At 44.5% G+C, this 1,153,433-nt stretch overlaps 1 protein-coding gene across 1 annotated transcript; it reads right to left on the reverse strand.

Annotated features, from left to right (window-relative positions):
* Positions 1-57,063: 57,063 nt before the first annotated feature.
* SYT12 (synaptotagmin 12) lies at positions 57,064-915,322 on the reverse strand. Its single transcript, XM_086957847.1, has 8 exons — positions 915,159-915,322; positions 613,377-613,438; positions 513,307-513,500; positions 401,875-402,267; positions 233,243-233,458; positions 228,985-229,105; positions 223,384-223,517; positions 57,064-57,654 (listed from the first exon to the last, which is right to left on the reverse strand). The coding sequence occupies exons 2-8, from the start codon at positions 613,408-613,410 to the stop codon at positions 57,481-57,483; spliced, it is 1,266 nt and encodes a 421-aa protein (XP_086813973.1). The 5' UTR covers positions 613,411-613,438; positions 915,159-915,322; the 3' UTR covers positions 57,064-57,480.
* Between the last annotated feature and the right edge of the window lie 238,111 nt (positions 915,323-1,153,433).

A 1,153,433-nucleotide genomic window follows, 5' to 3' on the forward strand; every position in this document is an offset into this window, starting at 1 on the left:
TCTTAAGTTCAGTTTGATAGGGTGGCTACAAAGCCTTGCCATTTCTCAGCGGTATTTAGTCCTTGAGCTATAGAATTGATCCGTTCTATCCATTGGCATTCCAGTCTCTGCAAGATATGCGTCAGATCACCTCCTCTTTCAGGGATTGTAGACTTTTCAATAACTTGCCATTTTAGTTAGTCTGCTGTATGGTTATTTTCACTGTAGTAAGACACTAGTGGAGCGTTCAGTACAGAGCATTTTATCCAGCTGCGATGCTGGCATATCCCTTCTTTAATTAGTTGAGAGGTTTGTCCAATGTATGGTAATTGACATGGGCACCATATACAGTATACAAAATTCCGTGTGTTACATGTTTAAAGATGACTGTATCAAAAGAAAATGTACATGCAACATAGTTACTACATCTGTGGTAACCTTTAACTTCTGGCAGACCCCAGGATGATTCTTGTGTCCTCGACTTTTGCCTAGTACCGCCTTGAGTAGAGGGATGGACTAGCTGATCTTTGATATTCTTTCCCCGTTTAAATGGGAAGATGGGAGATTCCATTGCATGATCAATATTTCTAATGAGATGGCAGTTTTTTTTAATCAACTTCTGAATTTTGTTTGTGTGTATGCCAAAAGTGGTGGCACAGATCGATTTTTCAGGTGGGGTTTTGTTTCTACTAATGAGTAATTCCTCTCTAGGGCAGAACCATGCACGTTTGGGGAGTTTCTCACTATTTTGTTCGGGTACCCTCTGGCCACCAGTTTGGCTTTTAAAATTTGTGCCTCTCTCATATTGTCCTCTTTATGGGAACACTTTCTGCGAAGACGTAGAAATTGGCTGAATGGTAATCCATCACTTAAGGCACGTGGGTGATTGCTGTCATATGAGAGGAAGGTGTTCCTTTCAGTAGGTTTTCTATGAAGACTGGTGTACAGTGCTCCATCCTCATGTTTGATTGCTTGATCTAGGAATGCAATTTCTGACTTATATATAGTCGATGTAAAAGTCAAATGGTTTTGAAAGTCATTGAGATATTTCACAAATTCATGGAAATCATATTCAGGGCCAGACCAGATTAGAAAAATATCATCGATGTCACGTTTCGAACATTTAATGTTGAAGTGATATGTGTTGTGTACAGATAGGGCATATGTTTGTTCAATGAAGTCCATATAGATATTGCCCAGATTAGGAGCAAAAACTGCTCCTTTTGATGTCCCAGTGCATTGCTGGTAATAACTTCTTTCAGACAGAAAGTAATTATATTGTGGGGAGATAATAAAACTTGTGGGGACTTGCAAAGACTTTTTATTCTTGTATCTAGTAGTTTTTCTATTAGCAGGATACTATCTTCCTGCGGTTTGTTGGTATATAGTGATGAGATATTTAGGGTGGCTAGCCAGTCAGTCTCAGTGTTAACGGGCATATTATCAATCAGATTTATCATGAACATGCTATCCCTCACATAGGTCTCTTGCATGGGGACAAAAATCCCTAATAAAGAAATGAATGTATCTTCCAATGGGTTCCAGGGCTGATGCACAGCCAGATAGAATGGGTCGGCCATGTGAATTCGTAGTGTTTTTATGAATTTTAGGCAGGGTATATAAAACAGGTGTTCGAGGGCTTTCAGTGATCAGGTATTCAAATTCTTTCTTGGTGATATAGCCTAATTCTTTCCCCTCCGTAAGGATCTCAATTTTTATTACAGACAACTGATTAGAGGCCAATTTCTTGTAGTGTCTCTGATCTGTGATTTGCTTATAAATTTCCACATCATAATCTTTCCGATCCTGAATTACTATTCCCCCGCCTTCATTGGCTGGTTTCAGAATTATGGCCTTATCAGCTTTTAAGTATTATAGGGCTTTTCTTTCATGGAGTAAAGCACCTGGTTGATTTCATATTGTCTAGACCACTCAGAATTAGCTTTTCAAAAGTTAGTAGTTCAGGTGGCATCATTGCGTTTGATGGATAAATAACTGACGGAGATCGTAAACCTGTCACGGAATCTTGTGTGGACAATTCTTTGTCTTCAAAAATTATTTGTAGTCTTATTTTTCAGAAAAAAATGGGAATAACCCAGGGTACTAATACCATGTTTTCCCTTTCCTTGCGGGCCTCTCTCTAAAAAAGGCTGTCCTGTGTGGGTATCAGGCCAGCTTGATCCTGGCTGTGCGTCCGAGTCCTCAGAGCCTCCTGAGGATTCTGAGAAGGTAATCAACTGGTTTCTTTTAAACCTGCCCCACACATTCTGCCTATTCTGAGTGGTTGTGGTAGTGTAGTTGCCCTCTCTTAAATAGGGATATGCTTTTTCTTAGATGAAGTTTTTTTGTCTTTTGTAACCTTAACTGCTTTTTTCATTAATTCATATGCATTAAAATCATCAATTGTTTTGTTAAGTTTAACAAGGAGTGCTTTGGCTTCTGCCACTTCGTTCCCTCCTTAAAATTCTTGCTCAAGATCTTCTATCTCATTTAATTATGCCTTGGCGTGTTCAAATGAAGTCTCTACTCCTATCACAATCCTGTGGCATGAGCAAGTTGTGGAAATATGACTGAATCCAACTTTGAACTTTGAATCTTCTCTAAATATTCCTGGCACATTCCTAACTTGCAAGCCCTGAGGTAGGATGCCATCTTTAAGGTATTTTGTGCACATGCGTGCATGCAGCAATGTTCTTAACTGCTTTTTTTGGCTTTCTCAAGTTTCTCCAAAGTTATCTGTTTCGGACTCACTGTTTTGTTGGATTGCACAGAGAACAGTGATGGACAACTAATAATTTTTGCTATATACTCATCCATGTAAAAGAGAGCTTCTCTATCAGATATCTTACCTTCGAGGGTTTGTGTAATACCCTGTGTTTGAACAGGGTAAGAGGAAAATCCTAGAAGAGAATTAACCACTGGCGGTGCAGCCACCACTCTAAAAGTCATGTATAAGGACACAAGGGCACTCACACACAGGAGGTAGCATGAAAAGGCACCGTTCAGTGTGGGGTAGTTTATCCACTATATGCTTTTATTTTTTTTGTCCTGATGAAGTCACCCGGATCCCTATGACCAACACAGGCACAACGTAATGAAAGAGGTCCGCTGCATTCCAAGATGTAATCTTGTAATTTCAAGTTAAGGCAAAGTTCAAATGTTTAGGGTGCTCAACGTAATCCCCTTCTGTCCGGAAGGGGCGAGGGTATGAACAGGATGAAAACCTTACAGGTGTAAGGTGGTTCTCTTGAGCACTCCTATGTGCTGGGAAAGTTTGCTGATAATTTAAACACAGGTAAACTGAGTCGTTCAAAGTTTTATTCACTTTGTTTTCTCAATGTCCAAAACCAGTATAACGACTGGGTATCAATCAAATGTATCAATTTCAATTTCATGAAGTTCCCAAACGTAAATTCAACACAGCATGTCTGTATTTAGAGACATCTTTTCAAAAATAACCCCAATGCATTTCGAGCCCATGGCTCTTCTTCAGGGGATCCATGAAATTTACAAATAAAATTCAAACAGAAGATGCTGATTTACCAAGATACAGGGCCTGAGTTATTAATACTAAACTAAAACAAGTGAGGTGCTCGAATTTAACGGCCAGTGAACAGGTGATGGTTAACGGTGTGGGAAAAAGTAGAACAAGGTGCCTGAAGAGCAACAAAAGGTCGCAAGGAAAAAAGAAGTATAAACGAGAGAAACGGTGCAAGTTAAACAATAGGACCATATAACACGGTAAACACCCAAAACGGTGCGGAACGAGTGAACTAAGAATCAATAGGTTCTCAATACCAACACCCAGGTGAAGTGCCACAAATAGGTATATAGCATAACTAAACAGAACGGGACTTACCACTGTCTAACAGAGAATATACGAGGAAACGCAGTGATTCAACAAAGAGGTGCTCCGCCTCGAAACGCGGAAGTATTTGAAAGTTCACGCATGCTGTTAAAAGCAGTGAACAAACAATAGAAATGGGACTAAAAAACGGTGCTTCGCGAGGGAAAATGGGGAACCATCAGAAATACAAAGGTAGATCGCCAGTTAGTGCAGTCAATGATGTGACAAGTGTGAACAGAAAGCAATAATTACGGAGAAACGAACCTGAAAAATGTGAAACTGCATAGATATGCCAGTGTAACAAAAAGGTTCTCAAGAAAATGCACAGCAATAAACCAATGACAACAAATGATAAGCAGTGGGTCAAACAAGGTAATGTCAACAGGACTGAAGTGTGTATTAAGGGAAAAAAAAGAACAAACGATGGAAAAAAGAGGAGAAATTGAAAAGTAGGAAAAAATAAAGATATGGTGTACCAGGCTACAGTAAGAAATACGAACACTCCGGAAAAGAAGTGTGGGTAAGAAAGAAAAAAGGAAAAACTATAGTTGAAGATATCGTGTATGAGAAACGGAAGTATAGAAAGAAATAGGAAAAAAAAATAAGAAACAGAGTGAGATAGGGAGATGCTGTCCAAAAAGAGTGGCAAACATTATCAGAACACTAAGAGTAGGAGGGTTTTTTTTACAAAAAGATACTGTATTCCAGTCTTTCATTGAGTCCTTTCGGATAGGTAGAACCAAGTTTGCGAATCCAATACAATTCTCTTTGAAGTAATTTTCCCGGGTCAAGGCCTTCTGGTTTTTTAGCTACCTCCAAAATTTGGAAGCTAATTGACTGATGTTGTGATTATGTTGAACAAAATGAGCTGCAACACAGGATTTTAGATTTTTATTTCTTATGTTGCTACGATGTTCGATCAATCTGGTTTTCATCTTGCTTTCTGTTTTGCCCACATAGGGTAGCCCACAGGGGCACTTCAGTAGGCTTACTACATTCGTAGTATCACATGTGGCATTAACTTGTAACCGGATAGGTGTACCTTGTGAGGGATGTGTAACAAGGTTCCCACAGATAATGCTGTGACAATTAGTACAGTTGTGGCAGGGGATAGTTCCTTTGAATGTAATGGATTCCATGGTGCGAGGTTTCAACATACATTGTAAGTTCCTTGAACGTTGATACGCAAAGATGGGCTGAAGTTCAAAAATCTTGTTAAAATCAGGTTCCAACTGGAGAATTTGCCAGTGTTTAATGATGCATTGTTTTATGAGACGACTTTTGGTAGAAAATTTTGAAACAAACACATTACGTTGTTCTGAAACACTTGTGACTTCCTTGGGTTTGAATAAGGTAGAACTGTCAATGTTTGCCACTTTGTCACTTGCTATTTTCACTATCTGCTCCGGGTATACTCTTTTCAAAAACTTATTTGTGATGATGGCACTGTCCTGAACATAGGCCTGATCAGTGGATGCGATTCTCTTAGCTCAAGGTAATTGTGAGTAAGGTAAATGTCTCTTTAGACTAGGCTGGTGAAAACTTGAATAATGAAGAATATTGTTACGATCAGTTTGCTTGGTATGAATGGATGTTTCCAATTTGGTGTTGTTAATTTTGATGTCGACATCCAAGAAGGATATTCTGGAGGAGTTGATGTTGTGAGTAAATTGTATTCTGTTATTGATGGTATTTAGTTGATTGATGGCTGTGACCAGTTGTTTTTCTGTACCTGTCCATATTAGGAATATGTCATCTATGTAGCGATGATAGGTTTTGAGATGGTCTTGCCAGTGTGGAACAGTAAGTATGTGCTGAGTTTCATATTCTTGCATGAACATATTAGCATATGATGGTGCTGCGCAATTGCCCATTGCAACGCCAGATAATTGAATGTAGAATTTGTTTTGATATTTGAAGTAGCTGTGTAGCAAAGTGAATTGGGCCAGTTCCATTATGAATAGTTGAAGATCAGCTGGTTTCTGAGTGTTTAGTAGTACTGCTTCAATGGCTTGTAGACCTATGTCATGCGGGAGGGATGTATACAAAGAATTAACATCAATTGTACACAGTAAAACAGGTGCTTCTGGATCAATGGTGATGTCTTTGATTTTGGATAGGAAATTTGTGGTATTGTGTAGTTAACTTGGCATTTGTTTAACTGATAGTTGAAGATGAAGATCAATGTAGGTGCCCACTGGTTCGTGGATGGAATTACATGTGCTGACAATGGGTCTGAATGGAGGTTTAACCGGATGTTTGTGAATTTTGGGTAGCATATAGAGATATGGAATTTGTGGATGAGTTTTAACCAGATATCGCCTGTCTTTGTCAGTGATGGTTCCAAATGCGACTGCTTTGTCAATGAGAGACTGGAGAGTAGCTGAGTATTCCAAGGTCGGGTCTGTATTTATTTCCATGTACGTGTTGGTATCTAGAAGGTGATTATTTACACTGTCCAGATACAACTGCATGTCCATAATCACAAGTGCGCCACACAGGCACAAAACATGTTGACACATTTATTGAGGGGTGACCACTACGAGGTCCCACTCTAGAGACAGTGATGGGAGTTCTTTTACTTGTTCTCATACTTGTTGACTACCCCGGTTCCTCTGAAACCCAGAGGTAGATCCAACCCGCCATAGGTTTTTTTATCACTGGAAAGGTATTCCTGTCAAGAAACCTTTGCGTTGGAAACTTCCTTACCCACTTCACGACCCACCTCACTTGCACTCATCTATACGGCAGCCTCGAAAAAGATCTCCACTAAAGTGACCCTTCGAGGGACCCGTTGGGCATTGCAGCGCCGACCCAATGAGGAGCACCGCCCAATGATGAAGAGCAACATCCTCTAGGGGATGTGTGAGGGCAACATAAACAGTCCTATTGACTGTCCACTCTCATTACCCCGGCACAGGCAATCTCCACACTCTGAGAAATCATGCCTCTCGTATTCTCTAGCTTTACCAAGGCCCACCAGCCCTATCATTACATAATTTAGATATCCTTGCCACATAATTTTGTCCTCTATGTCCCATCATCCTTGAAACCCAGTCAATAGTAAATCTCTGCAAAGTGATGTTGGGAAAGTCATTATGATGATAAAAGTCTTAATTTAAAGGGAGCCATGAATTATTTTTTATACTTAACTGTGAAATATGGGTTTTCTCCCTCTCACACACATTTTCTCTGTTGAACCTTTCTGCGTGGTCACCTCAGATTTATGCCGTCCTCTGCCTTTCTTTGCTCAACTTATTTTTGTTGGATTTTACCAACTGCTAACCAGTGATAAAGTACTTGTGCTCCCTCCTTAAAAACATGGTCAAACTGAACTACACCTAATTAACACAGTTAATTTACTTGTAAGTCCGTAGTAAATGGTACTATATGTACCCATTGCTTGTAGATTAAATGCTGCTAGTGGGCTGCAACACTCATTGTGCCACCCACTAAAGTGGCCTTTTAAAACATTTCTCAGACATTGCCACTACAGTCGGTAGTGCAGTTTTAAACTTTCATATCCACCTGGGAAACATCCCTTTTTCCAGGCCAAACCCTTCCTTTTCAATCCTTATACGTCATTCCTATGGTAGGCCACAAGGGTCATAGGCAGAGTGTATGGTATTTAAAACGTAGGACATGTATGTTTAAGTTTTACATGTCTTAGCAGTGAAAAACTCCTATCGTTGATTTTCACTGTTGTAAGGCTATCTTTCCCATAGGCCAACACTGGGTTATGGTATTACATTTAATACGAGCTAAATTCAGAATGGGAGCTCTTTGATGGTAAAGTTGATTTTAAGTTACGGTTTTGAAAATGACACTTTTCGTAAGTTGGCCTTTTCTTGCCCAAACTAACTGTGCCTTTCTGCTTGTGTTCGGGTTCACAGGACTGTAAATGACTCTGCTGTTCTGGGTTTTCTATTGTTTCCAGACAATGAGACAAAGGAATAAGGGGAGAGGGCCTTCCTGACCAGATGGCTGTGGAGAAACTGTACCCTGCTCTGATTACAATTCAAAGGACCTTGCCCACAGCACACATACCAGGTATAAAAATGGGATATTCAAAACCTCTCATCAGAACACTCTGGGACCTGTAGAAGATTCTGAAGAAGGAAGATTGACCCTGCTTGCCTAGAGGGACTCCTCTGTCCTCCTGTGAGAGCTACATGGACACAAAAAACTAGAGGCCTCCTCGCAACTTCCCAGATAACCAGAACCAACTGGACCTACCTGATCCCTGCTGCTGGCCTCCGTTAGCAGTACAAAAGGGGGTGTGATGGACGGAGCATCTGAAGCAATCAAACACTCACACCCAGTCAGCAGATCTGGGTTTAATCCATCACCGTTCTTAAGCCCACTCTGCCACCCCAGTTCAGACATGGCCATATGCAAATCAGTCTGACCCTGTGCCTCATGGGAACAGTCCAGCCCGAACTGCCAAGCCAAGCCTTCCCTGGAACGAAATCAAGCTTCCGAGGACCAGTTTCTGGCATTACAGCCGTCTTCAGCCCGGCTTGCTTGAATCCAGTGGCAAAGTGAGTAAGGGACTCACGTCTGAGCGTACCCTGCCAACTTATGGCGAACAAAGTGGTACACAAGGGGGTGGTGATGGACGGAGCATCTGAACCAATCAAACATTGACACCCAGTCAACAGATCTGAGTTTAATCATCCATCACCGTTCTTTAGCCCACTCTGCCACCCCAGTTCAGACATGGCCATATGCTAATCAGTCTGACCCTGTGCCTCATGGGAACAGTCCAGCCCGAACTGCCAAGCCATGCCTTCCCTGGACCGGAAACAAGCTTCCGAGGACCGTTTTCTGGCATTACAGCCGTCTTTAGCCCGGCTTGCTTGAATCCAGTGGCAAAGTGAGCAAGGGACTCACGTCTGAGCATACCCTGCAAACTTATGGCGAACAAAGCGGTACAAAAATGGGTGGTGATGGACGGAGCCCCTGAACCAATCAAACACTCACACCCAGCCAACAGATCTGGGTTTAATCCATCACCGTTCTTTAGCCCACTCTGCCACCCCACCGGTCTCTGGCATTACAGCCGTCTTCAGCCAGGCTTGCTTGAATCCAGTGGCAAAGTGAGCAAGTGCCACATTTGTGCCACAGTTGCTTTACTTTTGTGACACAGCGGCAGTGCAAAGCCAACGCCCTGCTGTGGGGTATTTTCAATGTGACGCATTTCGGAAATGTGTCATGTTGTAAAGCCCTGCGCCACAGGTGGGCGTTCCTGCGCAGGGGGGGAGCGTTCCAGCACAGGAACGCCTCCTAAAAGTAATATACAATAGGTGCCACATAGATTATGTGCAGCACTGTTAATTGATAACTGAACAAAACTAAAATAAATTATGCATGTATTCATCTTCTTCTATGCTTGTATATATTATGAAACCACACATAAAAGAGCGCCACAATGTGAAGTAGATTTCCAAAACAACATATTTATTTGGAATGATCAAAGACTGTTTCATCAAATAATCATAGTTTGCGCGCAAAAGAGAAAGGAAAGTAGAGTAGTGGTGGTGGGTAGGGGAAAGTGCAAATCATGAAGATAAGGAAAGGGCATTTAGAATATTCACAAAACACTGGTAACTTAGACCAGACTACAAAAACCTGTCCACATTATCACTTTCATTTAGATGTATTTCTGTAAATTATAGTGTGCATTTAAGGCATTTTTACATGGAGAGCAAGGGGGTATGGTACAGGTTTTTTGGAGGGAGGGGGGCAGGGTTGACATTTCAACTCGGTTGATGCAAGGCGGGAACTTTGGAGCCTCAACTGCGAGTCTTCATCAGGACAGAGGTAGGCAACCTAACCTGATGCCAAGCCTGGCTAGTCAGGTGAATGATCCATTAATGTTTCCAGGGCCCAAGTGTCGCCAAGGATGACCGCGTCTCCGGTCAATTATTATTTATCTGTCACAATATGTGAATGGTGTGAGGAATAACTTCCTGAAGAAAGGAGTTTTTCATCAATCCATCTTGCTCTGAAGCGGTTTCATAACATAACAAAACATAATGTAACAAAACATAAAATGGAGTACTGTTTTCCATATCTAGAAGAACAAAATGTAATACTAAGGTTATTTCTTATCCTGAACGGAACCAGTAGAAATGTGTCTGTGATGTCAATTAATAAGCTTTGAACTAGCATAATCTTCTCCTCCAGTCCTGACATAGAATGCTAAATTTCCTAGCAATCATGAAGGACAGTTTTCAGCTCTATTAAGGATGAAGGCGAGGATTATCCCTCCTGAAAGATATGATGATTGCATATTTGTCTTGGACCCAACCAGATAGAGTTTGTGATAGATATCAATTATTTTACTGGTGGCGCTACATTACTTCAATATCATGTTTGGTAATGATAAATTGTTTTGTTCTGTTCTGGTATTGTTAATGATGTTAACATGACACAAGGCCCTGGTGGTAACTCCTACTATTGTCTCTAAGGTACTGACCGGAAGCAAGTATGAAGACGAAGAAAGCAAGGATAATCAGTTCACATTAAGCGGATGGTGTCATAAGAGAAAGGACAGTCACACTTTTATGGGGATTCCTATTGGTTGTTCTTGACTACACTGTCTTTTTTTACTTCTGGGAAACATAGTCCTCTGTCATTTTGATGAGTGCCGCTGTTCTTTTGGATAAAAAAAGCAAAGTAAAGAGAAAGCATAGGCTTCGCCTCTGTGTCCTTAATAGAATTGAAAACTTTCCTTCACTATAGCTAGGAAAGTCTGTCTTTTTCCTGTTAGTGACAATGGCATTTTAATATGCATACATACATATTTTTTCTTCCAATTTATTGATGTTACTTTTGTAATTTTTGTGCCAGAGGCACTCTATGACTGTCCTCTCACATACCTAAAAGTATTTCACTGAGGATATGTACCTATATAAGGGTAGTCAATACTGCATTCCTGCCCAGTTAATTGCAATACATGAAAGGTAGCTAAATCTAAGACAATCTGTGATGGCTAACAAGACATTGAAAGCAGCGTCACGGATGTACAGTGTGACATCATCAGTTTAGAGTGACGCCACCAAGTACCCAGCCAGAAAAGTAAGCCCCTTTCTGAAAGATGTTGTCGGAGTCATACTGTCAGGTGCCCCAAGGCTACACCAAATAGAATAGATAGTGGGCAACTTTGAAATCCCAACTGATCAGAATAGGTGCAGAGGCAAGCCCATTCAGTCATATTCACACCAGAAGAGTTTATACAAGAGCTTCACCCAGCCCACAAATCCCTTGTTGAGGCTAGTGCTCTCTAGGATTCTGAATAGATAATAGCATTCTATTCAATCAAAGGCTTTCATAGTGTCAAATAAGGCTGCCACGGCATTTAGGTCAGGGTTTATCTGGTGCAATTTGGCAAACACAGTTCAGAGAATTTGTGAAGTGTAATGTACAGGAATGAAGCGTGATCGATCTGGGAAATAGTGGACGACTTGTATTGGCCAGTACTTTAGCAAGAATTTTGATGTCTGTATTAATTAGTGACAGCGGGCGGCAACTAGCTCAGCTCTCTGAGAGCTTATCATGTTTTAGAATTGTCACAATTAGGGCCTCCCTTAGTGAGGAGGGGTGGCAGCCAGTTTTCTTTGATTCTTTGTAGACTGTTAGGAGTCAAGGGGGCCAAAATCTGAGCATACTCTTTATAGGATTGAGCAGGTAATTTAAGTTCTATGACTTAGATTTAGAAGGGTAATCTCAAGGGGAGTGATACTTGATAGGCTAGGGTCCTAGGAAATTTCTCTGCATGGTCCAGGAGTTAACATCAACTATGTGTTAATGTGCTTGTCATGTATGCGTTCTCCCTGGCCAGATAATGTCTCTTGTGCCATATGTCTGTTATGCTATTGTCATCCACTCCGTTTGTATTTATGCAGTGGCCAGCATGTGTGGACAACGGGATGCAATTGATCTATCATGGTTGGGATCAAGGATAAAATGAAATCCACTCTCCATAGGATTGTTTAGGGGGATTGAGGTGAACTAAGTTCACCCGCACTTCCTGATAGAAGGACGGACAGTCCATCTTTCACTCCTTTTGTGGCCACGGAAGGGGCTTCCAGCCGCGTCTCTACCCACCCCGCCACCACAGTACAGAAGCTTCCCAGCTGCTGTGTGGCTGAGGAGGACGCAGTACCCACAGACCCTATGGGTCAGGTAGCCAGAGGTCGGGCCAGTCCACCACTCCAACGGCAGCCGCAACCTCTAGGCCTTTTTAGTTTGCCCTCTGTGCATCATGGGAACCCAGAGGTAGGCAGGATACACCAACACCTGCACCAATGGAGTTCGATATCTTACAGCTGGGTTCTCCTGATTGTCTGAAGAAGCTAGTCCCTTCCCTTCGTGACTCCCCCTCCAACCATGTCACCCACTTGCAACGGGCTCAAGGAGGACCATACCGCCTTACCCCGCCAGGAAGTGGCGGCTCACTTGGTCAAGGAAGCCATAGAGGGTGCCGGCATCAGAAGTAGATTGCTATTTCTGATACTTTCTGATGCCCAAGAAGGCATGAGACCGTCCATCCTAGACTTGCATCCCCTCAATTTCTTCCTGAAAAAGAAATTCAAAATGCTCACACCCTCAAGTCCTGTCTGCACTGGACCTGGGAGACTTGATGGTAACATTGAAATTGCAAGATGCATACTATTACATCCCCGTCCTGCCTGCCAACAGATATTACCTGCAGTTTACGGTAGGTCACAAGCATTTTCAGTTCACCCTGCTCCCCTTTGGCCTTTCCAGCTCCCCTCAGTTTTCATTAAGGTGATGGTGGGGGTTGCAGCTGATCTGCAGAGATCATGGGTACCTGTCTTACCCTATCTCGACAAATGGCTGTTGTAGGCTGGTTCATCCCAAGCAGTTGGCTCCCGCCTGCAGACTATGGTGGAACTTCTGCACTCTTGGGTTTACTATCAATGTGGCAAAGCCACACCTGACCACTTCTCAGATGTTCCCTTTCATTCAAACTTTTCTGAATAGAGTGCAGTTTGGGGCTTTTTGTCCCAAACAGCAATTCTGGGATATTCAGACTATGATACCAATGTTTCAGTCTCTATCTTGGATTTTGGTGAGACTGACTCTGAGGCTGCTGTGCCCCATGGGTCCCTGTATCCAGATTTTGACACAGGCCCGCTGACATATGCAGGCTCTGCAGTTGGAACCTGAAGTTCCAGTCAGCGCAGGATCAGAGGAATCTCTCCAACAGGTTCCAAATCTCGGAGGGCACTACCAAAGATCTGCAGTGGTGGTTAACAAACAGCGATTGGGTCAGTGGCTGACGTCTCTCCCTTCCCCAACCAGACCTAATGACAGATGCATCACTCTTGGCCTTGGGGTAGTTGTCTTGGAGAGTTGGAGATCAGTGGACTCTGGTTTCTGGCAGAACGCAGACTCTATATCAAACTCTGAGTGATCCTACTGGCATTGAAAGCCTTTCTACCCTCCATCAAGGGGAGGCTAGTATAGGTGTTCACATACAACAGCACCACCATGTGGTACTGTAACACACAGAGTGGGGTGGAGTCTTCGACCCATTGTCAAGAGGCCCTGTGTCTCAGACATGGCTGGAAATTCAGGGTATTTCTCTTGTGTTTCAATACTTGGCTGGATCTCTTAACACCAGAGCAGACAAACTCAGTCGAAGATGCCTAGTGGATCACAAATGGCGTCTTTATCTGGAGGTGATGCAGGATCTCTTTCAACAGTAGGGAGAGCCTTGGTAAGATCTGTTCGCCACCGCCGAAAACAGGCAATGTCTGCAGTTTTGAACGCAGGAGTTTCCAAGGCAGCTCTCGCTTGGAGACGCTTTTCATCTCTAGTGGAGCTCAGACCTCCTGTACATCTTTCCGACCATACCACTCCTGCCTAGAGTTTACAAGAACATCAGGAATGACCTGACCCAAGTCATTCTTGTGGCGCCAGACTGGGCTTGGGAAATCTGGTATCCTGAGGGGTTGAGCATCCATGCGTCCATCCACCAAGATGGTATACACATGCGGTTGGAAGACGTTTGTAGCATGGTGTGCAGAAAAACTGGTTGATCCCTTTCTCTTGCCCATCAGGGCTCTGCTTGGGCACCTTAAAAGGCTATCTTTCTGCCATCTTGGTATTTTCTCATTTGCCAGATCAGTCATCCCTTTTCAACTTAAATTTACTCTCAACTTTTTCAATTTGCACTCACTTCAAAACACTACACAATTGTCCTATCAGGCTCGTCATGATCAAAATGGCCTTTCTAGTGGCAGTAACATCTGCCCAGAGGGTCAGTGAGCTCTAGGGTTTGTCATAGAAGCCTCAGTACCTCAACATCGTACAGCCCCAAAAGCTAAAAGAACAGATGATGGACAGAATGCTGAACAATGCAAACATTCCCCCAGTCACAGATCTGGGTTTAATCCATCGTTTTTTTGCTCACCATGCACGCTAGTTTGGACTCAGCCATATGCAAATCAGTCTTGAACCAGCTTTTCACTGGAACAGTCCAACCCAAACTCAACATCCTCCCAGACAAGCTAGTCCATCGCACTAGCATTTCCTTCCTACCGGAGGGGGTCATTGTCCTTCATGTAGGCCAGTCCATCCCCTTGTCTATCTTTTACGCTCCACCTACATCCCTCTAAGAAAGAGAAGCTACTTCACTGGCTGCATCCAAAAACAGCATTGTCTACCTTGACCACACAAATGGGCTCTTTCTGCATAACCAACACTTTGTGTGGTATGTGGGAGCCCAGATAATGAAGACGGTTCACAAATGAACCATCTTTCAATGAATCATGCTCTGTATCAAACCCCGCTACGCATTGGCCAAAAATCAACCTCTGTAGGTTTTGCGTACTTGTTCCACCAGAGCCAAGGCTACAACCACTGCATTAGCATGCAGAGTTCTGGTCCAGAACACCTGTCAGGCAGCAACATGGGGATCTCTGCACATGTTTACCAAGCAATACTGCCCGGACAGTCAGGTCCATAGGCAGGGGCACAATGCCTGCTCGGTTGTGCAGAACCTTTTAGTGTGAAATCATTTTGCAGACCCTCCTCTGGAGAGGTATTGCTTGGGTATCTATTCTAAGGTAGGGAATCTATGGCTAGAAGTCTCTATCAGATGGGCAAGTTGCTTACCTTTGGTAATGTCTTATCTGTTAAAGACTATCTAGCTGCAGATTCCATACTGACCCACCCATCCTCTCAGCTCTGCGAACAAATTTCTAGACTTTGGGATTTTCTCCTTTCAGGGCCCTAGTTTTTACACACACATGGTCAGTACTGTTTGTGGAAAGCCGTGGAAAGAAACTGATGTCAGCTCGCTGGGGTTACTCCTATATACCACCACACACATCACTTCTGTCGAGGGAGACGCCAAGCAGAGCCAAACGATGATGCCTACTGGCATGCAGGGGTACTGCTCACAAAATATTTTCTGAATCCAGTTTGACACTTGGGGAAGGAATCTTTAGCTACATAGAGTCTCTACTAGATACAGTGTTACCGAAGGTAAGTTACTTGTTCTTTCGGGACAGAGCACAAGCACTTTACCACTGGTTTGCAGGTAGAAAGTGCACAGAGTCTTAATGCCAGCAAAAATGGGTTCGATTTACAAAAGGGGGTGGTGATGAACAGAGTGTCTGAATTGAGCAGACCACTCTTACCCAGTCCAAAGATCATGGCTTGATCCATCACCGTTATTTATCTCACTGCCCCATCCCAGCTCAGAACCTAGCTATATGCAAATCAGTCTGTCCCTGGCCCAGTGCATCATGGGAACAGGGCAGACTAAACTACAAAGCCAATTCTTTACCAGAAAGGAGACAAGCTACCGGGGACCGGTTTCTGGCATTTCAGCCTCTTCGGCCCGGCTTGCTTGAATCCTGATGGAGCAGTGAGAAAGGGACTCATGTCTGAGCATACCCTGCCACACCTATAGTGGCCAAAATCGATTTACAAAAGGGGGTGGTGATGAACAGAGTGTCTGAATTGAGCAGACCACTCTTACCCAGTCCAAAGATCATGGCTTGATCCATCACCGTTATTTATCTCACTGCCCCATCCCAGCTCAGAACCTAGCTATATGCAAATCAGTCTGTCCCTGGCCCAGTGCATCATGGGAACAGGGCAGACTAAACTACAAAGCCAATTCTTTACCAGAAAGGAGACAAGCTACCGGGGACCGGTATCTGGCATTTCAGCCTCTTCGGCCCGGCTTGCTTGAATCCTGATGGAGCAGTGAGAAAGGGACTCATGTCTGAGCATACCCTGCCACACCTATAGTGGCCAAAATCGATTTACAAAAGGGGGTGGTGATGAACAGAGTGTCTGAATTGAGCAGACCACTCTTACCCAGTCCAAAGATCATGGCTTGATCCATCACCGTTATTTATCTCACTGCCCCATCCCAGCTCAGAACCTAGCTATATGCAAATCAGTCTGTCCCTGGCCCAGTGCATCATGGGAACAGGGCAGACTAAACTACAAAGCCAATTCTTTACCAGAAAGGAGACAAGCTACCGGGGACCGGTTTCTGGCATTTCAGCCTCTTCGGCCCGGCTTGCTTGAATCCTGATGGAGCAGTGAGAAAGGGACTCATGTCTGAGCATACCCTGCCACACCTATAGTGGCCAAAATCGATTTACAAAAGGGGGTGGTGATGAACAGAGTGTCTGAATTGAGCAGACCACTCTTACCCAGTCCAAAGATCATGGCTTGATCCATCACCGTTATTTATCTCACTGCCCCATCCCAGCTCAGAACCTAGCTATATGCAAATCAGTCTGTCCCTGGCCCAGTGCATCATGGGAACAGGGCAGACTAAACTACAAAGCCAATTCTTTACCAGAAAGGAGACAAGCTACCGGGGACCGGTTTCTGGCATTTCAGCCTCTTCGGCCCGGCTTGCTTGAATCCTGATGGAGCAGTGAGAAAGGGACTCATGTCTGAGCATACCCTGCCACACCTATAGTGGCCAAAATCGATTTACAAAAGGGGGTGGTGATGAACAGAGTGTCTGAATTGAGCAGACCACTCTTACCCAGTCCAAAGATCATGGCTTGATCCATCACCATTATTTATCTCACTGCCCCATCCCAGCTCAGAACCTAGCTATATGCAAATCAGTCTGTCCCTGGCCCAGTGCATCATGGGAACAGGGCAGACTAAACTACAAAGCCAATTCTTTACCAGAAAGGAGACAAGCTACCGGGGACCGGTTTCTGGCATTTCAGCCTCTTCGGCCCGGCTTGCTTGAATCCTGATGGAGCAGTGAGAAAGGGACTCATGTCTGAGCATACCCTGCCACACCTATAGTGGCCAAAATCGATTTACAAAAGGGGGTGGTGATGAACAGAGTGTCTGAATTGAGCAGACCACTCTTACCCAGTCCAAAGATCATGGCTTGATCCATCACCGTTATTTATCTCACTGCCCCATCCCAGCTCAGAACCTAGCTGTATGCAAATCAGTCTGTCCCTGGCCCAGTGCATCATGGGAACAGGGCAGACTAAACTACAAAGCCAATTCTTTACCAGAAAGGAGACAAGCTACCGGGGACCGGTTTCTGGCATTTCAGCCTCTTCGGCCCGGCTTGCTTGAATCCTGATGGAGCAGTGAGAAAGGGACTCATGTCTGAGCATACCCTGCCACACCTATAGTGGCCAAAATCGATTTACAAAAGGGGGTGGTGATGAACAGAGTGTCTGAATTGAGCAGACCACTCTTACCCAGTCCAAAGATCATGGCTTGATCCATCACCGTTATTTATCTCACTGCCCCATCCCAGCTCAGAACCTAGCTGTATGCAAATCAGTCTGTCCCTGGCCCAGTGCATCATGGGAACAGGGCAGACTAAACTACAAAGCCAATTCTTTACCAGAAAGGAGACAAGCTACCGGGGACCGGTTTCTGGCATTTCAGCCTCTTCGGCCCGGCTTGCTTGAATCCTGATGGAGCAGTGAGAAAGGGACTCATGTCTGAGCATACCCTGCCACACCTATAGTGGCCAAAATCGATTTACAAAAGGGGGTGGTGATGAACAGAGTGTCTGAATTGAGCAGACCACTCTTACCCAGTCCAAAGATCATGGCTTGATCCATCACCGTTATTTATCTCACTGCCCCATCCCAGCTCAGAACCTAGCTATATGCAAATCAGTCTGTCCCTGGCCCAGTGCATCATGGGAACAGGGCAGACTAAACTACAAAGCCAATTCTTTACCAGAAAGGAGACAAGCTACCGGGGACCGGTTTCTGGCATTTCAGCCTCTTCGGCCCGGCTTGCTTGAATCCTGATGGAGCAGTGAGAAAGGGACTCATGTCTGAGCATACCCTGCCACACCTATAGTGGCCAAAATCGATTTACAAAAGGGGGTGGTGATGAACAGAGTGTCTGAATTGAGCAGACCACTCTTACCCAGTCCAAAGATCATGGCTTGATCCATCACCGTTATTTATCTCACTGCCCCATCCCAGCTCAGAACCTAGCTATATGCAAATCAGTCTGTCCCTGGCCCAGTGCATCATGGGAACAGGGCAGACTAAACTACAAAGCCAATTCTTTACCAGAAAGGAGACAAGCTACCGGGGACCGGTTTCTGGCATTTCAGCCTCTTCGGCCCGGCTTGCTTGAATCCTGATGGAGCAGTGAGAAAGGGACTCATGTCTGAGCATACCCTGCCACACCTATAGTGGCCAAAATCGATTTACAAAAGGGGGTGGTGATGAACAGAGTGTCTGAATTGAGCAGACCACTCTTACCCAGTCCAAAGATCATGGCTTGATCCATCACCGTTATTTATCTCACTGCCCCATCCCAGCTCAGAACCTAGCTATATGCAAATCAGTCTGTCCCTGGCCCAGTGCATCATGGGAACAGGGCAGACTAAACTACAAAGCCAATTCTTTACCAGAAAGGAGACAAGCTACCGGGGACCAGAAGGCAATAATCTGGGTGTGACCCTGTAAAAAGGATCCGTTCCAACACACCCCAACACATTTGTTCAGTAATAAACACCTTATCCGCCAAGCTGCATTCTTTGAATGATATAATCTTTGGTGTCACCCCAACTAAAGGTATGGGATCCTTATTGTGACCCCTGGGATGTATTTAAGGTTCCTTAATATTAAAGGTTTCTACAAACACCTTGTGGTCAGCCAAAGTAGTGTTACATTTTTGGTTTTAATCAGGAACCTGAAACGCAAAGTTCTAAATCCCTTCACCAACTTCCTCAATAGTGTTTACTCGTTATTGGAGGTGCAGGAAATCTGCTTTTTCTGCATAATTATCCATGGGTTTCACCTTTTGCTGGACCCCATGTTTTTGCCGACTTTAGTATTACATGCACTTTACCCCTGCTAACCTGTAATAAAGTCCTGTGCTCCTCCTTTTAACATGGTCCAACTGGCATACTTCTAAACAGTATATTTAACTTGCCCATAAATCCCTAGTCTATGGTACAAAGTTAATCTAGTGCCTGGAAGTTAAATGCAACTAATGGACTGCATCACCTATTGTGCCATTCACTACAGTTGCGCTGCAAAACATGACTTGAGGCCTACCATTATAGCCTGACAGATCACAACCTCCCATTTAAATATGAGTAAGTCACCCCTGTGTGGGCCCCATAGCCCAAGAAACAGGGTGCATGGTCGGTTGTTTGAGGGTGGAGGGAGGGGTTGAATTGTCCGGGGTTTGTTTAATTGTGACAGTTACAGTCACCACAAAATGTAAAATCAAGATGACTATGCAATCATATGTTCTAAGCAGGCACATACATGTTTTACTCTGCTTCTTACTGAGCTTGGAAATGTATGTAACTGCTTTACCTACTATGCTAATAAACAGATTTTCAAAAAAAAAAAAAACGTAGGACATTAACAAAGTTAATGTCCTTACAGTGACTAGCACCAAGGAGCTGTTTTCACACTAGGAAGGCTGGCTGGCCCATAGAGAAACTATATTTAATATAAGTATATAAATAGTCAGGTCCATTGGAATTATGCGATTGTGTGTTGAGGTTTGCATAATTAGAGATTTGCCGCAGTTGCCACATAATCCATCATCTGACACATAATCTTCTGATTTTAACAAAAAAAAGTGTTTCTCTCTCAAGTAGTTCAAAAGTTACTAAAAATGCAATGACCCGTGTTTTCACGCAGTGGAATACCCATTGGAAAGGTTGACTGGCAGATTTATTTTGCTCATTGCTATATTATGGTGTTAAATGTTGCGAAGAATAATAGGAAGATGAAGTGAAGATATAACTTCCTTTATTCGTAGCTTAAGCCCCCAAGACAGAAGGGATGTGTGGATTCAACCGCCAGCAAGCACCTCTCTGTATGCCCAACCACCCACTTTAGAATGCAACACAGACTCGAGGGTAAACACTCCAAAGTGACTCGAGCACAAGCTTAAGTATCCACACAACATTAAACTGGTACTTATGAGGTACAAAGATGCCCTTACAGTGCATCTTATTGAAAAATAATAAGGCAATACCATCAGAAAATATGCTGCCTCAGGCCTCATAATTTGTTTGTTCTTGCCGCATAATTTACTTCACCCTGCTACATAATTTCACCCTCCCCTGCCACAGAAGTCCAGTGGCCCTCCTAATACTGTATGTCAGGAACAGTACAAGCCAGAAAAATAATTTAAAAATAATTTAATTAGGAAAAATCCAATTGAATGGTGAACTTCGATTTGAAATAAACATCAAGGAAAAGTAACTTTTAGAAATGTACCTATTACTGAAGTTCTTGGAATTCTTGAAGGCTAATTTCAATTGTCTCTCCTGCTTCTTTCAGCCAGTTAATAGTCTTGAATATGTGTGAATAAGTAGAAATTGCTTCCAAGGAGCAAACAGTAGGCTGACCTGAATGTGCAGACTGACTCCTCTGGACTCAACGGAATATACATTGTTGGGGTTGTGGGCATCCTTGTTGATTCTGTGGTGTCAGCTCCTGCTGAGTTTCAGATCCTTCTTGATTGGCCTGCTGGGTTCACCTATAACACTTGGGGCACACTTGAAAGATGAGAGAACAGGATGCCACCACAATTCTTGGGGATGCACTGTCTGGTTGCTGACGGACTCTGCTTTTGTCCCACCAGACATCTATTTCTGGGTTTATTTGGTGTACAGTGGATGTATAAAACTGGAGTTTAGAGGTGGCAGGGCACTATGTTTACCACACAAACCGCCAGCCCTCAGAGCCCATGTTTTGTTGCAGGAATTCTGCTCAGTCACAGAACTGTCCACAGAGACTCAGGACCTCAGTGAATTAGGGTGTACCAAAAACTCACCTTAGTACTTAAAATCCCCTACCAGACTAGCATCAGTGTCACATTAGCTCTTCGTCCTATAGCAAAGTAACCAATGATTAGACAACCAGAACATGCGACTTAGGATACCTTAGGTAAGGTGGGAAACGGTGCACAGACATAATATCGAATCCAAAATATCGATTGGACATAATATCGAGCTTTTAATATAGACTGGACAAAATATCGACAGGACAGAACATAGATAACAAAAATATCGTTTTTAAGGTAAGTGAAGTAATATCGACTGTTAAAAATATAGATAGTTAAAATATCGAAGTATATAATATAGATAGTTACAAATATCGATTTTTTAATGATATATAATTTTTCATAGTGTATTTTTATGTTATAATATGTGTGAAAAGTGTGTATTTATGTTATAAATAATTTTATTTAATGAATTTTGTTTTTATAAATATTGCGTAATTTAATTCTGTAGCGGGTTGTGGGTTTATAGGGGAATTGGGTGGGAAGTAATTTAATTATAATTAAATAAATATGTAAATTTATTTATTGATAGTAATTTGTAATTAATTGTTAATTTATTTATGTGTGTTAATTAATTTAATTGTAATTGGAAAATAATTATTATTTATTGATTAATTGGTAATTATGTAAATTTTACTAATTTAATTCTATAGTGGGTTGTGGGTTTATAGGGGAATAGGGTGGGATGTAATTTAATTATAATTAATTAAATATGTACATTTATTTATTAATAGTTATTAGTAATTAATTGTTAATTAATTCATATTAGTTCATTAATTTATTTATAATTGTTAATTAATTTTTATTAATTTATTAATTGGTAATTATGTAAATTTTACTAATGTAATTTCTGTAGCGGGTTGTGGGTTTATAGGGGAATAGGGTGGGAAGTAATTTATTAATAATTAATTAAATATTAACATTAATTAAAATGTATTTATTTGGAAATAATTGTAAAATAATTTTTAAATATTAAATAATTAATTGTTAATGTTTAATTATTTGCATTAAAAGGTGATTAATTAAAATAATTATTGTTAATTAGTAATTTTTAAATATTAATTATTATATTAAATAACATTTTTATTTATTTTTAATTAATTATTAATAGATATTCATTTTTAGATTTTTGAATAATATATGAAATATTTACTTTCTTTAATGTTGTATTCTCTGGAGTGGGAATAGTAATTTTAACCCCTACGCTATCCAATGCTTTCCCTACTGTTGCACCCACTGGAGTGGGAATAGTAATTTTAACCCCTACGCTATCCAATGCTTTCCCTACTGTTGCACCCACTGGAGTGGGAATAGTAATTTTAACCCCTACACTATCCAATGCTTTCCCTACTGTTGCACCCACTGGAGTGGGAATAGTAATTTTAACCCCTACGCTATCCAACGCTATCCCTACTGTTGCACCCACTGGAGTGGGAATAGTAATTTTAACCCCTACGCTATCCAACGCTTTCCCTACTGTTGCACTCTTTGGAGTGGGAATATTAATTCTTACCCCTAAGCTATCCAACGATTTCTCTACTGTTGCACCCACTGGAGTGGGAATAGTAATTTTAACCCCTACGCTATCCAACACTTTCCCTACTGTTGCACCCACTGGAGTGGGAATAGTAATTTTAACCCCTACGCTATCCAACGCTTTCCATACTGTTGCACCCACTGGAGTGGGAATAGTAATTTTTACCCCTACGCTATCCAATGCTTTGTCTACTGTTGCACTCTTTGGAGTGGGAATAGTAATTTTTACCCTTACGCTATCCAACGTTTTCCCTACTGTTGCACTCTTTGGAGTGGAAATAGTAATTTAAACCCCTACGCTATCCAACCCTTTCCCTACTGTTGCACTTACTGGAGTGGGAATAGTAATTTTAACCCCTACGCTATCCAACGCTTTCCCTACTGTTGCACTCTTTGGAGTGGGAATAGTAATTTTTACCCCTACGCTATCCAACGCTTTCCCTACTGTTGCACCCACTGGAGTGGGAATAGTAATTTTTAACCCCTACGCTATCCAACGCTTACCCTATGCTTGCACTCTTTGGAGTGGGAATAGTAATTTTTACACTTTTGTTATTGTACGTTAATAATATTGGCTATTATTTAATTATATTTTGTTACTATATATATATATATGTTTTAAGAAATATGATATATTTTTTTTTATTTTTTTTACATTCATTAATTATTTAATTATTATAATTTCATGTAAGTATTTTTAAGTATATTTTAGTCATTAATTTTTAATATTAATTTAATTTAACATTGTTTTTAGTAAAGTCGATATTTTTTATAACTATATTTTTGTAAACGATATTTTTAACTCAATATTTTTGCACTTACCTGTTTGTAGATAGAAAGTCGATATTTGGCAGTCGATATTTTGTCAACGATATTCTTGATGGTCGATGTTCTGTCTCTCGATATTATTTCAGTGATCCGTGGGAAACATGAGCACTCTTTCGTTATACTCTCATACCAGTCGAGAACAGGGTGTAAAATGAGACACGAGCAAGTTTAAAATGTTTATTTTAATGCCGTGATCTCAGGTGCAGCATCTTAGCTAATACAAGGAGACATATAATAAGAAATAAGATTGTCAGCCCAGTTACTATTCCATAAAATACAAAGGGAGAAAGCATGTTATAATGCTAAATGGAAGCAGGTTAAATATATACCAATATTTCACCCTCCCTTGCTAGTAGGTTATTCTATAACTAAAGAAGGTCTCTTAGGCTTGCATAGGTGACCCCAAACCTCAGAGATTAGCTGGAGTTAATCACATCGAGCTCTGCACAAGCTCTCAGCATACAAAAGTTCTCCAAGTGTGTTCAATCATGCCTACACAGTGTATTATGAAAGGCGCCAGTATCTGAGCTGTCCACAGCTGCATATATGTTATGTCTAGAGCGTGCGCTGATCAGTTCGAACAACAGCAACAGTGTTGAGAACCCTGAAGGCCCCGGCACTCACAGTTCAGACTAAGCTTCTGAAGCAAGTCTAGCAATGTAGAAAAACAAGTTATTCTCATGTGAAGCAAAACACTCAGCCTAACGCAAAACAATATCTAACGTGTGCGCCTTGTGCAAAAGAAAGCAAAAAGTAAAATGGTGTTTAAACTTCTAATAAGCTCATGCTAACTTAACACAGTATGAATGCAAGGCTCAGCCCCACTACTGTTTAGTGTGGTCAAAGATTTTTCCCATCTTGAAAATGTCCGTAAGTGGGTAGGGTTGGCCCGGGACCTTTAATTCAATGGTTAGGGCATGCCCAGTAGTCATTCCCTCTCACTAGCTAGTGCCAAGCAAAAATCTGGCACCTTCAGGCACCCACTTCAGAACAGTTTATGGATGTGCAGAAGATCAGAAGAGGACTGGGCCTGCTGTGGGAGAGCTGTGAGGAGACCTAAAGGACTCAATCTCTCTTGTACCCAGGACAAAGAACTGGTCTCCAAAGGCCGTTGGCTGACCTCCTCTGTGGCAACAGAATCCAACCAGCTTCAAGAAGCCTATTCCTGGAGTATTCAGCTGACTAGTGACAACTGGACCAGGACTGGACCCTACTGTTGGCCTCTACCTGATACCCTGGGTGTCTCCAAGTGCTTCCTCCGTGGTCCTGGGAGGGCTTTAGAAGTGTAAACCTGTGGTGGATTGGTACTTGAATCTCTAAGGACCTGTTCTGGAGTTCAGCAAACGGGCTACTCTGTCGGAAACGTGATGGATATCCGTCCGTTTTATTATAAGTCCATTATATCCAATAGCACTTATAAAACAGCGAATTGGAAATCTGTCACATTTGTGACGGACTAACCCGTCCGTCGAAATGAAAATCAGTCCCTAAGTCTGAAGGTAAAATCTTTGACCAGGATGAACCTGGTTGGTGTATCTGACTCACTCTCCCTTGCGATCAGCTTCAAATTGTGCCTAAGTCCCAATCTATTGCACCCTGTGACTATCATTGGCATCTTGTGGTTTTTTTCGCTATTTCCGCCTAAAAACTTGAAAATTCAATTCTCCTGTTCCCCTTATTGAGTTTTTGTGATTTTTATGTCATTTTGTTTATTACATTTTCCTCTATTTTGCTAATTTGGTTTGGTAATGTTAGTTTTACATTTGGAATTTACTACTGTTTTAGTACTGCATAAATTCTTTTACACATTGCCCTAAGATTAGTTTGTATTTTCTGTGTCATAGTTACCAGGGTGTTGAGCCTAGGTTAATTTAGTTACTTTGAGAGTTCACTCTGACAAGGATTGTGATTGTTACTTGAGGTAGGTAGTCACCCCCCTCAACTACCAACCTCATTTCGTATGATGGAAATCTCTTAAACATCTAGCGTAGTGTCCATTTCTTCCACATTTCCTTGAAACACTGCTTCTAACAGGGCAAGAAGAACGATTAGTTAAATGATTAGCATTTGCTCAACTAAAGCATTTTTTTGGATGCATCAGTAGCATTCTTTGAATGTCCAACATTGGTGTCTTTAAAATTGTTATATTCCAGGGTTAGGCCCATGTAGTGAAGCAGCTTATTCCTTGCATTGTCCTCACAATAACATTCCAGCTCTGAAGTTTTGCACATATTTTCAGCAATGTTGGATTAATTTCTCTGAAACTAAACTTGTTTACATATCTAACTTCGCACAACATTATCACAATGCCCTGTACCAGGTCTCGTCCCGCACTATGTACAAATGTCATCTCTAGCTTTAACCACGCGGCAACAGGGCTATTTACATATCCATATTATCACTAATCTATATGCACATTTGTAGCGACAGCATAATTTGTACTATTTGGACTGGTGGTGACCGATGTCCACCGCATTCTCAATATATGATGATAGGTATTTTATTCCTGACTTTATTCTACCTATTTGCAGGGTTTGCCTATTGGCTTTGGCATGATTCTATGTCTTTTTTGCCTCTTTTCAGACCTAGAGGCCTAAACTAGAGAGACTAAATTTTGTCTATGCCCTGACTCTCTGAGGCGCTTTAGGTAAGGGGTGAAGCTTTGGTTATAACTTTTTTGTTAACTCTTTGCAAAGTGGAAGGAACCGGCCCTTATCTGAGGAATGTACTTATTTTCTGTGCTCCAGACGCGACAGCAGCTGGCCACTGGGGGTATGTAGGGAGCACAGAGCTTGGTGCAGGAATCTGCTGGGAGGTGGGTTGCTGGCTGGAAATTTCCATGAGGAGAGAGCCTTGTATATTATCAAAGAGCAGTGGAGCAGAATGGTCAGATGGTTTTTGGAACGGTTAGAATTACATCGTCAGTTGGTCCGTTGATCAGTTGGTCTTCGGAGTGGGTGAAGTCAGATGGAAGAGCTGGAACTGTTGGTTGTTATTGGAGTTACATCTGGAGTTGGTTTTTGGAGCAGTTGGAGTGCAGTTGGAGCCCGTGGAGTGCAAAGGCCATGAGGAACATCAGAAGTTAGCCCGTTGGTGATGGAGATTTGGTGATGACAGAGAGTCCTGATTCAACCAAAGAGGAACAGAGAGTTGGACCCCTTCTTAATAGGGTGAGGTGTTCTGAGAATGTTCTAATTATACCTGTTCATAATTAATCACTTTTCTTTCAGCTTTCCATTTGTATGTATGTGTTGGTGATTGATATTCTATTATTGTGTAATAAAGATTCTTTCTTGCCATTCTATTATTATGTAATAAAGAGCCCACAGTGTGCATTAGTTCCATGTGTATGTTGTTTCTAAGAAGGTGCCCAGTGTCTTTTTAGCCAGGTGCTGACGTATAGAAGGATGGGCGATTCCCTTCTTACAGGTAACTGATGACGGAAAGGTGCATGACTCATGATTGGAGATAATTGCAGATGGGAGTGATTTGGTTTTACAGTTCTTGCTGGGGAAGGTCGAGCCCCTCTCCAGTGTGTAAGGGAAATCGACTCTCATCAGGGACACCCAAATTGTAGGGACCGTCGGGAGACGTTAAAGTAATTGTCGGAGATGTTAAAGAGATCGTCGAGTGACGTTAAAGTGATCATTGAGTGACATTAAAGTGATCATCGGGAGACGTTAAAGAGATCGTCGAGTGACGCTAAAGTGAACAGTCAGGAGACGTTAAAGAGATCGTCGAGTGACGTTAAAGTGATCGTCGGGAGACATTAAAGTGATCGCCGAGTGACGTTAAAGTGATCGTCGAGTGACGTGAAAGTGATCGTCGGGAGACGTTAAAGTGATCGTCGAGTGACGTTAAAGTGATTGTCGGGAGACGTTAAAGAGATTGTCGAGTGACGTTAAAGTGCAGTGCAGTGAGTTAACTATAAGATATAGTGTAGATTTACCCAGATTCTAGTAGTATTTCTAACTATATAAGCTTGTCTATTGTCCTTTTCCCCATCCTCAGGTAGGTATTTTAGGTGTTGTGCTCTATAGGGCCTGAGGAGGGTGATGGTACGCGTTGGGTGCGCTATAATTGATAAGCTGATAACTTGGTCTGAAAATCCGGTTGATACAACATTGCAAGGCTGCTTTCTATTATAAAAGGTGAGCACCCCGATTGATTGGTAGAGGAGGCACTATAGCTGCACTAAGGGTCCCTGCATGCTGAGACTTCACCATGCAGCAGTCTAACATCTCATGAGAGGTGTACAGTTTGTGACCAAGACTGGGTCCTTCATTCTCTTCCAATAATAATGAGGTTGGATCGTCCCTCCGGGGGATTCTTGGCTCTTCACCTACACACACTCTAGGTACACTTAGAGTATTGTTCGCATTGTAGGAGTACACTCTATCACTGCCTTGTTTTATATACCTGCATATACACACTGCTTTAACACCAGGGTAGAACTATATTTACTATTTACATTTTTGGTGCTTGTAATTACTTTTATCTGCTTCCGTTTATTCATCATTGCAGCACAAATATTTTGTACAAGAATAAGGTTGGTTCAATAAACTTATCAAAAATGTCCCACTGTGTATTTATTGTCTGTATACTTCTCTGAAAATAAGTGAGCATGAGTAAAGGTTCTGTACTGTTTTCACGATCGCTGAGGGGTCAGGGTCATCATGTTCAGTGGCTGCCCGGAAACCATTCACCTCCTGGTAAGGTTAGGAGGTCTTACGGTGGTACTGTGAGCTAGCTGGTCTAAAGGCCAACATATTCCGCGGGGTGTCTGGAATCAGTCTAGGCACCAAGCTCCTAGTTTATGTTGTCCAAACAAATGTGCAGATCCTATGAATTAGTAGGAACCACACAACAAAATATTCATAGTTTGTATTTGTATCCTTTACCTCAAGCAACGTTTGTCCATTATGTATTTCATTCTGTCTCATGCATACAACTGTGGGGCATTTTACCAAGGGCCTTATCGCCGCTTTAGTGGGAATTTTTCCTGCCCAGAGCACTTCTTAGCCATGTTATCCAATGGTAGGTGGATAACATGGCTAAGAGCATTAGCTCGGTAATGCATGAATATCGCTGACTTTTCAGCGATATTCATGCATTTTGGCCAATTTTTATCGCTTAGGAGATAAACCTTGATAATAGCAAGGTTTCTAAGCGATAAAAATAGGTGAAGCACGGCGATAAAATTATAGCCCTATTACAGCTAGGTAATAGGGCGATAAAATTATTGCCGCTTTAGCGGGAAAAAATCCCACTAAAGCGGCGATAAGGCCCTTGGTAATATGCCCCATATTGTTTCTGCAACCATAGACTCCCTGGAGTGAAGATGCCTTAAGCAGCAGCACCGACACTCCAGAAACGGTGAAAAACCAATAGAAAATGTGTCACTAATCTCAGGTGCCTCTGGGAAACTGCCATACTGAGGACTGAAGACTACGCTCACAGGGTCTCAGAGCCCATGCTTCGCTTATTGTACAATCATAGGGGCTTATTTACATACCCCCTGCGCCGCCAGTGTGACACTTTTAATATGGTAAAAAGTGACGTAAGGGCTGCACAAGGGGCTTGTAAATAAGCTTCACTGTGTCCCAGGGAAATTGCACTCAAAAAGTGCATTAGCAAGTCAAAAACATTGAAGTTCATGATTTGCTTATTCAGCTTGACTCACCGCCCTCGAAAGAGGAGAGCACTGGCAGGAGTTCAGTCTCATCAAGATTTCACAGACCACATTAAAGGGCATTTGTACAAGGAATTAACGTCACAATTACATCACTTTTTCCAAGGTTCTGTTGGTGTTAATTCCTTCACCTTATTTATAAATCGGCGTTAAGCGACTTAGCACCGCCTTGTAAATAATGCCCCTATTCACGCCACACTTGGCTTGAAAGGGGTGAGCAATGGGTGCTGCAGTGGGCGTTCAGCTCAAACATCCATTGCTTTTTTACGCTGCCCCATAATAACAAAGTATGGGGACGCAGCAAAAATAACCAGGGAATACCTGGTCTTAAGCAGGTGGCACGAGGATAAATGTTTTTTTTCTCCTAGTAGTTTGCTCTTTTCACATGTGCTGCATTCTGCAGCATACATAAATGGAGCAAATCATCTGAAAAGATTGTTTATGTGCAGGAAGGTGTCCCTTCCTGCACATAAATAATTGCCCTGTGTTATAATCTGATGTTTAGTTTATGTTTAAGGAATCTTGTGATGTCATAGAGAATGTGAGCTCCTCACAGAGCCAGTTGGAGTTAGAGGTGAAGCTGACTGAACGTTGATGCTGTACTTCAATAAAGATACTATTTCTTACCATCTTTATGTATCTTCCGAATTTAACAATGGCGACGAGGACGACTTGACTTGATTGGGGACAAGTAAACAGCATCAATTCCCCAACATTATTTTGTTTTGGGGCTCACTTCCGATTTTGTTCGAATTTATTTTTTAAAAGGATAGTCGGAATACCTTTTGGACTGATTGGATTTTGCGATTGAATTGGACAACTACAGCTACGTGTACAACTCTTTAGGTACTTTATTTTAAATTTACATACTTCTTGTGGTGCTTGACAACGCTGGCAACCGTCTCTGCGTTTTTTTGACTGTCGGGTGGATTCCATGTCTCGGAGGCTACGAGTGTTCTCTGCGCGTGTGCTCCTTGCGAGCATGTTCTGACATCGCAGCTGAAGAGTTCTTCCCCGAACACTGACGAAGACGGAAGAGTTTACCAGCGTCATCACGTTAAAGGTAAAAACGTGACCCCAACCAAACACAGGTGCCATATTGTATTTACCTGAACGTTCACAGAGACAAAATAGCTTATCAGCGTCATCACGTGTCAGGTCAAAAACGCGACCCCACGTAAACGCAGGTGCCATCTTGGATTTACATGAGATTTCATTACAGATTGTATCATCACCCGACGCTAATCATTAATTAATTGGAACATTTCTGTCATCGCGTTCGAGGTGATTTGGAGACACTTTACGGTATTTATTTGTGTGTTTATTTTCCACATTTGAGATCTGATAGTGATGGTGCAGTAAAACCATTTTAAGCTTGGACTGCTACAGGAGACATTTTAATTTTTTTTCAAGTGTGACTTGATGACATCTTTTGGTATTTCTTTGTAAGACTGAGGTGACAGAGTACAGTTGGCTTATTGCTTCATCTTTGACAACGGTGACCACTTTTATTGTTTTGCTCTTTTTTTTGTCCTCATATTCGCCCTTGGTGACCATATAGTAACAGAAGGATAGAGGAGATGACAGGAACACTGACCCAGATATACTGGGGGGGGGGGGGTAATAGCGATTCCTACCGGAGTACCCCGCAGTGCATAGCATCAACCTCTTATTCGTCATGTGGTACCATCTAGGCTAACATGCTGCTATATGATACCCAGTTCATAGCCGAAATCACCCTTATAGGGTATGTATAGCCAAAGGAGACCCTTCCAAGCAGCGTAATCATAGGACATGGGGGAGAAGAAAAAAAAAATCCCCATGCTATTATAGTCCATGATTACCAATTCAATAGAAGCCAAAATATTCTCTTATTTGGGTTCCCAGCTCTGATCATATCTAATTTTGAAGTCTGTAGCATAGAGGCACGCCAATCTGTTAGAAGTGGAGGTGCCTTATCTTTCCATCGTTTACATATTTCTCTTCTAGCCAACAAACAGGCATAGAAGACCAATTTTTTACCCATGCCACAAAGCTCTGGGAAAATGCCAAAAAAGACTAACACTGGGCAAGGACTAACTTAAGACACTACAGCTAAGGAGAGGGACACGCAGATCTCATTCCAGTATGATGTTAGGGATGGACACTTGAGAAACATATGTACATCTGATGCGGCTACCAAACCGCATCTGGGGCAAGCAACCAGAGCGTTATTAGGAAATTTTGATAACCGTAATGGAGAATAATACACCCTATGTAATGTGAACAGATGGTTGCGACGAAGCCATGAAGGTTTCACAATGTCCCCCAGAATTTTAAACGATTCTAGCCACAAGATCTCCGTATCAATATTAGTGATATATGTGTCCCAGAGTGAGTGGAGGAGCAAAAATTCACCATCAGTCTCATCTATCATGAGGTTATACCAAAATGTGATCTCTTTCTTAAAGGGTAATTTATCTATCACATGGGATACCAGATTACTCTCAGCACCTATTTTAAATCTGCCCCTACCCTGACTTTGAGCGTGTGCCCAGCTCTGAATTTGGAGGTATTTAAATCTTGAGAAACGCGTTCCTATTATTGAACTCAAAGCCTCCCATGAAAATAACGTGCCTTCGACAAACAGGTCCCCCCATGATGTAAGACCCGCCTCTCTAACAGGTAGAGCTAGAATATCCAAGAGCCAAGAGGGAGAGCCCAGAGAATCCCAAAGTGGAGCCCTACTGTGATAGTAGTCAAGTGCACGTCTAAAATTACCCCATGTTCTAGCTAGATCCCTCAATACCTTTAGTTTGACTTTTTTGAAATATTTGGGGTCACCAAACTTTAACAAAAAATTTGCAGGCCTAACTTTTTCCCCTTTAAGAAGTGCTGAAAATAGTTTCCCACACCCAGTGCAATTAGGGGTCTTTAAAAGCATCCTAACGTGAGAGAGTTGAAAGGCCCATCCATAATACTGCAAATCTGGTGCCGCAAGGCCCCCTTTTTCTCGGCGACGTCTTATCTTCTTCCAGGCCAATCTGGGTGTATGACAGTTCCATATAAATGTGTTTATTTCAGCTTAGAGTTTTGCAATCATGGATGGATAAAAAAATGAGGGATAGTACTAAACAGAAACATAATCTTAGGTAAAATTGTCATTTTAACCAGGTTAGATCTGCCTAACAGGGAGATAGGGAGAGCTGACGAGGTTCTCATCAACCTACGACACTCCTTAGCCACAAGGGCAAAATTTAAGGGGACGATCTTATTAATATCCGCATAGATATTTAAACCCAAATACCTCAGGATAGAGCTAGGCTGTTTCCCTGCCACTGGCACAGGATGATTCCAAACCATGATATCGGTTTTAGAAGCGTTGACTTCATAGCCAGATACTGCCTCAAACTCTTCTGTAATGGCTATCGCTGTTGGAAACGCCGAGCTCAACTCGGATGAGAAAATGAGAACATCGTCCGCATATAATGCGACTTTCCGCTCCCACCCTTCAAAAATAAAAGGTTTTATATTAGGGTTATCACAAATTAATTGGGCAAAAGGTTCTATATATAAATCAAACAAAAGAGGGGAAAGGGGACACCCTTGGCGGGTTCCGCGCGTAATACTAAATGACTCTGTTAGTTCCCCATTAACCAATAATGAGGCGGAAGGGTCTTTATATAAAAGTTTTACAGCCCGCCTAACATTATCACCTAAGTTAAAGTACACCCAATTTACCCTATCGAAGGCCTTTGTGGCATCGAGCGTGAGAACTGCCAGGGGAAGAGATGTGGACGTGGCCATGTCTATTGCGCCGATGAGGTCATAAGTCAGCTCATATAGCTGCCGGTCCTTTACAAATCCCTTCTGGTCCATGTGCAAGATGTTATTTGCCACCGCTCCCAGTCTATTTGCTAGCACAGATGCAAAAATTTTATAATCTGTATTAAGAATTGAAATCGGTTTATATGACCCACAGTTAGTTGCTGGTTTGCCCGGCTTTAGGATCAAAGTTATGGAGGCCTTATCCCAGGAAGTGGGGGGCAAAACACCTTCCAGCAGGATATTATTAAACAGATCCGTTAGATAGGGAAGGATTGTTGAACAGATTACTTTGTAGATTTCAGATGGTAACCCGTCGGGTCCTGAAGCCCTACCTTTTTTGCTATTAAGAATTGCCGACCGTACTTCCTCCAATGAAAAAGGGTACTCCAGGGCGTTTCTTTGTTCTGGCGATAAGGCAGGAAGGGAAATCCCTGACAACCATTCTATTGCTTGATTTGGTTGTACATTCTTGTCCTCATGATATATTTCGCTAAAAAAGCTCCTAAAAGCCCCACAAATTCCCTCATCAGTAGAGTATATTACACCATCCTTACTAATGGAACTAATATTATTTCAGACCCTGTCTGTCTTCGCCTTCCAGGCCAGGAGCTTACCCGCACCTTCCCCGTATTCAAAGTGAGCCAATTTGCTGGCCTCCCATCTCTCCATGACCCGCACATTCAAGACTGAGGAAAGATCTCCTTTTAAAACCGTTAGCTTATCCTGCAGGTCCTCTAATGTGGCCCCAAATGCTACTGGGTACCTGTCGATTTCTGCTTGAATTCCCTCAATCTCAAATTCAAGCGAGGCTACTGATTCCCTGTATATCTTGTTTTTATATGCAGTTTTATTAGTTAGATACCCCCTTAATGTAGATTTAAACGCATCCCATGTGATGCCAGGTGGGGCTGAACCCTGATTAATCTCCCAAAAAAACTTAACTTCCTAGTTTAGTGCATCTATAATGTCAGATGAGGCAAGGATTGATCTATCGAAGGACCAATTTCTCAGAGAAGCCCTGGACATGACCTCGAGCTCAAGAAGGATGGCTGTATGGTCAGAAAGATGGAAAGGTAAATGACACACTGATTTAACCTGTTTAGCCAAGATATGACTAATCAAAATGAAATCAATACGAGACTGATGTTGAAATCTATAGTTCCTGAAAGTGACCCCCCTTTGAGACCCATGAAGTGTCCGCCATATATCGTTGTAATTTAGTGCTTTCATATTGTCTAACAAAAAAATCCTAGTTTTAGATAAAGTTTTGGCCCTATTGGAAGGTGATTTATCCAGCACAGGGCCAAGGACTACATTGTAATCACCTGCCAAGATAACCGGCTCTGGGAATAGGTTTAGTTGTGAGAAGAGTGTGGATAGAGCTGATGGATCATCCTGATTCGGGCCATAGTATCCTACTATAGTAAATGGCGAACCTGAGATAATAACTGAGGCTATGGCCCATCGGCCGTATGGGTCCACCTGCTTAGAAACCAACCTCGCCCTAATAGATTTTTTTAAAAAGGATGGCCACACCCCTAATATGTGATGATTGTGATGTAACAACACCGAAGTCTATCCACCTATTCTTACCCAACAGATTTAGTATTTCGGCTTCTGCCAAATGTGTCTCCTGGAGCACTATTATTTGCGCTGCCGAGTCTTGTAAATATTGCATTATATTATTTCTTCTTGGACAAGTTCGAAGACCATTAATGTTCCAGGACAAAATGCGGAGTTTATTCATTGTGTTGGCGTTTCTTCCCGAGCAACAAGATCACAAGGACCAATGACCAATCTTGCCATACTCCCATATATAAGTTATGCAATAGCTTACACCTGTCTTTTACCTCTTGAAAATGTTTTTGAGGACGTTTTAGAGGACAATTTTTAAATTTTCCACCCCCCCCTAGCCCCCTCCCGCTCCAAACCCCCCTCCCTCGGGAAACCCCCACTCTATCTATCTGGAAAACCAGAGAGATAACACCCTGCTATGGACTCCCGCTAAGACCAACCACAAACTCCAGGGACAATAATCAAAGAAGGAATCAACAAAACCAAAATTTAGAGACCTAAAACATAATACTCTATACTAAATGAAATTACCCCCCCCAAAATGTGACCCTTAAGTTAGAGCGACCACCAAGCCTATCACTGTGCGAATCAGAATGTGATAACCAGTACTAGGGCCTAACTTTTTTTTTTTCCTGCCCTTTCCCTTCCCTTTTTTTTTTCCCCTTCATTTTCCCTTCTCTCCTATTTTTTTTTTTTATTAAATTGTGTATGTTATCCTTTTTTTTTAGACATTTTTACCCACCACCATTTTATTTTGATAATCTCCCACTTTTTTTTTTTCTATTTCTATTTCATTGAGTCATGTGCCTGTGGAGAATCTCAACCTCAAATCTATCATAGAATAAATGTTAGTACGCCTGTCAAAACCAGAAAAAGAAGGAAGAAAAGCCGCAAGAGACCCGGCAGGGTAAATATGAAAAAGCCCAAGCTACTTAGCTGGTCCCGGCCCCCTACCCATGGTCAGCAGCAACTCATCTGCAGCCTGCACTGATCTTATATTATGCATAGTATTCTTGTACATAACTCTTAATGCTGTCAGAAATACTAACTGAGCAACAGCCCCATGGCTTCTAAAGGCCTCCAATCTCTTGCCTAGCTCCCATTGTTTGTCGAGTGTGGTTCTGGATAAATCTGATCTGATCTGAAAGATGAACCCTTTAGCGTTTACGACCTTCTGTTTCAACGCAATATTCAAAATGGATTCTTTGAGAGAGTAGGTAAGAAAGTTAACCAGAACCTTTCTAGGTTTAACCCTCTGGGGGTTCCTTCGGAACGGCTCTCTATGAATGTGCTGGATGTCTAAGGCTATTTCCTGTTCGGTCAGGTCTAGTCGCAGTGCTTCCTTTAGCAGAGAGACCACAAATTGCTTGATATCTGATCCCTCTTTCTCCTCTGGAATATTCAGAATGCGCAAATCATTCCTCCGGGCGTTATTTTCTAACGTTTTCATCCTGTCAGACAAACTCTGGTTCTCTTGTCTAAGGCCCGCTATTTCCGCCTTTGTAGCGTCCATATTGATGGTCACCTCTGTAACCTTATCCTCAAGGACTTCTGTCCTAGTGGTAAGGGTGCCAAGCTTATTGTCAAGAGATTCATGAAAGCAGCGGATATCAGCTTGGTTTGATGCAGAAGTCTCAAAGCCCTTTTTAATGTCTGCGGCCAAAGTTGAAAACATTGCCTGAAAAGAAGCCTGAAGTGTGGTGACCAAATCCGTATTCGAAGCATGGGATGCGTCGTAGGCAGTGCCTGTACCTCCCCCAGCCATTAAACCTGCTGTTGAACTTGCTCCTTGGATGACTGACTGCAAACTCAACCCAAACACGACAATAGGAGGGGCAAAAGGGAGTGGGGGAGTCAGTGGAGGAGCCAGAACCAAGGAAAAAGGTGCAGACAACGCCAAATCACTCGGAACATGACAATCCACTAAATCAGCTTGGCCCGTCTCTTCTAACCTTGGGGAGGTCTCTCGATCCAAAATACTGTTATTGTCACGATTGTCATTATTAGTGTTGTTACTGGCTTTATTACTACTGACAGTGGCATTGTTATTATTGCTATTGTCATTGGGCCCCCCACACCTTCTAGTGAGAGATTAAATATGGGATCATCCGGACTCTCCATGTTCTCCATAGATGACTTTTCAGCTTCATTAGTGGCCATCCGTACTTCCGGCGAAAGATCACCTGCTACTTGACCCTGTGAACCGGGGGGGGGAGGGGTATTGTCACCCAACACTATCAATTGAGGCACCACCTTAAAATAAGATCGCAGTGAGGGAGTTATTTTTGATTCGAAAGCAGAATTCTTCCCTTTACATTGTTGTGCTCTTATTTACTTTGACAGCTTCAACTGTTGTGCTTATTTGACAGGATGGCAACGTCCACTTCGATGTCTCAACCTCCACCTTTTCTTTCTGAAAAGGGAGATCCGATCTTACCATGGAAACGATGGAGAAATCTTTTTGACTCATACTTTTTAGCTATTGGGGGTGAAAAGTTTTCTGCAGTTAGAAAACAAGCGATTCTTTTACATAATTTAGGAGTAGAGGGACGTAATATATATGACAGTATGGATTTACTCACAATTGGAAATGGGGAGGGTGAACCTTGTGATGTATATGAAATGTCAATGATGATGTTACAAACATATTTTGGTCCTCGTATTAATATTGTCTTAGAACAACATTAATTCTTTACTAGGACGCAGGGTTCTACTAAACGTGTTAAAAGTTATGTAGCGTCTCTTAAAACTTTAGCACATACATGTGAATTCGATCAACTGTCTGATTCTTTGGTTAGGGACCAATTAGTACGATGTACAAATAGTTCTCGGGTACAAGAGAAACTCTTATCTAAAAATCCCACTCTTGATGAAGCTATTAAAATTGTAGAAGGTATGGAAAACACTTCATCTTGGGTAAAAGAAATGAAAAAAGGTCATGAAGAAAAAAAAGAGTTAGAGACTGAAATTCATGTTGTTAGTGATGAACGCAGTGTTCAGCAGCGTGGGAACGTATGTAAAATTGTATCTAATGACAAGTTTAGGAATATAGATAAGGATGTTCTCACACGTAATTTTGTGAAACCAAGTGGGAATGGTGAGGCCAAAGGTGGAAAAGAACCACTTAAACCTAAATGCTTGAGGTGTGGAAGTTTCACACATTTTTCAAATTATCCACAGTGTTATGCAAAAGATGCTATATGCATGAAATGTGGCATTAAAGGCCATTATGCTCGAGTTTGTAAAGCAGCACGGGGTTCGGAAAAGAAAAATGCTGATGCAGTGCGCATTGTAGTGTCTAGCATCAGTGAAGAGAATGGTAAGATTGATGCTGACAAAATCTCAATGCCAGAGTGTGATATCATGGTGAATGATTTCAAATTTGTAGTTTTGGCTGACTCGGGGTCTCCCTTCACCATGATAGGCAACAAACAATGGGATGAAGGTGTTGGGTTAGATGATACTGTTTTGCTACCTCCTGATATAAATCCAGTCAGTTCTGCAGGGGCAAAGATCACTATTCTTGGTTATGTAGAAGCTTGTATTAGATTCAAGAACAGGAAAGCTGTTGGAAAAGTCTATGTGGCAGTGAGAGGGGACAATTTACTGGGCTGGAGGCATCAACGTGATCTGGGGATCATGCTTAATCCATCTGCTAAAGATTCCAAGGACCAGGTCATGTTAGTAGAGTGTGAAGATAATGGTGGTACATATGACAATCAGAACTGTATGTATTTTTAAAAAAATCCAGAGGTTTTTTCAGATGATTTGGGGTGTCTCAAGGGATTTGAGCACAAAATCATTCTTAAAAACAAGGCTGTACCTTGTGTACACAAAGTTAGAAAAGTTCCTAACATGATGATGGATCCTTTGAAGTTAGAGTTGGAAAGATTGTTGAAGTTGGATGTGATTGAGGAAATTGAGGCGTCAGAATGGTTGGCCCCCATTGTTTTGGCTACGAAGGATGGTGGGGCCAAGGTTAGGATGTGTGTGGATTTGAGGGGATTGAATGAGTGGATTTGGGTTGACAGGCAACCATTACCCAACATTTCAGAGTCACTTAGCACTTTTAAGGGTGCGCGCGTTTTCAGTGTTTTGGACTTATCGTCCGCGTACCATCAGATTGTTTTGCATAAGGAGTCCAGGCATCTCACATCATTTGTGACACTTTTGGGAGCATATCGTTTTAAGAGGATGCCTTTTGGGTTGGCATCAGCAGCAGCATGTTTCCAGAGGGTCATGAAAAAGGTTTTGGAGGGAATTAATAACATCATGTTTTTTCAGGATGACATTTTGATTTATGGAAAGGGAGAGATAGAATATAGTAAGATTTTGATAGAAATTTTGGAAAGACTGAAGGAGAAAGGATTGACGGTGAAAAAGGAAAAGTGTCAAATTGGTGTGGAGACTGTTACGTATCTTGGCCATGTGATTTCGGGTGAGGGAATACAGCCAAAGTTGGAGCTGGCAGAATGAGTAGTGAAAGCCCCGGTACCTTGTGATAAAGATCAAGTGAGGTCATTTTTGGGACTTGCGGAGTTCTACGCCAACGCTACATTTTTCAAGGATTTGCCAGTGTAACACAACCTATTAGAAAGCTACTCAAAAAGGGTACGCATTTTGTGTGGTCGGAGGACTGCCAGGACGCTTTTGTAAAAATTAAGGAAGAGATTGGGAAAATGCCTACCCTGGGATATTTTGATGTGAACAAAAAAACCATACTAACCACCGATGCTAGTCTCAGAGGTTTAGGCGCAGTACTTTCTCAAGTAATAAATGGTGAACAAATAACTGTTGCATTTGCTTCTAGGGCACTTAGGCAAGCAGAAGCGAACTATTCCTGCATTGAGAGAGAGGCACTTAGTGTTTTTTGGGCAGTTCAACATTTTAAGTTTTATTTATGGGAGATTCCATTTCAGGTTAGAACTGACCATCGACCTCTTGTTCAGATTTTTTCATGTAGGCATAGTGAACACTTAATGCCCAGAATTAAGAGATGGAGTGAGGGTCTGAATGAATACAACTTTCCAGTACAATACATACCTGGGTCAAATAACAAATCTGCTGATTGTTTGTCGCGATTACCTGTGGAGGAGGTTGTTGGTAATGACAAGGAGGAGTGTGTATTTTGGGTTGCTGAGAATGCATTGACACAGAATGAATGGGTGGATGGTGTGAATAAAGATAGGATTTTAACTGAGCTTAAAACCTGAATAAGTCAGGGATGGCCAGATTACAAATCATTGGATCAAGAAATGAAAACATAATGGTCTGTTAAAGATGAAATTTCTTTTGTTGAGGACAATTTGCTGAGAGGTGTGAGGGTGATTCCTCCAGTTGAGTTTAGAAACACAATTATCAACACTGCTCATGATGGTCATCTTGGAAGGAGCCTCACTAAGGCAAGGGTGAGGGAAAGATATTGGTGGCCTACAGTTGTACATTATGTGCATCTAATGACAAATCGTATGCTACCAATCGTCCGCCCTTGTCACCGGTTGAAATTCCAGAAGCAGTGTGGACGAAGCTAGGCTTAGACATAATGGGACCATTTGATTTGTTACCATCTGGTGAACGTTATGTCATCTTATTGGTAGATTACACATCTAAATGGGTGGTGACAAAGTGTACACCTTCTGTAAATGCTAAATCTGTTATTGAGTTTCTCAAGGGAGTATTTGCTTCCGAAGGTTTACCTAAATTCTTGATAACAGATAATGGTGTACAATTTGTTTCTTATGAGATGTATGACTTTCTTAAAAATTATGATGTGATTCATCAAAAAACAGCATTATATTCTCCTGAGGCTAATGGTTTAGCAGAGAGAATGAATCGACTTGTTAAAAGTTGTGTTCAGCGTGCGTTAGATTCTAGAATCTCTCCCAAGGAAATTTTGAGAGATACCCTGTGGGCACATAGAACCACACCTAATGCTGTTACTTTAACTTCGCCTTTTGAAGCCTTGAGAGGAGGAAGGCAATTTCCAAACTAAATCCATTTTGGATGCCTGTTATGAAACTTACAGACCATTTTCTAACGGCCCACCATACTACCAACGATATGAGGTGGACGGTCATCGAACAGCTGCAAGCGGGCCCTAACATCCAGGCCCGCCTATTTGAAAAGGAACAAAGATGGATATATAGACTTTCCACTCACATCCATGGGCTCAATGATAATATCCCATGGAATTCTGTGTTGAGATGAATCTCTTTCCAGCTAACCTGACTGTACACACATCAGTTCCTACACATATGATCATTATTATCATTACACCATGATCGTAAATCCTTCCACCTAAGACTGTAGTACCATTTGCACTACATCCAGTTCCCCATGCCTTCATAAATCGTCCCTTTTCTCTTTCTCCAAGCCCACATACGTCCCACTTGGCATCCACATTAATCACTAGTGGATTCCTTCGCCCCGCTGACAATAGTTCCAGCTAGCTTCTTTAAGCTTTTTTAGCCCTACCTATTATAGATCGCTCCCACCCCCATTCCAGCACACGGCGCCGGGCGGCAACACCGCTTCCACCCGTCAGCCTGTGTTTACTATCCTACTGCGCAGGCGCAGCGCCGTGCAGTTCCCTTGCCAACCGCTGACCCGCCCAGGGTCGCGCACAAGGCGCCGGGTGGCAACCACGCTGTCAGGCAGCCTCAGTTTCGCACACGTCTGCGCATGCGCGGCATCGCCTGGTAACCATGCCTACCCTTGATCCTCCCGGGCTCCCGTAGTGTCACGGGCCGCGCCGGAAGCGATCAAACGCATTTATGCGCCACGCCCTCACTGTCTCATTGCTACCAAGCAGCGAGCACGGAGAAGTAGGTGATCCGCCTGATTCCGCCCACACAACTGTAAGTTGACCTTTTCCTTCCCTACCAGCAGGACCGACAACGGAGGCCACCCTATAGCGCCAACAAGGGAAGTTTTCCCTTTACCAACAACATACCCTTTTCTTCCTAGATTATGTTGTTACCGGCATAGCGCCCTACTCCTGCTTGATGCAGCTCAACCTGAGCCCCAGCATTGTAAGCCCTACTCCATCTTTCTGCCATATCACATGTCGTGAATTACCCTATGTTGTTTGTGTTTGTTAGTCCAGTTTGTCTTTTTGTTGACCACGAACTCTGAACAGGTCCTACATAAGCGATTAACCACTACTTAGCTGGCACAAAGTAAACCACGGCGGTACTAAATATGAGCACTCCGACTTAGTGCACCCCAGACTACGATGCCAGCATGTATACTATATAGCACGCACTAAGGCTAAAATCTGACCTTATTTTTTTAGACATTTTTATCTCCTAAGCTAAGAGCACGTTTGCACAGCACCTGTAGACACGCTCTGCATCGTTGAAGGCACTGTGTCAACCACCACTGTGGAAAACCAGAATAATTGCACGTATCCTGCACTCTATCACTGCACTACGTAACAGGATAGTAATTATTTTATTCACTTTCCTTCCTTTTCCACAGGTTATGCAGCACCCAGAACTTTAGGTGTGCATTCCAGAAGTCTATTTTTCTTCTGATGTCCAAGGATTTAGGGCTGGGTGTGTCTTTTAGGGGGCACATACCACCCACTTCCTTGTTTTGGTCCTGAGGAATACCGGGGATTTTCCCCTGATGGTAGAAACATGTCGACCAACACATAAAACAGAGATAAGTAGGTCGTAACTTCCCTACTACTATCTCAACTTTAATTTTAACTTTTGTCCAGTTACTTTTTTATTAAACTCTAAATAAAAGAATACCAGGACATTTTTAACACTTACATTCTTTTTTGTTTGCACCCCACATTTCACTACCAGCTCCACTGCAGTTGCAGGTGTTGAAGCACACCCAAGTGACGCTAGGCCACTTGGGTGGGCCCCGATGATGAAGCAAGTCACCACTAGGTGGTGAGTGAGGGGTTTCCTAACAAAGGAACAATGTTTCCTGAGTTTAGACAAAAGCCTTCATTTACCCTCATCGGGTAGTACTCCTTCATTTTGTTCTCACAAATCATTTTGCCACACGCAAAATAGGAAATAGGATTAGCGACTCGCTATTAGGAAGGGGCGTTCCAAGGGTGTCCCTTCCTAATGTGGAATCCGGAAGTTATGTATGACTGTTTTGCGACCTTGATTGCGGTCTCAAAGCAGTCAAAGTTTACCACCCTTCGCAGAAGGGTGTAATACCACTCGCAAATGGGAAGGGGTCCTCAGGGCACCCCTCCCCCTTTGTGAGTGGCTCTAAAAATATTTTTTAAGGGCAGGCAGCGGTCCCAAGGACCACTGCCGGCCCTTAAAAAATGAAACTGAAAAGTTTCATTTTTTAAATGCATCCTGTTTTCCTTTCAGTAAAACAGGCTGCATTTTTTTTTAAAACGGCTTTATTTAAAAGCAGTCCCAGACATGATGGTCTGCTGACCCCAGCAGGCCACCATCCCTGGGAGTGCCAGCCATTCCCAATGGCGTCACAAATTGCAAGAGACAAGCAATTTGCGACCAAATTGGGAATTGCAAACAGTGTCTCAGACACTGTGGTGCATCCCAATGTATGAGTCGCAAATGCGATAACATTTGCGACTCGCAAATTGGTGAGTCGTACATCTGGCCCTAAGCATTGTAGTTCTGAAGTGAATCATCAGCATGGAGCTAATGAATGTAACCATTTCTTTTGTATTCACAGTTCTACTGAAGCCAGATGTCCCAAGATGGAAAGGGGACAGTGTAAACGTAAAGGTTCAAAGGACCCTAGCCTTCCAGACTCCCCTGGTCGTTGTCCCTTTGCCTAAATCACATACTTTGTATCTGTTTGCTTCTTCATTACTAATTCTCTGAGCAATCCATGGTTCACATCACAGAGTTTGTGTTAAGGAGTTATCGCATTGCTTATGCGTGGTTGACTGGCACACAGGGATGAAAGATTTATGCTTTTGTGCAACTACTAACACCCAGGCTGTGGGCTAATGATATAAAATGATTGCATATCAATGTGTGCCTATTTGTACCCCGGTTCTGTGACACACCGCAATGAATGCTTTGAATCACTGACGTTGTGTCTTTGTGTTACAACATATTGCTCTCTTTTTTGACACAGAGCGGTAAAGGTCTGAAACAAAGACTTTGTGCCATAGTGCATCGACTTACTATTATCCTTTGCAAATATAACAGGTAGATTTTGTGTGCACAGAGCGGGAAATTGGTCAAAACACACACTGTCTAATTGTGCTGCTACACCCACCAATGATTGAAAACACATACTAAGAATTAGTGTGCTGCGACCAACACACATGTTCTCTGGCACAGAACTTTAAGTTGTTCCAAATACAGACTTCATGTCAGAATTATGTTAAGTACACAAAACACGGGGGCGTGGCTAGCGGAGCTGCGAAATGGCCGCTCTGTGAGTGAGCTCCGCCGGCTACAATCATTAATCCTGCTATTATCCTGATCCTGGCACTTGCGAAGCCCCGATACCTCAGGGTTCGACAGCGGACACCTACAGGATCCCTGCACAGAAGTTTGGGGCGCGCAGATACTGTGGCTGAGAAACTGGATCCAGTTGTGGGACCAGCGCCCCGATAGCCCGCGCGGCTCCTGGGCGGGAGTGCTGTGCCCTGGGCGAAGCGATACACCACAACCCGCGGCTCTGAAGGTCTCTGGGGGTCCGGCAACCGGAGACGTGAAATATTGCTGGCGGCGGCGCCAACGCTGGAAACGATCCTCGAGGCACCCCTGCTGAGCCCCGGGAGCAGCCCTGATCATTGCAGACAGGCGACGCACGGAGGGCAGCCGAATCCCCTGCTCTGTCTGGGACGCAGAGGCAGGACCCACCATTACTGCGGAGCTGGCGCCTGGTGACCGGAGCTGATGAAACCGGATCAGAGCCTGACCCTGCACCACTACCAACACCGGACAAAGCGACAGAGATACGGCGAGCAGCGGTAAGTGTGGTGGGGGACCTGCTGCCACCCCCCTGCCCACACCTCTCGGCCTGAGGGGTGCTGCCGCCCTTAGATAACGAGTCTTAGTAATACATGCACTGCTGTGACACCCGGGGACTGGAGCCCTAACATCGTATACTGGCCCCCTGTTCTGCTGCCTTGCTGGACCCGCGCCACGCCGCTACAGTGAAATACATTAGGAACCCGCCATTTTGTGACTTGCGATAGGCCAGAATTGCGCGTTGCTGACGACGCGAACGCTGTACAGAAACACCGCTGAAACCTGGGAACACAGATTGCACGTCCAGAGCTCCCCGGGCCTACCTGTGCGGCACTACCACCCCACTGGTCGGCATACATACAACCTGCGGAGAACCACTGCGTCTCCAAGCCAACTGTTGAAGTGCTCTCACCGCCACGATGGGGAAAAACGAAGCCCGACAGCCCAAAATCAGCTTTGATAATAAACGCCTTCCGAAGAACACGGCTACAGAGGCGGGAGATGACATGGCGGCGTCGTAAGGGACACCAACAGATATAGACTTGGGAGCACTCATTATGGAGGTGAGGTCCAGCCTAAAAAGTATTGACACCAAACTGGACGCCATGTCTGCGCAACTTGAATCTGTGAAATCCAAAGTTGACGTACATGAAACTCGACTGGACTGCTTAGAGAACAGGCACACCGAATGCTGTGAATTCCAACAGCAGGCCAAGCAGCATATCACATCTCTGGAACGAGAACTGGACGTTCTGCGAGCCAAGTCAGATGATTTGGAGGCGCGTTTCCGTAGATCCAATATACGCATCACGGGAGTTCCGGAGACGACAAACATAGACAAGATGGAGAAGTATGTGACAGACCTACTACATGAACTATTCGATCCACACCTGTCCTCAGTATTCACGGTCGAAAGAGCACACAGATCGCTAGGGAAGAAACCGCCGCCAGTGACTCCACCTCGTCCCATCCTCGCTAAGTTGATCAATTACCAGGACAGAGACTTGATATTACGATTGGCGAGAGAAAAGGGCAAAATTATTCATAAGGGAAACAACATTTCCTTTTATCCAGACTTTACCCCCCTGGTGCAAGCGGCCCGTAAAGAATTCCTACCGGCAAAGAAGCTGTTGTTGCAGGCTGGTGTGCCGTACTCCCTACTATACCCAGCAAAATTGAAAGTACTCCATGATAACTCTACGCACTTTTTCACTGATGCGAAATCGGCACTCAAATTCGCCAAACACGTCGGCAGTGCGGGGGCCAGAAGGAAGTCGCCCAGGCATGAGGACACTGCGGACCAGCTAAGTGACAATGACTAAATGATCTGCTGTTGTAATATTTGCGAGATTATAGGTTTGCCCCCTCATGTCCTACGTGGGTACACGAAGACTCCTTACGATCATTGCTGTTGCACTTCACCTGGGAGAGAGTGGGGTTAGAACATGACACATCCCCGGACACCTGGCTGGGATTCGTGGTGCCCTAATGCCTAAGTGAACATTAGACATGGTAAACCCTAAGGACCCTGGGGCGGGAGACCCGCAGAGTCCATGGAACCTTATACCTAACTGTAGCCACCCCGTTCTCACGGGGGTGAACGCTGGGCACACCACGCCCCATGGGGTGCCTCCCATTGTTCTCAATGTTGGTTTTACGTCACGCCTTGCGTGCCTTACTTCGGGGTATATCACGACCTAATTGGGAGGTTGCTGAGGGTGGTGGGAATTGGGGGAAGTTTATTGAATTGTTATTTTTTGTTCAGACACGGTGCAATGTGCCTTTTACTAAGATGTCTTTTTTGTGCGAGGGATTAGTGGCAGCGAGTTGTGGAGAACCCTGTGACACTGGGGGGCGGGGAGGGATAGGGACGATCCTACTTCTACAATACCTCAGCCATGGGAGGGATTAGGCTATGGACCTGGAACATCAGAGGCCTTGGGGACTACAAAAAAGCCCGACTGATGCATGGCACACTTGCCAGGCATAACGTGGACATTTGCTACTTGCAAGAGACTCATATTAATACTACTCCTTCACCCAGATTGAAAAATTCCAGGTGGTCAAATGTATATTCACTAATTTACTCTAATTATGCCACAGGGGGGTGATTATACTTGTGCGCAGGGGGCTGGACTGGCGGGAACATGCACACATGCAGGATGTGAATGGTAGATACGTGATCTTACATGGTTCCCTACAGGGGCGACCAGTAGTGCTGGCTGCCATTTATGGTCCAAATATCGATGACCCCGACTTCTTTAGAGAGGTATGGGCACAGATTGTACTACTTGACTGCCCATCGGTTGTGATAGGGGGTGATTTTAATGTTGTGCTGGATGATGACATGGACAGACGAGGTGTAAGTAGACCGACGCATGCCAGAGCGCGCCAGGCCGTCCTTGATGTGATGGGTGAGGGATTGCTGTCTGATGTGTGGAGAGTTCGACATCCGAATGCGAGAATGGGAACCTGTTACACATGTCATAAAGCTGCTTGGTCCAGATTGGACTTTTGGTTGGTGTCTCCTGAGGTTGCAACATGGGTAACAAAAGTCGAAATACAAGCTAGATCACTCTCAGACCACGTCCCCTGTGTGCTTGAGCTGCGTCTACCTGACACTATTAACAGGGCATTCACATGGCGACTACCCCCACACGCACTCACGGACCCAGTTTTTGTTGAGGAGATAAGGGGTGATATCATTAAATACTTTGCTGAGAATGCGGGATCCGTTACATCAGAAGCCATTGAATGGGACGCCTTCAAGGCGGTAATCAGAGGCCAGTGCATAGCGAGACAAGCGGGAGTGCTGCGAACAATTCGTGACACACTAGCCAAACTAGAGGGGGAACTGAGAGATCTGGATGCGGCCTTTAGCCTTGACCCGACATTAGCGGCTGCTGGTGACATAAAAGCAAAACTGCTTGCCTTTCATGAGGAGGCGGAACGCGAGGTGCGGTTTCTGGGGAGACAAGCTGAGGCCCGCAGATACGGAGAGGGGGATAGGCCCAGCAGGACACTTGCCAGGTTGATAGCTCCCCGCACACAATCACACCACATCCACACCATCTATGATAAGGAAGGATCTTTGGCCGTTGGTCAAGAAGCTGTGTTACGCGCTTTCACTGACTTCTATGCGTCCCTGTACACCTCCAAACAACCCACTGTCCGGGCCTCTTTGGACAGCTTTCTGGACTCTATTGCCCTAGTTTGGTTTAATAACAACCACAGACAATATATGGATCTACCTGTTACCGTCCAAGACATTGTCCAGGTGATCAAAAGCATGCCGGCTAATAAGGCCCCTGGGCCTGACGGCCTGACAACGTCCTTTTACAAAGCTTACGCAGATGAGCTGGCGCCGAAACTACACTCAGTGTTCGTGGAGGCCCTTGAATTAAACTCCCTACCAGAGTCCATGCGCGAAGCCTTAATAATTACGCTCTTAAAGCCTGACAAGGATGAGATGCTCCTGGACTCCTATAGGCCCCTATTTCTGATTAATGTGGATGCTAAAATGTATGCAAAAATAATTGCGGACAAATTACAACCGATGTTGCCGATCATTGCACTACCTGACCAGTCCGGATTCATCCCAGGTCAGGCCACATCGCACAACCTCCGAACTATTTTCTCGATACTTCATTACTTACATCCATCTGTGCAGGCAGCAGTGGTGTTCTTGGACGCCACCAAAGCGTTCGACTCTTTGGAATGGCCGTATTTATTTAAAATTTTGGGCAGAATGGGGTTCAGTCGTAATTTCATAACTCTGATAAAACTATTATACACTGGACCCAGAGCTAGAGTGAGCGTCAACGGCCTTGTCTCTAGACCTTTCGATATCACTAGAGGAACCAGACAGGGGTGCCCACTGTCCCCCCTCCTGTTTGCCATCGCAATGGAGCCGCTTGCGGCTAGGATACGTCAACACCACACTGCGAGAGGCATCGGGCTCAGCTCCCGGTGCTTATTGATCTCACTATATGCCGACGATGTGACTCTGTACATCGTCAACCCCAAAGACAACATGAACCCGTTGCTCCGTGAATTTGTTAGATTTGAAGGCCTGGCGGGAGTATCCATAAATTGGTCTAAATCTGTGGCCTTCCCTCTGACCGATGAGACTAGTCGGCCAGCTCCAGACTACCCTCTGCGTTGGGAGACTGAGGCTGTTAAATACTTGGGGATATGGGTCAGTCGAGATGTGCAGGAGCTATGGTCACTAAACTTTGGGAGAGCGGTAGACTGGCTGGAAGGGAAAATCGAGGTATGGAATAAACTGCCTTTATCCCTGGTTGCAAGAATAGCATTAGCGAAAATGGTGGTCCTCCCCAAATTCCTGTATCTATTCGTGAACATTCCGCTGCCCATGACATCGCACTTTCACGAGCGCGTTCGCTCTCTGTTGTTGAAACTGGTTTGGGCTGGAGGGCAGGCGAGGGTCTCCTGGGACCTACTTACACTCCCGCTTCGGCAAGGGGGCCTTGGGGCTCCAGACCTGAGGCTGTACTCTCTCTGTGCGCAGGCACAATTTCTGAATTTTTGGGCCTTCCCCACTCCCTACCAACCGCACGTGGTGGTGGAGCTGGCTGCAGTTGCCCCGTTGCCTCTGCGAGTGGCACTATACGGGAAAGTCTCACGCCCTTCAGGAGAGGTCGACACCGTGGAGATGGTACGCTGGACCTGGCGAGAATTACAAAAGAGAGCAGGACTCTCCTTACTTTACGCGCCTGCCATCCCCCTACGGGGAAACCCGATATTACCCTGTTTAACTGCAAGAGGCGACGTTCTTATGCTCCGCGGGAAGAGGCTACACACCTTCGCCGATTTATATCCAGACGGCACCTTTGTGGAGCTGTGCGCGGGGGATGATGACCAACCTGAATCCTTTGCAGATGCGCTGCTATACCACTCCCTTAGGGAGTCTTGCAAAAAGATGGGGCCCCAATTCCCGGAAGAGCCGCGACCCCTAGATGCCTCCAGAACCTGCTTTCGAGGCCTTCTCCCAAAAAGCTAGTATCGAGACTGTACAACAGCATGCAAGAGCAGACCCCAGTCACTGTAGCCACAGCCAAGATGGCTTGGGCTGCTGACCTGGAAATCCCGTTCACCGACGAAATGTGGGAGTTCTGCTGTAAACAATTGACGGCACTATCTCCAAACTATCGACTACGTCTCATACACTTCAAATTCTTACACCGATACTACCGCACACCGGTGCTGCTACACCGCATGGGCATCCACACAGACACGTCCTGCTGGAAGTGCGGAAGGGAGGATGCGTCCTTCATACACGTGGTGTGGAGCTGCCCCAAACTGAACGAATACTGGGCGGACGTATTCACAGCTATCAACCAAATCTTACACAGAAATGACACACCTTCACCACTTCTAGGCTTGTTGGGCTATGTAAAAGACACTGAACCTTGTGAAAGGAAATTGCATGCACTCCTCCTCCTATATGCAAAACGTCAGATTTCACTACATTGGGGCAGGAAAGCACTTCGATTGTTCACTAAATGGCTTGGGGATATCGCTTATGGGCATGTACAACTAACACACTACTGGGAAACTATGCCCACTGCCTCTAGACCGAATGACATTTGGGAGCCATTTCTACAATGGACCAGGGAGCGTGAGTGTTCGGTCGCCTCTGGGGGGCCACCTGATGTGGGTGTTTCGGATGATATGGGCTGAATGATTTGACCGTGGGATCAAACTACTGTAGCTCTGCTGCTCTACTCCAGCGCTGGCTCGCCCTGGCCGTGGAGAGCACTGAACCTGCCATCCCTTTTGACTTAACACACGCTGCGTGTCCTCTCCCATCTGCCCTCCCTGAGACCACAGGACCCGGCGTATTGCCCTGCTCCGACATTATCTTCCCCCCCCTACTCTTACCCCCCTCCCCTCCATCTTCACAAAGGAGGCTTAATACCTGCCACACCTCCACCCTTGCCACAGATTACAATCCACTGATAATCACCAAGCGTAGGAACACGCAGCCCCATGTATGTGTGGGACACTGCGTGGTTGATTCTTTGTAATTGCACCAATGTTAGGTTGTTTACGTTTCCTTTTTGTTTGTTGGGGAAGGTTGGGCGAAAAACAGTGCTGCTAGACATACCCTTTTCATAAGCTGTTCCAAACGCTGGGGTCTGCTGGTCGCCCCGGAACAGCCATATTACCTCATGCCTTGGTTATCTGTCTTCTGCACTGATAAAAGTAAGACCATTTTCCGAGCTAAGGTTGCATTGCTCAAAAATGACTCATTACTGTACTGTATATCTTTCTGGGGGCTCGGAGTTCTGCAGAGTTATGTTACAACTGACTACTTTATTACAACTGGTGTTGTGTAAACTTCATAGCGGCCTGCCTCCGGGTTGTTGGCGTGACACAGTGTAATCTTGTGACTCTTGTTTCATAATAAATGTCTTACACCAAAAAAAAAAAAAAAAAAGTACACAAAACACAGCACAAATTGATATAGGACTCAGTTATTCACCTTTGTCAGTCTGCTGCTCCTATATGCACATTAATTTTCTTTGAAACAGGTGAAAAAGTTCATTCACAGACTGTGCTACGAAGCCGTTCCTTGTAAAGCAAACAGTGATAAATAGAAAGGCATCAGACCCTGTAAACCACGTCACCCTATTAAAATGCTGAATGTGATGCTCCGTGATTACTCAGGGCAGCTCGTAAGAGTGTGTGGGATTCTTCCATTTGTTTTAGCATTAAAATCATGTATTATTTTGCATCAATGTGCAAATAAGTCTTAAACATCAGAATGCGTTCAACATCAGATGTATTTTATTTATAAGAATAGTAAGTACACATGTATTTCAGACAGTCAATAAAATGTTCAACAATATCTCATGCACTTAAAAATGAAATTTTTATTGAGTTAATATATCAGGTAATACAACTGATTCAGGAACTTTGGCACAGAGCACTGGTTGTAAATCCTGCAGATGTAGGTAGTGCAAAGCAGCATCGAGTTGGCTCTGTTACATGGTTTTCACTGTACGAGATTAGTTGAAAGCTCAAGCTCAAAAATTTGAAATTTCAGAAATCTCTTGTTTTCACCAGTTACAAAATAGTTTTGTACACACACACGCAAATATGTATTGGTTTGCACAATTGTGAAAGTATCTGTGAACATGTACAAATAAAACTAACAGTACAGTAGTCTTTTATAGGGAGTGCCTGTAAACACTGCAAGTACATCTTTCTGGAAGAAACGGTGCTGAGACACTTAAATTATCAAACGCCACTTAGACTACATTCACAAAAAGGTTCTTAAACACCAAGCCAACCAGCAGTTGTCTCTACCTATCAAAATTTAGCAGTGAAATGAACGTGCTTCACTAACTGTATTTATGCTCTTGTAATACAATGAGTTATTTTCAAAGAACATTTAGAAAAATAACTAAATATCTTTTTTATGTTACAATAGTTCAAATATATCATATTTCTCTGTGTATCTGTTTACCTTCAAATGACTTCAAATGTATATTACAGAAGTTGCAACTTTTTGTGGAATTAAAAAGGTGTGGAACTTAATTTGTCATTTTGTTAACTTGATAATTGTAGTTTACTTGTACAAGTGCCTTTTTACTCAATTAAATGAAAAGATCCACTAAGGCATTAAATCAATCAAATTCAAAATACAACACCATTTCCTTATCCAAATGCCCAGAATAAGTAAACACACATTCAGTTGGAGGAACTACTGTGTATGGCTTTTCACAAATATTAGGTCAGAAATTTCAAGTTTGTTAGAAAACACTTTTGCAAAAGCAAGTAATTGTAACATTTCATCTTTCAGAAATATTTTCAAGAATTTGTAAAAAATTTTAATGAATATGTTTGCCATCAAAAAATGTATTTGTGACTCATGACATAACTAAATATGCCAATACCTCTACTGAATTAATTCAAATTAGTCTTGAACCTTTTGATCTCCCTTCTCTATTTAAACTACAAGCAGGATTTGATAATTTGACGTCTAGGTTGTTGCGTTCTATAACATATGCTTCATTTTAAGACTCTTTAATGATAATTTATTCCTAACAATGAAAATGAAATGTGCACATAACAAATCAGGTCATCATCAAAATAATCATCTACATTTCATTAGATATGTTTTCTTTTTTGTTATCTTAGTAATGTACGTACTTATAAATTGAGTGTACCATTTGAAACTTTTTCAATGAGTCATATTCCGGGATAATTAATGTAAAAATGCTTATGATAAAGGAACTACTGAAGTTTTTAATACATTAAAGACTTTTATGCAATATGAAAATATGCATGTCTAATTCAAAATACCCTTGGTTTATGTTCATAAACCATTTATGATTGTGATTGTGTGGCTACATCAGAAAACTATTTATTTAATCTTTTAGCAATATTATGTCCAACATAGTTCTGACATTACATCTTCATATCTTTCTAATAGATGCTGATTCTTCTATGCCAGAGCTAAAATGGAAGCAATATGAGTAAAAAAAAACATAATGCATAATGGCTTGGTATCATTTTACCAAAACCAATTTGCTAATAATTTTTAGAACTGCAAATCCTTTAAAGGTTACTAATCTTTGTTTTTGAATGATCTGAAAAGCCTCCATAAACAAGGGGCTAAACCTTTATAGTATATCATTTCTGATGCTGAATGCAGTTGTTTTTAGAAATTATTTTAATAGGGTGTGTTTGAAGATCAAACCAGCTGAACTAGACCTAATTATTATTAGGCAACTGGCCAGTTTTATCAAATGCTTTGTCAAACTGTCTCCGAGTGTCAATGTTGAAGAACATTTTGCATGGGTACCTAAAGGCACTGAATAACGTAGATATATGAGGCAGTGACTTGCTCAGTCATAGCATGTGTTTGTTCTAACCATATGACAAACTATAAACTATGCCAGTGCCTAAGAATATCAATGATCAGACGTGTCTGAGTTTGGCTAGGTTTCTAACTTGTCATATTTGCCCAATTATAAATGGGTGTGTTACTGAGCATCTATGCTTAAGTCTGGCCCGGCTGTCAACGAGTGCAGATATGTCCAAGTCGTTATATGAGCTATTTGCCGTTTCATAAATCAATCACCACATTTATTTGCTTGCTTCAGGATAATCTCATATGCAGATTGCCTGATGTGATCTTGCATATGGACTTTGTACATCTGCCCTTGGGAAGATTATTTCACTTAATATAAGAAAATATTTGTTCACCTTCCATGTTAATTGTTAAATACCACTCAAAAGGACTGTAAAATCATCTATCCCGTTCCTCTTTCACTGCCATTAGCAAGATTGACCATTGCCCTCTTCTGTCACAGCTTATACCAGGTTGATGTAAGACATCTCTGCAGCCCTTTGATTGAACCTGTCTTAGAATTTGATCACAGATCATTGACTCTGTCTAAATGTATTGCCCTCCTTTTTTCTCAGAAAATCATGGGAAGGCATTGTAGCTCCCTCGCCAATACTCAAAGTCAATGAAATAATTTGTTTTGTGGTGACATTAAGGCATCCTAATTCTGTGTTACTGACAGCAATATTCTGACTACTGTGTATTTATGTTTGTATTACTGAGATGTCCACAATATGGGATTAAAGAAGCATCTGCTAGACTGGTCTCTGGCCTCATATGATGGAACCAGGGATCTATGGTGCTATGCCTCCCAATTAAATACTGATTCAAGTTCAAGTACCTATGCAATGTATTTAATTCGCTATACACAAGGAACAAGCTAACTTTGGAATTAATTAGTCGCTGTTAACCAGAACGAACCAACTATTTCGACCATTGCCACCCACTTAGGCATTCTTAACAATATGTCTGCTTAGTCAGTTGGTCACTCATTTGGAGTACCAGCAACATTCATAGTCACTGTCCAACATCTGGAATGCCCTGCTCAACCCCTGGTATTCTAATATTAAGAAAATGCATGAAGATCCAACACTTCTCTCAAACTTTTATTCCTTCGGTCATCCTAAAATAGATCCCTCTGTCCTTCTGGGTTAAAGGTCAGCCTAATCATTTTATTTTTTCCTTTATACATCCTTATGTTACAACTTCATTTAGGCAGCCACAACCTAATGGCTTAGTATTCGTAATTGACAAGTATAAAGTGCAGCGACACCATGTTGGTGGTATAAAGAGACATAATCAATAACATAGTTAATAAATATTATATATTTGTATAATTTGTGTGCTCTCGCAGACATATTTATTGATATAAATATATGTATATGTGTTTATACAGAATATTTTTGAAAGACCACACTGATCATTTCCACAACATGGTGCCCATCTACAATAGAATTCTATACAAAACAGTAGACTCCAATAAGCAAATCGTTTTTGCACCACTATTCCTGCAGGGATGTAGTTTCAAATTTGAACCCCATATGTCGTCATTAGAATTAAAGTTGTGAAGTATCTTATAAACTTCTTCTGATTGGTCTCCAAGTTTATTTCATTACGACATCATGTATAAATAGGCACTACATTTCCAGGGGTTGGAGAGTCAGTCTTCATTTCTGTATACTTAGAAATCTGACAGAAACTTTTTAAAAAACGTTGAAAATCTGCTTAGGCTGAATTGGTGTTAACATGTGTGTAATTTACGTGACATATTGTATATCTGTGTAAAACAAGCCATACTTCTGTATACCCCTAACGCTTTTTGCATTAGCTCCTTCTCCATCGCAGAGGGCCTGCAATACATGCTCTACTTCACTTGAAAGAACTTTTGTTCTCCTTATCGGCTATTTTATACTACCAAACTTTAAAAAAATCATCATGTTCTTTGTAGTAGCAGAGATTGTGTTAGGTAAAGAAAAGATGGTTCTTTTAGAAATCTTAAGCAGTCAAACGGAAAGCTTTGTCAAAAGTCAAAAGGAACTGAGCAGTATAGAGAAAGATAGAGACAGAAGCAACATTACTAAGTCAGTGATTGTACATGCCCCATAGTTAAGCATAAGCAGCGCTCAAGAATCTGTGAATACAGTAGTGTAAAGAAATGTTTTTATGTTCTGAATTAAATCTGTACCTCGCATACTAAAACCCTAGAAATAAGGTATTTGATGCGGCTATTAAGATGCTGTAAATTCATCTAGTAATACAGAAAATTATCACAGCATATCACAGCATGCCACAACAAAAAATGAGGTACGTTTTGGTCATGTAAAACCAGAGGTAATTCAACATCCTAATAACACTCCTTGCACTAGCTCCTTCCTCACCCAAAGAAAGAGACTTCATGGTAGTAATAGAATATGTTCAGCCACATTACTACATCAGTGATTACACATGCCCCATGGTTGAGCACAAACAAAAACAGAGCTCAAACTTTCTGTATATTAAGCAGTGTAAAGAAACATTAGATATATATTCTGAGTGAAATCTGCACCGCACATGCTAGAGCTGTTTAAATATGCTGTCTTTGGAATGATGCGGTTGCCAACAATACTACTGTAGTAAATCGAGGGAATAGTAATACATATATTTATCATACCACACTAACACTCTAACACTCAAAAAATGAGTTTTTTTTCAGGTCCAAGAAGGTACATAAGAAATAAAACAAAGTAAAGGCATGACACCTTAAGCAACCAATAGTGTGTATTTGCCATTTGGCATCTCTGGCTTGATAGCCATGGCAAACAGACTGTATATACTGTCTGCTTAATTCCAAAATGTTCTCGTGAATGCTCATGGTATAAAAAAGTGACTTGAATCACAAAAGGTTACTACGGTTACGAAGAGTAGCACTAGATATATTTATACCTACATTATATACATCATCTACGTGTAAATAATTATTGCTTTGTTTATTTTTAAAACCTTTTTGCAGACATCTCAACATTTCCAAAATATGTACATTTAAAAATGCTAGAGGGGTTTGGCAATAAAAAAGGAAATGAGAACACATGGCAAGTGCAGAGTATATACATATCAAATATCCTTGAAAACATAATAACATTACACTGTGTAATGTTCAATTTTATTATAGTGAAATTCCAAAGTGTAAATTTGATTGTTTGAGTTGTAAGGTGTTTACCCATATGAGAAATTTCATGCAGTGTTTAAGTTGAATTTATAAAACGATAAAAGTAAATTGCTCTATTACTAAGTGCCCGCCTTCTCTTTGCAGTGGGATAAAGGTCAAGCAATATTTGCTCTACCAACTACTAGTGCCAGGGGTAAATTAGCTATAGAGAGTTTTCTCTTTTCCTAAGTCACAAGTTTGAATCTAACTAGATATATATGTGTTTATGTTGAAGACGGGCACAGAACGAGATATGGTATGTCAAAAAAGTATAGCCATGGTATGTAGAAGTGTTTGGACACATGGGGGTAGAGTTTTGCGGACAGGATACTCTGTTACAAACATGGAAGATTTCACCACAATATTACAAGTGGATTAAATAAAGCATATGCCACATGTAATTTAGCGGACAGGATATTTGTCATGTTTGATGGAGTATCCCCTACACTACACACTCAATAACGCCCATTGTTCTTACATAACAGATTTGACTGACTATCCCCATATTGTTATGAGTATGAATGTTGCCCTGTCTAATGAATAGCAGAACGCAATCCTATGCCTAAGTGCCTAGCTGACCAGTGTTTAAAATGGTTGACCAATGCTCATCAACATATCTATAGCATGTCATAATAGTCAGTGGCATGTTATACAAATCTGAGTATGATAAGGAACCCTAATGCGTTTAGTTCATTTGCGAAAAGGTAATACCCCTGATTTCGTTCCTTTGAAAGTGCATTCTTTATCCATGGAACTCTAGTCAGATCCATAGATTCCAACTTTGAGAAAATCGTAAATGCTATGGCACTTTCGTACCATAACATGTTGTATACACAATCTTATTTACAGCTTTCTCAGTACGTAGGCACCACGCATAAGATTTTCCAATCAGTTTCGTAGGACGGGGTGCCACATTGACACAGGTTTCCTCAAGGTCGCCAGCATCTGGTTCCAGTGGGTCATGCCCATTCCACTTACTGCAGGCCCAATGATGACATGGCCAATATTTTCCGTTCTTCCATCATCAGCACACTCTGCTACTGTTACCCTTAGTGACAGATCCTGAAAAGCACAAAAAAATGTTGTTATGATCCTCATGTCTAGACAAATGGAACTGCTACTCAAAAACACAAAATTAGCGTACTATTGTTCTGGCAGTTTTGGCTGTTTATATCACCACAGTTTATATGTGCACACCTGTAAAAAGGAATAATGCAGGCATATGAACAGTGTGAGCTATTCACAAGCTTCCAAAATGCAAAATCTGTCTGTATATATTATACCAAAGTATAATGTAGCAACAGATTCTCTTGTGACACACAGTCAGAATATCACATGATTTTCCAACAAGCATTGGCAAAGCCAACATGTAATGTTTTGGGTTTGGCAGTGCAGACCTATGGGCTATGCAAATATCTTTTATCAATGTTTTTCAGCTAACAATAGCACAAAGAAAAAAAACCATAATCAACAGCGCCCCAAAAGTTGTGATAATGTATATGCATGCCCATGTCACAATAAATGGCTTAGCGTATTCCATGACACAGCAGCAGTTTTGTTTCGATTCCAAAGTGGATGATGCCCATCTTGGAACAGTACTTTAAAAAATGTAAAAAGTGTGCCAAAGTACGATTTATTTGAGAAAGGAGCATCCTGGCAGTCGGCCTAGGGCATTTTACTGCAGCACAGTCACCGAGGCAGTATGTGAGCAGGTCCTGTCCCTCTGTGATGTCTCCGCCAAGTATCTGCGGTGAATGTTCCTTCCCAATCTCCCTTGTATCTCTTTTGGGCTACAGTTGTGTGATTCCCATGTCACTTTTGCTCACTACGGCAAACAGCAAGGGGCAATGGGTCAGCCTTTTAACCTCTGGTTAATGTCACTTTGATTGAGTGTGTTTTGCTCTTTCGCAAGAAGGACATCTGCACACACTTTAGGTCCCTTTAGTGCCAGTGTTGCCTGATATGATAGTAGGACACATTTGAAGTGAGCTTTATCAGTTCTTGCCTCCTTCCAATGCTATTGCTTTTGAGGTGGATTGGGGTATTTCACGGCATACCATATTATGTTCCTGGATTCTGTTTCACAATGGTTCTTAAATAAACTTTTCCCAAGAAAAAAGCTAACTTTATTGTGTTATTGCATCACACTTACAACATTTGTATTTAAACATAGTTGAGGAGTAATTTGAGTTTTAGTATCCAGTATTTCATACTGTGAACCCTCTTTCATTCCTTCTTTCGATCAATTTTCTTTCCTTCTTACTTTCTTTTCTTTTTCTTTCCTTCTTTCTTTCCCTCTTTTTGTCCTATTTTTCCCTTCTTTATTTTTTGTTTCCCTTTCTTACGTTCCATCTTTCTTCACCTTTCCTTTTTCTTTCCTTTCTTCCTTTTTACCGTCTTTTCTTCTTTCAATCTTCCTTTGTTTCTTCTCTTTTTTGTCTTCCTTTATTATTTCATTAATTCCTTTAGTATTTCTTTCTTTCTTTCTTTCTTTCTTTCTTTCTTTCTTTCTTTCTTTCTTTCTTTCTTTCTTTCTTTCTTTCCTTCAGTCTTTCTCTTTCTTTCTTTCTTTCTTTGTTTTCTTTCTTTCCTTCTTTTGCCTTTTTTCTTTCTTTTATGCCTAATTTTCTTTCTTTCTTGCCTTCTTTGTTCTGCATTTTTTTCCTTTTTCTTGCCTTAGTTCTTTTTTGCCATAGTTCTTTGTTTTTTAGTTCTTTCCTTTTTTCTTACTTTTTAGGTCTGGCATAGAGCCAGTTGCAGCTGTCTTCCCAGCATCATGTTATAAAAAAATAAAAATATTAAATACATTGAGGGGTTTTGAGCCAGGCCCTTCAACCATTGGTCTGTTTGATTGTCATTCACATTTTGCTTCCAGCCACCACAGAATTCAGCATAGAGCAGTTGTCCTGCCTAAGTAATCTATTGATTGTGTGGCACTGTGAGTGACCGCCTTTTGCCTTTTCACATGCACTCCGTCTAACAAAAAAGTGTTCTTCATTGCCACCAATGGTTGGCAAATACTCTCCTTATCCAAAATCTTCTTTCATTTCATTTGTTAATATGATTTTAAAAATTGTCAGTCGCATTCTGCGTTTCCAGTTGTTGCGTGACAATGTGGAAAGAATTTATTATTCAGCATGGAGAAAATGGTTGGCTGGAAGCATGTGCACTTCACTGGAATTAAATATTAAATGCTAGCGAGGCTTCTCAGTCTGCTTTTAGTTCCGTTTGCATGGTGAAAGAGCTCCAGCATTTTGTAAAGCTGATTGTTAGGTTAAGCTCTTTCTGCACCACCCACATTCAACACTTCCGGCGTCTGTCGCTCCTCCTTTGCACAACACAGACTGGTCCTAGCAAAATCATCTCCCTGTAGTTCACAACATTGGACATTTCACTTGTCTCTCGCTTATGAAGTCAGTGCTCACAGTAGGAAACTACAGTGTGACGCGGAATCACTCCAGTAACTGTACACTTTAGGGCGTATTTCTGAGGCTGTTTGCATCGTTCTTGCAGTATGTAATGCGGTGCAATAGCAACGCAAACCTTAAGATGCATTTTTTAAGCCACCTAAAGCCACTTTGCTTGGCTCTGAGTGGCTCCGTAAATCTGGAGTAATGTGATGCAGTGCAAATCGCTGTTTCCGTTACTCTACCCTGGAAAGGAATCACATGGGTGTTCCCTCACAACTCCAATGAATGTTGACGCATCCTCAGATTTACAAGAACCTGTAAACCTAGGAATGCGCCAAAATTGTACACCTTACCAGGGATGGTGTAACAAGAAGAAATATATCTATTTCTCCTTGTTTCTATTTCTCCTTGTTTCTTCCTCTTTCTATGTGTGCAGCATTGTCCGGCACACATAGAACTAGGAATATTGCTCCCAAGATTGCTTTGTGCAGAAAGGTGTCCCTTCCTGCTAAAAAATACAATTCTGCATAACATGCAGGCACCCTTGCACCATGGTGCAAGGGTGCCTGCAATGATGCTAGGCTGCCAAAAGGGAACCAGTGTATGGTATGGAAAAGGACAGGAAGGAGCCCTATTGCTTTAAATACCGTGCATTCTTGCCCTTTTTCTGTAAGGCAGTGCAGCGCATCAAGGGGACTTTCTGCCCTGCACTGCGTGACATTCCCATCAATGAGCCCCTTGGTTTGCCACAAACAGGCCTCCCTTAAACACACCAGTCGCCACTTTTGCCAAAGTATGCATGCCAGGATGTCGAAAAGTAAAAATTGAGAACAAATGTCACTTTTGTTTGTTATGAATATTTTGCTTATAATAAAACTAAACTTGAAAGTGCTGAAACTACTGCGTGTGTGGGGCAGCCAGCAGTGTCAGAAACTAATTGGATTCCAGGCAAAAAAGTCAGCAGAGCATCCGAAATGTATTTTATTTTCTTTTTTATTTTAGTTTAATCCTCCGAGTAATCTTTTTTTTGTGAATCTGTTTTTATTAAGATTTCACATAGGTACTTCATGACGATTACATATATGCGCACTGTTGGGAGTTTCAGTTTTTACAGTTCGCGTCGCATGCAGGCACTTACATAATGGCAATACATGTCACAGAGCAGCATATGCAACCTAGAAGGACAAATGACAATATGTGCGTTTCCAGTGCATTTCCAATACTGAGGTAAGGGGGTGGGGAAAAGGGAAGGGGAGAGAGGGGGGCTTTTTTTGCATAGTAGTCCATTCATATCTTGCAGAGTTAAGTGTCCATTGGAGCGTGGATATTGGTGGATGATGCACGTGTGACCATGCCGGGTCATTGGTTGCACCGGCATGTGTATAGTTGGGTGCCGATAACAGATTCACAGATAATCAGGTAAATAACGTGCAACAGAACATATAAAACATATATATAACTCGTAACCCCCCCATAGCTGCATAGACAGCTTTTCATGTGGTCCAGACAATGTACAGTTACAAGCCGCCTCCCCTGTTTCCAAGATGTGTACACATGTGTTATGTGAACCAGTATATGCTTGCCTTGAAGAACCTGGGGCCATATGTATCATGCAAATTCGCAATCGCAAAGGCCGAAAATCGCAGAATTTCGGCATTTGCGAATGCAAATTTGCTAAATGGAATGTATGATGCAAAACTGGTGCAAAATAAGGAATCGCAAATTTGCGATTCCTTATTTTGCAATTGCATTTAAGGAATCGCAAATTTTGAGATTCCTTAAATGCAATGGATGTAGCAAAATCAAATAGCAAAATTCCCTTAAGGAATCGCAAAATACCACCAACTTCTAGTTTGTGGTAAGTTGAGAATTCCTTGAAAAATGCAAATTTTTGCATTTTTCAAAGTGCCATGTGACGCACATACATGCCCTTAGGGGAAGTATGTGCGCCACATGTGCACCCATGCATATTTCAGGGGTGCAACAGGGTGTCCTTTGGACACCCCTGCACCCTTGAAATTATTCTCAATTTGCGATTCGCAAATTGCGAATCGCAAATTGAGAATTACTTCCCATTCATTCCTATGGGCCTCCTGGCCCATAGAAATGAATAGGAAAGTATTCCTTAATTGCGATTCGCAATTTGCTAATCGCAATTAAGGAATTCTAAGTAATCGCAAAAAAATGGGATTTTGTACATACATACCCATTAGCGATTCTCAAATAGCGAATGGGTATCTTGATACATATGGCCCTTGGTGTGGTGCATATGTTGCGACAAGCGATACCTCCGAGTAACCTTTGTGTTATAAGAGTGACGGCCGAGGCATCGAAGCAAGACTTTCAAGTTCACTGAATTTTCAACAACATTTAAAGAATGCACCCTGAATTGTTGTTACGGACAATCGAAGTTATAATAAGCGATCAGATAAAGGAGCATATATATAAGGAGATGCCGGAGCAGGGAGCTGCGCAAAATTTGGCAGCACCGTGCTCCAACATTTCCAAAACGCTTGAAGGTATGTACAACAATACAATGCATCCCTGTGTTTACCCTAGCGCTGTCGCTAAAATTAACTGCATGGCGCCAAGGCAGGCACTCTTGCACCATAGTGCAAGGGTGCCTGAGTTCCAGGGAATGATTGTTTATGTGCAAGAAGGTCCTCCTTCCTGCACATAAACAATCAATAATGGCGATTTGTTACTTCTATGTTTGCTGCAGAATGAGGCACCTAAGTAGCAAATTGTCATTGTTTAATGATTGTTTATGTGCAGGAGGGCCAACTTCCTGCACAAAAACAATTATTAATGGTGTTTTGCCCTTTCTATGTATGCTGCATTCTGCAGCACACATAGAAAAAGCAAAAACAAGGAGAAATCAAAGTATTTATCCTTGTTGCACCCTTCTAACATTTGCTATTGCATGAATTAGTTTTCGGTGCTGCCTCAGATTTACACATCCTTGTAAATCTGGGGCAGCATCAAAATGCAATGGGTGTTGCGATGGAATGCCCACAGCAATACCCATTTTACACCCCTTTCATGCAAAGTGTGTGTAGGGGGCCGTATTTACAAGGTGTTGTTATGCCACATCTAGTACCCTAATGCCGCTTTGTAAATATAGAGAAGGGCATAGCACCACTAGAAAGTCACTAATAGTTACATTCTGGTGGCGCTATCTCCTTGTAAATATACCCCCAAAGACTGTACGAGAGGCTATTGTTATATAAAATGCTTTTAGTTGATTGCGTACAAAATGACAGGTATGGAGTACCCAGTGCAGTGCTTTCCGAAGGTGGCGGCAGCCTCTACCTGTTGAACCCCACAGGTATTTAGGTTCACTTAATGTCAGCTTGAATATTTTTGTCTTGTTCATAATGCATATGTACTTTCGGCAGATGTTTCTTATAATCATACCATGTGCATAGAGTACCTCAAGCTTCTATGATAATGGCATCCTGTGTGTAAGATGTGGCAAGGTTCCATATTTCTCTCTAACTCTTTCTAGTAATGGCTTTATTTATGTACTGCTTGCTACTACAGTTTTTCTTCGATGTTACGCTGAAATAAGATTACCATTATCCCATTGAGGAGTATTCAGTTTATCAAACACTTAAGGAGGGAGACCTTAGTAGGCCCTCTAGGATTCAAACATTTCACGCTGGAAAAATTGGTGTAATGTGCACTCCATCGTCATAATCTACTTACCATGGGGATATTTTCCCCAATGGCCATGTTGTACAGCCCACTGTTGATTCCCAATCACAGCACACTTCATACATGGATCTTTTTGTTTTCCTGAGACTACACAATACTCTCCAATCTCTCTTCCCTTCCTACCCCCTGTCACATGAGGACTTTCCACCCCTAACACTCGAGGTGACTGACACCGATGGTGTCAGTATGATCTCCAGATTATTCAGTTTAATTATGAATATGGAACTTGACACGATTGTACGGGTGCGGGAGTTGTGGGCGAGGGACCTGGGAACTACCCTTACAGGACAAGATATGGATATCTTGCTGCTCACAGATCCAAAGCATCTTGTTTAACTATAAACATAAACTTTTACATTTTAAATTCTCCATCATATCTCTCTCCCCTTCAGACATAGTTAAATTTGTTCCCACCAGATCTGATCACTGTCTTAAGTGTCGCTCCCTGGGGCTGAATTTACACATCAGACCTGGACATGCCCAGTGATTTCCTCGTACTGGACCTCAGACTTCTCTTATGTCTCTGCCATGACAAACCTGGAGCTCCACCAGGCCGTCTGCTTGCCCTGTTTGGATCCACTAGGGACATACAGCGTTCTATATGCCATCTTATCTCGTTGGTCATCTTAATTGCCAAACAGGAGATCGCGCTCTATTGGAGTAGCCACAAACCACCCACTTCCTCAGAGTGGCTAAAAGCTTGACATACTGTGACAGCATTAGATAAGATTATGCCCTTCTTCAACCACTTCCATCTCGTGTGTTGGACTTGGCCCTTCCTCCAATATTCTCTCTGACCTGTTTTTGTTGGTTTAATGGCTCTGGGCACTTTACCACTGCTGACCAGTGCTAAAGTGCATATGCTCTCCCTACTGTAAAGTGTATACATTGACTGGTTTCCATGATTGGCTAATTTGGTTTACTGTCAGTCCCCAGTAAAGTGCACCAGGACTGTCAGGGCTGGTAAATACAAATGCTGCTGGTGGGCTTGCAGCACTGGTTGTGCCACCCACAGACGCGGCCTAGTAAACTGTGTCTAAGGTCTGCCATTGCAGAACCTGCGTGCAGTCTGGTAGTCATGCTGGCTGGGCATGTGCACACACTTGCCAGCCTCTAAACCTTCCCTTTACTTCATGTGAGTCACCCCTATTGTAGGCCCTAGGGCAGGGTGCACAGTAAGCATAAGGTAGGACAAGCCCTGATGTGTGTGGCATGTCCTAATAGTGAATTACAGCCATTTTCATTTTACACTATTGTAAGGCTACCTGCTCTCCATAGGCCAGAATGGGCTGCTGGAATTATTACACTATATAATCCCAACAGACTCAGGGAGCATGGTAGAAAGTCAAAGTTTAGTATGCCTGAACTCAGAATAATAAAATACTTCTTTTAGTAAAGTTTATTTTAATATCCTGTGTTTGCAAATGCTCCTTTTAGAAAGTTAGCATTTGCTTGCCTGACCATTTCAGCCCGCCTCTGCTCTTATGTGAATCTGCTGTCTGGTTTCTGTGAGTGACAGGGCTGGGGATGACAGGTGGTGAATAGAGGAATTACACCAGGATGGGTGGGGGGAGTGCCCCTTGACTCTGAATAGGGCTGTGCTCTGCCACCTCAATGCTGGCTCCGCCCCCTGTGGAGCGATTGATGGCTCTGCACTGCACCTGGTCCAGGAAGAGGGAAGACTGTGCTCCTGACTGTACTTGTCATCACAATGCTGGCTCTACCTCCTGTGGAGCGTCTGATGTGACTGCCCTGCTCCCTGAAAGGAGAGACCAGAGTTTGCCAAACAAAGTGCTCCAGAGCTGAATTGAACTATGCAAAGGCCCCCCTGGCCTGCCAAGACAAAATAAACTGTATATAAAAGTAGAAGCCCTGCTCCTAACAAATCAGATCCTGTTTTACCACAACAAACCTCTGCCCAACTAGAAGGACCAAGAAGAAGCTGAAAGACTGGCCTGCAGTGGTGTCTTGCTGAGGAAGGAGAGGAAAAGACCAGAGAGGACTTTGTTTTATTGTGCTTAAACTTATCTCCAAGGGCTTGGTCTGAGCTTGCCCCTGAACTGAACCCCAGGACCAGTGGGTTCGTTGTGCCTTGGCTCGTCTTTGACCGAGCCATGTGTTTCCTTCCCGCCGGAGCTGAGTTCTGTGCCCCCTCGCCCCCTCCTAGGGCCGTGGTACTCTGGAGTTTGGCCGCCTTTTCCCGCTGAGAGCCCCGCTCTTACAGAGTCGCTCTCTCCTTGTTGGGCCGGGCAGCCTGCTCCTCTACCACCCCGCCTGCTACTGGAGCGCGTGGAGTGCTCCCTCGCCCCTCCCGCCGGAATTCTGGTTGGATCGCAATCTTACGCCACAGTCGGCCACCTGTACAATGCATCGTACCCGGCCGCCCCGCTTTGCCATCCAGTCCCCTGAGAGAGGCCGCGCCACACTCAGATAAGACCCCCAGTACGGTCCGTACTGGAGGCCCTGTGCCACGCCTGCCTACTAGAAGCCACCAGCCGTCAAAGACACCAAGGTACGCTTTCCCACCGGTACGTACTCGCTGAGTATGACTCGTCCCCCTGACGTACGCCGCGTGGACCGAAGCGCCCAAGAGACATCAAGCAAATCCAGGTACAGTGCTCGCCACGGACTCGGGGTCCACAGCGTTCCTTTTTCCCCGTCAGCACTGCACGTCTCTACCTATCCAGCGTTGTACACCTCGAGGCGCGTAGTCTCCAGAACCCCTTTGTGTACGCTGGTGAGGAACGCCTCGCACAGGAGTGTGACGACGCGCACCCTATTGTAACTCCCCGTGGTATACGCCTCGTACCAAGCGCCGCGCCTCAGACTGACGTGTCCTTGAGGCGCGTGAGGGATGGCAAGGCTGTGCGCTAAAGCATTGCGGACAGCGTACAGGAGCGCGACGAAGCACCAGCAGTGAGAAACACTGCCAGAATAGAACAGAGCTTGCAATTGACAGTGTGAGGAAGCAACTTAAACCACGTTTGGGAACTTTAAAAGAACACTTGCCTTTTTGACATCTTGTGGCCTCATTGATAAACGTTATATGGTCTTGCGATAACTCTGCAGAACTAAGTATTTTTATATAAAGCCTACGTATTTTTTATACAGAATCTACGCCTGGTGTCCATTTGTGGGGGTCAGTATTGTTTACTGTATGTGGTCATAAATGCTTAACTAACTTAGCGCCCTGAAGATTAGCCTTGACTGCTCGTGCCACGCAACCTAAAGGGTGAGCAGGGGTTATTCTGAAGGGGTAGCTCCCTTACCCTGACTTGGGGCAGAGGCTCCCTGCTTGTCACAAGTACCTACCTGTGCCAACCAGAGACCCCCAATTCTAACATCGACCCAGGAATATATGGCAGCCTTTCCGCTAATACCTTTGCAACCTTGCACATGACTACACTAATTCGTAATGAAACCCCCTTTTCTCCCCATATCTACTGACATCCACCTATGTTACACTCAAACACAGTTCGAATCTATAAAAAACTGTTATACTTGTGCATTGTGATGATGTGCGATATTACTACTATGGGCTTTTGACATGTTTGTTGATGTGATTCGACAGCTTGCTATTATTGTCTTTTTGCTATAATTGAAAACTAATACAGACAATTTGAAATAAATTAAGAAGAAAAAAAGGCAAAAAAGAAACACAAAATAGGAAAAAAGTAAAGTAGCAAGAAATAAAGATGGAAATAAGCATTGACAAAGCCAAAAGCCCTGATCGCGTAAAATGTGTAGTTTCTGTGCATACATTCAAAATACACATCATGGTCATTACTGTACATCCTTGATCTGTCCAAAGGAGGAAACCTATACTGCTATGGAAATACACAACCATGGCCAGTATAAGGAATACAGCTTTAAATATCAATGCTTTATGGGGAAAAAAGTGCTTGATCAGTAAACAAGGTACTCAATGAAATACAATTATAAATGTATCTTTTAATTAAAAAATGTATGCGTTCTGATTAGGGCCACTTCATGTTTTTTCCACCAGGTGATTGCATATGGGTGGTCAGTGCCAGGAGAGAGATGTGTCTCCTGGAGGAAGGCAATCTTGACCCAATGTCTATTCAGATAGGACAAGACTTGCTTCTCCTTACAAAGGTTATTAATTCAACATATATTCCAGGAGATGAGAGAAAAATAGAACCAACCAGTAAATTCCTAAAAACAAATGTAGAAAGAACAATAATCTCACTTATTAAAGATTGGTGTTCACCACGGGGGCGCAGTGACAACTCGGCAAACAGTGGCCCTTTACAAAAAAGGTTCATGTAATGGAGATAGTAATCAACCACAATTATAGACTAGTAACATGCACAGATATTAATACAATAAATGGTGCCTAAAAATAAGAACACAGAAGAGGTACCATGACGAACTCGACTCGCAATAGGAGCACAACAGTCAGGTCAGATATTATGATCTGATGGGGCGACACATTGGAGGCCTCTGGACTGGTATGCTCTGGTGCCGTCTGCCTAGGAGTGGAAGGTTTAGAAGGCAGTTGTTACAAAAGGTAGTTACACATGCTGGCATTTCGATGATACTGACAGGCTGGGTAGAGCATAGCATACCAAAGGCCTAGTTTGGGTAGAGTGTTCTTGATATCATTGAACTGTCCATGGGCCTCTCGCATCATGGGGGTGAAGTCAGGATACAGCAAGATATTAGCACCCTGGTAGTGGAGTGGGCCCCTCTCCAGGGCCATGCGTAGGGCACTACCCCTGTCTTTGTAGTTGAGAAGACGCACTATGAGATAGTGAGACGGAGCACACCCTCAGAGAGCCGGGGGGCTAGGGAGCAATGAGCATGCTCTAATGCGAAGGTGGAAGAGAAACTGGACTGGTTGAAGAGATCAACAACAGCTGTTCCACAAATACATTAGGTCGTTCCAATTTTGTGGTTTCTGCAATTCCAGAAATTCTAATGTTATTTCTTCGGGACCTAGCTTTGAGGTCCTCGTTCTTGATTGCAAAGTGTTTCAGGATACGCTCCATCTTGTCCAGTCTGTTCTGCATGGTGGCTGCGCCATCCTCCAATCCCAATATCCTCTCCTTCGCACCATCTATTCTCATCCGTTGGAGGTCCAACCACTTCACCATTTTATCTACGTGGCTGCAAGGATATCAAAACGCGTGTCCATTGCACAAAAAACAGCCTTGTGCTCTGCCATAATGGTGGACAGGTTTTTGGTGACAACTGTGTCTGGGTAAACCTCTGGTGCTTTGTCTGCATCGCCATGACCCCTAGTAATTTTGGCATAGTCAAGGGTTAACTTTCTCTGTTTGATGTCCGTGTGGCCCATTGTGGTAAGGCGATGTGCTGCGATAGTGATGGCCGGGGGAGGCAGTATTGCATTGTGGTGACAACGGCTGCACAGCAAGTTGTTCACAAACGAAAGGTGTCCAGGTGGGGTGGGCTTACCGAGGTGAGGACTATGCCCTTATGAATGAATAGCACTCAAAGTAGAAGGGGTACCTATCAGAGAATGTTTCTAACCAGGACGATGGGAGGTTGATAAGTGCCCGGAGCACAAGTCCAGATGTGAAACAGTGGGCCTGATTGCAGAAAGGGTATGAAAGGGGTGCCCTCAGTTGATGCTGGAAAGACCCAGTCTGCAATGTAATGGAGCTGATACATCCCTGGGCTGCCTCAATCAGCGGGGGGCAGCGGGCCCGCAGCCACCTCAGCTCGCACTGCCAGGTTAGGCTGCCGATCACATCGACCGGCAGCAAATGGGGGAAAATAGGGCACCGCGCCAGCAACCAGCAGCCACAAGAGTCATTCCAGGATCAGCCGAGCATCAAGGCAGGGGGGCCCAGAGGGGGAAATCAGTACCGGCCGCCTATGCCAATGAGTGCAGGTATCACTCCCAGCGGGAGAGGCCACCACCAGCACTTGCATTGCCATGGTCAGGGTAACCCGAAGCCCAATTGTAGCGATTGCTACCATCAACACGGCCAAATGTAAAAGATTCCGTATTGACAGTCCCTTGCGGAAATACTACAAGTCCCAGAAGGCCATCCGGCGCTGGGGGTTGGCTCAATGGGAGGACCTTATATAAACTCCACCTCCAGAACACAACGGGGCTTCTCAATCGTGTTCGTATTTGCTCATAGCAGTTGAGCATTCTCTTATCGGGAGGTATTCTTGAGGACGACGCTGAGGAAAAGCCTGCGTGGTCATTTGTCCTGTTCTGCACGACGCCGAGGAAAAGCCTGCGTGGTCAGTCCTCTGATCTTCACTACGCCGACGAAGAGCCAGCGTGGTCAGTCGACGTTGGAGCAATCAACGCCGATGAAGAGCCAGCGTGGTCAAGAATCCAGGAGAGTCCTTGTTACAAGCTATATTCTGTCATGCAAGTATCCCTGAGGAGTGCGGGCTCGCCTCCTGTTCTTTTGTATACTTCTACTGTTTGAAGCGGTACTAAGGCTGCCGCCATTTCTTGTTTATATTCGGGGAAGTTCTGTGTTCTCTGTCAGTGGTTGTTGACTCTACCTGATACTTGGGCTACTCCGTTCCACAAGGAGTATTGTGGTTCTTACAAGCGTGGCGCTTAAACGCTTGGTACTAGTAGTCATCCAGATCTAAATTGTTGCCTACTACTGTTGTAGGTAGAGAAGTGAAGTTAACTTCTCCGTACTTCTGGCAACCTTTTCACTAGTATGCTGTGCGTATGCTTGGATTCCTTCTTGGATACATGGGGTGGATAAACTGGTGAGTGTGGAATCCAAGGGGGGGATTCAAGGTTCACATAGTTACCTTTGCTGTATTAATCTCTTGCTCTCTGTCCCCTCCTCTACCTGCAGTGTCCCAGTACCAGTAACCTCATGGTGTAACGACCAGACGATACCAGAAGTACCATTCCCCCGATGCCAATCTACCTCCCGGCCCCTATCCGTACAGGCTCGAACAGTGGGTATATTCCATTGTTGGGGTTTGTGTGGTGCGGAGTTGGAAGGACTATCGTCTATCGTCTCTGCTGGCCATCAGAGTAAGGTTAGTGGCGCTTGCGTATTCTTGCGCTGCTCTCAATCCCGACAGATTGACAAGCCCAAGAATACAGCCCAGCCTAGACAATGGATACAAATGCTATTTTCACTTCCTTGTTGGAGAGCTTTACAGGACTTCAACAAGAGGTTCAAAACTCCCGTGCTGAGAACCAGGCTTTATATAAAGAGGTCTCTGATTTACGCAAAGACGTGTCAGACCTTGCCCAGAAAGAGTCGGTGGGTAAACCATTGATTAGGCCGGCCACCTTTCAGCCGCCTCATTCCTTCTAAACAGGGGGTTCGTTAGCAGCCCAATCCACTTCTACCGAGACCACTCCCACTGTCCATATAATCCAAAATCATGGAATACCCCTAGCTCCCCCCGAAAGGTTTTATGGAGACCCGCGAAAATTTGAGACATTTTTGAATCAATGCCGTCTACATTTCCTATGTAAACCTATGGTCTTTCAGGATGAAGCTTCCAAAACAGCTTTCATGATGTCCTATATGGGAGGGAATGCGGCCAGCTGGACTATTCCTTTACTGGAAAGGAATGACCCTGTTTTGCATAATTTTTCCACTTTTTGCCTAGAACTCCGTAAATTGTTTGATCGAAAGTCCCACATGTTGTCTCTAGATCATGAATTAATGACCTTAAGACAAGGGTCCCAAGATCTGTTGCCCTACATCACCACATTTAACCGCCTTATCGTGGAAACGGATTGGCCGGCTCAGGAAAGGATCTCCTTGTTTTATCAAGGACTCCGGGGAGATCTGAAGGACGTATTAGCACAGGTGGTGCAATTGCCTTCTTCATGTGAGGAATTAATAGATTTGACAGTCCAACTGGATCACCGGTTGCTGGAACGGAAAGGGGATAGAAACAGGGGGGATAATAGATACTCTTACCCCCTGGTTAAACCTCGGCAGGGGGGTGAAGAAAAAGTAAAGACACCAGAAGGACCGGAACCCATGCAAATTGGGGGAATACGTGGTCCTCTCACCAGGGAAGAAAGGGACAGGAGACGGAGGCTCAAACTCTGCCTATATTGTGGCAAAGGTGGGCACTTCATCAACGACTGCAGAGCTAGGAATTACGTTCCAGGGAAAAAACCCCTTCCCAGAGGGCAGGCTGCTCTTAGTTCCAGTGAGCCGGCGGAAAACTGACGGTCTCGGATCAGATAGAGACCTCTGATTTGAGACGACCTCATGATACGGTCTCCCCTTATGTCGCCAATACTCTACACCCTGCAGTTGCCCATATGAACGTGAGTGTTTCATTATGGGTAACCAATCAGGACCCTTTAAGACTCAATGCCTTGTTAGTCTCAGGTGCAACTGGAAACTATATAGACCAGAACTATGCCTTCCGCATGGGTATCCCCTGTGAAAAGAAATCTATACCTGAAACCGTTAAAACAGTGGATGGTACGGTACTGACTTCAGGCCCTGTCACATACCATACGCTGGCCTTGTTAATGAAATTTAGTGAAGATCACTGTGAGTACATCCAGCTCGACCTTATCGATGCCCCTCAGTTCCGTCTCATTCTAGGCATGCCCTGGTTGACACTGCATAATCCTTCGGTGAGCTGGGCGTCCCGTACAGTATGTATGACGTCTGAGTATTGCAAGGAACATTGTCAGGAAGGAATAAACCATGACTTCCCCCTTATTCCCTCACCCGCTACTTTCTTAGCAAGCGAATGTACAGTTGATTCCTTTTGTTGTGCCACCGCATTACCTGATGAATACAGTGTTTTTCATGCCTTGTTCGATAAGCAAAAGGCTACCCAACTGCCTCCTCATCGCACCTACGATTGTAGGATCGACCTAATTCCAGGTGCGGACATCCCTTGCAGCAGGGTGTATGCCCTGACAGAAAAAGAGACGCAGTATCTAAAAACCTATATAGAGGACAATTTGGCGTCTGGGTTCATAAGACACTCCACCTCCCCTGCCTCGTCACCCATGTTCTTTATACCTAAGAAGGATTGTGAGGAGCTGCGACCTTGTATTGACTATCGAGCCATTAACAAGGTGACCATCAAGAACCGTTATCCTCTGCCCCTAATTCCGGTGTTGATGGATCAGTTGAAAGGAGCTCGCTATTTTACAAAACTTGATCTCCGTGGGGCCTACCATCTTGTACGCGTAATGAAAGGGGATGAATGGAAGACTGCGTTCAGAACTAAGTTTGGTCTCTATGAATATCGAATGATGCCCTTTGGCCTATGCAACGCCCCAGCCGCCTTCCAGTTCTTTATGGACGAGGTGTTAAGGGGGTGTCTGGAGTCATTTTGTGTGGTCTACATAGATGATATTTTAATCTATTCTGCATCTCTGTTAGACCACATCACCCATGTAAGAACTGTGTTAGAACGGCTACAACAAAACTCCCTGTATGCCAAACTGGAAAAGTGCCTTTTTCATGTTCAGCAAGTTGCCTTCTTGGGTTATGTTATTGATGCTCAAGGGTTTCGAATAGACATGAGTAAGGTTAAGGCCATCCTAACCTGGAAAACGCCACGAAACGTCAAATCTGTGCAGAGCTTTCTCGGTTTTGCCAATTACTATCGGTGTTTCATTCAGGATTTCTCCAAAATCATTCCTCCCATCACTTCCCTTTTGAGGAAAAATGTCCCTTTCAAATGGGGAGAGGCTGCCGAAACCTCATTTCAACTTCTAAAAGAGAGGTTTACACAAGCTCCCATTCTTCGACATCCGGACCCTAAGATGCCATTTGTGTTGGAAACTGACGCATCTCAGTTTGCTCTGGGTGGGGTCCTGTCCCAACGCCACCCTACCACGGGTCAGCTCCACCCTGTGGCATACTACTCGAAGAAGCTCACCCCGTGTGAGGTTAACTATACCATCACTGACAAAGAGCTCTTAGCTATCAAAAGAGCGTGTGAAGAATGGAGGCACTACCTCCTAGGGGCGTTACATACTGTCGAAATCATCACAGACCATCGCAATCTGTTATTCTTAAAGACAGCAAAGGCTTTGACTCCTCGACAACTGAGGTGGACCCTCTTCTTCTCAGACTTTGATTTTGTGATCAAATATAGACCTGGGACCCGTAACGGAAAAGCAGATGCGCTCTCCAGGTTGGGTGAGGAAGAAGCGGGAGTCTCCACAGAACCCCCTTTCATTCTTAAGGGGATCGAATATCCGGAAAATTCTATCGCCTTAATCACCTCTGAAGATTTTCTAGACGACGTTAGAGTCGCCCTAACTGATCAGGATATAACTGCTTGGGTACGAGAAGAGCCCGACAATCGATGCGAAAAGGATCAGCTAGCCTATCATTTCCATGCCTTGTATGTCCCCTCCTCTGCGTTGCAATGCAAAGTCCTGGAGTGGGCACATGATTCTGTTCTAGGGGGACACATGGGCATTCACAAGACAACCGCTAACGTGGAAAGATCCTTTTGGTGGCCTGGTGTCAGGACTGATACTATGGAATATGTAAAGAACTGTGCGATCTGTGCCCAGGGAAAAGCCAGTCATATCAAACCACCGGGACTGTTGCAGCCATTACCGATTCCACCCAAGCCGTGGCACACCCTGTCCATGGACTTTATCGTGGAAATGCCCCCTTGTGAGAAACAAACGGTCGTTCTGGTGGTAGTTGACCATCTTACAAAAATGGGACATTTTATCTCTTTACCTGGTCTGCCTTCCTCCAGTGAATTAGTCAAAGTCTTCCTGCAACACATAGTCCGTCCACACGGATTACCGAGTGTGTTAATCACGGATCGGGGATCACAATTCACCTCTCGTTTTTGGAAGGCTCTATTCTGCAGATAGATGCTCGTCTCTCATCAAGCTACCACCCACAAACGGATGGTAAAACGGAACGTCTGAATCAGACGCTTGAACAATACCTGCGTTGTTTTACGTTACAGAACACCACTGATTGGACCATCCTTTTGTGGTTGGCGGAATTCGCCTACAATAACGCTGTACATACCACCTTGGGTTGTTCTCCGTTCTTTTGCCTTAATGGATTCCATCCGAACATGCTTCCCTTTGAATGGCCGGCTGAATCCTTGGTTCCTGCCATCCATGAACATCATGCTCATCTTCGGGCTATTCTGATCGAGGCTCGGAACAATTTGGAAAAAGCCGAAGCAGACCAGAAGCACTTCGCTGATAAGAGACGCACCCCTGAACCTGAGTATAAGGTAGGGGACAAGGTTTGGCTTTCTACACGTAATCTGCATATTAAGGGACTTACGAAGTTGAAGCCTAAATATGTTGGTCCCTATGGCATTTGTGAGGTAATTAATGCTGTAGCCATGAAACTCTCGTTGCCAGTGTCATGGGCGATTCATCCTGTATTTCATGTATCGCTCCTACGTCCTTGTCCTCCGAGCGTGAGGTTGCCTGATCGTCCTCGTCCTGTGGAAATCGAAGGACATGAGGAATATGAGGTACTGTCCATTCTGGACTCTCGCTTGGTCCGAGGCAGGATCCAATACCTGGTGGATTGGAAAGGGTTTGGCCCCGAAGACAGGACCTGGGAGCCTGTGGACCATCTCCATTGTCCCGATTTGGTTGAACAATTCCATGAGCAGTTTCCCGGGAAACCGGGACGTCCGCCGGAACGGCGGTCCACAAGAGGGGGTTCTGTAGCGATCGCTACCATCAACACGGCCAAATGTAAAAGATTCCGTATTGACAGTCCCTTGCGGAAATACTACAGGTCCCAGAAGGCCATCCGGCGCTGGGGGTTGGCTCAATTGGAGGACCTTATATAAACTCCACCTCCGGAACACAACGGGGCTTTTCAATCGTGTTCCGTATTTGCTCATAGCAGTTGAGCATTCTCTTATCGGGAGGTATTCTTGAGGACGACGCTGAGGAAAAGCCTGCGTGGTCATTTGTCCTGTTCTGCACGACGCCGAGGAAAAGCCTGCGTGGTCAGTCCTCTGATCTTCACTACGCCGACGAAGAGCCAGCGTGGTCAGTCGACGTTGGAGCAATCAAAGCCGATGAAGAGACAGCGTGGTCAAGAATCCAGGAGAGTCCTTGTTACAAGGCATATGCTGTCGTGCAAGTATCCCTGAGGAGTGCGGGCTCGCCTCCTGTTCTTTTGTATACTTCTACTGTTTGAAGCGGTACTAAGGCTGCCGCCATTTCTTGTTTATATTCGGGGAAGTTCTGTGTTCTCTGTCAGTGGTTGCTGACTCTACCTGATACTTGGGCTACTCCGTTCCACAAGGAGTATTGTGGTTCTTACAAGCGTGGCGCTTAAACGCTTGGTACTAGTAGTCATCCAGATCTAAATTGTTGCCTACTACTGTCGTAGGTAGAGAAGTGAAGTTAACTTCTCCGTACTTCTGGCAACCTTTTCACTAGTATGCTGTGCGTATGCTTGGATTCCTTCTTGGATACATGGGGTGGATAAACTGGTGAGTGTGGAATCCAAGGGGGGGATTCAAGGTTCACATAGTTACCTTTGCGGTATTAATCTCTTGCTCTCTGTCCCCTCCTCTACCTGCAGTGTCCCAGTACCAGTAACCTCATGGTGTAACAACCAGACGATACCAGAAGTACCATTCCCCCGATGCCAATCTACCTCCCGGCCCCTATCCGTACAGGCTCGAACAGTGGGTATATTCCATTGTTGGGGTTTGTGTGGTGCGGAGTTGGAAGGACTATCGTCTATCGTCTCTGCTGGCCATCAGAGTAAGGTTAGTGGCGCTTGCGTATTCTTGCGCTGCTCTCAATCCCGACAGATTGACAAGCCCAAGAGTACAGCCCAGCCTAGACAATGGATACAAATGCTATTTTCACTTCCTTGTTGGAGAGCTTTACAGGACTTCAACAAGAGGTTCAAAACTCCCGTGCTGAGAACCAGGCTTTATATAAAGAGGTCTCTGATTTACGCAAAGACGTGTCAGACCTTGCCCAGAAAGAGTCGGTGGGTAAACCATTGATTAGGCCGGCCACCTTTCAGCCGCCTCATTCCTTCTAAACAGGGGGTTCGTTAGCAGCCCAATCCACTTCTACCGAGACCACTCCCACTGTCCATATAATCCAAAATCATGGAATACCCCTAGCTCCCCCCGAAAGGTTTTATGGAGACCCGCGAAAATTTGAGACATTTTTGAATCAATGCCGTCTACATTTCCTATGTAAACCTATGGTCTTTCAGGATGAAGCTTCCAAAACAGCTTTCATGATGTCCTATATGGGAGGGAATGCGTCCAGCTGGACTATTCCTTTACTGGAAAGGAATGACGCTGTTTTGCATAATTTTTCCACTTTTTGCCTAGAACTTCGTAAATTGTTTGATCGAAAGTCCCACATGTTGTCTCTAGATCATGAATTAATGACCTTAAGACAAGGGTCCCAAGATCTGTTGTCCTACATCACCACATTTAACCGCCTTATCGTGGAAACGGATTGGCCGGCTCAGGAAAGGATCTCCTTGTTTTATCAAGGACTCCGGGGAGATCTGAAGGACGTATTAGCACAGGTGGTGCAATTGCCTTCTTCATGTGAGGAATTAATAGATTTGACAGTCCAACTGGATCACCGGTTGCTGGAACGGAAAGGGGATAGAAACAGGGGGGATAATAGATACTCTTACCCCCTGGTTAAACCTCGGCAGGGGGGTGAAGAAAAAGTAAAGACACCAGAAGGACCGGAACCCATGCAAATCGGGGGAATACGTGGTCCTCTCACCAGGGAAGAAAGGGACAGGAGACGGAGGCTCAAACTCTGCCTATATTGTGGCAAAGGTGGGCACTTCATCAACGACTGCATAGCTAGGAATTACGTTCCAGGGAAAAAACCCCTTCCCAGAGGGCAGGCTGCTCTTAGTTCCAGTGAGCCGGCGGAAAACTGACGGTCTCGGATCAGATAGAGACCTCTGATTTGAGACGACCTCATGATACGGTCTCCCCTTATGTCGCCAATACTCTACACCCTGCAGTTGCCCATATGAACGTGAGTGTTTCATTATGGGTAACCAATCAGGACCCTTTAAGACTCGATGCCTTGTTAGACTCAGGTGCAACTGGAAACTATATAGACCAGAACTATGCCTTCCGCATGGGTATCCCCTGTGAAAAGAAATCTATACCTGAAACCGTTAAAACAGTGGATGGTACGGTACTGACTTCAGGCCCTGTCACATGCCATACGCTGGCCTTGTTAATGAAATTCAGTGAAGATCACTGTGAGTACATCCAGCTCGACCTTATCGATGCCCCTCAGTTCCGTCTCATTCTAGGCATGCCCTGGTTGACACTGCATAATCCTTCGGTGAGCTGGGCGTCCCGTACAGTATGTATGACGTCTGAGTATTGCAAGGAACATTGTCAGGAAGGAATAAATCATGACTTCCCCCTTATTCCCTCACCCACTACTTTCTTAGCAAGCGAATGTACAGTTGATTCCTTTTGTTGTGCCACCGCATTACCTGATGAATACAGTGTTTTTCATGCCTTGTTCGATAAGCAAAAGGCTACCCAACTGCCTCCTCATCGCACCTACGATTGTAGGATCGACCTAATTCCAGGTGCGGACATCCCTTGCAGCAGGGTGTATGCCCTGACAGAAAAAGAGACGCAGTATCTAAAAACCTATATAGAGGACAATTTGGCGTCTGGGTTCATAAGACACTCCACCTCCCCTGCCTCGTCACCCATGTTCTTTATACCTAAGAAGGATTGTGAGGAGCTGCGACCTTGTATTGACTATCGAGCCATTAACAAGGTGACCATCAAGAACCGTTATCCTCTGCCCCTAATTCCGGTGTTGATGGATCAGTTGAAAGGAGCTCGCTATTTTACAAAACTTGATCTCCGTGGGGCCTACCATCTTGTACGCGTAATGAAAGGGGATGAATGGAAGACTGCGTTCAGAACTAAGTTTGGTCTCTATGAATATCGAGTGATGCCCTTTGGCCTATGCAACGCCCCAGCCGCCTTCCAGTTCTTTATGGACGAGGTGTTAAGGGGGTGTCTGGAGTCATTTTGTGTGGTCTACATAGATGATATTTTAATCTATTCTGCATCTCTGTTAGACCACATCACCCACGTAAGAACTGTGTTAGAACGGCTACAACAAAACTCCCTGTATGCCAAACTGGAAAAGTGCCTTTTTCATGTTCAGCAAGTTGCCTTCTTGGGTTTGTCAGGATCCTTGTCTTCTCTACTAGTCTGTTGTGCATCAGTTCCCTGTGTTTCCAACATTTCTCATTATAACAATGTATGTACATTCTGTTATTTGGCTTTACCAGTGTTTGTTATGCCACTTTGTTTTTTGCGCGATGGCAATGTATTGAACTTGCCAATGCTTATTATGTGCGCGTCTCATTGGGCACTTTCCGCTTTTGCCAGTGCTTGTTTGCCTTAGGCTTCGGGAGTTCCCATTTTGAGTTTGCTGCCGAGGTCTTTTTTCCCTTTGCAGCTTCTGTACTTCTTTGGGCTTTGGACTATATAAGCGGCCACGCCCAAAACGCCGTGCGGATTATTCCTTCCTGGTTCCCGAGATCGGATGTCTCCTGCTGCCTGGCCGGTCTTCGCTCTCAACGACGGAGGACTTCGCTGAGGCTTCCAGCTCTGTTGCAGTTCAATGGTAGTAAACTACCACGAAAATCCGCTTGCTGAAAACGCAGGTAGGATTGATCCTTTTTCTGTTTGCCGGCTGGTGTTTACTTCAAGACGCTCGTAGGGCGAAACGCGAAGGGCGTTTCGCTAGCAACGATCAGGACAATTGTTTACCGAACAGAATTTCTGGACTCCTGCTTTTAGTTTGGGACTTGCCAATGTGTTTTTAGTTTGTATTTGGAGCGTTATCAACAGTATTTCTCGGCAGAAGGCCTAGATTTCAGTTATTCAGCTTCTACCTTCGTTTGGTTTCCACTAGGGTTGATTGTTGATAGAACTTGCAACGTTCTGTATAATTTACTACTGGTGTTGTAAAGTCGAACTGAGATTGCTATCGTACAGTGTTTTATGCTTAGCTAAACTGTGAAACAAACAGTGGTAAAAGGCGCGCAGAATAACAATGTTTATAATGTTGAAACTTGAATGAACCAATATGCGTAATCTATGAATCATGTCGCTATTTACTATCTGAGTATATATGATTATAAATACTTTATGGTGAAAAGACAACCTTGTTTGCTTTTAGCTGGGAGTCATTTTTACTAGTCCTAAAATCAATCATCTTTCCTAGGTATCAGGAAATGAGTCTACATTATTAGCAACCAGAGAATCAAGGGAATCTAAAGTACTCAGTGTCTGAGTGGGTTTGTGAGTGTTGCTCCTGAGAAACGCAAGGGGGCCTGAGAAACCCTAATCCTGACAGAATAATCCGCCCACAAATTTTGTTTCTCCCGAGCAATAGCCAAATGAATGCCACCATGGATGATCTATGTGCCATGATAGGGAATTTACAGACTGAATTAACGGTTAGTAGAACAGAAACTGCAGCTTTAGCCAATAAAGTAATTCACTTACAGTCACGTCTGGACTCAACACCATCTTCTGGTCAACACCAAGCAAATGTATCTGGTTCATCACCCTCTGTGTCAGTAACTGTTCCTACAACTGTTCCGTTGGCCCAGCCTGAGAGGTTTGCTGGGGAACCCAATAAATTTCAGACATTCTTAACGCAGGTTCAGTTGCACTTTATGGTTAAGCCAGCTTCGTTTCCAAATGCTCAATCACGAACTGCCTTTTTAATCTCCTTCCTGAGTGGTGATGCGGCAATGTGGGCAGTCCCACTAGTGCAGTCTGATGATCCAATTTTATACAATTGGGCGCAGTTTAAACAGGAATTCGAAAGAATATTTGACAGACGTACCATAACAGGATCTGCCGATAGAGAATTATTGGAATTAAAACAGGGAAATAAGGAACTGGTACACTACCTTACCCAATTCAATCGTCTTATAGCAGAAACAGATTGGCCAGAGGCTAAGAGATCTGCTCTTTATTATCAAGGACTAAGAGATGAGCTGAAAGACCTTATTGCGCCTATCGATCCCCAACCTCGATCTTGTGCAGACCTCATAGCACTCAGTCTTCGTCTGGACCATCGAGTAGCTGACCGCAAAGGAGATAGGAAAAGAACAGATGTCCGAATCTTTTCTAGAGCCAAAGAAAGATCACTTACCAATTCCCAAGAATCTACTGAGGCCATGGAAATAGGAAGTTTGAGGAAACCGTTAACTCCTGAGGAAAAAGAAACTCGGCGAAAAAATGGTCTTTGTCTCTACTGTGGTAAAAAGGGACATTTTGTTAGAGAGTGTTCACTCAAACCTAAGAACTCTTGGCCCCGAGACAAGAAGGAAACTAAGTCGGAAAACTAGAGAACTCGAATTTGGATCAGGAGACTTTTCGAGTTGGTTATCTCCTCCTGAACAAACCATCGCAAACACTCTACAGTTAACAGTGCCTCATCTCACTTTGAATGTTTCCTTTAGGGTACCCAACATGAAACAAATCTTGGTAGCAGCAATGATCGACTCGGGTGCCACCGGGAATTTCATTGATTCCAAGTTCATTGCAAAAACCAATATTCCCATTATTGAAAAAGTAAAACCTGAAATTGTTTATGCAGTCGATGGAACTCAACTAACTTCAGGAATGATTACGCACTGTACCTCTCCCATAGCTATGGTTTGCGATGCAGGCTCCAGACAACATCAGGAAATCATATCTTTCGATGTAATTGATGCACCCCAATTTGGGGTTATCTTGGGCATCCCCTGGCTAACTACGCACAACCCCAGTATCAATTGGGCTGAACGAACAGTCGACTTCACATCCTCTTGGTGTAAACAAGAATGTTACGGGGTACCAGAAAAGAATCTTCAAGTCTCCCCAAGTTCCCTTTTGCGTACTGTTTCAGCTCTCTACATCTCCACAGATGTTTTCTGTGAACAAAAGGCAGAAACTCTACCCCCACACAGGGACTACGATTGTGCCATTGATCTAGTACCAGGAGCCAAGATACCCTGTAGTAGAATTTACGCCTTGACAGATCTAGAGAACACTCACCTTCGAGATTATTTAGACAAATTTTTAAAAAATGGTTTCATCCGGCCCTCCAAGTCTCCAGCAGCCTCTCCGCTCTTTTTTGTGCCTAAAAGTAATGGAGAATTGCGCACCTGTATTGATTACAGAGCTCTAAACAACATTACTATCAAGAACAGATATCCTCTACCATTGATCCCTGTACTTCTTGATCAAGTGCGCTCAGCCACAATCTTTACCAAACTAGACTTACGAGGCGCCTACCACCTGGTCCGTATTAGACCAGGTGATGAATGGAAAACAGCCTTTTGAACTCGCTTTGGCTTGTTCGAGTATTGTGTAATGCCCTTTGGCTTATGCAATGCCCCAGCTGCTTTTCAATTTTTTATCAACGATGTCCTTCGGGACTTCTTAGATAGATTCGTCATTGCTTATATTGACGACCTTTTGATTTTTTCGTCTTCTACTGAGGAACACATTCGGCACGTTAAAATCATCTTGAACACCCTAAGATCACATGGCTTGTACTGCAAATTGTCTAAATGCGAATTCCACACCACAAAGGTCGAATTCCTTGGGTTTATCCTTTCTCCATCTGGGATCACAATGGCTCCAAGAAAAATCCAAGCAATCCTTGATTGGCCTACTCCAACCTCGGTGAAGGATATTCAACGCTTTTTAGGCTTTGCTAACTTCTACCGCCGTTTTATTAAAGACTTTTCAACTTTGGCCACACCTTTGACCCAACTTTTAAGGAAGAATATTAAATTCATTTGGAGCTCTGACACTGATTCTTCCTTTCAAACTCTCAAAAGAACCTTTACACAAGCACCTGTCTTACGGCATCCAGACTCAGACTTGCCGTTTATTGTGGAAGCTGATGCTTCTGACTTCGCCATTGGAGCAATTCTTTCACAAAAGGATCCAGTAACCAATGAACTACATCCCATAGCTTTCTTGTCCAAAAAATTTTTACCTGCAGAAACCAACTACACTATTGCAGAGAAGGAACTCTTAGCCATTCGTCATGCATTCAAAGAATGGCGTCACTACCTTCTTGGGGCTAGGCATACTGTTACTGTTTACACGGATCATCGTAACCTACAGTTCCTAAGATGTGCAAAGGCCTTAACTCCTAGACAACTCCGTTGGACCCTGTTTTTTGCTGAATTTGACTTTATCATAACTTTCAGACCCGGAACAAAAAATAACAAAGCAGATTCCTTGTCACGGTATGATCCTAAGCCAGGTGACCTTCAACTACACCCCGACCTACAAGCATGCTCTCTGAAGACAGAATAGTAGGTGCTACAATGTCCGATGTTTTCTTCCAACAAATAAGACAAGCAATGCCAATACCTCAATTGCTATCCTGGGTACGAGAAGGGGCTAATAGGACAATTCACCAAAATCTGCCCTTCTTCTCCGATCTCTTATTTGTTCCAACTAAAGAACTGCAAACACAGGTTTTACAGTGGTGTCATGTTAGTCAACTGGCTGGCCATCCTGGAATCGCAAAAACCAAAGAACTTTTACAGAGAAATTTCTGGTGGCCAACCTGGAGTAGGGATGTTCAATCTTTCGTTCAAGGATGTGATGTTTGTGCTCAAGCCAAAGTAGAACATGGTCGAAAGAAAGGACTCTTACTTCCTCTTCCCACTCCAACTCAGGTCTGGGAGGACATCGCAATGGATTTCATAACTGATCTACCAGAAGACAAGGGGATGACTACCATTCTCGTGGTGGTTGACCGTTTATCTAAGATGGCCCACTTCATTGCTTGTCCTAGACTTCCAACCTCCGCTCAACTGGTTCAATTAATACTGGAACATGTGGTCCGCTTGCACGGCCTTCCTAGGTCCATAACTTCAGACCGTGGTCCTCAGTTCGTTTCGCAGTTCTGGAAGGCCTGGTGTAAAGCGCTTCACATTACTACTAACACCTCCACTAGCTTCCACCCTGAGTCAGATGGGCAAACCGAACGAGTCAATCAAGTCCTGAAACAATACTTAAGATGTTTTCTTTTCAAAAAACAGGGTTCCTGGTTAACCTTACTATGGGAAGCGGAATTCGCTTACAATAATCTGCAAAATGCCTCTACAGGCTTGTCGCCCTTTTTTGCTATCTATGGCCGACATCCCCATTTCTCACCTTTGCTGCTGGCTCATCAAAAGACCAATATACCTTCCTTGGATTCGCATTTGAGTGAAATGGAACGCATTACCAAAGTCTTACGAACTAATGTACTAAGGGCCAAGGCCACATACAAAAGGTTTGCGGACAGAAAGCGACAAAAGGGTCCAGATCTTCATGTTGGCGACGTGGTTTGGCTTTCTACCAGGAACTTTCAGTTCAGGAAACGTTACAAATTCCACCCTAAGTTTATTGGTCCGTATAAGATTGTTCAGTGTGTGAATCCTGTGACCTACAAGCTGCTCCTCCCTAAAGGCATGAGAATTTATCCTGTGTTCCACGTTTCTCTGTTAAAGAAAGCGACTGTCAAACGAAGGCCTCGTCCTCCAGCTCTTCGTGTGCAGGGTCAGAACGAGTATGAGGTGCGTTGTATTAAAGACTGCAAACGAGTTAGGGGGAAGCTTTGGTACCTGCTTTCCTGGAAGGGCTATGGTCCCGAGGAGGATTCCTGGGTTCCTGGGATGGATGTTCATGCTCCCCGCCTGGTGCGCTCATTTCATGCTCAGCACCCGGCCTCTCAGTTTTAGAGCTTGGAGGGGGGGTGTCTCCATTTTTGTTGGTGGGCACTGTCAGGATCCTTGTCTTCTCTACTAGTCTGTTGTGCATCAGTTCCCTGTGTTTCCAACATTTCTCATTATAACAATGTATGTACATTCTGTTATTTGGCTTTACCAGTGTTTGTTATGCCACTTTGTTTTTTGCGCGATGGCAATGTATTGAACTTGCCAATGCTTATTATGTGCGCGTCTCATTGGGCACTTTCCGCTTTTGCCAGTGCTTGTTTGCCTTAGGCTTCGGGAGTTCCCATTTTGAGTTTGCTGCCGAGTAGGCATGGGCGGAAAATCCGTTCCGCTCGCGGATTTTGCGGATTTTCGGGAAATCCGCAATCCGCGAGATTTGCGAATCTCCCGCAAAATCCGCAAATCCGCGAGCAGCGGATTTTGCTCGCACTGCTCGCACTGTTCGCGTGAGTTCGCGTGAGTTCGCGCCCCGCGAATAAGTGCAAAATTGCAGAAATACGATCTTAGCAAAACTGAAAGTAACTACTTACCGGGTTCAAAAGTTCAGGCTCATCATTAGTAGCCATTTCCTGTAGTGCTTCCTGAGGGGCCCCTCCAGAGTTCAGTTGCCAGTTGAAACTATTATGTGACCCTGCTCTGAACCTCAGAATAGTTACACATATGCCACAAAGGTCCTGATTTACAGCTAAGGGAGACAAGCAGGAGCCAGGCTGGAAGTTAAAATCCATTAATCAGCCCCTAATTCATTATTGTCAGTTGGGGCAGGGCAGGTGTTGTAACTAATTTTGCAACAATGAAAGCACTTAGCAAGTGCAAAAGATCACTAATCAGGGCGCACTAAGGAAGCAGGTGCCAGCTAAAAAAATATTCTGTGACACATTAATCAGCCCCAAATTAATTCAGGTCACTTGAGGCAGGGAAGGTGTGCTTTGCTTTGCCGAAAATAATGTACACTGGACAACCAGAAGGTGTGGTGATGAAACAGAGGGTGGCATGGGTGGGCCAGAGGGTGGCATGAGTAGTCAGAGAGTGGCAGTGGTGACAGAGAGTGGCAGTGATGAAGAAGAGTGTCCCAAACAGGCTGGACACGTAGAAACAACAAGTTCGCGAAACTTGCGACCCGACAGGTAAGTTCGCAATTTGCGAAAGTGTACAAAACCCTCGCGAACTGGCAGAAGCACGGGCGAACACAAAAAAAAAAAATCCGCAAATTCGCGGGAATTCGCGGATTTTGCGGATTGCGAATCCGCAAATCCGCAAAATTCGCGAACGCGAGATCCGCAAAATTCGCTCATGCTTACTGCCGAGGTCTTTTTTCCCTTTGCAGCTTCTGTACTTCTTTGGGCTTTGGACTATATAAGCGGCCACGCCCAAAACGCCGTGCGGATTATTCCTTCCTGGTTCCCGAGATCGGATGTCTCCTGCTGCCTGGCCGGTCTTCGCTCTCAACGACGGAGGACTTCGCTGAGGCTTCCAGCTCTGTTGCAGTTCAATGGAAGTAAACTACCACGAAAATCCGCTTGCTGAAAACGCAGGTAGGATTGATCCTTTTTCTGTTTGCCGGCTGGTGTTTACTTCAAGACGCTCGTAGGGCGAAACGCGAAGGGCGTTTCCCTAGCAACGATCAGGACAATTGTTTACCGAACAGAATTTCTGGACTCCTGCTTTTAGTTTGGGACTTGCCAATGTGTTTTTAGTTTGTATTTGGAGCGTTATCAACAGTATTTCTCGGCAGAAGGCCTAGATTTCAGTTATTCAGCTTCTACCTTCGTTTGGTTTCCACTAGGGTTGATTGTTGATAGAACTTGCAACGTTCTGTATAATTTACTACTGGTGTTGTAAAGTCGAACTGAGATTGCTATCGTAGAGTGTTTTATGCTTAGCTAAACTGTGAAACAAACAGTGGTAAAAGGCGCGCAGAATAACAATGTTTATAATGTTGAAACTTGAATGAACCAATATGCGTAATCTATGAATCATGTCGCTATTTACTATCTGAGTATATATGATTATAAATACTTTATGGTGAAAAGACAACCTTGTTTGCTTTTAGCTGGGAGTCATTTTTACTAGTCCTAAAATCAATCATCTTTCCTAGGTATCAGGAAATGAGTCTACATTATTAGCAACCAGAGAATCAAGGGAATCTAAAGTACTCAGTGTCTGAGTGGGTTTGTGAGTGTTGCTCCTGAGAAACGCAAGGGGGCCTGAGAAACCCTAATCCTGACAGGGTTATGTTATTGATGCTCAAGGGTTTCGAATGGACATGAGTAAGGTTAAGGCCATCCTAACCTGGAAAACGCCACGAAACGTCAAATCTGTGCAGAGCTTTCTCGGTTTTGCCAATTACTATCGGTGTTTCATTCAGGATTTCTCCAAAATCATTCATCCCATCACTTCCCTTTTGAGGAAAAATGTCCCTTTCAAATGGGGAGAGGCTGCCGAAACCTCATTTCAACTTCTAAAAGAGAGGTTTACACAAGCTCCCATTCTTCGACATCCGGACCCTAAGATGCCATTTGTGTTGGAAACTGACGCATCTCAGTTTGCTCTGGGTGGGGTCCTGTCCCAACGCCACCCTACCACGGGTCAGCTCCACCCTGTGGCATACTACTCGAAGAAGCTCACCCCGTGTGAGGTTAACTATACCATCACTGACAAAGAGCTCTTAGCTATCAAAAGAGCGTGTGAAGAATGGAGGCACTACCTCCTAGGGGCGTTACATACTGTCGAAATCATCACAGACCATCGCAATCTGTTATTCTTAAAGACAGCAAAGGCTTTGACTCCTCGACAACTGAGGTGGACCCTCTTCTTCTCAGACTTTGATTTTTTGATCAAAAATAGACCTGGGACCCGTAACGGAAAAGCAGATGCGCTCTCCAGGTTGGGTGAGGAAGAAGCGGGAGTCTCCACAGAACCCCCTTTCATTCTTAAGGGGATCGAATATCCGGAAAATTCTATCGCCTTAATCACCTCTGAAGATTTTCTAGACGACGTTAGAGTCGCCCTAACTGATCAGGATATAACTGCTTGGGTACGAGAAGAGCCCGACAATCGATGCGAAAAGGATCAGCTAGCCTATCATTTCCATGCCTTGTATGTCCCCTCCTCTGCGTTGCAATGCAAAGTCCTGGAGTGGGCACATGATTCTGTTCTAGGGGGACACATGGGCATTCACAAGACAACCGCTAACGTGGAAAGATCCTTTTGGTGGCCTGGTGTCAGGACTGATACTATGGAATATGTAAAGAACTGTGCGATCTGTGCCCAGGGAAAAGCCAGTCATATCAAACCACCGGGACTGTTGCAGCCATTACCGATTCCACCCAAGCCGTGGCACACCCTGTCCATGGACTTTATCGTGGAAATGCCCCCTTGTGAGAAACAAACGGTCGTTCTGGTGGTAGTTGACCATCTTACAAAAATGGGACATTTTATCTATTTACCTGGTCTGCCTTCCTCCAGTGAATTAGCCAAAGTCTTCCTGCAACACATAGTCCGTCCACACGGATTACCGAGTGTGTTAATCACGGATCGGGGAACACAATTCACCTCTCGTTTTTGGAAGGCTCTATTCTGCAGATAGATGCTCGTCTCTCATCAAGCTACCACCCACAAACGGATGGTAAAACGGAACGTCTGAATCAGACGCTTGAACAATACCTGCGTTGTTTTACGTTACAGAACACCACTGATTGGACCATCCTTTTGTGGTTGGCGGAATTCGCCTACAATAACGCTGTACATACCACCTTGGGTTGTTCTCCGTTCTTTTGCCTTAATGGATTCCATCCGAGCATGCTTCCCCTTGAATGGCCGGCTGAATCCTTGGTTCCTGCTATCCATGAACATCATGCTCATCTTCGGGCTATTCTGATCGAGGCTCGGAACAATTTGGAAAAAGCCCAAGCAGACCAGAAGCACTTCGCTGATAAGAGACGCACCCCTGAACCTGAGTATAAGGTAGGGGACAAGGTTTGGCTTTCTACACGTAATCTGCATATTAAGGGACTTACGAAGTTGAAGCCTAAATATGTTGGTCCCTATGGCATTTGTGAGGTAATTAATGCTGTAGCCATGAAACTCTCGTTGCCAGTGTCATGGGCGATTCATCCTGTATTTCATGTATCGCTCCTATGTCCTTGTCCTCCGAGCGTGAGGTTGCCTGATCGTCCTCGTCCTGTGGAAATCGAAGGACATGAGGAATATGAGGTACTGTCCATTCTGGACTCTCGCTTGGTCCGAGGCAGGATCCAATACCTGGTGGATTGGAAAGGGTTTGGCCCCGAAGACAGGACCTGGGAGCCTGTGGACCATCTCCATTGTCCCGATTTGGTTGAACAATTCCATGAGCAGTTTCCCGGGAAACCGGGACGTCCGCCGGGACGGCGGTCCACAAGAGGGGGTTCTGTAGCGATCGCTACCATCAACACGGCCAAATGTAAAAGATTCCGTATTGACAGTCCCTTGCGGAAATACTACAAGTCCCAGAAGGCCATCCGGCGCTGGGGGTTGGCTCAATTGGAGGACCTTATATAAACTCCACCTCCGGAACACAACGGGGCTTTTCAATCGTGTTCCGTATTTGCTCATAGCAGTTGAGCATTCTCTTATCGGGAGGTATTCTTGAGGACGACGCTGAGGAAAAGCCTGCGTGGTCATTTGTCCTGTTCTGCACGACGCCGAGGAAAAGCCTGCGTGGTCAGTCCTCTGATCTTCACTACGCCGACGAAGAGCCAGCGTGGTCAGTCGACGTTGGAGCAATCAAAGCCGATGAAGAGACAGCGTGGTCAAGAATCCAGGAGAGTCCTTGTTACAAGGCATATGCTGTCGTGCAAGTATCCCTGAGGAGTGCGGGCTCGCCTCCTGTTCTTTTGTATACTTCTACTGTTTGAAGCGGTACTAAGGCTGCCGCCATTTCTTGTTTATATTCGGGGAAGTTCTGTGTTCTCTGTCTGTGGTTGCTGACTCTACCTGATACTTGGGCTACTCCGTTCGACAAGGAGTATTGTGGTTCTTACAAACGTGGCGCTTAAACGCTTGGTACTAGTAGTCCTCCAGATCTAAATTGTTGCCTACTACTGTTGTAGGTAGAGAAGTGAAGTTAACTTCTCCGTACTTCTGGCAACCTTTTCACTAGTATGCTGTGCGTATGCTTGGATTCCTTCTTGGATACATGGGGTGGATAAACTGGTGAGTGTGGAATCCAAGGGGGGGATTCAAGGTTCACATAGTTACCTTTGCGGTATTAATCTCTTGCTCTCTGTCCCCTCCTCTACCTGCAGTGTCCCAGTACCAGTAACCTCATGGTGTAACGACCAGACGATACCAGAAGTACCATTCCCCCGATGCCAATCTACCTCCCGGCCCCTATCCGTACAGGCTCGAACAGTGGGTATATTCCATTGTTGGGGTTTGTGTGGTGCGGAGTTGGAAGGACTATCATCTATCGTCTCTGCTGGCCATCAGAGTAAGGTTAGTGGCGCTTGCGTATTCTTGCGCTGCTCTCAATCCCGACACCAATACTCATGAAAAAGGCCCGGGCCTGCCAAGCAATCACCCCAGCCACACAAAGGAATGGGGGCATTGTGCTGCACCAGCGAGTCCTGTGACCTCAGGTTCAGGCGCACCCACGGCCACGGGCCTCTGAAGTGGTGCTGGATGGCACAGGCCCCCCTCAGCGGGAGCAGCGGTTGGTGAGCACCGAACTTGCCCAGGTTCGGCCCCCACTATAGTCCTGGTAGAGGCAGTGGCAAGGCAATAGTCCAAGCAAAAGGTGATGATGGATGCCTCAAGCTCAACTCAGACAAGACCGTATTACTCATCCTGGGATCCACCCCCTTAGCCTGGGATGACTCCTATGACTCCTGGTGGCCCACCGCTCTTGAAAGCCCTCCCATCCCTATGGACCATGCACGCATCCTCTGCATCATAATGGACTCCTCGCTCACAATGAACCACCAAATCAACGTAGTATCCTTATCCTGCATCCACACACTCCCCCTGCCCTGAAAGACATTCAGATGGATCCCAACAGAATCCAGAAAGACGGTCACTCATGCACTCATCACCAGCAGACTTGACTACGGCAACGCCCTCTATAGCTGGCCTCCCCCAGAAACAGCATAGCAAACTACAGAACGTCCAAAATGCAGCAGCCAGACTGGTCCACGACATCCCCCCCCACAGCGACATGACACAACACCTCTACTGGTTCCCAATCAACAAGAAAACTACATTCCAGCTCCTCACTCAAGCCAACAAGGCTCTCCACGATTCAGGACTAGAATATCTGAACCACCGCTTCGCATTTCACACACCCGCCAGACAACTCTGCTCTGCCCAACTCGCCCTGGTCTCCGTCCTACTGATCCACAAGACCAGAACCGGAGGAAGATCCTTTTCCTACCTCGCCACCAAGATCTAGAACACCCTGCCCCTCCACCTCAGGCAATCTGTGTCGTTGACCCATTTCAGAAAATACCTCAAGACCTTGTTCTTCAACTGAACCTCCACACCCAGACGGATCAGCACCCCCACCCCCCTCGGCACCTGAGACTCTCAATGGTGAGTAGTGCACTATACAAACCCCTGATTGATTGATTGATTTAACAGATTTTAGGGCCTCTACCGCTGGAGCCTCCAAGACAGCGTCCATCATGATAGCAGTCATGGTCACACCCCCTTCTTTTTACTTTTGCTTTGCCTCTTTCTTTCCTTCTTTCTTTCTTTTTCCTGTCTTTTCTTTCTTTTTTCCTTTCTATCCATCTTTCTTTCTCTTTTTGATCTTATCATTTTGTTTGCCTTCCTTTGTTCATTCTCTCTTCCCTCCTTAATTCTGTTCTGCCTTCTTACTTTCTACTTTTCCATTGTTTTCTTCCTTCCTTCCTTCCTTTCTTCCTTCCTTCCTTCCTTCCTTCCTTCCTTCCTTCCTTCCTTCCTTCCTTCCTTCCTTCCTTCCTTGCTTCCTTCCTTCCTTCCTCTACTTCTTGTTTACCTTCTTTCTTTCTTGCCTTCTCAAAGGCAAGGCTAGCAGCAAATGGCATCCTGATTGCTTTTTTGAATCTGAGTTAGCCAAGACCTTTTGGTTTTGCTACAAAAGTTGCTTATGGGAATTTTCTGTCAGACTTCATCTATTTGTCTTAGATTGTGTCATTCACATTTTTCTTTCATCCACTCAAGCATGATCAAGGCACAATGTTACCCCACTACATCCACTGATTGACTTCATTATGAGTCACAGCATTCTGCCCTTTCATAAGGAGCACATCCACACACAAGGTATTTCACTTCAGGCCTATGTTGCAGTAGGCACTGGGCTGCACATCTGTCGGTCCAGCCCCATGCGAGTAGGTCTTTCACAAATTTCGAGAAATTGTTGCTTACCAAACCAGACAATAAACACCTACTTTCTAACATCTACATGCTCTTGAACTCCCCTACTGATAACAGCAAATCCCCAGTACAAAAAAAGGTGAGAGACAGAATTAGGCCGTACTTTTACACCTCTGGTGTGGACTGATATCCTGCACAGGGCATGCACCTCCTCTATTAGTGCAGCGGGAAAAGAATCCTTAATGAAAATGGCTCATCATTGGTATTACTTCCCAGCCAGGGTGGCAAATTGGAAGGACAATGTCATGGGTCTCTGCTGGTGCCACTGTGGGCAGCGAAGCACCTTTACCCACCTTCCCTGGCATTGCCCCAAACTTCAGCTGTACTGGTGGGAGGTCCTCAGAAACATAGATGAGATCTTCTCAAAGTGACATCGCTCTCTTTCCAAGCTATACATTGCTAGGTCTTCCTAACCCCGACATATTCACTGAGATCTACTAGGGGCAAGGCGATCACCCTGGTTCTTTGGGTGGCATGCCAAGCTCTGCTGGTCAACTGGAGTAATAACATAGTACCAACACAGTTGGACTGGCTGCATGGATTGCGGAATGTGCTGGCCATGGAACAAGGAAAATGTCCCCAGTTCGATCAAATGTGGGGACTGTGTCTTCAGTTCCTGGTAAGTGACATTTGTGTACACAAATGTCCCAAGCACCCTTGAGTACTTCGTTTGACTATTAATGTACCCTAAGAGCAGCGAGGATGATATCGCTCATCTTGAGACATGCGCTTTCAGCGGCTCTCTCCTTTTTGGTTTATAGGGCAGACTAGTACTACTTCCTGGTCTCCTCCTCCTCCTACCTATCTTCTCTCCCTCCTCTCTTATCTCTCATCCTCTCCATCTTCCTCCCTGATGCCCCCATCTTTCTTTTCAAAGTTATTGTTCTGGTTTTACTCCTCACCGGCTGTTGGTTGCAGATGAGTGTATTTGATACCTCTCAAACTCAAGGAAGAGATTTGAACCATAAGAAAGCAAAGATGAGTTTTTATACAGGGATAGTAAAATTGTATGTATTATGAACTAACTCAATATAGCTAATATGATTTCAACATATTGGTGGCGAGGCAGGCACACCACCCTAAGTTATGGAAAAAACATATCTAGGTTTTTACCACCAATGCGATCTTGCTTGCACTGAAGGAGCTGTGTTCAATGCTCAGGGTTTTTTTTAAAAATTGTTTTAACATTGTAGTCATTTTAAGTGTCACACTTAGCGTATTTGCACACTTGAATGCGGCGCTTGTTATTCCAGGGAAATTATTAACTCGCAGGTCAGCGCTCTAGTCTTGACGCTGCCTTGCTCGCTCAGTCAAGCTCACCCAGATTCATAAGGAACCGATGATGCAATTGTGCAGTGACACTCTCTGAGGTCGAACTTGATGTTACGAGATATCTAGGTTTTTACCACCAATGTGATCTTGCTTGCACTGAAGGAGCTGTGTTCAATGCTCTGGGGGGGGGGGGTTAATTGTTTTAGCATTGTAGTCATTTTAAGTGTCACACATGGGTTAGTTTTCAGTTTTCACTTCCCTTTACTACCAGGTTTCACCTGGCGGTGATGGACAGTGAAATTGGCATTTATTCATCCACTCTAAATAGGGCGAGTGGACAAAGGGCAAAACTTTGGACGGTCCTTACTCTGTCGGGCCATAAGAGGTGTATCTCATATATGTCAGTGGTGGCAAGCTCTCTGGTAAACCTAAAATTGGGCCACCATGTCACTTTTTATAGGATGTATTCCTGCAAATCTCGTTTCTCCTCTATGCATCTATTATTGCACAATCACCGCCTAGTAAAACGCTTTTCACATATGCTGTGCTAGACTCCATTTCTGACAAACATATTAAAAACCCAAAGTTCTGCATCCTTGTTGAGGTCAACATCATTTGAAAACAAAAAATTAAATTATCAATCATTACAGCTTGGAAGCTCACAATCTTAATCAACCAATTAGAGTACATACATATTGTGCAGGGGACACACTAGATGTTGTTCTTCAGCAACTCAGAGTCTGTAAATATCAAATGTTTTGACCCTGTGCCTTGGAGTGATTACCGCCTCATTTCCTATATCTAGAATATCCCATCAAAATCTATAAACACTTCTACTTTGTATTCAACAAACTACAAGCACTAGAACAAATCATATTCATCAACCTGGTAGGTTGAAAGCTCAGATACAAACATGCAGTGGAGCACTAGATTGGATATAGGGTTGAAAGTTTTAGATCCTCTAATGGCAGACGAATTGGATCTACCAATAACAATGGTAGAGCTAGAAATACCAGTGAAGAGTCTTGCAGTTGGTAAGGCCGCTGGCCCAGATAGAATACCCGCTGAAGTATACAATTTTTTTTTAATACTTTAAAGGATGAAATGCTTCATGTAATACTTGAAGCACAGCAGGGAAATTCACCTAGCACGTGGTCTGATGCGACTATTGCGGTCTTCTGTAAAAAAGGCAAACCTGTAGATAATGTGGGATCCTACCGTCCAATATCTTTATTGAATGTGGATAATAAGATCCATTCAAAGATTTTGGCCAACCGATTATCTAAAGTTGTATCATTTTTAGTTTCTCGACAACAACATGGTTTTATTTCAAAAAGAGGAACGGTGGACCACATAAACAAAGTAATTACGCTGTTTGACATTGCGGCAGTAAATAATCAGAAGTTAGCGCTTTTTCTGTTAGACTCAGAAAAAGCGTTTGACCGTGTGTGCAGGGATTATTTATGGAGATTAATGGCCAAAATGGGCTTTGGCCGGAAATATATTAAGGCAATTATATCATTATATTCTAAACCAACTGCTAAAATTTCGGTTTTAGGAGCGCTCTCTGACTCTTTAAACATCACTAGAGGGACTCGCCAAGGCTGTCCTTGCTCCCCGTTATTATTTGCTTTGCATATTAACCCTTTTGTAGAACAATTATTCCCCCCTTTATAGTATCTGACTTTTCTTTCTCTGTGTTCGCCTATGCGGATGATATTTCGGTGGTAACAGATAGGCCAGACACCGCTATTTTAGAGATTGAGAGGCTTGCGAAAGAATTTGGAATCATAACTGGCTATAAACTTAACGAATGGAAGACCCATATTTTTTTTTCCTGTCCCAGATTGGCTGGATTTATAGAAGATATTGAAAAATTCATGTTTTTAGTACTTAATTTTCGCCTGACGATCACTCCTTCGATGCTGGTGCTGGGGAAGATTTCTAACAATAATCCTGCTGATAGATCATATTGTTTTCGCCATTTCATTTTTTTTACAATGACTGTTGCACGAATGTGTATTGCTACAGAGTGGCTGCAGGAAAAACCACCGCTATTTCAGCAATGGCGAGCACGAATGTATAACTTATATAAATTGGAGTGGGCTCTTTTTTCTGTTTCTGGGTCTAGGAAAAGGAAATAAATTGGGCTGAAAATCTGGGGGGCTTTTTCAGATTAATATGAAGACTGAGTATACCATCTAATCTAAATGTGATTATATTTACTATTATGGATGTTCTGAACATATTTATTAATGATCTTATGGTTTTGTTTTGGATGTACTAAGCCAATCTCCAAATGTATTTGATTTATCTTTATTTATGATGATGTATTTATGCTGTGAAACAATTAAATAAAATAAAAAATAAAAAGATCAACCTGGTAGGTTGAAGGGTGGTTGCTCTTTCCCATTACCCCATTTTCAGAGGGCTTGGGGGTTAGTTTGCTTTAGGGGAGGAGTCAGCCTTACCTGTACTGACAGAAAGTGTCCTGACCAGAGCCCTTTCTCTCTCTTACAAGGAGAGGGTGATTGAGAATTCAGTAGTTATATGCAACCCTAATATTGATGGGATGGATTTCAACTAAGACTAAGATGCATTACTGATTGCTGAGGTGTTGTCCCTACCAATGAAAATACATGCCAATATATTCCCAGCTGAGAGGATTAATTCCCACCAAGGAATGAGAGACTATTATTAATTTCTGACTAAGAGAAATGCGTTCCCAGCATGCTTGCTTCCACTCCAGGGAGGACCTAGCCTGGCAGCTCGGGCTGGACTGTTCTCATGGGGAGTAGGGTCAAGACTGATTTGCATATGGCTGAGTTTAAACTGGAATGGCATGGTGAGCAAACAACTATGGATTTAAGCCCAGATCTCTGTATTGGGGAGAATGTTTGGCATTGTTCAACATTCTGTTCATCAATTGTTCTTTTGCATGTGCTATCTAGAGGCCTTTCCTGTAAGAGGTGTTGATGCTGCTAACAAACCCGATGTGTTTCTACCATTCATTACTCACTGTAAGAAATTGGGGGATTAGTTGATTGGGGTGTGAGCCCTGGTCAAGCAGCAACCAAAGTCCTTTTCAGTGTGAGGCACAAGCCAACCATAAATTAACCTGTAACCTGGTAGCTTCTCACAGAGCAGTCGGGCACAGAAAAGATCCCACACAACGGTAGAAAACTTGAGTGCTCTTTAATAAAGAAAACAAGACCAAAATGACAAAAATGACAAAAATCCAATAAGTGGAACCGGAGATATGCAATTTTAAAGATTGAAGTGAAAATAAAGCAGGAAAAATCACAAAGTGGCAACTATGTATATCTGGTTGCGCTGGACCAGGTCAAAGTCAAAGTCACACTTTCAGACCAACTGAGATGGAGTGCAGGTCGATCACCAGACTAGTCTCCCTGAACTTTACCTTCTCAAGTCAGGAACAGGGATCTCATTTGCGGTGAAGGGTCTGTGAGGAGCAGGGAGAGCATCGCGGAAGGCTGCTGGAGAAACGCGAAGACCAGGCCAGGCGTCGCAGATGGGTGTTGCTGAAGCTTTGGGTTGGCGGTCCTCGCTAGTTATCGATGGTGTAAGAGGTGGCTACCAGAGCTACCAGAGCTTTGCGTTGAATCGCAGTGCAAGCGACCAGGTCTTGGGGGGAATAGGCTGTTGCTGAAGGGCCACACTTGATGGTCCGGAACTCACTTTACCTGGGTTCCAGGGCTGGTGAAGGAAATTAGGGAGTCCTTTATGTCCCTGGGGCTCAAATTGGAGACCAGCAGACTAGTCCTTGGAGTCAAACTGGGTTTAAGGTTGAAGTTGCAGGTCCAGTTCTCTTCTCCCAGGCAAGGGGGCAGCAGACAGGCAGGCCAGTAGTTCAACATGGCCACAGCCCAGCAGCGCAGGAGACCAGCTGAGTGGCTATCCCTTGAGCAGAACAGCAGTCCTTCTTGGCAGAGTGCACAGGTTCTGAAGTGTACTGAAGAGAAGGGGGCCGAGGGCTAGTATTTCTACCCAGTTGTGCCTTTGAAGTGAGGAGAAGCTTCTAAAGGCATGTCTTTAAATTGCACAGGTGCCCTGCCTTTTTGGTCATGGCTCCAGATTAGCTACAGGGGGTATGTAGCCATTGGTGTGGAGGCAGGAAACAGCCTATCAAAAAGTAAACGGTGCTGTTTCCAGCTCATCCGTTCCATCTTTACAGGGATAGCACTAAGTGTGGGCCAAAAATTCGTTCCGTTCGCAGAATTTGTGGATTTTCTGCAATTTTGCGATCCGCAAATCTCGTGAAATTGCGACAAAATCCGCAAATCCGCGAGCGGGACAAATTTTCTTCAGGAAGCACATACAGGGTTACAGCAGGTGCCCAAGTTGAAGCTAATTTCTTTGTAACCATTTACAAAAGGGTTTCAAAGAAATTAACTTCCACTTGGGCACCTGCTGTAACCCTGTAAGTGCTTCCTGAGCGGCGCCTCGTTGCCTACTTGCAACTGTTCTCTGACCCTCGAAGCAGGGTCAGAGAATAGTTACAATTAGGCAACGAGGCTCCTGTCGCAAAAATTAAACCTCAGCAGGAAGCACTTACAGATAAAAATAAAGCAGGTGCCCGAGTTGAAGCTCAAATTCAGTAACGCATTACTATAATCATCCCAAGATTCTAGTGAGCACGGTCGATGCTAGGCCGGTGTGCTTTCTCCCCAAATCTACCGTATACAAATAGCTGTAATCCGTGATGGAGATCTAGGCATCCACTAGTTTCTCGAGCGCAATCCCCCTGTACTTCCAGTGACCAGAAGGCTGCTTTCTCCTCATCTGCTGCTCTGATCTGTCTCTGACCCTTTATAAACAAGAGGCATGTGAACTTGCACAGTAGCCCGGCCCCAAACACACTAGACTATGCAACCTCTTCCCGCCCTTTCCCCCACTGTAATGGACGGCTCACTCGAGGGACCTCGGCACATATGGGCGCGGTGACAAAGTTGCAGACACACGTGGTGACTGACAAGAGGCATGTGAACTCGCACAGAAGCCCAGCCCCACACACACTAGGCTATGCAACCTCTTCCCACCCTTTCCCCCACTGTGATGGACAGCTCATTCTAAGGGACCTCGGCGCCTATGGGCGCGGTTACAAAGTTACAGACACACATGGTGACTGACAAGAGGCATGTGAACTTGCACAGAAGCCCGGCCCCACACGCACTAGGCTATCCAACCTCTTCCCGCCCTTTCCCCCACTGTGATGGACAGCTCACTCGAGGGACCTCGGCGCCTATGGGCGCGGTGGCAAAGTTACAGACACACGTGGTGACTGGACAACTCTTCTGGGCCTTTACGCAGTTGTAGTGTAGGAAAAGCACGATACATTTACCCAACGAGGTAGCACTTACTGATTAGCCAGTAGAAAGTACTCCAGTTGAGTATAGTACAGTTGCAGAAAAATCCGCAATTTCGTGGGTAAATCCGCGAATTCCCAGATTTTTTTGCGAATTCGCGTGAAATCATGAACTGCGAATTCGCAAAATTCATCCATACTTAGATAGCACATCCAGGCACACCTAGGCTCCCTACGGTGCGTGGCCATCTAGAAGGGATACATAAAGCCCAACTATCAACTACACTCATTTATGTGACCCAGAGACAAGATGCAGACACCAAATAGGTATGGCAGGAAAATGGCAACTTTCTAGAAGTGGTGTTTTCGAGATTATAACCTAAAATCCGGCTTCGCCATAAGATAGGATTTTTCATTAAAATTCCAAAGACAACAAATGTGAACTGGCCACCTGCTCCCAGTTGTAAATTATATCTTATTAAATGAATTAAAGTACCTCCAATGTTTTTCTATGTGAGAGATAGGCCTTGCAGCCGTGAAGAACACATTTAAGAGTTGTTCACTACCAGGACTTGTAAAACTGAAAAGAACATGTCCAGCTTTTTTAACACATTGCAACCTGCCCTCCGGGGTGTCCAGGGCCTACGCTATGGGTGACTTATATGTATTACAAAGGAAGGTTTGGGCCTGGCAAAAGGCTTATTTTCCCAGGTCAAAATGGCAGTTTACAACTGTACACCCACAGACTGCAAGGGTAGGTCTGAGAAATGTTTCAAGTGCTACTGAAGTGGGTAGCACAATAATTGCTGCAGGCCCACTACAAGCAATTTATTTAGAGGAACTGGGCACAGGTAGTGCCTCTTTATTAGGGATTTACAAGTAAATTAAATATACCAATTGGGTATGAGCCAATCTTACCATGTTCTAAGGAGAGAGCAAAAGCATTTTAGCACTGGTTACAGTGGTAAATTGTGAAGAGTCCTAAAAGCTAACAAAAACGGGTTCAGAATACAGGAGGGTAGAATCAAAAGGTTTAGAGATGATCCTGCTGAAAGGGCCAACACCAACACTCACTTAGGTCTACCTAATGTATTTTTAACAGATCACAGAAAAAACTTTATGTCCGACCTGTGTAAAGAACTGTGCTGTGTCCTTCATTTTAAATTAATTAAAAACATTATTTATCATCCTCAGCCAGACGGTTTGCTTGAACGATATAGCCGCACAATCAAACAAATATGGTGAAAAGTGACTAGTGCAGATTAAAAAAACTGGGACAAGGTATTGCTTCTGGTTTTGTTCATTGTTAGAAGTACATCCCATTCCTCTACAAGATTCAAACTCTTTGAGTTGTTATTTGGAAGACTACTACGTAACATTTTATATATGCACCAAACAAAATAGAATTGAGAAGAGGAGAAGAAGAAACATTCCTGGTATTATATGTCCTACATTTACAAGATCCTCTGTAAAGCATTCACACTTCCTGTGTGTTCATAATGTTGATATGATCATACAGGGAGTTAATCAGTGCACTGGATTTGACCAAAGAGAATTAGTAGGTACCTCTACATCAGCCAGACTTCTACAAGACTGGAGTTTTTATACCCAGAGGTTTGCTTCAATTTAAAGTCTAGCTGTTTAGGCTACATGAAGCCCCTGCCATATTTCAAAGACTGATAGATCATATACTACAGCCTTTTGACTCTTTTGTTGGAGCATACCTGGATGACATCATCGTCTACATTCCTGCTTGGGATCAACATGTCACTCATTTAGAGAGAGTATTGACAGCTTTAAGGTAGCAGGACATGTAGCTAACCTAAAAAACTGGGTAATAGCTGCAGACTTGGGTACACTATTGCCAGTGGCCTAGCAAAACCCCTGGTGAGTAAATTGGAGAGATTAAACACCATTTTGCAACCTACCAATAAAAAGGAAGGTGGAGAATTCCTTATAGTTATAGAGACATGAGACTTATCCCTTCCTTATTCTAAAATGGTCAGCCCTTTTAGTGCATTATTACAAAAGACCCCACCTAACAAGATTCTCATGGGTTTATCACAAAAACAGGCCTCTCAACATTTCAAACACGTTTTGGCTTCTGACACTGTGCTTTTCTGTCCTAACTTTGACCTCTCTTTCTTACTATAAATTGATGCTTCTGGGGTGGGTTTGGGTGTTATTCTTTCACAAAACATCCCGGATAGTATACATCCTATTCGGTAAACACCCATCACAACGCAACTATTACAGCGATCTACCATTACAACGAAACTATTACAACGCTACATCCATTACAACGCATGCTATTACAACGCATGCCATTACATCCCAGATGCTATTACAACACATACCATTACAACGTAAGTATGGGTAAGTATTTTAAATAATTAATATTAATTATGTTATTTTATTTTAATTAATTACATTAATATTAATGTTTTTTATTATTAATTAAATTAATATTTAAAATTAATAATAATTATTTAAAAAAAATAAAAATAGTAATTAAAATTATTTTCATTTAGTAATTTTAACCCCTACACTATCCAACACTTACCCTACAATTACACCACCCTGGAGTTAAAAAAGTCATTTTAACCCCTACACTATCCAACACTTACCCTACTATTACACCCCCCTGGAGTTAGAATAGTAATTTTAACCCCTACACTATCCAACACTTACCCTACTATTACACCCCCCTGGAGTTAGAATAGTAGATTTGTTTTGATTTGCATGCAAAGTAGGCAAATTTCTATCAAGTGGTTGTGATGGGTTAACATTATCAGTCACCCCTGACACTAATACTGGCATTTCCTGTGGGTTAGATTTTTCAGCCTCCACCCCAATTATTTTAACTAAGTGGTCCACTGACCTAGACAGTCAATCATTCGCATCAAGGAACAGTAAAGGGCTAAAACTATTTGTCCAATCAGCTAAACCCTGCTCTTTTTGCACCAGGCCCTCCCAGGTGTAATTGCTAGCCCTGGGTACCTTTAAACCCATCCCTGGTCTACCAAAAATGTTCCTTGAGTCTTGGATGCCACGTTGCACGGGGTAAAAGTATCCCAGTGGCCGAGGTCTTATGGTACTTGTCTGATTTGTATAGCCACTGTTTAACATGTATTCCACTAAGCTTGTGTCCCTAAAATTCACGATTATAAAATTGCCTACCATATCTTTGCTTCTAGTGCCTAGCCAGTTCACCCTTCTCACATGCAGGATCTCCCCACATTTGTTGTCTGGCAGTGGCCTGTTCTGGTTTAGCCAATTTATTATCTTGTTTTTTAGTTTGGCGTGTGTCTCTTTCTGTTCCGGCTTCAGTTCCGGAACCCCCACCAATACAACTACTTAAGGGCAAGCTTCAGGGGGTAAATTTATAGTTGGTACAGGACTAATAATTCTTCCATTAGTCTCCCCCTTGTGTGGTATGTCTCTACTGGTGTAGGAGTCAATAAATCAATCAATCAAAGCATTTATATAGCGCACTACTCACCCGGAGGGTCTCAAGGCGCTAGGGGAGGGGGGGTCCGCTACTGCTCGAACAGCCAGGTCTTGAGCTGTTTCCTGAAGGCAAGGTGGTCCTAGGTCAGGCGGAGGTGGGTCGAGAGGGAGTTCCAAGTCTTGGCGGCCAGGTAGGAGAAGGACCTTCCTCCTGTGGTGGCTCTTCGGATGCGGGGGATGGAGGCGAGGGCGTGGCCGGTCGATCGGAGCTGGCGTGTGGGGGCGTAGAAGTTGAGGCGGCTGTCGAGGTATCCTGGGCCTTGGTTGTGTAGGGCTTTGTGTGCGTGGGAGCTTATTGTTTTTTGGTTGCAATGACATCTGACTCGTCGCCCTATCTGCACCCATTGCCCCTGCCCTCAGACTGTTAACAGCGCCCGATTGCATTGCTGTGTTTAATATGAATGGTGCGTGCATAACAGTATTTTGCTTACTGCTAGCCCTTGTACTTTGTGTGGGGGGCTGGGAATCTGAGCTAATATCCATCACAGCCGTATTGTCTGGTGGTTTGGTATTCGTGATAATATCCTGTGTCCTACCCCGTTTGTTTATTTCATTTATAATTTTATCTAACCTGCTAGCTAGTGGTTTAATCTCACTAACAATGAACCGTTCTAGGTGGTTTTGTATACCTGTGACTACTTGGGCCATCCAGCTCAGTGGGGCTGGTTCCTCTAATGCTTGTGCTTCCGTAACATCTGCATCTATACCCTTGGTTGTCGGTGTGATGGACCTCCTTTTTGTCTTCTTTGCGCAAGACTTCTTTAGGCCTACTCTTCTTCTTTTACTGCTAGCTACTTCCTTATCGGGCAACAATATCGCATTCTCAGTGACAACTGGTATCTGGGCACAGGGAATCTCATGAGCGGGTGACTCCAGAGTGACCTCTGGGGAGACAACCACTATCTCATAGTCATTTGCCTTCGGAGAGGTGGATAGGTCAGTTGTTGGGGTTAGGGATAGGCGTCTCTCTGGGCACTCTATCTCACTAGAGACTGCCCCAATAGCTTTCCGCAACATGCGATCAATCGCGGTAGGCTGTACATTACGGGGGAGCAATAAATTAGGCTCAAGAGCTGTTACCCGGGGAGTAAGGGTGTTATAAGATTTAACCTTTGACGAGCGGGTTTTCACACAACTGGCCATACTGTAAAAGATAGATCTAGTGTGCCAGGACTAACCCAATTTCTCCGGTTCAATGAACCCCCGACTAGCCAATGCCCCCAGTTACTAGGCGTAGATCATACAACACATTCCCCCATTCAACCCTCGGTGTTGGTTCAAGTTTAAGAGTCCCAGTCCAAAAATTTTATAGACTAGTTGTCTTACTTGACGAGATTTTGTCAGTTTGGCAGGCTGTAGAGGCCTTGGTGACTCTGAGCGCCAAGGGGGGTGGCCCAGCCCGGCCTCTCCCAGACACGGACGGCCACAGATGGCCACAGACGGTCCCGCCCTTGTCCCGGGCTTCTCCCGGCGCGGCTCGCGCACGGTCCCTCGACGCCGGGGTTCTCCTCGCTTTTAAGCCCCTCCGGGTGCAGTGTAGGCGGTGGCGGCTTCCGCCGCAAAGGCTCCTGGGCGTAGTAGTCCCCTCGCTCCCCGCTGCGCTGGTGGAGGGGTGCAGCAGCGGGAAGGAGATCAGCAGCGGGACAGCGGGACACAGACAACCACGCCGCAGCCCAGGTATGCCCCCAAGATAGATTTTCCACAGAGCCAGCAGAGTCTAGGATACTTAATAGTATTTCAGAAGGCCCTATTCGAGAAAATGAGCAATGGGTGGCTCTTGCACCACAACCTATGCAGGAACAGGGGCACAACCTGTGCTTGTAAGGTCTGAGGTGGGGGCAAACACTGAGACCCAGAGACTAATAGATTTAACTAGGGAACAACTCGCAGTGGGGGCCAAAAATATTACCATGGAACATAGCGGGTTTGGCGGGGAATTTCAACAACAAAGAGTGGCGACAGTATATTAGCAGGTTCCAGATTATTGCTTTGCAGGAGAACTGGGCGGTTGATAGCTCCCTTTATCATATAGCAGGTTATAAATGTTTTTTCGTAACAGCACAAAAAGCTAGATCAGGTAGAGCAATCGGAGGGTTAGCGCTGTATGTAGACTTAAACCTGGAAGGTGTTTGGGCACGGCCACCCTGGTCTTCGCATACCCTCCAGGGGGCAGGATTTACTGGTGGAGGTATGAGGTTGATCTTATTCAACATCTACAACACGGCGGTGGTAAAAGGAAATAACTCTGCACTACAGGAACTAGATCACAGACTGAGCCAGGAGTTAGCTCTCAGGAAAGGGGTCGTAGAACCCTCTGTAGTAGTGATGGGTGACCTAAACTGCCATCTATGCCCAAATTTGTTCCCTCTGAACGGGGATTGGTCTTGTTGCCCGACTGATAAGGGTCCACATTTTGAGGGAACAGCCCTTAGTAAGCTCCTAAGAACTCATGCTCTGGAACACACAGTTTAGAGAAAGATGGGTCTCTGACCCCAACCGTTAAAGGAAGAGGATGCTCCTTGTACATAGATTACATCTTAGTGTCCAGGCTTTTTAGAAATTGGATTAGATCTGTAAGGATTGACTGGCGTATATTCAGTGATCATAACCCTCTAGTCCTAGAACTTAAATGTCGAGGCAGACCCAAGAAGAGTTTACACCCTGACACTGAGCTGAGGGCAACTGATCAGGGTAGACAGCTCAGGTTGTCAAAATTTGATGGTGAGGCATTCTATTAATCCCTATTGGTCAAGGGGAAAAAATTGATTGAGAACTGTCTAGACCTAAAGATAGAGGGGAGTAAGTACTCTGGTCGGGGCGTTCGGGTCAGTAACCAGCTTGGTAGAAGGTCTACTGCAGGCAAAGGGCTCTAGGGGGCACACCCCCCAACCAAAATGGTTTGATAATATATGCTCACGAGCTCTGAGAGACTTAAAATCTAGCCTGAAATCGAATCCTAGGGACAAACTAAGAATAGCTCACTGTAGACAGACATATAAAAATGTTCTGAAACAGAGAAAAAGCTCTCTTCAAGCTGAAGTGTGGGCAGACTTAAGGGAGGCTGGTAAAAAAAAGGGACCTGACAGAATTTTGGAGGATAATCAACAGGCCATGTTTTCAGGATAGTACCACCCCTGAGATTGGGACAAACATCTTACCTGAACAGTGGGTGACTCATTTAGAGGATCTTTACAATCATAACCAGGATACAGACGGGGAGGGGGGGGATGTAATGCGGAGTACAGACGTAGAACTCTCCCTAGAAGAAATAACCAAGGGGATCCAAGGCCTCACTCGTAACAAAGCTCCAGGCCCTGATGGTACCGCACCTGATCTATATCTGAGCAATATAGACCTATGGGCCCCCATCCTGACGAGGGTAATAAATGCGGCCATTAAGTCTGGATTGCCCCGCTCATGGTCTACCGCAATAATTGTCCCTATTTTTAAGAAGGGTAATAGGGACAATCCACAATGCTACAGCCGAATCTCACTGATAGATGTCTCAGCCAAAATTCTGGGCCGGGTAATTTTTAAATGGCTTATGGATTGGACGGAAGAGCATCGTATCATTGCAGATACCCAGTATGGTTTCAGATCGGGGAGGTCCACTAGTGACCAATGTTTAAATCTTTATATGCTGGTGGCTAAATACACTAAAGCCAGCAATGAAGCCATATACATGGGGTTCATGAATCTAGCAGCCGCGTTTGATCATGTGAACAGAAATAAGTTATGGGCAATGATGAGTAATATGGGTATTGACCCAGGTCTGATTGACATCCTCAGAGATTTACACTGGGACACCACTGCCAAAGTCCGCTATAACATGGAGGGGAGGGGACAGAGAACCCTTTCCGTGTACTGGCGGAGTGAGACAAGGCTGCATTCTTGACCCCTTTCTATTTTCGCTTTACATCAATAATCTAGAGAGGACTCTGATTGCCTTGAACACGGATTGCCCGAAAGCAGGGACGCGCCACATACCGGTGCTTATGTACACGGATGACGCGGTCCTGCTTGCCTGCACCCCGAGGGGCTTACAGTGTCTAATTGATGGATTTGCTAACTTCATGGACACCTTAGACCTGTCGGTGAATTCAAGCAAGTCCTTTGTGATGCTGGCAGGCACGAATCCCTGCAGGAAGTTTTCATATAAAATAGGGACCCCCACTTTAGAGAAGGTGCAGTCTTTCTCTTATCTTGGGCTGCTTTTTGATGGGGCACTGAAATTTAAATCTTTGGTAGATGAGCGGTGTACAAAACTCATATCCTCAAATGGTGCTATAACAAACTTTGCCCGAAGGTTGGGCCACTGGTCCCCAGAACAGGTTATGAACCTTTATGGCTCTATAAGTAGCACGAAAGCCATGTATGGACGGAAGTGTGGGGCTTTGTGGATGCCAAGCAGTTACAACTGGAGGAAGACAAATACCTACGAAGGATCTTAAAAATCCCTCAGAGTACCCCAGCAATAATCGCACATAGAGAACTAAGTAGACCATTCATGGAGGACCAGGTCAAGCTCAGACCAATCATGGCTTGGTTAAGAATCTGGGGAAATCCAGAGGCAGACTTAAGCAGACAAATAATGAGAGATTGTCTGAATAGGGATAAAAGTCTACAGATTCCGTGGCTAAAGTACATCAAGGACACCCTAGAGGATCTAGATGAGAATGATCTTTTCAATAATCCCATGCAATATCGAACCTTGACAAACTGAAAATTAAATAAATGTTGCTTGATCAGTTTGCCACACGCAGAGCAGGAGTGGAAGCTTCAAAACGCTCAGTAAGTGCCCACCGTCTCATTAAGAATAGTGAGGGCATGGAACCTTATTTGTACTTGAAGCACAATGCTCAAGATCGGTTTTTAATGTCTCGTTTTAGGCTCAATTTACTACCAAATATACTGACTGATCCACCAGATTTTACTTCAACAATTGAGCAGAAGGGTGCCTGCGGCTGCAACAACTGGTCTCCGCAGGACACCCTTCATTTTGTACTTTTGTTTCCTTTTTATAGGATGCCTAGAAGGAAATTTTTGGTAGACATCTTAAAACAGGCGAAGTTCCGTCATGCTAAAGTTGCCCTGCTCTTTTTACAAAGAGCAAATGATATGCGCACTTTATGCTGTATTATGAATTCCATTAAGTTCTCAGTAAGGCTGAGGAACACTAGAGGAGTTAATTAATGTTTCAAATTTGTTTCTACCCTTCTGTGCATCGGAATTTTTAGATGGAGTTCAGATATTGTATTTATTTGTATTTGTAATTGTATATATGTGCTTTTCTGATGTTTGCTAATCATCGAATAAAGATTTTCTGAACTGAACTGAACTGAATAGTAATTTAAACCCCTACACTATCCAACACTTACCCTACTATTACACCCCCCTGGAGTTAGAATTGTAATTTTAACCCCTTAATTAAAACTAAGATTATTAATAAAAATTAATTAAATTATTTAAAAAAATAATATTAATATTTAATTAATATAAATAAAATGAAATTAAATACTTACCCATACTTACGTTGTAATGGTATGCGTTGTAATAGCAACTGGGATGTAATGGCATGCGTTGTAATAGCATGCGTTGTAGTGGATGTAGCGTTGTAATAGTTTCGTTGTAATGGTAGGCCGTTGTGATTGTATGCGTTGTAACGTCATACATCCTCCTATTCTGTATTGGAGCCAGAAACGTTTGCTATATGAAATGCAATATGCTTAAATAGAGGGGGATATTCTCAAGAACGTGTAATAATTATCGCAAAATTAGCTCAACACAACTCTTCACATCATAGTCTATCATGGGAAAAGAATGCTGTGTTAACGTTGTATTCTCAACACGGCGGTACCATGCAATAGTCTCAGGATAACGTGCCAAATGACCACGTTAAAATTTAACGCTATGCCGAAAAAACGCGAAACACGAACGCAAAAATAGTCGCGATGAGGCTAATTGCGATGCAAAAATCAATGATACCCAGCGACAGGCCTGCAATTCCCACGCGTCATGCAGGAAAATGCACCATAAAAGCAGAACAAAACAAAAAGGGAAAAAAAATAAACTACGTAGCACCATGGATTCACCCGGACCGAGTGCAGAGGCCAACGCGAACCCCAGAAGTCCCACAGACCACCAGCAACAAACCTCGGGGTCGGGGAAGGCCAAGGAGAAGAGGAAGATGGGATTCAGTCTGCAGGAAAACCGGATATTCGTCACAGAGGTGATAGAACACTTGGACAGCATGGCTGCAGTACAATCATCATGACATTGTGCACGCACAGAGGTGGCTGAGTGTGGACCACATCCGTCAAAGAGTAGGTCACACTCTGACATATCCACATGCACAAACAACCCCTGATGTCAACAATATATCTGCAGACAAACAACACACAAGGGTACAAAAACTGTCCAAGAGCACAAATGACCCAAGTAGCCAACATCTCAGCACCGGAAAAGCACAAAAGTCAAAGGCACACTACTCAAAGGGATAAGGGGCAGCAAAATCACAGCTGCAGGGGGGACTCTCCCACAATGCAGCACACACACATAGCAATAACAGCACATCCACATTGACGACAATGTGGTACAAAGTGCAACGTGCAGAACAGAGGACACAACTGGGTCAGCTTGTGCGTAGAAACTGGCCAATTACATCTGACATAGCAGGAAACTGTGAGATGAAAATGTATGTGTACAACCTAACATCCGTGATGTAGTCCAAATGTCCACTGTTCCGCATCAAATAGTCTGCTCCTCCCAAACAGTCACAATGTACATTGTCATGCAGTCTGTATGTAAACTAGAACAATGCATCAACATACATGTAAACACAATGTCAAATTGCATCTCCCCTTCACATTGCAGAGGGACAAACAACACCTCCAGCAGAGCAGACCAGACAACTCATCAGTGATGCTGAAGGGGACCTCCACACCTTCAACTCCGACACCCTACAACAGTTGATGGACATTTTAGGCAATCCACCTCCCGGAGAAGGGCAGCCCAGCTGCATCGAGGAGACCCCACCCCCTGCACAGACCACACAGCTTGAAGCACTCACCACCACGGCTGGCTCCTAGCACCTCACCGAGGGACACATCGCATTCAAAGGCGGACAGGTATTACACTGCCAGAAGGAGGTGGCCAAACAGGTGCGGGTGGGGTTCAACCTAATGGAAGTCAAACTAGATCACATACGTGGGTGTCTAAGTCCCATGAGGGGCCACATACACTCCCCAACAGAGACCCACACTGGACAGAGACACATGCATTTGCACATTTTGAATACGGAACCACGCCCAGAGCCCCGGGATAATCATTCACACCCCCACTCAGGACCTGCATATGCCATCCCAGTCCACTCCTCTTACGTATTGAGTGGGGGATGACATAGCTACTTGTCCAAGGTCTTAACTGCTGCCTGCGGTGACATGGTTGCATCCGCTGTACACAGCACAACGTAATGTTGTAGGGCCCGGGCCCTCATGCATACAATATGACCACACGGACACACTCAGATAGTTTGTGGAACTGGCTACAGGCACGTGCACCCCGCACCTTTATTTCCAGGGTCACATGTACAGTGACGCCTGTGCTGGATGTGTGTGGGGTGATTGTAAGCCAGCCCTTGTGCTTGGTGCTGGCAACAACTTGAACAGTGATCACAATAAAGCAGAAACAGAAAATACCAGCATTACAGAAACAACTGTGAAGCATCATGGTGGTAGCTGGACGTCACCCAATATGCAATCAGAAGGGTCCGTGAGCTTCGGTGCACTGAGGTTGGGGCACCAGAGCTGCGCGTGCTCATGTGAATGAACTGTCGAGGATTTTGTCCCTTTGGGATATTACTGCTGCAGCTGCAATGGGGTGTGATACACCTGCATCATCTTCCTAATCTTCGTCCCAGGTCTTCCACACTGCCTGAGGTGACATTGCTGTGTGAGCTGTCCACAGCACAAAATTCAATCAGAAATGGTCCTTGAGTTGTGGTGCACTGAGTTAGTGGCACCTGAAGAGCTGAACAGGGTATCAAGCTGATGATTACTTCCACTAGCAGGTGTGAGCAACTCTGATTGTCTGGCAGTGAGACTCTTTCGACTCAGCCAGTTGTTGGTTGGAGGGGGTCCTGGTGGTGGTGGCGTGTGCATTCTGTGGTGATGCGACGTCCTGGCAGGTCAGGACTCGATTTGATGTGTGAGCCCAGGTGGACCGCAGTTGAGGCCGGAGGCAGCGAACAGCGCAGGGCCACAGACACATGGCGTTGATGATCCCCAGTCTATCGACCCAGAGGCCATCCAATATTCAATCCGACAGGGTCCATGACTTGAGCTGCACAGAGTTAGTGGGCCCAGATGCACTCGGGCCGACATAGGCACACCGCTACGAGACGGTGACTTGTGGTGAACTGGGGTAGGGTCTCGCGAGCTGAGCGGGTCGTCGTCGATGTCAAAGGTGAATGTTGTGGATGGTTGCGGGGGACAGTGGAAGGTGTCCTCCAGGGTATGATGCAGAGGGCAGAAGCCGGCAGTAACAGGCAAATGGAGGAGTGGTATGCCACAGCCTCGTTTTTAACACCAAGTCAGTATCACCTACATGATGATGAAGACAACAGTGGAAGGTGTCCTCCAGGGCATGATGTAGAGGGAAGAAGTCGGCAGTAACAGGCATATGGAGGAGTGGAATAAGACAGCCTCGTTTTTACCACCAAGTCAGTATCACCTACATGATGATGAAGACAACCCCCATCAAAGTTGAACGAGAGAGTGTCCATGAATGTCGGGGTACAGAGTTAGTGGCACCGGAGCTGAAAGGGGATGCAGTCTGCTATGAGGCCTGTACAATGATATAAATACTGCCATAAATAAATCAAGACTCAGTTCCAAATGTGTGACCTACTGGACCGCAGTGTGGGCCGAAGACAGTAGTCAGCGAGGGACCACAGACATGTGTGGTTGGAATGCTATACACAGAGTTGGTGGCACCACATCGAAGGGAGTACAGTGATATCAAACATCCCATGAACATAGGAACTCGGCCATCAGGATATCAAGACTCAGTTCCAAATGTGTAACCTACTTGACCGTATTCGGGACCTTTGTCGCGGAGGCCGTGATGGTCGGAGGAGGCTGCCAAGGTCACGGGCCTCGGGCTTTGAGCTTGCACCGGCACGTGGTGGGCCCTCTTTGACACACGCCAGTGTTGGCAGGTGAGCAGAGAGCCCTGGGTGCGCAGGGGCAGGCAAGCTGGGTTAGGGGATCAGCGACCAGGGGTGCAGCAGGTGCAGCTTCATGATGAGGTGAGAGGCGCTGCCCTGGCAGACACATTGGCCATTCCGGAAGAGAACCACACCCCGAGCTACGTGCTTTTTATTCACACCACTAGGTTGGCCTGACATACGCCGTGCCAGCCCACTCCACTCATGCTTACATGGGGAGATGTAACAAGCTACATTTCCACGATCTTTCCCACTGGCTGGGGTGACATCGGTTGCGTCCACTGTCCACTATACTCCGAACACCTATTACAAAACAATGGTCCATAGACTATTACTTCCCAATATCACAATTAGTCAGTTCTTCGTAATTAAACTTTCACGAGTATGAAAATCTACTCTGAATCAATAAATGCATCAATATCACAAAGCGCAACAGCAAAACATATAGTCAAAGGCAATGTAGTCATTTATCGCCACTATTAGAAAATGTAAACGACTAACAATACGTAAGGGTCATATTGGTTGCCCCGAGGGGAGAGTGCAAAATAGGAAGATGTGATTTAGATAGTGTTGGGTGATGAAGAGAAGAAAAGAATTGTAGAAATTAGTGACATAAAAAGGAGACACTGTTTTTTATATATTACAAGAAGGATCAACAATCATCCATGTTATAAGACCTGGCCATAAAACAATTGTACATCGTATTAATACATTTGGAGACCCATATATTTGGTGAATTGTAATGCACAGAAAAGTTAGGTATATGTAGGTCCAGGTCAAAAATCAAGAAGGCGTCGACGTTTCGACTCGACTTAGGGCCTGACGGTAAATTAAGCCTGGGCCATGTGAGCCTTCATCAGGACTATAGAACAACGGGCAACCATAAGTTGGGGGAAGTGAAGGTTACTGGGGTACCAAGCTGATGATGGCATCCAAGACAGTTGTGATGAACTTTGATAGGGCTGGCTGTGAGACTCCTCCGAATCTGGCAGTTGTTGGTTGGAAGGTACCAGATGCCAACAGATGCAGCACAACCAGCAGCTTTGTCTGTGGAGGGATGTTGGTTGTCCGCTGTGTGGGTACCGTCAGCCTGTGGACAATGATGTTCAGGATGCGGTGCATGGTTGTCCTTTTGAGCCTGTAGTGGGCAATGACATCCTCTGGTGTTGGGTCTGTGAGGCTGGTGCATTTTCTGAAGGTCTGCTGTCCTGGCCTGCACTGCTCTGTGGTAGTCCAGGGGTGGGTCTGGGGGGTCGGGAGCAGGCATGGGGGTGGTGGCAGTGGGTGTTGTTGCCCTCTTGGGGCTCCGGGCTGCATGATCAGTAGCTCCATGGCATCTGTTGCTCTTTGGGTGTGGCTCTGGTGCATGTTGTCGTCCGACTTTACACCAGGTCAGAGCAGGTGTTAAATTCCTGCTGCTAATGCACCTTATCGCCTGTTTTGTGAACTTATCGCCGATCTGGCTGGTCGTTGAGAATGTTGCGGAGTGGTGTCGCAGCTTTTTGCACGGGAACCCCTACTCTGCATCTCATTAGCGATAGTTGCCGGGGTCATCTGTGGTTATGTTTTTGGCGGCTGCTATCTCAGGTAAACTGGTGATATCGGCTGTTAGCACCAGCTTGTGAATGGGATGATACATTTATTGCCACTTTGACTGCGATAAAGTGCCGATAACTCAGCGATATGTCCTTGAGAATATGCCCCAGAGTGTTTGTCCATCAAGTGGGCATGAGAAACTCTATTGCATGACTTGTTCGACCCTTTACAATCTATGTACACTCCTTTGGTTTGGCTAGCTTCTCATAAGTAATTGAAATTGAAACATGATTAATAAAGCACAATTTCAGCTCAAACAGAGATTCAAGGAGGTGGAATCATAAAACCAAGAACCGGAGCAAGTAGCAATTCATGTAGAATAAGGTGGTTAAGAATTATTTTGCAAAGAGCGGCATTTTCAGGATCTTAGTGAACCTTTCTCTAATAAATTCAAAACAAAGAAAACTAACCAAAGGGTGTTACACTGGTTTCTAGCTTTACAGGCTTTCACCTCTTTGTCATGCACAAATCTGGTTTAACCCTGTCTCGTGTAGATGTGGCCTGCACTTTCAAAATGGCACTTCACCAACACCCGAGTTTAAGTGCTATATATAGGAGGTTGATACACCCAGGACATTAAGGGATGACCTCTTGAAGCTGATCAACCAGGAAGGTCGAACAATAGTCAATTGCGTTCCATTTCCCAACATAAAGAAGCTCTGTTATTTGGTGGTACGGCTTCCAACATGTTGACTCCCACGGGAAGGGTGATGGAAGTCTTTGGAAGGATTGGGAGTTGATTTCCTTATTGGGGAAAGATCTGGCCTTTTCTTTCGGGACCCCATGTCTGGCCAGATAGTAAGAGTGCAAAACACTGGCACCACTGTTGAAGAATCCCACTCCTCACAGAGAGAGCATGATTTTGGACTAGTAATTGGGTGAGTATCCCTTTGAACCACAAGAAAGGTACAAAGACAGAGGAGGGAGCTTTACTCAGAACCCTCCTTTGGGAAAAAGACGTGGACCATCCAACCCCAAAAGGATATATAAAGAGCACCCTCAGTAAGTCTGTGATGCTGGAGGGAAAGGGAGGGATTTGACTTGAGCCCATTCTCTATCTGGCACGCAAGGTGGTGATCAGAGAAGAATGGTCTAGGAGGGTAAGAATAAAAGTTGATGCAGATCTGCTGTGGAATTTCCTGACCAGAGCCATTTCCCTCTCTTACAGGGAGAATGAGACTCAGAGTTGAATGAACTTTGAGAAAAATTCCTCAGAATTCAATAGCAATCCTACTGATTATGTGACAAATCCCTACTAAAGAAATCGAAACTGTAAAGCATTGCTATTTGCTGGGCTATTGTCATCACCATGGGAAGAAACTTTTATACATTGTTGACTAAGAGAAGTTTCTATGATATAGTGTCATAATATGCAGTCCTTGCTGCACCGTTACAACCAGGGATATTGCTTGCTCCAAAGTTGTGGAACAAGCATTTCTTTTCTCCACATCGCCCCATAACATAGGCAGTTGAATTTCAGTGTTTGTTCTTGGACAACAGGATATAAAAGGCATTGGGCATGGGAACAGAATGCATGTCTCAAACTCAACAATCTGTGAGGAGATAAAGTTCCACTTAAATACTGTACTGTTTTCATCAGTCTTAAGATTTCTATGTCATCCATAATTCTAATGTCTCTGGTAATACACTACATGCTGCCTTCCCTGTAACAATCCATTTTCATTTTAGTAACATGACAGAAAGTAGGGTGTTTTGTTTCCAACCTAGTATATTTTCTTAAATATTCTATATCAAAATTACTATCCCTAGTACTATCCCAGTTCACAGTGCTGGAACAATTTCTGTATTCCACTTCCTGTTTTTACTAACTTCCAACGCCCTCTTTTACCATATTTATGGACCCTGGTCCTTCGATTTCTTATGCCAGAAACTCTCCAGTAACTGTAATGGTTGAATTTCTTCATGCTGGCCACTCTCTTCTGGAATTCTTCTAGTCCTAGAATTTAGCTCCATCCCTTGGACTCTTGCTCCGTCTCCAGAAATCCAGCTACAGCTAGATCTGATCCTCATCTAGACCTTGATTTTTCCCTCTTGAATCTACTAGAGGCAATAGACCAATTTTACTCTGCTGCACCATTAGCTATATAGAAACCACAGAATACTGTCTAACACATACAACTGACGTTCAATAGCATCCCACCAGCATCTAACAAACAAGATGAAGAGACCACAAGATCCATTTTCTCAATGCCAACATCAACCATAGCAGAAACAATGGGCAAATTGGCCAAGAAAATAAAAAAAGTGTATCTGTTCACAAGATGGAGCCCACCACTGTCATAATCCAATAATGTTTTACTTCCAATTGAGGAAATGAAATCACCATTGCATATTTACACCCTGCGTCACCCTACATGTCAGTTTGAGGTCCTGAAACAATATGTATGAACCATAAAAAAAAACATGAATATGTGTTCATAAATCATGCTCAATCAAAAACAACTTATAAAAGTATTTACTGCAGTTTTTAAACCCCCAACTCATCAGACTAAATGGCACTGTATACTGCTCCATATAACAAATTATAATCACATAAATACTATTGTTAAGACATCTTCGCCCATGGCATGACAAACAAACTAGAAAAAGAAACGCAATCTAATATCCATAACAATGTTACTAATAGTGTGAAACGTTTTATTACCGTAAGCATATTAAACTAGCCCCACATAAGGAACCTGAACAATTTCACAATAATATGCCTTACAGGCATGTCACCGAATGGAAACCTATGACTAACTAAACCTTTATACCTGACTAATGACTCCTATTGGCCTTCTACAGTAGAGCGTATTTCCATCTGAAAAAAAGTACTTCAATGCCTTTCCAGGAGTAGTAAGCTCTATCTAAATTCCATACCACACTCTACCATGTCATCCACCCTTTACAATATAGATCATGGGAACTATTACTGATATAGCACCTCAGTGCTGCAATGATGCTTGATAAATTAATTTCATAGCATTGCATAAAATAACACTGCCTAATAGCAGGCTGAAGCTAAAGAGAAAACTGATCTCAAATGATGATTTATGTTTACTGATAATCACAATCTTATTGCAGTATGCTTCCATTTCCATGCCTCACCAAGGTAGATATTACACCAGATATGCTGCTGTGAGCCTTGTGCTGTCTACTTTCATGGCAATAACGGCATGCTAAAAGGAACATCACCACTGGGTCACTGGAATTGTAATTTCTGCCAAGGTCATTTATCCTAAGCAACACAAAAAGTTGATGGACGGAATGCTGAACATTGTCAAACATTCACCCCCAGTCACAGATCTGGGTTAAATCCATCATTCTTTTGCCCACCACGCCACCCCAATTTGGACCCAGCCATTTGCAAATCATTGTTGACCATGCTCCCCATGCTATCAATCCACCCAGAACTGCTGGGCCAGCTCCTCCCTGGACAGGAAAACAAGCCTCCTGAGACCGGTTTCAGGGTATGACTCCTCATCAGCCAGGCTAGCTCGAATCTAGTGGCATAGTGAGTATGGAACCCACATCTCGGCATACCTTTTCCACATAGGGTGATTATAGCAACATAAAAAGATAATGGACGGAATGCTGAACATTGTCAAACATTCACTTCCAGTCACAAATCTGGATTAAATCCATAGTTTTTCTGTTCACCATGCCACCCCAGTTTGGAACCAGCCATATGCAAATCAGTCTTGACCCAGCCTGAACTGGTAGGCCAGGTTCACCATGAACCAGAAAGCCACCTATTTCGGGGTATAACCCCTAATTAGCCAGACTAGCATGAATTCAGTGGGGGACCCACATGTAGGCACACCCTTCCCACTTAGGGTGACTATAGCAACACAGAAAGATAATGGACTGAATGCTGAACATTATAAAACATTCATCCTAGTCACAGATTTGGGTTAAAATCCATAATTTTGTTGCTCACCATGCCACCCCAGTTTGGATCGAGCCATAGGCTCATCAGTCTTGAGCTTGCTCCCCATGGGAACAGTCCAGCCCGAACTGCCAGGCCACATCCTCCCTGGACCGGAAAACAAGCACTCCTCATCAGGCAGGCTTGCTTGGTTCAAATGGCATAGTGAGCACAGGACCCACGACTGGGCATATCCTTCCCACTTAGGGTGACCACAGCAGAACTAAAGGATTATGGATGGAATGCTGAAGAATGTCAAAAATTCACCCCTAGTCATGGACCTGGTTTAAACCCATCATTTTTTTGCTCTCCATGCCGCCGCACTTTGGACCCAGCCATCTGTACTGGGGGTGAATGTTTGACAATGTTCGGCATTCCGCCCATCATCCGACAAAAGGGCACACAGAAATTGATGCACAACTCTTTCCTTTTCCCTGAAACAACTATAAACGTAACTTCCCTAATAGTTTCATCAGCATCCATAGCTTGATACCACTCATCCAAACTAAAAGCACCAGCCCCTTCCAATACGACATCGTGCACATAAGCAACAGCACTCTCATTTTCATCACCAGACACTGCTGGACCATCAACCAACTTCCAATCCACTGATGCACCTTTCATTGTATGCTCCTTTTCTCAAATACAATGTGAGCAAGATGTCAATGGTTTTCCCTTGATAGCCACCTCAAGAAATGTATTTGGATTGTAAAACAGTATCATCCCACTGCTGTTCCAGGAATAATGTTGTACATACACCCTGCATCCACCATAAGCTGTACACAACACTCAACTATATTAAACATCGCCTTGGATCTATTCTTCCTTTGTCCTTCTCATCTACCACCTCTTCTTTGCCTCCCACATTCAAAGTTCTTTCAGCCATGTCTGTTGGTCCAGAAGAAGCTTCTGATCCCAATGCTACCCATTCTACACATTCTTGCAAAATGGTCTATACAGCCTCACTTCCTACACTACCTGCACTCTACTCAGAGGAATGACTTGCACTCCCACAGCAAATGCAACCCTTGCCAGATTATTTAAAAGGCACAAAGTTTTTACCCAATTTGTTACTGGTTTTTGACTCTGTGACAGACTCCCCTCCTGGTTTGCTTACTGCCTCAACCTTTGATATTTCACTGATCTGTCCTTTCCTTTCCATATCCCTAATACATAAAACATTGGCTATATCTATATCATCACTCAATGTGGGATTCTTTGCCACCCACAACCTTTCTTGAATTTTCTTGTTTATACATTGTACAATGAGCTGGTCCATGATGAGTTCATCTGTAATATTGCCAAACCTACTTTGGTTGACAATTCTCATAATCTAGATAAAAACTCATCAAGGGCCTCCTCAACATTTTTGTGTCAGGTATAAAATACATACCTCGTCATAACTATATTTTGTTACTTCGCAAATTTATTCTCCAACCTCCAGCCTCTTTAAATACGTCTTGAAATGGTTGTCCGTTAGGTTCCATGGTTTGCGACAAATATGTAAAAACTCTCTGTCCATCTTTTCCTAGAGCACTCAACAACAATGATTTCTTCCTGCCCATCAAGAGCTTCTAAATAATTATCAAACTCAGAACTCAGTACTCCCACGGTATCGGTGGAGAGCCAGCTTGCAATATGGCGGAATAACTGAGACAGGAGAAGATGGAACAACCGGAGCAATGTTACTGTGAGGACTAATATACCTACCAAAATCAAGCACACTAAAAATGTATAACAACGTATGGAAGCACTGGCCCAAATGTCAGCATATTAAAAAAAGAAATCTGTAAAGGTCCCAATTAGTATTTCCAGGTATCCATATTGCCATGACACTGGTTAAGAAGACCACACACAGATTGTCTGAATGGAACAAAAATAATTAACCTTAGACGTATGCACCAGGGGCGTAACACAGGGCTCGCAGCCCCCGCGGGGCGAGGGGGCCCGGCCCCCCATGCTCCTCCAGGGGCCCCCTCACTGTCAGCGGAGGGAGACAGCTGCAGTGCAGGTAAGCCTCAGTCTTCGCAAATAAAATGGTGGTCAAGTTAACTGCACGCACGGCCTGAGACCTCCACAAGTCCCCATAAATTAAACTGTACACGCACACCACGGTGACGGCCTCTATTTAATTAATGAATTAATTAAATAGTTAGTGTGCAGTAGGTACGCACGTACTCATAATTAAATGGTAGATCTGCGTGCGGGCGGGGCTGGTGCCACAGTCATGCGCATTGTAATTAAAAGTACTAGTGACTTGTACCAGTACTGACTCCTGAGAAGGGTGCAACTGCGCCGTGCAAGGATAATTATACTAGAGTACTACTAGTACCAGCCCCTGCCTAGCGGTTAGCCTCGTTCTATCTTCTGCTGCAGGTGAGTGTCGTGTCGTGAGTATGTCCGAAGCAGGGCAGGAGTAGTGGTCTGAAATGCGAGCTACTCCCCTGGTGGTGTGGTGCCGCTCACCGTCCCGAGGTCTGAGTGGAGAGACTCAGAGAGGTGGGTGGTGGGCAATAGAATCCTGGTATGGGGCCCTGCCACTCCACTCCAGATTTCTCCTGTTCGTTATACTTTTCGCAGCGCACTTTTAAAGCGCTGCAAAAAAGTATAATGAACAGAAGTAATATGCAGTGACTGGAATCTGAGCTGAGACGGGCAACCAGGCCCTGTCAGCCCTCCTCCGCAGTAATTACCCACTGCTGCAGCCCGCCTGCAAAGCTGAGTTCGAGAGGCAGCATTCAGAGAGGGTGCAGACCGGACCTGCTTGGCCCAGGCGCATGCATGCCGGGGCCCCACTTTCCGGGCAGCCCAGCTCAGCTCACCCCTAGTCGGGCCCGGCATTATTCAACAGTCCAGCAAACTACATACTGTGATAGGCACACTATTCGTAAAGGTGAGCTGTGTGTACTGCTGGACGTTTCAAAACTACAGTTTACCGTGTATTTCCTTTATTAGAAATAACTTTTTCGTTTAGTATTCAAGGAATGCATGGCGTACAAATAACTACTTCATGGCACTAATGAGTAATTCCTTCCAAACTGAAAACATGCCTATTAACGGCGGTATACAACCTTTAGCACGCATTTTTTACCACGCAATACCTTTACCACGCATTTTTTACAACGCAGGATCCATTACAACGAAGTACCATTACAACGCATTTTTTTACAACGCAGATGCCTTTACAACGCATACCATTACAACGTAAGTATTGGTAAGTATTTATTTATATTTAATATGTAATAGGTTTGGGTTTTTGGGTAAGGGGTATTTTTAGGGTTCAGGGCTAGGTTTGGGTTTTTGGGTAAGGGGTATTTTTAGGGTTCAGGGCTAGGTTTGGGTTTTTGGGTAAAGTGGTATTTATAGGGTTTAGGGCTAGGTTTGGGTTTTTGGGTAAAGGGGTATTTTTAGGGTTCAGGGCTAGGTTTGGGTTTTTGGGTAAGGGGGTATTTTTAGGGTTCAGGGCTAGGTTTGGGTTTTTGGGTAAGGGGGTATTTTTAGGGTTCAGGGCTAGGTTTGGGTTTTTGGGTAAAGGGGTATTTTTAGGGATCAGGGCTAGGTTTTGGTTTTTGGGTAAAGGGGTATTTTTAGGGTTCAGGGCTAGGTTTGGGTTTTTGGGTAAGGGGTATTTTTAGGGTTCAGGGCTAGGTTTGGGTTTTTGGGTAAGGGGGTATTTTTAGGGTTCAGGGCTAGGTTTGGGTTTTTGAGTAAAGGGGTATTTTTAGGGTTCAGGGCTAGGTTTGGGTTTTTGGGTAAAGGGTAAGCATGAGCGAATTTTGCGGATCTCGCGTTCGCGAATTTTGCGGATTTGCGGATTCGCAATCCGCAAAATCCGCGAATTCTTGCGAATTTGCGGATTTTTTTTTTTTTGTGTTTGCGCGGGTTTCTGCCAGTTCGCGAGGGTTTTGTACAATGTCGCAAATTGCGAACTTACCTGTCGGGTCGCAAGTTTCGCGAACTTGTTGTTTCTACGTGTCCAGCCTGTTTGGGACACTCTTCTTCATCACTGCCACTCTCTGTCACCACTGCCACTCTCTGACTACTCATGCCACCCTCTGGCCCACCCATGCCACCCTCTGTTTCATCACCACACCCTCTGGTTGTCCAGTGTACATTATTTTCGGCAAAGCAAAGCACACCTTCCCTGCCTCAAGTGACCTGAATTAATTTGGGGCAGATTAATGTGTCACAGAATATTTTTTTAGCTGGCACCTGCTTCCTTAGTGCGCCCTGATTAGTGATCTTTTGCACTTGCTAAGTGCTTTCATTGTTGCAAAATTAGTTACAACACCTGCCCTGCCCCAACTGACAATAATGAATTAGGGGCTGATTAATGGATTTTAACTTCCAGCCTGGCTCCTGCTTGTCTCCCTTAGCTGTAATTCAGGACCTTTGTGGCATATGTGTAACTATTCTGAGGTTCAGAGCAGGGTCACATAATAGTTTCAACTGGCAACTGAACTCTGGAGGGGCCCCTCAGGAAGCACTACAGGAAATGGCTACTAATGATGAGCCTGAACTTTTGAACCTGGTAAGTAGTTACTTTCAGTTTTGCTAAGATCGTATTTCTGCAATTTTGCACTTATTCGCGGGGCGCGAACTCACGCGAACAGTGCGAGCAGTGCGAGCAAAATCCGCTGCTCGCGGATTTGCGGATTTTGCGGGAAATTCGCAAATCTCGCGGATTGCGGATTTCCCGAAAATCCGCAAAATCCGCGAGCGGAACGGATTTTCCGCCCATGCTTAGTAAAGGGGTATTTTTAGGGTTCAGGGCTAGGTTTGGGTTTTTGTGTAAGGGGGTATTTTTAGGGTTCAGGGCTAGGTTTGGGTTTTTGAGTAAGGGGGTATTTTTAGGGTTCAGGGCTAGATTTGAGTTTTTGGGTAAAGGGGTATTTTTAGGGTTCAGGGCTAGGTTTGGGTTTTTGGGTAAGGGGGTATTTTTAGGGTTCAGGGCTAGGTTTGGGTTTTTGGGTAAAGGGGTATTTTTAGGGTTCAGGGCTAGGTTTGGGTTTTTGGTTAAAGGGGTATTTTTAGGGTTCAGGGATAGGTTTGGGTTTTTATTAAAATTAAATTAAAATTACAATAAATTAAATTATATTAATTTAAATTTTTTTAAAATATTACAACGTAAGTATTGGTAAGTATTTATTTATATTTAAAATGTAATAGGTTTGGGTTTTTGGGTAAGGGGTATTTTTAGGGTTCAGCGCTAGGTTTGGGTTTTGGGTAAGGGGTATTTTTAGGGTTCAGGGCTAGGTTTGGGTTTTTGGGTAAAGGGGTATTTATAGGGTTTAGGGCTAGGTTTGGGTTTTTGGGTAAAGGGGCATTTTTAGGGTTCAGGGCTAGGTTTGGGTTTTTGGGTAAGGGGGTATTTTTAGGGTTCAGGGCTAGGTTTGGGTTTTTGGGTAAGGGGGTATTTTTAGGGTTCAGGGCTAGGTTTGGGTTTTTGGGTAAAGGGGTATTTTTAGGGTTCAGGGCTAGGTTTGGGTTTTTGGGTAAAGGGGTATTTTTAGGGTTCAGGGCTAGGTTTGGGTTTTTGTGTAAGGGGGTATTTTTAGGGTTCAGGGCTAGGTTTGGGTTTTTGAGTAAGGGGGTATTTTTAGGGTTCAGGGCTAGATTTGAGTTTTTGGGTAAAGGGGTATTTTTAGGGTTCAGGGCTAGGTTTGGGTTTTTGGGTAAGGGGGTATTTTTAGGGTTCAGGGCTAGGTTTGGGTTTTTGGGTAAAGGGGTATTTTTAGGGTTCAGGGCTAGGTTTGGGTTTTTGGTTAAAGGGGTATTTTTAGGGTTCAGGGATAGGTTTGGGTTTTTATTAAAATTAAATTAAAATTACAATAAATTAAATTATATCAATTTAAATTTTTTTAAAATATTATATACTTACCAATACTTACGTTGTAATGGTATGCGTTGTAAAGGCATCTGCGTTGTAAAAAAATGCGTTGTAATGGTACTTCGTTGTAATAGATCCTGCTTTGTAAAAATTGCGTGGTAAAGGTATGCGTGCTAAAACTATGCGTGGTAACGTCATACATCCATTAACGGCTTATTCAGAACCGGGAGCTTGGAATCCAGTTAAGGCACAGCATGGAAAAAATATTTTATTTAAGCCCCGAGCAATGCGTCTTCAGCATTTCACCCCTCCAAGGTCGACACACAAAGACTCATGAGTAAAGTAGTCATAACATCTGATAGGAAAAAGATACAATTCTTGGACAGGTTGCCCTAGAACACAAAAGCTATCCAGCTATCAATCCATACCTACCATTTTTCCTAGGTCCACAGGTGATTTGTTAGTATGGTCCACGATTTTCCTTAGAATTTTGGGACTTGTAGGCCTATTTTTACTTTGGTTTAAATAAGATTACAAGTCACAGAAGTCTAAGAAGAAAAAAAAAGGAACTTACCGAACTAGCCACAAATGTTCTTGGGAAACTTGGCACCTATATAGCTGTTAAATGTAACCTATTCCATTTGTGACATGTTCAACCTGCCCTTGTTTCCATTTCAACTTTATGTTCTGGTGTTTATTGTTTCGGTATCCTTTTAAAAATATGGGTCCTTTCTAATCTTACATACAAAGTATGGTTGATAAAAAAATACGTACCTGATTGAAGCTGTGGCATGTAGCTCCCGATTACTTGGAAGCTATGATAGCGAATCTGCAATGAGGGCGTTTGTAAATTGCGCTGTTTTAGGGAAGTAGCAAATATAGCATCAGAGTGCTGAAGTTCCCCCAGTCCACGAGTGACTAGCTTACCCAGTCTTTTACTTCACATTCTGGGACTTCCAGTGTTGATTGTATAATGGAATAAAGAGGACAACAGGCCTCCGAAGGCAAAGAGTATACCTAGACTGTATGAGTCTAGACTGTATGAGTTACTTGCACACTGACCTAGGAATAATGAGCATTCCATCAATTCCTTTGGCTTAGGGTGACGTACATCCCTTCACTGGCCATATATTACACTTGTTTTGTACACTGTATATAGTTGGCATTAATTAGCGACTATTGGGATTTTTTCAGATACAAACTGACGCCAAGAAACTAAGGGATGGACAATCAGTCAATTGTCAGATATTTCCATTTGTTTGACACCAGATGTAACAACCAAAGCCATTTGCGTAACTAAGATTAATTTTGCCACTCCATAGGTTGCATGTAGTGTTAACAAAAGTCGTGAATTTTCACTTGTTACATGATTTAATCATGATGTAATTTTATGGTGGAGCAAACATCTCAGTGGTGTGGTGTGGAGTGGGCATTTGAGTGGGGGGGTGGCAGTGCCTTGAAAAATAGTGGAAAACCTGCAGTGTACAGTCATTTGCAAAGTTTGGAATGCATTACCAACCTTGATCTAGTAGAGCGTTTACACATGTTAAGGGTAGGAATAAGTAGCTATCCAGTGTGGGGATGAGCAGGAAGCAACCGTTGATGTATTTGGAGAACATGAATTTGACATGGGCTTAAATTATATATATCCAAATTGGTAATGTGGAAGGAACACCTACATTTATGGGGCTAGGGGGGAGTTTCTACTTGGTTCCAAGAAAAGTTACACACTTTGTTCACTTGCCGTTAGTGTTCTAGTTATGTACTTGTTTTATAATTTTCGTAATTCCCTAACCTATTGCTAAGTAAACTTTGCACTTCGAGTAGGACAGAGATGGAAGTCACAGTATAAACATTCGGCTTAAAGACTGACGTTGGCAACTGTTAAGGGTGAATATTTGACATGAATATTGGTGGGAGCTACACTGTGAGCCAACGGACCATGAGGAGAGCTATGATAAAAAGGGTGATGGGTGATCCTGAATAGTGGCTGCTCATGGTCATAGGTTTCTTTGAATGACTTTTTCTTCAGTACCTTGTTGAGGATGAAAGTTTGGCGGTGACTTGAAGGATGTGGTGCAAGGAATTCCAAAAAGCATCCCCTGAGCTCTCACTGTTTTCCACATGCTGCTTTCATCTGCATGTGGGTCTATTGGAGGACTAGTGCTGCTTGACCTCAGGTTGTTTCCTGATTTACATTTGGGGTCAAGTTACGGAGATAGAAAGGACCATATACTTGAAATGATTTGTATACCTTACCTTTGAATGTAATTCTTAGTTTAATGGAAAGCCAGTGCAGTTCCTTCAAGGCAGGAGGTATTAGACTATAATGATTAAATGATGCTCCTTGGAGACTTGTGTGGATGTCATTGTAGCTCATTGACATCATGCATTCATCATTAGGTAGCGCTGCCTCTTTGCCTGGCTGTGCATCAATCAGTTTAGAGCCATATTTCTTTAAATTGCAGTTGATTTTTGTCAGGGATTTGTCTTACACCTGTCTTTACTTACTGTCTTAAATTCTCTTTTTTCTAAATTGACGTGAGTTCCATTGCCAGTCTGACAGGTGGCATCAATAAATGAATTAACAGATGTTAGGGTTTATAAAGCAAGTTAATATTACAATATTAATTGAGTTGTTAATTACATATGAGACCAGAACAAAACATTGCTAAATGATTTATGATAAACCCTTAGTGGGTGTCTGCTGCACTTCAGATGAAGCTGTGTACAGCTACGTAACAAGAGTGGGAGCAAAAAAGAGGGGTGGGGTGCTTAAAGACAGAAAGGGGGAAAGGAGAGAGCGGAATGGAAGGAAGCACAGGTGGGGAGATGACAGGAGAGTAAAAGTGAGGGAGGAAGAAAGGAAAAGGGAGTGGCGGAGAGAAGAAAGGAGGGTGAAAGGTAAGTATGGAAGAAAAGCTAGAAGAAGGATAGAGATGTGGTAAAGCAGAAATGAAGCAATGAGAGAAGGAAGGAAGCTTGCAAGGAGATGGGGAGAGAGTGATAGGGCAAAGGAAGAAGACTGCAAGGGAGGAAGAGAAGGAACAAAGAAGGAAAAGAAGAATGGAGTATCAGAAAGGGTTGAGAGAGAAGGAAGAGAGGGGAAGAAATGGAAAGAGTGGAGTGTGAGAAGGGAAGGAAGGGAAGTAGGAAAGAAGTGAATAAGAAAGGAAATAAAAGAAAGGTTGAAAAGAAGGAGCAAAGGTCGGAGGGAGAAAAATGTCGCCAGTTTTCAGTTGCCCATTGTGTAGCCTTAGTGTGGTAAGGGGTGATTCAAAGGCTCAGCGAGCGTACTTGCATTTTCTAATGCTTATAAAGGCAGATTGAGGGTCCTATCGCCACAATATATGGTGGTCAGCGGGAAGCCCCCCCACAGGGGTCAGCAAGGATAGCCTCAGACATTGTAGCCACCCTTAATGTGGTGGAGGTAGTTAGATTTTTCCTGGCTGGCAGGCCTCAGAATGTTTTCAAATGCTAATGCTGATAAAGGCAGATACAATAGACTCCATCAACACACTCAGCTGGTGAAGATGACATTCAGAGGGCTGAATAAACTGAGAACTACCAAATATGTGCCGTGCTGCTGTCCAACCAAATTGTGCCATGCTGCTGTCCAACCAAATCTGTGCCATGCTGCTGTCCTAACAAATTTGTTCCATGCTGCTGTCCTAAAAAATCTGTGCCATGCTGCTGGCCTAGCCTAAACAGTCAACGCCGGGTAAGCCTTTTTAATAATAATAATAATAAGGAGTTTTATAAAGTGCCTGTTTACGCCCATCGGCGTGTCCCCGCGCCAGTATGAGAGGGAGAGGCAGAGTCACAAAACCGACGTAAGAGCATAACTATTAATGTGAGTACAGATAAGTTTTGAGAACCGTCCTAAACTTCATCTCAGATGACTCCAACCAAAAGTTAAGAGGGAGTTTATTCCAGCTCTGGGCCGCCAAAAGCCTGAAGGACTTATCACCCATCCTGGCCTTCTTAACCTTAGGGACTAACAGCAGGCCAGTCCAGGAGGTAAGAAGACTCCGCAGGTACACAGGGCCAGTGCCCTGGATAATGCAATGGCACGTACAGAGAGCCTTAGCCTGAAATGCCATTTGTTACTAATAATGAAAGTGGGAGTTGTTCTGGGAGGACATTCCAGAAGGCCAGGAGGATGCTTGAAAGAGCAGGGGTCTCTGGGATCTATTAAACGTTTTGGGTGGCATGTAGGGGTGAGGAAGGAAGGGTTACATCTGCATCAATGTTCTGAAGCATCCAAACAGTTTTCTTCCTCAGCCTTATTTTCCTGCCTGTTTTGCAGTGCTTACTAATAAAGACATTATGATTGAAATTGCTTCCTCAGTTCATGTTATTATCATGCACAACCCTTGACAGTCACTAGAGTGTGGCATGCAGATAATTTACCAGTCTATTTCTCTTGACTTTCGCAGGATACTGAGTTTGTCTTTCAAAGTTTCAAGGTATTGTCTATTCTATTTCAGACCCTTCATAGTTGTTCTTTGTTCTTCAGCCATAGGCAGTTTCTGAGACAATAGGATCACTCCTTGGCATTGTTCTGATTGCTGCCTCAGTTAAATAATCTGCTTTTCACAGTATTGTTACAAATTGCATAGCTTGTATGTTAAGAGTGGTTCCCACTTTCTCATTAGAAGTTAGAGAAAGACAATATAGAGGCATTTCTTTAAATGTTGGAGGTTTCAAATCAAAATGTGCCAGATTTCTGGATGGTAGGTGCTTTGCAGGGGGGCCCCCTCAAGTTTCGTTACGCCACTGGTATGCACCCCAGTGTGTGCGCATCACCGACTTATTTTCACAACTAAGATATTATGAAGAAGGTGCGCACATCACTGATATATGCACTAATGCAACCATAAACATCTGATGTCCTTAAACAAATGAAGTACTCAAAGAGGTGTGCGCATCACTGATGAATATGCCATTTCAAAACGTGTACAAAATATGCCTGAAGACAACGTCTCCAATGGGGTGTGTGCATCACCGATCCATGCGCTGTTACCGCTCTGCTGCAAACCGCTGCTTGAAGGTGAGAATCTCACAAATGTTGCTGGAATACAAACAGCGTTGTGTTGCCCATACTAGTTACTATAACAACAAATGTCTCCAGAGGTATCTTGTTTTTTCCCCCAAGATAGCCATCACATTGTGATAGCCAGTGCTTTAAATGGGCACTTCCCTACTGCCCTGGAGAGTACCGGTACTCATGAAAAGGTAGGCTCATTTCACTGTGCTGGTAAGCAGGAGTGGAACGTGTCTCTGGCAGCCAAGGCTTCGCTTCTGTAGCCCCGATCTGAGCCGCAGCTGAGTTATTCAGCAGGACTTATTAGAATAATGTCCGGGTGCTCACCATCAAGCTGTGCTTGACAGAGCAGGGTCCATTCAGGCCCTGTGCTGTCAATCACATTCACACTATACTGTACATTCCTGTAAGCATAGGATGTGTGTCAGTTCCCTGGTAGTGGCAATCAGGCTACGGCCAGTCTGGTCCTCTTGGCAATTCAAAAATGCACAGTAGGTGAAGATGGCTTTTATCATACCTGAGTCTTTTGTGTGTCAGCTATGTTTGTGTGAATGTCTGTTTTTGTAAGAAAAAAGTGAAAGAAAGAGAGAGAGAATCAAGACACTCTCAGAAGGTATTTTAAAGAAAATGTGTGACACTTTGTACATGTCTGCTCTGCGACAAAGATTCATAAATAATGTTAAAGGGAGGGTTGGTGGGTGGGTGAGTGGATGAGTGAGTGGATGGATGAGTGAGCAAGGGTGAGTGTATAGATGGATGGATGATTGAAAGCATGCATGGGTGAAAGAGGGTGGATGATTGGATAAAAGGGCGGATGATGGGTGGATAGGTGAAAGATTGGATGGATGAATAAAAGGTAGGGTGGATGGATGAAAGGGTGGATGATGGATGAGTGAATGGAGGGACTGAGTGAAAGGGTGGATGGAATAAAGGAGTGAAAGGGTTGACGGATGGATGAGCGAAAGGATTGAAGGATGAGGGAAAGGGTGGATAAAGAGATGGATGAGTGAAAGGATGAATAGATAGGTTTGTAGATGAAGGATAGGTTTGGATATGAAGGGTGGATAGACTGAACGATTGATGAAAGACTGAATAGACAATGGAATGTAAAGGTTAAATGGTGGGCATCAGCAGGTAAATGGTAGGATGAAAGGATGAATGGATAGATTGATGGAAGAGACGAGACTCGCATGCTTAAATATATATAGTATTGTGCCAAACAGCAATTAACAGTATGAAATTAAGCACATGCAACTATTGCAAAAAAAGGAAATGTTAATATATTATCGCATTTCTCTTTCATTTTGTGTAATGAGTAAACCTGCTTTGTTTATATAAACACATTTCCCATGTTTTTTGGTATGTGCTGCAACTAACATAGAAGTTGTTAAGTATCATCATGTCTTGCCCTTAGCCCCACCCCTAGCCCCGCCCCCTCACTACACCTCTAGCTCACTTTAATGAGTACCTGCACTTATTTATTTCCATTTAAAGCACTGGTGATAGCATCTTACATGAGAAAATAGCTAGAGCCTGCTCTCTCAACACAGTTTGGTATCCTAAAATGGCCCCTGGGGCCAACGTTTGCATGTGACATGACATGTACTCAGCCCTCAACTGATCCAGGGGTAGGTGTTGGGCTCTCAAACTTATTCCCGACCGCCCATTTACTTAATCTGAAGTACTTTTCACACACAATTCTTCTGCACGATGGTGCTCGTACACGACTGCGACCACTGTTGCCCAGTCCTCTGCAGGTTCCTTATCCCTGAGTAAGCAGCACAGCCAATGTACGCTCTGCTTTCAGCCACTCTTCCAGAACTGCTGTTGTCCGAACACCTTACTGGTCAGTCCTTTGCCAAATTTGTTATGAAGGATACTCAGAGAACAATGCAGATGCAGAAAGGTAAGTGGTTTTATTTCATTCAACAACCAGGAGCAAACGTATTCTTTGCTGGCTAGTGGTCAACTGTCCCTCAAGGAACGCCCACTCTCAAACAATGCCATGGAATTGCACAAATGTGAGATTCAACTAACAACATAACACATGCCAGATATGTTCAAACGCGCGAGCTGAAAGCTCTGTAAAACATGCTACTGGCTTGAGCATTTGTATCAGGGCTCCGTTTGGTTCCCAGTCTGACCTGGATTGCTGCCAATCCTGGTTTACACTCCATACTGCCACTAAGTCACTATCAGCAAATAAATACTGCCTTGTTGATTCCCTTCATTTGACTCAAACTGTACCTCACTCCCTTCATTGGCTCTTACAAACTACAAGCTTTTCTCCTTATCATCGTACGAGTTGTCTAGCTGTTTCAGCTTTAAAATCACATTTATTTAGACCATTGGTCCACAAACAAAACATATACTATTAAAAATTTCTCTTAAAAATGACACTTCATTAACGCACTAAAACATATCATAAAACACATTCAATATAAAACCCACCAATAACTCTTACTGGAGCTGAATTATTACTAAAACTCATTAAAAAAAATAAAAAGGAATGCCTTCACTCTTTGCATACATTTCCCAATAGCAACAGCAATATCTAGATGGATCATTTCAGTCATTAAAGTTACTGCCTGGGCCCTAGATTTAATTTCATATTTCTTAAAAATCGGTTTTAAGAACATAATTCGTAAGTCAAGAAACTTCTGACAATCTAATAAAATATGTAACAAGTCACATGAGGTGCCCAGAATACAAGTACATCTTCCTGTCTTATCAATCATTATGTGTTTTGCCACATTATTCATATAACATGGGTTCACCCCAATTCTTACCCTGAGAACCTCACTTCTTAATCGGCAATCCGGTAGCCTGTCAATATAGGGCTCAATATATTGCTCTTTTTTCCATGCATCTATCATAAAATGCACTGAGATTTTATTTGCAAGGTAATTTTGGTCCTGTGCATGGGATAATTCCTTCCCCAATGTCTTAAGTATCTTCTTGTCAATACTAATCATAAGGGTCATAGGGCACAATTTAACCTCCATCATATGACATAGCTTCATCATAATCGCCCTAGTCTCTCTTGTCCATTTTAATTCGCTATTTCGTATTTCGTTTTTGGTGTTTTCGTCTACTCCTAGACGTTGCCAGAATCGAAGTAGGGCCATACCAGCTAGAGTGCCCCATGAAGTAAGTCCTAATTCTAGTCTTACTGCTTGGACCATGGCTGATAAGGGCAATAAAAATAGAATTTTTAGGTGGTTACCTTCCTCAACATCCCAGCTCTCTTTACCGCTCAGGTATAGCAATTCTGCTCCGTACAGAATTTGCGGAGGTACCATGGCTGAATAAGCTTTTAGAACTTGTCTGTCTGACATCTCACCATAGGCTTTATGAAACAGTTTCAGGCCACTAATAGTTCTTACTTTTGATGCCTCTAGATGAGTGGACCAGTTCATACTTTTTTCAAACAATAGCCCCAGGTACCTGTATTCAGTAACCGATTCTACTTTCTCTGTCCCCAGCCACCATGTGAACCCAGCTTTCCTTCTACCGAAGCTAAGGGTTTTAGTTTATCCATATTGATCACAAGTTTTTTCCTGGAGCAGTAATCATTAAGTATGTTCAATTTCCTTTGCAGGCCAACTTCTGTCTGATCCATAATCACAAGATCGTCAGCATAAAGCAAACATGCAATATGCCTACCATCTTGTTTCGGGCTTGCCCCAATCACATTCCCCAAAGTTTTTGGCAGATCTGCTAAAGACTAGGAAAACAGCTGAGGTGCTGATACACATCCCTGACGCAGCCCATTTCTAATCTCAATTCTCCCAGATCAACTACCATCTATATCTAAAATTATCTGGGCCCAGTTCTTAGTATGGAGCAATTGAATCAGACATAGCAGATCTTTAGGAATACCAAAACTAGTTATGGCCTCCCACAACAGTTCCCGGTCCACTAGATCGAAAGCTGCGCGGAAGTCTACGAAGCAGCAGAAAAAACATCCCCGTACTTCCGTCGACTTCCGCGCTATGGCCCAGAGAGCAAAACAATGGTCGATTGTTGAGTGCCCTGCTTTAAACCCTCCCTGTTCCTGGGGTATAATCTGATTTTCCTCTGCCCAGCATTTTAATAAGCCCAGTATAGCTTTGGCAAAGACTTTTCCCCCTACATCTAGAAGATTTATCAACCTATAATTTTTCGGTATTTTGTGGTCATCCTTCTTATGTATAGGTCTTATGATTGCACCCTTCCAACTTTCTGGTACAATTCCAGTTTCCAAGACTACGTGAAACATCTTTGCAAAGAACTCAGCCCACCAATCTGGCCTAGGTTTTATTATCACTGCCGGAAGGTTATCTGGCTTGCAGCACGGGTAAGATTCAAGCTTGTTATAATTTTCTTTATATAGTTTGTGGTGAAGTATTCTTTTATGTCATCCCTCACCTGTGGCCAAACTGGGATCCTGGGCTCTACTTGCATTGGCCATTTCCCATAGATTTCTCCCAGGTAGCCCGCCCAGTGATATTCCGGGACCATACATTCTAGGGAACCTACTTCCCTACCCACACTTTCCTGCACTAATTTCCAAAATCCTTTGACATCTCTAGTTTCAATTACCTCCAACATTTTTACCCAACGCTTATTTTTGAATGTTTGTTCTTTATTCCGAATAAGGGTTTTATATTTTAACCTTAAACGCTGGAGCAACTGATATAATTCCACATTAAACCTTACCCTTAGTCTTCTTTCCTTCTGTCTGATCTGGGCCTTAATCAACATTCATCATCAATCCAGGTTTTCCTATTTTTATTAGCACTATGGCTCCTAGAACCTGGCATTCGTGACCTACATTTTTTCTTTAAGGTATCTACCAGCTTTCCAATGGTGGATTCAAACCAGGTAATTCCATCTCTAACTTCAATCTCTTCTACGGGAATAGCCTGCTGGGTTAGCTTCAACTTTTCAATATATTCCTCTGTTATACTAGTTGTCACCCGTTTTGGATAATCCACTTGTACCTGCAGAACCTTTTCTCTATTTATCCTTCGTAGTGAATGTAGTTCTGCCCTCAATGGATAATGATCACCACCCACCATTTCCACCACCTCAAAGTTTTTAATTAGCTCAAAACATCAATCCTGGCAAAACACATAATCTATTGGGCAGAGTTCCTGGCCCCTCAGAAAAGTATGTCCTGCTGGCCGATCTGGCTTCAATCTCCCATTTGCACATAACATGCCCAATGAACCCATCAGCTGAGTAAAGGTCACGTCCTGTGGCGTTTGCTCTCCTCTTGGGAAAATTGCCAATTCAATATTATAAGATACTAATAAATCTTTATGCCAGCTATCCACCCTTCGGGGATCTAATCTGTGGTTAAAATTACCCATCACCAATAATATATCCTTCTGATACTTTACACTAACCAACGCTATATCTTCTTTCAATCTTCCCAGATTTATCTTATATTCCTGGTCCTTTCCCTTCTGTATGTAAACATTTATAATACAAATTCCATCATAACATGGATCCGACTTCTGTAGTTGGATCCTGCAACCTAAAGCCCAATCACAGAGTAGATCCAGCTTTTCAACCTTCCTTACAATCTGTGTGGAAATTAGCGTTAGCTGACCCCCTGATGGCCTCCCCGAGTTATTTTTCTTTGCTGCTTTAAAGTATTGGGCAAATCCTTTTATAGCCAAGGTTTCTAGGTTATCGTCACACAGCCAAGTTTCCTGTAGGCACACAATGTCATTATTCTTAATGAAATTATCAAAATTAATCTGAGATGATATTTTCCTGTAGCCATTTATATTCCATGAAAGTACTGAAAGGCTGTGTGACGACCCATATTCCTAGTCGATTTCACTTAGAAATCCCTCCTCTTCATACTCCCTGGATTCTGGGGATGCTAGGACATTAAACCTATTTCCGGCAGATATATATTTTCTGTATCTTGCAGATTTATTATCAAATACCATTATTGCAAGATCCTCCCTCCTATTCCAATTTGAGTTGATTAACCTAATTTGCCATATTCCTAGTTCAGCATGAGTCATAAGGAAATGCTGTCCCTGTATTTCCTGCCTTCTTACCAATCTAATCCCCTCCAATTGCAGTTCGTTTTTGGCGTTTTCCACCGCATCTTTCACCAAGGCTGAGTAAAAAAGAACCTTGGTCACTTCACCCCCTGTGCTACTTTTAACAAACCCTACTTCTCTAAGGTCCTCAGTACCAATGCTGCCGAAACGTGCACATTTTGCCAGGGAGAATAGAAGCTGTGATCGATTTCATGGGTTTAACTTTTTTGCCACCTTTACCGATATTGTAAGGTTCTAGGAATACCCATAAGTCGGGGTTACCTTCTTCCCTTACACCATGGGTAACCCCCTTTAATCCATCTTCCCTTCTCGTTGTTATAAGATCCCCCAGTTTCCAGGTCTCTCTTGAAACAATTTCCTCCTTTCTATACCTTCCCCTTCTTTCCCCTTCTTCTCTCTCATTGTAGATGCCAATTGACTTTTACTAATCTTTGGTCTGTCTAAGATTTTCCAGTGCTCTTCTTGTTCAGCTAGTTCAGCTAGGGGCTATGCCTTATTCTCATTTAATCTTTGCATTGTATCCCTCTAACGGCCTTCTTGTTCCCTCATGTCTCCTTTCCCTATTCTCGCCTTCCTTACATATTGCCTTATTAAATGTCTTTTTCTAAGGGCGACCCCCCCCTTAATCTCGGGAGACCATTCAAATAGTATCTTCTTTCACCCCATCTTTTCACAATCATTGGCTGCCGAGATATATATACAGATGGTTCCCCTTTCTTTAGGTTAGGAGCCCTTGACACCATTTCCTCCTCTTCAATTCTACCTACCCCTCCTGTTCTTCGCCAATTGGTCTAACTGAGGCCGGCATTAACCCTCTGATTTGAGACAACTCAAGCAAAATTGCTTTAGACTGTTCCCCTTGTGATTTTAAGAGATCATTATTTAATACAGATACCTCTAACAGGCCTTGCAGGGTTTTTTGGAGGATCCACATAACCTCAAGCATGGTAGTACGCGAGGTTCCTGTGACCTCAAGCCCATGCAATGGGGAATGCAATGATTCCCCTCCTGTACCAATTGAGCAGTCAGCACCCGCATTGTCATTAGATTGATTGATTGTTCCATTCAAGTCTTTTATGCTTAGGTCCTTGCTGCTTATTGTTACATCATCGACTTCCCCCTCAATTTCCCCTTCAAATGACCACTGAAACATTCTTGGCGAGGAAGACAGCCGTGGATTCAAAACCGCTTCGGAGATATTTAATATAGACTGGTTTAAAGGGGCTAAATCAACCTCACCCATGGACTCAGAGTCTGGGGTAGCCACTATGCTAGCCTCTTTGTTCTTCACATTCTTCCCTTAAAATGCCTTACCAGGAAATCTTTAATCGAGTTAGACACTGATGAGTTAGACGCTGATGAGCCACCCTTTGCCATCCTTGGTTTTACTGATATCGGAGTTAGCAACAGGGATTGTGCGTTTCTTGTAGCTTGTTTCATCCTTCCAGTTGGCACACTCAGCATACCCTTTATATTGCCTACGCCACTCCCTTCACCAATCCCTGGGATGTTTATCTCATTCTTTTTTCATAGTTTTTGTAATCTTGCAAGACCTTACTTTGGCCGGCGCCATTGATCCCTGCTTCAAAAGACACTCTCTGGTCTCAATTTGCCAAAATGTACCCTGTTTAAGTGCTACTGCCCGTCCCAACCTCTACTGTGGTTTCATAGCACCTTTTCTTTTCCACGCTCGATTTTATGGCTTCTGTGCTTAGAGATACTACTGCTGCTATGGGTAAATTTAAAGTCCTTGGTTATTTAACAGAGCAGTTTGGATTAGAAGGTTTAAAAAATAAATAAATAAATAAATAATACTAATGAAGGACCGGGTTTTAGAACCCAGCGGCGTCAGGGAGAACGCCCGATGCCTTCGAGTTCCCCTGTCTTGGCAAACAGAGACACGGGATACTTCTTGATGACGTCAAAGACCAAAGTTTATAGGCTGCAACCAGGAACAGAAATCTACGAAGCACACACGGGTGGTTCGCTAGAGACTGCACAAATTCAATGAGCGGAGCATGGTCTTTTATGCCAAAAATCAAGCCTCAGGCAACATTTCAAATTAGCATTGGGTTCATACAAACTAGCCAATGGTAGCATAACATTTCAAAAGTAGCGTATGACGACGATCCACTTTCCGTTGTCCAGCCCACCAGAAATGACCAAGCAAATTCCATGTTTCTTGTCGGATCAGGCCGGACAAACCCATCATAAAAACCCTCAACCCAAATCAGTGATTATGTCGTAAAGGAAAGGCAGAAACAGATTGGAAGTGAGATAGAAAGGTGGGAGCAGTGTACCATAAACTCGGGCATGTCCTACTCTTTGATCTTTATTAGACCAGCTGCTGAACAAGGAACTGGCTCAGCGAGGTCAGCCTCGGGCAAGAGTCAGTTCGGCCAGGTCACTCAAAAGTCAACTAAGGCATACGTGTCTCAAGGACTCGTTCGGCCACAGTCATCGGGCCTATGTGAGGGCAACCATACAAAATGGCTGCCGTACACAAAATGGAACCCGAAGGTTCAAACTAAATCCTTGAATACGGAGTGTTCTCATAGATCGATTCATGAGAAAACACTCAGACACACTACACTTGTCATTTACGGTCTGCTGACACCAAAATCGTCTATTTCCGATGACCATTATTTATGTTTAAAGTATTTTATTGAAGCAGGGTGGGATAGGAAACAACAGGGCAAGAAAAAGATAAACCACAGGAGCCGCACAATCGATGCGTATGATACAGTAGATACAGCGACGACCATTATTTAACGGGTTCGGAACCATCGAACCTCACTCGCACACCACAGAACTACACTAATAAAAAACAGAAACTGCTCCTTCACTTTCCTCTCTTCCTCGGGTACCCGCTGCACACTGTACACTTCAAGCGCCTACTCTCCCATCAGCAATTATGGGCTCGCGTTTATTTTAGAGAAAAAAGGGCTGGTTCTCGAGTGCCAGAGCAGGCTTCCTCAACTCCTCTGCCCGTCGCTGGCCATCACTGGTTACCCCCTCTCAGGTCACGCGGCCACTTCCCAGGTCCTATAGCCGGGCCGTGGGGCCCACAACACACCTCAGGTCCTCCGCACCTCTGCACTGCTCGGAGAGCAATTAGGCGTTTTTATGAAAGCTAGTGCTGGTGCTGGATCCTCGCTATCGGCCGCCACACGCACGCTCGCACGGGCTAACCGCGCATGCAACACGTAGGTGCAGCTTGTCAAGTGTCCGGCATCTGCGTCTGCATCTGCTTCCTCTTCCGTCTTCCTGGGGCGAGGGCTGAGACAAGTGTGCGCGGTAACCAGGAAAAGAGAGCAAGTGGTACCAGCATTTGTATCAGGGCTCCGTTTGGTTCCCAGTCTGGCCCGGATTGCTGCCGATCTGGTTTACCCTCCATACTGCAACTAAGTCACTATCAGCAAATAAATACTACCTTGTTGATTCCCTTCATTTGACTCAAACTGTACCTCACTCCCTTCATTGGCTCTTACAAACTACAAGCTTTTCTCCTTATCATCGTACGAGTTGTCTAGCTCCCTCTTTCCTATTTTTGCCAATTTCATCCATCCCTCTCTTTTCTTTCCTAAAAAGCTCACATTTTTCCCTACTATTTCTCTCGTACCGCTTCTCTTGCTCTATAACCTTAAAATTACCCATATACTTGTTTTCCCTCTGGCTCTTCCCATTTCTTTAATATTATTCTTACGACTCTCTCCAGGCCCCCTCTCACACCCTCCTGAACTTCTATCCCTTTATATATCATTATGATCTCCTCTGTATCCTGCACATTCTTCTATCATATCATTCCATTTCCTGTCTTACTCCCTCCTGTGTCCTTCTAACTCCAGGTCACTTCCCCATTCTGTATTTCACCTCTCACACCCTTCCTCCCTCTTTTCTTCGCTTTCACATTCTTCTCCCACCATAACATTTCCCGCTGCAGTAGCTACTTCCTCACTGTGAAGTGGCAAAGACCGGGGATAAGGTGAATGGTTTTAACTGAGCCCACATCCCTACCTACAAATTATGAACATTGCTAAGATACAAGTGGTGAGAGATTTGGCCCAGAGGGTATAAATACCATTTAAAACTCAGGGAAAACTCGTAAATGAGAACACCTCTCTAGAAATAGTGTCCTTTACAAAACATGCTCTGAATCCAAGTAAGGATAAATATCCACATTTAGGGGCTTATATATAAGCCCATCGCACTGCCGGTACTTTTTTGGACACACCGGCGGCGCAGTTTTCCTGCCCATATTTACAAAGCCATGTAAAGCCTACGTGACTTTCCATGACCTTGTAAATGTATCACCCTTTGAAGCATAACTCTGCGTGAAAGAGGCGTTACATTAGTGTTGCTCTCAATCAACCCTACAATGCAGACACCTTTGCACCATGGTGCAAGGGTGCCTGCGGTGGTGCATGGCAGCCCATTGTGCGCAAGTGCAGGGGAAAAGGGCAAGAATGCGCTGTATCTTGTAGATACGGCACATTCCTGCCCTTTTCTTTTGACTAACGGCAGCACAGCAGGAAGGTTTGCTGCGCCGCTATGTGTCAAAATATTGTAAACGAGGCCCTAAATTCAAGCATCACAGACACATGTCAGCCTTCGCTTGCACGGGGAAGTCTGATGTTCTTCTTTAAATCACTTGTTTGATCTTGAGCCATAAAATGCTCATTTACCACCAAATAGGAGGAGATTTCGGGAATTTCTTTTTTTCTGAATAGAACTACTAAGAAACATATATTTGGATAGCATTATTCATGTATATTTTCTTTTGGGACTTAAACCTCTTGAGTGTTTATGAAAGAAAATACAGTTCCTGAGATTACGGTTAAACACAAATGAAGTATTACTAAAGAGGGGTGACGACTAGGTGCTCTGTGTGGTAAGCTCAGAATTCCTTTTTTCTGGTTTGGAGACTAGATCAGAAGAAACAGTCACCTGGATAGCAAGGGTACATAAAACGTAGGATGCTTGTATTTATTAATTAATTTATGTTTACGTATAAAGCACACATCGACTCACATGAAGTATCTTGGCACTACCTAGAAAAAGAACTCCGCTTATGACCTACACCGACCGAAAAGATAGACACATGATGGTAGGCTCGGCTCTAGCAGTAGGGAGGCCATATTGCAGCCTTTTTCGGAACTTAAGATAAGTGGTTCCGAGGTAATGAACACCAGGATAACGTTCCAAACTTTGGCTAACGTTCCCCTATCTGATCTATTTCAGCAGACGAGCTAAACTGGTGGGTAACAGTGAGACTGTTTGCTTACTGCGACCCTTCAGGGTTGCACAATCTTCCAAATAGATAGATGAAAAGTCAATAAGCCTACAGTTGTCAGCTGTTAGAACAACAGTCTCAACCGAGGTTTGCTATGATGGTCTTCCTTAGGCTGCCTATAATCTCTCTGGCATTAGCTACTTTCTCTGCAAAATAAACTGACTTAATTATCAGCCATTTCATGTCAGGAAGCAAGTTTTTCAGCTAAAAGGGTCAGGACTTCTATTGTGTTAAAAAAAACCTTAATATTCAATTTATTTTTTTAAGTAATACTTTTTATTCCCAGCTTTAATCTTACAGTGATATTTGTTCAGCACTTGAACAACCCTGGTTTTATCTAGCGGTGTATATTCTCCATGACTTGAGCTTTTTCAATTGCATTATCAATTGTTTTAATTGAAAAGTGAACAATAGTCAATTATTACATATGTGAGTGAGGGTATCAGTTTTTGTGGCACTATTGAATCTAATGTAAGGGACAGCAATGCCCACAATAGTTTTTTTACTATATAAGGTAAATAAAATGTACTTGAAGTAATAATAGTAAGTCTATCCAATGTATTGTTAAACAAACAAGACAAATGACCATGTGAACGTAAAAAAAAACTATTTATATAGACATTTTACATAGTTCGTAGACCATAACATGTATATTAAAACAGAGAACTACAATATGCAACTAAACAAGAAGAAAATGGTGACTAGTTTAGGTGTATGCTCAGTTTAAACTCTTATATGATATTACATATGGGATAAATGCCTCCAGCTGTACATTATAAGGATGCTGCAAGTAACTGAGGAATTCCATTACTATATAGAGGAACGAAGCCCAAGGCTGAGTTACTTTATGAAGTCTAAAGACTCTTGAAGGCTCAGGCCAGACTTGAGCCAGAGGCCTAGCTATGGCTCTGGCTCAGCTTAAGATCCACTTTGACCCTCGAGCCCAAATCAAGCCAAACTTTAATGCGACTTTTGAAACAAACTTTTGATGTTAAAATGGAAAGAAGGTCATAGCCAAGTACTGGCTGAATTGTTTCTAAGGTAATGCATAAAAACGATCACTTTTAAAAAATACCTCTCAATGCAGTGATATAATCTGATGTCATAAGGTAAAGCACTTCTGTGTGTGTGAAAGAAATAGAATTCGTTGATTTTAGAAGAGTTTATATCATAATTTTTCAGTATGATTGTTGTATTATTTACATACCAACTATTTTCAGGGATCAGCTTATGCATGGGCTCTTAGAGCCAAGCCAGACCGTTGGTTTCGTCATGGCATATCTTTCCCTGTTAATGTGTTGGTTCACCTACCTCTGCTGTCAAGCATTCATGTTAATGTGTTGGTTCACCTACCTCTGCTGTCAAGCATTCATGTTAATGTGTTGGTTCACCTACCTCTGCTGTCAAGCATTCATGTTAATGTGTTGGTTCACCTACCTCTGCTGTCAAGCATTCATGTTAATGTGTTGGTTCACCTACCTCTGCTGTCAAGCATGCATGCCCAACCCTTGTCTTCATCTTGTTATGGATTTTCTTATGTTTTATGATAACCCATTGCAAGATGACCACCATGCATGTCCATGTGTGTATGGCATCAATTTCGTAATGGTTTTTCAAAAAACATAAGATAATTACAGTGTATTTGTGCACATTCATAGGAGCCATCGTGTGATGGACAGTCCATCTGTCTAAAAACCCAAAAAATACATTAGAACACCAAAAGGTTGGAGCCTGGTATCATAGGCAAGATTTATTGGCGTTGACATTGCTTGTTTTGTCTCTTCTTCTATCCTTCTGTCACCCAGATTCCTGTTTTTTTCTATTGCTTCACTTTCCTTTTGGACATTCACACACATAAATATATAAGCATGCATACTTTTGTTAAGATAATGACAATCTGCTAAATTGACTAGACAGTCTCTCTAGAAAGAAATTCAAAAAATAAAGAAAAGCATTGGTAATTCCTGTTTGCATCAGTTGCTGTCTCAAACACAAGCAACCAATAAATATAGGGGGCCAGATTTACTAAGCACTTGATCTGTCCTTGCTTCACGCAAGTGACATTTGCAGAGTCATAAAAATCGATGTATATGTGGCCTTCAGTCACTTTTCATCTGCAAAGTAAAGCAAGGCAGCTCCTTCCCCTGCCTTGCATCACCCTGAGTTTGGGAGGTGTACATGGGTGGAATTCTGTTTATGGGCTAACCTGTTTCTCAGCACATTTAAAACAACCACACAGAATATCATAAAAACAACAAATAGGCACGTTGTGCACTATGAGAATCAAATTTAAATTTCTATCACAGTTAAAATGTAAGGTAAATTCTAGTATTCTAAAACCTACTACTATGCCCCACGCTAGGAGAGCATAGAAAGTAGAACTTGCAGTCTAGACTTTCTTAGGGAGAAGCAAAGCACTGCATACCTTGTTGACAGCCAAAGCTGTGGTAAGCAAAGAGGCTTGAAAGCAGTGTTCCCTGCGAAAGGAAGACACAGGCCACGGTAGTGTATCTTTTTCTGGACTCAGATAGTTATCTGCAACGTTGCGATGCAGCATCTTCTTGGTGCGCTGGCAACAGTCAAGACAGTATCTTGTGCAATAATCTGGGAAATGAACCTGACAAGTGGTCAAGGGCAGTTCTTTTATATTAAATCTCATTGAAGATTAGAATTTCTGACAAGTTTAGAAATCTAGACAGGGGTGTGCTGTTGCTCTAGAAAAAAAAGTGGGGTATTACATGGGTGGAGTTCTATTCATGGGGGGGGGGGGGGGGGGTGGAGGTTGAATGCCCCAAGTGATTTGAAACGATTGAAAAACAATTTGCACAATCACCGCCAGTCATGAAATTGTGCTGTGGATAATTTGTGACTAGGAACAATTTGTCTGCAAGCGAATATTTATTTTAAGAACACTCACCCTCAATAGGGCCTGATCGGAAACCAGGAGGCTAGGGCAGAGTGAAATGCCTATTGGCTTCCTATGGGGAACAAGCGAAACACATTCGTGAGAGGCAATCCTCTTACTCTGGTTCTGTTGCGGGTACCCTCACCTCTGATTTGTACTTATTCAAATGCGAATCGGCATCTGCCTTGAGACTTACCCAGGCTCGCTTCCTCATGGAGATGTAAGCCCCGGGAGGAAAGGTCTCTTTCTTTACTTCCTCTCCAAGTCCACGCTAGAGCCTAAGGGTGTGCAACAAATAGAATGGCAACCTCGTCCACCATGTTGGAAGAGTTGACATTGATCATTCTAATGTTAATGGGGAAGATCAGGACAACAGAAGAGGGGCTTGTGTACTAGTCATGTCAGCAATGCCCAACTGTCTTTTTCAGATACCTAACCTCATTCAGGAGTTGCTAGTAATTTTACATGTCTGTAGTGTTGGAAGGATTCATTACAAATATGGCTCCATCATATTAGATATGTATGAATGTATCCTTTTCTTCAATTTAGGATGGATGGTGGCTGTTAATACTCATTGGGTGAATTGTGATTCCCATCAAATGTCAAAAACCATGAGTGTATTGTGCAATTGGTATGTCCATTGGGGATTTTGTCATGTGTGATTAATTACGTGAAACAACCTTAATGACAGAAGCAGTGTGTTTACTATTAACAATGGAATGTAGTAACTCTCTTTTTGCATAGTATCACATCTGCATGGGTAGACATACCCGGATAGCTTGATTATTTATTTAATTCTATCCACGGGAAGTCATCGTCAAACCATCCCTATGTGTGGATAATATGAAAATCCAGTTTTGTTCTTTTCTGAATAGGGCTTTCTGTCTCATTAATGGGTATGTCTCAAGGAGAGTCCATTTTAGGTCATCAGGGGAATGACTGATAGTTGTAAAAGGTGCACTCATTTTGGTGTTAAACCTTTTGAAGCTTATATTACTCCGGTCCTCTGTGATTCACACCTTTACTGTTCTCTTCATATTTTACCTGACATGGGCAGGTGATCAAATATATGCATATATGTGTGTTGCAATTAGTGTGCTTTTTCTGTGTCCATGTCAAGGTGTCATTAAGCTGGATGGCCTTAGACGTTTGTATAAAAGGGCATACATTGCATTGGCCACGCATGTAATGACCCACCACCGGTTAGAAATGTCTTACAGAGATCATATGCGTCAAAGTGTGCATTCTAGACATATCCTTATAAACATTTAAGTTAAATGGATGTCAATTCAGACTACACTATTGTGGCTATATGTCTGTGTTTGCTTTTATTTAGCTTGACACTGTGATAACTAGACCCTTGTTCCAGACTCATTGTTGCATCAGGTGTGATATCTATGTCATTGTCGCAATGAATTGACACTTTCACAGCTCTTGAAATGATAAGGTTAGATATCTATGTCAATGGCAGACATAACAATGATTCTCCATAATTTGAGGAAAATGGCAACTTCCATTACCTAAAATTGAGTCATGGTCTCCTTAAAATGGAGTCGGGCCTAAGCAGCTTTGCGTCATTAAACCCAGATTACGCCAAAGTGGAGCACCTAGTTGACCTCAGCATAACAAAGAGAAATACCTATATTTCTCCTTGTTACTTGCTCTTTGCAGCACACATTCAAGGAGGAATGCACCTTTAAGGGTCATTTTTCTACAGGTAGGTATCCTTTCCAGCACAAAAACTACCCTAACAAAAACAGGGGCACCCTTGCGGCATGACGCAAAGTTGCTTGCATTGGCGCTAGGCTGCCACAAATGGACCAGCACAAGGATAGATCAGATGGGAGCATATCTTAGTAAATATGACGCATTTCTTCTCTTTACCTTTCACTCAATGCAGCCAGCGCAAGTTCCCTTGCTGCATTGCGTGAAAGTTAAATAAATCTGGGCCAAAGTACTTTGCATGATGAATAACCATGCTACAGCAGACACCACCTTAAGCTAAACTATGCCATTGATTAAGTCAGCACCAGGGATGTGTTGATCTATAAGGTAGAAAAAAGGGCTTTGAGGCAAGAGAAGGAGAATGTGAAGGAGCAGTGGAGTTCATTATAGTACCTATAGACTGAAAGAGCTTTCAAACTCCGGTATCTTTTGCACACCACTGCAAAGAGCAACACAGGCTTAGAGATAGATCACTCTCCGGTCCAGCAAATGGATTTTAGTTAAATGACCCTGAACACTGTGTGTTAGGCTTGGTCAGATGTGTCCCTGCATCAGTGCTTTTGCAAAGGGAGAAATCGTTTGGGGATTTTATAATCGGCAGCATAAGCGGTTTCACTCAGCTGAGAGTGGAATCCATTAATTACCTAATAGCAATGAATTGATTCTTCGCGGAAGTGCTTTCGCCATTCTACCAAGCATTAGTAGCATGGAGCAGTTTGGGATTTTTTTGACTGCGTCTACAGGAACACTTGTACTTGTGCTTCTGATTGCGCGCTTTCTAACCACAAGACTGATGCAGGGGGAGAAATCTTATTGCAGTGTGCACGAAGGTTGTTTTAATAAAAGAATGATGAGCTGATGATATATATGTTCTATATGTATATATGAATGTGACTTGGGCGTACAAATGATGGTAGATGACAACAGACTCATTCCTTGTCGAGATCACATGTTATCCAGAAAAGACAGACCTGTGTAACAATACTATAAGTATGTATATATGAGTACAAGGCCAAATTTACGTTCTGTACAATAATTACAATCAATAAATTTCTTAGTAATATATAATAACTTACAATGAACGAATAATAGTATCATTTAAAAGCCATAGTAATCTCATATAAATATGTGCAAAATATATAATATTGTAGTTTATGTTGTTAAAACTATATATGGACGTTAGGTGGTCATTCCTAGGGGAAACAGGCTTGTTGTTGAATTAATTGTACATCTGTACAGTTGTACTAAAAAACCAAGGCAATAGATGAATGCCTATATCTTGCCCATGGAACAAAATTGTGCCCATAGTGAGCTTAATCATTGCCACTGGACACGTTCCTGATTGTTAAAACATCACCTCAAAATATCAAATTGCACACAATTTCTATATCGGTCTACAGAAAAGGGGGGTGTTTTACCGCAAGACTGTCCCCACCATGAATTCGAAATTGCGGTCCAACTCAATAATATCATTGTAAATCACAAGCTGTAATTGCCAAACTACTTATCACTTTTTTTAACCATCCATTCCCCTAAGAAGAGTGCTATCTACTAAAAGTGCATTACAATTTTTTTTAGAGAAATTATCCAGCAGCATATATTATGTACAGTGATTATTTCTAACAAATCTAGTTGTCTCATACTATGAACAGGTATTCAGATCCAATAACAAGAACCTTAAAATTATAGGAAATTATGGAGATATTTACTGATGTTCACCCCATTAGGGTATTTGGGGGCATATTACCAAGGGGTGCGATAGGCAATTATCGCTGGTTTAGCGGCCGTTTTGCGGCCGCTAAGCGGCGATAATTCTATCGCTTTATTAGCAAGCTGTAACTAACTGATGTTAGCGACAGCTTTTAGGCGATAGCAAGCGGTTTGGGGCCCGCTTTGCATGTCAGCGATATTTATCGCTAATGACATGCAAAGTGGACGTACCGAACCTGTTAGGAACTGAAAGCAGTCGCTAACGTCGCTATCGCCTATTAGCAAGGCAGGCGTAGCGATGGAAATATTCCCGCTATCGCCAAAAACTAACGCCTGCTCAGACCAGTTCTTAGCCATGTTATCCAATGGGAGGTGAATAACATCGCTAAGAGCCTTTTGTCGCTAACACGTGAATATCGCTGTGTTCTCAGCGATATTCACGCATTTTGCCGCTGTCGTTGGATATTTTAGCGCAATGGTGAAAAACGTTGCTAATACCATCTTTTCTCTGCTAACATATCCAGCAATGGGCAGCGATAAAAAAATCGCCGCTAAGTCTGTTTAGCGATAAATATCACTGCTTGTTGGTAATGTGCCCCATGGTGTCTAACTCTAAGATAAATCGGGTCTCCAGCTTTTGGAGTAAGTTTTCACGGTTTCCTCCTCTCCTCCAATTGGAAATAACATCTATAACAAAGTATTTCAAACAATTGAGGTTATTACTATGAAATTGTTTGAAATGGTGAGCCAGGGTGTACAAGGGATCTGAGTTTACTATCGCCTTCAAATGTTGTAGAATTTTTACATGCACCTATATCTTGGTACTTCCCACATACCGTAGTTTACAAGTACATTCTAGAACATCTGATATTGCATTGTGTTGACCCTAAAAGGGCATGCCCTACACAAGCTGCATTTAAAGAATCCCTTCCTAGATGAGAGCCAAATTGCTAGTTTGGATTACTTCAGGACTACTCTTAACTAAGGCGCCACTCATCAAGAATGCTCGATAAAATGTTATATTGGGTTTTTTGGGGGAGTATGGATCCTATAATTGGCTTCGTTAGCACTATTGGCCAATTTTGTGTTTAGAATGGACCTGATTTGCTTCTCTTGTCTGGTATAGGTGGTGATTAATCTGACATTGATCTCATCACTATCCTGATTAATTGAGATCTTGTTTCTTCTTAGTGCCTGCACTGTCCCCAAATAAGATGTTTCCCCAGTCTCTTTGTTAACTCTAGTGAAGGCATGGGCAATGGTATTGGCTGAGTAACATAGATCATTACATATCTGTTTATCCTCATTTTGGCAATGAATTAAATCAGTTTACTGACTACTGATCCTATACAGTCTCAGCATTTCCCCATAAGGGATGCTATCTTTCAAATGTCTGGGATGAAAATTGGAGACATGGAGTGTTGAATTTCCTGCAGTAGTTTTGCGATGTAATTTGGATTCAAGTTTTTTATTGTAATGAAGACCTGTATATCCAGAAACTCAAAGGGGTGCGTGTTAATATGGGCATTGAAGTCCAAAATGTATTGCGTTCAGATTGATTTTATCCACAATGCTTTCAGCACTAGACAGTTTCTTTCCAAAGAATAAAATCATTGTCTGTACAGCCCAGCCAGCACACCACACGTTCCTCCCAATCTACATGATGGCCCACCATGAGTAGCTGCTGCTCCCGCCAGCCCACGTGTAAACATGCGTAGCTGGGGGAGAAGCATGCACCCATGGCCACCCCCCCGGCCACCCCCCCACAATTGTTAAAAAACTTAATTTGCCATAGAAAAACAAATTGTTATATATAAAAAGAAGATGGCACAGCAATCGCTCCGTTTAGGTGAAAAGTTCCAAATTTGTAGTACTCCAAAAAGTGCAGGTTATGTCTGACACAATCTTCACACACACACACACACACACACACACACACACACACACACACACACACACACACACACACACACACACACACACACCTATATGTTTTTATATATATATATATATATATATATATATATATATATATATATATATATATTCAATGAAAAAACCATTGGTTTTAGGCCATATATAGTTAGGGATTTGCATTTAGAAAACCTTATTTTACTCACATAAAACCATTGAAATTCCATATATAGTTAGAAGCGCTAACTATATATCGCGCACCCGCAATCCACTGCTGATGATGTCACATATTACATCATTCATGACATGGTTAGTGACATCACTGATGACATCACTGATGACATCTCAAATGACATCACTGATGACATCACTGATTACAACATCCAGTGACTGTATGTTTCTGTAAAGTTAAAATATGTTTTACATATTGAAGAATGAGTGGATATATAAGTGTCTGGATGAAGGATTTACTAGGTGCATGACTGACTGATTGAGTGAGTGATTAAATGTGTCTCACTGAGTGCATGGGTTAGTGACTAAACTGTTTTAATTTGTGCATCATTATATCTGTTGTTCTACAAACTGCTGCATATGTTGATCAGTAGCTATATGAGTAACTGTATGGGTTATTGATTGGTTGTCCAAGTATTTGTATGGGAAACTGAGTGTGTGTGTATGGGTGGCTGGGAGGTGTGTGACTCTGTACATAGATGTGTGAGTAGTTGATTCACTATATGTATAGATTCAAAAGTGCATGTGGAAACAGCTGTATGGGCGGTTGACTGTGCATGAGTGTATTAGTGAGTGAATGGATATCTCAGTGCTACATGTCAAATTAAGTACATATGTAAAACACAGTACATGTGAGAGTTGACATCTATAAATAACTGTGCATAAGAGCCAGTGAATGTGTGAGTGGCTGTATGGATCATTGTGAACATGTATCAGAGATTGTATAAGAGAGTAAAGTAAATATGTGTTAGTATATGTTTGAATAAGTAAGGTGTGTATAACTGTATAGTTGAGAAAATGGAGGTGTGATTGATTTTTGGCATAACTGACTAGGTGTGTGAGTAACTCCATGGATGAGTGACAGTCTGTGACTGTCTGTTTACACTGATTGTATCTAAGGTTATATTAGAGTCTGAAGAGGTTCATGGTATTATCACATGAATGATATCATCAGTGATGTGATCAGTCATGTCAAATGAGATGTTATCAGTGATGTCATCAGTGATGTCATTTGAGATGTCATCAGTGATGTCATCAGTGATGTCACTAACCATGTCATGAATGATGTAATATGTGACATCATCAGCAGTGGATTGCGGGTGCGCGATATATAGTTAGCGCTTCTAACTATATATGGAATTTCAATGGTTTTATGCGAGTAAAATAAGGTTTTCTAAATGCAAATCCCTAACTATATATGGCCTAAAACCAATGGTTTTTTCATTGAATTTTCAAGGTTTTGTAAATGCAAATTCCTAACTATATATCGACTATAACCTATGGTTTTTTCTGTGAATTTCAATGTTTTTTAATAGCAAATATCAAAAGCTGTCAAATGTCAAGTACGTGATAGGTAAAAACGTTTTCGTGTTTATGCACGCTGATGTGCTTTGAACGCTGCCCCCCCCCACTCCCCTCTTTTCTCTTAGTAGTACTCTCTCTTTGCAGATAGTGAACGGTAGTTAACGCAGACCTTTACCCCTGTTGTAATCCGTCGTACCTGCTTGTCTCTCCATTTGATTGATTATTATCCAAGCATTTACTGTTTTACAATTGGTTCTCTTTGGATCATTCTCTATTTACAAACAAGCACAAAGTCGCAATACTCTGTTTAGTCTTTGCAGATAGTGAAAAATCGTGTAAAAAAATAAAAGTAATCGAGCAAAATCAGTAGACCACTAATTCGATCTCTTTTTGACCTCGGTAAAATACAAACATTAGGAACAACCCTTCATGAGAAATACGAAAATAGTGAAACGAACTGAGCTCCACACCATGAGGGCTGCAAGACAGCTCGACTCCGCCACCCACACCGCCCAAAATAACGACAAACCCTATGCAAATATTATAAATATACACAACACACCAGCAAAGAAACAGAGTAAAACATTTTATTAAATAACTATTTACATAACTATTTTATACTTTTTATTGCCCGATCCGGCTAGCTCAATCGATCGAGCATGAAACTCATGCACTGATAGCAAGCGTTGAGAGTTTGTAGAACGATGGCTTCAGATTTTCCACATACGGTGTAGTGGCGCGAACTGGCAGGGGGCGTTTGGATTCTACCCCTTCCCCAAATAAGATTTTCATACGTGAATGTTCGTTCATGCTTTTTGTCCCTGAGTTGCTTCCATGTCACTGCCTTACACAAATGGCATAAGTCCTGGTTGTTGAGTGCCATACTTCAGAGTTCTAAGCAGCTCTTGTAACACTGTTTAAACCTTATTTGCACCTGCTGCAGCTTCACTATTCAAAGTAAGTGGGGTCCATTTGTGGACCTGACTGCATTGGAAAACAATGTTATACGGTGCCTCCCTAAACCGCTTGACGGAGGCCCCCGAGGGGCGGTGAGATGGCGCGGACTGAGAGGGGGCGCTTGGCTCCTGCCCCCTCCCCAAGTCGTGTTGCCCTGGTGAAGCCTGAGATCGCCCCCGGCATAGGCGGCCGGCTCCCGGCGGAATTTTTTCCCTTTTGAAGAATCTTCCATTCTGGACCTTGTCCCACAATCCGTTTGACCTGAAGACACGCTGTCGTGGGGCGCCCCTTTACCGTTTTAGTTGCCATTCCGCCCGCTTTTGGTACTCTGTGCCTCTTCCGCCATTCAGCTGTTTACCGCCCGCTCTTGCGACTACAACGTCTCGCTCACCATGTAGTTGAGTTGCTCCCGCTCTTAAGATTTAACCGAACTTTTTGGACTGCTGAAAGCGGTTGTATTCCGACCGCTGGTTGGTGGAGACATTTTGACTATATTCTGGACCTGCATTGTCGCGTAATGCGTCATATGACGCGACGCGTTAGCGCACCCGGAAGTGCTCCGGTGCGCAAGGTGCAGCTTCCCGGAAACGATCCAGAGCGCGCCGCGCGTAACGTAAGCATAACAGGTCATGTGACTTGTTAATAAAACTTTTCATTGGTTCATTTTACTTTTCTTTTCCTAATGATGTAAGACTAGGTCATGTGACCTAAAAATAACACTTTTCATTGGATTAAAACATTTTTTTTCCCAAACGATGAAAGCCCCACCTTGTTTCTGGATGTTTCAGACTGAAGCTGGCGTCACCATGAGAGCACCACCATCTCGTAGCTCCGTCGTGGCCATTCCGCAAGCAATCATGGCAGCCGCTCCCCACCGGAAGCCTGCGGGAGTCGACGGCCCCCAAGACTTTTGTACAATCTTCAAGGCTGAGGGGACGCTTTCGAGAATGGAACCCAAGCCCTGGCAGACAAGCGTCCGAGTTCCAAGGTGTCCCAGGGCCATTTTACTGGACCAGGCCCAAATCCGAAGAGCCGGCCGCCATTTTAAGAGTCCTGTGGAAGCCGCCTATCGCTGCACCGCAAGAGTGGGAGCAACTCAACTACATGGTGAGCGAGACGCTGTAGCCGTAAGAGCGGGCGCTAAACAGCTGAATGGCGGAAAAGGCACAGTGTAGCAAAAGCGGGCGGAATGGCGACTGAAACGATAAAGGGGCGCCCCACTACAGCAGACAAGCCTCCGCCATGTGCTTCAAAACTGCATATGTATCTCGTGATATCAAGGTTGGGCAACCAGTACACAACAAGCAGTTACGAGTCCCATTTACACCGGCGCCATTTTGGGCGCGGCCGGGCAGGTCCAGGATCTACTGAAACATAACAAATGAGGCTGACGTCTCTGAAGCAGTTGAGGAACAGCAGGACATAGCAAATAAACATGAACTCTCTAAAGCTGTTAACTCACTGCAGGACAAAACAAGTAAACCTGAAACCTCTGGAATAATTGTCGCTCAAAAGAACAACGCACAAAACTCTGTAGAGCCTGAAGAAAAAAAAACAGAAGGGCACTGTAGTTTCAGACACACTTAACACTAATGACTAAACAAAGATATCGTCTGTTTATGAAGCAGTTATCATCTTCACAGAATTGACAAAGAAGTGTGCAGACACCAATGCTATTAAGAAACACAAGGAAATCCTAACGCATCAGCATTCTCGGAAGAGGTTGACACAGATAACATCTTAAGGAACAAAGAAAGACCTGTTCACTCTTGACACCCCAGGTGCTGTGTATGTTGCACTATAGTGCTGCATCGAGAAAACGGACAACCCTATTGATGCGGATTTTTCATTATTGATTATTGTAAAGAAATGGCGACTCCCCCCTTTAGCAGATTAGCTAAATGTTTGCGTAATTTAGGCATAAAAGTTATATTATTGTTGTTGTTGTTGTTATCGTTATAGTTCTGGTTAATTTAAAAAAATGATTAAATATATTTACAGTTTTTGTTGCGTTCGTTATATTTAAAAGTTAATAAAGTTTTAAAATCTAACTTTGTTGGAGTGCTATATATGTTTAAAAAATCGGGTGAATGGGGCCTTGAATCGGGTTATTGTCATGTGTGGGCTTTGCAAGTGTACTGCTACAAGATCGGACATTTCAAACTCAAATGCACATTCTTTTTCTTACCTTTCCGAAGCATGGAGCGCAATAGCAGGCAGAGAAAGGGTGATGCACGTGTTGAACACTGCATGGCCTGGCAAGTTGCTGGCAGTGCCCCCCCCGCCCGCTCCTGAAAGAGGGCACACACACACCGCCGCCCCGAGTACTTCACAAATCTTTAAAAGACCATGCGCTTGTTCATGAGGCTTAAATGGTTTATCACCCCTTCTAGAACCCCTGCATCGACCCTCTGACGTTTCCTGGAAGAATTAGCACGTAACACAATACCAAGCCCTGTCAGCTGAAACCCCCGAGAAATCATGGGGCATATTATCAAGGGGGTTTATTTCCGCTTTTTTGGCTTTAAAAGCCAAAAAAAAAAGAGATAAAATTATCTCCCTATTACCAAGCTGTCGCTAACACCAGTTAGTGACAGCTAAAAGGAGATAGCGACCATTTGGGCCCCGCTTTGCATATCAGTGATATTTATCACTAATGACATGCAAAGTGGGCGTGCCAAGATTTTAGCGACTGGAAACAGTCCCTAACCATCGCTATCTCCTATTACCAACTTTTGGAGATATTCGCGCTAAGCGCGAATATCTCCAAAACCTAACACCTGCCCTGAGCAGTTTTAGCCATGTTATCCAATGGGAAGTGGATAACATGGCTAAGAGCATTTGCTGGATAATGCATGAATGTCGCTGACTTTTCAACGATATTCATGCATTGCGGCCGTTTTTTATCGCATTTGCGATAAACCTTGCTAATAGCAAGGTTTATGTGCGATAAAATTCGCCGATGTGCGGCGATAATTTTTGTCTCTAAACAAGTTAGAGACAAAAATTATCGCTAGTTGTTGGTAATATGCCCCCGGGTTTTTCCTTGCAGGAATCGGGAAGCGAAAGACTAGCACTGAAATCAGTAGTCTCACGCCTGAATCGGGAGGGTTGGCATGTCTGGATACTCTACAGCTAGGGCCATAAACTACATCCGCAGGGCTAGGTGATAGCCTAGGTCCGGCCTGGACAATCGGACACAGAGGAAGAGGAGTGTCAGAGGGTGTGGTAGTGAATAGGGTGAAAGGGAGGTGTTGGGCGGGCACAGGGTGTGATTCTCAGAGAAGAGCAGCGCAGATGGGGGGAAGTATATGGCCCATGCATGAGAGAGAGAGCGGGGGTGACCAGTGCGTGGGGGAGATGCTTGCGAGGGTGGGGAGCCGTGCTGAGAATCGACGGCGTGCAGAGAGTGGGTCTGGTCAAGGCATCTAAAATGGCTGCCGTGCACGACAAAATTGTGGCATTGGACAAAAACGCAAGATGGCGCAGACAATGTTTATCAATAAGGATTCATTTATAACAAAATATTTACTCGCAGTGACAAAATGGTGGTCAACACTTCCTGATTTGGGCGGTGAGTAAGCAGTGGCAGGGCTTACAGCTGCTTTGCGCGCAGGTACTGGGTTTTAATCAGCGGTCGCGCTGGGCTTTTAACTACGGACTGTGTTGCACTGCAATATTTTTAATTTAATTCCCTGTTTGTTTTTCGGTGGCATTCGTGGCGGTGATTCCGCCGGGGTCAAGTCCTAGTGGGCTGTTGATCCGTTAACCCCCCCGCATCCCCCCCGTATTACCCGACTCACCGGACGCATTTGGGGTGACTGTCTTGTCTTCCCTCCTCCACGCCTCGGTCCGACAGGGTGGCTAGCACCATTGAGCGGAGGGCGTGGAGGTGAGAGACAGTCACTTCCGCTTCCGCTTCCGCCTGTGAGTGACCGGTCAGCGGTCTAGTGGTTGTTAGGCAGACGGGCTGAGGGATTCAAAAGGGAGCCAGAGACGTGGGGCGAGTGGCGGTGAGTAAGCAGTGGCAGGGCTTACAGCTGCTTTGCGCGCAGGTACTGGGTTTTAATCAGCGGTCGCGCTGGGCTTTTAACTACGGACTGTGTTGCACTGCAATATTTTTAATTTAATTCCCTGTTTGTTTTTCGGTGGCATTCGTGGCGGTGATTCCGCCGGGGTCAAGTCCTAGTGGGCTGTTGATCCGTTAACCCCCCCGCATCCCCCCCGTATTACCCGACTCACCGGACGCATTTGGGGTGACTGTCTTGTCTTCCCTCCTCCACGCCTCGGTCCGACAGGGTGGCTAGCACCATTGAGCGGAGGGCGTGGAGGTGAGAGACAGTCACTTCCGCTTCCGCTTCCGCCTGTGAGTGACCGGTCAGCGGTCTAGTGGTTGTTAGGCAGACGGGCTGAGGGATTCAAAAGGGAGCCAGAGACGTGGGGCGAGTGGCGGTGAGTAAGCAGTGGCAGGGCTTACAGCTGCTTTGCGCGCAGGTACTGGGTTTTAATCAGCGGTCGCGCTGGGCTTTTAACTACGGACTGTGTTGCACTGCAATATTTTTAATTTAATTCCCTGTTTGTTTTTCGGTGGCATTCGTGGCGGTGATTCCGCCGGGGTCAAGTCCTAGTGGGCTGTTGATCCGTTAACCCCCCCGCATCCCCCCCGTATTACCCGACTCACCGGACGCATTTGGGGTGACTGTCTTGTCTTCCCTCCTCCACGCCTCGGTCCGACAGGGTGGCTAGCACCATTGAGCGGAGGGCGTGGAGGTGAGAGACAGTCACTTCCGCTTCCGCTTCCGCCTGTGAGTGACCGGTCAGCGGTCTAGTGGTTGTTAGGCAGACGGGCTGAGGGATTCAAAAGGAGGATGTCCATTCGGAAGCGCAGCGGACGAGCGCAGCGGGCGCGACGAAGGCGCGCCGAAGTGTCGCCAAAGTCGAGCCCGTCTGCGCCCGTCCGCGGCCGACAGCGGGCTGGGGCTGGAACCCCTGGTCCGGTTGGTAAAATCTGCTGGGACAGGGAGCAGCTCCTCAGCCTACGGCCGGTGATTCCATGCCCCTGCTTGCATGGTATGTCAGGTGAGGATAAGGAGTGTGGCCAATGCCGGTATCGTTTCATTACAGGGCCGGATACCATCGAGGAGTGTGCCGCGCTACTATGCGGACTTCTCAATGTGAGGTCGCTGTGTAAGCACAGACTCGATATTTTCGAGCTGCTCACAGAGAGAAAGTTTGATCTTCTGTTCCTCACGGAAACGTGGTTAGATCAGTTTTCCGACTCTGATATCATCGAGGCCATGCCTGAGAATTATTCCATGGTCAGGCAGGATAGGCCTGTGGGAAAGGGAGGAGGAATAGCGATCCTTTGTAAGAAAAATCTTGAATGCACACTGGAGCCCACCCCGGTTGCAGAGAGTGAGGCAGGCACTTTTACCGTACATACTCATGGGGGGACGGTGATTAAAGGCTATTTGGTCTACCGACCTCCTGGGCCTTGCACCAAGTTTAGAGAGAGCCTGGTAGAGAGTCTTACCGAGGCAACGCTACGCAGGGACAAATTTCTTCTACTGGGAGATTTGAATCTCCACCTTAACAGCCCAGAGGACAAAGGAGCGGAGCAGTTTTGTAGGGACATCCAAGCACTTCAGCTTGAACTCAAGCTCTCTCGTCCCACGCACCGTCAAGGACATTTGCTGGATCCGGTGTTTGCTAACTGGGGAGGGGTGCAAGTCTCTACAATTGAGCCGATTCCCTGGACAGATCACTCTCTGGTGGCATTCTCGATAAATAATATAAAACCAATAAAGTGTAGTCAGGCACCCCTGAACTATTCCCGTAGGAAGTGGGCCAAATTCTCCTTAGAGGATTTTAATCTAGCACTGACAAGGGAAGGTCAGCCTGGAGGTGCGGACATTGAATCGGCTGTGTTCAACCTGAATAGGCGCATTACCGAGGCGCTAGATCAGACAGCGCCACTCTGCCGTACATCTGAGGGCGGCCGCAAGGAAAGATCTGCTCCCTGGTTTAACGGAGAGCTGCGGCGGACAAAGGCTGAGTGTAAGCGTGCTGAACGAGCCTGGAGGGTATCTTATGATGCTAATGCCAGGGAATCGTTCTTGGCGAAGAGGCGGCTGCATCACAGACTGATCAAAAAGTCGAAGGCTGCCTTTTATGCAGGGAAAATTCTAGGGGCAAAAAACTCTGCTAAAGAGCTCTTCTGTATCTACAAGTCACTGACTACAATCGATTCGTCCGCTGACCCGAAGAGCTGTTCGGTTGAAACATGTGACCGCATCGCCAACTATTTTTCCACCAAAGTCGAGAAAATCTACTCGACCTTCCCCAATCCGCCTCCCACGGGGGCTGAGTTTGAAACCACGGCAGTGGGGATGGAGATTCTGGGATCTCTCACAAATTTCATCACGCCACCCCCTGAGGAACTGGTCAGGACATGCCTCTCGGTAAAATCTGGCTCCCCTATGGACCCGGTGTCTCCTAAGCGGTTGGGGGACAGCCTGAGTGTCCTGGAGCCTTACATTAGGCACGTCTTGGATATCTCCTTTAAATCGGGCATGCTTCCTGAGGGGTGGAAACAGGCGGTGGTACTCCCCCTTCGAAAGAAGTCTCACATTGGTTTTGAGGTGTTGGAAAATCTGAGGCCCATCTCACTCCTACCGTTTCTGTCCAAAGTGGCTGAGAAGGTAGTGAACACCCAAATCATGAAGCATGTAGAGGAGGTGGGTTTGCTCCATGACACGCAGTTTGGTTTCAGGCCGCGTCATTCCACAGAGTCCGCCCTTCTCATGGCAACCGAACATTTGAGACAGGGCGTAGACGAGGGGCAAACCATGGCCTTGATCCTGCTTGACCTCAGCGCGGCGTTCGACACTGTAGCACATTCCACCTTGCTGCAGTGTCTGAGCAAAGGTGGTATCGCCGGTACCGCGCTGAGGTGGATCCAGTCCTTCCTTACAGGAAGGAGCTTTCAAGTGAGGCAGGGGGACCATTACTCTAAAGGGGTACCTTTGGGCCAGGGCGTGCCTCAGGGCTCGTCCCTGAGCCCGACCCTTTTCAACTTGTATGTGGCACCTGTCGCATCGATAGTGGAGAGTCATGGCCTCCAATTGGTAACCTACGCTGACGACACGCAGCTGGTCATCTCCCTGTCGCACGCGCCCTGCCTTGCTGCAGATGGCTTCCAATCGTGCATGAAAGATCTTGCCGATTGGATGGCCAAGAATTGTTTGAAGCTAAACGGCAGCAAGACAGAGGTGCTGGTGGTAGGGAGGGCCCAGTCAGCCTGGTCGTCAGCCTGGTGGCCATCCTGTCTTGGACTAACTCCTGCCCCTTGTCAGGAGGTCAAAAACCTGGGCGTCTGGTTCGATGCGGCTCTGACCTTCGGGCCTCAGATCAATCGGGTGGTAGGAGTTTGCTTTGGGGTCCTGAAGAGGCTAAGGAAAGTTCTCGACCTTCTGCCAGTGGAAGCCCGCCAAACCCTGGTGCATGCCCTGGTGACCGCAAGGCTAGACTATGGGAACCTGCTGTACCTTGGGGCACCGATTAAAAGTGTGGCACGCCTTCAGGTGCTGCAGAACGCGGCGGCACGCCTGATTCTTAGGCTGCCCAGAAGGGCGCCCTCGAAGCTGGCACTCCAAAAATTACACTGGCTTCCAGTAAAGAGCAGAGTTGTGTACAAAGCCCTCTGCACATGTCATCGGATTCTGCAGGATAGGGCGCCCCGACCTCTGCAGAAACTGATCGAAGCCTATGAACCATCTAGAGTGCTCAGATCTGCGGGAGGAGGACTATTGAGGACTCCCAGGATAAAGAAAGCCCGTATGGGAGGTAGGTCCTTCAGGCACCTGGCCCCCAACTACTGGAACAAACTTCCAGTGGACCTTCGCCTGGAGCCAGTGGAAATGAAGTTCCGAGCTAAGCTAAAAACTCACCTCTTTTCTAGATAATCCTGATCTGCCAGCACTGTTTTCCCGGTCTTATGTTTTTCTCACTGTCAGCGCGGGGACACGCCGGTGCGCGTAACTCAGCGCTCTACAAATGCCCCTATTATTATTATTATTATTATTATTATTATTATTTCCATCGAATCGAACGTTAACAAACGTCACGCAGCAAAAAAAAAAAAAAAGCTCACGCACAGAGCAGTTTTTAGCCATGTTATCCAATGGAAGGTGGATAACATGGCTAAGAGCATTTGCTGGATAATGCATGAATATCGCTGACTTTTCAGCGATATTCATGCATTGTGGCCGATGTGCGGCGATAATTTTTGTCTCTAAACAATTAAAACGAAGCACAAAATGGCGAATTCCCGTTTCGCTACGGCTGGGGCCATAAACTACATCCGCAGGGCTAGGTGATAGCCTAGGTCCGGCCTGGACAATCGGACACAGAGGAAGAGGAGTGTCAGAGGGTGCGGTAGTGAATAGGGTGAAAGGGAGGTGTCGGGCGGGCACAGGGTGTGATTCTCAGAGAAGAGCAGCGCAGATGGGGGGAAGTATATGGCCCATGCATGAGAGAGAGAGCGGGGGTGACCAGTGCGTGGGGGAGATGCTTGCGAGGGTGGGGAGCCATGCTGAGGATCGGCGGCGTGCAGAGAGTGGCCCTGGTCAAGGCATCTAAAATGGCTGCCGTGCACGACAAAATTGTGGCATTGGACAAAAACGCAAGATGGCGCAGACAATGTTTATCAATAAGGATTCATTTATAACAAAATATTTACTCGCAGTGACAAAATGGTGGTCAACACTTCCTGATTTCCATCGAATCGAACGTTAACAAACGTCACGCAGCAAAAAAAAAAAAAAAAGCTCACGCACAGAGCAGTTTTTAGCCATGTTATCCAATGGAAGGTGGATAACATGGCTAAGAGCATTTGCTGGATAATGCATGAATATCGCTGACTTTTCAGCGATATTCATGCATTGTGGCCGATGTGCGGCGATAATTTTTGTCTCTAAACAATTAAAACGAAGCACAAAATGGCGAATTCCCGTTTCGCTACCAGTTTATGGCCCAGTTCGCGGCCCGTGAAGCGCTTCTACCGTGAAAAATCATTTTTTTTTTATTTTCCCCACGGGACCCTTTAATAACCCCAACAACATTCCTAGGGGGTCAAGAGGGGTATACCTTGCCCCCTTTCAATAAATTCCCCCTTCGTTTTTCACCTCTTCTTCTCTCTCGATCCTACCGAGAGATAAGATGGCGGCCGCTCCGGACTGTTTAGAATGTTGACAGACACTGGAGAGCCAATCAGCTTTCTGCGCGCAAAGTTCCGTTTCGCGAAAAGTAAGCGGACCGGAGCGCAGCCCGGAGCGCTGTTACAGATATATATCTTGTTTTGAACGTTAATTATTCAAAAACTACTGGAGCACATATATTGAGACCTAGCAAAGGCACATCGGGCTAACAGTCCCTACAATTTTGCCAAGTTTCGTGCAAATCCATTCAGCCGTTCGAGCTAAAAGTGAGTCCAACCGCCCTATGGAAAAATGAATGGGAAAAACGCGTTTTGGGACCCCCCTTTTTTCTCAGCCCCCCCTTGACGAAACCCCACCAAATTTTCAGGGGCTGCTCAAAAACAAAATGTGCCATTTTCCTGAAAATTTCAGCCGATTCCGTCCACAAACGCCAAAGTTATTAGACATAGAATTTTCAAAAATCCCATAGGGAATTAATCCTAGCTATATATACCTACTGGCGATAGCCAATAGGTAATAGTTATATATATATATATATATATATATATATATATATATATATATATATATATATATATATATATATATATATATATATATATATATATATATATATATATATATATATATATATATATATATATATATATATATGTATATTCAGTGAAAAAATAAGGTTAAAGTGACTTTATAGTTAGGTATGTTAATAATATCTTACTTTGCATCCCAGATTTTCACTGAAGGTGATGTGATGTTATAGTTGGGTGAAAATATTAACTTCAAGTAACTATAAATCACACCCTGCCTTGTAGTGTTAGCAACAATTATGTCAGTTCTGTTATCATCAATAACGTTATCAATGATGTCACACAACAAAGTCATGAGTGTTGTAATATGTGAGGTCATAAGCAGTGCCTGGCAAGGGAGAAAGTTAGAATTACTTGAAACAACTATAATCGGGGACTACAGTGCCAGCAAGAGGGGTGTGTTTGGCACCCAGAGACCCAAAGGAATACAGGGGACTCAACCATCCAGCAGCCCCAGCGCCGGAAGCTCCCGTTGCAGTGATGCTGAAAGGGGGTGGGGCTTCAAGTGGGTACGCTACATAGTGCACTGCCCTTGGTCAGGATATTAGCGCCAAAAGGATGACAAAAATCATGCGATAAACAGCACCACAGAATTCACAACAGTTTGTTGCTAGTGTATCCCTATGGACTTTGGTCAAATAGGTGATAAAAAAAATGATGAAAAAGGATGATTTTTGCTGAAAAATGTATCCAATGACAGCATATCGCCGGGACACGAGGCGTTGGATGCCTAGTGAAAAGACAAGGATTCCAATAAGAAATCTGAGCCTTCCAAATTTGAGATGCCGGTCATCTATTTGATCAAGACAAAGGAACAAATGTGGTCCCCGTATCCAGTTGTCGACAAGTACATGAAAGGCAAACCTATGATGATTTAGATTAAACTAGGATCCAGAATACTCTGTGCATTTGTGCAGGGCTCACCAAGGCCACTGGCTACCATGCAGGATTTAAATAAGTTGTATACCCAAGCAACAGCCCTGGTTATAGACCACTAAAGGACCCATCAACCAAGCAGGGTAGCGTGAGGTGGTGTAGCCAGGCAGAAGTCCAGGGCCCATGTTTCACACAGGTGAAGTAAGCATAGTGGAAGGTTAGACAAGCATGCCGAAGCTCAGCGCCCTACAGAAGAAACCAACAGAGGACCCCACCGACCTCAAAAACGACCGCCCCATCTCGCTCCTCCCTTTTCCTGCCAAAGTCATCGAGAAGATCACCAACAGACAGCATGCCGCCTTCCTCGAGACGAATGGATCCCTCGACCCCTCGCAGCCGCCTGAAACTGAACTCAGACAAGATGGAAGTCCTCATCCTGGGACCATCACCCTATGCCTGGGACGACTCCTGGTGGCCCCCAGCCCTGGGCACCGCCCCCAAGCCAACAGACCACGCACGCAACCTGGGCTTCATCCTGGACTCCTCCCTCTCGATGACCAGACAAGTCAACGCCGTCTCCTCTTCATGCTTTCACACCCTCTGCATGCTCCGCAAGATCTTCCGATGGATCCCGATCGAAACCAGGAAGACGGTCACCCAGGCCCTCGTCACCAGCCGTCTGGACTACGGAAACACCCTCTACGCCGGAACCACAGCCAAGGTACAGAAAAGACTCCAACGCATCCAGAACGCCACCGCCCGACTCATCCTGGACATCCCCCGACGCAGCCACGTCTCCGGCCACCTGAGGGACCTGCACTGGCTCCCCGTCAACAAGAGGATCACGTTCAGGCTCCTCACCCACGCACACAAGTCTCTCCACAACCTGGGCCCCAAGTACCTCAATGACCGCCTGACCTTCCACACGCCCACCCGCCAGCTACGGTCCGCTAGCCTCGCCCTCGCCGCCGTACCACGCATCCGAAGAGCCACCGCCGGAGGCAGATCCTTCTCCTACCAGGCGGCCAAGACATGGAACTCCCTCCCCATCCACCTTCGGCTGACCCAGGACCACCTCGCCTTCAGGAGACAACTCAAGACCTGGCTGTTCGAGCAGTAGCGGCCACCTTCCCCCAAGCGCCTTGAGACCCTTCTGGGTGAGTAGCGCTATACAAGTGTTATGATTGATTGATTGATTAAAAGTCCACCATCCAGAGCGTCACCACGTGAAAAAGTTACAGCATTCCTCATGGTACTGCTGCAGTGATACCTGTCCGGGAAGGACCACAAATGGAGCAGCCATTGCGGAATAGCAGGAACTGCACAATGATGCCACGAATTAAGACGCACATCATCAGTAACCCACCGAATACACTAGAAAAAATATAATGTATAAAAGTTGGGATTACTCCAAAAATAGTTTGAAATGATGCCACGACGCCGTAGCCCACGTGTTTAAAAAAGTGTGAAAGACCTGTAGTATTAGACGCATTAAATATTTGATGTATCAATTTCCCAAAATGTTGTGGGAGATTTGTGTTTAACAATGGCTATATTTCACTAGGCGTTCTCGCCACCTGTAATTCAAAGGTCTTGCTTGCGGAAGTTAGAGTCACTTCTTGTAAAAAAAAATAACGCTTTGAGCCTGCTTAGTTTATTGAAATCTGTTTTCAAAGTTGGAATAGAAGGCCATAATGAGCTACCTACACTTCCAAGTGTGTGTGTGGGGGGAGACAGGACGTTCTTGCACCAAGTAACTAACTGGGAAACAGACACCATGTATGGGATTCCCACCTGCTGACCACAACAGTCGTGATTATTAAGTACGACATAACTGCCATTGTAAAGAAGTATTAAAGTGGGAATAATTGCGGGCACAGGAGTTCCTTTTAAATAACAAGCCAGATTGGGGGCAGAAACATTACAATCGCTGCGGATTTTTACTTGTTGACACACAAGGGAATGACCGGCAGTAGAGTCGTACCCTTCCCCTATGAGAAAAACTTCTCTCCTCGCTCATTGACAACAATATGTAAAGGGCAGGGACCATAATTCATGTATGTAGCTCCTCCCATTGGATTCATTTCTACCTATTGGGAAGTGTTTCATGCAGGCAGTGAACTGAAACATTGAGATGGGCAACGAGATAATTCTGTGTATTAACCATACAGCAGAATGAATTTCAGCTACAGTAAAGAGAAGTTGTTCAAGTTTCATAGCCATTGACTATTGTTTATGTGTCAAACTAATTGGTAAGAATAATTCTTAAGTGTTTGCAGTGTCTATCAAAATTGCATATCTGATCTAAGTTGAATCTGACCATGATACAAGGTAGACACCTCAGTTTTGCACAATATCAATTATGAATGACACAATATAATTTCAAAAGTTTAATATATGCAGCATAAATAAGTCATTTTGAACTTGGAGCTTTTGGACCCAAAAGGAAATCAGATAAGTTTATATCTTCAGATAGGAGGGATAGTCACTGTGGAATGTCCTAGACATAATTCTAGACATAATTTACCTAAGGAATGAGCAGTAACAGAGTTGGAATGCGGTGTTTGAGGATTAAATGGATCAGGCCTATTTAATTTCAACCCAGAAATAGTGTTCACGAAACAAAAATGGCAAACATTTGTGTTCAAAGGCCATATAGCCACCCATTCCCAGCTATAATAGAAGAATTAAATATATCATGTTGTATCGTACTATTTAGTTGGTCTTCAGTATAATTTGTATAAGATTAGTCATTATCAAACAGGGCCAAGGATGGAAGAGTGAGAGTATTCAGTTCTTTAATTTTAGCCAACCATAGGCACGTAGTCTGTGGTCCGTGTCATTAAGAAAGATAATTTCTGAAGGTATAAAACATGCATGGAATATTTATTCTGTTCCTTGGTCTTGCTGTGATTTTGTACTGATTCCAAGTCAATATTGTTCCTCTAGTAATCATATCCTTTCAGGGCTAAATCATCAAAAAAAAGGATAAATATATTAACTTGGTCTAAGTAAGCATACATTTTATCGAAAGAGTGGGAACCAATTTAAAATAGTCCCATGGACCACTGCCTGTGCAACTCATTTCCCTTCAAGAAAAACAGGCTGCAAAAACAAAAAAAGATAGCTTTATTTAAAAGCAATCATGGACATGGGGGTTTGCTGATCCCAGCAGGCCACCAGCCCTTGATTTTAGCGATTCCTAGGGGTTGCAAATTGTGAACTACATCATTATTATTAATGAGGTAGGCTAGTTTGCGACCCAATTGGAATCGCTATATAAAAAACACATGGAGTTTCATACATTAGAAATAGTGATTACCTAATTGCGATTCTCAGAAAATCGCAATTAGGTAATTGCTATTTCCAGGTTTGATACAGGTGGCCCATGAATACATTGAATGGTACTTTATCCTGTACAATTCCATCAGTGACTGGGACCATTGAAATGTTATCAAGGGACTGGTCTCTTTTCGTTCTAAGCAAGGAAGAATGTGGGGCCAACACCCTGTCAACAAGATCTGTAGCAGAACGTTCCAATCCACATGAACATGAAAAATACTATGGGAAACATGATCCAGATATAGATCCAAGGTGGAACCAGATAAGGGCATTTTATCCAGGAGATGAAAACACAAATCCACACAGTTTGGTGGGGTTAAAACAGAGGACAATGAAGAACTTTCTGAAGAAAAATTATCTTGATCGATATAGTACCCAGAAGAACTCAGCTGGAATAATGGAGGCTGGGATTCTAGATGTCGACTTGAGGATTTTAATCCCGAAGGGTCCTCAAAGTGCGGATCAAAATAGACGATTTCCATAGTTAAGCTGCAGGTCTATAATCAGACAAGATATTAGGAGGGCCAGAATATATGCATCCTCCAACAGTTCCACTGATTGTATTGAGCTACTTTTGGCGGACAGGAGTCTAGTGGATGGATATCCTGGTGGCCTTAGATGCTATGACTAACCCTCCCATAGCATCTAATATTCAGTCCAAGAACCAACCAGTAGCAAGTGTATTGGTATTCGCCTCTCATCCTCCAACTGCCCATTTAGAAAATGTGTCTGTCATGGGTAAGAATGAGTGATTCCAGAGTCAGAGCAATACGATTGTTGGGGATTTATTTAACCCATTTCCATCTACCCCTATTCTCATTGGCCTCACAGAATCTGTAATGTTTGCAAGTACTTCTACTGGGAACTGTGTGTGGAGGAGTAATTCTGATGGCATATTGGACAAGCAGGGCCGATTGGGGCCCATGGTGTTCCCCTTGTTTTGGACCCAATAGATCATACGATTGATGTTGATGCCTTGGCAGCAGACATCTATTTAGCCATGAGTTCTTCACCCGCTCCCACTGTTGAAGTTCCACCAGAAATTCCAGTAATTTCATTGAAGTTGGTGGGAGTGAAGTCTAAATTGACCCTGCCTCACTGAAATGATTTTATTGAAACCTTTGATAGCTGCATCCTACAGGAAACCTGGAGTGTTGGGCCAGTATATAGGTCTGGGTACCTAAGTTATTATCCTCTGCTGCTACTAACAAGCATTTGCAATGCAATAGGTCTCACACTTTTTGGAGAGTTCGAGCTATTGGTGCTGTAATGCAAATGTTTTTTTACTTATGTGAGTCAGAGTGCGTGAGGGCGAAAGTGATAGAAAGCGAGGGATGGTATATAGACAAACAGTTATTTTCGTATATGATGAGAAAGAATCAAAGAGTTAAACAAAGGTAGCGTTAGAGAGAAAGAGTGTTTAGAAGTGGGTTGTTAAAGTGTGCGAGAGAATTGTGTGGTAGAGTGAAGCAAGAGAAATAGATTGTGTGGTTGTGGGCAAATTATTTAATCTCCCTGTGCATACCAAAACAGAATGTGACCTTGTGTAATGTAACGGGTCCTTATTTTTTCTATGACTGCACGTCAGCTGGGGGGATGATTGTCAGCCGGTTCGGTAGCGCTTGTGCAGCTCTCAGGCTGCAGAGAGGGAAAAGGAAAAAAGGAAAAAAAAACAACACAGGCGAACTGAGAAAAGATGGAGCTTGCCCCACTCTGACCAACAGTTATTCTGCGCATCTCAGGGCTGCATAGCTAATGCAGTGACCACCAGAGAGAGGTGAGCTCGCCACAGAGCCCCTTTCCAAACGTACTTCCTGGAGAGCAGCGCAGGAATTCCTGCAACAAGGTGAAAAGACAAGTGTTGGTATTTCACACCTTTCTGGGTGTCTGTAGGCATAGAGCTGGTTGCTCGATTGGCGTTACTTGTAACAACATTAACAAGACAGAAAACACTTCTTTATCCAAGTAAGAAGCGTGCATGAACACACTATGTTAGCCACTATATGGTCATCATGAAAGATCACGCACAATCAATGTACAAGAAAATACAACTGGAGCCTGTGCACATTCTGCCAGTGCCACACAGTGCCCTTAGGACCACAGTCACGTGCTGTGATGAAGACAGTTCACGCTGCCTCCCAGGTCAGCAGATTTAATGCAGTTATTTACTGCTGGCATGTGCAGGGGGGAATGTGCTTAATTGGCTGCCTAACACACTTTTTTTTAAATGTTTAGAGTCTAGCAGAGTGTTTTGCTTCACACGAGAATAATATGTTTTTCTATATTAGCAGCCTTGCTTGGTAAGCTTTGTCTGAACAGTGAGTGCCGAGGCCTTCAAGGTTATTTCAACACAGTGTTTGTTGTTTGGACTGATCAGGAAACGTTCTAGACATAACATATATGCAGCTGTGGCCACCTCTGATTTTGGCGCGTTTATAAAGCACTGCATAGGCATGCTCACCCACTTGGAAAACATTCGCATGCTGAGAGCGGATGCAGAATCTGATGTGATCCATTTCTGCTAAGTACCAGAGGTATGGGGCCGCCCTTGTAATCCCAAGAGACCTTCTGTAGATATAAAATAACCTACTAGCAAGGGAGGGTGAAATATAGGTATATTTTAAACCTGTTTCCATTTAGCATTATAACATGCTTTCTCCCTTTGTATTTTATGGAATAGTAACTATGCTGATCTTGTTGCTGATAATATGTCTGCTTGTATTAGCTAAGATACTGCGCATGAGAACACAGCATTAGAAATAAACATTTCAAACTTGCACGTGTCTTCATTTACTCCCTGTTTTGGACTGGTATGATAGTATAACGAAAGAGTGTTCGTGTGTTCCATATTGCCTGAGGTAATCTAAGTTCCATGTTCTGGGTTGTCTAATCATTGGTGGTATGGAAGAGCAAATGAAACACTGATGCTAGTCTGTTAGGAGATGTTTGGTACTAAGGTGAGTTTTGGCACACCCTAATTCACTGAGGTTCCAAGTCTCTATGCACACTTCTGTGTAGGAGCAGAATCCCTGCTACACAAAGCCTATTTCTCCCATAGGTTAGCAGTGGAGCTGCCTTGTACCAATTTACAAGTGTAACTCTTAATTGGGAACAGATAGAAAATTGGAGTTCGGAGTCTCTAGAAAATTTTAAAACACATATTTTAGTGAAGTTTGTTTTTAAATTGCAGGTCTGAAAATGCCACTTTTTAGAAAGTTGGAATTTTCTTACATTAACCATTCAGTGCCTCTGCTCGTCCTTAGAATACACACCCTGGTTGGATGACAGTTTGGATTTATGAATTCACTCTAAACAGTCACACACAAAGGGAGCTTAGGTGTTCCCTACATATCATGATGACCCATCACCAGGCTGATGGGTCTCCCTGAGCTAGAGTGGTGGGAGGAGATGACACTTGCACCTAAATAGGGCTGTGCCTGCCCCCACACAAAAAGCTGCATTTTAGTGCGCCTTTAGCCAGGGCCAGGAAGAGCTGGGTCTTCTGCACTACAAAGACCTTTCTTTGAAGTCTCCATGTTAGGAATGGGGGTCTCTGGTTGGCTTGCACCTTTCTCCGTGTAGAAACCCTTCTCCCTAGTCCAGATAAGGGAAGTTACATTCCTAAAATAACCCCTGCTCACCCCCTTGGTAGCTTGGCACGAGCAGTCAGGCTTATCTTAGAGGCAGTGTGTAAAGCATCTGCACATAACCAACAGTAATACAGTTTAAGCACTACAAAAGGACACCACACCAGTTTAGAAAAATATCCAATATTTTTATATGCTTAAAACAAGACCAATCATGATAAAAATCCACACTACAGTACTTTAAAAATAGTTAACTCGCAAGATGTCTATAAATTGCAAAAATAAGTTGAAAGCACAGTTCGTATGAGTCGGTAGCTCGTTCCGAGCCTACCGCGATGCTGAAAACAACAGTCTCGCAGTTCCAGCAAACTGCGTCGGTTTGGGCCAGTGACAGTGTGAACAGACTTGTTAACAATACCTTTCTTAGTGCGGCTCACACGGAGGTGCAAGTTGGTCTTGGTATCCGTCGCGGTTGCGTTGCAATGTGGAAGCGGTGCAAGGTGCAGTGTCCTCTTGATGTGGTTTGAGCAACGGCTCGGTGACGATCATCCAGACGGCGTCGGTGAGACCAAGGATTGTGGTGCAGGGCAAGACGGTGCTCAATGCGGTGCTTGCAGGTTGCGGTGCAGGTGACAGAGCCGGTTGTGGCGTCCGTCGCGGTTACGGTGCAAAGTGGAAGCAGTGCAGGGTGCGGTGTCCTCTTGATGAGGTGCAGGCAGCGACTCAGTGACGATCATGCAGACGGCGTCGGTGAGACAAAGGCGTGCGGTGCAGGGCGAGACGGTGCTTGATACAATGCTGGCAGGTTGTGATGCAAGCGATAGAGATGATTTGGCAGGAATTGGCGCTGGCGGAGCCGGACAGCTGTACGAGACGAGGCAGTCACGGGTGTCGAGCCAGCAGCGACTTTGTCGGTGAGACCAGGCGGTGTGGGCTGCGGTGCCTCTCGATGCAGTGCAGGCAGTGGCTTGGTGACGATCGTGCAGATGGTTGAGACCATGGCGTAAGGTGCAAGGCGAGACAGTGTGGCCTGTGATGCCTTCAGGTCACCAGGCCAGCGACGGAGTCGGTCGCAGTTCCCTCTTCTCTGTGGCAACTGAAACAGCGGTTCCAGGAGTGGTACCCAGAGGTTGGTGAAGTCTTTGCAGTCCCTGAGACTTCTTAACAGGAGGCCAGCTTGGTTTCAGGCCCTTGGAGATACTAAGCACAAGTAGAGAAAGTTCAGTCCAGTCCTTTCACTGCCCAAGGTAGAAGCAGCAGCTGCAGGCCAACCCAACAAAGCAACAACACAGCAAAGGCGCAGTACTCCTCCTGGCAGCTCTTCCAGCTCTTCTTCTTGGCAGGTTCCTTGATTCCAGTGAGTTCTAAAGTCTTGGGGTCTGGGCCCCAATATTTATATTAGCTATTCCTTTGTACTCTGAAGGCAGAGGGGCCTGGACCTAGTTCAAACCAGTTTGGGGTAAATTCTGCCAGTGTGCACCTTCTTCTTTTGTCAGTGTAGGTCAGGGTCCTCAGACGCACCACAGGATGGGGAGCCAGCATTGTGGAAGGCAAGCCCAGCCCTATTCAGACCCAGGTACTACTCCTCCCACCCATCTATATTTAGATGTGTCTATTCAGCCCTTTGCTGACTCACGGTGTCTCCTGGAGTCTCCCCCAGGCCCTGTCACTCACAAACCAGACAGACAATACACAAGCTAGCAGAGGCAGGCTGGATGGTTAGGTCAGAACCTACTTTCTAAAAGTGGTATTTTCAAACACAGAATGTTAAAACCAACTTCACTAAAAGATGCATTTTATCATTCTGAGCTCAGGCATACTAAACTCACATTTTTACCATGTTCCCTTAGTCAGTTAGGATTATAGGATGTTATAATCAAACTGCCCACTCTGGCCTATGGGGAATAGGTAGCCTTGCAATAGTGAAAAATGAAGTAGGCTGTAATTCACTATCAGGACATGCTATACACAACAGGGCATATCCTACCTTATACATACAACGCACCCTGCCCAGGGGGGTACCTCGCGGTACAAAAGGGGGTGGTGATGGACGGAGCATCTGAATCAATCAAACACTCACACCCAGTCACAAGATCTGGGTTTAATCCATCACCGTTCTTTAGTCCACTCTGCCACCCCAGTTCAGACATGGCTATATGCAAATCAGTCTGACCCTGTGCCTCATGGGAACAGTCCAGCCTGAACTGCCAAGCCATGTCTTCTCTGGACCGGAAACAAGCTTCCGAGGACCGGTTTCTGGCATTCCAGCCGTATTCATCCCGGCTTGCTTGAATCAAGTGGCAAAGTGAGCAAGGGACTCACGTCTGAGCATACCCTGCCACACTTATGGTGGCCAAAAGCGGTACAAAAGGGGGTGGTGATGGACGGAGCATCTGAATCAATCAAACACTCACACCCAGTCAAAAGATCTATGTTTAATCCATCACCGTTCTTTGGCCCACTCTGCCACCCCAGTTCAGACATGGCTATATGCAAATCAGTCTGACCCTGTGCCTCATGGGAACAGTCCAGCCCGAACTGCCAAGCCATGTCTTCGCTGGACCGGAAACAAGCTTCCAAGGACCGGTTTCTGGCATTCCAGCCGTCTTCAGCCCGGCTTGCTTGAATCCAGTGGCAAAGTGAGCAAGGGACTCACGTCTGAGCATACCCTGCCACACTTATGGCGGCACCTCGGGCCTACCTTAGGGGCGACTCACTTGCAGAAAAGAGAAGGTTTAGGGACTGGCAAGTGTGTGCACTTGCCAAGTCGACATGGTAGCCCCAGGCTGCACACAGGCTCTGCAATGGCAGGCCAGAGGTATACTTTACAGGCCATTTGCATGGGTGGCCCAATCCAGTGCTGCAGCCCACCAACACCATTTGATTTATAGGCCCTGGCACTTTACTAAGGACTGGCACATAAATCAAATAAGCCAATCATGGAAATACCAATCCATAACACAGTTTACACAGAGAGTATATGCACTTTAGCACTGATTAGCAGTGGTAAAGTGCCCAGAGTCCTAAAACCAACACACACAGGTCAGGAAAAAATAGGAGGAAATAGCAAAAAGTTTAGGGATAACCCTGCAAAAGGGCCATTTCCAATACTCCCGATTTCAAAGGCTATAATGGGCATAAGTACTGGACCTCTGACAACATATACACTTCTGGACTGAGGACATTCTTCCAGGAAGAAGAACTGTTTTACTGCCAGGAGGGACTGTAACTTTGCTGCTTGCTTTGCTGTGCTTGCCTGCTGCATTCTGCTTCTTTCCTGAGAGCGTGAAGACTGGACTTTACTCTCTGCATCCTGCTTACTAAGATGCTTCAAGCTCTTCATTGAATTTGCCTCTTGTTGCTGAAATCTCAGGGACATTAAAGAGTTCCCCTGCACTCTTGCCACCAGCACCTGAGCTTTCTGCTGTGAGTTCTGACCTGCCAAATGGTGCCAAATCCAGTCCTGAGCCCTTGGAGGTGAATTTGGTGCTGCAACCAAGAAATGAATGCATCGACTCCAAAGCTTCAGTTTGGAAGTGGTGCATCCTTGCAAGATTACAGCTGCCTACACCAAAGCTTTAGTGCCCGCTCCCTGAGTGCACAACGAAATGACCACGACTTACTATGCAGCCCTGAATTTGCCACAGCACCTCCAAAGAACTGCTACTCAATGAGTCTCAAGCACTGTTTCACTAAAGTCTGTGAAGCACTACTTTGAATCCGATGCAGCCTCTGCCCTTTGTGACTTTTGACTGACGTATCGCCTTCAGCCCAGCGGTTCAACTTCAAAGTAGTGAAATCGATGCATCACGCTATTGATATCAGACGCATTATCAATGCTGCGTCGTCTTATGGAACCAAGACGTCGCCCCCGGAACTGATGCATCACCTGCGCAATGCATCATCTTGGTATTGTGAAGCCTAAATGTCCTTGCACTGCCATAAGGAACCAATAAATCACCTGCATCCTTGATGCTTCACCGCTCTATGCATCGTCTTTGATGTCTGGCACATCCAAGATACTGTAAGGGGGTCTGTGTGACTTCGAATGTCTGACATAATATCGACGGACAGAATATCGAAATACAAAAATATCGGCACAAAAATATCGACATCAAAAATATCGGAGTCATATCTTCATAAAGGTAAGTACAAAAATATCGAAAAAATAATATCGTAGTACAAAAATATCGAAATTAAAAATATCGTTTTTTTATTGTATTAATAATAATGTAAAAATAATTTTAAAATACATATAATTTTACAAATATTAAATAAAAATATTAAAACAAAATTAAAACTAATACATATACATTTAAAATAAATAAACACTTAATAATTTAATGTAATTTTTTTTTAATTTCATTTAATTGATTTAATGTAAATTGTCTTTATTTTTACCCTGTACGCCTGTACCCCAAAAACCCAAAACTGACCCTGAACCCTAAAAATATCCCTGTACCCCAAAAACCCAAAACTGACCCTGAACCCTAAAAATATCCCTGTTCCCCAAAAACCCAAAACTGACCCTGAACCCTAAAAATACCCCTTTACCCAAAAACTGAAAACTGACCCTGACCCTTAAAAAAATCCCCTTTACCCAAAAACTGAAAACTGACCCTGAACCCTAAAAATACCCCTTTACCCAAGAACTGAAAACTGACCCTGAACCCTAAAAATACCCCTTTACCCAAAAACTGAAAACTGACCCTGAACCCTAAAAATACCCCTTTACCCAAGAACTGAAAACTGACCCTGAACCCTAAAAATACCCCTTTACCCAAAAACTGAAAACTGACCCTGAACCCTAAAAATACTCCTTTACCCGAAATTATTTAATATTATTTAATTACCAATTAATTATTAATTAACAATAACAATAAAGTAAATATATTAGCACATTAGCTGTAATTAATTTAATTTAATAATTAATATTATTTTTCCCAATTAATTAATTAAGAATAACAGAAAATTATATATAAAAAAATTACTCTAATTAATGTAATTAACTAATTAATATTAATTAATTACCAACTAATTAATAATTAAAAATATGTACAAAATTATATTAATTAATTAACTAATAACATAAATTAATTACCAATTAATTATTAATTAAAATATGTACAAACATATATTAATTAATTAATTATTATTAAATTACTTCCCACCCTATTCCCCTATAAACCCATAACCCGCTACAGAACATATTTATCAAGTAATCAATTAATTAAAATTAATTAAAAATTAATTCTCAATTAATTAATTAATAATTCCTACTAATTATTAATTAATTTAACATAATTAAATTACTTCCCACCCTATTCCCCTATAAACCCACAACCCGCTACAGTAGTAAAAGACAATATTTAATTAAATTACATTAAAAATAAATAACAAAACATAATAAATACAATATAATATACACTAAATTTATTTAAAAATTGATATTAGTAACATCGAAGTTATTTATTTCGATATTATTGACATCGATATTTAAAACTTCGATATTACTGATATCATACTAATATCGATATTAAGACTGTCGATATTACTTACCTTCGATATTTTGTCCCATCGATATTTAAACTTCGATATAATTGTATATCGAAATTTAAAACTCGATATTTTGTCTGTGTACCGTGACTTCTGTATCTGGCTTGCATTCCATCACAGTCAGACTGAACTTTTCGATTTGTCCTGGTGAAGCGATGTCAGATAGCCCCAGTTGTAGCTTATGACTTCTAGGCACTGCACTTTGATTTGATATTGGAAAACTCATATCTTGATTTGTGTATGTTGTGTTTTAGTGGTTTTGGTCTTGTTTTAATCTGGTTTAATTTAAATATTGACTATTTTTCTAAACTAGTGTGGAGTACTTTTGTGGGTATTTTTACTGTGTTATTGTGTGTGTGTGCACACAAATACTTTACGCATTGCCTTCTAGTTTAGCCTAACTGCTCTGTGCCAGAGGGTGAGCACAGGTAAACGTTAGTGGGTACTACACTTACCCTGAATAGAGTGTGGTTCCCTATATAGCCAGGGTGCATACCTCTGCCAATTAGAGACCGCGTTTCTAACAATTATGGATTGGCTCAAAAAGCCCTAACACGAACCAAGCCCTCAAAATATGTAATACGTTAATTACACTACATGCAATAGGATTTAAAATTAAATAGAAGTGATAGTTTTTAAGCGTAAACCTATAAACCATATAAACCACCCCTTTGACTCCCTTGACGAAAATGGAACTTGTGAACCACGAGGCAAGTATATTTCATGCCACCATTACATATTGTCTGATGTTGAGTATATAAACGAAGCAACGATCTAGTCAATTAAGACATGTGCAAGGCAGGGTTTTGCACAGTGCACACCCAGAATGGATTTATTTCAAGGTGCTTTCAAATGCGATGGTGAAGGAAAAGGAAGCAGAGTGAAGTAAAATAATTGCCTGAAATTACACAATTTGGGAAAGTCACAATTTATCCCAGGTTTTCTGGCTCCACATTGGGCCATATATGGGGTGTTTCATCATCGCTTCCGTTTAACTTCAAAGAACAGTGTTTTGTGAATTCTGGGAGGAGCTGCATTGTAATACTTGTCTAGTATCACACGTTAAATCAAGCTGACCCAAGACGTGTTCTGGGAAGCAAATTCCTCAGATACGTAGGAAGCCAAGGGATGCAATGAAACCCTGTTTTTGTGCTGCTATCACCAGCTTCGCCAGGCTTAAATAAAACAGACACCCGCAGTAAGAGAGGCACAAGCCCATCAAAACCTAAGAAAAGGCAATTCGAAGCATTAGCAAGATAACGGGGTCTCCGAGTTCCTACAAGTATTCACTGAAACAAAAGATAACTTTCCCACTGAGCTCACATGTGACTGGACAATTTACTATTTTTACATTTGTGATTCCCCCTTTGGAGAGGGAAGTGACTACATACAAGGGCTGATGGTCAGGCCAGACTGAGCTGCCCCTCTAAAGGGTAATCATAAATGTGAAAAGGCTTTCTCTTTTCCTCACCTCCCTCCTATCGTTATCTCCCTTTCCTTGCCTCTCACCATCCTTCATTTGACTCTCACTCTTCTCCCTCCTTTTATCTCCCGCTGTCCTTCTGCTACCCTCCTTGCTTTTTGTGTCTCTCTTTTCACTCTGACAAATCTCCCTTATTCTTTTTTCTTTTGTCCCTTCTGACTCATATTAGTATGTCTTCCTCTCCTTTTGCAACACTTTTCTCCTTTTTTCTTCCCATTCCTCCCTCTCTCATTTTGACTCCTGCATATAGTTGTAAAATTAGCAAATATAAAGGCAACATCAAAGTCCGAAAGAACAGATGAATCCAGTTACTTTAATGTAACCCTGGGAGAACAACTACGCTCCGTTCGAGGAGTTTGCGGAGTTTCGGCAACTCCGCGCTCCGCAGAGAACGCGAAGTTGTCGAATACTCCGCAAACTGCTGCGTAGCGTAGTTCTCGCGCACTCAATAGCATTTTCGCGTGCGCGAGGATGCTTGTCGGTAACATCGAGTTGCCGAACACGCAGAAACTGCAATCTGGCACAGAATAACTCGCGAACAAGTTAGTAGTGACCGGAAATAAGGGGACGCGAGCGGGCGGGACAAACCTCATGGGTAACTTCGCGCGCTACACATCCCGAGCATGCAGGCAATCAATCAATCAATCAATCAGGATATTTGTAGCGCGCTACTCACCCAGAGGGTCTCAAGGCGCTTGGGGGAGGAGGGTCCGCTACTGCTCGAACAGCCATGTCTTGAGTTGCTTCCTGAAGCAGAGGTGGTCTTGGGCCAGGCGGAGGTGGATGGGGAGGGAGTTCCAAGTCTTGGCTGCCAGGTAGGAGAAGGATCTTCCTCCCATGGTGGATCTTCGGATGCATGGCAGGGCGGCGAGGGCGTGGCTGGTCGATCGTAGCTGGCGGGTGGGAGTGTAGAAGGTCAGGCGGTTGTTGAGGTACCTGGGGCCCAGGTCGTGGAGGGCCTTGTGTGCGTGGGTGAGGAGTTGGAACGTGATTCTCTTGCTGATGGGAAGCCAGTGAAGGTCTCTCAGGTGTCCGGAGCTGTGGCTGTGTCGGGGGATGTCCAAGATGAGTCGTGCGGAGGCGTTCTGGATGTGTTACAGTCTTTTCTGGAGTTTGGCTGTGGTTCCGGTATAGAGGGTGTTTCCGTAGTCCAGTCGGCTGGTGACGAGTGCCTGTGTGACCGTCTTCCTGGTTTCAGTGGCGAGCCATCGGAAGATCTTTCGGAGCATGCGTAGGATGTTGAAGCATGATGATGAGACGGCGTTGACTTGTCTGGTCATCGAGAGGGAGGAGTCCAGGATGAAGCCCAGGTTGCGTGCGTGGTCCGTTGGTTTGGGTGCGCTGCCCAGGGCAGGTGGCCATCAGGAGTCGTCCCAGGCGGAGGGTGATGATCCAAGGATGAGGACTTCCGTCTTGTCTGAGTTCAGTTTCAGGCGGCTGTTCCTCATCCACTCGACTACGTCTTTCATCCCTTCGTGTAGGTTGGTTCTGGCGGTTCCTGGGTCGTTGGTGAGGGAGAGGATCAGCTGGGTGTCGTCGGCATAGGAGATGATGTTGAGGTTGTGTTGGCGTACGATGGCTGCGAGGGGGCTCATGTAGACATTGAAGAGGGTGGGGCTGAGTGATGATCCTTGTGGTACGCCGCATTTGACTTCGGTGGCCTTGGATCTGTACGGGGGGAGGCGGACTCTCTGGGTTCTTCCGGTGAGGAACGAGATGATCCACTCCAGTGCCTTCTCTTGGATTCCGATGTTGCTGAAGTGCTGCACTAGGGTGCGGTGGCAGACCGTATCGAATGCTGCGGAGAGGTCCAGGAGGATGAGGGCCGCTGTTTCCCAGTTGTCGAGCAGGGCTCGGATGTTGTTAGTGGCTGCGATGAGGGCGGTCTCGGTGCTGTGGTTGGCGCGGAAGCCGGACTGCGAGTGGTCGAGGCTGGTTGGGCGAGCGCAATTGGTGATCCACTGTGTGAGGTTGTTGGCTGCTTGGTTGGGGTCCGTTGAGCTGGCGGGGGGGTTCTGGCTCAGTGAAGTGGTGAGCTGGTCGGTGGTGATCTTGTTCCAGTTCCTGCGGGGAACCTGTTGCGGGTGGTGGTGAGTCATGGTCTTTCTGAAGCTGAAGTGGACGCAGCTGTGGTCTGTCCAGTGGAGTCCGGTGGAGTGGCTGAAGGAGATGTACTTGCTGGAGGAGAAGACTGGGTCAAGCGTGTGTCCGGCGTAGTGGGTGGGGGTGTTCACCAGTTGCATGAGTCCGAGGTTGGCGAGGTTGTCCAGCTGGGTGGTGGTGGTGTTGTCGTTGTTGTTCTCCAGGTGGAAGTTGAGTTCCCCTAGGAGGATGTAGTCAGCGGAGGCGAGGGCGTGCGGGCTGATGAAGTCTGCAATGTCTTCGCTGAATTGTGTGCGAGGTCCTGGGGGTCTGTAGATGAGGGTGCCTCTGAGTGTGGTCTTGGGGTCGGTGTGTATCTGGAAGTGAAGATGTTAAGCGGCTGTGAGGGTGTCGTCTGAGTTGGTCGTGATGCGGATGGTGTTCTTGTGGACGATGGCGATGCCTCTTCCTGTCTCGTTGACGCGGTCTCTCCGGGTGATCTTGTATCCGTCCGGGATGGCGACGGCGATGTCGGGTGCTGAGGAGGCGTTCATCCATGTTTCCGTGAGGAAGGCGACGTCTGGAGATGTGGTGTCGAGCAGGTTCCAGAGTTCCACGGCGCTCCCGAAGATGAAAAATGGCTCGCGAACGGGTCAAGCAAGCTACTACGCATGCTCGCGGAGCTATGCGTAGTTCGCGGAGTGCAAGTGCATCTTCGCGTAGCTCGCGGAGTGCGGCTACGCGAACTACGCCCAGGCTTACTTTAATGTACATTCATGATAGGCTGTTGAAAACTATCCCTTAGGAGCAGCCAAGCAAAACATATGTTAAGTGATCTGGCAACTGTGAGACAGAGGGAGGGTACCAACTGGCCCCATGCCCCTAGTTAGGGTATCTGCTGGGTACTCAGGGCATTGACAAATGAGCAGCATTCACACAAACTATGAACTAGACAGAGGGTCAAATTTATCAAGGTTTCGCGTCACCCTTGTGCCACTCAAGGGAGCGCAATGTCACGCAAAACCTAGAAAAAGATTTACGGAGTCATGCTAGGCCACGTTGCGCGGCCCTGCATTGCTTGGTAATTCTGGAGTAATGAAAGGCAACGGAAGTCACTGTCTTAAGTCTACCCTGGGAAGGTGTGCCATGGGTGGAGCAAGGGTGTTCCCATGCATCCACCCATTCATTTTGGAGCATTCCCAGATTTAAGTGTGCACACTTAGAAATCGGAAAATGCCCCTGAGGATTGTTTTTGTGCAAGAAGGTGCCCCTTCCTGCACAAAAAACAACCCTGCCTCCAACGCAGACACCTTTGCATCATGGCATAAGGGTGCCTGCATTAGTGGAAGGCAGCACATTGTGTGCCAGCACAAGGAAAGAACAGGAGTGTGCCATAATAGTGGTAAATGACGTATTATTGCCCTCTCACTTTCACTCAGAGCAGCAGGGTGTCTAGCTGATAGCGTGAAAGTATGATACAGCTGTCCCTCAATTTCTAGCTACTTTTTCCATTTAGGCACTGTAAGAAAAACTGGAAGACATCCCTTGATCTTTTCTACATCGAGCTCGAGTGCATTGGTAACCTCACAATTGCCACACCGACCTTTGTTGTGTGCTTTACGGGGCAGATTTATGAAGACTGGTGCATCCCTGCAAATCAGCAGAGATGTGCCAGGTAAGATGCGTCACACAAGTTTATCCTTGCGCCACCACAGATGTGCTGCATTTACTATGCGGTGCATCATGGCACAAGGATAAACAGATGCGTGACGCATCTCCCGTCTGAAGGGTGTCGCATTGCTGGCGTCGTGTCGCAAGTGCTCGTGGCCTACCCATACAAAACGTGGTGGCTCATGCCTTACGCCTGCTTTAAGCAGGCGCAAGGTTTTGACGCAGCAGCATCAGAAAAGTGACTGGGTGGAATCTTGTAGATTTCACTCAGGCACTTTACCGAGGCTTTACTGCACCTGAAGACTCCCCCCCCCCCCCCCCCCCCTGAAACCTGATGCAGGTTTCATGTGGCGCAGGGCTTTACAACGTGATGCATCTCTCTAGATGCGTCACGTTGTAAATAGGGTGCAACGTGGTGCATGGTTTACACCACCACTGGGTCACAGAAGTGATGCAACAGCGGTGCAAAAGTGTCGCAGGGGGCTCGGAAACCTGCCCCTACATGTGCAGGCAAAATTACTCTACCTGCAAACTTGAAACTTAACTGCATGTGTTTCTAGCTGCGTTAGAAGCCAGGGACTCAGATCATTTTTTTAAGACAGATGGAAGGCAACATCGTCAGTGCGCATTCAATATCTTTTATGTAACTGAGCAGCGGCCACCTTTCAAGTGGGCAACAGCTCTTCCAACTGGGAGCAGCCTTTCTTCCCCTCATCCTGGTCATTTGCTTTGCTCAGCCCTTGCGGAGGAGAGTTGCGGTTGGTGGGATATTGTATGCTAAATGAGCGAGAGTTTCGTTTAATATTCAATAAATTGTCAGCCCTTGCTCTTGCCTCTTGATCAATGCCCGCAAACTGGCAGATGCCTTCTTGGGTCCCACCTCACACGTTGTTGCCTCTAGGACATGGGGCCCTCTTCCTGGAACCGACTGCAATCTGTGCTAGGTTCAACTGGCTGTGTGGTGACCTTGTTGTCTGTGACTGCACTTTGTGCTTTTCTCCGAAAGGCTCTGCTGTGTTCTTGCAATTTCCTCTCTAAAAGTATATGGTTATCATATCCCAGCAATTGTTTTGTTTTTTGATGGCAAAGCCTTGTGTAGTAAACACGGCACACCGTGGTTTATAGACAGGTTCTTTATTAGTAAAGCAATAACACAGGATGTCGTCAGCTGTCATCTAGGAGCCGCGCTGCTCTGTCAACATTCCAGAGCAAGCGCCGGCTGACTCATGGGGTGTACCAAGTGCAGCTGAATGAGAGGGGGGAAAAGAAACATGGGGGCAGGGAAAATCCATTGATGTAAGTTACAACACATCATCCTCCCTATGGAAACAGATAACAGTAATAGAAAAGCAGATGCAGGTGAAAAGGGTGACAACCCTCCCAAAAGGATAAGAGAAGGGGCTGTAACCTCCCTGTCCAGGCTTTGGGATCAACTGGAGTGGCCTGCTGAGCTAACAGGGGTTTCCATCAGGAAGCTATCTCATTTGAAAATGTTTATGCCATTGGGGAGCGTTCCTAGGTCTGCCACTCCTCCTGTCTGGTCTAGTATCCCCGCTGATGTCTCCACCCTCAGAACTTGTCGTGTGAGACCTGGATTCTTCCCCTCCTGCTGGCACTACCCTGTCATGACTCCACAGTCTACCATCCTCCATGACTACGGAATTCTTGTTTCGTGTCTTGATTGTACAGGGGGCATAGAACTTGTCTCCTCCTATTCTCAGTCTCTCCGGTTTCTTTACATAGACTCTTTGTCCTTGCTGGAATCTTCTCTCCTTAACTCCCCACTTCTTGTCATACCAATATTTATATTTGCGTTGATTAGCTTCAATCCTCCTCTTGATCTCCTGGGGGTTGGCCTCCACTATTTGACTTCTTCCCATCCAACTGGGTGTGAGTTTGGTGCCAGCTTTCCTTTCCCTCAGTAACTCGAAAGGCGTGCATCCGGTGGTAGACCTAGGCGTGGTGTGGTATGCCCACAGCATGTCTCTTAACGCTTCTTCGATGTTCTGTCCCGCTTGCTTGGCTAACTGTATGCATTCTTTCACCATGCGGTTTACTCTTTCCACCTTGCCGTTAGCTTTGGGACAGTACAGGGGCGTGCGAACGTGTGCTATAGAACAGTCCTTGAGAAATTCCTTCATTTCTTCTGAGATTAGCTGTACGCCATTATCTGTCACCAGTGTCTCAGGCACTCCTTCTCTTGAGAACACCTCTTTCATGAACTTGATGATCGCTCTGGTGTTCACGTTGTGGACTACCTTACAGGTTACCCAACTGGAATAGTAGTCCACCATGACTAGTAGGTACCAGTCTTGAGGCCCCCTGCCATGGATCGGCCCGGCTATGTCTAAACCTAACTTGTTCCACGGAGCTTCGGGTACCTCCACAGGTGACAAGGGAGCTCTTCTCGTGGTCTTCGACTTGTCACTCAAACTGCACGCGTAGCAATCACGCACTTTGTCCTCCATTTCACTGTCCATCGTTGGGAACCAGTAGTCCGTACGAAGTCTAGCTTTGCTCAGGCTTCTGCCTAAGTGACCTTCGTGTGCCAGTTCCACTATTTGGTTCCTCAATGCTTCTGGGGGGACTAGTTTTCCCGGATTTCATTATTAAATCACCCTCTACTGATAGGTCTTCTCTCACATTCCAATATGGCTGGATCTCCATCTCCATGTCTTTGCACTTCTTCGGCCATCCCGTGAGTATATATCTCCTTACTTTCTTCAGTGTTTCATCCTGTTCCATCTGAGTTTCCCAAGTATTCTTTTCTATCGCTGCTAGGCGCAACTCCAGAATTGAGTCACCTCTCGGTTCCTCTTCCACCTCTTCCTCCGCCGGCGCTCTCGACAGGAAATCAGCTACCTTGTTTTGTTGTCCGGGAATGTATGACACTTTGAAGTTGTAGGCTTGCACTCCCACTGCCCATTTGGCTATACGAGGCGTCATGCTTTTCATGTCTTTTTTTGTGAACAATGAGACCAATGGTTTGTGATCGGTCTGCACTTCAAAAGGAGTTCCCCAGATGAAAATTTGTAGTGGCAGACTGCCCAATAGACCGCTAGTGCTTCTTTCTCTATGGTAGAGTAATTTTTTTCTGATGCAGTGAGAGTTCTGGATGCAAAGGCCACCACCTTGATTTTGCTCCCCTCTCTTTGTGCTAGGGTGGCCCCTAAACCTCTGTTGCTGGCATCCATTGAGATGATGGTCACGCCATTAGGGTCAAACTTTCCTATGAATGGGGCCTCGATGATGGCCTTCTTTATGCCCTTCATTGCCATCTCTTGTTCTTTACCCCCAATTGAAAACACTGTCTTTTTTGATCATGTCTCTTAATGGCTGTGACACCATCGCAAAATCCTTAATGAACTTGGCCATGTATTCAGCAAGACCCAGGAACGATAGAATGTCCTACAGAGCATACTCCTAGCTTGCATTTTGAAGGTTTGGTAGTGAATCCTACCTCTCTTAATTTTTTTAACACCTCCTTTGCCATCTCATTGTGTTCCACCTCACAGCCCCCGTAGATTAGTATGTCATCTTGGAAGCAAAGGGTGTTCTTGCAGTCCTTTAATACATGTTGCATGACTCTTTGGAAGGCCGCGGCCGCTGACGCCAAACCAAATGGCATACGCAAGAACTTAAAGTTTCCAAACGGGGTTGTGAATGCAGTGAGCAATTGAGAATCCGGGTGAAGTCTGATTTGGTAGTAGGCTGAGGATAAATCCAGCACACTGAAATACTTTGCTCCTTTGATCGTGCTCAGCATTTCGCCTATCCTGGGAAGGGGATATCTGTCCACCAGGATGTTTGCGTTGAGGCCTCTCAGGTCCACACAGAGCCTTATACTGTTCCCTCCATCTTTTGCCGTGATCACAATCAGGGCCAACCACGCAGAACTTTCTATTTCTTTGATAACTCCCTGACTGACCAGTCTCTGAAGTTCCTGCTCAAGGGGTTCTCTCATGCGCAATGGTATGGATCTAGTCTTGTGCACTACAGGTTCAGCCCCCTCCTTGAGGATGATCTTGTGCATATAATTCTTGAAAACTCCCAAATTGTCACTGAACACCTCTTTAAATTCTTCTGTAAGATTTCCTGCTATGCCCATGGGGTCAATTAACAACACTTGTTCTTTGTTATTCGGGTCTAGAGTAATACCTAACTGTTTCTGATGTTTCCAGCCCAGCAGGGTTGAGCCCCTAGAGAATACATACACCTTTCCTACCGTATGTCTATCCTTAAAGGAAATCCTCATAGTCAACATGCCCTCTAGTGGTATTCTCCCTTCGTTGTACCCCTTGGGACTGATGTCAGGTTGCAACAATTCCACCGGATGGTTTGCAAACTTTTCCTCAAAAACATTTTTATCCACCAGGGTGTAGGGGGAGCATGAATCAGCATAAATACTAAACTTCACTCCATCTAGAAGAACATCACATTTAGGATACATGTCCACGTCATCTTCCTCATCCCCACTTACTTGGAAAACATATGATCTCTCCCCTTCCTCCCCTTGAGTGGATTCTTCAATGACATGCACAGCTTTGCCTGGAGTTTTACACACCTTGGAGAAGTGTCCCCACCTGTTGCACTTTCTGCACTGCACATTTCTAGCAGGGCACTTCCAGTTACTTGCCAAATGATTGGGGCTGCCACATTTGAAACACACCACAGGGCCTGACTTACTACGAATCACCTCTTTGTTCTTGTCCCCTACTTTGCAGACAGTTTCTCCCTCTGTACTAGACTTGTTTTCTGCCCTCTCTTTGTTTGTCCCCTCAGGTGATTTCATTTCCCTAATACACCTCGCGGTATGTTCTAGACCCTTGGCTATGTTAATGGCTTCCTCTAAGTTAGGGTTCTTGGTGAGTAACTCCTCCTGAGTCTTGGTGTCATTGGTGCACCTCACCAGTTGATCTCTGATCAAAGAGTCAGTGAGTTGCCCAAATTCGCATGTGGCTGACAACCCTCTCAGTACTGCTATGTAATTGCTCACTTTTCCTTCCCTCTTCTGCACCCTCTTAAAAATCTTGTGCCTTTCCATCACCACATTTATTTTCTCCTTGAAATGAGCCCCTAGTTCCCTGAGTGTGCTTTCATATACATTGACACCTTCTTCCACTTCCTCTTGGTCATCCTCCACTAACTTCCCTGTTATATCTTCATAGATCTTCCTCCCATGTGTTCCTAAGTTGTGGAGAAGTATATGTTGCTTACGTTTATTGGTGTAATTGCTACCTCCAATGGCAATCAAATATGATTTGAAAATGCCTTCCCACCTCCTCCAGGGAATGACAGGTTCTCCTAACTCATTAAGAAAGGGGGGAGGCTGACTCATACCCGCCCCCGCCATTGCCATGCAGTTACTTTACTATCTAAAATAGACCTTTCCTGTACTGCAGAACGTTAAAGATAGATAATCTGTAGGCAATTATTAATATATAAAGCACTTCAATTATTCCATCTTGAAAAATACTACAACCGCCCCTCCATGAATACAGATAAGGGAATGAGGGAAAACAACAAAACTGTAGGTTTGTCCAGTCCCCTTTCTACTTCCACAGGTAATTTCTCTCAAAACCAATGAGGCCGCTAGCCTCCACCCACTGGCGGGACCTTCCTGTGGAGACAACTTCCCCTCACAGAATCACTTTTAGTCACGTCGTAAGAGCTCGAGGGAAAGGTGCAGTGAAGTCTCGTGAGCTTCTCTCCACTGTAAGTGTGCTGTTCTTTACATATCAAGCCCAAAACGAGCGGAAAATGTGTCAGATGATGGTGATCCTCGATGCGAGGCGAAAGTACAGCAAACGCGCCGCCTCACACAGTGGTTCTGACAGGGAGTTATGAATCTTCTCACACCTTCGCGCCACTAACTCCGAGTTCAACTGTGCGCTGAGCGCTGCGCGCCTCTTTATCTTTGCTATTTCCGCCGCCTGTAAAGTTGTGATCGGAGAGTGTTCTGTTCACCTCACAGACGCCGTCCTTGCCTTTGCGCTCTGCCTCCGCGCCCCCTCTGCCCGGTGTGACACACGAACTTGCACACTAACGCGCTGATCCCTAGAGCCTTGACGCGCTTCCACTCATAGCCTTCATTCCGGGGTAGATAGGAGGTCAAGATGCCCGGCCCGACACCCGAATCACTTTCCAAACCACCCAGAATGATTTATTTACGGACAATTCACAGGGAGGGAGTCCCTTTCACTTTTTTAAACTCTTACTTGAAGTTCTTGTAGGTCCGCACCTTTAGCTCGGTAGTACTGTTTTTTCTTTTCTTTTCACTTCACTTCATTCGCTCCTCATGGATACGTTTTCTTCTTACTTCCTTGACAGCAATAAATTCACCAGGGAGACGACATCCGCTGTCCCTGGCACAGCTTTCCTCGTCCTCGTCGCCAAGAATGTAGTAAACATGGCACACCGTGGTTTATAGACAGGTTCTTTATTAGTAAAGCAATAACACAGGATGTCGTCAGCTGTCATCTAGGAGCCGCGCTGCTCTGTCAACATTCCAGAGCAAGCGCCGGCTGACTCATGGGGTGTACCAAGTGCAGCTGAATGAGAGGGGGGAAAAGAAACATGGGGGCAGGGAAAATCCATTGATGTAAGTTACAACACCTTGGTTCACATAAAGTGAAAAAGAGTAGTTGCTCGTGAACTGGGAAGTCTTATAATAAAAATATGATTCTTTTGAAAGGAGAACTTCACTCGAAGATTGAGGAGCGATTATACTCTGGATTCCAAACAAGCTGCAAAACCTAACATAGAGGCTTAAGGGCGAGCAAAGAGAGAGGATAAAACTGCCTAAGTTCTCGTTTGCTGGCCCCTTTTGGCTAGGTTTGCGTTATAATAATGTCGCCTTAATACATGCATACATGTAACAAGATAATAGACATGCTTTATTGTTGAACTGCCTTGGACTTTCATTACATCTTCTCAAGGTCTGTGTAACAATGTATTGTCCATATTCTGGAAAAAAGTAGCTAATCTTCAATCCTAAACTTAAAAAGATACTTTTTTCATGCCTAAAGACAGGTGCTTAAATTCAGGGTGGGGCACAAGAAACACTCGTTTTTCCTTATCAGACTTTGTCTCAAACCAAGAGCGTGAAAAACACATAAGAGGGAAAGAAAGAGGAAGATAAAAACATATAAGGGGGAAAAAAAGAGGAAGGGAAGACATAAAAAAGTGACAATGGGAGAAAGCAGGAACCTGCAAGAGTGAGACAAAGGCAGAGTGGCTCGTGGTGGATGTCCTGAGATGGAATCAAGACTACACAGCCTTGGTATGCGACACAATGGCTTACAGTAGCACAGGCCGCAACCTTCTGAGCAATTCTTTGGACCTGATACTTGTTATTATACAAAGTAAGCACGACTACAGACCACCCCTTGTACCCTGGGCCAAAGGAGAAAACGTGGCTTTTTGTCCAAATAAGCCCTAATGCTAATTTTACAGGATCTTTCAACAACATGAAATAATATCAGCCACAACCTGCTGGTTTGGAGACTGAGTTACATCAACTGCCATGGGCATTTCCAGGAGAGGTCAGATCTTTTCTCCTGACCAGGTCTCAGTCAGTAGCGCTGCTGACGTTTACTTTCTCAGCACGCCTATTCCTTTGATGCTTCCTACAGAACTCCATTTTGTCACTGCTACATTTTAACCTCTATATACCATTGGTGTCAGTGAATAATACAGGCACTTAAATTTGGGCCACTCATAAAAAGAGTTTATAGAGCAAACAAGGAGTGGGAAAATCTCCAAGGTGGTGAGAATAAAAAACAAATTCAGTACTTTCACATTGAGCAGCTTAGCACCAATCCACAAGAAAGCTGAAAAAACAGAAGATTGGCACAATTAAGGATAGTAAGGGCCCATGCAGGTTCCTGATGAGCCGGCCAGACCTTCATGCTGCTTGTACGCTAGGCCTGGGCAGAAAACTACGCTATGCTCACATTGTTTGCGCAACTATGCGCTACGCAAATTGCACGTAGCACAGTGCAAAAACACGTAGCAGGCATTTTTTGCTTGCTCAAGGTCCTCAACGTCAAGTTGGCGACCGCGAGCGAGCAAAATGACATCCGGGCGAGACTTTTTCCTTGTTCGCGATCAGCAACGTCAAGCTGCCGCTCGCGATGAGAAACTACCAGTCCGCCTTGAGAAAACTGCTGCTCGAGTACAAATCTACTCGAGCGGCAGAAAACAACTGCTTGCACTGTGCAGAATGCCGTTTGCAATGATTGCATGGTGCGGACAAGCATCCGGCATTGTGCAATCATTGCGATCAGCATTTCCTACCGCACTACGCAGTTCACATAGTGCTACGCGTAGCTCGCGTAGTGCGAAGTGCACTTTGCGTAGCTATGCATAGCACTACTACGCGAACTAGGCACAGGCCTAAAGCATGCACAAAGAGGCAGAACGCCTCGATATGGCCCTTTGTGTGTGTTTCATTGGAGGTATTTTATAACCGAGAGAAACACTGGTGACCAACTTTATGGTGAGTAAAATCTGGAACAAAGGAAGACCCAACAAAGCTGACCAACCAGTGCATTCATGCGCTACACAATGTTAGGCATTACTTTGTATTTAGGGCTGATGTTATCCATGTAAGGAGGATCGGTACTTTATTCAGATGGCCCTTGTCAATCAAGAATGGGAGGAAGATCTAATCTCCATTGACCATGTTTATTTTCCACTGCGCTGTATGACTAATTCCGATCAACACCTCAATTTTGCCAGCATCTTTGGCAACTCTCGTTCCATCGACAAAAGTGCAGGCTCTAATGCTCTGTCCTTTTCCATTGCAAATTTGACTCAAAGCATAATTGAATTGTTGGAGTGTTAGACACACTGAAGTGGCAAGCTCCTGCCAGATCCTCCTAGACACAGCAGGGGCACATCTGCTTCTCTTGGCACATGCTACTGCATCACATATCCTCTATAGTATGCTTGGTACTGAGATTGCACCTATATTAAAACGACCTGTTGTGACAATCCAGCCAATTTAGGCCTATTAGCCTAGTTCATACACACCAAAACGTATTTTGGAAAATGTTTCTGGGCTGCCTTAATTGAATTAAACAAGACTAAAGAAATGCAGTCAGTGCAGTTTAACTTTCCCATTTGCAAGTTTAGGTCTGGGGGTGGGGGCCATAGGCATTCTTGTATGGTCTTACCTACAGAGATATTAGAACACCCCAGACCCTTTTGTTTGTATTAAAACTGCACGTGTGGGTAGATTCCTACCATGTAATGGCTCGACAAATTTCCAGCAATGTGGAGGAAACTCTTCTATATTTGAGGGGGCGCTAGAGGGCGCACGAGCTGAATGGCCGCACTCTCGTGAGGCTCCAGCAGCCTGGCGTTCATATCCGTCCTTTTATCCTCTTTGACCTGCTCCTGCCTGTCCAAAACCCCTTATAATTGAAGAGTGAATGTTCAACACTCGGTGAAAGTTTGGCGGCTCGAGGTTTTGGACATCCGGAGTTCGAGCCGGTTGCAGTTCCACCCTGACGGCACCCTGCCGCTGCGGAGCTCTGTGGCGGCACGGAAAACTACGCTACACCGAGGCGGAACACGAGGTGAGCAGGCCCTAGAAGTGTATGCGGCGGAGCTCCTGGGCGCGATTGCAGAGGCGGACTGCGGCTCCTCCTGCGGCCCATCTGGGCTCCCGAGTCACCGGGAGGTACGGAGTTGGGACACAGTGCACCGAGGCTAATAAACCCGACTGCCAACCAAGCTGCGGGCACATTCGATCAGGCGGTGGTTTGCCTTGAAACTTCGGGGGCCCTGGCTGCCGCCTCTGTGGGGAGGCTCGTGGTGTGGGACGCTGTCGGCCCCGAGTCCTGCGCGCCGGACCCTTCCCTGCGGCTACACCAGAGGCACGCGCTGGCACTGACGCCGTGCATGAAGAGGCCATATCTGGGCTCCTGTGACACCGGTGTGAGCCTTGATTTCGAAAGTTGTATGGAGGATTGGGCCGACCGCGGAACCTCCGTGTAGGTGATCCCCGGATTCGTCACTCGCGCAGTTATCATGGTTGTGGCTCTATAGCTGTGCACATTATCCTGAAAGTGTTGTGACCCTCGCCCTCAGCCTGTAAAGGACTGCTCTGGTGAGAGCCTGGGGCCACGGACTCTCCGGCCCTTGTGGTAGTGAGACTGCATTGGACGCGGGGGGACTCTTCCGCACTCGGGGCGGCCAGGGGACGCCTGTGTCACTGCCGACTACATAGAGCTGCATGACCGTGGAATACCAGTGCTGTGTAACATCCCTGTACGCCCGTCCGGGAGCAGTGACTTTCCCTGCCTGCAGGTCATTGCTGTGAAAGTTAATATACCCTCATTCTCTGGCTGACGACGCAGAGCAGACAGCGCCGTTGTGGAGTGGTCGTGTTTGGCAGCAAGAGAGGCTTTCCGTTAACGGCTACGAACAGGCAGATCTACACTCATATAGGACAGAGCACCCTTCTCCACGTGACGCCATGGGGAAACCGGACAATAGGCAGCCCAAGCTGCAGTTTGAACCCGCAGCACAGAAAAAAGTCACTCGCAACACGGTGGATAGCGGACAGCCCCGGAGCCCCTCTGCAGAAATATTTGCGCCAGCCCAGGTGATGCCGGACATTGCTACCATGCTACAGGAGATGCGCCAGGGCTTTGCCACTGTCATGGACAAGGTCGACAGACTCTCAGCCAGAATGGAAGGCATTGTCCAAAAAATGGATATTCACGAAGGACGCCTTACCGAAGTGAAGCGCCGCATTTCTGACAATGATGACACCACGGCGTCTCATACCTCGAGGCTGTCGCGAATGGATAATGTGCTGCGAGTCATTGCCGCCAAAAATGAGGAGTTGGAAGCGAGGAGCCGACGGAATAACATTCTCGTCACAGGAATACCGGAGACGACCAACACAGGGAAGATGGAGCTCTACATCGAAAAGATACTTCTCGCGGCGGTCGGGGCGGAGGCCTTCTCCAACCAGTTCATTGTGGAGCGCGCTCATCGATCGCTTGGACCCAGGCCCAAACCTGGCGCCGCGCCACGACCCATCATAGCGCGCTTGCTCAACTATAGAGATCGAGATGCAGCACTGCGTGCAGCCCGGGCAAATCAGAACCTCACGCATGATGGAGTGACATTTTCTATTTAGCCTGATTTTACCCCAGTGGTGCAGGAACAACGACGAAAATTTCTTGTAGTTAAGAAACAACTCAGAGACCTGCAAATTGATTATGCCCTTCTGTACCCGGCCAAACTGCGGGTGACCCATCAAGGTACGCAACATTTCTTTATCAACCCGCAACAGGTCGAGGACTACATCAAAACATTGCCAAAACGGGGAAGACAGGCTGCAGGTGCTGAGAACCAGAATTACTCCAGTTCTGAGAAGGGAAACTGCTGCACTTCGCTACCTGAATGCATATGTACCATTGAGTCACGCTCCTTGATTCACAGCACAATTCGATGCCCTTATTGCCTATAGAAACTGCAACGATTTCGAGGGGTACCACGGATGGGTACGGACTACAGGTGGTAACGTATGCCAGGCACCCACCCCCCTCTTCCCCTCCCCTCCGGACAGAGACATAAGGGACTTGCTTGCACGGAGCGGGAGAAATGGGGGTGGTTGGTAGTGCACCTCAGATGACCCCTGATGGGTATACCCCACGGGACTTGGTACTATTTCTGTTCCTGTTTAAATGTTTGAGTCAAACTCTGGGTGGGGGGTGGGTTCGAGGTACTGGCAAGTTGGGGATGCTTCAGTGGGAGGGGGGTGGCGGGAGGAGGATCTTGCATAGGATGGGCGCAGGCAGCAGGACATGGTCCCTTTTTGAAAGACTGTGTACAACGCAGATGGGGAGGTGGGAGGAGTTTACTGCTGCTGTTCTTGTGCACACTATGTGCCTATTTGGGGTTGTTGGGGATGGGTGGGATGGATGCATACTTGGGGGGATTGTTTGGTTTATGTTCGTTACATGAGCAATAGGTATGGAAGAACTGCTTTTACACTCAGATTTGGATGTTTTTGGCTACAACCGGCCTGTGAGTGGGCCTGGGGTGCACATTGGAAACTCTACATTGCAACACTATGCTATGAAGGGCGATGACACTTCCCATAAGTCTGGTCCTCTGATCTCTCTGGGGAACTGGTACATTCACGACACGGACGGGACATGCGGCTTGCTAGTACTGGACTTACCATGGCATGTGCCGCGGCCTCTGACTCATCTTTCCACCTGCACGCATGGGGGACACTAACTTGAATATACTCACGTGGAATGTGAGAGGGTTGGGAGATCCTAGGAAGAGGAGGCAAATACTGAGCTATCTTGATCGTCACAAAATTCATATCGCCTTACTCCAAGAGACACATTTCAAACTGCATGGGTTACACTCATTTGGAAAGAAATGGGCCTCGCACACAGTATTCTCCTCCTACTCGTCATATGCACGGGGTATGGCTATTTTTGTAAAGAGAAACACGCCCTTTCATATGGCGGGCTCTAAGGCTGACACGCAGGGGAGATTTTGCCTGATGTGGGGGAGAATGGGGCGCCTGGCTGTGACACTAGCCTGCTGCTACGGGCCTAACGTAGATGACCCGCGATACTTCACTGACCTGTGGGCGGCGATTGTGGAAACAGGGCCACAGCACCTAATTTGGGGAGGGGATTTCAACATTACCCTAAATCCTACTTTGGATAGGTCACATCCTGCCCCCCACCACTATACTAAAGGGAGGGAGGCCCTCAGTGCAACAATTGAAGATAATAATCTGCTAGGCGCATGGAGAGCTATGCATGGGACCAAGGGAGAGGGTACACACTTTACTGCTCAGGCGAGGTCATGGGACAGGCTGGTTTACATACTCTTGACACCACAGCTTTATACATCATTGCTGCACTCAGCGCATCTCCCCAGAACATATTCGGACCACTCCCCTGTAATCATCACGTTGCGTGGCAATGAATTAGGTCCCCCTATTGCGGCGTGGCGTATGCAGCCCACGATGCTGCTTGACACTGAATTCCAGGAAGAACTTCGAGTCGAATGTTTGGATTTTTTTCAGCATAATAAAGATTCGGTGAATGACGTTGAAACCATTTGGGATGCGTTTAAAGTCACGCTCAGGGGACTTTGCATTTCGAAAGGGTCAGGGGTGCTTAAGGGTATACGGAACAGGTTGAAGGCTCTGGAGGCAGAACTTAGAGATGCAGAGGGTACTCTTCGAGATAGCCCTGGGACTGACACACTAGCAGTCATACGAGATAAGCTGTCGGAATACACCGCTGAAGCTGCACGGGAGGTGAAATTCAGGAATAAGCACTGGGTGGCTAAAAGATATGGGGAGGGCGAAAGACCGGGGAAGGTCTTAGCTGCGACGATTAAACTTATGCGGTCGCCTGCTGTCATTCTTGAACTAGAGACTGTGGAAGGGGTTCTCCTCAGGGACACCACACACATATTAAATGAATTCGTAGGGCATTATAGTTCCTTATATTCCTCTACCCGGGCGGGCGACTTAAGACTCGATGACTACCTGGCAGATGTGTCGCTGGGATGGATGGGTGATTCGCAACGAGCCTTTCTCAGCGCCCCATTTGAACTTGATGAGGTACGGGAGGCCATCATGCACATGAGTTCGGGTAAGGCCACTGGACTGGATGGCATTCCTATTGAATTTTACATGACATATATAGACTTCATGGCTCCGGTTTTGCGCGAAGTATATCAAGATGCTCTGGAGGTTGGCCACCTACCTGCATCCATGAGAATTGCCCTCATAACGTCCCTTCTTAAACCTGGGAAGCCTGCTAACCGATGTGATTCATATAGACCCTTATCACTATTGAATTGCGACGTGAAAATTCTTGCCAAGTTAATAGCCACGCGCATTGGTCTCCTTTTACCTGACCTGATACTCCCAGATCAGGCAGGTTTTGTCCCGGGTAGGGCAACGTCGCATAACCTCCGCACATTTTTTTCAGTATATGACTCCGTCCACGAAGATTTACCGATGGCTGCTATTTTTCTGGACGCCACGAAGGCGTTCGAATCTTTGGAATGGGACTATGTCTTCCGGGTGCTCGGGCGTATGGGTTTTCCCATGATCTTTATATCCTGAATCAGATTATTGTATACGGACCCGGTGGCCAAGGTCCTCATTAACGGCAAATTGTCCTCGGAATTTCGGATCTCTAGAGGTACTAGGCAGGGCTGCCCCCTCTCCCCGCTCCTGTTTGCCATAGCCACCGAGCCCCTTGCGGCCAAGCTGCGCCAACATCACCGGGATAGTGCATTGCGGTGTTTTCAACGGCAGATTCTGATCTCAATGTATGCCGACGATATCACGCTCTATGTTCGACACCCTAGCGAGAACTTGAATCCTATCCTTAGAGAGTTTATACGATTTGGGGTCCTCTCTGGTATCCAGATCAACTGGAACAAGTCATGTGTCTTCCCACTTACCGCTTCAACGCATAGGTTTGCATTGGATTACCCACTTGCCTGGTGCGAGGGGGACTTTAAATATTTAGGGATACGTATTGAAAAGGACAGAGAAGCGTTGATTCGTGCTAATTATGGCACTGTAATGAATAAAATCAGTGATAACGTCTCTAGATGGATAACCCTCCCACTGTCCATGGCTGGTAGAGCGTCACTGATTAAGATGGTAATACTCCCTCAATTACTGTATCTCTTCTTAAACATACCGTTCCACCCGGGAAGCTTTTTCTTTCGATTGTTGCGTACTGAACTACTTCGACTAGTGTGGGGCGGGAAATCGCCGAGACTCAAATGGGAGATCCTCATTCGACCCTACTCGCAGGGGGCTTTGGAATCCCAGATTTTGAGCTTTACTACCGCGCAGCTCAGGCCCATTTTGCTTATTTTTGGATACGGCAACCCAGATACATGCCCCAATTGGCAGCGGAACACTGGCTTGCACACCCGACACCGATTGAGGGCGCAATTTACTCCACTGTGGAGGGTAGAGATAAAACACCCAACACTGTGTCCAGCACTGTCACTGCATGGCAGTATATCAGCTCGAAACTTGAAATCGGGCTGCTATATGCCCCACTATTACCGTTGGTTTATCACCCAAAAATGCCGCTTTTGCAAGAATCAGGCTTTCAGAAACTTCTGAAGAAGATACATATCGTTACATGGGGGGACCTGTACCATAATGGCACATTCCGCTCTAGGGAGCAGCTCTATGAAGGGATCCAGCCAACACCACTAGATGTATTTTATTATGTCAGGCTCCGGCACGGACTGCAGGCGATCACACCTAACCTTCCACAGGAACCACCTGTCCTGACCCCGTTACAACATATTCTTTTGAATGACAATCGCAGCAGACTAGTGTCCATGCTATACAAATCTGTCCGTGCCAATGTAGAATATACTGACTTGCCTGCTAGGGAAAAGTGGGATCAGGAGTTGGTCACGGCTATCACGGATAGGCAATGGGATTTCTGTTTGCAGCAGACGGAACGCATATCATCTAGTAGTAGATATAGGATCATTCACTATAAATTTATACACAGGCTTTATCACACACCTGCACGTCTGCACAGATTCCACTTGAGAGACACTGATAATTGTGATAGGTGTGGGGCTCCGGGGGCGGATTTCTTACACCTTGCATGGGGGTGTGCTCAAGTTCACCTCTACTGGGAACAGGTTTTTACGGCCATTTCTAAAATGATACATACATTGGTGGAACCGTCTCCGATATTGGCACTGCTGGGTTATGTAGAACCGCTTCAGGCAGTCCATCATAAATATGTAGCACTAGCTATGCTATTGGCTAAACGTAGGGTAGCATGCAGATGGGGGAGGGGGAGAGCCCCCAAGTTCAAGGAATGGTTGAAAGACTTGGTATACTGTCAGGACCAAATGCATACCTACTCTGAGCTGTTACCAGTCACCTCCAGACCTACTGATATTTGGGCTCCACTGAAATGTTATCTGCTGGAGGTATCTGCAGAAGAAACCGACGATTAACTGTATACACTTTGCACAGTGCCGGTCCTAGGCCTTCTGAGACCCTGGGCGAAAGGGAAGATGTGAGGCCCCTCCAAGTGACATCACAGAAAGCGACTTTGCAGGACTTTTGATCTTAGTTATTTGGCATCAGTGAAGCAAACTAATGTGGATATCAGTAACATGGACAAAAAGTAGAGGGAATGGAAAACAGGCAAGCCATTTCATCAGGACTAGCATCTTTTGACTCGGTGTCTGAAACATTCTAAGTATTATATATTTGTCTCCCACCATAAAGCTCGAAGTGACTCATTCAATTAAAGCCCATACTGTCAGCCTACCAGCAATTACACCTGCAATTAAACAACCTCACACGTTAACATTTGTTTCAGTTACCAGCAGGTGCTTACCTTTAAGAAGAAACAGGGCCTGGACCAGTCAAGCTATAGCACCTAGGGCAGTTTGTTATTAGTCATCTCCAGCTCCTTCCAAACAAGGTCATAGGGTGTACATTCCAAAGCTGGGGGCTTGCTGTGTGGTACGGAAACCACACTTTATTAAACATATAGTTATTATAACTTAAGAAAACTCTTCCTGTACGTCTTCTTCTGACTGCCTCCTCTCACTCTTGCTACCAGATCCTCTGTAAATATCCAACATTGCGCTTCTCCTCCTTCTAAAAGTAGAGGGGAAAACGTGCAGCAGTAGGTGCTCCAAAAAAATTTCACAGCTGCAGGCGCTTCCGTTTTCCTACACATGAATCAGCTTTTTTCACGTGTCCCCTCAAGTCTTGTTTCTCTTATTGCACAAAGGGGCTACAGTGATTGGCCAGGAGGCCCCGGCGACATACTTGAGATGGGCGACTTATGAGTTTGAGAAAAGTTGTACTTGTACTTTAAATAAGATGTAAAGGATCCGCATCTTTTAATACTTACTCTGGAGAGCCAGATTAACTTTCTTTTGTTCATAAAGAACTGCGTTTCTGTGTGGGAAGGTGGGGGCGCGCGCAGCCAGCAACGGGTTCTTCACAGTACAACAAATGCGTGCAAAAGGACAACATTTTATGTAGACTGACAGGAGAAGCGCGGAATTCGAAGGACATCTCATATGGAGTCTGAAGGACATGGTACGCAAGCACCCCACACATCCTCAAAATAACAGACACACCTCTAGCAGCAGCACTACTTAAAACAAACAAAATATCGCCAAGGGCCCCAGGGCCAAAGAAAAGATTAACACAAGCACACCAGCTAAATCCCAGTGCAGCGCTCTACCTTTTAAATATTTATTGTCATTGAATATGTTTCACAATTAACAAAAGAACAGTCACAGCACCATCGTCTTCGTAATACATAGACTGGTGCCCTCAGAGACACCCATCATGTGGCGGCCGGGGCCCCCCTTAGAAACACACACACTCTGCACAAGATATATTGGACGGAAGCAGTGCGCAGCGCTTTTCCCCAGGCCAATCAGGCCATCATCAATCATTTTATTATTATTCCCGCAACTGCGGGGCCGGCAGCGGGGCGCCGGGGCCCCCCTGAGCGCGAGGCCCTGGGCAGCTGCCCATACCGCCCATGGCTAGGACCGGCCCTGACTTTGCATTGCTGTTATACCTTTGCAAGTCCTTGTGATCACAGATCATGGGAGGGATGTGGATAGATGTGCTCACAGTTATTGACATTGATGCCCCTCCTCTATCCTACAGCGCACCCCCCCAGGCCAATGATGTGGCACTCCATTTTTTTTTTTTTCTCTTAGGATGGCATAATCTGTTTGTCTATAGAAAGTTGGATGTGTGTCATATCGGACAGTTATTTATTCAAAATATTATGGCTTATCGCAGTTCTGCCCAGCACTTCTGCAATGTGTTGAGTGCCATGCACCGTGCTATTATAGGGCCCACCACGGATGGCCGAAAAACACCTCACGTGTAGATTGGATACTGCACGGGTTAAAGGTTAACGAACATGTAACAAGTACAAAAAACTATAAAAAGTGAGACGCATTGATTTGATTGTATTGCATAAGCGTACTGTCATGATGTTTCATTTTCAAATGTGAGTTTGCATGTGTACAGTCACTTTTGATGCTTTGTAAATACCTGATATGTGCGGATAGCGGCCAGCCTCAGGGCTATAGGCGTGACGCTGTGTACGCTTGACAGTACTAAATAAACGTCTTACACCAAAAAAAAAAAAAAAAAGAACTCTTCTATATTTGATGTGGGGCAACAGAAAGGGGATCCTTCATGGGAAAAATATATTCCTGTGGCGAAACTGAAAAACCTAATTGTGTAAATACAAGTTTGAGTTATAAATGTGATTCCACTTTTTGGACTTTCCACATGAATACTTGTTAGCATGTGAGGACGCCACGAAAGTTACCACTCTTATAGTTTTCCAAGAGTACTCTAGAGATTTTTTGTGAATCCTAAAAAAGTCAGGAATTTGCTTCAACTGTAGAAGTAATTTCAAAGGATGGATTGCCAGACTTTTCCCTATAGCCCTTTTTACGGCTGCTACTATATAGTGTATTTTATCCCATACAAAACCTTTATTAATTAGGGGAATGAAGAAGTAAAAGCATAGAAGTAAATGGTGGAATGCCTTTTTTCATTAGTGTGTGGGTAGTATCTATTAGTCTAGAGCCATTTCTCATACCTGGAGAGATCCACATGGAAGTCTCCATTTTGTTGAAGACTTATTTTTAAAAGGCAGTTGATGATATTTTATTCTGATATATTCTAAGAGTTTTTTCTGCTCCTGATATTTTAATATATTTTTGTTTGTGAAGCCAGTTGGGCAGGTTTCTCTCTGTGGTGGTAAAAGAGATTGCTCTTGGTTCAGACTTATCTTGCTTCCTGCGTAATGGCCTTAAAGTGTATCTTTTGTTACTACCTTGGTACTGTGGTGCCTGCAAACTACTAATGATTTTGCTATACATGTTTTTGCAATAAAAATAAATCTTGAACACAAGTCGAATTAACAATGCACTACAATGATCTGCAAAGTACATTGGTGTTCTTCTCTAAATTGAGCCTATGAAGGGTTTTCTTTTGTATAACTGGTTTTACTACTCTCAAAGAAAGCTTTAATGTTAATAGTTAATACGGCTGAACTTTTGCTGACGTGAAAATTGAATATAACTACTAATGATGAATTTGTGTAGGTCCACAAGCCCACAACCATTAGAAAGGCTTCAATTCTGCAACATCTATATTCTACTTGTTAAGAAAAACTAGAGACAATTGTAACTTCCAAGACGGGTCCCTTTTCGTATCCTAAAATGTTTCTTTTCCTTTTATTCCGTAAACAATTGCCTCCAAATAGATTACACTACAAATGTTCTTACATCATAAATTTCTTTTGCATGCTGCAAACAGCAGCCAGATGTATTCGGATTGTGAACACTTGCATTTTCTTTGCCATTTGGGAATGTAAGCCTTGGGGAACGAGGGACCTAATTTATGGTTGCATTAGTCAGCATGCTTATCATTGCTTTCCTATTTAAAGAACTGATCAATTCACGCCCTAACAGTGAATTCAATTAAGGCTACTATCTTTGATTGGTCATAAGCAGAGGTCTTTGTGGACACAGGGCAAGTGCACCGTGTGCTGAACAGCCATCCAGAGACTGCCAAGCCACTGGTTTGAAACCCAAAAGTGTAAACTAAATCTTTGTTGCTTTCAGGGAGATAAAAAGAAAGCCACTGAATGAGTTCATCACACTACCTGTTATTAAAGTACCTAGATACAGGTCATCAAAGTGCACAATATAAAAACATTTATAGAAAATGTAAATGCAGAGCGAGCCACCCAAATGGGCAAAGACACTGGATGTAAGTGCCAACTGGCAGGAGATTGAAGCATCAACATACTTTATGGAACATTCCAACACTGAGCGCAAACAATTCTAAACATTCTACATGCACTAAGAAGAAGTACATACAATGTACAAAAGACCTCCCACATCTCTTGCCTTTAAACTTTCAGGTTAGGGAAATATTACATTGACACTCATTTAACAAAAAGAAAACCAATAAATAAATTGGTAATAAATATATAGGAAAATCTCAACATTCTATTCACAATACCTTTGGCGTCGATTGACGAATGTTCGCAAAAGTTTCAAAACGTATAGCCCGCTTCGGTCGCTCCTATCTTGAAAGTTTCGGGGTCATTCCGCAAGCGGGGCGGAGAAAAAGGTGGTTCCAAAACATGTTGTCTCCATGCAATTTTCCATAGGAAAGTTTAGACACGGCTACAGCCCGAACTGCTGAATGGATTTACACCAAATTTGGCAACAAGGTAGCCCTTGGTTCAGAAGGAGCACTTTTTGTTAAAAGGTATACATCCGCTCAGTAGTTTTTACAATATTAATGGAAGAAGAAATATATATTTCTGGGCGGAGCCTAACCACACATCTCATCGTGAGATCTGATTGGCTGTCAGAACTTCATCCAAGAAGTGTTGGCAGCCATCTTGGGACCAATATACATGATAGCATTGCAGTTAATAGAAGGTTTTAAGACTTTAGGTACATTATAAATCATTTGTTGATGGTACCATATTCATTTTAGGAATTGTGGTGTGTGTGTTTTAAAGTGATTTTACCCTGTGAAAAAAAATCTGCTGGGATATCATGAATCATGTTTGAGAGAAAACTATTTTTACATGCTTGTCCCATTGAGCTTTGGAAGGTGCTCCAGAAGCAAGACATAGTTTTGGAAGGGGCTCCAGAAGTAAAACATATACATCCAAGAAGGGAAAAGACTGTCAGTTTATTCCTTTGTGTTCTACTGCAGCTTCCCCTGTTCTAAAGAGCAACTAGAGCGCTAACAGTCCTACTTATAACAAACGTATTGCACACCTGAAGCCATCTTGATTGGAATAAAGTGGTAACTCTTAAAACAATTAATTTAAAAAGAAACAAAATGAGGGGGTTCATTTTGTCATAGAAAGTATGATTAGTGCTGCAGAAAGAAAAATTAGGTCACATTTTGAGTGACTTCTCAAATCCTCTTCTATTTCATTAAAAAATTCTGACTTGTAGACTGAAACATGCACTTTCAATACCAGCAGCAGACTTCCCTGGTGAGCAGTACCTTTACTACAGTGATCTAATAAGCAACTAGAGTGCTAACATTCAGAATGTATGGCAAATGTGTGACACATCTGAATGCCTTCTTGATGGAATCAAAGTAAAAAACTGAATGTATTTCCGACTGAGGAGACTGTAGTAAATGAGGAAATTAGGTAACTTCATAACAAATAAGTCTCCCAAGAAGGCCACAAGAGACAAAAGACCCGAAATGTAGCACAAATATCACCCAGATGTAGCCCAAGTATAGCCCAATGACAGAATGTCCGAGAGTGTTCTAAAGAACAACTAGAGCGCTAACAGTCTTACTTATGACAAAAGTAATGCACACCTGAAGCCATCTTGATTGGAATAAAGTGGTAACACTAAAAACATTTAATTTGCAAAGGAACAAAATGAGGGGGTTCATTTTGCAATAGAAATTATGATTAGTGCTGCAGAAAGAAAAATGAGGGCACATTTTGACTACTCAAATTCTCTTCTATTTCATTACAAAATTCTGACATGCAGACTGAAACATGCACTTTGAATACCAGCAGCAGACTTCCCTAGTGAACAGTAGCTTTACTACAGTGATCTAATGAGCAACTAGAGTGCTAACATTCAGAATTAATGGCAAATGTGTGACATATCTGAATACCTTCTGGATGGAATCAATGTAAAAAACTGAAAGCATTTCCTACTGAGGAGACTGCAGTAAATGAGGAAATTAGGAAACTTCATAACAAATAAATCTCCCAAGATGGCCACCAGAGACAAAAGAGCCCAAATGTAGCACAAATATCACCAAGGTGTAGCCCACATGTAGCCCAATGACAGAAGTGTGCAAAACACTTTTTATTTTTTGTGTTTTTGCAGTTTTATATAGTGCAGACTTGTCAGGTATTGGAGTGCTTTACATGAGCATTGGTTACACCACACAAGAACAAATTCATTTTGGTTTTAGACATGGGGAGATTAAGTGATTTGACCAGAATCCCAGAATGTCGAGCTGAAGCCAAAACCAACCTGGTTCCCCTGTTGCAAAGTCTGAAGCTCTGGAAGTAACACCACATCTTCTCCCCTAAGTGCAACATTTAATTAAGTGGTCAACTGGATAAAAAATACATGAAGATAACAAATAATGTAAAAGTGATTTGTTGCTATTTGAAAACTCAGAAAATATGTCCTCATTTTAGTTTTTTATAGCACTAACGATAATTTTTATGCAAATAAGACCCTCTCATATATGTAATTTCTAAAGGAAATGCTCTAGGTATTACAGTTTTGATTACATCAAGATAACGTCAGGCGTTTCACACTTTTGAAATAAATATAGAATGTTAGCAATCTAGTTGCTCATTGGGATACTGTTGAGAGGCAGAGGTCAGGGGCACGGACTCTGAAAATTGAAGGCAGGTAGGAGGGTGCTGAGGCCACAATTGGACCACACTGGGAAGGCAGGAAGGGCAGTGGCTGCACAACAGACTATGGAGGGCAGTGGAAAGGGGGGCAGGGGCAAAAATCAACAATACAGGACCGGCAAGAGAGGCTGTGGCAATATAATAGACCATTGTAGGCAGAAGGAAGAGGCAGTGGTAGTACAACCATACATGTCAACAGACCCGATTCAGCCAGGAAACGTCCTATGTTTTTAAGCCTAAATGGGCTTTATTTGATCTGTCTCCTGTCTGCAATCTCCTCTTTTTCAATGTAGGTCAAAGGGGAAAATCAATTCCCCATTTTTTTCACTAAGTTCAAAATGTTAGCAAGTATGGTACATTGGATCATGGAAGGCAGGAGGAATCAGGGTAGGGCCATGGACTCAGATAACATAGGACAGGAGGAACATGGAGAGGTGCACCAAACTGACCCTACAGGGCAGGCATCAGGGTTTGCAGCAGCACAATACACCACACAGGGCTTGCGGGACGGGAGTGCAGCACACCAATCCATAGAAAGCAAAAGGGAGGGGACAGGACCATGCACTTGGACAACAGAGAACAGAGGGGAAAGAGGCAATGGTAGCTAGCTGACCATAATGGTTAGACAGGAGAGAAAGCTGCAGCATAACGGACCATAAAGGACAGAAGGGACGGATCAGGGGCATTACAATGGAACAGACAAGCCAGGAGGGAGGGAATAGGGGTCTGCACATGGAAACAGAGGGCTGGGGGCAGGCCAGGAGCAGCAAGATGACCATGGAGGTCAGGCAGGATGAGCACTAGAAGCGAGACACACCATGGAGAGCAACAGTGAGACTATATTGGCATACATACAGACCATGGTGGGAAGGTGGGAGGGGGTCAGGGGCAGATAGCTGACCACACAGGGAAGGTGGAAGGGGCTGTAGCAGACAGAAGATCATGCATGGCAAGCGGGAGGTTTGTGGCAGTACAATGGCTATGATGGGTAAGAAGGAGGGTGCAGGGGCATGCACAAAGGACCATGGAGGATAAAAGGGTGGGTCAGGACCTGGGCACATGTAAGAGAGCTCAGGGGAAGGGGCCTCACAACAGACCACGCGGGGCAGCCAGGAGGAGCAGTTGCAGCACAACAGACCAGGGAACACAGAAGGGTGTGGCAGTAAAATGGACCATGGGGGACTGGAGGAAGGGGATAGGGGCATGGAATGTGGAAAAGCAGGGTGGAGGTGGCAGGGACAGGTTACAGTCATCTGACAATACTAGGCAGGTGGTAGGAGAGTGGCAGCTCAACAGAACACTCAGAGTAGATAGGAGTGGCAGGTCCATGGAACATGGTGGGCAAAAAGGATGGAGCAGGGGCATGCACACAGACATCGGAGGGCAGGGGGAAGGAGAATAGGGGCAGCAAGTTAAGCACAGAAGCTAAGCATGATGGGGCATAGAATTGGGCAATGGAGGGCAGGAGGAGTGGACTGGTACATCATGCTAAATGGAGGGCTGCACATCAGACCATGCATGGCAGGAGGGAGGAGGCTAGTCCATGGATTCAGAAAACAGAGGATAGGGAGGAGGTGGATGGGGCAGCAAGCTAACTGTTCAGAGAAGGCAGGAAGGTCAGTGGCAGAACAACACCACAAAGGGCTGTAATGAGGGAGCAGGGACATGGACTTGGACAATGGATGGCTAGGAGGAGGGAAGGCAGGAGCAGCAAGCTTGGGTGGGGGCAGCACAATGCCAGGCCGTGCTTCCAACCCCCCACCATCCATTGTGAAATGCATCTTACTTCATATTTTAAAAAAACTAGAAATTTGCTGAAAAAAACAAAGATTACAGGGACAGTATAGTTAGATTCAGATTTCACTCATACACAACCAGTAAAATTCAGTAGTTATAGTTACCTGAGCTAACTATAACCTATGCTCCTGCAATGTACTGCTAATGACTTCAGAAATTACATCATTCATGACATGGTCAGTTACATCACTCATGACATCACTCATGACATCGCAAATGAGCGTTGAATAGAATGGAACTATAATTGCTAGAACTTAATTTAGGGATAGTGTGTGTATATTAACACCCCTTTTTTTCTTTTCTTTCGTGTAAGAACCAAATATAATACGCAACGTGCCCAGATTAATATGTCCGATAGCCTTTCACTTTAAAGTAATATGTAGTCCATTGTTTATGTTGATGTTTGCAATCCTAAGTATGTTTATTATGAATAAGTCGCGTTGACGAACATACAGGTATGGCGGTCAAGGGGAAAGATATGCTGAAATGACATTGTGTGCATATAAACACTTCCTGCCAGCTTTTTGGATTAAAGTAATTCGTAGTCATCTGTTAATTTTGGCAACTTTAGGCATTTGTACATTTAATTAAGGATGCTACAATGACGTCTTGTATCGTTATACATTTTCGGACGAGCTGAAACGCGTTGATCACGTCCTTTGCAGATTAAATACTTCCAAACTACAATCTGAGTGCTGATTCCTTCCTTGTAAGAGTGAGATGGGAATAAATACATATATATATAACATTCACTGAAAAAAACACAAGTTTCAGGGACATTATAGCTAGAAATTAGCACTTAAAAAACCTCAGAAATTCACTGAAAAAACCATAGGTTTCATGGACTTCATAGTTAGTTGGACATTTCACTCGTATAAAACAAGAGAAATTTGGCCGTTATAGTTAGTTGTGCTAACTATAACTCGCGCCCCCGCAATGCACTGCTGATGACGTCACATATTACATCACTCATGACATGGTCAGTGACATCACTGATGACATCACTGATGACATCACAAATTACATCACTGATGACATCATCCATGTGATAATCTGATGCACCTCCTCACTCCCTGAAATACAGGCTACCATTCTCGAAACCATAGACACACCAATACAAGTACATCTACAATATTTTGTGCACTATGCATGCAGACCTCTAACCAGCTACATACTATTGATACGCTCTTCTAAACACCCAGTTAGTACCTATGCAGTCTAGGAATCCTCCTGTCTGTCCCATGCATTTTTCCAATCACCCATCCAGCACTATCTACTTATCCTATTACTCCCCCAATACCTAAGGACTTATAAATTCACTATACACTCTGTTTGTAATACTGTAATTATTTGGGAAACAGCCACTACAACGCAACCATTTCCACGCAAACATTTGCCATGCATACAATGCATGCGTGGTTACCACGAAAGCCTTTACCAAGCATACCTTTACTATGAAATATGTAGTAAAGGCAAGTGTGGAAAAGGTTGAAAATTTGAAAAAGGGGGATTGGGCGGTCTCCCCCCAAAATTAAAAATAAGCAAGGGAATAAAAAAGGGGGTTGGGGGTCTCCCCCCCAAAATAAACGCACCTGATGTGCAGCGAAGTGGAGGCAATTAGCGCCGTTAGAGAGGAAACTGAGAGAAACTTCCGCTTCTTCTTTACGATGTCCGACGTCAAAAAGGAAGATGAAGGACAGGAGATGACGTGAAGAGGTAAGGGGAATTTTAGTTTAGCAGGGGTAAATATAAGAAAGATTGGGGGCTGGGGGTCACGTAAGGGTACATGTGAGGGGGATAACCTTTAACGTGAGTATGCCTTTAACATGCATAAATTTACAACAAAAATCAGTGTAAATCTATGCGTGGTAATGGAATATTCGTGGAAAAGGTTATGCGAACAAAAATCATTCAGTTGTAACGCAAGCGTGGTAAAGGCATGCGTTGCAACGGAATGCGTTGTAACGACATACAACCTAATTATTCTAGTTACTAGTCCTGAACTTATGGAATGGCCTAGCTACTAACACAAGTACAGCTATACTATTTTGTGCACTATCCAAGCAGACCTCTAACGAGCTACATACTATTGATACACTCTTCTAAATACCCAGTTAGTACTCATGCAGTGTAGGAATCGTCCAGTCTGTCCCATGCACGTCTTTAATCACTTATCTACCACTATCTACTTATCCTATCATTCCACCAATACGTAGGCACTTATAAATTAAGTGATCACTCTGTTTGCAGCACTGTCATCATTCCAAGTATTCTTATAAAATGTCCTAGGCAACAACACAAGTACACATAAAATATTTTGTGCATAATCCCTACAAATCTCTGAGCAGATACATACTATTGGTCCACTCCATTAAATACTGAAGTAGTACCCATGCAGCGGAGGAAACCTCCTGTCAGTCTCATGCAATTCTTCAATCACCCATCCATTACTATGTTCTTATTGTATCAGTCTGCCAATACCTAAGCACTTATGGGGCAGATTTACAAGCACCCTGTGCCACCAGTACGTCACTTTTTGTAACGTAGTGATGGCGCCAGGCACTCCTTCATATTTACAAGGAGAGGAAAAGTCACCCTGCATGGTTTTTCCGCTCCTTGTAAATACGACCCCTTCATACAAAGAACTTTGCGTTGAAGGGGCGTTCCATAGGTGTTGCTGTGGGTGTTCCCACGCAACACCCATGGCACAAGACACATCTCCAGATTTATGAGAAATCATAAATCTGGAGCTGTGTGTGAATACTGCACCATCCTAGAGTTGGTGTAGCAAGGCACACCAAGGAGAACTGTCTTCATTTCTCCTCATGTTTTCCTCTTTCAATGCATGCTGCATTCCACAGCATACATTGAAAGAGGAAAATGCCTTTACTGATTGTTTTTGTGCAGAAAGGTGTTCCTTCCTACATTTTATTTTTTTACTTTGTTGAAGATGTACAACTAAAACATATATTCGCTCACCAACACACATATAAATACACTCAGTCACCCAAACAACTGTTTCCACATGTACTCTTAAACCTATACAACTATTCACACATCTATGCATAGAGTTACACACACCTCAAACAACCACACACAAACTCAGTGTCCCAAACAAATACTCACCCAACTAATCAATAACTAATATACACACTCATGTAGTTGTGACCAACTGATGCAGCATGTTATACAGCAACAGAGACGGTGATGCACACATTCACATAGTTTAGTTGCTAATCCATGTATTAAGTGAGACACTTTTAATTACTCACTTAAACAGACAGTCAGACAGGTACTAAATCCTCCATCAAGACAGTTATATATATCCACTCATTCTTCAATACAGATTGGTATATATATAATACATATTTAAATTTCAAACTAAACCACATTCACTGTATGATGTCATCAGTGATGTCATCAGTGATGTCACTGACCATGTCATGAATGATGTAATATGTGACAGCATCAGCAGTGCATTGCAGAACTAACTATAATGGAGGAATTTCTATGGTTTTGTACGAGTGAAATGTCCATCTAACTATAACACCACTGAAACCATGTTTTTATCTGTGAAAAAAAAGAATATATATTAATGGTCCCGCCCCGTGTGTCTTGTGTGTACAGGACACATCAGCGGAACAACGTACCTGTTTGGTTTGGCATGAGTAAAGCAGCAAGGAGTGGTGGTCGTGCCAATGACCCAACAGGAGTAAACTGTGGAGGGAGAGAGCAAGCGAAAACCACTACAAACCACAGGAACCAGAGTGCATAGCGCGCACATGCCCAGTGGGGCAGGACCATTAATTTTAAGTACCACCTGATTTATTGAATGTGCAATACCTTCTCCCCCAGATGCGCTACGCCACAGACAAAGGAGAGTGTTCCGAAACGCGTATGGCAATGAGGGTGCAATTCAACGCTGACAGAGACTGCTATTATTTGCTGCTGTCTCCCGAATAAAAAAGGTGAAATCGAACGTTGTGCGGGTGTCCTCATTGTGCGAGCAAACTCATATGGAATATATATATATATATATATATATATATATATATATATTTTCCCAACACTTGGTCACAAATGCACAAAGAACCAATTTCAATAGAGCGCACTCCAAGCCATTACGATGTCCGAATCGCCGCATTTATTTTGATGCTGCAGTCAGTTAACAAACGCGTTTCGGCGTTGCCACCTTCGTCAGTGTTAATATACTGAGTGAGTTTGTGTGTTTAAATACAGAAGTGCTATACAAAATATCATGTGCATAGAAAGTGACTGGGTGTTTAATGAACAGTGAAAAAGGAACAGAAAATCACCTTGTTTTTGGTAGCCAGTTTGTAAAGGTGAAATTGCACATCGCGTTAATGCACCATATTAAACTAACAATTCATAAGTTATATTGTATTCTGTTTCACGTCATTTTCGTGAAATGCATATTAACAATTCATATGTATCATACCTTACATTTAATCTAACCACCTTTGAAAGGCTACTTCTAACACGGTTTAGGATGAACATCTTCCATCACTTTGTCACCTTTCCCCGAATCAATGACTGGGCGAGAAGCCTATCCCCCTGCCCCTGTGATCATTTATCTCTTCAAACGACCATCCACGTTTTCCTGTTTTGTAAATTTTATATAGTTCAAAGGAAATGTTGGATAATCCCGATCCTAAAGTCAATGAGTTTACGAAGATGCCGCCCAGCATTCCTTGGACTGCAATTTTTAGGGGAAGAGTATACAAAAAAATCACTCAAAGTTTTTATTTATTATGGTTTGGCTCTCATTGAGGGCCACATAAAATAACATTCATGATATCAATAACAATAATAAGCACAAGATACAGACAACTACAGAAGTAACCACTTAAATATAAGCAAATAATAAACTCATCAGCGTCTCCCAAACTCATATTAATATATATCTAAAAATCCTTTAAAATAATTAAATAATCTGGAACAGAACATTTCGTTAGGTGGGCAATACAGAGCATGGCAAAACATTTTTATATTCAAAATTCCCAACTGTAAACAGATTGGTTTTATCCATTTTTTGCGCAATACGTGTAATATCGGGCAAGTAAACAATACGTGGTTGAGGTCTTGAGCAGCATTATTACATAGGTTGCATAAAGGAGTCACGCCATACCATTTTGCGAGGAGTGTATTAAGTGGAAGCAAGTTATGGCGTAAGAGGAACCATATCCTACGGACACCATGTGGTATATTCCACCTTAGATATTGTTGTGCATGTTTAGGTGTATAGGTTAAGACCAGAGCTTCCCTTTCTTTATACTTCTGTTGGGCAAGTATATCCATCTTATAGCATAGTTCCCAGGACCTACTTTTTAGCTTTAGCTTTAACTCTGATGGAGAAAGAGAAAATAACATACTTTCATCTAATTCCAATAATACAACAGCTTTTCTAAAATTTTTTACCAGCTGCGAAAACTCATTAAAGGTACCTAAGAGCTCCTTTTTTAAGATTTCACGTAGGGTTCCTGGTTTAGCTCTGGCCAAGGAAGCTACCCACCTCACAAGAGCGGCCAGCCCTTGGGCCCAGCAACTTCGCAGACCAAATTCTAGTCTGCAGGAAGTCGTGGAGCAGGCTGAATTAAATGAGGAGATTTTCCTTAATACCTTTCCCTCCACTTTTTGCATAAAATCCCATTGCTTTAAATCCACCAATTCTGTTCCATAAAGGAGGGTGGCAGGAATCTTCGCTCGAAATACCTCCAAGCAAGAGGAGAAATGCCTCTTCCCTGTCGCATTATACAAGGAACATAATCCCATGCCATGGGCCGTTGCCTTTCTAGAATTATTTTCGATGTGAGGCTTCTCACTAAGGTTAGAAGATATTATTTTGCCCAAAAATGTATAGGAGTTAACTACTTCAAGTTTTTCTCCGCTTAATGACCAATTAAAGTTCCTCGATCTGCACTTCTTTTTACCAAAGATGCACATGATCTTGCTTTTAGAACTATTAATTTTCATACAGTGTTTTTCCGCGAAATCATTCAAAGTATGAAGACGATTAGCAAGACCTTTAGGAGTCAAATCTAAAACTAGTATGTCGTCTGCATACATTAGAATAGATACGGCAGTCCCTCCAATTACTGGGGCAGAACCCTCACTTTCTGCAATTACCGTAGGCAAATCAGCCATGTACAGGGAAAACAATGTGGGTGCTAATATACATCCCTGTTTTAACCCATTGCGGGAGGGGATTGCTTGCGTAAGACCCCTTTCTCCGCCTTGTAACACCCTACACCAAGTGTTACAGTGCAGGGACATAACTAAATCCAGTAAGTATCGCGGCATACCCAATGACATCAGTTTTCTCCACAGCGTCGGTCGGTCAACCCTATCGAACGCTGCGGAGAAATCTATAAATGCTGCATATATGCCCCCACCACGAACACGCACATATTTGTCCGCGATTACATGCAACATAGTTAGGTTATCTAGGGTTCCATGCTCTTTTCGAAAGCCTGTCTGTTCCCTAGGAATAACATTATTTAAGAGTGCCCAGTCTGTTATTAATATTAATAGCAGTTTAGCGAAAATTTTTCCAATCGCGTCTAATAAAGCAATTAGGCGATAATTGGCGGGATTCTCGCGGTCTCCTTTTTTAAAAATTGGAATCAAAATACTTCCCCGCCAAGAGTCAGGAACTGTTCGCTTTTTGAAGCATGCCAGAAACACAGGAAGCAGGATCCTGCTCCAATTTGTTATGTCTTGCTTAATTATAGACATGGGCACTTCATCTGGTCCCATAGCCCCGGAAGAACGCATGCTCTTAATTGCGGTAGCTATGGAATACTCGGTGGGGAGTTCCATTTTATCATCAATGTTACAGTCTGGAACCCAAGCGTCCCCGCCTGCATCATTGGATGCATATAAGGTGAGCACGTATTGGGTCCAGACTTCTTCAGTAATAACAGTAGGAGTGGATGTTTTTACAGACCCACATCCTTGTCTTATTATGGACCAAAAAGCTCTAGAGTTTTTACTCCAAGATGCTTCTCTTAAACTGATCCATACCATATCTTCTTTGTCTCTTTTTAATTTGGCTCTCAATCTCACCCTCCTTCGCTTTAGTAACGCTAACTGTCTCCCAATTTCTCCTGATCTAAATAGATATTGCGTCCTAACAAGTTTGTTAATCTCTTTATTTAACTTTAATAAAGGACTAGGAGAAAAGTATTTCTTTTTAAGCTTTCCTTTACTCCTGGCCATTTCAGTAATTGTTTGGATAAGCGTTTCAAGGAATATGAATTCCCTACCTTGCCAAGAGTCAAGATTAGTTAGGAATTGGGTAAGGATGTTTTGTACATCCTTATTATGGTTGGTACCCCAATAACATCTCCCAGAATGGCAATTGATAGAGAAGCCTTTGTTCATTAGGGACCAGCGGTCAGATTCCGGGGGTATTAATGAGACAGTTAGTTTAATAATTTTATGGTCACTCAAAGGGGTATGTGTAGTTACCAGGTCTTTAAAGCAAGAGAACGTATCAAAATCTGTTATTGCATAATCCAAAATGGATTCACCCCTAATAGAACCATGTGTGTAATTAGCCGGGGAATCAGAGGGCATTCTGCCATTTATAATAATTCCCTCCACAGCACTAAGCTCCCCGAGAAGAATCTTGCCCCTTTTGTTCGTTTTTATATTATTAGGCAAGCAAGCTTGGGGAATATTAAAAACTTCTTCTTTTACTTTATTTCGAAACATGTCTAGGGAAGTATTGGACACTTTACAATTTAAGTCCCCCACCAATAATAAGTATGGTGGGTCATCCACCTCTAATACCTGCTTTATATAGGCAAACATACGTTTTAACACTGGGGTAAAATTATCTTCGGGAGGGATGTAGGCATTTAATATTATAAACGACGACCGTTGTACAACATTATCCAGATTAGAAATGGTTATGGATTGGAATAGATTACTCTCATCCTTGTGGTGTGAGAATTGCCATTGTAATGTATTGGATAGCAAACAAGCAATTCCACCTTTAGCGTGGCCCCTTTTGGATGGCGTTGCAGCGGCTTCTAGGATGAAGTAATCATTCCCCCCATACGGGAGAGTATCACACCATGTTTCTTGTATACAGTACAGATCTGCCTTCAGAGAAAGAAGATAATCAAATTTCTCCGGACAATTAGACAAACCAGCAGCATTCCAAGAAACTATGTTTAAACACTGGTTAAAGATATGAAGATGGTCGTGAATTTCTCGGGAAGAGTATACAGCGAATCAGGTAGCCAGATTTTTTAAAGCAACGCTGAGATGTGAGTTAGTCTAGACCATAGTACGAATCTGATATGCTGATTATGTATCTGTATTTGTTTAAATGTCTTCCCCAATATTTTGTCTTTTTCTGCTTTCTTGTTATTTTTATTGAGCCCGGTAATCTGACATCATTTTTAACATATGAAGACATTGTTTTTTTATCCAATGCTGCTTATGCTCATGTACATAGAATGTTTTTTTTTAACAATGTTACTATATAATCATTGTTTTTATGTGCACTTTTATGGTTTTTCTAATCTATGAAAACTGAATAAAGTATTTGAATTTATGTATCAATTTTAGAAATTTCTTAAACCATTATAAAGTCTGTCATCAAAATCGGACCTGGCATTAACTCCGCATTTCTAGCATGTTGTGCAATATAATTTATTGATTTTGAAACTGATATTTGATCGTGGCCACTCTATTGATGCTGTGAATCAGCTACTTCACCATTGTCTAAATGAGTCATATTTACTCATATTCACAAATATTTACAATTTTGGCAGAGAGTTTTCTTATGTTTAATTCTAGCATAAGGTAGATGGAAGAATAATGCCCTGAATGGGCATATGTTTGATCATATGTTCGTGGAATTTCGTAGGGGGGGGGACAGATTTTGAGGACAGAGAAGGGAAACTCGTTAGCATTCCCATCTTCGTGTCTTCTATCTATACTCAGTAGAGGCCCTCATCAAAAGCAGAACAGAACATGATGTCCTCTATTACGTAAGTGGCTACCCTATGTGGACCCACATCTCTTCTTCATTGTTTAGCCCTCTAGGTGTTTTTGTTTGTAGCTTAATGATGTATTTTGATTCAGTGTGCCTAATTTCCTTTCCCGATCTCCTCCCCTTTCAGATTTAACAACCTGATCGAGGATGAAGAATGTGAGCAGGTTGCTGTTGCTTTCATGTTCTTTTTCGATGTGACGAGCATCCGGTTAGTTGTGATCCTTATTATTGATTGCCCTGAGATGCTCGAGAATTATTTTCTTTGTAGGGGGAATAGTACTCCCCATATATTGCTTTCCACAGGGGCACACAAGACAATAGACTGTCTGAGTTGCAATTTAACAATTTAGAGATCGGGGTTTGGGCTTTTTTTCCCGGTATGAGATAATCTTTCACTTTGTGGCTGTTTTTACATGCCTTGCATTTCATACAAGGATAAAACCCTGTGATTGGTGCCACTTTTTTCTTTTTTTGGTTCATAATGACTGTTCACTAGATGATCTTTCAGTGAGTTGCCCTTTCTATATGTCACTGGCGGATTTTCTGAAAGGAGCTTTCCAACCACATTGTCTGATTGAAGAATCTTCCAATTTCTTTTAAGAATCTGGAAGACTTCTGAGGACTTTTCTGTGTAGTTGGTAATCATTCTTACTTTCTGATCTTGGATTTTTGGTTTGTCTTTCAACAATTGACTTCTTTCAGTTGTTTTACATTTATATTTATTCTAAGCTTGTTCTAAGATACCTTTGCAGTAGCCTCTTTGTTGGAATCTCTTTTTAGACTGTGATATAGCTTTTTCACATTCCTGCTGGGTAGAGCAATTATGCTTTCTCCTGAGGAATTCCCCCAAGGGAATGTTATTGACTACACTCCTTGGATGGCAGCTTCCTGCATGCAGGATTGTATTCCCTGCTGTAGGTTTTCGAAAGAGAGTGGCTTCTAAGTTGTTCTTTTCTACATAAACCCTTAGATCTAGATAGAATACTTCCTTATTGCTGATAAAACTAGTAAATTCAAGGTTGCATTCATTTACATTCAAAGCTCGGATGTATTCTTCTGCTTCGTTCTGTGAGCCCTGCCACAGGATGAAGAGATCATCAATGTAGCGGGTCCACAGAGCAATTTTCTGCATCCATTTCTCATTGGTACCCGCCCAGGCCATTGTGCTTCTCCCACCAGCCCACCAACAAGTTCGCGTAGCAGGGGGCGAAGCATGTGCCCATCGCGGTACCCTGTTTTTGTAGATGTAATTGTCCTGAAAATATAAAGATGTTATTGTTCATGCAAAACCTGGTCAGTTCTATGAGCATCTGATTATGTGTCTGATACTTGAGTGCTCTTTTCTCTAAAAAGAAGCTCATTGTTCGTAGACCATCATCATGTCTTATAGAGGTGTTTGGAGTAGTGGAATATATATATATATATAGTGTGATCAAGAGTACGCAGTTACTCGAAACGCGTCGCTTTGGAAGGTGAATAAAGAATTTTTTGCCTGAGCCGTGGGGTCCGCCTCTTCTCTCGCCGCGTCTGTGGAGGTTTGAAGAAACTGCCTGATATATATATATATATGTGGGCAAGGGAGTGGTGCTCCCGAAACGCGTTGATCAGTGTTTGTCTTTTTCTGCATAACGCTATCTGAAGGCTAAAAAATTAAATAAAAACAGCAAAATACTCTTAAGTACGCGAGTTTGTCCCGCTTTTCTCCCTGCCAAGGGAGAATTGTGTGTATATATATATATATAAATATATCTTCAGCAGAGAAGAGCATACTTATCTAACCTATGTTGGCAGTAGCTTGCCTGAGTTTAAGAGGTAGCCTGCATGTGCAAGAGATTTTGCAGAAAGTGACAGAAGTGCCGCTGCTTTGAAAATTTAAAGCAACACTGTCCTCATTCTGATCACAGCTAGAAGCTAGCTCCAAAACCTGGGCCTCCTTAACCAATTTGTCTCTGTGCTATACTAATGACGTCCTCTCACTCTGATTGTACTCTCATAAACCTTGTCAATCACAAGAGGGGCCACAAATTTACCTCACCTTTTTTGACATGACCCGGATTCTTTTTGTGCATCATTCCACGCACATGAAGGGCCATAGCCATTTTTTAAAGTCAATCAAAACCTGTTTATTGTGTTCCTCTTCAACATTGGCTCTGACTAAAACATCCAGCTCTCGTACCAAATTTCCACCTCCAAACACCTTGACATTCAAGTAGGACACAATTTAGAACCTATTTGCAGGTGAGAGCAGTATGGCGGTGGGGCCGGGTGGGTGTTGAATTTTTGCAGACGACGAGGGAAAATTAATTATTTATTTAATTTTCTCTCATGGCCATCTGTCGAATCTCCACCCCCACTTCCCCCCCAACCTGGCCCAACTGCTCTTACCTGCACGGCCCGTGACTGCTTGTCTCCACAACAATGCAAAAAGAGAAACCTTGGTAGCTGAATGTGTGGTGGTCCGGTAAAACCATAACATGGACCGAATAGCACCAAAAATATCACATCTAATCTCAAGCTACTACTGGTTGCACTCATCTAGAACTCTGCTAATTTGTTCAACTTGTAGGTTTTTGGGGGGATGATAAAGTAAGCTCCTTAAATAATTCATCCCAACAGACTTCAAAAATGAAACTATTTCCTTATTCACAAATTGTACTGTATTGTCAGAAATCTAAACATTCTGGAAAATCCCATCTTGCAAAGATACCATTTACAAATGGCATTAGTCTACCAGAGCTGGATTTACCAAAAATCCTTGCCACTTACTCAACAGTGGTTCATGAAAGACAAGAGCAAACCATCTCTGTGACTGAAACGCACTGAAAGAATCTACAAGATCACTTCCAACCTTGACCTAAGGCCCAGATTACAATTCAATAAGTTGTAGGGGAGGATGACAGACTTCTAGTTTTTTCTCACAACAAGAACAGATAGGACAATTTGTCACGATTTGCTCCACCTCTATACTATGCCACCAAAAAGTAGTACAGACTCTGTGTTTGATCATAGTGGTACCCAAATGCTTCTCATGTGTGTTAGTAATAGCCTATGGCTTCAGCTTTTCAGGAGGAAATAACCTGTCAGATTTCATCAAAACTCCACCTTCTACTAACAAGTCATCTGACACTTTGGCATAAGACTGTAACTCATGCAGTTTCCTTCTCATGGCCAGCCTTCTACAACCTATCATCCTACCAACTGCAACACTTCAACATTCTATGCAGCAATCAAGCAACCAAGTCCTCCTCACATTCGTATAGCCCATCACTATCTATTGGGAACAGTGAAATGTAATCAGAACCATAATTTTTCCCCACCAGCAGTTGCTTAATATTAAACTGGTATTGAAAGGGCGTAGTCAATAGTTTTGCATACCCTGATGTGTAGTTTTTGACATACAGTCCACTCAACATGAAGACTAATAATTTTTGATCTGACTGAAAGATAAACCTCTCCCCACACAAGTAATTACACAAACGTATTTACAAAGCCTATGAGAATGGTAAAAGTTCCTTTTCTCTCTTTTAGTTGAGTGGCACAGATGCCTTTAGTACTTGTGATGCATACTCCACTCTGTGTTCTTCACTGCCCTTACTTTGAGGAAGTACATCACCAAAAGCAACATTGCTGGCATCCACAGTCACACAACAGGGCAGGTAAAAATCAGTCTAGCTGGTGCTTACTATCTGGTCTTTACCTATTCAAACGCCTGCTGACACTTCTGGCTTCATTCAAGCACAACACTTTTGTTCTTCAAATTGTTGTTGAGACACTTTACATGAATGGCATAGTCCCGTGTGGAACATGAATACAATTCACACAACCCTCAGAAGGAGGTTTATCCAACCTTGTCTTTTGGCAGAAGCGATTCCTGAATGACTCTTACCAAATCTTAATGTGGTTCAATTTCCTCCACCATTACCATATGTCCCATCTTTCTCCCTATTCACTACAGCACCTGTGTCCTAAAGAATCCCCAAAACTCAGTCTAATGTATGATCATGATCACTGTGATCATGTGCAAAGGCAAGTAGTTCATACTGAACAACTACAACTCCTTTGATGTTCCTGAATGTATGATATGTATTTGTAAAGCACACTATCATCTGTGAGGGTATCTTGGCATTTAGCAGGTATGTGTGCCCAGCCCTCCATATTGTAGGTTGGTTAATTGAACAGGTCTTCAGCTTCTGGTGGAATTCAAGTAGGAGGAGGCTCGTAAGTGGTGTGGGATGCCATACCATGCTTGAGGAGCAATGTAAGAGAGCACCCGTCCTCCCAATCTGGTTCTTTGTATGTGTGTGAGGTGTGACAGTAAGAGTCCTGCAGAGTGGAGCTGTCTGGGTGATTGTTGGAAGGAGATGCAACTGTTTAGGTAAGTAGGGCCTAAGTTGTGTAGTGCCTTCAATGTGTGTGTGAGGAGCTTGAAATGAGTGTGTTTCTCTAGTGGGAGCCAGTGGAACTCCCTCAGGTGTAGTGTTTTATAAGTTATGTGTGGGATGAGTAGGAGTCTGGCTGCTGAGGTTTGGATGATTTTGGGTTTTTTTTGTGAGTTGCTTGGTGATCCTGGGGTAGAAGATGTTCCTGTAGTTCAACTATGGGGTGAGTGTCAGATTTTTTAAATGTTTCTTGGGAGCTATTTGAAGCTCTTATTCTGCATCTTCAGGGTGTGATAGCAGGATGCACTGATGGACGATGTTGACTTGTGCAGTCATGTTCAGTTTACTGTTGATGATTATTTCAAAGTTCCTGGAATGGGTGTTGGGTGTGGTTCCAAGTGCAGCCAGCCACCAGTTGGAGTCCCATGGTGAGGTGTTCTTGCGAAAGATCACTACATCTGGCTTGCTGATGTTAAGCTTGAGATAGTTGGCTTTCATCCTGTTAGCGACTTCGGCCTTGCAGGCACTGAACTTCTTTCTTGTGTTGGAAGCTTTGTCCGAGAGGTGTGTGTCGTCGGTGTAGGCGAGGATGTTTATGACGTGCACGGATGACGATCACTAGAGGGCTCAAATATGTGTTGAAGGAGGTGGGGCTGAGCAATGAACCTTGAGGCATTCCCCAGATGAATTTGTGGGCTTCTGAGGGGTGAGGTAAAGAAGGAACCTCCTGAGGCTTGAGCCGGGAGTAGAACGGAAACGCTGCCTTTTTTAAAATTGTACATTTCTGTTGTGTGTTGTTTTTAAAAGCATCCGCTGCACTTACCCCTTGAGCACCTAGCACTGCACAAACCCCTGGAGGTCAGCTGAACAATACGCTGCCACCGGAGAGTGTTTGTTTACCTCGCCGCCATTGCGAGGACATAGGCCACGCCCACCGGATAGGCCACAACCCCTCACTCGCTTCCTGATACAAAAAGCGCGCTGAATTCTAGCGCTGCCCACTGTAAAGAAGGAACCTCCTGAGGCTTGAGCCCGGAGTAGAACGGAAACGCTGCCTTTTTTAAAATTGTACATTTCTGTTGTGTGTTGTTTTTAAAAGCATCCGCTGCACTTACCCCTTGAGCACCTAGCACTGCACAAACCCCTGGAGGTCAGCTGAACAATACGCTGCCACCGGAGAGTGTTTGTTTACCTCGCCGCCATTGCGAGGACATAGGCCACGCCCACCGGATAGGCCACGCCCCCTCACTCGCTTCCTGATAAAAAAAGCGCGCTGAATTCTAGCGCTGCCCACTGTAAAGAAGGAACCTCCTGAGGCTTGAGCCGGGAGTAGAACGGAAACGCTGCCTTTTTTAAAATTGTACATTTCTGTTGTGTGTTGTTTTTAAAAGCATCCGCTGCACTTACCCCTTGAGCACCTAGCACTGCACAAACCCCTGGAGGTCAGCTGAACAATACGCTGCCACCGGAGAGTGTTTGTTTACCTCGCTGCCATTGCGAGGACATAGGCCACGCCCACCGGATAGGCCACGCCCCCTCACTCGCTTCCTGATCTGCCTCCTATAAAAATGTGTCCATTTAGGATGCGCAGCAGACGAGCGCAGCGGGCGCGACGAATGCGCGCCGAAGGCGCGCATAAGGCAAGCTCGTCTGTGCTCGTCCGCGCCGAGTCCGGGCCAGGGGCCATACCCCTTACAACCCAGGCAAAACAGACCATAGCCTACAGCTCGGACGCCCTCCACGACTTGAGGCCCGTGGGACATGACTGTTTGAGGTACGGTCTTGACACCACACCCCTTCCTGCTACTTGTCCAAAATGTAGCGCGCCCCTCTCCATAAGGCAGAGAAAACCCCCGAGGCATGAATACTGCATGCTCCTTTTAAACTGTAGATCCCTTCCCAAACACAAGGTGGAAATATCCCTCCTACTGGAAGAACGCAAGCCGGACGCACTGTTTCTTACGGAAACATGGTTAACGTCTGATTCCGACCCTGATGTGGTAGCTGCCCTCCCCTCTGGTTATCAAATCACTCGTCAAGACCGCCCAGAAGTCAGAGGGGGAGGACTAGCAATCATATTTAAGGATCAATATCGTTGCAGATTCTTCGTGGAAAACATTCCACACTGTGAAAGCTTAGCTTTCTCGCTGGAGTTTTCCCCCAACCACTGCCTCTCGGGCACCTTGATATACCGCCCACCCGGCCCCCCAAAACAATTTCATAACTGTCTACCAGCAATAGTGGCACCACGCATTTGCACTGCCGCCAACTTCACTGTGTTAGGTGACCTTAATTTACACTTTGATTCGCCATCAGACTCAACGGCCACTACCCTGACTGACGACCTGGCCACACTACAACTCACTCAACGAGTGAACACCCCAACCCATACGAAGGGACACCTCTTAGATCCAGTATTTAGCAACTGTGCGGAGCTTTCAACTGAATCCCCACTCCCCCTCCCCTGGACTGACCATTCTCTGGTGCCCTTCACCTGGTTCACTGAGAAACCCACTCTTCCAACCCCCTCGACCAGATACGCGAGATCGTGGGCACGGATACAAGTGGCTGAGTGGACAAACAAACTATTGGAAAAACTTCCCTCAAATAATGAAGATCCTTGTCTGGCAAACCAGGAGTATGAAAGTTGGATTTTGCACTCCCTTGAAACCATCCTCCCCCTTAAGAAATCATCGGCAAAACGATCCCACAAAACAGCACCATGGTATTCGGAAGCCCTTAGGGACAAAAAGCGCCACTGCCGAAGAGCAGAAAGAAAATGGCGCTCAAATTATTCCATGGAGGACAAAACCCGATATCGGGAAGAAATAAAAACATATAAAGAGGAGATAAAAACTGCCCAAACAGTATACTTCTCCAACAAAATCCTAGCCTCAAATTCCAAATCCAGGGAAATCTTCCAAACTCTGCAGAAACTGACTAAACCACCCCCCTCTAGTGTATACGAGGAGAAATCAGCCTCCCAATGCAACGACTTGGCAGAATTCTTCTCGGCCAAAGTAAACAAGATATACACTTCTTTCCCAATCAGTACTGCCTCTCCGACAGCTCAGGATAACAACAGGGGGTCAGACCTTGAGCTAGCCTCCTCAGCCACACTTGATCACTTCCCCTGCATGGACCTGGAAGTGGTTGAATCTATGGCTCGGAAAGTGAAATCCGGTTCACCAACCGACCCGGCCCCCCCAGAGACAATGTTACTTGCATCTCAGATAGTTCTACCCATCATCAAGAATCTCGTGAATGCATCCATTGACTCTGCCATTGTTTCTCCTGCCTGGAAACGGGCAATGGTTCGAGCACTAATAAAAAAGCCACATCTAGATCCTTCGGACTTCGCCAACTACCGTCCGATCTCACTACTCCCCTGGGTGAGCAAAATTGCGGAGAAGCACATCAATCTCCAACTGGTCAGCTATCTGGAAAACAATCAGCTGTTAGACCCTACCCAGACAGGGTTCAGGCCTAAGCACGGAACAGAGTCCGCCCTCCTTATGGTCGTCGAGGAGTCCAGGAAAATCCTTGATCAAGGAGGATCAGTAGCAGTGGTCCTCCTTGATCTTAGCGCGGCGTTTGACACGGTCAGTCATAACACCTTACTGAACCGCATATCAAACGTCGGCATCGTGGACAAAGCCTGGCTCTGGCTAAAATCTTTCCTAAGTAATAGGTCGTTCCAGGTGTTTGACGGACAAGCAGCCTCCTCTAGCATACCCCTGAAGTGTGGAGTCCCCCAGGGCTCCTCTCTAAGCCCTGCGCTTTTTAATATCTATATGAGGCCACTGGCTGAGGTAGTTCGTCCGTATGGATTTAAGATCATATCCTATGCGGACGACACACAGCTGGTGGTCTCCTTAGCGCAGGAAGCCCAACATTCTCCGTCAGGGGGTCTAACCAAATGTCTGGAGGAGGTGAAGTCCTGGATGACCCTGTCATCACTAAAGCTGAACGGGGACAAAACGGAGCTTATGCTCTTGGGCCCGGCCGACCCGACCCTCTTCAAGTCATTATGGCCCACCTGTCTAGGCTCCCCACCGGTTCCGAAAGATAACATCAAAAGCCTGGGGTATGGCTGGACAGGAATCTGCCTCTTAACACTCAGGCCACAAAGCTTTCCGCCACCTGCTTTGGACTTCTCCGGACACTGAAGAAGGTTCTTCCCTTGCTCCCAATGGAGGCAAAACAAACAGCCATACAGGGCATAATACAGTCACGCCTGGACTCGAACAACGCCCTTTATCTGGGAGCCCCAGAGTACACATTGAATAAATTACAGCTGGTACAGAACTGTGCGGCCCGTACCTTACTGCAAATTCCCCACAGAACCCCAGTCAGGGAGGCACTGACCAGCCTTCATTGGCTGCCAGTACGAAAAAGAGTCACCTTCAAAGCAATGTGTATTGCCCACCAGGCCTTTTGGGACTCGGGCCCCAAAATCATGCGTAGCCTAGTTAGCCAATAGCATCCAGGCAGAGACCTACGCTCTAGTCAGGCTTTCATGGCAACAGTCCCTAGAATTAAAAGGACTAGAGCAGGCGGAAGAATGTTCACCTTCAACGCCTCAAAAATCTGGAACTCCCTTCCCCTTCACCTGAGATCTAATCCTAACCTCGCCTCCTTCCGCAAGCAACTTAAAACACATCTGTTCAAATCCCCTTAATCAATTCAGCCCCCTTCCCCTCCTCCCAGTTCTGTCATCCTCACTACACCTCTATCTGGTTCCTTTTAGCGCTTTGACGCCCCAGGGCAGCAATCGCGCTGTATAAATTCATTTTCATTTTCATTCAGGTGCTTGGCTGACATCTTGTGATTTAGCCAGTAAGCAGGAGCAAATCTAGCGGAAAGTGGGACCCTGCATGCCAATCTCATGCCGGTGCCTGACAAGAATTGGGTGTGAGAACATGTCAAATGCTGCAGAGAGGTCCAGGGTAAAGGGGGTTGCAGTGTCTCTTCTTTCAACGATCATGCAGATGTTGTCTATGGTCGTGAGGAGTGCTGTTTGTGTACTCTGGTAAGCCTGAATCCAAACTGTGTGGCATTGAGCAGCTGGTGCTTGCTGAGGCGGTCAGTGAGCCATCTGTAGATTACTTTCTCTAAGACCTTTGATGGGTATGGTAGGGGGGAGACAAGTTTGTAGTTGGAACGCCTGCCTGGGTCGGCACATGTTTTCTTGAGCACAGGCATAAGAGTGGCATGCTTCCATGTGTCCAGGAGGCATTCACTGATTGGTAGTCCTTTGGTAAAAGTGTGATGGGAGCAAGCGTGTAATGGGGCCCCAAGTGGGTGGTGTACATGGTAGCAGCGGTATTATTGGTGGTGATAGAGTACCAGGAGGTCAGGATTTTGTTCTTCGGCAGTGATGGGAAGTTGAGTTGAGATGGTGACGGGGTCCAGTCGAGGATCGAAGTTGCTGTTTGAGGAAAGGATTTTGTTACAGAAGATTTTAGAAACCATGTTGCAAAGGTCTTGGTGATGGGAGGGATGGGAGGGATGTTGGTGGAGGTGGCAGGAGGCATAGTTAAATCTTTGATGGTGGCAAAGATTTCCTCACTGCTGTTAGTGCCAACATTTATAATATCTGCTGGTAGTAGAGTTTAAGAGCTGATATAACTATATGATGCATTATATGTGGAAAAACAGAATCGACTAAAGCCACTACAAAGGGCGTTCAACAATACTAGCATGTGATGAAAGGAGAAACTTATGCAGTATAATGATGGGATTCTTGTTTATATTTGACCTAATTGTAAGCAGAAGCCAGATTGAGCTTTGAATGCCTTCATGCTACTCCAAAAATGGCCAACATTTTACAAATATTACGCACACGACATGAGCCACCCTTATTTCTCTGTTTAAACTGAGAAGGTAAAGGCATATTCCTTGTTTGCCAATGCGTTTGCATGTGACTGCCAGCATGATTGCACAAAGAGGATTCAACAGGTTTTATTATTTGCAAAGTCTGTCAAGTTCTTTTTTGCGGTCATCGCAAATACTAAATGGGACACTCTGCAGCTTACGTTTTACTGGGACCACACCAACTTTGACATAGCTTCAATGAAGCCATTTATCTTTATTAGTTGTCCTAAAAATGTGACCAAAAACATTCTCTATCATTAAACCTGCTCTTTTGCTCCGGTCTCAATACCACTTCAAATAAATGGTGATCAAACCACCACAAAATATTTAAGCCCTTTTACTGCTACATAGATCTTCCCTTGAATTTTCCCTCCCTTAAACTCAAGTATGTCCTCAAAAAAAGAGTTACTCTATTTGTCTGCCTTCATGGGATAGAAGTACCATGTCAGGGGGTTCTGGTGATTTAGCTCTCCAGGTATTATCAAAACGTTAGTTAGTGAACATTGCATCTGCGTCAACCAATAAATGTAATGTCTTATCCTCAACCTTAATGTCTAAGTAGCAATATACTTTATTTTACTGATGTTACTCTATTCATCACCTGTTTAGTGCTTTGGAATACTTTGGCAAAATGACCCAACTTATTCCACAATCTTCATGTGGCATATCATCTTTCCTCTTTAACATATGCCTGGGACCCACATATAAAATACATTCTATGCTTCAAAATCTTTTTCCTATTGTTAACTTCAAATGTTACCCCCATTTTTATTTTTTAGGATGCACAGCACAAACAAAATAGATCTTCCAGATGTTGAGAAGTCTCTGTCTTTACAGTCTCTTCTAAAGATGGGTCCAACATAGACAAAATGTTTAGCTTGATACTTTTGACTGTGCAATGAAAGATACATTCTTCCCTTGCCAGCTGATCTGTAAAGTGTTCAAATTGACAATGAGTTTCAAAATTACTTGGCATAACATAAAAGTACGTTTCCAGTTTCTTAAATGTTGCTTTTTTCAAATCCTAGTGAAAGACGTAAAAGGCATTTATTTCTTTTAGGTCAAAAATTCAAAGCACCAATGTTACCAAGACATGTTGTGAATGCATAAAACCATTTTTTCCATACTGTTCAAATGGAAATCCAAGAACAGTAGTGGTGAATTTACAGATGACATGCTTAAATAAAAGGCTCAATAAAAAATCCACAACCACTTACTATATGTACAGTGTTCTAAAGCAACATTACATTCACAATTTGATTAATATGCTTGACCAGAGTTAATCTGCATTAAAATACTAAATAAATCACCCAATATAATGCAATGGTTAACCTGCAGTATTTAGTGACAAAATATCCTTGTATTCACAAGGCAAACCCTGGATGGAGTGATATCCCCACAAGGCAGCATTGTTGCATAACACTGAATCTGTGTGTGTACGCACACACACACAACCACACACATACACACACACACACACACACACACACACACATTTATATGTATATACAGCTATTGATCAATGATGTGGGTAGTGCCTGTACACTATTAAAATAAAAGCTGGGTACCACTGATCTGGTAGCCTCCATGAAATGCTCAATATTAGTGCATTGGACATCTTCCACTATGGGTACTAAGTAGATCCTTTTTTGTATAGCATGTTAAAAAATATTTGTTTTTTAAGAATGTAAAATGCTCACCTGCAGTACAATGGCAGGTACTGAAAAAATCATTGCTTCATTGAAAACTGGGTTTGTGTCATCTCTTTTCACCGCAGTTTTTTTCTTACTGATTTTTCTGTTGTCCTGGAGAAGATACACTTTGACAAATGGGTCTAAAAAAGGTATACAACATACAATTTAGATCAATCCTAAACTAAATACATTTGTTTTATTCAAAGCCACTGATGTGATCTGTAGATGTAGCATAATGAAATTGATTTAGGCCCATTCAATATCAACCTCATAAATAATGGAATCTCCAACTATCTGCCCCACATGCTTATTATATTCTTCGTATGGCTCATTTACTCTACAGTAACAAGTCGCTGAACATTTATCATAACATTTATATAATAAGAATTAGTCTTCTAACTCAGAGCTCTAGATACTTACAACATATTTTTAATTATTTGAATGCATATCAAACAAGTAGCATGCACAATATCAGTAATATAACATAGAAAAACATAAAACCTGAAAGCATTTCACACATAAAGGAGAAAGCTGTACACATATGATTTGTCAAACATTATTGTAAGCAAACATTCTTAATTGCTAAAATAATACCAATGTAATATTTGAATATGTACGCAGCATAACAAGTAAGGACAGCATTCTGCATAAAAAATGATTGTAGTATACAACATTTTAATGATTTTAAGAAGTATGAAAATTGATGCTAAACACTGCAGTGCTTGTCCTTAAAAAAAGTAATATGTGAGAAGCAAGGGAAAGAAATGTTCCTGCATAAAAGAACCATAAAGTTGAGTCTTGATAATCTTAATTGTTAGTGCTAGGAAGCAATATAGTTTGCAGTGCATGCTATGCTATTCAAATTACTACAGTATCATTGTCAATAATGTTAATATTATTGGCAATGTTTCAATTCCATTTTATTGCCATTTTGAAATAAATAAATTCAACATGTTTCTCTTCAACAAACACCAATACAATTATAGCTTCAAAACTTTGACCCAAAGTTCTCCATTGACCCTTTGCTCCACGACCACTCACACTTCAGTTGTATTTTACCTAGTGCCCTGACTCACTCCCTACACCTATCAGTAGGCTATCTGCCTCTAAGAACCAGTGGATTTGTCTAAGGGCTGTATATGAAACTGTAACTTGTTGGCCTGGTGTTCAAATGTCTACATAGAACTTTAAAAAAGCATATAATTTTTTCCAATATTTCTTTCTTGGTTATGTGTTTTTATCCTAAATTAAGAGACTGCACATGAGATGCATCTCAAATGAAACATTAAAAGTTAACTAACCATAAACAATAATATTGGGTTGTCTGTTTCCTAAATGTGTCAGTTTTCTAATATTCGCCTCACCTATGGGCACCTATCTATCACAGAGATCAGACCCACTTAATAATTGTGTGGTCTACATTGTCTATCATCATGTTTTGTTCCATTTCTATAAGTTCCAGCCCATGCTAAAGCTGCATCAATGAGGCATATAATTATATTTTGGAATTGGTGCCATTGAGTACCATTCTGTTAAACTCACATTCTTCCATTGTCATTAGTTGTTTCAGCATTCCTTACATTTCTGTCTTCATCCACTTTAATAATTCTGCCATTCAGGCCTTGACCTGAGGCACTTCATGGCATTTACAGATCACTATAATTAATCTTTAGCAAGTATCAATGCCATGGCAATTAACTTATTCTATACTGTCTTCTTCTTAAGAACAAGGTGCAGCAGCTGCATATAGTGGGTGATTCTCTGCCCTACTCATCAATGAGGTTTATATGTCGGTAACTCCAACACAGAAGTCCCCTGCAGTGCCATGCCATGTTGCCATGTGGTAAGATGTGACTTCTTTAGCCTTACATCTGGGTATATGTCTTGCGGGTGTGGCAAGAATCTATGCTGTTGATAGTTGAACTAACTATAATTAAAGCAGGCATTGTTCAAAACTCTTCAATATGAAGTGGTATTGTCTATCATGCTGAGGCTGTTATTTCTCTATCGTCCCAGACAATTTTGATTGTAATTCAGTTAACTGGGTTTCCAAGATGCTTAATGTTTATTTCTACCTTAGATTAATTGAATTGAAAGTTTAGATACTTTTTGTTGAGTTATTGAGTTTCTTATAGCAATGTTCACTTGAAGTTACAAGAAACATAGAGTAACACTCTATGGTAAATCTTATGGACCTTATCTTGAATAACAGGGTCAATGTATTAGTATATAGGAAATACTTTGTTTGAATGTTTTCACATTTTGTGGACATTCCTTTTCAGTAACTCTTTGTATAACTATTGATCATACATACTAAAGGCAGGTTTCAGCCTTGTTGATAATCACTGCCAAACCATTATGCTTCAGCCTAAATAAGAAACGTAAGCTAGTAACACCTAAACAACTGGCAAAAGGAGCTTTCTATCAACTGAAATCACTTTCAAATTGAAAGTCTTTCTAGCCCCCATTGGAAAAAAATCCCAATGAAGTCCATATTACTCTCCCATATTGACAATGGTATTGTTGTGTTTACTAGCTTCAACTAATAGGTCTACCACTTCTAAAGATTTTCCTACATGCCTCAGCTATACTTGTTTCTATCATATGCAAAATAATGACATAAAACACCAAGTCTATCATGCCTAAAGTGTTTTCTACACAGTTATAAAACAGCATTTCCATCATGACAAATATGCTCCACCCTTAAGTCTGGTGAAGCATGTTTTTGTACCAACGTCATGCATTTCATACTTTCAATCACCTGCTCTCTCCCTCTCCTAGTGACCCCCCGTGCTCTTCTTCCAGAACTTCGAATAATCTTGCATTCTAGGTCTAAAATGTCTACTAATCGAGCTTCCTTTCCTTCTTCCTCTGTATGTTCGGATTCTTTGACAACTTCTGCAGTAGATCCTAAAGATATAAAAATCTCTCTGTCTTCCTGTTACCTTCTTTTAACTTTCCAATCTGTTTCTGAGGTAGAGTTTATGGTTCTCTTCATACAGCTAAATGTAAAGCCTCCACCTCTGATTATTTTTCTTCACCACTTGTGAAATCTCTTTGCCCAGCCTCATGCTTATCTTGCTACTTTCCTTACTCTTATATTTTGGACCTTTCCATTCTCCTGTTAGGCCACTACTTTACTACCCATATTGAAGAAACCATATCTGGAACCTGATGATCTTTTTAATTTCCAAACCATCTCTTTCCTTCCATATCAAATTTGGCACCACGTCATTGTTTCTCAAGTATTCACCTTTTTACATGTTAAAAATCATTTTACCCAGCTCAATTTGGTTTTCGCCCTGGCTCCTCAATTGAAACAACGTTGCTCTCTGTCTCCAACTTTCTTTTATGTTCCCTACACAGCAATCTTTTCTCAATCTTTATTTTCTTAGATCTTTTTGCTGCTTTTGACACAGTAGGACAATCCATTCTAGCATTTTTTTTTCATTCCAGTGTACTACGGGTTCTGGCTTTAATTGGTTTTTCTCAGTCTCATGGAAAAATTCTCTTTCTAGTCCCTCTCCTTTTCACTTTGTTGTCACCAACGATTCATGCTGGACCCATTACTTCTTTGCCTCTAGATATCAATAATCAACATTATCAAGACCAGGGTTGAGTGGAGCTCACATCGTTTCACTCTTTGAAATTCCGCAGAGTTAAATAAAAACTCTGTAAGATTCCACAGAGGGCGGAAAATATGCATGCCACGATCCTCGCGCTGCATTTAACTTTTGTGCATGAGCAGCATTGAAAAATAAGCACGAACGTACGATGCAGTTCAATTTGCTGCTGCCTCTGTAGAAGTGTAGATTGGGAGAAAATCTAATTAATAGGCAGCCCTCTGGCTCTGACAGCTTGAGACTGCTCGCGTTAAAAAATAGCACTAGGGAACGCCAAATCTAGCTTGCCAGCTTGCATTTTTAGAGTAGTGCAGGAAAAAATGTCATGGCAGAATTTGGCCAAAACTCCGCATTACAACAGTAACTCGGAGTTGCCAAATTTTGCCAATTCTACAGGTGGAATTGAACATCCTGCCCACCCCTAATCAAGACTTAACTTGATGGTCCTTATATGCATGAAGATTAAATGAATATATGTACATTTGTGCCTTATCACCTATTCCCAGACTCCACCTCTTTAAAAAACATTGTAAAAGATTTCATACCTCATTAGATTAGCATATTTGTGCACAAAATAATAGCAATGCAATCTTGCTAGAATTTTTTTATCTCATTGACATTGATGACATTGAGGTGATTAGTGTGTGAGAATCAGGCATCAATGCCAGTTGGTGTGGATTTTTTAATTCGAGTTAGTTGGAAACAAAATATAAAAAAGCATTTGCAATGCAATCGGTCTCGCCTTTGGGACCTTATATGTATTTAGCTATGCAATCACATAAGCCTGGGTGCGGAAACATCTACTGTTCTTTAACATGGAGGGAAAGTAAGCACCAAACTGCATGACAAGCCATGTATGGGAACACATGAGGAGAAATATTGCCTTTCAGCAGGAAATGGTATAGTCCAAAGCTCTGTTTTTAATATAAAATCATGGCCTTTGGTGGTCATATCACTGAAAATACAAGATTTGAAAATAATATTATTGTCTATGGGTGCTCGTGGAAGACAATTTCTATGGCCTGGAATCTAGAGAATGCTAAAGTGATTCTGGAATTTTACTGACCTCTGCTGGTCGTTTTCTATCAAGAAAGTTAAATAGAGGCAGTTGCCAAAAAATTCAAAAAATAAAGTCCCTCAGCAGAAAGCAATTCTGGTATTTTACTGAGCTCTGCTGGTCGTTTTTTATCAAGACAGTTGAATAGAAAAAAGTCCCTAAGCAGAAGCAGACATGTCCTAGGGCTGATCTTCAGTGCCCACAAAGTACATAAACATATAAGTATCTAATAAGGATATACTAAAGTATATACAAAAGGTCTCAAATGCTCGACCTAAAAAGTATGTTTGGAAAAACGATTGGGGTTGAGTTGGCAAATATGTCTTAAGCATGGAAACAATGAACGTTTTGGCTTTGATTAAACCCATGCCTCCAAGGGGAAGGCTTCATCGGGTTCAAACCCTGGTTATAAGACATAAGATCCCACATATGACAAGGGCAGCAATCACAAATGCATGTCATCCTGTTTGAGACTTGGCAGCAGGGAGGATGGGTTATTCACATAAACCCTCACCACTGTGTTGAGATATGCAGTGTTCTACAGATTACAAGTGTTAACTCTGACAAGGCCATCTCAAGCCTTCTATCTTTCCGAGATCGATAAATTTAGTAACTTTAATTTGGATAGTGGTCACATCTGCATTTCAAGGCACTTTGAAATGGCAGAAGTGCTATTTAGAAAACAAACTAATATTATTGTGAAGTACTTGATACAATGTTTCTTGCGGATTAGTTGAAATAGCAGTTTTAATCTGACATTGAGTAAAGGATTGCAACAAAGAAATCTTGTAATCGAAAAAACTTTCAGCCCTCCCACTTCCAGCACACACACCACTTGCACACACATTGACAGCACTTTATCAAGATTTTTTTTTTTACCAATTCCATTGATGGATGGATGTTGAATACAAAGTTCTCCATGCTTACCCGCAGTTGTCTTTCCATTCGTCCAAACTAAGTTTTTCGCTTTCACCACAACTACTGTTAGTCGCTCTGCAGTTGGTAAGTAACTAAGTGACAGCAGTATCTCTCCCACTGAGTCAACAGCCTGTGACAATAAGACATTAGTGCATGCAGTTAAAATAACTCTGTAGAAATATCTTGCATTGGTTGTTTGCAGTGTAACAATATAGTGATTATACCATGATCAAATATGCTTCTCAAGAATGTCTGGTGTACTGTTATTAAGCAATAGGATGCTCTGAGTTGTATGCCCTTAAAGTAAGCTAGATTTATTAATAGGTGCACACAAGTAGATTTGCTTCTTGCCAGTAATCAACATATATGTAATCTTAAAACTACAGGCACCACCATAGCCACTGATGAAGTACACAAAGGGAAGGATACTTCTTCACAAGCCAAAAATGTGAATCTAGTATCTCTGCAAATATAAGTGAAATATGTCATGACAATCATGAGGTTAATGGCAAATTTTACCTTCTCGGTTTCATTAAATTATCTAATTTGTGTCGAGAGTGCACTGAAAAACAAATATATTGAGCCATTTCTTTTGCAATGGGTTAGTAAAATAAGCAAATTGAAAGAAGACACTCTTACTTTTAAATATATTGCTATGCATTTCAGTAGGGTTCACCCCCAAAACAGCCAAATGTAAATGATTTCATATGTGACTGCCAATCATCTGCACCTTGAAATGATGTTTACAACGCTACAGAATGGTCCTCTGCAAACAGATCATACCACTTGGATGCTTTGCGTTTAAGCATTCAATATTCCATCCAAGAAGCTAACAAACAATGGTTTGGAGTAGAGCATAAGACTGGATTGTTAAAGATCCTTCACATGTGCAACCAATTAAATAACAAAAGAGATATACAGTACACTACACTGTTTTATTGGAAATTATAAAAAGGGACATGGCAATACGACTGATATAGGCATATATGATGGGGAAGTAAATGTTAGCGATGGATAAAAAATACCAGGTGTTAACATCACATTTTTAAATGTTAAACTGTTAAACTATACATATTTTATACCACTAAGAGGCAGTTGCATTGGAAGATGGAGAAGGATTCCATGTGCCACTTTGCCCTTCGTTATATGTAGGAATAATTAATATCTCAACATCCTGTCCAGCTTTGCAATAGTTCTGAATCAATATCTTTTGTGACCAGTGAAGATGAATCTCATTTAACATTACTGGATATTACAGGAAGCTTGATTTGCAAGGTCTGATATTTGTCATGGCTCTTCTAACTCGTATAGAGGTTGCTAGAAAATGCGCTAAGGAACTACCACTGAATCTTCAGCCTTTAAAACATGAACTGTTATGTTTATTTTTTTGAGAAGACAATTCATGCTGCCAGTTTTAAAGAGAAGACATTCATAAAGATGCAGCTACCATATCAATCTTTCATTTTTGAATATATGAAATGTATGAGGAGATGGAACATGTGATGCACATATTTCTGTTCCCAGGCTGAATTTTTTTAAGATAGTTTTACTCTTACCTTGATGTACAGAAAGGAGTGAAATGTAGGTACACAGTTCATTGGGGGGGGGGGGCGGTGCATCAGGTTGGATTTTACTATTATAAATCGAGGCTCTGCAGTATATTTAATATTAATGTTTTACTAACAGCAAGAATTGTATGATCCGTAAACTAAATATTTATAAGTATGTCAACATATCTGTGTTTGTTTTGCATATATTTGGCACACTGATAAATGTAGTTGTATATAGAAATAATATAAAATAAAAATAATATGATATTCATTCTACAGCAATTTTTTATAAATTTTGAAAGCAGAAAAACCCTCGACATTCCCAAGAATTGTGTCTGTGTAAAGAAGGAATTTAAACACTTTAGCTAAATTAAATTGAAGGAAAATTAGGAAATCCCTGCTCAATCCACAACGGTTAACTGACAGATAATCCTATACATACTCATCACAAGTCTTGTTTGGTGTTATAATGCTTGAAAAATGTAAGGAAAATTCAGAAGAAAACTCCAACAAATTTATGATCATGAGATGCGTAGTTCTCAACATAAATGTGTTGGAATATCAGTTTTTAGTTTAAATAAATAAATCAATGAATGAATAGACTGTACAATTTAAACATATTAGGGATCAGTTGGGCCTTGATAGATGGTCCATTGCTCTGCTGGGAGAGGACTGATAGAGGCAATGGCCTCCACAACACTGGTGCAGGACCGTCCACCATCCCTAGAAATCCCATCTTTTTAATCATCCCTGCCTGCCAGGGGCCGCTGTGCTGCGACGTGGTGTTCCACTTGGTGAAAGAGCTACCAGCTCAGAGGTTTACCTTAGCTGAGCTAGTGAAGGCTCCGATGGGGTGAATGTAACTCTTCTCCAACTATAAATAGAGCATAGAGACCTATCAAGGACTGCACATTGGGAAGGCTTACTGAGTCCCCTTCTTGATTGCCCAATGGAAAGGGTGACTCCCCTAATAGCCATGGTCCAACCCTGCACAGATTAATATATGTAAAAGTTGATATATTTCCTTACAAGGGTTCCAGTTAGCAGCCCCAGTCCCAGAACACAACTAGGCAAAGGTATCCAGAAGGAGATGGAAGCAGAAAGTTTCAACTGCAAAGAGCAAAAATCAGGGACAATAATTATAACAAAAGTGTGATACACATGACATAAAATAAGGGAATGAATGTGTCGCGACACATCTTTCATTTGGAAATGGCTTCTTACATATGGTACTGACATTACAGAAATAGACTCTGGGCCTGATTTAGATCTCGACGGATGGGTTACTCTGTCATGACAGGGACGGATAGCTTGTCTGCCGATATCTAAATCCCATAGGATATAATGGGATTTAGATTTTGGCAGATGGGCTATCTGTCACCATTGTGATGGAGTAACCCATCCGCAGAGATCTAAATCAGGCCCTCTGTCTCATATTAGATCGAGACCCTCAATTAACATCCTATAGACAAACCACCATCTTGGGAACAAAAGTGATAAGGCATGTGCACATCCCTTTTCTAAGATTCATGGCATTCACAGAGTGCATGAAGAAGCCCAAGGTTCCCCCAGAAGTTCATTCTGCAATCCTGCCACTGCCATTCAAGACTTGCTCTCAGGGCCTCTCATGGAGCAATTCTTGAGGTAACCATGAACAGGGAGACGCAAGGGGGTTCCGGGGTGTTAGCACTCGATGTGTGATTGAGTGCAGAGTCTCAGAATGTGCAGCCTGAATATGTTAGCAGCTCTCCTTCCTCTGGTAACCTTTCAGCTCAGTTTTCAGCACAGAAGTAACAGGACCACTAGATTTGTGAGGGGATGGCACAGATATTTTATGGTAATGTACCCACTCCACCAAACTCTAAAAGAGGCCCAAAGTACTTATTTTGAGTTTGACGATGCAGGAATCTCCCAAAAAGTGGCTGATACCCAGTCTTCCCTTTTTGGAGCGTATAGGAACTCTATGCACTCTAAATAGGGTGGAACAGGACATCTGCCACTTTTAGTTGCTGTTCTGTATCTGCTAAACTCTTAAATAGGCCCTTACTTTTTGGTACATATGCATTGTATTAAAAGTGATCTGAACCCTCCGTTATTATATGATTGTAGGATAGACCACTGGCTCTTTGGTATGAGTCACCCTTGTTGAAACACTGGTTTAAATGAGGACCCAATTGGTAATTTTGTTTTCGATTGATTCATTGGGAGTTCTAAATATTTGCGTGGTTTTAATTCCAAGAACGATATACCTTCCTTTTTCATTTGTGATTCAGTGCAAGCAATAATGAATTTTAGTTTCCTGGTGTGTCTGATTTTGAGCCTACAACCAAGCCATGTTTTACTGCTAAACTTAGAAATCAGCTAAATTACACGTATGAGCAAAAAGGATACCACTTTAACAACCAGTAGTAATATAAATACTAGGGACTAACTGTCAGACATAGAGAGAGAGAGAGAGAGAGAGAGAGAGAGACAGAGAGAGACAGAGAGAGAAGGAGAGAGAGAAAAGCATGAAATCTAGAGAGAGCAGAGAGTGTATAAAAATGTCTGTGCCGTACAACCCAAAAGGACGTGTGTATATTTCAGAAATAGAGAGTGTGATTGTGTCAATATTAGAAGAAAGGAGGTGCGTGCAGACGCTGTAGCAACAGCCCTGTCCTACAACAGACAGCGTACCTGCCAAGTTGTACATGGTGTATGGTCGGTGTCTTCCTTACCTTGTTTATGTCCTGCAGGTATAACCAGGCATTAAACGGGCGAATGGATAAATCCAAGTCGGACAGCTTCAGTTCGGCCACCCCAGTGCTGACATTTCTATCATCCGAGTCAATGCCAAATATAGAGAATCTCAGGCTGTTTTCTTCCAACGCTGATGGATCCAAGGGAATGGAGAACCTCTCATTGAAGAAAACCGAGTATGCGTTCCTTTGAATCTGTTGAGAGAGAAAAGGAACAAGTTCAAAAGTGTCTTGTAGTATTTCTTGCTCAGATCAGTGGGCCACTGGCTCAACGGGGAACATCGTTTACAACAAAACCTTTACCACGCACTACCATTACAACGCAGGAATTACAACGAAAGGTGTTACAATGACTTTTTCTGGAGGGCGCTGTTGGATAGGGAATAGTTTAATTTTCTATCCAACGCCTTCCCTACAATCCACGGGGACTGGAGTTGGAATAGAAAATTAAACTATTCCACTATCCAGCGCCCCCCATCGCAAGTCCTTGTAACGACTTGCGTTGTAATACCTGCGTTGTAAAGGCATGCGTGGTAAAAGCATGCGTTGAAACGTCATACAACCGGCTAAACGGGTGTCCCCAGGGATGCTTGACTGAGCGCTCCTTTCACAATACACAGGAGTGGCGACCATTGAAGGGCTACTGGTCGAATATTGAACTTTGGCTAAACACAACGGTATTTTCTGGTAGCAACCAACATGTTAGACCTTGTGTAAGCAGAACCTTTCTTGGAGTCACATCTGTAATGCCTTTCTGCTTTCAGCAGTCTTAGCTACATGTGCAACGAGGTTCGTACACATTTTCCGGCCTCTGCAACTCATGGGTCGGCATGTGGGTCTGCCGTAGGATTTAGGACTGAAAGAAAACCTAGACTTCCCATGGCGATCTAAATGCGAAACACATGGTCCAGAAAGCCCCCTCACAGTTGTTGATGTCAGACTTACAGTGCATAAATGGCTACTTTTTCCATGGTGAGTCAGTGGATCAATGACATCAATACTTGGATTCCTTATAGCAGGAATTTACTGTGCTCCAGGTAAAACAGTATGTTACTTAATCAAGTGCTCCACATGCTTTGACGAAAGGTCATTTGACTGACTTTCTCAGTAATAGATGCCATCAATTGGTAGCTCCATAAAGTTGCTACCATACACATTGTCTCCCTTTGTGTCATTAGATAAGCCAAATTCAGAACAAAATATATCTGGCAATAATGCATGTTTTGATTTTGGCAATTGCTGTTCTATTTACCTTTGCAAAAGACCAAATTCATGATTAAAAATATTAGAAAAGTGGGTGAATATTAACTGAAATGCAGGCAACAGGTTTTAGAGAGACTGCAAATCTATTTACTGATTATGGGTGCCTTTGAATCAGCTCTAAACACTCTTTTCGCGATGACTGGTCACCAAGGGAGCCCGGTTCACTCAATCTACACGTCTGTTACAATTTTATCCCCGGGCTCCACCAGCCAGCAGTAGTCGTACTTGTAGCAAGCAGCACTGGTGACCACAATACAATTGGAAACACGCAAATCTGTAGGCGCCTTATTCTGTCATGCGACCTAAAGAGGAGCTTTCCAAGGTGGTGGCAGTGGGGATGTGGTTATCTCAGCCAATGAAATAATGCAAGTCTTCACTAATGAAAGCCACTGATCAGGATATTAAATGACAGTATGGGCAGTGCTCTTCTTGATCCCAAGAGTGTCTCTTCACTCGCTCTCTAAGGGATCCTGCCTGTCACCATAGCCTGAAACCAACTAATGCTGGTAATAACTGCTACTATATGTAATGCTGGCAGTCATCCCTGTCTGGGGTGAAGGACCAAACTGCGTGTACGCGCCCTTGTATTTACACAGATATTATTGAATGGCAACTCTTGTCACTCAGTTCCAGGTTAGTTTTCAATTTTAGTTTGTTTTCCCCATCAGCGCGGGTCTAGCACACAAATAAAAATCCATGGTAATCGGTGATACAGAGAATCCAAGAGTATTCTTTGCAAGCACCCACTTCATGGTTCAGCTCTGTCCTCAGCACGTTCACATAATTTGCTTCGTAGTAACCGCATAATTTATAGTACAGATACCTAACGCATGGCTGAAGCCATGGTTTTCTGTACCCCTTGTAACTGGAATGAGGTAGATGGCATGTGTAAGGTCCTTGAACATAAATATTGCACATTTATTTCAAGCAAATGGATTCACCTTCAAGGACGCATGGTGATATCAAAGGTTGCCAGAAGATCAAGGCCTGCAGTCAGTGATGGATTTCATTGTTCATGATTCACAGAACCATTATGCGGGTTCATCATCTGCAATGACATGACCTTGTGCCGACCGCCAGTCTTTTTGTATTTGTGATCAATTTTTAGTCCAGTAATGAAAAAGATGTTCTTTTATCATACTCAAGCAATACATGTTCTTCACACGCGGTTCACATCACGGTACTTCGCCCAGTGGTTTATTGTGCAAGTAAACAGAGGAATTTAAATTTCAAATAATTAAATATGTGTTTATACCAAGAAGTCTGCATCAGTCCGCGCCCACACGTCTTTCATGATCCCAATGCACATGTATAGAAACGTGAAAGAACTGTAATTATCCCAGGCAAAAATAAGTAAGAAAATGGTACTGATGAAGAAATTGCGTAGCCTAGTGCAGTCCGAGGTCCTTGCTGTGACCATCGGTCTAGCATAGCTTGCCAAAAAACACGGGGCTTATTTACAAGTCCATTGCACCACCGGTGTGTCACTTTATTTGATGCATAGTTGTCGCAGTGTGCTGGCCCATATTTTTTAAGGCCACCCAAACCCACATTACTTGACTTTTTATGGCCATGTAAATATGGCCCCTTTTCACATATTACTTTGCATGAAAGGGGCGTGCCATGGGTGTTGATGTGGGTGTTCCATGCAAAACCCATTGATTCTGCCCTTTTCCCAGATTTATGTTTCATAAACCTGGAAATGCCCCAGAATCCTTTGATTTCTCCTCATTTTTCCTCATTCTATCTGTGCTCCATTCTGCAGTGCACTTAGAAAATGAAAAATGCCACCAGATTGTTTCTATGCAGGAAGGTCCCTTCCTGCACAACAAAAATCATCCCTGCAATGAAGACACCCTTGCATCATGGTGCAAGGGTGCCTGCGTTGGCGCATGGCTGCTGTTTTTGCGCAGGCGCGGAGGAGAGCACAGTGATGGGCCGTATTGCTGTAAATAATGCCCATCTTTTTGCTTTTAAAATGATGCATCTCAGTGCAGCAAAATGGCTTGTGGCGCCGCGCAGCTTCATTTCCTCGTAAATGAGGCTAATGTATCTAAATAAGGAAGGGTGAATCCTTGCATCGAGGGCTAAGTACCTTATTTAATTCTTGGCAGTCAGGATACTCCATCGCAATGGTGATGAACCACAGAGAATGTGGTCCACCTGCCAAATTTACATGCTGGCCGACATTTGGTTTTATCACAACGAAGACTTCTCTGTCTCTGTCGTGATTAAACCTCTCCAATGGCCCTATTGAGTGAGGGTCATGAGAGGCAGACCTCTAATTCGTCCCACCTAATTTAAATGGGTAAAATCATAGGTCAATTGTCACTGCCCGTCACAAACAGGAAAACCCTGGCAGTAAGGGGCAGTGAAAACCTCTAAATGCTCCCGTCGCCACATGAGAGTACTCCTATGGCGAGGAGAACATTTTCTTTTTAAAAAATAAGAAGAAAACAATTTGGTACACGGCTCCATCATGTGGATGGAGACCTGGAACAAACTGTTTTCTTTTTCATTTTTAAACTGTAAACAGCACTGGCAGGAACTGCCTTGACAGTGCTTTAGAAATGACCGCCAGCTTGGCACTTCCGTTACAGCAATGGAGTAATCTACTCCATCTCCCTGACAGAGAAAGGGGCTGCCTGCCTTTATCTAAATCAAGCCTCATATGTCTGTGTATCAGGTTCATAAAGTGTGCACCCTTGACAAAACATCATAAATAAATAATGAAGCTGTAAAAAATCACAGTGCAAATATTAAAATATAATGACAACATTGCTTGTGATGTAAAGGAAATAAATAAAAAGCAGAGCCAGTGCCTTGCAGAATTGAGTGGCAGCAATTTGGGACCTGGCAGTTCACTCACATGGTTGTTAAGAAAATGACACAGTAAACCTAATTTTATGTATTGCTATTGTTGGAACCGGAGGTCTCTGGTTGGCACAGGTATGCACTTGTGACAAGCAAGGACCCTCAGCTCCACGTCAGGGTAAGGGAACTTCTTCGAATAACACCTGCTCACCCTCTAGGTAGTTTGGCGCGAGCAGACAAGGCTAATCCTCAGGGCGATAGTAAGTTAAGCATTCATGATCACACACAGTACACCCACTGACCCTCCACAAATGGACACCAGTCGGATGGTTGTATCAAAAATACGTATACTTTATATAAAAAATAGATTCAAGCAGGATTATCACAAGACCAAATAATGTTTAGTAAGTTGAGGTCACCAGATTACAATAGGCAAACTTAGTCTTTCAATGTTCGTTGTTTGGCAAGGTACAATGACAGGGAAATAAGAACGTTGCGGACACTGGATCCGATATGAACTCAAGCCGGAGTTCAAGTGTACTTTGCTGGGGGAAGTCCAAGGCATTTCAGGCGCGGCTACTGGTGAGGGGGACCCCGAACGAGGCCGACGGTTCTCCAGAGGATCTCTCCGGCTCAGTCCCCCTCGAGGAGCGAGGCGGGGGAGCTAGACTGTGGAGGGTTGCGGCGATCCAGGATTGATGCAGCTCACGGGGCGAGGCGCCGTTCAGGCCTGCGGGACGCACTACTTCTTAGCACACCGGGTCGTACTCATGGATCTGTGAGGGGCGTTGAGTTCTCGGGCAGACGGGTGTAGCACCAGGCTTCCGGTACCACGGTACAGGGAGGCCTTTCTTGAGGTGCGGCACGAGCCTTGGTATGCAGGAGCGCAAAGCAAGACAGTCGCGTACGTTATGAGGTAAGGACCGTCCGAGGCTATGAAAATGCTCTCCGTGCAGATTCCGGCTGGAGAAGATGAGAGGTACACAGCGCGCTCCGTAAGCGGCGGGGTGACAGGAGAGCAGGCGGCCTGGCACTGAAGCGGAGAGTGACTCTGGGATGAGCGGGGCTCTCTACGATGGGGAGACCAAGTTCCGAGCTGTCACGACCTGGGAGGGGGCAAAGGCACCCGAGTCACAACTCTGGCGAGGGAATAAGAACTGAGGCCCAACAGCAGACGGGCACAAGCAGATAGAACCCAATGGTCCTGGGGTACCTTTCAGGGGGCAAGCTCTCGATCAAGCCCTTGGAGATCGTTTCAGGCACAAGTCTACAAAGTCCTTTCTGGTCCTTTCCTCTCCGTTCTCAGCAAGGCACCACTGCAGGCCAGTCCAACAGGATACAGACTGGTTTCCGTCCTTCAGCTTCTCTTGGTCCTTCTAGACAGGCAGAGGTTCGTCGTGGTCAAAACTGGATCTGATTTGTAAGGAGCGGTGCTCCTATATTTATACTGCATTTCTTTTGTCTTTGCAGGCTAGGGGGCCTGAGCCTGGTTCAACCCAGTTCTAGAGTACTTTGTTGACAGGATGCTGCCGTCTTCTTTCAGACGCTCCGCAGGAGGTGGAGCCAGCATTGTGGTGGTGGAGCACAACCCTATTCAGAGTCAAGGACTACTCCGCCCACCCATCCTGGTGTAAGCACCCCATTCATCACCTGGAGCACCCGACTATCCCTGGGAATCTCCCAGCCCTGTCACTCACACAAACCCAGACAGCAGATACACACCCTGGCAGAGGCGGGCTGAACAGTTAGGCGAGCAAAGGCTAACTTTCTAAAAGTAGTAATTGCAAACACAGGATATTAAAATAAACCTTACTAAAGGAAGTATTTTAGTATTCTGAGTTCAGGCATACTAAACTCGACCTGCTACCGTGTTCCCTGAGCCTGCCGGGACTATAGCGTGTAATAGCACCGACAGCTCATCTGGCCTAAGAGAACAGGTAGCCCTTCAATAGTGAAGAACGAGAAAGGGCGGTAATTCACTACTAGGACATGCCACACTCTAGGCTTGTCCTACTTTACGCTTAACATGCACCCTGCCCGTAGGCCTACCATAGTGGTGACTGATATGAAGGTGAGGGAAGGTTCTGGGACTGGCAAGTGTTGGCACTTGCGCAGTCAGCGTGACAGTACGAGACTGTTCGCGGGGTCAGCAATGGCGGACCCGAGACATCTCTTACGAGGCCGCTTCTGTGGGTGGCGCAACCAGCGCTGCAGGCCCACTAGCAGCATTTGTATCTACAAGCCCCGGCACGCCTCGTGCACTTTACTGGGGACTGACAGTAAACCAAATAATCCAATTGTGGAAATCAATTACACATGCACTTTACATTGGGAGCACTTGCACTGCGGCACGGATTGGCCGTGGCGCAGTGCCCTGAGTATCGAACACCAGCAAAACATCTGAGGCACATCAGCAAAAAGTGGAAGGGAAACTCACGCCAAGGTGCCAGGTCTAACACGTGTCCCCTCCAGCTGAAAGGTGAGGAGAACTACCCTACCCCAGGGAGTTCCTCATCACTAAGGCGGAAAAACATCGACAGACCATCAGCATTGGCGTGGTCTATGCCAGGGCGGTGTTCCACCGTAAAGTCCATAATCTGTAGAGAAATGGACCACCTCAACAGTTTCTGGGTTTTCACCCCTCATTTGCATCAACCATCTGAGGGGCCTGTGGTCTGTCCGAACTCGGAAGTGAGACCCAAACAAGTAGGGTCTTAGCTTCTTCAGGGCCCAGACCACAGCAAAAGCCTCTCGCTCAATCGCACTCCACTTCTGTTCCTTTAGAAGTAACCTTCGACTGATGAAGGCCACAGGGTGATCCCAGCCCTCCTCAGTCGTCTGTGACAGGACAGCCCCTATCCCATGCTCTGAAGCGTCTGTCTGCACTAATGCTACCTGACAGGCGTCGGTCCAGATCACTTTCCGGGGCTGCTTCTTCGAAGCCGGCTCTGCCAAGGGGGCAACGATGGTGCCATATCCCGTGACGAACCTCCTGTAGTACCCAGTGAGTCCAGGAAGGCCCTCACCTCCGTTTGGGTCTTGGGGGCTTCCCAAGCCAGGATGGTCTGAATTTTGGGTTGAAGGGGTGCCACCTGGCCGCTCCCAACTTGGTGTCCCAAATACACCACCGAACCCTGCCCGATCTGGCACTTGCTTTCCTTGATCGTGAGGCCTGCCTTGCGCAGAGCCGCCAACACTTCCCAAAGGTGCCGCAAGTGTTCCTTCCACGTTCCGCTGAACACTGCGATGTCGTCCAGGTAGGTGGCACTGAACGCGTCCAGTCCGACCAACACCTGGTTGACCAACCTCTGGAAGGTAGCAGGGGCGTTTTTCATCCCGAAGGGCATGACCCGGAATTGGTAGTGCCCATCTGGGGTTGAAAACGCTGACCTCTCTTTGGCCCCTTCAGTTAAGGCAATCTGCCAGTACCCAGACGTTAAGTCAAACGTACTGAGGTACCGAGCAGCTCCCAACCGATCGATGAGCTCATCAGCTCTGGGGATGGGGTGCACGTCAGTCTTTGTGACTGAATTGAGTCCTCGATAGTCCACACAGAACCGGAGTTCGGGTGTGGCTCCCGGCGCCGCAGCCTTTGGGACCAAGACCACTGGGCTGGCCCAAGGACTGCTGGAGGACTCAATCACCCCAAGAGCAAACATCTTTGAGACTTCCTCCTTGATGCAGGCTTGTACCCTGTCAGTCACACGGTAAGCCTTATGCTTCACCGATAAGCTGTCTCCCGTGTCCACATCATGGACGCACCAATCGGTGACACCCGGAACCAGGGAGAACAAGTCAGAGAATTGCCCCAGCAGCTGGCGGCAATCACTCTGCTGCGCAGCGGTCAGGGAGGGTGAGAGGGTAACTCCATCCACTGACCCATCTCGCTCAGAGGCCACCAAGAGGTCCGGTCTCCTCCTCCATTCTGTCATCGGTTGCCAACAGCATGCCCACTTCGGACCTCTCCAAGTGGGGCTTAAGGCGGTTAACATGTAGGACCCTCAAAGGGTTCCTGGGAGTTTGCAAGTTCACCAGGTAGGTGACAGGACTCTTGCGCTCCACAACCTCAAATGGACCCATCCACTTATCCTGAAGTGCACAGGGCTCCAGTCGGATGGTTGTATCAAAAATACATATACTTTATATAAAAAATAGATTCCAGCAGGATTATCACAAGACCAAATAACGTTTAGTAAGTTGAGGTCACCAGATTACAATAGGCAAACTTAGTCTTTCAATGTTCATTGTTTGGCAAGGTACGATGACAGGGAAATAAGAACGTTGCGGACCCTGGATCTGATATGAACTCGGGACTGAGTTCAAGTGTACCTTGCTGGGGGAAGTCCGAGGCGTTTCAGGCGTGGCTACTGGTGAGGCGGACCCCGAACGAGGCCGACGGTTCTCCAGAGGATCTCTCCGGCTCAGTCCCCCTTGAGGAGCGAGGAGGGGGAGCTAGACTGTGGAGGGTTGCGGCGATCCGGTATCGATGCAGCTCACGGGGCGAGACGCCGTTCAGGCCTGCGGGACGTACTACTTCTGAGCACGCCGGGTTGAACTCATGGATCTGTGAGGGGCGTCGAGTTCCCGGGCAGACGGGTGTAGCACCAGGCTTCCAGTACCACGGTACGGGGAGGCCTTTCTTGAGGTGCGGCACGAGCCTTGGTATGCAGGAGCGCAAAGCGAGACAGTCGGGTACGTTACGACGTACGGACCGTCCGAGGCTATGAAAATGCTCCCTGTGCAGATTCCGGCTGGAGAAGATGAGAGGCACACAGCGCGCTCCGTAAGCGGCGAGGTGACAGGAGAGCAGGCGGCCGGCACTGAAGTGGAGAGCCACTCTGGAATGAGTGGGGCTCCACTGCAGGCCAGTCCAACAGGATACAGACTGGTTTCCGTCCTTCAGCTTCTTTTGGTCCTTCTAGGCAGGCAGAGGTTCGTCGTGGTCAAAACTGGATCTGATTTGTAAGGAGCGGGGCTCCTATATTTATACTGCATTTCTCTTGTCTTTGCAGGCCAGGGGGCCTGAGCCTGGTTCAACCCGGTTCTGGAGTACTTTGTTGACAGGACGCTGCTGTCTTCTTTCAGGGTGCAGGGCAGAGACATCAGACGCTCCGCAGTAGGTGGAGCCAGCATTGTGGTGGTGGAGCACAACCCTATTCAGAGTCAAGGACTACTCTGCCCACCCATCCTGGTGTAAGCACCCCATTCACCACCTGCAGCCCCCGACTATCTCCGGGAATCTCCCAGCCCTGTCACTCACACAAACCCAGACAGCAGATACACATCCTGGCAGAGGCGGGCTGAACAGTTAGACGAGAAAAGGCTAACTTTCCAAAAGTAGTATTTGAAAACACAGTAAATTAAAATAAACCTTACTAAAGGAAGTATTTTAGTATTCTGAGTTCAGGCATACTAAACTCGACCTGCTACCGTGTTCCCTGAGCCTGCCGGGACTATAGCATGTAATAGCTCCGACAGCTCATCTTACCTAAGAGAACAGGTAGCCCTTCAATAGTGAAGAACGAGAAAGGGCGGTAATTCAGTACTAGAACATGCCACACTCTAGGCTTGTCCTACCTTACGCTTACAATGCACCCTGCCCGTAGGCCTACCATAGGGGTGACTGATATGAAGGTGAGGGAAGGTTCTGGGACTGGCAAGTGTGGGCACTTGCGCAGTCAGCGTGACAGTACTAGACTGTACGCGGGGTCAGCAAAGGCGGACCCGAGACATCTCTTACGAGGCCGCTTCTGTGGGTGGCGCAACCAGCGCTGCAGGCCCACTAGCAGCATTTGTATCTACAAGCCCCGGCATGCCTCGTGCACTTTACTGGGGACTGACAGTAAACCAAATAATCCAATCGTGGAAATCAATTACACATACACTTTACATTGGGAGCACTTGCACTGTGGCATGGATTGGCCGTGGCGCAGTACCCTGAGCATCGAACACCAGCAAAACATCTGAGGCACATCAGGAAAAAGTGGAAGGGAGACTCACGCCAAGGTGCCAGGTCTAACAGCTATTTTCTATAAGAGGTGGTGGCTGCTGGTGACCAGAAATGGCGTTGCAGCGAGTTGGGGAAGGTTGGGAGGGTAGGGGGTAAAACATAAAGTATCTTTTACCTTTGTACAGCTGCCTTTCCTCTGTCCTCCTCTGTTCCTGAGTTCAGGCAGCACAGAGGCTCGCAGACTCCTCTGAGCCAATCATGACACTGCTGTCATGCTGGTAATAGCATTACTAGCATGACAGCAGCATCGTGATTGGTCTGATTGTCCTGGTTCAACACAGACAGGGTCTGTTCTTCACCTGACAGTGCAACACAGCTCGGTGGAGAAATGCTAAGTGTGCATGACGGTTTGGCCGTTCTGAGACAGTCGGCTAAACCATCATGCACACTTATGGTGCCTACCACTCCTATTCCCTGCAGGCTGCTGCTGTCCATCAGGAGAGCACATCCCTTCCCCACCACATCACTGAAAAATATAATCATAATAATATTGTGTCCATATCATTTCATTTTTCCTTTGTGCACTGCTCAGAGAGTAGTGGGGTGACGATCCTCTGTCTTAACGGAGGAGTTGCACTGGATTTAACACTTTTGAGAGACAAAAATAAGAAAAGGGAGTTATGCCTCAAGATATTATAGATTAAATATTGTCCCTTTTGCTTTGAGCCTAAGGGAAAGATATGTTTATTGTGGTGGGAGTATTTACAAAATGACATTTCAGGGCCGACTTACTCCTTTCTCTTATTTCATTGCAGAGGTGCCAAAGATCGCTGTGTCGGGTTCTGTATTCAGAGATCCATCCCAGTCATACAGCAAATGGGTATTAGCACTGGCTCCATGTTTGTTTCTCATAATGTAAGCTACATTTCATCATGGGATTACACTCCCACTAACCTAAAAGTAAGTGGCTGGCAGATGTTTTTTCCCACGTTCCTTTGTCCCTTATTCTAGTTTAACATTGAGTAATTCTGTATCTACTGGGATCATGAAGCCGGTTCACACCCACTGATAAGTCCAGATAAGAAAATACAGTGGATGCCAAGGTTCCTTCTCGAGATCATGAATCTTCCTGATTAAAGACAGAACGGAATTATAAAGAACAGAATAAAGAATACATATGTTTAATGGCTTTGTAAATTAGGTAACCAGGTTGAACCAAAAGTGTTATTGCCACTCCTACTAAGTACATCATCAACAAGATGAAATCTATGAAGCGCTCTTCCTGTGGATCCAAAGTGCTGCCAATATTCATGCCCCTAGTGTAAAATTTTCCCGCTCACGCGACAAAGAGGCTCATAAATGGTTCTCTGCGGACCTCAAACAACTTAAACTAGAGGTCAGGCAAAAAGAGAGAATTTGGCGCAGAAATTATCTTCCACAAGATAAAGAGGCCTATTGCCTAAGCCGACGTCTCTACCAAAAAAAACATTCTTAAGAGGAAGACCGATTATTTTTCAGGCATAATTTTGAAATCTCAGAATCAAACTAAAGACATCTTTAGAATAGTGAACGACCTCTGTAACGGTGAGCGCTCGTCACTACCTATCGCACATTCTCAAGCTTTATGTGATGAATTGAATAACTATTTCATTAATAAAATCATTACAATCAAACAAAGTATACCACTACACCCTGCCAGCAACACCACTGAGGACGCATACATGAATCCAGAGATCTTAGACCACATCCCCCGGATTGACCCCAAACAATTGTCGGAACTCCTTCAACGGATCAAATCAGGATCACCTAATGATATTTGCCCCCATTCCATCTTTAGAGAATTAGGCCTATCTCTCCCACATGCACTCCTGCCTATTCTCAATGAATCCCTCTGACAAGGCAGAGTCCCCACAGATTTTAAAAAAGCCCTCCTTATACCTTTGGTAAAAAAACAAGGGAAGGATCCCTCGGATCTTACAAATTATCGACCTATCTCCCTGCTGCCCTACCTCTCAAAGGTGCTGGAGGCTCATGTCTCTAAGAGTGTCTCTAATTTTATCGAGACCACCAACTACTTGGAGCCTAACCAAGCGGGGTTCCGCCCAGGTCACTCAACAGAGGCGGTGATCCTGGCGCTTCAAGACAACCTTAGAGCCAATACGGATGCCGATACACACCAAGCCCTGGTGCTGCTTGACCTCTCGGCTGCGTTCGACACGGTTGACTATGACATCTTGCTCAACCGTGTCGAACAGGCTGGCCTGAGAGGACCAGCGTTGAGCTGGATCACTTCCTTTATCGAGGGCCGGACTCAGGCAATTCAACTAGGCAGCTTTATAGGCACTAGGCATACATCCACCTGTGGAGTCCCGCAGGGGTCGTCATTATCCCCCTTATTATTTAATCTTTATCTCCGCCCTCTTCTTCATTCCCTTAAGAAATTTAAAGTCACGGTGTTCAATTATGCGGACGATTTACAGCTATTATTCCAACTGAACATCCCTGATGCTGTGTCCGAATTTCAGAACACCATGAGACACATCCACTGCTGGATGAACGAAAACCATCTAAAACTTAACCCGGGCAAAACAGAACTACTTTTGCCCGGGAACAGTTTATCCAGCTGGAGTGTCAACTACTGGCCAGCAGACCTGGGCATTCCCCCTGTAAGGTCCACTGCTGTAAAGAGCCTAGGTATCACGCTCCATACGGACCTGTCCTTAAAAACCCAGGTGGGTGCCGTGGTCTCCGCAAGCTTTTTCCAAATGAGGAAAATAAAAAAAATTGCTCACTTACTCACCCAGTCTGCCTTAATCCAGGTCACTATTGCCTTGGTCATGTCCCGCCTGGACTATTCCAACAGCGTCTACCTGGGACTTCCAGTGGGCCTGTCAAAGAGACTTCAACTAGTCCAGAATCAGGCGGCTAGACTCATTCTACAACAGCCAAAATGGTCTTCTATTAAACCAGGACTAGAAAAGCTACACTGGCTTCCGATTTCCCAGCGCATAGCCTTTAAAGCTGGCTGTATCACCTTCAAGGCTACACAAGATAAAGGCCCTGCCTTTATTCGCAGTCTGGTTTCTAAATATACCCCCACTAGAAGCCTGCGCTCTGCTCAAAAATCCCTATTGGAGGTGCCTCGCTTTAAAAGGAAGCGACAGGGTGGCTGCTGCTTTCGCCATCTAGCAGTCTCACTTTGGAACTCCATCCCCTTACCGATTAGGCAGAGTAAGGATTTGCTCACCTTTCGTAAGAGACTAAAAACCTGGTTGTTCTCTCAAGCCTACCATTAGCCATTGTTAGCTTAGTGTTATGTTGTACGGATTCTTCACACTTCCTATAGCGCCATGAAGCCCACGGGCGTACGAGCGCTTTATAAATTGATTTTAACATAACATAACATAACATTGTAATTATGAAAGCTTCCCAAATGTGTGGCTTGATGAGATACCACAGTAAATAATATACAGTTGCATATTATTTCAATGCATTTACAACTTGTGAAACAATGTCTACTATGACGTTGTCATATGCATGAGAGAATATACGCCAGATCAGTGCCACATTTCAAAATGATTTTTCAGGCCAATTTTCCGTAGCAATACCCAGAATTACCTCAGTGAATCTTGCATGCTACAAAGATGGTTTCTGTAAGAAGTTACATCAACAAGTGTTTACATTGAATGCGATATTTGACCTGCTATTATAAAACCCGTTCTCTGGTACTTTGCAAGAATTGGGCATTCAGAACATAAAATGCTGGAACCATTTTTATTTCCAATCCACTCTTTTACTCTTTTAGCAGCATTTATAGTTAGTATTTCCTTAGAAATACTTTTTGGCCCACATGCATCATTGTGTCATTTTGCATTTCTTAATTTGCGAAAAATAAGGAATCGCAAATTAAGAAGTGCAAAATGCTATGCATCATTTTTTTCGGTATTTCTTTGTGATTCGGTAAAAATCGCAATTTTTACCGAATCCCAAAGAAATACCGAATTCTTAAGTTAATTTTCGCAATTCCCATTGATTCCTATGGGCCAAAAGGCCCATAGGAGTCAATGCAAATTGCGAGTGGCACTTAGAAAATTTCATGGGTGCAGGGGGGGGTCCAAAGGACCCCCCCCTGCACCCCTGAAATGTATTTTTCGCATCATGTTTCACACACACATGTCCTAAGGTTCAACCACTCGGTAAATTTGGAACCCTAATTGCGAATTTCCACTTGTCAAAGTAATGATGCATTGCTTTTAAGAATTCGCACATCTGCGACTTCTTAAAAGCACCCGCAATTTTAGAACTCGCAACAATGTTGCGAATTCTAAAATTTCTTCATGCATCCCAAAAAGCACTTTTGCATTCGCAAACGGCCGATTTTAAGTAATCGCACCGTTTGCGACTACAAAAATGCTTGATGCATGTGGGCCTTTATGTTTTCGCTTCCTGAATGCAGTTAGAATGTGCACCACTGTAATATGTACGCCCAGATTCGCAAATCCGTTTGTGTTGCTTCAGGACAAAGAGGATACATTATGTCCAGGAGTGCCTTCTGCCTTATTATTGAGCAAAGCATAGTATAGCTACATGTTAGTGTACCTAATACACCTTTAGTGCATGGTCACCCCCAGATTTTTCACCTTTCTCCGGACACATATTTCTCTTGGCTTTAGGACTCTGTGAACTTCTCCATGGCTAAAAAGTAGTAAGGTGTCTGAGCTTCCACTCTAAAACGTGCTATACATTGGTGAAGATGGTGAAGATGAAAGATTAGGCTTGGCAAAAGGTTTATTTTGCAAGCTTGAAATGGCAGTTTAAAACTGTTTTAAAAGGACCACTCGTAGAATTTAATTTACAAGCCTGAGTACATTTAGCACCTTCTACTAGGAACCTGCAAGTAAATTAAATGTACCAAACAGGTAGATATCAACTGTACTGTGTCTGAGAGAGTAAACACAAGCACGTTACCACTGGGTAGCAGAGAAAAAGTCCACAGAATCCTAATGCCAACAAAATGGCATTAGGACAGCAACAGAAGGCAACAATCTGGGGGTCACCCTGCCAAAATGGCCAGGCCCAACACTCAGTAGCGGCTCGTAGAGGGAGTGCCGCGGAGCAGTCAGGTGGGGAAGGGGCAGGGTGGGGGGTAGTAAACTACTGATGAAAACTAATTTCATTGCGAGCGCTGAAACGCATTTGCCATTTCAGAGCGAGCAACAAAATTAGTTTTATTTATTTATTTGTGTACATTACTCTGGTTGACCATGAGCTGGCGTTTACTACCCCTCACCCTGTCCCTTCCCCACCCTGCCCCACCTCCCCGAGGCACTCCCTCCACGAGCCACTACTGCCAAAACACCTGTATTACTAGACTGTAAGCTGTTAATAATATCTGTGGCTCCTTGTAATAATATTTAATATAAAGATTTTCATAGCTACAATTAAGGCCGTTGAAGTAACCTAGACAGAGCTGAAAATATGACATAATCTATAAAGATATGTTGAAAGAGTAAACTATGATAATAGAGTGGTATAAACTAATAAATTGGTATAATGATGCTTTGAGCAGCACTTATTCCTCATTTATTATTCATACCCTGTGAATGTGTTTAGCAACAAGTGCTTGCAGGTTTCAAATGCATTTTCAGGATATGTCATACAGTGGCTTTGTACTGTGAAACATTTTTGCCAGTATAGTTTATTTGAAGATAATTTGAAACTTATTCTCAAATTAGTCAGACCTGTAACAACTGTGGGATAGCTATTGGCAGTGATGCCTCTGTGATATCCCCTAAGCCCAAATCCCTATTTTTAACAAACCTAAGGGCGGGCCTTCTTAACTGTAGATCCTTAGCCAAACACGCAGATGATGTCTGGCTTTTACTTGAAGAGCAGGAATGGGATATATTGTTTCTAACTGAAACTTGGATCAAGGAGGACAATTCGACCTCCATTGCACTTGCAGTCCCTTCGGGATTTAAAATATGCCTCGCTAACCGCCCTGGGACAAAAAGAGGCGGCGGTGTAGCCATTATTTTTAAAGAGCATTTAGTTTTGACATCCTCTGCCCCTACTGCCATTCAAGGTATTGATGGCCTCCACTTTTGCTTCCAAGTGAGCCCTCAGCTGTCACTAGCAGGACTAGTGTTATATCGCCCACCGGTTGGTACAGACCCCTACCTTACGACTTTACTGGACACCATTGTCCAGAGTTCGCTTCTCCACCCCCTTTTTATTGTGGTAGGCGACTTCAATATCCACATGGACAAACCTGACTGTGCCATGGCAGAGCTGCTAAGATCCACGTTAAATATGGCCAGTCTCAGACTGATCAATGAGGGCCCTACTCATACAGGGGGCCACACTATTGATCTCATTTTTTCAAACATTGAGAATGTGCAGTCTGAGACACCTCTTCCTCTGACATGGTCAGATCATGCACTTGTTCCATTCACACTGAATATTGCGACTGATACCCCTGTCTCGAGTAAACGGTACTTCTTGAAGAGGCAGTGGAAAAAACTGACCCCTGATACTATGCGCCCTGTCCTTGCGCAAACCATCCCGTCCCTGACAAATAATTCCAATACGGATGCTATACTTCTTAATGAATGGATCAGAAAGATGGTTTCCTCTATTGCTCCAGCCTCCCGGGCCCTATCTAAAAGAGACTCTCCCTCAGCCCCCTGGTTCACGCAGGAACTTAGGAATGAGAAAGCAGTCTGTAAAAAACTGGAGAGACTCTGGAGAGTAAACTACGGTCCAGAAGAAAAAGCCAGGTATAAGGAAGCCTCTAAACAATTCCGGAAAGCTATTAGGAAAAGCAAAAAGCGCTTCTATGCGGACTTAATTTTTCAGGCAGAACAGTCCAGCAAACAAGTTTTTAAAGTGGTACAGTCGTTTTTTAAGCCAAAATGTATTGAAAGAGAGGTTGTACCCACTGCTACGCTATGTGAGCAAATTTCTGAGTATTTTGAACAGAAAATTAAAAAGGTGTACGACTCTTTTGGTCCAATAACAAAAACAGTGAAGCAGGACATAGCGAATAAAGGCGAGCTAGAAGAGACTTTTACCCAGTTCATGCACATTCCACTGAATGAGGTAAGGCAAGAACTTAGCCGATGCAAATCCGGTTCCCCGGACGACCCCTGCCCAGCTAAACTTTGGAGTGCCATTGCAGACTCGGTAGCCCCGATACTTCAATGTATTTGGAATTCTTCAATTGCATCGGGCATTTTCCCTGACGTCTGGAAGCATGCCACTCTCCTACCCCTAAAGAAGAAACCCAATGGGGACCCTGACGACCTGACGAATCTCCGCCCAATATCCCTATTAGCTGCCCCGGGAAAAATGCTGGAAAAAATTATACAGCGACAATTGAGTAAATTTGTGGAAACCAACAACATCCTACATGAAACTCAATCGGGTTTCCGACCCGGTTTCAGTACGGAAACAGCGCTCATAGAGGTAGCCGAGTCAGTGAGGTGGTCGATGGATGCAGGAGACTCTGCAATGCTGGTACTCCTGGATCTATCGGCCGCCTTCGACACGGTGGACCACGCCAGCCTACTCAGTCGGCTCGCAGAGATAGGCATTCAGGACAGAGCACTAGGGTGGATAAACTCCTACCTATCGCTTAGAACGCAGAAGGTAACACTTGGGACGTTCTCTTCCACGCCCAAAATTCTTGGCTGTGGAGTCCCGCAGGGATCGGCCCTCAGCCCCCTTCTGTTCAACATCTACCTGGCTCCTCTTTTTACGTTAATTGCCAACTGGGGTGTCAAGGCAATTTCCTATGCCGATGACACCCAGTTGGTATTTCCGTACTCGGAGATGACACATGATTCTTTCTCAAATTTCAAAGGTTGTCTCCAGGATATAGCACACTGGATGAACACTAATAAATTAAAGTTGAATGCCAATAAAACCGAAGTCATCTTCTTCAGCAAGGGTCCCCTCCCCGCCCATGAGCTCTGGTGGCCCACGGAGATGGGCCCGCCCCCCTCACCAAGTCACTCGGCAAAAAATCTTGGAGTGAGATGGGATGATAACATGTCCTTTTCATCCCATGTCCAACAAGTGGCCGGATGCTGTCTCAGCAAGCTGAGAAACCTCCGAAAAATCCTAAGGCTCCTACCGGAGAGTTGTAGAAAAACGGTTGTTCACGCGACTGTCACCTCACGGCTGGATTATGCCAATGGTTTATACCTGGGCCTACCAAAATACCTGACTCATAGGCTTCAGGTAGTTCAAAATGCGGCTGCGAGACTGTTACTGCGAATCCCTTTCAAGCAGTCAGTCTCTCCGCATCTTCGAACCCTGCATTGGCTACCAGTAGCCAACAGGATAAAATTCAAAGCTCTGACACTTGCGTTCAGATCTCTGTATGGCTCCTGCCCACAATACCTGAAAAACCGCCTTCCTAGATACTTTCAAAGCCGTGCACTACGATCCAATGACCGTGTCCAACTGGTCATCCCGCGGGCAAAGAAGGCCCGACTAGGCGGTCGGACCTTTTCAGCCAACGTCGCCGCTCTGTGGAACTCCTTGCCACAAGTTATTCAACAGGCCCCCTCCGAACCCTGCTTTAGGAAATTACTAAAGACCTGGCTCTTCTCCCAGCCACGATAGCTCCCATATTTTGTATGCCTAAGGTTATCAGTGATCTACTAGCGCCGGGACACCTCCTCGCGAGGTAGCTGTTCGCGCTGTATAAAATCCAGTATTATTATTATTATTATTATAAATGTAGACATTATTACATATGTCGTTGAAAAATACATTATTTGTCGTACATAATTGTTAAGCCAACAAATACTTCTATATATAAACCACTGGTGCTATCCGGTGCAATATTATTGATTTTTTTTTTTATTCACACGAAGGGACCTCCAATTAGGGGCACATTCCTATTATGTACACTTTATCCATTTCCAATTGGTGGCCGAAATGCTCCCTGTCTCTGAGACCACGCTGTTCTAAGCAGTGGCATAACGAAACTTGAGGGGGCCCCCCTGCAAACTACATGGAGGCCCCCCCCATTCCCCGTGCCAGTCTAGAGCTCTCAGGCCAGCGACCCGCCATACTGCAGGGGATGCGGGCTATTGTTACGCCACTGTCACCAATACAGTTGTGATAAGTAACGCTTGATGGTGGAGTTAAAGGTTGGGCTTAGTCTGCCAGCAGGCTATGATAGGTGGTGGTCTATTCATTGCAGGGTCCCTGCCATCAGTAGGCCGGGGAAGTTTACCCAATTCTAGGAGGGTTTCCTGCTGCAGACTCCTGTCATGATATACAACATCAGGCCCACTTATCGTTCAGTTTTGACAAAAGTACATCCACTGCTCCTTCTCCTTTCCATTTTAAAACATTAGACAATGCGACAATGCAGTTTTTCAAAAGCAGATGTAACTACAAAGAGCAGATTTTGATAATACATTTTTATTAGTAGACAATAGCAATCTTAAGAGGCATTGCATAGCTTCATACACACTTTGACCCTAATTCCATCACAGTCTCTCTCTCTCTCTCTCTCTCTCTCTCTCTCTCTCTCTCAGTCAGTCAGTCTCTCTCTTTCAGTCAGTCAGTCTACTCTGTCTCTGTTATTCAGTCTCTCTCAGTCAGTCAGTCTGTCAGTCAGTCAGTCTCTCTCTCTGTCAGTCTGTCAGCCAGTCGGTCTCTCTCTCTGTCAGTCTCTCTATCTCTCTCTTTCTGTCAGTCTGTCAGCCTCTCTCTCTTAGTCAGTCTCTCTCTCTCAGTCAGTCAGTCTATCTCTCTCTGTCATTCAGTCTCTCTCTGTCATTCAGTCTCTATTAGTCAGTCAGTCTCTCTCAGTCAGTCAGTCTCTCTATCTCTCTGTCAGTCCCTCTCTCTGTCAGTCTCTCTCCCTGTCAGTCCCTCTGTCTGTCAGTTCCTCTGTCTGTCAGTCTCTCCATCTGTCAGTCTCTCTATCTCTCTCTTTCTGTCAGTCTCTCTCTCTCAGTCAGTCTCTCTCTTTCTGTCAGCCAGTCTCTCCCTTTCTGTCAGTTAGTCTCTCACATTCTCTCTCTGTCAGTTTCTCTCCGTAAGTCAGCCTCTCTCTCTCAGTTAGCCAGTCTCTCTCTCTCTGTCAGTCAGTCTCTCTCTCTGTCAGAGTCCCAGTCTCTCTCTCTCTCTCGGTCAGTCTCACTCTCAGTCAGTCTCTCTGTCAGTCAGTTTCTCTCTCAATCAGTCACTCTCAGTCAGCCAGTCTCTCTCTCTTAGTCTCTCTCTTAGTCAGTCTCTCTCTCTGTCAGCACCTCTCTTTGTCAGTCTCTCTCTCTCAGCCTCTCTCTCTCTCTCAGTCTCTCTCTCTCAGTCAGTCAGTCTTCCAGACAGTCTCTCTCTCCCTCTGTCAGTCTCTCTCAGTCAGTCATTCTCTCTCTCGCAGTCAGCCAGTCTCTCTAAGTCAGTCTCTCTCCATCTCAGTCAGTGACTCTCTCTTTCAGTCTCGCTCTCTGTCAGTCAGTCTCTCTCTCTGTCGGTCAGTCTCTCTTTCTCTGTCAGTTCCTCAGTCTCTCTCTCTCTCTGTCAGTCTCTCTCCCTCTCAGTCAGTCTTTCTCTGTCAGTCTCTCTCTCTGTCAGTCTCTCTCTCAGCCAGTCAGTCTCTCTCTCTCTTTATTAGTCTCTCTCTCTCTGTCAGTCAGTCTCTCTCTCTCCCAGTCAGTCTCTCTCTCTCATTCTCTCTCTACATCAATCAATCTCTCTCTCTCTCTGTCAGTCTCTCTCTCTCTGTCAACTCTCTCTTAGTCAGTCTCTCTCAGTCAGTCAGTCAGTCTCTCTCGCAGTCAATCAGTCTATCTCTCTCAGTCAGTCAGTCTCTGCCTCTCTCTCTCAGTCTCTCTCTCTCTCTGTCAGTCAGTCTCTCTCTCTGTCAGTCAGTATCTCTCTACCGCAGTCAGTCAGTCTCTGTCGGTCAGTCAGCCTCTCTCTCTGTCAGTCAGTCTCACTCTCAATCAGTCTCTTTCCCTGTCAGTCAGTAAGTCACTCTCTCAGTCAGCCAGTCTCTCTCCCTCTCAGTCAGTTTCTCAGCCAGTCAGTCTCTCGGCCAGTCAGAATTCAGTCTCTTAGTCAGTCAGTCAGTCTCTACTCTCTCTCTCCATTCTCTCTCTCTCTCCATTCTCTCTCTCAACTCTGTCCACTCTATCTCTACTGTCTCTCTCTCAACTCTCTCTCCACTGTCTCTCTCTCCACTTTCTCTCTCTCTACTCTCTCTCCACTCTCTCACTCTCTCTGCCTCTCACTCTCCACTCTCTCTCCACTGTCTCCCTCCACTGTCCCCCTCCACTCTCCCCACTCTCTCTCTCCCCCTCTCTACCTTATCTTTCTCTCTACTCTCTCTCCACTCTCTCTCTCTCCCCCCACTGTCTCTCTCCACTCTCTCTCTATTCTCTCTCCCTCTCTCCACTCTCTCTCTCTCCAATCTCTCTCCACTCTCTCCCCACTCTCTCTCCACTCTCTCTTTCGCTCAACTCTCTCTCTCTCTCCACTGTCTCTCGCTCACTCTCTCCACTGTCTCTCCACGCTCTCTCCACTCTCTCTCTCCACTGTCTATCTCCACCCTCTCGCTCTCTACTCTCTCTCCACTTTCTCTCTCGCCACTGTCTTTCTCTCCACTGTCTCTCTCCACTCTTTATCTGCACTCTTTCTCTGCACTCTTTCTCTCCACTCTCTCTCTCTACTCGCTCTCTCCACTCTCTTTCTCCACTCTCTCTCTACACTCTCTCTCTCTATACTCTCTCGACAATGTCTCTCTCTTTCCACTCTCTCTCCACTGTCTCCCTCCACTGTATCCCTCCACTCTCTCTCCACTGTCTCTCTCCACTCTCTCTCCACTGTCTCTCCAGCTGCAACATTTTATTTTATTACATCTAGATTTATTATAAATAGCCTAAATGAATTTACATTTATATTTTATATTTCAATATTTTAAATTAAAAATAAGCTCTAATAATTTCCCTATACTTCCTCATGGGGAGATCTCCACTACAGTGGTGGAAATCACTACCTACGAGTGAAAAGTTACTAGTAGTTATTTTACACTCATAAATCCTATTGAAGGAAAGTCCACTAGTGGGTGGAAACATGTAAGTTTACACTTAGGTGTAAATCTACAGAAGGAAATGCTGGACGGCAAAAAGGTTTATATTTACACCTAGGTGCAGAGGTTTACAGGAGTAAATGCAGGGCTCAAGTCGGGGTACCACACGGGTGGGCGGCAACCCCCCACTTATTTTACCGGGATCTCGATAACTTGAGCAAATGGAGCCACACATTCACTTTTTGGCCTCTCTGGGGTGAGATCGGAGCTCATTCAGAATGCTGCTCACGCGCTGGCTTCTCTGATGCAATCGCATCTAAAGGGGGAGCGAGGGGAGGCAATGAGTCTGATGGTGCAAGCCACCTTTCGTGACATCACTTCCTATCGTGACGACAGCACACCCCCCCCCTTCTTTTTTTAGGACTTGTGCCCTGAGTAAATTTGCGAAGAGGCCCCAATGAATTTCACAGCCGTGTGCCTAATTGTGCCTACTTTGACTGTACCTTTTCTAATGCATTCTGGCCATGGAGTTAAGGGGATTTCATGTGGAAACGTAGGATAAAAAAGATAAGCTGCGAGACAGTGAACACATATTAGTGCTGGCCAAGGAGTCTAAACCTTTCCATCAACTACCTGAGGGGGACTGACATACACATGAGGGCAGTGCACGGAGCTGGCACTGCTGGGCACTGGTGGCATCACTGTACAGGGACTGGCACTGGGCAGGAGTGTAGCAAACATGGGCAGTGTGAGCAGCTGGCACTGGTGGTGTAGGAGGCTGTCACTGGTGGCATAGTGTGAGGCTGGCACGAGTGGGTAGTGACTGAAGCTGGCACTGGTGGGTAGTCAGAGGAGTTCAGCTGCCACATGTGGCAGCGTGAGAGGCTGGCACTGGTGGGTAGTGGCTGAAGCTGGCACTGGTGGCAGATTGAGAGGCTGGCACTGGTGGCAGAGTGTGAGGCAGGCACTGGTGGCAGTGTGAGACATTGTCACTGGTGGCAGTGTGAGAGGCTGGCACTGGCGGCAGAGTGAGAGGTTAGCACTGGTGGTAGAGTGACAGACTGCCAATGGTGGGAATGTGAGAGGCTGGCACTGGTGCAGAGTGAGCAGCTGGCACTGGTGGCAGTGTGAAAGGCTGGCACTGGTGGCAGAGTGAGAGGCTGGCACTGGTAGAGAGAGCAGCTGGCATTGGTGGCAGTGTGAGGGGCTGGCACTGGTGGCAGAGTGAGAGGCTGGCACTGGTGGCAGACTGAGCGACAGGCACTGGTGGCAGTGTGAGAGGCTGGCACTGGTGTCAGAGTGAGAGGCTGGCACTTGTGGGAGTATGAGAGACTGGCACTGGTGCAGAGTGAGCGGCTGGCACTGGTGGGAAGTGGGAGGGGCTGACACTGGTGGCAGTATGAGAGGCTGGCACTGGTGGCAGGGTGAGAGGTTGGCACTGGTGGGAAGTGTTAGAGGCTGGCACTGGTGGTAGAGTGAGTGACTGCCAATGGTGGGAGTGTGAGAGGCTGGCACTGGTGGGAAGTGGGAGTAGCTGATACTAGTGACAGCATGAAAAGCTGCCACTGGTGGCAGAATGAGTGTGAGTGGCTGCCAATGGTGGGGAGGGCCAGACTGGGAACAACAACCGGCCCTGGCAAATTGCTCGCCCGGCCTCCCCTCTCCACACCGGAGGGGGGGGGGGGGGGTGGAGGTGCCGTTGAGCTCTTTGCGGGGGCCGGGTTTTCGGACGATTTTGGTACAGGGGCGGCCCTGTAACAAAAACGGCCCCCAGGGGCCCAAAATCAGCCCCCACCCGAGCGGCCCACCGGGGGATTGCCTGGTGCCCGCTATGGCCAGACCGGCCCTGATGGTAGGAGTGTGAGAGGCTGGCACTGGTGGCAGTGTGAGAAGCTGGCATGGGTGGACAGTGGCTGAAGCTGGCACTGGTGGCAGTATGAGAGGCTGGCACTAGTGGCAGAGTGAGAGACTGGCACTGGTGGCAGAGTGACCGGCAGGCACTGGTGGGAAGGGGGAGGAGCTGAAACTGGTGGGAAGTGGGAGTAGCTGATACGTCTCAGAGGAGCAGAGCCCTGTGGGGAATGCTGTCTCTGGGGCCCCCACCCCCACCCTTGTTCCAGGCCTGGCTCTGACTGAAGAGAAACAATGTCAGGTGAAACATTGTTTCTCTTCAGTCAGCGGGAGGGGCTCAGAGCAGGCTGCAGACAGCCTGCACCTGCTTTAGAGGGAGAGAGGCTTGCTTCAGTGCAAGCCTCTCTCATAGCTCTCACTAAAGCTCTCTTTGGGGCCCCCTTCATTTACTGAAGAGAGTGGCCTCCCCTCCCCCCACACCGTGGGGGCTGCGGGGGCGTTTGTTACGCCCCTGGTTCTAAGGCCAACAGTTTTCCACGCTGATCGATATAAGATCAAAGAAGATGACAATATCCGACAGATGGGCTTGCCGCTATTGCTGCTACTATACAGATGCAATTGCCGCTATTATGTAGCACTCCACATCTAATAGATGTGACAGAAACACATTCACTCATATATACACCACGAACACAGGCAGATATGCACACATATAAACACACACTTTTACTCATGCATATAAACAGAGAGTACCTCAGCACTGAGAGAGCGCAATTTGAATAAAACGTATATCCGAGCCATATTTAGAAGCATATAGTATAAACGTAGGAATGAAATGTATATCGTAACGTGAAGTGGACGCCTATAGCATAGAGTTAACAGATGTGACAACGTAATATAGGAAATGTAAATGTATTTACTCTTGAATATGCATTAGATTTAGAAGGCCCGTATACATAGTGGGCTAATGTAGTAATGTGTAGAAATGCTTACGAATTGTAGAACGTGCAAAGTAGAATTCATGTACGTGTGTAACTTTAAATGGAGAAACGGCGAGAAATGTAACATGGAGAAATGTGCAGAGAGCATACATAACGATGTAACGAACGAGAATAACTTATATTCTATGTACAATGTATTCATTTAAGCAAACGATTTACTAAATGCGATTATATATAAATGTGTGTTAAAGGTTATACTGTATAGAAGAAGTTTGTAGGAATGTTAGAAGAGTTTTAGGTCATTTGTGATTTTAACCTGGCTGACCAAGGGTTCGCAGGAGTGTAGTCCGCTGTTTGTAATTTAGTGGGCTGACAGGAGTCGTGAATAGCCTTGATGTGAACGTGCGAGCCAAGGAGTCTAGTTCTTGCGAGATTTAAGGTGACAATGCCGGACAAAGTTTATTGCCTAAACGTGAGAGAAGATGCATGGAACTTGAGTCTTGTTTTGAAATGACCATTCACAGGACCAAGAAAGGTTATACACATAGTCGTAAAGTTTAAAGTTCTGCTGAGGTTATAGACTTTTGCTCCGAGAGTGTCAAATGAAGTCACCAACAAGAAGACGAAGATGGCGTCTAAGAAGAAGGGTCAACTTAACGGACGACGCGAAGAGACGAAGCCATGGAAAGAGCAGAAAATGACATCATGGGGAAAGTCCGTGGTGGGCGTCGAAGGGGCCTTCCACCCACACTGTGATTGTGTATTTTAGGGACAGCACCCCGGGGAGAAGATAGCGAGGCGAAGGCGAAGGCGAGAACAGCTCAGAGCGAAGGGCGAAGAGTAGATGACTTGAGCAGATGCGCTGAGAGAGATCAGAGCGCAAGAGAGCAGTAGGCCGAGGACCCTTAGAGAGCGGATGGGTAGGCAGAGAGGGTACTGTTTCTCGATAGGAATTACCATTAGGGGTTAAGAAAGTTTGAACTTCTTTGGAAGTCAAACTGCTGACACCTTTTTAGGTTAGGAACTTGCGAAGTAGGGATGTCACCTAGTACAGAGTAGGGACAGAATAACTTGTCTATTCTTTTGTAGATGACGCAACAGGACCACATTGTATCGATGCTTTAATCTGGAGATTTGGAATTGATTTTAATTGTACTTACTGAGTTTTATCCTGAAAGGATTGTATACGCATTTAATCTTGATTTTATATAAACTTTCAAAACTTCATCAGTTGTAAGTGGTTCTTCAGAGTTGCGTCAGTTAATTGGGGTTTATCTAACCTATGCGGGGTTTGTCTTTTACTCAATGACAGATAACGACCGATCCAAATTAAAGAATGAGATTAATATCTAAGTGATCAAAAAGGGTATCAAAATCTCATTCCCCGCAGTTGGTAGCAGAGGATGGTTTTCTTCTTGAGGAAGACAACCTAGGTCAGGTCTAGTTTACCCCAAGGTCCCTAGTCATCGACGACCAGAAGAAGAATCCCTGCCGAAGACGGTGCTGACGGTGCGTCGAGAGAAAAGCAGCAGAGTCGGTCGAGAGTGAGTATAAGGGTCATGCGTTGTAAGATTGCGGTATTTTGTGTTGTACCTGTGTTGTAATGTCAAGCGGAGTTGAATGCCTGTAGTGTGATTGAGGGAAGGTTGTGAGCGCGCGCAACCGGATGAAATCTTAAGTTCAAGGAGAGCTTAAGTGGTTCGGGTGTATCGAACACCCAGAGTAATTTGTCTACCATTGAAAGGGAGTCATGAGGTACCATTGATCGCCCGACAGACCGATGATAGGGGGAGCGTAAGAGTGAGTGAATGAGTAACGGACGCTGGTCGTACGTTTACTGTGTGTAAGTAACCTATCAGTTGAGGCAAGCGCCTGACCGTAAGAGGGAAAGACGTTTCGCCAGTTGAGGTGACAATTACAGTTAGACTGTGGCCGTACAGTCAGAGAAAAGTGATCGCTTGGACGGAAGTAGTCATTTTTCGGTGTATGAATGAGACGCATGCAAGACCGCGAGACGAGCTGAGAAAGGAGGGGAACTGCTGCAGAGGGGACGAGTGACGTCAGCGTAGAGTCGCGCTGAGATTGGCCGGTTGGTGTAGAACCGCGCTGAGATAGGCTGATTTGCGAGAGTCGCACAGGGATTGGTTGGTTTGTCATCGGGACGTAAACAAGGAAGAGAATAGAGGAAAATTGTAGGCTATCAAAAATGAAGTGTTTTAAACGTTTAAGGGCAATCTTTAAGAGAGATAGAAGAAACTTATATGCCGGAGAAGAAGCTCCACCAGAAGGCACACCAGCTTATCATATGGCAGTGAATGTAGGCTTACACTCAATACTATGGATCTCCGAGTGGAATAAGCTAACGGAAGGGAATAAGGAACTGACGTTTCCGAGATACGGAACGTTTAAGCTAGAAGTGTTGAACCAACTGAAAGCAGTAATGCTTGCAGCAAGACCTCTACCGAGGCCAACACAGTTCGAAGCCCTTAGTGCATGGTTTAGAGCAGCACACGAAAAGAGCGTAAAGAGACGCCAGGAAAGAGTAAGACGATCGGTAAAAGCAGTGCAGGATGCTAAATGGGACGATGAAGCTAAAAAGTGGAGGGTGCAAAAGATAGAAGCAGACAAGCTGTACCCGATGCTAGAAGTTACGGGGGAAAAGAAACCTCTAGAAGAAGATGAGGATAGCGAGACAGAAGAGGATCTGATAGAGAGGCTATTAACAGATAGACCACCTCCGTACAGCGGAGGAGCTGAAAGTCCTGTATTACAACAAGAGGACGGAGCTAGATGGGGGGAATATAAATCGCTTCCAGTAACAGAGTGGGATGCCAAGAAGGGTGAGGAAGTACCTCAATCTAGTTCCGAACAGAGAGTAGTAGGAAGATTCGTGGTCCAGAAGATGCCAGAAACGCAGTATGCAAGGTCGTATCAAATGCCAGATGCTCTACAAGTACCTGTTACCATAGGGCCTGTAGTGTCAATCTACAACCCAGAAGGGGTCCAGCAGGAGGAACAGGCACAATGGGACAGAGAAAGGGTAGAGATAGGGGGAAGGAATAACACGACCAATTCCCAAAGGCAGTTGTCAGGACCAATGAGTCGGAGTACCCCATTAGATTCTGCAACGGGTCCCTGGGTAGAACAGGGGGGCCAAAGAGGACAGATGGATTTAAGGGGACCGAAACCAAAATCCTATAAGGAACTAAGGGAATATTTGAGAGAATGGGATACTGCCGAAGAAGCAGAGAATAAGAAATTAGAAACAGGAGCAGATTGGAGAGACCAGGATAACAGGATCCTCTCTCATTGTGGAGCTGGCGAAAGCAGCCCGGAGTGGGAGAGAGGAAGTCAAGAAAGTAGAGGAGATACTCGCCATACTAACAGTGGCAATAGGCAAATGTGCGACGATAGGAGTACAGGGTGTGGGGAAGTGCCTCGCGTCACCTTTAGTGAAGGAGATCGAAGGACGCAGGAGTATCGAAATACTTTCAGATGCACTCACCATACCCCGGACTCAAATGCGCAACATTGGAATCACGGGAACGTGGAGAGTCGTGAAACGTCTCGACATGCGTCCGGTGATCAAGAACGAAGTCATGAGAATATAGGGAGTCGCGAAACGTCTCGCCATACATCCGGTGATCACGAACGAGATCGCGGGAGCATGGAGGGCCATGAAGGATCTTATCGGTTGTTGAGCGACACCAGACAGCAAGCGAGTTACAATGGTTTAGAACAGCACGGTGGATCCTATATCGTATCTGGAGACACCGAGCCGAAGAGACGGGATGTAGTGATGGGGAATGGAGCAATGTTCCACCACACCCCAAGGGAAGATGGAAAGGCTTGGGATCTAGAGAGGTGGGAACAAAGGGAAGGAAGAAAAACTCCTCATAACTCACCTGTGCTTAGGCGTAGGGCGCATAGTGGAGGTGAGAGGGACGTAAGAGAACAACCTAGGACTGACGTACTGAGAGCTGAAATCAAAGCAAGACGGATTGATGTAATGAGTCTAAAATCAGACTTGGATGAAATAATTGATGGCACTGTGGCAATAGAAAGGTTAGAGCTTTACGACCCAGATGAAATACTGTTTTTATCCAAGGATGTAACTCGGAAAGCAAGGGCAGCTCATGAAAAATTATCTGAATTGGCAGACAGGTATATGATAGACATGTCGCGGACTAAAGCCTTACAGGCCAACCATAGGCTGAATTGTACAGATCGAGATCTAGATGAGCGTAGAACAATTGGGCTAAGAGTACACATAAGGGAACTGATCATGTGTATTAGAATATGGAAAGATCTGGATAGATGGGAGGAAAAATGGTCCAAGAGGGGATCTGTCAGAAGGAGTGTACTTGTGAAGTCCCAGGATACAGACCTAATGCGAATGGAAGCTTTCCCTTTGCGAGAAATCGCGAACGGAAACTACGTTCATGTGCCCTGGAGTAGGGGGGATTTAGCGGCATTCACTAATTCTTTCCCGAAGCTTAGAGAGAACCCTGTAGAGTGGTACAAGCAGGTAGAGAGGTTCGTGAAGATCTCTAAGGTGCTGTGGATCGATTTGAACACATTGTTCGATATCGTAGTACCCGGAGATTTGTGGACGGCGTGCAAACTTAGTATTGAATGGCCCACTTGTGAGCCTCCGAGAGATACCCAGACAAACGGCCCATCCGATAGAGTCATGGAAAAGTACGAGAGGGTAATTGCATGGTTAAAAGAGAAAGTGCCAGTGCAAGACATAGACTGGGTTAAGATAGATCGAACAACTCAGGAACCTAAAGAGACAGTTCACGAGTTTTACGAGAGATTGCTGAAAGCATTCAAACAGTATAGCGGGTTGGATGTCATGGATCCTAAAGACATAGGACAGTTTGTGTCGAAGTTCGTTCTAGGATTGAGACCAGACATAAGCCTAATGATACAGCAGCATTTGATTTGTTGGCAGAACAAACCGTTAGATGAGATTCTGAGGTATGCAAGGTACTGTAGCGACGAGATAGACTCAAAAGCAAAGAAACTTAAAGAAAAGCTGATGTTGGTGCAGATGCAATCAGCTGGAAAGGGTGGACAGCGGCAACAGGGAACAGGAACACCAGTAAAGAAACAGAATAATCAGAGTAGAGACGAGGAAGAAAGACCGAGACCGAGAATAGATATTGTGACACTGAAAAAGACAACAAGGTGTCATCAGTGTAACGAGGTGGGACATTGGAGACGCGAGTGTCCTTACAATGTTGAGACAGGGGAATTAGAACAAGAGGAGGAAGAGGTACAGAACAACGTGGTTAAGGGAGCAACAGTCCCGAAGGGAAAGTTTATCAAAGGGGGGACTCAGACTCCTCGAGCCCCGTTTCCTCAACCGCCTCGCATTACAAATGGAGGGAAAACCTATAGACAAATGCCATTGTTCGTAGGAGGAGAAGAATGCTACTACATTGATCCTCTTACAGGGCAACGAGTGAATAGGGAAGAAGACTGTACTCTAGGTGCAGCCCTGGAGGTAGACCAGAGAGGACCATACGTAGAAGCTGAAGTAGCTGGATGTCCTACGACCTTTTTGGTAGACACGGGGGCAACTAGATCCACGTTGAGATCAGCGGTAGTCCCAGGTTTGCCAATGTCGGGAGAGACGATACAGGTGGTAGGAGTCGCAAACAGGAGGATGACGAATCCTCTGACAGAACCAGTATCAGTGAAAATAGGGAATTACAGTGATGAACATCAGTTTGTGATCTGTGATTCTAGCCCTGTGTGTCTTTTAGGAAGAGATCTGTTGTGTAAATTGAATTGCACCATACATTGCACACCTGAAGGAGTAGAAGTGCAGACCAATGATGAGGATGCCGATTTTAAAGTTGTAAACTCACAGGAATGCGTGGAACTATATCCTACCTTGACAGTGGAGGAGCCTCCACAGGACTTGAGGGAGAAAGTGTCAGCTGAAGTGTGGGATTTTACTGGAGAAGAAATAGGACTGATTAAAGGGGTAGAACCAGTAAAGATCATGGTAAGACCCAACGCCGAGTATCCGAGAATACCACAGTATAAGTTGACACCGGAGACGATTGCAGGAATAAAGCCTGTGATTGAATCCATGATTAAACAGGGAATACTGAAGGAGATCGTGGGAAGTCCATGTAACTCCCCGATTATGGGTTTACAGAAGCCTAGTGGAAAATACAGAATAGTGCAGGATCTTCGAAAGATTAATAATATTGTTGTCTCATGTTGTCCAGTGGTACCGAATCCATCAGTGATATTATTCCAGATACCGTTCCAAGCTGAATGGTTCACCGTGATAGATTTGTGCCAGGCTTTCTTTTCGATTCCTTTAGATGAAGAGAGTCAGTATCTTTTCGCTTTTAAGCTGGAAGATCGCGTTTTAACATGGTGTCGTATCCCTCAGGGGTATACAGAAAGCCCATCGATTTTTAACCAGCTACTGAAGAGAAATCTTGAAAGTCTAGTACTGCCCAAGAATTCGGTTCTAGTCCAGTACATAGACGACCTCCTAGTTGCGTCAGAAACTGAGGAAGCTTGCAGAATAGACACCATAACCTTGTTAAATCACTTGGCCGAGAACGGACACAAGGTGTCTCCAAGTAAATTGCAATATTGTAAGACTGAAGTGCAATACTTGGGCCATAGGATTGAAAAGGGAAAACGGAAGGTGTCTCCAGACAGAATAGAGGCGATTATGAAGATGAACGCGCCTACAACACAAAGAGAAGTCAGGATGTTTCTAGGCATGGTCGGTTACTGTCGGCAGTGGATAGCTAACTTTTCACTGAAGGCAAAACCGTTATTACAACTGACGCACAAAGGAGTAAGTGATCCGGTACCATGGGACAAAGATTGTTTGATGGCATTTTTGCAGCTGAGGGAGGACTTATGTCGTGCCCCGGCTTTAGGAATGCCTGATTACACAAAACCATTTTTGCTTTACTGCTGCGAAAGAGAGGGATGCGCTTTAGCAGTTTTGGCCCAGTTACATGGAGATGCGCGTAGGCCAGTTGCGTATTTTTCGGCTACATTAGATCCAGTAGCCGCAGCGTTGCCCGGATGTCTCAAATCCGTAGCTGCAACGGGTGTCAGCATTGAACGTTGTGAAAGTGTGGTAATGGGACATCAGTTAGTGGTGTACGTACCGCATTCTGTAGAATTGTTAATGACCAGGACTAAGACTCAGCATCTGACGAATAGCAGGCTCACACGCTACGAGCAAGTCATACTGGCTGCCGAGAATGTGACCCTAAAGAGATGCTCCGTCTTGAATCCTGCAACTTTGATGCCACTTCCAAATGGGATTGATGATGAAATTTGTACAGATCATGACTGCCTAGATGTGACGGAACTATGCACCAAACCGAGACCAGATATCGTAGATGAGCCATTGACTGACCCCGATGAAATATTCTTCGTTGATGGTTCATGTGTAAGAGACGATATCGGTCAGCTGAGAGCAGCTTATGCAGTTTGTACAATTACCAGAGTTGTGGAAGCCGCCTGCCTGGAAGGAGTACATTCCGCTCAGGTAGCTGAAATTATCGCTTTGACGCGTGCCTGTTTAGCAGGTAACAAAATTCGAGTCACCATATACACCGATAGACAGTATGGTTTCGGGGTAGTTCACGACTATGGGCAGTTATGGTCTCAAAGAGGTTACATGACCTCCTCGGGTTCTCCAATTAGGAATGGAGAATTCGTGAGATTATTGTTAGAGGCATTGCAAGGTCCGTCAGCCATAGCGGTCGTCAAATGTGCCGCGCACACGAAGAACGTAGACTTTGTGTCGCAAGGCAACCGTTATGCTGATGAGGTAGCGCGTTATTGCGCAGAACAAGGTTATTCTCACACCAATGTAGAAGTGGGGGGAATACAGGAAAGAACTGAATTGACAATGTTGTTAGACACTGTAGATACATGGGATGAGCTAAAGAGTGTTCAGGAAAATGCACCAGAGGATGAGAAAAAGGGCTGGGAGACAGCTGGATGTACTAGAAGTGAAATGAATTTTTGGATCTCTGCTGATGGGAGAGCAGTTTTACCAAACAAACTTGTTAGTCCAATGGCAAGGAAATTGCACGGAGCAGCACACATAGGTAGAGATGCTATGGTGAGAGTATTCAGACAAACGTGGTTTAACCCGAAGTTTAGAGTAGCGGCAGAAGCAGTATGTCAGCGATGTGCGATCTGTCAGCAGCTAAACGTAGGAAAGAGAACACCAGTCACATTGAGTCACATTGGGAGGTCTGGGGGGCCTTTCAATAGCATGCAGCTGGATTTCATAGAAATGCCTAAATGCAATAGACTCAGATATGTGTTAGTGATTGTCTGTATATTTTCTAGATGGGTTGAAGCTTACCCTACACGTAGGTGCGATACACTCACAGTAGCAAAACTGTTACTTAGAGAGTTGATACCGAGGTTCGGGTTGCCATCCTCTTTGGAATCGGACAGAGGAACTCATTTTAACAGCGAAATAGTGAAGATGTTGTGCTCAGCTTTGAGTATCGATCAGAAGTTACATTGCAGCTATCGACCAGAAGCTTCAGGGATTGTAGAGCAAATCAACAGCACAATCAAGTCCAGACTTGCCAAAGTTTGTTCATCAACATCCCTGAGTTGGCCAGACGCACTCCCAGTGGTTCTTATGAGCATACGTAGCACACCCGATAGGAAAACAGGTCTCTCTCCACATGAAGTGCTAATGGGGAGAGCTATGAGATTGCCATCGGTTCCGACTGCAGCATTGTTGAACATCACAGACGATTTGATCTTGGACTACTGCAAGGGACTATCTGATGCCATTAATTCTGTGTCCCTCCAGGTCCAGGCTGCAGAGGTTCCATCAGCACAAGATTTGTGCCATGACCTGTGTCCGGGGGACTGGGTCCTGGTGAAGAAGCATGTCAGAAAGAACTGCTTAGACGTGCGCTGGAGAGGACCGTTTCAAGTCATACTTGTGACGAACACTGCAGTGAAGTGTGGAGGCCTGCCAAACTGGATACATGCCTCCCACACCCGAAGAGTGCCAGCACCTCTAGAAGAAACAGCTCCTCTCTCGGATGAGAATCCAGCGGAAAGTGGAGAAGCCACAGAGGGGGAAAGCCAAGCTTTAGAGGTGATCGAAGAGGCTGAGCCTGTGTCGGAACAGGTTGACGACGGTCAGGACACCAGTGAGACCGAAGTCGCCTCAGGGGAGGAAAGTAATTGGGAGTTCGAATCGGATACTGAACAAGCTGAGAGTGACCAAGAGACAGGTCCAAGGACAAGGAGCAGGAGGACAAGGAGTGACAAAGCTAGTTGGCCGGAGAGAAGGAGAAGGCCAAGCTTAAAGGCACAACAAGAAAGAACTCTTGTCCCGATCTCTGAAGAGTCGGATCAAGAAGAAGAAACTACAGACTCAGGCACTGAGAGTCCAAGAAGATCGAGAAGGGTACGTGTGCCCTGCAGAAGGTACGCCACCCCAGAGTGGACTTACCTAGCAGATGTCTTGGGGACAGAAATCTGGGAGAGTGAAAGAAGTGAAGGTAATCGATCTCGATCCATTTGTGGCAGTGGAGATATGGATGTTGACGCCTGGACTCGAGACTGAGGGGTTACTAACTTTCACACTTCCCATACCCCCATACTTGAGTCGGATCAAGGATCTAGTGCTAAATAGATTACAGTTTCCAACATTTGGTCATCAAATACCAGAAGAAGAAGAAAAAGTTATTCGTTTTGAATTATTGGAACTTGTTGTGAAAGCTGCAGGTACGAGAATAATTGTTGATGCATAAAGACTTTGTATATAAGCTATAAAGAAGAAGATAACCTAGCGCCAAGTGGAAAGAAGGAAAAAATTAGGGATTACATTTAGAGGACGGAGAAGGGTTAGGGTTGCCTGTTACTAAAGAGAAAAAGACATTGTTGCGAGAAAGAGACTTTTGTTGATAAAGAGCACTTTATAGACTGAGAAAGCAAATAAAGCGAACCAAGACTGAAAAAGAAAACTTTTTCGCAAAAGAAGGAGTTACGCTGTTTTGATAACATGGAGAACGGCAACCCAAACCGAAAAGTAAAATGCATAGTAGGTACACTAATAGCAGTAGTAATTTTTCTCATAATTACAGTAGTGACAATATCATACATAGTAGGACATGAAATTGATAAAGAAACAGCAGATGTAAAGCCTGTAACGACTTTGAAACCTGCTCTTGTTGGGAAGAAGGAGGAGAGCACTGTCATCCGTGAAAAGGCGTTACTGGCGAATGAAGCTCGTAGAATACACGTAGACGAGTCACAGGGAAACTTTAGGTCAAACGCATATGCCAAATTGTTATACGAATATATCGATGCCATGGAGGCCAAAGATTGCTACGTTTGTATGCAATTGCCGGCTTCTGTAGATGAAGGCATCAGATATCATCATCTCCCATTGACTTATGGGATAAAATGTAGTTTACTGCTCAGTATATTTTATGGTAGAGAAGGATTTGAGTACTACTTTTCAAATTATGATTCGGTACTGCCTGAAGTTCCGAATTATAAACAAATGAATAAGTGGGACTATTACAAAAAGGAGGATAGATTAGCTAAATTCTTTCTTCCTTGGGATACATTAGATACATCATACGCACGCAGAAATAATCTGACTTGCAAAGTGTCAGAAGTAGAGAAAAAGTTCATAGGACAAGTAGACGATAGATACAGAAGGCAGAAGATTCTAAAAATGTCAGGACAGTGGAAAACAGATTGGACCGAAGAAGAAAAAGCACACAAGAAGAAAGGTAGCAATGGTCCAATAGCTTTGGATAGAACGCAGAAGGGGAAGTTATGTTTAACTCGAAGCAAGACGTATTATGAGAGTGTATTTGCAGGTGAAGTAAATTGTGAACATGCTTTTAGATTAGAGTACTATACGAAAGATTTTATGAAAGGGATGCAAGCTATTCCTAATGTATATTTTGTATGTGGAAGAAGTGCCTATGTAAAACTACCTGACAATTGGTATGGTTCATGTTACTTGGCAATTGTCTTCCCCAAAATATATCATGCAAAGGATTTAGCGATTATAGAAGGAAAGGCTTCGACAAGAACGAAAAGGGAAGTAGGAGATACAGAAGTAGTTGGAGACATATTTGGAGCGATGTTTCCTATGTTAGGTTTAATACTTAACGATGTTAAGATCAGGAGACTAGCTACAGTTGTAGATAGATTATCTGCAAGCACTGCAAGGTCATTAATGTTAGTAGAAGGAGAGATGCAGTCGATTAGAGCAATGGTTCTTCAGAACCGACTTGCTTTAGATGTACTGCTAGCAAAAGAGGGCGGAGTTTGCAAGGCTTTGAAGGTTCAAGAATGTTGTACTTACATTCCTGACAATTCAAAACCACTTGAGAAGGTCATAAGCAACATTACACAGATTCATCAAGAGATCGAAGATTTATCAAAAATAAATGTTTGGGAAAAAGTAGGTCATGGAGTAGGAAAGGTTGGAAGTTGGTTTGCCAACCTTGGTAAAAGTATTGTATGGTATATATTAAAACCTGTATTAGTAGTATTAATTTGTGTAATTACATTGTTAGGTTTAGTGAAATTGTATAAATGGTATAGATCGAACCGGTTACAAAGATCCATGAGAGAACAAGAAAGAAGATTAGCTGCTTTACAAGATCAACAGTATAAAAGTTTAAGAGCTCTCGAAACGATAAAAAGAGGGAATATTGTAACTAGTTCTGTGTAAAGGTGATATTCAAATTGCATTTAGTGATGACTCCTAAAAGTCATCAAAGGGGGGAACTGAGAGAGCGCAATTTGAATAAAACGTATATCCGAGCCATATTTAGAAGCATATAGTATAAACGTAGGAATGAAATGTATATCGTAACGTGAAGTGGACGCCTATAGCATAGAGTTAACAGATGTGACAACGTAATATAGGAAATGTAAATGTATTTACTCTTGAATATGCATTAGATTTAGAAGGCCCGTATACATAGTGGGCTAATGTAGTAATGTGTAGAAATGCTTACGAATTGTAGAACGTGCAAAGTAGAATTCATGTACGTGTGTAACTTTAAATGGAGAAACGGCGAGAAATGTAACATGGAGAAATGTGCAGAGAGCATACATAACGATGTAACGAACGAGAATAACTTATATTCTATGTACAATGTATTCATTTAAGCAAACGATTTACTAAATGCGATTATATATAAATGTGTGTTAAAGGTTATACTGTATAGAAGAAGTTTGTAGGAATGTTAGAAGAGTTTTAGGTCATTTGTGATTTTAACCTGGCTGACCAAGGGTTCGCAGGAGTGTAGTCCGCTGTTTGTAATTTAGTGGGCTCACAGGAGTCGTGAATAGCCTTGATGTGAACGTGCGAGCCAAGGAGTCTAGTTCTTGCGAGATTTAAGGTGACAATGCCGGACAAAGTTTATTGCCTAAACGTGAGAGAAGATGCATGGAACTTGAGTCTTGTTTTGAAATGACCATTCACAGGACCAAGAAAGGTTATACACATAGTCGTAAATTTTAAAGTTCTGCTGAGGTTATAGACTTTTGCTCCGAGAGTGTCAAATGAAGTCACCAACAAGAAGACGAAGATGGCGTCTAAGAAGAAGGGTCAACTTAACGGACGACGCGAAGAGACGAAGCCATGGAAAGAGCAGAAAATGACATCATGGGGAAAGTCCGTGGTGGGCGTCGAAGGGGCGTTCCACCCACACTGTGATTGTGTATTTTAGGGACAGCACCCCGGGGAGAAGATAGCAAGGCGAAGGCGAAGGCGAGAACAGCTCAGAGCGAAGGGCGAAGAGTAGATGACTTGAGCAGATGCGCTGAGAGAGATCAGAGCGCAAGAGAGCAGTAGGCCGAGGACCCTTAGAGAGCGGATGGGTAGGCAGAGAGGGTACTGTTTCTCGATAGGAATTACCATTAGGGGTTAAGAAAGTTTGAACTTCTTTGGAAGTCAAACTGCTGACACCTTTTTAGGTTAGGAACTTGCGAAGTAGGGATGTCACCTAGTACAGAGTAGGGACAGAATTAACTTGTCTATTCTTTTGTAGATGACGCAACAGGACCACATTGTATCGATGCTTTAATCTGGAGATTTGGAATTGATTTTAATTGTACTTACTGAGTTTTATCCTGAAAGGATTGTATACGCATTTAATCTTGATTTTATATAAACTTTCAAAACTTCATCAGTTGTAAGTGGTTCTTCAGAGTTGCGTCAGTTAATTGGGGTTTATCTAACCTATGCGGGGTTTGTCTTTTACTCAATGACAGATAACGACCGATCCAAATTAAAGAATGAGATTAATATCTAAGTGATCAAAAAGGGTATCAAAATCTCATTCCCCGCAGCACCATACTGACAACCCTTATATACATGCAAACTATAGATACTGGTGGTTGCCTTGCTGTGCATCCTCCTGTCATAGAAGCCATGGTGCTTGGCTAGCAGTTGTGGGAAGGGTGAGGACCCAATATTGGGAGCTGGTGCCAAAATACATGGACTGGTGCTAAGGGTTCCGGAGATTAACGCTGCAGCCTGCATCAGCTTCCCACCTCCTAATTCAACACGAGTTCGAAGCACTATAACTCACATAGGCAGGGACTAGAGGGAAGGTGGGAGGCTACTTGGCATAAGGAAGTGTTGATGGCTTGGAGGGCACCAATAGCTGCCATGATCGCTGTGCCTGCAAAACACACAAGGTGATGGACGGAATGTTGCACATTGGCAAAACATTCACTCCCAGTCTTGACTTGGTTTAATCCATCGTTATTTTGCTCACCACGCCAACCCAGTTAAGACATGGCCATATACAAATCAGTCTTGACCTTGTGCCTCATGGGATCAGTCCAGCCCGAACTGCCAATCGCTGTGCCTGACAGGTCCACCCTTCCTCTCATTGTCTGTGATTCAGCCAGTGATAAGAGGAGGCAGTGACCTGAGGGAAGGACAGAGGTCTTGTAGGAGCTTAAGTCAAATATATGTTCTCAGCACTATACGCACAGAAACACAAAAGCTGTGGCGATCTCTTCACTCACTTACCTCGAACCTATATACATCTCTCTCTTTCATTCAGTGTGCTTGCACATTTGGGGTAACATTGAGGTACCCCACGCCCATATGTACAGTATCTGTATGTGTGTGTGTATGTGCACCCTATTTAATTTAATTTAATTGCGGGTTTCTAACGCGCTAGAATCAACTCCCGAAGGAGTATCTCTGCGCAATAGACCGCTGGGGAACCCGTCCTGGCTTTCCCTGTGAGATGGTCCCTACTGGGTATCTCCAAGGTGAAACCAGGCATCCCCGGCGTATGTGGGGGGCCGTTGTGGAGATGAGACAAGCTAATGCCCAGAGTTGCCGAGTGTGATCCCTGGTTAGAGTAGGCACCGAGGTGAGAATTATCAAGTCCGCTGACCCTGGTCCACGACCCTGCCGCGTCAGGAATTGAACCCGTCCTCTGCTCCTGGGTCTGCCGGCTCTAACCAGTGAGCCACACCACTCCACCCTATGACACACAGTCGTCTGTTGACATCTTCCTTCTCTTGTGCTGGGCTAGTGTCCCAGAGACCCTTATGATAAGCATTCTGCAGTATAGTACAAGAAGGAGCTTTAAAGATTCCTCAATTATAATGGCACTGAAATGGAAGACGAGGGTTGGCAACTTCAATAAAATGGGAAAAAGACTCAAAGGGAAGATTCCTGGCCTTTCAGTTGATCATCCACGTCAGCAAGGCATTGCTTCAGTCCCTCTCAGGGAAAACAAGAAGAAGGCACACAGCATTAAAGATAGAAAGCAGTAAAAAGGAGAAGGGTCAGCACTATTTATGGACTCGAGATGGACCGCGTGGATCTTAATCAGGCTGCTTCCAGTGCTTCAAGTCATTCCTCGAGGAGTGTTTGACAATGTGCTGCTGCGAGGATGCTTTATGAGATTCTAAATAATGAGCGAGGAAGGTGACCTACAAAAAGACTGATGTTGAAGCTTTTTATTTGACATCGCACCATTGTTATCTAGAAATAGACGATTTTAAAGTGAACATTTCAGATGCTGTTGGGGTATCATGGCATATATGGAGCACTACTAGGACACATGTGTCCAGGGAGACAGCATGAAGCAGATTATTTAAATCAAAGACACATTTTATGTTAGAATCCTGGCAGTTGTGTAGTTATGCATGCGTGGCAATGGGGTCTGGACAGGAAGGGCACTTGTACTCTTAAATTAAAATTTAACGGAGGCCATACCTGGCTTGACTAAACATTTGGATTTTCAAACCGTGGATTTACTCATAAAAAGCGTTTCAACGCGCGGACATATCCACGAACCAGGGGGCGGGGACTGAGCATTAAGGGTGGAGTTGCCTTGTGAAATTTGTCGTGCATGACCATATAGCTCTTGGGGATTTTCAAACCTTCCCTGCTTCTCATTCCCACCCTGGAGTTGGTTCTATGAAGGGTATAAGTAAATCTCTGACCCTGGTGGGAAGAGGAAACAAGCACCTTCAAAACTAGTGAAGTTATAGAGGGCGTTGTTTCCATATGGAGTAATATATTGTTCCTGTGCAAAGGGAAAAAAAGTTTTCAAATACTGTTTTCCATTTACACGTGTTTAAATGTACATTTTCTGCATTTACATGTGAACATGTTTTTGCCTGAGTCTACATAAGAATTTATGCATGTATTTCAGGACTCAGGGTGACTTGCGACTGCTGAAGCTTTTCAGAAGGACACCTAGGGCCAGATGTAGGCCGCCCAATACCGGTCGGTAACGGCCGAAATGACCGAATTTCGCCAGTTACCGACCAGTATTTGGCTTTTGAGATGTAGGTGGCATGATTCCTGGATTCGGTATTTTACCGAATCGGTAATTTAAGGAATCGGTAAATTACCGAATTCTTAACATACTGATTCGGTAAATTACCGAATCCGTAATGTAGGGAGCACTCAAGTTAGTGCATTCCTGAGTTAAGGATTCGTTATTTACCACCAAGTACAAGTTGGTGGTAAATATCGAAAACCTTTGAAAAAGCAATTATTTTGCTTTTACAACATTGCGATGTGACAGACAACATTCCCTTAGGGCATGGATGTGTGCCACATGTGCACCCATGCACTATTCGGGGGTGCAACAGGGTGTCAATGTGACACCCTGCCACCCTTGAAAATGTTATCCCTATTACCAATTCGGTATTTACCGAATCGGTAATACTGAATGGCTTCCCATTCGTTCCTATGGGTCTCCAGACCCATAGGAAGGAATGGGAATTACCGAATCGATACATACCGATTCTTAATTACCGAATCCTACCGATTCGGTAAAATTTACAGAATATCTATCTACATCCCATTTACCTATTCTTAAATACCGAATCGGTCAAATTCGGTATTTAAGAATAGGTACATTGAGATTACCTACATATGGCCCTAAGACTCCTACATGAGTTCAAAAATTGTCAAAAATGTATTCCAGATGTCAAACCTTTTCTGTGAATGAGACCTATCGAGTTGATTCTAGATTAAACGCGAGAAGAGGCAATCTACAACACAACAAAGACCTTTCAAATAAAAGATACAAATGGTGCAGTATACATTTATTTAAAGTCCATATCATTGTCAGAACAAGTGGTCAAAGCAAAGCATGTTTTTACTTAAAACATGTCTGTTCATATATGTCAACAGCAACGGAGAACTAGCCCCGAAGTGCAATAAGGGAAGCCTCAAAACGATTCTCAGAAACATATCAACACCTGTGTGCTACTTTACTCACCCTGAAGATGGGGTGTCTGGGGGTAGCCAACATTAGCGTAGCAAGTACCATAGCCTCGAGGCCAAGGGGCCCTAAGGGCCCACTTACACAACTATTGGGTGTAATAACCAACCGCTGGGTAGAGAGGCGCATCGTCTTGACTTCCACCAGGGCCCACAGCACTCTCGCCATGCCACTGTGCACTGCCCCGGTAGCATGTAGCATTCAGATCACATAGCTGCATTACTGTCAGGGGTTAATACCTATTTCTTTCTGCACCTTATTTTCTGTTATGACAAATATACAGCTACTCAATTAAACACACTTTTGGTCATTGTTCAAATACTCAAACACTAGGAAGGTTTCTATAGAAAATGGTACTAATTCATTTTAATTCCTAACCTTGGTCCATGCAGAATGCAGCTGTCCACTTCATTCAACCTGCCTAACACAGGTGTTTATGTTTGTAAAGTTGAGGGCCCTAGGCCCAACTGCTAATAAATAATGGACACTGACACAGTGTGAATGGTTGCTAGAATTGGCCACAAGCATGTGCGCTCAAGCCCTTTTAACACCTTGGCTGCTAGAGAAATTATCCTGCTGTGCTGGGCCCCTGTGTAAATGGGTGTGGTCGTGACGGAACAATTCCGTCATCAGCACAGCCCAACCGTGACTGATGACAGAATGGTTCCCTCACAAACATCGAAGGGGTTAATAGCAGGGTCACCTGACCGGTGATGCCTGTGTTGGTTGGGTGGTGTGGGTGTCTGGGCCAGCCATCAAGGAGTGGCTGGTAAACTGATGCCTGCTGAGACACTGGAACGTACCCAGCAGGAAACTACATTCCTTCCAAACTTTATTGAAAACAAAACAACGTCCAACCTGTGGGAATGAATGAAACAAGTAAAACAACACAGTCTCACAGCCTTGAGAGGCAGTCTGCAGGACAGTGGTGGGCGGGTGAAGCTGGAAGCACCCAGGCAGCTCCACACGCGTCCATAGTTTTAAACACCTACCACTGGGTATGAACATTATGTAGAGTTAGTCCAGATCTTTTGACAGCATGTGAGTTGGTTCAGTGTCCATTCACACACTGATGGTCAGTCCTCGTCTCTTGGTGTGATGCGATTAGTGTCAACAGTTCAAATTTGATGCATCAGGAGCATTGGTGGAGACTCACTGCATAGCATACTCTTGGGGCATCTTGGCACTGTGATGACAAGTCTTGCCAGGACTGGGATGGCTTTGACAGTGCTTGGGACATTTCCTCTGAAGCCCAGGTGCCTCCCAGTACCTTGTTGGTGGAGCAGCTTCAAGACCATCTCTCTTACTAGGATACCTTCATGCAGGAATCTTCTTGAGTCTCTTTTCACTGGGTTGCCACGAACAGCATGAACAGGGCTGCTTGCGGGTCACCTGGGGACTGCTGAAAGATCACTGACAGGATCACAGCTGATTCGATTGTGCAACCACCATGGTAGGTGACACAATGGTCAGTGAGCTTGCCAACAGGATCCAGGTGTAGATGGGCTGCCAGATAGTCTCTGGACACTTGGGGCCAGATGTAGGTCACCAAATACCGGTCAGTAACGGACAATTTCGGCCGTTACCAACCGATATTTGGTGATTGAGATGTGGGTGACTATATTTTACAGAATCGGTAAATTTACCGATTCAGTAAATCTATATGTAGGTGGCACTGGAAACAGTGCCACAGGCCCCTAAGAATTTGTTATTTACCATCTAATACTATTGCATGGTAAATAACGAATTTCTGTGTACATGCACATCTGTGCATGTACACCTGTGCCATGTGGCACACATACATTCCCTGAGGGCATGTATGTGTGCCTTGTAAATTCGGTAATTTTACCGAACCGGTATTGAGAGAGCGCAATTTGAATAAAACGTATATCCGAGCCATATTTACAAGCATATCGTATAACGTAGGAATGAAATGTATACTGTAATGTGAAGTTAACACCTATAGCATATAATTAACCGATGTAATCAAAGTAATATAGGAAATGTAACTGTATTTACTCTTGAACATGCATTAGATTTAGAAGGCCCGTATACGTAGTGGGCTAATGTAGAAATGTGTAGAAATGCTTATGAACTGAAGAACGTGCAAGGTAGAATTCATGTACGTGTGTAACTTTAAATGGAGAAGCGGCGAAACCGTAAAGCGAAGAAATGTGCAGAGCATATATAGCACTATATAATTACGAGAATATAAATGTTGCGTTATATGTAGAATGTATTCACTTATAATCAAAGGCTTTGCTAAATTCGAATATATATATAAATGTGTGTTAAAGGTTATACTGTGTAGAAGGCTTTTGTAGGAATGTTAGAAAGGTTTAGGTCATATGTGATTTTAACCTAACTGACCAAGAGTTCGCAGGAGTGTAGTCCGCTGTATGTAATTTAGTGGGCTCACAGGAGTCGTGAATAGCTTGGTCTGAATGTGCGAGACAAGAGCAAAAGGTCTTGCTAGATTTAAGGTGACAATGCCGGACGAAGTTTATGGCCTAAACGTGATAAGAGACGCTTGGAATTTGAGCTTTGTTTAGAAACGACCGGTCACAGGACCAACTAAGGTTACGAATACAGCCGTAAAGAACTAAAGGTCTGTTGAGGTGATAGACTTTGCTCTGAAAGTGTCAAATGTAATGTCAAATGAAGTCACCAGCAAGAAGACGAAGATGGCGCCTAAGGAGAAGGGTCAACTTAACGAACGACGCAAAGAGATGAAGCCATGGAAAGAGCAAAGAATTACATCATGGGGAAAGTACGTGGTGGGCGTCGAAGGGGCGTTCCACCCATACTGTGATTGTGTATTTTAGGGACAGTACCCCGGGAAGAAGATAGCGCAGATGACTTGAGCAGATGTCCTGAGAAGTCAGAGAGAAAGAACAGAGCGCAAGAGAGCAGTAGGCCGAGGACCCTTAGAGAGCGGATGGGTAGGCAGAGAGGGTACTGCTTCTCGATAGAACTTACCATTAGGAGTTAAGAGAGTTTGAACTTCTTTGGAAGTCAAACTGCTGACACCTTTTTAGGTAAGGAACTTGCGAAGTAGGGATGTCACTTAGTACAGAGTAGGGACAGAATTAACTTGTCTATTCTTTTGTAGATGACGCAACAGGACCACATTGTATCTATGCTTTAATCTGCAGATTTGGAACCGATCAGAAGGAGATTTGGAATTGATTTTAATTGTATATTCTTTTGTATACTTATTGAACTTATTCTGAGAGGATTGTATATGCACTTAATTCTGATTTTATATAAAACTCTTAAAACTTCATCAGTTGTAAGTGGTTCTTCAGAGTTGCGTCAAGTTTATGGGGTTTATCTAACCTATGCGAGGTTTGTCTTTTACTCAATGACAGAAAACAACCGATCCAAATTGATGAGTGAGATTAATATCTAAGTGATCAAAAAGGGTATAAAAATCTCATTCCCCGCAGTTGGTAGCAGAGAAAGATGGTTTTCTTCTTGAGGAAGACAACCTAGGTCAGGTCTAGATTACCCCAAGGTCCCTAGTCATCGACGACCAGAAGAAGAATCCCTGCCGAAGAAGGTGCTGACGGTGCGTCGAGAGAAAAGCAGCAGAGTCGGTCGAGAGTGAGTATAAGGGTCATGCGTTGTAAGATTGCGGTGTTTTGTGTTGTACTTGTGTTGTAATGTCAAGCGGAGTTGAATGCCTGTAGTGTGATTGAGGGAAGGTTGTGAGCGCGCGCAACCGGATAAAATCTTAAGTTCAAAGAGAGCTTAAGTGGTTCGGGTGTATCGAACACCCAGAGTAATTTGTTCACCATTGAAAGGGGGTCATGAGGTACCATTGATCGCCCGACAGACCGATGATAGGGGGAGCGTAAGAGTGAGTGAATGAGTAACGGACGCTGGTCGTACGTTCACTGTGTGTAAGTAACCTATCAGTTAAGGCGATCGTCTGACCGTGTGAGGAAAGACGTTTCGTCAGTTGAGGTGACAATTACAGTTAGACTGTGGCCGTACAGTCAGAGAAAAGTGATCGCTTGGACGGAAGTAGTCATTTTTCAGCGTATGAATGAAAACGCATGCGAGATCGTGAGACGAGTTGAGAAAGAAGGAGAACTGCTGCAGAGGGAACGAGTGACGTCAGCGTAGAGCCGCGCTGAGATTGGTCGGTCAGCGTAGAGTCGCGCTGGGATAGGCCGATTAGCGAGAGTCGCGTAGGGATTGGTTGGTTTGTCATCGGGACGTAAACAAGGAAGAGAAAGAGGAAAATTGTAGATTATCGAAAATGAAGTGTTTTAAGAATTTAAGGGCGATCTTTAAGAGAGATAGAAGAAACTTGTATGCAGGAGAAGAAGCTCCACCAGAAGGCACACCAGCTTATCATATGGCAGTGAATGTAGGCTTACACTCGATACTATGGATCTCTGAGTGGAATAAGCTAACGGAAGGGAATAAGGAACTGACGTTTCCGAGATACGGAACGTTTAAGCTAGAAGTATTGAACCAACTGAAAGCAGTAATGCTAGCAACGAGACCTCTACCGAGGCCAACACAGTTCGAAGCACTTAGTGCATGGTTTAGAGCAGCACACGAAAAGAGCTTAAAGAGACGCCAAGAAAGAGTGAGACGATCGGTAAAAGCGGTGCAGGATGCTAAATGGGACGATGAAGCTAAAAAGTGGAGGGTGCAAAAGATAGAAGCAGACAAACTGTTCACAATGCTAGAAGCTACGGGAGAAAAGAAACCTCTAGAAGAAGATGAGGATAGCGAGCCAGATGAGGATCTAATAGAGAGACTATTAACAGATAGACCACCTCCGTACAACAGAGAAGCCGAAAGTCCTGTACTACAACAAGGGGACGGAGCTAGATGGGGGGAATATAAATCGCTTCCAGTAGCAGAGTGGGATCCCAAGAAAGGTGAGGAAATACCTCAATCTAGTTCCGAACAGAGAGTAGTAGGAAGATTCGTGGTCCAGAAGGTGCCAGAAATACAGTATGCGAGGTCGTAATAAAATGCCAGATGCTCTACAAGTACCTGTTACCATAGGGCCTATAGTGTCAATCTACAACCCAGAAGGGGTCCAGCAGGAGGAACAGGCACGATGGGACAGAGAAAGGGCAGAGATAGAGGGAAGGAATAACACGACCAATTCCCAAAGGCAGTTGCTAGGACCAATGAGTCGGAGTACCCCACTAGATTCCGCAACGGGTCCCTGGATAGAACAAGGGGGTCAAAGAGGACAGATGGATCTGAGGGGGCCGAATCCGAAATCCTATAAGGAATTAAGGGAATATCTGAGAGAATGGGATGCTGCCGAAGAAACGGAGAATAAGAAATTAGAAACAGGAGCAGAATGGAGAGACCAGGATAACAGGATCCTCTCCCATTGCGGTGCTGGCGAAAGCAGCCCTGAGTGGGAGGGAGGGAGTCAAGGAAGTAGAGGAGATACTTGCCATATTACCAGCGGCAATAGGCAAATGTGCAACGACAGAAGTGCAGGGTGTGGGGAGGTGCCTCGCGTCACCTTTAGTGAGGGAGAACGAAGGACGCAGGAGTACCGAAATAGTTTCAGATGCACTCACCATGCCCCAGATGAAAATGCGCGACATTGGAATCACGGGAACATGGAGAGTCGTGAAACGTCTCGACATGCCTCCGGTGATCATAAACGAAATCACGGAAACATGGAGAGCCGCGAAGGGTCTCGCCATGCATCCGGCGACCACGAACGAAGTCATGAGAATATAGGGAGTCGTGAAACGTCTCGCCATGCATCCGGTGATCACGAACGAGATCACAGGAGCATGGAGGGCCATGAAGGACCTTATCAGTTGCTGAGCGACACCAGACAGCAAGCGAGTTACAATGGTTTAGAACAGCACGGAGGATCCTATATCGTATCGGAGGAAACCGAGCCGAAAAGACGGAATGCAGTGATGGGGAATGGAGCAATGTTCCACCATACCCCAAGGGAAGATGGTAAAGCTTGGGATTTAGAGAGGTGGGAACAAAGAGATGGAAGAAAAACTCCTCATAACTCACCTGTGCTTAGGCGTAGGGCGCATAGTGGAGGTGAGAGGGATGTAAGAGAACAACCTAGGACTGACGTACTGAGAGCTGAAATCAAAGCAAGACGGATTGATGTAATGAGTTTAAAATCAGACTTGGATGAGATAATTGACGGCACAGTGGCAATAGAAAGGTTAGAGCTGTACGAACCGGATGAAATACTGTTTTTATCTAAAGATGTTACTCGGAAAGCAAGGGCAGCTCATGAAAAATTATCTGAATTGGCAGACAGGTATATGATAGACATGTCACGAACTAAAGCCTTACAGGCCAACCATAGGCTGAATTGCACAGATCGAGATCTAGATGAGCGTAGAACGATTGGGCTAAGAGTACACATAAGGGAACTAATCATGTGTATCAGAATATGAAGAGATCTGGATAGATGGGAGGAAAAATGGTCCAAGAGGGGATCTGTCAGAAGGAGTGCACTTGTGAAGTCCCAGGATGGAGACCTAATGCGAATGGAAGCTTTCCCTTTGCGAGAAATCGCGAACGGAAACTACGTTCATGTGCCCTGGAGTAGGGGGGATTTAGCGGCATTTACTAATTCTTTCCCCAAGCTTAGAGAGAACCCCGTGGAGTGGTACAAGCAGGTAGAGAGGTTCGTAAAGATCTCTAAGGTACTGTGGATCGATTTGAACACTCTGTTTGATATCGTAGTACCCGGAGATTTGTGGACGGCATGCAAGCTTAGTATTGAATGGCCCGCTTGTGAGCCTCCGAGAGATACTCAGACAAACGGTCCATCAGAGAGAGTAACGGAAAAGTACGAGAGAGTAATTGCATGGTTAAAAGAGAAAGTACCAGTGCAAGACATAGACTGGGTTAAGATAGATCGAACAACTCAGGAACCTAAAGAGACAGTTCACGAGTTTTACGAGAGATTGCTGAAAGCATTCAAACAGTATAGCGGGTTGGATGTCATGGATCCTAAAGACATAGGACAGTTTGTGTCGAAGTTTGTACTTGGATTGAGACCAGACATAAGCCTAATGATTCAACAACATTTGATTTGTTGGCAGAACAAACCGTTAGATGAGATTCTGAGGTATGTGAGGTACTGTAGCGACGAAATAGACTCAAAGGCAAAGAAACTTAAAGAAAAGCTGATGTTGGTGCAGATGCAATCAGCTGGAAAGGGTGGACAGCGGCAACAGGGAACAGGAACCACAGTAAAGAAACAGAATAATCAAAGTAGAGATGAGGAAGAAAGACCGAGACCGAGAATAGATATCGCGACACTTAAAAAGACAACGAGGTGCCATCAGTGTAACGAGGTGGGACATTGGAGACGCGAGTGTCCCTATAATGTCGAGACGGGGGAATTAGAACAGGAGGAGGATGAGGTTCAAACCAGCATGGTAAAGGGAACAGCAGTTCCGAAGGGAAAGTTTATCAAAGGGGGGAATCAGACTCCTCGAGCGCCGTTCCTTCAACCGCCTCGCAGTACAAATGGAGGGAAAACCTATAGACAAATGCCATTGTTCGTAGGAGGAGAAGAATGCTACTACGTTGATCCTCTTACGGGGCAACGAGTGAATAGAGAAGAAGATTGTACTCTAGGTGCAGCCCTGGAAGTAGATCAGAGAGGACCCTACGTAGAGGCTGAAGTAGCTGGATGTCCTACGACCTTTTTGGTAGACACGGGGGCCACTCGATCCACATTGAGATCAGCGGTAGTCCCAGGTTTGCCAATGTCGGGAGAGATGATTCAGGTGGTAGGAGTTGCAAACAGGAGAATGACAAATCCTCTAACAGAACCAGTGTCAGTGAAGATAGGGAATTACAGTGATGAACATCAGTTTGTGATCTGTGATTCTAGCCCTGTGTGTCTGTTAGGAAGAGATCTGTTGTGTAAACTAAATTGCACGATACATTGCACACCTGAAGGAGTAGAAGAGCAGACAAACGACGAGGATGCCGATTTTAAGGTTGTAAATTCGCAGGAATGCGTGGAACTATATCCTACCTTGACAGTGGAGGAGCTTCCACAGGATTTGAGGGAGAAAGTGTCAGCTGAGGTGTGGGATTTTACTGGAGAAGAAATAGGATTGATCAAAGGGGTTGAACCAGTAAAGATCATGGTAAGACCAAATGCTGAGTATCCAAGAATACCACAATATAAGTTGACACCGGAGACGATTGCAGGAATAAAGCCTGTGATCGAATCCATGATTAAACAGGGAATACTGAAGGAGATCGTGGGAAGTCCATGTAACTCCCCGATTATGAGTTTGCAGAAGCCTAGTGGAAAATACAGAATAGTGCAGGATCTTCGAAAGATTAATAATATCGTTGTTTCATGTTGTCCAGTGGTACCGAATCCATCAGTAATATTGTTTCAGATACCGTTCCAAGCTGAATGGTTCACCGTGATAGACTTATGCCAGGCTTTCTTTTCGATTCCTTTAGATGAGGAGAGCCAGTATTTGTTCGCTTTTAAGCTGGAAGATCGCGTTTTAACATGGTGTCGTATCCCTCAGGGGTATACAGAAAGCCCATCGATTTTTAACCAGTTGCTGAAGAAAAATCTTGAAAGTCTAGTACTGCCCAAGAACTCGGTTCTAGTCCAGTACATAGACGACCTCCTAGTTGCGTCAGAAACTGAGGAAGCTTGCAAAGTAGACACCATCACCTTGTTAAATCACCTGGCCGAGAACGGACACAAGGTGTCTCCAAGTAAATTGCAGTATTGTCTGACCGAAGTGCAATACTTGGGCCACAGGATTGAAAAGGGAAAGCGGAAGGTGTCTCCAGACAGAATAGAGGCGATCATGAAAATGAACGCGCCTAAGACACAAAGAGAAGTCAGGATGTTTTTAGGCATGGTCGGTTATTGTTGACAGTGGATAGCCAACTTTTCACTGAAGGCAAAACCTTTATTACAACTGACGCACAAAGGAGTGAGTGATCCGGTACCATGGGACAAAGATTGTTTGATGGCGTTTTTGCAGCTGAGGGAGGACTTATGTCGTGCCCCGGCTTTAGGAATGCCGGATTACACAAAACCATTCTTGCTTTACTGCTGCGAAAGAGAGGGATGCGCTTTAGCAGTTTTGGCCCAGATACACGGAGATGCGCGTAGGCCAGTTGCTTATTTTTCGGCTACATTAGATCCAGTAGCCGCAGCGTTGCCCGGATGTCTCAAATCCGTAGCTGCAACGGGTGTCAGCATTGAGCGTTGTGAAAGTGTGGTAATGGGACATCAGTTAGTGGTGTACGTACCGCATTCTGTAGAATTGTTAATGACCAGGACTAAGACTCAGCATCTGACGAATAGCAGGCTCACACGCTACGAGCAAGTCATATTGGCTGCCGAGAATGTGACCCTAAAAAGATGCTCCGTCTTGAATCCTGCAACTTTGATGCCACTTCCAAATGAGATTGATAATGAAATTTGTACAGATCATGACTGCCTTGATGTGACTGAACTATGCACCAAACCGAGACCAGATATCGTAGATGAACCATTGACTGACCCCGATGAAATATTCTTTGTTGATGGTTCATGCGTAAGAGACGATATCGGTCAGCTGAGAGCAGCATATGCAGTTTGTACAATTACCAGAGTTGTGGAAGCCGCCTGCCTGGAAGGAGTACATTCCGCTCAGGTAGCTGAAATTATTGCTTTGACGCGTGCCTGCTTAGCAGGTAACAGAATTCGAGTCACCATATACACCGATAGCCAGTATGGTTTCGGGGTAGTTCACGATTACGGGCAGTTATGGTCTCAAAGAGGTTACATGACCTCCTCGGGTTCTCCAATTAGGAATGGAGAATTCGTGAGATTATTGTTAGAAGCATTGCAAGGTCCGTCAGCCATAGCAGTTGTCAAATGTGCCGCGCACACGAAGAACGTAGACTTTGTGTCGCAAGGCAACCGTTATGCTGACGAGGTAGCGCGTTACTGCGCAGAACAAGGTTATTCTCACACCAATGTAGAAGTGGGGGGAATACAGGAGAGAACTGAATTAACAATGTTGTTAGATACTGTAGATACATGGGATGAGTTAAAGTGTGTTCAGGAGAATGCACCAGATGATGAGAAAAAGGGCTGGGAGACAGCTGGATGTACAAAAAGTGAAATGAATTTTTGGATCTCTGCAGACGGGAGAGCAGTTTTACCAAATGAACTTGTTAGTCCAATGGCAAGGAAATTGCATGGATCAGCACACATAGGTAGAGATGCAATGGTGAGAGTATTCAGACAAACATGGTTTAATCCGAAATTTAGAGTAGCGGCAGAAGCAGTATGTCAGCGTTGTGCGATCTGTCAGCAACTAAACGTAGGAAAGAGAACACCAGTCACACTGAGTCACATAGGAAGGTCTGGGGGGCCTTTCAATAGAATGCAGTTGGATTTTATTGAAATGCCTCAATGCAATAGACTCAGATACGTTTTAGTGATTGTCTGTATATTTTCTAGATGGGTTGAAGCTTACCCTACACGTAGGTGCGATACACTCACAGTAGCGAAATTGTTGCTTAGAGAGTTGATACCGAGGTTTGGGGTGCCATCCTCTTTGGAATCGGACAGAGGAACTCATTTCAATAGCGAAGTAGTGAAGATGCTATGTTCAGCTTTGAGTATTGATCAGAAGTTACACTGCAGCTATCGACCAGAAGCTTCAGGGATCGTAGAACAAATCAACAGTACAATCAAGTCCAGACTTGCCAAAGTCTGTTCATCGACGTCTCTGAATTGGCTGGATGCACTTCCATTGGTTCTTATGAGCATACGTAGCACACCAGATAGGAAAACAGGTCTGTCTCCACACGAGGTGCTAATGGGAAGAGCTATGAGATTGCCATCGGTTCCGACTGCAGCGTTGTTGAACATCACAGACGATCTGATCTTGGCCTACTGTAAGGGACTATCTGATGCCATTAATTCTGTGTCCCTCCAGGTCCAGGCTGCAGAGGTTCCATCAGTACAAGACTTGTGCCATGACTTGTGTCCGGGGGACTGGGTCTTGGTGAAGAAGCACGTAAGGAAAAACTGTCTAGACGTGCGTTGGAGAGGACCGTTTCAAGTCATACTAGTTACGAACACTGCAGTAAAGTGTGGAGGTTTGCCCAACTGGATACACGCCTCACACACCCGAAGAGTGCCAACACCTCTGGAAGAAACAGCTCCTCTCTCGGATGAGAATCCAGCGGAAAGCGGAGAAGCCACAGAGGGGGAAAGCCAAGCTGTAGAGGTGACCGAAGAGGCTGAGACAGTATCGGAGCAGGCCGACGATGGTCAGGACACCAGTGAGACCGAAATTGTCTTAGAAGAAGAGAGTACATGGGAGTTCGAATCAGATAACGAACAAGCTGTGAGCGATCAAGAGGCAAGTCCAAGAACAAAAAGCAGGAGGACAAGGAGTGACGAAGCCAGTTGGCCGGAGAGAAGGAGAAGGCCAAGCTTAAAAGTAGATCAAGAAAGAACCCTTGTCCCGATCTCTGAAGAGTCGGATCAAGAAGAAGAAACTACAGATTCAGGTTCTGAGAGTCCGAGAAGATCAAGAAGGGTACGTGTGCCCTGCAGAAGGTACGCCACCCCAGAGTGGACTTATCTAGCAGATGTCTTGGGGTCAGAAATCTGGGAGAGTGAAAGAAGTGAAGGTAATCGATCTCGATCCATTTGTGGCAGTGGAGATATGGATGTTGACGCCTGGACTCGAGACTGAGGGGTTACTGACTTTCACACTTCCCATACCCCCATACCTAAGTCGGATCAAAGAACTAGTGCTAAATCGATTACAGTTTCCAACTTTTGGTCATCAAATTCCAGAAGAAGAAGAAAAAGTTGTTCGTTTTGAACTATTGGAACTTGTTGTTAAAGCTGCAGGTACGAGAATAATTGTTGATGCATAAAGACTTTTGTATATAAGCTATAAAGAAGAAGATAACCTAGCGCCAAGTGGAAAGAAGAATAAAATTAGGGATTACATTTAGAGGACGGAGAAGTGTTAGGGTTGTCTATTGTTGAAAAGATAAAAGACATTGTTGCGAAAAAGAGACTTTTTTTTTTGATAAAGAGCACTTTACAGATTGAGAAAGCAAATAAAGCAAACCAAAGACTTGCAAAGAAACTTTTCTTCGTAAAAGAAGGAGCTACGCTGTTTTGACAACATGGAGAACGGCAACCCAAACCGAAAAGCCAGATGCATAGTAGGTACACTAATAGCAGTAGTAATTTTTCTCATAATTACAGTAGTAACCACATCATACATGGTAGGACATGAAAGTGAAAAAGAGACAGCAGAGATAAAGCCTGTAACAACTTTGAAACCTGCTCTTGTTGGAAAGGAGGAGGAGAGCAAGGTCATTCGTGAAAAGGCGTTACTGGCAGAGGAAGCTCGAAGGTTACACATAGACGAGTCACAGGGAAATTTTAGATCAAACGCATATGCCAAGCTATTGTACGAGTATATCGATGCCATGGAGGCCAAAGAATGCTATGTATGTATGCAATTGCCGGCTTCCGTAGACGAAGGCATCCGATATCACCATCTCCCACTGACTTATGGGATAACATGTAGTTTACTGCTCAGTATATTTTATGGTAGAGAAGGATTCGAGTACTACTTTTCAAATTATGATTCGGTACTGCCTGAAGTCCCGAATTATAAACAAATGAATAAGTGGGACTATTACAAAAAGGAAGACAGATTGACAAAGTTCTTTCTTCCTTGGGATACACTAGATACTTCATATGCACGCAGAAATAATCTGACTTGCAAAGTGTCAGAGGTTGAGAAAAAGTTCATAGGACAAGTAGATGACCGATACAGAAGGCAGAAGATTCTGAAAATGTCAGGACAGTGGAAAACAGATTGGACCGAAGAAGAGAAAGCACACAAGAAAAAAGGTAGCAATGGTCCAATAGCTTTGGATAGAACGCAGAAAGGAAAGTTATGTTTAACTCGAAGCAAGACGTATTATGAGAGTGTATTTGTAGGTGAAGTGAATTGCGAACATGCTTTTCGATTAGAGTATTATACGAAAGATTTTATGAAAGGGATGCAAGCGATTCCTAATGTATATTTTGTATGTGGAAGAAATGCCTATGTAAAACTACCTGACAATTGGTATGGTTCGTGTTACTTGGCAATTGTCTTCCCCAAAATATATCATGCAAAGGATTTAGCGATCATAGAAGGAAAGGCTTCGACAAGAACGAAAAGGGAAGTAGGAGATGCAGAAGTAGTTGGAGACATATTTGGAGCGATGTTTCCTATGTTAGGTTTAATACTTAACGATGTTAAGATCAGGAGACTAGCTACAGTTGTAGATAGATTATCTGCAAGTACTGTAAGGTCATTAATGCTAGTAGAAGGAGAGATGCAGTCGATTAGAGCAATGGTTCTTCAGAACCGACTTGCTTTAGATGTACTGCTAGCAAAAGAGGGCGGAGTTTGCAAGGCTTTGAAGGTCCAAGAATGTTGTACTTACATTCCAGACAATTCAAAGCCACTCGAGAAAGTCATACGGAACATTACACAGATACATAAAGAAATCGAAGATTTATCAAAAACAAATGTTTGGGAAAAAGTAGGACATGGAGTAGGAAAGGTTGGAAGTTGGTTTGCCAGCCTTGGCAAAAGCATTGTGTGGTATATATTAAAACCTGTATTGATAGTATTGATTTGCATAATCACATTATTAGGGTTAGTTAAATTGTATAAATGGTATAGGTCGAACCAGTTACAAAGGTCCATGAGAGAGCAAGAAAGGAGATTAGCTGCTTTACAAGATCAACAGTACAAAAGCTTAAGAGCTCTCGAAACGATAAAAAGAGGGAATATTGTAACTAGTTCTGTGTAAGGGTGCTATTCAAATTGCATTTAGTGATGACTCCTAGAAGTCATCAAAGGGGGGAACTGAGAGAGCGCAATTTGAATAAAACGTATATCCGAGCCATATTTACAAGCATATCGTATAACGTAGGAATGAAATGTATACTGTAATGTGAAGTTAACACCTATAGCATATAATTAACCGATGTAGTCAAAGTAATATAGGAAATGTAACTGTATTTACTCTTGAACATGCATTAGATTTAGAAGGCCCGTATACGTAGTGGGCTAATGTAGAAATGTGTAGAAATGCTTATGAACTGAAGAACGTGCAAGGTAGAATTCATGTACGTGTGTAACTTTAAATGGAGAAGCGGCGAAACCGTAAAGCGAAGAAATGTGCAGAGCATATATAGCACTATATAAGTACGAGAATATAAATGTTGCGTTATATGTAGAATGTATTCACTTATAATCAAAGGCTTTGCTAAATTCGAATATATATATAAATGTGTGTTAAAGGTTATACTGTGTAGAAGGCTTTTGTAGGAATGTTAGAAAGGTTTAGGTCATATGTGATTTTAACCTAACTGACCAAGAGTTCGCAGGAGTGTAGTCCGCTGTATGTAATTTAGTGGGCTCACAGGAGTCGTGAATAGCTTGGTCTGAATGTGCGAGACAAGAGCAAAAGGTCTTGCTAGATTTAAGGTGACAATGCCGGACGAAGTTTATGGCCTAAACGTGATAAGAGACGCTTGGAATTTGAGCTTTGTTTAGAAACGACCGTTCACAGGACCAACTAAGGTTACGAATACAGCCGTAAAGAACTAAAGGTCTGTTGAGGTGATAGACTTTGCTCTGAAAGTGTCAAATGTAATGTCAAATGAAGTCACCAGCAAGAAGACGAAGATGGCGCCTAAGGAGAAGGGTCAACTTAACGAACGACGCAAAGAGATGAAGCCATGGAAAGAGCAAAGAATTACATCATGGGGAAAGTACGTGGTGGGCGTCGAAGGGGCGTTCCACCCATACTGTGATTGTGTATTTTAGGGACAGTACCCCGGGAAGAAGATAGCGCAGATGACTTGAGCAGATGTCCTGAGAAGTCAGAGAGAAAGAACAGAGCGCAAGAGAGCAGTAGGCCGAGGACCCTTAGAGAGCGGATGGGTAGGCAGAGAGGATACTGCTTCTCGATAGAACTTACCATTAGGAGTTAGGAGAGTTTGAACTTCTTTGGAAGTCAAACTGCTGACACCTTTTTAGGTAAGGAACTTGCGAAGTAGGGATGTCACTTAGTACAGAGTAGGGACAGAATTAACTTGTCTATTCTTTTGTAGATGACGCAACAGGATCACATTGTATCTATGCTTTAATCTGCAGATTTGGAACCGATCAGAAGGAGATTTGGAATTGATTTTAATTGTATATTCTTTTGTATACTTATTGAACTTATTCTGAGAGGATTGTATATGCACTTAATTCTGATTTTATATAAAACTCTTAAAACTTCATCAGTTGTAAGTGGTTCTTCAGAGTTGCGTCAAGTTTATGGGGTTTATCTAACCTATGCGAGGTTTGTCTTTTACTCAATGACAGAAAACAACCGATCCAAATTGATGAGTGAGATTAATATCTAAGTGATCAAAAAGGGTATCAAAATCTCATTCCCCGCAGTATTTACCGATTCGGTAATTGACATTGGTTCCTATGGGCCCATAGGAATCAATTGCAATTACCGAATCGGTAAATACCGATTCGGTAATTACCGAATTTTGCAGATTCGGTAAAAAAATCGGTAAAAATACCTACATAGAATTTACCGATGTGTAAATACCGAATCGGTAAAATCCGGTATTTACGAATCGGTAAATGCCATTTACCTACATCAGGCTCATAGTCTCTCACTTTGACAGAGGTTCTTTGGTTTCTTGGCGCTTTGCAGATGTAAGGCATGGTACTGAGTTGCTCTTTCATTGGATTGGGTGATGCACACAGCAGTGATGGTGTGGTTGTCAATTGATGATCTGGACGACAGGTGACGATGACTGGCTTGGAGTGAGGGTGACTGGAGGAACTTCGCAGCTACGTAGCTTGGTATCTTTGCGGGTGCTGTTCTTCTACCATGGCATGTGCTGTTGCGAGCCATCTGTCTCAAGCAGCTGACGCTTGGGAACTGGCAGTCACACTGGAAAGCATGGGGTAGAGACACAGTTTGCGCTTGCAGGCAGCTTATGTTTGGTTCTCCCGCTGTGCTGTTACCAGGGGTGTCGCTCTGCCTTAATGGCTGGCTTGTGTCTGCATGGGCACTCTCCGGTAATGGCTCGAGCCCTCAGTTTCTTCACCCTCCGATCTTGTGATCTTGTTCATCTGTTGCGTCCGGTCCTTCAGTGTGACAGGTCTAGTTGCACGCTCTTCTGCAGTGTGGGAGGTCTCGTCACACCCTTGTCCTTCTTCCTCAGTTCTTGCTTGCAGTGTGGCGTCCTGCCATGCTTTGTCAGTTCTCCTCACTGGGACCTCCTGCCAGCTCCGTCATATATGTTGGACTGTGCATCTTCTCCCGTCTTGGACCACTCGCAGGTCCTTTCCTGTCTGCAGGACTGGGTGTATTCTTGCATGTGCGTGAGTCACTTCATGGATGGCAGTGGACGGAAGTGTGCTTTGATGGATCTAGTCTGCAGCCGCTTCCATACCTTTCTTCTCCTCGACAATGTATTCCGGGTGCAACTCAAGATCAGTGTCAGCGTCTCTTGCAGGCAACTGGCAGGCAATCAGGCTCTTTCTGTAACTGGCAAAGTCTCTTTAGGGATGCCCTCAGCTGGCTCCCTTTACACCTTCCCTTTGCTTGAGGGCGCAGTGCTTACGCCTCAAGGCTGCGCCAATACGGCGCTCGTCTAGCCTAGGTTCGCGCATGCTCGGCAGGGTTGGTAATTCCGTGTGACATTCTCCTAGATGGGCCAACAGGCCAACAGTGACCATGCGGTACTGCTTAGCCAGCTGGTGCCTGAAGGTGTTCCATTATGATGTAGCTCCTTACATCTAGCCATGCCTTGTCTATATTCATTCATTCATTTATTCATTCATTCATGGTTGCCCTCTGCTGACTCCTGGCATATTTGATCTTCTATCTGGAAGTGGTGGCCACTTGCCACCAGGGGTGTTTGATGCTTTCTTCCCTTTGACGTAGAGAGACAATCCATTTCTCCTTTCTTGGGAGGGCAGCTGTGTGGTAGCTTACAGTGGCAGCAGTGGCCACCAGGGGACATGCTGCGCTCTCTCAGCTAGTCTTGATTGTCTCTGCTGCAACATTGGAGACAGGGACCTGTGCAGTAGACTGCTCAACTTTGATAAGTCTGATGGGGGAGGGGGGGACGTTGCTACTCTCCCCTGTGGGTGGGTTGGTGCGTGCTGTAGCCAGTCACAAACAACTGTATGTGTTAGTCTACAGTAACATTAAAGCACATAGAAATAATACAAGCATTATAGAACTTTCACGTTAAAAAAACAGAAAATCACACACAATGTAAACAGCTCTTAAAATGTGCAAACGTGCATTTCAATTAAAAAGGAAATTGTCCCCATTCCTTAATAAATTTAATCAACAATATAAAACTCGATTTTTTGCTGATATACAATTCATTTACAAAGGGTTTAAACGTGGGTTTCCAATATTCACAAAAAAAATACTCAAATTGGGTGCTCAGGGCTCATCAAATCAACATACTTTATGGTTTTACTATACTAATGAAAATTATCTAAAATTGCTCATGATAAAATTCCACATTACGATTTAAAAACAGTAAAACTCACAATCTTCCGGGAATCTAGCTTGCTTAAGGAATTCCACCCACAACGGTCTTCTTATTTTTAATACCTGCCATAAATATGAGCTCATTGCACAGCACACAAGTGCATTTAGTTGTTGCAAGAATAGGAGAGCTGGTCTGCACTGTCCAACTTACATGTTTTAAAAAGGGGCAATACCATTTATTTCCTGCTGAGAATACCATTTACAAGTTTGCTCTGGGAGACACGCCAGATCCGCAAGAGAATAAAAATTTGTCGGGAACCCCACCATCAGAGGGAACATATTTGCCCTAAATCAAGTCAGAATAAACCTGTGCTGGGCAATTTGTACTATGGTAAAATACGTTTCTAGGCCCTCCTGAGGGGATATCATACTATAGACAAGAACAGATGGTTTGGCTCTTACCACTTCCCATCTCTCCCTCATGGCCTTACTCTGGGCACAGAGTTTCAGCTTACCTTTGGCTAGCAATCTACAAAAATCTGGTTTAATAAAACGATCTGCTGAGCCAATCTCCTCACAAAGAGATTTTACATATCTCAGGTACGAGATCTCCATTGCATGATCTAAGTTCAGGCTGTCCATGAGGATTAATTTATTCAAGCCCAATTCGTCTTGCAACCAAATAGAGTGGCAAAGCATAATCGGAGCTATCTTCATTGTGTCGGTTATGTACGAGGTTCTCAGTTCAGAATGGGTATAAAATTCGAACAGCTTGAAGGAAGAGCTAAAATATATTTTTTTAATGAATTATTACTGTCAAAAAGTGGCCCTAGGTAACAAAGGGTAGGGGATTCACTCAGTTTGTGCCCTTCCACATTAGAGACATGTTGTTACCTGGCTTGAACCCCATAGGTCATGGTCTATGTCTTAGTGCCATCTACTCTCAAATCCAAATCGGACAAAAAAGTAATGTAATCATCAATTAGGCTTTGCAACCCCCTAACCAATTCGAGCAATCAACACTGCCTCAACAACATAGAGTACAATTGGGAGAGAGTGGTAGCCACTCTTCGAAGTGTCTCTAGCACGTATACTTAGAGCTGATTCCACCCAATTAGTATATAGCGAAAGCAGGTAGGGGGTGAACACGCACCTCTACCTAACCACTATTCTGATGTTGATACTGCCAGAACATTCACCATCCCGTCTAAAGTGCACTCAGACATTAGCACCAAAATACAGCTGCCTAAAATAGGTGAAGATTCCTGCTTTGGCCCCTAAATCCTCCATAATTTTCCACAGTTTTGAGTGTGAAACGCTGTCAAAAAGCTGCTGACAAATCCATAAAGGATAGATACAGTGAACCCTTTTTCCCTGCTGTATTTCTCCCAATAATGATGCTTAAATTCAGACATTGGTGGACTGTGCTCAACCCGTTTTTAAACCCAAATTGTGTCAACTAATATGTTTAAGTGGATGCCCTGCCAAGTCTTCCAGTCTGTTAAGTAACATACGCCCCATGACCTTTGCAGTTGCTAAGTAGACAAAGAGGATTCAGCTGCGCTGATCTTACTTGACCTCAGCGCAGTGTTCGATACCATCTCCCATAGTATTCTGTTAAAATCCCTCTCAGCCATTGGTGTGAGGGGCAAGGCCTTAGACTGGATTGCTTCATTTCTGACCCAATGAACATTCCAAATAACTTCAAACACTGGGTCCTTTAACATCCATCTGTCCCCGTATGCAGATTGGTTTATATAAAAACTAGCTTACCCGTCGCGCGTTGCTGCAATCTCAGAAGAAAGGAAATTCAAGGAAACTCGTTATGATAACATTAAATTTACATTGTGTCATTGTTATTGAAACGTATTCATTTTATTTTTGAAAACATTTCTAAGTGTGGCTTGGGCAGTGCGTCCTTGATTGGCTTCCAATCTTGATTCTGGTTGCTCTCCTGTTTCATTCGAGCGGGCTTAAGCAGTGCGTAATTGATCATTTTCCAATCTTGATTCTCGTTGCTCTCCTGTTTCATTTGAGCGGGCTTGAGCAGTGCGTAATCAATCTGTTTCCAATCTTGATTCTCGTTGCTTGTTCGTTTGAGAAGAACGGGCTTGAGCAGTGCGTACTCGATCGGCTTCCAATCTTTATACTCTTTGCTCGTTCGTTTGAGAAGTACGGGCTTGAGCAGTTTGAATTCGAACAGCATTACGGGCTTGAGCAGTTTGTATTCAAACAGCTTCCAATCTTGCTTCCCGTTGCTCGTCTGTTTCTGAAGCTCGTAATGCTTTTTTCTTTCGTGCTTCTGATGTAGATTGACCATTTGATTTCCGTTTGGGGGTCACAACTGTTGACGATGCTCGCAAATTTGCTGTCTATTTCAGTATTCGAAAGATTATGAGGGCCCTGTGGGGCCAATTTAAAAAAAAATTTTGACAGAAAACTTCCCAAAGTTTCATGACGATCGGATGAATGGTGTAGTAATGCATAATGGACAAACAGACAGACAGACATACTTTCGTTTTTATATATATATATAGATGAGCAATAGTGTGCGATAAAATCTTCTACCCTAATAATTCTTACAGGCTTGTAATGTGAAGACATGACTGACCAGGGGCCGGATGTAGGTCACCAAATACCGGTCGGTAACGGCCAAATTCGGTCGTTACTGACCGGTATTTGGTGATTGAGACGTAGGGGCCATTATTTTACAGAATCGGTAAATTTACCGAATCAGTAAATTTACTGAATCTGTAAAATACTGAATTGGTAATTTTACCGATTCGGTAAATCCCAGATGTAGGTAGCACTGTTTACAGAGCTACAGGCCTTCAGAATTCGGTATTTTATCACCCAATACAATTAGGTGGGAAAATACTGAATTCAGGTGTACATGCACATCTGTGCATGTACACCTGTGCCATGTGACACACAGACATGCCCTTAGGGCATGTATATGTGCCACATGGCACACAAGCCTGGAATTGGGGTGCTACAGGGTGTCAAAGTGACACCCCGTTCACCCTTGCAGGATTCGGTATTTACCGATTCGGTAAATACCGAATCAGTATTTCCCATTGATTCCTAAGGGCTTCAAGGCCCATAGGAATCAATAGGAAATACCGATTCGGTATTTACCGAATCGGTAAATACCGAATCTTACAGATTCGGTAATTCTAAAATAAGAATTACCTACATCTGCCCCCTTCCTATTTACCTACTCTTAAATACCGAATCAGTATGATTCGGTATTTAAGAGTAGGTAAATAGGAATTACCTACATCGGGCCCTAGATGACTAACTCCAAAACCATCACTATTTGGGATCTCAAATTGTCAAAACAATTATAAAAATTAATTAAAAGTATTTCCCATGACACACCCACCTCACATACCAATAAATGAAAATAAGAGGATTCATTAACAAATGTCAAGATTTTCCAAGTTATGGAGTTTCAAATTTGTGTCACTAGGCCCTCCTTCGCCCTGCCCATAGCCAAGGGGTTGGCCGGTGTATAAAATCCCATATACTCATAAATGGAGTGAGCTATGGTGACCCATTTTTCCTGTAGGCAATAATTTGGGCACCAGATATTAATTTATGCCAATCGGGTATATTGATCCTATTTTTAAGCCCTGCCACCTTCCATGATATGAGGTCCAACCCTGACTGTATGGGTATATGATGTCCTTCCGTTTGACCTGCGATTTCATTCGCCTCGAGGCACACAGCAGACTTACATTTTCTGGTAGTACAACATGTTGCTCCTTACGGGTCCTGTACACAGGAATACAGGAATTGTACTTTCATCCTATTCTCTCATAGCTATTAAAATACCCTGTTCAGGTCAAGTCAATCCTGGTCATCCAGCTCAGATAGACACTAGAAACTGTTACAAATCTCCATGGTTCTTTTAGGCGGCCAGAGATCTCTAACTGTGACCCACCCCGTGTGCCCCTCCTATTCCTGACTAACATCCACATATTTTGAGGGGCTAAAGCTGCACCCTTGGGTCTATAGAAAAAAAAAAACAAGGGGGCAACTGAAATATTATTTTGGCAACAGTTCGGAAGACCCACAAGCATATAAAACCCTCTCAGCTAAAGCAGGGTTGTGAAAGTTCACAATCATGTAATTACCTGCAATAGATTTCTCTCTTTTACCCACCCAGATCACCAGTCTGACCATAATGATATTGTGGAACGCTCACTCACACCCTCCAATCTAGCCCTTGCCCTTATCTAGTAAACACATTTATTTTGTAGTTCCCTCCAGGTTCCAGCCTTATCTATGGGAGTCCGGGGAGTACCTCCAAGAGCCACCACATAAGCTACACAATCGGGTGGCAGATCCATGGTCCGAGGGGGAGGTAAACGTTTACCCATTTCCTCCTGCTGCTCATATACTGGTACATATGTGTGAGTTGTGGTAATATTTTCATCTGTTCCAGGATTCTGAGTCCCTAAACTTAAATTTGGAGCCCCCCTCTCAAGTCCCCCGGCTGCTTTATCCACTCTCTTCACCTCTGAGCCTGTTTGGTTCCCTACAACTGTGTTCCAGACAGTCCCCTTCATAATCTGATCCAAGGCTCTACTGCAAGACTGTAGTCTCTCTGAGGCCTTCCCTTGAGTTGCAGACTCTGGCTGCAGCCGCCTGGGTTGGGGTGTGATTTAGCAAGCATCTACAGCAAGTACAGCAACTTCACAAGGCCATGTGTGGTATCTATGGTTCTGTCTGTCTACTCTCTCTCTTCCTTCTCTATTGTTTAGAATGTCCCCTCTAGGTTCCTTGCTTAATGTTCTAGCTTTGTCAGTTACTGCCTGGGTCCTGTACAGAGCTGACGTTGCTTCGTGTCTGCTGTGAAGGTTTCTTAATAAAGAACCTATGCTTAACCAGACTGATTCCTGCCTGTGATTGGAGTTCTGGACTTAACAATTGGCGACGTTTGGGATTTCTTCCTGAATCCTTCACACCCTCAGCACCCACTGAAGCACTGGGAGGTCTACTCGACCATCGGAAAGCGCATGAACCTCTTCATCAACCTACGCGCTTCTTCTTCAAAGGTCGTATATAACTTTTAAACTTTTGGCTGTTCTCACCGGTCCTGCGCCACCTTCACTGTGTCTGCGCACCCCGTTACCCTCGAGCGAGTCTGTCTCGAGCGCCATAGACTCTACGTTCCCTTCCTCGAGCGAGCTTCAGCTCGAGGATTCCACCAGAACGTACCTGACCGAGTCTTCCACTCCAGCCATCTTCGTCCCTCCTCCCAGTCAGCCTCCGCGCACGTCACAGTTCTCCGCCTGGTCTCTGACGGAGTGACGCGCCTCACGTTCTATTATCCTACGTGACTCTTACGTGACTCCATCTTGGTAAAGGTCACGCAAGTCTTCTTTCCTCATTTGCATGCGCATTCAGTTTCATGCGCTCGTTTCTTCAAACTCATCGCATTTTTGGTCACGGTGAGCTACGCACTCTTCATCATATTTACAGCGTTTGTTCACTTTTAGCCTATTTTTCATTTACGCTGTCCTGGATTTCAAACAACTTATTCGATTTCAGGTTTGGTTTTTCATCTACTCTAGTCTTTGGTTCTGCTTCTACCACAGCACATCTCCTTGAATTCTACTCGATGATGTGCACATCTTACCAAGTACTTTAACCCTTAATTGTCTGATATTGTTTTTTGTGTTTTTCTTATTTTGGTTGTTTTATTGTATTCTCTGTACACATTGTTGCCTTGACATATCTCAAAATATTGTCACACCTCCTTATTTTCTTCCTGATCCTGGTGTACCTAAAACTAAATGGAAACAATGGGTCAAGGGTTTTGGCAGTTACATTATTGCTTTAGATGGTCAGAAATATGAACCAGACAGGAAATTAGCCTTACTCTATAACAGTCTTGGAGCTGAAGGTCAACGCATTTTTGACCATTTACCTATTTCTCCTCAACCTCATGAAACTGAGTGGGATTGTTTTCAAGAAGCTGTTTCTAGGTTAGCCAAATATTTCATTGACGAAACTAGTGTTGTGGTGGAGCGTCACAAATTTTATACTAGACATCAATTTGAGTATGAGTCAATTGATACTTTCTTGACAGAACTTAGAGTTTTGATAGCAACTTGTGAATTCGATGGTAATATCGATTCTTACCTCAGAGATCAGATAGTAGTTAACTGTTATAACAAAAAGGTCCAAGAGAGATTGCTTTGTTGTAGGGATCCATCCCTCAACGAAACTCTTGAACTTGCGAGAGGAATCGAGAGATCTGTCTCTTCTCAAAGGGTTTTGAACAAAAGTAAAGGTGACACCATAACTGAAGCTGTCAATGCTCTAAACATCAAACCTAAACCTTCCCAGTTTAAAAACAAAGATTCTAGAGAACCTAAAAAAAACTTTGCATGTTTCAGATGTGGTTCTTCTTCACATCTTGCCAATTTCAAAGGTTGTCCAGCTCTGAGTAAAACTTGTCTCAATTGTAAACGTACTGGTCACTTTACCAGAGTATGTAACAGAAATCCTGTGAAAATTAATGCGATTGAAAATGTTGAGTTTTCTGAACCTGAGAATGTATCTACCGTTGTTTCTTCTAAAAAGATTGTGTTGTACATTGATGCTGAGTTGGATGATGGTGGTCCCATCTGCGATATCACCATTGGTAGCACAGTAATTCAAGTGACGGTGGATTCTGGTTCTCCGATCACCTTTGTCACTGACATTTTGTATAATTTACACTGGAATTCTTCCCAATTATTCCCTCCTGATATTCACACCATTTCCTTTGGTGGGCATTCCATTGACATGCTGGGATTCTTCAATGATACCATAAAATTTGAGGACAGGTCCATTGCTACCAAAATTTATGTTGCTAAAAATGGGTACAACATTTTAGGTTGGAAAGATCAGGGCAAATTTGGCATGGTTTTAAGACCAGGCACTTCCTGTCCTATTTCCTTAGTTGATGTCTGCTCTTCCTCCAATCTTGACCTACAACAACTTTTAGCCAAACATAGTGTTCTTTTCATGGACAAGCTGGGTCTTGTTCATGACTTTGAGCACCGCATTATTCTCAAAAAGGATGCCATTCCTGTGGTCCATAAAGTCAGGAATGTTCCCCTATCTGTTAGGTCCCAACTAAAATTACACTTAGAGCAGCTATGCCTTGACAAAGTTATTGAGCCTATAAATTCTTCTGAATGGGTCGCCCCCATCGTTATTGCGAAGAAAAAGGGTAGCAAAGACATTAGACTATGCATCGACCTAAGGTCCTTAAACAAAAACATTTTAATAGATTGTTTTCCCCTGCCCAAAATCCAAGACATGTTGGCTCAACTTGGTGATTCTAAAGTTTTTTCGTGCTTGGACTTAAGGTCCGCCTATCACCAGGTTGAACTCAGTGAAGATTCCCGTGATTTGACTTCCTTTAATACACCTTTTGGTCCCTTCAGGTTCTTACGCATGCCTTTTGGGCTTGCGTCTGCTGCCTCTGTCTTTCAGAAGCTCATGTATAAAATGTTTGGCAATTGCAGCAATGTGTTGGCTTATCAAGATGACATCCTTATTTATTCTAAGTGTGGTGATGACCATTTAAAGAAACTGTCTGAGGTGTTGAACATTTTGGAAACCAATGGTTTTACTGTAAAGAAAGAAAAGTGCAAGTTCATGGTCGATAGCATTGATTACCTTGGCCATCACATATCTAGCAGTGGCATTTCTCCCAAACAAGACCTTATCAAAGCCATTGTTGACAGTCCCAGTCCGGAAAACAAAGATCAACTTAGATCTTTCCTCGGTGTTTGCGAGTACTATTCAAGATTTGTGGATTGTTTTGCCCTGCAAACTGAACCCTTAAGAAAATTACTCGTGCTGATTTCCTCTCTAGGTGTCCCCTTAAAGATTGTGTAAATTCTTCTTCCCTTTGTGAGGACTCTGAATGTGTCGTAGGTATGGTTGATGGGTTGTTGTTCTCTGAGAATATCATCAGCAAGGATGAGTGGTTGGATTGTGTTAAATTAGACAAGGTCCAAAATGTACTCAAGGATCATGTCATCAAGGGCTGGCCCGATGACAGGAATCTTGATTCTGGCTTACGTTTATTTGCCAAAGTTAAAGATGAACTTACTGTTGAGGATGATTTTTTGATGAGGGGCTCTTTGTTAATTCCTCCCAACAAACTCAAACTTAAATTGTTGAATTTGGCTCATCTGGGTCATCTAGGGATTACCGGCACCAAGAAAAGGCTACGACTCTACTACTGGTGGCCCAATCTTGATATTGATGTTGAAAATTTTGTGGGTAGGTGTTCCTGTTGTTTTGAAGCTGACAAGTCTCTTAAGCTGCGGAATACTCCCCTTATTCCTGTTCCCTATCCTCAGGGCCCCTGGGAGAAACTGGGCATTGATTTTATTGGTCCCATGTACAACTTGAAGCCTCATCTGAGATTCGCCTTAGTTTTGGTGGACTATTTTTCCAAGTGGGTTGAGTGCAGGTTCATGTCTGATCCTTCCACGGTTGGTGTCATTGATTTTCTGGATGACCTCTTTCACAGAGAAGGTATCCCGAAATTTCTTGTCTCCGACAATGGTGTCCAGTTCAAGTCCCAGGTCACTCAAAAGTTCTTATCCAATCTTGACATCAAACATTTGACTGTTGCCCTTTACAGTCCACAAGGAAATGGCATGGTTGAAAGGGTTAACAAAATGCTAAAAGACACCATCCAATTAGCCTGCACGCAGAATCTGGATGTTTCCAAAGCTGTTAAAGAAAGGTTATGGAGCTATCACAACACACCCCATTCCACTACTGGAATTACCCCTTTTGTCTTATTAAAGAAACGTTTTGGCTCTTCCAAGCTTAGCCCCCCCTGGGTCCTTGACAAAACTAAGGTTGATGGCAAATTACCCAACGTTGATCAGGTTCGCAACAGGGTTGTTTCTATGCAAAACAAGATGAAAATTGCTTATGATGACAAATTCAAAACTAAAGTGATTACTTTCAATGTGGGTGATTCTGTCAAAGTCAAAAGACCTCTCAAAAACAGTCATCATTCCTCAAAATTCTATCCTGCTTCCAAGGTCGTCAGAGTCTCCAAGAATGCTGTGTTACTTTCCAATGGGAAGTGGTGGAGTAAGAGAAATGTTGTTATTGTTAATCCTTTTGTTCCCAAGGACTCAAAAGACCAGGAGGACAGCAACCTTTCTGTTTCCTCATCCTTGGATCTTCAGCCCTCCACGTCTTCTCATCAAAGAGACTTTTCAGCCCTTCCTGGTTTTGATGATTTGAATCTTCCTGGTCCTTCTTCCTTGCTGTCGGACCAATGTTCTCCTTCTGATGTCATCAATGATGTTTGTGCCTCTGATGTTCATCCTGTTGGTTCTGATTCGCCTTTCAATGTCATTTCTGCTCAGCTCAATCTTCCTCCTTCTCTCAGGCGGAGTTCTCGTAACACTTCTGTTCCTGCCTACCTCAAGGACTATCATCTTTAATCTGTTCCTTTTTCTTTCTTCCTCCTTTTCTTTGCCTTCATCTTTTTTCTCTTTGGGGAGGGGAGATGTGTGGTATCTATGGTTCTGTCTGTCTACTCTCTCTCTTCCTTCTCTATTGTTTAGAATGTCCCCTCTAGGTTCCTTGCTTAATGTTCTAGCTTTGTCAGTTACTGCCTGGGTCCTGTACAGAGCTAACGTTGCTTCGTGTCTGCTGTGAAGGTTTCTTAATAAAGAACCTATGCTTAACCAGACTGATTCCTGCCTGTGATTGGAGTTCTGGACTTAACACCATGGCAGCTTTCATTAGACTTTGGGCCTTACCCCACATGCGGGCGCAGCAGATTGTCACTGTAATGTGGGGTTATTCCATGAGGTCTCAGCTTCGGGTTCCTGGTTGTGTACTTCTCACTTTAGTGCGTTGGCTGAGTTTATCTGCCAGCATCAAGTTTGCACGTCAGACTTCTCTCGTCTGCCCCACACTTCTTTGCGCCCATACAAACTTCTTCCTGGACAAGGTGAATGATGTTGGAGACAGGGGGGCAGATTTACAAGCCTCTTGCACCACTTTTGTGTCACTTTTCACATGTTAAAAATGACGCTGGGTGCGGACGGGGTCGAGGCGCCGAGAAGGGAAAAGCAGGGCCGGCATCGGCCCCGCCCCAAATATGGCCGGCGCACCGGCCCCCGTTGCATCACAATGACACGGCGGGCATGCCTTAACCCTGTTTGGATCCCGGGTCCCCTAGTAACCCGGAAGTGATTGAATCACTTCCGAGTCACTGGGGAGCAAAGAGGCCAGGCCGGTTAAAACCGGCCTGGCGAGCGAGGGCTTAAAAGGCCAGAGAGCGTGGGAGTCTGCTTCTTTGACTTCACGTTCCACAGCCTGCCCCACCAGCCTCTAGGAGGTTGTAATTCTTTTTCCCTACCCACCATCCCCGGAGGCAGATGATCGGTATTGTGTTTTATGAAGGTTTTTTCACAGGTTTGTTCCAAATGTTTATAGATGACAGGTGTGTCGTACCAATATGTTTTGTTCCTTAGAACTTTATCCCGTTTGTCATCAATCGCCGTATTTATTGCTATTCCTTGGTCAGGCGGCAAGGTCATGAATGGTGAGCAGTAAATTTAAGGTCCTTAGAGGGCTGCGCCATTCTTGAATGGGATCGCCCAAGGGGAGGGACAAGTGGTCTCTCCTAGAACTGCAGGGGCAGGTACAGCCTGTTGGCTAGATGGGTGCGGGGGAGTCACGCTTTCTCTAGGCTGGTTGGCCACCCCGCACGTGTACAATGACGCCAGTAAATGGTGCATAGATGTAAGGTCCCAATTTAATGGAGTTAATAGAGCGTACGGGGGTAATGGGGGGAAGTACCCTCATGGTAAACGGGTCCTCTGCGCATGCGCACTCCGACGGGAGGGAGTGGTTAATAGAGTGTACGGGGAACCAGGGGGGGAAGTACCATCATGGTAAATGGGCCCTCTGCGCATGCGCACTCCGACTGGAGGACGTAGTTAATAGATAAGGATCTGAAACCAGTTAGTGACCTTGCTGTAGGCCCAAATAGGATAGGCAGACAATAATTACTGTATGATTATGGTTCATATATTAGATTAGGATATGAAATACCTGGTACTAGAATTATGTTAAGATTAGCCATCTGATATCTATATATGTCAATTGTAATCAAATGTCATGGAACGTTTTCAGCGTAATTGGGTAAATATTGTTTATTTCAATTTTGTTTATTTTTATGTTTAATAAATACGGCCGGGGGTTGTACGACACCCGCCTCCAAAGAAATCCCTCTCATGTCATGTTAATAATGTTTGTTAAAGGAAGGGGGGTGGGGGTCCCCGGCAGTCCCTGGCCATACACCTCCTCCTCCCACCGGTAATCAAAGGCTCTTAACTTCCTTTCTTTGATTTGTGGGCCCTAGACACAATAATGGACACTGCCACAGTGTGTATGGTTACTAGAACTGGCCACGAGCATGTGTGCTCTGGCCCTTTTATTAGCAAGGTCTTGTGACGCCTGTGTTGGATGGTTGTGGGACGGGTGTATGGGCCGGCCCTCAAGGAGTGGCTGGCAAATTGGTGCCTGCTGAGACACTAAAACGTGTCCAGAAGGACACTACAATGTTGACTTCTAACAAAGGTAAGCGAATTCCTTAATCCTTGGCTATTGAAGCATTATCAAGCCTTTGCTGAATTTAAACAAAATCCAACGAAAAGAACTTCCTTTTCTATAGTTTTCAAGCTCTGAGAGGCAGTCAGGTGGAAAGGCTGACTATTCCTGCTTGGCGGCACGATACTTTTAGAGATGAACTATTAGCTGAATGAAGGCCTTCAACAGTTTCCAATCCACCCCGGGCTAATGTGGAAATTCAGCATGTTTGCCCCTTCCATTGTTTTACCTTTTGAAAGTCGTGAGGACAAAAAATACCAAGGTAAGTGATGTCCCATTTCAGGGTGTTTTTGAACACAAATGTGTGTCTGAGCCTTAAACAAGGTTAGCGGTGCAATGTAATAAAGGCCAAAGTGTACGTGCTGACTGAGTAATCCACAAACTTTGGGAGGCCGAGTCAAAATTACAAAAAAGGACATGTGTAGGCACTATCCAAAAATTATTGTCTACCCACAAACAGTATGCATAACTGAAACAGGTAGCCAAGGAGTCGGGAATGCTTAAATAATACACACTGCCAACATTTTGATTAATTATAATACGACCAAATGGTTACGGAGTAAGACTACAGAGCAAGATAGGAGTGTACGAACACATGTGGACAGAGCTTTCTAGTGAAAAGATTTTTTGGCAGATAAAAAGGCAATGAAACAACTACCTACTAACCGTACACAATGCACTGAATTGTCTCTTTGGTCCAGATCGTTTAGGTGGTTCAGAATTACAGCAATTTAAATGATCTGGCTCTGAGGTTTAAGTAGTAGATTTTTTAGGTATCTCAAATGTGTTAATCTCGTTAATCATGAAAGGGTATTGTAACTGGAGACTTGCATTTTACACATAGACTCATGCTGTGGGATATAGGGTCTAACTTGTTATATTCTAACATGCTACCCTATAGGTGAGTGCCTCGGTTCCCAACACAGGCGTAGGAAGCACAGCATTAAATTTACAATGCAATGAAATGAAAGGACTGCTAGGTGTTATTAATTATCTCTGAAAACTAAGGCCCAACCCTTATTCTGAGCAGAAAAAGAGCAAGGAAGCACATCAGAAAGACAGAGCAGTTTTAAAAGATGAGTGGAGTCATAGTCATAGTCACACAGCTTTATTCGATCTTTTTAAAACGGATCATAAAAGCACAAGTTATCTAAAAGTTCCAGCACAATATATGCACACATATACACATTTAAAATAAGAAATAAACAGTTGCCGTGATCCAGGTAAATTCACATAAAAACATTTATGAAAAAGCAGTTCTGAATTTAACATTGATTAATTAGTTGTTGCGACTAAAATGTCGTCCCACCTTTTTCCTCTTCCTAAACTAAGCCCACAAAAATGAGGCAACAGAACAGCATACAAATGGGTCCCGTAGAGTTTTTAAAAAGTACATGGCCACCGGACACTGCCTAAAATTGTGGTACCTCAGGATTGGGAGTATGAATGTTTTCCTTTCCTCTGTATAGGTCTTGCAAAATAATACAATGTGTAGATCTGACTATACTGCGTTGTTGTTACACGGTGAGAGGTCTGCTAATTAATATTTATTTTGGGTGTATCCCAGGAGTAGTGGGATCAGGTTCATGCGGAAACGCAAAAGGATAAATCTGTGCTGTGCATTATTTATGCATGATAACTACTGAAAACCTTCCCCCGATCTTGGCGGTATCAAATCATAAAGAATGGAGGAATGAGGAATACTTTTCTTTTCTCTTCGGGCATACTTTGATATCTTAATGAATAAATCAGTTATTTTTTCCTTTCACACCTTTTTGGAGGACTCAGGGTCCTGAAATAATTCTCCCGTCCCCAACACTTTCAGATGGACCTCTACGCAATTTAACTATCCAATTCTTTTATAATAATCTAATTTACAACAGTCCTTGATAATGGTTTGAGTCAACTCCACCGTAGATCTCCACCATATTGATAGCCACAACAAAACTGGAGCAAGTCTTATGTTGTCGCTCAAATAAGGAAGCCCCAAATCACAGAGTAAAATATTGTTTGGGGCTGATTGCGTCTTCTATTTGTTGTAGCGGTGCAACTTTAGCCATACCCCAGACTTCTGCCCCATATTTTGCAGCTGACTTTGTTTTAGCTGAATATATATTCTTAATTGCATCCAGTGGGCTGCCTCCCTACTTCTTAGCAAATCTTTTGACAGCGTTAACACTCCTTTGCGTGCCCTGAGCTCTTACTTACCTGGGGTGCAGGCTTTCAACGCCTTTTTTATCTCTAATACAGAGAAAGTTAACCATGAGTGGAGTCAAATGCTGCGCACTAAAGAGAGTCCTCATTCACGTACGGATGGTGGTATCGAACAGCGCTCGTTTGTACCATTTTAAGAGAAGCTCACTACATTTCCTTTTGTTAAAGAGGTGTCACCCAAGGGCCATGCTTGATTTACACCTCTGTGGACTGTGGAATCAGGAAGAAAGCCCTTTCACACACTTGAGGCAGTTCATGAAAAAAGTAAATCACATGGTCTAGGCATGATTGGGGAAACAGTGGCGGCTGGCACAGGTAAGTGTGGTGGCGTGGTGAGGCGGGGCAGGGCGCAGCAGGGGGGAGGCCGACAGACAATGGAATAGGTATTATTAATTTATTTATACCTATTCCGTTGTCTGTCTGCTTCCCCCTCCCATCCTGCCATGCCCCCACCCTGCCCTGTCCCACCCCCTCACCACGTTCACCGGTGCCAGCCGCCGCAGGTGGATAAAAGACAACATATAAAGAACATCAAAAGGTGGAGGTTGTAAGGGGTTTCAGCACATGGGGATTCCCACAAGCTTCGGCCATTGGCTGGTATTGGATCTTCACAGTTGTTAGGAAATATTTTTTACATTAAATACTCCTCCTGGCAAGATCATCTATCACCGTTTTCTGACTGACAAAGCATTTGGCTGCTCCTCCCCAGGGTGCTTCCCTAGATGGTCTACCAAAAAAAGATTTGGATCTTATTTTCAGTCTGAGCTGTATTTTCTTGAGTTTCTAATTAAAAAGCAAAGAACTCCAGGTACCTTTGCCTTAACAGCTTTCCAGGTAAATCCCACTTCTCGGGACTAAAGCATTTATTTATGGTAGTGACTAATTGGATGACTATCCCAGCATCTTTCAGAGGCAGTGTACTGATTAAAATAGATGATAGATTGAATGCAACCAACTACGGATTAATCAAAGTGATGCTGAAAGTATACATTTTGCTAAAGCCCCCCTTTTACAATTTAGTGAGGTGGATAATCCTGAAGGGTACAACCGGTTTCCAGAAGGGTGCACCGACAGTCGATAATGTGATTGCCCAGTACTGAATGGCTTCCAACGCTCTGTCTGCTCGGCAAGTTGTTTAGTGGACTATAGTGCTGATTTTGGTTGGGTAGATAGACCAATATTGTAGAAGTACTCAACATTGGGTACTGATTCATGCTTTTTAACTCTAATTTATGTCCTGTACCCAATAACCTGAGTACTGGTGCAGCTAGATCGTCAAATACCATTAACCAATTAAATTAGTACTTTTAACAAACCTTTGTAGGGTTTCCAAGTGGTTCCCCAGCTTCAGTCTTCACATTGTCAATCTGACTGACCTTGTGTAACCACAAAAGGCTAGATAAATCTGGACAGAGGGAACCAGAGGCACAGGGTACTGGTAGATGGCAGCCTTCAACATAAACTGTGTATCACAATGAGCCGCTCCCAGTCATGGTGTCACTAGCGTAAATGTAGTGTTCCAATTGTGAGTACTGGCATCTCACAAAAAGGGAAGGACTGGTCTCACACACCACCGGGTGTCATGCTTCATCATTGACCAGTCCTCGCACTCTAAAAACTTGGTTTGATAGAGGGCGGGCTTACACCTGACGACAGGGATGCACTTCTAAACTAAGTGGGGGCCCAAAGAAAACTAAAGAGTGAATTAAAAGGCCATTATGGCTGTCAGCTTAAATTTAATAGTGCCAGCAACCATATGATAGTTTAAAAGAAGGTGATCGGTGTCATGGGGATATTAGTGTCCCCCCACTGCTGTGAAAGGGGTCAACATGTTTTTGCCTGTAGGCCCATGTGGGTCCGCGGAACTCTTCAGGACCATGAAGAAATGGGCTCCAATCTTACCAAACAATGGCCAGAGGGTTCCACTTAGTGAGGTGATGGCGATCACACTCCACTCTGAGCTGCAGCTTAGAGTATAAATACGAGTCAGCATCGAACTCACTTCACCAGCGAAGAGCGAAGGCATGCAGACATAGGCATAGAGGCAGAGACCATGTCATTGAACATTCCTGGACCTAAAGGGTTCATCTACCACTTCCCTTCTATGGGGCCATTTTGACCTCATCTTAGGGCAATAAAGATCTAGCTATTTCAGAGTGGAGTGTGATCGCCATCACCCCACTAAGTGGAACCCTCTGGCCATTGTTTGGTAAGAGTGGAGCCTGTTTTTTCATGGTCCTGAATAATGCCGAAGACCCACATTGGCTTCATCTGGGATTTCCTGTTCGCCCATTTGACACCAGAGAAATTGGCCCCAATAAAGCACACATGGCGGAAGGGGTAGGCGCGTTCTCAAAACACCATACAGCCAGATGTCACATTGCACACAGTACACACAGTGATCTCGAGCACCCTATGCTGGACAGCTGGACAAATTACCCATTGGCCGTAATGTGTCCACGCAAAGTTAAGCCCACTTGGACTCCTCATCCGATACATTAAATTATGACTTCAAAGTCGGAGGTTCACATTTCTTATCAAAAATGGTAATATTTCATTCAATGAACTGTATAAGAACCCATGTTAGACCGATTGTATATTGAGACAGTCCTCAGACCCTATGCCTTTGGCTGATCTACCGGCCGCACTGTTTAATTAAACAAATTGTTCCTGTTTTGCCAAATGCTTCTTGTCTCTTGTTTTCCCAAGGTATTTCATGTTCAAGTAACAGGTTATTTCTGCACTTTGATCCTTGTATTAAGCACTCACTCTAATACATATTTGGACCTAATTGATTGCACTAGTCTGCGGAAATGATTTCATTTGCATCCATCTTCATCTCAGCTGTCAATATTTGGGGAATTGTGAATTCCAGATATTTTCAAATGTGTAGCTCACATATGAGTAAACACCTTCATAGGGATCGTACCACCTTGGCAGTTATTATTTAAAGGGAGCTTGAAACTCCAAACCAAATTAAAGTACTGGTTTCAGGAGTAACTAAAACAAGGTTTGGCAAAGTCAATAGGTCTTGATTTCTCGAGAGTTAGAGCTATTGGCATTGAAAATGACAATGTATTTTACCCATGTGTTATGGGGTGTAGTGAATGTATGTGGTGTGTAGTGGAATTAAGTGGGTTAGATTGGAATTGGTAGTTGTGGAATTGTGTGGAATGGGATAGTGTGATGTGGAGTGGATTTGTGTAGTGGAATTATGTGGCATGGTGTGCAGTGGAAATATGTGAATAGTAATTATGTGGCATTGAGTGTACTGGAATTATGTAGAGTTGGATTGTGTGTCATGTAGTGTAATTATGTGGATAGGTATTCTGTGTTGTGGAGTGACATCTAGTGCAGTTTAATTATGTGGTATGCAGTTGAACTTTGTGGCATGATGTGGAATTCTGTGGTGTGGATTTGATGTATGTTGTGTGTTGTGTATTTGTGTTGTTGAGTTGAATTATCTGATTTGTTGTTGATTTATGTGATGTGGAATGGAAATGTGTGGTGTTAAATTTTGTGACGCGAAACTGTGTTGCGATGAGTGAAATTATGCTGATTGGATTATGTGGCATGGTGTGGAGTGTATTGATGTGTATTGTTGCTATGTGGCATAGAGCAGTTTTATGTAGGGTTGTATTTATGTGGTATTAAGTAAAGTTTTATGTAGGGTTGTATTTATGTGGTATTAAGTAAAGTGCTATTATATGAATCAGTTTGCGTTAAGTGGTATTATGTGAAGTGTAATTATTTTGGGTGGTGTTAAATTTTGTGGCAGTGAATTGTGTGGTGTTGTATGTCACACTAAACATCGAGGTATGCCACAAGGTACCTTTAAATATGTAAGGGGTCAAATCAAATATGCGTGCAACAAACTGCCATCTGTGCAAGTTGCCAAAATGTGCATAAAACACTTTATCCTGTGTGCATCAGCGCAGAGTCTGGAGAAATGCGTTACCGTTCCCTAAATATATGAAATGTTGCCCTAATGCGAGAGGTGGAGGGAAGTAAAATGTGATTGTCAAAACTGGTAAAAATCGTAACACCAAACTTGTACTTCAAGGGAATGTTAAAGAAAAGTCAAGACAGTGTTGAGTATGCCTTGGTTTTGATATTATGATATTGACTCAATTTAACTTATATGTCAATGGTCTGCAACGTTTGTGGTTTTCTACTGTGCTCAGACTCAGTATAGACTGGCACCAGATTATACCAGCATATCTTTGGTCTTGTTTTGAAATATTACAATAAAGAAATTCTGAATTCAAGGTCAACACTGGCACCGCAATTCTGTTCTGCATTCACTGATGTGACGCAGGTGTGGGTGTGTGAGCGCTGGGGTGTTCCCTGGTGGCTCTCTCCTATCCGCCCTGCATGTATTTGTTGGAAGCGACAGAGCGCTGAACTTTCCCAGGAGATCTGGGCTGGGATTCAGGATATTTTACAGAGAAGCTGGCTGACTTGGAGGAATGTTGGTTGGGAATTTCAAAATGAATTAAATTGCTTTTCTCGTTCACAGTAATGTAGTCGTGTCTGCCTTGCTGATTTTGAGTTATTAACGAAAGCACCGCACAGATAGCTGGCTGAAGACAGGACCTTCCATTGTAACAAACGCCAGTTCCATACATCGTGGTTCTGTGTCTATCTCCATTGCCATGGTTCGAATCGCAGCGGGCCCACACTACCTACTATTCATCCTTGCAAGGTCGACAAATCAGTACCATATGTTTAAGCAACATCGAACACGTTATCAATTTCAAGAGACTGCGGGAGTGAACATCTGTTTTGAAGTTGGTTTACTGAGGTCAACTTCCATGGAGTGTCTGTCGCCTTAAGCATTCATGTGCAGTAACCCCTAGAAACATGACACCTTTAAAAATAGGACCCACAACCTACAGAAGCCACTACCGCCGCTACTAGAAAAAAACAATGCAAAATAACTCGTATAAGGGCACATGAGTTCACCTTGAAAGCCAACCTAGAACACAATTATATTTTCAATCATAGAACCAGAAAAATTTTCACATTTCCTATTAAATAAAAATATTCTCTTCGGAACATATGGCACGCTAGCAAACCTTTAATTCAACAAATAAATACTGCCTGGAATTTACAAACTTTACGCCTACCATACGATGCACAGTTCCGAAAATTTTCAAGAATGGGAGAGTGGCATGGAAAAAAGCAGAAAGAATAGGCAAAGGGAGAAGCATGGCTGGAAAACAATACAACATTGGAGACAAACATAAATGGAAAGCAGTAGGGGACAAAGGCAAATGACAGAGATGGAAGGAAGGAAAAGCCCTGTGAAAAAATGGCGAAGCAAGCCGAGCTTGATGGAGCAAGTATTCGCACGTTACGCGACTTGCTTGCACTCAAGAACCTCAAATAACTTTAACTTTGTAATCAATCTGTTTGTCTTACTAATATTGCACATTTTACACTACACGGGGTGTCCCAGAGACGCTTGCCTATGTGTTTTCTAAAACGTAATACGCTTGCCTTTAAAATGGTTGCTGCTTGCCGGAATTTAGTCTGCGCATGCGTCGGTCATACCCATGTGATGTGACGCACTCGCAGTTCTTGAGGGAACTTGTTGCTCATGCGCAGTATTGATAAAATGGCCGCTTTGTTTCTCACATGCTCCGTGCTTGCATTGCCGCTTTTGCAAAGCTGTCTGTCCTGCTTAACTCCTAATGCTATAGTTATTATAAAGTAAGGGGTGTAGTATAGCTAATCACGGTATACAGTGTAATTATTTTTTTCTGTGTTTCTAAATTGTTTTCGCTTACTTTTCATGTATCATATTCCTTGGGCCTGGGAGGCGCTTGCTACTCCATCTTTGAACCGTTAGTGAAATTCGAAAGTCCGCTTTGATTAGTATGTTCCCTTTCTTTACCCGCCTTTAGTGAAGTTGCGAAAGTCTGCTGATCAAAATAGCGTGTTCCTTGTTTTTCCCTTCCCTTTATATTTTTCAGTTTCCAAATGATTCTTACTCTCATTCATAGCTATCCTATAGTTCCTATTCTAGTTATAGATAGTTTGATCTGTGTAAATTTGTGGCTCATGGCATATGAGGATGAAGATAATTAGATAAAGGTGTTTAAAAAATTCTTGTGTCTGTGGTCATTATATAGAGTACAAACCGTTATTTCAATGTTACATGGTATTCGTGTATTGTCTACTTACTCCCACAGCTAGCTCCTTGATCAATTGTCATCATAGGTACCTGTTTCAAGGATTGGTAAGTCAGGTACATGGAAACAAACAGAAAGGAACTGAATTACTGATAACAGTGTGTAGGTTACCTGATTTAAGTATATAGTGAAAACATTATATTTTTATGGGCCCAAGTGTGCATTGTGTTTAGTCGGGAGATCTGCGTGCTCTATCAGTAATTTTCTGGTAGCAGAGCTATGGTTAGGGACTAGTTAAGGTAGGTAGATAGGTTATTTGTTGATAAACTGTGAAAAATAAAATTTTCTGCTAAAAATGTATTGCTGCTAAATCGATCGATCGAAATGTAAAAATATTGCTTTGAAATGTTATGAAATGTTTTTGAAATAATTTTAAAGAAATGCTGCTATAATATTTTATGTATTAACAAAATCGTTAGTGATCGTTATATGTTTGTCTGGAATCTCTGGAGGCAGAATAGCGGGTGGTGAGTAGAATCCACCTCGCGTTGAGGTCAGTAGCTCGGGGAAAAATTAGTGCATGGTTAGGCAGAACTGGAAGCGCTAATTAGGGTTTTTCTGTATGAATAGTTGAGTAAATGATAGCAACGAGTTCGCTAATGAACTTCAGTTGCCATCAAGCCTCTCCACGACGTACCCACGGACCCTTCAGCTGCCACGCCTGCAAGTTCACCTGCATCCGGACCTGCCTCGCACCAGCACCCACCAAGCCGAACACCAGCAGCACCCACCTCAAGTGCATCCTACTCAACACCCGCTCCGTCCACAGACATGCCATCGAACTCTGGAACCTCCTCGACACCACAGCTCCAGACGTTGCCTTCCTCACGGAGACCTGGATGAACGCCTCTTCAGCTCCCGACATCGCCATCGCCATCCCAGAGGGCTACAAGATCGTCCGGAGGGACCGAAACGCCAACCAGATGGGAGGAGGCATCGCCATCATCCACAGGAGCACCATCCGTCTCACGACCAGCACCGACAACTCCCTGACCACCGCCGAACACCTGCATTTCCAGATCCACACCAACCCGAACACCACCCTCAGAGGCACCCTGATCTACCGACCCCCTGGACCACGCACACAATCCAGCGAGGACATCGCCGACTTCGTCAGCCCACATGCCCTCCCCTCCGCTGACTACATCCTCCTGGGAGACCTCAACTTCCATCTGGAGAACAACAACGACCGCAACACCAGCACCCTGCTCGACAACCTCGCCAACCTGGGACTCAAGCAACTGGTGTCCACCCCCACCCACCTCGCCGGACACACACTCGACGCTGTCTTCTCATCCAGCAAGGACATCGACTTCAGCCACGCCACAGAGCTTCAATGGACGGACCACAGCTGCGTCCACTTCACCTTCAAGAAAACAACGACCCACCACCACCAGCAACAGGCCACCCGCAGAAGCTGGAACAAGATCACAGCAGACCAGCTCGCCACCTCCCTGAGCCAGCACCCTCCTGCCAGCTCAGCGAACCCCAGCCAGGCCGCCGACAACCTCACGAAGTGGATCAGCAACTGCGCGGACGAACTCGCCCCACTGAGGACCCCGCCCAGCAGACCCGGCAGCAAGAAAGCCCCATGGTTCACCGACGAACTCAAGAGCTCCAAGAAGAACTGCCGAGCCCTCGAGAAAGTCTGGAGAAGGGAACCGACACCGGACAACAGGACCTCCTTCAAACTTGCCACCCGGAAACACCACCAGCTGATCCGCGCCGCCAAGAAAACAGCATTCAAGGACCGGTTGGACAACAACGCACACAACTGCAAGGAACTCTTCAACATCGTGAAAGAGCTTTCCAACCCCAGCGCAGGAAACAACAACATCACCCCATCGCAAGACCTCTGCAACTCCCTGGCTTCATACTTCCACAACAAGATCGCGGACATACACAACAGCTTCAACAACCAACCAACGCACCATAACCATGACCGAACAACCACCCCCCACCACCACCCTCCACGCCTGGACCCCGATCAGCACCGAAGACACCATCCGCACGATGAACTCCATCCACTCCGGATCACCGACCGACCCCTGCCCTCACCACGTCTTCAACAAGGCCGACGCTGTCATCGCACCCCACCTGCGAGACATCATCAACACATCCTCCGACACCACCATCTTCCCCGAGAGCTGGAAACACGCCGAACTCAGCGCTCTACTCAAGAAACCAACAGCGGACCCCACCGACCTCAAGAATTACCGCCCCATCTCGCTCCTCCCGTTTCCAGCCAAAGTCATCGAGAAGACCGTCAACAAGCAGATGGCCGCTTTCCTCGAGACGAACGGATCCCTCGACCCCTCACAGTCCGGCTTCCGAGCCAACCACAGCACCGAGACCGCCCTCATCGCCGCCACCGATGAGATCCGAGCCCTGATGGACAACGGAGAAACAGCGGCCCTCATCCTCCTGGACCTCTCCGCGGCATTCGACACGGTCTGCCACCGCACCCTAGTACGGCGCCTCAGCAACGTCGGAATCCAGGACAAGGCGCTGGAATGGATCATCTCCTTCCTCGACGGGAGAACACAGAGAGTCCGCCTACCACCGTACAAGTCAGAGGCCACCGAAGTCATCTGCGGCGTCCCCCAAGGATCATCTCTGAGCCCCACCCTCTTCAACGTCTACATGAGCCCCCTCGCGGCCATCGTACGCAAACACAACCTCAGCATAATCTCCTACGACGACGACACCCAGCTGATCCTCTCCCTGACCAACGACCCCGCCGCCGCCAGAGCCAACCTGCACGAAGGGATGAAAGAGGTAGCCGAGTGGATGACGACCAGCCGCCTGAAACTGAACTCGGACAAGACGGAGGTCCTCATCCTGGGCTCCTCTCCCTCCGCCTGGGACGACTCCTGGTGGCCTCCCGCCCTGGGCACCGCACCCAAACCGACAGACCATGCACGCAACCTGGGCTTCATCCTGGACTCCTCCCTCTCCATGACCAGGCAAGTCAACAACGTCTCCTCGGCATGCTTCAACATCCTACGCATGCTACGGAAGATCTTCTGGTGGATCCCCACCGAGACCAGGAAGACCGTCACCCAGGCCCTCGTCACCAGCCGACTGGACTACGGCAACGCCCTCTACGCCGGTACCACCGCCAAGCTCCAGAAGAGACTCCAGCGGATCCAGAACGCCTCAGCCAGACTCATCCTCGACATCCCACGAACCAGCCACATCTCCGGACATCTGAGAGACCTTCACTGGCTCCCCGTCAACAAAAGAATCACCTTCCGCCTCCTCACCCACGCACACAAAGCCCTACACGACCAAGGCCCGAGCTACCTCAACAGCCGAGTCAACTTCTACGCTCCCAAACGCCACCTCCGATCAGCCAACCACGCCCTCGCCGCCGTCCCCCGCATCCGAAGAGCGACTACAGGAGGAAGGTCCTTCTCCTACCTGGCCGCCAAGACCTGGAACTCCCTCCCTCCCGACCTGCGCCTGACCCAAGACCACCTCTCCTTCAGGAAGAAGCTGAAGACCTGGCTGTTCGAGCAGTAGCGGCTCCCCCCCCCCAGCGCCTTGAGACCCTACGGGTATGTAGCGCGCTTTATAAGTGTCACTGATTGATTGATTGAGTTGTGATATAACCTAGTAAAGGTCACACGAAAAAGGAGTAGTAGGTTTGTCGGAGCTTGAGTGATAGCAAAGGAGTTCGCTAGTGAAACTTTAGACTTAGTATACATCCCGAAAAGAGTGGATGAGTCAAAGAAGTAGCAGGTTCTCTAATGCTTGTGTGAAGGGTAGGCAGAAGGGTCTATCCGCAGTATATGAAAAGTAGACAGAAGAGGTTTACTTGCAGTGAAACAAATCTTTCTTTTTAGACACTCGAGTACAGTGTTGAATGTTATATGTTGTAAATTAAATAGAGCACTTGCACTTTAAGAAAAGAAAGAGAGTGTCCGTTACCTTGTGAAGGAGGGAGTCAGTCGCGGAGCTGCGCTGACGTCACTTTGTGCCGCACTGGTATTGGTCGAAACAGCGGATGTGTAACGGGGCTGGTATTGTAAAGGAGGGTTGAGCGCCGGAGCGTGAGAACACGTCTCACGAAAAGGCCGCGCACCCATTGGTCGAAATTATTTACAACCACAGTGTTGATTGGTTGATGAAATTTACAAGACGCGATAGCATTGGAAGAAAATTAGTAAACAAGAGTGCGTAATTCACGCACAAACAAGGTTTTACAAAGTAAATGTGGTATTCGGCTCATCCAGAGACTCGACCTGATCCTAGATACCTAGGGTTTGCGAAAGATCAGTGGAAAGGTCGTAGACCAAACGGAATGTACAGAAGCAAGAGAAAAATGACTTTCGTAGGCAAGGTTAAAAATTACTTCTAGAAGGATAAACCTATCAAAACCAGAGAGGGTATAATCATACCACCACCTAATTTCTCCTGCATCTTTCATGTTATTTGACAAAGGGTATCATACCTGTGTATGGTTGGAAAATTGGGTGGAATATACCAAAGATGACGGAGTTTTAGCATTTCCTTTAGATGGTACCTTTAACGGTAGAATTTTGTTTAATTTGAGGACTCGAATAAATGATTTGCATCCCAGACCTAGACTAACGCAATATGAGGCCCTAGAAGAATGGGAAATAGAGGCGTTTGAGCGAGATAGACCCAGAATGGATAAGGGGTTAGCAAAAGTTTATCCAAAGGCACAGAGAGAGACCCGAGAGAAAAAAATGAAAGTGGAGACAGAATATGATGGTGGAAGGGCTGTTCCTAGTACGTACTGTAGACGAACCAGTAGGAGGAAAAAGGACAGAGAAAACCTGACACTTAGGGCCCGATGTAGGTAAATCCCATTTACCGATTTTGAAATACCGAATTTTACCGATTCGGTATTTCAAAATCGGTAAATGGGATGTAGGTCCCAACATCTGGATTCTTTTCCGAATCCTTAAAATTCGGTATTTACCGATTCGGTAAATACCGAATCGGTATTTGCTATTGAATCCTATGGGCCTTTGAAGCCCATAGGATTCAATTCAAATACCGAATCGGTATTCAACGATTCGGTAAATACCGATTTTGTCAAGGGTGCAGGGGGTGTCACTTTGACACCCTCTAGCACCCCCAAAACGGGCATGTGTGCAATGTGGCACACAGACATGCCCTAAGGGCACGTCTGTCTGTCACATGGCACATGTGTACATGCACAGATGTGCATGTACACAGGAATCGGTATTTTACCATGGATTTGTATTCCATGGTAAAATACCGATTCTGTAAGCCATTTGCCAATGTAAAATTGGCTACCCACATAGCATAATCGGTAATTTTACCGAATCGGTAAATATTACCGAATCGGTAATAATTATACCGATTCGTTAAATATTACCGAATCGGTAAATTTACCGATTCGGTAATATTAACGATTCGGTAAAATTACCGAATATGTGCACCTACATCTCCCTAGCCCTTTACCGATCGGAAACGGCCGAAAATCGGTATTTTCGGCCGTTTCCGATCGGTAAAGGGCTACCTACATCTGGCCCTTAGTGACTGCGGGTGATTCAGAAGATGAATACCTGGAGGATTTATTATTGAAAAATCCCCCTCCATATGATGAGGAATCTAGGTCCTTGAGTTCGAAAAATCCATTCTTCAGGCCTTCCAGTAATAGAAGGGCCAGTGCATCTGATACGACAGGTCCAGGTTATAGATCTAGTGGTAATGAGGGATTGAGCATGCCCGATACAACTGTTCCATGTTATAGACCGACTTGTGGTGAGGGACCAAGTATGACAATTCCAACTGCCCCGAATTTTTAACCTCCTTTAATTCCACAAGTGATACATGAAACCTCAGTAGAAAAAGTTTTACAGGAACGAAAAAGAGAAGCTTTAGTTAAGCAGAGAAATTAACTCATTCAGAAAATATCCCAGTTAAATTCAAGTCCTGAAGCTCTGACAATTCCAGTAACTATTGGCCCAGTTGTCCCTCTATATGGGGATAGACAGGCTAGTCCAAAGACTCCAGTTATTACTCCAGCTGTAGTGCAGCCAAGAGAAGAGCCCTAAATGGTTGATGACCAGGCGAGTGAATGCGAGTCTGTGATCTCCTTAATAGATTTGCCCATACGGGAACCAGAAGGCAGTGCACAGAGAAAGAACACTCAGACTAGTGCAAGAGAAGTCCTGATAGAGTCATCTACAGGTACTCGAAGTGCCACGGTAGTGACTACGGAAGAAATAGATCGATGGACCCGAGAATTAGAAAAGATAAATCCTCAGCCAGAACCATTAGCCAAACCATTAGATATTTACAAGTTAAGAATAGAATTGGAAGAACTGATGGCTGGGAATGTGGGACTTGACAGGCTGAACAACCTTAGTGAGGAAGAGTTATTTGTAAAAGTATTACCAGAAACACCAGAGTGTTCCATGAGAAACTAATGGGCACCGCAGCTAATATGGGAATAGATGTCAGCAGATCCAAAGTATTGCAAAAGCCCTACAGAGCAGAATTTTCTGACAAAGATTTAGAAAACATGAACGTGTCAGGGAAAAAGGTGCAGATAAGAGAATTGCTGAACCTGTTACAAAAATGGGGAGATTTGGAAAAATGGAAAGCCAGGTGGGCAAAGAAAAAGGAAGACAGTAGATCAAGACAAGTGTCATCTGAATATGTCCTAAAAGAAGCTGACAAGGCAGAACAATTATATCCTATGAGAGAAGTGCCAGGTGGAGGATATGTACATGTTCCATGGTCTAGACAGGATATTGTGTCATTTACAAATGATTTCCCAAAATTACGAGAGAAACCTGTAGACTGGTACAGACAGGTCGAGAGATTTGTTAAAGTGCAAAAATGCCTCCTGAAAGATTTCGATGGGTTCTTTGACATTGTAGTTCCAGTAGATTTGTGGATAGAATGTAAAATTGCTGTTGATTGGCCAAGTGAAGAATATGCCAGAGACAAAAAGACCGGAGCTCCTTCAGTGGAAGTGAGGAGGAAATATGATCAGGTAATACTGTACTTGAAAGAAAAGGTGCCTGCTAAAGAAACTGATTGGACTGGCATATATAGAACTACCCAAAATCGTGATGAAACTGTACATTCCTACTATGAACGACTGTTACAGGTGTTCAAAACATACAGTGGACTAGATAACATTGAGATGAAGGACATGACCCACTTCATTTATCGATTCATGTTAGGGTTAAGACCTGAGATTTCCCAGTGGATCAAAGACAATAAAATCGGTTGGCAAGCAAAACCCATTGATGAAGTTCTGAAATATGCTAAATATTGTGAAGATGAGCTGGAAAATAAACGAAAAGAATTAAAAGAAAAAGTTATGTGGGCACAAGTAAAATTAGCAGAGCGCCAAGAACAGCAGTTAAGTAAAATGAATAATACCCAGAATCAGAACTCTGGGGGTGGAGGGAAGCCCAGAGTAAAAATGAGCCGAGAAGAAGCCCGAAAGAAATTTCCCTGTCACGGGTGCGGAAAGATAGGGCACTGGAGGGACGAGTGTAAGGCTGTGCAGAATGATAACGTGCAAATTAATGATTTGAATCCGCAGGTACAGAATGAGGGACCACGAAAGACACAGCAACAGGTAAAACAGCAACAGTTGCCTCGTGCACCTAGGCCAAACTATAGGAGCAAAGCACAACAGGGTGAGGAAGCAGAGGTTTGGGAAGGAAGGGAGGATAGACATGCAGCAACTTCACAATTCCTGTTGAATGATACATTCCTCTGTGATGAACCTTACTGACGGTGCCTGAGGGGGAGGACGAGGAGTGTGTGCTTGGCGCCTCCTTGCTGGTGGACCAGTCTGGGCCTTACATAGAAGGAAAGGTTGAAGGAAATGATGTCACCTTTCTGTTGGACATTGGTGCTACCCGTTCTACTGTAAGAACAGCAGATGTTCCAAACCTACCCCTCTCGGGAGAAGCAATCCAAGTAGTGGGTGTTTCTAATCAATTAATTAGTACCCCAGTTACAGAGCCCATGGAGATCACAATAGGGAACTTCAAAGAAATGCAAGGATTTGTTGTCTGTGATTCAAGTCCTGTGAACTTACTAGGACGTGATTTGCTGTGCAAAATGAACTGTACCATCTTTTGCACACCAAAAGGTGTTGAAATTCAGACCCCAGATGTTTATGGAATTTATAAATTAATGTTAATAAGGCCTGACTCAGAAATCAAAAGACTAACAATACAAGACTTACCTGAAGAGCTCCAAAAGTCAGTGAAACCAGAGGTAAGGGATTTCACTAGAAAAGATGTAGGATTAATGGCAAATGTTGACCCAATTAATATAGCCATAAAAGAAGATGCGGTTTACCCAAATACCAAACAGTACAAAATGAGTACAGAAGTAAAATCAGGGGTTGCCATTGAAATAAAAAAAATTGTTAGAATCAAACATCATACAGGAGGTAATGAGCAGTCCTTGTAATTCGCCTATAATTGGAATCAAGAAACCGAGTGGTAAGTACATGGTAGTGCAGGACCTGCGCAAGGTAAACAAAATTGTCGTTCCTTGCTGTCCTATTGTGCCAAACCCTGCAGTGATTTTATACCAAATTCCATGGAATGCTGAATGGTTTACTGTTATTGACCTATGTCACGCATTCTTTTCAATCCCATTGCATCCAGACAGCAAATTTCTTTTCTCATTTGAATTCGACAGTCATGTTTACGTCTGGAATCGTGTCCCTCAGGAGTACACAGAGAGTCCTTCGATCTTTAATCAGATTCTGAAAAAGTGCCTTGAATCTTTGGTCTTACCTGGAGAATCAGTCCTGGTGCAATACATAGACGACCTCTTGGTGGCGTCTAAAAGTCGGGAAGACTGTGTTGTTGACACCATTGCCTTACTGAACCATTTAGGGGAAGGAGGGCCTAAAGTATCACCAGACAAACTACAGTTCTGTACCTCTTCAGTGAAATATCTGGGGCACCAGGTAGAAAAAGGTATCAGGAAAGTAACCACAGAAAGAATTAGGACAATTCGAAACATGCATCTACCCAATACTCAGAAAGAGATCAGAATGTTCCTTGGAGTAGTAGGATACTGTAGACAGTGGATTGTGGGATTTGCAGTTCTAGCAAAACCATTAATAAAAATTACAAAGAAAGGAGCAAAAGACCCAATGGAGTGGGATGAAGAAGGTATGTCAGCTTTTACAAAATTACGAGAATGCCTGTGTACAGCTCCTGCATTAGGGATGCCTGATTATTCGAAAGAGTTTGCATTGTTTTGTGACACACAAGACAATTGTGCGCTGTCAGTCCTAACCCAAGCGCATGGGTTGACTAGACGTTCAGTGGCATATTTTTCTGCTACTTTGGATCCAGTGGCTGCTGGATTACCTGGATGTCTGAAAGCAGTAGCTGCAACTTGCATGAGTCTTGAGCAGAGTGAATCCATCATTATGGGACATCCTGTAACTGTGCATGTTCCACATGCAGTTGTAATCTTATTGACCAGAACTAAAACCCAGTATCTCACACCTAGTTGGCTGACTAAGTATGAGAGAATTCTGGTGAGTGCAGCAAATGTAACCATTACTCGATTTAACATATTGAATCCAGCTACCCTATTACCAAATTCACTCATTGCAGAAGTACAGGGAGAGGTCGAGCATGATTGCATTGACCTGACCGAGTTCAGTACAAAACCACGCCCAGACATTGAAGAAATGCCCCTGCCTCTTGAAGATTACGAACTGTTTGTAGATGGCTCGTGTCTAAGACATGAGGATGGAGGCCTAAGTGCTGCCTATGCTGTGTATACATTAGAACGCGCAGGAGAAGCATCCTATTTGGTTGAAGTCAAGTCTGTACAAGTAGCTGAATTGGGAAAAATAAGAGAATAACCATATACACAGATAGCCAGTATGGTTATGGGGTTGTGCATGACTTCGGCCAATTGTGGCTGCAAAGAGAGTTCCTGACTTCTTCAGGTACTCCTGTCAGAAATGGGAAGGTTGTACAGGAGCTACTGGAAGCAATCCAGTTACCAAAAGAATTGGCAGTGGTCAAGTGTGCTGCTCACAAATCTGGCAATGACGATGTGACAGCAGGTAATCGATATGCTGACCAACTGGCCCAACATTGTGCAAGATATAAAATGTCAGTCAATATCAAGTTGGGGGGAATTGGAAACAGCTGCCAACTTATGGTGTTTGAAGATGTGCAAACATGGGAACAACAGAAATTTGCTAAATGCAGCATGACCAAAGGAAAAGGGAAGGTTGAGCAAGTTTGGTTGTCAGAAAAGGAATGAGGATGGTGTTGTTGTTTACACTGATGGTATGCCTGTATTGCCTGACAGCTTGCTTGCTCCTATGGCTAGGCTAATTCACGGAGATGCACATATAGGCAGAGACGCTATGGTCCGTGTCTTCAGACAGACATGGTTCAATTCGAAATTCAGGAACATTGCAGAGGCACTCTGCCAGAGGTGCTTGACCTGTCAACAATACAATCCTGGAAAAGGAACAGTAGTTTTACCAGGTACAATTGGAAAAGCAGAAGGTCCTTTCATAAGATTACAAATTGACTTTATTCAGTTACCCCCCTGTAAAGGAATGAAGTACATCCTTGTCATTGTCTGTCTATTTTCAAAATGGGTAGAAGCTTATCCTGCAAAGAAAAATGGCGGCATTACAGTAGCCAAATTGTTACTGAGGGAACTTATACCTAGGTACGGTTTTACAGTCACAATTGAATCAGACAGAGGTGGGCATTTTCAGAATGAAATAATAGGCCAAATCTGTGAAGCATTCAAGATTACCCAAAAACTGCACTGTGCATATCGGCCAGAGGCTTCTGGAGTGGTAGAACAACTGAATGCAACTATCAAGTCAAGATTCGGAAAAATGTGTGAATCTACTGGAATGAATTGGATAGACGCTTTGCCCCTTGTCCTAATGGGAATCAGAAGTATTCCAGATCGGAAAACAGGCCTGAGCCCCCGTGATATACTGATGGGAAGAGTGATGCGGCAAGCTTGGGTACCAGGACACAAACTGATAAACATTTCTGATGATTTGGTGCTAGAGTACTGCAAGCAACTGGATGACCAAGTGCGTTCTATCTCTCACCAGATTGGGGAAGACGCCGTCGCCAGGACAGAAACTCCAGCCCATAATCTGAACCCGGGTGATTGGGTTGTACTAAAGAAACACACCCGGTCGAGTTGCCTTGCACCAAAGTGGGGAAAACCGAGACAAGTGATTCTTGTTACCACAACAGAGGTGAAGTGTGCAGGTGTGCCAAAGTGGATCCATGCCAGCCATACGAAAAAGGTGACAGAAGAAACTGAGGCTGAAGGTTGTGCAGCTGAGGGGTCTCCTGAAGTTTGTCCTGAAGTAGCTGATGACGAACAATCGAGCACCAGTCAAGATGAGTGGGTCCCAGTAATCGACCTGACATTCGATCCAATAAGAACAACCTACTTAGATAGAGAGTGGGATAGTGAGGATGAGACAGGAATAGAAGGAGATAATCAGATCATCGAACTCCGTGTCATATCTGATGAGGAGGAAGGTCAGATAGGGACCGAACAGGTTATCGATACACCTCCAAGAACTCCTGAGACTGAAAAGGGACAGATAGAAATTAGGGCGGAAGGTCAAGCATAAAAAAATCAAAGGTTCGAAGTGCTTGAACAGGGTCAGATAGAAATAGATAAATGTGTTCATGAAGAAGAAATTGAAACAAAACAAAGTCAAATCCAGCATATACCTGAACCAGGCCAGCTTAGTGACCAGGCAGAAGAAACAGACCCAAGACCTGGAACTAGTCAGACAGATAGGGAAGAAGAAACCATTGAAGCAGATGGGCCACAACTGAACGAAAATAAAAGAGCATTAGAAGAGAGCCAAATCACCGTGCCAGTCAAAAGATTCAAGAAGAAGAATAGGGAACCAAGGTTCATAAAAAGACTGAGACTAAGACTAAAGACTGTAAAGGAGAAACTTGAGCAAAGGAAACAGGTCTCCAGTAAAACAGAACAATCTGGAGTAAAACCTAAGAGAAGAAGTGCTCGAATAAAGAGACTGAACAGTAAATATCAGAATCCTGAATGGACTTATCTGGTGTTGGAAGAATTTGAGAATCTTGATATAAGTGACGAAAGTGATGAAGAATTGATTGTTGACCAGACTACCGAAGAAGAAGAACCGACCTGAACTTTGCACTGTGTAAGCAACCTGTACAAAGTTACAAAGAGGGGTTGAAAAACTTCTTTTAAGTCAAAATGTCTGATTCCAATGTGAATGGAAGGCCTAGACGTAATTGTTGTAAAACATGCTGCCAAATATGTGTATGTAGTATAGCACTAGTGCTGATACTATGGATAAGACTGACTATAACTATTCCTTCTATGATGAGTAAAAACCCAAGTCTGTACCCAAATAATAACCTACCAGATGACACTGTAATATCACACACTAGAAGTACACCACAAAGTTTAGACGTACTAGACAGACCACTTAGCCTGAAACAAACAAAGTTAGATTTAGACGCACCAGATGAGGAAGGATTACACTTTAACAAGATTAGGAACAAAACTCATTTAAATATTTTCGCAAACCTACTAGTACATTATGTAGAGACGATGGAAATAGACAACTGTTATGTCTGCATGAAGCTACCTACTTGCTAGCTGTAGTATACTAACTAGCTTATTTTACAGAAGAGGACCGTTACAGTATTATTACTCAAACTTTGACGTGACATTTTCTGAAATTCCTGTTCAAAGAAACCTGAACCCTGTACATACGACTCGAGATGTAGCTAAATACATGGGTGATTATTTTCTAACTGTAGGAAAAATTAACATAGATGACGCACACAAAAATAACTTGACTTGTTCTTTACATGAAAAGGAGAAAGAATTTCTGGATATGGTACAAAAGAGAAGAGGAAGTTTCCAACAGAAAGCCAAAGACAGAACTCAGAAAGTTCCTAAATGGGCAGAAAGTATAGGGAGCACCTCAAATGGTGGAGCCAATGCTGCCATGTTGCTGGATTTCGAAAACAAAGGGAAACTTTGTCTTCACAGAGAAAAGACTAGTTACTATAACAATATATTCATTGGTTCCAGTGAATGCGAACATAATTACAAGGTAATTGGGGGTTGGGGATTCAAAGATGGGTCAGAACCAGTGTTTCCTGGGATTTATTTTATATGTGGAAACAAGGCTTATTTCAAACTGCCGGACCATTGGTACAGAAGTTGTTACTTTGGTATTGTCTTCCCAAAGACATACCATGTGGGGAAAACCACTGGAAGCACTGATCGAACTAATAAATTAGCACGCACTAAAAGAGAAAGTGCCGCAGAAATAGTGGGAGATCTTATTAGTGCATTGATACCTTCAGTGGGATTGACTCTGAATACACACAGAATTTGCAAATTCTCAACAGTAGTGGATCGGTTATCTACTGACACTGCTGGAGGGTTCCTGATGGTCAATACCGAAATGGTTGCGATCAGATCTATGGTTTTACAAAACAGACCTGCTCTTGACACCTTATTAGCAAAAGAGGGCGGAGTCTGTAGAATGCTGAAAGCGCAACATTGTTGCACTTACATACCTGACAAAAGTGTGGAGATCAAAAGGTATGTGAGGAGCATTACAAATTTGGAAAAAGAGCTCAAACCACTGGAGGTTGACGGTGCCTGGAAGAGACTAACTGATGGTCTCTCCTCTGTAGGTCATTGGTTTTCTAACTTAGGGCAAAGTCTTTTGAGTAAAATACTGATGCCAATCATGGGGATAAGTATAGCAGTGTTAACCATATTCATTTGTTGTAAATGTCGCAAACACCAGAAAAAGTACACTGTGAACAAGAGAGGAGTGAAGAGAAATGTGGAGGAAATGGAATTGGAGGAACTGAATAATCAGATTTTCAAAAGGGTGAAAAATTCTCACCCTGATATAGAAGCTAAAGAAAAATTGAATCGAATGTTTGAAGAAATTGAACTGGGGAAAATGTGAAAAGTTGGCATCTGGTTCCATTAATAGTGATGATAGTAAATATCATCAAAGAGGGTATTGATGGAGCAAGTATTCGCACGTTACGCGACTTGCTTGTACTCAAGAACTTCAAATAACTTTAACTTTGTAATCAATCTGTTTGTCTTACTAATATTGCACATTTTACACTACACGGGGTGTCCCAGAGACGCTTGCCTATGTGTTTTCTAAAACGTAATACGCTTGCCTTTAAAATGGTTGCTGCTTGCGGGAATATAGTCAGCGCATGCGTCGGTCATACCCATGTGATGTGACGCACTCGCAGTTCTGGAGGGAACTTGTTGCTCATGCGCAGTATTGCTAAAATGGCCGCTTTGTTTCTCACATGATCCGTGATTGCATTGCCGCTTTTGCAAAGCTGTCTGTTCTGCTTAACTCCTAATGCTATAGTTATTATAAAGTAAGGGGTGTACTATAGCCAATCACGGTATACAGTGTAATTATTTTTTTCTGTGTTTCTAAATTGTTTTCGCTTACTTTTCATGTATCATATTCCTTGGGCCTGGGAGGCGCTTGCTACTACATCTTTGAAGCCCACATAGTACCAGTCATGTGATGGGGGAAAGAAAGTCATGCAGCAGTGGAACCCAGCCAGCTGACAGCCGAAGCCAAGATGCTCCTGGGAACCGACCTGTAACCCAGCAGGACGAAGTCGAACTGTACCTGCAGTTGCAACAAATGTATATGGAAAGGGGCGACCACTCGGTCCCCCCGAACGTATGGCAGAGTGCCTCGATCCCCCCGGGAAGCCATTTTGGGCGGGAGGCGCGTCTCGGCTGGTATGCCCGAAGCGGCGTAGCCGGGGCGCGCTTTTTCCCGCCCTAGAGTGGGCTGGCCTAGACACTGACGCGGCTGGCCACGCCCTCGGGGCAGGCAGGGGCGGGTTTACGCCCGCCCTGAAGATGGATAAAAAGGGACGCAAGACCAGAAGACATCCTCTTGTTCCGGTGCTCTGAAGCTGCACCCCCTCGCTGCACGTGAGCTCGAGACGGAACGAAGAGCCAATTTTGAGCGTTTTAATCGTTCTTGTTTGTTTTACAGTTACTTTGTTGGAGAATGTCGAAGAAGGTGGGAAAGCGCATGACTACTGACCAGATGCTGCGCGTTCTCATGAAAGTGATGTCCGAGCTAAAGAAGCGGGTGGACAAGAATGAGGAAGGGGGTCCAAAACGTCCTTTGGCGGGAGCAGGCCCGGGAGGGAAAAACAAGAGGCCCAGGAGGGGGGCAGCGGGTGAAGACATCCCGGGTCCCAGTGCCCCGCTCGAGGCTCCAACTCCCGTGCCGAAGGAGGGGAATCCAATTCCCGTTGTGGTCACCCCCGTGTCCGAGGATGATATGCCGCCCGAGCTGGCGGAACAATTGGCAGCGTGGTTGGGTAAAGGTAACGAGGGCGCCACGGCTGTCGATGCGCAGGCGCTGATAAAGCAATTGCGTGAGAAACGGGAAGCAGCCAAGGTGCCCGTGCCGGCTGCAGTAGGGGACAAGACACCAGGGACGATTGCGACCGCAGAGGCAGCGTCAGGTGCAGGTAAGCGGCCATTGCCGATCGCGAGGGATGAGTCAACACCCTCTCGGAGAGAAAAGTTGGGGCAACATGTTCCTTTGGCAATTAAGGAAAAGATTTGGGCGGGGGAGTATGTGAACATTTTCTCACTGCTTGTTGATCATTATGAAGTAGAGCATGTGAAGAGTCAGAAGGATCTCATGCATCCGAGTGTTTGGCGCGCAAAAATGGCCGCCTTTAAAGTGAATGAGAATATCGCCAATTGGGGCAATGCTTGGGGAATCTTTACATCAATCTTGGGGGAACGTAGACCTGAGTTGCTTTCCGAGTTCCCAATCTATCAATCACGAATCATGGGGTACTCGACATCGCACCAGGGTAATCATTGGTTTTGTTACGATAATCTGTTCAGAAAGGAAAAGGAGCATAATAACAGTTTAACCTGGGATTGTTATGATTCCTTGACTTGGGATAAAATGAAGGAGTCAGGAATGTTGAAAATGCCGTTGGTGGGAAGTAATGTTGGCGAATCCTCCCGGCAATATGCGGGGACGCCCTTTCGATCAGGTACGGGTGCCGACGATTACTCGAAACCTGCCGGCAATACCGGGAAAAAGGGTTTCTGCTTTAATTACAACAGAGGTAAATGTACTAGACCCCAGGGATCGTGTAAATTCAAACATGAATGTAGTGGTTGTGGGTCGTCCCATCCTGAGTCCTTGTGCAGAGCCAAAACGGGTGATAACGGGGGGAGAGGAGGTGCCAAACAGGTCTAATATAGTCCGAGGGGCGCCTCTACCTACCCCAATTCATACCCTGGCGATGATTCCCTGGCTCAGTGAATACCCGGATCGTACTTCTGCTGGGGTGCTGCGGAACGGTTTTTCGTATGGTTTCCGCATCCCGGTAGGGGACTTTCAGGGTATGGTAAAGTGTAAAATCAACTTTCCGTCCTGCAGCATACGACCGTAGTACAGGATAAGATCCGGAAAGAGGTGACTCGAGGTCGGGTCGCCGGCCCGTTTAGTTTACCCCCGGTCCAGAATTTTGTTTGTTCTCCCTTAGGGGTAGTCCCCAAGAAAGACCCCGGTGAGTTCCGACTGATTCATAATTTATCAGCTCCACGAGGTCTTTCCGTAAATGATGCAATCGATCCAGAAGTGTGTTCGGTGCGGTACGCATCCTTCGATGAGGCCGTAGCCATTTTAAATCGCCTGGGGCCCGGGGAGCTGATGGCGAAGTCAGATATCGAGTCAGCGTTTCGATTGCTCCCGGTACACCCAGACGACCACCGTCTCCTAGGATTCATGTTTCAGGGTTGTTATTACATGGATAGGTGTATGCCAATGGGGTGCTCTATATCCTGTGCTTATTTCGAGAAATTCAGTAGTTTTCTACAATGGGTCTTCACAAAGAAAACAGGTTTCCAAGATGTGATGCATTACCTTGATGATTTTCTGTTTCTTGGGGCAGCCGGGGATCTTGAATGTGGCCGGGCCTTGGCCGAATTTTGTGTGTTAATGAAACAGTTCGGTGTGCCATTGGCGCCGGGTAAAACAGTGGGTCCTACGACTTGCCTCGAGTTTCTGGGGATCGAGTTGGACTCCATTGAAGGGTGTTTCCGTTTGCCAGCTGAGAAAGTGTTGAAGTTCAGGGCTGCGCTGCAAGTGTGTATAAATGCTTCAAAAGTTACGCTGCAACAATTACAGCAGTTGGTGGGACAGTTGAATTTTGCCCTGAGGGTAATACCAATGGCCCGCCCCTTTTCCCGTTCAATTGCCCAAGCGATGGTCGGCCTTAAAGAGTGCCATCATCGCACGAGACTATCGGCCGAGATCCGCCAGGACATGCGTATCTGGTTAGCATTTCTGGCGGACTTCAATGGTAGAATCGTCTGGAATGAACCAGCCGTGTCTTCTGAAGAGCTGGGGCTGTGGACAGATTCAGCAGGAAGCATAGGTTTTGGCGCCATTTTCGGCACGAAATGGTCGGCACAAAGATGGCCGACATGGTGGCATGAGAATGGTCTGACGAGTAATATTGCTTTCCTGGAACTGTTTCCCATCTTGGTGGCCTTGAGAACATGGCCCGATGGGTTCAAAGATCACTCTGTCATATTTTGGTCTGACAATATGACCGTGGTCGATTGCATCAATAGTCAGGCAGCACGTTGTAAACTGATTTTGAGACTGCTTAAGGAAATTGTTTTACTATGTATGCAATTGAACGTGCTATTCAGAGCAAAACATGTTCCGGGGGTGATGAATCAGGCGGCTGACGCACTGTCTCGTTTTCAAATGCAGGCTTTTTCGGGTTTCCTCCCCTCAGCGGACCCAGAGCCGGCACCCTTTCCCGAAGCTCTCTGGTCTCTCGGTGCCCTGAACTTCGTCACCTCGTGGGAGAGAGTCTAGCACCAAGGACGAGGAAGGCATACGAAGGGGCGTTTCGGGCCTATTTAGCCTTCTTGGGGAATGATAGAGAGCGACTTTGGGGTCACGAGGAATGGGTAGTGAATTTCCTGATGTCCTTACGTAGGGCTGGGAAATCGGTGGCTACGGCCCAGAGGCATCGTGCTGCCATTTCCTTTGTTGCCAGAGCACACGCTATCCAGGACCCAACAGCGTCTTTCGTTGTACAGAAAGCGCTGCGTGGGTGGCAACGCCTTGAGGGTCGCAGAGTAGATGAAAGGCGCCCGATAGGTTTGGATAGATTGTCCCAGTTGTTGGCCACACTCCCGGCCACATGTTCATCTCAGTTTGAGGCGGTGCTGTTCCGGGCCGCTTTCACGCTAGCATTTCACGGAGCAATGCGGGTGAGCGAACTAGTGGCAAGGAACAAACTGGATATGGCAGGGGGTTTGTGCCAGGAACACGTTCAGATCAGGGGAGAAACAATGACTGTCTCCTTTGTAAAATCCAAGACTGATCAAGGTGGGATGGGTGACTGCGTCATCATACACAGGATTCCTGGGTCCTCCATATGTCCGGTAAAGTGTTTAGAGGATTACCTAGCACGAAGGGTGGCATCATGGGGGGGGACTTTGTTAAGACACGCTGACGCCACCCCACTGACGAAATTTCAGTTTCAGCGGGTGCTTGCGATGTCAATTGCCGCTGCGGGCTTGAACCCGGGCGAATTTGGGACCCATTCCTTTCGGATAGGGGCTGCTACGGAAGCTACAGCCAGGGGTCTTAATGTTGAGCAAGTGAAACGAGTGGGGCGTTGGTCCTCCAATTGTTACAAAAGATACGTGCGGTTGCACATGTTGTGAAGCTGTAATAATGTACTCACGCTTCTTGTTTTTGTTTACTTTTTCAGTTACGCAAGCCTACGAGGCGGGGCGGACTATGCAGTCGACCCTACACCAGGCCAGCGGTCTGACATCACCGGCTGTGAAAAAGGAGGTGTGGGTCGTGGGCCACTCATACGTGAGGCGTGCCGCAGACGTATTCAAAGCAGGTGACATGATTCACGTAGCTGGGGAATACGGGTACAGGATGTCCTTCTACGGAAGGGGCGGTCTCTGTATTGACCAGTTTCAAACATTTTTCGAGGGTTTGTTAGGGCGGACAAGGTCACCGCCGTCTATAGTTATAGTGCATGTTGGGGGTAATGATTTAGTCACCATCGGTAGACGACTACTCCTGGAGGCAATGCTTTCCACCGTAAGTTGGTTGGCGAGGAGAGTTCCGGGGTGCACGATTGCATGGTCCCATTTGATTCCACGAAAGGTGTGGCGGGGGGCTATCTCTATTCCTGCTTTGAACCATTCTGTTAGAAAGCTTAACAATAAAGTGAGTAGGTTGTTCCGTTCCCGGACATTGCATTCTATTTCTCATAGCTGTATTGATGATGACAGTATGTATTTGGGGGATGGTGTGCATTTGTCTTGGGTGGGGAATGAGTTACTCTTAGGTGACTTCTTAGCATGGTTGAAATCGTTGAAGCATGACCTTTAGGTAGGAGTTGTATGGGGGGTCCGGATAGCCGGTCAACTATCCGGCCTGTGGCGGTAAGGTCATGATCGGTGAGCACTAATTGGAAGATCCCTATGAGTGGGCGTCACCCAACACGGATGGGAGCGCTCGGGGGAGGTGGCCTTTGGCCCCTCAACGGGGAGGCGGTCCCTTCTAAGGATGGGTCGCCGAAAGAAGAGGAAAGGCGGTCAAGGCCCCTTCCTGTGTAGGAGGGGTTACAGCCCCCTCCTGGGGAATTTCCCGGGGCCAGTGACATCTGCGACGGCAGATGCGGTAAGTTGTGTGGGGTTGGGGGGAGGTCTACGATACCTTCTAGATACCTCACACGAGTCTTCGAACGACCTTTAACTGGCGTCGAGTTGATAAGTGCCCCCGTCAAGTCAAGGGAAATTGGTAGTAGTTGCACTTGAGTACGCCTCAGTGCTGTCGCCCCTCCAAGTGGGGGGGGTATGTCTGGTTAGGGATCTTGACACCGGTTACGACCTTGCCGTTGGCCCTTAAACGTTAGGATGTACAATTTCAATATTTCAAGTAAATGTTTTGTAGGATGTTAGTTCGGCTAGGAGAACCTCTGTATTAGAGAATCTGTTAAGGTTAGCCAAACATCGCAATGTGGTATGAAATTGTACATTAATGTTTAAATGTTTTAATTTTTTGTTTTAATAAATACGGCCGGGAGGGTCACTCCCTCCCACTTCCAAAAACTTCAAGAACCGTTTCCAGTTTCCCTTCTTTTGGGGATTGTGTTGAGAGGGGGTGGCGGGTATCTCAGCCATATGGAAAGGGGCGACCACTCGGTCCCCCCGAACGTATGGCAGAGTGCCTCGATCCCCCCGGGAAGCCATTTTGGGCGGGAGGCGCGTCTCGGCTGGTATGCCCGAAGCGGCGTAGCCGGGGCGCGCTTTTTCCCGCCCTAGAGTGGGCTGGCCTAGACACTGACGCGGCTGGCCACGCCCTCGGGGCAGGCAGGGGCGGGTTTACGCCCGCCCTGAAGATGGATAAAAAGGGACGCAAGACCAGAAGACATCCTCTTGTTCCGGTGCTCTGAAGCTGCACCCCCTCGCTGCACGTGAGCTCGAGACGGAACGAAGAGCCAATTTTGACCCACCCACCAGCCCCTGAGGACAGCTAGTTGTTTTAATAAATTTGATCAATGATTCTATTTCGTGTTCAGGTTATTGTAGTGTTGTGTTGACATTGAATGTGTAATAAAGATTGGTCTAATTTTACAAGTTTGTGATTAAAGAACTTCGGTTGTAAGGTCCATTTATAAACAGGTTTTTTCGGTCATAGTGGCCAATGTAGTTTCGTTAGTTATCATTTGTCGTATTTATTTTTGGTCGGGCGGTAAGGTCATGATCGGTGAGCACTAATTGGAAGATCCCTATGAGTGGGCGTCACCCAACACGGATGGGAGCGCTCGGGGGAGGTGGCCTTTGGCCCCTCAACGGGGAGGCGGTCCCTTCTAAGGATGGGTCGCCGAAAGAAGAGGAAAGGCGGTCAAGGCCCCTTCCTGTGTAGGAGGGGTTACAGCCCCCTCCTGGGGAATTTCCCGGGGCCAGTGACATCTGCGACGGCAGATGCGGTAAGTTGTGTGGGGTTGGGGGGAGGTCTACGATACCTTCTAGATACCTCACACGAGTCTTCGAACGACCTTTAACTGGCGTCGAGTTGATAAGTGCCCCCGTCAAGTCAAGGGAAATTGGTAGTAGTTGCACTTGAGTACGCCTCAGTGCTGTCGCCCCTCCAAGTGGGGGGGGTATGTCTGGTTAGGGATCTTGACACCGGTTACGACCTTGCCGTTGGCCCTTAAACGTTAGGATGTACAATTTCAATATTTCAAGTAAATGTTTTGTAGGATGTTAGTTCGGCTAGGAGAACCTCTGTATTAGAGAATCTGTTAAGGTTAGCCAAACATCGCAATGTGGTATGAAATTGTACATTAATGTTTAAATGTTTTAATTTTTTGTTTTAATAAATACGGCCGGGAGGGTCACTCCCTCCCACTTCCAAAAACTTCAAGAACCGTTTCCAGTTTCCCTTCTTTTGGGGATTGTGTTGAGAGGGGGTGGCGGGTATCTCAGCCATATAACTAATGTGACCCCATTGTTCTTTGTAAAACATATGCCATGGGAAGTTAGAATCTAAGGGGTGGGTATGAAAATGAATATTAAGCCTGAGAAAGTCAAAATTTTAGGAGGTGCAATGACCTAACCTCCTCCTTTGACCAATCAGAAATTAGGGAACCTTTCACTTGCAACATTGGTGGGTGGTACACTGACCCGAAAACAGTATAACTAGCCTAGGTTTAGGCAGAGAAATTGTCCGACTTGTCCGAATAGCTGACCTGTCACTGACCCAACGAACTCTATAGGTGATTGATACAGAGAGCTACGGAGCACTCTGTCTATAATTTCCACAGGCTCAGTCGGGGTTTGGGAAACCTTAAGTGCTGGCGAAGCACTTTGCTGGGAGATTCTAGAACCCAATTGGGGTTATTGGCAGATTCTTTGCAGAGAGGGGTAGCGCAGGCGTTGCATCCGAAGCTGCAGGTATTGGTCGTACCCTTTGGTGAGCCCAGTCCTGACCTGAATCCTGGGGTTATCCTGTCCTGACTGTACATGAGCTGTACCTGCTCGCCTACTGGCAGCCTAAGTCCTTGAGGGTCCTTTCCCGCCTTTTCCAGCTGACCCGTGGCCAGGGTTAGTTTTCGATCTGTCTTAGGTAAATATAATTTATGTGGGTGTTTGTCTTTCCAAACACTCTTTCCTAGACGTCCCGAATAAATCTACTTGCATACGTTTTTCTTTCCCAATGTTCTATAAATGAGATTTTCGTGCATCTTGTCTATTAGTATGCTCCACTTTCTACCTACCCTTAGTCAATTGCCGAATTGTATGCATATATAGTTTGTACCATTCTCACCCTCCCTTTAGAGAATAAGCTCATCTGGATTAATCAAATTGCATAAGTTTCGTTTCTTATAAACTGTTAGTGAAATTCGAAAGTCCACTTTGATTAGTATGTTCCCTTTCTTTACCCGCCTTTAGTGAAGTTGCGAAAGTCTGCTGATGAAAATAGCGTGTTCTTGTTTTACCTTCCCTTTATATTTTTCGATTTCTAAATGATTCTTACTCTCATTCATAGCTATACTATAGTTCTTATTCTAGTTATAGATAGTTTGATCTGTGTAAATTTGTGGCTCATGGCATATGAGGATGAAGATAATTAGATAAAGGTGTTTAAAAACTTCTTGTGTCTGTGGTTATTATATAGGGAGTACAAACCGTTATTTCAATATTACATGGTATTCGTGTATTGTCTACTTACTCCCACAGCTAGCTCCCTGAACCATTGTGATCATAGGTACCTGTTTCAAGGATTGGTAAGTCAGGTACATGGAAACAAACAGAAAGGAACTGAATTACTGATAACAGTGTGTAGGTTACCTGATTTAAGTATATAGTGAAAACATTATATTTTTATGGGCCCAAGTGTGCATTGTGTTTAGTCGGGTGAACTGCGCGCTCTATCAAGCTCACATAACAAGAATGACAGTGAATACAACCAAGAAAATCAACTTAATTTTCAACGTGAAATAAATTAAACAGACGTTTGCAAAATATAAAAGCGGGCGCTGTGCTGAAACATGAAGCGCAGTACCTGTGCAGATAAAAGTTAGGTGCGTGCCCGCCATTGGTGCACACTAGAGAGAAAGCACAATACTCTTGCATGATTATGTCTTGCGCTGAAATCCCTCCTTGCTTAAACAAGCAACGAAGTGGGAGGTGAGGGAAGGATGGCAGCAACAACCAGGGAAGGAGTGGACAGGAGGAAAGATGCAATAAAATACGGGCGCTGGATCTGAGCAGTACCACAATATAAGCAGGAAAGAAATAAAAAAATAGGCCCTCGAATAATAGATAAATCAAGAATGTGTCAAGATACAATACTTAGTTCCTGCTCCATAGGAGGAAACAAAAGCCAAAGAAGTGGGACAAAGAGGAGGGATTGACCACTAGTAAACAAGGATTTTTTTAAGGACACTGAAACAAGCAAAGGAAAAGCAGTGGGCAGACTTTAAGCCCACAAAGAGAAGTATATACTAAAGTAAATACAAGAGGTCTTGAAAGCTCGATCTAAAAAGGGAAGTATAAAGTATATACAAGAGGTCTCAAAAGCTCTACCTAAAATCTGTCTTGTTAGACTGCTGGGCTCCGACTATGAGAGCACTATGAGAACTAGATAGTCCTGCCACTACAAAACATTATATGGTTAGTTGTAGAGAGAACTGTAACCTTTGCTTGTCTGAAACTGTAACGAGGAAAATTTAGCATATGTTAATTCTTCTGTAACATGTATTGTGTGTGCTGTTATGCTTACTCTGTAAACATGAGATTACTATCAGAACATTAAATAGATTGTTCAACAAAGAATATGAGAAGTAAGTTTCACAGATGAAACAGGCTCCCTGATGAAACTCAAAACTGTATCAAGCCTGCTTGAATATTTTACTTCATTGTCTCTGCAACCTTATTTGCGCTTGGCATTTACCCTTGTACATACACCATTTTTGTGAGGACTCGAGTTCAGCAGTTGCACATTGGGGTGCTTTCAGCACAGAACTCTGATATCTTAAGACTTGGAATCGCTGTAGTTTTTTTGGGTAGTTTGTATGGGGAAGGAATGTGCCCCAGGTCCCAGTACCATTGAAGGCGCAATGATCAGAAATTTCCCTTTCCAATATCTTGCGAACGGAAACATTGCAGAGGAATGATTGCTCTGCTAAGAAGGACATTGGACTGAGCCTACCCAGTCCCTTCTAAGTTTATTTGGTTTGGGTTAGGTAAGCATGCTTCTTTTGGAAGGGCTGCGTCAGTATTCTTTAATTGAGAGTAAGTAAAGGTCCCACAGGAGTAACACAGCACTCAGCTCTCATGTGAAGGTCCCATATATGTGCTGCGATACCTGCAGAACATCAAGGAAACAAAAAAAAATAAGGCCACATCCTTTAGAAAAAGCCTCAAAAGTCTGGGGTGAATAGAATCACATTCCATCATGGCCTCAGAAAGAACTGGACCCCAAGAGACACCAAACATACCATCCACCAGACCCAGACCCATCACAAGATGACGATGCTATTGTCATTCCATCGACATCTGCAGGAGACGGTCCAAAATGAGAAGAACAGACTGCCTGTAGGAAGATGATGACAGAATGCAACATTTCACTGCATATTGCAGTCACTGCCCAAAAGATGTGTCCGCTAGAGAAACAAATACAATACCATTTACCAAGACTTTGGAAGATCAACCTAACAAAGGGCACAAACACCTCTAGAAAAAACAAAGAAAATACAAAAGGACTAACAGCTAGAGTGTCGGCCTCAACGCTGGGGAACCGGGTTCGAGTCTCTGCAGAGACGCTCATCATCCTGTAATTGTGGGCAAATCACTTAATCTCCCCATGCTTATGAAAAAATAATGAACGTGTCTGACTAAAATGCAACAGGTGCTCATATAAAGTGCTCTGACACCATCGGGTCACGTTAACGCTATAAAGAAAAAAAGATTATGTTAAAAAATAATTAGAAAGTAAAAAAATGTAAAGTAGAATAAAAAAAAAGCTTTACAGTCACGGAAAAATCTAACCAAAAGCAAAGTGTGAAAACAAGAACACACAAAAACTTAGCATAAATGCCCTGTGCACAAAACTAGAGGAGGGTGTGCATAGAGCGGGTTAGGTTGGATTGTTTCAAAGGTTTCTCACCATATGTACTTGTTTTTAGGTGGCCCATTATTCCAGCAACGTCTGGTAATGTGAGATTCGGGAATTTAAAGACCAATGGGAAGAGCAGCATGTAAATAAGGAATCACATGTGGAAGTCGGTGTGGAAGCACCAACTGCTGTATGTTATTCCCCATTTACAGATTCAGTCTTGTAAGTATACTAGTATTCCTGTGACCGAGAAGTACTGATATTAGCAGCATACATACTCCTGAGTGTGCAATTCTCGATGAAGTAGTCTCACAAACATTTAATGGGGCCACAGACTACAAACTCCCTTTCTTATTCTGGTGAAGGCATAGTCGCAGATTTCAGCTGTCATTTTATGGTTTACGACCCTTCTACAGCTTTTAGTTATCTTTATTCATTATAACCACCGTCGAAAAAGGATTAACACAATTTCTCTTTTGGAGTTTTAAAGTCCATTGACATTTGGCAATGGGATGTAAATCATACTTATGGCCCGAATAATGCCTTCGGACCAAAGTCTGAATTTTCAATCCTATAATTATTTTTAAACAGTCATTAGCCCCAGTCAATAAACATAATTTATCAAATAATGCACAAAGCACAATTGCCAGCATAAATTAAAAAATATGCCAATATGGACAATATATGAACAATTCAAATCTGCAACACATTACAAGTGCTGCTACTCATCTTCACTCCACCGCCAGCACTGTGAAGAATTTCACCAAAATGTAATGTCACATCATATGCAGCGAGGACGTGAGCAAATACCAATGCACACTTTTCGCATAGCTCTTGCGGAGGAACGAATTATGTCTTGATGCCTTTGAAGCTGGAAAGCTGATGCATTGGCATCCCAGGAGGCCAAAACCCCACAACATTCACTTTGATCAAACAGAGCTCCAGACAGAAAGAGAAGTTGATAATAATTTAGTTTGCAAATATAGAGCTTAGAAAGCCTTACACCACTGGGAGTTCTGCATTTCCTGGAATTCTAATTCTCACAGGTTTATCCATTTATTTTGTTCACTTATTTTAAAGTGGTCAATGCAGACATAGCTCTTCAGTTCAATCCTCAAGACAACGAGAAACGGACTTCCAATTATTGTATCCTTCTTGAGTTATTCATTCAGCGTACAATCGTTGCATTGCTGAAATGATCTCAGTCTTCCCACTGATCAGGGAGATAGAGATGCCCAGTTGCTGCCCTTACTGTTGACCACTCGGTGACTATGTGGGTGGAGCTCTTTTCCAAGAGCAGAACTCGTTCATCATTTTGAGCCTCTTCAGGCCACTGCAATTGTGGGCCACTGTGGACGGATGTCTCAATTACTCTCCATGAAGGCGTCGGCAGCCCTGTGCTTTAGAAAGAGTACATACACTGGAGAGCTGTCACAAGACCCACTAGATAACAAACTATGGAGACACGCCCACTGGACCCTCCCCTAGAAAATCTGGCCAACTTTAAATCTGTAATAATTATAAGCTCCATGCAGTAAATATATTTAGACTGTTGGTAGGGTTTGCACACAAATCTGATTTACCAAGTGACGTTTGTTAGAAATACGGTTTCTAATTGGCTAGGGTCTGCACCTAAGCCAGGCAAATCCGAACACTCTAGTCAGGGTAAGGGAGTTACAACCCCAAGAAAACCCCTGCTCACCCCCTTGGTAGCTTGGTGGGAAACATCCTTTACGACGCAACTTTTACAACGCAGTGCCTTTACAACGCAGGTTTTTCAACGCAAGTCATTACAATGGATTTCGCTGTGGGGCGCTGTAGGATAGGTAATAGTTTAATTTACTATCCAACACCTTCCCTACTATCCACGGGGACTGGAGTTGGAATAGTAAATTAAACTATTCACTATCCAGCACCCCCCAATGCAAGTCGATGTAACGACTTGCGTTGAAAAACCTGCGTTGTAAAGGCATGCGTGGTAAAAGCATGCGTTGTAACAATGTACATCCAGCTTGGCAGAGCAGTCAGGCCTATCTCAGAGGCAATGTGTATAGTGTTTGCGCACACACACACCATCAACACACTATATGAACCACAAAAAGAGACTTCCCCCAAGGGTATATAAAAATATCCTTTGTATTGTTCATTACACACATTAGACCATAATCACATAAACTACCGTGCCACTAGGCACTTGTCATGACGTCACACAGATCTTATCAATCACTTTGCCGACCAGGCAATTGCCATCACATTACAAGTTAGTACAAACCAGTAAATATTTATAGATTGCACACATTATAAAAATATCATGCCAACATTATGCATAACACCCTCACTGTGCACATACTGCAACTTCGGAAGTAATGGATGTTATCCTGATAAATGCACGGTATACATGACAGAAATAATCACATCATGGCACTGGTACCAAGCGATTAGGGAATGCACACCACAGCAGAATTACTTCCAGCATATCCACATTACCACACGTTAACACAACACCAAGAGACACCCCCTGCGCTCCTCTTATATGATATCTGGTGTCCATGTGCCCTTTCCGTAGGCTTCTGGGCCACCTTCCCGCCTACAACAGGGAATGCAGTAATTATCTTGGTGATGCAAAAGCACCAGTGCATGTACTCACAGTGGTCCCTCAGGACTGAGAAAAAGTAGTGTGGCTGGTGTGCTGGTAAGAAACAAAAGGTACGTCCACCCTGGCCCCTCAGGACTGGGTGGATGAGTGAGGCACTTGTCGTGCCCTAATCAGCTCAGAGCTGTGGTGTGAGACCTCACCAAGGAGACCACCTCCGTAGGGGCAGAGCCTTCCGCTCTAGCACCCCGGGCTCTCCTTCAACTCTCAGTGCAAAGTGAAGCTTCCGTTGGGCCAGAGACTTCTGCCCTCTGCCCTTTGACCATGGCTGACTGCAACCATGCGGTGTAACCGCTCTACCTTGGCAAGTCGAGCCCACTCCCTGGTCCTTCTGGGCTGCAAGGCTGGACGAGGTGATGGGACACAGAGTGAAGTCCCTGTCGGTACCACTCTCTCCTGCCTGGCCTTCCAGAAAGGCGGGGCCCCGCCCACAGTGATGCTGGCGTTGCAAGGCAACTCAGATGACTACACAGGCCAAGATTCATCGCTGTTTGTGTGCTGTTTCATAGCCCAGGCCACGTAGCAGAGTCCCGGCTGCAGATAAACCAAAGTAAAATGATGCAGGAAACACGACAGAGAGAGGGCGAGCTCTTCTTCTTTTGCTGCAGCCCTCCCTCGACCATTGCTCACCCATCACAAGGGAAGTGCAGCACTACACATGCTGCACAGCAACCCAAAATCGCTCCTTTCTGTTTTTTCAGGCAGGGTGAGCCCACTCCTCGGACAATAGATTTCCAAAGCGCTCACCATGCACTATTGGCAAACAGGGAGGGCTGTACTACCCAGCCCCTGAGAACAACTGGGGGGGGCACTAGAGCAGGCAACACCCAGCAGGCCAGCTCATCAGGGTCCTTTTCAAGCAAAATGACAGTACTTCTTGTGATCTAGCAGGCCACAGGTCAGCAAAGCAAGCAAGTTCAGATGGCGGTTCCTCCTGGCAGTACAACAGCTTTTCCTGACAATGTGCAGCATGTAGAACCAACAGCGGCTGGTTACAAGTACAAACAAGTGTCTAAAAAATATGGGGTCACAGCACCTATACTTATACTCCACACGTCTTTGTTCTGGGGGCACTTCAAACTCTTTTTTAGGAGTTCACAACACCCCCATTCAATCCCAAGCCATGGCCCCAGACACACTACAGGGGTGGAGACAGCACTGTGAAAGTCAGGAACAGCCCTATTCAGGTGCAGGCGCAACTCCTCCCACCACTCTGAATGCAGCCAAGGTCTATTCAGCCCAGCGCTGAGCCATCCAGGAAAGGCAGAACACACCTCAACCCCCCCTTGTGACTGTCTAGAGTGAATGCAAATCCCCTCTCTCCTGTCAGTCAGAACCAGACGGTGAATACACAAGCAACCTGGCACAAAGAGTAGTACGCACACAAAATGCCCACTTCTAAAAGTGGCATTTCTAAAATAGTAATACCAAATTTGCTTTCAACAATAAGCAGGTTTTAACACTGCTATTCCAAACATACCAAACATGCCCAACCTACCCCTTTTATATCAGAAATTACTGCTGAAGTATATATAAGGAAATCCCCCATGTAAACCTGTGAGAGGACAGCCTCAGAGCAGTGAGAAACCAAATAGGCTGTTTGCCACTACCAGGACATGCCACACAGTAAAGGCACATGTCCTACCTTTTAACTACACAGCACTGAGAGAGTGCAAATCAAGTAAAATGTAGAGGTGCACCATATTTACAAGCACATTGCACCAGTCTAGTTAAAGGAACATATAAGAGTGTCGAATTTATAGAGTGCATACATATAAGAGTGTTTAATTAATACAGAGTGCATATATCAGTATGAAAAGCTAATGTAGGAGTGTTTAGAGATGTTAGAATGATATTAAATTCCATGTTATGTGGCTGTTGCAGAGGAGAATGTAATGATGCTAAACGTAGAAATGTGTAGGCCTCATGGCAGTTCACTAAGAAAGAATACGTGCCTTTACAATTTCACATGATATGGATTACTGTTGTCATAATTCAAAGTATTATTGATCATAGAACTGAAAATATACGTTTTATAGAAGTGTTCCCGATAACCAGTTGTGTGTAATAAGTTAGAATACTGTTTAGGCTGAGAAATAAAGGTTCATAGTGTGCACAGGCCCATTTCATGTAATTCTAGTAGGCCTAAAGAGATAAGGTCGTTTCTTTTGATCTGCATGTACTAGTTAAAATCAGGTCGTGTTAAGCATAAATCGTGGACCATGCTCGAAGGTTTACGACTTAGGAGATAAGTTGGAGGCGGGAATTTGGGGCCCACTACATGGGTGTCTGTTTGCAGGTGCGAGGGGGTTCCAATCAAGTGAGTGACGAATAGAGCTCTGTTCTGGGAGACAGGCACAGGCCTGGAGGAGCGTTCAGGAATTTCCTGGGGGGTACCGTCTTGCCGGAGAAGAGCCTGAGAAGCAAGGTCAACGCTAACAATGAGCCCAGAGGAGTATCAGCATGGAAAAAGCCAGAACCGACACCACGTGAGGGGTGTACGTGAGGGGCGTCTCTGAGGGGCGTTTCTACTGTAATTGTGATTTTGTATTAGGGACAGCACCCCTGGGTGGAGGTAGAGCAGATGGCCTGAGGAACTTAAGAGAGCGGATGGGTAGGCAGATAGCGCATAACTGCGATGCACAGATTTACAACAAAGACTAAGGGAAAGGGAGTGATCTTCTTTGGAAGTCACTACGGCTGACACCTTTTTAGGTTAAGATCTTGCTAAGTAGGGATGTCACTTAGTCTAGTGTAGGGACAGTCTAATTTGGATTTTCCTTCCCTTTTGTAAATGTCGCACAAGTTACAACTTGTGTCTATTCTTGCAACCTTGATGATCTTTGAATTAGTTTTGGTGATATTCTTCTGTCGCCTAAGAGCATTTGGAAAATTCATGTTTGTACTCTTGCCAGTGTATCTTTTGAACCTTATATTGAGATGTTTGTATCTCCAGTTATCTTTGGCTCTATAATAAAACTTTTAAAACGTATTCATAGTAAGTGGTTCTTCAGAGTTGTGCAAAGTCTTAAACTGATTAACCTAGTAGTGGATTGCTTTAAACTCTATGACAGGTAACAAAGGTTCAGTCGACCTGAGTTGGGATCTAGATCAATAGTGATCTGATAAGAGATCAAAAATCCCGCCGTAACAGTTGGTAGCAGATAAGGATGGTTACCTTCTAGAGGAAGGTGATCTAGATTAGGTTAAGATTACCCCGAGGCCCCTAGAGATCGAGAGATGAGCAGCAGAAGAATCGCCTGCCGAAGAAGGTGCTGATGGTGCGAGAGAAAAGCAGCAGAGTCGGACGAGAGTGAGTATAATAAGGGTCATGCGTTGTCAGATTGCGGTGTTTTGTGTTGTATCTGTATTGTAATGTCATGCGGAGTTGAATGCCTGTAGTGTGATTGAGGGAGGGTTGTGAGCATGCGCAACCTGGTGAAAATCTTAAGTTCAGAGAAGAGCTTAAGTGGTTCGGGTGTATCGAACATCCAGAGTAATTGTCGACCATTGTAAAGGGGGTCATGAGGTACCATTGATCGCCCGCAGGACCGTGATAGGGGGAACGCAAGAGTGAGTGTATGGGTAACGGACGCAGGTCGGAAGTTACTGTGTGTAAGTAACCTATCAGTCAAGGCGATTGTCTGGACGTTCACGGAAAGACATTTCGTCAGTTAAGGTGACAATTACAGTTAGACTGTGGGCGTACAGTCAAGGAAAGTGATCGCTTGGTCGGAAGTAATCATTTTTCAGGGTATGAATGAGACACATGCATGACCGGGAGACGAGCTGAGAGAGGAGGGGAACTGCTGCGAAGGGGAGACGAGTGACATCAGAGAGAGCCGCGCTGTGATAGGCCGGTTGACGCGAACCGCGCTGTGATAGGCCGGTTGGTGTGAAGCCGCGCTGGGATAGGCCGGTTAGCGAGAGTCGCGCTGGGATTGGTGGATTGTCATCAGGAAGTAAACGAACGCAGGGAAATAGGGAAAAAATTGTAGATTTTGAACATGAAGTGTTTTAAATGCTTGAGAGCGATCTTTAAGAGAAAAAGGAGAGAATCTTATTACGGGGAAGAGGCCCCGCCAGGGGGTACACCAGCTCATTATATGGCTACGAATGTTGGGTTGCATACTTTACTGTGGCTTGGTACTTGGAGTAAGATTACAGAAGGGAACGAGGAACTGACTTTTCCGAAATACGGAACGTTTAGATTAGAAGTGCTGCACCAGCTAAAAGCAGTTATGTCTTCATTGAGACCTTTGCCTAGACCAACACAGTTTGAGGCCCTTAATGCGTGGATTAGGGCGGCGCACGACAGGAATCAGAACATGCGTCAAGAAAGGGTGAGACGATCAGTAAGAGCAGTACAAGATGCCAAATGGGATGCGGAAACCAAGAAATGGAGGGTACAGACTATTGAAGTGGATAAGTTGTACCCAGTGAGAGAGGTTACAGGAGAAAAGAGAACCCCAGAGGAGGATGACGAGAGCGAGTCAGAGGATGGCCTAATAAGTAGGTTGTTGATAGATAGACTGCCTCTGTACAATAGGGAGATGGAAGGTATCGAGCGCCCAAGGGAAGATAGGTTTGGCATAGAGGAGAATAGACCACTCCCTATAACGGATTGGCTACCTACCAAATGTGAGGAAACACCTCAACCTATTCCTGTACAGAGGGTAGTCGGAAGGTTTGTGGTACAGAAGGTGCCAGCAACGGAGTGTGTTGAGTCTCATGGATTGCCAGATGCTCTTCAAGTACCCGTTACCATAGGTCCTATAGTGTCGGTTTATAACCCAGAGAAAGTGCGAGAGGAGGAACAGGTATGGCTAGACAGAGAAAGAGCTGAAATGGAAAGAAGGAACAACATGACAAATGCCTGGAGGCAATTGCCAGGACCGATAAAATGGAGCACCCCATTGGATTCAGCAGTGGATCCCATAACAGAACAGGGGGGTCAGAGAGGACCGATGGATCTGAGAGGAACACGGCCGAAATCCTTTAAGGAGTTGAGGGCTGACTTGAGGGAATGGGATGCTGCCACAGAAACACAGAGTAACAGGTCAAGAGCGGAAGCTGAATGGGGAAGTCGAGGCAATGGGACATTGTCTCACTGCGGGGCTAGCAGGAGTGGGACGGTAAGAGTCAGGAGAGTAGAGGAGCTACCCGTCATATCCACGGTGGAAGTAGGCAGGAGCGAGAAGGTAGAAGTACAGAGTGTGGAGGGGCGTCTCGTCTCATTCACAGTGAGGGAGACCGAAGGATGCAAGAGTACAGGGATAGCTTTAAGTGCACCCTCCATGCACCTGGCGATAACATACAGCATTGGAATCGCGGGAACATGGGGAGCCACGAGGTGTCTCACCATGCGTCAAGCGATCATGGGCAAGAGCGGGATCGCGGGAACATGGGGAGCCGCGAAGGGTCTTGCCATGCGTCGAGCGATCATGGACAGCAGGGGAATTGCGAAAGCATGGGGAATAATGGAGTGTCTTACCATGCACCTAGAGAAACCAGGCAGAATGGGAAATGTGGGACTATGGGGAGTAGAGAAGTGTTTCACCATACACCAAGAGAGGATAGAACTGCATGGGACCTGGAGAGATGGGAGCATGGGAGGACTCCCCATAACACGCCTGAGCCCAGACGTAGGACTCAGAGCTGTGATGGGAGAGACGTAAATGGGCTCTCTAGAGACAGCACACTGAAAGCTGTGATAAAGGCAAAAAGGCTCGATGTGACCAGTTTAAAATCTGACCTGGACGAGATAATAGATGGTGCGTTGCCTTTAGAAAGGATTGACATGTACGAGCAAGATGAGCTGCTGTTTATAGTAAAGGATATTACTCGAAAGGCAAGAGCAACTCACGAGAAATTGTCTGAACTGGCAGACAAGTATATGGTAGACTTGTCGAGAACAAAGGCATTACAGGGTAACTATAGGTTGCATTATTCAGATCAGGACCTGGATGAGAGGAGGACAACTGGATTAAAAACACACATAAGGGAACTGATCACAGGAATAAGAGCATGGAGAGATCTGGATAAATGGGAAGAAAGGTGGTCCAAGAAAGGGACTGTCAGGCGGAGCGCAATTGTGATGTCCCCGGAGGGAGGGCCACTGCGGATGAAGGCATTCCCTTTGCGATAAATAGCGAATGGGAGTTATGTACATGTGCCCTGGAGTAGGGGAGATTTGGCTGCGTTTACCAATTCATTTCCGAAGTTAAGAGAGAATCCTGTAGAATGGTACAAACAGGTAGAGAGGTTTGTCAAGATTTCAAAAGTACTGTGGATTGATTTGAACACTTTATTCGACATTGTGGTCCCAGGAGACTTGTGGATAGCATGCAAAGTTAGTGTCGAATGGCCCACAGCAGAACCAGAAAGAGATGCTCGTACTAATGGTCCGTCAGAGAGAGTAATGATAAAATATGAAAAGGTGATTACATGGCTGAAAGAGAAGGTGCCACCGCAGGATATAGATTGGGTGAAAATAGACCGAACTAGACAGGAACCCAAGGAGACAGTCCATGAATTTTATGAGCGATTGCTGAAAACGGTCAAACAATACAGTGGATTAGATGTAATGGATCCCAAAGACATAGGACAGTTTGTATCGAAGTTCGTTTTGGGGTTCAGACCTGATATTTGTTTGATGATTCAGCAACACTTAATTTGTTGGCAAAACAAACCATTGGATGAAATTTTGAGATACTCAAGGTATTGCAGTGATGAAATAGATTCCAAAGCAAAGAAACTTAAGGAGAAGTTGATGATGTTCAGATGCAGTCGGCTGGAAAGGGTGGACAGCAGCAACAGGGAACAGGGACGATGGGAAGGAGATCAAATAGTCAGAATAGGGACAATGAGGAAAATCTGAGACCTAGAATAGACTTTGCTACATTGAAAAAGACGACAAAGTGTCACCAGTGTCACCAGGTGGGACATTGGAAACGCGAGTGTCCCTATAACCCTGAAAACGGAGAACTGGAAGTAGAGGAGGAGGAAGTTCAGACCGTTCCAGTCCAAGGGGTGACAGTACCAAAGGGTAAGGTGGCCAAAGGGGGGACTTCGGCTCCTCGAGCTCAGTTCCCGCAACCACCAAAGATTACGACAGGGGGCAAGACCTATAGACAAATGCCTCTTTTAGTAGGAGGAGAAGAGTGTTACTACGTTGATCCACTGACTGGACGGCATGTGAGTAGAGAGGAGGACTGTACCCTCGGGGCAGTTCTAGAGGTGGACCAAAGAGGACCATTTGTTGAGGCTGAGGTGGCGGGGTGGCCTACAACATTCTTAGTAGATACCGGAGCTACTCGATCAACTTTGAGATCAGCTGTGGTTCCGGATCTGCCAATGTCGGGGGAAACAATTCAAGTGGTAGGAGTTGCAAATAGGAGAATGACTAACCCTTTGACGGAACCAGTGCTAGTGAGAATAGGAAACTACAGCGATGAACATCAGTTTGTAGTATGTGATTCTAGCCCTGTGTGTCTGTTAGGAAGAGACTTATTGTGCAAACTAAATTGCACAATATACTGCACGCCTCAGGGAGTAGAGGTACAGACTAACGACGATGATGCCACCTTTAAAGTTGCAAATTCAAGAGTATGCGTAGAACTGTATCCTACCCTGACGGTGGAAGAGCTCCCTTGGGACTTAAGAGATACTGTGTCATCTGAAGTATGGGATTTCACTGGAGAAGAGATAGGATTGATTAAAGGAGTAGAACCAGTGAAAATCATGATAAAACCAAATGTTGAATATCCAAGAACGCCTCAATATAAATTGACCCCGGAGACGATTGCAGGAATAAAACCAGTGATCGACTCCATGATTCAGCAGGGAATACTGAAGGAAATCGTGGGTAGTCCATGCAACTCCCCGATTATGGGTTTGCAGAAACCTAGCGGGAAATTTAGAATAGTACAGGATCTCCGAAGGGTTAATAACATAGTTGTTTCATGTTGTCCAGTGGTACCGAATCCATCAGTGATATTGTTTCAGATACCATTCCAAGCTGAGTGGTTCACAGTGATAGATCTTTGCCAGGCTTTCTTTTCAATTCCATTAGATGAGGAGAGCCAGTTTCTTTTTGCATTTAAGCTGGAAAATTGTGTCCTAACATGGTGTTGTCTCCCACAGGGGTATACAGAAAGCCCATCGATTTTCAACCAGCTACTGAAGAAAAATCTTGAAAGTCTAGTACTACCACAGAACTCGGTTCTAGTTCAGTACATAGACGACCTACTTGTTGCGTCAGGAACAGAAGAAGCTTGTAAGATAGACACCATCGCCTTGCTGAACCATTTAGCTGAAAATGGGCATAAGGTGTCTCCGAGCAAATTGCAGTACTGTCTGACAGAAGTACAGTACTTGGGTCACCGAATTGAAAAAGGAAAGCGGAAGGTGTCACCAGACAGGATAGAGGCGATCATGAAGATGAATTCGCCTACGACACAAAGAGAGGTCAGGATGTTCCTAGGAATGGTTGGTTATTGCCGACAGTGGATAGCTAACTTTTCCCTGAAAGCAAAACCCTTACAAAACCTGACGCACAAGGAGGTGAGTGATCCGGTACCATGGGACAAGGATTGTTTGATGTCGTTCCTACAGCTGAGAGAGGACTTGTGCCGTGCTCCAGCTTTGGGAATGCCTGATTATGAAAAACCCTTTTCACTTTACTGTTGCGAAAGAGAAGGTTGTGCTTTGTCAGTCCTAGCACAAATTCATGGAAATGCCCGTAGACCAGTTGCATATTTTTCAGCTACTTTAGACCCAGTAGCCGCAGCGTTGCCCGGGTGTCTCAAATCCGTTGCTGCAACGGGTGTCAGCATTGAAAGGTGTGAAAGCATTGTGATGGGACATCAATTAGTGGTGTATGTACCTCATTCTGTAGAACTGTTAATGACCAGGACCAAGACACAGCACTTGACCAATAATAGGCTCACGCGCTACGAACAAGTTATTCTTGCTGCGGAGAACGTGACCCTTAAGAGGTGCTCTGTTTTGAATCCTGCCACTTTGATGCCACTTCCTAATGATATAGAAGACGAAGAATGTGAAGATCACGATTGCCTTGATGTGACTGAACTATGCGCCAAGCCAAGACCAGATATTGTGGATGAACCGTTGACTGACCCTGATGAAATTTTCTTTGTTGATGGCTCATTTGTAAGAGACGATACTGGTCATTTAAGAGCAGCTTATGCTGTTTGCACCATTACTGGAGTTGTGGAAGCCACTTGCCTGGAAGGAGTACACTCCGCTCAGGTAGCCAAAATCATTGCATTGACACGTGCCTGTTTGGCAGGTAGCAAAATTCGAGTCACCATTTACACAGATAGCCAATATGGTTTTGGTGTAGTTCATGACTTTGGGCAATTGTGGTCTCAGAGAGGTTACATGACTTCTTCAGGTTCGCCTATTCGAAATGGGGAGTTTGTGCGACTATTGTTAGAAGCGTTACAAGGTCCGGCAGCAATTGCCATTGTTAAATGTGCAGAACACACCAAAGGTACAGATTTTGTGTCCCAAGGAAATCGTTATGCCGACGAGGTTGCTCGCTACTGTGCGGAGCAAGGATACTCTTTCACGGAAGTGGAAGTGGGTGGGAAAAGACAGAGTTAAACATGATGCTAGAAACAGTTGATACTTGGGATGATTTAACAGACATGCAAGAGAACGCATCAGATTTTGAGAAAAAGACATGGGAAACTGCAGGTTGTGTAAAAAGTGAAATGGATTTGTGGATTTCAGCAGATGGAAGGGCAGTATTACCAAATGAATTAGTGAGTCCAATGGCACGACAGATACATGGTCCGGTACATTTAGGAAGAGATGCCATGCTGCGGGTATTTAGGAAAACTTGGTATAACCCAAAGTTCAGAGTTGCCACAGAAGCAGTGTGTCAAAGGTGTGTAACATGTCAGCAATTGAACGTAGGGAAAAGGACACCAGTTACATTGAGTCACATTGGGAGGTCTGGTGGGCCTTTCCACCGAATGCAATTAGACTTTATTGAGATGCCAAAAAGCAACCGCCTCAGGTATGTTCTGGTGGTTGTATGCATATTTTCCAGATGGGTCGAGGCATACCCTACACGCAGGTGCGATACACTCACAGTAGCAAAGTTGTTGCTTAGAGAGTTAATACCACGCTTCGGGGTGCCGACCTCTTTGGAATCAGACAGAGGGACACATTTCAACAGTGAAGTTGTGAAGATGCTTTGCTCTGCATTAAATATTGATCAGAAGTTGCACTGTAGCTATCGACCAGAGGCTTCGGGGATCGTGGAGCAGATAAATTGAACTATAAAATCCCGAATGGCCAAAGTGTGTTCATCGACGTCCTTAAGCTGGCCTGATGCCCTGCCCTTGGTACTCATGAGTATGCGTAGCACACCGGACAGGGGAACAGGCCTCTCCCCACACAAGGTTCTAATGGGGAGGGCAATGAGACTTCCATCTGTTCCAACTACAGCTTTGTTGAATATCACAGATGATCTGATCCTGGATTATTGCAAGGGACTTTCTGATGTCATTCATTCTGTGTCTCTTCAGGTGCAGGCTGCTGAAATTCCATCTTCCAGAGACCTATGTCACGACCTGTGCCCTGGTGACTGGGTGCTGGTGAAGAAGCACGTCCAGAAGAACTGCCTAGACGTGCGCTCAAAGGGGCCCTACCAGATAATTCTGACAACGAATACTGCCGTGAAGTGTGGAGGGCTGCCAAATTGGATTCACGCCTCCCATACTCGAAGAGTTCCAGCACCCCTGGAAGAAACAGCTCCTCTCACAGATGAAAATCCAGCTGTGGACGGCGAACCACTAGAGGGGATCAGTCAAGCTGTGGGGGTGTTGGAGGAAGCTGGGAGTTCTTCAGATCAAGCGGAAGAAAGACAAGACGACAGTGAAACTGAAGTTGCCACAGAAGGAGAAAGTTGCTGTGAATACGGCTCAGACACTGATCAAGTCAAAAGTGATCAAGAAGCGAGTGTGAGGACAAGAAATAGGAGAACAAGGCGTGGAGAAGCTAGTTGGCCTGAAAGGAAGAAGAGGCTGAGCTTGAAGCCAACTCCGGAGAGAACTCTTGCTCCTATATCTGAAGACTCAGATCTGGACGAAGGTGCACAGAATCAAGAACAGGAGGGTCCAAGAAGATCAAGGAGGGTGCGAGTGCCCTGCAGAAGATACGCCACTCCTGAGTGGACCTACCTAGCAGCAGATGTCCAGTGCACGGAGATCCGGGAGGGTGAGGGAAGTGACAGTGACCAGTACTGACCCAATCATAACATTGTAAGTGGTGTTGTTGGTACCTGGACTTGAGATCGAAGGGTTGCTGACACTCACTGTCCCCAATCCTCCTTATCTGAGCAGAATAAGAGAACTGATTTTAAACAGAGTAGAATTTGCGACTTTTGGTCCAACGATACAGGCACTCGAGGAGATCATTCTTCGCTTACAAATTTTAGAATACATGATTAGAGCCGCTGGAACACGCATGATTACAGACTGCTAAAGACTTTGTAAATAAACAGATTGAGAGATAACCTAGCGCCAAGTGGAAGAAGAAAAAATTTAGGGACTTTTCCATTTAGTGGACGGAGAAGGGCTAGGGTTGTCTGTTGCTATAATTCAAAAGACTGATCTTGCAAAAGGGATTATCAGCTTCCAGGTGTGGTTCGAAAAGACCGAATAAGAAAAGAAAACACTGTTGAAGGAGCAAAGAAAAGAGACTTTGTGTTGTGGCAGAAAAATAGAACTAATAATCAAAAGAGAATGGACACTAGTTTCTGCAAAAAACCAAATAGTTTTTTATCGAGAACCCTCATAGACTTCCTGGAATTTTATCGTAGCGGTATATCTTTTTTCCGCCCCATCAGGAGTCGTGGCATAGTCATTGGGTCAACGATTAACGTGCAGGATGCCTGCCTCACCAGAGGCTACTTCTGGCATTTACAGAAGTGTCCAGAAATAAAAAATGGGTTTAAAAAAATTAAAAAATAATGACTAGGTCAAAACTATACACTTTAATACCAAAAAAGAGAGACTAGTCACTATAGTTAAGAACCATTGTGATATGTAGGTAGTTGAGTTATTTAACTACCATATCGTTTTCAAAAAGGTGTCGACATGTTTCAGCTCTCGGGGCCCTACAGGGTCAGGGGAGCTTTCGTCAGGACAAGAACAAGTAACAAACATACAGAAAGAGAGCACACACAATTGCTGTGTGGTTCAAAAAAATGATGAATTGGAATTTCCAAACTGTATTCAAGAGAAAGAAAGAAAGAAACCAACAAACATTGTATAAGTTGGTTTGAATGTGAGGTATGGCATTCTAGTGCACACATTTTGTACAAAGCATAATTAACGCTAGACAAGACTACCCTTATTGTAGAGGTAATCTAGAAAGATGGGGAAAAAAATGGAGAAACTGTCATGAGATCATGGAGGCCGGCAACCCGAACCGCAAGGCAAAATGCATAGTAGGCACACTTTTAGTGGGAGTCATTTTTCTTATAGTTTTAGTAGTTACTGTATCATATATAGTGGGACATGAAAATGAAGAGAAGGCAACAAAAGAAGCAAAAGTTGTAGTGACACCGAAACCTACTACTGCTGGTCAAAGGGGGGGACAATACAGAGAAAGATAAAGCTTTGCTAGCAGCAGAAACTCGTAGTTTGCACGTAGATGAATCACAAGGAAATTTCAAATCAAATGCATATGCTAAATTACTTTATGAATACATTGATGCTATGGATGCAAAGGACTGCTATGTCTGCATGCAATTGCCAGCCTCTGTAGACGAAGGTATTAGGTACCATCATCTTCCATTGACTTATGGAATCACATGTAGTTTGTTGCTTAGTATATTTTATGGGCGCGATAGCTTTGAGTATTATTTTTCAAACTGTTTTACCAGAGGTCCCGGCCTACAAGCACATGAACAAGTGGGATTATTATAAGAGTGAGGATCGATTAAGGAAATTTTTCATTCCTTGGAGAACGCTGGATACTTCATATGCCCGAAGAAATAATTTGACTTGTAAAGTGTTAGAAATTGAGAAAAAGTTTATAGGGCAGGTGGATGATCGATATAGGAGGCAGAAGATCCTAAAGGCTTCGGGCCAATGGAAAACAGATTGGACCGAGGAGGAAAAGTCACACAAAAGGTAGGGTAGTAATGGTCCAATAGCTTTAGATCGAGTGCAAAGAGGGAAACTATGTATATACAGGGGTAAAACCTGTAGGTTGTTGATAGATAGACTGCCTCTGTACAATAGGGAGATGGAAGGTATCGAGCGCCCAAGGGAAGATAGGTTTGGCATAGAGGAGAATAGACCACTCCCTATAACGGATTGGGTACCTACCAAATGTGAGGAAACACCTCAACCTATTCCTGTACAGAGGGTAGTCGGAAGGTTTGTGGTACAGAAGGTGCCAGCAACGGAGTGTGTTGAGTCTCATGGATTGCCAGATGCTCTTCAAGTACCCGTTACCATAGGTCCTATAGTGTCGGTTTATAACCCAGAGAAAGTGCGAGAGGAGGAACAGGTATGGCTAGACAGAGAAAGAGCTGAAATGGAAAGAAGGAACAACATGACAAATGCCTGGAGGCAATTGCCAGGACCGATAAAATGGAGCACCCCATTGGATTCAGCAGTGGATCCCATAACAGAACAGGGGGGTCAGAGAGGACCGATGGATCTGAGAGGAACACGGCCGAAATCCTTTAAGGAGTTGAGGGCTGACTTGAGGGAATGGGATGCTGCCACAGAAACACAGAGTAACAGGTCAAGAGCGGAAGCTGAATGGGGAAGTCGAGGCAATGGGACATTGTCTCACTGCGGGGCTAGCAGGAGTGGGACGGTAAGAGTCAGGAGAGTAGAGGAGCTACCCGTCATATCCACGGTGGAAGTAGGCAGGAGCGAGAAGGTAGAAGTACAGAGTGTGGAGGGGCGTCTCGTCTCATTCACAGTGAGGGAGACCGAAGGACGCAAGAGTACAGGGATAGCTTTAAGTGCACCCTCCATGCACCTGGCGATAACATACAGCATTGGAATCGCGGGAACATGGGGAGCCACGAGGTGTCTCACCATGCGTCAAGCGATCATGGGCAAGAGCGGGATCGCGGGAACATGGGGAGCCGCGAAGGGTCTTGCCATGCGTCGAGCGATCATGGACAGCAGGGGAATTGCGAAAGCATGGGGAATAATGGAGTGTCTTACCATGCACCTAGAGAAACCAGGCAGAATGGGAAATGTGGGACTATGGGGAGTAGAGAAGTGTTTCACCATACACCAAGAGAGGATAGAACTGCATGGGACCTGGAGAGATGGGAGCATGGGAGGACTCCCCATAACACGCCTGAGCCCAGACGTAGGACTCAGAGCTGTGATGGGAGAGACGTAAATGGGCTCTCTAGAGACAGCACACTGAAAGCTGTGATAAAGGCAAAAAGGCTCGATGTGACCAGTTTAAAATCTGACCTGGACGAGATAATAGATGGTGCGTTGCCTTTAGAAAGGATTGACATGTACGAGCAAGATGAGCTGCTGTTTATAGTAAAGGATATTACTCGAAAGGCAAGAGCAACTCACGAGAAATTGTCTGAACTGGCAGACAAGTATATGGTAGACTTGTCGAGAACAAAGGCATTACAGGGTAACTATAGGTTGCATTATTCAGATCAGGACCTGGATGAGAGGAGGACAACTGGATTAAAAACACACATAAGGGAACTGATCACAGGAATAAGAGCATGGAGAGATCTGGATAAATGGGAAGAAAGGTGGTCCAAGAAAGGGACTGTCAGGCGGAGCGCGATTGTGATGTCCCCGGAGGGAGGGCCACTGCGGATGAAGGCATTCCCTTTGCGAGAAATAGCGAATGGGAGTTATGTACATGTGCCCTGGAGTAGGGGAGATTTGGCTGCGTTTACCAATTCATTTCCGAAGTTAAGAGAGAATCCTGTAGAATGGTACAAACAGGTAGAGAGGTTTGTCAAGATTTCAAAAGTACTGTGGATTGATTTGAACACTTTATTCGACATTGTGGTCCCAGGAGACTTGTGGATAGCATGCAAAGTTAGTGTCGAATGGCCCACAGCAGAACCAGAAAGAGATGCTCGTACTAATGGTCCGTCAGAGAGAGTAATGATAAAATATGAAAAGGTGATTACATGGCTGAAAGAGAAGGTGCCACCGCAGGATATAGATTGGGTGAAAATAGACCGAACTAGACAGGAACCCAAGGAGACAGTCCATGAATTTTATGAGCGATTGCTGAAAACGTTCAAACAATACAGTGGATTAGATGTAATGGATCCCAAAGACATAGGACAGTTTGTATCGAAGTTCGTTTTGGGGTTCAGACCTGATATTTGTTTGATGATTCAGCAACACTTAATTTGTTGGCAAAACAAACCATTGGATGAAATTTTGAGATACTCAAGGTATTGCAGTGATGAAATAGATTCCAAAGCAAAGAAACTTAAGGAGAAGTTGATGATGTTCAGATGCAGTCGGCTGGAAAGGGTGGACAGCAGCAACAGGGAACAGGGACGATGGGAAGGAGATCAAATAGTCAGAATAGGGACAATGAGGAAAATCTGAGACCTAGAATAGACTTTGCTACATTGAAAAAGACGACAAAGTGTCACCAGTGTCACCAGGTGGGACATTGGAAACGCGAGTGTCCCTATAACCCTGAAAACGGAGAACTGGAAGTAGAGGAGGAGGAAGTTCAGACCGTTCCAGTCCAAGGGGTGACAGTACCAAAGGGTAAGGTGGCCAAAGGGGGGACTTCGGCTCCTCGAGCTCAGTTCCCGCAACCACCAAAGATTACGACAGGGGGCAAGACCTATAGACAAATGCCTCTTTTAGTAGGAGGAGAAGAGTGTTACTACGTTGATCCACTGACTGGACGGCATGTGAGTAGAGAGGAGGACTGTACCCTCGGGGCAGTTCTAGAGGTGGACCAAAGAGGACCATTTGTTGAGGCTGAGGTGGCGGGGTGGCCTACAACATTCTTAGTAGATACCGGAGCTACTCGATCAACTTTGAGATCAGCTGTGGTTCCGGATCTGCCAATGTCGGGGGAAACAATTCAAGTGGTAGGAGTTGCAAATAGGAGAATGACTAACCCTTTGACGGAACCAGTGCTAGTGAGAATAGGAAACTACAGCGATGAACATCAGTTTGTAGTATGTGATTCTAGCCCTGTGTGTCTGTTAGGAAGAGACTTATTGTGCAAACTAAATTGCACAATATACTGCACGCCTCAGGGAGTAGAGGTACAGACTAACGACGATGATGCCACCTTTAAAGTTGCAAATTCAAGAGTATGCGTAGAACTGTATCCTACCCTGACGGTGGAAGAGCTCCCTCGGGACTTAAGAGATACTGTGTCATCTGAAGTATGGGATTTCACTGGAGAAGAGATAGGATTGATTAAAGGAGTAGAACCAGTGAAAATCATGATAAAACCAAATGTTGAATATCCAAGAACGCCTCAATATAAATTGACCCCGGAGACGATTGCAGGAATAAAACCAGTGATCGACTCCATGATTCAGCAGGGAATACTGAAGGAAATCGTGGGTAGTCCATGCAACTCCCCGATTATGGGTTTGCAGAAACCTAGCGGGAAATTTAGAATAGTACAGGATCTCCGAAGGGTTAATAACATAGTTGTTTCATGTTGTCCAGTGGTACCGAATCCATCAGTGATATTGTTTCAGATACCATTCCAAGCTGAGTGGTTCACAGTGATAGATCTTTGCCAGGCTTTCTTTTCAATTCCATTAGATGAGGAGAGCCAGTTTCTTTTTGCATTTAAGCTGGAAAATTGTGTCCTAACATGGTGTCGTCTCCCACAGGGGTATACAGAAAGCCCATCGATTTTCAACCAGCTACTGAAGAAAAATCTTGAAAGTCTAGTACTACCACAGAACTCGGTTCTAGTTCAGTACATAGACGACCTACTTGTTGCGTCAGGAACAGAAGAAGCTTGTAAGATAGACACCATCGCCTTGCTGAACCATTTAGCTGAAAATGGGCATAAGGTGTCTCCGAGCAAATTGCAGTACTGTCTGACAGAAGTACAGTACTTGGGTCACCGAATTGAAAAAGGAAAGCGGAAGGTGTCACCAGACAGGATAGAGGCGATCATGAAGATGAATTCGCCTACGACACAAAGAGAGGTCAGGATGTTCCTAGGAATGGTTGGTTATTGCCGACAGTGGATAGCTAACTTTTCCCTGAAAGCAAAACCCTTACAAAACCTGACGCACAAGGAGGTGAGTGATCCGGTACCATGGGACAAGGATTGTTTGATGTCGTTCCTACAGCTGAGAGAGGACTTGTGCCGTGCTCCAGCTTTGGGAATGCCTGATTATGAAAAACCCTTTTCACTTTACTGTTGCGAAAGAGAAGGTTGTGCTTTGTCAGTCCTAGCACAAATTCATGGAAATGCCCGTAGACCAGTTGCATATTTTTCAGCTACTTTAGACCCAGTAGCCGCAGCGTTGCCCGGGTGTCTCAAATCCGTTGCTGCAACGGGTGTCAGCATTGAAAGGTGTGAAAGCATTGTGATGGGACATCAATTAGTGGTGTATGTACCTCATTCTGTAGAACTGTTAATGACCAGGACCAAGACACAGCACTTGACCAATAATAGGCTCACGCGCTACGAACAAGTTATTCTTGCTGCGGAGAACGTGACCCTTAAGAGGTGCTCTGTTTTGAATCCTGCCACTTTGATGCCACTTCCTAATGATATAGAAGACGAAGAATGTGAAGATCACGATTGCCTTGATGTGACTGAACTATGCGCCAAGCCAAGACCAGATATTGTGGATGAACCGTTGACTAACCCTGATGAAATTTTCTTTGTTGATGGCTCATGTGTAAGAGACGATACTGGTCATTTAAGAGCAGCTTATGCTGTTTGCACCATTACTGGAGTTGTGGAAGCCACTTGCCTGGAAGGAGTACACTCCGCTCAGGTAGCCAAAATCATTGCATTGACACGTGCCTGTTTGGCAGGTAGCAAAATTCGAGTCACCATTTACACAGATAGCCAATATGGTTTTGGTGTAGTTCATGACTTTGGGCAATTGTGGTCTCAGAGAGGTTACATGACTTCTTCAGGTTCGCCTATTCGAAATGGGGAGTTTGTGCGACTATTGTTAGAAGCGTTACAAGGTCCGGCAGCAATTGCCATTGTTAAATGTGCAGAACACACCAAAGGTACAGATTTTGTGTCCCAAGGAAATCGTTATGCCGACGAGGTTGCTCGCTACTGTGCGGAGCAAGGATACTCTTTCACGGAAGTGGAAGTGGGTGGGAAAAGACAGAGTTAAACATGATGCTAGAAACAGTTGATACTTGGGATGATTTAACAGACATGCAAGAGAACGCATCAGATTTTGAGAAAAAGACATGGGAAACTGCAGGTTGTGTAAAAAGTGAAATGGATTTGTGGATTTCAGCAGATGGAAGGGCAGTATTACCAAATGAATTAGTGAGTCCAATGGCACGACAGATACATGGTCCGGTACATTTAGGAAGAGATGCCATGCTGCGGGTATTTAGGAAAACTTGGTATAACCCAAAGTTCAGAGTTGCCACAGAAGCAGTGTGTCAAAGGTGTGTAACATGTCAGCAATTGAACGTAGGGAAAAGGACACCAGTTACATTGAGTCACATTGGGAGGTCTGGTGGGCCTTTCAACCGAATGCAATTAGACTTTATTGAGATGCCAAAAAGCAACCGCCTCAGGTATGTTCTGGTGGTTGTATGCATATTTTCCAGATGGGTCGAGGCATACCCTACACGCAGGTGCGATACACTCACAGTAGCAAAGTTGTTGCTTAGAGAGTTAATACCACGCTTCGGGGTGCCGACCTCTTTGGAATCAGACAGAGGGACACATTTCAACAGTGAAGTTGTGAAGATGCTTTGCTCTGCATTAAATATTGATCAGAAGTTGCACTGTAGCTATCGACCAGAGGCTTCGGGGATCGTGGAGCAGATAAATTGAACTATAAAATCCCGAATGGCCAAAGTGTGTTCATCGACGTCCTTAAGCTGGCCTGATGCCCTGCCCTTGGTACTCATGAGTATGCGTAGCACACCAGACAGGGGAACAGGCCTCTCCCCACACAAGGTTCTAATGGGGAGGGCAATGAGACTTCCATCTGTTCCAACTACAGCTTTGTTGAATATCACAGATGATCTGATCCTGGATTATTGCAAGGGACTTTCTGATGTCATTCATTCTGTGTCTCTTCAGGTGCAGGCTGCTGAAATTCCATCTTCCAGAGACCTATGTCACGACCTGTGCCCTGGTGACTGGGTGCTGGTGAAGAAGCACGTCCAGAAGAACTGCCTAGACGTGCGCTCAAAGGGGCCCTACCAGATAATTCTGACAACGAATACTGCCGTGAAGTGTGGAGGGCTGCCAAATTGGATTCACGCCTCCCATACTCGAAGAGTTCCAGCACCCCTGGAAGAAACAGCTCCTCTCACAGATGAAAATCCAGCTGTGGACGGCGAACCACTAGAGGGGATCAGTCAAGCTGTGGGGGTGTTGGAGGAAGCTGGGAGTTCTTCAGATCAAGCGGAAGAAAGACAAGACGACAGTGAAACTGAAGTTGCCACAGAAGGAGAAAGTTGCTGTGAATACGGCTCAGACACTGATCAAGTCAAAAGTGATCAAGAAGCGAGTGTGAGGACAAGAAATAGGAGAACAAGGCGTGGAGAAGCTAGTTGGCCTGAAAGGAAGAAGAGGCTGAGCTTGAAGCCAACTCCGGAGAGAACTCTTGCTCCTATATCTGAAGACTCAGATCTGGACGAAGGTGCACAGAATCAAGAACAGGAGGGTCCAAGAAGATCAAGGAGGGTGCGAGTGCCCTGCAGAAGATACGCCACTCCTGAGTGGACCTACCTAGCAGCAGATGTCCAGTGCACGGAGATCCGGGAGGGTGAGGGAAGTGACAGTGACCAGTACTGACCCAATCATAACATTGTAAGTGGTGTTGTTGGTACCTGGACTTGAAATCGAAGGGTTGCTGACACTCACTGTCCCCAATCCTCCTTATCTGAGCAGAATAAGAGAACTGATTTTAAACAGAGTAGAATTTGCGACTTTTGGTCCAACGATACAGGCACTCGAGGAGATCATTCTTCGCTTACAAATTTTAGAATACATGATTAGAGCCGCTGGAACACGCATGATTACAGACTGCTAAAGACTTTGTAAATAAACAGATTGAGAGATAACCTAGCGCCAAGTGGAAGAAGAAAAAATTTAGGGACTTTTCCATTTAGTGGACGGAGAAGGGCTAGGGTTGTCTGTTGCTATAATTCAAAAGACTGATCTTGCAAAAGGGATTATCAGCTTCCAGGTGTGGTTCGAAAAGACCGAATAAGAAAAGAAAACACTGTTGAAGGAGCAAAGAAAAGAGACTTTGTGTTGTGGCAGAAAAATAGAACTAATAATCAAAAGAGAATGGACACTAGTTTCTGCAAAAAACCAAATAGTTTTTTATCGAGAACCCTCATAGACTTCCTGGAATTTTATCGTAGCGGTATATCTTTTTTCCGCCCCATCAGGAGTCGTGGCATAGTCATTGGGTCAACGATTAACGTGCAGGATGCCTGCCTCACCAGAGGCTACTTCTGGCATTTACAGAAGTGTCCAGAAATAAAAAATGGGTTTAAAAAAATTAAAAAATAATGACTAGGTCAAAACTATACACTTTAATACCAAAAAAGAGAGACTAGTCACTATAGTTAAGAACCATTGTGATATGTAGGTAGTTGAGTTATTTAACTACCATATCGTTTTCAAAAAGGTGTCGACATGTTTCAGCTCTCGGGGCCCTACAGGGTCAGGGGAGCTTTCGTCAGGACAAGAACAAGTAACAAACATACAGAAAGAGAGCACACACAATTGCTGTGTGGTTCAAAAAAATGATGAATTGGAATTTCCAAACTGTATTCAAGAGAAAGAAAGAAAGAAACCAACAAACATTGTATAAGTTGGTTTGAATGTGAGGTATGGCATTCTAGTGCACACATTTTGTACAAAGCATAATTAACGCTAGACAAGACTACCCTTATTGTAGAGGTAATCTAGAAAGATGGGGAAAAAAATGGAGAAACTGTCATGAGATCATGGAGGCCGGCAACCCGAACCGCAAGGCAAAATGCATAGTAGGCACACTTTTAGTGGGAGTAATTTTTCTTATAGTTTTAGTAGTTACTGTATCATATATAGTGGGACATGAAAATGAAGAGAAGGCAACAAAAGAAGCAAAAGTTGTAGTGACACCGAAACCTACTACTGCTGGTCAAAGGGGGGGACAATACAGAGAAAGATAAAGCTTTGCTAGCAGCAGAAACTCGTAGTTTGCACGTAGATGAATCACAAGGAAATTTCAAATCAAATGCATATGCTAAATTACTTTATGAATACATTGATGCTATGGATGCAAAGGACTGCTATGTCTGCATGCAATTGCCAGCCTCTGTAGACGAAGGTATTAGGTACCATCATCTTCCATTGACTTATGGAATCACATGTAGTTTGTTGCTTAGTATATTTTATGGGCGCGATAGCTTTGAGTATTATTTTTCAAACTGTTTTACCAGAGGTCCCGGCCTACAAGCACATGAACAAGTGGGATTATTATAAGAGTGAGGATCGATTAAGGAAATTTTTCATTCCTTGGAGAACGCTGGATACTTCATATGCCCGAAGAAATAATTTGACTTGTAAAGTGTTAGAAATTGAGAAAAAGTTTATAGGGCAGGTGGATGATCGATATAGGAGGCAGAAGATCCTAAAGGCTTCGGGCCAATGGAAAACAGATTGGACCGAGGAGGAAAAGTCACACAAAAGGTAGGGTAGTAATGGTCCAATAGCTTTAGATCGAGTGCAAAGAGGGAAACTATGTATATACAGGGGTAAAACCTACTATGAGAATGTGTTTGTGGAAGAAGTAAGTTGTGAACATGCTTTCCAAATAGAATACTATACAAAGGATTTCTTGAAGGGAATGCAGGTGATCCCGAATGTATATTTTGTCTGTGGAAGAAATGCATACGTGAAACTACCGGATAATTGGTACGGATCATGTTATTTAGCAATTGTCTTCCCCAAAATATACCATACTAAGGATCTAGAAATCATAGAGGGAGGAACTCAAGCCAGAGAGAGAAGGGATGTAAGCAATGATGAGGTAATTGGAGACGTATTTGGTGCTATGTTCCCTCTTTTAGGGATAATATTGAATGATGTCAAGATTAGGAGATTGGCAACAGTTGTAGATAGGTTGTAGATAGGTTGTCTGCCAGTACTGCTAGATCACTAATGCTGGTGGAGGTAGAGATGCAATCGATAAGGGCAATGGTTCTCCAGAACCGACTTGCTCTAGACGTTCTGTTAGCCAAAGAGGGAGGAGTCCAGGAATGTTGCACTTACATTCCAGACAATTCAAAACCTCTTGAAAAATATATACAGAACATCACTGAAATTCATCATGAGATTGAGGATCTGACACAGGTGAATGTGTGGGAAAAACTGGGTCATGGAATGGGTAAAGTTGGAGGTTGGTTTGCCAACCTAGGGAAGGGTTTCATTTGGTACATACTGAAACCTATCATCATAATAGTGATTTGTGTAATCACATTGTGGGGGCTGATGCGGCTGTATCAATGGTATAGATCAAATAGGTTGCGAAGATCCATGAGAGAGCAGGAGCAGAGGTTAGCTGCGATGCAGGATAACCAGTACAGGAGTCTGAGGGCTCCAGAGATGATGAAGCGAGGGAGCACTGCAACGAGTTCTGTTTGATTCAATTCATACCCTCAGGGATGGTGTTGTGATGGTGATGACCTCTAAAGGTCATCAAAGGGGGAACTGAGAGAGCGCAAATCAAGTACAATGTAGAGGTGCACCATATTTACAAGCACGTTGCACCAGTCTAGCTAAAGGAACATATAAGAGTGTCGAATTTATAGAGTGCATACATATAAGAGTGTTTAATTAATACAGAGTGCATATATCAGTATGAAAAGCTAATGTAGGAGTGTTTAGAGATGTTAGAATGATATTAAATTCCATGTTATGTGGCTGTTGCAGAGGAGAATGTAATGCTGCTAAACGTAGAAATGTGTGGGCCTCATGGCAGTTCACTGAGAAAGAATACGTGCCTTTACAATTTCACATGATATGGATTACTGTTGTCATAATTCAAAGTATTATTGATCATAGAACTGAAAATATACGTTTTATAGAAGTGTTCCCTATAACCAGTTGTGTGTAATAAGTTAGAATACTGTTTAGGCTGAGAAATAAAGGTTCATAGTGTGCACAGGCCCGTTTCATATAATTTTAGTAGGCCTGAAGAGATAAGGTTGTTTCTTTTGATCTGCATGTGCTAGTTAGAATCAGGTCGTGTTAAGCATAAATCGTGGACCATGCTTGAAGGTTTACGACTTAGGAGATAAGCTGGAGGCCGGAATTTGGGGCCCACTTCATGGGTGTCTGTTTGCAGGTGCGAGGGGGTTCCAATCAAGTGAGTGATGAATAGAGCTTTGTTCTGGGAGACAGGCACAGGCCTGGAGGAGGGTTCAGGAATTTCCTGGGGGGTACCGTCTTGCCGGAGAAGAGCCTGAGAAGCAAGGTCAACGCTAACAATGAGCTCAGAGGAGTATCAGCATGGAAAAAGCCAGAACCGACACCACGTGAGGGGTGTACGTGAGGGGCGTCTCTGAGGGGCGTTTCTACTGTAATTGTGATTTTGTATTAGGGACAGCACCCCTGGGTGGAGGTAGAGCAGATGGCCTGAGGAACTTAAGAGAGCGGATGGGTAGGCAGATAGTGCATAACTGCGATGCACAGATTTACAACAAAGACTAAGGGAAAGTGAGTGATCTTCTTTGGAAGTCACTACGGCTGACACCTTTTTAGGTTAAGATCTTTCTAAGTAGGGATGTCACTTAGTCTAGTGTAGGGACAGTCTAATTTGGATTTTCCTTCCCTTTTGTAAATGTCGCACAAGTTACAACTTGTGTCTATTCTTGCAACCTTGATGATCTTTGAATTAGTTTTGGTGATATTCTTCTGTCGCCTAAGAGCATTTCGAAAATTCATGTTTGTACTAATGCCAGTGTATCTTTTGAACCTTATATTGAGATGTTTGTATCTCCAGTTATCTTTGGCTCTATAATAAAACTTTTAAAACTTATTCGTAGTAAGTGGTTCTTCAGAGTTGTGCAAAGTCTTAAACTGATTAACCTAGTAGTGGATTGCTCTTTACTCTATGACAGGTAACAAAGGTTCAGTCGACCTGAGTTGGGGATCTAGATCTATAGTGATCTGATAAGAGATCAAAAATCCCACCGTAACAGCACCATGCACAAAGGGCAACCTAGAGCCTTGCCTTAGGGTTGACCTATATATACTAAAAAGAGAGTTTCAGACATGGCAAACACTTTAAATGCCACATCACTGCAGCAGTAAACTGCGCCAGCAGGCCCTGCACCGGCAGAGGCCTGAGACCGGTTCGAAAGGCTACTTCGCGGGGTGACGCAAGCAGTGCTGCAGGCCCACTAGTAGCATTTAATTTACAGGCCCTGGGTTTATGGCATACCACTTTACAAGGGACTTACAGATAAATTAAATATGCCAAACAGGTGTAGACCAATCTTACCATGTTTACAGGAGAGAGCACATGCACTTTAGCACTGATGAGCAGTGGTAAAGTGCCCAGAGTCATAAAACCAACAAAAACAGGTCAGAAAAAATACAGGAGGAAGGCAAAAAGTTTGGGGATAACCCAGCAAAATAGGGCCAGTTCCAACACCGTTATATATAAATCCCATGTGGATATATTGGCTTGATTGGCTCAAGGTGTGAGAAAGAGTGGGTATGAATAAGGGAGGGAGCGGATAAGCTGTGTGAGTGAGTTCGAATGAGTGAGTGAGAGTGAGATTGTTAGAGGGAGTGGTAGTGGTAGTGAGCCAAGGTGTCTGTATCAATTGTGCAACAGGTGCAGCTGCACCAGGGCACAGATGACCAGGTGCAAATGCACCTGCTGCACTATTAAAGCAGAACACCTTCATCTCTGGAGCTTAACTCAGAGCCCCAGTGCATCATTAGTTATGAGCGAGGATGAGTGATTGTGACAGTGTGAGTATGTGCAAGTGCCTTTGGTGCACTCATGTACCTGTGACAAGTATTACACCTGTACTACCACTGATCCAATAAGTTCTGCTGGGCACTAGAGCCAGAGAGTCTGCCAGGGCATAGAAACTAGGCATAGGCAGAGTCAATCACATATGGATGCAGGAGAGCTAAGTTCACGATGTCTGCCCCCCCTCCTTCCCGAGGTGTTGTGTGTGTGTGCCCTTTGAAGTCTGGGCCCCTAGCTGGCTCTTCAGCTGGGTCAATAATAAGTAAAGGCCTCCAGTCACAAAAATAATTTAATTAAGCCATTAAAGTTGGACGAGGCACACAATAACCAATCTTTAAACTAAAAAAGGCATCTTAAAACTCATTACAGACTTGTTTTGGAGCCAGATTACATTTAGCGTGCAAAGTGTAAGCGAATTACATTTGCCAAACCTTAGAATCAAATTAAAAGTGAAATTACAGTAATTTGTCTGATACCGTTCTGCAGCACAGTAGTCAGAATGCAGCACACGCAAACCTGTGGGCGTGATTTACCCTGCGCCACAGCTTTTAAAACTGCCCTTATTCAATAAAACTGACGGCTGTTATTGTAGAAGGAACTGGCTATTCATATTTTGGACATCTCAGTTGGCTTAGTGTTTTGGAATGGAGTCAGGACAGGACTGAAATCGTAGAGGCTGCTCCGAGAAAATAAATTCACAAGTATTAGCAGAGCACACGAGTTTGAGATCCTTTTAGCAGGTCATACCGCCAACAGAGGTCACAGTAAAAGAAACACGGGCAAACATGCAAAGTCAATTCATCGCACCCGCTTTGCTGGTGACATCTGTGCCCTCTTTCTTAAAGATTTGTCATCAGAATTTGTCAAGGTCAACTGCATCTTTGGGTTGCCTATCTAGGGTCATGTTTGAGGGTTCGTTAATTGTGAGTTAGTTCATTTTTTGTTTACGTCAACGATACCACGACCTCCTTTCACTTGTCAATAGCTTGCTATTTCGTGCACAGACAACCACTAGGGCTCTCAATCTGGTCATGAAGGACTGCCCCATTCTAGATATTTTAGATTCCTGTATTACTTGTATGCCAATGACACCAACCAACTTGCTAGTTAAGCTGCATAGTGGGCTGGGGTCCTTTGTAAATAGGTTTAGTTAAGGCTTATCTTTCAACAGTTAAACTGTTAATGCATGACAACCAGCCGAAGTTAGATTCCAATAAACCTGAGGCGATATTTTATGAGAGTTTTGCTTAGTTCATCTTCACTCGAGTTGCATCATCAGTCGCTGCCATAATGTCAACATTCCGCTGCTACTACTCTGCATCAGATGCAAAAACAACAGTTGATGGACAGAATGCAGAACAATGTCATGCATTCACCCCAAAACAGAGATCTGGGCCTAAATCCATCGTTTTTTTGCACTCCACACCACCCCAGTTCAGACATGGACATATGCAAATCAGCCTTGACCCTGTGCCTCAACCCGAACTGCCAAGCCATGTCTTCCCTGGACCAGAATCAAGCATCCTAGGACCGGCTTCTGGCTATCAGCCGTCATCAGCCAGGATAGCTTGACTTCAATGGATGATTTAGGCCCAGATCTCTGTACTGGGGTGAATTCATCAACTGTTGTTTTTGTTTTTGCACCACTCAGCATCAGAGCACCACTGCCGTTCTTATTCGAAGAAGTGTATGGCCTAATTGTAATGTTCCAGAAAACAGGCCGATAGTGCCTCTGCGAGGCATTTTGCGGGCATTGGTAACTCTGGGTGCGAGGAGCAGAATTACTTTTATTCACGATTCCCACATTTTTCCTTTTTCTCACCCAGACATGGTGACTGCTTTCGATAGACAACGTATCAAAATGAAAAGTAGAGATCTTGTAATTCTGGTGGCCGAAAATTTCCATTGCTGGCCCTAATGGGAATCATAATGGAGAACAAAGAGTCCAAAATGCTGCTATTTGCTGATGAGAGCCTCGTAGTAGGATGACCTCTTATTTTAACTTTCAGCTTTGTACTACTTACTCGAGGCCAAAAGGTTTTTAAGCTCAATTTATTCTGTCTACAAATCACCTTATCAACTTTGGCAGGAACCATTTTGAAAGTCTATCTTTAGGTAGCAAAAAAAGGCAGACATAATGACTAAACTTTGAGTACAAACATAAAAATACACCCACACTAGCTTCTAAGTGGTAGGAAGGTCAAGAACCGGTCATGGATACTGATGCGTCATTCATCTTCACGTTTATCTCAACACGGGCAACTCTATAGCAAACCTGGATGAGAGTAGCTGTCAAGCATGTGTCAGCCGTTAGTAAGCGCAGCAAAATTTGTGTTATCAAGAATCACATTTCCATTTATGGAGCGGAGTCTTGTTATTACATTGCTTCCTTGTGTATGTAGCACGTTGGGCACAGTATTACTAAACTACTAAAACTGTTGCCTGAAAACTTTTGTACTCACAAAATGAAAGGTGGTACTTGTCCAAAAAGTACATGGTCACTCCATTACCTTTCCCAAAAACGGTATAAATCCTTGGTGTGTTGCTTTTTCATATAAAAGTGATAGGGTGTTTGCAGGCATGAAGAATAAAAGTAGAATATGTAGTGCAAAAGTAGAGACACCAAATAAAAGATAGATATTTGTTACAAAAAGATATTAGAATCAGTTTAATTCCATTCAGATTTTTTTTTCAAATACTGAAGCTCAAAATGTGCACAAACATGCAGTGACATTTTGTCTTTTTCTACATTTACCTAAAGCATGCCAAAATTAAACTTTCTACCATAAATACCTCTTTTCAGCAGATTACTGTTCAGCTAGAAAAAGAGAGTAGATGTAGGAAAAGCCAGTTTTGTTTTCCCTATTTAATCTTCACCTTTGAGTATGCTCTGTGGCCTGCCTTTCACCCTGGCTTCGGGTCTGGCAGCAGGCATTATAACTTCAGAGCTCACCTGTTATACATTTCTTTCAGCTGAGCAGAGTTAGACCTGTCAGCCTTAGGGTGGTCTACCCCCAAATGTTTTTCCTTGCTCCTCCATTTTTGCTGATCTTGTTTTTGTTGGCCTTAGGATTCTATGCACTTCATCACCACCTACCAGTGCTAAAGTGTGTGTACTCACTCCCTGAAACATAATAACATTGGCTTACACCCAATTGAGACATTTAATTTACATGTGAGTCCCTAGTAAAGTGGTACTGTCTGTACACAAGCCCTGTAAATTAAATGCTACCAGTGGGCCTGCAGAAATTATTGTGCCACTCACCTAAGCAACCTTGTTAAATCTCTCAGGCTTTCCATTGCAGCCTGTGTGTGCAGTTTTAAACTGCCATTTTGACCTGGCAAAATAAACATTTTGCCATGCCTAAGAGTTCTTTTTTAATACATATAATTCTTCCCTAAGGTAGGCCCTAAATGGCCCATAGTGCAGGATGCAATGTGTTTAAAAAGTTGGACATGTACTTTTAACTTTGACATTCCTGGTAGTGAAAGAACTCTTAAGTTTGTTATCAAGTACTGCCAGGCCTACCTCTCCCATATGATAACAATAGGTTACCTAATTATTTTTAATAAGTGATAACTTTCAATTGGGAGGAATTAGGAAGGTTGAGTATGGTGTCTAAGGAATTGTAATTCAAAACCCTCTTCAATGGTAAAGTCGGATTTGAAATTACACATTTGAAAATGCCATTTTTAGGAAGTTAATTAAGAAAAAAGGTGATGCCAACGGTATTCTCTTAAGGAAGGTTATTTGTCAAGACAAATACTACTAATTATCTGTCTCATCATGTAGTACATTATATAATAAATATCTCATCTACTAGAACGTATTGAAGGCGATTTATCAATCTGCTTGGAAGGAAACTAACGAGAGACAGGAGAGAGAGATGAGAGGCAGAGGAGGAGGGAAGAAGACACTCGCACACTCACATGCACGCAGAGCAGCGATTCCTTTCAGTGTTAAACCCCGCCGCTTTTTTTTCCCTTTATGTTCGTGCGGCCCGAGAGAGCCTGACACATTTACAGCCGCGTTCACTTCGGTGTCCGTAGGAGAGGAAGGGGAAGCCTCCCCCAGCAGCTGAGTTTGCAACGCAGTGATGGCACTCAACTGACAGTTTTAACAGATTTCCTGTTAGATTATTGTTGCCCTTTGTCCTGATGAGGCCTGAAATTGCTTGACAGGCTGAAACGCGTCGACAGTTACCATTTATTTCGACACCTTCTTCTTTGATTCGGAAATCATTTGGATATAATCTCTAGGAGCATTATTTTGACTAGAAGCCATAAAGACATTGTTGTTTGCTTCTTTATGCTCCTTGCTCTTTGGGTGTTCGAAGAAGGAAATAAGGCCAAGAAAAGACATTGTCAGATTTTCCTTGGATATAAACTATTGGGCTTCTCACACAACCCTTGGATTAAGGATCCACAACAATAAGATATTTGAGTTCTTGGATTCTGAACAAGATATATTGCTTTTGAATCTTGAAAAGTATTTTCACACAAGATTAAATATTGCGTGAATTGTATGTATGATGTAAAAACATGAAAAAGGATTTCTAAAAGAAAACTTTGAATCACTTTTGTTAGTAGGTTTTTTCTTTTTAGTTCTAGTTGTTGGTAATGGCTAGTAGATGAACGTTCTAGTAGATGAGATATTTATTATATAATGTACTACATGATGAGACAGATAATTAGTAGTATTTGTCTTGACAAATAACCTTCCTTAAGAGAATACCGTTGGCATCACCTTTTTTCTTAATTTGCTATATTCACCCAGATGCCGCTTGGTTTACCGGGTACCCCCTGTTGTTAATAATAATTTTTAGGAAGTTGGCAGAAAGTGAGACAAAGGAGGATTAGGTGTTTGCAGGATAGGCCATCTCTGACTTGATGGGGGGAGGGGCTATCACCTACCACACTTGCACATCACAAAGGCTCTGCCTCAGCACACTCCAAAATGGTTCCACACTAGTCTTTTATGCCGCCAGACAAGCATGGTCTGGGCCGCAAGGCAGTTAAATCACAAACACCTCTGGCGGAGGAAACCTCCATTACCGTCTCCTACTTCAAAGCTGGTACAAAGTAAAAGTATTGTACCCTTAATCCAAACCTTCAGTACACATCCGGCCTGTGGAAAAATCATAAGGACTGCTGTGTTGCTCTGCTGCCAAAAAGACTGCTACTCTTCTGCCCTGCTACCCTGCTGCCGGAGTGAAGAGGACAGGACCTGCATCTTGAGCCCAGGCACACCGGAATGACTCCAAGGGCCAGTTGGCTGGCCTCCCGATCAGAGCCTCAAGGACAGAAAAGGCTCCAACCACCTTTAACCCATCACCTGGATTCTGTCTTCTGTACAAGTGGTGCCACACTAGTCCTAGATAGACCAGTGGAAGTGGGATTGAAGGTGCTCTGCCAGGCCATATGTGGTCTTGTGGGTAAAACCAACGTAGCACAATGCCTCTACTCGCAGCTCTGCATCAGATCCACCACTGTACAAAGCATCCCCGACCAGGATCCCACAACTCCTCAGAGACGCCACTGCATGAAGCATCCTGGATTCAGAACTTAGCATCGCAGCTCTACAGCTCCTTGGAACCATCACTGCGCAAGGCATACTCAATGGAGGACTTCGCTTCACATCCCGCAACTCCTTGAAACTGCTGCTGTGCAATGCATCCTAGACGCAGCACTCCGCATCGCATCCTGCTGCTCCTCAGAACCGCCACTGTAAGACCCAACCTCAATGCTGGATCTTGCAATGCTCTGCAACCAGAATTTAAGGTACTTTATTCAGTGAGCCTAACTGGATCCCTAAATCCGGCCCATACTCTATCACGGTCGGCATGAACTTGTGACTTTGGGCGTGATTTAGAATTCGGGGGCCACACCTCCAGTCTGCAGCCATCTGGAACACAAGCAGGTGGCATCTCGACCCCCGTAATATGATTTCACCGATGGGCTGGTGGTGATGTGGCGGCAGTGCAACAGGAGTGGCATGCATCAGCTAACCATGGCACCGCCTCTTGCACGTCAGTGCACTGTGTACCATGCACCATGTCGTGCATGGCACACAGTGCACACATGACAGTGGAAAGGGAGGGGGCACACCTCAAAAGGACTAAAAAGCCCTGGGGTCTTGTTTGAGGCCCCTTTCCCTGCCTTTACTCCATCTAAAAGGTCGGTAGAAAGGCAGGTCGTAATTCCCATGGCAGTGCCAATGCCAGCACTGGCGCCATTCACCCATGCTGTTTACACCGCTGTGAGAGCTCAGATCTTGAAGGAGGAGGCAGTCTGGGGGAGATCTCACAGTCCACATCATAATCTGGCAGGTGGACCCCCTGGAATGCGGGCAGTTGGACCGCCAAAAATATACAGTGGTCCCAGGACTGCCAACATCTAAATGAGTGTCCTTTGTCTCAGTACGGCGTGACCAGATAACCTCCGCAGGCCCTTTGTGCTTTTGAGTACTATTAAAACCTTAAAATTGCATACCTCTAATGGGATTTTTGTCACATTAGTCTCAAATATTTTATTACATTTTACTCTATGTTAAAAAATTAGTGTCAGATTTTTCGCGTGTTGTGTTTTCACTTTATTACTGTTTGAAGTGCTGCATACATACTTTGCACATTGCCTCTAAGTTAAGCCTGACTGCTTTATGCCAAGCTACCAGAGGGTTAAGCACAGGCTAATTTGGTGTTTGTTTGTCGCTTCACCCTGAAAGGAATTATGGTTGCTGCTTGGGTAGGGGTTTTATCCCCCTCAACCAGTCACCCAATTTCCTACAAAAGGTATGTCATTTCTTTATTGAAGGGACTCGAGAAAAAGTACACTGCAGAAGGGGACAGGGAGTTCCGGAAGCACACATCTATTGGCACAGTACTTGACAAACTGTGGCCCTCATCATTTGTACCCAACATGCTTGCCCAGTATTGTTCTATAGATCTGCTGTACATGTCTAGTCTTCTTTCTTGGTTGTAGGTTCCATGTCTACATACTCCTGGACTCTCGACTCCTAAAGAGTCAGGAGCAGCAGAGGAGTGTTGACCTTCTTCCTGCAATTTCATATAGCTAGGAGTGTAGTTTTTGTTGGTGCAGCAGGTGAAGTGGCACCAGGCCCAGAGGCCTGGGTGTCCACCTAACCCTGCTTATTGCTGCCTTTCACAGTTCAAACAGCGTCTAAATGGCCCATTTCCTTCATTGTGCTAGGGCCCATGACACACTGGCTATGCCACTGTGTATTTAGCCCAGTAGCACTCTGCATTTGTGTCCGCATTGCACACTTGATGTTCTCAAGCACATTCACCAACCCTGGAGTTGCAGCAAATGCATTGTTGAGACTTTGTATCAGTACGCAAGTTTCACTATTGCGCATGGACATCACTTGGAAACAGGCCCGGGCTGGCCATAGCGGGCACCGGGCAATCCCCCGGTGCGGCGCAAGGGTGGGGGCCGGTTTTGAGCCCCTGGGGGCCGATTTTGTTACAGGGCCGTTTTTGCAGCATAGCTGCAAAATCGGCCCTGCAACAAAATCGTCCGAAAACCGGCCCTAGCCAGCGACGGCTCGTGGAGGGAGTTACGGTGGGGCAGGAGGGTGGGGAGGGGGAGGGGCAGGGTGGAGGTTGCTAAAAACCGGCATATGGATAATTGCAGGTAAGTAAACAATTTAATTAATACAACGAATTTCGTAGTGCGCCTTGCATCGCAAAATGCAATGCAGTGCGAGCTACGAAATTCGTTTTATTAATTAAATTGTTTACTTACCTGCAATTATCCATATGCCGGTTTTTAGCAACCTCCACCCTGCCCCTCCCCCTCCCCACCCTCCTGCCCCACCGTAACTCCCTCCACGAGCCGTCGCTGGCCCTAGCAAAGCTCTCGGCAGCACCTCCAACTCCCCCGAGTGGGCAGGGGGGGCCGGCCGAGCACTTTGCCAGGGCCGGTTTTGATTCCCAGTCCGGCCCTGCTTGGAAAGTTTCTGTTGTGCAGACAGAAACATTTACGTGCCTATTTCCAAAAATATAATGCACTGTGTAAAAAGAGTACCTTTTTTATTCATTTGTTTCAGTTATTATTAGGGCTCTCGGTTTTATGGTATTTTTTAAAAACATTTCAGTCTCTATTTATCCATATTGAGTTGTGGCCATTTTTTGATATATATCAATATTTATTTTATGTTTTGAGAATAAATGGAATTGTAAAATGGTATATTTCCAGAAGTTTTAACTGATAAACATGCACTCATACTTTGATTTCTGTCACATTTTAGCAAGTTAAGCAGCCAAATATATTCAAAACAACACTCCAACAGGTAAATAAATATTAGCATTATATACAAATATATGTTAACATTCCTCCATTTAATGTAATCTCATCCTGTTTGTAAATTCCCATGGTGACTATCTGCTTAGCAGTTGGTCTGGAATTCATGGGAGTCACTCACAAGAAGCACAATTTTCTATGTTTTCTACTTTTAAACAAATAAGTATTTTTTTCTGTCTGTTTTCATCTGTAAAAAAAACCCAGCAAAAACTGAAAACTGGATGCCTAGTTATTATTAAGGGATTCTTGATCTAGATCTGGTGACGCAAGAATCTTTCCACCACCTCGCTTCACATAAGTGGCGTCTATTAATGTTTAAAAGCACAATAAATGGAATAATTAGCGTCCATTCCATGATTGCTCTCATTCATTGTAATACAATGGAATGAGCTTTCATTGGAAAAGCTTTTTGATCTATAAGCAGCCCGGTGTAAATCTCTAGTCCTCAGACGATGGCTCTCGTTTTAATTAATGGAAATGGGAAAGAGGGTGCAAGAATTGCTGACAGAGGAGAACGAGGCAGAAGCGGCGAGCACGCGGTCATTAGTTCGGAGGATGACGTGCAAGCGTCGGTAGCTGCACTCCACAGTGTGACTAGAGGCGCCCACGCAGCACTCAGGCTGTCAAAAAGCCTGGCAACAAACCCACGGGGACATTTCCATTTCCTCTCTGTTCGTCAGCGCCGCGCGCTCCTCTCTCATTTGCCTCTGCAACTGCCGCACAGCATCCAAATCCCGTAATGTTCGAGGCACGGAAGCCTGCAATTAAAATGGCGGGACGTGCAGAGCGTTTAAGCCATTGTGGGGAGATCGATTTCGATACACCAAGGAGCTAGTTTTAGTCATCATTGAACCTCCTGTCAACAAGAAGGATTTGGGGCGTAACATCGGGTTTAGAATCCCTGTTCAATGTGAGCAGCTACTTCGGTTTTGAAAATTAGGGTGCAGGTTGTTTCTGGTGGGGCAAATAGCACACAATTCTGGCACCGCAAAAGGCACCAGGCGAAACCATCAAAAATGTCTTCATTGGGGCCCATTGGCGAAAGGGGAGGGGGGAGAAAGCACCGACCAGAGACTCCATGTAAGTGTGACAAAGGCCGCTTTATTGGAAGCAGGTGCATCCTACACAATAACATCCTTGGCCTGCGCCGCACAATCTAAACCTCATAAATATGTAATTTCCTGCCTCACCCCCACCCCCTCCCCTAACTGATTCCCACAGTCCACAAACAGTAACAATTAGCATAACGTCAATTTGCCTCTCTACCTGGCTAAATACTTTATTGTGCTTGACCTACCCCCCGATAATCCAACACAGTTCTCCTACTCTTCCCCCATATATTAGGAAGAAACCACCCCTAAATACAGAATGCACCCCACACCTGCTCCAGCGACATGAGAAAACCCCCCACCCAATCCAAAACCCCCTTTGTGCACCGAATACAACAGTGTAAACAGCCTTGAAAAAACCCTGTCGCAATTCACCACCGGGCGAAACACGCGTCGGCTGTCCACGTTTTTCCCCCATACCAATAAAGAGCAATGTTCCCCAAAGCACGGGCTCCTCTGATTCTATTCATACCAAAAAGGACTAAACCTAGGAACGCCAAGATGTAACGTCCAACACACTCATCAACCCCCACAAAACCCCCTATTTGCACCAGCCTCCAACAAAATGAGCCCGAACACCCCCACAACCCCAAACTTCCCCGCACGGGAGCTCACCCGGAAAGGGGCGATGCCTGCCCGCGGGCACCCCCCCCCCGAATCATGGCCCAGGGAGGGTGGGAGGGAAAATTGCTGTACAACCGCCACCCCCCGCCCGGCGGCCGAGACACCTCACCTAAAATGGTGTCTCAGCCGCGTGGACGGGCGGATCCCACAGCCCAGCCCAGCGGAAACTCCACCCAAGCCCCCCCCCCCCAGCCCAAAAGCTACCGACACAACCCAACCTGTCTCCGTTCGGCGCCATCTCTACCCCCCCCCCCCCTTTCCCCGGCCCCCAAATTCCCCCGGGCGGGGCAGGCCTCCCTTCGGTCGGCCGCCCCCCCCAGGACCCCATTGGGGCCCATTGGCGAAAGGGGAGGGGGGAGAAAGCACCGACCAGAGACTCCATGTAAGTGTGACAAAGGCCGCTTTATTGGAAGCAGGTGCATCCTACACAATAATATCCTTGGCCTGCGCCGCACAATCTAAACCTCATAAATATGTAATTTCCTGCCTCACCCCCACCCCCTCCCCTAACTGATTCCCACAGTCCACAAACAGTAACAATTAGCATAACGTCAATTTGCCTCTCTACCTGGCTAAATACTTTATTGTGCTTGACCTACCCCCCGATAATCCAACACAGTTCTCCTACTCTTCCCCCATATATTAGGAAGAAACCGCCACTCGAGGGACGTGCAAACGGTCCTCGACCCCCCCCTTAGGACCCCCCTCCCTCAACCGGGACGTGCCACCCCCCCCATTCGGCGGGACCACCCCCTAACTATATGGCTGCCGCGGACCCCCCTCCAGCCCCGTGATGTCTGGTCCACGCGCTCAAACCGTCGGCACGTCCTCCCCCCTAACCACAGGGCCATGCCCTCCGTCCCAATGTGGAGGGCCATGCCTTCCATCACCACGCACAGGGCCATGCCCTCCGCCACCACGGATAGGGCCATGCCCTCCGTCACCAATGTATAGGGCCATGCCCTCCGTCACCACTGTATAGGGCCATGCCCTCCGTCCCCAAGGTATAGGGCCATGCCCTCCACCACCAAGGAATAGGGCCATGCCCCTGCCACCAACGATTAGGGGCCTGCCCTCCGTCTCCACGTATAGGGCCATGCCCTCCGTCACCAAGTATAGGGCCATGCCCTCCATCACCCATGTCTAGGGCCATGCCCTCCGTCACCAATGTATAGGGCCCTGCCCTCCATCACCGATGTATAGGGCCATGCCCTTCGGCACCAAGGTATAGGGCCATGCCCCTGCCACCCGCACATAGGGCCATGCCCTCCGCCACCAACATATAGGGCCATACCCTCCGTCACCACTTATGGGACCATGCCCTCCGTCACCACTGCATAGGGCCATGCCCTCCGTCACCAATGTATCCAGATGCCTCAGTCACCCATGCCAGGGCCATGCCCTCTGTTACTAACGGGGCGTGCTTCCTGACCGCGGAATCGAGCTCCCTACGAGGTATGCCGCACTGAACCGGGGCCGTGCTCCCTCTCTGGCGCCCAGGGCCCCCCCGTAAACAGAAGGCCTGAGAAGCCGCCCAGCGCCTGCCAGCGGTCCGCTGAAGCCGGCCGTCCCACCAGAGAGAAGCCCTCCGGATGCGTGTCCCACACCGGAGCCCGTCCGCCAGGAAGAAACCCCTGCCGCAGTGGCACCAACTCCCCCCGTCACCTACCACACCCCGCAGCCCCCGACCCGGCGGCGTCCCCGTTCCGCGTCAGCCCCCCCTGCGCGCTTCGACCCCCCCCTGTCCTCCGGCGGGCGTGCTCCCTGGCCACGGAGTCGAGCTCAATACGGGGAACGACCACCGACATGGGACCGTGCCTCCTCTCCGGCGCCCGGGAAGAAGTCCTCCACACGGTGCGTCACCCACCAGAGCCTGTCCGCCAGGGAAAAGCCCACTGCAAAGAAGGCACTTCTCACCTACACACGACTTGAAATGCCCGCGGCCTAACCGCACCGCTGTCCCCGTTCACGCCGCTAACTCCCGTACCGTCCGCTCGAGCCCCCCATCCTGCGCATAGGCCGACAGCGATGCCAGTCAACCCCCTGCAGGGGCAGCTGTCCATGGGCAAACATTACGTACTTATGCCAGCAACACACGAAAGAGGGCCGAACTCACGATGTGGCATAAACCTGATACCGCTCATTTTTTTGTTACGAAGGGCGGCACAAACTTGATGTTCGTGGTGCCATGCTGGCTGAAAATAATGCCCCAGCCCCCTTCTCGACGCCGTTGTTGCACATGCCCTGGCTGTCCTTCGTGATCTAGTTTCAGAGACCCGCGACAACAGTAAAAGAAACCCTGGTAATGCCCATATTGTGCTACAAAACACGGCCTGTGAACATTTTGGTTCTGACGCGAACAAAATGAGATGTGGACAATGAAGCCGGCTGGAAACGACGTGAGATGCCCCTGCCAACGAATGCGTACCCAGGGACGAATTCAGAAGTTGCCCACGCTGGATGTGGCCTAACGTTTAAGAGAAACAATGAAAACAAAATTTTTACTTTTTTTTTTTTTTTTTTTTTTTTTTAGTGACACTTTGCTAGAGAAAAGCAATATTGCTGGTGGCCTCTTTAGGATCGGACATGTGTAAGGGTGACTGACCGAGGGGGCATATAGATGTGTCCTCGCCCTGAGCTGTGGTCTTCTGATCCCAACTGCACGCCCCCTGCAAGATATAACCGGAAGGGCAAATGCTGCAACGAGCCGATCGAAAGGGAGACACTGACAGAGCCTTTTCGCTTTTATATTTCAGTGGGTGGTTAACGAAATACAACTTACAGTTCGACGGAATCAGTATACTCTGTGTTTAATACTATTTCCCTCTACATCTTACTGCATGCGGTACGCCCTCATTTTTCATGAAATATTTGTACAGTATAATATGCTAATTAATTGATTTCCGTAAACGTTGTTCTAAATTGAGTGGTCACAATCCTTAACTTGCTGGTATATACTTTGTTTCGCAGTTCGTTTGCCCTAGCTGCGAGACAGAATCCACTTTTCAATTAGTCCCTAAGAAAAATGTTTCCCTGACTTAGAATTGATTAATATCTGTAAGTGGATCAGAGAGGTGCATTTCTTTTTCGTTCTTCAGCACACGTATGTTTGATACCCACGATCATTTAAACCTGCAAATGCATACGAAAGAGGCCCACTAAAAACAGGCCTATAGATTTCATACTTTGTATAGCAATATAGGTATTTCACTAAGATAGACAGACGGGTGCTAATTACCATCGGCGAAGGGCTATATTATTGAAGCAGATGAACTAACTTTATCACACCATTTTACATTGTTTAACGATGCGTATAGAACAATCGAGAACGTAAGATAGGATTACTTTGCACAGACATGGACGCCAGGTTAACTACTGAGTAGAGATATATTGTAATGTGACATTAAACAACTATCATCATGATGTCAAATATCTGAATGGTGACATTCTCAAACTGTAACCTCGTTTTATATTCAGGCGGGAGACCAAATAAGTGTTCTGCCGTGATCAGATGCACAGAGATGTCGCTAAAACTTCATATTTCTAAACTTCAGCATTGCATGAATTATAATCACACAGCCTTAATGAGTAGTTAGCACGACGCCACGTTATTCAAGATTCCCAGCAGCAGTATGATATTTGCATCATCAGAAATTTTTGGTGACGTTGCGCCTATTTTAGTCATACATAGGTGCCCGCATTTTCGGCTTCATGTAGTGAGTGAATAATACAAATGCGTTTCCACATCCCCTACCATTCCACTTTTTTTTTTTTTTTTTTTAATTGTCATCAGATTTAAGTGCAATTGTATGTTTATTTACCCATCCAGGCACGCTTTCCATATTGAAGGGCTGTAGTCATGCCGTTTTTCTGTTTAAGAACCGCCCACCCTATCTAGCACCCTTGTTGTGACCAAACTGACATTGAGGCTATCAGAGCACAGTACCATACAATCAGTCCCCATCAACCACAAACGTCGCGCATGAAATCGAGGCTATCAGCGCACCCTTCCATACCCTAAGTCATTATTAACCCCTAATTCGCGAGCGTGAATAACGTGTCACCAGCACGGGAACGTCAGCGAGAAAGAGGTAAGCCCCCACCATCCGATTAATCTCGCAAAAGAAACAAGCAAACATAACTAATGCAACATTCCAGAGTGGAAACGTGACGATCATGCGGCAACCGCATCTCACGGGAACAAACCTGGAAACCCTGCGGGGAGTTATCCCGTACCCCCCTGCACCATCCTATGCAACCTACATGTCCCCATGTAGCCCCGGATTCAGGCTGTTCTCCCACCGCTTACAGATAGACACAAGACCCATATGACATTTTAGTACCTCACACACAGTCTCGGCCGCTCTACCCAAACCTGCATGCCGCCCGTCCTCTGTACCGTAGTTGTTCCTTGTATGCCCCCAAAATACCCCCGGCGGCCGCCCGGACCCTTCGGGTAGAGGCAGCGGGACTCACCAAGTCCCACGTGGGAGCCTGACCGCCCGCACCAAGCAGAACAGGCCCATCCGCTCGGTCGTGTGGAGCCGCATGCTGCTCACCCGAGCTCCTCCGGTCTCCCGCGATGTCAGTGACGCCTCCAACCTGCAGTGAATTCCGGTGGCACGGACGATGCCAAACAAATGCCACAGTCCAACAGTCCATTGTGACGACCTATCTCTCCTCAGGTAAAAATTGCTGTACAACCGCCACCCCCCGCCCGGCGGCCGAGACACCTCACCTAAAATGGTGTCTCAGCCGCGTGGACGGGCGGATCCCACAGCCCAGCCCAGCGGAAACTCCACCCAAGCCCCCCCCCCCCAGCCCAAAAGCTACCGACACAACCCAACCCGTCTCTGTTCGGCGCCATCTCTACCCCCCCCCCTTTCCCCGGCCCCCAAATTCCCCCGGGCGGGGCAGGCCTCCCTTCGGTCGGCCGCCCCCCCCAGGACCCCATTCTGAAATGGGCAATTTAGAATCATGTGCAGATTGTGCACCAGCTAATTATCAGATCCCATGCAAATGGTAACAAGTGATGTATCAAAGGGTTTCACATTCTGTCTCTAAACGTGTTAATAAAACTTGTTAGTACATGTGAACCTGGGTTCCGGGTACATAATCGGCACCGGACCTACAATTCGCAAACCACTTGTAATTGGTTTAAAGGAAGTCAGAGACCTTGCTAGAGCTCTGGGGATATGAAAAACATACGAATTAAATATAACACATAAAAACGTTTCTGTGACATGCAATACCATAGTTTAAAATGACATTTCAAATTAGCCAAGGAGTATAAGTTTTTTGCAAGGCCCCCTCTAATCATAAATTGATACTTGTATAGCGCACTACTCACCCGCAAGGGACTGAAGGCGCTTGTACGAATACCGCTGTGGAACTCATCCTGGCTGAGTGGGCACCCCCCATCCTTAGCGTTGTGGTGGTCGAGATTAAGCAAGCTACTGCCCAGAGTTGCAGAGTGGGACTCCATCATTGGAATAGGCACCGACGCGAGAATTATCAGGTCCGTGGAAATTTGAGCACAATTCCCACCGAGGCAGGGAATTGAACCCCGGTCCGGGGCTAGACCTCTGCATCAGGGTCTGCCGCTCTAATCATTGAGCCACACTTCTCCTGCCTTGGGAGTAGTTGGAATATCTGTCCTTCTATTCTAGTGGAAAACTGATTTCATGGATAACACTTTGGAGGAACCTTTGGGAACACTCTGGCCATGTCAGCAGCTGAACACACTTAAGGATAGCATTTTACTAAATGATTAAGAGAAAAGGTGGTGTGGCGGTTCCAATACATTCTTTACTTGTTTTATGCTTGTATGTTTTGTTTCACTGATTACTGTCACAATATGTACTGAATATCTTCATTCACTTTTCAAAAATATTTTAAAAACTTTTATGGGTGTCCATTTCTCTTAGTGTTCGGTGAATGATTAAGCCTATTTGTATATTTTTATGATAAATGCAATTTTTTTTACACAGTAGTAATATACCAATAACGTCTCAATGTTATGCACAGCAGTGGCATGACAGTAACATCTAAATGTTGCTTACCAAAGATCCTCCTGTTTAAGCCGAGGGACGTAACTAGGAGTTTATAAATTGTAAATTGTAAATTGTTGTGTCTTGTAAAGCGCACTGCTACCCGGAGGCCTCGTAGCGCTATAGACCGCTGGGGAACCCGTCCTGGCTTTCCCTGTGAGATAGTCCCTCCTGGGGGTCTCCAAGGTGAAACCAGGCATCCCCGGCGTTTGTGTGGGGCCGTTGTGGAGATGAGGCAAGCTAATGCCCAGAGTTGCCGAGTGTGATCCCTGGTCGGAGTAGGCACCGATGCGAGAATTATCAGTCCGCTGATCCTGGTCCAAGACCCTGCCGCGTCGGGAATCGAACCCTGGTCCCGGGCCGTTCTCTGCACTCGGGTCTGCCGCCTCTAACCAGTGAGCCACACCTCTCCTCCTATATTTGGGGGGGCGGGCAGAGGGGCATCGCCCCCATCAGTGACAAGAAAGATGTTGGGGGTCCGGGTTGGAGAGAGCGCAGGTCAGGTGTGGTAGCTTTTGAAAAAATACCTACTAACACTGAGATTTTAAAGCATACAACTCATTTTATTTTGAAGTGAAAGTGGGTGACAAAAGGTTTATTTAAAAGCATGTCAGTCTAAAATTAATATAGTTTAAAGGCATCCAAAGAGAGGGATTTAAATGTTCCCAGTTTATAGAAGAAAACACTATTGTCCCTTTTTGTGCATATAACATATTTGGTCAGTTAAACTGGTCAACAATTCAAAATATTTAATGACATTTGCAGGGTTTTTGGAGTTTTACTGAAAGAGACCTTTTATTTAATGAGTTGTGGCATTCGGAAAATCATAAAGTACAAATTTACAGAGGATTTGGAGATGGTTTGAGAAAATCAGCTCCATATTCACATTTGTAAATACAATTGATCAGTAACACTGATGAAAACTGGATAGAATTAAAGGATAACTTTATAGGTCAGGTTTAGTACTTAAAGGAATCCAAGAGTAAAATATGTTGAATGCTGTGTTTTAAAACAGTTTTCAGAAACTAATTAGTGTACATTGGCTATGGTTTAATATCAGTTATATAGAGGATATGAGCTTGTTAGACAAAAATGTTAGAATTGTTGTATATTAGTGTCAACTTCCCTCTATTAGCTCAATTGTATGTGATAGCAGCCAATAAGGACCACCAATAATTAGGTCTGAAAATGTGTTTCCATCCTTAAACAGCTCTACAAATCTGTACTAATATTAAACAGCAGCTACCATTATTATTCTGAACAAAGGTATTGCTATTAAAGATTGAATACAATAAAAAAAAGCATATATTTGAAAATGTAAGAATTATGTCCCGTAACACACAACCTCATCACCAGCTGACTAGACTACGGCAACACCCTCTACGTCGGAATCAACAAATAACTCCTCTGTAAACTCCAGACCATCCAGAACACCACAGCCAGATTAATCCTCGGCATCCCCAGGCACAACCACATCACCCAACACCTTCGTGATCTGCACTGGCTCCCCGTCAAAAGAAGGATCACCTTCAAGCTGCTCAAACACACGTACAAGGCCCTCCACAACACCGGACCACAATACCTCAACAACCGGCTTTCTTCCACACCTCCAAGAGAAACCTTTGCTCATCCAACTTCTCCCTGGCCACCATCCCACGCTTCTACAGGAACAGAGTGGGCGGAAAGCCCTTCTCTTGCTTCGCAGCCAAGACCTGGAACAACCTCCCACTCCACCTCCGGCAAAGCCCTATGCTGCTCCAGTTCAGGAGGGAGGGCTCAAGACCTGGCTCTTCAGATGACCCCAACCAAACTACACCACCCCAGCCCCAGCACCTTGAGTCCCTAACGGGTGAGTAGTGCGCTTTACAAACCCCTGATTGATCTGAGTGTATAATATGGTATGGCTGCATGGCCTTACCATGGAATACACTTGCCATAGCTATCTTGGGTCCAGTCAGGCTTGTTTGTACAACCTCAAGCTCAACCTTGGGCAATTTTTGTTTAGAGCAGGAAGGCTTGAACAAAGGAACTAGTGTAAAGCACGTAACAGTACCAAACAACAACCGAAATAAGAAAGTCATGCAACACGAAAGAAACATGACACCAATTTATAAAAATGGAATATATTTTTAATGAAGTGTTAGAATCCAAGATGAATAAAATCCACCAGAGGGTTCCGGAGAAGCAGATTTCCAAATCAAACAATTTTTAATGCAAACGCAAACAAGCAGTGGAAACCGTAAAGTTTATGAACGTTTGAAAAGTTTGTAAAAGTTAGATCGGCTACTCCGGCCTGGCTGTGCAAACAAATCCAACAGGGAGAAAGTATGGGGGGCCAATGGGGATAGATCTGGACAGTTACCTGTCCACTAAAGTGTTTTGCACTCCAGTTCCAAACTTTATAACCCGACCGCCATAGACTTCAATGGAATGGCCCTGATACTGGAGATGAAGATACTCAAGAAGGCTCTGGGTGCTTTGATGTCAACGAGGGTGGCTTTGCAGTTATTTCTAGGGCCACAGACCAGGTGGGGCAACCTTGGCCCCAGAGGTCGGGCTCCCTTGAAGTCCTCTTTGAGACCATGGTAAGCTAGGTGTTGCTGAACTACTAGTCGCTGTGTACAGTGGTCTCAGTGAAATAATTTGGTGGGGACTGGTGTCCCTTTTGGGTGATGAATCTGGACTCAAGTGCAACTTTTAGCCATCAAGGATCGGTCTTTAGGTGTGCCTAATGGAAGCTAGTAGTGACTCTCCCATGATGGCTGCCAACTTGCAGATGTGGGCTACTTCACTTGTGCTGACCCTGGTGCGGGCTCCAGGGGGTTAGTCCACTGTTCCTTTGAGTCACTCATTTGGTCTGGGGCTTGGGCATGACGTTGAACCAGGAGCCACAGGCACCATGCTCTCTTTGCTAGCCCAAAGTGCAGCAGGCTCAGTCCAACAGATGGTGCAGTCTCTCTTTGTGCACATGGAGCAGCAAGGTAGTACTTCTTCAGTCCTTGTTCCAGTTCCAAAGTGACATAAGGGTCAGGGTGCCCAGATATGCCATATTTATTCCCAGAAATTGCGCTGGGCGGAGAATGCAGTCACTAGCCAATTGGCTACCAGCTCCACTCCCTCTCGGTGATGTCTTAGTGGCTATGTGTGGCATCTAGAAATTCCAGAGTGCACATATCTCAGGATGTTGGACCCTTACTTGCATGCTAGGAGCTTGGTAGGCCACCCTAGAGTGGGGCAACCTGCGGGCTACACGCCCACAGAAACACTGGCTTGGACAGTGGTCTCCCTTCTCTATCTCTGTCTCCAGCCTTACTACCTAAATGAAGGGCAGCCCCTCAGAAGTGTGCACCCCATTTCCCCATCAAAGGTGACTTTGCCTTTGAAGCTTGCCTTTTGGGCTAACACCCTTAGTTGCTTCCTGCAAAGAGGAGGTAACACATCATCCTGCTGCAGGCTTCTATTGTTCCTAAGCCTTGGAGTCATTCACATGACTCCCCAGATGGGCAGAAAGCTGTCAAGTTGCCTGTGAACGTATGACTGAGTCACAGAGTGGCAACTTTCTAAAAGTTGCATTTCTTTAATAGTGACATTAAATTCAGCTTGGGCATCAATTCGGGTTTAATGCCATGATTAATTCAATACCTTACAGCAGTGGTTCTCAAACTTTTGACTCCTGAGGACCCCCACTGAATCACTACTGGAAGCCGGGGACCCCCAAGCAATTTGTACAATTTAAATTTCTTTTTAAAAACGCCTTTTGAAGCAGAGGCAATTTCAAGAGGGAGACAGCCAGAATTGGGTCTATTGGCATGGACATGTATGCATACAGCAGTGTATTATTTTGGTACAAGTCTCCTGCTCTCAGCCATAGCAGAACCTCTACATTCTCATTCCAGAGCCTTGGAGTGGTGACCCTTCCTTACAGCAACAGGTTGAATGATTGTGAATTATTAGCATTTTTACCTATTCACAGTTTAAGAAGGTCTAAAATATTATACAAGTATGAAGCATTTTATAATAAAGACATGCCCCAAGGAGCAAGAAATATTGTGAAAATTCTAACAAGATAGTGCACAAAGCGATGAGTCCAGGGTACAGAGCAAATTCAAGGTTTATATTAGGAGTTCATCATGGAGGTGCAAGAGATGGCAGGAAAGTATCTGCAAGGGAAGCATATTGTTTCAGCGAGATCATGGAACAATGCTATGCAATTAGCAAAAACCGCTGTTAGACATAATCTGTTGTCACAGACAGCAGAACAACATTTTACCACCAAGGGGTGAGCAGTGCAGTTAAGGCATATTTCAGAGAGGTAGAGAGGTCTCGCGTGGCACCTGACATGACCCTCTCCTGTTAGGATGCCCACTGCCCCATCCCTTGCCAACAACAAACTGCAAAGGCTTCACAGAATAAGAGCTTGATATGTCTGAATATGAAAGCTTGACAGCACACATAATTCACCCAAGGGCTTGTGGAAAGTGAGCAATCAGACAGCAGCACGAAAATCCTACTGCTGATCCTGGCTGCATCTATTTTTACCTGCCTGCCAAGTAATGGTAACCTATACACATGTGTCTTTCAACACTTTATTGCTTTTATTATATCGCCAGTATTTTCATTGTTGTGTCTGTGACTGCTGTTGTCTGTCTTCCCCCGCTGCCTGTACGTGGTCCGTGCCCCTTTTTCTTCCCTCTGTTCCCCTCGCTGTTCCCGTGCTCTCTCTGCCCGGTCTGCCTTCTGTTCTTAGCTGCCCCTAGATTTCTTTATTCTGTATTTTGCCTCTGTGCCACTCGTTTTTTGTGCCTGTCTCCCCTCTGTGCCACTCGTCTTTCCCTCGTTTTTGTTGGCTTTTTGTCTTCTGTTCCACTCGTTTTTCCCTCGTTTTTTATGCCTTTCTGCCCTCTGTTCTTCTCGTGTTTTGTGCCTTTCTGCCTTCTGTTCCACTTGTTTTTTGTGCCTTTCTGCTCTATGCTCCACTCATTTTCCCCTCGTTTTTTGTGCCTTTCTGCCCTCTGCTCCACTTGTTTTTTGTGCCTTTCTGCCCTCTGTTCCACTCGTTTTTTGTGCCTTTCCACCCTCTGTTCCGCTCGTTTTCCCCTTGTTTTTTGTGCCTTTCTGCCCTCTGTGCCACTCGTTTTTTGTGCCTTGCTGCCCTCTGTTCCACTCATTTTTCCCTCATTTTTTGTGCCTTTCTGCCCTCTGTTCCACTTGTTTTTTGTGCCTTTCTGCCCTCTGTTCCACTCGTTTTTTGTGCCTTTCTGCCCTCTGTTTCACTCGCTTTTTGTGCCTTTCCACCCTCTGTTCCACTCGTTTTTCCCTCATTTTTTGTGCCTTTCTGCCCTCTGTGCCACTCGTTTTTCACTTGTTTTTTGTGCCTTTCTGCCCTCTGTTCCACTCGTTTTCCCCTTGTTTTTTGTGCCCTTCTGCCCTCTGTTCTACTCGTTTTTTGTGCCTTTCTGCCCTCTGTTCCACTCGTTTTTGGCGCCTTTCGGCCCTCTGTTCCACTTGTTTTTTGTGCCTTTCTGCCCTATGTTCCACTCATTTTCCCCTCGTTTTCTGTGCCTTTCTACCCTCTTTTTCACTCATTTTTCCCTCGTTTTTGTGCCTTTCTGCCCTCTGTGCCACTCGTTTTCCCCTCATTTTTTGTGCCTTTCTGCCCTCTGTTCCACTCGTTTTCCCTCGTTTTTTGTGTCCTTCTGCCCTCTGTTCCACTTGTTTTTTGTGCCTTTCTGCCCTCTGTTCCACTCATTTTTTGTACCTTTCTGCCCTCTGTGCCACTCGTTTTTCCTCGTTTTTTGTGCCCTTCTGCCCTCTGTTCCACTCGTTTTTTGTGCCTTTCTGCCCCCTGTTCCACTTTTTTTCCCTCATTTTTTGTGCCCTTCTGCCCTCTGTTCCACTCGTTTTTTGTGCCTTTCTGCCCTCTGCTCCACTAATTTTTCCCTCGTTTTTTGTGCCCTTCTGCCCTCTGTTCCTCTCATTTTGTGTGCCTTTCTGCCCTCTGTTCCACTCGTTTTTTGTGCCCTTCTGCGCCACTCGTTTTTTCTTGTTTTTGTGCCCCTTTTTCCTTCTGTTCCACTAGTTTCCCCAGCCACTGTGCACCCTGTGGCCCCTCCCCCTGCCTGCCCACTGCCCATTCGCTGCCCCCGCCTCCCGGTTGTACTGTTGTGGTCTCGCCGCCCCTGCGCCAACATTCACAGCTCTTGTGTGCTGTGAGGCCGCAAAGGCATGTCATTTTTCACTACGACGACAGGCACTCGAGTCCTGCGGACCCGCTGGGAATGTCCCATGGACCGCTGGGGGTCCGCGGACCACAGTTTGGGAAACGCTGCTTACAGTACCCAGCTAGCTAGTCCCATTCAAAAGTTAGCCAGGCTGAGTGGTCAGCTGGTAACCCTGTGTTAGCCACTAGGGCTACTTTCCTTTGGTGATGCTTTAATGCTTCTCCCTACATTGTTTTATACATCCTTGTTTTTATAATTCTTACTATTCAACCAGGACCTATCGCTTTTCCTAGTATCCTTGTTCTTACTTACAATTGTTTATGAATTTGGCAAATCAAAATCTAGTTTAATCATGCTTTAACTTGATGTGAATCATTGTATAATTTTAACACTTTTTTATGTTTGTTGTACATTGCTTTTATGATTCTAGTGATCGAATAAAGCATATTTGAGAAAGGATTACGAGGAGCAAATCATTAACTGATCGTTTAAAAGAAATGCCACAAGAGGGGCATCAAAAGGGCTCGATTTGAAACTTTCTCATTAAGAAAAACGACCCCCCAGCAGTGACAATGGTATATCTCTGGACACTCCTCCCTTTGGCCCAAGCCCAGCTCAAGTCAGCAGTACCAACGAACATAGTCGGTGATCGTCCATTCACATCTGCACACTGAAGGACAAGATCTCCCCCTGCAAGAAACTCAGGACCAAGCAGGAAACGACCAGGATAGCTCACAAGTATACCCCTTCAAAGCAACTAAAAGGCTCATCCGGGGGCGGAACACCCTCACTTCTCAATGAAGAGAATAGGCAGGACACCACAATTAACAAATGCTACAGCCCCGCCCAAAGGCAGGTCTACAGCAACGACGACCGCACAAATCCACGAGCCCAACGCCTTCGGTCCAGATCCTCCAACCACGGAGATCAGTGAACCTCAATTGCCAAAACCAATGATCTCCCGGTCTCAATCAGCTCCATTGGTACAGTGTCTCCAGTGGTGGGGGTGTTCACATCCTTGTTCCTTTCTAATCTAGAACAAAAGATTGAAAGAACTCTCGATTTACCCCCAAACTTACTATCGCCTTCAGCATCCCCATTGGTCCATCACTCAAAAATCAAATATCTGTCACACAATTTCAGCGCTGAAGTGGATTTAGAGAAATCATTCTCGTCTGAGACAAACAGCGCCACAAATTAAGCCCTTTTGTGGCAATCAACCAAGATAAAAGTGCAAATAGACCTCCTACAAGCAATAGCAGGTTGTCTAGTTAACATAAGCTCTAAGGTGGAGGACCTAGAGAAAAGGATCTCCCAGCAAGTGGCTTCCAACCGAGGTGAATGCTCGTGTAGCTGCTCAAATATCATTTAGAAGTGGACCTCCTTCAAGAGGTTCTAGTGGATATAGTTAAGATAGCAAAAGGGCACACGGAGGCACCAACCTTAAATAACACAGATGATCTGGTGAAGCCCAACAGTCACACTCCATTGGTGACACAGCCAGTAGGGGCTTCAACAGAACAGAAGATCACAGGTGACAATGTCAAATGTGCAGTGCACACAACCATCATTCCTGCCAGCACCCCCGAAACACCTAAAGACCCACAAAGCCCTAACTTTAGGGCTAGTGACGCAGTTGGAACAGACTTGCAGGAACATACCTCACTCTTAACAGACACACATGAATCCTCCCTATCCAGGAGAGCAAAAAAGAAACTGAAGAAGTAACAGAAAAAGTCAAAGCTAAAAGTGAGATGATTGCAGTCATCAATGATCACCCAACTGCCCTTTCAAGGGCACACAAAAGTCACTCAGCTTTACCCAATCTTTACTGACAAAAACTGGGGCAAAAATGCCCTTTCAGCTGCCATGTCTTTGGAAATCCAGCACAAGTCAACCTGTTGTGAATGTATCTAGGACCCTAATTAAGACATTCCCGATTTATGCCCTTATGTGGCTATAACAAATCATATCCTTATAAAGGCATAAGAATCCTATGAATATTAAGTCATAGCCAATGTACGGCAAGGCTACTCCCATAGACTCCTAGAAAGCACAACGCGTTCTTAAACAAACCAAGCCTTCAGCAGCCCGGGAATTCCTCCTGCTTCTGTTTTGATTTTTCCTAAGAACTCCTGGAGTCCTGAAAGAACTGCCAGTTCTTAGTGACGTCTTATGTCCAACCTTACGTCAAACTCGGCACCTTCCAGGTATAAATATACCAACATCTGCCTTAAGCAACACATGGTGGTTTGGAGCAGATCGGCTATCTACTTGCCTGACGCCCTGCTGATGCGAGTGCCGAAGGAAGCAGACCCTCCCTGATGACGCACTGAGAGAGACGCTGTCTTTTCTCCTGCCGAGAAATCCAGCTCCAGTGTTTCCCTGACACCCTCGCGGGTTGCTGGGAGATCGAGTCCTGAGAGAGAGATACAAGACCTCCTTCATTCTATACCCAAGGTACGGAGCTGATTAGACCCAAGGAGAATTCTTGATTCAGATTCTTGGCAAAAAACTGTAACTCATCGACTCCTTCCCACGTACTAGGCTTAGGTTAGGTACACCAGTTGAGTACGTTTAGTCATTATTTTATTGTTGTGTGTATTTTATCCATTTTAAGTATCTTATGGCTTAGAAACCATATAAATGCTTTTACAGTATTATTTCTTAATACTCATTTTACTGTACGCACTTTACTTTATGACAAGTATTGCAATTGTGGCAATTCATTTCTCTTGCATGAGAAAGAAGACTGCTCAATAAATAACCCTTTGATTGAAAACGCCCGTCTCTCTATTTCTCTGCATCTTTGGTGAAACGAAGCATGCACGATTGACTGAGTAAAATAGCTATCTATTGTTTCCGAAACTCTGGAGATATACTCCTTATTCTGGAGGGAGCAAAGTTGTCATGTTTATGCGGTTGTCAGAAGCTAATCCCTTCTTCTCTATTCAGGAAAGCTAAACACCTTCTTGTTTACTCGAGAAAGTTTCTAGTGACCTCTGAGCTAGCTGGCACACACAATTAAGTCTAACATATTCAATAGAGACCTAGTTGACATCAGTCCTACGCCTAAACTATCGTTTATGTTATTCTAATGCGCAGAGCCTATTGGGAATGTAGGAACTACACTACATGGCGCCCAATGTTTGGTAAGGCGATAATTTAACGCAAGATACTAGAGTAACTCAGTCGTGCTTTTCACACAGACACCTTTTCCATAAAAACTCCAATAGACGTCTGGAGTGGGTAAAAGGTTAATATCCACCAAAACTTAGTAGGAAGAGATTCCTATATAATAGTTTTTGGTTTATTCAACGTTAAAGGATACATTGTTCCAAAATATAGTGCACCTAATCTTTGTTTCCTTGAAACTTGCTCTGCAAACTTTCTGTCAGCAAAATGTCAGAGAGTGACGATGAAAGGGAGAGAGCTAGACTAGCAGCTCAACTCTTGACGGAAGACACAAGTCTTCAACAAGATGACCCGGATGCAATACTCATCCCGGTAAATGTAAGGAAAACCTTAACTATAAAACTTATAGAAAATGGAGTATCATCAAGAGGTGGTACAGTCATATTTGTTGTCGAGGCACATGAATATCGGCAGACAGAGGTATTCTATTCATGGATAACTTTTCCAGCAGAAAATGCTGTAACACACAAGTTCCACTACTACAAAGCAGGGGAACCTCCGGAGGAATACACCCCTTTCGAGGAAGTTGAAATTCCATGAACTTACAGCTTAAAGGTGCCCTAAAACATCAAAATCACGTTACCAGGCTTGGTCCACTAGTTAGACCAGGAGCCACATGGCCGGTTCTAGCCAGCTATACACCACATCCTGACATTGAAAAAATGTCTAGCGGAGAACTTTTAGTTCAGCTAAAACAACAAATTAGAATACATAGACAATTGGTACAATATGTCATGCAGACTTTAACAGTCCAACCAGCAATAAAAATTCCACAGTACACCCCTCACCAGGGGAACACTAATACAATTACGCCACAGACCATACAATCAATCATTGGTAAATTACCCGCAAAACGGGAACAAATTCCGTTCTGGTTAGCTCAAAAAATTACTCAAATAGAGGCAGTATTTCCTGATGCTACCCCTCACGAAAAACACAGAATTCTGGCCATCTGCCTACCAATGGGGATTGCACCACCTGTGGAGGACTGTGACAGTTGGGGACCAGTCTTTGCTTCAATCTACACAAAAACACATGGTGTCCCATCTAAGGCGGTTATACCAGATGTACTAAGACAGATTCAAAATGAATAGAGTCCAGAGCCTGCTTTAAATCTAGGTATGAAATTACTGAAAGACTTTAAGCAAGTCTCGGCTATACTATTAACCAACATAAAAGGAGAAGCAGCATCCGTGGCAATCCGCCAGAAATTAAAAGAAACAGATATAGCAGACGAACCTTTTGAACTTGCCAGAATAATTGAAAAATCCGATGAAGAATTAGGTAGAGATAGTTTGGGTGGGAAACCACTAAAACCACAACTAACTGAAAATCCTGAAAAAACTTTCATTAAAAATAATCTCAATTCTCAAAAGAAGAAGTGGGAGAGTAATAAGCAAACCACTCCCAGAAAAAAACATTTTCAGACCAGAGGAAGGTCTCTCCAACGAAGAGATAGATCTCCAGAAGGGGGGGGGGCAAGTCTCCACAATGGGAGCCCTCTGATAAAAAATATAACCTTAGAAATAGGGATAATTTGAGAAAACCTGACAGATATCAAGATATTAATACACGTCCCTCTCGATCTTTTCAGACTTCCTCACAGAAATCGGAAAGAAGAGGACGGTCAGAACATAAAGAAGAGCGCGTCAAGTCCAAAGACAAAGGACCTGCTCATCAACGTAAAAAATTACTATTTCCCAAAAAGAAGGTAGCCAGTATTAAAGTAAAACATGCCGACGATCCTGAGGACACAACTTAAGAATGGAGAGTGGGCTCAAACAATGCTAGACAGCGCAGCAGAAGTGACCATAGCTCGCAAGATCCTGGTGAATCTTCTGGAGACAGTGGACACGAATGAATACATTCAAGTGGAAACTGTAGACACCAGAGTTAGCGTGCCCCATAAACTATACGAAATAACATTACGTATAGCGGGGGACAAAACTAGGAAAATAAAAGGTCTCTTCTGGGAAAAACTATCTAAAGGCTATGATATACTTCTAGCAGAGAAAGACTGGCCACCAGAGTTTGTCAGGGAGTGCCCACATGGTGAAGAAATGATTATGCCTGCCTTCTCAAATCACATTCCAATTCATAAAAAATACACATATGCCAGAAAATGGGCAGTATCCCAAGCCCCTGCATTATATAAAAATCATGTAGGATGGGATGAGGATTCTCCTCACCATAAAATCCAGTTAAAAAATAAATCAACCTACTGCACAAAGGCAGTATCCTGTTAAGCAAGAAGCTAAAAACAAGTCAGGGAGATCTTAGATCAACTTGAGTACCAGGGGGTGTTTGAAACATGCACCTCACAAATGAACAATCCTTTGTTTCCTGTACACAAACCAGACAATTCATATCATCTAGTATTGGACTACAGACACTTAAATTCCTGTTGCAAAACATTTGCAGTACAAAATTCACACAGTGCAGCACTGATGAATAACATTGTGCGCAAAAAATATAAAACAACCTTAGATATTTCAATTGTTTTTTTCTGTCAAAACATTGCACCAGAAAGCAGGTATTTGACCGCTTTCTCCAGCATGGGGGCCCAAAAGCAATTTTGTCAACTCCCACAGGGATTCTAGAATAGCCCAGGATTATTTAAGATAATGCCTCATCATCATATATTTGTAGTAACAGAGTTACTACAAATATATGATGATGAGGCATTATCTTATGTCGATGACATCTATCTTACAGACAATGAACTGGAGACACACTTGAAAAGAGTGAACCCCATCATACTTGTGTTCGCATCTGAAGGGTACAAATTTAACTTTAAAAAGTCACGAATTGCCCATCAGACTGTCCTATTTTTAGGCTATGAATTATCAAGTGAAAGCAAAAGCCTAGCTGACAACTTCTTAGGGAAATGTGCAGTACTCCAAGCTCCAAAAACGCTGAAAAACTTACAATCAGTTCTAGGTTTCCTGAACTTTGGAAGAACTTACATTCTAAATTATGCAGAGAGGGTTAAACCACTCTACGAATTAATAAAACCTGATTTTAAACCAATTAGTTTGACTCAGAAACACACAGAAATTTTACGATCATTACAAACAGACATGTTAACTAAAACAAAACTGCAAACACGCGCAAACGAACGCAACCTAGTAATCCAAGTCATCCCAGGAAGATGCAGATTTACATACCTGACCTCTAATGAGGGAGAAACGGTAACAATAGCTTACAAATCACACTTGTACACACAATTCTACTGATTGGATCTCTGTCATTTTGGTCTTGTTTTATTTAATAAATTAGGCTCTATTGTCCTAACCTGGTGTAGTTTCTTTTTCTATGAGGTTTTCATTGTTTTAGTGTTTGAAATTTCGAACAAATACTTTTTTCATGGCTTCTAAGTTAGGCCTGACTGCCCTGTGCTAAGCTTCTAGGGGGTTGAGCAGAGGTTAATTTGGTGTTTGCTTATGCCTTCCACTGACTAGGATTGTGGTTGCTGCTTGGCCATGCCTCACACCCCAGTCAAACAACAATCCAATTTTTAATATAAACAATGCAACAGGAGACCGACAGATGTCTTTCACACATTCTTCATTTGATGATCAGCGTGAAATGCAGCTTCAAATGTAGTTAAGATTTTGCAGCAAGCCAAAGCAAATTTATAATAATACAAGCACAAATAACATCTTACATAACTGGCTTCTTCTAGCCATCATTGTGTCAGAGGATGAGCTGTGCATATACGAAAGATAATTCTATCTTCTATAAACCTTTCAGATTTATTCCAGCTCTTCCATTCTGAAATACGATGAAGAATGTGATATGCGACCTATTTAAATAAACCTCATGATTTCTAGAACAAAACTGTGCAACAAGTCCCTTTTTGCATACCCTAGGAAACATAAAACATAATTATGTGTTGTTGATGCAGTTATATGTGTATGCAGTAATCTAACCATGTGTGTTTTCCCATAAAATATTCATGCTACATAAGAGTATAGCAGGCAAACCCCTAAGTGGGCTCTTTTTATGCTGAAAACACCAATTTGCGGTCTTGTTGGACCTGCTAAAATATTTTAGGGGCTTTCTGGGCCAGCACTGAGATAAGTGGCGAATGTAAGTGCTATATGTACACAACTACAAATGTGTTTTTTACCTTCATCTCATATCAAAAGGATGACGCCCCCACCAGTAATTTGGTTTAATCTCTTATATGACAACAATATTATCTAAGGATATGTGAAACTGCAGGAGTTTATTGGCCAAAACAGATTTCTTTTTCTATACTGCTTGATAGTCCAAACTCATCAGTTTTTGCCATTGGATGGGCCCAGCAGAAATTCAAGAAAGGGCATGAATATCCAATGCCTTTGAAATCTGATGGTCAGGTTTCTTTTCCAAGGGTGTGGGTGGCAGCCGCCTGGCTCACGGAGTATGTTCTTGGAAGTCCTTGAGTAATGTACACTACCTGGCTGCTCATTGACTTGGAGCCAGTGGTGGGAAAATAAAGGGTGGATACCTGCCTGCGATGCATGCCTCTGTATCAGCAGTGGAGTGCTGCAATTACTGGTTCTGTAGGCTACAAAGTGAACAACATCTTTTTTCAGCATGAAATATCTCAGACATGAACTGAGAACATGTATGGGATGAGCAATCAGTACTAATGTTGATTTTAATGAATTCTGGAAGAAAAATTAGAACTCCCAACCAGACTTGCACAATGGTACTAGTCCAAGAGGTGCTGGGGATGCCAACCACAAGTATTCCAACTAGGTTTGTGCTCCACATTCTCCTCTCAGGACAACAGTCCAGTGGTCATTCAGCTGTTTTTTTCTTTCCCTGCCTTGGTAGATTCCCAGCTACCTCTTCCTGGGGATGGTCTCCCGTATTCCTGCTTTTCTTTCCTGGGCGTGGACTCGAAATCCTGTAGTTCCTTTCTTCCTACAAGGGCTGTGCCTTTGCAGTCCTGTTGCCCTTCTTCTCCCAGGGCTGGGCTACACTCTCATATCACACGGTTTCCTGAAAAACTCGTACCAGGAGATGTGGTCTAATCTCAGATCTACCATTTGCCCAAAGAAGGTCTGTGAATCGATGGAAGAGTGTTCAGTTGTTGAGATTATTTTAGACAAGACATCCATAAAATCTAAATGTACAATAAACTATGCATATAATCTGTGCAACCAAAACGAAATTACATCAAAGAAAATATATCTTCTCTGTTACCAGTACTGCATAAAATCCTACTTTGTATAAAACAAAATCTAATCACCCCATTACAAAATGTCTATACACCCCTTTCCTTCGACATCCAACAGGCAACTTAAATTTGACATTACTGGAGTCTATGTAAATCACTTTGATGACTTTTCAAAATTGCAAAGCCTATTTCCTGTTTTGAATAGTCATATTTACCCACCAGCTAAGAAAACATTCACCATTTATGGGTCAAGTTATTGAGCTGGAAAATTCTCAACCGAAATTCAACAAAAATGAACCGTAAATACAGAGGTTTCGTCCAATCATCATAACCTTCTCTGCCTCATAAATCTTTGGCAACCGATAATGTAGACTCAAGGGGCCATATTATCAAGAAAGGGCGATACATTAAAGCCGCTTTTATCGACAGGAAACCGACGCTAAAGCAGTGATAATAAGCTTAATAATATGCCCTTGTGAATTCCCATAGAAGCCCAGGTTCTGGTGTTAACCTGGCCTTCTACGGGAATTCACATGTTCATATTATCAAGCCCGTTATCGCCGATAAAAGCGGCGATAATGTGGCCCAAAGTTTTAGCAAACTATTGCTTAATTTGAGCTGGTGAGTGCAAGAGGGGCGCACCAACACTCATTTTTGGGAGCAAACACTTATTTTTCCTCAGACATTCACCCAGAGCAAGAGAGAGAAGATCAGAAAAGGGAAGACAAAGAGAAAGAGACAGATGAAAAAAAACTCTGACAAAGCGAGAATGCAGAGATGAAAATTAACCTGCAAGTGTGAAGTAAAGGGTCAGAAAGTGACTGGTGGTGGATGAAAGAGGCATGAGGTGGAATCAAGACTGCACTGTCTTGGTATTCAGCACCCCGGATATTCGTAGTAACTGTCATAGTCTTCTGAGCAAAACTTGAAGTCCGAACACTTATTCTTTTACAAATTAATCAATGATTCAGACATCCAACTCAAATCTGCAACATCACATTATTGAAAAGAATGTTTCTTGGTAACTAATGCAGCTATATTTATCAACCTTTCAGCACCTGGTCAATAGCAATTTAGACCCAAACCCGAGAAAACCGCTTTATAGCGATCTGCCTCAAATTGTATGTTGAAATACAAATGTATAGTGCCTGAAATATGTGTTTCTATTGCATTCCTGTTTCAGTAATCTATCCCAACCAGACACCATATACAGCCTAGTGTTCTGTGTACAGAACCTTATGTTCGGCATGTACATGTTAGAGTAACATATTTTTTGAGAAGTGCTCCTTCTTTCAGTTGGAATTTCTGCCGCAATCACTCCAAGACTGGACCAGCTTAGCTCAAGCTGGGGTTCCTGCTTATCTTTCTTAGGAATGGATGTTGTTGCTTTCGTTTAAATGTACTGTCCTTTTGATCCTGTGATCCCCCTGCTTTGTTTCCAATGTAGTTCCCACTTTCCACCCATTTCTTACATTTCTTTCCAAGGTGGGGGATAAGGTTACATTCTGGTTCCAAATAATTTTTCCTAGGTTCTGGGCATACTCTGGTTTCACTATGGCTCTATCATTTTTTCTTACAGGATTTGTTCTCTGCTATTTTTCTCCCTAGGATTGGGTTTTTACATTCATTCAGTGTGAATTCTAAATCTTGTGATGAAGATCCTGGCTCTAGGTTTCCACCAATTGTTATCTGTGCATCCTGCCCTTCTCTGGATAGGCACTGTTCCCTTGCGGCTTGAGTTCACATGCTTCCTTTCTTAGGGTTGGATTTGCGGCTCTCTACCATCCCACACTGCATCCCATCTGCTAATGTGGGATTTCATCCTGCAGCAGGATGAAGATTGATAGGCACAGATTTCTACATTCACTGAGGGAGGTAAGTACCAGATTCAAGGGAAAGTTGAATAGAAATGGTGATATGCAAAGCAATATATCACCTGGGATTCGCTCTTCTGGTTAAAGGTTTATGCTTATGATCACTGTTCCATAGGACTCAAGCTATACCTCACTGAAGAGACCTTATTAGGTTATGTTATGTTATGTTAAAATGCTCTTTTATAGCGCACGGCTACTCCGAGGAGAGTCCCGGCGCTTTGGCAAAGAGCCTAAGGGATAGGCGAAAAAAAACACAGCACAGCATACATGAAAAGAAAGAAGATAGATTTACTGGGTAAAAAGCCAAGTCTTAAGTCCCTTTCTAAAGGAAAGCAAATCATCAGTTTTCCTGAAAGTGGCCCGAGTTTTCTACTGAAGCAGGACCAAGACTGATTTGCATGTGCAAGTCACCATCGAGCCTATTTTTGTGCGTTAAAAGCTGGTGTCTGGAATGTGCCAGTGGAGAGCTGACATAAATTCAGACATACCTTTCATAACCTTGTATGTGCAGTAGACGCTCTGAGCGTGATGGGTATGCCCAGACATCAGTCCTGTGCCCACTGAGCTACAGGACTCAACTCTATCTCACTGAAGCGATCTACACAGGCTGAACCCGATATGAGGCTGCTTGTCTAAGAACACTTGATGGCAGTGGTAGACTACAGCCAGCACCTCTGTGTGTGTTTGCCCCAAAGTTTAAGAGACAAGGAGGATATTCTCCAGCGTGCTCAATATCAAACACTGCGCCATCCACAATGCTAATAAGTATGCAGGATGCCCAAATACAAACAAAACAAGAGAAAAACCCAAAAACAAGTTACAAAAGTGACTCCAGTGAGTTTACAGTTCAATAAACAGTAATAGCACAGATCCAATATTATGTGCACCCAAAATATTGTATTCTTAAGTCTTCATCAATGTTGACCGGTAGAGACAGAAACAAGAACAGCCGACACGTGTTTCGTCTTGAGACAACTTTTTTAAGGCTAAGATCAACACTTTGCGTCGAGACTTGTTGTGTGATGACGCTTTCAGGATAGTATTTGAAACGTTCGTATATTTGCCCAAGGCTCTAAATCAAGTGAGGAAAGTGTATCCCACAGTCAGGTTAAAGCAGTATGGGTCAGAGGCGTCGAAAAACTACAAGGGCCTTCCCAATGTGAAAATCGTAAACGCCCAGCAGTTAACCGAGAGGTGTCTGCAGCCTGGGCAATGCTAATGAACTCTTCCTTTTAAACACCTGACCTCCGTAATTTGAATGAGCAATGTGATAATTCAAAGATCCAAACAAGTTTGATGGATAATTTGTAGGGGAACGTCAAAAGATAACCTCACTTGATAATGGTGTGCTTCTAACGGTCCCAGGCGCAGGTAGCCTGTCCGAGAAAGTGTCCTCGGTCTTTGGCCACGTGGTGGGAATCGGAAAGACCGAGGACACTAGAGAACGGGACACCGAGGTCCCATTCTCTAGACTGTTGCCCTGGAGCCTGTGTCGGTCTCCCTTCGACCTGGGAGAATGGATTGGACACTGTTGCCACTGCTACCCATGTGCTTCGGAGACCGCCTGCCCCCCCTTTTGACTGTCTGGCTCCTTTCCCCTTCTGGTTCTTCCTCCGTTGGTTCGGTTCCCTGGTTTTCTTTTAACTTGGCCCTCGTAACTTTTGGACTGGAACACGTGTGCGCCCCGCCATTTTGGGACTATCTCCTGTTGTCGCTCTTGTCCTTGATCCACCATCTTGCGAAACAGCAGACATTCTACTGCCCTCCCTTGGTGCTGTGACTGCGTCCCCCCTCCGACCCCACTTAATGGAACTCTGCTCTCCTGGTTTTTTGGGTCTTGACCTGGGTGCACCTTGTCATGGTGAGATGGTTTCCATCGATGCCCACAACCCAGGTCTTTTTATTTCTTTTTACTTCTCTTTTCACTCTGTAAATATGTGATATATACTTGTCAAAGCCTAATCGCTGGTAAAATGGAATCCTGAGAAAATCTATTTGTATATGTATGTATATAGAGATTACTCTAACCACTAGTATATGTAGTAGACCTTTTACTCACTACCATTCCTATGTGATTCTTAGAGTTTATCAATTTGTATCTCTTCCTTGAGTGACTTTACAACTTGTACATTTGCACATTTTTCTGTTTGTATCTCTTTCCTGTGTGACTTTACAACTTGTACATTTGCAATTTTTTTCCTGTTTGTATCTTTTATGTAACTCATGTAATCCTAAGTCCTTATGTATCGCAACTAGTTCTTTTGTAAAGCGCTTTGACACCTTTGGGTAATGTTTGCGCTATATAAAATCGCAATAAATAAAATAAAATAAAAAATGGCCACCTGCCACTTCTAGCACTGACTGGCAGATCTCTCTTTAAATCTCTATAGCAGTGATGCTCCAACTTGCCCACAACATTATCCATCCCGACCGAGCTCAAACTATTACCAGCTTTATCCCCAGCCATCCCCTTAGATGTCAAGCCCTCTGCTGCCCATTGTTTTAAAACCTCTACGGTCAGATTTGCAATTTTTTTCTTGTTTGTATCTTTTATGTAACTCATGTAATCCTAAGTCCTTATGTATCGCAACTAGTTCTTTTGTAAAGCGCTCTGACACCTTCGGGTAATGTTTGCGCTATATAAAATCGCAATAAATAAAATAAAATAAAAAATGGCCACCTGCCACTTCTAGCACTGACTGGCAGATCTCTCTTTAAATCTTTATAGCAGTGATGCTCCAATTTGCCCACAACATTATCCATCCCGACCGAGCTCAAACTATTACCAGCTTTATCCCCAGCCATCCCCTTAGATGTCAAGCCCTCTGCTGCCCATTGTTTTAAAACCTCTACGGTCAGATGTTCGGTTTACATTCTGATTGGTGTACACCTCTTTGTAAATTGAGAACACTACCTTTATCATTCAGCAATGCCCCGAAACTGCTAAATATATATCTGTGCATTCACCAGCTTGCTTCTAAAGATGCAGTATGAATGAGTCTTGCACACATGTGGGTTTTGTAGAACTGTCCAAATTTGTTCTGTGAGTGGCAATAGTAAACATGCCTTCCTGCTTCAAATGCCTACCTCGTGGCAAAGCATTCTAGGTAAACTGTAAAGGCAAACACAAACCCTGCTTCTGGTTAACTTTGAAAAAACATATGTATCTGTCATATATTTATGATTCTCTTTCAAAGTACGTGGTTAGATTTTTGTAGCCCTATGGCATGAAATACAAAAGCTGTTTCAAGGTCACTGCATGTTTTTAGAATGGTCAAAACTAACCACTGCATCAGTCCATACAGACTGAACTGAACTCAGTATAAAAACTGCTTTAGTTATGACAAGGTCCTGTGCCATTTAAAGACTTGGACTGACCTTTCTAGAATCTATAATATTTAGCTGTCATTCTCCGTAACCTCACATTGCTCCAAAACACATAAGCAACTCTAACTCTCAGAAACTGTCCACGCTTTGTGATTTAAGCAAGTGTCTTTCTTCTCAGAATGCATTGTAACATTGTGATGCAGCATGGGTCTATGTTACTCAAAACGTGTGATAAACATAGCATTGGAAACAATGGCATCACATACTTACCCTGGAAATGCCAACAATCTGCTCGTCCGGAAGTAAGTTTATGCGCACAAAACAGGACTCATAATTGATATCCTCTTTCTCCATCAGATCTTTGCCTTGTACCAAAGTCACGTGCAGAGAATTTGAGTTCATGTTGTACTCCATATTGACTTCTATTTGCCCCACTGTAAAATCCTGCCCAAAATTATTGCCAATGGAAGAGATGGAACTAAGGGAGTCAGTTGAGATGGACCTTTTGAGTGGTCCATATGGAGTCATTTCAAGGTCTTTGCTCATCAGCTCCAAGGTCCCAAGCTCATTGATATTTTCAAATGTGTCGTCCATCCTCAGGCCTGACTTGTGGCTCGGTGTCACACCTTCAGCAGCCTTCCTGGAGTTTAAATTGAGGTTCCTCTGCAACAAGAAGAGAAACTGTGTTTAATGGTGAACCAGATACTACTCAACACAGTAAGTACACTTTAAATTATGTTTACCATGTCAATCATATTCGAGATTTTCATAGGTTTACTTGAAGTCAATGATTTAATGAGTCACTGTTTGAATCGATCTTATAATATGCAAACATCCTAAACGTTTCGTGTTAATAAATCAGATGCAATTAATTGTTGCCAATTTCAAACAGTTTTTTCAATCGCGCCTTATTGTAAGTACTACTTGTGAAATGCAATTAAAAAAACTGTACCGAAAACCCATGCATATGTTTGCAGACGGCACATGAACAGAGTATGAGGGACACAACAGCAGTTCTCAAGAGCGAGACAAACTTACTTTCTTATATACACAACAAATGTCCACGTGGGTGGGTGTGTGAGGGTTAAAGGCAGTTTCACGGCCACCTTTAAGGAGGTCTGTGCACTTTGCAGTCAGAGTCACCATAGGGTTACCCCATCCGTGTGGGGGGAGATAAAGTAGATGGTGCAGCGGCACGGGATAGCGATGATGTTGGGTCATGTGACCCCTACTGTGTCAGGCAAGTGGTGCAGTCTGTTCCGCCGTCTATGGTGGCCTAAGGTCAGAGCCTGGCTCCAGAACCATCAGTGTGATGTCCCATCCATTGATCCTCAGGACTTCCCCCGCCCTAAATCGCACCCCTCTGGTGACCTCATCGTTGATCTTTGCCCATTCCTGGAGTACGCGTTTCCAGGGCGGAGGGTGGATGGGCGTTCGTCGCCTTCCATGTCATCGTATTTTCAGTTGTGCGACCTATAATTCTGTGGCATTCGTCTGCTTGGCATGTGATGAAAAAGATGTGCTAGGCTGCTTTATAACAACTTTGGTCCCGTTCAATGGAAACCTTTTATGACAGGAGCTGGCACAGTTGGGGATTGATTCTGGACTGCTCTGTCGCACTGAATCCTTTCACACAAAAATGTAGGTCAAGGTGCAGCTTGGGAGACATGGGGCCCCAACTGAAGAGTTTAAATCTGAGAATTGCTTCCATCAAGGATGTGTGTTTGCCCCAACTTTCTCTAATATGCATAGGACCAATCCCCCTGCATATGTGAGGTTTTCCATCTAAATTAACTTCTGTACAGTTGTCGATGTTACTGTACACTGACGATTTAACAATTAACAATTTCTGACTGTCAACATTAATAAGACAAGACCTTAAGGCCTGATCATGGTAGGTCCTGAAGTCATTGGCTGCTAAGTGAGCCTCCAATGGAAAACATGAAAAACTACAACAAACCATTGCAACGGGGACCTAAGGTATCAATACCAGCAAGTACAGTTCGGATGGCCAGTAAACGGTTAAATATATTTGATAGATGTTTTGGAGGGATATTAGCTAGGCATCTATCGAAAGCTTTCTCTTGTAAGCTCACAACATGATTTTTTCAACTATTGTGTACTGTGGTTCAGAAAGCAAAAACTTGAATGTGAGCTGTTTAGCTTAAGAAAATTAACTCTCCAAACTCTAACAAGATTAGAGTTGGGTAGACCAGTAAGACATTTTAGCTGATAAAATTGAACTTTTTATTTTCTTTGGCTTCAGTGGGGCTTTAGGGTGGCGGTCAACCGCTCGGGAGGCTTGCACCACTTTGGGTTTTGGCCAATGGTGCGGCCTGGTTCAAATTGGGTTCTTTTGGGCTATGCCTTTTGGGCTGGGGTATTTATGTGGCCATTTTGTGCTCTGTGTCACCATTTTGAGTAAGCCTGGGAGTCCACATACAGCGCAAAAACCAAGGAGGTGAAAATAGCACGTGGTCATATTTGCTAATATGTCCTCATCTTAATCTCTTCCTCAGTGCTGGCACACAATCGAGTTGCCTAATGCCATACATACACATTTGCATGATAGTGCAAATGTGTGTGTGATGTCTAGTGCAAGTTTTATACTAGAAGTGTACTGTTCCCGGACAAAAGTCTATACCCTGGCAATTTCTTTTTAAGCATTTCACACATTGGATGTGTGTTCAACAGTACTACACACATCCAATGTGTGAAATGTAAGAAGAAATACGATTTTTGCAACGTTGCACCTGCATCAAGGAGGTGTTGTTTTGATGCAAAACCTAGTCTAACAAAGTAGGTCAGGCACTGCATCAAGAACCATTGAGACTGTGCTGGAATGCTCAACTTTCATGCAAGGAACACACACTTAACTAAAAGAACACAAGCTCTGTCTACACTTTTCCAGCTATGGAAAGTAAATACCCTATCATGACTTTGTGCTGCTTTGCCTATTTTTACTTGACTTCATGGCAGTGCAACATGTTGATAAATCGGCCCCATTATTTGGTGAGGATGTTAATAATATATATAACGTTAAAATACGAACTAAAGAAGGATGGGAGGATGCAACTGCATCGAAGACTGTCAAAAAAGTATAAATGAACGTCATCTTAAGACATTCCCACTTACAGTCTAAGTTGACTGCGCTTAGAAGCCTGAAAAGCTGTTGTGCACTACACAGCAGGTACGCGACTTGTAGGTGCAATGGTATTTTTTGCAGTAATTTATCTCAAAAGAGGTTTTCTGCCATATCATTACAGCAATTGGAGTTGTTAGATGCCTTATCACTGAGGGGGGGAATCAGGCACAAAGCACCACATGTGTGGAGCCTGCAGTTTAGCCCAAGAGTCAATATAGACTTTTGAATGCATATGCCAGGCAGGGCCGGACTGGCTGTAGCAGCAACGGGAATTTCCCTGGGAGGCTGGGAGGGTGAGGGCCGATTTTGTTACTGGGGCCGGTTTTGCATCACTGCCGCAATATCGGCCCTCAGTAACAAAAACAGAAGTGCACCCTCCTCCTCCCCCTCCTGTCCGTTGGGAGGGGGGCTGGTCCACTAAATTGCCAGGGCTACTTTTAGTTCCCAGTTCGGCCCTGATGCCAGGGGCTATCAGACTTAAAGGCATGATAGTTACAAATTAATTTAAGGATTGTTATGATTCAGAAGACTATAGAGGTTTATTGTGGTGTAAGACCTAGTTCTGACGAGCAGGTTATATGCATGTTTGGTCTGTTTTTTTAAGTCTCAGTCTGAGACAGCTTAGCTGTCTTTTGCGGGCACCTGGTTTTCAATGCATAACATATACGTAGAGTGATCTTTGGATTAGCCCCATTCTGATGATTATTGTGCATTGTTTACCCTCTCTGGTGTCTGCTCCTGATTTAGTGGCTTTCCTCCCTAATCATGTGTTTTCTCCCCAAGGAGTACTGCAGCCTCACATTGTTCTGATTGGATGAGGTGCATCCTAGTTCTGCTTCCTAGAGGGAACAGCCGTGGCCCATGCAGGTAAGAGCGGTGGGGCCGGGTGGGGCTGGGTGGGAGGGAGGATTTCAACGGATGATGACGAAAGAAAATAAAAAATTATGAATTTTCTGTCGTCATTGTAGAAATCAACACCCACCCAACCCCACAGCCCCACTGACCCACCGCCCTTACCTGCATGGGCCGCGATTGAGAGAGAATTACTTTTTCTTTATAGATCAATAATCCATGGGAGTGCACGTTTACTTGCTCTTTCTCCCTGACTTCCTTTCTTTTTAACTTTTTTGAACGAGAACCCTACAGCTGAAAAATGCTAATGGTTTCCCATGTGCTTTATTCTTACTTTGCCAATCACTGTTTCAATCCTGACCCATTTTTTTTTATGATTGCACAACAGCTGCACAGTTCTCCTGGGCTGCTCGCGCTCTTTATTCCTTTTAATATATTTTACATTCAAACATGACCACCCACCAATGTTAGCATGTCAGCCCCGGAGTATTTGATCTGGTTTGAACACTTGAGTACCCTGTTCACTTTTTAGGGTTACTCCCTGCCTATTAGAATCCCCCACCCCACCAGAGATGAAAAGGAAATGGCAGAATATTTTGGAAGAATCTTTTGCTCAGTCCCTGAGTTCTTCCTCGCTGATTCTTCAAGGGACAGTTGACTCATATCTCTCTGTTTGACAAATGGATCACAACACTCTAGACCATCTCGCCCTCTTGAAAAAGTATGCGACAAAAATATATAAGCCTTCTGCTCTTTGGTTTTACCCTATCCCAAGGGCTAAGAAAAGCCTTTAAATTTGAGGATAAATGGGGGAAATTATATGACACCAATGCTACAATCCTCTATAAAGCAGCGTCAGGTAGCTTCCTCAGGAAAATATGCAATGTGATGAAAGTGTACTTTGCGCATCATATTGAAACAGCAGCTAACTCTTCTAGGAAAGTGTCTAAAATTGTGAAATTGTTCATCTTTCTCGAAGCGGCTAAAATTGCGATCATTCCTTCAGACGACTTTGGGAAAAACTCTTGAATTTCTTTGACGAGAAGATTCAGAATCTTTATTCCACCTTTCCAGAGGCATGTATAGGTGATATAGTTTCCTTTCCGGTTTATGTGGGTAATGCTCCACCAAGCGCACCCCGCTGCCCAAAGCTGTTTTTCTCCAAATGTGTTATCGGAAGAACTCTCTCTAATTGAGCTAAAAAGGTGTACGTCAGGCTCCCCTGACGATGCCTGCCCTCCATGCATTTGTAGGCTGATGGCCCAGCACTTTAACCTTTATCTTACAAAAAAATCTGGAATGTTTCACTGATGTTCTATGTTTTTTGCTATGCGTTGGCAACAGGCGTCTCTTCTGCCGCACCTTAAAAAGCCAAATATAGACACTGGTGTCTTGAGCAATTATAGGCCCATCTCTCTTCTCAAGGTCACTGCAAGAATTCTGGATAAAGTGGTTAACCAACAACTGTCAACCTTTGTGGCAGCTAATTCCAACCTTCACGACTCTCAATCAGGCTATCGTGCAGACCGAGACGGCTCTTCTGGAGGTGGCAGAGTTTGTTAGGGAGAATCTTGATAATAGCATACTTGTTATTGTGCTGGTTCTTGACCAGTCAGTGACATGTGACACAGTGTCCCATTCAATCTTGTTAAACAGACTCGGTCACCTAAGCATTCAGGGCAAGACTCTTTAAGGGGTCAAATCCTTCCTGGAGGGCAGATCCCAAAATGTGATCCTAACTACACTCTTTATCTTCATCACCCAAACCACTGCTGTGTGAAGTACCGCACGCACGGATGAGCCCAGACCTCACTCTTCTTCACCCTCTACCTTTACCCCATGGCAGATTTGATTGAAACCTGGGTTTTGAAGGAAGTTTTGTATGCTGACGACACTCAATTGCTTTTTTCCTTTCAAGATAACTCAAAGGCAGCCTTTTGTAGCTTCAAATAGTGCCTGAAAGGAGTCAGGGTCTGGAAAGAGGCAAACTGTCAAACAAAATTCCGATAAAAATGTTGGTGTTCAGTCAAAAAGGACCTCCACCATCCACCCTTTGGTGGCCTTTCAAACTTAATCCATGAACTCCTGCTGGAAACATTCGCATTATATTTGACTCTCCATTTTCCTTCTCCACTGAAATCAAACAAATTTTGTTGGTCTGCTTCGTGAAAATGAAAAAAAAGGAAGTTCCTTCATTTGGTCCCAAATGAGACCTGCAAAGCGGTAGTCCCCTCGCTGGTAACTTCTGGTTTGGACTACTCAGTCTCTACCATGGCCTACCTACGAACTTGATATGAAGACTGCAGATAATCCAGGATACAGCAGCCAGACTTATTAGGAGAGTCCATCAACGTCAACATATCTCTCCCCATCTGAGATAGCTACTTTGGCTTCTGGTGGCACAGTGCATTAAATGTAATGCTCTGATGCTGGTCTTCAGACCTTTCCACTGAGATGCTCTACGTCACCTGAGGAATAGATTGACCCTGTATACTCAAGAGGGAGTGCTTAGCTCTAACAAATGCAGTTTGCTGCAGATTCCAAAATATTTTAAGACACGCCATAGAGGAAGCTCTTTTACAGTTCTTACAGCTAAACTTTGGAACAGCTTGTCATCGAATGTAAACTGATCTGTGCCACTGGCCACTTTCAAAAGGAAACTCAAAGCCTGGCTGTTTGATTCTGGCTAGTTTCCAATGATAACAAGGCTAGCTTTCTGTTGTCTGCTTTGAGTGCCGGAACGCTTCTTCTTGAAGCAGCTACGTGCTTTGTGGGAGAGGTGTGACTTAGCAGCCAGAGCGGCTGACTCCAGGGTGCAGGGCTCGCAGTTCGATCCCCGGCGATGGCGGCAGCTCAGCTCAGCATCATGTGAGTCTGGGCAATAGCTCACTTAATCTCCCTGGCCGTCCCCATGCCTTGAAACCCTTAATGGGTGATATGTTCACACTTTACAAATAGGAATTATTATCATCAATTGGTGATTGATTGATTGACTGGTTGATGGGAAATAAAATGGCTACAGTGCATTACAATTTGTGCATGATGATGCACACATGCACATGAGTCCTGACACATGATCGTGGCCATCGTGAGGATGCATCACTGGTGTGCATCGGTGGCCATATTGTGCAAAGTAATATTGGAGGAGGAGGTGTCCAGGTGCTTGCAGAAGACTGGAATCCAGTTACATCCTGGATTTGTATTCAAAAGAACCACATCATATTGATAAAGAACCTTAATAAATGCCATGTTACATGCTGCTTAAACTTCATTGCAAGTGCTGGAGATTTAAGAATTGAATGTTTTTTAATTTAGTTTGTTTGCAGAGAGGTGATTAATGTGGATAATGAGGGTCAGCTTTAGGACGGTGCTACAAGGTGTGGCCGTGCTGGGCACTGACCTTAGGGGGAGGTGAGTTTAGTAATATTGTATGATTAAAGGCATCTGCTTCAGAGTTCCTTGTGTGTCTAACTTCCAGGCAGCAAGGAAAATGTCAAGATCACTCTTATGACTAATGTAATTGCTAGAGAGAGAGATCAGCATTTTGTCTAGTGGCCGTTTTGACTCGCCATAAACTAGTGCCGAAAGTTAGTATACCTGCTGCAAAGAACAGACCTGTATTTTATGTGGATAACTGAGTGGATTAGTAAAGTCAGCCTTTACCAGTGCTTTAAAACAAATGGAATGTGTGTGAGAGAGGGGCTACGAAGAGATAAGGAGCACAGCCACATTTGTTGGGTGGTAGTGGTGAAATCCAAGGAGGCCATGGAGAGGAGGAGTGCTAAATCATATTGCCACACCAGGTGTCACCAGCAGTAAAGCTGGCCCTGTGGGTAACTTTACCAGATCATGTGAACTTAAGATCATTGCCCACTTCGGTTTAATATGATCGAGCAGCTTATAAGTTGCGAATGGACTCCACAAACTACCCATTGTGACTGTGATTATGGATTTTTTTATTGGAGAACAGTGCACTGGTGCTTTATGTAGTAAGAATTGTAAAGCACAACTTTATAAAGCGGCTCAGAAATCAATTAATTTTGTTTAAAATTAAGATTTTGTCAAATGGAATGTTAAACGGACATAATATCGAAAAGTTGCAAAGTCACAATCTAAAGGAATAGTGGCCTAGTATGCTTTTTATGTCCCTTATTGGACACATTGGAAAACTGAGCAGAAAGCACAGACAAGATGCAATTCTTTGTTGTGAGCAAAGCTATGTGGTACCCGAAACAAGTGCCGCATGGGTGAAATAAACAATGCAGGTCGAAAGGCTGGCGGGAATGGGGTTTGTGGGCCCATTGCGAGCCCCCCTTGTTCTGGGGGGAGGTGTTGCTGCACTGGCCATTTCACTGCACTGCGTGGAAGGCACCGAGTGGTGCCTGCCACGCAGTGCAGGGAAATGCAGTGCATCCCATTTTGACATTGCGAACGGTGCTGCATCCAACAGCACTGTCCGCAATGTTATGGGTCAGGGCGCATCCTAATATGTTTGGTGGGACCACCGCATTACTGGCATGTGGTCCCTCCACCGCAACGATGGCGGGCGGACTCATATCCGTCCGCCATCGTAATGAGCCCCTAAGTTAGGTATTATTAAGTATACAAAGCCTCTGACACCATGGATCACACAGGTTATTTTTTGTTCAAGTCCTATTTATTGACAATGAACGCTCATATATTAGCACATTATTTTGGGATTCAAAAGGGTACACATTGGGTGTGAACAGCTCAGCTTTGAATATCTCCTTATGACATAAAGTACATTCACTATTTACAACAAATAACTTGTTAGCTACTAGGTAAATCAACGTGAGGAAAACACAGTGACAAAATTACAGTGAAAAAATTAATAAGTTCAAATAACAACAATCCACAAAAAAGAAAAGTGAGTTCGTGTATCAACAAAATCTTATATACCAATTATTTAGTTAGATCATATGGCTGGTCCCATATTCCATACCCAACCACTAAAACATGCTCCTTAAAAATTCTCCCGTAGGTGTAACATGATGTTCCTCAACACCTACTGCAAGCCCTGATGAAGACCTGCCCAAACTTCCCATCCTGTCAAGATTTTTATCAAGGTCGAAACGCGTAGGCTCAACTCCAGTGCCAGGAGAGACATATGCCATATGATCTAACTAAATAATTGGGACATATAGTGAGAGACGCATCTCACAATTAGGCATCTAATACTTTTGAATACATGACTTTCACTGGCAAGATACAGGACAACTAACTTTTCCCTTTGAGGGACAAATTGATAACATTCCCCTGGGATACTAATATAATCTCCCTTAGATTCATAGTAGGACCCTGAAATATCAATTGTATATAAGATTTTGTTGATACACAAACTCACTTTTCTTTTTTGTGGATTGTTGTTATTTGAACTTATTAATTTTTTCACTGTAATTTTGTCACTGTGTTTTCCTCACGTTGATTTACCTAGTAGCTAACAAGTTATTTGTTGTAAATAGTGAATGTACTTTATGTCATAAGGAGATATTCAAAGCTGAGCTGTTCACACCCAATGTGTACCCTTTTGAATCCCAAAATAATGTGCTAATATATGAGCGTTCATTGTCAATAAATAGGACTTGAACAAAAAATAACCTGTGTGATCCATGGTGTCAGAGGCTTTGTATACTTAATAATATCTATTCTGATTCCTGCCTCTGATTACCTAAACAGAATCAATCCCCTGTGATTTTTGCAAAACCTAAGTTAGGTAGCCATGCAGTTTAAATGCAGGCTGCGATGTGCCCCAGTAGTCCAAAAGTAATACAACCAGTATGTACTATGAATAGAATACTCAAGTGTGTAGCATACAAGCGGTGTCAAATACCATCAGGACACTGCAATAGCTTTTAAAGTTCCAAGTTCAACTATGCTGGTGAAATAAAGTGACTCCGTACATTTTTGTCCATTTTTCTGTGCACAGTATGACAATAAAAATTATCTTGTAAAAAACTGAGAGATCCAAAATCAAAATGAAGCAGCCATATGTTGCTCCTTTCTCCCTTACTCACCTCTTGGAATTCCTCTAGTGATATGGAGGCAAGTGGGTCATGCTTCCATGTCTAAGCACGCAGCAAACAATTCCTCCATTAAGGGAGCTGCTGACCTATGCAAGGCGGCTTAAACATACAGGATATATATACACACACACACACACACACACACACACACACACACACATATATATCAACAAATCGGGTTTCCATAAATGCATATCATGCACAGCATGTAAATTCGGTATTAACACCAGCGAATACTGCTCTGGGTTTGATCCTAACCCGATTCAGATCAAAGGGTTATACACGTGCCGCACTGATTTTGCAATTTATGTATTACAATGCACTTGCGGGCTCAAATATATAGGCAGCACCAAATTACAAGCTTTTAATCGTATCCTCCAGCATTTGAGGGCAATTGTGAACTCAGATGTAAATTACCCAGTGGCCCGCCACTTCGAATTGGTTCACAATAAAAATCAAAATGATCTGAGATACTTTATAATTGATGCGGTACCCAAGAACATTAGGGGAGGCAACAGAGAAAGACAACTGAGACAGTTGGAAAGCAAGTATATTTTATCATTGGATACTAGGATCCCGAACGGGATGAAAACAGGGTAAGATTTACACAGTTTTCTGTAATAATTTACATTAGTAATGATCTATTTAATGTGTAAACCTGAAATAATGATAATAAGTTTAATCCCCGAATACGCTAGCATTTTTAGAGTGTGGGTGGTGGTATCACAATACATGTATATGTGGACCTGTCAACTTGTTTACCATAGACACTTCAGACTCAGTTCGTTTTACAAATTCCTCCACACTAAGATAGAGACACACTCCAGGTAGTTTGTAACTTTTGAAACATGCACTTGCACTTTAATGATGTGAATAGTAGTCGAAAATAACATCTGAGTGCCAGGGAACCTAATAAGAAAATGTTACTTACAAATCAAGATGACAGTAATATATAAAAATTATATAAAATATAAAATAAATAAACACATCATTATAATTAATTTTAACATGTTATCCGTTCATGCTTTGACTGAGAGCAATTATATTTATTATATATTTTTTAACTTGGGGATTTGATATGTAAATTTTAATATTTTTTTATCCAAGACTATCTGCAATTTGCACTTTGCACTGTTTTCCACATCAATTGAAATTTGCACTAGCACTTTATTCGTATATGCAGGGTTCACATATGGCGCAGTAGGAACATAACAGAACTTTTGTTAGCAATTTTGGAACATCAGTTTAAACACTTAATATGTGCTTGATAGAACTGTAAAATAATTATTGTTGTTTATGACTGCTAGATTTTATCCATTTTTGTTTTGGGGACGATTTGTTATCTTCTGTTTTTATTTTATCAGTAATGTATTTACTTTGCTTATTTGCACTGTTACATGGCTGTTACATCTCTCGTTCCTTTACCTACAATATGTCTTCCATGTCTATGCACACCAACACGGAGCTAAGAAGGAAATACAGACCTAGGTCGCCCTCAACTCAAGAAGTCACAACCACAATAATGACCTAGGTCTAGGGCATTCAATTTTAATCGAGCTGGGGTATCAGATGTCGCAATCAATTACAACAACCTCCCATTTCTTATGTATGTAGAGTAAGGTATACGCCAGTCAATAGCCCTTGTCTATGCGCCTGTTGAGCTGCAAAAGTGATTATGCACAGTATTTAAGCACTCCCATTGGTTCTAACTGTCATGTGATCAAGGCTGCGGCGACGTAGCAGAAAAGCCTCATGCTGGAGATGATGGAGAAATAAACCACCTCAATACAAATTTCCTGCGTATTTGTGGTCTGTACCTGGGTAAACGTTAGCGATTGTGGCCGAGGTTCAGGTTTCGTTAACTCTATATATATATGCATATATATCTATATATACCTATATATATATTCACAGAAAAAAACATAGGTTTCAGTTCTGCTAACTATAACTCGCGCACCCGCAATGCACTGCTGATAATGTCACATATTGCATCATTCATGACAAGGTCAGTGACATCACTGATGACATCACTGATGACATTGAAAATGATATCACTGATGATATCACTATTGACATCATCCAGTGAATGTGGCTTAGTTTGAAATTTAAATATGTATTATATATGTACCAATCTGTATTGAATATTGAGTGGATATATAACTGTCTGGATGGAGGATTTAGTAGCTGTCTGACTGTCTGTTTAAGTGAGTAATTAAAAGTGTGTCACTTAACACATGGATTAGTAACTAAACTATGTGAATGTGTGCATCACTGTCTCTGTTGTTGTATAACATGCTGCATCAGTTGGTCACTAACTACATGAGTGTGTATATTAGTTATTGATTAGTTAGGTGAGTATTTGTATGGGACAGTGAGTTTGTGTGTGGTTGGATGGGGTGTGTGAAACTCTATGCATAGATGTGTGAATGGTTGATTGACTAGGTGTATAGGTTTAAGACTGCATGTGGAAACAGTTGTTTGGGTGACTGAGTGCATTTATTGCAGTGTTGGTGAGCGAATATATGTTTTAGTTGTACATCTTCAACAAAGTAAAAAAATAAAAAGCATTGTATGTGAGAGTTGGTGTATATAAATAAGCATATGTCAGTGATTGTGAGAGTAACTATATGTATGGGTGTATAATTGTAATGGTGATTTTTTAACATAATAACTATGAGTTACTATGTGTTTGAATAAATGAGGTGTTGTTGGATAATTGTGTAAGTGAGTATATGTAAGTGTGATTAATTTTTTTTCACGAGTGAGTAGGATGACTGCATAACCGACTAAGATGACTGCTGATGTGTTAATGTCTATATATGTGTAGAGGTGCATTTGATAGTGGTCTATTAATTAGTGACTGCATGAATAAATGATTCTGTTGTTGAATGGGTAGTTGTGTGTGTAGACTTAGGAATCAGTGAGTGGGTATACAGTAACTGGTATTGGTGTGTCAATGGTTTCAAATATGGTACTCTGTATTTTACAGTGAGTGATGAAAGGTCATACTAGTGTATAATGAGGTGTATCAGATTGTCACATGGATGATGTCATCAGTGATGTCATCAGTGATGTCATTTGAGATGTCATCAGTGATGTTATCAGTGATGTCACTGACCATGTCATGAATGGTGCAATATGTGACATCATCAGCAGTGCATTGCGGGCGCACGAGTTATAGTTAGCAGAACTAACTATAACAGAGGAATTTCTATGGCTTTGTACGAGTTAAATGACCAGCTAACTATAACACCCCTGAAACCTATGTTTTTTTTTAGTGAATTTCTAAGGTTTTTTAAATGCTAATTTCCAACTATAATGTCTCTGAAATCTATGTTTTTTTCAGTGAATGTCAACGTTTTTTTAAATGCTAATTTCTAACTATAACGTCTCTGAAACCTACGTTTTTGTGTGATAGTAGTTATACCTATTTTTTTTACAGTTTTTTAACTGTTTATTTATAAATGTTTTATTTATTAAATAACATTATATATTTTTCTGAAAATTGCAACCAAAAAAAAAAAATTGAACTGAAATATTGATTCATTTTTTTGTTTTCATTTTTTATTTTAATATATTTATATTATTTTCTTTAAAAAAATGTTTTCCAATTTTTTTCGGAGTTGCTCACTTAAAGCGTACACATCACGGTGGGTGCGCGGATTCTAGCCGCCTCTATAGGAAAAGTCGTGAAGGATCCGCGTACGTTGTGCAATGGCTGCATGTTTTTCAGTTACTTCATATATATTTAATATTACGTGATGTGCGTGATTGGTATGCGACCAGTCCGCGACTCCTGCTCCTGTGCATTCGCGACACATGCTCATTACGGTACGAGACGCTTGCTCGGTGGCGGGTCGCGCATGACGTCATATACGTGCTGGGGGCGCGCCTCCCGCAAAAAATGTTTATGTTCCACAATGATATATATGTGTCTTTAATATACATATTAGGACAAGAGATTATATAAGATATTCATAAAAATAATATATTTGTACTTATAATAAACTTATATTATTTGTAAATATATTTGCATGCATCCTGAGCGCAGAAAACCAGGTCAGCAGAGCTGCTGTAGAGCCAGAGAAACCAGGTCAGCAGAGCCGTTGCAGAACCAGAGAACCAGGTCAGCAGAGCTGCTCTGGAGCCTAAGAATCAGGTCAGCAGAGCTGCTCTAGAACCGAAGACCCAGGTCAGCCGAGCTGCTCCAGAGCCAGAGACCCAAGTCAGCAGAGCTGCTCTAGAGGCCGAGAACCAGGTCAGCAGAGCTGCTAAAGAGGGAGAGAACCAGGTCAGCAGAACTGCTCTAGAGTCAGACAACCAGGTCAGCAGAGCTGCTTTAGAGCCATAGAACCAGGTCAGCAGAGCTGCTCTAGAGGCAGAGAACGAGGTCAGCAGAACTGCTTTAGAGCCATAGAACCAGATTAGCAGAGCTCTTTAGAGGGAGAGAACCAGGTTAGCAGAGCTGCTTTAGAGGCGGAGAACCAGGTCAGCAGAGCTGCTCTAGAGCCAGAGAACAAGGTCAGCAGAGCTGCTTTAGAGCCATAGAACCAGGTCAACAGAGCTGCTTTAGAGTCAGAAAACCAGGTCAGCAGAGCTGCTCTAGAGGCAGTGAACCAGGTCAGCAGAGCTACTTTAGAGGGAGAGAACCAGGTCAGCAGAGCTGCTTTAGAGCCAGAAAGCCAGGTCAGCAGAGCTGCTCTAGAGCCAGAGACCCAGGTCAGCAGAGCTGCTCAAGAGGCCAAGAACCAGGTCAGCAGAGCTGCTTTAGAGGGAGAGAACCAAGTCAGCAGAGCTGCTTTAGAGCCAGAGAGCCAGGTCAGCAGAGCTGCTCTAGAGTCAGAGAAACCAGGTCAGAAGAGCTGCTTTAGAGCCATAGAAAAAGGTTAGCAGAGCTGCTCTGGAGCCTAAGAAGCAGGTCACCAGAGCTACTCTAGAACCAGAGACCCACGTCAGCAGAGCTGCTCTAGAGCCAGATACCCAGGTCAGCAGAGCTGCTCCAGAGGCCGAGAACCAGGTCAGCAGAGATGCTCTAGAGGGAGAGAACCAGGTCAGCAGAACTGCTTTAGAGCCAGAGAACCAGTTTAGCAGAGCTCTTTAGAGGGAGAGAACCAGGTCAGCAGAGCAGCTTTAGAGGCGGAGAACCAGGTCAGCAGAGCTGCTCTGGAGCCTAAGAACCAGGTCAGAAGAGCTGCTCTAGAACCAGAGACCCAGGTCAGCAGAGCTGCTCTAGAGCCAGAGACCCAGGTCAGCAGAGCTGCTCAAGAGGCCAAAAACCAGGACAGCAGAGCTGCTAAAGAGGGAGAGAACCAGGTCAGCAGAACTGCTTTATAGACAGAGAACCAGGCCAGCAGAGCTGCTTTAGAGCCATAGAACCAGGTCAGCAGAGCTGCTCTAGTTGCAGAGAACAAGGTCAGCAGAACTGCTTTAGAGCCAGAGAACCAGGTTAGCAGAGCTCTTTATAAGGAGAAAAACAGGTCAGCAGAGCTGCTTTAGAGGCGGAAAACCAGGTCAGCAGAGGTGCTCTAGAGCCAGAGAACCAGGTCAGCAGAGCTGCTTTAGAGCCATAGAATAAGGTCAGTAGAGCTGCTTTAGAGCCATAGAACCAGGTCAGGTCAGCAGAGCTGCTCTGGTTGCAGAGAACCAGGCCAGCAGAACTGCTTTAGAGCTAGAGAACCAGATTAGCAGAGCTCTTTAGTGGGAGAGAAACAGGTCAGCAGAGCTGCTTTAGAGGCGGAGAATAAGGTCAGCAGAGCTGCTCTAGAGCCAGAGAACCAGGTCAGCAGAGCTGTTTTAGAGCCATAGAACCAGGTCAGCAGAGCTGCTTTGGAGCCAGAGTACCAGGTCAGCAGAGCTGCTCTAGAGGCAGTGAACCAGGTCAGCAGAGCTGCTTTAGAGGGAGAGAACCAAGTCAGCAGACCTGCTTTAGTGCCAGAGAACCAGGCCAGCAGAGAAACCAGGTCAGCAGTGCTGCCTAGGAGGTAGAGAACCAGGTCAGCAGAGCTGCTTTAGAGCCAGAGAACCAGGTCAGAAGAGCTGCTTTAGAGCCACAAAAACCAGGTCAGCAGAGCCGTTGTAGAGCAGGAGAACCAGGTCAGCAGAGCTTCTCTACAGCCTAGGAAGCAGGTCAGCAGAGCTGCTTTAGAGGCTAAGAACCAGGTCAGCAGAGCTGCTCTAGAGCCTAAGAACCAGGTCAGCAGAGCTGCTCTAGAAGCAGAGAACCAGGCAGCAGAGCTGCTGTAGAGCCAGAGAAACCAGGTCAGCTGCTTTAGCGTGAGGGAACCAGGTCAGCAGAGCTGCTTTAGAGCCAGGAAACCAGGTCAGCAGAGCTGCTCTAGATCCAGAAAACCAGGTCAGCAGAACTGAATTAGAGCCATAGAACCGGGTCAGCAGAGCTGCTCTAGAACCAGAGACCCAGGTCAGCAGAGCTGCTCTAGAGCCAGAGACCCTGGTCAGAAGAGCTGCTCTAGAGGCCAAGAACCAGGTCAGCAGAGCTGCTAAAGAGGGAGAGAACCAGGTCAGCAGAACTGCTTTATAGCCAGAGAACCAGGCCAGCAGAGCTGCTTTAGAGCCATAGAACCAGGTCAGCAGAGCTGCTCTAGTTGCAGAGAACCAGGTCAGCAGAACTGCTTCAGAGCCAGAGAACCAGGTGAGCAGAGCTCTTTAGAAGGAGAAAAACAGGTCAGCAGAGCTGCTTTAGAGGCGTAGTACCAGGTCAGCAGAGGTGCTCTAGAGCTAGAGAACCAGGTCAGCAGAGCTGCTTTAGAGCCATAGAACCAGGTCAGTAGAGCTGCTTTAGAGCCATAGAACCAGGTCAGGTTAGCAGAGCTGCTCTGGTTGCAGAGAACCAGGTCAGCAGAACTGCTTTAGAGCTAGACAACCAGGTTAGCAGAGCTCTTTAGAGGGAGAGAACCAGGTCAGCAGAGTTGCTTTGGAGGCGGAGAATAAGGTCAGCAGTGCTGCTCTAGAGCCAGAGAACCAGGTCAGCAGAGCTGCTTTAGAGCCATCGAACCAGGTCAGCAGAGCTGCTTTGGAGCCAGAGGACCAGGTCAGCAGAGCTGCTCTAGAGGCCGAGACCCCGGTCAGCAGAGCTGCTCTAGAGCCTAAGAACCAGGTCAGCAGAGCTGCTCTAAAACCACAGAACCAGGCAGCAGAGCTGCTGTAGAGCCAGAGAAACCAGGTCAGCTGCTTTAGCGTGAGAGAACCAGGCCAGCAGAGCTGCTTTAGAGGGAGATAACCAGGTCAGCAGAGCTGCTTTAGAGCCAGGAAAGCAGGTCAGCAGAGCTGCTTTAGATCCAGAAAACCAGGTCAGCAGAATTGTTTTAGAGCCAGAGACCCACGCCAGCAGAGCTGCTCTAGAGCCAGAGACCCAGGTCAGCAGAGCTGCTCTAAATGCCAAGAACCAGGTCAGCAGAGCTGCTAAAGAGGGAGGGAACCAGGTCAGCAGAACTGCTTTATAGCAAGAGAACAGGCCAGCAGAGCTGCTTTAGAGCCATATAACCAGGTCAGCAGAGCTGCTCTAGTTGCAAAGGACCAGGTCAGCAGAACTAGTTTAGAGCCGGAGAACCAGGTTAGCAGAGCTCTTTAGAAGGAGAAAAACAGGTCAGCAGAGCTGCTTTAGAGGCGGAGAACCAGGTCAGCAGAGGTGCTCTACAGCCAGAGAATCAGGTCAGCAGAGCTGCTTTAGAGCCATAGAACCAGGTCAGTAGAGCTGCTTTAGAGCCATAGAACCAGGTCAGGTCAGCAGAGCTGCTCTGGTTGCAGAGAACCAGGTCAGCAGAACTGCTTTAGAGCTACAGAACTAGGTTAGCAGAGCTCTTTAGAGAGAGAGAACCAGGTCAGCAGAGCTGCTTTAGAGGCGGAGAATAAGGTCAACAGAGCTGCTCTAGAGCCAGAGAACCAGGTCAGCAGAGCTGCTTTAGAGCCATAGAACCAGGTCAGCAGAGCTGCTTTAGAGCCAGAGTACCAGGTCAGCAGAGCTGCCCTAGAGGCAGTGAACCAGGTCAGCAGAGCTGCTTTAGAGGGAGAGAACCAAGTCAGCAGACCTGCTTTAGTGCCAGAGAACCTGGTCAGCAGAGCTGCAGAGCAGCTCTAGAGCCAGAGAAACCAGGTCAGCAGAGCTGCTTAGGAGGTAGAGAACCAGGTCAGCAGAGCTGCTTTAGAGCCAGAGAACCAGATCAGCAGAGCTACTCTAGAGCCACAGAAACCAGGTCAGCAGAGCCGTTGTAGACCCAGAGAACCAGGTCAGCAGAGCTTCTCTACAGCCTAGGAAGCAGGCCAGCAGAGCTGCTTTAGAGCCAGAGACCCAGGTCAGCGGAGTTGCTCTAGAGGCCGAGAACCAGGTCAGCAGAGCTGCTTCAGAGCCTAAGAACCAGGTCAGCAGGGCTGCTCTAGAACCAGAGAACCAGGTAGCAGAGCTGCTGTAGAGCCAGAGAAACCAGGTCAGCTGCTTTAGCATGAGAGAACCAGGTCAGCAGAGCTGCTTTAGAGGCAGTGAACCAGGTCAGCAGAGCTGCTTTAGAGGGAGAGAACCAAATCAGCAGACCTGCTTTAGTGCCAGAGAACCAGGTCATCAGAGCTGCAGAGCAGCTCTAGAGACAGAGAAACCAGGTCAGCAGAGCTGCTTAGGAGGTAGAGAACCAGGTCAGCAGAGCTGCTTTAGAGCCAGAGAACCAGGTCAGCAGAGCTGCTCTAGAGCCACAGAAACACGGTCAGCAGAGCCTTTGTAGAGCCAGAGAACCAGGTCAGCAGAGCTGCTCTAGAGGCCGAGAACCAGGTCAGCAGAGCTGCTCTAGAGCCTAAGAACCAGGTCAGCAGAGCTGCTCTAGAACCAGAGAACCAGGCAGCAGAGCTGCTGTAGAGCCAGAGAAACCAGGTCAGCTGCTTTAGCGTGAGAGAACCAGGTCAGCAGAGCTGCTTTAGAGGGAGAGAACCAGGTCAGCAGAGCTGCTTTAGAGCCAGGAAACCAGTTCAGCAGAGCTGCTCTAGATCCAGAAAACGAGGTCAGCAGAACTGCTTTAGAGCCAGAGACCCACGTCAGCAGAGCTGCTCTAGAGCCAGATACCCAGGTCAGCAGAGCTGCTCTAGAGGCCGAGAACCAGGTCAGCAGAGATGCTCTAGAGTGAGAGAACCAGGTCAGCAGAACAGCTTTAGAGCCAGAGAACCAGGTTAGCAGAGCTCTGTAGAGGGAGAGAACCAGGTCAGCAGAGCAGCTTTAGAGGCGGAGAACCAGGTCAGCAGAGCTGCTCTGGAGCCTAAGAAGCAGGTCAGCAGAGCTGCTCTAGAGCCAGAGACCCAGGTCAGCAGCACTGCTCTAGAGGCTAAGAACCAGGTCAGCAGAGCTGCTAAAGAGGGAGAGAACCAGGTCAGCAGAACTGCTTTATAGCCAGAGAACCAGGCCAGCAGAGCTGCTTTAGAGCCATAGAACCAGGTCAGCAGAGATGCTCTAGTTGCAGAGAACCAGGTCAGCAGAACTGCTTTAGAGCCAGAGAACCAGGTTAGCAGAGCTCTTTAGAAGGAGAAAAACAGGTCAGCAGAGCTGCTTTAGAGGTGGAGAACCAGGTCAGCAGAGGTGCTCTAGAGCCAGAGAACCAGGTCAGCAGAGCTGCTTTAGAGCCATAGAATAAGGTCAGTAGAGCTGCTTTAGAGCCATAGAACCAGGTCAGGTCAGCAGAGCTGCTCTAGAGCCTAAGAAGCAGGTCAGAAGATCTGCTCTAGGACCAGAGACCCAGGTCAGCAGAGCTGCTCTAGAGCCAGAGACCCAGGTCAGCAGAACTGCTCTAGAGGCTAAGAACCAGGTCAGCAGAGCTGCTAAAGAGGGAGAGAACCAGGTCAGCAGAACTGCTTTATAGCCAGAGAACCAGGCCAGCAGAGCTGCTTTAGAGCCATAGAACCAGGTCAGCAGAGCTGCTCTAGTTGCAGAGAACCAGGTCAGCAGAACTGCTTTAGAGCCAGAGAACCAGGTTAGCAGAGCTCTTTAGAAGGAGAAAAACAGGTCAGCAGAGCTGCTTTAGAGGTGGAGAACCAGGTCAGCAGAGGTGCTCTAGAGCCAGAGAACCAGGTCAGCAGAGCTGCTTTAGAGCCATAGAATAAGGTCAGTAGAGCTGCTTTAGAGCCATAGAACCAGGTCAGGTCAGTAGAGCTGCTTTAGAGCCATAGAACCAGGTCAGTAGAGCTGCTTTAGAGCCATAGAACCAGGTCAGGTCAGCAGAGCTGCTCTGGTTGCAGAGAACCAGGTCAGCAGAACTGCTTTAGAGCTAGAGAACCAGGTTAGCAGAGCTCTTTAGAGGGAGAGAACCAGGTCAGCAGAGCTGCTTTAGAGGCGGAGAATAAGGTCAGCAGAGATGCTCTAGAGCCAGAGAACCAGGTCAGCAGAGCTTCTTTAGAGCCATAGAACCAGGTCAGTAGAGCTGCTTTGGAGCCAGAGTACCAGGTCAGCAGAGCTGCTCTAGAGGCAGTGAGCCAGGTCAGCAGAGCTGCTTTAGAGGGAGAGAACCAAGTCAGCAGACCTGCTTTAGTGCCAGAGAACCAGGTCAGCAGAGCTGTAGAGCAGCTCTAGAGCCAGAGAAACCAGGTCAGCAGAGCTGCTTAGGAGGTAGAGAACCAGGTCAGCAGAGCTGCTTTAGAGCCAGAAAACGAGGTCAGCAGAGCTGCTCTAGAGCCACAGAAACCAGGTCAGCAGAGCCGTTGTAGAGCCAGAGAACCAGGTCAGCAGAGCTTCTCTACAGCCTAGGAAGCAGGTCAGCAGAGCTGCTATAGAGCCAGGAAACCAGGTCAGCAGAGCTGCTCTAGATCCAGAAAACCAGGTCAGCAGAACTGCTCTAGAGCCATAGAACCGGGTCAGCAGAGCTGCTTTAGAGCCAGAGAACCAGGTCAGCAGAGCTGTTGTGGAGCCATAGAACCAAGTCAGCAGAACTGCTCTAGAGCCTATGAACTAGGTCAGCAGAGCTGCTCTAGAGCCAGAGAACCAGGTCAGTAGGGCTGCTGTAGAGCCAGAGAACCCAGGTCAGCGGAACTGCTTTAGAGGGAGAGAACCAGGCAGCAGAGCTGCTTTAGAGCCAGAGAACAAGGCCAGCAGAGCAGCTTTAGAGCCAGAGAACCAGGTCAGCAGATCTGCTTTAGAGCCAGAGAACCAGGTCCGCAGAGCTGCTCTAGAGCCAGAGTACCAAGTCAGCAGAGCTGCTTTAGAGCCATAGAACCAGGTCAGCAGAGCTGCTTTAGAGCCTAAAAACCAGGTCAGCAGAGCTGCTTTAGAGGGAGAGCACCAGGTCAGCAGCGCTGCTGTAGAGTTAGAGAAACCAGGTCAGTAGAGCTCCTTTAGAGGGAGAGAACCAGGTCAGCAGAGCTGCTCTAGAGGGAAAGAACTAGGTCAGCAGAACTGCTCTAGAGCCAGAGAACCATGTCAGCAGAACTGCTTTAGAGCCATAGCTCCGGGTCAGCAGATCTGCTTTACAGCCAGAGAACCAGGTCTGCAGAGCTGTTGTAGAGCTATAGAACCAGATCAGCAGAGCGACTCTGTAGCCTAAGAACTAGGTCAGCAGAGCTGCTTTAGAGCCAGAGAACCAGGTCAGCTGACCTGCTGTAGAGCCAGAGAAACCAGGTCAGCAGAGCTGCTTTAGATGGAGAGAACCAGGTCAGCAGAGCTGCTTTAGAGCCAGAGAACCAGGTCAGCCTAGCTGCTTTAGAGCCAGAGAACCAGGTCAGCAGAGCTGCCCTAGCTGACACTGACTGACTGACACTGACTGACTGACACTAACTGATTGACACTGACTGACACTGATTGACTGACACTGACTGACACTGATTGACTGACAGTGACTGACTGACACTGATCGACTGACACTGACTGACAGACACTGACTGACTGATACTGTCTGACTGACACTGACTGACACTGATTGACTGACACTGACTGACTGTCTGACACTGACTGACTGACACTGACACTGACTGACTGACACTGACTGACACTAACTGCTTTAGAGCCAGAGAACCAGGTCAGCAGAGCTGCTCTAGCTGACACTGACTGACTGACACTGACTGACTGACAATGGTTGATTGCCACTGACTGACACTGATTGGCTGACACTGACACTGACTGACACTGACACTGACTGGCACTGATTGACTGACACTGACTGACACTGATTGACTGACACTGACTAACTGGCTGACACTGACTGACTGACACTGACTGACTACTCTCCACTCTCTACTATTCAGTCTACTACTCTCTACTACTCTCTACCACTCACTCTCCACTACACACTCTCCACTACTCACTCTACTACTCCCTACTACTCTCTACCAATCACTCTCTACTACTCTACTACTCACTCTCTACTACTCTCTCTCTACTAATTACTCTCTACTACTCACTCTACTACTCTCTACTACTCACTCTCTACTACTCTCTACTTCTCACTCTACTACTCTCTCTCTATTACTCACTGTCTACTACTCTTTACTACTCACTCTCTACTATACATTCTTTACTACTTGCTCTCTACTACTCACTCTCTACTACTCTCTACTACTTACTCTCTACTGCTCTCTACTACTCACTCTCTACTACTCCACTACTCTCTACTACTCACTCTCTAATACTCACTCTCTACTTCTCTACTACTCTCTAATACTCTCTCTCTATTATGCACTCTCTACTACTCACTCTACTACTCTCTTCTACTACTCTCTTCTACTCACTCTCTACTTCCCTCTACTAGTCACTCTCTACTACTCCACTACTCCACTACTCTCTACTACTCACTCTCTACTACTCACTCTCTACTTCTCTACTACTCTATACCACTCACTCTCTACTACTCTCTACTACTCACTCTCTACTACTCCACTACTCTCTACTACTCACTCTCTACTACTCTCTCTATTACGCACTCTCTACTACTCACTCTACTTCTCTCTACTACTCACTCTCTACTACTCTCTCTCTCTACTCTCTATTACTCACTCTCTACTCTCTACCTCTCTAACTCTCTCTACCTCTCTCTACCTCTCTCTCTACTGCTCTCTAACTCTCTACCTCTACCTCTCTACCTCTACACCTCTACCTCTCTCTAAATCTCTCTACACGCACACATATGTATATATATATATATATAAATATATATATATATGTATATATATGTATATATACATATATATAGATATATACATATATAAACATATACATAATCTGCATATCCATATAAATACACATATAAATGCATGCATACATATAAATATACATATATGCATACATATGCCATCATCATCAAAGCTTTATTTGAGAATTATACTCATAAAAGCACAAACATACATTTAAGATACATCATTTAAAAAAAAAATGTCATAGTTATACAAAATTTTAAAACAATTGTGCAGACATAAACAATAAAAATCTTTGATGTATGATTACACAAAAACCACAAAAAGTACCCCAATCAATTTGCATTGGTAGGAATTGCCCTCCGTTGAATGGACCATGCCCACCCCAAATACTTTGCTGTTGCTAGAACAACAGGCATATCGGTGGTGGTACAAAGTATTTGTAGTGCCTCAACAACCCTAGAAGTCCCTAAGTTTCTGCAGACAGGAACTAACCAGACTTTTCTCGGGGTGGCGTAAGCTTTGCACAAGAATAGGAAGTGGCCTATACTTTCGTCTACTGCACCACAGGCTGGGCAGCAAGAGGTGGTGGAACTCCTCCACCTACCTGTCAATGATCTCAAAGGAAGGGCACCTGATCTTAACTGGAAGAAAAGCTTCCTATCCCCTGGGTTAGTAATGCTGTCCCAATATGGTTCCGAAAACCGTGGCATGGCTAAGATATATAGACAATTTATTGTTGATTTGGGATTGAATGAAACAGGAATTTGAGGCTTACTTCGAAATTCTTAACAACTCAGATTTCGGTCTTAAATTCACATATGCAATTAGCGAGTCAAGAGTGATTTTCCTGGATACGGAAATCTTTATTGAAAATAATGCAATACAGACAACAGTGCAACGCAAGAGTACCACAACAAACGCGGTCCTGCATGCTCAAAGCTTCCACCAATCCAGCCTAATTCAAAATATTCCATTCGGAGAATTCCTGCGAATAAAGAGAATTTGCTCTAAATAGGAAGACTGGAACATGAACAAAAAATTAGCCAGCAAAAGATTTGAGAAACGCAAATACAATCCTGCAAGTATTCAAACGGCTCTAAATCGCTCCTCCAGTATCAAAAGAACTGATCTACTCAAAGAAGAACAAGCATCCAACCCGGATGATCAAAAGATTCGATTCATTACTACTTACTCCACGGCCAACCAATCAGTAATCAAAATCCTGAAGAAAAATTGGCACATTCTACATATGGATACAAAAATTGCGGAAATTGTGGGGGATCATCCCAATGTGACTTATCGGAGAGCTAAGAACCTAAAAGACAAATTAATTTAAGGTCATTTCCAGGAGAGGAAAAAACCTGAAACTTGGTACAAACCCAAGGGATTTTATAAATGCTCTGGATGTAAAGTTTGCTGCATTGCCAAAAATATCAAACAACTTGACATGGCGAATAAAAAAACATGGAAAATTGATCAATAAAACCCAATTTGTCATTTATGTTTTAGAATGTCCGTGCTCTTTGAAGTACATTGGGGGCACCAAAAAGGAACTAAAACTGCGCATCCTGGAGCATGTCCGGGCTACCATCAACTCAGATTGCAGCAACGCAATGGCCAAACATATGGAAACAGAACACAATAGCAACTGGAAAGAACTAAAATTCTATGGAATTGAAAGTGTTGGGCCAAATCAAAGAGGGGGTGATCGTGAAAAAATAATGAGACAAAAAGAATCAAAACACATCATGAGTTTCTGAGCCTTGCGCCCGTATGGGCATAACCAGGACGAAGAACTACATTGCCATCTTTAAACATCCTAATTACTGACTACTGAACATGGATGAGTAACAATGTTACCTCTCTTGAAAAAAGATTTTAACTTGCACTTTTTCACTTTATGTTTAGTTTTCCACACTGAAGGACATGTAAATTGTTTATGCTATGAAGATTTACACATTAAATCAGAAATGGAGGGCAAATTGACCAATATTGACACCCAAAAGGTGTATTTTAAAAGCCCACCGGAGGGCTTCAATGTGAAACAGAGAGACATAAGAGTTGAGAAATATGGGCACCAGCATGATGCCGAATTTGGTTTAGAATGTATGTGTATATGCCCACTGGAGGGCCTCATTTTTAACACATTGGAAAATATTATGTTTTGGTTTAAATATCGATGTGGCTCAATATCATTACCCAAATGACAATAGCATATAATAATTGGCGATGAAAGGTTAACATGATTATAATGTTTCCCAATAAGACTACATGTCCCAGAAATCCTGTACAGCTAACAGGAAGTGATGTAACAGATAAGCACTCTCACTTTATTTAAAATTGTAAAAAAATGTCGATTCAGTTTACCTGTGAGCAAGGTCTCCGTAGAGACCGAAACGCGTAAGGTGTAGCTGGCTTGCTGTGAAAAAAGCGAATAAACCGTATATTTGATAACAGAGCGTGTGGCGTAATTTTGAAGAACACGAGAGTGCATAAGGAATCAACTCTCTGAAAAGGGAAAACGGATATATATATATTCACTTTAAAAACCATAGGTTTTAGGCATTATATAGGCCTTATATATTTAAGAATTAGCATTTAAAAAAACATTGAAATTGCTCCTATATAGTTAGTTGTACTAACTATATTTCGCGCACCCGCAATCTACTGCTGATGATGTCACATATTACCTCATTCATGACATGGGCAGTGACATCACTGATGACATCACTGATGACATCTCAAATGACATCACTGATGACATCTCATTTGACATCACTGATGACATCATCCAGTGACTGTGTGTTTCTGTAAAGTTTGTAAAGTTTAAATATGTTTTACATATTGAAGAATGAGTGGATGTATAAGTGTCTGGACGAAGGATTTAGTAGGTGTGTGACTGACTGTATGAGTGAGTGATTAAATGGGTCTTACTAAATGCATGGGTTAGTGACTAAACTGTCTGAATGTGTGCATCAGTATGTCTGTTGTTCTGTAAGCTGCTGCATGTGTTGATCAGTAGCTATATGAGTGGCTATATGGGTTATTCATTGGTTGCCCAAGTATTTGAATGGGAGGCTGAGTGTGTGTGTGGGTGGCTGGGAGTTATGGGACTCTGTGCATAGATGTGTGAGCAGTTGATTCACTAGGTGTATGAGTTCAAGAGTGCATGTGGAAACAGCTATATGGGCGGTTGACTGTGTGTATGGGTGTGTTGGTGAGTGAATGGATATCTCAGTGCTACATGTCCAAGTAAGTACATATGTAAAACACAGTGCATGTGAGAGTTGGCATATATAAATGACTATACATGAGAGCCAGTGAATGTGCGAGTGGCTGTATGGATCATTGTGTACTTGTATCAGTGATTGTATAAGAGAGTAAGTATGTGTTAGCATATGTTTGAATAAGTAAGGTGTTGTGTGTATAACTGTATAGTTGAGGAAATGGAAGTGTGATTGATTCTTTGCATGATTGACTAGGTGTGTGAGTAACTCCATGGATAAGTGGCAGTGTGTGAGTGTCTGTATAGGTGTATGAGTGCATATGATAGTGTTGTATTGATGAGTGACTGTACGTATGAGTGATTCTATGGGTGAATGTGTGAATGTGTGTGTAGACCTAGGAATCAGTGAGTGCGTATGTAGTAACTGGTATTGGTGTGTCAATGGTTTCAAGAATGGTAGTCTGTATTTAACACTGAGTGTATCAAAGGTTATATTAGAGTGTGAGGAGGTGCATCACATTATCACATGAATGATATCATCAGTGATGTGATCAGTGATGTCAAATGAGATGTCATCAGTGATGTCATTTGAGATGTCATCAGTGATGTCATCAGGGATGTCACTGACCATGTCATGAATGATGTAATATGTGACATCATCAGCAGTGGATTGCGGGTGCGCGAAATATAGTTAGTACAACTAACTATATAGGAGCAATTTCAATGGTTTTTTAAATGCTAATTCCTAACTATATATGGCCTGAAACCTATGGTTTTTTAAGTGAATTTGCAAGGTTTTTAAAATGCTAATCCCTAACTATATAAGGCCTGAAACCTATGGTTTTTTAAGTGAATTTGCAAGGATTTTTAAATGCTAATTCCTAACTATATAAGGCCTGAAAGCTATGGTTTTTTCTGTGAATTTGCAAGGTTTTTTAAATGCTAATTCCTAACTATATCAGGCGTGAAACCTATATTTCTTTTTTAATAAATTTCAAAGGTTTTATAAATGCTAATTCTATTAGCGGATAACGTTTAGATATGTTATTATCCTTCTGGGACCACCTGAGCAGCCATCTTGTTTCTCAGGAGAAGTGAGGCACAAGAGAGCACAAAACAAGAGTGGAAAACGCGAAAGGGGGCAGGGTAGAGACCCCCTGACCCCCTAGCCCTTCTCAGGGGTTCCTAGAAGGACCACCAAGTGCAAAACAAGTATTATTATTTTTTTTAAATCGCGGGGTACGCGCACGAATTTTGGGGGGTGCAGCATTGTAGGATAGCCACACCAGTACAGCAGCAACTGGCTGGACACTAACTCGGTGCCATCCGGATCTCGGCGCGTTGTGCTGCCTTCGGCCTATTCGCACATCGGTCCGCTACTGACGCCGCCTCACGTGCCAACGGATTTTCTACGCTTTTTGTAGCCCTATGCCGCATAACAGGTCATGTGACTTGTTTATAAAACTTTTCATTGGTTCATTTTACTTTTGGTTTCCTAAAGATGGAAGGCTTGGTCATATGACCTAAAAATAACACTTTTCATTGGTTTAGAATTTTTTTTTTCCCAAACGATGAAAGCCCCACCTTGTTTCTGGATGTTTCAGACTGAAGCTGGCGTCAGCATGAGAGCACTACCATGTCGTAGGTCCGTCGTGGCCATTCCATGAGCAAACATGGCAGCCGCTCCCCACCAGAAGCCTGCGGGAGTCGGGGGCCCCCAAGACTTTTGTAGAATTTTCACGGCTGAGGGGACGCTTTTGAGAATGGGACCCAAGCCCTATCAGGGAAGCGTCCGAGTTCCAAGGTGTCCCAGGGCCATTTTTGTGGACCACGCCCAAATCTGAAGAGCCGGCCGCCATTTTGAGAGTCCTGTGGCAGTCGCTTATCGTTGCAATGCAAGAGCGGGAGCAACTCAACTACATGGTGAGCGAGACGCTGTAGTCGCAAGAGCGGGCGGTAAACAGCTGAATGGCGGAAGAGGCACAGTGTAGCAAAAACGGGCGGAATGGCAACTAAAACGGTAAAGGGGCGCCCCACTACAGCGTGTCTTCAGGTCAAACGGATTGTGGGACAATGTCCAGAATAGAAGAGTCATCAAAAGGCAAAAAGTTCCGCCGGACCCCGGGAGCCGGCCGCCTATGTCGGGGGCGATCTCAGGCTAAACCGGTGCTATAAGACTTGGGGAGGGGGTCGGAGCCAAGGGTCTTCTCCGAGTCCGTGCCATCACACCGCCCCTCGGGGGCCTCCGTCAAGCGGTTTAGGGAGGTGCCATATCACATTGTTTTCAAATGCAGTCAGGTCCACAAACGACCCTCACTTACTTTGAGAATAGTGAAGCTGCAGTAGGTGGAAATAAGCTTCAGACAGTGTTACAAGCGCTGCTCAGAACTCTGAACTATGGCACCCAACATCCAGAACTTATGCCATTTGAGAATGGCAGTGACATCGAAGCAACTCAGGGACCAAAACCATTAACGTACTTTCACGTATGAAAATCTTACTTGGGGAGGGGGCAGGAGCGAACCGCCCCCTCCCAGTCCGCGCCACCACACCGTATGTTGAAAATCTGAAGCCATCGTTCTACAAACTCAACCAACCTTAGATGGAAAAATCTAGAAAAATGTACAAACTGAAAACCAGTTTTGGTCTGCATAGCATCAGTAGCAACGCTTGCTATCAGTGTGCATGAGTTTCATGCTCGATCGATTGAGCTAGCCGGATCGGGCAATAAAAAGTATAAAATAGTTATGTAAATAGTTATTTAATAAAATGTTTTACCCTGTTTCTTTGCTGGTGTGTTGTATATATTTTTAATATTTGCATAGGGTTTGTCGTTATTTTGGGCGGGGTGGGTGACGGAGCTGAGCTGTCTTGCAGCCCTCATGGTGTGGAGCTCAGTTCATCTCACTATTTTCGTATTTCTCATGAAGGGTTGTTCCTAATATTTCTATTTTAGCGAGGTCAAAAAGAGATCCAATTAGTGGCCTACTGATTTTGCTCGATTAATTTTAGTTTTTTACACGATTTTTCACGATTTTTCACTATCTGCAAAGACTAAACAGAGTATTGCGACTTTGTGCTTGTTTGTAAATAGAGAATGAACCAAAGAGAATCAATTGTAAAACAGTAAATGCTTGGATAACAATCAATCAAATGGAGAGACAAGCAGGCACGACGGATTACAACGGGGGTAAAGGCCTGCGTTAACTACTCTTCACTATCTGCAAAGAGAGAGTACTACTAAGAGAAAAGAGGGGGGGGGCAGCGTTCAAAGCACATCAGCGTGCATAAACACGAAAAAGTTTTTACCTATCACGTACTTGACATTTGACAGCTTTTGATATTTGCTATTAAAAAACCATTGAAATTCACAGAAAAAACCATAGGTTTTAGGCCATATATAGTTAGGAATTTGCATTTACAAAACCATGAAAATTCACTGAAAAAACCATTGGTTATAGACCATATATAGTTAGGGATTAGCCTTTTCAAAACCTTATTTTACTCACACAAAACCATTGAAATTTCATATATAGTTAGTTGCACTAACTATATATCGCGCACCCGCAATCCACTGCGGATGATGTCACATATTACATCATTCATGACATGGTTAGTGACATCACTGATGACATCACTGATGACATCTCAAATGACATCACTGATGACATCTCAAATGACATCACTGATGACATCTCAAATGACATCACTGATAAAATCACTGATAACATCTCATTTGACATGACTGATCACATCACTGATGATATCATTCATGTGATAATACCATGAACCTCTTCAGACTCTAATATAACCTTAGATACAATCAGTGTAAACAGACAGTCACTCATCCATGGAGTTACTCACACACCTAGTCAGTTATGCAAAAAATCAATCACACCTCCATTTTCTCAATTATACAGTTATACACACCTTACTTATTCAAACATATACTAACACATATTTACTCTTTTATACAATCCCTGATACATGTTCACAATGATCCATACAGCCACTCACACATTCACTGGCTCTTATGCACAGTTATTTATATATGTCAACTCTCACATGTACTGTGTTTTACATATGTACTTACTTTGACATGTAGCACTGAGATATCCATTCACTCACTAATACACTCATGCACAGTCAACCGCACATACAGCTGTTTCCACATGCACTTTTGAACCCATACATATAGTGAATCAACTACTCACACATCTATGTACAGAGTCACACACCTCCCAGCCACCCATACACACACACTCAGTTTCCCATACAAATACTTGGACAACCAGTGAATAACCCATACAGTTATTCATATAGCTACTGATCCACATATGCAGCAGTTTGTAGAACAACAGATATAATGATGCACAAATTAAAACAGTTTAGTCACTAACCCATGCACTCAGTGAGACACATTTAATCACTCACTCATACAGTCAGTCATGCACCTACTAAATCCTTCATCCAGGCACTTATACATCCACTCATTCTTCAATATGTAAGACATATTTTCACTTTACAGAAACATACAGTCACTGGATGTTGTCATCAGTGATGTCATCAGTGATGTCATTTGAGATGTCATCAGTGATGTCATCAGTGATGTCACTAACCATGTCATGAATGATGTAATATGTGACATCATCAGCAGTGGATTGCGGGTGAGCGATATATAGTTAGTGCAACTAACTATATATGAAATTTCAATGGTTTTGTGTGAGTAAAATAAGGTTTTGAAAAGGCTAATCCCTAACTATATATGGTCTATAACCAATGGTTTTTTCAGTGAATATATATATATACGTGAATACATATATATATATATTCACGGAGGACGGGAAACAGCATTGCCTTTTCTGTCCCTGCTCGTTTGACATTGGTACTAGGGGGCTGGAACGTCTGGGGGCCGGAGGGAGCACTCTGAACACCTATTTACTGGATATTGACTGCTTGCTCTGCATAACACTCTGCCACATAACGCATTTCCATTTGGAGACAACGTTAGCAGCACTTACCTGGCTGATGCATTCTGGGGCCTGTAGTTCCGACGAACAGCAGGCAGTGTGCTTTTACTCCACCGGAGAGTGTGGCGCCCAACAACGAATGGGACAGTGGCAGGGACTATTTACACAAGGAGCAAAGTCGCTAGAACATTTCTGATGACATCTGAGGAAGGCCTATGTCAGGCCGAAATGTATTATGCCCTAATTCAGCTTCTTTAAAGTGTTTCCTCCAGTTTCACCGCTGTGGCCTCTGCTTCTTTACAGGTGGGAGGAGTTGCTTGGATATATATATATATACATATATACATATATATATATATATTGGACCGCCAGCTGTCACGGATAAATCCGGGGAGACAAAGGTATTTTACCTATTGGTGCATAGTCCGCATTGACTGCCCCTGCCCCGCCTGTATACCTGTGGAGCTGGAAGTTGCGGAGTAAGGGGACCAAGGGAGCCGGCCGTGGATGTTCTTCGTGATGGATGTGCACAAAACCTACCTGTAACCAGCGCGGACCCATTGTTTTGCCTCACTCCGCCACACCGCCCACCCAGGCTGGACGTTACAGTGCCTGCTGGGAATTGCAGTTTATTCATCTACACTAAGCTGCTACGGGTGTGACAACTTCATTAGGGGGAGGAGCAGCGAGCGCTGGGAAGTACTTTACACAGGTGGAGATTGATGGGTGTGTTCTGTGTTGGGCGCTGAGGAAGGCTGTCAAAGCCGAAATGCATTCGCCACCGCTACCAGAAGATGAATAAATACGAGCTGGCTTCTCAGAAAACCCCTTCGGCCTCTGAGTCTTTCTTGTTGGGAGGGACTGTTTCCACGATAATTTGCTGCGCCTGCCAGGGACGCACAACAGAGGGCCCCGCGACACCAAAGGTCAAAGGAAAAACACTGGCATCAGACTGCTTGCAGCTGCAAAGCGTTGAGGTATCGACATTTCCTTTGGACCGCCAGCTGTCACGGATAAATCCGGGGAGACAAAGGTATTTTACCTATTGGTGCATAGTCCGCATTGACTGCCCCTGCCCCGCCTGTATACCTGTGGAGCTGGAAGTTGCGGAGTAAGGGGACCAAGGGAGCCGGCCGTGGATGTTCTTCGTGATGGATGTGCACAGAACCTACCTGTAACCAGCGTGGACCCATTGTTTTGCCTCACTCCGCCACACCACCCACCCAGGCTGGACGTTACAGTGCCTGCTGGGAATTGCAGTTTATTCATCTACACTAAGCTGCTACGGGTGTGACAACTTCATTAGGGGGAGGAGCAGCGAGCGCTGGGAAGTACTTTACACAGGTGGAGATTGATGGGTGTGTTCTGTGTTGGGCGCTGAGGAAGGCTGTCAAAGCCGAAATGCATTCGCATTACACAAGGACTCTAGCCTCTGAGGAAATGCTGTGTGAAGCATGAAACGCGTCAGGCTGCTTATTCTTTTGGAACAGACTTGCATTCACTGTGCTGCAACTTCCCAAATAAAAAACGAAACTTTTGCTATCTGCGTGGGCTCTCCTAAATGGGCTTCTTTGTGAGATGGAATTAATGACGGCCGGTCCCGGTCGTGGGAGAGACCTGCCATGGAAGAATGGACTGCGCTGGTTTTCACTGCGAGGCAGCGCTACAGGCAGAATAGCCGTTTGGGAGGCAACAAGATACAACATGGTGAGAGCGGGACTCTTTTCCAGAACCACTTGGTTTTTTATTCCTGTCCAATGTTTGTCAAGTGCAAGCAACTCACTGGAGTATTATCGACGGCACTACAACAACCATAAATATATATATATATATTCCCCAGGCAATCTCCTTTTTGACAAGTTAGACTAGGGTGCACGCCGGATTCAAAACAAAATTCTTTATTGTTCAAGGATCAGCATGACCCGTTTCAGCATGTAGCTTTCCTCAGATGCATTCCCTTGTAGATTGCCTCTGCCACTGCAGTCCGACGTGACGTTTTAAAGTGTTTGGCATCTAAAGTAGATTGTTTGCACACCTGTTTTTCATTATGGGAGGAGCCGCCTTGGTAATCCAACACGTGGAACTGCAACTCCCAGTGTGCAGTTCATTTCCACCAACGTGCTGCGATTTGCGGTCCAAACAGCCAGATTCCCTTGATACCTCATGGTTGAGGCTGGCTGTAAATGAAGTCAGGTAGGAGTTCTCAGTGTTTTTTTGGGCTTTCTGAGGTTCTGAATCCGTACCGTACCGTACCGTGAATTGCAAGTCCGGGACATCGCTGTAGTAGTTTTGTCTCTCCATGTGGTCATGGACTATACGTGATTGCAGAAGTGCTCTGCCTTGGTGATGTGAGGCGGTCCAGGTGCTTGCCTGTCCCACCGGACATTACATACCGGACACTTCAGAAAGTGCTTACCTTGCACGGTATCGCTCCGCGCTAATATTTCCACAGGCAGTCTCCCTTTTGGCAAATATATATATATATATTTAGGTATAGACATAGATATATTCACACAATGGTTATCTGGGTTGAAAATATCTCTTAAAATGGAACATTTTAAACTCAAAACTAAACTTGAAAATAAACAATGAAATGCACCAATTATAGCTAACTGCAATAACTATAACTGCCACTCTCGCCATGCAGAGTGTTGTCTTAAATTAGTTCATTTCATATGTCATCAGGGATGTTATTAATGCTGTCATCGAAAATGTCATGAGTGATGCAATATGTAAGGGTGTACACAGTGCATGGCAAGGGCGCAAGTTATAGTATTTTAAACAATAAGTATGGAGTGGACCAGAAATGTCACTCGTCAAAGTTACGAAAATGTAGGAAGAAAAAAGCTATAGTATGCTTATATTATGTCATTGTCCCAATTATACCAATCACAGAGGAACACTTGCTAGTTTTAAAGGTCAAAGTGACCTTTGTTTATGTCAGAAGCACGAGAATGAGCAGGCAGTTGATTTGAAGGGAAGCATAAATAAAATGTCTTAAAGTCACACATTTCTGGAAGCTGCTGCCAGTTCCCTGACAGAGCACAGTGTGTTGATATTTCACACTGAGCTGCTATAAATCTAACAACAGGTTTCATGATCTTCTCTTTAAAATAGAGGTCAGATTGTCAGAGGGCAGAGAAATACACTCTTGTCATGAAACATTTAACAGAAAGGCCTTGAACTTAATGCATTCTGTAGTTGAAAAGAATAATTGCTGACAGAGAACTCTGAAGACCACACTGGTGCTGGAACAATTTATTTTCGAACTGGGTGTGCTGCCATCAGTGTTACATCACCCAAGTTATAAGGATTGCAAAAAATCCAAACATCAAGCAAAATCAAGTGTAGCAAATCAGCACCCATTCAGCAGGAGAGTGATAAGAGTGTGGCAGGTGGCTGACGGTGCATATTTGAGCATAATATCACAAATATATTTCTAAAGCAGTGGTAGTGCACTGTCATTTGCAACATGTTTTCTATTGAAATGACCACTAAATTTTCAAATGCATCAAGTTTTAATGATAAAACTATATGGCGCACAAACAACAATGTGCGTAATCAGGTTTCAGTGAATATTTATCAGTTGGACATTACAAACAAAAGTGTCCTGATTTGTTTTGGTCCTATTAAAATATCTATTTCCATATCACTTCAGAATTACAAAACAAAGCGCTTCATTTGTAGTAGTAAGCGGCTACTGGGAGAATATAAGGCCACGATTATTAAGGAAAAACAAGAGTTCTTTTCAAAACGCACGATGTCCCTTACTTCACCCAGGGAGCTCTTTAAGATTGTCGATACCCTGTGCACCTTACAGGAACCGGATCCAGTCGTAGCTTCTCAAGATCTCTGCGACAGGATCTCTGATTTCTTCCACTCTAAAATTGTGGATATTTACACCATGTTAGAAGCACAGAGAAAGACTCTTGACGACGACCTTAGTCTTACCCAAGACAGTATAGAGCCCTGGTCTAGGGACTCGGCAAAGACCCTTACGGTCTTTCCCCTCCTCTCTTCTGAAGACCTTGACTCTCTGTTGAATAAAACGAAGTCGGGTTCTCCTTCGGACCCCTGCCCTTTAAAGGTCCTGAGGGATCTTAAGGACACCTTGTTACCACCATTATTGGAGGTGATGAATGGTGCTATCCTTCCGGGCATTTTCCCGGCAGCCTGGAAAAAGGCCATTGTTAAGCCCCTTTTAAAAAAAACTACCTTGGACCCAGAAAATCTTAAAAACTTCAGGCCCATTACCCTGCTCCCTGCCCCTGCTAAGATGCTGGAATCTCACCTTAATTCTCATCTCACCACTTTTCTTGATTCCTCTTGCTACCTGGACCAATCCCAACATGGGTTCAGGAAATCACACAGCACGGAATCTGCACTTACTGTGGTGATGAATAATATCTGAACTAAGGTTGATCAAGGACAGACCACCTTGCTCGTCCTTTAGATCTGACGGCAGCATTCGATACCCTGTCCCCCTCGACTTTAACAACTTGTCTGAGGGAGGTAGGGTTGCAGGGCCCAGCGTTGAGCTTGCTGTCTTCATTTTTAGAATTTAGGGAGCAGAGGGATAAGCTTGGAGAGTTCCTCTCCCCTGCTAAACCGTTGCAATGTGGGGTCCCTCAGGGGTCAGCGTTGAGTCCGACCCTGTTCAATATCTATGTGGCCCCCCTTGCTAGGTTAGTTAAATCGCAGGGGATGGAGGTTGTATTATATTCAGATGATACACAGATTATGGTGTCCTTGACCCACTCAGTCAGCACCACCGCGTTCAGCTTCAGGAATTGCATGCAAGTAGTTGCAGAATGGATGATCCGCAATTCCCTGAAGCTGAATGACGATAAAACCGAGGTGCTGATCTTTGGTAAGGACCAGGATGTCTGGTCCAGTGAGTTTTGGCCTCCATCATTGGGAGCTTGCCCTACACCATCGCCTTCTGCCAGGAAACTTGGAGTCATCTTTGATACCTCGCTGGCTATGAACATGCAGGTAAATCGAACGGTGCCTACCTGTTGGGGAGTCATTAGGATTCTGAGGAGAATCGCCCACTATCTCTCCCCTCAGGCACGTAAACAGACTGTAGTCGCGTTGGTGTCTTCTCGATTAGACTACTGCAACGCTCTGTATGCAGATATTAACAAGGGCCATATTCAACGCCTCCAGAGCGTGCAGAATGCTGCGGCGAGATTTGTGTTGGATGCCCCCAAGTCCTTCTCTGCTACTCTAGCCAGGAAGAATCTCCATTGGCTCCCGATCCAGCAAAGAATTGTGTTCAAAATCCTCTGTCTGGTTTTTGGAGCGCTTTTGGCAGGACCATCAGATGACCTAGGATCTCTGTTAATCTCCTACTCTCCTAGTAGGAGCCTTCGTTCTTCCAACAAGAATCTTTTGTGCATCCCGCGTAGCAAAAAAGTCAGATGGGGAGGCAGGGCCTTTGCCACCGTGGCCCCCCGCCTGTGGAATGCCCTCCCCTCCGACATAAAGATGCAACCTTCATTGCCTCTTTTTAGGAAAGCTTTAAAAACATGGGGCCAGATACAGGTCGGTCGGTAACGGCCGAAAATCAGTATTTTCGGCCGTTACCGACCGGTTTACAAGTTTTGGCATGTGTGGGGCAATATTTTACTGAATCGGTAAAATTACCGATTCGGTAATTTTACCGATTCGGTAAAATACAAAATCAGTCAATTTACCGATTTGAAGCTACCCATATGTAGGTGGGACTCTTCAGAGTCCCAGGAGCCTTTACGAATCGGTATTTTACCATCAAAACCAATTTGATGGTAAAATACCGATTCCGGTGTGCATGCACATGTGTGCATGCACACCTATGTCATGTGACAGGCAGACCTGCCCTTAGGTCAGGTATGCCTGCCACATGGCACCTGTGCCTGTTTTGGGGGTGCCAGAGGGTGTCAAAGTGACACCCCCTGCACCCTTGTGAATGCTTTAATTACCGATTCGGTAAATACCGAATCGGTAATGCCTAATCATTCATATAGGCTTCAAAGCCCATAGGAATGAATGGGCATTACCGATTCGGTATTTACCGAATCGGTAATTAAAGAAGTGTTAAGGATTCGGTAACGAATCCAGATGTTGGGACCTACATACCATTTACCGATTTTGAAATACCGAATCGGTACAATTCGGTATTTTAAAATCGGTAAATGTTTTTTACCTACATCTGGCCCATGGTGCTTTATTAAGGCTTACCAATAAGCTTGCTATGTGGATATCTTCTTTGGATTGGGCGCCTTGACGCCCTTCGGGCTAAGTAGCGCATTATAAGATGGGCTTCATTCATTCATTCATTCATTCATTTGCTGATATATTTTGAATTTACTGTACAGTTATTTAAATTATGCTGTTACAAAAAAATAACATCTTACATGCTTTCATTTCATACTCACTGTGCTCCAGAAAGATTGTCACACAGGTGACTTTAAAAATCCTCTCACTTTGAAGTCAGAGAATAAGGAAACATCAATCTCACTTTCAAAGGAATAAGGAGCAGTATGACAGAAGACCCTGACATTTGACTTCTGTCTTTGAACGCACAGCAAATGTGACATGATAAGTGCAACACGTAAAGGCATATTTATTGATCTTTCACCTTGTGAACTCCAGCATGGTTATTTGGTTATTTCTGGGGGTGTTGTAGCACCACCAGCACTCCTATTTCCAGCGGCTATGGGAGAGTATGTATTTCACTATGATCAGCAGCAGCAATAAGAGATGATGAGACAAACAAAGGTATTATGATGTCACTGGCAGCATAAAGAAGCAGACTAATCATCATACACCCTGTCCTATTGTTCCTCCTCACAACAGATAAGTGCTTACCTCAGGCTCCCTCTTTAATTGTTTTTCTATATCCTTTGTAGGCTTGTCTGGCCTTTCAGTTTGTCTCTCTGAAAAATGCTGAGTTAATTTTTGGGTTACAGCAAGAACATCTGCAACCCATTCACTGTAACGTATCTTTGCCTTAAAATATGGCATGAATTTGTGCATAAGTGCAGCATCTCACAAACTCACCAACACAAGGCCCAACTCCACATTAGTTGCTCAGAATAGCTGCTTGTCTGTGGCCACCCATCATTGAGTCTCTATGATGAGATGGCAGTTATATAAATCATTGTCATAGTAAGTAGCTCAAATGCAGTTACTTTGTAGCAACCACAGCACCAAGTTCATCACCCTCTGCTCACAGCCTAACAGTAAGCATCAGAATGTAGCACCTAAGTGATCCCTTAAGCCTGAAGCCAACAAATCATGACCTGCAAATCCTTTCTCATAGTTGGAGTACTTTGCCCCCATACTTGTATTCCTCAGCCTTTAGGTGATTGCATCATATCATCAAGGAGGACATTAGTTTAAAGAAAGAATGACAGATAAAGAAGGGGAGAAGGGAAATTAGCAATTATTAGAAATAACCATCTTTTCCATGGTATTCCTGCAGATTGTTGCTTTCTTTTGCTGAATCTGTTTTTGTTAGCCATAGGACTCTGCACATTTTACCTCTGCTAACCAGTAATAGAGTGCTTGTCCTCTCCCCTTCAAACATGTCAAAATTGGTATACACTCTTCCGCATTACTCGAGAAGACTGGAAAGGCAGACCGCCGGATTCGTGGCTGAACACTTCTTAAGGTCCAGGGACATACGGATCCGTATATATAGCAACGCCTACACGGCAGGAGGGGATTCCCTCGCCCTCATTTGGAGCACGTAATTTTTGAATTTGTGACTGCGTCCTTACTAAAGATTTCGAAGATTCGTGAGAAGATCTATCACATCCATTGAACATACATGATACCCTTACCGGGTTGGAATTATCACCGGTTAAGTGGGACTACAATATTCGCCATCATTGAAAGAAAGCCCTGAAGAGTCAGAGTAATCTTGACTCTGACGAAACACGTGTCGGCTGGCGAAAAGAAATTTTTTTTTTTTGGGCAATAAAACAACAGAATATTGCTCAAACAAAAGAAGCGGAAACATTTATTGTCTAGAATGAAATTTATTGATGTCTGTTTATAATACAATTTGTACCTTAATAGATTTGTGTGTGCATAGGAAATTGCGTTGTATGTAGTCCAGGTGTTGCAAGAACACCGTACTAAGGGTTCAGAGGGTTTCCCTTTTCCTGTGGCACCACTGCTTTACATTACCTTTAAACTTGACAAGTAGTCAGTAACCTAGTAGAGCGCAAGCAGTTCCTGTCGATACAAAACCCACTGCCGTTGAGACTATCTTTTCCATGGTATTCCTGCAGATTGTTGCTTTCTTTTGCTGAATCTGTTTTTGTTAGCCATAGGACTCTGCACATTTTACCTCTGCTAACCAGTAATAGAGTGCTTGTCCTCTCCCTTTCAAACATGTCAAAATTGGTATACACTTGAGTGGCACATTTATTTTACTTTCAAGTCCCTAGGAAGTACATCTACCCAGAACCTGTAAATTAAGTGCAACAAATGGGCTGCAGCACTCATTCTTCCACCCACTAAAATAGAACCGTAAACACCTATCTACAGATCAGCCACTGCAGCCTCAGTGCACAGTGTTAAACTGCCAATTCGATGTGTCAAGATAACCTTTTGCTTGCCTTGACTCCAGGGCCCAGGAAATGACTCCAAGAGTCAGCTGACTGGCTTCCTGTTGGAGCTGCAGGGCTACAACAAGCTTCCAGAGGCCTTATCCTGCTTTCCAGCTCATCTGTCCTAACTGGACCTGACCTGTCCCTTTCGCTGGCCTCTGTGGGAGTCACTTCTGACCCCCAAGTACTGAATGCCAGGTCTTTGACCCTTGCTAAGGTCAGAGTGTACGCCTCTCTGCCTAAATGAAAGTTTCACCAGACTCAATGCTGCGCATTGCCTCCGACTCTCTTCGTCGATAGCTTCACTGGACTTGACACCGAGCAGCACCTGATCGATAGCTTCAACAAACTCAATATAGAGCAACATCCAAGCAACCCTGACAACCTTTGTTGATAGCTTCACCAGGTCTGACACTGAGCAGCCTTCCATCAGCTCTGACATCTTGCAATGCTACTCCCCATCGTTGTTGAGATCATCATCAGGCCTGTCCGCACTGAAGATTTTTGACCTCCATAAAACTCTTTTAACTCTGAATAAAATCTGATCCTGTATACAACCAGCAATCCACTGCTGTCAGCTTTAACTATTGACTTTAGCCCGGTTGAGCGTGACCTGATACCCACAGTTGCCATTTTATGTTTTTGTGCGCTGTCTTTTACTCAAATGAAAAAAAAATATATCTCTGGTTCTCCCTTTCGGATGTTTGTTATTTTTATGTCATTTTATATATTAAAATATTTCCTTTTTTCTAAATTGATTTTGAATTTGTTTGTGTTTCCACTTTATTGCTGTTTGATTACTGCATCAATACTTTATTCATTGCCTGAAAACATAAGCCTGACTGCTCTGTGTCAAGCTACCCGAGGTTAGAGCACAGGTTTATTTACCGAATTTGGTGCTTCACCCTGACAAGGAAGTGGTAATTATTTGAGGTGGGTTCTTACCTCCTAATGATACTCTAATTTCTTATGGCAATAATATGCACAAATAGGGGAAAACAGAAAGGTTGGGGAAGAGATGAGAATGAATGGGTTTAAGAGAAAAGCAGGCATGTTTCATATTGTCTAGAAGTAAGTTGACACAACTCGTTTGCCCATTGTCAGCCCTCCATGAGTGAATGATAATATACCTATTGAAGCCTCCAATGGAGACTCTTTACCCTCCCCTACACCAGTCTCACAATGCCAGCTGCACCAGGCAAGTATGGATTCTAAGGCCCAAATCCAATGTTCTTTAGATAAAGCTCTGGATAAGCTAGTGTCCACCTAGTACACTCCCTTTTCCATTGCTTTCTCTTGCACCACTGCAGTCTCAGCGTCCACCTCTCTGAAACTCTGTAATGCATATTTAAAAAAAGAGCACCTATATGAGACCTTCCCCAGGTTACAGCAGGCGTCAACCTGGGGTTCACCTCTCTAGAAGAGACTGAGGCTCTAGAAGAGACTGAGGCGCTGCATCGTAGAAATGCCCAAGTGCTCACCCCATGCCCAAATCGGGGAGATTGATGTGCTTGATGAGGAGAAGTGTGATTCATTCTCCTGTACCTCTCTGTCCAACAGAGTTTGAGCCTCCCTAACCATAATGGTTCTGTGTGCTCCTTCCACTTTCAAATAATACATTTTGGATTCTGTTTGATCCTCTTTAAGTTAAGACACCCAAACTTCCGCGATTGGTTCCCCTCTCCCCATATGGTTAACTTTGCCTGCAGGTGGGTCCGTCTCACTACAGAAATTGGCTATGGGCACTCTTGACTCTAAATGCCCCATCTATCAATACTCAAAGTATGCACCAATCCTGAGACTGACCTGCATCTGTTAGCCTTTCTCCAACATCAAGGTTGAGACTCTGGTTGGCGCATTGAGCACCCTTAGATGTTACCAATATTCTGTCTTACCCCATCATCTGTTTCTTGGATGCCCTTGAATGACCTGTCATGGCATCCACTAAACTGATGTGAATGCCATTTGCGGCTCGGTTTAATACACAGTTTTCTTTTATCTTTGCCGAAAGCCATTGGTCAAATCTCGCCTTGATTTTAAAAATACTGAACTCCCAGCTGACCCCAAACTGGATTCCATTGATGGCATTCTGTTTGGGGACAAATTTATCAAGTCACTCTGCAAATGCAGCTTTGCCTTTACCTCCTTTGACAAAGTTCAGTTCAGAAGTGGAAAGTTTCCCGAAAGCCTATTCTCACTAGCTACTGATCTCCAGAGGTGCTTGTCCTGGCTACCCAAGGTATAGGTTCTCCGGTGCGGACCCTTCTGGTGGGATTCCAACATTTCCTTCTGCCCCCATGTGCCTTCTGCCCATGAGAAGTCATCACACCTGAGGTTTCAGTAATGGATTTAAGCAACCAAAACGTCCTCCTCCTAAGGAAGGTAGGCATAGTAAGACTCTTTCCCTCTACTCATGCCAGGGGGCACATTGTCCAATTCCTCCTAATTTTCTGTAAAGTAACCTCAGACTCTTGGGTCCTGTAAACAATTTCCCCTTACAGTACAGACTTCTGGGCTCATCTTCTCAAACCCAGCGTCTTCTCCTCATCTTTTTCTGCCAGGGGAATGTCTACTTTGGTGGATCAAAAAGTCTTGAAAACACCTTTCAAGTGTGGTTTCGTAATTTCGATTATTCTGATTTACATAAAGGAGAAAGGCCTCAGATTGGCCATAAATCCATGGCCCCTTAACCAATATGTTACATGTAAGATCTCTGCATTCACAATATCGTAGTTGGAACTATTATTCACGAGAAATACAAGGTGATGTCTACCCACATCCAAGTCCCAGATCCAACTGCCAGGATTAGAATACCACCAGCCCAAAACCCCAAAATAGAACATACTACATTAATCACAATGACTAATCCAACCAACACTACACTTCCACCACCATACAGCTAGTACTAAACATACAAGTTGAAACAGAAATAGGGATAATAAATACTTTTATAGCAAAAATCATTAGGATTGATTTTACATGTAAACAAATGTTTTAAATCACTTGGGCAGAGAAATCTATTGGTAGTAACAGAATTTGCAACATAACTTTTTGCTAGCTCATCTTCCTCTTTAAGTACATTACTTGCATGGATACCAATGTTGGATATGTTGTTTGGAGATTACTTATCTAAATTTCCACTTCCTATTTGCACACCAGTATGATTACACCCTCTTCTCAAATCATGAGATGACTCAATGCAATCTTGATGGGAGCCATCAGATACACTTTCCTCATCTTCATTTAATAACAATTATTGTGACTTGCAAAGCTTTCCTTGTAAGAAATGGTCTAGTTCACGATATTATTGAATTTTGCTAATCAACTAAAAGACTCTACCATCTGACAAATCAGCAGAATTAGTGTACAGTTCCATCACTTTGCAAGCCTCAGAAAATTTGCTGTCACCTTTTTTTTAAAATGAGTATATTATGGAAGTATTACCTAGTCACCCGTTTCTAGAACCTCACTTTTGCCTCCAAGCTTCTGGTCAAAATACTCCTCGTACATATCCTTAAGTGTTTTTTATATTGTCTGTCACTCCAGTAAGGGATACACTTCCCTAACACTCAGGATTCATACAAACCATATTATGCTTCGTAATCTACCTTAAGTACTCTGAAAGCACTGAACCCAGTGACCATTTGAGTTATCCAATGCACCCAAACCATTCTCTTTATCTCAGCCTCCCAATTAGTGACATGTGTAATAGCTGATTGTACAATGCCCATGATCACTCAATAAACCATTTCCTGGTGGATGATAAACTAAAATCTGTTTTTTTAAATAAAATTTCTCTTATAAAACTTTTCGACTATCTCAGTAACCAACTGGTGGCCATTACCACTTCATACTATTTTAGCAATGTCTTCACATAAAAAAATGTAATCTACAAAGTAAGCAAATGCAAAAGAATCTGTGTTGTTCACTACTGCAAACTTCAGTCATTTAGAAAAAATCTAAAAAAACAAAAACATATTTAGGAACCCAACATAAATCTAAAATGCGTCCTAAAATATCAACAGTGTTAGAAATTGGATTTCTGGTTGGCAGAGGTGCACACCTTGTACAAGCAGGAAACACAATCCTTGTCGGCGTTAGCCACTCTCAAACTCTAAATTAATCTGTTCTCACCACCTGGTAGCTTGGCACATAGTAGTCAGGCTTAACTTAAATGACAAGGTGTAAAGTATTTGTGCAACACTTTAAACAGTAAAACAGTGAAAACACCACACAAAAAGATTCCATACCAAGTTAGAAAAATAGCTCTTAATTTAATAAATGAAACAAGACCAAAACAACAAAAATCCAACTGATACCCCTGGAGATAATGAATGTTAAAGAAATAAGTGGAAATAGTGCAAAAAAGTACTAAAAGTCAACAAGGGACATCTGGACACTCTGGACCCGGGAAAAGTCAAAAGTTCAGGCCGACCACAATGGAGCATGAGCCGGCTACAGGAACCAGGTTGGGCCCACTGAGCAAAAGTTCCTTAGTCCGGATTGCATCGACGTCGAAGATCCTCTCGCCAGGAGGGTGCAGGATGCAGCTGAAGCAATGCGTTTATGTGAAAGTGATGCATCGGTCTCGATACTCGAAGTGGCTGCAATGTGGTGGCCGTGATCAAGCCAGCAAAGGTGATATTTCGGATTGATAAACGCGGGGGCTGCAATGCGGAGTTCACGTAGTCGAGGCTACCATTGATGGGGATGCAAAGACCTTGAGCCTCAGTAAGCATTGCACAGTGCTGATTCTGCAGGCATTGATCTTCACAGCAGAGGGGTTGCACCGGTTCTGGTGATGCAACAGGGGTGATGCGTCAGTTCCAATCAACTCAGTAGTTCCAATGTGTGGGTTCTAGACAAGAAGGGTGGGTTTTCACTGAAGCAAGCATCATAGGCCCACTTCCCAGTGTCCAGGATTGGTGTGGCACCTCTTTACAGGCCTGACTCACAGATGGCAGAGTCCAGGCGCAGAAGCAGGATAGTTGGAACACTTTTATGCCCGTAAGACTTCAGTACAGGAGGTCAACCAATTAGCCTTTAGAGTCACTCTGGATTCTGGGGGTCAAGTGATGCAGGTCCAGTCCATCTCACCGAGACCAGGAGGGTAGCAGGCCAGCACAGCAAGAAAGCAGTTCTTCCAGAGCAGCAGTGCAGCAGAATAGCAGTCATTTCGCAGTACGGCAATCCTTCTTCCTGGCAGATTGTTCTCAGGTCTAGAAGTCTACTGAAGAGGAAGCGTCTGATGTCCAGTTCTTATACCCAGTGGTACCTCTGAAGTGGGGAAACTTCAAAGAAGGGGTTTTGAAGTGCACAAAGGTTCTCTCTTCCTGCCCTGTCAACAGTCTCACTGCAGGGATCCCTTTATGTGTGGACAGGACGCAGACTATGCAGGTGTAAGTGTGAGGCTGTGATGAGCCAGGATGGTTCATCAAGGCCATCAATTCACACCTAAGCTCCCATTGTGTGTGGCTGTATAGGGAAAATACACAAAGCCCAGATGTCACCCTCCCCAGACGTGTATCAGAGATACGTTGCCTTCCCTTCTGCTCTAACACTCCCAAAACGTTCATTAACTGGTAATCTTGTTCAGTCCTGTCTTTACCCATGACTAAATGTTGTCTTAGAAGAAAATGACCCCATCTTGGTCCTTGAAAGTTGATACAATAATCACAGAAATACAACAGCAGCTAAAAGTAAGCCAAATGACATGTTTAAGAACCTGAAGGTGTAATAAAAGCTATGTAATTAGTGCAGCTTGAATGGAGTTATCTGGTGATCAGCTGAGGCTAGATCAAGAGACCACTTGATACCTTTGGTCATAGCTATGACATCAATTACATTGGGCAAATGGGACATCAATAAGTATGTTGTTGCTCAAGTCACTTAAATCAATACAGAGTCAAATATGGCCAAATGCCCATCTAGCTGAATCAGCAACGATATTAATCAGAACCTTGCCATTTACCATGGTACATACAGGTTTGTTTTGGCACTACCTAAAACCTAGTATATACCACATGATTTTTTTCTTAGTTGGTGTAAAATCCTCATTGGCATCATCTTCATTCATAGATATATAAATGAGAAGTACTCTTTCCATTCAGCCCACTTCCTAAGAGGCTCACCAGAGATTGATAAAAGGGCTTGGGGAGGTGGGAGTGAAAATGTTTGTGCAGCACACATGTCTGCAATGTACTTCAGTTACTAAAGTGATGTTGAAAATATATTGAGTAAGTAGACCTAGACGTATGGGTATATGCTCAGAGTCATCTACAAATAATAGGCATACAGCGCCAAGACGCCTACGGGTATAAGCAGCGCTTTAGAAATGTTAAAAATAAATAAATAAATAAATATATAACATTTGTAGAAAGTTTATTAAGAAGTAAGTTTGTCATAAGCATGTAATTGAATATGTTGGAAACCTTGAGCTCTGTGTTCCAACAGGTAGTAAATTATGTTACTTATTACTGGTGAAAGGCTGCTATTCTGAGGCCAAGACCTGCTCGAGTGCATGTTTTCTGATCCTGTACAAACAATATGGCATTGCAAAGGTCATGTAAAGTGACCTGTGTGACGAAGTCACATTCTGTCTGTGGAGGGAAGCATACTATGCATTGGTGTTAACAGACGCTGTCACAGAATAGAACGCAGTGAGTGCTCTAGTTTCTCACATGGATGTATCTCGCAGCAGCTCAAGCAAGGCATGGGCAACGGAGACAACGGAGACAGTTGATTAAGGCATGATTTGGCGTTACAAACCTAGAAATATGCAAAAAGAAACTGTGGTGGAAATCTTGCACAAACGTTGTAGACTACTCCCTCAAAGCACAAAAACGAAGGAGAAGCTTACAGAACAACAATTCAGTGCATTCAATGAAAATCCATCAACAGTTTAAGTAAGTAATCCATTAAACTCATCACCAAAACCCGTAAGATATCTGCATACACAATTAAAGATTTGGAATGATTTAATTATGAGAAACACAAGATGACATCTTCCCAGCTCAAAGTACCAGCTTCAGCTGCCAGAATGAGAATCATACCTGCCCAAAACTCCACAATAAAATATCCTATGTCACAGTGACCATAACGACCAAAACTACATTATATTCCAAAACTTCCAGAAGGAAGACATCTATCTTCTGCAAGACACTCTTATCTGGAGATTTGCGTGACTCCAGATTAAGAGGTTGTATGTTCGACCCAAGCATGCATTTGCCACACATTCCTTTACAACGCTGTCCAAACCACAAATGCATCTTTACAACTAAGCATGGGCGGATTTTGCGGATCCACGATCCGCGGATTTTGCGGATTTTGCGGATTTGCGGATCGTGGATTTGGGGCGGGGCTTCCATGCGAGTGCACATGCCTCTTGTGTGTTTGAAAAGGTCTGAGAAAGATCAGTTCAGCAGATGAAGAGAAAGACACCCCTGGTCACAAGAACAGCACGGGTATTGTGCTCGTGAAAGTCAAGGATGCAAAGGCTTCTATCCAGCATCACAGCAGATTTTCCACGGTAGAGTTGGGAAGAAGGCACACCTGTCCAGCCTCGACGACGCTCACGATTGTTTTTGGGCTAATGAATGAGTCACTGAATTTGAGCATCAACTAGTTCGAGCGACCATGTGTGTGTTACTATGCAATCGCCCCAACGGGTGCAGGGGTCCCTTGAGTGAGCTGTCCATCATAGTGGGTGAATGGCGGGAAGACGGTGCAAACCGCGAGTGTGTGGGCGGGGCCAAACGGGCAGGGCTACCATGCGAGTTCACACATGCTTCTTGTGTGTATAAAAGGTCTGAGAAAGATCAGTTCAGCAGATGAAGAGAAAGAAACCCCTGGTCACAAGAACAGCACGGGTATTGTGCTCGTGAAAGTCAAGGATGCAAAGGCCTCTATCCAGCATCACAGCTGATTTTCCACGGTAGAGTTGGGAAGAAGGCACACCTGTCCAGCCTCGACGGCGCTCACGATTGTTTTTGGGCTAATGAATGAGTCACTGAATTTGAGCATCAACTAGTTCGAGCGACCATGTGTGTGTTACTATGCAATCGCCCCGACGGGCGCAGGGGTCCCTTGAGTGAGCTGTCCATCATAGTGGGTAAATGGCGGGAAGACGGTGCAAACCGCGAGTGTGTGGGCGGGGCCAAACGGGCAGGGCTACCATGCGAGTTCACACATGCTTCTTGTGTGTATAAAAGGTCTGAGAAAGATCAGTTCAGCAGATGAAGAGAAAGAAACCCCTGGTCACAAGAACAGCACGGGTATTGTGCTCGTGAAAGTCAAGGATGCAAAGGCCTCTATCCAGCATCACAGCTGATTTTCCACGGTAGAGTTGGGAAGAAGGCACACCTGTCCAGCCTCGACGACGCTCACGATTGTTTTTGGGCTAATGAATGAGTCACTGAATTTGAGCATCAACTAGTTTGAGCGACCATGTGTGTGTTACTATGCAATCGCCCCGAAGGGCGCAGGGGTCCCTTGAGTGAGCTGTCCATCATAGTGGGTGAATGGCGGGAAGACAGTGCAAACCGCGAGTGTGTGGGCGGGGCCAAACGGGCAGGGCTATCATGTGAGTTCACACATGCTTCTTGTGTGTATAAAAGGTCAGAGAAAGATCAGTTCAACAGATGAAGAGAAATAAGCTCCTGGTCACAGAAACAGCACGGGTATTGCGCTCGTGAAAGTCAAGGATGCAAAAGCCTCTATCCAGCATCGCAGCTGATTTTCCACGGTAGATTTGTGAAGAAGGCACACCTGCCTCGACGACGCTCACGATTGTTTTTGGGCTCACAGGAAGGGCATGTTGTAACTATTTTAGGATGGCGCCGGCAAGCTGCCAGCGCCATCCTAAAATACTTACTAAATTAGCTTCAACAGGAAGCTCTAATAGATAAAATAAAGCAGATGCGAGCACCTGCTTTATTTTATCTATTAGAGCTTCCTGTTGAAGCTAACTTAGTAACTATTTTAGGATGGCGCTGGCAGCTTGCCGGCGCCATCCTAAAATAGTTACAAGTTGACAGGCCAGCCAGACTTCAACTTTTGCCCCCGGAATCCGCCGCTCGCGGATTTGCAAATTCGTGGTAAATTCGCGGGAGTTCGCGGATCGCGAATTTACCGAAAATTCGCAAAATCCACGAGCGGAACGGATTTTGCGCTCATACTTATTTACAACACAGTCCCTCACCGCGCAAGTTGTTACGACGACTTGCCTTGGGGAAATCACTGTACTTTGGAATAGGATCATTTACTATTCCAACTCCAGTCTGTGCAACAGTAGGCAAAGTGTTTGACTTAAAGTCCAACATCAGTCCAAAAATGCTTGTAATGACTTGTGTGGTAAAAGAATGCGTTATAAAGACAAATTTCTGTTCAGACTGTGTTGTAAAGGTCACAGCGTGTTTTGAGTTGCATTGTGAAGGCTGTTCCCCGTTTAAGCGGATGATCAATCCTTTAAAAAAAAATGTAACTGAAAGCACCAAATGTGACAATTTCATGGCCTTCCTTTTGGTCTGTCTTCTGCCCTATGGTGTTTTACCATGGTTCTCTGTGTGGTGTTTGCACACCTGTGGAAAAAGGAGGAACGTTCGAATATTTATCTCAACAACATCCTTTTAATGCAGTTTCCTGTAGCACTATTGCAACACCTATACTGGACAGTAACCCTTCTTCACAACCTATATATCCTTGTCATTTCTGAGAAATCCTTCTCCTCGGCCTTCCCAAGTAACGAGTTTCTGGGGTTCTCCATAGGCACAGATTATTGCATCCAAAAGCTCCCCATGTAGAAAATGTTTCTTACCAGGGGTAAACTGAGGCCTGCCCTTAAAGCTCATACCTTCTGCTCAGTTCTCTTCTCCATCTTTTTGGACTTCTGGCAGCCTCCGTTCAGACCATTTTTCTGGCTCCTCTTTACTACATAGCCCTTTAGAATTATCTCCTACCTCAGGACTTCAGATACTCAGATCACACCTCCGTAGCTGCCTTGGTGGCTTTTCAACGTGCGCCCTGGGATGGCAAAGCCATCTTCGTTTTTTTCCAAATCTGGTCATCAGTTCAGATGCCAGCAGGTCCTGATGGGGTGCCAGTGTCAGTGCTTTTTCCACTAAGGACTCGTGGTTTTCATGCGAGAAAAAGCTCCACATCAATACCTAAGAACTCCTTGCAGGTATGTTCACCATCAAAGACTTACCAAGCACCAAATCTAGCTGCTGTGTCCTTCTGCAAGTGGTCAATCTGATTTGGTCACATCTATACTGCTCTTTTTCCTCTTATTGGTTCTCTTCTCTTAGACCCCGATGACCTCATAGGACAGCATCAGCTTCATGTTTTGGCTTAGAGAATCTGTGGAGGTGCTTGAGAAGACCAGATGATTCAGAGGTCACTATGTGGTAAATGGTTCTATGTATTTTCCCTCTCTACCACTTTATGAGAATGTCCTGTGACATCATGACATCATGTGACATCATGGAATGTTAGTGTGCCTCCCTGTGTAAATATTGTCAGTTGGTCATCTGAGGCTGAGGAGCTGGTAGCTCTCTCCTGGTGGGGTTTTCTCCTTGTAACTTACTATCCTGTAACCTGCCACCTAACTACCTGTCAATAAAGAGGGATCTTCTACTACACCTGGACTACGCATCCTTGTTTATGTACCACACACTACACGCTGATCGATGATTCCTATGCTACAGGAATTCAGCATGCCTATAATTCTGACTGAAAAGTCTGATTTTGTTGGTGCATAGGACAGAAGCTGGATCCTTTTACTTCTTCTACTTCTTACCTAGCCAATTTTGTCTTAGGTATTTTTACTAAAGGTCTTACTTATCAAACTATTAATGTCTATTGTTCAGCTATCGCTGATCACCTCTCTCTTTAACTCTATCTCCTTGGGTAAAGAACCCATCGAATGTCACCTCATCTAGGGCATCTGTTTTAAAGGCCTCCCCTAACTCTTTAGTCTTCCACCTGAGGAGTCTCCATTGTGTTCTCCCTCCTGTGCTCTTCTTGCCTGATGGGGCAATATTTTATATTTTCAGCACATTCCAAGATGGCTCCTGTTCCATCCTCTATGCTTACTAGCCTTTCATTTCTTACGCGTTGTGTCATCTCCTGTTTTCAGGAGGATGTTTCATAGACTTCTGACCAACTTAATCTCTCCCATAGGGCCCCAACAGGCCAGTCTCCTATCCCACTTTGGCCTCTTAGGCCAGAACGAGCATGCAGCAAATTTCCCCCACCAAGGGTCACACAGATATCCGGTAGTGCTTCCAAATAGTATCCAGCCGTGCGAGGTAAAAATAGTTCCACACCAAATGCAATGGACCACAAGGAAATTGATGAAGTAGCAAAATTGCAGCTGTCACACAAAAGTCACGCTGGTTCCTCATCGCCAAATGTAAGGCTGAGTCTACACGGTAAATTGTAGAAACTTTGTGCTTTATTTCTCCTCCGGGAAAAAACAGCTGCTTGGGAACTCACTACGCTCTTGGACCTAATGCTGCAGGCTCTTTCCTCCATGGCACATGCCTGGATGACATCCTTAGGGCTGCTGATTGGCCTTGCTAGCTTCAGTGAATCTGAGCTCTAAATAAAGACAGTGAGTGGTGAACGATTTTTAACCCATCCTTCTTTGCTGTGTCGATTTTCTTATAGTTAATGGACCTTAATGTTTGTGTACATAAAAGAATGCTTTGTATACGAAGTATATTATATATTGATAGGCTGTTACCAGAGGTCTTGACTTTTCTCCCCTTCTTCCCTTTTTCTTTTGCAGGATGTTCATATGGCAACAAACCCACAGTAGCTCCGTGATTCTTATTTTCTTCTAGTGCCTTGTGATGTTCAGCTTCCCCTTCAATCCAGTAGACAGTTGTCAGACTTGACCAAGATCTCTCATGTCCTTCACAATTCTAAATCCGTACTCCTATCCCAGTTCCAGTATCATTTGGCAATAACAGAGAGCATTAGCAGATGTGTCTGCTGCTTTATACTGAAAAGGGCACCATAATACACCACATTGTTCGTCAGCATCTCCTCTGGCAGCTGCCAGAACAGATTGAACGATAGTTTGCAGATTAAATGTTGTGAAGCAGAAATATCAGATTTCCGCTTCACTGAAGCTATGTATATTGTGGTAAATGAAGTTAGGCTACACACTTGAAGTCTTTTGAAGCTCTTTAACTTTACCCACCGAAGCATGACTTTCCCCCCACCAGTCGCAGCTTAAACTGGCCATCATTCAAATTACCACATTCTAACAGAACCTTGGAACCAAAGTTCTGTTCTGACAATACAAATATGACACATCTTACCTCTTTCATGTACCAATAAACAATAAGAGCACAGAACAGAAAATAAATGCAACAAAGATAACTGAACAAATTGTAAACATAAGCAATCCGCACAAGCATCTAAAGAAAGAGACAGGAAGAAAACAAACAACATTTTGGAATATTAGCATGCATGAAGTATGAACAAATACAAACCAAAAGAACAGAGTGCATAATCCTGTCGATATGCAGGGGTCTGTCTTTCTCTTCGCATGCAAAAATCCCTTCCCTCTAATTGCAAAGCTCTTCCAACACCACTAGCACCATCATCATTCTCCTGTCCTTCTCTGTAATAGAACTAGCTATACCTTCTCCTTCCAGCATAAAACCACTACATCCCTCATCAAGTTCCACCTCCAATCTGCTACATTTGCCTACCTGCTGATTCAAAGCTACTCTGCGTCTGCTCCACTTCCTTCCATTCTCCAACACAACATCCCACTCACACACATCCTTGACCTTGAAAGGACCCCTAAACTTAAATAGACCTCTGCCAATACGATAATCCTTGTCCTTCACCCAGCTTCCTCTCTGAGTCTCAGATTCTTTAGACATTTTCCAAGGTACACATATGGTTCGCCTGTGCATTCCAACCAATCAGGAACGAATATAGCGCTTGCCTTGCGTACCCTCATAACCTCAAATGGAGATCTGGTGAGTCTCATATTGACAATGGTACAATGTGCCGTCACAGCTTTCTGGACAGCTACAGCAACATCCATACCACCCTGCATGGCCAAAAGTACAGTACCCTTAACAATGTGATTCATTCTTTGTGTAATACCATTGCCTTGTGGGTAATAAAAGGTGGTACGGTGATGCATTTTACCACGAAAAGATAAAAACTCCTTCATTTCACAAGATGCTAGTTGGGTGCCATTATCGGGCAGCAAAATATGATTGAAACTCTCTCTCCTGCAAAATTGCCAAAAACTGTGGTAAATGAAGTCAGGCCACGCACTTGAAGCCTTATGCTCTTTAATGCACCCTGACAAAGCGTGAATTTCCCCTTGCCAGCCTCCTCATGAACTGGCCAGCATTCAAATTACAACATTCTTACTGACCCTTGGAATCAAGGTTCTGTTATTACAATACAATATTTTCTCAATGCAAATGTGTAGCAGGTTTGGATTGCTGAGAGGTGATATAAGAATATTCACAATGGCTTCTGATTGTATGGATGCGCCCACACAGTAGAACTGTGGAAGAGTTTGTACTTTATTGCATCCCTAGGAAGACACAGCTGCTCCTCCAGGTAAGTTCCTGAACTGACTGAGTTTTAAGTAAAAACATTCCATCTTAAAATGAGATCAACACAGTATGATGCACGCAATACCGCGAGCATCGCAAGCCTAACAAATAACTATTAGCAATTATTACATCTTGACACAACACTTTCCCCAAAACAAAATACTTATACATCAATAAGATGAATTACTTATTATACCCAACTTTATCTAAAACAAAAGTACCTTCATTCTAATAATGGCCACATGAATAAAAACATTATACTATGTATTTCCTGTAATGTTTCAAAACTTGGAAGGCATTATGAGATATCAAAATCATTTAAATGGGTTAGCTTCATAATGACATGTCCAAATTTGCTCTTACATGTCCCCTTGAAACCCTTGTCAACTAGATGGTTAACTACTGGTTGTGAATCCACCACTTCACTTGGTCCGCTAGGATGATTAACATAACTAGGATGAGACTCTGTCTACTCACCAGGATGAAACACAACATGCTCCTTGCCACCCTCTGAACACTCTGATTCAGCCAAGTAAAATCCTTGTTACACATAGAATCTTGATCATGATTGGGCCAATAGAGAATATTTAAAGAGTATGGGGATGGAGATGGTAGTTTGCTCTAAGCAGTCTGGAGTAAAAAGAGGGGTAGCGATACTAAAAAAAAGAGGACTGGTGGATTGTGTAAAGTCTGCTGCAGATAAATGGGGAAGATGGGTAATTGCGGAATTTAAGTTAGGGCAGCAAGGATTTACTCTCTGCAATTTATATGGTCCACATCTGGACGATGCTGAAGTATTTAATTTTATTAATTTAGAATTGGCACACTGGATTACCCCAGTTTTACTGTGTGGAGATTGTAATATTAATGTGAGGGCAGGGGCAGACATAAGATAAGATCCAACTCAATATATACTGGTAGGAAAAAACTTGGATATACTGCCCTACGGGGGTTACTTCTGGAGCATGGCCTCTATGATGCTTGGCATGAGAAGAATCCGAATGATCCGGGGTTTACGTACTTCTCTGCTCCACACCTAAAATTTGTCCGGCTGGATTATTTTCTTATTTCATATGTTCTTTTAACACAGGCCAAAATCCAGATCCACCCCAAACTAATATCTGATCACAACCCTGTAGTTTTGGAACTGACTATTGATATGAGGGGTAAAATGGAATCCCCACGATGGTCTTTTGAACGTAAATTGCTTTTGGATGCACAGTATTGTCAGTATATGCCTAAAGTAATAGAGGAATTCTTCGCCTTTAATAAAGGTACAGCAACTCAGGAAATAGTCTGAGACACATTTAAAGCTGTGGTTCGTGGGGAGACACTTAGTTATTCCGGGTTTAAGCGCAAGCAACTCCTAATTGAGCAACGGAAGGATTTTGATGAAATTACAAAAGCTGAGGTAAAGCTGGCAGAAGTGTTAAGGCAAGGAGTGGATTCCGATTTGAGTAAACTGGCTCAAAATGATCTCTCAACTAAAAGAGCTAACGCTTATTCTAAGATAGCTGATATAATTGCCACTAACTATAATCAATATAAGGACACAGCATATGAGTTTGGGGAGAAAACACGTAGACTGTTAGCAAAGAGAACAAGGGAGAAGCAGGTATATAATAATATCTTAAAAATCAGGGATCTGAAGGGGGTTATACAGGAGACTAAAGAAGGGATTCTGTCGGCCTTCCAAGAGTTTTATCAACAATTCTATAGTGAGCAAGGGGAAACTGCTGAACCGAGCGAATACCTAAAGGACACGAGCTCATTAACTTTATCTGAGGCTCAGCAAACGATCCTTTTAGCGCCTCCAGAATGGGGAGAGATCGAGACAGCGATCTTAGGGCTAGCCCTTGGTAAGGCCACAGGGCCAGATAATATCCAGTTGGAATTTTATAGAACATTTAGAAACCAACTTAAAAAAGAACTGGTGGATGTGTGTCGCCAGGCTTTTGTGGGGATGGCTCCGCGGTCATGGGCAGAAGCTATAATCGTTATCTTTAAAAAGAAAGGAAAAAATCCAGAAGAGATGGGGTCTTACAGACCAATCTCTCTGCTGAATACTGATAGCAAAATGTATTCGAAGCTGATCGCCAACCGGTTAAATGATTTAATGACAGAAATTGTTTCTATAAGGCAACACGGTTTTATACATGGAAGAGGTACCACTGATCATATTAGGCGAATAATATCTTTGCTGGATTGGGCGCAGGGGACTTATTCCCCGGTTGGGGTGGCCCTGTTGGACGCCGAAAAAGCGTTCGACAGGGTCACCTGGCCCTTTCTGTGGTTTGTGTTAGGGAAGCTGGGGATCCCCGTGGAGCTCATTAAGGCAACACAAACACTTTATTTTCAACCGACTGCGATCATTCGGATTTCTGGCTCATTGTCGGGGTTGGTGCGAAAATGCTGTTTGCTTTTTATATTGACCCATTCATTAGAAACTTGGAAAGGAATCCCGCAATTAAACCTGTGCAGTTAAATAGCTGGGAATTAAAAGTTTGCGCTTACGCCGACGATATTGCCGTGGTAACAGCTGAACTCAATACGGCATTGCCCATTATTGTAAAGTCAGCGGATGAATTTGGCTGTTTCTCAGGCTAAAGCTGAATATCGATAAAAGCCAGCTTATACACTCGGTGGCAGGATGCCCTGAGAATATGAAGATAGACAAAGAGGCCACGTATCTTAGGATCAAAATTACAGCTACCATTGAGGATATTATTCCTATTAACCTAGATCCTGTAATAGCGTCCTCAAATAGAACTCTAGAAAGGGTTAATAATTTGAAGTGTGGTAACAGCTTGCAGCACCCGCTTCGCGGGTGCCGCTGCGCGGCGTGAGGCGTGGGGTCGAGGCCACTGGAGTGCGATCAGCTGCGGTTGGAGAAAGGAGGAGGAGGGAACATCTGAGACAACTGAAGGCGCGAGCGGCAAGGACTACCAAGACCAAGAGTCCCTGCGCTGCACAGGTGTGCACGGCCGCGCCCCCAGCAAGACACGCCCCCCGGCCGCAACGCTCGGCACAAGATCAACAGGTAACCGCTCAGCGGGACGCGAGCGGGACGCCGAGCGAAGCCCGAGCAAAGGGCGGGCAGTCTGTGGCAGTCAGGGGCTGACAGAGGCTGGGCTGGGCCACCCCCCTTACATCTATTGCCTCGGGTCCAAGTCCCCGGAGTTCACCTGTGGGACCCGTAGCCATCATGTCAACTCGCTCCGGCAAAGCTTTGAGGGGCGCTGGAGAAAGTGCTTCAGGGGGCTCCGCGATGATTGGCACTATGGACAAATTCATCACCAGGGTGGCCGCCGTCATTGAAAAGGAGATTGCAATGACGGAACGCCGCCTCTCACTTGACCTTCTTCCATCCAAACGCTCTTCCCTGGGAGCTGCGGCACATGTTTTGTCCCCAACTTCCTCCATCCCCACTGCACCTCCGCCTGGGTCCATATCTGGGGAGCAACATATTGTAGCGTTAGAGGCAGGAATAGACAGGATAGAAAGCCTGATATCAGTTTCTCCCCCCAGCAGTCCTTGCACTGCGGTTGTAGATTCCGGCCCGCTCATCCTATAGCTAGCTCTCCTGGTAGTAGGTCTCAATCTGATTCTATTGTTCCCTCACCCGATCCAAAACCATTGCCCCAGATTAGACCTACCCGGGTGCACAGGAAAAGGAAAAGGGGGACCAATATTCGGAAGGGAAGCTACTCCACGCTCTACAAGCGCCCTAGGACACAGCTTCAAAGGGGTTCTTCACACTCAGACTCCGGAGGGCCTGAATCTCTCGGGAATCCCAGCCCCCCCCCCAGCTTGCAGCCGATTCCCCGCCACCTCCCCCCTTGGTCCCGGCAATACTTTCTCCACAAAACGAGGGACCCTCACTCGAGCCCCTCGAGAAACTGGTAAAGTCCCTGCTGATTCCACTCTTTGACCAAGTTAAGAGCCTGGGGGATAGGCTTGACAAGTTTGAACAGGTCACCAGTGACAATTTTTTCTCCCTGAAAACCTTGTTGAAACTACAGCCAAAGCCTAGTGAGGTCAACACAGACAGGAATGCTGGTAAAGGGGTTCCAGTGAGCCAACCATCCAGAGACCAGTCGACACTGCCAGCCAAGACACTGGCAACCGGGAAAGCACCAACCTTAGCTTCCCAGGCCAGTGCGAAGCAGGCAAGGCCGAGTGTTTCCATTCATGCAGCTCAAGAGCACGGTACTCCCCCCCCAGCAGCGATAATACCTGCGCCTAATCCTGCCCATAAGAAACAACAGAAGGGAGGGGCTGGTCCAAACTTGCAACCTGCGTCTGCTGCGCTGGTAAAAACCAGGGGAGTAGCGATAACTTCTAAGGCTAAACCTACCACCTCCTCGCCTAAAAATCCCTCCCCAGTGGCCATCCCGCAGAATCCGACACGTAAGTGCCCCCCGGTTAATCTCCCCCCCGAATGTCACCCGTATGTTGTTGTTCTCACCAAAGTTCCCCCCCTAAAAGAAACACAGCAGGAAACTCACCAGGCGCTAAAGAATAAGGTCATCCACTGGCTGAAAACCAACAGACCCCTTCCACTGGGCGTGGATGGCCTGATTCTTGGGGTGCGCAGGGTGGGCTGGATTGGACACGGGAAAAAACCTTTTGAGGGAGACTGCGTGGTGGTCAATTTTCAAGACATAAGAGCTGCCCATTCAATATGCTCCCAAGGGCGAACCGTGGCCGGTCCGGGAGTCGATGCAGTTGATCTATCCTTCTTCTACCCGCGGCCGGCCCCGATTACCCCTTTTATCCATCCTGGGCCCCCTTTCCAAAACAGCGTCCATGGTCAATTTTTCCCAGGAATTACCCTAGCGCAGCCCCATCCAGTTCCACCACTACCGAACTGGGGTTTCTGGGGCTGTTGACTCCGTGATGCTCCTGAGGAGGCTTTGGTGGCTTGGAGTCCCGACGTCGAGTCCTCCCCTTCTGCTAAAATTCATAGCCCTCCGACCATATCACAAGACCAGGTCATTGTTGAGACTGCAAGGGGCCCAGGGGAGGCGAGGGCACCACTTGACCCCCCAGTTAGCTTTCCAACTGTGGGTGTTGTGGACTCACTTGCTCCTGTCGAGACCTGTAGCATTGCGGCTGTGACGGACCCATCCCTTAGGGTTTTCAGCTGGAATGTAGCAGGCCTCGAGAGAAAGCTGGCATTGCCCGACTGGAATTCGCTTGTGGAGCAATACTCCATATGCCTGTTCCAGGAAACCTGGAGTAAGGAGCCCCTACACAAGGCAGGATACTCCACCCACTATTTAACAGCTGTCCACGCAGGAACTGGTAGGGGTCGCCCTTCAGGCGGCCTCCTCATCTGGGTGGCCTCTGAACTTAACTGCAGGGTGGTGGAGCGGGATACTAAATGCCCGGACATCCTCAACATATCCCTGAAAAACCCTCGGGGTCGAGTCATCTTAAACATCTTTAACATTTATGCCCGATTTTAATTGCACCTTTGAGCCCCTGGACTCCGAAATTTTACAAGATCAAGAGGAACATGACATTAGGTGGGGGATACCGTCCTTAGAACTCAGCCCTATCAAAAAGTGGACAGAAGTGGCCCTTCAGATTAACTCCATAACTATGGAGTTTGGCCTGAGGGCTGCTAATGGCAGGACTGGTTCTGATAAAGCAGGGGCCCATACTTACAACAGGCCTGGACACACGTCAAGAATTGATTATTTTCTTCTTGACGTAAACTTGTGGAGCATAGTAAAGGACATGGTGATCATACCATCTGTAGAGAGTGATCACAATCTCCTCTCGCTCACCTTGTCCCATAGGTGGCTATCTAGCACTGCGACCAGAACCACTCGTAATCCCGCCCCGGACTTGACAGCAGTTTCCAACTGTGGACGTCGGTTAAAGTGGGCGAAGCTGTCGCTCTCAGAGGAGAAAACCTCTGTCATCAGGCAGCTTCTTACCTCAGCTCTAGATAACCTTGACCCCTGTGAGGATGGGTTGTTGGAGGTGACCATTAGGTTCTGCACCATAACCCAGGCCATCAGTGACCTTTTCGTAGTCCCAGATAGTACTAACAGGAGGAAACCCCGTTTACGGGCTAGACAGGGCTGGTTTAACCAGAAGTGCAGGGAGGCGAAGTCGCTTCTTATTGAAGCGGTTAAGTCTAAAATACCCTCCAGGACTAGGGTGGCCAGGAGGCACTATTCACTCTGCCAAAAAAATGCCAAGAAGGAGTGGGAGGATAATTACTGGCAGGACCTCTTGGCTGCCAGTCGTGGGAAAGACGCCAAAGGCTTCTGGGATTTGGTGGGAAACAGGAACCGTCCCGATGACACACTGAGGACCTGTAGCATCAACGCTCAGACATGGTTTTCACACTTTCAAAAACTCTATTCCGCCATTGAAGGCCCACTCAATGATCCCTTCATCCTCCCTCCTTACACCTTAGACCGAGACTTGGATTTGTTTTCCGTTTTGGATGTCACAAAGCAGATCAAAACTTTGGTGCCATTAAAAGCAGCTGGCCCGGACGGTCTCCCAGGAGACATCCTCCGAGCCTACCCTGAAGATTGGGGGGTATTGATCTCGGCACTTCTTAACGCAATCATCGAGGGAGGATCTGTGCCAGACTCCTGGAGAGGAGCAGAGGTAGTCCCTATTTTCAAAAAGGGCTGCCGGGACTTACCTGGGAACTATAGGCCCATAAGCCTAATAGACTCGAGTCAGAAACTGGCGGGAAAAGCCATTTTGGGGAGGATTTTACAATGGGTGGACGACAACCACATTCTGTCTGATATGCAAGCCGGGTTCCGTTCAGGTACCGGAACTATCGAACAAGTGTTCAGGCTCCTGTTATTGTACTGGAAGGTGGTGGAGCTAGGCAAAGGCAGTCTCTACCTGGCCTTTATCGACCTGAAGACTGCCTTTGACCTTGTTCCTAGGGAGGAACTCTGGAGGGTGTTACATGGCCTAGGGATGCCTCCGTACATCCTAAACCTCCTCATCAAACTGCATAACAACACCTATGCCCAGGTTAGATGGGGCTTGAATGGGGAAAAGACCGATAAGATCAGGGTCGAGAGGGGAGTACGGCAGGGTTGCGTCCTGGCTCCCACCCTATTCACCCTCTACATTAATGGGGTGGTAGAGCACCTGCTCGGCGAACCAGCAGACGCTCCCACCTTGGGAGGTATAAAAATCCCAACTTTGCTGTTCGCCGATGACACTCTCCTCATTTCGAAAACCCCCCAAGGTCTCCAGAAACTCCTGAACCGCTTCCAGGACTTTTGCACTATCAGAGGACTAGTCATCAATGTGGACAAAACCAAGTATTTAGTTATGCACCCACCTCGTAAACTTGGCCGTCCCCCTATCTTAAACTCCACCCCCCTTGAAAGAGTGGCAGAATTCGATTACCTGGGAATCCGTTTAAGTGATGCGATGAGCTGGACCGCCCACATCAACAAAATCACAATTGGTCACAAAAGGGTGGGGGGGCCCTCCTCAAGGAGTACAATATCTCAACCAAACAATGTGTTGCCCCTTTAATAGACATTTATAAAGCACGAGCTGTATCTGCGTCACTTTACAGAGCTGAACTGTGGGGCCTAGGTAAAGTGGATTCACTGAGCAAGGCCGAGAACAAATTCATTAAAGACCTCCTTGCCATCCCGATGAGTAGCCCTACACTCCCAGTCCTAATGGATGTAGGCTGTAAAGCAATTGGGGACCAGGCCCGCCTCCGACCTCTCTTGCTTTGGGCTCGCCTGTGGAGGGTTCCGGAGCTAAAATCCTACGCTGACGGACTAGCAGAGGTGATGCGCTCCGACGGTTGGCACAAGATCAAATGGCTCCGGGAAATTAAACAACTTTTAGGGGATCTAGGTCTGGACTCCTGTTGACTTAGTCACTCAGCCCCCTCAAAGGAGTCCCTAAAAAAACTTTACTGGGAATGGGTCTTCGCGAAGCGCATCAGCAATCAGCAGCACTGCAAAGCCTCCGCAGCCTTCTTGCTAATAAAAGATGTCGTTGCCTTCGAGCCCTACATGGACTTAATTACCATCGCCATGGACCGGTCTTTGTACATTAAATTCCGGTTAGGAACCCTACCCCTTGCCGACCTTTGCTCCAGGTGGAACAAATCCCAGCCCGCATCACGCCATTGTGCCCTTTGTCCTGACAAACCAGAGACGGTGCCACACTTTCTTTTTGAATGTCCTGACTATGGGCGCCCCAGATCACGATGGCTTAAACCAATTTGCAGAGAATTGGGCACTCGCCAGCATTCGGTCGCCCTCCGGATCCTTTTATCCAATACAGCCCCTCCCATTGTTTGTGCCGTCTCCAAGTTTTTAAAATGGGCTTGGTTGATTCGACTTAAAAGACTGTTCATATCAATTTAATTCTGTCTTAGTTAATTTATGCTGATCAAATGTGTTTTTATTCTTTTTATTCTCAATGTACAGTCATATTTTTTCGACATGCTGCTTTTACTCTTTGTACTGCTTTTATGATATATGCATATCGAAATAAAGCAATCAACAACTAATTTGAAGTTATCATTACTAGGCTGCAGTAATGCGATAAAAATGTTAATCTTTCCTAAGTCTTTGTATAATTTCCGTGCCATCCCTTTGTTAATTTCCTCCGGGTATTTTGCCCGTATAGGGAGAATGTGCTCTAGATTTTTATGGGGGTACCGTCGGGCCAGGAGAGCATTGAAAAGTTGTGAGCTACCCCGAGATAGAGGGGGGTGGAGCATTCCAAATTTCCAACTGTATCATTGGATGGCAATAATACAATCCATGGGTGTTCTACTACTGCCGGAAGATTCAATGGAGGACTTTTTGACCCCATCGATCTATGAAATGCTTTTGGGCACCGAGGCCAAAAAGTGCTTCAACCGGATAATAGTGCCAAGTTATTATAAAAAAAACAAATTTAAGATATTTGATACAGCCTTTTCGATTTGGCGATCTACGAAAAAAAATTCGGCTCAATACCAACCTAAATTTGTATACCCCTCTGCAGAATTGCTCGCTTGTTCCAGAGCTATTCAATGATGGGGTAATGGATAGGTGGAATAATCTAGGCATTAGGAAGTTGGGGGACTTATTTATAGAAAATGATTGTGTATCGTTTGATTATTTAATGAATACTTATCATACACCTTGCTCTGATTTTTTCAAATACCTTCAGGTACGCAGCTTTTGTTTACAGAAACTCTCAAAATCTTTAATTTTCTTGGGGAATATTGAAATCCTAGAAGCGATTAAGCAGCGGCAAAGAATAGGACCCCTGTATCAACTAATCTTGGAGCAAAGGGTGGACGATTTAGAGGTTATAGCGAGTAAATGGCTGAATAAACTGAATATTCAATGTGTAAATATAGAGAGAAGCTTAGTAATTGCTAGAAATGTTTTATTGAATGGACCACTCATCAGCCAGCATTTCATGTCTGTCTTTGGGCTCTAATATACACCAGGGAAGCTAGCTAAATGGAGTGTTGGGCGTGGGACAAACTGCAGTCGCTGTAATTTATATGGGGCTGATGCCGCACACATGTTTTTTGACTGTCCGAAATTGGCGCGATTCATTGCGGACGTTGAGTACTTCCTGGCTGTTGAGCTGTCCATCCAAGTCAAGCTAACAGAATCAATGGTTATTTTTGGCTGTGAGGAAAATGGGACTAACTTGGCCTCTGACACGGACATAGGATTTGTGTTTGTAAGTATTTCTGCTTATCGTTTTTGCATAACATCAGGTTGGCTTGATGAAGAGCCACCCAATTTCATTATGTGGCGAACTAAGCTCTTATCTATGTACCATCTTGAAATTGCATTATATAAAATGAAGGGTATTTCTAAGAAAACATTTGGTCGTAACCTATGGTCCCCAATCGCTAAATGGATAGGCACTTGAACAATGTTGTATTATATGTGATTTGATGCGTACTTTTCTCCTTGCTTTTGGACCTGCTCTGTACTGCTGCCAAAACAAAATTCAAGAGAAAAAATAAAATAAAAAAAGAATCTTGATCATGACCGTTCTCACACCTCTCCACATCACACTCCCTTTTATACCATGCTATTAAAATACCACACCTTCCCATTACTTAACTTTGCTGAAATTGTAAAAACTGTCACAACCTTCCTGGGTTTAGAAAACATGCTTTCCCCTTTACACACCTTCATAAGTTTCTTCACACGCACTCAATCACTCTCCTTCACTTTACTCTCTTTTACATCTGTTTTCCCATCCTAACTTTTCTTGTATTTACCTTACTCCTTAAGAATATTGGGCCAACTGTACAACCCATTCTTGCATGCACAAATGGGTTTGCAAACCCATTTGCGCATGCAAAAACATCATGGGCCATGTACAAAGCCTATTAAGCGAGTCACAATTTATTTGCAACTCGCTAAATAGGTTTAGTGACCCGCTATTTAGAAGGGGCGTTCCCTTCCGAATAGCGAGTCTCAAAACCATGTACTAATGTTTTGCGACCGCAATTGCAATTGTAAATCACTCGCAATTACCACCTACTTCAAGTATGTGGTAATGCATTTGCAAGGGGACCCTTTCCCCTTTGCAAATGAATGCAAAAATATTTTTTAATGGCAGGCAGTGGTCCAAGGGACCACTGCCAGCCCTTAAAAAATGAAACAAAAGCGTTTCATTTAAAAAAAAAAAATTAAATGCATCCCGTTTTCCTTTTAGGAAAACGGGCTGCATTTAAAAAAAACTGCTTTATTTCAAAGCAGTCCCAGACATGGTGGTCTGCTGAGCCCGGCCACTCAAGTAGATTTTTACACGAGCAGCAGCTTTCTCAACGCAAACAGGCAGTTTCTCAACGTGAGCGGTCACAAGGATGCACGACCACTCGCGATGAGAAACCTGACCCCTTCCCCCTCAGCCTTGACAAATCTCAACGGGAGGTTTATTTTCCATCCTCACACTCTCCAGCTTGATGTTGGCAATCAAAAACGAGGAATAATCTTGCCCGGAGGTGGATTTTCCTGGCTCGCGCTCGCCAACTTGACATTGGGGGACGCGAAGCAAGGAAAAACACTCTTCTCCACTGCACGAAGCAGAGTTTTCCGGAACGCCACGAGCTCTGCGTAACGAGGGATACTCCGCCAGCGGAGCGGAGTTCACCGCCAAGGGTTAATTTCAACCTTGTGAAGAACAGCAATAACATCTTTCAGCTCAGAATCCCCATAAACCCCAACCGTTCCTGAACTACTTAATTTTTTACATGCATAATAATTTGGCCTCATATCAACTCATCATGTAAGTTACCAACCTGCAAGTAAGTGCTACTTTTTACTAGCTGATATATAGTCCTCAAGGCTTTCATCTCACTCCTGTTTTCTGTGAAAGGAATTATCCCTATCGATAGCTATACACATACAAGGGGCAAATCAGTCATCCAAATGTATTAACGCAAGCTAAAACACATCTCCTCTGGTTCTTGCTTTTTTTTCAGCGCAGTTATATGTTTTAAGACCCTCTGGACCTACAGGGTGCAAAAGAATTTTCTTCATCCTCTCTGGTGAAATGTCAGCATCATCAATCGTCTCAATATACTTAATAAAGTATTCCTTCCATTCAGGCTATTTAATAGAAGGTTACCCCTTTACGGGCATGAAAGGAAGGAGGAGTTAATGAGTAGGTTTAATCCACACACATAGTTGAATGATCAGTCACTAAATTCCAGTTTTACTAATAAGTTGCAGTTGCTTTATCAAGTGCTTCAAGTTAGCAGTTCCTAATTGCCAGCAATTCAGCACAGTTGAATTATTAACATACAGTCTGATGGCCAAGTACTTTATGAGAATTCAAGAAATTGCAAAATAAGCTCTTACTTCTTCCTTCTGATCAGATGGTTTGACATATGTGTGGGTACATTACGTAGCAATAAGTCACAATTTACACAACAGTGTAAACAAAATGGCTGAGGGGTGACCTTAACACTTACTCGAGTGCTGACACTCACACAGATATCCGGTAGTGCTTCCAAAAAGTATCCAGCCGTGCGAGGTAAAAATAGCTCCACATCAAATGCAATGGACCCACAAGGAAATTGAAGAAGTAGCAAAACTGCAGCTGTCACACAAAAGTCACGCAGGTTCCTTCCTTATCGCAAAAATGTACGGCTAAGTCTACACTTAAATTGAAGAAACCTTGTGCTTTGTTGCACCCCCGGGAAAAAACAGCTGCTTCTCCAGGTAAGTTCATCAACTGGCTTTGAGTTTTAAATAAAAGCATTCTATCTTAGAAAAAGTTGATCAACACAGCACACTGAATGCAATACAGCGATCAGCGCAACCCTAACAAATAACTATAAACAATCATTAAATCTTGACACAACACTGATGTAATCACTTCTTGGAGAAGTTTGAATAGCAATGGCTTGGAATTGAGAGAACCCCAGATTGTGTGCACCCACTCCTCTCATACCACCATTGCTCGCGGGATTCTGTGTTTGAAACAAGTAAGAAAAGAAATCACAGCGTGAAGTACTTAAATCTCTGGCCCCAGACACACTGCCTTGTGGAACCAAGTCCTCATCCACAGACGAGGCATAAGCAGCACATTCGGAGAATATATACCACTTACTTCTCCCACATCTAAAGCTCTACCAGCCAGAAATGTCCTAGCCAAAGCAATGCACAGCACTCGACCTTCAGCCTCATAGAAAGATGGCACTCAAAATAGCCAGTGGCACCTCCCTCAGTACTGCTCTAGACGATCACTCCACAAGCTGCAAATGGCCACAGCTGGCACCTCTTTATTACAGAATTCAGGCACAGTTCATGATAACTGCACATGTATCTACATCGCTAACAGTTTGCAAACGTATAGGAGGAAACTGCCAAGCAATCACTCTAGGAGGGGCTACACAGTTGAAGTGCCTTGGCAGCACCATACCACCATGGATGCTGCCTGCACACTGGCAGAGTCACAGGTGCCAAACAGTCCCTAATCTGGTAAACATAAGAGGCACACCAATGTCTAGTCCACTGCTAGCATTGCTTGGAAGGGGCTGGCAGTTACATTCGGGGTCAAGCAAGAAGGCGAGAACGTTAAAGAATGATCACTCTGTTATCATCTCTGCAGAGGTTTGTGCTCATCCTCACTTCCACAGGAAGTTGATTCTGTAGCACCAAGAGAGCTAATCTGTCTGGAAGCTCTATAGAAAACACTATTGTATAATCGATTCTTCCTTTTGGAGCATTTCAGAGTCATAGAGATCTGCCAATGGAAGTGCTCACCCATTTATGATGATTAGATACAAGCCCTGACCCTGCGCCTCCCGTGCACTGGCCATGATCTCACATATGTGCTTGAAAAGCCAAGTGGTAAACAGACAATCATTTGACTGTCTGGCCTTTTGCAAATCCTAGGATGAGCAAAGCCGGACAATAATAACCATAAGCAAATCAAAGAGTACAGGCATACTCCGAAACAGAGATAAGGCCAACAGGCCATCCCAATTTTATTCTGCCTCCCGTTGCAGTAGCTCAGCACTCTTTTCCGCCTTCTACTTAGCCCTACACTACATCTCACAGTCGGCAGAGACAAATTGTGCTCATTCTCCACCAACAATGTAGCCCTCTGAGACTGCATCTCCAGAGACACTGCCCTAGATCCCAAGCACTGCTGTCCATCCTTTGAGATGTACCCGACAAACAGACTGAATTAAAAAATGATAAGCGTAGGGGGTTATTTTTGGTAGGATGGCATTTCACAAAAGGACTGTCAGGTATGAACCAATGCAATTTGTTTTAAAAATTGGCCTACTACAATATGTGCTGAAAACAACAAGAGAGGGAGGGAAGTAATATAAAGGAGCACTCTCAGTCCCCCAGGGTAAAAGTAATCATAACAACGAAAGAGTGTGCCTTTTTTATGGAAGTGGAGCACAACCGTAGAATCCAACTAGGTTCTTTAATAAAGTCCTCACTAACCAACCTAGTTGGTGACATGCTTCATCATTGGGCCCCACAAGTAGAGGCTGAATGCCACCCTGGTGTGCTTCAACGCCAGAATTACTGCGGAGCTTGAAGTTCGTGTTCAGAGAATAGCGAAAGTGAATATTAAAAAATGCCTTGATTGTGGCAAAAAATAAATTATGATCTCTTGTTGTTTGGACTATATGTGTTTTACAAATGTGCTTCTACTGCTAGTTTGTCGATATATGTGTGTGTGGCTGTGTGTGTATGTGTGTGTGTATATGCACAAACTGCTACCCTTGTTAATAAAACTTGGTAAAGATTTTACTATAGAAAATCAATAGCAATACAATTGTCAATGCTTGATTGCATTAGAGCAGGAGCAGCCCAATTGCCCCATACATCTTTGTCACAGTTAGGGCCAAGTGTTTGAAATGTATGTGACATTTTATGTGAAACGATGAATGATGATCAGTAGAATAATACTGAACATCTTGAAGGTCTTACATAGTGCAGAGTTTCATAACTATGTCGCCTTTGGCCATTCATGTTCTGGTGCACTGCAGTTTTAATTGTTATAATGCAATATATATATATATATATATATATATATATAATATATATATATATATATATATATATATATATATATATATATATATATATATATATATATATATATATATATATATATATATATATATATATATAAACGAAAGTATGTCTGTCTGTCTGTTTGTCCTTTATGCATTACTACACCAGTCATGATCGCCATGAAACTTTGGGAAGTTGTTGAGTACAATCCCGCGAAGGTTTCTGCCAAAAAATGTATTTTTAAATCGGCCCCCCAGGGCCCTCATAATCTATCGAATACTGAAATAGACAGCGAATTTGTGAGCATCGTCGACACTTATAACCCCCAAACGGAAATCGATAGGTCAATCTACATCAGAAGCATGAAAGAAAAAGGCATTACGAGCTTCAGAAGCAGAGGAGCAACGGGAAGCAAGATTAGAAGCTGTTCGAATACAAACTGCTCAAGCCCGTAATTCTCAAACGAACGAGCAACGAGAATCAAGATTGGAAGCCGATCGATTACGCACTGCTCAAGCCGGCTCGAATGAAACAGGAGAGCAACGAGAATCACGATTGGAAAACGATCAATAACGCACTGCTCAAGCCCGCCTGAATGAAACAGGAGAGCAACCAGAATCAAGATTGGAAGCGATTCGAGGACGCATTGCTCAAGCCGCACTTATAAATGTTTTCAAAAATAAAATGAATAAGTTTCAATAACAATGACACAATGTAAATTGAATGTTATCATAACGAGTTTCCTTTCTTCTGAGATCGCAGCAACGCGCGACGGGTAAGCTAGGTATTAACATTTTATAATTTTTAACATTATTTTATTTCTCATTCAACAAACTTAATTTCGGTCATAAAAGGCCATAAAAAGTAGAAGTTCATATACAATATAACATTGACGAGCAAGATTTAACAGTTCATAGTTTAGATATTGCAATGCATCTCAGAAAACATTTTGATATGTCAAAGATCTTTATGCCATTTCAAAGGACAAATATTTAAAACCAGGTAAAAACTATTAAAATTAGACGTTAAAAAGGACATAAAATGCAGAGAGTATTTTTGGGTGGGGGTGGGGGTGCATATTAGATCTTAAGATTCTATACGCCTGCAGACACTGTGTACATCCCAGGTTTCTGCATAATGGGAAAAGCCAACGCCGTCTGGCAGATTTGTAGCCTGGGCAGAAAAAGAGGATGTGTGTGTGTGTCGGTCTTATCAAGGCTGTTGCAGGCGGGACAACCTACAGAGGAATCATTTGACCATTTGTTCACAAAAGCGTTGACCGGCAGGGTCCCTGTTCTGAACTGGACATACAGCCTCTTTGCCATAGGAGGCTGTATGTCGTCCAGAAAAGACTCAAAGAGGTACTCAGTTTATTTATTTAGAAAATCAACTGTAGGTGCCCGAGTTTGGGGTTCACCTGTAGGTCGGCTAATTTGTATTCCATGTAGGCTCTGACAAGTTGTAGTCGTGAGATTGCTAGGGAAACTACTTCCGGGTTGGTCCACAGGTTGGACATCCCTATTCTGACACAGGTTTCTTTAATGTGCTTAAACCAGGACAGTTTTCCAACCCCCAGTAAACACAAGACCCCCTTAAGTTACTTTCGATAAAATACTAATTCGGGAGTTGCCCACAGCCTGCGCCAGAAAGTCAGTGGTCTTAGACCCAACTCTTCTGCAATTGGTTTGACTCCTAGGTCCAGCCGCAGAGGGATAAGGGGAGTGCTAGGCGGTAGGCTCAGGAGCTTTCTCATGAATTGTTTTTCTGTTATGGCCATTCCGCCATAAGGGCGGTGGCCTTACATATTTCCGCCCCACACATAGCAGCACTTCTCACTTGCACTTTGTATATTTCAACTGCAGGACATGGCGATTTGTATGACGAGTTCCTATAGGATTTGGTAATCCCCCCCCCCCGCCAGATGCGCTAGCCTCAGACCTGCCTTCGCTAATTGTGAACCCCAATTAAATGTTTCGGACAATGTGACACCAAGGTAGTCGAAGACAGTCACCCGCTCTAGGAAAGTACCATTAAGGGAAGGGTTTGGGCGATATGTTTTGGCTGGATTAAAAACCATGAATTTGGTCTTTGTGGTATTGATCTCTAGCCCTCGATTTTTACAGAATAGAGAAAAACTGTCTAGGATCTTTCAGATGCCCATGGGAGATTTGGACAAGAGTAAGGTGTCATCCGCAAACACCATTGCTGGCATCCTGCTTTGCTCCAACTTCGGGGAATCGTTGTTCACCACCTCATTTAATTGGGCCACCAAGGCGTTAATAAAAAGACAAATCAAGGTATGAGCCAGCACACACCCCTGTCTCACCCCTCTGTTCACTGGGAAAGGGGGTGAGTTCTCCAGATTACCCATGCCTCACTTGGGGACCATTTCCTGAGTGTAAGCGGATGAACAATGACAGCAAGTAGGGCGGGATACCCAGCTCCTCCAATACCTCCCACAGTTTGGCTCGAGGGACTAGGTTGAACGCCAATTTGAGGTTGACGAATACCAAATAGAGACTGCCACCCTCTAGTGACCCCGTCTTCCAAAATAGAAGTTGGAGCCTGAAGAGTTGATCAATGGTGGTGTTCTTCCTAAAGCCAGCCTGATACGGGCTCAAGACTTCATGATTTTCCATCCAAGAGTGTAGTCGCTCTAGGAGAATCCTAGCAAACAGTTTCTGAGTGACGTCTAAGAGGCTTATTGGCCTGTAGTTGGAGGGCAAGAGTGGTGAGCCTTTCTAGAACACAATGAAGATTTCGGCCCTTAGCCACGTGTCCGAAATCTTCATGCGTAGGATTATAGCGTTAAATATTGACCAGAGATAAGGTTCCCAAATGTAAGGTTCCTCCCTGAATACGTCCCCAGTGATCTTATCTAGACCAGGGGCTTTGCCTAGAGGGAGCTTCCTGATATCATTTCTAACTTCTAGTATCGTGATGCACTGAGGTTCTTCGCTATGGATCCCTGGGACTCCTAAGACCATTGTACATTTAGGCTCTATGGGTTCCTTGGTTGTATAGAGGGCTTGAAAATGGCGTTTCCATGCTGCTGCAGAGATATTTGGCTCTTATCGCTGGGTGCTCTGTGCTACCGTCTGCGCTGACCAGAGACCAAAACCTCTTCACGGCCCTGTTATGAATAGCTGCCTTAATGTCTTCCCATCTTTCGAACTCCCAGTCCTTGTTGCCCAGCTTGGTATAGTCTCTGTACTGAGCCCTGCTTAGTTTGATTAAGGATCTATCCTTTAGCTTGATGGCATCTATGAGGGCACCCTTTGCCTTGCGGCAGGAGTTATTATACCAGGTTTACTTGACCACCTTGGTGGGCTTGGGACGCATCATAGGATTGAAAACATTGGTAAGGCTAGTTGTCAGTTCTTTATGGAGTGCCTCTAGTCTGCTGATGGTGTATTTCTAGTCAGGACAGTAGACTAGTGAATCACCTACGCAAAGACCATACGCTGAGTAAAACCTTTCAGTAGACTGTGAGAAATGGTGCCCTGAGCTTGGAAAGCAACATTTGGTGTTACCTGGACTCACAAGTGTTTGAAGCCTTGTGCATAATGTTCTTTCAAGAACCTTTAAGAAAAGGCAGAACCAGCTATGGGATCCATGCTAGCATGAATGGCTAGTGGCCAGCATTTGGCGATGCAGCGCGCGCAACAAAATTCTTTTTTTTTTGTTACTTACCTGAAATCGTCCGTTTTCCGCATTTTACACCCCCGCCCCACGTCACCGCCCAGTGGAACGCCCTTCACGGGCCGTGGCTGCCTCAAGGTGCATGTAGGGGCTGCCTTGAGGTATGAGAGTGCAATTTTTCTACAATTATGTAATGACTGACTTAACTACGGTCTTTATTTAACAATCATAAATATCAACAGCTTACCTTAGTGGGTAAATAAGCTAAATGATGCACTTATATTGACTGTGGTCTTGTATGCATGATTGCCGGGCAGTAACTTGTGTGATGAGAACAGTTGTTAAGTGAGTGAACACAAGAGGATAGCGGTGGCCGCATCGCACTGTTAGCTGTAAGTTTGCTGCTGAAGCATTTTATCATCTTGCACGCGCATGTTCAACCCAAAAAGAGCCCATTCAGTTTTCCAACCTTCTGAGTTTGTTAAATTAAGTACAGTTTCATTAGTAAAAATAAGCGCTGTTTACATTGCTTACAAGCGCTAACAAATAGCAGGAAAGCTCTATAAAAGCCTTATTATTATAATCCTTAGGTTTACTGAGTTGCTAAGCAAGCTGAAGATAGGTCTTTAGGTTAGAGGGTTGGTGAGCTCAGCAGAAGATACATTTATTAAAAACAGCTCACGATTTCTGGCTTGGAATCCGCCATTTTGTATGACCTATATTTGCACCTGTTCATAAACGTCAATTCACCAACATGCCAGGGGTGCCGAAGTGACAGAACATGCCATTTAACGTTTACTTTTACTCACACACGCATGCATGTTTACACATTCTGAAACATTCCCACATGTACACGCTCTCTCTCACTTAAACACGCTCTCACCCACAAACACGCACACAACATATATTTAGAAACATTTTTTACTTGGCGTAGCTGCCATGGAGGGTTATGTTCCAGCTAATTGTAATCTATTCTTTATTACAGTAATTGTAAAATATTATTCCCTATTACTGTGATAAAAAATTCACAGAAAGCAAGGAAAGTGGAGCCGCACTCACGCCCATAATTTCGAGCTGCCCTTGCATTCCGGGCAGTGATTTTGCCCACTCTGAGGCGAGGGGTCGCAAAGGCAGTACCGGGAATGCAAGAGGCAAGTCAGGGGTATTGAACAGACATTGAAACGGGTCCCTTTCAAGGCCGGTGTCCATTTCCTTAATTTTTCAGGCAAAGGCACTGATTGATTTCTGAAAAAATATTGAGATAACCCATGTCGTTCCTGCTTATATTTCACATTCGTTACTTATTCTTGCATTCCCTATGAATTTTTGCCTTTCCCAGGATGATGTTACTTTTTTTTCAGGCAGCATATTACGCTTGTCTAATGCTTAATTTTAATTGAGTCGCATCCAGGCGTTTATAACAGGGCACAATTGAGTTGCGACTGAAGGCAATGGCAGTTTCTCTCAGTGCCTGCCAGGGGCAAAAAGATGCTCAGAATACCTGGTCCTCCAATCCTTGTCCTTTGTGCAAAGCGTACAGAGCAATGGTCTCGTGAATGCCGGTTGCAGTTGTAATTGTATGCAAATGTGTGGGAGGTATGGCACCCTGTGGGAATGTAATTTCTATATTTAGGCCACACCCTTAAATATATAGGCCCCACCCTTTAAGGGGCAACCACCCCACACTTTTTTCATCCCAGTTAAAGCCATGGGTGTTGAGTGGATTAACTGTAATATAAACGGAAACAACGAAAGGCAGAGAGAGAGGTCATGACCCAGGGGAGTATTGGTCCCTCCACTGCATTCGTCAGAGGAGCATTGAGCTGGTTCACACAATAAGGAGTCATGACAGAGAGGCCAAGTGAATCTAAAATGAGGGGGCGTGGCTGGCCAGTTGGAGATGACACCTGATGCGGAGATTCAAGGCTCTGTGCCCCCCTTTCGCCAACATTATTGCTAATGTGTTGAATTAATATTCAATACATCAGCAATAATGATGTCGCCTATATACAAGCGAATAGCTACATGAACCTTGAATTGTCAATGCAGCCCCTTGGATTTGGTTCAAAAGGAGGACTGCTGCTCATTCTGACGATGGATAAACCTTGTGCATGAGGCAAAATGGCAAGAATTAACCTGTGAAGCGAAGAGAGTGGATGCCAGCTGCGATGAGACTTGGTGAGTCCAGGCCCCCAAAAGGCTTTCTCTTCTGTGCAGTGGGTCAATCATGGACCCTCACAGCTGACCGCCCCTACAGATGAGGTGCCTGCCAAATGTATCCGAAAGAAATGAGGCCTGAGGGCTATGGTGCAGCAACAGGCACATCCATCCAGAAGGGATTTCAGAGCAGCAAGGTCCAGAGGCCGGAGCAAAGTTCATGGGGGAGTAGGGTGCCCCAAGTCTGCTTGGGTCCACTGCAGATGGTTTCACCACATGTGTAGGGAGCCCTGGTGAAATCGAGACTGGAATGAAACTTTCGTTGTCTCCATGCTTTCAAAGTAGCACTCTCCCGTAGAGATTCTAGGACTGAAAGCGGACGCAATGCACTACAAGGTCTCACACAAGCCCGTAAAACAGATTAAGTGATCTTTTCCCACCCTAGCCTCATATAAGGACTATCATGCAATATTTGAGGACACTCTTGTAGGTATCAAGGCACATTATACCTACTACCTGAAGATATGAGAGGGCAACCCTACTATATTGGAAAAATATGACTAGTTTCTTCTGACATTGATAAAGGAACGATGGAGCCTTCATACACTAACATCGCTAATCACCTTGCAGAAAGGATACTGCACGGAAGTGGCCCCAAAAGTTCCTGTTCGCCCAGCAGGATAGATGGGACTGTGAAGTGGAGGAGAGCACATTTGTAAAGGTGGGCAGAATATTCCAGTCTATTGGTGAACTTGCAAAGGTTTGGCCGTTCCACATTACTCTTTAAAGCAGAGTTCTGGTTAAATGCCGCCAATTGCCACATGGCAGAATTTTTTTCCATGAGGCTCCAGAATATGCAAGCTGGTGTACACAATTTGGCACCCCCTGGTGCGAATTTCTAACCTTGGCGGTCACCAGAGTTCACGAGCAGTTGTGATCACAGGGCTGCAGTATGAGTAGATTTGTTGCCTCGTGAGTACATTTTCTACTTGAGCGGCAGCAAAATCAGCTCTAATGGCCATGTGCTCTTGTACAACACATGGGGCCCGATTCACAGAACTAACTTAAGACAAAATCCTAAACTTACTACCATTTTCGTATTCACAGAAGGCACTTACTCATTTTGGTATTCACAGAAGACACTTACTCATTTCGGTATTCACAGAAGTTAGGAGTCCTAACTTTAGGACTCCTAAATGCCTTCTGTGAATACCGAAAGTCCTAAAGTTAGGATTTTTCTCAATTTAGTAGTAGTAAAGTTAGGACTGCTAACTTTAGGACTCCTAAATGCCTTCTGTGAATACTGAAAGTCTTAAAATTAGGATTTTTCTCAATTTAGTAGTAGTAAAGTTAGGACTCCTAACTTTAGGAATCCTAAATGCCTTCTGTGAATACCGAAAGTCTTAAAATTAGGATTTTTCTCCTTTCGGTATTCACAGAAGGCATTTAGAAGTCCGAAAGTTAGGAGTCCTAACTTTACTACTACTAAACTGAGAAAAACCCTAATTTTAAGACTTTCGGTATTCGCAGAAGGCATTTAGGAGTCCAAAAGTTAGGAGTCCTAACTTTACTACTACTAAATTGAGAAAAATCCTAATATTAAGACATTCGGTATTCACAGAATGCATTTAGGAGTCCTAAAGTTAGTAGTCCTAACTTTACCACTACTAAATTGAGAAAAAACCTAACTTTAAGACTTTCGGTATTCACAGAAGGCACTTAAGAGTCCTAAAGTTAGGACTCCTAACTTCTATGAATACCGAAATGAGTAAGTGCCTTCTGTGAATACCAAAATGAGTAAGTGCCTTCTGTGAATACCAATATGGTAGTAAGTTTAGGATTTTGTCTTAAGTTAGTTCTGTGAATTGGGCCCATGGTGCGGTTGGGGCTGATTTTCCTCACTGCTCACGCTACTGCTGCTAAATTACAGCACAAGCTGCATATATTCTGTCCATTGGTGGAATTACGTGGAACTCTTGCAAAGTTTACCTGTACCTCCGCAGTGTTCCGCAGAGTGAAACTCTGCGAGTTCTCCACACAGCTACACAATTGTCCCTTCACAACCAAAATCAGTATGCACATACACATTAAGGGTCAGATGTAGGTAATTCATATTTACCGACTCTTAAATACCGAATTTTACGGAGTGCATCTTTCAAAAGGGGACATGCACCGTAGGTGTGGGTTGGAAACAAATAAAAGGGGTGACAAATGAGAACAGCACAAGCCCCTACATTGCTAAGGGCCAGTGGGGGACCGCACATAAAACTGGTAAGGAAGAATGTACTAATACTAGTAGCCCACCAGCATTGGCAATATCAAGGGTCCCTCCCTATGTACAATGCGTACTTACTGACGATTCTTGTGTACGAGTGACTGTGCAGCTGGCTCCCCACCTGCTGAGATGGCAATGGGTTTGTTTGCAGGTGCTGGTTATTTTTATACTTCGCCTGTTCTGATTCGAGGGCACATCAAATGGTGCGTCAACGGGTCACATGTTGTTTAACACTAGACCTATTGACGATTCTATCCAAGAGGCGCCAGCAGCATCTCAAACGACGACACCATCTTTGAGTGGAATTTTTTTACTGTGCCTTTTCAAACTCAAGGGGGATCACATGGTATGTGAACTGGTCATGTGTCATCTAACACTAGACCTGACGTGTCTTCTGTACCAGAGGCGCCGACAATGTCTCAAACAACAACGCCATGTTTGGGTGGAATCTTATTCAATTCCCGGCAGTAAGGAGTATGTCAGTTATTATTGTATGTACCACACCTCCACATTTGTTCCCAAATGGTGAAATGGAGAACCATTACAGGCAGCAACAAGCTAAGGACAGTCAAAAATATGACTCTTCTTGTTTTGTTTTTAATTTATTTTAAAGCTGATCGTCCTACTTTATTTGCACAGGACGCCATCTTGCAATGGCCTCAATATGTACCGAGGGTGCATAGCCACTACCTTCAGTTATATACCAAACTTGAACCTCGTGTGCATACTCATCATATCTGAGAGACAATGAAGAGTATAAATTCTATTTGTAGTGATAACTCATGCACTCATGAAATGTTATATTGAATGTTATCATCATTGGGCAAGAATTCCATACATTTTATTCATATGTGTGCACATCATGTATAGGCAAGCTAACAGGAACCTCAATAGAGAGTCTAATATCTAACTTGCAATATCATGGTATCCGTATCAGTGATGAAATAGTGCCACGTTCATATGGAATAAGCCCAGATGTGTTGGACATGGGGGACCCCTTCATGTCACTATCCACAGTATTTCCTCATTAAGGCCTTTTCGTACTGTGTCCAAAGTGAAAATTTAAAAGGTCTCTCTTTCTCTGCTCATTTTCTCTGTCGTAGTTCCTGGATTTGTTTTAATTCGCTTCTGGATGAGCCATTTCAACTCAGCTCCAGTGAGTCTGAGATCTAGGCAGTGACTCACCAAGAGTGCCTGCAGTTTCTGCATTCCGATCACCGAATTATGTTCCGAGAAGCGTGTGCAAAATTCTCTACCTGTTTACCCTTTGTAGCCTACGCCACAAAGGCAGAGGATGAAGTAGACAATGTTAGAGCATCTGCAATTTGTCAAGTCTCTCAGCTGCCCTGTCTTATCTCCATAGTCCTATTGTAGTGTGGTAATGGTGGAATCACAGGAAATTACAATTTTCGCATCTGTGATTTCCTTTGATGGGCGGGAGACCATTAATCACTGTCTGTTGATTGCTTCTCTTAAGCTGAGGTCTGCTATGCACTAGTTTGTCTTTGGGGTTAGGATTCCTCCTGTAGGCCACAGTGGGTTCCTGTAGTGGCCTATCTTCTGAGTTGACATTGAAGATCTTGCAGTTTATATCAAGGATTTGTTTTATGTTGTAGTTGATGTTAGAGTGGCTGACAACACATACTAATTTCTCTTGTTCCTGTTTCACTTGTCCTGAAATCAGCGCGTCCCTGTTGTAATATTTAGCGCCCTTAAAAGCTTGTCTCACGAAGCGTTTGGGGTAGCCTCCGACTAGTAGTCGTTTCTGCAATTGATAAAAATAAAAATAAATGTGTCGTCTACTAACCACCCAACTAATTAGCACTGATGAATGATCCAAAAAATTATAGAAAAGAAATGAAGGGAACAAAAAGGAAGAGAAAAAAGAAGAGAGAAAAAAGAAAAGGGGTAATAGGAAGGGATTTCATCAGTAATGTTGCACCACGGATAGTCACCTGACCAAATCTCTACACAGTAACGAAGCAAACCTGCGGTAAAAACCGCCTAGATCACATATCAGAAAAGGTACCTCCTAACAATGATTTTAGGTCCAAGAGTGAGGGGGGGATATAACAATAACTATAAGAGTACTCTTGCCAGGCCAATATTGTTTTTCTAGTGGAATAAGAAGGAATATAGGGCTATAATACTGACTCTATTTACATAAACTCGACTAACAGTATGAGGCTAGGGCCAGGTGAGATGGCTACTGCTTGTAATGTTGTAATTTTGTAACCGCCTCCTTTTTAGGTCAAGCCTAGGCAGTGCCTGTGCTGTCTCTTCGAGACATGCTGTATTCACTCTGTGTGCTTACAATCCACTCACTGCCTTTTTATCCGTCCCTTTGGTTGTTCACAAAAGCTTGCTTACTAGTGGTTAATCCTTCCTCTTTGCCCCTCCTTTTTATGTTTGGTTTCCTCCCACAGAGCACCACCCAATTACTGTTAACGTTACATTTCTGTGTTTATCTGTTCATTTGAGGGGCTATTTTCTTCATTGATTCGTGCTCATTTCACTGTTTGCCCATCTTCGGTGGTTCAGCTATGGCGCCCATCACTTTATCTCCCTGTCCCATTCAAATACAGAGACGAAATGTCAGACTCTTCAATGCTGTTTTCAAAATTGCCTCTAATTTCTCTGACTTCAAAGTGTGAGGATTTCCCCAAAACTCTTCCTACTTCACTACTTGTTGCTTTAGCGTGCTGTGTTCACCAGAACTTCAGCAGCCCAATATTGCAGCATAGTTATAGGCAAGGCTTGGGTAACTCCCATCACATTTTCTGTGACGCTTTTGTATATATTGTGAACTTGAGTGACCCAAAGGTGTTGTAGTACTTTGCTTGAGCGTTAGTTACATTACACAATGTCAAATACATTTTTTGGGGGAGTTTTATTAAGCCCGGGCTGTGAACTCTGCTCCGTTTGCAGAGTTTGCAGAGTTTTCCGCACACCGCACTCCACGGAGCACTTGGAGTTCTGAAAAGGTTCTGCACTCGCTCGCGCTACCCAAAGTCAAGTTGGCGAGTGCAAGTGAGAAAAATTCACCACCTGACAAGATTTCTCTATTCGGCCAGAGGGATTTCCCAATGCGGGCAGTGGCGGGTGGTCATGACTGCTCACATTGAGAAACCTTCTGTTCGCGTTGAGAAAATTGCAGCTCGAATAGAAAATCTACTCGAGCGCCTTCTTGCGCAGCACAGGGTGCCATTCATATTGATTTTCCAGTGCAGGACAAACACCTGATGCTGAAAATCAACGCAAACAGGCATTACCAAGCGCACTCTGTGCTTACAGAAGTCGGTGTAACACGTGCATAATTTTTATAGAGCGTAAATATGACTAAGGTATTGAAGAGCTTTACAAAAGCACCAGTCACTTTACACAAGGTCAGGTTCATTTTTTAGTTTTAAGGTGCGCGGAGATTAAGTGCTGCTGCCGCTGCCCTTGTGTATTTATTATTTGCCCTCTACTTGACGAATGGGAGCAGTACTTGTCCCTCCAACTTCTACCATGTTGCTGCATGCCTGCCCCTCTCCCTCTTCCTGTTATACTACTCTCAGAGATCTAATTTCAAAGCACATTCATGGCAGCTCCTCAGGGACTGTGAGGCATTTTTTATTATAGAATGTGAACTCGAGTGACACAAAGGTGTTGAAGCACTTTACCTGACAGCTAGTTATGTTACATTATGTTGGATACATTTTTGGGGGAATTTTTAAAGAGTGCAAACTTGACTGACCCAAAGGTATTGTAGCACTTTGCAAAAGCGCTAGTTACATTACACAAGGTCAGGTTATTAGTTTTTAGCTGTGCAGAGATTAAGTGATGCAAAACACTGCCCCTCTTTTCATTATTTCCCATCAATCTGAAAAATGACAGCAGCATTCGTCCCTTCCACCTCCTTACTTTTGTCCTCCTAGTCGCAGCGCTCTAATATCAAAGTACATTCACGGTAGCTCCCCAGGGCTTGTGATATATTTTTTAATATATAATGTGAACTAAAGCAACACAAAGGTCTTGGGACGCTTTTCATGAGCGCTATTTACATCACATGAGGTCAGATTAATTTTTAAAGGCAATTGTGTGGAGCACAAACTTGATCTTGATTGTCCCAAAGGTATTGGAGTGTTTTACAGAAGCGCCAGTTGCATAACATGAGCTCAAGTAAATGTTTTGTTTTTTAGGTGTACGGAGGAGCTAAATGTAGGATCTAAACATCCTAGATCAAGTACTAAAAAGGCGACGATGTACCCAACATACTAAATGCCAGTCTACTTTCATTAAAATCTTTCATTTTCTAAATATATATTTTTTTAATTCATCTTTCCTCACACAAACATACTGGGTTCCAACTCAGAGCTATAGAATGTGCATTAATTACAATCATCAACAACCGCAAGACCTATTTAGACTCTAATGATGTTGTCGCAATACCCATTCTGAACCTGTAACCAGATTTTAGCAATGTCAACATCGCACCATTACTCCAAAGACCAAGTAGCGTAGGATTCCAAGGCACTGTTGTAAATGAATCTAGGACCCTAGTGTAATTTTCCCGATTCATGCCCTTATATAAGTATACTTTATCATATCCTTATATAGGCATAGAAATCCCTACCCTATTTGGCCTAAGCCATACAGCCCAAATACGGCATGGCTACTTCCACTAAGTTCCGAGAATTAACAACAATTTCTTGGAAAAACCTGCCTTCAGCAGCTAGGGACTTCCCCTGCTTGAATATTAAGTTCTCCAAGAACTCCTGGCATTTTCCAAGAATTTAGCCTTTGAGTGACGTTATTAAGTCCAAACATGTGTCAAACTCAGCACTTTCAAAGTATAAATATGCCTTGGTTTGTCCAGACAAACACACAGTGGTTTGGAGCAGATCGACTATCTAATTGCCCGACGCCCTGCCGCAGCAAGTGCCGAAGGAAGCCGACCCTCCAGCTGACACACTGAGAGAGACGCTGTCTTTTCTCTTGCCGAGAAATCCAGCTTCAGTGTTTCCGGCTTACCCTTGCTGGTCTCTGGGAAATTGAGTCCTGAGAGAGAGATACAAGACCTCCTTCATTCTAAAACCAAGGTACCGAGCTGATTAGACCTCTTAGAGAATTCTTGGATGATAGATTCCTGGCAGAGAACTACTAAACTTATGCTACTCCTCACTTACTCCTTCCCTAGTACTAGACTTAGGTTAGATACACCCGGGTAGGCATATTTTAGAAGCACCAGTTGCGTACTTTTAGTCATTATTTATTACTGTATGTATTTTATACATTTATGCACTTTATGGCTTAGAAACCATATCATGCTTTTACAGTGCTACTTTATAATACTGTTCGTATTAAATGCATTGTACTTTATAACCAGTATTACGATTGTAGCAGTTCATTTCCAATGCTTGAGAAAGAAGACTGTTCAATAAATACTTTTATTGAAAACGGCAGTCTCTCTATTTCTCTGCATCTCTGGTGAAACGAAGCATGCACGATTGACTGAGTAAAATAGTTATCTATTGTTTCCGCGACTCTAGAGATTGATTTCTTATTCTTGGGAAACAAAGTTATCATGTTTATGCGGTTGTCAGAAACTAATCCCTTCTTGTGAATTCGAGAAAGTTTCTAGTGACCTCTGAGCTAGCTGGCACTCACTATTAAGTTTAATGTATTCGGTAGAGACCTAGTCGACTTCAGTCCTACGTCTAAACTACAGTATATATTATTCCAATGTACAGATCCTATTGGGAATAAAGGAACTACACTACAGCACCATCCCAATTGGGATAGCTGGCAGACTGAGTCCCAATTGCCTTCTTTAACCTCAGCACCATTCACCCATCGGGTAGGAGTCACATAGGACTGATTAGTCTTTCCCGACTTTTGAATATTTACACTCCAAAAGCCAATTGACTCCTCTATGTTTACCTGCTATATCTACTCTGATGACACCCATGTAATTCTAAAACTGAATGATCCTTTAAAATTCGACACTTAAAGAATTAATGACTACAGTCAGTAAACATAAGGATGCCACACATCTACTTGAAACTTCGCTCTTCAAAGATGAAGATCTTTGGCGGGAGGGCGCTTGAAGGCCTGTGAAAAATGACTGCGCCTTCAGCAGTGGTGAAGTTGAACAGCAAACAATAACAGCTATGGGTTGCTGATGAGGCCCTACGTGCGCACAGTAAGGTATGGGGCTGCAGCTGTGGTGGAGACAAGTGATGGCTCAAGAGGGGGCTGCAAACCGGAGTGGCTCAGCTATGTGCTCCAAGAAGGAAGACTGGCTGCCACGCGGTGCCGTGAACGGGCAGATGAGTGATGAACGGACGCTGGCCCTGTGGACGCAGTGTGCATCCGCTGTGTGGTGGGCTGTGACTGCGGCACAATGACTGTTTGTGAGGCCGCTTGCTCCGAGGTGGTGGCTGCTGCACAACTGACAGAGCTGGATGATCTGCTGGACTGTGGGGGATAATGGAGGCCGGCCTGGGCTTAGGTGCGGAGGTTCCTGGGCTAGGCTGTTGATAGCTGATCGGAGAAGGAGGAGTGAGGATCCTGCCCCTTGGGTACAAACTGATCCTGGCAGGAGAAGAGAATTGAACACCTTGAGCCTGCTTTACAATTGATCAGTAGGCTGCACCTTTTGGAAGTAGAATGAGTGTGATGTAGCTACTGTAAAAACGAAGCATCAGATGCAGGACAGAAAGAGTGGTCTGCGGTACAGGAGCTGGTCGAGCCCTGTGATATAGCCACAATAACATTAACATTAGAGAGGCTGGCCTGTGGGGGCTTCTTGTTCCACTGGCATTATGGGGAAAACAGATAAACAACAGGCATGCCTCTTATTTGAAGAGCGAAAACTTTCAGAACCCAGCAGCATGTGCTCTCAGACACGGAACAGTATCCTCAGGAAAAGGGTGCCATGGCGCTAGAGGCAACACTCCTAGCGATGCAAAATAGCCTGCAGTCAATAGAAGGAAAAATAGACACACTCAACCTGCAAATGGATCTCTTGGCGGCTAAATTAGACAAGCAGTGTGCCAGGCTGGGGCATGCAGAACAGTGCATAACTAACACGGAAGATGGCCTACAAACTGTAACTTGTAAATGCTTGAATAACGAGAAGGTGTTGGCAGTGATTCAGGTTAAAAATGAGGATTAAGAGGTGCGGACATGGTGCACCAATCTCCGGATCACAGGTTTGCCAGAGTCGCCAAATACTGGCAGACTGGAGCTGTCTATTGCGACAATGCTCAGGGAGATATTTGGGCTTGAAAATATGTCTGCGGTACTGATAGTGGAAGGAGCCCATAGGTCGCCAGCAGTGCGGCCTGCCCTGGGTGCTCCACCATTTCCAATCATTGCAATATTGCTCAACTATCGGTATCGGGATTTGGTGTTGCACCCCATGAGGGAGAAACAGATCATCAACTACAAAGGGCATTACATTGCATTCTATTTGGAATTCACCACCTCCGTTCGAGTGGAACAAAAAGAATCCCTACCACATAAAAAGAAGTTGCAGGCCAGACTCATCGAATACGCAATGCCATACCCTGCACGCCTGCTTATAGAGGTTAGGGGAAAGAATACGATTTTTAATTCACCAATAAAGGGCATAGATTACGTTAAACCACTATCGAAGAATCGGAGAGACCAAGCGGAAAAGCCAGGCTGTGACGCCTCTGACAGGGACTAGGCTGGCGGTATGAAATGTTGGTGAGAGCTGAACTATGCAGCTGCCAGAAGGTGATAAGACTTCACCCAAAGGGCCATCTTAGCCATATGTGACATTAACTGGCTGACTGCCGGGCAGGTATTGCACACTGGGGGTGATGCTCTGAAGGCTATTGCTTGACAAAAGGGGGAGTTGATGTAGAGGGACCTCAGGTGATCAGTATTGAGTCTGAGGTGGGGGGCACTTGTCGGCATGGGTCTTGGATCCCACATGCACAATGTATATTGATTATACTGTATCAATGGGTACACCAGGCCTGTATCAATGGGTACACCAGAATACCTCCCAAAGCAACGGGAGGGATTTCAGGCACTAGCAGCTCCTGAAGGGTATACCCCTAGGACAGATGTGAAAAAGTGCTTTATTTCTGTACAAGTTTCGGTTAACAGGGGATGGCTTTAGTAAGTTGTAGGTGCTGAAGTGGGTGGGTGGGGAAATGAATGTTTGTTTCCTGTTGCAGATGCAGTGCATGTCATGTATAATGGTGATTCTGTTGCTGCCCATTTGGGGGTGCTTTGGCCGTTCCTAGCATGTAAAATCAGGCAGGGACATGCGCTTGCCACACTAAGGTTCCGTCAGCGCCCTCTTGCCATATCCTTGTATGCTGATGATAAGCTTTGGTATGTAAGAGAGCCAGAGGTTCATCTGGCACCCCTGATAAGACAGTATGCAAGGTTCAAGAGGTATTCTGGCCTCAGTATGAATTGGAGAAAATCTACAATATTTCCCTTCACACAATGGACCATCCCATATGATCTAGAGTTCCTGCTGACCTGGGCAACAGAACCTGTTAGACACTTAGTCATCTGGGTACATAAGGATCCGGAGGTAATGGTCACCATGAATTATGGACAGGCTATTACGAAACTGACATCTTCCAATGTCTTTGGCGGACCACATTGCGGTCATGAAGTTGTTGGTATTACCCAAATTGTTATATTTGTTTGTGAATATAGCATTAAACAAGGCACTTTTCAAGTTCATCAAAACATGCATGCTACCACTAGGATGGATGGGCAAGCAACCCACATGCAGCTGGAACATCCTAACAAAGCCATGTGAGCAAGGAGGTTTCGGTGCTCCGGACATACGATTACATTATTTGTGTGTCCAAGCTCAATTAGCAAACTATTGGCATTTTCCACAGCGTTATCTGCTGCACATGGCAGTAGAGAGTTAACAATGGGGTATACCCTAAGAACTCTCTGACCTGGGTCAGTGAACATAAGTACGTATAAAGTGGTCAGGTTCTATGGATTCTTGGTCAGGAATTAATCATAAATTACTTTTTTCAAAACAGAATTATTTAGCATGAAGTCCCAAGGTGTGATACACAAAACAAATTTATTTCAACATTGTCGTAGCGTTATGAATAACACAAAAGCGTTAGAAAACATAAAAGCTAAAGAAGGACCAATTACTTCATTGGATCAGAAGAGGACTGGAGGACGTAAGTCCCAAATATTTTCTTCTATAGCAACGTTACATGAGGACAATTGTTAAACATACAATGTATATAATGAATATTTACATAGTGCGCTCAAAGTGACATGGAAAAGGAGACAGTTAGGTAGGTTGGGGGTGAATGGGTAGAGGTGAGGACTGGGTAAAGGGTGTTGTGATCTTAAAACAATCACAGTGGTTAGAAATGCAACCTTTACAGACTAATTTAGTTCATTAGTTCCATGCATTTCTTTAACATAGGGTACGTGTTACTCAATGGGTTGCTTCCTATGTTAAGAAGATCGGATGAAATCAAGTCTACGTTTCGACCCCTGAATGGTGGGTTGATTGGAACCTCAGGCTGGGGTCTTCTTCAGGACGGGTAGGAACAGGAGCGCTTCGTATAGGGCCGTCCAGTGGCCTATTGAGAATGGACCTGCGTCGGTTCCATAGTGGTGTAGGAAGCTGGGGCGTCGATGGGTATCCAATCGAAACTACACAATTTCAGATCGAGTTGCGTCCGGGTATAATGGGTTAATCTTCTCTGTGTTTAAATTAATCGTTGTCCTCGGAGCTGCCTCGGGAAGGTTGCTTGTTGCAGCGCTGCCCGGTCGCCCCGGGCAGCGCTGCAACAAGCAACCTTCCCGAGGCAGCTCCGAGGACAACGATTAATTTAAACACAGAGAAGATTAACCCATTATACCCGGACGCAACTCGATCTGAAATTGTGTAGTTTCGATTGGATACCCATCGACGCCCCAGCTTCCTACACCACTATGGAACCGACGCAGGTCCATTCTCAATAGGCCACTGGACGGCCCTATACGAAGCGCTCCTGTTCCTACCCGTCCTGAAGAAGACCCCAGCCTGAGGTTCCAATCAACCCACCATTCAGGGGTCGAAACGTAGACTTGATTTCATCCGATCTTCTTAACATAGGAAGCAACCCATTGAGTAACACGTACCCTATGTTAAAGAAATGCATGGAACTAATGAACTAAATTAGTCTGTAAAGGTTGCATTTCTAACCACTGTGATTGTTTTAAGATCACAACACCCTTTACCCAGTCCTCACCTCTACCCATTCACCCCCAACCTACCTAACTGTCTCCTTTTCCATGTCACTTTGAGCGCACTATGTAAATATTCATTATATACATTGTATGTTTAACAATTGTCCTCATGTAACGTTGCTATAGAAGAAAATATTTGGGACTTACGTCCTCCAGTCCTCTTCTGATCCAATGAAGTAATTGGTCCTTCTTTAGCTTTTATGTTTTCTAACGCTTTTGTGTTATTCATAACGCTACGACAATGTTGAAATAAATTTGTTTTGTGTATCACACCTTGGCACATGGCAGTAGAAGCAGATGATAGCTATCCAATCCCACTCACTGCCATGGTATTACATTACAGGCCGGAGATCCCTAGACTGGAGATAAATACTGCAACTGGCACTTCAAAAGCTTGGAGTGGAGGAAGGAAATATATCTATATGCATCAGTTACACCCATGCCAACACTTCCTCGTATATAGGATACTCATGAGCCCAGGGCATTGGAAATTCTGAGAACAGCCGGGGTGACTACATTAGGGGACCTATATATCGATGGGCAGTTTGTTACACTAGATGCACTCATGGCTGAGCAGTCCTATTTGACAATGCTAGGATTCATGTACGCTAGGCTCCGAGCGGCTGTAAGGTCATTATATCCGGAGTTCCTGAGTGAGCCACTGATGTTTAAAGCGTTACAGTTGTTACTGACCACTGGAGAGCAGAGGGGGTTGATAACTTAATTATATAACACATCCCTAAGGGAAAATCCAAGGGCTAGATCTGCAGACCTAAATAGGTGGAATGGTGTGCTTGAGACTCCTTTAGCTTGGGAGGACTGGGAGACATGTTGTGCACTCACTGAGTGCCTCACAGCAAACTGCAACTGTAGAAAACTACACCTTAAGTTCATTCAACAAACATACTACATGCCTGCACGGCTCCAAAGATATGGGCTGCGAGAAGATTCCTGGCTTGTGCAGTGTAGTGAAGGTATGGATGATTTACTGCACCTTGCCTGCAGCTGTAAGCTTATTTGTAAGTTTTGGGTTCAAGTGACACAAATTCTATCACAAATGATAATGGAAGAGGTGGGGTGCACTCTGCAGTTGTGTCTGCTGGGACTTGTTACATCACTTAAGCCATGTAATCACAAACGGGTGGCCATCACTACGCTGCTAGCAAAAAGACTGTGGCAAAAAATTGGGGGTGGGGTGGTAATACGGCTCCTACGGTGGCACAGTGGCTCAAAGCTGTATATTGTAGAGAACAATTTGGCATTTATGTGGGAGAATGAGCTGTTTCTTCTAGATCAAAGGATACATGGGCCCCAGTGACAGTTTTCTTATTAGAATGTCCAGAAATGATGTAAATGGCCCAACATAGCTCTGTGGGGTGGTTTATAACTTGTTGGGCGGGGTGAAGATGGGTATTGCATTTTATTGTATGGTTGATAAATATTATTGTGATGCATGGCATACTCTACTACACAGGTTGTTGTTTTCTATGTGTTTATTTTTTTCTCTTTTGTTATCTTGCTATCAAATGCATGCGATGTAGCAATAAATTTCAATAACACCAAAAAAAAAGATGAAGCTCCTCACATGGAGCATGGCAATACATATGACCTCACAACTGTTTGGCCTGAAAGAAATTGACCACTCACCAATCATCTCTCACTCTTATCCCACATGAACCAAGTGGTGTTAAACTAGCTGCTCCCTCACAGGGCCCACGTCTCCAGAGCTAAAGTCTGTCAGGCCTCACCTATGTCAACAGAATCTGCAATAGGCTCTTGAGACTCTTAGTCAACAAACTAAATTGTACCCAGAATGCCTCTGCTGCCAAAGTGCGACACTTCAACTGTCAGAACCACACCACCCTTACCCTCAAAAGCCTGCATGGGTAATCCATCACTAGTGGAAAGAAATTGCACAAGAGAAAAGCCTTAGTAAAGAATTGTACAGCTTTACTTTGAAAATGCTTTCCCACCAAGAAATTGGATTGTATGAATGTTCAGACTGATTGTGCTCTTCGAGTTTAAATTCAAAGTCACGAGGAATCATTTGTGTAAGTTTAGGTCTTGCCTGCAAACAAAATGGAGTCTTGAAATCAGTTGAAGAAATTGAAGAATTAGCAGTAAATAAAACAGACAGTACAGACAATCTTAAAAGTAATATGTTGGACACGTACTAAACGAAAAGCAGTCAACATCTGGAACAGCTATGTTTGTATGAAGTACTTCAACATTACAGCTTGAAAAGAAATGTTAAAGAGAATGTAAAAGAAGGAAAATATGCAGTAGTTGGATTTCATGGTTGTTTAGTAAAACATGCAAAGAGTAATCTCATAAACCACAAGAAAGTTAGTTGTGAAACTTTAGATAAGCGAGAATTTTACTATTTAGCACTTCTGCAACTGTTTAAGCCATGGTGTAGTGAAAGTGAATTATTTGGAGACTTTGACTGTTACGAAGATTCTTGTAATACATGTAAAGGTAGTGTTGCAGTTACAATTTTTGCTATATATTTAAAAATGTTGAGCTGAAGTTGATAAGGAAAAGACTATTACAGTTGAAATTAGTAATGAAAGTTCTCAAGATAGTGAAACTAGTGGTCCATGTAGTCACAATCTTCTTGGACGACCAATACTGGAAAATGAAGCAGCCATTGCTATGCATGAAGTTAAATTGCAATGTGGTACAGCAGGTCTGAACAGTGAAACGGGGTCCTGATTCTATGATTAAGGATGTCAGAAGGTAAAGTCTGTGATGATGTTTGTGTACCACCTCTGTTCAGGTGCAATGAATTGTAGGTTCCAACAGTGGAACAGTGTTTTGATCCCACAATGGAGGATGTTAGAAATTCATCTCAGAGTGGAGATGAAGGTACTCCATTCAACCAGGTGCAACCACCTCTAGGTCCCAATAGTGGAACGGTGTCTTGTTCCTAGAATGAACGATGTCCGATATACCCTTTTGCTGGGTTTTCACAGAACTGTCTCTGTTGAGGTGCATCACACTTTGTGCTTCTGTAGTTAACTGCAAAAATAACAGTTGATGGACAGAATGCAGAACAATGTCATACATTCACCCCAGTACAGAGATCTGGGCCTAAATCCATTTTTTTTGCACTCCACGCCACCCCAGTTCAGGCATGGCCATATGCAAATCAGCCTTGACCCTGTGCCTCATGGTAACAGTCCAGCCCGAACTGCCAAGCCATGCCTTTCCTGGACCGGAATCAAGCCTCCTAGGACCGGTTTCTGGCTATCAGCTGTCTTCAGCCAGAATAGCTTGACTCCAGTGGTGTGGAGAGCATGGGACTCACGTCTGAGCATACCCATCCCACTCGGGGTGACAAATGCAAAAATAACAGTTGATGGACAGAATGTAGAACAATGTCATACATTCACCCCAGTACAGAGATCTGGGCCTAAATCCATCGTTTTTTTGCTCTCCACACCACCCCAATTCAGACATGGCCATATGCAAATCAGCCTTGACCCTGTGCCTCATGGGAACAGGCCAGCCCGAACTGCCAAGCCATGTCTTTCCTGGACCGGAATCAAGCATCCTAGGACCGGTTTCTGGCTATCAGCCGTCTTCAGCCAGGATAGCTTGACTCCAGTGGTGTGGAGAGCATGGGACTCACGTCTGAGCATACCCATCCCACTCGGGGTGACTAATGCAAAAACAACAGTTGATGGACAGAATGCAGAACAATGTCATACATTCACCCCAGTACAGAGATCTGGGCCTAAATCCATCATTTTTTTGCACTCCACACCACCCCAGTTCAGACATGGCTATATGCAAATCAGCATTGACCCTGTGCCTCATGGGAACAGTTCAGCCTGAACTGCCAAGCCATGTCTTACACCATGCATACGTATTATTACAGACTCCAGACATGCTTTTTGTTGCTTCTCGTATGACAAACTGTGTAGCTGAATTCCACCTTACGTAGCTGCGGGCCCTTGCTGACCGCTCTCTCTGGCCTACACTGTAGACAGCAGTGTTCACAATTTAGATTGAGTTGCTATTGAAGATGATGTTCTGTTGATGGCAACAGATATTACTCCTAGTACGGCCTGCCCGTCTACAGCACACATCATCGCTGGTTTTTGACATGCTGAATGATTTTCATGTGGCTATCTGAGTGCACTAGAACTGATCTTTTTGTATATTATTTCAGATCTATTAATTGTGTCCCAGTATACCTCAAGTTGTGTTCTTTTACAATAGAATATTTTTCTGTATTACTTCACATCTACTGTCCCTACCTTACTGCAGTACAAACTATTGATTCTTTTATTATTGAATGTCTGTGTGTGATCCAATGATTACTGTTGTAGGAGATGATAGCAGCAACTATTCCCTGAGGGCTGGTTTACACTGACTCCACACGCATCCGCCACAGACGTCACAGGATATGTGACCCTGGTAATAAAAAGGTGTTGAGCGCTTGTGCCCATAGCCACTTCCACTATCTATCGTGTCCGTGTGTTCATTATCTTTGCATGATACTGCTCCTGGGCCGTATTACATTACATTGTGCTGTGGGCAGTGTATGTAACTATGTTACCTCTGGTAGGGGGAAAACTTTGGTTATATAACCTTTAGGTGTATGGCTATTATAGGTGGAAGGCTACTTTACAGACGATGAATATTGATGAAGATGGTCGTTGAATGTTGTGTGTACTGCAAGATATGTGTACATAGCAAAAAGTTTCAGAAAATCTCTCTAAGCAGAAGAGGTGTGTCTCATGAAATGCTGTAGAGAGAATGACTAAAATGGGTGGTGTCCTTGAACTGCTACAATGGGAAATGTTATGAACTAATCAAAAGCTTATTTTTCAGGTCATATGGTAATCGCACACACAGTGGGGAAGGGGACTGCACCCGATGCAATTTTGAAACAATATATTTACTATAATGTGTTTATTACAGTTAGAAATATATAAATGTTTGAAATATATGAGATTATCGCTTGCTGTCATATACACTTTAAAGTTATTTACATGCACTTTTGAGACATAAAAAAAAATGAGGGTATGGCGTACCCGGCGCAACACCATACATCTATGATGTAAGACAGGGCCTGGCAGTGTGCACTCGTCGCATACACAACGCGCAGCGGGCACAATCCCATACGTACATGACGTAATGCGCAGCTTGGTACTGCATATCCGTCGCATACCAAACTAGTAGGTGGCGCGACCTCATCCGTATATGTTGTTACACGGTGTCATGAATGCGTTGGATTGCAAATGCACATTATTTCAATATGGTGGATAGGATTTGCATGCTGATGGAGCTTAGTAGACCACCGGTACGGGACTTTAGTTTTCTCTAAAAAAAGAAAAAGTGATATACTTATTTTTTGGGGGGAAGATAGAAAATATTACATAATTTTTAAGTTAAAAAAAAAGGATAATAGAGTTGCAAAATAAAAAAAACAATAAGAAAAATATGTTTTATAAATATTAAAATATGAAATTAAGATTTAAAAAACCTTTGAAATTCACAGAAAAAAACATAGGTTTTACAGACGTTAAAGTTAGGAATTAGCATTTAAAAAAACCTTAGAAATTCACTGAAAAAAACACAGGTTTTGGGAACGTTATAGTTAGTTGGACATTTCACTCATACAAAACGATAGAAATTCCCCTGTTATAGTTAGCTAACTATAACTCGCGCCCTCGCAATGCGCTGCTGATGACGTCACATATTACATCATTCTGGACAGGTCAGTGACATTACTGATGACATCACTGATGACATCTCAAATGACAACACTGATGACATCACTGATGTTAATAGTTGATAGTTGACACATAGCTTAATTCCAGTGGAACTACTGTCACCATACTTCTCAGCAGAGCGTGTCAAAAGGGTACTGATGCAGTGGCCCCCTCCTGGTACCCCACCTCGGCCATTGGTAGCACGCCTTATGCACTAATGGGATAGGGAGGTTGTCTTAAAAGAAGCCAACAGAACAATTTGATAGATGACAATGTCACTGTTATGGTGTTCGCAGACTTCACATTGGCGGTTCAAACCTGGTAAATCAGGGATGATCTTCTTCGGGCACCGCCCCAGTAACCTCTGGTGCAGTTGGTGGCCCGCTGACATGTCCCCCCTAATGTCTCCCGTAAAGACAGTGAAAAATCTAGGGCTGAAGCTTGATGTAAATCTCTCCATGCAGGCACAGATCCAATCTGTGGCTGGGTCGTATTTTGGCCTGCTTAAGATGCTGAAACAGTTCTTGCCCCTCTTATCCATCACCCACAGAAAAACAGTGGTCCAGGCATTGATAATCTCCAGGTTGGATTACGTAAATATACTCTATCTTGGGCTGCCTGAGTATCTACTGACTAGACTGCAGGTGACACAGAACTCCGCAGCTAGAGCTATACTCATGCTGGGTGCCAGAGCCTGCATGGCTTCACAGCTGAAGTCTCTTCATTGGCTCCATGTCCGCAAAATGATTCATTTTTAAGCCATGGTTATGACTTTTAAACCTCTGCACGGTTTAGGAGCTGGGTACATTACAAAAAGAGTTCACTTTTATCATCCACACCGTTCACTCAGGTCAGCAACGCTGCGACTCTCTCGGCGGGGAGCATCGTTTACAACGCGGTGTTTACACCTCAGTGCCTTTACAACGATGCCATTACAACGCAAGTCGTTACTACAACTTGCGCTGGATGGCGCTGTTGGACAAGGAATGTTGTAATTTTATATTCCAACACCTTTCCCTACTGTTACGTGGACTGGTGTTGGAACATAAAATTATAATATTCCAAAATCCGCGCCCTCCTACGCAATTCGTTGTAACGACTTGCATTGTAATGCCCGCGATGTCAAGTCCGGCGATCTAAAAGATCGCGTTGTACTGACATACATCCGGCTCGGCCCCCCAGATACTTTCGGGCACGTATCGGGGGCCGCTCTTTCCAGGTGCAAGCAGCCAGGTTGTGGAACAATCTACCAGTCGATCTAAGGTTAACTCAGGATCTCCTGGGGTTCAGAAAATCTCTAAAAACTTTCATAAATTGGGCCCATAGTACATCAGATGTTTTCAAGCCAAGTGATACTATAGATTAGAACAATATTAATAGCAATTCAAACAGACCACTTTGGTGAAAAGAATACCAGTGCTTGAAAATGGAAATGGAGAGAAGTGGATAGGCGAAAGGAGAGACGACAGAGAAATTAATACATTGTTTTTCATAGTTGGTCACCTTATCTCAAAAGTGGCTCCATATAGAGTAAAGAGTGAAACAGCACCACACAAATGAGAACCACCACGGCTGAAACAAGTCTGGCATTGCTTGTGTTCCCTTTCAGATGAGACATGGCATAGCAGGTCAGATTGGACAGTTTCATTTGTGATGGTACCAAGATTGATATGCATATGGTTGGAGCCCATCTGCAATGACATACTGAGCAAATACAGAAGATGAAATGGAATGCTAACCAGAGTAATTACCAAGCCTTGCATTCATATATTTTTATGGAATCAAGGTGTGAGACAGTGATTGAGAAGTTCCTGTAAGACAAAAGTGTGCAACAGCCACAGCATCACTTATGCTACTTTGATACCAAATTCTACAATGAGCCAGGAAGCTACTACTGAGGATCCAGAGACCGTTTACAGCAGAGATAGTTGAGGGCTGCTTTCCTGTGTATCAGAGCCTCTAAGAGGGAGTAAGCAGACCTGGGCACCAAAAACGCAGCAGAGACTGCTCACTAATAGTCTGATTACACTTGCCCCACTCACCCTTTGCTCAAAAGCAGGCATGCTTACAAGAAAACTGTCTGGGAGAGATTTATGGCCAAATCTTGCGGCAATCAGACAATTGCCCTATGATTAGTAGAAGTAGGGGGTGCTCATTGAGCACAGGGACTGCACTTGTAAGCGTTCCCCAGCTTGTTCACAATGCAAAAATAGCATAATAATCCGACAAAGCACTCAGTATAGGTGGCATTATCCTGCGCAGACTGGCCAGAAACGATCTGAAATGCTGACACTGGTTCTGGCTGCTCAGAGTTCCTATGAGTATGATAGGAGTTAAGAGTTGAACACAAGCCGAAGACAGGCTGACATTGACATTTAAGGACTCAGAATAGTTTGCGTTTGTACCGAACTACCCTAAAGCTGCCGGGAATCTAAATAAAGGCCACAATCTGCAGACAGTTTAATTAAACCTGAACGCATATTCACAGATTTCACACACCTGCACACTGCCATTGATACCTGTACTGATGGCATCTATACCTATCCACTCTGGGAAATCTGCCAAGTTTGACCTCTCTGGTATAGAAGGGACTACACTAGCTACTCTCGTGACTGAGCATGAGAAAGAGGTGGTTATCTTACTTACTTATAAGCCTGCCTGTTCAAGCAGTAAGGATGGACCATCATGAGTGACCGAATTGCTCACTTAGCTGGTGTTCGACCCAGACACTGCTGTAAATAATGGCTCTTTGTGTGGTACTAATGAATATAGTGCTATCCTGCATTATGGAGAAACAGCTATGGGGGGCAGGCAGGGTTGGCTACAGAATCCAGAGAGGGAGTTGGGATAGATCACACTATACCCCTTTATATAGATCAGTCACAATAGAATGGGTAGGGATGACTGACAATAACCAATCCCCACTTCCCACTGAACATAAGGACCTATTACAAAAAATACTGAAAGCAATACTTGACACTAAACAAAATCAGTAGGCTATGGCAACAGAAGTGCACTATTTGCGAAATAAGCTTGAAGAAATAGATCTGAAAATTGCATATTTTCATGGCTATTTGGAAAGCCTTAGATGTGGATGCAAAGGAGAACACCACTACATGTAAATCTAGATATGATGAGGCAAAGGCTGCAATTATTAAACTCCAGTGAAAAAATTAGAATTTTGGAGACCAGATTACGATGTTGTAATTTAAAGATTGTCGGGATACCTGAAGGTATAGAAGTAGTAAAAATCTTGAATGCAATGGTCAACAAGGTGGTTATACTTAATGAGACACAACAAGATGTGTCCATTTTCAGAGCAGACAGAGTTCCTTGCCTTGTGACAAAAAGAATGCTAAGAACACACACTGTTCTGTTTTTTTCTTGAAATAAATTTTTTTTGACCACTGCAAGGAGTAAAGATAGCTCCAAACCTATCGCAGGATTTATGTTTCCTGCATGCTTGAATTCCTGATATCAGACCAATCTTTTAACAGACACAGAATATCCAACAGACCATTTTGAAAATGTTGTGGAAAGGGAGATATATAGTGCAATATACAGTGGAAGAAACACAGGTTTCCGTTGGCAAACTGAATCAGGGCTATTGATAGGTTTTCAGTTCTAGTCTGTTGGGGGTCTAACTGTGTGCCTAAACATATGCACCTTGCTGAATTTGCATGCATTTCATCACATCTGTAGTAGGGGGATGTTTGATTTGTCCTAAATCCTCAGAAAGAATGATGTCCAGGGGCCGGGTCAGCAGCAGAACCTCAGATGGGCAATGTTGGGGACGGTGGTCAAGGGAGGATAATTAATTAGGTATGCCTGTGGATAAAAAAAGAGAAAACTGGGATAATTAACACTTGCTCTTGTGTTTGTAGGATTATAATGTTAGGGGTTAAGGCCATTCACCATCAAATATTTCTTCATTAACTCATTTTTTCTAGCTATAGTATTTTAAAAATTGAGTCAATAAGGTTTCATATCTGTAATGTCAATTGTATGAATGTACACACTAAAACACAACAGATTAAGGGCCTTATTATGACTTTGGCAGTCTTGGAGCAGGGCTGCAATGCTGCCACCTCTCTCAAAGATCGCCAAAGAAACTACCAGCCAGATTACAACTTTTTTTGTCTCTTGCTGGCGTTCTTTGCCGTCCCACAGTGGTGCCTATGAAAAGGCACTGCAATGGAAGCGTCAAAGGCAGTTCCTCCAGGGCATGAACTATTAAGTCCATGCCCTGCAGGAACTGGGGGTGCATGCTTATAGGGGGGCACACTGTGTGCTCCACTGCATGCATTTCCTGGTACAGAGGCAACAGGGAGCCCTGTAGGGGCCCCCTTTGTTTCCTCACTGGCACACTTTACATAGCAGGCTCACCGCCATGAAAACTGCAGCTGTGAGGAAACTCCTAATATGCATGGCAGTGCCGCATCAGCATTGGCAGCATATTAGCGGTCTCAGATCGCTGCATGACTGCCAGGGATTGTGGATCCCTGGCCGCAGCAGTGGTCCTATAGCAGTCCAACCACCCTGCTTATGATAGGGCAGCGGACCATTGGTGTGGTGATAGGTGCACTTCCACAATGGGTTTGGTGGTTCATCAGACCGCCAAACCCATAATAAGACCCTAAGTCTGAATCGGACAAGTTTACATGTAATATTATCTGCCTATAAGAGACACATTTTTTATTTGCAGATAGAACACTGTTTCAGCAGTTGCAACTGACTTTAGTTATTAACCCGGCTAGATCTGACAGACTTTCCAAAGTGAGAACCACATTTAGAAATCTGTTTTAGATTTTGGGACTGAAATATGTCTGGCTTGTTAACCGTGCAAATGAGGATATCGATGGTTTTACATTCTATTAACATCCTCATGCACTGTACTCAAGGTTTGATTACTTCTTTTTTGCTGCAGAATATTACTAAGCAATGCAGCGTAAACCAAAAATATGAATCAGCTCAGCCCCCAACCCCTTACAGCTGACAATATTACAGGATTCATCTAGCAGATTGAACTGATGGAATTAAAATGAAAAATAAAACACGAGAAGAAGACTTGAAGACTGTTGAGCATGTGTGCTATTTACTTTGTAGTTGTATATTCTTTGGTACAGATACCGAGCCACATTGTAAATATCTTTCCTGCTAATAAGCTTAATAAATGGGCAGAGTAAATATGATTCCAGACCAGAATCAGAATTCACATATTTCACTAAAAGAGCAGGTTAATTTTGTAAAAATGATTATTCTTCCAAAATGTATTTTCAAATTCCAAAAGCCACCTACTAATATCCTTGATAAATAACTAGAATAAATAAACTAGAATCCCAAATAGATTTATTTTGCCTAATTTTTATCCAGGAATTGACAGAAGCAAATTGTATCATGCTCTAAAGGAAGCGGATGCGCAGATTAAGCAATTTGTTAGTGGGCTGCACATTTACATAAGAATGAAATTTACAGCAATCTGAGGCAACTTTAAATTCCCTGTAATATAAAAATCAGTGAATTCACAGTTTCAGAATTTCATTTTTTATTTTTAAGATCTAGTGGATGAACATGATTGACTTAAATAATGTCACATCATATTGTCATAAAACATCACAACAGTGCAATCATCAATTAGAGCAGGACTTTATTCTGAATATTTAATAAAGACTATCTCTGCCCTCACACCAGCTACTAGATCCAATATATTCATCATAGATCTCTAGCAACATTGATATAAATTATTTAAGAAACGTCATATGTCTAATTCAGAATGTGTAACCTAGTTGACAGTGGGGGTGGTGGTGTTCTCAATGTATTAGTATGATATTCAAGATGCTTTTTGATGCCATATTTCACCGCCACCCACTATTGACCATCCATCAAGCTTACTTTACAACACAAACATTTGGTAAGATGTACCACAATTTCAGTTTTAAATGTACCAGATGAAAGGCAATGAACTCTTGCCAAGCACACATGATTTTGTGTTGCCCAGTTCTAGCCTAATTGTAGGCTCAACTCAGGAATCAAAGAAGCAGTATCTTCCTAAAGAATTATCTGAGAGTCTAGACTGTTTTGGGGCACAGACAATACATATACATGTCACAAATGCACCTTTTTTTGCATATACATATTTTTCACCATTTTATATACTCTACTTTTCAGTTATTTTGACTGTTTGTACTGTGACGTTGCTATCCACTGCCGGAGAGTGTGTTATCTGGTCTTAAACGAATGTTGGTAAAATTGGTTTGACCCAGTCGTATGTGGGGTGAGGTTAGTATTTCCACCTCACACATATATGACAAAAATATATAGCTGGCTAGAGCACTTCTGTGCCTTGTCTGGATTGAAGTTTAAAGACACTACAATATAACATGGTAAGGAAAAAGTGCCTCAGTTATGTACAAAAACTCTTTTACATATGAATCCCATTTTTATGCCCACAAAGCAGAGAGACTAATATATGAATAAATAAATATCTCTGCCTGCGAACATGTCAGCAAAGTCATGCAAAGTTATTTCCTACGTAATTTTCAAAAGTTGATTAATAGGCATAGCAGTCCTTTGCTAACTTAAGTGAAAAAGTAACTTCATAAAAATATACATTAGGCTACCTGAGCCAGACCTGGCTTAAAACCAATTTTACTACTTATCATATCTCCAGAGCTAGAAAATAAATCCTTGGCAGGAGAGTTAACGGCCCTGGCTAAAAGGGCAGTAGCCTGTCTCTGCTCTTAATAAGGAAGGGTGTTGTTAACTAATGACCACTTAGCAGGGATTATCGTTCTGGTAGTAATCCAGATTGATATTTGCATTAGGCTGGCGTAATTAGCCTTAATATTGTAATTTTGCATTATTCTTGTTATGCAAAATTCCTGACATTACACTATTTTGCCACTTTGCATAATCATGTACTGTTTATTTTTAAAAAAATTACTGTGGATGCGTCAGTCGCAAATTCACAGGATCAACACAAACAATAGAACACCAGTGGCAATTGTTCTGGGTGCTTTTGTTTTTTTTAACTTTTTTTAACTTTTTTAAGTGACACGAGGACACCTTTCAAGCTAAAATACAGCACCAAATACCAGTTTTTTTAATCATATGTAAATACTTAATTTTGCCAACATTTTATATAATTACACAAATACAAAATAATAGAATTGCGCACAGCCCCTATCTAGAAGTGGCTCAAAGTAGTTGACAGAAAAAAAAGTACAGCCTTAGCACTACCTATTTAACTTAGTGATGTCAGGGAGGACTTCTGCTATTCATTCCCAGGACCTTTCTAAACAATCAGACAGGGTCCTGCTAGAGTGGGGAGAGAACAAGTTTTGATCCACTCAAGTGGAAGGAGTGATCATATAGATAGGGGAAAGGTCTGATTGGTGGCAAAACAGTTGTGCCATATTGAAACGAGGGCTCCTGGTGTGGTACTGTAATTCCGGAGCCTGCTGTTCCACCGGCTCCGGGGTCCAACACTCGTGTCACAAAATATCGTCGTACCATGACGAATTTGGTATCTACGGACCGGTAATGATTAGGACATTATCCCTATGCATTTGCGTCACAATTGAGTGATGCTAACACCCTTGAATCGTAGCTTCCGTCCTGAACCCTCAGACTCCATTTTGTAAACGGCATCCATCTTATGGCTTGCCCTCATATAGTCAATCGATTAAGACCGAGTTTGATCTGAAAGGACACGTCCGCCGTAGCTGACTTCCCCATGACCTGGCCGAAGCTGACTCCACTGCCTCCAGCCAAACCTGTTTTGGCAGCTCCTCGCCCAGTGGCCGAGCAAGATATCATCTAGGCACAACATGTCATAAACCATTCACTACATACAGACCATGTTTTCCATACACATACACCTGTCCATGCTTCTTGTTTATGACCCGTTTTATGATGGGAGGGTGCCCGACCTTATTGGTGTTTCATCGATATCTGATGGGAATTCTGGATCTGGTGGGGTAATCCATCACAAACTGGACATCTAAAATATGTGCTGACCACCATGACCTCGCTCTTTGTATTGCTGTAGAAATATGTGTATAACCATATCATAAACGCAAGAATTCTTGCCCGCAGCTATTATTTATGTATATAAGGAGAAGGCTGGTTCTGTAAAAACGAACAGTCTCCTGAGAACTTACGGCCCGTGCTGCCGTACTTCTAGGACACATGTTACTTGGTTGCAGCCAATAAAACTCGATCTCTGACTTCAACTAGAAGACTCTGTGTTTCTGTTGTCCGGAACAGGGAGAACTCAGAGGTCCTCGGGTGTTACCCCTGGCACCACCGGGTTCCTAAAAACCCGGCACCTCAGTTGGCGCCCAACTCGGGGCGGTATCAAGCGGTGACGGTCCAAGCCAGATGTTCGTGAGGAGCTTCGTGTGAAAATTCCAGAGGACGGCCAGCCACTTCAGCGACCCCTGCATGTCGACGTGGTTCCGAAGGTCTTTGCTGCGAGGTTGCCCGCGTCCCGACGGCTACGAAGGACTGCTGCCCTGACTATCGCCCTGTTTTGGACCCAGTGATCCTTGGTAGAGCGAAACGATAGAAGAGTCTTCTAGTGACGTCACCGATCTTCAATATTCAGTTAAGTATAAGTGGAGCGTCTCCCAGTCCTTAGTTTGGTTCTTAGTTTTGGTATCCCAGAGATACGGTTTGCATTGGTTCTTGGTTCTTAGTTTTGGTATCCCAGCGATACGGTTTGTATTGGTTCTTGCAAGCACCAAAACCGAGGGATTCGTGTATTCACGATAATATTATAATTAGATAATCCCTTGAAGTTTGAAGCTAGACTAGTGAGCAAAGATGCCTGGTCTTAGCAGACTTGGAAACTTGTTTTGTCTTGGTTGTAGTAAGGACTCCCGATTAGAGGATTCGTGTCCGGTTCCTCCGATTGGAACTCCAACATATGAGTTATATATAAAGCACGGAGTAGGTCCTATCACGTATAATGAAGTTTGGATAAAATACACCCGCAAGGATGGTGTTTTAAAATGGCCCCAATATGGTAGTTTTGACTCGGAAATATTAGACAACCTCGAGGTCAAATTGTTCAAGAAGAAAGCCCGGCCGGCGATGTTTGACTCTTTTCGCTTATGGCGCAAAGAAGCCAAACAGAAAGAAATAAAATTAGCAAAGAAAAATAAAAGAGGTATGTCGATGATACAAGCCGCCATCGCATACAGGGATAATGAGGAAGAGCAGGAAAGTGAACGAATGCTCAGAAGCAAGAAACTAGCAATAGATAAATGCTACCCGATGTTACCACATGGGGGACAAGACTCAAAGGGAACATCCGAGAAAGATCCATTAATGTCCCATTTATTGAACTCACCACCCCCATATACATCGAGTATTGTCGGACCCCGGAGACGCATTGTTATACCACGCCCTAGCGCACGAAAAGCAGCTCTTGCACAAGCACCAGCTCCTCTTCAGCTGGTTCCTACTTCTCCGGCGCAGCCTTCTCAAGGGCTGCCGCCTTTGCTACAAACTCCATCTACTTCTACGACTTTGCCTACTGCTCCAACTACTCACTATGATACTACGTCTGCTACTGCCTCGACTTCCTCTGCTGTTGCTTCGACTTCCTCTTTACATCAGCCTGTCTTTTCTGGCGCATCTGCCTCGCCGCAAGCTTCTCCTTCTGTCAGACAGAGAGTGACAAGTACTGTCACTGGTCTATTCTCACCGCTTCCTTGGGTCGCCTAAAACGACCCCTAAAACGGAACGTAGACAGTTGCGTAGTCAACTACCCGACTACGAGGAAAGAGTGGTACTAAATGAGTTAGCACGCAAATGGGTTACTGACACTGCTAAATATGATGTTCAGTCCGTTATGGAAGTCTTCCGTCAGTGGGATGCATCCACTCAAAGATATGTATTTGAAGAGATGTATGTGTACCTCTGGGAAGATTTATGAGACAATGACCCAAAACGCAGAATGCAGGAACTAGCCCGCATGCGATTCAAATTTTTCGAAGGCATGATTATAGGTGCTGATGTCGAACGAGCAATGGATCTGTTGTTATCTTATAGGAGTAAGGGAAACAGCTCTAGATCGTTTGATGAGGATGATGTGTCAGATAGGAAAAAGGCGCGACAGTACCCCATGAGAGAGGTTCCTCCAGTATGGAGGGAAGGTGATGCGAATGCACAACCACCTGTTCCACCACACTTCCACGCGTATGGGTACATGTCCCCTGGAAAAGATCCAAAGTTTTAGCACTCAAACAGACACTACCTGATCCACGTAAAAACCCAGCAGGATATTACAAGGAATTATCACAAACTGCCAGCTCATGTGTAATGAATTTAGCAGATATAGACATGTTGTTTGGGAATGTTGTTCCGCATCCTTTATGGAGTAAAATCGGTCATGCAGATCATGATCAAGAACTAGGTGACTCATGGGCTAATATTACAGCTACTGATGCCAGACAAATTGGTGGTTCTAAATCCGAGCCTTTAATAGCAGACCTTCCCGGTAGGATTATCGCGTACATGAAAACCTTAATGCCTGAATTACGCATAAATTGGGACAAGCTATCTGCATACAAACAGAAGAAAGATGAGAATGTGTCCGACTTTTTCACGAGATTCGAGGAGACTTTCACTGATCATAGTGGTCAGGACATGGCTACCGAGGGTGGCCAAAGATTGTTTGTAGACAAATTTGTACATAATCTGCTTCCTGAACTGTGCAATAAATTGAAAGATTCAGAGAGTGCTTGGGCTGTTTCCACGTCAGCGCAGATTTTAGCCACAGCCCAGTACTACGAAAATAGATGCAAAGACGAGCTAGATAAGACAGACAAGAAGACTAAAGAACTAAAAACTAAAGTTCTTCTCCAGCAGGCCTATCCGCCTCGCACTCCTAGTCAGCCCAATTATCAGCAACCACAGCAGTATTCGAGAAACATACAAGGAAACGAGTTTTCCCACCAGCGTTCTCCGTATGGCCCGAATCAATGTGCATATTGCAAAGAAGAGGGTCATTTCAAAAGTAATTGCCAAGCTCTTGCACGACGTTTGAACGGTGTCTCCGGCGCAAGAGGTAGAGGTGTTCAACAGGATCCTAGAGGTAGGGGCCGTGGAACTTTCTCCCAGAACACCATTTCTTTTCCGCCTCAGAATTCTATGAATAGCTTTGACCAACAGAATAATGCGTCCTCCAGGACAGCTCAGTACTATGCAGACGACTATTACACAGAAAACGAGAATGAGGGTAACGATTGCTAGGATAGCCATGGACAAAGAGAGGGAGTTGTTTCAGTTCCAGTAGATCAGAATGGACCTTATGTTGAGGTGACTACATCCGGAGTGTCAGAGCAATTTCTGCTGGATACTGGTGCTACAAAAAGTTCTATTATGCACTCAAAGCTTCCTGGCGCACCTTTGTCCGGCGAAATGAATGTTTCAGTAGGTTTTTCTGGCGCCCCTGTTAGAAACCCGATCTCCAGTCCCATGCCCCTTTCTATTGGCCCATGCGAATTAGAAGCACTCCTCATTCTTACAACAGGTTGTGGCGAAAATTTGTTAGGTTTGGATTTGTTGAAGATATTATATGCGACTTTGTACTGTTCTCCTTCGGGAGTACAACTCACCCTTGGTAAGAAAGTGATTTCCCCGATGTATCTGTCAAAAGAAAGAATTCCAACTGAGTTGTCATCTCTTCCAGATGTACTTTGGGCGAATGGTTTTAATGATGTGGGTCATTTGAAGATAGCACCGTATGTCATAACATTAAAAACTAATGTTAGGTTGCCACGTATTCCCCAATATAGAATATCAAACGAATGTGAAAACGCTTTGTTAGCGATCGTCTACGATCTAATTGCGAACGATGTCATCGAAGAGACTTCAGGCAACATTTGTAACAGTCCTGTTTTGCCTGTGTTAAAGCGTACCGATCCTTCACAGCTCCCTGTGTACCGATTTGCGATCGATCTAAGGGAAGTGAATACGATCGTTGTACCGCAGTTTCCAGTCGTCCCCGACATTACTGCCTTATTGACAATGGTTCCAGCCTCAGCCAATTGGTTCTCAGTGATTGACCTGAAGAATGCCTTCTTCAGCATCCCGATTGCCGAGGAGAGCAGAGATATTTTTGGCTTCAATTTAGGAGGACTAAGCTTCCGCTTTAGATGCGCTCCTCAGGGCTACTGTGAGAGTCCATCAATATTCAGTCAGGCTCTGAAAACACAACTAGATACGATTGTTTTACCTGGTGACGCGACTCTGATTCAGTATGTAGACGATTTGCTGATCGCTGCAGATACTGAAGAGGTTTGCAAGCAAGCTACCTTGTCATTGTTGCGTCGTTTATGCGACATGAAACATAAGGTCTCGCTTTCCAAATTGCAATTTTGCCGACAAGAAGTAACCTACTTAGGTCACATCTTGTCGAAGGAGGGAAGGAGACTGACCCCAGAAAGAATACAGGCAATTGCAGAATTGAGTGTCCCAAGGACACAAAGAGAAGTGCGTGCCTTCTTGGGCATTACATCGTACTGTAGACAATGGATACCGAACTTCTCACTGTTGGCCAAACCCTTGCTGGCATTAATGCGTAAAGACACACCCAATCCTTTGCCTTGGTCTGAAGATTGTCAGGCGAGTTTCCATGAGTTGCGTGAGGCACTATGTTCGGCTCCTGTGTTGGGCAATCCCGACTACAGCAAGCCTTTTACATTATATGTCCACGAGAAGGAAGGTTGCGCATTATCAGTCTTGACGCAACGCTTTGGGGACAAACAACGCCCATGTGCGTATTTCTCCGCGACTCTAGATCCTGTAGCTAAGGCATTACCAAGTTGCTTGAGGGCCACTGCCGCAGCGGCTGTCTGCATCCGACAGTCGGCTGGGTTAGTCATGAATAATACCCTGACCGTAATGGTCCCACATGCAGTAGATATCCTACTAAACAGAACGAAAACGCAACATCTAACGAGTGCTCGACTATCCAGCTATGAATTGACCCTGTTAGCAAGTCACATTCACATAAAGAGGTGTGATACACTCAACCCTGCTACCTTATTCCCCGTTCCAGCAGAGACAGATGAGGTCGACAAACATGATTGTTGCTTTAGGACAGAGGAAGAGACAAAAGGGAGAGTAGACTTACAGGACACTCCCCTCGCTGAATGTAATGATAATTTATGGGTTGATGGTTCATGTTTCAAGTTGCCAAATGGTGATACGACTGCAGCATATGCCGTGACAACATTACACACGATTGTAGAGACAGCTCGCATCTTCCAGAATTCTGCACAAGCAGCTGAGTTAGTCGCACTCACAAGAGCATGTGTGTTGGCGAAAGGAAAACGAGTGAATGTGTACACTGATAGTCAGTACGCCTTTGGCGTAGCCCACAGTTTTGGAAGATTGTGGCGTGAACGTGGGTTCCTGACATCACACAGTGCGAGAATTCAACACGGACAGCTAGTACACGACCTTCTCGAGTCACTGACCTTGCCCCTACAGGTTGCGATTGTAAAGTGCAGCGCGCATAGGAAAATCCGAGATGATGTTGGTCGAGGGAATGCATTTACCGATGAGGTCGCGAAAGAGACTGCAAGGAACACAATGAGTCGGATGTATGTCGTAGGTCCTGCTAGATGGACCCCTGATGTGGGTATGTGTGAGGACACCATCGAAAGCGTGAAATCTATACAAGCCGATGCTACCGAGAAAGAGGTGAATGAATGGAGAGAAAGCAAGGGTAGGTTAGATGCGAATGGTTGTTGGGTCGAACTGTCAGAACATCAGCGATGGTTGTTACCTAACGCCTATGTGCTCGCAGTGGTAACGATGGCCCATGGAATGGCACACATCAGTGTGAAAGGAATATGTAAGCTGCTGGCCCAAGTATGGCAGAACAGTGGTATCCCAAAATGTGTAGAGAATCTGGTCAGAAATTGTATGGTGTGTTTGAAGCACAATCCCGGTAAAGGAACCCCAACCCCAGCTGGTCATTTTGCACCTCCAACGTATCCGTTCGAGGTCCTGCAACTCGATTTCATTCACATGGAGAGGTGCAATAACGTAAAATATGTCCTCGTTGTCGTTTGCGCTTTCTCCAGGTGGGTAGAAGCGTACCCCCTTAAGAACAACACTGCATTGTCAACTGCCAAAGCCCTTGTCAAGGAATTCTTCCCCAGATTCGGCATGCCTAGAATTGTCTGGAGTGATAATGGAAGTGAATTCGTGGGACGAGTGATGAAGAGAGTGTGTGAGTGTCTAGGCATCCACCAAAAATTTCATGCTGCGAATCATCCCCAATCGGCAGCATTGGTAGAGTGCTATAACGGCACGTTAAAATTGAAACTGGCCAAGATCCAAGCCAGCACAGGCCTCAAGTGGCCAGACGCCCTGCCTTTAGCACTCCTGTCTACCAGGATGATTGTCCACTCCAGATTAGGACTCAGCCCACACAAGATCGTGTTCGGGCGCCCAGCAAATATATGGGGAGTACCGAGGCCCAGAAAGCTCAGGGAAATAGAGTACCCTGCACTGTTTGACTATTTACACGAACTGACAACTAAACTGCATGCTTTACATCAACAGGTCCACAGCTCCTCTCCACCGGTGTCTGACGATCCAGGCCACTCCATCGAACCTGGCTCCTGGATCCTGGTTCGGAATTTCAGACGAACAAAGAACGAGGAGCCTCGCTGGACCGGACCTTTCCAGGTTTTACTGTCCACCCGCTCTGCAGTACGTGTCCTCGGGAAGAAACACTGGGTGCACGGCGCCCACTGCAAAAGGGTCCCTTTGCCCCTTCCATATGACCGATGGGTCCGGCAAGGAGTCGCTGACTCCGAAACTGAGTTCATACCTCGTTTTGTCCCCTTCAGCGATTCACGATTAAAAGGAACTGGTACCGACAAAGAGAGCAATTGTATTTTGCAAGGATCTGTGCCACCGTCGATGCAGTTGGACACTACAGAACCTGAAACATTGTTTGAAGATCACACCGTACCTGGAAAAGAACGATATAATCTGAGGTCAAGACCAAGGAACTGACACAACGGACTTAATACGATTTCCCCCCCTTTTCCCCATGAACTATTTTTGATTTTCACAGCTCTCTCGCCCAGGGAACTAGCTCATTTTTGATTTTCGAACCGCCATCCGGTTCTGCTGCTAGGGCCGCGGTTGAAGTCTGAGGAGTGCAGCCGGGGATGCCTAGGTCAACGGTTCTGGTCGGTCTGAGGGAATTACCCCGGACTGGACAGAGCGCACATCTTGGCAGAAGCAACCTCCCACCGCGGGCAGCAACCAGAGGATGGAGTTTCCGAGGGTAGAGAGACCTGCTAAACACATGAACTTTAAAACGAAAATATGCACTGTAATGGCCAGGAAGAAATTACTGATAATATGTATTTCGATGATATGTAGCATAATGATGTTCTTGATTGGTTATACCTTATCCACGTTTCAAATCACCTTTGTAAACAACACTCAGCCCACACCTCCTCCAACTGTTTCTTTACACTCCTTTCACCCTCTACCTGAACACGAGTCTGCCAGAAGACTAGAATTCGTAAACAACTCATTTGTCCAACTCCTCCACCAGCACCAATCTGTGATGAACACTACTAATTGTTGGATATGCGGTCTCATGCCACACACTACAGATAAGGGCATCCCTTACTTCATCCTACCATTCAGCTATTACGGTTCTCTGTGGGCTTTCCAGACCATGTTCCTGTTCGCCCTAGAACCAAACCCGCCCCGTTCCGCGGAGAGCGATTCCAGCAACAAGGCACTAGTGGTAGGAATAGGAAATATGAGTAGGGATGTTGATACGTATCAAATGATTCCTAAAGATGAACTCACTCCCTACGGCCGCTGGAACGTGACTAAATCCGGGATCTCTTTGAATAAAAGCCAGAAAACAAAGAAATCCTCCCCAGTCTGGATAGTGCCCCACCGAGGTCACTTAGGTCTGCAAGGTATTGGCAGGGATCCCAAAGCACAGTTGGGGAAGAGCGTATGCACGGAAACATATGTGTTTGCCTCCCGAACTTCCCCTCCATTCTTGGCGGCTAAAGGCACCTATTTCATCTGCCATGACAAAGCCTACACATGGTTGCCCCCTGACTTCTCGGGCACATGTTTTATCTCGTTTCTGCTGCCACCCACCTACACGGCCGGGGCAGATTACCATCGGACAAGGACAGTTAGGGGTGTCGTGAGTCAAGACGACACTGTGGGTCAGGAGTTCGGAGACTTCGCAAAGGGTTTTCTGCCATTTTGGGGGCCCATGGTGAACAGCAGGAACATTCGACAATTGACGAGAATAGTTGAATCCGCCGTGACTGAAATGGCCGGTGCCCTTAGCAACTTGACAGCTGAGCTTCAGTCGGATCGACTTATGACCCTTCAGAACAGGGTTGCCCTAGATGTCATACTTGCAGACCGTGGTGGTGTATGTAGAGTGATCCAGTCTAGTTGTTGCATTTTCATCCCCGATAATGCTCCGACAGTATACCAGGCCATCTCCAAATTGCACAAAATCTCTGATTCCCTTCACTTAGAGAAAGGGGATTGGTCCTTGCTAGGGTGGTTCTGGGAACTGATCTCTGCCTGGGGATGGAAAACTCTGATCTTCATCGGGATGATCTTAGCCGTTCTGTTTATGTTCTGCCTATTTGTACAGTGCGCTCCTGCAATATGTGGCCTCTGCGCTACTTCATGTGTAAGGAAGCCTGTATCAAAGGACGAATTGAGCAACAGAATGATGCTACAGCAGCATCTCCATGAATTCATCAATACAGATTTGGACTCAGATTAGAGTGAGTTATTGCCTAATATGAGGGCAAAAGGAGGGTCTGTGGTACTGTAATTCCGGAGCCTGCTGTTCCACCGGCTCCGGGGTCCTACACTCGTGTCACAAAATATCGTCGTACCATGACGAATTTGGTATCTACGGACCGGTAATGATTAGGACATTATCCCTATGCATTTGCGTCACAATTGAGTGATGCTAACACCCTTGAATCGTAGCTTCCGTCCTGAACCCTCAGACTCCATTTTGTAAACGGCATCCATCTTATGGCTTGCCCTCATATAGTCAATCGATTAAGACCGAGTTTGATCTGAAAGGACACGTCCGCCGTAGCTGACTTCCCCATGACCTGGCCGAAGCTGACTCCACTGCCTCCAGCCAAACCTGTTTTGGCAGCTCCTCGCCCAGTGGCCGAGCAAGATATCATCTAGGCACAACATGTCATAAACGATTCACTACATACAGACCATGTTTTCCATACACATACACCTGTCCATGCTTCTTGTTTATGACCCGTTTTATGATGGGAGGGTGCCCGACCTTATTGGTGTTTCATCGATATCTGATGGGAATTCTGGATCTGGCGGGGTAATCCATCACAAACTGGACATCTAAAATATGTGCTGACCAGCATGACTTCGCTCTTTGTATTGTTGTAGAAATATGTGTATAACCATATCATAAATGCAAGAATTCTTGCCCGCAGCTATTATTTATGTATATAAGGAGAAGGCTGGTTCTGTAAAAACGAACAGTCTCCTGAGAACTTACGGCCTGTGCTGCCGTACTTCTAGGACACATGTTACTTGGTTGCAGCCAATAAAACTCGATCTCTGACTTCAACTAGAAGACTCTGTGTTTCTCTGGTCCGGAACAGGGAGAACTCAGAGGTCCCCGGGTGTTACCCCTGGCACCACCGGGTTCCTAAAAACCCGGCACCTCACTGGGTAATTTTTCAGTGAGGCAAAGAGGAAGAGCTGCACTAAATGGTGTTGGGACATTGAAACAAGACGACTGGGTAACAGACTTTTTCCTCTAGCTAGCTAGTGCACAAGGTAAATCTGGCACCTCTACCTTCCCTTCTTTAAAATATTCTTTGACCTTGGAAGCCTCCACCAAGTGGAAGAAAAAATCCCCCTGATTCCTGATTTCTGCTGGAAGAAGAGACTCACACCGAGGCTCAAGGGCAACTTACTCATGAAGGCATCAGGGACTGGAGCTGCTCTTCAAGTGTGGAGTGGTTGGGATCTTGTTCGGCTACTTCAGGATCACAAAACACAGCATTCCTGACTACAACAGGGCCCACAGGCCACAATGGACTAGACCTTGCAGGAGACGTGGCTAGAGAGAGCACAAGTGTCTAGAGACCTTCCATGAGGAGCTAGGTTCTGCCACACTGACCAGAAGGAACTTTCCAAGCAGTTGGAAAAAGTAGGAGTAGTTTGTTTTTCTCACATCCAGATGACCTGGGTATTGTGCTGAGACTTGTCAAGTAAGGTCTCTCAACCAGCTTGGAGCTTGTTTCAGCTTTTTGCATCCCACTGTGCAAAAAAGCCATTTGTGATGCAAACTACTATCACACAGCTTGCATCACAAATTGCATTCTTGTTTGCAAACCAATCGCTGTGCAATCCATACATCCATTGTATTGTTTACCAAGGAGATGTTACATCAGTGCATTAGTAAGGTTTAAAAATAAGATTTTGGCGAGCCTAAAAATATGTCACTACTTAATTAGTTTCTTGCACGGTAGCAACAATAGCTTTTATTGGATTAAATACATGCAGTGTGATGAAATGTCACTACACAGGTTTAAAAATGCATTTCAAATACTTCTAAGTAAGCATACAAACCTAGACTGCTGAGAACATCTACCATATATTCAAATAAATAACATTTTATGAAAAAGTAGCCATATTACACCATGGTTAGCTGCTATTTCACTACTGTATAACAATGTTTAGGTATATTGATGATTTACCTTTAACCCCTCCCCTGCTGATGACGGAACCGCTCCGTCATCAGCCGCGGTGGCGCTGTGCTGATGACGGAGCGGTTCTGTCATGACCCGCCCGACGCGCCTGCGCGGCGCGGATTCCGCGCCTGCGCTGGGCGTTCTATTGAGAGGGCGGGGCCATGACGGAACCGCTCCGTCATAAGCACAGCGCCCCCGCGGTTGATGTTGGAGCGGTTACGTCATCAGCAGGGGAGGGGTTCTGTCATGACCCGCCCGACGCGCCTGCGCGGAGCGGATTCAGCGCCTGCGCTGGGCGTTCTATATTTATTTCTTCTCACTTTTTTCCTCTTTATAAGTGTGCTGCAGAGGTTTGTTTTTGTGCAAGTAGGTGTCCCTTCCTGCACAAAACCAACCTTGCTTGCAATGCAGGCACTCTTGCACCATGATGCCAGGGTGCCTGTGATGATGCTAGCCCAGAGAAAGAGGAATTCACTGTTTCCTATTTTTTATAATTGTAAAATGCACAGTTAGGTTGAAGAGGTTAAGATCATCTTCAATCGTAATTAAAGACCTTTATATCCCACAAGCTCGGTGAATTTTAATGGATTTGAAATCTGTGAAGACATCTGAAGCTAATAAAGATGCCCTTTTGGTAGAAACTAGGAGCTGTTTTTTAGCAAAATTATAAATCTTGCATCTCTCGTGGTCTTATATTGATTTGACTACGAATTAAAGCTTTATCATTCATTTGCACCGTCTATGTTTTAAATTTGATTGTACTTTCTTTTACCTTCTGCTTCACCTCTGAATACGAGCATCCGTATTTTTGTTGTAGATATCTATAGTCATAGTTCGGGAAAGGTGATGGCGCCGGATGACTTCCAGATTTCCACAATTTCCAGAGATTTATGCCAGCTATTCCAAGTAGAGTCAGGGCACCGGTGATGTAGATGCCAACTTCCCACCCAGGGGGGCGCTTAATGGCTGAAAAAGAAGGCAGTTATCAATGCAGAGCTTTTAATATGACGACACAAAATATTTATCAACATTTCATATGAAGTGTGCTATACAATGATGTACATGGAGAGCCTGAGGAAAGGTCAAAACGTGCAATCTCATGATATATCCTATTTTATTTTCATGTGCTCTGGGAGCATGCATAAACAACCAATTATTTTATTTTCACTGTAAACCATTCCACAAATCCTGCCCTAAGATGTAAAATGTAAATGGCATGGAGATTAATTCCCTGTGTCACAGCTAAGTTAATTGCCAATTAGGCACGTGTACTTCAAGTCCAACAAGCAATGCGACGGGGTTCAAATATATTTGCATGTGTTACATGTAATCCTTTTGTGCTCATGCAAAGTTAAACACTTGACAATGGAATACAAAACACTGAATCACAAATAATATGTCAGACTGTACAGTAATGATGCCAGACATCATTTTCCAGACCTAGATGGCTCGGGATAAAATGCTAAGAAAGTGCAATGTGCTCTATTGTCTTCCGCAGAAAACTTAGGGGTATATTCACAAGAGCGTGTGCTAAACATCACCAAAAAATGCTAGCGTAATTTTACACATCACAGCCCATCGCGGGAAAATAAGCCTGTGTCAACGTGGAATTTAAAACATGGCATACCTTGCGATAGTGTGCTGAAACCGCGGCCAATGTCTGCGATACAACCACTTCGATGGAGATAAAAACACAAACCTCAATGCGCAAAAAACCTGCGATGGGCCAAAGCGCGATGAGGAAATCAGCAATAAGTAGCGCCAGGCCTGCAAGACACATATGGCAGGTGGGAAAAACCACTATAAAAGTAGAAAAAACACACGAACACAAACCATCCAACACCCAAGCACCTTGGAGGCAGCCAGAACAGGCGCAGAAGACGACACCACAAGCACCCAGGATGACCAGCCTGGGACCTCGGGGACAGGGAAGGGCAAGGACAAGAAGACGAGGAAGAGGTAGTTCAGTCCGCAGGAGAACAGGATTATAGTCACAGAGGTGATGGAACACCATCAACAGCTGTTTGTCACCTCCAACGTGTCATTTGGCACCAAAAATGGAATATGGCAGGACATTGTTGTCAAGGTGAATGCCGTCGGAGAGCATACGAGGTCAATGGACGCGGTCAAAAGGCGATGGAATGACATCAAGCAAAAGCCCATGGAGAAACTTGCAGCCAACCAGAAGGCAGCAAGGCAGACTGGAGGCGGGGGCCCAGCGCCACAGTGGGAGCTGGATGATATGGAGGAGCTGATGTTGACAGTCATCAGTGTGGAGACTGTGGCCAGAGTCGGGGAATGGTCACTGCTCGACAGGACACAACACAACCGCAACAGGGTGAGTGACCACCAGGTCCTGGGGGGATGGGTGGGGATTGCCACAATGGCACACATGCACAATCAAGCACAGCACAGTGCGCACTCACAATGACTCTGGGTCATGGCCAGATCTACAGACTCGCACAATGTGCAATGCCATGTGGTCTGAATGTCACCATGTACCATGCGGCTACAGACATGTGGATACATTGTAATACACCATCTCCCTTTCACATTGCAGAGGCACCGTCAACTCCTCCTGCACAGCAGTCCCAGCCACTCTTCACTGATGATGAGGAGGACAACCCCAGCATCGACACCCAAGCCCTCCAAACCATCATTGACAACATCTGCAACTCACCTCCAGGATCAGGGCAGCCCAGCTGCATCAAGGAGACACAACCCACTACCCAAACCACAGAGCAGGAGGTACCCACAGCTCAGGCTGTTGCCCAAGACCCCCAGGAACAACACATGGCCTTCCAACCCCATGTGCTGGAGGGCCAGAGGGAGATGGCTGAGCAGGTGCGGGTGGGGTTCGCCCTCATGACTACGAAACTGGACGCCATCCATGGGTGTCTAGGTACCATCAGGGACCGGCTCCAGTCCCTAACTGACATCCACGGCCCCACCAGGGTCTCCAACAAGCTCTGACTGACATCGCTGGAGTCATGATGCGGAGAGAAGAACACCTGTCCGCTCAGACTGGCTCCAGCGATTCCAGCCGTGAGCTGGTACACCTGTGGAGGCTCATGGAGGACATGGTGCGGATGGAGGTACTAGCATTCAATTACGCCACCTGGCCTGTTTCTGCTTGGTGCCGCACATGGCCCTATGACCTGCCACTGACCCCCGATACACTCCGCTGCACTCACCTTGGACAGCGACATAGACTGCCCTATCCTTTTTGATGAGCAATGACCTGGCGACCACGCTGCATACTGTACTCTGGCTGGCACTCCACGGGCCCATGTTGTGTAGTGTTCTTGGCACTGCCCTGTACCGCTCCAGCTGCTGAACTCCACTGGATGTGCTGTGTTATGTCTTTCATCAGCCAGGTATGAATGTGTGGATGAATGCAGGGACATAGTTTTCCCTTGCGTCATTGAATTTCGTCTTTTGGCATGCCAGTCACAGGGTGCTACATTGGCAATTGTGTCCCCGGTGCCATGGACACCACAACAGGGACAGGTGCATCAGTCACTTCCTTGTCCATGCATGGACGGGACCACACCCAGGGCCCGCGAGTCATTGTTGCGTCCCCTGTGCTGGTCCGGCGTACGCAAGGCCAGACCACTCAGCTTACGCTCCGAGGGGAGGGGCACATTGCTACCCGCCGCAGGCGTACTCGCTGGTGTTGTGCAGGTCACTGGTCTAGTTGTCAGCATGACACTGCCACTTCCTGAGGGCAGGTTTGCACGCACACCACACCCATCCTGCACATGCGTTACAGGCCATATGACTCTGCCAACCTAAGGGACCGACAACGTCACATTCCCCTCTTCTGGTGGTGACTGTATGACGTATGATCCACCGTTCTCAATCATGAAGTGCCCATGAGTTGTTGCGCACAGGGTTAGTTGCACACAAAGCCATGCGGCCGTCACGGGCCTACCACCACGTGGCGCTGACTTGGGTTGCACAGGGTTAGTGGCACCCAAAGTTTTGCGGCCGGCGCAGGCACACCGCCACGGGATGGTGACTTTGGATGCACTGAGGTAGGGGCACCTTAAGTGCTGAGCGGGTGTGCGGCACGCGATGGTCCCCCGTCCCGGTGGTCCGTACTGCTCAGATTCGTGTACCCTACTGGACCGCAGTGTAAGCCAGAGCCAACAGGCAGTGTGGGCCTACCGCCACGTGGCGTCGCATCCGGGATCACAGAGTTAGTGGCACCTATTAGGCTGAGCGGGTGTGCCCTGTGCACTAGGATGTCCTCTGCCATGGCATAATCAAGACCCAACATCAAATGTGAGACCTGGTGGCCTGCGGAGCGGAGCTGAATGATGTGGAGGGTGCCATGTCCGCAGGCCCCGGGCTTGTGGCTTGCATCGGCACATGGTGCGACATCCTTTCCAGACACAGGGGGCAGAAGGTGAGTAGTGAGGCCTGGGTGTGCACGGGCGGGCATGTTACGATGGGCGGTGGTAGGGGCTGCCTCTGCCTGGGTGCACAGGGTGGGCAGGCAATGATGTCTTGTGCAATTGTTTGTACTGTGCCATTCATGTATTTGGACTCTGTTTCAGATGACGGGTCTGTCTCAGATGTGTGACCTGGTGTACTGCAATACATACCGGCACATGGTTGAGACACACCGGTGGCAGCAGGTGAGCAGTGTGGCCTGGGTGCGCAGGGGCGGCACTCTCTCTCTCTCCTCCTCTCTTCTTCTCTCTCTCTCTCTCTCTCTCTCTCCCCCTCTCTTCTTCTATCTATCTATCTCTCTCTCTCCCCCTCTTTTCTTCTCTCGCTCTCTCTCTCTCACCCTATCTTATTCTCTCTCTCTCTCTCCCTCTCTTCCTCTCTCTCTCCTTCTCTCTCTCTCTCTCTGTCCCTTGATGTGCGCAGGACACACCTTCTCATCATGATTTTTGTCTTGCAGGCTGTGGCCTACAGATTGTCCCTAGGGTAGCTGCCATGTGTCTTCATTTCTGTTCAGTGTTTATTTTAAAACAATTTCATTTGTTGCTTCGTAAGTGAATGTGTGCTGCTCATTTTTGTGATTACACAGGCATGTCACCAGATGTGATTGTGCGACATCATGCAGATTATTTGGTACATGTTTGAGTGTAGTTGATGTGGCATGTCTTTGTTCGGGGGGCTGCCGGTGAGACGGGATGCTGGGGGAGGTGGCGGTGGATGTAATGGCCCTCTTGGGGCTCTGACCTGCACGATCATTAGCTCCATGGCATCTGTTGTTCTTCAGGTGTGGCTCTGGGCTTGGCTCCCTTTTGTGGTGCAGGCTGTGGTCCGACTTTACACCAGGTCAGAGCAGGTGTTAGTTTCCTGCTACTAACGCACCTTAACGCATGTTTTGTGATCTTATTGCCGATCTGGCTGGTCGTTGGGAATGTTGCAGAGTGGTGTTTTCAACGCTTTTGGCACTGGAACACCTACTCTGCATCTCCTTAGGGATAGTTGACGTGGTCATCTGTGGCGATGTTTCTTGCGACTGCTATCGCAGGTAAACTGGTGCTATGGGCTGTTTGCACCAGCTTGTGAATGCGACAATGTTTTTATCGTGAGTTTGGCTGCGATTAAGTGCTGTTAACTCGCGATAGCTCCTTTTGAACATGCCCCCTAGGGTGAACTTTATTTTTGTAGTTTTAAAGGGTACGTGTCAATCCTGGGACAGTGCTTGTGAGAGTAACAGTTCTACATATTGAGGGAGAGAAAGCAGAGTTAACAGCACTGTTTCTCAGACTGCTGCCCAGAAGGAATAAGGCCCTTGCCTACCTATAGGCATAAACAGCACCTATAAATACAGAACATAAAATAGAGTATGGCCCTTATGGGACTGCAGTTCCATTGCCCAGTCGCAAATATGGGGCATAACAGGGTTTTGTGCATCCTATTGCTTCGAACAAGCACGAAGAGCACCAGACCCAAATGGAATACTCATGAACATTTTCAAGCATGATCCAACATTTTGGACTGCTCCTTTCTCCAGTCTTTAATAGCCCTGGGGCAGATTCACACTGGCCTGTATTAGGACTTTAAGCGCACACCCGGATAACTCTTATGTACTCTTACGTGTCCTTGTAGATCGGCCCAAACCATTTAAAATGAGAATATTAGGGTCCTATTCAAATACTATTAATACAAATAAAGAGGGCGGTGCCTTTTTTGCACTTTGACTAATAGGAAGTTGAATGTTTCAGTGCCTTTTAGTCACAAAGGCATGTATGAGTATGTAAAATACTACATCTGTAGTATTTGTCCCATACTTATCAATGCTATTATGAATCAGTCCCATTATGTCTCACCGACTAATTCTTGACTCCTTAAGGTACAGCATGCTCAAACATCACACAAAATCACCCGAAAGGGCACAGATAGCTCTCCTGGACACCAAAGGAGACTATTTACCAAGGGGCATATTATCAAGCCCATTATCGCCGCTTTAGCAGCAGTTTCCTGCCGATAAGGCAGTGATAATTTTAACTCAATTTCTTGATAACATGTACCCAAATGTTTATTTGAAGGGTTTGTAGCATGGGCAGGGAAAAGAGACTTATTATTAGTGCATCATACTGACATCTGTAACTGTGGTACAACAATTAATATTATGGCATTGACTTTGTTAACTGGAAATACCCAATTGACATAGGGTGCAGGATATATGTTTGCATTATTGCTTCAAATGTGGCTTACACATAAAGCTCCACAGGCTCCTCTCGAGGAAGCTGACTAAACTAAGGGATTCACAATACACTGTTTAAAATGCTTGTAGAGGTGCTGGCAAATATCTAGGTTAGACTCAATAGCTCTCAGGAGAATAATTCAATACTAAAAATATCCGCTTGGAATGTATTTAAGACCCCCGATGTTCAAACTCTATTCAGCCCATTTTGTCAAGTGACAGAGCAGCCGAATGTATGCACTCAAGAAATAAACCACTTGAGGTTTAGACAAAAAAACAAGACCGTGCTGAGAAAAATGCTTCAGAAATGGTAAGAAAAAGAAAGATGAATAAAATGGTATAAAATTTGACTAAATACATAATAATGCTTCAAGAAACTACACACGAGAAGAGCAGGGGTGCAGGCAGTTACTTTGAGATATTGCCCACTGCTCTTCTGATGAGGAGAACAGAGAAAGGATTCAATGGGGAATTCCGCAATTATCAGCTATCTTAGAGGCACCACAAAAAAACTTAGGCCTATTGTGCCATTTCTATTCAATCAAAAGCAGCCTGTAATTCTCTCATGACGGAAGGACTTCTCACATTTACACAGGACTGTTCAGATTCTTTCTCAGAGCTCTTCAGGGCTGGACTTTCAGCCCCCACTTCACTTGGTTCAGAGGTATTTGTAGTCAACAGCATCTTCTGGTTTCAAGACTTTGAAGATTTCCAGTGCCCATCTAATAGGCAGGTATCCAAGGAGGCACAGGTCCAAATGCCTCTATGGACGAGGTCCAGAACCAGCCTTCTCCTGTTTCTCAACAATGTCTTCAAGACAGCATTTCAGGGCAGAGGACTAAACAAAATTCTTAGGTTGTGCTGGGAGGCGACATGCAAGGACATAGTGGAGCAGCTATCAGTACTGCAGCCGAGGCAGTGGCACTGGGGCCCAGAGGGATGGGGACTCAGACTTCCCTCTACAAGCTACAGTTTACTTAACAGGCCACCAGCACAGATGTATTTCTTGCTCCCTATCTGATACCTGGCTCTGTTTTTTCCCCTGGGGAACACTGAGGGGGGAGGTGAGCAAAGTCACAGGGGTAGGGATGGAAAGAATGAAGAGCTACAGGGTAGAAAAGAGATAGGGAAAACAATAATGGGGAGCAGAAACAGGGTGTATGGCCAAATAATGAAGGGTTGGGTGATGCTGTGGATTATGAAAAACAGAGAACGGTGCAGGAAATAAGGGAGACAAACAGGTGAGCATGGAGAGGTAAAAGGGAGAGCAGAGATCAAACTGAATATGGTGGATACCTGGAGGAATGGAGAGACACAGGAGACAACAAGGTAGAGCGGGTTGGAGAGTGAACGGAGACAAAGAGATAGATGAGGGCTTCCACAGATGTACAGGAGAGTAGAGCTAGAGAGGGGAGCACAAATAAAAAGATGAAGAGATACAGGTAGTAAAGAAAGGGGAGGAGGTGGAGAGAAGCAAGGGCAGTATGGAGAAGGAAGAGAAAGTGAGACGGTGTTACAGCAATTCCTGCCAATGTCATAAACGTTTGACGGATTTGCTCCATCAAATAAGATGGCTGCCATCAAACATTTACAGTTTTTCATGTTTCAAAGAATAACTATCAAAGCAGGAGTTTGTTTATGAAAAATAAAAAACGAACGACTCCCACACCATGGAGGCTTGCTTATTATGGGTAGGTCATTATTTTTTGTAACTTATATGGTGATGAACAACGGAAAAAAAGCTAATGATTGCCCACTCCAAGCTGGGCTGGCGATTGGATGGCTAACCTACAACAGCCCATAATCCATCGGGCCATTGCAGGAGTATGTCAGCAACATACTTTACATAAGCTTGTCTCTATAATGTTGATTACACCGGCATAATCTTGCCAAATGTCTGGCATTTCTTATTACAACTGCTATATGAAATGCACAAGATCATGCTTATATCCCATGTCATATAATTGAGCTCCTTTGTGGGGCTATGGTGAGCTTTTATTTGGGTAAATATCGTGGGAGCACAGGAACAACACAAACAAACTGGACACAAGCAATCATTGTTGGTGTCAAGTGCAAAGTTGGGCTTTTTTTAGCAGGAAATATGACCTCATGTCCAAAATTACGATGAGGATGCATTTTGTGCTAACAAAAAGTAGTGCAAAATGCCAGATCTGCATCTCGCGAAATAAAGTGCCATTTCGGGTAATTTTGGGGGTATTTTACATAATTTTTACAAAGGAAATTACACAAATTTCTCCCAGTCTTATGTGATGGGACCTGTAGGATTGTGTGATGTAGTCTAGTGGTTGGGGGGTGGAGTTAAAGGGAGGAGCAGGAACGGGAGGAGCCGGGGACAGGAACTAGGGCAGTTAGAGTAGGGACAGGGTATGAGCAGGATGCACCAAATAAAGCTCCAGTAAACTGCAACCAGAGTCAGTGATTATTTGTAGCACGATGCTACAGGATCCACATCTATGCATACCTGTCACACTTAGGGCAACTCACTTAAAAACACAAAAAAGTGATGGGTGGAATGCTTCAATTTATCGCACCCACTGGTGATTAGGTTTTGTGGTAAATATGCCACTTCAGAGAACTGCCATATGCAAATCAATCTTATTTCTGTTCCAAGATGAATAGTCTCCCCACAAGATCATTTAGACTCCAACAGAGACACTTAAGGAAGCAAGAACTACAGGAGCTGGCCGAACAGCTAAAGGGACTGTCTGACAATCAATAACACCTTAGAGTAATGTAAGCTGTCCTCAGCTCTTGGGTTTCAATTCAGGCTGCCTCACCATTAGTGTTTAGCACCTAGGACAAAGGTAGCCCTTTCTGCCTACTTTAAGAACAGTCAAATATGAGAGATCAGACACAGAGAAGCAAGCCCTCCCCATTCTCTTCCAATCATTGCTGGGCTCTTCATTTGGCTCGTTGAAAGAAGCAAAAGCACAGAAAAGCAGAGTGGGGGGGGGGGGGGGGGGAAGAATCAGAGGTTAGCTAACCAACAACCAGTGTTTAATTTGAACCAGTGGTCCCAGTGCTCGGCACCGGCTATTCATTGTTAACACTGGCACTTACGACAGTCTGTCATATTGTGTCAGTGTTTGCCTGATTTAGAGATGAGCACAACAGCACTTGCTTCCTAATTCAATATACATTAGCATGACTAATACTTTCCACTGACGCTATTCTTATACCTCTGGGGGCCTGGAATAGTCTGAATTGTCACAGTTGTAGGAGTGTGAAGGTTAATAGCTGTGTTTATTCTGTCTAGGGCCCTAGCACTTTTTTTGTTTTATAAATTAGGCAGATGGAGACAGTAGGCAACAATAGAAGTATGCTACAAGAAAAGTAGGGCTTGACTTTTAGAGAGTTCCGTGATAAATAGAAAGACATTTGACTTGAGCTCTGTTAGGAACAGAGATCCAGCCAAGGGCAACCCGGGTTTGTGTTTTGTAAGCCGTGATCTGATCGTGTGAGACCCAAGGTGAGGCTTCTATTATAATTCAGCAGATTCAGATACAATGACCACTGATATGAAGATCAGTAGGTTTCAGTTTAGGCATTGTTCAATGGCCCCTTAGGCACTAATAAAACGAGTTTTAGTTGTAATAATGCAACATTTCCTGGTCATGCTTATTAGATGACAGCTGTATGGAATGCTGTCGAAGCAGTGGAGTGAAACAGAGAGATGATATGTTATGGGAAGTCTGTGATGTCCAGACACTTGAAAAAATCTTTTTAAATTACCAGTTCGAATTTCATGATTTCAGACTTGTTTTGAGACAGTGGAAACGTTGACACTAGGAGAGAGATGGTTGACCAATTCAATGCCAGAAAAAGCTACAAGAAAGAGAATACAAAATTTTCTAGCTATCGCGACAAGAATTTTAGATTCTATTAAGGACACGGAGGCCAGGATTATGCTTTCTCATTTCTTTACTGCAACAACAGCAGCCAATGAAAATGAAAGTACACATGTAAAAAATAACATTTCTCATGAGGCTTTGAACCACGCCTCTCTTACAACAACCAATCACAATGGTATCATGTCTATAAATCCTGGAGACACTACTCCGGCCTCCTCTTTCTTTGCGCGAACAGTCAGTAACAGTCTCATCACACTGAAAAGTTTATTTCTGCAACGGAAAACAGATCCACCAGAAGTCTCAACGGAGAAAATCTGAACAGCAAAGGAAAACCTCCATCCGGAAGGAGCGGCAGCCAAAACCACAGGCGGTCTTCAACTCTTGTTGGAGTCGTTCCCTAGAACAGTAAAAGGAAGTTTGAGAAAAATTTTCCACCACAACCTAGATCGTTGTAAGGGTGGGCAAAACTGTTAGATAAAACCAAGTAAACAACAACAGTTGCATAACAGTCCCAACGGGTGGGATAATCCTCGCCTCTGTGTCCTTAATAGAATCTAAAATTCTTGTTGCGATAGCTAGAAAATTTTGTATTCTATGGCAGGACCGGAGGCTTCTGATTATGCTGGTTCAAAGCTCAAATTAAAGCTCGTCAATCACAGCATCAGAAACATGAGGAATCGGTTTGTAATAAAACACTTTAAACATGGAATCTGAGGACCAGTCAGCTGCCTTCAGAATGTCCTCCAAGCGGGAACCCAGTAAGTAAGCCTTAGAAGCCATCGCACCCCTCGCAGAGTGTGCCCCATAAGCAGAAATATTAATGCCGGCTTCCGACATGATCCACCCAGAGGATCTGTCCTGTGTACACTAGTACGCTCCTCATAACATTTAAGACATTGAAGAACACACAGCTTGCCGTTATGAGGAAAGGCTGGATAATCAACTGAACGGGACATGGTCTTAGTACGTCTAGTAATGACAAAGGATACACCTTGGGGTGAAAACATCCTTCCAGCCAAATCCAAAGCTCTGACATCCGAAACCCTCCGACATGAAATGAGGCACAGCAACATAGTAAGCTTGGCAGAGAGCTGTTTCAGCGACAAATCACCATTATCGGGCCAGGATTCCAACAAATTCAGAACCTTATTAACATCCCACATGGTGGAATACCTGGGCCGAGGAGGGTTGGCCACACTCACACCTTTAAGCAACTTACATACCAAGGGATGCATCCCCACAGGTTTCCCATCTATGTGGTCGTGACCAGCAGAAATAGCAGACCTGAAGTTGTTAACCGACCTGTAAGCCAGGCCAGAAGTCGCGCACTCTGACAAAAAGTTCAGTACCTCTGTTATATTTGATCCCACAGGATCCACCTGTTTTGAAAGGCACCAACCCACCCACTTCTTCCAAGAAGCAGAGTATCGTTTTCGGGTGGAAGGAGCCCACGCCTGCTGCATAAAACTGGAAGCCTCTCGTGAAAGGCCTGCAAGGCGTTCATGTCTCCGGAGAGCGTCCATACCATCAATGACAGTTGGTTCTGCAGGACCAGGGGGTGGCACGTTCCCACTGGGTCCTGCAGAAGCGCTGGGAAGACTGGGAGCCGGAAGGGGAGGTCTATTGACAATTCCAACAGTGTGGGAAACCACGACTGAGTCGAGCAATAAGGCGTTACCAACACCACCGTCGCCTCCTGTCGGCGCAGCAATGCCGCTACTCTCGGGATCAATGCAAATGGTGGAAACGCATAATTCCTCTGATGTCCCCAATGGTGAAGGAACGCGTCCATCCCCAGTGCCATTGAGTCCGGTCTCCAACTGTAAAACAGGGGAAGGTGGGCATTGAGGCGCGAGGCAAACAGGTCTATCCGACATGGGCCTCGTAGTGACATGATCCGAGAAAACAGCAATGGATGGAGTCTCCAATCGCTGGAGTCCCAGAGAAATCGGGAATGCCAATCCGCCACCTGATTGAGTTTCCCGGGAAGGTATTACGCCACCACGGAGATTTTGGGATCCAGGCAGAAGTGCCAGAATTCCTTCGCAATGTGCACCAACATCCGGGACTTCGTCCCGCCCAATCGATTGATGTATCGCACCGCGGAGACATTGTCCATCCGAAGGAGAATACAACAATTGCTCTTCAGCAGTGAGATAGATCTGATGGCAAAGGACCCTGCCAGAAGCTCTAGACAATTGATGTAAAGTGATAGTTCGTCTGCAGACCAACGTCCTCCTGTGGCAAACTCGCCGCAGCGAGCGCCCCAGCCCCACTGGCTGGCGTCGGATGTCACCACCACATCCGGGGCCGGCCGAAAATAGCTCGGCCGTTCCAGGCTGACATGTGGTCCAGCCACCACTGAAGCTCCTCCCTGGACTCGGGGGAGAGAGGAATCAAATGATCGTAATGAAAGTTTCTTTGCAGGTAGAAGATCTTGAGCCTCTGCAGAGCTCTGTAATGCAAAGGGCCAGGAAAAATGGCCTGAATCGACGAGGCCAGAAGGCCCACAATTCGTGCCAAAACCCTCAAAGAAATCTTCTCTTTGGCCAGGGTAGCTGTAATCTCTCTCTTGATCGACCTGATCTTTGAAAGGGGAAGGAGAAGCTGGGCCGAGATCGAGTCTATCAGGAAGCCCAGGAATTCCATCTGTCGATTCGGTATCAGCACCGATTTCTTGGTATTGATCACGAATCCCAGATTCTGCAATAAGGATGTCGTCCACTCCAAATGCGTGAGAAGGAGGGACCGGTCCTGGGCTAGGATCAGCATATCGTCTAGGTAGACAATCAGCCGAACTCCCATCTCCCGGAGGCGAAGACCACCGGCTTGAGCAGTTTGGTGAACACCCAAGGGGCCGAGGACAGTCCGAAAGGAAGTACCTCGTAACGAAACCAACGCCCTTTCCAGGAGAACTGCAAAAACTTTTGATGTGATGGGCAGACTGGGACCGTCAAGTAAGCATCTTTCAGGTCCAGTCTGACCATCCAGCTGTTTTCTAAGAGAAGGTCTCGCAAAAGATGGATGCCCTCCATCTTGAAATGGCTATACGTGACAAAGGGGTTGAAATCCCTCAGATTTAACACGAGGCGCTGACCGCCTCCTTTCTTTTGAACAAGAAAGACGTTGCTGCAGAAGCCTCCCGGAAGGAAGGGTCCCACAGCAATGGCCTGTTTTGCCAAAAGCTCGTCCAGTTCTGAGTCTATAAAACTCTGTTCGAGATGGGAAAAAAGGAGAGGACGGGGGGGGAGGGCTGAATGGGGCAAGACACCATCTCTATCTCGTAACCCTGGACGGTCCGAAGGACCCACACATCTGAAGTGAGAACTGCCCAATTCTTGATAAAATGGCGCAATCTTCCCCCTAACGGAAGTAAAGGAAGAGAGAGACTCACCGGAAGATTGGTTATCGAAGTTCTTGTAGCCTCGATTGATTCCTTTGTTATAGCGGCCCCTGAAGCCGCGTGATCAGGACGGGTAAAATCCGGCTTGATCCAGTTCTTGTGTGTACCCTCTTCCCCGTCTAGGGGCGTAGCATCTTTGAGGACTGGGATTTGAGTAGCGGCCGGTCGAGCGTCCTCTGCCATGCCCGGCCCTACCAGAGACCTGCAGAACATGTTTCTGGGAGGCCTGAGACTTGTCCAAGGAAGCAAAAGTGTTCACAAACTTGGCAATATCCTTAACAAAATTGTCCCCAAACAATTGTCCTTCCGCCAAAGGACCCGGTTCCGAGGAAGCCAATTCCACCAGTTGAGGGTCGATTCGGAGAAGGACGGATTTCCGTCGTTCAGAGGCAAGGGCGCAATTCGCGTTCCCAAGCATACAAATGGCCCTCTGAGCCCAACCCGCCAGAACCTCAGGATGTATGGCGGCACCAGTCTCTTGCGCCTGCAGGGCCAACTCCAGGATCTTGGCCAACGGGCCTGAAAGGTCGAGGACCTTATCTTGGCACGCTCTGAGCGCGCGATCAATCCCTTTCTTCGGGTCTTTCTTATACTTCTTAAGAAAAGTGGTCATGGAGGGGTCTATATCTGGCGTGATAGCCACTTTGTGGGGTAAATCAGGGCGTGGGCATTCAGATTTCAGGCGGGAACGAACCTCCTTCTCGAATCCCTTGCAGAGATGAGTCTCCAGATAGGCCGCCAGAGCAGGAGGGGGAACCCAGTCGGATGATCTGGGGTGGACAATGTCCGTCGGATCAAATGAAAAGGGGGTGGGAATGACCGGTGAAGTGTGCTTGCGCTTTTTAGTGCGTTTGCGGGGAGCGGCATCCAAAGAATCGGTATCGGTGCCAGTATCCGTAGTGGTGATAACCAGGGGGAATTGGGGGGGGAGGTAACAGGCTTGTCTTGGGACCGGGACTCCTGAGACTTATAAAGTTTGTTGTAAGACTGGGCGTGTGGCCAGGACAGGTCAAGAGCCGCCTTCTTAGGGGGGGGGTTGAAGGGGATCTTTGCCCGGAGCGGGCATCGGCTTACCCGGGACTAGCAAGTCCAACTTCTTGGCCAAAGGGGAGAGGGCCGAGGAAAGGGCTTTATCCAATTTGGCATCAAGTTTTTTGTCTATGATCTCCTCCATGGAGTCCCCTTCATAGAATTCTTGTTGGCCTTGATAACCATACACAGCATCCTCCTCTTCGCAGTACTCAGCGTCTGCCATCGCAACCAGGAATCAGAAATTCCAACTCTAATCCCCAGCGGGAAGCAAAAAAAACCAGCCCAAGCAGGGGCGTCGATGGTGGGGGGTGCCAGGCGCAGGAGCCGGAAATACTAGGAAAAGACAAGATCAAGGTACAGTCCCACTCTAGGACTATCGGAGGAAAATATGAAAAGTCTCTGAATCCTCTGGAAGGACAAGGTCAAACAGCTAGGCACCGTCGCCTGAACCAATGTAAGCTGCCAAAAGCACGGAAATCGCCCACGGCTCCTGGCCCAAGCTGCGTCGATCCCCACTTCAGCCGGGGGCAGAGCGTCGATCTGGCACCTTCGAGAACTGCACGTGCCAACACGGCGTGCGCGGGCTCCCCGAGACGTACGTAAGGCCTCAACGGCTCCGACGTACGCTCGCCCCCGAGGGGGGGGCTAAACCCCTCACTAGTGCGGCTAGCCGAAGCGTGCGCCGCGGGCAGCGATGAATGGAAATCGGGGGGGAGGGTTGTACGGGCCTAAGTGCGCAACACGCGCCACCAAGGGGGGACGGGGAACGGAGCGAAGCTCCGGCCCCAATCTAAGAGCAATTCGGACAATGTACGACTAAACAGTGCCAACAGAGAGCGTGAAGCGATCAATCAAATCATGCAATATACACGAGTAATGAAGAAACAATAATCAATGGCACCAAACAATGCAAGAGGCATAAGTCACAAGCGATAGAGCAAACATGAAAGGAAAGAGCACTTATCTGGGCTGCGGAGCAGCAAAGAAAGAGGAGGCCGGAGTAGTGTCTCCAGGATTTATAGACATGATACCATTGTGATTGGTTGTTGTAAGAGAGGTGTGGTTCAAAGCCTCATGAGAAATGTTATTTTTTACGTGTGTACTTTCATTTTCATTGGCTGCTGTTGTTGCAGTAAAGAAATGAGAAAGCATAATCAGAAGCCTCCGGTCCTGCCATTGAATCTTTCAGAATACGACAAATGCTTTGAGCAACTCAGGAAGCTGGCTTAAAGCTACCTAGAGAGAAAAATGGACACCACTCTCTTGAATTCCCAACAGTCATTCAACATTGAATGGCTCTACGATCACCCATGTTAAACTGGTATAAAGATTTAGATGAATTGCTTTCTAGTGTACTGAACATAGATCATAGTGCTCACACCTATCACACCCCTCTTAAATTTCTTTCTTGTCCTCAAACAAGAATGTCAGTATGCAGTTTAACATCACCAAAGAGCTTGAACCTTTCATTTTCTTCAGTGCAGCAGTAAGAGGTTCCATGCACTGAATAGTTGAAAGGTCAACCCTTGCCACCCTTTCCAGACTGGCAGGCAACAGCTTAATTTACGGTTTATAGTTTTTTTTTAGAAAAGGGCTAGTTGTTTGGATTCTTAAGCCTCTCTGAGTACATTCACCAATCACCCTTCTGCGTTAATTTGTTTTACTTTGATGTCATGATAATATGATTGTTGGGTTCAACATTACCACATGGCATGTGTCTCTCATCACCAAGAGATTTCAGTTACTAATCTTTTGAAGGATTAACCTTATCTTCCTTTCCAGACTGCCAGATCTTTCATCAACACCCATGTCTTCAGCAAACAGTGCTACTTACAAAAACTGTTTTGCCAGGCTCTCACAATACTCCCTTTTCCTTCTGACATAATTACCAACATCTGATTCCTCCTGGACACAAAACTAATTCCCCCTGTCGACTCTAATCCATATGGATAGCTGATGAATTGTACATATTCCCTACTCTTTTTATCAAGGGATCCAAAGCAACCTCCTCCCATTGCCTGTTACTGAACCTTTCTACAATGCACTCTCACAACCACTGCTCTCTGCCAGCTGCTTTCTACGAGCAGTACACATACATCCTTATTCCCAAGTTCATTCTTCTTGGAACCCTGTTATGAAAAGCCATCCCTATCCAACACTGTTGGCAAAAGAACAAGTATGGCAGAACGTCTCTTGCGACTGGCCCTAACCCCTAACAGCCACTGTATTCCAATGATCCCAATGTAATATGTATTCTAAGTTAGTAATTCAATATTTATATTGTAATTGTCTCTACCTTTTTCACCACCAATCATGTTTCATCACTGCTTCTATTTAAATGCAATCAACTAGCAGTGTCCTAAGTTCTATGTTTACCTTTCTACAAAGCCTCAGTTTAAAATGCTCCTGGCTCAAATAAACATAGATAATAGGCATGTGGGCCACTTGCGAAGGTTAGTTGCTAAGGATTTATTTATTTAGAGTTTTATATAGCGCTAGCTAGACTCGGAAGTATCAGAGCGCTTTACATAGGAAACAGAGTGTTACCAGTTACAGAAATTTCACATTAATTACAGAAAAAGTACAAATTCAATACTGGACTTATTGGCAAGACGAGTGTCCGGATAAAAAAACCAAAAAACAGGGGGTGTCCATTGGAAGGAGACAGCAGCGGAGAAAAAGGTGAGACATATGTCCTAAGTCCGGCTGGGTAGGTGACGACCAAAGCGGTGTGCCAGGGCCAATCTCCCCTATAGCTGTTGGTGCAGCTCCACCGGGAATAGAAAATGCGGTACGGGCTCCGCCCGACGAGTATTAAGATTCAAAAAGAACAGGGGTAGCTGGGAGTCCATTGGAAGGAGACAGCAGCGGAGAAAAAGACTAGACAAATGTCCGAAGTACGACTGGGTAGGTGACAGCCAAAGCGGTGTGCCAGGGCCAATCTCTTCTATAGCTGTTGGTGCAGCTCCACCGGGAATCAGCCATGCAATTCGGGCACTGCCGGACGAGTATCATGATTCAAAAAGAACAAGGGGATCTGGGAGACGAACTGGAGGGAGACAGCAGCGGAGAGACAGGTGAGACAAATGTCTGAAGCTCATCGGGTAGGTGATGGCCAAAGCGGTTTGCCGGGCCAATCTTCCCTATAGCTGTAGGTGCAGATCCACCGGGATTCGGCCATGCGGTTTGCGCTCCGCCAGAATTAGAGAGATGATCAGGAGGTGACCAAAAAATCTAAAGTCCAAATACATGTGAGTGGCCCACAGCCTCAGCCACAAGACTTCCCTTTGAACTAGATGAGATCAGTGGCAGCCATTTTGGGGTCAGGCGCAGAGTGATGCTCATGCCCCTTGCTGTTGGAGACAAGCCAGTTCCCAGGATTGGGTTTATGGGCAATTAGGAGCTTCCCTGGTGGTGAAGGAAGCAGATCGTCAGTTGGAGTGGGCTGCCACTGTCTATCCTGTATCTACAGCAGCATGGGCGCACTGCTGGAGTCAAGCTCAGCCGGGGATCATTAATTCTCCTGTGATGGAAATACCCCTTTGCTTACAGGGAGAAGACACTAGTTGGAGTGGGCCAAAACTGTTACTGGTGAAGATATCAAGGCTCCCGCTTGCCGTTAGCCAGCCTGTCAGAGCACTTTTTAAGGAAGACTTCCAGCCGGGCAGTGGGCATTCATTCCTGCATGTTGCTTCTCTACTGAGCAGCGGGCGCCATGTCAAGGTCAGGCAAGCCTCGCCTAGGCGCCATGTTGAGATCAGGTTGCCTCCACTACACATCTCAGCCCCCCAGGCCCCACGCTTTGATTAGATGCGTTTTGTCCCCCAGGCTGACCTCTACGTTGCAAGTGGGGGCGCTCGTACTGGCGAACTGAGAGTTCTGCTGGCACTGGTTATTAGGCTTTGCCCGGGTGCCAACAGCCGCAAAGTAAACCCACGGGGTAGCCACTGGTGCATATGCTGACCCCGGCTTTCCATTTGGATTTCCTGCCCTTGCTACACTTCTTTCCAGGTGTACTGAATTCACTAGTCAGAACAGAAAGTAAACAAAGGTCTGCAATTTGCATTCCTCGCCCATCCCTTAGACACTGGAGCTTCAAATGAAAACTTAAGGCTATTGGGTTAAAGGCAGAACAAGAGACTGCTCTGTGGTATCATTGATGGTTAATGGATACATCCGTGCATGGGTGTGCGGGGAACAAAGATACAAGCCTGAGGTGGCAGAGAGTCCACAAACCATTCTTGGTTCCTCCCAAAAGCCAATTTCTCCCAGACTGAGAAGTGGAGGGCTAATTTTACAGCACCATTAGGGTGGTCTATAATCTGGGTTCCCTATGGTGGAGTGCTTAAAACAGTCAGATTTGCTTGGTTTGTCCGCTTATTTTGCCCCATCACCCAAAATGCAATTGGAACTATAGTTCTTACAGTCGAAATATTCTGCACAATGAGTGACTCTACAGGGCCACATGCTGGAGGACTGCACTACCACAGATGTGACATGCATCATTTTTATTGGCCTGAATGGTCTAATTAACACATTGTGCTAAAATTGAAACAATCACATATAGCCTGTTTTTACATACTTCATTATCAGTTAATTGAAAGTACAGTGAAGAATTGCATACTTTACAACACTCAGTCAGGAGGAAAATAGCCATGAGCATGCAGTTCAGGCAAGGGATATTTAAAAGAAAGAGCAATAAATGAGCTAGATCAATGCAAGTAGATGATTGTGATTGCATCACTCCTTCATGTTAACTAATTATTTCCAAAGGTTATTGAGGTAACTAAAAATACCTGCTAACCTATGAGTCATTTATTCTACTGCTTTATTTGGTTCTTGGCAAAAACTGCAAACAAATGGCAGGCAGAGGCCGACATTATTCCACGAACGAGCTCAATTGATTGAAAAACTTGAAACAAAGTGACTCACTCATGCAAGCTGGATAATTAGCAATTCGTCATCCAATGCCATCATTAGCTAATGCAACCATTTAAATGCCTCTCCGTGTTATTGTCAATCCATCTCACTTTACTCAGTTTACTGTATGATTTGCTTTGCGTTTTATGTTAAACTTTTGAAAACATGCAATGCTTCCTTATATTATTAGACCATGTGAAGCTTAATATTTACAGCTTTCAATTTATTCAATCTTCATTGTATATGGAGGGATTGTAGACCACGAATAAAGCACAAACACGTGTTTATGCATGTTTCTACTTGGAATTGTCCTTTGCAGCCCTAATGATTTCCAACAAAACTTCACAATAATGTCATCCTCTGCAGGCAGAATACATTAACATTGTCTATTCTCATTTGAAGACAGACATCTCTCAAAAATGATCCATTATCGCGGGGATATTTTACCCGTTTTGAGATCCATCCGACATATGGCATTGACTTACTTCCTTAGAATGAAAGCTACTTTGGCTACAACTAAATAACTTTAATGATAGGGCCAATAAAAAGGTGAGAGGCAGTATCCTCTGCGGCTTCCAGCAGAGAATACATTCCCTGTCTGAATCTGCCCATCCCACACGTTTTTAGGTCTGGCAGTATACCCGGACATTGATCTTCTGAGGCAAAGTAAGTATTTCTGGGGCTGAGTGATAAAACAACTTTGCCACCAAAATATTCATGCCAAGTAGCGGTGAGCATTTTACAAATGAGTAAGTGTGGACTGCTCATGCTCGACTTGTATTTACATTAAATCAACGTTTCCCACTTAACTGTATGCAAACAATTGATAATCTCCAACCATAAAGGAAGACATTCGAAAGCAGATGTGTTAGGTCACAAAACAGAAGCACCCGATATGCTTGTGTTTTTCTCAGCAGTAAAGTAAGCCTTCTTAAATCTGGTATACACAGGATATTTTAGTTGGGGCAATCTTGTTTCCCCAAAGGGAAACTCTATTCTCATTTAAAAAGTATGCCTTTTCATGTAAAAAAATTAGAAAAGTCATATTTGTCGCTTCACTTTTAAAGACGGACTCTTTAAATATAGAAAGTGTTCCTCGTTTAAGGACAGCTAATACAATTTTGCAGAATAGGTTTCTCAACCATGTGTAACTTCCTTGCTCAGAACTCGCCTTTGCCCAAAGTGGCATTTTTTAAAAATCACATATTTCAGTGTTCATTTCATTCCCTATTTCATTCCTTCATATTCCTAAGCGATTCTTTGCAAATTACCAGAAATGAGCAATTGACATATGAGAGCACCTTACAGTGGAGTTAGTAACTTACATTTCCCTCAACCTATGTGAATCGGCTCCTGTGTGCCCATTTACAGAATGTCATTCCCCACTTACTTTGTGATGGCAACAAAAGTATGTAATAAGTATATAACCCACAATGGTAATCAAGTGCTCCTTTGTCAAGAGTGGACAACGCACCCTAAATTGCTTCTGGGTATTGCCGTTAAAGAACTTTATACAGACACCAACAAAAATCATAAACTTAACACTCACCTTATGGCTTCCACTTCTGGGCATTTTGACATTCCAACTGTTTTCTAGTTGTTACCCTACACCCATAATTTACGCTATTCAGCCACTGAAATCAATCACAAAATTGTTAAACAATGATGCACCCCCATTTAAGTTACTTGATCAACAAGACTATCTATATCCCGTTCTGTCGCAACTATTAACCTCAACACATATACGCGACCAATGCTCCTACAATGCCAATCCAAACTCCTCACTCAGCCGTTTTATATAATCATAATCCACTTTCAGTTTCCCCTTAATTTACCAGTCCATCAAACCACTTTCCTTTGCTCTTCACTGACATTCAACTTAACACCTCTAATTTCTCCAACTCACCTCACACCACGCTACATTTCCAACTGAAACTGTCCAAGTACTCACCCAACCCTCTTTCAATCCTCATGCCCTGTATATTCTCCTCCACCATTTTAAGAACAAATGTTGCTCCACTTGGGCTCCATTCTCCTCAACGAATTGCATGCTCACCTGCCTCAATCTTCTCCTGTGCTCCCCTTTTCTTTCTCATTTCACTATCTCCAATCCACCTAATCTCCTTACAATTACACAAAAATGCATCACCAATCTCTCCTCATCCAATGAACACAGCCTCCCAGAAGACCGGGCCTGTTCATCACACACCTCATTATCACACATTCATCTACTTATTATCCATCTCAGATAGCATCAAGGCTATCAAACCTTGCCCCCTCCCCCATCTCTTAAAGAATCTGCACCAGCGTCCACCTTTAAAGGTATACCTAGCCAAACTCCAAAAACCTTCCAAGCCTTAATCAACATCACCACAACATGTATGCTACACAGAATCAAATGTACAACTAACATCAATCGCAGCTTTCAGAGATCTAAAGCTGGACCCACACCTATTCAAACCACCATTAGCACACTAAGCTTTCACATTTCATGGACACAAAAATAAAGAAAGCGACTCACCTTACCCACTTGAATCTTTCTCTTTACCCGCACTTCACTACAACTATCACAATCACACTCTTCCATTATGAAAAATACTAACAAATCCAAAGCCTCTAATAAGCATCAACCAGATACACCACATTCAACCAGACCATTCAAAGATCCTCTAAGTCTCCAGGAGCAAGAAAACAAACATTATGACAACACTGAATGCATCACAACAATACTCTTTGCACCTTCAACCCTAACACATGCAACCTATCTAACTAACTACACACCTATAAACCCATGCACCAATTTAAGCCACAACTACATTAAATGCAAAATCTACTTCTACCTCCTCTCCTATCAGTTAATCCTTACCATTCCCTTCACTCAATAGGCCCCCACCAAAACTATATATGCCGATTCAATGTACAAGCAATGTGCCTAACAATTGACTCAAGTCTAGTTATTTTTTTTAAGACGGAACCCTAGCTGGAAAATTACATGGTGCCATTGCTCAATGAGGCAATCCCACCAGGACACCAAAGACATATACAAATCTAGCAAGACAAAACCAGAGGAGGATTATCAGTGATATTCAAGGAACTGACTGCGACAACCAAAACTTTAGATGTGAGGCTATCAGACTGTAACGTATCAGTGTAATAAAATAACCTACTCTTGTAATTTAGAAACAAATCACACAAATAAAGAAAATTATTCATCTACAACAAATATAAACCATATCAGTTCTATATCAAAATAATCACACCATAAAATAACGATCTCCTAATGTTGTTAAGCTTGGAAAAATAGCTACATGGGTACAATATCTTGCAAAGGACAGCCAGAAAATTACATATTGTATCATAAGCAAAATCAAAGTTCTTGTCAGGAAATTAGCAAGCAACTATCTCCTAGTGTTCAATACTGAATAGTACAGATACGTTGTCAACAATCAATCATGATAAACAGTATCCCCAGGATAACATCTATAACCCTTAACTCTTTTACTGCGGCGGCAATTCCCCCGCGGTGCCGAGGCTTTGATGAGTGGGCAGGGCCGCGTCGGCCAACGGACGTTGGTCGACAGAAGCATGCAACTGGTTAACACTGCACTTCAGTCGTCAACAACAATAATGTTGGCACTAATCAAAGGAATTTTTTTTTAAATAACTGTGCTGTACCCAGAAGAGACAATCGATAGGCTCAGGAAGAAGCTGTACTGGAGCAACTGTAACTGAAAGAAAGAGAAGATATTAATTGTCTGTGATGGTGGAGGTGCCCCTTAGGGGTGCCCGAAGTAGGCACAAGTGCATACTGAGCATTGGGTGATGGGTGGGAGGGTGTAGGGATTTAGACACCAGTATTCAGAGCTCCTGGGGGTAGTATAGAAGGGAATTGCTGCACCCCCATTTTTTGCTGACTGGTACTGGTGGTAACTGACTCTGACTGTATCCTGGGCTCTGCTAGGGAGGCCCAGGACCAGTGCTATGGTGAAAACACAATGAAAACACTGTGAAAACACACACACATTAGGGTACACAATGGGTTAAAGTAGCCATATGATTGCATGATCTACCCTTTAACCCCTTCTATGCTCATGACGGAGCCGCTCCGTCATGAGCCTCGGTTGAGCTGTGCTCATGGCGGAGCGGTTCCGTCATGGCTCGCTCGGCGCGCCTGCGCAGCGCGAATTCCGCGCTTGCGCTGGACGTTCCATTGAGCGGGCGGGGCCATGACGGAACCGCTCCGTCATGAGCACAGCTCAACCGCGGCTCGTGACGGAGCAGCTCCGTCACGAGCATGCGAGCGCTGCTCGGCCCCCCCGCCCCCTTAGCGCTGCAGCGGTATTCCCGCCGCAGCGAAGGGGTTAAGTCCCTAGTATATATATATTTTTTTAACATATTTCATTAGTTTTTTTTTAACAATTCACATCCATTAGAAAACAGACATTTATAAAAGGTACATCAGTTTTTGCAATGCAGTATGATTTAGAAATGCCACTGTTAGTTACAGGTTGTGTCATCATCGGTATTTTACAGCATTACATAGTCCTGTTGGTCATCTCTTGATAACCGGTGTTGTTCATATGCATTACCGAGTGGTCCGGTTTCTACTGTATTGCGGAAGAACTGAGGATTTGGGGAGAGGGTAAGTGAAATGGAGTAAGTAAAGTAACCCGTCCCTCCCACCCTTTCCCAACTGCATCTGGCCCTACCCCATCTCAACATATCGATGGAGCGCTACAATGGTTGCTCCCATCCTCTCTTTACACATTTTAACATGCATATCTGACATTGCAAGGTCATTAGAACCTGCGTAGGATTACATTGCATACTTGGATGGGCCTGGGCTAACAGGAACTCCTACTGATCCTGCACTACAGGGACTGGTGCTGGCGCTAGGGACCAGATTTCCTAATAGGTGTTTTAGGCTTCTATGTGCTATATAGTGCTACATTTATGAAAATTAATATCTGTTTCCCTTCAATGGATTCTTTTTGTTTGGGTGTCATTTAAAAGAAAAAAAAAATCCTATTTTTAGAAATTGGTGTTGGATTTTTATTGTGTGTTGTATCTTAATTGTTTACTGAATCATTGTATATAAATGATTTACAAACCTGTCTCTAAAGTAAAGCCCGTCTGCTCACAGCCAAGCTACCAAGAATTGAACATGGATATAAATTTTCTGAGACCTATTCTGAACCCTAGACTGTATTAGTGACCTTATTGCCAGTGGGAGATACATATTTACCACTACTAATAATCCACTTTCCAAAATGTGGTGGCAGCGGTGAAATGAGGGCTTTAAAAAATATACCTTTCAGTAAAATAAAATAAGATTGTAAAGATCCCCTAAATTGGGGGCGGAGCTAGCCGGCGTCAATGGTGGACGCGTAAGAGCGAAGCTCCGAGCCAGCGCTAACGACTATCCGCCAAAGATCCTGTCAAAGCGGTGATTACACAGCAGAAACGGCAAAAATCATCGCATCGGCCCCCAAAGTACCTCCGGTCGAATTTTTCCGGAAAATCGGGCTTGGGAACCCGCATTTATCTCCGATCACTTGGCAGATGCCGGACCAGGCCCAGATCCCCGGTCTTTCCTAGACCCCGAGGCCGCGATACGTCACCCGACGTGTGGCCGCGCTGGGCTGACGACTCGGGGTCCGCCAGGACCCGGCAGGGGCTGACTTTCCGCCTACCCCACACACCTGGGCAGCGCACCGGAGGTGCACCATGAGCCACGAGGGCCGACAGCGGCAGCGAGGGAGACGCCGGTCCCGCTACGAGGCCGGAGGCGGACCACGTGGCCACCTGGGAGCCCCCAGAAGGTATGACCGCCCCGGGACCTGGGCACACAGACTTTCCTGTAGTGCAAGGGAGCTGCGCTACTACTGGGGAGGGAGAGTCTCTCTGATCGCCGAGGGCCCCCCCCCACAAGAACTGAGCTCAAGTACTGTCCAGAACCACACAGGGGGATCCGGAGGGGGCAGCACAGGCCGCAGCTACTGAGGCCTGCGACCACTCGTGACACTAACGGGCCCCGGCGAACAGCCCACCCTACAGACCCTGAAACCGCTATCACTCAGCGAGGGGGCACGCACAACGCATTGGTGCGCAGGTCACCCTTCATCCACGTGGGCCCCGGCCTTATCGGACAACATACCAATGGGCAAGGGAGACAGGACCCAGACGAAACTGTTGTTCGACCAACGACGACAGAAGGAACCGGAACAATCCATTGCCCAGTCCCCGGGTGCCACGGGCGACCCGGGCGCCTCTCTGTGTGCAGAGATAAAAGGGATGCTTACTACCAAGGAGAAGGGCCTACAGGAAGGCATGTCGGCCATCGGCAACAAGATTGACGCGTTGGCGTATCGGATGGATCGCATGACCGAAAGGGTGGACAAGCATGCAGAGAGGCTGGACATGGCGGAGCGCAGATTGACAGAGGCGGAGGGAGCGCAAACAGACTGGGATGCCGATCGTAAACAATTTGGAAGACTCCTACAGGTAATACAGGATAAGTCGGAGGACTTGGAGGCACGTTCGAGACGCTCCAACATCCGCGTAACGGGAGTGGCTGAGTCGACCCAAACGGTCAAGATGGAACTGTTTATCGAGAAACTCCTGAAGTCACTACTGGGGGATGACACCTTTTCCCCAATGTTTATAGTTGAGTGCGCCCATCGCACCCTCGGACCGAGGCCCCCTCTGGGTGCCAACCCTAGACCGATCATAGCGAAATTGCTAAATTACAGGGACAGGGACGCAGCCCTTCGAGCTGCCCGTGAGAAGAGGAAGCTGCAGTACGAGGGAATGGACATCTCGCTATACCCCGATTTCACCACGAAAGTACAGGAGGAGAGACAGAGATTCGTCCTGTACAAACAGCAACTTAGAGACCTCGGCTTGGACTATGCCATGTTGTACCCAGCGAGGTTGCGCATCAACAGGCAAGGGCATTCGCATTTTTTCACTGATCCCAAGGAACTCCAAAAATCCCTGAAGGTGGGGATGAAAGAGATCCGGGGAAGTCCGGAGGCACGTACGGCGGAGCAAACCAGTAATGGCGACCTCGAGGAACAGGACTGATGAGAAGGGGGGTACAAATGGCAACTCGAGGGACATTGACTGCGTGCACGACCCCCTACCCCTCCGCGGATGACTTGATGAGGCCCTCACGAAATGAGCTACTGCAGACGCCGGACTTTTGGGTGCTGTACTGTGGGTGAGATCTACGCACTTTCAGTTGGGATCACTCTGGGGCTGCGCTTCGGCTAAAGTACTCGCCCTAAGCAGGGCCTAGACTCCACACACACGATACATGGGAGAGCAGAATTGCTGGGGTCGGAGGGGAGGGGAGGCGAGGACTACGATCTGTTAGTAGAACACTGTGTATACCACTCACTGCTTATCTTTATCGCTATGTCGCTGGCGAAGGGGCAATCTATAGACACTGTGCGGGAGTCCCGGTAGACGGTGGACGACGAAAGGACTGCTTAGACTGCCTCTGCCCCAGCGCTTTCAGCAGTAACGGCTCGCATTGAGCCTGTTTGGGGTTTTGTTGCATGGGTTTGACAACGGGTGGGGGGGAGGGACGATGGGGCATCGGTCACGCCAGGTTGGGGATGGTTGACTGTGGGAGGCGGAGAGACGAGGATGTTCTGGGACTGGGTATGTTCGGGGGGGGGGTTATTAGTTTGCTCCGCAGTGTTTCTTCACATGGTAATGTTTGGCAGTAGTTGTGCACGACGAATCACAGTACCTATACTTGTATTGCATATGAAGTATTGCTACATTATGCATGGCTGACGCACCACACGAAGGGTCAGTGAGTGACACAGAGACAATTAAGGCATTGACATGGAATGTAAGGGGATTGAACGACTATCGTAAGCTCCGCAAGGTACTACACTACCTCCAAAGACACCACATAGACCTAGCCCTGCTGCAGGAAACACACCTACCAAACACCAGTAAGATGCTTACACATAGGGGCCTCCAGGGTATCTCTACTTACGCAGGCTTCACCACACATGCTAGGGGCGTTCTCACTTGGGTCAATCCTAAATCCAAACTGTCCCTCACACTGCTGAGTGCAGACCCGGAAGGAAGATTTGTGCTAAGCAAATGTACAGGCAAGGGGCAAAGTCTACTGGTCATGAATGTATACGGACCGAATTACGACTCACCGGACTTCTACGCGGCAATGGCAGAACACTGTACTGAATGGCCCTCAGACAGAATGCTGTGGGGGGGAGACTTCAACTTCATTTTTAGCCCGGAGCTGGATAGGTCGGCGGGTCCTCCCCGACGCCCGGCAGCTGCCGCGCTGCAGATGCAAGCTGAAATGGTGAGACTAGGACTGGTAGATGTCTGGCGTGAAAGGCACCGAGATAGAGGGGGATACACGCACTACTCTGCGTACCACAACATACACACTAGGATTGACTACTGGCTATCCACACTCCCGTTACTGGCTCCTGTGAGGGATTGCAGGGTACTTCCCCGTACACTGTCGGACCATTCCCCTATACTGTTGGTACTTAACACACCCAGGCAGAGGATACCCCCATTCACGTGGCGCTTCCCACCATATTCACTATTGGACGAGACGTTCAGAGCCGACTTAGGGGAAGACATAGATATATTTTTCGACACCAACATAGGCACAGTGGACAGCTTCGGGACGATATGGGAGACTTTTAAGGTCTACGTCAGAGGGGTGGTCATGGCAAAACATTCCAGTGTCCTAAGAGCTATCAGACACAGACTGGCATACCTAGAGAGCCAAATAGCAGAGTGTGAAAGGTCTCATCTGGCGGGCCAAACCCCCACAGGTGACGGGACTCTGCAGGAGCTCCTGAAAGAATTCCACGAGGAGGCAGACAGGGAAGTGCGGCACCTAGGAAAGTACGCGACGGCACGCACTTACGGAGAGGGAGACCGGCCAGGCTCACTGCTAGCCAGGATAATGAAGGGCGCTAGGCGACGGCAGGTAGTCACAGAAATGCAATCGGCGGGGGGAACGGTGTTAACAGCGGAGGAGGACATTCTCTCGGAATTTAAGGGGTTTTACGAGGAGCTATACACAAACAAGATCTCAGGTGTAGAAGAACAAATTGACAACTACTTAAGTTATATCAAAATGCCGTTCCTCGAGAACTGGCAGAGGGAATTCCTAATGTCCCCCATTCTCCGGGAGGAGATATCGGACGCGCTGGATGGCATGAGGTCTGAAAGTGCCCCAGGGACTGACGGACTAACTGTGACCTTCTACAAGGCATACAAAGATAAACTTTTACCCTACCTTTCCGCGCTCTTTGACGAAATCTGTGAGGAAGGCGCCATGCCGCCCTCAATGAGAGAGGCTCTCATTGTAACAATATTGAAGCCCGGCAAGCCGCATGACCACCCAGGCTCATACCGCCCCTTGTCACTTATCAATGTTGATGCCAAGCTTTATGCTAAGGTGTTGGCTACCAGATTGGCACTGGTGGCCCCAGAACTAGTGGCCCCGGAGCAGGCGGGATTTATCCCAGCTCGAAATCTCACATACAACATCCGCACAGTGATGGGCACCATGCAGCATACTAAGCACAACACTAAGGCCATCGCAGTCTTCCTCGATATGGAGAAAGCGTTTGATTCCGTGGAATGGGTATTCATGCGCAAAGTCCTTAAGAAGTTGGGACTAGGAGACCTTTTCCTACAACTCCTGGGCGCGCTTTACCACAAACCCACTGCGCGTGTCAGACTGGGCGATGCAGTCTCGGCGCCGTTTGCCATCAGCAGAGGCACGAGACAAGGATGCCCCCTCTCGCCACTACTTTACGCACTGGTGGCGGAGCCTCTGGCCTGTGCGATTCGGGAGTACCACTCATATGAAGCCATCAACTATCCCACCTACAAAATTGGTATATCCACGTACGCGGACGACACGCTGCTCTATGTCCGTGATCCAGTGAACAATCTCTCATCGGTACTGAGGGAGGTTGTACGTTTTGGAGCGCTCTCGGGGCTGAAGGTCAACTGGTCCAAATCAGTGGCGTTCCCCCTGACTCCTGTCACTGAACCCTTTGAGATGGAGTACCCGCTCCAATGGTCCACGGAACCGATAAGGTATCTGGGCATAATGCTACACTCGGATCCCGATATTATGGTGAGGGAAAATTACGGAGTAGCCTTTAGCAAACTCACAAAAGACGTTGAGCTCTGGATAAAGCTTCCGCTGTCGTTAATGGGACGAATCGCATTGATGAAAATGGTGGTCCTGCCACGATTCCTGTTCCTCTTTAACAATATCCCAATTGTACTCTCTAGAGCCTTCTTCAAAACCTTAGACAAACTTCTAGTGCGACTGGCCTGGGCAGGAAAGCAGCCCAGAGTGCAATGGAAGGTCCTCAAGCTGCCTTACGAGCAAGGGGGACTGGCTGCGCCTGATATGGAGCGCTATTATAGGATTGGCAGGCCTCGCGCCTTCACACTTGGATCCATGGTAACCAGGACATTCCGCATGTGATACTGGAGCGGCTGTTCGCACACCCAACCCCGCTCCCAGCAACTATCTGCGGACCCAGATACCGCAGAGTAGGAACACTGGACTCCCTCTTGTCTAACAACCACGCTTGGCACTCCATACTACAACGGCAAGACAAAGTACTGATCTATGCACCCAATATGCCGACGCAGTGGGCGCTATGGTTCCCCACCTTGGCGGAACCAGCGGTACATAGAGCCCTCAGTGCACTAGGCGCAAACGCTATGGGAGACCTATTCGAGAATGGGAAGGTAAAGACATGGGACTAACCCCTCGTTACTCCAGCGCTTTCAGTATCATAGAGTCCGAAGTGCCCTTCTAGACCTGCTGGGCCCAGACATGGAGGAACCCCCCGAAATACCGGAGCTGGTATATGTCATAGATGCCGTGGCGCCCCAGAAGCTGATCTCTAAACTATATAGGATAGGGCACGAGCATACAGCGCTACAGTACACGAGGGCTCGCTTGGCCTGGCAAACCGACCTGGACACCCAATTAGACGACAGTATGCGGGCGTACTGTTGCACGGCCACAAGACGGATTTCGCTGAACGGGCGACACTGTCTGATCCACTTTAAATTTTTACAGCGGGTTTATCATACGCCGGAAAGGCTACACAGGTTTGGTCTTCGGGACACGCCAAGCTGCGAGAGGTGCCATACTCCAGTTGCGGACTTCCTGCACTTGGCATGGCCGTGTCCGGGGGTACAGAGATTCTGGAGCAAGATATTCTCTGAAATGAGCGCTATTGTGGAAGTAGAATTGGACAGGGACCCAGCGCTCGCACTGCTAGGCTATGCTAAGAATGTTCCCGTACCGGTAAGGAAAATAGTGAGTATGGGCATGCTCCTCGCCAAACGAGTAGTTGCCTTACACTGGATGAGGGGCCCACTCCCGACGTTGAAACGTTGGTCACACGACATGATGTACTGCAATACTCAAGCGGAGCTTTACAGTGAGTTGCTCCCACCACGAAGCCGGCCCAAGAACTTCTGGGGGTTGTACCAGACCTACTTATCTTCCAGGGTAGAGGAAGAGGACCTGATAGCGGGTGAGGAGGATAAGTGCAGCTAGTGTGGTCCCTTACAAGGCAGCGTGATTTGCCCCGGCGGGAGTTACGATTTCCCTGTTAGGGTGTAGACTGAGGAGACGTCCCCTGGAATTACGGAACGCAGCATGCAACACAAGCCACAGCACGTCAATAGCATGTACACTGCCACACCTGAGGAGCACTGCTTGGGGAATAGTTGGGGAGTAGCGAGGTTCTGGGGTTGGGGGGTAAGTTGGGAGAAAAAGTGAAAAATATATAGATTTGTCCATACACACACAATGCACATCACGCTACTCATAGTTTTAGAAAGCCGGAGAGGCCCAGACTCTGGCTGGCCGATTGCTTAACATGATGTTTGGTTATCTTCCTTGGACTATGACTAGGAGTCACAGATGAGATAACGTGCACTGATGCCGGCCCGAGAAGGGTTGTAGGCGAATGGCTGACTGCGTTTTTGTACTGTGCTGTTTTGTGATAAATAAATAAAAAAAAAATTAAAAAAAGTAAAGATCCCCTAAATTGTCTTCAGACAAAACATTTGAGTTAGATTTTGGGAATTTGGGCTAAACTGTTTTTAATCCACTGGTTTGATTTTTCCAAAAATGTTCTAAGTCTGTTTTGCTAGTTGTCGTGACACAAAATTAGGGCTGCCATGGTGCTGGACCTAGTTAAACTAACTAATCTCCAGAGGGCTGAGCTTAGAACACAGTGTTGGCTCGGAGGTTTGGTGCGCCCAACAAGATGAGGAAGGCGGGGTTGCTTAAGTCCCTGAAGGCCTGGGCTGGGGCAGCTGAAGAGATAGAAGGGGAGAAGAAGAGGAGAAGAGGTTGACCCCTCCTAACATCACGCAGGAGGAAGGTGAGGATGATGCCTCCTCCATTGCTTCCTGGGGTAGTTGTGTATATCCAGATAGTGGGAGAAGGGGAGGATCCACAACTCAGGCACTACCACTGTAGATTGCAAAGAGAAAGCTTGAGGCCCAACTAGCTTTGATAGCTTTGGAGCAGAGGAAACTGGAATTAGCTGAGAAGAAGTGGGATAGGGAGTAGGGGACAAAAGTAAATGTTGGCAGTGAAAACGGTGAAGAGATTGAGATGTCTAGGGGTGGTGGAATTGACCACTAGCTTACCAAGGGTATAGTACCCAGGTACACAGAGGAGGATGGCATTGACAAATAGATGACTGCATTTGAAAGGGCCCTATAGATGTGGGGTGTCCACCCCAAGCAGTGGGGATAATTCCTATGGGAACTGATTCCAGTAGCTGGAAGGGATAAGCTCCCTGCTCTGCCCTGATGAGGTGAAGTCCTACACTCACATGAGGCAATGTTTACTTGAGAAATTTGGTTTGACCCCAGAGCAATACAGGGTGAAGTTTAGAGACACCCAGAAATAAGTACAAAGTTATGGGTAGACTTTTTAAACACCTCACAGAAGGCACTAGAAGGATGGAGTGTTGGTAACAAAGTTGACACATATGATGGACTGCATAATTTGTTTTTGAGAGAACACATTTCGACTCATTGTGCTGAAGAGAAGTTACACCAGTCGCTAGTGGACTCAACGCTGTCTAGTCCTAGAAACATAGTCAAGGCAGCTGATGAATGGGTGAGCACCCAGATTTCCAATCAGCACCAGGAGGTGACCAGAAGAAAGTAGATCAGGGCCCTCCCCAGGGGAAATTCCAAGGCAAACACCTGAACAAGGAGGGGGGAGCCAACTAAAATTCAAACTATCCAACACTTACCCAGCCTCGATACCCTCTATCCATAAACCACCCCCCTGTAAAAAGCACAACCCAATGATGCCCTACATAATCGCTCTTACCAATGTCCGCTCGCTCGGCAAACATTGCCAGGACATCCATGAGCTGGTCAACGATCACAAAATTGACCTACTGTTTATGACAGAAACTTGGATGGATCATGCGTCCGACCCAGATCTAGTGATCGCTGTTCCCAATGGGTTTGCCGTATACAGATTGGATAGACAACTAAAGAAAAAAGGTGGTGGCATTGCCATTATTGCCTGTGATACCTTCTCGGTAAGGACCAAAACTATCACCCGATCTTCCTGTGAAGTCCTAGAATTCGCTATTAAGCTGTCCCCATCCCACACATTTAAGGGGATCCTCCTTTACCGTCCTCCGGGGCCCAGGAACGATTTTATCGTAGACCTCAGGTCCATATTGGAAGCATCTGCTCTCGATAACTCCCTCACGATATTAGGTGGTTTTAACTTCCATTTTGACATATCAGACAACCTTGATACTGCCACTCTCCTAGCAGACATGTCCACCTTTGGTCTCCACTCCCTGGTTCATTCCCCCACGCATGAAGGAGGCCACACTTTGGATGGCATCTTCACCAATGCAGCGGATTTGCAAGCCACCCAAATACTTCCCCTTACTTGGTCTGATCACCATCTCATCCTGGCATCTCTGTCAGCGCAGGATTTTCTTGCCGGCAAACCTTGCCCTAATCCCCGCCAACCTTACCTGGCTTGGGATTATATAGATGACTCCAGGCTGGAAATACTTCTTGTAGACACCACTCCTATGCTTTCAACCGATCCCAATATTGCTACCTCCCAATTTTACGACTGGGTGAGTTCCGCGGCCACTGAATTGGTCCAAGTCAAACAACGGTCCCGCAATAGATCTGCCACGTCGGCCCCTTAGTACTCAGAGGCACTACGTACTCAAAAGCAACAGTGTAGGAACAGAGAGAGGCACTGGCGGAAAGATTATGCAGACAAAGCCAAATCTAAGTATAAAGAATCAGTGGCTAAATATAAAACTTTAATCTCCGAGGCAAAGAAAAAGTATTATTGTGAAAGAATAGAATCAGCCAAAAATTCCAATAAATCTCTATACGAGACCACTAAACAGCTAGCTGGTTTTTCCGTCGATTTGACACCTCCTCCTTCCCAAGCCCTCTGTGACGATCTGTCTAACTTCTTCTTCAGTAAAGTTGAAGACATCTATCGGGTTTTCGCTAATAACGCCAATACCTCCCCAAAACCCCCGACCTCCCACCATGGTCCTACCTTTTTGCAGTTCAAAGAGGTTACCTGCTTGCAGGTACAGAACATCTTATCTTCCATTAAATCGGGCTCGGCACTAGACCCATGTCCTTTGAAGCTCTGCGTCTGATTATGGAAGCGGTTCTCCCGGCCATGACTGCAATCTGCAACTCTATGTTTAGCACAGGCAGTTACCCTGAGATTTTAAAAAAGACCCTCATAAAACCTCTCCTCAAAAACCCAACCTCGATAAGGAAGAACTTAAAAGTTATCGTCCAATTGCCAGTCTCCCACTTTTGGCGAAAATAGTTGAAAAAATCATGAATTTTCAACTATAATCCTTTATCCAGGAACAGAGACCGCCCTTGTTAAAGCGGCGGATGACATCAGATCCATCCGGGATGCGGGAGGAACAGCTGTTCTGATCCTGTTGGACCTATCGGCGGCCTTTGACACGGTCGACCATGTCACCCTGGTCGACCGTGTCGAAAGCTTGGGCATCCGATGTAATGCTAAGAAACTTCTTGCCTCTTTTCTTGCGAATCGGTCCCAGGTCGTTACTGTTGGATCTTTTGAATCATCCCCCTTGTCACTGCCATGCGGAGTTCCTCAAGTCTCATCCCTGAGTCCGACACTATTTAACATTTATGTGTCGGACCTTGCCAAAGTCATCCGGGCACATGGGATGAGCCTCACACCCTACGCAGATGACACTCAGCTGGTCCTCGCCATCAAGAATGACGGCCCCAAAATAGCCAGCAACTTCAATCAAGGCATGTTGGCAATTGGGAGCTGGATGGCTTCTAACTGCCTGAAATTGAACTCCGATAAATCTGAAGTTGTCATTTTTGGCAACTTATCCCCGGAGTGGTCCGCCCTTTGGTGGCCGTCATCCATGGGCCAGCCCCCGGATCCGATCAGTAAGGTGAGGAACTTAGGAGTCATGTTTGACAATCGCCTAAACTTTCTACCACATACAAATCAGATTTCTTCCTTAGCCTTCCATAAATCACGGCTCATCAAGAAAATCTTGCGTTTCCTACCCGAGAGTGCCGGCAAAACTTTGGTGAGCTCCCTGGTTTTGTCTACACTAGACTATTGTAATGCCCTGTTTTTAGGTGCCCAGGAGAGAGTGCTACAGAAAATGCAGGCTATTCAGAATGCAGCTGCTAGGCTCCTAGGGTGCATTCCCAAACACCAATCGGTGTCACCCATCATAAGACAGCTTCACTGGTTACCGGTAAGAAAGAGAATCAAATTCAAGTCTCTCTGCTTGGTATATAAGGCGCTGCATAATGTTGGACCTACATTCTTCACCCAAAACCTCATTCCCTACTGTCCCTCCAGAACGTTACGTTCATCCAGCTCACATGAACTGGTGGTACCTCGTACCAAATCTGTCACATGGGGAGACAGAAGATTCCTTGTAGCTGCACCGAAACTCTGGAACACCCTGCCACACTCAATCAAAACGAGTACCTCCCTTTGGTCTTTCCGTAAGCAACTTAAGACCTGGCTTTTTAATCAATGAACTCCAGCTCCCCTTGTTGGTTAAACACTGCAGTAACTTCAGCGCCGAGATGCCCAAGGGCCTTCGTTCGCGCTTTATAAGTGTTTTAATAAATAAATAATAAATAAATAAATACATTTTTGTGGAATTTGCCATAAGTTTTTAAATGGATGCCCATAATAGAGTTCTAGTCAACTTTATCCTGCTCTCCTCCAAGTCAGTGTCTCACTGCAAAGCCATCTCTTCCCTTGTTTCTGTGGAGCATCAAGTGAATGACTTAAATGTAATAGCATTTACAACATTGTTTGAAAACGTGGCACTTTCATTGTAAAAGTGTATTTATAAAAGATTTGCGCTGCAAGTTCCACTGAGGACCTGTTGGTGCTATTTCTGCATTTCATTCTACAAAATCAATTCCATAAAGCCTTTGTTATAGTCTTCTTTAAAATGTTAGCCAGTTACAGCGTGTAAACGGAGCCAGGCTGACGATTCGCGGTCTGTGATATTTAATCAAGTTAAATTCCTTATCCGTTGTTGGGATTTGTTTCAAGGGACGTCTCGTGGTGCTAATTTCAGCACATTGGAAAACCCTTTTGGGTGCAGATTAACGTCGCACAAGTGGCACACCAGTGAAGGGTGCCCACTGATATTGGGGTTACTTTATCATCGTGCACATTGAGCCCCCACCCTCCCATCCCCCCGTCCTGATGAAGATCCGCCCCTGAGGAATCCAGTCACCCAGTTTGTTTGTTTTGGGTCGAAACGTCGACAATTTCCTTTCCCCCGGAGCCTGTACCCACATTTTCCCGCCCCCTCCCCTTTCCCACTGTCTCTTGTGCCAATCAAGGAATATGGAAGACCATCCAATCACGTGCCAGCAAGAAAGAATTACATTTTTTGCGACCTAAGGATTTAGGGCAGGCTCACCTGTGTTTGCATATTAATAATCTTATTTTCTTTCACAGACCTTCTTGGTCATTTCATTCACACGAGCACTTACTCTCACTCTTTTCTGTGCACGCTAATTGACAGTGAACCCCAGTTGTAAATATTTGTATTTTATATCTGATATTTTCAAAACATATATTAAATAAGTAAGTCTCTCGGACTTTGGTGAGACATATTTGCTTTGTTTTAAGTGTTTTTCCTGTACCATTTGATATCTCGGGCTAATATATCTGTTATGTTCTGTTTTATATCAACCTTAGTGGATTTAATCGGATGGTTATCAAAGAAAATAATTGAAATATATTTTTGTGTTGTGCATGTTGAATCAATGTCTAGGACCAACTGTTGATCCTCTCTGGAGAACGGGTTCTGTGAGGATTTCTCTTACTTTAAGAAATGGGTTAGTGCTAAATAATTACGTTGCTGCATGCTTCTGATTTGCCAAATGAGACCCTAACCATGCTCATACCATGCTGAATCTGTAAAACCTATTAATACCTTGTGAGTTTCTATCTTTCGTGGGATTCTTTTACTATTTTCCTCGTGGGGATCTTGCTATGCTCCTCTTTTTAGTAGTGGCTTGTTCTGGCAGAGTGGTGGTGGGGAGCTGAGGGGCGGACGGAGCACAAACAAAGGAGACATAAAAGTAACAATAGAAAACGTACCTACTGCTTCACCGCGTCTCCGCTCTCCTGCTCCGTCGTCATTAGCACAGGCTCCCTGAATGCCCTGTGGCCAATCCTGACTCTGCTTTCATGATTCTGAAAGCAGCATCAGGATTGGCCTGAGTGCAAGGGATTTGCACTTCCACTGATACTGGGAGCCTGTGCTTGCTCTTCCCAACCCAGCAATGCAGCTGTGGCTGGATAGAGCTTCACTGCGCATGATTTTTATTTTTTATTTTAGAAGTTTTCTATAGCGCTGTCAAGACCCAAAGGTATCAGAGCACTTTACAGTTGGAGCATACTATAAAATCAACAGTATAAAGTCAACAGAAACATGCAGGTGAGCAATGTACAATAAAAGAATGACATTGTATAGAGCAACATAATTGACATATAGAGCTTCTTTGATTTCAAGGTTCTTATGGATCATATAACTCTATGCTTCCAAGGGAACGGGTAAGGAATAAGGATTTAAGTTGACTTTTGAATTCCAAAAAGCAGAGTATGGTTCTGATGTGCGGAGGGATGGAATTCTAGATTTCTGGGGCGTTTCTAGTGAAAGAGCAGTCCGCTGTTCTTTTCTTTCTAGTTTTTGGTGGGATGAGTAAGAGGGAGTTAGAGCTTCTCAGATTTCTGGCTTGACCTGCCTTTTTAAGTTTTTTTGCCAGGTATTCGGGTTTGCCTGTATGTAGGGCTTTGTGGGTTAGGCAGGCCGTTCTGAAGTTACTTCGCATTTCTAATGGAAGCCATTTGAGTTCTTTAAGTGTGGTGGAGATGTGATCCGATTTTTTTATGCCAGTAATCATTCTGGCTGCCGCATGTAATGATGTTTTGATCGGTGCCAGATGCGCTTTAGGAATTCCTGTTAGGACTGCGTTCCCATAGTCCAGTCTTGGCAGTACCAGAGATTGTGTGGCCAGTTTGAGATCCTTTGTTGGAATATAGGGTTTGATTTTGTTCAGAAGTCTCAGGTTAAGGAATGCGCTTTTGGCCGAGTTCTTAATGTGTTTCATCATGTTCAGTTTGGGGTCTTTTGTGATGCCTAGGGATTTGACAGAGTCTGCTAGAGTAAGATTCCCTTTGAGCGCATCGATAGCCTTTAACCATTCAGCGATTTGTGGGTTTTCCTCTTTGTTCGAGATGAGGAGCGTCTCGGTCTTGTCTGGATTTAGTTTCAAGTGATTGATTGTCAGCCATTCTTGCACATCTTTCAAGACGTTGTTTAATCTTTGGATGTCATTGAGAGAGGAAGTTTCCAGATAGATCTGCGTATCATCCGCGTAGAGGTGGAAGCGGATGTTGGCTTTTCTGAGTAATTTGGAAAGTGGTTCCATGTAAATGTGAAAGAGTTGTGGAGAGAGCACCGAACCTTGGGGGATGCCCTTGTTGACTTGCTGTGTTTCGGAGGTGAAGTTCTTGATTTTGATTTTTTGTGTGCGATTGTGTATAAAGGAGGAAAACCATTTGAGAACTACCTCGCTGAGACCAGCTCTTTCTTGAAGAGCCCTGATGAGGAGTTTATGGTCCACTGTATCGAATGCTGCCGAGAGGTCAAGGAGAATGAGTAGGCAGCATTTGTCAGAGTCTAGTGATCCACGGATATCGTCCATGATGTTCAGAATCGCAGTTTCTGTGCTGCAACCTTTTCTAAAACCAGACTGGTGGGGGTCCAATAGGTTGATGTTATCCTGGTGCTGTGTTAGTTGGTGAAGTACGCAACGTTCAAGTGTTTTTGAGAGCAGGGGAGGTTTGATACAGGTCTGAAATTGTTCAGATCAGTTGCATCTAGGCCGGGTTTTTTCAGCAGGGGGGTGACTTGCCCCATTTTAAGACAGTTGGGAACCACTGCATTTTTTAAGGAGCTGTTTATGATTTTGCCCCAAAGCGGTGCAAAAGCGTGTTTCATTTTTTTGATTAGCAGGGGAGGAATGGGATCCGAGATATGCGCTGATGGTTTGGCGGTCGAGATCAAGGAGATTATCTTCGTTTCTTGAATGGGGTGAAAGCTCAGCCAGGGGGTGGGCGAAGAGCCGGGAGAGAGATCATGAGGTACAGCCGTGATATTCTTTATGGGGTGTGAGCTGTTGAAGGCTAATGATAGTTCGATTTTTGTGATCTTGTTATTGAAGAAGTGTGCGAAATTGTCGCAGAGTTCTTTGGACGCCTGTACGGGTGGGTATACAACGGTTACCACGCATATTTTACAACGCGGTACCGTTACCACGCTATTTTTACCACGCAGGTCGTTACAACGAAATGCGCTGGGGGGCGCTCCAGGATAGTAAATACTTTAATGTACTATCCAACTCCTTTCCCTAGAGTCCACGGGGACTGGAGTTGGAATAGTAAATTAGATAATTTACTATCCAGCGCCCCTCCATGCAACTCGTTGTAACGACTTGCGTGGTAAAAGTAGCGTGGTAACGGTACGCGTTGTAAAAGTACGCGTGGTACCGTCATACATCCGTATGGGTGAGGCCACTGGCTTGGAGGTTTGTTTTCTGATGATACTATAGAGTTCCTTAGGTCTGTTTTTGGCACTGTCCAGTGCCTCTCGAAAGAAGCTGGATTTCTTGTTTTTGATGTGGTTGTTGTACTTCCTAAGGGCTGATTTTAGTTGATCGCCAAGGATGGCGGTGGGGTTGTTTCTCCATTTTCTTTCTTTGGCCCTTAAGTTTCTCCTTTCTGAGTTGAGGTCAGAGTTGAACCATGTTCTGGATGGCATGGTTCTGCTCCTCTTGAGCTTAAGTGGAGCTATTTTGTTGAGTAAGGCCATTAGCTCGGAATTGTACCGGTCAGTGAGGTCATTGGTTGATAGGTGGTCTTTATTGTCCGGGAGGAGTGAACTTATCTGATCTTCCAAGATCTCCAGGGGCGCTTGAGAGAGATTTCTCCTCCATTTGGGAGGATCTTGTGCAGGTTGGTGAGAGAGAGTGGGGTGATTGATATGAAATAGTATCATGTGGTGGTCAGACCAGTCGACGGGGAGTATGTGGTTGATCGTGATTGAGTTCTTTTGAGCAATGATGGCATCCAGTGTGGCTCCTTTGTAGTGTGTTTCCTCCGAACAGTATTGTGTAAGATTGTTATCACATAGGAGACTGGATAGCGATTGGATTAGAGGATTGTTTGTCTCATTCCACCGTATATTCAGATCACCGAGAATGAGATTATTGGAATCACCATGAGCCCCTTGCGCTATCAGGTCAGACAGTAGTTCTCCAAATATGGTGTTTCCACCTGGGGGGTGATAGAGCAGGTGACACCGTAGGGAGCTATTATCTTTGATCTTGATGATGGAGGAGAGACATTCGAAAGAATCGTAATCGAAAGAGGTGGTTTCCGAGATGACCAGACTATTTTTGTGGATAATAGCAACTCCCCCTCCTCGCTGATCCATCCTGTCTTTGTTAATCAGGGAGAATCCAGGTGGTACCAACATATCAGGCAGGGGGGAGATATCTTGTTCAGCCATGTCTCCGTGAGGAACGCAATGTCAATGTTATATGAGAGGATAGCCTCGGCTAGCTCCGTTGCGTGAAGTGAGGCCGATCTGCAGTTTATCAGTAAGCAGTTTGTGAAAAGCTCTTGATTGCTGGCGGTTTCTTTGGTCACCCTAGGTATGGCGGTGAGGACAGGCCTTCTCAGGGGTTTTGTGCAGGGAGGATCTTTCCGGAGGCCTGTGATCACTTCGATTTTGGATTTAGGAGAGTCCGAGGAGGGAGAATCGTATGAGGAGGATAGCATGGCTGCTTCGTTGTTTGACATGGGAGCTTCTGTTCTAATGGGCCTTGAGGTCATGTGAATTGTGTTAGACAATGGGCTGGTCTTGGTCCTAGGGGATGGGAGTCCGCTTTTGGAGGCTTCTTGTGAGCCTGGTTTCGAGGCCCTGGTCAGGGGACTTTGCTGCTGGATATCAGGGGTTTCTGAGGGCCCGGGAGGGCTGTTTGCGATGGAGGTGTGGTGAGTCTCGGGAGAGGATTTCAGAGGCCTGCAGGCTTTATCAAGCTTAGAGAGGATTTCGGTGAGATGGCCAAATCGTCAAACACAGAGACAACAGTGCCCTGCTCACCAATCCCCCTCCTGGAGGCCGTGTTTTCCCACTTCCAGGCGCGCCCGGAGAAGAGAGCAGAGCAGAGTGTACCGAGCGGTGGAGGTGCTGACAAGGAGGCGCTGACAAGGAGGTGGTAGGCAAGGACCGCTTTAGACTTCTCACTCCCCTTCACCCCCCTCCAACCCATGCCACCTGGCAACTGGAAGAGAGCAGCGTGCGGCGAGGTGCAAGGTGCCGATAAGCGGAAAGACCTTACTAGCGGGAGACAAGCAGGAGGCACGAACCACGCAAGTACCACGCCAGGCCCCTCTAGCAACTGGATTGACCTGACTTGATTGAAGGACCTCGCACCATTCCGAAGGACTTTGTACCGGCCAGGGGAGGGGCTGCCTGCCTGCCCGCCTGCCTGGACAGTTGCTTGAACTACAACCCCAGCAGAGGTGAGCGGGTAGCGGGTAGCCTACGCAGAGAAGGCAGAGGAGTAGCGGCAACTCTCCCACCCTGCTGCCAGCCTCCCAGTTGTGAATCCTCTACGCTCTTGATCTCTCAACCTTACCCCCACCTGGTGGGGGGGTCCTGTGTTTTCAGTGACTTTTGTGAATTGCGCAGAGCCTGAGCTGCAGCAGCCGAGTGCAAAAAACTCCGGCAGTGTGGCCACCTTTAGCAAAGTGGCGTTTGGCTCTTGGAGGTATACCACAAAAGTAGTTTGTAATCTCGCAATTCTGCCACAAAAGTCTTGCTTGCTCAACTCCCTTCCATTCCATCCCCTGTGTGGTCAGCCTGACTGACCAACTGACCGGCCAGCTTTCTGGCACTGCCTTGCTCAAAGTGCGTTGGGCGTGCAGGGCGGTGTGATTACTGGGAAGCTGTGCGGGCCGCAAGGCACAACCGAGTGCCACAGTTTAGGCCGTCCCCACAAACATTCAACCGACGCTGAGGCCAGGGAACCATGAGATCGAGTCGAGTAAGAAAAGCACCAACAAAAACAAAGCAACAATTACAAACCAAAGCCACCAAACGGAAGAATGAGGGAACAAGAGGGCCCAGAGACACCACCCAACAGGATCTTGGTCCAGTTTGCTACAAAACAAAACGTGGAAAGGTCGAAGAAACCCAAGGAACAATGATGGTCAAAGCAACCTTTAGTCCCTGCGGTAGTCTGCACCCCAACGCCGCAATCAACCACGCTTTTTCACTCCAGGAAGGTAACTTCTCTTCATATGTTGTGGCCGGACCAAAGGATAAAGCAGTGAACACAAGGTTGGATCCAGAAGATCAGGAGATAATTAGACCAGATGTGTCTCTATAAATCAGTACTCCTTCCAGCCCAAGATATATTCAAAATTCTCCTTTCTGAAAGATCCTGGCTCTGCCATATTCTCCAAAAGCGGGACCATAGAGGGGCAGCAATCACCTCTTCTACCTTTAGCAACACACAGCCTCTATCAAAAACTCCATCCAACAACAACAAAGGATACTGCAGTAATGATTAATTCGAATGGCAGGTATCAAGCAACTACTGAAAATAATGCCAAGGGGTTTTTCCATGGGTGACGAGACGTTTTCCCAAGTTAATCATGAACAAACACATGGCGTAACATTCGACGCAATGCAAGCAGCCAACGACATAACAGCACTTTGCACAAACAAGCTACATAGCTGTGAACAACTGAAACATCAATCCGCCCACCAGACAGATAACAACACAGAACAAATTACCTCCTTACAAAACACATCACTGGACATCTTAAGTAATGCTTCAATCTTTATTCCGCATCTTCATTTGTGCAGGGTTGCACCCGAGAACTCAATGGATTCATCAGTCCTAGCAACTTCAAACCCCAAGCGGCAGGAGGGCTTAATATCAGGTTCAGATTTGCCTGATCCTCGGCATCCTCATGAGACCCCTTCTGCAGCTGCGACAATTCCAATTGAGGAAGTTCAAACTCCCTCACAACAAGACTCTGAACAATGACCAAAGGAGCATGGACCACACTTATAAACTTCCCCCCTTCAACGTTTGGTAACTATTAGCCTAGACGCAGCAGCCTAGGGTCTCAGGCAGGCCTGTTGCCAATGGACAAACTATGGAAAATCGCAAATAGGGAATGGACAACCGCTCCCCAATGAAGATCCATCCCCTTCCAACGGAGATATGTCCTTTTTAGCTTCCCAAGAATGGGAGGACTTCGTTGCCTCTTATAGTCAGGACTCCAATACACTTCCAAACACAGTACAGACAGATAGAACCAACATTAACCATAGTAACAAAAACCTAATATGGGAATCATTATTAAGTACTATGCAATGTTCAACCGCTGCTTTGCAATACCTGTCTCACAAACTGGATCTTCAGATCATAGTTCTCCAAACACTAGCTGACTTCACCTCTGGGATTGATAGGAAGTTAGCCAATTTGAACAGCCCAATAAGCAGAGGGCCAGAAGCGGCCTTTAACACACTGCCTGTGCAACAAGAATGTTCTTGCGCCCCAATTGTGGACAAACTACTAATGCTCCCACCAATTTTGGGAGACCTACTAACTGCCCTGAAACCAACAGCTATAACCTTGAATACTGCCAGCAAGGATAAATTGACGGTATATAATACAACACTGGGCCCACAATTGACAGGGCCATTCCCGTTAAGCAGCAATTACCCAACAGGAGGAAGTGCTCCCTTGCAAGTCTCTAAAACTGGATTACAAAACGAAAATGATTTTTCATTAAAAACAGGCCGCAAGCAAAAAAGGAAAGGCAGAAAAAAGACACCAACTACACAGGTTCGGTATCCGGCTATCCATCTCCAGCCAGCTCTAGCCTTATCGGACCAAATAGGAGAGGAAATTCCAGATTCAGCAGCTGCAGTGCTGGCCACTGAGACTAAGGACCCAGTGAATGGAAGACCCAACCCCACAAAAACACAGTATAGGTCTTCCTGCCTCTCAGTTAGTGCCAGTGCCTATCTTGAAGTCGACTATGATTTAACCAGGAAACTATCTGGCAGCATCTCCCTTCTTAGCCCTTCTACCCAAGGCACCAACCAGGCAAGCACCAAACCAAGCCAAGAGTCGTTCACAACTACCTTAGACAGAAAGGCACCTGCTGAGGATTCACAAGTAACAGATTTGAAAGGCATAATCTTGCAGGACAGTCGTGTTGAGCCTCCATTATTGTTAAGTCAAAATCGTGAGCAAGCCATCAGCATGCAAGACAAAGCTCGGTCCTCTTCTGGTCAACCCACATCTTCCCACAGTAATTACAGCCAAGGAAGAGATAAAGTTAATCCTCTACATCAAGGGACCCTCGTTACACAACAGCACTGCCTCACACTGCCACCATCATGAACCATCTGCTTGTTCAGCAATTAACAGTGAAGGTACAATGCTTCAAGATAAGGACTCAATAAAGGAAGAAGGGATTGGCACCATAATATTCATCCCTCAATATGAAACACGGGGGCATGAGGACATGTTAAACAGAGGGAACGTTCTACGGCTCTTACATTCTATCACATCCTTAGCCAACATTGACAGCTCAGACTTATTGACAGTTGAATTTATGCCATCTATTAGCAACCAGAGCTCTGAAGCGACCAAAACAAGATGGCAAACCCCGGAGGTTGCAGGCAGAATCTTGCGGGAAAGAAATAGATTTCAAAATTGGAGAATAATTTTGAAATCAATTCCAAAGCCACTATATCCAACTCCTTTTCTTAAGATAGATGCCAGCAACCTACAACAGACTACCTTTTCAGTTCTGAAAGGATCAAGGAGCACAACACCAGGCACAACTACTGCAGCAAATTTGACAATTGCAGTACAACCAACTCAAGGTGGACCTGCTCCAATTCATCCTTTAACAACTGACAACAGGCACCCAACGACTAGTAACCTCTGCATGACTAAATTGACAACAGAAGGCTGCAGCACATCCAATTCATACAGCACAACATGGCACCTCAATTTGCATCTGGAACATTAATGGTTCAGCTTCTAAAATGGGTGACCAAGAGATTCTAGACTACCCCTTTTTGATATGATTTTGCTTCAGGAAACCTGGGAAGATAAGCCTTACGATCTGCAAGGCTATACCTCCTACTCACTACCTGCAATCAAGGGATATGACTATGGCCGTCGCTCGGGGGGGTTACTGTTCCTAGCTTCAATAACAGAAATAGGGGATTTTTCTTCCTATCCCAATTCACTTAACACCTCCAAGCTGTATTCAAGCTGTAAAAGTTACACTCAAGATTAACCAGCTCAACAAGGAAATAATAATAATGAACGTTTATGTGCACCCCAAACAAAAATCAAAGGCAGCGAAGGAGTTGACAATGGAGCTGAAGAGAATAATGGATGAGGAGACAACAGACCTCTTTATCCTGGCCGGAGATTTCAACATGCAGCTTCTAGGGTGCACCCAGGCCGATGAAATAACACAGGCCCTTTCGGATGCTTGGGAAATTCCAACACAAGGTCAATTAGAGACCAGCAAGGCCTCAAGAACAGCAAAGAACTTGCTCCAGGAATTGGAGCACTTAAATATGAGACCTTTAAACGGCCGGTTTAAGGAGGATATCCCCCAGTTGCAACGTATCATTAGACCATAGCATCCTCTCATCTAGATTATACCTTCACGACTCTGACTCTGTTCAACAAAATTTCAACTTTCAAGATCGGCAACAACGAATTCAGCGACCATCTCCCACAAGAACTGTGTCTTTAAACAAAATCATGCAATCCACCAGAAATTAGTCGATCAATTTTGCAGGACGAGAGCAGTAATCTTAAAAGAATAAGGTGTAACTCCAGTAACATAGACGAAATAACAACAATAGCTAAAGCCCTCTACAACCAGGTAGGAGCAAATTCAGAACAGCCCATGGGAAGTTGGGTAGAATTTGTCACATCTTTAAGATGTAAATTCGCATCGAGGCAAGGCCCAAATCAGGGGAAAGCCGCAGCAACCACTATTAAAGCGGTAAAGAGCCCTGTTTCTAAAAAATTAAAGCAATTTATAAATCGAACGTTAAAGCAAAAACACAAATTTCCAAACAACCGGGGCCTGGAAGGCACCCTCCTGGAATTAAGGACATCGCTTAAACGGCGGAGTGGGTGAACAAAAGAGCAAAGGAAAACGTACTATGGGCACAACTTCTTCATGACGCAAAACAGCGAAATAGTGCCAAATTTTTGCAATCAGTAAACAAACTGCAGCGGCCTAACCACCTTGGCTTAGACTACAATATTACAGAGGCAACTTGGGCTGAATATCTCTCCAAACACTTTAATGACCTGGAACCATTCCTCGTTACCCCTCTGGTCAATCCTGGAAACGTCAGTGGCGATAATTCAACAGGGGCAGTAGCAATCCATCAGCACTTAAATAATGGCGATAGCATACAATTAGAGCCCTTGCGGCAGGAGATAGCACTGCTACCAGATCCACACTACCAATTCAGTGCAGTAGATAAGCAAAATGACCCCCTGACTTTGGCAATAAGGAAACAAATAGCCAGCGGTAGAAGGGCAGGTGCACTGGGCCCAAATAGCATACCTACAATGCTGTAGTTTCAAGTTTCAAGTTTTATTTTTTATGATAACGGAACTCTGTCGAGATCCACATAACAGTTTATCAATAAAAAGAAAAAACAACATTAATTACATAATTAAATAAAAAAGTCAATACAATGTTAAAAAACATTTAAAGAAAGAAAACAATTTAAAGCAAAACATTTCGTTAGGAGGATTAAACATAGCTACTATGAAATCATAAGCAGTAAAAATACCCAGCTGAAAACACAAAGGTTTTAACCATTTACGTCTGTGTACCATAAGGGCTGGGCAAACAAAAACAACATGGTATAAATCCTGGGAATAAAGTTTACAAAGATCACAGATATCTGTACCACCATGCCATTTAAACAATAAACAATTCAATGGAAGTAAATCATATCTCAACAAAAAAGTAAATCGCCTAACTGCATGAGGAAGATTCCAACCTAAATATGGTTGAAGTTTTTTAATTTCACAAGAGTTACCGAGGGGGAACATTCCTCTCTTAGAATTTCGGATCGTACTATCAGCTCTAAAACTCAACTCCCAAGACGAGGTCTTTAAAGATAACTTTAGCTGGGGAGCTGATAGTGTAAAAAGACTTTGTTCATCTATCTGTAATAAAGAAATTGCCTGTCTGAAGTTCCTTACAATGGAGGAGTAAACATTATAGGAACCCAACAACTCATTCTTTATTAGAAACCTCAGGGTGCCAGGCTTTCCTTCAGCAATATTAAAAACCCATCGCACCACACTCGCAACTGCCTGGGACCGTGCACTACGCAAACCAAACTCTTGTCGTAACGAAGACGTAGAGCTTGCAGTATTTACAGAGGCTAAATTACGAAGAATTTTTCCTTCGATAGAATCCAGGAATTTCCAGCATGCCATATCCACTATTTCCAATCCGTAGATTAGAGATGCTGGGATTTATGCCCGATAGACTTCGAGCAGTATGGAAAAATGCCTCCGACCTGTCGCTTTGTATAAGGAGATAAGACTCTTCCCTTGAGCGAGAGCTTTCCTACCATTTTTCTCTGTATGGGTTTTTTCTGATAGATTACTCGTGACTATCTTCCCAAGGAAGGGGTAGGATTTAACCACTTCTAGTCTTTCACCCCCGACAGACCAGTAATAATCGCAGTATTTAGATTTTCTCCTTCCACAGAAGCACATTATTTTACTTTTTGAGGTATTAATTTTTAAAAAGTGGGCCTCGGAGTAGGAGTTCAAACTTTTTAAGCGATTATTCAAACCCTTTGGGGTGAGGTCCAGAATTAAAATATCGTCGGCATACATTAAGCATGCGATGGGAGATCCCCCTAATACAGGGGCAATACCATTGCTCGTGGATAGTATGGCTTGAGGTAAATCAGCAATGTATAGGGAAAATAACAGGGGCGCCAGCAAGCAGCCCTGTTTAAGCCCATTATTGGTAGGTATTTTCCTGGAAAGTCCTCTATCACCACCCATTAAAACTCTGCACCAGGTGTCTGTACAAACAGGACCCAGAATTTTGGAGCAAAGCACTAGTTCCAGTGATAGGACATGCTCTAAGAACCTCTGCATTTCCAGAGTCATGGAGAGGCTCAATCATCAGCCCAATACTTAAGAAGGGGACAAGGACTGCTCCAAACAATTATCGACTGATAGCCCTCATAGACACTGCGGCCAAATACTATGCGGGCATCATCTTAAACGATCTGGATAGTTTGTCCTCTGCGAACAACATCACACCCATAACTCAAACAGGTTTCCGCCAAGGGAACGGCATCACCACCAACATTATAAAAAAAAAATATGTATGTATGTATGTATGTATTTATTTTTATAAAGCGCACATATTACCGATAGGTCTCACAGCGTATGGCAGAGGATATGAGTCATGCGAGAGAGAGGAGTTGTTATGCTGGTGCCTTGAATAGTAGAGTTTTGAGATCTTTTCGGAAGATTTTGTGATTTTGATTGGATCTTAAGGCCATGGGCAGGGAGTTCCATGCCGTGGGGCCCACCTTCGAAAAACTCCTGTCTCCATTTCTGACAGTGCGGACTCTTGGTGTCTTTAGGAGATATTTATTTGAAGATCGTAATGTTCTTTCCGGGCAATATTCTTGAAGTTTATTTTTTAAATATTTCGGGCCTTGTCCATTCAAAGATTTGTGCACTAGGCAGCAGATCTTGAATCTTATGCGCTTTCGGACTGGAAGCCAGTGCAGTTTTTTGAGGCAAGGGGCAGAGGGGGTGCGTGGGGGTAGGTCAAGGGTCAGTCTGGCTGCTGCGTTTTGAAGTGTCTGCAATTTACTTAGTGTGCCCTCGTTTGCGTCCGCAAGGAGAGCGTTACCATAGTCAAGGCGGCTGGTAATTAAGCCTTGAATCAGTGGTTTACGATAGGACAAGGGCAGCCATTTGAATATTTTCCTCAGGCTCCTCATGAGGCCTATAAGAGTATGTACTAATTTGTTCGTATGGGGGGCCATGGACAGCTTGTCATCGAGGATGAAGCCCAGGTTCCGAAATCGCCGAAATGTAGTGCTTATATAGAGCACAAATCAACCCCGAAGGGGTCTCAAGGCGCTGTACACATACCACTGTGGAACCCTTCCTGGCCTTTCCCTGTTAAGAGCCCCCTCCTGGGCACCCCCAAGGTGAAGCCAGTCATCATAGCGCTGTTGGGGCCGTTGTGGAGATTAAGCAAGCTATTGCCCAGAGTTGCAGAGTGGGACCCATGATTAGAATAGGCACTGAGGAGTGAATTATGAGGTCCGGGGAAATTGAGCCCAAGACCCGCCGAGGCGGGAATTGAACCCTGGTCTAGGCCAGACCTCTGCATCAGGGTCTGCCGCTCTAACCATTGAGCCACACTTCTCCATTATGGCCATAACCATGCTTATGGATGCTAGGCAAATATCCTCTATACCTCTGCTTCATAGACTACTCAGCGGCCTTTGACCACTTTGACCGTAATAAGCTCTGTCATATGCTGGACATATGGGGCATACCAGCACCCCTTTTAGACCAGCTCATTAAATTACACACTAATACATGGGTAAGAATTAAGTTAGGCGCTGGGACCCACCTTTCGACCAGAATTACTACAACAAAGGGCCTAAAGCAAGGAGGCGTTTTGGCCCTCCTGTTATTAAGTCTTTTCCTGGCAGATCAACAGGGCGAGCTCAACAGCTGCTCTTCACATGCTCCGAAATTAGGTGGCATAACATTGACAAATTTGTTATATGCCGATGATCTAGTCTTGATGAGCCGAACCCCCATCGGACTTCAGCGCCTCCTAGATGCAACTCACAAATTCTCGCAACAGAATGGCCTAAAAATAAATTTCCCAAAAACCTAAATCATGGCAGTAAACCATCATAAGAAGGCAAATCCTAGTTGGTATCTGGCCAGCAAACGTCTAGACCAAGTAACAAGCTACAAGTATCTGGGAGTGTTGTTAGATCACAACAACTCATTTAAGCCGCAGCTGGAATCCTTGCGAAGGAAGGGAGTCACGATCTATCTAGCGCTGAAACCCCTGAAGAAGATGCTCCTGGATCTAACTCTCGACCCTTTTTTAAAAGTCCTCCAAGTTAAACTGAAACCTACAATCACCTACGGAAGTGAATCTTTGACTGGTAGAGACACTGCAATTCTTGATAGCATAATGGTATCCTCCTAAGAGCAAATTTCCACCTTCTCAATTACACTTCACTGGCTCTAATTAGGCTGGAATTTGTCCTTCAAAAACAGGCAGTAGAAAGAAAGGAAGCCTTCATAAAAAGCTCGCATAAAATTAGAGCTGCTGAAATAGGGTCCTTAAATAACCATCTCTGGGTAGAGCTGCACCGCACCGTAAAATTGCCAGCCTACATGTACCTCCAAGAATCCATTAAAACCCTAGGCTTGACAGACGCCTGGAACATCTCAATTGGTCACATGGAGTTTAAAAAACTAGTAACAAAGACAACAAGATTAATATCATCAATAGAGGACAAGAATGCATTGTCCAAACATGCTCACGGCTGGCTGTTCTCAACAATTACGATGTCCTTAAACCCCAACACTACCTTTTGGCATATACAAAGATTGCCACCAAGGAAAAGTTCTTAAGACTTCGGTTGGGAGTTGGCCTGATTAATCCATTCCTACCACCTTGGGAAAGGAAAGAAGGTGACCAGCTTTGCCGTCTGTGTACCTGCGGCACGGAGAGTCTTGTTCACATCATATGTATCTGCAAGAACTTAAAGGACATACTGATCTCCTAGTTGAAACCATACTTTAATCTGCATGGCGTTAGGTCTTGTAGACAGGCGGTGATGCTGTGCTTTAATCCAACTTTAGTACAGCTAAATTGCCTTCTTGCAAAATTCTTCCAATTAACTCGAAAAAGGGTAAAAAATCTACCTTCAGTTGTCATGGACTAGATCGGCTTAACAGCCCTGGCTCCTCAAGATCTTGCCCAGTAAAGCTACCTTATGGCTTCCCAAATTGGCATTGTGAAACTACAAGCATGAACACCAGGCAGTTGTCTCACGCTGCACAGGAGCATCCCATCAGGTCAAAGTGATAACCCTTATTAAACTGACTTTTTATAGACTGAGCATTAATTGCATCAGTGATTTTAGCATGTATGATTCAATTAGGAATATAATTTTAAAGAAAACTATTTTTTCATGGATAACACAATGCAGCTATTTTAGCCTTGTAAACTCTTCATTTACAGTAATTTTGATTTTATTGTTCATGTATTATATGCAAGGTTTTAATTAATTAAGCATAATAAAATGTACTTACTTACTTACCCTCCATGAAGGCTCGCTCTCAAACCTCGTTAGTGTGAGAAAAATAAAACGATAATAAACACTTTAGTTTTTAAGGTTTGGAGACTGATGGGGGTTTGCCATAGCAGAGGAGCCTCCGCTGCTTCTTTTGCTGTCAGTGCTCTTCATGAGTTTGACATTTAGATTTGTTTTGCCTTAATTTTGCCTAACTAGGGCTTGTATAGTTTTAGGATTTTGCATTTATCTGTATGTCTGTAATTAGATCTCCATAGCAATTCATACATTTTTCTCTATACTCCATTTTGACTATTCTATAGTAAAGGCACTTTTTGCTCTAATTTGGTTCTGTACTAAGTCCTTTATGCTTCTAATATTTGATGCTGATCAACTCTTCTAAATTGTGCTTTCCTGATGAGGAGTGTAGTCTCAAACCACAAGATTAACTGGATACACTGGAGACGAGGTATTTTGGCAAAAATTAGGGGATCAAATATTGGGTTTCAGGTGAACTCTTTCAATAATTTCAGGTCAACACAACGTCTGCACTGTGCTGGGTCCAGACCAAGTACGGAAAAAGAAAATCACATGGAAAACTCCACTGAATTCCTTTTTTGCAACAGAAGGGTCTAAAAAGGAATATAATATAAATATGAACACACTCCCCCGGGAGGTACCCCGGGTAGGGAATTAAAGGCTCTGGGGTCTCAAGAATGAGCTGGCCTCCCAACAAAACATATGTACACAAAATAAGCTCCCCGAGAATTTTGAAACTTTTAGAGATATGTGATGTATCCCTCCCAATGCTACTCAGTACAAGTGTTTGGCATACAAAAACAGTAACAGATTGTCCTCACACATCACTAGGGGTCATGCTTCATCATAGGACAACCCTCTCTCTCCAAAACCTCTGTTTTCTGGAGAGCAGGCCTACACTTGGAAGGGGGAGGCACTTCTAATTAAGGATGGCTCCATGATATGTGTGTTAAAATTCAATGTGGCTAACTAAAACAGTTTATTCGCTATACATGGCACTTGGTAAAAGGAATCCCCATCATATACACTGAATTAGGCAGGCTCTAGCAATTAACCACATTTATAGAAAAATGGGAGAAGAAATTTGGCGTTGAAATTGGGGAACAAATTTTGGGGGATTATATAGCAAAGGTGGATAAGTTGTCAATATGTTCACAATTTGAAGGGAATTCTTGTAAGATTTAATTGATTTACACTTTTAATTCCTAAGCGGCTTAAAGGTTCAAGGAACAAATGACTCAAAAACTTCAAGACTAATAGTAAATCCCAGCTAGGGACAAGGGTTCTACATAAAGGATATTCCAACACTAAACCTTTAAGAAGGCAAATGCTTCAAAGTCTCCCACTCCATTCTACGACTCCTTAAATGCTTTAATAGAGGCACACTGAAGCCTATGTATAGAAAAATTCAAGCCAAACTGAAAAATGTTCTGAAGGATATTAACTCCTTCAAACTCTGCAAGATCCAATTATTTAGGGCTGCTGTAACACGCGCTATGGGTGGATTGTCTCCTAAAGACTTGTCCAGCCACCACCAATTATCTGATTAAGCCTATCCTCTGCAGGCTAACCTGTGCAAACTCCAGGCTGCTAACTGGAATCAGATTAGAGTTTTCTGCAGAGTTTCCTGCTGAAGGATCAGAAAAGCCAGGAAAGATGGACATAGTGAAAAAAAATCTACTCTGTACAAGTCCTCACCTGAGTTAGAAGAGGAAACCGGGATGAATGGGGCCCGGATTGAGCAATCCAAATTACTAAAGCTCCTTATCTCTTTATTCTAAACAGCTGTGTCAAAACTTGAGGTAATTGGGGAAATGCAAATAGAAAGGAATGAGCATCTATCGTCCAACCTGGCTCCTCCTGAAGACTGGAACAGAAAAAAGGAGGAAGAGACTTTTTTTGAGATGCAAACATCCAACACTGGCACCCCACTTTTGACACAGAATCATAACAAACTGAGGCATTAGGCATGAACCCTGAGAGGATAGGGACCTTCTGCTAAGATTATCTGAAAGGACATTATTGAGACCTGGCTCACTGAAAAATCAGTGTTTCAAGTCTGCAAGGAGAAAGGGACTGTAGCCCGACCACTTGTTTTTATAGCTCTTGCCAGTTAAATTGCTTAACCTTCCAGCAACTGTTCTCCCCAATAAAGGCCAGAGCAAAACAAAGCCAGAAGAATTGCTTGTAACTCTCTACCAATCAAAGTAAAAGCTCTTATATCATCACAGAACATATCAGATAAAAATAAGGCTTGCTGCTACATGAATAAATAAATCTGAACAATCTTCCTTTTCCTTCATGACCCCTGCAGAAATCTCACAATCTTTCATCAGGAGTTGTGCTATGTAAGCTGAGTAGGTGCCCCACCTCACTGCTAAATTGTTACTTGCATAGGACTTCTTCAAGGCACTTCCAACCTTCTTGTCAACCAGGTTAGAAAAGCACAGTTGGTAGTATGACAGAATAGCAACCAAAAAAAAATATTGATTAGAAAATATTGTGGACCAACATATCAGCATTGCAGATTCAAATATATTATATATCTCTCACAGAAATAAACAACTTTGAAGAGAAGTATCCTGGAGTGTGGGCACTAATTCTTGTTTGAAGAATCCTTTGAATATATAGCAGTTACAGCACTGTCTTCCCCCTGCACCAGCACCAATAGGTTGTTGAGCCGAGAAGACGTGGCCGGCTTGAAAACACATGTGTGTGCGTGTGTGTTTATATCATAATTGTAACAGGCCAAAAATAGTTACGTTAATTTGCAACATAATAAAATGTACATAATGTAAAAGATTAAATGGACAACATTTAAATTCAGACAAATACACGTAAGTTTGCCATAAATTGAAAAAAATATATATATATATTATAATGTTAAATCATGAATTAAAATACATGCATCAAACTAATAATTAAACAAATAAAGATAATTTAGATTACATAATTCTAATCAGAATATGTCGAAGTATTATTAAAACTGCAACAAAAAATGTAAAGCTATATAAATATTAAACCAATAAAAATATTTGTAACAAATAAATTACTAAAACTAGACAATGTCAAAGACTAAACCCCATAAAAAATAAGTTAAAAAAAAAACGCTATGTAGAAAAAAAAGAGGAAAATAACTTTAAAAGGTTATACTTTTAAATTTAAAATGCTCCCAATATTTATAAATAAAACCCGAAGAGGTCAATAGTAGTAACAAAACTGTAATCAAAGAAAATATATTCCATTGCACTACTGTGCATACAAGCCTGCAAACTTCAGGAATGTCCGTACATTTTGGAGTGAAAGAATAAAATGTTATATCCTAAAATCACAAAAAAAGAGACATTGAGCAAAATATATTAATTAGGATGCAATATACTATTCTAACTTCGGCCTAGGGAATGTGCATACATTAGGGGCGGAGGCTCAGATTTATTATTCTAGCTCCGATCTAGCAAATGTTATGTTTGGGAAAGTGCAAACATTGGTGGGGTGTTCAGAGTTACTATTCTAACACTTTACTAACAAATGCTTGGAAAAGGGAATACATTGCAGGAGTTGTGGGGGGACATATACACCCAAATAATTTAATTTCCTCTTACAAATAAATTAAAACAGTTAACATAAAAAAATCATTACTATATATAAAAAAAGAATACGTTTTTTAGATTATATGCAATATTAAAGGATTTTTGATTAAAAAAAATGCATTAAACAGTTTACTTTAAGCTCACTGGTTGTAGTCTAGAATGCTGAGTACAGGAATCTCATGATACATTAATATTGTACCAAAAAGTTGAGGAACAAAAGTTAAAAGCATAGAAAGATGTATAAATTCACTCTTCTTGACTCCACCTCTATGTACCTTGAAGATACATTTATCATCAAGGTACATGTGAAGTTAGATACACCAGATCTATACAAACGTACCTGCCAATTTTCTTGTCCTCAATATTTTTGCTACTATATTAAGGTCTAATTATATGCTATGCTTTAGATCCAGAACTCACACTAAACCCACCCATAAAACACAAAAAAATAAAACAGGTCTCCATATCATGAAATAAATATTTACAAATCATTTTTCCTCTCAAAACGTAATACATCTAAAAGATAAAATTAAATTAATTGCAACATAATTTGAAACAAAAATACCAGAGAAAACCCACACAATACAAAACTTTCCTTTAAAGATAATAAACTTTTTAAAAATTCTATAAAATATTATTTGTCAAGTACAAATAAATGACACTACAATTAATTGCCAATTTAAAAATACTAATCAAAATGTTATTAAATCCCCTTCCCACCCAATTCCCCAATAAAACTCACACTCTAACTTTTAAATGTAATATAAACTATAAAACATAAACAATTAAATAACAATTTACACATGTAAAAAACAACATATTAACATAAATGAATATATCATTTAAAAACAAAAATACCATGTCTTACCCCAACAAACCACACAAACTAATCATAAAATGTAATATATGAATTAAAACGTCAATAAACAGTTAAAGAACAACAACAATATTATGTAAAATAATGAAAACAATAACACATTAACATTAATCTGAAATATAAACAATAAAACAACTTTACCCACCCAAATCTTAAATATCCCAACACCCTAAATAAAAGTGTAATACATAATTAGAAACGTTGTTAAATGTTTTAACAAATAAGCAGCAAAAAAAAGTAAAAACATGATTGACACATTAAGTAGCACTAATTATTATATATTAAATTAAACTACCTAACCAAACCCTTAGTAAGCACAACTCAAAAACATTTTCTTTAAAAAATATAAATTTTACAACTTACATTAATTTTACAATAACGTGTATAATTGAATAAAATCATAAAACAATACAATACCAATTATTTAAATCTTTGCTACCACAGAAAAACAGTTAACAAAAAGTATGTTTGTCCTGGATATTTTGATCGACAATATTTTTGTAATCATCATATTCTTACCACAAAATACTGGTCCGCCAAAATCTTGTAGTCAATATTTAGGTGGAACTCTGCAGAGTGTCATGGGTTTACTGAAGTGTGACCAATAAGTGTGACTAGTGAGGTTCCGTGACAATCGTAAGTGGTGTTTTTAACTCGCACGAATATGGTCGAGTCTGGTATCTATGAACCGCAAATGACGAGTTTAGTAAGTGTGCGCAGTTTCGCTGTGCTAACTTAAACCGTTCGTTTGTTATGTGGGTTTTTCATCTGTACCCACGGGTTCCATCTTAGATACGGCATCCATTTTGTCTCTTGCCCTCAAGTAGCCAGCGAACGGACGTTGTCCGCTTCGCGACCCTGTGACTCCCAAGATATTTGCGGAAGACACATGTTCTTTGTAAGTGTCTTTATGACGAGGGGGATGCTACTGTAAGGCAGATGGCGCCGCTCGAGGCTCATCTTGCCGCACGGACTTATTGTCTCAGCCGTGCATCTCATTAGGCACGTCCCTTTGATGCCTGTATCTCGTGTTTCCCGATACCTCCCCTTTTACACCCTTTCCGATCTCCCCACTGTCTCCGTCTTCCTCTACACCTGTCCTTGTTCCTATTTCGATCCGTTTTACTGCTGATAGGAATTCGCTAATGGTGGGAAGATGGGTTTTACAGTTGGGAACCGCCAAATGTTTCCGCACTTATGTTCCGGACCTCATGTGTTTCAAAGTGACCAAAGCGACCCCTCTGGGGGATAATGATGAGAACTAGGTTGTAAACTTTTGTGTACCATGTTGTCCTATGGGTAAAAACTGTATAAAAGGAGCGATCCACAGAACCAATTTGAAGCAGTCTCCCCAAGTTGCACGTGGTGTACTTGTCGTGACTTCTGTGATCCCTGCAGTAAATAAACCTTGAATCTTTGACGTCGAAGGAAGTGTCCCGTGTCTCTGTGATTCGTACGCCGGAGCAGGTTACCCACGAAGGTTTCAGGTGTTGTGCCCTGGCACCGCTGGGTCTCAAAGAACCCAGTCCTTCACTAGAATCGAATCCTGAACACATTCTCACTGTGATACAAGGACTAACAGTGTCCAGCACACTTCCATTCTCTAACTATTAGAAAACTTTCAGTTGCAATGATTTGGCTTCTTCTTTAACAAAGCAGCCCAGAGATTAAGCCTCCTCTGATTCTCAATTGTTTTTTTTCTCACCATGCCATTCCCGCTACCATGGCGGTCGGGGTGGTTTTCTGACCTCCATCCTAATAGACCCCAATGTTTGGTTCTTTGTGCTTCCTGGATCTATTTTCACATTAAAAAATTAAATTCATAACTCAGTTTGTATTTTCACTTTATTATTGTCTTAATGCTGCATAAATACTTTACACATTACCTTTAAGTTAAGACTGACTTTGTTTGTGCCGCTGGATTCAAGCTAGCCTGGCTGATGAAGGGTGACATACCCTGAAACCGGTTCAAGGATGCTTGTTTCCGGTCCAGGGAGGACCTGGCCTGGCAGTTCGGTCTGCACTGTTCCCATGCGGCACAGGGTCAAGACTGATTTGCATTTGGCTGGGTCTAAACTGGGGTGGCGTAGTGGGCAAAAGAACAATGGATTTAACCCAGATCTTTTGACTGGTGGAGAATGTTTGTATTGTCAGCATTCCATCTATCATTTGTTCTGTAAAACTCAAAATAAAATTATTCATAAATCAGCAGCCTTTCAAGACCTGCCACCAGTTCAGGACTTATGCTATTTCTGTCTTCAGCCTCTGTTGAGGTCCAGTATGGGATACTCTCTTGTTTGCAAACATAGCCCCCTTAGGTGCATGAGGTTTTCTTTTATACCTGTATTTCCCTTTTTATATGGCTTGCCACCCTTTTAACACAGGGAACTGCCACTTAAAATCCATTATAGAATCATCAAAAATTGTTTAGCCAGGATAAATGTGCAACTTTTAAAATGAACGTTGGAGCTGAACATTAATATTAACTATCTTCAAACTCGATCTCCATAAATGCCTCCTACCAAATGGAGTTTAATATTCTCAGTGTGACTTCTATCAATCAATCAATCAAAGACATTTATAGAGCGCACTACTTACCCGTAGGGTCTCAAGGCGCTGGGGGAGTGGGGTGCCGTTACTGCTCGAACAGCCAGGTCTTCAACTTCTTCCTGAAGGAGAGGTGGTCTTGGGTCAGGCGCAGGTCGGTCGGGAGGGAGTTCCAGGTCTTGGCGGCCAGGTAGGAGAAGGACCTTCCTCCTGTTGTCGCTCTTCGGATGCAGGGGACGGCGGCAAGGGCGTGGTTGGCTGATCGGAGGTGGCGTTTGGGAGCGTAGAAGTTGATTCGGTTGTTGAGGTAGCTCGGGCCTTGGTCGTGTAGGGCTTTGTGTGCGTGGGTGAGGAGGCGGAAGGTGATTCTTTTGTTGACGGGGAGCCAGTGCAGGTCTCTCAGATGTCCGGAGATGTGGCTGGTTCGTGGAATGTCGAGGATGAGTCTGGCTGAGGCGTTCTGGATTCGCTGGAGTCTCTTCTGGAGCTTGGCGGTGGTACCGGCATAGAGGGCGTTGCAGTAGTCCAGTCGACTGGTGACGAGGGCCTGGGTGACGGTCTTCCTGGTCTTGGTGGGGATCCACCAGAAGATCTTCCGTAGCATGCGTAGGATGTTGAAGCACGCCGAGGAGACGGCGTTGACTTGCCTGTTCATGGAGAGGGAGGAGTCCAGGATGAAGCCCAGGTTACGTGCATGATCTGTCGGTTTGGGTGCGGTGCCCAGGGCGGGAGGCCACCAGGAGTCGTCCCAGGCAGAGGGCGAAGAGCCCAGGATGAGGACCTCCGTCTTGTCTGAGTTCAGTTTCAGGTGGCTGGTCGTCATCCACTCGGCTACCTCTTTCATCCCTTCATGCAGATTGGCTCTGGCGGCGGCGGGGTCGTTGGTCAGGGAGAGGATCAGCTGGGTGTCGTCGGCGTAGGAGATTATGTTGAGGTTGTGTTGGCGTGCGATGGCCGCGAGGGGGCTCATGTAGACGTTGAAGAGGGTGGGGCTCAGCGAGGATCCTTGGGGGATGTCGCAGATGACTTCGGTGGCCTCTGACTTGTACAGTGGTAGGGGGACTCTCTGTGTTCTTCCGTCGAGGAAGGAGATGATCCATTCCAGTGCCTTCTCCTGGATTCCGACGATGCTGAGGCGCTGTACTAGGGTGCGGTGGCAGACAGTGTCGAATGCCGCGGAGAGGTCTAGGAGGATGAGTGCCGCTGTTTCTCCGTTGTCCATCAGGGCTCGGATGTCATCAGTGGCGGCGATGAGGGCGGTCTCGGTGCTGTGGTTGGCTCGGAAGCCAGACTGTGAGGGGTCGAGGGATCCATTCGTCTCAAGGAAGGCGGCCAGCTGCTTGTTGACGGTCTTCTCGATGACTTTGGCTGGAAACGGGAGGAGCGAGATGGGGCGGTAATTCTTGAGTTCGGTGGGGTCCGCTGTGGGTTTCTTGAGTAGAGCGCTGAGTTCGGCGTGCTTCCAGCTCTCAGGGAAGGAGGCGGTGTCGAAGGAGGTGTTGATAATGTCTCGCAGGTGGGGTGCGATGACAACGTCGGCCTTGTTGAAGGCGTGGTGAGGGCAGGGGTCGGTCGGAGATCCGGAGTGGACGGAGTTCATCGTGCGGACGGTGTCTTCGGTGCTGATCAGAGTCCAGGCGCGGAGGGTGGTGGTGGGGGGTGGTGGTTCGGTCGTGGTGTGCGTTGGTTGGTTGCTGAAGCTGTTGTGTATGTCCGCGATCTTGTTGTGGAAGTATGATGCGAGGGAGTTGCAGAGGTCTTGCGATGGGGTGATGTCGTTGTTTCCTGCGCTGGGGTTGGATAGCTCTTTCACGATGTTGAAGAGTTCCTTGCAGTTGTGTGGGTTGTTGTCCAGCCGGTCCTTGAATGCAGTTTTCTTGGCGGCGCGGATCAGCTGCTACAGATCCAGCCCACTAGTCCTATTTCACCTTGACAGATAATTAGTATTTTTGAAAGATTTCTAAGTTTCATTTTCAGTCTCCAATTGAGGGACCACAGAAAAAGCTCGAGCTGTGGCCACAATTGTGATGCTTGGGGCATTTTGCCTTCGGTGTCCTGGTCATCCATCTTACTATGTCTCTACAAAGAGGGTCAAGTACAACCCTTCCACATTTGATTCTCTCTCTGTAGCCAGGTCAAGCAGTCAAAGCTTTCTCAGGGAAGTAGTGTCGGGGTAGAGACTCAACCTCAAAACAACAGAGCCGTAACTCATTGTCAAGCCCAGTGCTTGTCTTAGTAAAAACAGAAGTGCTGTCATCTCACTGCGAAATGAAATGCTACTAAAAGTAATGGGGGTCAGGTGCATGATTCCATAAATTACTACGATGGGATTTTAGCCTATTCTACAGTCACACATTAACTACAGAGTTCTAGCAGCAGTGAAAATATCATAGGCAGGAATTATGCAAGCTCACAGTTTATCTTGAGCAAAAAGAGTTCATGTTTAATAATTGTTAATCTCTCAGGGTTATCTTTCTATCAGATCCACATTCTCAGTCTTTCGCATCAGGCCTCATGTTACTTATTCATTGCAATCCAGTTCAGCAAGGAGACCCAGGTCATGTCCTTTGCGGGCACACAGTCAGTGCCTAGGCCAGTGATCATGGGATCACAGAGAGCAGCCCTACCTCTTGATTTTTTCCCACTGTGATAGTGTACAAATGACAAACCTCAGCAGTGCTCATGCGTATTTGGAGGTTGTGGCCTCCACGCTGGTGGGGTCGGTTGTATGTTATTCCGAGGAAAAACAATCTCAATTAATACCATTACTGAACAACCATTTCACCTAAACTATTTAAAGGAACTTTTCAGAATGAATGGCATTTACCATTGGATATAAACAAGTGCCTTTTTTGTTCACAGTTTGCTTTTAAATGCTTATTGTTTTGAGGTGTAAATACAATGCTTGCAGGTCTTACTTTCAGAAACAATTTTGTCAGAGGTATTAATTTCAGTGCTTTACTTCAGGGGATATTATTTCATATTTATATCTTTTACATTGTCAAACAATTCCTTTGGATGCTTTTAATTTTTTTTTATTTTTTTTTATTGAGAATTAAAAAACGGTACCAAGAAATACAAGTAATTATACATTAGTTAATGCAACACATTTCATAGAAAAATCAGATCTTTTCATAAATACAATTCAATATTATTACAAAGAACGGAATAGAGGACCAAGATAGACATACATATATAAATAAATATATAAATATGTATCATAAAAATAGAAACATGACCATCTCTGCACATGGGCGCATAACCAACAATTAATATATTATATCAAAACAGATCTATAACAACCTAACCCGACTGATTGAAGATTAAAGGACTCTGCCCTCCCTCCATACTTTTCAACGGGGCCCACATTTTACATCCAAAATCCCGTCATTTCCTACCTTTATGTAAATAAAGCATACATTCTATAATGTGAATAGCAAGAAGTCTGGCCAACCACATTGAAAAGGTCGGGGTAGAGGGATCCTTCCATGCAGCTGGAAGCAGGATCCGTAGGACGGCCACAACCAAAAAGATAAACGCCTCAGTTTCCCTGCTACTAAGACCCAATTTACTGTCAATCCCAAGAATCATCACTGTTGGGGATAGGCTGATCTTCGAGCCTAGCAGCCCCTCTAGGAATTCCTCGATCTCGGTTTTGATTGCAGTAAGTTTTTCACAAACAAAGAACATATGTAGCAGGTCGGCCGAGCCTTACTGACATCTCGGACAATTACTATCTGTCCTCATACCCCAGTCGTATAATTTAGAAGGAGTACAATATAAATTGAAAAGAGTTTTAATATGTTGTGCCTCCAGATTGGAGGATCAAAGCACTTGCTTATCCAGAAGTAGGGCTTTATCAAGATCTACATCTGGATCTTGCAGTTTAGCTGCCCATGCTGTCTCATGTTTCTCCAAATCATCTGGCAGCTTTTCAATTAACTCCTGATAAATAACCCTAATCCTATCTCCACCCTTCAATAGATATTCAAGTATGAAACTACGATCACCAAAAGCAGCGCCCGATACATCAGCCTTAAGTGTTTGCGAGATCTGAAAATACTTGAAGCTATGACCGGTGGGCAGATCGTATTTCTGCTGAATGGCATCGAGAGTCATAATCTTGCCATTAAATATTACATCCCCAACTGTCTGGATACCCTGTTGTTCCCATATTTTCCAAGCCCCGTCTGCGCTCAAATTCGGGAAAAGCCCTGATTTCCACAATGGTGTATGTATGTTAATTCTAGGAATCTGTAAGAATTTTTGTAGTGTTTTCCAAAGATCCCAGGCGCCTAGAGGGGCCTTAAGCCTAGTTTTCTTGAAAAATCTACACCCGGTTTTTCTTAATATTGCACCTACGGCTTCCTTCCGCATTAAGAGCTCATATATTGTAGTGAGGGTATATAAATCAGAGGTCGGGTCCAGGGTCGGTCTCTCCCTAAATGTAGATTCAAATAAAACAGACATCTGGGTCAATAGACAGGCCCAATGATAAAATCTTATATTTGGAACTCCCAAACCTCCATGTTCCTGTGGGAGAGTTATGTATTTAGCTGCCCTCCTTATCTTGCCATGTTGCCACAGGAAGCTATTGAAAATAGACTCAGTCTTTTTTAACACCCCTCCTCAATTAGATAGGGGATGGATCTATATAGGTAAAGAAGTTTGGGCAGCTTGGTCATTTTGAGAACGTTTGTCCTACCTATAAGGGACAAATGCAACACATCCATACGCTTCAAGTCTGTTTTGATTTTTTTGAGGAGTGGATTAAAATTGTCATGTATAATTGAGCCTGTATCTGCATTAATAATTACTCCAAGATAAGTAGCAGAGTTAACATATCGTTGATCCATTTTTGCTATGGTCTTAGAGCATATCACCTGCGTTTTTGCCTCATTTAAGCGGTACCCAGAATAATATCCAAATTGCTTGGTAACCTCAACTAAAATTTGCAGGGTCTCTGCAGGATCTGATGTAATAACTGCCAGATCGTCGGCATATGCTAGTATTTTACTCTCAAACCCGTTGGTTATTACCGGTTTGATACTGTGATTCCCCAATATCTGCCTAAGCAGCGGGTCGATATATAATGCAAATAAAATAGGTGAACAGGGACACCCCTGGCGGGTACCCCTGTTTATCATAATTCTATCTGAGCTCAGACACATCATCTGAATGCGAGCCACCGGGTCACAATACATGGCTTTAATAGCCATCAGAATCTTAGGGCCGAATCCTCCCTCCAAAAGTATACCCCAAAGATATTGCCACCTAACGCGATCAAACGCTTTTTCTGCGTCGAGGAGGACCATAGCAACTCCCCTCCACCCCTCAGCATGGGCATCAAACAACGAAATAGCTTTTCTAACATGGTCCGTCGTACCGCGACCTGGAATGAACCCATGCTGCCAGGGGGAGCCGAGCCCACCAATGATCCTCCCCAACCTCGTGGCCAAGATCTTCGCTTATAGCTTGTTGTCAGAATTTATAAGAGAGATCGGCCTATATGACCCAGTACTTTCTCTTGGCTTTCCCTTTTTGTGGAAGACAACTATATTAGTATCCTTCCATGTTTTGGGGATTTTGCCCGTACAGATAATTCCGTTAAACAGTAACAGCGAGGCGACTTCAGCCGACAAACACTTGTAAAGCTCAAGGGGAATGCTGTCAGGGCCAGCAGCTTTACCTGCAGCCAGACTAGATAATGCTTCCTGTACCTCTTCAATCGTTATATTACACTCTAGGTTTCCCGCCTCAAGTGGCTCCAACTTAGGACCTAAGTCCTGGTAATGACCATCCAGACCGTCCAAGCATGCAGCCCCTGCTTCTTCCCTATATAGATTTTGATAACATTTTGCAAATACCGATACAATGTCTTGAGGTGTATGCTAGTTATTACATTTTTGACGCTATCTTGCCTGATTCTTAGGGCCAGTGCCCTCCCAGCCTGCTCCCCTGTCTCGTACATTTTCTTCCTGTATGTCCAATATTCTGCCGATGCCTTTTCTGCCATATGTTTCTGGAGTTCTGCTTTAATCAGACAGATTTTGGTTTGACTCTCGCTTCCTTCTTTCCCTTGAGACAAATCAAAACAGTGCTGCTCTTCTGCCTTAACTAAATCATCTAGGAGCTTATTCTTCCCATCCTGTTGTTTTTTCCTTGCCTGGGAGGTATAACTAATGACTTCCCCTCATAGTGCTGCCTTGAAAGAATCCCAGACCGAGTTTCTTGAGGCACTGTATTGATTTGCATCAAAAAACTCACAAGCCCATGTTCGTAAATGTTCCACTTACAGAACATCAGCCAGTAATTTTCGGTTAAATGTCCATGGCCTTCTCTTTCTAGCCAATCCTAGACCGCTATATCTGTTTACCAATGGACTATGATCCGCGAGGACCTTAGGGAGCTTCATGATATTAACCTTCCCAATTTCTAAAGATGAGATTAAAAACATAATCTAGTTTACAATACTTCTGAGGAGGGCATGAGAAATAGGTGAAACCTGGATCGTCCGGGTGTTTTGTCCCCCTGATTGCGCATCTCCTACGGTGGCTCTGTTAAAATAGTTCTCAAACTTTTATTTCTCACTGTAAATCACTGTTTTGACCACACCGTTCACTGGATACACTGTATATATTCATGCACTTCTGCAACACGTGCCGTTTCCACTGATTACACAATTGTCACTTGCGTCGCGACCTCTTGTGTCATGTACACTTTTAGAGCACCAAGTCCAATTCGGGTTGTTTTATATTTATTTACCTACAGTGCTGCCACAACTGTACTTCTGTTATCTTTGACCTCAATTACACGATGCCATGAGCACATTTGAAAATCATTATAGAGTCTCCCCGTTTCTGTTCACGTAATGTTTTATATATACATATCTAATTGTCATTTAGAGTGATACCAGTTGAGATATTGTTTCTTTGTTCTCATGTACCTACCCTAATCTCAACGTGGTTTATGGGTCATACTCTTGTAGTTAAATACAAAACTTACCACCCCGAAGCACAATCCATCCCTCTCAAACCCAAAACACCATGATTCACTGCCGCTAAGAAATCCTCACCAGCCTAAACTACACCCATTCCTGAAACTTAAAAGCCCAATCTACTCCTAAGCATGAATTCATTGACTACATCATATTTTTCACATATCCGTTCCTTCCTAGGGCTAATGGACTAACATTAAATAGAAGCATCTTAACATTTCCTAACAAACCTTTGCCCCTGACAAGGGAAGCTTCCTTGGAGTTAATCACAATAGATTGGATTCAGGGGGCTGTCCCTGGCATTCCATTAGGTAGAGAACAGAACATAAATATCCTTTTCACCAGTAAATTAAGCTTAGCGCAGTTTTGCAAGTCTTTGCAGATTGCACAATACAAGCCAAATGAGGTTTTTTTTCTGGCTGACCCAGCCTAACCTACCTGCCAGGCTATGAGTAATGTAAACGCCCTTCAAACTCTTTTCCCAGCACTGACCTCGGAACAGAGCAACTTCTGGTCATTTTACTTTATATTTCTTTTGTGCTGAAATATACACGAACTGCAGATACAATCATTTTTTTAAATAGGAGCAAGTGTAATAAAAGAATGATGGAGCAAGGATTCGCACGAGAAGCGACTTGCTTGAATTCATGAACCTCGAATAACGCTAATTATGTAATCAACATGTTTGTCTTACTAATTTGGCCCTTTTCCATCAATATTGGGTACCCGAGTGAAGCTTTCTTATGTGTTTATAATCCTAATACGCTTGCATTTAGGATGGCTGCTGCTACCCTGGAATTTCTACTGCGCATGCGTCTTTCATACCCATGTGATATGACGTACTCTGCTTCTGCGCACTAGAGCTAATATGGCTGCTTTGTGTTTTCACATGCGAGAGGCTTGCACTGCTGCTTTTGCTTAGCTGTTCGTTCTGCCTAAATCTTAATGCTATAGTTTATTATAAAGTAATGGGTATAGTGTAGAAATTCATGGTATACCGTGTATTAATTTATTCTGTGTTCTAAAACTGTTTGTTTTACTTTTCATGTATAGTAATCTTTGGGCCTGTGAGGTTCTTTTTACTCCATCTTGGAAGTCCTTTCCCCGCATGACAGTCTGCAAAGAGAAGATGAACCCTTTGGCATTGAAACCAAGCCAGAAGGCAGTCACAGCCAAGATGTGCCTGGGAAACTCACGTAGAAGAAGAAGTTAAATTGCATACAATGTATTTAGCAATAGAAACAACCATTGTTAGGTGAAAATACAGATGTCATGTGAAAAGAAATTGATGGGGCGGGTATGAAAGAAATTAATATTCAATAGTAAAGTCAAAATTTTAGGTGGTGTGATGACCTGTCCTCCTCCTTTGTCCAATAGAAATTGGGGATCCTTACAGTTGCAACATTGGGGGGTGGTACACTGACTTGGAAAACAGTATAACTAGGGTAAGCTTAGCTAGTTAATTTGTCCGACTTGTCTGAACAGCTGACCCAATGCACTCAATAGGTTACGAAGAGCAGAGGGCTGCGGAGCACTTTGTTGGGAGGTTTACTGACCCAATCGGGGTTCTGGGAAGCTGAAGTGCTGGTAAAGCACTTTGCTGGTGAATGCTGTAACCCAATCGGGGTTTTGGCTGATTTCTTGCAGAGAGGGAGTAACGCAGGCGGCAACCGAACTGCGGGTGCTGGTCTTAACCTTTGGTGGTCAGGTCCTGATCCAAATTCTGGGGTTATCCTGTCCTGATTTTCCAATCTGCACCTGCTGGTCTATTGATTACTGAAATTTTTGGGGTTCTTCTGTCCTTATCAACTGACCCGTGGCCAGGGTTGGTCTTCACACCATTCTAGGTAAATATAAATCTGTGTGGGTAATTGTCAATATAATTTGTGTCCTTTTCTTTACCTTCCCTGATTTGAAAAGCTTTGATTGCGTATGTTCCTTTTTCTTACCCTTCCCTTAAGTAAATGATAAATTCATGTGTTGCTGTTTATTAGTGTGTTCCATATTCTTACCCACCTTTTAGTTGAATGTTATAACGTTTTTTTTTATGATTGCATAATTGTTCCTTCTCTTTACCTTTCCCTTTAAGCTTGATTATCTGAATTTATAGTATGCTCCAATTTTTTCCTTCCCTATAGTTAAGTGCTAAAATTGAGTTGCGATAATGCATATTGTGTTCTTTCTCCAAAACCACTGATAATTGCGAAACTGTTAGTTTAGTATGTTCCTTTTCTTATTGCGAAAGTCTGTGTCTAAAAATAGTATGTTCCCTGTTTTACCTTCCCTTTATTTCAACTTGCTAAATGGCTGGCATAATATATCTTTTGCATAGTTATACACTGTTTCTGATCTTGGTTATTGACAATCTAATTACTTTCAATCTGTGGCTCATGACTTTTGATGATGATTAGATAAAGAGTTTAAACCTACCCTGAGTTTGTGGGTATTATATGAGTGCAAAGGTTATTGTAATATTGACTGCCTTCTTCACAACTAACTCCCTGATCCATGTGGTCATAGGTACCAGTGACGAGGATTGGTAAGTCAACGGTATAGGAATCAGTGGAATAAAATAGACTGATAGTAGAGTGTGGGTTACCTGATTGAGTAAATGTAGAAAATTGAATTATGGGCCCAGGTGAGTATTGGTAAATTTATAGTCGGGTGACCTGCACGCTCTATCAAGAAGAAATACACAGAAGGTCTAAAGCTTGATATAAATGTTTAGGTATATTATTTGTTTATATCATTTACAATGGCTGCTAAGGCAGCAGATATGGATTTTGCCATGTTGTTATGAAAACTAAATATCTATACTTGATACTTTTAATAACGGGTAACATATTGTATTGGTCTTGGTTGATGTGTTCCAGACAAGACAAGGTCTCCCAAAAAGGGTTCATGTTAAATGAGGTTCGAGGAAGCAGTGACACATCTCTGGCATGTCGATTTGTGCACAGGAGGCAAGAAGGGGCTGCAGTTTAAAGTGCTGCAGCTTGATTTCACAAATCAGCATTATATTTGATGCCACAGAATTTTCGAATCTGAACATAATTTTCACCTGAGAAAAGAGACAAAAGAACCATGGTAAACAGAGGTGTTAACCAGCAGGCTGGCGAAACGACAGGCTGCCTCTCAGGTCAGTGAGTGGGCCAGTTGTTTTACTGTTTGTGGGCTTGTTTTATGGTCTGCTAGAGCGTGTTTTTACTGTTGATTTTCCTGGTGTTAAAACAAACATTGCCTGCAGCAAGCTAAAATCCATGCAGTCTGCCATACCTTGCCAAACACTTACACATGGTATCTTTACAAGTTCACAAGTTCCAAACGGCCTCAATTTGCAAACGTGCTGCTTTTTTAGCTATCTAATTCCTTAATAAGGCTGCTTTTATTTTTGGCCCCAGTCTGAACCTGTTAATCAGACAGCCCTCCCCACCTCTCCCTAAGCCCACTTTACAGACCTCTGGAGTGATGCAGGCCCGTCAATAAAGGGGTGGATAAGGAGACACCATAAGCAGGATTTTTGATTTCAAGAATGAGGGGTTGTTTATGGGGTAGCAGAAGTAACATCACATGCCATATGACCCCCTGCCTGATGTCACAGGAAGTGACATCACCCAAACATTCGCCTGGTGACATCACCTGAAGTGACATTACCTGCACTTGACCCATCCCGATGAAGTCACAGGAAGTGATATTGCAAGTCATTTGAACTGATGAAATCACAGGAAGTGATGTCGGTCCTCGGATGCCTGTTTCCGGTCCAGGGAAGGCATGGCTTGGCAGTTCGGGCTGGACTGTTCCCATGAGGCACAGGGTCAGACTGATTTGCATATGGCTATGTCTGAACTGGAGTGGTGTGGAGTGCAAATAAACGATGGATTTAGGCCCAGATCTCTGTACTGGGGTGAATGTATGACATTGTTCTGCATTGTGTCCATAACCTGTGGTTTTTGCATTTGTCACCCCGAGTGGGATGGGTATGCTCAGACGTGAGTCCCATGCACTCCACACCACTGGATTCATGCAAGCCGGGTTGAAGACGGCTGGAATGCCAGAAACCGGTCCTCGGAAGCTTGTTTCCAGTCCAGGGAAGGCATGACTAGGCAGTTCGGGCTGGACTGTTCCCATGAGGCACAGGGTCAGACTGATTTGCATATGGCCATGTCTGAATTGGGGTGGTGTGGAGTGCAAAAAAACGATGGATTTAGGCCCAGATCTCTGTACTGGGGTGAATGTATGACATTGTTCTGCATTCTGTCCATCACCAGTGGTTTTTGCATTTGTCATCCCGAGTGGGATGGGTATGCTCAGACGTGAGTCCCATGCACTCCACACCACTGGATTCAAGCAAGCCGGCTGGAATGCCAGAAACTGGTCCTCAGAAGCTTGGTTCCGGTCCATCACCTGTGGGTTTTGCATTTATCACAGGAAGTGACATCATGTGAACTGTGGACCCCATGAAATCAAAGGGAGTGCATTGCATCACCTTTGGCTTGATGCATCTAACATCTGGCTACTTAGATCAGTCAGAGGCCGCAAAATCTTTACTGATACAAAGGAAGTACTCTATAAACAGACATACTTTAAATCCTATTGAAAATGCAGCTACATAAATTGTTTCAGGTAGTATTTTCAGATCCCAAAGTGGGATCTGGCTCTCCTAATGATTGTTGCCCTCCCCACATTCTCAAGGAAGCCTTTCTTGCCTGTCCTGATCCTCCGCTTTCACTTCTCAACAATTCTCTGAAAACAGGCATTTTTCTGGATTCCTTTAAATGCGCCGCAGTTGTTCCTATTTTGAAAAAACCCAATGCAGACCCCTCGGTACTGAGTAACTTTTGGGCCCATTTCTTTGCTCTCCTACCTTTGCAAAATATTAGAGGCCCATGTCACAAACTGCCTCAGCTCATTTATTGAGCATTCCCAGTTTTTTGACCCCCGGCAGGCGGGTTTCAGGCCAGCGCACTCCACAAAATCTGTCATCTTGGCTATAATGGACGAGCTTAGGAGCGGAACCGATTAAAACATCGCCCAGGCACTGGTGCTCCTGGATCTATCGGCGGCATTCGACACGGTCGATCATGAACTTCTGATCGACCGTGTCAAAAATGCTGGCATCCAGGGTTTGGCCTTTAAATGGATCAGATCCTTTTTACATCATCGCTTCCAGGCAGTTCGCTTGTCCACCTTCTCAGCAGAGGCTCTCAGCCCTCAGTGTGGCTCAATGGTTAGAGCGGCAGACCCCGACGCAGAGATCTAGCCCGGGACCAGGGTCAATTCCCTGCCTCGGCGGGTCTTGGGCTAAAAAATTCCACGGACCAGATAATTCTCATCTCGGTGCCTATTCCAATCATGGAGTCCCACTCTGCAACTCTGGGCAATAGCTCACTTAATCTGCACAATGGACCCACAACGCTAAGGATGCCTGGCCTCCACCTTGGCGGTGCCCAGGAGTGGACACCTCACAGGGAAAGCGGGGATGGGTTCAACAGCGGTATTCGTACAAGCACCTTGAGACCCTTGCGGGTGAGTAGTGCGCTATACAAGTATCAATTTACATTTACATTTACATTTATTGCCCCTTCTATTTAATTTACATATGCAACCACAGATTGTCTCCCTTCGTAACAGCCCGGTCACAATCTTCGATTATGCCGACGACCTTCAGTTGGTATTCAATCTTGATTCCACCAATGCATCCATTACGAATTTTCAATCCCCCATGATCTCTATTAGTGAATGGATGTACTCCAGTCAATTGAAACTCAATCCCGACAAGACAAAGCTTGTCCTGACTGGAGGGCCCACGAACCCCTGGAACTCTAGTTTTTGGCCACCATCCCTGGGTATTCCACCCCGCCCTGCAGACTCTGTAAAAAGTCTTGGTGTCATCATTTGTAATAACCTGTCCCTGAAACCACAAATCAATGCTGTAGTCTCCTCGTGTTTCTTCCATCCCCGCATAATTCGAAAAATCTACAGGTTTTTGACCACAGAACCCCTCACACTTGTTATCATGGCCCTGGACACCTCTCGCATTGATTATGCAAACGCTCTCTATGTTGGCATTCCAGCCTACCAGCTTCATCGCCTACAACTTGTACAAAATAAGGAAGCTAGGCTCATCTTTCACCAACCAAAGCACCAACATGTTACCACCCTGGTGAAGAACCTCCACTGGCTCCCGGTAGCCAAACGTTGTGTTTTTAAACTTGGCTGTACCATCTTTAAGGCACTTGTTGGTCAGGGCTCTGTCTTCATTTCTTCCAGAATCCATCAGTATTTCCCTTCCTGTGATCTTCGCTCCTCCCATCACAACCTGCTCATCATCCCCGCCTTCAAATGAAAAAAACATGGTGGCCTTAGGTTCTCCTTTTTGGCCCCCCGCCTTTGGAACTCCCTTCCGAATGAGCTAAGACTAGTAACCAGCTACACCCTTTTCAGAACCCTTCTTAAAACTGATCTGTTTTTGCAAGCCTATAAGTAAGGCTCCACCAATCTTCTTGCCATAGTCCTTCCACTCCTAGCGCCATGAAACCGCTTGGTGTCCGTGCGCTGTTCAAATAATTTTAACATAACATAACATAACATATACAATTAAGATAATTTAGCAATGATTATGAGCCTACCAAATAGTGTAAAACAATGGAAAACACGCAAGTCAAGTTGAAATCAGCCATTATCAATAGCACGTAATATATTAGAACAGTTCAGTAAACTATTTAGAGGGTGTTTGTGTCACCGTTGCCCTCTTTCAAATTGGCTGACCAAAGCAGCTGTAGCTGTACGCGCCGTGGCAGAACTGTTATGACGTCACAGGAGGGGCCCAATGGATGGCTACTCCTGAGACAGGCTCGAGCGTGCCCACTCTGCATGGGCTTGATATTAAGTTGGCTGCTGGACTGGGAGGCAAAAATGGCAGCGCTGATCACAGTGCACCTGGGCCCAGCAGGAGAACGCCAGCCTTTGGGATCATCATTAGTCATGGCGGGCGTTCTGTTGCGTTGCCACGGGGCAGGGGCTGGGCCGCATCTGCAAACTTACACATGCCACTAGCTGCCAACATTACAGGTAGCATGGTTTGGCAGCACCCATTGGGTCAGGACTTCACGTACACAAGGCACCGCTGGTATTAAGCAGACCCTCCAGGATTTTGCACTTTTGTAAAAATGCTGCGTTTTTAAAAAAGTGCCTGCGAAATTGACACTTTTGTAAAAATACCACCATTTTTACATAAGTGCCTGCGAAAATGAAGGAGGTGGGGAGAGATGTTTGGGGAGAGGAGAAGGGGAGGGAGGAAGGAAAGTCATGTGAGTCTTTCCCAAGCTCATACAAAAAAAAAGCCTGTGCATAAATAATGCAAACCTCCTAATACACTCCAAAGGACAGATTTATTGAGAATGAGACTACATCGCCCAGCACAAGCCAGGACTGCATTACGATTCCACGCACATTTAACAAGTGCCAGGCACTTGATTCAAACCAAAGAAATACTTGGCAGCGTCGATCAAGGTTAACCCCTTCAGTGCTGATGACAAAGCCAGCTCGTCATGGGTGTTACCTGCCCTGTGCTTATGACGAGCTGGCTTTGTCATGAACAATGTAATCTCAAAGAGTTCAGCACCCAGCGGGAAAACCCATAGCAGCCAAGGTGTTAAAAAGTGTCTGGTGTTTCCATATTGTGAAGACTGCAATAAAGAAATGTACTACAACAACACAATCTCTGCGGATATTCTGCTAGAGAAGGATCCTTTTCACAGTCTTTTGTCTGCAGCAGCCCACATTTGTGCAAGAAAGGCCCTAAGGAAGGCAGTGTTATGAGGATGGCATTTGAAACATAAGATGAGCCTGGAAGGCCAGCATGTCCAGCGCATATTCGTGCATCCACTCACTACACATGCCTGCTTCCCTGAAAGGGGCAGGTGACCCAATCAGGAGCTTTCAATTTTACCCCAACACAATTAGATCATTTTATTTGAGTCATCATATAAATGTACAAACGTATAGAGATAAGGAAAAGCATTGGGGCACTCCATATGTGGCTTTAATAATGGCAGAATGCATTTTTTAGGCAATCACACTTTGAATTAGTGTCTCTCGTTTTACTTTTCCTTTAAGAGGACATGTCGCCGAATTAACATACAGTGATGGGGTCAGGCCCTCCTAAAAATGTGCAAAAGGCAACAGGGCTTTGCTGTGTGAAGCAAACACACATTAGTAGATGATGACCCAGATGTAGTATACAGAAGAAGATTTAATGTTCAGACTTTGTAGGAAGCACAGGCATTTCTGATGTTTTGTTTTTTTTAATCGCCAGATTTTTTTAATCTCCCTTTTTAGGTCGAGCATTCGAGACCTCTTGTATATACTTAAGTACATACTTATTATATACTTATATGTGCATGTACTACATGAACTCTAGAGATTAGCCCTAGGACGTGTCTGCTTCCGCTTGGGATTTTTTTTTTCTGTTTATCTGCTTCTATTTAGACCCTCCAGGATTTCGGGAATTTTCAGATTTCGCGGTTTGAGAAATTGGAACTTTTGTAAGAATGCTGCGATTTTTACAAAAGTGCCCGCGAAATCCAGACGTCCAGGCCCCACAGAAGGCATGTAAAACTGGAGAAGACAAAACTTGAGAACATGTGTTCTTGGAGGAAGAAGGAGCTTGTCTTTTACTTCAAATCTTTTATTGACAGTTTACAAAAACTTTACACTATGGTACAAACTCAATTAGTCAAACCTTCTTTGGGAATTTTTTTAACACATGAAGGAAGAAAAGAAGGCGAGAATTTAGCCTTTAACCAATCAGGATTATGAAAGAAAGGAATTAATTGACAGTGAACCTTGCTCCCTTATATTTCCGGAAGGAGGTAAAACAACATATTCACAATATTCCCAAAATGAACATGCCCACCCCATCCAAACAAAATTCTGGTAAGGAAGGCGAGGAATCCGATTGGCATTTTAACCTTTATGGAAGGATCCAGCAATCTTACTAATAGGAAGGTGAGGGACCCTTGCATACAGATATCAACAGACCTGTGATTTGGGACACCATGGAGCACGCTGGCAGCCACTGAGCTGGAAGGTGGATACAACAGGTTTCCAAATCAGGATTCTGAGAGGTTTTTTATTTAATCAAAGAGTTGGAGTGCCCTCAGTTAAAGGAGATTAAAAGAAAAGAATTATAGTTGGGACACATAGTCAATTAAGGTTTACCATCTAGCTGTGAATTACTTCTCGGAATGGGTGATCTTTTGGCTTATCATTTCCAAGGCCAACATCGGCCAAAGTCTGCTAAACCATAATGTAATGGTGGTGGGTGGGGGGTCTTTGTTTTTCCAAAAGAGGACAATAAGCTGTTTAGCTGCACCTGACATATGGGCGACCAAGGTCCAGTCTGGCCCTTGTCATGCAGTGTGCGGTGGGCCCTGGGGGGGCATTGGTTTTGGGGCCCGCCGCACACGGGGCCCGTAGCAGGCCCTGGGGGGCATTGGTTTTGGGGCCCGCCGCTCACGGGGCGGGCCCCCGCTGCCATATTTAAAAAAATATATGTTTCTTGGTGGGCCTGCCGCGTGCCCAGTGTGTGGCGGGCCCTGGGGGGGATTGCTTTTGGGGCATTTATTCATTAACATGTTTATGTCCTATATGTAGCATTGAAGCCAAAGTGTCTACATTGTAAATAAACCAAATAAACATAGCTCATGTTGTTAAATAACAAAAAAAAACAAAGATATTTGTGTTTGTTGTAGGAAAAACGGCCCAAAAAAATGCAGCAAAATTGCAGCTAAATTCCCATATTTGTGCCGCTAATTTTCCATTTTTGAGTCGCTAAATTTACTAATCCATGCCGCTATATCCTGGGGGGTCTGATTAAGGTGATTTAATTAGACGCATCTTAATTTCCAAAGCTGTTGCGCTATATATTGTTAATAGCTAGTTGAACTGAAAATGTAAAGTGCTATATCATGTGCTAAGGCTCTGTGTTAAATGAAATGCAAATGCTATCCTCTGACACTGGGTTGAGCGATAACTAGTGGCTAACGCCCCTAATCTATTGACTTTTTTCTAAATTCGGTCTTCGGTCACAGCAAACGGTTTCTGTGTAGAAACGCATGTATTCTGACTCTACTGGCTTCTTTCACCTCCTACTTCTGTCTCCGGTAAAGCATTATATTTTCTAGACTCAGCTTTTTTCCTCGGGACACTTTTCCCCTTTTCTGGCCTGTTAGCCTTTGGAAGATTCCCTTTGGTTACCTTCAGAGCCATATTTAAATATCCTTTTATTCATTAGACTTTTACTTGATTGTTTACACAGCTCGACCTCTAGAAGGTAACTATGGATGGCTGTACTTTGTCAATGGAACACGATTACAATCAATTAGGAGCCAATACGTTGTTAATGACTACAAGTAGTGTTCGCCATGTTTGCAAGTATTTTATTTTTAAAAGCACCTGCTGCTGCCTTCCTTTCCTCCATAAATGCTCATACAACAATAACAATGTCACTCTAACTCTGTGATTAATGTTCTACCTGGAATGTGATAATTTTGTCTAGTGGAAGTTGTGACTGATTAATAGAGCAAAGGGTTAATATGCCTGCTGCTAACTACGTATTCCATTTAGATCAGGAGTGCATATAATGTACATAGGTCAGTGCTTTTTTCCAAAGATTCTTTTTTTACTTGCAGTGCATAAGTTAAATTCACAATATAGATGTGTGTTAATAACTGTCATAAAAGAGCTGCCTGTAAATTGCAAGGTACAGATTAGAGCGCTATGATTTTTTCCCCTAGTTTTAAACTAGTTGAACGAATCGCTCCCACTGCTGCTATTTGAGAGGAAACAGAGGTTAAAGGAGAGAGCAACAGGCCAAGGGCAGTGGAGGAACGGAAGAGAGGAAGGGGTTTGGGGAGGGAAAGTGAAGCAGACACTCCGACTCCCAAGGAATACTAAAAGCACTCACCTGTCACTAGTAGTCATATTGCCAGGTGTCGGTGTCTCATCAGAACAGTCCATGTGCTTCCTTTCAATGAGGCCCTACTGCAACTCCTGAAATCGCCTCTCAATTACAGCTCTAACAAGAATTCACGAGGCACATAAGCATAAGCTGTGTAACTGTTTAGAGCATATGACCACTCTGACGTCATGCCATTCAAATAGCAGCAGTGGGGGCGATTCGTTCAACTAGTTTAAATTAAGTGCTTTAACTAAAGTGTCATTGAGCACGTCTCCTGTGCTGTAACCCCAAAGCCTGGCCGACCGTGTGCCTTGTGCCTGAAAGAAATGCAAATGTGGCCTACTAGTTAATCTGCAATTGTAAAGGGAAATATCTGCAAATGTAAAGGATGCCAGGGAGTTAGTAAGTGTACTGGCTTTAATTGATCAAAGGTTTGTGATGGCAAAGACATTCTATTTGAGTGTAGTGCAAAGAGTTAACAAGTGAGCTGTGCATAAATGTTTTTAATTGGCATGGTGTTGAAGGGATAGTGATGTAAAAAAATAATTACGTACAGTCTCAGTATTATTAAAATATGTATTTCGGAAACACCATTTTATCTTAACCTTTTAAGCATTTTGTAGCAGTATATCTTCTACAGTAAGTTTAAAAAAGTGAATTACATAATCTCAGTGCTTTCAGTCACAGACTGATCTTGTGGCACTAGAAATACCCAAGTAACTATTCTCCAATGCACTAAGATGTAATTCTGAGGCTCTCTGGTTACACACAGACCTCTGCAGTGTATTAACTAATAGACTTTCATAATGTACTACAGTGCATTTTCCACTATCATTTAAAAAAAAATCATTTAAGTTGTAAGTTATTTTATGTGTAGCTACCTGACGGTAAAGCTTTCATAATAGTTTGTTTTTTCTAAACACAACTTTTGTACAACTGATATTCTGAACTCACATATTTAAAAGTGCATGCATACGTGATAATGAAGAAAATTGAGTTTTGGTAAAATAAAATATTTGCCTAAGATTACACCATTTAAGTGGGGTAGCCGTGATTTATCAATATTTTCTGGTTTCGCTTTGTACAAATTGACCACTAAATGAGTATCTATTTGTAATACATTAAGGCTTTGTTTTCAACCTCTTTTTGCAGTTTTTATATACCGCAAACTCGACCCGAAGTAATAAAGCGCTTTATGAGAACCAGTTACATTACACAAGGTCATATTTATTTTTATAGACACAAGTAAAATTAACTGATATGCCCAGAAATGCAGACAATTCAAGTAAGAATTAAACTTGGTTCCCCAGTTCCTAAATATGCAGCTTGGCTGTAACATCACATCCTGGGTTCAGAAATGGTGGCAGGCTGAAGCCAGTATTAGAACTCTGGGCCTGATTCAGTCAGGGCCTCCACACTGTATTGGGCTTTGGAGCTCGACTATGGAACTGTAAGGCACATCGAAGGTTCACCATTAAAAGTCTCTTATAGTTTTGTGGAGATTGTATATTTAAAAAATCTGTGAAGGCCTAGAGTTTTTTAAATACATGTTGCTGCTACACTCGGGCCTTTCCTAAACTCTCACCCAGGCACATATGCTCATTGTGCAACACCTGTGCATTTCAGAAAGAAATTGCCTGGACTTCAGACATGAAATTCAGGAGTCACATCCTCACAGGTATTCCTCCTGTCCCATTTTCCATTGCCTTTTACCCTTAATCTCTGCCATGGCAAACCTCCTCCTCCCATCTGCCAAACCACTCGCTGTGTTAAAAATCGTTCCTGGACTAAAGTGATTTGGGAGGCAGTGCTCCGTAAAGCATTTCACACAAAAGCTGAAGATCCCTGCAATGGCACATTTTATCTAGTTCAGATACTTATGCCTGAGTTTTAGGTGGTGTCATTATTTCCTTCCAGGGACATGCCTGTGTAACAGAATCTGTTTTTTCAAAATGTGAATTTGTGGGAGTAGAATCCCTGATATGCGTCGTCGGCAGCCTGCTGGGTAATCCTTCTGTTTAGGCGAAAACAGAAGGATTACCCAGCAGGCTGCCGATGACGCATATCAGGGATTCTACTCCCACAAATTCACATTTAGAAAAAACGGATTCTGTTTTGCAAACTAGCACAAATTATGAAGAAATGTAAAGAACAAACTATATTGTAAATAGCCTTGAAAAAGCCCTGGCGCAAATCGCCACAGGGGCGAAACACGTGTCGGCTGTTCATGTTTTTATCTAAATTAATAAAGAGCAATTTTTCTACACAATATGGACTTTTGACTCTGACTATATGAATAAGGACTCAGCCTAAGGACATCAAGAATTGGTGCTAAACACACTCATTACCCCCTTTTTAACTTTATTGTTCAAAAACTCAAGAGGTCCAGAGTTTTTTTGAGTGTGTTTTCATTACAAAAACTATGTGAAAACTGATATGGACTCGGACTTTCCTATGGACCACTTTCTCTCTCTGGAAACAACATGCCTGTGTAACACTACAGACACATTGGCTCCATTTTGAATTAGGTGTCACCAGAACTCCAAGTAGCAAATAGGAATTTGTGTAATTTCTGTTGCTCTCAATATTGTTCCTTTACTAAGTATATTAACACAAACAAGGCTCATTCACTGCAGTCACAGAAATGATTATCTCCCCCAACCAAGCTTATCATCCATCAGTCTAAAATTAACATCTAACACATGGTTAACTGTTCTTGCAGACACAGTGACGTATGGCCTTTTAACACTGGCTGCTTCACCCTAACTGGTTGTTTATAAGTAAACTATTTTATAGGTAACTGACTTAGTTACAACCTTACATGCACCCATCACGCTCCATACAAAAACACATAGGTAAAAGACATTGTAAGTTACAACGCCAATAGCTCTACCTCTCGCAAATGCAGGACCTATTGCATTGCAAATGCTTGTTGATTTTAACTGCAGCTTTCACAAATCCACATGTGAAGCAAGCTAAGTAGAAGTTATGGAATCCTACTGTAACATAAGATCAAAGCAAAACTTTAGATACACATTTTTTTGTACTGTAAAATTTCAAGCCAGCTTGGTGCTTTATGAAGGGATTTTAGATTTTTCTGGTATGAATCAATTGGGCATTGGGCACAAGTGACAAGACAAGATCAGAGAGATTGCTGGCTTTAGCACTGATGGCGCCTGGGGCAATATTGTTTGTTGGCACCCTCCCCTTCCATGATCCACCCCCAAAGAACCCTTCTCCACAGATTCCCCCGCACTACCACACTGGCACTCCAACAATGCCCTTTATCTCTCCATAGCCCTTCTCTCATGCAATTCAGTTTTATACTGCTGTGTGTAGTGTGTACACTGTAGCTTTAGTGTGGGCTAAGGCGAGTGCTAAGGCGTTATATATTTCAAAGTGAAGTAAAGGTGAAGACCGATGATACGGTAACATATGCATATCCTGCTGTCACAATCATTACAATATCTAGACTCTAAAAGTCCACAACAATGGTTTCAATGCTTAGATGTTCAAGTCGTTGCATCCGTTTTGTATATTTTTATATTTCTGGTCTGGATCTGTGACACCTGCTGTGGTCTTTCGAATGGTGAACTGAATGAGTCCACAATATGTAGATCTTCTCCTACCCCAATGGCATGGGATTTGCCAGGTAGAATATCATATCACCATCATCACCAGGCAGGAAATTCGTTAATCCGAACATTTCTTCTTGAATGTTGCTAGTTTGTGACCTGTTTAGTTGATTGATTGCTAAATAAAAAAAATCTGTGAAGTACTCAGCATTGTATCTCGAAGTCTGTTATGAAGCGCTGTGGTTATACTTATAAGCAGCTACCTATGTTATTATATGATATCTCTTCAATAATGTAATAACTGCACTTTCAAATTGCTTTATTAACCTTCTTGCTTTCTCAAATTTGCTTGAAAATGCACCATTTGGCCACTCTTTTTTCGAAATTTTCTTGGGAGGAGAATCCCCCCGTACTCCACTTAAATTTTTCAGGCCTTGCTCGCTTCGCATTCTCACCGCGGTGCATTACAAAACAAATGTTATGCCTCACCACTTTCAAATGTCACCTGCCGCCACTGCCGGAGGGCGGTCCCTCCACATACCTTGCAGGGGGGCCCCCTTAAGTTTCATTACACCACTGCATTCATGCTGGTAGGCACTTTTTTAGAGTGCTTGTTCTGGAGAAGGTGAGACTCAGGATTCAGAAAAAAACAAAGTGGTTAGGGTTGACTTTATTAATAAGAATTGATTTCAGCCAATACAAACCTTTCTTAGCACCATCAGGATAGAAAGACTGGAAAAAACATAACTTTTTAACCTGTACCATGCAGCTTGCATGCAACTTTTAGACAGCAGTTCATAGCTCACTGTGGTAGATTACGAATGTAAGTCATGAACTGCAAAGTAATAACAAAATCTTTGTGACAAAAGCAGTAACATACTGAGCTATCCACATAAAATATTGCTCTTTGTTATGCATGGTACACGTTCTTTGCCGCAGGCATATTAACTCACTGCGCTACCTCAGATAAGCGAAAAATGGTACTCGAAAAACTCCCATCTCTCCCCAGAAGGCACATTAATATATCACCAGAGAGATAACTCAACATTTTTGCCCGAAAGCTGCTGAATATACAGGGAACTTTGCAGTGCTTCTAAAACTGCTGCAGTGCTACAAAACCAACCGCCCACTAACAAAACCTGCCCCCTCCAACATTCCAGGCTCCCGGGAAACTGCCCACCGTTCGTCAAGTGCCCGGTACGGCCATTCTTGATTGAGTGGTGTCCAAAACAGACAATGTGTTGTTGACCAGTCCACCAGCACCGACCTGAATGCGCATGCAACACGGATGCAGTGTTCATAAACGATGACTAGACTGCTAGAAGGGTTGAACTTGAAATGTGTTCTCTTTAACAATTTCTGACGTTTTGCAGCAGGGCATTTAAAAATCTTGTGTCACCTCCAAATACAGATAATCTTATCTTACATTACTTGTTGCTTCTAATAAAGGGTTGCACAGGGCCCACAGCTTACAGGAGTCACAACAACTGGGAAACCACAACAAGGGGACTTTGAGAGTCGAGAATCTAGTTTGGTCGATGGAACGACTCAGTCAGTCTCATTCTCACACGACCTCAACTGCTCTGTGGCCCGCCCGAGGTCCGACCGTCAAGAGAGTGGCAATTAAGTGAAGCACAACACTCACAGCCTGGTACTGAACTTCAGTGATTTTAGTCAGTCACTCTAGAGTCTAGGCACCCACGCAGCAGGCATGAGTCCAACTGGACACCGAGGCCGTGCCATGTCAGCTTGACTTTTACTGGCAAGCGGGTGCTGGTCAATAATATTTGCTGGGGCTATCATCATTGGTAGTGCTCTTGTGCTACCAGATTGATGGCTTTGTGACCTGGTCAGTGGTCCAAAACACAGTGGCACCAGGTTAGGGTGCAGCTGGTGCACACTTGCGCTAACACACATGTGCTCCTAACTGCAGCGCGTGGATTTACTGTGCAATTATGCTCCGCCATGCTGCATGCGCTTTGTGCTCATTTGCCCACCTTCTTGGCCCAGGCCCGCAGCAGATACAATGTATCAAATCAAGGACTGTGCCGGCCGACCCGGCCTAGAGGCGACATAGCAATGAGTGGTATGAGTTCTTTCCCCCACCCAGGCCCAGCTTGCAGGCCATCATGATGTCTCTGTAGGCAGAGCTTCTGCACAGCAGTGCAATCAACTGCTGCTCATGCTGCAGCTGATTTTATTCCACCTGAGTGCTTGCCTAGGCTGAAAAACTGCCAGGGTTCACTAGCAAGGTGGCAGGGGCCACAAACGGTGGCTTAGGGGTCGCAGTTGCAACCCCTGGTGACCTCCAATTTGACATGCTTGTCAGGATTGCTGCAAAGACGCTATGCCAGTTGTTGCATGTGCACCCTTCAACCTTTGCTTTGAAAGGGTACCCTGTAGACCCTCACAGTGGGTACATCTGTGACATCAGGGTGACTTGTTAGATGGGGTTTGGACTAGTGCTTTTTATTAAAATATGACATATGCACAAAGCACTTGAGATTGTAGCTTTGGTTGCTGAATATTTGTAAGCACAAATACATCCCCTTCACTACTGACATTTTGCTGCAACAGTGAAAATATAAGCGCTGTTCTGAGAATTTTTACCATTACACTAATCTAATATATGTCTCATAATCTTTCTTCACCTGCCTTGTGCCTTTTCCCCTTTATATGTCTGCACTTCTCTGGATTTTTCCCAGTGACCCTGCTTAGTATGAGAAATGGAATGGGTAGGATACATGAGAGCTGCTGAGACATAAGGAGAACAGTGTAGTGAGAGACATGAAGTACATGGTGAAGTAAAAAAGATGATGTAGTACAATGATATGGGAGATAGGGAGACAAGGAAATTAAAAAGAGGCCCATGTGGTAGCTAGAAGGAAAGTTGAAAAGCAATAGAAATTGGAGGATGTAGGTAGAGAAAAGAGGTTGCAAAATAGGCACGTTTTTAGAATGTGATAGAGAGGTATAGATACAGTAAAGTAAATGTAAAGAGTGACAGAAAAGTACTCCAAGGGGTGTGTTGAGAGAGGTAGGACAGGTAGAGGTAGATGAGAGACTCCAGGAAAAACAAAGAGATGCTAGATAGAGTAAAATAACAACGGGTGGGTTAGATATAGAGAGTAGTGGGGAAAAGAGAAAGGTAGAGAGAGGGGTGAAAGATAGAAAGGGATGTACAGAGCAAGAATTGGAAATTGAGAGACCTATTTGAAATGAAGAAAGAGAGGTCAGGTTCATATAGAGTTAATGAGTTGAAAGAGGAGGAGATGGTGAGGTAGAGAGAAAGAGATTGAGACAGTTGAGGTGGAGGGGATAAGTTGGACTGTAAAAAGAGGTCCAGAGAGAGATGTGTTTGTGTCACTGAGAGACAGAGAGAGGGAGAGACAGAGAGGAGTTGACGATAGAGAAAAAGGGGTAGAGATAGAGAACAATGGGTAGACAGAATGGAGTACAATATTTGGAGGTGGTGGAAAGGGAACAGAGGTAGACCAAGAGAAAGGGGAGGTGGAGAGGAGAGGCAGAGAACTGATGGTGAGGTAAACTGAGCGGTTGGGTACTAAGAGAGTGGTGGAGTAGAAAGATGTAGTGAGGAGCTTGTGAGGTAGACCGAGAAATGGGGAGAGGATGTGGCCTTACGGCTAGAGCTGCCGTCTTTGGAGCAGGGGTACTCGGGTCGAGCCTTGGCGTCGGCTCAGCATTCGGTGATTCTGGGCAAATCACTTAGGGCCATATGTAGGTAAATATATTTTACCGACTCCTAAATTCCGAATGTTACCGAATCGATATTCTGGAATCGGTAAATGAGAAGTAGGAAAATATTCGGTAACATTTACCGATTCGGAAAAAAATCGGAAAATTTGTTCTGATTCGGTATTTACCGAATCGGTATTTACCGAAACGGTAAATACCGAATCGGTAGATACCGATTCAGAGATTAAAAATACAAGTAATTGAGGATTGAACAAATTATGTGCATCCACCCCACCCCACAAACAGGAAGTGGCAACACCCATGCAGGTGCAGACAATCAGAATCTTCTTGAGAGCTGGGAGCAACTGAGCCACTGGCTGAACATTGCTGAGCAGAACTGCAGGATGGCATCCCATGAATCAGAGAAGGAAGGAGCAGACAGAAAAAGGAAGATGAAGTTCAGTGCAAGTGAGCTTCAGGTGCTTGTGGAGGAGGTGGTGAAACACCACACTCAGATTTTTGGCAAACAGTCCCTGCCGGCAGCCGAGTCTGTGAAAAGGAAGACCTGGCTGGCAATACAGGCAAAGGTGAATGCCACTGGAGTGAGCCCAGGTGAGATAGATGACCTCAAAAAAAGGTGGTATGATCTTTGGATCAAAACCAAGAAGAAGCTGGCTGCACAGAAGAAAGAGTCCAGTGTCACAGGGGGAGGAAGGAGCAGGGCACCTGCCCTCACTGACCTGGAGCAGCTGGTGGAGTCAACCCTGGAGCCAAAGAGTGTGTCTGGGATCGAGGATGCAGACAGCTCAGCCAGAGTTGCCAAAAAACAAGGTAAGAAGCATACACAGCAGTCCCCCCTTCCCTATCCCCTTCCCCAATGTGGCTGTGTGACTCATACTCCAGTACAGGTTTTGGTATACACCATCAATGCATTATGGGAGATGTAGTCAGTGAAACACCCATCATGACAGTCATCAAACTAAACAACAAGGCATGCCACACACATCAGTCAGAAGTAGTAGAGGACATTGAGATAGTGTGACAGGACTGTAATTTAATACTGAAATGCAGGGTTGCAGGACCACTGAGCTAATGTCCATATCTGTCCACAGGAGAGTCATTGCGCAGGACTGCGCAGGAGAAGGAGCGAAGGGCACCCCGTAAGGGAAGAACTGAGGATGCCAGCAAAAGAGCAGGCCACAGCCCTCAACCACCACCGGCACCGACATCACAGGCAGCTGCACCACCAGAGCCAGCCAAAACAGAAGAGCCAGCATTGACACTGCTGATTGAATCACCACCACAGCAGGCCACACAAGAACTGTCAGCCTCACCAGCTTCAACATCACCTGTAGTGGTAAGGCCCAGGAGGCATGCTGTAGCCACTCTCCATGACATGGAGTCGTCACAAGGGAGGGTGATATGCCAACTGCTCCACTGGAGGAAACCAATGCTGGGCTGCAGTCCACCTCCGAGGGTGTGCACACAGTTGTGAGGTGCCGCAGGGCCCAGGAGCGCAGCACAACTCGGCAGGGTGATGGGGTCTTCAGAGGGCTGGAGGCCAGAATGGTCAAAGTGCAGCCTGAAGCGGAAGGCCATACAATCAGTGCAAAGACAAATGCAGCACTTAAACCAAAACGTGGGCAATATTGACAGGGGCATCAGCTCTATGGCAGAGGGCATCAAGAGGATGGCAGAGGGAATGCGGGACATTTCTCAGTCCTTGATGATACTCTGTGACAAAATGGACGAGGACAGGGCAAGAAGGTGCAGGGAGAGGCAGTACATGGAGCAGCACACCAAGGCGGTGAACCGTCTGCCAACTGCCACTTCCCTGCTTTGCAGGCGCTCCGTGGCAATGCAGGAGGGGCTTTTGCACTACTGCACTGATGTCACCAGGGGGATGGGGAAGGTGACAACCGCACTGGAATTGCTGCTGACTACCCAGTCAGCCAGCACTGGTGCCCTAGGGGAAAGTGACGAGACCACCAGCAGGAGCAGCATTACCCCCCTGTCCCAGACACACGGAGAAGCAGCAGGCAGCATGCTGCGGGCCCTGGCTCAGCAGACAGTGAGTAAGGGCAGCTGCAGGCATCCAGCACTGTTTTGCGTGGGCGCAGACGTTAATGCTGCCCACACCTTTATGTATATATTTAGGGTGAAGTAACCCATGACTACCTATTAAGGTTGTCAGCATTTGGATTGGGATGGTGTGCCATTTGTTCTTTGTCGTAGTGGCAAGTTATTAAACTACGTCATGAACATGCAAAGCCTGGCTGTGTCTCCTTACTTACTTAGAAATAGTTGCGGGTGATCTCTGCCCATCTCTGTCTCCCATCTGTTGCTTGCACCACTGCTGCTGTGTTGGGCTCAGGCTGTGCATATTCATCATCATTGTCCTCAATATCTGTTATTTTTACTGCTGTTACTTTCCTAGTGGCAAGGTTGTTCAGCATTGCGCAGGTTGCAATTATTTTACAGCAGATGAGGGGTGAGTACGGACGTTCAGCTCCGCTTTTGTGAAGGCAGCGGATCCTGCTTTTTAACAGCCCAAAGGTAGCTCCACGACATTGCAAGTAGATTTGTGTGCCACCTTGTATCGTCTCTCACTCGGGGTTGATGGGTTCAGGTAGGGTGTCAGGATGAACGAGCGGACGGCATATGCACTTATGTGGCAAAGAGAGAGGCATTAGTCACATGCACAACAACACCTACATCTGCAGTATCTATCAGGGTGTGTCACAGGGTTTTACCTATCAGGTATACATCTCCAAATTCCCCCGCTGTCAGGCGTGTGTAGATCCCACTGTTTTGGAAGACGTAGGAGTCGTGGGTGCTTCCTGGGAATTTGGCCACGATGTCTGTGATTATGTTGCCAGCATCACAGATTACCTGCACATTTATTGAGCAGGTGGACTTTCTGTTCCCGTAGATGTACTCTGTTGCTGTAGGTGGGCAGATTGGGATGTGTGTGCCATCAATACAGCTGATGACGTGGGAACTGTGCCATTTGGTAAAAGTCAGTCTTGGTCTTCAGCAGTTCCGCATGTGTGTCAGGGAAGATGATGTAATGATGCATTCTCTACATCATGTCCTCCAGGATCTTCCTGAAGAAACAGGACAGGCAGCTCTGGGACACCCCACCTATCGCAGCTATCACCCCCTGGTAACTGCCAGATGCAAGCAGGTGTAGGCTACAGAGCACCTGCACATGTGGTGGTTTGGCCTGTGCCCTTGGTGTTGGGTGCTCCAGGAGTGGGTGCAGGTCCCTTATCAAGTCCAGAATGGTGTGGGGGTGTAGCCTGTACCTTTCATGGATCTCTGCCTCAGTAAGTTGGAAGAGTGTGATCCGCTGTCCGTAGACTTGCTCCTCCCGTCTCCATTGCCTCTCTCCTGCTGCCTGTAGCCGTAGCCGCTTTGCTATCACATAGAATGCGGCCATTCTGGTCACACTGTTGCATTGTGGGGCCTGTTTTATGGCCTGCACCTGGTTAACACCTACGTTCAATCCATGGTAATTACCGACTCTTAAATACCGAATTTCATGAAATTCGGTATTTTCGAAATTACCTACATCTCTATTCTCATTTTTATTGCTTCTTATTTACCGATTCGGTAAATTAGGATTCGGTAAATACCGATTCGGTAATTTAGAAATCGATAATGATGAATCGGTATTCATATTTACCGAATCCTTACTTTTGGCCTCCTACATCTCAAATGCCTAAATACTGGTCGGTAACAGCAATTTTACCGAATTTCGGCCGCTACCGACTGATATTTAGCTACCTACATATGGCCCTTAATCTCCCCATGCCTACCAAAAATAATTGTGTGCTTGTGTAGCTGGTGCTCTTGTAAAGCGCTCCAATACCTTCAGGCCGAGTTTGTGCTATACAAATCTGCACACAAAAAAATGAGATAAAGAGGTGTGAGAGAGTGTTGAGGAAGAGAAAGAATGAAGAGGTAAAGAGTAGTAAAGTAATAAGGCCAAGGAGAGAAAGAGAGGTGAGGTAAAGATATGGGAGAGGTGGTGCTACCAGTGTAGTAGATGGACTAGAAGTACAAGAGACAGATGAAAAAAGTACAGAGAGAGGAATGAGGTGAGAGAGTTGAGGGGATTGAAAGGCACAAAGGGTGATAAAAAGATGAGCAAGGTCATGAAAGAGGTAGAGGGAGATGAAGTCAAGTCCAGTATACTGTATAAATTGTGAGAGAGACAAGGTTGATGAAGGTGAGATAGAGAGAGCTGTGATAGAGAGGGTGAAGGTGCACTGAATTGTAGAGATAAAAAGTTTTAGAGAGAGGGCTAATTAAGGTAGACGAGGTGAGGTGAAGTAAGAAGGAGAAATGATGCAGAAAGATTTTTTTTTATTGAATTGCAAACAACTGCCTGAGTGTGTGAGTGGGCTAAGGCTGGGCAGGCCAGGCATGCACACTTAGGCAGATACAAGGGGGCAGATTTATGAGGCCCTTGCGCCACTTTTATGCCGCTGTTGCATCACGCAAGGCGGCGTAAACGTGGCGCATCCCTACGAACGATTTACAACGTGACGCATCTAGGCAGATGCGTCACGTTGTAAAGCCCTGCGCCGCTTGTGGGCGTTCCGGCGCAGGGTGGGCGTTCCGGGGCAGGTGCGCCTCCCAAAAGTGGCTGAGTGAAATCTGTGAGATTTCACTCAGTCACTTTTAAGCCAATGCTGCGTCAAAAGCCTGCGCCTGCTTGAAGCAGGCGTAGGTCTTGATGCAGCATTGTTAAAATGGGGAACCCCCGAGCCTAGCTGGAGCTGCGTCGCGCTTGCGACGCAACTCCAGCAATGCGTCACATTTCCGGCACAGATGCGTCACGCATCTGTGCCGTTTTTGCACCATGGTGCGCCGCATTATAAATGCGGCGCACCATGGCTGGCGGAGCTGTGGTGCACTGTGGCGCATGTTAACTGGCGCATCCCTGGGGATGCGCCAGTTAACATAAATCTGCCCCATTATTTTTAGTGCCATGCAGTGCAGCAACCAAAGTTGCTGAGCTACATTGTGGGAAGGGGAGAAAGCAGTGCCATATTTATTAAAAATTGCCTACTGCTGGTCATTTCCCCTGGGCTGATGCGCAAACTGGTGGCCAAGCACCACGCACAACCTTTGCACTATTGTGCAGAGGTGTGTGCATGCTGTCTGCTGTAAGTGTACTCTTCCAGAAAAATCCCATGACTAGAAAATTCTTAAACATTCCACATATTGCATGTGTGCTGTACAGTGCAGCACACATGCAATGTGTGAAATGTTTGGGGAAACGAAAGCACTTCTTCGTGTTAGTGCCTGCTTCAAGCAGGCTTTTTCATGCACAGAAGTCTGGCTATCTCAGTAGTTCTGGCTTTGCTCTAATCTGTCCAAGAAACACCCAAGTAACGGCCCTTAGTTCAAAGAGTTGCAAAACACTATTTGCACTGAGAAAAGGGCACCTTTGCATTGCAAACATGTTTTTGAACTGGAAACTAAACACCCATACAAGAGTTTGCCCTGTTTGTGTCACTCTATGTGACGTTGCCCTAGTATAAACCCTTAGTAAATCCAGGCCCAAGGTTCTCTTGAGCATTCTTGGCTGCAAAATTAGAAAATGAAAATGGTTTTTATGAGAAAGGTAACCATGACAGGAATTTCGACTGTCCCATTCACTTTATCAGGGGGCCCCTTGGCAGGTGGGGACCAAGTGCAATCTTTCGCTTTGCCCATGCCTTAAAATGTCCCTGGATACAGGAATAAACAATTTGTCACATCTCCGTGCCACCCTTGTCACAAAAAAAGATGATGACAGTGAGAGGACATGGAATAAAATGGAGGGAAATCTTTTGTCAACAAATACCTAAAGCTTTTCACCCATTAGGGAACCTTGGAAATGATCAACACACCCTTCAGCTTATCACCTTAAGGTAAAAATAGCTTTACTCAGAATAAGTTAAAATCCCCTGAAATGCACATTTTGATAGCTGAACATTGAATATGTTATGGTATGAGTATTTATAAAGCGTACTATCACCCACATGAGCATCCTGCTGCTGAATATCAAGTAGGTAGAATACAAAAGGTAGAATACAAATAGAATTTAGAGAAGGGTGAAACTCCTTTTTTCCCACCTGTGTTAAGGGGATGTGGATCTGTGGCCAATTTCCATGTTTCCATATCCACATGCAACAGATCGAAAAAAGGGAGGAGTACAGCTGCAGGGGGCATTGACGATTGCAAGCAATGAAAATTATTGTGCCATTCGCCATTGTCTGGGTTCGTCCACCGTAATTTAACCAATGGAAATTATATTAAGTCAATTTTATTGGCTGGTCCCTGACAGTGCTCTTCAAGGAAACATTCTCACCAGGTGTGCTTGAGTGTGGATCTTGCCTGCTAGAGGGTCCATGAAAGCAGACGCTACGCACAGACTTCCCTGCTGGGGATTTTGCTTTGAAGTGCTCTGCCAGAAGTCCGAAAAATGTAACTATTTACATGAACACAGACAGCATTCAGGTAAAGACATTGCCCAGCTATAACCGTGCTTCAAAAAGCAACTGTGTTTTTATATATGTTCCCATCCACATAACTGCTGCTCTGTGGACAGAATAAAAAGGAGGAAATTCCAGCGTTTCGCTTTTTGTGCGGGAATGCCCACCATTGTATAACTATGTAATATGAAGTGGCATTGATATCAATGAGTTCTGGTGGCATTTAAAAATCACAAGCCCAAAGAAATACTATTTTTTTAATATCACCAGAACCTACAGATGGCAATATAGGAACACCTCAAACAAATTACTGTTGGACCTGGCCCTTTTTGCAAGTTTATCCCCCAACTTTTTCCCTTTTGCCTCCTATTTTTCTGACCCTTTTTGTTGGCTTTAGGACTCTGGGCACTTCCCACTGCTAATCAGCTCTAAAGTGGATATGCTCTCTGTGTAAATTGTAATTCTATTTGATTCTCCATGATTGGCATATTTGATTTAGTGATAAGTCCCTAGCAAAGTGTGCTGTGTGTGCCCAGGGCCTGTAAATAAAATGCTACTAGTGGGCCTGCAGTACTGATTGTGCCACCCTAGTGAGTGGCCCTGTAAACGTGTCTTAGGCCTGTCATTGCAGTGTCTGTGAGTGCAGTTTTAAACTGCCATGGAGACCTGGAAAGTACACCCACTTACCAGACCCTAGCCTTACCTTTTACTAAATGAAAGATACCACTAAGGAAGTCCCAAGGTACGCCCATGGGCAGGGCGCAGTGTATGTGAAAGGTAGGAGATGTACTGGTGTGTTTTACTGCCAAATTCGTTTTTCACCATTGCACAGTCTAGCTCGCCGATAGGTGATCATTGGAACTGCCTTGTAACATTTTACAAGTGTAAATTTCTATTTGGACCAGCTAGAGAATTGAAGTTTGGGCTCTCCGAGCTCAGGATTTAAAAACACATCTTCTAGTAAAGGTGGTATTTAAATTGTGTGTTTGAAAATGACACTTTTAGAAAGCGGGTATTTCCTTGTTTAAGATTCTTGTGCGTCTGTCTGCCTGTGGAATCAACGTCAGGTTTAGACTGACATTGGACAATTTGTGCATTCACTCTAGACAGCTATGCAAAGGGAGTTGAGGTGTGCCATGCATACCCTGATAGCCCATAACCAGGTTGATGGGCCTTCCTGAGTTACGTTGGTGGAAGGAGCTGTCACCTGCACCTGAATATGTTTGTGCCTGGCCTTTCACAATGCTGTCTCCACCCCCTCTGGTGTGTCTGGAGCCAAGACCAGGCAAAACAAAAGACAATCCTTTGAAGAAGGCCTACTTCATAAGTCAAAAGGGTATAAGTATCATACCTAAAACCCCAGAATTTTAGAATACTTCTGGATCAAGAGGAACCTGTGCAAATGTTAAGAGCTAAAGAACTGTGAGGGGGAGTACTTTCACTTTTCTGTGTGTTGCTTTGCTGCGTTGGCCTGCAGTTGATGCTTCTGCTTTGGAGAGGAAAGCACTGGACTTTGTTTTGGAACCTGCTTGTGAAGTTTCTCCAGGAGCTTGTGTGTGCGTGTTTCCTGTTGGAAGTCTCAGGGCCATAAAATACTTCATCTGCAGCATCTCTGAACCCACTGCTGGGAGTTCTGACCTGTCTTGTGGTGCCACATCCAGTTCTGGGCCCTTGAAAGTTGTTCTTGCTGCAAAGACCTGCCTAAAACCATCAGAATCGATGGATCGCCCTTCCAGCACCTGTTTTTGCCATCGCGCAGGAGCAATTTTCACGCACCACTGGCATGTGGCTGAACAAATTGACGCCGTTTCTGTCAGCGGTTGAAGAAACTGACGCAGTCCGAGTTCAGCTCACTATGTTTCCAAAGTCTGAGACCCCCACACTGAGTCTAACGCAAGCCCTGCTGTAAGAATCAATGCATCGTGGGACCACAGCTGAAGAAATCAACACAGCGTCTGTTTGCTGGCGCCGCATCAACGTCCAACTGCATTTCCACACATCGCACCTATGTGGCAATTATTTCAGCCGCATCACCCGCAGACCAGAACCAGATTTTGATACATTGCATCCCCCTGCAGTCCAGATTCGACACAACACTGACCTGACGCATCGCCTCCCGTGCATCTCTGTGTTTTCCGACACTTCTCTACTCTGCAGATGTTTTGTCTTGTGGATTTTGAGGCATCTCAGCTACTTTGTGTAAAATCACTGCATTCATTGAGTTCTATGGACAGAATTGCTTGAAACCTTTTAAAAGTCATATTTTGAGTTTTGTATGTTGGATAGTTGTCACTTTGGTCTTGTTTGGATTAGATAACAATACTTTATTTTTCTAAACTGGTGTGGTGTCCATTTGCAGTGTTTCACTGTGTGTGTTATGTACAAATACTTTACACATTGCCTCTGAGGGGTTATCCTAACTTTTCATGCTACCAAGGGGGTGAGCTGGGGTTATCTGGGTGAGTAACTCTCTTTTCCTGACTAGAAGAAGGGTCCCTAATCGGACAGGGTGCAAGCTAATGCCAACAAGAGACATCGATTTCTAACAATTACATGTCCTGTGTTTTTCATTTTAACTGTTTATTTGTGTGCAATTAGCATGAAAATAAACTATTTTTCAAACAGGGATAGGCTTTTTAAGAACAGTAACTGGAATATTGGACTACACTATTTTGTTGTTGACAGTGTAAAGAAAAGTATTTTTTATGTAGCATATATGGTTTCAGCTACAACATACTTTGCTACCCTAGAAAACACAATTGGAAATTATTGAAGCCACTACCAGCAAGCAAAAGTTTACTCTGGACCCTGAATGTCGTTAGAATGCTGAGCTTTCATAACTAGACTGTTGATTACACAATAGACAGCAGTTATGCTCACAGACTGTTGAAGTTACTGTCAGAAATAAAAAGCTAATAGCATGCTTTGATTGCATTAGAATGTTCAGATTTTCCATTGCTTCCACAAATAGGAATCACAGTGAGAATCGCCTGTGAATGACAGCGCCCTCTGCGTTTCTTTGTGTTTCTAAAATTCTGGTCAACATTATTTCCTTATATTTTCGGAGTTTCCTTGTATTTTCCACAAGAGTCCACATTCCCCCTCCTACTTAAATCCTCCATTCTGGAAGTACCTCACCAGAAGGCCGTGCTTGAACCATATTATATTGAATGTATTGTTTTTATGTATTTCTATTTCTAACTTGTATTTTAACTTTTCATTTACTTTACCAGTAGGTATTGCATATTGCAAGCTTGTGTTGGCACATAGAGTTTCTGGGCTCCAGTGTGATTTTCATTGTAGTCTTCCTGCTCCGTAATGGTTACATTGAGTGTTTTTACTGATGTACATTGTTTGACTAGCAATAGCATCTTGGCCACAGCCCTCGTTCCTCAAAGTTTAGAACATGCAACAATTTAAATTAGTCAGATGGGAGGACAATCTGCTGGTAATTCAAGCCCCTGTGCATTCGTTTGCACACCACCCATGTACAGCTCCAGACACTCTGTCCGATGAGTGCCAGAGGCCTAAATAATTCAAGTCCTTGGTCCAAACTTGCTGTAAAGAATTTTTCTGCCTCACTCTCATCTATGTGACCCCCCATCTCAACGCATCTTTAGATTACAACCTTGCCAAATTAAAAAACTGAATTGCAGGTGTGCTGAACAATAGAATTCCAGCATCCACCTCTGGACGACACCATCTTCATCCTCTAGTGCTCTTTTATATACAACAGCTCAGAGATGCCAAACATCATGCTAAAAAACACCTATTCCCAATTCTTCTATATTCAATTATTTTGCAACCTGCATCCTTTACTCTCGCAATTCTAGAAATGACTTTTTTGAGATTGTCCATTCTCTACCGAACCCCTAATGCTGCTCTGACAGTTTTTAGTCCTCACAAGCACTCGTTGACAATCTTTACACCACTTTTGCTGACAAAATTGAATCTTGCAACGCCTTCCCTGTATCTTCTGCTAGAAATGACAATGCCACACCTGTTACCCTGCAATTGGTGGTCTTTCCAACCCATCCTGAATTCTAAATTGATTTTGGACCATACTAAGCAGGGTTATTCATGCATTTTGGATCCCCTCGGGATCCCTACCCCATCCATTGTCTTCCTCTTGGAACAAGTAACATCACTACCTGGATGCAAGCCCTAGGGCTTCTTCTGTTAAAGAAACATTCAGCAGATCCATCTGTTTTGAGCAATTTTCGACCCATTTCTCCATTTCCTCTCCCTATTAAAGTGCATGAAAATAACAGAATACAAAGTATTCCACCTTTTTGCAGTCCAATCATATTCTTGATACTGCTCAGCTACGATTGAGACCTTTGAAAAGTACTGGATCTGCCTCATTCTCAGTCTAATTGACTCCCTTTCATGCAAGTGGACAAGGGTAGCTACGCCACCCTCATCCTTCTTGATCTCTTCCTTGTCTTCAATTCCGCTTTCACTTGACCATCTTTTAGACCATCTTTTTGCATCTGCAATTCAGAGAGAGGCTCTTGTCTGGATTTTCTCATATCCTCGCAATCGTGCCCAAGCATTTTATCTTCCCCCATTATGCTCAGATTTCACTTTGTCATGGGGTCCTAAAGAGTTTCTGTCCTCAGCCCCACTATGTTTAATCGATATGCGCTCTCTCTCTGGCTAGACTCACTCAATCCTCCATTTTCTTTTGATTTGGTTGCACATATGGCATTCAAATTTGGGTCGAACTTGATGACCAAACCCCTGTGGCAAAGAAAAGCTTTAAAATTTGCATTTTCAACTTCATCTCATGGATGAATAACAGTTGCCTCAAACACAACACAGATACAACCGAGATAATTCTGATTAGTGGTAAAGACTAGTTTCAGTTTTGGCCAGCTGGTTATTGTCCTCTCAATTCGGTGTTTTGCACCTTCCAGCTACCCCCATCCATTTCCTCGGTGTCTGTTTCATTCAAGACCTGTCTCTTACATTCGAGGTCAATAACATCTTATATCTTATCCACTTGTTACCTCCAATTGCTCGCTGTCTGGTAGCACAAGTGGTTATTTTAAGCTGCATGACTATTTCAACTCTCTGTTATCTTGGCTCTAGTTACCACCTAATTGTGCAACTCCAGCACAACAAGTTAAAAACACAGCTGTTAGATTGATTTTCCGCCTTCAGTCTCATTCTCGCCTCCACTCCACGTTTCCAATCGTGACATTGACTCCCCATCACAAAAAGAATCACCTTTAAGCACCAGTGTTTGGCTCATTGGGTCTATCATGAACTAGTCCTGTTTATCATTAAAATAATTTTTCACATTATCCCTATTCTTGCCCCCTGAGACCCTCTTCTTCTAAATCAGTGCTGGTTCTATTGCACCGCTGTGTCCATGCGGGCAGTTGGGCCTTTTCCGTGCATGCTGCTAAACACAGAAACAGTCTTTCATCACACCTCCGTGTTTTTAACGGATCTTTTCCATTCGAAAAAAACTTTCAAACCTGTCTTTTGTTTGCCTTGGGTCTTCGGGTCAATAAATGTGCCTAATAATGTTGTCTTTATGAGTAATTGCAAAAACCCTCAGAGACTGTTGACGCTTTTCCTGCAATGTTCACTAATCAGTGTGCCCAAATTGCATTTTGAATGTTCCCGTTTTGGTTTAGGTTTCATGAAGGGATTTTTGCCCATTTAATAAAAAAATGGGCACTGATGAAACTCTGCACACGCTGTCTTTATGATGTAATTTAACAAAAACATGGAAAATATTACATGACTGCCTCTGAAATACCAGAGCATTTCCTGTGATAAAAGAGCCCAAGCAGACATGTAATATATACTTATGTGTGTGCATGTGTGTGCGTGTGTAGGGCCAGAGAGTGCCTAGACAAGTGAGCAACGTTCATGCTCCTGCCTCTATTGGATTTCTATATTATTTGCCACGAAAATGGGATGTGGTTTCAAGAAGTCTAAGTGAGCCATTGGTGGGCTAATGAACTAGCAGTTACAGTCTATCTTTGCAGTACTTCAGTAATGTTTCCCCCTTGCTTGAGAGTAAACAGGAGAACAATACATAAACGGGTGGCACTGTGGCAAGCTCTGCTAAATGTGAAGGAGAGGCAACCGTGTGGAAGTCTCACTGGTTGATTTGCTTCTATTCCTTGTCATGGTCTGGCTTGACAGCGCAACTGCCTCCAGACAATTATATGACCATCACTAGAGAAAGGGTTTGGCTCCGCCCACATGTTGGGAGCCAGCAGTACATGTTTTGATTGGGCATAAGTTGTGTGCTTCCACACAAAAAAGTGCATGCCCTCCGCACAGCTGTAATCATTTTGTTTATTCATCCAGTTGCCTAAGGTTGAACTTGAACACACAAGACATTGTCATGCTATTAAAGTGTCTTAGATAACTAGATAATGTATGGTGTTTTTCTCTGGCAACAGAACAGATAGGAGGGATATTTAGGTTTGGATTGACAGTGCAACTGTCACCTGACCTTTTAACCTACACCAATATTAATCTACAGTTCTTTGCTTCCGCACAAATACGTAACCATTTCCATGCTTTTTACTTGTCATGCTTCACATTTCCATACAACATTCCTTCAAAGCCAGACTGCATTGACAATGCTTACACTTTTTAGCGATGGGTGGTCATCTCCAGATACCTAGTCAAAATGTTTTTGGATATTTTTCTGTTATTACTCTGAATTACATTGATACCTAAGTTATTACAAAAAATAGGAGGATATTGTAGATATTTTCGCTATATATAAGACTGGAAAAAATTCTAAATTGAAATAATTTGAAAGGTAAAATGTGAATCATGTAATCTCTTCAAGAAAAATGTATCAACGACATGTTTTACAAAAACTAGATGTGCTGGTATTGATTTATGAAGATTCATGAATAATTAAAGTCCATTTGTCAGAAAGCCTTCACAAAGCTTTATTAAGCTAATTAATGAGACAGAATGTGTCTGAGGTCGCTCATTGTCTGTCTGAGAGAGAATGGGGTGAGGCAGATCGGGGAAGCCTACTCCTTTTGGGTCAGCCTTGGCCTAATCTGCCAATGGGTGACTAATCTATAGTGGCACAGATGAAACAAAAAGATTATAAAAAATACTGCATAGCTTAATTCCAAGTTCTTGGACAATACGCAAGCCTTTCCCTAATTTTATTCCTCTCAGTTTTGTCATCATATTTGTAATATGACGAGAACTCCTCGAATGATGTCAATTGAGATTCAGACAAAATCTCCCTCATAAGTCTCACTGAGGTTCAAAAACATCTGGGGTGTCCTGTTGTCTTCTGGTGAAGAGAAGAGAACTAGCATTTTATGTCAGACTGCTCCTGTTTGGGTAGGGATGGACCTGCAGAGTTGTGGTACCCGCCTATGCTATTAATGATGAGCTAGTGAATGATGGAAAAGGCTGTCCACGTCTAGTTTCTTAAAAGTGTTTATTATAGTTTTTGCTTTTTGTGTAGCAGATGCACAACTGTTAGAATTGCAGCATCTACAATGATTGCAGTACTGCTGCTTCATAGTGGAGCAGTGCAATTTTGGTTCGACTCTTTTATGATTGATTAGGCCACATATACATTTACTTAGGGCAGTATGTATTTATGTGATCTAAAGTGATTAGGAGCAAAGTGCACTCAAAGCAAAATAGGAAATGCATTTACCATGTAACCTCGATATTTATATGTGTGTATATTAACTCTTTCCTCACAGGAACAATGAATTGCAGTTCTCATATATTTACTTGTGGTTTGGATAATACTATTAATCTTCATGTATTTATGTACTCATTTAACAAATTGTATCTTTAGAACATAAACAGGAACTATGATTCAAGTGTATATATTGTTTCCTAAACATAGTAGGTTCCCTTTTGGTTTGGTATCCGATATCTGTTGGAAAATAGTTCATCAAAATAATTTTCTGATGTGATCTTAATACCTTATCATTATTAAATCCCTGCAATTAGTGTACTGCATTCTAACCCACTGAAGGAAGAGCACATTAAAGAAGGATTAAACAAGTACTGTTGTATGGGCAGCCAGTTACCATGACATGTTGTGTTGACATGTTTTGAATTTGTAGTCATGAGAAAGATAATCATAAGCCTAGTAAAATGAGAATCTTCCTTTTATGGGTCAAAAATGTTTTCGTTTCTTGGTTCTGCGACTCAATCAGCTATGTTTTCTGGTCAGTTATTCATTCTGGTCAGGGTCAATATATTTACTGGACATCCAAATTCAATCTTATCTGTTAAAAATGTAGCTTTTGTGTTTGATCATAAACTTTCTTTATCAGAGCAGGTGAAGAAAGTAACTTCTACTTGTTTCTTATATCTCAAAATACTATGAAAAGTACACACTCTGTGGGGCCAAGTCATATAACTAATCCGAGATAAAATCCTAAGCGTACTACTTTTGGTATTCACCTGCCTCCGAACCTGCACACCACCCGCCGAACCTAACATCAGCAACAGCAACCTCAAGTGCATCCTCCTCAACACACGCTCCGTCCACAAGCATGGCGTCGAACTCTGGGACCTCCTCGACTCAACGGCACCAGACGTCGCCTTTCTCACAGAGACCTGGATGAACGCATCCTCCTCCCCAGATATCGCCATAGCCATCCCGGACGGTTACAAGATCACCCGAAAGGACCGCACCAACCAAACCGGAGGAGGAATCGCCATCATCTACAAAAACACCATCAACATCACAACCAACGCCGAAGACACACTCTCCGCCGCCGAACACCTACATTTCCAAATTCACACCGACCCCAAGACCACCCTAAGAGAAACACTCATCTACAGACCCCCAGGCCTGCTCACTCAATTCAGCGAAACCATCGCCGACTTCATCGGCCCGCACGCCTTAGCCTCACCAGAATACATCCTCCTAGGGGACTTGAACTTCCACCTGGACAAAAACAACGACAACAACACCACCACCCTGCTCGACAACCGGGCCAACCTCGGACTCAGGCAACTGGTGGACACACCCACCCACCTCGCCGGCCACATGCTCGACCCCATCTTCTCCGCCAGCAACCACGTCGCCTTCAGCCACTCCACAGAAATACACTGGACCAACCACAGATGCATCCACTTCACCTTCAAAAAGAATACACCCCACCGCCGCACACAACAAATCCCCCGCAGATGCTGGAGCAAAATCGCCACAGACCAGCTCCTCTCATCACTGAGCCAGAACCCGCCAGCCGACACCTCTGACCCCAACGACGCAGCCAACAACCTCTCTCAATGGATCACTAACTGTGCCGACGACCTCGCTCCACTGAAGAACCTCTCAGGCAAGACCGACAACAGAAAAACCTCATGGTTCACAGATGCCCTCAAAGAATTAAAGAAATCCTGCCGGACCCTCCAAAAAACCTGGCGCCACGATTGGTCCACAGGAAACATGACAGCCCTCAAAAACGCCACCCTCAAAAAACCACCAGCTGATCCGCACCACCAAAAGGACATCATTCAAAGAGCAACTAGACAACAACATCCACAAAAGCAAGGAACTCTTCAACATCGTCAAAGAGCTCTCCAACCCCAGCGCCAGCAAGAACGATATCACTTTTATGCACTTCCCTTCTCGGGTTCCATGTTCTTCTTCTGCTGGATTGTTGGTGGCACCATGCAGTAAAAAGATCAATGCAGCAGGAAGATCATTTGGTTTTTAGCAGACAAATTGTGGAGTCTGGTCTTTGTTACCCTTTGTCCGGACATTGTTCATCATAGATTTAATAAAATGCTCAAAGCATGTATTTTGTTAAACCCCATATATCTAGCTGAGTTGTCTGTTTGTTGTTGGCTAAATTATTTAGCACATCGCACCCATTTGTCAGTTATCGTTCTGTAATACAAACAGCCTTTCATTTATTCAACCTTGATTTGTAATTAACCCTTTCTTAAACAGTTGGCACTTAATCTAGCACTACTTTCCATTACAAACTGTTTTGCTCAGTATTCATATCCATTGTCACTTTTTGTATTTTATATTGCATTCATATACATTAAACAATGTTTTGTACTTACTACTTATATGGTAAGCTTCTACATTATTGTCCATGGCAAGTATTCCAAGCTTTACTCTGCACCTGAAAAAGAGATATTCAATATGATCAATGTTGAAAAAAATCAGAAATCTTTCATATCAATATTTTACATCACTGTAATAAAGATTTGGCTTGTTACTTTAATAATGGACATTAATGAGACACATTCATTTGCTGAATCTGTGAATCTAACACCTGTGAATTGATGCTCCAGTATTTCTCGTGCTGATGGTGGGATAAGCTCTGGGGCATTTTGGGCTGGTGCTTTGAAGTTTAATATAAAGCTATGCACATTTCTGTGCTTAATTAAATATAAACGCAGATCTGTTTTTTGAAGGAAGAAATTAAGCAATGTATAAAGAAATACTGAAAAAAAGAGAACAATCACGCAAAATAAAGTGTTCTAAGGCGCATGGAATTATACAAATTGTGTGCTGCGGAATGAAGATAAGCTGTTAAGACAGGATTGAGAACATCAAGTAAATTGGACACAATTATTCATTTTAAGTTTATTACAATTGTGTAATAACATTTCAGAGGTACCAATGTTTGTAACAATATGATATTCTGCTGTATGTTTCAAGCCCTTACGCTAATCCACAGTAACACGAAATGGACTGCTGTGTGTTTTGATGTATTTATTTACTTATTTATTCATTTATAAAGTTTTATATATCGCGAACATGACCCATGGGGGTATCAGAGCGCTTTACAATAAAAGAACATACATGGTTGAGGTGGTATACAAACACATCTAAGCATTAGATAACCTACAGTTATAGAGCAGAAAGGGCTGTGATATAAGTCTTACAAACGGTAGACTATACCAATCCATCTTAGATAGGTAGTGGTGAAAGGATCTTAAAGATGACTCAGTGACCTCCTGTAATTAAAACTTAGGAGATGAATTTGTTCTTTAATAGTCTTTTTACTTCCTTTTTGAATGCACTAACAGATCTGTCAGCATATGGTGAACATGTACTACTGGTTCCTGCTGCATTCGTTCAGAGAACAATTGGGCTCAAGTTGAAAAGCAAATGTTTTTATTTTTCATTTATTTAGCATTTGCTTGTGTTGTGCCTAGACCCACCAGTGACACAGCACATACATAGATCAGTGGCATAATAACATTATGCTGTAGAAGTGGTGATAATACAGAGTATAAAACAAGTATGAAAAATCTGAAGTGATACACTTAAAGCACACTTAAAGTGTATGTGTGTATAATCAGATCTTTCTTAAAGAAGACTATTCCTACATACATGTATCTACAGTCCTTTTTGGTTATACACTTATATTTAACATACAACACCTCTACTAATACAGTAATATAGCATAGATACATAAATGGAAAAGGCACCATTAAATAGAGAATAAGATGTAACCGGTATAACAAGCGAGGCAGATGTACAAGAACACAATAAATTCAAATTAGATCTGATTTCGGCATTCGAAACAAAGTCCCCCATCTGGGTAGCATCTAATTGTAATACATGCTATACTCCAGATTTATTGATGAACGAAAGGATTTAGAAAGAGAGGGGGAGAAACATGTTTTTCAGTACTTTTTTGAAGAAGTGGGTGGAAAAGCACAGATATAGTACTAACTGTTCTACATTTTAGGTGCACAGCCAGAGAAAGATTTAGTATGCATTTTTGTTGAAATCAATTATCTCAATGAGAAGAATGGCAGACCTCTGAAGCTGATGAAGTCCTTCTGAAACCTTAGATTCCATTACATATAAGGAGTGGTCATAATGAAAAAAGTACTGTGCTAAGCACACAGGCTTACACATAGTTCTGGCTTCAATTGGGAACTGCTCAGAGTGATCAATATAGATACACTGTGATTAAAGGGTTCTGTCACAGAATTAATTCAGGCTTCACCATGAAATATAGATTTGAGGATGGTCTGCAAGACTCTGCATGAATTTTTGAAATACCAGTCAGAATCGATAATCGGAATCTGAGGAGGAACAAAACCTGAATTACTGCTTTAAGGTCCTATTCTGGTAAAACAAGGTTTATCCAACTAATCAGTCCGAGATCATGATTGGTCTTATGGCCATGATACTGATGTGTTTGTGAAGATTCAGGCAATGTCCAAAATTAAACAAAATCAATTTGGCACTTTCCATTAAGGTCATAGTTCAGTTTAAAATATTAGTAGAGGCCAGCCAGTCTCTAACCAGTGTGGTGGAGAATTAGAGTGAAAACATTAGGACGTCAGTTTTGTTAGGCTTAAATTGAAGATAATGTGCAGTCATTCAACACTGGATCCTGTCTAGGTATCTTTAAAAGGAAGGGGATAATTGCAGCAAAATGATCCTCAAATAAACTAAAAGTTATGTAGTATGCCAAAATCTTTAAACCGAGGGCAATTGATCCTAAATAGGCCACTTCACCATAAGAAAGAGTGAGCATTAACACGGGCTGCATAACTTCTAGCAAGGATTCAGCGAAAAAACCTGGCAATTTCTTACTCAAGCTCTGAAAAGCAACTGTCAAATGGAAGCTTTTCAAGGTGAATACATAGTAGCAGATGTTCCTCTGTCACTTAGACAAAATTCTTAATAATTGTAGTTTGGAGTTTACCCAATTTTATGCTCATTCACATGCCACTTGCAGCTAGGATTTTTATCCCTTTCAAAAATCATAACTTTTGTTTTCATAGGATTAACTAGAAAACATTTTTCTCTATTGTACTCATTTAGATTTGTTAACAATCTTATACAATCGATCTTGATCGAATAACATGATCATATTGTTAGCATGTTGAAAAATGCTCAAGTACAGGAAACTACATTTTGCTGTTAGTAATATAGTGAAGTGAAACTCAGCACACAATAAGCAGATAATATCCTAAGGAGTGTCTTCCCAATCAATCACATCTTAACCAGAAAAACGACATTCCCTGGTTCAATCAAGCTTTACACAAGAGACAACACAGAATATTAAGCAACCTGTCTCTATTTGGGCCCTAGCATATACCTGTAGTATGTATGTGCTCATACACAATACGGCTGTGCAACCTTTGAAAGTGTGTCTTTATATTCTAAAGTTCCAAAGCAGATCATGCTATTAAAGTCATTTATTTTCTGCATATTTGTGGGTCAGCAACTATAACTGTTGAGATAAATCAAGATGTCCTCTAGCACAATCTTTTCAACACCAGGTCCTCCTCTATGCCTTACTGGCAGCAATGAAAGAAAGGTTTTTACACGTATTTAGATGCCATAGATGATGGTGTACTTTCAGAAAAAAATTAACTATCCCTATTTAATCATTATTTAGGGCTTGAAGGAAGAAATGTGCTAAAGCATCTTCCTAAGGTGGAAGTGACAATAAGGGAAGAAGAAGGGGATGTTGTTATTGTAGGTGAATAGCCACTATAAAAGGTATGCTTGAGAAAATGTAATATTAGAAAGTAAATATGGTTGTAGAAAGACATGCACTTTTCCCAAGGGTACTGGTAGAGGACTATATGCCACACTTCGATCCCCAGCCGATACATGTATACAAAGTACAATCACAGAAGAAATTATATCAATTAATAGAAATGGCAAGACAGCAAGAAAGGCAGGAGTGTCTTTTATAATCATGGAAAACTCGATCCTAGAAGTAACTGTGAAAATCGAGAACGTTGTGACATAAACGCAAATAAATCTATAACTTCAAGTAATGATAACCAATAGCTAATGGTTATGGTAGCACGTGACAAATCTAAATTTGAGTCCACTAGGTAGAAATGTATCAGTGCGGACAAATATAGCCCCTGTTAACGCTGTGGCAGTAAAAGACATGCTGTCATTTAAAAAAACTGGGCAGGATGGACCAATCCTGCAATAAATGAAATTGTGCCATGTTGTAGGGCAGGAGGTAATGAAATGAATTGGGGAGTCCAATAATGTCTGGGAACAAACTGTGCAGTTGTTGGAATGTGAGGAGAATTATATGTATGTGCAGGCCATTTGGGAAAAAGGGAATCACTCACATTTCATAGTGAACATTTTAAATGTGGAAAAACAAAGGATGGTTGATTCTCAATCACCTTGCTCTTATATTGATGATGAGGAAATAGAGAAGCTAAATGGGGGAATGCTGTCCAAGTTTTGAGGTTTGCATACTACAAAAAGTTAACTTAGTTTGTACGTGAGTTCCAAGCTAGACTGAGCTGTAAGGGTAATAGCACGAGCGAAGCTACAATTTATGTGGCAAGGATTAATTATGTCTTTTGCGGGGAGCAGAACAATTTAGCTGCAGTTTTAGATCCCAAGAACTCTGATCCAGTTATATGTTCCAGATAGATAAGATATGTGTCAATTGACAAATGGGGCTGGTAATGTATCAAGGATTTTTTTTTTAAACTTGGGTAAGCTAAAATTATATATATGGTGGAGTATGGTGTAATTGTTTTGGGTGCAGCCACTAGCACCTTGTGAGAGCCCACCTTTAAAGTGATCCAGCGGACATGGTGGCAAAGTGTTGGTGTTTCAAATTTTTTTTTTTAAAATGCTGGATCACCGCTTACCTGGAACAGTGAATCTTGTCACAAATGATGGACTGCGACTTCGCAGGAGGCGTCTGCTTACTGAGGTGGTGCCTCGGTCCTGTTCCGGGATGTCAGTGGTGGTGTGAGGGGACAAAGGAACTGCTGCCTGCGCAGAGATTGAGCCTCAGAAGATCAAAGGCAAGCAGAGGGGGTAGGAGCAGACACCGTCCACTTGGGCCAGCACTAACGCCAGGTGTCTGTTCCGCACGGACTCACACAGCTGAGTCTGGGCCGTATTTTCCCCAAAGCAGTCCCTGCAGTGCATCCAACCAATCATAGAGGGACACTGTGTTTTTAAACTGAGTCCGGCAAACAGATCACTACATCACGGCATCTGAGGAAGTTTGTAAGAATGAAACGAGTCATGCCGAGTGATTTATAAAAGCGCAGTTTCAACTGGAATCCCTGTGTATGCTCAACTTCTTGCCGAAAGCGAAGGAGTATGGTGTAAATATATATATATATATATATGTATATATATATTCAATGAAAAAACCATTGGCTATAGAACATATATAGTTAGGAATTTGCATTTACAAAACCTTATTTTACTCGCATAAAACCATTGAAATTCCATATATAGTTAGATGCGCTAACTATATATCGCGCACCCGCAATCCACTGCTGATGATGTCACATATTACATCATTCATGACATGGTCAGTGACATCACTGATGACATCACTGATGACATCTCAAATGACATCACTGATGACATCACTGATGACAACACCCAGTGACTGTATGTTTCTGTAAAGTTAAAATATGTCTCACATATTGAAGAATGAGTGGATGTATAAATGTCTGGATGAAGGATTTAGTAGGTGCATGACTGATTGTATGAGGGAGTGATTAAATGTGTCTCACTGAGTGCATGGGTTAGTGATTAAACTGTATTAATTTGTGCATCATTATATCTGTTGTTCTGTAAACTGCTGCATGTGTTGATCAGTAGCTATATGAGTAACTATATGGGTTATTGATTGGTTGCCCGAGTATTTGTATGGGAGACTGAGTATGTGTGTGAGTGGCTGGGAGGTGTGTGACTCTGTGCATAGATGTGTGAACAGCTGATTCACTAGATGTATGGGTTCAAAACTGCATGTGGAAACAACTGTATGGGTGGTTGACTGTGTGCATGAGTGTATTGGTGAGTGAATGGATATCTCAGTGCTACATGTCAAAGTAAGTACATATGTAAAAGACAGTACATGTGAGAGTTGACATATATAAATAACTGTGCATAAGAGCCAGTGAATGTGTGAGTGGCTGTATGGATCATTGTGAACTTGTATCAGGGATTGTATAAGAGAGAAAATATGTGTTAGTATATATTTGAATAAGTAAAGTTTGTATAACTGTATAGTTGAGGAAATGGAGGTGTGATTGATTGTTTGCATGACTGACTAGTTGTGTGAGTAACTCCATGGATGAGTGACAGTCTATGAGTGTCTGTTTACACTGATTGTATCTAAGGTTATATTAGAGTCTGAAGAGGTTCATTGTATTATCACATGAATGATATCATGAGTGATGTCACCAGTGATGTCATTTGAGATGTCATCAGTGATGTCATCAGTGATGTCATTTGATATGTCATCAGTGATGTCATCAGTGATGTCATTTGAGATGTCATCAGTGATGTCATCAGTGATGTCACTGACCATGTCATGAATGATGTAATATGTGACATCATCAGCAGTGGATTGCGGGTGCGCGATATATAGTTAGCGCATCTAACTATATATGGAATTTCAATGGTTTTATGCGAGTAAAATAAGGTTTTGTAAATGCAAATTCCTAACTATATATGTTCTATAACCAATGGTTTTTTCATTGAATTTTCAAGGTTTTGTAAATGCAAATTCCTAACTATATATGGACTATAACCTATGGTTTTTTCTGTGAATTTCAATGGTTTTTTAATAGCAAATATCAAAAGCTGTCAAATGTGAAGTACGTGATAGGTAAAAACGTTTTCGTGTTTATGCACGCTGATGTGCTTTGAACGCTGCCCCCCCCCCTTCTTTTCTCTCTCTTTGCAGATAGTGAACGGTAGTTAACGCAGACCTTTACCCCCGTTGTAATCCGTCGTACCTGCTTGTCTCTCCATTTGATTGATTGTTATCCAAGCATTTACTGTTTTAGAATTGGTTCTCTTTGGATCATTCTCTATTTACAAACAAGCACAAAGTCGCAATACTCTGTTTAGTCTTTGCAGATAGTGAAAAATCGTGTAAAAAAATAAAAGTAATCAAGCAAAATCAGTAGACCACTAATTCGATCTCTTTTTGACCTCGGTAAAATACAAACATTAGGAACAACCCTTCATGAGAAATACGAAAATAGTGAAATGAACTGAGCTCCACACCATGAGGGCTGCAAGACAGCTCGACTCCGCCACCCACCCCGCCCAAAATAACGACAAACCCTATGCAAATATTATAAATATAGACAACACACCAGCAAAGAAACAGGGTAAAACATTTTATTAAATAACTATTTACATAACTATTTTATACTTTTTATTGCCCGATCCGGCTAGCTCAATCGATCGAGCATGAAACTCATGCACTGATAGCAAGCGTTGAGAGTTTGTAGAACGATGCCTTCAGATTTTCCACATACGGTGTAGTAGCGCGAACTGGGAGGGGGCGTTTGGATCCTGCCCCTTCCCCAAATAAGATTTTCATACGTGAATGTTCGTTCATGCTTTTTGTCCCTGAGTTGCTTCGATGTCACTGCCTTACACAAATGGCATAAGTCCTGGATGTTGAGTGCCATACTTCAGAGTTCTAAGCAGCGCTTGTAACACTGTTTAAACCTTATTTGCACCTGCTGCAGCTTCACTATTCAAAGTAAGTGGGGTCCGTTTGTGCACCTGACTGCATTGGAAAACAATGTGATACGGTGCCTCCCTAAACCGCTTGACGGAGGCCCCCGAGGGGCGGTGAGATGGCCCGGACTGAGAGGGGGCGCTTGGCTCCTGCCCCCTCCCCAAGTCGTGTTGCCCTGGTGTGGCCTGAGATCGCCCCCGACATAGGCGGCCGGCTCCCGGGGTCCGGCGGAATTTTTTCCCTTTTGATGACTCTTCCATTCTGGACCTTGTCCCACAATCCGTTTGACCTGAAGACACGCTGTAGTGGGGCGCCCCTTTACCGTTTTAGTTGCCATTCCGCCCGCTTTTGGTACTCTGTGCCTCTTCCGCCATTCAGCTGTTTACCGCCCGCTCTTGCGACTACAGCGTCTCGCTCACCATGTAGTTGAGTTGCTCCCGCTCTTAAAATTTAACCGAACTTTTTGGACTGCTGAAGGCGGTTGTATTCCGACCGCTGGTTGGTGGAGACATTTTGACTATATTCTGGACCTGCGTTCTCGCGTAATGCGTCATATGACGCGCCGCGTTAGCGCACCCGGAAGTGCTCCGGTGCGCAAGGCGCAGCTTCCCGGAAACGATCCAGAGCGCGCCACGCAGCGCGTAACGTAAGCATAACAGGTCATGTGACTTGTTAATAAAACTTTTCATTGGTTCATTTTACTTTTGTTTTCCTAATGATGTAAGACTAGGTCATGTGACCTAAAAATAACACTTTTCATTGGATTAAAACATTTTTTTTCCCAAACGATGAAAGCCCCACCTTGTTTCTGGATGTTTCAGACTGAAGCTGGCGTCACCATGAGAGCACCACCATCTCGTAGCTCCGTCGTGGCCATTCCGCAAGCAATCATGGCAGCCGCTCCCCACCAGAAGCCTGCGGGAGTCGAGGGCCCCCAAGACTTTTGTACAATCTTCAAGGCTGAGGGGACGCTTTCGAGAATGGAACCCAAGCCCTGGCAGACAAGCGTCCGAGTTCCAAGGTGTCCCAGGGCCATTTTACTGGACCAGGCCCAAATCCGAAGAGCCGGCCGCCATTTTAAGAGTCCTGTGGCAGCCGCCTATCGCTGCACCGCAAGAGTGGGAGCAACTCAACTACATGGTGAGCGAGACGCTGTAGCCGTAAGAGCGGGCGGTAAACAGCTGAATGGCGGAAAAGGCACAGTGTAGCAAAAGCGGGCGGAATGGCGACTGAAACGATAAAGGGGCGCCCCACTACAGCAGACGAGCCTCCGCCATGTGCTTCAAAACTGCATACGTATCTCGTGATATCAAGGTTGGGCAATCAGTACACAACAAGCAGTTACGAGTCCCATTTACACCGGCGCCATTTTGGGCGCGGCCGGGCAGGTCCAGGATCTAGTCAAACATAACAAATGAGGCTGACGTCTCTGAAGCAGTTGACGCACAGCAGGACATAGCAAATAAACATGAAGTCTCTAAAGCTGTTAACTCACTGCAGGACAAAACAAGTGAACCTGAAACCACTGGAATAATTGTCGCTCAAAAGAACAACACACAAAACTCTATAGAGCCTGAAGAAAGAAAAACAAAAGGGCACTGTAGTTTCAGACACACTTAACACTAATGACTAAACAAAGATATCGTCTGTTTATGAAGCAGTTATCATGTTCACAGAATTGACAAAGAAGTGTGCAGACACCAATGCTATTAAGAAACACAAGGAAATCGCTAACGCATCAGCATTCTCGGAAGAGGTTGACACAGATAACATCTTAAGGAACAAAGAAAGACAAAATAAGGATGAGGAAGTTATCACTTTAGTTTTTTCATCAGCTAGCGACAGCAAGAAACATATTGTAATGGAGATTAGAGAGGCTACGGATGGATAAATAAATTATCAAAAGAAATGGCTACTCCCCCCTTTAGCAGATTAGCTAAATCTTTGCGTAATTTGGGCATAAAAGTTATATTATTGTTGTTGTTGTTGTTATCGTTATAGTTTCCGGAGAAGTATAATTCACCAATAGTTTTCTTTGTAGATGTTTTCCCATTAACAATCCCAGTTCCATCACCCGCCCAGGATATCACCACTGTTCCCCATGTCATAAAACCTTAGGATGTTCAATAACTGAAACAGCTAATATGGGTTTACTTACAGGGGACATCTTTTGTTCTGTTTTGTAAAGTAAAACTATTGTGAACGCAAGTATTATACATAGTAAGTGTTTAATATAGCATTTGTCAGTCATTGGTTAAGCAGCTAGGACCTGTTCACTCTTGACACCCCAGGTGCTGTGTATGTTGCACTATAGTGCTGCATCGAGAATACGGACAACCCTATTGATGTTGATTTTCCATTATTGATTATTGTAAAGAAATGGCGACTCCCCCCTTTAGCAGATTAGCTAACTGTTTGCGTAATTTAGGCATAAAAGTTATATTATTGTTGTTGTTGTTGTTATCGTTATAGTTCTAGTTAATTTCCATTCAGAGTGTCCTACACAGCACCACTCTAGGTAAACACTACTTTATGTAAAACCTGGGACATAGCACTCATTGGAACTATAGTTGGTCACCATGGGGTTTAAAGAAGGGATGGTTCTTCACCTGGGTGCCTTCCACAACTCAGCACGTTGTGCTGCCTTGGGACTATTCGCACAAAAGACAGCTTCTGACCATTGTTGTTTTTTTTTATCAAAAAATGTTTAAATATATTTACAGTTTTTGTTGCGTTCGTTATATTTAAAAGTTAATAAAGTTTTATAATCCAACTTTCTTGGAGTACTATATTTTTTTTTTAAATCGGGTGAATGGGGCCTTGAATCGGGTTATTGTCATGTGTGGGCTTTGCAAGTGTACTGCTACAGGATCGGACATTTCAAACTCAAATGCACGTTCTTTTTCTTACCTTTCCGAAGCATGGAGCGCAATAGCAGGCAGAGAAAGGGTGATGCACGTGTTGAACACTGCCTGGCCTGGCAAGTTGCTGGCAGTGCCCCCCCGCCCGCTCCTGAAAGAGGGCACACACACACCGCCGCCCCGAGTACTTCACAAATCTTTAAAAGACCATGCGCTTGTTCATGAGGCTTAAATGGTTTATCACCCCTTCTAGAACCCCTGCATCGACCCTCTGACGTTTCCTGGAAGAATTAGCACGTAACACAATACCAAACCCTGTCAGCTGAAACCCCCGAGGAATCGTGGGGCATATTATCAAGGGGGTTTATTTCCGCTTTTTTGGCTTTAAAAGCCAAAAAAAAGGAGATAAAATTATCTCCCTATTACCAAGCTGTCGCTAACACCAGTTAGCGACAGCTAAAAGGAGATAGCGACCATCTTGGGCCCCGCTTTGCATGTCAGTGATATTTATCACTAATGACATGCAAAGTGGGCGTGCCAAGATGTTAGCGACTGGAAACAGTCCCTAACCATCGCTATCTCCTATTACCAACTTTTGGAGATATTCGTGCTAGGCGCGAATATCTCCAAAAGCTAACACCTGCCCTGAGCAGTTTTTAGCCATGTTATCCAATGGAAGGTGGATAACATGGCTAAGAGCATTTGCTGGATAATGCATGAATATCTCTGACTTTTCAGCGATATTCATGCATTACGGCCATTTTTTATCGCATTTGCGATAAACCTTGCTAATAGCAAGGTTTATCTGCGATAAAATTCGCCGATGTGCGGCGATAATTTTTGTCTCTAAACAAGTTAGAGACAAAAATTATCGCTAGTTGTTGGTAATATGCCCCCGGATTTTTCCTTGCAGGAATCGGGAGGCGGAAGACTAGCACTGAAATCAGTAGGCTCACGCCTGAATCGGGAGGGTTGGCATGTCTGGATTCTCTACAGCTGGGGCCATAAACTACATCCGCAGGGCTAGGTGATAGCCTGGGTCCGGCCTGGACAATCGGACACAGAGGAAGAGGAGTGTCAGAGGGTGCGGTAGTGAATAGGGTGAAAGGGAGGTGTCGGGCGGGCACAGAGTGTGATTATCAGGGAAGAGCAGCGCAGATGGGGGGAAGTATATGGCCGATGCATGAGAGAGAGAGCGGGGGTGACCAGTGCGTGGGGGAGATGCTTGCGAGGTTTGGGAGCCGTGCTGAGAATCGACGGCGTGCAGAGAGTGGGTCTGGTCAAGGCATCTAAAATGGCTGCCGTGCACGACAAAATTGTGGCATTGGACAAAAAGGCAAGATGGCGCAGACAATGTTTATCAATAAGGATTCATTTATAACAAAATATTTACTCGCAGTGACTAAATGGTGGTCAACACTTCCTGATTTCCATCGAATCGAACGTTAACAGACGTCACGCAGCAAAAAAAAAAAAAAAAGCTCACGCACAGAGCAGTTTTTAGCCATGTTATCCAATGGAAGGTGGATAACAGTGGATAACATGGCTAAGAGCATTTGCTGGATAATGCATGAATATCGCTGACTTTTCAGCGATATTCATGCATTGCGGCCGTTTTTTATCGCATTTGCGATAAACCTTGCTAATAGCAAGGTTTATCTGCGATAAAATTCGCCGATGTGCGGCGATAATTTTTGTCTCTAAACAAGTTAGAGACAAAAATTATCGCTAGTTGTTGGTAATATGCCCCCGGGTTTTTCCTTGCAGGAATCGGGAGGCGGAAGACTAGCACTGAAATCAGTAGTCTCACGCCTGAATCGGGAGGATTGGTATGTCTGGATTCTCTACAGCTGGGGCCATAAACTACATCCGCAGGGCTAGGTGATAGCCTGGGTCCGGCCTGGACAATCGGACACAGAGGAAGAGGAGTGTCAGAGGGTGCGGTAGTGAATAGAGTGAAAGGGAGGTGTCGGGCGGGCACAGGGTGTGATTCTCAGGGAAGAGCAGCGCAGATGGGGGGAAGTATATGGCCCATGCATGAGAGAGAGAGCGGGGGTGACCAGTGCGTGGGGGAGATGCTTGCGAGGGTGGGGAGCCGTGCTGAGAATCGACGGCGTGCAGAGAGTGGGTCTGGTCAAGGCATCTAAAATGGCTGCCGTGCACGACAAAATTGTGGCATTGGACAAAAAGGCAAGATGGCGCAGACAATGTTTATCAATAAGGATTCATTTATAACAAAATATTTACTCGCAGTGACAAACTGGTGGTCAACACTTCCTGATTTCCATCGAATCGAACGTTAACAGACGTCACGCAGCAAAAAAAAAAAAAAAGCTCACGCACAGAGCAGTTTTTAGCCATGTTATCCAATGGAAGGTGGATAACAGTGGATAACATGGCTAAGAGCATTTGCTGGATAATGCATGAATATCGCTGACTTTTCAGCGATATTCATGCATTGCGGCCGTTTTTTATCGCATTTGCGATAAACCTTGCTAATAGCAAGGTTTATCTGCGATAAAATTCGCCGATGTGCGGCGATAATTTTTGTCTCTAAACAAGTTAGAGACAAAAATTATCGCTAGTTGTTGGTAATATGCCCCCGGGTTTTTCCTTGCAGGAATCGGGAGGCGGAAGACTAGCACTGAAATCAGTAGTCTCACGCCTGAATCGGGAGGATTGGTATGTCTGGATTCTCTACAGCTGGGGCCATAAACTACATCCGCAGGGCTAGGTGATAGCCTGGGTCCGGCCTGGACAATCGGACACAGAGGAAGAGGAGTGTCAGAGGGTGCGGTAGTGAATAGGGTGAAAGGGAGGTGTCGGGCGGGCACAGGGTGTGATTCTCAGGGAAGAGCAGCGCAGATGGGGGGAAGTATATGGCCCATGCATGAGAGAGAGAGCGGGGGTGACCAGTGCGTGGGGGAGATGCTTGCGAGGGTGGGGAGCCGTGCTGAGAATCGACGGCGTGCAGAGAGTGGGTCTGGTCAAGGCATCTAAAATGGCTGCCGTGCACGACAAAATTGTGGCATTGGACAAAAAGGCAAGATGGCGCAGACAATGTTTATCAATAAGGATTCATTTATAACAAAATATTTACTCGCAGTGACAAACTGGTGGTCAACACTTCCTGATTTCCATCGAATCGAACGTTAACAGACGTCACGCAGCAAAAAAAAAAAAAAAGCTCACGCACAGCCGCTGGAAGACATGTATCAACATATATGAGCCTCCTCAGCCACCCTCAGAAAACATAAGGGGTCAGGATACGTCTCCCGCACCCCCTTATAACTAGTAATTTAATTAAAACGAAACACAAAATGGCGAATTCCCGTTTCGCTACCAGTTTGCGGCCCAGTTCGCGGCTCGGGAAGCGCTTCTACCGTGAAAAATATATATTTTTTTATTTTCCCCACGAGACCCTTTAATAACCCCAACATCATTCCTAGGGGGTCAAGAGAGGTATACCTTGCCCCCTTTCATTAAATTCCACCTTCGTTTTTCACCTCTTCTTCTCTCTCGATCCTACCGAGAGATTAGATGGCGGCCGCTCCGGACTGTTTAGAATGTTGACAGACACCGGAGAGCCAATCAGCTTTCTGCGCGCAAAGTTCCGTTTCGCGAAAAGTAAGCGGACCGGAGCGCAGCCCGGAGCGCTGTTACAGATATATATCTTGTTTTGAACGTTAATTTCTCAGAAACTACTGGAGCACATATATTGAGACCTAGCAAAGGCACATCGGGCTAACAGTCCCTACAATTTTGCCAAGTTTCGTGCAAATCCATTCAGCCGTTCGAGCTAAAAGTGAGGCCAACCGCCCTATGGAAATTAACATGGGAAAAACGCGTTTTGGGACCCCCCTTTTTTCTCGGCCCCCCCTTGACAAAACCCCCCCAAATTTTCAAGGGCTGCTCAGAAACAAAATGTGCCATTTTCCTGAAAATTTCAGCCGATTCCGTCCACAAACGCCAAAGTTATTAGACATAGAATTTTCAAAAGTTCCATAGAGAATTAATCCTAACTATATATACCTACTGGCGATAGCCAGTAGGTAATATATATATATATATACATATACATATATATATATATATCCAACAAGAACGTCGTCTCAATGAGTTCAAAAGACAACAAGTCGAGGCCCAAACTGCATTTAAAGTGAAATTTTTCGGCGATCACACCCAACGCGTTTCGCAGCCGCAGCCGCTTGTTCACGTGGCTGCAGCAGTTTCTACGCCTTCCACAATAAACATCCTTCGGGTTGCAAATGCCACGTTGTGCCGTTTTCCACTGCCTATGTTTGGCCTGCTGAATAGGTGATACTGTTCCTTACTGGTTGCTGTCTACTTCGAGCGACCGCACCTGCACTGTCAGCAGGGGGGCTGCTTCGCGACCAGAGCGGGCCACAATATTATCTAAACGAAACTGCTCTCACATTGAAGCGCTCACACAGCGTCCTGGTTTACACCACATTTATTCAACAGGCAGCGATGAAAAGCAGCAACAACCTGGTAAATGCAAAGTTTCTTTCAAGCCTTTCGCTGACGCGTTTCTGGACCTCGTTGTCCCTTATTCAATGGCTGGCTGGTGGAGGGAAGAAACAGCTGTCTTGCGTTTTCATACTTTTAAGGTTATCATAGTCCCGCCCCCATGGGCGTGTATTCGCATGGCCTTGTGGTCTTTGTGGTCAGGTAAGTATCGCCATAGTGGCTGCAGCAGTTTCTAGGCCTTCCACAATAAACATCCTTCGGGTTGCAAATGCCCCGTTGTGCCGTTTTCCACTGCCTATGTTTGGCCTGATGAATAGGTGACACTGTTCCTTACTGGTTGCTGTCTACTTCGAGCGACCGGACCTGCACTGTCAGCAGGGGGGCTGCTTCATGACCGGAGCGGGCCACTTTGCATTTACCAGTGTGTTGCTGCTTTTCATCGCTGCCTGTTGAATAAATGTGGTGTAATCCAGGACGCTGTGTGGGCGCTTCACTGTGAGAGCAGTTTTGTATGTATGTATGTATATGCATGAATGTATCCAGAAGAAGTTCAAGAAATTAATGGACAAGACATCATAGAAAAGATTGAAAGTTCTGAGCAGTTGGCTGCCATAATAATTGCACACAGGAGGCAAGTGAGTGGTGAACTAAGAATGTGTGTTTATTTACGTGATCTGAACAAAAGTACATGGGTGGGTAATGACCAGCTACCCAACATCATGGAATTACTAACCCTTCTCAAGCTGCCAAGTGTGTTCATCATATTGCTCATATCATCATCCTACCACCAGGGAAAACTACATGTCTCCTAACATCTTTCATGACTTCAGTGTGAGTCTTCTGGTAGAGAAGAATGCTCTTTGGGCTAGCATCAGCCTCCGCTGTTTTCCAGAGGGCATGCCCATCTTACTATGAGATTGTGCAGGAGTTACATATTTTCAGAATGACTTGCTGTTTTTTAGTACAATTGTGAAGGAGCACAGCAACATATTAGGAGTATTCTCTATTTTGCAAACCAATGGAGTGACAAGAAGGATAGAGAAATATAAAATTGAAGTGGACACTGTAGATTAGAGTGTGAGGCACTGGCACTAAGCAAATATGCTTATTGACTCAGTCCAGAAAGTAAACTTTATTTGTAGTTCTTTGTTAGGCTTGATGAAGTTTTAGGTTCTGCTTATGCCTTGTTTTGCCAACCACAATGCCCCTATGGTTCATTTACTAAAGGAACATGAGAAGTGTGTGTGGAGTGATGATTGTGAGAGAGATTGTAGGTTAGTGAAGGTAGGGATTATGTATGATGCCCATGATAGGAATAAACTGATGATGGATTCCAGTGACTTTTGATGGGGTGCAGATCTACTGCAGAAAAGACAAATAGGGACACAGCAAAATGAAAAGTATGGGATTTGTTTCCTGAGTACTGTGGGGAGCAGAGTCAAGTTCTTCTGCAATAGAAAAAGGATGGGAATGTATAATTTTAGAATATGACTGTGGGTCTCAGAATGTGTCCTCTATAAGGACCACAAACATTTGGTTGAGTTCTTTAGTCCTTAAGGTGTTGTCAGAGATACACATGCATAGCTAAATGACAATATCGACAATATAAAATCAACTAAAAACCAGAATGTTCCAGGCAAGAAACATATTACAGCCAACCGCTCATCATATTTGCCATTGCCCAAAATAAATAACAATGCTTTAGAACAATGGTTCTTAACCTTTTGACTTCTATGGACCCCCACCTAATCATTCTTGAAACTCGGGGACCACCCACTGAATCATTATTGGAAACCAAGGACCCCTACTGAGTCATTACTGGAAAACAGAGACTCTGGCCCTAGCAATGTTAGCTAAACCTCAAAATAATACACAAAAATAGAAAAATGCATTAATCAAATACACAAATGATTAAATGTTTTATTTATTTCACAAACAAATATAAAACAAATCTAAATGTTAATTTTAATGTGAAGGTAGGATTGAGGCCACATATCATCCATACTGTATTCTGTTTGATGCACTTACACTGCTCACACGATTCAGTCTGAGGCTACTGACTTTTAACCTCCAATAATATGTTCAGTTTTACATTTTGCTTCTTTATTTATATACATTTCATGAATCTATTAATATTATTTACCTCATAAATCAGTAGCGGACACCCTGAGTAACCTTCTTTGACCACAGGGGTCCCTGGACCACAGTTTAAAGAAAAACTGCTTTTAGAAGATGTAGAGGAATGTCAGTGTAATAAGTAGTGTGGGAAATATTTCTAAGGGATCTTTGATGAAAGAAGAATGTTTGGCAGAATTATAGAGAGATATTGATCTAGTAAATGTACATAGATATGTTTGAATGGGCAAGGGCTTATCAGCAATAAGCATGTTATGTTATGTTATGTTATGTTATTTTGTGTCTTTTATAGCGCTCGGCTACTCAGAGAGTGTCCCGGCGCTTTATTGACTAGCTGAAAACGCTAAACACAACAAACAGCTAAAAGAGCGTTAAGGCTTTAAAAGCTATCCTCTGGCGAATAGGTAGCCAGTGAAGTGATTGCAATAGGCCAGAGACTCTGGTTCGCCTATGCCGGCCAAAAATGGAACGCGCTGCCGCATTCTGGACCACCTGCATACGTTGCAGGAGGTATTCCGGCAGGCCAAGATATAAGACGTTTGAATAATCCAAACGTGAACCAATCAAGGTCTGTACCGTAACCCTCCAGTGGTCCTCGGAAAGCAGAGGGAAAAACTTCCGAAGCATGTGGCTGATGAGTTAACCAGAGGAAATTGGGTTTGGCCAGCAGCAGCCACTGGAAGGAGACTGAAGGTACTCGTCTTGAAGAGCATCTGTGCATTAAGCCCAAGAAGCATAGAATGTAAGAAAACTTTTGCTGGCTGGCCCTTGATAAATGAGTAGTACACTTCATGAAAGCATAGCATCTGCCTACAGTTGTACGTTCAAGTCACTGTTCCTTATTTGGTTGAACTCATGATGTCACTGACCAACTATGGGGAAAGCTGACTTTGGACATATGAGGTCCATTCGGAATAAAGGGGAATGTTTGATTTACCTTCAAAGCAGCCTGAGGTAAAGTTTGTAGACAAAGTTACCACAAAGGCTGCCATTGAACTCTTGAACTAAGTTTTTATTATGAAATACTAAGCAGAACAGACTGTGACTTACTATGGTCCACAGTTGGTAAGCAAACAATTAGAAGATGTTTGGTCACCATATGGGTAAGGCATATTAGAACTTCCTTGTATCATGCCAGCAGTACCAGATTTGTTGAATATTTTGACCAGGTAATGTACAAGCTATCTCAATTTGCTTTAGTCAAAGGTTTGGATTGGTGAGAAGAATTGAGAAATTGGTGAGAGCAGCATGTACCACACTGCAGAGCAGTACAGGCATGCCCCCAGTTCTCCTATTGGGAGGAAACATAACTGATAGATTGCTCAATAGACAAGGGATGAGCATGAAATCGGAACCAATTGACAAAATGAAGGTGGTACAAAATGTCAGAAGAGCAGTACAGGAGAAATACAAACAAAGAAACACGAGAAATAAGAGTAAGGGAAAGAGATTTGGTCAGAATAAAGAGTGGTCCAAGAGTAAGGAAGGGGGAAAGAAAATTTTCCAAGTCAGAAAGGATAAAAGAGGATGAGACACTTATATATAGCGGAAAGGTGTAGAGTAAAAGATGTTGTGAGAAAGAGAATGTAACAAAGATTTTAAAATAGGATGTTAATGTGTCCAATAATGGGGCACAACGACCTCCTCCAGCATACATAAGCAGCAGGAGAATAACTACAAGCGTCCCTTGATACCTGATATGCGTGAATCGATATAAGGCTCACCCTTGGCTTGGGCTGCTGCATTGTTAGGTGTACCGATGACTGGTTGCCCTGTTTCTCTGCATAGTTATGTATTCTAGCATAGTTTTATATTTTGCTTATTATAGCAAATGTTCTTTTTCTATATTGGGTGAATTTGTATGCTTGCCTGCGGGTGGAATTGAGTGAGAAGTATAAGGTTGGACTGGGGAAAAGTGGAAGATGCGCACGTGACTTAGAATGGTGAGGAGTGCTGGGATTTCTGTGTGACTGTTGCTGCCTAATGGCTGAATTGCATGGACCTGTGTACTTTGAGTCTCAGAGGATTACATATTGAATTACCTAATACCACAACAGTATTTTCCTTTAAGTGTGCATACACCTGGGGTTAATTCTTTTTGTTAATGTACACATTACTGCACATAGTCTTTTCATATGACACATATATTGATACCTTGTCCTTAATACAGTTAATTCCTATGTCTCTCACACACACACACAAACACCGGTCTAAGAGTTGAATGGTCTGATAGTAGAAACCTATTGTTATTTCTGGGTATGCATGTGTGTGTTTTCTAGAAACACCTGTTACATTGAATGTGCTTGTTTTACCTATATCCAATTGTTTCACCAAATAAATGTTGTACTGTACACAAACAAGGAAACTAAAATGCAAACTAGATAGCACTTTCAATGAGAGTAACCAAAATATCCCTTGACATTGAGGACAACTCATGGTTTCTAATGCTTTCCATACACTAGCTTCTTGTAAGTTAGTCGCCCTCATTCAGTCGAAGTGAAACTAATCTACTTCCTGTTAAACGAAATGCACTGGGTCCAGGTGCCATGAAACTCTTTGGTAATTCTACATTTAGATGAGTAGCTTAATTTCTCTAAGACCCCCTGGACATTCTATAGCCGAAGATGATACCAACAAGTATATCCCTTCATCTGAGTAGAAGTTTGTAAAACACAGGTTTGGAGCAGAGATATAGGAGTGGCCCGGGTGAACTCTAAGTTGCTTCACAAATGATGCTAGGGATTCCTTTACTTTAATACACTTTCTAAAACATGTTCTAATACAAATCACATTACCTTGTAGTCCAATGTAAATGTCAAGAAACAATAACTTGGATCTATTGGCAAACTTTGTGTACATCCAAAATGTTGCAACTGTCCCACCCAGAATATCACTCTTTAAATTATATGGATAGATCAGGCAGTTTACAAACTCTTCCCAAGCTAAAGGAATGGCTTTGTCATCTACGGTGAACAGAAACTTGATCTTGGCTCCAGTAGAGACCCAAGGGTAATGTAATATTAATCTGAACATTGTCTTCTTTCCACAGAATGAAAGTAAATAGAGCAAATACATTGTGGTGATTTGTTGTCAAGGAAACCGAGAGAACAATCTCTTCTTCCCTCTCAGTGTCAAGGAGGGCACATCCTGAAAAATATCTGCGTATTTGGATGTTATGTGAAGAGAAAAAGAAACAGACTTCAGTGGCTGTATATATATATTCACTGAAAAAAACATAGGTTTCAGGCACGTTATAGTTAGAAATTAGCATTTTAAAAAACCTTAAAAATTCACTGAGAAAAAGATAGGTTTCAGGGACGTTATTGTTAGTTGGACATTTCAATCATACAAAACCATAGAAATTCCCCCATTATAGTTAGTTCAGCTAAATATACTTCATGCCCCTGCAATGCAGTGCTGATGACGTCACATATTACATTATTCATGACATGGTCACTGACATCACTGATGACAACTCAAAATACATCACTGATGACATCTTTTAGTGACTGAGTGTTTCTGTAAAGTTTAAATATGTTTTATATATATGTCATGGTGTATTGAAAAATGAGTGGGTGTGTAAGTGTCCGCATGAAGGATTTAGTAGGTGCGTGACTGACTGTATAAGTGAGTGATTAAATGTGCCTTACTGAATGCATGGGTTAGTGACTAAACTGTCTGAATATGTGTATTAGTATGTCGGTTGTTGTGTAAGCTGCTGCATGTTTTGATCAGTAGCTACATGAGTGTCTTTATGGGTTATTGATTGGTTGCCTGAGTATTTGTATGGGAGACTGAGTGTGTGTGTGGGTGCCTGGGAGGTGTGTGGCTCTGTGCATAGATGTGTGAGTGATTGATTTACTGGGTGTATGGGTTCAAGAGTGCATGTAAAAAAAAGCTGTATGGGCGAGTGAGTGTGTGTATGGGTGTGTTGGTGACATATTGGATGTCTCAGTGTACATGTCCAAGTATCTACATATGTAAAAGGCAATGTATGTCAGAGGTGGAGTATATAAATGAATATACGTGAGAGTCAGTGATTGTGAAAGTGGCTGTATGGATGAGTGTGTACTTGTATCAGTGATTGGATAAGAGAGTAAGTACATGTTAGTATATGTTTGAATAAGTGAGGTGTTGTGTGTATAACCGTATCAGAAAATGGGAGTGTGATTGATTCTTTGCATGACTGACTAGGTGTGTGAGTAACTCCATGGATGAGTGGCAGTGTGTGAGTGTCTGTATAGGTGTATGAGTGCATATGATAGTGTTGTATTGATGAGTGACTGTATGTATGAGTGAATGTATGGGTGAATGAGTGGATGTGTGTGTAGACCTAGGAATCAGTGAGTGCGTATATAGTAACTGGTATTGGTGTATCGATGGTTTCGAGAATGGTAGTCTGTATTTTAGTGTGGGTGTATCAAAGGTTATATTAGAGTGTGAGGAGGTGCATCGTATTATCACGTGGATGATGTCAACCAGTGACGTCATCAGTGATGTCACTGACTATGTCATGAATGATGTAAATATGACAAAAACAACAGGTGATGGACCGAATGTGGATCAATGTCACACACTCAACCCAGTCCAAAGATCTGGGCCCAAATCCATCGTTTTTTTGCACTCCACACCACCCTGGGTTAGACAATGGCGATATGCAAATCAGCTCTGACCCTGTGCCCCATGGGAACAGTCCAGTCCGAACTACAAAAGCCATGTCCTTCCCAGACCGGAATCAAGCATCCGAGGACCGGACCGGTTTCGAGGTAACACCTCTCATCAGCCCGGCTAGCTTGACTCCAGTGGCATGGAGTGCCTGGGACCCACGTCTGGGCATCCCCAGTGCACTTAGGGCGGAATATGCAAAAACAAGAGGTGATGGACCGAATGTGGATCAATGTCACACACTCAACCCAGTCCAAAGATCTGGGCCCAAATCCATCGTTTTTTTGCACTCCACACCACCCTGGGTTAGACAATGGCGATATGCAAATCAGCTCTGACCCTGTGCCCCATGGGAACAGTCCAGTCCGAACTACAAAAGCCATGTCCTTCCCAGACCGGAATCAAGCATCCGAGGACCGGACCGGTTTCGAGGTAACACCTCTCATCAGCCCGGCTAGCTTGACTCCAGTGGCGTGGAGTGCCTGGGACCCACGTCTGGGCATCCCCAGCGCACTTAGGGTGGAATATGCAAAAACAACAGGTGATGGACCGAATGTGGATCAATGTCACACACTCAACCCAGTCCAAAGATCTGGGCCCAAATCCATCGTTTTTTTGCACTCCACACCACCCTGGGTTAGACAATGGCGATATGCAAATCAGCTCTGACCCTGTGCCCCATGGGAACAGTCCAGTCCGAACTACAAAAGCCATGTCCTTCCCAGACCGGAATCAAGCATCCGAGGACCGGACCGGTTTCGAGGTAACACCTCTCATCAGCCCGGCTAGCTTGACTCCAGTGGCGTGGAGTGCCTGGGACCCACGTCTGGGCATCCCCAGCGCACTTAGGGCGGAATATGCAAAAACAACAGGTGATGGACCGAATGTGGATCAATGTCACACACTCAACCCAGTCCAAAGATCTGGGCCCAAATCCATCGTTTTTTTGCACTCCACACCACCCTGGGTTAGACAATGGCGATATGCAAATCAGCTCTGACCCTGTGCCCCATGGGAACAGTCCAGTCCGAACTACAAAAGCCATGTCCTTCCCAGACCGGAATCAAGCATTCGAGGACTGGACCGGTTTCGAGGTAACACCTCTCATCAGTCCGGCTAGCTTGACTCCAGTGGCGTGGAGTGCCTGGGACCCACGTCTGGGCATCCCCAGCACACTTAGGGCGGAATATGCAAAAACAACAGGTGATGGACCGAATGTGGATCAATGTCACACACTCAACCCAGTCCAAAGATCTGGGCCCAAATCCATCGTTTTTTTGCACTCCACACCACCCTGGGTTAGACAATGGCGATATGCAAATCAGCTCTGACCCTGTGCCCCATGGGAACAGTCCAGTCTGAACTACAAAAGCCATGTCCTTCCCAGACCGGAATCAAGCATCCGAGGACCGGACCGGTTTCGAGGTAACACCTCTCATCAGCCCGGCTAGCTTGACTCCAGTGGCGTGGAGTGCCTGGTACCCACGTCTGGGCATCCCCAGCGCACTTAGGGCGGAATATGCAAAAACAACAGGTGATGGACCGAATGTGGATCAATGTCACACACTCAACCCAGTCCAAAGATCTGGGCCCAAATCCATCGTTTTTTTGCACTCCACACCACCCTGGGTTAGACAATGGCCATATGCAAATCAGCTCTGACCCACTGCCCCATGGGAACAGTCCAGTCCGAACTACAAAAGCCATGTCCTTCCCAGACCGGAATCAAGCATCCGAGGACTGGACCGGTTTCGAGGTAACACCTCTCATCAGTCCGGCTAGCTTGACTCCAGTGGCGTGGAGTGCCTGGGACCCACGTCTGGGCATCCCCAGCGCACTTAGGGCGGAATATGCAAAAACAACAGGTGATGGACCGAATGTGGATCAATGTCACACACTCAACCCAGTCCAAAGATCTGGGCCCAAATCCATTGTTTTTTTGCACTCCACACCACCCTGGGTTAGACAATGGCGATATGCAAATCAGCTCTGACCCTGTGCCCCATGGGAACAGTCCAGTCCGAACTACAAAAGCCATGTCCTAAGCATGGGCGGAAAATCCGTTTCGCTCGCGGATTTTGCGGATTTTCGGGAAATTCGCAATCCGCGAGATTCGCGAATCTCCCGCAAAATCCGCAAATCCGCGAGCAGCGGATTTTGCTCGCACTGCTCGCACTGTTCGCGTGAGTTCGCGGCTTCCCAGTACAACTTCGCGCCCCGCGAATAAGTGCTAAATTGCAGAAATACGATCTTAGCAAAACTGAAACTACTTACCAGGTTCAAAAGTTCAGGCTCATCATAAGTAGCCATTTCCTGTAGTGCTTCCTGAGGGGCCCCTCCAGAGTTCAGTTGCCAGTTGCAACTATTATGTGACCCTGCTCTGAACCTCAGAATAGTTACACATATGCCACAAAGGTCCTGAATTACAGCTAAGGGAGACAAGCAGGAGCCAGGCTGGAAGTTAAAATCCATTAATCAGCCCCTAATTCATTATTGTCAGTTGGGGCAGGGCAGGTGTTGTAACTAATTTTGCAACAATGAAAGCACTTAGCAAGTGCAAAAGATCACTAATCAGGGCGCACTAAGGAAGCAGGTGCCAGCTAAAAAAATATTCTGTGACACATTAATCAGCCCCAAATTAATTCAGGTCACTTGAGGCAGAGAAGGTGTGCTTTGCTTTGCCGAAAATAATGTACACTGGACAACCAGAGGGTGTGGTGATGAAACAGAGGGTGGCATGGGTGGGCCAGAGGGTGGCATGAGTAGTCAGAGAGTGGCAGTGGTGACAGAGAGTGGCAGTGATGAAGAAGAGTGTCCCAAACAGGCTGGACACGTAGAAACAACAAGTTCGCAAAACTTGCGACCCGACAGGTAAGTTCGCAAATTGCGAAATTGTAAAAACCCTCGCGAACTGGCAGAAACACGGGCGAACACAAAAAAAAAAAATCCGCAAATTCGCGGGAATTCGCGGATTTTGCGGATTGCGAGTTCGCAAATCCGCAAAATTCGCGAACGCGAGATTCGCAAAATTCGCCCATGCTTACCATGTCCTTCCCAGACCGGAATCAAGCATCCGAGGACCGGACCGGTTTCGAGGTAACACCTCTCATCAGCCCGGCTAGCTTGACTCCAGTGGCGTGGAGTGCCTGGGACCCACGTCTGGGCATCCCCAGCGCACTTAGGGCGGAATATGCAAAAACAACAGGTGATGGACCGAATGTGGATCAATGTCACACACTCAACCCAGTCCAAAGATCTGGGCCCAAATCCATCGTTTTTTTGCACTCCACACCACCCTGGGTTAGACAATGGCGATATGCAAATCAGCTCTGACCCTGTGCCCCATGGGAACAGTCCAGTCCGAACTACAAAAGCCATGTCCTTCCCAGACCGGAATCAATCATCCGAGGACCGGACCGGTTTCGAGGTAACACCTCTCATCAGCCCGGCTAGCTTGACTCCAGTGGCGTGGAGTGCCTGGGACCCACGTCTGGGCATCCCCAGCGCACTTAGGGCGGAATATGCAAAAACAACAGGTGATGGACCGAATGTGGATCAATGTCACACACTCAACCCAGTCCAAAGATCTGGGCCCAAATCCATCGTTTTTTTGCACTCCACACCACCCTGGGTTAGACAATGGCGATATGCAAATCAGCTCTGACCCTGTGCCCCATGGGAACAGTCCAGTCCGAACTACAAAAGCCATGTCCTTCCCAGACCGGAATCAAGCATCCGAGGACCGGACCGGTTTCGAGGTAACACCTTTCATCAGCCCGGCTAGCTTGACTCCAGTGGCGTGGAGTGCCTGGGACCCACGTCTGGGCATCCCCAGCGCACTTAGGGCGGAATATGCAAAAACAACAGGTGATGGACCGAATGTGGATCAATGTCACACACTCAACCCAGTCCAAAGATCTGGGCCCAAATCCATCGTTTTTGTGCACTCCACACCACCCTGGGTTAGACAATGGCGATATGCAAATCAGCTCTGACCCTGTGCCCCATGGGAACAGTCCAGTCCGAACTACAAAAGCCATGTCCTTCCCAGACCGGAATCAAGCATCCGAGGACCGGACCGGTTTCGAGGTAACACCTCTCATCAGCCCGGCTAGCTTGACTCCAGTGGCGTGGAGTGCCTGGGACCCACGTCTGGGCATCCCCAGCGCACTTAGGGCGGAATATGCAAAAACAACAGGTGATGGACCGAATGTGGATCAATGTCACACACTCAACCCAGTCCAAAGATCTGGGCCCAAATCCATCGTTTTTTTGCACGCCACACCACCCTGGGTTAGACAATGGCGATATGCAAATCAGCTCTGACCCTGTGCCCCATGGGAACAGTCCAGTCCGAACTACAAAAGCCATGTCCTTCCCAGACCGGAATCAAGCATCCGAGGACCGGACCGGTTTCGAGGTAACACCTCTCATCAGCCCGGCTAGCTTGACTCCAGTGGCGTGGAGTGCCTGGGACCCACGTCTGGGCATCCCCACGCACTTAGGGCGGAATATGCAAAAACAACAGGTGATGGACCGAATGTGGATCAATGTCACACACTCAACCCAGTCCAAAGATCTGGGCCCAAATCCATCGTTTTTTTGCACTCCACACCACCCTGGGTTAGACAATGGCGATATGCAAATCAGCTCTGACCCTGTGCCCCATGGGAACAGTCCAGTCCGAACTACAAAAGCCATGTCCTTCCCAGACCGGAATCAAGCATCCGAGGACCGGACCGGTTTCGAGGTAACACCTCTCATCAGCCCGGCTAGCTTGACTCCAGTGGCGTGGAGTGCCTGGGACCCATGTCTGTGCATCCCCAGCGCACTTAGGGCGGAATATGCAAAAACAACAGGTGATGGACCGAATGTGGATCAATGTCACACACTCAACCCAGTCCAAAGATGTGGGCCCAAATCCATCGTTTTTTTGCACTCCACACCACCCTGGGTTAGACAATGGCGATATGCAAATCAGCTCTGACCCTGTGCCCCATGGGAACAGTCCAGTCCGAACTACAAAAGCCATGTCCTTCCCAGACCGGAATCAAGCATCCGAGGACCGGACCGGTTTCGAGGTAACACCTCTCATCAGCCCGGCTAGCTTGACTCCAGTGGCGTGGAGTGCCTGGGACCCACGTCTGGGCATCCCCAGCGCACTTAGGGCGGAATATGCAAAAACAACAGGTGATGGACCGAATGTGGATCAATGTCACACACTCAACCCAGTCCAAAGATCTGGGCCCAAATCCATCGTTTTTTTGCACTCCACACCACCCTGGGTTAGACAATGGCGATATGCAAATCAGCTCTGACCCTGTGCCCCATGGGAACAGTCCAGTCCGAACTACAAAAGCCATGTCCTTCCCAGACCGGAATCAAGCATCCGAGGACCGGACCGGTTTCGAGGTAACACCTCTCATCAGCCCGGCTAGCTTGACTCCAGTGGCGTGGAGTGCCTGGGACCCACGTCTGGGCATCCCCAGCGCACTTAGGGCGGAATATGCAAAAACAACAGGTGATGGACCGAATGTGGATCAATGTCACACACTCAACCCAGTCCAAAGATCTGGGCCCAAATCCATCGTTTTTTTGCACTCCACACCACCCTGGGTTAGACAATGGCGATATGCAAATCAGCTCTGACCCTGTACCCCATGGGAACAGTCCAGTCCGAACTACAAAAGCCATGTCCTTCCCAGACCGGAATCAAGCATCCGAGGACCGGACCGGTTTCGAGGTAACACCTCTCATCAGCCCGGCTAGCTTGACTCCAGTGGCGTGGAGTGCCTGGGACCCACGTCTGGGCATCCCCAGCGCACTTAGGGCGGAATATGCAAAAACAACAGGTGATGGACCGAATGTGGATCAATGTCACACACTCAACCCAGTCCAAAGATCTGGGCCCAAATCCATCGTTTTTTTGCACTCCACACCACCCTGGGTTAGACAATGGCGATATGCAAATCAGCTCTGACCCTGTGCCCCATGGGAACAGTCCAGTCCGAACTACAAAAGCCATGTCCTTCCCAGACCGGAATCAAGCATCCGAGGACCGGACCGGTTTCGAGGTAACACCTCTCATCAGCCCGGCTAGCTTGACTCCAGTGGCGTGGAGTGCCTGGGACCCACGTCTGGGCATCCCCAGCGCACTTAGGGCGGAATATGCAAAAACAACAGGTGATGGACCGAATGTGGATCAATGTCACACACTCAACCCAGTCCAAAGATCTGGGCCCAAATCCATCGTTTTTTTGCACTCCACACCACCCTGGGTTAGACAATGGCGATATGCAAATCAGCTCTGACCCTGTGCCCCATGGGAACAGTCCAGTCCGAACTACAAAAGCCATGTCCTTCCCAGACCGGAATCAAGCATCCGAGGACCGGACCGGTTTCGAGGTAACACCTCTCATCAGCCCGGCTAGCTTGACTCCAGTGGCGTGGAGTGCCTGGGACCCACGTCTGGGCATCCCCAGCGCACTTAGGGCGGAATATGCAAAAACAACAGGTGATGGACCGAATGTGGATCAATGTCACACACTCAACCCAGTCCAAAGATCTGGGCCCAAATCCATCGTTTTTTTGCACTCCACACCACCCTGGGTTAGACAATGGCGATATGCAAATCAGCTCTGACCCTGTGCCCCATGGGAACAGTCCAGTCCGAACTACAAAAGCCATGTCCTTCCCAGACCGGAATCAAGCATCCGAGGACCGGACCGGTTTCGAGGTAACACCTCTCATCAGCCCGGCTAGCTTGACTCCAGTGGCGTGGAGTGCCTGGGACCCATGTCTGTGCATCCTCAGCGCACTTAGGGCGGAATATGCAAAAACAACAGGTGATGGACCGAATGTGGATCAATGTCACACACTCAACCCAGTCCAAAGATCTGGGCCCAAATCCATCGTTTTTTTGGACTCCACACCACCCTGGGTTAGACAATGGCGATATGCAAATCAGCTCTGACCCTGTGCCCCATGGGAACAGTCCAGTCCGAACTACAAAAGCCATGTCCTTCCCAGACCGGAATCAAGCATCCGAGGACCGGACCGGTTTCGAGGTTACACCTCTCATCAGCCCGGCTAGCTTGACTCCAGTGGCGTGGAGTGCCTGGGACCCACGTCTGGGCATCCCCAGCGCACTTAGGGCGGAATATGCAAAAACAACAGGTGATGGACCGAATGTGGATCAATGTCACACACTCAACCCAGTCCAAAGATCTGGGCCCAAATCCATCGTTTTTTTGCACTCCACACCACCCTGGGTTAGACAATGGCGATATGCAAATCAGCTCTGACCCTGTGCCCCATGGGAACAGTCCAGTCCGAACTACAAAAGCCATGTCCTTCCCAGACGGGAATCAAGCATCCGAGGACCGGACCGGTTTCGAGGTAACACCTCTCATCAGCCCGGCTAGCTTGACTCCAGTGGCGTGGAGTGCCTGGGACCCACGTCTGGGCATCCCCAGCGCACTTAGGGCGGAATATGCAAAAACAACAGGTGATGGACCGAATGTGGATCAATGTCACACACTCAACCCAGTCCAAAGATCTGGGCCCAAATCCATCGTTTTTTTGCACTCCACACCACCCTGGGTTAGACAATGGCGATATGCAAATCAGCTCTGACCCTGTGCCCCATGGGAACAGTCCAGTCCGAACTACAAAAGCCATGTCCTTCCCAGACCGGAATCAAGCATCCGAGGACCGGACCGGTTTCGAGGTAACACCTCTCATCAGCCCGGGTAGCTTGACTCCAGTGGCGTGGATGCCTGGGACCCACGTCTGGGCATCCCCAGCGCACTTAGGGCGGAATATGCAAAAACAACAGGTGATGGACCGAATGTGGATCAATGTCACACACTCAACCCAGTCCAAAGATCTGGGCCCAAATCCATCGTTTTTTTGCACTCCACACCACCCTGGGTTAGACAATGGCGATATGCAAATCAGCTCTGACCCTGTGCCCCATGGGAACAGTCCAGTCCGAACTACAAAAGCCATGTCCTTCCCAGACCGGAATCAAGCATCCGAGGACCGGACCGGTTTCGAGGTAACACCTCTCATCAGCCCGGCTAGCTTGACTCCAGTGGCGTGGAGTGCCTGGGACCCACGTCTGGGCATCCCCAGCGCACTTAGGGCGGAATATGCAAAAACAACAGGTGATGGACCGAATGTGGATCAATGTCACACACTCAACCCAGTCCAAAGATCTGGGCCCAAATCCATCGTTTTTTTGCACTCCACACCACCCTGGGTTAGACAATGGCGATATGCAAATCAGCTCTGACCCTGTGCCCCATGGGAACAGTCCAGTCCGAACTACAAAAGCCATGTCCTTCCCAGACCGGAATCAAGCATCCGAGGACCGGACCGGTTTCGAGGTAACACCTCTCATCAGCCCGGCTAGCTTGACTCCAGTGGCGTGGAGTGCCTGGGACCCACGTCTGGGCATCCCCAGCGCACTTAGGGCGGAATATGCAAAAACAACAGGTGATGGACCGAATGTGGATCAATGTCACACACTCAACCCAGTCCAAAGATCTGGGTTGAGTTGATTTGCATATCGCCATTGTCTAACCCAGGGTGGTGTGGAGTGCAAAAAAACGATGGATTTGGGCCCAGATATTTGGACTGGGGTGAATGTGTGACACTGATCCACATTCGGTCCATCACCTGTTTTGTTTGTAAATATGACGTCATCAGCAGTGCATTGCGGGGGCGTGAGTTATAGTTAGCTGAACTAACTATAACGGGGGAATTTCTAAGGTTTTTTAAATGCTAATTTCTAACTATGACGTGCCTGAAACCTACGTTTTTTTGAGTGAATTTCAACGGTTTTTTAAATGCAAATTTCTAACTATACCGTGCCTGAAACCTATGGTTTTTTCAGTGATTTCAATGGGTTTTTAAATGCTAATTTCTAGCTAAGCATACAAAGTCAGGACATGTGAAGAAAGAGGAAGAAAAGCGCAGCAAGAAGCAAGACAAATGCAGAAAGAGGCAACAGAAGTCCAGAAAGGCGAAGAAAAGTGCAGGAAGAAGCAAAAGATGTGCAGAAAGAACCAACAGAGGGGCAGAAAGTCCTCCTGTGCCCCTAACTTTTTAGTGACGGGTACTGGTGGTAACTGACCAGAGCAAGTGCTATGCTAAAAGACACAATACAGTGAAAACACCTACATACACTAGGGAACATTATGCGTTGGGGTACCCCTGTAATGAGCATGACCTCCTCTGTATTTTCCATGAGTTATTGCCTTGGTCATTGCATCAGTACATGGTAGTGACTGGATGATTAGAGTGCTGCAAGGACAGTGCATTGTGATTTTATAACTGCTTGGGTTTTGGTGGAGTAATTGGATAAGTACATGATGCTGGATGGGTGATTGGAGGAGTGCATGGGTAGTGACAGGGGGATTTATGGAGTGCATGGGTACAGCCTGGGTAATTGGAGGAGTGAATCAGTACTGTGTAGGTGGTTAGAGGTCTGCATGGGTAGTGCACAGGAGATTGTAGCAGTGCATGTGTTAGTGCCTGGGTCACTCCATGAATACATGGTTACTGACTGGAAGATTAGAGTACTGCAAGGAGAGTGCATAGTGAATTTAGAAGTGCCTGGGTTTTGGGGAGTGATTGGATAAGTACATGGTGCTCGCTGGGTGATAGGAGGAGTGCATGGGTAGTGACAAGGCAATTGCTGGACTGCATGGGTACTGCTCAGGGTATTGTAGCAGTGTATGGGTTGGTGCATGGGTCATTATATGAGTGCATGGGTAGTGACTGAATGATTAGAGTGCTGCAAGGATAGTGCAATGTGAATTTATCAGTGCTTGGGTTTTGGTGGAGTGACTGCATAAGTACACACATGTCCCATCAGGCCCCACCCCGCCCTTCACCACTGTGCAAACGCCCCCCTGGCGGGTTTTAATTTGGGGGATTAATTCCCCTTGAATCCTGAGGGTCCCTGGGGGCCAACTAGCCCACCATGTACCTCCAGTAAGCGCCACAGAGCTGCGTTGTAGAGAGGTGGTCCGAGGCCATGCCCCTTTTTAGACCTCTCTGCAACGCAACTCTGTGGCACTTACTGGATGTACCTGGTTGGCTAGTTGGCCCCAGGGACCCTCAGGATTTAAGGGGACTTAATTCCCCAACTTAAAACACGCCACAGGGTGCGTTTGCACATTTGATATGTCAGGCCCGTCCACTCCTTGCATCACTGGGCAAACGCGCCCCCTGGCATGTTGTAAATTGGGCCCTTGAGTCCTGAGGGTTCCTAGTTTTAGTTTTAGTTTGTTTAGTTTGTATAGCGCAAACAGCTACCCAACAAAGGGTTTCCCGGCGCTTGTGATTCAGAGGAGGAAGTTTGGACAACTGACTAGATGTTAAACAGCCAAGTTTTAATGGCTTTTCTGAAACTGATATGATTAACCTCTGAGCGCAAAGCTTGTGGCATAGAGTTCCACAGGGAGGGGCCAAGGTAGGCAAAGGATCTACCTCCCATGCGTGATAGTCTTATTTTAGGCACAGCAAATTTGTTTGCTGTTGCGGATCTCAGCGTCCTGGATGGACGGTAGTGTTGTACCAGATTTAACAGGTATTTAGGGGCTTTATTTGCTGAGATTTTATGCATAAAGCATAGTGATTTAAATTTGATTCTGCTCTCAATTTTCAACCAGTGTAATTCTCGTATGAGTTTGGTAGTAGGTGCATGGATGGGAATTGTACCTAGCAATCTAGCCGCAGCATTTTGTACGGTTTGTAGTTTGCGGACAGTGGCTTTTTTGGCTCCCAAATATAGTATATTGGCATAATCCAATCTGGATGTTATGAGGGCGTTAATGACAGTTCTTTTGGTGTGATCTGGTAGCATCCAGCAGATTTTCTTTAGCCACTTCGGAATGACAAAGCAGGTGGCTGATGTTTTGATGGCCTGCTGGTGCATACTAAGAGTGTCATCTACCACAAAGCCAAGATTACGGGCCTGGTTAGTTGGTATAGGAGGAGAGCCCATTTCTGGGGGCCAGTGTTGGGGTCCCCAGAGTTCTTTATTTTTTCCTAGGATTATGAGTTCGGTTTTTTCACCGATTAATTTAAAAAAATTATTTTTCATCCATCCAGCAATTTTTGTAAGTCCAGTTCTCAAGATAGAGGGATCATTATTGTCTGTAGGCGGAAGGGAAAAGAGAAGCTGAGAGTCATCAGCATAGGAGAACATTATCAGTCCAGTATCCTTAGCTATTTTAGCAAGAGGGCTCATGTATAAATTAAAAAGTAATGGGCTTAAAATTGAACCCTGGGGGACGCCATGTTTCAAGATATAAGTATCTGAGTACGTAGAGTTTGAAAAAATTTGGAATGTTCTGTTTTCAAGTAGGGATGTGATCCAATTTAAAGCAGGGCCACAGATGCCCATTGAGCGAAGGGTTTTTATTAGTACCGCATGTGAGACAGTGTCAAAAGCGGCACTGAGGTCTAAAAGCACCAGTGCCACTGTTTCACCCCTGTCTATCATTTGACGAATATTTTCGGTTACACCTAAGAGAGTGGTTTATGTTGAAAAACCTGCTCAGAAGCCAGATTGAAAGGGAGGTAACAAGTCATGTGTTGTTATATAATTTGAGAGACAGCGGTGGACATGTTTCTCTAGAATTTTTGCAAATATAGGTAGGAGAGAAATTGGTCGAAAGTTTGCGGGTACCTTCGGGTCAGCATTAGCTTTTTTTAGGAGGGGATGGATCATGGCATGTTTCCACTCCGATGGAACACATTCTTCTTGCAAGGATTTATTTAGAAGCTCTGTGACAGTGGATAGGGCTTTTCTTCTAGTTTTAAGATGGAGCATGGTAGCGGGTCTTTTGGCGAACCTGATTTGATCGTACTTAGAAGTTCGGTGACAGCCCACCAGGTACCTCCAGTAAGTGCCACAAAGCTATGTTGCAGAGAGGTGTAGAAAGGGGCGTATCCTCTGAACACCTCTCTGCAACACAGCTCCTTGGCGCATACTGGAGGTACCTGGTGGGCTAGTTTGCCCCCAGGTACCCTCAGGATTAAAGGGGACTTAATCCCCTAATTTACAATGTGCCCCCTAGCCCGTTGCGAATTGGGGTATTAATTCCCCTTGAATCCTGAATCCTGAGGGTCCCTGGGGGCCAACTAGCCCGCAAGGGGGCGCATTCGCTGAGTGCTGCAGGAAGGGGGCGGGCCTAGCCACAATGCAAGGTTTAAAAATAAAAAATAAATTAAGAAGGAGAGCTGTGTGGCCCCCCTTCTATTCCCTTTTTTTGGGCCCAGGGGACCCCATCCCCCGGCCACATATTTTTTTTATAGGAAGGGGTCTGTGTGGTCCCCTCTCTTGTGGCCTCTATTTGCCCCGGAGACCCAATCTCCCGGGGCCGGCCTCTATTTCTAACAACACTTCTGGCCCCGGGGACCTCATCCATTGGTCTGCTTATCCGCACCACAGCCAAAAGCATGAGTCACTGGGTCTGCCGATTTCAGCCATTGGCTATCTTTAATGTATGTGATGGCATTTTTCTCTTGCATGTGTGCATCTGTGCCTAGAAAGTACTCTGCACAGTGCCAGGCCTGGTTGTCCATTATCTACTTTTATTTCTACCATCAATCCACTTTTATTTATTAATTTTTGAGCTGTGTAATTTTGTACTTACATTTTTGCAATCATATGCATGCCACCGTTAGATGGCAGCAGCTATGATTGTTATTACTCATCCACCTTTAATGTATATTGTGTATATTTGCAAAACATAAAGAAATAAAAACATAATTTTTGCAAAGTCCAGACCTATTGGCTTTGCCAATGCTTTTTTAAGATTATGTGGTTCAAATGTGTCCTATGCTGCAGCAGTAATTCATCTCTCTGGATAATACTCTTTGATGATAATTCTATAAACCCTATTAGTGCCCATTGAAAATCCTTCAGTGCCAAGCTATTTAATTACTTTTTGGAGTGCTTTGCTTTAATATGCTGTAGTTTGTTTGCTTATGATTATAATGTTGGGAAACTATATATTTTTGGTTTCAGAACTTCTTGTTCTATGAATTTATATAAAAAAACATCCTTTTTTAAAACACCCTGAAGTCACATGACAATTCAAGACCGTGTTTGTAGGGTAATTAAAAAAATTGTATTTTCTAAAAGCAGATACGCAGAAATAGTTATTATTTTGTTTGCCCGCCAGGTAAAAAGGCAGATTTCGATTTACTTTTTGTGTTTTTATGGCTGTTTCTCATACTATGGCATATATATAAAGCACATATATGTTTTATGTGTTTCTATTGTTATGCAGAATCTAAAGTTATAAGCCTATCAGAATTGGTTCACAGTAGTAAAGTGGATGTTTCAGAGACTACTTCTAGCAAAGATTTGAATATACATATTTTTGCTCCCTTTGACAGCACTTTACATATTACAAAATGGTTGACATGCTGTTTCGTCTGTTGTATTTCATGTAATGATTTGAAGCAGTGCTTAATTTGCACCGGCACTTATTTCTCAGGGCCGGGTCTACCCTCCGCATTGTCACGCCTATGCTGGGTGTCTGAGCTGTCACTGAAAGCACTTAGCAGTGACTAAAGGTGAGAGTCTGTGGAAGCACCGCCTGGCTGTGGCTTACACACGTTGCTCCAGCAGGATTGAGGTTCACAGCTGCGCTAATGCAGCATTAGCACAGCTGCAACAATGTTTCAATATTACAACTGCCGCGGCGCAGCTCTTCCTGTCAACCTAACGTCATTGTGGGGGGACGTCACATCCTGCTTGCTGCCTAGGCGCCAGGAGAGTTCATTTTGGGTGTTAGAAATAAAGGCAGCTGGCTAGTTTGTGGGCAGTGTGGCACATAATCGTGCACATAATCATGCCCGGAAGGAGCACTGCAGTTAATCACAGCGGCGGCCATGGGCTTGCACCGGCCCGGAACACCTCATGGACGCGTACCAGCTGTTGTTACTAACCCCCACCCGTTTTCCCTGAATTCTGTATTTTACTGCAGCAGACGGATTCAGTAGATCAGAGACTGCCAGGACAGACCGTCTGTCACTGGATGCTCCCACCCCCATGGGGCACACAAGCATGACAGGACTGCGGGCAGGCCTGGATGTTATCACAGGAGGCGGGCCGGGCAGCAGAGTCTATTTGCCATGGCCGACGCAGTAGCTCGCGGCCTAAGCCTGCCTTCAGCCAGCCTTGCAGACCAAAGTTGCGGCCTGCAAATAGGGAGCGCAGCCAGAAAGTTCAGCATTTGGTTAAAAGGGTTTAGGAGCTCGGCATCTAATCTGCTGCCTCTGAAGGTGTCCAGGGTCGTTAGAGGGCACTTAACATGATGCATACCTGGATGATGGTAAGAGAATTTCTTCACAAGTAGTTAATATTGTAATGTGGATACTGAGATATGCTAACCTTGAGCTTTACGAGGAAAATTTTGTGTTTTTCTTGAATAGGTGCCAAGTACAGTGGCTGTTTTCTAAATTAATTTAAAGCAAGTTCTGTATTATATTTTATTAGCTTTTCAGCTTTTGAATTCACAATCCCGAAGCACTATAGCACTTAAAATGCTAACCTGCATTAGTGTTGTTGAGTGATATACATGAAAAGTAATTCTTGCTAGATAAATGTGGAAGAAACGATTTAAAACAGTCCATGTTATATTCTTATGCCCCGGAAACAGCTATAGCCCAGCATCTGCCCACAGACCTGCAGGTACCAGAACTCACTCTTTTAAGATCTGCTTAGAGTTTCTCGTTGTTCAAATGGTTGTAATTTTTTATATTTACATGTTTTCATCGTCTTAATTGTTTGATTTTGCTCGGGAGACAGAGTGTGTGTCACTAATAGTCGTTGAAATGCCACTTATAATTACTCCGAAATTATATAAATGTCACACATAGCAATCTGAAACCTTGGCAGCTATGTTCGTTTTTGTGGAGAGAGTATCTTCTGATCTAATCACAGAATCAATGCAGGCCCGCGCTGCAGCCGGCTTCCTTATTTGATCCAGGGCTGAGACGGCAGATAGAGGTGGTCTGCTCCCAGACTCCTAGGCGCAAGACCCCGGGGAGTTCGGGGCAGTGAATTTATTTAAACAGAGGGTCACTGAGAGCCAGGGAGACACCAGTATGAACGGCCAACCATGTGCTTACTTCAGTTCAAAACAGAGGTCTGGTTACGGGAGCCCTGATTCCACCCAGGTATGTATAATGTAGGACAGGATAAACTTCCTTTATTTTGGGCTCTGCAGGAACACCCGATATTTAAAGTGGTGCTTGTGCTAACAGCGTTGCTCATCAAACTCTTTCTGTGCCCATAATGCAGTCTCATTCCTTTACGTGTGTATCGGTTCTCGTTACCCATCCCGGAGACTCGTCTATTTTGCAGAATATCCACAAATCCATCATGCGCTCTCATGCCCTGGTAGGGCTGAGCTTCTAAAAGGGCAGTAGTCTTAAGTATATGTATTAATTTTTTGCCTAGCCCAAAACAATACTTCCAAGAATATCTGCTACATTAAATCATTACAGGGCCGGTTCTAGGATTCTGGGACCCTGGGCAGAAAACGAATTTGCAAGGCCCCTCTAATTTGCACAAACATTACACATTCAGGGCTGCCTGCATCTCAATAGATGTAATGTAATGTATTTGAGCTTGTAAAGCGCACTGCTACCCGTAGGTTTCCTGGCGCTGTGTAACGCTGGGGAACCCGTCCTGGCTTACCCTGTGAGATGGTCCCTACTGAGCACCCCCAAGGTGAAGCCAGGCATCCCCAGCGTTGATGGGGCCGTTTGTGGAGATTAAGCAAGCTATTGCCCAGAGTTGCTGAGTGGGACCCATGGTTAGAATGGCACCGAGGCGAGATTTATCAAGCCCGCTGACATTGGCCCAACACCCTGCCGCGTCGGGAATTGAACCCTGGTCCCGGGCCGACCTCTGCTTCTCGGTCTGCCGCCTCTAACCAGTGAGCCACACTACTCCACTACTCCACTCAATAGATGCCCCTGCTCCTCTAGCTGCAGCCCCTCCCTCTCCTTATGTGCCTCTTAACAGCTCATAAAGGGCTGGATGTGTGAGGATTGGTTATCTGCAGAAAGTGTTAATACTGCCAGGGAGCTAAACAGGGGGACAATAGCCATCTCACTGTGCCACCACGCTTTTGGGGGGTGGAGGCCTAGTTGCTGGACACACCGGAGGAAAGGGTTCTCCCCCTACCCCTCTCAGGTTTGCTTTGCTGCAACAAAGCAATGAGGCCACAGGAGGGGGCCCCCTAGGGTGGAGCACTTGCAAGGTCGTCCCACCTTCAATGCCATAACCTGGTTGTGTCGCGTTGGTACGGGCCCCAAGTTGAAGGGCTGACTACGGGGCCCTGGGCAGCTGCCCACACTGCCCATGCCTAGTGCCGGCCCTTAATCTTTAAAATATGTTTCGAAACTCTGAAAGGAAACCCACTGTTCCGTTTTTTTAAGAATTTGCCCTGAGCACTTACTTCCAAGATTTTTAAGATCGTCTTAGAGTTTCTTGTTTTTAAATGGCCCAAAACTTACTGTTTCACTTGCACATTTCTCTCTGCCAGGCTCGTTCCTAGGTTTACATGTGTAGCCGTGGCCTCTAGGAACGACAATAACTTTCTTCATTCTGGGACGGGGAGGAAAGTGCAATGGATTCCTACCTAGAATCTAATTGACGTCTTGATTACTTATTTTGAGGTGTTTAAGAACACAATGTGTGTCTTAAAAATATTGCCATTATTTCACCCTAAAAAATACCCAGCTATAATTTGTAGAGAATGTACGTCTTAAAGTACATTAGAAGCTCATCCATTAGTGTCTGTTCTGGTGTCTATGGGATGTACACTGTAGAAGACGAGTAGCAAAGCAGTAGTCTCTTTGTGTAAATGACAGGGGCATCTGCTCATATAATACATTCTGCATCGGCACTTCTCTCTGTGGTAAGAGAACAATCAAATAGATGGCATTTGCAACAGGCAGAGCTGAAAGGGGCGAGAAAATGAGTCTTGAGCTTAATAATAGCCAATTGCCCTTATTTTAAAACGGCTTGCATAGCCCTTGTAGCGCTACACATAGGTCACATTCCCCACCTCACCATGATTAAATTATGTTTCTCTGTCATTACATACACACACATTCACATACATGCACATTCACAAACACACACACCCCCTGATGCTTGGTAATTGGCAAGGCTGTCTGTTGTATTTGGCAGACTTGCTGTACTTTCTAGAGAGCGTGTCATAGACAAAATGCCAATGTTCTGGGTTTGGGTTCAGGCAACCTGGTGGGTGGAGTCAGTGGGTGGAGCTGGTAAAGTGGGCGTGGCCTCCTACAAAAATTTGGGCACCTGGACTTCATATTTTACAAATTAGGCACTGATTTGAAGCTTGTTATTGCAGATATGGTCAACATCTCAAAATGTATTTTCTGAATTTTACACACATTAGCGGTGCATATTTTGTGAATAGGTGGCATATGATTTCATGCATAGTCTCTTGAAGGTCACAGTCCTTGAACTTTGACTCTAAATGGTAGGTCCTGGTAGGTCGATAGGTAAAATAATGAAAAATCTCAAAAAGTGGTTTAAAATCGATAGGTATACACGTCACAATCACTTTTATTCTTAACTTCGTGAAACCTATCAAACTAAAAAGCAAGGCTGGCTGCTAATCAAATGAAACATGTTGGCTTATGGTAATGGTATGCATGTTTAGCAGCCAGCCTTGCTTTTTAGTTTGATAGGTTTCAAGAAGTTAAGAATAAAAGTGATTGTGACTTGTATACCTATTCATTTTAACCCACTTTTTGAGATTTTTCACTATTTCACTGCACGTATAGTTTTTTAGACACGTTTATTTTGGGCTTAATGACTGCCGATATTGATAACAATGGGCTTATCTGGTGAGTACCTACTGGGTATCCCGATGGTGGTTCACCCGTGAGGGGTCATTTCGCCCACACACATTTTTTTCACTTTGTCACATCGTGAGTGCTGTGAACTGAATGTATTGAAAGTTTACATGTACGTCAGTTCCTTCTTAGTTTTGTATTCTGACAGACTGTCTTAATTGGGATGGAGGCTTTTTATTAAACAGGCAAGAAAATGTGTGACACTCTACCCCAAATATACAAAGGATAGGAGAGAACATTGTTTATACAAAAAATTGCAATACGTTGTACACGTTTGAGTTTCAAAATAATTGCCTTAGAGAACCGGATCATGTTGTTTTGATGATCTGTCTTTGAAGCACCTGCAATTGTGACAAGTTAAAAACATAACTTAAAGTATCTTTCTTTTTTTCTAGGACTTTCCTAACCCACCAAAAATGACACAAAGTGTGATTGAGGGTGACATCAATCTGCACAGACACCCATAGATCCCACTGCTTTAGACATACCTCCAGTTGACAATTGTTGACAAATTAATTGCTTGATTTATCCCTACAGAGAAACCGTTCTTTGCAATACTGTTAAATGCCCAGGTTGTTAAATGCCCAGGTTTTAGACGGGTTAATCAGCCCCTCCCCCTTATTAGGATAACATCAACCAATAAAGCAGTCAGGTATGCAACTCCCTCCAGGTGTCAAAAGGCACCCCCACCAGGCAACATGTAACACATCCCAAAAAATCTTGACAGAGACATACTCTATATCACACTTGTCACGCTTGGTGCAGTAGTTTGCTTCGGGTAAATAAGAGTTCACAGGAGGCTTTATCACTTGAAACAGTCTTCAGAGGCTGAGACAGGAATAGTTTTGCTCTGTGAAGGAAGGACATTGCTGTTTGTACCACACAATCCCTATGTCATTTCAATGTCACCCGTCCCCATGGCATGTAAAGCTGAGTTGCAAACATTGTGAGCCATGTCCAGAAGCGAGTCAAGCAAATGTAGCTATAATGCCCCCAAAAATACCTTTCAAGCATTACTAACACAACATGTCACAACAAATCTTTTCACAATTGCTTCAGGTTTTCCACATCTTCTGAAATCTGCAGAACAGAGCTAAAAAAGGTACTTGTGCCAGGATCATGTTTATGTAGGTCAGGTAAAGGTGGCTTCACCAACTCAGAGCACAGACCCACGTTTGACTCTCTACTCCACCAGATCTCACTCTGGCATGTGATGTTGTTCAAATAAGTCTCCCTTCACTGACCTAATCTCCACTTGTAACTCCACTGTCAAACCAGTCTGTTTTAGCAAACACCACATGTCCTTTCCCCTCCAATTCACATCTCCTGCAGCTCTTCCTTGTTATTCGTACTCTCACTCTACAACTTCACCTCTCATGCAGCTTTTTGTACAATCTCCTGTATGTGATCAACTCTACTTTACTGCACCTATCTACGCTTTCTAACCTCTCTTAGAACTCAGTCCTGTATTCTCTTCTAAAACTTTAAAGTGTCTTACCCATTTTTTTTCTTTTATTGAAGTTCATGGTGCATTTGACAAAACACATAATTAATTACAAGCAAGGTATAAGAACATCTGATACAGTTACATGATCACTCAGATGTAAACAGCTAAAAACACATTACATGACGTGAGGATAAAAAAAAGATAAAAAAGATGCAGAAGATCTACCAATAAATATAACAATACAGTACATTTCAAGTTCTTGTTCTGTCCTCCAGCCATTTCTCAACCGGGCCCATAATCGTCTTCCCATCTCTCGTTTTTTAGCACCTTTAAGTTCATAAAGACAAGACTCAATATTATAAATATCTAGAAACTTGGAGATCCACATCTGAAAAGAGGGGGCTGAAGCATCCTTCCATCCGGCCGAGATCAAGATTCTGAGCACAGCAACTGACATAAAAGCCAAAGCAGCCTCATCCTCTGTTAAAACCAGTTTGTAATCTGAGCCAAATAACATCAATGTTGGGGATAGATCGATCTTATGACCTAGCAGCCCCTCCCAAAATTTTGTTATTCCATCCAGAACAGGGGCCAGCGACTCACAGAAAAAAAACATATGTAATAAGTCTGCTTGCCCCTTATTGCATCTCGAAAAGGGGAAACAAGGGAACCCTACTCACAGCGGAACCAGGGCAAAGTGTATATCCAAAGAACAATGGTTCCTGTGGCATACCAATTTATAGAATATACAATACTAAACAGCTTAAATAAGCAATATTCACTTGTAGCAGAGAAGGGTTTGGCAAAGAAAGAAGCACACATATGCAAAATTTATAAGAAAGACTTCTTATATTTCAACTCATGAAAAGTGTCCATATTTACAACAGCAACACATATACAAAAAGTTATATGTACAGTGTAAAGTGCAGTGCGTCCCAAGTGATTTCGTGAACAAAAACAAAACAAACACAAATAATAAATGATCTATACAGTTTTGCGTTATGGGTATTAACACAGGGACATGACCAAGCAATATGATACAATAGTTGCTAACAGTGACTATATGAAATCATAAATCACTGTGCTAAAAGGGTTCCTTCCCTATAGCGTCGACGGCGTTTCGACCTGCTTGATGGAGGTCTCGTCAGGACTAAACAGTGAGGGACATCACCCAGCCGGGGAGACTCCACTGTTTACCAAACAGCCGACCGGGAAAGTGCGATCGAGCGATTCCGCGTCCGAAGAGCAGGTATTACCCTGCCTCTCCAACTGCAACCTGAGTGCCACCCGACTCCATTACCACGAGCAACCACAGTGTGCCCGGCTGGGTACACTGTAAGTCCGATTTAATTCATTTTATCACGCATGGGTTGCGTTAAGTTGAGACACTACGAGATGTCCCTCACTGTTTAGTCCTGACGAGACCTCCATCAAGCAGGTCGAAACGCCGTCGACGCTATAGGGAAGGAACCCTTTTAGCACAGTGATTTATGATTTCATATAGTCACTGTTAGCAGCTATTGTATCATATTGCTTGGTCATTTCCCTGTGTTAATACCCATAACGCAAAACTGTATAGATCATTTATTATTTGTGTTTGTTTTGTTTTTGTTCACGAAATCACTTGGGACGCACTGCACTTTACACTGTACATATAACTTTTTGTATATGTGTTGCTGTTGTAAATATGGACACTTTTCATGAGTTGAAATATAAGAAGTCTTTCTTATAAATTTTGCATATGTGTGCTTCTTTCTTTGCCAAACCCTTCTCTGCTACAAGTGAATATTGCTTATTTAAGCTGTTTAGTATTGTATATTCTATAAATTGGTATGCCACAGGAACCATTGTTCTTTGGATATACACCTTATTGCATCTCGGGCAGCAATCGTCATTCCTGACACCCCAGGCAAATAGTTTGGCCGGTATATGATACAGATTAAAAACTGTCTTAAAATGTTGAGCCCGTAAATTGGATGCCCGAAAAAAAAATGTATTTAACCATAATGCTAGGTCCAAATCTACATCCTGGTTTCCCAATTTGATTGCCCAGTCACTTTCTACTTTTCCTACATCATCCTGTATTCTGGACACCAGTAGATTATAAATCTCTTTGATCTTCCTGCATCCTCTTCCAATGACCTCAACCACAGGGAAATCTACCAGGGGTTTAAGTTTTGGCCTATAAGCCTGCATGATACCCGAGATTTGGCCATATATAAGCCACTGATTTACTGGAAGGCCGTATCTCCTTTGTAATTCCTCAAACCCAATTATCTTGTCTCCTACCATTAGGTCTCCGATAGTCTTAACACCAAAGCCCTTCCATATTTGTAGCTTTCTATCATTTCTTAACTGAGGAAAAAGACTTCAGTTTTCCAAAAGAAGGGAAGGGTAAATTTTTGGGACATGAAAGTATTTTAAGATTGATTTCCATACTTGCCATGCCCCCAACAGAGTCTTAAATCGTGCCTTCTTATAGAACCTATATTCCAATTCCGTCAACAGTAGGCTCGTTGCTTTTGCCCCCATCAGCAGTTTAAAGATTGAAGGGGGACCCTGACTGTCTAAATTAGTCACGCCAGTGTCGCATTGGAACAAAAATGACATCTGAATCAGGAGACAAGACCAATGATACAGTCTCAGGTTGGGGAGTGCCATCCCACCCCTTTCCCTCGGAAGGGACATAAAGGTCATCGATCGTCTAACTTTACCATACTGCCATACGAACCTAATAAAAGCAGACTCTAATTGCTTCAAAATGTTCTCCTCTATATATAGAGGAATGGCTCTAAATAGATACAGCACCCTGGGAAACATCACCATTTTTAGGACATTTACCCTCCCAACCAGAGAGAGATGAAGAACATCCAACCTTTTTAGTTCTGTCTCTATGGATTTAATTAGGGGGGGGTTGTTCTCTTCCACTATCTTATCAACTGAAGCATTGATATTTACCCATAAATATATGGCAGAATCAACATATCTTAGATCGGATCGTGGTATATTCTTGGAGCAAATTATCTGGGTTTTAGATTCATTCAAAAGATATCCAGAACCTTGGCCGAAAACTGTACCAATTCCGGAAGTGCCTGCTGCGGATTTGTTGTGATAACCGCCAGGTCATCAGCGTAGGCTGAGATCTTATTTTCATAGCCGTTATAGATCACTGGAGAAATTCTAGGGGACTCTAAGATTTTCTGAATAAGAGGGTCTATGTACAGAGCGAATAGTATGGGGAGCAGGAACAACCCTGCTGTGTCCCTCTACTTATCTCAAACTTATCTGACTTCTCCCCCATAACCGTAATTGTTGCCACTGGATCTATATACATAGCCTTGATGGCCCTGATGACATTCGGACCAAAACCTCTCCCGGCCAAAATACCCCACAGGAAGCTCCACCCAACCCGGTCAAAAGCTTTTTCTGCATCAAGCAGTATCATTGCCATCTCTCCCCTTGCGGCTTCCTGGGCGTCAAACAAAGTTATGGCTCTACAGGTATGGTCTGTCGTACCACGCCCAGGAACAAAACCATGTTGCCACGGGGAGACGAGACCGCCTATGATCCTGCCCAACCTCTTCGCCCAGATTTTTGAATATAGTTTAGTATTGGCATTTATTAAGGATATAGGCCGATATGACCCCGGTTTCTCAGCTGGTTTACCTTTCTTATGAAAGACTATAACATTAGTTTCTTTCCACGAGTCCGGGACCACCCCCTAATACAATATCCCATTAAATAAATCTACTAAAAGAGGAGCAATCTCGCTTTCCATTGCTTTATACACCTCCAAGGGGAGACCATCAGGGCCAGATGCTTTCCCTGGCGCTAACTCTCTCAGGGCAGATACAACTTCAGCAAACGTAATATCCTTATCAAGGGCTGTTCTTGTTACATCATCCAAGCAGGGTCCATTGTCGCTAAATCCCTCCTCCTGATAGTTATTGAGAGGATCCTCCTCATATAATTTCTGATAGTAGTTTTTAAACACCAAAAGAACATCCTTTATCTCAGTATATGTTATCACTTCCTCTTCTATACATCCAATCGCATTCTTTGATCTTTCCTGTCTAATCCGAAGAGCGAGTGCTCTGCCAGCTTGCTCTCCCGTTTCATACCTCTTTGCCCTTGAGGATTGGTACTCCCCAATTGCTTTCTGTGTAACCTCCTTCTGCAATGCCGCTTTTACTGTAAGCAAGACACCCTGACTAGCCTCACTATTACCACCTGAAGCAATATCCTTTATATGTTGTTCTTCAGCCTTAACCAATTCATCCATAAATTTCTCTACTTCGCTCCTATCTTCTCTTCTAAGCCTGGCGGCACAGCTGATCGTTTCCCCTCTCAAAGCAGCTTTAAAAGCCACCCAGACCCCATTCCGAGATGTGCTGTATCTATTTGCCACAAAAAATCCCCAGCCCATATAGTCAAATGGGCAACAAATCTACTATCTGCCAACAACCTTCTTTCAAAAGTCCAGTTTGTTTTAGACCGTACTAACCCTCCCATACCATAGTTTAGTAACAGAGGGTTATGATCTGAGATAACCCTTGGGAGTCTACAAATCTTAACTTTTTCCAATTCTAAAACAGAGACAAAAAGTAATCCAATCTTGAATATCTCTGGGCTGGATTATTAAAGTAAGTATATCCTGCATTTGAAGGCTCTTTAGCTCTCCATGCATCCTGAAGCCCATGAGAGCCTATCATCGCTTGAACCGCCTTAAAAACTCTGGGTTTTCTCCCCTGATACGATATACCAGTCCCCCATTCAGAGGAGATATTTAAGTCTCCTGTAAAAACCAAAGGAGAGGGCCCATTTGCAAACTCAGTTTCTAAAAAATCGTAAATTTCCGGGTCGTCCTCATTAGAGCCATATACCGTACAAATAGTAAGGCCCAATTCCATCTTGATAATCACCCATCTTCCATTACTATCTACTTTCACTTTCCTAGCTTTCCCTAAACTTTTCCTTCCTAAAATAGCGACCCCCCTGATAGTTGATGTTTGTGTTGTACAGGCTAATAATTCAAATCCATCTATGAAAAGCAAATTTCTTTTAGACCAAGGGAGGTGGGCCTCCTGTAAACAGAGAAGGTCTATACTATTATGTTTTACCACATATGCTAATTTCTGTCTTTTTCTCCAATCGTTTAATCCCCCCGCATTCATTGTACAAATATTAATGCGTGTCATCAAATTGATTATAGCAACCTAAATCAAGAAACCTTCCAGAAATCTTTTTCCTTGCTGGCATTCTTTGCCTATTACCGATTCTGCACCATTCCCTCCTTTTTTCATTTTTAACCCCCTTCTCACCCTCCCTTCCCCCTCCCATTTCCTCTCCCCCCGGACATCCACACTCTGCACCACATGCCCCTCTAGCCAACCCCCCCCCCTCTCGCGCCTCCCTCCCCCACCAATCCTTGAGGCATTCTGGGACCAAGGGGCCCCAGGTGTGAGCGACCGAGTGATCCGAACATTACCGCTTGCTTAATCGCCTGAGTTAACAAAAATCTTTAACTATATAACAGCTCAGCCGGATAACTTTCCCCCACCTATTTTCTTAGTTCAAAGTGTCTTACCCTTTGTAAAGCTTTTTTTCATTAGTCCGGTGTTAGCATAGCAAGTATGCCATGGGCCCGGGTGCAAGGAAATGGCCCCTTTGACTACTGTTGGGAGGGGTAGTAAAATCAGCATTGTCAGAGTTCACTGGGCTGGGTGACACTTCGATCTCGCACCACATCATCGGCACTCATACAGCGTATCACAGCCTCGATGCAAGTCCGCATTACAGCCCACACAACTCATTTAAACTGCAGCTGCATGATGCTTACTGGACCACACATCACCACAGGAAATCTGCTGCATGGTGCAAAGCTCCACAACTAGGATTTAAGGTATATTTCTCAGTGTGACTATCTGGGTTCCCTTATCCATCTGGCATTCCATTGCGGTCAAGCTGCAGTTGTGACTTTAACCAAGTTTGGCATGGCCAGATAACTGCAGTTGGCGCTTTGTGCCTCTCAACACTATTTCATCTAACCATTGAAATTGCATAACTCTGCTTCCACTAATTGAAGTTTTGTCGTTTTGGTGCCGAATAGTTTACTAAATTTGACTCTATTTTTCTAAATCGGCGTGGGATTTTTCTGGTGTTGTGCTTTCACTTTATTACTGCTCAAGTGCTGAATAAATACTTTATACATTGCCTCTAGGATAAGCCTGCCTGCTTCTGTGGCAAGCTACCAGAGGGTTAAGCACAGGTTATTTTGAGGTTTGCCTGTGTTTCGCACTGAAGAGAATTGCAATTTCTGCATGAGTAGGATTTCATCCGCCTCAAACAGTAATCCAATTTCCTACAAGCAGCATTTCCGCTAACAGTTTGGACAGTTCACATAAAAAATAAGGTTTCTTAAAATCAATGAACTATTGTAACACAGTACTTGTCCCTTGGATGTTATTTTTCTCTAGATTTCATTACCAGGTAAGCTATAGTCACAGAAAAAGAGATGGTAAAGTGGATGCTCTGTCGACACAGAAAGATTCTGAAAAAAATTCAACTGAAGCACCTTGTATTATGGCCATTCAAACAGCTAATGTCATTGAGTTGAAGAGGTTTTTGGACTCTGAGCTAATGTTGTTGGAACAGGATGATGAATGATTTCAAAAAGATTCCCAGTCCTGGGAGAGTACTATGTCTGTCTTTGAATGATCATTCTTGCATAGGGGCTAACTGTTTCTTCCTGATACAGGCTTAAGGGAATGCTTTGTATGGGTGTCATGACTTCAAGTGCACTACATTTTGAAGAATGGAAAACTTGGGCTTTAGTGGAGAAATATTTTAGTGACCCTCATTGGGACAAGATATTCAACAATATTTTCAATAGTGTCCTACTTGTGCTCAAATTAAGAAATCTCCCCAAAATGTATTTGGTTCATTTATTCCCCACTTCACAACGAATCAAGCCTGGAAAAAAGATTTAGATGAATTTCATAACCGATTTACCATCATCCTGAAAATACACTGCAGTTCTGATAGCAAACTTTTTTTTATTTTACCAAATATTCACATTTCATTCCTTTACCTGAAGTAGCTCCAGAGCCACAATAGGCAATGCTATTTTTGGGAAGAGAGATTGTAACTCATACAGGATCCCAATTTATCTCCAAATTCTGTAATACTCTCATTCACTGATTGAGCATAGTCATTTTAAAACAACCAGTCATCCTACACAGGCTAAAGGGCAGACTGAGAGAGTTAATTAGTCTTTGGTACAAAAGCGTTGCGGCTACACTATGAACTATCAAAAACAGTGAGCTAGTCTCAGCATAACTAGCATACATCAAATTGTTGCAATCTTCTCTTAGGGCCTTATCATGACTTTGGCAGTGATAGAGGGGTCCAGCACCCTGCTCCTGCATCACCAAGGCCATAATTAGAGAGCCAGCCGGATTCTGATTGGAATCCCGCTCGGGTGGTCCTGCAGCGGCTGGTCCACGGTGATGCCTATTCAAAGGATCATAGGAAAGCTGTAACAGGCACTGTAATGGGAAACGTCATTGCAGGTTCTTGCAGGGCATGGACTGACCGCAGCATATTGCAAACCTCAGAACCGCCGCAACACTTCTAGGGTTCTCTGATCCCTCGTGGTGATGCCAATGTGGTCCGACCGCCCAAGTCGTAATGGAGCGGTCAGACATGGCTACACCGTAGTGATAATAAGGCCTGTATTTATTTGCACTACTATTGCTAATTTGATTTTCACTCATAACTATTTCCAGATATTTCTCCACAAGCCTGTGTCCCTTCAGTTACATTCTTACTATCAGCAATCTCTACTATATATGCGAACATGTTCCTTTATTTACAACAGGGCAACGCAGAATACAAACATTTTCAAACAGCCGCATGCAAAAGATACCTAAATACAAGGTAGGCCATTTAGTGACATTAATGATCAGATTCTGTTCATTTCTCAAGTTTTTACCCCAAGTTCCCAACTCCATTTGTTGTTCCTTTTTAAGTACATCAGACTGGTAGGTCAGATTGTGGTAGCTCTAGCACTTCTAAAGGGCTAGAAAGCTCATTCTGTCTTTCATATTGCCAGAATAAAGCATACAGTCTCTAAAACTACAGTTTTCCCTCCACCACTTGATTCTCACGAAGTCGAAGTAGAGGCGTAGTAGATTCAAGGATAGTGGGAGGACAACTGCAAAACTTGATGCATGAATGGGATATAAGCCTGCACAATGTTCTTGAGAGCCCACATCTTTTCATCACACGCTCAGATCAGTGGCTTTCCTTCATGAAGACATCCCTGACAAATCAGCACCAAGAGGAGTAGGTCCTAAGGGTGGGCTGGATATTGTCAGGATTTAGCGAGGTGTTTGGGGTTTGACAAATCTATTGGAAGATGGCGTGAGGTTGGGTAGGTGATCGGGCCTCGCATAGCTATGAGATACTGTCTCGAGGATACCCACAGCTGCATCTCATGGGGGTATGTTTCCATTACTATCTAGAATACTGTACTTATTTCCAGTGGCACTAGATTAACAAATATAGGCCACTCATTATTCATTTCACACACTGAACCATTTTCAGGTCCTGAAGAATCGCTTGACATTTTCCGCTGAGATCAATCGGCAGCGCGAAACATGTTGACCACTAAACATGTCCATTAGGGGCATGCTACATTTCTTTAGCTACTGAGGGCCATTACCTCCCTCGAAGCAGCAAAACCTTCTGTTTTTTAATGATGACAGAGGGAAATTCTCTTTAATAAATTATTTAGCCATCCCTCCAGTCATCTTTTAGACTTCACATTAGGACTTCACTGCCACTCACCCACACAGCTTTATCCTGAAAAGATCTTCTACAACGTGACCATTCGGGGGACCCGTAGGGCATTGCAGCACTGGCCCGACGAGGAGCACTGCCCAATGATGAAGCATGACATCCTTCGGGGTGTGTGAGGGCACCAAGATCAGGACACACTGTCCCAAGCAACCACAGTATTAGAACAACCATAGTCTCTCACTCTATCCCTTCTTTCTTAGGAACAGTGACTCCTGTGGGATTTGATTGAATCTATGAGAAGACCAATCAGGCATGTTCTTTTCAGACTGTGGCAGAAGGATCTTTGGATGCTGGGGACATCTGGATCGAGGGGGGCTCTTCCAGGTCAAGGTAGGTAGTGGCACTATTTAAACAGAAGGAAGGCTTTCCATGTTACATTTTTGTTTCCCTTGCCATATAGTTGGTCAACTTTTTCTGTCTCTCACCTTTGTTATTTATTCTCATCTGCAGTTCCCTCAGTTACCAGACCTTTTGTGTTCTGTTTTGACTTTGTAGTGTTGCTGTCTCCTCTTCCCTTCTCAGAAGGGTCCTGGCATGACAGGTGATTGTGAATTTGCCAGCTTCCTTACTTTTTCGCTCAGGTTCAAGATAGCCCCCAATCCTAAAGCCAATAAAAAGCTTGTTTGTTTTTCTGTTATTGCAAAGGTTTCATGGCTTTCACCAATACTGAGGATCTGTGTGTACTCACTTTGACTAGTGCGTAATTCCATCACCAAATATCCTCCATTAGTAACTTAGTTGTAAATAGGGTTGTATCACCTGGGAGAGATGTGTTAAAAAAAAACAAAATGGACGTCTTCTCTCTCTCTCTCTCTCTCTCTCTCTCTCTCTCTCTCTATCTCTCTCTCCAGTGGCTGCTGCTATGGAGCGAGGGTGGTGGGGCAGGGGATGATAAAAATTTGTTTTTTAAAACACTTACCTGATTACGACCACAGCTTCTCCTACTCCGTCTTCCTCTCTCCCTGGCTCCCGGCAACACACAGGCTCCCCTAAACCAATCAGGATGCTGCTCTCACCAGCATGACAGCAGTGTTGTGATTGGTCTGAGTGGCCTGTTTGGCCACTCAGACAATTCATGGGAGCTGTGGGGCTGTTCTTCACCCATGCTGTGAAACACAGACAGGTGGAGAAATGCTAAGTGCGCAGGAATGTTTGGCCGGCCCAAGACAGCCGGCCAAACTGTCATTTGCACTTATGATGCACAAACCACTCTTCCTCCCTGTGACCCGTGCCCCACCCTGCCCTAACCTAGCCCCACAGCCAGTATGAAAAATAAAACGATAAAATTGTTATTATCATTTTATTTTTCCTTATTCCACTGCGCCTTAGCGGAGGAGACGCCGCTCTCTCTCTCTCACTCCCTCTCTCTCTCACACTCCCTCCTTCTACCCCTCCCTTCCTCCCTCCCCCCCATTACCCTTTCCATCCAATATTTGGTTTTGTGTTGTTCATATTCCTTGGCAAGGGTGAGCTACATTCTATGGTGTGAGCCGAATTGTCATCAGAGCCTGCCGGATAACACTTGCAAATCCTGACATTTTCAAACAGAAATTCTACAGAAGAAAACTCATAGGGTATAATTTAGGATAATCACTTTAAGTGGATACATTCAGAAACTCGCCCAGACAAATTACTCTTGAAAACATAAAACGATTGGAGTGATTAGTAGTTTAAAGGTAAAGCAGAACAAATGTTTCCCTAGTAGCTTGAATCATCTCTTTACCCACTGGATTATCCTGCAGCCACCTAGAAGGAACTAGATAATTAATTTAAAATGCAGGGGGTCACTAATAATTTGGCTAGGGTGTCATTTATAATTTGGTTAAAGCGGGACAACAACTGTAAATCTGAAGGTGTCCCATTCTGCCAAACCTGTGATTCCACCACCTCACTTAGATGTGACGGTATTACTGGCTTTCTGATGGCAAATCCTCACCTGTCGCCACTGTGGAAGACGTTCAGCCAGTTGCCTCAGCCCGCCAGCAGTGTAGCTCCTAAAGCCACCGCTATGTAGGTCAGTCCTAGTATGCCAATTTTCCCCGATTGGGTCCATATTCTGCCATGAGAGGCAGGGGGTACAGGACAGGGAAAATTGTCTGGGGCCGTCAAGTGCAGGGAGGAAACTCATTGCATGTCATGTTTTAGCATCAGATGACCAGAGTGCTCTTTTTGGTGAGTACCAACGAAAGTGTTGTTTTAGAAAGTCAGTCCCTGTTCCCTGCAGGCCTTGAACTGGGTAAGATTCCTGACTGGCAGCCTGTGAAGTTTTTTGATTGCTGCTGTGATAGATGAATACTTAGGAGTTCCCTTAAGGAGTCTGGTCGCTGCGTTCTTCAGAATTTGTAATTTATTCATTGATCCTTCTTGTAGCTTGAGGTAAAGACTATTACAATAGTCTAATCTGGACATTACTAAAGCAGTGACCACCGTTTGCTGTGCATCTTTAGGAAGTAGAGGCATTATTTTTTTACATGATCTGAGAATGAACGCAGTAGTGGATGCCACAGAATTCACCTGGTCCTTGAAGCTAAGTGTGTCATCAAACCAAACTCCCAGGTTCTTCACCTTCCTGTTCAGGGATGCCAGTGGTCCTAGTGAGTTCGGCCAACAGTCTGGAGTCCAGAAAATAGAATTGTTGCCAAAAAGCACAACCTCAGTTTTACTGGAGTTTAACTTTAAACAGTTCTGTGCCATCCAATTTCCCGCCCTGTTCATACAGTCCTCTAGTCTGGATGCAGTGTCTTGTAGCAGCTCAGGTCGTATTGCCACAACAATTTGGGTCAACAAAGAGATGCCAGTACTGCATTTGAATTCAATGTTTTGATAAATTGAGTAACAATCCTCAATTCAATAAGACCAATGAATCAGTCTATAATCTTATGAGTATTTCTAAATTGGTTAAACAAGCAATAAAACGCGCATGGTGGACACCACGAGAAGAATTACTGAGGAAGACTGAGAAGAAAAATTTGGAGCGCACAGTGTGTGTTACCACATTCGGAGCTTCATCTAACTTTCTCAAAAAGATCATCAATCAGAACTGGCATCTGATAAAAGATGTTGACACACAATTAAACGCCAAACCACTTTTTGCCTTTAAAAAGGACAAGAGCATTGCGAACCAAATAATCAGAGCAGCCGTCCCTGTCAAGAAGGCACCTACAATACGGGAGTTTGTCAATTTACCACCCGTCACAGGACACAAAAAGTGTGGCACATGCCTGTGCTGCAACTCGACAATTGAAGGGAATGTATTCCAACACGAAGGAATCTCATGGAAGCACAATGCTTTCACAAATTGTAAATCTAAGAATTTGATCTACGCCATTCTATGCCCATGCGTTAAATTATACATAGGCAAAACGAATCAGGAAATCAGACAGAGAATCTCTCAACATAAATCTAGAATAAAGAGAAAAATCATTACAGCACCCCTTGTACAACATTGGATCGATGAGTCACATGGTGACCTCGATTTTAAATGGACTGTCATCTCGAAGTTAGAGCATGACCAGAGGGGCGGAGATTTAGAGGCCAAACTCAAACAACGAGAAGCGATGTTGATCCTGAAATTCAACTCAGCCACTCGTGGCTTAAATGAAATGTCGGAACTTTATAACCTATAAACAGAAAGGTCGGTCCTCCCATGAAGTTAGTATATTCACATACTTCTCGACATTTTTTAAATAATCATGTGTGACCCTTCACTTGTCTGATTTAAATGAGCGACAGCGTCACTGAAACAGCATATCAACTCCTCTAGAGATTGAGCAACCGGAAACGCTCCTAATCTACCCGAAATGTGCTACGCTAAATATGCCACAGACAAAGGATCAAGCATATACTTTGTACAAACACTGCCTTATTGGCCAATAAACTACAAATTCCATCAACCCAAGCAGCGAAAACCACAAATCCCATCAACCCTAGCAGCGGGCCCATATTCATTTTAACATCCGGGTCAACCGGAACCAATACTCACGCGCCTCAGCAATTGACATGGATGCGTATGGAGGAGACTCGTAATACTAACACCGGTAAGATTTCCCCACGCGTAATGAGACTTCACAAACCGGACTAACTCGGAAATTAAAGCTCTGCATGCCGCCATTGCACGTGGATCACGGAAGTGTTTTTCTTTAAATTAGTTACTCACTTCCATACGCTTCCAACCTATTTCAGCCACTCTCCCTCCGTGACACGATCGCGGCACGCAATTAATAAACGCTCACCACCGAGCACGCATAAAATGCCCACACTTGCATTTAAAATGCCTACATGTGCATTTACAGTGCCAAAGCTAAACTCGGAATTAAAAGCTTTGCATCACGGTAGTGTTTTCTTTAAATTAGTTACCCACTTCCACACTCTCCCTCCGTGACACGACCCCGGCACGCAATTAATAAACGCCCACCACCGAGCACCCTAATGCTCACACGTGCAATTTAAATGCCCACATGCGCATTTACAGTGCCAAAGCTAAAAATACTTTGTCCTTCTTTTTAGAATCTTTAGAAGAAAGTGAATATAACTTGACCACGCGGCCAAATTGCCGATCCATGTAAGTACACAGATTGGTGTCCTCCATCAATTTGATTTACTTCTTTGGCATGTTGACCCTAACCATGCTCATTTACATTACAGCCATATGAGCATTCTACCTCTTGGGACACCGACCACTGTAATCTAATACACAGGTACGATCTGAGAGAATGTATGACTGTTTGAAGTTGAGTGTCACCCAGTACGACTGACAGAATGTTTATTGATTTATTTTTTAGATTGAGTCCACATGGTCCTGATGAGAATCCCTGCCACATAAGGGATTCGAAACGCGTCGACCTCTGTCCCTTTGAAAAATCATCGTCCTTTCATTAGACCAATCTTTCCATGACTAAAACTGTTAAAATTGAATTAGTGGATGGTCTATTGTATAAAACAAGTTTAAACAGTTTTTGTACTAAACACCAGTATTCGCACCTGTTTTAACGGAAACTTTATTGAAAACAGGGCGTTTACATTTTTCTTTAGGAACGGTGAATCCTTGTCATACCATTGTCAAATTGTCTTGTCTTGTGTGTCTATGTCTCTAAGTGCACTAAGTGGAGTCCTTTTGAATGTTTAATGTGTCCTCTAAACGCGTTGCAAAACAATACATATAGGATTAGAGTAAGCATGAGCGAATTTTGCGGATCTCGCGTTCGCGAATTTTGCGGATTTGCGGATTCGCAATCCGCAAAATCCGCGAATTCCCGCGAATTTGCGGATTTTTTTTTTTTTTGTGTTCGCCCGTGTTTCTGCCAGTTCGCGAGGGTTTTTACAATTTCGCAATTTGCGAACTTACCTGTCGGGTCGCAAGTTTTGCGAACTTGTTGTTTCTACGTGTCCAGCCTGTTTGGGACACTCTTCTTCATCACTGCCACTCTCTGTCACCACTGCCACTCTCTGACTACTCATGCCACCCTCTGGCCCACCCATGCCACCCTCTGTTTCATCACCACACCCTCTGGTTGTCCAGTGTACATTATTTTCGGCAAAGCAAAGCACACCTTCCCTGCCTCAAGTGACCTGAATTAATTTGGGGCTGATTAATGTGTCACAGAATATTTTTTTAGCTGGCACCTGCTTCCTTAGTGCGCCCTGATTAGTGATCTTTTGCACTTGCTAAGTGCTTTCATTGTTGCAAAATTAGTTACAACACCTGCCCTGCCCCAACTGACAATAATGAATTAGGGGCTGATTAATGGATTTTAACTTCCAGCCTGGCTCCTGCTTGTCTCCCTTAGCTGTAATTCAGGACCTTTGTGGCATATGTGTAACTATTCTGAGGTTCAGAGCAGGGTCACATAATAGTTTCAACTGGCAACTGAACTCTGGAGGGGCCCCTTAGGAAGCACTACAGGAAATGGCTACTAATGATGAGCCTGAACTTTTGAACCTGGTAAGTAGTTACTTTCAGTTTTGCTAAGATCGTATTTCTGCAATTTTGCACTTATTCGCGGGGCGCGAACTCACGCGAACAGTGCGAGCAGTGCGAGCAAAATCCGCTGCTCGCGGATTTGCTGATTTTGCGGGAGATTCGCGAATCTCGCGGATTGCGGATTTCCCGAAAATTCGCAAAATCCGCGAGCGGAACGGATTTTCCGCCCATGCCTAGATTAGAGTTGAGATTAAGTGTTTTTGTTGGTTTTGTATATAATTGATGTTTTTGTATACACTTTACAAGTCTCTTCTTTTGTAAAAAATTGCTCGTTTAAAAGCACTTTGTTCAAACTTAAGAAAACAAAACATATAAAAGAAATTCAAAATAAAAAGAAATACTCATAAGATTATAGACTGATTCATTGGTCTTATTGAATTGAGGATTGTTACTCAATTTATCAAAACATTGAATTCAAATGCAGTACTGGCATCTCTTTGTTGATCGTTATATTGGCGCAGCCTTACTGCTTTAGCCAGAACCCTTATTGTTGCCACCACAACAATTTGGGTGTCATCAGCGTATGATGTCAAACTAAAACAAAATCCAAAGGATTCATTGAGGGGGGCCAGAGAGAACACATAAATGTTAAAAAGCGTCAGACTTAATGAGGACACCTGCAGGATTCCACAATATAAGGAGAAAGCTTCTGCCTCATATTTGTACAGTTTGACCGTTTAAGTTCTTTATGTCTGTTGAGTGAAGTGGGTCAAGGGGGAAAATAAGCGGAATGCAAAAATTTTCAGGCCCCTACCACCTGACAGTCAATTTCTTTCCAATTTCTCCTTTTTTATAATCCCCCTTATGCCTCTTGCACATATTTGTCTACATCTGTTCACACGCTCTCCAATTCGATCTTTCACTCTCCGATTATCCACCTGGGTATTCACTGTTCCATGGGGTCTGATGGAGCCTCTAACAGCTGAGAAATCACCTCCCCCCAAATCCCCAGATACTGCTCTGAAAATGTATCCATTCGCAATTGAGGTAATTGACACCCCTCTGCCACTTTCCATTCATGAATGTTGGTGCCAGCAGGAGAGTAGGGGGTGCAAGAGAAAATGTATGGCTACCCACATCTTAGCTAGTAACAACCCCAGATGTGCAAATCTATTCCTGCTTTTGCATCCTTTTTGTGGCCTAGGTACCAAGCATTTGGTGATAATATTTAATCATCATCTCCACCTTCAGGACCATCACTCTTCTGAGCTGCTTAACCACTGTCGCCCAGTAGTCCTGAAACCTGTTATGGTTGCTTCTCTTGCACCATACCTTATACAAGCCACAGACCTAGTAGGCCATATCTTGCCCCAGTGCACACGCCCTGGCCCATCCCCTAACCATGAACAGTTCCAAGAGGTCGGTGTTCCATAGACTGCATCCCTTAAATGGCTTGTGTCTTTTACCCTTTTTAAAATCTAGATAGGGACATGAAATGATGGCTCTAATGGACGCGGCATCAAGAATCAACTTCAATGTTTGCGGCATAGGGAAAGATTTCAAAACAGCATGGTATTTTCTGTATGTCCAAATTGCATGCCCTATTCTAGAGAGTTTGGCAGACTAGAGAAACTGCCCCTGGCCCGGCTGAGATGTCTGTTTTGCATTGTCAAAAGTAAGACATGCTCCATTCATATACAGGTCTCCCAAAGTCTGGCAGCCCCCCATCATCCATTGTCTTACACCCATTAGACAGAATGGACATAGCCATCACATAATCAGCAATTTTACATTTAGATGACCTGTTTAATGGCCACTTTCCAAGTTTTTGTAACCTGCCGCACCACAAACGGGCATTCCTCTCCTACACAGGTCCACTTATAAGATATTAGGGAGCACACCTCTATCCAACGTACCTTCCAGCAGTCTTTTTTCCCAGGTTGGTCCCTAAGCACACCATTGTGTTGCGGGCTGGAGTGATCTGGCAATGTAATACATACAGATGCTGGCCTGGAAGTCTTAACCCTCCTTGTTCCCTATCCATTTCAGGGTCCCTAAGCTTACCATGCTTCTCTTTCGGGCTATACAAAGCAGATTAAGAAGGCCTGGAAGGTTGAGCTTGGAATTAAACAAATGGAGTTTTGCTTAACATAAAGGCATCTGGGTAGTAATATCATTTTACTAATGATTGTGCATAACCGACAGTGGTAAGGTGCACCAAACTTTATGGATTCCCCACACCCCAAATGACACTGCCTATATTATGTGCATAAAGATCTCTTGGGTTGTGTGCAAACTGAACTTCGGGACTAGCATTGGGAGCGACAGGAGGAGATAAAATAGAGAGACTGTACGCCATGCAGCAGCTTCAAATGAAGTGCTCACTGCTGCGGGTGATTACAAATTCAGGTTTTTTTGGGGAGGGATGGATGAGGTCAGAGACCACCTGCGCATGTGCTGACCTGGGCAAGGACTATTGCTCACCCACAAAGCACATGCGAGAACAGTGATGTCAGCCTGAAGGGAGTGGCCAGAGAAAGTAGCAAATGGTTGGTTTCAAATGGGACGCTTATGCTGCAGCCCAGGCGGTTTTAGCAGCGTGCTGTTGAAATGAATGGCAAGAGATAGGGCTGGCCTATCTAATGACAGAGTGGTGGGTGGCAACAATTAGAGCACTCCCTTACCTTTGCGCTGCTTTTAGGCCTCCTTATTGGATAATGGAAGCTGGGGGCGTGGGCTGTGGAAGAGTTTGGCTGCGAAGCTCTGATTCCCGCATAATAGGTATGCAGCAGGTGTGCTGTATTCCATGTGTTTGCTGCTCGGGACAGACACTGGCACCAGCTGCAGTCACTGTAGAACAGAGCACAAGGTCAAAATTATGCGGAGTGCAGGCGGCTCAGTCCCAGCATCTCCACTGACTTTCCTTTGATCCTGGCATTGTTGCCCACAGTCACACTATGATGTGTGTGGGTTTATTTCTCTTTCTTGGCTGACAAACCAATGAGAAGAGTGAGTGAATGTTGTAGGTCTAGTTTATTGAGGTGTCTTCTGGGGTACTTATTTGTCATTGGCTACCCCCTGTGACGTGCATTTGAAATTTGGCCAACTATTTATGTGACGTAGCTGGACAGACGTAGATAACGGCATTCCGATGGGCTCTGTGCAGTCGTTGACTTTCTTCTCCCCGCAAGCTCGTTATACTAATAAATTTAGATCTTAAAAAGAGTTTAGTATCTGTTTTTATTATTACGCATTCCACAACAAATTGGTGACGAGGACCGGGATACGATTTCATCCAGACGGGCTTGTGGAGGAAATATATTCGAGCGACTTATACCCTATTTCAAGGTAAGTGATGAATACTTGTTTCAGAACAACAGAAAGTATATTATTTATTATTAATATATTTCTTTCGTTGTTTTGTGGTGAGTTGCTGAATTCCGATAGACAGTTCTTCTTGCGATGTGCTTCAGGAGTCGGAGTTTCACTTTTGCGAGTTCAACTGAAAATAATATCACGCAAGTTTTGTGGAAGCAGTTTCATTCGTGATTATAATTCTGGCCGAATATCTATTCCACAGTGCATTTTGAAGTTGTGAGGGAGAGAGGTGATAGAACGTCAGTGTTTTGACCCTTCCTTCATTCCGAGAATCGTTGGCGTGCCAGTTACTTCATTTTCAACGGTAACACTTTGACAGTTGCAGTACGTCATCCACAACTGTCATTCCTCTCGTGCTCAGCTGTTCTATTGCCGGCATTCTAACGCACAAGCGTCACCACGTCATAAACGTAAGTTACGAGGCGCCATTTTGTTTTATCAGTTTCCAGCATTTTTGATGTGTTTTCTTCATGACTTTCACCGTATCGTAAACGAAAGGTACTTTCGTCAATTTCAAGCGTTCAAAAGGGGTTTTCACTAACAAATCTTTAATACCCCACAAATATGAAACGGTATGTGACAGATTCCTAAGAAGAGTCAGTATTGAAAGTAAATATGTACTTCTAGTCAGTTTACTTTGCAATTTGCAGCGTGAGCCAATTTATTTTCCTGCAAAGTTTATCCTGCTTACAAGCTATTACTGATTTATGTAATTTTAATTCAGGCATATTTTTCAGCAGTTCTTTTAGTCACAATTGATTACTTAGTTAAGAGCGAATTTAAAGACTGTAAGCCTGAAGTTATGGCCAGTGAAAGCACCTTCAATACTCCTGCTATGTTTCTCAGCGAACCAGGGAAGCCAGTCATGAAATGGAAGAATTGGTATAGGACGTTTGAGAATTATTTGGTCGCAATTAATGGTAAGAAGTATGATCCAGAGAGAAAGAAGGCCATACTATTTGAACTTTTAGGTTCTGCTGGCCAAGAAATATTTGACAGTTTGCCAGAATATGAGCCTGCTCCTGGTCAATTCATTCCTCTTGATGAGTTTCAAGAAGCTGTCAAAAGACTAGAGAAACAGTTTGATGAAGAAGAGAACATTATGGTGGGCAGGCATAGGTTTGTTATGAGGAAGCAAACTGAAAGTGAAAATGTGGAAGAATATATTGCCAAGTTAAGGGTGTTAGCTACAAAATGTGATTTTCAAAATAGGGTTGATGAATACATTCGAGATCAATTTGTTTTCCACTGTTATGAACGCAAAATTCAAGAACGATTGTTAGCATGCAAAAGACCTACTTTATCCGAGGCTATTGATATAGCTAAGGGTATAGAGCGTTCTCTTGAAGGTTCAAAACTATTATCTAAAGTATAGAGTACAAGTTCCAATGTGTGTTTGTTGAGTGATAAAAAGAAAAGAGATAATTTACCAAGTAATACGTTCAAACCAAATTACAGTAGTAATTCATCTCAATTTGTTTGTTTTAGATGTGGTTCACGAATTCACAAAGAAGATTATTTGGGTCGTCCGGCGATGGGGAAAAAAATGCACAAGATGTCAGAAGGTAGGGCTTTTGCAGAAGTTTGCAGTACATTTGGGCAAAAGAGGTTTACACCAACCAAAGTGAGTACTGTTGAAGATTGTGATGAGAATATGTGTTCAAACATAGTTTTGACTGTCGAAGATGATTATAAAAATGTCAAGGGTCCATTAGGAGTAGCTCACGTTGGTGAAGTGCAGCTGCACGTAATGGCTGACTTAGGTTCGCCTATTACAATTATTTCAGACACAGAATATCTATAGCATTGGCCACATATTGAATTGTTATCATCAGATGTGAACCCTAAAGCTTTTGGGGAATTCAAAATCAATATGTTTGGTTACTTCGAAGAAATTTTGAATATAAAAGGAAGATGTGTGAAAACAAAAATGTATGTGGCTGAACGTGGAAGGGATATAGTTGGTTGGAGGGACCTAGCCAAGTTAAAAATAATTTTGAATCCGGGGGATGATGCCCCCATTGTTCTAGATGAAGGTTTTGTAGCCAGCGTATATATATCTTCATCCTCATCCAACAATGAAGGAGTTTCTTCTATTTTGAGTAAGTATGAAAGCTTGTTCGAGGATTGTATAGGTTGTGTCAAGGGATTTGTTCACAAAATTATACTAAAGAAACATGCCATTCCCATTAGACATAAAGTCAGGTCCTTACCATTATCAGTAGTAGAAGAGTTACAAAAATTATTAGACAAACTCATCAATGAAGGTGTTATTGAACCAGCTGATTCAGCCGAATGGATTTCTGGGATTGTACTCATTAAAAAAAAGAGTGGTGAATTTTCCTTGTGCGCTGATTTGAGATCGTTGAACACAAAAATTCTAGTAGATTGTTTCCCATTACCCAGATACAAGAAATTTTAGCTGCCACAGCAGGTTCTAGATATTTTTCACTCATCGATCTCAAGTCAGCGTACCATCAAGTTAAATTAGATGATGAATCAAAGGAGTTGACCACGTTCATCACTCCCTTAGGTGCTTTCAGATATATAAGATTACCATTCGGCCTAGCATCTTCTGCTAGTGTCTTCCAGAAACTTATGGACAACATGTTTGGGGGAATGACGGGTGTCCAGAAATTCCAGGTCGACATTCTCATTCACGCAAGTACCATCTTTGAGCACAATGCTATTTTGGATTCAGTTCTGGGTAAGTTGCATAAGAAAGGCATGACAGTGTCCAAGAATAAAGGTGAGTTTCTTAAGACTGAACTAGAATATTTAGGTCACATCTTGAGTTATGATGGCATCAAGCCTAAATTAGATCTAGTTAGAGCTATTTCCGATGCCCCAAAACCTGAAGGAAAGGACTCTCTGAGATCATTTTTAGGTATCACTGAGTATTATTCACGTTTCATTGAGAATATTCGGATATGGTTGAACCCTTAAGAGCTCTTTTATGCAAAGGACAGCAATTTGTATGGAAAGTTTAACATGACCAGTCATTTTCAGAAATCAAAAAGGCTATTCTGAGCGCACCAACCTTAAAACCTTTCAATGCTAAAGGTTCCAATATAATCACAGTAGATGCCAGTTCAGTTGGCATTGGTGCCGTGTTTACGCAGAAGGTTGATAAGAATGTACACACTGTTGCTTTTATTTAACGGAAGTTGTCTGATGCAGAAAAGAATTATAGCACCATCGAGAGGGAAGCTCTCACTTGCGTTTGGGCTGTAGATAAACTAAAAATGTATTTGTGGGGAAAGAATTTTGAACTTATCACTGATCACAAACCGCTTACTTTTATGTTTGATGGTTACAGCAGAGGTAACGGTAAGCTTCAGCCAGGTTAGAACGTTTGCTTGCCAAGTTGCAAGAATACAACTTCTTCATCAGGCATATTTCGGGTAAGAGTAATATTAGAGCTGATTTTTTGTCCCGTCTACCTGCAGGAAGTACAGAATCCCCTAGTGAGGATGATACAGAATGTGTTGTATCTAATGTAGAGAGTATATAGAGAGTATGCAAAATTCACAAATTGTGATGTTGGAAAATGATTGGATGAAGGCCATGGAAACCGATCCTATTTTGACGAAAGTCAAACAATTCATGTCTACTTCGTGGCCTCCGATACGTAACTTAGCAGCTGATTTAAAAAAAATGTTGCAAGTGTCAGATGAATTAAACGTTGTTAAAGGATTTCTTATGAGAGGAGATTTACTGATTCCTCCATTTAAATTGAGAAATCAGTTAATCGCTACAGCACACAGTTCACATCTAGGGTCCACTATGACAAAGAAAAGGTGAAAGAACAATATTGTTGGCCAAGCTTAGATGTGGATGTAAATTTGTTTGTTGACAAAAGTGATATTTGTGTCAGATCTGATATGGATTGGAAACCGAGAGTTCAGGAGATGCAACTAGTTTCTATCCCCAATTCTTCGTGGTATAAAATTGCCATAGATATGGCTGGTCCCTTTTAGATTTTAGAGCAGAATGCAAGATTTTTGATTGCCATTAGCGACTATTACAGCAAGTGGATATATCATAAGTTTGTACATACAATTGACTCGGACTCTGTCATTGACTTTTTGGAAACATGCTTTACCATCGGAGGAGTTCCGCGCATCATTGTCTCGGACAATGGAAAGCAACTTACTTCTATGAAAATGACTGACTTCTTAAACAAACATGATATCCGTCAGGAGAAGACTTCGTTGTACTCACCGAAGTGCAATGGCCAAATTGAAAGAGTGAATCGTTTCCTCAAGGATGGCATCCAGTGAGCTTTGGCTTCAGGATTCCCAGTCAAAAGGTTCATTCAAGACAGAGTATTTGCGTACAATACCACTCCTAACAGCGTAACTGGTTTTTCTCCTTTCTTTTTGTTGAGAGGGAGAAGGTGTGACAATGACATTGTTCCAAAGCTTACTTGTATGGAAAATTACTTACCTACTACTGTGTCCATTAATGATGAACAGCTTCAGGTCAGATAGAATATAGTTGAATGCCAAGTGAAAGCCAAAGAGTATCACGTCAAGGTGCATTGAGCAGTTATGAAGGTGTTCTGCAGGGTGAGTGGGCTATTGTTAAAAAACCTAACCACCAGATCAAAGATGAATCTAAATATTTTGACCCAGACAAAATTGTTGAAGTTTCTGACAGTTCAATTTGTCTAAAAAATCTTGGGTGGCGCAGTAAGAGTGATGCGGTGAAAATAACTAAAAGTCAAGTTGAGTTATGGTTTAAAAACATAAACGACAAAGCTGTTATTGAGAGGGAATTTTCATGGCTTGATACTTACTCAGGTGTAAATGTGATCGATACATCATTGTACAATGAAGGTGTTGTTTACTCTTCAACTAGCATTGATGAAAGAGCTAAAAACAAGGATAACACGATGCAGAGAATGTAGTACAGTATGACAATGTTGTTAGCATACAAGAAAATGTCGATGAGTGTCATAATCAAGAGCTTTCCATGTCTGCTGCAGTTAGTAGTGACGTTGAAGCGTGTCATGGAGGGTGGGAAGGTTCTTACACCAGATACGGTAGAATCTCCAAGTTACCAGAGTCATTTAAGGACTATGAAATGTGCTAATCTTTTCTTTGTTAAAAAAAAGGGGGATGTTGCAGGTCTAGCTTATTTTTTGTTAAATTGCTGATTAATGATATTCCACTCACTATTTTCATTGTTTATGGTCTGACTCGGGCCGGACTTCTTATTCTTGCATAATATTACTGAGAAATGTTTGCAATATAAAGATACATTTTTCATTCTAGGTGGTGATTGTAACCAGATGATAGATCTTTCTATAGATAGACAAACCTAAGCTCGCTTTATTCCCCACAAAACTCAAAACATTTCAATCTGTTGGTTCCCAGAATCACCTAATAGATGACTGGAGATTATGGAATCCTCCTGCAAAAGAGTTTTCTTTGTAATTCCCCCACATGGTTCCCTCACTCGTTTAGATCATATTTTTGTCAGTAAATCACTAGCACAAAATCTCACTACTGCCCATATTGAACCTAATGTTATTTCTGACCATGCCCCTGTTGAGCTGGTGTATATTTTCTCCAGGGACATCCCAAATCGACTAGATGCATGTTTAGTAATTCGCTTTTACTTTTTTTCTGTTTTCTCTACCTTATTCATTTCCTTTGCTGATGAATCTTTTGTGCTTAATGCAGGTGCGGCAACAACTCCCCAATTAAAATGGGATGCCTTTAAAGCTGTGGCCCAAGGTTTTAATTTTGATTTTGGTTATAAAAAGAAGAAATACTTTGATAAACAGTGCAAGTCCTTATTAGAGAATGTTAAACATCTCGAACATGAATTCTCAGACTCTAAGTTCCAAAAACTTGTTCGTGCTAAGCTAAACTTTAGAAAAAATACCTACTGATGATGCCTCCTCTATTGTCCTGCAGAGCAGTGCTTGTTATTTTGAAAGGTGTAATAAAGTAGGGTAACTTTTGGCCAATTATATGACAATTCAGAAACAGCGCACTTCCATTGAATCTATTCAATCATCTGACAGGATAGCGTTTATTAAAAAATCAGGGTATTTGAGAGGACTTTATGAAATTGTATAAAAATATGTATACTCCTGAATCTCCAGCCCAAAAAACTTTCATAGTGGCCTTTCTCAATGGTACTCCTCCTCCTGCCCATCATAAGCTTAATTTCACTCCCCTTGAAAAGGGCTCATAGGTCTAATAAATTCTAAAAGCACAAAATGCACTTAAGAAAAGCAAAACTCCAAGCCCAGATGGATTTACTTCCTAATTTTGTTCAATGTTCCTATCATTCTATTACAGCGGGGTGCTTTTCAGGAAGCAACAATTTGTCTCATTCACAATGACCGGCGTGATCCTTCGCAATGTAAAAACTATTGACCCATCTCTCTAGTGAATGTTTTATGGGGGGGAGTTTTGTGCTCATTTATACGATTTTTATGCTAAAGTGAAACAGGGTCACCTATGAATTGTGCACGGGGAAATACCCACAGAGGCGAAATTAGCCATGTCATAAGAACCAGCAAGTTCCATCGAGCTTGTGCCAACGGGGTGCCACCATAGAAAGAACTTGCTAGATCGTGTTTGTTTAAATCATTGGACTTCCCTCCCTGCCCTACCACCTAACCCTGTCCCATAATTCCCAATAATTCATACATTTACTGTTTCCTCTCAATTCATTCAGCTTTCTAAATTTGTTTATAGCCCTAACCCAATAGTCTACTTCAGGAGGTGATGTAAGAATCCAATTTTTACACACCTCTTGTCTAGCCAATAACATAGACATAAATAGCAAGTGATTCTGCTTTTTACTTCAATGAATACTGGTGTCAGCTGTGTGTAAAATGCCCAAAATTATAGTGAAAGAGCTTACCTTGACGTTGAGATCTAGAGCTTTATCAACAATCTTACCGACTGCATTCCTAGTGAATGTTGAATATAACATTTTTGGCAAGCTACTTGCCTTACAACTTGAACCTTTTTTGCCCAAATGGATAGATTCGTAACTGTCTGGTTTTGTTAAGGGTCGATTGACCTTGGATAATTCTAGATTGTTTTAAAATGTATTAAATAATGTTAAATAAAGCTCCATCTCTTTCCTATCCATTACCTGTTGTTGCTATTGTTGATAAAAAGGCATTTTCCCTAAGTCTTTACTTGGCATGGTTTTTGCCCCAATATTTTTTCACTCATATATTTACTTTATACGGCTTGAATGGCTTCTGTGTTGATCCATGGACCTGTCTCCCAATATTTTCCATTGCACTGCGGGGTTCGTCAAGGCTACCCTTAAACTTCCCTATTGTTTGATTTAGCCCTTGAACCATTTTAACTCAAATTAGAAAGAATCATCTTATGTCATGTTTTCAATAAGGTGATAAACATCTGAAGCTTTTCGCTTCCTTCTAATCTGGATGTTACAATCGCTGCTCTTCTACTTGAAATCTCTGAATTCTCCTCCGTTTCAGGTTATAAAATTAACTCAGAAAAAAACAGAAGTTTTGCCTATTACAAAATTTTGTTTTAAACAGACTTCTAACTCTACTGGTCTCAACTGAAGCAATTGAAAGATTAAATATATTTGGTTTAACAAATCTATTTCTGGTTCGGTTACAATAACTATGAAAGAGGGAATAAACAGAATTGATAAACTTCTCTCTTCTGGGAATCCCTTATTCCTGTCTTGGTGGAGTCGTCTTGATTCCATCAAAATTATGTTTACACCTTTCTGTGATATATATATTGTTCATGATCCCAATTCACATACATACTTTAGAAGAATAGACTCTTCTATCCAAATTTCTCTAGAATAAGAAAAATCCAGAATCTCTATATTGCACTTTGAGAAATTCAAGACGGAAGAAGGGGCAGCTTTCGGCACTTTCGGACCTATCACAAAGCTTTCTGTTTGAGACAGGTCTCTAAATATCCCTTTCCAGTTTCTTCCTCATTAATACCTGTATTGCTGGATATTGAACACTCCCTACTTGCACCGTTCTCACCCAAAGAATTCCTTTTCTTCTAAAAATACCATTATATCCTCACCTCTATTTAAACATACATGTCTTCTTTTGAAACCTTATTATCAACCACAAACTCTTTCCAGGGATTCTTTTGTGCATTCGCCTCTATGGTACAATCATCTGATCACTATTAACAATGGGCCTCTGTATTGGACGTCTTAGAGACAAAAGCATATAGTGTGGGTCCGAGACTTTTTTGACGGTACTGAGCCTTGCTCTTTTCCTCAATATCAAAAATCATTTAGTTGTCCTCACTCATTTTGGCATACACAGATGTCTCCCTATTAAAATTACTTACTCTTACTCCCAAGGCCTCCCTTATTTTTATGTATTGTTTCTAAGCATGGGCGAATTTTGAGAATTTGCGATCCGTGAATTTGCAGATTTGCGAATTCGCAATATGCAACATTCACAAATTTGTGCGAATTTGTGGATTTTTTAATTTTTGCGTGTTCATGGGTGTTCGCGGGGCACTTTGCATGTTCGCGGGTGTTTCTCGGGGCGCTTTGCGTGTTCGCGTTTTTTTTTTCCTGGTTAATCACTACCACCCTCTCGTTTTTTATGCCCTTCTGCCCTCTGTACCACTCGTTTCTGTGCCCTTCTGCCCTCTGCCCCACTCATTTTTTATCCCCTTCTGCCCTCTGTCTCACTTTTGTGCCCTTCTGCCCTCAGCCCCACTTAGTATGGTGCCGGCAAGCTGCCAGCGCCATTCTAAAATAGCTACAAAGAGCTTCAACAGGAAGCTCTAATAGATAAAGTAAAGCAGGTGCTCGAGTTGAAGGTCAAATTAAGTTACACAATCATTAATGACCCCAAGTTTGGGGTGATTAATGATTGTGTAACTGAATTTGAGCTTCAACTCGAGCACCTGCTTTACTTTATCTATTAGAGCTTCCTGTTGAAGCTGACTTTTGTAACTATTTTAGAATGGCTCTGGCAGCTTGCCGGCGCCATTCTAAAAGAGTTACAAAAGTCAGCTTGAACTTTTGACCCAATCCGTTCCGCTCGCGGATTTTGCGGGAAATTCGCGAATTTCGCGGATTGCGAATTTACCAAAAATCCGCAAAATCCGGGAACGGAAAGGATTATCCGCCCATGCTTAATTGTTTTATCCAAAATCCTTTTTGATCTAAAAACAAGATAGAACTTAGTTGAGAAACAAACTTGGGATGTGCCTGTGCCAATTTATTCATTTGGTCTAGGTTACTTAAAATCTCCAGATCAGCCTCCACTACTCAATCTATCTTTTTATTTATCATAAATTATATCATACACCTGCATGAATAGCTAATTTCTCTAATGTGTATAATAAAGTTTCAAGCAGACATCCTCATGGTGATCACATTTCTTAGATATTGTTGTTAAGCAACATGTTAATTCTACCCATTCTGAACATTTTAAACCTCTGTAATCTGTAATTTACTCAGCTCTTTTGTCAATATACTTTATTTCCATGTACTTTAATGATTCATAGTTTATTAATTTACTACGTTCTGCATTTCGATCTTTGATTGTTGGTTTATACTTCCCTTCTCTCCCCTCCTTCCCCCTTTTTGTCACCCTTATTTTCCCCTGAAATATAAAAATGATAAACCGCTTTAGTTCATTTTACACTGTTAATATTCTTGTTGATTCCAGATTTACACATGCTATATTTGTGTCTCCCTGCTTCATAAATAAGTAAACGCAAACAAATTGCACACCCAGGCTGCAGGGACAGAGCTGTAGACATTTTTTACAGAGCTACTTTAGTGGTTGGCACAATAAGTGCTGCAACCCACAAGTAGCCTTTAATTTACAGGCCTTGGGATCTCTGAGTATTATATACTAGGGACATATAGTAATTTTAAGTGCTAATGATGTGTTTTCCAATGTTACCATGTTTAAAATAAAGGAGAGCATAGGAGCATTATCTTTTGCTAGCATGGATTACGGTTGGTTACAGGGTTGTATGGCTGACAAAAAGTGTTTCAGCAACAGAAGGCAACAATCTTGGGTGTTCCTGAAAGAAGGGCACATTTCCAACATTAACTGTGACCATAGTCACCTATCAAACAGACTATAACAGTAAAGAAATAGGTCATGCCAGAAGTCTTTTCCAGCTTGTTGTTGCTTGTTAGAGTCAATGTGAATCACAGACATTCGTGTGGAAAGCTGCTTGGAATCTTTAACAAGACACCATTTTCACTATTTGGCAAAGTGACACCTTGCTCTGATACAAAAAAGTTAAGTCTAGAAAGCAGAAAGCAAAAAATGGTTTATGCAAGATATACTGAACTACAGAAATGCAGAACACTGGAAAGAATATGTAGACACTGTGAAAAAATGGGATACAATAGCATGCTCACTCGTGGGCAAACATCCTTTGCCAATGAATATCTCCTAGAATGGGATTGCACCGATGGAGCCTCAAAATTCTAAGTAAACCCACTAATATTTTGAGGTTTCAGCCGTCTGATTGTATTTTCAGTAATCAATCAGTAATGGCCTGCTGCCAGTCCCAACATTGAGTCTCTCTCTCTGCACTTGCTTCCAGTTGGCTGAAAGGCTTCGGTCATTCTGCCAATCACTAGGCAGCCATCGCTGAAGACTAACATGGAATGATAACTTCCGCAGATGACACATTTCATTCCGAAGTGCCCATGTCCTGAAACCCAAACTTCAAGGTGTGCTGACGCCAAGTTTGTTATTTTCCATCTGCTTTTCATATCTCATTCACAGATGTCATATTTACTCCATATTCATCGTCATCAATTTGAATAGAAAGGGTACTACATGTGACCCCCATATACCACTTTAAAGCCTTAACCTACAATTCATACTCACATTCCCGGTAATAACCCTTATATGTTTTCTGCCCAGCTCTGGTGCAAGTCCTAATCCTTTCAAGCAGGAACACACCTGTCAACTACAGAATTGCTGTTCTACAAAAAGCTGTCCCTCCCAAAGTGGTGTTGGGCATGGACTACAGCAACGTGTACCACTCATGCAGTAAGCCAGTCTTTAAACTCCAGAGGATCCAAGAAGCATCTGGGCTCCTGATATAATTGCAATAATGCCTGAGTCCATTATCTTGCACGGATGGATTTTGATTGCCATCTAGTAACATAAAAGACCTCTCTGAAATATCTTTCCCATGAAAGTGATGCTTGTGTGTTCATTTCAGCTTTTATATAAGCTAGTCACCCATTTGTGAAATACTTTGTCCTTTAGCCTTTCATTAAATCTGGGCCTTTCGGCTGGAAAAAACACTCATGATGGCCCCCTCCACCTATCAGCATGACGCATCACATGCATCATTTGTATCTTACACAAACGGAATTCCAGCAAACTAGCTCCCCTCAAAACAGAAATCTAAACTAAATGTTTACTACTATTCAAGATTTCATAGTGTTTGGGGGTGTGACCTGCTGCACAGCCAAAATGGCCACCTGCTAAGTGCATCCTCGCTATATCGTGCATTATTACATGCATTGAGACACACCAATGGTTCCTTGGGGTCCCTCCGCTCTCAGTGCTGACCATGCTGTGGAGCCTGGCCGCCATAAATGAGCAGGCCTCGGAGGCCCAGCCATAACAGTGGTTGCTGGCAAGCTTGAGACTGCCGTGCTCGCCACTCAACAAATCGAGTGGCAATTGGTTTCGGCAAATAATTGTTCTGTATTTATTGACCAATGAGAACCTGGAATTTTTGGGACCGGGATATCATGCTCCACTTAGCCAAGGAGAAGAGTACCTTACAAAATCAGGGTTCAGAGGTATCCATCCACCCAAATTTCACACCAGATGTGCAGGAAGCTCGACGCTGTGTCATGGACATCAAGTGCACGCTACGCTCTAGGGGCATAAAATATACTCTGCTGTATCAAGCTAGATTGTCAGTGGAATTCAATGGCAGGATGCAGATCTTCTCAACAGCAGTAGATGCTATGCAGACATGTAAGAAATGGCTTGGCTTCCGCTGATCCGCACAAGGCTGTAACTGTGCTGCAGGGTATAGCAGTTGCAAAAACCACAGTTGATGGACAGAATGCAGTACAATGTGATACATTCACCCCAGTACAGAGATCTGGGCCTAAATCCATCGTTTTTTTGTACTCCACACCACCCCAGTTCAGACATGGCCATATGCAAATCAGTCTGACCCTGTGCCTCATGAGAACAGTCCAGCCCGAACTGCCAAGCCATGCCTTCCCTGGACCGGAAGCAAGCTTCCGAGGACCGGTTTCTGGCATTCCAGCCGTCTTCAGCCCAGCTTGCTTGAATCCAGTGGTGTGGAGAGCATGGGACTCACGTCTGAGCATATCCAATCCACTCGGGGTGACAAATGCAAAAACCACAGTTGATGGACAGAATGCAGTACCATGTCATACATTCACCCCAGTACAGAGCAGAGATCTGGGCCTAAATCCATCGTTTTTTTGCACTCCACATCACCCCAGTTCAGAAATGGCCATATGCAAATCAGTCTGACCCTGTGCCTCATGGGAACAGTCCCGCCCGAACTGTCAAGCCATGCCTTCCCTGGACCGGAAACAAGCTTCCGAGGACCAGTTTTTGGCATTACAGCCGTCTTCAGCCCGGCTTGCTTCAATCCAGTGGTGTGGAGAGCATGGGACTCACATCTGAGCATACCCATCCACTCGGGGTGACAAATGCAAAAACCACAGTTGATGGACAGAATGCAGAACAATGTCATACATTCACCCCAGTACAGAGATCTGGGCCTAAATCTATTGTTTTTTTGCCCTCCACACCACCGCAGTTCAGACATGGCCATATGCCAATCAGTCTGACCCTGTGCCTCATGGGAGCAGTCCAGCATGAACTGCCAAACCATGCCTTCCCTGGACCGGAAACAAGCTTCCGAGAACCAGTTTCTGACATTCCAGCCGTCTTCAGCCCGGCTTGCTTGAATCCAGTGGTGTGCAGAGCATGGGACTCACGTCTGAGCATACCCATCCCACTCGGGTGACAAATGCAAAAACCACAGTTGATGGACAGAATGCAGAACAATGTCATACATTCACCCCAGTACAGAGATCTGGGCCTAAATCCATCGTTTTTTTGCACTCCACACCACCCCAGTTCAGACATGGCCATATGCAAATCAGTCTGACCCTGTGCCTCAAGGGAACAGTCCAGCCCGAACTGCCAAGCCATGCCTTCCCTGGACTGGAAACAAGCTTCTGAGGACCGGATTCTGGCATTCCAGCCGTCTTCAACCCGGCTTGCTTGAATCCAGTGGTGTGGAGAGCATGGGACTCACGTCTGAGCATACCCATCCCAATCGGGGTGACAAATGCAAAAACCACAGTTGATGGACAGAATGCAGAACAATGTCATACATTCACCCCAGTACAGAGATCTGGGCCTAAATCCTTCATTTTTTTGCACTCCACCCCAGTTCAGACATGGCCATATGCAAATCAGTCTGACCCTGTGCCTCATGGGAACAGTCCAGCCCGAACTGCCAAGCGATGCCTTCCCTGGACCGGAAACAAGCTTCCGAGGACCAGTTTCTGGCATTACAGCTGTCTTCAGCCCGGCTTGCTTGAATCCAGTGGCGTGGAGAGCATGGGACTCACGTCTGAGCATACCCAACCCACTTGGGGTGACAAATGCAAAAACCGTGGGATGGGTATGCTCAGACGTGAGTCCCATGCTCTCCACACCTCTGGATTCAAGCAAGCCGGGCTGAAGACGGCTGAAATGCCCGAAACTGGTCCTCTGAAGCTTGTTTCAGGTCCAGGGAAGGCATGGCTTGGCAGTTCGGGCTGGACTGTTCCCATGAGGCACAGGGTCAGACTGATTTGCATATGGCCATGTCTGAACTGGGGTAGTGTGGAGTGCAAAAAAACGATGGATTTAGGCCCAGATCTCTGTACTGGGGTGAATGTATGACATTGTTCTGCATTCTGTCCATCAAGTGCGTTTTTGCATTTGTCACCCTGAGTGCGATGGGTATGCTCAGACGTGAGTCCCATGCTCTCCACACCACTGGATTCAAGCAAGCCGGGCAGAAGACGGCTGAAATGCCAGAAACCTGTCCTCGGAAGCTTGTTTCCGGTCCAGGGAAGGCCTGGCTTGGCGGTTCGGGCTGGACTGTTCCCATGAGGCACAGGGTAAGACTGATTTGCATATGGCCATTTCTGAACTGGGGTGGTGTTGAGTGCAACAAAACGATGGATTTAGGCCCAGATCTCTGTACTGGGGTGAATGTATGACATTGTTCTGCATTCTGTCCATCAACTGTAGTTTTTGCAGGGTATAGCAGGCCACCTACTCTGCCAGCCCCCACGAGTAATGTAGAATGACACAGAAATTACCTTTCTACTGTTTGTTACTATTTTATGTATTGCTATTGCACTGCCCACATGGGCCCCACTGGCCGTTTTGTAATGCCCCTCAATGCGATTACTTACCAACTTAAGATACCTGTTGGCCACAGAATGCAATGTGAGCATAACTGGTGTAATTCTCTCTAGATTAATTACCCCAAAATTACTTGTAACTATGCAATATTATGTGAGAAACATACTCAGGCACTTAGCGCTATTTTCTTACTGCAAAATGCACTCTCGCATCTAAAATGGGCCGGAGGATGCTACGAAAATAGCACTAAATGCTATGGTACACATACATCAGTAGCCAGCATCTGCTCACAATCTCTTAGTTCGTTGTACCTGTGCTCCTGTGGTAGGATGTTTGTCCAAAATGACTCTTAATTATTCAAGATGGTGTACTCATGTAATTACTGTAATTTTGCATCACACGAGTAAGGCACAATTAATTAAATTACTCCAATTACTCCATCATAATTATAATTGTTCCCAGGCCCAGCGAAAATGGTTGACACGAGGCCACGCACTTGGTGTGTATCATCCTATGAATGCCTGAAAGGGTTTAGGTTTTCAGTTTACAGTGTTCATGGCAGTGATAGTTGGGGATGGGGAAAGTTTGAAAGTTTGGCATCATTCCTTTCTATTCCTTGCAGTACATAACAAGAGAGCCCTACCACTGGTGTTGGGTCAGAGCTTAAAGCCTAGTCCATATTGTTGCTCTAATCCCATGCCACTGGATAGCCAGACTCTGAAGATGTTAACCTGGAATGTTAAAGGCTTTAAAACAAGTGGTAAGGTTGGACGACTACGTGCATACCTAGAACGCTATCACATAGACATTGCTATGCACCGGTAAACACATTATTCACCAATGCGTCCCGCTACACTGGTCAGGAGATGGGGACCACACCAATATTTCTTTTCATATGACTCCTATTCTAGGAGGGGGGTCTGCATACCTATTCCCAAACTTATTAATTTTAAACTTAAGAAATATGTTACAGATTGGAAGGGAAGATACATTCTTCATCAAGGAACATTCCACAAACGAGAATCTGTTGCTTCTTATTACACATGCTCCAAACATCAAATGCCTGGAATTTTTCTGGGACTTATACTATCTTACAATGCTTTGATAGGGAAACGATTATTTGGGGGTGTTAGACCTGACATCATTGGCTTGAGTCTCTCCTCCATTTTTTCTGTTTGCCTCCACTGTTTTACGATGTTTTGCTGGTATATGCTTTGGGCGCTGTGTCACTGCTGATCAGTGCCATAGCGCAAGTGCTCCCTATGTTAAATTGATGTATCTAGTGTATCCATGTTTGGCTTATTTGGTTTACTGTCAGTCCCTAGTCTAGTGCACCAGGAGTGCCGGGGCTTGTAAATACAAATACCGCTCGTGGGCTTGCAGCACGTGTTGTGCCACCCACAGGAGCGGCCTCGTAAAAGAATGTCCACGGGTCGGTCATTGCGAGACCCACGTGCAGCCTCGTGCTGTCACGCAGGCTGCGCAGGTATACCTACTTGCCAGCCCCTTGAACCTTCCCTTGACTTCATGTTAGTCACCCCTATGGTAGGCCCACGGGCAGGGTGCATTGTAAGTATAAGGTAGGACACGCCTGACCAGGATGGCATGTCCTAATAGAGAATTACCGCCATCTTCGTTCTTCACTATTGCGAGGTAGCCTGCTCTCCGTTGGGTAGAATGGGCCGCCGGGATTATTAATGCTATGATCCTAGTTGGCTCGGGGAGCATGGTGCAATGTCGAGTTTGGTATCCCTGAACTCGAGGTTTAATTACGCATCCGTTGGTGTGGATGGTTTTTGGACTCTGGGTTTGAAAATAGCACTTTTAGAAAGTGTCTATTTTCTTGTCTAACCATTTCTGGTTTCTGCTGGTCTTGCGTATGTGTGACAGGAGCTGGGTGGCTCCACAGGTCTGGATGAGTCAGTGTGGGATGAGTGAGACATTTACGTTGAGAGTAGGGGGAGAGTAGTTGTTGATAGCCTGCCTTGCCTGATACAATGCTGGCTCCACCTCCTGCCAAGCGGCTGATGGCTCTGTGCCTGCCATGGACGATCCTAGCCCCACCTCCTGCCAGGAGGCCGATCGCTCCGCTCCTGCCAGTGTCAATGCTGGCTCCACCTCCTGCTGGGCGTCTGAGGACCCAGCCCTGCTCAGTGAATACGCCAGGTGCTTCTGCCTGGCTCCACCCACAAGAGACCCAGGATGTTGGGAAAGTCAACGACATGGACAAAGGGATCAAAGCCGGAAAGGGGTATAAGAGAAGGACCCCTGAACTAAGAAATCAGATCACTTCTGACAAGGAACCCTGTAACCAAGGAGAAGAGGCCTGCTAATCTGAGGACTTGCCTACCCCTTCTGCCAGTGTGCTGTTGGCTGGGGGGAATCCTGCAGTGCTTCTTTATTTCTGCCAAGGAACCAGGAGAGAGGAACTTTGTGTGTACTCTCACGCTTGCTAAGAAAATCTCCAAGGGCTGGAAGAGTGCCAGTCTCCTGCTGAAGTCACAGGGCTAAAAGACTTTATCTGCTTAAAGTGCTATTTGCTGGAACCTGTGAATCCGGCACCTCTGAAAGAACCAGCCATCTCGACGCCGACGGACGTCGCCGAATCCAGCTCGACGTAGTGGGTAACGGCCCCAGTGTCCCGCTTCCTCGACGACCGGCCGCCGGGCCCGACTGACGCCAGCAGCAACGCCAGTGAGTGGGAGTACGGCTCTAGCTCCAGAGGACCTCGTGTCTGCACCGCTGCTGATCGCATCAACTGTGTGCCCTCTCGACGCCGTGAGCACTGCTCACTCTGTGCAACCTCATCATCGACGACGCCTGCTGAGGCCTGATCGACACCGAAGACGCGACGCCGGTTTGCTCGACGCCGCTGATCATCGTGTGCTTCATTTTCCGAAGGTACTGTGTTGTTGGGGGTCCGTGTGACTCCAGGCTCGACGGAGCGCTCCTCGCGGTCGACGCCGAACCTTTGGATTAACTTTGCCTCGACGTTGTGTAGCCCCCGTGTGGGTTACCCAGTTGCTAAGAACTGTATTGCCAAGAAGAAGATTTGCTTTGATACTAAAGACTTTTGTGCTAAAAAAGAAACTACCTTTGAACTATCCTTTTTCCTTTCCCAGAGTATTTATTAAGATTGTGTACATTTTTGTCGTTATCTGGTCTTGTGCTAAGCCTTATATAAAAATACTTATTTTTATAATACTACTGTGTCGTGTCCATTTGTAGTGTATTCACTGTATTACTGTATGTGGTCATAAATGCTTAACACACAGCCTCTGAGATAAGCCTGTTCTGCTCTGCCAAGCTACCAAGGGGGTGAGCAGGGGTTATTGAAGGGTGTGATCCCCTTGCCCTGACTAGAAAAGGTGTGTCCCTATTTGTCAGAAGTGTATACCTCTGCCAACTAGAGACAGCCGGTTCTAACAGGGGGGGTGATGGGGTGATTTAAATTTACTACAACAATTTACATCAATTCCTTACTTTTTACTGGTCCTAGACATTCACAAGTCATGGAGACGCTCACTGCGATCACGGGCACATTCTGCTTGGTAGTCATTCAGAGTCACATACACCCACGAACACTGATGTTTCCTTATTTTCCCCACCCGAAAATTCCTCCTCACTGTTGCTTCTTATTACACATGCTCCAAACATCAAATGCCTGGAATTTTTCTGGGACTTATACCATCTTACAATGCTTTGATAGGGAAATGATTATTTTGGGGGGGGGGGGGGGGGGTGACGGGGTGATTTAAATTTACTACAACAATTTATATCAATTCCTTACTTTTTACTGGTCCTAGACATTCACAAGTCATGGAGACGCTCACTGCGATCACGGGCACATTCTGCTTGGTAGACATTCAGAGTCACATACACCCACAAGCACTGATGTTTCCTTATTTTCCCCACCCGAAAATTCCTCCTCACTAATAGACTTTGGGCTGATTACACCAGATACAAGCTCCTGGGTGAGGTGTCACATCACCTTAGAACACTTTCTGATCACTCATCGGTATAACTGCAGATCACAATGCCCCGGTCGTGCCTCGCCAATATACCTTGGTGGTTCCCATCCGATGCCTTACATTACCCTATATTCCAAGAGGAAATGAAGACTTCATTGAATACTTTGTGCCGGATGTACCATGTTACAACGCATACTATTACAACTACCTACCGTTACAACGCGACCATTACAACGCATACCATTACAACGCATAGCGCTTTGAGGTGCTGGATAGTGGTAAGTATAATTTACTATTCTAACTCCAGTCCCCGTGGACCCTAGGGAAGGTGTTGGATAGTAAATTATACTTATTCCCTATCCTATAGCGCCCCCCAGCGCAATGCGTTGTAATGGTATGCGTTGTAAAAGTCGCTTTGTAATGGTAGTGCGGAGTAACGAATGCGTTGTAACAGGTGTATACCCTTTGTGCCTAACAAAGGCTTCGTTTTGTCCATGGCCACCCTGTGGGAGGCCTTTAAACCATATATCCAGGGAATAGCCACTGCCACACAATCTGGATCCTCAAAGACATACAGAGGCAGCTGCAGCTCCTCAAAGATGATATTAAAAACTTGGAGGGTGAGCTGTTGGATGGCACATGGGAAAACCTTCTTTAGCACCTACACTCATTCCTGTACAGAATTGGAAGATAAGAGGTCCACTATTTGTGTAGATTTGCGAAGGTTCGTAGATACTGGAAAAGGAAGTGACCAGGGTGTACTCGGGCCATGCCCCTGAGAAGGGACACCATCATATCCATATTCGGAATGACCACGCCTGATGGGCCTGAGCGAACTTCCAGTGAGGAGGTCATTGCTACTTTTGCTGTTTACTATTATGACCTATCTTTGTCGTATTGTTAGTATGGGTGAATAAAATGTCAATGTATGCCATGATATTTGCAGGCCCGACAACGGCAATACCTATTAATGCAATGTCAAAGTATGCCATAAACTATGCCTGTATAACAATGTCAATACAAATAAATGCAATGTCAATGTATGCCATACTCAAGCACGCATAACAATGTTGATACATGTAGAAACAATGTCAATATACACCATGATACAGGTACGCATAACAATGTCAATATCAGTAAAGACAATATCGATGTAATTTAACTGTATGCACAATACTGAGGATTTCGGTAACAATTATAACCACATTATTTGTAGACGTTCTAACGCACTTGTATCATTGCTGTCAGATTCACCCATGGTGACCTCCCCACCAACCCCGAGTCGGAGATACATGGTCAGACAGGCCCTACAACCCCAACCCTATCGAGTTACAGGTCATAGGCGGGGTCTCACTTAGGTCAATTATGCGCACCCTGGGAAAACCATGATCAATCCCACAGATAGAGTTGCACTACAAACAGGTCTGAGGAAAATTGGCCTCAATAAATCACATTTGGCCAAAGGCTTGTGTTCCCAAAAATACCACATAGCAAGATGCCACATGTAGTTAGGAACACTCAGCCAATCAGGACACAACAGGCATACCACAAGTAGTGATCACGAGCTTCCCACACCAGACATCTGGACACATACACACTGGCCCACACTCGCTCTCCTCGAGGTCGAGAGCCATCTGGGTCCCCTTATCAGATGACTGTACTTGTTATTTACAACTAAGATGCTTTTCCAAGAATACAGACTTGGTTCATTGTACCTCATGAGAGGTGTTTTCCCCTTTCTATGTGTGCTGCAAAATGCAGCACTCAGACAAAAAGGAAAAACAAGGAGAAATATATGTATTTCGCCTCATTGCGCCTCCTTCACGCCTCCCAGGAAAGGCATAGGAATCTGACGCATTCCCAGGTTAACAAAACCTTGTAAATCTGGAAATGCGTCAGGTTCCATGGATGTTGCGTGGGAACACCCACAACAACACCCATGGAATGCCCCTTTCATGCAGAGTAAGGCATGAAAGGGGGGCATATTTACAAGGTCATGAAAAGCCAAGCACGGTGGCTTTACATGGCCTTGCAAATATTGTAAATATGGGCAGGCACACTGTCGCTGGTGCCTCAAAAAGGGGTACACCAGCGGCTCAATGGGTTTGTAAATAAGCCCCTTATTTACTAACAGCCCAAGGACATTTTATTAGATGGTGGTATCACCCAGAAAGCAGATTGCCACATATTATTCCGGAGAAAGAACAAAACATAGGAACCCCGTGGGCATCTCAGGACTTCAACGGCCCAGTGCTGCCAATGCCAGCACCTCTGCCTAGTCCTGGGCCTGGATGAAGATGAAACACATGGAGGGGCTTTCTTTCTTGTACTTCACAGCTCTTAGACTTGCAGAAAACCTTCTACTCCCATTAATGAAAGCGATCAGTGTTCAGCGCTCTTTGTCGAGTACAGGGCTATTAGAACTCACCTCTTATACAGTAACGGGACATTTTTGTCTCACCATAAATCTTTTCAAATTAGTGACTGGTCACTTCTCACCACCTACACATACATGAGGTTTCGACACATGGCTCAGGAAAATATGCTGGGGTTTCCAAAAGAGCCACAGGAGTTGGATCCATTGACATAGATAATTAAGTCCCCAAATGTGATTATGTTGGTTTCTTGGCTCTATGTGATAGTAATGAGACTCCATAAATGGGACTTATTACATCATAAACAGTTTGGTAAAGAAATCTTGGGGGCAAAATAACAGAACTACATGGACATATTGCTATACACAAACTCGATAAATAGCACTCAGTCATTGCAATAAGCTCTTACACTTCAAGTTCCTACACTAATCCTATACCTGCTAAACAACACACGATTCACCCATCCAGAACTTATAACTGCGCGAGGTGTGGAGCAGATTTGGTAGATTTTTCCCACCTAACCTGTACTTTCCTTTCTATACATCAGTATTGGTGCAAGATCTTCTGCACGCTAAAGGATGTGATATGCTGCAAAATAACAACAAACTCAGAGCTGGATCTCCTAAATTATGTTAAAATGTTGCAACAGCACACCCATAGGTATTTAGCTATGGTGCTATTGCTGGCTAGGTTGAGAGTATACATGCGCTGCTGTAGAACGCAGGTCTTGGCCAAGTACGACTGGCTACGAGACTTGATTACCTACAATGATCAATGTGAACTGTATGCATCTCTTCAACCTGTCAAGTCCGGGCCCAAAGACATCTGGGCCTGCTCACAACGTATCGGGCACAGCTTGACTTGGACACCTCCATTGCCCAGACTGCAATACCTGCAGAAGACAGACTGGAAGACCCATGATAGTGATCTATGTTACTTGGGGAGCCAAAGCGGAGGCCATCTAGTTTTTCCCTGATGAGCGTAGATGTTATCTGGCATCTACCTTTACCAATTCCTACCTGGATAAATCATTCATGACACTTTTTACTGGATGAGACATGTTAACCTATTTGGTCAAAAACTTGAGATCACATACTGCATCGTAAAAGCATGCAGAGTTTTAGACAATGATGATATGAAAATGTAAACAAAGAGAGAAAAACGAAAATCTCTTGCAAATGCATTTAAGTGTAGAAAAAATACATTAAATTGAAGAGTTTTTGTGAATAACTATATGCAAATGTGCATTGAAATGAAAGCATATATTCATAGTGGTACTAGAGAAATGAAGATAAATGCTTTCTGCAAAGAAAACTGACTTAGAATGAATGTGGGATTTCTGTAACGCATCTGAAAATAGTACATGCACTGAAAGCTGTCTCGTATTGTGCTAATAACGACTAAAAGGAAAGTTTTAGTAGTACTCAACACTGACATGTATATCATGAAGAGAACGTATAACCGAATCAATAAGAAAAGTCAAATGCATTTACAAAACTGTGCTCTACAATAATATAAACACAACAAGTGATTCAGCTATTTTTCTGTGTAGCTTAAATACCAAAGGAGAGAGTGGAGAGTTAATGTGTCCAGCCGGACACAAAGAGTGGATTCAGTTTCCCCTGACAATAACTTTATAAACAAAATGGAATCCACCCACAGGAAATAGGCGAAACAAAATGTATAGTCTTAGGTTTGGTGTGTTTCCTACTTTGGTGGGAAGCATATTGTGTTTTTAAAATACACCTCACACACCAAAAGGGCCCCTGGTGTCATGCTTCATCATAGGGGGCTTTAACGGTTATTTTAGTTGCAGGATGCTAGGTTTGTAGGGGTATGGGGTAGGAAGTAAATTACTTAATATTTAATTAATTGTCAATAGTAATTTGTAAATTAATTATTTTATTTAATTTTAAACCTTTAAATTATGGAATAATACTTTATTGTACTTATATTTTAGTGGTGGGCTACTAGGTTTGTAGGGGGTCTAAGTTTTGAAGTTTCATTATTAATTAATTCGTTATTTCATTGATTTTAAATATGTCAATTATAGAATACTTTTTTTAAAAGTTTTATCTTAGGTGCGGGCTGCTAGGTTTGTAGGGGTATTGGTTGGGAAGTTATTTAATAAGTGAATAACAATTATTTCTTAAACTGAGAGATGGGTGATTTGATGGGGACCTGCTGCTCACAATAAAATCACACAATATCTCAATCCTTCTAGTATCCCAACTGCGCTGCTTTAAAAGGGTGCAGATTTAACCAACTCCCACAAAATTGATCCCAAAATCCTATAGCTCTAATTTTTTAGACTTCAGCCAAAATGTGTTCAGTCATATCTGGGTGTAACCCTACAACTTCATTGGGGCTAAAACAGAACACAATTCAAATTGTACCTCTATATGCCATTTCAATACAGTATAACATCCATATTCTGGTGACATTAGTCTATGGATACTCAATTTTACAAATTTTGTGATATGTTAGTGGTAGCCCGTGCATGTTATTTCACCACATTTCTAAGTTGCCCTAATTGGCACATAGCTACAGGGAATTATGGTTTTTCTGATCTATCACAACAATATTAAAAACATACGGTCCCCATTGGCAATCAGCCAGTACAACAAGTATATTTTACTTACTAAGGTACCAAATTGACGATAAGATATTCCTGGAGTTACAGTTGGACAAAAACAATAAATCTATTTTAACTGCACCATGTTAAAACATTTTAGTGTCAGACTTAAAAGCACATGCCACACTATTTCCACAATGATAATGGCCCTGAGCAGGCTTCTCCCAATGCTTTTAGCTTTAGGTTGGCATTTAATAAGTTATTTTCAGGGTTCCTTTCAACAGGTGTCCCTCACATTATATGGTCCTGATGAAACCCAATATCCTACAGAGCATCAAAACGTCATTGACAATATTAAACAAACTGTGTATCCTAATGTTTTTAAACGAAGGGTTGGTTTGAACACTTTGTTTTAACCAAATTGAGTTTGTTAGTCTTTGGCATTGGAACCTTTTGTTTTTAGTTTTATTATTGTATATTGTTGTTTTGTAAAGGAATTCATGTATGTGCTCCCCTTGGGTTCTGTTTATCATAGGACATGTTATATTGTGTATATATCTTTGAAAAATATATACTAAATATCATCACAACTACCATTTTTATTTTGATAAATTACTCATGTGTGTTCTCAGAGTTTAGACTTCCCTAAACTGCATCCTACTATATTTTCATTTATGCAATTGTGTCACCAGTTTTAGATCCAGAACTGGGCAAAATCTCTCATTTGTTTAAGGTAATAGGAAAAGAATGTAATATGTTCCCAGATGTGTTTGTAGATGGGGATCTTCAATAATTTCTCTTTTATGGGTAAATGTTTTGATCCCAAGAAGTATAGAATCTCTCTTCACTGAATTTTGTGGAAAGTTGATTTCCTGAAATATTTGAATTTGACTTCCCTTTAGTTCTATAGTATATCCATCTTTTACAAGTAATAAAACACATATGGCCTTCAGTAGCTGATTTCACTTGCTGTACAGTTTCCAGATTCTTCCTCTTACACTCTCTCATCCATAATCATGCTTCCAGAGGCAAAAAACCACAGGCTTAGCCCCGAAAGACACACTGTGACAGTTGAGCATTTTGGGCCTATTGGGTCTTTGGAGAAAAGATTTGTTTATGGAGCTTTTCCGTAGTCTTCTGAATGCTTATTCAGCTCTGGGCCAAAAAGTTTATGATTAAAAAAGGGGAGACAAAACATTCACCTGCTCCATTTCTAAAGTCACCAGTTAGATGAAGATGAACTGTCTGAAACATGACACAAAGAAAACAGAAGTGGTGATCTCCGGCGAGGACACCACACTATGGAACTCCACCTGGTGACCAGCAGATCTCATGTCTGCACCCAGTCCACCCTCCCAAGCCAAAAACCTAGGAATAGTGGTGGACAAACAACTCGCAATGCCCAAGTCATTGCAGTTGCCTCCTACTGTTTCTACACCCTCAAGATCCTCAAAAGAATATTCAAATGTCTCCCAATGAACACCCACAGAACCATACTTAGGCACATATCGACAGCACACTGGATTACAGCAGTACAGTTTTAGTCGCCATCACCACTAAAGTGGACACAAGATTTCAGACCATACAAAACGCAGCAACCCTACTCACATTCAGGCTCCCACGGAGCACACACATCACCTCTCACCTAAGAGTCATCCACTGGCTCCCAGTTCACTAACACACACTCTTTAAACTCCTCAGGCATACATACAAATGTCTACAGATTCTAGGCCTGTTCTACCTCCACAGCTGCATCAGTTTCCACACCCCGGCCAGAAACCTCTGCATGGCTGGTGTCTTGCTCACATACATCCCTCACATCTGCATAGCTAGAACTAGTGGTCGAACTTTCTCATACCTTTCTCCTGGAGCCTAGAACTACTTCCCGCTACACATCACAGCCGCCTCCTCAGACCTTAAGTTTCTGCAAGAAACTGAAGGAAGGCCTCTTTACCTAGACCCAAACACAGCCATAACATAACATAACATGGCATAGCATAACACAGCATAGCATAATATAGCATAGCATAGCATAACAGAACATAACATAACACATCAGTAACCTCTAGTCTGTATCCAGCCTCCACAATTTTAGCTGTAAGAGCCTCCTCGATGCTATAGAAGCACCTGTAGATGTTGCAGAGGACCACAAGGAATTAAAGGTCAAATCAGATAAGAACTTTGCTAAAAGTTCCATGTTGGCCAATATCTGTGTGTGTTCTTCACCCTCCTGGAGGCTATCAAATAGAGATTGGAAGTCCTTGAACAGCACCTGTGCTGCATATGCTGCACATGAACAGATCTTAATTGAAATATTCACAGCTGCATAGGACCATTTCAAAGCAAAGCCAACTATTTTAACACATGGTTCAGACAGCAGGAACTACTGATTCCAGAGATGAGGTAGACGCCATACTGAAAATAAAATGCATTTACTTTGGGGATCTGATGAAAACCTGCATCAGAATACTGTGGAAGATATATCTTGTGGAGAAATTGAGGAAATCTAGAATCGTCTATATCTTCCCATTCTTTTAACAACATTTTCTTAAATATATCATGAAAGGACAAGTGATCAGTCGATTGCAATTCATATTGGACATAAAGCCCCTCCTCTCTCAGCTGAAAGACCAACTCATATCCCAGGATCTCCCTAATGTGAGTTAGCAATTCCTGGTATTGTAACCCTTGAATATATTTGCCCTTAGGAATAGTATCCTGGTCACCCTCAGCGGAGCAATCCAATAATTGTACTTTGGTGGCAGGCAAATCAGTTCTCATAAGTAAGGGAAATAATCTCCTTGTCATATTCCTAATAGGCTACATGATGGCTGTTATCAACTGAGGATGTTATTTGACTATTTGTTTGACTATGCTTCATTTGGATGCTGTTTTTATTGATGAAGGTCGCCATTGAGCTCATCTCTTAAGCTTATATATCAGATTCAGCGCCCTGAGGAAGCCCTAGGTTAATCCTGGAGGGAACCACGTGTTGGCATAATCTGTGCCGTCTGTTCTGCTGCTGAAGAATTGAAGATTCTTTTTGTACCAAACATCGAACAAAGTACCAAGAAGAAAATATATTGATACATATACATGAGATTTGTTTATGCCCTAATCATTGAAATGAACGTGGGCCTCAAAAATTATCTCAGCAGAGTAGTCTGACACTTTCAAATTAAGAATCTGCACACGCTACTATGCACGTTAGACTAGAGGTTACTGATGTGTTATGTTATGTTCTGTTATGCTATGCTATATTATGCTATGCTGTGTTATGTATGCCATGCAACTGATTCTGCAAGGACAGGGCCTGCAGCAATATCTTGTTCTAATGCTAAGTAGTTATGCACGTACACTATTAACACGCTTCAGGGGGAGAAGTTTCTTTAGATTGCTTACCTTTCCAGTGGTTAATTTATGGATGACAAACTTGACTGCGTGTCCATGTGATGCCATTTCTGAACAATCCATGTTACACTTTACCTTCTTCTGTAAATTTTATTCCCTCCCTAGGGAAAAATATTTAATACTCCTTCTTAGAAAATGGGGATTGAATCAGTGCAGACCGGCTCTTCTAAGATTGCAAATGCTAGAAGATGAAATGACCATGCATTTGATGTATATGTTTTTAAAAAACACTATTAAAAATAGAATATCAATGAATTAATATAGTGTAATTATTTATAACCATTTCGCCTTGGATTGTTGTATTTCTATCTAGGACCCTAATTCGATATTCCCGATTCGTGCCCTTATGTGGCTATAATAAATAGTATCCTTATAAAGGCATAAGAATCATATCCATATTTAGTAATAGCCCATGCAGTCCAAAGCACGGCAAGGCTACTCCCATAGACTCCTAGAAAGCACAACGCGTTCTTTAAACAAACCAAGCCTCCAGCAGCCCGGGAATTCCCCCCCTGCTTTAGTTTTGATTTGCACAAGAACTCCTGGAGTCCAGAAAAAACTGTTAGTTCTTAGTGACGTCTTATGTCCAACCTTACGTCAAACCCGGCACCTTTCAGGTATAAATATACCAACCTTGCCTTAAGCAAACACACGGTGGTGTAGAGCAGAGCGGCTATCTACTTATCCGAAGCCCAGCTAATGTGAGAGCCGAAGGAAGCCGCCCCTCCCCTTTGACGCGCTGGAGAAGCTTCCTTTTCTCACGCCAAGAAATGCAGCTCCAGTGTTCCCAAGTCACCCTCTCGGGTTGCTGGGAGATCGAGTCCTGAGAAGCGAGATACAAGACCTCCTTCATTCTATAACCAAGGTACGGAGCTGATTAAAACCTTAGAGAGAATTCTTGATTCCGATACTTGGCAAAAACCCAACTTAACTTAAAAACTGCAACTTACTTACTCCTTCCCACGTATTAGGCTTAGGTCAGGTACACCGGGGTAGGCGTATCTTAGAAGCACCAGTTGAGTTCGTTAGTCAATGTTTTTATGTATGTATATATTTTATCCATTTTAAAGTATCATATGGCTAAGAAACCATGTCAATGCTTTTACAGTATTATTTCATAATACTACTTTTACTGTACGCACTTTACTTTATGATAAGTATTGCAATTGTGGCAATTCATTTCTCTTGCATGAGAAAGAAGACTGCTCAATAAAATAACACCTTTTATTGAAAACGCCCGTCTCTCTATTTCTCTGCACTCTGGTGGAACTAAGCATACACGATTGACTGAGTGAAATAGCTGCCTATTGTTTTCACACGACTTTAGAGATACACTCTTTATTCTGAGGGAGCAAAGTTGTCATGTTTATGTGGTTGTCAGAAACTAATCCCTTCTTGTCTAAATCAGGACGGTTAATACTTTCCTGAACATTCGAGAAAGTTTCTAGTGACCTCTGAGCTAGCTGGCAAAACTAATTAAGTCTAACATAGTCAGTAGAGACCTAGATGACCTCAGTCCTACGTCTACGCTGCTGTTTATGTTATTCCAATGCGCAGAGCCTATTGGGAATATAGGAACTACACTACATGGCGCCCAACGTTTGGTAAGGCGATAATCTAACGCAAGGCACTAGAGTAACTCAGTCGTGCTTTTCACACAGACCCCCTTTTCCCGAAAAACTCCAATAGACGTCTGGGGTGGGTGAAAGGTTAATATCCGCCGGAACCTAGTAGGATGAGAATCCTATGTATTAGTTTTCTGTTTAGTCCACGTTGAAGGATACAGTGTTCCAAAATATTGTGCACCTAATCTTTGTTTCCTTGAAACTTGATCTGCAACATAAAACTTTCAGTCAGTAAAAATGACAGAAAGTGACGAAGAAAGGGAAAGAGTTAGACCAACAGCTCAACTCATAGCGGACGACACACTTGTCCAAGACAACGACCCGGATGCAATACTCATCCAGGTCAATATAAGAAAAACCATAACTATAAAACTTATAGAAAATGGATTAACATCAAGAGGTGGTACAGTCGTATTTGTGGTAGAGGTACATGAGTTTCGGCAGACAGAAGTATTCTATACCTGGATAAACTTTCCAGCAGCACATCCTGTAACACATGAGTTCCACTACTACAAAATAGCGGAAGCTCCAGGGGAATACTCTCCTTTCGAGGAAGTTGAAATTCCACTAACATACCAAGAGCACCTGCTCTTATTTAAAGGCGCCCTAAAACATCAAAATCACATCACCAGGCTCTGCCACTAGGTAGACCAGGAGCCGCGTGGCCGGTTCTAACCAGCTACTCAACACACCCAGACATTGAAACAATGTCGAGCGAAGAACTTCTGGTTAAACTAAAAGAATTAACAAAGGCATATGGAGAATTAGTTTAATTGGCAAGGGACGATATAAAGTACCTCCAGGAATTGAAGGAGACAGATATAACAGACCAACCATTTGAACTTGCCAGAATCATAGAAAAATCCTATGAAGAATTAGGCAGAGATAGTTTGGGTGGTAAACCAGTAAAACCCCACCTAATTGAAAATCCTGAAAAAACCTTTCTCAAAAGAAGAGTTGGGATGGTAATAAAAAATCCACTCCCAGAGAAAAACAATTTCAGTCCAGAGGAAGGTCTCCCCAACGGAGAAATAAATCACCGGTTGGAAGAGACAAGTCTCCCCAAAGGGAACCCTCGTAGAAAAGATATAATCTTGAAGATAGGGATAAATTCAGAAAACCTGACAGATATCAAGACATTGATACACGTCCCTCTCGATCCTTCTCACTCAATCTTTCTCGATCTTCCTCACAGAAATCGGAAAGAAGAGGACGGCCAGAACACAAGGAAGAGCACGTCAAGTCCAAAGACAAAGAACCTGCTCATCAAAGTAAAAAATCACAATTTCCCAGAAAGAAGGTAGCAAGTATTAAAATTAAACATGCCAAGGATTTTGAGGACACAACTGAAAAACAGAGAGTGGGCACAGACAATGCTAGACAGTGCAGAAGAAGTGACCATAGCTCGCAAGATCCTGATGAATCTTCTGGAGACAGTGGACACGAATGAATACATTCAGGTGAAAACTGCAGACACACGAGTTAGTGTGCCCCATAAACTATATGAAATAACATTGCGTATAGAGGGAGATAAAACTAGGAAAATAAAAGGTCTCTTTTGGGAGAATCTTTCTAAAGGCTATGACATCCTGTTAGCTGAAAAAGACTGGCCACCAGAGTTTGTCAGGGAATGCCCTCATGGCAAAGAAATGATTATGCCTGCCTTCTCAAATCATATTCAAATTCATAAAAAATACACATTCTCAAGAAAATGGGAAGTGGCCCAAGCCCCTGCATTGTACAAAAATCATGTAGGATGGGATGAGGACTCACCTCACCACAAACTCCAGTTAAAAAAATCAACCTACTGCACAAAGGCAGTACCCAGTTAAACAAGAAGCTAAAAAACAAGTAAGGGAGATGTTAGATCAACTTGAATATCAAGGGGTGATTGAAACATGCACCTCACAAATGAACAATCCTTTGTTTCCTGTCTCCTAGCCAAACGATTGATATCGCCTAGATTTGGACTACAGACATTTAAACTCTTGTTGCAAAACTTTTGCAGTACAAAATTCACACAGTGCAGCAATAATGAACAACATCGTGCGCAAAAAATATAAAACGACATTAGATATCTCTAATGGATTCTTCTGTCAAAACATTGCACCTGAAAGCAGGTATTTGACCGCTTTCTCAATAATGGGGTCGCAAAAACAATTTTGCCGACTCCCACAGGGATTCAAGAATGCCCAGGATTATTCTCAGCAAGAGTAACAGAATTACTACAAATATATGATGATGAAGCTTTATCATATGTCGATGACATCTATCTTACAGACGATGACCTGGAGACTCACTTAAAAGAGTGAACACCATACTTCTTGGGTTCGCATCAGAGGGTTACAAATTCAACTTTAAAAAGTCAAGAATTGCCCATCTAACGGTCCTATTTTTATATGAATTATCAAGTGAAGGCAAAAGCCTGGCAGACAACTTCTTAGAGAAGTGCGCAGTACTCCAAGCTCCTAAAACGCTGAAAAATTTACAATCAATACTAGGCTTCCTGAATTTCGGAAGAACATACATTCTAAATTATGCAGAGAGGGTTAAACCTCTCTACGAATTAATAAAACCTGATTTCAAACCAATACATTGGACTCAAAAACACACAGAAATTTTGAGATCATTACAGACAGACATGTTAACTAAAACAAAACTGCAAACACGCGAAAACGTACGCAACCTTGTAATCCGAGTCATCCCAGGAAGATGCGGATTCACGTACCTGACCTCTAATGAGGGAGAAACGGTACCTATAACTTACAAATCACACTTGTACACTCAAGCTGAAAAGAAATTCAGTTCTACAGAAAAAATTCTAACAGCGGTTCAAACTGCTGTAGCAAGAAAAAGAGCCCTAGCCCAAGGCAAGAGAATAACTGTCTATACAGCAGAACAAGCTCTTGAGGCATTAACAAGTCCATGCAATCTGAATACAGTAGCATTAGATCCAAAATGGGTACAATGGGAAAATTCTCTTGCTACAGAAGACGTGAAATACTATTTTGACCCAAAAATGAAAAAAATAGATGATCTAGAATACGAACAAGAATATCCTCTGCCAATTGAAATTCTGCCTCTAGATCAATTTATCTGTATAATCTATATGGACAGATTTGCACAGCATTACGATGTAGAGAAAAAATCCTACAATGCAGCGTGCGCGATTGTTAAAGGTCGCTGGCGCTCTGGTAAATTCAAACCGGTAATTACTAAAACTGAATCACTCAGAAACTGCTCAGCTCAGCGAGCTGAAATAAGATCTTTAAAGATGGCGTTTGAAAATGCCGATCGCAAATTCCCCACACTAATAGTGTGCGATTCGCATTACTGCGTCAAGTCATACAACAATGATATGCAGACATGGAGCAAAAACGGTTACAAAGATGACACAGGTGCCACAATCAGGCATATAACGCTTTGGGAACAAGTAGTTCTTTTACAGAAAGAACTACAAAAGACTCACGTGATACATACACTGAGTCATCAACGTGATGGCGTTCACGTTGCAGGGAATTCATTGGCTAATAGAGCCTCAGTGGCAGCAGTTCAACCGGCTTCCGTAGCCACAAAAGAGCATTAAAAAAAAACACATGCTGGCGGTAAAAGCATTGTTAAAAGGCGATTATGCAGCATTACCTCTCAACTATCCACTCAGTATTACATACATAATTGACGCAAACTCCGTTCCTTTTGCTCAAATCCCTGGAGTGGGGGATAGAGTAATTCCAAACACAAACCGGAGAGTTTTCTTGATTGAAGACGCACACATGGGACTGGGTCCAAGGCACCGAGAGATCTTGAAATCTCTAATAGAATTACAATCAGAATACTGGTGGCCGGGGATGAGCTTGCAAATTTACAGATTTGCAATGGATTGTCCAGACTGCAACAGAGATCGCAGTTGTGAACCGGACCAGACCACTGCCAGGACACCTTTATTAGAAAGCATCAGGCGATCTATACGCAGAAATCCAACCGGAGAAATGCGTCCCCATAATTATTAGGACAGAATTCACTTAAAAATGTGGCCCCAGCGCTCGGCTGATGCCAGAACTGTTATAAAAGATTTGCGAGTCTTTATCGGCACATACGCAATTGGAATGCTACATTCTGACCAGGGTCGTGCATTTAGCTCTCGAGCTTACAAAGAGGCCATGACCAGCATGGGCATTGCATTGTGGTACTCTTCTCCCTTCCATCCTGAGGGAAATGAGGTAGTGGAAAGAAAAAAACGTGACATAAAGCAATCTATAACGGCGAGGGTATTAGATTCGGGTGATGGGTGGGTCAAACATTTAATAAGTGTCCAACGTAGTCTTAATAACATGCCAAGAAATTCTCTAAAAGGTATCAGTCCGTATGAACTTTTGTTTGGTACTAGAAAGATTATCCAGGATCTGGATCGTCAAACTTCAGTGGTAGAAGAAAAAACTTTTGAAATCAAAGATCGTTTGGATGTTTTACAGGACTGGAATGAAACAAGAAAAAGACTAAGTAACACAAAGTTTAAGCCAACAACCACTGAAGAACCACCTGTCCCATCAAGACCTGTCTGGATTCCAAAGATTGGGGATCTGGTCAGAGAGAAGATCGCGGTGAAGAAGGAATTTGGGCCTTCTTACATAAAAGCAGTACCTGTCTTAGCTGTCAGTGGAACAAGATCAGTAGTACTACCGCCACTTGCTGGTAAAAAGGAAAACAGAATTGTTTCCATCGACCTGGTGAAACCACAATCATGTGGCCGATAATAAGTAGTAGGCCCAGTGGACTCCCAAGAAATAGCAGAAGACCAAACTTTGCTACAATCCAAGAGGTTCAAACTGAGAGACTAATCACATTCGATAAACCAACAGTAAATAAAAAAGGACTATACAACAAAGCCATGGAACTTGTGCCTCTTGAAACCCAAATTGCAACAATTCATAATTATACACCAGTCTACAAAGATGTAGCTTCAGACTGAACAAATGTAACAAAAGAAAATGCAAAGATCAATGGAAATCCGGAAGTAATCCCACCAATTGACAGAACTGCATCTGGCTATTTTATCAACTTTGATGAATTTTCTGATGATCCAAGTGAACATGGAGACAAGCCAGCAACAAAAACGTTCAAAGGAAAAATAACCGAGCTTTTTTACCAACTAAAAAAGACATATCTGATTTCACCATGGATTGAATTTTGGACTGTGTTAGGTGTACTTTTTCTCCTGCTTTGGCTCATCATGGTTTTATGCTTGGGTAAATTCATTGATGGAAAATATAGTACAATGGACACAGCAAGTCAAAACATTCACTTGGTCCTAAAGTCTCACAGATCTTCTCACATCGAGAAAAGAGAACTATCATCAGTGAACATCGAAGGCCAATCCAATACCTGGGGGTTTAGCATGAGACAGAACTGACTATGAAATATATGGCCCGATTGAGCTCTTGAAATATCAACACCGTTTAAGGTTTCCTTAAGTGACTTTGTGATACCAAATCTTTCTCTGTTGATTGGGACTTTGAAAATATTAATAATATGATGTCAGATTTAGTAATGTCAGCTAAATTTACAGAACATGATTATTTACATGGTTCATTAAATTATGAAGAATTATATTGTTACAATCACTATGGTCATCACTATTTGCATAAATCTGCGCAACCTAGAAATGTTTTTACTTATAATCAATGGGAACATTGTCCAACTCCTTCATAAGGAAGTTCAAAGACATTTTTTGAGAAATTTCCATACTTCTCAGGGTTTAACAACAGTGATCCAGAAACGTTTTATTGTAAAATGTTAAATATGACAGGAATGAAAACAATGTTGACAAATTCTAAATATATAAAAATGTTATGACAAAATGTCTACATTTGGTTTTTGAATTTTGGAAAAATAACAATGAAACAAAAACCATTTGGGGAACAAAAGAATGGCAGGTACAAGGTCTAGAAGCATTATTTAGAGCCTGCATGATCCCAGAACAAATTATGTTCCTGAATGACACAATTCAGCAGACAACCTGCCTTGGCTTAGCTAAGATAAAAGATTTAAATAACCCGTCTATACCAAAACCGATGCCTGATAGAAACACCACTACAGATGAGGGGATAGACGTGTCCTATATTTTAAAACAAAACAGAACAAATCCTGATTGGAAAAAATGGTTGATCTGGCCCACAGACACAAATAACTGTCAAGATAGATTCCTGAATAAAAAACAGGGGTTAAAACTGACCAGACCAGACCCAAGATATTCCCAGAGACAACATCCAAGGATAGTTATAACATACAGTGTAGGGAAATTATGCCTTGAGTGGCTACAGAAATCCACACTGCCTGAAATTAAGCAACACTTGACATTACTTAAAGAAGGTGCTGACTTGCGAGATTTCATACTGGGACCTCGCAAACAGCGTCAAAAATGTTTCATAGCGGCCGGTATATACACTGCATACAACGAAGCTTGGAAAGTAATGCAAATTGAAACAGCAGAAAAAATATGAGAAATTGATCGTATACATTTGGAAAAATCACTTTCTGTAGTGGACAATGGGTTAACGACTCTGTCTTCCAGAATATATTCACTGGACAGTATTGTATCTTCTGCCTTTGACATAATAGAGCAAGACTTGCTAATGTTACAACATGGTCAGTCCCAATTGCGTTCTATTGTACAGCTAGGCTGGACGTTGCAAAACCTACGTTCAGGCTACGTGCCATGGCATCTAATCAACATAACGTCATTATTTTCTATCTTTAACCTTACTGATAAACAAATCAGTTTGGCACAAAAAGGAGCAGACTATATGATTCTGAGCATTGAAAAACTTGAGAGATTACCATTGACAATGTCAGAGAGACCTGTCATTGAATGGATAATACACGGAACAATTACAATTCCGATAACAACTTTCCAGTTTAAATATTGCCAAGAATATATACCAGGAGGCCAGTATGAAAGGTTGGGTAAAGGATACATCAAATCAACCTGGTATTTACCTTACACACACAAATGTTATAGTGAAGGGAAAAAGGAGGTATTCCTTAGTGGTAATAATTGAAAAAAAATCACTAAGCAGTACACTTCTGTGTCAAGGTATTAACTTGCATGGAGCCTGCGAAGGGTCTTCGAATAACCTTTCTTGTCATCTGCAAGGCACTCCTGCAACACAGATAGAACCGTTCTTCAGACAGCTTTCCAACGGTAGCTACGTTATAATAACTGACCACAGCTGTTGTGGAATGGTGCCAGGAGAATACTATCTCGTAACTATTACTTCCAGGGTCGTTTGCTGTATGCAAGTATTGTATCCAAACGGCAATCCAGACATGGAGGCGGCAATATGGCCTTATGTGAATATCTCTTCCATTCGAATTGATAGTTTAAGCAGAATGAAGTCTATTCTTTTACAGACGACTGTGCCGTTGACCTCATCAAAAGAAACGTATGATCTGCAAGTTGCAAGGACAGCAGCAAAGATACATACCCTTTTATCGACAAATTGCCCAGTGCATTTCGTAGAAATGTTAAGTCACATTTTAAACATGTCTGATACCAGTGGCATCACACATGTATTTAAGACAATTTTTTCGGGACTGTTAACACCGTTTGAAACAGTTCTGGGCATCTTCCCAAATTTTGTCCATTCTGTCTTTGGCGGCCTACCTTTAATTTTGGGACTCGTAGCAGGAATTTTATTTTTGTTCCTTCTGCTCCGATATGGCAAGCCAAGCCACAGACAAGACTCCAGCATCGATGGAAGAAACGATCCTAGCAATACGCTACCGAGACAAAATCACTAAAGTCCTCGGATTAGCTCGGCTAAGAGATCTGAGTGCAACTTGGTTTCTTTCATTCAGACCAATCTGGCAAGATTGCATCTTACCTGTGCTTCGATGTCTGCTATGCGGAGAAGAATGCGTGTTGGACGTCTGTCTTACACTACTATCAGCAGCACCAATGGATATCGATACTTTGTTAGGTCCGGTAACGACTCATGCAACGTGTTGTCCCCAGCGGCTACCTATTCTGATGACGGCATTTGTTGAGACTTCACCATTACGAGTAGGTGGCGGTAAAGTACGAGAGGAAAGCAGCGCCAAACAGGTACAACCTTCTGTGAGCATTGCTGATACGAACATCGATGATAGCAATCACGCAGAGAACTGCACAGATTCAGTATTTTCAAACTTGGTCGAACTTTCACCTGATGTTGTAGACCATTTTTTTGCAAGCCTGTCTGATATGATGTTCTCCCCTGAACAACGGGAATAACTTTTAAAAACAACAAGCACACAGCGTTCCCTGAACTCTGAATTTGGCCTTCAGTTCTGTTAAACAAAGCAACTGAAAACTTTTGGAACTAATTTTTTTCCCCCTGAAAGCAAAATTATTTTTCTTTCAAATCAAAAATATTTACCATTTTTTCCGGCACATGATACTTTGCTTAAAGTAGAACTATTCTTAGAGAACGGAGCTTCTATTTTTAGAGACATTAGAGACAATATTTTACCTCAGCCTCTAGCACATGTACAATATCGTATAAATATGTGATTAAATGGTCTCGACCTTCTCATCTGTATACAGAGCCATTTCCTGTGTAATTTTCATTTGTAATTTTCGCAATTCATTCAGCTGATATATATGCATTTAACTGAATGATAACCTTGCTTGAAAAAACGTACAGTACCAGATACTCATTTTCGTGTATAACCCATACACCATTTCAAATGCAAATATGTATTTTGGGGTGGGTTGGAAAACACACATGCATCGTATGTTTAATATTGCTTGTTTTTAGTAATGATGGACATTAATACGTGGAGTGGGTGTTGTATTTCTATCTAGGACCCTAATTCGATATTCCTGATTCATGCCCTCATTCATGCACAAGAACTCCTGGAGTCCAGAAAGAACTGTTAGTTCTTAGTGATGTCTTATGTCCAACCTTACGTCAAACCCGGCACCTTTCAGGTATAAATATCCCAACGTTGCCTTAAGCAAACACACAGTGGTGTGGAACAGAGCGGCTATCTGCTTATCCGAAGCCCAGCTGATGTGAGAGCCGAAGGAAGCCGCCCTTTCCCTTTGACGCGCTGGAGAAGCTGCCTTTTCTCATGCCGAGAAATCCAGCTCCGGTGTTCCCAAGTCACCCTCGCGGGTTGCTGGGAGATCGACTCCTGAGAAGCGAGATACAAGACCTCCTTCATTCTATAACCAAGGTACGGAGCTGATTAAAACCTTAGAGAGAATTCTTGATTCCGATACTTGGCAAAAACCCACTTAACTTAAAAACTGCAACTTACTTACTCCTTCCCACGTATTAGGCTTAGGTCAGGTACACCGGGGTAGGCGTATCTTAGAAGCACCAGTTCAGTTCGTTAGTCAATGTTTTTATGTATGTATATATTTTATCCATTTTAAAGTATCATATGGCTAAGAAACCATATCAATGCTTTTACAGTATTATTTCATAATACTACTTTTACTGTACGCACTTTACTTTATGATAAGTATTGCAATTGTGGCAATTCATTTCTCTTGCATGAGAAAGAAGACTGCTCAATAAAATAACACCTTTTATTGAAAACACCCGTCTCTCTATTTCTCTGCACTCCGGTGGAACTAAGCATGCACGATTGACTGTGTGAAATAGCTGCCTATTGTTTTCACACGACTCTAGAGATACACTCTTTATTCTGAGGGAGCAAAGTTGTAATGTTTATGCGGTTGTCAGAAACTAATCCCTTCTTGTCTAAATCAGGACGGTTAACACTTTCCTGAACATTTGAGAAAGTTTCTAGTGACTTCTGAGCTACCTGGCAAAGCTAATTAAGTCTAATGTTGTATCTTGAGTCTCCCTGCTGCTCAACTAGAATGCTTGTGTTGTAGAATGTTGGATGAGTGGAATGCTAGTATGTTATGAATGTCAGTTGGGTGAGGGCTGAGCAGCAGGACAGCTGCTCCTGATGGGGTTAACATTGTAACTTATAATCTTCTATCTTAATTCAATAAAGTAACCTTCTTAATCAACAAGGAAGACCCAGCTTCTTATTGATTACATCATCTAACATAGTCAGTAGAGACCTAGATGACCTCAGTCCTACGTCTACACTGCTGTTTATGTTATTCAAATGCGCAGAGCCTATTGGGAATATAGGAACTACACTACAGGATTTTAGTGTTTACATGTTTTTAAATGGTATAGTTGCTTGTGCTTCCGCCCTTTTTCATCTTATATATTGAACATTAGAACATCAAATAATGAACTAATTCTGCTCGAAAATTGTACTTTAATACACTGCTTTTCTGCATTCTTGCTTTCTAATGATCCCTCGCTTTTTAATGGTTATGCAACTTAAGTTTTAAATGTATGTTTACTTGTGCTTTTGTGATTTTCTTTCAATCGAAATCGAATAAAGCTATTTTGGATTGGATTGGATTGGAGTATATCCGGACAGTTACCATACAAAAAGGATTAAGGGATAACTTTGAGTGATATGCATCACTGTGTATACCATTGACAATATGCACAATGACAGCCTGCTGTGCAATATTGCATAACATAGCTAATAGAAAATGCATATCATTAGTCCCAAAGGATTATGAATCTGATGATGAAGAAACCCAGCTTGCTCCACTACAACAAAATTTTGGTCAAGATGCTGTTTGAACTACTTCTGAAAAAGCATGCAGTACAGCCATTACAAACAACTATTTTTAAGGGAAGTTATTTTACTGTTATATAATGTAATAACGTTTAGAAAAACATAATATAGGCCAACCAATTTTTCCTGTTTTATACTTCACCCTAAATGTTTCTGTTTTTTTCCACCGGTTTACATTTGATGTAAGAAGGAAAGAAACAAAATTCCTTCTATGTATTTGAATAAAACTAAACAAATGCCATTCACAAATTACTGACTCACATTTTTCAATTCTGTAAACTAAAATTGTGAATGATAACAAATTACCATTTAGAGATAGACGGTATGATGTATTAGAAGTAGCGATTCACAATTAGCAATTCCGTAATTAATGCCAAGTATAAATCACTACTTGTCAGCTTAAAAAATCTTTACAGGAGCAGTTGTGGGTCATCTCTCTGCTCTCGAGTTTTTCATATTATTCTTTTTAAATTGTGATTAAGGGTAATTATCCATTTACTTCTTCAGGAACATTTCAAACATAGTCTTGTATAATTACTTCTGCATGGGCTGAAGAGCTAGTGCTAGCTTCTTTAAGGTTGTGATTATATTTATAAATATGATTTCTGCTTATTTTGGGGGATGGTTATGTTCTTCCTGCTAGAATAATATGTATCCACTTCAAGTGCGTTTGCTGATTGGTAGTGCTCTACTTATCCCAGGCATGTTAGGAGCGCTACCCTTTTATCTGTATTTTGGCCATTTTGCAATAAGTAAATAATACGCTCTTTGGGCCACTGACACAGCTGCAACTGGATCCTCCTGGGCTAAGGGACACCCTGTCACCCTGTCAACTGCGTGCCCTGTGTTGCACTGACCCCTGCTCCTACAACACCCTGGTGGGACTTCGAGTCCCATGGTACATCGCGTTAATCGCCAGCAGCTGCCACGAAGGGAGGCGTGTCCATTGAACTACAAAACGCAGCCTCGACCTCCGCGGTGCAGGAAGCTGTTTGGGCCACTGGCACAGCTGTGACTGGATCCTCTTGGGCTAAGGGACACCCTGTCAACTGCGTGACCCGTGTTGCACTGACCCCTGGTCCTACAACACCCTGGTAGGACTCGGAGTGCCAGGGTGCATCGCATTAATCGCCAGCAGCTGCCGTGAAGGGAGGTGTGTCCATTGCGCTATAAAGCGCAGCCTCGACCTCCGTGGGGCGGGAGGCTGTTTGGGCCACTGACACAGCTGCGACTGGATCCTCCTGGGCTAAGGGACACACCTGTCAACTGCGTGCCTCGTATTACACTGACCCCTGCTCCTACTACACCCTGGTAGGACTCAGAGTCCCAGGGTGCATTGCGTTAATCGCCAGCAGCTGCCGCGAAGGGAGGTGTGTCCATCGCACTACAAAGAGCAGCCTCGACCTCCGCGTGCGGGACGCTGTTTGGGCCACAGACACAGCTGCGACTGGATCCTCCTGGGCTAAGGGACACCCTATCAACTGGGTGCCCTGTGTTGTACTGATCCCTGCTCCTACAACACCCTGGTGGGACTCGGAGTCCCAGGATGCATCGCGTTAATCACCAGCAGCAGCTGTGAAGGGAGGCATGTCCATTGCGCTACAAAGCGCAGCCTAGACCTCCGTGGCACGCTCTTTGGGCCACTGACACAGCTGCAACTGGATCCTCCTGGGCAAAGGGACACCCTGTCACCCTGTCAACTGCGTGCCCCTTGTTGCAGTGCCCCTGCTCCTACAACACCCTGGTGGTGCTCAAAGTCCATGGGTGCATTGTGCTAATCGCCAGCAGCTGTCGCGAAGGGAGGCATGTCCATTGCGCTACAAAGCGCAGCCTAGACCTCCGTGGCGCGGGAAGCTCTTTGGCGCACTGACACAGCTGCGACTGGATCCTCCTGGGCTAAGGGATACCCTGTCACCCTGTCAACTGCGTGCCCAATGTTGCACTGACCCCTGCTCCTACAACATCCTGGAAGGACTTGAAGTCCCAAGGTGAATCGTGCTAATCGCCAGCAGCTGCCGCAAAGGGAGGCGTGTCCATCGCGCTACAAAGCGCAGCCTCGACCTCTGCGGTGCGGGACGTGCCCGGACAAAACCCGGGCCAAGGGCGGGCCTGTCTGCACCCGTCAAAGCCCGGATAAGGCTGGGCTGGGCCCACTCTCTTAGTCCTGTTTACTGAACCAACCTTTAACGCTCACTTTCTCCTGGAACTGCTTTATTTGAACCATTGGGACTTTGGGGACTCTCACCAAGCAGCACGTAAGACTCTCAACTTTTTCCTATTCTTCCTTGACTTGACTTGAGCATTATTGGAAGGTGGCTAAAGTAAGGGGGGTGGATGAGAGGGAGAGTACAAGGTCTTTGCAGAACGCAACCCTTGACAGTTTTTTAACACAAGCTGCAAAGGTTAAAGATAAAGAAATACTTGTAGTTCAACGCCGTCTATCAATAGAGGGGGTCTCTGATATATGTTTGAATCAGGTTGTAACAACTGATGGGCAAAAGAGGGCTGCTGCACCAGAGAGTAATATTTTAGAACTGACAAACAACTTAGTTAGCCCTGAGCTGCCCTCCAATCGTTCCCAAGCAGCTACAGTACCTTGTCCCCTAGCTAAAAGAAAGAGGAAGCTTAAACATTTAGAACCTCAATTAATAGTAAATACCAGATCAAAGAGAAAACAGAGACAGGCCCCCAATGGAGATAGTAACAGGCCTATTGTTGTATCACCATTTGAAATGAGCCCCTCTCCCATGATTCCGCCACCTACAATCTTATCTCCACATGACATCAAGCTTCTATTCGATGGGTTTGATGAAATAATGCAAAATAGACTACTACCCATTTTGAATAGGCTTGATAACTTAGGAAATGATGTGGAATGTGTAAAAAAGATACTCTCAATTCAAACCAGGGAGCCAATTAATCATGGTTTATCAAGCTCTGGGTCTGTAAGCCAACGAGGAGATGATTAAGGGGTTGAAGCCAGCCGGAAAGTTAGCATTAAGGTTGAAAGACAACATGGTAACTTAGCGCAACCCTTATTGAAGGCTAGTAAACAAGCGAGTGACCAGGTCAAACTAGTAGATAATAGTAGGGCTAACACCAGGCAACGTAAATTAGACGGAAACACAGATCCTACTAGCACTAGTGTGACACAGAATAGGAAAGACTTGGTTCCATCTAGGCAGTTACATATACAATTGAATGATGTTCCTTTATGCAAAGGAATCTACAATGATGTAACTCCCTCAGACTGCTGCCCTTATGTGGTGATCCTAACTAATGTACCACCACTTAAAAGAGAGAAAAATGAATAGGACCCCTACGGAAGACAGCAAAGGGAGACTGTATAGTGATTCATTTCAGACCACCAGACTTTGCAAGGCAATTACTCAATAGCTGAAGGAAACAACCTGGACAAGAACCAGAATATAAAATAAAATGTATGCCCCTTGTTTTCTTCTATAGGCATTTTAAGCAGACCAGGTCAAATCGCCAACAAATTGCCCACCCATCTCATAACCCAGTAAGAAGGCAAGTACACTTTCCCCTGGAAGTCAGTAATAGATTTGAAGCTCTCACTGACTTAGATAGCCCTGACTGGCTAAATCGAGGGAGAGGGGCCTCGGTAGATAGTGCAGCTATAATTACTCATGTTGAGGGAAACCCATTTATTGATAACACAGTGGGTAACAAGTTAGTTATTATCTCTTTCATAGGGCAAAACTCCCATGAAATCTCACAGACACTAACAAATGTTAACTCCATAATGAGTGAATGGCAATGGGGAAGTGAGTGGATTGATCAAGCACTACAGATCATATCATGGAATATTACTGATTTTAAATCCAAACTAAGTGAACCAGAATGGGGCAGGATGGTTGATAGTCACCACATATGCCTATTCCAGGAAATCTGGGCGACAGAGCAGGTACACAGTGTGGGGTTCACCACATTTAGCATTGAAGCCAGATCATCAAAGGTGGGACGTCCTGTAGGAGGGTTGATAATCTGGGTCAGGACAACGCTGAACTGTAGCATCAAGATCCTGAGGGAAAACTCTCAGTAGATTCTTGATATTGATTTGTGATTGGCCAAAAAGGAATGTCCAAATTAGACTGATTAAATCTACAATAGGTTCAGTAGCCACTATAGGTCTTCAGAAACAATAACAACGCTAGTTGACTATTTAGAGAAATGTAGTGGAGGCCCTCCTCTCATTCTTGCGGGTGATTTTAACACAACCTACGAGCCGGTGGCCGGTGGACTATATCCAAGAGCTAGAGCAGGAAAAAGAGCAAGCTAGGGGTGTTAAAAAACGACTTAATCCTCCCATTAAAAGACTCACTAAAGTGGGTCAGCAGGTACTGTCTCTCACCCTTGCATATGGGGTACTTGCCTGTAATGAGCGTACACCGGATAATGAGGCAGCGGAATTTACTTTAAAGAAGGGTAGTATACAGAGTAGGATAGACTACATCATGATGGACCCTGACATGTGGTCTCATGTCAAGGATATGACTGTCTTAACCCGTGATGATAGTGACCACAATGCCCTCTGCTTGGAGCTAACTGGTCTTCCAATCTTTGAGAGTCAAACCCCTAACAATATAGTACCTACTTTAACAACAAACAATAATAGATGTGTTAAATGGCCCAGTGTGGTAGCTGAGAGTCAATCAATAACAAAAACTTATGAAGAAGTGGCCCACACCCTCGTGGTAGTTAGCGACTTAGACCACAATGAGGATGATCTTATCTTAGCTAGTTACCAGAAACTGTCCAATAGCATTAAGCAATATTTTAGAAAATCTGTTAGCTTTAACACTTTTAAACAAAGCAACGCCCCATGGTACAATGAGGATTGTAGATTAGAAAAGGCTAACCTAACAGAAGCAGTAAAGCAAGGAGTTCAAGAAGCCACCATGAATAGTAGAAAGCTGAACAAGAGGGCACAAGCTGGAGCAAAAAAGACCTAGGAGGCCAATAACGGGCATATATTGGTTGAGGCCTCCAAACAGAAACATAGTCAAACATTCTGGCACCTACTTGCTAAAGGTTCAGTTAGGCAGGCCAGTAAAGATGACTTTTATATTCAGCCACAGGTTTGGGAAGGCTATTTTAAAAAACTCTATACGAGAGAGGCCCCCCCTCGCTTTAGAAGAAGAAGCTATAGCAGCTGTAGGGGAAGTTACCTTAACGCCAAAAAGGGAATTACTGAAGAATTTTCCCTAAAAGAAATCATAGCAGCAATTAACCTACTCCAGGCAGGAAAAGCTCCTGGCTTAGATAGACTCCCAGGAGACTTGTATCACACTGAGCGTTATATTTGGGGTCCTATGTTTCAAAAGGTTTTTCATGCCATCCAGCGAGGGGGGGATATTCCCCGACATGGAAAGGAGAAAAAATAATACCAATCTTTAAAAAAGGAGAGAAAGGGGACCCCTCAAATCATAGAATGATAAGTATTAAAGATGTCTCCCAGAAACTTTTTTATAAAGTTATTTTGCTCCATATCCAAAATTGGAAATAGGAGAATAATGTTATCTCCCACCTGCAGGCTTGCTTTAGGTCATCTACAAGCACCCTAGACCAAGCATTTAGATTTCTTTTATTAATTTGGAAGAAGTTAAGCTCCTGAAGCGTCATCTATATGTTGTTTTCGTTGACCTTAAAACAGCCTTTGACTCCATCGATCGTAAAAAATTGTGGGTCACATTGAGGAAACTGGAACTACCAAATAATCTTCTACAGTTATTGGTCCGCCTCCACAATGGTAATTATGCGAGAATTAGTTGGAAGTCAGATGGCAGCCTTTAAAATAGTATTGCAATCTCCAAAGGGGTATGCCAGGGGTGCGTGCTTGCCCCAACTGTATTCACCCTGTACAACAATGGGTTGATCCAAGAGTTATATGATAGCGGAGATGATCCTCCTAGACTAGCGGGCAGTCCCTTACTCTCCTTGTTGTTTCCAGACAACACACTCCTTATCTCTAAGACTCGGAAGGGTATCCAAAACCCCTTAAATAAGTTTGCAGAAGCTTCCAAAGACCAGGGCCTTGAAATGAAATGCTCCAAAACTAAATATATGGTCTTTAACACCTACAAGCGTTCAAAGGGGAAGTTGATATTGGGCACCCAACAATTAGAACAGGTTAAGGTCTTTGACTACCTGGGAGTCAGAATTAATGACAACTTAGCATGCTCTCCCCGAACTCAAACGAGTGAGTCGTCACTACTACTAGTGGACTGCGCAACAGCGAAGAGGCTAAGATGTTCAACCTATCGTCCAATATCTCCTGCATTGGAGATACATAGGGCCAAAGGACTATGTGCAGCTTTGTACGGTGCCGAATTGTGGGGTTTGGAGAACACTAAAAAGTTGGAGGTAGTGGTAAATAAATTCCTTAGGGCAATACTTAATGTCCCGATCAATACCCCAATTTTACCACTGCGCCTCGACTTAAGAGTAAATCTATCTCACATTTTGCTGTTCTTAGAGCACTGATGTTTTGGGTCAGAATCTGGATTAATAATACGGAGATCCATGTAAAAGAGGCAGTGGTGGAACTATTAACCTAATAAAAACAGAAAGGTGAATTGCGCTGGTTTTAGAGCGTTAGAGAATGGCTGCATCACCTGGGCCTGGATATGATGTGGGAGGCCCCTGGTTCTATTACAAAAAGAATGCCCCCCCTGCTAAAGTAGACATATTGGGATGTCATCAATTCCTGCAGCAATGAAGCCGTAGCACGTGGCGCTTTAACTTTGCAATTTTTAAATGTTACAAGCTGTTTTAACTTTGACATGTTCATGGATGAAATAGAACCACCACGGGCACAAGCACTTTTTATTCAGCTCAGGCTTGGGACCTTACCGCTATATGTTTGGAAAAGCATATGGGCCAATGTTACAACCACTCCTATGTGACACATATGTCTGTCTGTAAAAGAGACAATTGAGCACTTGCTTTTTGTGTCCTGCGCACAGTAACATATGGAAAACATGGATTATCCCAGGTTGCCGATTACTTTCCTTTTCACGCCCATTGGAAGCATTATGTATATTTCAATCAGATACTACACAATGGCTTGTCTTTGCTATGACAAGATATTTGTTATTGCCCGGTGGCAGAGATTGAAAACCCCGCTGTGAAATATTGCCAGGGATGGACCCATTTAAACATGCCTTTTTTATGTCTGTATAGCTATATTAGAACTGTAAATTTACCTTGATTGTAAAGTTTATTGATAACATCTAATTTGCGGGTTTATGTAATATATATTTTTGCTGTTAAGAACTGTTACCACAAATATTGCTTTTTCTCCATGCTTCTTATTGTTGCTAAGTTTACTGTGTCAAGTTGTTTATTTGTGTACATAATGATTTTGCAAATGTCAACCTTATGAAATCTTACGCTGTAGCCGCTTAAAACAGGAATTGGTCAAGTCTTTTTCCTTTGTTTTAGTGACTTTGAAGTTGTAGTGTCGTTTTTTATCGTTCATGTATGGTTTTTATTGATTGTAATGATTTTAATTAATCAACTAATAAATATTTACTTACTTAGAACTGTAAATACTAAACATGTTTATAATATTGATTCTGCTTTAGGTAGGGTTTCAAAACCAAACCTTGAGGAAATGTTTTATTTATGTACTATGGGATAATGTGTATTTGTATTTTGTTTTATGCTGTTTTTATGATCATGCTATTGGTCGATTAATAAACTACCATACTTTTGATTTCATAATTTTTTTTACATATGTTGTCATTTTTATATTTATATAAACCTTCGTTTTTCTTGTTTGGTAGCTGTTGAAGGTTTCTTGTTTGTTGTTGGTTTTTCAGTGATTTCGCTTTTTTTCTGTATATGAGATACTAATTCACAATTCACAAGGACACATATTTAGGTTTTTGGTTACAGTGAAGTATGTTTATGTTATATATCTTTATGTTTTTAGATTATTTGTATTCCTTTTTTGGGCGTGGTCTTCTTTTATTACTGGAAATTTGGGACCCAAATGTGCTGGTTGGCTTCCACTCGGCAGAGATTTGTTCTTGTCTGTGGTGGGTAGCTTTGCAGCAAGCAATTAGTGTGTTCAGCTGGACTCTATTTCCTTTTATTAATTATGCTTTCGTCTTTTTTAATAATTTTTTAACCATCACTCAAGCGCCTCGGCTGGTCTTGGGCTCAATTTCCTCTGACCTGATAATTCTCGCCTCGGTGCCTATTCTAATCATGGGTCCCACTCTGGAACTCTGGGCAATAGCTTGCTTAATCACCACAACGTCCCCAAAAGCGCTGGGATGCCTGGCTTCACCTTGGGGGTGCCCAGGAGTGGACATTTCACAGGGAAAAACCAGGAAGGGTTCCTAAGCGGTATACGGACAGAGCTGGGACACCTCTGTTTGGAGGTAGCTTTCAGCCTGATTCATCATTCTCCCGTTTTGCGAGCCCCTAATAGCGATTCATAGCGAATCGCTATTAAGGACTCGCAAAACAGGATTCATGTAGAAATTGCATAAAGAAATGCGATTCCTACATATTACTTATTTGCGATTAGCAAATTGCTAATCGAAATAAGGAATAACTCGCCATTCATTCCTATGGGCCTAAAGGCCCATAGGAATGAATGGGGAGTATCCCTTATTTACGATTAGCAATTTGCTAATCGCAAATAAGACAGCGATTTGAAGGGTGCCAGGGGTGTCCAAAGGACACCCTGTAGCACCCCTCAAATGAAATTTTACATAGGTGTTGCACACACACATGTCCAAAGTTTTCGCAATTTACCCCGAGGTCTGACCTCGCGGTAAATTGCGGCCAGAAATTACGAATTCGCAAAATAAAATTGGATGATGAACTGCATTTAAGGAATCTCAAATAGAGATTCCTTAAATGTAATTCCTCGCAAAATTGCGAGATCGCAATTAGCGATTTTTACATTTGGGATGCTGAATCCCAAATGCAAAAATCGCACTCGCAAAGGGCCAGATTCTCAGAATCTGGCCCTTTGCGAGCGCAATTTTGTTTGATGAATCGGGCGGTTTGTGCTTTACAAATGGCATTTACATTACATATGTAAGGTGTGTGTGTTTATGGATTGTCAGTTACGGTGTGTTGTCAAAGAGTCTGCGAGTGCTCCAGGTGATTGGGAGGAATACTCCATGACAGCACCAACAACTCCTCCTGATGATGTCCCCAGAGAATGTGAGATAACCTTCACATCCTTTCTGAATGCATTTGATGCATTTATTATGACAGTTTCCTTCACCGAGGTCTTGCCGCTGCCCCTTCAGAGTTCTCAGTCGTTAAAACTGAATAGACTTTAACAATTGTTTGCAGCACTGTTAGCTGTGCTGTCTGCTTCATCGTTGCCTCTTCCGAAACTTAGCTCATTCTCTGAGTGGACCTTCCGTTTTTGGTGCCACCAGCAGCCAGATGTAGTTGGGGTTGTATAGATGTAATTTGTGATTTCTTTTAATTGTCACTGACAATCTTTGAAACGGCTCTGGGAAGCACTTAGAGGCTTGTTTACAAGCCCCTTGCCCCGCCGGGGCGTCACTTTTAATATGGGAAAAGGTGAGATACTGCGGCGTAAGGGGCTTGTAAATAAGCCCCTTAACCCCTTCGCAGCGGTGGCTATTCCGCCGCAGCGCTAAGGGGGTGGGGCGGCCGCGCGGCGGTTCCGTGCTTGTGACGGAACCGCTCCGTCACGGCTCGCGGGTGAGCTGTGCTTGTGACAGAACGGTTCCGTCACGGCCCCACCCGCTCTTCAGAACGCTCAGCGCAGGCGCGGGATTCGCACCGCGCAGGCGCGGTGAGCGGGCTGTGACGGAACCGTTCCGTCACCAGCACAGCCCACCTGTGGCTCATGACGGAACGGTTCTGTCACGAGTGTGGAAGAGGTTAATGGGCGAGGGCCTGTGCTACCAAGCAATAACATGGGGCACCTGCATTGCCTGCCGCGCACTCCCTGTCGGTAGGGGGTAGGGGTGATAGATTGCCCCTAAGAACGGAAGAGACAAAATACCACTTAACCTGGTATGCTAAAGTCTTCACACCCGCTCCCTGCGTATCACGTGACCTGCTTCTAGCTGGTGTAAATAATTGATTGTGAGCTTCTCTGCAGATGGATAGCGGAGCACGTTTTACCTAATTACTTTCTTACGCTTTTTAAACCTCATTTGAAGCTATTTATCTTTCTCAGTGTAAGTGGCTTTCAGACATTCAATGAGCGTCTGCATTCGCTTCAGGCCTGGGCTTTTTCCAGAGATGCCGATTAGAATCAATCTGGCTACCAGCCAAAGTCTCTCTGTGCTAGCCGCCATTACCCACTCACAGCCGGCTCAAAAATATGGACCGCCATAAAATATGGAATGCAATCCGATGTGAGCAGCAGAACAGACTTAAGAATTAATTTTCAGGCTTCAGCACCATCGCGACTCTGATCCCTAACACTAATGGCAGGAAAGCGAAAGAGAGCAGTGGGGGGCACCTATTCATGCACACATTGTGCATTCTTGAGGCTTCTCAGGTAAACTCCTGAACCAGCATATAAGGCACATAGGGAACATGTTGGATCTGGCACTCACAGTGTATGATCATTTTTTCCCAAGAAAGAAACATGCACAATTTATTGTGTCTTTGTCAGAAGCTTTGGAGATTTGTGGGCTATTTGAAAATGCTACTAAGTTCATGCTTACCATTTTCACAAAGACAAATAGTGGTAGTTGTGCCCTCATATAAGCTCTGTTCTCAGCAATGATATCACAGGAAGTGACATCACACAACCTTGATATCGATGTAGAGGAATTGTACTTTTTCAAACACTCTTTCATAGAAATGTGATTCTGCAACATGCTACTGAACAGCAGAAGGCAAATGTATTTTTACTCTTGGAAAATTAGTGGTGAGATCGGGAAAGCATTGAGGTTCAAAGCAGTTCAGATAGGGTGCAAAAAGCAACATGTTGGTAATAGTTGATAATATGACTAACACTCAATGTCGCGCCTAATACACACATACAGGGCGACAGGATGGTTCTTTGGCAATGCTCAACTACTTTTACAGTTATGGGTACAGGTAGCAAAAATCTGCAGAAACATTTGATAAAAACCGATGAAATATTTTCAAATGTCTGCAACATAAAGATGTAAACACCAGAGAAACTACACTAAAAAAAAGCATATGAATGTGTCTTTTTTCAATGCCATGAAGAGAAAAGTACATCATAGTGAACTTGCTGTAATTAATTTGAAACTTCCTAAATGTTTAGAAAACAAGGTAATTGAGATAGGTATGTAAGGTGTCGGGCGGGCTCGGACATAAAATAGGCCCTAGCACCCAAATAAAAATGGCCCCCATTAGTGACTTAGAATGCCAAAAAGCACGCTTACAAATTGGGGGAGTTTTGAACTTGTAAAGACACGCTGTTCAGGTGTATTGCATGGTATGGAAGATTAAGCTTGCTGCAAGCAATGCTTGTTTTAATATCATAACATTACTGTAAAAATGGACCCAGCAGACCATAAATTAGGCCACAAACAGCAAAAAAAGCTCACACACTGACTTGTCAGATCAGCCTGTCTGGCATTGCCTGATTGACCTGTAGGCCAGTCTGACCCTGATAGGGTGGGAGTCCACCCCGGGCATACCTCTCTTTCACTACAATTTGTGAGTCCTGCTCCGAAGAAGATGCAAAAATTCATAACTCTCCCTTCTACACACATCTCTCTGAAGCATTTCTCTCCTCAGGCAACACTTAACATATTTGCATCGTAATATAGCACACAAGCTTGCTGCATTCTGTTCTGGAGTGGTAGTCACTGGGTGGCTTTGAGACTTGGAACTTGGGCCTGGTGGTTTTCCTGTACGAATTTACAACTGCAGGTTCCTATTGGTAAACACAGACTGCAACTATGTTGAGCGGCTATAAAAAACTGAGTATATCTGTCGATGTCTCACTACTGTTATTCTGTGATAGAACGGCCACTGCAGCTATGCTTCATGTGCCCCAGTTAAACCATTCGCTAACATTTCTCCCTGCCCGGAATTCTAGGTAGTACAGATAAAAAAAATCTTCTTGCAAATTCCGAAATTATTGATCAATAATATTTTTACAAACATATGCTCACATGTAGATGCCAGTATTTAGCTGACTTTAAACACGGGCGACAGTGGAACCTTCATGAAAACTGCACCTAACCTAAATAACCAATTTATTATATCAATCCCTTTCTATTAGATTAGGGACTTGTGTGCACACTGATTAGCACCCACCATCAGAGTGCTAGTTCAGAAGAGAACTTTAGACAAAAAACACAAACGCACAGATGCACAACAAAGGCTCAAACAGTATATTAAATTCTTGATATAATGATCACAAGAGTTGAATTCATTGATTTTGATTTCTTTTTATTCCAAAACGTGGTGGAAAGGATTGTACCGCCGACGCGTTTCGTCCCTCTTGGGACTTCTACAGGGCAAGAAGAGTTTATCTCCCATGTATAACCAGAAGATCAATGATGAAGGCAGAGATCAGTCAAAAAATATATGTCGAGACTGAGCCAGACTTCAGACTTTGGAAGGGGTATGTATATCCCAAGATTCTAACACAGGAGTTATAACTTAGAGGTCAGTGTCGATTGTTGAGTATATAAAAAGTAAATTGTCGACTGGAAATGAGGACAGGAACACAGGCAAAGTTTTTATGATTCTATAATATTAATGCGTGCTCGTTGGCCCATTAATATAAGGAGATATTCCCCATCTCCTATCTGCAACCGGCTTGCGATATTTTTATCCATGGCCAGACCCGTCTTCCTTCACGTGTAGCAAAAGCAGCTTCAGGTTCCGCATAGCACCAGGTGCTATACGGAAGCTTCAGGTTCCGTATAGCACCTGGTGCCATAAGAAGTCCCAAGAGAGACAAAACGCGTTGGCTGTACATTCCTTTCCACCACGTTTTGGAATAAAAAGACATCAAAATCAATGAATTCCACACTTGTGGACAGTATTTAGCTGCTTATTAAAAGATTTAGACAGTTCTTTCCAATTAAAAAATGTATTCTTTGTAGCTTAAACACAAGTCAAACAAGTACATGTCCCAGCGAAGTGTGGTGCCTTTACCTAAAAAATCTTTGTGCATTCAAAATGTAATGAAGATTGGGCTTACCCAATAGATGGCTTACCATCTAAAGTTGCCCCAAGCAAAACTTTACCAGGTGGACCCAAGGTGTAAAATCGGTTGACTTGAAGGTTTGTATATTCCAGTGGCGCATGTGCAGTGCAGTCGTCAGCGATCACAATAAGAAGATAGCCTAAAGAAACATTGTGGCTTTCCTCATTGTTACTGGCACAATGACATCTAAAGTGAAAGCTTGTCAGCGAGATAACAGCATGGCTCTTTAAAGTGTGACTTAGCCACCTATGCTGTGTAAGAGGAAACACGTCAAGGATTGCAAGACCCTGATGTATAGGCACAGGACATGTCATAGTTGTGCTGCCGGTTCTGCTCATCATGCCATAGTCCCTTGACTGATCAAAGCTGAAATTCTTTTTAGTTTGTGTCTCTCTCCCAAAACTAGTGGCATTCGGTGGGCATCACACCCACAGAGGGCAGCAGAACTCAATGAACAAAATTAATCCTTGGCCATGCTGCAACTCAGGCTTGCTTTGAAATGCTGTTCCAAATCCACCAATGTCCGTTGCAGTGGTAACAAACGTGAGTTGCATCCATTGTGTGGCAACTCGTCGCCAGAATTAAACCCAAATACACTGGACTAATTGCATGCAATATGTTTTTAGGTCGCGCCAGCGCCAGCGCACAAGCGCTGCTATGACAATGATCTGCCGATGAACTGTCGTAGTACAGTACAGGAGAGAAGCCCCACCCACTCCTCTGCCCATATTTTCATTGGCTTGTGTCTTTGTCCTTCGTAAATGCTGCCTTCTGATTCCTTAATATGCTGTTAGTCCCTCCTTAGTACGGCCATGTCTTCATTTGTAACCCTTCATGGATACTGACCCCTTTTCTTAGTTGTTTCACGGTATGTGTACTATTTCATTTAATGAGTTACTCCTACGTTAGGCACGACGTCGACTTTGCTTACATTCAACAGGTCAATGCCCGCTTTCACTTTCGGAGCAGCCGGGACAATGGCGGCTGTTTTCAATGCCATAGGTTTCACATTTAAATATGGGGCCTATGGCACTGCAAATATTTGTATTGTTAAGTCGGCACACGCAGAGGGCAGCTGCTTTCGCCCGTTCGGCGATCCCCGACTTCTCTCCAGGAAAGGTACTGTAACGCAAGGTAGCAGAGTCTTGATTTCTGCCCCACAACCTCGTACGGCCGCATTTCCAGCCCCCTAATGGATCCCTGAGCTTTAACAATAAACATTACTGTAGTTCTGAAATAGGAACAGTCTTGGTGTTGTTCTTCCTTTGACTCTGAACATTACCCTATATAGTATAATACAAACTCAGATAATTTAGGCACTGGGTGCACATAATCTTTTGAAAGTCCATATCTTTTGCTTTATTAACACCGCGCCGCACTGCGATCACTAACTTCACTCCTGGAAAGGTACTGTAATGCAGGGCTGTGCAGTCTGCACTGCTGGCCCACGACCTGATGCGATAGCATTTCCAGGCACCCTTGAACCCTGAGCTTTAACGATAAACATTACTGTGGTTCAGAAGCAGGAACAATTTCTGTGATGTTCCTCTCGTGACTTTTAACATTACTGTATATCATATAGAAGGAGCCCAGATTATTTAAGCACTGATTGCATATAATCTTTTGAAAGTCCATATCATTTGATTCATTAATTGGATTTTTGTTGTTCTGGTCATATATTGCCTAGATGAATATTACCTATATTTTTAAATAAATTCCACCTCTTGTTGCCATGGCCCTTTCCTAAACCCAGTAATGGCCACCAATAGCACATAGAGTGATAGATACATCGCCATGTATGTCTGCGTATGCATAGTATGTAGATAAAACCATAGTTTTTGTTGTGTGCCCACATGAATTTTTGTAGGCTCGTGTTCATTTGATAAATACCAGTTATAATAATAATACTAATATGTTTTACTGAGCTTTTACAAAACCAGTACCTTAAATGGGCATTAAAATACACTAGCCCTAATCAACACCCTATTAATTACACCAATCTCTAAAATATATTTACACTTTCTGAACCTTTCGCACTACCATTAGATAAATAAGGCAGTTACCTACAAACTTCACTTTTTATCTGGAGACATGCATATATGGATAGGTTTTTGCAATAAACACATACCCACCAGGCACCTACTACCGAATTGCGTTGTGTGCACTGCATCACATTTGGTGATGCAGTGAACACAACGAAATTCGTTTTATTTATTTATAAGTATACTTACCTGTTAGAGTCCATAATCCATACATTACAACCCCCCACCCTGCCCTTCCCCTCCCTACGTCACCGCCCTGCAGTTACACTTACTACCTCCGTGCCTGATACCCACTGATGCACACAGCACCCAGAGCACTCCTTATGTTAAACACGCAACGCTTGGTGCACGCCGTGTGTTAGCCATACCATGTTCAGTGCGCCTGTGTGTTAAACAAGCCATGTTCAAAGCACCCGTGTGCTGAACTTTTCTTGTTCAGTGCACCCTGCCTGTTAACCACATCATGCTCAGTGCCTCGTGTGTTAAACATGCTGTGCCTAGTGCACCTTGAGTGTTGAACATGTTTATTTCTTTTCCTCTGCACACACCCATCTACCTCAATGAATCATTGAGTACTTCCTCAATCGCTTGCAGGTGGCTCTGATGCATCGGCTAGAGCTATTCTCATGGTAGGACCCAGAGCACACATGTCTACTCACCTAAAAACCCTGCACTGGCTCCCAATACGTAGAAGGATCCGTTTAAAGCATTGGTTCTGGCGTTTCAAGCCTTTCATGGCATGGGCGCCGTTTATCTTAGGAGACGGGTTCAACACTATGTGCCACATCGTGCCCTGAGGTCCTCTGATCAAGCCCTGATACTTACTCCTAAATTTCCCTGCTCACGGTCAGGCGGGCGCTCATTCCAAGTGCTGGCAGCCCGCCTATGGACTTCGCTACCCCTGCATCTAAGGCGGGTTCAATACCTGCTGGCCTTCAGGAGACAGCTCAAGACGTGACTTTTCCTGATATAATGCCTCTGTTATGGCTTTAGTGCGACCGTTTTGAACTCTGACTACTCTGTCTCTTTTGGTCCTGTAGCGACGGGACACTCCGTGAAGTAGCCGTACTCTCTACAAATACCCTTTTTTTATTTCATCATTCTCTATCTCTGGCCTCAGTGCTCCTCTATATATTAAATTATACTGATTTCAGACTCATTCCCCACAGTTACTAATTTGACACATTGCCAGGAATGAAGTCTGCTCTCGGAATGTGGCATCTTTCATTCTTTCCTAGTGTCCTTCTGCTACTCATGTTGTAATAGAAACACTATTTCACAAACTTCACCCTCCTGTTATCTATAGCCCCATAACAAAATGATACATATATAAAACCAAGAATTACAACAAGCAGGAAGAATTTGCCAGCATAGCAAAGACCCAAAAAACTAGAATACATTGTTACTGTTGTTTCTTTTTTTAATAGGGTCATTTAGTAATACAGATCACCTTCTTGGTTATATATAAGGAAACAGAAAAGCTTATAACAAATTTTTATTTTAACTTTTGAACAGGCTGGAAAAAAAACACACTGCTCTACAACATAACTTAAATACGTTAGCAAAGCCAGTAGCTCTGTAAACACTTACAAAGTCCCAAAGTATAGACCTATTGGCTCTGCCAGTGCTTGTTTTTCTGCCACTCAACAAGAGGGGCGTCTGTCTTCTGTTATTGCCACTCACAACTGACAAGACTGAAGCTTCAAAGTTCCAGAACATCGAATAGTGTCTCCGAACGTGCCAAGAGAAAACCTCCTACAGGAACCAGGTTATGAAATGACAATTCTGCAACCCAAAGTAAAAGAATTCAAATGTGTGTCACATCTTTCTCTCTTACAAACATATGGTTAAAGGAAAGCCTGCACCACTCAACACTAAATTGTGGAGAGTCTCCAGTTTAGCTGAAGTGGGACCTAGGGTGGTTGCGAGGTGTAGCTTAAGAAGTTTTAGTTAGATTATTTGTGTTCAGATACCAAATGGGCATATGGAATACATTATCAGTAACTGAGCAAATACAACAAGAAGGAGTTTCGGTATTTGAATAATCTAATGTTTTTGTAAATTGTGAGTATAAAATTAACTGCTAAAAATCTAAATATTTAGCCATCTTGAAAGGGTGGAACCTTTAGTAGGTTAAAGCATATGTTTCAATAGTAGGTTTAATAATATATCGATGGGGGCGTGGTCTAGCGCCGTGGGAAGATGGCGCCTTACCTGTAAGCTCCGTGCAACCGCGGAGCTTTTTGCACGAATGCAGTGTGCTTTCCTGTGTCCGCAGGAGTTTTGATGAAGGACTCCGGTGGCTGAATGCTCGGAGAGAAGGTTCTTGCGTTTTCTTTGCCCGGACCTGATGCGGTGACCCAGCGCTGAGGAGTGCGTCTCTCCCTCACTGTCCTGTGAGTGGCGGCCGCTATTTTGTATTGGCCGTTCGTCTCATCCGAATGCAAAGGTTACTGGCGTTACAGTACAATAACACGCGGCAACGTGTAATTCATTTTCTCTATCTTATACCCTGCTCAACTTCACAAATGAGGTTGTTGGTGGCATTTCCACTACTCAGCCTCTGTTTTCAGTCAGCAATAAGGTTTTATTATCTGCATAATTTATTCGCATGAGCTTGGAATGAGAGGGAATTTCAGCAGCAGTTGCAGCGTTGCAAGGAAATTACTTCCATGCTGACACCATTATATTATCGTTTTTCAGCACTTTTAGTCAAGATTTTTTTTCCCTCATAGGCATTGATACTTGCCTCAACGTTTCCTTTATTGGTATAATTAATTATCAAGACTATGAACTGACAGGGCATTACGTTAGTAATTGTAACATTTTTGTAGTACAAGCCATTCATGTTTTTGGCCACAACTCTTAGCCTCATGTAGTATTGGCTTGTAAATTACCACATGCCCTATAGCCTCTGATAAATTCATTGTGAGTGCATTTTTGAGTGCGGATAGGAGGTTGGCTCAAAGAAGTGATCTCATTTGACATATGGGCAGACTGAAAATGCTTTTAAAGATTACATTTTTAAAATCTTTTTAAAGAAAATTCTCGCTCACCACAGCATATAAAGATGGCTAATGAAGCTCCGACCTCCGCAAGATCCTCGTCAACAGGTACAAAACCCAAGAGACCCAAAGATTACCCTCCTTCATCCATTCATTCCTCTCAAAACCCTGTTCTTGATATTATTTTGGATGAAGTGAGGGGTCTTAAGTCTTTTATGACCACGACTAACGAGAAACTTCAACAAATTGCGGATAGATGGATTAATATGGAAGCCAAGGTGTTGGATATGGAGCAACGTATTAGTGATATCCAGGATGTTTCTATAAAAATTCTGTCTTCGGAGCAAGAAATCCATTGTTTACAGCTTCATACAGAGGAACTGGAAAATAGAAATAGACGCAATAACCTACGTCTTTATGGTCTTCCGGAAAATATTGAGGGACCGGATATGCTTTTTTTCTAAAGAAATTCCTACCAGAACTCTTGGACCTTAAACCAATACCTGCACTAAATATCCAACGTGCGCATAGACTTGGTCGAATACAACCTCATGCTTCCAAACCTAGAGGAATAATTATGCTGTTCTTAGAATTTACGGATTTAATGCGAGTCCTTTCCGCAGCTAAAGCCAAGTGTAACCTCAAATGGTCTGGTCACAACATCTTCATATCTCAAGACTTATCTAATGCCACCAATGCTAGAAGGAAAGAATTTTTGGCTCTACGCCCACAGATGAGACAATTGAATATCCGTTATGGCATTCTTCATCCTTGTCTGTGTAAAATTGCTCATAATGGGTCCACACACGCGTTTGATGATCCTGTCAAATTGAGATCCTTTCTCCACAGCATTTCTGCCAATTATATGGGAGATCCTTCCTCCCGTCCTTAAGTTTTCCGGTGGTTCATTTTGATTATCCTTCTCTTCTTGGCAGTCTGTAATTCGTTTTTCATGTATTTTTTTTCTATGTCGCTCCATCTCCTGTTGCTGCAGCTACGCCTCAAGCATTTAATGTTCTTCTTTCTTCATTGATCTAGACTTCTGTCCTTGATCTATCTTCTTTTTCTTCTCTTTCTTATTTCTGTTCATCTTATTCTACCTTTTTTTCTTGCAAATGTTTCATTTAGTGCATGTGATTTGTAGGTTGGTTTGTTTCTTTGCAACATATTTCCCTTATGTTCTTCATTTGTGGTGTCATTTTCATTTTAGATATATCCCTGATGTGTATCAACTTTTAATGTATAACCCTCCCATCCCTCCTTCATGTGCAAGTTTGTAACGAGGAAACGTACGTGGACTTGGACATCCCATCCAAACTCAATTCTCAGGTATCTTTTCTTCAAGAGACACATTGTACTGATGCGTAATCTCTCAAACTAAAAAGGCAATGGGCAAAGGCATGTTGTTTATTCTCCTGCTTCTAGCTATATTGTTGCTATATTATTTCATAAATCGTTATCTGTACAAATTGATGATGATGGATGTTGGGTAATGGCCAAAGTTGTTATTCAAAACAAAACACTTGTTTTGCTGAACAGTTATGGCCCAGTTAAATCAGATCCTCGATTGTGGAATGATATCAAAATTTTAGTCTCCTTCTTTGACTGCCCTAACATTATTATTGCAGGTGATTTTAATCATTGGATTGATCCCTTCTCTGATAGACAATCTAAATGCAAATTTAATCCTAATAAATATCATAAAGGATTCCAATCGGCCATTACCTCTCGATCATTATATGATGTTTGGAAAACTTGTAAGCCTGATTCTCGTGAGTATACTTTTTTTCCAATGTCCATCAAACTAGTTCCAGGATTGATTATATTTTGGTTAGCAAATCCTTACTTCCATCTGTTCACTCATCTGAAATTGGATCTATTTTCATTTCCGATTATGCACCAGTCCATGCTTTCCTTGACTTATCCATGAATTCACCAGATTTCAGGCGTTGGAAATTTAATAACTTTTTGTTATCTGATACTATTTTCATTAAAGAAGCCACTAGTTTTATTGATGAATATTTCAAGCTCAATAATCCATCAGACACTTGCATTTCCAATAATTGGGATGCTTTTAAGGATTCTTTTCGTGCCTTTACTGTTTCTTATGTCTCTAGGAAAACGAAAGCTAATCGGAGAAAATATGAAGACCAATTACAACAACTTAAATTATTGGAACATACGTATTTTACGTCCAAATCTCCTAACACTCTCAATGAATTGATTGCCGCCAAAACTGAACTTAATAAACTTGCAACAGTTGAAGCATGTTATATTCTGCTAAAAGTTAAATCTAAGTATCACGGGGGTCAGAACAAGGCGGGTAAAATGTTAGCAAACTATTTAAAAATTAAATCTGAACGTAAAAACATTGGTCCCATCATGAATGACTCTATGAACACCTTAGTGACATCTGATGATGATATTGCTGATGTTTTTCATAACTATTATCAATTGCTCTATACTGATGACACGCATCCCTCTAATCAAAATATAGATACGTTTTTTAAGGGCCTTCCACCTCCCCCGTCCTTGCCTGATAAATTCCGCTTATTGGAGGGCAAAGTTACCCCCAAGAGATTACCAATGCTATTAAATCTTTGAAAAAATCCAAAGCCCCTGGCCCTGATGATCTCCCTGTGGAATTTTACTCTACTTTTGCCTCCATTTTTGTCCCCAAACTTCTAAAACTCTTTAATTATTTTATTGATGATGCTAAAGCCTCTGGTTCTTTTATGGATGCTTTAATAATCCTCATCCCTAAACCTGATAAGGACCATTCCATTTGTAAGAATTACAGACCTATATCATTGATTAACTATGATTGTAAAATATTTGCTAAGATTCTGGCATCTCGTCTCGAACATATTATTCCAATGCTAATAAAAGCAGAACAAGTTGGATTTGTGAAGGGCAGATTAGCATCGGATAATGCTAGAATGTTTGCAAACATCATCTTCTACGGCAATAAATCAAAACTCCCCCTTCAGCGTTGTCTTTGGATGCCGAAAAGGCTTTTGACCATATTAATTGGCAATTCATGTTCAAAACTCTTCAATGGTTTGGCTTTGGACCTACATTCATTTCCTACGTCAAACTATTATACTCCTGTCCATGTGCTAGTATTTTTGTAAATAACCATTTTTCAAAAATGTTCTCCTTATCTAGAGGCACGCACCAGGGTTGTCCCCTTTCTCCCTTACTCTTTGTTTTATATCTTGAACCCTTTCTTGAACGCATACGAGTTAATACTCATATTTCTGGTTTTTCATATAATTCTATTGAAACAAAAATATCAGCTTATGCTGATGATATTTTAGTCTATATGTCTAATCCCCTTACTTCCTTACCTCCATTCATGGATGAGTTTCAGTTATATTCAAGTATATCTGGTTGTAAGTTTAACCTCTCTATGACTGAAATTTTACACCTAAATTCTTTATGTTATCAATATATGTTTTCTGATACTTATTTTGCTTGGTGCCCCACTAAACTCAAGTATCTTGGTATTTGGTTTTCTACTTCCCTGCCCAACACAGTTAAGTTCACATTAAATGCATTATTCACTAAACTCCAATCACTCCTCCTCACTTGGTCTCCGCTATTCCTCTCCTGGTGGGGTCGGTTAGACACCATCAAAATGATGATTGTAGCACACGTATTATATACAGTATCTATGTTACCTATTCGTATTCCCTTATCATATTTTTCTAAAATTAATTCTATTTGTTCGCAATTTTTATAGAATAAGAAACACCCACGTATTGCTCTAACAAAACTTGTACGTCCTAAATCTGAGGTGGGGTATGTTTTTCCAATTTTAAAGCTTATCATTCGGCCTTCTTAATTAGACAAGCATTCGCTCTAGCTTATGATTTTGCTGATAATCCTATCCCTAGATGGATTGCTTTTGAGCGTTTGTTGTTAAAGGATTTTTCTTTTCAGAATGTTGTGTATATGTCAAATTGTACATTTGCATCTAACAATCCTATTTTAAAATATTTCCAGAATTTATTATACAATACTCTCACCTCTGGTCTAACTTCTTTTCAATGTTTTTTATCCTCCACCATCTGGTACAACAAATCCCTTAAATATAAAGGTAAATTGTTCTATTACAAATATTGGAAGGAGAAGGGTATTATCTATGTGCACCAACTACTTCACCAAAACTCTGTTATTCCATTTGTTGAGTTGCAGGCACGGTTTCAATTACCTAGTTCATGTTTTCATGAATATTTTGTAATTTCAGATGCTTTGCAATTACAGCTTGCCTCCTTTGATCTCCCTGTTGATACACCCTCTCTCACTCCACCTACTCCGTTATATACTTTATTTACGACACACAGACCTAAAGCAGGTATTGTCTACAATCTTTTGTCATTACATGTTTCTAAAAGACCTAAGTCTCCTGTTGAAGTTGCGTGGGAAACTGATATGGACGTTTCTCTTCCTATTTCACAATGGGACACATTTTGGTCTAAATTATTTAAAGTTTCTGCTGCTGCTCCTATAACCCAATCCTTGTATTTTATTTACAATAGAGTTGTGATTGCACCTGTTTATATTTCCAAGTTTTCCCCTTCCTCTTCCTCATTATGTTGGTCTTGTTCTAATGTTACTGGCACTTTGTGTCATCAACTTTATGAATGTTCTAATGTATTGATATTTTGGAAATCTGTTTGTACCATTTGTATGAAAGTTTTTAACTGTGATTTTACTCTATCGCTACAAAATGTTGTTCTTGGTTCTTCTTCACCTGCTGATTCCTCCTCTATTTCCTCACTATTTGACCTTTTTATTGCATCAGCATTCAAAGTTATTTTATCCTCTTGGAAAGATAATTCCAAAATGTCTTCATTAACTTGGTGGAATTTTATATGTGATGAACATAGAATTGCTACTGTTTCCTCTCTTACTCTTGCGCAAAAAATTAAATCTGACCTTCTCTAGTTACCTTTTACAACTTATCTTTCTTCTCATGCACCTATGCATTAACCCTCCTTTTCTGTCTCCAATCTTTCCATCCTTTTTATATTTTTTGTCCTTTTTCTTTCCTTTCCTTTTCTTTCTACTGTTCTCTTTCTGTTGTTTTCTTCCCATATTGTATTTTTACATTTATACTCTTCATTCATTTTATTTTCAGCAATATGGTTCATAACTTGTGATTATCTTTGCCTTTTTTCATTGCTGTTTGTATTTTGTTTTCTTTTCTTTCTAGAAACTTATTAAATATTCTTTAAAAAAAAATATATATATATTGATCCTTCACTTGGACAAGGCAAATACAAGGAGATGATGGACTGAGCGCTGAAACTTTTCAGACACTCACCCCCATCACAGATGGGTTGAATCCATCATTGTTCTTTAGCTCGCTTCACCACCCCAGTTCAGACCTGGCCATACGCAAATCAGTCTTGACCCGGTGCCTTGTGGGAATAGTCCAGCCCGAAATGCCAAGAGTGTCAAAGCCTTCACTTGGACAGTCTCATGTATGAGGCCCACGCAGTAGTTAGACTGCTGAACCTGAGTAAAAATGTTCTTAGCATGGACAAAATATGATTTGATTTCAATAGCTACTATTTGCATGGGTAGATGGCACTAGTAATAAAGTACAAAATGCCTTACATTATGAGGTTCCCTGTTATTTACTTTTATCTTGATTACAACTCACTTCAGAAAAATATGTATTATTCTGTTCAGTAGTTTATTACATTTTAAAGTGATTTTTTTCAGCACATTATTTCTCAAAACATTACAAAATATTAAATACGTCAGAACAACAAAATATAATTCAATCAATTCAGAAATAAATTTAAAAAACTAAGTAACAGCACTTTGTTCAAAATGATAAGATATTTCTATTCTCGATGCTCAATTGCTGCACCTTCCAACACTGCCAAAATATGATATTGATTTTTATTTTCATCCTGTATTTAACCATGCATGTATGCATTGGAGCACACTTTTTCAGGCTTGACATATCTTGCTGTTAGCGGCCTAGGTGAATTGTCCAAAGAGGTCCAGACTAGTACATATGCAAACAACTGGAGGCACTGGCGCAGTTGCACAGAGAGACAGTGATTTTGCAGTTCAGGTTATTTATAGGGCAGAGCCAAGGTTGATTTGCATTTGATTGGTCCTTGTCATTAAATGACATAGACCATCCACAATTGTTGGAATCTAACATGATTGGAGAAGGTTTCAAAGTTTCAGATTGACTGAAGCAATTACACCCATGAAACATGTCATCCCAATCCACTGACCATTGGAAACACATTTCATAAATAATGACCTAAAAAGACATGCTCTAAATTTTCAGTAATACTTTGGATTCGTAAGGACTGTTACTGTCATGTTAGAAAAATTATAAAGGCAATACGCGAATATTATTCATTGTTATTGTTTCCTTCCAAGGAGATGAGGGAGGCCCCGAGGCAACAAAGGCTACTGGGCTTCAGCCAGGGGGCTGGGGTTGTTTGCCTCTGATGTCCTAAGAGTCTGCCCTTCTATGGATCTTCAAACTCAGCCAAGTACAATGTATTCAGCACTTGACTCTGACTCTCAGTGGTAGTTATGGTGTGGAATAACAAACATCCCAAAAAGGTAATGTGAGTGTGCATCTAGCTCAGCACTCAGCAATCACCCAACAATGCAACAACCGATTGGCCAAACCAGTACTTGTCTTTTGTTTTCCTAACAGAAAGTACTTTATTGCATCCAAAAACAAAATACTACAAACTACAAAATGCAGTCACTAATATTTACTGGCACAGGGCCACTTTATCCAGGGTTATAAGAGGCTATCCCCATGGTATACTTCCATATTGCTGTGTCTTAAGGTAAAGTGTAGTGTGTGTGGTAGGTTTCAGGAAAAGAGGGTGGTGTGATCAGTGCCACCGCACGGGGCGCTGACTTGCAGTGGGGGCGCAATGTTTGTTAAAAGCACCAGATGCCACGTTCCTTGTCCCAGCAATTTTCAAGAATCAATCAAAATGGTTCGATATCGCTGATGATTAATGTTCTTTCTCTAGAGAGCCCGCAGCTTTGTCTGGTAGGGGCGATGTAGTGTGCGCAACTAAATTCATTTTATTTATTTATATGTTTACTTACTTGCATTTGGCGTATTCCATAGTTTACTACCCCCACCCTGTCCCTCCCCTGCCCCACGTTACTGCCCGGCAGCACTCCCACCACCGACCGCTACTGATGACATGTGACTCCTACACCTGGTAGACCTCTGTCTTATATCACTTTTAATATACATTGATTTACAAATGCATAATTGTCTATGTGCAATTTGTGTGTGATGTAAAGTGTTCTGACACCTTAAACTGGTATGAGTGGCCCTATAAAACTAAATGAATCTAAGACTTAGTGGTTATGGAGGCTTGGGGGGCATTGTCAAATGGTGTTGGTGATGAAATCTGTGGGGAGGTGGTCATGGGGGGGGGCGCCAACAAACCATATCGCACAGGGCACCGCCAGTACTAAAGCCGGCCCTAGAAAAGATGTAGTGCTAACCCTCTCATGCAAAGTTCCTGCACTCAGTTTTGCAATCTTAATCCCAGTGTTAGCCTTCAACCAATGTGATACTTCTTGCTGTTTGCCATCAGGGTCCATTTCTTCCTCCTTTCTCCAGGAGGTAGATGGGCTATCTGAAATTGTGTCGGTACTCCCGTCACTGGCTAGATAGCAGCAGGTGCACGGGCTGCTCCTCAGAGAATGGCTGGTAGCAGGCTCTAGTGTTGCTGATTGACTCTGGTGGTGGACAGGCCATCTTTGAGGTGCAGGGTGAGTTGGCGAAAGACAGTGAGTGATGATATCCATATAAAGTGCTTAGTCTAGGGTGGGTTCTCAGATATGCATGTGTTTTTTTGATCTGATTCATACAAAATGCAATCTTATTCCACTGTTTTTGGCATCTGATATTAGCCTTCTTCGTTTACTTTTAGCCAAAAGAATGAAGGTGTTCAAGATCTTTTTATGGCCATCTGTACCTGGCCACATCCATCATTTCAAATATCTGTGAAATCACACTCCACAGGGATGCTCCTGGACAAAGACAATCCCATTGAATCAGCTGATTTTCACGGCAATGGGCCACTCATAAGTGATCAAACCCTGCCCACCCGCCCTCTCCTGTGGACATAAACTTCTGCCCCACTTCTAATGACCTTTGTTCAGAGACTTTTTAAGGCATGGGCATAGTGGGCTCTGGCCCAGAGCCCCTGCGTTTCAGGGGCCCCCTGATAGAGCTAGCTCTGTTCTACAGAGTCTTGCCCTGATGACCATGAATAATCCTTAAATATATTGTTGCAAATAGCGTTTTCCTATCATTTATTTTTGTGAGCCTTTTACAGGCATTTTACAGACAAATGATTTTTGTTTCATGCAACACCATTAAAGAAATGTATTTTAAATCCAAACAAGATCTCACTCATGTGAAATGGGAGGGTGTCACAGAGATTATTTGCAGTAGTATTAGCTAGCTGCTGGTGTGGTACAATTTTGAAAACACTCATCACTATTTCTGAATATTAACGACAAACACATTTAGTTGTCGAACCAGTTTGTCTGTGCACCGTTTGTGATCTGGCCAAAGAGGACAGAAAAGAGCTGAAACTGGATCATAAATTTAAAGCTGATCTGCACAGGGGCCCCCAAAATACGTTTGGCCTAGGGTCCTCAAAATCCTTAATAGGTCCCTGCCTTTGTTTGTGCATTTACAATTATAACTCCAAATATCTATGCAACACTTGTGGTGCGATAAGAAAGCAATCACTTCCACATAACCCCGGAAACATTATTGAAGCTTGTTACTTTCTCCTTCAGATACACCATAGCGAAAACGCATCATGCTCTGAATCTGTTTTTCGTTAATAAAGCTGTATGCGAGTTAACACAATGATATCTTGCTTGCCAGTGTTGTTGTTGTTTTCATGGTAGCAGGCAGTGTCTGTGCAACGTGGCATCGGCAAGACGTGCCTCTTAAATCCCCGGATCACGTCCGCGCACGTCACGTGCTCACAGCGCGCGCACCTCCTGTGGTTTCATCGATCTGTGCTCATCATGGCCTGCTGACACTTAGACAGATTAAGGGTCATGATTCAGAACCTTAAACTGACGGATCCTCCCCCTGCTGGCATTAGCTGCTCCCTGCACTCCCCCGGGATGTAAATGATGTCTTTATATATTTAGTACACGTATTGTGCTGCATTCATTTAAACATGCCTTCCATAATAATTACGCAGTCAAACACAAAGGTGCGCGTTTAATCTCACCTCATACAGTACACGATTCTAGGCATTCCCCATATCGTGCCTGAGCCCCTGTCATATTGTGGTAACATTCTAGTTAATATATGGGGAGTGGATAACATTAAATCCTGCCTTGTGTTTTTTATAAATTTTGCACTTGGAGTTTATGCGACATCAGTGACGCTTTCTGTGACACTTTCTGTGACGTCAAAGGTCATGTGAGGTCAGCTTATATGATGTCACCAGGGTCAAAGGGCTCATGATGTCACTACTACAGCTCCTTGTATTTTATTGAATAGACGACCAGGTACCTCTACAGACTCCCAGCACTTTCTGAGCTCAGGGGAGCGAGACACTGGGGCTACCCCCTGCTGTTGTCCTGCCATCACCCTCCCTGGGTGCCAGTGTCGGAAGGAACTGGGTGGTGAGTCCCAATGCAGATCATAAGGTAACATGCATTGGTCCTTGGATATGATTTGTACTTGGGGGACAGTGAGTGAATTGTTGCACAGCATAGAGTGTTCCGGTGTGGTTCAGCATGGCTTTCACCAGCTCCCATATGTATGTGTGTGTATATATATTACCTACTGGCGGTTGCCAGTAGATAGTTATAGTCAGGACCTAGTTTCCACAGGAAATCCGCAACATTCTATTTGGAATTACTTTGGCGCCGGTGGACGAATCTTCGCGAATTTCTCCAAGAAAATTGCCTGCTCCGCTCCTTCCCTGAAAGTTTGGGGGTGATTCGTCAAGTGGGGGCTGAGAAAAAAGGGGGAGTCCCAAAACGTGTTCTCCCCATGCAATTTTCCGTAGGAACTTTAGCCAGGGCTACAGCCCGAACGGCTGAACGGAATTACACCAAATTTGGCAAAAAGGTAGTGTTCGGTTCGCAAATTACCCTTTTTGTTAAATGGTGTAAATCCGTTCAGTAGTTCCCGAGAAAATCAAAAGTAAAATCATAGATATATCTATAGATGACATACCGTACGCGTACCTTCCCAGGCACAAGCTGAATGCTAATTGGCTGCCAACACTCCAAACCAGGAAGTATTGGCAGCCATCTTGTGCCTCGGAAGAACCGAGGCACAAGAAAGCAGAAAAACAAATGTGCAGAACGCATAAAAGGGGCAGGGTAGAAACACCCTGAACCCCTAGGCCTGCTCAGGGGGTCCCACAAGGACCCGCAAGGCCCCAAAATGTATTTTTTTTTTTAATCGCGGGGTACGCGTAGGTAGGTACCCGTAGGTACCCGTGAAAAAAAAAACCCGGTCTGCTTTTTTTCAAATTAGCCCCCGGGGGGACCAAATCCCAGGGGCATAATGCAAAACAGTGTGGGAGGGGCCCAATCCCCCACACACTGCCCCGGGGACTGCCACCCCCCCGGGGCAAAGTAATTATGATAGCGGGGGCACACGGCCCCCCGGCCCCCCGGAGACCGCCACCCACAGGGCTTTGATATTAATGATGGGGGGCCTCTACGGCCCCCCGCAGCCCCAGGGACCACCACCCCCCGGGGCTTCGAATATAATTAAATAAAAAAACCTGTGTGGGGGCTCAAGCCCCCCACTCGCCCCGAGGGCCGCCACCTCCCCGGGGCACTAATATGTAAAATAGGGGGGTCCATGATGGACGCCCCAGCCCCGGGGACCACCACCCCGGAGCTTTCAACAGGTGTGAGGGGGCCAAGCAGCCCCCTCCTGGAGCCCTCGATGGCCCTGGGGACCGCCATCCCCCAGGGCCAACTCCTGCAGTGTCCCGGGGTGCCTACCCCTAGGACACTGTAGTTTGCTATGGTAGGGTTGGAGCCTCGCGGCTCCCACCCTACCATAGCAAACTTCTTTGGTTTTTGGAAGAGAGAGCAGGAAACCTGCTCTCTCTTCCAAAAACGAAACACTATTGCTTTTTTGCATGGGGAGCAGCATGTTGGCTGCTCCCCATGCAGAAAAGCAATGCTAGCTCCCGCAGGATGCGGGGTGCCGGCACGGACCGTAGGGGGCTTGGGGACCCTCACACGGCCCCCAACGAGGAGGGCCAGGCCCCGGGGGATGGGGTCCCCGGGGCCAGAAGTGGCCCGGGAGGGGGGCCACGCGGCACCCCTCCCAAAAAAAAGTACTTTTTTTTAAAAAAAGGTGGGCCCCCGGGGGATGGGGCCCCCGGGGCCAAAGGTGGCCACAGGAGGGGGGTAACGTATCAATAGAGACAAGGTCCCTAGACAAGAGGCAATGAATTCAGAATAAATATAGACAAAATAGTTCTATGAGCTTGACCAGCGGAGCATCGCAGGGTGGTGGAAGGAGGCCGACTTTGGCGGACTTTATTAGGAGTCCACCTACCTACCCTGGCGTTCTGGACATGCTCATGAGGCAGAACAAGACAGTCATAATGAGACATGCAACTGCATGATCCCGAGAAACCGCTGTAGGCACATAATAGCCTTATTTTCACTGTAAATACTTTCACTTTTTTCTAATTTAAGAGAAAACATTTTTTTCTTAAAAATACGTGAGTAGGGTTGGGAAGTTGTGCACCCGTCCTGAAGAAGGAACACTGAGTTCCGAAACATGTTGACGCACACCAGAGGTAGTGTCCATAATAAAGACTACTGACCTCGCCTTGCACCTTTTTTAACAGCACCAGCCAGAGGTTTCGAATAAAGTTTTTTCCTATAACCTACTGGCCAGGTGTCTTTTTAAAATCCTCACCACACCCTTCACTCACATTTTCCTAATACCCCAGCACATGCACGTAACACACACCACACATAGTCAACCTCTTCAGTGCTCCCGCGTAGTCGCTGGTCGCAGCACGCCGCATCCCTCTAGCGGGATGCGAAGATCCCGATGATGAAGCATGACACCAAGGGGCCTGTTGGTGTGTGAGGGGTATTTAACAAAACACTGAGTGTCCCCCGTCCCTGAGGTGTACACTCCGAGTAGGATTCTTTTTGTTTAATTATCAGTGCCCGTGGAGTGAGAATCCTATCTCTAAACTCTACCTCCCCCCGTTGATACTTTTTGTAAGAAGCAGTCACGTCACATGAATGACCTGGCCAATAAGCAGTCACCTCGCTATCACCAAGATTTCCTTCAGCAGTGTAGTACGGATGTCACAGTGAAGACCTGGAAGGCGAATGCTCGTGAGTGCTTTAAGTCTAGCGACGGAGCACGAGCACATGCATAGAAACGAGAAACGGGAACAGATCTGGCGCATATTACCAAGCCACACTGGACAATAAAACTTTTCTTGTTCTTTTTATGTATCTCTAGAGAGGACATACATCAAATCCATGCGTGTTTAGGGAAGTGTTATGTGGTTTATTAAGTTGAGCAGAACAGCATGTTTTTTGTGCCTTGTGCACATAAATCTTTGTGTCTCTTACAGTATCTGCTGGAAGAAATACTTGCACTCCAGCTCAGTGGCAATATTTTCCCCTGTGCACGCAGGAATTACACATAATTTGCATTTTCCTAATTCTATGAAATTCTGGGGACACGGGAAACTGGAATTTAGAGCTTTATTTTAGTACACAATGTATCCTCCCATCCATTTTAGATGCAAGGATGCATTTCATGCTAAAACAATAGTGCAAAAAGCCCAAACGACGCAACCAATAGCAGCTTGAATTGAGGTCGTTTGCATCGTTCTCGTGCTCTGCGCAAAACGTTTTCTGCGTAATTACACCACCTGGTGTAATGGTATAATTTTGGGAAATTAATTCAACAAGTGTAATGTAAAATTACGCAAAATTATGCCAGCATAATGAAGATTTCGCTGAGGCCTACATTTTGGGGATATCAGACAACCAAGTTGCAGGACAAGACCTTTCGTGTAAATACTATACTCTGAAATACATTTGGGTGCAGGTGTCACTCTGATATTTTCTGACCTGATTTAATGGCTCTTTTTCGGAAACCAAAATGTGATCGATCAAAATACCCCGTTGAGCAATTTTGGTGGTGCTCACTCATGAGACCCCACACACTGCAATGCCACGTGGCATTAATGTGCTGTGATTCATCATTGAATGAATCATTTACCCAGTCAGTGCTTAATTTGGGCTTGAGGTTGCCGGTGTGGGCCACCCGCATTCATTTTTGGGCAACAGCACTTTTTTTTTTCCTGATCAGGCGTTTCCCGAGAGCAAAAGAACGAAAAATAGACAAAGGGGAAAGAAGGAGGAAGAGAGAGATGGATAACCTTCACAGAGAGAAAGAAGGAGCCTGCAAGAGTGAGATAAAAGGGAAGGGGGTGTCTGGGAATGGATTAAGAGGTATCAGGTGGATTGAAGATTACGCTGTCTTGGTATTTGGAGCGCTGACATTTAATAGCGCCGACCTCAGGCTTCTGAGCAGAGCTTGCGCCGGCACTCATTCTTTTACAAATTAAGCACAGCATCCAGGAATGAGTCCATGCCTGTGAAACGATTGACACGCATCATCAATTGGTATGTGCATAGCCTCATATATATATATATATATAAATATATGACGCTCAAGCTTTTCTCAATTAACAAGAAAAGAAGCAGCATTCAAGGAGTATGAGAATTTCACAGTGATTTAATGTGGGAAAAAACAAAACACAGACGCATTTCGGCGTGAGCCTTCGTCAGTGTGTCACTCGTGACATACAAACAGCATGTTAATAAAGTTATTTTACATTCATAGACAGTGACATAGGACTCAACCCTTGTGCACCACTGTGGGCGTCATCTTGGAGTGGTGTTATGTCCCTTGTGCACCACTGTGGGCGTCATCTTGGAATGGTGTTATATCCATTGGAAGGGTATAATAGTTATACCATATCTTTAAATTATGACATTTTAATAAAGCCGTGGATCGGCTAATATCCTATGTACAAAATGTCAAATCATCATTATTAAACTTATACTGAGAATAGCAATGCAGTCAAGCAAAGGATATGTCAAAATATAGATCATCAAAATTGTCAAAAATTATCAAAATTATCGAAGTTATTTGAGATTCTCTATCCCAGATTCTCTATATATACATATATACACACATCATGAGCCCTGCAATCACTGCATAGATGGTAAATAAGTACAGGGCACCAGGAAGAAAATTCCAAGATAAGCATAGAGAAATGCAAAGTTCATATATGGCAGTCATATAGTTCATAGTCCATAGAAGACAGCATGAGAACAGACCTTACCCCGGGAGTAGTTTAGTTATTACCATATCATTTACCTAGGTGGAATGACAATTCCTCTCCGCTATTAAGTCCTTTTGGGTATTTAGATCTATAATATATCGTGATTCCAACCTACGGAGTCTTCTCAACCGATCGCCTCCTCTAACGTTGGGTGGGACGATGTCTAACCCAAAGAATTGGAGTTTGCTGCGATCTTTGCCGTGTTGTTCGGCAAAATGCCGGGCAACCGGATATGCGGTGTCTACTTTTTCGATTGCCCGAAGGTGTTCCAATATCCTCAGTTTGAGTTTCTTAATTGTACTGCCAATGTAGTGAAGACCACACGGGCAGAGCAAGCAGTAAACTACAAACTGGGAACTGCAAGTTATGAAATGATTGATGGGCACTGTGTTACCTGTGTCGGGTATGGTGTACGATAACACTCTTCTACTCCCGGCACAGGCCTTGCAGTGTCCACAAGGAAAAAACCCCGACATTTGTTTCAAGGTGTTTGTTCTTGGAGTTGGTTTCTCAAGGTGACTGGAGACCAACATATCACCTAATGATCTGGCTCTACTGAACGTTATCAACGGATGGGCTGGTAAGTCCTCCTTAAGTATGCTGTCTGTCTGCAGTATGTGCCAATTTCTGCTAAGCATAGTTCTTAAAGCTTTGGCACCTGATGAAAATGGGGTGATCAGTCTGAACTTCCCTTCATTCATGGCCGCTTTCTTCTCCCGGCCTACGACTTGATTATCTGTATTCAAGAGTGTTGCCCTTTGTACCCTTCTAACCTTCTTTAATGTGGTTTTCAGTAACGTTTCACCATATCCCCTAATGGAAAAGCGTGCTAGACACTTTGAGGCGTCCGCCTCAAAGTCAGAGTTCTTTGAGCAGTTTCTTCGGAGTCTTAATAATTCTCCATAAGGAATGCTATTTTTTAACTGCGGAGGATGACTGCTGCTGGCAAAGAGTGTCGAATTGCCAGCAGTTTCTTTGGTATAGAGGGTAGTATGGAGATGGTCCCCCTCAGCGTACACTCTCAGATCCAGGTAATCCGCTGCCACCGGACTAACTGAACCCGAGTGCAGGGGGCTGCGTTGCAGAGATGTGTAATGAGGCCATGCCCCTTTTTACACCTCCCTGCAAAGCAGCCCCCTGGCGCTTTTTCGGAGGGGGACTCATTTTTTTGCATACTGGGGGTCCCTGAGAGCCAACTAGCCCACCAGCAACCTCCAGTATGCGCCAGGGGGCTGCGTTGCAGAGAGCTGTAAAAAAGGGGCGTGGTCTCATTACACCTTTCGGCAAGGAAGCCCCCTCGCCCATACTGGAGGCTCCTGGGGGGCTAGTTGGCCCCCAGGGTCCCCCAGTATGCAAGTGGAATTACTTCCACCTCTGCAAACGCATCAGGGGGCGCGTTTGCAGAGAGGTGCAGGGAGGGGGTGTAGCCTCCTCCCGATCCCGTTTTAAAAAAATATATACTTTTAAGAAGGGGGTCTGTGTAGACCCCTTCTTTTTCTTTTTTTTTGGCCCTGGGACCCCATCCCCCAGGGCCTGCCCCCAATTTTTTAGTAAAAAAAAATCGGGAAGGGGCCACGTGGCCCCCCTCCCAGGGTTATACTCCGCCCAAGGGACCCCATCCCCCGGGGCATGGGCCTTTTTTTATTTCTTTTTTTTTAATTAGGAGGGGGGCTGCTTTACCCCCCCCTCCTGTTATTGTATATATAAAACAAGGGAACCCAAAGGTGCAATAAGCTAGGGACCTTGGGTAGTTACGTATCAACAGAGACAATGGTCCCTAGACAAGAGGCAATGAATTCAGAATAAATATAGACTAAATAGTTCTATATCATGTGTCCAGTCGGAAAATTTAATTTCAATGAATAGAATACATATAAAATTCAGTGTGATACAAGAGGGACACCAGCCGGTGCCCAACTAACACACTCAAGGGAAAACAACCAAGGGAATATATAGCCAAATTGTGGCGGTCTGAATATCATAAATCATACAGAGACAATACAAATTATACACACATGCAAGTAGTAAATCACACAATAATTACGCATTTAGTGTATTCAGGTCAACGACATTTCGAACCCAATTAAAATACAAGGTTCATACTCAGGACAGGACAACAATAAATTGCCAAATAAACACAGATATGAATAGTGCCCACACTGTGTGGTAATTTTGCCAATATAAACAATTAAGGAAAAAATTGGAAAAAAGGGGAAGGGGAAACAAGAAACCGATTAAAAACATATAACGGCATGTCAACCATCCAATGCACATAAACAAGTTAAGCCATGTTGAACCAATGTCGTGCAAGTGTTACAAAAACGTGCCCGTGTGCTCAAAACCATATGTGTTTTCCCTTGAGTGTGTTAGTTGGGCACCGGCTGGTGCCCAACTAACACACTCTAGCGGGATGCGAAGACCCCGATGATGAAGCATGACACCAAGGGGCCTGTTGGTGTGTGAGGGGTATTTAACAAAACACTGAGTGTCCCCCGTCCCTGAGGTGTACACTCCGAGTAGGATTCTTTTTGTTTAATTATCAGTGACTGCTTCTTAGCCAGGTCATTCCATCCATTGATTGCTTGTTTACAGTTGGGTTGTTACTACTGGATGAAGAGAAAGCAAACAGAGTTAAAAGGTCACCTGTGATGTATGCTGAGACCTGTAGCCTTTGGTTGCCGCCACAGCAGGGCCAACTCAGCCTTCTATCCTTCATATGTTCTTAATTAAGTGCCACAAAACACGATTAGAGGAATACATGTTATTCGAAACAAAGCGAGACTGCATAAAAAAACAATATGAAACACTATATAAAGACCAGATATTAATATTGTTCTTCTAATAACTATTCTTCCTCTTCTTCTTATCATTATTAAGAAGAATATTATGATTAGAATAAGAATACACTATTGAGTATTTCAACCTCTGGGTCGAATAATAATAACAATAAGATACATGCCAAAAATAATGAAAATGAACGCCTTCTATGCATTATTTGAGTCTGTCATTGCTCTTGACAAGAGAGTATGGAGTTGGAGGGCCTGGCAGGAGATTGACGCAGGGCCTGGTTGCTTGAGTAGTGCTTTGCTTCAATTTTATATATTTTGATGAGCTGTTATTGAGTGCTTCAACTTCTGAAATATGATTTCAAAGATGTTCTAAACATAGCATGGTCCCTGATTTGCTGGAAAGAGTGGCCTAATGTGTGTTCAAAAGAGTTCTGAATATATTTTCCATCCTCAGACAGAGCGGTGAGAGTGAATGACCAGCTAAGAGGGAATAAAGAGACCTAACACTTGCTCAAGGTTATTGTTGGTCACAATATAATCAAGGGAACTACTCCTTGTGCCCATCTTGGGAAGAATCAGAAACCTACAATTTGGGTGAATTCCCTAAAACATTCGAGCCGTGGTGCCACAGCACCTGCTGCACTAATTGCAGATACGCCCCTGTCTTTGTTTTAAAAAAAGAAAATTAAACTCTGGTAGGAAGAGGGACCTTAGAAATATGTACAGATTTGTGCTGCATACTTGTAAGAAAGGACTTTAAGATTTAGGTTAAAAAGCCCTTGTCCAGAATACCCTTTAGAATAAAGATTATGATCAAATGCCCATTTCTTGGACTGCATGTCTGTGGCTTTTGAATTCTAAGGCTACCTCACACAAGTAGTGCAGATGTCTTCAAACATAATACGGGCCCTTTTATCAGACAAATGTCACAATATGTCGTGGCAGTGGTCACTCCCTCATCAATTACTTTGCCTAAATTGTGCCCAAGGCCAAAAAATGTTGACGTCCCAAAATCTTGATTAGAATCGACCCACAGGTTGAATTCATCAATAGCTTATTATTTGCAGATCCCATGTGGATATAAAATTAACAACTCAATTACGGTAAGAGCTTTTAGCTGCTGAAAGCCTAACGCCCGCACAGAGCTGTGATGGCATACTTTTAAGGGTAGAGTGCAAAAGCAGCTGCAATTTGTTGGCAAACCACGTAGGAAGTGTGGTGTTACTGCCAGTGTTTAGATAATGCTTGCATTGACGGTGTAATTAACTAATCTACTATTATTCCACTTAAAGAAATATCTTATTACTTACCAGTAATCTTCATTACTCCTGGTACTGTTGTCCTCGTTCCATTCATTACAAATGGAGATATACCATCTCCCAGACAGAAAAAAGAACAACAGGAATGCTGATCCCTCTACCCCACCTCCTCCCAAGGGAAATACTTAACATATACTTGCAAGGCATTCGTTCTGAACTACCAAGCCCTCCATATGAAGGCCGGACATTCGGGAGGGAGGGTGGAGCGTAATGAATGGGACGAGGACAACAGGGCCATGAGTAATGAAGATTACCAGTAAGTAACCAGACATTACCCCCAGGTCCCTTAAGTCCTTGTCCCATTCATTACCAATGGAGCCAAGCCAGATACCCGTCCTTCATACTAAAAATAAAATCACCAATGGACACCACAACATACGGCAGCACCCAAAGTGATTTATTCAAAACAGTACAGGAAAGAAAAGCAATCGGTAGTACACAGCCTGCAACACTCCCAACCGAAAATTAGCATCATCCCCAAACACATTTAGGATACTATAATGGCAAACAAAGTTATTGGAGGAAGCCCAAGTGGTCGCCTAACAGACCTCAGCAATTTATACCCCTCTCAATTCAGCCCAGGAGCCAACTATTCCCTACTCTAGCATCACTGCACACACGCAGGAGGAGAAGACCCAGCCAGAGAATAAGCCAACCCAATCAACTGCTTGAGCCACAAACTAATAGACAGCGAAGATGCCTTATCCACACGAGAGGAAGCCCTAAAAGAAGCAAACAATGCCTCAGACTTCCTAAAAGACTGAGGGCCATATGTATCATAGTTCCGCTTTGCAATTTCTAAATAGCGATTTTTGACGAATCACTATTTAGAAATCGCAAAACGGTATGTATGTAAAAAATCACATTTTTTTTGTGATTTCTTAATCTTCCTTATTCGCGAATTCGCAAATAAGGAATAATTTCCCATTCATTCCTATGGGCCAGGAGGTCCATAGGAATGATTGTGAAATGCATTTCATTTTGCGATTCGCAATTTGCTAATCGCAAAATGAGATTGATTTCAAGGGTGCAGGGGTGTCTCAAGGACACCCTGCTGCACCCCTGAAATCAGCATGTGTGTGCATATGGCGCACATACATGCCCTATGGGCATGTATGTGCGTCACATGCCACATTCATAAATGCCAATTTGTGCATTTTTACAAGAAATCGCAAATTACCACCAATTAAAAGTTGGTGGTAAATTGCGATTTCTTAAGCTTAATTCGCTATAGAAAAATGCTTCATACATAGCATTTAAGGAATCGCAAAATATCGATTCCTTAAATGCTATAGCAAAATAAGGAATCGCAAATTTATGCGATTCCTTGTGATGCGATTTTTTAATACATATCAAAAAATGCAAAACAGCCTTTTGCGATTCGCAAAGGCCGTAATTCGCCGAATTCTGGCCTTTGCGAATCGAAAAAGGCTTGACACATATGGCCCTGAGTGCACTACAAATACACCTGCAAAGTCCTCTTCACGTCCAAAAGGGACAAAGCCAACTCCCATGCAGAACCAAGCACCAAGGCAGGTAAAGAATCTCCTGAGATTTATGGAATTAAGAATCCACCCTGTGCACAAAAGAGGCGTCAAAACGCAGTACCGCTCCTTCTTGACAAATAGGGATCCCTGGCCATCAAATCAAAGCTCACAATTCGCCAATCCTCCACCAAACAAATCACCTTGAAGGTGAAAAACTTAATCTCCACCAACTTCAAAGGCACAAAGGGAGCAGACACCAGAGCTTTCAATACCAGAGGCACATCCCACAAAGGAAACATGGGCTTCACCGAAGGATGAGAAAGGGAGAAGTTACGCAAAAGCTGAGCCACCATATCATTCACATCATCCAGGTTACTATAAAGGGGAACAAAATGGCTTTATGGAGGCTGGCTGGACCCGCAAGGTAGAGACCGCCAAGCGCTTTTCAAACCAGTCCCATAAAAACTGCCTCACATCCGTCAAAGAACACTCCAGGGGAGTCACTGAAGAGAGCCACACCAATGCTGAAAATTACCCAAAGCCTCTCATGGAATGTTAAAGTGAAAGGCCTACAGGGCTGCTAGATAGCAACAGCTAGATGCCTAGGAAACCCTCTGTTCTGCAACACCCCTCTCCTCAACTTCCAGACTAACAGCCGAAGCTTTGGGATAGCCAGAGACGGAACAGACCACAGAGGAGAGGGGAAGCAAGGAACCATTCAGGGACCCTGAACCATCATAAACTTGAGGCTGGGAAACCAGAACCGACAGGGCCAAAATGGCACCACCAACAACACCTCTCTGGATTCCCTCCCTGAATGAGCAGAAATTTGGGAACCGGAGCAATCAGCAGGAAGGCATCCAACAGGCAGTCCGGCCAAGGACCAGTCAAAGCATCTCGACCCCAGGTCCCTTCCTGAGCAGAGTGAAAACAAAACCTGGAAAAACTGTCTATTGTGCCGGGAAGCAAATAGGTCCAGGAAAGGCGGGAAACATCCTTAACAATGCGGTTACTACACCACAATGCTGTTACATCACGGTCATTACAACGACCGCATGTAACAACGCTATGCCATTACAACGCACGTCTTTACATCGACTTGCGCTAGATGGCGTTCTAACATTAAAAGTGGTGTAGTTGACTATCCCAACACCTTACCTACTAATAAGTGGACTGGAGTTGGAATAGTAAATTACACTTTTTTAATGTTAGCACGCCACCTGCGCAAGTCGATGTAAAGACTTGAGTTGTAAAGGCATAGCATGGTAACGTGTAGTCGTTGTAACAACTGCGATGTAACAGCACGCGTTGTAATAACACTCATTGTTACATCATACATCCGGAAAGGCATACTAAAACCTTTGCACACCTGACAAAAGACCCCCCCGGCTAAGAGACAGCTCATGAGAGGGAGGAAAAAAATGACTGAAAGCATCTGCCATCCCATTTTCCACCCCTCGAATATGCACAGCAACAAGAGACTGAAGATGCCTCTCCTCCCACAGGAGCAAAGGCAGAACCACTCCATGGAGAGACCTGGAACGGATCCCTCCCTGATTGTTCAGATAAGCCATAGTCTTCTTGTTGTCGGTCCAGACCATCAGGTTGCGACCCTCCATAGGCCCAAAGAGATGACAAAAACCAGTAACAGCCCTGTAGACTGCCATCAGTTCCCTCCAATTGGAAGAACATCTCCCCTCCTGAAGAAACCAACGGGCCTGCAGGGATCTGTCCCCAAGAGTTGCACCCCAATCGAATGCACTGGCATCAATTGTCAATACCAGCGGAGGATCTAGCTGCAAAGGCAGACCCTTTGACATATTATCCAGCAAAGTCCACCACTTCAGCTGTGAGAGAACCCCTGGAGAAACCAGCACCATCAGATCTAAGTTGTTGGAGTGTGGGTCTCACACCAACAGCAGATATATCCACAGCGGTCGGACATGAAACCGGGCTCAAGGGGCAGAGAACACAGCATCTTCCATGTAACCCAACAGGCGTAACCACAGACATGCTGGCAGAAAGGCCTTGCCCATCACCTCCCAGGCCAGGGACTGCAACATCTGAACCCTGGGAGCACGAAAGAGCATCCTGTTGGGGTTGTTCCAAAAGCAAGCTCCGATAAATGTCAGAGCCCGAGAGGACACCAACTGACACTTCCCAGGGTTCAGGAGAAACCCATGATCCCTGAGGGACACGCACCACCTCCACATTGGAAGGATGCTGCTCCTCCTATGGGGCATGGAGCATCTAATCATCCAGATAGGAGTATAGGTGAATCCCACGAAGATGAATGGAGGCCAGCAGCGGAGTGACTACCTTGGTATACACCCTTGGGGCTGACCGAAGGCCAAACGGCAGCACCTTGAACTGATAATCAACCCTTTGGATGCAGAACCTGCTGGAAATGAGGATGGATGGGCACATGTTAATATGCATCCTGCAGGTCCGAGGTACACATCAGATGCCCCTGCAGTACCAATGGAATTACCCTCTACAGTGTCTCTATCTTAAAGGGAAGATACAGAGCATACGTGTTCAGAGCCTTCAAGTCCAAAACCAGCCGGAAGCCTCCCATAGCCTTTGCCACCAGAAATTCAATGGAGTAGAACCCCCCCCACCCACCTTTCTCAATTGTAGGTACCTCCCAAAAGGCCTGCTTCTGCAGCAGAGAACAGATCGGCCAAGCTAAAGTCACCTGCTTCTTCTTGAAGGAGGACCGAGGAGTTGGACGAACCCCCGATACAAAAGGAAAACCCTTTAAATTCGATCTAGTACCATGTCTCACAATGTTCAACACCCAGGCGTCTGAAGTTGATTCCTCCCCTGCCCAGAGGAAGTGCTGCAGGCGACCACCTATCACAAACTCCAGCTCCACCATATAGTCAGTACTGAGGCTTTGGAGGTGGGGAGGGTCCTTGACCTTCCTATCAAGACCCCTTCCCGCAAGACCTTCCCCAGAGACCGGGGAAACTGCCTCCGTGATGATGGGCAAAAAGGGGATTTAGGCTTAAATTACAGTTTTCCAGTGCTGTAATTTTCAGGGAGGATCAATGCTTATTCTCTTTGAAGAGCTTGTGCATCTTGTCTTCCAGCTCTGCCCCAAACAACAGAGACCCCTAAAAGGGTAACCAAAGAGCTGAAGCCTTCTGGGCAGAATCTAACCACCACTCTTTCAGAACAAAATTCTGGTGAGCAGCCACACATACCCCCTCAGACAGAGCCGAAGCCCTTACCACATCAAAGGACATATCTGAAAGATAGTCCTTCTGATGCTCTATATGTTCCAGCAGTCCAGAGCAATCAGAGGCATCATCTAGGGATCTAAAAAGTGTCTGGAGATCTGTCATCAATGACTGCGCTAAGTAAGTCCCATAGATCCAATCTCGAAGGGCTAAATGCGAGCCTGAATACACTTTATGGAGGGATGCATCAATCTTATCCACATTGTCCTTAATCATCCCATCCTCCGCCAATGTTGTCCTCCCAACCAAACTGACCACAAAAGAGTCAATTGGGATCATATCTGGTAAATCCTTCTGCATATCCTTCAAAGAGTACAATTTGGCCATAAAGTTCAGCAACATATCTTATCTGGATATGTCCAAGCACAATGTAGGACCCAATGAAAATAAGAGTGCACAGGAGCATCAAAGGGCGCCAAAACCCCATGTTAGCCTTCACATGCCTAATTAAGTTAGGCAACATATCCTTGGCAATAGCCTTCCTTCTCTGACCCTGAGGACTGTGAAGATGGCACAGGCAGTGCTTCCTTACGTTTGCCAGGGTCTCCCAGCTCCAGTAAAGTCTCCCTTACCAATCTTCTCAGTCTAGAGTCCTCTCTTTCCCTGTGACATTTTGGGCGAGGTGGAGAAGGAGAAGAGGAGGAAGAACTAGGTGAAGCAGAGGAAGACTCAGGGACATGCTTCCTCCTTTGTGAGTGCTTCCCCAGTGCACACTTTGATCCCAGGAACACACAGCCTCAATCAGGACAAAAAAGCACAGCACAAGCTCAGATTTGCCCCCAAAAACCACTATGTGATATTTACCCCTGGGGCCGGCAGAAAGAGGCGCTCCAACCCAGTCGAAATGCCCAAAGAAACGCCTCCAACAAAGCCGATGACAGAGAAAAATCATGTCTAATATATATCTCCAATGTATACAGATCAATGTATGGTCTAGAAAAACATAAAAGGAGTGTGGGGCTATATTAGATCAACATTTAACACTCCCATAATATAATTAATGAACAAGGACAGACAACACACAACACAACCATGAATTCGTTTGTGTATTCAAAATCATATACCCAAATAATATGCAAACTTTTCTTCATATGTGGCTGTCATGAACACAATAGTAATAAACGTGAGTTTTAATTATTTTCATCAGACAACACACACCATTCTTACATGAGGCTTTGTCTCCCTGTACAGGCTGTACTTAATTTACTGGTCCTGAGGAAAACCCACGATGATGTGTATCCGCTAATATATACACAAGGGGTCGAAATGTCAATGACAAACTTATTGGTCCATGTTGTTGGTGAACCTCCTTTAATGAAACTAATGATGGGTGTATGTGTATGTTGTGCATTTTTTTTCTTTACTTATTTTATTTTAAAAGTTTTATATAGTGTTATATAGCGCTGACTAGACCCGGAGGTATCAGAGCTCTTTACATGAGATAGGAGATTGTTTCAGAACATTGTTACATAGTTACATCAGTTACAGTTGCAGTTACCAGTATATACATAAGAGAAAAACGTGAGATTACACAATATTATAGGATATTAGCGCGTAGCATATCCAAGACACACGTCTTATGGGGAATGGAAGGTAGGGGGGGGGGAAGGTACACAGGGGAGTGAAAAGCAGACAGAGTCAGGTTAATCTTAAGGGTGAAAGTACAGCAGGGGGAACAAAGCAGTTAAAGCAGTGAAAGAGAGAGACAGATAAAACTATGAAGAACCGTGAAAAACATTGTCCGGCTCGGTAGGTGGCGGTATTGTGTTGCGTCAAGCACTTTTTGCACTTTGTGTCACCTTTTCACCAAGTCACATTGTTTATTATTTCTATGGTCTATGTTCATGACAGCCACATACAAAGAAAATTATGCATAATATTTGTGTATTTGATTTTGAATATGCAAAATAATTAATGGTTGTGTTGTGTATTCTCTATCCTTGTTCATTCATTGTATTATGGGGTGTGAAATATTGGAGAAATATAGCCCCACACTCCTTCCATGGTTTGCCAGACCATACATTGATCTGTATAAAAAGGTTATATATTTTAGACACTATTTTTGCACACAAAACAATTGCAATACCAGACAGCACGCATTGTAGTCTATATCATTATATACCCAGGTTCTAAGGGTCATAGAGCAACCCCTTTATTTGTGATGGTCCAGCAAAGCTAAGGCACACACTCAGCCCTGGGCCTGCCTGCACCACAGCCTTTCATCCCAACCGGAAGACAGGCACCGAAGGAGGCGCACCCAGCCACGTGCTTCAAAACACCAATCCATGAGTCCCAGGAGCTGCATGTCTTCCTCCTATAGCCCAGTAATCAGGAAGTGGTGCACCATGACACCAGGCCACACTTGCTGCCAAGAGCTGGCAGCCACAGCCCGGGATTCTCAGTAGGCCCAGCAGACTGGGAGGCATGACACCAACCACCACCCCCACCGCCATGCAGGCAGGACGGCAATGCAGGAAACATTGCCACTCCAGCCCAGCAGGAGCAGTGCACCACATTCCTCATCCAATTATGTTGGCACAGATGGGGTAGGGGGGCTCAGCATTCTCTTTGTTCTTTTTTTCTGTCTGAGAGATGGTATATCTCCATTTGATATGAATAGGACAAGGACTAAAGTGAATTGGGGGTAATCACATAATTTTCAACAGGTCCTAAGTTTAGTAACACTGATGGGAAACAATCATAAGGATCACTTGTGGGGTAAGCTCAGACAAATCCAATTCCTATAAACAACATTAATATCCAGACACAATGTGCCTGTCACAAGCAAAGATACCAGCGAAGAGTAAACACTTCAATAAACTTTGACAAAATAAAATGATAGCTTACTACACCAGCCCCGTCCCTCCCTTACCCAGTTGAGCAAGGACGGAAAAATAAAATGATAATAACAATGCGTTATCATCATTTTATCTTTCTTTTTCACAGAGCAGTGAGGTGAGGCTCCTCCGCCTTAGCGGAGGAGCCGCCCCTGTCTTCCACCTAGCTTTATAAATAGTCAGTCAAAGTGTTTCATGTCTGTGGCCTAGGTGAGGGTAGGTTTTTATACGAGCATGGAGAGTGAACAAGAATGATGGGAGAACCTTTCCTCCAAGAGGCTCTCATTGATGGCTACCAAGCCAATCATATTCTTTGATTATGCAGGTACCAGCACCAAGGATCATCTGCAGACTGGCAGGGGGCATAGGAGTAAAAGCCTGGCAAATTCAACTGGACAACCAGCAAGACAGGTTTGAGGGTGTTGTATAATGATCGATTTACTGTAATGCAGGGCAATTCAAAGTATTGGAACACTTTGCACACTGCCCTTAAGGGCTAAACTCTTCCTAGTGATATAAACAAGTTAATTTAAATCAATATATATATATATATATATATATATATATATATATATATATATATATATATATATATATATATATATATATATATATATATCCAACGTAAAGAGTTGCCCCCAGAGTCAGCTATGTGATGATAGCAGATTCAATGCCACTGAGTAAGGGAATGGAGGTTCCTGAAACACGTATGGCAAGAAACTCTGTGAGGAGCTAATGCCCTTTGTTTGCCGAAGGTGTCATCAATAAAGAATCGGAAATTACTACGTACTTGTGGCCTGACTCTGGAGGCAACACTTTACGTTGGATATATATATATATGCATATATAGGCAGCGTGAACAAAGGCACTTGTGCTCGAAATGCGTCGCTGGTTTTGGTTCTGTGTAGCTAAATAAATAACAACATTTGCTGACTTTTGTGGTCCGTATCCTTTTTGTTGTTGGCGCGGAGGCTGGGACCACGAGCGCAGAGCAGACAGAGGAGGAACTTTGTGCTCTTATATATATATATATATATATATATTTCACACAATCCACTCCAATTAGGCTAGAAGAATGACCAGCACACTGATATCGTGGATGATGATTTTTTAATTCAAGCCCCTACCCCCACAACAGACGCGTTTCGCCAAAAGGCTTCGTCAGTGTCAACCTGTGCAGTATTACATGGCGCCATTTAAAGCCACTTTTCCCATTCACATCAACAACATATATGACGGTTAGTTTATAATATGAAAGCTAATGCAGCGGCCATCTTTTAGTGTGCAAATAAGCAAACAAATTCATTTTACCAAAACAGCGCTATGTACAATAAAGTGCTCTAGTGCATGTTAAAAACAAATGTAGCAACAAGTTTCTTTTTCATTATAGATGCGTGCATATTGAGACATATTAATTGAGCATTTCATCAAAAGGCTGGGATGTTGGCAGCAATATATTTGGAAAAATACCCATGTTTTCACCAAAATCCCGCCCTTCACACAGAGATACTGCCCTGAATGGGCCTGTCTGGATTCCCAGTTGGGACAGCTTAATTAAGCCCTGAATGGGCAATCTTAGTCCCTGAAAACAGTCGAACACCGCTCAAATTTATATTTAACAGGCATGTACCTACATGATTGTATTGTTGCATTCTAAGATATTATTTTCAATGCAGTTGCTGAATTGGTAAGGATTTGTATCTACAGATGTACCCACATCTCTTCATTGTTATTTAGTCCCCAGGGAGCCATTGTTTTTAGCCCGATGATATACTTTGACTCTAAAGTACGGAGTAATTTTTCCCTGTCGCCTTTGGTGGACTTGGTCTATACAATAAAAGCTGAGCAGGTCCCTGTCGCTTTGGTGGAGTTCTGCGAAATGTCGTGCCACAGGGTACAACTTGTCTTTATTCGCAATCGCCCGCATGTGTTCAAGGATTCGCATCTTTGTAGGCTTGATAGTACTGCCTATATAGCGTTTCCCGCATGGACAGAGGAGGCAATAGATAGTATACTCAGAGTTACAATTAAGTAATTTTTTGATAGTTCTCTCTGGCTCATTTTCATCGGTTTTGCCTGGGTATGTTTTAGTTGTTTTGCTGTTTTTACAGGCTTTGCAGCCTAGACATGGGAAAAATCCTTTTGATTTCGAGAGTTGTATAGATTTTTTCTTGGACGTGAAATGACTATGGACAAGATGGTCTGCCAGTGATTGACTGCGCTTATATGTTATCACTGGTCGCTCTGGAAGGACTTTTTTCATTATGTGGTCAGTGCCAAGGATATGCCACTTTTTTTGAAAAATATGCATAATCCTTCCTGACTTCACATTGAAAGTTGTGATCATTCTGGGGATTTCACCTTGTTTCTGTATAGGTTTAGCTACCAGAAGTTCCTCTCTCCGGATTTTCTTGGATTTCTCCTCAGCAATATTTAATATATCGTGAGAGTATCCTCTAATCTGGAATCTTTTTTTGGCTTCTTCCTTTGCCTGAACGTACTCCTCCTCATCCGAGCAGTTTCTTTTCAGGCGTAGGAGTTCGCCGTAGGGGACGTTTCCGATAAGGCATTTGGGGTGCTGACCTGCTGCATGTAAAACAGCATTCCCCGCCGTGGGTTTTCTATATAGTCAGCTTGAATCTTCCCCCTGTTGACATAAACTTCTAGATCTAGGTAGTAAACACTGGTGTCACTTATTGTGCTAGTGAATTTGAGATTCCACACATTGTCATTCAACGCGGCAATATAGTCCTCAGCCGAGGTTCTACTGCCGCGCCAAACCACAAACAGATCATCTATGTACCTTGTCCATAGTAAGATGTTGTCTGTCCACTGGTCATTGGCCTCCCCCCAGGCCTCGTGCTTCTCCCACCAGCCGACGAACAAGTTCGCGTAGCTGGGAGAGAAGCACGAGCCCATAGATGTACCTCTAACCTGCCTGTACAGCTGTCCTGCAAACAGAAATATATTATTATACAAACAGAATCTCATCATTTGTATTAGCATTTCATTGTGTTCCCGGAATTGATCATGTTTTTTATCTAGGAACCACTTTGCCGCTGCAAGACCGTTTTCATGAGCAATGCAGGTATAGAGGTTGACAACGTCAAGAGTTATTAGTAGGAAACCAGGTTCCCAAGCAATACTGTCAATTAGTCGCAAAAAGTCTTGTGTGTCCCTCACATAAGAGGGAAGCTCTTTTACAATTGGTGCAATATATCTATCAATAAATCTGGATGCATTCTCCAATAGGCTGCCTATCGATGAGACGATCGGTCGTCCTGGAGGTCTTTTTGAGTTTTTATGGACCTTTGGCAGGCGATAGAACATTGGTAAAATGGGTGTTTCACACTGTAGGTATAAGAATTCGTCCATGTTAAGCATTCCTTGTTGTTTCCAATCTACCAGCAATTTCTGGAAGTCCATGGTGCTTTTGACGAATTCTGCCCCATTGATTACAGTGTAGAAGTCTCTCAATTGCCTGAGGGCCTCCTGTTGGTAGTGTTCTTTTGTAAAGATCACGATGTTTCCACCCTTATCAGAGGGTTTGATCTCGATGGACTCATCATTTCGCAGAGATTTAATTGCTTCCCATTCTTTGCGTGTTATATTTGAATCTTTAACATTCATTTTCTCTTTTGCCAGTTTTTCAAGGTACATTAGAACTGCATCACTAAAGACATCAATCGCGTCATATTGGGCTTTAGGGAGTTTCTTTGATTTGTTTTTCATGTTGCTCGGATCTCTGATCTGTTTGCACCCACTCTGTGAGGGTTGAATGATACCACTCTAGTTCTTTAATGTTGTAGATACTGTATTATTCATTGTATCAAGTAATTGTGTCAAGGTTCCGGTTGAGATGTCATGGTCAATGATTTGCGCTTCTGCATTCGGAGGTTTACTAGGATGCATAGCAAAAATCTTCTGGAATTTCAGCTTTCTAATATATCTGAAAAGGTCAATTTTGATATCGACTAGATTGAAGTCGTTGGACGGACAGAAGCTTAAGCCTTTTTTGAGTACATTCTCCTCTTCCGTGGTCAATATTCTTGTGGAGAGGTTGATGATAGTTTGATCTTCTGTTTCTTTCACCATTTCGTGCGTCTGGAGACGCTCCTCGTTACTCTTGGCGAGGCGGTAGCAGTGTTTCCCCCTCTTGCCCCTCCTTGTTTTCCTCTTTGATTTTGTGCTGGGGGGTGATTGCGTTGTTGCGACCTCTGTCTTGTTTCTTTTATGACCTGAAATTCGTCGAAAAAAACATTTTCTTTCTGTGCATCTTTATCTTTATTCGCCTGTGCCCTCGCTCGTTCCTCATCTGATATTTCTCCTTCAGATTCTGAGGTTTCTGCATTACTTGGTCCGTGAATACCTTGCGCAAGGCGTTTTCTCGTGGCATCAAATTTTCGAGCAAACGTCAGAATTCTCCCCGACATGTAATCTTGCTTGTCTCTTTGAAATTTATTTTCTTTTCTCTTCCTGATTCCTAGTTCATATTCTTTTACTCTTTTTAACATTGTTGATCTTAGGTTGTCACTAGTTTTAGTATCTTTTTCATTTGCAATCGTTTTTTCCAAGTCCGCTATTTCCTTTAGACATTCATCTCTGTCTATCCAAGCGTATTTTATAAGCATCATTACCATCCCTTTTGCACTTTCAGCCGTGTATTCTGCCCATTTTTTCAATATATATATATATTTTGTTGCTCCAAACACACACCAGCCTGCTGCACTCACGAGCGGGTGCTCTCCGGGGCGGGGGTGTACCCGCCGCACAAATTACTGCTGCCACAATCCTTTCACAATTTACTGCGAATCAGAAACAGCACTCTCAGGGGGGCATAAAGCCAACAATCCTTTATTTGGCAAACCAGCATGGACAAGCTGGTCCGTGCTGGTTTGCCAAATAAAGGATTGTTGGCTTTATACCCCCCTGAGAGTGCTGTTTCTGATTCGCAGTAAATTGTGAAAGGATTGTGGCAGCAGTAATATATATATATATATATATATATATATATATATATATATATATATATATATATATATATATATATATATCTTCACACGCCGGTTCCCAGTTTCCCGGCCATTGAGCTCTCGATGTGGGTGCGTTCCCTACGGGAGAACCTCGCCGTTAATTATTTAACACTCCTCCGCCGTTTGGACGAAAGTAACGGGCGCACTCCCTCTGAGTTCCACAAATAGATTTATTTAAATCTCTTCAGCAATGAAAACAACACGCTCTACGCGTTTCAGTGCTCCTAGCACCTTGCTCACGATCACTTTCTCAAGTTTTTTTCAACACATTTAAAGCAACCTCAGTGTTTGATGTTATATCACATCCTGTTCTTAGTAGCTAGGCATTGTGGTATTTGTGGTTTTTAACAATTTGTTTATAAAAGAAGTCTCTAACTGAAATTAAACCATTCATTTAACAAGAGAAATCAATAAACCCTTTGCTTTCATACTTGAGCTCTTTATAATATTAGCTGACGTTATAATTTTCGCCATTATTTTTTGCCAACTCTTGTCCCTTTCAATCCCTCTAGTGGGATTAGTCAACTGTTTGTTGATAAGGTTCCCTTGTTTGTGGGATCATCAAGTCTTGTTTTGAATTGGTTTTCAACCTCACCAGTTCACTTGTTATGTTTCTCATTTGTCCATGTTAGAGATGAATATATAACTCCTCCGATTGGTTAAGGCCATGCGGACTTAAAGTTCTGAATTTTAGGATGTGGCGTGACTCCTTTTGTCTCAGACTTTTTTCATGATCTCCTCCACGTATGTTCTTTGGTATTGTTTCTATCCCAAAGAATTTCAATTTCAGCCAATCTCCATTGTGCTTTAGCTCCATATGTTTTGCCACTGCATTGGCTCTGTCCTTATGTACTGTGGCTCTCACATGTTCCATTATTCATTTTTTTAGTTCTCCTTTAGTGCTACCCACGTACATTAGGGGGCAGGGACATTCTATTCCGTAGACTGTGAATTCCGTTTTGCATGAAATTAGTTGTCGTATCTGCCATTTTTTGTTGTTACGCAATGGTATTTCCTTGGTCTGTTTGGCAATTTGGCACATTTTGCAACCATAACATTTCACAACGCCAGAGGCTAAAAACTAATCCAACACCTGAAATAAAGAACAAATTGGATGAAAAATTAAGACAATGGAAACTGAATAATTTGATTGATGATGATGAACAAAAGTATCTAACAACCAGCCACCCGACAACAGCCACAATATATTTCCTGCCAAAGGTCCACAAAGATCGAAACAAACCTCCAGGAAGACCAATTTTATCCGCAAAGGGCTCCCTTTTGGAACCTGTCTCAAACTATATAGATCACTTCCTCAAACCACATGTCACACAACTAAGCTCGTACATTCAAGATACTAATGATCTCTTGAGAAGACTGGAAAATACACCATGGCAAGAAAATTATCAACTGATTTCCATGGATGTCGTATCTTTATATACGAACATACAAAATGACACTGGAATAAAGGCATGCAATTACTTTTTGCAACACAGAGACATCAAATACAAAAATCATAACCAAATGTTATTAGACATGATTGAACTATGTCTATCGCAAAATATCTTTTTGTTTGGTGAAGATTTATATAGACAATCCAGTGGAACCGCAATGGGTTTTTCATTTAGCCCGAACTATGCGTGTCTCACAATGGGATACTGGGAAAAGGAAATAGCCTGGGCATCAGAACATGATAATTCACTTGCAAAATTATGTGTTGGATAAGGTTTATAGATGACCTTCTGATCATCTGGGATGGAACCCAAGATGAATTCCAGGATTATTACAGGATCATCAACAGCAGTATGACAGGGTTAACCTTTACATACGAAATCAACAATACAGAGGTAACATTCCTGGATACCCGCATCTACATCAAAGATAATCAGATCCACACGACGTTGCACAGAAAAGAAACGGCTACCAATGCAACACTAGAAGCGGCCAGCTTCCACCAGGCCTCCCTGATCTCAAGCATCCCATATGGCGAGTTTCTTCGCATCAGAGGAATATGTAGCGAAGATTCTGAATGGCAGAAACATAGTGCTACAACAAAACGAAGATTCAAAAATCGTAAATATAATCAGGGCAACATTGAGAAATGTTGGAAAAGAGCCAATGAAAAACCCAGACAGGAATGTTTGAAACGATCAAACAAAAATAAAAGTGATCAAGAACCCATCAGACTTATCACTGATTACTCGGAAAACAGTAAAAAACTTGTTCAAATCATGAGAAAAAATTGGAAGATTCTACATTTGGATGACACATTAGGGAAGCTAGTGGGTCAACATCCAGTGGTTACATACAGGAGAGCACCGAATTTGAAGGATCAGTTGATTCATAGTCACTGCAAACCCAACAAAAAGAAAGACTGGCTCAAAACCACTGGCTTCGTGAAATGTTATGGTTGCAAAATGTGCCAAATTGCCAAACAGACCAAGGAAATACCATTGCGTAACAACAAAAAATGGCAGATACGACAACTAATTTCATGCAAAACGGAATTCACAGTCTACGGAATAGAATGTCCATGCCCCCTAATGTACGTGGGTAGCACTAAAGGAGAACTAAAAAAACGAATAATGGAACATGTGAGAGCCACAGTACATAAGGACAGAGCCAATGCAGTGGCAAAACATATGGAGCTAAAGCACAATGGAGATTGGCTGAAATTGAAATTCTTTGGGATAGAAACAATACCAAAGAACATACGTGGAGGAGATCGTGAAAAAATTCTGAGACAAAAGTAGTCACGCCACATCCTAAATTTCAGAACTTTAAGTCCGCATGGCCTTAACCAATCGGAGGAGTTATATATTCATCTCTAACATGGACAAATGAGAAACATAACAAGTGAACTGGTGAGGTTGAAAACCAATTCAAAACAAGACTTGATGATCCCACAAACAAGGGAACCTTATCAACAAACAGTTGACTAATCCCACTAGAGGGATTGAAAGGAACAAGAGTTGGCAAAAAATAATGGCGAAAATTATAACGTCAGCTAATATTATAAAGAGCTCAAGTATGAAAGCAAAGGGTTTATTGATTTCTCTTGTTAAATGAATGGTTTAATTTCACTTAGAGACTTCTTTTATAAACAAATTGTTAAAAACCACAAATACCACAATGCCTAGCTACTAAGAACAGGATGTGATGTAACATCAAACACTGAGGTTGTTTTAAATGTGTTGAAAAAAACTTGAGAAAGTGATCGTGAGCAAGGTCCTAGGAGCACTGAAATGCGTAGATCGTGTTGTTTTCATTGCTGAAGAGATTTAAATAAATCTATTTGTGGAACTCAGGGGGAGTGCGCCCATTACTTTCGTCCAAACGGCGGAGGAGTGTTAAATATATATATATATATATATCTATATATATATATATATATATATATATATATATATATATATATATATATATATATATATATATATTCCAACAAAACAGGTAAGCCCCAAGACGAAGGAAGCCACATGAAGTTTTATTTGGCACACGTAATTTTGCATCCATTTCTCAGCTTGCTTCGACAGATGAACACACAATTGTAGTCTTCAAAGTAAATGTCAGCCTGACGCGTTTCAGGATTTTTCTATCCTTTCTTCAGAGGTAAAGTTCAGAGGGGATTAAAGAAGCAGTTTTTCATTGCGCACAGTTATGGACATTCCCAGCACCTGCCCCAGTTGGCGTGGCATCTCGCAAAGCCTTCTAAACCTTGCAGTGCGTCAATACTCTTCGCCTTGTGGGGCAGCATCCAATACCTTCAAATTTGAACTGTAGTTGAATTGCAAGAGGAGAGAAGTGCCACAAATGCTGCTATCTGCCCCACTTTCCAGCAGTGAAGTTTGTGCCTCCTAACAGCACCATCCTACATTGGCACTGCAGGTCTTCATTCCGTGACTGCAGGCAACAGTTGAAAGCCTGCATGGACCCGCCCCAAGCATATACATATATCTTAATGTACACATCTGTTAACATTCCGTAGATAAGTAACAAACTGGCAGATGCATCAAAATTCGGTAAAGCAAGTCCTTATTAGCGAAAAATAAGGAATCGCTAATAAGGACATGCAATACGCGATGCATCAAGAAAATCGCAAAATTTTACAGAATCAGTCAAAATCGGTAAATAATTGCAATAACATGAATACCGAATTAGCAAATACCGAATCGGTATTAGAGAAATCAGTATTAGCGAAATCGGTATTAGCGAAATCGAAATCGGTAAAAAGACGCGGCGCATCGGAAGCAGGCTGATGGCATCACAACCAGGAAGTAGCACAGCCCATGCTTCACTCGGTGATCTGAGGAGCACAGAGGAGGAGGCTGAGCACAGGAGCAGAGGAGCAATACATAGCCAACAGTCACCAGGACCTGCACAGCAGTGCACCATGGAGAAAGAAGCACACAAGGGAAAGGCCACCCCCAGGAAGAGAAAACGAAAGTTCTCTGACAAGGAACTGGAGTTATTAATAGAGGGTGTCAGCAGCAGGCATGAAAGACTGTTTGGAAAGCTCTCCCTGAAGGTGCCAGAGGCGGAGAAGCGCAGGATGTGGCTGTGCATCAAGGACAGCGTGAATGCTGTTGGAGTCACCCACCGCAGCCTCGAGGACCTTAAAAAACGGTGGTACGACCTCCGCAAAAGGGCCTAGGAGAGGATGCGGAAAGGGTGAAGGATGCGGCTGGCACAGGTGGTGGGTGTCCAATGTGACACCGAACACAGCCCTCGAGGATCTTGTGGAGTCCACAATCAAACCGGAAGCTGTTGTGGGGGTTACCCAACTGGACACCTCGGGTGCTGCGGAAGGCGGACAAGGTAAGATGCATGCCAGCGCAGATATGCAGCGTCTTGTCAACCCCTGCCCATTTCCCCAAGCCAAATACAGTGCACAAGTAGCCGTGCCCAAAGCACAATTCCTCAACAGAGTGTTGCATCATGGGAGTTGTAGTCATAACATGAAAGGGCTCATGTCTGACCCCTGAGGTGCATGACATGAAAACAGCAGCAAAGGGCCAAATGTCAGTCCCAATATGTCCTTTATGTAGATGACAAATGCTAATAATTACAAAATCCACAAAATCATAACAATGCTCTGTTTCACACACTGATGCCTCCCCCATGGAATCAGATGACAGCGGCCGCCTAGTCATCTCTGAGACCCCAGTGGTGACCGATGCAGAGAACACGCTGGAACATGGAGGCAGTCCTTCCCCTTCACCACCACCGCAAACATCACCACCAACACCACCACCGCGGACAAGACCACCACCACCACCTCCACCGCGGACAAGAACACCAACACCATCACCAACTGCACCGTGGACAGGAATACCTACACCACCACCACCTCCACCGTGGACAGGAACACCAACACCACCTCCACCTCCAACAGTCCTGCCAAACACACATAGCCGCAGGGCAAATGTCCCCTCCCTGCAGGAGATGGAGACGGAGCTGAGGCCAGCAGCCACTAATGTACAGCAGCAGGCTGTCATCACACCAAACGCCCGAACAGCAGCACGTCTGCGAGCTAGACAGCGGGCCGGATCCCTGGGTAGGGCTGCAACGACAACAGTAGATCCTGCAGATGTATATGGAGTCGTGGAGAGCCGGATGCTGCGTGTTCAGTGCCTGCAGGCAAAACATATGGGTGCAATAAAAATTAGCATGACAAGAATGTCCAACAAGTTTGCATCAATGACTGACGCTGTGCGAGAGCTGACCACAGCCGTAGCAGAGGGCAACAATGACATTAAGGTATGCCTACAGGAACTCACGCGTGCTGCAGTTGCAGGCCAACGGAGTGAGCGATGGAGACATGAGCAGTACTCACTCAGTACCAATGCCACAATTAAGGCCATCAAGAAGCTGTGCAACAGCACATCTGTGGTAGCCCGCCGATCGGTGTCCCTGCAGGTGGACATGGGCCATTATTGTGGGGATGTGGCAAGGACACTCGAAAGAGTGCCCACTGCAGTGGAACATCTGCAGTCTGGAACTGCCAGTATCAGCAGTGTGGGAGGGGATGAGGTGAGTGAGGCAGCCTCAAGTGCGAGCAGCGTCACCATGTCTGAGACAAGCGGGAGGAGGCACAGCGCGCGCAGCGTGCCAGCCACAGAAGGTCAACAAGGAGATGTTGAGGAGTCACGGGACAGGAGGCTGGGTGTCCGTGGCAAACGTAAATAGCCATGATGCAATGGCTCCCTGGCCATGGTGAGGTAACCATGGGCCAACTGTAGTGCCAAATGCAGCACCTGTGTTGTCAATGGACATTTAGTCATTTGATTTAATTAAGCTGCATCATGTTTCTATTACTTTAATCAGCACCAGTCAGGTGTTAATGGGCATTAAACCCTTGCAATGCATATCATCTAGTCATGGCTCTTTCTTACCTGTCTCAGAAGTGATGCTGTGTGATGTATGTCCGCCTCCTTTACCCTTCTGATGTGTTGGGCACATGTGCCTGTTGGTGTTGGGGGGGGGTTGCTGTGCACGTAACCCGTCCTCACCGTACACCTCTATGGGTATCCCCATTCTTGTTGCGATGTTATGCAGGATGGCACAGACAGCTATGATCTAGCAGCAGGTCACTGGGTCGTACTGCAAGGCACCTCCTGTCTTGTGCAATATTCTGAAGCGACTCTTGAGGATGCCAAATGTGCGCTCCACCACATTCCTTGTGCTGATGTGTGCTCTGTTGTAGCGCTGCTCTTGTGGTGTTGCTGGGTTGAGGTATGGAGTGAATAGATACTCACGCAAGGCGTATGCGCTGTCACCTGCAGGATGGGTAGAGAATGGTCAGTGGTATGAATGCAATGGTACATGTGGGGATGTATTAAATGATGTTGCATCATTACGTGCCTAGTAGGTGTCCAACTCCAAATTCACTGTTGATCAGGTGCCTATGGATGCCACTGTGACGGAAGATGTATGCGTCGTGTGTGCTCCCTGGAAATTGGGCTACAAGGTCCGTAATGATGTGCTTGGCATTGCACACAACCTGCACATTAATGGAATGGTATGACTTCCGGTTGCGGTAGATGTATTCGGTGGCTGAGGGAGGACAGATGTGGACATGGGTGCAGTCGACACACCTTATCACATGGGGGAATTGTGCCACCTGGTAGAACTCACGCTTGGTGCGGTTCAACTGTTGGGGGGTCATGGGGAAGGTGATGTGGCGATGTATCATTGCTAGCATGGCTTCCAGGAACCTGTGGAAGAAGCGTGATAGTGTGCTTTGCGACACGCCTATGGCTTCTGCTATTACCCCCTGGAAGCTTCCAGACGCCAGCAGGTGCAGGCAGAATAGGACCTGGACATGGGCTGGTATTGCGTGGGTCCTAAGGGTCTGGTGCTGCAGTTGTGGTTCAGGTCTGCCATTAGACGCATGATCATGGCAGGGCTGAGTCTGTACTTATCGTACACTTGCTCATCTGTTTGCCCCAGCAATGTGATGCGCACCTTGAAGACCCTTTCCTGGATCATCCTCCTTCGCTGGGCCAGGGCATTGAATCTCCTCCTCCGAACAAGCACGTAGGGGGCAGCCGTTTTGGGTGACTAACAGGGTTTCTAGGGTCATTTTCGAAGGGTTACTGATTGTCAGCACCTGTAAGGAATTTATTATTATTTTTTTTCTCATTCAAATAACTTTACCTCCAGTTTGAGATTCCCCTTATTTAGCTCATGCTAAATAGCGATTTCTGAGTGTTTCGGTATTTGCGATTATTGATGCATTCCGTTGCGATTCTTTATTAGCGATTCGGTATTTCCGGGGGCCTGCTTTGGTTTTCGTTATTTCCGACTTGCTGGATAGCGATTCGGTAAAATACTGGGGGATTTTTTTAGCGATTCTTTATTATTTACCGATTTGTGTTGATGCATTGCATTTTTGCTTTTTGCGGTCGGTATCGGCCTGTTTTACCGAATCGCTATTTTACCGGGAGGTATTTTGCTTGATGCATCTGCCAGAAAGAAGGCAGGTTGCAGCCGCTTGCTGCCGTGCCTTGTAGTTCCATCATTATTCCTCGTGCAGCAGTATAAGTATAAGTACTGTGTGAAAAATATTGCTTTCAGGACTTGGCTCTGGAGGGGAGACAGCCCGGATTTTAACAGAACAGAGCACTGAACCAGGACAAACGTGCTCTATTGCTGGCCTTCTCAGTTTTGCACATAAGGTACTCCACAATATATGTGCCAGACCTGCTGTGAAACCGAGTTTGATTTACAAAAGGGGGTGGTGATGAACAGAGTGTCTGAATTGAGCAGACCACTCTTACCCAGTCCAAAGATCAGGGCTTGATCCATCACCGTTATTTATCTCACTGCCCCATCCCAGCTCAGAATCTGGCTATATGCAAATCAGTCTGTCCCTGGCCCAGTGCATCATGGGAACAGGGCAGACTAAACTACCAAGCCAATTCTTTACCAGAAAGGAGACAAGCTACCGGGGACCGGTTTCTGGCATTTCAGCCTCTTCGGCCCGGCTTGCTTGAATCCTGATGGAGCAGTGAGAAAGGGAACCGAGTTTTGCATAAAACATATTATTAGCTATTGTCATGCAGTTGTTCCTTTGTTATGAAACTGTATCAAATGAGGTCGCTATTTATTGCACCCAGACAGCGAGCCTTGCTTCTACGCTCTAACCGCACTCCATGATGTGTCACCACATGTGTAGTGTTCGCCATTTTAGGTCTAGTTCGAGAAAGCGTTAGTTTGATTAGTGGTGGGTTATTCGAGCAAGACTTCGTCTTTTTTTGCTTCTGTTATTCTTAATAATTGAGCAGATAATCCAATGGTGTGCTGCTAATTAACTAGGATGAAATCTGTCCTGTCTCTTTTGTCACGCCAGTTCTACATATACCAAATAAAATGCCTTGCATAAAGTTTTGCCACAATGCTAATAAAGCTAATTAATTAACTTAAGCAGATGGTCTTTACACTTTATGTTACAACTGTAGAACTTGCTTTTTAATTTTCTGTACACATTCTAGTGCCAATTATATATATATCTCATAACCCTACAACCAGTTACCACTGATAATCACTGTACTTAGCTTTAGCCTGTAACATAAACTATATCATGCACAGTATCACCTTAGGCACAAATTACATTCTGTGCCAACCTCACAAGCATAAACACATTATGCAATCATCTCATAAGTCTAAATGCATTAGACCGTAACCTCCTAAGTATAACTCACATTAGTGGCATAAATCATAGTGGAACATAATCTTACTAGCATAAACCATGATATGCACAACAACCTCATAATCATAAGAACCACATTTACAGGCATCAAACAGGGTGCGTAAATCATACTACATGAATCGCATTTCCTGGCATCACATAAATCACATTTAGCACATAGTCTCCTAAGAAAGACCATAGTAGAGGCATAAATTACATTAGGGCCTGGCGCCCTACAAACCTCCCAGTCCCCCTTGCCAACTGGCCTTCTCAAAGGAGCTCATATGCCCTGTGTCCAGAATGTCAGGGCTGCTGCCTATGCAGCGAAAGGCAAGGGTGCACACTTTGCGCAGGCCTAAATGTTGTAGCTGCCCACTACTTGCTAGGCAGCTGTGCAGACCAAGTGTGGGGCACTGGCACTGACTTTGCCCCGAGGACAATTATGCACAACGTTGCAGCTGCCCGCGCTCGTGCAGTACAGCTGAGAATCATGGAAAGGGGCCCTGGCACATCTTTGCCTACGGGGCCTTACTGGGGCTTTTAAATTAACTTTGCCCCCATAGTGTTGCAGCTGCCCTCTAGCCAAGTGAGGCAGCTGGAGAAAAATGGTCAATACGGGGAAGCACAAGCACACTGGCCCTTGGGACCCCCACTGGGGCCCTTAAACAAAATATGGCCCACATTGGAGCGGCCCTCTGCCATGTGGGGTCGCTAAGATGCTGCGCACTACACAGATGGGTGCAGAGAAATGCCCACGGGGACTCTGTACCATGAATGCAGCTTCCACATAGGATCAGCCCTTACTCACCGGGCTCTCTCTCAGGACTCCGCTCCTTTCTGTGGCTTCACCCGGTCTCCTTCCATCCCTTGGGACCAGCGCCACTTCTGTCATGCAGCGGGGGTAGGCACCGACAATGTGCCTCGAGCCCCCTCCGCCTCGATCTCCCTGGGCTGCTGGACGCGGGGCTCTCCCTTCGTCACGGGAGCCCCGCCTACCCACCGCAGCATTTCCTCATACTGCCGGGACCTCTCTCCTAGGACCGCACTGCGATTGGGCAACCCTCGCAGCTTCCGGTTGGCCCGCCCCAACCAGGCAACGGCGCCTGTCTTCTGTGTTGCGCTGATGGCAGCCCGGAGAAGGAGCTTTTGAAGCCCTCGGGCCGCGGCGATGATTTTGTTTCTTCTGGCAGCAAATGAGGGGTAGGCTCCCTCTCAATTCAAAATATAAAGCGGGGTGGGCACCCGCTCAAAGTGGCAAAATACGGGGTAGGCACCCGCGATAAATGCCGCAATTCCGGCATTACGGGGGAATCCCTCACACCGGAATTCCCTCTCTAAGGGCTGCAGCTCAGCGCTGCACAGCCCCCAGGCTCTCCTCTCTTGGGGCAACAAAAGAAATAAAGCACAGCACTCCCAGGACGCCAAAGTGCAGCAAAATTTCCATGAAGGTCCTGGAGATGACAAGGAAAGAAAAAGGGTCCCAAAAAGGTCTTCCAGGTCCAGGGGCAAAGCAGGGCCCAGGGAGGCAAGACCTCATGGCAGATCCCCCTGGGGCCCAGCTAAAGCACGCCCCCAGCAGGAACAGAACACCAAGACTTTTGCATGGGGTCACAGCCCCTATATTTATACTACATTTCCCATTGTGTCACAGCACAGGGTTTGGGGATAGCAGTCAGAACTGGTTTAATGGGGATTTGGAGCACTTTATTTTGCCCAGCTCCTCTCCCCTTTGTCAGATGGAGGCTCAGTGATCAGACACACACCAGGGGGTGAAGCCAACATTGTGGAGGGAAGGTACAGCCCTATTCAAGTCCCAGATGCTACTCATGCCTCCCATCTAGATGCAGATTTCTCTATTCACCACTGGGCTGACTCACCCTGTCTCCTGGAGCCACCCACACCTCTCAGCTCTTGTCAATCACAAGCCATACATGCAATTCACATCAGGCAGGCAGACACACAGCACACAGAAATGCCAATTTCTAAAAGTGGCATTTCTTGACCAGTCACCATTAATCTGTGCAGTCACAAAAGTAAGTGATGTCACGAAAGGTGGCTTGCACAATCGGGCTCATTGCCTCCTCTCGCTCACGCTGTGCAGGCCTTTAGAGCTGGCACCCCAAGGGTTCTACGCTGATTTCAATAGAAGACAGCATGCCCTCGTGTCACAGCAAGAGGATGCAGCTTCAGCGCGGGCACACGAGGGTTTACACTTCAACCCAGACTTCCAGAAAGACTGCCCAAGTGCCTCGCAGTACACCCCGGGTGATCATGGCGCATGGACGGGTAGCTGGATTATCTGAGCAGCATTTACACGGCATCGGGCAAACCAGTGGCGTAACAAGCGCAGCGTGCTGTGAGCTCCGATCTCATCCCAGAGAGGCCAAAGAGTGAAGCCCAGCTGTTTAGCAGGGGGGGCGGCGTCCACCCGGTAAAATAAGTGGGGGGACGCCGTCCACCCACGTGGTACCCCGACTCGAGCCCTGGCCGAGCCTTTCCCTGTAGGCCCTCACCAAGGGCCCTCACAGGGAACCGGCACACTGTGGAGACCCCTGGGGGAGGAGGGAGATCTCGACCAGTCTCCAGCTGCCTCTTAATGTCTGCGCCTCCTCAGCTGCATCAAGGGGGAGGCAGAGGGCTTCCAGTCTCCCCGAACGGTGGTGAGGGTCCTGTGCTCAGAGAGTGTCTTTACCGCTCTCCGTAATCGAAGTCCTGCTGGTTGGGGCTGTGGCGAGTTGGGGCTTCCCTTCCCGGCCTCGGGATGATGCTAGGCAATGCTGGTGGTTCCAGGCTTCCCAGTGGGCAGGGCCAGACAATGGGAAGGTGGAGGAAGCTTCCCCAGGCTGCTGTGGGAACAGCGGATTGTAGTCACGAATATTTGCAGCCCGGGCCACGTAGCAGAGCCCCGGCTGAAGGTTACTGTCAGAGAATGTGCCAGCTGCCAGTAAGAGGGAGAGCGCTTCTCCTGCCTCAGCTCTGCCCTCCCATCCCTCAGTAGTAAAGGGCGGCAAGGTAGCACCAACGAAAGGGTTCACACATGCTGAACAGCATAGGTAATGCTTTACATGCATCTTTTGGTTTTGAGGCTGCAGAAATGACGAGGGAAGCACCCTCAAGCACTCCATACGGTCTCCTGGGAGATTAAAGAAAGGAGGAGAGTTTGTTACCGTTAGACCCAGCAAGGGTATTTCTCCCATAAATCTTTTGTATCCCTGATATTTTCACCAGGAGACTAGCACACCCAAGGCACAGTCAAAGGGGGAGCTCCTCCTGGCACACTGAAGTCCACGCAGTGTATCAGTCCCCAAGTAAGCACCAGTTCAGAGCCCCAATATTTATACCATACTAAGTCTTTGTTCTGCCCCCTGGCACAGGGCTCTGAGCTCAGTCCAAATCATTTCTGAGGGGCACTTAAAAATACCTTTTCAAGTGTACAACACTCCCCAATGTAAGTGTAGGCCCTGGCCCCAGACACACCACAGGGGGGTGGAGCCATCAGAGTGGAAGGCAGGCACAGCCCTATTTAAATGCAGGTGCTACTTTGACCACCACGTTAAATGCAGACCAGGCCTATTCAGCCTAGTGCTGACTCACCCACACTCTCTGGAGTCATTGAACATCCCCAGCCCCAGCCACTCCAAAGCCAGACAGTCAATACACAACAAGCAGGCACAAAGACACATAGCACACTGAAATGCCTACTTCTAAAAATGATCAACAAAAAGTGAGCGACCCAAAATACCCTTGAGGGCTTGGGTAATTATATAGAAAGGTAAAGATGCCTTCAAGGGAATTTGTTTTGAAAATATTTGATAATTCAAAGTAATTTAAAAGGATAAATCAATATTCCTTATCAACAATCAATTGAGCACAGTAATTTTTGGTTGGATATAGGGCCTTTATTAGGTCAAAACATATAGACAACATATAAACAACAGACACAAAGGTGTATTAGAAAAATATAGTTTTATCAAAGAGTCGTTTGAATAAGTGATTTCATATACAGATAAGTGAAAATACAAAAATACTTAGGCCTGTGGGTATACACACAAATAAATTAATAAGTGACTCAACAGAACCTAAGAACATCTATCCCAAATCAAACTGAATAAAACAAGACAGGGATAAGATGAAAGGTCGACGTTTCGGTTTCCTAAAAAACAATTGCAGAAACCATATTCAGGACTGATGTCAATTGGGATCTGTATAGAAAAGGCTGTAATCTCAATTCCCAATGCTGCAGATGTAGGGTGGTTGTAAATCGGTCACAGTATCGTGTCAAATTAGGTGCATGTGCAGCTCCTATGTTATAAGTATGTGTGGCTCCTGAGTGTTTGGAGAAGTAGTCAATTGTGTGCCACAACCTATAGTTCGATGATGAAATGGATTTAATTCAAACCGTAAGATGTAATCTTCAAAAATCACGAAGTCATTTCTCAGGATATAAGGAATAATCTAATTATGTCGCAAGAATCGAGTTATTTCAGGGCACACCTCAGTTGGGCACAGATGAATTCTCTAATAGCACGAGTGAAGGCGAAGTGCAACGCAGCATAGAACCAGCTTTCTGCCTTCAACCTGGTTGGGACACTTCCTTCTAGCCAAGATAAGGGAGTTACACACCCAAGATAAACCCTGCTCACCCTCTTGGTAGCTTGGCAAGAGCAGTCAGGCCTATCTCGGAGGCAATCTGTAAAGCAGTTCTACAAAACACACACAGTAATTGAGTGAAAACACTACAAAATGTACACCACAGCAGGTTAGAAAAATAACCAATCTTTATCCAAACAAGATCAAAACAACAAAAATCCAACATACATAATGCAAAATATCACTTTGTAAAGGTTTAAGCAATTCTATCCTTAGATTTATATGTATGCAGTGATTCTAGCACAAAGTACATTTGAGGCATCAAAATCCACAAAGAAAAGCAACCGTAGAGGAAAAAAGCATCGGTAAACACAGCGATGCATCTTTTCTTGAGGCTCCGGGGGAAGTGATGCGTCAGTCCTGCTGGACACAGGAGAAGGGTTGCATCGGTTTCGGACTGTATGGAGAAGCAATGCATCAAAATCCGAAGACAGTTCTGGTCTGCAGGTGGTGCAGTGGAAGACTTGGTGCGATGCATGGAAATCCGGATGAGCTGGAGGTCTATGTGTTGATTCTTTGAGCTTCAGACCAGTGATGCATTGAGTCTTTCAGCAACACAGCAGGGCCTGTGTCAGAGTCAGCGCGGTGGTCTTAGACATCGGAGACATGGTACGCTGGACTTGGACTGTGGCGGTTACTCGGGCTGTGAACAGGCGATGGGTCGACTTCTTTGGTTGCACGGCGGCAGTGCATGGAAACTATTCCCGCACTGTTCTGTTGCCTAGGTAAAACAGGCACTGGAAAGGGTGATGCGTCGATTTTTCAGTTTTTCGCAGCTGGAACAACCTCCAAGGGCCCTGAACTGGAATTAGCACCACTTGGCAGGCCAGAATTCCCAGCAGTGGAGTTCAGGGATGGTGCAGGTAAAGTCCTTAATGGCCCTGAGACTTCCAACAGGAGGCAAGAGCACAAAAGCCCTTGGAGAGCCTTCGAAAGCAGGATTCAAAAGCAAAATCCAGTTATTTTACTGCCCACAGACAGAAGCAGCAACGGCCCAGCCCAGCAAAGCAACAAACAGCAAAGGGACAGTACTCCTCCTGACAGCTCTTCAGCTCTTCTTCATGGCAAAGTCCTCAGTCCAGAAGTGTTCTAACGAAGTGGGATTATAGGTCTAATCCTTGTACCCCTTTTGGGCTTTCAAGTAGGCATACTTCAAAGGAAAGTCTCTGCTGTCCATAAGATCCTGCCTTGCCATGCCTTGGTTCCAGACACACTACAAGGGAGCAGAGACAGCATTGTGAGAGACTTTGCACAACCCTATTCAGGTGTCAGTGACAACGCCTTCCACCACTGTAGCTTTTGAAGGCCCATCAGGCTGGTGAGGGCCATCAGGATATGCAGGGCAACCCTCATCTCCTTTTGTGTAGCTGTCTAGAGTGAATGCACAAACAACCCAGCTGTCAGTCTCAACCAGATGTTGATTTCACAGGCAGGCAGGGATACAAAATGGTAAAGCAAAAAAATGATACTTCACTAAAATATGTATTTTTAAATCCTCCTGAGTACAGGGAACCCAAACTCCAAATCTCTATGTTTTCCCAATTGAAAGATACACTTGGAAGATGTTACAAGGCAGTTCCAATGATAACCTATGGTAGAGATAGCCTTTGCCATAGTGACAACTGAAATTGGCAGTAATACACTATTAGGACATGTAAAATACATGCCTTTCACATTAACTGCACCCTGCCCATAGGGCTACCTAGGGCCTACATTAGGGGTGCCTTACATGTAGTAAAACAAAAGGTTTGGGTCTTGCAAGTTGGTGCACTTGCCAGGTGAACGTGACAGTTTAGAACTGCACTCACAGACATTGCAGTGGCAGGTCTGAGACATGTTCACAGGGCTACTCATGTGGGTGGAACAATCAGTGCAGCAGGCCCAAAAGTAGCAGTTTATTTACAGGCCCTGGCCACCCACATTGCACTTTACTAGGGACTTACAAGTAAATCAAACATGCCAATCATGAAAAACAATTATAATAATTTAGACAGGGAACACTTGGACTTTAGCACTGATCGCCAGTGGTAAAGTACCCAGAGTACACAAACCAGTAAAAACAAAGCCCAGCATACCATCAAAAATGCTGCAGCACATAGGCTTCTTGTGAAATGCACCATGCTTATATAGAAGGCAGCCAGTGCCTGGATTTTCAACAATCTACGCCCTGCTGAAGGCCAAAGTTGAGGATCCATTATGATTGAAGCACATTTTCTTGCAATAGATTTTTGTAACAGTCCAAATGCCTTTTGTACCTTCATAGACCCTGATTACGAGCTGTGTGGGATAGGAGGGGGGAGAGTTTACTGCATCCATTAAATACCATTCCACCGGGGTACTGTATTTAGTGTCTAGTAAATACCTCCTATTCTGAGCTTTCTACATTTTATCTGGGACTTTTCCCCTGATAAATGTCAGCAGGTTTGAGCTGCTGAAATCTATGACCCTGATTCCGTTTTGTATGCAATGGAGTGCGGTATTTACCACACCAGGGCCATGATTACAGGGTCGTGGCTTAATTCCAATCCCTGTGCAAGCAGGGACCAGAATTATGAGTTCTGTGATAATTATCACACGCCTCTGGTTTTCCCCAGTCAGATTTGAGCAGGTCAAACAAACCATATTTATCACAGGAAAAGGCTTGGAAAAAGGTCAACCATGGAGAATTTACTGTTGTTCAATACCAACACTGCATGTTATGTCTCCTTTCTAAGAAAAAAGTCTGAATAGGAGGTATTTACCACATCTGGTGAATAGCACACCCTGAAGCAATAGTATATATATTTTATATTAAATACCATGCCCTGTTCCGCAGAACCTGGAATAAGAGTCAAGAAAGATAAATGTTCCCTGTCCCTTACAGCTAAAAAATGAGATGTGAAAACCAGAAGCGCGTAGCATGAAGGAGAAGTGAGCATTGGGCCAAACAACGTGCACAAATCTGTCCTTCCAAATTATAGCATGAGAGAGGAGCTGTCAGTGTGGGTTGTAGCAACATCTGCAATGCACGGTGCTCCAAAGACACAAGACAAGAAAAAAGACAAATTGTTGTTTTAGAATTATAGATCTATAATCCTTGCTAAACAAGAATATATTCCCTAAATGTGTTCTGTATGGCTCTCCTTGAGAATCATTATCACAAACGCTGGTTTCAAAACCCAAGTTATTCACGTCTCGGACGTCTAGGCGGAGACACAGCAGGCTCTGAAGCTGATGCCCTGTCCGACAGGGTTCCACCACCTCCCCAGCATCTCAACAGACCCAGGGGATTGTTGGTGGCACTCTTGTCCCCTGAAACGCTGCCTTCCTGTCAGCCGTAGGTCTGGGCTGATAGACGCTGACAGGCAATGATGCTGTGCTAGAGAACAGCGTCGCTGAGCTGCTGTCAGCATGGCATAATCTCTAATCCCTGAAATTAAGAGTCAAGAGCACTGCGTTGCGTTGGGAAGGAGATGAATGATGCAGAGGTTAAAGGGAGGATGGCAAGTGGTCAGATGGATTTTTTTTAAATGTGGTATGAAGGATGGGGAGACAGTACGGCGAAGGGTGGATGGAGAGGGGGCAGGAAGCCAGATATGTATTTATATTGGGTTGGGCGGGGAGGGCTCCCCTAGGGATGATGCAAGAGGATGATTTAGAAGGTGGGATTTGCTGGAAGGGATTATACACAATTTAAAATTGTAGTTTGGTGGTTGGCAATAATGTGGAAATTTCCATCTTGATGTTCCAAGTGAGACCACAGACAATTCGAAGATCTCTTTTGTTGTTTATTTGATCTCACTTGAAAGCCCCAGGTGGAAAGGAGCACAGTTATTCACAGCTACCCTTCTATTATTCTATTTGCTCAGAATTTCCTCAAATATAACTTTTACTTCATAAGAACCACATCTGAACATTGGTTCGTGCCATTTCATTTAGCTATCAGGATATGTTGTCAATAGACCACAGTTTATGAAGGTGACTTTCAGCCACTCTAGACTTTCTAGTCAACCTCCTAAGTATGATGCTTTGACGAGTAGCTTTCATTTTTTTTCCAAAGATCGAGCCTTCAGGTCCATGGCTGTTGGGTGAAAAACCAGGGCTGGCTGAATGTTACTGTCATGACATTGGTACAGGACATTGGTACACTTTGTAACTTTGTAGATTTTCCTAAAGCAATCAACCAGAGCCAAACCAGGATTTCTTCCCTGTCAGTCCTTACTAGCGGCAATTGAAACAAGCATTGGTAAATGTATTAGATTTCGCCTATGTGATTATGAATAAGCTGTTTTTTGTTTAAAGTTGAAGCTTGCTGAGTAGTTGTACAATAAATATTTCCTAAAGTCTGTTAAAGTGTTTTGACTTGTTTATATACAAAAAGGCAATGTATTGTAAGTGCGGGTAAGTAATAGCAGAATTTTGTCAAATAAAATGAAAATGGGACATACTATAATTACATTGATGTAACAGCAATATTATGTGTTTAGAGGAGTTCTGACAACTTTTGGGCCCGGTACCACTGCACCTGCTGTACCATTCAAAGCATGCCCCTACTGCCTGCAAGATAACTGGATTTGTGAATGCCTGTTTAGTAGTAAAATGCAGAAATATTTGGTGGTTAGAGGAGTTATCGCAACGGTTGGCCCTGGTGCCACTACACTTGATGCATCATTCAAATAATGACCCTGTAGACTGTAAGTTCACTGCACTTGTGAATGCCTGTTTAGTAGTAAAAGATAGCAATATCAGGTGTTTAGTGGGGTGCTAGAGCTTTTGGTCCTGCTGCTACTGCACCTGATGCACCATTCAAATCATGCCCCTATTGTCTGCTAGATAAATGCACTTGTAACTTGTTTAGTAGTAAAATTTAGCAACACTCTAGGTTTAGTAGGGTCCCTAGAGTTTTTTGCCCCGTGCCACTGCACCTGCTGCACTATTCAAATCAAGTCCTTTTTAAATGCAAGGTAACTTCAATTGTGACTACCTCCTTAGTGGTCAAATATAGCAATATTATGTGTTTAGAGGAGTTCTGACAAACTTCTGGGCCCTGTGCTACTGCACCTTCTGCACCATTCAAATCATGACCCTGTTGTCTCCAAGGTCTAGTAGTAAATGTAGAAAAGCTCCTGTATACTAACTTAATTTATAAAGTGCAATATTTATTACAACATTTATAATTTTATCATAATGACCAAATAGATTAAGCTGAATAAATCAATCCAATAATGCCTACAAAGTGTAAAGAAAGGAACTAAATGCCACATATGTTTTAAAGCTAAATCCTCTGCTTTACACAACTAAGTAATAAAAAGCAAGCATTCCAGCATACTGTTAGAAGCTCTCTGCCTTTTCCATGGGAAAGATCTTTTCTTGACAGTGAATGGGGCTTTAATAGTGTGAACTACTTTAGTAGAAGAATCGTAAATGCGTGAAGCCAGGGGAAAACAAACCCCCCCAAAAGTTCCACACAAAAAAGATTGAACACATTAATTTGGCATAGCGAAATGATAAGAGCCCCCTATTTCAGTCAGTGACTGTACCTGCCTGCAAGGGGATTTCAGGGACGTCCATGGGACCCACTTTATCCCCTTATCTCAGGTGCCATCGCTGACAGTGCCCCACCTTTTAGGTGGCACACTGTCAGTGCACCTCCTGAGGGCTTTTTTGCCTCAGCGACTGCATCGGTAATACAGCGTAGGCGCAGCGGCAAAGAGATTCCCTCATTTGCATTGGGCACGCCCCGCTGCAAATGAAGAAATGCCCCCTTGAAGGTAGTGCTGGCGCCTGGCGGCTTATGTGCTCCAGTGCCATTGGCATTACAGAAGGGGACACACATGTCTGCAGCCCCTTCTGTAATACCAAAGTGCCCCGGGGCATGCAGAGCAGGCGCAAGTGCCCGTTGCGCCCCCGGGGCACTTTATGTGATACGGACCTTGGTATATGTTTCTGGTGTGTTATAGAAAATATAGAACTTCAACAAAAGTAGCAAAGAGCCAGACATTAGAGTTAACTTTTTCAAGCTAAAATAAGAGGGCCTGCAACAATAATTCTGAACTCGATCCAGCAAGTGTGGTGGGAGGGAGGCAGGAGATCATTAGGCGAATGTGATGAAGAGATTATAGAAATAGCAGCAACCAGTGCTAGAAATATTTGAAATGTCACTGTCGTGTTCCATCTGTTCTTAACTGAGGGAAGGAGGTGGGAGCAAAAGCGCCAGTTTTGTGAGTCACTGTGGAGAAAATGCAATATGGATTGGTTCTCCTCCAGGCTTTCTTGCAAATTGAATCAATCAAATTATTTCAGAGAGTGAAAGAATGAGAGCAGCAGGAAACACGCCGAATATATACAGATGATGAGACTAAGATTCAAGGTGTCTTCTGGAACAGAGTTTGTTTGTTGATAGGCATTTGCAATCTCATAATATGTTGATTAATACAATTTACACAAAATAACATTTTAAGAATGGGAATTAATGGTTCGAGATGTAGTTTTTTTGAAAGGTAATTTCTAAAATCAACTTCATTCCAATAGTTTGATCTTTTGCTCTGGATATATTTCTTAATGTACTTTGAGGAGAGGGATTATTCAGCCTGAGGGAAGGGGTTGGCACAAATACTCTGCCGCACTTCTCATCTACAGACTTAAGCTTGGGCTATCTATGATAACAGTGGTTGTGGCACTAAACATTGGAAAATGTCTGTGGGCAGGATGAAAGCGTTGCATAGCAAAAATAAAGCAAACATCTATTGATATAGTGAAAACAAGAAATCTCATTTGTGTGTCAGGTTGAACACCAACAATGATTTGCGAGTGGTGAAAAGAAACAGCAAATGTCTGTGGGCAGGGACCATCGTTCTCAGGTGTGCAAGCATCAGAGACGCTGTAACAGCAACAAAAACATTCGCACACGTGCCCAAAGTGTTTCTTAGAAGGCCAATCATGCTTGTGCCCACCCACATTTCAGGCAATAGCTGAGCAGGCTCGCTCGCTTGCCTGTGTACATTTGAGTTCATTCGTCGACGGCTTTGGTTTTAGAGATGGTTGCTTTGTTTTTCGCTTCTTCCTCGCAGCACAGCACAGCCAGCCAGACTATAGTTAGATTACCAGACTAATGCAAGGACACCCCGGATGTTTGACATCCCGCTGGACACTGGATTATTTAACGGAGCGCCCAATGGAGTTTAACGGAGCATTTGACATTGGGGTTGCCTCTGAGTCCCTCAGCCTGCAGGCTGGTGCCATTCTCATAAGTGCTTCCTTAGTGGAGGCCTCCTCCAATAGATCCTTGTCCACTCCTACGACTGCCCCAAGTCTACTGGTTATCGGAGTATTGTGATCTAACTTCAGAGAGCTGAGGTCAGGCACATACCGCAGACCTGCAGTTCTACAGTACTAATGGGAGGGAGTATCTAATCTTCAGAAAATTGAGGAGTGAAATCGGGAGGCCCGATAAGAAGAACTTGTTTTATGGCTGTTTTTTTGTTGGACCAAGTGTTTCTATGTCTCTGCAAAGAGGACAAAATACCTCTGATAACTAAGCAAGAATCAAAATAATCAGCAAGCCTTTGCAATGCAATCGTACTCGCCTTTGCGACCTTATATTTATTTAGCTATGCAGCACATTAGCCTGGGTGCTGAAACATATTCTGTTATTTAACATAGAGGGAAAGTAAGCACTAAACTGCATGACACGCCAGATATGCGAACACATGGAGAGAAATATTGCCTTTCATCTGGAAATGGTATAGTTCAAGCTCTGTTTTTAATATGAAATCAGGGCCTTCGGTGGTCATATCACTAAAAATACAAGATTTGAAAAAAATATTATTGTCTAAGGGTGCTCGTGGAAGACAGTTTACATGGACTGGATTCTAGAGAATGCTAAAGTGATTCTGGTATTTTACTGACTTCTGCTGGTTGTTTTCTACCAAGAAAGCTAAATAGAGGTATTTGCCAGAAAAATGTTAAAAAAAGAAGTCCCTCAGCAGAAAGCAATACTGGTATTTTACTGATCTCTGCTGGTCGTTTTCTATCAAGTCAGTTAAATAGAGGCAGTTGAACAGAAAAAAAAGTCCCTAAGCGGAAGCAGATAAGTCCTAGGGCTGATCTCCAGAGTCCACAAAGTACATACGCATAAAGGTATGTAGAAAATCGCCACCACCACTTGCTGACGAAGAGCAGACCGAAAATTACTGGTGCAAAATTAGAGTGTCTTTATTGTCCCCAGCACATTCACATAAAGGTATATACTAAAGTATATAAGCATATACTAAAGTATATACAAGAGGTCTTGAATGCTCGACCTTAAGAAGTATTGGCGTTCCTTTGCCACCTTCATCACTTCTGCAGTAGTCTTTCCTGTGGGTGGAGGTGGCGATCATAGACACTAAAGGGGGAAGTGATTCTTGATTTTGAGCATATTAATTCCTTCCTCATCTCTTCTTTTGGGGACTTTTACTCACTATTGTACTGTTAAGTAAAAGGAATTATGACTGTTAAAAAACTTAGAAGTCGATCTATTCAAGTGGAAAGGCAACTAGCAGGGACAAGAATAAAAGGAGGGCGTAGACAGTCTTCATATTGGCTCTTTAGATGGCCTTCATTCCATTCCAGATATCTTTCCAAAGTTAAAACTCACTTAAAAAAAAGAGTTGAATTTGCAAGGGAAAGTAAACGCTGAAAATGATCTTCCCTCACTAGAAAACGCCAGAATAACAGATATAAAGGATGGTTTTCAGCAAAAATCCCCGTTAAAATTGGCAGACAAAAATGTACCATCTCCTGTAAACATATCTTACAAAATCAGGATCAATCAATATCACCAACCAGGTGTACTTTCTATCGATTATACTCTACCAGATCTCGACTAAAATACATTAACTTATGCAAGGGAAAATAAAACTCCAAAAGAGACATTGAAACTCATCAACAGCACTATAAGTGATGAACTTGCCCACATGGATTATTTTTTTGTTCATTTAACCTTCTAGTAATTGTTCCTATCATTCTTCAGGAGATTGTGGTCTCTGAGGCTCTCCAAGTTCTTAAGAGAATTTTAGATTCAATGATGCAACTCTTTGAAAAAACTACAGTAAATTCAGAACATATTTTGGAAACCTTAACAACAATTTTGAACTCACTTACGTCACAAAAAGATCATCCCTATTCAATCAAAGGTGACCGAAGAAAGTGAGCTGGGTGGACAAATAAAGGATCAGAACAAGGAAAGGAAAGTGGTGGGGAAGGATTTAAAATAAAGAAGAACATGGTCTACCCAAATAGGGAAAGTTCGAGTGAGTTACAAAAATCTGCAGAAATCTAAAGATGTAGGTGCAGGCTTCTCATAGTGTAAAATGCTCTCTGAAGTGATTCAAGATTCTCAATGTTCCCCAAATCCAACTTCTACTCATTTTTCTATATTCAAAAAACAAACTATTATAAATAACAGGGAACATTGTTATGAACTAAAAGGGGTAGTTGAAATAGATTCAAATATTACAGAAATCTCAGATAAGGAACAGACAATTAAAATAAGTCAGAGAAAGAGATAGCACAAGCGCAGAACCACTAGAAAAGGTCCAAAATGGATCAAATTCAACTTAAAGGAAGAACACAAAGTAAAGAAGGAACTATCCCACATCAATATAGAACCACCTATGGACCAGGAGATACCTTTAAATGATCTCCTACTTACATTGATGAAGGTGGCTTAGTAAATCCTCAAGCTCCAGGATTTAAAGTAATTCTTTTAGTACCAGAGAATAGACCATTTAAACCTGTAGACCATGCAGTTACAATTAATATGGAGACAATTAATTAATTTGATTTCTAACTGATAATAGAAATTATAGATCTTTGTCCAAATCACAATAGTCCGTTACAAAGACCTCAAGTTTTAAACACTCACCCTCAATTGCAATCCCTTTCTTCATCACAATTAAAACTGATTTCCTTCCCCAAAAACATGATATGCCCATGGTAGGGGTAGAATTGTGGTTATTCGTTAATCATGAAGGAGTGCGATGCTCTACATAAAAATGGCTACGCCATATGCATTATTCCTCCTTTAAATGTAAAAAGTTTCCACAGTTGCATATTTCACATAGAAGCACCTAGGTAGGTTTCTCCTGAAAGTGTACCCAGCTGTACAGGTAATTGGAGTCATTTTGATTATTTAATTATTCATGTTAACTTTAATGGTACACAAATTAGAAATTGTGAATTTAAATCTTGAGTATTTGCAGACAAGGAGGATTCTTGGACTTGGCTTGCCAGTTAAATCAATGAAAACAAAGCAAAAAAGTTCTCTAAGATACCTTTTTAGTAAGAACCTAACAATAATATCCTGGAATCTGGCAGGTTTCACAGAACAGAAAATCGCATCTCTTGCTGACTTAGGAACATTTATTATTTGTCTACAGGAGACTTGGCTCACTAATAACCTTATTTCATACACATATTTTGTGAATGAGGTCATGCTAAAGGAGGCCTGCCATTTTGATTTCCATAGACAGAAGCCCTCAGCTGGCGCGGCTCTATGCCGGAGTTAATATTGCTTGAAGAACGTTGAAGGAAGTCGAAAGAGGGTATTGTGTCTGTAGAGTGGAAAGGTTTAAGTTATAGCTTTGGGAATGGCTGTTTATTTCCTAAGAACTGACCATCGACCTTTGGCTAATATCCTATTGGGTGATTGTTCAAAATGTGCACTGCAAAACCTAGCAACGCCATCTACAAAGTCGGTGGAGTTCAACTTAAAAGAATTATGAATTTTAGGGGGGAAATGTGAAAGGTGCTTTCTTTTACAGATTTCCACTGAAAGAGTATGAATGACAGAGATAGTGATATTGAAATTCAATAATGCATTATTGTCAGAGTTTATGATAAAGATGTGTGTGCAGACAAGGTCATTTGAATGAAGAAACAGAGTAATGTTGTTTTGAAGGAAGTGTTGAAACCTATTTCAAGTGGATGGTGCACAGAGAACATTTTGAGTATAGAGCTTCAATCGTTTTGCAAGGTTTCTATCATTCGAAAATGGACTGATGGTCACAGGGTAAAAGCTCATTCTCAAGTCCAGCAGTGTTCTGAGGAAGGCTAGGTGAGGGCCCAACCTTTAAGGGTTACCTGAGCCTGTGGATGGGGAACATCCTAAGACACTTGTAGTTCCTTTCTGACCAATGGAGTAAAGGTTCCCACACTTGAACTACCTACTTTTGCAGTAGTGCCTGCTTCATTCACTGGAAACAATTCCAAAATGCAATGTGTCAGGGCAAACCCAAGACAGCAAAGGTTCTCGAACACACTAAACCTGGAATTTGAGGCCGGGGGTGTAGGAGCGGAGTCTACTATAGTAACAGCACATAGTAGTTGAAGGTTCTTTGAATCAGCCTTTAATTTGAGGGAGTATAGGGAATTGTGCTCCCAGCCCGTTGTTTGCACCTTTTCTTTTCACCAAAACTGATAGGGACTTTTAAGACTAGTGCTGGCATCTTATGCTTTGATTCCCTTTCTCTTGTCTGAGTCTACTATAGTAATCCCGGTGTCCTCCCACATCTTGCAGCAAAATCCAGCTTGACGTAGGCACTGTACCCACAAAAAATCTCAGAGACAGAAGTCGGGTAGTACAAAAGCATGGCCCTTCAACAACCAGACAGGGGGTACACAAAAGATTTCCTCACATCCTGTTCTCTCTTTCCCTTTCAAGTGCCGATATTTTACATGTTGTTCAACAGACCTGTCAGGCAAGTTTTGATACTGTAGTGTCAGCAGAATGTCAACAGCCCCAACCATGCATATTCTATTGATCTCAGAGGTGGCATCGCTGTCAATTAATGTCAGCCTATTGTTTGTTTCAGGTAGGAACTCCACACGTCTTCCCAGGCTGAGCACAGGCTGGGAGTCGGTAGAGGCTAATGACAATTAGCAGCTGACAGTTCAGGCAGGTAAAGGGTAACTTTATACAAATAACTTTCCGTAATACCTATTAAAAAACTGATTGCACCATTGAATTTGGCTTTTAATAACTATTAAAAGTAGTGGTTTTATTAATTTTCTAGCTGGTCCCATCCCCGGGTTACAAGATTAGTATTATAATCTAGATAGGACTGGTAGGCCTGCCAGATAAAATTGATTTTAGAGCCTTGGTAGGAACATAGTAACATGACTTTTCTGCATGTCACACCGTTAATACCATTCCTCCTGTCTGGTGTGCTACAATGCTTTCACAGTGGTGATTTGCTAATATTTGAAAGGGAGGTTTTTACCTCTTAAAATTGGTTATTTTAACAAGTTGCACTGGATGTTTTACACTGAAGCAGTCAAGCTACAATGGATTTAAGAAAGATGAGTCAACCCCTCCTTTGTGTAGTTTTTGGATTATGGTTTGGGAAGCTGAGGGTCTGCCCCATTACAAACCTCTCACTCCTTCTTAGTGTTGATGTACAATGGTAGATCTGAAGCCATGTTTTGCTTTGTTACACTAGTGGATTGCACAATAAGCGGTGCAGTCCAGACATTTTAACTTTCTATGTCATAGGTGTATTTTCTGCACCATATACTATGGCCTTAAAAGAAAGTTGAATAAGCCAATAAAGGCGTAACTAATATATACATGTTTAGGGATCGGAACACATACAGTGGGCACTAGACAGTAGTGGCCCAGTGTGCAGTCTCTAAAAACCAGCAATAACATTGAGCAAAAGAAATTTAGGTGACAACACAAAACGTTGCATTTTCTCCGCAGCCCAATATCTTGGCTACCTGACAATTGCAAGAGATGTCCACTAAATCCCAGTTGCAGGCCCCATTTGGCAGGGATGGAAATTGTATGGTCACCATATCTCAGGGATCCTATGCCTTGTCTCATTTAACAAAATGGCAAGCTTTCAAAAAAGTAAGATACTTTAGAGGCACATTTCATTCTTGAAACTGAACAGTGCCCAAGATAAATATAACAGTTTTCAAGTGGTTAACCTGCTGATCAGATGAAACGTCTAGCTTCCCAGTGACCTTTACCACCAGTTTCCATTGCTAGACCATATAATTTTCTTTAGCTGACTCTAAAATTAATACCAAACGCTTTTAAATAATTATATACATTTGTTTTGGAGCTATATAGCTGAGAGTATGATAGAATCCCTCCTCAAACAAACGTTTTCAAATGCACTTTATTTGATCGGGACTCATTGTTGAACCATGACATAGGAGGATTTCCTGGATTCTTGCAGGATTAAACATCACATAAGCGTGGGGGCGCTAGAGGGCGCCGGACAAGATGGCCGCACCTGTGTGAGGCTCCGTCACGACCATTGCAAATCCGCTAATTTATCCTGCTTTCCCCGGCGCTCTTGCCCTACACCCCGGCTGAGCTTGCTCCGCTTTCATCGGTGACCCCCTGGGACGCTCTGTGTGTAGATTGTGGCCGTACTACGGGCGCCTGGAACTGTATGATCCCAGGCTGGGACGTGGAGGACGGCGGCTCCGGCGGATGCGGAGCGGAGGTCTGGCAGAGATTTGGGCGCTGGACACCGTTGCTGACTGTGAGAGCGGAGCCTGGGAGACGGCGCCTTGGGACTGCTGCGGCGGCGAGGCAGAGCTGACAGCGAGATCCCCCGGAGCGGCTTCGGTGCGCTGGACGGCCTGGACTTGGCCCTGCTGGTCCCGGTGAGTGGGGCGAGGTGCTACGCAAGCTCGGTGCTGCGGAGGTGGTGCTGGGCCGCGTTGGCCGCGTTGGCCCGCGCCGCGCGAGCTGGGGCTGGGGAGGCTGGGGAAGGGTCGGCTGGAGTGCGGAGTGGCCGGGACGGTCAGGGACATAGGCGGGAACACGCTCTGGGCTACCTGGAGGGGCGCTCGTCGACACACATGTTCCCTGGAGGGCCTACGGCGTCGCGGACCTGTGGAGCGCCCGCCATCTTGGGGTCTCCTTTCCCATGGCTGCAGAACACTAGGCACTGGCGATCGGCGCAATTCCAGCGCTAACTATCTTAACATCGGCGCTGTCGGGGGGGGGCCCGGACCAGGAGGCCCTCCGGCGCTGTCATTCCATCACTTTGGGCTCTGCGCACTACTGTATGCCCTTGAACTGTGTTGCTGCACGGACATTGTTTTGGCGCGCTTTGCCCGCTGGGGTGGAGGAACTATTTGGCCTAGACTGGAGGTACCTGTAGGCCTGGGCCTGGAAGTGCTCCAGGGTGTGCAACGACTGGTGAAGGCTCCGACATTACTTTGAAAGGCTTCACTGGACTCACTGCCCTGCGTAGCTGAGCCTTGGACCGCGCTGACCTCGATTGCAGCCATGGGTAGGCCCGAAAGAAACCAGCCTAAAATTAACTTTGAAGCGAAAAAGACTGCGCATACATCCTCCCAGGCGCCCGTGGACTCTGACCAAGGTGGGGCTGCTGGGGGTACACCTAATTTGGAATCCACACTGGTGGCAATGCAGAAGACTCTACAGTCCATTGAGGGCACCATGGAGTCAGTCAATCATCGTCTTGATCAAATGGCGACACAATTCGACCGCCAGAACGAACGGATAGGGGAAGTGGAACAGCGGGTTTCAGCCACGGAGGATGGCCTGGCCACGGTCTCGTCCAAAGTGTTCAGTATGGAAAGGGTTCTGGCGGTCATACAAGCGAAGAATGAGGAGTTGGAAGGGAGGTCCAGGAGGAACAACGTTCGCGTTACAGGATTGCCGGAATCCACAAACGTGGGGCGCATGGAGGACTACATGGAACGAATGATCGTCGATATCTTTGGCGCTGACCACCTTTCTCGGGTCTTCATTGTGGAGCGCGCACATCGATCTCTGGCCAAGAAGCCTCCGCCGGGGGCGCCGAAACGGCCTATTGTGGCTAGGATCCTGAATTACAGGGACCGGGACACTATCCTGCGGCTCGCCAGGGAGAATGGCTCCATTGAATATCAGGGTAATAAACTGGAGTTTTATCCCGACTTCACCATGGCAGTACAGACCGCACGTAAGGAATTCGCTGCGGTGAAACAGCTGCTGAGGGCTGAGACCATAGCTTATGCCATGTTGTACCCTGCGCGCCTTCGGATTGGGCCTCCTTCGGATAACAAGATCTTCTCCTCACCCAAGGCAGCCATGGACTATGCCAAAAGATTGAAAAAACGTGCTAAAGAACCGCCAGGGCGTCATGAGGGAGATGATGAAAGACTGGAAGAGGAGGACTGACTTGCGTTGCACTGCCGGCCCTGGTGATGGGGGAACTGCGGGGTATTGCACTGGGCTACCTCTGCTACAGCGCGTTCTTTACTAAGTGAGAGCCGCAAGGGCGTTTCAGCACATGGTCCACTTTGTACTGTTGCTTTGCAAGTTGCGGGAGGGGAACGCTCAGGCTGACGCTATCCCTGTTGATGCCACCTTGTCGCCTCAATGGGGGCTCTCTACTAGTTAAACTTGGCTGTATGAGATCCCGTTGTGCGCTATGTGTTCCCACGCTGGATATGGTGGCTCTTCTGGGCTCTTGCTGCTGCTCTCTAGGTTTGGACGCTTCGAGGGCGCCCAGTGCAATGTACTGTTACACGAATACTGTCATGTTTGATGCTTTGACTGTGGGTGTGGGTAGAGGGGTTGGGGTTGTTGTTAACGGCAATGGTCTGCTCTCTCGTCAGTTCTGGCGAGAGTGGTGCGCCACTACGCCCCCAGATAAGGGAGATCCCCAAAATGTGGTTGTTTGCATTGTTGGGGGTTGCAAAGGGGGGGGACGTGGGGAGTCTTTGGCAAATTGGGGGCGCTGAAGTGGGTGGCGGGTTGGGGGAAGGGATGTTGGGATCTGTTGGGTTGTTGTTGTTTTTCCTGATCCAAGGGACTGAGTCTGAGAAATACATGGGAGGCGAGCGGGTCCACAGTAGGGAATATGGGAACCTTAACAGCATTACTGGTGTTGTCTCCGGGTTGGCGCGGGATGAGGGATGGTCTGCCAAGAGGGGGCTGCTGAGGACGAAATCACTGCTGGGATGCTTACACCTTTGGCGATATGGATAGGGGGGGCACTCTAACGTGTGTTACATGGAATGTGCGAGGGTTGAATAAGCCGCAAAAAACACGACAAATGCTTGCCTTTCTCAACAGACATGGAGCACAAGTGGTGTTTCTGCAGGAGACGCATCTCAAGGGCACGGCAGCCGAAATGGTGGGCAAACAGTGGGCGGGGGTGAGGTGGGCCACGTCATATTCTTCCTATGCCCGTGGGGTGATGATTCTGATAAAAAAGAATGTTCCGTTTGAGGTGCTGCATGAGGAGGTGGACCAGGATGGCAGATATATCGTTGTGCAGGGTAAACTGTGTGGCACGTTGGTCACTCTTCTCAATGTCTATGGCCCTAATATAGATGATCCTGATTTTTTCATTGCACTCTGGAACAAGCTGTATTACCTGCCGCCTTTGGCAATCCTCTGTGGGGGGGGACTGGAATTTTACACTGGATTCTGAGTTGGACAGGAGGCATGACCGGCCCTATGAACGTAAGAGAGCGATGGATGCAGTGTGTGAGGGTATGAATGGACTGCAACTGTTGGATGTTTGGCGCTTGCGGAATCCTGGCAGGCGGGAGGGAACTTGCTACACGTCAGCGCATGATACGTGGTCGAGACTGGATTATTGGCTGTTGACCCGAGATGTAAGCGGATGGGTGCTGAATGCGGAACATCTACCCCGCACGCTTTCTGACCATGCTCCTGTTGCGTTAAAGCTGCGGATACCTACACATGCCCCTGCTCCATTTACTTGGCGACTTTCACCTGGAGTATTAACGGATCAAGTGTTGAGTGAACGCCTGCGGCAGATAGTTGAGGAATTTTTTGAGATCAATGTGGGCTCTGTTGATAGTATGAGCACGGTGTGGGAGGCCTTTAAGGTCTCAGTGCGGGGTGCATGTATTGGGTTGCGGTCCGGGGTCCTCACGTTCATCAGAGACTCAATGTCCAGACTAGAAAGGGAGTTGCTGGCTCTAGAGCGCCGACTGGAGGAGGGGGCGGAGATCACATTGTTAGCGGATATTAGGGCGAAGGTCACAGAATATAATGAATTGGCAGACCAAGAGGTGAAATTTCTGTCCAAACGCGCTACAGCCAGGTACTATGGAGAAGGAGGTTGGCCAGGTAAGGGGCTTGCTGATAGAATCCGAGATCCTTGGGCGAGGCACTGTACGGTATTGGAAATTGAGGATCAAGGAGAAGTGGTGACTACGTCGGATGGTATACTCGCCTGCTTCTCGAGACATTATGCACAACTCTATGAACATAGGGAAACGGCGGAAGAGGCAGACATAACGCAGTACTTGGAGGATGTGGCACTGGTGTGGCTCTCCAGGGGTCAACAGGAATTCCTAATGCATCATGTTACAGAGGCGGAATTCAGAGATGCAATCGCAGCACTCTCGAATGGAAAGGCGGCTGGCACAGATGGCTTACCCGCCGAATTCTATAAGACATATGCAGATTTGCTTATTCCGCGATTGGCAATGGTTCTGGAGGAGGCCTTTGAATGCGGACGGCTTCCAGGGACTATGAGAGAAGCGCTCTTGGTGGCGCTCCCCAAGCCCGGTAAACCACTGGATAAGTGCGAGTCATACCGCCCACTTTCACTCATGAACACTGACGTTAAAATAATTGCTAAAGTGTTAGCCACAAGACTGCGTCTACTCCTGCCGGTCATGGTACTACCTGATCAGTCGGGGTTTATCCCCCTCCGGTCCACCACTCACAACCTGAGGACCCTATTCGCCGTCCTGCATCTCCTTAAGCCAGAACTGGCCGCGGTGGCGGTCATGCTTGATGCCGCCAAGGCCTTTGATTCGGTAGCATGGAAATATATGCTAGCCGTACTACATCGGATGGGGGTACCTTTCTTTTTCACGTCCCTGATCGCCCTGTTGTATAATGCGCCTACGGCAAGAGTAAGGGTTAATGGGCATGTCTCTTCCTCCTTTCCGATACAGAGGGGGACAAGGCAGGGGTGCCCTCTTTCGCCCCTGCTTTTTGCCATCATGATGGAGCCGCTGGCCTGTGTCTTGCGGCAAAGGTATGCGGATGCAGCATTGAAGTTTCCTCTCAGATCGTTGGCTGTGTCAATGTACGCTGACGACATGGTTCTATATGTCAGGGACCCTGCACTCCACCTGGAAAACATACTTCGAGAGTTCATTAAATTCGGCCGACACTCAGGACTGACCATAAACTGGGACAAGTCGGTGGTGCTGCCTCTCACGGATGTTACCCACCGGGTCCCCTTGGAATTCCCGCTGGAATGGGCGACGGAGTCGGTTAGATACCTGGGCATCTGGGTGCATAGGGATTGTCAGGAAGTCATACGGGCCAACTACGGCGTAGCCATTTCCAATCTGGAAGATCAGGTGGCGAGATGGACTCGTTTGCCACTGACCCTGGCGGACCGAGTGTCGCTGATTAAAATGGTGGTGCTTCCGAAATTTCTTTATCTCTTCACAAACATCCCAGTTACGCTGAGGTCCCACTTCTTTGCGAGGCTCAGGTCCCTATTAATATCTCTCACCTGGGCTGGCAAGAGACCGCGAGTGACTTGGGAGGTGCTGATCAAGCCATACGATCTGGTTGGGTTCGCCCTGCCGGATATGAGGCTTTATTATCTGTGTGCGCAGGCACACTTTGCAAGTTACTGGATAGCCGCTCCGCCATACACTCCGCACGTAGCGCTGGAAGCAAGCGCGGTTCTGCCATACCCATTAAGAGCTATGATCGCAAATAAGCACTCGGTGTTTGAGAAGGGGGAGATTGACACCGTGCGGCTCACGGCGACTGCATGGCATAACTTGGGCAAACGGGCTGGTAGACTACCGCTATACGCTCCGGCTATGCCGCTACTTTATCACTCGGATATCTCTGTGTCGGGAGAACCGGGGGGTCTGCAGATCCTGCGGGAGGCTGGGCTACAGACTATGGGAGACCTGTTTCCGGGCGCATCGTTTCTCTCCTCTCAGGAGATGACGGCCCACTCGACGAATGCCACTATGTCCACCTTTGTGTATGTCAGGTTACGGGCCGCCGTGCGTGACTTATACCCTACTTATCCGGAGGAACCTCTGGCCCTGAGTGCCCTGCAGTTGCTATATACAGTCAAGGACAGGACTAAATTACTATCTAAACTATATGAGGCCGCACAGGAAGATGAGGGCGGGGGGGCGGCGCTGGCTAGAGCAAGGTGGGACAGGAGTCTCCCGGAACCGCTAAGTGATGACGAGTGGAATGAATGCTGTGCTATGACCGGGGGGTATGTGATCAATGGCAACTTCCGCCTTCTACATTATAAATTTCTGCAACAATGGTACTATACGCCTACCCAACTGGTAAGATACGGCCTTAGGTCCACTGCTCAATGTGTCCGATGCGGGGCCGAGGAGGCCGACTTTATACACCTGGCCTGGGGATGCCCCCGTGTCTACGATTTCTGGAGGGAGGTAACTGAAAGGCTGACTGTCATAACTTCGATTGAGGTGAAGCTGGATGTACGCTTGTGTCTTTTGGGCATTGCTTCTGGTGTGGCGGCTCCGGCGCGCCGACTGGTGGTGCTGGCGCTTCAGTTGGCCAAGAGGAGGGTTGCTATGGTTTGGGGAGGAAGGAGAGCGCCTGAGGTACAACTGTGGCTGAAGGATATGGCCTATTGCAGGGACCAACTGAACTGTTACTATGAAGAATTACCTGCGGCGGCTCGCCCGAGGGATGTATGGACTCCGTTCACACTTTACATGTTGTCTTTGACGGAAACCGACAGCGACGAGAGTGTGACTACTGCTTTGTCTGACGGAGGGGATGGAGCTGCATGAGATGTCCTTGTGAAATAGCGTTGAGATTGCCCTGTGTGTTGCGCGGAGTGACTGGACGATGGTCGTGTAAGTGGGAGTGTCTTGGTCTCCTGAGATTAGCATGGCAGGCATGCCTTAATGCTCCTCGCTACGGCTTCTGGGGAGTTCTGTGAAGGTGGTGAAGGTTCCCTACCTCGGGGATGCCCTGTTAGACATCTGATGTATTGACTACCCTATTACATTATAACTGCTGGACTTAGAATACTCACTGTGATCAGGATAAGTTGGGGAGGGGGGGTTGGGATATGTTGACATTACCTTTCTTTATAAAAACTGAAAATTAGACCAAGATCACATGGGGGCGAAACGACCGTACTCAATGGGTGTGCTGAACTTATTGTATCTGGATCTACTGTAGTGCCTACATGAGCTAAGACTTCTGGACTTCTGCACACGTGCCTCTGGCGTATGGTCTCAAGCTTGTATGATATGTGTGGTACTCCGATGGCGGCCGGCCCCAACAGTGGGTAGTAGGCACACCGCTGTGTATATGAACAATGTGCAATAAAGGTCTTCCAAAAAAAAAAAAAAAAAAAAACATCACATAAGCGTATTATGAAGGAGGGTAAAGTATGCAAAATTTTGAAACACATAACCTGGATAGCTGTACTTTCGCTGTTAGTGGATCAGATTGTACACATTCCTACCCGGTGTCCAAATGTTAATTACAATAACAGCTGGGTCAATGATACATTATGCAGCCCCTTCCTGAATGTGGCCCTAGTAAGAATATCACGTGTTGGTGGAACACTACGGTAATCAGACATTTCAAACGTCAATGTCCAGTATCAGCACACTTTCTCAAGTAAGGCCCTTATTACCAGTCGGACAGAGCAGAATCCTGGGGGTAATACAGTCCTGATTGATTCAGAGTTGCCTGTGTTCTTACCAGCCGCGGCCAGTGCAGGTAAGGGTGGTGAGGCGATGGAGAGGGGCGGGCAGGTGTTAGTCGACAGAGGACAGAATAGGTTTTATTTATTTATTTAATTTTACCTATTCCATCAACTTCATCCATCCCACCCTGTCCCACCCTGTCCCACCCCCGCCCGCCCCACAGGTCTTACCTGCGACAGCCACCATTGGTTCTCACACCTGCTACCGTCTAGTAGGGTAATACAGGGCCCGAAGATCTGCCCAGCCCCCTACAGGCTCTCTCTCACAGCATCCAATACTCTCCACAGCTTTAGTAGAAACTCTTCTGCTCGCCTACACCCTCTCACCTCCTCACCACCTCCAATCTCCAACCCCCTCAAATCTAAATCAAGCAGGTTGTAATTCTAAGAGAACAAGGTGTAAAAAATGTGATTGACAGAAGAAATAGACCCTTTAATCCCTGGTGTTCATGTTTATTCCCCATTCTGGTGACTAAACTTAAGAATGCCTGGCTTTTAGGCAACAAAACATCCAGAATCAGTAATGTTCGGCCTGCAATCTCACCTTCTACACAAGTGCCACTTTGTAATGTGGCCCTAGGTGTTTGAAGGATGAAAGGGAGGCCCACTTGGAGGACTGGAACAGATTCAGTCTTATTAGACCTGACATATAACTACTACTATATACTATCCAATGGACACCCATTCCAAATCTTCAACTTTTTTTTGATAAAGTAGGTAATATCTTTGAAGAACAGGCAAGTGAATTCTTTTTGACAGAACAATTTGTACATATCACAGCTGAACAATTTTGACTGAATATCGTTTGAAGCAAAAACACCGTGCAGACTGTTAGAATCAAGAGAGCTGTGCAAATACTGTACGCCTTAATAGTATGTTGACACAGTGACACTCCTTCACTCCTCCTTGTAGTTGAAATAAATAAATAATAGCCAGGCTTATACTTTGCCATAGAAACAGTGGTCATGAATTTCACGTTGCTGGAGGAGTCGAAAAGTGTGACATTTGAGCAGTGAGTACCAAACATTTGTAAAAGGAAAAAAAAAGCATTGGCAAAGCAAAAAGGTGTTGGCTGTGCGATAGCCAATTGCTTTGGCAATGTGTTTTAGCCATGTTGTACACCCCCGTGGCTCCTGTTCAGCATGGCTCAAGGTTAGTGGAGTGGATTGGAGTGGGGTGGGGTGGAGTAGGGTAGGGTAGGGTGGAGTGGAACAGATTGGGGTAGATAAGAGTGTGGTAGATTGGGACAGAGTAGAGTGGGGTAGATTATGATAGAGCAGAGTGCTGTAGATTAGGATAAAATGTAGTAGATTGTAGTAGATTGTAGTGGGGTAGATTTAGGGAGATTGAGATACAGTAGGGTAGTTTGGAGTGGGATAGGGTAGGGTGGAGTGGGCAGATTGGTGTAGATATGAGTGTGGCAGATTGGGGTAGAGTATAGTGGAGTAGATTGGGATAGAGTGGAGTGCAGCGGATTGGGGTAGAATGGAGTAGATTGTAATGAGGTAGATTTAGGTGGATTGAGATAGAGTGGGATCGTTTGGAGTGGGGTAGATTAGGATAACTTGTAGTAGAGTGTAGTGGGGTAGATAGAAGTGGAGTAGAGTGGGACAGATTGGAGTGGAGTTCAGTGGGATAGAATAGAGTTGGAGTGAAGTGGAGGGGGTAAAATGAGGTTGAGTGGAGTTAGGTGTAGTGGGGGAGATTGAAGCAGAGTAGGTTGAGATTAAGTGGGGTAGAATAGGACAGACTGGAGTGGAGCAAGGTATTGGGGTTGACTGGGGTAGATTGCAGTGGAAGGACCTGGGGTAGATTGAAGGGAGTGGGGTAGATTGGAGTGGGGTAGATTGGAGTGGAGTAGATTGTGGAAGATTGGCCTGCGGTTGAGTGGAGTTGGGTAGTATGGAGTCAAGGGGGGTAGATTGAGGGGAGTACAGTGGAGTGGGATGGATTTGAGTTGAGTGAAGTAGTTTGGGGTAGTATGGAGTGGGGCAGGGTGGGTATATTGGGGGTGCTCTAGAGCCGATTGGAATGGGGTAGATTGCATTTGGGTAGACTAGAGAGTGGTGGAGTTTACTTGAGTGGGTGGAATACGGTGTGGGGGATTGGGGCAAAGTGGGGTAGTTTGAAGTGGAGTTGGTAGATTGGAGTGTTAAAGATTGCAGTAGATTTGAGTTGAGTGGGGTGGGGTAGATTGGAGTGAAATGGGGTAGACTGGAGTGAAATGGGGGTAAATTGGAGTTGAGAGGGATAGGTGGGAGTGGGGTAGATTGGGTGGATTGGAGTGGGGTAGACTGGGATACATTGAAGTGGAGTGGGGTAGATTGTTTTGGAGTGGGGTATATTGGGGTAGATTGTAGTGTGGTAGATTTGAGTGGGATAGTTTGGAGTGGAGTAGGGTACATTAGAGTGGAGTGGGGTAGATTTGAGTAGACTGGAGTAAATACTGGTGGGGAGTGGGTACATTGGAATTGAGTGGAGTGAAGTGGGTTGGGGTAGATTGGGTGAACTGGAATGGGGTAGATTGGAGTGGAGTTGGTTGGGATGGAGTGGAATGGGGTATATTGGGATAGATTGAAGTGGGGTAGATTAGAGTGGAGTGGGGTAGATTGGAGTGGAGTGGAATATATTGGAGTGGGATAGACTGGAGTGGAGGTGGATAGATTGGAGTGCAGTTGAGGTGGATAGATTGGAGTGGATATTGGTGTTAAGTGCAGTAGTTTAAACTAGAGTGGGCTAGATTGGGCTAGATTAGAGTGAAGTGAGGTGGATAGGAGTGGGGTGGGTTGGAGTGGATTAAAGTGGAGTGGGGTTGATTGGAGTGGTGCAGTTTCGAGTGGGGTAGATTGGAGCAGAGTCAGGTAATTCGAGTGGAGAGAAGTGTGCTAAATTGGAGTGGTGTGGAGTGGGGTGAATTGAAGTGGGCTGGAGTGGAGTGGGTGAGACTAGAGTGGGTTAGATGGGGTAGATTGGAGTTGGGTAAATTGAGGTAGATTGTAGTGGAGTGGAGTACACTGGAGCAGAGTTGGGTAGCTTGGGGTAAATTGGAGTGGAGTAGAGTGGGCTATATTGGAGTGGAGTGGACTAGAATGGATGGGGTAGAGTAGGGTAGACTGGAGTGTTGCAGATTGGAATGGTGTGGATTGGAGTGGTGCAGATTGGAGTGGAGTAGTTTAGAATGGAGTGGGATAGATTGGGGTAGAATGAATGGTGCAGGATAAAGTGAAGTGGGGTGGAATGTGGTAGAGTGGAGTGGAGTAGATTGGAGTGGAGTGGATTGGGGTAGATGGAGTCAAATTGAGTAAATTGGGGAGATTGGAGTGGAGTGTGTTTAGAACAGGGTACATTTGATTGGAGTAGATTGGAGTGGAGTGGGGTAAGTGTTGTGGAGTGTAGGGGCACAGAGTGGAAGGGAGTAGAGTAGAGTGGCATTTTGTGAAGTGACGTGTCCAGGTGTCATGTAGTTCCTAAAAATACATAGGATCTGCGTGCTTGTTGGACAACATAAACTGAGGGATTGGTGTCTAGATACCCCACAGGATATGTCAGCCAAACTACCAGCTATCTCACAGTGCCAGTATAAGCCCCCGAGCCCTACCAAGGAGCAAATAGTTTCTGGCAGCCATTGAGCATGACAACCCTTGACCCTTTGGGGATTGTGGAAACATTACAGTACTTTTTCCTCAGTCAATTGTATCTCAGCGAGATACACAGAATAAATGTTGGGGAACGTTCTCAATAAGTATTTATTGAACCTGTGCCATTCTAATATAAAACATGTTTGCTGCAACAATCAATAGACAGAAGCAAATGTAAGAGATTACAAGCAGCGACAGAGTAAACAGTAGATACATTTCTACCATGGTGCTAAGCAGCAAATACATGCAGGCATATATAAAAATAGTAATCTTAGCGTACTAGGAGTACCCCACCTAAAAGTACCTTAATTTATACAGCATGTATTTGGGCCAAGAATCCCCTAGGAAAGAGCCAGCCCCATTACCTGATGGGAGAGAATGAAGGACCCCGTCTGTGTCACGAGTTGGACACCCCGCAAGGGATGTCAGACCGCTGCATGTTGAAGCCTCAGCATGCAGGGACCTCCATGCCATTGTCAGCATAGAAGCATCTCCTCTCCTTACCTAATGAAGGTGCGATTCTTTTATATCAAAAAGGTAACCTTGGGGGTTCTACCACAATCGATATGTTGAGAGTATGATTATGTAGATGAGCCTAAATCAATAATTGTACCCTGCCACCCAAGGATGAAGATAGCTATGACTTTTTGAACAGAGCATATGAATCCTGTTATGTACGTCATGTGTAGTGGATTAAAATATGATGCTAAGCATCCTCATGCATAATAATTTAGGCTAGTTTCAAAGAAACCAATTGAAATTCATTCAGAACATAACTGGGTAAAAGGCCATTGCAAGAACCATTTTGCAGAGCAAGTTAGGACAAATGTAGGTAAAAGGTTGCATTGCTTCTTAGGCCTATGTTAGGAAACATAACACCCACTCCTTATCTGAAGGTTGACAAGGTTGCTAATGCTAAAATAAGCTTGCTAAAAAGCATAAAAACATTGTCATAAAATGAATGTCTAAAAACTTTTAAAAACATGTTATACGCACAAAAACAGAAAAAGATGCTATTAAAATTCAAAAGCTATACAAGTCCACTACAGAGTCAATATATGATTAGACTGACGAAGCACATCGACAGCCATGGTACCTCATTGAGAAAATAAAACAAAACGATGTTTCTCATTCCAATTTGGCTTGTTTTGGAAAAAAGGCCTAATTGTTCCCACCACACGGACAGCAAAATCTTTATGTGTCCTGTGTGGGAGATGCAACATCACTGTCACTCGTATTCGCAGACGACGGTCCTTGTAACAGGTTAATTGAGCGAAGGTGATCTTCTCCGGTTCCCACAGCAGCCTTTGAGGAAGCACTCGACACCTGTGAGACTGTTGTAGAACATTGCCGTTCCGCCAGGAGCTGAAGCATCCTGTGGAGTCTCTAGGAACGCCATCATCAATATGGGAATACACTGAGGACACTGAAACACATGGGCCTGTAAAGGGTCCAGTAGTAAGTCTAATATCCTGTGGCGCAACCAATGGAAGGGTCAAACATAGGTCCAACACTCATTAATTTCTGCAGAATAGGCAGCGGAATACAGGCAAGATGCAGTCAAACCAGAATGGTCTGAACTATAGGAACAGATGCTCGCTTAGCTCCCTAAGCCGAGATGTGCTGCGATGGGGCACCATGCGTTCACAACAACGTAGCACCAGCAGTGCTTTTTCCATCTTTCGATGAACTGGGATGCCCATTGCGAAGCAGGAAAATTAAAACCAGGATACCCACTATAAGTAGTAGGGCAAGCGGAAGCCCTCCAAAACCGCTTCCCAATATGGAGTGTATGAATACTGGAACGACTCCGAAGATTGTCTGAAAGTTGCTCAACAGTCCAGAACCTATTTGTTTTTTATAGGTGCACGATCCCCGAACCTATTCGTTTATATAGGTGCATGAACAGATATGTTAAAGATACAATGAACCGTTTTCCCAATATGGAGTGTGAAGTTCGTACAGACTAGTGCCTGTATATCAGATGAAGACTTTGAAACCTGAAAATAAAACGTCTTTTGGGCTGACGTTAAGGCCACATCTTTCTGAAAAAGCTTGGCATTCAGTCTGATCAGGAAATAAAATCGTATAAAGGAACCATTTACTGAAGGCCATAGCATTGTCTCTATAACTGTATCGGCCGGCGGAAACAATACTTGCATACAACAAGTAACACTGGAACTTACTGTGACCAGATATGCAATGCCCGGTACCATCCCAGACCAGCCTTGATCATTCAGCATCAAATAGCCCCCATTTTGAGAGCAGCGCGAACACTGGATGAATCACGGCAGCTGGGGAACCCTTTAAGTAACAGGACAAGTTTGCAACTGGAGCATTACAAGCCCCATGAACCAAAATGTCTCTGTAAACTAAGGACCCTCTTAAGCACTTTCACAGTTTGAACCGCTGAGAAAAACTAAAGTATCCCCATTTCTAAATCTGTATGGTAATTCCCAGTACTCGTGTATGTACACTTCTCCTAGCACTTCATATGTGACTACCTGATGGTATTTGAGACAGTATTGAAATTAGAATGTTTTGACCTGTAGTGTAATATAGCAGTGGAGTGTCATAGAGTAGAGTGTAATGGCATGTCCTATAGTGGCATGTCATAGAGTAGAGTGGCATGTTCTGGAGTTGCATGTTGTGGAGTGACATGGGGAATTGAGAGTGGAGTGGTGTGTTGTAGAGTAGAGTGGTATAAAATGGAGTGGGGTGGCATTAGAGTGGAACAGAGTTGAGTGGTTTAGAATGGAGTGATATAGTGTGATGTATGCATGGAGTGATAGTGCACTGCCATTAATATGTGGAAATGTCATCACCTAGTGTATTGCTTTACAAGAAATGTACTTAATTTGTACTTTCCTAATTCTGATATACTCTGAAATATCAGCCCAGTTCATTTACAGACATCTACATTCTACATGTTATTGTATGCTACAAAGAAGCCTTTCCTTTCACAGAAAAGATTGTCACATACATTTCATTACAAGACCAGAATCAACAATTATGCAATAATCTTTTATTGTTGCACCCCCCCAACATGCAGCACTTTAAAGAATGTTCAATAAATCATACGTAAAACATTCCAACACAGAATGTCGCAACATCATATAGCTCCATGACAACTGTGAGTCTTCCTCTTTTATTCGTTGCTCCTCCAACAGCTACGATCATTTTTATTTGTCTCTAGACTATACAATGACTTATATGTGTAATATGATTTACAGATAGAAGCTTACGAGGTAAGTGTTGCGCATGCATTGGGTTCCCTACTAATTTATAGTTGGGTAATGTGCTGGAGCAATTTTGAGCATTTTTCATTAATATTGAATGCCTGTTGAGAGCTTCGTTTTAGGAGCTCGCTCTTAGCTATCTGCGCTACAGACTTAACAACAGTAGTGTGTGGAAGCCACGCTCCGCGGCTGAGCAGACAAGGTGAGGTGCTGCCCTCCTAACCCAGGAGAAGGACCGCCTCCGGCCGCCTCCAGACTCCGCTGAGACCCGACTGGCGATTATGTGGCAGCGGGCCTTGGAGAGGCAGAGCCAAACAATTCTCACGCAGAAGTGCCCTCCCGTAGTCCTTGCAAATGAAGCAGCGGAAGGGAATGGTGCGCGATAAAGGACAAGCGTCCCAGATAAGCGGAATTGAATAGAGGTAAAACAACGGACTTGGACTCCTTGTCATCAAACAAAGCTTGTTACTTGGCAATACTTAAGCCAAGACGAGCCGACACTTGGCAACCACCTCGTCACCTGTTGGCACTGTTTAAACAATACGGACCCAGGCGGTCTCAAAGGAAAGTAAGCTGATTCACCTCCAAAAAAGTATTTTTGTTAATATAAAATCCCTACTTACCTACTAAGGTTTTGAGGGAAAGGTGAGAGATAATTATATATATATTTTGAAAGTAAGCTGGTGTTTTAAGCAGGTAAGAATATCAAGGCACAATTGGTGCACCACTTAACCTAGATACGTTAAAAAAAATTATTTAGAGGGAATTTAAGTCTACCTTAAAGGAGGCGGTCGAAGCTGTACTTGGTAAAAGGCCAAGGGACACTATAACTGAGGAAGACCCCCTGTTATCTTCACAAGAGGATGCACCTCTACCTAAAAGAAATCTAAACACCTCTCAGATGGGGAACACACCATCGACTGCAATTGAATTAGATCATTCATTGGTTAGCTAGAGCATCACAGATGACGAGGTTGTCCAAAGCAGCATAATAAGAAAGAGCAGACTTCTTGACGCAATAGTATGAGTAGCCCTCGCGGCACAAAAGGAACAAGTAGCCTCCATGGCACAAAGGAACGCAGTTTCATAACTGATGAGGAATACCCCTTTGACATGGATCAGGGTGAAGAGGTAGATGAATATATATTTGACCCAACTGAACGTTTGATAACGATCTCCTGGACGATGACATACAACAACCTTCCACCTCAATGGCCATAAGAGAACCATTCGGTGTTAAATGTTTAATCCCACCCGTATCACACGCACCCTACAGGATCCGGAAGATGGCCTATGGACCATGTCATGGCCTTTAACAAGCAGTGGATTCGCAATCCACTTGACAAAGAAACACATATTCTGATGAGTGCAGAATGTCCAAGACCCTTTTTAGATAACAAGTCAGGAATGACTCCAAACATTAGACCTGGAGTTGATGACTCTATTTAAAACAGGAAGGGACCGCAGAAAGGATCTGGAGCGCTGTCTTCCACAGTTCGAAAATAAAGTTCTTGATACAGGTCAGCACGGAATATACCAAACACGTTGAACACTATCCACTTGGGCTCCCCAGCCAATCCCTGCCCACACCACATCTTCAACAAAGCTGACTCCATCATCGCACCCAAACCTCGGGACATCATCAACAACTCCTTTATATCCGCCACCTTCCCGGAGAGCTGGAAGCACGCAGAGATCAGCGCCCTCCTGAAGAAACCCACCGCAGACCCCTCAGACCTCAAGAACTTCCGCCCCATCTCGCTCCTCCCCTTCCCTGCAAAGTCATCGAGAAAACCGTCAACAAACAGCTGACAGCCTTCCTGGAGACGAACGGCTCCCTCGACCCATCGCAGTCCAGAATCCGAGCGGACCACAACACCGAGACCGCCCTCATCGCGGCCACCGACGACATCCAGGCCCTGCTGGACAACGGAGAAACCGCCGCCCTCATCCTGCTCAACCTTTCGGCTGCGTTCGACCCGGTCTGCCACCGCACCCTGACAACCCGCCTCCGCCACGCTGGGATCCAAGGAAAGGCCCTGGAATGGATCACCTCCTTCCTCTCTGACAGAACCCAAAGAGTCCATCTCCGGCCCTTCCTCGCAGAAGCCACCAAGATCATCCGTGGCGTACCTCAAGGCTACTCACTCAGCACCACCCTCTTTAACGTCTACATGAGCCCCCTCGCATCCATCGCATGCAAGCACAACCTCAACATCATCTCCTACGACGATACCCAACTGATCCTCTCCCTCACCAACGACCCCACCTCCGCCAGAGCCAGCTTCCAAGACTGAATTAAAGACATCGCAGACTAGATGAAGCTCAGCCGCCTGAAACTGAACTCAGACAAGACGGAACTCCTCATCCTTAGGATCCCATCCATCTCCGCCTGGGACGACTCCTTGTGGCCCCCTGCTCTGGGCCCCCCACCCAAGCCCACGGACCACGCACGCAACCTGGGCTTCATCCTTGACTCCTCTTTCACGATGGCCAAGCAAGTTAACGCCGTTACCTCCTTCTGCTTCAACACTCTCCGCATGCTACGTAAGATCTTCTGCTGGATCCCCACTGGAACCAGGAAAACGGTCGCCCAGGCCCTCGTCACCAGCTGTCTGGACTATGGGAATGCCCTTTACGCTGGGACCACCGCCAAACTACAGAAAAGACTCCAGCGCATCCAGAACGCCTCAGCACGACTCGTCTTGGACATCCTCCGACACAGCCACATCTCCGCCCACCTAAGGGACCTGCACTGGCTCCCCGTCAGCAAAAGGATCACGTTAAGACTCCTCACCCACGCACACAAGGCTCTCCACGACTTGGGCCCCAAATACCTGAACAACCGCCTCACGTTCTACATGCCCACCCGCCAGCTCTGCTCCGCCAGCCTCGCCCTCACCACCGTCCCGCGGATCCGCAGAACCACCACCGGAGGAAGATCCTTCACCTACCTGGCGGCCAAGACCTGGAACACCCTCCCCACCCACCTACGACTCACCCAGGACCATCTCTCCTTCAGGAAGCAACTCAAGACCTAGCTTTTTGAGCAGTAGCACCCCCCCACCCCCAGCGCCTTGAGCCCCTTGCGGGTGAGTAGCGTGATTTACAAATACTCTTGATAGATTCATTGATACTTTAGGTCCACTGGCCATCTCACTCCTCTCCTTCCCTGCAAAGTCATCGAGAAAACCGTCAACAAACAGCTGACAGCCTTCCTGGAGACAAACGGCTCCCTCGACCCATCGCAGTCCAGAATCCGAGCGAACCACAACACCGAGACCGCCCTCATCGCGGCCACCGACGACATCCAGACCCTGCTGGACAACGGAGAAACCGCCGCCCTCATCCTGCTCGACCTTTCGGCTGCGTTCGACCCGGTCTGCCACCGCACCCTGACAACCCGCCTCCGCCACGCTGGGATCCAAGGAAAGGCCCTGGAATGGATCACCTCCTTCCTCTCTGACAGAACCCAAAGAGTCCATCTCCGGCCCTTCCTCGCAGAAGCCACCAAGATCATCTGCGGCATACCTCAAGGCTCCTCACTCAGCACCACCCTCTTTAACGTCTACATGAGCCCCCTCGCAGCCATCGCACGCAAGCACAACCTCAACATCATCTCCTACGACGATACCCAACTGATCCTCTCCCTCACCAACGACCCCACCTTACCCAGAGCAAGCTTCCAGGACTGAATTAAAGACATCGCAGACTGGATGAAGCTCAGCCGCCTGAAACTGAACTCAGACAAGACGGAACTCCTCATCCTTAGGATCCCATCCATCTCCGCCTGGGACAACTCCTGGTGGCCCCCTGCTCTGGGCCCCCTACCCAAGCCCACGGACCACGCACGCAACCTGGGCTTCATCCTTGACTCCTCCTTCACGATGGCCAAGCAAGTTAACGCCGTTACCTCCTCCTGCTTCAACACTCTCTGCATGCTACGTAAGATCTTCTGCTGGATCCCCACTGGAACCAGGAAAACGGTCGCCCAGGCCCTCGTCACCAGCCGTCTGGACTACGGGAACGCCCTTTACGCTGGGACCACCGCCAAACTACAGAAAAGACTCCAGCGCATCCAGAACGCCTCAGCACGACTCGTCTTGGACATCCTCCGACACAGCCACATCTCCGCCCACCTAAGGGACCTGCACTGGCTCCCCGTCAGCAAAAGGATCACGTTAAGACTCCTCACCCACGCACACAAGGCTCTCCACGACTTGGGCCCCGAATACCTGAACAACCGCCTCACGTTCTACATGCCAACCCGCCAGCTCCGCTCCGCCAGCCTCGCCCTCACCACCGTCCCACGGATCCGCAGAACCACCACCGGAGGAAGATCCTTCACCTACCTGGCGGCCAAGACCTGGAACACCCTCCCCACCCACCTACGACTCACCCAGGACCATCTCTCCTTCAGGAAGCAACTCAAGACCTGGCTTTTTGAGCAGTAGCAGCCCCCCACCCCCAGCGCCTTGAGCCCCTTGCGGGTGAGTAGCGTGCTTTACAAATACTCTTGATAGATTGATTGATACTTTAGGTCCACTGGCCAAGATTTTAGACATGACCGAGGAAGCTTCATGTAAAGGAGCACCAGTGGATGTCAAACTCCTCCGGGGGTGGAGCCAACGAGTTCCATCTCTTCTGGGCTATGCTAATGCCGGGTTAATCTCAGAAAGGCGAAGAGCTTTTCTGATAAGAATAAACCCAAAATTGGATGACCTGGCATACATGGACTCTCAGCTGGGCAATGCTAATTCCGGGTTAATCTCAGAACGGCAAAGAGCTTTTCCCACGAGAATAAACCCAAAAGTGGGTGACCTGGCCAACAAGGATTCTCAGGGGGATGCCTTACAGACTTCTTTATTAAAACACTAGGAATATATGATTCTACATTCTTAATATTTAGCAGATCCCAGAGGAAGATGTGACGCATGTTCAGCAGTAGAGTTTTCGGTCAGGCCGACAGGTGAGGACTGGCTGTCTGTTGTGGTCAGCAAATATCCCAATTCTATCGCAATGACCAACGGGGTTATGGAGGGAGGTACTGTGGAAGCAACAACTTCTTCCCACAAAGAGGTCGAAATCCCCGCTCTCGCAACAACAGGGGCTGATACCAGGGATCTGGTGATCAAGGTAAGATTTTGTTCTCAGTTTGGTTCTTCCTGCTTAAAGGTAGGGGAGAGATCAAGCTATTTCCCAGATGCATGGTCAAACATAACGAAAGATCCATGGGTATTACAAACCGTGCATGGGTTCAAAATAGACTGTTGCAAAATGCCTTACCAACTGAAGAAACCAAGAGAACTTTCCCTAGACCAGGAGCATTCTTCTCTTTTAAATTCAGAAATAACGCAAATGTTACTCAAAGGAGCAATCCGCAAAATGACCAACTCAAAGGGAGGTTTTGTAAGTACAGTTTTCCTAGTGAAAAAGAAAGACAAGGGCAAAGTCATAAATCTGAACGATCTAAATAAATTTGTGATTTACAGACACTTCAGGGTGTGTAGAATCCGTCTTCTAAGGGACATCTTGCGAGAAGGAGACTGACTTGTCAAGTTGGAGATTAAAGATGCTTACTTTACAATCTTGATGGACCCACACAGTCAGAAATATTTACGTTTCAGTCAGAAGGGTGCTCTCTACCAGTTCTATTGTCTTCCTTTTTGCTCATTCTTCTGCTCCCCGGTGCTTTATCAAGGTCCTACGACCGATCAGTAGATGCCTCCCTGAGATAAAGGGGAGTAAGACTAATAATATATTTACACATCATCCTTGTGATGTCTCAAAATCGAGAAGAGCTATTGAGACATATGAAGTGGTCAAAGACACTCTTTGAAGGGATAGGCTCTATTATCAATATTCAAAAATCTACTCTGGTTCCAACTCAGAATTTGGAGTTTTGGGGTTTTCAGGTAGATACCATCAACTCTCAGTTGCTTCCACCTCAAAAGAAGCAATCAAATAAAGAAAGAGGTAAATTATTTCGAAAGATGTAGTGAGTGTAAAAGGTTTGGCGAGAGTAGTCGAATTACTGCCTCCTGAATGCAAGCAGTCTCCCTGAGCCCCTTGCATTACAGGACCCTTCAGAGACTGAAGAACTTGGGTCTAAAGAAGGGTCTTTGGTATAAAGACTCAGTCCCATTAATCCATGAGGTTCGAGAGGACCTCCAATGGTGGTTGAGCAATCTGCACAGTTGAAATGGAAAAGTAATTTTTAGAAATATCCCAGAGTTTACAATAGAATCGTACGTCAGCAACCTGGGCTGGAATGTGAGGCTGGGAGAGATGGAGTCAGGGGGGAAATGGTCCAGAGAGGAACTCTTGTTACACATAAATTGCTTGGAGATATTAGCAGGCTTGAATGCCCTGATGAGTTTCAAGGACACTCGAAAGAACAAAGTTGTCCTAATCCAACTAGACAATTTTACAGCAGTCTCCTATATCAACCGCCTGGTGGGAGCAAGACACCTTACCGACCTAGCCAAAAATAATTGGTATTTTTGTTGGGGGTCAAAAGATCTTATTGAAGGCAGAATTTATTCCGGGTCTCCTGAGCAAAAGAGCAGAGAGAACTTGAGTTATTGTCGGGATTCCAGTGATTGGAAATTAAACCCTAATGGGCACATGCATCAACCTATTTAGGAAGTGCAAACGGTGCGAATCGGTAAATTCGGCCGTTTGCGCTTCCTAAATACGTTTTTGGGATGCATGAAACAATTTTTCAAAATTCGCTTTTTTTTGCATTTCCTAAGAATGCGAATGCATTTAAGGAATCGCATTTGTGCGATTCCTTAAATGCAAAGCATCAATTTTTAAAAAAATGCAAATTTTGAAATAGGAAGTGCAAATTAACACGAGGTTGACCCTCGTGTTAATTTGTGAAATTCTTTAAAAAAGCACAAAAATGCATTTTGGAAAGTGTCATGTCACAGACACACATGTCCTTAGGACATGTGTGTGTGAAACATGCACTTTAAAATACATTTCAGGGGTGCAGGGGGGGGTCCTTTGGACCCCCCTCTGCACCCTTGCAATGCATCAACAAATTGCGAATTCCCAAAAAAAGAAATGCAAAACGGCATTGATTACTATGGGCCTCTAGTCCCATAGGAATCAATGTAATGCCATTCCTTAATTGCGATTTGCAATTAAGGAATCGCAAATTCAGAAAATTAAGAAATCCTAAAAAATGTTAGGATTTCTTGATGCATAGGATTTTGCAATTCCTAAATTGCGATTCCTTAATTTTCGCAATTTAGGAAATGCAAATTCCTACAATAATGCATGTGCCCGTAAATTCTTTAGGAAAATTCAGGATTTATGGGGCCCCTTTACAGTAGACTTGTTGCGAGCAGAGTGACTTACCACATAGACAGATTTTACAGTTAGAGACCATACCCCAAGGCCATAGCAGTAGATGCTTTACTCCATAATTGAAAAGGAGAGAACAATTAGACTTTTCCTTCCTTCACACTTATTCAACTTTGTTGAAAGTACAGAAGGAAGGTCTCAAAATCATACTAGTGATGTCATTTTGCAACACACAAGTGTGGTTACCAGGAGTGATAGAGCTATCAATGGAAATTCCATGCTTTATACTGGGTATTTTAGGCCTGTTAGAAGGACAGGATGGGGAGGAACATCCTCTGATTCTAGAAGAAAGCTTGAACTTCTTGTTTGGAGGATTTCAGGAAATCCAAAAGATATTGAGGGCTTTCAGGAAAGTCTAAGGGCTTATTGGACGAATCATGGACACCAGGCACTAGGAAGAGATATACATGAGTATGGAAGAAATGGTGTAGCTGATTCTTAGAACGGAATGTGGACCCCGTTGAAGCTCCTGTAGTGGAAGAAGCAAATGATCTTGAAAATGTATTGAGGTTGGGTTTCTCTTACAGAACGGTAAACTGTTACAGGTCAGCTATTTTGGCAGGATATGTTTTAATGAATGATTTTGCGATGGGTAGCGATCTCTTGGTTCGCAGGGTAATAAAGGGTATAAGACTTAGATGTCCACCTAAGGCTTGGCAGAAGTCATTATGGAATGTCAATTTGGTATATGATCTATTTATATATTGACCTGATAATCGCTTCCTCTCCAGGAAAGCAAATATCATTCAAATTGGCAGACTTACTAAGTTTAATATCATTTAGGAGGCTATCAGATGTAAAATCCCTAGAGATTTGTAATAGGTCTTACATTCTAGATGGGGTTCACTTTGAGATATGGAAAAGAACAAAAACAATGTCAGAAACCATATTTTATTCCGCTTTTGAGGACTGCTAAAAGTTGTGTGGTAAGTTGCATAAAGGTTTAAGAACAAACCATTTTAGAGTTCAGACCGGATGGCGAAGATCAATTACGAATTTCATATGTTAAACCATTCAGAGCAGTAACATCAGCTACCATTTCTAGATGGGTGAGGACAGTGATGTCCATGCAGTTATATATTTTTCTAGATTTGGAGCACATTCCTCAAGAGCTGCAAAGGTCAGTAAGGCTTTTTGGGCAGGAGGTACACTTGCAGATATACTTAAAGCAGCAGACTGGTCAAGTGATAGCTCTTTTGCAGAATTTGTATCTTAGACCTGTAGAACACGTGAGCAATGTGGTACTGAAAAGCTTTTAATTTACATAATGGTAGCCTCCGGTCTTGTAATGAAATGGCACTTCTTTAATTACTCTGCAAAGAGAATCTTGATTTTATTAAAGTCAAGGGAGGCTAACATTATCCCTCCCACCACGCTGTTTTTCTGAACTTTTTAAGTTATGAACATTACTATGATTAGATGTTTAGGAATACTTTGTCAGAATACAGTATTATTTGACAAAAGTTGATAAATTAATAATGTTGTTTACAACTTGTAGGGATTTTAAAAATAAGATTGATAATTCAGTTTTCTATCTCTGCCTTGATTACATTTTGCAACACAAAATTTTACTTCCAATCAGTATCACTTGGTCTCCATTTTATTTTCAGATAACTCTCTGCAATAAGTTTCAGCGGGAACTGAAGTGAGGCGTGGTTTTGGCGCAGCTTGAAGAGAAAGACTCACAGTTGTAATGGAGCTATATGATGTTGCGACATTATATGCTGGAATGTTTTACTTTTGATGTATTGAACATTCTATAAAGTGCTGCATGTTGGGGGGCAGCAATAAAAGGTTATTGCATAATGGTATTCTCCATTGTCTTTAATGAAATCAAGATTTTCTCCGCAAGGAAATTGGAGAATCGCCATTCTCTTACTTTGAAGTCAGATAAAGAAAAGTAAACACCAATCTCCATCAAAAGACAGAGCCTGAAATTTGACCTCTTATGTATGTACAGCATATATGACAAGATAAGAACAAGATTTAAAGGCCTGTTTACAAATAGTGAGCACTTGTAGAAAAATACAGTAAATAGACTATGCTCAACTGGAGGGACAAACTCAAGCTGGACAGCCTAAAACCAATAAAGCCAGTTAATAGAAATCAAGCAACTGTGAGTTACAAACCACAAAGTCAATGGAAAGCAATAGGCTGAATGCATTCCCAGGGAAGCTTTCAAAATGCCCCAAGAAGTTGTAAGCTTTGATCTCATGATTGCTGCCACACAAAATACTCCATTTAATTCAAATGACCGCTGAGACCAGTCAAGAGTGAGGCTGTGCTTAAAGGTAAGACTCTCACCGAATGAGAGGTCATTAAAGAAGTACAATTTGTAAAGTGCAACAGTTGCCCCAAGAGTATTGTAGTGCTAGGTATGCGTACAGCAACTCTACAACAATAAATAATGCTGATTGTAATGCTGAAAAGTAAGGTCAAATTACAGAGTCCTAGGCCCAATACTATGTGTTTAATGTATTTTTGAAAGCACATAAAACACAAGAACCAAGACAACTGGTCTAGTTATGCAGCCAGTCACACTCAGGCTCATATACAGAGTAAGTTTGCTTCGACGATCATTGGAAAAGCCGACAATTGGTCTTACTGACCATCTCAAAAACAAACCGTTTTGTGATCTATCCTAAAGTCATTGTAGCATTGTTTTTACTGAAAATATAAATTACAGCACTTTGAAATATTTGAACGAAGCGCATACATTTTATGGACTTTCAAAGTTTAGAATGGCAGTATCATAGCGTACAACGACATCATATCCAATTGTATTTTATTTTCCAGAGGGCTCTCTTACTGACTTGTGCTGTACACATCTGGGACACTATTTAAAACTAGCCTAGTTTCTCCCAGTTTGTGATTTTAGATGTCCATTTTTTTCAGTGGTAACCAGGAGTGCAGAGTAGACATTACTGATGTAGCAGGTACATTGGCACATGTGACCAGGGCTATTATGGGTCCTCTTTACAACCAATTTTGGATGTCGTATAGGAATAGAGGCCCACGTTTGGTGGGTACACTGTGTCACATTTGCACTGCTTCTCCTGTGGCACAAGTTTTGGCACACAATATTCTTGAAAGAAATTGCATGGGTTGTGCAGGGAGAAACAGTGATCCCAGGTATAATGTTATATTCTGGCGTTTTCCAATAATTCATAGTTACCCCTAAAAACTATATGGAAATTATAAGGCCTTTTGGCAAAATGTTTTGAAAAAGTGTGCTGCAAAAGGCATAGTTTTCCCTTGATGTTCGAATGAAGCTCATTCGCTATCCTCAAACTTGAATTCAAATATACAAATTCTCGATGGAGATAGAACTAGTATAACATTTGTTGTTGACGGGTGCTTGTGGTTATATTACTTTCGCTTCTCCTTATGGTCAGTAAGAGGCCCGCCGTAGACAAGTAAAACTGCCATCCCTGAGGGCCATATATGTATAGTAATGACTAGCAGCACAATGCATTTATTGTTCTTCCTCTGCTGGCAGCGAAATAGCCAAGGCATCCTCATTACTCGTAGATACCTTGGCCGGACCTAAAATACAATTAATTCCTAAGATTTAGTTCCCCACTTCCCCAAATCTCCTTTTCTGGGACAATCGGCACTAATAAAAATACTTCAGAACTTTCTAGTTCAAAATCATTAAACGAGCTTCCTTATGCCCAATGACATCAGGTTCAGTCAAAAATGTTCCTTAAGTCTTTACATCCCCCTTTTGTTATAGAACCCAGCAACGCTCGACAAAACCAAATCAATACTTAAAATCCGTCTAGCATGGTGAACTTGATTTAACATGCTTATTGCACGTCTCTTGCAAGCGGAGACTCCCATGTCCTCGATATGACTTCAGTGAAATCAAATGCGATTTCTTGTGAAGAGGAAGACATTTGAGAAGCAGCATCGAGGGAAGAAGCCCCTAATCCAGACCCTTGTCATGGTGGTTACCAGTTGTCGAAGTGAGAGAGAGATGTGAGTGGCAGGACGTGCCCATACATGTTCAATTTAAAGACAAGAGTTACTCAACTGTTTTTATGAAAAGGTAACTGCCTGGGACGGTTAGTTCCGACAGTTGAAATGCTTGAACTGAAGTAACACTGGATTCAACCTATCTTTTCTGATGACGGCTGAAAGCCCGAAACCGGTCCTAGGATGCTTGTTTCCGGTCCAGGGAGGACCTGGCTGGGCAGTTCAGGCTGGACTGTTCCCATGAAGCACTGGGTCAAGACTGGTTTGCATATGTTGAGGTATAAACAGGGTGGCATGGTGAGCAAAAGAATGATGGATTTAACCCAGATCTCTTGACTGGGGTTGAATGTTTTGATTTGTTCTGTATTCCATCCATCAATTGTGTGTCTTTAACTGAAGTGTAAGGCAAGTAGTCTCCAGTCCTGTGAAACCGAGGGAGGGGCAGGCAGCTAAACACAAATTCTTGCCAGGATGCGTGCCTGCTTAAAATAAATGTAAATGTGCACAGCTGGTTAATCTGCAATTGTAAAGGGTGTTTGGAAGCCCGTAGAGGCTTTAATGGATGGAATCTCTTGAAGTTTCCTAATAACAGAAATATGTTCTTTCTGAGTGTTATTAAAAGGGACTTAACAGCAGACTTGTGAAATGTATGCTTTTAAAGAACAGTTGTAAAAAAATGCACTATGTACAGTCTGAGTATTACTACAATTAATATTTTGGAAGTCCAATAAACATAATGACTTACATATTCATACTGCTTATTGTCACAGACTGGGACCTCTCATCACTAAACATATACAAGTCACTATTCTCCACTGCACCAACCAGGGTTCAGGCCCTCTGGTTACAGACACAGACCACTGAGGTTAACTTGCATTTGTTTTTCATATTTAATTACCTGAAGGTGAAAGACTGAATATTTTGTTTTGTTAGACACACTTGTGACCCTGCCCGCACGCCTACTCGTCCAGCAACACGGTTCCCATCCTTTTGTGTTTACGCACTTTGGCCACTGCTAGTCACAATGTCTGACAATCGTATCTATCTTAACTACTGTCAATGAGCAGCGAGAGTTTCCCTGCAGCCTCCTTTGCAGGTTAGCAGGTTCTATTCCTAGATGCGGCACAAGTGAGAAAGGTCTCTCAACAAAATAATGACACAGTCCTAAATACATGTGGAAGTTGGCCTGTTTCAATAGGAAAGTGTGCGCAGTTCCTCTCCTAAAGCAGGGCCAAACTGGCCATTTATCACACAAGACATTTCGCGGGTGGTTTGGAAACCTTGTGATCCAGCATTAGGGACCATGACGTGGGCTCATCACTCTCTCTGGGTCCTTGGGGTGTATGGCGGCTGGAACAGTGTGGTTGAAGAGAAAGAAAACTGAGAGAACAAAGTAAGCAAGAAAGGAGGGAGAGAAAAGAGAGGGGAAAGAAAAAGTCAAATAAATGAGAACAAAAGTAACATCGGGACTGGTTTGAGCATTTCTCCTTTGGGTGCTTAGGGGTCTCTGTGGCCTTCCCTGGTTCATGCCACACTTAAACACAGTAACTATACTTATTCAACACAAGGTTCAGCAATGCCCACCCCCACTTTTGGATGTGTAGTTTGAGATGCAGCCTCTTCTGCGTTGTGTACCATCATCTGAGCACCATTGTGGGTAGTTCTGAACACTGCCTAAATATCCTATTCCTGTGGTAATCAGCTCCATAGTGAAGGACGGGCAGGCAGCCAGACCCCTCGCTTCCCCTAGGGAGTGAAACGCTTCACATCCTAAACCCTCTGCAAAATGCACATTCTAAAAGTACACAGCAATTGTAAAACTTTAGAGAGATCAGCTATTCCCAGAGCATCCCTTGAAGTGGTGAACACATCTCTCCTGGTGTCCTCGGGGGATGTGACTGTGCAGAAGTCAGCCCTTCTACAACTGTCTGTAATTGGAGAACGAAAGCGAGGCTGCATGGAGCCTGGTTACGGCAGCACAGTGTTGAAACAGCTGTTACAGAATCTGAGAATGATGACACACAGACCTTCCCGGAACGGCGGCAGGTGTAGGTGTCCAGGCACAGTGACGATGAACTACAGCCACAGCCTCGCCAGTACTGTTGAGGCACGGGCAGCAATTCAACAGGATTATCCTTTCCTGTGTTTAGGTAATTATTTTAATACTGACGTGGTAGTTAGATAGTTATCATTACACCATGTTGTAGATAGTTTCACATATAGGTCCTGATGAACTGCCATCTGACCTTTCAGACATTTTGGCAAGAAACATGTTGACCACTACTGATTAGAGCACTACAGTCTTGAGCTATTCAATTCAATATATAAGTTGCCACTCCATTGTTTAATCAGGTAGGAGCCACTCTATTAAAGCACATTTTTGGACTACCGAACCTGTTTTAACTCACACCCTCACTTTATGACATCTTCACCCACTTAGGCCCCTCACCCACACCTCACCAAAGGGCAAGAAACAAAAGATCACCACCAGGATCAGACCCGATGATGAAGCATGACACATAGCTGGCTGGGTGTGTGAGGGCCTTAGTTCCGAAAGGAGGAATTCCCCATTCCCCCTGCCTGCTGATTCACTCGCCGTGGAGTACAATCCGCTCCTTAGTGAATCGGTATATCGCTCATCTCTCTGTACTGGACCTTTGGGTGTTTATCCTAGGAACGGCATACCCTTTCGTTCTATGACACGCATTTCAGTACAGTCTTCAACAGTTCTGTGAGATTACTTTCACATTTTGTCCTCGTGGCTTTCTCATAGGTTTCCAGCTCGTTCAGGCCTTTATCAGTAAAAATTAATGATCCCACCTGCTTCAGCATGACAGCTATTTTTCTGGACCATTGGGACTGTTTCAATCTTCAGTTTATACTTAAGAAGAGCGGAGTGATGTGTATTACGTATTTAAAAGCTTTATGGGATGTGTATTACATTTTAAAGTGGACATCATTCACCAAACAGCAAACAGCAATGCCATTTCTCCTACTGAGGCTGTTTAAAGTGGTTACTATGGAGAATCATTATCTGAAACTTGATTGGGAAGCGGTGAAGCCAATTAACTTGTGGCACGCAGGAAATGGAACTGTTCAATGCTGGTGTGTGTTTGAAAGACGTGGACAGAGGTCGTTTAATTGATGTATGTATTTGAATAGCAGACACTGGCAGGCCCTCGTGCTCCATCGTTGAAAGAGGCCAACAATGAGGATTGCAAGTGTGTGCTACTGGTGCTTCACGCGGATTCGGATACAGAGCAGTCCCAACCCCAAAAACATGAAATAAAAGAGTAGACAGGCCAGCTTCGGGGTGAGGTCCTGGAAGGACTAGTTTGTGGAGACTGCGGAGTGTTCCACTTCGGGGAAGTAGGATGGTGCATAGTGGCACAGAACTAGTCCAAATGGAGTCCCACTTTTCAAAGAGGGTCCATGTGTAAAGCTGGAGACCTTACTATAAGGGGCTCATCCCGCTCACAAATTGTATCTATAAATAGTACAATAGTCTGAATTCATTGACTCTTCCTTTCAACCAATACTAAAAGTAAATAAATGCAAACTGGTGTATATGCAAATGTACAGAGTGTAATGTGCTATTTATATATGCTCTTTATGTAAGCTTCTCAGTGTCATTGTTGAGTGTGGGAGCGGTCATGAATCTTGAGAGCCATGGAGAACAGTAAGAAATAGCGGATCTGAATGTGTGGTTATTGCGTCTCTCCTCCATACTAATCCCTGTGTGTGCTTTCTCCATTGGTTCTTTGAGCTTGTTGTGTATTTATCTTATCATCCATGGATGCCAGCTGCCCTTTATTTCAAAGAGGAGTCCTTTGATGTCTTGATCTAAAAGTGTCTCATCTTCTCCATCCATTAAGTGGACTGAGTTGTTCACCACATCTCCCTCCTGTGTTCTCAGGAATTTCCTACTGTTGAACTGTAATCTCGGTTGTTTTACATCGCCATGACTAACTGGTTGCGTGGTGGTGCCTACGTTGGCCCCCCCTGGGAAAAGCACGTCGCAGACTACTCTTTTCCCTGGGGGATTTGCACCCCAAAACAAGACATGGATGGGGATAGGTGGGCTGGGGGGAAGGAGTGGGTTTATTTAAGGGGAAATAAGGGTCCGGAGGGGCGGGAGCTCCCTCTTCCGGACCCTGTGCATCACTGAGGGTGGCTGGGTTAAGAAAAGTTGTCCTCCCTCCCACCCTACAATTACAGGTGGTGCTGCAAAATTGATATAGTCAGCGTTTTCCAAGGTTAGGGCAGGTTACATGCGGCGCAGGCGGAAGTCTTGAGGGGTGGAGAATCACATGCAGGCTCTTACACACCCTTGGGGGGAGGGGAAGAAGAACGGAATATAGGTTAAAAAGCAATATGCAGTACCTTGGCGAGTGAGGAGAAAGTGCAGGGGAGGGGGTTGGGGAGGTAGCGAAAGAGAAACTGGGGAGACGGCAAGGCCGTAAGGATTGGATCAGGGAAGGATGGCGCGAAGTATGACGTTGGGGAATGGAAGTTGGCGAAATGGGAGTGGGTGTATGGGGGATTGTGCCTTTGTTGCAAAGTTGATGTTAAAGTTTAATAAAGTTAATATGTGCACCCATGTCCTAATAAGTGGCCTTTTACGTATAGTTGGGTCAGGAGTGTTTTTGTTGTAGCACAAAGTATTGGTAGGTGTCTTTTGCAGTTGGATTTTCAGTTAGATAGGGCTTTGATTGTTTACCAGAACCTCTACACCGGGCCAATTAACAAGGGCTGGCTGTTTGAAGAGGACCACCCTGGAGCACTTATATATCACGCTATATCAATTAATTCATCTGTGGGGCCTGTGCCAATTTCACCCGTTTTTTCAGGCGCTGTTTGTCAGTGTTACCTCGTGCTCCTGCAGCTCTTGCCATAGTTTCATTCTTATAGCTGTCTAGAGAGTCATCCACGACTCAGATAGTGCAAAACAGAGATGTGTCGTTGTTACCAGTAATCAGGGTTTTAAGTGGCATGAAAAAACTGGGGGCTCTCTTAAAGGGTCGTGGCCAATGTAATTAAGGGTGTGTCTTAAACATGAATCTGTGCATAGCATAGTGTGCCATCCGACTTGTATTTTGTTGTTTTCTGTCATTGCATCCAGATATATGATACAACAAGTAACATTATACCTACAAAAAGTCAGGACTATTGGCTTTGTCATTGCTGTTAGCTGCATAAGATTAGTAAGAAGCAACTATGGCTTGCATAATATATTGCAAAAGCTGCAACTTACAGCCCTGGTGACACCACGACAATGTTGCTTCTCCTGAGTTTCAAAAAGAAAAGGGAAATCCGTAGAGAAAGTGACTCTCTTTAAAGGATTTCCCTTACCCTACAACACTCACCTGGCATGATGTCACACCATAACTTCTCCACTAGGGAGAAGTGAGCAGTGTGAGCACGCGCACATCAATGTGCCTGCTGTCACTCCAGTCCGGAAAAAACGGAGCACCTGTGCCATGGCACAAAACAGCAAAAACCACAGTTGATGGACAGAATGCAGAACAATGTCATACATTCAGCCCAGTACAGAGATCTGGGCCTAAATCCATCGTGTTCTTGCACTCCACACCACCCCAGTTCAGACATGGCCATATGCAAATCCGTCTGACCCTGTGCCTCATGGGAACAGACCAGCCCGAACTGCCAAGCCATGCATTCCCTGGACCGGAAACAAGCTTCCGAGGACCGGTTTCTGGCATTCCAGCCGTCTTCAGCCCGGCTTGCTTGAATCCAGTGGTGTGGAGAGCATGGGACTCACGTCTGAGCATACCCATCGCACTCGGGGTGACAAATGCAAAAACCACAGTTGATGGACAGAATGCAGAACAATGTCATATATTCACCCCAGTACAGAGATCTGGGCCTAAATCCATCATTTGTTTGCACTCCACACCACCCCAGTTCAGACATGGCCATATGCAAATCAGTCTGACCCTGTGCCTCATGGGAACAGACCAGCCCGAACTGCCCAGCCATGCCTTCCCTGGACCGGAAACAAGCTTCCGAGGACCGGTTTCTGGCATTCCAGCCGTCTTCAGCCCGGCTTGCTTGAATCCAGTGGTGTGGAGAGCATGGGACTCACGTCTAAGCATACCCATCCCACTCGGGGTGACAAATGCAAAAACCACAGTATTTTGCTGTTTTCTGTCATTGCATCCAGATATATGATACAACAAGTAACATTATACCTTCAAAAAGTCAGGACTATTGGCTTTGTCATTTTTGTTAGCTGCATAAGATTAGTAAGCAGCAACTATGGCTTGCATAATATATTGAAAAAGCTGCAACTTACAGTCCTGGTGACACCACAACAATGTTGCTTCTCCTGAGTTTCAAAAAGAAAAGGGAAATCCGTAGAGAAAGGGACTCTCTTTAAAGGATTTCCCTTACCCTACAACACTCACCTGGCATGATGTCACGCCATAACTTCTCCATTAGGGAGAAGTGAGCAGTGAGAGCACGCGCACATCGATGTGCCTGCTGTCACTGCAGTCCGGAAAAAAATGGAGCACCTGTGCCATGGCACAAAACAGAGCCCGATAGAGACCCATTTTGAACCCTTTTGAATAAAACTGCCAGTTATCAGCACGGGCAAGACCTGGCCCACTTAAAGACCTGCCAGTAATGCAGTAATTCCGCTGCAGGCCACCAGAGTATGGTGGTTCCCGTATTGATGCTTGTTCTTTCTCTATCATTTGGCTAGTTCGCAGCACGAAGGTGTCTCGTCAGCCGGTTTTGTCCGACATGCATTACAAGCACTTGGGGCACTTTCTAGAAACATGCGACCAGCCCCGGTGCCAACAGAGCCCTGAAGCAACCAACCAGGACCTTCCTCCCCCCAATAGTACAAGCTGCGTTAGCAGGCCTAGGCCACTTGAGAGTCAAAAAAAGAGGAGGAGGAAGGAGGAAAAAGCAGAGCTCTGTGAAGGAGTCAAGAGCCCCAGTCGTAAAGGCAGAGGTAGTGGAAAAAAGGCCTGTATATCAAGAGCAAAGATTACACCTTCCTTGAAATCGTACTACAAAGTCCTAGCCGTGCTAGTCTCAACACCATAGCTTCAAACTTAGCTTTTACTAGGGCAGGCACTCCTAGCTCAGTAAAAGACAGTATGGAGATAAGTTAGCTTCAAGAAATACTTGGAGTAACCCCCATCCCTCTCTTCCTCCCAAGCTCCTCCACATTTACCTGAGGGGACTGCAGAGGGATCCAGTAGCTCCAAGACGATCCTGCAACTTGTAATCCCTACCTCAAACAGATTTACTGTACTAGAGTCACAAGAAGGGGATGATCAAGGGGACCAGCCTGTAGTAACGCCAGAACCAATACAGTGTGTTGTGAGTACAAATCACAAACCCAATACAAGCCCTGATTCCCTGGTGGACATCTTGTTAGCCCTTAGGTAGGCGATGGAAAATAGGTTTACAGTCTCCGAAAACAACCAAGTGGCAATCCAGGCCTCCTGTGTAGCACTAGCACAGAAGCTAGAAGATGTGTCCTTAAGAAGAGATACTTTGGAGAAGGAAATTCTGAAGATAAAGGAAGCGCTTGACACAACCTCCTTAGAAGTGAGTAGATTAATGAGGCAAAACAAAGACATGAGTGAAAATTTGGAACGCCTCGAGAATCACTCAAGAAAGAACAACTTGAGACTGATCAATGTTCCAAAGGCTCAAGAAGGATCTCACATCAGGGCCATTGTGATCTCAGTGTTAGGACACACTGTCCTTAAAAACTCTCCGAATATAGATTTATCTATGGAGATACAGTGGGGTAATTGGGACAGATACAAAAGGAACCCCACTAGACAGAAGCCAAGAAAAATGATGATAAACTTTCTTTCTTACACCATAAAAGAAACCATCTTATCGATAGCACTTAAGGAAGGCTTACTGTCGTCTGGATCATTCTCATTCTCCATTAGATCTGATGTGTGCCATACCACAACTCAGAAACAGTGGGAGATGGGCAAGTGGATGGAGGAGTTGAACAAGCTGGGTGCTAGGATGCAATTAAAGTTCCCGGCCATACTCCGTATTATGTGGAACAATCCACTTGTGCACCGCTCAGTGGAAGAGGGTGATGATCTGATAAATGAAATTAGAAAGGGGATAGGGAACATATAGAGGAGGGGCGAGAGAGTGAGGAGTGGTCGAGGAGGTGGAGGAGCCATGGAGGAGGGAAAATGTGAAAAAAGTGACGAGTTAACCTGCCTGGGGGTGGACGAGCCCCATTAGGCTTTTTGCCTAGTGTAGTAGGGTGGGTTCCCAAGGGGGACAGGGGGTTGATTGGGGCACCGGGGTAGGGAGGGAGGGGAAGCGGGTGGAGCACAAGGTGGGAGCAGTGAGAAAAAATTCCAAAAAATAATCCTCTATCACCACAGCAAGCCAGCCCTATGACCATCGCAATAACTATAACCGTGATTAACACGATCCCTGGAGGGAAGACTATTTCTAATGGGAGATAAGGTTTTAAATTTCATCTCATGGAATGTTAATGGTTTAATATGTATGTGCAGACAGAGATTAGTCATGAAATATTTAGAGCAGAGCTCAGCCCAAATTTTGCTTAATACAGGAAACTCATTTGATATTTTCGAGAGCCATTCCACTCTCGGGCGATATCCCTGGATAGAACTCTTTTGTATATCAGAGCAGACTGTCCACTGCAAGGGGGTTGCTATCCTAATTAAACAAGGGGCTGGGTGTGTAATTAAATCTTTTAAAACAGACAACAATGGGATGTGGATCATAGCTATATTAGATGTTGGAGGAATAGAGCTAGACTGTACATCTTTCTATGGACCAAATATAGATGTCCCTGCATGTGAATGAAAACTACAATGGAATTTGATGGTGATAACTGCTCCTATAATGATAGGTGGGGACCCCCTGCTTGATAGATCGAGTCGGAATAAACATGTTGGGGCGCCTCGGGTCCGTTAGGCTTTAAATAATATGATACATGATATGGAACTCTCAGATGTATGGAGAGTTAAGAAGGAAAACATTAATGGATTTACTTTCCATAGCAGAAAATATGGTAATTTCTCAAGAATAGATTATGTGTTGGCAGGTAGTGCTATCATGGAGGCAATAACATCTATAAAAGTGCATCCAAGCCATATATCAGACCACTCAGCTGTTGCCTTTTCTTTAGTAGGAAGAAGCCATGTGCCAAGACCTAGGTGGACACTTAAGAGAGCGATGTTGATGGACCCGTGGATTGCTGAAGAGCTTAAACGTGCATGTCTTGAGTATTTTGCAGTAAATATAGGGTCTACCTCTCTTAACTTTTTATGGGACGCTTTTAAGGCCTTTTTGCGGGGCACCTTCCATAGTCTCATATGCACCAAGAATAGAGAAGAATCCCAAGTTCATAAAACAATTGAATACAAACTTGGCCAAATAGAGACAAAGCTCTCCCGGTTGAACCCGGAGAAGGCTGAGGCAAAGTTACGGGCACAGAGGCAGCTGGACGAGGCTCGTCAGGAATACAGGATGAAGTTAGACAAGAAGTGCAAAGCACAATGGTTTGCAAAATCAATGCAATACTTTGAGTGTGGGGAAAATCAGGGTCGCTCCTAGCTTGGAAGGCTAGAGCCAATCGGTCTAGAAATCATATAAAGGAATTAATAATAAATGAGAATGGAGATACATCTAATAAACCGGAAGATGTGCAAGCCTGTTTACTCACCTTATTCTCTGAGCTATATAAGGAAGATGTTTTACCAAACATTGAGGCCCTTAAAATCTGGCTAAGGAAAAAAGAAAAAAGTATTACCTACTTTAACACCACACAGCTGTGAACTTATTGATGCCTCAATAACTAGAGATATGATTTGCTTAAGTCTCGGAAAAAGTAAGAGGAATAAGGCAGCAGGCACGGATGCGCTTTAGAACAAAGTGTATAATCTCCTTATAGAGGAGTTAGTCTTAATAATGGAAACTCAGTTCAACTAGATCTACCAATTAGGGGGTCAAGTTCCTAGATCCTGAAAAACTTGCTAAAGATCCCTCTAGAGCAGACTCTTACAGACCAATCTCCCTGCTGAATGCAGATTATTAGATCTTCATGAGCCTTTTGGCAGGGAGATTGTCTACGATTATACCACAATTGGTCCATCCAGATCAGAAGGAATTTATCCCAAAAAGATATATTCAAAAACAGACCCAACAACTCATAGGCACAATAGATCTTGCATCTGAACGAGTCGAGCCCTTGGCCATGGTAGCTCTGGACGTGGCCAAGGCATTCGACAAAAAGTGTTGGGCATATCTGTGGGAAGTGCTGAGAACAATGGGTTTTGGGTCTGTTTTTATGCACACGTTAGAAAAATGCTATGAAGGTGCCCTAGCCAGGATATTGTTAAACAGTATCTTGACATCAAGTTTTAATATATTGAGAGGAACAAGACAGGGATGTCCCCTGTCTCCCTTACTGTTTGATCTATATATAGAGCCATTGGCTCAAGCGATAAGATTAGATACCTCAATAACTCCTTTTAAATCTCAGCATAATAGCAGCAAGGTCGCTCTATACGCGGACGACCTACAGTTATACACTGCAGACCCCATAGTCTCAATACCAAAGGCTGAACAGCTACTAGAGGAGTTTGGATCTCTATCAGGATATTCAGTTAACACATCTAAAACCGAGAAGATGTGCTGGAACATACAGGATTGGGACGGAGATGTCACCAGGATTTTAAATACCTGGATATCATAATTATTAAAGAAATAGATGAGATCCCACACATTAATCTAAAAAGGGTTGCAAAAGAAATAGATCGACTGTTAGCAAGGTGGAAAAACCTCTCCATAACCTTCTATGGAAGTGTCAACCTAATTAAAATGGTTATACTTCCCAAGCTAACCTATTTGTTTAATGCCACCCCGTCGATTTTACCAAGTTAGACATCAGTAAAATCCAGGGGAAGAATGTAAGTTTTATATGGGTCTATAAAGGTGCGAGGCTGGCATGGAAGAAGCTAAGACGAAGGCTTATTAAAGGAGGTCTGGCTCTTCATGATATCAATTGGCACTGTGCTGCTTTTCAGTTTAAAAACACTCAGATGTTACTTGGTAAGGCTGATCACTGAACCTCGGGGAGACTCATGGGCGAAGTGGTGAGGCAGGAGGGTGGAGGGAGGAGGGGGGTGTATACATTTGGGGCCCCTAGGTATTTCAAAAAGGTGTGTTTAAAAATACTGAAGTCTGCCCTCTATCTATGGTACAAGGTTAAGAGCAGCTGGGGCCTAGGTTATCATTCCGACTTTGACCCTATTTGGGAATCTCCGGGGACCCCGTTATACCTGAAAAGACGCCTTAGTATACCAACTAGAAAGGAAGGCAATATGAAATGGTCAGACCTGATATCATCGGAGGATGTACACCCATGGGAGGTCCTAAGAGAAAAGATAGGGAATGATTTTTCCAGGATTAAATTATCGAATTAACCTCTTGGTTCAAGTCCGAAAAGAAAGAACCTGGCAGTGACTGGGAGCTGGAGCTTTCTCTGCAAGATGTTAACCTTAAAAATAAGGAGATATCCAAGTGGTATGAGACGCTCCTGCAGGCAGATGAGAAGGAGTGCCCACTGCAACACTCAGTCTGGAATGGGGCCTCCCTTGACTGTGATATAGGAGCCTCAGGGAGTATTCCCACACTGCCTCTAAGTGTGGAAAAAACTCCCTGAGGCTCCTATATAAATTTGAAAAACCAGCGAACCTGAAAAAAAAATCTTAACCATCTCTATAGGAGCCAATGATTTGCATATATTCTTCGAATGTCCGAAGCTGAGAGACCATTGGGGTCGAATTGAGAACGATTTTAGGGGGATTTTCGCCAGAGAAATCACTCTGAACGTGGCACTTGTTTTGTTTGGAGAAGATGGTATAATTAGTAAGAGGCTGAAGAACGTACACAGAGGCCTGTTGCTATACCTGATCCTGATAGCCCAGAGAGAAATCTGCATTAAATGGAGGGATCCCCTACCCCTAATTTGGATCAGGCAGTTGGAAAGGAGAATAACTTTAATACCTGGCTAGACTTTGTGACATGTGACATGGACTAGAGCCTTGGGGCTCGAATTTTCCTTCTCGCTTTCTTGATCCGATGATTACACCAAGGCACCAACAAAGGTGTGGGTCTGGTAAGGTTTACAGACTGAAGCAAATGCAGATGCCGCAGGGCGCACAGGTCAGAAGGGCAGCTATATAAAGTATTGCAGACGCTTTTTGGTGATATGAGGAAAAATACATAAAAAGAAGGGAGTGGGAGAACCAACTCTGCTCAATATTAGTTGAGTGTTTAGGTACTCCATTCCTATTTAGACCAGCATAAATCACATCAATCAACAAGCTTGTTATGACTTCCCATTTCTGAACTTGATGGATTGTGGCAATTGAGTCATCATATCCCACATGAATTAATATAATATGTTTATAGAGTGAAAAAGGCAAATCAATATTCTCAACTCAGCTGATTATTTTTCATTTTTTAACAAGTAGGAAAGCACATGGATGAGTTTCCAATACCTCAGGAAAGTAAATCGTCATCTGAAAATAGTTGCAGAAATGATCACTTTTGCCTTGTTGCATTGTTTGATTATTTTAAAGTACTTGAGTAAAATATGGAGAGGTTAACCATTGTGCAGTCCTCCATTCAATACTTTTAGGATATATCAATTGTATTGGGATACTCCAGATATAATCTTCCCAACTTTTTATATCACCCTCTGAAAATGCATGAGTGAGGTTGGAGGTAAAATCACCCGTAACTAGTAGTCATGAGTTTCCTTTACTTATGCAATGGGCTGATGTAGATGTTTATCAGCAAGCAATATCTTATGTATGCAATATGTGTCTCCATATTTTCTATCAGAAGCATTGCAGGGATACTTGTTTGAACAAATTAAACTTCAGAAGCAAAGCGTGCAGAAATATATGGGGTGACTTTTCCTTTTGCGTGTCCTTTGAATGGGATCCTCTGAGTGTGGTGTAGTGTTCAATGTAGGTAGATAATGGAAATTCACTTTTTCTTCATGTGCTAAGCAACCTATGTTCCACAAACAAAAGTTCATTATAGCGCGGAGTTGTTATTGTGTCTGGGGAGAGCCACTGTTAATCAGTCTTTGTTGTCTCTCATTAAGACTTGTGGTAGTCAGGTCCAGAGTTCCTTCTGCAACACTACTGATGCCCCAATTTTCATATTACGGCAACTACTGGATCGTCTATGGTACGATTATAATTCCTTTGTGTATTAATTTTGTCCCGTATCTACTTTAAAATTGATTTCATTATGTGCTTTGGGTGCCATGTCGACTGTTAATCCTGTCATTATTTGATATAAAAATAAGTAGAGAAGGGTTAAATAAACTTCTAATTATTGTAATATCCCAGCTGGCGAACAGACGTTTTTGAATATGCACAATTTGCCATCTCACCTAATTTCTATCTCACCAATGTCAGTTCAGTCCTTTCTCTGCTCCATGGTATTTAAAACTCAATGGGCAAAATGCAGTAATGCCATCAATTATGTAATTTAATATGTAATGAGTGATGTAATATGTGAGATCATAAGCACAAAATGGCTGGGAGCAAAATATAGCTCAGTACACTATAAATGCAGATCTCAGTGTTTTTTGGGTCTGTTATTATTCATCAATTTATATCTGATTTCAACAGCTATGCATAACATGAAGTTAACTTTTGTTTATTCATTGGACATTTCGGTTTTTTTAAACATAAGTTTAAATCCTATTACCACACCTAACTATGACCTACTTGCAATGTAATAACTCCCTATGTAAGACCTGCGATGTAAGGCCACTGTGTAATGTTAGCACATCCTTTGAAATATTCTAAAACTGATTAACAGCATGAATAAATATATTCAATAATTTATTTACAAAGGAGAATAGTAATTACTTCTTTTTCTGTCACATTTGAAATCATTCTGCAAGACACTTTTCCTCACATGCAGACAGAGGATAAGATGCATTAGGGTTTGAACAGTGTGTAGATCAAATAAGATTTTCAATAAATGTTAACGTCTTGGACAATCCTAAGCAGACTGGTACCTTTGTGAAAACATGCGAAAAGGTCACAAAAATAGATCTCAGAAAGAACTGGGAACACACATTTTAAAGAAATGTAAGGGCACTTCAAAACATTAATGCATAAGGCCAGATGGGAGGAGAGCATGTATGTGCTTAATACATTTCCTAAAATCAAAAGATCCCATGATATTCAGAGACAAAATTATCTTGCTTCTTATATACGCTTTTGGAAAAAATGATACTCATGGATAATATTTTTTTATTCATGTCATGTTTGAAACATTTCTTTGATTAGTTTTTGTGTTAAAGCTGTACCTCAACTATGTTTGCATAAAAGTTGTGGGGTTATTTTTTTGTTTTTGTTTGCATGACATTTGCAAACACTGTAAAATAAATAGTTTATGGTGTTATAAAAAATTGGGGTATTAGTTGAGGAAGTAGGAGCCCACTTCAGGTTATAACCACATTCCATGTCAGGGTGAACCTGCAAAGTCACTAATTTATCCTCAGCTCAAACCTCTGCTAGCTATGGCATAGAGCAAACATGCTTACCTTTGAGACAATGTCAAAAAAATGTATGCAGTACTAAAACAGTAATAACGTAGTAATGCTAAACAATTCAAATCCCAAAATGACACCAAAATGACAAAAATCTAATTGTAGGAACTGTGGGGAGAGTGTATTGTGAGAATACTAATGGCCTACCATATGTAACACTAAAATGCAGTTTAAGGTAGGAACTGTACCCACAACAACTTCAGAGCCAGAAGTTTGGTAGAAAAAAGCTGAGTTTTCAGCAACCAGACAGGGAATACACAAGAATTGATTTGACATCCTATTTGTGCCCTTTGAGGTGTGTCCCAAATGTTCTTTGGAAATCCAGCAGACGTGTCAAACAGGCTTTGACACAGTAATGTCTCAAAGAGGCCCCCTGTGATTAGGGACTCTTTGGCTTGGTAGACAAAAGAGGGCAATGCGCAAGTGTCAGATAACATTTGCATGAGACAAGGGAGGCCTCTTTGAAGTGCACCACAACTGTAATATGAAAACCCCCAGGAAAACATTCTAGGAAGATATGACATTCACACGCATTCAATCAGTGGAAGGGCAGGTGCTAAATGCTTCTACTTCCTTAGGCCACTGTGGTCCTGTAACTGGTGGTGGAACGTAGGGCCTTCGGCTGTCTTCACCACTTTCATCTACCTCTTGCAGATCTCTGCAGAGTAGAGAAAGTCAAGGGGATAGTTGATACTGCTCTGGTACCACAAACAGCCACCTCTTTACACCTTCAAATCAGCACAGTTCAGCTGATGGCAGTGAATTATTTTTATGCGGACAGTGGCCATGTCAGAGCTGCTGCCTCTCCATTCTTTTATTGAGAGCGGAAGCTCGAATGATGGAGGGAAGGATAGGGTAAAGGTCACCAGATACAAGTTTTTAAATATTTGGGATATTGCATCCATCATAAAATTGCATACGTTTTTGTAAAGCACACATTCACTATAAAGGACGTAGGCTATCTTGTCATTGAAATGGTAGCTGTTTACCCAACTTAATGGTACACATTATATTGACCTTGAAATGATGAAAGGCTGAGAAGACCACACAGGATTTGACCCTATGATAATGATAATAAACACAGATCCCTGCAGTGATCACATTAGTCCGCTGAGCCACGAGACCCTGTCTCTGGTTAATGAAAGAGCATGAGAGAAAGTTAGATATCTTCTTTTAATTTGTTAAGGGAAGGAGCGAGTGTTGTCCAGAGGGAGGTGTGGTGGAAGACCAGTGATTTAAATATATGTAAAGGGGGAGGACCACTAATAGAGTGGAGAGGAGGGTTCACAAATAAAGTTTTGTATTCAACTCTTGTATGCCTCCTCTCCATTGCTCAACTGTTTTATGAGATATGCTTACAAGAGGGGGCATACATAACAGGCTTTTCTACCTAAGGGTTCCAGTTGAGTAATGTGACAAGGCAGCTTTGCTATTGCTTTCTATGCTGGCCTTGGCACCCCTTGGATAAAAATACACAGGTTGCTGATCTGTAATTCTATGGATTTTCCTGTGTGGCTGGCTTAGTGTGTTGTTTTGCTATTGACATAGTGCTTTCTATTAAGTAGCTACTCTGTAGGTGCAAATATCGTTCAGGAGGTGTCCTTTGTACATCTATCTCAATATTACACAGCGATCATTCGCATTCAGTGTGTCAATATAGTTGCCACCTGGCCGTGTTTCACCTGGCATGCCCAGCATTTTAATGTCCCGGAAAATAAATACAGAAATGTATAAAAATAACCTAAAAGTGGTATGTTTCCCCTTTATCAGTACAGACTTCAAATATAAGGAGAAAGCACTTTAAAATATGTGCCAGGGCTGTGTTAATGATCCCTGACTAATATTTAAATTGAACAAAGACAGAAAAGTCATGTTACACATTTTTACAGATGATTTTATATAAAGTCCCATGTCAGCATTACATCAGGGCATTTGCATACTCTTAAAAAATAAACAAATGGTCAGTATTTTTCTTCTGGAAAGGTGAAAGCCCTTTATGTCATTAGAGCAGAGGAACCAGAACTAAGGGCCACAGAGGAGAATTTCTGTCATGGATGCATATGTGGACTATACGCATGCCTTTCGTGCTCCGGAACCCTACAAAGGTCACAGAGGAGCAGAGCGTTCAAGCACTGGCTGGAGACTGCTTTGACGATGCATCAGTCCATCAGAATCGATAATGGGATTTTTCTTGAAAAAGAACCCTGGGGTGGGTCAGCGTGCAGTGAACCCTCCTAGCCCAACTACTGATGGGGATAATCAGGCCACTGACACTGAGTGTTTCAAGGAGGCATGGCCTACAGCACTTTTTACAGGAGGTCATGGCAGTACCAAAGCCAGACAAAGTAAAGATAACAAATTGAAACCTGTGCTATCCTGGCTGCATATAAAGGAAAGGTATATGTATGAATTGGAAAATCAAAAGAAAGCTATTTGCCATGGGGCTTACCTTTCTCCGGGCTACAATAAATTGTGTGCTGTATGTGTGTGACCTGCACAAAACATAGGGTGAAGAGGTGTCCTATATTCTCTCTGACAGTTACAGTCTCTCTGTCCTTCTGACCCGGCACAATTCAGTAAATTTAGTAGAGGAAGCCATATTTTCATGTGTTCCAGTACAGAACTAGTAATAATTCTTTAATAGAAAGCAATATAGGTAACCTCAAATGGTACCCTGTGTAAATGTTTGTGTTAATTTCGCTTACTGTTTCATTCTGTGTGTTTTCTATGTTGATGAGTTCAGTCAAATAATGAATTCTGTGGACCTAAGTTGATGTGAATGTGTAGTTCTACTTTTGTGCAAATGTTTTTATAGTTTTTGGTTTTCAATATGTGGTCACCTTAACAGCAACAACTTATAATTACAGCAAAAAAGGCACTAAACCTCTCAATGTGCTAACTTTTGCTAATATCAAGAGACCAAGGGGCAGATGTATCAAACGTTTTTTTGGTCGCAAATGCTGCGAATCGCAAAATAGCAGCGTTTGCAACAAAAAAATCGGAAAATGCGATGCATCATTGAAATCGCATCGCAAACTTAAGTAATCGCAAAATTTGTGATTCCTTAAGTTTGCATCAGCATTTAAGGAATAGCAAATTGCGATTCCTTAAATGCTATGTATGAAGCATTCAGGTTTTGCAAATTTACACTAAGAAATCGCAAATTACCACCAACTTGTTGTTGGCGGTAATTTGCTAATTCTTTTACAAATGCACTTTTTGACATTTGTAAAGGTGCCATGTGGTGTTCATACATGCCCTTAGGGCATGTATGTGCCCCATATGTGCACACATGTAAATTTCAGGGGTGCAGCAGGGTGTCCTTAAGACACCCTTGAAATTATTCTCAATTTGCGATTAGCAAATTGCGAATCGCAAATTGAGAATAATTTCCCATTCCTTCCTATGGGCCTCCTGGCCCATAGAAATGAATGGAAAATTATTCCTTAATTGTGATTAGCAATTTGCTAATTGCAATTAAGGAATTTTAAGAAATCGCTAAAAAATAGCGAATTTCTAGATACATACCATTTTGCAATTCTCAAAGTGATTCTCAAAAAATTCCTATTTGAGAATCGCAAATGGGTATCTTGATACATCTGCCCCAAAGCTCCCTTTATGTGACAGTCTAGAGTGAATGCACACACAGCCCCTGTCAATCTTAACCAGACATTGATTCCACAGGATCATTAAACAAGAAAAGGCCACTTTCTAAAAGGGGCATTTTCAAACGCACAATTTAAAAAACAACTTCACTAAAAATATTTTTTTTTATTCTGACCTCCGGGAGCCCAAACTACAGATCTCTATTTCTTCACAATTGAAAGTTAGACTTGTAAAAAATGCTACAAGGCAGCTCCACTGATAACCTATGGGGAAGACAGGCCTTGCAATAGTGAAAAATTAATTTGGCAGTATTTCACAATCAGGACATGTAAAACACACCAGCACATGTTCTCCCTTTCACATACATTGAATCCTGCCCATGGGACTACCTAGGGCCTAACTTAAGGTTGCCTTACATGTAATAAAAAGAAAGGTTTGGGCCTGACAAGTGAGTGCACTTGCCAGGTCGACATGGCAGCTCAAAACTGCTTTCACAGACAGTGCACTGGCAGGCCTGAGATAAGTATACAAAGCTACTCATGTGGGTGACACAACCAGTGCTACAGGCCCATTAGTAGCACTCCTTTTGCAGGCCGGAGGCGCATAGAGTGCATCTATTAGGCACTTACCATAAAATCACATATGCCAATCATGGATAACCAATCAGAATCACAATTTACACTGGGAGCACTTGCACTTTAGCACTGATCAGCTGTGTTAAAGTGCCCAGAGTACATAAATCCTAAACTTGACAACTATCCAGAGTTCTCTACCTTTTTGCCTAATTTATGTGTCACTCTATGCCTGAAAGGGTATTGTTTTGAGTTATACTGTGTGCTCCCTTGTGCCTCGACAAAGCTATACCTCTCTGAAGAGCTCTGATGAGAGCAAAACACGTGTCAGGGGTTGCTTTTATTCATTTCAGGTTGGCTTGGCTGGTATTTTACCAATTCAAAGCTGTAAAAACTGTGCCTGGAGTGGTAAAAGACTTTTGTCAGTTTGCAGCTCGGCATGGAAAGGCACTATGCTAGTCCTATGCTTAAAAACTTTTCTGTAGAAATGGCAAAAGACTTTGTTCCTTTCTATCTCAGGATGGATGGCACTGTGCTAATCCTATGCTCTACAGAGGAGATGCTTTCCATCTATACTACTATTATAAAGAGAGAACACAAACCTTTTGGCAAGGTAAACTCGGGAACCACAGCGCCAATCCACACACCCGATACATTGTAGAAATTGTCAGGGTGTGCAGATGGACATAGGCTATAAAAAATAAAAATAAAACGTACATTTAAAAATATAACTTTTAAAAAAAGTAGTGCCCTGAAAGTAGCGCCGGCCGCGACGCTGCTCTGGCCGTGACGTAGCGCTGGCGACGTGCGTGATGATGAGGAGGAGAGACATGGAGCTGCGGTGAAGTGAGCTTGGAGCTGCGGTGAAGTGAGGAGCGCGGGCGAGTCATGGCGAAGAGGAGCGGCGGTGAAGTGAAGATCGCGGGAAGGCAGCTCAGGTAAAGTAAATGCTCATTGAAATCAGGGCGGGAGGGAGTCGGGCCGGGAGGGGGGCAGGAGCGGGTGTGCACAAAGGGACAGGCGGGAGGAGTGGGGGCGGGAGGGAGTGGGGGCGGGAGGGGGTCGGGGCGGGAGCGGGTGTACTGCCCCCAGCCCTTTTCTGCCCCAGGCAACGCTGGGGCGGGCTGCTAGTATATATATACATTCACTGAAAAAAACACAGGTTTCAGGGACGTTATAGTTAGAAATTAGCGTTTAAAAAACCCTTGAAATTCAGTGAAAAAAACACAGGTTTCAGGGACGTTATAGTTAGTTGGACATTTCACTTGTACAAAACCAGAGAAATTTGGCCGTTATAGTTAGTTGAGCTAACTATAACTTCCGCAATGCACTGCTGATGATGCCACATATTACATCACTCATGACATGGTCAGTGACATCACTGGTGACATATCAAATGACATCCTGATGACATCATCCACCTAATATCTGATGCAACTCCTCACACTTACGTTTTTTGTCTAGCTGAGACATAATGCAGAAAATGTTAATTTGAGAACTGATGAACTTTAAAACATTTTCTGCATTATGTTGTGCCAAAATGAAAACAGCTGCAGTGGCGAGGGACGGAAAGACTGTTAAAGTTGCACCCTTCTTGGAGTAATTCAAACAGTTATTTTACAAGGGACTGTATGGATTGCCAGCGTGTAATTGGAAACAAATACTTACGTTTTTTGCCTATCTGATACATAATGCAGGCATTTTTTATTTGAGAGCTGATGAACTTTAAACAAATAAAAAGAAAGATTTGTGAAGTGCACGCTAAGATGGCAGCCAGTTATTTTGTGAATGGGACATTTATTGGAGACAGTCCTTTGTTGCTGTTTATAGTTGTATTCTCCAATGAAAATTCATAAACAATGCAATTTAAATTAATGAGAATTGTGGTGCAACTTTAGCTGAGCCCTGAAGAAGGTGATATGCCGAAATGCATTTGCTCATTATTAGTGTCCCGTGAGTGCTCAGTGCATGAGCCTTCATTTTTACAGTGATTTCACCATTCACATTCACGGAAACAGAAGCACCTGTCCAGAGTTCAGCAGATAGGGTCACACCTGAGCCTATGTATGTGTGTATATAGATATATATCTGGTAAAAGCATCTCATAACACACATCGATTTCTAAAATGAGTATGGTACCACCAAAAAATGATTTATATTGTGACTAAAATCTGTTAAAACCCTTAATATGTGCTCGCTTTTGTGACCCTCCAAACCTGTCATTCACTAAAATACAATTCAATGGGAATCATGTCCTGAGTCCATTAGTGGCTGCCTCAACATTTTGTCAATGTTGTAGCCAGTCAGTCAAGGGCTTTGGCCATCACACATGCTCCTTGGGGTCAGGATGTGTTCAACCAACTTGCCCTCTTATATTTCTTTAATTTAATTTTCAGGATGCAGAGACCACGAATTTACAACAAATAATGAAAAGCATTGTTTAAGATTAAAATTCTAATTTTCTGCCAATTTGTTGTAATTCCTTTCAGTCTTTTTTTCTGTATCTCTCCCCAAACTTCCCCTGGGAATTAACATGGGAAATTAATGTTTTGGGGAACCTTAATTTTTGGATCCCCATTTAATGGAGCAATTCAAACTGTTGCAAGAAGGAGCTAAGGAGGGTGAATTTTCCTATGGAAATTCTGATCTAACTATGTCTACAAAGTGGTGACTGCCACTGGGTAATATTCACGGAACAAAAGATTACAGTAATATCATAGTTAGGTATGGTAAAACGATCTTAGCTTATGGTAAAAAAAAACAAGGTATTCCCTGAAGAAACAAAACATTAAAGTGACGCTATAGTTAGCTGTTGAAATGTAATAAGAACTAAGGTTTAAAACCAAACAAACAAAAAACACTGAAATTCGTCAGTTCTACTTTAGCAATGCAGCTATTACTTGCGCTCCACCAGGCACTGCTTAGGACCTCATATATTACATCACTCTTGACATGCTAAATGCTGTCAGATGTCTTTGATGACTTCAATGATGACATCTCAAAAGATATCATTGAAATGTCATTGTTGACATCCATGATACGGCTATTTACATCACTCCATAACCCTTTAGATTTTGAAAAAAGCTACATTGTTAATAAAGGGCCTTAGTCCATGCGCATGTGAAGTTGAATGCCTGCAGTGGGTTTGGAATTAAACTAACCTGTCACTGTGCATGGCTGAAAGCTGTGCGCTGCCCAAGGCTGAAGGTGATGTACAGTATGGGATGCAGCATTTGTGGGGGACTGGGAACTCGGGATAGTGAATGCATTGTGGGCTTGAGGCCGGAGCTCGCACAGCAGCATGGCGTTGGGCACACATCGGGATTAGGTGGAGGGCCTAGTTTTTACTTTAACCTTTGGTTTTTCAGTGAATTTCTGTGTTTTTTAAAATCAGATTTACCATTGAGCATAGGTTCAACCCCCGTGACCAACACCTCCGTTGCACACGGCCTTTGGCTGTGTACACTGGTGGGGGAGGTTGGATACAGGGGCGTGCTTCTAGCCGGGCCCAGTGCCCACCCCCTATCCCCATAAGTGCCTATCCCACCCCGCTCATCGTCTTTGGCCACACACAGTGGGGGGTTGGCTGCAGGGCCTAGCCTTCAGCCTGACCCTGCACCCTAATCACCCCAAACCCCAATTGGTGCCTGTTGCAAAGTCATTCTGTGTACCCTGTACACCCCCATTTTTTGCTAACTGCTACTGGTGGCATCTGACTCTGACTGTCCCTGGGCTCTGTCTAATCAGGGCCAGTGCTATGTTGAAAACACAGTGAAAACACACATTACATGATGGTACACTATATATTAGGGTACACTTATAATTGGTATAACCTACCCTATACGTCCCTAGTACATAATGTGGCAGACGGATTGTCCCTAGTAAATAATAAGGCACGGCAGTTTAGAGGCCAGTAGCCTTTTCTGCACTTGCATTTATGCACTGCTGAGAGCCTGAGGTCATTTTAAAAGCAGCCCTGGGGGTATCAGCACTGCTTTTCAATGTATATTGTGCCCAACCTCGACTTAGGTGGTAGGAGTACTAAAAAGTGATTAACTACAATATTATGGCATTTTAGGTACCCCAGGGTATCCCCTTGGTGACCAATGGGTTGGGGTCATTATAAGGAGCCCTTATAAAAGATATTTCATATGCCCTGGGAATGGCGAAATTGCACATTTCACATTCCCTATTGTAGTAAAGTGCCTCATAAAATCGACTATGGTGCTAGGAGAACTGTGGAGTGAGGATCTACACTATTTTTGATATTCATGACTAAAGTTTCTCCTGGGAGTCCCAGGGATGGGGGTAGGGTTCATGTAGCTATAAGCAGGGTGCTTATAAAATATGTTTTATATGCCCTGGTGTTGGAGAAATTACATATTTCATTTTCCCCATTGTAGATCCCCGTCCACATAGGATAACATTGCAATAGCTTATGAATGCATAACTATTGCTAGGAATCAAAGAAAATATAATTCAAGGACTTAGGCAAATGGTATTGATAAATCCAACAATATTCTATTGTTCAATTTATCCTAAAGTATACGGAAAAGAAGTTATAACACCTTCTTGTCTGTAAACCAAAATTCAGCCTTCCTGTGGTCTTCCTTGATTGGTCAGAGTAAACAGGATTAGCCAGGCTGCTTTGATGAAGAGATAAGTGGCTCACCGAGAGAGATGCTATTTGTTGGAGAGAGCTCTGCTACATAGGAGTGCCAAGCTGGGGGGAGTGGTGGTAAAGCATGAAGTTTCCAAGGGAGATAGGACAGGCAGGGAATGCCAAGTCCATCTACCCACACGCCCCTCTGACCCAACAAGATGGTATCCTTAAGGCAGGAATTTGCAGATGGTAAGGGGAGGAGAACTATGGAAATGAGCCATATTGGAGGTTGGTTTAACTAGTTTTTGCTCCTCTGCTGAGATTTGGGCCATACTGATTGTTTGAGGAACAGTTCTTTTTTGGAGAAGATTTGGCAACACTTTGGATGTGGTCAACCTCTGGGGTGTTGCCCTGCACCTCATTGAACAGGATTGCTCTCCTGCTTAAACCCAGAGAACACTGAACAAATATGTGAGAGGTGACTGTGAATATAGAGCAGAGTCGCTCAGATCTGCTGCTTGAAACTAAAAGAAGAAGAAGAAGGGTTTCCACGCTGGAAATTTGATTTGCACCATCAGGCCCTGCACTCTTACTGACTGCACCTGCTGCACAATCTGGAACTACATCCCTGTGGACTTACCTGGCTTCTAAAGCATTAAGGAGTGGACTCCCTGCCGTTTACAGGTTAACATAGCTCAGCTGGATCATCACCACCAAGAATCCCCTACCGGGAGTCCATTCAGTAGATTTCCAAGGGTTTTGTCCCAGTGGATTGTTGGAACTGAAGTCCCTACCTTTCAAGGACCATCTTGGAGATTACAGACATTTGTCTTGTGTTTTGGACACTTTGTACCCTCAAGAGGAACTTCAGGAAGAAGTGCCAGATGTTTGGAGAAATTTGGAGCAACTTTGGAAAAAGGCTCTAAAATGGGGACCGACTCAAAAGCAAGAGCAATACTGGCCACCTTCAACCGCAAGCTGGCCTGACCTGCTGGTTCATCCTGCTGAAAAGCTCTGGAGGTCCGGCTTCCAGAGCTTGACTGGAAACTCCCTGGAAAGCAAGGCGGAGAACTCTCACCGAACCTGGACCAGTGAAGAGCATTTAGTCACCCTGGCAGAGAAAGCTCCCAAAAAGTTTCTAAGTCAGAAGGTAAAATCTTGATGAAAGTCTACCGCGAGGGGTGTCCGAGAAGGTCTCCATCGCAGTCAGCCTTAAATTTTGACTTTGTCCCGGTCGAGTGCAAACAGATGTCGCACGTTGGCGCTGTAGGTTTGTAAGTGCTCTATGGTTCCAGATCTTTAGAAATTCATCTCTAGTTGGATTTTTGACATTCTGGTGTCATTTTAAAGATAAAATTGCTTCCTATTTATGTAGATTGGTGTGAAATTTTTATTGTGTGTTGTGCCTTAATTATATACTAAATTGGTGTTTTTAAATGCTTTAAAATACCTGTCTCCTAAATTAAGCCAGCCTGCTCGCAGCCAAGCTATGAAGGGTTGAGCATGGGAATAATTTATTGATACCTATACTGAGTCCTAGACCATGTTAGTGGCCTTATTACTAGTGATAGATGCATATTTATCACCAGCCGCGGGCCGTAGTGTGAGTACCTGTCGGGCGGTGACGTGGGGAGGGGGAGGGGCAGAGTGGGGGGTAGTAATGTATGGATTATGGAGTTTAACAGGTAAGTAAACATATAAATAAATAAAACGAATTTAGTTGTGAGCACTGCATCGCATTTGGTGATGCAGTGCACGCAACAACATTTGTTTTTTTATATACCTGTTTACTTACCTGTTAAACTCCATAATACATACATTACTACCCCCCACCCTGCCCCTCCCCCTCCCCACGTCACCGCCCGGCAGGTACTCCCACTACGGGCCGCGGCTGTTTATCACTTTTAATAACCCACCTTCCAACAGTGCCCAACTTCCCGCTGCACTCAGCCTTTGGTCTTGAACACTGGGAAATTGGTTGTAAGGTCAGAACTCTGGCCAGGATCTCTGCCAAATGCCCCTGGGTCAATCAGATCATTCTGGTATCGCGGTACCGAAATGAAAGATGGGGGCATGGGGTCACTCAGCCAATTAAAAGGGCTTATTTATTTTTTGGTACCACGGGAGTACAGCAGGACTACTTCAGGACCAACCATCCATGCAGGGCCGGACTGGCTACTGGGCAGTTTGGAATGCTGCCGAGCTGGGGGCTGATTTATTTGCAGTGGGGGCTGATTTCGTTCATGGAGACCTGCGTGTGCTTCGAAATAATGAAAGCAAAACAAATTTAGTTTAGTACACACAGGTTCCCATCAACTAAATCAGCCCCCAGCTCAGCAGCATTCCAATCTGCCCGGTTGCCAGTCCGGCCCTGCATCCATATATCTCTAACTTTTTCTGATGGTTAAGCCCTCTCAGCCCAACTTGAGCCCTAATTTAAATGTTAATTTCTCAAAACCAGCAAAACTTTTACACCAAATCACCACAGGAATACTTTTTGAGTAAAGTTCTAACTATTTTCCAAAAATAGTGTAATTCTGCTCAGCCGTTTTTTATTGAAGTTCAAATCTTCCTGTGGGAATTAACATGGACAGTAGCATTTTTGGGACCTCCCCCCCTTTTTTTCTTGGCCCTCCCTTGATGTCTCAAACTAGATTAAAAAGAAAAAAGTTTCCTTGGTAAACTCAGACATGACTAATACTACGCAGTAACAACCACTATGCCACGGAAATTAAAATAAATGTGGCCCTATACTATGTTATTTAAAAATATTATAATAATAAGGGAACATTCACATTACTGCAGTCCAATAGTAAAATACCAGTTTATTACAATAATACAGCAAAAAAATGCCCATTAGCCAGGAGGCCTCTTCAGTGTTTGATTATTTTTTGTTAAAACAAATACATATGAAAAATGCCATGAATAAACCATAAGTGCAGGATATAATTTGCTATTTATTAGCAATGTTAAGAGAAGGAGGGTGCATTGTGAGCAACCGAATAATGTTCCTTATCATCTAACGAGATCCTAAGTGGTCTCCAGGCCTATTCTGCTTTTCTCAACCCTCTTGCTCAGTGATATCTTTTTTTTTTCATGGTTTAAAATTAATATTAGATTATCCCATGATTTTTCCTAACGATATCAGCAGATCTATGCCGATCAGTTCATTCACATGGGCACAAGCCGCAAAAGCCCTGATGCACCTGTTTTATTTATGTATTCAACTTTCCTGTTACTGAAAAGCTAAAACGACATCACACTTAGGAATAAAATATTTCAGGGCTCCAAGTAAAGCAATAAATAGCATGCTTTCCCTCGCTTATCATCATAGTCTTTGTTGTGTCGGGTAATGGGGACAGGACTGCCCTAGGGAGATCACTCTGGGACCTGCACTCAGGGGCATCTAAACCTGACTAGGCCTGACACGTGGCCCTAGAATAAACTCAGTCGAACACTGGGAATAAGTTTGCTTGCTCGGTCTGTGCGTCTCTCTCTGAACGCCCGCGCACGTGCTAGACCTCTTTTTATTATAGGGAGTCACATGACCAACACGTCCAGCCCTCGGGGCGCCGGGGGCGGGCCTTCAGGAACATAACATTCCTCCTAAAAATAAGGAAAAACCAAAAGAATGCAAACACTGAACACAACTGAACCATAACTTTTCTTGCTCATGAAACATTTGGACCGATACCTTCAGCGTCCTTTAAATGCCAGCGCATTCAGTTCAACACAGCACATGTATATATGTAAATGGGAACAGTCTTACGTAAAGTAATCTCTCAGCCAGCCGGAGGGGGTGGGATTCTCACGTAGCTGACGTTGGGACCCCCGGTGAGTCATCAGTTCCGTTCCAACCTCCAACTCGTGTCTTGGCGCCTCTCTGTCTGCCCCCTCCGGATCTGGGGCCTCATCCAGGGCCTCCGCGTCACCTCCCACTTCTTCGCTGGAAACCTGATGCTCGCTACTTTGCCTGACCTCGTGACGAGGTGTTGATTCAACGGCCGGCACAGTGGTTGCGGTTTCGGTTTGTTCCCCGCCTTGCTGGCGCCCTGGCTCAAGGCTTGAAGGATGATACAGTTTGAAATGAGACACATTTCGAGTCACCCTGTCTCGTCCTCGAATAGCCGTGAGGCGGGTGCCTTTCACTCCAATGACTCGCCATGGTCGCTTCTCGTAGTTAAGTTTAAACTTGCCCCCAGTTGCACGATTTCTGATGAGCACCACGTCACCTCTTTTGAAGTGCGGGGCCACAGCCCGGCGTCTCTTACTGATCTTTTCACATGCCGAATTTCTTTTCTTCTCCACTGCGTGTTCATCTATCATCGCAGGTGCCCACTGGGGGTGATGAGGAATGGAGTCAGTTATCACCCTTCCCAGGAGGAGGTGTGCGGGGGCCACCCCAGTTGTGGAGTGCGGGGTCTGGCGATAACTTCGGAGGAATGTGAAAATGGCCATTTCCACTGACTGCCCTTTGTTATGGGCGATACGGATAACCTTGTTCAAAGTCCTCATGAACCTCTCGGCCTCCCCATTGGCTTGAGGCCACCGAGGTGTTATGCGCCTGTGACGGGTTCCCAGAGACGCAAGGTATTCAGCAAAGTCTTAACCCTGGAATGGCGGTCCATTGTCTGTTCGGAGCTCTCTCATGGCTCCATGAGTGGCAATGATCTTTTCTATTTTGGGGATGACACAGTCTGCACTGGTGCTTGTGACAATTTCGACTTCAGGATATTTTGAGTGGTCGTCTATCATTACCAGCGTGTATCTTCCATCCGGCAGGCTGCCAAAATCCATACTGACTCTCTCCCAGGGTCCTCGTGGCCTGGGTTCCACAATGATGGGGGCCTCATGGGGGTTGTCGCCTGTGACTTGACAGGCCGCGCACGATCGCACCACGCTCTCCACCATGTCATCCATGAGCGGGAACCATACCTTCGTCCGCAGCCGGGCCTTCGTCTTGACCATCCCCTGGTGTCCTATGTGGGCCAGTTGAACCACTCGTCCTGTCAGAGCCGTCGGGATTACCAAGCGATGCCCCCGCAGGAGGCATCCCGCTGCATCTTCATTTAGTTCAGCCCTCACGTGGTATAAGCTGTCCATTATCTTCTGAGCCTCCGGTGTGAGTACCCTCCAGCCCTCCTTGGCCTTCTGCCAGTTGGCCGTTCGGAGCAGATCTTTGGCCCGCTGTATGCAAGCATCCTGAGCCGTGGTGCTCACGACCTCTTCCAATGATATGGGGCGCGGGCATGATCTGGCCACGACCCACTGTACATAGGCTTCCGTCTCCTCGGCCTCCTCCTTCTCCTCAGGGGTCGCGGGCCTAGGGTGCCGTGAGAGGTAATCCGCCGGATTCTTTGCCCCTGGCTGGTACTCGATGGTGCAATTATATTCTTGCAGTTGTAAAATCCATTTTTCAATTCTAGGGGGTGGCTTGGAGGAGGTGCCTGACAACAGAGCCAGCAGCGGTTTGTGGTCCGTCACCACTGTGAAGGGCTTGCCATAGACGTACAAATGGAAGTGACGACATCCCCAATGTATTGCGATGGCCTCCTTCTCGATTTGGGAATATCTTTGTTCTGTGTCCGTGAGGGACCGGCTGGCAAAAGCAACAGGGGCCCAGTCTATCTCATCTCGGGCTCTCTGCATCAGAACGGCCCCCAGTCCCGCCGGTCCGGCATCTACTGCAATGAGAGTGGAGTGTCGTGGGTCAAAGAACGCCAACGTGGTGCTGCTGGAGAGTGCGCTCTTAATGTCTTGAAATGCCTTTTCCTGTTCAGGTCCCCAGCTCCATGGGGTGGAGTCTTTGGTTAGTTCACGCAGAGGGAGAGTCAGGTTGGCTAAGTCCCTTATGAAACGGCCACAGTAATTCACCATCCCGAGAAAACTTCGGACCTCCGTGACCGTCGTGGGCGGCGGGGCATCCTTGATGTCTTTGACCTTGTCAGGATTAGGGTTGACGCCATCGGCTGAAAACACGTACCCGAAGAATCCTAGTTTGTGCTGGAGGAATTCGCACTTGTCTCGGTGCAAGGTGAGCCCAGCACTTCGGAGCCTGCGGAATACCTGCGCCAAGCGTTGGTTGTGTTCTGGGATTGTTCTTGCGTGCACCATGATGTCATCACTGACATTGATTACCCCCGGTATGCCAGCAATCAGTTCCTGGATGACATTTTGGAAAACTTCTGCAGCACTGGAGATTCCAAAACTCAACCTGGTGTACCTGCGCAGCCCAATGTGGGTGGAGAACGTCGTGATGTTCCGGGACTCCTTGTCTAGTACAAGTTGATGGTACCCCGCCCGAAGGTCCAACTTGGAGAACCACCGGGCGCCAGCCATCTCACCAATCAGGTCATCTATCGTAGGGGTGATATGGCGCTCCCTTTTGATGGCAGCATTGGGTAAGCGCATGTCCACGCAAATCCGAACCGCTCCAGGCTGTTTTGGCTTCCTCGTGACCACGATGGGCGACACCCAGGGGGTGGGACCGGACACCTTCTCAATTATCCCCGCTGCTTCCAGCTTCTGCAGCTCTTCCTCGACCAGTGGTCTCAAGTGGAACGCAACGCGACGATGTCGCAGGGCCACCGGTTGAACAGTGGGGTCCACGTGCAGATGTATCTCCCGGCCCCTGAAACAGCCAATTCCTTCAAATAGGTCAGAAAAGTCTACAATTAGTTGCTGTACCGATTCCTCGTGCACACCAAATGCGAATGTGACTACCCCCAGATCCTCTGCCGTCCGGCAACTCAGGAGCATACCTTGACCCTCTTCCGACACAAAGATGTTGGCTCGCGTGATTTTGTCCCCGTGTCGGACCGCTGCTTTAAATTTTCCCCGGATGCGGAGGGGAACGTCCTGACCGTAGGCAAAAACGGTGATCGGAGTGGAGCGGAGGCTGGGAGGAGTAGCCATGTCTCCGTAGAGGGATGCACTCATGAGATTTATCGAGGCGCCTGTGTCGACTGTCGCCATGATGTCCTGATCGGCCACCTGTATGGCGCACTGTGGCAGCGTCCTGGTGCGTCTGGTGGCGGTGCCGATCATGTGCACCTTGTGTACGGATCGCTCCTCTTCATCATCGTCCATATCACTGTTGCTGGGTTCTCCTTCAGCACCTTCGGGCTCAGCCACCGTGTTTATTGTCTGTCGAGGCTTGCCGAACTTCTTGGACCGGCACACTTTTTCAAAGTGATTCATTTTTCCGCAACCTGAGCATCTCTTGCCCCGTGCTGGGCACTCTGGCGCCGGATGTTTGGGGCCGCCACAGTAGCCACATGACTGCGCTGAAGCTCCGCCCTGAGGAGTTGTTGTTTGTTTTGCCCATTTGGGCTGTGGGCGGACTTGGAGTTTGTTAACCGGCTCCATTTTCATGTTGGCTTGTAGTGCCGCTTCCATGTGGGCTGCCCTGGCCTTGGACAGCTCCTTTGTGCGACCCAGCGTGAGGATATCTGGTAGAGGCTTCCCCGACTTCTCCAGTATTCTCTCGCGCAGCTTAGCAGAGGCGCATCCTTGGATTATTTGGCCCCTGATCTCTTCCGTGACGTCCTGGAATCCACATGTTAGTGCTAGTTTCTTTAGCCTGGAGTGGTAGGCGTCCAGCGACTCGTCTGGCAATTGCCGGGCTTGCCGAAAAATGAATCGTTCATAGTCCTGGTTGGCCATTGGTTCAAAGTGCGCGTTGAGTGCATTGATTAAGGTGTGGTGGGTTTTGGGAGTCGCCTCCGTGAGGGTCCGGCTGATAGAGTGGATGTCCTTGCCACCAAGATGAAGGATCATGGCGCGCTTCTGCTCCTTGTGGACTTTGGTGGCCTCGAAGAATATTAGGAGCCTGTCCACCCACTCCTTCCACTTCGGTGCGAGAGTGGAGGGCGCACCCTCCACCACAAACGGTTCAATGGGCGGAATGGTAGCCATCGCCCTGGACGCTCTGGAGTAGGTCCGTGGGCGGCCGGGGGATGATCCGAAGGGGCACCCCGATTAGTGCGGAGGGAGCAGCGAACGCGCTCCGGCGAGGTAATTTCCACGGGCCGAGTCAATGATGGCCCTGGCGCTCCAGAGTCGGGTGGTAGGATGAAGGCCCGGGACGGGTCAGCACCACGTCCCCTCGAACAGCTGGGCAGGGCCGGGCGCCGACCGTGTCGCCTCGCCAGGCGTGCCGAGGTGCGATTCACGCACGTGCAGCCAAGCACGGTGCGGCACCGGGCGTGGAGTGTCCACAGAGGGAGGGCCTCACACGACCAATCGAGCTCCTGTGCGCAGCAGAGAGGTGCAAGCCAGCGCCGCTCACCTGTCGAGGGCCAGGGATCAGAGTCGTTTCTCCAGGCGAGCAGTGCGGGGGCGTGTGTGGCAGCAAGGCACGAGCACCGCAGGCAATTGGGAGCGCCCGCAGCCGCCTCACCCCAGGAGGGGCACACACACACCCTGAGCGAAGGATCGACAACCACCCTTGTCGCCAATTGTTGTGTCGGGTAATGGGGACAGGACTGCCCTAGGGAGATCACTCTGGGACCTGCACTCAGGGGCATCTAAACCTGACTAGGCCTGACACGTGGCCCTAGAATAAACTCAGTCGAACACTGGGAATAAGTTTGCTTGCTCGGTCTGTGCGTCTCTCTCTGAACGCCCGCGCACGTGCTAGACCTCTTTTTATTATAGGGAGTCACATGACCAACACGTCCAGCCCTCGGGGCGCCGGGGGCGGACCTTCAGGAACATAACAGTCTTGTTTTAAGTTTTGCCTTTTTATACTGATTAACAAAATGCATATTCTTATTATCATTAACGTGCCTAGAACTAGAGCTAGGACGACCATAAGTTGAGTTAAGGCAGGGCTTCCGTACTGTACCGCGAGCTGGAGGCAGCTCGGAGCGTCGTACTGCCCCTGGGAGCCAGAGGCGGGGCCATTTTCTTGTGTGGTAAGAAAGGACACCAATTGAGTGTCTTAAATCGAAAACATTTTCTGCAGGTTTTCATGCATACATGTGCCACCAGAAATAACGCCATGGCGTTTGGGGAAAAAAGTAGAATACATCGTAAAGGGGTAACACAATACAAACGTAAAATCGGAAGAACACAGTGCCAGCTTTCATTTGCTCTATCAAGATGGACTGCTAGTGATAGTCAGCGTGACAGAAATGCTGAACACTGCCAAAATCTGTAAATTCACTCAGGACCACAGATGGTCCACTGCCGCGCAAGGATAAATGTGTTTCTTCACGCCGTGCGCTCTGTTATCTTTGACAGAGCAGCCCATGTCTAGCTCAGGGCTAGAAAATGTCTCACACACCCACCCGAGGGTCGGATTCGCGATGAGAGTGCGCTGCTGAGCTGTTGAAACCGTCGAGTCCTTGTTTTCAACACCATAATGAGAGGGCAGCTCCTGACATTACAGAAATCACAGAGTGAAGACAGCATGGTTAGAAACAGTATTTGACAATCGCAAGCGGAATTTCTAAACCACATATGAAAACAAGCGTTGGCAGAGCCAATAGGTGTGGGCGATTTATATAAGTTGAGGTACTTCTTAATTGTTTGGTAGCCCATGCAGCTGTGTGGTAGAGTGCGTGGGTGAATTTTAGAAGGAGTCAATTCATTGAGGAGTCAGCAAGTGCACGGATGGATGAAGGAATGAGTGGGTTCCAGTTGCATTGGGGGATGTCTGCCCCGGGTGGCATAAGATTTTCAGGATGGCAGCGAGCCCTCCCCCTGCTCCTACCTGCTGACCGGCCAAAGCGCCGACCGCCAAAGGGGCGCCAAAAGGTCTAGCTAAGCCACTGTTGGGTTCAGAGGGCCTCATTTATGAGATTTTGCCATAGGGCAGCGCCACAGCCCTTCCTGCTGCGCTGCCCTACAGCAAAAGAAAAGGGCAGGAATGCGCCGCATCTATTAGATCCGTCACATTTCTGCCCTTTTCCCCTGTGCTGACACACAGTTGGCTGCCGTGCGCCATGGTGCAAGGGTGCCTGCATTGCAAGGATGATTATTTTTGTGCAGGAAGGAAAACCTTCCTGCACAAAATCAGTCACAAGAAGCTTGTTCCACTTTCTATGTGTGCTGCAGAGGAAAAACAAGGAGAAATAATGATATTTCTCCTTGTTGTGCCTCCCATACACCTCCCCGCGGAGGAGTGCGTTTTTTGCCCTTGTAGAGCCCTTTCGGCTAAAGTTCCCCAAACTTTTTACTTTCCCCCTAGACCGTTTTCCTGACATAGAGTTGCTAATTTAGATGCTTTGGGTACTTTGCCACTGCTGATCAGTGTAAAAGTACAAGTGTTCCCTACGTAAAGTGTGATGGTAATTAATTGGACATAATTGGTATGTTTGCCTTACTAGTAAAGTCTCTAGTGATGTGCAATGTGTGTGCCAGGGCTAGTAATGTAAAGGCGCATGGAGAAGGGAACTCAGGCCTACAGTGTAGGGCCTGCCCGCAGCTTTCTAAGTTAGCATGTTGTCCTGACACGTGCAACCACTTGTCAGGTCTTACTTTCCCTTTTGCATACACATTGGGTACCCCCTGGGTAGGGTGCAGTGTAGGTAAAAGGCAGGGAATATACTAAAGTCTGTGTTATGTCCTGACAGTGAAAAACACTCCATTTCGTTTTTCACTGCTGAAAGGCCATTCTGCCCATAGAACATAATGGGGGAGGCTGAGTATTTTGTTTTGGTAGCCTAGTTTCCTGTAAGTTAATTATGGAGAGGTGACGTTTAGTATGTATGAACTCACAGTGCCACACCACATCTTACTATGAAAGTGGTTTTGTCACTGTGTGTTCAGAAACCACTCTTTTAGAAAGTGGCTGAGTTTTGTGCTTTAAGCATTTCTGTGTGTCTCTGCGGAATGTGGATTGCCTATCTGGATCTGAGAGGTGAGAGGAGCTGGGAGAGGTCTTGACCCAGGGAGGAGTTGAGATGGCACTAGGCTGCCCTGCATCTGGAGAGTAGGGGGAGGAGAAGCCCGGGTGGTGAAATGGCCTGGGCTAGTGCTATAAACCAATTGACCCATCTCCTGCTGAGTCATTAAGGATCCTGACCCTGAGTATCAAAGGGAGAAAGGAGACACTGGGAGGGAGGCACAACAAACTTCAAAGACATTAAGGAGTATAACTATGAGAGCTGAAACCCCTGAACATTGGAATGAAACAGAAATGGATTGAGACTGAAAAGACTTGGACCCATTTCTTGGTCAAGAGGAACCTCTGCTAAGGAAGGAGCAACGGAAGAGACTGCTGGGGAAAGACCAACTCTTGCTTCATGATCAGGGGCTGGTCTGTAGTTTGCTGTTCTAACCAAGGAAGAGGTTGTTGGGACTGTGCTTGGAGGCGCTGGGTCTCCCTGCTTGACGAAGACTGCTTTGTACTGTGTCTTGAACCCCAAGGGCCCAAGGTGAGCTGGCTCCCTGTTTGGAAACACATGAACATAAAAGTTTCCCGGGAAGTCCCAAGCAATGTGGTGTGCGCATGCTTTTGCAGCTTGAGACCCTGAGAAGTTGTGCCTTTTGACGTGGGCACGCAGGTGTAAGCTGAGTCTCGGATGAGCAAGATGCATGTCGAGGTGCAGCCAAGGTGTTGGTGAAGAGCGCTTGGTCGTTGTGTGCACCAGGAGAAGAGGTGAGACTCGGATGCGCATGGTGAATGTTGAGGTGCAAGCCAAGGCATTGGAGAAGAGCGCCTGGTCGTGGTGTGCACCAAGCGAAGAAGTGAGTCTCAGATACGCAGGGTGCGAGTCGTGGTGCAAGCCAGGGCATTGGTGAAGAGCGCCTGGTCATCGAGTGCACCGGAGAAGAGCTGAGACTCGGACGTGCAGAGTGTGTGTCGAGGTGCAAGCCAGGGTGTTGGTGCAGAGGGCCTGGTCATCGTGTGCACGGGGAGAAGAGGTGAGACTCGGACATGCAGACTGTGTGTCGAGGTGCAGCCAAGGCATTGGTGAAGAGCGCCTGGTCGTTGTGTTTACTGGGAGAAGAGGTGAGACTCGGACAAGCAGGGTGTGTATTCAAGTGCATGCTGAGGCGTTGGTGAAGAGTGCCTGGTCATCGTGTCACCAGAGAAGAGGCGAGTGTCGGACAAGCAAAGTGCATGTTGAGGTGCAACCAGAAGCGCTGGTGAGGAGTGCCTGGGTAGTGTGTGCACCGAATTCGAAGTAAGTCTCCACAGCGCTGGTGAGGAGTGCCTGGGTAGTGTGTGCACCGAATTCGAAGTAAGTCTCCACAGTGCTCAGTCTCCACTGAGACCGTCAGAAGGAGGGCCAGGTCATTGGGCCCTCGGAGTGAAACAGCAGCGGCCTGGACCTGCAGCCCTGGAGGAGGTGAGCCGACGGCCCGAGCTCACCATGCCCATTGACAGAGTTCTGGATAAAGGCCCAAGTCGCTGAAGGAGGAGAGGAGAGTGGGGTTGAGCCCCCTCAGGTAACGTGGATCACCACCTGGGGTGGGGTGCGGGCCTGGAGGGAAACTCTCTCGGCCTCTCGCTTCTGTCAGCTGTGCAAGCCTGTTGCTTCGGCTCGGATCTAGGCCTGTGCTGGCCCAAGGAAGGGCAGTACAGGTGCCAGAGTGAGAAGTGGTACTTTTGTGTCATCACTGATCCATATTGGGGCAACTGTTAACGGAGCACCTAAACTGTCGTATTACACTTTGCATTATTGCTGCTAACGAACTATCGAACTGTCGTATGACTCCTGACCTTATTTGTGCCTGATGAACGAAATGCTCGGTGCGCTACGCACTACGTTATTTTTCCCTTGCAGAGTACATGATTGTAAAGTGGAGCATTGCATTATTTCTTCTTCGCAGAGTACCGGATTATAACGGGGCGCAGAGCATTATTTCTTCATTTCACAGTACATGATTGTAGTGTGACGCATTGCTTTGTTTCTTCCATGCACAGGGCATGCTGGTAGTGATACGCATTGCAATTGCATTATTCCTTCTATTGCAAAGCACATGACGGTGGCACTAAATATGGTATTGTTTCCCTATTGTACAGTACAGGTTTATATCGTTACGCTTTGCAGTATTTCTTTTCTTTTGCAACATGTGCAATTCTAGCAATACGACTTGCCTAACCTTTTGGAAACGGTTAGAAGTAAGCTTAACTGTTGTTTAGAAGCGGTGGCTGGGATTAGAACTTACGAATCCACTGGAAGGAATACTACCCATTATTATATGTTGGTTTTGTATTGTGTGATCATATCGTATATCTTCTTATATAAAGATTATACTTGATTTATAAAAACTCGTGTGGAGTCTATTAGTGGTTACATCATTGGGTTGCTGTGAGTGTTGTTGCACATACTGTACACTCGTGCCTTTTTGAGATAAGCCTGGCTGCTCATGCCAAGCTACTAATGGGGTGAGCAGGGCTATCTCAGACGGTGTCCTTACCTAGCCTAACATTGAAATGAGGGGTCTAGATCTCGCACTTGGCAACTGCAGTGTGGGACAGGGACTCCCGTCTCAAGCATTTGGTAGTGACGGTAAGGGATAAGGGCCCCCACTTCTAACAGCTCTGCATCAGATCTACGATTTCTCGTAAACCTGAGCAGTGTCAAAAAGCCATGGATGTTCCTAGGAACAACCCCAGCAACACCCATTGCACGCCCCTTTAACGAAGAAAACTGTATTAAAGAGAACGATATTTACAAGCAGCATTAAGCCAAAAAAAAGTTGCCTAGTACTGCCTCGTAAATATGGAGCAGGCTCCTGCACCGTGGAACGTCACAAAAGGTGACGTTCTGGCGTAGTGGGAGGCCAAGAGTATATAGCTAGGCAAGCGCAAATGGGAATGGTTGAATAATAAGTGCGTGGATGGGGAAATTGGTGGGTGGGTGCGTGTATGAATGTTTTTAATGCAGACAGCTTTCAGCAATCTTATAGGCTGAGCCTCAGACTACAGCTAAAAAGACAAATAGCATGTACATTACATTCATTGAAAAATTAGATCATGACTGTGCATCGCTATGGTGCATGGGATTTCCCCAGTTAAAGAAGTCCAGTATAAGTGAGCATAAAGTGGGTTCCTTAGTTGTTGTAAGTAGGAAACTGAAAAAGAACAGCACACACTAACATTTCATTGACACACACAAATGTGATCCTGCTGCATCACCAGTGTACTCGCTGATGCGGCCATGTTTGTGGAAGGAAATAAATAAATGCCTGGCATTTGTCCTGGTACACGCTGAACACGAGAAGATACTTTGTGTACCTTGCATTTTGAGCCAAGTACTCACTCTCGCATTGAAATATGTTTATTCTTTTCAAGATGAAAATGACATTTAGAAGCTAAAAGACAATAGACCAAAAATAAAACGTCCATTTACACCAACTTAAATATCCATTGAGTTTGCTTTGTACTCAGAGAACTCGCTGGCTGTGCCTAAGAGTAACAAGGATGTTTACAAGAAAAAAATAATAAGAACTAAAGCCTTGCAACCAACCTTGCAAACATCTAGTATGCCTTAGAAGAGAGGTTTTTATGTCATAAGTTTAGTTCAGTGCTTATGCAGGTCAGGACAGGGCTTTAAAGAAGGCCACATTACCAAAGTAGAATCTTTATTCCATAACCTGTTGATTCACTTGGAATTTATTTGAAAAAGCCGAATTATCAGTCAGATGGGAATTTGAGGCATTGATTGTGCTATTTTGCGATAAACTACCCCTCCTGTTATGTCCAAGATGTCCAACAGAGCGGGATTGCTAAGAGGTCTTCAGCGGCCATGCCCCCTTTCTCAACTACTCTGCAAACGTGGTTTGTGGTGCACTACTGTTTGACGGATGATGTCCACTTTACTCCTGAGGGATCTTGGGGGCCAAGAAGCCCTCCTGGTACCTCCTGTAAGTCCTGCACAGCAGGATTTGATTGCTGAGCAGAGGACCAGCCTCCTTTTTCCAGCACTCTGCAAATGCGACTACTGGTTTAAAAACCTAGAAATGCACTTCAAAGACCAAAGGTTACAAGGGCATTATAGTTAGGAAATGGAATTTAAAAAACCTTAGAAATTCACCAAAGAAAACAATGGTTACAGGGATGTTATAGTTAGGCTCAGGTTTTTCTTCTACAAAACCAGTGAAATTCAGCAGTTATAGTTAGAAGAGCTAACTATAACTCAAGCCCCCGCAATGCACTGCTAATGACCTCACATATTACATCACTCTTCACATGTTTTTGTATGAGCTAGAGCGTTCGACCCCAAAGCTGGGGAACCCCGGTTCGAGTTTCAGCAGCGACGCTCAACATCCTGTGATTCTGGTCAAATCACTTAATCTCGCTGTGCCTAACAAAAATTAATGTGTCCATTTGTAATGAAACTGGTGCTCATGTAAAGCTCTCTGATACCCGATTTCTCTGGTCTAGTTCACGATATATAAAACAAAACAAAAAAATTAAATAAATGTCCATGTAAAGTTTGGATTTTTTAGTGAATTTATATATATATATCACCCTCACTAGCATAGTTTTTTTCAAATTTTATAAAAGTTATACTTCAACATTAAATTTATATATATATAATTATTTATTTAACTTTCAATTGATGTGCTGTAGTGCTGTAGCATTTAATTTTATTAGTTCTAGATTAATAATGATTATTTTAAATTAATTTCTTTTTTACTTTACATTAAAATATTTGTATTTGTTTAAGAAGTAAAACACATATTTTCCCTATCATAAGAAGATCTCCATCCCGGTGCCCAAGCTCTCTGCCTATATGTAAAAAGTTACTAGTAGTATTTTGACACTCCTAAATTCTGTCTCAGATGTCTACACCCTCTGATTTCAGGGGGCAGAGACAAATAAGACTGCACTTAGGTGTATATATGGTGACTACAGAAAAAGTGGAGACTTACACGTAGGTGCAGGAGTAAATTTATACATGAGTAAATCTACACATGTAAATTTGCTTTTGTGAATAGGGCCCAAAATGAAGAGAAGAATCACAATGCAGATTATTGCCATGGGCAGTCCTACTAATTGGGTTTTAAATACTATAAGAAGGTTTAAATCCATGCACTGAGACAAAATCTTACAGTGCACACGTGCCAGTCAACACAATAAAACAGGCCCTCCATTACATGCAGTCCAATAAATGAAATGGGTAAAAATGGATTTAGTATTATATGCTAACACAACGGAGGATAGCTAATTTTGAATGTAGGAATCAAAGTTGTTAAACTATTGAAATGAGAGGTCACGTTTTTAATGTGTGATGTGATTGAGCTCCTACAAAATCAAAATGCTATAATTTCAATTAAGTAAGCGGGTTTATTTGAAGAATCTCAGTTTTTCCCTGGTAGGAAATGCACAAGTAGCAGGCATTACTTAGAGAAAACTGCATGTGGTACATGTCATCAACATCAACACCTAAAAAAAATTATAGTTAACAAATTAACAAATTAAATTACACAAACTAATTTAGTTAAAAGAAACTAAAACTTAATTGTTAAACTTAATGAAATACGTCTGATGTTGGGATCAGGGACTATTATAAAAATTGTTTGAGTTGCTTTTTGAAGAAAACAACAGCCTTTGAAAGAACATTAAAAGAATTAATTTTCAGAAATGGCCACTAGGATGGCAGCAGTGAATTTGCTTTTGCCAATGAAATAAAGCAGTGCCCTCCCTGAAAATATGTTTAACATAAAGTAATTTCTAGAGGATTGTTTTTCCTACTGTTTCCCCATATGTTCTAATTTAAACAATTGCTGAAGAAAAATGTCTAGATCTTCACGATTGGTTCTTCAGACAGACCAGTCTGCACTCTGCAGTATCATGCTTCAAGGATGTGTCACCAAAATAGAAATGTTCTGCACCTTTTTCCTTGGTGCTCCAAAAGCCCTAAAAATTTTAAGAGAATTCTACTTGGACACCAGGCGATGGGATGGGTTTACATCGTGAAATGGATTCCCACAACTCTCACCCAAGTTCACAAGTAAATATTCAGTTGCCACCGTTGGTGTTTTTCTTCCAAGTGCACAGCTGTCACTGGAATTTTGACAGTAAAACAGAATTCTAGTAGCAGGGAGTCACACCTAGGGCTCAATGGCATTCCAGGCAGAATCCTTGTAGGGGATATCGCTCTACCTGGTCGCACATGAAATCATCTTCCTGCATCTGAAATCAGTAGGGGCTGTAACAAAGGACACACATTCCATGGCTGTGGAAAAGAATGTTGGAACATCGAACATGGGCCTGTCATGACCTGGACACAGGGCACTAGGACCCTGGGCAATAACTGGTGGGCGGGGGCAAGGAACCGGACATCAGTTCCGGTCAGGGATAGAGAAGGGAGCAGACCAACAGGAACTGGGAACGAGACAGGACGTGGGGTCCACATGCTGTACCACAAAGAATAGAGAGACTTTACCCAAGTTGATGACTTCTGTCGTGTTTGCAGTTCGACGACACAACAGGGCCCAGGTCAGAAGATGTGGGCAGAAGCACAGCCAAGCACCCATTCAACACTCCCCAACATCATGACTTTTAATTGGGCCCCATGTCAATACCTTGCCTCCTTTGCCCTTGTGAGTCAGAAGAGTCTATCTTTCTTAGCCTCTAGACCTGATTTCGGGTTCAGAGATTCAGAGTAAGCCTGGATCCTTTACCAGTTAAATACGAATTCTTCTGGTAAATAGCATGTCATATTCTACTTCTCTTCTCCCTTTTTCAAGCCTATCTCAAAAGCGAAGTTCTGATAATTTTTAAACAGTGAACATAGCAGTCTCTAACAGAGTCCCACTAAAGATCCCACTCATTCACTGCCTTTTTAAAGCGCTGTGATCCAGTTCCTGTCCCGGCAAGGTGCTTTACCGTAAAAACAATCAAATAATCCTTTGTGCTAAAGTTTCCTAAAATCGCAGTTCTAAGTATTGCTTAGATTTCTCTTTCTTTCTGTCTCAAAACGTTGTTCCCAGTTAGTGCCCTCGGGCCCCCACCGGGACAAAAAAACTTTCCACTTCTGCACACATCTCTTCACGTCCAATGTGGATAAGGGCTCCTTAGAGAAAAGAACTGTCATATAATAGGTTGGCAGACAGATGTAGATAGGCTGCACTGACAGGAAGGTCATTCTGTGGGGAAGGCTTTGAAATTTGTAAGTTTTCTCTTCGCGCGATAATGATGTGTGTTCACCAGACACCAGCAATTACCTTTGAGCCACAGAATGTCAATTTAAACGAAGGCACTAAGCCGCCATTTACATACCAGTAAGATGTTTAGACAACTAATGAGACAGCTTTACAAAAGTCATCTTAGCAATACAGATAATAAAAATTCAATGAGTTCATTTGAGTTTATTTTCTTTAATACATATGTGCAGCAAATGTGACATTTTTCACAATTCTCAAACGGTGAGGAACATTAGATTTTAAACTAAAATGTCACTAATGAAAGGCAAGAGCTGGCTGCATCATTGCATAGAAAATGTTGATAAGTTAAATATGTTACTGGCTTACCACAGAGGTAAATCTGGCGTTTTAAATACTAAATATTTTGGCTTTTCCACTTCTAATCAGCTGATACATAGCCAAGTGTAAGTCCATATTTCAGTTTTTGACTCTGCTCCAGATGTAAGTGGAGAAATATTTCTCTGCAGACTTACATACACCATTCGACATTTGTACGCCTCGCGCCTTCGGTTGACATAATACCGCTGTCTTACTAAAATGCAAAGACAATTTAATTGCAAACAATTTCAGTTGTCGGAAAGACCACGGAAGCGGTTTAGCAGGCTTAACTGCCCAGGCGGCAAGACACTGGTCATGTTAAGTTAAACCAGCATTTACAATGCAATGGTTTCGCCTTTGTTAAAGTTTGAGCTTTTGGTATTGCTTTTGACAAATGGTCTTTTCTAACTTCTTTGAATTATGTGTAAAACGTTGATGTGTTTTACTTTACACAGAAATATGGATTGCATTTATAATGCAATTAGTTGCAGATGCACAGTGAATTAGAATACACGTTATTTCATAAAGCATGTTAGCATGTTAGTGAAGCCAGGAGTGTGAGAGAAGACAGGAGAGAGAGGGCAAGAAGGAGAGAGTGTAAGATAAAGAGTGAGGGCAAGAGGGAGAGAGATGGAGACTGAGTGCAAGAGAAGAAGTGATAGATATAGAAGTTAAGGAGAGCAGGAGTAAGAAGGAAGACGGAAGAGAGGTCAAAAGGAAGAGAGGGCAGGAGAGAGAGGGAGGGCAGGAAGGAGAAGGATGGCTAGAGGAGGAGAGGATAGGAAGGAGAGAGAACAAGAGAGAGATGGAGGACAAGAAGGTGAAATAGAGCAGAAGAGAGAGCAGGAAGGAGGGCAGAAGCGAGAGAGTGTGAAAAGAAAAGCTAAGGAGTGCAGGATAGAGAGTGAGGAGAAAATGGGGAGGTAGATGGAGAGTGAAAGAGACTAAAGGGTGAGGGAATGAGAGGTCATAGTATAGGATTGGAGGGGGAAGGTTGTTTTATACAAAATGATGCCATTACTCCACTTAGCATAAATAGGTGGTCATTGTGTTAAAAAATCCAGTCACCGGGGCAATGGAACAGTGCGAATAAGACAGAAGGCGGCTCTTGTTCGCCGTGTTTTGTGTGCTAGGGTTTTTTTGTTGTGCTAAGAGCATCCTCCCATCCAAAACTGACACGAGGATGCATTTCGCACAAACATCTAGCACAAAATGTCAGATTTACGTGTAGTATAATTTTGCACGATATTACCAATATTTCATATTAATTACGCAAAAGGAAGTTGCGGTTATTGTACACACCCTTAGTAATGGGCTGGCCTGAGACTGAAAAGCTGGGGTAGAGAACTGAGGAGTAAAAATATGATCCTCTCCTCGTCCTGTAGCCCATACCGCACCATCCTGTGCTGTTCATGTGCAGTGTGATTGGCATCAGGGGCCAGTTTGGGGCTCGGGCTGGAGCACTGCAAGCAATTAAAGAGCCTGATTTAATAATCTTGCTAGTCTGCAAGGCCAGCCCCCTAAATTGGGGGGGTTTGGGGGGTGCGAAGAGGGGGCTCCCTGTCCGCTCATTTCTTTGTGTTGTGCAGTTTAACTAAAACCAGCTCTAATCTTACCTCATGCCCTCTCCACCCCTCTTTTCTTTACCTCTCACACCCCCTCGGAGGCATAGCCCATCACCTTACAGGCCCATGGCCCCCAGGAGCGGGTCTCGAGAGAACCCGGCTCCGCCACCCCTCCCCCTTCACCCCGAGAGCCCCTATCTATCAGAGGCCTGGGGTTCATCGGAGGGGGCGGGCGCATGTATCCAGCGTTTCTAGAGATTCAAACTGGAGAGGGAAAGAGAGGGAAGGTAGACAGGAGTGCAGGCTGCAGATAAAGAGGATAGGGAGAAACAGGCAGCGGAGAAAGGGCCGAGAGTGGTGCAGGGTGCGGGCGGCACAGGAAGAGTACAACGGGGGTACAACCTGCAGAAACAGGGGTGCAGAGAGTGATACAGGCTGCTGAAAAGGGGGCGGGAACAGGCGACAGAAAGAAGGCACAGACTGCAACAGAGGGGTGAACTGCCCCAGAAAGGGAAGAGAAGTGTGCAGGCCGCCGCGGAGGAGTGTGGGACAGGCTGCAGAAGAGTTGGGAGTACGAGGTGCCGGTGAACTTGCAAGGAATAAGAAGGGTGCAGGAAAGGGGGCTTAAAAACATTGAGAAGACGATAGGGAGAGAAGGGATAGGAGCGAGAGAAAACGGGCAGCAAAAGGGGAGAGAGGAAGTACCCGAAGCGACAGAGAAGAGACGAGACGTTGGGGTGGGTTAAGCAGCGAACAGGGCGGTGGAGACAGAGGGAGTAAGAAGGCTGTGGTAAAAAGAAGATGAAAAGATAAAAGCATTGGTTGGGAATTGGCGAGATAGGAGGAGCGCGCAGCTTAAATGAAGTGGGAAAGGCAGAAGGGGCGAGGTCGGGGCTAAGTGATAGGGCGCTTTTTATGAGTCCGCTGAACTTTCTCATCTAGCGCTCACTGCGACTCGCGGCACTTGGTAGATAGAGTTGGGCCTCTCCACAGCCCTCATTTCTGTAAAATGTTCGCACGGGGCGATGCTCCGAGCTCAGTGTTGCCCTCGCGTCCTCCAGCCATGACTTCCAGGCCCCGCTCGAGGCGCTACAGGTAAGGGTCAACGGGCATCGGGGAGATGCAGAAACATGTGACACGGACGCATGTTGGCATGACGGGCACAGACTCACTCTCGTGTGACCTTGTTCTGCACCAGTGTTGGGGCATCTTGTACTCTTGCGTGACCCCGTTGTGCGCAAGGTATCAATACACGGTGGGATCTTGTGCAAGGCTTTAAGTGGGCCGCGTCTCAGGCATACAATTAACAAGCACTCACCTGGGCTTCCTCCGGCGGCCGTGGTCGGCATGGAATGTCAAAAACAAACCCAGAAAAAAAAAATGAAACTCCACCCACCCCCGCGATGACGACATCGCAGAGGCGGAGAGGGAAAAAATTGCGGGAACGCCCCCGAATCTGGTCCGGCCTTGACGGACAGACCCGTCTCCCAATGACTAGCCTCCATTTATGGAGCTAGCCAATGGGAGCCGGGGGGCGTTGCTATAGCCCATATAGTAAACATTAGATTTCGCCTGCCCCGAAAAGCTGCGCAGAGCGCAGCCTTCGGCGGTGCGAAACCTAAAAACCAAACGAGTTTAGAGAAATATGGCAAAAAGATGGATTTTTCTTCAGATGGGGTATACACTGTGTGTCTGACTACTTCATGATAATGTTATACGGATAAGTACTAGGTAAGCTCATCACAACAGATCCAAATAAATAAACCCTTCTCATTGCAAATTGATACTGCATGCAATGGTACTGCTGAATAGTTTTTAAACAGTAAATGAAGACATGCAATGTGCAAGTAGGTACAAGAAGTAGAGCATGCATCACCTGCTGTCCAATCATAACGAAATGGGCTAAGGATTTGTTTTGCATTGTATCCCTGGGGTTTTAGAAGTTTAATGCTTTTGGAACTGCGTCTTGCCAAAACAAAGAAAAGCTAATTTTGAAGGTGTTTTCTAAAACAAATGCCATTAGTGATATTTATATGTGGATGCTACTGCAGACACTAGGAATGTGTGAAAAATGGAAAACCTGCAGGAAACAATATGCCATGAACCCAGGAAGGTCATCTGGGGAGTCCACAAGGATTGTCCCTCAGCCCACCCTCTTCAACACCCACATGACCCCTCTGGCTAACACTGTCAGATCACATGGACTCAACATCATCTCCAATGCAAGCAACACCCAGCTCATCCTCTCGCTGTCAGAAGACCCTCCAGCAGCAGAGCTAGCTTCCACAGATGTATGATGAACATTGCCAACTGGATGAAGGACACCTGTCTCAAGCTCAACACAGATAAGTTGGAAGTCCTCATCTTTGGGAACAACACCTCACCATGGAACTACACATGATGGCCTGCAGAACTCAGCCTACCCCCTGACTCGACAGACCACACCTGCAGGATCAAGTCATTCCGACTTCCCGCTGGCAACGAGAAGGAGACGAATCGTGTCAGTCTTTAGTGCAGAAATGTCTTCCCTAAAGAGGAGACTAACTAGAAGAAATTGAGTGACCTACTTATCCTTGAACTAGGAGATCCAATCTCCACTGGAATCAAAGCATACTATCGTCAAGAATCCGCACAAGTCAAGCCTGGGTGCACCCCCTCTGGCTCCCCAGACGCGACATCACTCCTTTCCCACCTCCCAGCCCTAATGAAGACCCGCTCTGACCCGCGAATCGGGCGTTACTAGGGTCGAAACGTCGATGGCACAAGCCCTTGGACCAACAGAGAGTATTCCATAGAACCCGCCTACTATAGTAGCACAGAGGAAGAACTACAATTTAATACCGCTTTGGCCAACATCCTGCCCTTCTTCCCCTTCACTTGTGTATATGTCACTAATTCTATATCACCATTGTACAGTATATCACTGCACACTCAATATCACAATCACTCTGGTTTGATGCGCCGTTTTGTGAAATATACTTGATTTGTAATGTATATATTGAAACAGGGTACTTATGAATGCAACTGAATTCATAAAATAATTTGTTTATACCCTCCTAGTTGTTTTGGATTTGCATTTGGGTCATACAGAGCAATTAAGATTGCAACTCGACAAATCACTGTAAGAATTAATTTTGAAAGCTTGAATCAATCAGTCTTTACCCAACAGAACCACTGTTTATATAAAACACCTGCAAACTCGGCATCATTTTGGACAGCAAGTTTTCCATGAAGAAACAGGTAAATAAAGTCTCATCCACCTGCTTTCACACCCCTACGCATGCTCCGCAAGATCTTCAGGTGGCACCAAAAGGACCATCAGGCAAGTCATTGGCATCAGCAGTCTGATCTATGAGAACATACTCTATTTGGGAATCACCATACGCCTCCTGAAGAGACTACAGACAATGCTAAATTCAGCGGCAGGACTAATCCTTGACCTCCCCAGACAGCACACCACACCCCTCCTCAGAAAGCTACACTGGCTCCTGATCTAGAAGAGATCTCAGTTCAAGTGTTGACCTAAGCATACCGTGACTTGCACGATGGATAAACAACATACATAAACACATGACCTTCCACCAATCGACCAGACACATACGATCTGCCCCCTCTTTCTCGCAGATATCGCCCAAGTTCTCCGACCCAACAGCGGAGGATGCTGTTTCTCACACAAAGCTAGGAATAACCTTCCCATTCACCTCAGAACCACCTTATCGCTTGAGCAATTCAGGAAAAGACTCAAGGCCTGGCTGTTTGAGTGAAAAACTCACAATGCAGCAGCTAGCAACTCCAGCGCCTTGAGATCCTCACTTACTGATATGCAGTGCTTTATAAATGTTGATTGATTGACTGATGTGGAAAAGGCAAAACCCTCTTGCTACTTTCAGTTTAAATGCTAGAAGCTTTAATCAGCATCTTGATTATGGATAGGTCTGAAGGAAATCGAACAAACATGTAGAAGGGTATTTTAATAGAGACATAGGTTTTACCACTAATGAAGATACTGATATGCTCATGCCTCACTTCAGCGTCTCAGTTTCATGTCGATTGTCAAGTCACGTGAGTGTCAGTATCATGCAGGACATGAATCTTGCATTAGAAAACATACTTTGTCAGTCTGTGCTGCCACATCCTGCTTCCCAGGCCCCTGTCAATGGCTGCCGGCTTTTGGCTGTCTCATGAAGGTTGAAGTACTTAAGGGGTACTGCCAGTTTATCTTCTATTTCCCCTCAGACTTTGTTGTGGTTGTGAGGTCGAGGAGGCACTTGGGACCTGCCGTTCTACTGTACCGGTCTTCACTGACGACGTGTATTATATATTATGCTTATAGTATAGATACACCTACTCATCATCTTCCAATATATCTCATATAGTAGCCTTAATTTGGAATTGCTGTAAGTAAAATATATCTGTAAAAGTGATGCAGGAGCTTATTTTCTTCTTCTCTTAAAACCCACAGGCAGAATTAGAGACCTCAATGGTACTAGTTGCTATTGAATCAAATCAAATCAAATTAGCTTTAGTCATAAAATCACAAAATATGTCAAAAATAAAATATGTACAATCTTAAAATAATAACAAATTAGCAGCAAAACATGTAATCTGCACTGATATTATATTTACAATAGTATATTGTAAACCTATTGAGATATGGCATAAGATATCACACTAGCTTCTTGAATATGTTGTGCCGATCAGAACTATGAAAAAGCTATGCTAAAGCTTTAAGTCCAGACCTTCTTTTCACCCACATCGAGCCCAGATATTTTGTCACCCCACACACAAATAGTGGATAGGGGTCAGTTCTAAAGATCCTCAGGGCTACACAGTAATTTAGAGCACTTAGTTTTCTTCAAGCAATTGGATAGTTGGGGCTGCAAGGCCACCCACAACCCCTCAGACGTAGTTCAATGCCTAGAATATCTGGGCTCTCAGACTCTAATTGCCGGATCTTACATTTTAGGGAACATGATGTCACTCATGTTACTAGCCCACCCTACCGTGCTGAGTTTTGCTAAATTCTGGTATTGTAGATACCCAGGTTTGATCAGGGGTTGGATACCCCACATCCCTTGAAAGAGGCATATATCATGTTGTTCAACAAATTCGCACTAGTGGGGTAACATCAGCTTGGCCTTTAGGCCTGCAATATTCCATGACATAATCAAGGTCTTAGATCATGAAAGATTAACAAGGGGGCTAATAGGAGGGCCAGAACGACCTGCTATGATGTTAAATAACATATCAGAAGTGCTAGAATCTATTTGAATATTGTGTAGATAAAAAGAGTCAACTGTAGCCACATTGGGTGTGGCCTCTAAAATGTCACAGCTGACGGACTATTGCAAAACCTCCTCCAGAGGTATGTTAAAATTGTTGACCTTCTCTTTCTGTAATAGGTACTATTCCCTTTGTTGGTGACAGCTGAACTCAACTTGGTGCCTTTATTTGAGTCCCTAAATTTGACATGCAGGTGGTGGTGAGAGAGGATTTTCGGGGATTGTACATTAGGAAAGTAACTGGTGCCATATAGGTTGCCACCATCTGTGATGTACCTACCTCGATCTCCACAAAGTCAGTCATTATTGTCCAGCCCAGACAGAACTACAAGCAGGATAGCTGCATTCCCTGGGCCAGGCTGTCTTCAGTCACCCTGCCCCATATACTTAAACTGAATGCTCAAGTTGTTAGGGGGACAAGGACTAATATCCAGGCCAACAAAGCCATCAACACTTTTGCTATCTTTGAAGCATAACTCATTAATATCACGGGGTGATGCATCATCCAAACGTCACCTTGCTCTAAGGATGTCGGGGCAGATTTACAATAACTGGCGCATCCCTGCATATCAGCAAGGATGCAGCAGTTATTGTGCACCATACCTCTGCTACCATGGATGCGCCGCATTTACAATGCGGCGCTCCATTGGGCAAAAACGGCACAGATGCGTGACGCATCTGTGCCGTAAAAGCGGTGCATTGCTGGAGTTACGACGCAGCTCCAGCAATGCTCTGGGGGGCCCGATTCTTACAATGCTGTGTCAATCCTTACGCCTGCTTCAATCAGGCGCAGGGTTTTGACACAGCATGGGCCCAAAAGTGACTGAGTGAAATCTTGTAGATTTCACTCAGCCACTTTTACGAGGCATTCCTGCACCAGAACGCCCCCCCCCTGCACAGGAACTACCTTCCGGCGCAAGTCTTTACAACGTGACACATCTCCGAGATGCGTCACGTTGTAAGTACCCCGCACCATGGCGCATCTTTTGTGCCGCTGCTGCGTCACAAAAGTGACGCAAAGGCGGCGTAAAAGGGGCGCAAGGGGCTTGTGAATCTGCCCTGTCATCTCAAATTTCAGAGCAGCAGCCCCTATCCTGTAGATAACGTTATTTTTAATGGACTCCTAATCTTCTGGTCTATTTGATTCAGGCAGTTTCGGGATGTTGGTCATAACTAAACGGGCACTGTGGGACAGTATCTACTTGTTTGAAGAGTCCTATTCCGAGTTTTCTCATTTATAAGGGTGTTAGGGATTAGGTTCCTGTTGTTAAAACCAGATGCTTCCAGAAAGAATGTCTGATTATTAGCTGCCCTATTGTTGCAAGGGTCCTTAGATGTGACCTGAGTAAGACATGATGGTCGCAGGAGACTTCCTCTATACTTTTTTACAAGGTTAACAGTTGAATCTTGCAAGGTAGCATTGGTTTTTAGTCCCAACTTTGGGTTATCTGGACCTGTATGTGCATAGTTTTTTCCTTAGATGACAAAATCAGATCCACTTTGGTGGTTAAATAGCCAACTATCAATGTTAATTTCCCTACCGCCACGATTAACTCCTTAATGAGTTGGACATGATTATCATTATCGGCTGGTACCAGGGCTGGGTCTTCTCTTCAGGTGTGGGAGCCTGTACAGGTCTGTTGACAGCAATTGTTGGGTCTTCATTCAGATTCACTAAGGGAAGAAAATGATTTTCATATGCTATTCGTAAGCGAGGGAAGGAAGCATCAGGCGGATCCAATCATTGCTTAGAAGCCTCATGAGGCAACGCTATTTTGCCAAAATAGCTGGTTGTAGTTTGGGATAGTTCCCTGCCTTTTTCCTTTCCATCACAATTATGGGCCGTGACAACAGTTATGACAGATTCCACCTCCTCAATAAATTGATCAATTTCATTCACGGTCTGATTTGCAGAGCGATGTGTAGCCCTACAGTGTTTAGAATCACCCTCTACTGGCTCAGATGCCTTGCATTTTCCCATGCCGTCAGTCAAGTCGTCAATCGCAATTAAACAAGAGCCTTATGCAACCTTATAACTATAATGTTAACTTAACCAATAATAGCAGGCACTCAGATAGACACCCAGCCCGTCACCCCCAATGATCAGAATGTTCTCAACAACTTATGCTGTATTAGATGTTTAATCCATCGGGAGTGAACCTATGCAGCCACAAAATAACCCCTTCTAGAAAGTGCCTCTTCACATGAACCAAGGGGGGTGGCCCAGCCTCCTTTGGGCTCTGATGGGCGCAGACGGGCCCACTCTCGGGTCGGGATTTTTCTTCATCTCTTATTGTCTGGGGTAATCATGTGGAAGTATATTTCCAACTTTTCACATGATTGCTTGTGATCAGTACTGGTTCCATTGTGCGAGGGAAATGTACACCCGCATTAGCTGAACAGAAAGTAGGCTGATCTCTTCTTAAAACACTAAGGGCCAGATTTACAAAGATGTCACACAACAGAAGGAAGCAATCAAAGTTGCTGTGCTGTGCTGCACTGCGTGAGATGGAGAGAGGCAGAAAGTGCCATGCCTACTAAAATGCAGTACTGCCCTGCTCTCTCCCTAGCCATGGTGCATAAACAGTGACACCTACATACTTAGAATATGGTGCCCTTCAAGTACAAAATATTACAACTAGGCAAACTTTAAAATTGTCCCAACTTTGGAAGTGTGCTGTACAAGCAGCACAATGGAAAGTCAGAACAGTTTGAAGGATTAAAAGCATTCACCAAGTATACTCCAAAGTCATAGAGGCGTTTAAGTGTTTTTAGCAGAAAATCCCATTTAGAATTGTTAGGAGATGGGGCTTTGTATAAATAGAAACCTGGGTGGTTGCATGGGTCATCCATGTACCATCCACGGAACACCACCTTCATGCAAAGTAATGTAAAGCAACACGAAGTTCTGTTGTCTATTACTTTCAGGCGACTTTTCAGCATGTTGGAAAATAAATTCTAAATATACACTCTGTACCAGTCTGTGTCACTTCTGCGACATAAACTCGGTGCAAAATGTTAATAAATCTGCCCCTTTATTTCAGTAGGGTACTCCAGTGACCGGTATATGTAGATTCAAACTGCTTGCATTGTCAATGTGTGAGTACCCCAATGACATCCTAGGCAGTTGCTTAGGAGAGTAATACAAGTGAAATTATTTTTTGAGTCCCCATGTGAAACTAGCATGTCTTGGATACCTTTTCAATCTGAGGTATCATAGGCATTTTATTGTCCATGATTAACTCTAAATTATTATCTGAATCTAAAACAGTAGGAACAAAGCTCTGGTCTCCTTTCTTTTGATCAAATTTGGTGGTCTCCCAAACTGATCACCTCTATTTTGTTAAGGTTTAAAATGTCTCCACGAAGAGCCTTTCCATTGTAAATGTATTTGTGACTGCAACTTGTCTGTTTATCCCTTTCAGTTTATTTAGGAGAAACATAGATGCTGAGTGCACACTATTCAGACTAGCAGTGGCATAACTGGCATAATTCTTTCTAGAGTAATTACTGCAAAATTACTCAAAATTATGCATAATTATGTGAGAAGCGTAATGTAGGAAGCTGGTTCTGTGAATACTGTACCAAAATGAGGTGTAGTGTGCACAGAGTCCAGTGGAACACCAAAGGTAGGCAGAGGTAAAAGTAGATAGCACCTTACTCTCTATTTGTGGTAGTGTGGGTGAGCAGTAAGGCTTTATCAGAGGGTAGTGTTAAGCATTTGTTGTACATACTCAATCAGGAAATAATGTCACACACTCAACGACTGAACGCAGACCAATTTAGTTTGTATAAAAATATTATTACGTTATTTTATTTCTAGAACCAAGCCAAGACTGGCACAGGTAAGTGAAATACATGATTTGCAGAATATTATGCAGTGTTTACAAGTGAATGCAAGTTCAAATGCAGTTGTTTGAAATACAGGTAAGTCAAGGTATTGAAATTACTGTACAGATTACTTTTTAGGTACTTTTTAGATTCTTTTTTGTTACTTTTTCTACTCAGTGTGATATGCCTAGATTATGCCTAGATATCACACTGGGACATTTCCTAGAGAAAATGTGAGTAAAATCAGTTTTGTACAATTGTAATTTTTCAGGTTTCCATACAAGTCAACTCCACACTTGAAACATTTTTCTGAGAAAAACAGTCAATGGATTCATATGGTGAAAAATGAAGTTATCTGTTACCAGGTATGTACTCGGTCTTTGGGGTTGGTTTCGGGGTTCGAACAAGGGTCCCCCAGGGTCAAGGATGCACTCTCAAAACACCCTCACCGGCACTAGGGCAGCTGGTTGCAGAGTGCTGAGGTCCAATGTTACCCAATGGGAGATAGGTGGCTTACGGTTGGTGGCTGCTTATGAGCGCGCCACTGGTTTGTGGGAGCAAAGCTCCTGGTGTTAGGCTCAGAGCAAAGGGGGATCTGAGTTAGCACCCAAAGTACACCTGCAGCGGAGTAGCGGTGGCTGGGTGCAGGGTACTGTTTGGAATCAGGTGCCCTGTTGGTTTCAATGGGGATTCTCCGGTTTCAATAAAGACTGCAGGCTCGGGGACGAAGATCTTCTAGAGGTGACCACCAGTTGGAGAGGTAAGTTGGGATCCCAGGGGATGCTTGTAAACCATTGGTTGGGACTTCGAGTGCAGGGGTGTCTTTAGGCATAGGGGGTTCTCTTACCAGCTCCGGTCACTGGATTCTCCAGAAAGAGGCTGCAGGCTTCGCTGGGGCTTCGGGGAAGGTCAGAGATCACCAGATCTCAGGTCAGGATCACTCGGGGACCTTGTCATGGTGCTGGGCCACTCAAACTCAGGCAGTGGGCGACAGGTGCAGAGTGGTGCAGACTCAAGGATTTGGCCAAAGCCAGAGTCTGTGGGTAAACAAATACGGTTTTCATGGGGGACAAAGTCTTTTCTTTGGAAGGCAGGGCCGGTCCTCTGGGTTCTTGAAGTTGCTGGCTGCAGGACACACCAGAGTTTTGCTTCTGCAGGCTCAAGGTAGGGATAGGCCCGTAGGGCTGGGGCCAAGCCAGTGGGTGTCCTCCTCTTCTTAGCTTCAGCACGGCTGTTCAGTCATTTTTCTTTTCTTCTTGGTCGTTTGTTGTCTGAGGAGGGAAGGTTCAGGGGTGCCCCTAAATACTAGATTTAGGGGTGTTACAGGTAAGTAAAGGTTGGGACCAATGGATCCCTTCCTTGGGGTGGGTACACCCACTATTAAGCTACCCTCCAGTAGGAGTGGGGCATATGCCTCACTCTGGTTGGCTGTGTCCCCCATCCCTCATCTGCAAGATGGCAGGTACTGAGAGTTGTGCTTCACCTCGCCTCCCCCATCTGAGGGCTGGGGTTGGCAAAGGTGGGCACACCTCCCTTCCTCACTTGGTTTTCCCGCTGGTTCTCCTGCCCAATTTGGGGGTCAGAACTGGTGGGGACAAGTTGCTGGAAGCAGCAAAAGGCCTGGGAAAGCTCACAAAGGCGACAAGCCTTTGAAGCTTCCCCTTCGTGGACCCTGCCCATCCTGGGGGAGGAGGCTTGGCACCTCGTCACAGGATGTGCATTGTTTCAGGCCCCCAAGGGCAACAGGCTCTCGACCCAGCAGTCCAGATACATGTCTGGTGGTGGCAGTTGATGAGCAGCCACTCAGCCTGGACACTAGTTGTAGGTCATTTTTCAGGGAGCATATCTAAGATGCCCTATGTGTGCATTTTTCATTAAATCCCACACTAGCATCAATGTGTGTTTAATGTGCTGAGATGTTTGATACCAAACTTCCCAGTTTTCAGTAAAGCCATTATGGTAAGGTGGAGTTCGTAATGACAAACTCCCAGCACCATATATTCTTTTTGGCATTACTGGACTTACAATGTCTAAGAATTGGCTTCGACACTGTAGGGGTACAGGGCTCATGCACCTGTACCCTCACAGCTGGCATAGTGCACCCAGCTAGAAGGGTGGCTGATCTATGCCAGGGCACTAGATTGTAGGCATGGCGCACAGGGAAGTGTTATTAATTCTGTTACTGTTGAATGTATTTATGCACAATTATCATAGCGCTGAAGCATGGAAAACTAACATGGGTTTTATGTTATTTTCTTATTTAAACAGCCTCCCCAGACGAAGGGTACAAAAAAGACCTGAAATGCATTGGGAGTAATACATTTTAAGCTGCATAACGTGAATGTATGTCCCTACTTGATGTGGTAAGAGGCCTGGATTGGCACAACTGCCTCTTGTGAAGAAAATGGGACTTTAGGCAGTGTTATTGTGAATTAGAAAAGTCGAGTTGGATGAACTTTGGATAAATATGGAATAAGAATATTGAATATGGAAAAGTTGAAAGTCATCTCTTTGAAGCTGTGCGATTGGTCTTGCAGCACAGAGTTGCTGCAGTTGTTGCTTCAGTTGACACAGGGAAATGTGCCATGTCAACGATTCACTTTGTTCTGCACCAAAACACGCAGTCTGCAAAGGCGGTGTGTGGGTTTAAAGGTACATGGCCTCTAAGGGTGGCACAATAAGTGCTGCAGCCCTTAGAGGCCTTCTCTGGTCACAGTGCCCTGGGTACCTGTGGTACCCTTTACCAGAGGCTGACCTGTGGCCAGAGAGGGACAATTGGGTTTTGTTTTCAATGCGGTTTTAGGCAAGAAACATAGGCCACTCGGTACCTGTTTGGCAGGAGCCCAGGGCACACTCAGTCAAAGTAAATCAGTAGTTAAGCAAAAAGTGGGGGCAACCATGCAAAAAGAGGGCACTTTCTTACAATTAATGCAGCATTTAGCTCTATTTTTTTAGTGCAAAATGAACTCTTGCCAGAGGATGTATTTTGCACTAAGAAAATAACACGAATTCTACAGGACACAAACAGCAGAAGCCAGCAGCCGCTGGTTCCCTCTAAGTTCTTAGTTTCTGTGGTATGATTTTAGCCCCAAATTACTCTTAATTATTCAAGCTGGCATACTAGAGTAATTTCAGTAATTTTGCAACACAAAAGTAATGTGTAATTACTGAAATGACTCTGATTACTCTGGCGTAGTTAAAATGTCTCCCAGGTCTAATGTAGACTATCTCTGTGATATATGTACAACAATTGACAGCTTGCGTTCACATACTGAGACTTCATTAACATATGAGTTCCAAAAGTAGGAGAGGCAATGGAAACAAATGCCTGCAGCAGTATTTGGGAGTTTGACCAGCTTTGACCAGCTAGACTTTGAAAATGTTGATTTTCAGAGTCTTGCTATTTTGCACTTTATGGAATTCAATGTATTGTGCATGATTGCACTGATTCCTGGAACTATAAAATGATTTTGAAGCAACGTGGTTAATAAGATTAATGACCACCAACTAAAAGGGATTACAGTGCTTGTGATATTGGTCACCTCCCCTCTTTCATTTTTTGCAGTTTTTTATAGAGCATACCTAACCAAAGGGCAATAGAGTGCTTTACAATAGGACATGACAACATTACACATTTTAGTTTCCTTTTTAGGCTCAGAAGGATTTAGTGATTTGCCCAGAATCAAAAGACATTGAGCCTCGGCTGGCATTTAAACCTGGCTCGCAATGTTCCAAAGTCAGCAGCTCTAGCCACTAGGCCACTTGTCCTCCCGTTTCTTTATTACTGAAGCAACCAAGAGGAATAGAACTATAGTACCAATACTAAACACACACAGGACATTTGGAATTGTTTAAAAATCAACAAGCATTGGCAAAGCCAATGGATTCGACACTCACAGTCAACCACGGACAAAAGCAATTATAAATTGTGTGCAGCAGTATGAAAAGTATTAAAATGAGCATTGCACTGTGTAAATAATATGTGTATGTGCATGCGATAAAGAACTACATATGTACAGACTGAAATCGTTTCTCATACATTCCAGTGGAGTTGAAAGTATTCACAAAAACATCCAGTAAAAACAAGGTGAAATTAAAATACTTCTGTGGGTTGATCAAGATTTGACTGACAATGTCTCAAGCCAGGGGCTTGAGGCTTAGTAGATAAAGGGGAGGTGGAGAAGGATAAGGAGCTGGACCAAAGCACTACAGAGTATGTACGGAATACAATATATTCATCATGAATGGCACAAGTACCATTACACGTCAACGACGTCAACGCTAAGAAGCACTGGAAAAACCAATAGGTCTTGATTCTGAAAGGCCAATCGATTGGCTTTATTTTATTGCTATTAGCACAGGAATGCACATGAATGCATATCCGGCAATCTTGGAGTGGTTTTTTTCATGTTGAAGAAATACATTTCAAGATGGTCACAGATTTGTGCATGTGTCATGATGCATGCACACATGTGCATTGTGATGAACGCAAGCATTGTGATGCACCTACGACCATTTTCCTAGTTTAATCTGCCATTTTAAAATGCAGAAGGCAAGTTTGGAATGGTAAATAAATAAATTAAAACATTTTAAAAGTAGAAAAAAGCACACACTTGGGCAAAAAAAAGTGAGCGGCCCACTAGCACTTTTCAACTGCCCCTAAAAAAAGAATAATAATAAATGCGGAGATTTTGAGAAAAGGGTGGAGTTAAAAGAGAGTGGGATGGGTAGAGGAATAAGTGGTGGAATGCATTTGCTCTTTACAAGCATTATTAACAGCAGCGTCAGTGCCACGAATAGTTGTATGACTATATATATCAGTCCATCGTTCCCAAATAGAAACTGAAGACACACACTCATGGGGGTCTTTTCTAAAATGTGTTTATTGTCATGTAAACAAACGATGGACACGTTTCGGCATACCGCCTTTCTCAATGTCAATGCATCTGGAACCATTTTTACATTTATATACTTCATTGTATCATCAAACAGAAAGGCCCTTAATCAAAACAGATGACGGCAATTAGTTAGGAACCACAATACTGTGAAACGTGGTGGTCATCTCAACATTATAACATGCAGGTATAATCCCTTGGGAAGCAAGTTACCATGCAAAGAGTTTCAATTATTCTGATTGCCTGGGACCTGGATATATGTGAAAAGACATAATGTATAAATCAGTAATTAATCACATATATTGATTAATGCCACTTGATTCATATCACATACACAATGCATCGAATCGATTGTTATATGATATGAATCATGTGACATTAATCAGTATATGTGATAGGCAATCAGAATAATTGATTCGCATTGCTCGGTAACTTGCTCAGGCTTTGAAAGAGTTTTGCAATTGAAAAGGGTTTGTTTTTAGGAATATCTGAACAATGTACAAAAGCACTGTGCTTTCACTAAAAGTGAATGGATCCAGACGGTAAAATGAGTTGAGCCACTGCCCCATGCTGGTGAGGTGGAAGCGAAATGTGAATGACAGTTTAACAGACCAATGGGTGGTGCAACTGACCAAATGACCAAGTGTGCATATTGTGTATGGTAACAGTAGCCTATCGAGACCAGATCTAAAATCCCTTTCAATGATGATTATAGCATGTGTTGAATCAGTGGTTGCAGGGTGTTTCTCCTTGCCGTGGCTGTGTGTGTCTGTGTTTACAGGAACTGCACATGTGTTTTTGTGCATGCAGCTTTTGTATATGGGCAGCGGCTCAGCGGCTGTTTGTCTGCATGCATCAGCTATGTGTGTGGCTACATGCAGTGGTTGTGTGCCCTTGCTTACAGTGGGTGAGAGGGTCTATGCATGTATGGAGAATGGAGAAGGTCAGGATGCAGGCTGTCCTCATGCAGCAGGCTCTGCAGTGGCTGCTGTATGGGACATGGTAAGAGGGTGATGAGGATGAAGAACGGTGGACTAGAGACCAGGGAAGAGGGGGGTGTGGGAAAAGGGCAGCAGGGAAGAGATCAGAGTAAAGGGGGAGGGACTGAAGTGATGCACACAACAGATGAAAAAGGAAGGGGCCAGAGCAGTGGGATACATTCGAGGAAGAAAGAAGGGCCTGAGCTATGGCAGCCAAAGAATGTGAGGGGCCAAAAAAAATAGGATTGAGGGCTCCTCATTAAAAAAATTAAAAAAAATTCTGTTGTGGAGTGAGACAAACAGAAAGGTGGAGGACAATAGTAAAGGAAAAAAGCACACTAGGAGGACAGAGAAACTAGGGGAGGTAAAAACAAAAAAAAACACACGCAGTCCCATGGGGTATTGAGATACAAAGAAAACACATGGAGATGATGGACGGAGCGCTGAAACTTTTCAGACACTCTCCCCCCAGTCACGGACCTGGGTTGAATCCATCATCGTTCTTTAGCTCAATTTGCCACCCCAGTTCAGACACAGCCATATGCAAATCAATCTTGTCCCTGTGCCTCATTGGAACAGTTCAGGCCAAACTGCCAAGCCATGTCTTCAGAAACAAGCATCCCGTGACCGGTTTCTGGCTAACAGCCGACATCAGCCAGGCCAGGTAGAATCCGGTGACAAAGTGAGCAATGGACCCACGTCTGAGCATACCCTGCCAACTTAGAGCGAACAAAGAAAACACATGGAGATGATAAAACTCATCCAATCAAAACGTTGAGACTTAAATGCTTCTGAGCGGGATGAACACAAGGATAGTTAAGCCACTGAATCGAGAGCACAGACCCGAGATAGGCAACATAGCCATCCAATCATGAGCAAGGCGTGACTCACAACCCTCTAGAAGTATATTTTATGTATAGGAAGCAGTATGTACGTATTGCAGTGACCTAAAAAGGGATGGTCATATCCCATCAGTGCTACTAAAGATTCACACTCCACATGAATTACTTACTTTACAAATGGTCAACAGAGATGCTCCTGTACACAATCATATCAACTTGAGGGGGATCCAACTTTCCTTTTATTACTACTCTGTGAGTCAGTAGAACCCATCAATGCGCCACAAAATATATGTTTTGCTGCCTGGGGGATTTCAAATGTGAAATCGATTTCTAAGTAACATAAAGGAAGAATCTAATGTTCAGCTAATTTTAACAATGGTAAAAGCAGCCATTTGTACCAACACAGAACCTGATTCACAATCACTTTTGGAAATGTAATTTATGACCACAAAATGTTTATTTAGAGTCACAAATCCCTATTTGCAATGTCAGGATCACATGATTTTATAACTCTGAATCGCACCATCACCCGAGAAAATATGGTAAAAATACTACATTTAGGTGATCGTCCAAAAAGTCCTAAATTTGTTGGTATTTGCAAACTGTCCAAATATTTTTTCATCCATTTTGTGCACTTAACTGCGGTATACGAAATGGCACATAGAGTTGTACAAACGGCCTAAATACCATAACTGCATCTATATTTTCAGGAGATATTTTCCTGCTGGAGAAGCAAGAGAATCTCACTTCTGTGTGCTCGTGCACATTTGTACTGCAGTCACTCCTGCCGGCTGTCCACTTCAGCCTGTCCTCCCAAAGGAGAATCCACAGGGGTAAGTAAGGGGCAGCAGTAGTATTCTTGGAAATGTGCAACGTGTACAGTATTTTGCGGGATTTGAGGTGAATACCTGAAAAGTCACATGCCTTCTTAAAACGTAGGGATACATTGTTGCCTTTTAAAAATTGTTTTGTGAACCCGCCTGTTTTCTTTCCATTTCATCTTCGACTGGTAGTCGGATGTAGATTAGTTCTTTCCAGTGCTAATAAGTAGTATAGTTTTCACTGAACTTTAAATAAATAATTGTTTCAAATAATGTTTTATTTGTACAGAAAACCATGGTAATACATATCTTTAATTTGCTTAATGAGACCCTGCATTAGTTCTAGGTAGAGGGCAAAATCCTCCATTTGTTGAAGACTTCTTCGTTTGCAGGAAAGTCCTCAATATGTTGAATATACTACTATACTTTAAGTCAGAAGCTGCTACAAGTAGCAACACCATTTGTTTTATACACACAGCAGAAGATTTTCCATTGATCGCCCACATCTTCACAATAAGATGTGCTAAATTCCCATATGTGCTTCTTTGTAATTTTAAGAGGCATTAAAATTCTGTTCAAGGTCACATTGTTATACAAATGTGATATTGCCCGTATGGGTGTGGGGTCGGAGGGCGGCGGGGCGGGCTGATCAAAAATGTAAAAAACTTCAATAAAGAAATGTTTTTAAAAAAAGTTGATATTGATATTCTTTCATAATTTACAGTAAACAAGTTGTGACTTCTGAATAAAAAATATTAAGAGATGCAATGTGAACATCTGTGTTCTGGGTCCATGGTGCACTGTTTACATGGTTAATGTTTGTATTAAAATTGAAAGCAAGTCTGAAATCCACTGAATTGAGCAACAAATTACACTAATACGAAAAGTATTTCCGAAGGGGTGATATAATGCCGTATTTTAAATCAACATTACCCTCCAAGGCAAGTGTCTGTGTTAGATAATATTATATCCTGTTCAGATTCAGCAGACACAAATCTTTAAGTAAGGGGCAAAAATGTGTTATAGGCTCATATTTGAAGTAATATCCAGGTCAATCTTTCTTCAATCTTTCTTTTTTATGAACAATATTTCAGAACTGTTCTGACAAGGACAAACTATGGTGTTTGTGGCTGCCGAGAACCAAGTAAGACCTTTACTCAATCTTTTTAAGAAACTTGAGGCTAGCTTTCACCATCCTTGATAAATGGTTGTATTCTCTCTCTGGAGGCACGGATAAACTAAGGGTAGTTTTTCATGTTTTTCTTTCCTTCAACAGGAAAATATAACCTATCCCCTTGCAGTTTTATAGGCAATGATGATATCTGGGCTTGTAAAGTGCGAAGTGCTGTTCTTCACAGAAGGCTGTTCTGCAATTTGCATTAGTGTCAGCCATTCCTCCATAATAAATGATATTGTTTACATGCATGACAGAGGACGGCCACAATGTGGAATAACTGAAGCATTTTTTTTTATAATTTGTTAAATTTTTTAATTTACAACAACAAAACATATCACCATTCCATACATTACGCTAACGGTATAAAGTGAATAATCCATGTCTCACGGTATCACTGTGTCTCTTTATCAACATAAGCTTCAGGGTTAAGTTGCTGGACCCCCACTCCACTAATTGAAGCTATCTTGAATTATATATTTTATTTGGACTATGCCTCGCCTGTTATTCAGCCTCCATTGAAGGGTCTAAAGTTCATCCGAATGCTGCTGTTGGCCCTATAAACTGTATGATGAGGGTACAAGAGACAGATGAATATAACAGAATCCCCTATCCTATGCTGGTCTTCCCTACATGCCTAGAAAAGCCTCTGTTTTATAAGCCAAGACCCTCATTACGAGTAGCCTAGTAACTTCCGATATGCGCGGTAACCAGTTACCACCAATATTGGAATTATCAGTTTTGCTGTTTTTAACTCTGTAAGAAGTTGGGTTACTGGTTGAGGCAGGAAGACTAATCAGTCAAACAATAAATATCCCTTTAGAGACACTGGATCAAACACATAATCACAATAAAATACACCTCACCAAGGGAACACACTAACGGTGAATGTAAGAACACTTATAAGCTTATTTAATAAAAGTTCAGACAATTTTCAATAAAAACAAACAATAAAATACACCATAATACATTCAAAGAGATATAAATAAAAACATGGTACATTCCAACTTCATAAAATATTCGAATAGAAACAACCCCCGGAAAAGATTATTATGAGACACTCTAATTTGTCATCTGGTCGTTAATTTGAAACAATAGACAGCACAGAGCAGGAGAATAAATCCTCTGTTCCCGTGTGTTTCCGTCTTTCACAAATTTGACTTAAGCCTCAGCGTCAACGCGTTTCGGTGGATGAACTTGATGCGGCCACCTTCATCAGGACAAACCTATAAATAAATCTTCTCCTTCTGTTTATGTTACACAATGTCCCGGTGCAACGCACTGAGTAATGGGCCGTGTTCCAACTGGGCCACCAGCTTGATAAGGGCTCACCGTCTCTACGTGAAATGTCTATATTCTAGGGTTCAAATCAGGCTCCCACCCAGGATATGTACTTTTCTATTTGGCAAATCACGCTCCCATCCAGGGCATGTGCTTTTCTATTTGGCAAATCCCTGCTTATGGAAGGTCAGAGTTCCCACATGGACGCTGCGATGGAAAATATAAATCTTTTTCCTTTTTCTTTTCTTTATCTTTGTCAGCTTATTATTTTATCTGCAACTATGATTTCTTACGACTCACTTGTAACGGGACCTAATTATCCTCCCCAGTCTTCTGATCCGGCAGGGAGAGACAACCGTGCATGGCACATCCTGGAGATGATAAAAAGCACATCCTCAGGAAATATTTTTGCAGGTCAAACCTGCCAATATTTATCAGGGGAAAATGACTTGTAAAAGCCAGGACATGCAGATTTTGGTGCAGTAAGCACAATAAATTCACACGATATGCTGCATTTTAGTGGAAAGTCTCATAACAGGAAATATAATCTGCACTTAATGTCAGTTTGTATTGTGTGTGATACTTTTTCACAAATAAACCAGGGCTACTCATAATGAGGGCCTAGTTACATACATTGCAGGCTTCCACAGCTAATCAACTGTAACGAGCAGGCAGAGTCAAGAATGACGAATCTTGCTCCCCAAGAACTGTGGTTGATTAAGGGATAATGTCGATGGGTGGGGTGTAATCAGAAGATTTGAATATACGCAGCGAGAGATTATGCCTTCCACAGCTAATTATACTAAGACTATGATTGCAAGGTACACCCTGAGATCAGGGGAAAGTTTATTAACCCATTCTATGCTCATGACGAGCTTAGCTCGTCATGAGGTACGGTTGAGCTGTGCTCATGACGAGCTGAGCTCGTCATGAATAATGGGAATTTAGGGAATGCAGCACAGGAGGAAAATATCTCAAGCACCCAAGGTGTTAAACAATATAACAGACAACCTATAACAGATAAAAGAATCGTAGTTATTTCTCACCAAGCCACGCCACCCAATGACTCACAGAAGAGCTACATAAACTGAATAGAGGGTCTCATCAGTCCATTGGCCAAAATTCTAGTCTGAGTGACATGCAAACCTTGAGACCTTTACTGTTATTCAAACATGATTCTACAGACTTCAGGATTCAACCATCTAAGTAACAAATAGTAAAGAGAAAGAACCAACAGCAGACTCCAGTGGCCGCACCTCTTCGCTATGTTCCCAAAGTAGTGGTTAGTGGTGTGATGAAAGTTGGTGTGCACAATCAGCTCCTGCACATGCCGTTGTGAGATTCAAACTGCTGAGCAGATATACAATACTTCATGAACTATGGAGCGGTGCACTCCTAGATACGTATATTTCAATAATGAAGCTCGGTCAATTCCTTAGTGAAAAAGTAAATCTTTATTTCAATAATCCATCAAATTGTGCAAAGCATCAGCCAACGCGTTTCGTTCAAAAGATCGATAGGCGAATCGTGGTAGCAGATTCACCTGGCTCGAATTAGATCATTTGGCCCAAGCAGGTCTGGACCCAGTATGGAATAGTTGATCAACATGTCAATTTGTGACTGCCCAAACAGCGTGGGCCACCTTGATAAGAGCCCAATTGATAATCCTGAAGTCGTGGTGAGTTAAGTGTTTCAAAGTTGTATCATGTCTTCACCTCTTGTGTATTGTCTATGCATACATTTTTTTTACATTCTCAGAAATAGGTAGATTTCAATTTTTACCAATGTGTCACTTAGAAAATTTGAACCATATAATGCAATTTTTCATGACAAGACCTTGAGATTTGTGCTAACATTTGGGACATTATGCGATTGCTTTTTAAATCATGGTATTTATATGTTCAGGTGAGTGCTCATTTGATCCAACATCCAACACATCCCAGTTGAGTAATCAGGAGCCACTTTTGCTTTTTAGATCTGGTAATAGCCAAGACTTTTTGATATTACTAAAGTTATTGCTATCTCTCTAAAAACCAAAGATTACAGGGACATTATAGTTAGGAAATAGAATTAAAACAAAACCTTAGACATTCACTGAAAAAAAACAAAGGTTACAGGGATGTTATAGTGAGGCTCAGACTACACACACACAAAACCATAGAAATTCAGCAGTTATAGTTACCTCAGATATTTCATCACTCATTAAATGGTCAGTGACATCACTGATGTCATCTCAAATGACATAACTGATTAAGATAATGATTGGTGACGCACCTGCTTCTCTTTTTTAAAAAGCTGAGGGGGATTAAAGGGCACTACATTGCCACAGCAGTGAGTACTAAATGAGCGGTATCTGCAGCTTATTTATTATTCTTTTTTTAGACTTTTTTACCCATTTTTTGGTTACCCCGGTGCCCAACCTGCGATCTTCCCACCAGTACCCATACCGGGTGCCTGCAGGAGCCCACATGTTTTCTTAGAAGTGAGTGCTCTGGTGACCAGCAAGGTCACCCACATCCGGCCACATCTTTGAGGGCTGCACAGGGAACCTAGAAGCCCCTGCGGCCCCTGCCATTCTGGGTGCTGATGAGATCTAGAATTTTTTAATAAAAGTGGGTGCATTTATGCAAATCTTCCGTTTTTCACCACATTGAAGCTCACAATTCCTCCTCGTGCCGATTTGTGGTGTGAAGATACACTTAAACAAAACGATCATGAACAACAGTGGATGGCAAGACCATCAAGGAACAACAGAGGCTTGCATTCCCTTGTGTTCAATGTAAATTGCGCAATACACTGTAAAGGAAAATGACACGTTATTACGCAAAGTGGTGTAATAGTGCATTTATTCACATTTCACATAACAAGTGTAACATCAAATTACATGAAATACACTGGTGTAATTTAAATTTTGCCCAGGCTTAGTTTGCAGTGACATCCAGCCTTAATGGGAGACAACTCGACGAGTGGTGCAGAGAAGCTGCCTTCAGCCTTGCACTATTTATCTTACCCAGGCAAAAGCTGCAAAAGAGAATAGCTAAACAGCTATTATATACTGAGAGAAGGTATGCTGTGTGTTACATTTTAAGAAACTCGATTTACGATCTTGCTATTTATTACTTCTGCTAAAATTTTGCATACAATGTAAAGGTATCTAAAGGGTGTTAGGATGCCAGGAACATGCTAACCATGTTAGGAATATTGATATTGTTTACACTGACCATGTCATGCTTTGCTGCATTGATTTTTGCATTTTAAAAGTTTCAAAGTATTTCTGCAGTTTTTTAAATGCTATTTTGAGTGTGTTATTCCTTAACTAAAGAGATTTTGAAGTTCTGATGTGTCCCGAAACTCATCTAGTGGGACTGATCATGACCAGAAAACCGTTCCTGCACATTACTGCTAAGTGGGTTGTGTACGGGTTGTAGTCCAACTGAATATCTAATTCATATTGCTGCGCTGAACTAAGTACTTGCACAGGGAGTTAGAAATCAGACCCCTGCAGCACTGGGAAGGGCACAGACTGTGACATAAGGGAGGGTCAAACTCCTGAAATTTTATATTGCCTTTTCCTAGAAGCGTACTTACGCTTTGGACCACTATGCCAATGAAGTAAAATGATTCATGCAAGGGAAAAGCTAATCAAAGGTTTTCTTAGATATTAGGAAAGCAAACGTTGAAGGAAGAAGTTTGGAGCTTAGTTGGCTAAAATCAGGAGATGCCTTTGACCATATTCTGCAAACAGCATAGAATAAGAAATTTATAGTGAAGGCATAAAGGACAATATCGAGACATTATTGAGCGAATAGATTCATGCTAAAAATGAAAGGGTTGAGCTGTTTTAAATCGCTTTTGACAATCTTGGTAAATAATCATGTAATGACAAAGACCTTAAACTCTGTAATCCACTTTCAAATTATTTCTAGCACACTTTGGACAAATCAAGGGGATTATCAAAGAAGAGCCTCGGAGATTGTCCATCCTGTATAAACAATAAGTGTTCTTCACCATACAGATGTTACAGTTTATGGTCAAATGAGCTAGAATGCTTAAAGCAACCTCTTCACTGAGGATCATTGACAAGTCTGGAAACTGAATATAGCCACACTTGTTTAATTGATGATTGAGTGGGCCATGAATCAAATGACTTAGATAAGGACTATATCATCATTGCAAAAAAGCAGATCCAAACAATGTGACAACATTTCATCCCATTTATGGGTTACCATACATAGACAAAGCTCTAAAAGCTTAAATATTAGACCAAATTCTATGTTATTTTTAGAAACATTGTGGTTTGGCCATTTGTCAATTGGGTGTTTGCCCTAACAGTATTATAGAATCAATGGTACTATGTTTGTGAGAATAGCTTCTAGGGCTTGGTGATAGGCAGCTACATTGATCTTAATAGACCTCTCTGAACCATACGACAGAGTGGGTCCCAAACCTCTAAGATCACTCAGACCAGAATATTGGAATCAGGGGATCCCAGTTTAAACAATTACATTTCCTCAGTGGCAGGAGTTAGAGTTTACAATGTTTTGGTCGCTTTATGCAGATACCTCCCAGGTTGTGCTTGATTAAAAGGTGACCCAGAAGATGCTTTATAGTGGTTGCAATGCAAAGGAAGCAGGACTCAGTTCTTTCTGATATTTTTGTTTACCCCTCACTCTTCCAATTCAATGCCCAACATCAATAACAAAACACTAAGAATCAGGTATCTGAGGCCGGGAATCTGGTTGCAGAATATATTTTCCTGCTGCCATTGGTCCTACGTGTGTCTGCAAAAATGATGTATAAGAATGCCGTTCCTGAATAATGGATACATTAGTGAAGTAGTTATCATCCATTCAGACTAACCTGGAAATTCACAATCTGCAGCTACAGTCCTATACATAGACTACTGAAAAACTGCTCTTCAAGCACCAATATCCTGCTCTCACCATTTAAAATATCTAATAATAAATATTTGAAATGCACTGGGTCTTTTTGAACTGACATCTGGAAGAGCATCCTGCCTGTAAAGTGTATAGGAACCCTTTGTCATTGGTTTCACAAGGGGATGGAAGACGCTGGTCGAGTGTAGTGCCATATCTCGACATCCTAGTACAAGCTCTTCCTTTCAACTTAGCTGGAACAGCTGGTCAGGAGTTGGTCTGGTTTGTTTATAGAGCAATCTCCCCCAGGGATTTTTCCCCAGATGGCACACAAGGAGCCACATGTCCACATGGAGAAGGAGAAAGTGTGGTCTCTGTTTGACTACTGAGGATACCTGCAGATCCTGAAGAACAGAACAGAACAGAGCAGTGTAGTTGAAGATGGCAAACCGTAGCTGCAGCAGGCCGGAGTGATGGAGAACACCGCCTTAGAGAAATATGAGACAAACAGTCCAGGGACGAGAGAGGCAGGAGATATAAAGAAGGCGCACCATCTCTAACATTGAAGATTTCCCATAACCGGAGTGCGCAATGAACTTTTTTGAACCTGTAAGCCAAGGCTGTTCTTACAGTATCTGGGAAGTGAGAAGTACAGCATAAGTTTCCTCAGGAGGTTCTTGGTCACCCAGACAGCCACTAAGTTGACCAGAGCTTATTGCTAACAAACTGAGAATAATAGAGCGTACAATTTAATTACAAGCTATAGCCTTGGGGAAATACAGAAAGGTATTCTTAAAAGTCGAGATACATAGAAAATAAATGAAAAATTAATTCTTCTAATTAAGGGCAAAAAGAACACTTTAAAATAAAGCAAGGGGGTGTGAGAGTCAATGATAAAGATTGCACAAAACCACCGAGAAAAAGATACACAGATATACTAGATTTGAGAAAGGGCTTAAGCTCACTTTTAAGAAAGGAAATAAAACCAAAAAAACTTTTTGACGAGCTAATAAGTGAGAAATTATTAAATTTTAAACAGTTGTTGGCCAGAATGTTATAGAGGTTTTGAAACCCATTTCATTAAAAAGGATCAAAGCAATATAATCCAACCTCCAACACAGCAGCAAGATAAATTGTGTCCCCCTCTGATTACAGATGAAAGTCAGATTTCCAAAAATTACCAGGAAAACAAAACCCACACAAAATACAATATATAAATGGATTAATGTAAAGAAAGAAACACTGGGCTCAGTAAATTGGAAAAAATTAAACCTTCCCCGCCCATACTTAGAAAACCTTTAGGAGAGGAGTCACGTGACCACCGAGCTATGCTCTCCTAGTTTTCCCCCAAAGAAGGAACAACCTTCCATTAGGAGCTCGGTCCAAACCTTCTAACCAAAATTAATTCTCCACAACAGATTTTATTGCAGTTGATCACAATTCAAATGAAATTCTTTCAGAGGACTAAGCTAAACAAAAAGGAGACACTGACAACACATGAGGAGATTAATTAAAATTGGACACACTCAGAGCGAAATGTACTCATAAATAACAATAACAAAGATAGTAAGTGTTGGAAAATGAGGCATTATTTTTAAGGCCTTTACAAAAACTATGTCTACATTTGTCCTTCACTGGGAACCAAACACTCCATTTTAGCGCTTGACTCTCAGAGGGTAACGTTGCAGATCAGTCTAAGGCTTACTCAAGGAAGGTGGTGTGGGCTAGTAATCACCATTTACAGGTACACAGAAATAACACGTAATAATTAATTGTCCAATCTGTACTTTTCTTTATAAGAAGGAAGAGTACATTTATTACACGCACACACACTACTGGAAATACTTTGTGACATTGCATTACATTCCCAGCCCTCCTGCAAGGGGGGTTCTAGTACCGCCACTCATATGTATGCACATCATCTTGCCCCCAAAGGCAATGGGTTGAACATAACCTGGTGCAAAGGGCCTTCCCACTGGCACCATCCCAGTGGCGCCCCCCTCATTATATCCACAAGCATTTATAATGGGAACACCTGCCATAGTGACACATAACCCTGACTGAGCATCTCATACTGGCCCTACAGTGTATCCACTTAAAGCACAGTGGCTGACAGTTGGGGTAATCAACTAACGCAGTAGCAAGAATACATGTCTAGGCATCACTTAGAATGACAGTACGCATGATATCTGGTAACAGGTATAATGTAAGTCAATCACAGCCCCGAAAAAACATCACATTTATAATCACGGATTATGCAATTACAACCAGGCACCCTGGCAGGAATGCCTAGCAACACATTTCCAATTAAATTAGCATTGTATGTATTAAATATGACTTTCAGTCCCGATTAAGAAACAACATCATGTAAATGTAACTCTTGTGCAATTTCACCTTTTCATCTCTAGGGGATGCCTCTCCAAAGACATCCCAAGTTCAGCCTTTCATACCTTGGTGCAGTCCCAAACACCCACAGCCTTCTGTAGAACAAACGTTCCAGCCCAAGGTTGGTGTTTAAGAATGGCTGAGCCCTTGAGGGGTTCTTTCCTTTCAATCCCCAGATAGGGTGGGGACGTTTCACTTTTGTGCTGGGAAAGTCTGCATTGCTCCTGCAGCTCCCCCTGCACATTTGCCAGAAAGTGGTGGTGGTCCCATCCTCCTGGGGCCACCACAAACAAAAAACAAGCAGGTTGTCCTGAAGGCTGTTGTATGCTTTGCAAGGCATTATGGGGTGCTTTCACACGTGACGTGAATACCTGAGCAGCAGCTCCCGAGCTGCTCAAGGGAGAGCCGCCCTGCCTTTGTGGGCGGCCTCACGCCCATCACAACTTCTTGGGGGCCCGGTCCCACCTGGGCACCCTGCCTCCAGGTGAGATTAGAGGGCAGCTCGGGGAGCCCACCCCTGGCTGCTCTTGACAGCTCCCCAACTGGCTAGCACCCTTGCGTGATGCCACGGGAGCTGGCTCTTCATTCTGGCCTGCCCAATCCTGCGGGCAGACACGAAGATGTTGCTGGTCGGGCGGGGCCTCGGGAAGTGTTGCGGCACTCCCCCTTCCTTCCTCCTGCTGCTGGGGAGTGCAGTGGCACTCCCCCGAGCCCCCGCCCGGCGGCATCATCTGTGTCTTCCCGAAGCATGTCATTCCTTGCCACATGGAGTGCCATACAGTAAATACGGCACATCGATGGCGTCGAAAGGAGGGCACAGTGAAACGTACTGCATCGCTGCTTTCAGGTAGCGATAAGACACTGTACATAAATGAGGCCCTCTGATTGCAAGGCCTCTCAGAGGTCAATGCCCAGGCTCTCCCAATCCCTCAGGGGCTCAGAGTGGGTAAAGAGACCCCATGGTCACCAGAAGGATAGCCAGACCGCCCCTACCACCTTCAGAAGTGTTTCCCCATGTCCAGGTGAGTCCACGTAGGAGGAATGATAAAGGGGGCAAGCCAGGAACACCACCCAGTGCGGCCTCATCGACAAACGATGGAGCCAACAGCTGGCACAGTTCAGGGGCCCACTCGAGTCTAATGAGTCACTCGCCAACCTCTGTTGGATCACTGGGGGATTGGCAGCCCTGTAGTGCCCCAGGGACTCTGCACCACAACCAGTGTGGGCTCACGGCCCGCACAGCACGCAACCAGGCCTTCACACAGTCACTGAGTCTTGAGGGGGCCTTCCGCGAGGCAGAGGAAGTACAAGTGCCTTATGAGCGTTTCGATGGTTTTTGCTGCTCGGATCTGGCACATGCTGTTCTGGGGAGAGAGTCGCCGGAAACAATTTCAAGCTCAAGAGTATACGAGGCGGTTAGTGGGAGAGCGGACAGATAGTTCAGAGGCTGTTTTGTGCTGTACCAAGTCAGGGGGGTCGTCTCCCAACAGCCCCAGCAGTGGAAGTGGGAGTTACTGACAGCTGTAGGCCAAATATCAGCAACAGGATGGGGTCAGATGCAGGGGCCCTGCCAGAAGCTCCTGGCAGGCCACATCTCACTCCATCAGCTGGTAGCCATGCCCGCATGCAGCTTGTAACACATGTTTAACTAGGTACAGGGTACAGCAAAGTAACCACCTTATTCATGTTAAGGCTCCATCTAGATAAGGCATTTATTAGTCATCTGTCATATAATATATTATTCATTGAGAGGATCCACTTTTCAGTATTTTCTACAAGGTGCCTTCCAATTTCAGAACATTTCAGCCACCAACATTGTATTCAAAACATGCAGTGCAGGGTGTCACTATTTGTAGATGTGTGCACGCTGTGCATCCATACACTACAATACACTACAGCTGGTGTCAGTAACTGGATCTTCCCTCCATCAACTTGGCGGAGAACCACCCATCATACCTAAAGATCTTTGTCAGAATATTGGAGTATGGAAGCGTTCCCATCATGCTCTAGCTGACATTACGGGAACACACATCCAGTGAAAACATAATGCTGGATGGCACCCAATTTATGGTAGCCTGCCATTATCTTTATGTCTCCCAAAAACAAGCCGCCAAAGTCTGTGTGTGGGGGGCAGTGAGGGGGTTGTTTCGAAGGAACCAAAAAAGTCACTATGCCGCTGGCCGCGCGACACGGAGGGGAGCATGGGCGAGACAGCGTCTTAGTCCCATACGTCGCGCGAGAGGAGCCTGCAGCGTGCCAACCCCCCCGTGAGCAGCCCTCCTCGCCAACGGCCAATGGGAGGGCTCTTCTAGGGATGGGGCGTTCCCGGGGGGTATACAGCAGGCCCAACAACTTTGCTCGGCCTCTCCTTCCCGCGTCGGTTCCTTGGGCTGCTCTGCGCTGTTCGTTTCGTCGCGGCGTATTTTGTCTGCTAAAACCAGGTATGTGCCGCTCTCTTCTCTCCCCCCCGGCCTTGTCCCTGGGCATGACCAGGTTGTACGAGGCCCCGGTGTTGAACATACGGAAGAGGTGGCCACGCTGGTTGTGCGTGCGGGCGGGCGCACCGTTGGAGAGCACGGGGCGGTGGGGGGAGGTTCAGCTATCCCGGGCTAGCATGCGCGGCCTCACACGTGGTCGGGACACCGTGTGGCTAAGTGGAGGGCCAGCTTATCTATAGGCTTCTTTCATTGCAGGGTGTGAGTGTTTGCTCGGGCTTTTGTCCCGGCGTTCACTGGTCTCCGTGACAACAGGCCCCGTTCCAAGCGTTGTGATTGCGCAAACAGGACGGAAATAGAACCGGCCGCGGAGAGTTTTGAGCCGTAGACAGAGATTGTTTCGAGTTGATAACCGCCGCCATTGTCACTCCGGTGCCAATTGTAGATAATCATGAGGAGGGGCACCAGGTTTTGGGGGGTACTTTCAGGCGTGCACTCTTGTGGTTCTGGTGCCAACCCGAGGAAGCAGATTGGTATAAAATCTAAAAAACGGACTCAATGCAAAGCGCTCAACACTTTTTAAGTGATGTGAACATCTAATCCACTCATTATCCATGTAAAAGTCAAGGCCTGTTTAACAAGGATCAGTACAATAATTTCTCCCCCATTCATGGACAGCGTCTGCATTCTCAGTGGTTTGTCCTCTCATCATAGCGTCGGTTTGTCCGTTCGCGGGACGCTGTCTCCACCGCCCAGACGGTGCTTGGAAGCCCGAGTCCCCTGGCGCTACACAGGCCCTCGTCTTATCCGCCAGTCACTCACCGCACCTGCTTGGGTCACTATCGGCGGATGGGGGTTGTTTGGCTTTGGGCAGGGGCGGCAGCGAGGAGGGCTGTGTGTTCAACGAGCAGGGCATGTTTGGGTCCTATCGGGCCGATCCGGTCTTTCATTCTTACGAAGTCCACAGAACTGGCCGTAATGGGTTGCTTGCGGAAGGACCTATTTAAGTGCTTTAAAAGAGCGAATATTGTTAGGTATGCACTGTTGGGAACGCACATTTGCTTACACGAGCTGTCACGAGCGTTCAGGTGTGTCTGGCTGCTCGTGGCAAGCTCGTGTTGTGGGAACCTTGTTATGGTTTAAACAAGTAGAATGTAGACAGTTATTGCTGTCATCTGTTTTGCTCATTACAAGCTGGGATCTTAAGGCGTGAGCATCAAATAAACTTCGTCAACTAACAACGAGCTTCTGGTATCATTTCCGACTTTCCTACACTAGCGACGAGGGTGGGATAATCTTATCGCTCCGAAGGATCAAACCATTTTCCACAGCAAGTTCTTCTTGAACTTTAAAAAAACCCATCAAACTTCCGGACAGCTTCCTCTGTTCCGGCCAACCATGCACCAAATACTTCTTGACACTGCACAACTCCAAATCTTTATTTGGCTGCTCGTGGCAAGCTCGTGTTGTGGGAACCTTGTTATAGTTTAAACAAGTAGAATGTAGACAGTTATTGCTGTCATCTGTTTTGCTCATTACAAGCTGGGATCTTAAGGCGTGAGCATCAAATAAACTTTGTCAACTAACAACGAGCTTCTGGTATCATTTCCGACTTTCCTACATGCACTCACGTACAACAGAATAATGTGTGTAAAAATGCTTCTTGATTTGCTAGTGTGTTTACGATCGAGCCAACAGATGTACAGTCAGTCGCGGTGCTCAGCGCGGGCAGGCCGGAGGGCAGGCTGGCTTTTTAGCGAAATCAATGTTGTAGATACTCAGTAATGTAACAATGTTCGTGCATTTTCCGCGGAGATGTCTGCTGGGGAAGCACTCTTGCAACTCTTGACAACTTGCACAGGGTTTTGCGATCTTACTTGTGTTGGGCATTTCCAGTTGCGCGAGTGGGGGTGAAGGGCCCAGCGGGCTGCACGGGTAGCATGGAAGGATGGGGCCTTGTCCCCTGGAGGATAGGCGCCACAAGGTGTGGAAGTACTCCCCCACGGGCAATCTCGGTGGAAATACTCCCCCTTGGGCAATCTCGCTGCGATTTGGCTAATTAAACAGGTCGCACCCACTTAACGAAATTCGTTCACCAAGGTAACCGGTGGTTGGCGCCAAAACCTGGACCGCCATTCCGGCCCTTTGTTCTAGGCCCTGCAAATACCAGGCCCGCGGCTCGGTCCTTCAGCAATTGCCCTATTTTGTAGTAACTTCTATGTCGTTTCCGCTCAGTGCCTTGTAAATACTTATTCGATTTAGTTAGACTATTCGAGGCACTTGGTAGTCAGTAACTGTACACCCCCCCTGCGAAGCACTGCTCGGTTGTGTGGAGTCTGCTTCGGCGGGAGTGCAAGCGGCTCAAAACGAAAGGGGCAATGAAAGAGACGGAAGATCGTTATTGCCGCTGTAAATATTCCTCCTGTGCAGCGACCGGCCCAGGCAAAATGTTTGTTATGCCGACACAACTTTGCAGAGTTTCTGTAAATGTGTGTTCCACGTTGTGATGCAAAATTCCATAATTAAGACAGCACCAATAAGTGGTGTTGAATTTTGCATAATAAACCATAATCTGTCGCATTTCACCGCAATTTCTCATAATTGCTTAAATGCAGATCGCGAGACGTCCAAGCATTCCTTACTGTAGGTTCCAACCCCTTACTTCTACATGACGCAGTTGAGTTCCAGTCTTACTTCCCCAAGGTTGCCTTATGACTGTGAGCAATCGAGTACAATACCTCCATGCTTTCTGCGGGAAAGGACGTGTCGCATAGTGTTTCAGACATTGGAAGCCCCTGGATTCAAAGTTTCCATACGTTCGTAAAGCGCGCTTTCACTCAAATGGGGTGACAGAGGGGGATGTTTTAGTGACTATGATACGATACGGGTTTGTATATTTATTTAATGCGATTTTATATAGCGCGAACATTACTCGAAGGTGTCAGAGCGCTTTACAAAAGAACTAGTTGCAATACTATGCTCCCCCTCTCTTCTTTTGTTAAGAGTTCTCGAAGTAACCTACTGTATTCTGCAGCACGTTCAATGGGGGTTAACTAGGGCTCCCTCCGCGCTTCTTTTGTTAGGAGATCTCAAGTCTTGCCATCTCTACCTGCAGAGGAATCAATAGAGATGCTAATGCGTCGCTCTTTGTGCGCCTGGCGGTGTGGTGGTTTGGAAGAAGGGGACTGCAGGGAAGTGGATGGAGCGAGACGGGACTGCCGACCACCCGCCATCCTTTGAAAATGGAAGGGCCGCATCCCCCGCCTCCATTGGCCTATTCGAAGCTGCCTCGGCCAATCCTAATTGCGTGATTTCCTTGCGTACAAAGCCTTTGTGCACCTGGTTTAGTTCTGCACAAGGTTAAACTACTGCTCGAATAGCAGCTGCCGCGAAATGCTTTAAAAGCAACAGGGCGCCATGGCTTCGGATTGCTTCGCTAAATTACGGGTCCCAGGCCAGATATGCACTCGGGCACATTGGGCGCGTTTGGGCAAACGAGACCTGGCTAATCCTACAGGCGGTTAACTCCATCCAGTCCCCCGGCTAAGCACGTTACCCATCTCTAAGGGGGGATTAGGCCCTCGTACACCACTATTCATAGTAAGTGGGTAGTAGAGCGGAAATTGCAGAACTAACTTAATCAGCTCTGTTTGCCTGACCTGCGAACAATGAGCCTGGTCCTACAAAGCAAATCACGGGGCAGCCGCCATTGGCTGAACGCCACCACCGTGTAAACGATCTCGTCGCGGCTTTTGCACACACATGCGAAGCTTAGGTGCACACGCGACTTTGAGAATCAGACCCAACACCTGTTTCTTATAGGAAGAAACTCCCTCACTGAGACAGGCATAAACAGGAGCGTAGCTTCCGTCAGTGCAGCGGGTGCAGTGGCACCGAGGACACTTGAACCCTGATTGTTGCTGTAGTTGATCATTGCTGTATTTTATCATTCTAACACCATCCCAGGGCCCATTTCCTTTCTTGAAATAGTGCCTAGGACACACTAACTACACTATTAGGTGTGCACTCCACACCCAAACCTTGCGATTCCCGCTCAAAGTAAACAAGGCAAAACGCAGCTATAGATCATGCTGCACTCCGGGTAATGTTACAAAAAGCAACCAGACGTCTTGGCAACGCACGACTACTCCAATTTGATAGTTTTGTCTTGCAACTGACACGCAGGTATTCTCAAAGGAAACTCCAGTATCGTTTTATGTTAATCATTATTTTAAAGTACTTACGTTATAACTTGGTTCAATTTACCACAAAAGAGGTCATTATCTTACTAAATAGGCACAACTGCCGATCTCTATTCAGTCCTTGGTTTTCTAACATGTGGTAAAGTGCTAGACATAAGACATTTATATGTCACTCATAAAAGACTGGATATATGGCTATGTCACACATACCTAGTCTCAAACTTTGACAGCATGTATAGGTCACTGCAATTACTCCAGTAAATTAAACAAGAGGCATGCTATTCTTTGGAATACCAGGGGTTAACTTGTTTCGCAGTTAAAATAAATATTATGTATGTGTGTGAATGATGTGTGAATATGCAAGCCTACAAAAGGTGTATACGCTATGGCACAAGTCATAATGATCAGATAAATACGATCCCTTGCTGAGCAGCTGCTGTTTCCCTCGTCTTCATTGCTTGATTTTACGTACGAGAAAGCGTCACTCATAGCTATTGAACTGTCACTCATAATTACACTCAAATTATAAAGTGTCACACATAGCAACCTGAAACCTTGGCAGTATGCGGACTGGTGTAGACACCCCTGCATCGGAGTTAGGATGAATGCTAAACAAGTGAGTGTTAATGTAAATAAGCCAATGCCATATTGAACTGCCTTGGCGTGCCCCTGTAGACAAAGTTAGCGCTAATGTTTTGTTTACATACTAACCAACCAATTTCTTTCAACATATAATATACTAGAACTGTAGGCAGACACTTCCTCTTGGGACCAAACAGCTACCCAGGCTGTACTTAGGCACACAATGGGTGAGTGTGATTTTCCTGACCTCAACACATATCAAATCCGCTTTATCAATCACCAGGCTAAGCACTGCGTTACACCAGAGAATTCTGAATGCATCCACAATAAAGACTCCCCCCCAATTATATATCATTCAAAATAAGCCTTTATACCAACAAAATCAAACCAAAATCATCCCTGTTAGACATGATCACAAATGCCAGACGATTTTTAGTGGTGTGGCAAAACACAGTCTACTTCTGAGAAGAACCAGAAAGCGAATTTCTGAGTGTTAAATTTCAAACTGTGGTAATCATAAATGCTTAGAACCCCGGGAGTTGACAGTACCCCTATTATTTTGGGCAGCAAAATCGATTATGCCATGCATGGTCGGCAAACACGCCACCCTGAGTGGGGCTCAATAGGTACAGAAAATGACAGGCAAGAAACTTTGCAGTAAATGACAGCGGAAAACCTACAAAAACAGACAAGTTACATGAGGTAAGACTGACAATTGTGAGTAAATGAACTGCAGGAGGTAGCAAACATTACAACAGTGTGCAGGTTGCAAGGGAACATACAGTATAATTACAGGTATAGTACGCAATACATACCAGACACCCAGGCACAAGAACAAACGTTACGTAGGCGATGATGGCACTGGTGCAAGTGCAAAGGTAAACAACACGTGAGAAATAGCAAACAGTGTGTTATAAGAGAGAAGTGGCGTGGCATGCACCACAGAGTACCAAACACAGGTTCAAGGAGAGCACTGCAATAATGGCAAACACTTTAAACTGAGAACTGGGAATGACATTGACGGTTACGGGCATCTGCTAGTTGGCTCTAACTAATCACAAATAATGATCTTGCAGTGATTTGCCAGGACAATCACTGTCATGATTATTGCAGCACTGTGCCCACACAGCAAGTAAATGATTTGACTACAGGATAACTGTCATAATCCCACCTCTTTGCGGGGACGAATATCACTGGTTTTCCATTCTCAGCAGATACAATAATGCAAATAGTCACTTGCCGATCCCCCGTATAATATGTCCGGACAGTGACTAAGGGCGTGGCCTAAGAACCGTGTCTAAGCAATCGCCATAAGAGGTGCGGCTCATGTAACTAAGGGCGTGTCCTAAGACCCGTTCTAAGAAATATCCATAAGTGGTGTGGCCTATGTAATTGAGAGCATGACCTGAGAACCATAGCAAGAAATCTTCATTGGCAGGTACCAATACGGAGAGAAAACGGAAGGGTACTATGATAAAGGTGCACTAAACAGCGACCGAAAGTAGCTAGGTGGTGGGGGGCTCTGTCATCGACGGGGGCCTCCTCCAGAGCTGTGGCGGAGTACAGGGCGATCTGGAAGCAGATGGACAGTAGGGGTACCTCTGCGGCAGAAGGAAACAGTCTAAATACCTCTGCCTGGCACAGTAAGGGTGCTTGAGCCAAGAACCTGGTGCCGAGGGGGTTCCAGGAAACAGCGTCGGCGCCCCGTTAGTCCTTCGGGCGGTCGGGGGGCCTGAACCAACCGGGGGTGTGCCTCATCGCTCAGCCCTGACAGGGGGGGCGGGAGTATAACGAAATAAAGTGATAACTTACTGCACCGTCAGAGCATCGACTCGCCGTGCAAGATGGCTCCTTAGGCATGCGGGTCAGCGAGGGGCTGCCGCATTGGATCGCCTGTAAGATGACCCACCTTATCAGCTACTTGTTGTACGAAATAAACCTGCACCACTGCTTTCCCACAAATATGTCTCATGAGTCTCCTTGGTATATAAGTGTTAACGTGCGCAGTGCGGAGCGAGCGCTGGCGGTGTGGGCACTATGCCGCTGGCCGCGCGACACGGAGGGGAGCATGGGCGAGACAGCGTCTTAGTCCCATACACCGCGCAAGAGGAGCCTGCAGCGCGACAACCCCCCCGTGAGCCGCCCTCCTCGCCAACGGCCAATGGGAGGGCTCTTCTAGGGATGGGGGCGTTCTCGGGGGGTATACAGCAGGCCCAACAACTTTGCTCGGCCTCTCCTTCCCGCGTCGGTTCCTTGGGCTGCTCTGCGCTGTTCCCACCCTAACCCTGACCCAGCTGCAGAGCTGAGGGCGAAAGTTGTGAACTTTTAATGGTCATGTTTTGTGTTGCAGGCGGAGTCACAGGGCGATCTGGAAGCAGATGGACAGTAGGGGTACCTCTGCGGCAGTAGGATACAGTCTAAATACCTCTGCCTGGCACAGTAAGGGTGCCTGAGCCAAGAACCTGAAGCCGAGGGGGTTCCAGGAAACAGCGTCGGCGCCCCGTTAGTCCTTCGGGCGGTCGGGGGGCCTGAACCGACCGGGGGTGTGCCTCATCGCTCCGCCCTGACAGGGGGGGGCGGGAGTATAACGAAATAAAGTGATAATTTACTGCACCGTCAGAGCATCGACTCGCCGTGCAAGATGGCTCCTTAGGCATGCAGGTCAGCGAGGGGCTGCCGCATTGGATCGCCTGTAAGATGATCCACCTTACCAGCTACTTGTTGTACTAAATAAACCTGCACCACTGCTTTCCCACAAATATGTCTCTTGAGTCTCCTTGGTATATAAGTGTTAGCGTGCGCAGTGCGGAGCGAGCGCTGGCGGTGTGGGCACTAATGCAGTTGGGAGTGTTTTGCCTGGTCTGAGCCTGCCTTTCTTCAAATTGTGAACCCAGGCAGGAACATCAGTGTTGAAAGACCCTAAATAGGGCACAAATAATACTCCCTTTTGAGATAATAATGGATCGAAAACGACCTAGTATTAGTACACAAAAATAATTTCTGTGAATCTCTATTTAGCTTTGCATTATAAATTACTCATATGTTCATGTTTGAGGGGAAATATACAATGTCAAAAAAAGCATTCACAACGTAAAGCAGAATTTTACATGACGCAAATATACATTATTAAAGTGTTACCTCAGAAAACTTAAAACTCACATCACTATAAAATTCATCACATCATTTAACAATTTAGACACTTTTAAATAGGAGTTAGCAGCTGTCGGCATGATGTTTCAGTGGCGCTAGAAGTTCACTCTAGCTTCTTCAGGACACAATGTAGCAAAGATTTCCATATGTCATATCTAATGGCATAGGAAAACATACATCTAAGGTTCTTACAGCAAACTGTTCAAATACGAAGAAGACAACTAGAGCATCATCGTAGTACACAGGCCATACCTAAAATTCAATCGAAACGAATAGGCATTATTAGTCCAGCAAATTGTTTGTGTCACTTAGGTTTTACTGCATTTTTGTTTGGTACAGCATCTAGCTTTAATTTCAATTAATGTTATTAGTATGTCTTCTAAGCACTAACTAGTATTTCATTTATTCTCACATAGGTTTTAAATCACAATGATTTTTCCCCTTTGTGAATATTCCTATAAAAATACAGATTGATTCAGTCCATGCTTTGCAACGTAGAAACAAATCAGAGCACTTTATGTGTGCCTAATGTAGGAAACAGAACATTTAATTTATGTTTTCAACTCTGTTTTAAAAAATATGTGGGTGGCTGATATGGCCTCCTTCGTACATCAACTAATTGGTAATTAGGTACCAAACCTTGTGGCAGTGGCTGCTGTTGACATGCAAGTGGCATATAGAAAATGTGTTTTTGCTCAGTACACCCTGGGTCTATTTTCATAATTCACTGACGGTATGTTCACAATAAAGTGGTCCAAAATAATGGTTGTCACTTGTACTCCCTCGCCCCACTCTGACCCCCCAAAGTTATGTAGTGCCTGGATCGAGACTAAAGAACTTTTGATCACCACGACCACAGTCAGTTTTTCTGGGCAATTATTGCAAACCTTATCCATTTTCCCTCTTTTATGAAATGTTTTTATAACCACATTTTTCATTCTTCCAGACCTCGCCTGCTGTCATGATTCACTCCCTTCACTTTCATGCCCACCATTGTCGCCAGGGCCGGACAGGGATAGCAAACCAGCTGTGGCAATCACGTCAGACCATCCGGGGGTAGGGGCGGGACCACTGCTGCTGCGCTTTTGTTACAAGCGGAGCCGATTTTGCAGCACTGCTGCAAAACCGGCCCCAGTAACAAAACAGCTGCCACCGTTCCCCACCCTTCGTTCCCACTGGGGAAACGCCCGGTGCTCACTATGGCCAATCCAGCCCTGACTGTGGCTGGAAGATACGAGCTTCTTCGCAGATGAGGTACATGATCACTAGCAGTGAGCTCTTTTAATCCACTTCCTTCAGTCCAGCATTGGTCATTGTAGCAATGTTCCTGGTTGACTAACCTGTTTCCATAGATTCCTGAGCTATTGTTATTGCTTTTTTTGATTTTTGAATATGCACTTTTTTTAGTGTGTCCTAGTCCTTTGAAGCAGCACCGCTTTGCAGTGCTCCCTAGCTTCCAGAATCTTCACTAATGTATACTATGTCCTTGTTTCCTGAATCTCCACTGTCCTGAAGTGTTTTTCTGCTTCTTGAGTTGGCAGTATTTCCTGATTCTTTAAACTTTCACTATCTTCCGTAGTTTCCCTTTCACCATCCTTCTTTTACTTTCGCCACTTCCTGATTAGCAAGTGTTCTGCCTTGATATCCCTGCTGTACAAAAGAGGGTGGTGATGGACGGAGCATCTGAACCAATCAAACACTCACACTCAGTCAACAGATCTGGGTTTAATCCATCACCGTTCTTTAGCCCACTCTGGCACCCCAGTTCAGACATGGCCAAATTCAAATCAGTCTGACCCTGTGCCTCATGGGAACAGTCCAGTCCGAACTGCCAAGCCATGCCTTCCCTAGACCGGAAACAAGCTTCCGAGGACCGGTTTCTGGCATTACAGCCGTCTTCAGCCAGGCTTGCTTGAATCCAGTGGCAAAGTGAGCAAGGGACTCACGTCTGAGCATACCCTGCCAACTTATGGCGAACAAAGCGGTACAAAAGTGGGTGGTGATGGACAGAGCATCTGAACCAATCAAACACTCACACCCAGTCAACAGATCTGGGTTTAATCTATCACCGTTCTTTAGCCCACTCTGCCTCCCAATCACGGCAGACCAGCCGGGGGTAGGGGCGGGACCACTGCTGCTGCGCTTTTGTTACAAGGAGCCGATTTTGCAGCACTGCTGCAAAACCGACCCCCAGTAACAAAAACAGCTGCCACTGCTCCCCACCCTTCGTTCCCACGGGGGAAACACCCGGTGCTCACTATGGCCAGTCCAACCCTGACCATGGCTGGAAGATGCGAGCTTCTTCGCAGATGAGGTACATGATCAATAGCAGTGAGCTCTTTTAATCCACTTCCTTAGGTCCAGCATTGGTCAGTTTAGCAATGTTCCTAGTTGACTAACCTGTTTCCATAGATTCCTGAGCTATTGCTATTGCTGTTTTTGATTTTTGAATATGCACTTTTTTCAGTGTGTCCTAGTCCCTTGAAGCAGCACCGCTTTGCAGTGCTCCCTAGCTTCCAGAATCTTCACTAATGTATAATACGTCCTTGTTTCCCGAATCTCCACTGTCCTGAAGTGTTTCTCCGTTTGAGTTGGCAGTATTTCCCGATTCTTTAAACTTTCACTATCTTCTGTAGTTTCCCTTTCACCATCCTTCTTTTACTTTCGCCACTTCCTGATTATCAAGTGTTCTGCCTTCATATCCCTGCTGTCATAGTTCCCATTATCCTAACATCATTTTTTTTGCTTGTGTTTTGCCAGGTGATCCATTTGTTTTCCTTCCTTTGTTGTTAAGCACTACTTCTCTCTAGCTTCATATCTATCATGGCTGTGTTTTCTACCCTTGATATTACTGCCTTTAGTGTTCCTGTGTGATTGCCAGAATTCGTAGTCACAATTGACACGCATCTTGCTGTTTGCCTTCACTATGAGCATTGTCTTCATATTACATTTTATAACACATATGTATCAACTCTACATAACCTGCCTTCGCACGTTGTGGATCATTTGTATACCTGCAATGGGAATTTTTAACAACAGGGGAAATTACTGAGCTTCAGTATTACCACATGGTGCTCCTGAGTGTCTTACTCCACATCCTCTTTACTATTACTGTATGTCTTGCATGCCCTCTGTGTTAGATGTTCTGATTGCTGAGAACCTCCTCTTTCTGAACTGTGACTTTCTTTGTCACCTTGTGCAGAGCCTCTCCATCATATCCCTTTTCTCCACTGACTCCCTGTGTCATCTAGGGCTCTTCTGTTACCAATATTCTCTTCTCTTCAACAACCATGCCAACAGTTCTTGCCAAACACTTGACACATGCCTCTACTGATAAATGAATCGTCTTGTCAGTCGCTTGATATCCTGACTCTACTGATAAATGAAGGTTTGCTAACAGTAGGGCCAAACCCTTAGGGAGACATGTTTTCTTATGTGCCTTACGTTGTGTGCTCACAGGCATTTTGTAAATGAGATCGCATCTACCATCGCATTGGTTTGTGGACACCAAATAGTAGTATTGTTATAAAGATCCGGGGCCAGATGTGCTATGTTTGGGTCCAATATAACCCAAATAATTGTTTTACTATTGAATGTACTAATGCTGCACAGCGAAAAATTGCCAATTATAAGGATTTGAATACACACTTGGAAGACTAGAATCAGACTGCAATATTGTCATTCACAAACCATAACTATTGCAGCACCTTTCCCATAAAAGGGCACAGTTTGCAATAGCACTAAAAATGGATTGTGGTACAGAGTGAAGGGACATTCTCAAGACCACTGACAGCGTCCTTTCTTGGCCATGGCTGGCATTTGCACGCAGCATTAAGGGTCTCTCATGAACTGCTTCCACATTGAAAAGGGATATGTCTGCTTTCACCTGTCGATAATCTATCAATGGTTTACGGCTGCAGGAACAGTCATAAACCACGATGCATTTGCTTGTGGGTTGCAACGACTGGGAGACTTCCCTCTCCAATCCATTTTTCTTTGCCTACAAAAGTAAATGTGATGTGGAGATTGTGAGTTGCAAACCCATTTGTGACTCATAATCTTATCATAATGCATTGTGAGTTGTTGTTTTGTACTCTCAGCATCCTCCAAACCCCAATGCACACTTTGTGAATGCAAAAACCTATCTTACATTTTGCCTTCAGGATCTTCCCAGTGGTAGTCTGCGTGCTGTCTTCACCCTCACAATACTACCTCTTCTCCTTCTATTAACATGCCTACATAGGTTTTGTGTCTGTGCTTCAGGGAATCATCAGTTTTCACTTCTGAGTGTGCTTTGGTTCTTGCTAGGCCTGGCACCATTGGTGTGGGTCTCCCTTCCATTATTTGCTGTTGCCTCCCATGTTTTTGCTGGTCTAGATGCTTTGGGCACCATGCCACTGCTTTTTAGTGCCAAAGTGCTCCCTATTGTAAATTGTTGTAATGGATTAGTGACTCCGTGATTGGCTATTTGATTTTATTTGTCAGACCCTGGTACAGTGCACCATGTGTGCCCAGGGCCTGTGAATCACATACTGCTGGTGGGCTTGCAGCACTGGTAGTACCACCCACAGATGCAGCTTGTAAAATATGGCTCAGGCCTGCCATTGCAGAGCCTGTGTACAGTCTGGGACTGCCATGTCGACTTGGCAAGTGCACCTGCTTGCCAGTCCGTAAACCTTCCCTTTTCTACATATTAGTCACCCCTAAGGTAGGCCCATGGGCAGGGTGCATTTTTGGTAAAGGTTAGGGCATGCCCTGGTGTGTGTGGCATGTCCTGTGAATTACAGCCAATTTCGTTTTTCACTATTGCAAGGCTACCTGTTCCCATAGGCCAGAATGGGCAGTTTGATTATAACATCTTATAATCCTAACTAACCCAGGGAACAAGATAACAATTCGAGTTTTGTATGCATGAACTCAGAATGCTAAAATACATCTTTTAGTGAGGGTGATTTTTACATTCTGTGTTTGAAAATACCACTTTTAGAAAGTAGATATGTTCGTGCCTAACCATCCAGCACGTCTCTTCTGGGTTTGAATATTCCATGTCTGGTTTGTGAGTGACAGGGGGCTGGACAGGGTCTTCGCTGTATCGGTCTGATGGGTCAGGGCTGGGCTGAATATGACCTGCATTAAATAGAGACTAGGGGGCTGAGATTTCCTTTCACTGACCTGAGCCCTCATAGAATAGAGAGTAAGGGGGATAGATTTAATTTCAGCTACCTGGGCCAGGTCCACTCTCAAACAACGCTGTCTCCACCTCCTGCCAGGAAGCTGCACCCAGGAGGACAGAACTGGTTTTGGCTGGGCACAGACACCCTCTGCCCTAAGGATTTTGCAGTATAAATATTGGGGCCCAGACCCCAGAACTTTAGATCACTTCTGGGAATCAAGACAAACCTTTGCCAAGGAGAAGAACCAAGGAAGCTGAAGGAGGAGACTGCCCCTGCTATAGTGACTGTTAGGGGTTGGCCTGCAGTGGTTACTTTATTGGCAAGGAAAGGAGAAAAGGAACTTTGTTTATACTTTAATCATCTTGAGGAAGATCTCCAAGGGCTTGAAGTTGAACTTGCGTCCTGTTCTGAAGTCTCAGGGCCACAAAGACTTCACCACCAGCTCCCCCTGAATTCCCTTGCTGGAAGTTCTACCTGCAGTGACGTGCTTGCTGTTGACTGCATATCACTGGGAGCTGGAAGCGCGGAGCAACAAGAAGTGTGTCACTGCTGCAGCAGTTGCCATTGCATCGCCGAAGAAGCGTGCCGCAGCTGTTTGCCGTCGCATCGCAGACGAAGCGCATCGCATCCCCAGAGAAGCGTGCTGCAGAGGTTGCCGTCGCATCACCGGAAAGCGTGTCGCAGGGCCCGTCGCAGCTCCAAAGTGCATCGATTTTGCTGCACGGCCGTTCGCCGTGCACGTATTGCATCCAAGTTGTCGCATCGCATCAAAGACGCCATTTTCTCGCATCGCACCGGATCGTCGCATCGCATCGAGGCGCCATCTTGTCGCATCATAACCGGAATGCAGTAAGAAACCAACGCATCACTTCCTCTCCGGTAAGGAACCAACGCATCACCTTCCATGCGCTGCAGTAAGGAACCAACGCATCACTTCCCCTGAATCAAGTAACCAACGCTACATTGAACTAAGCTATTTCTACCACTTTCAAGACTTGTTTTGATTACAGTATTGTGGATTTTGGTTGTTTGGTCTTGTGTTAAGTCTAGTAAAGATTACCTATTTTCTAAACTGGTGTGGTATCCATTTGTAATGTGTTCACTGTATTACTGTATGTGTTCACAAATGCTTTACACACTGACTCTGAGATAAGCCCGTCTGCTTATGCCAAGCTGCCAAGGGGTGAGCAGGGGTTATTTTAGAAGTGTAGCCCCTTACCATGACTAGAAGCAAGGGTCCCTATTTGGACGAAGGTGCAAACCATTGCCAACGAGAGACCCCCTTTTCTACCAGTTATATTAACAAATGTGCCTTGTGTCTGTTTTTTTAAATATAGCTTTCTGTAAACCCAGGCTGTGTTTCTTCAAAATTCCACCTGTTTGTTCCTCCTATCTCTGCCACCTTTACAATCCATAATGGTGTTTTACTTGATTTTATCTATTTTTATAACATAATGGTGTGTATCCCTTAACTAACTGTGATAGCCCTTGTTATACAACATCTGCAAAAACCGTTCACATAACGCTATCAATGTGTGAACATTTTAACTACCCTAATACCAGAGGCATTCCTTTTGTCTAATGTCTTGTTAATTCTACAACTAAATCTCTGCCCAGCTAGTTCATCAGTGATGGTGTGCTTACGTTTGGCACTATGGTGCCCTAAAGTGTTGCTGCCTCCATCTGCATTATCTTCATTTAGTGCTATCTTTCATACTAAAAGCCAGTCACCCTATCATTATATTTGACAGGGCAAGGATATTTCTTATCATGGCGACCGTTGAACGGTGATTGACTTCTAAGAAGGGGAGATCTGGTTAGACCTGGGTTTTGGCAGTGCAATTTCATCTAGATATTACTTGGAGGAGTTAACAAAATGCGCACTGCTTACACCCCCAAAACAGTGTGGCAGGCAGAATAGTGTGCAGTTTTTCCAGTAACAAAGGCAGTTTGGTATGTTATTCCCTACTACTGGTAGGAAAACTCAGAATCGAGTGCTAAAGTCACCTTGAATGGTTTTCCCACTGTGGTTTTACTGCCTGATTCTAGTGAGACACTCACAAATATGTCCTTAGGTGGTAAGCAGCGATGTGGAGCAGAATAACAAGCACCAGTGCTCAGCTGAGGGGTCAGACTCATGACAATGAACAGGGTGTTCAAAGAGACAGGTTGAAAATGTGTGACCTATCTCTGATCTTGCAATGCAACCTATGTATCATTAGGTCGTGTTGCATAATCTCCAGTCACAGGGGCGTGCATAAGCACCAGCCAAATGAACATTGAGAGAGCGAAGGCCACGATTTATAGTTTGACGGAGAAGGTACACAGCAACAGAGTACCCTCTATGCCAAACTGAAGATCTGCCCACCTCACTTTAAGTCAGACAGACCTTCAATATATCAACGGTGGAGACTACTCCCTCTCCGCTGCCAACACACAGCTCCGATGGTTCGACAGTAAGGGCCATCAGAGGTTTGGCCATTTGTCTGCTTGCCCTATTTAGTGTGGCCAGACAAATGTCCAGTTTTCACTGCACCAAGTAAAACCTAGTGGTAAGGGACAGTGAGCCAGTGTTTTTTTTGTTATTTCAAAGGTAAAATCCATCTTTTGGATTACTTTTTGGAGACGAAAAAAGAAATTTTGCCACATGGCTCCATGTTGTTGACGGGGCAGTCCATCAAACTTTTAATTTAATTACAGTAACCTCAGTGACGGCAGTCCCTCTAAACGATGTCGGCTGGGCCGGCAGACATCTCAAACTTTAGAGAGCAGGTACTCCTTCTGGGCAACGGAGTACTTTACTCCATCACACTGGTAGCATTGATATCGGTCCGCCAAGCCGAAATCAGGAAAGCCCAAAGAATCAGCCTTTGTGAATCAGTTACCACCCCAACTCGGTGGTCAGTAACTAGACATTGATTTGCGTCTGTGATTGCAATACACCTCTCTGAATCAGATAAAGGAGGGGGGCACCCCTTTCATGCTCACTCCTATTTGCAATTCGAAACAGGGCTTTTGTACATTCTAACCAATCATTTTGCAGTCGCAAATCCTGTGATTTTGCAAACCGTAGGGTTTGGGACTGCACAAGGGATTTGCATATTAGGTCCTCTGTTTGACGTTTGAGCAAAGCTCAGTGCCTGCTACAGTTGAGATGTTGGGGAAAGAAAGGAAACCTACAGGAGGTGTGCCAGGGGCGGCCTTAGGCATGTGGGAGCTGTGCACCTGCACAGGGCCACCAAATCCCAGGGGCCACCACGCCAATATATATCCTTAATATAATAATCCTCTGAGGATGGATACATATTTGTGTGGCGGCCCCTGGCAGGGATTTGGTGGCCTCTGGCTCTATGCCACTTCCAAACACCAGGACCCCCCTCTTCACTGGCTTCCACGCTCCGCCCGGACCCCCTCTTGCGGGGCCCCCTACCTACGGTCCCTGCCCAGGGCCACCATGAACCTAGAGCCGCCCCTGGGTTTGCATGTGATATTGACGATGTATCAAGACACAGATGCAGATTTTAGCAATACAGTACATCATGCACTGGCTGTGAGGGGCAAGACATGCAGCGATCTCGGATCTCTAGTGGGTGGGTGATATTTTCTGCAGACATCGACCGTATTGAATGTTTAAGTTATGGCCAAAGGAAGGCAATTAAGTAGTAAAGATAGGTAAACAATTTCTTTAAATCAGACGTTCTTAACCTGTGGTCCTGTGACACCTAAGGAGCGGCAAAGCCCACTGAGGATGTACACAATTGATTAGCAAATTAAATATTATTAACAGATGAATAAAGTGTATATGAATAAAGAAGCAAAACTTAACATTTTAAAGCATTCTATAAACATGAAGGAATTGGAAATTGGAGGCTAAAGATGTAGTTAGCATCCTCTGATTGATTCTGGGAGCAGAGACCAATAAGAATATAGTATAGATGATGAACAACATTTAGAAAATCTCCAACCTTTACATTAAAATTAAAATTTTGATATGCATTTGAAAATTAAATTAAATATTCAAAAATGTGTGAATTCGTTTGATGAATGGTTGTCTGTAATTTTTGTGTACTGTTTTGTGGTTCAAGTTATTGAAAACGAATGGCCGGGGTCACCCTGCTTCCAGGAATGAATCAGTTGGGATTTCCGCATTCCAATAATGATTCAGTGGGGGTCCCCAGGTTCCAGAAATGATTAAGTGAGGGTCCACAGAAGTCATAAGGCTACGGACCACTGCTCTAAATCACAGAAAACCATGTAAAGTTTCAACAGAAATTCAATCCTTGAGAAGCATAACACAGCAACAATCACAGCAGAGCAGTTATAACGAAAATGTAGAAATGTATACACAAACGAGATCAAAATGGTAGTACTAAGGAGCCTCTTTGGGTCTGTGGCTGGGGGTTCCTATGAGCGGTACAAATGATGATAGAGTTCCCCTTGCACAAACCAGTAGATGTAACAATGTCATGCACACACAGTATCACAAACAAAGGGCAAACAAGTTACTTGGGACACGTTTCTTTCATAATAACAGTAACACTATTGACGATCCATGAAACACACCGAACTGTATGGATTGACTGATGATGCTTCCCGCAGCAAAATATCTGTTTGATTTACATCAGAGTTCTAGGGTTTGATCCTCTTATTTGACAGTAACACAGAAAAAACCTATGCACATCTGAGTCAAAGGCGCTCACCCTACAATGCTAGCCTAATTAATTCTGAAAAATAATAACATAATGTGAACCTAACTTTGGGCGTTGAGGGGGTGTAAAAAGCCTAAGTCTGGCCCTTCTTGGGTGGGAGTGCTCTGCTTCTAAATAAGACTGAGTCTTACGTGTTCAGGCGAAGTTTAATATATATATATATATATATATATATATATATATATATATATATATATATATATATATATATATATATATATATATATATATATATATATATATATATATATATCGTTCACTCTTTTGACTCACACTCATCATATGTCTAACGCCACATGTTTCACCCACATGTGTTGTTGCAGGCATTGACAGTTTTTTTTTAATCCCAACCCTATACAGTACTACCCTTTCGTTTTTCTAGAATGCGGCGATTTTTTATTTAATTAACAGTTTTACAAAGCGCTCAAGAACAGCAAGGTATGTGGGTGCTTTACAATAAACACCAACAGTCAAAGATACATTGAATGGGAGAAGACGTCATAGAAGAGGATCAGTCATAAACCACAGGTATAAACGATAAGGTACAACAGTATATGGTAGGAGGACGATAAAGACAGGAAATGACAGCAATTCACCTGTAACAAATGGACGGGGTGAAGGAAGAAGGATACCCCTGTAGCTATTTGTGTTTCAGACTCATCTGTATCAGTCTCTCCTATCTCCGACATGATGTTTCGTTAAGAAAGCAGGGCAGAATGACAGCATGCAGCAACCATCGCATGGGAATCCTGAGATAAAACATGTAACAGATGCTCTACCTCTGCTAAGCCCTGAATACTGAGCTTGCAATTAAAATGTAGCCAAGTAAAGTAAAAAAAATATCAAAGAAGGAGCAAGATGGTCCTTTGCATGTTTGTGGAAAACGGAATCCTTGTGATGTCCAGCGAAGAGTGAGAAATATTGTGCTGCCTACAGCTGTTCTAGGAGGCCAGAGTTAGGGCATCACGGATTCCACATCCCGGACCTCACTGAGACCAAAATAATTGTCATTTAAAGACAAGTGGCACCTTTACACAAGGGTGTCAAACGATGGTTCATGAGGGTCGGATCCATACCAGGTTTTCAGATATCCACGAAAGAAACATTTTGATAAAGTGGCTCCCAATGGAATTTATTTACATAATCTGTACTTATCCTGCAAATCTGCCATGGGCCAGCCCTCTCAGGCTTAGTTTGGACACCCCTGCTCTAAGAATCATTGAAGGTGTGTTGTCAGAGGAACCTTCTACAGTGCAGAGGTTACAACTGTAATCAGTGCTCCTTTACCATCTCCGCCGGTACTATGCCTCCCTTTTCCCAGTGTTTTTGTGCATGAAGAGAACATGACATGGCTCTTCCACTGCGTGAAGACCTGTGTTTTGGAATGAGAGGATGGGCACTTTCAACCTTACCAACTACAGTAAGTGCAGTGGTGACTGAGGCCTGACTGCCTTTCAACATAATAATACAAAGAGGTCAGACATCACCCCACCTGTAAAGGCCCTACAGTGGCTCTGCGTCACTGGTAGGGTCATCCATAGAGGTCCTTTGAATGGTGCACTGGGAGTTCAGAATCAATCAATCAATCAATCAGTGACACTTATAAAGCGCGCTACATACCCGTAGGGTCTCAAGGCGCTGGGGGGGGGGGGGGGGGGGGGGAGCCGCTACTGCTCGAACAGCCAGGTCTTCAGCTTCTTCCTGAAGGAGAGGTGGTCTTGGGTCAGGCGCAGGTCGGTCGGGAGGGAGTTCCAGGTCTTGGCGGCCAGGTAGGAGAAGGACCTTCCTCCTGTGGTCGCTCTTCGGATGCGGGGGACGGCGGCGAGGACGTGGTTGGCTGATCGGAGGTGGCGTTTGGGAGCGTAGAAGTTGACTCGGCTGTTGAGGTAGCTCGGGCCTTGGTCGTGTAGGGCTTTGTGTGCGTGGGTGAGGATGAGCTCCCCACACCTAACCATGCAGACCCCTAAATTCGCACATCCTACACCAGCCCCAAAAGTGGTGCCTGGGTGGAGACACCTTTGCTGCCAAGAAGCGATGCGCTTTCCAAACACTCTAGCCCCGGTTTCAGGGGAAACTCAGACCTTGCACCTTCCAAAGGATTTCAAGCCGCAGCTGGGAGTATTGTGTGTGGACTCTTTTTCGGCACCTTCGCTGTGTAAAATTATATTGACCCCAGCTGCTCCTACGGGGTGGCACGTGGCATCGTGTGAATAGTTAGATATATGTGCTCCATGTAAGTTCAAGGCAGTTGGCAAACTTCATTTGGGATGCCTTGTGGTTTGCTAACACAGTGAATGACTACCTACCAAAGACAATCGTGGGAAAGTGCTTCATTTGCATGCAGACGCTGCTATGGCTCATTCCATTACCCAGGCCATATGGTGTGTCTGTCTCTGTGCCTACGGCGTGGTGAAGCATGTGAGCGGCCATCACATGTCCTACCTATTTTCTGCAAAGGCACTGGATGCCTCGAGATATAAAACTGGGCTTCGTGTAAGAATACGTTTGTGTGTAGCCTGCTCGGTGGCGAGGGTGCTAACCTGAGAGGTGCTCAAGGTGCCGCCTCATGTGCTGTGCAGGAATGTTCACTTGAGTTGACCTGAGGTGGTTGCACTCACTTCACCTGTGCCCACGGCTATTAACTCATGGTAGAGTCGCAGTCTTCTGTGTGGTAGACAGGACCTGGAAGTGTGGGGGGAGGGGGGGGGGAATTATAATCTGACAAAAACAACTCTTCCATGCCAGGTAAGTGAGCCTCTTCTGCCTACCATGTAGTTGTTTCCGCAGTGTTACGATTGACTCCCAGAGTGATGAGCCAGGTATGGCATTGCCTTGCTGTAGGAAGAGAGGCTCAGTGTTCTGGAAGGGACATTTGCTAGGTCAATGCGGTCCCAATATGCATTTATATAAAACATCTACCTCACTGGGCCATTCTTCCACCGCGGGGGGGGGCAGTAAAAAAAGCTAATCCCAATAGTGGTCGGAGAGCCGGAGACTTTGATGACATGAAGTAGAAGGGCCTCGCTGAGGGGGTCTCTGAAAGAGGCCTTCAAGACAGTTTCAAGTTCGCTCTCAGGAATGGTTTTCTGCCTTCAAAGGGCCTATCTCTCCTACGGGACCCCGCGGTGAGTGTATGGTAGGTCGGCCTCCTCCTGCACAAGGGTTTTGTGAGGCCAGGAGTCAGGGGCAGCGCCGGGCCTTGCTTGCTCTATCTAGCCCCTGGGTGGAAAGAAACATGTGCCACCCTCGCTGGTTCTTTTAAATGAAACGAGACAGCAGCCCCTTTACACAGGACAGTCCCTGACTGGCTACATCAAAGCAGCGACTTGCCTCTGAACACACTTCTTGTCACCCCCCTTCCCCCAACCCACACACACCCCTCTCCCCCCAGCTCACCTAAATCCCTCACGAAGTAGCTCAGTCAGGCTGGTTCCAAGTGGTGTGTTGGACTGGGGAAGGGGTGTTGATGTTTGTCTGCAGGGGGTTTGAGATACATGGGTGGGTAAGGCAGGGGGCTGAAAGGGTGCTAAAAGAGAGGCAGTGGCACATTGAAAAGATTAAAAGGACTTTAAAGGAAATCACTAGAGCTATGGTAGAGGGGCATTCTGTTTATATTTCCCTTATGCTAACCGTTTTTTTTTCGCCCTGTTGAATATTAGAGTCCTGGCCCAGCCCACCCATGCCAAAAGCCACCATGCTCAGCAGAGACGCATTAAGGCATTGGAAAAGAGGTCCCCAGCCTTTCAGGAGTGCCCTGATAGAGCCAGCTCTGCTCTGGGGGGAGTCTTGCCCTGATGACCTTGAATAATTCTTAGTAAAAACCAAAGGGGATGATGGACGGAGCGTTGACAATACAAACACTCACCCCCAGTCAACTGATCTGGGTTTAATCCATCACCGTTCTTTAGCTCACTCAGCCACCCCAGTTCAGACATGGCCATATGCAAATCAGCCTGACCCTGTGCCTCATGGGAACAGTCCAGCCCGAACTGCCAAGCCATGTCTTCCCTGGACCGGAATCAAGCTTCCCAGGACCGGTTTCTGGCATTACCTCCCGTCCCTCCCTCGCCTTCCTTCAGTACAAATGAGGCCCCGCCTCCCACCCAGACCCACCCCCAGCATAAAAACTCTGCCCGCCCCCACCTCCACCTGTTTTTTTTCTGTCTCACTAGTGAGACTCACCCTTTCAGTTCCTCCCTGTGGCGGTGCCGGGGAGTCTTCGTGCTGGTTCTCTGCGGCGACGGTGTCCTCTGCAGCGTTCTCCTGGCTGTGCCTCCTCTCCTCGTCTCCCTCGTGGTATGGGGGCGGAGAGGTGGCTCGGGAATCCGCTGCGGTGTGTTGGCGGTCCTCCTGTGGCTGGGGCTGTGTTTCCGGGTCGGGCTGCGTGGCTGCCTCCTCCCGGTGTGCTGTCTTACAGGAGTCCAGGTAGGACGGGTTTGTGCCCGTTTTCTTTTTTGTTTCTTGGCAGGGCGCGTTGCTTCTTGCCCCCGGGGACTGCCACTCTGCCGGCTGCCCGGTGGGGGCCGAGCATGGCCCTGCCTCCTTGCTGTGGTCCCTCTGCTCCTCTGTAGTGAAGTGCACTGTGTATTATCCTGTGCCTTTTTCCATCCACGGCTCCTCGGCTTCACGTGTCCTTTTCGTGCCGACTGGACTTGTGTGCCGCTGACGGGTTCTTCGCAGTACTGAGGAGTATATGTACATTTTGCGGCCTGTGGATTCTACGGCCTGCTTGTGCGTTTTTCTTGCCCTGTGGATGATGTATACAGGCCATTGGTGCTGTGCCTCAGTTAAGACCTTTGGTGGCACTGGTTTTCGCTGGTTGGCTTCGGTTCTTGTCCTGCTGCTCCATGTTCCCTTTGGTGGTGGCCTTGGTGGTTGTCTGCTACTGGTTCTGCTCCTGACGGGGTCGCCTGGGGTTTGGTTGGGGGCGTACTGGTGTCCTCTTCCTCTGCTGCTGGGTCTCCGGTCCCCCTGGGGTGCCCTTGTCGCGCTGAAGCCCCGTGGGGGGTGTTCTGCCTTTCTTGTCTCATGATGGTGCTGGGCTTGATTGTGGCTGCACTGTCCTGTGTTCTGGGGTTTGGTTGATGCCTTCCGCGTCCCTTCCTCATCCGGCTGGTCCTATGTGCGACTGGTTCCCGTCTGGGTCCTTGGGTGTGGATCCTTCTCCCGCCTCTGCTCTGTGTGTGGCTCCAGGGTGGTGCGCGTTCGGGCCGTGGGTCGCTGGACTCCTGTGCTGGTCGGCAGGGTTTTCCTGTTTCCTGCTGGGCGGGGCCTGGGGGTTTCTTTCCATGGTGTCCCCGGCCCTCCTGGTTGGGCTTGCCCCTTTTGTGCCGGGGTGGGGGTTGGTGCTGTGTGTAGCGTGCGTTGCTCATACTTGTTGTATGTGCGTGGTGCGTGTGGCTTTGTCCGCTGTGGTGCTGCCCTGCTACCAGTTGATTGGCGGTTTCCTGTGCGGCCTGCCGTTGGCGGTCTCTTCCCAGCCCTCCTTCTTCCTTCTGCACTGTGTGGGTCCTGATTGGTTTCAGGTTTCTCTGCGCGCTCGGTTTGCGCTGGGGCGTTTGCTTCTGGGCTGCGCGTCCCTGTCTTCCTCCTGTGGCTGTGCTTCTTGGTGGGGGTCGCCCCTTTCCTCCAGTTGTGCAGTTGACCTCTGTCCTGGCCGCGCTGCTTGGTGGGCCTGTTGTTCTGCCTGGCTGCTGCCGTGGCACTGGCTGGCCTGTTCTCTGCTTCTTCTGTGCCCTCCTTGGTGCTGGGTTTCGTGGAGTTTGCGGTGGCGGTTCGTGGTGGCTGCATGTCGCCACCTTGGGCCCTCTGCTTGCCTTTCCTTAGTTGGGGCGTCCTGCCTTTCTCACGTGCCTTGCACTGGGGCCTCTCCGTGGTCCCTGCTGTGGGTTTCTCCTCTGTCTTTCGGGTGGGCACGGTTTTGACCGTTTCTTTTGCCCTGGCTGACTGCCTCTTGGTCAGAGTGCCTTGCCCTGTTGGGTTCCTGTCACTGCTGTATGTTCTTGGGTGCTGGGTCGGCTTGGTGCGGGTTCCTCCGGTTTAGGAGAGGGTTTGGCTGTCTCCGGTGCCTGTCTACGGTTCCTGCTGGGTGGCTCTGCTGGACTGGGTGTCCTGTTTGCTTGCCATGTGTTCCGTCTGCTGGGTTCCTGTCGGTGGGGCTTGGGTCTTGGGCCCGCTCCTTTCTGGTGCTGGGGCTGGGGTGTCCGGCGGCTTTGTGCCTGTCCTGGTTCTCCTGGGGGTCTGCTCCTGGATTTGGCTGGTGCCCTTCCGTGTGTTGGCCCTTCGGGCTGCCTTTCCGCCGGCCCTACCTGGTGGTTTTTGGCATGCCCTGTATTTTGGGGTCGCTTCTCTCCACTTCCCGGTCACTGCTTCTTTTCTGCATTTCCTGCGAAGTATGCCCGTTTCTGCTTCCTTCCTCTTCAGCCTCGGGCCTTCGCCCTGGGTCTTCCCGCATGTCCGGGCGCTATTGGGTGGCTCTCGTTCAGTCTGTGCTCGGCCCCGTTCCCTTGTCCGGCGGTTGCCTGGCCTCTCTTCCTTCTTGGGTTCGGGCCTTGTGGCCCCGGGGGGCTCCTCCGGCTTGTCCTGCGGCTGCTTGTGCCAGGGTGCCTGGCTTCTGCGGTGTTCCCTGGGCTTGTTTTCTTCTTCTCGGCCTGTCCCTCTGGCTCCTGTTGGGTTGGTCTTCGGGGTCTGTTGTCCCTGCTTCCCTTGTCGGTCGGTCCACGGGGGGGGGGGCTCTCCTGGTGGCTCGGCCGCTGTTGCCTTCTGGCTCGGTGTTCGCTGGCTCCTCTGGCTCCGCTTGTGGTGGCTTCGGTTGCCGGCCTGTTCGGGCTTGGCTGGGTTCGGGTTCCTGTTCTGGTTCCTGCTGCTCTCCCGGGGGTCCGCTTGCTGGTTGCTGTTGCGGCCTTTTGGCCTTGCCCTGGTGCCCTTTCGGGGCTCTCTGCGGGTCTGTGCGTGTTGGCTCCGTCTGACGCTCCGGTGGCGTTGTCCTTTGCCGCATCCTTGGTGGGTCCGGGTTCTGGTCCTTGTTTCTTGGTTGCCTGCGTCCTGTTTCTGGGGACTCTGGTCTGGGTGCTGGGGCTATCGGCTCTCTGCCTCTGTGGGTGTCCTATGTGCTGGCAGTTCTGTTATGCTGGGTCCTTCCTTCCCTGTGTCTGGACTGTTGGTGGGTCTTTGGGGCCTCCCTGTGGTGGTCCTGTTTGTGGCGCCGGGGTCGGCCTGGGTGGCCCGGTTAGGGTCTCTGGGCTGGGGTCCCGGGTCTTGGGGGGGCGTCTGGCCCTCTCCTGGGCCTCTGGCTCTTCGGTGTGCCTTTCCCTGCCCTGCCTTTTACGTTACTCTGGCCTTTCTGGTGCGGGCGCTGTGGGTCTGTGCTCGGGGGTTGTTGGTTGCCCCCCGTTGGCCTTGGGCTCCTTGTTTTCCTCTCCTGTCCGGGTTGTGTGTCGCTCGGTGGAGGTTCCTTCTGGTGGCTTCGTGCCCTTTGGAGTTTCGTGTCCTTCCCCTGGGTTCTGTGCGGGGTTTGCCCTGCTGCCTGGCTGTTGTGCAGCTGGTCTTGGCTGTGTTGGGGGTTCCTGTTTCGTTGGCGGTGGCTTGCAGGCTTTCCCTCGGTCCTCCTCTTGGCTGTCCTCTGCTTGGTGTTTGCTGGCCTTTTTTTGGTCCTGCTGTTCTGCTCTGGGTGTTGTTCCTGTGGTGCTGGCCTCCTTTTGGTGTGGAGGTTCCCTCCGGCTGGGGTCCTGCTGGGGTTGTCGGTGGCCCCTCTGCGAGTGCAGTGTGTTGCTTTCCAGCTTCTTGGTGCTCCTGGCTTCCTTGCGTGTTGCCTGGTTCTTTTTTTCCGGGTCTGGGTGTTTGTTCCCTGGCCTGTCGGGTCCTTCCCTTCGGGGTCTTTGCTGCTGGTGTTGGATGTCCTGTCCGGTCCTCCCTTTGGGCCCCTTGGGGGTCTTGGGTTGCGGTTTTTGCCTTTGGGCCTTGTTTTTTGGTTGCCATCGCCCCTGCGGGGCGCTTGGGGATGTTCTGGGCCCTGTTTTTGGATGTTTCCTTTCTGTCTGGGCTGTTCGACTCTGTTGCTTTTGGGTCCGGTTCCATTCTTTGTCCCTTCCGGTGGCTCGGCGTTTTGGCTCTGTCACAGGTTGCTTTTGCCTGTGTTCTGTCCTGCTCCTTTCTTGGCTGTGGAGTCTCGTTTGCTCGGTTTGGCTGTCCGGCATCTTTTGCTGTGGGGCCTGCTGGTTGTGGAGTCCTTCCGGGTGGGGGTCTCTTTGTCTATTCGCTGTGGTCCGAGACTGGTTGTGGGTTTCGGTCCGCGTTCTTGGTGGCTCTTCCTCTTGTGGGGGTGGTTCCTCCTTTGGGGGTTCGGGCCTCAGGGTCTTGTCCTCTTTGCGAGGCCAGGGATGTTGTTCTGCTGTGTTTTGGGCACTGTTTTGTGTTCTTTGTCACTCAGTTGTCCGTCCCTGTTTTCTTCTGCTTGCTATGTCCTCATTTGTACTGAAGGAAGGCGAGGGAGGGACGGGAGGTAATGCTTCCATTTCTAACGATAATGGCATTACTCCTAGTCCTACTCCCTCGCCTTCCTTCAAGGACCCTCCCTCCCTCCCGGTGCGGTTCAACTGAGTGCTAGCTCGGCTTGTTTATGTACAGGTGGAGGTGGGGGCGGGCAGAGTTTTTATGCTGGGGGTGGGTCTGGGTGGGAGGCGGGGCCTCATTTGTACTGAAGGAAGGCGAGGGAGTAGGACTAGGAGTAATGCCATTATCGTTAGAAATGGAAGCATTACAACCGTCTTCAGCCCGGCTTGCTTGAATCCAGTGGCAAAGTGAGCAAGGGACTCACGTCTGAGCATACCCTGTCAACTTATGGCAAACAAAGCGGTACAAAAAGGGATGATGGACGGAGCGTTTGAGCAAATCAAACACTCACCCCCAGGCAACTGATCTGGGTTTAATCCATCACCGTTCTTTACCTCACTCCGCCACCCCTTGAATAATTCTTAAACAGATAGTTTTGAATAGCGTTTCATTCATTTATTTTTTAATGTATCTGATGTGTGTGTCCAGTATAGACATTTTGCAGACAAATGTTGTGTTTATGTTTCATACAGCATGTATAACAAAGTTTCCTCTAGATCAAAACAGGGCCTCACATATGAGAAATGGGAGGGTGTCACAGAGATTATTTGCAGGAATATTAATGAGCTGCTGTGGGGTAACAATGTTGAAAACACACATCACTATCCCTTAAAAATAGATGTAAAGACATTTAGAATTTGGACGAGTGCTGAAACTGGATCATAAATTCAAAGCTATTCCAAATAGGGAACCCCAAATTACATTGGCCCAGGGGCCCCCGAATCCTTATGATGTCCCTGCTGCTCAGACATGCAACTAGAAATACTAGCGCCGCCGAAAGCAGACGTTCTCGTCGCCTTTAAATACCATCCACTGTCAACTTCCTGTTCTTCTGATTGGTGAACAGTCTGCTTTCAACCACCAATAGCCCAAGACTATATAACCACATACATTCCACACAGGGAGGCTGGCAATGTGCCAACAACCTCTCCATGAAACTATGAGTGAGGCACAGGCTGTGAGCCTGCAGGAAGGGAACCCCTCTGCTCTATCTGTTGGTCCCCGCGGGTCTTTTACCAGCAAAACTCTGCAAAGAGCCGACTCGGACCAGGAGGCGTGATCAGCGCCAGGGATCCACAAAGAGAAAACAAAAACTAGAACAGCCTGGCCCGGAGGTGTGTGGGCAGAGACAGGGGGCACAATGATACACAGCACAGTCCAACATGGCAGCCTTCGGGTGTAAACACAGTGCTGCAGGGTAACACAAACTTCCACGTTCGGACAAATGAGAGGTGTGTGAGTGCGCATAAACACACCCTAGAAGAACATTGTACCTGCTTTGAGTTTCATCACTAACAAAATATCCTAGTGACAGGGAGAGCAGTAAAGAAGTGACATATTGTGCCGATCCCTTTCGATAAACTCACACATGCACAGTCCTGGCCTGGAGTCCATCCAGCAAGGAAAGGTACCGTGGAAGCCAACACAGAGCTGGAGACTTGATTGAGATCCCGAATATCTATGTGTTCATCTTCTAATCTACACATTATTATCATTTTAAGCCAAGCTGTTCTTCTCTTTACGCCCACCCGAGGCTACGATGATGGGGAGAGGAGCATTGGTTTTAGAGCATCATGTTATCTTGGTTTTAGAGGATCATGTTGTGTCGCTGGTACAAAATGTTCCTTGTCATATCTAACTCAAACCCCAAAGCCTGCTCTTCATTCTCCCCGTCGTGGACAAAGGATTTTGAAAAGGTGGCGGACCTCCTGATCTAGGCTTGCTAGAAGCCAGCTAAAGGCAGGGTGACCCTTGTACAGCAGGTACAGGATATTGAGAAGTACGGGGCCACGCGTGCTAGAGCAGGCAACAACACAACTGGACATCCTTTGCACGATACTGGTGGTAACGCTTATTGCTCAACAAATCTGTACAATTCCTTGCAAAGTTTGCACAATATCAGACATCTTTCTCCACAATAGTTATCATCTTTGCTCGATAGAACCTTCCATCTTGGGGTTACCATAGGCCTCTACGTCACCGGGGACACCATTTCACAATCCTCTCCTTTATTTTTACAAACCATTGCAGAAGAGGAGTATTTGGTTCCGTTGAAGTGAAGCAATTAGACTACAAGTCCCAGAATACACCAGTATAACCCAAGTCCATCCTCGTGATCCCGCCAGAGGCAAAGGGGACCACGATGTGTCAACAGCAGGGCTGGGATCAGGTGATTAGGGCAGGGAGGTCTCCCCAGAGGAGGACACATCTGGATCCGTCTCAGACACAGCGTGTGTTTACATTCTCTGAGAGGGCGCACTCTGCACTCAGGCTCCCGCATGGACAGCAGTATGAAGCTTATAAAACCTCGAACGCACCTTAAGGTATACCTGTTTGTCTACATTTCCAACAACGACCCACACTTGACTTGATCCTTCCCGCCCCATACGCTGTTATGTACCAGACACCATACAAGGCAAGAACCGTCTTTGGACACTTCAGGATTAAACATCAGGTACACAGTCATGTGTGTCCTCTTGTTGACTTGTCGCCCAGCCAAGTGTTGTGCTGAAAGTACACAAACAGGGTAATGTTTGGTCTGTGTGTCTTTTAGTGTGTGTGTGCAGAGCCCTCTTCCGCGTTAGTCTAGTGTACACACGCCAGTCGTGATTTCATTCATCCGAAGTAGCGCCTTGCCGCCCTCCACTGAACACGGCGTCTCGCAGGCACTTTTCTAAAACACAACGCCAGCCTCTCCGGCAGAGCAGGGGATGCTGTCTACACGCCGAATCACTATTCTCCTCACTACTGTTGTGATGCCCGCGCATCATAACAGAGCATGGGTGTATCTCAGCTCAGCCCTGCAGTGGGAGAAGTGCCCTCACCTGGCTCGGAGTGTGATGCACCAGCGATGCTCTGTAACTGCAGCTGATCCCGGCTCCTCACAGGCTCATCCCTGCTCAGCCCGAGCGCCTTCTCTGCAGACGGTCCCCGTGCGCCCTCTACAACCCCAGCGGCAGCAGCAGCATCCGCGCGAGCTCGGCTCCTGGGTACCACCGAGCGATGAATAACTGAGCAGACCCGCTCCAGCCCGTGACGGCCGGGGGAGGGGGGTGATGCCGAGCACTGCGTCCGTCCAAGCCCACCCCCTGACTGCAGAAGGCCCACCCCTGCAATGCTCAGAGCTCAGGGGCTGGGAAGAGAGCACAACATGTCGGCGCTTCCAGGGAAGCCTCCGTGAAATGCGGCGCGAGCATCCAACCCTCTGACAGAAAGATGTCTCCATCCAAACTGGGCACCTTCGCATTGCTTTATTTTCTGTATGACAAGAGTTGTTCTGTGTTTTCAAAGGGAACTTTACTGATAGACGTTGGATTGCTTTCTGTCTGCAGGTGAAACTAATGGAAGCAGGCGTTGGGATTGTCAAGGCACGGCATACAATGTTTAAATCTGTAGGACAGTTCTAGTATTGAGCAATACATTGACATCAAAGGCTATAAGTACATCTTCCCCTCAGCTACAATCAGACTGGATTGTTATGTTTATCAGGACGGAAGGAAAGAAAAGATAAGGTTGAAGTTACTTTCTTATTGCTCATAAACATTAAACATTTAAGGAATATCAGCATCGACAAACGTGATCTAATCTGAGGGAAGCCCCTTGTTGCTGCGTGAAAGAAATGAAACCTAGTGGTTACACAGTTGCCTGTATGTACAACCAGGAAATCCGAGGAGTTACAATCGTAGCTTCTCCGCTGAACCACATTGTGTGATCCTGGGTAATTCACTTTTTTTACATATTTATAACCCGCGAACTCGACCCACGGTGCACAAATGACGTTATGCAAGGACACATTCACTTTTGATCTTTTTAGACACAGAGAGATTAAGTAATTTGCACAGAATCCCAAAATGAGCAGCCAACGATGAGAGTCGAACTTGATTCCCCAGTACCTCAGTCTACAGTCAGCAGCTTTGGCCCTTACGCCTCTTCCTCTCTCATTTGTTTGATATGCTTCAATTCACTGATCAGTAGGAAGCCATCATCTGATTATTATGTAACTCCCAGACTTTTAAGGATATTCTCACTTTTTAGGGTACTGAATAAATACATCTCTCTGTCCCCTATGGTAATGTATTAACTAGATCATCATATCAATCTGCAACAGTAAAGTATTAGTGTGCAAATGGTTTAGAGACTGAAGCCACAAATAAAAGAACATTGTAGGGGAAGGTCTAACCCGTAAGAATACGCTGTGATAAGGTATAAATGAACTGAGCAGTTCAAAGTATGTTTCAAAGCAGAGTTGTCCTTGCCTAGTAGGCGTCAGTTACAGAGTGAACAGCAAATGAAGTGCGCGTTTTGATCAGAATCATGAATTGCCCAGGTAAGGATTTCACGCTATTTTCACTGTAGGGCACCGAAGCCCTACTATCACTCGAGGTGGCCTAATTCATGGAAGAAGCTGATGCCCTAGTTTCTTACTGGTAATCTTCATTACTCATAGTCCTGGTATTCCTTGTCTTTCAAAAAGTTACCCCAAGATTGATGGAGCAAGGATTCGCACGTAAAGCGACTTGCTTGCATTCAAGAACCTCACTTAATCAATAACGTTATTAACCAACCTGTTTCGTGTATTAATATCGCATTTTCACATTACACGCGGGTGTCCCAGAGACGCTTGCTTATGTGTTTTCTAATCCTAACAAAGCTTGCACACTGACTGGTTGCTGCTATGCGGGATTTCAGTCTGCACATGCGTCGGTCATACCCATATGATGTGACGCATTCGTAGTTCTGGAGGGATTTTTTCGCACATGCTCATTATTGCAAAAATGGCCGCTTTGGTTTTAACATGCTCTCTGCTTGCTACCGCCGCTTTTGCTCAGCTGTTTATTTCTGCTTAACCTCTAACGCTATAGATATTATAAAGTAAGGGGGTGCAGTGAAGCTAATCATGGTATACAGTGTAATCATTTTTTCAGTGTTTCTAATTTGTTTTCACGTACTTTTCATGTACCGCGTATTATGGGCCTGGGGAAGGGAAGCCACTCCATCTTTGAAACCCATGTCACCCTAATCACGTGATGAGGGAGAATGGCGAATTGCGCAGGAGTGAAACTAAGCCAGCTGGCTTCTGAAGCTGAGATGCGCCTGGGAAAGTGACCCTTGCACCAGGAGAAGATTTCAGCTGTACCTGAAACTGAAACAATGTTAATATTTTATGTGTGTCCTATTGTACTATACCTTCCAAATGCCATGGGAACTGGAATGTAAGGGGTGGGTTCGAAATGTTACATATTAATTATGAGAACACCGAATTCTAGGTGGTGACAATGACCTAACCACCTCTCTTGTCCAATCCAAAGTTGGGGATCCTGTCATTTGTAACATTTGTGAGTGGCCCACTGACCCGAAAACAGTATAACTAGCCTAGTTTTAGATAGAGAAATTGTCCGACTTGTCCGAGTAGCTGACCTGTCACCGACCCTACGAACTCTATAGGTGATTGATACAGAGAGCTGCGGAGCACTCTGTCCGTAATTTCCACAAACTCCAAGGGGTGGAATAATCTTAAGTGCTTGCGAAGCACTTTGCTGGGAGATTCGAAAACCCAATCGGGGTTATTGGCAGATTCCGTGCAGAGAGGGAGTAGCGCAGGCGTTGCATCCGAAGCTGCAGGTGTTGGTCGTACCCTTTGATGAGCCCAGTCCTGATCCAAATCCTGAGGGGTATCCTGTCCTGACTGTCCATGAGCTATACCTGCTCGCCTACTGGCATCCTAAGTCCTTGAGGGTCCTTGTCCTTGCCTTTTTCCCCAACTGACCCGTGGCCAGGGTTAGTCCTCATTCTCGTCCTAGGTAAATATATATCTGTGGGTGTCCGTCTATCTTTACTCTCTTTCCTTTTCTCTTTTATAATAAAGCATCATTGCCTTTGTTATTTTTCCTGTCGTTTGCCAAAGATTTTTTACATGTAAACTGTATTATTAGTTATGTTCCATTTTTTCCCTTACCTATAGGATAATATTGAACTGTTTACTTATTCAGTGTGGTCTATTCTTACCCTCCTTTTAGAATCTATGCCTAATTAGTGGCTAGAACAAGGTCTGTTTAAGTTACAGATGAACTCTAGAGCTCTATTAAATAGTATGTTCTTCCCACTTTTACCTGCCTTAGTATAAGCCTGTAAACTGAATATTATGTTCCCTGTTCCCCTTTTCCTTTAGTTTTCTGACATTCAATGGTGCTCACTCTCATTCATAGCTACATTATAGTCCTGATTCTAGTTATCGATATTCTAATCTGTATAAATGTTATCCTCATGGCATTTGGAATATAACTTTTACACTATATAAAGTCTTGAAAACCCTTCAGGTGTCTGTGGTTCTTACAATAGTATAAATCGTTATCCGAATGTACAAGGGATTTTGGTTAGCCTTATCTCCTACCCCTGCTAGCTCCTGATTCATCAGAAACATAGGTACCTGTGACAAGGATTGGTAAGTCGGGTACATTGGAATCAATAGTAAGAAAACACAAGAATTACTGATGGTGGTGTGTAAGCTCGCCCGATTCACAAGTATACAGTGATAAACACGTTATGGGCCCAAGTGCGTACAATTTGGTGAAATAAAAGAGTCGGGCGACCTGCGCGCTCTATCAAGATGGTCCCCATTACCCAGGAGCCACCACAAAAAGGGAGCAACTAACAAAGCACTTCCTGTTTTTTTCTTTCTGGGACGGACCCTAGTCTGAAGCTCGGTTGCAACTTATGGTAAGTGTTAATGTCTACATTCTCTTAGTAAATTGCAGTTTTCTGCATTTCTTTGTTCATTTTCAGGTCTACCCTTTTGCTCAGCTGTAGCTGGCTGAGCTTGGTTTAGGTTGTCCACCCTTGTGCTTTGGCACAGCGTGTTTTGGCTCCTGGTGGTTGGATTTAGCGGGGCTGATGGGGACCGTGCACTCCTGCGCACAATGGGCTCTGTGCTTTAACAGGCGGGGCCAGGGGCACTCAGGCATTTTGATTTCTTGGGCGGGAGTTCTTCTGATTTAGTCACCCTACTTGCAGGAATTTTAGAGATTTCCTCCAGCCAGGACTCGCGGGGCTGTCCTTTTTTTTTCTTTTTCTTTTTTGGCAGGTCGTGGCATTTTTGGCAAGCTCTTTCCCCTGTGAGGCGCATGGGGTTTCTATAGGGCTGACTCCTCTCCCGGCCATCCTCTCTTGCCATTGTCAGGTGACCTGGTGTCCTAGGGTGCTGTTATAAAACAGGAATTTGCTAATGTATTCTTTGTGTCACAGCATCCTCAGAGTTTGCCATTTGGAGTTGAGTACTATGGAGCCTGTTGAGGATGACACTGGTCCATCGGTACAGCCCTCTTTACAGTCACTGCAACACTTGATTGAAGATGCAGGTAAGGCAGATTTTAAGGCCCGGGAAGAGCAGCCTCCCCTTAAGATTCCCAGGCAGAAGATGGAGATGCCTGAGGGTGATCCTGAGGAGGAGAGTCAGTGGGGAGATATGTTCAAGGTTCAGAGCTGGCAGATCTCTTAAAGCATGATAGGGAAAACTTGAGTCTCACTGCAGCTTGTGCCACAGCTGATGAGGATGATTTCTTGATGAGTTAACAGCAGGTGAAGCCTGAGACTGTGCCATTACATAATGTGATCAGGCGAGTACTTGATTTTCTTATATTTTAAAACAGTATATTACACTCTTTTTTCAAAATTTTCTCGGGGTGGGGCGGATACAAGATCTCTCGGAGGGACCGCGTCAACCAGACAGGAGGAGGCATCGCCATCGTCCACAAGAACACCATCCGTATCACGACCAGCTCCGACGACACCTTCGCCGCCGCCAAACACCTGCACTTCCAGATACACACCGACCCCAAGACCACCCTCAGAGGCACCCTCATCTACAGACCCCCGGGACCACGCACACAATTCAGCGAAGATATCGCCCACTTCATCAGCCCGCATGCCCTCCCCTCCGCTGACTACATCCTCCTAGGGGACCTCAACTTCCACCTGGAGAACAACAGCGACCGCAACACCACCACCTTGCTGGACAACCTCACCAACCTCAGACTCAAGCAACTGGTGACCACCCCCACCCACTACGCCGGCCACACGCTTGACCCCGTCTTCTCCTCCAGCAAGGACATCTCCTTCAGCCATGCCACCGGACTCCACTGGACAGACCACAGCTGCGTCCACTTCAGCTTCAGAAGGACCACGCTCCACCACCATCCGCAACAGGTTCCCCGCAGAAGCTGGAACAAGATCACAGCCGACCAGCTCGCCACATCTCTGAGCCAGAACCCTCCCGCCAGCTCAGCGAACCCCAACCAAGCCGCCAACAACCTCACAAGGTGGATCAGCAACTGCGCAGACAACCTCGCTCCACTGAAGACCCCCCCCCCGTCAGACCCGGCAACAAGAAAGCGTCCTGGTTCACCGACGAACTCAAGCGCTCTAAGAAGAACTACCGAGCCCTCGAGAAAGCCTGGCACAGACACCCGGCACCAGACAACATGACCACCCTCAAGCTCACCACTCGAAAACACCACCAGCTGATCCACACCACCAAGAAAACCGCGTTCAAGGAACGACTAGACAACAACGCCCACAACAGCAAGGAACTCTTCAACATCATCAAAGAGCTCTCGAACCCTAGCGCCGGAAACAACGACATCACCCCATCGAAGACCTCTGCAACTCGCTCGCCTCGTTCTTCCACAGCAAGATCGCAGATATACACAACAGTTTAAGCTCACAGCTGACGCACCCTACGACCACACCAACGCCCCCCACCACCACCCTCCGCGCCTGGACCCCGATCAACACCAAAGACACCATCCTCACAATGAACTCCATCCACGCCGGATCACCAACCGACCCCTGCCCTCACCACGTCTTCAACAAGGTCGACTCCATCATCGCACCCCATCTCCGGGACATCATCAACGCCTCCTTCGACACCGCCACCTTCCCAGAGAGCTCGAAGCACGCCAAACTCAGTGCCCTACTGAAGAAACCATCAGCGGACCCCACCGACCTCAAAAACTACCGCCCCATCTCGCTCCTTCCTTTTCCTGCCAAAGTCATCGAGAAGACCGTCAACAGACAGATGGCCGCCTTCCTCGAGACAAATGAATCCCTCGACCACTCGCAGTCCAGTTTCAGAGCCAACCACAGAACCGAGACCGCCCTCATCACAGCCACAGACGACATCCGAGACCTGCTCGACAACGGGGAAACAGCGGCACTCATCCTCCTGGACCTCTCCGCGGCGTTCGACACGGTCTGCCACCACACCCTAGTACAGCGCCTCAGCAACATCGGAATCCAGGAGAAGGCACTGGAGTGGATCATCTCCTTCCTCGCCGGAAGAACCCAGAGAGTCCGCTTCCCCCGTTCAGATCAAAGGCCACCGAAGTCATCTGCGGCGTACCACAAGGATCATCACTCAGCCCCACGCTGTTCAACATCTACATGAGCCCCCTCGCGGCCATCGCACGCCAACACAACCTCAACATCATCTCCTACACCGACGACACCAAGTTGATCCTCTCCCTCACCAACGACCCAGCAACCGCCAGAACCAACCTACACGAAGGGATGAAAGATGTAGCCGAGTGGATGATGAACAGCCGCCTGAAACTGAACTTAATCACAGCTTGTATGCTACCTCCAGAAGCGACAAATTGGACCCGCAGTGGCCCAGCCGAATGCGCCCTTGGCCCACCCCAAAAAAATTTCTGGAGCCGGGCCTGCGTGTAGTGTAACAGCGTCGATCAGTCGGGGGTTCCATACTAATCGCGGGCACTGTATGCAATTTGCCTCAGCCTCATTGTAGCGCCATGGGTGGCGCCCTGCGCCAAATAAAACTAGATCTCTCCAGCAGGGGGGCAGTCCTGCCCAGCTTTACAGTATAATCAGAATACAAGGGCACTAGTGCCCTCTAATTTCTAGTGATGATTTGCAGTCGTTTTAAAATGCTTTTCTCGTTGTTCATATGGCTGTAAATTCCAACATTTATATATTTCCCTCTTATTCATTGCTGTATTTTGATCTCGAGATAGTGTCACTCATGATCATTGAAATGTCACTCCTAATCACACTGAAATTATGAAAATGTCACACATAGCAATCTGAAACCTTGGCAGCTATGAGAGGGGGGCTCTCCATGACACAGTTCTACACATTCTACATATAAATATATCTGTTACCTTTCTTCAATTCGAAGTTTAAGTTGGTCCATAAATTAAAGAAACAATGTTGTTTGTGATAAATGTCATAGAATGTATTCAGGAAATCGAACGGGCAACCACTGCTCACGCCTGTCAGGTCTAAGGTCACCCACGGAAGGCTGAAGCGCGCACCCAGTCCTTGGGGATTGGGAAACAATGGGACTATTCCCTCGGAACACATCATCGGAAAGTTAAACATGGAACTTAGAGGGAGTAAACAGACAATAACTTATGAATGATCTCATGGAAGGTAGGTAGACGAATCCACGACTTAGAGGTGAGCAATCCAACAAATTAACAGTGTGAGCCAAGACAGAGCCAAGCCAAGGGCCTGGTTTGTTCTTACAGCCCGTGCAGAGCCGCAAACACGTTTGCGATGTAAATCATACTTCTTGAACAAGTGGAAGCTGTGACATTATAAATCACATGGAAACACTGTCTGAGACGTACTTATCAAAAGTGATAGTTTTTAACTTGAATTTATAACCATTTCTGCCCCTGCCCCCACCCTGGCAGTAGTGCTATTAATGAACTAAGGGCTATATGTATCAACACATTTCCCCATAGACACAGAATGGGCAAAACCCTTTGATACATCTGGCCTTAAGAGGCAAGACAGTTTTCACATTTTTGAAGGTTGCTTTTATATGCAATAGTGAAGAAAAAGCAGGTAAAAAGAAATATCTGCCTAAGATCACACAATTGAGTTACGGGGAAGCCGCATTGAATCCAAGTGCTCTGGTTCCACTTTGTACTAATCATTTACTGAATGGGTATCTGTGTATCTCTCCTTTTTATCTCAAATGTTAAGGTTCTGTTTTCACCTCTTTGTCCATAAAGGTAGAGCGAGGGTGGCAGGCAGAAGGCATATGAAGGCTCGGATCGTTTTTGGCTCAAGGTTCCAATGGGACCTCGAGTTCAGCCAGATCCAGGCTTCAACTTTCAATGGCTAGCCCAACTCTATCTCATTTCATCTCACTACATACCTCTGCACCACTTAATACTCCTTTTGAAGTAACATGCAGTTTCACACTGCATCAGGTATTACTGTTTTTTCAGTTCCGAAATGTACATTGCATCTATTTCACCAACATAAATGATTCAATTTAAACACCATCACCTTGTTGTAGGAATAGTATATGTCGACAGAACCCTTGAAGGATGACAAACAGACAAAATAACTTTCCATAATTCATAATCATGATAATAAAAACATATTGGAAAGAGAACAATGAAAGGGTACATTCAATTTGAAAGCATTCATTTACCAAGACTAACACATGGCAGGCAGAGTAATGGGCAACAGTAATGTACGGTTGGCTGCAAATTATTAACAGAAACAAGAAAAGCGGTCAAGGTGATGTGTAAATGTTTTCATTTTTATGTTTTTAAGATTTAACTGTGTGCCGGAGCTTAGACGATTAAGAAATAAAGCAAAATACATACATCCCACCCTCTATCTCTCTCCCAAGCTATCAATACCTGGGATACCAGTAACTCTGGGTGCAAAGGTGTTAGGGTGTTACGAGTGACACTTAAATGGTCCCTTAGAAACTTGCACTGGTAAAATCAGACGGCTCAAGCCCAGGCTTGAGCTGAATGCTATGGCAGTGAGTAAAGATCTCAGTTCTCTGAAAAGCGTGCATTCATCCAATATTTCTCAGCAAAGCTCCAAAACTGATCATGCACAAGCTTTCTAAGTGATGATTTAAATCCATGCATAAAATAGAATTTGAGTGATGCTACAAATGTGGCCATTTAGTCGACTTTTCAAAATGACTGTGAAAACATCAGCATGTACTGATTACTACTGGGCGATGGTGCAAATCTGGGTATGCAGTTAGGATTACTGAGTGATGATGCAACTCTGAGCTCGCATTAAGGATTATTGAGGGATGTGCATATTCAAACATATACTAATAATGAATGATGGGGTAAATCTGATGAATGAATCAAAAACCAAAATTCTGATCTTTGGGAGCTACAAAAAGAAAAATCTTACTTGGAGAGCAGGGGGATCACAAATAACGACTTGCACCAGCTACAACTACCTAGGAGTTTGGTTCAACGCCAGGGCAAACCAAGAAGTACACCTTGGACACTTAAGGTCCAAGGGCATGAGGATCATCCATAGCCACTGGTAGCCTCTCACTAATGTTATATAGATGTCTCTGTCTGGCTCAGCACACGGAAAAAACAAAAGGGCGGAGATACCTCTTCGGAGGTCGAATTCCTGCGCTATAAAAGAGCTAAAATAAATAAATAAAAATAAATAGCCTTAGGCTTCTGAATCGTCATTTGCACAGACCCTCAGCCGATCCAATCCTAAGGGTGCTAAGGTCCAAAATATTACCTGCAGTGACCTACGGCCACTTGGCCTTTCCCGGGAAAATGGACGCATTTCTGGAAAACCTACAAATAAAAGCTTACAAGAAAATCTTCTCCATTCCGCAGCATGTGAGGAGGTCGAGGATGAGACTCGAGCTGGGCCTGACATGCGCAAACCTCTATTGCCTGGGCGACCTAATCAAATACTATATACACACCTTACGAGCACCAGGGCAATCTTTGAAAGAGCAACTACGAGCTGTGTTGAAAGACGAACACTCCCCTTGGCACAAACAGTTGCACCTTGCTATCTCTACACTAAAGATTGAACCAACCTCTCTCATTAACCCAACTATTCCTCTGCTAACATGGAAAAAAACAATAACAAAACAAATCATCTCAGTTTCATTTCAGACCGACGTTGCCGGGCTATCTAAAAACAAACTTTTTACTGCCTTGAACAAATCATATATCAAGGGAAAACCACAAATATACTTCAACTACTCCCTCAACCCCCAGACTCGCAACAAAATATTATACATGAGGCTGCTAGCCCTACCAATCTTTGACTTTAACCCCCAGTGGGCTCGGTGGAATGAAGAGGCCAATTTGCAGGTTTTATAACTATAAACATGAGTCCTGGCTCCACCTGCTTTGCTGTTGCCCATTCTTTGTCACCGATCGACGTCGCCTACTGATCCCAGTCTTTCGGGAACAATCACTGAGACATTGTAGCGAAGCATCGACTTTGTGTTTTAGTAACAATTCAGCCCAGGCATTAGCAAGAGCTGGGAAGTTTGTCAATATCATTTTAACTGCTCTGCATAAACGCCCAGCATTAAGAACCTGATCATGTTTTTATATATTTTAAAATTTTAATCTAACATGCATTGCTCTGTTTGTACATTACGGTTTTTATTAACTGTATAATAAAGATAAGATAAATCTAATTATGCATGATGATGGTAATTCTGAACATAATGTGGGAATACTTGGCACAATAGTGTCCTCCGTAATGCTTTCTGTGGCATAATGGAAGCAAATCTTAACATACTGTAAGCACTCTTGGCACAATGGAGCCCACTGGGGCAATGGAGCTGCCACCTACAGTCATTGGTTAGCTAGAAATGTCATTCACAGTTTTGAACAGCCCAAAGGGCAGTCAATTGGTGGCTGGATTATCTGCCGCCATGATTGATGGCATGTCATCAGGGATGGGCAAGCTCCAGGAGGCGTAGTACCTCTCCATCTGTACCACCACTGCCCAAACACACCAGAGGGTTCCTTCCAACAGTGCCGGGGCTCCGTTGCCACCTTACATGGAGGTGGCATGGCTCACTTATCACACCACTCCGGCAGCTACTTTTGAGATGTGCTGAAGCCAAATAGTTCGCACTCCTTGCAGTATCTGGTATGTTCTTTCCAGACTGTGCTTCTCCAGACTGCTGAGCAGGGTATGCAGGGCATTTCACTGACAGGTAAACTGCAAACAAGTTTTGACAGTCTTTGGCCAGATGCACATGGACCAGTACATGTTCCCTAGCCGAACCTGAAGAACCTAGAAATATGGTTTGCCAAAATCTATAATTTGACAGCCAGACAGCCAGCCTCGTGGTGAAATGTTTTGGTATCCTAAAAACATTGAACAAGATCAGGGGCCTTCTCCGTGTGAAGCCTCCAGGTAAACAGTAGTCCAGGCCCTGGCCATTTCCAGACTGGACTAATGTAATGTGTTATACATCGGAGCCGCACAAGGGAGGTTGAGAAAGCTAAAGATGGTGCAGAATTCGGCAGCAAGTTTGCTGCTGAACATCATGAGACGATCCTCCATGGGACGAGCCCTTGCTAAACTACACTAGATCCCGCTAAGCAAGAGAGTGTTCTTTAAAGCCACGTGCTTCTGCCATAAAATCTTGAATTATAAAGTACCTTATTACCTATATTCTCTGGTGAAGCCTTATCGAGCCAGAAGAAGTCTTAAGTCTGCAGGAGCCGCCCAAAAGCACCCATGGAAGGATGTTCCTTTAGTTTTCTGGCTTCCAAAATGTGGAACACCATGCCTCTGGATCTGAGCCAAAAAATGCTCAGGATTAGTCTTTCGTAAGAAACTTAAAACCTGGCTTTTTAAACAAACTTAGGGCGGGTAGACTGCATTTTGGCTCTATACTGGAGAATTAATTTCTAGCGCAGGAACACTCTGTATGGAGTAACCAGGCGCTCTCTACATTTTGTATTATTATTAATTTATTTTTACAAAAGATGGTTAGTGCTTCTCATCCCAGGAAAAAGATAAACCTTTGAAAGGTACAGTGGCTTATTTTAAATATAAATGAAACACTTGGAATACGTTACATCTAAGGAAAAGTCAGCCTAATTATTGCAAATCGCATTTAAAGATTGCAGCAATAGAAGAAAGGATTGTGGGAATGTAGATGTGACATAAAGGTTTGTGGGTATTTAAATATCCTGCTCAGCTACCTTCTCTTCAGAGAAAGACTGGATCTTCATCCACTCTGGATCAGATGCTTCTGAGCAGGTAAAAAGGGACTCAGCGCAATACTTTTATTAGTAACACAATCAATGTTGACTGGGTGTGGAGTTGGAGTCCTTTAGAGCAGTCTCAAGGGTTAGTGCTCAGCTCAGAGAGGAAACTAAGGCTGCAAGGGCTGAGGCACTGTATTGTCTGGGGAATAATGTGTGAAGGCTGCAGCCTCAGTGGCAGCCCCTGGCGGTGCCTTTGGTGATTGCATGCCTAATAACATGCACAATTGTGGTTAAGTGTTGTTTGCTTTGTTTAAGATGTGAATATTTTTGGGAGGTGCTTTACTTGATAATACCAGTTTGGTTACTGTGAACAATCTGATAGGCCCTCTCAAGCTGCCTACTTAAGATGATACTGTTTTCGTTTAACAATAAAGTACTGAAATAAGCCCAACCCCAGCAATGTAATGGCCCCAGGGCTAGATTAATACATTCTGAAAGTAACAACTCAACTAACTTGGCAGGATCTTTAAGGTCAGGTGATGAAGTTTCAATGCACTGCTGACAAGCATTAACCCGGTTGTAAGTGTCTGACTTCTAAGGCAGCCAAGAACAAGAAAGAATCAAGGAGAGTCAGGTTGGATGTAACCGGTAGGAGTGCTTTCAGCTCATGGGCACTTTCCTTCACGAGTACTTGGAACAAAGCAGAAAATACACAAAAGTTTGGGATCCAAGATTGTAAAAGGGTAAACAATACTCAAGTTAAGAAGGCACCTCTCAAGAAAACGTTTCTCAGATTTGTACTTGTAAACCTACAAAAGCAACCCTCTACATTCCCAGTTTTATAACATATGCCACATCACGTTAGTCTTCTAAAATAGGGGACATAGCTATCATTAGAGCAGCAGGAACAGTGGCACCAGGACCCAGGGACATATGGGTTACTACACTCCGATTAGGGCTCTCTTTTACTTTACAAATTAGCATTTTCTAGATAACTCCAGAGCACGGAGTTTTCCAGAAACCTAGGCAATAAGCAGTGGGGTAACAATAGCCCCTGCAACCTTCACGGTGAGGTGGGGGTGGGGGGGCCAGCTCCAGGGGGCACCTCTGGCACTGCGCACCGGTGGTGGACACCTGGCCTGCAAGCTACTTACTTGGTCCGGAGAGTGGGGGGCCCCACTCCATGTACTTTGCAGGGGGTCCCCTCATGTTTCGTTACACCACTGGTTGTAAGGGGTACTGTTTCCTCAATCCTCAATATTTACAACATAGAGTGTGTTTCTGCAGCTCTTTATGGGATAGGGGTCTGGAGTTTTGGTAGCAGCATTATTTTTGAAATAGAGGAAAGCCGCATCTGCAGGCAAATTTTGCATTTACTCCCTGCAGACTCTAATTTTATCTTACATTCAGATCTCCTGCTTACATATATTGAAAATCTGGTCGAATTGGTGCCCCTTTTATTGTGAGCCAGGGTGTGGTCTAATCCCAAGGGAAACTTGAATAGGGAAATTATCAAGGACTGCCTGAATCTGGATAAGGGTCTCTCAGTTCCGTGGCTGGCCTATAACCGTACAACCTGTGATGCACTGAGCCCACCAGCTCTGTTTGATTCTCCACTCACAGTCAGGAAATCTGATAAAATGAAGGTAAAGTCACTCTTTGTAGATCTTAGTCACGCTCTGAGACCTGAAAATGAATTAAATAAGGAGACTGTAGAAACATATTGTATTCTTAATGAATTTGGAAGACAGTGTTGTACCTCAGAATACCTTGGTTGCAGTGGGAACGGTCTCTGCTGTTTTCAGTTTTTGGACACACTCTGAGACCTGAAAATGAATTAAATAAGGAGACTGTAGAAACGTATTGTATTCTTAATGAATTTAGAAGACAGTGTTGTACGTCAGAATACCTTGGTTGCAATGGGAACGGTCTCTGCATTTTCAGTTTTGGGGATGGCACTGCGGTCAGGCTTCTGAACTTCCTGAGTATAAATATTCAGGTGGCACTGTCAGAGGGAGCCAACCCCTGTGATAGTCATTCAGTTCAACCTATTATGCACTTTATGTTCTTTTGTATTTACTTCAGATCGTATTTTAAAGTGTTTATTAAACTAATTTTAAAATCCTGTAAATGTGTAAGGATGCACTGTTTTATCTCCTCCTGATGGAGCAAGGACTCATAGTAAAGAGACTTGCTCGGAGGCAATCCTCTCACTTAACTCCCTAACATGTTACTAATTACGTATTGTGTAAACTAATACGCACCACTTAAAAACGAGGGTTAGCGAAGCTTGCATATATGTTTGCTAACATGAATAACTTGAGCGAATTTCTAAAATAGCTGTGAAGGGGAAATCTTTATTGCGCATGCATCTATGCAGTATGACAAGCTATCGCTTGGAGGGAAATTCTTGTACCTGAGCAGAAGGTACTAATATAGAGTCTTGAAGACTCACATGCTTTGCATCTGCTTGCTTGAAACTAAATTGAGTGAATTTACTAATGCCAATGCAGGGAAAGTATCAATAAGTAAAGGGGATTAGAGTAGAGATGGGTGGTATACAGTGAAAGCATTTATTATTGAAAGTAACATCTGTCTTTCTGACTTTATTATTAGTGCGCATATGGGCTTTTGAGTATGTCTGGAGTGAGCCGTGTCACATGAGTTTTGCGCATGGCAAGTGGAAGTCAGCCCGGAAGGATGACGTGTGGTTCAAGAAGAGTACAAGGCCACAGCCTGCCTGAAGCCTGAGAACTGGCAGTACAAGACTTGAATGAAGAAGACCACATATTAAAGTTAAACATTTGTATCGAATGTAATGTGAATGCGGGTGGGAAAATAAAATATGAATAAAAATTAAGAGGATGGGTTTATTAACAAAGGGCTAACTGAAAAGAGTGATATGTAAGCATGGTGTGATGATCTTCCCCCCTTGCCTGACCAATCAGAGTTAGTATTTTTACGATATTGAAACATTAATGGGTGGTACAAGAGGAACGAAAAGGTGTAATTGAGGTTGTTTTTAGTTAGTTTGAGAGACGTCGATGCTGAGTGTTGCAGAGCTCTGGATGCTGTTGAAGTAGCTAGTGATACTGATGAAGAACTGAATGAGAGCTTAATATCCAAAATTATTAGGATTCAAAAGAAGATCGCGAAAGGATCTTGAGGAGGAAGAGAGTGTCAGAGAGGGTTGTGACATAACCGTTGGTGCTAGAGAGGTCATCTATCCTGTACTGAAGTCCTTGTCTCCTGAACTATCCCGGGGGACCCCTACCAGCCCTTTGGCCAGGGGGTTGGTCTTCACACCATTCTAGGTAACTATCAAATTTGTGAGTTTGCAGATGTTCTTTTCTCTCTGTCCTCTTGTTTCTGAGCATAGGTCATTGCAAGTTTGGAATCTCTGTTGATGATTTGATTAATTGAACCTTCTCTTCTATGAGTAATGGTGAAAGGTGCTGTACTTTGAAGTGGTTCACATGCAAATAATTTAGATAAAGATTTAAACTTTCCAGAGTCTGTGGTTATTTAATTTAAAGTATAAAGGTTAGAATTTAGTTAATTTTCACCATCACCTAGTTCAAATAATGGTCCATCGACCAGAGGAAAGAACTTTTTGATCAGTGAAAGATTGGTTAGGAGTAAGAAAATAATCAATCTTGAAGTATGAAAAATGTATAAACTTTGACACCAGCGGTTTACTCAAATTGTGAGTGTGTGTTTATGGGCCCAGGTGAGTATATGGTATTGGAGTATCTGTTGCAGGTACGCCGCTGGATCACTCCTCTCAGACACATATGAAGTATGTTGCCACCAGGGTTTGAGCTTTCTTAAAAGCCGCAGTAAGTCCAGGAGAACAAGGTACGGCACTAGTTCTTTTATTGGGGGTATTGCCTGTTAGATCTTATGATTATGGAAGTTTTTGATTTTGGAGGGGTCTTTTGGGGTTAAGTGAGGGGGATGCTGTTATCCGTTTGTTGCGTTTGTTCATTTCATGTACCTTTTATGGCTATTTATGTGCTGATTAAAGCAAGTATCGATAGATTGATTGAAATAAAATATGATAATATAGAAAAATAAGAAGGGATAGGGATATAAATAGAACATTATAGAATTACATATAAATATTGTCATTGCTTTGAAAACATAGCAACAATAAGGAAGAATAGCATATATTACAAAGGTTGGGCACCTCTATGATCCATGAACTATGTGATTTGTTGAATTTTGCAGAACAATCCAAAGAAATCGTCACTGCCAACCAAAAATTATCTCTTTTGATAGTAATCGAAAAGGCGTTGTCATATGGTTTATCAAGTCTATGGTTGTAACAAACATCATACCTCCAGATTTAATAGGAGATGTTATAACTGTTTTTCCAGGATTTAGTTATATGCTGGAAAGCAACTGCAAGTAATAAATCCCAAATATTGATCTTTGCTGAGTAAAAACACAAATCATTTGATAAGCTACTGTCAAGAAGCCAGTAGTCCACAGGAGTCGATGCTGGTCCCAACGCCCCTCCACCTCAGTTGCCGCCCAACAATAAATATTGTAGCAACCCCTGAAGTAGAAGGGAAAGGGGAAGTGGATAAAACAATAAAATTGAGAGAGAGAGACAACCTATGGCGATGGATACGACACCTCGTCTGGTTCTGTCTGGCCCTCGAGTTGTGCCCTGCAGGGAAAGAAATACATGTACTACACTGTATACTAACTTGCAATACTCTATTATCACTTGTGAACTAATCTTACCCCAGAACCATAGGTTATTGCTGTTCTCTCTGGATTGGATTTTGCCTCTCTGAATCTGTAGTACTGTAATTACACAATATCAAACATTAGTACATTCCTATACGTTTTATATCTGGGTTTTTTAACATTAATGTTGGAATTCAATTACCTGTCACAGATTCAGACGCCTTTTATATTATCTTCAACTGTTAGGCTTCTGTGAACTGCCCTAGTTAAATACTGTCACTAAGGAGTTATTAGAAGTTCCTTTTAAAGTAACCGGAAAATAAGAAAATTACGAGTTCCGAATCACTCTATAAAATGGGAAGGTTAAAGTTGCCGTTCTCAAATAGATGTAATGAGAACTACTAATTGCTCTGAAGACAGTCTCTGGCGTTTCAATAAAGTTGACAAGAAACAGGTGCTGATTTAGTTTCCGCTCCGTGTGGAAATATTCCTAGATGAAAGTTCACAGTCTTTAATTAACAAAAATGTCCTTACTTGTATCCCTCGTTGCGCATGCGATAGCTTACAATTCTTAACTTGCTGAAGAAACTCGATAAACGCTGAACTCTGGAAAATGCTGCTGCTCCCGGTCAGAATACAGTTGAAGTGCGCAGATTGAAATCGAAGCGCGCGCTTCATGCAGCTGCGAGTCGCGTGACATTAAACACTAGAGCGGCAACCCTGGTGCTTACCATGGCGCCACGCACTCGCCATTTTCAGACCCTGTGCTCTGATACTGAGCAAGCACCGTCGCAGGAAATAACCAGACACCACATGACGTTTCTTCCAATGCCGATGTTTTAAAGGTTTTTGACTAAGAAGGCTTTTCTTGTTGAAATATCTGTCCATGTAAACTGCAGCCAGAGTAGTCTTGACAGTACCTCCCTCCAAAGTGGGTTCCCCCAATTTGGGTTTCTGTGGATATGCCCTGTGATAATTTTTTACCAGTCTTGGAGCATGTACGTTAGTGGATGGCTCCCAAGATCTTTCCTCTGGTCCAAAGCCCTTCCATTCCACCAAGTAATACAGTCTCTTTTTTACTATTTTGGAGTCCAAAATCCTACTAACTTCAAATTCTTCACCTGACTCCAACCTTATGGGTGAAGGAGTTTCTTTGAGTCTGGCATTTTCTGGGTTCTTTTTCAAAAGGGACACATGGAAGGTTGAATGGACCTTTAAAGTTTTTGGAAGCATAAGTTTCACTACCACAGGATTTATGATTTTGGACACCTTAAAAGGACCTATAAACCTTGGCTGAAACTTCCTATTCCCTTTTAGCCTTAAATGTTTAGTGGATAACCACACCTGATCACCCACCTCAAAACTTGGCCCTACCCTCCTTTTCTTGTCAGCTTGCTTTTTATATGACGCCTTGGCTTTACTCAGATTCTTTTGAGCCCTATTGTAAGATGCTTTTAAGTCTGCCATAACTTTAGTGATTTCGGGTACAGTCTCATCAATTTTACCTACAATCAGATTAGGATGTCTGCCTGAATTTAGGTAGAAGGGTGAATAACCAGTAGAATCATGTACTGCATTATTGTAAGCAAATTCTGCGGTCCACAGCAATTCTGACCAGTTGCCCTCCTGTTTCAACAGATAGAGTCTAAGATATTGTTCCAATTCTTGATTTACTCTCTCTGTTTGGCCATCTGTTTCAGGATGGAAACTGGTTGAATATCGTGTGTCCACTCCCAGATTGTGCATACATTTTTTCCAAAATTTTGATATAAATTGTGACCCTCTGTCAGAAATAATAATCTTTGGAATTCCATGAACTCTAACTACGTGTTGGTTAAAGATCTGCACTAACTGCGGGGCTGTGGGCACAGATTTTAAAGGAATGAAATGTCCCATTTTGGAAAATGAATCGACCAGCACTAAGATGACAGTATAACCCAGGCTAGCTGGAAGATCTACAATTAGGTCTAATGTCACTGTGTGCCAGGGATATGGTGCATTGGGCAAGGGTTGTAATAATCCCTGTGGGGCTCTTCTACTTGGTTTACCCTTAATGCATAGTTCACAAGTCGATACATACTGTCCTATCTGAGCCGCCATGCCTGGCCACCAAAAATGCCTCTTGACCAACTCCAACGTTTTCTTTACTCCACGATGCCCGGCTAGACGATCATCATGACAACTTCTCATGGCCTTTTCTTGCATTTCCTCAGTAGGCAAGTACAACTTGTTTTCATAAAATGGTAGACCACCATCCACCGATTTCTTGACATCTGACTCAGCCCAGTTTTTTAGTTCATCAGAGTGGTTTTTTAAGATATCCTCAGTGAATTCTTGTAAATGGATCGCCCCAATGATTTTGTTCATAGGAATGATGGGTTCTGGAAGTGAAGGTTTGGTTTCCGCCGCAACATTCATTCTAGACAGAGCATCGGCTTTACCATTTTGAGCTCCAGGTTTGTAAGTGATCGCGAAATCAAACTCTGAAAAGTATAAGGACCACCTTAGTTGTCAAGGGGTGAGTGTTTTTGCAGACTTGAGGAATTGTAAGTTTCTGTGGTCAGTGAACACTGTCACACAATGTTTGGCTCCTAGTAAATAGTGACGCCAATCCTGAAACGCCTCTTTGACTGCCAGCAACTCTTTGTCTGCAATTGAGTAATTGCATTCTGGCTCAGATAATTTCCTGGAGCGATATGCCACAAGGTGAAGTTGTCCAGTGCATTTATCTCTTTGTGACAAAATACCGCCCGTAGCAAAATCTGAAGCATCCGTTTCTACATAATATTCTTGATCAGGATCTGGGTGCATTAAGACCGGGGCGGTCACAAAAGCCTTTTTTAAGGTTTGAAAAGCCACTTCCGCTTCATTGGACCATTCAAATTTCTTCCCTTTTTTCAGCAATTGAGTTATAGGTGAAACCTTGTCTGAGAAGTTGGGAATAAATCTTGGATTGAAATTAGCGAACCCAATGAAGCTTTGTATCTCCTTCACACTTTTTGGCGAAGCCCAATCTTGTATGGCTTGAACCTTGGAATCGTCCATCTCCACGCCATCCGCCGACAGGACAAAACCCAAAAATTCCACTCGTTCCGCATGAAACAAGCACTTTTCCAGCTTAACGTACAATTGATTTTCTAACAACCTTTGCAGGACTGCTCGTACATGTATCACATGTTCCTCTATACAGTTGGAAAAAATCAAGATGTCATCAATGTATACAACTGCCACTCGATCCAAGAACTCTCGTAGGACATCGTTGACCAAGTGCTGAAAGGCTGCGGGAGCATTACTCAAACCATAAGGCATCACCTGGTATTCGTATAGCCCATACTTAGTCCTGAACGCCGTCTTCCATTCATCTCCTTCTGCAACCCTTACCAGATGATACGCTCCTCGAAGGTCTAACTTGGTATAGATCTTAGCCCCTTTCACTTGATCTAAAAGTTGAGAAATTAGGGGCAGGGGATATCTGTTCTTCACCGTGACCTGATTCAAGGCTCTGTAATCGATACACGTTCGAAGAGTCCCATCTTTTTTAGGCCGGAAAAACAGAGGCGAAGACACCGGTGACTGAGATGGTCTGATGAATCCTATTTTTAAATATTCATCCAAGTATTCTTTGAGGTACAGATTCTCGTTTTCAGTTAACGCATAGATGCGACTGCAAGGTAATATAGCCCCCGGTTCCAGTTAAATTTTGCAGTCGTACTCCCTATGAGGAGGTAATTTCTCTGCATTTCTTTTGTCGAACACATCAATTAAATCATGATACTCTTTTGGTATTGACTGGGTTCCTATGACACATGCGCTTGCACTGAGCACTGCAAGTGTGGAAACTGGGGATTCCACTACCTTCGGTCTGACTCCAGAGGAACAGTTCAACCGACAATGTTCAGAATTCATTTTCACTGTGCGACGCTCCCAATCAATGGTGGGGTTGTGCTCCGACAACCATGGTAATCCCAAAATTAATTGAAATTGGGGAGCATCAATAAGATTAAATCTTATAAATTCCCGATGGCCTTGCAATCCCACCAGCTCCAATGTCTCTGTTTCTTCCACAATGGGCCCCGAGGTGAGGTTGGTACCATCAACTGCTTTCACGACTTCTGGGTTTTTCTTCTTAATTGAGTTAATGCCCATTTCCTTGGCATAGTTCAAATCACAAAAATTACCCGTGGCTCCCGAATCAATCATCACAGATACTCCTCTAATCTCATGCAAACCAAATTTCACTGTAAAAGAGACGGTAAGATGAGGGGCCGACGACTGCAAGGTGTTGATCAATTGTTGAGGTTCTTGAGTTGACTCACTGCTACATCCCACCAGGGCAACTCCCTCTACTGGTGGGATCTGTCTTTTAAACCTTGTTTGAATTTTGGTTTTTTAGGACATTCCTTCACAAAATGCCCTAAAGCCCCACAATAAAGACATAGTTGATTATTCCTCCGCTTTTCTTTCTCCTCTTTGGACAATTGCCCTCTTATCGACCCAATTTGCATAGGTTCTTCACTAGGATTCGCATCAGTTTTGTTACCTTCAGTTTTTATGCGATCTAGTCGGGGTATGAATGGCTTAAAATCTTTTCTTTTCTCGGATCGTCTTTCATACAGTCGATGATCAATTTGGAGAACCAAGTCAATTAGCTCAGAAATCTCTTGTGGTCTCTTAGGAATTTGTGCGAGAGCGTCTTTTAAATCATCCTTGAGTCCACGATAAAATATAGCGGAGCGCTTCTCATTTGGCCACTCTGTTTCCACAATCAATCTGTTGAACTGGGCGATGTAAGCAATTAAATCACGATTCCCTTGCTTGATATCCAATAGTTCATTATCTGTAGCTTGGTTAGCAGTTTTTCTGTCGAATATCCGCAGAAACTCCTTCTTAAATCGCTCAAAATCGTACAAGGCAGGATCGTTGCGAGTGATCAAGGGCATGGACCAAGCTGCGGCATCACCACTCATATACGACAGCATGAAAGCGACCCTAACGTGATCCTCCTTAAACACCACTGACCTGCACAAGAAATGCAGTGAGCACTGAGTAAGGAAGATTTGGGCCTTATTGGGATCTCCACTGAACCTTTCCGGATTGGCTAATGGAACTACCGGGGCCACTGAATGTATAACCTGTGTAGTAGCTTCAGCCGCAGAAGTGTTTGTAGGACTTAATCTAGGCAGGGGGGTAGCCTCCGCCATGAATCTTTCCATTTGTAATTTTACCTGATGGGTTTCTTGTTGAGAACGTTTTATTTCATCTCTAAGGGCTCTATTCTCTTCAGCTGATTGAGATAACTGATTTTGTAATCCCTCTAATATTTCTGCTAAGGATTTTAAATCCAACCCCTCAGCCATATCGACCCAGGTGGACGCAGTGGCACTTCAATCTGTCAAGAAGCCAGTAGTCCACAGGAGTCGATACTGGTCCCAACGCCCCTCCACCTCAGTTGCCGCCCAACAATAAATATTGTAGCAACCCCTGAAGTAGAAGGGAAAGGGGAAGTGGATAAAACAATAAAATTGAGAGAGAGAGACAACCTATGGCGATGGATACGACACCTCGTCTGGTTCTGTCTGGCCCTCGAGTTGTGCCCTGCAGGGAAAGAAATACATGTACTACACTGTATACTAACTTGCAATACTCTATTATCACTTGTGAACTAATCTTACCCCAGAACCATAGGTTATTGCTGTTCTCTCTGGATTGGATTTTGCCTCTCTGAATCTGTAGTACTGTAATTACACAATATCAAACATTAGTACATTCCTATACGTTTTATATCTGGGTTTTTTAACATGAATGTTGGAATTCAATTACCTGTCACAGATTCAGACGCCTTTTATATTATCTTCAACTGTTAGGCTTCTGTGAACTGCCCTAGTTAAATACTGTCACTAAGGAGTTATTAGAAGTTCCTTTTAAAGTAACCGGAAAATAAGAAAATTACGAGTTCTGAATCACTCTATAAAATGGGAAGGTTAAAGTTGCCGTTCTCAAATAGATGTAATGAGAACTACTAATTGCTCTGAAGACAGTCTCTGGCGTTTCAATAAAGTTGACAAGAAACAGGTGCTGATTTAGTTTCCGCTCCGTGTGGAAATATTCCTAGATGAAAGTTCACAGTCTTTAATTAACAAAAAAGTCCTTACTTGTATCCCTCGTTGCGCATGCAATAGCTTACAATTCTTAACTTGCTGAAGAAACTCGATAAACGCTGAACTCTGGAAAATGCTGCTGCTCCCGGTCAGAATACAGTTGAAGTGCGCAGATTGAAATCGAAGCGCGCGCTTCATGCAGCTGCGAGTCGCGTGACATTAAACACTAGAGCGGCAACCCTGGTGCTTACCACGGCGCCACGCACTCGCCATTTTCAGTCCCTGTGCTCTGATACTGAGCAAGCACCGTCGCAGGAAATAACCAGACACCACATGACGTTTCTTCCAATGCCGATGTTTTAAAGGTTTTTGTCTAAGAAGGCTTTTCTTGTTGAAATATCTGTCCATGTAAACTGCAGCCAGAGTAGTCTTGACAGCTACCTAGAAATATGTTTCTTAAAAGTGAATGGTGGTAGGTATCTATGTCGAAAACTTGTTCCAAAATTGATAGTTGGCAGGGCAATCAAACAACATATGTTTTAAGCCAGCTGAAGAGATATTCCTTAACTAACAATAGGGAGAAAAGTTTGAGTTCATGTTATACAAAGTAATTGGACTCATCAAAGGCCTGGTATAAATGAAAAATAAAGTTTTGTGGTATTAGCTGCCCTAGAGGATTTCCATATTTTAAGCCAAATTTTATCCTATAAAGGGACTGAAAGAAAGATATTTTAGTAATTTTCCCATTGTGTTTTAATATCTATATTATCTCTGTTATCTGGAGAGGAGGTGATCGCCTTATAAATTTGGGAGGCTGAGGGAGAGATTACCAACAGTATTGTCAATTGGGGAGAAATAGCAATAGGTGTATGATTGAACTGAATTTGTTGGTATGTGGTATATATTGCAGAAATTAATAAAACATACTTAGTTTTATAAGAGAGAGGAAGAGAAAAGTGTAATCGATCTTGAATAAAAGAGAGGCATAAATCATTGTCAATAAGCTGATGTACCACAAATAAACCTTTCTTATACCAGGATTTCCGAAATATAATCTTGTTATTTATTTTAATGTGTTTATTATACCATATTGCGGGGTGAAGAAGTTGTTCTGTATCTGAGAGCTACAAGATAAACATAGGCTTGAGAATTTTACATGCGTTTTTAAGAATGGGAAGAGACATAGATAAATATCTCTGTGTAAAGATGAGAAACTCCTGAAAGAAAAAAGGATGAAAGAAGAAAGCTTTATGGTCTACCCACAAGGGAAATTAAACAGATTTGTCATCAGATATAGAAAAAGAGGCTTGTTTCATTACAAATGCAGCATGATAGGAACAAAAGTAAATACAGTTACCACACCCCTCGCCAATTTATTTAGGTCTTTTAAGCATTGGAAGAGACATTCAAGGTTTCCTATTCTTCTACAAAAAAGTTGAGAGGATAGAATATATTTTTCTAAAAGATCCTGAAAGTATATTATTAGGAATATTTGAAAGACAAAAAAGAATCATAGAAACCAACATAACCTTGAATGTATCTAGATGTCTCCACCACAATAAAAGTCAAGGATTCCATTTGGAAGTGAGGGATAAATAAATCAGTAGAACTGCCTTCTTATGAATAGAGACAGTCTTTTTTATTGAGTCAGTTGAACCAAAGATGGAGATGTTTGATTTTATAAGGATTCCAGTGAAAATTAGCAGAGGTGACATCAGAATGAAAACATAATATTTTAAGCAGAAATATTTCACATTTCTCAGAATTTAGTTTATATCCCGAAAGAGGGCTGAAATTAGGAACTTCAGTCAGGAAAGTTGGTAAAGAAGATTGTGAATTAGATATAAAATGAAGAATATCATGAGCATTTACAGAGAATATAATTTGTTTTTCCCCATGTTGAAAGCCTTGGATAGCTGGATTTTGTTGAATTTTAGATAGAAAGGGTTCTAAGGCTACAACAAACGACCGGGGTGAAAGAGGGCAACCCTGTCTGACTCCTCTATGCAATGAAAATGGTATTACCCATTAACAAAAATGAGGACTTTGGGTGAGGAATATAATAACCGTACTAAGTTTATAGATTTTGGGCCACGTCTATACCATGACATAGTAGAGAAAATAAAAAGCCAATTTACACAATCAAACACATTTTCAGCATTCAAAGAGATGGCTTCTAAGAAGTGTTTGTAGGATTTAGATTTCCTCAAAATGTCAAACATTAGTATTGTATTGTCTGAGATGTGCCTCCCTTTAATGAAACCTGATTGTTCTCTACAAATTAACTTAGGGAATAAAGGATCAATATGTTGCTCAATAATTTTGGCAAAAATGTCATAATTTAAGTTAACAAAAGAGATGGGACTGTAATGTTTGCCTAGCTTTGGATCTTTATATTCTTTGGGGATGAGACAAATGAAAGTATCTTGAAAGGAGCCATCAGAAGTATTAATGGTTGTAAATTGTGCGAAAAGTTTGTTAAGCCGGGAAGCAACATTTTGGAGAAGTGGATATAAAATTCTATAGGGAATCCATCAGACCCTGAGGCTTTTACTTTCTTAATCAGACCCCCCAGGATATAGCGGCATGGATTAGCAAATTTAGCGGCACAAAAATGGAAATTTAGCGGCACAAATAAGGAAATTTAGCTGCAATTTTGTGGCATTTTATGTGGCCATTTTTCCTACAACAAACACAGATATCTTAGTTTTTTTAGTTATTTAACAACATGCAGCTATGTATATTTGGTTTCTTTACAATGTAGACACTTTGGGGCAGATTTACAAGCCCCTTGTGCTGCTTTTACGCCGCCGTTGCGTCACTTTTGTGACGCAGCGGTGGCGCAAAGATGCACCATGGTGCGGGGTATTTACAACGTGACGCATCTCCAAGATGCATCACATTGCAAAGCCCTGCGCCAGAAGAGGCGTACCATCGCAGGGGGAGGCGTTCCTGCACAGGAACGCCTCCCAAAAGTGGCTGAGTGAAATCTACAAGATTTCACTCAGTCACTTTTGGGCCCAGGCTGCGTCAAACCACTGCGCCTGCTTGAAGCAGGCGTAAGGATTGACGCAGCATTGTGCACATAGGGCCCCCCTGATCATTGCTGGAGCTGCGTCGCGCTTGCGACGCAACTCCAGCAATGCGCCGCTTTAAAGGCACAGATGCGTGACGCATCTGTGCCGTTTTTGCACCTTGGCAACCTAGGGCTAGAATTGGCAAGGTGGGAGTTTATTACCTGGTTTATGCAGGTAAACTCATGTCAGGTCAGTTTGTTTCTTGCAATAGCCTTAGAGCTTGGTGCCACTGTACCTACTGCACCAATGATGGCTATACCTATCGCCCTTTTTATTAGTAAGCACGTTAAATAATATAGTGTATTTTGAACACGACCTGATATCCCACCGGATGCCCGTTCGACAGACCTATACACTAGAGAAAGAGCAGTCAAAACCGCCAAGTGGTTGTTGGTTCTGTGTGAAGCCTACGGCCACTTGTTAAACAGTAGCAAACTGCATGTTGGAACTTGTAGTTTCGTTGCAAAATGACAGCCTGCAAATCGTCGCTGATTTAAATGCCGGGACTGGTTGAAGTGTTCACCCATGACATGGGGTCACTTGACGCCCGTGTTAAATTTCTCGCCTCTAGGATTTTGTCCATGGCTCACTCCCAGGGGGAAACGGTCTGCAATAGGTGAGCTCAACCCTCAGACTTCATCCCTTGTCCAGCGCGCCTCTGCAGATGCCCCGTCCCGTGTGCGCCTCAGCTCTCTCGGCTGAGCGGTTCTGTCTGTTTATCTTGAGGGACAGACATCTCTGCACGGCGCTCCGTCTCCAAGCCCGCGAAGCATTCCATCAGGGTGACACACAGGCAGCTCGCGCTAGCATGCTTCGAAGGCAAACACTTAAACACTTCCCTGTTCGAATGCTCCATGAATGGTGTGGGCAGACAGGCGTGGCAGTGAAGGCTGGGCGTGGCGTGGAAAACTCAGCACTGGATGTCTTTGGCTGCTAGCCCAATTCACAGGCGATAGCCACATAAAGCAGACCCCCCAGGATATAGCGGCTTTTATAAAAATGCTGCGATTTCTACAAAAGTGCCGATTTCGCGGGCACTTTTGTAAAAATCGCGGCATTTTTACAAAAGTGCTGATTTCGCGGCAAATCGCGAAATCGCGAAATCGCGATATCCTGGAGGGTCTGCTTAATGGCTTGCATGGCAGTAAGGATTCCTTGAAAGGTAATATCAACATCTAAAGAGGAACTGTTATTTCTTTATGTGGGTCTATCTGTAAGGAGGACAAATAGCAGAGAATGTAATCTTGAGAAGCATTTAAGTCAGAAGTAGAAAGGTTCAGATAATAATTGATAAATGTAGCTAAAATATATTCTTTTTTGTGAACTGCTTAATTATCATAGCAAAAAATAGAGTCTACTCTAATACGATCTTTCCTTACTTCAAGATTGTAGTACTGTTCACTAGAGGTCCTGAGGAACTGCGAATCAAGCAAGAAACATGTCGACCTGATCAGAGGGTTGAGGTAGTTCCACTGTGCCCCTTACAGCCTCTACTTCCCCTCCCACCTTTTAACCAAGGGAATCTATCACGCGAATAAATGACACTGTGAATTGATTCACCTTTTTTAATATCACTATCCCCACATGACTACACCTCCACCTTTCCCCTCACACGCACACAACCATTGGCTGGAACAAAAGAACTCCGACAAAGAGCGCCTCTTAGGCACCCGTCAGACATTGCAGCGCCAGTCTGACGAGGAGCAAGAGGCCAATGATGAAGCTTGACATATAGCTCGCTGGGTGTGTGAGGCTTCTCAGTTCCAACAAGGGAGCTCTCTGCTCCCTGCCTCAACTCTCCTAATACTCTTTTCCACACACTCTCCCTCTTATGTTCTCGGGGAACTTTGTACCTTGTGTATTTCATGTTTGATTGGACATGTACACTGGACCTCGCTAAATATTTTCCAGAACTGGTTCCCTCAATATGCACCGAAGCCTTGAAAGCATCCCAGATAATTTAGGGGGAAATATTTGGTGTGTCATTTATTTGAAAAAAGTTAGTGATAAAAGTTTCAAAACTGTGGGTGAATGTGGGATAGAGCCAAATGGAGCTATTACATCTCCAGTGCTTATTATGAAGACTAACAGAGAGAAGGTCTAAACCTAATGATACAGAAGGATGGTCAGATTTTTTATATGGATCTAGCTTCAGCATTTAACACATGATATGTTGAGAGAGATGTTTGGAGACAAACAAATAATCAATCATGGATAGGGGAAATATTTTGTTGGGAGAAAAAAGTATATTGTTGTAATATAAGGTTGGAAAGTCTCCATGTATCAATTAGAGATCTTTGTGCTATACTGGAAGAGAATTTTTAACATCAGGTTTGCAAGGCGGGCCGGGCTCACTGCTTAATTTCTCCAACACAGTTGCTCCGATAACATGAGCCTCAGACCCTGCAGGGTGGGTCTGCGTTGCGGCATCGGAACCATCCGCATTAAATCCAAACACTACCTCCCTTCTTCTTAGAATGGCACACAGACACCGGATGAAATTGGTAGAAATGCTTTTAATCCATACGCAGAGTCACACAGGTCAAATACACCCAAGGCGTTTCTCCTCTTACAAGGCTTGATCACGGGTGGAAAGTTTCTGCATTTAAAATGCCTGCATGATTTTCACCACTGCCTTTATATCTTCTTGCAAAAACAACTACAAACAGGTGAGTTAGTTTTTTTCTCTCTCTCTCTCAAACCTGATGTTAAAAGACGGAAAGGAATCCACATGAAAAACTAAGGTGAGCAGGGAATGGTTGCAAGAAGGAATTTCCACTTGCTGATGAAAGCTGTGTATGAAATGCTTAAGCGCAAAGTCACAGACTTTTAACAGGTTTCAACATGAACTATGCTTCTACAAATGATCTTCATATATATTACCAAAGTAGCAACTGTGCAAGTGAAGGACAATAAAGTTTTGCCAAGCTACGTTTATGAAGGAGAGAGAGAAAAAAACGAACTCACCTGTTTGTAGTTGTTTTTGCAAGAAGATATAAAGGCAGTGGTGAAAATCATGCAGGCATTTTAAATGCAGAAACTTTCCACCCGTGATCAAGCCTTGTAAGAGGAGAAACGCGTTGGGTGTATTTGACCTGTGTGATTCTGCGTATGGATTAAAAGCATTTCTACCAACTTCATCCGGTGTCGGTGTGCCTTTCTAAGAAGAAGGGAGGTAGTGTTTGTATATATATATATATATATATATATATATATATATATATATATATATATATATATGATGTGATCAAGGCTGCAGTGACGCAGCCGAAACGCGTCATGCTGATTTTCGGAGGAATAAAGCACTGAGAATCTAAATTATCGCGCTTCTGTGGTCTGTACCTGATTTAACTGCTGGATACACGCTGTGGTTCAGGACTGTTGGCTTTATATATATATATATATATATATATATATATATATATATATATATATATATATATATATATATATATATATATATATTTTTTTTTTTGTGTGTAAATAATGTAAATAATTCATATGCCCATCCAGGGCTGAAACTGTATATATGACAACTGCGATGCAAAAATGGTAACGTAAAACCATGTGAACATAGGCGACTTTCACAATAAAATTTGAGTGAAACTCGCATTTGTAGGTACTAGCGGCGCATTTACCATCTCAATCTATGGGTGATAAGTAAGATCGATCATTGAAACGAATTGAATGCTTTCTTTCTTAAATTTGAATGGTTATAACAAATGAATTAGTTATTAGCTCTTTTTCATTGTGTTTATATGTACATATGTAATATAGTGAATTACATATTCAAAGATGGCCGCCGCAAAAGCAGTGAATGTATTGTTCTGAGTACCTTCGTTTATGTCAATGCACATGAATTGACACGTGACCAATGACGATCACGATGTTATTTGATTTAAATTTGATTTGTAAATAGTGTCAGTTACACTGACGAAGGCGGAAACGCCGAAACGCGTTTGCTAACTGACTATCGAGGGAGTGTAATGAATAAAGACTTGGCTGACCTACGCCACATTTGCTTTGAGTGCTCTCATTCCTTGAAACCTGGGAGCTTTGGGGTTTCTGAGTTTTGCCAATACATATCGCATTTCACCGTGCGAGAGAGGCACCCGTGTTCGAGCGGAGCGGAGGCTGGTGAAAAACGAGTGCCGAAAATTTGGATTGCCGTCTGGCCCCGCCGGAACAGCGTGCAAAGGTGCACGACTTGGAATTGCAGCGAGACATCGCCAAACTCAACCCGGGAAAGAACAACTGACCGTGAGGGAACTCGGCGGCTGGGAATTCTGGAACGGGTGAGTGAGCGACGCTTACACCATTGTTTGAAATATCCGGCAAGAACACGCACAGCCTGAGCGAGAGGTAGAGCCACGCAAAGAAATTCAACCCCTCGACCCAAGTTATGTTCACTGATAGTGAAAGGGAGCAAGCAGCAGACTCTCTGTTCATCCCCCAAACAGGGGCACGGAAGAAAACAACTCCATCAACGGCAGCAAGCATACCTGATACATTGACAAAGTTATTTGCCACCCTTGAAAAGACATATGAGCGAGAAATCCGCAAGTGGTGGGAGGCCACCAGCCTTCAGAAATATTTGGAAGTTGGGAGGGTTCCTAGGGGATTGAGAATCCTATTGGTCCCCTCGTATGAAAAACCCAACCATGAACTTTTAAAGGAATGGTCTGAATTTATGAGCGATGTTATGCAAGGAATGCTAAAACTGCTGGTGAAACATGCATGGAGTGATCGCAATAAATTGCAGGAAGAAATAAAGGCAATAGAAGCTAAGATTAGCGACGAAAAAGATACAAAAAAATGTGAGGAGTTGCGGGAACAGATGAAGAAAAGGCTAATAGATTATGAGAACTCCATAAAATTGAGGAAGCAATCTAAATACATCCGAGATGAAAAGGACTATGCAAATGGGAGGATATTGACATTTGCACGAAAATACGACGCCCCGAGAAGAAAGATACAACAGGACAAACTTAAGAATCGAACCCCAGCGAGCACTGAAGAATCTGAAATCTCAGAGGATGAATCAATCAGAGCAAGGAGCACCATAGAATCGGGAGGTGCAGAAGGGGGAGGGGCTAGAGCCGATCTCACTGAAGACGATCCTTTTTTCGAGGAGTACGAGGTCATCAGAGGACTCAGAGAGCGACCCGCTGCAACAACACACCCTCCAAAAACACCAAAAGGAAAACGAGGAGGGGGAGGCGGGGGCGCCCAAGGAAGATCTACACCGGTGGTAACAAGGAGTGCCCGAGGGAAGACTTGAAAAGGACCACAATGAATACAACAGAGAACACCATAATCAATCTCTCGGACCGGATATTGACTCCCAAAGAAGAAGAACTATTGAAACTTGGACTTACCTTTTGCCCGACTCCTGCGTTTAGTTACACACAAACCAGGATAGATCTTTTTAGATTTATCAGAAAATTGAAATTACATAAAATCCATACTCTGAACCCGAAAGCATCTGATGGAACTGCCATTGAAGGAGAAGATCCACTCTCAATGATTACAGGACAAGATTTTGAGGCAATTGCGGTAGCACAAACACTCATTGGAACTAGCTATTCCCAGGATTGGGAGGTTCAACCTACACAGACTCTGGAAGACTGTGGCATCACTCAACAAGGTTGCAAGAGTGACATGATCATAAAATCAAAAACAAATCCGAGAACACCACATGACGGAATAGACACTTTCCAGGAGATGGTCATTGAGGAACTTAAGTATCTCCAATTGGAAGGTTTTAACGCCAACAAGAAGAATCTGACCAAGGATGAATGGGCAACAATTCAGAATTTAAAAGACGATAACAGCATAATCATCAAACCCAGTGATAAAGGGGGCAATATTGTCATTCTTAAACGAGGGCAATATGAGGATGAGGCCCTATCCCAACTGAACAACAAGAAACATTATATGGAGATCAAACGCATTAAATATACTGAAAGCATAAAAGCATTCAATGACCTAATAAATAATTGGAAGGATAAAGGCATCCTTGATCTCAAAGACTGGAAAAATCTGAAATGTGATCACCCGCAAATTGCGACTTTCTATCACCTGCCTAAGGTACATAAGAGTAAAATCTGGCCCCCAGGCAGACCGATTGTATCTGCCAAGGACAGCTTACTAGAGAAAACATCGAGCTATATCGACAGCTTCATTGCCCCTTTCGTGAAGGACCTCAGTTCGTATCTAAAGGATACGAAGGACTTTCTGCGGATCATACAGGGTGTGGTTTGGGAAGAAGATATGTTCCTAATAACTTTGGACATTGCCAGCCTGTACACATCAATCAAACATGAGGACGGCCTAATGGCAATGAGAAGCTTCCTTGAATTAAGACCTATCAAGTACCGAAGCCATAACCACATGTTATTAGAGCTCACGGACTTCTGTCTCCGTAATAACATTTTTTTGTTTGCAGGAAAATTGTATTTGCAACTGCAGGGGACTGCGAGGGGCACGTGCTTCGCTCCCAGCTACGCGAATCTTTTCGTGGGCTGGTGGGAGAAGCACGTGGCCTGGGCAGGGACTAACGAACGGTGGATGAACAATATTGTTCTTTGGACCCGCTACATCGACGACTTGTTCTTGGTGTGGCGGGGTTCACAGAATGAGGCTGAGGAATATATTTCAGATTTAAATAAAAACAGTCTAAATCTCAGCTTCACAAGCAGTATCAGTCAAAGTGAGGTGTTCTACTTAGACCTACGGGTCTTCGTGGAAGACAAGAAAATACAAACCGCCGTTTTCAGAAAACCCACGGCGGGTAATACTATATTGCACTCACGCAGCTATCATCCCCGCAGTGTAATTAACAACATCCCCCTGGGAGAGTTTTTTGCGAATGAAACGCAACTGCTCGACCCCCAAGGAGTTTGTAAGCTCTAGGGAACAGTCAAGAATGAGATTTTCTGAGAGAGGCTATGGGAAAGGAATTCTCACACAAGCAGAGTTGAGGAGCAATTTGGTCGAAAGGAAGGATCTATTAATTAATCGATCCAAACCTAAAGATGACAAGATCAGGCTAATCACTGACTTCTCTGAGAAATCCCCAGAAGTCTTCAACGTGATGCGGAAGAACTGGAAGATCTTAAAAGCAGATCCTATAATAGGGAAGTCCTTATCTGATCACCCCCTGGTAACCTACAGAAAGGGGAAATCTTTCAAAGACCATCTTGTAAATAGCCACTTTGAACACAAAAGGAAGACAAAACCACCTGTTTCCGGCTTCTATCCTTGCATGAAGTGCAAGGCCTGTAAGAATTCGCAGAAAGTCAAGGAGTATTGCATACCTGGTCAAAAGAGGAAAGGTAGAATAACCAAACTGTTGAATTGTAATTCTGACTACACAGTCTATTGTCTAACATGTCCCTGTGGAAAGAGGTATGTAGGGAGCACGGTTAAACAAACCAAACTCCGGGTCCTAGAGCATATGAGGGCGATTACATCAAAGGACCCTAACTACCCAGTAGCCCGTCATTTTGAACAGGAACATGCTAGTAATAGCAATCTTCTGACTTATTTCATTCTAGATCAGTTGGTCAGAACAGAAAGAGGGGGCAATTGGGTAAAAAGGCTGAGAACACTGGAATCACGATTTATTATCCAGTTACAGACCAAAACCCCGGGAGGGATGAATAATGAAGAAGAGATGTGGACTCACATCTGAGCATCCCTCCAATTGTTTCCTTCCCTCTTTGTTGAAGAACCAGTGATGTAAATTTGTATATAGTGTCCTTGAAACAGAGTAGAGTGAAGTTACCACGAATGTTTAGCATATTATTTTTCAATGTGTTGACTAATACAAATGCAGTTATTTATCAGTTGATTTGGTCATTGATGAAAGGCCTATTCAAGGCTGTAATGTAAATAATGTAAATAATTCATATGCCCATCCAGGGCTGAAACTGTATATATGACAACTGCGATGCAAAAATGGTAACGTAAAACCATGTGAACATAGGCGACTTTCACGATAAAATTTGAGTGAAACTCGCATTTGTAGGTACTAGTGGCGCATTTACCATCTCAATCTATGGGTGATAAGTAAGATCGATCATTGAAACGAATTGAATGCTTTCTTTCTTAAATTTGAATGGTTATAACAAATGAATTAGTTATTAGCTCTTTTTCATTGTGTTTATATGTACATATGTAATATAGTGAATTACATATTCAAAGATGGCCGCCGCAAAAGCAGTGAATGTATTGTTCTGAGTACCTTCGTTTATGTCAATGCACATGAATTGACACGTGACCAATGACGATCACGATGTTATTTGATTTAAATTTGATTTGTAAATAGTGTCAGTTACACTGACGAAGGCGGAAACGCCGAAACGCGTTTGCTAACTGACTATCGAGGGAGTGTAATGAATAAAGACTTGGCTGACCTACGCCACATTTGCTTTGAGTGCTCTCATTCCTTGAAACCTGGGAGCTTTGGGGTTTCTGAGTTTTGCCAATATATATATATATATATATCTTCTCCACTCTCCCCTCACGGAAAGAAAACGAACGGCACTCCTGCGATGAGGTTTTTTCAATCCCTTTATTTAAATTTTCTTTGGGCAACCTGACGCGTTTCGGTCAGAACTTTGACCTTTTTCGAAGGCACCGCCCCTCAGCATCTACACACCACCCTGCACGTTCTTCAATTCACCAGCCTCCAATTCAGGTAAGCACTTTGCATGATGGTACTTGTGGTGTGTTAGCAACCCTTGCTTTTTGATCCCTCCAGTGGGTGATGCTTGTTATTACTTATTTCAATAGTCTTTTCATGGGAGTTCATCGCTGCTCACTACATCACCCTCGTCGTGTATGTGTGAGACCCAGCCGAGTCCAGTCCTCCGGCAGCACTCCGCTGAACCCTATTCGTTTGAACGAGATTCCTTGAGTGGTTCCATTTTGGGCAGCTTGGGCACACTTTTCGGGCGGTGCAATGTGCTCGGCAGAACCAAAGCCGGTACATATCTTCTCCACTCTGGTATATATATATATATATATATATATATATACATATATATATATATATATATATATATATATCCTCTACTCCTCCTTCTCCAGAGAAAGACTGCCACCTTCCAAACCAGCGGGCGTCTCGTCGCGTACGGGATCTCCGGAGCTAATCCCGACAACACTTTACCTCCCAGGCAGAAAAGACCACCAGGACGAGACTCGTGCAGACCAAAAGTGTATTTATTTGTCGCCCTCGGACGCGTTTCGCCTGACCAGCAGGCTTGTTCACCGGTGAACAAGCCTGCTGGTCAGGCGAAACGCGTCCGAGGGCGACAAATAAATACACTTTTGGTCTGCACGAGTCTCGTCCTGGTGGTCTTTTCTGCCTGGGAGGTAAAATATATATATATATATATATATTACCTACTGGCGGTCGCCAGTAGGTAGTTATAGTTAGGACCTAGTTTCCATAAGAAATCCACAACATTCTATTTGGAATAACTTTGGCGCTGGTATACAAATCTTCGTGAATTTCTACAAGGAAATGCCCTGCTCCGCTCCGCTCCTTCCCTGAAAGTTTGGGGGTGATTCATCAAGTGGGGGCTGAGAAAAAAGGGGGTCCCAAAATGTGTTTTCCCCATGCAATTTTCCTTAGGGACATTTAGCCAGTGCTACAGCCCGAATAGCTGAACAGAATTACACCAAATTTGGCAGAGAGGTAGAGTTTGGTTCGCAGATTGTGCTTTTTGGTAAATGGTGTAAATCCGTTCAGTAGTTCCTGAGAAAATCAAAAGTAAAATCATAGTGATATCTAGAGACGAAGTACTGTACACGTACGGAAATCAGAAAAAATTACGAGCACGAGCTGCATGTTGATTGGATGTCAACTGTCTGTCAACACTCCAAACCAGGAAGTGTTGGCAGCCATTTTGTGCCTCGGTAGAACCGAGTCACAAGAAAACAGTAAAACAAAGTTGAAAAATAAGGGGGCAAGGTAGAAACATCCTGACCCTCTAGGCCTGCTCAGGGGGTCTCACATGGATTGTTAGATCCCATTTTTTTTATTTTTAAATCACGTGGTACGTGTTTTGGATAAAAAAGACTGCTTTATTGTAAATTAACCCCCGGGGAGTCAAATATCGGGGGGAATTTTTTTCCATAATGGGGGGCCCAGAGGGGTCCCTCTGCCCTGGGGATCGCCATCCCTCGGGGCTTAAACTATATGTTTGCGCCCTGAGCATTCGCCAGTCACTGGGGCATCTTTTTATTTTAAAAAAACTGTTTGGGGGGGTTTCAAGCCCCCCACGCACGCCCCGGGGACCGCCACCTCCCCGGGGCTCTAATATAGAAAATAGGGGGGGGGGACCACCCAGCCCCGGGAACTACCACCCCTCGGGGCTTTTGAATGTTGGGAGGGGTGCCGCGCGGCCCCCTTCCTGGAGCCTTTGATGGCCCTGGGGACCACCACCTTTCAGGGATGGCTTCTGCAGTGTCCCGGGGTGCCTACAGTGCCGCCTTCTGCACTGCCCGGGGTGACGAAAAGCAATGCCGGCTCCCAAAGGACACGGGGAGCCGGCTGGGACCGTGGGGACTTTGAGGCTCATAAAAAACTGTTCTTTTCAGAACTAACTTTACTGGTCAAAAAAAGAGCTATATTTCTATGATAGTATGTAAAACTCTCCGTTTTTTTTTCTGCACCAGTTGAACTCTCTACGCATGAGCAGCCTCGTTTCCAAGCCCACGCTTCTTTGTTTTTCTTCAAGTTCGCCAAGCAAACCTCTCCTCATTTCAGGTATTAAATTTGCTGCTTTCTTCTGCTGGGCCGTGTGCCTCATCCGCTGCTATACTTTTGTAATATATTAATAATCATATTCTATCTATATTTGAAACGTATTGCAGAGGCGCCAAACATTAATTACATACTCCGTCCCCTGCCATTTTAGTAGTTTTCCTCCGTTATTTTTATTATACCTGCTACTTTCAATTTACCCCCCGCCTATCTTCTCGGTGATCCATGAGATTTCCTGCCACAGACACCACGGTGTTTGTCCTTGGCCTCCGATCTTATCATACTTGGTCACACGCATACCTAAAAACTAGTTTGAAGCACATAAGGCACAGCCATTACAACGCGTGACCGTCACCACAAAGCCATTACCGTGCTTATGCCTTTATCATGCGCGGTAAATGTATAGTAGTTGTAAAAGCATGCATGGTAAAGGCATGTGTGGTAAAGCCATATGCGTGCTAATGAATTTGTGGTGACGGTCACGCGTGGTTATGACCGCATTGCAATGGCTGTTTCCCCCCTGGACACTGCAGGAACCGGGTCTGGGCGTGGCGGACTCCAGGGCATCAGGCAGTGGGCCACGCAGCCTCCCTCACGCAATATAGAAATCTCCGGGGGGTGGTCGTTTTCATGGTTTGAGGGGCGTCATTGAGGCCCACATAGTTAATTTTGTCAGGTGGTAGGTTTGCACGAGAAAATGTCGCAAGAGGTTTGTAAATGTGGTACACATTTTTTTGTTCTACTTTGATTTCCTTTCTATGTTGTAGTCCATCCAGAGAAAATATAACTTATTGTACAGCCAGTACTTTTCAACCCTACTGTCAAAAATCTTACTATAGTACTTCAAATTATAAATATTATTTTTGTTGTGGACCATCACCCCCCCCAAAAAAAAAATCAAGTATATAGTTTTTTAAATTTACTTTTATTAAAGCAACAATAACTGTAAACGTAACTTAAAGATAATATAATAAACAACTAGAAAAATAACTTTAATAAAACAGTATTATAAACAAATTGTGATGTGGACTCCATAAGATGTAGGATAGGTAATCTGTAAAACAAAAAAGAAAATTAGAGTTTAAAGTTATGTAGATGTGACTTAATAAGGTGAAGCATTACAAGTGAAGGTAACACTACGATTTTACATGTGTAGTGCGCCTAGTACATTTCACTCCTGTCATAGTCCCGTGTTCAAGTGGTGTCTATATGGAAGTGCCTACTGCGTTACTGACACAAAAGTGGCACAACAGGATTGTAAATATGCCGATTTATTTCTAATGCATTACAATGGAGGCATTGTATATCTAGGCCGCTGTGCTTACCTTGTATAAACACTGCGGCCACCAGAGTTCACAACTTCAATTTAACTCTGCTTCTACAGGTCAAAGTAGACAGCAGTGTCTATAACTTTAAAAGAGAAAGAGAAATTATGTCACAGAGAGTGAGAGAGAGAAAGAGATAGAAAACAACATTAAAACTGTGAAAGAAAGTTATAGATGGAGCAGTTAATACAGGAGTAAATACTCATAGCTCACCTTTTGCCTCCCTTGTGTGTCCACGGATATGCTGCTTCAGAGTGCACCCTCAACTTGCTCGATATGTAAAGTCCTACATAACAAAATCAGAAAAGACGGAATTGAAAGAAATGTGGGAAGAGATTTCCCACGAGAAGAGTCTAAGTAAGAAATTATATGGTTACAGTTTGAAGATGTTATCTCATCGAGAAATTGGAGCGTATGAATGTTTGAATCGCTTATCATCTGCAAGTCTATACTCCAAATCTAGAAAAATCATTTGGGTGAGTCTAGGTCTTGATGCAACACGAAAGTGAGTACTTAAATCTGTACAATAAATTGAATATTTAGCTGTAAAAGAGCCAGAAAGTACAGATATTGTGAAAACAAATATGTTGGATACATATTATCCAAATAGAAGTCAGCATCTTGAGAACATTTGTCTCTATGAAGCGCTGCAAAACTATATTTTTAAACAGAATATTACAGAAAACATCAATAATGGTATATATGCCGTGATTGGTTCTGAAGGATGTTTGGTGAAGCAAAGAAAAGGACATTTGGAAAGGGGCGACCACTCGGTCCCCCCGAACGTATGGTTGGGTGCCCCGATCCTCCTGGGAAACCATTTTGGGCGGGGGGCGTGTCTCGGCTGGTATGCCCGAAGCGGCGTAGGCCAGGCGCGCCTTTTCCCGCCCAGGAGGGGTTGTCCTAGACACCTACACCGATGACCACGCCCAGTAGGCGTACCAGAGGAGGGCACACGCCCTCCCGCAGAAGAATAAATTGAGTGGGAATCCGAAGAAGCGTCCTCTTGTTCCTGCGCTCTGAAGGCTGCACCCACTCGTTGCTCGTGAGCCCTCGACGGAACAAGTAGCAATTTTGAGAACTTGTAATTCTTGTGTTTCTCTTTCAGTTACTCGAAGGCGAAGAGTCCAGGACCTCGTTGATCGTCTAGGAGCGGATAATCGAAACCATGGCTGGCAAGAAAGCAGGAAAGGGTTCCGAGAAGGATAAAGTGCTACGCATGTTGGTGAACCGGATGGCTGGCATGGAGCGGAAACTCGGTCAAGTCCCATCGATCGGTCGAGGTTTGGCGGAGGTCAAGCAACAACTGGCTGCACTGAGCAATCCTGGTAACCCTAAGAAGGTAATAGGCCCGGCCTTGCGGGGAATCGTCCCCGAGGGTACAGGGAAGCGGGTCAAGAGGAGGGCGGTTTCAGGGGAGGTTCCGGTCCCAGAGGTTCCGATCCCAGAGGTACCCCCGGCCACCCCTGTCACACCGGCAGACAACCCGGTACCAATCCCAGACGCGGGTCAACCGATCCCGGTAGTAATTACCCCCGCTAACGATGAAGATATGCCTCCTGAATTGGCCACCCAGTTGGCCGCATGGCTCAATACAACGGCAGGGGGTGCCAAGGCGCCCGGAGACACGGCCAAAGAGGCCAAGCTACTAATCCAGCAATTGCGGCAGTCGCGAGATGCCGCAAAGGCGAATCTTCCTCTTGTTCCCCCACAGGTGACATCGGTAGGACCTGCAGTTGGTCTTGAGAAAACGGCAGGAACAACGACCGAACCGGGTAAGCTCGCTTTGCCAGTGGCGGGGGAGGGCTCATTACCCTCAAGGCGGGAGAGGGTGGCACAGCACATCCCTATGGCCACAAAAGAGTTAATATGGGGAGACAAGTATATCAATATGTTTTCATTATTAACTGACCATCGCGAGATGGAGTATGCTAAAACCCAGAAAGATTTGTGGCACCCGAGCGTGTGGCGCGCCAAGATGGCGGAATTCAGGGTTGATGAAACGATAACGAATTGGGCGAAGGCCTTTGCAATCTTTACTGCAGTTATGGGGTAACGTAAACCCGAGGTGTTAACTGAACTGTCTTGCTATCAAACTCGTATTATGGATTTTTATGCAATGTATGAGGGTGAGGAATGGAAAGGTTATGACATGAAATTCCGAAAAGCGAAAGAATATGATGCCTCTCTGACATGGGACTGCCTCGACTCGGTCTCATGGCATAAGCAGCTCCTGCCGGGGGCGGCAGGGACATCCTCGCCGGGCGGGAGTGGGTCTGGGGCCTTCCGCCAAAAGCCCGTGGTGCCCTTTCGAGCAGGCGCCGGTATCGAGCACCAGCCGAAAACTGGCGGGAATGGCGGCAAGCGGGGGGTCTGTTGGGGCTTCAATCGAGGCAACTGTAACAGACCGCAAGGAACATGTAGATTCAAGCATGTGTGTGCGGGCTGTGGGAATTCCTCACACCCAGAGAGTTCATGTAGATCGAAAAATAACGGGGCGGGAGGAAAGGGAGGGTCCAAGCAGGAGTAAGGTAGAACGTTGTGACCAATTGCCTACACCCGTTGATCTCATGGCTATGACTCCTTGGTTAAACAAATACCCTGTTCATGTCTCCGCTGGGGTGTTGAGGAAGGGATTCTTGCACGGCTTCCTCATCCCGGCGGGGGATTTTCGAGGGAACTCCTTTTGTAAAAACCAGTTATCGGCGCAACATAATCCAAGTGTGGTAGAGAGAAAAATTGCAAAGGGAGTCAGCTTAGGGCGAGTGGCAGGGCCTTTTCATCGCCCACCGGTGGTGGATTTCATCTGTTCCCCGTTAGGGGTTGTCCCGAAGAAAGACCCAGGGGAGTTTAGACTTATCCATAACCTGTCTGCTCCAAGGGGTTCCTCGGTGAACGAGGCCATTGACCCAGAAGTCTGTTCAGTACGGTACGCATCGTTCGATGAGGCCGTGGCCATGTTGAATCGCCTGGGCCCCGGGGTGCTGATGGCGAAATCAGATATCGAATACACCCACAGGATCAGCGCTTGCTAGGTTTTGCGTTTCAAGGAAGGTATTACATGGATAAATGCATGCCTATGGGTTGCTCCATTTCTTGTGCCTATTTTGAAATGTTCAGTTGTTTTTTAGAGTGGGCATTCACCGAGGCCACAGGGCATAGGCATGTTATGCACTATCTCGATGACTTCCTGCTCTTGGGAGCAGCCGGCGACACGAGATGTGCGCAGGCACTGCACGACTTCTGCATCCTCATGAGGGAGTTTGGAGTCCCACTCGCACCAGGTAAGACGGTTGGACCATCTACTTCACTGGAGTTTCTGGGAATTGAGCTCGATTCTGTGGAGGGATGTTTCCGTTTACCGAGGGAAAAGGTGGCCAAGTTTAGGGCTTCCCTGATGCAATGCCTGGGTAAAGAGAAAGTGACTCTGCACCAGTTACAGCAAACAGTGGGTCAGCTTAACTTTGCTTTGAGGGTAATACCTATGGCCCGCCCCTTCTCACGCTCTATTGCACAAGCTATGGTCGGTCTCAAAGAGGGGCACCACCGTACGAGACTGTCGGCAGAGGTTCGCCAGGATATGCGCATTTGGTTGGCATTTCTGGCGGACTTCAACGGTCGAGTCGTGTGGAACAAGCCGCCAGTGTCGTCAGATGAACTAGGTCTGTGGACTGACTCGGCGGGGAGCGTGGGATTTGGCGCCATCTTAGGTAATCGATGGTCGGCGCAAACATGGCCGGCCTGGTGGCACTCCAGCGGTCTCACAGGTAACATTGGGTTCTTGGAGTTATTCCCCATTTGGGTTGCTCTGATGGCATGGCCTGACAGCTTCAGGGGCCGCGCAGTGGTGTTTTGGTCTGATAATATGACTGTGGTCGAATGCATTAACCAACAGGCAGCACGCTGCAAATGGATCTTGAGATTGTTGAAGGAAGTTGTGCTGCTTTGCATGAAACTGAATGTACAGTTTAGGGCGAAACATGTGCCAGGCGTACTGAATCATGCAGCTGATGCACTCTCTCGTTCACATATGCAGGCGTTCAGGGGTTATCTGCCTACAGCGGACCTAGTGGCGGCACCATTCCCCGAAGCACTATGGCTAATCGGTGCCCCGGACTACAAGACCTCGTGGCAGCAAGCTTAGCCCCCAGGACAAGGAAGGCATACGAAGGAGCGTTTCGTTCCTATTGCACATTTTTGGGTCCGACAGGGAGTCAGAGCTGGGGTCAGGAGGAATCCTTCCTGGGGTTCCTGGTAGCGCTGCACAGAGAAGGCCGATCAGCGGCAACGGCCAGTAGGCATAGGGCGGCCATTTCATTCATGGCCCAGGTGCATGGCATAAGAGACCCAACGGATTCCTTTTTGGTTAAGAAGGCCCTTCGCGGCTGGCAGCGCCTCGAGGGTCGCAAGCAAGATGTGAGACGCCCTATTGGCTTACACAGGTTGGCTTTGCTTGGAGCAAAACTAGACGAGACATGCACCTCCCATTTCGAAGCAGTTCTGTTTAGAGGAATACTTGGCACTAAGGGCGGCTACATGGGGGGGGAGTTTGCTGAGGCACAAGGATGGCACCCCACTAACGAGGTTTCAGTTCCAGAGGGTGCTAGCACTGGCAATCGCTGCTGCGGGCATGGACCCGTGCAATTTTGGGACCCACTCCTTTAGGATAGGGGCTGCTACTGAGGCTACAGCCAGGGGTCAGAGTGCGGAGGAAGTGAAACAGTTGGGACGATGGTCCTCGAATTGCTTCAAAAGGTATGTGCGATTGCACATGTTGTAATGATCATTTGACATGCACTCACGCTTCTTGTCTTTTGTTTGGATTACAGTTTCGCGAGTCTGTCACGCGGGGCGGAATTTGCAGTCGACCCAGCACCAGGAGACCAGCGGTCAAGGATCACCGACTGGAGAGAGAGTGGTATGGGTCGTGGGCCACTCATATGTGAGGCGCGCCGGGGACGTATTCAAAGCAGGTGACGCGACTCGCGCAGCTTGGGAATACGGGTACAGAGTGGCCTTCCATGGGAAGGGCAGGCTCTGTTTTGACCAATTCGAGTCATTTGTTGAGGGTCTCTTAGGGCGGCAAAGGTCACCGCCATCTGTAGTCATAGTACACCTGGGGGGCAATGACTTGGTGGCACTGGGTAGACGAGTGTTGTTTGAACAAGTTTTGTCTGCTGTTAGCTGGTTGGCGAAAAGAATCCCGGGGTGCACGATTGCCTGGTACCACATGATTCCCAGGAAGGTATGGCGGGGGGGCTTTTCGGTGTCAGCACTGAACCATTCAGTGAAGAGGGTGAACAATAAAATTGGTAGATTGTTTCGCTCTGCGCAGTTGCATAGCATTCCTCATGGGTGTATTCGGGGTGATCACATGTATCTGAATTATGGGGTTCACCTGTCCCGGGAGGGGAATGATTTACTCATAGGAGACTTCATAGCATGTCTAAGGGGTTTGAGGAAGCATGACCTTTAGGAGGAGTTGGGGGGCCGGATAGTCGGTCAACTATCCGGCCTGTGGCGGTAAGGTCATGATCGGTGAGCAGTAATTTCAAGGTCCCTAGAGGGGGGCGCCACCCAGAATGGATGGGAGCGCCCGGGGGGAGGCGGCCATTGGCCCCTCCCACGGGGAGGCGGCACCCACTAAGGATGGGTCGCCTAAGGGGAGACGGCCATAGGCCCCTCCCAGGGGAGGAGGGGCCTATATCCACTCCTACTAATTTCCCGGGGGCCGGATATCCGGCACGGCGGATAGAGAGTGTGGGGATGGGGGGGAGTCCACGCTGTCCTTCCTACAGATACCTCACACGGGAACTCGGACGACCTTTAAGATGGCGTCGAGTGGAAAGGGGGCCCCCACCACGACAAGGGAAATTACAGTTGGCAATGAGGGTAGAGTCATCTGCGCATGCGCCACTCACACCGTGAGGGCGAGAGTTTTGGTAGTAGGGATCTGACACCGGTTAAGACCTTGCCGTTGGCCCTTAATGCTAGGATGTACAATTTTAATTTAGAATGTATGCATTTGCAGGATGTTAGACTCGGCTAGGAAACCTTTGTATTAGAGATCTGTTAAGGTTAGCCAAAGAACATGTCTTCATCGAAATGTAATAAATGTAAAATTGTACATGATTATGAAACTTTTATTTAACGTTTTAAATTTTGTTTCATATTTGAATAAATACGGCCGGGAGGGTGACTCCCTCCCGCCTTCCAAAAGTTCAAGCCTGCGTCCGACTTCCCATCCTTGGGGATTGTGTTGGGAGGGGGTGACGGGCATCCCGGCCATATGGAAAGGGGCGACCACTCGGTCCCCCCGAACGTATGGTTGGGTGCCCCGATCCTCCCGGGAAACCATTTTGGGCGGGGGGCGTGTCTCGGCTGGTATGCCTGAAGCGGCGTAGCCGGGGAGCGCCTTTTCCCGCCCAGGAGGGGTTGTCCTAGACACCTACACCGATGATCACGCCCAGTAGGCGTACCAGAGGAGGGTACACGCCCTCCCGCAGAAGAATAAATTGAGCGGGAATCCGAAGAAGCGTCCTCTTGTTCCTGCGCTCTGAAGGCTGCACCCACTCGTTGCTCGTGAGCCCTCGACGGAACAAGCAGCAATTTTGACCCACCCACCAGCCCCTTATGGCAAAGTTTGTTTTGTAATAAAGTTGCTGAATTAGGCCCCTTTTTTTTCCTTTGTAGAAAAGTAAAGGAATGTTTAGTTTGAGGATGGGAATTCTGTCTGTAGGTACTGTTTTTCTTTTTAGGAGTAAACAATCGTGAGACAATTAGGCATGCTGAATTTTTTATTTATTTATTTTTTTCCTTCCTTAGTAGGTGAACAACTGTCGTATTTATTTTTTGGTCGGGCGGTAAGGTCATGATCGGTGAGCAGTAATTTCAAGGTCCCTAGAGGGGGGCGCCACCCAGAATGGATGGGAGCGCCCGGGGGGAGGCGGCCATTGGCCCCTCCCACGGGGAGGCGGCACCCACTAAGGATGGGTCGCCTAAGGGGAGACTGCCATAGGCCCCTCCCAGGGGAGGAGGCGGCTATATGCCCCTCCTACTAATTTCCCGGGGGCCGGATATCCGCGACGGCGGATAGAGAGTGTGGGGATGGGGGGGAGTCCACGCTGTCCTTCCTACAGATACCTCACACGGGAACTCGGACGACCTTTAAGATGGCGTCGAGTGGAAAGGGGGCCCCCACCACGACAAGGGAAATTACAGTTGGCAATGAGGGTAGAGTCCTCTGCGCATGCGCCACTCACACTGTGAGAGCGAGAGTTTTGGTAGTAGGGATCTGACACCGGTTAAGACCTTGCCGTTGGCCCTTAATGCTAGGATGTACAATTTTAATTTAGAATGTATGCATTTGCAGGATGTTAGACTCGGCTAGGAAACCTTTGTATTAGAGATCTGTTAAGGTTAGCCAAAGAACATGTCTTCATCGAAATGTAATAAATGTAAAATTGTACATGATTATGAAACTTTTATTTAACGTTTTAAATTTTGTTTCATATTTTAATAAATACGGCCGGGAGGGTGACTCCCTCCCGCCTTCCAAAAGTTCAAGCCTGCGTCCGACTTCCCATCCTTGGGGATTGTGTTGGGAGGGGGTGACGGGCATCCCGGCCATATGATTAATCACCGTAAACTGAGTTGCGAAACTCCTGACAAAAGGGAATTTTAATGTGAGTTCTTAATATTGCGTACCTAGACTGTTGCACCCCATTGACTCGAAGAGTCTGGAGCTGAGATTTATTCTTGAAAAGTCAGACGCAGATTGACACGCTCCTTGCGCCACTTTTTCCATGTTAAAAGTGACACAAAAGTGGCGCAATAAGCTTGTAGATCTGTTTCTCAGACTGTTGTAACCTATCTGTTGTCACTGCTCGGAGGTAATTATACATTTCTACACAGTCAAGCTGCTGCACACTACCCACTCTCTCCTTTAACAAATAATTTGTTGTTGTTTCGGAAACAAAATTCTTTGCTCACCTAGTGCCATTGGCGTGATTGAAAGAGGGTGCTCTACGTGTCGAAGAAGCCTTCACTGTAACCAAGAGAGTTCACCACTTCAACTCAGATAAAGTTCTATACAGCAGACTGGAGATAGAAGCGTCCAAAACTTTAAAAAAGAAAGAGAAACGATGTGACAGAGTAAGAAAGAGAAAGAGAGAAAAAAGGACATTAAAACGTAGGAGAGATACACATGACAGGGGGGTGCCTGAAGCCAGAGGCGCAACCACAGTCAAAAATATCGGGGGGGGCTAGAAAAAAAATTGGGGGGCTTAACTTCAAGCAAAAGGAAGAGTGGAGCTGCAGGGGCTGTAAGCGGGGTGGGACTTCAAAGCCTCATTAACAAGCAAAATGTCTTTAAAAGACCTGTGAAGTACTCGGGTGCGACTGTGTGTGGGCCCAGGAAGCTATCTCACCCTAGCTGAAGCCCCGTTAGCCCAATGTGTGTTTTGCGCGCCTACTGGATACTACACATTCTCTCCTTTCACATATAACTTGTTGTTCTTTTGGAAACAAGCTTCTTTGCTCACCTTGTGCCATTGCCGTCATTCAAACAGGGAGCACGACTTGTCGAAGCAGGCTTCTCAGTCCTTTTTACAATGGCCACGCATCATCGCAGAATACACGAATGTAGAGCTTTGTAAATTTCTTTTCGGGGGGTGTCGTCAATTTGTAAAAGACAACCTGTAAGATAAAAAGAAAGTTAACATTGTGTGTAATTCTTTTATGAAACGAGAGAGGAAATAAGAGAGTGATTGAAAACAATACTCGCAGCTCACCTTTTTGTCACCGGTGTTTTTCACCAAGTGCCGGACATAATCCATCCTAAAGGTCTACATCTAAAAGATAATAAATGAAAGATGTTATGATTGGTAATTGTTACTATATTAATTTGGAGTTAGATAACATCGCCCTTTTATACACGTTCCTTCTCACATTTCTACGAACTGTTTGTTTTGGTAATATTTCGTACATTTCAGCGATTATAAAAACGCTCCTGCTATTGGGAAAAAAGGTATACATGTAAATTAATACACTATATAGGAGTGTGTTCGTCTAAAATACCTAATCACGTTTTTTGTATCTAGTCTGCTACAACCCTGACTCCCTCTGATGCGTACTCAAGCCTCACTGCTCACCTTTTCGTGGAAAAGACACCTTTTGCATGATGTAGTCCCGATCTCCAACAAAGAAGTCTCATATATGGTGCCGAGTCTTGATATCTCTATGGCTAACGACATACTCGTGCTCCCATCATCATCATCATCGTAGGTTCTTCACCCGCTCAGTGCTTCGGGCACCACTAACTCAGTGACCAAAGAGGCCACGCATGTAGTCGTGGGCCCCTTGTTCGGTACTTTGGGAACAACTCTAAAATGGCTTACAACACGTGCTTTTCGTCTTTTTTATACACAGGGTCACGTGTGTAGTGACGAATGCTCTGGATGGGTGTGAAGTGGTTGTATACGAGCCATGAGGGAGTGTGTGTGCCGATCTGGCAACTAGACCTGGATTTAAAAAATCACTACAATGGAAATCTGGACCTTGTACTGTTGTTGTGTTTTCCTGGTAGCGTAAGCACAGTTGGCTGTACTAACGTACTCAGTCTTGATTTATTTACCACCTCCCCCAGGGGCTTTTAAATGTTGGGAGAGGGGTCAATAATTGTGCTGACTTTTCTCCTTCAGCGTGCAATACTATATTGTTTTATAAAATGTATAACTCTTCAAACCATCTTTGCTCTTACGACGTACAGCCGCAATTTCCGAAATTGCTTTTAAAAGTAATATACGCTTATTTAAAGTTTAAAAAACTATTTACATGATTATCCCAGATAATGTCTTCCCTTAATATGTACATTAAATACATAAATATATGTTTTTGAACAATTAGAAACATTCACGCCGTACGCGTACCGGGCACCGTACATGACGTCACACAGAATTTTATTATTTTATTTTTTAAATCGCGAGGTACACGTTTTGTGCGAAAAAGAAAAAAACGCGAAGCCCGCTTTATTGTTAATTAGCCTCCGAGGTGGCCTAATCCCGGGGGGATTTTTTTTTTCATAATGGTGCGGAAATTGCTACCCCCCGGGGCTTTAACTATATGGGAGGGCTTATGGCCCCTCGGAGTTCCGAGGACCGCCTCCCCTCCCGGGGCCTCTTTTTAATTAAAAAAAACTGTGGAAGGGGGTTGTAAATGGGGAATTTTGCTTTCCTCTCTGTCTTGTAGAGGATCCAGGGTAAATATAACGTTTTTTTGTACAGCCAGTACATTTCTGCCTGTTACCATAGTAACAGTTCATGGATCACTTGCATGAGTACAGAGGTTAGAAGTTGACCACAATATGTTGCTAATTGAAATAGTTACTGTGCTGGAGGTTTATATTTATTTTTTCATAGGATCCGTTAGTCGAATAAGAAGTCAGTGGAAAAGTTTTGTCAGGGATTCCTACCTGTTCGGGGAGTATTAGTGTAAGCGGGACTTTATGAAGCTTAATGCTCATTGGCTGTGAAGTATTAAAAGTAGAAGGTTTGGCAGTCATTCCTTGCTTGTCTGTGGAACAACATGGACATTTTATTGGCTAAAGTGTTCCGAGCACAAGTTTGCTCCTTATTGAGTGGGAACGGTTCACTGTTGTCAGTGATATTGTGATGCATTTTCCAAACGAGTATGGGGAAAGAAAGTAGTAGAGGGCAGGTTAGGAACACTATTACCTCTGTACAGTGCCCATAAGGTGGTGGAGAGGGATTATGAGGGAAACAATTTCGTTTATATGTTTCAAGGGCCATTTATATAATTGCCGTGTGGTGTAGAAATCACGGCGGAAAAATTACAGTGTCTTGCGCTGTTTTTTTTATCAAGTTTGTAGGTGACATACTTCTTAGGAGTACTATTTACTTATAATGTGGTGTTTACTTTCCTGATGGGGAAGGTGTGGTTGCGCAGCAAAAAAAACAGTCTAGGTTTGAAACTGTTTTTATTAAGCAAATACAAATAAACTTTCTACAGAAACTGTTGCTGTATATTTGAAAGGCGTGACAATTAAAAATGGAATTTAATAAAAAATCAGTTAAGTGTGGCTATATACTTCTTTTTTGTACTACAGTTTGTAAAAGTGTTGCCCCACATTCTTGATGATGTAAGAGGGCATCAGTTACTTTTAGATAAAGTAGAATAGAAGTGCTACAACAAACACTCCCGCACTACATTATCTCAGATCAAGAAAACAAGTAAAAAACAGTTAAATACAAATGATTTCATATTACATAGAAATGCATGCATTATTATTTTTCAAATTTGTATTCTGTACAATTCAGGAACGTGCTGTCGTAGTGTTTAAAGGTTGCAGACTGTTCAGCTAATAAATCACATACTCACTAAAGAATATATAGAATGGTACTCTTATGACATAAAGTACAGGTCCTATATATTCTTTAGGGAGAAGGTAAATAGGAACCGCAAATAAGAATAGAAATTAGAAAATAAAATTCAGAAATGTAGGGTTTTTTAAATATTTAAAGTAACAAAGTATGCATGATAGGTATATTTTTTTGTTCTGCTGTTTCGTAAAATATGTTTCTTGAAAAAAATATCTGTTCAAGTACTTTTTAATATTTGAAAGTTATATTATAGATGGCGCTGAAAAATCTCCCATTCCTCTTCTGGAGCAATAGGACAATCTATTATAATATAACGATTGATACCATTGTTACAGTAAAAAGAAAAGGAAAATAAAGTTATGTATTTAACAGAATATCCATAATGAAATTCTTTTGAGCGGTAATTATTTACTGAACTTCTTTTCTGCGGGAGGTGAAAAAGTTTGATCTTCGTGGTGACGGGTCATAAACTCCTCTGAGATCATGACGGTGAGAATAATAATATGTATATATTCTCACAGCACATGATCACAAGGGGAAAATAGACTGAAAACCGCAAGCCGGTATGGTTGCTTACTTATCGTTACTCTTTGTGACGACGGATCGTGAACTCCACTTAGATCACCAAGACTGTTAATGTTATAATATACATATTAACAGTATGTGATCTCTAGGGGAAAACACAATAGCAAGTGGAAGATGGTGACGTTGATTGTAAATGTTTAGGGTTTGCGTCGACGGGTCACCAACATCTCTCAAGCTAAGTACAGTGTCAATATTATAATATAAAAAGTCACTATATATAAGGTGAAAGGAGACAGAAAAGGAACAATGTTTGTTATAATCTAGCTGCTGACGTTACAGAGAAAAAGCAAAAAACATGTAATAACATTTTTTTCTACATATAAATGTTTAAATATTGATAAAGAGCCACAAATTATAACTAAGTTCTATGCCATATTGAAACAATTTACAACTCCGGAATATGTTTGTTGACGCAAAAAGAGAATCGGATACTAGAAAACGGAACCTGCAACATAGATTGGCGACTCAGAAATAACTTGCGAAAACAAAACTAATTGCACAGTAGGTGTGGTTTATATAGTTTTTGGTTGTTTAGTAGACTACGAAAGGAAGCTGTGGGTCCGCCTACTTAGATACCACGTTTTGCAGTTTACACATGCTCACATTTTAACTGTTTTTCTTCTGCACGTGTTTGGTAAAGTTACAAACTGTGAAGCTGTAAAGGTTTCGATTTCGATCGTAACACGTATAAGGTATTATCTACATACGTTGGAGAGTTTAAAAAGTGTTACTCTGTAAAATGTGTTCTTTGCATTTTCATGATTAAAAACATCTAAATAGATTTGCGGCAGTTCATGGACAATGGGAGGGCAAGTTTCTCAACATTGTGTCAGTTTACATACCTCCAGCACTTCACACAGTAGCCCTGCCAGCGCTGGGTGAATTCCTCTTGAATCTCCCTGCAGGGGATACCATCATCGGAGGTGACTTTAATTCCGTAGTTGATTCGACACTGGATAAATTCCCGATACGAGCTCACGCGACCGGTCCTTCTGGTCTCAAGGGCTTCCTGGAAGCAATGGGTCTGGCGGTTATATGGAGGCATAAGCACCCCACCGCGAAACAATATACCTATCATTCGGCTGTCCATAACAGTTTGTCCCAAACTGACTACTTCTTACTGCTCAGGGAAGGCACGCACACCGTAGACACCATAGATATATTGCCCAGAGGAATTTCTGACCATTCTCCAATAGTAATGACTCTCTCTAGTAGGGAGAAGACTTGTAAAAGAATATACCCCATTTACCCTAATTATCTGCAGGTCCCCCAAATTATGAAGGACCTCAAAAAAATTACTAAATACTACTTTGAGGAAAATGTAGCATCAGTCAATTCGCCCTCAATTCTTTGGGACGCTTACAAGACGGTCCTTCGGGGCCAAATAATAGCATCCATTACAGGACATAAAAAGTCACGACAGCAACAACTCACTGAATTAGAACTATCATTGCACACGGCGAACATGGAGCATATGGCAGATCCCACGGCGCGCACAGCACATACACTGTAACTGCGCCAGCAGCAATACAAGGAACATCTTAGATTGCAGGTGATCGACAGTGTCTCGGCCACGACACATAAAATATACGATGTAGGCGACAAGGCAGGGAAACTGCTGGCATGGCTGGACAAAAGAGGAGGTGGCAATAGGGGCATACAACAAATACACATGAGAGAGGGAACGATTCAGACATACCCCGAGGAGATAGTGCATACATTGGCAGAACACTTCGAAAAGGTCTACACCCCTGACAGAGACGTCATGGAGAGTGCAGCGCTGGACGCCCTTAGGCACATAGTGACCCGGACACTTACACAAGATGCAGCCCAGGAGCTGGACTCCGACCTCACAACGGAAGAAATACAACTAGCCATACATGCGATGCCTTCGGGTAATGCCCTGAGCCCGAACGGCATCCCCATCGAATGGTTTAAAACCTTGTCTGAAGCGCTCAGCTCTCCACTGCTGGCAATGTACACAGAGAGCCTATCGAATAAAATACTTCTGTTGGACCAAAGAACCGCAACAATAGTGGCAATTCCCAAGCCCGGTAAACCGCCGGGGGATTGCTCGTCATACCGCCCGATCTCTCTTCTTAATGCAGAAGCGAAAATCCTTGCAAAATTACTAGCCACTAGATTATGGCCCATCTTCCACAGCTGATACACCCGGACCAATCCGGCTTCATGCCCAATAGAAACACTGCTCCCAATCTACGGCGTGTGAATGGGATTCTGGCACAGGCCCCACTATTATTGGAACCGGCGGTGATCCTTTCCCTCGACGCTAAGATGGCGTTTGACATGGTAGAGTGGGGACACCTTTTCGCCGTCCTGTCCCATTTGGGATTTGGTCCTAAGTACATTGCATGTGTACGCCTCTTATACGCCAAGCCAGTAGCTCAGATCACGGCTAACGGCCACATATCGTGCACAATCCAACTGGCAAGAGGAACCCGTCAGGGCGGTCCCTTGTCACCCCTGCTGTTTGCTCTGGTTCTGGAGCCGCTGGCGACATTAATTAGAGCAACTCCATTACTGAAAGGCATTAGCTGGAAAGAGGGGTGGGAAGACCGGGTATCGCTCTACGCCGACGACATGTTGATATACTTGACTGTTCCGGACAGGAGCATACCGGCACTCCTTGCGATTTGTGATGCCCACGGGAGAACGTCGGGCTACACTTTGAACTGGTCAAAATCAATGCCTTACGTCCTGAAAGGTCCAGAGCCCTCCCTCTTTTAAATACCTAGGTATATATGTCACCGACAATCCGGCGGATTTTTTTGATAAAACCTGAAACCACCCCTGGAGCGTCTGCGCAGCGACGTGAAACATTGGGCGTCGCTGCCCTTAACGCTCCTTGGAAGAGCGGTGCTCTACAAAATGATGTCGCTCCCGCGATTTTTATACGCTCTGGAGAAGACTCCCTACCCGGTATCGCAAAGGTACTTTCAACAAGTAACGGTGTTAGTATCTAATCTATTGTGGAACAACTGCCCAGCACGCATTGCGCACGTCAAGCTCAACAAAAACTGGTACGAGGGTGGGATTGCACTGCCCAACCTGCAGATGTATTACTGGGCGGCGCATCTTAAAAGTATTAACCAATGGCTTCACACGCCCCAATACGACCCAGCCTATAGGGCCGACAGGGCACAATTAGGCACAGATAACATGCTCACAGCACTCTATGACAGAAGCAGGGCGGCAAACTTGATTGGACCCACGAAACACACAGCCACCCTATGGCATATCGCCCAGGCGAAACTGGGTTGGAAAGGTACGATTACTAAACTCACCCCGCTCTGGGACACCAAGGCGTTGGGACTATTGAGGCGAAGCAAGGGGTTTGCACAATGGGACAGCATCGGAATATCCACGGTAGGGGATCTGTGGGACAAGGGAATGGTGATACCGTTCTCTCTGCTCCAGCAACAGTACAACTTAGGACCGAACGAAACTTACCGATATGTGCAGATCAGACACGCATTACTACAGGCCATACCGCCAGACACTGAACTCCCGGAATCCTCTCCATTACAAGACAGACTACTTACTGACTATATGCAACATAGTGCAACTTCCCTCACCTACCGTAAGTTAATTAATAACCTACCAAACCCTACACTAAAATTACGAGAGAAATGGGTGGAAGAGGTGGGCGGCATGGACGATACGGAGTGGAATGAGGCGCTGGCGTCCCCAAAGGAAGTGGGAATTTCCGCAAAGTTCAGACTGGTTCAACTCAAGATCCTACATAGGATATACTACACTCGAACCATGCTGCACAGGCTGCATAGAGCACCACATCCCTATTGTCTTCGTGGATGCGGGGAGGAGGGGACACTAACACATACCCTCTGGGAGTGCACATTAGTAATTGAATACTGGAGACAAGTGATGCGCACTATTTCACAAACGCTTGAAGTCTCGCTAGTACCGGAGCCACGTAAATGCATTCTGAACGTATGGGAACCAAATGACTTATCCAAATATGGTCAACTGTGGGGCACATTAGGCATCATTGTAGCAAAGAGAGATATAGCACAGAGGTGGGGCGCATCAGACCTGCCCACCCTGACGATGTGGAGCAGACATATGGACATGCTTATGATTACAGAACGCGCAGTATATGGCATCAGAGCCAGCCAGCGTAAATGGAATAAAGTGCGGACTCCTTGGAATACATATAGGAGGAATATATGTGAGCCGCTGCCGAAGCAGATGGCTCTAGCTCCGAGGGAGAGGATGAGGACGAGGGGGGGAGTAGGACAAGTTTTAATGGGTTGCTGACCTAAGAAACATGTCTAATGAAACAATGCGCATGATGCTGTAATAAGATTTTTCGAGTATACATGACTGTCCATTTGTACTTTAACTATGCTACTGTTGTAATGAAGGTCACCGTGTATGTATGTTACTTTGATAAATAACAAAAACTGTTTTCAAGTTAAAAAACAAAAAATAATGGACCTATAGGCCATCCGGACCTTGAATTGATTGATCTGTGTACATCTTATCTTACCCCGCCGCCGGACCCCAGGGTTGTCGGCTAAAGGGCTGTGTTAATTCGAAAGTGTTGTAAGGAAATTGTGAACAACGCGGTTGGTCCTTGGGGTTGTAAGCTTTATGCTGTGTCATTGCAGAATTGTACAACAAAGGTCTTTAAAAAAACCAAAAAAAATCTAAATAGAAGACATAAAACAAAATATCGTTATCGGGTTTAGTCATCAATGGAGAGCACACCGCTAGCCCCTCCTCCGGATCGCCCCTCGGGACTCTGGTACTTGCAGTTCTTTAGTGGATCACCCAGGTGGGTGCAAGTCGTTACTTGTAGGACTGATGAATCTCTAGACCCGATACATGTCCCGGGTTTTAGGATATCGCCCGAGACATGTCTCGGGTTTCGGGATAAATTCCCTCATCAGTAGAGAAAGATCGTTAGGGGTGGAATAGAAGGCCGCCACACAACAGTCAAAGGCCTCGATGCCAGAACCGGCACGCAGGTGCATCTTCCAAGAGCCCGTCGGCCCAAAGCTCAAGGGAGCCGTATTGTGTTTAGTCATCAATGGAGAGCACACCGCTAGCCCCTCCTCCGGATCGCCCCTCGGGACTCTGGTACTTGCAGTTCTTTAGTGGATCACCCAGGTGGGTGCAAGTCGGTACTTGTAGGACTGATGAATTTCTAGACCCGATACATGTCCCGGGTTTTAGGATATCGCCTGAGACATGTCTCGGGTTTCGGGATAACTTCCCTCATCAGTAGAGAAAGATCGTTAAGGGTGGAAGAGAAGGCCGCCACACAACAGTCAAAGGCCTCGATGCCAGAACCGGCACGCAGGTGCATCTTCCAAGAGCCCGTCGGCCCACAGCTCAAGGGAGCCGTATTGTGTTTAGTCATCAATGGAGAGCACACCGCTAGCCCCTCCTCCGGATCGCCCCTCGGGACTCTGGTACTTGCAGTTCTTTAGTGGATCACCCAGGTGGGTGCAAGTCGGTACTTGTAGGACTGATGAATCTCTAGACCCGATACATGTCCCGGGTTTTAGGATATCGCCCGAGACATGTCTCGGGTTTCGGGATAACTTCCCTCATCAGTAGAGAAAGATCGTTAGGGGTGGAAGAGAAGGCCGCCACACAACAGTCAAAGGCCTCGATGCCAGAACCGGCAGGCAGGTTCATCTTCCAAGAGCCCGTCGGCCCAAAGCTCAAGGGAGCCGTATTGTGTTTAGTCATCAATGGAGAGCACACCGCTAGCCCCTCCTCCGGATCGCCCCTCGGGACTCTGGTACTTGCAGTTCTTTAGTGGATCACCCAGGTGGGTGCAAGTCGGTACTTGTAGGACTGATGAATTTCTAGACCCGATACATGTCCCGGGTTTTAGGATATCGCCTGAGACATGTCTCGGGTTTCGGGATAACTTCCCTCATCAGTAGAGAAAGATCGTTAAGGGTGGAAGAGAAGGCCGCCACACAACAGTCAAAGGCCTCGATGCCAGAACCGGCACGCAGGTGCATCTTCCAAGAGCCCGTCGGCCCAAAGCTCAAGGGAGCCGTATTGTGTTTAGTCATCAATGGAGAGCACACCGCTAGCCCCTCCTCCGGATCGCCCCTCGGGACTCTGGTACTTGCAGTTCTTTAGTGGATCACCCAGGTGGGTGCAAGTCGGTACTTGTAGGACTGATGAATCTCTAGACCCGATACATGTCCCGGGTTTTAGGATATCGCCCGAGACATGTCTCGGGTTTCGGGATAACTTCCCTCATCAGTAGAGAAAGATCGTTAGGGGTGGAAGAGAAGGCCGCCACAGAACAGTCAAAGGCCTTGATGCCAGAACCGGCACGCAGGTGCATCTTCCAAGAGCCCGTCGGCCCAAAGCTCAAGGGAGCCGTATTGTGTTTAGTCATCAATGGAGAGCACACCGCTAGCCCCTCCTCTGGATCGCCCCTCGGGACTCTGGTACTTGCAGTTCTTTAGTGGATCACCCAGGTGGGTGCAAGTCGGTACTTGTAGGACTGATGAATCTCTAGACCCGATACATGTCCCGGGTTTTAGGATATCGCCCGAGACATGTCTCGGGTTTCGGGATAACTTCCCTCATCAGTAGAGAAAGATCGTTAGGGGTGGAAGAGAAGGCCGCCACACAACAGTCAAAGGCCTCGATGCCAGAACCGGCACGCAGGTGCATCTTCCAAGAGCCCGTCGGCCCAAAGCTCAAGGGAGCCGTATTGTGTTTAGTCATCAATGGAGAGCACACCGCTAGCCCCTCCTACGGATCGCCCCTCGGGACTCTGGTACTTGCAGTTCTTTAGTGGATCACCCAGGTGGGTGCAAGTCGGTACTTGTAGGACTGATGAATCTCTAGACCCGATACATGTCCCGGGATTTAGGATATCGCCCGAGACATGTCTCGGGTTTCGGGATAACTTCCCTCATCAGTAGAGAAAGATCGTTAAGGGTGGAAGAGAAGGCCGCCACACAACAGTCAAAGGCCTCGATGCTAGAACTGGCACGTAGGTGCATCTTCCAAGAGCCCGTCGGCCCAAAGCTCAAGGGAGCCGTATTGTGTTTAGTCATCAATGGAGAGCACACTGCTAGCCCCTCCTTCGGATCGCCCCTCGGGACTCTGGTACTTGCAGTTCTTTAGTGGATCACCCAGGTGGGTGCAAGTCGGTACTTGTAGGACTGATGAATCTCTAGACCCGATACATGTCCCGGGTTTTAGGATATCGCCCGAGACATGTCTCGGGTTTCGGGATAACTTCCCTCATCAGTAGAGAAAGATCGTTAGGGGTGGAAGAGAAGGCCGCCACACAACAGTCAAAGGCCTCGATGATAGAACCGGCACGTAGGTGCATCTTCCAAGAGCCTGTCGGCCCAAAGCTCAAGGGAGCCGTATTGTGTTTAGTCATCAATGGAGAGCACACCGCTAGCCCCTCCTTCGGATCGCCCCTCGGGACTCTGGTACTTGCAGTTCTTTAGTGGATCACCCAGGTGGGTGCAAGTCGGTACTTGTAGGACTGATGAATCTCTAGACCCGATACATGTCCCGGGTTTTAGGATATTGCCCGAGACATGTCTCGGGTTTCGGGATAACTTCCCTCATCAGTAGAGAAAGATCGTTAGGGGTGGAAGAGAAGGCCGCCACACAACAGTCAAAGGCCTCGATGCCAGAACCGGCACGCAGGTGCATCTTCCAAGAGCCCGTCGGCCCAAAGCTCAAGGGAGCCATATTGTGTTTAGTCATCAATGGAGAGCACACCGCTAGCCCCTCCTCCGGATCGCCCCTCGGGACTCTGGTACTTGCAGTTCTTTAGTGGATCACCCAGGTGGGTGCAAGTCGTTACTTGTAGGACTGATGAATCTCTAGACCCGATTCATGTCCCGGGTTTTAGGATATCGCCCGAGACATGTCTCGGGTTTCGGGATAAATTCCCTCATCAGTAGAGAAAGATCGTTAGGGGTGGAAGAGAAGGCCGCCACACAACAGTCAAAGGCCTCGATGCCAGAACCGGCACGCAGGTGCATCTTCCAAGAGCCCGTCGGCCCAAAGCTCAAGGGAGCCGTATTGTGTTTAGTCATCAATGGAGAGCACACCGCTAGCCCCTCCTCCGGATCGCCCCTCGGGACTCTGGTACTTGCAGTTCTTTAGTGGATCACCCAGGTGGGTGCAAGTCGGTACTTGTAGGACTGATGAATCTCTAGACCCGATACATGTCCCGGGTTTTAGGATATCGCCCGAGACATGTCTCGGGGTACGGGATAACTTCCCTCATCAGTAGAGAAAGATCGTTAGGGGTGGAAGAGAAGGCCGCCACACAACAGTCAAAGGCCTCGATGCCAGAACCGGCACGCAGGTGCATCTTCCAAGAGCCCGTCGGCCCAAAGCTCAAGGGAGCCGTATTGTGTTTAGTCATCAATGGAGAGCACACCGCTAGCCCCTCCTCCGGATCGCCCTTTGGGACTCTGGTACTTGCAGTTCTTTAGTGGATCACCCAGGTGGGTGCAAGTCGGTACTTGTAGGACTGATGAATTTCTAGACCCGATACATGTCCCGGGTTTTAGGATATCGCCTGAGACATGTCTCGGGTTTCGGGATAACTTCCCTCATCAGTAGAGAAAGATCGTTAGGGGTGGAAGAGAAGGCCGCCACACAACAGTCAAAGGCCTCGATGCCAGAACCGGCACGCAGGTGCATCTTCCAAGAGCCCGTCGGCCCAAAGCTCAAGGGAGCCGTATTGTGTTTAGTCATCAATGGAGAGCACACCGCTTGCCCCTCCTCCGGATCGCCCCTCGGGACTCTGGTACTTGCAGTTCTTTAGTGGATCACCCAGGTGGGTGCAAGTCGGTACTTGTAGGACTGATGAATTTCTAGACCCGATACATGTCCCGGGTTTTAGGATATCGCCCGAGACATGTCTCAGGTTTCGGGATAACTTCCCTCATCAGTAGAGAAAGATCGTTAGGGGTGGAAGAGAAGGCCGCCACAGAACAGTCAAAGGCCTTGATGCCAGAACTGGCACGCAGGTGCATCTTCCAAGAGCCCGTCGGCCCAAAGCTCAAGGGAGCCGTATTGTGTTTAGTCATCAATGGAGAGCACACCGCTAGCCCCTCCTCTGGATCGCCCCTCGGGACTCTGGTACTTGCAGTTCTTTAGTGGATCACCCAGGTGGGTGCAAGTCGGTACTTGTAGGACTGATGAATCTCTAGACCCGATACATGTCCCGGGTTTTAGGATATCGCCCGAGACATGTCTCGGGTTTCGGGATAACTTCCCTCATCAGTAGAGAAAGATCGTTAGGGGTGGAAGAGAAGGCCGCCACACAACAGTCAAAGGCCTCGATGCCAGAACCGGCACGCAGGTGCATCTTCCAAGAGCCCGTCGGCCCAAAGCTCAAGGGAGCCGTATTGTGTTTAGTCATCAATGGAGAGCACACCGCTAGCCCCTCCTACGGATCGCCCCTCGGGACTCTGGTACTTGCAGTTCTTTAGTGGATCACCCAGGTGGGTGCAAGTCGGTACTTGTAGGACTGATGAATCTCTAGACCCGATACATGTCCCGGGTTTTAGGATATCGCCCAAGACATGTCTCGGGTTTCGGGATAACTTCCCTCATCAGTAGAGAAAGATCGTTAGGGGTGGAAGAGAAGGCCGCCACACAACAGTCAAAGGCCTCGATGCTAGAACCGGCACGTAGGTGCATCTTCCAAGAGCCCATCGGCCCAAAGCTCAAGGGAGCCGTATTGTGTTTAGTCATCAATGGAGAGCACACCGCTAGCCCCTCCTTCGGATCGCCCCTCGGGACTCTGGTACTTGCAGTTCTTTAGTGGATCACCCAGGTGGGTGCAAGTCGGTACTTGTAGGACTGATGAATCTCTAGACCCGATACATGTCCCGGGTTTTAGGATATCGCCCGAGACATGTCTCGGGTTTCGGGATAACTTCCCTCATCAGTAGAGAAAGATCGTTAGGGGTGGAAGAGAAGGCCGCCACACAACAGTCAAAGGCCTCGATGCCAGAACCGGCACGCAGGTGCATCTTCCAAGAGCCCGTCGGCCCAAAGCTCAAGGGAGCCGTATTGTGTTTAGTCATCAATGGAGAGCACACCGCTAGCCCCTCCTACGGATCGCCCCTCGGGACTCTGGTACTTGCAGTTCTTTAGTGGATCACCCAGGTGGGTGCAAGTCGGTACTTGTAGGACTGATGAATCTCTAGACCCGATACATGTCCCGGGTTTTAGGATATCGCCTGAGACATGTCTCGGGTTTCGGGATAACTTCCCTCATCAGTAGAGAAAGATCGTTAGGGGTGGAAGAGAAGGCCGCCACACAACAGTCAAAGGCCTCGATGCCAGAACCGGCACGCAGGTGCATCTTCCAAGAGCCCGTCGGCCCAAAGCTCAAGGGAGCCATATTGTGTTTAGTCATCAATGGAGAGCACACTGCTAGCCCCTCCTCCGGATCGCCCCTCGGGACTCTGGTACTTGCAGTTCTTTAGTGGATCACCCAGGTGGGTGCAAGTCGTTACTTGTAGGACTGATGAATCTCTAGACCCGATACATGTCCCGGGTTTTAGGATATCGCCCGAGACATGTCTCGGGTTTCGGGATAAATTCCCTCATCAGTAGAGAAAGATCGTTAGGGGTGGAAGAGAAGGCCGCCACACAACAGTCAAAGGCCTCGATGCCAGAACCGGCACGCAGGTGCATCTTCCAAGAGCCCGTCGGCCCAAAGCTCAAGGGAGCCGTATTGTGTTTAGTCATCAATGGAGAGCACACCGCTAGCCCCTCCTCCGGATCGCCCCTCGGGACTCTGGTACTTGCAGTTCTTTAGTGGATCACCCAGGTGGGTGCAAGTCGGTACTTGTAGGACTGATGAATCTCTAGACCCGATACATGTCCCGGGTTTTAGGATATCGCCCGAGACATGTCTCGGGTTTCGGGATAACTTCCCTCATCAGTAGAGAAAGATCGTTAGGGGTGGAAGAGAAGGCCGCCACACAACAGTCAAAGGCCTCGATGCCAGAACCGGCACGCAGGTGCATCTTCCAAGAGCCCGTCGGCCCAAAGCTCAAGGGAGCCGTATTGTGTTTAGTCATCAATGGAGAGCACACCGCTAGCCCCTCCTCCGGATCGCCCCTCGGGACTCTGGTACTTGCAGTTCTTTAGTGGATCACCCAGGTGGGTGCAAGTCGGTACTTGTAGGACTGATGAATTTCTAGACCCGATACATGTCCCGGGTTTTAGGATATTGCCTGAGACATGTCTCGGGTTTCGGGATAACTTCCCTCATCAGTAGAGAAAGATTGTTAGGGGTGGAAGAGAAGGCCGCCACACAACAGTCAAAGGCCTCGATGCCAGAACTGGCACGCAGGTGCATCTTCCAAGAGCCCGTCGGCCCAAAGCTCAAGGGAGCCGTATTGTGTTTAGTCATCAATGGAGAGCACACCGCTTGCCCCTCCTCCGGATCGCCCCTCGGGACTCTGGTACTTGCAGTTCTTTAGTGGATCACCCAGGTGGGTGCAAGTCGGTACTTGTAGGACTGATGAATCTCTAGACCAGATACATGTCCCGGGTTTTAGGATATCGCCCGAGACATGTCTCGGGTTTCGGGATAACTTCCCTCATCAGTAGAGAAAGATCGTTAGGGGTGGAAGAGAAGGCCGCCACAGAACAGTCAAAGGCCTTGATGCCAGAACCGGCACGCAGGTGCATCTTCCAAGAGCCCGTCGGCCCAAAGCTCAAGGGAGCCGTATTGTGTTTAGTCATCAATGGAGAGCACACCGCTAGCCCCTCCTCTGGATCGCCCCTCGGGACTCTGGTACTTGCAGTTCTTTAGTGGATCACCCAGGTGGGTGCAAGTCGGTACTTGTAGGACTGATGAATCTCTAGACCCGATACATGTCCCGGGTTTTAGGATATCGCCCGAGACATGTCTCGGGTTTCGGGATAACTTCCCTCATCAGTAGAGAAAGATCGTTAGGGGTGGAAGAGAAGGCCGCCGCACAACAGTCAAAGGCCTCGATGCCAGAACCGGCACGCAGGTGCATCTTCCAAGAGCCCGTCGGCCCAAAGCTCAAGGGAGCCGTATTGTGTTTAGTCATCAATGGAGAGCACACCGCTAGCCTCTCCTACGGATCGCCCCTCGGGACTCTGGTACTTGCAGTTCTTTAGTGGATCACCCAGGTGGGTGCAAGTCGGTACTTGTAGGACTGATGAATCTCTAGACCCGATACATGTCCCGGGTTTTAGGATATCGCCCGAGACATGTCTCGGGTTTCGGGATAACTTCCCTCATCAGTAGAGAAAGATCGTTAGGGGTGGAAGAGAAGGCCGCCACACAACAGTCAAAGGCCTCGATGCTAGAACCGGCACGTAGGTGCATCTTCCAAGAGCCCGTCGGCCCAAAGCTCAAGGGAGCCGTATTGTGTTTAGTCATCAATGGAGAGCACACCGCTAGCCCCTCCTTCGGATCGCCCCTCGGGACTCTGGTCCTTGCAGTTCTTTAGTGGATCACCCAGGTGGGTGCAAGTCGGTACTTGTAGGACTGATGAATCTCTAGACCCGATACATGTCCCGGGTTTTAGGATATCGCCCGAGACATGTCTCGGGTTTCGGGATAACTTCCCTCATCAGTAGATAAAGATCGTTAGGGGTGGAAGAGAAGGCCGCCACACAACAGTCAAAGGCCTCGATGCCAGAACCGGCACGCAGGTGCATCTTCCAAGAGCCCGTCGGCCCAAAGCTCAAGGGAGCCGTATTGTGTTTAGTCATCAATGGAGAGCACACCGCTAGCCCCTCCTCCGGATCGCCCCTCGGGACTCTGGTACTTGCAGTTCTTTAGTGGATCACCCAGGTGGGTGCAAGTCGGTACTTGTAGGACTGATGAATTTCTAGACCCGATACATGTCCCGGGTTTTAGGATATCGCCTGAGACATGTCTCGGGTTTCGGGATAACTTCCCTCATCAGTAGAGAAAGATCGTTAGGGGTGGAAGAGAAGGCCGCCACACAACAGTCAAAGGCCTCGATGCCAGAACCGGCACGCAGGTGCATCTTCCAAGAGCCCGTCGGCCAAAGCTCAAGGGAGCCGTATTGTGTTTAGTCATCAATGGAGAGCACACCGCTTGCCCCTCCTCCGGATCGCCCCTCGGGACTCTGGTACTTGCAGTTCTTTAGTGGATCACCCAGGTGGGTGCAAGTCGGTACTTGTAGGACTGATGAATCTCTAGACCCGATACATGTCCCGGGTTTTAGGATATCGCCCGAGACATGTCTCTGGTTTCGGGATAACTTCCCTCATCAGTAGAGAAAGATCGTTAGGGGTGGAAGAGAAGGCCGCCACAGAACAGTCAAAGGCCTTGATGCCAGAACCGGCACGCAGGTGCATCTTCCAAGAGCCCGTCGGCCCAAAGCTCAAGGGAGCCGTATTGTGTTTAGTCATCACTGGAGAGCACACCGCTAGCCCCTCCTTCGGATCGCCCCTCGGGACTCTGGTACTTGCAGTTCTTTAGTGGATCACCCAGGTGGGTGCAAGTCGGTACTTGTAGGACTGATGAATCTCTAGACCCGATACATGTCCCGGGTTTTAGGATATCGCCCGAGACATGTCTCGGGTTTCGGGATATCTTCCCTCATCAGTAGAGAAAGATTGTTAGGGGTGGAAGAGAAGGCCGCCACACAACAGTCAAAGGCCTCGATGCCAGAACCGGCACGCAGGTGCATCTTCCAAGAGCCCGTCGGCCCAAAGCTCAAGGGAGCCGTATTGTGTTTAGTCATCAATGGAGAGCACACCGCTAGCCCCTCCTCCGGATAGCCCCTCGGGACTCTGGTACTTGCAGTTCTTTAGTGGATCACCCAGGTGAGTGCAAGTTGGTACTTGTAGGACTGATGACTCTCTAAACCCGATACATGTCCCGGGTTTTAGGATATCGCCCGAGACATGTCTCGGGTTTCGGGATAACTTCCCTCATCAGTAGAGAAAGATCGTTAGGGGTGGAAGAGAAGGCCGCCACACAACAGTCAAAGGCCTCGATGCCAGAACCGGCACGCAGGTGCATCTTCCAAGAGCCCGTCGGCCCAAAGCTCAAGGGAGCTGTATTGTGTTTAGTCATCAATGGAGAGCACACCGCTAGCCCCTCCTCCGGATCGCCCCTCGGGACTCTGATACTTGCAGTTCTTTAGTGGATCACCCAGGTGGGTGCAAGTCGGTACTTGTAGGACTGATGAATCTCTAGACCCGATATATGTCCCGGGTTTTAGGATATCGCCCGAGACATGTCTCGGGTTTCGGGATAACTTCCCTCATCAGTAGAGAAAGATCGTTAGGGGTGGAAGAGAAGGCTGCCACACAACAGTCAAAGGCCTCGATGCCAGAACCGGCACGCAGGTGCATCTTCCAAGAGCCCGTCGGCCCAAAGCTCAAGGGAGCCGTATTGTGTTTAGTCATCAATGGAGAGCACACCGCTAGCCCCTCCTCCGGATCGCCCCTCGGGACTCTGGTACTTGCAGTTCTTTAGTGGATCACCCAGGTGAGTGCAAGTCGGTACTTGTAGGACTGATGACTCTCTAAACCCGATACATGTCCCGGGTTTTAGGATATCGCCCGAGACATGTCTCGGGTTTCGGGATAACTTCCCTCATCAGTAGAGAAAGATTGTTAGGGGTGGAAGAGAAGGCCGCCACACAACAGTCAAAGGCCTCGATGCCAGAACCGGCACGCAGGTGCATCTTTCAAGAGCCCGTCGGCCCAAAGCTCAAGGGAGCCGTATTATGTTTAGTCATCAATGGAGAGCACACCGCTAGCCCCTCCTCCGGATCGCCCCTCGGGACTCTGGTACTTGCAGTTCTTTAGTGGATCACCCAGGTGGGTGCAAGTCGGTACTTGTAGGACTGATGAATCTCTAGACCCGATACATGTCCCGGGTTTTAGGATATCGCCCGAGACATGTCTCGGGTTTCGGGATAACTTCCCTCATCAGTAGAGAAAGATCGTTAGGGGTGGAAGAGAAGGCCGCCACACAGCAGTCAAAGGCCTCGATGCCAGAACCGGCACGCAGGTGCATCTTTCAAGAGCCCGTCGGCCCAAAGCTCAAGGGAGCCGTATTGTGTTTAGTCATCAATGGAGAGCACACTGCTAGCCCCTCCTCCGGATCGCCCCTCGGGACTCTGGTACTTGCAGTTCTTTAGTGGATCACCCAGGTGGGTGCAAGTCGGTACTTGTAGGACTGATGAATCTCTAGACCCGATACATGTCCCGGGATTTAGGATATCGCCCGAGACATGTCTCGGGTTTTGGGATAACTTCCCTCATCAGTAGAGAAAGATCGTTAGGGGTGGAAGAGAAGGCCGCCACACAACAGTCAAAGGCCTCAATGCCAGAACCGGCACGCAGGTGCATCTTCCAAGAGCCCGTCGGCCCAAAGCTCAAGAGAGCCGTATTGTGTTTAGTCATCAATGGAGAGCACACCGCTAGCCCCTCCTCCGGATCGCCCCTCGGGATCAGCACCATCTGCGCCAACCTTGGCGAAACACTCGACAACACTTCTACGAGGCAAACTACCAGAGACTGCATTACCCAGAATGCCAGGGGCGAACCTTGCTTGATAGGTGAGCGGTGTGCTCCCAGACCTGCGTTTTTTTTTAAAAATATCGTTATCATTAGAAGAAAAAAAAAGGATTAATGTTTGTTATTATTGTGCTTCTTAATTTAAAAAATGCTAGCATTTGTAAATCGTAAACATACCCTCGGAAAGGTGTGCTGGCGCTTCGGGCGTTGGGAAGATTAATAAATAAATAATAAATGCCCTTTTCTATGCACCTGCAAACTTGGCTTTTAAAGTTTCAATTGCCCAGTCTGTATCTTTACACTTCCTACAAACATTCTGCTACTGCTATTGTAGTATTGTAGTGAGCCATACAGCAGTATGTGTTTATCTATACACTGTTTTAAAAGTGAAGCAGTTATACATTCAGCTCGACACTCTCCTTGGACAACTGTAATCATCCAGTCAGTATCTAAATAGTCATGGAGCAAAGTAGGCCTTAGGCCATGGACTGTTTTAAACTCTTATAAACTATGCTTGCAGTCTTCTATGCACCTGCAAACTTGCCTTTTATATGTTCAATTCCCCAGTCTCTATCCTTACACTTCCAGCAAACACTCTGTCACTCCTGTTATAGTTTTGTAGTGACTCATTGATCAGTATGTAGTAATCCATTCACTATATTTAAACACTAATGGGTAGATGTACAATAACTGCCATATCCCCAGGGATATGCCAGTTATTGTGCACTGTGACATCATCAATATGGATGTGCCGTATTTAGAATGTGGTGCACTATGGGGCGAAAACAGTACAGATATGTGATGTATCTGAGCCGTGAAGGTGGTGCATTGCTTAAGTTGCGTTGCAAGTGCAACGCATATCTAGCAATGCTCGGAGGCTCTATGCTCACAATGCTGAGTCAATCCTTTCACCTGCTTCAAGCAAGTGCAGGGGTTTGACGCCGCATGAGTTCAAAAGTGACAAAGTGAAATTTTGTATATTTCACTCAGCCACTTTTAGGAGATGTTCCTGCGCCGGAACGCCCCCCTCCTACCCCCATTCCCCCGCTTCAAATCATTATAGACTATGCATTCACTGTTGTATACAGCTGCAAACTTGCCTTCTATATCTTCAATTACCCAGTGTGTATTGTTACACTTTCACCAAACATTCTAACACTACTGTTTCAGTATTTTAGTGAACCATACAGCAGTATATGCTTATATATGCACTGTTGTAAAAGTAAAGCTGCTATACATTCAGCCACACACTCTCCTTGCAGAATTGTAATAATTCATCCAGTACCCATGTACCCATGGTGGAAAGTGTGCCTTAGGGCATGGACTGCTTCAATCACCTATAGTCTATGCATGCATTGTTCTACGCACGGGCAAACTTGTCTTTTATACCTTCAATTCCCCAGTCTGTATCTTTACACTTTCACCAAACACTCTCACACTACTGTTTCAATATTGTAGTGAGCTATTCAGCAGTATGTGTTTATGTATATACTGTGGTAAAACTGAGGCTGTTATAGATTCAATCAGGCTCTTTCCCTGCAGAACTGTAATCATCCACTCACTACCTAAGTTCTCTTGCATTAAAATAGGCCTTAGGCCATAGACTGCTTCAAACCCCTATAGACTATGCATGCAGTCTTCTATGTACTTGCAAACTTGTCTTTTATACCTTCAATTCCCCAGTTTGTATCCTTACACTTCCACCAAACACTCTGTCACTGCTGTTTTTGTTTTGTAGTGACTCATTCATCGATAGGTAGTAATCCATTCACTACATTAAAACACTAATGGGCACTTATACAATAACTGGCATATCCCCAGGAATATGCCAGTTATTGTGCACCGTGACACCACCACCATGGATAAGCCATATTTACAATGCGGTGCACCATGGGACAAAAACGGCACAGATATGTGATGTATCTGTGCTGTAAAGGTGGTGCATTGTTTGAGTTATGTTGCAAGTGCAACGCATCTCCAGCAATGCTCTGGGGACCCTATGCTCAGAATGCTGTGTCAATCCTTACATCTGCTTCAAACTAGTCCAGGGTTTTGACACAGCATGAGGCCAAAAGTGACAAGGCGAAATCTTGTAGATTTCACTCAGCCACTTTTAGGAGGTGTTCCTGCGCTGGAACGCCCCCCTCCCACCCCCCATGTAGGAATGTCTCCTTCTGGTACAGGGATTTAGAATGTGACGCACCTCCCAGATACGTCACATTCTAAATACCACACACCATGGCACATTTTTGCACCACCGCTGCATCAGAAAATTGATGCAACAGTGGTGTAGAAGAGGCATAAGGGGGTTGTAAATCTGCCCCTAACAAACACTTACAAATTCACCCAGGCAGTTTCACTAGCAGTGTAAAGGGAAGCATAGACTTGTAACATATTTATGCACATATGTTACATTCAAGTGCTTCAGATGTACTACAGTATACTATAAGTAAACACCCTACAGATTTAAGCTGTAGCACTTCCCTATAGTTCTGCACTTTCACATTCACCATACACTAGTAATGTATTATTTCAGTCAATTATACACTATACATACATACATCTAAACATTCACACACTAGCATGCAAGTTTAGCTCTTTTTTTTAACCAGAGTAGGTAGTTCTGAAAAGAACTTCTTTTTGTTTTGTTGTTTTGTAGTTTTGTGTGTGTTTTTTAAGGTTTTTTTTTGTTAGGAAAAACGGAACTGCAAACAAAAAAAATTAACGCTGACAGCACTGGTGCTGCTGTGTCCTCCTGCAAATTAAATCAATTGACTGTTCGCCGTAGCATAGTAGTTGTTTACAAAATTTACATTTAATTATTAAATCGGCGAAATACGGACGGCTGTCTGGATGTAGACTTGCAGATCCTGTAGAAGTACTTGGTTCTGCTGGTGGAATGTCCTCCCTGACTCTGGTGCATGCAGCACGGGCATAATTTACAGGGTGCTGTTTCTTGACATGCCTCACCATGCTTGCAGTCCCGAAGGAATAATGTTTGTTCTGATTCAATCTAGGTAGTACAACAGCAGATTTTGCAGGTTACATTTGCAGCATTTACCTTTTTTTCACCTGCTGGGAATGAAAAAAATGTCCATATCACTGCCTCTTTTCTTTTTGTGGGTGGATCTCCTGCCACAAATTCTTCCTCAGAAGAGTGTTGTGAAGTGTCTTCTTGCTGGGCAGCCATGATAAAACAATGAAAACACAGCTCGTTCAGAAAAAGGTGTTCCTTCAATGAAAGTCAAAGAAGAATGATTAAAATGGGTTGGATCTTTCAACAGTTAGAATAGGAAGTATTATGAACCAATTACATCTGTTCTTTGAAAGTTACATGGCTTTGCGTACGCTTATAGTGTTCTTAAGTAGCTCTTATGATTCGAGTACGTATGACTCTCCGCCATGATTTGCGTAATTGCTTTTAAAAGTAATATATGCTTATTAAAAGTAAAAAAAAACATTTTCATAATTATCCCAGATAATGTCTTCTCTTAGTATGTACATTAAATACATAAATATATGTTTTTAAAGAATTAAAAACTTTTGCGCCTTTCACGTATGGGGCGCCGTACATTACGTCACATGGAAACGTTGATGCGACACGTAGCGTCAAAGCGATTTCGTGGCGTATGCGCGGGTACGCACTGAGTACGATTAGCAGTACAAAGTATGGTGCGATCACCGTACACGTAAGGTACGATTGCCAAAAAGCAAGGAAAAAGGAGTTAGATAGAATTTCATTTTGATATATTAAAAAAATATATATATTTATTTTGTTTTGTTATTATTTTACATTAAGAGTATGAAATATAACTTAAAAAATTAAAAATATTTATAATAAACATGTAGAAAATTACTATAAAAAGAAAGAAATATAATAATTAATACATTTTAAAATTATCATTTACAAAACCTTTGAAACTCACTGAAAAACTATAGGTTTCACACACGTTATAGTTAGGATTTAGAATTTAAAAAACCTTAGAAATTCACAGAAAAATCCATAGGTTTCACACATGTTATAGTTAGCTGGACATTTCACAAATACAAAATTATTGAGTCACTCATTCATGCATCTATGCGCTAAGTAATATCCCCCTCCGAACCATACAGACATTCAGATACTCATACTGATGCTCGAAAGCAAGTAATAACCCATATAGACAGTCATGTAGCTACTCACTAACCCATGCAGTCACTTATACACAAAGTGGGAGACTTATACAGATATTTACATATTTAAACATTACTCACTAACCCATGTATTCACTAAGGTACACTTAATCAGTCCGTTATACAATCAATTTTCCAAAAAAAATCATCCATTTAGACACATATATACCCATTTATTCTTGCATCGACCTTGAGATGTACATATATAAAACATATCTAATTTTCCGAAAAACACACATTCACTGGGTGATGTCATTAGTGATGTCATCAGTGATGTCATTTGAGATGTCATCAGGGATGTCATGAGTGATGTGACTGACCATGTCATGAGTACTGTAATATGTGACGTCATCAGCAGGGCATTGCGGTCGCGCAAGTATAGTTAGCTGAACTAACTATAACGGGGGAATTTCAATCGTTGTGGATGAGTGAAATGTCCAGCTAACTATAACATGTGTGAAACCTATGGTTTTTTCAGTGTGTATATATAAATATATATATATGTATGTTTCCAAAATCGCCGCTTGTAAACTGCTGTTAACAAGGCAAGAACGAAAAAGTGGACCCAAATATCTGTGCCAATCAAGAATTTATTTTCTCAAATAATCGACCAGCCTGTCCGCCATGACATGTTTCGACCCCCACTGGGTCTTGATCACATGATGCATTGCCATGGAGGGGAAAGCTATTTAAAGTGCAAATACAGGAAATGACATTAATCCAATCCATCATAGACAGAAAAAAGTTACTACATCAGTGCAATTAGAACTGTGCAAAATAAGCAAGAAACAGTACAGTGTGTATTGGATGTTCATAGCAGCCATACTCCTACTAGCAGCAAGACATTTACAGCAGCCCAGTTTAAATTAGATGTGCAAATTTCGCAAATACAATGTAAACATAACATGTAAAAAGTCTCTTAGCAGCATTGTAATAGTAGCAGCAAAATACATTTAAATGTGCAAAAATACATATGGAGCCAAAAGGCTGTAAACTTTGTTAAAAGGTCGCCCATTATATCGACGATACAAACACAACAATTGCAATTGAATCGCAATATATAAATATATACTCCTATATGTTTCACAAGTTTCATCATGTAAAATAAAACCTGATATGCAATCATGTCTCCCTCTATTGCGATTGGTTGCCCACAACAAGGATACATCCCCTCATTTTCCAGAGCATCATTTACTGTAATATATTGCTTGCATCCTTGTTGTATAGACTGTATACAGCCCTAGTGGGCATTCATCACTTCCCTACTGCTTCAGATCTATTATACTGTCAAATTCCCATATTTATAAACATACGTAAATAATATAATCTTATAGCTAAAATTGTGTAATAGTGCAAGAACTAAATATTCTTATCACAAAGCATCTCTAAAACTATAGCCTCGGCTATCTAATACTGATGCAATGCACCTCCCCTAGAGAGTGAACACCCAAAACATATGTTGTGAATATCTAAAAAATTCATACAATCAATTCTTGTTCAAATATAATCAGTCACTTCATTCCTGTTCAATATGAGCCCATATTGATAAAGAGAACATAAGTAAATTCAATATACAAGATAATACATGGATCAAAAAAGCCTTGAATTTAAAAAAAAACAATGATGCCTGACAAATTTCTAAGATTGATTAAAGGCAGGTTTGGAAATCTTCGCTAGAATTTAACCCCAAAGTATGCATGGTATCAAGTTCAATTATGTAACGTGTCTCAAGGAGACGGAGTTTGGCCTCTCGATTGCCACTCCGTTTCATGGGGTCGACCGTTTCTTTTACATAATATTGTACCAGGTTGGGATTGCTGTTGTGTGACTGCTCAAAATGCCTAGCCACCAGGTACGAATGATCCTTGCCCGTGATGGCTCTAATGTGCTGGAGTATCCGTTTGTGGGCTGGCAGTTTTGTACTGCTGATGTACCTGAGCCCACAAGGACACTCCAGCACATAGATAGCGAAGTCTGTTCTACAAGTCAATCTTTTGTTAATTGGAATGGTATCAGCGTGGAATGGACTGGAGTGTCACTCATTCATGCATCTATGCGCAAAGTAATATCCCCCACCGAACCATACAGACATTCAGACACTCATACTGATACTCGAAAGCAAGTAATAACCCATATAGACAGTCATGTAGCTACTCACTAACCCATGCAGTCACTTATACACAAAGTGAGAGACTTATACAGATATTTACATGTTTAAACATTACTCTTTAACCCATGTATTCACTAAGATACACTTAATCAGTCCGTTATACAATCAATTTTACAAAATAAATCATCCATTTAGACACTTATATACCCATTTATTCTTCCATCGACCTTGAGATGTACATATATAAAACATATTTAATTTTCCGAAAAACACACATTCACTGGATGATGTCATCAGTGATGTCATTTGAGATGTCATCAGTGATGTCATGAGTGATGTCACTGACCATGTCATGAGTGATGTAATATGTGACGTCATCAGCAGTGCATTGCGGGTGCGCGAGTTATAGTTAGCTGAACTAACTATAACAGGGGAATTTCAATAGTTTTGTATGAGTGAAATGTCCAGCTAGCTATAACATGTATGAAACCTATGTTTTTTTTCCAGTATATATATATATATATATATATATATATATATATATATATATATATATATATATATATATATATATATATATATATATATATATATATATATATATATATATATTCGGCATAAAGACGTCTTTGCAGCAATGCAGCAGCAGCAGAAAGAGATGAGGCAAACCCAGTTTTTCTTCTGAGTAGTGATTTATTTGCTCACCACCAAACCACCACTATATATATATATATATATTACCTACTGGCGGTCGCCAGTAGGTACATATAGTTAGGACCTAGTTACCATAGGAAATTCCGAACATTCTATTGGGAATAACTTTTGCGCCGATTGAGGGATCTGTTTGTAATTTTCCTAAATTTGCCTCGCTCCGCTCCTTCCCTAAAAGTTTCGGGGGGATTCGTCAAGCGGGGGCCCAGAAAAAAGGGGGTCCCAAAACGTGTTTTCCCCATGTTAATTTCCATAGGGACCTTTAGACACGGCTACAGCCCGAACGGCTGAATGGAATTACATCAAACTTGGCAAAATGGTAGGGCCTGGTATGCAGATGTGCCTTTGCTATGTTTATTGAGAATCCCTCCAGTAGTTCTTGAGAAAATTGAATTTGAAATTCTTCAAATGGCATTTTCTATAGGACCTTTAGACACGGCTACAGCCTGAACGGCTGAACGGAATTACACCAAACTTGGCAAAATGGTAGGGAAGGGTATGCAGTAGTGCCTTTTCTATATTTGGTGAAAAACCCTCCAGTAGTTGTTGAGAAAATTGAATTTGTGCAAATTATATATCTATATGCGCTCACCGTACGCGCACCGTACGCATACGGTACACGTACCCTTACGTGCACGAGCGAGTTTCTGATTGGCAGGCAGTCGACTGTCAACATTCTTAACTGTCCAAACCAGGAGTGGAAAACACAAAAAGGGGGCAGGGTAGAGACCCCCCAACTCTCTAGCCCTTCCCAGGGGCAAAAAAAAAATAAACCATCGAAAAAAATCGCGGGGTACGCACACCGTACGCGTACAGTACGCGTACCATGCGCGTACCCCACGATTTAAAAAAAAAAAAAAAAATTGCACTTGGTGGTCCTTCTGGGACCCCCTGAGAAGGGCTAGGGTGTCAGGGGGTCTCTACCCTGACCCCTTTTTGCGTTTTCCACTCTTGTTTTGTGCTCTCTTGCGCCTCACTTCTCCTGAGAAACAAGATGGCTGCTCAGGTGGTCCCAGAAGGTTAATAACATATATAAATGTTATCCGCTAATAGAATTAGCATTTACAAAACCTTTGAAATTTATTGAAAAAAAATATAGGTTTCACGCCTGATATAGTTAGGAATTAGCATTTAAAAAACCTTGCAAATTCACTTAAGAAAAAATAGGTTTCAGGCCTTATATAGTTAGGAATTCTCATTTAAAAAACCTTGCAATTTCACCTAAAAAACCATAGGTTTCAGGCATGACATGGTCAGTGACATCACTGATGACATCACTGATGACATCTCAAATGACATCACTGATGACATCACTGATGACATCTCATTTGACATCACTGATCACATCACTGATGATATCATTCATGTGATAATACGATGCACCTCCTCACACTCTAATATAACCTTTGATACACCCAGTGTTAAATACAGACTACCATTCTTGAAACCATTGACACACCAATACCAGTTACTACATACACACTCACTGATTCCTAGGTCTACACACACATTCACTCATTCACCCATAGAATTACTCATACATACAGTCACTCATCAATACAACACTATCATATGCACTCATACACCTCTACAGACACTCACACACTGCCACTCATCCATGGAGTTACTCACACACCTAGTCAGTCATGCAAAGAATCAATCACACTTCCATTCCCTCAACTATACAGTTATACACACAACACCTTACTTATTCAAACATATACTAACCCCTACTTACTCTATTATACAATCACTGATACAAGTGCACAATGATTCATACAGCCACTCGCACATTCACTGGCTCTCATGTATAGTCATTTATATATGCCAACTCTCACATGCACTGTGTTTTACATATGTACGTACTTGGACATGTAGCACTGAGATATCCATTCACTCACCAACACACCCATGCACACAGTCAACCGCCCATATAGCTGTTTCTACATGCACTCTTGAACTCATACACCTAGTGAATCAACTGCTCACACAGTCACTGGATGATATTATCAGTGATGTCATCAGTGATGTCAAATGAGATGTCATCAGTGATGTCATCAGTGATGTCATTTGAGATGTCATCAGTGATGTCATCAGTGATGCCACTGACCATGTCATGAATGATGTAATATGTGACATCATCAGCAGTGGATTGCGGGTGCGCGAAATATAGTTAGTACAACTAACTATATAGGAGCAATTTCAATGGTTTTTAAATGCTAATTCCTAACTATATAAGGCCTGAAACCTATGTTTTTTTAAGTGAATATATATATATATAGACCTATATATATATATATATATATATAGACCTACCCGGTGGCTCGCCACATTAATGCTTATCATGGTGGGAGAATAGAAGACCTGCAATACTTTGTTATCGACAGTGTTAAGAAAAACATAGGAGGGGGCAATAGACTCTTAGCAATCAGAAGGCTGGAGTTGAGATATATCATCATGCTCGACACCAAGACTCCTAATGGCTAAAATTCAGATGAAGCCTTGAGTGTACATTTGTAATATAACACGAGAGAAGGTCCTGTATTCTGAATCTTAAGGAAATTATTGCTCCTTTTGATGCTCCCAAACCCACTCCTCTGAAAACTTCGTAACAAAGGTGCTTTTATAAGTACAATAGCACTATCAACTTGATTTCATTTTCAATTTTTCACATTTAAGAACACCACCATTCGGAGCTTGTAGGTTAATCTGCACCATTATAAACTCACACACATATATTAGATGTAGTACTGAGACATATAACATCATGTATATAGGGCCAACAGATGGGACAATGTATTATTAAATAGGAATGAGAGAACAGTAGTCCATAGTCGGTTCATGATTTGTCCATGTGACAACCAAAGCCCACTGGTGCAGAACACATGAAGTAAATTATGACAAGTGGTCTACTGAAGACGATCCATCTTTGCCATATAAAGCGCACAGTCTAATTCAGTACTGCTTTGTTTCTCACTTTTTCACATTTCATTTGTTGTGCACATTTTATTAGTTTTAATTATGGTTTACCACTCGTTGCCTCCCCGAAAGAGACCAGGTAGATTTGCATAGAATATATTTGCAATAGTGTCATTTCAAATGCAATTGATTATATAAGATCTTTCATAAAATGTTTTTTAATTGTGAAAGGAACCACATACTTATGGGTCACATAAACTGTTTTTCAAATGCCGTATTTAATTTGAAAGAAAGACTATATGCAATGCAATGGATTACACGCTGAATCCAACATACTTTTTCTATGACTGTTAAAGGGAGGAGGCTCACCATAGCAACCAAATCACGTCACAAACAAGCTCCCAAACTTTGTATATATTACACGTAGCACCCATTGTGAAGTTGTTGTGAATAAGGCGGGTTCCCCGCCGAAACGCGTCAAGCCATTTTGTTCAAAGAATAAAGTAACTCCTCTTTGACAAGATTCCTACGGTGTCCGCGCCTTATTTCGAACCAAGAGATCAAGGATTGGACGATATATATATATATATATATATATATATATATATATATATATATATAACGAAGTTTGTCACTCAAGGGCAAGAAAATGCCGAATGCAAAGTAACAAAGAGTCGACCCAAAGGTGCTGGTGCAAGAGTGGTTTAATTCAATAAAGCCAGCGCTGCCGCCATGACGCGTTTCGCCTCCGAGAAGGCTTGATAACATGACAAACTGCATAACAGTGAGCAGAGCATTTAAAGTGACAGTGCATTAGAGTGTAACATGAAAATGGAAAAAATACTTTGCATTGCATATATATATATATATATATATATATATATATATATATATATATATATATATATATATATATATATATATGAGAAAATGAGTTTCCCTTTGGGTGGAGGCACACAACAATCGTTGTTGGAATCCCACACTAGCGGTCACACCCAAATTCATCACCGACGCGTATCGGGCTGTTCCCCTTCATGGGCAGTCTTGAAAAAATGGAGGGCACGCAAGGACAACCAGCATTTTCCTTCATCTCTTTTTATTCATCCTGAAATAGGTCATCACAGGAATTATGGGACTGGTAGTTCCTCCATACAATTAAGCCTCAAATGAGGTGCTGCCAAAAGCGTCCATCTGTAATAAAATGGAAATAATTAATGGGGTGTTCAACACAAGTGTAGGAAAAACAATACCAGCAACAGTCATTCCGATTGCCGCTCTTAATCTATGGCAACAGCGGACCCACAAGTTCAGTGAGGGTGCCATCCATGACCGGGGCGGTGACTATGATGCAAAAATGAGTATCCCCTTGGGTGGAGGCACACATCAATCGTTGCCGGAATCCCACACTCGCGGTCACACCCAAATTCACCGCCGACGCATTTCGGGCTGTTGCCCTTCTTCATTGGCGGTCTTGAGCAAATGGACGGTACGCAAGGACCACCTGCGTTTTCCTTCATCTCTTTTTTTATCCAGATTCCAGCAACGAAGCCTCTGATTAAAGGGATACAACTGGCACCTGAAAAAAGCTGACAAGCGACAGACTAGACCACATTAAACAGTCTTCAGAGCATATGGAAAAAGAATACCTAAAGGGAGATAAAGATAGATTATCAGAACTGGTTTCCACACTGGGAGAAAAGAATAATTGCATACATGTAAATGTTAAAGCCAATTAAGTAGTTAGAGGAAGCATAACATAATGCTACAATGAACAACAGACATCAAGTGTAAGTGAATTGTGAAGTATGTGTCTCTACTCCCCTGCAACTATCAATAAAATGCTGCAAAAGTGAGGGTCTTCATATGTTGTAGTCTTATTTTTGTAAGTCACCTGAAACAAACTAGAATAGAAAAGGCCAAATCTGGCATTCAAGGAACGAAGAGCTGGTTGCACACACAGGAATCTCTTCCGCCTGTCCACTATATATACTTGGCAAAATCCTGAGCATAAAATAAATTTGATCCAGATCATGAAATACAACCTTTGGCCTTAGCGGCTTTGATAACTTTGAGAAAGACAACATATTATGAAAAGAAAATGATAATTCCTCTAGGTTTCTGCAAAGATTATGGATGAATAGAAGAGTGTCGCAGTCTGTGTACTTGCTGTATATTCAATAAAGAGACTGGAATATCTAAAACCTTAAGGAGAAAGGATTGAAAAAAAGATATGGGTTCAGAGTCTCCTACTCCTTCTGCCAAAAGATAAATGCGAAGGCTGTTTTTTATATCAAGGTTTTCCAAATCCTCAGTGTGTCTTTTCAAATAGGACACTTCAGAGTGTAGATTTTGAAGTGCTTTCTTCAAATCCTCAAGGTCACTAACTCTTTGTTCCACTTGTAAAACTCTACTATTCATGAGTGACCATTTATCATCCACAAGTAGAAGGTTATTGTTGATTGCTTCTATATTGGGTTTAAGAGAGTACTTCTTCAAGTTAAAGTTCTATTGAGATAGTAGTAGGAGGCTTAATGGGAGAAGAAGGATCTTTTTTTTCTTGTTTATTGATTTGAATAGTGTTTGTTCAAATTCAGCTTGGATGTCATTTTGATAGTGGCAGCACTATTCCCAGCAGAAGAAGAAGTGGGTGATGAGGCAGGATTCTGGCGTGAACCCTCCATAATGTTAGCCAGAGCAGAGAATGAGTGAGTGGTGCCTACCGCAAATATATGTGCAGAAACAGGCATAGTAGTTAGAAGAAATGAAAGATTTATGGTTTTCCCGATAAGGCAAGGTATACAGAATTTGCTAGGTGATGCTACACTATTGTGACAAGAACTTTAATCCTGGTATCATAAAAATGTAGAGCACTGAAGTAAAAATTATAAGTGAGGGCCTGAATTGTCAGGGTAATCAATGCCTTCCACTTGAAAAGCATACATTCATACAATTTATCAAAAAAAGGAGGTAATGCAGCACAGAGCAGTATATAAACAGCTTCTGGGAAGATTCAAAATGGCGGGTGCAACATCATCATCAGCTTTCCCATTGCCTATGAGGAAAAAAGGTCACTGCATGTTCCGCCGCACAGGGAGTCTCTTGCGGGCTCTGTATATAAAGCGGCCCGACTCACCCTTGCAGCCATCATTCAGCTCCTCCAGGTTCGGTCATCCTCAAACGTCATCGAGCAACCCCCCCCTCCCCCCCAGTAAAGCTATTTTAAAGTGAACTAAAATGTGCACAAATGTAGAATATAGAAAAGAGAGCAGGAGATAGAGAGTGTTACAACAAAGAGTGAATGAGCATGGTAGATGTGCCTTGTGGCTCATGTTTGTCAGTAAGGCTTATGTGCCTACTGCAACGAAGCAACACTTTTCTAGCTTAAAGTCACTTGTAGACTGATGTCTTAGAGGGATAGTACACTGGTAATATCTATGGAGTTTTTAGTATGGGTTTATGTGACCCCCAAAAGCTAATATAATGTAAATATTATGGCAACTCACCAGTATCAACCAAATCTAAGATCACAGGAGAAGTAGAATTTAGTAACGATTTTCCCACAACACTAAACCAATGTCATTGTAGGATGCATAAAATATGCCTACAAAGACATGTGCACAGGAGACACATGGCCGGAGACCGCTGAACAGATTCATTCTAGTTTGTGTCTGATTCCGAATTAAAGGTCAGCAGCCCCTCTCCCGACTTACCTGTGAGTGTTCCTATCAACATGTCTTCGACTCTTTTCAAGTCCAGGAATTCCATACTGCGTGAAGCCATCCAACACCCCTGCAGTTCCTGCGCAATTTCTGCAGATAAGTATTCACCCAGTCCACGTCCTGAGGAGAACCCTCAACTGACCAGTGGTTCGAAACGCGTTGACCCCCAGCCTGTGATAAGGAAGAAGGGTGCAGCTAGGGAATTATTAATATCACTGCCACTCTTCCTAGCTGTTCAATCATAAAAAAATACTTAATCACTGGTGTATTGAGACAGGCAGGCAGTTTTATTCAATCTGTGTGTCCGCCTGTCCATTGGTTCATTATTAAAAGGACTGGTGTTTTGTTAAATGTTTTCATGTTTCAATTGATTTGTACATAGCACATTCTTTTTGGTGTTTGTAAATTTGAGTATGTATTGTAAACTATTTCCACTCTTGTATATATTGCACACATTTTCTGTCTGAATGTTAACTTGATTGTTTTGACAAAGGTGTTCTTTGAAGACATACAGATGAACTAACGATATTTGAATAAAATAGAATTAAAAAATCTCTGTGTAAACAGACCTGTGGTTCACGCAGTACAGACAGGCTGGGTGTTTCCTAAATAACCAGAAAATAAACCTGACTAGCTACTTTGTTCTGTTTTGTCAGGAGACACATAAGGCAGGTTTTCTTTACCACTCATTCCATGAAGATCCCAGCGATCCATGCTAGCTCTATTGAGCAACCTATAAAATAAATGAATACACATCATCCACTGACAAAAACACCAGCAGCAGGTGTCTCACAGGCGAAAACAAGATCACACAAAAGTACACAGATTTCGAATAAAAGCTAGACCTGTAAAGATTGTGAGATGCAAAAATACAAGCTGGTAAGAGAAAGCAGACAGCTGTCCCTCCTCTCTCCATTTTATGTTCTGTTATGCTATGTTATGTTAAGTATATTTATTTAGCACAGCTTATTACCTGGTAGGGTAGTCAGGCCCTGGAACAAGCATATATGAAGCAGTGGGACTGAGGGTGTAGGAAGTCAGCCTCAGAGAATTAGGTGAAAAGACTTGTCTTCAGCTTTTTTGCGGAATTGTGTAGAGGGAGGTAATTGCAGGTTTTGGGATTTGGGAGCATGCTAGACCTCCTGCTCCGCGTTTGCAGATACAGGGGTGTGTGCGAGTGAGAGTGAGGCTGAGAGCCAGTGTCTGGTGCGGTGGTGGAAGTAAAGGTAGTTGTTAAGTTATGCTGTTGAAATGCTGTGCACAGCCTTGTATGCATGCATGAGCAGTTTAAATTGGCACTGTTTTTGTATGGGAAGCCAATGGTGCTCTCTGAGATGTGGTGTGATGTAGGTGCATCGTGAGAGGTCGAAGTTGAGTCTTGTTGCAGCATTCTGGATGGTCTGTAGTTGTTGGCGGAGATGGAGAGTCCAGCGTAGCACAATACAGCAGATAAAATGTGTCATGAATGTAGGCACAACAGTCTTTCTAATGAGCATGGTACTCACAGACATAGAGTTGCAACCAGGACAAAACTGCCAGAATTTGTCAGAGATAGAAGAGATAATAAGAAAAGTGACTGGCCATATTTGCAGCAGTATTGTCCCTGCCATTTTACTCTTTCTACTTGCAAGTTCTTCTTCTTTCTATCATTGATAATCATACATATATACTTACTACAGTGAGTTTGATTTAGCACTTTTCAACCGTTGGTCTCTTCAACTGTCATTCACATTTTGTTTTTTACCTCCACAGCTTAAAGTGTGAGGTGTGGGTCTGCTCACTTTAGACATTGCATCTCTTGTACTGTGAATGCCAGCATTCTGTATGATGAAATATCCACACCTTCTTAAAAATAAGTGCTCTTTAGTGCCAGGACTTTGGGCTAAAACTTTACATTGCTATTGTTAATGTTAATGTTAAGTGGGATTTGTAGAGCGCATAATCACAAGCATGTCTCTTAGTGCTTCGAGAGAGTGGCCAAAACCCACCAACAGTCACAAATACAACAATTGGAGGGGCTTTATGCTGTGTCCAGAGCCTTCCTAAACAGAAGAGTCTTGAGTCGTTTCCTGAAAGGGAGGAGTGTGGTTTCCTTGCGTAGATTCTCGGGCAGTCAATTTCATAGTTGAGGAATTAAAACAGAAAAGGCTCTGCCACCTTTGGATGTAGTTTTGAACCGTGGATAGGCCAAAAGGCCTGCCTCGGGTGACCGAAGTGTATGTCCCGGTACATAGTTCCCTAGGTGCTCCTTGATATATACTGGGGCCTGGCCATGAACAGCATTATGGGCGATGCAGAGATCTTTGAACCTTGCTCTCTGTTTAATGGGGAGCCAGTGCAGCTGCTGCAGCAGGGGGGGTAGCGTGAGCCCATCTAGGAAGCCTAAAGATCAGACCAGCCTTTTAATTATTCATCCATTAAAAAAAATTAATAGTCTTGTGTGTTTAATCTAAGGGATTTATTTATGGTTTGGTGGCATATTGACATTGGAACAACATTCACTTATTTTCCATCCGTCACAGGGAAAAAGTTAAGCAGCCCCATGCACAAGGAAAAAATCCTTGGGTGGAGAAGCATTTAGTTTTTGTTCAGAAAAAAAACATTTCCCGCTTTGGGAGTTTGTTGTCTCTGCAACAAAAATGACGAGTGGGCGCTTCAAACATGGCAGCCCCTCAGCAAACTTGAGTGTTGTGAAGAGAGCAGCAAAGGTGACAGCTCCCTTTACATTAGACAGATTCACGCCAGGCAGGCAGTGGATCTATACATTTTGTGGGCTGTTGTTTGCCAGAGGAGCGGAAATAACAACCTTTGCCTTCCTGACTGGAGTCTATACACAAAAGGGGGTTGTCAATATGTACAATTCAGTGTAAAAGGGGAGATGTGTGGGCAATGCAGGGAAAAACGACAAACAACATAAATGTCAGATTCCACTTACTCTAACTCGCAACACTGGCATTCGTACTACAATCATTCCACATGAAAACACTGCACATAAAACAGGTGGGGAAGTGTGAAAGTGTGAGAGAAACTATTTACAAGGGGATAAGATTCCTATCTAATATATACAACTGGGATAAGCAAAAAAAGCTCAGTTCTTGATGAGAAAACACTAATAATACATTCAATATGAAAAAGTGAACAAACTTAGATTTCTCGAATCAAATGCACTATATGCAACCATTTAGTTATATCTCAATCACTCCGATGACACATGGTCATCGTGAGGAGAAATTAACAATTATTCAATCTAGAGGGGTCGACGCGTTTCGAATCCCATTACTCCTTGGGATTCTCCTCAGGACCAAAGACAGATAAAATCTGAAAAACATAAAGTTGACATAAGAAAAAAGCTCAGTCAGATATCAGCACACAAGAGAGACACTCAACTTAACATACGGCACACCATTCACGCATGTAGTACCTGTCGGGTTTTCTTGTCGGGTTCTTTAATGAAAGCTGTGGGGAAAAGGAACAATCCATCAGATGTCTGTTCGATAGAGTTGCGGAGCCTCAAAGAAAAACGCCAATTGCTGGACCACTTACTGAGATGTGTTGTATAATCCTCTGTAAAATTTGACGTGTATGATTCAGTCTCAATAAATGGAGGGAAAAGCTTCCGTTTTGATTCCGTCTGTTAAAAAAACCAAGAAACAGAATTCAGCAGCGGGTTTCTTGTTCAGAACTCATAAGCGGGTTTGTAAAACAAAGCACTGTCTATCCCTTTTGTTAGCCGACTGTGAATATCAATCTTAGAACTTGTAAGATCAAAGCTTTCAGCAATTAGAGTCGCACAGACCTCACAAGTAAGTTTCGAGTTTTCGATGAGCTCTTACCGTCGGTAGTCTTTTTCCGTGAACCTCGTTTGGCAATGAATTCCGGCGCTGTGTTGATACGTCACGAGTTGGGCGCTTATAACCGTGATCCTCAGGGCCCCTAGGGGTGCTGGGAAATGTAGTTTAAACATGGCGCACTTGGTGGCAGTAAAGTTTTTCTTAAAAAAAGAAGCGAATGAGGCTCCTAATTTATTTATTGAAAAACCACCAATGGTCCAATGTAGATATATTGCGGCATTGCCTATAGATGACTACCGACGGTAAGAGCTCATCGAAAACTCGAAACTTACTTGTGAGGACTGTGCGACTCTAATTGCTGAAAGCTTTGATCTTACAAGTTCTAAGATTGATATTCACAGTCGGCTAACAAAAGGGATAGACAGTGTTTCTTGGTTTTTTTAACAGACGGAATCATCTCAGTAAGTGGTCCAGCAATTGGCGTTTTTCTTTGAGGCTCCGCAACTCTATCGAACAGACATCTGATGGATTGTTCCTTTTCCCCACAGCTTTCATTAAAGAACCCGACAAGAAAACCCGACAGGTACTACATGCGTGAATGGTGTGCCGTATGTTAAGTTGAGTGTCTCTCTTGTGTGCTGATATCTGACTGAGCTTTTTTCTTATGTCAACTTTATGTTTTTCAGATTTTATCTGTCTTTGGTCCTGAGGAGAATCCCAAGGAGTAATGGGATTCGAAACGCGTCGACCCCTCTAGATTGAATAATTGTTAATTTCTCCTCAGGATGACCATGTGTCATCGGAGTGATTGAGATATAACTAAATGGTTGCATATAGTGCATTTGATTCGAGAAATCTAAGTTTGTTCACTTTTTCATATTGAATGTATTATTTGTGTTTTCTCATCAAGAACTGAGCTTTTTTTGCTTATCCCAGTTGTATATATTAGATAGGAATCTTATCCCCTTGTAAATAGTTTCTCTCACACTTTCACACTTCCCCACCTGTTGTATGTGCAGTGTTTTCATGTGGAATGATTGTAGTACGAATGCCAGTGTTGCGAGTTAGAGTAAGTGGAATCTGACATTTATGTTGTTTGTCGTTTTTCCCTGCGTTGCCCACACATCTCCCCTTTTACACTGAATTGTACATATTGACAACCCCCTTTTGTGTATAGGCTTTTTCGACTTACTTCCTCATTGTTGTCTTTAGTTGATACATCTAAAAAATTTAAAAAGCATCTTAAAATAATTTTGTAAGTAGAAATTAAACTTCTACATAAAAACATTTGTTGTGGACTGAATGAGTGGTCATTCTAAGTTGAGAAGTGTCAACTCAGCTTATTGAGTCTCTGATCAAATAGTTCGAGCAGTACTGGCATTTGTTTTGTTACATATAGTTGTAGGCGTAGCCTTACTGCGCTCAAGCCAAACCCTTCTTCGCTTAAAGGTTCCTGACTGAAAGGCAGGATGCCCGCCAAGGCCTACATAAGACTTTAAGGGGCTTATTTATGAGAAGATTGAGCCACCGGAGTGTCATTTTTTCTGATTCTCCAGCAGCGCAAAACTCTAATTTCTAAGACCAGGCAAAGCCACTTTGCATGGCTTTGCATGGCCTCATAGATAAGGAGTAAGACAAAGCAGTGCAAGTCGCTGTGGTAGATCACTGACAGAATATCGACTACAAAAACAAAGAGGAAAAAAATATTGATGTAAAAATATAGAAAGCAAAAATATCGACTCCCTATACTTAAACAGGTAAGTACAAACAATCTCCCCAAAAATATCTCTGTAAAAAATATAGTTGTACAAAATATCGATTTTCATATATATAAAATAATATCAAATATGAAATATATTAAATAATAACTTTTTTTAAATAAATTAGATTTGATATCCATTTTAACAAATATAAAAAATGTACTTAATTAAGCACATACATAATAATATATATATGAGTGCCCACATAGACACAGCAAACACAGTAATTAATCTTACTAACATGGAGCTCTCATTAGAAGAAGGACCCTTTCACCAGGCCTCATATTCTGCACAAAAAACAATTTTGACTATGCTCAAACTAGAGTGGACCTTTTTCAATTTGTGAGAAAACTCAAAGTCCCCCAAAAAATTCCACGCAGTAAACCACAGTGTCAACACCAGTGAAACTGAAAATGACCCAAATCCACTGACAGTAAGGGATATGGCCCTTTTACAAGACCTTGTCAATATGGAAGACACGATAAATCCAGAAACGATAATGGAATTCACCATAACATCAGGCCTAGAAGTATCCAGTACTACTAAGACACCGTTCAAACCCAGATCTACGTTCATGCCCATGATTCCGAAGGATGGCTTGGATATTTTTGCAGAAAATGTCACCAAAGATCTCAATGAACCGGCATACAATAGTAGCAGAGAGTTTGTGACCAGTAATCGTAACAAAATGACAAAGTACGATGAGTTAATCGACAAAATCAAACAGAGACAAGATGTGGTAGTGCGTTGGTCTGACAAGGGAGGAAATGTTGTCCTCTGGCCTTTGGAACAGTACAACACAGAAGCCCACAAACAACTATCCAACAAAGAATGTTACAGTGGTGTGAGCCTTAACATCATAGTAGGAATTAAAGAAAGATTTCACAAAGCTCTCTATGACTGGAAAAGTGCTGGTTTACTCACAAAACAAGAGTTTGAGTGCCTTAAATGTGACTACCCCGTACTACCCCAACCTGACCTAGGGCCAGATGTAGGAGCCCTAATACCGGTCGGAAACGGCCGATTTTGGCCGTTTCCGACCGGTATTAGGGTTTTCATATGTAGGGGCATGTTATTTTAAGAATCGGTAATTTTACCGATTTGGTAAATATACCGATTCTGTAAAATACCGAATCGGTATATTTACCGAATCGGTAAATCCATATGTAGGTGACACTCCTAAGAGTGCCACAGGCCCTTAAGAGTCTGTATTTTACCACACAATTCTATTGTGTGGTACAATACCGAATTCAGGTGTGCATGCACATCTGTGCATGCACACCTGTGCAATGTGACACACAGACATGCCCTTAGGGCATGTCTGTGTGCCACATGGCACACATGCCTGTATTTGGGGTGCTAGAGGGTGTCAAAGTGACACCCCCTGCACCCTTGCTGAAATCGGTATTTACCGAATCGGTATTTACCGATTCGGTAATGCCCATTGATTCCTATGGGCTTCAATGCCCATAGGAATCAATGGGCATTACCGAATCGGTATTTACAGAATCAGTAAATACAGAATCTTAACGATTCGGTATTTACCGCCACTTCTTAAATACCGAATCGGTAAAATTCGGTATTTAAGAAGTGGTAAAAAAAATTACCTACATCTAGGCCCTAATCCCCAAAATCCACAAGAACCCAGGACCGCAGTACCGGGTTGATGAAACGCTCCTCTCTGCGCCTAGCCGTTTGTTACCAGAACCTCGCTTCCTGGAGCGTTTCATTAACCTGGTACTGCGGCCCTGGTTACCTCGCCCGTTGGACATTTTACATTGCATTTTTCAGCTGGGAGTGGGAACCTTCTACTACTTCCAATCACGCCGTGAAGAGTCCGCCCCTTACTCATTCTGTGGACTGGTTCCATTTTACGTGTGAGTGACTCATACTGTATCGCCTGGCTGGGATCGCTTTTACTCAATAACGCTCTTATCTCCTCTCTGAGTGGACCGGTACAGGTACCTTATCATGTATTGCCCTTTATGAACTATCGGGAGCCTTGGCTTAATCTCAGGACCGCTGCACATTTTGACTACTGCAGGAGCCTCACTGGTATCATATAGCCAGCCTTTAGGATGAAAGACTTGTCTTCGTGCGTACCCAATTGACTATTGGTGAGCTGTTATACCACATATCAGGTGGTTGCTCCACTATGTTCAGATGGCCCCTCATACATCTACAAATGTGTTTTTGCCCAGAAGAAGGAACTTGTCATGTGTTTGTTTGGTCCAAAATGCGCGTAGGCGTTTGTTTTGTATAGTTTCATGTGCATCGTCAATTTATTGTATTTTTGCATTCTGTGTTGTTTTTTGCATTTTGAGTCATTGTTATGTATATATTGTTGTTTTTGTATATGTAGTGTTCCTCATTTACCTTGTCCCTTTAATATGGGCCTCTGCCTATGTATTGACAGCACTTATCTGAGACATGAAATAACTTTTAAATGTATATATTTGTGAGCTGAATGTTTTTATACTAACAAAATATGAATAAATAAAAAATATGAATAAATAAAATGTCGTAATGGTCTAAAATCTGAGGGACAACTATAAACATCATATGGAAGAATTGTCCATAATAGTATAGTTATAGGAGGAAGATTTTGTTAATTAGCTTGTGCTTCTCCCCTGCTCTCTTCCTCCCTATTGAGATTTCAGGGACCCTCTGTTGTTCATTGGTGTTCAGGTTGGCTGTACACTTTAGTCTGCATTAGCGAAAAACAGAAACCCCACAGCATTCCCCTCCTCACACTTACATTTAACACCAGTTGACTTATTTACATCAGGTTTAACCAGGCGCCTACATGTTTTCTTTATGTCTATACATGTGCGTAGGATGGTGTCATACACGGGCATAGACCAGCTCCAAGTTTTAACTTCCAACTCTTTTAAACACAATTTATTTTGGTAAATGTATGCCACAAATACATTTACAGTTTGTTATTTTATTGCAATCCATTTCCGTTTTCGGCATGTATTTATGGCTATTGCATTTGCTTTCTGCATTGTCATGCTCTAACAGATACAGCGATTCTTTATGTCTATGCGTGTGTCAGTGAGTTTGCTGTGACAACCAAGTGAAGTGTGGTAGATATATGTGATAATTCAGTGTGAACCAGACGTACTGACCAAGGCGGCACTCCGCCGAAACGCGTCTAGCTGTTGTCGGGTTAAAATACCTTTGTGACACTATTTCACGGAGTATGTGCCTGACTGTTCGCCGCCGCCAGGATTGGAATAGAATGTATGTATATATATATATATATATAGATATATATATATATATATATATATATATATATATATATATATATATATATATATATATATATATATATATATATATATATATATATATATATATATATGTATATGTATATATATTAACTTTAAATAATGAATAAACTATTTTTTTATTATTTTATAACTTTATAATTATATAAAATTAACAAATATATAGATAGATATATATATATATATATACATATGTATATAAATAGCAATAACATAAAATCTAATAAAAAAGCATTCTATTATAAATTAAAACATTAAATATTAAAACATCCTTAAACTTAAATATCCCACTACAGTCAGTGCTACTGTAGTGAAAGTGTTGGCTAGCGGAAGGGTAGCATTTACTATTCCCACTCCACTGAGTGCAACAGTAGAGAAAATGTTAGTTATTGGAAGGGTAAAAATGTCTATTCCCACTCTAGTGAGTGCAAAATTACTATTCCCACTCCAATGAGTGTAACATTAGGAATAGTATTGAATAGCGTTGGGTAAAAATTACTATTCCCACTACAGTGAGTTTAACAGAAGGGAAAATGTTGCATAGCGGATGGTTAAAATGTACTATTCCCAGTCCAGACAGTGCAACAGTAGGGAAAGAGTTGGACAGCTGAGGGGTAAAAATTATTGTTCCTACTCCAATAAGTGTAACAGTATGGAAAGTATTGGATAGCGGAAGGGTAAAAATTACTATTCCCACTCCAATGAGTGTCACTGTAGAGAAAGTGTTAGTTAGTGGAAGGGTAACAATTACTGTTCCAACTCCAGTGAGTGCAACAGTGGGGAAAGTGTTGGATAGTGGAGGGGTAAAAATTACTATTCCCACTCCATTGAGTGCAACAGTAGGGAAAGTGTTGGATAGGGGACAGGTAAAATGTACTATTCCCACTCCAGTCAGTGCAACAGTAGGGAAAGTGTTGGCTAGTGGAGGTGTACAAATTACTATATCCACTCCAGGGAGTGCAACAGTAGGGAAACTATTGGATAGTGGAGGGATAAAATGTTGGATAGCAAAGGGGTAACAAATAATATTCCCACTCCAGTCAGTTCAAAATTAAAAACAAACAAACTATTTAAATCAAAAGTATATTGTAAAAAAATCAAAATAAAGAAAAATATATATAAATATGTTAAATATTAAAATTCAAATATATTTAATATTAAAAATAAAAGAAATATATATCATAATATTAAATACATATGCCAATACCTACAAATATTATATTAAATAAACTAAAACATAATTTTCAAACAAAAAAAATTTGTAATTGGAAAATATTTAGAAGCAAAAACATTAATTATTTCCTACCCTAAAACACCACACAATTCACAACCCACATCTGCATTTTTTTTAAAGTACTTCCACAATAACATAATCAATTATAAATAAAATAAATGTTATTAAATAAAAAAACACATTAAAACTCATAAAAATAACTCAACTCCCCACACTTTACCCCTATAATCCCCACAACCAAGGCAAAAATGAAACTGTCAAAAAATGTATCACATGATTAAAACTTATTTTCAATTAAAAAACGAATATTATTTAACAACTAATTATAAAGTAAGTAAAATTAATTTACTCCCCTCCCTTTACCCCTATAAAAGTAAAACCCACACACACAAAAATAAACAATTACCCTAATTAAATATCAATAAATTAATTAATATTAATGATCAACTAATTAAACACAAATTACTTCATAAACTCCACAACCCATACTTAAAATAATTACACAATTTCCATATTTAATTTCAATTAATTAATAAATAATAATTAACAACAAATTAATATTTAATGAAACATATAATACTTCCCACACTTTACCCCTATAAACCGCACAACCTGCACCTAAAATTAATCACACAATTTCCATATTTAATTTTTAACTAATTAAGTTAATATTAATTAACAACTTATTATTAATTAATCAAAAATAAATCACTTTCCACCCTTTACCTCTATAAACCCCAAAGCCTGCACCTAAAATTAATCCCACAATTTCCATATTTTAATTTCTAATTAATTAGTTAATATTAATCAACAACTTATTATTAATTAATTAAAAATACATTATGTCCCACCCTTTGTCCCTATAAACCCCACAACTTAAACCTAAAAGAATTTGACAATTACCATCATTAATGACCAATTAATTAATATTAATTAACAACCAATTAATAATTAGTTAATAATAAATGACTTCCCATAATTAACACTATCAAATCTCATTTAAACAAATATTAATAAATAAAGAAGAATCGTTAATTTATTATAATTAAATTACTTCCCAACCTATTTCCGTATAAATCCACAACCCACTACGAAACTAAAAAACGCAAAATGTAATTAAAATTAAATTGATAACTTCTAAAAATGAAACACTTACATTAAAAACATAAACAATTCTTATACAAAGAAATACATCACATACATTTAAAATATATACTAAAATGCATAACACTCATTAAAAAATCGATATTTTAAACAACTATACTTTTGCAAACGATATTAAGGACTTCTATATTTTTAAGTTTGATATTACTTACCTTCAAATCGTTTCTCTTGACAACGATATTCTTGCACTCGATATTTCAACTCCACGATAATTCCAACTCAATATTCATGTAGTTCGAATTCTTTGACCTCGATATTCTGTTTCATTACCCGCTGTGAGGCCTTACTCTGCACCAGGGAGTCGTTCCATGAGTGCTGCGGTGGGTTTTAATCATGTAAACCTGAAGCAGCGCCAAACCCTTACGCCTCTCCAGAGCCAGCACAATAAGGAGAATTTTTTTTATTTCTCTTTGTTTTTTTCTCTTTCCATGTGTGCTGAATTTTGCAGCACGCATAGCAAAAGGAAAACACCTCTCTGTATTGTTTTTGTGCAGGAAGGTGCCACCCCCCTTTGGCCGTCACTCTGGGGGCCCACAGAGGCCCCCCAGAGTGCACACCGCATGCCTTTCCGTGGCGGCATTGCCGCCACGGACATGCATTGAAAAATGCCTATTCTAATATGGCAGAGCTGGTATCGGTCGCCTGCAACTCCGGCTGCTGATTTATTGAGCAGACTGACAGGCATAACTAATGTTCCGGCAATTCGAGCTATGTTTACATAATATTGAATATTGAGGCTCTCAATCATTGGAGTGCTCAAAAATTACAATTTCGGAAGGTTGAAATCCCGTCCACTTGCAAAATCCATTTTGATTGGTTTGCTGTTTAAAAGAACCTGTACGCTCATAGCTCTTGTCCTGAAGATGACCGCATAGTTTTCATGTGGTTGAAACGCCGTCGACGCTATTTGTGGCTGTAATTGTTCTTGTAACAACAATGTTTGTTTGTTAGCCACTAGTTTGGCATGTGATTTGTATGTTTCTTGTTCTGCCAACTTTTTCTTGAGCGTTATTGTCTATTATGAACTTTTTTATGATAAATATGTATATAATAAATTATAATGGTTTGTGAAAATTTCCTAATACGTGTATATATAGGCTTCTTCTTCTTTTTCATCCTCATTTTGTGTGTAACTCCAATGTTTAGTGTTTAAATGTTAATTGTGATTTTTGTTTTCACCTGCACCTTTTGTTAGGTGTAATTATTCTAATATGGCTGGCGGTGTCTGATAGACACCGCCACCATGTTATCCCTTTTCCGCCCCGGCCGCAAGGCGACCGGGGCGGAAAACAGGCGGGCGGTGTTTCCCACCACTGCGGTCCCCTCCGCCATCGTAATATGGCGGGGGGGAATGCGGGGAAGGATGTCGGGCGGATTGCCTCCGCCAGGGTGGCGGTGGCCACCGCTACCCTGGCGGAGGCAATCCGCCCGACATCCTAATGGGCCCCCTAGAATGGTGGCGGTGCCTAGCAGGCACCGTCTGCCACATTAGGATGCTGCATCAAGCCAGCCTTTCTATGGCGGTTCAACCGCCATTCAAAGGCTGGGGGGGATGTTGTACAGGGGCATAGGAATTGTGCACTTGCCCCCCTTGCAGCCAGCAGCACCCGCCGCAATAGTAAACATGCATGATGCGACCGCCACAGAAAAGTTGTTGTCTTCCTGCTGCATAAAAGAAAGAACTAAGTCAAAGATCGGCCTCATGTAAAGAGACTTTCTCCTTGGATGTTATACATGCAGTTGGCATTGTCTGTCTCCCAAGTAAACATTACACCTTTCTGATATTTTGAAAAAAAAGCTTTATCTTCTCAACAACTATTTGAAAAAAAATGGTTAGCTGAGCAAGATGATTATTTCTAATGGTGTTTAAAGGTATATAGGAGATTGGTGAAAAATAGTGACATCATTAGCATAAAATAATATATGCAACAAATGTCCATCTAACACCAGTGGAAAGTTCCTCCAAATGAGGCAGGAAGATTATAAATATACTAGGAATAAACTAGGGTGCCAAAATCTGCCTTAAACCATTTGGTATTTTCAATTCACAGAGACGCAGGGGTGCCTAGTCTGTCAAGATGGCTGACAACATGTACTGAGAAAGGACTCTGGAGTACACCCTTAATCCTTTGACATCCAGAATCTCAGCTAGTTGCAAGTTGGTGGATAGTATGAGATTTTGAACACTGAAAAATGTCCATCCGGACTGCCTACCTCCCCCTCACTCGCTGCATGGCAAGACTGGACCTGGGAAAACGCCGCTATCAAGATGGTGCAGATGGAATGAAGGAGGCCGGATGGTGGCTGCCAGGTGGACAAAGTGAGCCAAGGTGCAAAAAATAAAAAGAAGACAGCAGTGATATACATCTGGAGCGGTGGCCATCCCCTGGTGTTGCTGAATATGTGGCACGAGGAGGAAATATTGCTCACTCTCCTCCCGCCAACAGTCTGCCTCGGAAGAGGGAGACAGTGGAAAGGTGCTGCCTGGTAGGTTTCGGCAGGGGGAGGGGTGTTGGGTGGCATGAAGAGAGGATCAGACGGGGCCGCTCTGGGATGGTATCCATGGCTCGACTGCCAGTAAAACTGAGAGGTTCATCGCCTGCTCCAGGTTGCTCCAGGTTGCATGAGAGAGGATGTGGCCCAACTAGAGCCAGGGCCTTGGAGTGGAGGAGAGGACAAGAGAGGATGCAAAGTGGTGCAGGTGCTTGCCACCATGTGCCACGAGAATGAGGCCTCATACAGGAGGAGCTGGGATGAGTGTTGCAGGAGGAATCTGTACTCCTCATTGGGCCAGGCCATGTGAATTCAGGACAGCACATGGCACCTACGGCTCAAGAGAAAGAGACTGGCCAGCTTGTAGTAGGAAACTAATCCATCAGGGTGCTTGACCTGCATTTCCTAAAAGCTGTAAGCGGTAAATTGGCTAACGCTGGATGGTGGGGTAGTAACGAGGACACCCTCCTGCCCCTCAGTTGACAGGGACTGTAGGGAGTCTTGATCATAGTTACGAGCATCACAACTAATCATAAGCAGGGACAAGCCCATCACAGCAAGCGAAAACGAAACAATGTGCTGCCGGTATGAGGAACATAAGACACGTTAGACAATGTTGAGACTCTAGAAACGTTGCAGGAACCAGCTCGTCAATACTGGAAGCCACAGATAAATCTAGAAATGGGTTGGAACATAAAATAGAGACTATATCAATAGAATTGAATCATTTCCGTAAAGTAAGTAAATAAGTAAATAAAGTAAATGAATGATTCCTGTGAACGGACAAAAAAGTTAAGGACATGAAAACAGAGATCAAGGGGTTAAGGGAGTCAGTGGACACCCAAGTTTACCTGACACTGCTGCATGATTATAAGCTGGAAGACACCGAAGGCAGGTTGCGCTTGTTGGAAAATAGCCCTCCTCCTGCTCTTTTTGCTGAATCTTTATATTGACCATAGAACTCTGAGAACTTTACTACTGCTAATCAGTGCTTAAGTGCATATGCTCTCTCCTCGAAACATGGTATAATTGGTTTACTTCCTTTTTGGCATACTTGATTTGCGTGTAAGTCCCTTGTAACGTGGTATACCATATACCCAGGACCTGTACTCCAAATGCTACTAGCACTCTTTGTGCCACTCACAGAATTAGGCTTTCTAACCTATCTTAGGGCTGCCACTGCAGTGCGTGTGAGTGCACTTTACTGCTACTTCGACTTGCCATTTAAAGAGACTTGCCAAGCCTTGAACTTATATCACAAAGAAGTCGACCCTAAGGTAGGCCCTAAGTAATCCTAAGGGCAAGGTGGCAAGTAAGTCAAAGGTAGGACATGTACCTGCAGGTTTTGCATGTCCTGGTAGTGACAAACAGCCTATTTTGTTTTTCACTACTTTGAGGCCTAATCCTCTCATAGGGTAGCATTGGGAATTCCTTAATAATCTTTTACACTGTCACAGGATGCAGGATCTGGCAATATAGGGGAGAAGGAACAAGAGATAATTGGGGAGGAGGATAATCTGAATGTAAATTCAAATGGAGGTTTACCGCTTCTTGGGGTGGGGGAAGGAACGACCTGCAGGAACCAATAGTGATTCTCCTAGCCAGGTGTAGTGTCTCTTTCAGAAACCTGTCCCCAGAGGAGCTAGCAGACAGGAGGGAAGGGTCCTGAGACTAGATATGGCTAAGTTGGAGCCATAGCAAAAACTTGCTTTGACTGAGAAAAGGCAGGCTCTAGAAGAGAAGAGACGAGCCACGGAGCAAAGAAAGATGTCCCATGAGCTTAGTCTCAAAGAGCTGAAGAAAAGAGACCTACAAGTGGGGTCCAGCAACCTGCAGTGTCTTAACTCAAGTCAAAGGTCAAGATACCCAAGGATCAGGTGCATAGCTATGTGGAGGTGGATGATGTTGACAAGCTCTAAGCGCGGTCTTGTGCGCTTTTATTTGCGCGTTTTAAAGGGAAAACTTCATTTTGGATTTGTTGCGATTAGTGGGCTTGTTAGGACATACCTGCACATAAAATTTGTCATCTGCACCGCTGTTCGGCGGCCCGTTAGCTGGGCTGGGGGTTAGGCGCCATCTTGGGAGGGGAAGTGCCGGCAAGGGACGCCATCTTTGTTGGCGTTCTAGCTGTTGCTGCAGACATAGCACGATTGGGTGCTATTTAAATGCCCCCATGATGACGCGCAGCGGTGACGCGCAGCGGGCGCGCCGTAGGCGCGCCGGAGGCTCGCCAGAGGCGAGCCCATCTTTGCCCATCAGTGACCATCCGGGACCCGGGGCCAGAACCCCTGGCCCAAATATGCCTTACTCTAGATGTGAACTATTGGAGCGTAACATGGGTAAGTCCCACCTTGATCAGGATTGCATACATCTGTTGGCTCGGGAGGGCCTTTTGATTACATCTAAGAGCCCAAGAGCGCGGCAGCGCGACTCCAATGCTCACGCTTTAAACTATGGCCTGTTTAATACGCGCTCTTTACAGGGCCACAAGTTGGAGGTCTTTTCACTACTGGAAGATGGGGAGCTAGATGCCCTTGCGCTTACCGAAACATGGCTGGAGGATTGTTCGGCGCCGGATTTAGTGGTGGCCCTACCAGATAACTATCTGGCACTCCATTTTAATAGGGAGGGAGCTAAGAAAGGAGGTGGAGTAGCTCTTCTCTATCAGGCCCGTCTCCGCGCCGAAAGGTTTCTATCCGAAACCCTTGGGGGCGCAGAGGTTATGGGGGTAAAGCTCAGGCGGGGGGCGGTATGTGTGGTGTTTTTGGTGGTATACCGACCGCCTTGGGCTTTGCCAGAATTCCCGGTTCTCTTTATTAGATTGGTTCAGGCTCTGCGTTCGAGATATGATAAAATGATTGTTGTTGGGGACTTCAACTACCATTGGGAAAAATCCCCTAAAGAGGGGCAAGCGCTACAGATTGAGGAGGCAATTTCCTCCTTGGACTTCACTCAACAGGTGAAGGGACCGACACACGAGAAGGGACATGTGCTTGATTTAGTTTGGACCACTATGCCAGTCCAGGGTTCTACAGAGATCTTGCCATGCGCCTGGTCTGACCACTCTTTAATAAGGGGCAGAATTCTATTGAACGGCCACCTGTCCAAGCCTGGGGAAGGTTGGAAAATGGCCCGGAAGTGGAGAAACTTCGATGGGGAGAAAATGGTGCATCTCCTGGAAGAGTCTCCTTCAGTAAAGGAGCAGGACGCTAATATTGATGCCCTTTGTGGAGACCTTCAGCATAGACTGGGGAGAGCCATTGATTTGGTGGCACCCCTTCGTAGGATGAAGAAGGTGGAGAGAGGAGCTGGGGCTCCTTGGTATAATGACTCCTTACGGGATATGAAACGTGGGGTGAGGAGGAAAGAACGAGCATGGCGGAAAGAGTATGACGCCACTGCCAAGAAAGAATATATCTCATCCTTAGCGACTTACAAACAAGCCATCCAAACTAGGAAGTCTGCTTTCTTTGAGGAAAGAATAGTTGCAGCTAGAAATCCACATAAGGAAATCTTTCGGGTCCTGGCTGAGCTCAGGATAAACAAAGAGCAAAGCACTGAGTTCGCCCAGGAGGATTGCCAGAGGTTCCAGGACTTCTTTGTGAACAAGGTCTCCGATATTCTGGGAGAAATTGCTGCAACTACACCCCTCGACTGTCCTCGCCCACCTGACCACACTGCCCCGCCGGATATTATACCGTTAGCTGAGTTCTCCCCAATTGCAAAACAGGAACTACTTACGATTACGGACCGAGTCAAATCCGGCTCCCAGGCTGATCCATGCCCTCCTGATGTGTTCAAATTGGCACTGCCATGTATTGAGAAAGAAGTCTTGCATTTGTTGAACACTTCCCTTCACACAGGACAGGTCCCTCTAGCTTTCAAAGAGGCTCGCCTGATTCCTCTACTAAAAAAACCTGGATCGGACACGAAGTGTTTGAAGAACTTCCGACCCATCTCCCAGTTGCCTTTTTTGGCTAAGGTGATTGAGCAGCATGTGCTGGCATTGCTCTCAGGACATCTAGAGAGCAACAACCTGCTGGAGCCCAATCAGGCAGGGTTCCGTGCCAACCATAGCACGGAATTAGTCATGCTATCAATCCTGGATAAATTGAGGAGTCGAGCTGATATAAAAACACCGAGCGCCCTGGTACTACTGGATCTCTCCGCGGCCTTTGATACCGTGTGTCATGAACAACTATTGTCGCGGTTGAGGTATTTTGGTATCAGGGGTACAGCACATGCATGGCGTACATCATTCCTGCAGGGCAGGACACAAAGAGTACAGTTGGGTAGATTTCCTTTCCACCTCTGCTCCCATCACTTGTGGGGTTCCACAGGGTTCTGCCCTGTCACCCCTACTCTTTAATATTTACTTGCAGCCATTAATTGCACTCCTGAATAGGATGGACTGCCTAGTATACAACTACGCCGATGACACCCAGATAATCATCCGGCTGGATGATGGCCCGGGAGCGTCTACCAGGTTGCAGGACATACTCAAAGCCACGGTTAATTGGATGTCCAAGAACTCCTTAAATATCAACCCAGACAAGACGGAAGTGTTGCCTATTTCCATCACGGGCAACCCCTGGAGCGAGAAATTCTGGCCTGTGGAGCTGGGTGTGCCACCGGAACCGGCGACTGCAGTCAAAAGTCTGGGCCTGTACGTGGATGATAAACTCTCCATGAAAAAACAAGTCACCACGGTAGTGGGTACCTGTATAGGCCTGATGCGACAATTGAGGAAGATCTCTGCACTACTCTCATTTTCCACCTTGAGACACGTGGTCTCAGCCACAATCCTGGCTAGGCTGGACTACGGAAACTCCCTGTATATCGGTCTACCCCAGCGGCTGCTGGATAAGCTACAGGGGGTTATGAATGACGCAGCCCGGCTGATTTACAAGAAACCTAGGACTGCCCACTCTTCCCCTCTGATGCAGGAGCTACATTGGCTCCCGATTCGGCAGAGGGTTGTATTCAAAGGATTGTGTATCGTACACAAGGCGTTGTATGGTAATGCACCAAGATACTTGAAATCCCGCCTATCCCCATATACACCGAGTAGGACTTTGCGCTCGTCGGACGCTACCCTCTTGTCCCAATCCCGTTTTAAACTGGCCACGGTGGGGGGACGTTCTTTCTCCAACACACTCCCAGCTTTGTGGAACAAACTGGCCCCAGAACTAAGAAAGGAATGCAATCTGTTATCCTTTAGGAAAAAGTTAAAAACTGTACTGTTCAAGCAAGCATGGAGCAGCCTCTAGGCGTTGTGTTAAGATCAAGTAAATACCGAACCCCACTACGTAATCTGGACAAACAGCGCTTAGAGACCCCGGTGGTTATAACGCGCTATACAAATTAAATAAATAAATAAATAAGTGGTTTGCAGTCTATGAAGTGGCTCTAAGCCGGCACAAGGTCCCAGAGGAGTTCTGGGGGTGGTATTATATGGAGGTAGATGCCCAAAGTGAGGAGGGACAGTCTTACACTAGAGATAAATGACCAGACATGTTACACTGCTAATAAAACCAATCTTGATCAGTAAGTTTGAGTTAACAACTGAGAAATACCAACAGAGATTCAGGGCTAGTCGCAAACTATCCACACAGAGCTGAGTTGACTGCATATAATATGTTGGTAAGGCACTGAAGGCATGGGTGAGGGTCAGCAAAGTAGATGTTTATTCAGGATTGTACAATTTAATTCAATGTGTTACTGAGATGCGCCAACACTTAGTGGATAGTAAACTTTCTTACTGCAGGAAGGTTTCTGAGGAGACGGACCTCTGAGTCAACACCAGAGTGTCCACAAGGGTACCTGGGGGTGACCCCAAAAAGGGTGGTTCAGGTTCCTCCAAACAGAGTGAGGGGGAGATCTGGAGAGTCCCAGACAAATAAGGGGAAAAGAAAGTGTTCCCATGGCGCTCCCGAAAAGAGAGAGTAAGATTCTGGTGGGCATTGGCCCCGGGTGCCTCATTTCCAACCCGCTGCTTTAATTGTTCTCAATTAGGACACAAGCAGTGGGAGTCTGTGCACAGAAGCCACCCACTGGTGGGAACCCTACAGGGGTGGCCAGTGTGGCTTTAGGGGAAAGGGGCCAGTCATAGAAAATGCCATGATCTTCCTCAGCTAGGAGATAGACTCAGAGGGTACGCTGGTGGTCCCTGAGTGTGGGAGTCGTCACTTCCACTAGGTGGGAGTGAATGGGATCGCACCCACTTCTCTGAAGGATACTGGGGTTAGCAGGAGTATGGTTGTGGAAGAACTAGTCTCCCCAGGACAGTACACCAGCGAGGTGTGTAGGGCGACTCTAGCCCCTGGGCATGACTTTTTCCACCCTATGACCCTAGTATCCCTAGAATAAGGTTGGGAGCTGACCCAGAGAAGGGTCATAACTTTCCCGAGATGCCAATTGTCCGTATTCTGGGAAATAAGTTGTCCCCCAGTGTCAGGAAAAATGGGAGGAGTGGTCGCCATAAGCAAACTGACAGTTCAGCTTCCTGGGGGTACCACTCCCAAAAGGAGTTTACAGAACCCCAGATGAAGGGGCAGAGGGAGAGGGAGGAAGGACTCACCCCTGACTCCTGTTGAGCCCAAGTGTACAGACGCTGGGTTGGAGAACCAGTTGTAGGATGCAAGCCCTGAAGTGGTGGGAGGTGGAGTGGGAAAAGCATGCAAGGCACTTGTAGCTCTGCCCCCATTCTGAGAAACCCCAGAGGACGAAGACCCCTGGATGGTCTGGGACTTGGCTATTGAAACTGACAGGTATCAGTGGTCTCTGTTTCTTGTTGTCCTTATGACTGAGTTTTCCTTGGGTTGGGGACAGAAGTCAGACCCAAGGGGTGGAATGGAATGCATCACTTTTATGGCCATGGTGGTACTGTCTACCTACTGGGATGCATCTGTGAGCAAATTAGTAGAGATGGGTCCACAGGTAAGGAGTAGGATTCCCATGGGTTAGCTGAGTGGCCCCATGGAGCCTAGACAGAGGGATCCAGCTGGGTTCAGAGAGGTTTTGAACTGGTAAGTACCTCTACAGTATAGCATCAAGGTATTGATTAGGGTGTCCTTGCTTTAGGCTGGGGGAGACAGACAGGTGGTAACAATATGTGTTCTTGGCCCACAACGACTCTCAGCAGCCAAGGGGAATGCATCCCTCAACCAGTAGTGTGCTAGAAGGCCTGTTTGATGAGTGGTTGAGAAAGGGGGTGGGGCCTCCAAAACAATCTCAGCAATCCCACTGTGAGGTACTTACTGGTGGCAGCAATAGGGTTTCTTGAACCCTCAACAGCAAAGGGGACTTCATCCCCACATGAGTAGTGTGCCAGGAGGACTGTTTGAAGAGTGGTTGAGAAAGGAGGTGGGGCTTGTGATGAGGTCTCAGCAATCCCACTGTGGGAGACTTACTGGTGGAAGCAATAGGGTTTCTTGGCCCCCAACAAACCCCTGCTTGGACTTCTTCCCTCAACCCGTAGTGCACCAGGAGGCTCGTTTGCAGCGTGGTTGAGAAAGGGAGCGGGCCTCCAATGAGCTCTGAACAGTGCCGCTGTGGGGGACTTACTGGTGGTAACAAAAGGGGTTTCCTGCCCCTAAATCACCCTCAGCAGCAAAGGAGACATCATCCTCCGACCAGTTGTGCTCCAGGAGGCACATTTACAGAGTGGTTGAAAAAGGGGCAGGGATTCAGACAAAGTCGCAGAATTCCTGCTGTGGGGGATAACTGGTGGCAACTGTAGGGGTTCTTGGCCTCCAACAACCCACAGCAGTCAAAGGGTATGCATCCCCCAACCAGTAGTGTGCCAGGAGGTGCATTTGCAGAGGGGTTGAGAAAGGTCTCAGCAATCCCGCCATGGGTGGCATACTAGTGGTAACAATAGGGGTTCTTGGCTTCCAATGACTCTCAACAGCCACGGGGGCGGCATCCTCCAACCAGTAGTGCACAAGGAGGCACATGTGCAGAGTGGTTGAGAAAGGGGGCAGGACCTCTGACGAAGTCTCAGCAATCCCATTGTGCAGAACTAACTGGGGGTAACAATAGAATTTTTTGTCCCCCCAATGGCCCTCAGCTGCCAAGGGGACTTCATCCCCCAACTAGTAGTGTGCCAGGAGGCGCAATTGCAGAGTGGTTGAGAAAGGGGGAGGGGCCTCCATGAGGTCTCTGCAATCTTGCTGCGGGGGACTTAATGGTGGTAATAATAGGGGTTCTTGGCCCCCAGCAACCCTCAACATCCAAGGGGGCTTCATCCCCCAACCAGTAGGGTCCTAGGAGGCGGGTTTCCTAAGTGGTTGAAAAAATAAGTCAGGCCTCCGACGTGGTCTCAGCAATCCTGCTTTGCGGGACTAACTGGTGGCAACAATAGGTGTTCTTTGCCCCATAAGGACCCTCAGCAGCTAAGTTGAGTTCACCCCCCAACCAGTAGTGTGCAAGAAGGTACATTTGCTGAGTGGTTGAGAAAGGGGCTCGGCCTCCGAGGTCTCAGCAATCCTGATTAGTCAACCAGAAACCCCATTTCTAACAATGCTGGAACAATATCTGGTTTGTAGGCTTCAAAGAACGAGCAGAGGAATAGTCTGCAGGATAATTCCCCAAATATTATTTCAGGGGTAGCTTCGAACCTGAAAGACTCTCAGCATTTTTTGTAATTGAGCAAGTACATAGAGCCCTGGCTCCTCTGTCGACTCCTGGATTCCACCCCGCTACTACAGAGACTGGGACAGTATCCTGCAGCATGCTGGAAGAATGGTAGATCTGAATATGATTGTTAGACATTCAAGATCTTGAATCTGTTTAGGTGTATCCTTCTCCCTCCATTAGAATGCATAAGGGGCTGTTTTATATCACAAAGGCATACAAAGACAACAGTCATTTAATTCATTAATTCATACATGTATTAAAACAGAAAGCAATCCCTTTTTTTTTAAAACAGATTTTATTTGTCATAAGTCACATATACTGCATAGCTCCGGAATCCGGAGTCTACTGCACACATCAGTAAATTGTCAATAACATCTTAGACTTTTAAAGAAAAGCTAATCCCCCCTTCCCTCCCCCATTTGCGCTGATGCTGCCACTGATAACAATAAGCAATCCTGAAGGAGCATACCAATCTCATCGAAACACTCTATCCACCCCACAAACCATCCACCTATCAAATAGTCGGGGAGACGGCCCCTCCGGCGGCGGGTCTAAGTCCAGCCCGTGATAGTCCGCCCATCTCTTCCAAATCTTAAAGTGTTTATGGGGGCATCCCCTACCTATAAATATCGGCAGCTCAAATCCTATGCAAAAGTCCATACCATTTTTCCATGCAGACAATGGTGGAGCGCGAGGCGCCTTCAACACCTTGGCTATGTCCCTCTTCGCCAGTGTGAGGCCCAGCAATAACAGGTGACGCTTGTATCTATTGCCCCCAATTCCTTCCATCACATGCAGCAAAGCCAATCTGGGCGTGCGCAGGAGCTCCCATGCCAACACCTCGGATAAACAGGCAAACACCCCTCTCCAAAACCTAAGCAGCGCCGAGCACCCCCAGACAGTATGCAAAAGTGTACCCTCATCCGTCCCGCAGCGGAGACAGTCAGGGGAGCCAATCATTCCCGATCTCACGCAGTCCTGAGTCTGTGTAAGTCAGTGGAGCAGTGGTGAACTAACGTCTGGTAAATACGTGACATTTTCCTATCAGGTAGCTCCCCCATAAACACCTTGGCCTCTAATGGACTAAAGTCTGGAAGGGACCCCAAGTCGGTCAGGTGAGGTGTCCATGCGTGCCTACACTGTAGGTATTTAAAGAACTGGGCCCGTGGCATCCCATAATCGACTTGCAGGTTTTGGAAGGATTTCAGTGTAAGACCTGACATGACATCCCCTAGAGAGGAGAGTCCTATAGAGTCCCAGCCCCAGAAGCCCTGCAGCGCATCCAGACGGTGGAGACGTCCATTCCTCCAGAAGGGAGTCTCTCGGGTCAGCAAGTTCCACCACCCCATCCTGCTCAGTGCACGCTTCCAGACGCGGAATACCACCTGCGTTGCGGACGGAAGGCACTGTCGAAGCGATACTGAGTACAGCAGCGTGTGTAAGGGCCCAGAGCCCATCAGGTGCCACTCGACCGCGTAGGCCGGGTCTCCCCTGTCACCATACCACCACTCATTGAGAACAAGTAAGTGCACCGCCTGATAGTAGGAAAGAACATCACATGTAGCCAGCCCCCCAGTGTAGGAGGATAGGAAACATGTACGCAGGGCCACCCGTGCGATCCCCCTTGCCACAGAAATCCACCTAGCGCCGAGTTGACCTCTTGGAACCAGCGAGGCGAAATCAGGTAGGGGTGATTTTGTAGTTGATACAACAGGCAGGGGAGCGCTACCATTTTAAAACTGTCCGACCTGCCATAAATCGTCAGAGGCATGCGGGACCATACCTTCAAATCCTTGCGCATACGGTCCCACACCGGGGTCAAGTTACGATCTCGCGATGCAGCTACTGCCTCCGACAGGTACACCCCTAGGTATTTCATCCCTCCAGACGCCAGCTGGAGGCCCGAGGTCCAGGCTCCCACCTGCCGCACTCCGCCCAGGACCCACAGAGTGGATTTGCCCGGATTCATATAGAGTACGGAGGTTTCACTGAAAATCTGCATGATACGTAGCAGCCGCGGACCCGGTCGATCCAAATCAATAAGGATGATCAGGACGTCATCAGCATACAGCGCTATTTTATCAGTGAGGCCCGTCGTCCACCTAAAACCCTTAAGTTGGGCGTTTATGTGCACCCACGCTGCCAAGGGCTCCATGACGAGCGCGAACAGGTAGGGGGAGAGGGGACAGTCCTACCACGTGCCCCGTCGGACCCGAAAGGAGCGAGAGGTTTCTTCCCCCCACCCGTACTGACGCCGTGAGGTCTGTATATAACAACTGCAGATAGGCCATGAAGCGCGGGCCAAAATTGAGGCGCCGCAGCAGGGCAAACAAATACACCCAGCTCAGGAAATCAAAGGCCCTATCCATATCTGCTAAGAATAACGCTGCCTGCTTCCCCAATCTCTACCAGGCCGATATCGCGACATGAGCACGTCGAATATTGTGGTTAGTCGCCCTCCTAAGCATGAACCCGGCCTGGTCGGGATGGACCAAGTCCGTAATATGGGGCTTGAGCCTATTTGCCTAGGCCTTAGCCAGGACGCTAGCCTTGGTATTGAGCAGGGATATAGGGTGGTAGGATGCATGGCTTTCGGGGGTCTGCCTGGTTTTAAAAATACTACCACCTCTGCGTGCCACCAATCCGGGGGAAGTAGGCCACTCTCACGCGCCTCCTCCACAACCGGACGAAGATGTGGGCCCAGCTGTACAAAGAACCACCTGAAAAATGTGCACGGAAAGCCATTGGGGCCAGGGGCTTTTCCGGGGTTCAGCACTTCCGGGGCTGCGCCCAGTTCACCATCTGACAGGGGCCTGTCTAACTGCTCCTGCACATCATCTGAGACGGTCCGCGGGGGGAGGTCATCAATAAACCGCTGGATAACGTCTTCCGCCAGGCATTCCTTGGGCGCGTACAGATCCTCATAGTATGCCGCAAAGCTCTCCGCGATAGCCGGAGGCTCGAGAATAGGCACCCCCCCCGGATCCAATATTCGGGGCAACAGCTGAGCGTGTAGAGTGCCCTGGCACAAGCGGTGGAGCATCCTGCTAGATTTATCTCCCCACTGATATACCCTGCTCTGCGTAGCTAGCCAGGCCTGTCGTGCTTCGTCCATCAGTATCGCGGTATACCGCTGCTGAGCCAACACAAGCTGTCGCCTAGCAGGTCCGCCGCCTCCTTCACGGCCCCTATGCTCCAGTGCCGCCACATCTGCCTCCTGTTGCACTTAATCCCGTTCAGAGTTTTAGAGCCTCCCAAAGGGTAGCCGGGGATTCTACTGACCCTATGTTGGACACTAGATAGTTATCTATTTCTTTTGTCAAGTGCTCCCTATACTCATCCTTCTGCAGTTGCCACCCCGACATCCGCCACCTAAAGGGCTGCCTGCCCGGACCTACTCAGAGCGTTAGGGCTACTGGCGAATGGTCTGACAAAGCCCTCGGCAGAATTGTGGCCGATAGTATCCTATGTGTCTTCCCCCTAGGGACAAAAATGTAATCTAGCCTGGAGAATGAGTCATGTACCGTGGAGAAGTAGGTATACTTCCTGCGTGGGCCGTGCATATGTCTCCAGACATCAGTCCAGTCGAGTCCTGTGGCCAGGGCATTGAGTTTAGTGGAAGGCCCCCCGCCCCGTCAATTACCCCGCTCCTCCACCTGTCGCATCCCAGCTCCATCACATCATTCCAGTCCCCTCCCACCACAGTCAGGGTATCTGGCATGTCACTCCAGAGCGACAAGAGTCGCTCCCCAGGGACCACTGTAGCGGCGGTGCTGTCCAAGGTCAACATGTCCCCCCCAGATCTACCCTGCACTATAATATATCAACCCTGTGTGTCTGACCAGAGTTTCTCATGTGCGTAGGAGACCCTGCGGTGTATCAGGATTGCAACCCCCGGCAAGCACCGCGTGAACCCTGAGTGGAATACCTGATGGAACCCAAAGCGCTGCAGGCAGAGCACTTTCGTGCCAAGTAAGTAGGTCTCCTGGAGCAGGAGTACATCAGCCCCGGCCCTCTTGGCAAACTGAAGGACCGCCCCTCGCTTTACCTTATCCAAAACCCCATGCACACTCCAGCTAATTATGCGCAGGGAGCCAGGGGCTACCCGTCCTCCCCCCTCTGCATTAGACATAGTGGAGAAACTCTACTTGAACTGCAGGTGTCTCTGCGACTCAGCATGCAAGGAGCGTGGCAAACATACAGCATCAATACACAATCAAACATCCCCCCCAACCCCCATGCCCCTTGCCTTCCCCCCCTCCTCCCCCAAACCCGTACCTCCCTAACATGGAAGCACCTGTCGCGGTTGGACCGTAGCCTAGTCCCCAACTGGGGGACAAGAACCACCCCCTCCAATGGATCCCGAGATAACAACTCACAACTTTGAGGATTCACTCCCACCCACACACGTCTGTGGGGCCAGGCTCCCAGCCCTGAAGAAAAACTAGCCTATCTAGACAACTAGACATAGAGTACTTTGAGATCATTTCAGAAGTCTCATGTATCATTTCACCACTGGTAGCTGCTCCGGCGATGGATCCTTTTGCCGGAGCGTCGAGCCAGAACAAGATCTGCGCCTGGATCGCGACCTCCTATTGCATCGTTGCAGGCCCCTGAGACTGCCGCGGGCCACCCCACTCGAGGAAGAGTCCGAATCTCTGCTCAGCAGCGTATATACTCGCACCCTCACCGTTTCGTCTGTCCACTTGAACACTTCCTCTGGGGAGTCGAAGAACAGTGTGCGAGACCTGTAGATGACCCGTAGCCGAGCCGGGTACAGCAGAGCGTATTGAAGTTTGAGGCCCTGAAGGTGCGCTTTCGCCGCAAGTAAGGATTGTCGTTGATGCTGCACCAGGCTTGTATAGTCCGGGAAAATAAGTATGGTCGCGTTGTCGCAGGTGAGGCAGGCCTTAACCCTAGCCTGCCTCAGGATGGTGTCGCGATCAGAATAGTTCAGAAATTTGGCGAGGATCGGCCGCGGGCGTGCCCCAGGGGGGGCTTCTGCATCAGAGCCCCGTGTGCCCGCTCCACTACAAAGCAGAGAGACAGCATATCTGGGGGGAGCAAGGGGGGCGGAGCTTGCCGGCGTCCATGAAAGACGTGTGAGCGCTGAGCTCCTCGCCTGAGCCCCGTTAAACTCCGTCAAAATTATCCTTTATCCTAGCTCTAAAAGTTGAGGCGAACTCTCTATCTACGCTCCGGCCTGGCGGGGGGCCTTTCCCCGGTCGAAATCCGGTGTGGTGGTGCTTTGCTGCTTGGAGGACGGCGCTGTGGCGGGCCAGGCCGTAATCCACGGTCTATCCTGAGTGGCTGCCCGTGCTGCGTCACGCTACGTGCGGTTTGCGGTACTGAAGTGGTGCCGGTCTACCTATCCTGCGACCGAACAGCTGGTCCTGCCTGGCAATATCACGCCCTGTTTTCGAGCGAAGTTGTGGTGAACTGGCATTCGGTTGTGCATTCGGAGGGAGCAGAGGTGCTGGTGTTTGCGGTACTACTGGCCCCCGAAGGCAGTTTCTAGCTGGCCGCCAACCTGCTTGGAGATCGCTCTATCTGCCTGTACCTGGACCCTGCGTGACCTACGGAAGGGTGTGGGACTGTGGATGTGAGGTGTTCTAGAGTGGTGGTGACCCAACTGCCCGGCTTTGTTGTGGTGTGGTTGCAGGGGAGTGCTCTACGGTGTATCTCTCTGGCGGCTGGGCCTACTCGTACTGCCGTGTGATTGGCCGCCATCTTGGACGCATTTCTTGCTGCGCAACACCTTGTCCTTTGGAGCCTGCGGCCTCAGTGCCTCCTATCTACCCTCCTAACGTTTGCTGGTGGTGTATTGCTGGCGGTTGGGCACCTCGACTGGATGTCCACCAGGAACGCTATGGGGAAGGGCGACAAAACCCAGCCCAAACTGACGTTTGATCAGCGGAAAGCGAAGGGTGCTGAAGGACCGGCCCCGGATGCCTCGCCGCGACCTGCTGCCTCCGAGAGCTCACTGTGTGCGGACATTCGCGAAATGCTGGTTTCGATGGAGAAAGGCTTGCAAGACAGCATGGCGGCAATTGGCACTAAAATTGATGCATTGACATACCGGATGGACCACATGTCCGAGAGAGTCGATAAGCATGCTGAACGGCTGGATATGGCGGAAAGGCGGCTGACGGAGGCGGAGGAGGCCCAGACGGAATGGGATAAAGACCGCAAGCAGTTCGGAAGGCTACTTCAAGTCATTCAAGACAAGACGGAGGACTTGGAGGCGCGCTCACGGCGATCCAACGTTCGCATTACTGGGGTGGCGGAGTCTACCAACACCGGTAAAATGGAGCTGTTCGTGGAAAAGCTGCTTCAGACCCTGTTAGGGGAGGAGGACTTCTCCCCTATGTTCATCGTCGAGAGGGCTCATCGCACTCTGGGGCCGAAGCCGCAACCAGGACTCCCACCGCGGCCGATTATTGCGAAGCTCTTGAACTATCGAGACAGGGATCTGGCGCTTCGGCTGGCGAGGGAGAAAGGAGATTTGCAATTTGAGGGCATGAATATCTCCCTCTATCCGGACTTCACGGCGAGAGTGCAGGAGGAAAGGAAGCGCTTTGCCCCATATAAGAAACAACTGAGAGACCTTGGGCTGGACTATGCCATGTTGTGCCCTGCGAGACTCTGAATTACCAGGCAGGGGCATTCACACTTCTTCACCGACCCTGCGGAACTGAAAAAATCCCTGAAGGAATGGGCTAAGGAACAACGCAACAGTCCGAGGAGTCAACGAGAGGACGCTGATGCTGCTTCTAACATGGACGGCCAGGGGTAACCGAGTGTATGGTCTCCTTTCTGGGCCGACTGTGCCCTACAAAATTTTTGACTCTTGTACAGACGCTGTGAGCCTACTGTGTCACAATTATGGGGTGAGATCTTTCTAGTTACTCACTGAACTAATAAGAGTGTACTGGGGGTTTGATGGCAGCACGCTCTGCTGTCTGCCGGTTGCTCTGGGGAGGGCCCTCCCGCGTGCGGGAGTTTCGTTCTTTGATGGTGAGGATTTGGGCTGGTGAGGGTGCCGAATGCTGGTGGGGGGCGGGGTGGTGGAGTAGCTGAGGTTTAAGGTCCTAGACCCAATCGTACTGGTGTCTGGCTGGGAACCTCTGCCCCTGCGCTTTCGGCTTTTGGCTCTTTTGAGGGCCCCCTGGGTCTGTAGAGTCAACTGGTGGTTTCGGGGGGGGGGGGATGGTGGGTGGAGGTGGGACCTGTCTGACCGGGTTGGGGTTGGTCGGCTGTGGGTGGGTGGGTGGTTGTTCTATTCTTCTTTTGTTGACCATGTTGCATACGCCAATTGGGGACTGTTGGGGGGAGGGTTTTGTTCGGCCTACTACAGGACTGCGTCTGCTGTGCCACCTGTGCGAAGTTGATTCACTCACTACTCTGCAATGGTGGACGTTGAGGTTCTAGGGCCGGAGAGTGGCCCCAACTCTATCAGAATGCTAACTTGGAATGTGAGGGGGCTGAATGATTTCCGTAAACTCCGGAAGGTACTGGCATACTTACAGCGCCACCGGGTTGACCTCGCACTGCTCCAGGAAACCCACTTGCCTCTATCTAGTCCTATGCTGTTGACCAGGGGTCTTGGGGGCGATTGTGTTGCTGCAGGGTTTACTACACATGCAAGGGGAGTGCTTACGTGCGCTGATCCCAAATCGCAATTGAAACTACAGAAGATTGTTGTGGACCCGGAGGGTCGATATACCATTGCCCGTTGTGTGGGGAAAGGCCACGACTTGTTGGTTGTGAATGTGTATGGCCCCAATTACGACACCCCTTCCTTTTATACCTCGCTAGCGGACCTATGCAGACAGTATGAGGGTTCCAGGCTGCTGTGGGGGGGCGATTTCAATTTTGTGCTGAATCGAGAGCTGGATAGGTCGGCTGGCGCTTCCAAAAGCCCGGCGGCCTCGGCATTACTCATGCAGGCGGAATTGGTGAAGCTTGATTTGTTGGATGTGTGGCGTCATAGACACCCGGGGAAGGGTGGTTTCACTCATTACTCAGCCTATCATATTATACACACGAGAATTGATTATTGGTTTGCCTCCCACTCCCTCCTTAACTCAGTGAAGGGATGTGCAGTATTGCCCCGCACGTTATCTGACCATTCACCACTGCTTTTGCTGCTAGAGGCACCGCTAGAAGGATTCCCCCGTTCACTTGGAGGTTCCCCCCATATTCACTCCTGGATGAGGCTTTCAGAGGGGAATTAGCTGAGGATATAGACACTTACTTCACGACTAATGTGGGGTCGGTGGAAAGTGTCCAGGTTCTTTGGGATGCGTTCAAGGTGTACATACGTGGGATGACGATGGCCAAACACTCAGGGGTGCTCAAAGCTATCAGGCAGCGATTGAAATACTTGGAAACACAGCTGTCCGATCTGGAGCGACAAACGGGGGGTGCAGTGGACACTGACTCGAATGAGAGGCTTAAATCCCTGTTGGCGGAATTCCACGATGAGGCGGATAGGGAGATACGACATATGGGGAAGTACGCCACGGCACGCACATACGGGGAACGGGACCGCCCTGGCTCCCTGTTGGCTAAACTGATGCGTAATAGCAGACCGCCATTGGTGATTGAGGAGTTACTAACATCTAGTGGTGAGGTGGTTACGGAGGACAGGGATGTACTGGCGGAATTTCATGCTTATTATACCGAACTGTACAAATCACGGTCAGGTCACCTAGAGGAGGAAATAGATGACTACCTGAGCTATATCCAGATGCCCTTCCTGGCCAATTGGCAGAGAGAATTTCTTATGGCACCGTTCCAGAAAGAGGAGATTTTGGAGGCGCTGGAGGGAATGAGGTCAGGCAGCGCTCCGGGGGCTGATGGGCTTACGGTGGCCTTCTATAAGGCTTTCCAAGACAAACTTATGCCACACTTGATGCTGCTTTTTGATGACATTTGCCAACAGGGTAGTATGCCGAAATCTATGAGGGAGGCCCTTCTCATTACCATCCCAAAGCCGGGGAAACCCCCCAACGAGTGTGGCTCGTATAGGCCGCTCTCCCTGATTAACGTAGATGCCAAACTATATGCAAAAGTTCTGGCTGCGCGTCTGGCTCTACTTGTCCCAGATTTGGTTGCTCCGGAGCAGGCTGGGTTTGTCCCCACTCGGAACTTGACGTATAACATCCGTACAGTGCTAGGCACCATTCAACATGTCCGGCAAGAGAATAAGGCTGTTGCTATCTTCCTGGACATGGAAAAAGCCTTTGATTCAGTGGAGTGGCTGTTTATGCTCAGGGTATTGTGTAAGTATTGGCTGGGCGAACCTTTTTTACAGATGCTAGGGGCCTTGTACTATAAGCCGACTGCACGATTGAAGATAGGGAACTCGGTCACTGCCCCGATTGAGATCAGCAGGGGCACCCGACAGGGTTGCCCCCTCTCCCCGCTTCTGTATGCTTTAGTGGCGGAACCGCTGGCGTGCACTGTTAGGGAATACCATGGGTTTGAAGGGATCAACTTCCCTACCTATCAGATTGGCATTTCGACGTACGCTGACGATACCCTGTTATATGTTCGTGAACCAGAGGAGAACTTGGCGTCTGTCTTGCGGGAGGTGGTGAGGTTTGGAGCCCTGTCTGGATTACGGGTCAACTGGAACAAGTCTGTGGCGTTGCCTCTGACCCCAGTGACCATCCCGTTTGACTCGGAGTACCCGCTGCAGTGGACCACGGATTCTATCCGCTACTTGGGGATCCGTGTCCACACTGATCCTGAGATACTGGTGCGCGAGAACTATGCTGTTGCGTACTCTAGACTGGTGGATGATGTGGAGGTGTGGTGCAGGCTTCCGCTGTCCCTGATGGGCAGAATAGCGATAATGAAGATGGTGGTCCTCCCCAGGTTCCTCTTTCTCTTTGCTAATATCCCCCTGGTGCTTTCGAAAGCTTTTTTCCGGCAGCTCACGCAGACGCTCATCAGGCTTGCGTGGGGGGGCAAACAACCGAGGGTTCAATGGCAGACTTTAATGCTCCCCTATTAGCCTGGGGGCTCCAGATCTGGAGCGGTATTACAGAATAGCGCAGGGGGCTCATCTACACACTTGGATCCATGGGGACCCTGGCATCCCGCACGTGAAACTTGAGCGTCTCTTCGCGGATCCCACCCCGCTCCCAGCCACAATATGCTGCCCTGTTGACCGTAGGGTTGGAAATTTAGACTCCATTGCAGCCACGAACCACGCTTGGCATGAGCTAGTCCGCTCCTGAGATAGCGAGCTGCTGTATTCCCCCCTCATGCGTGTGGAATGGGCGGTGTGGTTGGCCCCACTGACAGAGAAGGGGGTCCTTAAGGCGTTACGGGACTTGGGCATAGAAAAGATGGGGGATTTCTTCTCGAACGGCACAGTAAAAACATTGCATCAGGTCCTGCAATCCCATCCTGGGAAGACGCTGTTGCACAGTTTCCAATATCATCGGGTCCGTAGGGCGCTACAGGTGTTGCTGGGCCCGGAAATGTCGGAGCCGCAGGAGGTGCCGGAGCTTACATATGTTATCAAGAACCCATCGTCCAGTAAGTTGGTTGCGAACCTTAAGAAATTGGGGGACCGGCACAAGCAGTACCCACTCTCCAAGGCCAGATTGGCTTGGCAGTGTGATCTCCAGTTGACGATCTCGGATGAGATGTGGCACTACTGTTGCACGAACACTAGAAAGATTTCACTTAATAGCAGACATCGTCTGATACATTTTAAGTATCTGCAGCGGGTCTATTACACACGGAAAAGATTGCACAGGTACGGATTGCGGGAGTCGGCGGAGTGCGAGCGGTGCCACTTTCCCTCGGCTGATTTCTTACACATGTCCTGGACTTGCCCTAGTATTCATACATTTTGGCAGGGGGTATTCTCGGAACTTAGTGTGATGTTGGGGACAGAGGTCCTGCCGTGCCCGGCTCTGGCGCTGCTGGGCTTTTCCAAACCACTGCTGGTGGCAGTGCGGCGCTTGGCGGATATTGCGCTGCTGACTGCCAAGCGCCTGGCTGCGTTGTGCTGGATGAGGGGACCAATTCCTACTAAAAGGCGCTGGGAGACGGATTTACTGTATTGCTGTACACAGTCAGAGGTGTATAATGAACTGCTTCCCCCGAAGAGTCGCCCTAGGAATTTCTGGGGGCTATATAGGGAATATCAGTGTGCCAAGGGGGGGCGGAGAGTCAGAACCTGAGGGGGAGGAGCTGGATGAGATACAGGAGGAAGGGGTGGCGGTGTCAGAGATTGACATACTACATAGTTGACTGTTCTTTTTTGGGAGGTGGTCGCCTGGTTCCTTGTTGCTGTTAGTTGTGATGTGGGGGGTGAGAGTCCCCGGGGAGGTCACACAGGGAGGGTGATACTCGGTGGCTGCCTTAGTGGGATCCCTTGCACCCTTGGGCCTATGCGTCCTTGGCTATAGGTGCATTGTTAACGTTCAGACTCAGCAGATATAGCAGGTGGGTGGGTGGACACAGGTACGGGTAGGCTGGTTGTTTGGGGGGTAGGGGGTTTGTCAGGATGTGGGTTTATTGCACTTTTCTTTAGGTAACTTGTTTAAATGGTTTTGGGACTTCTTCTGCACAGTCACATTAGCTGCATTGTATTTGCACATCACTCCGTGGTCATGGGCGCCGATGCCCGGATTATCCACTCCATTCTTACTACACGGCAAAGCTATTCATGTAGAACGCTTTTTCTGTCTGCGCCGCCAGGCCTCCGGGATGCTGGCACTAAGGCTGTGTATGATGCTACTGACCACTGTGCTGGATGCTATTTACTGTTGCCGCCGGCCTCCGGGTTGTAGGCGATGAGTGCTGTGTGCTTACATCGAAGGTGCAATAAAGTACAAATTTAATATCTGGGGGGAGCCAGACCTCCAGCCACCAGGTAAGGAAACGCTCCACGTTGTCTCCCTCGCAGCCCTCCTTAAAACCCACGAAGCGGAGGTTATTCAGCCAAGCCCGCCCTTCGGCATCCTCGACGTGCATGGCCAGACCCTTCAGAATTTTTTCCATGCACGCAACCTTCTTCTTCAGGATGGAAACGTCATCCTCCACCTCCGAGATGCGGGTCTCCGTACCGGTAATGCGCTCAACTGCGTTCCACAGGTCCTGATGAAGCAACATGACATCCGATCCTACTGCCCCGATCTTGGCGTCCAGCATGTCCCTGGACTGGGTGATCGCCGCTAGTAGGGCCGCGTTATCAGGGATCTGGTTCTGCGACCCCACCGACCCGGTGACGGACCTTGCCTCTGTGAACTTATCAATGGTGCCCTGCTTGGTGTGGCCTCCACCTGCTCGATCCCGTGTCATTGTGGCACAACTGGTGACCCCGATCTATAGAGCCCCCCCGTCAGCTCGCCGCGACCAGCAGCATAGGAGCCAGGCAGGACGTCTTCTAAGCCAGTGAACGCTGTCCTATGAGCCTCAGGTGAGTCGTGTCCGTCCCGGCGGGCCACGGGAGCCGCCTCCAATTCACCACCATTCCAGGGCTATATGACCTCACCCCACTCCACTAATGGCCACTAATGCAGGTGAGTGACCCCAGTCAGGTCCAAGTCCCAGCCCAAGGCTCCCTACACACCGTTGTTAGCTCCAGCTGCGGTTGAAAGGAGGGCCCCCTCAGAGACACCACCCCACCGTGAAGTCCATGGCGGCCAGGCCCGAAGCACAGCAGCTGTCTCTCCGCTTCGCGGGATCCCCACCGCAGAAACACAGAGCCCCTCCACTCTCCACCACCACAGAGGCCAGATCCGTCTGCAGAGTTCGGCTGCACGATATGGCGGCCGTCTTCCCCCGGGGCCTCACCTGTCCTGCGAGGTAGGCACGGCAGACCTGTCGTCCCCAGGGCTCATGGGGGCCGCCCGGCACAGCCCCGTGTCCAAAAAGTGTCGCCGCTCCAGCGGGGAGAGGGGGGATACACCTCCGCCACCGCATCCACTGGTGCCCGGGCTTCCTCAAAATGGCGGGCGCTCCCGCAGGGCCTCCCTAAAGGACCGACACCACAGCCGGACGTCCTTGATCTCCTTTCGGCTCGCCCGTCGGCAGCCGCAGCTCCGCCTCCCTCCGCTCCGCCGCCCCCATGGGCCACAGCAGCACTGGGGCGCTGGGGAAACAGAAGCCCTGTCCTTGCCGGCCGCGCCTCCGCAGCCGCACCGATCTCCTGGCACACTCCACCGGCCAGGGAAATTATGGGAGGCCCCGGCTCTCCCCCATCCAGCTCCCGGTAGGCCGCTCCTCTGCGCCGGATCCCTACAAGCTCCACCGGAGCCGATGTCCAGTACCGACCGCAGCCGGAGGATCACACGGATGCTCGGTGATCTTTTGAGGATATGCCACGTCTCCCTAGTGGCCTAGAGGCAGGATAATGATGCAGGATTCTGGTCGGAGCTCACTCACAGCACGACCGCCATTGTCGCTGGCCAAGCCACGCCCCCAAAAGCAATCCCTTTTTGCACTGCAACATGTTTTTAATGGTTTTGAAAGCTCTTGATTGCATGCCTGACCCTGTCATGGCACACTATAGGATGTTATTTTTCACACCGATCCAGTAGGGTCCCAAGATGGTCATTCATGATCAAGTGCCTTAGGCTAGGGTCGTCCTGATCAGCAAATACCATTTTATACATGTCCTGCAGCCAAACCCCTTAGAAAGGCCACATATATCGATGTGACTCATGTATCACAATGTCTTTCATTAGTACGCTCTCTAAGCATGGAATCCCTGGCCAGCAGCAGGAGATCCTGACTTCACCTCCTCCTTTGCTAGAGCTCCAACTCTCCCAGCTCCACCACACTTGTAACTCCATTCCACTCTATCCATTCTCTTCACGTTACCACTTCTCCCCCTTCCTCCCACCTCCCTTCCCTTCCCATCCCCCACCCCCACCCCTCATCCCTTCCCCTCACCCCTCTTACCTTCCCTTGATCTCTTGTCTCCTTGTTGATTTTTCCATAATCATTCCCAATGCTTCTCTCATACTATTTTGCTCGCACCAACATCTTGGCACGCACACACCCACCATCCACATTGCTGAGGCTGGACTACCACCACCATCTTTGTGCACACACACACACCATCCATGTCGCTGAGGATGGACTTCCACCATCATCTTGGTGCACACACACCCACCATCCATGTCACTGAGGCTGCACTAGCACCAACATCTTGGTGCACACACACACACCATCCATGTCGCTGAGGCCGGACTTCCACCACCATCTTGGTGCAGACACACCCACCATCCATGTCGCTGAGGCTGCACTAGTACCAACATCTTGGTGCACACACACACACCATCCATGTCGCTGAGGCTGGACTTCCACCTCCATCTTGGTGCACACACACACCATCCATGTCGCTGAGGCTGCACTAGCACCAACATCTTGGTGCACACACACACACACCATCCATGTCGCTGAGGCTGGACTTCCACCTCCATCTTGGTGCACACACACACACCATCCATGTCGCTGAGGCTGCACTAGCACCAACATCTTGGTGCACACACACACACATACCATCCATGTCGCTGAGGCTGGACTTCCACCTCCATCTTGGTGCACACACACCCACCATCCATGTCGCTGAGGCTGCACTAGCACCAACATCTTGGTGCACACACACACACCATGAATGTCGCCGAGGCTGAACTTCCACCACCATCTTGGTGCACACACACACCATCCATGTCGCTGAGGCTGCACTATCACCAACATCTTGGTGCCCACACACACACCATCCATGTCGCTGAGGCTGGACTTCCACCTTCATCTTGGTGCACATACACACACCATCCATGTCGCTGAGGCTGCACTAGCATCAACATCTTGGTGCGCACACCATCCATGTTGCTAAGGCTGCATTAGCACCAACATCTTGGTGCACACACACACAACATCCATGTAGCTGAGGCTGGACTTCCACCAAAACCTTGATGCACACACACCATCCATGTCACTGAGGCTGCAATAGCACCAACATCTTGGAGCATGCATAGTTTTGATTATTCAAGCCATAAGAGAAGCATTGTTTGGTCTACCATCTTTCCCTGTTTGTGAAGGGTCGTGATATGAAGATATTATACAGAAATGTACTGATCCCACTGTACATTATATCTGCATACCCTCAAACATTTGCAACTCACTCTTACATTCTGCAGTATGAAAACCACCTGTATTGTGTATGTACAGCAAAATACAAAAGCCCTTCTGTTAAAACTAGATGTGAATTGACGGTCTTTAATGTGCCATTGCATGCAAACATCACTTGTGACTTGTACATGCCTGTCTTCGCCTTCTTTACCACATTACAGCCAGACCTATTGACTTTGCTGATGCGTGATTACCTGACGACCATCATCTATGTAACCTTTCCCCAATGTGATGAGACAACGGCTTCCGAAAGTGAGCCCACCTTGCCTGCTCCTGCAGACATTGGATAAAGTGCAGTATCTCTGACGTGGCCGAGCACAGCACCTTCCATCAAGCCATGAGTCTTTAGTTTGCATGAACAAACATGCATCAATTAATAAAGAAAACAGTGGAAAGAGACAAATCTACACTTCAGCGCGCATCATAAGGCCTGCCTGCTCTGCCAAACCCTTACTGTATGTAAGTATGTGCACGCGGTGCTTTTAGCAAATTGATCTTACTCCTGACTGAGGCCAGTAATCCCAATGAGCACTCAAACAGGGATTTACACTTGGATCAGGATTTCATGCAGTGCAAAAATATCGTGCATTATACCAGTACACATAGTGCCCACACCGCCATCGCTCGCTCCACCATGTGCCCCATACACTTACAAACCAAGAAGACTCCTGAGACATAATTGTGGGAAAACGGTGGTGCAGGTTTATTTGCATACAAGTAGCAGATAGGTGGGTCATCTTACAGGCGATCCAAAGCGGCAGCCCCTCGCTGACCCGCATGCCCAATTAGCCATTTTGCACGGTAAGTCGATGCTCTTGACGGTGCAATACTTTGATAGTTATCTCGTTTACTCCCGCCCCCCCTGTCAGGGCGGAGCGATGAGGCACACCCCCGGTCGGTTCAGGCCCCCCGACCGCCCGAAGGACTAACGGGGCGCCGACGTTGTTTCCTGGAACCCCCTCGGCTCCAGGTTCTTGGCTCAGGCACCCCTACTGTGCCAGGCAGAGGTATTGCTGTCTCCTTCTGCCGCAGAGGTACCCTTACTGTCCATCTGCTTCCAGATCGCCCTGTGACTCCGCCTGCAACACAAAACAGACCATTAATTGCTCACACCAACCTGCTGCTCTGCTGCTGGGTCAGGGCCAGGGTGGGAACAGCGCAGAGCAGTCAGGACGAAACGCGGCAGAAAGAGGGCGGACAAAGCCACGCTGACCTAGATAAGGCCCTGGGTCCGCCTCCCCCCTTACACGCGCACCCTGCATTGGCCACATCCTAAGGGGGCGGCACCCTGTCCGGCGCGCTGATGACGTTCTGCTCGCGAGGCATGTGTCACTAGGACGCTGTCTCGCGTTATCTCCCCTTCGCGTCGCGCGGCCAGCGGCATATCTCCAGGTCAAACCTGGTGGAATGTGTGCATTCAAAATACAGGGATCGTTTTGAGTTTTGCAGCGTGGAATACAAGAAAACATGCTTAATTACTATATTACCCCTCAGACCTGTGGAACTCATAATAATGCTGTAATACTTCACCATGCATATAGGGAACCCTGCCCTATCGGTAATGCCACTTGCGATATTACTGCATCATTTGGCAACAGTCAGTAGAATGATGGTAATAGGTCTTTTGCACAAGACATGATAATTCTTCCTACTTTGATGCTAAGCATGTTGCTTAGTGATGGTGGTTTGGGGACGGGTAGCCTCAATGCAATAAAGAAAACAGGCATCGGCAAAGCCAAGAGGTATGACTTTGTCCAACAGCCTTTTGGCAATTGTTGTTTTGTCATGGTTTTATCTAAGTGTTTTTGTTCTGGACGCTGCCAGGCGTTTGTTAGTCTAAAAAGAAATCGTCTGAAGGCAAAAAAACATGTTTTTTTTCTTTTAAAAAAGCACACATTACAACACTGCTCTCTGGCACTGAAGGGAACTACTTAGTGTGTGGATATGATCCCTTTGTAAGTCATAGTGAAGTCAGCCAATGGTTGAAGTGGGGGCTGATGCATCCTCTCTTGATGCATGTTTGAGGGCGTTCGAGAAAAACGTGATTGCCGCAACTACACACAACTGAAAGAAGTGTGGCTGAAAACCCTTAAAAATGTCATACTTTTTGGCTGCCAGCCTCCTGCCTGTAAGAAAGAAAGCAAGAAACATACAGACAAACAAAGGAGAAGAAAGAAAGAAAGAAGAAAGAAAGTAAAAGGAAAGATAGAAAGCAAGAAAGAATAGAAGAAAGAAACTAAAGAAGGAAGAAAGAATGAAGGTAAGAAGGAAAGTAGGCAAAAAAGAAAGGATAGAAAGAAGTACAAGAAAAAGATAAATGGAAGGCAAGAAAGAAAGCAAATACAAATGAATAAAGGGAGGAAGGAAGGAAAAAGAGAAAGAACGAAGGATGGATGGATGGAAAGAAAGGAAAGAAAGAAAGAAAAATGATAGAAAGATGGATAGAAAAATGTAAAGGAAGGCAGTAAAGAATGTATGAAGGAAAAAAGGAAGGAAAGAAGGAAAAAAGATGCAAAGAAGGAAAGAAAGCAGGAAATAAAGAAGTTTGGAGAGAAGAAAAGAAAGAAAGAAAAATAAAGAGGAAAAGAAAAAGAAAAAAGAAAGAAAAAAAGGGAAAGAAAGAAATTGAAAAGAATTAAATAAAGAAAGCAAGACAGAAGGAAAGAAAGAAGGCAGGAAAGAAGGAAATAAATTAAAAAAGTGTTGCAAGTGCTGCAAATTAGAATATGATAAATTCAGTCCAGAGTAAACATGTTCTGAAGAATTGTGCACCTATAAATTCACATTATGTTGATTTGTATAGTGCACTAATCACCTGAGAGGGTTTCCAGGCACTTGGGCAGGTGTGTAGGTGTAAGGACCCCAGTGTGCTTATACGAAGAGCCAGGTCTTCTGCTTCTTGCAGAACTCATGAAGTGAGGAGGAGGTTTTGATGTGTTGAAGGAGGTTGTTCCATTTCTTGGGTATGATGTAGGAGAATAAGCGACCTCACATTTTGCTTTTGCCGATGCAGGCTATGGATAGGGAGCCAGTGACGCTTCCTGAGGTGTAGTGTAATGTGGTTGTGGTGTGGTAGGTAGAGTACGAGCCTTACGGTAGTATTCTGGATGGCCTGGAATCTGTGTAGGAGTTTCCAGCATAGAGTATTGCCATAGGCCAGCATGCTTGCGATGAGTGCTTATGTGGTGTTCTGAGGCAATCATTTGAAGATTTTCACAGCATGCATAATATGTGGAAGCAGCAGGAGCGAACTGCAATAACTTGAGCCGTCATGTTGAGCTTGTCTTCTAGGATTATACCTATATTTATTGCAAAGTATGTGGGTGTTGGTCCTAGTACCGATGGCAACTAGGTGCAGTCCCATGAGAAGGTCTTGTTGCTGAAGACCAGTACTTCCATCTTATCAGAGCTGAGCTTCAGTCAGTTGGTTCGCATCCAGTCTGCTACACTAGTCATGCAGTTCTGGTGGTGGTTGTCTTTTCTATCAGGGAGAGAATGAGTTGGGTGTAATCAGCATATCAGTGATGTCTTGTGATAGGATGATGTTGGGGAGCAGTGTCATATCTATGTTTGAAAAGAATGGGTCTGATGAATGATCTCGGTGGGACTCTACATGTCAGGTTTTTAGTCTCTGATGTGAAGGGTGGCAGCCTAACTCTTTAACTTCTTCCTGTGAGGAAGGAACAGATCCATATGAGAGAGGTGCTTTGTACGCTAGTCTTGTTGAATCTTCTCATGATATGGGAGACAGCATTGACGACTGCAGAGAGGTCGAGCAGGATGGGGGTCACTGTTTCTCCTCGGTCCAGGGTGATGTAGTCGGAGACCGAGATGAGTGGTGTTTTGGTGCTGTGGTTCTTTCTGAATTTTTATTGATTATTGTTTAGAAGATGGTGATGTTTGAGGTGGATTGTAAGGTGCTTATTGATGGACTTATCAGTCACTTTGGCCGGATAGGGGAGGAGGGAGATTGGTTAAAAGTTGCAACGTTGATTTGGGTTGGCTGTGGGCTACTTGAGGAGGAGGTGATTTCTGGGCGTTTCCATTCATTCGAAAAAGTGGCATATGTAATGGAGGTGTTGATGATGTGGGTCAGGATGGTGCTGATTGGTGATTTTCCTAGGTTGCAAATGTGGTGGTGACATGGGTCCTTTAGGGCCCCTGAGTGGATGGTCCGTATGATTGCTGCTTTTTCGTTTCTAATGAGGGTTGTCTATTCGGTCAGGTGGCCATCTTGGTTGATGGTGGGTAAGTTAGCAAAGAGTACTCTGGGTTTGAATAGGTGTGCCAGTTGCAGTAGATGGTTGCAGCTTTGCTGTGGAAGAAGTTAGATAGGGTGTTGCAAGGTTGTTTAGAGGCAGAGAAGTTGACAGTGGATGAGGGCACGGTGAAATCCTTCATGATTGAAAAGATCTCCTTGCAGCTGTTGGTGCTTCATTCGATGAGGTCGCTTTTTTCTTGGTTTCTCTTATTTGCTAGTGTCTTAGTGCAGCCTTGTAGGCAGTTCTGTTGTCGGTGTTGTGGATGGCTCTCCATTTCCTTTCTAACTGTTTAGAGTGTCACTTGGTGTGTTGTAGGCCTTTGGTGAACTAGGTGACTTGCTTGTTTGACATACTATACTTGTTGGGTTTGATGAGTGTAATGGAGTCGGCGCAGTTCTTGATCCAGTTGTTGAAGTTGTTGATGTCTTTGTCGAGGATGTCTGTGGGGCTAGGTTGATCCATTATGAGGGCACTGAACCAGTCTGCTTCAGTGATTTTGCCCCAGCTGTGCCTTGGAATGCTGAAATTGGTAGGGTGTTGATTGAGGTTTGTTGATTTGGAAATGGATGATGGAGTGGTCGGTCCATGTGAGCGATGTGGGGGTCTATGTTATGCTGTCGCCTGTGGTGAAGATATGTTCCAGTGTTTGTTCTGCGGTGTGCATTGGTTCTAAGACGCGATGGGTGAGGCCGAGGTTGCTCAAGCTTTCGAAGAGTGCTGTGGAGCAGGGGTTGTTTTCGGGATTCTGCATGAAGGTTGAGGTCCCAGAGGAGAATGTAGCTCTGGAGTCCATGATGAGTGGAGCAATAAAGTCGGTGATGAAGTTGGTAAAGGTGACTTAAGGTCTGGGTGGTTAGTAGTAGAGGGTTCCGTTCAGGGTGACGTTTTCAGAGATTTGCAGCTTGAAGTACAGGTGTTTCACAAATGGGTTGGCTTTCTTTGTAGCTGTTGTGCATTTGATGGATTCCTTGTAGATAACAGCAAGTCCTCATCCTGAGGGGTTAAGCCAGGTCTCTGTGATGAAGAGGATGTCGGTTGTGTCGCTGCTAAGCAGGTTCCATATGTAGGTGCCTTGCATACGAGTGGGTGTTGACATGTGGGTTTGCAGAGAGATGCGGTGAAGCCTACCTTTGGAGCATTAGCCTCACGCCCACTGAGTGTGTCTGCTGTGGGCCTCTGCTGCATGTCTATGTTGCAGCTGTCATTAAGTCCTGGGAGGGGGAGGAGTTCAGGTTGCCCTGATGTCCTTTCCTACGATGATGAGTGATGGGAATTTAAGTCCTCTTGCTTGGCTTCTTTTAACAGAGGTTTTGGCGGGAAAACCAGTAATGTCACTTCCTGTGCAGATGATGAGTAATTCAGTGATGTCACTTCCTATGCAGGTGGATGATGGGAGATATGGTGATGTACTGCATGCAGAGTAACAAAACTGGTAATCTAATATAGAATACTTTCAAATGGACAATCTTATGTTCGCAAATGCAAGCAGCTAGATAAAGGACAGTTCAAAAGGAATTTACAACAGCATTGTCAGGAGACAAGAACTGATAAAGCATGGAATGGGCCTGAGCTCTTATCTGGTATAAAGCCAGTCCTGCTTTTGTGGGAGCTTAATCACAATATTTGACTGAACCTCAATATTCTGGATTACCTAAAACCTTAACCTCATGCGGCACACCTTTTGCAACCTTGATCTAGAAAATAAAAGTTACCACCCTATTCAACACCATGCCTAACAAATTAGCACGGTAAATGAACTAGTAACTGGAACCACTCAATAACTGAGTTCTATATCAATAAAACATGTCAGGGTTTTATTAAAAAATCTCACAATAGGCAGTACACAAAGATGCAAAATAAATGTAATGAAGGCTCAGATAGAGAGTACAGAGTCAGAAATTACAATCATTCTAAGTCCCAAAAACCAGCTAAAAATCATAAAGAAATCATCTCTAATGGAAAGGAAATCTCTAAATGTAGGTACAGTGTCCCGAGTAGAAAATAAAAAGTATCCCTGAAATAAACAAGAGTATCTGGCGGAAAGGGAGGACATTTGGCTCTCTACCAAAGGGTTGTATACAAATGTTATGAATACAAGATGAGCAAAAACTGCAAATACAGGATGGCATGACTAGTGGTAACACATATTGAGCAAATCAGAGTAATGATTATCATAAACATAATCACTAGCCCATTTCTAAGAAAAAAGAAAAGTACATCACCTTCCTCAGCAACAGCACAGTCTGGAGATTTACAACACAATATGAAACATTTCCAAAAACATACTCATATTCTAGGATGTGCTAGCAGGCCAACTTCAAGACTTCCATTCAGCGGATATGTCCTTGAATCTGTTACATCCAATACATGAAGAAAACTTAATTCCCAATACATACTCCCTTAGGAAAATAGTCAATTGCATCATTTACCTGTGATCTGTAATGACTGTGGTGAGGGAAGGCACACATGGGGGCAGTGATTGCGAATGGTTAGAGCCAAAATTAACAGAACACCAAAACAGCATTTATATTTATAAACTGGAATCTCCAGAATAATGTGACACAACTAAACTACTTTTAAAAACACACCCCTAAACCTAAAAATAAAATAGTTTCAAGTGCAATAGTAATAATTAATCGGTTATGACTATGTTTGTCATAATAATCATCAATGTTCAAAAATAATGTGTCACCCAAAATTGAACATTTAGAAAAAAAAGTCAACACTTTCACCTTAATTTCTAAACACAAAGGCAACACTTAAGTGATTACAAGCCAAAACAAAAACACTGGCACTGAAGGGAATTACCTTGTGTGGTATAATATGCCGTCACTCAAAGTGAAATTAACAAGTGGCTGAAGTAGTCTGACCCATTGTCTCATGCTATAGTGGATGTAACAAAAATGTGAATAACGACCAATGGATGAAAAGAGGTGACTGAAAGGCCCTTTAAGTAAGTATTATACATGCAGTTTTAGTAAAAGCAAAAGGTCTTGGTTAACGCCAGACCTAATGATAGAAAGCTGCCTTATCATTCTTTCCCCTATGAGTGAGATGTAGCACACCAAGAGAAATCTTCTTTGCCTTAATTTTCAAAAGCATCAGAATTGCTTTTAATCCTGGCGCACTCTGCCTCGCTAGCAGGATTTCATGGTAATGCAGTGGAAGTAAAGACTCTCCGTAGCAGTCATTGAATGTAATAATGCTGCAAAATACCATTATGTAGTAGAAATTAAAAGATATGTCTCTAGTCAATGTCATTTTATGGTAAATTTAGGCACTTCACCCTCAAATTATGTATTTAGTAATAAAATGAAAAACAGAAACAAACCAATGTCATTATAATTTCCTTCTAATATCTACAGGTACTCAATGAATCTTCATAATGGTTATCAAAGCAGGAGCTCCAGTCTCATTCTATTACAGAAAGCACCCAGATATGGATTGCAGATTACTAAATGACATCTCACAGCAGCATTTGATGCAGAAAAAACTCCTGCTTTCTTTGTGAAAACAGTGGCCCGGGGACGCACAGGGAGGAAACCACTGTGTCTGCTGTGGAGTGTAATGCGCTGGAATGAACAAAAGCATAAGCATAGCCAATGGGTCTCGCCTTTGGGACCTTATAAGTGTTTAGCAGCTCAGTACATTATCCTGGGTGCTGTGCCACCAGGGATTGATGAGATATACAATTACTACACACTGAGTCCTGTAGTGTGATTCAGGAATACCTGCTTGACACAGTCTAAGGCTTTTTTGCACAGACAAAAACACAAGTGACTGGAAGTGGTCAACAGCACTATAACATTCTGTGTGTGACTGCATCATTAGCGTATTAGAGTATTAAACAGCCTATGAAAAAAAGCAGTAAAGTACTTTCCATCCCTCCTCCCCTAGGCCTGTATTCACCAGGCACCTTTCTCCAGAGCTTTGCATTCAAAACACCGCTCGAACATCCATTTACCAGCAAGCCCCCTGCCAAACCTCTGGCCCTGACCCTGGGTATAGAAGCAATGGACATAGCAACAACAACAAAATACTTCCATTTGTCAGATAGAGGGAAAATAATGAATAAACATAGACAGCGTCAGTATCACTTAAATTCTGCGCACCTAAAAACAAAAAAATTGACCTGACCCTATGTAATGCAACTGGTGCTTTTGGAAAGTGCTCCAATATCTTCGGAACAATCAAGTTCGGACTCTATAAAAATGCCCCCCAAAATGAACCTGACCTTGTGTAATGTAACTAGCACTCAAAGTGTTCCATTACCTTTGGGTCGCTCGAGTTCACAATATATAATAAAAAATGTCTCACATCCCTGGGAAGCTGCCATGAATGTACTTTGAAATTAGAGCTCAGAGAGGAGGTTGACGACAGGAAGAGGCAGCGGGCGGGCATGCAACGACATAGGAGGAGGTGGAAGGAATGAATTCTGCTCCCATTTATCAGGTTGATGGGGAAATAAGGAATAAACGGGGGCAGCGCTGGCATCACAGTCTTCGTGCACCTAAAAACAAAAAAATTAACCTGACCATCTATAATGTAACTGGCGCTTTTGTAAAGCACTTGCATACCTTTGAGTCAGTCGAGTTTGCACTCTATAAAAATGCCACCAAAAACAAATCTGACATTCAGATAGAGGGAAAATAATGAATAAACATAGACAGCGTCAGTATCACTTAAATTCTGCGCACCTAAAAACAAAAAAATTGACCTGACCCTATGTAATGCAACTGGTGCTTTTGGAAAGTGCTCCAATATCTTCGGAACAATCAAGTTCGGACTCTATAAAAATGCCCCCCAAAATGAACCTGACCTTGTGTAATGTAACTAGCACTCAAAGTGTTCCATTACCTTTGGGTCGCTCGAGTTCACAATATATAATAAAAAATGTCTCACATCCCTGGGAAGCTGCCATGAATGTACTTTGAAATTAGAGCTCAGAGAGGAGGTTGACGACTGGAAGAGGCAGCGGGCGGGCATGCAACGACATAGGAGGAGGTGGAAGGAATGAATTCTGCTCCCATTTATCAGGTTGATGGGGAAATAATGAATAAACGGGGGCAGCGCTGGCATCACAGTCTTCGTGCACCTAAAAACAAAAAAATTAACCTGACCATCTATAATGTAACTGGCGCTTTTGTAAAGCACTTGCATACCTTTGAGTCAGTCGAGTTTGCACTCTATAAAAAGGCCACCAAAAACAAATCTGACATTGTGTATTGCTAGAGATACTTTTATGGTCTGACACCACGTGATGACCTTTGACTACCATTATTTTAATTGTGTTTTGACCCTAGCATAAATGTACGATGTCCTGCATATGCCTTGTTTCTCGAAGGCTTCTTTCTTGTAAACTTGCAGTCTTACAGTGGGAGCTGTCACAGAGTAGAACAGCCTTGCCAAGAACAGAATGTGTGGGATGCACATTTGAAAGCATGAGAGAGAGAGAGAGGTGAGGAATGTTCTTTTTGGTCTTGAAGTTCAGTGTTATGTGCAGTGGTACCCAAATATGAATTGTTTTGTACATTGAGAGATGAAGTATGTGATGCTATAGGCAGTGGTGCACAAATATGCATTGTGTTGTACATTGGGAAGTATTATGAAGTTCTTACTATTGGCTTTGACATGGCCTCATGTTATCCTGAATTCTGACTCTGCCTTTCTTGAGCTTTTCTGCACACACAGACAAGCCCCCAGAGTATTTGCAAGTTGTTGGGGTTAATCAAGTTCAAGGCTGCTTTTTTGTGAGAGTTTGTTTTATGTACCCAGGAAGGCTTTTGTAAGCAGAGGGAAAGACTCTTGAACCTTCTAGTGTGTTTTATAAAGGTGAGGGTTGTTGACAGCCAGTCTGGGAGTTCACTTATGGAGTAGACGTACTCCCACAAGAAAGAATCTGGATTTGAGTCCTGATTGCGAGTCCATTTCCTGGCTGTTAACGGGCTCCTACAGCTTGAGTTGGCAAGGATGTTGAGTGAACGATCAGGTGAGGTGATTTTTTTGTGACTAGTGCAATTTGTGATGCGTGGTTCCAGTGGCTGCAGTCATTTGAGGTGTTTTCTTTGTGATGTGTGAGTGAGTTAGAGTGCACATCCAAAGTAACCATTTAATGTATTTATTATATATATATATATATATATATATATATATATATATATATATATATATATATTTTCCACCAAAATAATCCCGTTACGGAAGGCACAACTTTGCACAGCTGGTGCGAGCTGCAGGGACGGGCTTTCCCTGTTCAACAACCGTTCACCACCAAAGTAAACTCGCACTCCACCAGGATTATATTTTTAGCAGGTTTATTTTCAACAGCATGTCACTACAACATGCTGTCTATCACCAACGCGTTTCAATCCTTAGATCTTGATCACGGTTACAAACACTTGTCCCTCCTTAGTTTCATCATTATATACCAGGAAGTCATAATCACATTATAATGATGCATTATGGTACTGGTAGTTACTTAGACTTTTGCTAATGTCATTACTTTTCATTTACACAGTTTTGAAGCATTGCATTAATTTACTGGTACTAGTCAGTATACCTGTCTCTAAAGTTTCACATTTATAAACTTATTCACAACATTGTAATTCTCTAAGTGAGTTGAAACATATTGATTACTATTATTGCTGACTTTGGCATTATGGCCGCACTTATTTTGCCACACATTATATCAATATTGTAATCAGAAGATTATCTCTAAGTGAGTTTAAATGCCTATTTACATGCGCTTTCTTTATATAATGTCAAGTCAGTATTTTCATATAGATTCAATATGCGCTCTACATTTAGGACTAAGTGTCCATTTTCAGTAGTCTTTTGTACAGGTTATACTTATTTGACCCACAATTATCTTATTATTTGACCAGAATATTAAAATGGTGACAGCTCTTCATAGGTGCACATAAAGTTCCTCATCGCCATTTAGCCCCCCAGGGATCTTAGTTTTAAAGCGAATGATCAGTCTCGATTCCAAGCGACGTAGAGTCATCAATCTGTTGCCACCTCTTTCTTTCAGTGGTACTGTTGCCAGTCCACTATACGTGATATCCTTCCATGTCCTTTTTTCCTTTTTATGATGTATTTGCATATGTTTGGCCATGGCATTACTTAAATCACAATTATCAATCTCTCGGATATGTTCCAATATCCTTTTATGCAAAGGACAGATGGTGCTTCCAATGTACCTTTTGCCACAGAAGCATTGTAACAAATATACAACATGTGTTGTTTTGCAATGGATGAGTCCTTCCACAGTGAAAGTTTTACCTTTTGAATCCTTGATTTTTGATAGATTGCGTCCAATTTGGCAGGCTTTACATTGACAGCATTTTGTAAATCCCTTACGCTTTTCATCCAGCCAGTTTGCGTTTTTCTTCTTTTTTTCTTCAAAATGGCTATTGACCAATTTGTCACGCAAAGATGGAGCTTTCCTAAATGTCATTTGTGGAAATTGGCCAACTTCTTTGCCTATGTCCGGATCTTTTTGCAACACATGCCAGTATTTTTGTAATATTTTCCTTATTTTGTGGCTTTCCTTCGAGTAGGTCAAAATCATTCTTATCGGTTCCTTGGGCGATATTTCGGGGTTTGATTCTTTTTTGGGGATCAATGTCTCTATTGGATTTTTTTCTCTTGCTCTTTTTTCACCTCTTTCTATATCACGTTTTTTATATCCTCTGTTATTGAACCTGTTTGCAGTTTCCCTGAACTTTTTGTCCATTTCTTTTTCATTCGAGCAGTTTCTCTTCATCCTGACAAATTCTCCATATGGAATATTTTTCTTTACTACTTCAGGATGAAAACTCTGTCCATGCAGTATACTATTCGTGGCTGTAGCTTTCCTGTAAACCGTAGTTTCCAATTTCCCATTCTGGACATACACTTTGGTATCTAGAAATACTATTTCGGTTGGACTTATACTGTATGTAAATTTTAATCCCAATTCATTATTATTTAGAATCATCATGTATTTCTGAAGTTCGTCATCCGGGCCATCCCATATTAGGAACAAATCGTCAATAAAACGTAGCCAGAGTATTACTCTGGCCACGTATTGGTCATTTCCTTCTCCCCAAGCTACCATTCTTTCCCACCAACCCATTACTAGGTTGGCGTAGCTTGGAGAGAAGGAAACTCCCATGGCTGTACCACAGATTTGAGTATAGTGTACCTTGTTGAAAACAAATACATTGTTTGTAAGGCACAACTCTACCATTTCGATAAGCATGTCACAGTGTTTCAGTTGTTCCAATGGTTTTTGTTGCAAAAAGTACTTTACTGCTGTCAAGCCTATTTCGTGATTTATTGAGGTGTAAAGAGACACCACATCAATGGTTACCAGCCGGTAACCATCTATCCAATCAATGTCCATAAGGTTCCTGAGGAAATCCCCTGTATCTTTTATGTACGAGGGTAGGGTTGGCACACTTGGGGCTAAAAAGTGATCCACATAAAGAGCGACATTCTCATATATAGACCCACAACTAGAAATGATCGGTCTTCCCGGGGGTTTGTTCAGTGTCTTGTGCACTTTTGGTAGAAAGTATATCGTGGGAGTAATTGGGGTTTGGTTGTTTAAGAATTGTACCTCATTTTCATTTAGAAGTCCTGAATCTTGCCACTTTTTCAATCGTAATCCTAGGTCTTTTACGATTTCATTCATAGGATTTTTATCCAGTCTTTTATAGTTGCTTGTATCCCTTAATTGGCGCATATATATATATATATATTCCACAAGATTTCCCCCTCTCGAGGCAGAAAAAGTCGGAGTCGCATTCAAAACAAAATCCAGCACAGCGCAGCAGTTAAGTTTCCTTCGTGATTTTTATTGATCCATGGGGTCAAAAAACAAAAAACCAACGCGTTTCGACAGCGTCCGCTGTCTTGCTCACAAAGCAGTTGGGCTCAACTGCGGGAGCGACGCGACCACGATTGTAGCACCAACCTGGGAAAGGAGGGAGCCACAAGGAGGTGATATATATATATATATATATATATATATATATATATATATATATATATATATATGTTCTTGCAGATGACCTACCTGCCTACCCTTTGATCACATTCAGCAGAGCTAGGTCACTTAGTGATATGCTTGTCTCTAGCCACCTTAACAAACCAACACCAAAAGCTAACTCCCTGAAGCGGATGGCAGGCTTCTTTCCTTGCGGCCATTGCAAGGCTTGCAGTGGCAGCAAACGGGTGCTATCATTTGACATACCTGATACCGGGAAGAAAGTGCCTATCAAGCACTTCATTACATGCAGCTCCCAGTTTGTGGTTTATTGTTTGGTCTGTCCGTGTGGCTTACGCTACATAGGCAGCACGATCAAGGAGCTCAAGCTGAGGATCCTGGAGCACCAACGGGCGATCGAGAAAGTAGACATCTCATATCCGGTCGCCCGGCATTTTGCAGAGGAGCATAGCAAAGATCGCAAGCAACTCCGATTCTTCGGATTGGACATTGTTCCACCGAATGTAAGAGGAGGCGATAGGCTGAGGACACTCCGCAGACTAGAGTCCAGATATATTGTAGATTTATCTACGAAACAACCTGGTGGGCTCAACAGCGGGGAGGAACTAGCATATCACTTGGGCAAGTAACACCGTAGGAGAAGTAAATTGTCCTTCCCCATAGGAAGCTACTTATACTGTAATGAAAATCCAACTAGAACGGGTATGCTCCATGGGACAATAAGAACGTGAACCATGTAAGATCAGGAGTACTTCTCTAAATTTGCTTTGTCGGTAATTTTCCAATTCCGAGATCTATGAACTTGATCTATGAATTTCTGTATACCTTGTTAACCTGATTTTTGAACAAAAATGTAAATAATGACACATACATACTTTTGTCCCCCGATGAAATCGAGTATGGACCACCATAGGTGTGTAAATATATACATAGACATACAATCCCAACTAGCATATATATACACTGTACGTGATAGTATGAGATTTAATCTGTATATGTATGTGTAGATAATAGGATTGAGGGTATAATATTGAACCATAGGTTTGTCTCCTTCACCGCGGATGATACTGCAGTACAGGGATAATCACACAAAAATGTGACCTGAGAGTATACATCTTGGCAACCTATTTACAACTCTTACTTTAACACACACCAAGATGTGGTTCAGTCTAACTTTACTTTTGTAAATAGTGTAAATATACTTTTCCTTTGCGAGTTCCTTGAATTTAAAGAGTACTTTTCTGTTATATATCCTGTAAACAGCACTACCTAGGAATTATGACGAATCATGACATAACAATTTGGTTCACTTGCTTTTATAGGATAGGTACTAATTCTTTTCTTTCATGTGCTTGAGGATTTGCGTTACTTCCTATGTTTTTTGCACTGTTTTGATTATGTTAGCATTGTATATATATGTCATAGGACACAAGCCGATCCACAGCTTTATTTTTAACCATGATTACTTCATGTTTAAATCAGAAAAGACCCTTGGATAGAACACCATTCCAAGATGGCGCCCACAGTGGCTTAAGGGGTGTAGTCCTATGTCCATGACAATGCTCACGATTTGTTTGTTTATAATATGGATTGTAAGATGTGGATGAATGACACACTGACGAAGGCTCACGCCAAAACGCGTCTGTGCTTTTCTTTTCCCTCTAATTAAACCCTGGTTTGACCTTGGTCCGCGAGTGCTGCCTCTTTCTTGTGGATTCTGAGGAGAGTCGAGCGAAATATATATATATATATATATATATGTATATATATATATATATATATATATATATATATATATATATATATATATATATATATATATATATATATATATATATATATATATATATATATATCCAACACACAAAAGGTTACCCTTACGGATGAGCCGCACACAGGTAGGTAAAGTTCATTGTTTATTTCAGAAGCTGCAACTTGAGAAAATGTTCTTCTTGCATGAATAAAAGTGCTGACGCATTTCGTGAATAGTTTCACTTCTTCAAAGGCATCCTACAGGAAACACACGCATAGCCTGCTTATTACGTTAACAAGGTACCCGCCCAGTGGCTACGGGGAAAGCCTCATGGTACCTGTAGTGACAATGTTCCCTCATTGGGGTGCTGTGCGCTGTCCTTATTTCAAAATTACACCAAAGTGGGGTTGCAACTGAAGTCCTTTAAACACCAGGCTGCTGCATAGAACTTCTGATACAGCCTCCTGTCCTCTTGTATGCTAATTAGCACCAACTCCGGACTGCTGCTGGGCGGCGGGGCTCAATCCACGACTGGGTCAGCCGTATTTATTCCAACACACTAAAGGTTACCCTTACGGATGAGCCGCACACAGGTAGGTAAAGTTCATCGTTTATTTCAGAAGCTGCAACTTGGGAAAATGTTCAGGGGGTCTAGGCCCCCCCCCCAAAAAAAAAATCAAAAAATCGCGGGGTAAGCGTACCGTACGCATACCCCGCGATTTTTTGAAAAACACAACAACATTTTTTTGGGCCTAGGGGGTCCTTGTGGGACCCCCTGAGCAGGCTAGGGGGTCAGGGTGATTCTACCCTGCCCCCTTTGCGTGTTTTCCACCTTTGTTTCACTGCTTTCCTGTGCCTTGGTTCTACTGAGGCACAAGATGGCTGCCAACACTTTCTGGTTTGGAGTGTTGACAGACAGTGGCAGCCAATCAGCATGCCTTTCTGAGAAAGCTCCATGCTCATTGGCTGTCAACACTTCTAACCAGGAAGTGGTGGCATCCATCTTGTGCCAGTGTTGACAGACAGCGGCAGCCAATCAGCATGCCTTCCTGAGAAAGCTGGATGCTCCTTGGCTGTCAACACTTCTAACCAGGAAGTGTTGGCATCCATTTTGTGCTCGGTAGACCGAGGCACAAGAAAGCAGAAAAACAAACGTGAAGAACACAAAAAGGGGGCAGGGTAGACACACCCTGACACCCTAGGCCCGCCCAGGTCGCCCCACAAGGACAAAAAAGGCCCAAATTTTTCTTTTTAAAAAACCTGGTCTGTTTTTTTAAAAATTACCCCCCGGGGGACCAAATCGCAGGGGCATAGTGATAAAGAAGTGTGGGGGGTCCCCAATCCTCCCACACTGCCCTGGGGACTGCCGCCCCTGGGGCAAAGCATTGCAGCCCCTTGGCCCATACTGGAGGCTCCTGGTGGGCTAGTTGGCCCCCAGGGACCCCCAGTATGCAAGGGGAATTAGTTCCCCTTCTGCAAACGCGCCCGGGGGCTGCGTTGCAGAGAGGTGTAAAAAAGGGTGTGGCCTCATTACACCTCTCTGCAATGCAGCCCCTGGCGCATACTAGAGGTTCCAGGTGGGCTAGTTGGCACCCAGGGACCCCTAATATGCAAGGGGAATTAGTTCCCCCTCTGCAAACGCGCCAGGGGGCTGCGTTGCACAGAGGTGTACAAACATTTTTTATCAATTTATATTAAAAATATGTGATGTAATTTAAAAAATAATATATCTAAAAATAAAAAATTTATAATAATGTAGTAAATCAGTATAAAAAATATAACAATTATTACATTTAAAAATTATCATTTACAAAACCATTGAAATTCACTGAAAAAACTATAGGTTTCAGCCACATTATTGTTAGGAATTACCATTTAAAAAACCTTTGAAATTCACTTAAAAAACCATAGGTTTCAGCCATGTTATAGTTAGGAATTAGCATTTAAAAAACCTTGCAAATTCACTGAAAAAACCATAGGTTTCACACACGTTATAGTTAGGAATTAGCATTTTAAAAATGTTTGAAATTCACGGAAAAAACCATAGTTTTCACACCAGTTCTAGTTAGCTGGTCATTTTACTCATACAAAACCTATCAAATTCCCCTGTTATAGTTAGTTCAGTTAACTATAACTCGCGCGCCCGCAATGCACTGCTGATGACGTCACATATTACATCACTCATGACAGTGTGGCGTTCTAATCTTGGATCCTGATCGATACTGTGACCTTATGCCCCTATTCGGCTATAAATCCATTTATTCCCTATATTGGCATAACCGTTCAAGTGCAATATTCAGTAACTCATTTCTGGCCTCACACGAACAGAGCCACATTCCAGAATAGCTTTCTCTGCCACTTCCTTTGCAACCAATTAGTGCAATGACAGAGCAGAAGTCACTTTCTGAGATTCCTAGATTAACACTCTGAGTTCTTCAACTAGATAAAAACTCAGCAAACCTGGAAATCCCCGCTTGCTGTGTTTTGATTAGTAATAGAACTCTAATGAGCACTGATAGACGATCACTTCCTACATCTTTATTGACGTCTTATGTCCAGCAAACTTACGTCAAACAAGGCACCTTTCAGGTATAAATACTACCAACGTGGCCTTAAGCAAGCCCCCTGTTGCCCGTCGCCTGAAGCTGCTGTTATGCTGAAGATATCATAGCTGCTATCGCTACTGCTATCGCTGCTAACTAGCGAACGATGGTGTGGTGAACGTAGGAGCTGAATAGCCATCCCCCTGCAAGAGCCCAGCAGATGCAAGCTGCCCGCGGACGCTGTCCCCCCTCCTTCTCCTCCTCGACGCGCTGAGAAGAGACGCTGTCTTTCTCCTGCAGAGAAATCCAGCTCCAGCGTTTCTGATCTACCCTTGCGGGTGACTGGGATATCGAGCCCTGAGGGAGATACCAGACCTCCATCATTCTATTCCAGAGGTATGGTGTTGACTAAACCCTTGAGAGAGAATTCTTGAAGCAAACCTTGGCAAAACCAACTTAACTTAAAGCTACTTACTTACTCCCCTCCCAAGTATTAGGCGTAGGTCAGGTACACTGGGGTAGGCGTAGTTAGAAGCACCAGTTGAGTATTTTAGCCTAATGTATATATGAATGTATATATGTTTTATTACTTTTAAACCATTGTATGGCTAAGAAACCATATCAATGCTTTTACAGTATTATTTCGCAATACTTATCTTACTGTACGTACTTTTTATAATAACAAGTCTTGCAATTGTGGCAATTCATTTCTCTTGTACGAGAAGAAAGACTGTTCAATAAATGTTAACCCCTTATTGACAAACACCCGTCTCTCTATTCTCTACATATTGTGAAAGTAAACTGCACCAACCTGACTGAGTAAAATAACTGTCTATTGTTTCACACGACCCTAGAGATTGCCTCTTGATCTGAGGAGCAAAGTTGTCATGTTGCACGGTTGTTGGAAAACTGAATCCCTTCTTGTCTGTGCCAGGGAAGCTGATCACTTCCTATTTCAGAGAAGAAAGTTTCCAGTGACCTCTGAGCTAGTTGGTAGCAAACCCAATTAAGTTGAGCATAGTCAGTGAAGGCCTGGAAGATCCGCACTTCTACGTCGATACTACTATTTATGTTATTCCAATGCGCAGGGCCTATTGGGAAAATAGGAACTACGCTACATGGCGCCCAACGTTTGGTAAGGCGATAAACTAACGCAAGACGTTAGAGTAACTCAGTCGTGAATATTTCACACAGACCCCTTTCTTCCGTAAATACTCCAATAGACGTCTGGAGTGGGTGAAAGGTAAAAATCCGCCTGAACTCAGTAGGAAGAGATTCCTATGTAAAGCTCTGGTTTATTCAACGTTGAAGGATACAGTGTTCCAAAATATTGTGCACCTAATCTTTGTCTCCTTGGAGACCTACTCTGCAAACCTTGCATTTATGCAATGCCAGGAGAAAACGGAACCACTGGGGGCGCAGCAGATGCGACTCAGCAGGGTCCCGATGATACTGAACCGGATGCAATTATCATCCCGGTCCACTTAAGAAAATCTATAACTTTAAAACTTATAGAGAACGGACTGACACCACAAGGTGGTACAGTAATTTTCGTGATAGAGGCACACGAATATCGGTAGACAGAGGTATTCTATTCATGGATAAACTTTCCAGCAGCAAACGCTAGAACAAAAGAGTTTCACTATTACAAAATAGAGAAACCTCCGGAAGAGTACGCTCCTTTCGAGGAGACTGAAATCCCACTAAAATTCCAAGAGCACCTGCTCTGGTTTAATGGCACCCTAAAACATAATGATCATATTACCAGGCTCGGTCCACTAGGTAGACCAGGAGCAACGTGGCCGGTTCTAGCCAGCTACACACCACATCCGGACATTGCAAAAATGTCAAAGGAAGAGCTGTTAGTACAGCTAAAAACATTAATAAAAATACATAGGCAATTAGTCCAATATGTAATGCGGACTGCAACAGTCCAGCCAGATGTTTTGTTACTTTTAAACCATTGTATGGCTAAGAAACCATATCAATGCTTTTACAGTATTATTTCGCAATACTTATCTTACTGTACGTACTTTTTATAATAACAAGTCTTGCAATTGTGGCAATTCATTCATTTGAACTTAGGAGCTGAACAGCCGTCCCCCTGCAAGAGCCCAGCAGATGCAAGCTGCCCGCGGACGCTGTCCCCCCTCCTTCTCCTCCTCGACGCGCTGAGAAGAGACGCTGTCTTTCTCCTGCAGAGAAATCCAGCTCCAGCGTTTCTGGTCTACCCTTGCGGGTGACTGGGATATCGAGCCCTGAGGGAGATACCAGACCTCCATCATTCTATTCCAGAGGTATGGTGTTGACTAAACCCTTGAGAGAGAATTCTTGAAGCAAACCTTGGCAAAACCAACTTAACTTAAAGCTACTTACTTACTCCCCTCCCAAGTATTAGGCGTAGGTCAGGTACACTGGGGTAGGCGTAGTTAGAAGCACCAGTTGAGTATTTTAGCCTAATGTATATATGAATGTATATATGTTTTGTTACTTTTAAACCATTGTATGGCTAAGAAACCATATCAATGCTTTTACAGTATTATTTCGCAATACTTATCTTACTGTACGTACTTTTTATAATAACAAGTCTTGCAATTGTGGCAATTCATTTCTCTTGTACGAGAAGAAAGACTGTTCAATAAATGTTAACCCTTTATTGACAAACGCCCGTCTCTCTATTCTCTACATATTGTGAAAGTAAACTGCACCAACCTGACTGAGTAAAATAACTGTCTATTGTTTCACACGACCCTAGAGATTGACTCTTGATCTGAGGAGCAAAGTTGTCATGTTGCACGGTTGTTGGAAAACTGAATCCCTTCTTGTCTGTGCCAGGGAAGCTGATCACTTCCTATTTCAGAGAGGAACGTTTCCAGTGACCTCTGAGCTAGTTGGTAACAAACCCAATTAAGTTTAGCATAGTCAGTGGAGGCCTGGAAGATCCGCACTTCTACGTCGATACTACTGTTTATGTTATTCCAATGCGCAGGGCCTATTGGGAAAATAGGAACTACGCTACAACATGGTCAGTGACATCACTCATGACATCACTGATGACATCTCAAATGACATCCCTGATGACATCACTGATGACATCATCCAGTGAATGTGTCTCTTCCTGAAAAATTAATAAATATTTTTTATATATATATAGATATATATATATATATCTATATAGATATATATATATATATATATATATATATATATATATATATATATATATATATATATATATATATATATATATATATATATATATATCTAAAGGTCGATGGAAGATTGAATGGGTAAATAAGTCTCTAAATGGATGTTTTTTTGTAAAATTGATTGTATAACTGACTTATTAAGTATATCTTAGTGAATAGGTGTATTAGCGAGTAAACGTGTGTGAAACCTAGTGTTGTACATTGAAGTATTATGAAGTTCTTACGTTTGGCTTTGACATGGCCTCATGTCATCTTGAATTCTGACTCTGTCTTGCTTGAGCTTTTCTGTGCGCACAGACAGGCCCCCAGAGTGTTTATAAGTTGTTGGAGTTAATCACATTGAAGACTGGTTTGTTTTGTGAGAGATGATTTAATGTACCCTGGAAGGCTTTCATAAGCTTAGTTAAGATAAAGGTTGAAACATGTGGGAATGTAGAGGGAACATGGGAACTCCTAATGCCCTGGAATGCTTGCATGGAAACTGGCTTGTTCCAGTAAGTTTCCTTTGCGCAGGGGGAAAGACTCTTGAACCTTCTAGTGTGTTTTGAGACTATAAAGCTTAGGTTGTTGACAGCCAGTCTGGGTGTTCACTTGTGGAGTAGACATACTGCCACAAGAATCTGGATTTGAATCCTGATTGCAAGTTCATTGCCTGGCTGTTAACTGACTCCCCCAGCTTGAGTTGGCAATGATGTTGAGTCAACCATCAGGTGAGGTGATTTGTTTCTGACTAGTGCGATTGTGATGCGTGGTTCCAGTTGCCATGGTAATTTGAGGTGTTTTTGTTGTGGTGTGCGAGTAAATTAGAGTGCACATCCAAAGTAAACGATTGATGTATGCAGTGTGTATATATATATATATATATATATATATATATATATATATATATATATATATATATATATATATATATATATATATATAAAATGCACTTTATTGTGGAATTTGCACAATGACTGGGTTTTATCTACAAGATTGTATTGTTTTTTAGTGGATTTTAACATGGCTCTATTAGCTTGATTTTGCAAGCATTATATGCAATTGTATTATATGTGTCAAACTATATCATGTTTGATAAATTTTTTTGCAGGCCACTAGATGCACTTTATTATAAATAATGGATTCAATTTATTCTTTTTGAATTGTGGATTTTAACCAATTTTAGTGCAGTAGAAAACAACTAATGGTATAATTGTTTGGAAAACAGACTTCCGAGTGCTAAGAATGGAGTATGTCCTCTATTTTCATGATCACATGGTGTAATGTTTGAAAAAAAGAAAAAAATGTCAATTGAAAGAAAAAAACTGTGAAGCACTGGGTATTTAAATGTGGATGTCGCATTAACTGACTGTCTGTGAGCAAGGGCGGATGCCCGAAACGCGTCAGATTTTGTTGGACTCAAGCTTTTAATAAACTCTATGCCTTTATCTACGCTGGATTCATGTGGTTTTCCTGGGTCGATGTATATGCGGAGCTTTGGAAACTGCTGTTGCTGTATATATATATATATATATATATATATATATATATATATATATATATATATATATATATATATTTATAAGCAAGCAATAATAACACACTTTGTAAATGCAACAGTTAAATGCATGAATAATATTAATGAATAAACAAGCAGCAAATAATACTGGACGTCCTGCAAGAAATCAGAGAGCTATATATATATATATATATATATATATATATATATATATATATATATATATATATATATATATATATATATATATATATATATATATTATATATAGCTTTCAGATATCCTCAAGCTACGCTGCAGCAATGGCCTTCCTGGTCCTTGCAGCGAACTCCTCTGACGCTGTCAATGCGTTAGGAATAATGGAAGGGTTGGCCGCGAGGATAACCTCTTCTGGGGCCAAGTTGAGTTGCGCGCATGCGATGTGGTTCTATGGTGCATCACTATCCCGGTTAGTGTTTTAATTACGCGCATTTATCCTGGGTGCAGGTACGGCAGTGGTGTTCGCGCTGGGGGTTTGAGGAGACTCTAATTCCCTTGCGCTGTGTAGACAATTGGTTTAAAGGTGCCAGGGCGTAATGTGCTCTTTCTTACTATGTCATAGTTTGCCGCAAGGACCAGGAAGGCCATTGCTGATGCGTAGCTCGAGGCTAAAGTAAGTGTCCCCCCCCCAAAACTCGCCCTCTAATGCTTTATTAATAAATACACTGTGGTTTGAGATCATCCCCTAAATCCCATCGGTTCTCTCCACAGATTAAAACACCTGAGGTACAACTATCAGTTCACATCACGACAAACTGGCTGGAACGTTAAGAGTCACCTAAGCACGTTATTTTACTGGAAGTACCCTTTCAACAGTAGATAATGCCCTAAGCCACATTGGACTGTCCAGGGCTAAATTCCTTTTATATATTCGCGCTTCAGCTCGCAGTTAAATAAACGTGTTGAAACTCCCCCAAATCCCCACAAGTGTGGACATTATTTATGCAATGTTTGCTTATCTTTAGGTTCTTACTTAGATGACCGACCCCGCTTGCAATCTTAATTATCCCCTCAACTGTAACCTGAGTAAGAATAACCTAATTATTTTTATAACCAACTATTCAATCCCCTAATCAGAACCGTGTGTGGGCACTGAATACTTGCTCTCTCCTATAGCTAGCACACCTAAACATCTGGAACGCATGAACCAATCTGTGAAGGTTCACTCATGTCAAGTAAATACAAAGTAAGAGGCTAAATTATATCCCTTATCACAATTTCCTTTTTTAGCTATAACTAAGCAGGTTGACCACTACTTTTTCCTTACACATCCCAGATCCTTCGCGATCCTGAGTGAAGCAATCTCCACTCTTGAAACCTACTGATAGAACTACGGACCCATCCCCACTGTTCATTTGCCTTTACCAAATAGAAAATTGAGCTGGGGAACGCAGCTCGTAGTTTGAACTGATTGATGCTCAGCATGCCACCAATGCCCCACTCTGTCTTCGAAGCACCTGGGACTAATTAGTAATTAAAGTCAGAAAGCAGTGTGCATGTCAACTGTTATTTCTGTGACACTGGGAGCACAGAAGCACTGTTTTAACTAAACTTCTAGTAGGGCACAGTGCTAACCTAAGCTTGCCTTTACTCTAGTTTCAGACTGCTCACCCTGTCCTGATGATGATCTTGACTAGATAAAGATTGAAACGTCGTCGACCCCCAATGAAAATCCCCTCATTGTATATATTCCTTGTGGATTTCTTTTTCTTTTTTATGTGATATTTCATATATTTTTCATTTCCACTCAGTCACGTTACACACCTTGTCACTTATGTGAGCACCTGAACGTATCTTCATAATTTGATTCTGTTTAAGTGTGATTAAAAACTACACATGTTGCCCTACTTATTCTGCTCCCTCTTGATTTAGTTTCTAGACCAAATAACTCCTTGCTCTCACTTGGACCTATTTAGGCCACCCCTGAACCATTGTCTCTCTTATATGCACTTTAACCCCTGGATCGCATAACGGGGTACTCTTGTTTTCCATATCTACCTGCCTAGCTAACTGTTGCACATGATTATTGTGCTTGTGCTTAGTTGACACCAGTCGGTGGAGTATACCACGGTACAGCAGGTCTGAACAGTGAGACAGGGTATTGATTCTATGATTGAGGATGTCAGAATTTAAAATCTGTGATTATTTCTGTGTACCACCTCCGATCAGGTGCAACCAACTCTAGGTCCCAGCAGTTGAACGGTGTCTTGATTCCACAATGGAAGATGTCCAATATTACCTGCTGCTTGGTTTTCATACAACTCCCTCCATTGAGGTGCATCAGATTCTTAATTGCGTAGCTACCTGTTGCACATGATTATTGTGCTTGGTTGACACCAGTCGGTGGAGTACACCGTGGTACAGCAGGTCCAAATAGTGAAACAGGGTTTTGATTGTATGATTGAGGATGTCAGAAGTTAAAGTCTGTGATTATTTCTGTTTACCACCTTTGATCAGGTGCAACCAACTCTAGGTCTCAACAGTGGAACGGTGTTTTGATTCTACAATGGAAGATGACCAATATTACTTGTTGCTTGGTTTTCATGGAACTCCCTCCGTTGAGGTGCATCAGACTCTGTGCTTGCGTAGCTAACTGTTGCACATGATTATTTTGCTTGGTTGACACCAGTCGGTGGAGTACACCGCGGTACAGCAGGTCCGAACAGTGAAACAGGGTCCCTATGAATGAGGATGTCAGACGTTCAAGTCTGTGATTATTTCTGTGTACCCCCTCCGATCTGGTGCAACTAACTCCATGCTTTCGAATGCAACGGTATGTGGCTGTAAAGCGTTAATGAATAGTGCCTCTGTCCTACACTGTGGTCAGCAGGGCTCACAATTTAGATCGAGTGGTGATTGTTTACTTACAGAATCCAGTAGTCAAGTAATTAGAACGTCTATTGGAATATACACAATATTCTTTTAGTATACTGGCTTTGAAAAAAAAATTTGGGTGACTTATAGGTTTACTGCAATGACCAAATTCATCGTGCAAGTCCAAAGGAACACTGAATAATCTACACTGTGGACAGCAGAAATCGCAATTCGAATTTTTTGATTTATTTATTGCAGAGTTTTCTGTCATTTATGTTGTATTTTGTGAAGAGAAAGTGAGAAAACATATTCATGGTTGTCTGTGTGAGGACTGCCTTCAATTAACACTGCAGACAGCAGTGTTCACAATTCAGATCGAGTCGCTATTGTAGATGACGCAGTCCTGTAAGAAAAGACATTGCTCCAGTGCACTCTGTCCGCACCCTGCATATGCATCAATTACAGGCTCCGCACACGCTTTTTTTTGCTTTGCTTATGGCAAACTGGGCAGCTCAAGTCAATGCCACGTGGCTGTGGTCCCTTGCTAAACACTCTCTCCGGCCTACACTGCAGACAGGCTGACAGCAGTGTTCACATTTGAGATTGAGTCGGTATTGTAGATGACGCAGTCCTTTAGGAAAAGACATTGCTCCAGTGCGCTCTGTCTGCACCACTCATACGGATCATTGCAGGCTCCGCACAAGCTTTTTTGTTGCTTCACGTATTGCAAACTGTGGAGCTCATGTTAATGCCACATGGGAAACATCACTTACAACGCAACTTTTACAACGACATACCATTACAACGGAACTTTTACAACGCAAAAACTTTTACAACGCATGTATTTACAACGCATGTTTTTACAACGCAGGTACCTTTACAACGCATACCATTACAACGTAAGTATTGGTAAGTATATAATTATATTTTAAATGTTATATGTTTGGGGTAAAAGGGTATTTTTAGGGTTCAGGGTCAGTTTTGGGTTTTTGGGTAAAGGGGTATTTTTAGGGTTCAGGGTCAGTTTTTAGTTTTTGGGTAAAGGGGTATTTTTGGGGTTCAGGGTCAGTTTTTAGTTTTTGGGTAAAGGGGCATTTTTGGGGTTCAGGGTCAATTTTTAGTTTTTGGGTAAAGGGGTATTTTCAGGGTTCAGGGTCAGTTTTTAGTTTTTGGGTAAAGGGGTATTTTTGGGGTTCAGGGTCAGTTTTTAGTTTTTGGGTAAAGGGGTATTTTTGGGGTTCAGGGTCAGTTTTTCGTTTTTGGGTAAAGGGGTATTTTTGGGGTTCAGGGTCAGTTTTTAGTTTTTGGGTAAAGGGGTATTTTTAGGGTTCAGGGTCAGTTTTTAGCTTTGGGTAAAGGGGTATTTTTGGGGTTCAGGGTCAGTTTTTAGTTTTTGGGTAAAGGGGTATTTTTGGGGTTCAGGGTCAGTTTTTAGTTTTTGGGTAAAGGGGTATTTTTGGGGTTCAGGGTCAGTTTTTAGTTTTTGGGTAAAGGGGTACTTTTAGGGTTCAGGGTCAGTTTTTAGTTTTTGGGTAAAGGGGTATTTTTGGGGTTCAGGGTCAGTTTTTAGTTTTTGGGTAAAGGGGTATTTTTGGGGTTCAGGGTCAGTTTGGGGTTTTTGGGTAAAGGGGTATTTTTGGGGTTCAGGGTCAGTTTTGGGTTTTTGGGTAAAGGGGTATTTTTGGGGTTGAGGGTCAGTTTTGGGTTTTTGGGGTACAGGGGTACAGGGTAAAAATAAATTAAAATTAAATTTAAATTAAATTAATTAAATGAAATTAAATGAAATCAAATTACATTAAATTATATTTTTTTCAATTAATTTACGATTATAAAATTAATATATATTTACCAATACTTACGTTGTAATGGTATGCGTTGTAAAGGTACCTGCGTTGTAAAAGCATGCGTTGTAAATACATGCGTTGTAAAAGTTTTTGCGTTGTAAAAAATGCGATGTAAAAGCATGTGTTGTAATAACATGCGTTGTATCATCATATATCCTAGCCACATGGCTGTGGGTCTTTGCTGAACGCTCTGTCTGGCCAACACTGCAGACAGCAGTGTTCACATTTCAGATCGAGTCGCTATTGCAAATGATGCAGTGTTGATGGCAACAGATATTGCTCCTAGTACTACATTACATTGTGCTCTGGAGAGAGTATGCAACCATGTTACCTCTGGTTGTGGAAAAAACTTTGGTTATGTAACTTTTAGGTGTATGGCTATCACAGGTGGAAGGCTACTTTACAAAGTATGAATATTGATTAAGATGATGGATGCATGTTGTGTGTAAGATATGTGTACATTGCAAAAAGTTTAGAAAAAAGCTCTCTAAGGTGTGTGTCATCAAATACAGTACAGAGATTGACTAAAATGGGTGGTGTTATCCAACTGTTACTATAGGAAATGTTATGAACTAATGAAATGCTTTTTTTTATGGTCACATGGCAATCAAGCACCCAGCGCGCAAAGAGACCACACCCGATGTTATTTTGAGTAAATATGTTTACTATAATATGAGTTTATTACAGTTAGAAATATATAAATGTTTAAAATATTTTTGATTATCGCTTGCTCTCATATACACTTTAAAGTTATTTAGATATAGTTTTGAGACAAAAGAAATTGAGGGAATGGCGTACGTGGCGCGACACTGTCAATGAATTAACGCAGGGTGTAGCAGCATGAACTTGTCGCATACGCAACGCGCAGGGGCGCGACCCCATACGTACATGATGTAACATGCGGCTTGGTACTGCGTACCCGTTGCATACCAAAGTAGCTGCTGGCGCAACCTCATATGTATATGTTGTTATGCGGGACATGGTGCCACAAACCCTTTGGATACGAAATGCGCATCATTTAAATGTGGTGGATAGGATTCGCGTGCTGATCAAGCTTGGTAGACTACCAGTACGGGACTGTAGTCCCCCCCCAAAAAAAATTATATACATATTTTTGGGGGAAGATATAAAACATGACATCATTTTTAAAGTAAAAGAAAAGGATAATAGAGTTGCAAAACATTAAAAAACAATTAGAAAAAATATAGGTTTTTTAAACATTAAAATATGAAAGAGAGACCTGCTGCATGACCTTACCCTGGTGACTGCGTGCAAGTCCGAAACCACTTGAGGAAGAGCTGCCTTGATGCTGGCTGGCGAGGGCCATACCAGGTGATTTTGGTCACAAGTACAGTGGTGAAGTGTGGAGGATTGCCAAATTGGATCCACGCTTCGCATACCTGTCAAGTTCCAGAGCCTGTGGAAGAAACAACTCCCCTTGTTCCGAGAAGTGCAACTGAAAATGCAATAGGAGAGGAAGGAAAGAGTCAAGTTGTACAAACTCCTGATGAGGCTGGACAATCAACTGAACAAGGAATAGGAGATCAAGCTGCTCCAGAGTTGAGTTCAGATTCTGAAATAGATGAGATTGCAGAAGTGAACTTTGAACCAGATCCGAGTGAACAGCCTGGTGCAGAAGTATCAGATCGAGGGGAAGAGAGGAGAGAAGGTGCCAAAACAGAGATTTGAACAAAAATTCTTTGGTCGGCGCACAGGCTTTTAAGTGATCGATTTGTGCTGGTGGAGCATGCTCCAGTGGTATCACTCTCTCCCTCTTAGAGTGTTAAACGTACAAAGATTTGAAGCAACCTCTGTGTAGAGGATGACCCTCTGGGCACAGCTTATAGTTTGCTGTGATGCGTTCAAAGTTTGTTCAAATATTTAAACCAATAAAGGTGCACTTTTCAAAGTGTTTATTTAGTTGAAGGTAATTGTTGTCATTAGCTTCAAAGTTAGCTTCTTTTCAGCATTTTTCACATGTTAATTCATGTTCCACAACTTTTATGAGATGTTCCCAATGCATTTCGTGCACTGAGTGCACTTCGTCAGGGGAATCTAAACATCAAAGATTAAATAATCTCAGTATGAGGATAACTTCCTACTAAGCATGTAGGTAAACATATTTACATCATCCATAAAAAAATAATGCATCAAATAGAAAAACATACTATCTAGTATTGTTATAGATACTGACATGCGAGATCTTTTCAGAATTAAAGCATAAATAAAATTTAGGCTTGATGGCTAGAAAAGAAGTTTAAGGGTTCAGATTGTGGACTCCATCACCCATATGTTGTTATTCTAAAAACCGATCTAACTATTCTTGGAGTATAGCATAGATTCAAGTTCTAAGTAAAGTGATGAACGAAAAATAAAAACGCCCATTATTTCGTGTTCGTGAAAGTTGAAAGAAATGTGCGCCGCGATCTTTCATTAGTGAAACAAGTGAGACGCGTGCTCGTGAGAAATCTCCTACCTACTAATCATGCGAGTGTGGAGCTGAGTTCTTCCGAGTTCATGCCGAGTTCAGAATACGAACCAGTGGTTCAGACGATGTGAGTCTGTTTGAAGGTAAAAATAGGACTGGTTGTGGACATTCAGAGTGATCGCCATCTTGGAATGGTGAAAATCATGCGTTACGGAAAAAGTAAAAACAGATAAAGGAAAGAAATGTGATCATTCTTATTAGGTGCCATATTGCAGTGTAGGAAATTTGGAAAACGTGAATATTAGAAGAATCCTAAAGATATGATGGAAAGGTGAAAGAAAGTGCAAAAAAACGTTTTCTTGGTGAATTACACTATATTTGAAATACTGGATCTGGGGAAACCAACAAAGATGAAAATAATAATAATAATAATAATGAACATTTGAGAATTCAAAGATAAAACAATTAACTGAATAAGGTTATTATAATGTGGTCACGCCTTAAGCCATACAGTCTATTTATCAAGTTATAAGTAGCAAGAGAATTCTACTCGGTCATTGAGCCCATTTGGTTTCATTGCATTAAAAAAATATATCCAATGATTTTCTCGTTGTAATAATGTTCGATTCATGTCTCTGCCCGGGATTTTTACAATGGTTTCCAATATTGCAAACTTTAATTGGCTGATATTGTGGTGTCTTTCGTTAAAATGAGTTGCAACACTGGATCTCAAGTTGTTGGTTCTGATATTGCTCTTGTGTTCAGAAATTCACACTTTAATTTTCCTGATCGTTTTTCCCACATATATGAGTCCGCATGGACATTTCAGATAGTATATGACATTTTGTGTGTCACAAGTTGCTGTGGTCTTTAGTTTGATCGGAGTCCCTCTCATTGGGTGTGTCATAGTATCACCCTTTATTATATTATTGCAACAACTGCAAATATACCAAGGTATTGTCTCCTTATGCTTAGGTGTCTCAATGTCTCCAATGTGTTTTAAAATGTCTTGTATGTTTTTACTTCGGGTATACCCAAATGTGGGTTGTTGAGCAATAAATTTTTGGAAATCTGGTTCATTAGTGAGCAGTGGCCAGTGTTTTTTTATGATTTTTTAGTATTGAAAAAATAGTGCAGAATGACATCAACAAACTAAACTTCAAACGACTAAGCAAATTGCAAAACATGTCTAAAAAAGAATGGAACACTCTACAAAATTTAGGGAAGAATCCTGACATTATATGCCAACGTGCAAAATTGTTGGATACATTTTTTGAATGCAATGAAACCAAATGGGCTCAATGACCGAGTAGAATTCTCTTGCTACTTATAACTTGATAAATAGACTGTATGGCTTAAGGCGTGACCACATTATAATAACCTTATTCAGTTAATTGTTTTATCTTTGAATTCTCAAATGTTCGTTATTATTAATTATTATTATTATTATTATTATTATTATTATTATTTTCATCTTCGTTGGTTTCCCCAGATCCAGTATTTCAAATATAGGGTAATTCACCAAGAAAACGTTTTTTTGCACTTTCTTTCACCTTTCCATCATATCCTTAGGATTCTTCTAATATTCACGTTTTCCAAATTTCCTTCACTGCAATATGGCACCTAATAAGAATGATCACATTTCTTTCCCTTATCTGTTTTTACTTTTTCCGTAACGCACGATTTTCACCATTCCAAGATGGTGATCACTCTGAAAGTCCACAACCAGTCCTATTTTTACCTTCAAACACACTCACATCATCTGAACCGCCGGTTCGTATTCTGAACTCGGCATGAACACGGAAGAACTCAGCTCCACACTCGCATGATTAGTAGGTAGGAGATTCCTCACGAGCACGTGTCTCACTTGTTTCACTAATGAAAGATCGCGGCGCACATTTCTTTCAACTTTCATGAACACGAACTAATGGGCATTTTTATTTTTCGTTCATCACTTTACTTAGAACTTGAATCTATGCTATACACCAAGAATAGTTAGTTCGGTTTTTAGATTAACAACACATGGGTGATGGAGTTCACAATCTGAACCCTTAAACTTCTTTTCTAGCCATCAAGCCTAAATTCTATTTATGCTTTAATTCTGAAAAGATCTCGCATGTCAGTATCTATAACAATACTAGATAGTATGTTTTTCTATTTGATGCATTTTTTTTATGGATGATGTAAATATGTTTACCTACATGCTTAGTAGGAAGTTATCCTCATACTGAGATTATTTAATCTCTGATGTTTAGATTCCCATGACGAAGTGTACTCAGTGCACGAAATGCATTGGGAACATCTCATAAAAGTTGTGGAACATGAATTAACATGTGAAAAATGCTGAAAAGAAGCTAACTTTGAAGCTAATGACAACAATTACCTTCAACCAAATAAACACTTTGAAAAGTGCACCTTGATTGGTTTAAATATTTGAACAAACTTTGAACGCATCACAGCGAACTATAAGCTGTGCCCAGAGGGTCATCCTCTACACAGAGGATGCTTCAAATCTTAAAACAGAGATTTGGCCAGCAAGAAAAGAGAGGCTGAATGTAAATGTAAATCCATTACTTGTACAGAGCATGAATCACCCCCGAAGGGGTATCTCAGCGCTGGGGGCCGTTGGGAAGATTAAGCGAGCTATTGCCCAGAGTCTTATGGTGCTGGGCAGACCCCTGCCACCAGAGCCAGGGATCGAACCGTGATCCCCAGCGTCAGTCGCCCTGGCCGTGGCGCCACAGGTGCACCTGAAAAGAATCTCGCTCTGATTCCTGAAACGTCTGAATCAGATCAAAGTGAAACAGAAGAGACACTGGATGGTCTAAGATGATCCAGAAGATAGAGAGTATGGTCTCAAAAGTATTCATCTCCTCAGTGGACGTACCTGGCTGCAGATGCAGAGACCGGGGAGATCCGGGAGGCTGAGGACGGGTACAGTGAGTCACGGAGAAAACACTCTGACAATTGATATTCAGTTGCTGGTCCCTGTAGTTGATGATTTTGGAATTCTGACTCTGACAGTTCCTGATCCACCAAGGCTGAGTGGATTGCGATTTCTGATCCTTAACCTGGTTGCTTTCCCTACCTTTGGTCGACAGCCCACCGCACAGGAAATGGGAGAGATTTGTGCAGAAATTCTACAGCTTGTTCTTGCAATGCTTGGATCTAATATCCTTAACGATGAAGCTTGAACTGTGAAAGAAGTACTTATTAGCCTTAGAAAGAAGATAACCTAGGCCCCAGTGGAAGAAGATGTAAATAAGGGACTTTCAATTGAAGAAGCATTAAGGGCTAGGGCTGACTACATCTCTTCAATAGATTAGTATTATTGGACTGACAATTGCAATAATCGAATGGAAACCAGTACATAAAAAGACATTGTAAATAACAGGATAAGGCAAAGAAAGAAGGAAAAATACTTTATTGATTTCGTTTGTGCCTCAATGAATCCAACAGTGGTTCAAAATAGTCTGGAAACTCAGGACACGAGCAGAAGTGTATAATTGGTACCCTTATTGTTGTGATGCTTATTGTCATAACTGTGGTGATTGTTACATCCTTGGTTGGGTCTCACAATGCTGAAAATAAGGGGGAATAGGCAACATCTAACCCACCTGTTTCAGATATAGATGAGGCATCTGCAAAAGCTAGAGATATGATCAGGGAAACTGATAGCAGTCTTTCGCTTCCATTGTATCCACATACTCATACAACAAACAAGCATATGCTTCCCTGTTATCTGACATTGAGAAGATGTTTTTAGATCAAATAGAAGATCGGCATAAGCAGACTTTATTTAGACCACATCGAAAGCATAAAGTTATTCCATGGGCGCAGGAAGAATTAGATCGTAAAGCAAAGGGAAGTACTGGTCCAATAGTTTTATATTTCCAGCAAAAAGGCAAACTGTGCATTAGACACCCTTCAACATATTATGACAAGATATTTGTGGGCGAGAGTGATTGTGAACACATTATCTTAATTGAGGAATCAACAAGAAAAGCACACTTGGATAAATTAACCATAGCGCCAAATGTGTATTTTGTGTGTGGAAAAAGTGCTTATGTGAAATTGCCCAAGAATTGATATGGTATGTTTATTTGGCTGTGGTATTTCCTAAAATCTTCCATGTGGATGATGTATGGCCTTTGGAAGGGAAAAGTTCTCACAGAGGAAAACGTGGTGTAAGTGCAGGAGAAATTGTTGGGGATGTGTTTGGTGCCATGATACCTAACTTGGATGTGATTTTGAATGATGTGAAAATTAGTAAATTGGCAAAGCTAGTGGATAAGCTCTCTGTGAATTCTGCTCAAAACATGTTACTTGTAGATGGGGAGATAGTTTCGATAAGGGCTATGGTTCTTCAAAATCGTCTTGCCTTAGACGTGTTATTAGCAAAAGCCAGAGGAGTCTGTAATTTATTGACAGTTGAACGGTGCTGTACTTATATTCCTGACAATAGTCGGGATATAAGTAAGTACATTAGTAACATTTCCGAGATACACCAAGATTTGGTTGATCTGGCTGCCGAGAGACTTTGGGAACAAATTGGTAAGAGTTTCAGAAAGGTTGGAAGCTGGTCTGGAAGCCTGTGACAAGGAATAATTGGATACATCTTAAAACTTATCATAATAGCTGTCATTGGTATAATAGTACTATTGGGAGTCATCAAGGCTTACAAATGGCAAAGAGCACGTCATAATGAAAATTCTTTGCAAAAAATGAGAGCCGCAATTGGAACGACTGCAGGACAGTCATAATCAGCACCTTAAAGGGTTAGAAAGATTTAGACAGCGACGGCAAGCTACAACTTCTGTTTAGATCGGTCTTTTCTACAAGGAAAAAACTGTAAGAGGGTAGAATATTGGTGGTATGACACAAGTCATAAGAGGGGGGAACTGATAGAGCGCTTACAGCACTCTAAATTGATGGGTGCACCATACTCATGGTTTAAACACACTCACATGTATTTTTATCGTTTGCAGTGTTTCATGATTTTTAAGATGCATTCATTCAAAGTTATATTAGCATCGAAATGTAGTGTGCACATTTAAGTAGGACTTTGCATGTATTAAAGAACCTATAATTCCTGTATGTATAATTTGCAGGAGGAAATAATATTTGAGCAATGTAATTTGTGTCTAGTTTAAGTTGCCTGAATTGTAGCCCCAAACGGCTGGTTGTTTTGAGTTTATTTTCTCCTTGGTTGCTCAAGAATTATATTTAAATGAATCCTTTTTGTGTTCAAAGACAGTATGTTCTCATCCTACTGTAGGTGCAGGAATTCAACCTCGTTATTCTTAGATTTAAGGAGATCCCCGGAATGTCTTTGAAGAAGGTTGAAAGGCATAAAAGGGAGGACGCCTTTCGTGTCTGACCTATCTGAGAACCAAGGCCACTGAACATTGAACACATTTAATTATAGCTTCTGTGGAAACTTACTGAAAAATGCTGCAAATGAAAAGGTTTATCTTATGACGTATTGTGGGTTGAACATTGCCTTTTTGTATGATGCGATGGGACAGATTCGAGAGACTTCTGCTTATTTTAGGAGGGGAAGGATCATCCTAGAACGAGCTCCATAGCTTTAAGCTATCAGACCCATTTGACATAAGTACTTCTTAAGAAGTCAACACGTGCTGGCACCTTTGGGATAGAATCGGGGAAATAGGTAGGATTTCCATGTAGAGGAGTGTAGGGAAATATGCCTTTCTTTTCTTCTCTAATGAGAATAGAATTGGACTCAGCTTCTATTCTTTGTTGCATTTTGGTTTTGGAGTTCATCATATTATGCCTTTTGTGCCGAATGAATTATATTCGTAGCTTAGGCTCTGTATTGTTTTTTATATATCTGTATACTCTGATATTGAGGTGTGTTTATATTCAATTATTTTTGGCCTTTTACTAAACCCCACAAAACTGAAATTCGGAGTCTGTGGTTCTTCAAAAGCATAAGTAAATTGAAAGTAACCTTGCATTGTTTTGTTCCCCTCGAACACTTTTAGTGGTGATAAAAAGAACATCTGATTTGAATTTAATAGGGAAGGCAAAGAGAATGATTTAGTGTAATCACCTTTAAGCATTCCAAGAGAATGCCCTTGTATTGCACGCAGGAGTGAATAATATCTAGTGTAGTAGGTCTCAATAAGGTACAGTTAAAAACTTTACCAATTTGGTCTCTGGAGTAACTCTTACCTAGTGCTCCTTCAGGCTGTGATTAACTAGGAGGATGGGTCCTGGGCCCGGTTCAGACGCGGACGGATGCATAGGGACTCTAAGATGGCCTAAACATGGAGAGGTACAAAAAGAACAATTGATGGACAGAATGCAGAACAATGTCATACATTCACCATACATTCACCCCAGTACAGAGATCCAGGCCACTCCAGTGTGAACGCAACCATATGCAAATCAGTCTTGACTCTTTGCCAAATGGAAACAGTCCAGCCCGAACTGCCAGGCCAAGTAATCCCTGGAATGGAAACAAGCATCCTAGGAACGGTTTCGTGGAGGTTCACCTCTGATCAGCCAGGATGGCTTGACTCCAGTGGCATGGAGAGTATGGGACCCACGTCTGGGCATGCCCATCACACTCAGGGAGACAAATTCAAAAAGAACAATTGATGTACAGAATTCTGGAGAATATCCTACATTCACCCAGTACAGGGATCTGGGCTTAAATCCATCTTCTTTTTGCTCCCATGCCATTCAGGTTTGAACGCAGCCACATGCAAATCAGTCTTGACCCTGCGCCCAATAGGAACAGTCCAGCCCGAACTGCCAGGCTAGGGCCTACCTGGGCCAGAAACAAGCACCCTAAGACCAGTTTCACCCCTCATCAGCCCGGATAGCTTGACTCCACTGACTGACACTAACGGTTTCGGGGAGGTTCACCTCTGATCAGCCAGGATGGCTTGACTCCAGTGGCATGGAGAGTATGGGACTCTCGTCTGGGCATACTCATCCCACTAGGGGTGACAAATTTAAAAAGAACAATTGATGGACAGAATGCAGAACAATGTCATACATTCACCCCAGTCCAGAGATCTGGGAATAAATCCATTGTTATTTTGCTCCCCATGCCATTTCATTTTCAACCCACTCATATGCAGATCAGTCTTGACCCTGCGCCCAATAGGAACAGTCCAGCCCGAACTGCCAGGCCGGGTCCTCTCTGGACTGGAAACAAGCAAACTAGCTGATGAGGGATGAAACCCCGAAATGAATCCCAGGATGCTTGTTTTGAGTCCAGGAAGGACCTCCTTTTAAAAAATATGTTTTTGGTTCCAGGCGGGATCCCTCTCACCCCACCAACACGCCTTGGGGGTCAGAGTAGCCCTAATATGACCCCTTATGTCTTTTTCACAATTTTCATATGACTCAGGACTTAGTTCTGAGTGCTAAGATAGCTGCCACCTCATCATTGTTGATGTGATGGCAGTCAGTCAGATCTCTACATGAGATATTTCAGCCTCACGGATCCTCCACAGCATGAAATATTAAAAGTTTCAGAGCATTAATAGCTAAAAAATTACTGAACGGATTAGCACCAAATCACAAACAGCACTCTTTCTGGACCAAGATCTAGCTTTCTGCTAAATTTGGTGTAAATCCGTTAGTGGTTTGAGCTGTTTCTGTGACTTAAGTTCCTATGAAAAAAAGAATAAGGAAAACGTTCTTTGGGACTTCCCTTTTTTTCGGTCTCTGCTTGATGGATTTCCCAAAAACTTTCTAGGAAGAAACTGAGCTGAAAGAACTTTTTGGGGGAATTTTTACCAAGGTTCATCAAACTGCACCAAACTTATTAGGAAAACAAAAAATGTTGTTAAACATTAACTAAATCAATCTAAATAGACATAAGAGAAATGTAAAAATTTAAGGAACAACTCGTGCTGCTGTGGTAATCATAAAACTCCAATTAATATTTATATTGCCAAAGTGACTAATACTTTAGTCCATAAATGTTAATGCATCTCAAATATAGATTCCTGTGTTAATAAAAATATTTACATAAATGAACAATTCAGTCTTTTCCATAATTACTGTTCTATTTTTTAAATGCATGACTTCACAAAATTTTTAAGCAACTTCCTTTCCAGAGTGAAGGTGGTGCTTGGAACTAATGGTATTATTTTCTGGTCTTCAAATTTCTTTTGGAAAAGTCAGTGCTGTTTTAGCTTCAGATGTTTGCTGTAGAATCAATCCATTCTGTGCTCATGCCTTATTTATCATTGGAAATAATAATTCTTCAAGTACACATTCAAAACAAAACAGTTAATTTCATTGACCTTGTAAAAGATGTTTCTCTGTGATTTTATTTTCTGTTACCACATCCAGACATATTACACAAAAATTAATTTCTCACTAAAAATGCCATGCTTCTTGGCTTTGTCAATGCTTGTTAGCTGATTCAGATAAATGAGTAACAATAATGGTATTGTTATAAATAATTATATTTGAACATGTTTTTCTTCTAAATATATGAGCCTGTGAAGTAAATAAATATCTTTAAGACACATGGACAGGTACTGTGAGAAACCTGCATTGCTTGCAGTGCATTCAGTCTTACCTCGATACTGAATGAAAAAGGCTCAAATAACACACCTGGAAAAAGCAAATGTCCTAAAGGAATGCAAGATAAAGTCAAAACATGTGAAATGTAAACACAGACCACATCACTGATATGTATTACCATGCAGGATTTAATAGTTACTTTACAGAAATGATTATGTGTTTTTGCCTGTAAAGTTGAGGCATGAATACTAGGAGTGGCCAGAACTCCGGGAGTTTTCAGTTGGGTTTGGTGAGGTGTCTGTCAGATTTCAGCAAAGATTTGTTTCACCTACACACAGACTAAAACACACACACTCCCTCTCTTCTATATTTTGAAGTTCTAAAAATGTTGGTTATATTATAAAATATTTTGTTTTAAGTAGCCTAACAATCCGCACTGCTGTCCCATTTCACTGCTCCATAAACCGCCCTCGTGTCCAGCTTCTCAGATAATGTAATTTAAAAAGATATGCCAGCTTGATGGTTTGGATATCTGAAGGTCACCCCCCCCCCCCCACCCCAATCTCACTGACCACGCTACACCCCTGTGCAGAAATATGCAGCTCAATCTGTACACGCTGCAGTTTTATGGGAGGTAGTGGATGCAGCGCTGAAAATCATCGCAAAAAAGGCACCATGCTATGAGCAAAATCATGCAGCCATTTGAGTTGATATTGCTGCCAGTGCCACTCAGGTAGAAAATCTACTCGAGCTGCACCATATTTACTTGAATGGCAGCCCTCTCTGACAGTGACCGCTTGCACCTGCCGGTTTTATAAAATTGTGCCGGAAGGTTCTGTGGTGACCGAAAATTGCACGAGGAGCCTGCAAATCTTGCTTGCGTATGCAAGCGAGCACTGTGAAGCCTTGCATTGTTCCAACGAGGCTTGAATGGCAGAATTATTCCACAATGTTCTGATTGGGGTAATTTCACAGGAGCTCCATATTACAAACATAAAGCGGAGTTACCCAAATTAGGTCACCCCCACAAGCAGAATTATAATTCCTCCCAGGCCTATTGAATGCAGGCCCCAATAGGGACCATTTCAACGTTGGTTTTTAATAACGGATAGGTCTAGGACCTATAAGTACCCATCAAACCTAAATACATACAGTCCCTATTTGAGATAGTGAGCCAGTAGTTGCAGTTGGGGCATTTGTGAGGACCAGCACTTTTTTTTCCTCTTCAGACTATCACCAAGAGTAAGAGAGAGAAAAACAATAAAGGGGGACAGAAAGAGAAAGACAGAAAAACAGTGACAAAGGAAGAAATTAGGGATGTAAAAGAGCCACCAAGATTGAGATAAAGGAACAGGAAACATCTGGCGGTGAACTAAAGAGGCATGAAGCGGAATCAAGACTAGGCAACGTTGGTATTTGGCACCCTGACATCTGTCAGCAATGGACTAGACTTCTGAGACCCAGCAATTATTTTTTAACAAAGTAAGCACTGCATTCATATTATCATAATTCATGTACCTGTGCAAAATATGTTTTTGACATGCATTACTGCACTATATTTTTTGATCTCGCCTAGATAGCGCATGAGCTGTTTCTTCAAGACCTTTTGTTTTCTATCAGTGAGCTTAGCGATTGCCCTTTGCTTACCATTATTTGACCTCATTGTGACTCTCATTTGCTTGCTTGCTGTAGGTTTGCTTCTGTAGGCTTCCTTTCTATAAATGTGTTTGTACCTCCTCTGGATCATGAACTCATAACTTGTGTCCTTTCACAACGTTTTCATTTAAACATTCTCTCAAAGTGTGTCTTTTTCCTATGGGTCCCTCGTGTTCTTCTGCCCCGTCTCTGCTTTCTGTTTTCTTGCCCACATCTGACATTCCCTCCTCCAATGTAGTTTGTGTCCTGGCCTTCAACCACTCACACCCCCTCTTTGCCTTTGTTGTTGTCCATACTACTTACCCTCACCCACCCTCCTTCCTTCCATTGTTGTGTGTGTTTCTTGCCCCACCACACCACACCTCCCCCTTCCTTCTGTTGTTGTCCGTATTTTTTGCACTCATTCATCCCTTCATTCTGATGCTCATATTGTTGCCCTTACCTGCCACCTTTTTCCTTTGTTGCTGGTGTTGCTTTCCCCCACACACCCTCTCCATCCGTTGTTGCCCATGTTGCTTTACTCTACCCACTCTCAGGTTTTTTTGTATGTTGCGTTGTAGTATTCAGGTCCACACACGGTAGATGATGTTAAGATGTTTACTAGAAGATATGTCGATAATGTGGAACAGCCCCACCAGCAGCATCCAGCATGATGCTCAGCCCAATGATAACTGAAGGTCTCAGCCCACAGATTCCCAACATTCTCATGCGCATCATAGCGGCAGCATTCTACAGATTGGGCTAGTGGTGGAGAAAGCATGCATATTATATTATCCCCTTTCTTCCATAATGAAAGCAAAAAGGAAGGAACACTGGTCATAAAGAACCAAAGAAGTGAGTAAAAGGAAAAAACATAGGCAGCACAGAAATGCGAAGAATTGGAAAAACATACAGAAGATTCTACCCATCCTCCTTTCTATAAATAACAAGAGAAAAGAAAGAACACATAAAAAGAAAACAACTAGAAGGAAAACTAAGCAGGAAAATACTAATGACTATCCAACAGACACACCTACTGGCCAGACAGGCATGCGAGAAGGAAAGACATAGTACAAGAACAAATGTACGAAATAGTTCAACTCTCAGAGATATACACTAAAGTACCACATCACGAGAGTGTGAACAATTTAAAAACCTGAAAAGATGGATAAAAATACAACAACAAAAGATGTCAATATTACCCATCTTCCCGCCAGAAAAATATTATTATCCAAAGAGATAGAAACATTTCCACATAAGGAAAACAACATACATTATAAAGATCTTACACCCCTCACGTGAGGGATCAACACTTAGACACCCATAAAGGACCCATATGGGACTAAAACCCATGGACAAATAGAAATGTAAAGTGAATGGGACTATAACCCATCACGCAACCATATGAAAGATTAGCAACATAGCTATGTGAATAAAGTGAAAAAAGGAAAGAGGGACTAAAACCCAAATTCCTGTCCCAAAAACGAGGGACGGTGAGGATGCCCCACAACCAGGGTCGGTGAGGATGCTCCCCATGTAGGGAGAAACTCCATGTAAAACTAAGGATAGTGGGACTCTAACCCAAATCCTGCCCCTAAAACAAGAGACGGTGAGTGTAAAACTAAGGATAATTGGACTTTAACCCACATACTGCCCCTCAAACCAGGGACGATGAGTGTAAAACTAAGGATAATGGAACTCTAACCCAAATCCTGCCCCTAAAACCAGGGACGGAGAGTGTAAACCTAAGGATAATGGGACTCTAACCAAAATCCTGTCCCTAAAACCAGGGACAGTGAGTGTAAAACTAAGGATAAAGGGACTCTAACCCAAATCCTGCCCCAAAAACGAAGGACGGTGAGAGTGCTCTCCATGTAGAGAGAAACTCCACGTAAAAACAAGGATAATGGGACTCTAACTCAAATCCTGCCCCTAAAACGAGGGACTGTGAGTGTGCCTCAAAACTTTAAATTGGACTCTAATGCATATGTACATTGAAAAATCTTACATCTTAAATGTACATAAGTGACTTAAGATCTGGAAGCTCTAAAATAAGCAAACACAAAATGTCAGGGCAATTGTTGTAGATATGTTGGAGATATGAAATAAATAAGTAGGGACCGGTGAGCAACTCCTCACCCGAACTGCCACTTGAGAAATGTCTCTCACATGCATAGTTTTGAAGCCAGGTAGTCTTGCATCAAAAGCAACAAGCAGAGCAAGTGTCTTGAGCCATGTGTTTCCATGCTCCCAAACGTACACAACTTTCGTTAAAAATCATACTTTTAGACAAAAAAAAAAACTTAGATATTCTTTGTACACTATTACAAACTGTTAACCGCCAGAAGAAATGAGTTGAAAACGATGCTTAGTCCGCGAGGATTGTGTTCCATAACACAATTAACTTTATGTTGGTTTGCACAGAAAGGTCCATGGTAATGGCTATGATGAAGACCCTGCAGCCACCAATCTAAGGTTGGCGGCACGCACAGGAGACGCACGCCGAGTGGCTCACAGCGTGCTCCTGCTGCAAAAACGTCCATAGGCAGCATTGTGAGCTTGGCAAGAAGAAAGACGTCATGAGGAGTTCTGTAGCTGCTCCGTGCCACACCACGAGCCAGGTAAGGTGCGCAAGTTGAATTCGAAATTTGAATCGCAGCACAACAGTTATTCCAAAAGGCCTCAATGTAAGGAAAATGACAAGCCCAGATAACTGTACAAATTACACTCTGATGGCAACTCTTGTGGCAGCAGGCAGAGAGACTAGGCGATTTAAGTTAAGTCCAGCCATAACACAAACCCAATATTGAAAGCATGCCAACAGATACATAATAAAACTGTCTCACAACTGTTGATTTGTGTGCCATTCAAAATAAACTGCCTCCAAAGCAGTAAATCAACTCTTCTGGGCAAAAAGCAATCAAGTTCAAAAACCATTTCCCATGTGAAAGCGGCAGATTGATTAACTTCTAAGCGCAGAGGTCACATTGATAAGCTTTAAGACTATTACGGTAGAAAGTTCACTCCGGCAGCAGACACCCCCTGTAGATCACTGCATAAACAGACGTCAGCTGGCATGTGGTACAAGCAAAACGTGATACTACAAAGTGGTTTCTTTTGCAAATTATCACTTTTACGTTCCTGTGTGGTCCTACGTACCTTTCCACATAGGCTCAGCTCCTAACACGTTGCACATGACAGATAGGCACAAAAGGTTCTCCATCTAAGTAAACAGTTTGTGAACCACAGAAAATGGTGTTGCTGGATCACTCACATGTGATGAAACACCTCCTATCCACAGTTCTTTGTTGTAAAATTAATGGAGCATTATAAGACAGGCAAAATGGCTAGGCCTTCGGTTGGCACAAACGGAGTGTTATAAGGCAGGCAGCGGTGGTTGGGCCGTCCTTTGGCATGGACGCTGGTGGGGCTTGCTGCCTTACGCTCCAAACAAGAAGCTCTTGATTTTGTTACACTTAGTTAATTCCATTTGATTTAATCAGTATGAATTACATGTATCTTGTAAACTCTTTGTTTCTCTTCATCTCTCTTCTTACCCTTTAGTTTCTCATTTGAGCATGTGGTCCTCTCCAGCTCGTCGCCATAATTAAGGTAGTATTCAGGTCCACACACGGTAGATGATGTGAAGATGTTTATTAGAAGATATGTAGATAAGGTGGAACAGCCCCACCAGGAGCATCCAGCATGATGCTCAGCCCAATGACAACTGCAGGTCTCAGCCCACAGATTCCCAACATTCTCACGCGCATCATAGCAGCAGCATACTACAGACTTGGATAGTGGTGGAGAAAGCAAGCATATAATATAAACAGGGTGCACGGATACTATATGTGTTTTATATGAGGTTGATTCGTGTGTTATTGCCACACACCTATATTAAGATAAGCATCTGGCACTTTATTAAGCCAGCCACGCTAAGCCACATACATGTAACCAGACGCTGAGGGGTCTATTTAGCAAGATTTAATGCTGAGCTTGCGTCACAAAAGTGACGCAAACCAAAGCAAATTCTTTTTGCGCCTATTTACTTTCAGACGTAAAAACTATTTTACAATGGAAAATAACTTGAAAGTAACGCAAAGCAGCGATAGACATGGGGGTGTACCATGTACCTTTATTCTGCTCAATCCTAAAAGTGCACAGTGTTGTTCACATTAAAACAATTGGGGGCTGAAGTTCTCCATGTCTCTTCTCTAGGCCCCACACCACTGAGTTGATTTAACATAAGAAAATACTAAGATGTTCAACTACAGTATTACACTTAGTGTTTTAAAGTGCATAATATTATTTGTGTAAATTACCATAGGAGTCACTAGGGGGCAAATAGACTCTCTACTGTTAGTTCTCAATCATAAAGTGCAACAGATGATTTTGTAACATCAACGAGAAAGTGACCCGTGCTTGTTCTATTCAATTTCTGATTACACTACCATATTACCCAGGTGGAGCCAGATTGTCCTTATAAGATCAGGACAATCTTATTATATGCAATACACACGTTTCTCTCATGGGGAATCCTTATATCCGAGATATACACACTGTGTGCTAGCACCTAATCTATATCTTGTATTGGGATCAAGTCAAGATGTGCTACAACTCTCCAGAGAAAATAGAAAGGGGAACAGAGGGGAAAAGAGCACATTGGAAAAAAAATGGAAAAGACCAAAGAGAGGGCAAAGAGAAACAAAGAGCATTGTGAGAAGATATCTATATGTGTGTGTGTGTGTGTGTGTGTGTGTGTGGGTGTGTGTGTGTGTGTGTGTGTATCATCCTCTACAAGCCACACTTGTTGCTGCACACCCTGAGGAGCTAGGTGCTCAATGACGTGGTAGTGGATCCCCGTATATTACAGCCACACTCCAAAAGAAATTCCAAGCACTCCAGTGGGTTCTTTTCAATGGATATTTATCCACCCTCTGCAAACAAAGAAACAGAAGCTTTTCGGATCCATGCCTTGATCACTTTGTTATATATATAAAAAATAGGGGGTTCACTTACCATATAGTATGCTTGTGTGGGGGTGACCCTGGGACGGAGGACAGTGAAGTGGGCTCACAGGACACAACACTCTGGACTAATACAAAAGAGCCCTCTGAAATGCTAAAATTTCCTTTGTTTCCTTTGCAGTGCCAGCCCAATCCTACTTATAGTCAAAGTCAGGCATTCCCAGTTGGGACAAAAGGAAGTCCAGAAACCCATGATAACGAGGATCGGAAGTGGGTGGATCCCGCAGAGTGGATGCCGCAACAAGATCCAATGAGAGAGTATTACTCAAACAAAGGGAGGCGTGAGCCGAGATTGGAGAAAGAAGATTGTGAAACCAACATGTCCACAAGAGGAGGATGGCGAGATCGAGCAGAGCACACTAGCCAGACCTCTGAGTTGCCTACGCCCATCATGAGCCAGAAGAAAGGAGATGCTACAGCTGTAATGGAGACCAGCGGTAGCAAAGGGGGAGAATACTGGAGCTGTCCCAGAGCCAGAAGACCCCCAGCAGGACACAATGCCAAGTCAAGTTCCAGAAGGAGACACCCCCGCGCCGCACGGCCACCAGCTGCTGCGTGTGCCCCTTGCCTGCCTTCTGCCTCGCTGCTGCCTCGTTTGCCGGTTGCCGGCTGCCTCCGCTGCGGCTGTTTTTGCCCTTTGTTTTGTCGATAATTTGTGCCTGTATTGTTTTATTCTCGTTTTGCCCTGGTTTTGCCGATAATTTGTGCCTGTTTTGTATATTCTCACTTTCCCCGTGTTTTGCTTTTCCTTCCTTGTTGTCCGCCTACCGCGCCGCCCTCCGCCCTCCCTTCCCGCCACCGCCGCTTTTCCCCGCCCCTTTTTCTTTTCTGTACCCTCCCCGCTCCCGTCTCCCAGCTGCTCCGCCCACCCGCGCACTTGGCCTTAAATGGCGACCGTGCGACGCAGGTGAGTGTGACCCACTTGTGGGACACCCCCGCGCCGCACGGCCACCAGCTGCTGCGTGTGCCCCTTGCCTGCCTTCTGCCTCGCTGCTGCCTCGTTTGCCAGTTGCCGGCTGCCTCCGCTGCGGCTGTTTTTGCCCTTTGTTTTGTCGATAATTTGTGCCTGTATTGTTTTATTCTCGTTTTGCCCTGGTTTTGCCGATAATTTGTGCCTGTTTTGTATATTCTCACTTTCCCCGTGTTTTGCTTTTCCTTCCTTGTTGTCCGCCTACCGCGCCGCCCTCCGCCCTCCCTTCCCGCCACCGCCGCTTTTCCCCGCCCCTTTTTCTTTTCTGTACCCTCCCCGCTCCCGCCTCCCAGCTGCTCCGCCCACCCGCGCACTTGGCCTTAAATGGCGACCGTGCGACGCAGGTGAGTGTGACCCACTTGTGGGACACCCCCGCGCCGCACGGCCACCAGCTGCTGCGTGTGCCCCTTGCCTGCCTTCTGCCTCGCTGCTGCCTCGTTTGCCGGTTGCCGGCTGCCTCCGCTGTGGCTGTTTTGCCCTTTGTTTTGTTGATAATTTGTGCCTGTATTGTTTTATTCTCGTTTTGCCCTGGTTTTGCCGATAATTTGTGCCTGTTTTGTATATTCTCACTTTCCCCGTGTTTTGCTTTTCCTTCCTTGTTGTCCGCCTACCGCGCCGCCCTCCGCCCTCCCTTCCCGCCACCGCCGCTTTTCCCCGCCCCTTTTTCTTTTCTGTACCCTCCCCGCTCCCGCCTCCCAGCTGCTCCGCCCACCCGCGCACTTGGCCTTAAATGGCGACCATGCGACGCAGGTGAGTGTGACCCACTTGTGGGACACCCCCGCGCCGCACGGCCACCAGCTGCTGCGTGTGCCCCTTGCCTGCCTTCTGCCTCGCTGCTGCCTCGTTTGCCGGTTGCCGGCTGCCTCCGCTGCGGCTGTTTTTGCCCTTTGTTTTGTCGATAATTTGTGCCTGTATTGTTTTATTCTCGTTTTGCCCTGGTTTTGCCGATAATTTGTGCCTGTTTTGTATATTCTCACTTTCCCCGTGTTTTGCTTTTCCTTCCTTGTTGTCCGCCTACCGCGCCGCCCTCCGCCCTCCCTTCCCGCCACCGCCGCTTTTCCCCGCCCCTTTTTCTTTTCTGTACCCTCCCCGCTCCCGCCTCCCAGCTGCTCCGCCCACCCGCGCACTTGGCCTTAAATGGCGACCGTGCGACGCAGGTGAGTGTGACCCACTTGTGGGACACCCCCGCGCCGCACGGCCACCAGCTGCTGCGTGTGCCCCTTGCCTGCCTTCTGCCTCGCTGCTGCCTCGTTTGCCGGTTGCCGGCTGCCTCCGCTGCGGCTGTTTTTGCCCTTTGTTTTGTCGATAATTTGTGCCTGTATTGTTTTATTCTCGTTTTGCCCTGGTTTTGCCGATAATTTGTGCCTGTTTTGTATATTCTCACTTTCCCCGTGTTTTGCTTTTCCTTCCTTGTTGTCCGCCTACCGCGCCGCCCTCCGCCCTCCCTTCCCGCCACCGCCGCTTTTCCCCGCCCCTTTTTCTTTTCTGTACCCTCCCCGCTCCCGCCTCCCAGTTGCTCCGCCCACCCGCGCACTTGGCCTTAAATGGCGACCGTGCGACGCAGGTGAGTGTGACCCACTTGTGGGACACCCCCGCGCCGCACGGCCACCAGCTGCTGCGTGTGCCCCTTGCCTGCCTTCTGCCTCGCTGCTGCCTCGTTTGCCGGTTGCCGGCTGCCTCCGCTGCGGCTGTTTTTGCCCTTTGTTTTGTCGATAATTTGTGCCAGTATTGTTTTATTCTCGTTTTGCCCTGGTTTTGCCGATAATTTGTGCCTGTTTTGTATATTCTCACTTTCCCCGTGTTTTGCTTTTCCTTCCTTGTTGTCCGCCTACCGCGCCGCCCTCCGCCCTCCCTTCCCGCCACCGCCGCTTTTCCCCGCCCCTTTTTCTTTTCTGTACCCTCCCCGCTCCCGCCTCCCAGCTGCTCCGCCCACCCGCGCACTTCGCCTTAAATGGGGACCGTGCGAACGCGCAGCGGTCACGCGCAGCGGGCGCGCCGATTGTGCGCCGAAGGCGCGCCAAAGGTAAGCCCGTCTGCGCTCGTCCGCGACCGGATCGCGACCAGCGCCAGGACCCCTGGCCCCCGAAGACCCCGACCGACCCGCCTGACGTACTCCGCCGCCACCCTCACCGCTCTCAACACCGGCCGACTCCCAGATTGCCATCAAGCCACTCCAAGACGTACCCACGGACCTTTCAGCTGCCAAGCCTGCAAGTTCACCTGCATCCGGACCAGCCCCGCACCAGCACCCGCCAAGTCGAACTCCAGCAGCACCCACCTCAAGTGCATCCTGCTCAACACCCGCTCCGTCCACAGACACGCCATCGAACTCTGGAACCTCCTAGACGCCACAGCCCCTGACGTTGCCTTCCTCACGGAGACCTGGATGAACGCCTCTTCAGCTCCCGACATCGCCATCGCTATCCCAGAGGGCTACAAGATCGTCCGGAGGGACCGAAACGCCAACCAGATGGGAGGAGGCATCGCCATCATCCACAGGAGCACCATCCGTCTCACGACCAGCACCGACAACACCCTGACCAGCGCCGAACACCTGCATTTCCAGATCCACACCAACCCGAACACCACCCTCAGAGGCACCCTGATCTACCGACCCCCTGGACCACGCATGCAATTCAGCGAGGACATCGCCGACTTCGTCAGCCCGCATGCCCTCCCCTCCGCTGACTACATCCTCCTGGGGGACCTCAACTTCCATCTGGAGAACAACAACGACCGCATCACCAGCATCCTGCTCGACAACCTCGCCAACCTGGGACTCAAGCAACTGGTGTCCACCCCCACCCACCTCGCCGGACACACACTCGACGCAGTCTTCTCTTCCAGCACAGACATCGACTTCAGCCACGCCACAGAGCTTCAATGGACGGACCACAGCTGCGTCCACTTCACCTTCAAGAGAACGACGACCCACCAACACCAGCAACAGGCCGCCCGCAGAAGCTGGAACAAGATCACAGCAGACCAGCTCGCCACCTCCCTGAGCCAGCACCCTCCTGCCAGCTCAGCGAACCCCAGCCAGGCCGCGACAACCTCACGAAGTGGATCAGCAACTGCGCGGACGAACTCGCCCCACTGAGGACCCCGCCTAGCAGACCCGGCAGCAAGAAGGCCCCATGGTTCACCGACGAACTCAAGAGCTCCAAGAAGAACTGCCGAGCTCTCGAGAAAGTCTGGAGAAGGGAACCGACACCGGACAACAGGACCTCCTTCAAACTTGCCACCCGGAAACAACACCAGCTGATCCGCGCCGCCAAGAAAACAGCATTCAAGGACCGGTTGGACAACAATGCACACAACTGCAAGGAACTCTTCAACATCGTGAAAGAGCTTTCCAACCCCAGCGCAGGAAACAACGACATCACCCCATCGCAAGACCTCTGCAACTCCCTCGCTGCATACTTCCACAACAAGATCGCGAACATACACAGCAGCTTCAACAACCAACCAACGCACACCATGACCGAATAACCACCCCCCCACCACCACCCTCCACGCCTGGACCCCGATCAGCACCGAAGACACCATCCGCACGATGAACTCCATCCACTCCGGATCACCGACCGACCCCTGCCCTCACCACGTCTTCAACAAGGCAGACGCTGTCATCGCACCCCACCTGCGAGACATCATCAACACATCCTTCGACACCACCATCTTCCCTGAGAGCTGGAAACACGCCGAACTCAGCGCTCTACTCAAGAAACCAACAGCGGACCCCACCGACCTCAAGAATTACCGCCCCATCTCGCTCCTCCCGTTTCCAGCCAAAGTCATCGAGAAGACCGTCAACAAGCAGATGGCCGCCTTCCTCGAGACGAACGGATCCCTCGACCCCTCACAGTCCGGATTCCGAGCCAACCACAGCACCGAGACCGCCCTCATCGCCGCCACCGATGACATCCGAGCCCTGATGGACAATGGAGAAACAGCGGCCCTCATCCTCCTAGACCTCTCCGCGGCATTCGACACGGTCTGCCACCGCACCCTAGTACGGCGCCTCAGCAACATCGGAATCCAGGACAAGGCGCTGGAATGGATCATCTCCTTCCTCGACGGAAGAACACAGAGAGTCCGCCTACCACCGTACAAGTCAGAGGCCTCCGAAGTCATCTGCGGCGTCCCCCAAGGATCATCTCTGAGCCCCACCCTCTTCAACGTCTACATGAGCCCCCTCGCGGCCATCGTACGCAAACACAACCTCAGCATAATCTCCTACGCCGACGACACCCAGCTGATCCTCTCCCTGACCAACGACCCCGCCGCCGCCAGAGCCAACCTGCACGAAGGGATGAAAGAGGTAGCCGAGTGGATGACGACCAGCCGCCTGAAACTGAACTCGGACAAGACGGAGGTCCTCATCCTGGGCTCCTCACCCTCCGCCTGGGACGACTCCTGGTGGCCTCCCGCCCTGGGCACCGCACCCAAACCGACAGACCATGCACGCAACCTGGGCTTCATCCTGGACTCCTCCCTCTCCATGACCAGGCAAGTCAACAACGTCTCCTCGGCGTGCTTCAACATCCTACGCATGCTACGGAAGATCTTCTGGTGGATCCCCACCGAGACCAGGAAGACCGTCACCCAGGCCCTCGTCACCAGCCGACTGGACTACGGCAACGCCCTCTACGCCGGTACCACCGCCAAGCTCCAGAAGAGACTCCAGCGGATCCAGAACTCCTCAGCCAGACTCATCCTCGACATCCCACGAACCAGCCACATCTCCGGACATCTGAGAGACCTTCACTGGCTCCCCATCAACAAAAGAATCACCTTCCGCCTCCTCACCCACGCACACAAAGCCCTACACGACCAAGGCCCGAGCTACCTCAACAGCCGAGTCAACTTCTACGCTCCCAAACGCCACCTCCGATCAGCCAACCACGCCCTCGCCGCCGTCCCCCGCATCCGAAGAGCGACTACAGGAGGAAGGTCCTTCTCCTACTTGGCCGCCAAGACCTGGAACTCCCTCCCGACCGACCTGCGCCTGACCCAAGACCACCTCTCCTTCAGGAAGAAGTTGAAGACCTGGCTGTTCGAGCAGTAGCGGCACCCATTCCCCCCCCCCCCACACCCCAGCGCCTTGAGACCCTACGGGTATGTAGCGCGCTTTATAAGTGTCACTGATTGATTGATAGATTGATTAGCCAGGTATGGGCTTGTTTTCTCCTGTGACACAGGAAATGTGAGAGAAACCCTCAGGGTTGGGTTGGGGTTTGGGGAAAAAAACGAACTATCGGGACAAAGTCTGTGTATGTATGTATACCTATTACCTTTGTAGTCTTTTGGCCAGAATCCACTTGACACTTTGATTCCCCAGAATGCTCTACTAAGACCCAAACCGTGGGAAATCGACTTAAATTTTAAGCAAACCCAACTGAACAACGCCACTCTTCAACATGCATGGCATGTTCGCCAAAGCCCATGGCATCCACAGTTGAGGATCCTTAAGGGCGTACTGAATAGGGTAGGAAAGGAGAATGAAACTCCTCAAATCTTGGTTCCAGTTGAATTCCGGACCAGCTTCTCTTCTTTGCTCACTCACACTCATTGGCAGGACATACCAGGACCCTGAAAAACAGTCAGTCCATCCTACAACACTTCTACTGGCCTGGTATAGTAGCAGCCATATCAAAAAACTGCCAGGAGTGTGAGGTGTGTCAGAGGAAGAACCCATAACCATCCTTCCAATGTTCTTTTAAAACCTCTACCAATCACTGGGAATCTATTTGAAAGAATTGGGATAGATGTCATCAGTCCTCTGCCTAACTCCAGAAAAGGTAACCAGTATGTCCTCGTATTAGTGAACTATGAAACCCAATTCCCTGAGGCTCTCCTCTTAAGGTCCGTGACCACTCAAAATATTGCCTCAATCCTGATTGAAGTGGTCTCCCGCTGTTATATCCTGTTGTCTCTTTGTTTCTTGGTGCTCAGCCTGTGTGAATGTGATGTAAAAGAATGTTTATGAGTGCATGGTTTGTATGAGTGGTCAGTTGGAATGAGTGGAGCTGAGCAGCAGGTTGGTGCTCCCTGTGGGCACAATAGTTACCATCTTAATTGACTGAATAAACCTACTTACATAATCTACACTACTGGCTACTTGACTGATTACCTACAAGGACATTACTTCATTTGCAATGGGAAGGGTCTTATAAAATAACAGCACAAATAGGAAAGGTTACCTATCGCTTACATATGTCTCTTACCAAGGAACAAAGTTATCAAATTAACCTTCTGAAGAAGTGTTTAGGTCTCCTTCCCCAGAAAGTAGGAGTTACCCACCAAGTAGAGAACCAAACAAGCACCCTAGACCAACTGTTTATCAATGACACCCTAACCACACATAAAAGAAAAGAACCCTTGACCACCTTAGAGCCTTTTCACCTCCATTTTCCAATTCCCTTTGACAAACCCTTGTGGCAGAACATAACATTTCTACGGTAGAAGGGCTTGTTATAAAACAATAACTTTACCATATCCTGGTGGCCAGAAAATAGACAATAAAAAAGGAAATTTAGCTATTGCTAAAAATGGGTGTCATCATTCCTACCCAAAGTAATTGGTCCTCTCCTTTTTTGGATTAGTACCAAAACTGGATGGCGCCATAAGATTCTGTATAGACTTCAGGGCGGTAAATCAGGTGTCCAATTTTTATGTATATCCACTCTCCAGAAGCAATTAACTTGTAGAGAAGCTAGAGGAAGTAAGGTACATCATCACACTGGATCTAGCCAAGGGGTACAGACAAGTACCACTTAAAAGAAAAGATCAAGAAAAAACAGCCCTTCAACCCCATTGGGTTTGTTCCAATTCACTGTCTTCCCTTTGGGCTACACAGGCTTGTTTGTTCCTGCGACACGGGAAACAGGAGGGATCCCCTCATGGTCAGGTTGAGATTTTAAATAAAAGCCGGAATCAGTGGACAACGATTGTGCACCAATATTTTACTGCCAACTCTGTAGTCTTTCAGGTTTCCAATCTTTAGGGCTAAAAATACCCTACTACAGACACGTTATGGCAGTTCAGTAACTCAAATTACCTTCCCATGAGAGATAGTGGGGTAACTAACTCACATCAAGAGGACAACTCATAGACAAACTCCAAGGATTGGATTTGGTCCTAAATCTTTTTTTTTCTTGGGCTTTTAACATTCATTTTGCTTGAGCACGTTATAGGTGATGGCAGCACATCAAGAGAACAGATTTCTCCTTTGTACTACTAGTCCCTGAGCTATTAAGGGGATAGGAAATCTTAATTTAAAGGAATTATCCAATCATAAACACTTAGGTGTGACATTTTCTGTGATCCGAGGGGTGTTGATACCACCTTCTGCTAGTTGGCCCCCTGTAATCCAACAACAGGAAGAACTATGATAAAATCAAAAACCAACCTGTTATACAATGAAAGACGTTATCCTTAAATTAATTTTTTTGTTATTGTCAATCCTGCATAACTAGCAAACTAAAGGCAATGCATGGTAAAGGCATTGCGTGGTATGGGATGCTTGACGAAGGCATTTGTTGTAATGCATCAGAAGTAAAAGGCCTCGACTTCCATGGTTGGGTCCAGTAACCCCAGCTTGGCACATGGCCCTCTGAAAGGAGTTCTTACAAGAGGTGGCAAGCACTGGGGCAACTAACGGTTAGGAGAGTAGATACAGGTGTGGCACTGGTCATTTCCAATGTGCAACAGTAGTAAAATAAGTCCATTTTGTTCTATGCACAAAGGTAGCATGCATTGACAATGGAAACACAGGGTTGTGAAATTACCTCAGTGCCAGGTGCTTAGATAAGATGAAAAATGTATGTAAGGACAGAGGGTGGAGAAATCCCAGGAGTAGGGACAGAAAGGTCCTTGCTAATTTCATTAGGGACCAGTTTGAGATGCTGGGTGAAATAGATGGGGCTGTAGTTGACTCTGGGGGGTATGGGGGGAGATCATGGTAGGAACCCTGGAAGAAAGTGCTGAGGATTCCAGCTCTAGGACTCTTCGAGTATGTCCCCTAATGCATTTTCCAGAGTTTAACCAAGACACTCACCGCCTTTAGTTTCTAGAATACTTCAGGTGTGTACACCACTTCTGATTTTTAGGGTACCACTGTCCGCACTTCCAATAGTAAATACCCCGAATGGGTTGAGTCTAGCAGAGACCCTGAGCTTGCAGTTGCTGCTTCAAAAAGCTAAAGCTAAGGCTGAGGGAGAAGAGAAGGATAGACAGTTCAAGGGAAAGAAGCTAAGACTAGCACCCCGGGAAGGACAGACAGGGGGAATGGGCCTGGGAAGAGATATTTCGAAAGATGGAAGAGAAACAGAGAGAAAGGAAGGAAAAACAAGGAGAGTGGGAAGAGAAACAGAAGGAAAAGGAAAGAGAGATGAAGAGGGAAAAGAGAAGAGGCAGAAAAACTTAGGATATCAGCAATGACAACTCCATCTTGGATAAGTAACTCCTTAAAGCCAGTTCAGGCTAGGTTATGTTGAATATTCCAAAAGATCTTGTGAATGTATGTGTGAAAGGTCAGGACATTTTGTAATGGTTTGTGAGCTTTGAAGTCGTTTGTGAGGTGCAAGCCTTAAATGAGTTATCTAAAGCAGCTGCTTTATTGGGCTACATGCCAATGGAAGGGACAGCAGTCATTTAGATAATAAATGTGGCAGACCCAATGCTCTGAGTGGATGCAGGAAGCTCTAATCAGGCTATTTGAGCATAAGCCAGGTCAGTCCCATCAGAGATTCTGGGGCTGCAACAGAACTGATGGTGTTACTTGTGAAACTTGGATTCATAGTCTATCACGGAATTGGAATGAGTGGGTAAGAGGGATGGAGACCAAAGACATTCAGTCCCTCAACCATTGATAGTGACAGAGTGACTCATGGAGAAATATTCCACCCCACTTAGACAATCCCTGTCTGGCTTAACAGAGAGGGATCGAGAGAAACTTGCAGTGTTGGCTGACAAGTCGTTAGCTAACAAGGTTCAGAAAGGACTAGAGCAGCATGGTTCCAAGAAAAGGGGGAGAAAATCTCTCAATAGACTACTTCTAAACTGGAGGGTATGTGCCAAGGGAATTCTCAAGGGACTCTCGAAGGTCCCAGGAAACACGGGAATGGTAATGGTGTGTCTGGGAAGGAGCATCATGAGAGGGGAGTACAGGGAAGTTCTTCCAAATCTTAGGTAGTAACTTGCTTCAAGCGCCACCAAGTGGGACATTTTAAGGGAGATTGTCAGATGAAAGATCACGACCCAGCAGAACCTGTGATAGCAAGTATATTACATGCGGTTGAAGGGAACCAAGAGATCCCAATTACGTTCATCCTAGTAGCTATAGACATTTGGGAGAGGGGTCCAGAGGCTCTGAAGCACATTCCACCAAACACAATGGGGTTTGTGCAGTAAGTTCATACCAATCATTGAATCAGGGGCTTCTATCGCATGGCTACTCACCCATGAGGGTCTCAAGGTGCTGGGGCCTGCTGGTCCTGTGTAAAAATCATTCCAAGAGCCGGGTCTTGAGGTCCTTCTTGAATTGGGTCATCAACGCGGATGGCCTGAGGTGGAGGAGCAGGGTGTTTCAGGTCTTAGCGGCAAGGTCAGAGAAAAATCTTTCTCCTGTTCTGGTCTTGTGGATCCTAGACACAGAGGCTACGTTGAGTTGAGCGGAACAGAGTGATCTGGTTTGGTACGTGGAATGTGAGGTGGTTGTTCAAGTATGCTCGTTCTTTGTCACGGAGAGCTTTGTATGCTTGTATGAGGAGCTTGAAGGTGATTCTCTTGTTAACTGAGAGCCAGTGGAGTTGTCGGAGGTGTTGCATGTTGAGGCTGCGGTGGGGGATGTTGAGGAAAAGTCTGGCTGTGACATTTTGGATATTTCTGTAGTTTCTTGAGCTGTTTCTGCGTGATGCCGGTGTAGAGTGTGTTGCCGTAGTCGAGTCTGCTGTCAATGAGTTCATGTGTGGTCGTCTTTCTGGATTCTGTGGGGATCCATCTGAATCTCTCTCAAAGCAGGCAGAGCGTGGGAAAGCAGGCTGAGGAAACTGCGTTGATTTGGCGGTTCATTCTGAGAGATGAGTCCTGTATAATGCTGAGGTTGTGTGTGTGGTCCGTCGGGGTGGGAGGGGATCCCAGAGCAGCTGGCCACCAAGAGTTGGCCAAGGCTGAAAGGATGGGTCCCAGGATGACTATTTCAGTCTTTTTCAAGTTGAGCTTGAGGCAGCTATCTTTCATCCATGTAGCAACATCTTTCATTCTGCTGTGAAAGTTGATTCTGGTGGTTTTGGGTTCATTGGTGGGGGAGAGGATCAGATGAAGGGGAGAGTCCCAGGATGAAAACTTCAGTCTTGTTCGAGTTGAACTTGAGGCAGCTATCTTTCATCCAGGTATCAACATCCTTCATTTGGCTGTGGAAGTTGGTTCTGGTAGTTTTAGGTTTGTTGGTGAGGTAGAGGATCAGCTGGATGTCATTGGTGTATTAGACGTAGATCAGTCTGTTGCTTCTGTCGATGGCTGCGAGGGGGCCATTTAGACGTTGAAGAAGGTGTGGCTCAGGGAGCAACCCATAGGCAATCTGCAGCTGATCTATGTAGTTTCTGAGAGGAACAGGGGCAGTCTGACTCGCTGAGTCTGGCTGGTGAGGAAGGAGTGGATCCAGTCCAGTGCCTTGTCACAGATGTCAGTACCGTGGAGTCTTGTGATTAGGGTGTGGTGAGAGATGGTGTCAAAGGCGGCCCAGAGGTCCAGTAGGATGAGAGCTGCAGTCTCGCCCTGGTCAAGGAGGGAGCGGATGTTGTCAGTGGAGGCAAAGAGTGCAGTCTTCGTGCTGTGGTTGCTTTGAAAGCAGGATTGGTTTACTTCTAGGAACGCGGAGAGTTGAGCATTGATGGCCTTCTCGATGACCTTGGTCAGTCATGTCTGAGGACGGCTTCTTGATCACGGCATGTTCCCAGTCATCGGGGAAGGTGGCGGTTTGGATGGAGAAGTTGATGGTGCAGTGAAGCTGGGGGGGGGGGTGGCAGCTGCTGCTCTGTGGAAGATATGGTGGGGGCAAGAATCCAATGGGGCTCCTGAGTGGATGCTCTTCATGGTCTTGAGCGTGTTCTCCGTTGTGAGCAGGGTCCAGGAGAACACGGTCTGTTGGGGTGAGATGTGGTTGCGTACTGTGGTGGCATCTGAAGTGGCAGGGTCTGGTGCCTTGAAACTGTTATAGATCCGCCTGATCTTGTGGTGGAAAAAGGTGCAGAGTTTGTTGAAGAGATCTTGGGAGGGAGGGAGGTGGGGAGGGAGGGAGGGACATCTGTGGTCTTGCTGTTGGGCCAGGGGAACTCCATGAAGATGGAAAAGAGTTCTTTGCTGTTGTGTGCATTGGTGCTGATTCTGTCTAGGAGGGCCATATTCTTTGGGCTTTTGAGGAGAAGGTTGTGTGCGTTGATGTCAGAATTGAAGGTAGTGTGGGTTTACGGGGTTTTGTTGTTTCTCCATCTCTTCTCAAGTCGTCTGAAGGTGCATCTGGATTCATGGAGGGTGGGAGTGAACCAATTGGCTTTCTTTCTTGGTCTTTTCTTGAGTGGTTCCAGGGCGTCGATACAGTTGGAGATCCTTCAGTAGAGGTTACGTGCTACTGTGTTGGCCTCCGTTTGCGTTGGTGGAGTGGTTGTATTGATTGAGCTGATGAGAAGTTCTTTGGTGGCCTTGATCTAGCTGTAGCGTGGGCATGATGGCGGTGGTGTACATTGGGTATGACAAATGTGAAATATATGTAGTGGTGGTCGGTCCTGGAGAGTTCAGTGTTGTGGCTGTAGCTGATCTTTCCGCTGGCGGAGAAGACGGTGTAGAACGTGTGTTCTGCTGTGTGGGTTGGTGCAGTGAGTAGCTGCTTGAGTCCGATGTTGGCTAGGTTCTCCAGTAGGGAGGAGGTATTCTGGTCACTGGGGTTGTCCATTTGGAAGTTGAGGTGTCGAAGTAGGATGTAGTTGTTGCATGTGAGAGCCTGGGGTGCGATAAAGTCTATGATGGCATCAGAGAAGGGTGCCACAGCGGGTGGTGTTGGTTTAGAACTGTAAGTGAAGGTGTTCCATATTCTTCGTTGAGTCGTCAGAGTGTGTGTTCAGTTGGCGGGTGTTCTTGTTGACAATGGCGATGTCTCCTCCTGAGTGATCCGAGAAGTCCTTGCGGGTGATTTTGTAGCTGTCGGGGATGGCGATGGTGATTTCTGGTGTGGGGCAGGGGTTAGTCCAGTTCAGTGAAGAAATGGATGTCAGGAGAGGTGCCATCAAGGAGGTCGCAGATTTCTGTGACATTTTTGTGGAGGGATCGCACGTTAAGAAGAATGCAGTTGAGCCGATCAGGTGCGCTGATGGTCGGCTGGGCGCTGAGAGGAACTGGAGTGTTGACGCGGGTGAAAGCATGCTTGCAATTCCAGCAGGCGAAAGGTTAATGGGTCTTCTATGGTGACGCTAGATGGCAGGTGGTGTGGCATCCAGGGTTGAGAGCAAGGAGGGGGCTGGCGTCTTAGCAGTGGAAAGTCCAAGAACCAGCAGCATATGGGGAACAGCAAGTTAATATCAATGGGAAGAGGGTGACTTCCCTTAAAGATACTGGAGGCTTCTGCACTATGGTTGAGAAAAATACCTTAAGCCTGATGAGATACTCAGTTGGACCATGGAAACAAGTTTGGTAGCCAATGGAGAGGGCATGGAGTATGTGCTTTCTGGGGTTGAGATTGAGCTCAGTGGCAAGGTGGCCATGATTGCTGTTGGGGTAAGAAAAAAGCAAGGTGATTTGATTGCCCCATGCTTGTTGCCAAGACTAAAAGCCTTTATGAGACCAGTGCACAGATTGCATATCAGTCTCAGAATGGCACTGGGATCATTCCTGGATTGCAGGGACGAGAACAAGGTAGTTTGCAAGAAAGTGCAGGCTCCGGGAAGTCACGACCATGGAGGTCATTGCTTCTGCTCCAGAGGGAGGGGAGGGTGGGGCTCATGAAGCAGACCAGTTACTGGAGTCTGGGTCCCCTACAGACCTGCAAGGTCCCCTCCAGACCTGCAGGGTTTGCTAGCTGCTAGAGAGCCTATTCAGGAAGAATTCCATAAGGCACAGGAGTGCTGTATGCTTGTGGGACTTTGGAAGGAAATCCAGCAACAGGTCAACAAAGGAGTGGTCAAGAAACACCATGTTGGCTGGGTGAATGGCCTACTTTATAGTGAGCTGGTAAATCATGAGCCAGTAACTAGCAAGAGGCTAGTGGTTCCATTTATGCACAGGAACTTCTTGTTGTTACTGGCCTATGAAGTGCCGCTAGCTGTACATTTAGAGATTAGAAAAACCCAGGACAGGTTGAACCCTCTGTTCTACTGGCCAGGGATGCACAGAGACACAGAGGGGTTCTGTAGTATTTGTTCCGCTTGCCAGATCAGTGGTAAGACAGGAGGGAGGAATGACTGTTAGTGTCTCTGCAAGTTGTAGGGTTTCCATGTAAGCAGGTGGGAATGAACATAATTAGTCAATTTGATGTCCCCTTAAAGCCAGCATGAATATCTTGGTTGTGGTGGATCATGCCACCAGGCACCCAGAATATGTACCTCAGAAGAGCATGACTGCACGGATGGCGCGAGAGCTCTCCTGGGGATCTCTTCTAGGATCAGGTTTCCAAGGACAGTAATTTCTGACCGGAGAACCAATGTACTCACCTCTTATTTAAAACAGATGTGGGAGTAAGCTAGTGTGACAGACCTCTCCTCTACAGCATACCACCCACAAACCAATGGTTTGGTAGGGTGGTTTAACAGTGGTTTAACAAGACACTGAAGATCTTGATGTTAACTCTGCCTGAGAACCTAAGAAGGAAGTGAGATTTTCTCCTCTCATGTCCCTTATTTCCCAACCAAGAGATTCCAAAGAATGGGGTAGGGTTGCGTCCCTTTGAGCTTCTGTATGGACACCTGGTGCAGGGTCCACTCACCTTAGTCAGAGAAGGGTTGAAAGGAACATCAGCATCTCCACAGAAGGATGTTTTGAACTGTGTGACTGGCCTCAGGAAGTTGATGGCGGAATGTATGAGTCAGGCAAAGGAAAACCTTCAGGCCGGCGAAGTACAGATAAATGAATGGTAGTATCAGAAAGCAACACAGCTGGGTAACAGAAAGGTCAAGAAGTGTTGGTGCTGAAGCCTATTTGTTCCAGGCTTTCGAGGACAAAAAGTGTGAGCGACACAAAGTATTTCAGAAGGTTTCTGAGATAAACAATTTGTTGGACACAAGAAACTGAGAAATATGCATGCTGTTTTTAAAAAATTGTATTAATAACATAATGTATAATTAAGCGTGTGCTGAGGTGATTGATACTATTTGTTGTACACAGTTGCCACAAAGGAACCCAAAAGGGTGTTTCATGTGAACAGGCTGATGCCTTATCACCAAAGAGACTACACAGTGAATGTAATGGCTATGGCAGAGAAAATGAAGGAAGACCACAAGCCACTTTCTGATTTGCCGCATAGTGACATGAAGGAGGGCACTGTGGAAAGGGTTCAGATAGTCCCCGAGTTAATGCCTGACCAGCAGAGAGAATGTAGAGAAGTATTGGGATGGCTTGCCAACTTCTTCTCTCTGACTTCAAGGTGGATACTTGTCTGAGTGCATGACACAAATAAGGGTGACAGTCTGCCAGTGAAGGGCAGGATGTACAGAGCGTCTGACTGAGTTCAGGGATGCATTAAGGTGAAAGGTGCAAAAGGTTGGACCTGGAGGTCTCATAGATCTTGGTCTAGACCTGTGATTCTAGTCACAAAGCAAAGGTCTACTGACTTGTGGGTCTGTGTGAACTACCAAGCGCTCAAATAGGTAACTAAAACCGATACCCTTCCATTTCCGAAAGCCCAGTAACTCCTACTTGCTCCATGGCCCTTTGAAAGGGGTTCTGACACTTGCTGCAAAATAGGTGGGTTTTAGGTGGGAACGAGGGAGGGGTTTAGACAGGCATGTGCAGCCACCCAGAAAAGAGTAAGCCAATTGCAGTTCTCAAACAAATGTTGCTACAACCAGATAGCGACGCAAAACAAAAGTAAATTACTTCAGCTCAGAGTAGATGTACGTCCAGCACCACACCTGGCCACCAACTGGTACTACAATACTGTCCAATAGAAAAAAATGGAGACAGGAACTAACAATAAAACCCTATACGAAATAAGATAAAACTAAATTACATTATCTAAAATAATTTATGAATAAATGTAATTTAATGTTAACTATCTCTAAAAGTAATACATGTTTGTTATTTAATTATTAAATAATTTAACTACCTTTGCTGAATTTAAAAATTACTGCAACATTAACGTTTAATAAAAGATAATTACATTATTTTTTAATATTTTTAAACACCACTTTTAATAATTATTAAACGTATTAAGATTTTTTACTTTAGGTCGGAACTTTGATTTACATTTCAGAAGAAAAAAAAACATTCTTTTGTTCTGCATTTAAAAAAATATATACGGACAATTAATTTACAATGTTATGTAACAGTATTTTCACAATTGTTTCAGAGTTAAGTTAACTGTTCCCTTTACTTTGCAGTCAAGGAGGAGATTTCCATATAGTAAATTATGGGGGAAATAAAAAAGTTTATTAAACTTGAAAAAATGTAATACAAATAATGTTATGCTACATTTTATTGCAAATAGAACAAAACCAGGGCTACAGCATTATGAAGCTAATTTTCAATTAAATCTTTAATTCATTTACAGATATTAAGTTTAACGTATTTTTTCTGAAGTTTAAATTAAAAAAATAATTCCCACCTAAAATATAAGTTTAAATAAAAAAAATAATTCCCACCTAAATTAAAAAAAAATATATATACATATATATATAGAGGTGAGCTGAATTTCAATTGCACTGAGAAAGTGGAGTGCGTTCCTGTTTGTTCCGCATATTGAGGGAAAACTAAAAACAAGGACTGAAGCGATATATATATATATATATATATATATATATATATATATATATATATGAAAGTTTGAGATTAAAGGAACTCTCTGAGGAAGAATCAACATTGCTGTAGGGTCTCTGAAATGCTTTATGATATCTTTGAGTGTGTGAAGTAGCTGCTAGTCTCCAAGACCATTGAATGTGGCACATCACCTGTAATAGTGCCGCTTCCATATGCATAGAGTTTCAAGCTGCTAGTGGCTGCTGGTGTGAACTTCACTTGCCTGGGCGTATTCTGGGGTCTCCGATTCTCCCACTGCCAATGAGTTGTTTACTTTTCTTACTAGCCCTGCCTCATAAAATGCTGGCACATGGTCCCCTAGCCTGCATCGGCATACACAAGGCATTTACATGGCATAAACAAGACCTGTGAAACAAACCCGGGAGTCAGGGCTTTCGGCTCTCCCTCGACGCCACTGCTGTCATGTTTACATAAACATGTCCACGCCTTCTGTATGTGCCTATCCGTTAACATTTCCACTCTGAGATGCTTTTATTTTCAAATCTGTTACTGAGCAAGACACTACGGACAAGCCTTTCCCTGATGGACTGAGAGTCTGCAAAAGAAAACTGTTACCCTTCAGACTCAAACAAACTGAGCTCCTGTGCCTCTGCCACCCACACCTGCCCTCCGGAGCCCAGTGCTGGCAGCTGGGAACATCTGTCTGCAGTCTGGGCCCCATCCCCTCCTCAGGGATTTTGCAGTGGTCCGAGTCTCCTCGCTCAAGGGTGTCGTGCTTGTATGTATGTATGTATAAACCATTTTATAGCGCGCTCCGTTACTTGAGAGTATCCTGGCGCGAAGGGGAGAGACAGGGAACAGAGCAACAAGAAAGGCAGCTTACGTTAAACTCTTAAATAAATGTGTTTTGAGATTTTTCTTAAATAGGGTCACAGTTTGTGTGGAGCGCAGATGGAGAGGGAGAGCGTCCCAGGCCCTAGCCACGAACACGGAAATAGATTGGCCACCAAGCCTGGCTCGCTTAAAACGGTGAAGGGACAGTTTAAACAAAGTGGATGATCTGAGGGTACGTGCAGGGGCATAGCAAATGAATCTCTTTCTCAGATACACGGGGCCTTGGTCATGAATAGCTCTGAATACGAGCACCAGAGATTTGAACAGGATGCGCTGAGCAACCGGGAGCCAATGAAGTGTGCGCATCTCAGCACGTACGCTCTTCCATCTAGGGATGTTAAAAATCAGACGGACAGCCGCATACTGAATGATTTGCAGGCGTTTCACCAGGTAGGCCGGAATGCCGCTGAACAGAGCATTCGCGTAATCCAGCCTTGCCAGTATAAGCGCCCGGGCGACAGTCTCCTTAGCCTCTTTAGGGAGCAGAGGGAAAAATTTGCGGAGCATTTTCTGCGTGGCAAAGCAAGTGCCTGTCAGCTTCTTTATATGATCCTCAAATCTAAGGTCCTCTGCAAACCAGATACCAAGGTTTTTTGCCGGTCTCCCCATCTCTTTTGGGCTAGGAATGTTGGGGGGCCACAGTGTGTTCTTAAACAAGGGAGGAAATGAACCATAAAAAAGCACCTCCGATTTGTCCTCATTGCATTTCAGCTGGGCCTGGGTTAGCCAGCGAAATACAGAGGACAAACACCGATGTACTGCCGACGAATCCAACTCATCATCTGGCCAGGTAAACAGCAGTTGGGTATCATCTGCATACCCAATAATCTTAGCCCCAAATTGTTCCGCTAGATAAACCAGGGGGGTGATGTAAACATTGAACAGTAAGGGACTAAGAGTGGATCCCTGAGGGACCCCCGTAAGAAGTGGTTTGGGCTCAGATGCGTGGGGAGGCATCGAAACCTGCTGAGACCTGTCGGAAAGGAACGAAGACAGCCAAGCCAGCACCACTCCCCCGATACCAATAGCAGACAGCCTGGCGAGGAGGAGCTCGTAGGGGACGGTATCGAACGCGGCAGAGAGGTCCAATAAAATTAGGACCGCTCTGCTGCCTCCGTCCAAACAGTCCCGAATCGCCTCGGTCATCTCCACCAGCGCTGTCTCAGTGCTATAGGTAGCTCTAAAGCCCGATTGGGCAGGGTGAAGGGCATTGGAGGATTCTACAAAGTTCTCCAATTGTTGAAGAACCACCTTCTCACAGATTTTCGTGAGTGCTGGCAAAAGGGATATGGGACGGTAGTTCCCAGGTACCGTCGCGTCCAATCCCGGTTTTTTCAAAAGCGGCAGAAGTTTGGCTCGTTTCCAACCTAAAGGCACCTCACCTGAGGCCAAGGAGAGATTTACAATCTGCGTGACCTCGGTGCAAACCATTTCCGCCACCTCCGAAAGCACTCGAGCTGGACACGGATCGGCGGGAGAGCCCGATTTCAAGGATTGAAGAAAAGGCAAAATAACACACTGAGCAACTTGCACGAAGTTCAAAAGCTGTTGTCCAGGGCAAGGGCATAGTGTAGAGCACACGTCGGCCGCTGCACAATCGGCCGGCAGAGCCGCTATAAGGTCCTGCTGGATCCCCGCTATTTTGCTGATAAAAAAGGTGGACAGATCCTCGCACCATTGCGCAGAGGATGGACAAAGCTCTTGACAATAGCGAAAATCTCTCTGCTATTGTTATCTGCTTTTGCGATATGCCCTGCGTAGTAGTTCCCTTTTGCTACCTTAATGGCTGCATAGTAATTTTTTTGTGCCAGACGTAGAACGGCTTTAGCCTCAGGGCTATAGCTACCCCTCCACGCTCGTTCTAATTTTTTACAGCCAAGTTTCATCACCCTCAGCTCAGGAGAGAACCAGGGTTGGGAGGGAGAGCGTCGTGACCTGGACACAGTAGTGTGCTTAGTGGAAGCAGAAGCCGCCTGCCGCACCCACTCATTAAACTCGCAGACCGCCTCGTCCAGAGACATCGTAGATTTAGGGCGAGCACTGGACAGGGCCTGTCTAAACACGGGCAGGTTGATCTTTTGGGTGTGACAAATGGGAGGTGTAGAACCAGGTTTCTCCATTACCCACGCGAACCTAACCAAATCGTGGTCGGACCAGGTTGTTTTTTCCACGATCACAGACTGAATTGGGAAATTGGAGCAGACCAGGTCAAGCAGATGACCTCCCTCATGAGTTGGGACAGTCACCCATTGCTTGAGCTGTGCCAAGGTAAGAATTTCCCCAAGCCTACGGGCTTCCGGTAGGTCAGGAACATCTACATGAATATTTAGGTCGCCGACCAAAAGGAACTTTGGGAAGCTTAAGGCCCGTGGCACTATATATTCTTCTAGTGAGTCAAGAAAATGATTAGCCTGGCCCGGGGGCCTATAAATCAGGGAACCACCTATGGTGAAATGAGGGGAAATTATAATAGAGAAGTGAAGAACCTCGCCATCCGCACCCGTAATCGGTGGCTCAGAAGCGAAGCACCACCCATCCCGGAAAATAACGGCTAATCCGCCTCCTCTCCCCAAAGGTCTGTCTACCCTAGCAATCTTAAAGCCTCTTGGGACAGCCAGTTCCACACTCGGAGCGGATGTACTAGTCATCCATGTCTCTGTGACAAACAGCGCGTCCAACTGGCCATCCACCAGTAGTTCAAAGATATCTGCAGCGTGTTTTACCACAGATCTAGCATTGATCAGTCCCGCCTTAATGGTTGTGGCAGCGGCGTTACTGACTAATCGTGGGGGTAAGGCAGATTGGGGGAGAAACCCACAGCTGGGGCACTTAGCCCAAGTTCCACCTGGGTCTACACGTACACACGAAAATCCTTCACAGGTGGAGGCAAATTTCAGAAGATCGTGGCGAGAATACTTGTGTTTCTCTAAGCTGGCCATCCCTGAAGGAAGTCGGGCAGAATGACTGGCACGGACGGGCACAGACGGGCCCTCCTTTGGCGCTCCTTCGGCGCGCAGACGGCGCGCCCTCTGCCCGCGACCGCTGCGCGCCCTATGGGATACCATTATTTAACACCCAAGCCCCTCCCCGAGCTGGACCGCTACCTCCCGACCAGCCAGGGACCGGGCCTCACTAAAGATGGCGCCGCCCAACCTGGCCCTCCACCACAATCGGCACAGAGCAGCCGCGGTGGAACAGGGCACAGGGGAACCGGGAAAACAGCACAGGAGTTAAAAACGGGTGCAATTAATTAAAATGCATACATCACAATTCGTAATTTCAATTGAATGGTGCCTCGGGTCTGCACCATGATGGCGGCTGCTTTTTCCTTTCTTCCGGTGAACTTGTCCGGACTGGTCACTTTGCATGATGGGCTCCTTGTCCGCTGTGCGCTGTGATGTCCGGTCACGTTTTGCCATGCTGTCGGAGCACCTGTCGCTGTGGCGGCCTGCCATAAGGAGTGTGCTACTCCTGTCTTGCCTTTCGTGGGTCACTGCCGACTCCGTCCTGAGGCAGTGCAAGGGAGGACAATGGGGTTCCTTCGGCCTACTGCGAGGCTTCGCCAAGGCAGTGGAGATGTAGGGGATCTCCTTCCAGCAGTTCTTCTTCGTTGCGACCGTGTGGCAGGTTAGCTTCTTCATTGCAAATGTCTGGCAGGTCAGCTTCTCTTTTGATGCGCATCCGACTGCGCCCTTCGTTTTCTTCACTGGACGCGCTGGCTGCGCATTCTCTTCCGTCTGTCACTCCTGGAACTGTAGCAGGTGTCCCTGTGCTGCTGTGCACTTGCTTGGTGCTGTGTTCTCCTGTTCAACTTTGGTGCAGTAGAGATGTGGTCACTCTCTGGACTGCACACAGCAGTGCTTCTCTGTGGAGAGGTCTCTCCTGGGCGCCTGTCCATGTTGTCGAGTTTCTGGGTGCATGCGTCGCGCACCTCGGACGTTGCGCTTGTGGTCCTTCTTCCGGGTGCCCTCATCTGTCACTTGGGATGCCCTTTTTGCAGCTTGCGGTGACGTCCGTTTACCACAGAGGGTGGGTGTCGCAATGTCTTTGCTTGCGGTAGCATCAGACAGTCACTGGGGTTTGCACGCTCTGTGCACTTCCTTTACGAACTTCAACATGGGGCTTGCTGTCTTGTCTTAATGATGCTTGTCTGGGCTGAGGTGGCCTTGTTAATGGTGCTGCCGATTCCCAGGGGTCTCTGCTGCCGCTTGATGTCACAGCCAGGCCTGAATAATGATGGTCTGGTTCTGCAAGCCAGCCAAGCTCTCCAGACTCCCAGCGCACATGCGGAAATCTACTTAGTGTTTATTATGCTGGTGTTGCACCATCACTCACCAGCAGGGCTGTCGCAAGCTTCATTTGAAACACCTGGCCCACTTGGGGTTGTTTTCGCTGGCCACTATTGCCGACTTCTGTTTTGCACAGTTGAATGCTGTGTTGCAGAGCAGGTACTTCACTGGGTTTCAGCAGTCCTCCCAGATGCTGAGGACCTCGTGGTTGCTGAGTTGGAAGACTAGCGGTGTTCACCATTCACTCTGGTGCTGGCTCGCAAATGTGAGGCAGGTGGTGACTGCGGACGTGCTAGCCATGCCTAGGGGCAGAACTGTTAGATCTGACTAGCTTTATTTTTAAACATGTCACTTATCTTTTTTTTCTTCTTGGGTTGATGGGGGGGAGGCACGTGGTGTCCAGTGCTCCTTGTGCTTTTGCTGGCTGGCTCACATTGAGCTTGTTGGGGTTCGCTGCTGGATTAATCGCTCCCTTGCCGTGATTCATGGTTATCTTTTGACTTGCTGAGTTTCATGTGGTGCTACGTTGGGGAGTGGCCACTAGGTGGCACTGCGGTGTTCCTCTTCTCACGTTATGTACAAATCGGAGCAGCCCCTCAGGTCATGATGCAGTGTAGGGAGTGTTCTCTAGGTGGCGCTGCAGCCATCACTGGTTTGAGAACTGCTACTGGCTTTGCGTGCTGCTCGGCCTTCCTCCTTGCATTAGTGCCCTGTTAGACGGTGAGTGCAGCTACCTTGCACACGGTGCTGTTGAAGCAGGCACCCACCAATCAGTACGGTAGTGGCAGGGCTGCTTTGTTTAGCGTGGAACTACCAAGCATTTATGGGATTACCGTCTGCTGGGTGCGTGCAGGCAAAACGACCAGTAGGAAGCACTGTGATTCTCTTCATGCTTTGTGAATGTGTCCTCCTCCCACTGAGAGCCACGCTGATCGGGCGCTGTACCGGGCACTCTTCTGGCTTGCGCTGCTTGGTCGCCCCCTGGCCTGCTCTCGAAGGAGCAGCAAACAGTCCCTTGAGGACTTGCTTCCCGCGCTGTAGCACGGATGCGGTCTCTTCTCTGTGCAGTTCAGATCGGCTTATCGCTCCTTGCTGGGCAGACGCTCTTCTCCTCCCCTCCTCCTGGAGATAGACGGCGGCAGTTGTGGCAGCCATTGGGCGCTTTTGCAGGCAGGCAGGGCACAAGTCCTAAATAAAGAAGTGGGGGGACGCTCACAGACAGGAAGTGACGTCACGACCGGAAGTGACGTCACGAAATGCAAAAACCTAGACGTGGGGGGACGCTCAAATACGTGAGGTGACGTCACGAACGGAAGTGACGTCACGAAAGGGGAAAAACCTGTTAAAATAGGTATGTAAATGTAAATTGGATTGGCAAACTCCGATGGCAGTGTACGGGCAAGTGGAAAGTTTGTTGAGGACCTTGGCTAGAGAGCATACACTGGGAGGGGGCACGAACAGGAAGCCCCTGGTCAGTTAGTGGTAGGATAAGCGTGTGAAGGATATTTAACGGAGTGTGGGTCGGAAGGAGCGTTGTGCTAGGTTGCAGGGGAAGTAAGCGGAGGCAGGGGCATGGAATGTGTAAGCAGAGAAAAATCCGAACATGGGGCAAGGTGTTCAGGGCAGTCTTTGCATGGGGGCGACTAAAAGTAGGAGGACCCTGCAGTTTAGTGGCAGAAAGCACTCTAAGGATGCCGGCAGTTTGAAGAAGGCAGACATGTGCACGCGGGGTTAGGTCCCGAAGGGCTGTTAAACAGACAGTGGTGGGAGCTGACTGGGGTAGTGTACAAGACTCGTTTCCGGCTGTGCAGTTGCATACTAACGGTGCGATTAGTTCATGTAGCTTGGCTTCCGGGCTCTGCTCTTACCTACGCGGGTGACTCTGTACCGCCTCCATCCTTCCGAGCGTCCTTTCAGCCCCCGGGGGGGACGGCGTTTAGATTGTGCAGGGTGGACGGCGTCCACCCTGGAAAACCTCGAAAATAAGTGGGGGGATGCCGTCCACCCGAGTGGTACCCCGACTCGTGCCCTGCAGGCAGGAGAGGCAAAGTGGCGTCCGTTTAGGCCTCCTGCCTATGCAGACACCTCTTCCGCGCTGACATTGAGGGCGGGAGTAGCCAGCTTGCAGGCTCAGCGGGTGTTGCCACTGCCGATAGGCTGGGATTTTGTCTTCACACCGCGGGTCGCTGCAGAGTTTTTTTCCAAGACTGTGGGCTTCTAGGGCACGAGAATGCCGAGCCTCGGCTGTGAGCCACGCTGGTGTGGCCGCAGTCATTAGAGCTTCATTAACACAGGCACTTCACTCCCCTCCTGACCGGGACGAATGAGTCATGATAGCAGGCAGAGTGGCCTGTGGGAGTGTTGTCACGTAGGGTCCACTTCGGCGCCCTGTCAATCACCGTCTATGCCGGGCAATGTGCCCACGACCTCCGGGCAGGCAGCGCGCCATGTGATCCCTTCCTTCAGGCCGACAACAACGGCGGTGCGCTGTTGGAACTGCCCATCCCTTACCCCACAACTTATTTCGCAATAGCTTGTTGTGTGGGGTAAGGCTCAAGCAGTCCAATCATAGAGGATCGTAGGGTCTCTCTCTTCCGCAGGCACACAGGGTCAGACCCGCCTCGTCGTCATTGTAGGGTCTCGGGCCCTAGGCCCACATGCCAGTGAAATGACCACACTCACACCACATTCTTGGGTACTGTAACTGGCCCAGGGCACATGCGTCCGGCCCCTTTTATTAACAGGGTCACCTGACTGGTGCCGCCTGTGATGGGTGGGTGTTAATGTGGGTTAAAACACTGGAACGTATCCAGTCGGATACTACAGTAACTAACAAAAAGTATATATTATGTACATGTGTGCGCCCGTGTTTCACATTTGTGTGAACAGGGTGGGAGGACTGTGAATGTAGGGAAACGAGATTTATCATTCTATTCCTGATAGCTGTTCTGGGTTTTCATCTCGCAGCAGAATGCATGCTGGGACTTGTAGTTTGTCTTTTCACGTAATATGCATGGGCTTACAATATACTTACCCAGGGCTTTAAGTGGGATGAAAAAAACAGGGGGGTGGGGGGTCTCTCAAAGTGGCATGGCCAATGTAATTAAGGGCTTGGATTAAAAACACATAAGCGGAAAAACCTGTGCTTAGTGTGCCGCCCGACTTGTATTTTGTTAGTGCATCCACAAAACTCGATGCTGAAACTCAAACCTGGTTCCCCAGCGCCAAAGTCGACAGCTCTGACCATTAAGCCACATCCTCGTATTCAACTCTCGGCACTGGCTCAATAGTCTGTGGTTCTGGGCAGTTGTATATAGTGCGAACTACTGGAGCGCTTTACACAGGCACCAATTACCTTTGCAAGGGCACATTCTCTCTGGGTATTTATCCGAGTTTATATTATTTCGTAATGAGGCCTCTTAAATAAAGAAAGAACCCATTTGTTATTCGGAATAGATAAGTCCACGAACATATAAGGTCCCAAAGGAGAGACCCATGCATTGAAAATGCTTGTTTTTATTGGAATCTTAAATATATACATAGTGAAAGCTTTACCAAAAAAGTACTAAATCTGCACCCATAGCAGCGCTCCTTGAATGGTGCAAATTTACTGCTTTTTGTAATTCATTAACATTGGCAGCAGTAGACTTGGAAAGCGGTGCCAGTCCCGCGTTTCCTTGCAAACTGCTGCCAATCAAACAAGCACAGAGTGATGGGATGAATACTTGCAAATAGGCTAACCAGGGGCAATCAATAGCATTCCCACGTATTATTTTTCAGCCACTGTGCCACTCTAGACAGAGGCCCACTCTGTCTAGAATCTGCTCCATCATGACCCTTGGCCTTCACACACCTCCACCCTGAGGCTCAGGGTTTTTAGTTAGGAAATTTGAGATTCGCACACCCTGAATCTCACTAAGCTACGGCCCTGTCCATGTTGTGCATTTTACTGATTCTGATGTTGGTTGCCTTGCTTGGTTCTCCAGTCGCTCTTATTTTTGCTCTCTGTGTTGAAGTGCTTCACACTGTGCATTGCTGAAAGTCAGAGCAGCAAGAGGCCATAATTCTATCGTATATGAAAAACCCCAGGCTCCAGTGACAATTGGTTAAGATGAGTACTCTCATCTGAAAGTGTGGTCTAGAACCTGTCTAGCACCCCTTCAGTGGAGAGAATAGTAGATTCCAGGTTGGTAACCTTCTTGTGGCACTCCAGCATTGACTCACTATTTTCACTCCCCTTTTGCAAATCTGGGTCTGGAGGCACTGCCATATCCGGCTCACTTTTTTTTAGGCGAAAGGATTGGTAGGTGCAAACAATGAGCCCCCGCTCTTTTGTTTCTTTTTCCAGACATCACTTCAAGCGTCAATGTTCCCGGGGTCTGAGAGTGCGCACGTGCACTTGGGAAGCCCTCACTCTAGTGCACTCCCCGCTCTGATTGACTGACTGGTATAAGAGGTGGACTTTGTGGTACAGCTTGCTTCACTCCTGCAGAAAAAGGTGGCAAACACTGTGACGCCCATACCCCGGAGGGAGCCCTGACCATTATGGCTATGATCAGCTCCCCCAGATCAGACCACCTTTCATCTTTCATTCTATATGTATGCTCATTGCTCAGCATGTTATAGCTGTCTTAGACAATGCGGATTAGATATGAAAGCATCCTGCATCTTCTGATATTAGAGGGTATGTAGTCAGTATTTGACTGGGCATGACTTATGCTAGTCGAGTCTTCTCACAGAAATTGAGGCCTCTGTTCTCCCAAACTAGACCTCACAGTCCCAGATCAACCTAGAGGTCTGCCAACATGAGCACATGAGTTCAGCAATCTGTCCAGCTTCAGTGGGTAGCTCATGGAGCTGAAACTGTCTGGACACAGAACGTTTTCCTGGGCTTGACAGTCTGTGAGTCCTTGGAAACCAGCAGGGTGCCACTGTGCACCTAGTTCCACTGAGTACCTAGAGTTGTTGTGCCAGCAAAGGAAAGAATGGAACGGTGGGGCACTTGCTCAGTGGCAGCCTTCTGTGTCACCACTTCTTAGATAAAATGTCAAACAATTTAGCTCTAGCCTGGGGATCCATTCTGGCTGCATGCGGGGGCGTGGCCAGGCAGCGAGGCGGAATGGCCGTGTGAGCCGAGGCTCCGGGACCGGCCCCATCCCGACGTCTATCCTGTAAATGGATCAGATCTGCGGAGGTGACGGGTGCCACGGGCGCCAATTGTTAACAATTTCCCCCTCGTCTCCCCTCGCTCACTACAGCTCTAAGGCCCGGCGTTACGAATCGTGCCTGGGCCCATGCTGGGACAGGGATCTGCATAGTTGCTCTGTGGAACTTGGTCTAGGCTTGTGGAGGCGCCACAATTAAAGGGATTAACCTCCGGACTGGGAAACACATGGCCCTCTTGTCGGGCTGAGGCTCCCTGCTTCAACAACATAGCACAGCACCCCGGAGCTGCCTCAGGGGGGGCAGGGGGCCGCATAGAGATCCTGGGTGTGTTTGGCTCCTGCCCTGCGATCGTTTGAGGTACTGTGGGTAGTGCTCCCCCTACCCTGGTCGAAGCTTGGGCCCGGGGCTGCAGGGGGAGAGTGGCTTCATCTGGGGACCCTTGACTGCACCAGTGCCGGCCTCCGCGGGCCTGGGGCCACCCTTGAGGGAGCATGCGGGAGACAACTGTACCCTCCGGTGAAGCATATGTAGCCAATGGGCTCATGAGATCGGGGTGAGGTCTGCCTGCGCTCGTTAGGAGCCTCAGCTAGTACACGTAGACTTAATGGTTGGGTGGGTCCCCTTGACAGCCCTTGACAGCTCTTGCGAATAACGCTGAGGTGAATCTTCTTTCTGACTTCCCTGCGGAGGCTTTCTTCATCACATCCGGGGACGCTTTGTCGCCCCCAACGTCAATCGGCTCTAGGCTTGTGGCTGGAGGTGGTGTCCATGGTCGCGCTGGGACAACTGAGGCCGGTCTAGCGGAGCACATAGCAGGTCAAGATGGAACGTGTCAAGGCCGCGGGGGCTTGTAGATCTAAGGCTAAGCAATCGAATAAACTGGACCGGTATACTGTCCCGAAAGATGTGCAGCAGTCCCGAGCGCCCAGAGACTCCGGATCCAGGGGGCTGGGTGAGGAGGAGCAAGAAATCTTGCTGAAGGACGTCACGGCTGCCATCACTGGTGTCAAGGCTTCTTTGGACACTGTGGCAATTGATGTCAATATCATCAGGGCCGTTATGGGGAAAATAAACGAAAAGGTCAAGCAAGTGGAACTCATGATCGCCAGTCTTGTAGAGGATGTTTCTCAGCTCCAGGGAGACATCCGGGACATTCAGGACTTTCGTAGACTCACTGACCTCAAGCTGAACGACTACGAAGGTCGCTTGCGTCGCAACAATCTGCGCATCCTGGGGGTTCCGGAAAAATCAGAGGGACAAACCCCGGATCTTTTCGTGGAGGACCTTATCCTGAAACACCTGCAACACAAGGGCCTCAGTAAATTCTTTGTTATCGAGTGCGCCCACAGGGTCCCGGGGGGCCGTCCCAAACCGGGCGCTCCCCTGCGGCCTATGTTGGCATGAGTCTTGAATTTCTGTGACAGAGACATCATCCTTCAAAACTCCAGAGCTAGTGCGCCCCTGCATTACGAAAACTCGGATATATCCTTCTTCCCGGATTTTACGCAGAGGGTGCAACAGCAGAGACGGTCGTTTATGTTAATCAAGCGCGTCCTAATAGAGCAGGGACTGAAATATTCCATGCTGTTCCCGGCCCGTCTCCGGATTGAGGCGGGGAAAGAGTGTGCTTTTTGAGCATCCTGAGGCCGCAGCAGACTGGATCGAGAGCAGAGGAGCGAGAAGTACGGCTGACCATGGCAGAGGTGACAATCAGAACAGTCAGCCGGCCTGAGGTGGTACCTGTGCAGTGGTTGTGCTCGGACTAATTACATGGTGTGGTGGGGGTTGGGGACGGGTGGGGTGTTACTATTTTCGTTGCCTTTGCGTTCATGGGCTTAATCGGACCTGAGTTAACTGCTTTTTGGTGGGTGTAGGTTAGACTTTCGGGCAGGGGAAGGGTGTGCTTTGATTTCCCCCCTGTTTTTTTTTCTTTTTTCTTTTTGAGCACTTTTCTAGGGCGACAGACACTGCGAGTTTTCCATGGACAGTTTTAAGCCCAGAGTGCAGGGCGGCGGGTTGTTGGGTAGGAATGTTTGTTTTTGTTTTTGAAGTTTTGATCGCATCAGCAACTGGTATTGCTACATTGATTGGGGGAGTGGCAACACATTCTGGGAATTTACAATGTATACTCTGTCATGGCACCAGTTGGAGACAGCGGGGTTAAACTGTTAAGTTGGAATGTCAATGGGCTGGGGGACAAAATTAAGCGTGGCGTTGTCCTTCAGTATATAAAGCGCTCTGCCCCTGATATCATCCTGCTTCAGGAAACCCATCTAGTTGGGAATGCATGTAGGGCGTTGCACAGAGGGGGTTATGTATTTCTGGCCCATGCAGGATTCACTACGGATACTGAGGAAAACGTCCTTCCCCTACGTAGTGCAGGATACCTGGTCGGATGTTAGAGGGAGGTATGTTGGAGTCTCGGGCACTTGGGAGGGCCACCCTGTCACCTTCGTTTCGATTTATGTACCCCCGGGCCGCCAGGCAACCACTTTCAGGGACCTGGGTACGCTATTGTTGAATATCCTGGAGGGCATTTTTGTGTTGGGAGGAGATTTGAATTCTGTGGTCATGGTTGCCTAGACTGTCACCCTCCACGCGACCTCACTCGTTCGCAATGCTGGCTGCCTGACTTTCTGGAGTCCATGGGGCTGGTGGATGGGTCGAGGGCCTTTTACCCTGACACGCTTCAGTACACCTTTTACTCCGGGGCACACAGGAGCCTATCTAGAAGTGACTATTTTTTGGTACCCGCATCCCAAATCCGGGAGATAAAACCCCTAGCTAGAGGCATCTCTGATCACTCACCGGTTTGGCTTCAGAGAGCGCTTAATTATCAAAAGGTGGGACGAGTGGCCCCATCAATCCTTGGTATCTCCGGGATCCTCGTATCCATCGCAAACTCCTTGCAGCCATTGATAATTATTTTAACGAGAACTAAGGCTCGGTGGAATCCCTGCAGGTGCTCAGTGAAGCCTTTAAGACAGTGATTTGGGGCCAGGCCCTTTCCTTGATTTCAGGAAAGAAGAAGGAACAGAGGAGAGAACTGGTAGCACTGGAGGCGGAGGTGGGAGGATTGGAAGCAGACTTAGAATTGGATGTCACGCCTGAGAAGCTCCACCTTCTCAAAGTTAAACAACAAGACTATAGGGCACTGGCGACAGACCAGGCTAGGGCTTTGGGATGAGCGGTGCAGGGGCGGCTGTACAAAGTGGGCGACAAGCCTGGGAAACTCTTGGACTGGTTGGACAAAAGAGACTGGGGGAGTATACTAATACCTGAGCTGCGAGTGCAAGAGGCTGAGTCCCTGACGGATCCGCAAGCTGTTGTGGAGTGCTTCGCGGCCCACTTTGAGGCAGTATACACCTCGGCTGCCCCATATTCCATAGACGGCTCCCGCCAGATGCTCACTGATATTGTCTTACCCAAACTGTCGGTGGTCGACCACGACTACATGGAAAGTAATATATCTAATAATTAGATAGCGGTAGCAGTGCTGTCCCTCAGGCTGGGTAAAGCCTCTGGCCCTAACGGGCTGCCTATTAAATTGTACAAACTTAAACCAGACAGATTGTCCCCGCACCTGAGAGCCATGTTTGAGGACTCGAGGCAATCAGGACTCTTGCCATCGGACCAACGGACGGCCACTATTGTTACCATCCACAAGGATGGGAAGCCCAAGACCGATTGTGGGTCTTATCGGCTGATATCCCTGTTGAACGCGGAGCCCAAAATCCTGGCTAGGTTCTTTGCTACTTGCCTTTTAAAGGTTATTGCGACCCTGGTCCACCCGGATCAATCGGGCTTTATACCACACCGCAATACCGCACTGAACCTGCACAGAGTTCACAAGGTTTTGGGCCGGGCAGCGTCTATATTGGAACCAGCGGTTATAGTTTCCTTAGACGCCGCCATGGCGTTCAACACCATTGAATGGACATAATTATGGGCAGTATTAGAGAAAATGGGGGTTGGTCCTAAATACATACAGTGGGTGCAGTTAATGTACTCCCGAACTATGGCCCAAGTGGTAGTTAACAACAGGAAGTCAGCCGCCTTTGAGTTGGGTAGTGGGAACCGTCAGGGATGCCCCCATTCCACTCTCCTGTTCGCCCTGGCGCTGGAGCCACTGGCAGCTTGGATATGTCAGGATCTGATGTTTAGGGGCTTGCGCTGGTCTCCGGACTGGGAAGACTGCATTTTTCTATACGCTTACGACATCCTTCTGTACTTGACCTCTCCTAGGAGGTCCTCGATAATGGTTTTGGCTATCTTTACGATCTTTGGACGATACTCCGGCTACTCCAAAAACTGGAGCAAATCCCTCCTGTTTCTGGTGGCGGGCGAGCCCCCCATTCCTCTGTAGGGGTGTACTATTCAAACATGAATTGAAGGGTTTAAATATTTGGGTATCTTCCTTTCTCTAGATCCCTCTCTTCACTATTCCCAAATCCTCCAGCCTCCTCTGCGTCGGCTGCGCAAAGACATTGATAGATGGAAATCGCTCCCCCTTTCCTTGCTAGTTAAGGCTGCCCTCTTTAAACTGATGTCTCTACCCTGGTTCCTATATGCACTCCAGAACTTCATGGACCCGGTAAGGATCTATTGTGGAATGGTAGGCCCGCATTGCTCTCCGCAAGCTTTCCTTAAGCTGGTATGATGAGGCATCAGCCTCCCCGATATTAAGCTGTATTATTGGGTGTCTCATCTGTCCTCCATCAACCACTGCACGTATGCCCAGCCCAGCGAACCGGGCTAAAACATGGATAGGTGGCTCCTCTCTGGAGGTACCTTCAGTAAAGCCCTTTATTCTAGGCCCCGGGGCTATCCAATTACGGGCCCCACTAAACATGCAGTGCATGTCTAGCATGCGGCCACCAATCGCCTAGGTTGGGGACGCAAGCTAACGCTCACAACTCCATTATGGGACTCTGAACAACTGGGTAATCTGTGGAGAAGTAAGGGATTCGACAAATGGGATCTTATAGGTATCACACAGATAGGCAATCTGTGGGACAAATAGGACATCTAGTCTTTCGACACACTGCGACAACAGTATGAAATGGCTGAGTCGGAGCGCTTCCGTTACACGCAGGTTCGACACGCACTTTGCACATACTTACAGCCCGGGACCACGATACCGGAATCATCCCCACTGGAGGATAGAACACTAGATGGTCAACCCCAAACAGCACCATTTCGCTGATATATAAAAAAACTGGTCAACAACATCTCGGACCCTCTCAGGGCCCTCTGACAGAAGTGGGCCGGAGAGGGTATAGAGATGGATGACGAGGAGTGGCAGGCGGCTGTTTCCTCTCCCAGAGTGGTGGCGATTCCAGCTCGGCTTCGACTTGTCCAACTAAAATTTCTCCACAGGGTATATGTAACGGGCCCCAATTGATACGAATGGGAAGGGCAGATGGGGGCGCTTGTAGGCAGGGATGCGGCCAGCTGGGAACCTTTTTCCACATAGTCTGGGAATGCAAACTGATCCAACTCTATTGGCGCTGCATTCATGATATTAATAATACTGTTTTGTCTGTGCGGCTCAGTGTGGAAGCCCGTAGGAGTCTCTTAAACATCTGGTGGCCAACCGATTTAAATGTCTGCTTGACGCAGTGGGCTACGTTGGGACTAATGCTGGCCAAGAGGAATATTGCCCAGTGTTGGGGGGCACCGCTCCCACCAAAACAGTTCAGGACTGGGAAAAAGACATGGACTGGGCAATGTTCAGTGAAAAGACTGTGTATGTATCGCGTGGATGCCCCAAAAAATGGTCTCGTGTTTGGGGCTTGTGGAACTCCTATTGTGGAGAAATATGTCAGCCTCCCTTAACTCCCACTATCGATGGCCCCCCATCACCCTAGACCTTCCACCCTATATGATTGTATACTGTGACTTGCCTACTGTACCGACGATGGCAATTGTAATACTCCCTCTGATATGTCATTTTATTGCTGATGTCTGTTTCTTATCAATAAAAAATGTTTTACATTCTGGCTGCATGCTTCTGGGTCTCTTGTGTAGTGCCTAGCATGGCAGTAAAAGTTATACTCTCAGAATTGTTTGTATCTCACCTAGTGCCTATAGTGTACAAAAGCACTACACAGTTTATCTTTTAATTTCTGCATAATTTCTAGCTTGTACAAAATTGCTCCACCATATAAAGTGTAGAGTTTTCCCATACTGCATACGATGCACAAACGCACTAGAGTTTTCAGTTAGAGTGTTCTAGGAGCCTGACTTGTAAAGCATATTTACATGTGGCAAACTGTGATAAGGAGGCATTTTCAAATGTACACACCCTCAGAACGTTCTCTGATCTCTTAGTTCAGGGAGGGGGATTTTTTTAATGTGTTTATAAAGCTAGCAACATTTGACAAATGGGAAAATGTATGTGCAGCAGGGCAGTTTTCATAGAAGCTGGATATAGTATGTTAAGAAAAAAAACAGAAACTCCCTGAAAAACGTGATGGGGAAGTAAGGGCTTCTTCTGCATATAAAACCGCAAAATATGTTTTAAAAAACTCTGAAATTGCATATAAAAAGTACAGGAAAAGTGCAGGTATAGTTCCACAGTACAATATAAAAACACCTGAAACTGGCCAGATAGAGTGTGCTACAACGAACCATAACCTGTACCCCAACATGAAAACCATAACTCACCCACTACAGCAAAGCCCTCTACTACAGAATCTCCACCCACCTGCCACATAAGCTCCAAACTATCCAAATCGCTGCAGCAAGACTGGTTCTCACCTTTCGCCCATGTCACGCCTCACCTCCGAAAACTCCACAGGTTCCTCATAAGGAAAAGCTGCCAGTTTATGATACTCACCCTCGCCTACAAAACGCTGCATCAGAAGGGACCCGCCTACCTCAACCACCGACTAAACTTTCACCAACCAAGTTGGATGTATGATGTTACAACGCATACTTTTACAACGCATACCTTTACAATGCATTTTTTACAACACAACATCCATTACAACGCCATCCATTACAACGCATGCCATTACAACAAATTTTTAAAAACTACCTTTACAACGCATTCCATTACAACGCATACTACCTTTACAACGCATAACATTACATTGCATGTATGGTAAGTATTGGATAGTGTAGGGTTAAAAATTACTATTCTAACTCCAGGCGGGTGCAACAGTAGGGTAAGTGTTTGATAGTGTAGGGGTAAAAATTACTATTCTAACTCCATGGGGTGCAACAGTAGGGTAAGTGTTGGATAGTGTAGGGGTAAAAATTACTATTCTAACTCCAAGGGGTGCAACAGTAGTTGGATAGTGTAAGGGTACTATGCGTTGTCATGGTATGCGTTGTAATGACTGTGTTGTAGTGACATGCATGGTAGTTTTATGCGTTGTATTGTCATGCATTGTAATGGTTGCGTTGTAATGGCATGCGATGGAATGGATGTTGCGTTGTAAAAGTTTTGTTGTAATGGTAGTGCGTTGTAAAAGTTACGTTGTAAAGGTTGTTTCCAAACCAAGTTGGATCCTCCGATCAGCCCAGCTATCACTCTCACACACACCCCGCTTTCGCAGAAGCAGGACAAGATGCCTCTCGTTCTCCTACCTAGCAACAAAACCTGGAATGCCCTCCCCCAGGACATCAGAGCAGCCACCAGGTTCACAACATTCCCCGAGAAACTGAAGACCTGGCTGCTCGACTGATGCTTCTGACCACCTGCATCTACTAAGCACCTGGATTCTTTAAACAGTGCCCATACCAGCCCACCCTCCTCCCTGCTGAGTGACATGCTGCTGTTCGGGATGGGGAAGAAAAATAAAATGGTAATAAATTATAATTTTATTTTTCAGGGGGTTGGGGGGATTTTAAGTGGGGCGACGTCCCTGAGTGATGTCATGTGTACGGTTATGTTTTTGCCTGGGAAAGCCTTGTACAACTTTGTTATATTTTCCATTGCACCAGAAGACTTCCCATTCTGCAGCTCTGTCTTACCATCAAGCCAGCCCTCTCCACTACTCGGAGTGATTAGATCTATGTCTCAGAACTGCGTTCTTTACTCTGCAGCTCTCTCTGTTAGTGCAGTGGTCCTGCTGACTGTTATTCATCTGACAACTGATCTAGTCTGCATCATAGTATTGAACCGGAGCAACCACTCCATATCAGTTCACCAAACGTGCCAACATTTGTCACCATTAAAATTCAGGGATGTGGAATTCCTGTAGCCCGATGCCCAGGACATATTGTGTGGGGTCAAGGGCAACACGTTTTTATGTGTATTTTGTCCTTGGGTCAAGTAGGCCCAACCCCCCTGCAGCATAAACCCTTTGGCTTCCAGTTTGCAATAGCACATTCAAACACTACTATGGTATGAGCCCTGGCATAATCAGAGAGGCTATAGCATAGCTCTCATATAATGAGATTGCTGCCATAATGAGTCTCTTTTAACCCTTACTACTTGTGCCACACTCATCTAAGGAGACGTTGCTTCTCTTGCCGCCCACTGCCAGACGAGTCATCTGGGCAGTCTTGTCGTGCCGGTCCCGGTTGGAAGTGGAAAGAGCCAGCCGGAACCACATATCCTAGCACCCCAGCGGTAGCGGCAGGAAACGCCGCTCATGCTACGCCACAGCACCAGGAGGTGCTTAAAATCAACGTACGGCTCCCGCAGCGTGGGACGCGCTCCGGCGGGCCCTTCCGTGCCCGTCAGGGTCCGGAAGAGGCCAGGCTGGGCCACCCCTCTAACTTCACCAGAACTCTGATTGACTGCCCTGTTGTACGGCTACGTACTTGCCACTTACTGGAAGAGGAGGTGAGGACAAGGCAAAGGTGTCTAAGTGCTGTCTCTTGTTTTACTAACAAACGTTTGGGGTGACCAAAAGGTCAGTTCAGACACTTTAGGCCTAGTAAAATACAGAGGGCCTCTGGACAGAACTCACCCAGTTTCCTTTAAGACTGTCCCCTTTCCATTAGGTCAGCCAAATCGGTTATCTGGTGGGATGAGTAAGCGGAAGGCGAAGGATTCCATGGTGGGTGGGAGTGTAAAGGGGACACTTGATGCCTTCTTATTGAGGGCAGAGTCTCTATTAGTGCATGAGATCCAGTTGGCCGAGATGAGACTCTCATTTGACTCACTTGTGTCGCAAAAGAGGTCCTCAATGGGGGGTTTAGCCACAGCTAGGTCACCCAATGTCGGTAACATAGCAGTACAAGATAAATCAAAAAGTGGTCACATTGTAAATAGCTTGATTCCTGCGGCTTCATCACCACAGTTGGAGGGACTGCCAATCCAAACCCTTGAGTTATCACATGATGATTTGTGTCCAACAGAGATTGATGTAGAAGATAGTGAGGAGGGCTGTGATCCAAACCCTGTACTAGCATTTGGGGCAGGTCAGGTAGTGGGAGTCTCCGCTTCCGGCCACGGCCCTGACCAGGGGCGAAATTGCCCTGAGGGAAGGCAGGGAGGTGGTAACCCGATCCAAAAGGGCGTTATTAGACAGAAGCGCTACAACCAGTGCCATCACCCCTGCAGCTGGTCCCACGGCGGCAGTAAAGCGAACCCGGGGGTAGGGCATCATATTACTAATGGTAAAGCCAAGCAGAAGGGTGCACCAAAATTGTCCAGGTCTAAAGACACAGAAGGTCCCGCAGTTAGACAACAGTGTCTAAATTGCGGAGATGCAGAAAAGGCTCGGGCGGAGTTGGAATTGTGGTCTAGGCTGGAAACAATGTTAACTACCCACCTAGAGCCCATACACAAGAAAATTAAATCGATAGAAGGGAAAGTGTCCCTGTTGATCGCTCAGAATAGCACCCAGACAAATATGGTCATCGGGCACACAGCTAACAGCTTGGAGGTATTAGATGGTCCCATTCTGCCAAGGGTTTTAATGCCCCTAGAGAGAAAAGAGGGCAGGATGCACGCATGTGAACAGTTAGAGGGAACAAAGGAGGGTGTAGATAAAGAGCAAATGGTGGGGTCTAGGGACGGAAATGCCTCGAGACTAAGAGTTATTGTGAGAGATATTAGGCACACGAGGGGGGGAACTGCAGTACAAGACGAGCCCTAACTTAGGCTCGCAAATACAGGGGGCATAGCGGGTAGAGCACTAATACCACAGGGAATCGCCCCCTCCTCACGTGACTTTATTAGGTGTACTGCGGATTTGCAGATTCTAGATTTACCGCCGGCATCGTGCCCATACACAATAGTCTTGACAGGGGTTCCGGCCCTCAGTGGAAATAGAGAAGAAACCCCGCGAATGTTGATCAATAAGGCAGCCCACTGGCTGAACAGAAATGCATATTTTAACATCTCAAACCATAGGCACATACTAATGGCGAGAAGGGTTTCCTGGATTGGATGCAGTAGGAAGAGCTTCCCGGGAAACACCGTGATATTAAATCTAAGTTTCCAGGGCTGGTACATGATCTCCTCACCCAGTGTGAAGGGTCCTTCCAGGAGGAGGGTGGATCGACTATCAGAATGTTACCACAGGATTTTTTTTATAGGGTCTCGATGGGAGAAAACAATCATGACAATCACAGGAGTGATCTATTAGGACTTTCTCAAAGGGGTTCCCCGGTCCCGCTAACTAACCAGTATGCCCCTCTTATTAACATTTCAGCCCTAGACAACATAGATTGACGTGACAGGAGCACGTCAATTGGGGATGACCACAGGTGTGCGTGTCTCTCAATGCAGGCAGGGGAGGGACACCCATGTCAATGGTCAAGGAGTTTATCTCCCCTTCTTTTCCGGGAGACCCTACCGGGCTCGCCATTGAAGGAAATACCCAAGTAACTACTGTATCTTCCAGGCCCAATATCTGTTCGATACTAGACAGCCCAGACTTCCTTAGACAGGATAATACTGAGATAATTTCATGGAATATAGCTGGACTTTCATCCAAAATATCTAACATCGAATAGCTATCTTACATAAAGAAATTCCAGGTTATCTGCCTCCAGGAAACATGGAAGATGGATAGTAGGGCGTTCTCTCTTGAGGGTTAAAAAATGTATTTTGTACCGGCACGTAAGGTAGCTGCGGTAAGAGCAAGGGGAGGTCTGATTACATATGTGGACCAGAGACTTATGGGGAGGTGGGACGACTTGGGTTGGGACTCAGATTTTATGCAGGGGATTAGACTGTGTAATAAGGGTTATAAATTAATTTTCTATAATGCTGTTTTAATGGGACAGCCCACAACAAGATTGAACGAATTGGAGAGCAGGTTGGTAGGCATACAAGATCACGGGGCACGGCTGTCCCAGTTGGTGTTACTTGGCGACTTTAACTGCCACCTGTTCCCAAATGTGATATTCAGAAGGGGGGTTGGTTTTCCTGCCCACTGGAAGAGGGTCCGCACTTAGAGCACACAAGGGAGGAAAAAGAGTTAAATAAGGTATTGGGTACTCATGCCCTCACACACACTATGGACCTGATTAAAGTAGGGGAGGATGGTTTGGTCCACCCAACCTTTAAAGGTAGAGGCTGTGATTCTTTTATTGACTTCATTTTTGTTTCCAATACGCTAAAGCGGTGGATTTTAGGTTTTGATATACATTTAAGTATTTTTAGTGATCACAACCCTTTGGTCATGTCTCTTAGGGACCCAAATTTAATCAAGCACCCTGTCCGACGGGGAGAGAGTGGCACGATAAATGCCACTGATCAAGGTAGGAGGCTTAGATGGTCTCAGGTGATAGGTGAAGCCTTTTATAGAGCCTTAATGGCGGACAAAGAACAGTATGTGTGGAAGTGCCTAAACCCAACAGTGGACAGGGCAGAACTGGTCAAAGCCTTTGAGGGTGGCACCAAGCATATTGATGGTCTACTTAGGAGTAAACCTAACAAAAAGGGAAAGGAGGACCATAGGTGGTTTGACCATCACTGCTCCTTTCCTTTGAAGGAGTTGAAGTTAGCACTAAAAGCAGCCCCTAAGGACATGACAAGGGTGTCCACACATAGGGCTCTCTATAAACAGGCAGTAAAGCGACGCAAAACCTCCTTGCAACAGCAGGCATTGGAGAATTTGAGGGAAGTGGTCGAGTCTAAGAACACGACTGCCTTTTGGAAGGTTATTAATGACAAAAAACATACAGGGAGGGGAGGGTCAGAGGGAAAAGATTAAAGACCTACTACTGGTTCATTTACCCAGCAACATCATGTAAATCACAAATGATTTACATGATGTTGCTGGGGAAATGAACCAGTAGTAGGTCTTTAATCTTTTCCCTCTGACCCTCCCCTCCCTGAATGTTTTTTGTATATTAGAGCAGCTGCTGGATGCGGGTCATTCTTCTTCTTTTTTCAAGAGATTCATACTCTTTTGTTTTAGTCTTCATAGTTACGGCGTACCGAACTTGAGACTAAGATAGTTTCAGTGTTCTTAGAGTGGAGCTCCTTACTCTTGGCTGCACCCCCATATATTTTGAAGCGCATACTACTGCATCATTACATCATGGCAGAAATAAGTGGTTTAGCTTATGACGACTCAATTTACCAGTCCATTTTGGACAGCATGCCTAGCATGCTTGATGCAGTACCAACTACGAGTAATGCTTCATCTGACGACTGGACGAAGGTTTTGGTCTTGAAGAAGTCTTACTCTCGAACCCTAGTACATGGGATAGCTACGGCTGAATACTTGAGGGCCAGTTGTGCACCTCCAGGCCTGATTGCCGCCAATGCACCACGCCTGTTTTTGCAGGACAAAGCCTTTCTCAAAGATTGGTCTTTGATAGCCTGGAGGTGCACCAGAGACTGGCTGATCCTTATTATCAGCACGGCCAAACGAATAGCTGATACTATTCTGATAGAGATTCAGGTCCTGGAAGCTTCAATTAAAGCAACCATTACACCTACGTTATTTAAGAGGCAACAGGACGAATCTAATAAAAACATGACAGAATTTAAAGACACTATCTTACAGACTAAGCTGGATAAGTTTAAAAAGGATCTTTCAAAGTTCAAGCATGAACGGGTGTATCTCTACACTAGTGCTTGTTACACTCCCCCTGAGTTTAGGAACAATGGGAAACGTTTCGGGTCAAATTACTCAGGTTCCAGTTCAGAGGACAGCGACCCGGACAATACCTATTCCCCACATTTCCAACCCAGGGCTCGTGGGCGAGGCAATAGGGGTTTCTCACATGGGAACCAACCATCGGGCCCTTTCCAACAATGGTGGCCTCCTACACCATGGGGATATCCACCACAACAACAACTGATGTACCCACCACCACCTGGACTGTTTCAAGGGTTTCCCAACACATTTAATACACAGCCTTTTTTCGGGTTTGGCACACGCAGGACCAGGGGCAGACGTCGGACCTCACAACAATCAGGGGTCCAGTGGCAGGATCAAACAAGTCCTCACACAGGAACCCGGAGTCAGACAGCCAAAAACCTTCAGAAAGCAGGGACATCAGGGAATCCACTCTCATAGTGAATCTCTCAATGAAGGTACTAACCCCTTTGGAAGAACAGGTACTTAACAAAGGTTTGGGCTTCGTAATAACGAACAATGGAGACCCGTTTACGCTCCAATGCGAACTGAGCCAATTTTTTCGCAAAACTCAAACTCCACTACTTTTTCAAATATAAATCTGATGATTTAGGAGGTACCTATGATACTAATACGGGGCTGAAGGTGAAATCGAAATTTCAACCACCTACACATACAGTCCCTCCTCAAGTCCTAGCCTTTGAGAAAGCAGTAGGAGACGAAGTATCGAAATTATGGAAGACACAAGACAGGTCCTTTAAAAACATGTCAGGCCAGGAACAGAAGGCTTTGAAAAGCTTGTCGGATGATCAATTGATAACGATTAAGCCTGCCGACAAAGGCGGTTCGATAGTCATTCTAAACTCCACCGACTATTGCACCGAATGCCTTAGACAATTGAGTGACAGACATGCGTACTTGCCTTTGCAGGATGATCCCACTGAAGGTCTTATAATTAGGATTAAACAGATGGTAGAAGAGGCATTGGCTGAGGGTTGGATCACTCCGAATGAAGGGTATTTCTTGATAACAGAGTTCCCTGTTATGCCCTACTTCTACCTTCTTCCTAAGGTACATAAGCCACAAAGACCGCCACCAGGGAGACCGATTATCTCCGGTTTGGGTTCAGCCCTGGAACCACTCTCCACCTTTGTGGATTATTTTCTGAGACCCATTGTGCAGAAGATGCCCACCTATCTGCAAGATACGAAGGACGAACTGAGGGTACTTCCCGAAATTGACTTCGACCCCGAAAGAGACCTGCTGGTCTCTTTCGACGTGGAATCTTTGTATACCTCCATCCCCCAGGATGAAACTCTTGAAGTGGTTACATCCATCCTGGGGGACAATATTTGCTAAACCATCACGCCCATAACATTCATTATGGCTCTGGCTACACTGGCCATGAAAGAGAACTACTTTCGTTTCGAGGACACCATTTATCTGCAGACCTCTGGAACGAGCATGGGCAACTTTTTTGCGCCGAGCCTAGCGAATCTATACGTGCATCATTTCGAGCAACAGCATGTACTCGCACCAACCAACCCTTTTCGATCATCGATAATATAGTGGAAACGCTATATCGATGATGTGTTGGTTGTGTGGAGAGGGAGCCTTGAATCAGTGAGCGAATTCCATCTTTGGTTGAATGAGAGGAATAACTTCCTCAGATTCAGTTTTGAGGCCCATAAGGAGAGATTGTCCTTTCTGGACCTCTCGATCTATGTGACATCTGCAGGCTTGCAGAGTGAGCTGTATAAGAAGCCCATGGCGAGAAATTCGTTACTCTTATACGACAGTCATCATCCCAAATCCCTTAGGGATAATTTACCATACGGCCAGTTCCTCCGTGTCCGGAGGAACTGTTCCAATCAGGATGATTTCGTGATCCATGCTGGAAATCTGTCTTCACAACTACTGGAGAGACACTATCCCAAACCTCTGATCAAGCGGTCTCTCAAGCGAGCGCGTAAATACAACCGAGAGGCGCTCCTAGAACTACCTGTTCCAAAACCTCCTACTGACATTCTTACTTTTGTGAGTACATTTAACACCAGAAGCAATAGCCTACAGAGAATCATCAGAAAACATTGGCGTATTTTACATCATGGCAATGAGAAAATTGCAACGCCTTTGTTTGCCTTTAAAAGATCCACCAGTATCAGGGATCGGCTCGTAGACACGTGCCCTAAAGAGATCCCCAAGAGGACCTTAGGCACGTTGTGGGATTTACCACCTGCAGTTGGGCATCATCCCTGTGGTAATTGTTCTATCTGTCCACAAACCAAACATTCGACAGAGATAGACATAGGCACTCATAGGCCTTGGCTACAAACTCATTTTACTAACTGCAACAGCGACCACCTTATCTACTTATTGACCTGTCCCTGTTCCTGTCAATATGTAGGAATGACCACCCGCAAGGTGCGTATTCGTATGCTGGAACATAAGAGCTTGTTCCGCTGCAGAAAATCTATGACGCAGTTAACTAAACATTTTCTTGAGAAACAGCATGGTGAATCTGAATTCACATGGACGGTTTTGGGTTTTGGAGAAGCCCTTCATACCTTCCCGTGTGAAAAATGTTTCCAAATACCTATTCCTTAGAGAGCAAAAATGGATCTACAAGCTTTCTTCTGATACAGTGGGACTCAATGATCATATACCGTGGCATGCTTTGTAGTTTTCCTGTACTGGATATGAATATAAGACATGTGACATGCAGTTGTTTATTGCAGACTGTGGCTTGTTTTGGGGCTTGAGCAACACCTGTCATACACCAGTCTATAAGACCCACATGTTTATTATGTCTAATCTCACAACCTCTTAGGACATTCTCACATTAGGTTTCAATCATACCCTAAGGGTTAATAGTAGGGATCCAGTAATACACTTCTCTAATCGATTTCATCATCTAGAGAGCCTCCCACGGGCTTAGGACTACAAAGATGGTGGATTCTTTGTCATCTTGTAGTTCTAGTCTCGGCTTCAATTCATCTAACATTTTTCACAAGTCTAGCATCGGGACAGGCCGGGCAAGAAGAGAAATGAGTGACTATACGTATAGAAAACAAAGTGGACGCTTCTTATCTATTTGGAACAGACTTGCTAACAGCGTCTTTTCCGACAGAAGCACCATTTCGAATGAGTGCGCTTGTGGAACTACAGAACAAGCCCCGATGACGCCATTCTGTAGTTCCGCGCATGGATACGAATGCCGGTTTTGGACGTTCTGGGAACAGAGTGGGGTTGGCTCTAATCAGCAAGGCTGAACCTATATATCAAATAACAAAGAGAGGTGCCAGTACTGATAATGTTTATTTAATGCTAGGACTAATCACCCACAACAAGAAAATTGATTCAAGAGAGGGTACTGCTGTTTACTCGCAATTTTATTTTATAGAAATTCAACAATTATTATAAAATTAATCTTTACATCAGAGAAGAAAAAACATTGGAAAAATCAGGAAAAAACGGACACTTCAAACTCCATTCACTTGAACACTTCAAACATTCAAAACCTCAATCATGTCACATTCAAAAAACATTCACCGCATTCAAACCTTGATCAAGCATACCACATACTACTGCTACAATAAAAAGAATATACAAAGAAAATACAAACTGGATCTGCATCAATTATACAGTAGTTAAGTACAATTGTTTAAAAGTTGTACATTCCCATAGATTTTTTTACATTTTTCGCCATTCATTAAGGGATAATACAAGTAGGTAGTGTAAACAAGATGGTACGGAGTCCGAAGGTAGAAATGACTCCTATACACACAAGCAGACCAGTGGAAAATTAGGCCTACGCGTTTCAAATCCCCTTTAGTTTGTCGGGGATTCTCATCAGGGCCTCAAGCACTACAAAAGAGGAAAAAGAAACATACACAGAAATATTTTAAAAAAAGAGAAATTGAGGTAATGTTAACATGTGGAGAGAAGATAAATTCAAAAATGACATACACTGCTAAAAGACAAAGCACATCAAGAGTCTCAAGACTTAGTAATACACCTGTAGGGAATTGGCACTGGGCTGTAGAGATGGTAGAATGAAACATCTAATATCAAAGACCCGCCTAGGAATTCATAGGTGAAAAAAGGGCCACTAATCTAGGATTAGAAATACTCGAAGCAGCACGAGATATCTTTTTACACTAGACTTTTAGAATACTTACCACCCAAGAGGCTATACGTAGAACCTGTTGGGGTCGCGACAGAACCGGCTTCTCTAAGCTGAAAAGCCTGGAAGTAAAGAATGAAATCAAATGATTCGGTTGGAAGCATCTAAGCTAATAATATAATGAGGAAAGACCTGGGAGGAAATCCTACCGCTCTGTGAAGGTCGGAAAACACAGGTGGATGGAAATTTATGGTGTCCAATAAAACAAGGTAGATTCTGTAAGGGGGAAAAAAGGAGGGAAAGCTCTTTTAAATGAGGCCAACACATAATTTTGCGTAGAAAACTGGTGCAGACAAGCTTGCTGAGAAATTGTACCACATGGGCCATTCATAGTGAACATAGTGCGGACGAAGTAGAATACCTTGAAGCAGTATATGCAACGCTCCAATGAACCCGGGGAAGAAGGCGTCAGCTTATAACGGGGGTTAACTCTGTCTCTGTCAGGAGAAATAGAGGCGCAGCGTGCCCATTTGGTCAGAGGCTTCAATACCTGCAGGAAGTATAACCAAAGGATAGCATAAGTTGGAGGGGGAGCTGAGGGTTATCATATAGCGTGAGAAATGAAAAAGAAGAAATCTCATATTTGCATCACCTTAGGAAGGCAGGCTTGTGCCGTATTAGTCCATGCTACGAAATTAGGGGCAGCGTCAGCACATGCAGAATAGGTCGCGTGTGCTGCGAAGGAGAGAGACAACAACTGGTTATAACGGTCAAAGCACGAATTTGGAAAGACCTGGATAGAGGCCAATGGGGGACACGAGTGGGTCATAAACCCAAAGAAACCGGACGGTAATTCTTACCAGGAAGATCGATTCCAAAGGATTCTCCTACGCGCTGGAGCCGGGCGGCGTCAAACTGAACACTGATCACTCGCGCAGGGGCGTTACCCTGCCGGGTGAGACTCTCCTTTTTATAGCGGAGGAAGAACTGAAGCCTCTGGTGGGAGGCGGTTCTGAAAGTGCGGACTGGCTCGGTCAGGTTGCCAAAGTGGAGGGGAGGGTCAGGGCGTCAGTGTGGTAGCCGGGGGGAGGGAAGGGATTTCACGCATGTAAAAGGAGCCCAAGTAATGAGCATCGTGGACGTATAAGAAGTCAGTCACTGGAGTCGGGGCTGACTAGAGAAAGTAACATTAAAAGGGAAACCAAAAAAAGGCAAAAAGGAATGTCTCAAGTGCTTGGGAATAATTTATCCTAGAGGATAATACACAGTGGCGCTTGTATTATATCGTATGGTGGATCATAATTTGAATATTTCAGATAATTCATTTAGACCTGACACAGCCGTGTCAAACTTGACAATCAACAGTGCTTCCCTTTTAGACAGTTGGAGGCTCAAATCACCCCCGAGGGTCTTTTTCTATCCTGGAGATGACTGTCCATTTGAACTCATTGAGCCCATTTCGCATCCTCGTCCAGTGATTTACCAACGGAGCATTCTCAACGTTTCTTTTCAACCTGGACTTGTGTTGCGATATGCGTTGGCGCACTTCGTGCTCAGTTTTGCCGATGTACAAACGATCACAAGGGTATTTGATGCCATAGACTACAAATTTAGATTTGCAGTTACTAAATACCTCGTGTTTCCAAGATATGCCCTTATGCTGGAAGACAGAGCCCTGTATGGTGGTTTCACAGCAAAGGCATGTACCACATTTGTGGTGACCAAGTATAGGGGCTAGTCCCATCATTTGGCGAAGGGATGGTTGGATTTGAGTTGGCATCGAAGCTCTTACCAGATGGTTTGCAACACTGTTCTCCCTTTTAAACGCAAACAAAGGTGGATCTCTCAGACTTTCATCTAAGTTCTTCACCAAGTGCCAGTTCTGCCCAATAATGCGTTTCAGTTGATTGGCATTCGGGCAAAAGGTAGTGACACAGACCTGGCGCTTCTGTTCTGGTTTCTTTTTACGCTCCAGCAATGTTTCACGGGGGGTCCACCTAGCTCTTTTCATACAATCTTTCACCAGTTTTTTAGGGTACCCTCTGTCACAAAGTTTGGAAACGAGTTTTTCAGCATGGTGGGAGAAGTCATTCTCGTACGTGCAGTTTCTGCGCACGCGCAGAAACTGCCAGATTTTCTCTTAGGCTTCTCGGGTGATTGCTTTGGAATAGTAACGCCTTATTGCGATCTGTAGGTTTTACAAACAGAGTCGTTGCCAACTTGCCAGTTTTGGGGAACACCTCCACATCCAGAAAAGCGATCTTGGTTTCAGAGTGGGAAAGACTGAATTGTATGTCAGGTGTTCTGGCATTGAGCCATTGATGGAACAGGGTCAGATTGCTGATACCTCCGGTCCATACCATAAAAACATCGTCGATAAAACGATACCATTTCCCAATATGCTCTCCAAAAGGGTTGTTTTTATGTATGTACGTATCCTCGTACATCGACATAAACAGCACTGCCAACTCGGGGGCAAAAGGACACCCCATTGCCACCCCCTTTACTTGGTAGTAGAATTCTTTGTTGAAGCAAAAATAATTCTTCTTTAAAGCAAAAGAAGCCAAGTCAACCAAGAACTTTGTGGGAACTCGCATTGGTGTAGGGCGTGAATCTAAAAAGAAGGAGAGCACTGCCACTGCCTCATCCTGGGGGATTTGCGTGTATAACGATGTCACGTCAAGAGTGACCAGCACATCTGTCCCTTCACGGAAGGTTATAGTTTCCAACTTGTTTATAAAGTCAGTTGTATCCTGTAGGTATGATACAACTTGGTTCATGAATTGTTTGAGAAAACAATCCACATACTTCGCAATGGGTTCCAAGAGAGAACCACATCCTGCCACGATGGGTCTCCCTGGGGGTCTACTCTGATTTGTATGCACTTTAGGCAGTGCATAAAACAGGGGTACTTTGGAATGCTTGATTTGCAAGTACTCACATTCTTTTTTGCCAACAAAGCCTTGCTCGAAACCCTCCTGGATAATCAAAAAAAGTTGACTTTGTAATTCATTTGTAGGATCTTTGTCTATTTTGCGGTAGCAACTGGGGTCGTCTAGTTGCCTTCTTATTTCGTTGGTATAGTCTACGGTATCCCATAGTACTATAGATCCGCCTTTGTCGGCTTGCTTTTTCACGACAGTGGGATCATTTTTTAAGGCAGCTAAAGTGGACATCTCTTCTCTCGTTGTGTTGAATTTAACAAACTTTTTTTCTTTTTCCATATTCGAGATTGCAGATAGTACACTTTTTTCAAAGGTTACCAATTCTTTGGGAATCATATTGCCAGAGGGGCAAAATGTAGACTTATTTTGTAAGCCTGTTACCTCAGTGGCTTGTGGTATAGGATTTTCCAGAAAAAACATAGTTAACCTGAGTTTTCTACAGAATTCTATAAATTATGTTTTCATACGGACAAAATCAGTTATTTTAGAAGGTACAAAAGATAGTCCCTTCGACAATATACCCTCTTCTGCTTTGGTTAATACTCTTTGTGAGAGGTTAAAAATTGGGGATGTTTTCAGTTCTTGTAATGTTGTCGACGGGTCTTCATTTCCCATGGAATCGTATATCTCACTCGGGCTCTGGGTCTCGTTTGGCCTCTTCCTAAAAAAGAATTTTGACCCTGTCCTCCATGTTGTTGGTTAGAGTTCCAGTTTCTATTCCTATTAGACTGATTGATGTTGCCGCTAGTGTCACTATCGTTACCTGAGGAAGAGGAGGTCTCACCGAAGGAAATAAAATGCTTTCTAGACCTACCTTGATTATCTGGTAAGTATCTTCTAGATTCCTGTTTGGTGTAAAAATCAGGCTGTAAATATGGATATATGTTATCCAATGAGAAATTCTTCTTATCCTTCTCAAATTGATTAGTTTTTTGTGTTACTGTATAATCCTTAAACTCTTGGATTTCCTTTTCCACTTTCTCTAAAAGTGATTTTGCATCTGATATTGTGGGATTAGTACTAATCTCAGCTTCTAGTTTAGCTATTTCTTCTAATTCAATTTTGGAAAGTCTAACTGCTGTCTCAACTGTAAGGACCATAAGGTCCCTACTACACTTAGTTTCAATGAGGGAGAAACCTTTTTTGAAAATGGGATCCTAGGTAAAAATTACCGGAATATTTTTGATCTGCAGGCCGCCTGGAATGGTCCCTTCTCTTAGATGTTGTAGAAGGAAGTGGCCATGCAGATCAGTCCTAATTTGCTTCTTTTTGAGACGCAGGAGTCTTTCTGATTCGTTCTGAGATGTTGCACACACACTTAGGGAAACGGAAGAGAAGACTGGTGGATCACTAAGGAGACTCCTGATGTGCTCTTCACTGTAAGCAAACGTGTCTTTGTCTGCCATTCCTAAGAAAAAAACAAAATTAAGTGAAAGAGTGGACAAGTGACTCTTAGGGTTAAAAAAAGAAGAGGCAGAAGGAGAGAAAAGCAGTTGAGATAAAATTCGAAGAAAACTCAAAGACAATTAGAAAGCAATTGAAGAAAGATAGGAAAAAACCAATAACGATCTAAAGGCAGTCAGAGGATCAACCTTCGATCAGAAGTTGTATATAACTGGTATTCAATACACACAGTCTCCAAATGAAATGGAATCGCACAATTACCTCGCGGACGGACGTCCGCTATAACGAACTGGGAACAGAGTGGGGTTGGCTCTAATCAGCAAGGCAGGTTTTGGACGTTAGCAGTTTGCTACATTGCGGTAGGTTTGGAAGAGTAGTTGTTCGATACTGTGATTGCGCTTTCACTTGTCATCGCAATCTTTGCCAAGAGGTGTTACTAAACATCATTTTAAGCTCTGATGAAATTTGACAATAGATGGGGATTACACGAACATAATGTAGTCCCTTTCTAGGTTTCATGCAAGGATATTTAAACCAAACACCTCTTCCGATCTGTGCCTCCCCCAAGCTTCAGGTTAGTTTGGTGGCACCGACGGAGAGGTGAGTGTTACAGGCGACATGTTAAGTTAAGTTAGCAGATGTCAAGTGTTGTGGGCATCATTACATTACAGCTTTTACAAGTTGAGAACTTTGGTATGATTTAAAGTTAAGAGAACTTGTGCTCATTTGACAATGGGTATGTGTCTTTGTGATATAAGACAGGTACTTTCTTTAAGCATCTGTCATGGGGCATTAGTCGAGTCAATGGGGTGCACTCTACCATTGTCCCTATCTTACACTGTAGACTTATGTGATAGTTTGCACAGGGAATATAAATAGGCATCTTTATATTCATATATCAAGGATGGAGTTTTGATGCTTGAACCCCTGTCTGCATTCATTTGTTCCACAGTGTGGGGCCTCGTGTACCTGAGCACGGTCCAGGTGAGGTGAGGTCCAGTCCCCTGTCATTCCGGGTGAGCAATAAAGTTTTTTCATGTTATTATTGGTACTAGATAAGAATAAGAGCATGTGTGGTTGTTGGAATTATGCAAAAAGGTTTTTATAAATTAATAAGAGTGATGTACACACGTTTTTCCAGATCACGTTGAATATCCAGTGACAAGGAGGATCAGTACTTGAATGTAGGTACAGGTTGTATCGTTCCTACAGGTATTGTTTATATTCTTTTCACCGATTAGCTGGGTGTTTTATTGGTATTCACACACATACAACAGCAGCAACTATTGTAAGAACAGTGGCCCTGATGAAAGCCAAGGGACGTCTTGCCCGGTTAGCAGAAACATGTTAGCCCTATTTTCGACAGTCATTTGTTTTATACTGTCTTTTGTGCTGTTCCTGTTTTTTAATTAGGGGATGTGCCATGTTCTGATTAAAGAGTTGTTTAGACACATCACCCTATTTTATATTCACCACTTTTTCTGTATGTTGCACTGTATCTTTATCACTTTTCACCAACCATCATAAACTGGCCAACAATTGTAGGTTCATTCCACTGTGGACCGCACCCAGTATTCACGATCTACTGTGTGGCGTGGGGTCTGGATCATCTAGGGACCCGCCAGGCCACGGTGTGGATGGCCAAATGATAGGACGGATAACTTGGTTTGTTTGATGGATATCCACAAAGTTCATGCACTGGATTTGGTTGACCAGTCTGTGATCGTTGTTCTAGACATTTTTCTAGATATTACTTTTCCCACTTCCCACACATGTCTCCTCTGTTATTCTTTGTTTGACCTTTAGTAGTTATTATATGGTGACTGCAGCACTAACTGACATAGTAGTAGATTCTGTCAGCATGGCCAGTATAGTGTATGGTTATAGACCTCCTGGGTTCTTGTGATTTACAGGTTATTAATGACCCCTGCTACAAAGATGCTAATAAACCAAGGATAGTAAATCACATCCTGACAGAATCTTGGTATGGGCACTTTAGCGACCTATACAATCACGACATGCTAGAGGACTCAACAGTAGTTGAGGGAGGGGGCGAGTCTGCAGCCCATACAATATTTTCCTTGACCGAGATAAAGGCGGGTATTGAGGGTCTGACAACGAATAAGGCCCCAGGGCCCGATGGGGTTCACCCTGACCTTTTCCTGAGCCAAGTAGAACTTTGGGCGCCCATACTGACCAGGGTCCTTAATGCTGCAGTAGAATCAGGTATGCCTGCATCCTGGTCCACAGCTACAATTGCCCCCATCTTTAAAAAGGGAAATAGGGACAGCCCACTGTGTTACCGTCCCATGTCTCTCATTGATGTGACAGTGAAAGTTTTAGGCAAGGTTATCCTCAACCAATTATTGAACTGGGCAGAGGAACACCATATAATCACTGACATGCAGTATGGGTTTAGGTCAAGACGATCAACTGCCGACCAATGTCTCAATTTATACCTACTGGTTGCCAAGTACACTATTGATAGTCAAGAGACTGTGTACTTAGCTTTCATGGACTTGATGGCAGCTTTTGACCGGGTGAACCACAGGAAATTGTGGGAACTCATGGGGGCTCTTGGGGTGGACCCTGGTCTAGTAAACATTTTAAGAGTATTACATCGGAATACTTTCGCCCAAGTCAGTTAGAATGAGGAGGGGAGCACTACTGATCAATTTCCTTGCTCAAGGGGGGTAAGACAGGGCTGCATCTTGGCACCTTTCTTATTCACCCTGTATATAAATGGCCTGGAGCAGGCATTAGACGCTCTTGGGGTTGATTCGCCAAGGATAGGAACAAGAGGGATCCCAGTTCTGTTTTACGCGGACGACGCAATTCTTCTCATAGCGGACCCCTTGAGGCCTACAATGCCTGATAGATGGCTTTGTCCGTTTCATGGAGAGTTTACACCTGTCTGCTAACCTCTCAAAATCATATGTCATGGAGGTGGGGAAAACCCCGAAAAGGAAATATAAATATATGATTGGCTCTCACTGCCTGGAAAAAGTACAGACTTTCTCATATCTGGGGATATTTTTTGATACCCGTCTTAGTTTTAAACCCCTGATTGATGAGAAATGTCGCATTTTAGTTAGCTGCTCCGGTGCAATTCTGAATTTTGCGCATAGGTTGGGCCGTTGGTCACCGGAACAAATTTTGAGACTGTACAATTCGATGTACTGTGCCAAAACTCTCTACGGCAGTGAGGTCTGGGGTTTTATTGACTAGCAACATCTCCAAATTGAAGAGAATAAATACCTGCGGCAGCTGTTGAAAGTCCCGCAAAGTACTTCATCCCTTATTATTCACGAGGAATTGGGTGTCGGTCACATTAGAGACAGGCTAGAATTAAAACCCATTACATGTTGGATCAAAATTTGGACAAACCCTGAGGCCGTATTAAACAAGCAGAATATTATGGATTGTATTGCCTGTGACCAGGGCAGGAATATCCCTTGGCTGAAATATGTGAGGGAAACCCTGACAGACATGGGCTGCGCAAACTATTTTAACCACCCCACAAAACTGTTACACCAGGATAAGGCTCATGTTAAGGTGAAATTCCAGAAGTATGTGGCCTCCTGTAGGGAAGACAGGGAGTTGATCAAATCCTCTGTGAGAGCACACCTTTTGACCAAATCTTGTCTGAATATTGAGCCTTACTTGTCTTTTATCCACAATGCCCAAGACAGATTTTTAGTGACACGCTTCAGGCTAAACCTATTACATCATAGTCTAGCGGTGCCAGCAGGTTACACAAAATCCACAGAGCTGAAGGGCCCGTGCGGCTGTGACCATCGGTCTCCGCAGGATACCCTTCACTTTGTTTTACTGTGTCCCTACTATGAGCGCCCTAGGAAGCTATTTTTAAAAAGTATTTAAAAAACGCTGGTTTTAAGCAGGCTAAGGTGGCCCTTCTGTTTTTGAAGTTGTCCACAGAGGTTTTAACACTTTGTTGCACAGTAAACTTTTTAAGGTCGGCATGGAGACTTAGAAATACAAGAGGAGAGGGGTGAATATATATGGTTGTATCACTGGCAGGCTAAAGGTCCCAGCAATGAATTGGGTGGGTGAGGGTATTTTCTTTTTTTTATATACAAGTGATTATTTGTTTGTGTATCTTGTTAGGAGGCTGTTTATTACATGTGTTATCCCCTTATTAATTGGCATCGAACCTTTTGAACTCAGGATTATTTATTAATGACCTGCATAAGAATGATATAGGAGAAGGGCTCTATGAGCGAATAGCTTGCATATGTATTTTTGGCTCGGTCTTTGATATTGTGATATTTGTTTGTTTTTACAAATTGTACTTTTATGGTACTGTATTTTATACCGAATAAAGTATATATTGAAAAAAAAGAAAAGAAAATGTTTCGCTGCACTGCCTGGCACCAAAGGGACAAGTGGATTTTGTTAAAGGACAAGTAGATTTATGAATCAACCTCCCCCATGGACAAGTAGATGTTTTATTAAATTCCACACCCCTAAAGTACATTTCAGAATTCCAATTGTGGTAGAATCCCGGCAACTGTAGAGGAGCTGTTTGGCAACGGAGTACCATCCAAATTTTTGAAAAGCACACAAGGGCCTGATAGAGTAGAAACAGTTTCCTATCCTGGTTCTCTTTGGCATGAAGGTACAGTAATACCTCGAATTGTATAACTTACATTATATGGGGCGTTCTGGTTGCAGAAATAATTGAAATTATTGAGTTTACCTTAAATGTTGGTGCTTTTTGCTGTAGAGAGGGCCTGGTGCTGATCTCTTTCTTGCGGTTCCCCTGTCAATAGCGCAGTGTCACTTCTCTCAGAAGAACCTGTTTCCACCGGCGGAGGAACACTCTCACACTCACTATAACCATCTCGATAATGAAACACCACAGGAGGCAACTTCATGTTATTCATCCTCTCTCAGCACCCGAACTCAGCACTCCTAAAATACATAAAAGAAACACGATTAGCATTTGCTTACTTAAAGGACTCATTTTAAGCGAACTTTCAAGCATTAGGAAAGCAAAAGTATGAAATTACATATTCTTTCATATACATTGCGAAAACAATCACATTTTGTCTTTTGCAAGTATGCATGCAGTGCTGGACCTAAAAACCTCCAATCATATCAGGTCACTTTTATGAAACCATGAGCTGTATAGTGCACGCATACTGTAATGGATTAAGTCATTGGTCGTCTTGCTGCATTGATTAATAGAGAGATTTAAATGCTTTGCTAATTCACTACTTTACTTTGAGCTAATAAATGATTCCAATTATACTAAGTGTGCATTTCACTGTCTGCCTAGAATTCTTTGTAAGGCCGTTACCCCCACCTAGTGGTTCCAACTGGTAATACATTCTCAGATAATCGGCTCCCGAGATGGAATTTAAATGGGAATGCCCGGCCACTTACTAACAAACAATATGCAGCCAATTTAGATACATTCTTCTTATTGCTTATTGTAAAAACGTATAGCTATCTATCTAACTAATGACCGGCACACAGTGTGGAATATGTCACTAACTTATGTTAATTATTTGGCCTTTCCTTTCTCGCTCTTAATGAGGTCTGTACAGTGATAACTGCAATTTTTTTTAATTCAATAAGGATGTATAAAATCTAGATGCCAAGTTACAGGGTAAAAATACAAGTCGGAAACTCACTGTGACTAAGCTCCCACAGAGAAAACACACCAAAGTAAACAGGTTTCACTAAGGGTAATTTTGCCTCACCTTTAATAACATAGGGCCAGATGTATCAAGGCTTTTGCGACTCACAAAGGCCGAAATTCGCAGAATTGCGGCCTTTGCGACTCGCAAACGGCCTTTTTGCATTTTTTCTTATGTATGAAAAAATCGCAATTTAAGGAATCGCAATAATTTGCGATTCCTTATTTTGCCATAGCATTTAAGGAATCGCAAACTTTGCGATTCCTTAAATGATATGTATGAAACATTTTTAAATTGCCAATTTGTGTTAATAAATCGCAATTTACCACCAACTTGTAGTTGGTGGTAATTTGCGATTTCTTTTAAAAATGCCCTATTTGGCATTTGTGAGGGTGGCTTGTGACCCACATACATGCCCACAGGGCATGTATGTGTGCCACATGCACACACATGTAGATTTCAGGGGTGCAGCAGGGTGTCTTTGAGACACCCCTGCACGCTTGAAATAATTCTCAAATTGCTATTAGCAAATTGCGAATTCGCAATTTGAGAATTATTGCACTATCATTCCTATGGGCCTCCTGGCCCATAGGAATGCATTGGAAAATATTCTTTATTTGCGAATTCGCAAATTGCGATTTCGCAAATAAAGAATATTAAGGAATCGCTAAAGAATAGCGATTTTGTACATACATACCATTTTGCGAATTCTAAATAGCTATTCGCAAAAAATCGCTATTTAGGATTCGCAAAACGGAATCTTGATACATCTGGCCCATAGTCTAAGCAAGAGGCAATCCCTAGCGGAAGGAGCGAGGTGCTGGGAGTATTATACCTAACATACACTATTATTCTAAAGCAATTAACATCTTTTATTCCCAAATCCCATATAATTTAAGAAATTGAATTTTAATGTAAGAAAGTCACAGAAAAGAAAATGAAGAATGGGAAAAACCAATAGGTCTATGGTTGGCAGCCCACCTTTTGACTTTGTCAATACATGTTTAGTTATGTTATGGCGAAGGTGTCTGCCCCTCATTTATCTAAAAGCAACATTGACTTTTGGTCCCAAAAAGAGACAGAGGACAGGTGACCGGCACCATGCAGACCCAGGTATGAAACTGCCCGAGTGTGTAACCCTTGAGGGGGGTGGTGCTTCCCCCGAGAAGTTCTGGCTAGCCAGGTATCTAATCAGCCTCAGGGTTCACACCCGTGGCTAAGGATACCTCCCATCCATGAGCTGGTGGGAAGGAGAGTGGAAGTAGGGTGCCTAACATCTAGGGCTGTTGTCACCCACTCTGAGAAACCCAAAAGGTCAGGGAAACCTTAGGGTCAAGTAGGGAACTCTTTTGGCAGCCACAAGGCTGCAAGTGAGACATGCCCAAGGCTCCTGCTTCAATCCTTCACCTGGCAGTGGGTGGCCCACCTCTGTTGGTTGTTGTCCCTAAGGGCAAAGTTACCCTTGGGTTGGGGAGTGAAGTCTGATCCAATGGCGGAAAGGGCCATACCACTCTTTTGGCCTTTGTTATCTGCTTTATCACCCAATCTACCACTCTGCTAATAACTCTTAACAAAGTGCACCATCATTTGTTGTGGCAAATACCAGACAGGGAGTACAAAAACATCTGCTCAAAAGAGCCCTCATGTGGGACCTTCTAGGTATTGCAGCACTCACCCAGTGGGGAGCACAGCCCAATGCCACTTCGGTGGGCCAGGGCTGTTGCATCCTTTCAAGGATGCCCATTATGACCATACATATTTTTGATTCCAATGGCTCGATTTCACACTTGGTGATCTTGCGGAACTTCACGCTTACAAGATATTTGGAGGCTTACTATACCTAGAGAAGATGTGTGCAGGACAGCTGTAAAACTTCTCTCCTTCCCCAATAATTTTAAAGAGCACCACTCAAGGAGACCAGGAGAATCCTCTTGGAAAGGGTCAACTACTAATTTCACTCCCATTTGAAGCCAGCTTCTTCTGGGTGTTTTTCACTCTGGTAACGCGCTAGGCATCTCCTCCTGGAAAGTCTCTTCTCCTGAAGGACCAGGCACCCTGAAAAAATTTGCAATGGGTGAAAACCGAACCTGCAGGACTTTCGGTAACACGGGATAACAGTTCCTAAAGTTAATAGAGATTGACAGCAAAATCTACCAAGATAGACCTGGAGCTAACCTAAATAAGTGCTGTGCTGATTGTTGGAAATCCTAGGATCTCTCCCTCTAAAGGTGCACAATGGTGAGAAACTCCTTCCTTCAGTGGGCGACGTGAGATAGGTCCATACACCCTCTCTTATGGTTTCGAACACGTCCAGATTGTTTCCAAGAGCAAATAGCATGTGCTTAACAATTACCCTTACATAGTTGGCAATGAGCTCATTACTTGCCGAATTACAACCATCACCTTCTTCGTGTTTGATTCCCAGATTTTCCATGAACTTTTCCATTTCAAAAGATGAAAACATTACCTTTCTCCCGGTGACTAAAGTTTCCGGTACACCTTCACTGTTGAATGAATCTTTTAAGAATTCAATGAGGGCACTAGTCGTTGCACTAGGTACAAACACATACTTGATCCACTTAGATGTGAAGTCAATGAGTAAAAACATGAATTTCTTACTGTTTCTAAGTGGCCTAAAGGACCAATTACTTCTAAAGCAATTTTAGTCCATGGGACACTAGGTACCATGTTAGGGTTTCCGGAGACTCTTACGCTTTCACTCTCAGAAGAATAATTTCTCAAATCTTCCTCTGTTCCGATAGAAACTTGATCATGAGTATTTTTATTTAGACAGACCAGATCTTTGTTACTAGGGTCAAGCATGATCACTAACTGCCTTTGATGGTGCCAACCTAACAGGTTTGACCCTTCTTTTACAATATAGACCATACCAACGGTAGCTCTATCCCTGAAAGTAATACACATTTCTATCATGCCCAACAGGAGTATGGGTTCATTGGCATAACTCATGGGAGATATGTCAGGTTCTAACAAGTTGAGATTACAGATACCAAATATGTCGGTCATGTCATTTTGATTAACTAACGTAAATGGAGAACAAGAGTCAGCATACATTGTCAAAGGTTTCTTGTTCAAATAAATGGTACATTCAGGATACTTGTGTTGTATGGTGTCACTCGCTGAGGTATTCTCCCCAGCATTCTTCACTTGAAATATGTACTTCGGAGAATCTTCTTCACCCCTGCAAACCATTCTCACTTGACTATTTTCCGCTTCCTTGCACACTCTTGCGAAATGGCCCTTCTTATTGCACTTCATACAAGTAGAATTGCGGGCAGTGCAATGAACACTGTTCGCCAGATGGTTACTGCTGCCACACCTGAAACATTTCAATCCTTCAGTCACGCTAACATGTTTTTCGGTCTTAACTTCTTTGGATCTGACCTTTAGAACATCAGTATCATTGTTGTCATCACCTGAACTTTTTGTATAGGTTACACTACAGACTGGTTCTTTGGGTGGGTTTATTTCTAAAATACACTTGGCTGTGTGTTCAATGGATTTTCGCCAAACTCGCATAATTGAATTAGGCCCCTGAGTGCGGCACTGTAATTAGTAACAGACTCTTGTTTGCCTTGAACACGAGTAAAGAATTTGTGCCGCTCTAGCACCACGTTCACTTTGTCCCCAAAATGTGTTTCTAGTTTCAAAAGGGTGATTTTAAAAGCATCAAATTTCAACTTCATCCTCCTCTAAATCTGGATCAGGTAGAGTGTTGTATATCTTCCTACCCTGAACCCCTAGGTTGTGTAGCAGAACATGTTGCTTGAGGAGAGCAGAAAATGTTCACCCCCAATTGCAATCAGATAAGAATCAAACAAATTAATCCAATCTTTCCAATGGATTTCAGGATCCCCAATTTCGTTTAGGAAGGAGGGAGGTGGGCTCATGGATGATGCAGCCAAATCTCCAATCACTTTAATCAGACGGTTAGCTAACATTTTCGCCAAAACTTTAGGTCCCACATTCAGAAGTGAGATAGGTCTATAGGAGGTACAGAATTCACGGGGTTTACCCTCTTTAGGGATCACCACGATAGACGCTAAACGCTGGTCACGGGGAAGCGAACCCCTCTCCCTGGACTCCAAGAACATCGAGTGAAGGTACGACGCCATTTTGTTCGGACACAACTTGTACAGCTCGATGGGTATGCCGTTTGGGCCCGTGGCTTTTCCAGAGCGGATGGAGCGAATAGCGAGCGCTACTTCATCAGTGGAGAAATCCGCCTCCATTAGCTCTCTGTCAGAGTCGGACAGGCAAGGTAAAGCGATATCCCTAAGCAAAAGATGGGAGTCTTCCTCCGGCCGGTCCGAGACCGGCGCATACACCGTTCGGAAGTGGCAAGCAAACTCCTCCACAATCTCCAACGGATCCGTCACACGTACACCATCCACTCGATCAACCACCAATACCACTCGATTCAATCTCTCCCTCTTGTCCAACCAAGCTATCAACTTGCCTGCCTTGTCGCCCACATCATACAAACGGCCCTGTTGTTCTCGACTCATAGCTTTCGCGGCGTTCTTGACCAAGGCTTTATAATCAGACTGCTTCAGTTGCAAAACATGCACTTTTTCACGCGTGACCCCACACCCAAGGTCCCTCTGCAAAGCCACTATATCAGACTCCAGCTGCTCAACCTTTCCATTGTGGCGCTTCTTAGAGCTGGCGACTAGCGACAGTGTCTGACCCAGTATCACAGTTTTAAAGGCCTCCCATAGGGACACAGACAAAGACACCGATCCCACATTGTTAACGAAGTAGTGATCTATAGCTTTAATCATCCCTGCCCTGGTCTCTGGAACATGGAGATGCCAGGGATTAATTGGGGCGACCCGGCCCCCTGCGTCTAAATGGAGATCTATATGGATCCATAGCGGGGAGTGATCCGAAATGCCTCTAGGCAAATGTCGGGCCTCTCGCACCGTCGTGGCCTGTGCTACAGGCACAAGAATATAGTCAAGTCTGGCTAAGCTCCCATGGGCCCCGGAGTGGAAAGTATATTGAGCCTGCCCTGGGTGAAGCATCCGCCAACAATCCACCATACCAAACGTTTCCAAGAAACCACTCAGGCAGGACAGCGATGGTGTAAGAGCCCTGGGAGGATGTCGATCCTCCAGGCCGTCAACCACCGAGTTGAAGTCCCCTCCAACCAACAGAATCCCCTCAGGAAGCTTCAATACCAATTTCCCCAAGTTGACAAATGTGGTGGCCTGTAAACCCGGGGGGACATATATCGAGAGGATGGCAACCGTTCTCCCCTCCCACCTACCAACAATCGCCGCATACCGACCCCTGTCATCCAATATCGTTTCATCAATCTCCAAGGGAAGGGAACTACGGATCATAACACCAGCCCCTCTAGAGCCCGAAGTGAATCCCGAGTGTGCCACCAACCGGTAGCCCCTCCGGTTCATTGCATGGAACGTGTTCCCACCAAGTGCGTTTCTTGCAGTAATACAATGTCGGGGGAATGGCGCTTCACATATTGGAGTACAATTCCCCGTTTTATTTTGACCCCATGCCGTTGACATTCCAACTCAAGACTCTCAACCCCTTACCCCCCATCCCGAAAATGAGTAGTCGGGCCCCCAAACCCCACGAAGGAAACACAGAATAAGCCATACAACAATACGTAGCCTCAAGAACAATGCGAACAGTAAAAAGAACCCCCCCCAAAATACCAGAACAACAACCTGCACCCCTGCGATAAAACCAAAAAAACACCCCATTCTGCAGTGTGCCTGTCGCCCTACCCCAGAAAACTAAACTACAAGTAGAAAAGGAAACACCCCCGGAGGAGGAAAAGTCCCGAACCCCCCTTCTGCCCCAGGGCTTGTCTTTAAGAATGTCATTGACCCAAAAAAGGATAACAATCCACAGTAGCACGATACGATGGTAGCACACGGCGGTGCCCCTACTCCTCCTGGTCCCGTTGGCTGCCTTCAGCACCTCTGGATTGTTCCGCATTGTCCCGTGGCATAGATAGTGTGTCCAACCAGTCACTGACCACCTCTGGTATATCAAAGAAGAGCACCCGCTAATTATGTTCGATGCGCAATCGGGCGGGGAAAAGCATAGCATACTTCATGCCCAGGTCTCTTAGTCTCCGCTTCACCCCAGAAAATCCCAGTCTCTGCTTCTGCACCGAAGGGGGAAAATCAGGGTAAAAGTTGATGGACGCATTCTCGAACTTGGTGGGGCCGCTAGTCCTCGGAGCCTGCAAAATGGCGTCTCTGTCCCTATAGTTAAAGATCCGCGCAATGATGGGTCGCGGAGCAGCCCCCTGCTTGCGTCTGCGGCCCGGGACTCTGTGGGCATGCTCCACCGCAAAAAGGTTACTCAGGCCCTTAGGGGCGAGGTGGTTGAGGATCAGATCTTCAACGAGTAAGTCCGTTGATTGATCGGCTGAGGACTCCGGAACTCCGACTATGCGGACATTATTGCGCCTAGCGCGACTTTCGAAATGCTCAAGCCGCCGGGCAAACTGGTCACTCGAGGTCCGAAGAGTCCGGATCTCAGTCTGGAGATCGGAGACATCAGTGGTGAGACTGGCTGTCTTGACATCCAACGACTTGACTCTCTCGATGGTCTTGGCCAAGTCCGCCCTAATCAGGCCTACATCCACCGCCACTGTGTCGATCTTGGCTGCCAGGGTTTCCTTTTGTTAGGCCATCGATGATTGTATACTGGCAATGGCGCCCATCACGTCTCAAAGAGTCGGCTCCTCCGACTCAGGGGGGCCACCACCAAGGTCTTCCGGGGTTTTGCCAGTCCCGCTGGGAGAGCCCTTATTGCGCGCAAATCTGTCCATAATGGTGGTCTGAGTTACGCCGCCGTGAGTCACATTCTTGAGGGACTGCTTGTCACTATCAGACTTGCCCGCCATGGTTGGTTGCGCGCCCCTCAGGGGCTTTTGGGACCTGGTGTTAATGGCTCCCCACAAGGAAAAACCACGAGAGATTGAAATGCAGGGCGTCGGTGAAGATTAGTCAAGCGAGTGCGCTCACAGGCCAGCTTGATCACTAGGCAGCCACCTCCAATCTTCTTAGCCAGAGAAAACGAAAACGAAAGTAGACCCAGGGTAGCCGTCCCCTTCCACAAGCCATTGTTGTTCAACTACTTTCGGGGTGCTCCGGATGCCCAAGTCCCGGGAGGCGCCACGGTGTAGGCCTCCAGGCTTCAGGAAGGAGTAATTCGGGCGTCCGGCATCCGATTCAAAGTCTGAAAAAGGCCTTCCAGATCAGGAGAGTCTTAGCTACTAGAACCCGTCATCAGAAACAGGATTTGCGCCAGGATAGACGGTGGAGGCGGCGAGGGTTTCGGGAGCTCACAGCTCACGCGACCATCTTGGATGCGCGCTAAGCTCCTCCTCTCTAAATTGCACTCTTATGTGAATTAAATGCCCTACAACAAAGAAACTAGTTCAAGAGTTTATCCTATAAAACTATAGCACATGGGTACACAAGATAACAATTTAAAAGGCACACACTGTCACATCACTTCACTGTAATGCAGGATGAAGCCTAGGTACACAATTCCATAATTCGAAGTAATAGCAACTTGAATACAATGAAGGATTACTATATTGCATAAATATCATGTAGGAAAACCATATAATTGCATATCATGGGTAACCAGATAACATGCACACAATATATAACTATCCACCATGCAGTATGTAAGCTAAACTAGATGGCAAGGTACAGGGTGTACTGTGCGTCGCTAGGATCTATTCGAGGTATGCCAATTTATCGTGGGCTCCTGCATAAGAAGACTAAGGTAACCTGGTTACAATGAAAGAGCACAACACACACCTTCTTGTAAAAAGTCGTGAAGCTTAGAGGTGTGTGTGTCCCCTATGGAAACAGGAATTCACGAGAGGGGATGCTGTAGAGAGAATATAGTTGGTGTGTGTATCACCGTGGAGGACGCAGTGACACACAGCAGAGCAGAAGAGTATAGATGGATGGAGAGTCAAACTGGGCAAAACACAAGTGAAAAAGAAAAAAAAAAGTGTCACGAGGAGTTGTTCACAAAGAAATAGGGACCAGGGAACATGGGGAAATACCCGAAAAATGGCCAAACAAAACACCCACAGAACTGTCTTACTTGAAGTGAAATAAAAGACTAGGAAGGCAGCGCTCTTCGTCGCTGCTCTAGGAAACCAGTTAATGTCCACTTACTAGATGTAGAACTCTCCCGGGCAGCAAGGGCACCCCGTCGCCCATTGACACTGCTGACTGGAATTCGAATGGCGGCTCTGAGGAGACTGGGGCACGACGTCACGCAGCTGACGGAAATATTAGAAGTGAGCTTGAATCAAAAATTTGCTAGCATTCGCGACAAGAATTTTCAATTCTATTAAGGACACGAAGGCGAGGATTAAGCTTCTCAAACTTTACTGCATCAACACAGCAGCCAATGAAAATATATTATTTTCGCAACAAACAATAAATTACTACATTTCCCATGAACACCATGGTTATAGGCACGCCCCCACAGTCCATAAGAACCCCTTGCGTGCGTTTCACATCCTCTTTCTTTGAGGCGATAAGTCCATAACTGGAACTAAAACGAATCCTCCAACATGGAAGAATAACTTCAGATTACCATCTTGACATCCATCGTCTCTTAGTCTGACTTTTTCTCAGCTCCTGAAAGAAAGGAATAACACCACCGTAATCACTGAAATACAGGGTGGGCAAGCGTATGATATACAGACATTAAGCCGGGTGGGATAATCCTTGCCTCCGTGTCCTTAATAGAATTGGAAATTCTTGTCGCGAATGCTAGCAAATTTTTTATTCTATTACAGGACCGGAGGCTTCTGATTATGCTAGTTTAACGCTGAGTAAATACAACTGAAGTAATATCTCCCACCGGCTTATAATAAAATGTTTTAAATGTCGATTCAGACGACCAGTCTGCACAACGCATTATATCCTGGATACTTGACCCCAAACCATACGATTTCGACGCCATTGCGCCTCTCACAGAATGAGCACCAAAGATCTGCGTATCCACACCAGCTTCAGTCATCACATATCGAAGCCATCTAGCTATCGTGGCTGCTACCACAGGTTTAAAGGGTTTCTGAATGGCAATTAATAACTGATTACAACCCTGCGGCCGCAAGGCCTTGGTACATTCCTCGTATGCTTTCAAGCATTGAACCACACATAGTTTTTCATTTGCAGGAAAAGCATTATATGAAATGTGTCGTGACAAAGTTTTAGTGCGGCCTGTAATATGAAAGGAAACCCCTTCCGGGGTGAACACTCTACCTGTTACGTCGAGCGCTCTCACATCCGATGACCTTCTGCATGACGATAAACACAGCAACATAGCTAATTTCGCAGACAATTGCTTTCTGGACAGAAGAGCGTTGCTCGGCCAACCGTTGAACAAAGATAATACTAAGGACACATCCCACAACCCGGCATACTTGGGTTTGGGTGGGTTGGCAGCCCTGATGCCTTTTAACAGCTTACACACCATCGGGTGCATACCTACCGGTTTCCCGTCTATCTCAGTATGCCCCGCTGAAATTGCCGAACGAAAATTATTAACCGACCGGTATGCTAGGCCGGCCCCGGCCTTTTCTGTCAGAAAATTCAAAACTTGGGACAACTCTGCCCCCACGGGATCCAGATGTCGTCCCACGCACCAATCCACCCAGTTCTTCCAGGCTGAGGAATAACGTTTCCTGGTGGAAGGCGCCCATGCCTGTCTGATAAACTCAGCAGTTTCGCTCGAAATTCCCGGCAACTGCCACTGTTCCCGGAAAGCCTCCATGCCATCAGCGATAGCTTGCCCTCCATTAGCAACGGGTGTTGTTCCTGTTGAGGGCCCTGCAACAACCATCTCGAGTCCGGAAGCATCCGTGGGCAATCGCAGCTCCACTGCAAAAGCTTGGGGAACCAAGCTTGAGACGTCCACCACGGAGTCACCATGACTATTTCCGCCTTCTGCCTGATCACTTGTGTCATTACCCTGGGAATCAAGAGGAAGGGGGGAAAGGCATACTGAGTCCCCTGAGACCAGTCCTGGAGGAAGGCATCCGTCGCCGTCGCCATCGGATCCGGTCTCCAGCTGAAGAACCGGCAAAGTTGAAATGATAGCCTGGAGGCAAATAGGTCCGTCTGAAACGGGCCCCACGTCGCCTGAAGCCACTGGAAGACACGAGGGGCAGCTTCCACTCGCTGTAGTCCCTCAAGTGTCTGGAATTCTAATCCGCTACCTGATTGGCCTGACCTGGAATGTATTCCGCCACAACCGAGATCTGGTTGAGACAATAATGCCAAAAATCCTTGGCTATCTGAACAAGCATCGACGACCTCGTGCCGCCCAACTTGTTGATATACCTCACCGCTGACACGTTGTCCAAACGGAGGAGGATGCAACAAGATGTCTGCTTCGGGGATAACGTGCGAATTGCAAACGACCCCGCCAGCAGTTCCAAACAATTTATGTGCATTTCTAGCTCTTGTGCCGACCATCTGCCGCCTGTGGAAACCTCTCCACAGCGCGCGCCCCAGCCCCACCTGCTGGCGTCGGACTCGATCACTACCTCCGGTTGGGATCCGAAGATCACCCTGCCGTTCCAGGCATCCACGTGACTTAACCACCACTGCAGCTCTGTACGTACTTCCTCCGAAAGAGGCACCGAGTCGGTGTACGAGAGGCCCCTTCGTAGGTGTTGGATCTTGAGCCTTTGGAGGGCCCTGTAATGCAGCGGCCCCGGAAAGATAGCTTGAATGGACGATGCCAGTATACCCACTACTCTGGCCAGCGTCCTGAGAGTCACTACCTGACTGTCCAACAACTTCCTTATCTCTAGTTTCAAATCCCGCAACTTGGCTTGCGGAAGGCATAGTTGCGCTGACTGGGAATTGATCGTGAACCCCAGGAAGTCTATTGACTGTGTCGAAACCATCACCGACTTCTTTGAATTGATTACAAATCCCAAGCTTTGGAGTAAGGACATAGTCATGGTCAGATGCCGCAGGAGACAGAGTCGATCCTGTGCCATGATTAATATATCGTCTAGATATATGATCAGTCGTACCCCTCTTTCCCTGAGGAATGCAACCACTGGCTTCATCACTTTTGTGAAGCACCATGGAGCCGAGGATAGACAAAAGGGAAGAGCCAAGTATTCGTAACATTGGTTGTCCCACATGAATTGTAGAAACCTGCGATGAGGGGGAAAAATTGGTATAGACAAATATGCATCTTTGAGGTCCAGACGGACAAACCAATCCCCTTCCTGCAGCAAGTCTGCTAGGAGATGAATACCCTCCATTTTGAAATGATTGTACGTCAAGAATTGGTTGAAGTCCCTGAGATTGAGCACCAACCTGTTGCCACCCCCTTTCTTCTGGACCAGGAAGACGTTGCTGAAGAAAGCCCAAAGACCCCTCTGAAGGCGAGCGATCGCCCCTTTCTTCAGTAAGTCTGCCACCTCTTCGCTTATGAAATTGTGATCTTGTAGGGAAAAATGGAGAGGTGGGGGGGGGGGAACTCCTGCGCGGGGCGGGAGTAAAACTCCAGCTGAAACCCTTGAATGGTCTGTAGTACCCACGCATCCTGCGTCAAAGCTCGACACTGCGCCATGCAATGCTGCGTGCGTCCCCCCAATGGAAGAATGGAAATATCCGTAACACTCCCCGGAATTCTGACTTGATTTGAAGGATGCCCTGTTGTTACCCGACTGGAAACGACCTCTGGAAAATCTCCGCTTGGACGGATAGAATGTTCCACCGCGGGTGGACTCCTACTCTCACGACCGCGGCCAAAGTCTCCATGCTGGGAGCCTTGCTGATATCCTCGGCCCGACGAGCAGCCCCCGCCTCGTCCGGCCCTGGTGAAAACCCCTTGGTTAAGGGCCCGCTTTATTCCGCTCTGAGCCTTGTCAAGGGCGGTGAAAGTGCCGACGTACTTCGTGACATCCTTAACGAATCTATCGCCAAATAGAAAACCCCCGGCCAGGGGTCCCGGTTCCGCTTCCGCAAGGTCCGTAAGGTTGCTGTCCATTCGAAGCAGGAGGGACTTGCGCCTCTCCAAAGAGATAGCGCAATTGGCGTTGCCCACTAGGCAAATGGCGCGCTGGGCCCAGCCCGCCAGAATATCCGGATCAACTGCCTCCGTACCTTCCTTGGCCTTCAGTGCCATTTCCAATATTTTTGCGAGGGGCTCCACGACATCCAGCATCTTGTCTTGGCAGCCCCGCCAAGCCCTGTCCAACCCCCTCTTGGGATCCTTCGAGAACTTTCTCAAGAACGTGAGCATGCTCACATCAATCTCCGGAGTGTCTGCTACGCCATCCGGAATCTCAGGGAGGGGGCACTCCGACCTTAAACGATTACGAACCTCTCTGCTGAAACCCTTTCGGAGGTTCTCAAGTAGGTACTCGGAGACCGCCGGGGGTGGGATCCAGTCCGAGGACCGGGGGTGGACGATATCTGAAGGATCAAAGCTGAAAGTTCCGATTTTTTCTTCCGTCGGCTTCGGGTCGACTCTGGCCTTCTTAAAGGGAGGAGGATGTTCCTCTTAAGTATCTGTATCGGTACCCGTGTCCGAGTTTGTCGTAGCGGGTTCTGTATCTACAGGGATCGGGCGTTTAGATTTGGCCTTTCCACCCACGTTAGGTTGGTCCGATGATCCTCTCGCTGGCAGGGAAGCCAAGGACTGCGCATGCGGCCACTGTTGCCCGGCCGAGCCTGCTGCGGAAGAAGTGGCTGCCTGTTTCTGTTTCTTCTTCCCTTCATAACCATGGCGTTTGGCAAAACCCTCCAGCTGTTAGCGAATAGGACGCAGAGCCACTGCAAGTGCCTGATGCACAGTCTGCGGGACTTTCGTCTCCATAGCCTTAGCCACCGAAGCCTGGACCGAGGCATCCAAGGCTTCCACTATGTTGTCTTCCAGAACAGCCTCCTGCTGTCCGTCCACAATCTCCTCCCCATCATTATATTCCTCATCTGGGTATCGAACCCAACCTTCCATCGTGAAGGCACACTGCCGATCCGCCAGACACTTAGGGGGGATAATGGGGGGGGTCAGCCCAGGCACACTGATAAATTGACTGTAGGCAACGTTTCCCAAACCCCCTCCGCAAAGCTGTAGTCAAAGGTTAAAGACCTGGGCCCTTCGATTCCCTGAGCGTGTGCACACTCTGGGCCACTTATCGATTTTCCAACCAACAAGCTCAAAAGCGCTGGCGATCACACAAGGGGTCCTGCCGGTGTGTGGAACGCGTGGATATTGCGTTCGCGGAAAGACGAGGAGTCAGACCGAGGCGCGCCACCCAAACACTACCAAAAACCGCCAAACTAGCCCAATTGGTAAGCGTTTAGGGTGCGCGCGTCGGCCGAGAGCCACCCGGTGGAAGCGTCAGGGCGTATGAGGGAAGCCTCTGCGTGCCTTGCGGCTGCTGGTAACGGGCTCCTGTGCGGTGCGCGGCGGCCCCCCTGCCGGTCAAAGACCATTGTTTCGGACGCTCGCTAAGCGCGCGGTCCTGTGGGCGGTCGCCCAAATATCTACGGCTCTGAAATGGTTCGGTAACGGACAGAGAAAGTGCAAAAAGTACAATTCAAACACTAAGTAATAATAACAATTCAATCGCGGAGCGATCCGCACAATCATACAATCCACAATACCAATATCAATTTACATTAACCCCAATGGAACAAGCCAAACACAAGCAGAGTGAGGGGACCAAGGGGAGGTGCACTTAACTCTGACTTGAGCAGCAAAGAAAGAGGATGTGAAACGCACGCAAGGGGTTCTTATGGACTGTGGGGGCGTGCCTATAACCATGGTGTTCATGGGAAATGTAGTAATTTATTGCTTGTTGCAAAAATAATATATTTTCATTGGCTGCTGTGTTGATGCAGTAAAGTTTGAGAAGCTTAATCAGAAGCCTCCGGTCCTGTAATAGAATCGGCTCTGAGGAGACTGGAGTGCCGGGAGTTGCAGACAAGAGTTCACTGTCGGTTCAAAGGAGACTGGAGCAAAGCAGCTGGGCACGCCTCCGCAGGATGCACTACCAGGGTGTAGAGAGGCTTGCACACGGAACACCTAAGGGAAGAAATTCCTGTCAGGTCAAGCGGAAACAACGCAGGGCTGGCAGGTCTCCGAAGCCAACATTGAGAGGGTCGCACCTGAGACGGAGATCTGCTGGCAGGGACGACTCTAGCTTGCTTGTCTGTCGGAGAATGCCCGACACCTCATCGCGGGATACAGACCCGGCACACACTCAGCACAAAAGCACAGCCCCAAGGGAGGCGAGCACAGGAAGAGCACTTGCCCCTGGGTGTCCCCCACCGAGGAGTATTCAAATATGATAGCCGCACCAATTCCTCACGCTGGTCCAACAACCGACTGCACGAAGAAATTAAGCCCCACTCACGTCCCCCGAGTGCAAGGGCAGTCCAAAGACATAGAACAGCAATACTTTGCAGCTACCAGCAGGCAAGTCATCGAGTAAGGATAGATGTACTGGAAGTTCCTTCACGATCTTGACATCACCATTGAACATGATTATCAAGAAGATGGAGAGAGCACTGAGAGGGGTGGTGACAGCAAGGCCCCAAAGGAAGGCAAGATTACTACACACCCTCCTTATCTCTCTAAGATATCAGGCAGTCTTCTAGGTACTAGCCATACCCTCCAGCAAGAAGTGAAGACTTCATGTGATGTCCCCTCAACTCTGGGAGATTCGATGTCATGCAGAAACCTGCTTTGGTCACACAGTAGTTTTTCGAGTAGTTCACAGAACTCACTTCTATGGTCATTATGAACCTGAACAAAGTATTTTTCATTTGGGTAGTGGGGCCCTGCTCCCCAAACCATATATTAGCCACAGGGACCCCAACCCCCAAGGCAAGATGGGAGCAGTGTCTATGAAACCCATCCCCCAGAAAACTGAATTTGTCCTTGCCAGGAAGAGCGCGGGCAGGAAACACAAATCCAACTCCCTGTCTGCACTCTCCTGGTACATAGGTTTGCATCAGTCCAACAGTGGCAGATAGAAAAGCTGCTCCCGCGTAGCAGGTGCAAACCAATACAGTCAACACCCACCACCCCTGGGATGGGTGCAGGTAGAGGAGATGTTGGTGTCGCAGGGGCACAAGGGGCTCTACCCATTATCTGTGGTCTCAAATTGCATCCACAGCACTTTTTGTTTATTTAGGCCCCGGGAAATGGAGTCCCTGGGTCCATGTAATGGCTCGGTGAGGGGTGGCTCACACCCACCTCCCCTCAAATAATAATGCAATATCACTGTTCAATTTGCCTAGGGAAAATGCATTGGGAAAAGGTGTTTCAGGACCCCTCTTTTCCTCTGCCCCCGCTTATGAATCATCCCAAAACTTTTCACCCATTCCCCTTTAGAACTTTTTGACAAGTTTCAGTCCCTCTACCCTATGGTCTATCATTAGAGCAATTTGCCAGCACCAGACAGTGTCTGCTGACACTCAGTCCCCATAATGTTACAGCCCTGGTGTTTTATCCACTATGCATGCTCTGATGTTTGCAGCCCATCACCACCAGTGCTTTAAGTTGGCTGAAAAGTGTGCACTTTCTAGAGGTTGACAGCATACACGGCATAACAAAGAACTATTTAAAAAAAGGGTGAATCGCTATTTAGGAAATGCAAAACCAGCCCATTGGTGCAAATGGCTTGGGATTTCCTTCTGGCCAACCAGATGAGATGGTTACAGCATTGTGCAAAATATTGGCACTTGTTCCTTTCACAGGCTATTTTGTTCTCTGTTTCAAATTGAAAGGTTTCACTTCACTAGAGCTAACATATTTGTTCATTTCTTTCATGCAAAATTGAGAATGTTTAATAATTCTGGCTAGATTTAAAGTTGTTTCTAAATCAGGGTCCTAAGTAGACAACATTTTCTCTTGAACTTTCTTAATGTTTGTCCTTTCGATCAACTGATCCTGAATGATTTAATCCATGATTTCCCTATAACTGCTTGCAGCAGCAAGAGCTCTGAAAGTGGTGACAAAATCGTCAATTGATTCTCTAGGAATATGAGAACATCGAAGAAACTTATGGCATTCCAAATCTATATTTTTCCTGGGATTGAATCTTTTATCCAACGTTTTGATGATAGATGCATAATCATCAACCACCATGTCAGAATCATCATCTTCTCCTCCGCCAGAGTGAACTCTAACTATTTCTAAAAGTAGAGTTTTCAATACGTTTCTTCCTTCAGACCAGATTGTATATTAAAATAGCTTTTTTTTTTTGCTGTGAAAATATCCCCATCAACCGCTTTCAAATAAGCCAAAAAATGTCCTTCCACTCTTGCCACTTTAACGGAGGAGTGCCTGGAACTTGAAGAAATGGTGGAGGTGTCAATATTCTTTCTATAATGTGACAGTACGTGAACTGCTGCCTTACAGTATGCAGGATAAAACTCGCAAAATGTGATCTTAACCATAATACCCACTTTTGTCCTGGATGCTGTGTGCGAAACGGACAGGATTTTGCTTTATCTTATTTGCACAGGAGAACATATCACAGGTAATTAGTGCTGGGTTCTTGAAAACATGTGTTATGCTTTAAGTTGTGTGAAAAAATCTTTAAAAAACAAAGGTGCGCCTGTCGCCGAATGTTGATGATGGCTTCCTAGTATGTATAATAATGGTAAAGTTCAATTGGTTCCAAATTTACAAGCGTGCCTGTCCCCGTTAGTGCAGGCCTCACGATATACGTTGTGACAACTAGTTTTAATGAATTAATTCCCAACTCAAAATGGACGCTATAAGATCTTCATGTAGCAAAAGATGCAGTGATGTCCAGGGCAACCAAAATGGCTGCCACTTTGCACATGCAATGTGTGTGTTTCTACAGTGAGTAGGGTGCAGTTCAGGAAGGTTCACAATCAGTTAAAATGATTGCGGCAGTGCACGCATTTGTGCATAATATTACGGCCGATAGAGTCAGATGACTTCACGGCGGCTTCCTGATTAGGCAAGATGGTCAATGACGATGTGCTCGCCTGCGAGTGCTTCTATGGCCACTAGGGCTAGGTGGTCGAGCACATCGGGCGATTGGCCATGCGGCTCTCGCTTACTTAGACTAATCCAAAATGGCACAGGCATATACTGGTACGAAGTGGCCATCAGAAAACAAAGGAGCAAACCTCACTTGTGCCATGAAATGCCGTACTCCACACCAGCCTTGAAGTCTCAAAATCCGATGAAGCACAGCACTCTTAACCAGCTTTGTGAGGGCAATGAGGCACACCAGGGGAGTGCGCCGAAATCTCATCCTCATCGCCACTGAACAGAAGCTCCTTGACTCAACGGTATGAGTGATCACTTTAGTCCCTCTCAACTTTAACACCCAAGCAGCAACTGCCAATGGAATTCCCAATTAGTACCCACACAATGTTCCACGCAGGAAACTCCGTCTCCAATCCCCACCATTCTGTGAGGTTTAGAAGCATGGTGCCCTAGTCACTATCAATTGGATGCCTATGCAAGCCTCTGGCCTCTTTCCTGTCTATAGTTTTACTCTTGGCCTCGACTCACTCAATAGTGGCTTAACACCATGCACCTGGTTTGGTAGGTACTACAGCCTTCCAATTTATTGTAATTGCCTGTTTGGCAATAACTAGAACAAGGTCACGAAAGTGAGCAGCTACTTTAATTTTTTTCGGTCACCTAAACAGCCCTAAAGAATGTGTCTCCCAGTTCATTAAGATAGCTAAACCATTAATAGCAGTTATACTATCCAGGACTTTAGATCAGTAAGTCCCCAAAGATGGATCATCCGATACCATATGCTGAAGGGTGCCTGGGATGTGGTGCAACAAGAGTAGGAGGGGCTAGCATTAGGAAAAATGGGTAGTATGGCATTACAACGCATGCATTACAACACATGCCTTATGCCTTTACCACACATACGTTACCATGCAATGCCTTTATTACGCAATTCTGTTATCACACGTCTTTACCATGCATATACCTTTACCACGCATCCACACATATACCTTTGTTGTACGGTTCGCACTAGAAAAGGTAGGACTGCGCATTAGGACAACAGGACATCAGAATGCAGTGATGGAGTCCATCTACATCATACGAGACTGTTTACCCAACTCCTAGCTAGCTCACAATGCCTCACCTGAAACTTGAATCCTTTTGGAGTGGCAGGTCATGTTGGCAACCTCACACATGACACTTTGATCCCCCAGGGAATAGTGAAAACAGATCTTACTCCTTTCGTTGTTTAATAATTCATGCTTATGGTAAACACAAGGAAAGATACATTTATTGAAACAATTGTAATCTTGCACAGAAATAATGAGCTGTGATAATTAGGCAGATAGAACAAAGCAATGTAACCAGCATTATGAACGTGATGAAAAGAATGAACAGTCCAACCATGGCACTTAAATTGCAATATAAACTTAATGGAAACATTTAAGAGTTTAGTTCAATTGAACTCCCAAAAAAAGTAGACAAAGCCCAGAAGAACATTAAGAATTTTAGTAAAGAAAAGGCATACCCATATCTCCTTGACATCATCCTGAGGGACAGAAAGTTCAAATGATCTAGGAGAAAGGACTCACAACCAAGGACCAAACAATTTTTAAGGCCAAAAAATGAAGGTCACAGACAGAGGTAAAGGGAGCAGGGGCAGGATCTGGAACCAGTACTCAGGAGATCGCCAGACTCGGAGATGATTTTACATATGGGGCCCAGATGAGCACTAGAGGGCTATACTGATTTCTTATCAGAAACATTGCCCAGTCCACAAACTCCAGAGAGAACAGAGTACATCGATACCTCACAATGTATTCCTATCTTCAATCTATTCCATCACACATTGGGCACATAGGCAATATCACTACTTAGTACAGTCCTCTCCTTTGTTCCCGTTGAAAACACAGAAAACTTTCAAAATCAAGATGAACTTTAAACAGATTCTTCAGAACTATTAAACTCAAACACTTCTTGTCTGACAAACCCCCTTCTTCTGCTTCCCTCCTGAAGTCTCCCACCACATTTATTCCCCCGAATGCCAGCAATAAAAAGACAACTTTCCAACACAGATCATTTTAAAAAGCTAATAACTAATCTGACACAGGAGATCAAAACCAGAATATTGGAAGCAAATACCCAGGCCTTGAATTCTGGTTGCCTCACAAAATAAGAATTTGACTTTCTCAACAAGAAATCCCCATGGATTCCTGTTCTTTTCACACTCCCAAAAATCCATAAAAATTAAAGTTCCCCACTAGGATGACCTATTTTATCAGGGTGTGACTCTATTCTGGAACCTTTGGGTGAATATATAAATGTTTTCATAAAAGATTTAGTACCGTGCCTTGACACACATGTTTGTGACAGTACCTTTATGATCAATCTAATTAAAGGCTTATCCTTGATATCGAGCAAAAATATTAGTTACACCAATATTCCTCAACAAGAGAGCATTAAGGTCATAAGAAATATCCTTGACACCCATCCAGCACCTGGCAAAGAGCCCACTGACTTCGTATTAGAGCTTCCAGAGATAGCTCTCATCACAAACTACTTTCTGTTCAACCATGACTATTAACAACAGTGCTCACACACTTCTATGGGAGAAATTTTTGGCCAAAATCTAGCCAATTTGTATGTTGGCAAATTTGAAGATGACTTTGTCATGAATGAGCAAAACCCCTTCCAAACCAATATCCAATGTTGGAAGAGGTATATCAATGATATCTTTTTGGTATGGAAGGGAACACAGTTGGTTCTGTCTGCATTCACACAATACCTGAACAAATGCCAACCGTTCCTCAAATTCACATCCAATCCTAGCAAAAAAAGTATCCCTTTCCTTGACCTAGAGATAAAACTCAATGACAATCACCTGATTGTTTCTCTCTATAGGAAACCAACTGAACGGAATACCCTACTAGAGTACAGGAGCTTTCACCCAAATGCCCTTAAGGAATGCCATCCTTATTGACAGTTCCTTCGGTTGCGCATGAACTGTACTCTAAAGGAAGATTTTTTCAGAGAGGGCACCATTTTCAGTTCCAAAGTCCATGATAGAGGATACTCGAAGCGTCTATCATGGACTTGAAATGGAAAGAGCCTGGTATAGCCAGAAGGAAGAGATTTTGCTAATTAAACTGAAACCCAAAATGGACAAAATTGTGTGTGTGACCACTTTCTGTCTAGAAACCAACAACATTGTGAAAATCATTAAGAAACATTGGTCAACACTTTCAACCATGCATACCTTTAATAAACTTCCTCTTGTTTCTTTTAGAAAGGGAAAGAACATCAAACAAACCCTAGTACATGCAAACACAGATAAGAGCAAACAGAACAACAACATAGTTTCTGCTTAAGGCCTTAAGCCTATTAGAGGCCACTATAAATGTGGTTGGTGCACTTCATGTAAATTCACCCCAACACAAAAACATTTACACATGGAGATGTCCAAATCATGTTGCAACAGCATATGAACTGTGAATCAATTATTGTTGTCTACTGTATTTGGTGCCCTTGTGAGTTAATCTATAATGGGCAGTCCACTCCACTAATCAGGGCAAGGATTTCCCAACACAGAAGCAGAATTTGATGATCATTGGTCACTGCACTTATGGTGACTCAGTTTCTGGATAAAAACCACACTGCGGACAACATAAAATGACAAGTTCTGGAACAAGCGACTCTTCCACCAAATGGAGAAGATATTATATACCTACTACAGAGACTTGAATACAAATGGATAGATTCCTGTGATGCAATTAGAAAAGGCTTAAACTCAATTGAAGAATGGCATAATTTTGTGTCTTTAATGAAATAATGTACCAATACTTCAAGTGCTGTTCCCCTGGTTCTATCTGTAAAACCTAACTCATATGTATATGTGACAAATGCCCTTTGATTTATGCCTCCTCCATGTTTCTACTGGTGAAAACTAATACCTGATATAAATGTGACAATGTCTTTTGTCTTGTGTTTTTTCCTTGCAACCACTGATATCCGATGACATATACCAGCAGGATCTAGTACCAGAATAATGGCAATACCCACTTACTGGCAGTACTTGTGCTATCAAGCAATAGGCTTGCGTACTCTCTTTGGTTCAAATACGCCAAAACACTTTGGTTTCCTGTCTCTTCGCCACTATTAGGACAGATTATACAGTGCGCTAGAAGGTGCAGGGAGAGGGTGCATTATTCAATTTTCCCACCCGCATCTCCCCACTTGCCCTGTCCAGTTTCCCTGATGGAAACCCACACAGAGGATTACTCCCTTTGTAGCCAATCATCAGGCTTCCCCAAAAACTCTGACGAATGCTACACTACCCAGGGTTCAATGACGCTAACCTCGCTGAATATAATAATTTATTTTATTATTTTCCGTCAACTTCCAAATTTACATTTTTTATTACAATTTTCACACATCATTATCCTTGATAATAGCAGTCGGTTTCTGCCCCTAGCTCTCTTTATACACACCATCGCTAGGGGCTATGCTCAGATTCTACATACGGTGAGCCCCCTGCAACGTCCACCACCATGCGGACGCTGTGCGAGTGGCAGCCTCTTCTATAGCTTTGAAACATCGAAGGCACAGCGTGAACACTTGACAGCCGCACTTAAGCAGAACTGTACGTCTTTCTTCATGACAGCATTCACTGATTCCTCTGTAAGAATTGCTATTTGGAAGTGACACTTACAAAGAACATCTGTCTAACAAGCACTTCCCTTCCTATTTTCATTGTTTTTATTTTATTTTTTAAGGTTTTCTGCCGATATCTAATTGAAGTGCTATCCCCTGGCATATAACATCTCTCCAATTCTAAAGAAAGCCCACTTAAGCCAATTCTCTTCAATTAAGTTGAGCCATACTCGGCCATTAGATTTACTTGGGATACATTTCAGTTAACATTTCACCTAGAGTCCATCCAATAATTTCTCTTGCATTTTGCTTAGGATACAATAGGGGATTGTTGCCCCACCCATTGACATTCAAGAAATTGATCCATTGAGATCTATTACCGATTGGTACTCCTTTCACAGATTGGGCCTCTACTTCCACAGCCAGTACGTATTCTTATTTTTCATCTTGTTTCCCATTCCACATTGCCCAACTTCATAAAATTAATTGCCCCAGATCCACTTTTTCCCCCAAATCCCAGGCATCTCTGTCCTGATAAGGCCCTAATTATTCACCAAAGGTTCGAAATGTCATTGTCAAATGTACAAAAAACGATGGTTTCTTTTAAATGTGATACAACAAATTATTATGTTGTGTCCTGAATTTCACTGAAAGTAAAATCTGCTGTCTTTCATTTTAAAGCAACTAATATACCGTTTTTGTTTATACTT

Source organism: Lissotriton vulgaris, chromosome 2_1, assembly GCF_964263255.1.
Source record: "Lissotriton vulgaris chromosome 2_1, aLisVul1.2, whole genome shotgun sequence".
Lineage (NCBI taxonomy): Eukaryota > Metazoa > Chordata > Amphibia > Caudata > Salamandridae > Lissotriton > Lissotriton vulgaris.

Bases quoted from the DNA above. Each gene is read 5' to 3' on its own strand.
- SYT12 (XM_086957847.1), bottom strand. From the start codon at position 613,410: ATGGACAATAATGTAGAAGCTTACCATATAAGTA. The intron at 513,501-613,376 runs GTAAGTACAAAA...CTTCTTTTTCAG, and splicing joins AGAAGCTTACCATATAAGTA to CCATTAAGCGCCCCCCTGGG. The intron at 223,518-228,984 runs GTAAGCATGGAG...TACCTTTTTTAG, and splicing joins GAATGGAAAGACAACTGCGG to ACCCATTTGTCAAAGTGTAT.